The sequence below is a fragment of the Pleurodeles waltl genome, chromosome 8, assembly GCF_031143425.1.
Source record: "Pleurodeles waltl isolate 20211129_DDA chromosome 8, aPleWal1.hap1.20221129, whole genome shotgun sequence".
Classification (NCBI taxonomy): Eukaryota; Metazoa; Chordata; class Amphibia; order Caudata; family Salamandridae; genus Pleurodeles; species Pleurodeles waltl.
The window spans coordinates 471,338,255-472,491,687 of NC_090447.1; the positions used below are offsets into that span (position 1 = coordinate 471,338,255).

At 45.6% G+C, this 1,153,433-nt stretch overlaps 1 protein-coding gene across 1 annotated transcript; it reads left to right on the forward strand.

The window, feature by feature from the left end:
• Positions 1-48,110: 48,110 nt before the first annotated feature.
• Positions 48,111-768,749, forward strand: LOC138250056 (sodium/hydrogen exchanger 2-like). The gene is made up of 12 exons (XM_069204438.1): positions 48,111-49,140; positions 83,612-84,075; positions 196,800-197,050; positions 428,140-428,357; positions 514,519-514,721; positions 560,168-560,257; positions 566,416-566,486; positions 636,672-636,830; positions 649,382-649,481; positions 681,947-682,078; positions 687,242-687,326; positions 768,174-768,749. The coding sequence occupies exons 1-12, from the start codon at positions 48,864-48,866 to the stop codon at positions 768,554-768,556; spliced, it is 2,433 nt and encodes an 810-aa protein (XP_069060539.1). The 5' UTR covers positions 48,111-48,863; the 3' UTR covers positions 768,557-768,749.
• The last annotated feature ends 384,684 nt before the right edge of the window (positions 768,750-1,153,433 follow it).

The window sequence follows — 1,153,433 nt, forward strand, 5'->3', positions numbered from 1 at the left end:
TGGTCATCCAAGAGGATGGTGGCCAGCCTGCCATTTGACAGTTGCCCCACCCCCTGCTTTCCACCTCAGGAGCAAGGATAAATATGGCAGAGGTGCACCCACACCTCAGATCCCTACAAGGAACTAGACAAAGAAGAAGAAGGATATCCTTGCTGGACCCCTGACTTGCTCTCTGAAGGACTGCACCAGCTGCACACTTGGGCTTCACCACTAAAATGACTTTGCCTGTCTTCAACTGCTTCAAAAAAGGACTTCCTGTTTGCTACATGTAGAGCACAGCTGACCAGATTCCCCTCTGTCAAGCCCTGAAGAATCTGACCGGTTGACCAGTTACCAATGGTCATTTTTGGAGTTCTGAAAGTTGTAGTCCTAACCCTCAAGGAGCAACTCAGAGCATCTGGGACCATGGGGTGAGTTGTGGACTCCTAGAGGACATTCAAAGACTTTCTGGAAGAAGATTCAGAAGTTTGGAGAATATTGGAGAACTTTTGTAATAAAGCTCCATAAGTCAATCAATCAATCAATCAGTAAATTTCTAAAGCGCTCTACGTACCCTTTAGGGTTTCAAGGCGCTGAGGGGAGGGGGGGGTAGCTGCTATTGGTCGAAGAGCCAGGTCTTGAGGAGTCTCCTGAAGGTGAGGAGGTCCTGGGTCTGGCGCAGGGGGGTCGGGAGGGAGTTCCAGGTCTTGGCGGCGAGGTGGGAGAAGGATCTGCCGCCGGAGGTCTTGCATTGGAATCGGGGAACGATGGCGAGGGAGAGGTTGGCAGAGGGGAGTTGGCGGGAGGGGATGTAGAAGTTGAGTCTGTAGTTCAGGTAGGCGGGTCCGGCGTTGTGGAGTGCTTTGTGCGCGTGGGTGAGGAGTTTAAAGGTGATCCTCTTGTCCACGGGGAGCCAGTGGAGGTCCTTCAGGTGGTGGGAGATGTGGCATCGGCGGGGTACGTCGAGGATCAAGCGGGCGGAGGCGTTCTGGATGTGTTGGAGTCGTTGGATGTCTTTTGCTGGGATGCCTGTGTAGAGTGCGTTGCCGTAGTCAAGTCTGCTACTGACGAGGGCCTGGGTCACCGTTTTTCTGGTTTCATCGGGATCCACTTGCAGATTCTAAGTGGACCGAGTCAACGTCGTGAGTCAAGCTGGCTTAAGTAGACTGCGACCCGGCCTGACTTGCAGGTTCGTCCTGCTGAAAACCTCCAGAGCCCCAGACTTCTAGGATTTCACCAGGGGCTCCTGGAAAGGTAATCCGTTGATTCACAATTGGCTTGCTGTGGAGGGTCATCCGAAGTCAGAGAGAAAAAGCTCCAAAAAAGTGACAAAGTCTGAACGCAAAAAGTTGACAGAGGTTTCCCTTGCAGCGTATCCAAGGAGGGCTCCAGGGAGGTCAAATCCAATTTCAAGTTCAGCCCAGATGAAGATTTCTGTCCTGAAAAATCAACTAAGTCAGAATGTAGAATTCTTCACCAAGGTCTCCTGCAACGTGTGTCAAAAGAGGGCTCCCGGGAGATCAGATCCAATCTGCGGCTTCTTACCGGTGAGAAACTCGTCCTGATGAAAAGTCTAAGGGCCATATTTATACTTTTTGACGCAAAGCTGCGCCGCCGCAGTTTTGCGTCAAAATTTTTACCACCGGCTAACGCCATTTCGATGCGCCGTGGGGGAGTCAAATTTATACTTTGACGCACGGCGGCACAATCAACAGGAGGGAGTCATTTTTTTTACGCACATCGCGGCGTCAAGTCGTAAAGGAAAACAACGTTAACGCGACGTAAATGACTGTGGGTCGATTTACGACAGCGCAACCCGGAAAGCGCCGTTTTTTTTGATGCAATAGCGTCAAAAATACCCGCAAACACTGCCCTTTCATCAGAGGAGAGCCAAAATGGATCCCAGATGCCACTACAGACCCCAGGAAGATGACAGCAGACCAGGAACCAGCCAGGATGATCCATAAAAGAACCAGGACATATATAGAAAAAAAAGAAAGTGTTGCTTCAGTGCAGAGGAGCAGGAAATCCTGGTTAAAGAGGTGACGGAACACCAGCACCAACTGTTCATCACCTCTAAGTTGCCAATCAGTAGGAGAGAGGCCATATGGCAACAAATTGTTGACAAGATCAACAGTGTGGCTGAAATACGCAGGACAGTCACCGAGTGTAAGAAACGCTGGCATGACTGCAAACGTAGGACAAAGGAAAAAATGGCCAGGAACAGGAAGGCAGCACTGCAGACTGGAGGGGGGAGTCCAGCACACCAGGAGGCCCTGGACCACATGGTGGAGATGGTCGCAGCCGTCATCCCTGAGGAGATCATCACAGGGATTTAGGACAGGACAGTGCAGACTACCACGAGACAACGCACATGCAGGCTAAGTCGCATGGGGAATTATAATGCAATAATGTTGACTGTAAGCAGGGGGGAAAATACCTACTACACATTGCATGTAAGTCAGCATATACATGGAGTGGCATGGGTAAAGGGGCATGGCAGGGGGGCATGCCCTGCACATACAGAAGCTGGGGCACAACATAACACAACACCAACAACAGTCCCATGGGGGCATCCTGTCATGACAACAATGGAGCTAAGGGAAAGCCTTGACAGGAGGGAAGGCCACTACGTCAAACTTACATCCTGGCACTCGTCAGACAAAATATCTCCTACATTAACTAGGGCCCTATCAGCAATCCACTAACCAAAACAACAACTGCAATGTAACTGCAACAACAGTTGACACTAACACCTCTGATCTCTGTGCCGCTATAGTAGCCAATGGCAGTAACCTCCCCATGGAACATACATACCTAAATTAGGGGGTGAGGATGACATCTGCAACAATCTCCTGAAACAAGACAAAGGCCCCAGTACACTCATATGTCAATGCCCATAGTTGTCACATACATCAGCCAAAGTAAACAGCAATAGGAGTGACAAAGCACTAAGGACACACACATGCTGCATATGTCAGGGTCCTTCACGTGCCTGGCTAACAAGGCAACATCACAAATGTCATACTGCTCAGATAACAGCATTGAGGAGGGGACACATGCAACTGGTCACTGAAATACACCTGCACAGTCAGAGGACCAAATAGGACATTGATACGATAAACAGGGCAATCCAATTAAACACACATTACCTAACATCAGCAGGACACATTAACAATGTCTACATCCATATCACATCATAACATTGCCATGCATAGGATATGCCACATGTCAATTACAATTAAGTCAATGTGAACAATCAGGGATTGGGGCAGGTCCTGAGAGGCAAGTGTGCTGCCAGGGCAATCAGAACACCCACAGCCAGTGAAAGGACTCACCATAAGAATAGATATACATGGAGGGTCGAGTAGCACAAAAAGATGGCTATTCCCTATTTGGTACAAAGCAACACCTAGAGGTGATTAGGCAGACAAGTCTGATAACTCTATATCATACATGTGACACACAGGTGGGCCATAGGCCTATAACAATGCCCATATGAAGGAGAGCAGATACCAATACCAAACAAGATTACAAAGTAAATTAATCAAAAGGCAGGCATGTTACGTCAAAATTGTCACAACACAGACACACTAATTGTACCCTGTTTCTATGCTGAGGAACGTGGATCTCCTGCCGATATGCCTGTCCCAGATTTCCCTGATGACATGGATGACGAGCCCATAAACATTCCCCAGGAGACCATCCAAAAGGTCCTTGAAACCCTCCAGACCCCACCTTCAGTCACAAGGAGGAGCACAGAACAAGCAGCCATCACAGAAGAACCACCCACCACCCCAAATGCAAGACCTGCCAGCTCCTACACAGCTGAGGACTCTGACGACACTGGCACCAGCTTTGAAAGAACTGTAGTTGGAGTACAGCGGGAGCTGGCCAAGGAGGTGCAGGTGGGGATGCAAAATATGGCAGCCAGCCTTGAGGGGGTGCGCTCGTGCATGATGTCATCTGCAGATCAGGCAGCAGCTATGCAAGCCCTAACATCCATACTGCAAGGACTACAAGAAACTATAAAGGAATACACCACTGCAGTAAGGGAGTTGCCACAACACGTCGCACCCCAAAATTTCCACTGCATGCACGAATGCAATCATGACTCCCTCAGGGCCGACCTGGCTGCCTACCATCGTGATGTAGCTGCTATTCTCAAAAACCAGCAGGCCCTCCTTGCTGCAGTACTGCCCTTAAGACCTTCACAGGGAGCAGCCACCGGGATGTCTGACTCCACGTCTTCTAACACTGAGGTGTGTGTTGCCCCTTCACAACCAACAACAAGGACAAAGCAGGCAACACACACATCAGAAGAAGAAGACATGGAACAGATCACATTCACACGGAAGAGTACCTGGAAGCACTAGTCCCTGCACCATGGCCTACTTTGACCAAGGTCCTACGTTTTGTCAAATGCCAGTCTCACTACAACTATACTCAATGACTGTTCTGCTAACCACTGTATGACTTGTCAGCATTGCCAGTGAATGTCTCTCTCCTACTAATCGGCAAATCCTGTCCCTCTGCACTGTCTGTAACATCACCCCAGCATGTCAGGAGCATCATCCACACCCCTTCTGTAGGATCACCATGTAAGAATGCACAAGAACTGACTCAGCAAACATGGACAATGTACATTTTGCACTACAGCACCTATCAATAAATAGCACTTGCACACCTAATATGTCTCTGTGTAATTTGACACATCAACTGTGCAGAAGATAACTCAAAAGTGCCTGTGTGACAACCATGTAGCTTGTCAATACAACTGTCCTGACATCATGTAGTCTGATACATCTGTGCAGTGGCCAGGATTGCATCATAGCCTGACCATCCTGAGGAGAATAACTGATGAAAGGACAAACCACACACAATCATGCTGTGTTGGACAGAATAATGCTCCATCAATAGCAACCAAAGTCAACTAATGGTGGCTGATAAATGTGGGCACCATGCAATACTAAAACATTAAATTATGCAGTCTAATCTAAGCAAACACAACTAAACACAGCATCAATCACCCTTTCTGAGTATACTTCCAAGAAGGGAAGTCATGCTGAATTTTTGCACACATGATCTATGTCAGTAATGAAGACAAGAAGACAAGAGTGTTAACAACACCTCATCAACAAAGATGTCCCTAACCATCACACTGCAGTCCGACCTAATAACTTACCCACAATACCAAGTCTGGAAGCACACTTTGTGATGTAGAAAACATACCCATCAACACAAATCCTTTGTGATCCATGTAAACTCCAAATGGTGGTTCTATCAAATGGTGGATACTTACCAAGTTAGCACAGGGGTAGCTGCCATTTTAAACCTCTTTTTTCTTCGGTGTGTAGCATAGGACACAAATGTCATAGAACAACAATCACCTACACTGATGGCAAGGCCATGATCAAGTAGCAGTTAACACATATTGCAAAGGGTTAACTATATATTTATTCATAAGTATTCACACCAGAGGCAACTAAGGGAAAAGTCATACCTACACTAATCTAATCTGACTACTCCTAACTCACAACTGTCCCTAACTAACCTAAGCTAAACTTACTCTACACATATAACGAATCGATCTAAACATCAACCCCCCACCCACCATTATGAGACAGGACACATGCAGGACAACACATACTAACCTACACACATACTATACTATCCTAAACAATCATATGTTTTTGTGTATTTTTGTTATCATTTTTTTTTCTTTTTCTAAACAGACAGGAATCCCAACATTGACCCCCCACCCACCTACCCACACACTCAAAAATGAAAAATAGAAAGAATAAGGAACCCCCACCCTCCTCCTTAACACTAACTAAGCTAACAACCTATACTAACCTAACACTAATCCCCAAAACCCACCTATCATGATAAAAAGGAAAGAGGAGAGAGGGGAGGGATAAATTAAAATAGACCATATAAGTCCTAGAGGTTGGCCCTCCGTAGGGTCCGCCTGATGGACCTGACCCGCTTCTTTATGTACGCCAAATCCTGGCTCAGCTTGTCCACCTTCCAAATGAACTTGTCCATTTTGCGGTCAAAAGCCTGGAATGCCGCAGGGTAAATTGGAGGTGCTGCTGCTGTCTGTGTGCTGGCAGAGGTGCTCTGTGTGGGAGTTGTTTGTAGCCCACTGGACTGTCCTGCAGCTCTTATATTGCTGGGTCCAGGTCGTGCTGCAGAGGCAGGGACAACTGTCCCCGCCGTTGCTGGGGCCACTTGGGGAGAACTGGTGGTTGTGGTGGTGGTGGCTGTAGTGGGCAACGATGGGCCACCCTGTGGTGAGGCCCACCATGCTCCGGAGGCCCGATCCGCCTGGTATTTTCGGGCCATCCGTCAGAACCCCGACTGCACCTGCAGGATGTGCCGGTATCTCATGGCCCGCCTTTCAAAATCATGCCTCTGTGCGGCACTCATGTTTGCAGCTGTGAAGAGAAAGGGCAACTATTTACCATAGGAAATGCATTGGGTGGAATAGCACAATGGGTCAATTGGAAATTACTTTTACTGTAGTTGTAACAGCTCATATCACCACATAGATCATTGAAAGTCTCAGAGGAAGTACATGGGAAGCCTGCATACAAAGGGCATCTGACACATAGCATATACATGTCTATACATGATGGGTGGCATCAGCCTAAACTTCTCATCAAAATAATTAGTAATGCAGCTGACATTATGGCTGCACCTCCTCCGCCTATTGCCTTAACTACATATGTCAGTGTATGTGATAACAATCACAACCCTAAATATCTGCGATTTGTAATTGGATTTGCTAGTATAGAACTCATGTGCCATAACCAAGTGTGTACACTAGGTTCACAACAAAGTTTCAAATGGTCACAAGTATGTGTAACATACTGGTTGCTTCAGTCCTAGGTACCCTATTCCCAAACACATGGCAGTCTTTGAGGGGGGGTGGGAAGAACATCCAACAATCCCATAATCAATGCACACCCAGGAGGGTATAGAAAGCTCAACAAGTTTTTGCCTCCACACACACAACACCAGTGAAGGGCTAGCAACAAATCGGAGTCAGCTAAACCTTGTCCTATCCAAGGTCCACACATGTCAAAATGTACTGACTTAGGCCAACATCACATACTACCCGTGAGGCATATTTTTCTACAGACACAGAGGAGCAAGAACACCCATGATCATGAGTAGAATGTACACCTAGGCCATTGCACTCTAGTCCCACACACTTCTAGTACACCTTGTGGAAGTACATGCCCCTGGAAGATCCAACCTACAGTGTACTCAGTCCATCGTTAACTAGGGAAGCAGCAGATTTCAGACAAGCCATTTGCAGAAGCTATCTGGGAGAATGTCAGTCTGAAATGCAGACTCAGTCCGAGACAAGTCCCAGAGCAACTCTTACATTAATAGCGGGCCCTACTGGAATGGCCTACAGACCCAAAATCTGAGAAATGGATAAGCATAGGTCAACTCAAAATGAAGTGATAACTGAAATCCCACTAATGGAACAATACTAATGAATGGGCAGCGGATCAAACCTTGAATTCTGTTGAACACACAGTAGTCCATCATGCATCACCAGCAAACATTAAAAATAGCACACATGCAACACTCACTGTAGGTGTCGGGGTCCTCAAAATGAGCCACCTCTCCCACTGTGTACGGTGCAGGTCCACCTGTAAAGCATGGAAGGAAGAATATACTCAGAATCCGTGCACTGACAAACAATTGCAATTACAAAGACAATGTGAGAATATGACATGAGTAATGAAACCCTTTCACACATGCTCATACTGCATGGAATTATTCATGAGCAACATTTACATTGGATGAGTCTCCTGCTACAGTTACACACCCTACTACACACATGCAGTGGCCTGGACAGTCATGTGGTGGCAAAGATGCACCTCCATTAGTATGCACCAAAAATATGTGGGTGCATTCATCTCATCATGTGCATCCAAGAGAGACATCCAAAAGCTGGTTACTTGAGGACTGCATGACCTCTCAAACTCAAACAGCCTATGTGGTCATTTTCCATACACACCAACCAGACACACATGTGACATATGTGTGGACAACATTGCTAACTTCAATTGACGTGAAGGCAGCACTCATTTATAGCATCATGTAGGGTTTACAAATGTCAGTCTAGCTATGGCGTCTACATATGTAGGTATGATGTTTCAACATCCATTTTTCACTGGCTATTGTGACCTGTAGAGTCCTAATTGCGTCATGAATGTGTCGCTTGTCTGACACAAAGGCAGCACTACATTACATTCTGCTACAGGCAACCGGTATGTGTAGAAAACATGAGCTACCTGACTGCTAGCATTTGTCTTCCTTCACATTGTGCATCAATTACCCAGTAGGTTTCCCTAGCATTACACACAGTCAGCTACTTATCTGGCAGATTGGGTAACAATCATCACATGTCACCACACAGCTTTAAATTGTGCACATGTAATTGATCTGTACTCACCAACATGGCCACCAATCCTGATTCCCAGGTGGTCCAGCAGATCTTGCTCCCTGGATATCAGATCAGCCCAGCGGTGCTTCAGTTGATGGTCATTCCTTAGGCTACCATATACACGGACCAAGTGATGGCGCACCTTCCCCCACCGGACTTTACGGGCCTCCGTGTGATACCCCTGTATCACCCAACCCCCAGCCTCCAGCATGAGTGGGAGGAAATGGCAAACAAGCCATATAAATCCCCCCAATTCCTCCTCACCCATCCTGGAAAGCTGTGGTCTACCAGACATGTCAGCACTGACAAAGGGGAAAAAGTTGTAGAAAAAGGAAAAGGGGGAAATGGGGAAAGGTAGAGTGGTGAAATACAAAGAAAACTTAAGAAGAAGAGCCCAACTAACCCCTATATTACAGTACCCACAACAGACTCCCACAGACAATAAATAAAACACTGGACTTGACAACATAATACAACACAGACTCAGACAGTATTCAACAACAAGACAATGATGACAAAAGCACAATTGAGATGGCACACTGGACACAAAAGCACTAATACAAAGGACAACACTTTCCACACAGCCACACAGTCTAGAATAATCTGAGACTGCAAAGTGAAAGTGAGAGTACACCCACTGTACGGATTCTGTAAACAGGATATCCTATTACATCACATCCTGCATAAAATGGCCGCCTTTTTTTTCCGCTATGCGTCATTTTTTGACGCATACAGCTTGTGCGTCATATTTTTTGATGCATAGGAGTGCACATAATGCAGAGTCAAAAAAAAATTCTTCATTGGTTTATTATATTTGTTTGAGGCTTATTTTACAGTTCTAGAGTCGTAAATTAAGCCGCTGGAAAATATGATATCTAAATATGAAAAATATTTTTGACTCTGCATTATCTGCACTCCTGTGCGTCAAAAATTATGACGCACAAGCTGTATGCGTGGAAATATGCTGCATTATGGAAAAAAATGGAGGACATGTTATGCAGGATATTATGATATCTATTTTTGAAATCATTTTTTGACTGCATTATCTGCACTCCTGTGCGTCAAAAATTATGACGCACAAGCTGTATGCGTGGAAATATGACGCATTATGACAAATATGTCTTTCATTTGTCAAATTGAGAAATGAATTTTGTCATGACCAAACGGTGCTAAGTGATACACATTTGGGGTTAGCTATGGCAAATGTCCCTTATAGGATGTATAGAAGGTATTCACAGTGCAATAGTAATGATTGGTCAGAATGGATATTACTCATAATTGTACACATATGTGGGTAATTGCTGATGGCTATTATCAAAATATGAATGGGATACCAGGATGTATTCCTTAGCAAAAATGTGTCCACATTTATCACGGTAATCAAAATTATATAAAGGCCAAATAGGTAGTGCAATTGTCACCTACACTTTTTAAGGGGGTAACCATGTCCTAATTACGAGTTAATGTATCTTAAATGTGTTTTACTTTTGACATGTAGGGCACACATGCGCCTTATGCATGTGTGTGCTTCACATGTGCATAAATAATGTATATTTGGGGGGCAGTAGAGGTGGACTTAGGCCCCCAGCACCCTAGGGTTTGCTCTTCCAGACTTGCAAATTTATCCAAGGGTTTCCCAAATTCAGTAACGCTAAACCTTCAGCAGCAGGCTCATGGAAGCAAGTAGGGTATGATTCACTGTTTGCCATTCTGTAATCCCATTTGCCCATTTTACGTTTGCCCTATTGATTCTGTGGAGAAATCTGACATACCATTTTGCATTGATATTTTTTGCAAAATCTCAACGTTCCTCATGTCATGATAGCAAATAGGTTGTTGATGTATGTGGCCCTTTATGCATTACCTGGTTTAGTGGGATGTTTCATTCTTCCTACTAGGTTACAACTGGGACACTACTGTGATCGGCTGCTTGCAAATATTTTGTTGATTGGATGGTACATGTACATGTATGTGGTCCAATATTGATCCAGTATCAACTGTCAGGGTGGATGTTGTCACTGTAACTTCCAGGTCTCCTCATGAGTTAGTGGCAGCTAATCTTGTTTCTATTGGGTATTGTTTGTAGCAGAATTTGAGAGAATCCATTGAGGACATGGTCATGGTCAACTCAAAGCCAGTGTATTATATGAGCTGAGTTCCATGCAGTGAGATGGTACTATGACAATGGTAGGCATAGGAAAGGGTGTGGCACACTGGATGACTCTTGTGAGTGTGTGTGTGTAGATGAGGGAATCTCAGTGTACACAAATTGGCATTCCAGGGACCTCTTCAGACAGGTGGGGTGTGAGCAGCTGCAAGTGTGTGTAATGTTTTTAGAAAAGGGCTGACATGTAGATGGGATGTGATGTGCTGGATGCTTGTCATAGGTGTAGCACTTGTGCTGTGTATGTTCTGCTTATGTGTAACTCTAGTGATAGATAGTCATTGCAATGATAGTAAGTAGTTGGAATTACTGTTGGCAAGAGTCTAATACTACATTCCTGTTCCTGAAGCATTAGCATGTGAACTGCCTGATGTATGAGGCCTGTTTTCCCCTAGTTGAGTGATGGTGCTTTAGTTGTGTGCCATCTGCTGCGATGATCCATGTTTACTACATGTCTGTGAGTCATATGTGTGGTCCTCAGCTATTGCCCTTCAAAGGTGAACTGTACAGGATGTCTGTCATTTACATTGTGTGAGCATTTGACCATTGTATGGTGGCCATTACATTTGTGGTGTATTTTTTGTGTCCTGATTGTTATATCATTATTGCTCAATGAGACGACATTCTTCTTCAGATATTTCAAGATAAAGGTGGGCAGAAATTAATAGGCCAAACCATGATGTGGTGTTTGTTATCAGTGTTTATTTACAATAGTGCATTAAGTGGTGATGGTGATAATTATGAAAAAAATATTTTTTACAATGTGTTGGCATCTACGCACTCCAGCAGCTGTGTTTGGTTGTTCCCCCTCCTGTTGCAGGCCAGCATCCTCCTCTTCTTCGTCCTCAGGCATGTATGGGTCTGGTTCGAGGAGGGGAATGTTCCTTTTTACACAAATGTTGTGCAATATTGCACATGTGAGTATGATCCTACATACCATCTCGGGGGAATATAGTAGGCTACCGCCAGTGATGTCAAGGCAGCGGAACCTTGACTTGAGGATCCCAAAGGTCCGCTCGACAATGCTGCGTGTCCTCTTATGGGCGTCGTTGTATGCCCGCTCTGCAGCAGTACTCGGGTTCCCAAATGGTGTCATTAGCCATGGCTGGATGCCATACCCCTGATCAGCTGAAAGAAAAACACAGAATGGGATCATGTAGATGTAGCTGGCACTATTGAAAAGACCTTTAATGGCAGTAGTTGTCTTGTGTTGTCTGTGACTCTTTTGTGTACTAATGTGACATCCTATTCTTGTAGGCTATACCATCTGCATTGTGTTGTTTCCTTGGCTGAGCAAGTGTTTGTCTGCTAACCGTGTGTCAGCAGTATGTTTTTAGATTTTCAGTACAGTGTGCCCTCCCGAGCATTGTGACTTGTGATACAGGTGTCCGTGTGTCTTCACTGAGGGTGAGATGATAGTTCCATGCACATTTAAATTTGGAAGTGTTGTTAACAAGTTCATATTAAAGTACCCTGTACATCTCATACCTTGAAACTTATGCAATGTATTAATGTAAAGGTCATTGTGACACTTACAATTTGCAAGGTGACATTTAGGCAACCACACTCATTAATGTCTTCACATTAGGCTGTACAGTAAATTCCAATGTGTGACAGGTTCAATGGTGAGTTAAGAAACATGGCTAGTGATGTCAGGACCTCAGTGTGTTCCTGTCTAGATGTTGCTGTTGTGGTGTATGTGTTGTGTGTCCTAGTGGGTTGCTGTGCAGTGTGTATATAAGTAGGTTTCTGTTCTTACCAACAAGTAGTCCATTGCCATACCGTCCATCCTGGAAGTGTTGGTTGATGGTGCTGTGACGGAAGATAAATGAGTCATGTACACTCCCAGGATATTTAGCCACGATATTGGTGATCAATCCCTGGTGATCAACTATGGCCTGCACTTTGATTGAATGTGTGTGCTTCCTGTTGGGATAGAGGTGTTCTGTTGCAGCAGGTGGCACAAGGCCTACGTGTGTGCAGTCGATTGCACCAAGGACGTGTGGGAAGCCACTGATGAGGTAGAACCGCTGTTTTGTTTCCTGCTGCTTCTGCAGTGTGTTGGGGAAACAGATGTGGAGGGGTGTCAGGTGAATGATTGTGATATTCCGCCAACCAGGGCACCAGTTGTTTGAAATGAGCCACTTGCCAGCAGGTAAAGTACGGCAAGCAGCTTTGTTTCTGTTGGGATGGTGCAGGGTGTCACTAAAGTGGGGGCCAACTGCGGTTCAATGTTGCGCAGCAGTTGCTGAATGGCCTGCCAGTTCAACCGGTACCTCTGGATGATGTCGTGTTCCCTGAGGCCATGCAGGGTTGTTCTTGGGCGGAATATCCTCTCCTGCCTTCTGCGCTGCCTTTGGGGTCCCTGCTGGTGTTGTTGTAGCTGCTGTTGTTGCTGCTGGGCTCTGCGTCTACGTGCACGCTGGATAACAATCACCTCCATGTCACCCTGTTGCTACTCTGCTGCTCTGCTGTTTGTTCTGTGTGTTCTGATTAAATACAAGTGTGTTTGCCCCATTTTAACGCCTGCCCTGACCCAGGCGTTAAATTTTGACGCACATCGGGCTGTGCGTCATTTTTTTGCTCCGCCTCCGGGCCGCCAGTCATTTTTGCCCGGAAGCATAAATACGACGCACAGCCGTTTGCGTCGTTTTTTGGATGGGAACGCCTACCCTGCATATCATTAACACAGGGCGGGTTGCCGCATCCAAGAAATGACGCACACGGCGCAATTTTGACGTCCGCGGGCTCAGGCGTCAGAGTTTAAATATGGGGCAACGTTTGCGCTGATTGTGCGTCAAATTTTTTGACGCACAATCGGCGCAAACGGAGTATAAATATGCCCCTCAGTCAGACGTTAGAACTTTGACCAAAGCCACCCGCTCACTGAAGCCGAGCAGGGCTCCATCACGGTCAGCCTCAAAGTTTGACTTTGCTCTGGTCGTGTGCGACCGGATGTCCAGATTGCCGCTTTCAGTTTCTGTCTGCTAAAAATCAGTTATCTTTAAAAATTCTTGCCTCAAATTCTCCTCACCCGAATTTAATCATTTTGGTGTCAAATTAAAGATAAAAATATTTTCTATTTTCATAAATTGATTTTGGATTTTTAAACTGTTTCCTGTGTTTTATTTAATTATTGCTTTGTGTTATTTGAGTGCTTACTCACTTTGGCCCTCATTATGATATCGGCCAAGGGTGCCAGAAGACCGCCATAAAATGGCTACTCATAATAAGGGGGTGCACCACTCAATCCATCAAGTGAAATACAATAAATATATACAAAGTCCAATACAGTCGAAAAAGTGATAATGCGAGATATCTGTTGATTTCTTCCAAAAGACTTTAATTAGCACCGGTTCATAAGAGAAAGCAGCCAACGCGTTTCGCCCTATACATGGGCTTCTTCAAGGCTGTAAAGTAACATATGGCCATACAAAAAATATAAGATGACATAATTGTAATGCATAGAAAGACAAGAAAAAACATATTGAAGTACAAAACATTGTTAAAAGAAACCAAATTACAAAAACACAACACATTTTGTGACTGTAATAAAGTTACAAAAGAAAAAAGAGAAAAATAAATCTAAGAGCGATTAAGGTCAATATCAGATCATATTTAGTACAAGGAACCAGCAAGAAAGAGGGTGAGAGAGCATCCCAATAAAATATATATATATCTTGTGGGAAAGATGTGCACTGGAATAGAAAAGTGAATAAAGTAAGCTGCAAAACCCATGCAGTTGTAATATACATATTGGGAGCAAAGTATTAAATATTAATATAGTTCCTTCCCTTGAGGTGACGAGGTGACACAAGTTAGTTCAAGTCATGAAGTGAAGCAATACGTTTTTGAAAGAAGAGTCAAAGAGAGCACATACCAATATTCTGATTCAAATGTAAGTCGAGCTCGCAACGGGCATGTAAACGCAAATGTCGAAAGGTTCTGAAGAACCGAAAAAACTGAAAAAAGGGGGAATTCTTAGTAATATGTATAGCGGGTACAGTAGATATAAAAAATCAAATATTCTATGCTGTAAATGAAATATGCAGTATGAACGCGACAGTCCCAGAGAAAAGTGGAAATAGCGGTACTGCAAAGACCGCGATGGTCAGTTAATCGGCTGTTCCAGCCTTACCTGAAATATCAGGATCTGCGGCTTGAAGAAATCGCTATGGCCGTAAAAATCCGTGGCTGGAGAAAATGTACATCCAAACAAGGTGGACGGGTCCAATAATATATGGCCTGTCAGCAACGGTATACGGGAGTATAGAAGTTGTTTGGCGAAGAGTGTCAGATATTTGTAATCCCGCCGTCGGCTCAAAATAGCGTCAACACAGAAAACGGACTATACAGAAAAAACACGTCAGTGTTGCAAACGGTCGTTCATGGCAGCCATATTAGAATCATAGAGCAATAAATAAAAAGGGACTATGCACGCCCAATATAACGCAAAGTTATAATTAATAAAGGTGAAAAGGTGTTAAAAGATAACTTGTGAATATCACAAACATTATGTTGAAAAGTAATAATATATATAATAAGGTAATCCAGAAAAAAGATAAAGATAAAAGTGCATGAGGAGAGGGGAGACAATCAGTGTGAATCGTTAGTGAGCCCAGGTGAAGGAAATATGCCTAATCATATTAAGCATAAGCAAAATTAATCATTGAATTGACATTGAAATAATCTATTTACATTAGTAGCGCGAATAAATATGAGACAATAACCACAATATATATAGTATTTTGAATTTGGGTTGAATTAACAGGCCTGAAAAAAGTGCAAAGCAAGAAATGTATATATTTTCATCATGTTGGACCTATCGGAATCCCCTTGGCTAGCGATACATTAAGTCAATATAAAAAGTCAGTATATTGGCAAATGAGTTAATGTGAACAAATTCAACAAATTCAACAAAATATGTCCATAATAAGAAAATAGCTAGAAAATAGGAAACTAGTATCAGGGAATTGATATATAAACAGTGTTACAATAACATCATAAATAGTAATGAAATTCATGATCAGTGTTATGTCCCATCTCAACTGCTCGTAGGCGACAAATCCAAGCTGCCTCCCTTTTGCGTAATTGTAGTTCCCTATTACCCCCTCTGGGGTGTGGGGGAATATAGCCAATCCCATGAAACAAAATGGATGCATCGTGTGCATGAGCCAATGTCATATGTGATGTCAGCGGGTACCTAATGTCATTGTTCTTAATAGCACGTATGTGTTCTTGTACTCGATGTTTAAGAGGTCTGATAGTACTATCCACATATATTTTGTTGCATGTACATTTTAAGATATAAATCACAAATTTGGAGTTGCAATTGATAAAACTCTTAATAGTAAATGTCCCAGTGTTGTTATAACAGAAAGTACTGGTTTTGTCCAGACCAAAAGTACAAACATTACATTGGCGACAGGTGTAAAATCCCAGAGGTTGTGTAGGAAGCCAGGTAGATATGTTAGGTGTGGAGACATAACTAGGACAAAGATGATCTCGAAGTGTTCTGCCTCTACGGTACGTAATCCAGGGTGACCTGGAGAGGAGGCCTTTGAGTCCCTGTAAATCAGTAATTAGATGCCAATGGCGTTTAAATATTTTATAAATGCCTTGGCAGTGGGCCGTATATCTGGTCACGAAGGACAAACGTTCAGTGTGTTTGTTGCTATTAGCCATGGTTTTTTGGGACAAAGTCTCCTTTCTTGGTGTGCTCATAATACGTTGCTCTGCTTTGCGAAGGATCTTATGATTGTAGCCTCTATTAATAAATCTTTGTTTGACAAATCCAATTTGTTCGCAAAATAGATCATTAGTGCTACAATTCCTACGTACACGTGTCATCTCACCAAATGGAATATTGTTAATTACAGAAGGCGGATGTGCACTTGTTGCATGCAAAAGGCTGTTACATGATGTTGATTTCCTATAGAGTACACTTTGTACAGTATCGTTTAGTATAAACAATGTAATGTCCAAAAATTCAATGCTGTCCCTGCTGTAGTGAAGACTAAGTTTTACATTGTAGGGATTGTCATTGAGGAAGGCATGGTAAAGAATAAGTTGTTCAACAGATCCATTCCAAATCAAGATGATATCGTCAATATTCCTCCCCCAAAATACAATAAATTCAGTCCTATTCAATAATGTTTGCGATATTCACAAGTTATCTTTTAACACCTTTTCACCTTTATTAATTATAACTTTGCGTTATATTGGGCGTGCATAGTCCCTTTATATTTATTGCTCTATTTTTCTAATATTGCTGCCATGAACGACCGTTTGGAACACTGACATGTTTTTTCTGTATAGTCCGTTTTCTGTGTTGACGCTATTTTGAGCCGACGGCGGGATTACAAATATCTGACACTCTTCGCCGCACAACTTCTATACTCCCGTATACCGTTGGTGACAGGCAATATATTATTGGACCCGTCCACCTTGTTTTGGATATACATTTTCTCCAGCCATGGATTTTTACGGCCATTGCGATTTCTTCAAGCCGCAGATCCTGATATTTCAGGTAAGGCTGGAACAGCCAATTAACTGACCATCGCGGTCTTTGCAGTACCGATATTTCCACTTTTCTCTGGGACTGTCGCGTTCATACTGCATATTTCATTTACAGCATAGAATATTAGATTTTTTTATATCTACTGTACCCGCTATACATATTACTAAGAATTCCCCCTTTTTTCAGTTTTTTCGGTTCTTCAGAACATTTCGACATTTGCGTTTACATGCCCGTTGCGAGCTCGACTTACATTTAAATCGGAATATTGGTATGTGCTCTCTTTGACTCTTCTTTCAGAAACTTATTGCTTCACTTCATGACTTGAACTAACTTGTGTCACCTCGTCACCTCAAGTGAAGGAACTATATTAATATTTAATACTTTGCTCCCAATATGTATATTACAACTGCATGGGTTTTGCAGCTTACTTTATTCACTTCTCTATTCCAGTGCACATATTTCCCACAAGATATATATATATATTTTTGGGATGCTCTCTCACCCTCTTTCTTGCTGGTTCCTTGTACTAAATATGATCTGATATTGACCTTAATCGTTCTTAGATTTATTATTTCTCTTTTTTCTTTTGTAACTTTATTACAGTCACAAAATGTGATGTGTTTTTGTAATTTGGTTTCTTTTAACAATGTTTTGTACTTCAATATGTTTTTTCTTGTCTTTCTATGCATTACAATTATGTCATCTTATATTTTTTGTATGGCCATATGTTACTTTACAGCCCTGAAGAATCCGATGTATAGGGCGAAACGCGTTGGCTGCTTTCTCTTATGAACCAGTGCTAATTAAAGTCTTTTGGAAGCAATCAACGCATTATCACTTTTTCGACTGTATTGGACTTTGTATATATTTATTGCATTTCACTTGATGGATTGAGTGGTACACCCCCTTATTATGTTTAACCATATGGGGTTCTCTGTTACCTCTTAGGCTCTTTTGTGCAGCAGGAGCTTTGGTGGAGTTGCACACTATAGTACCTGGAATAAGTTCGTATTATTATACATATCGTGATTTACTGGATACTAATAGGGCTTGGTGCGTCTCCCCCTTTTTTGGGTTTGCTGCATTTCTTCTTGTGCTATAATATGGCTACTGCAGGATTTCCACCAAAGTAAGAGTGGAAATCCGGCAGTAGCCATGCTGGCAGTCGCGGCCTCTGGGCGGTGCTACCACCTGCACTACCCTGCCAGTAGGACGCCGTCAGCTGTATTTTGACCAAAAATTTGGCCTGGTGGTGTCCTGCTGGTGAGGCGCTGCTGGCGGTAGCAGCGCCCCTTCCTGTTCCCTGCTGGATGACCACCTCACCAGACAATGTAAGTCGGGTGTCCATCGGAAGGGCGGTGGAGGGTATGGGGTGTTGTGTGTGAGTGTGTGGTGTCTGCGTGTGTGTATGCCTGTGAGTGAATGCAAGTATGAATGTTACAGTGAGTATGTGTCTGCATGTCAGTGTGAATGCGTATGACCATGTGTGAGTAAATTTGTGTATGGATGAGTGTGAGTGAATGCGTGTATGAATGTGGTGGTGCAGGGGTGCATGCGTTGTGCGTGTGGGTGTGTGTGTGCATGATTGCGGGGAAGGGGCTTGAGGAGTGCTGTGCTTCTATCAGGGTGGGGGTTGGGGGGCTGTGTGATTCTAGTGGGGTTGGGGTGGTTAAATTATTGCTCGTGGTGGGGGAGCCTTCTACTGGTGACAGGGAAGGAATTCCCTGCCACCAGTAGCCCTACTGCCATGGTTTGTGTGGCGGTGGTACCCCTGCAAAAACCATGGCGGTAGGCCAGCTCATTATACCACTGGCAGTCATGTGTGGACCGCCAGGTTGGAGATGCACATCTCCGGCTTTGCAGTTCATACCACCATGACGGTATGAGTGTTGAAGTGGCGGGTTGGCTGTGGCCAACCCACCACACTCATGTTGTGGTGGTATACACAGCCTGCCTGTTGGAAGTGATCCTGCGACATTAACCCTGGCGGTCAAAAGACCGCCAGAGTTAAAATCGGTCTGGAATCCCCAAGGTGCCTCCTGCATTATCTGTCAGCATCCCTAGGGATTAGGGTTAAATCATTTCTCTGTTCTTGGTTGAACCTTCATGTTTCTAAGTAAACATAATGTGCTGTGTTACACAATTGGTTTTATCAATGCTTGTTTTACCATTGCTTGTTTGCTAATGTGAGCAGGTGTAGGCAAGTGTAGACATGTGCTTCTTATTGGGTGTGGTGTAGACATGTGCTTTTAATTGGGTGTGGTAACTCATCCACATGTGAAAACTCAACTGCTTTTCTGATTGGCTATCTATAGCAGATTGAAGCACGATTCCCCGCTTTGCTTTGTTTTGCTTCCTGATCTCAGCACCTGATTTGGCAGTCCAGCCCCTGCTGTCATCCTCGTATTCAGGACTTTTGAGGTAATTATTGTCTTTGTTCCTGTACCAGCTGACACCAGGCATTCCTCCAGCACACCAGAAAAGACTGCAGCTAAGTGACTAATATTGTTCTTTGAGCGCCGCGCTTTCCTAGAACAGCTGGTGTATTTCAGACCTCGTATTTTGGCAGAGTTCTTATCTTATTCTACATTATTATTGTAGTTAATTGCCTAAATGTGCTTCAGGAAATCTGCTTGAGCTCAATTACTACAAAAAGTGACATATATTCTTTCTCTAATAGCATAACTCTTGGATTTAAGTTGTGTCATTCATGCCTGTGTTTCAGGTTTGAGGAATTTGCTTTTTAAAGGGTGTTACGCATAGAGTGAAACCAAACCAAACTGTGCCACCCTAACTGTTTGAACCCAGAGTGGCCATTTGCATTTCTTGGATTGTTTTTGTTCCTTTTAGTTCAACCCTAGGCATGCTGGAAAGTTATATGTGATATAATGAATGCCCTTGTTTGTCTTGTTGTGCATGATAAGTGCAACCACAGTTCTAATTGTAGTGTGAAACATTGAATCTCTGTGAAGCCAGCCCTAGTGTCGCAGTACTTATTGTTATGGTACTCAGTTTGGGTTTTTGGTAATGCAGCGTTAGTAATTGTGGCAACAGTTACTATTATCCAAACAAAATGCTGGAGCATCCCGGTGTTCTTCTACCACTCCTGTGTCCATATCAGAAAGAGAGATTCAGTTTCAAGGAAGTTGAGTGCACTAACTCTACTATCACTCTGTCAACAACGACCTGCCCACCGAAGATACAGGGTGTCTTACTGGACTGGCAAGACGTGGCAGTGTTTTGTCTCTTTCTCTTCCACTCCCCATTTCCTTTTAGAACACCTGCCGGGAATTCTGTGTCCACCAGGAAGTGCCGGGGGTACACCATCGCCCATGCAGACATCCTGCTTTTCAGGTGAGTGGCCCCGTCTCAGCATAAAGCCAAGCCACAGCATACAGGGCTAACTGGGCGATGGGCTCTTCAATGGGTATTTTCAAAGGTTTAGCACAGGCTTCACCAGCTGCTCAGGATGCTCCATCTTTATTAGACTTAACTAGGGTCCTAGTGGGATTACAGAAGGAAGTCCTTCCCTTAAAGAAAGAGAACCTGGAGTTGCACAATGAACTACAGCAGTATAAACCACAAGACGCCCCCTGGTGGAGGAGTTAAACTAAAACAAAGGTCTCCAGTACTACAGGCTGCTCAGTTTAAACTGTCTAATCATGTTCCTAGACCCGATTCAGGCCCACGACTTCCACCACACAACCCATGCAAGTAATGGTCACTACACCAACCCCTGTGCCCTTAGCTCCTTCAGAAAGGTTTTTCAGAGATAGTGCCAAGTTCAACATTTTTCTTAACCAGTGCCAGCTACAGTTTTTGTGTCGGGCAGCTGCATTCCCCAACAATGCTGCAAAGGTACCTTTTATTATCTCTCATTTGGGGGTCAATGCAGCTAAATGGTCTATTCCGCTGGTGGAGTGCAATTACCCTATTCTGTATGATTTCAACCGGTTCAAGGAAGCCTTGCGGAAACTGTTTGCCAAACACCTCTTCGTGCAAGCCAGTGACAAAAGTTGCTGAATTTGCACCAGGGAAGCAAGGATCTACTGTCCTATATCACGTCTTTCAATCGGTTGGTGGCAGAGACTGAGTGGCTCAAGGAGAGGAGGACCTCCCTCTTCTATTGTGGCCTTCGGGACAATCTCAAGGATATTCTAGCACAAATTGTGGAGCAACCTACGGAGTATTCCGAGTTCATTGACCTCGTGGTACTATTGGATCACCGATTGAGTGAACGTAAGGGAGAAAAATTCCGGGGTGACACACGCTTAGTGGTGCTCAAAACTGGGAAAAAGGAGTCCACCATTCCCACTCATGATACATCTGACCCCAGGCAAATAGGCAGTGTGCGGGGCCCAATATCTAACGAAGAGAAAGAACGTAGGAAACAAGTGAAACTGTGTTTATACTGTGGTAAGGCAGGGCATTTTGCTCGGGAATGTCCTAACAAGTCTACTGCTCCAAAGAAAGCCATCAGAGCTGTAACAGGGCCTGAATTCTCTCTTCCTGACCAGACGGCAAACTAACTGGCTCGATAACTTCTGAAACCATTTTATTGAGAGCTTCTTTCAATACGGTCTCACATCTTCTGGCTAATACCACCAGTCCAGTACCTCGACATCTAAGTCTTATTGTGACGTTAGTGTTGTCCCCTCAGGTTCGTAAGGTCATTCCCGTATTGTTTGACCCTGGGGCTACCGGACTTTTTAGACTTGGGTTTGGCTAAAACCCTAAATATTACGACTGTCAGAAAAGACGTCCCTGAACCAGTCAGAGCCGTGGATGGCTCAGAATTGTCCTCCGGGCTTATCGTTTATCAAACAACACCCTTGTCCATGCTTTGTGCAAACAGCCATACAAAACAAATTCAGTTTGACCTCATAAATACCCCAGTATTTGGAGCCATTTTGGGGATACACTGGCTACAGTTACATAATCCCAAAATTGACTGGGCAGCAAGGACAGTGACATTAGACTCTAAACATTGCTGGCACTCCTGTTACCAAGACAAACCATTACTAATGACACCCTTGCATTGTGGGTCCACACATAGTAAGGCTATCATGCCAGATGACACACTGGCCATTCCTGCACCGTATAAAGACTTCCATGATGTCTTTAGTGAACAGAAGGCCAACCAGCTGCTATCAGACAGGTCATATGATTATCGTATAGACTTGATTCCAGGGGCAACGCTACCATGTAGTAGGGTGTATTCTCTTTCTGAGCCTGAGAATGGATACCTGCAAGACTACCTGGATGATCTATTGGCTAAGAGTTTCATTTATCATTCAACGTCACCAGTATCGGTGTCTTTGTTCTTCATGCCCAAGAAAAATTGTGAGCTGGTCGCCTGTATAAATTATTGCGCAGTTAACAAAGTGACCATAAAAAATCGGTATTCACTTCCGTTGATTCCGGTACTTTTACATCAGGTACGTCAGTCGACCATTTATACCAAACTCGACCTCCGGGGCGCCTACCACAGGATCCCAATAATGAAAGGGTTGAGTGGAAGACGGCGTTCCGAACTAAATTTGGACCCTTCGAGTACACAGTGATGCCCTTCAGGTTGTGTAATGCTCCTGCAGCGTTTCAATTTTTCATCATTGAAGTGCTGCAGGAGTTTCTGGATATCTGTGTAGTGGTATACATAGACAACATTTAGATCTATTTGTCTTCCACTTAGGAACATATAGGGCATGTAAGAGCGGTTTTACAACAGCTTTGTGAGCATCATCTTTTCGCCAAGGTGGAAAAGAATTTTTGCCCAAAACAACTGTAGAATTCCTGAGATATGTGATCACTCCCGGTGTAATTGCCATGGAAAGGTCCAAGGTACAGACCATCCTGGATTGGGTAGCCCCAAGATCCATCAAGGAAGTGCAACAGTTTTTGGGCTTCACAAATTTTTATCGGAGATCTATACCTCACTTTTCTACCGTGGTATCTCCCATAACTCATCTCCTACGAAAGGGGGTTAAGTTCCTCTGGGATGCAGAAGCTGAGAAAGCCTTCCAACATCTTAAAAACACATTCACTGAAGTACCCATTCTCCATCATCCCGGCCCAGCTCAGTCATTTTTCGTGGAAGCAGATGCTTCCCAAATGGCAGTGGATGGTGTCTTGTTTCAACGAGATCCTGAGTCTGGGCATTTCCATCCAGTAGCTTACTTCTCAAAGAAATTGCTACTCACAGAGCAAAATTACATGGTGGCAGAGCGGGAACTTCTGGCCATTAACTTTGCCTTCCAGGAATGGTGTCACCACCTACTAGGAGCTAGACACACCATAACTATTTACACAGATCACCGTGGTTGAGAGTTTTTTCAACCGACCAAGGCCCTGACACCTCGTCAATTATGCTGGCTTCTATTCTTTAATGAGTTTGACTTTGTAATCACCTCTAGGCCCGGTGCTACACAACAAAAGGCAGACACATTGTCTAGGATGGGTTTCTCCTCTGATGTTGCGCTAGAACAGGTCAGAAGCATTATACCCCCAGAAAAAAATGTGGCTGTGTGCACTTCCCAAGAGGTCCTTATGAAAATATGGGTAGCCCAACAGAGGGTTCCCTGTTCAACTGATGTGTATGAAAAAGAGGGTTTACTATACCATGCTGATCAGTTGTACGTCCCTACCAAAGAATTACGGGATACAGTGTTACATTGGGGACAAGATTCTGTCCTCGCCGGTCACCCGGGTGAGAAAAAGATGTTTGATCTCTGTCAAAGATGGTTTTGGTGGCCCACACTTGTGCAGGATGTCAGAAGCTACGTCCAGACTTGTTCCACCTGTGTTCGGGCTAAAACTCCACATACGCCAGCCACAGGATTGCTACTTTCCATGCCAATTCCGGTGGCCCCATGGCATACCATAAGTATGGATTTTATTTCTAATCTCCCAGTTTCCAATGGGCGCACTGTCATACGGGTGGTTGTAGATTACCTAACTAAAATGGCTCATTTTGTTCCATTAAAATGCCTCTATACGGCTTCCAAGTTCTCTGATTTGTTTGTCCAACACACTGTACGGCTTCATGGGTTGCCCGCCACAATTGTTTTGGAACGTAGCTTCTGTTCCTCTGTCAGTAAGGATGTCTGCTTGTCCTCTGCACATCATCCACAAATGGATGGGCAGACGGAACGTGCCAACCAATCGCTGGAGCAAATCCTGTGATGTTACATTGACACATGGTCTACTGAGTGGGATAAGGCTTTACCTCTTGTTGAATTTGTATATAACAACAGTGTCCACATGGCTACAGGAGTATCCCCAATTTACTGTTTGCTTGGTCTGCACCCAAGAATGCTACCTATAACTGGGTCCCAAACATCCATAAGAGTCCCATCAGTGCAGAAACACCATAAAGAGTTACAGGAGATTAAAAAACAAGTACAACACCATTTAAAACTCTACCAAGCTCAAGTAAAAAAATAAGCAGACAAAAGAAGGAGACCTGCTCCCTCTTATCATATAGGAGATCAGGTGTGGCTCTCATCACAAAATCTCCATCTTGCAGGTTCCAGAATATTAACCCCCCGATTTTTAGGCCCCTTTCCTATTGCCAAAATCATCAATCCTGTGCTAGTAGAACTGACATTGCCAGATGATGTCAAGGTACACCCCGTGTTTCATGTGTCGTTACTTCATCTATTTTGCCCTGATACCAGCAATGCCCCACCACCTCCCCTGGCAAACATACATGGGCAATGGGAATTTGAAGTGGCCAAAATTCTTGACTCCAGGTGCGTCTGTGGTGTCCTACACTATTTATTGGCCTGGAAAGGCTATGGGCCTGAGGACAATTCCCGGGAACCCGCATCCACAGTACATGCTCCACGTCTTACTGAAAAATTATATCTCCTGCACCCTTCCAAGCCCGCCCTTTGAGAGGGTCCTTGGTGGGGAGGACTGTCAGGAATCCCCAAGGTGCCTCCTGCGTTATCTGTCAGCATCCCCAGAGATTAGGTTTAAATCATATCTCTGTTCTTGGTTAAACCTTCATGTTTCTAAGTAAACATAATGTGCTGTGTTACACAATTGGTTTTATCAATACTTGTTTTACCAATGCTTGTTTGCTAATGTGAGCAGCTGTAGACATGGGCTTCTAATTGGGTGTGGTAACTCATCCACATGTGAAAACTCAACTGCTTTTCTGATTGGCTATAAATAGCAGAGTGAAGCATGCCTCCCTGCTTGGCTTTGTTTTGCTTCCTGATCTCAGCACCTGATTTGGCAGTCCAGCCCCTGCTGTCATCCTCGTATTCAGGACTTTTGAGGTAATTATTTTCTTTGTTCCTGTACCAGCTGACACCAGGCATTCCTCCAGCACACCAGAAAAGACTGCAGCTAAGTGACTAATATTGTTCTTTGAGCGCCGCGCTTTCCTAGAACAGCTGGTGTATTTCAGACCTCGTATTTTGGCAGAGTTCTTATCTTATTCTACATTATTATTGTAGTTATTGCCTAAATGTGCTTCAGGAAATCTGCTTGAGCTCAATTACTACAAAAAGTGACATATATTCTTTCTCTAATAGCATAACTCTTGGATTTAAGTTGTGTCATTCATGCCTGTGTTTCAGGTTTCAGGAATTTGCTTTTTGAAGGGTGTTTCGCATAGAGTGAAACCAAACCAAACTGTGCCACCCTAACTGTTTGAACCCAGAGTGGCCATTTGCATTTCTTGGATTGTTTTTGTTCCTTTTAGTTCAACCCTATGCATGCTGGAAAGTTATATGTGATATAATGAATGCCCTTGTTTGTCTTGTTGTGCATGATAAGTGCAACCACAGTTCTAATTGTAGTGTGAAACATTGAATCTCTGTGAAGCCAGCCCTAGTGTCGCAGTACTTATTGTTATGGTACTCAGTTTGGGTTTTTGGTAATGCAGCGTTAGTAATTGTGGCAACAGTTACTATTATCCAAACAAAATGCTGGAGCATCCCGGTGTTCTTCTACCACTCCTGTGTCCATATCAGAAAGAGAGATTCAGTTTCAAGGAAGTTGAGTGCACTAACTCTACTATCACTCTGTCAACAACGACCTGCCCACCGAAGATACAGGGTGTCTGGCTGGACTGGCAAGACGTGGCAGTGTTTTGTCTCTTTCTCTTCCACTCCCCATTTCCTTTTAGAACACCTGCCGGGAATTCTGTGTCCACCAGGAAGTGCCGGGGGTACACCATCGCCCATGCAGACATCCTGCTTTTCAGGTGAGTGGCCCCGTCTCAGCATAAAGCCAAGCCACAGCATACAGGGCTAACTGGGCGATGGGCTCTTCAATGGGTATTTTCAAAGGTTTAGCACAGGCTTCACCATCTGCTCAGGATGCTCCATCTTTATTAGACTTAACTAGGGTCCTAGTGGGATTACAGAAGGAAGTCCTTCCCTTAAAGAAAGAGAACCTGGAGTTGCACAATGAACTACAGCAGTATAAACCACAAGACGCCCCCTGGTGGAGGAGTTAAACTAAAACAAAGGTCTCCAGCACTACAGGCTGCTCAGTTTAAACTGTCTAATCATGTTCCTAGACCCGATTCAGGCCCACGACTTCCACCACACAACCCATGCAAGTAATGGTCACTACACCAACCCCTGTGCCCTTAGCTCCTTCAGAAAGGTTTTTCAGAGATAGTGCCAAGTTCAACATTTTTCTTAACCAGTGCCAGCTACAGTTTTTGTGTCGGGCAGCTGCATTCCCCAACAATGCTGCAAAGGTACCTTTTATTATCTCTCATTTGGGGGGCAATGCAGCTAAATGGTCTATTCCGCTGGTGGAGTGCAATTACCCTATTCTGTATGATTTCAACCGGTTCAAGGAAGCCTTGCGGAAACTGTTTGCCAAACACCTCTTCGTGCAAGCCAGTGACAAAAGTTGCTGAATTTGCACCAGGGAAGCAAGGATCTACTGTCCTATATCACGTCTTTCAATCGGTTGGTGGCAGAGACTGAGTGGCTCAAGGAGAGGAGGACCTCCCTCTTCTATTGTGGCCTTCGGGACAATCTCAAGGATATTCTAGCCCAAATTGTGGAGCAACCTACTGTAGGAGGCTGGACTGGCTTGTAGTGAGTACCAAGGGGTACTTGCACCTTGCACCAGGCCCAGTTATCCCTTATTAGTGTATAGGGTGTCTAGCAGCTTAGGCTGATAGATAATGGTAGCTTAGCAAAGCAGCTCAGGCTGAACTAGGAGACGTGTGAAGCTACTACAGTACCACTTAGTGTCATATGCACAATATCATAAGAAAACACAATACACAGTTATACTAAAAATAAAGGTACTTTATTTTTATGACAATATGCCAAAGTATCTTAGAGTGTACCCTCAGTGAGAGGATAGGAAATATACACAAGATATATATACACAATAGCAAAAATATGCAGTATAGTCTTAGAAAACAGTGCAAACAATGTATAGTTACAATAGGATGCAATGGGGAAACATAGGGATAGGGGCAACACAAACCATATACTCCAGAAGTGGAATGCGAACCACGAATGGACCCCAAACCTATGTGACCTTGTAGAGGGTCGCTGGGACTATTAGAAAATAGTGAGAGTTAGCAAGATAACCCACCCCAAGACCCTGAAAAGTGAGTGCAAAGTGCACCAAAGTTCCCCTAAGGACAAAAATAGTCGTGTTAGAGGGAGAATGCAAGGAAAACACAAATCAGCAATGCAACAACGATGGATTCCTGTCTGAAGGTACCTGTGGAACAAGGGGACCAAGTCCAAAAGTCACAAGCAGCTCGGAGATGGGCAGATGCCCAAGAAATGCCAGCGGTTGGTGCAACGAAGCTCTTACTAGGCTGAAGAACTGTGAATACTGCAGGAACGACAAGGGCTAGAGACTTCCCCTTTGGAGGATGGATCCCTCACGCCTTGGAGAGTCGTGCAGAAGTGTTTTCCCGCCGGATGGACGCCAACAAGCCTTGCTACACGCAAATCGTGCGTTTGGCGTTTTTGGACGCTGCTGGGGCCCAGGAGGGACCAGGAGGTCGCAAATTGGACCTGCAGAGAGAGGGGACGTCGAGCAAGACAAAGAGCCCTCACTGAAGCAGGTAGCACCCGGAGAAGTGCCAGAAACAGGCACTACGAGGATGCGTGAAACGGTGCTCGCCGAAGTTGCACAAAGGAGTCCCACGTCGCCGGAGACCAACTTAGAAAGTCGTGCAATGCAGGTTAGAGTGCCGTGGACCCAGGCTTGGCTGTGCACACAGGATTTCCGCCGGAAGTGCACAGGGGCCGGAGAAGCTTGCAAAGTCGCGGTTCCCAGCAATGCAGCCCAGCGAGGTGAGGCAAGGACTTACCTCCACCAAACTTGGGCTGAAGAGTCACTGGACTGTGGGGGTCACTTGGACGGTGTCGCTGGATTCGAGGGACCTCGCTCGTCGTGCTGAGAGGAGACCCAAGGGACCGGAGATGCAGCTTTTTGGTGCCTGCGGTTGCAGGGGGAAGATTCCGTCGACCCACGGGAGATTTCTTCGGAGCTTCTGGTGCAGAGAGGAGGCAGACTACCCCCACAGCATGCACAAGCAGGAAAACAGTCGAGAAGGCGGCAGGATCAGCGTTACAGAGTTGCAGTAGTCGTCTTTGCTACTATGTTGCAGGTTTGCAGGCTTCCAGCGCGGTCAGCGGTCGATTCCTTATCAGAAGGTGAAGAGGGAGATGCAGAGGAACTCGGCTGAGCTCATGCATTCGTTATCTAAAGTTTCCCCAGAGACAGAGACCCTAAATAGCCAGAAAAGAGGGTTTGGCTACCTAGGAGAGAGGAAAGGCTACTAACACCTGAAGGAGCCTATCACAAGGAGTCTCTGACGTCACCTGGTGGCACTGGCCACTCAGAGCAGTCCAGTGTGCCAGCAGCACCTCTGTTTCCAAGATGGCAGAGGTCTGGAGCACACTGGAGGAGCTCTGGACACCTCCCAGGGGAGGTGCAGGTCAGGGGAGTGGTCACTCCCCTTTCCTTTGTCCAGTTTCGCGCCAGAGCAGGGGCTAAGGGGTCCCTGAACCGGTGTAGACTGGCTTATGCAGAATTGGGCACCTCTGTGCCCAACAAAGCATTTCCAGAGGCTGGGGGAGGCTACTCCTCCCCTGCCTTCACACCATTTTCCAAAGGGAGAGGGTGTCACACCCTCTCTCAGAGGAAGTTCTTTGTTCTGCCATCCTGGGCCAGGCCTGGCTGGACCCCAGGAGGGCAGCTGCCTGTCTGAGGGGTTGGCAGCAGCAGCAGCTGCAGTGAAACCCCAGGAAGGGCAGTCTGGCAGTACCAGGGTCTGTGCTACAGACCACTGGGATCATGGAATTGTACCAAAAATGCCAGGATGGCATAGAGGGGGCAATTCCATGATCATAGACATGTTACATGGCCATATTCGGAGTTACCATGGTGAAGCTACATATAGGTAGTGACCTATATGTAGTGCACGCGTGTAATGGTGTCCCCGCACTCACAAAGTTCAGTGAATTGGCTCTGAACAATGTGGGGGCACCTTGGCTAGTGCCAGGGTGCCCTCACACTAAGTAACTTTGCACCTAACCTTTACCAGGTAAAGGTTAGACATATAGGTGACTTATAAGTTACTTAAGTGCAGTGTAAAATGGCTGTGAAATAACGTGGACGTTATTTCACTCAGGCTGCAGTGGCAGGCCTGTGTAAGAATTGTCAGAGCTCCCTATGGGTGGCAAAAGAAATGCTGCAGCCCATAGGGATCTCCTGGAACCCCAATACCCTGGGTACCTCAGTACCATATACTAGGGAATTATAAGGGTGTTCCAGTAAGCCAATGTAAATTGGTAAAAATGGTCACTAGCCTGTCAGTGACAATTTGAAAGTAATGAGAGAGCATAACCACTGAGGTTCTGGTTAGCAGAGCCTCAGTGAGACAGTTAGGCACCACACAGGGAACATATACATGCACACCTATGAGCACTGGGGCCCTGTGTGACAGGGTCCCAGTGACACATACATATAGGCCACAAACCTATGAGCACTGGGGTCCTGACCAGCAGGATCCCAGTGACACATAACAAACATACTGAAAACATAGTGTTTTCACTATGAGCACTGAGGCCTGGCTATCAGGATCCCAGTGAGACAGTGAAAACAGTGACAAACACCCTGACATACACTCACAAACAGGCCAAAAGTGGGGGTAACAAGGCTAGAAAGAGGCTACCTTCTCACACAACCCCCCCCCAAACGAAGGACAATAAGGCTAACCTTGGCCAGTTGAGACTTTATTGTCTAAGTGGTGATAAGTAGAGAGTAGCTCTGCAATAGACTGGTTGCTCCCTTTATCATCCACTATATGGTTACTTCCCTGTGGGGATGTAAACCACCCTGTTTGAAGTTTTTTAGCTAACCAACAATGTGAAGATGTATTTTCAGAGTTTCTATCAGTAAGTTTTAGTTTAGAGCAGTGGGAATTATCCACTGAACCTATTTGTAATGATGGAAATGCCAGACAGGGATGCTGTCTCAGTAAAGCCATAGCTGGGCAAAAACTTTGTCCATTTGGCTGGAAGAGAGAACAGGGATGCTGTTTCTCTTGAGTTGGAGCAGGGCAGGGATGCTGTCCTATGAGCTCCACACTAGGGCAGGGATGCTGTCCTAAGTGTTGTGAGGTAGTGCAGGGTTTCTGCACTAAAGTTTCTCTGGAAGGGTTGGAGGGATGCTCCATGTTAACTAAAATGGTGCTGTTTTTCTCACCAATGTTAGTTATCCCACAGAGAGGTACTTCCACCTCAGGGAGTCCAGCTTTGCCAGCTGATGATTCCCTTAGAACAGGTGCCACCCCAGGAGAGGTTTCTCCCACCACAGGAATAGTATCCTGAATGGTAGGGTGGTTAGGGGATACTGTGATACCCTTTTTACCTGTTGATGGAGAGGGATCCTGAGTTTTCAGGCCTTCTCTCCTTTGCTTTTTCATTTCACTTGAAATGAGAGGGAACAATTCCTCAGGGATGCCCAGCATGGCTGCATGGGCATAAAACTCTACATCAGCCCAACCTGAGGCCTCTAGGTCATTACCTAAGAGACAGTCTACAGGTAAGCTAGGTGATACCACCACCTGCTTAGGGCCAGTAACTCCACCCCAACTAAACTGAATTATAGCTAAGGGAAGAAACTTAGTGGAGTTATGGACATCAATAATCTTATACTGTTGTCCAATGATGTGTTGTTCAGGAGGCACTAGGTTTTCAGTCACCAAAGTGAAACTGGCACCTGTGTCCCTGTAGGCCAAGGCCTCAACACCATTTATTGAAACTGTCTGCCTGTACTTATCCATTGTAAGGGGACAAGCAGCCAGTGTGGCAAGGCCAATGCCACTAGGTGTGACAGAAACTGTCTTGGGACTGATTACATCAGTTTCCACTATGGACCCATAAGTGAACCCAACTACACCCTTTGCTTGACTGTTGCCAGCAGTCCCACCACTAGTACCACTACTGCTAGGGGCACTAGAGCTTGATGTATTAGTGGTGGTAGGCTCAGGGGGTTTACCTGGACAGGACTTATCCCCTGGCCTATGGCCTCTGTTTTTACACACAAAGCACCAAGGCTTTTTAATGTGTGCAGGTTGGGAAGAAGAGGAAGAATTTGTTTTATCCCCACCCTCTGAAGAGTGTTTAAGATTTGAAGTGGGATCTTTGGTTTTACCCTTATCCCCATGCTTATCTTGAGATTTTTCACCATCTTTCTTCTTATTGCCATCTTTGTCACCCCCTGTATGAACTTTTCTGTTCACCCTTGTTCTGACCCATTTGTCTGCCTTCTTTCCCAATTCTTGGGGAGAGGTCAGATCAGAGTCTACCAGGTACTGGTGCAACAAATCAGACACACAATTATTAAGTATATGCTCTCTCAGGATTGTGTTATACAGGCTTTCATAATCAGTAACTTTACTGCCATGTAACCACCCCTCCAAGGCCTTCACTGAATGGTCAATGAAATCAACCCAGTCTTGTGAAGACTCCTTTTTGGTCTCTCTGAACTTTATCCTGTACTGTTCAGTGGTTAAGCCATAACCATCCAGGAGTGCATTCTTAAGAACTGTAAAATTATTGGCATCATTTTCTTTCACAGTAAGGAGCCTATCCCTACCTTTTCCACTAAATGATAGCCATAGGATAGCAGCCCACTGCCTTTGAGGGACATCCTGTACAGCACAGGCCCTCTCAAGTGCAGCAAACCACTTGTTAATGTCATCCCCCTCCTTATAAGGGGGAACTATCTTGTGCAGATTCCTGGAATCATGCTCTTTTGCAGGATGACTATGGGGAATACTGCTGCTGCCACCATGGGTATCTAAACCCAACTTCTGTCTTTCCCTCTCTATTTCTAAAGACTGTCTATCCAAATCCAGCTGTTGCTTCTTGAGCTTCAGTCTGGTTTGTTCCACTCTCAATCTATTGAGCTCCCTTTCTAACAATCTGTCATCAGGGTGGGTGGGAGGGACATTTCTAGATACAGAGGTATGATGGGAATGAACAGAAGGAGACCTGTCCCTTACAGAGGGCACCCTAACAGCTTGGCTACCAGTATAATGTGAGAGCACATCATCAGTATGATGTGATTCAACCTCTGTACCAACTATGCTAGACTGTCTAGTAATGGGCAGGCTGAGAAGTTTCTTTCCTGAACCTTTTCCTGGGGGAGTCCCTGGATCAGATTGAGAACCATTAGCTACTTTTTCTACAGATTGGGCACTTATGGCCTTATCCTGTACTCTAAGCATATTAATTAACAGTTCTAAAGAAGGATTCTTCCCTACACTCAAACCTCTCTCTATGCAGAGACTCCTTGCTCCTTTCCAGCTAAGGTGATCATATGCAAGTTTGGACAGATCAACATTTTGGCCTGTGCCAGACATTTTTAGAGAGAGTTAAAGTGATAGTAAAAGATAAAAAGTTTGTCAGAGCTTTTAGAAAGACAGAGAAAAAAAACTTTTTAAACTTTTTAGAACTTTTTAGAAAGTTAGAAGTGCTTTTCAGCACTTAGAAAAGAGTGAAAAGAGGAAATGCAAAACTTTTTGGCTATGTGTATATACACTGACCTTGTTTTGTATATTTTTCTCTCATGAAAAGTACAATGACAAGAGTGGTAAGTAGTCTCAAGCACTTATCCCACCACTGCACAACCAATGTAGGAGGCTGGACTGGCTTGTAGTGAGTACCAAGGGGTACTTGCACCTTGCACCAGGCCCAGTTATCCCTTATTAGTGTATAGGGTGTCTAGCAGCTTAGGCTGATAGATAATGGTAGCTTAGCAAAGCAGCTCAGGCTGAACTAGGAGACGTGTGAAGCTACTACAGTACCACTTAGTGTCATATGCACAATATCATAAGAAAACACAATACACAGTTATACTAAAAATAAAGGTACTTTATTTTTATGACAATATGCCAAAGTATCTTAGAGTGTACCCTCAGTGAGAGGATAGGAAATATACACAAGATATATATACACAATAGCAAAAATATGCAGTATAGTCTTAGAAAACAGTGCAAACAATGTATAGTTACAATAGGATGCAATGGGGAAACATAGGGATAGGGGCAACACAAACCATATACTCCAGAAGTGGAATGCGAACCACGAATGGACCCCAAACCTATGTGACCTTGTAGAGGGTCGCTGGGACTATTAGAAAATAGTGAGAGTTAGCAAGATAACCCACCCCAAGACCCTGAAAAGTGAGTGCAAAGTGCACCAAAGTTCCCCTAAGGACAAAAATAGTCGTGTTAGAGGGAGAATGCAAGGAAAACACAAATCAGCAATGCAACAACGATGGATTCCTGTCTGAAGGTACCTGTGGAACAAGGGGACCAAGTCCAAAAGTCACAAGCAGCTCGGAGATGGGCAGATGCCCAAGAAATGCCAGCGGTTGGTGCAACGAAGCTCTTACTAGGCTGAAGAACTGTGAATACTGCAGGAACGACAAGGGCTAGAGACTTCCCCTTTGGAGGATGGATCCCTCACGCCTTGGAGAGTCGTGCAGAAGTGTTTTCCCGCCGGATGGACGCCAACAAGCCTTGCTACACGCAAATCGTGCGTTTGGCGTTTTTGGACGCTGCTGGGGCCCAGGAGGGACCAGGAGGTCGCAAATTGGACCTGCAGAGAGAGGGGACGTCGAGCAAGACAAAGAGCCCTCACTGAAGCAGGTAGCACCCGGAGAAGTGCCAGAAACAGGCACTACGAGGATGCGTGAAACGGTGCTCGCCGAAGTTGCACAAAGGAGTCCCACGTCGCCGGAGACCAACTTAGAAAGTCGTGCAATGCAGGTTAGAGTGCCGTGGACCCAGGCTTGGCTGTGCACACAGGATTTCCGCCGGAAGTGCACAGGGGCCGGAGAAGCTTGCAAAGTCGCGGTTCCCAGCAATGCAGCCCAGCGAGGTGAGGCAAGGACTTACCTCCACCAAACTTGGGCTGAAGAGTCACTGGACTGTGGGGGTCACTTGGACGGTGTCGCTGGATTCGAGGGACCTCGCTCGTCGTGCTGAGAGGAGACCCAAGGGACCGGAGATGCAGCTTTTTGGTGCCTGCGGTTGCAGGGGGAAGATTCCGTCGACCCACGGGAGATTTCTTCGGAGCTTCTGGTGCAGAGAGGAGGCAGACTACCCCCACAGCATGCACAAGCAGGAAAACAGTCGAGAAGGCGGCAGGATCAGCGTTACAGAGTTGCAGTAGTCGTCTTTGCTACTATGTTGCAGGTTTGCAGGCTTCCAGCGCGGTCAGCGGTCGATTCCTTATCAGAAGGTGAAGAGGGAGATGCAGAGGAACTCGGCTGAGCTCATGCATTCGTTATCTAAAGTTTCCCCAGAGACAGAGACCCTAAATAGCCAGAAAAGAGGGTTTGGCTACCTAGGAGAGAGGAAAGGCTACTAACACCTGAAGGAGCCTATCACAAGGAGTCTCTGACGTCACCTGGTGGCACTGGCCACTCAGAGCAGTCCAGTGTGCCAGCAGCACCTCTGTTTCCAAGATGGCAGAGGTCTGGAGCACACTGGAGGAGCTCTGGACACCTCCCAGGGGAGGTGCAGGTCAGGGGAGTGGTCACTCCCCTTTCCTTTGTCCAGTTTCGCGCCAGAGCAGGGGCTAAGGGGTCCCTGAACCGGTGTAGACTGGCTTATGCAGAATTGGGCACCTCTGTGCCCAACAAAGCATTTCCAGAGGCTGGGGGAGGCTACTCCTCCCCTGCCTTCACACCATTTTCCAAAGGGAGAGGGTGTCACACCCTCTCTCAGAGGAAGTTCTTTGTTCTGCCATCCTGGGCCAGGCCTGGCTGGACCCCAGGAGGGCAGCTGCCTGTCTGAGGGGTTGGCAGCAGCAGCAGCTGCAGTGAAACCCCAGGAAGGGCAGTCTGGCAGTACCAGGGTCTGTGCTACAGACCACTGGGATCATGGAATTGTACCAAAAATGCCAGGATGGCATAGAGGGGGCAATTCCATGATCATAGACATGTTACATGGCCATATTCGGAGTTACCATGGTGAAGCTACATATAGGTAGTGACCTATATGTAGTGCACGCGTGTAATGGTGTCCCCGCACTCACAAAGTTCAGTGAATTGGCTCTGAACAATGTGGGGGCACCTTGGCTAGTGCCAGGGTGCCCTCACACTAAGTAACTTTGCACCTAACCTTTACCAGGTAAAGGTTAGACATATAGGTGACTTATAAGTTACTTAAGTGCAGTGTAAAATGGCTGTGAAATAACGTGGACGTTATTTCACTCAGGCTGCAGTGGCAGGCCTGTGTAAGAATTGTCAGAGCTCCCTATGGGTGGCAAAAGAAATGCTGCAGCCCATAGGGATCTCCTGGAACCCCAATACCCTGGGTACCTCAGTACCATATACTAGGGAATTATAAGGGTGTTCCAGTAAGCCAATGTAAATTGGTAAAAATGGTCACTAGCCTGTCAGTGACAATTTGAAAGTAATGAGAGAGCATAACCACTGAGGTTCTGGTTAGCAGAGCCTCAGTGAGACAGTTAGGCACCACACAGGGAACATATACATGCACACCTATGAGCACTGGGGCCCTGTGTGACAGGGTCCCAGTGACACATACATATAGGCCACAAACCTATGAGCACTGGGGTCCTGACCAGCAGGATCCCAGTGACACATAACAAACATACTGAAAACATAGTGTTTTCACTATGAGCACTGAGGCCTGGCTATCAGGATCCCAGTGAGACAGTGAAAACAGTGACAAACACCCTGACATACACTCACAAACAGGCCAAAAGTGGGGGTAACAAGGCTAGAAAGAGGCTACCTTCTCACACCTACGGAGTATTCCGAGTTCATTGACCTCGTGGTACTATTGGATCACCGATTGAGTGAACGTAAGGGAGAAAAATTCCGGGGTGACACACGCTTAGTGGTGCTCAAAACTGGGAAAAAGGAGTCCACCATTCCCACTCATGATACATCTGACCCCAGGCAAATAGGCAGTGTGCGGGGCCCAATATCTAAGGAAGAGAAAGAACGTAGGAAACAAGTGAAACAGGGCCTGATTACAACTTTGGAGGACGGTGTTAAACCGACCCAAAAGTGACGGATATACCACCTACCGTATTACGAGTTCCATAGGATATAATGGACTCGTGATACGGTAGGTGGTATATCCGCCACTTTTGGGACGGTTTAACACCGTCCTCCAAAGTTGTAATCAGGCCCACTGTGTTTATACTGTGGTAAGGCAGGGCATTTTGCTCGGGAATGTCCTAACAAGTCTACTGCTCCAAAGAAAGCCATCAGAGCTGTAAGAGGGCCTGAATTCTCTCTTCCTGACCAGGCGGCAAACTAACTGGCTCGATAACTTCTGAAACCATTTTATTGAGAGCTTCTTTCAATACGGTCTCACATCTTCTGGCTAATACCACCAGTCCAGTACCTCGACATCTAAGTCTTATTGTGACGTTAGTGTTGTCCCCTCAGGTTCGTAAGGTCATTCCCGTATTGTTTGACCCTGGGGCTACCGGACTTTTTAGACTTGGGTTTGGCTAAAACCCTAAATATTACGACTGTCAGAAAAGACGTCCCTGAACCAGTCAGAGCCGTGGATGGCTCAGAATTGTCCTCCGGGCTTATCGTTTATCAAACAACACCCTTGTCCATGCTTTGTGCAAACAGCCATTCAAAACAAATTCAGTTTGACCTCATAAATACCCCAGTATTTGGAGCCATTTTGGGGATACACTGGCTACAGTTACATAATCCCAAAATTGACTGGGCAGCAAGGACAGTGACATTAGACTCTAAACATTGCTGGCACTCCTGTTACCAAGACAAACCATTACTAATGACACCCTTGCATTGTGGGTCCACACATAGTAAGGCTATCATGCCAGATGACACACTGGCCATTCCTGCACCGTATAAAGACTTCCATGATGTCTTTAGTGAACAGAAGGCCAACCAGCTGCTATCAGACAGGTCATATGATTATCGTATAGACTTGATTCAAGGGGCAACGCTACCATGTAGTAGGGTGTATTCTCTTTCTGAGCCTGAGAATGGATACCTGCAAGACTACCTGGATGATCTATTGGCTAAGAGTTTCATTTATCATTCAACGTCACCAGTATCGGTGTCTTTGTTCTTCATGCCCAAGAAAAATTGTGAGCTGGTCGCCTGTATAAATTATCGCGCAGTTAACAAAGTGACCATAAAAAATCGGTATTCACTTCCGTTGATTCCGGTACTTTTACATCAGGTACGTCAGTCGACCATTTATACCAAACTCGACCTCCGGGGCGCCTACCACAGGATCCCAATAATGAAAGGGTTGAGTGGAAGACGGCGTTCCGAACTAAATTTGGACCCTTCGAGTACACAGTGATGCCCTTCAGGTTGTGTAATGCTCCTGCAGCGTTTCAATTTTTCATCATTGAAGTGCTGCAGGAGTTTCTGGATATCTGTGTAGTGGTATACATAGACAACATTTAGATCTATTTGTCTTCCACTTAGGAACATATAGGGCATGTAAGAGCGGTTTTACAACAGCTTTGTGAGCATCATCTTTTCGCCAAGGTGGAAAAGAATTTTTGCCTACTACAACTGTAGAATTCCTGAGATATGTGATCACTCCCGGTGTAATTGCCATGGAAAGGTCCAAGGTACAGACCATCCTGGATTGGGTAGCCCCAAGATCCATCAAGGAAGTGCAACAGTTTTTGGGCTTCACAAATTTTTATCGGAGATCTATACCTCACTTTTCTACTGTGGTATCTCCCATAACTCATCTCCTACGAAAGGGGGTTAAGTTCCTCTGGGATGCAGAAGCTGAGAAAGCCTTCCAACATCTTAAAAACACATTCACTGAAGTACCCATTCTCCATCATCCCGGCCCAGCTCAGTCATTTTTCGTGGAAGCAGATGCTTCCCAAATGGCAGTGGATGGTGTCTTGTTTCAACGAGATCCTGAGTCTGGGCATTTCCATCCAGTAGCTTACTTCTCAAAGAAATTGCTACTCACAGAGCACAATTACATGGTGGCAGAGCGGGAACTTCTGGCCATTAACTTTGCCTTCCAGGAATGGTGTCACCACCTACTAGGAGCTAGACACACCATAACTATTTACACAGATCACCGTGGTTGAGAGTTTTTTCAACCGACCAAGGCCCTGACACCTCGTCAATTATGCTGGCTTCTATTCTTTAATGAGTTTGACTTTGTAATCACCTCTAGGCCCGGTGCTACACAACAAAAGGCAGACACATTGTCTAGGATGGGTTTCTCCTCTGATGTTGCGCTAGAACAGGTCAGAAGCATTATACCCCCAGAAAAAATTGTGGCTGTGTGCACTTCCCAAGAGGTCCTTATGAAAATATGGGTAGCCCAACAGAGGGTTCCCTGTTCAACTGATGTGTATGAAAAAGAGGGTTTACTATACCATGCTGATCAGTTGTACGTCCCTACCAAAGAATTACGGGATACAGTGTTACATTGGGGACAAGATTCTGTCCTCGCAGGTCACCCGGGTGAGAAAAAGATGTTTGATCTCTGTCAAAGATGGTTTTGGTGGCCCACACTTGTGCAGGATGTCAGAAGCTACGTCCAGACTTGTTCCACCTGTGTTCGGGCTAAAACTCCACATACGCCAGCCACAGGATTGCTACTTTCCATGCCAATTCCGGTGGCCCCATGGCATACCATAAGTATGGATTTTATTTCTAATCTCCCAGTTTCCAATGGGCGCACTGTCATACGGGTGGTTGTAGATTACCTAACTAAAATGGCTCATTTTGTTCCATTAAAATGCCTCTATACGGCTTCCAAGTTCTCTGATTTGTTTGTCCAACACACTGTACGGCTTCATGGGTTGCCCGCCACAATTGTTTTGGAACGTAGCTTCTGTTCCTCTGTCAGTAAGGATGTCCGCTTGTCCTCTGCACATCATCCACAAATGGATGGGCAGACGGAACGTGCCAACCAATCGCTGGAGCAAATCCTGTGATGTTACATTGACACATGGTCTACTGAGTGGGATAAGGCTTTACCTCTTGTTGAATTTGTATATAACAACAGTGTCCACATGGCTACAGGAGTATCCCCAATTTACTGTTTGCTTGGTCTGCACCCAAGAATGCTACCTATAACTGGGTCCCAAACATCCATAAGAGTCCCATCAGTGCAGAAACACCATAAAGAGTTACAGGAGATTAAAAAACAAGTACAACACCATTTAAAACTCTACCAAGCTCAAGTAAAAAAATAAGCAGACAAAAGAAGGAGACCTGCTCCCTTTTATCATATAGGAGATCAGGTGTGGCTCTCATCACAAAATCTCCATCTTGCAGGTTCCAGAATATTAACCCCCCGATTTTTAGGCCCCTTTCCTATTGCCAAAATCATCAATCCTGTGCTAGTAGAACTGACATTGCCAGATGATGTCAAGGTACACCCCGTGTTTCATGTGTCGTTACTTCATCTATATTGCCCTGATACCAGCAATGCCCCACCACCTCCCCTGGCAAACATACATGGGCAATGGGAATTTGAAGTGGCCAAAATTCTTGACTCCAGGTGCGTCTGTGGTGTCCTACACTATTTATTGGCTTGGAAAGGCTATGGGCCTGAGGACAATTCCCGGGAACCCGCATCCACAGTACATGCTCCACGTCTTACTGAAAAATTATATCTCCTGCACCCTTCCAAGCCCGCCCTTTGAGAGGGTCCTTGGTGGGGAGGACTGTCAGGAATCCCCAAGGTGCCTCCTGCGTTATCTGTCAGCATCCCCAGAGATTAGGTTTAAATCATATCTCTGTTCTTGGTTAAACCTTCATGTTTCTAAGTAAACATAATGTGCTGTGTTACACAATTGGTTTTATCAATACTTGTTTTACCAATGCTTGTTTGCTAATGTGAGCAGCTGTAGACATAGGCTTCTAATTGGGTGTGGTGACTCATCCATATGTGGAAACTCAACTGCTTTTCTGATTGGCTATAAATAGCAGAGTGAAGCATGCCTCCCTGCTTGGCTTTGTTTTGCTTCCTGATCTCAGCATCTGATTTGGCAGTCCAGCCCCTGATGTCATCCTCGTATTCAGGACTTTTGAGGCAATTATTTTCTTTATTCCTGTACCAGCTGACACCAGGCATTCCTCCAGCACACCGGAAAAGACTGCAGCTAAGTGACTAGTATTGTTCTTTGAGCGCTGCACTTTCCTAGAAGAGCTGGTATATTTCAGACCTCATATTTTGGTAGAGTGCTTATCTTGAAGAGACACATGCATTTCTGAACATTCCTACAAAAAGTGACAGTGCAATTTTAAAAGAGCATTTACGTCACTTGTCTTTCTCTAATAGCATAACTCTTGGATTTAAATTGTGTCATTCATGTCTGTGTTTCAGGTTTGAGGAATTTGCTTTTTGAAGGGTTTTTCACACACAGAGTGAAACCAAACCAATCTGTGCCACCCTAACTGTTTGAACCCAGAGTGGAAATTTGTATTTCTTGGATTGTTTTTCTTCCTTTTAGTTTAACCCTATGCATGCAGGAACGTTATATGTGATATAATTAATGCCCTTGTTTGTCTTTCTTGTGCATGATAAGTGCAACCACAGTTCTAATTGTAGTGTGCAACAGTGAATCTCTGTGAAGTCAGCCCCAGTGTCACAGTACTTATTGTATGGTACTCAGTTTGAGTTTTTGGTAATGCAGTGTTAGTAATTGTGCCAACAGTTATTATTATCCAAGAAAAGTGCTGGAGCATCCCGGTGTTCTTCTACCACTCCCATGCCCATATCTGAAAGAGAGATTCACTTAAAAGGAAGTTGAGTGCACTAACTCTACTATCACTCTGTCAACAACGACCTGCCCCCGCCTGAAGATACAGGGTGCCTGTCTGAACCAGCAAGACATGGCAGTGTTTTGTCTCTTTCTCTTCCACTCCCCCTTTCCTTTTGGAACACCTGCCGGGGTTTCTGTGTCCACCAGGAAGTGCCGAGAGGTGTTCCAGGAGGTCGGGGGCATATCATCGCCCCTGCAGACATCCTGCTTTTTAGGTGAGTGGCCCGTCTCGACAAAATGAGGGCCTTTGTCACCTAAGTTAAGCCTTGTCGCTCATTGCCAAACTACGAAAGGCTGAGCTGGGGTTAATTTATTGAGACCTGACTGGGCCTAGTGGGGGTTAGTGGCATATTACTAAGTGTGGGTACTTACCTACCCTTACCAATAATCCACTTTCCAACAAATAGCACAGAGTGAAATTGCGTAGCATTATGTGGAGTAGAGTGGAGTGGTGTACAGTGGAGTGGTGTACTATTGTATGTCATAGAGTGGAGTAGCATACAGTAGACTGACTTACAGTTGAGTGGCGTACAGTGGAATGGCATTGAGTGGCATAGAGAGAGGTGGTAGAGTGGAATACCACAGAGTGGACTAGAGTGCAGTGGCATACAATGGGTGGCATATAGTAGAGTATGTTGTGTGGTGTGAAATAGCATAGATTGGAGTGGCGTACAGTATAATATCATAAAGTGGAGTGGTGTAGAGTGTAGTAGCATACATTGTAGTGTTACAGAGTGGAATGGCATTTAGTGGAATGGTGTGGAGTGGAATAAAGGGGAGTGACATAGAGTGGAGCAGCATAGGGAGGAACTGCTCAGAGTGTGCTGGAGTGGAGTGGTCTATAGTGGCAGAGATTTGCGTTTTGTAAAGTGGAGTACCATTGTGGGTGTGGTATAGAGTGCAAATGTGTACATTTGAGTACCATACAACAGAGCTGGGTAGAGTGGAGTGGCATGCTATGAAATAGCATAGAGTGAGGTGGTGAAGGGAGGAATAGAGTGGAATAGAGTAGGCAGAGTGGAGTATAGAGGAGTGGTTTAGATTGGAATAAAGTACAGTATCCTGGAGTATAATGAAGTGGCGTAGAGTGGAGAGGCATACAGTGGAGTGGAGTGATGTAGAGTTGAATGGCAAACAGTGGAGTGGTGTGGAGTAGTGTAGAGAGAAATAGCTTAGAATGTACTGGTGTAGAGTGGAGTGGCATATAGTGACAGAGATTTGAGTAGCATAGTGGGTGTGGCATAGAGTGCAGATGTGTACAGTGGAGTGGCATACAGTAGCATGGTGTGAAGTGGCATGCAGTGAAATAGCATAGAGTGAGGTGGTGTAGGGAGGGGTGGTGAAGAGTGGAGTGGCGTAGAGTGGAATAGAGTATAGTGGAGTGGCATAGAGTGGAATAGAGTATAGTGGAGTAGAGTATAGTGGACTGCCTTGGAGTGGAGTGGTGCACAGTGGAATAGCATGGCATGAAGTGGTGTGAAGTGGAGTGGCACACTGTGGGTTTGCATACAGTCCAGTGTCTGTACAGTGGAGTGGTGTTGAGTGGAGTGGCATAGAGTGGAATAGTGTAGGGTAGAGTGGCATACAGTAAATTGCCACAGAAAAGAGTGTCTTAGAGTGAGGTGGGTGGTATACAGTGGAGTGGCGTAGAGTATATAGTGATGGAGAGTTGAGTGTTCTACAGTGGTAGAGTGAGGTGCTTGGAGTGCAGTGGAAGTCAGTAAAGTGGCACACAGTAGAATTTCATAAACTGTAGTGGCATATGTTGGAACAGCCTAGAGTGAAGTAGAGAGGAGTGGCATAGGGTGGAACAGCATAAAGTGGGGTGGTGTACAGTTGATTGGCGTAGAGTGGAGTAGTGTAGAGTTGAGTGTGGTAGAATGGGGTAGAGAGGAGTGTTGTAGAGTGGAGTGGCATTGAGTAGTGTGGCATGGAGTGGAATGACATTCAGTGGAGTGGCCTAGGGTGGAATAGTGTACAGTGTTGTGTCATACAGTCGAGTGATGGAGAGTGGTGTGGCATAGAGTAGAAGAGAATAGCATGGAGTGGCATGCTGTGGAGGGGCACATTTAAGGTTTATTTTTTAGTACTGTTTTTTATAGTGCAGAAAATTTTATTTTTCATTTTTTAACCAATGTATATATATATATATATATATATATATATATATATATATATATATATATATATATATATTTTTTTTTTTCAAATAGCATGGTAATTTGTAGGTATTACTGTACTCCAAAGACCTTTGGGTAAAGAAGTAAAGAATTTAAAAAATGATAAGATATTGTAATATAGTATATTTGTGAAATATAGTGTAGTACAATGATTTTTTATTTTTTGTACACATTTTTTTTTTTTTTTTAAGTACTGCGCTACTTCCTAAGCCACACTGTGGTACTCCATATTTTTTTCAATATTTAAAAAAATGTAATTAATTGTCCCTACCCATTACCACTTTGATACTAGGTAGGAAATAAATATTAAACCTACTATTCTGCCATAGCTAAGGTCCTAACCCGGAACAAAGCCAAAGTGTGGGTAAAATAACATGGCTGCCTTTTACTCTTGTTCAGGCAGCCATTACCCAAACGTATACTGCCTTGGCATCCACAATATTATGGGGTATTTCATGAAATTTCACAATAGTTTGTGGCCTCAGATATCACTTAGTTTTAATGCCTATCAATATCAATTTCAAATTGTAATTCCGATATGGAAGTTTGCTCTCTAATATAGAAAATCAGCAGAAGAGAATTACACCAGATTTGACACAAAGTTAGAACTTTACTCAAAAAGAGTGCTTTTCATTATTTGGTGTTAATCCGTTTAGTAGTTTTCAAGAAATTTGTGTTTAAAGATGGCTTGGGTTGGCATGAAGGGTTAACCTCCATAAAAAGTTACATGATACCTGGCCCGTTGGTGTCCAGCTAGGCTTTGACTGGTCAATTTGAAGGGGATTGGTCCATCCTGATTGACTGATCAAACTATGAACTTTGTATTGTGTCAGCCATTACAGAACTAATTGACCTTTACACTGCATCCTGAATACATCAGCAAGGGAAAATGTCACAACATTTGGGGGAGGGAGAGTGATACAAAGTGTCTCTTTCTGCTGCATGAAGCTAGAAGGTGAAGAGCAAGCGACTGTTGGAAGAGGAAGTATTCCGCTCTGTGACCACTCTGTAGGCATGTGTCTTACAAAGTAATGCTTTGCACCCCAACAGAAGTTCAGCGAAGGGGCACCTGCTGCAGCCAAACAAGTGCAGGTCCCACACACTCTAAAGCAGCATTTCACAGTACCTTAACAAAGCTGTTCAATATTAAAGGAAGTAATGTATTACATATAAATATTACAAATAATAATAAACAAAGGCATTCACAATAAAGAAAGAAAGATATTACTTATCTCTGACAGAGCAGCAAAGAAGAGGAGTATTTCCTGCTCTGCACAGGCTATTATATAGTGAATTAGCTGCTCATTGGTGGCTCTATTGTGAGGCCATAGGTGCACTGGATATCGGACCTGAGACTCCATATCCTATGTTATTTTTTTTTTCATCCATGCTGTGTATCTTTTGATACTTCTTGTTGCTAGAGTGTATCAGTAAAGAAGACATCCCACAGTCGAGCCTCGGGTCATGTAATGGTAGAAGACTAAGGTTTAATGTCTTGAATCGTGCACTTGTCTTGTCCCACTGGTGCAAATCTATTTCTTTGGACCGGAATGCTGACACGTTTCTCATAGAGAAATAGAAAGCTCTTGCTCGTGGATACATTTTAGGGATTTCTCCCTTCTCTGGTCACATTTTGCCTTTTTAAAGTGATAGAAAGTGGGTGTGATTTTGCAAGGACCACTGTTGCCTGTTTTGTATTATGTGCTTTACAAACAGTGGCTCGTGTCCATTCCAAAGTCGCGTGGAAAGGTTCATTTTTTTTTTAGCAATTTTCCTGTAAAAATCATGTATACGCTGCATTCCTACACACTCACTACGCAGTGTGCGTGATCCGTTTTCTTTTCAACGTACTCTGGTGAACTTTATTTCATGCACCTATTTTTCACTAATCTGTGGTAGTACACAATAACAGACTTTTGTCGAATCACTAATTTAGCACTGGCCGGCATTTCTGTAGTTTAAATCCTTAAATTATATCACTATAATCTACTCTGCACCTCTGCACTCTATGCCACAGCACTCTACATTACTTTACTCTATGCCATCACACTCTATGCCACTTTATGCAACTCCACTCTACCCTGCACCTCTCCACTCTAAGCCACCTCACTCTACTGTGAAATAATCTACGTTATGCCATTGCACTCTGTGCCACTGCACTTTACCCTGCACCTCTCTACTCTATGCCACTGCACTCTACTCTGAAACGATCTATTCTACACCACTGTACTCTATACCACTCTGATCACTGCACTCTAGTTCAATGCACTCTACACCACTGCAAGCTGACACTCTGCAACACTGCACTGGCCGCCACTATACTCTACACCACTCTGCTCTGTAGTACTGCACTCTGCACCAATATACTCTATTCCACTGCATTCTATGCCACTCTACTCTGCCCAATGCCACTTTATGCAACTGCACTTTACACCAGTGCACTCTAAACATCTGCACTGTATGCCACTGCCCTTTACTCTGCACCACTGTACTCTATGCCACTGTTCTCTGTACCACTCTACACCACTGCACTGACACTCTACTCTGCAACTCTGCACTCTACACCACTCTACTCTATGCCATTGCACTCGAGGCACTGTACTCTACTCTACACCACTCTACAATACCCACTCTGCACCACTCTACACCACTGCATTCTATGCCAGGAGTCTACTCTACACTCTGACACTGCACCACTCTGAATTTCTGCACTCTCTGCTACTCTATTGTATGGCACACTACTCCACTGCACTCTATGTAACTCTACCACATGCCACTCTATTCCACTGCACTCTGCGCCAATGCACTCTAAACAACTGCACTGTACGCCACTGCCCTCTACTCTGTACCACTGTACTCTACGCCGCTGCTCTCTGTGCCACTCTACTTCACTCTACATCACTGCACTGACACTCTACTCTGCAGTGTTGCACTATCCACCACTGTACTATCCACCACTGTACTGTACACCAATGTACTATGTACTACTGCATTCTATGCCACTGCACTCTATGCCACTCTACTCTGCATCACTCCACTCTACAGCACTTTGCTCCACTCTGCACCACTCTGCACTACGCCAGTGCACACCCTGCAACGTGAGTCTACTCTGCAATCTATGCCACTGCACCACTCTACACTACTGCTCTCCCTGCTACTCCATTGTATGGCACTCTACTCCACTGCACTCTATGCCACTCTACTGTCCCATGCCACTCGATGGCACTGCACTCTATACCACTGCACTCTATGCTAACGCACTCTAAACAACTGCACTGTACCCCACTGCACTGTACTTTGCACCACTTGGCTCTACGCCACTGCTCCTATGCCACTCTAATCCACTCCACATAACTATGCCACTAACTTTAATCCATGCTGAACAGCAGCTACTCTGGTGTATAACATGGCTAATGGCTAAAACACATTAGCAAAGCCAATAACTCTTTCGTAGATGAGACCTATTGGCTTTGCCAATGTTTGTTAGTACTATGAGGTACCGAGGTACCTGAAAGAACTGTGAAAAATACAATTACATCATAATAAAGGCTGCTACAAACTGCGCAAATACATTTCGGTTAAATAAATAAAAAGTGCTTCTCAAATACAGATTTGAATAATATACAGTTTATACCTAGTACTAAAAAATTGTATAACACTTCATTAAAACCACACACTCCACAGCTCACCTTGGAACACCATTACAATACCTCTCTAAAAGAAATATCTTTGCCACCAGAAACTTCAAGTGACTCCTTTTAGTAAAGTCAATGCAGGTTTTCAAGCCCCTTTATATTTATACAGTTGGGCACATTTGCATGTCTTTAGGGAAGGAGACCCCCTGGCAAGAGGGTCTGATTCTTATCTGTCTGTCCCTCCCTCCCAGCACAGGAGACTCCCTGCCTTCCAGCCCAGCTGTGGAAACTGATCTGCCCATAATTTCGCCCTGCCTCCCTTGCCCTTTAGGTGAAAGGCTAAAATTATGGACAAATGCAGTCCGTTAAGGCTTTCATCACGGACAACGGACGGCCAGGGCGAAATTACGGACAGTCCGTGAAATTTACGGACGGGTGGTCACCCTAGGGAATGAGAGCACTTTAATAGTTTTTAGTGCTCGGAAAAATGTACCCATTGTGCATGTTATGCAAGACGTGGGGCAATTTTCTTCTAAGCAATATGTTCACTTTAAACGTAGTTATTAGCCACCAGCCTTTGAAATTTCGCAGACCGTTTGAGATTGAAACGCTCCATGGCAAGAGTTTTCGAATCCCCCTCTTCGTCGATTCTGGATTCAAGAGTTTTCTTGCTGCCTGTGCCAACCTTTGTAAATGGTACTAGAAGTCCCCGCGGTGGGCATGGCATGCTACAGCGAACACATTGTGGATTTGTTTAAAGCTCCTTCAGCAGTGGCAGTGCAGCGCTCCTCCCACTGTGATTCATTATACATGAGGTACGTCACCGTGCCACCACACCTGAAATAGCCCTCAATGACAGAGTCTCGGGTTTCCAAAACGCACGACCAAACCAAGGAGGGCAAACAAGCGCAACGCAGAGCGACCTCGGAAATAAAGGGATAGGTCGGACCATTCACTCTCTGGGCAAGAACAACAGTGCCCACCATTAGGAAAACATGTTGTCGGACAACGCACACTACCCAAGCCAACCTCTCTCTTCGTGACATGGCAAATGAACAGCTCTCACCTTTTATGTGTAGAAATCACGGTGCGTAATGCAGCCTACGCCTGCTCGCTATTCCTGGGTAAACGCGCCTTCCCTGCCTCATGATTCAGACTTCTGGGTCACTGAAGGTCTCTGAAGTAGCGCGCCACAGGGCTCGCTGGAATTTTTCGGCAGCTTTGTGTGCTTCGGCTATTCACGCTTACTTTATGTAGCCTGTTGCTGCTGCTTATTTTCTCCTGACTCTTACCGATCACCCCAGTACTCTGGAGAGGGGTATATCTGAACTAGTTCCTGTGTTGGTGTATTTTGTGTCTGAGGAGCTGTTCTCGCTGCACCTGTTCCAGTGAAAACGCTAAGCCGATTCAACACAACAAGCAGGAAGCAAGACTGATGGTAGATGCACCTCTCGTGTTACATTCCGTTGTGAGCCATTCACGTGGTCACCTCATGTTCACCTGATTGCGGGACACCATGAATTCGAGGGAGACGTCACTACAGCACCTCCTGTAACAGCAGACCTTGGAGCTGTCAGATCGGTCTCAAGGTGTGGAGGTCAGACATGGGGTCGCCTGCCTTTTCCAAGCTCAGCCTATTCCTTGCTGCCTGGATTGGATGGGGTGCGCTCCAGGGTCGCACCACAACCGCCTCCGATGCTGCACTCGGTGCTGTGGGCCTGGGGGCCAGCACAGTCCCTGGAAGTGTTAGCCAAAGCATGGTGACCACCATGTCTCAAGGGGACGAGATAAGGCTGCCGGTCTTCACACTAGATTATCCTCACGTGCAGATTCCCTTTGAGATCACCCTGTGGATACTGCTGGCATCTCTTGCTAAAATAGGTGAGTGACGCAACCAACTGCACCTTTTTATTCTAATGGGTTATTAAGACAAACACCACACGAAGAACAGGAAAGATTACAGATAGGAATACTCTTGACACAAAATATCCCTCACCCCTTCCATTTGTGTAGATTTTGTCTCCTATAGAACAAAGAAGGGGTTTTGTTATGCACTATAATGGAATTGCAAGTTTTGTCTTAAGTGATCTATGCCTAATACATGACGAATGAAAGGATACCGGAACGTTCCACATTTATAGAAATTTTACGTGTACATTTTCCAGCATTTATCAAAGACTGCAAAAATATAGCAAATTTTAACAGCAACATGAAATCTACCAACGCAATCTCTGCTTGTTGTTTGGCAGAACAAAATGGGTAGACACATTCCAAAACGTTTTCCACACATGATTCAACTTTACATGTCAGAATTCCCGTTTTTCCCTTGAATGAGGTCTTTAATGGGTTGACGTGCAGTTCAGGCACAATGGATTTCAGGATAACTATCAAGGAAGATTATAAACTCAAGTTTATTGGAGACGGAAGAGCTGTAATCCAGTGTTCACTGGTAGTTCCACACAGAGGAAGTATTTGCCTAACAACGAACATTTATTCTGCAGGAAAGAAAATCTAAACACATGCACGCAAAATAAAAGGAGAAAAAGTCTTTATTCAACAGAAACTGTCGTTCTACTACTGAGCAATGGAAACTAGAAGGCTGACACACAGGGAGTGTTTTTAAAAAGTCTAGGGGTGACTGTACAAAAACTGCATGAAAAACATGCATCTTTGTAAAGCGTGAGATCTGTTGGGCGGAGCGTTCCTATCTTGTGTGGCACATTATATACACCCGGTGACACTGATATTAGAAAGGTACATCTATATTTGAATGCTTGTTCTTCGGTCATTCACGACTTAAGAGATTCCTGGTCCCTTTTCACTTGGATCATAGCATGTGTGCTTTTCTCCAAATAAAGTATTTTGTATTTTATGTTTATCTATTTAGGGGGATGTACTCATTTCTGAATAGCCCGGTAAACACACAAGTATACCCTTGAGCATAGCACACAAGGTGATCCAATCGACTATTCAGTGAAACCAGAGGCAGAGTAAACCTAGCTGTGGTTAACTTCAGTTATATCCCAGCAACAGTTAAGAGCTGCCTCTTAATGTTCACTTCCATTGCTCGAAATTCAAAAGTTATTAGGTGTCAAAAGCAAGCAGGGCCCACCTTTGACAGTGCCACTTTGAATGTAAAAATAAATGCAGAATATAATTAGGCTATATATGTATTTTGTGATGTGAAACAAAATGGTACACATCTTGTAGCACCTGCGCTATGAACACAGGTGGGGGACCTACTAAGACCGCCACCCAAAAAGTCAACTAATTCACACTGATCCCCAATCTGTCATCCCTTCTCCTGAAGGATTGTACTTATTTTCTGCCCTCCCCCCGCCCTTCCAGGAGGCAAAGCAGATTGGAAACCTTCCTGCGATAGAGACTATAACAATTCTCAGAACTTATTTATTTACAACCACTTAAACATGACATAAAAGAACATTTTCACATTGTTCAGTATTTTTCTTTTTGCATCCTTTATTACAAAACGTATTTACTATATGCTCCTAAAGTCATTTAATGGGGCAAATCTCGTACACAATTTAAATTCTTAAAAGGACTCATGGTTGACCACTCCCCAGGGACCTGTGGCATCGACTGTAGACTGGGGGCAGTGTTCCCCCCAAACAAGTTACACTTCACAAGGTGAAACTCACCTGCCCCCTCAAGATAGTGGGGCGTGGGCCATCATGAAACTGTCCCTCAAAACAAACCATGCCCGAGCCAACCCTAAGAAGGGATCTCCCCTGGCACCTGATGGGGATGGTGCTGGGCAACTGGGCCATACCTTGGTCCCCTGACCCAGTCTCCATCCTCCCAAATCCCGAGGCCATGTAATGGAGTACTGTGGTGGGGAGCTATGGACATTCGCAGAAGCGGTCTTCCTGAGCCCCTTTTCTACAGCCCACAGCACCGCCACCCTGGTTTGAGCCAAAAAGCTTCTGATTCCGTCTTGAATTCTCCTGCACTAGTATTCCTGATGCCAAGGTTGTCCACCTGCTTTGTGCCCAAACATGACTCCATCCCTTCCAAGGTCCTCAGGCTGTGCTTTCCACTATGGATGGGGAAAAAATCCTCGGAGTCCTCTGGATGTGGGCATGTAGACGGTCGTCAGGGGCAGCCAGGTCAAAAAACAAGGTGACTATGTTTGGGACTTGCAGTCCCTTTCAACCCTGCCTGCCTGCCCCTGCTGACTGCCCCAGAACCTCCCACATGCCCCCACCTGCCAATAGGCTCCCCCGTGGGGTAAGCGCAAACTAAAAAAATTCCACATCGCCCACTGTTGAGCCGCTGCCCGGGACCGGTCCGATCCGGCCCGCACTTGTCCTGGGGGCACGCTATGCATTGGCGCGCCCCCACCCAGATCAATCTCTAGGGAAAGGTGGACATGTAGGGCTAAGGGAAGATCTTTAGAACTGTTCTGAAGGAGAGGAAAAAGGGACATACTCTGACATGCAAAATTAAGGGAAACCAGGCTGAAGAAAAGTGAGCAATTGTTGGTTGGTTGATCTTTTGCCTGGAACACATAGGGCCACTCACTGTTACTGAGGTGCAATGACAGCATACATAGAGATTGAAATTATTGACTGACTCACAGGGAATCCAGGAGAAACATCAGCTGATGTCATTTTTGTATGCTTTGAGGACTTTTTCAAGGGGTACAAGGGTGTCTAGGAGTTATTGGGCCTCAATTGTGTCCACTGTGGTCATTCACCATTGCTGTCATGGGGTCCATATTGCTCCAAATTGTAAAGTAAGCACATCCTTTCAGCACTTGATTCTCAAGGAAGTTAAGGCAGAGTAGTCTAAGGTACCCTATGGAAGGTGAGATGTGTTGGAAATTCATGTCTCAGTATCACACATAACAACAAAAAAACTCACTGTCCAGACAATGGTTTTACTTTTAAAAAGAAAAATACTTTAATGTACACAAAGCTAAATACTATGTTTGACTCACAATTACATATATACTAAATTCACTGGGCGAAACAATATACCAAATGACCTGGGGAAGCACAATTTAAAACTATTCCTAAAGAAGGGCCACACAGAAAAGCAGCACAGAAATCCTGTATCTAAATTTGTATCAGAGAGTCAAACTAACTTGTTAAGCCTAACCTACTGACATTATCTGGAAGACATCTAGTGACAAACTGCATGGCTGCAGGTCATACTATGGTAAACTATAATATTTCGAAATAAGTCCGTTGCATTACCATAAACTCTTCAAAGCATAGACACACAGACTTTGTCAACATAATCACAATTATTAAACCAGGCTTATTGCATTTGAAAGTGTATTAATATTTGCTTATCCAAATTTACAGACTGTAACAGCACTGAACCACTATCCTTAATCCTCTGCATACAGAGACCCAAAGCAGTCTTAAGGTAGACTTGATGTTTTGAAACCTTAATGAGTACTTCACCTGAGAGACACACAATATATTCTGCCAGACCTGAGAAGATGCATCTTACTGTTAATCATGGGCTTCCACAAGACAAAGTAGTGAAATATGTGGCAGACTCAGTTTTTCACTGCAGTAGCCACGGGTACTTTTCGACTCATGCCTTGAATATCTCAACTGCCTAGCAACCCTTAGGGCCTTGCAACTTCTGCCAGGGTCACAGGGTCACTAAGAGGTATCACAGTTAGACAACTCTGAAATTACGTCCTTCTGGTTCTTAGCCTTTGTGTTCTCTACCAGTGGTGGTCTTTAGACACCAACCTAACTTCCCAAGAACCTTCTGACCACGGACCTGGGTCATCTCAGTTCTTTGTTCTTCCTGTACAGGTGAGGTTTGATTTTTTAGATGGTGGGCTCCTGCAAGGCACATTTCCAGAACCTTCCTCCAAAGCAAGTTTAGTGCCTTCCTTCTAGGAAGATGCAGCTTCTTCAGAAGGGTTAGGCTCCAAGTCCCTCTCACATCACAGCCACGAAGAGGACACTATCACAAATGATGTCTCTGACATCACTGGTGATATTACATCTACTTTACTATTGACATTATTCATGACATGTTATGGGTACTGCTCCATTTTTGTACAGTATTCCACCACAATATTATGTTTTTTAAATATCATGAATATCATGACCAAAATATCTACTACAATAACATGGTGAAAGTATGTCTAAATAGGCAGGCATATATTTTCTATACTTAACCCCACTCATATGCATCTTGAGGATATATCTTGTCAAGGTATATGAATGTGGAGTTTGGATGTGCACAGTGGGGGTAGGCTGCACGCTTAGCCTTTGGCCAGGCACTCCACCCCAACTCCTATGTAATTATCTGACCTGTGCATTCACTCCAGCTTTGCAAGATGCTATATGAATGAGATCATTGACTAAACAGCAAGGGCAGAGCAAGCTCTCCCATCTTCTTCCTGGCCCTTCATGTGTCTGAAGAGAAAAGGGATAAAGTAGAAATTGAGACAATGACAACCATTAATCAGAGGAGGCAATGGTGAGCAATACATAAGATAAAATTATAGATGGTGCAGTTGCCATTAATGGGGAGGTTCAACTTAGGGGTCCACATGACACTACAGACCAGTCAAGAATTACTCTTGTTTTCTTGATGTCATTTGGACCCTTTTAGTGGTGTATAACTGTTAATGCTCATTGTCAATCTGTAATTGCACATGTTGTGGTGGCTTTCCTGTGAAGCCTTTTAAAACCAACAAGAGATTCTACTCCATGTGTCCACTGCTGTGACATTGCAAACGTATAAAAAGGTAACCACCACCTGTACAGCACTAAGCAAGGATGCAGCCAGTCCCCAAGCTTTACACAACCTCACATGAGCCTCTAGATATCTGAAAAAAGAAGAAGAAATACAGGTGGTGATCTACACGGCCCCTAGTCTGTAGAGCCTCAGAGATGTAAAGGCTCATAAGGATCACTTACCTCACAAGATTCCCCTTTCCTCTCAAATCTACAAAAAGCTGATGGAGACCTAGGAGTACCAAGCGATGCTGTGGTGCCATCAACACCCTTCTCTCATATTTCCCTGAGGGCAGTGTAGAGTGAAAGGAAATGGGATCTCCATCTCGGCATTTTAGCAACAACCTTTTTAATATAGTATCAATTGTGATCTCAATCACCATGAGAGTGCAAAAACAGCATCCCCAGGGAGCTTTCTCTAAAAGTGCAGTGGAAGGTTAGAAAAGGGCATAATGATCTATTGGCAGGGTATAGCAAATATGAAAGAGAAGGCAAAGGGAATGTGAAGGAGAAGGAATATGGAAAGAGTTGGGAGGGGGATGAACAAAGGGAATGGCAAGTGGTAGTGATTGTGGAAGAGGAGTGGGAAGGGAGATAGAGAGGAGGAGGATAATAAAACAGACATCTAGAGGGATAGGAAAGGGAAAGTATAATGGAACAGACTTTGGTCAGTCAGAAAATGTTTTGGTCCTCAGCTAGATGATGCCACCAGTGATGTGGTGACCGGGAGAAGAGTTGTGGACTCCAAAATGGTTGCAGCAGTAAACCTACTGCCTCTCTTGAGAGACAGCAGGAGTAGCATTCCACTACCACAAAGAATAGCTTTTTTTTACTTCATGTTAGAAATCGGGTCCTTGGTTGGCAGTCAGGTTGGCCTCTGTTCAAGCAAGGACCCTCATTCTAGTCAGGGCAAAGGAAAAAAACACACCTGGTTCACCCCCACTCACCCTCTTGGCAGCTTGGCACAAACAGAAAGGCTTAACCCAGAAGCAATGTGTATAGTATTTGTACCAACACACAAAATATAACAGTGCAACACTACAAGATGGACTCCACTCAGGTTTAGAAAAATAATAAATGTTTATCTAAGTAAACAAGACCAAATATGATAAAAATCCACAATACAGAATTAAAAATATGATTTTAGCAATTGAAAACACAAAAACAGTGACTAGAAGCACCAATGTTGCAATTTAATGTTAGCGTCATCATGATGAAGTCGTTTCCCACAATGCAACACCACTGGTGCCATTTATGGGGGCACACGGACCCCCAGGTACAGTACCTTAGAAAAAGTGTGAAAAACAGGCCGGTGCCTGGAGTCGCGGAACGAGGTGCCATTGGATCTGAGCCGGCATTGGTTCCAATGCTGCGAGACAAAGGAGCGGAGGCATCACAAAGAGGTGCTGGGTCCTTTTCTGCACAGCGGTGGAGGTGAGGCAGCGTCGGTTGTGAGGACTCAGTCCCTGGCCACCTGCGGCAAAGTCGAGGTCTGGCGAAGTCACAATGCTGTGGGACGACCTCACAGGGTCGCGGTCATGTCACAGTGTCACAGGTGCTGCAGCGGAGTCGGTGTCATGAACGTTGGTGCTACGACACTCTGATCTAGCAAGTTCTTGGGATGTCAGCGGCATCAGTGACATGTTGGTGGGGTCGCTGCGCTTCTGCGAGTTCCACAGCTTCAGGTGCAGGTGGCGTCACAGGCTTGGTGCAGCAGTGTCCTTATGAAGTCGCACAGCTTTGTCCGGCGTTGTTTCACATGGATTTTTCCAAATATTCACTCTCAGGGGCCCAGGAAATGGAATGGTACCCTTTGACAAGCTGAAGTCCACAGCATGCAGACTCGGAGACTGATTGGTGAAGACTTTGCTGTCCCTGAAGCTTCAAAAACTCAGTCCAAGCCCTTGGTAATACCTCTCAAGCAGGAATGCACAACAAAGTCCAGTCTTTGTCCCCTTTCACAGGCAGAGGCAGCAACCGCAGGATAGCCCAACAGAGCACAGTCACAGGCAGGGGCAGCACTTATCCTCAGCTCTTCTCCTGGCAGAGGTTCCTCTTGAATCCTTGAAGTAACCTTGAGTTGATCTAAAATCTGGGGTTTTGGGTCCAATACTTATAACCCTTTTTGTCTTTGAAGTTGCCCAAAGTCTCTGTTGTTTACAGGATCCTGCTTTGTCCAGGCCCCAGACACACACTAGAGGGTTGGAGACCACATTGTGTGAGGGCAGGCACAGCCCATTTAGGTGTAAGTGATCACTCCACCCTCCACTCCAGCCCAGATGGCTCATCAGGATTTGCAGGCTACACCCCTGCTACCTTTGTGTCACTGTCTAGAGGTGATTCACAAACAGCCCAACTGTCAGCCTGACCCAGACAGGAAATCCATAAACAGCCAGAGTCACAGAGTGGTTTAAGCAAGAAAATGCCTACTTTCTAAAAGTAACACACCCGGGTCCTAGGGTTACTGGGTTTGCCTAATTTATTAAATAATTTCTAAAAGTAGCATTTTCTAACTAACAGTTTAAAAACCAACTTCACTAAAAGTTGCATTTTTGAATTGTGAGTTCAAAGGCCACAAACTCCGTATTTCTATCTGCTCACAAAGAGAAACTGCACTTTAAGGATAAATAAAGGCAGCCCTTATGTTAACCTCTCTTAGGGATAGGACTTGCAACAGTGAAAACCGAATTTGGCAGTATTTCACTGTTAGGACACATAAAACAAATCAGTACATGCCCCACCTTTAACATACACTGCACCCTGTCCATGGAGTACTTAGGGCCTAACTTAGGGGTGCCTTACATGTATAAAAAAGGAAGGTTTATGCCTGGCAAGTGGGTACACTTGCCAACGCGAATTGGCAGTTTAAAACTGCACACAGAGACACTGCAGTGGCATGTCTGAGCCATGTTTACAGGGCTACTCATGTGGGTGGCACAATTAGTACTGCATGCCCACTAGTAGCATTTGATTTGCAGGCTCTGGGCACCTATAGTGCACTTTACTATATGCCACTCATGGAAAAGCCAATTATGCCTATGATTTCACATAGGGAGCACTTGCACTTTAGCATTGGTCAGCAGTGATAAAGTGCCCAGAATAACAAAAACAGGATACAGCACACAGCAACAACCTGGGAAGTAGAGGCAAAAAGTTAGGGGAGACCACACCAAGGATGCCAGGTCTAACACCCCAGAAACCTTTCTCTATTTAAAAATTGGAATGTCGCTACTCAGTCAATTTGCCAACTGTGCATTTTCTTTAGAATTAAGAAATTGCTGGTATTGAGAGACAGGGTTTGTGTGAAAAATATGGATGAATTAGTGTCTGCAGATGTTCTCAATACATTTACAAGGTTTGATCACAGTTTTCTAAAGTCTTGTGGCAAGACTTGAATGTATATGTGTGGATTTTAGGGGAATTGGTAGGAAGATATCCTCAAATGTTAAACCAAATTGAAGTCTGGACTATCTTGTTAGATGATTAACATCACCAAGGAGAGGAGATAACTTTGTTCAGAGCACAATACTTATAAAAGGAAGTAAATGAAGATACAGAAGGTTCAGAGTGGAAGGGGTAAGGGACAGGTAGTGGTAGAAGATGATTCATCCCACAAAAGGATATCCTACAACCTGTAAGTATCAATTCTGATTAACCCAAAGACACCTCTCCTAGTTATTTTGATAGAGCCTCACCCACACTAGCAGTGGCACACTTCATCATCAAGTCTCATCCTGGCTCCTAAAGACCATGATGGTCTCAAACATATTTCAGGGAGCCCTGTGATATTTTGTCTGCTGGGGGCTTTTTCTAAGTTAAAAATATCTAGGTGACACCCAGATTTAGATAACACAGTGTGTTTGTAGGGTATAATGTTCTAAACCCTCATTTGTGTTGACATGTTTCAGCCTTTATTTGTGCGGCCTCTTGGGTCCTAGGTTTTTGTAAGGACAAAAAGGAATGCCCTTTAATATGTGTCTATTTGACCTGTACTGATTAGTATCTAATTTATAGGTCCTTTCCCTATTCAGTTTTGACAAGTCATATAACACATAACATGTACACAAGGACCACTAGCCCAGTTGCTTGAGTTATAGTTCTCTATTGTGGCAATTATTCTTGTGACAGATCAAGAAAAGCTTGAGGCAGATCTATATGTGAGAGGTGACCTTGCAGCTTTGACGACTGTGGACAAAGTTCGCAGTTATAAATTGTGTGATAGTTTTTAAACCTTTGAAGGTTTCTCATATTAGAATCCGTAACTTAAACCTACTAAATTTACCATGGGAATAGGCCTAGGTAAAAGCAAAACATTCAGAAATTAGCATGTTAAAAATGATTTCAGATGATATACCTAATTTTAAAGTTGCTCACCTCAATTATGTGTTTACCTAGCAGGGACCTTACCAATCTAAAACAGTAATACTGTGCCTGGAGTGGTAAAAGGCGTTTGCATTTTTCATATCAACATGGAAGGCACTAGCTAATTCAATGCTTAAATTCTTTGCTGTAAAAATGGTAAAAGGATTTATCACATTCTAGTCTGGTGTGGATGGCATTGTGCTAATCCCATGCTTCAGAACTCTGCTAGAAAACTTGTAAGGTGAGCAGATTCAGAGTGTCAGTGGTGCTGAAGGATGCTACATAAAAAAGAGCTGCCCTCCACCTAAACGTGGGAAATACACAAGGTTCTCTGCATACTTTTTTCATAATTTATGCAACACTTTAAGCCTGAAAGGATATTTTTCTTTGACATAAATTTAGTATTTTCTAGTGTCTGGACAAATCAATACCTCTCTGAAGAGCTCTAATCAGAGCGAAACACATGTCAGGGGTTGCTTTTATTAATTCCAGATTGCCTTGGATGGTATTTTACCAACCCAAAGTTGTAATACTGTTCCTGCAGTGGTAAAAGTTTTTTGTCATTTTTCAAGTTGACATGGATGGCACTAGCTAATCCTATGCCTAAAGACTTTGCTGTAAGAATGGCAAAATGCTTTGCCCCCTTTTAGCTCTGCATGGATGACATTGGGCTTATCCTTTGCTTAAAAAACACATATTTTTGAGGGGAGCAGATTCAGAGTGTTGGTGGTGCTTAATGGTTCTGCCCTCCGCCTAAACTTAGAAACTACTCAGAGTTCTCTGCTTCCATTTTTGCATGATTTATGCAGCACTCTAAGTCCTAAAGGGAGGGGCTAAGGATTTTTGTAAACCATGAGGCCAAAGGCCAATTGGTTTATGAATGCCACTTCAACCCTGAGATGGCACTATAGGCCCATATTTCACCTCACTAGTTATGTATTTTTTTATATGACATGATTCATAAATTTATTTTCATGTGTTTTAGAAATATTTGAGCATTAGGCATTGCAAAGAGATGAAGAGTTTGCATTAAAAATGTGCTTTTCTTTTCACATACATTAACACTATAGAGTAGGGTTAATTAGACATAAGTAAAAAATAATTTCAATTCGTTTCATTGTGGCTTAATAAAAATCATACAATATTAGAACAAAGCCACACATGCAAAACACAGGAAAAGGATATGGCACGATATAAATGAAAGGTCAGTTCAGTTACTAAAATAAAACAGAAATTTAAAATCTAGTTTAAAACTCTGTTTTTTATAAAATGCTTCTTAAGGGAACTCTCTATGTACAATGCCAGAGAGTTAGGTTTTATTGTCCATTATTGTTCTCAAATGGCACAGGAGGACCTCCATATATTTCACTAACCTTCCTGTCATTTGGAAGCCCTGCCGCCCATTGCATATCTCACAGCATCTGCCACTTTGCAGCCTCCCTTTTTAAGAAAAAGTGGCCTGACTCATTCCTGCCGTTCCACTAATAACGACGGACACGTAGAATGTGTGGTAATTATTCAAACTTATAGCCGCTCAGGCGCAGCATGTGGAATAGCATTTGTATGTTGGCCAAGCATATCGAGCTTCCAGTCAAGGGGTGCATAATAACCGAACACGCACAAACGGTGCCATTTCGATGTAGCCAGAGGACATTGTAAATAGTTAGCTCCATTTCAGAGAAACTGCCCACTATATAACCTGTATATATTTTCTGTTCACTGACTCAATGTCCCTTAAAAATGACACAGCTTTAACCTGTTTTTGTTAACTGTTTTAAAAAGTCCTGGATATCGATCAATTCCAAAGGGCGCGCATCTGTAAAGTGCCCATTGCCTCATTTAAATGTACCGTCAATGCGCTATATTTGGGGTGGCTGCTTGAAAGTGCGTGCCAGGCAAAAGCTCGAGGACAGCTTTCCCTGGCATGTTGCATTGCGAAACAGATGATAGGTAAAGATGCATTAATTATACCGATGGTTGCTGCAGGTTAAATCCCACCCTAATTTGAGATTGACTTGTTCAGTGGGATAAGTGAAAAATTCGATCCACCCTAATGGACCAACCAATGGAACTTCAGGATTATTGTAGAAGCAGCATACATCATACGTCTAAGAGGTGGATTTGCTTTTTTTGGATGGGACCAGTGTTAACTCAAAGATCCCCGATCATTAATCCATTCTCCTAAGTAATGTATTTCCATTGTTTTTCATCTGGGTTCCACACAAATACCATTGCCTCTCATGACACGGATTGCTGCTAAAGACCAAAACTGCCGATTTGTTTTTATTAATTGTAAGTTTGATTGCGTTGTTATAGTTGTTCAGGCCAGTTCTGCAGGCCTGATGCAGTATGATGTAAAATAATTGAGTAATATACATACTGCAGGGCCCTAAAGCTAAGCAAACTCAATCGTGATGGATGCCATCGTTGCACGTGGATGGCACCTGATAAATCAGCAGTATATAAGTTGAAGGGTAATAGATCCAACACACGGCCCTGTTTTAGTCCTTTATTTGTGGTGATCTTTCCAGAAATATGATAGTTGTTGGTCAGTGTAACTGGACCAACATGTTCCAATACAAGGGCTGTACAGCCCTTAGTAACGGAGGAGGAATTACGCATTTAGCTAATGTAGACAATAATAAAGTGCTGGTTACTGCGTCAAAGGTCATACAATAATGGGTAAAACACAGAGACTGCACTTTTGACCTTCAGTTGTTAGTCGATAGAACGAGAATGTTTTCAGTTGCATTACTATTGCCTCTGAAGCCAGTTTGCCTCGGTGCAATTAGATTTTTTGATGCAGCCCTGGTCTCTGACTTGGCCAGCGCCCTTCATTGTGAAGAGTGACTGATGTAATTTCTTACACTAATTCATACTGCTCCATGTATGTGATACCACAGGGGCTAACGACACTCTAATAGCACTGCTGAAATATGTTAAGAATGGACTACAACAATCATAATACATCGTTATCTTGACGAAGAAGGGTTGATTTATCTTCCCATGTACCTTAAGGGTGATGTCTTACCGCAGTACGACTAATTTTGTTTCTCGTCAGGGTATTTACATTATGGTTATGTCCAGAGCACCTAACACAGCAGTTCAGTACACACAGCATTTGCACCTAAATAGCGAGCTCCGTTTTACAGATTCAACACTCTTATTCCTGTCTACATGAGGCCACTAGGTGTGTTGGAACCTATTATATTGACTCTAGGATGTCAGAAAATCTTGCTATAACGTATTACGTAGATGTTTGCTTTGCTGACAGCTGTGTGAGTGTCCAAGGGGAACTGTATATTCGACTCACTTGCTCTCTAGAAATCACCCATCACTTAGCAGAGTATTCTGCGGAAGGTTGGCTGAGAAATAGGTATGTACCAATCCCAATATCTGCTGTATGCTGCATATTGCAAATAATTCTAACACTGCTAACATATTCAGGAAAGCGGGATGGCAGAGGATCCCTGGTGGGCTCCAATTTATCTATAATGATGACCATATATTTTTGTTTGGTGTCCATATTAAGCCTGTGTTTCCTTTGGATCTCAGGGTGATTAGTGTTTATGGAGACAGCCTAAGTTTGTCAATCCTGGCTCTCATCCTGCATTGCTGTGTCACTAGAGGTCAATAATTGAATGCCTGGTTTTCATCCTCATGCTGACGGTTTGCCGCCGCAGAACATGAGTTTTGCATAGGATGATAAAGCGGCCTAACAGTGCTGTATCCATGGTGGTGTACCACAAAGTGGAAGTGTGAGGTGCTGCATTCAACTTGTGAGAGCTTCACTTGTCCATTCCTGTTTATGTAAATTTGTCACTATCACCAGGCGTGTGTAACATTTCAGTGTTTTCAGTTCAGATAGTGCATGCACTGTGTTTTTTGCATTATTGTGTTGGTCTAAGATTGTGAAGGAAAGTTACACATTTTTGAAACATCCAAAAATATGAGTATTGAAACTTTTCTGAAAAATTTGAAAATTCTAGGTGGTGAGGCTTACATAGACCTCATTACTTACACAAAATCCCCTACCATGTCAAACTTTGGGTGAATCCACTGAATGTAGTCACATTTTCAGAATCTTAAAGGAATGGTAAAAGTCCTGTTACCTAGCACCCCTACACATCCTAAAAGAAAAACATTACCTCACTTTAGTGGATAGGCTTATCACCCAGTGCAGAAAGTCAGGAAATGCCCAGAAATGCACCATAGAAATGTTAGGAATTTTACTTTGAACTTACATTGAGTCCAAAAACATTACCATCCTTTAAGGAAACTGGGATACAATTTTGATTTCTTTAGACATACTTTTGACATATCAGCTGTCAGGGATGGGTAACCCTGACCATGCAGTGGGGTGGAATGATTGTCTGTTATTAGAGTGTGGGGGTGCAGGCCAGTCCCAAGCCCTATTCCTTTTTTAACAGCGGTCACTGGTGCCAAATAGTCTTTCTGTCACCGGGGGTAGGGTGCAGAAAAACGTTCTTGTGCCTGCAGTTGAAGATTGCAGCCCAGTGACAAGTCGAGCTGGCTCCCCACCTCATTGACACAGGAACTGAATATTCAGTCAGCTTTCTGCCCCTCTGGGGTTGCCAATTTGGATATGGTTACTTGAGATAACTATGACTAGTGAATTCCAGTGGCTTTGTTAATTTTAACTGGTATGTTTCAAATGACTTGTTCACCTAACTATAATGCCCCTTTAATCTTTCTTCTTTCAGTGAAATTCTAAGGTTTTTCTATGTAGAGCAATATTTTATTGCCATATGTAAGGTCAACCCAATGTCACACACAGCCTTCAGTCCCTGCTGCTCCTCTATTACTTCTTTTTAAATTTATTGATGTATTTATTGATGTTTTTTAATTTGAACCTTTTTTGTGTGCCCTGGTGCCGACCTAGAGCACCCACACCTTTTTTTTAAAACTTGTGGTCCTCAAGGGGAGCCCCAAGGCCGCTGCTGCCCCTAGCAGCTCCCACCTGCAGGTAGGAGATGGCAATTTCTTTTGTAAATTGGTGCCCGGGTACCCTTCCTGGGCCACCCACAATGCATCCATGGTTGAGGACACGAGGGAAGCCCCAAGACCCGCAGCCCTAGCCGGCTCCCCATCCAGCACCTATTGTGGTGCTGGAGGGAGCCAGCACCTTCCTCCTTTGCTCCCACATAGACAGGAGCAGCAGCTGTTCTATTTTCCTAAAAATAATAGAGAAACTACATTTTGGGACCTCACATTTTTCTTGTCCCTCCCCGCTTGAATGATCCCCCCGAAACATTCTAGGAAAGCACTTAGGTGGATGACATTTTCTTGAAGATTCATTAAACAGTGAACCAAAACACGCATTTGCAATGCAATAGGTCTCGCATTTGCTTGAGTTAGAGCTATTAGCATTGTACATGCAAAACTGGACTTTTCTTGCCACAGAAATCTTTCAACCCTGCTGCATATTTTGGTTCTCTCTGCCGTATAATTTTAGTAGCTCGGCATTATACCTAGCAATAGGGTGAATAACAGTGAAGCCTCTTGCTACAGCACTTTGAAACTGGTATGAAACACTACATGAAAATATAATAATATTATTAATAATTATAATAATAATTGTTCCTTTTTTTAGTAGTAGTATAAGTGTTCGTATTATGCACTTTTTTTTCATTGATATTGGCTCTGTTGTCCACATTGCATTTGAGAAATTAAACGGGTCTAATGTTATAAGATTGCTTTCAATTGTAGACTAATTCAAGATTGCCTGACCTAACATGACAGTCGCTTTTGTTTATAGTTTTGGTGTTGGCGATGGCAGCACTAACAGATGATATTTACATCCTGTAGAAGTGTGAAGACCTCAATGTTAATTTCTTTCCCTAGGTAATGCTTTTAAATTAACACACCTCTCCAAAGCCTATTGATGTTCTTTGGAGCCTGCATCCTTCCTGCAGAGCCTGGAATGACCCTAATGTCTGAAGAGCACACCAATGCCTACCCACACTCGGGCTACAATTAAGTCGTCCACATATAGAATTACTTCATGATTGTTTATTTTGTCTCAGGCAGCAGACGTTGGCCTATTGAAAGTGTTTCTTTTTTAAATTACACGCACAATGAGATATGCTTTCTCATTGATTCCTTGAAACAGGACGACATAAGAGAAGGCGGAGCACGTGTCATGCCAAGCAGTTTTGCACCAACTGTGATAGCTTCAACGTAGGGTTTCCCCCGGGTCTCTTAACTGCCCCTAATATCATTAGATGTGTCAAGGTACTACATTGTTTTAGGTCTCTCTTGCAATTTTATCCGCATTAATGAAACACATGCCTGTTTACGTAACTCAATTCAAAGTACCATTTAAAAGGTGTAGAACAGAACTTTCATTAGCGTCTCCACAGCATTAAGAATGTCTGCATCAATATGCAACGAAAAAATAGCATGAGTGTGTGCTGCATGTAATGTAACACCTGAATAATTATAGAAACAGATACTAAACACAGTTTATGCTGCTCACCGTCCAACATTCTTCTTGATATGCTAATATGTATGGGGTAAAATAGCCCCTGCTGTACCTTAAAAGAAATTTCTTTGACCATTTAGAAGAATGAGACCAAGGTGACTTGCAAATAGCCTTATACTGTATGGCAGTGAGCAGTTTTAAATGGTGCTCATGCAAAGTGTACCAATGCTGCCTATCCAGTTTGCGCTGTTTGCAACTTCAAAGCACCATGGCAACTGGGAAGCACCAAGGGGAGAAACCAAAAAAAAGGTAGTTCGCCTACACTGAAGTATATCGACAATCATGCAATTATCCATGTAACAGGGTCAGTCTGCAAAGTGTGACAAAACAGCCTCAAGGCAGGACAAATGTAAAGCATTCACCAATGACATCAAGAGTTTTTTGCAAGGCAAGCCCAAGAACAAATGAAAGTGATGGGTGTGGTTAAGGCCCCCAGATAGGAACCAACATGGCCAAAAGCAGCACGTGCACGCTGCTACACTTGACCTAAAAAGGGTCCTGCTATGGTAAATAGGTTGGTAAGTAGGTTCTAATTGTAACTAAAGAGTGCCTACCACCACTCTTTGATATATATGTATTGAGACTTTGAAAAAACAACATCTTTAATATTCAACCTATGTAAGATTGGATGTCCATGAGGATACTATCCACACCAGGGTATATTGTAAAGAAACAGCATGTAATCCCATATTGCATGGTACCAGTGGTCATTCCAAGACACTCATTGAGAATTCCATATAGCCAGTTACTAAGAGCTCAAAGAATTTGCTCCACTGATATCCTATACCAAACAGAAGTGAAAGCAATGATAAAACGATTTCTGGAAAGTGGATATCCTTAGAAATTTTTGAACAATGCACATCTATGATTGAAGGTGAAAATAGAGATGAATTACTGGTTGGTGATAGATGGAGCTAAAGCACTGTCCAGGCTGTTGCAACACAAGATGATGTAACTGAAAACACTGCAATTCGATTCTTTTTACAGTACAACAATGAACATCAACAAATTAGATCCATATTGGCACACAATTGGCATTTTACAACATGTTTTCCCGATACAATCTGAGGTCTGGAAATGGCTGACCCCTTGGGGTGACAGATGAAATATCTGTTTAAGCGGTCTAGCTCTCGAATAAGAGGGCAGTGCAATGAACACAAAACTAAAGGTTACAGGGACATTATAGTCAGGTTCAGAGTTTACTCATACAAAACCACAGAAATACAGCAATTAGAGTTCTTTCAAGTAACTATAACTTGCACCCTAAGGTAACTATAACTCACGCCTTTGTCTTGTCCAGCTAATTAGTCACATATTATATTATTGATGAGATTCTGTATGGCATCTTTGATATTATCACTACAACCCCTGCAATAAAATTATTGATAAGAAAACTGTGCATGGCAAGGGTGCAAGTTATACAGTAATTACCTTAGGGCGCGAGTTATAATTACTTGATAGAACTATAACAGCTGATTTTCTATGGTGCTGTGCAAGTAAATTCTGAACCTAATATAACATCCCTCTAGCCTTTGTGGTTTTCATTGAAAAGATATATATATATATATATATATATATATATATAAGTATATATATATATATATTTATCAAAATATAATTCCTTCATGTTTAACTCCAGAAAACACCCGCACTCCGAGATGTTGCAGTAATAATATCAATGATGCTATAGAAGTTATTATTGATGTTATAATATGTGGAGTCTCTAGCGGTACAAGGCGAGGGCGCAAATTATAGTTACCTTAGGGCGCGAGTTATAGTTACATGAGTAAACCATAACTATAACTGCTCAATTTCTCTGTTTTTGTATGAGTAAATTCTGAACCTAAAAATAACGTCCTTGTAACCTTTGTTTTTTTCAGTGAATTTCTTGTTTTTTTTTAGCACGCACAGAAGTAAATATAACAAGCACAGTGCACAACCTTCAGCCGTGTACGGCGGGGGTGGGCCACAGGCCGGAGGCCAACCCTCCTGCATTCACCCAAATCCAAGCTGTGCAGCGTGAGGTTGGATGTAGTAGTTGGGCTTTTTTTTTTAATTTCTCTGGATCCGCGGATCCACCAGCGGGTCCATGGATCAGATGAAAAAAAAAAATAGTTGGACCATTTGTTGCCCATAAGAACCTCCTTATGTGTCCTATGGGGTCAGAATACCTGCACCCTGACCCCTTATGTGTTTTTGCACTTTTCTTTTCTCACCCCAAGCCGATGCGACAAACAGAATGTCAGCCACAACCTTTTTATCAGGTTACGGCCAGCCAGTCAGGGCCTAATATGCCAATTTCGATGTAGAATTGCATGCATTTGTGAGAGGAAGAAAGTGAGGAAGGAATCTGCAGAGGCTAATTAACTTCCACTTACTTACAGGCCTGGACATGCCCTTTCTTACAGAAACAACAAGAGGCAACCAGACCCATCACAATACTCAAAAGAGGGGCTCCAATTTGAAGTTTTGGGGCATAGTTCAGATCAGGTGTAGATGTGGCATCTTTTGGATTGAGCATATAGGCCCTCCTTCTAGAACCCTCCACCTCCACTTTTAACCTCTGTACAAAGAAGAGAATCTGAGAAACACAGAGAACTGTAGAAGAAAAGTAGAATGAATCCCTGTCTTTAGTGGTGGAACACTCTGGACTTGTACCTTTATGACGTCTGTTGGACCTTTATCTCTAAGTCCAGGGACACTGGCTTCACTGCTCTCACTGGAGAGTAAAGGGTAGACAGCTGGTGATGACCCTGATTCCTCCCCTGAAGACAATCAACAGTGCACAATTTAAGAGGCAATCAAAACACATTTAATTGGAATTCCTCTAGTACCATTCTGCCTTCATAAGAATGTCCTATGTATTATTGTAAGGAGAACATAGCAGACAGTCCTAAACCGCATCAATTAACCTAAGGGTGTATTTATAGAAACAAAAAGCAAACATCTCATGGCCAGGAGCATTCTTCTGGAATGTTTATGGATTGCTCATGTGGAGTGAATACATGGAGTAGGTGGCCCGGCTCCAGCTGGACATAGATTCTCTGCCAAAGACCAAGAGCCTGTGGGGCTGGGAGAGAGCAGACACTGAGTGTGACCTGCCTTAAACGCATTGGGGTGCTGATAAAGGAAGACTCTTGACTAAGGAGATTAACAAGATCCCTCACAGAGGAGCATGGCCTCAGTTATGCACAACTCCCTGTTGCTTTAAGGAAGGAACTTTGTGATGTAGCTGCAAAGGAGCCAAATAAATATCAGTCTATTAACTAAAAAGCCGAAAAGTAGGCCCTGAGCAATTCCTCATTGGTGGGAGAACATCAAAAAACAGCTCCAAAAACTTCCAAAACTTTGAAGATCTGTGAGCTTAACATCAACATTCCTGTTGGCTGGAGCATGCCACCAGGAGCAAGGCGCAGTACACTTCATGAAAAATAGCATACCCAGGCAGTAAATATTTGCATTTCCTCTAGCTCTTCATGGACAGAATTGTATCTCCCTGTGCAGTGTGCCTTGAGGTTCAAGGATATTTTAGTGTGTTGATGGTCCCAGGTAGGACTGAGAAATCAACCCAGGGAGGGCAAGTGCCTTAGGGGATTATGATCAAAGACAGCACATATGGAGCTTCTCACTTTTGAAGTCTTCTCTTACTGGCACTTCAGGCTGTTGTCACTGCAGTGTAAGGAGATGACTGGTTGCCGTAGATGGTCATTGTTGGAGCTTTGCATTCGCGGTCATGGCAGGCTGTTGTTGCTGTAGCACGAAGTGCAGATCTTATGTTGTTGCACACACTGTAGCATGAAGAGTCATGTTCATAAGAGATTTTAATTGGCAGTTGTCATGGGTGACAGAGTCTAGGCGCATGTAGGACAGTTTACTAAGAGCCCAAAACCTCTGTGGTTCTCCTTGTCTTCGAAAGGGGTACATGAAAATTCCAGCCAAGGGTCCAGGACCTCGAAAGGCACCTCTTGGGGGTCGGGGTCTCACTTTAGCTGAGGCCAACAGGGTTCAGGCAGGATCAGTTGTGGGTCCAGACTGGTTCAGTAGCAGCAGGCAAGCTGTCAGTCTGCAGGGAGGCCCTTTGAGCTTCTTGTATCTCTGCAGCTTAGAATGGGAGGCTAGCCAACTGACCCTTAGAGCCACTCAAGGTAGCCTGGGATGAAGGGAGCAGGTCCAATCATCCTTCTCCGATAGCAGGGCAGGCTTCAAGCAGCATGCCAGTCCTCTGGGAAACAATGCATTCCTTCTTCTTTAGTCCACAAATCTAGGAGCATACTGAAGAGATGGTTCAGGAGGTCCAATATTTATACATGGTGCCAACCTTTGAAGTGGAGGTGACATCCTGGCTACCTCCATATCTGGTTCTGGAATGTTCTTCCCTTCCCCGACCAAGGCTCTCTGTTATTTTGGGTGACAGTAGTCTGTTGTTAAATTCCTATGTGAGTATGCTGAAAGTAGCCCTTTGAGCTATAAGTGGGGCAGAGAGCAGCTCCACCCCACCCATCCAAGCTGAATGGTCCATCCTGCCAACAGCAGTCCCCCTTTGTTTCACTGTCTGGGAGGAAACACAAAGGCCGACTGCCAAGCTATTCACAGTCATGTGACCCAGGACACAGACTGCTGGCATCAAATCAGTGGTACGAGAAAATTACAACTTTCTAAAAGTGGTTTTGTCTGAATTGTGACTTAAAAGTTGACTTTTTACCATTAAAGAGGGTTTTACATTACAATTCATTTGAGTTAAAGCTGATATTCCTATCTGTTACTAATCAAAGTTTAGTGCTAATGACATGCAGTAAGGTAACACAATGGTGTCCAATGGGAGAGATAGGCCTTAAAGAAGTGAGAAAACAAACTTAGGGGTTTTTCACTACCAGACATGTAAAACATAAAAATACATGTCCTACTTTTTCAAACACTGCATCCTGCCTTAGGGGCTGTTTACAGCCTAACTTAGAAGTGAATTATATGTGTTAAATAGAAAGCTTGACATCTGACAAAAGGTTTATCCTGTTAGTTTGGACTCGTAACTTAAAACCGGACTACAGGCTGCAATACAAGGCATGAGATGTTTTGAAAGTGGTACTTAAATGGGTGGCACAATGAGTGCTGTAAGCCCACTAGTAGCATTTAATTTATAGGCTCTGGGTACGTGTACTATCCCTTAACTTTGTACTTACAAGTAAATAAATGTGCCAATTGGGTGTAGGCCAATGGGACCATGTTTTAAGGAGAGAACACAAGTACTTTAGCACTGGTTAGCAGTGGTAAAGTCACAGAACGCTAATGCCAACATAAACAATTTCAGAAAACAGGAGGGGTGAAGGCAAAATGTTTGGTAGAAGACCACACCAAGGATGTCACACCTAATAGTAGAGTATTGTGTTTTAGCGCTCAGGATTTGCAAATATGCTTCCAACACATGATAACCAGGGTATGTATGACTAGTGTGACCTTCCATTATTGTGCTCCCCGTAGGGCGTTGTTCTGTTTAGACAGGGTCTCTACAGGCATTTTCACCTGTCAGTCTGTATATATTTGTCAATTTGTTAGTAGTATTTAGCAATGTTTGTAATAAAGTACTTTTACTTTCTATAGGAAAAACACTGGGGAGTGAAATATTAAATGGTGCTTGATGCAGTACTGAGCTCTGAGTCTCTAGCTGACAGTATCTATACTAAGTTAGCTTTAGACTCCTCTGCCTCACTACCTAAGAGTCATTTATTACAATTGATTGGGGTCCAGTACTCCTATATATCATTGGAATCTTCAACCTTATATCCTCACAGGTAGTAAGTGGCTATAATAGTCACATGAATATTTGGCTTTGTGTGGAATAGAATATTGTGGTTTGCACAAATGTTTCTTGAGTCTTCTGATGACTCATGCTTTCGTTCAGTCCTTTGGTATGTGTTAGAAATTAGGTGTCTAGTTGGCACCCTGTTCAAGTAGGGACCACAATCATATTTAGGGCAAGTCAGCTACACACCATAAAGTAACTTGTCTTTACCCTCTGGTAGCATCGCACAAAGCAGGCAGGCTTAACTTAGGAGGAAATGTGTAAAGGATTTGTGCAGCATTTAAAAAAGTAAAACAGTAAAAACACCACACAAAAATAGTCCACACAAGGTTAGAAAAATAGAGCTTAATTTAATTTAAAAAAAACAAGACCAAGACAACAAAAATCCAATCATTAGAAGTCAAATATGAATTTTGAAAAATATCTGCAAATATAGTGCTTAGAAACTGTAGCTCCAACCGGGGCTATATGGTCACACTAGACCAGGATAAATCCAAAGATTCATGCTGACTGCAATGGAGCACGGGCAAGCCACACACGTTGTCCTGCTGAACAGTACCCTGGGAGAATGGTTGCTTCGACATTGTAACTCTGATGGGAGGAGCAGTGAAGCTGATGCAAAGGCAATGCATCAGTTAAGATCCGTGCAGTACAGGATGTGTCATAGTTGAGCTGTGCAGTCATCAATGCAATATCCTAGAGTAGCATTGTGGTGTTCAACTTTTTGCAATGAAGGCGATATGTCATCATTGAGCCAAGTAGCCGGTGACGTGGATGTGATGGGCAGAGACTGAGTGTGATGAGCTGGTTCTGAGCCATGCAGTTGGTGCTGCAATGTCTTTGCCCTCAGCAGCAGCAGAAGTGTGTCGGCGTCGAGTAGAGATGCAGTGGTTCTGATTAGTGCAGTGACAGCATTGCTTGGGTTACTGTAGAGACAGCTGCAAGACCCACTTCCAAGGGGCCAAGACTGGATTGGCACCATTTGGCAGGGCAGGACTCACAGTTGGCAGAGTCCAAAAGCTGTAGCTGACTTGAGTGAAGTCTTCAATGTCCCTGAGACTTCAGAACAGGAGGAAAGCCAGCAAGTCCTTGGAGTCACTTTGGTTCTGGGTATGTAAAGATGCAAGTCCAGTCCTTCTCACTCCCAGGGAAGGAGGCAGTAGGCAACAAGGCAGGTACAACAAAGCAGGAGTCCAGCAAAGTCAAGCAGAATTCCAGCAGAATGACAGTCTCTTCAGAAGCACAGCAGTCCTTCTTCCTGTCAGAAGTGTACTGATTTGGTAGAGTCAGAAGTCCAGTTCTTTTTACCCAGTGTCACCTTTGAAGTGAGAGAGACTTACAACAGAGGCCTTTGAAATGTTTTAAACTGCTCTTTCTGCACCGGCTCCAGACACACTACAGGGGATTATACAGCTCTATGTGAGAGTTTAGGATCCAGCCCTTTAAGGTGTGTCAGCCCCTCCCTCCCATCCTACCCAAGGCGGGTCATCAACATGCAGATGGCCACTCCCTCACACCTAAGCTCCCTCTGTGTGTGGCTGCTTGGAGGGTATGCACAAGACCCCCAGCTGCCCCCTACCCTGAAGTGTATTCAAAGACAGGCAGAAGGCACTAGATGATTTAAAGTACAAAAATGTGAAGCTAAAAAAAAAGCCCATGGATTGCTTGAAGTACTCAATGCTATACTTGGACATAACATTCTTTTAAAAAGGAAAAAAGGAGAGGTGCATGTCCAAAATTAAATGGCAAAGATAACAAATAGCCCCTTTCTTTGAAATTACATAGTTTACAAAAGTGTTTTTACTTATTTTTTTGTAGTTCAACACCATCATCGGTTTAGAAACCAGTCTTGGTCCTGACAATAACCCATAATAAGGGGAATTTGAAACTCATTGACCGTGTAGCAAAAGGGAGTTGGCGACAACTAATAACCACACAAATGCAATCCAAAAAGGAACATTGGATATCCTGCTCTAGCCAAACAAAATGGTGGCATAACCCCTCTAAATGTGTTTAAATAAGAAGTGTGCTTAAAAATAGAGCAAAATAGCACTGTTCTATTCACTTCTTGAATTAGTAACTGGTATAATATGATTATACTGTGTTTTGGTATTGGTTTGAGATATGACATAAGATTTATATTGTGTGCTTAAAATATTGTCAAAAGTGCGGTGTTTGTCTTAAGAATATGGAAAGTGTATAAATGTGTTGTTTAAAATAACTAAAGGTTTAAGTAAATAACTATAAGATCAAGAAAACTAAAAACATGATGACTCAAAAACTCTGTGGACAAAGTAATTAACAGCATAGGTATCTATTGTTGTTTAACTTTCTAAAAGTGGCATTTTCAGAATTATAATTTCAAATCTGACTTTACCATAAATTGTGGGTTTAAATTGTGATTCCAGGGACACCAAACTTGGGGGTCCTGTCTCTTCCCAATTAGAAATTACACTTTTGAAATATAATAAGGCAATCCCAATGTTAATCTAAGGGAGAGATAGATCTTGCATTAGTGAAAAACAAATTTAAGAGTGTTTTATTACCTGGACATGTAAAACTTACAAGTACGTATCCAACATTTTAAATGTACTGCGCCCTGGCTTTGGGGCCTTCCTGGGCTTATTTTAGGGGTGACTTATATGTATTAAAATGGAAGGTTTGGGTCTGACAAGAGGTTAGATTGCCAGGTTGACATGGTAGTTTAAAATTGCACACAAAGGCACTGCAGTGGTAGGCCTGGGCCATACTTGAATTGGTACTGCAGTGGGTGGCACAATCAGTGCTGCAAGCCAACTAGTATCATTTATTTTACAGGCCCTGGGCACAGGTGGTGCACTTCACTAGGGACTTACCAATGTTATCATGTTGTAGGAAAAACGTGCATGCCCTTTAGCACTTACAGCAGTGGTAAAATGCTCAGAGTTTTAAAGCCAGGAAAAACAAGATCAGCAGAACAGGAGGTTAGAAGGCAAAACAATTGAGGAAACCACACCAAGGATGTTAGGGCTAAGAGTATGCCAATATGTTAATGGTGTGGACTTAACTATTGGGGTGTGTATTTGTGTTTTTGTTTTGAGGCCTGAGATGTTCTAAAAGTGTTCAATGAAAAATATATCATATGCTGAGTGACTACATTTGAGTTTGAAAGTTAGTGTCTTTGTGAGGCATTGTGATAGGTGGCATTCATGCACTTTGAATATTCTGATCGCTATTGCTGGTCTAGAAGAAATCTACTGTTGAATCATAAATATATCCAGCAATGGATTTGTGTGTGCATTTACACATTTAAGTTGTTACCTGCTGTTTTCATCAAGAATTTCACAAATAGAAGGTGCTGTCTTAAAAAATATCCTTCCGAAGAGAAGAAAAATGCATACTTATCTCTCGGTAGGTTGCCATCATGTCAGACTGGGTGTATAAGAATTGGAGGCTATTCATAAGCATAAGACAAAATAGAGAATCTCCTTATATGATCACAAATATCTAGTGAAAAGTGCACATTTTGGCAATGGATGGGCTGTATGGGATGGATAGAGTACCCACGCAACATTCAGGCAAGCAACCTTCAGATGTTGGTTGTGGTATCAGTTTGATCTGAAATATAGATTTTCGCAAACAGCCTATCACTTTACTTAATCCTGCTCTTGTTGTTGAGCTATAGGTTGCTATATTCACTTCTACTCCTTGACTTACATCTTGACCAGAGCATTCAAGGAGGTGTTTTCCATACCACACTTCTGTCATCACTTGTCTGATTGTGTAATACATGCCCAGCCAGCCCATTAAACATTTAAGTAAACACAAACTCCAGGACAAGAAATGGAGGACACACACATAAGTGTTACGGTCTAGATTAGGTTTGTTTTAGAGATAGTCTTAACTCTCATCAATGACATTCTATATGGTATGGTATTATCTAGGGAATCTTTTGATTTTTACTTATTGGATCATACTATTATGGGGAAGTCTAGAAAAGAGTTTCAAATTCTTCAAACAACGGCTTTATTAGAAGAACATGTGTTGAATAAAGTATGTCACTTGTGACATTTCTCTGAATTGATAGAAACATATTTTTTGACCTTTCAAGGTGCATTACTTTGCTGTATGTTTTATTTCTACGCAAGTCATGTACTGATTTCTTGTTTCTTTGTTCAAAAAGTTTAATAAATATGTGATGAAATCAAAAAGAAGATAATGTGTTCTTTGGTCTAACACATTTTCTACCTAAAGGCAAAGTTTTAGTTGTACAATTGCCTATAGAATATGAAGAATCAAAGTGGAAAATTTGGTTCTGCTTTCTTTATCACTGCCCTGGGCCTGTATTGCACATAGTCTCCGGTTGCACAACAGGTATTTGAGTCCACTTTCTGTGACCCCGGTACACTGCAGTAATACAGAAGTGGCCTCAGATGCTTGTTGCTTCCCTACTGTGAAACTGATAACACTGGTGCAGATGTAGTACCAGCACTATCATTAGAGGACATTCCCTTATGTGCATGGCTGCATGAGGAAATCCTTTTGCCTTAGACCGATGCCCTATTATGAATGCAGTCAGAGAGGCAAACAAGCCAACAGGAAACACACTGAAATTGTGTCATAAAAAGGTGGCGCACTGATAGTGCGCCCCCTGGGGGTAGCCACCTAGACAGTATAAAAGGGGTCCCAAGGACCCAACAGATATCCCCATGCTGGAGGATGCAGTCACACACTTCACTGACTTGCGTGTGGATCTCTGTCCCCTTTTTAAAGTGCAGGTGGATTGCCAACTGCAGTGTGAACCATGAAGCAGCTTGGAAGCATTCACTCTATATTTCATTGAATGTGCTTCTACAAGGGCAGGTGTGAGTCTGTAGCTGCTCTGGGGCAGTGTGTTCTTCATATAGGGCACACTATCCCAGTTCAACCTAGGTGCGCTTTTTGAAAGGTGCCCTGTACTACAAACATGGGCAGTGTGGCCGATTTATACTAGTGCTTAACACTCCCACCATCCCCAATAATATTTACTATTTTTAAATCATCTTAAACAGACTCTTTTCCATCTACTTTTAGTCCCTAAATGAATTATCTTTCTAATATAATATGAACTGTTTTGGTATTGCATGTCTAGTTATCCCTGACATTTAGCTTTTGGGATAAGGGTATGAATGCATCTTTAAAGTTAGTTAGAATGGTACTTTCTCTCCATTTTAATTGGCACTGTCTTTTCTACATCACGACAATTTAAACAAAGACTGCTAGTCCTCATCATGTCTTCTTAGGATATGAGGTGAACACAGTAATCCTCAAAATCTAGTTCAGCACTAGCAATATATGAAACAAAGATTCTATCGGAGATTTCTCATGGAAACAATTTAGAAACCTATGAGAGGTCTTCCGTGATTATGCTCATATACATTTATATGTACACACATAAACTAAAATTGTTAACAAAGTTGTTTATTTCTTCAAAAAGAGAAATATAACATATATCTATTAAATGTTTGCACAGAAATGTGTTCTAATGTGTGAGAGAAGATGGGAAAGTGGCACAGTGTGCATGGAGTTGAAAGAACATCCAGAGTACAAAAAAGTTACACACTCTGAAAAGCAAATAAACAAATCATACCTTTGCCTAAACAGCACACAAAGAACAAGCATCAAATCATATTCCATTAAAATTTTGACATATTTGCTTTAATTTCAGTAGTTAGGTCTTCACCAGGACTAGGGAAATAAGATACACCCTGATTGTGAGAAAATATGACATACTGTCAGGAGTGCGTAGATAAAATGTAATTTAGAGACAATCTACAGGTCTGCAGGAAAAAACATGCAGGCTTCCCTCCTGGAGCTTTTAGGATGTGACCAAGGCATGAAAATACTGGCAATCATATTTTTTTTTGTCTAGGGCTCAGTCTGTACCCTTTAATTCAAAATGGCAATTATAGTGCCCTGTTGAAATTGGAATAATCATAAGCGACCACTAATGGTGCGCCTGGTGTTCCACACCAGACTTTGCTACAATATTGTAGAATACAGAGTTTGTCCTTCTGTTTTGTTGGTCCTACATATGCCATTGTGAATAAATGAGTGAAAGAATGAATAATGGGTTGTTCCCTATTTGGTAACGAAAACATTGACAACATGATTGTGGACATTAGACTCACATGTAAAAGAGTTAATAATGGTTGGTTATGCGTGCCCAGCTCATCACTGTTTGTTTAACATTTTCTTAACTCCTTCTCTGTAAAGCCTTTTCACCCTCCTGTGCTAAGCCTTTTTTGGCTATTTGGGGTTGTTTGTGCATAGGCCCCATAACGTTTTGTACACCTAAGCTATCCACGCCAAATTTGTGTCCTTCTTTTCCAACTTCTTGGGCATTCTAAAGGTAGCCAGGATTTGTGGATTTCCTTGATGGTTTACCCAAAATACAGCTAAAATGTGGGTTTTTTTGGAAAAATTGGAAAAAAGTGCTGCAGAACAAACTATTTGTTTTTTCCCCTGCAAATGGCATCATCAAAGGGTTTGCAGAGCTAAAATCACAATGTTCCGAACTTTCAGGAACAGGCAGACTAGAATCAGAAAATCACATTTTTCAACACAGTTTTAGCAATTCACTTAGACATATGCCATTTTTCCTATTTCTTGTGCTTATATCCTCCTTCCAGTTAGTGACAGAAATGGGTGTGAAACCAATGGCGGGTCACGGAAAACTATACATTTCTGGAAAGGAGACAACATCCTAAATTCAGCAAGGGGTAATTTGGAAAGATCCTTTAAGGTTTTCTTTTAGAGAGTAAAAGTTGAAATCAAAAAAATATTGAAATTGAGTTGAAAAAACAGCCAGTCCTGTCTACATTTTCATGTGTAACTTTTTCCAGCCATGGCAGATTTCCAAAAGAAATATACTGTTACATCTGCTGGACCCTTCTGGTTGGGGAGTTATATATTGCTTGTATGTTGACCAAGAACCCAAGGCACCCAGAGCCAATAATTTAGCTTCTACTTGTAATGGGTTTTCATTGTGTACCAGGCATACAGAAATTCATTTGGTAAAATATAAAGAATGAAAAAATAGGTATCAAGGAAACCTATGTTTTTCTGAAATGGGCACGAGGTTTGACGTTCAGAAGGAGTGGTTATTTGTACATCTATGAATTTCGGGGTAGCCATTCTTGCATGTGAATTTACAGAGCATTTCTCAAAATTACTTCTTTCTTACACACTGTGTTACTTTTGGAAGGTGTAAGTGCAGAAGACAATTGTTAATAGCACTTGTTCTTCTATTCTTGTGCCGCTAAGTCCCCTGATAAAAATGGTGCCCACAACAGGAAATCCCCTAAAAAGCAAAGTGGACACATCACATTTTTCCACTGAAAACAGATGCTTTCTTTGCGAAGTACCTAGCTGGGGATTTTGGGCTCTAGCACAGCCAGAGCTTAAGGAAAACTAGTAAACCTGTACATTTTTGACAAGTACACACCTAGTAGAACCCAAGATGGGGTGACCTATGGGGCTATCGCCAGATTCTGTCACCCAGACCCCTTTGCAAACCTCACATTTTGGTGATGTAAAGTCCTGGAATCTGAGGGTTGCCACAAACCTTCTTCCACCCAGCATTCCCACAAGTTTCCCAATAACAATGGTACCTCACTTGTGTGGGTAGGCCTAGTGCCTGTAACAGGAAATGCAGCAAAATGCAATGTGGCCACATCACATTTTTCTATTGAAAACTAATGTGTTTTTTGCAAAGTGCCTAAGTGTGGATTGTGGCATTAGCTCAGCCAGTACCTCAGGAAACCGAGGAAACCTGTACATTTTTTAAAAAGAGATACCAGGGGGAGCCCAGGATGAGGTGACTTGTGGGGCTCTTGCCAGGTTCTCTCATCCAGAATCCTTTGCAAACCTCATAATTTGTCTAAAAATACATTTTCCTCACATTTCAGTGATGCAAACTTTTGGAATCTGAAGTGAGTGACAAACTACCTTTGACCCAGCATTCCCCCAAGACTCCCAATACAAATGGTACCTTGTTTGTGTGGGTAGGCCTAGTGCCCGTGATATGAAAGGCCCCAAAATGCAACGTGGACACATCGCATATTTTCAGTGAAGACTGACACATTTTTTGCAAAGTGCATAACTGTGGATTTTGGGCTCTAGCTCATCCGGAACCTAGGGAAACCTAGAAAACCTGTACATGTTTGAAAACTAGACACCAAGGGGAATTAAGCCATACTAGCAAAAATTTCCTACTACTCAGTGTCCCGTCGGTCTCTCAATAAAAATTAGACCTCACTTGTGTAGGTATGCCAAGTGCCTGTGACAGGGTAGGGCCAAGAACCTGTAGAAGAGAGGTGGGGGCAAAAGCAGGTCCAAAAGGGCATTTTTTTCCAAATGTTTATAGGCTGACTCTGCTATGGGCACCCACAAAACTGGGGCAGATTTCTTATGGGTACAGATGGGGCAATGCTGAGTGGTAAGAATGTATTGGATTCCTGCAGATTCCAGAAGTTTCCATCACAGAACTGTGGGCAAAATGTGTGATTTCAGGCAAAGTTGGAGGTTTGCAGGGCATTGTGGGTACGGAAATAGTGTGGGATGCATGTGAAGCACATCACCCTGGACTCCCCCAGATGTTTAGTTTTCAGATGTGTCTGGGTCTGGTAGGTTTTTTCAGGTTGTAGCGTAGCCAAGTCCAAAAAGTGTAGACGCTCACCATTGCAAGTGAGACAATATTAGGAGTTAGCCAAGTTCTCCTGACCCATATGTAAAAGCAAAACCCAAATCAGTCAAATGTCCTCTAGCTTGCCATTGTGATGAGATGCTTTATTCTGCAGGGGGGCCGAAAAACTGTTACCCACTTAAGTTTGGGTGGGAAGGCAGCCCCCACCCCTCTTTTTTTTTTAAATTCCCTTGGGTCCAGCGGGCTTTCTGCCCCCCGGGGGCGGATCGGGGGAATTACCCCAAATGACCCCCGGGGGGGCAGAAATACTTTGTTCCCATTTATTTGGGGTGGGGACATGGCCATACCCCCACCCCTCGTTTAAAAAAAATAAATCTTCCCTGGTGTTTAGTAGGCTTTCTGCTCCCCTGGGGCTATATCAAGGACAATAATTCCCATCTGCTTCTCTTGTGGGTGTGGCAGAAAGACTATTTATGTGTTTGGGGTTGGTGGGGACACTGGTTACCCCATTTTGAGCAGCCCTCCATCCAAACGTTTGAAAAAGAAAATAATAATAATTAAAAATAATAGTTGGCTTTCTGGCCCCCTGGGGGCCAGATCAAGGGCTATTTTCCCATCTTCCTCCCAGGGAGGGCATAAGGACTGTTTACATATTTGGGATGGTTGTAGGCATTGTGGACAGCCCTTACCCCAAAGTTTGAAAAAAAAGTAATTCCTGGTGCCTAATGGGCTTTCTGCACCCCTGGGGGGCAGAGAGACTGTTTACATATTTAGGAATGGGTAGGGGTCATTGGTATGCCCATTTTGAGCAGCCCCACACCTCTATACACCCAGTCCCTGGCACCTAGTGCACTTTCTGCCCTTCGGGTGGGGCCAGATCAGTGGTTAATCCCCCTATCTGCCTCACGGGGCAGAAAGACTGACTTGTCCCAAAAAACTAATAGGGGAGCAAAAGCCTCTGCCAAAGGGGCCGCTCACACTCCCTGGTGTCTAGTGGGTGGATCCCTGCTTAGAGACCACCCTCCTGTGTGTGATCCCTAAGCAGCGATCCATTAAGGAGGGGTGCCATTAGAAAGTGAATATTCTCCCCTGTCCAACTATACTTCTCCTGCCTGCCTAGGTCCATGGGTGGTTGAGATTGCCCCCTGAGCACCAAGGCAGTAAAAGTGAAATGGGGTGATCACTCATTTCACTTTCCTTTTCATTGAAATGATGTCAGCACGACGTCTGAGATGACTGTCATTTCAATGAAAACAAAGAAACAGCTTTGGGAGATGGGCAACATTTTCCCCACCTCCAGAGGGTGTTTCTTTGAGAAGTGAATTCCTCTGGTACCCACACCAGATGGATTTCCTGCTTGTGTGCAGTGGACACACATGAGCACCACGGCAGAGGATGGCTCTCAGCCGTCCCCTTCCTGGACGGGTTTAATGGCTCTGCTAGCAGTGCAAACTAGACGTCTTTTTGAGTGTTTTTTGGGGTGTAAATATTGAGTGACTAGGGCAAAAACAGGCTTTGTCTGAACATTTTAGCAATTCCTTAGTGTACCCACTTTCCATATATGTTTCAATAAGGATATCTAATTCAGAGAAATAATTCTCTTTTTTAGCACAGTTCTGTTGAATCCTTAAAAATTGTCAGAGGGGAGGTTCTCCCTTGGGCTCATAACTAGGGTACCTCTGTAATGTGCTTAGTTCAATGGGGTTTCTGGAAACAGTTGTGTCTGGTGGGGTGAACAGAACTCATGGAGTTTCAAGCCCTGGAATTATGTGAAGTTACATAAAAACTCTACAAGATTCTGTGTAGTAGTTCCACCATCTGGTGGAAAATATGCAGCTTGTGTTGCATTTTAGTGCCAGTTGCACAGGCCACAATGAAATTCAGCGTAAACTGCACCATGTGTTGCACAATAGCATGCAGCCATTTGATTTGATATTGCTGCCACTCAAGTAGAAACTTTACTTTAGTGACAGAAAATCTACTCGAACTGCAGCCCTCAAACTGCAACCGCCCACATTAGAAAATCCATCTTGGGGACACCAAATCTCACTTGAGCTAAACAGGTTGCATTTTCTGAATGCTCACGGGAGAAACTTTCTAACACAGGATGATTGGCTGAATTTAGACCTCTGCATTAAGGCGTAATGCAGAGTGACCAAAAATCCACCAATTCTACTGGTGGAATGATTCTTTATAGTAATGTCCAGAATTTTTTTTTCCTCTTTATTCTGTATCATTTTAAACTGAATATCTGGTGATCTTTCATTAGCAAGGTTTATGTTACCTAGGAAAGGATTGGTAGCATAGAAAATATGCTAATGCTCATAAAAGTACATGAAGAGATTAACCGTATTTGGGGCGAATGCAACCCCCATCGCCACACCCTTAGTTTGATAATAATGGGTGTTTTGAAAGACACAGGCGTTTTTTGTTACCTCCAGTAATGACAATATGAAATCAGGTGGGACAAGCACTGGATTTTCTCTTTGTGAAAAATTGGGCGATCCTCAATCATTCTGATTATGTCTACTGTGTCTCTGATATATGCATGAGTTTTGAAAGCAAACAATTTGAAGAAATGGTCTACATATTTGCAGAATGGTTCTAAAATTTAACCACAGCCTGAAACTATAGGCCTGACTGGTGGATTTGACTGGTGCTTGTGTACCTAAGGCAATGTGGACATGGTAGACATCTGAGGATATTTGTTATTTAGGTACTCATATTCTTTGTCACTAAAAAACAAATCCTATATGCCCTGCCCCTCAAATGCAATGTTGTGCTATTTCATTAATGGGATCTTGGGTTGTGTTTATAATACTCTGCTGCAACCAATTGTTTCAGAATCTCAACTGCATAATCATAGTTCCTTGTACCGCAGGTACAACAACTGTAGGTTGTCTCCAAATTACATTATATGTACACAAGCCTGACAATATGTCATATTCTGTCTCCTTCATATGCAGGGTGTATCTTGTTCCCCCTATCCTGATCAGGCCAGTGAAAGTATTGCAAACGATTCGAAACATAGACCCAAACATGATTTGTTGCCTATTCTGTGTCCCACTGTTTAGAAAAAAATTGATTTGCCTGACAACATTCTGATTTGTTTGTGTGCTTTTCAGACTATAATACTGTCCAAAAAGACCAATTTTTAATGTGTTTTTTTATACTCTAGATCGTCTTTCACCTCCACGAGCACTGCCCTGCATCACCATTCTTTCTCACAGCTTGCAACACCTTTTGTGCAAAAAAATGTAATTGTCATGTGTTATATTTTTATTTTCAAGAAATAGATACAATTTCTTAAACAATTTTGGTTAGGATGTATGTACATATGTTTAATTGAATGTATATGAGGAGAATCACTGCAAAACTCAATTAGAAATCTCCAACAGAATACTTGTTTTATATAAATACTACCCCTCATAATGTGTCACTGATGTTCTTCTACTGGCCACATTCAGTCGTCTCACAACACTGAACTGCCAAGAAAATGCCAATGATGTTGCCTTGTATAAACATTTAGCATTGTAGCTGCATGAAGGGTTTTATTAGTTATTGCTTAATTGTAACATGCTCCTACCATTATATTGGAAACTAGTGGTTAATCACAAGTTCCACAATGATAGATTTGAACTGAAAGTGAGGACACATAATATATGCACTGGTATATATAGTGCAAACCTAGCTGAGTAGCAACAGAACTCTGTACTTTAACTGGGGGGCTAAAATGACAATACTATATTGTGTACTTCAATTATGTATTTTTAACTTAAAATTGGCTATTAACACCACCTTTCATACATATTTATAATTTCTGACACAGAGAAATAATGTGATTTCCCCAGAATCAGATGATTTTTAAGACAAGTGTCTGAGCCGCTAAAACAACCAAGGTTTGACATTGTAGACATTAGGCCACAGCGTTAGAGAGGCAACACCTAATTAACTGTTGTTAAAGCCCAATAGCTTGTGGAGTTATTCTCATACAACACAGGCAAAGTGGCCAACTTGCTTGCATCTTCTCCATGTCCCAGGTTCTCACTCGCCCTAAACTTACAATGCAGGCAATCAACTGTGTGCACTACCACAATTCGATACATTCTGCTTGACATTGCCAATGAAGGATGCTATTGTCAAGAGGTGAAGAATATGTCATGTTTGGGTTGTTTTTTTAAAGCATATCTTGAATGATGCCTCAAATGTTTTTGTCTGCTTCCTTAAAGAGTATGCTAAACACAACATGCAGTCATAGTCATCTAACCTGCCCCATGTTTCCTCTCCAGGTTTTCATCTCTATCACAAGTTGCCGCACATAGTCCCAGAAAGTTGTCTTTTAATTCTGGTTGGGCTGCTGCTTGGAGGAATTATGTTTGGAGTTAATGAAAAGTCACCACCTGCCATGAAGACAGATGTTTTCTTCTTGTACCTTCTACCGCCCATAGTACTCGATGCAGGATACTTTATGCCCACCCGTCCGTTCTTCGATAACATTGGCACCATATTCTGGTATGCTGTTGTGGGGACTCTCTTTAACTCCATTGGCATTGGGATTTCACTCTTTGCAATTTGCCAAGTTGAGGCATTTGGTTTAACTGACATCACACTTCTGCAGAGTCTCCTCTTTGGAAGTTTGATATCTGCAGTGGATCCTGTGGCGGTCCTCGCGGTCTTTGAAAATATCCACGTGAACGAACAACTCTACATCCTGGTATTTGGGGAATCATTGCTAAATGATGCTGTAACTGTGGTAAGTAGCCTCTAAGTTTTTTTAGTTAACTTAATAATGTAATAAGTAAAATCCGTTATGATGATGAAATGATGATGAAATTTGTACATTCTTAAATCTTTTCCCCTTTGTTGTTTCCAATTGAATGTTAGCATTTTGCGACAATCATTTAAAATGTAGACAATCAGAACATTTATTTGTTCAGATTAATGAAGGGAGCTCTTTTGAACAAAGCATAATTTGCTTTATTCTTAGATTTGTATCAATTGATTGTTGCTAACACATTTTATTGTGAATCTGTCTCTCTGGTCCTGCACTTGAGCATCTGCCTTTTTCCCTTTCTTTTTCATATCTTTTAAGTAATGACAGTGAAGATATGTCCAGTGAGTCACAACTTTCCTGCGATTTTCAGGTACTTTTTAACACAGTGCAGTGCTTGGGTGGCTGCACTAGAATACACTCTCTTAACTCTCTCATTACTTTAACATTTTCCCCTTTCACAGGCAGGTTGTTTGTGTCAGAGGTTTTTTTTCATTGAAACTGGTGTTAGGTTATTTAAACACATGTACCCCTCTGGAATGTTTGTGTGCCCACAGAAACTATATCTTTTTTGGCACATTCAGGGACATGTATTGGTGCATATATATATATATATATATATATATATATATATATATACAGGGAGTGCAGAATTATTAGGCAAGTTGTATTTTTGAGGATTAATTTTATTATTGAACAACAACCATGTTCTCAATGAACCCAAAAAACTCATTAATATCAAAGCTGAATATTTTTGGAAGTAGTTTTTAGTTTGTTTTTAGTTTTAGCTATGTTAGGGGGATATCTGTGTGTGCAGGTGACTATTACTGTGCATAATTATTAGGCAACTTAACAAAAAAAAAAATATATACCCATTTCAATTATTTATTATTACCAGTGAAACCAATATAACATCTCAACATTCACAAATATACATTTCCGACATTCAAAAACAAAACAAAAAGAAATCAGTGACCAATATAGCCACCTTTCTTTGCAAGGACACTCAAAAGCCTGCCATCCATGGATTCTGTCAGTGTTTTGATCTGTTCACCATCAACATTGCGTGCAGCAGCAACCACAGCCTCCCAGACACTGTTCAGAGAGGTGTACTGTTTTCCCTCCTTGTAAATCTCACATTTGATGATGGACCACAGGTTCTCAATGGGGTTCAGATCAGGTGAACAAGGAGGCCATGTCATTCGATTTCCTTCTTTTATACCCTTTCTTGCCAGCCACGCTGTGGAGTACTTGGACGCGTGTGATGGAGCATTGTCCTGCATGAAAATCATGTTTTTCTTGAAGGATGCAGACTTCTTCCTGTACCACTGCTTGAAGAAGGTGTCTTCCAGGAACTGGCAGTAGGACTGGGAGTTGAGCTTGACTCCATCCTCAACCCGAAAAGGCCCCACAAGCTCATCTTTGATGATACCAGCCCAAACCAGTACTCCACCTCCACCTTGCTGGCGTCTGAGTCGGACTGGAGCTCTCTGCCCTTTACCAATCCAGCCACGGGCCCATCCATCTGGCCCATCAAGACTCACTCTCATTTCATCAGTCCATAAAACCTTTGAAAAATCAGTCTTGAGATATTTATTGGCCCAGTCTTGACGTTTCAGCTTGTGTGTCTTGTTCAGTGGTGGTCGACTTTCAGCCTTTCTTACCTTGGCCATGTCTCTGAGTATTGCACACCTTGTGCTTTTGGGCACTCCAGTGATGTTGCAGCTCTGAAATATGGCCAAACTGGTGGCAAGTGGCATCGTGGCAGCTGCACGCTTGACTTTTCTCAGTTCATGGGCAGTTATTTTGCACCTTGGTTTTTCCACACGCTTCTTGCGACCCTGTTGACTATTTTGAATGAAACGCTTGATTGTTCGATGATCACGCTTCAGAAGCTTTGCAATTTTAAGAGTGCTGCATCCCTCTGCAAGATATCTCACTATTTTTGACTTTTCTGAGCCTGTCAAGTCCTTCTTTTGACCCATTTTGCCAAAGGAAAGGAAGTTGCCTAATAATTATGCACACCTGATATAGGGTGTTGATGTCATTAGACCACACCCCTTCTCATTACAGAGATGCACATCACCTAATATGCTTAATTGGTAGTAGGCTTTCAAGCCTATACAGCTTGGAGTAAGACAACATGCATAAAGAGGATGATGTGGTCAAAATACTAATTTGCCTAATAATTCTGCACTCCCTGTATAGATATATATATAGATATATATATAGATATAGATATATAGGTAGATATATAGATATAGAAAAAAACCAAAGGTCAAAATCCCTTTATAGTTAGGTGAATTTGTCAGTAACAACATTAACGTTTTGAACTAAAAAAACATTGAAATTCCCCAGTTATTGTTAGCACAGCTAAATATGATTTGCACCCCGCCACGTTATGATCTCACATACTGTATCACTCATGGCATAGTCTATGCCATCATTTATGACTTCACTGATGACATCTCAAATGACATAATTAATTACTCAAATCATCATATGATATGTCGTTCTCTTCATTCTAATTTGATTATATATTTCTTAGACACTATCCATATCTTTGAATTACACTATTGCTTAAAACTTGTGTAATTTCTACTACCACCTAAATTGTGTTTTCTAAGCATGCTTCTATTTCTACCCAAATTGACATATCACTACTTGGTTTGCAGTGGAGATTGGTCTTTACCATCATTCTTTTTTACTTTTCTTGTTTACAACCCATCTTTTCTTTTTAATTTGGAGCTTTCATTTAACCTAGACGGATTTGGGACTTTCAATTTAACAATCTTGGCTCAATGTGGATACTATGCATCTTTTGTCTGTACAAATCCAACACAACCATTTTTTTTAAGCATGGCATCATGAATTTAAATATAGTAATACATCCCTGTTATTGTAAATAAATGTCACCTTTGTTTTATATACATATTGTTCTTTGCAGCCTTGAGAAAGAATAGAAGACGAAACACGTGTTGGCTGCTTGCTTGGATGTAACATACGCTGCTTTCTTGGATGTAACATGCTTTGGAAGGAATACATCCTAAAATCACAGGATGTGTCTAAGAGTGTAATTGAGCTACCTGATTTCATACATGAACATTCTTTAATCTCTTTGGTGTGCACTGGTGACCTTATGAAATGACTTCACTTAATACTGGCAATAAAGCATGCAAACTTTGATCACTAGTGGCTGTCAACATCACTTGTTCAACAAAACATCAACAAGGAATCTGTATATGAATGTTTGAATGATTTTTGCATTCATAATAACTTTTGACATGAAAACCACAATTAAAACATAGCCCCTAGAGGGCATCACATTTCTGAACACACCACAAGTAAATATGGACTTCTGGACCTAGAGGGCATTGCACAGCATGAAAACTCATGGTGAACACACTCAGGCCACAGAGACTGCAGCCATACACCTTGCCCATAGGGGGCTCTGCACTCCTAGCTGAAGAGCACATGCTCCTGCCTAGAGTTCTTGAAAATGCTTGGTATAACCTGGGAGGTTATCCTTTTGGAGTCCCACTTAACTTAGGGTGGGGACATCTGAAATCATTTTGGGGGGAGGCTACACTGCTCCTGTTGCTCCCCCACACTTCTGAAGATTATTGGTAGTATGCCTTTTCTTCTGGGGCCACCACAGGCCAAAAATGGTACATAAAGAAAAGCCTCACAGGGCATTATGAGGCTCTCCTCGGTGAGTATGTTCATTTTTTATGAACGTCTCCCCTCCTGCTTCAGGGAGAGCTGCTGCAGTTGATCTTTGTGTTCGGTTGGGTGGCCTTGTGCTGCATTTTTTGCTTTGGGGAGCCAAGTCCCACTCCGCAACCTGCATGGTCCAATGTTGGGGACAGTCGAGGAATCCCAACCCAGTTTGTCCCTGCCGGCTCCCAGAGCGGGCAGCACTTAAGCCTGCTGCCGCCGGAACCAACATTCCTCTTCTGCCCTACCCACTCCTACAGGCAGAGCCACACAATTCATGGCTGGTCTCCCACTACACCTGTCACAGACATGGGGAGCAAGGTGGGCTTGGCCAAAGGTGGGAATGTGGTGCCACTCCACCTCTCTCTTCTCCTCAATGGGGCCATGGGATGGTGTTCTAGGCCCCTTTCTGATTTGACAGGGAAGCACAACGGCACACCCCTTGCAGTATCTTCCTCTTCGGGGCCCAGGGATGGGGTCTTGGGCCCCTCACAACTTTGGTGGGGCAAAATCATCCCCTTGTCTTGCTCTTCACTATAGGGCCCAGGAATGGGGTCCTGGGCCCCTTCCTTCATTCATGCGGGCAAAGTTTGATGCCAATTTCTTCATCGCAGGTATTGCAGGCCCAGGGATGGAGTCCCAGGTCCCACAAAGATGAAACTGGCCTGGTGATTAGGGTCCCCAAGCCCTTGGGAGCATTGGGAAGTGGAGCCCAAATGTACCCTCTCCCGGCATGCCTTTTCTTTTTGTGAAACTTGACACAGGATCTTTTCCAGTCTTTCTAAATGTGTAATGGGGGGGGTCAAAGGCCAAAATCCTTCTTGTGCCAATATCACGAGGACAGTTGGACTGTTTTACTGGCTTTTGGTCTTGATTTACACCTGGTGGTCAGCCTTAGCCAGCTGGAGCACGTTGTTTATGCCTGCTGACCTCAAAGGTGATAAACGTTGCAAAGAGCTGGTTTCATTTGCTCCCTTCACCAGCATTCCTCTTTGCTTTCCTCTGGACCTCTCTACTCTTTGGTGAAGAAGCCCAGTTTCTCCTCCAAATTGTCCTCTAAGGTTATAAGGGGACTAGCTTTCCTGGTCCTGGGGAATGCCCCACCTTTCAGTGATTGGCTTAGGTAGGCCCACTTCCTGGCAGTGTGACAGCTGGCTGATTGATGCAGAACATTCCTCTCCATCCCTTTCCTCCTCAGGAGCTGAGTTAATCACTGTGAATTGCTCCCTTTGTTTGGGAGGCCTTTGTTCTTGCCCCTGGAAAGAAAGGTCATTAACCTAGCCCAGCATGGTAACAGAATGCCTAGGTGCTGATCCTGAGCTGAGCCAGAGAAGTATAACATTCCTGGATGACTCATAAGCTGTACAGATATGTCTTTGCACTTTGCAGAATTGATCTTTTGACACAGATTACACTGAAAATCAGTATAACTCTGGTGTCTGTAGATCAAGGGGAAGTGGAGCTGCAATCTAAGGCAGCCTTCCCATTAAGTGTGTAATGGAGTGCAGACAAAAGAGTAACCCACACTGACTTTTCCTAAATATACACACCCACATTATAAGGCCTACCCCAGGTCAATACCCAATCCTGTAGAGCTCCCTATGTGCCAGGCTACCTGTACACAGTTGCTAGGCTGCACATTACAGAAGTCTCCCAGGCACAGCCCTCACACGTGTTTGCGCGCGTGTGCCCACGTTTACGTGTAACCAGTCAAGTGTCGCTTACTTTTGCTGCGCCCCAGTGGCCTTATGAGAAAAGGAAGACACTGCCGATAAAACATGCGAAGTCAATTTTTCATAAGTTTATTGTGGGTGAGTCACGGGAAATACCCGGAACAACGACTCGTAAACCACAAAGTTGTGGAAAACAAAAGCAAAACAATGGTTTCATTTTCCACGACTTCCTGCTTGTCGTGCCTTAACAACGCATGGGTGAACTTCGTACGTGCGTGGTTAAGGCACAGAAGAAGGGAGTCGATACGGTGAAGGAGGAGGTAAGTTGGGGTGGGACTGGGGCTGTTTTTTTTCGGGGTGGGGTGCTCAGGGTTCAGGTTTTGGGGGGGTTGTTGTGCTTTAGGTTTTAGGGGCTGGGTGGGGACTGGGGGTATTTTTAGTTTTTAGGGGTGGGGTGGAGGGCTTGGGGTGATTAGGGTTTAGGGGGTGATGGGGTAAGGGTTTAGGTTTAAGGGGTGGGTTGGGGTGCTTTAGGTTTGATGATGTCAACAATGATGTAATCCGTGATGTCATCAATTATGTCATTTGAGACGCCATCACTAATGACATAAATGATGTCATAGAACATGTCATGAGTGATGTCATAAGCAAAAGTAAAATTATGCAAAAATACCCACACATTTATATTAGGTTATGTAAGCGTAGATTGCGAATATGTTGTATATATATATATATATATATGTATATATATATATATATATATATATATATATATATATGTATATATACATATATGACTGTTAGAAATTGGGTCTTTGGTTGACAGTCAGGTTACCTCCTGTTCAAGCAAGGACCCTCACTCTAGTCAGGGTAAAAGAGAATCACCCTCAGCTAACTCCTGCTTACCCCCTTGGTAGCTTCGGAGAGCAGCAGGCTTAACTTCAGAGTGCTAGGTGTAAAGTATTTGAACCAACACACACAGTAACTTAATGAAAACACTACAAAATGACACAACACAGGTTTAGAAAAATAGGAAATATTTATCTAAACAAAACAAGACCAAAATCCACAATACACAAGTCAAGTTATCAATACAAAATGCAAAAAGAGTCTTTAAGTAGGTTTAAACACACACTAACATTGTTAGCATGAAAAAATACCTTGGGTGAGTCAAAAATAACCCTGCACGAGAGAGTGTGCGTCAAAAAGGGTTTGCGATGCATCGATTCCACTCACGAGTGGGACCTTGCTTCGGTTCTCCTTTGGTTGGGTCAGGGTGCGTCGTTTCTTCTCTCCGCAGGAGAGCAATGCGTTGATCCGGTCCCGGCAGACTTTGTGTTGTTTTTACTTGCCCACTGGTACTTGCATCGGAAATCCAGCTGCACGATCATCTGAAAACCACGCAGGGTGGGTTACAATCTCCCAGCCTCCGTCAGCGATGCTGTGCGTCGTTTCTTCTGCTCCGTGCGTCAATTCTTCGGTTGCATTTCTGGTGAACGTCAATTTTCAGCCACAGATCGGAGTTGCATCGATCTTTTCTCCATACGGCGCTCTGTGCGTGGATTTCCTTTTCTTTAGGCTGCCAGCTTCTCCATTCAGGGCCCCTGGAACTGGATGGGCACCACAGGGCAGAGTAGGAGTCTTTCTAGAGACTCCAGGTGCTAGAATAGAGAAGTCTTTGCTGTCTCTGAGACTTCAAACAACAGGAGGCAAGCTCTACATCAAGCCCTTTGAGAGTTCTTCTCAAGATGAAAGACACACAAATTCCAGTCTTTGCCCTCTTACTCTGGCAGAAGCAGCAACTGCAGGATAGCTCCACAGAGCACAGTCACAGACAGGGCAGCTCTTCTTCCTCAGCTCTTCTCCAGGCAGAGGTTACTCTTGTTTCCAGAAGTGCTTTTAAAGTCTGTGGTTTTGGGTGCCCTTCTTGTACCCAATTTCTCCTTTGAAGTAGGCCTACTTCAAAGTAAAGTCTCTTTTGAATGTGAAATCCTGCCTTGCCCAGGCCAGGCCCCAGACACTCACCAGGGGTTTGGAGACTGCATTGTGTGAGGGCAGGCACAGCCCTTTCAGGTGTGAGTGATCACTCCTCCCCTCCCTCCTAGCACAGATGGCTCATCAGGATATGCAGGATACACCCCAGCTCCCTTTGTGTCACTGTCTAGTGTGAGGTGCAACCAGCCCAACTGTCAAACTGACCCAGAGAGGGAATCCACAAACAGACAGAGTAACAGAAATGGTATAAGCAAGAAAATGCCAACTTTCTAAAAGTGGCATTTTCAAACACACAATCTTAAAATCAACTTTACTAAAAGATGTATTTTTAAATTGTGAGCTCAGAGAACCCAAACTCCACATGTCCATCCGCTCCCAAAGGGAATTTACACTTTAATCAGATTTAAAGGTAGCCCCCATGTTAACCTATGAGAGGTACAGGCCTTGCAACAGTGAAAAACGAATTTAGCAATATTTCACTGTCAGGACATATACACCACATTACTACATGTCCTACCTTAACCATACACGGCACCCTGCCCTTGGGGCTACCTAGGGCCTACCTTAGGGGTGTCTGACATGTAAGAAAGGGGAAGGTTTAGGCCTGGCAAGTGGGTACACTTGCAAAGGCGAATTTACAGTTAAAACTGCACACAAAGACACTGCAGTGGCAGGTCTGAGACATGATTACATGATTATGTGGGTGGCATAACCAGTGCTGCAGGCCCACTGGTAGCATTTGATTTACAGAGTCCAGCACACATCAACAACCTGGGGAACAGAGGCAAAAAGTTAAGGGAGACCACGCCAAGGATGAAAAGTCTAACTATATACACACACACACACACACTCACACATATATATATATATATACTACCTAGTGGTGGTCGCCGCTAGGTATTTATAGGTAGTTTCTATAAAAAAAGCATTTTTTGTTTTGCTATTTTGCTATTAACTTTGGCGCCGTTTGATGAATCTTAACTACATTTTCCCATATATTATTGTGGTCCCTTCAGCTGCTATCTGGATAAATTTGGGGGTGATCCATCAAGCGGGGACTAAGAAAAAGGGGGCTCCAAAAACACATTTACCCCATTCATTTTTTCCATAGGGATTTTGAACAGTGCTAGCCCACAAACCACAGGGCGGAATTACACCAAATTTGGCAGAAAGGTAGATCTTGGTCCAGAAAGAGGCCTTTTTGTTATTTGGTGTAAATCCATTCAGTAGTTTTAGAGAAATTAAAGAAAATCCAATTTGTGTATATAGGGATGCAAAGGCTCTCACAAACCTTCCCGATCTTGTGCTGAGATCTGATTGGCTGTCAACACTTCAACAACGAAGTGTTGACAGCCATGCTGGGACTTTGTTTCAGCTGAGTCCCAGGAAAAAGTGTAAAAAAAATAAAAGGGGCTAGGGTAGAGTCACCCTGACCCCTTGCCTCTGGTACTGGGGACTACCTCAGAGCTAAGAAGCATTTTTTAAACATTTTTGCTGCAATTTCTGTCGGATCCAGATATCCGGTGAAAATAAAAAAAAAACAAGCTTGCTAATTCTGAAGCCCCCGGATGGGCCAAAGCCTGGGGACATTTTCACTTTAATGCGGGGTGGGGGCCAGCTGCCCCCCGCTTCACCAGGGACTGCCACTTCCCCGGGCAACCTGGCCCCTCGCTGCCCTGGAGACCTCTACCTCTCCAGGGCCTAAATCAAATTTCATGCAGGTCTGAGCAGCCTTCCCACAGCCCATTTCCTCAGGGCTTTAAAGTAATATGTGGGGGGTCACTGACCCCCGCAGCCCCAGGACTGCCATCTCCCCTGGTCTGTTATCCAATTGAATGCAAGGGGTGCATGCCCCCCGCAGCCCCAGGGACCATGACCTTCTTTGGGCTATGATCCATTTCAGTTTGGGCGAGCCGGGCAGCCTCCCCACAGCCCAGGGGACTGCCATTTTCTCAGGGCTTTAAAGTAATATGTGGGGGATCACTGCCCCCCGCAGCCTCAGGACTGTCACCTCCCCTGGGCTGTTATCCTATTGAATGCAAGGGGTGCATGCACCCCGCAGCCCCAGGGACCATCAACTTCTTGGGGTTTTCAATTTGTACAGTCCTGGGGGGCACATGACCCCCCCCCCAGCAGCCCCAGGGACCACCACTGACCTGCACAGGCCCCCTCAAGCAGCCACAGATGGCCCTCGGCATCCCCCCCAGGGTCGGCTCGAGCTATGTCCTAGGGTGCCCACCCCCGGGACATAGCTGTTTGCTTATGCTTGGCGGGACAAAGTCTGCTTTCTGCAAGCGAGAGCTGTCAAACAGCTCTCCCTTGCAGAAAGCAGAGTTTTCATCTGTCTTCACTGCACGCAAATATGTGTGCGGGGAAGGCAAATGAAAACATTGCTCCTGCAAGCAGGTTGCTGCTATTAAAAGCAGACCCCTGCTTGGGGAAGTAATGCCTTCTCCCACAGGACGTGGAGAGCCGGCTAGGACTGCAGGGGCTTTAGGCTACCCCACATTCTATTACTCTGTCTTCCATTCCATAATTGGATGGAAGAGAGAGAGAAATGATCATTGCAATTGTCTTTCCATGTAATTACTTCAAATAGTGAAAGCATACTAAGTAGTCTCCTGTGGCATAATGGTTACGGGCTCAGACCCTCACACTGAAAGTTGAGGGTTCTACTGTAGGTCATGTGTGTTTGTGGTCATTTCTTTAAAAGTTTAAGGTTCATACTAAAAGGTGATCTCACTCTTTTTAATAGACAAATACATTTTTATTTTCAACTTGTCCAGAAATATCTCATTCAAAGTATATCATTCATCAAAGTCTAAAAAAATCTCTATCTTTCTCCTTTTCAGTTTCACCCGCTATCTCTCGATTTCTCTTTTAGAATTTCTTTCTTCCACTCACACACCCACTCGGACCCTTATGCAGCCACTCATAGACCCACTCAGAACCTTGTGCCCGCACTCACAGTCCCACTCACAACCTCTGGCACCCACTCACACTCTTACAAACCTACTCACAGACCCCTGGAAACCCTCACGTACCCACTCAAAGACCCATACAGACACTGACACACCCATTAAGACACTGATGTACCCACTCTCTCACCTAGATGGACACTTATGCACCTACTCACAGACCCACTCAGACACCTACTCACAGACCCACTGAAACCCTCACACACCCACTCACAGACCCACACAGACACTGGCGTACTCACTAAGACAGTGATGCACCCACTCTCACACACACACTCTGACAGCCACTCTTAGCCCCAGATATACACTCTCACTCCCATTCTCACCCCCAGAGAGACAGGCTGTGTCCAACACCTGCTACGCATAGCCAAAGGGACATGTGTAGCATGGGGTTGGGTTGTGAGGGTAGTTGGCTGCAGGGTCTGGTTGCAGACTAGGCCCTGTGGCCAAACGCTGCAGTGCACTGCTGAAGGCCGTGCGCTGCGTTGGAAGGATTAGCATATAGTAATGAAAATTACTTTACATTAGAAAAACCATAGACATTCACTGAAAATACCAAATGGTATAGAGATGTTATAGTTAGGAAAGGTAACTATAACTTGTGCCCTTGCCATGCATGGCTAGTTACCCCACAAATTACGGCACTCATGTCATCTTTGATAACATCACTACTAATATCAATGTAATTGTAGTAAGTTAGGAGCGTTCCTAATAACCTGAGGCAGTACATTCCAAGCTTTTGTTGCACCTACTGTGAAGCTTCTGCCACCCCAGGAGGTCCGCTTAAACCTGGGGACAGGGATCAGTTTGGAATTCATAGACCTAAGCGTTCTCCTTGGAGAATTCCAGGTGAGTTTGTCATGCAGGAATTCTGGTGCCTGGCTGTGTAAGGCCTTGTAGATGATACAGAGTGTTTTAAAGGTCATTCTCTGTTGGATAGTTAACCAGTGAAGGTCTTTCATTGCCCTGGTCACCAAGATGTATCTGGGGAGCTTTGAAGAAGCCTAACTGCGGCATTTTGAAGTATATGGAGTTTATTCCAAGTGTATTGGTGGGCAGTAAGATAAAGTCTCTTACAGTAGTCCAATTTAGCTAACACCAAAGCAGTGACAACAGTCTTCTGCAGGTGGCTGGTGATGTAGGAAAGTATCTTTTTCATTGATTTGAGCATGAAAAACACAGAGGATGTGGTGGCATTGGCTTGATCCAGGTAGCATAACTTGTAATCTATACGAAAACGAAGGTTCCCGTCTGCCTAACCAGGTAGGAAGAGGGCCTAAATCTTGAGGCCAGCAGGATGAGAACCAAATAGGTTACTGAGGACCAAACAAGATGACTTCCGTCTTGTCAGAATTTACTTTTAAACAGCTCTCCCTCATCAAGTTATTCACACCTACCATGCCGTTGCAGAGCCTGGGGCCAAGGGTAGTATTATCCTTGGCTAAGGAGACCAAAAGGTGGGTGTCATCCTCATAGGAGGGTAACGATTAATGAGAAACCAAATGATTGAACAAATTTGGCTAGTGGAGTGATATTCACATTAAAAAGGATAGGACTGAGAGATAACCCCTGTAGAGCCCCGCAAGGAGAGGAAAAGGAGTAAAATGTCAATTCTCCCATTCGTACAAGTTATTCCCACCCCTCAAGAAAAGATTTGAGCTGGCTCATAGATGAACTTCCCACCCCGATTGGCCAATCGGTTGAGCAGCTTGCGAAGGCTGCAGATACATCGAAAAAAAAAAGTACCACATTTTCCCTTGATCTAGTATCATTCACAGCTCCTCAGTGGCCTTGAGTAGAGCTGTTTCAGTACTGTGCCCCTGCTGAAGCTGAATTGGGTGAAATCAAAAAAGTTATTTTCCTGTATATCATTTATAAGCTGTTTATTAATGATCTTTTCCACTAATTGGGAAATGGGGAGCAGGAGATGGGAGAATAATGTTTTTGAATCTCTGAATCATGAGAGCTCTTATTTGACAAGGGGAGTACCAAAGTTTTCTTCCAGATGGATGGAAAGCAGCCCAGCTGGAACATCTGTTCAAAGATAATGGTTAGCGGATCCGCTATTATGTCAGAGACCAATTTTACTATTTTTGGTGGACATGTGTCAAAAGAGGAGCCCGAGGAGGCAGAGCCTATGAGCTTAGTGACCTCATTGACAGTAAGGGCATGAAATGCAGGAAACCGTTTGAAAGTGGGATCTCACTCAGAGCTGCCTGTGACGCTAATGGTGTTCTGGAAATAAAAAATTTGTAAATATACTCAACCTTACTTCTGAAAAAGGAGACTAAGGTATCACAGAAGGATTGGGACATGGGGCTACTCGTGGAGGATAAGCACTTAGATAACCTTGAGACAGTCTGAAAAAGGTCTCTAGTAGAATTTTTGACCTCTAAATTTCTTTTGGTAAAATATGAGGCCTTTTTGAGACAGTAAGAGTCTTATACTTAGCAAGGCATTGTTTATATTTGTTTTTTTCGACAGGCTCATATTCCAGCCTCCAATGCCTCTGCAGTCTGCAACAGCTTTGCTTCAGTGCTTTGAGCTTTGGGGAAAACCAGGGTGCTTACCTACGGATCCAAGTCCATGAAGACTATGCCGCTGGGACAGCTTGGTCAACAGTATCCAAGAGCCACGATGTGTATGGCATGTCTGCAAACTCCGGGTTAGCGTCAGGACTAGGCAAAGAGTTATTCAGGACTGTGGTGAAAGGAGAGGTCTCAATCTTATGCCAAGGCAAGAGGCAGAGGAATGCGGAGCTTCCCTATTAGTAGAGCCACAGCATTTCATGGTGACATTAAAAAGAACAGCACTTTGAACCAACCAGGCTATAGGAATAACTTACACTATCTACAAGAGGGGTGCTAGTAAAAATGCCACCAGGCATATGGCTGGCCCTGTGGGTGGCTGAGGTGACCTTTTGAGTGAGATGAAACCCCTCAAGAGTTTGCAGTGTCTGAATCCTGGGGATCTTCTAGGTGGAAATTAAAATCCCCCTTTATGGTAAAGTTAGAAGCTGGAAGATGAGATGCCAGGAGATCACCGATTTCCTGAATAAAGGGTTGTCTTGGGCCTTGATGGTGGTAGACAAGTAGGCCATTAAAGGATTGAGTACTGGACAACTGTAGTGAAAATGAGATAACTTCACTGTGTTGGGTCAACACTGGGAGGAAATTAGCTTTCAAACTGGATCAATAAATTATCATTATTGCTACGGCGCTTACCCACTCTGTCATATCTCCTGACTGAGAAAGCCCCAGGTACTGCAAAAGACAGGTCAGGATAGCAAGTCACGTCCACCCAGGTCTCCACAATAAAGGCTAGATCAAATTTATAAGAGTCCATAAGAAGAAATAAATCTGTGTTGTGTTAAACTAGGGACCTGGCGTTGATAAGAACGCCCAATGTCTGGGGGTTAGGGGCGCTGCTTAGCACATGATTATTGCATGAGAGGGCTAGGGTAAAGGGACAGTTATTATTTGGCACATGTGACGGTCTCAAGTCTAGAGCAATACAGCAGCCACTAATGGAACAATTAAACCTTGTGTCGGAGAGCACCAGACCGTGGTCTGACAGGGAGCACAAGGTGGACTTACCCTTGTGAAGGTGAAGAAGTTGACTGCAAGTGTGTTGTTGTCGCAAGTTTGACTTGGGCCGGCCAGGGGGGACAGGTATAGTTAGAGTTCTTTAAAGTAATTATAACTCGCGCCCTAAGGTAAGTAACCCCCTCTGCACAATTTTCTTAGCAACAATTTAATTGAAAATGTTTCAGTGATAATATCAAAGGTGCCATGCAAGATCTCATCAATTATATAATATGTGGAGTAAATAGCTGTGCAAGGTGAAGGTGAAGGTTATAGTCACCTTAGGGCATGAGTTATAGTTACTTGAAAGAACTTTAACTATAACTGCTGAATTTCTGTGGTTTCGTACGAGTAAATTCAGAACCTAACTATAACGTCCCTGTAACCTTTGATTTTTTCAATGAATTTCCATGGTTTTTAACTTAAAGTATTTTTAATTACTATACATTTTTCTACCCCCGCCATGCATGGCCTTAGGCCGTGACCGACAGGGGTTGGTCACAAGGTCAGGACTGCAACCAAGCATTGGAACTAAGCACTTAAAACCATCCAACCATGCGCCACGCATGGCCTTTGATGCATATTGACCACAGGGCCTCTCTCTGTCAGTGGATTTGTGAGTTGGTGTGTGAGTGTCTGAGTGCGTCTGAAAGTGAGTGTGTGAGCCTATGAGTGGGTCTGAGTAGGTACATGAATGTTTGAGCCGGCATGCAAGTGGGCACCTGAGTCTCTGCATGTATGAGTGAATGAATTAATATATGAATATATGAATGAGTCTGTGTTTTTTCTTCCAAATTAGTTCATATTTGTGAATATTTTGTGAATAATTCACACAAGGTGATGAAAAATTATTTTAAACCTATAATGTGCCCCTAAAACACACTGCTGGGGTCAGGGTACCTTCACCCTGACCCCTTATGCCACTCTCAAATGTGTCCTGTGAAATAAAATGGCTGCCGGAACTTTCTACTCAGGTTGCGGTCAGCCAATTGCAATACTTCTTTTCACATGCATATTTGCAAAGTCATTGCGGACAAAGATATGCAAATGTATTTTCCCTTTAATATCTCAAAAACTACTTAACAGATTTCCACCAAGTAAGGGTAAGCATGATCTGCATACCGAAAGCTATCTTTCTGCCAAATTTGTTGTAATTCTGTCCAGCTGTTCGGGCTGTAGACGTGTCTAAAGGTCCTATCGGAATTAACATAGGAAACACAACATTTTTCACCCCAACCCTTTTTTCTCGCCCCCCACTTGACAGATTAACCTAAAACATTCCATATATATATATATATATATATATATATATATATATATATATATATATATGTCTATATATGTATATGTGTACATACACACATATATATATGTAGATGTGTATATATATATATATATATATATATATATACTTATATGTATACATATACGTATATATATGTATGTTTGTATATATAGTATATATATGTGTATATATATATATATATATGTGTGTATATATGTACATATATGTGTATATATATGTATATATTGAAAAAATAAAGGTTAAATTATTAATGTTATAGTTAGGTAAATATATCAGTGACAACATTAATGTTTTGGACAACAGAACACGGAAATTAACCAGTTATATTTAGAAGAGCGGAATATAACTTGTGCCCCCACTATGCACAGCTTATGACCTCACACATTTTATCACTCATGACATGTTCTATGACAGTGGTTCCCAACCTTTTGACTTCTGTGGCCCCCATTTTATCAATACTGGAGCCCGGTGACCCCCACTGAATCATTATTGAAACACAGGGACCCCCCAGGAGTCATTACTGATAGCTGGGACCGAATATTATTAAATTTTTTAAGCAGCCGCGGACCCCCTGAGGAGGCTTCGCGGACCCCCAGGTGTCCCCGGCCCACAGGTTGGGAACCACTGTTCTATGACATTACTGATGACATCTTACATTACATCAATGATGACATCACTGATGATATTATCCAGTGAGTTTATGTTTTAGTTTACATAGTGGCAGGTAACTACCATATTACTTTTCTACCTTTCTGGTGTCAGGGCTCCAAGTCACTTGGCAGTGGTCCGAGCAGGGCTCCGGCAGCCGGTAAATGAAAAGACTAGGTACCTTTAGAAGCCAGACGTCAATAAACAGTTCCTTGCTACATTGTGCAGGAGCATATTCTTTTGTTCCTGAAGGTACTATGTGTAAATATCAAAGTTTGTAGAGACGTTATAGTTAGGTTCTGAATTTACTCACACAAAACCATACAAATTAGGCAGTTACAGTTAGAGTTATTTCAAGTACTATAACTCACACCCTAATGTAACTATAACTCACACCCCCGCCATACATTGGATGTGTTGCTGTACCTCCCTAAAGCTGTGTGCAAGATTATAGTAGCCTGTTGTGTTTTATACAACATTGCAGTATATCAAGGCCTGCATGTACCTCTGAACCCTTCACCTAGGTCTGAATCCAGGGAACAGGGCCATAGTACCTAACCGAGGGCAGAGAATGTAGATACATAACCAACTGGTTGGCAATATTTTCTCTTGAGCCACAAGTTGTGCTACGGACCTTATGTGGTTGCACAGTCTGTTCTCAATGATGGTTGGTAGACATTTAACACTCTGTCCATAAGTTCCATCCTGAGACTTCTCTGTGAACCACAGACATAGGTTGGCAACAACAGATGTTTTCAAGAGTCAAAAGTCCCTGCTACAGATTTTGGGGGTGATTCTAACCCTGGCGGTCGGTGTTAAAGCGGCGGCCAACCCGCCAACAGGCTGGCGGTCCAAAAAATGGAATTCTGACCCTGGCGGGAACCGCCAACACAGCCCGCCAACTTAACACTCCGACCGCCGCGGCGGTACAGACAAACAGCGCAGCGGTCACCGCCAACAGGCAGGCGGCAGACAATGTACCGCCCACACTATCATAACTCACCAATCCGCCACCTTTTCCGGGGCGGGAGCACCGCCGATAAAAACACGGCGGAAACAGACTACGAACGGGAAAACGCTCACCTCTACGCACTCCACGAGGACGGAGGACAGCATGGAACCCGAACTGAACATCATACCTGCTCTCGTCTACCTTCTCATCTACCACGAGTACGAAGTCCGGCGCAGACGACAACGGTGAGTACTGCACCTACGACACACGGGAGGGGGAGGACGAAAGGTTACGGGCACACACATATGCGACCCCCCCCCAATCATGTACTCACCAATGCAGAGCACCAAGTCACAGTGACACCACCCAAACACCCCTGAAAAATGCTAGGACATAATCATATTTGGAATAAATATTTATGTACCAAAAAGCTCCAGAAAATTAGCGTACAACCATGAAAGATATCCACAACAAAACTAATGACATACACATCAGTGTATGACTGAAGTACCAAGTCCTGCACATCCTACCAATTCAGCATGTCCGTGGGCCAAAGTCTTGAGAAACAAGGGCAAAGCCCACACAGGAGACCTGAGTCCTTTGGAGAGAACACTGCAGGGGCATCAGATGTAAAAACTACAGGCACCTCAGGGGGAATGGAAGGGGGGGGCACCACAGCCACATGAGTCCACGACGCCAGATCCACGAGGAGCCACCATGCCCACCTTTCAATCCTGGGGAGTGCAAAGCCACAGTCTCTCAATGTCTCTACAGTGGGTGGGCTGCCCACTGTTCAATCCTGGGGTGTGCAAAGCCACAGTCTCTCAATGTCTCTACAGTGGGTGGCCTGCCCACTGTTCAATCCTGGGGAGTGCAAAGCCACAGTCTCTCAATGTCTCTACAGTTGGTGGGCTGCCCACTGTGCCATCCTGGGGAGTGCAAAGCCACAGTCTCTCAAGTCTCTGCAGTGGGTGGATTGCCCACTGGACCATCCTGGGGAGTGCAAAGCCACAGTCTCTCAATGTCTCTACAGTGTGTGGCCTGCCCACTGGACCAACCTGGGGAGTGCAAAGCCACAGTCTCTCAAGTCTCTGCAGTGGGTGGATTGCCCACTGGACCATCCTGGGGAGTGCAAAGCCACAGTCTCTCAATGTCTCTACAGTGTGTGGCCTGCCCACTGGACCATCCTGGGGGGTGCAAAGCCACAGTCCATCATGTGGATGACAGTCTCCACTGGTCAAGGAGGAGGCATGGTGGGCACAATGAACCATCAACGGTGCTTGAGACGGCGGGGCCCAGCGGAGCGGTGCTTGAGACGGCGGGGCCCAGCGGAGCGGTGCTTGAGAGGAAGGGCCCAGCGGAGCGGTGCTTGAGAGGAAGGGCCCAGCGGAGCGGTGCTTGAGACGGCGGGGCCCAGCGGAGCGGTGCTTGAGACGGCGGGGCCCAGCGGAGCGGTGCTTGAGACGGCAGGGCCCAGCGGAGCGGTGCTTGAGACGGCGGGGCCCAGCGGAGCGGTGCTTGAGAGGAAGGGCCCAGCGGAGCGGTGCTTGAGATGGCGGGGCCCAGCGGAGCGGTGCTTGAGACGGCGGGGCCCAGCGGAGCGGTGCTTGAGAGGAAGGGCCCAGCGGAGCGGTGCTTGAGAGGAAGGGCCCAGCGGAGCGGTGCTTGAGACGGCGGGGCCCAGCGGAGCGGTGCTTGAGACGGCGGGGCCCAGCGGAGCGGTGCTTGAGAGGAAGGGCCCAGCGGAGCGGTGCTTGAGAGGAAGGGCCCAGCGGAGCGGTGCTTGAGACGGCAGGGCCCAGCGGAGCGGTGCTTGAGACGGCGGGGCCCAGGGGAGCGGTGCTTGAGACGGCGGGGCCCAGCGGAGCGGTGCTTGAGAGGAAGGGCCCAGCGGAGCAGTGCTTGAGAGGAAGGGCCCAGCGGAGCGGTGCTTGAGACGGCGGGGCCCAGCGGAGCGGTGCTTGAGACGGCGGGGCCCAGCGGCGCGGTGCTTGAGAGGAAGGGCCCAGCGGAGCGGTGCTTGAGAGGAAGGGCCCAGCGGAGCGGTGCTTGAGACGGCGGGGCCCAGCGGAGCGGTGCTTGAGACGGCGGGGCCCAGCGGAGCGGTGCTTGAGAGGAAGGGCCCAGCGGAGCGGTGCTTGAGAGGAAGGGCCCAGCGGAGCGGTGCTTGAGACGGCGGGGCCCAGCGGAGCGGTGCTTGAGACGGCGGGGCCCAGCGGAGCGGTGCTTGAGAGGAAGGGCCCAGCGGAGCGGTGCTTGAGAGGAAGGGCCCAGCGGAGCGGTGCTTGAGACGGCGGGGCCCAGCGGAGCGGTGCTTGAGAGGAAGGGCCCAGCGGAGCGGTGCTTGAGACGGCGGGGCCCAGCGGAGCGGTGCTTGAGACGGCGGGGCCCAGCGGAGCGGTGCTTGAGAGGAAGGGCCCAGCGGAGCGGTGCTTGAGACGGCGGGGCCCAGCGGAGCGGTGCTTGAGACGGCGGGGCCCAGCGGAGCGGTGCTTGAGAGGAAGGGCCCAGCGGAGCAGTGCTTGAGACGGCGGGGCCCTGTTCAGCGGTGCTCTTCTGCACCGCGGGCCCTGTTCAGCGGTGCTCTTCTGCACCGCGGGCCCTGTTCAGCGGTGCCTATCTCCACGGCGGGGCCCTGTTCAGCGGTGCCTATCTCCACGGCGGGGCCCTGTTCAGCGGTGCTCTTCTGCACCGCGGGCCCTGTTCAGCGGTGCCTATCTCCACGGCGGGGCCCTGTTCAGCGGTGCTCTTCTGCACCGCGGGCCCTGTTCAGCGGTGCCTATCTCCACGGCGGGGCCCTGTTCAGCGGTGCTCTTCTGCACCGCGGGCCCAGTTCAGCGGTGCCTATCTCCACGGCGGGGCCCTGTTCAGCGGTGCTCGTCTGCACCGCGGGCCCTGTTCAGCGGTGCCCATCCAGCAGGTCAAGGGAGCCAGACCTGGCCTGGACTCCCTGTTCAGTCGCCCTCGGACCGTGACGTATCTGGACCCTTCGGGGACGGACTCCTGGCCTCCTTAGTGTCCTCCTTCCCAGCTGGGATGTGGCACGTGGGGTCCACCTTCTCCGCGCTCCTGCTGCCCTTCCGCTCCTTTGATCGGGCTCTCGGGCCCTTGCCTCCCCCAGATGGTGTGGGTGGTGAAGTGGCCGCACATTGCTCCTTGGGGGCAGCCCTGTCAGTCCTCGCACGGCGGTCCTTGGTTTTGCGGGTCCTCTTGCCGGGGGGGGGGCTGGACGTGTCCTTGCTGCAGCTCGATGTGGCACTGCTGGCAAAGGGTGGGCTCCAGAACCCAGGCACAACAGTGACACCCGAAGCTGGGCTGGTGGTGGCTGCGGTGCTCTTCGGACTCTTTGAAGATGGATGGGGGGGGTCATCGGGGGGAAAGAGGTTAAGGTTAGCCAGGAAAAGTTTTTTAGGGCCAAGGTAAAGGGTAGGAGTAGTGGAGATGGAAGTGGAGGTAGAGGAGGTGGTTGTAGGAGAGTCAGGTGTGCTGTCATTGGGTGAAGGTGCTGGTGCTGTAGGCTGTCGTGAGGTGGATGGCTGTTGGGTGGGTGGCTGCCTGCGTTTGTGTGTCTTGGAAGAGGGGGTGACAGACACAGTGGGAGAGGACACAGGGGACGTGTACATGGCAGTGGGGGTGGTGACTGCACGAGTGTGGACTGTACTGGAGGGTGAGGTGGTGATGGAAGCACTGGCTGATGTTGGGGTGCATGCAGGTGTGAGTGTAGACGTCACAGGGAGGGAGGAGGGAGACGAGGAGGAGGGGGACACAGGGGTGGCAGTGGCTGTTGGCATGTCTGCATCTGGGTGTTGCTCGGGTGAGTGTTTGCGGGATCTGTGGTGCTTGTGTTTGGATGAGCTGCTCTTGGGTGTTGAGGTGTGTGCAGGCTGGTCTGATGGTGTGGATGGGATAGGCTGAGGAACAGGAGACAGAGACAGGCTGGAGGCAGTCAGAAGAGGGAGGCTGGAAACAGGGACAATGGCTGCCGTCAGTGCTGAGGCCAGAGCAGTGAACGCTCGTTGATGGGCAGCCTGACTCGAATGAATGCCCTCCAGGTACGCATTGCTCTGTTGCACCTCCCTTTGCACACCCTGGGTGGCATTCAGAAGGGTCGTCTGCCCAACAATGAGCGTCCTTACCAGGTCAATGAGCTCCGCACTGAGGGCAGCAGGGGCAACAGGGGCAGGGGCTGAGGTGCCTGGGGCGAAGGAGACGCGCGCCTTCCTGGGCGAAGCGGCACGGAGCGAAGACTGAGGGGCTGCTGGGAGGGCGGGGCTGGTGCGCTGGGTGGCGGCTGTACCTGTAGAGGCGGGGGGCACGGATGTTGCCGCCACCCCTAGGGAGCTCCCATCCGAGGACGTGTCGCTTTCGCTGCTCTCACCAGCGGTCCCCGTCGTGGTGCTCCCCTCGCCCTCCGGATCACTGGTGCCCTCGGTGTCTGTTCCTGGGCCCACCGGGGCCTTGTGTCCTGCAGCTCCCTCGTGCTCCGATGCCATATCTCCTCCGCCTGATGATGCTAATGCACACATGCACAAGAAGATGAAGAGAAAGGGTGGGGGGAGAACAAAGAAGACCAGGTTGAGTGCATGCAATGTCAACACCGTTGGCGGAGAGGACAGACACAGGTGCCTAATGCACTAAGCCGTGCATTCGGGGTACACTACTCAGTACTACTGACTAAGACAACAGGCCAAGAGACGTCAAACGCGCACATGGGAGATGCTGGACCTTCAATGGCTGTACTTGTCACCCTACAGAGGTGGGGGCCGGGGGCACAGGGCCATGCCTAAGGGAGAGGACTACACTACAGAAAGCGCCCTGGCCTAATGTCACCCACAACCCTCCTCCCCCACCCAGACGCCTCCACTGCGCAGAAAGATAGGAGAATGTGCTGATACTCACCCCCTTGTGTCTGCTGTGATGTCTTAAAGCGCCCATCCAATTCAGTGTAGGCCACCGCCAGGATCCGGGACATCAGGGGGGTCATGGTGCGACTGGCACCCCTCCTAGGTTGGGACCCCATCCCCAGCAGTGTTTCTGCGGTCTTCCTTGTTCCGCGGCGGATGTCCTCCCACCTCTTGCGGCAGTGGGTGCCCCGTCTGTTGTGGACCCCCAAGGTCCAGACTTCCTTGGCGATGGCACGCCAAATATCGATCTTCTGATGGGCGCTGACCTATTAGACATGTACAGGGTGGAAAGGAGGAAATCATCAATGGCCTGCATGTTAGATGTAATTGGCCCCCCCCCACCCACTTTGCCATATGGCACATGCTCTCATCTGTCGGGCGTTGCACTCCTCATTCGCCCCCCACCCCACCCCACCAACTTACATCCACCCCAATCCACACAGGCATAGCCCATTCCATTAGCACCCGGGGTACTCACTTGTTGGTCTGGAGGACCGTAGAGTAGCGCATACTGGGGGAGGACCCCATCCACGAGCTTGTCCAATTCTTCAGACGTGAAGGCAGGGGCCCTTTCCCCATTCACAGCAGCCATTGTATCTTCCAGACCGAGGTCACAGCAGCACTTGCAGTATAGGTCCTCTCCTGTGGATGATCAGGTCTCGAGTGATTAAGCAGATAGAAAATGGCGGTCACGTCCGCGGCGGTGCGTACCGCGGCGGTGCGTACCGCGACCGCCGGCGCACTTCGTTATTGGCTCCTGAAACCCATAGGCTTCAATGTTAACCAATGCGGCTTTGCGCCGCGGTCTTCGACCGCCTACCGCCACGGTGTGCCCCGCCAGCGCAGTGACCTCACATCCCATTGTCCCACTTCACAGGTCAGGCAGCCGCCATTTCAAGGGCCCACATGGCTTAATTTTGACTGCGACACACAGGCCTAGGCCTTGCATTGCCACACATACACGCCTTTCAACCCATTGCCATTCTTTAACTGTGCAAGCTGTCTGTACGTACCTGTGGTTTGGCTGACTCTGTGCTCCATGTTGTCCTTCCTAGGCACCGTCCGCTGGGACTTGGGATGAGAAGGAGGAATCCTCGCGTGTACCGACCGCTGGTGGACCTGTCGACAATGGAAGAACGCCATATAATCCTTCGATACCGACTTGACCGTGCCACTATCCATGAACTGTGTGCCCAGCTGGAGCCAGCCCTGATGTCCCCCATCCGCCAACCCACAGGGATTCCCCCTCTGGTGCAGGTTTTGTCAGTCCTCCATTTTTTGGCCAGTGGGTCATTCCAGACCACAGTGGCCATGTCATCTGGAATGTCTCAGCCTATGTTTTCAAAGATTTTGAGCAGAGTGTTGTCTGCCCTGATGAAACTCATGCGGAGCTACATCATTTTCCCCGAGGAGGGTGACTTGCCCACAGTGAAGGGTGATTTCTATGCCCTTGGACATATCCCCAACATCATTGGTGCCATTGATGGGACCCATGTGGCTTTGGTACCCCCAAAAGACGATGAGCAGGTGTACCGAAACAGAAAGAATTATCATTCGATGAATGTCCAGGTGGTCTGTTTGGCTGACCAGTACATCTCCCATGTAAATGCCAAGTTCCCAGGGTCAGTGCATGACGCGTATGTGATGCGAAATAGCAGCATCCCCTATGTGATGGAGTAGCTACAGAGACAACGTGTGTGGCTAATAGGTGACTCTGGTTACCCCAACCTGCCGTGGCTACTGACCCCAGTAAGGAATCCCCGGACAAGGGCAGAGGAACGCTACAATGAGGCCCATGGGCGTACAAGGAGGGTGATTGAGCGAACCTTTGGCCTCCTGAAGGCCAGGTTTAGGTGCCTGCATATGACTGGTGAATCCCTAATGTACTCACCAAAGAAGGTGTGCCATATCATCGTGGCGTGCTGTATGCTTCACAACCTGGCTTTGCGACGCCAGGTGCCTTTCCTGCAGGAGGATGGTCCAGATGGTGGTGTTGTAGAAGCCGTGGAGCCTGTGGAGAGTGAAGAGGAGGAAGACTCTGAGGACGACACAGACAATAGGGACAGAGTGATACAACAGTATTTCCAGTAACACCCAGGTAAGAATCACCCACGCCATTTCACAATTGCTTCTAGCCTCCTGCATCTATACTTTCTGTAGTTCCCCACAGATGTTTTTTATTAATTTATGCCTTTCCCTTCCCTTCTCAGTGCTGTCTGACTCAGTACCTGACTTCTGCTTGGTTCGCCCATGAAATACAGCATATTGACATTGGTATGTTGTCATGACTAATTGACAGGACAGAAATTGAACAGTAATATGTTATCCCTTTGTTAATAATACAGCATGACTCAAAACAGGTTTGTGTGCAAAAAGTGATTTATTTACAGTGCTAGATACCGGTACATGTGATTCTAAGGGTGATGGGTGGGGGTGGAGGAATATCCATGGCAGAGTCCAGTTCTCAGTCTCACAGGTGCATTGTTCTTTTGCCTGTGGAAGGATGGAGCATAGGCAGTTCATGGTTGGACAGGGTGGCAATGTGGGACAGTGGGAAGACTTGAGGGGGTATGTCCTGCTGGCGGGGGTCTTGACATCCTACTCTGTCTTTTTCTTTGGTCTCAGGCTCCTCTTACGGGGTGGTTGTTCTTCAGCAGGAGGTGGGGTTCTGGGGGGCTGTCGAGGTGTTGGGACCTCCTGTCCACTAGCGCCGGCGGAGGTGGTAGGCTGTTCCTGGTCCGGCCTAGTGACAGGGGCCCTGTGTGGTGCACCATGGTCCCGCAACGCGTCCTCTATCCTGTGGAGGGCCAGGACGATGGTCCCCATTGCGGTCCCGATGATTCTCAGCTCCTCCCTGAAGCCCATGTAGCGTTCCTCCTGCTGTGCCTGGATCTCAGTGAACCTGGCCAGTACCGTTGCCATCGTTTCTTGGGAGTGGTGGTAGGCCCCCATGAGGGTGGTGAGGGCCTCTTGGAGAGTGGGTTCCCTGGGCCTCTCCTCCCCCTCCTGTCGCACAGCAGCCCTCCGAGCTGCCCGGTTTCCCCCGGCCTCTGTCCCCTGGCCGGTGTGCCCGCTCCCACTGCCCCCAGGTCCCTGTTGTTGTTGGGGTGTTGGGTTAGCCTGGGTGCCCTGTAGTGGCGGACACACCGCTGATTGAGCTGTCCTAGAGACAGAGGCATGGGCCCGCTGGGTGGGAGCTGTGCTGGTGTCGGCAGAGGGGGTCGGGTCTGGTGTGGCCTGTGTCTGGGTGAGGGGAACCGACTGCCCAGAGGTCCCCGATGGTCCGGGCTGGTCATCAGGTTCACTGTCGACAGAGCTGCTATCCTCAGTGTGGGCCTGTTCCGGTGGTGGGATGGACACTTCTGGACCCTCCTGGCTGGTGTGTTGTCGTTCGGGTCCTGCATGGGGTAAGAGAGTTTGGTTATTGTTTCTGTGTGTGCAATAGCATGCGTGTTGTGGGTGCCCTGGTCCCCCAGTGCAGGCATTCCCTGGAGGGAGGTGTTGTGAGGGTATTTAGTGGGGGGGAGGGGTTAGTGCAGTGGTCATGCTTAGGTGATGGGTGCCCATGGTTTGTGTTGGCATGCAGGAGTTGGTGTTGGGATGGGTGGGTTGTGCTGGTGAGACATTGTCAGGAAGGATGTGTGCTGGGGGGTTGGGGGTGAGGGTGGGGGTGTGGGTTGGCATGCTGGTGGGGTGTGGGGGATATAGTAGTTGAGATGGGACTTACCAGAGTCCATTCCTCCGGCTACTCCTGCGAGGCCCTGACGATGCAGGATGGTCAAGACGTCTTGTTCCCACGATGTAAATTCGGGAGGGGTGGGTGGGGGTCCGCCGCCAGTCTTCTGGACCGCGATGTTGTGCCTCGAGACCATCGACCGGACCTTCCCCCGTAGGTCGTTCCATCTTTTGCGGATGTCCTCCCTATTCCTGGGATGCTGTCCCACCGCGTTGACCCTGTCCACGATCCGCTGCCATAGCTCCGCCTTCCTGGCTATACTGGTGTGCTGCACCTGCGAGCCGAAGAGCTGGGGTTCCACTCTTAGGATTTCCTCCACCATGACCCGGAGTTCTTGGTCCGAAAATCGTGGATGCCTTTGGGGTGCCATGGGGTGGTGTGGGTGAGGTGTGGGGTGGTGTATGTGATGAGGAGTGTGTTGGTGAGTGGTGCTTTGTGCTACTATGTGGTGTGTGTGATGGTGTAGTGTGCCTCAGTGTGTCTTCCTTTGGATTGTCTGCTGTGTCTCTCTCTCCTTCTCTCAGTATTTGGGGTCGCAGGGGTTTGTGGGTGATGTGGGTGTGTGTTTTATAGTTGGTTGATTGTGTGGGAGTGGTGTGTGTATGTGTATCAGGTGTGTGTTTTTCAAATTGTCCAATGTGGCTGTGTTTTGGTGATGTGTGTGTATTCTGACCGCGGCGGTGTGTAGCGCCAATGGAATACCGCGTTTGAATGACCGCCGTGTGGATTCGTGGGTCGTAATGGCATGGGCGTATTTCTGTTGGCGTGACGGTGGAGGTTTGGTCATCTCCAGTTTATCGCTGCCCGCCGATGTGGCGGGCTGCAGTGGAGGACGGATTTTTGGAGGTTTGGCCGTTATGTGTCAGAATGACCGTGGCGGTTGACCGCGGCCGTGGCGGTTTTATGGCGGTCTTCTGACCGGCGGTAAGGGCATTTTACCGCCGAGGTCAGAATCACCCCCTTTGTGTCCATGTCATTTTATAGTGTTGTCAAAGTTGCAAATGACCCCATTGCCTAAGGGGAGTACATGCCAATATATTTGTGTGATCTTCCTGTATAATGGACATCTTAAATTCTTTCCATGTCAGGTACCATATTTATGAGGGGAGGAGCAAAAAGGAGAAATATCTCTTTTTCTCCTCCTTTTTTCATCATTCTATGTTGGCTGTATTGTACACAAAACAATCTTGCATGCAACGCAGACACCCTTGCCCTGTAGTGCACGGGTTCCTATGTTGGTGCTCAGCAGTCCATTGTCCACCAGTGCTGGTGAAAAAGGGCAGAAATGTCCTTTATGCTATAGATATGGTACATTCCTGCCATGTCACCATAATGCAGACCAGTGCTGCAAGGTGACTAGCTGCTCAGACCTGTGCCAAATGCCAAACAATATGCCTCCAAGTGTACAATGAACGACAATGCTTATGCATGGAGTCATTTACATTTGGCACTGTGCACAACAAGGACAAATTACAGTAAGAATTGAAACCGAAAACTGTATAAGTAAATGTCATTTTTAGATTTTTGAAAAACCCATACTCCAAACAAGCACACCTTCCTCATTGTTTAGAGGAGGTTTTCTGTGTTGCAGACTGAGCAGTGGAGAATGGCCCTATTACAAATGTGACATAAGTGTGGTATGCAGTGTTATGAGCTGGTGGCACATTTGCAAAAAAGTGGTGCAGTGCTGCACAGGAAGTCACCTCAATGTGCTTCACTGCATCATTGGAAAACATCAGGAAAGCACCATATCTGAGACATATGGCGATTTCCTGTCTTCTACTCCTGCGCTGGTGCAAAATGGACTGCCCAGTGCCAATGCAGGTACCCCTGCACCATGGTGCAAGGATGCCTGTGTTGCATAAACAATTGTATTTGTGCCGGTAGAAGCACCTTCCTGCACATAACCAAACCTGGGTGGCTTTTCCCTCTTTCTATGTGAACTATAGGGACAAAATAGTGAATTGACTTCTCCCTTTGCCTCATCTGGGGAGGCTTTTGGTTTTTAAGCTTTTTCAAGGTTATATAGCCTTAGAAACCTGAGGATGTATCAGAATCTATGGATGTTGTGTGGGAATAACAACCGCAGGCCAGGACACAGTAGTGTAACAACAACATTCACAGAGTACCACTACGTCTGATTTATGAGGCCACTCAAAGCCACCTAAATTGGCTTTCTGCGGCTTCATATATCTGACATTGATCCTTGCGTCATGCATGTACCACTTTGAGTGGTGCTAATGTGATGGTGATGCAATGCTCTCATACATATGTTCCTTATACTTTGCCCTGCCTAATTCAGCTGCAGTAGTGTTGGGCTGTGTTGCCCGTGGTGAGAATGGCTCATAAAAACCTTAACATGGCTGTGCGTAATGTTGGGTGCTGTATTTCTTGCTTTTTGTTGCCTGTGTACCATTGTTTCCAGTAAATCATTATTTTGCAGCTCGCGCATGGAGTTTCTGTCCCAAGTGTGGAGTCTCCACCCCGAGTTGCACACAAAGCAAAGACTCCGAAGTCTGGCTGGTACCCAACAATATCATTCAGCATGTGACAAGCAGGAAATAAACAGCAGGAAGTTCATAACAGGAAGCTGCTGTCAGTAATTTTACAGTAATTCTGACCTATTCTCACCTGCAAACAAGATCCTCTGCCATCCTGCTGCTCTGTGTTCCAAATCTGTCCCGAACATGGCTGAGGGACTTGATGACAAATCATCCCCTTTCAGCTGGACTGAATTTACCATATTAGGAGAGGGATGGGGGTGCTTGATACGTACCCTCAGCATTATGGGGACCGCAAACAAAAGCTGGGCTCAGGTTAAGGTCCAGGAACTATTGGGCCTGTCCTTCCAGCCACACATACATAGGCCCTGCCTCAGTCCACCTTACCGGAGGATCCTGAAAACAGCCTGCCCGACCCTCCATGCTCAGGTGGAGGAGTATGAGCAGAGATACCTGATAAGCACCTGAACTGCTTTATGTGTCTGGTAGTATGGTGTGAGTAGTGAAAGAGATGTTACTTCAAGTTTATTTGTCAGCTTTTACCATTTGTGTGTAATGTGTACAGTACTTATGAGGTCTATGTCTCCTTAGAGCAATTGTAATGCTGCTTTATCAGGGCATTCTGGGGTTTGTAGTGTAGTAAACACAACTGAGGAAAACGTCACTTATAGTTGCATCTTAATGAATAAATGCACTTACAAAATCATGACTAGTCTACAAAGGACCCCATAACTGTTGTTTCCAATGTGGAAGGAAGGACTTGCACAATGTCTAGTCTTTGTATGTGAGGGGTGTGGGTGTTGGATACTGTCACATGCATGCCTTTTGTGTGCATTTGTTTATATGTATAATATATTTTAGCATAATGAAGTAAAAGTTGACTTTGTGATACTTGCCTTACTCAAAATGATGCAAGCAAATCAAGAGGACATACACACATCTTCAATGCAGTGGCACATGTGTGATTTAGAAGTGCTAGGTCCAAGTCTTAACAATGACATGTGGTTACAAGTATACTGCATAGACAAAGCTATCTTGACATGCTAAGTGAGGCACTTACCATTTAACCCAGATCTTCTCTAGGGATATTCCAATATTTAGACCTTTGATAAGGACGTATCCATGGTCTTGTTTGTATCTGTACACCCTATTTTGCAGGTATGCAGTGCTTCCATATGCTACACAACAGATTGCCTTTGATAGTAAGTGTATGACTGTTGAGAGTGAACACTAAAGGATAATCATACGTCCACTTTTAGGTATGGATATATCCATCCTGACCGTGTCCTATCCTCACTTGTAAAATTTTACTTTGGACGATAACTACAGTTCAGTGTCCAAAAATCACACCACACCAAAGCTAAAGGTGAGGGTTAGTAAATATTGAAGAGGATACAGAGCAGACTTGAGACAGATGTCATTGTTGTGTAGTATCAGAACACTACAGTGCAAATAAACATACTGTTGGGTTCCAAAATCATTACTTTGCCTTGTGAGATCAAAGTATTACCAAGTGAGCATTGCTTAATGTTGTGAGCATATTTATGACATGTATACCAACTTCATAATTGTTTGCCTTCTATTTTAGTGCACCCGGTTCTAGGGTGACCAGGCATCCTGGTTTTGCCTGGACTGTCCTGATTTTTCACTAGTTGTCCTGGCAGATTTCTAGAAATTTAGCTCATGTTCTGGTTTTTAGAGGGGGGTCAGCTAAAAACAGTGGGAATTGCATTTTTATGTTTTTTTAAAGCAGGGATAGCTAGCAGCTTTTATCAGAAAGCAATATAACTAACAGTCATGATACAGGCTTTAAATAATTCACTTTATTTATGTTCTTAGTGCCTCTTCTGTAAGTATATGCTGATGAGCGCTGTCATTCTGTGCGCTTGGTTGAAGTAAAATTGCAGTCCTTTTTGTGAAGTATCCTACTTTTTTTACTTAAAAAATCTGGTCAACCTACCTGGCTGGCCAAGGGGTATCCACCTAGGACCAGGGGCAGGAGAGTGGAACCTCAGCTAGTAGGCAGGTATGACCTCCAGATACCACTAGCAAAGAGAAGGAGGGGGATGAACATCAAGGCAGGGGAAGTGCACCCACCCAATCAAAGCTACAGCAACAACATCATCAGTCCTGGAGGAGGCTGCTGACGTTGAAGTGAGAGGGACACACTGAGAGGGACACTACCAGATGGGGGAAGGATGTGGGTCTCTCCCTGGCCCTAAAGAACAGGATTTTGATGTGGTGCCCCCTCCATTTGCTGTGATACCTCGGGCTGTATCTGAGGAGCTGGTGCAGGAATCTGAGGTTGAGTGGAATGTGTCCTCTCAGATCGTACAGGAGATCAGAGATGAACGGTATCTTTCCGAGAGGCACAATCACAAAATATGTCTCACCTCAGTGACCCCATCACTTCCTTGGGGGCAGCCTACAGTCTGTGCTGGCCCAGTGCCCCCTCCACCATTGTAGTCATGTCTCCCAGTGCGTCTGCCCATTCTGTCTCCCTCTTATCCCTAATCCTGTGGGGTGTCTGGTCCTGCAACAGCCAGCCAAGCCAAGAGGAGTCCTCAGGTGCAGAGGTCTTGCACATTGTCATCAAGGACAATTAGGATGGCCAGTGACTAAACATTGTATGGATCACAGAGTTTTTTTTCTCAACCCCTTGTTCATAGACTGGTTTCCCTGATGTTTCCTGGCATATTATATTTTGCCCACGCTCCTCCAAGTCCCCTTGCCCTATCTGACTTAAGAGTCTATTTGATTTCCTTTCTCCCTTCCCTATGGACAGCTTTTGTTTAATAATATCTCTGATACATTTTAAAAAGTATACATCTCTGTGGTGTGTGTTTCATTAAATTTGCTCTATTCCAACTATTGAAGTTACTGGCATGTGTTCAGCTATGCTTTCAACATAATACCTTCGTACATAAATCGTTCTACTAATATACTGCCTTACACACATTTATGAACACATATATGGCCTACAAGCAGATTAACCAAATGGCCATCATCAACTATTACTCCACTCAATTGAAATGCGGAAGATATCTTTCATCTATAAAGTGTAGTGAAAACATATATTACAGCCATCATAGGGACCTCTCTTGCGACTTTGCAGTTGTGGTGGTAAGGATCCCTGTGAGTAAGTGTGTTTAACATGTTGGTGCTGATAGGTGGGTGGATGTAGTACCACTGCTTTTACAGGTGGTGGAGATGCGTGTACAGGGGTTGATGGTAGCTGCACAGGTGATGAAGGTGCCTGTACAGTGGTTGAGGGTGGCTGTACAGGTGGTTAGGTGCATGGACAGTGGTTGAGGGTGGCTGTACAGGTGGTGCATGTGCCTGTGAAGATTCGGGTGGGTACCTGTGTAAGTTGTGGTACCAGTGGTTCAGTGTTATGTGGTGCAGGTAGATGTGTTGGGTCCCCTCCATGTGCTGATCATGAAGGGAGGCTTTGGATCATTTTCAGCATGCCCTCCATCATCTTCATAACAAAGGCATGGTATATTGCACTCTCTTTCCTATGGATGACTTTGATATCATTTATTGTCTTTGACATGTCATGCCAAGAGTTATCCATCCTGTCCAATACCTGTGTCAGTTTGTCAACCATCTGAGGGAAATGGCACATGTCCTGTAGTGAGTCTGAAATATCAGATGTAAAATGTAGCCCCTATGGCTTAGATATCCTGCCTCACATCAGCCGGCTGTTGGAAAACATTCTCCTCCCACTGGCAACCATGAACATCTGCCAGCCCCCTCCACATGACAGAGCCCTGGATACAACAGTCAGGTCCACCAGCGGGTGGGTGACAGGTGGGAGGCTGTGGGCCGGAGATTGCTTCCTAGGGGTTATCTGCTCCTAACCAGAGGTGGTAGGTCCCTCAGATGGTAACAAGAAGGACTGGGAAGCACTGTCATGGAGGAGTGTGTAGAGGAACCAACACTTCTGACCTGGACGTGAGGGCTGTGAGGGGTTGATGGTTTTGTTGGGGCATGTGTATGTTGTGGCTCGTTGGCTGACTTCTGGGAATTGACAATCCTCAGGGTGGAGTGGGAAGCACTATGCTGGCTGGTGTGGGCTTAGATCTTTTGCCCAGTGGACCAACAATAGTGTGCAGTGGAGCATCCTCATAATCCTCTGCAGACAGCACCACATCTTCTTTGACCTCTTTTATTTCCTCCTCCTCCTCCTCTACTTCCTTCTCCTCACCCTGTGCATTACTGGCAGCTGACAAGGCTACTTGAAAGAAGAGTTGGTTCTTCTCTTGTATTGGCCATGGCTTGCCACGGGCGGATAGTCCTTCTTCCAGAAGTGACTAATCATCCTCTGCACCTGAACGATAGAGGTTTCAACAGGATAATTACTTACCTTAGATTATCATGTGGTGCAACACAAAGGTTTAGTAAAATGGTCTACACATGAGATCACATGAAATCTGGTTTGGGTACACCTACACATGGCAGCTCACACAGTAGCACTGAGGTGTTCAGTGCAGGTGTGCAATGCAAAAGCAAACTCCCCAGCTCTGTGTGCTATTGAGATCCCCCTTCATGTTAGCTGCTTAACCTGGCTGCTTGAGTGTGTAGCAGAAGATGTGGTCCTCAATCCAGCAGCTTGAAAAGAAAGTGACACCATACTTAATGTTCTGCATGAATTACATGTGGACAGGCACACTTGACACACAAATCACTGATTACGTTGGAAACATTTTACACACCAACTTCAGATACAATGCAAAAGTGGTTATATCTAATGTCCCTCCACAAGGATTTGGTTATTGTGAATGATTTGGGATTCAACACTATATGGCACGCTTACCTGATGAACAGATGTTAGTGGGTTTGCCTGCTGCAGCCAGGATGTCTCCCAAACCCCTGGAGGGTGTCTTCGGGATCATTGAGGAGGTCTTGACAGCAGCTGTAATGTGACATACATGTCCATATTTAAGTGCAAGGTAATATAGCAATTATTTTATATGTATATGTCATAGGTATGATCTGCAATTTGCAGGCAGGGTGCCGCTTGTGGCCCTCCTGACCTTTACATGCGACATCCTGGTCAAAAGCAGCACTGGGCAGCTGTTGAATCAACACAGCCCTGACATCAACAAGATATCACATTAACAGGCAACGTGTATTTGAAGGTTACTGATAGTTAAAGGAAGGAAGTGACTGTGGTGTCCTCCACCTCCTACCTTTGGATGCACATTCATTTTTATTATGTTTAGGTCTGCACTCAAGTAGGAGACCTTGTCATGGGTGCGGACCTAAAGATACTACTCATAAATGTCCTTTGTGAATTCCCAAACTCATAAACTTAGTTGTTTGGTCTAAATCTAGATCAAACGTCAAAGTTTACCTTTGTTAATCAGGTCCCTAGACTTTTGTGCAAAAATGTTGACCAAAATCTTAGTTTACTAATCTAAGTGGGCCATCAGTTTGCCCAAATGAATTATTGTAAATGCAGTACAGATTACTTCATAAATAACTGTAGTTTTTCACCAATGTTGGTGCAGATAGTGCTGTATATCTCTAGACACATTCATATGTTTCTGGATTGTGTCCATCACAGCAGAGAGCAGCAAACGTTCATCTGGGGTTGCTGGAAATGCTGCCAAAGTCTTCACAGGTCACAGGACCACTCACTGGCACACAGGTGCATCTCCGAAGCTAGTCAGCTTGTTAGCTCAAGAGAGCCTTTTAAATAGAGGAGGGGTTGGGAGCACACTGCCTCACATCCCAGCATAGTTCACCCAATGAGCTGATGAGCTCACCTGGTATGTACCTGTGTGCCTGTGGTGTGAGACTATGACCTGTGAAGACTTGGGCAGCATTTCAGCAACCTCAGATGACTTTTTCTGCTCTCTCCTACTTCTACTCTCTAGTAATGAAAGGCTAAACCCAGAAACACATGCCTAGAGATAACAGCACTATTTGTTCCAACTTTGGTGAAAACCTACAGCAACTTTGAAGTAAGCATACTGCATTCACCAGAATGCAATGGGGTAAAGTGTGCTGGGATGAGAGGCAGTGTACTCCCTCCACCCCTGTGCTTATACACAATATACACAATATATTTCCCCTGTTATGTATAGGCAGAATATGTAATGGAAACCCATAATATGGGGATAGTAGCAAATATACAGCAAGTTTTAAAATACGTTTAAAACTTGAGTATGTGTCGCTTTCCAGGCTGCAAACCCCACCCATTAATAATTTTGTCTCTACTTAAAAATTAGCATGGGTTTGCTGGACTTCTCCCAGCACCCATTCAGCCCTAGCAACAATGTATGGCAGTGCTGAGTCCCGCTGATAAAGTCAGGTCAGTGACTGACTTAGCAATCTCTTCCCTTAAGCTTAAGGAGAAGGGGTGTTGTAGCACCTAGGAAGACAATACATGCTGCCGTCTAGTCTGCAGTGCCCTGCCTCCCGTTCAGTGAGGATCCAGGCCAGTATTACATTTTGGCTGCTCATGCTTCTTCCTGGTGATACAGGAATACATGAGGCAAAGCAGCACCCTCACCCTGCCATCGATGTACCGGTCTGCTTTTCAGCGGCTCTGACTCCCATTGTCTGCTCCGATTTGGTGCCTCGCTGTACTGATGCCCACCTCCGTCCTAGCCCTTTTTTTGTTCTGTAAAGCCATCAGAAAGGACTGTACATGTGAAATCCATGCTTCACCTATGCATCTCATAATAGCAAAACACTCACATCCCTCATTATTACATATACAAACATGACTAAAAGTACAATCTCATAATATTTTAAGTACAGATGATCTGTTCATTCAATGTTTCCCAGTATTCATAGCTCACACATTACAGTGTTGTTAAACATGTTACGTGTACAATTGTTTTCTTTCATATTCAGAGTGATGTTTGTGCACTTCTGTCTCATACTTTACTTAAATGTGTGTGTGCCTGGATCCCTTTCCGATAATGTGCTACTTGTAATATACGTGTTTGCTTGTGCACATTTTGCTTTCTTTTTGTATGTTCATTGTTACTATGAGTACGCATTTGCAGGTACTCTTTTCTTTTCCATGCACATGTGGCTGACCATGCCTTCATGTTTTTCCTATGCAAGTTGATGCTGTGTGTAAATTCCTTTCCAGCCTATGTGAGTTGATGTGTGTGAGTTTGCATTCCTTATTCTCCCATGTAGGTTGTTGCTTTGCGTGCTTGTATGCTCTTTTCTCTTCAATGTGGGTTGGTACTGTGCCTGCTCACACATACTTTTCTCTACCAAGTCCAGGGGTGTGGTTTTTATTGGTGCTGCAGATGCTGCGGAAAGTACACGTTTTTCATACCCCCTGCAGCCTCAAAAGTGTGTACAAAAACATAATAGCACTTTTCTTGTTCAATGGCAAGGTACTTCTCGGGAACAGTTGCAGGTGGCAGCCAAGAGGGGTGTTATAGATGTAGGAAAGTGTCTCTTTTTGCCATTGTCGCCCCCACTTTTTTGCCACTGGTACTGATGTTTTTCGACTAATGTACACTGGGTCCCAGTGCCAGGGATCTTTCCTTACAAACAAGGCAAAATGGGCCACGTGTTACTATTAGCACATACTTTAGTACCCATATAAGTCCATAGTAAATGGTGCCCCTGGTACCTAGGGCATGGGTACTAAAGAGGGTCCCTAAGGACTGCAACAGGTTTTAAGCCACCTTAAGGGACCCCCATACAAATTGCATGTAGACTGCAATTGCAGGCTGTGTGACATGATGCAAACCATCAGTGAAAACATGACACAGCACACTCAAATTGTGCCATACCCAAGACACTGCATTCCTAATATTGAAGTCACCCTTACAGCAGGCCTTAAGAGCACTAAGGCAAGGTGCATTATAATAAATGTGAGGGCATATCTGCAAAAACCATTGGGCCCTATGCTCGATATTGCAAGTGAACACGGAAGCCATCTTAAGGTATGTACTGGCCACTGGTGATTACAAGTTACCCAGCTACATTGTAGCCTCACTAAAACCTATGGTGTTTGGTATCACACACCTCATCTTAATAAATCTATACTGATGCCAGTAGTGGATTTATGATGTTGTGCACCCAGAAGGTTAGAGGTGTCCCCTGAAATGCTCACTTTCTAGAAGCGGCATTTCTATAATGGCAATAAAAAATCCACCTACACCAGTAAGCAGCATTTCTCACTACCATAACAACTATACCAAACGTTACTCCTCATAAAGCAGACACTACCCCTAGACATAAGGTAGGACATTTCCAATGCAAGCTTACGAGAAAGCAGCACTGACAGCAGTCAGAACCCAAATAGGTTGTTTGTCAATACCAGGATAGGCCACACAACTAGGCACATGTCCTGCCTTATACATACATAGCACTCTCCCCATAGGTCTGGCTAGGGCCTACCTTAGTGGTGACTTACATGTAGTAAAAGGGTGTTCTGGGCCTGGCAAGTTACTTTAGATGCCAGGTCCTTGTGGTAGTGAACAGCGCATGCAGGCCCTGTGCTAGCAGGCCTGAGACAGGTTTGAAAGGCTACTTCTGTGGGTGGCGCAAGCAGTGTTGCAGGCCCTCTGGTAGCATTTAATTTACAGGCCCAGGGTGTAGGTATACCACTGTACAAGGGACTTACAGGTAAGGTGGGCTGGCTGATGTGCTCCACTCCTTACAGGAAGTGGTCACATAGGACTTGTAGTCAACCTAGGGGTATATTGTCCATTGGCTACACCCTGAACTCCACTGAGTGCCTAAAAATTCAGTATTTAGGGGTCCCCCTGACACCAGGAACTCAAATTTTCCTGACTACAAAGAAAAGAAGGACAAAGTTGAGCTGACCAACGTGAACACAGTTGACTAGCTGTGGACCTTGGCGCCAAACCCTCCTGTCGGGACAATTGCAGAGAACCAACTTATTCTGTAACTGTGTACCATCCCAGAGCCTTGGAGGGCTGCCAGAAATTCACCAATGAGCCAGCATATCCCTTGGAGTGGACAAACCTCTTCCATGTACCCTGCAGGCACCAACCCCACAGCCTGGTTCACTGATTTGCGGACCACCTGGTCCAGCAATGTAGCAGAAACCCAGGAGGAGTCTGGGTGTCTAAGTGTCCAGGAGGTCAGCCACACCGATCCATCTGGTCTTCAAGATGCTGGTCCACCCTGGAGGCTCTCTGCACCAATAACTGGGATACCATAGCCATTTGCAAGCATCAAGGCTTGTTTGTGGTCAGTCTGACCACCACCACCACCTCAAAGACTTACCTGCATGTCGAGGGACTTTGAGAGAGGCCTGCCTCACACCCAGAGTCACCTTTCTATTTCTTTTTCCCCTCTTCTGCCGGCACTGCCAAAACTGTGGGAGTCTCCAGTGCTAAAAGACCAACCATCCCTTCTACATTTGAGCTCTACAGCTGGGGTACAAGACTTCTGCCTGTGTCCCCTTGACCTAGGTGTCCCCACAAGCCATGCCACACATTGGGTTCTGCTGGACTGGTCCCCAAGGCCCAATTTGCAGAATCTATTGTTTGACAGGTCCCTTTAAACTTTTATTGCATACCGCTCGAGGCTACCAATGTGACCAGCACCTCTGCACCTGACTCCCCAGGGCATTGCAACCCAAACTGATGGTGGGTTCTTGGAACTTTGGTCCTACTGACCTTAATCCCTAAAGGATACCTTCTCCAAACACTCACAGATATACCTATGCAGTACATGTCTTTTCCTTCCATAGGATGTTATTATCCTATTCGAGGCTCATGCCTCAAATCTGACAGCTGTGTTTTCTAAGTTTCTTAAAATCGCTAACTAAAAAAGCACTTACCTAATCCTGAAGATCTTGGTGTCTAAATTAGTAGAAGAATCTATGTAATTTTTCTAAATACGTCTTGAGTTTCTTCTCTGTTGTGTGTCTCATTTTATGACTCAACAACAAATGCTTAACACTATCCGCTGATAAGCCTAAACTGCTCACCCACACTACCACAAAGAGAGCATTTGGGATTATTAATGTAAGTCCTGGATGCCAATAAGGGTTGTTTGGACTTTCAACATAGCATACCTCATTATGGTACACTACATAAAAAGCCAGCTTCCTACAATAGGGGGCGTGTTTTCTCTGATAATCGGGGAAAGGGGTAATGAGGTTGCTGGCTGGGGTGACTTGTGCTTAGAGGGAGTGTGGATCCCTGGTGTCCTGGGGACATAGGTACTCAATCCCTGCTCAAGTGGAAGTAAACGGGGTGAGTGGCTCAGCCATGGCCCATATTTGTGTCCGAGCAGGGGTGGCCCTTCGGCCTCACTGTTCTGCGTCCCCGTATGTGCTTAGAGCTGAGGCTGGCATACCTGTCTGTGTGGATAGCATTGAAGCTTGCAAAAATAGTACAATTAACAAAATGACGTGTTAAAGCCAGGTAGCAGCTACAACTCTCAGGAAGGATTTGCATGGCACTGGGGGTTGTTGTTAGCAGGCTGTAGTGTATCTTCAGCAACCCTGGGGCTTTTCTGCAATTCACTGGAGCTCTCTTTAGTGCTTTGTGTGTTCAGTATGCCACTGTTTCACAAGAAAATAAAAACATAGCCATGTGGTTCATAATTCCCAATACAGTATCATTTTCATGGGTCATTTTTATATATTTTTATTCAATCCTGTTAGAGTCTTGTGGGATTGCAGCATTTCTTGCTATTTTTTTCTTTTTTGGTCCCAAAGGGGCTCCCTCTGGGTCCACTACATGGGGCCTAGCAAGTCAGGGTATCCCTACCCTGCCATCATTTATCTTTTTTTCACAACTTCAGGGCAGGGGGGCCAAGTCCCCAAGTCCTTTAATGGCTGCCAGCAACATTTTGCTCATGTTGTTGGCAGCCAGTCAGACTGCTCGCTTTTGTGCGATGGCGTAAGTGAAATAAAACTGCGTGGGCCAATCAGGATGCTCTATTTTTAAATTGGCGCTCTTGCAAGAGTCTTGGAGCCTCTTGCGAGCCCAACTGCCAAAATCAACAATGATTTTTGGCCATTTATTTCACAAAAACTACTGAACAGATTTACACTAAGTCACAAAACGAACAATCTGCAGACCAAGATCTAGCTTCCTGACAAATTTGGTGTAATTCTGTTTAGTAGTTTTTGCTGTAGCCCCGCCTAAAAAAGTCTATGTAAAATGCATAGGGATTTTACGTTGTGAGACCCCCTTTTTCTCGGCCCCCTCTAAACAGATCACCCCAAAACTCTCCAGGAAGGAGCTGAGTTGGATGAACCTTCTTTCTATTGAAAAGCCGGTCTAACTATTCCTACCTCGTGGCTATTGTCACTAGGTAATACATGCATATTCCTATATGTAGTAAATATATATTTACATATATACAATTACCTTCTCAATATTTTGGACCTCAATATTTTTGCCATGATATTTTGGTCACACAATGTTTCTGTAGTTGATAATTCTGCATAGGGGCTTAGTGCATTTCTTGAAATTGTGTTAGAATCTTTGTAGGACACGGTTCATTTGATTACGGATGTAAACTCAGGACTATAAGGAAAGTATAAAAAAATACATGCTTTCTATTTGTGCATGATCTAATGAATCTATTAGAGTAAGCCAGCCTGGCTGACTGGCTGGTAGAATACTCAGAGAATGTTTGTCTGATTTTTTAGCAAGTTTATTTCCAAATATGGTAATTCCCTCCTGTCTTCATCACACAGAACCATAACCCTGCAAAGGCTTGACCCCCAACTTTGTTCTTCTGGGTCTGAGTGTGGGTCTGTATGTGTTTTCCATGAGTTTCGAGTTCGCGTAGATGATCAATAGGGTGTAGTTCAATTAAGACATTTTGAAAGCAAGTGAAAGTGAAAAAACTGGTTTAGACTTCCTGCTTTTGTTTGCAGGTATTACATCTGGGCTGTATGGAAGACTACCATATCCAGATATCATCAATATCTATAAATCATAAAGTTGCTATGGTGGGTGCCAGACCAGTCACTCTGATTGGATGGTGGTAACTATGCGCTGAACAGGGTGTATGTCAGATTTCCAGTATGTTTTTACCAAAAACATAGTAGTTTCCTTCAGTCGCCCTCACACAGAAACATGTTCCTGCTAAGTCTCAATCTAAATCTGCAGTACCTTTGGTCTTCTGAGTGCAGGGTTATCAAACATGTCTTTTTTCCATGGCATTGAGCAGGGATGCACACACTAGGAACCAAGGAATGTTTTTGATGAGGAAAGTCCATGGTAAATGCTTTCAAAATTTGAATCAGTGGCCCGCTGGCACCCAGAGTAACCTACGAACACCTGACATTTCTTAAACGTAGAGACAAAGGGGAATCCATGGTGATGTAAATTGTATGGATCCTAAAAGGTTTATAATCCAGAAAATACAGAAAATGACAAAGTATGGGTAAAAATATGTTTTATACCTTTTTCTGGTGTCAGAAAATTGCAGAACTTCACACAAATGACACAAGTAACATCAGTCTAATGTTCTTACACTTCTCTCAGTAAAGATAGTACCCATCATGTGTGGTTGTTCTATTGCACAGAAAAGGAATAGCTCAAAACTGTGGCCATGTGAAGACCACATTGACAAAATACTGACTTCACCCAGTCACACATGTGGCTCCTTTATATTAGTTATGAAAGGCTGATCCACACATGTGATATGCTGTTTTGATTGGTAGGACTGTGCGGGCACTCTATGAGGGGAACTTTGTTGTTTACCACAATGACATAATGTTGCTTTCATACAGCAAACTATCTTTGAGTGCACTTTGTTAACCGGGTTGTATCTGCCTTCTGCGAACATGGGTGCCTGAAGTGCCTAATACAAATCATTCATAAGTGTGAAAAGTAAGCTGAAACAAAAGACTGGAGGACATAAAGTGATGTCTACATGTAAAAAGAGGTTATGTTTTAGATGTGGGGTTTCCTTTCCACTCAAAGGAAGATGTTCTGCCATTGGACAGATATATAATGGCTGTGGGAAAAAGATCCATTTTGTGATGTGCAAAGTGAAGGAAAAAATAAGTGTTTCATGGCATGAAGACAAAATGGCTGCCACAACATTCCAGAAGCAATGTTCGACGCACACCCACAAGGCCCAACGGTGACATCAGTTGAGGCACAGTAATAATGAACGAAGACGATCATAATCTAAATCATCTTCAAACAGCTCTTCAGTTTCAATATCAAGTAAAAATGAAGGGCAAATGTGCACATGTTGGACTAGTCACATGTGAAGAAAAATGTCAGTCAAAGAAAAGCTGACATGCTAAAGTAGTAAAGTCATAGAGACACTGTCTAAATATCACACTGAAAATAAATGGTTGTTTTATGCCTCTTATTATTTACAATGGAGCATCAATAAACATAAGTCCTGAAAAAAAGTACAGTGAACAGTCTCCATTACAGTGGCTTACTCCACCATGTATACCTGGGATACACTGATGCCCAGAAAAAGTCAAGGTTCATTTGTGGTGAGAGTGAAACATAGGAAAACAAAGGTACAGGTCCAGGTCCTGATGTGTTTCAAGTGCCTGTTTTCTCAGCTTCTACACAGCTGCTGATATGGGACTGATCTGTGTGAATTACAACACAAATGCTCATCATGAAAAAGTAAGTCAATTCTGTTCATTGTTTTATGGTTTAGGAAAGCTTAAGACTAGGAAAGTAAAGCTGCATATTGATTAGGATGTCTGACCTGTTGCTCAGAGACATGGACAAGTTCCTTTTCATTTATAAGAAGCTGTTGAAAAAGAAATTGAATCGCTACTTAAGTATGACATTATTCAGTGTCCCACTGGTCCAACACCATTGGTTTCCTCTCTAGTAATAGTTCCCAAAACGGACAGTGTAAGAGCTGTACACATCTGCATTGACATGAGTTAGACAAATAAGGCAGTTGAAAGAGAACTACATCCAGGTCCACATATTGCTGACATGATAATGCAATTGAATGGTGCAAAGGTCGGTTCCTCGCCTTGATTTAAATAAAGGTTATCATCAGTTGGAACTCAAAGAAAGTTGCCGGAACACCACAACCTTTTCTACACGCTGGTTTTCTTCAATACAAAAGGCTTAATTTTGGTGCGTCATCACCTGCAGAACTTTTCCAAGACGTCATTTGACATATCATACAGCCTGTTGTGAATGTGATCGATTATAATGATAATGTATTTGTTTTTGGGGCCGCTCAGAAGGAGCACAATAGAGCTTTCACACAAGTATGTCATTTACTCAGTGATGCAGGTTTGACTTTGAATACAGATAAGGCTCAGTTCAACAAGACAAAACTTAAATTCTTTGGGCATAGCTTTTCTGATGGGGTATGACACCTGATCCTGCAAAATTACAAGCTCTCACAAATACTGAGCCCCCACAAGATGTTTCAAAGGCATGTTCCTTTCCTGGCATGACGTTACTGTTCAAGATACATGCAAGACTTTGCCACTGTTAGTGCTCCATTACGACACTTAACAAATAAAGTCTTTCCTTTCAATGGTCACAATAATGTGAGAGAAGTTCCAAAAGAATCAAACATGCCATTGAAAAGGCAACAGAAATGGTATACCTAAATCCAAAGCTTCATACAACGGTTGTAGTTGATGTCACCCCGGTCAGGGTAGGTGCTATCCTTGCACAGCACAGTGGACGCCTGAATGCTCGGAGGCATATTTTGGCCAATGCTAGTAGAAGTTTGTCCCAAACAGAACATGCTTACTCACAACCTGAGAAAGAGTGTTATGCCGTGGTATGGGCTTGTAAACTCTTCCATCAAGTCCTATATGGAAAGCCTTTAACTTTAATACTGGTAACTGATCATTATGCTCTACTGACTATCTTTGGGAATCCAAAAGCAAAGATGCCTCCTCTCATTGAACGGTGGGGACTCAAATTTCAAGAATTAAATTATGCCTATGTTAATCATCCAGGAAAGAATCAGAATCCTGCTGACTACTGCTCAAGAGTGCATGTACAAGTTCATGGTACTCCATCTAAGACAGCTAAAGCCTACATTAATTTAATCGTCAAGTCAAATACACCACCTGCTATTTCATTAGCCCAGATTCTATAACTGCCACAAGCCATGATGATGACATGCTTAAGTTAAAAGACATAATAAAACATCAGCTGTGGAACCAGCACACTCGAACTCTCGCCAATGATGGTGAACTTCAAAAATGCAAAAATGTCAAGGGTGAATTGTCCGTAGCTCAGGAAGGAGTTATACTACAAGGATCAAGAATCCTGATCCCATGGAGTCTGCGAAAGAAAGTAACTGAAGTGGCTCACTAAGGACATCATGGTATCGTTGCCACAAAAAGAGCTCTCTGAGTCTGAGTATGGTTTCCGTACTTAGATAAGAGAGTTGAAAAGGAACTCTAGGCCTATCATATATGCAACTGCCATTCTACCAATGTTAATAATCATACTCTGAAAATTTCAGAAGTCCCTAACCATGCATGGCAGAGAATAGCCATTGACTTTTTCAGTTTACTCAACAATGGACTTCATCTGCTGGTAATTATGGATGGATATTCACGGTTCCCTTTAGTTCAAGATCTCTCATCGAGTCATTGAAAAGCTTGATGACATCTTTGCAACTTGGGGAATTCCAGCCATTGTTAAATCTGTTAATGGCCCACCCTTTAAAGGTAAAGAATTCAAAGAGAATTCCTGAAGCATCTGATCATGAAGCATAAAAAGAGTACACCTTTGTGGACCCAGACCAATGGACTTGTGGAGCATTTTATGAGTATGCTAAAGAAAACAGTACAGTATACATTTCTTGAGAAGCTCAGTTTGAAAACAATAGTCGATTCCACTTTACAAGCTTACCATTCAACACTCACTCAGCCACAGGCGAAAGTCCTCTGACTTTGATATTTGAGACCTATTGAAGGTGTTTTCCCTGCCAGCTTTTAGCCCGTGCAGACTTGTGCATCCCTCACTAGGGTGGTACTTCGTACCCCTATGTATCCTGTGTGCAGGATGGGCCAGGATTTAGAAATGTGCTTTAAAAGTGCCAGCAGTCCTGCAGCCTTGAATGCATGCAGGTTGCACCCAGAAGTGGTCTGGGCCAAGACGGAGCCTATCTGTGCCTGTCATTGCCTAAAGGAGGCTGGGCTGGACTGGGCTGGGCCACTCCCTGAAATCTAATACAAAAATCTCCAGCCCTGGGCCATGGGCCACCTACCAGAAGCTAGGAGCTGATGACATTTAGCAAGATATTACCAATATCATTAGTTTCTTGCGTCGTCTTGGCTTGTCTTGTCGTGCTCTCTTTTTTGGAGTGCTTGATATAATGACCCCATATTTCCTGGGGCCCCTGCTTTTGGTTACCAATTGTCATGGGCTCCCTTGATGTGTTTCCTAGGCATCATCATCCCCACTGGAAGTGTCATTCCTGTAAACCTGGTGGAAGAGGATGCTCTTGTAGGGCCTATTTGTAATTTGAACTAGTAGGATCATGGGTAAAGGTAAGGTGCCCACTTTTAAGCTAATGTCACCACAAGTGACCTACCACACTTCTACTATTGATGGCGTTCTGGTCTGTGCTATGGGGTAAATAACAAAGGAAACTGAACTCAGAGAAAGGCACTGCACATAATGTAGTAGCAGAAAGCCCAACAGAGGGTTCTTTCCTCATGGCTGCAGCAGTATCCAGTCTCCCCAGAAGGGTGGGCTCCACACCAGATGTGATGGTTGAATCTGCACATCATGACCACAGTCTGGCCAGGAAACTGACAAAAAGCGTACCCGCTTCTAAGAGTGGGTTGTATTGCGCAAACATGGGCACACAAATGAACGACTCAGAGTCTCCTTTTTCCACAGAGCATACCATGTTGGTTGGCTCACAGAATAAGCTTAATGAATCCTTTAATGACACCATGGCACTAACTCTTGAAAGGCTTTCACTTATTGAAGAGAAACAAGTGTGGCTGATGGATAAAAATAACAGAGTTGGGGTTCTGCCTGCTGCACCGAGTGTACCTACTCTTGGCGCACTGAACAAGTGCACCATTGCTCCTCTTTGACTTAGCGAGACGTGCAGCACCAGACGGGCTTCTCCCTTCAATGTGCCCTGCGCTATTAATCCTGATCCCTGTGTCTTGGTTCATGCGCTAGGTCCCCGGTCAGATCCGCATCTTTATACAACGGCCCTCCCTCAATACTGCATTATGGGCAATTTAATAAACCTGCCAGCAGAAGCAACCCATTTTGTAGTGATTCCGGGGAATGTGCCACCCCTGTCGAATCCTGCCTTGGAGTCCTTTGAAGAGCTTAAAACCAAGGTGGTGAACTGGTAACCAATCAGTGAATCTTGCAATACAGGTTTTTGCTTCCATCAATATGATAAGAAGAGTCAGCTGAATATGGCAGGAACTGAAGTGATGGGCCAGAGACTGTGTGTTAATCAGTTTTAATAACCCCTCCAGTGCCGCCCGTGTTTTGATCGCCGAAGACTTGGGTAGTCCATCCCATCCAACTAATACCTTGGCTCTTCCTCTTGACTTCTTTTATAAGCCAGAACTGATTCTAACAGTCACCCAGAAGTTGAGCTGTCAGGGGCACCTTCATAGGATAGACGCTTACCCGTCCTGCCTGAAGCTCTGATTGCAAGGATTGCAAATAGATTTACTTCATAAAGCAACCTGGAATGTTGTGACTGACTTTCCAATCCCCTACCAGATCAAATAGATGTTGCCCCTCAAAGTGCTACACTTTCTTTTGTGGTCTCTCCTGACATCTTATTCGACAAACTCAATCAGTTAAGCCTGTTATCCTGGAACATTGCAGGGTTGTCAGCTAATTTGATGATCCCAACTGGGTTGTGCTTGTAAATCATTACCAGATGATTTGTCTCCAGGAAATGTGAGAAGTATTTAATCATTTCTTCCTATAAGCCTATAAACCTTTTTTGTGGAAGCTGTGGCCTCTGAGGCGTGGCATGCCAAAGGTAGACAAATCATCTTTGTTTTCCTGGACCTGTGTGGGAGCATGAAGGACCTTGGCTGGGGGTCACTGCTGCTACCAGGGCTGAAAGTTACTATACGTGGTGTTGTGTCATTTGTGCTACTCAATTTTTGTAATGCTAAAGCTTGGGTGGTGAACTTACCAATTTCTGTACATTGAGTACTGCTGTCAGTGCTCAATTTGTAAATAAAGATGTGCCGGTGCCCAAAGCCCTCCTCTTAAACACACGGCTGCTGCAATTAAATGTGGGAACACGTAATACTGAGACAGCATCATCCTGAAGCCATCTCGGGCCTCTTCAATCCATAAAAAACACCCCCTGCCCTTCAACTCACTCTAGCAGCTTTTTACTTTCTCCTTATGTAGCATTTTCTTTGTTTTTCCTTTCCTCTGCCTTTCCTATATGTGTCTTTTGCTCCCAGCAAATGCTTGAGGCAGAAGAATAAGTCCCGGCCCTCAAAAATAAGTGCCGGTTCTCAGCACCGGAAACAACAAGCACAAATTAAGCACTGACTGCTGTTCGTGTTTTGTCATCTAGGAGGGTGGAACGCCTTGGACTCTGCTGGTAGTAGGGGCTGAACTAAATTCCATCTTAACTCTAACTTGTTTTTAATTTAGATGAACTGCTTAGTGCGACTAACCCTAGTTCCATGCCCATCTTTCAGGGCAGAGGTTGTGCCTCCATCATTGATTTGATCTTTGTCATAGCCCCCAATTTACCCTCATTGATGATTTTAAAACTGTGCACAACCCCACAACCCCCTTTCTCTGGCCTTGAGTGGGACATGGAGTAGCACCAGAAGTACACATGAAATAGTGAATGTGCTATCCCACCAAGCTCAAGGGAAGCACATCAGATGGTGCAAAGTTGAGCTTAAAAAATCTCTCTTCTCAAAGTGTACAGGTAACTGCCTTACTTTCTTGGACCTTGATGCCCCCAGTAAATCAATCCTAAATGCCTTCAAGGGCATCTCCCACAAAATGTCTGCATTACTAAGCATCCTCCTTAGACGGGAAAGGTCAATGGAGAAAAATGGCTAGATAGGAGCTAAACTAAAGCTTTCTTGAACCTAAAGGTGGCTCTGAGATTGGTCCTCAGAGATAAGGACACAATCAGTGCCTGTCGCAGGACCCATAAAAGGGAACTTGCTACTTGCAAAGTCAGGTTGAGAAAGAGAGCGTGGGATCTAGTGCAAGCCATTGAAGTGAGGGATAGCGCCCTGTTTGGCAAGAAATAAATCGTCCTGGTCTCGCTAGTGATAACAACGCTCTACAATCTGATACTTTGTCACAATTTTTCCCTGCCTCAATTGAGCCAGATTAGGGCGTCGTGGCAGACACTCACAAAGGTGGAGTAAGATAAGGAGGACTGGGCTGAGATCCTGGAGGGTCTCGACGGCGGTGCATGGGAGGCCAGCATGAAGTACTGTCTCTTTAAATCGAAGCCCAATAGGTACTGGATACCTGCCAAGCTGGAACTCGTTGGCCTTCTCCACCACATGCACTGCTGGCACAGTCCCCTCCCCAGATACAAAAGTCTACATAATCTGTTAGATGGTTCTAGCCTATGGTAACTCTTGGCGGAGGTCTAGGCCATGTTGTGCCATATTCTATCTCTTTCCTTCCTACTCTCCTGCCCCACTGTCTTTTGTCTGATCCTGCTGATGTACCCAGGCTGTCTCATTATGAGCGCCAATTTCTGGTCACGGCATTGACATCGGTAAGGCTGTGCATCCTCCGGCACTGATGCTCCCCACATGTACATAAGCATGTGGAATTGCTGATGGAAATGTGTAAAGTTCCGTCCTATGAGCAGCACATGTATTCGCTCAACGATAAACTGGACATCTACCTGTGCCATGGTTGGGTGGGGGATGGTCCACTGATAGGACCTTATGCTTGAGCAAGGTATCTGGGGTGGGTGCCACCATCGCCGTTCCTGATGTTTCCTCTGTCTCCGCTGTTATGGTCATATGAAGGGGCACTAGAGGTTCTTGGTCGTCCCCGTACCCCTCCACATTCCGTGCCTCCACTTTCCCTACTCCTCCTCCAGCTACAATGGCCATTCACATCCCTCTCTTGTTCCGCTTTCTGTTTTGCTCCCTGGCTTGAAAGTGCTGGGATCTGGGCCACCAGGTGTTCCCATTGTGGGTTCTACTATTGTTGCCACGTTCCCAGCATACAATACTGTATTGTGTTGCTCAGATGAGCCTCTGTTCTGTATTGTTTATGTTGAAAGTCTAAAATGAAGACTACATATACAGTAAATGTTTTTAACAGTTATGTTGAATTAAAATATTATAATTTTCATTTTTTTTTTTAAAGTTAAAACGTTTCCTTTCATGTATTTTATAAAAATTAAGCTCATTATTCATCTTTAAAGTAAATAATTGTTTTAGAACATTTTTATTTTTTTAAACATTAAGCAAAATATATATACACATATTTTAAAAGCCAAAATAATGCAGTTTATTTAACATTAATTCCTATGGGCATTTTTTCTAGTTGAGTGTGTTGCAGTATCTATGAGTGGTATTGTGTTATGATTGACTTTCTCCATGGCTGAACTGTTTTGGTACCTTTTAGAATGTAGCAACATTAGAAGTATAGTTTGTGAATATCAATGGGCTTACACTTTTGTGTGTGTGTGTACTTGTATTTGCATGCCCCCAAAACTTCCTCTTACCCCTTGCTAAAACCCTTCCATTGACAAAAAAATATTCCCCATTTTCCACCCACTTCCCCTGTGTCCTCACACATTTACTACTAAAAGATAGGCTTACATGTCTAGACATTCCACACTTGTGGTGGAGATCTCCCTATAGAAAACACAGGAGTGACAGAGAATCAGGTCTCCTCTCATAAGATTGTGAATTGCATTTTGTTGTATCTGAGTAGTACTAACGCAATAATATCAAACATACTACAAATTGCAATCTAAAGCAGTACTTGTGCAATACTCTTTTACATGCATTTACATGGTTTACTTCGCCAATTTGATGTTTTGGAAGTGATTCACAAAGGCATGTAAGAGTACTTTAAAGAGTACTTCTATAGTACTAATTTCCATAGTTATAAACGCTTTTGACAATCTGAGCTATACGTGTTGGCACTGGCACTAAGGGCCAGATGTATGAAAATATTTTGCACTCGCAAACGGTAAAGTCGGCCGTTTTCGAGTGCAAAACCGTGGTCTGCGATGCATGAAATGCATTCGCAGACCACAACTAAGAAATCGCTAAAATAGCGATTTCTTGCGTTGCGACCTGGAAATTGTGAGTCACAATTTCCAGGTCGCAAGGCTATTCTGGAAAAAATCGCAAATTGCAATTTTTCCTAAAATGGCATTTTGCACTTGCAAGATACCATGCTTTGCAACCAGGTGGTAACCTGGTGCAAAATTTAAAAATGCAGTTAAACTGCTTTTTTAACTTCAACATGTAAAGCACACATGCCCTTTTGGCATGTGTGTACCTTACATATTGAAAAAACAGTTTTTGGGGTGCAGGAGAGGGGGCCTTAGGCCCCCAGCACCCTGGCGTTTTGCATTTCCAAAATTGCGATTTCTGGTTCAGAAATCACAATTTTGGAAATGCAAATTATTCGCAGCTATGGGCCAACAGGCCCATAGCTGCGAATGGGGCGGTATCGCAATTTGCGATTCGGTAATAGCATTTGCGATTTTTAAGAAATCGCTATTACTGATTCGCAAATGTGATACATGGCCCTTTGCGAGTCGGTAATAGCGATTTCTTAAAAATCGCTATTACCGAATCGCAATGGGCCGTGATGGTACACTATCCATACAAATACAATTACACAAGTAAAGTACTTGTGGTACTTTACAAAATAACAGATTCATCAAAAGTGATGGAATTTTTTTTTTTTCCTTTTTGCACAAACACTAATGTTTTTAATTGGAACCAAACTGTATTGTCTGCTATTTTAGGTCTAGATTGACAGAGAAGATGTCACCTAGGCTTATGCAATCATTCTAAAAAAGAGCTCTCATGAATGTTACTGAGAGGAGCTGTGGCTCACATGTCGGTGGATGGCAGTAAATATTTTGATTGAAACAGAGCTTCCCCTCCAGCAGCTGTAATTATTTTGTTTATTTATTGAACTGCCTGATCCAGAAGCATTAGAGCTGCTCAAAGAAGGCTCGCTAGCATGGATAATGTATAAAGCTTAAATCTGATGGGCTTGACCTCCTACCATAGTCACACACATGGCACTATAATGCTGTTAAAGTGGTGTAGGAGAGTGGATAATTTTCAGTGTTTTTCTGTAGCAGCAGCACAGATGAGAGTAGGGCAGGCATGAGTATTGTATTGGTGTTTTCAATTCCAGTACATGAAAGTTGCATGTTTATGGAAATTCAAACTTGCCAGTGGTAGTTATAGTCAAGTCAATGCCTCATTGAGAAAAGTTATGCAAATGTATATAGGTTTAATCTTATGAAATCTTATGAAACCTTATGGTATACCCAGTAGGCCTGACTTATGTATTATAAAAAGCATGAGTTAAAGGCAATCAGCTTTCAAGGATGGATTGTTATTACCCTTGCTAAAGCCTGCATTTATGCAGACATTTTGTTACATGGTATCCCATAATTTACTGTAGTAGACAAGTGTTTTGGTGTCAGTGATGATAGAAGATGTGCACTTCGATAACCCTTTTTAGGCTCTCTTGGGAGGGATTTTGTATTGTTTTGATCTGTAATTTTGTTCATAGTTGTAATTTTTAATGTTGTACATGATGGTTGCTTTGTGGGAAAGCTCAACAGAATAGGTTTGAGTTGTACTGTTTCAATTTATGTTGCAAAAATTGTTGAATTTGTGTGTGTTTTATTGTTGTTATATCTAAGGGAAAATGCACGATCAATATAAGCATGCCTGTTTGTCCATGAATGACATTTTCATTCATACTCTGGACCCATTGCCAATGCTTGTTTCCTCGTTAGGGCAAGCAGGAGGACTAATGAGCATGTGAATTAAGTTGCTTTTCTAATCAGAAATATATTCACCTACTTAATAAAAGCTCATGCCAAAAAACAACAATGTGTCAAATGTGAGACACTACTTGTTTTTTTCTCTTTATTGTTATAAATGAAAGCATTTCTCTTTTGATTGGGAGGTGGGGCAGGCAGAGCAGAATCAAAGGAAAGGAAAGGCCTTTCCTTTCCTTTGATGCCTTTCTGAGCATTTCTGCAGCCCAATCGTAAAGCGATCAGGCTGCAGAAATACATACTAGACACTAGTGATTTTGGTTGGTGACATATAAACAATAAAAGGGAGCGACCCCTTAGGCAAAGGTCGCTCCCCTATGGGGCATTTTTGAATTAGGTCAAGGGGAGGCAGAAACCACTAGGCACCAGGGATTCTTTATTTTTTTATTTTTTACAGATGGGGGTGCACCCCTTAGGCAAGGGTCGCTCCCCTGGGGGGAAAATGTATTTTAGGCCATATGTTTCTATTAGGCTGATCTGCCCCCAGGTGGCAGTAACCCCTTAGGTACCAGGGATTAGTGTGTGTGTTTTGTTTGGGGGGGTCATCCCCTTGTTGGCCATTTCTGCCCTCCTTGAGGGCAGATTGGCCTATTTTTGTAAGGCCCATCTACCCCCAAGGGGGACAGAAAGCACAGGAGACACCAGGAAATATACATATATATTTTTTTTAAAGGGTGGGGGTATGGCCATGACCCCATCCCAAATAAATAGGGACAAAGTTGTTCTGTCCACCGGTGGGCATATGGGGCAATTACCCCCGATCCACTGCCGGGGGGGGGGGGCAGAAAGCCTACTAGATGCCAGGGAATTCAAAAAAATAAAAAATAGTGGGATGGTGGCTTCTAACCAGTGTGGGCATGGTTATGCTTTTTGGACTTTGGGACACAGCCATGTAGAAAAATCTACGAGACCTAGACACATGTGAAACTAAACATCTGGGTAAGTCCAGGGTGGTGTGCTTCACATGCACTCCGCACTATTTTCTTACCCACAATGCCCTGCAAACCTCCAACTTTGCTTGAAATCACACATTGTTCCCACAATTTTGTGATGGAACCTTCTGGAATCTGCAGGAATCCACAAAATTCATACCACCCAGCATTGTTGCATCTATACCAATAAAATTTCCGCCCCACTTGTCAGCCTAAAAACTTTTTTTCCAGACTGCTGTTTTGGACCCGCTTTGGTTCACCTTCAATTTCAACATGTTTTTAGCTGATCCCTGTCACATGCACTTGGCCCACCTACACAAGTGAGGTATCATTTTTATCGAAAGACTGAGGGGATTATTGGGTGGTAGGAAATTTGTTCAGGTGCGATTTTTTAGCTAAATGTCAGGTTTGCTGAGGATTCTAGGTAAGAAAACACTGGGGGATCCACTTAAGTCAGACCTCCCTGGACTCCCTTGAGTGTCTAGTTTTCAGAAACATCTGGGTTTGGTAGGTTTCCCTAGATAGCTGCTGAGCCCAGGACCAAAAATGCAGGTGGCCCCTGTAGGAAGGTAGCTTTCTTCTAGCATGGTTACCCTAATTTCTGGCCTGTTTGTCAGTGTGTTTTACTGTCTCACTGGGATCCTGCTAGTCAGGACCCCAGTGCTCATAGTTTGTGGCCTATATGTCAGTATGTTTTACTGTGTTGTCAGTATGCTTGACTGTGTCACTGGAGTTAACCAGAACTCCAGTGCTTATGCTCTCTCTGATTCCAAATTTGTAATTATATACTGGTAACCCAGTATTCTACTCCAGATTAGCATACTGGACCCCTCTTATAAGTGCCTAGTATATGATACCTAGGTACCCAGGGCATTGGGGTTCCAGGAGATGCTTATGGGCTGCAGCATTTCTTTTGCCACCGATAAGGAGCTCATACCAACACTCCTTCAGGACTGCAGCTGCAGCTTAAGTGAAATAGTGCACACATTATTTCACAGCCATTTTCACTGCACCAGGTAACTTATAATTCACCTATATGTCTAACCTTCAGTTGCTGAAGGCTAGGGGCAAAGTTATTGTGTGTGAGGGCACCCTTGCACTAGCAATTGTGCCGCCACGTTGTTCAGGACCAATTTCCAACACTTCGTGAGTGCGGGGACACCATTATAAGCGTGTACTACATATATGTCAGTACATATATGTAGATTCATAATGGTAAGTGAGAATATGGCCACGTGAGGTGTCTAAGATTGTGAAATTGAACCCCCAATCTAAATCTGGTATTGGGGGTGTAGGAAGTTGGCTCTGTATATAGTATTTCAAAGTAAGAAATAGTGTGCACAGAGTCCAAGGGTTCCCCTTAGAGGTAAGATAGTGGCAAAAGTAGATAATTCTAATGCTCTATTGTGTGGTAGTATGGTCGAGTAGTAGGCTTATCAGAGGGTAGTGTTAAGCATTTGTTGTACATACACAGGCAATAAATGAGGAACACACACTCAAAGACTTACTCCAGGCCAATAGATTTTTATATTGAAAAATATATTTTCTTAGTTTATTTTAAGAACCACAGGTTCAAGATTTACAGTTAATACTTTAAATGTAAGGTACTTCACTTAGATACTTTAGGAACTTTGAATGAAAGCAATATTACATGCAGTCTTTGTAAAAATGGCAATAAGCTATTTTCAAAGTAGACAGTGCAAAAATCATCAGTTCCTGGGGGAGGTAAGTAAAGGATAGTTTTGGAGGTAAGTAAAACACTTACAAGTCTCAGGTTTGGGGGATAGGCAGCCCACTGTTGGGGGTTCAAAGCAACCCCAAAGTTATCACACCTGCAGCTCAGGGCCGGACAGGTGCAGAGGTCAAAGACGTGCCCAAAACACATAAGCGCCTATGGGAAACAGGGGTGCTCCAGTTCCAGTCGGCCAGCAGGTAAGTACATGCGTCCTCGGGGGCAGACCAGGGAGGTTTTGTAGAGCACCGGGGGGGACACGAGAAGGCACAGAAAGTACACCCTCAGTGGCACAGGGGCGGCCGGATGCAGTGAGCAAAGCAGGCATCGGGTTTCAGGTAGGAAACAATGGAGGGACCCAGGGGTCACTTTAGCTGTGCAGGCAGGCACAGGGGGGCTCCTTAGGGCAGCTACCACCTGGGCTAGGCAGAGAGTCGCCTGAGGGTCACTCTTGCCCCGAAGTTCGGTTCCTTCAGGTCCTGGGGGCTGCAGGTGCAGTGTTGGTTCCAGGCGTCGGGTCCCTTGTTACAAGCAGTCGTGGTCAGGGGGAGCCTCTGGATTCTCTCTGCAGGCCTCCCTGAGGTGTTGGTTTTCTGCAGGTCGAGCCTGGGGCGTCGGGTGCAGAGTGTAGAGTCTCACGCTTCCGGCGGGAAATGTGAAGTCTTTGAAAGTTGCTTCTTTGTTGCAAAGAAGTAGCTGGTTTTGAACAGGGCTGCTGTTCACTGGAGCTTCTTGGTCCTGTAATCTAGGGCAGTCCTCTGAGGCTTCAGAGGTCACTGGTCCCTGTCGGATGCGTCGCTAGAGCAGGTTTTCAAAGTTAGAGACAGGCCGGTAGGGCTGGGGCCAATTCAGTTGTCGTCTTCCTCCTTCTCTGCAGGCTTGTAGGTCAGCAGTCCTTCTTCTTTCTTCAGGTTGCAGGAATCTGATTTCCTGGCAACTGGGGAGCCCCTAAATACTGAATTTAGGGGGGTGTTTAGGTCTGGGAGGGCAGTAGCCAATGGCTACTGTCCTTGAGGGTGGCTACACCCTCTTTGTGCCTCCTCCCTGTGGGGAGGGGGGCACATCCCTAATCCTATTGGGGGAAAACTCCAAACTCAAGATGGAGGATTTCTCAAGGCAGGGGTCACCTCACCTCAGGACACCTTAGGGGCTGTCCTGACTGGTGGGTGACTCCTCCTTGTTTTTCTCATTATCTCCTCTAGCCTTGCCGCCAAAAGTGGGGGCAGTGGCCGGAGGGGCGGGCATCTCCACTAGCTGGGATGCCCTGGGGCGCTGTAATGAAAGGGGTGAGCCTTTGAGGCTCACCGCCAGGTGCTGCAGTTCCTGCAGGGGGAGGTGAGAAGCACCTCAAGCCAGTACAGGCTTTGTTCCTGGCCACAGAGTGACAAAGGCACTCTCCCCATGTGGCCAGCAACATGTCTGGTGTGTGGCAGGCTGGCAGGAACTGGTCAGCCTACTCTAGAAGTCGGGTATGTATTCAGGGGGCATCTCTAAGATGCCCTCTGGGTGTATTTTACAATAAATTGCACACTGGCATCAGTGTGCATTTATTGTGCTGAGAAGTTTGATACCAAACTTCCCAGTTTTCAGTGTAGCCATTATGGAACCGTGCAGTTTGTGTATGACAAACTCCCAGACCATATACTCTTATGGCTAGCCTGCACTTACAATGTCTAAGATTTTGCTTAGACACTGTAGGGGCATAGTGCTCATGCACATATGCCCTCACCTGTGGTATAGTGCACCCTGCCTTAGGGCTGTAAGGCCTGCTAGAGGGGTGACCTACCTATGCCACACGCAGTGTGAGGTTGGCATGGCACTCTGAGGGGAGTGCCATGTCGACTTAGTCATTTTCTCCCCACCAGCACACACAAGCTGTGAAGCAGTGTGCATGTGCTGAGTGAGGGGCCCCTAGGGTGGCATAAGACATGCTGCAGCTCTTAGAGACCTTCCCTGGCATCAGGGCCCTTGGTACCAGGGGTACCAGTTACAAGGGACTTATCTGAGTGCCAGGGTTGTGCCAGTTGTGGAGACAAAGGTACAGTTTAGGGAAAGAACACTGGTGCTGGGGCCTGGTTAGCAGGATCCCAGCACACTTTCAAATCATAACTTAGCATCAGCAAAGGCAAAAAGTTAGGGGGTAACCATGCCAAGGAGGCATTTCCTTACAGGGGGGCACTTCCATGCATCCGGGGGGCTCCACCATAGGCCCCCAGTACTGCCAAACCAGCTCTCTGAGGTATCCACTGCAGTCCCAGCTGCTGCTACCTCACAGACAGGATTCTGCCCAACTGTGAACTGAGCAGCTAAATCTCAGAACAATGCATTTCCTTTGGGAGAGGGGTGTTACACCTTCTTCCATTGGAAACAGGGTTAAAGGCATGGGAGGGGTATCCTTCCAGAGCCTCTGGAAATGCTTTGAAGGGCACAAATGGTGCCCTCCTTGCATAATCCAGTATACACCGGTTCAGGGACCCCCAGTCCCTGCTCTGGCACGAAACTGGACAAAGGAAAGTGTAGTGACCACTCTCCTGTCCATCACCACCCAAGGGGTGGTGCCCAGAGCTCCTCCAGAGTGTCCCTGGCATTAGCCATCTTGGATTCCAAGGTGTGGGGACCCTCCGGGAGCAGCTGAGTGGCCATTGCCAGCAGGTGACATCAGAGACCCCTCCTGATAGGTGCATACCTGGTTAGGTAGCCAATCCCACTCTCAGGGCTATTTAGGGTCTCTGTTGTGGGTGTTTCCTCAGTTTTGGTTTGCAAGACTCCACCAGGTCTCCTCTGCATCCTCTGCTTCAGCTTCTGACGTCGTATCAACCGCAGACTACTCCAGGAACCGCAGTATTTGCAACAAAGTATCCAGGAAGGCTACTGTGACCTGCAACTTCAGCTTCAGCCAGCAACTGCAGCAGTTTCCAGGTTGTATACGCTCTGGCCTGTCTTCATTCTGCACCAGAAGAACTGAAGAAATCTCCTCTGGAGTGACGGAGTCACTTCCCTGCTTCAGGAGGCACCTCTCTGCCACGACAACTGGTACTCTGGGATTCCTCTCCTGTCGATGAGCGTGATCCCTGGAACAAAGGTGGTGGACTGAAGTGATCCTGACTGTCCAAAGGTCCAGCTGTTTAAATTTTGTGGTGGTAAGAGCTTGCTTTCCCGTATCAGTCAGTACCCCTGTGCACCGCATCTTCTGCAGCTCCTTGGGCTTCTGTGCACTACTTCTAAAACTTCTTCATGCACTGCGTAGCTCAGGTTCCCAGCACTCTATCCTGCGATGCACAGCTCCCTGAGTTGTTCTCCGGCGGCATGGGATCCCTTTGTGTAGTGCTGCGACAACCACACTTTGCAACTTCTTTGACCCCATGTCCTGGGACTCCTGTGGGTGCTGCCTGGTCTTCTGAGGGGTCTCTGAGGTGCTGATAGCACCCTCTGTCTCCTCTGTCTGAGTTGAGGCCCCCAGGTCCCTCCTGGGGCCGGGCACCGCCTCTTTGACGCAAAACCCGTTCTTGCATGAACCAAGGCTTGTTAGCCGAATCCAGTGATGCAAACAGCCTGCATCCAACGACTCAACTTGGGACCTCTCTTGCACCAAGCAGGAATCTGCAGCTGTCTTGTTTGATGCATTTCTGTACTTTTCTTCTAACTGGAGAATCCACTTTTGCACCTTCATCCAAGTTGGCAGGGGCTCCTGTTCTTCCTGGACTCTTACTTGACTTCTGGACTTGGTCTCCTCTCTCCACAGGTCTTCAGGTCCAGGAATACATTGTTGGTTTCTTGCAGTCTTGCATGGTTCTTGCACATTCCTTTACCACAACTTCTGGTGTGTTCTGAGGAAACTTGCTGTACTTTACTCCTGCTTTCCTATGCTCTGGGGTGGGGTAATTTACTTACCTGTGGTGAGCGAATCCGACAGTCACATTCCACTATTTTAGTATATGGTTTGTGTTGCCCCTAGGCCCATTGCAATCCATTGTGTGTTTCACTGTTTGCACTATTCTATGACTGTTTACTTACCCGATTTTGGTTACTAGTGTATATATTGTGTATAATACTTACCTCCAGAAAGAGTATTGCCTCTAAGATATTTTTGGCCTTGTGTCACTAAAATAAAGTACCTTTATTTTTGGTAACACTGAGTATTGTCTTTTATTTTGTATAAGTACTGTGTGACTATAGTGGTATTGCAAGAGCTTTGCATGTCGCCTAGTTCAGCCTTGGCTGCTCTGCTACAGCTACCCCTAGACAGCCTAAGCTGCTAGACACTGCCTATATTTCACTAAGGTGGATCACTGTACCTGGTATAAAGTGTAAGTACCTCTGTTACTCACTACAAACCAGGCCAGCTTCTCCCCCCCACACACAAAAACAGGTAGTTTTGTATTTGATAATTTTGATGTGTCCACGTAGTGTTTCGGAGCATTCCCTGTCATGGGCACTAGGCCTACCCACACAAGTGAGGTACCATTTTTATCGAAGACATGGGGGAACACAAAATAGCAAAACAAGTGTTATTGCCCCTTGTCTTTTCTGTAAGACAGTGTGTAAAAAAGACATCTATTTGAGCAATGCCCTGTAATTCACATGCTAGTATGGGGACCCCGGAACTTAGAGATGTGCAAATAACTACTGCTTCTCAACACCTTATCTTGTTCCCATTTTGAAAATACAAAGGTTTCCTTGATACCTATTTTTCACTTCTTTATATTTCACCAAATGAATTGCTGTATACCTGGTCTACAATGAATACCCATTGTAGGGCGCAGCTTCTTTATTGACTCTGGGTACCTATGGTTCTAGATGAACCTACAAGCCTTATATATGCCGCACCCAGAAGAGTCCAGCAGACTTAATGGTATATTGCTTTAAAAAATCTGCCATAGCTGGAAAGGTTATAGAAGAAAACTTAGGCAGAAATTGCTGTTTTGTTTACCTGTTACATTCTGTAGGAAAACCTTGAAAGAATCTACACAAATGGCACCTTTCTGAATTCAGAATTTTCATTGGTTCCATACCCATTTCTATCACTAACTGGAAGGAGGCTGAAAAAAATAGTAAAAATGGGGTATTGTCCCAGTTAAATGCCAAAATTGTGTTGAAAAATGTGGTTTTCTAATTCAAGTCTGCCTGTTCCTGAAAGCTGGGAAGATAGTAGTTTTAGCACCACAAACCCTTTGTTGATGCCATTTTCAGGGAAAAAACATAAGCTTTCTTCTGCAGCCCTTCTTCCCATTTTTTTTTTTTTAACAAAATTGTATCTGTATTTTGCCTAATTTCTTGGTCTCCTCCAGGGGAACCCACAAACTCTGGGTACCTCTAGAATCCCTAGGATGTTGGAAATAAAGGACGCAAATTTGGCGTAGGTAGCTTATGTGGACAAAATGTTATGGGGCACCAAATGCCCAAAATAGTCAAAAACAGGCTTGGCACCAGAGGGGGAAAAGGCCTGGCAACGAAGGGGTTTAGACTGTAGAAATAATTTGGAAGAAATGCTACAATCAATGTATGAAAATCTCATGTGAAAAACATGAAGCGGCTGGGGAAAGATATGTATATCCTGTAGGATAAAGCTGATAAGCCTTTTCCCATTTTAAATTACAACTCTAGCTTTTCACTCCTATTATTTTGCAGAGTTTGACTTTCAGTTGCACTTGATGTCTAAAGTGTGAAATTCTATTAGAAACAACACTTTTAGAAATGTTATTTGGCAGATGAAAAGCATGTGGCAAATGGCTATTTAAACTACGGAGAACCAAAAAGTTTGCCCCTTTAAAACAAAAAAATCGGCACTTTTGTTTTTTTTTCATGATACCTGCAGAGCAGTGGCCTATGCAATTTTATTAGTAAATCATCATTGTGAAGTGTATGAGTACGCCTCAAAGAACTTCTCATTTCACGGAGAAAGGCAGTTGAATATACCTTATATATACATCACTAGAACCTCGCAAGCTTACTTAGATTGTGGAGTCTGATTTTACGGCATTTAGGATGAGGGAGGGCGAGCTGCACTGATCCTATAAAGCTGTGTTGTTAGCCAGAGGACCCTCAACAAGCTGTACTGCCTCCAGCTGCTAATGACAAGTGTTACTGTAGCCCAATCCAATAGTATTCATTTTTAATACTTTGTAAGTGCGGTCAATTGAAGCCAGATATCTTTTAGTGACAAGGGAACCTGTGCGGTAGACATATCAATCTTCTGATCTCTTTGCCATTATTGGCATCATGTCTAACGACACTGTTGATTCTCCAGAATGGATTCAGTGGGATGAAAATCCAGACAATCTAATAATAAAACGGAATGAATAAGACTGAACTAGTGAGCAGTTCTTTCAATTCCAGTGCCTAATTCTCCCTCATCATTTATTAATGTTATCAACTGGACGTGTAAACCGTTCTAAGATCCCTCCTGCAAAAAAGTGTGATATGTGACATCAGTTTTCTGCTAGAAGAACTAGTCCTTAAGAAGATTAAAACATACTAATCACAATTTTGGCAGATTTTCCATTCCGGCATTTACCTAACTCCGGTTATTTCATAATTAGTAGATAAATAAATGCAAAACGTAATGTGGCAGCAAAACAAACAAACAATGCCTTTCCTGCTTCGAAGAGAGAACACCCAGTGTGTCGAGGCAGTAGGGGCCTTTCTTCATATCATTTATTTTCTTTGCATTCTGGTAGATGTGGCTTATTGGTTTTCATCTTTAATTACATTTCCTGACACGTTTTACTAACAGGAAATAAACAATTGCAGTCATTTTAGTTTTTTAAAGAGCAATATTGGCCATTTTCTACGCCAGTTAGAAAATGTGCAGAGGAAAGTGATAGCATACCTCTGCGCGAGAGAAACTCTTTCTTGGGGCCTGGCAGCATGCAGCAGTGAAGTTTTTACCTTGTAAAACCAGAAAATGTTTCAGAGAAAGGCGCCTTAAATAGGTAGGAGCTGGGCTGTTCAAGTTACCTCACACCACCTTTCTACTATGAAGTTTCACTACCTCCAGAGTTGGACTGGCCTATCGTGCAATCAGGCAATGCAAGATGGGCTGGTCTGACTTGACAGTGTGTGGACCAACTTTGGCTATTTCCGGGCCTGTTTTGTCGTTTGCCGAGCTGGGTTTTACCCTTTGGTTCCCTGCAGGAAGCTCAACTCCATAGTCTTCCATACCTTGTATCTTTACAAGTTGAAAACAGCTCAAATGTGCAAGCATGGGACACATTTAGGCTATCTAATTCACTGAAGCTTCTTTTATTTTGGTGTCTGGGCATTGTTCTGTTTTAGTCCGATCCTAGGTGCCTCCACATGCATTTGGGTGTGCAGGACCTGGTAAAGTGCACAGAGGGGACTCCTTCCTGTGAAGGTATGCTGAAACGTGTGTTGAATGTGGTTGCCAAGTTGCTATCACGAGCTTTAGCGGAAACAAACATGATCAGTTGTTTACATTCAAAGAGTCAAACAAAGCGTTAACCAACGCGTACCGTAGTGCCTATGTAGATAAATATTAGTTGCATCCTAACTCGAGGGGCGTAATTTAAAAACAGCTAGAATTGTTTGCGTGCAGATGACTAGGTTTTTCAGCCATGTGGCTACCTCCTGGCTTATTCAATCTTGAAATGTCCCTCTCCTTGCTACGCCAAAGGTTTGCTGCAATCTTTGGACCTGGCTGTGATATCACACACTATTTACAGTGGCATAACGAAACTTCAGAGGAGCTCTCTGCAAAGTACTGGGGGGGGTCTCCCTCCCCTGAACCCAGTCAGGGGTCTGTTGCAGGTGCAGTGTACCATGCTGAGGGGGACCCCTGGAGCTCAGGGACCCCCACAGGGCCTTTGTTACACCACTGACTATTTAGTGTGTATATTAATTTGTGTATAGGTATGCCTTTGCTCTAGCATTATGTACCTAGAAGTAGAGTGACACAGAAAAATAGGATAACAACCTAATATCATACTCAGAACATGTACTGGGGTGGCTCATTCGCAATGGCTAAGGAGCGTCACCCCCCTGCCTAAACAAGGAGCTGAAAGATTAAATAATATTTAATTATCGTTTTATCTTTCAGCTGCTGGCTCAGCCAGCACTATGTTCAGGGAGGAATGGGCTGGGCCATTGGAGGTGGGAGCAAGAGAGATTGCACCTAAGTGCACATGTGTATTTGGTTGGCCGTCTCAGATGGGCCAAACACACAAACACACTTAGATTTCTCCAGCCTGGCATTGTTTAACAGCTGGGCTGGAGAAACTGCACAGACCCCAGGGTTGTGTCTGAGCGTCAGACCAATCCTGATGTTGCTTTCATGCTAGGTTTAGCATGGAAGTAGCACCAGGATTCCTGGGGAGCCTGTGCTGGTGCCACAGTGAATGTTGGGACACCACATTGAGGAAAGGAAGAAGAGCAATGTGGCAGGAGACGAAGGCAAAAGGTGTGTTTTATTTTTTATTTATGTTTTTCAGTCCCTTGCATCCCTGTGCCTCCTTCCACCCACCCCTCCCTTTTGCAGCAGCCACCACTGACATGTACTGTGTCTATCTTATCACACACAATGTAAGAGTAAACATCATGCCTCCTTATTCTGAATTGTTTTGAATTATAGAAAGCCAACATATTGTTTTTTTCAGTGTTTGTTTGATCTATCGGCCAATTTTGCATGGTTTGATATTAATACATATACAAAATGTATACACCCCTTCACCCTTTTAAAAGTAACCTGACAATATCTTTGACCATAGGAATATGCTTGCATCAATGAGTTGTGAAACATTGTTGCATATTTATTATTATACCAGTTTAATAATGTGTTCTCAATTAAAGGTATTCTTAATTCCATTTATTCCATAAGTGGCTCCAAGTGGCCTTGCCTCCTAACTGTACATTTCACGGCAGTCTGGTCCCTTTATTATGTCATTCCAATTTTACCTTTGCCTTCATTTATGAGTGGTCTGATAGAAAAATACATCTACTTTTTTCAAGTTCACCCCATTATTTTGGTATCTGTTCATTTGAATAGTCTAAGTAGGACATAGGGCCTGATTTAGATCTCAGTGGATGGAATATTCCATCACAAATGTAACAGATATCCTATCCGTCGTATTCCAAATCCCCATAGGATATAATGGGATTGTAATATGGCAGACAGGACATCTGTCACGTTGATGGCAGAGTATTCCCCTGCACCAGGATGTAAATCAGGCCCATAGTCTCTTGCGCTCTATAATATTTTGTGTCATTTGTCTCACTTGTGCATTCAGTATTACTACATGAATGCACTGAATGTATATTAGGAAACTTAGAGGTCACTTGCATCAATACAGATATTAGTTAGTTAATTAATACTCACTTGTAAAACAACGATGTAGTACTACAGGGCAGGCTGTCTTGTTGCCTAAGAGTCTAATATCCAAATTGTGGAGCAGAATACTCCCTCCCCACATTTTAAAAACATGTCAGTCATCTTAGCGGCTGCACTGAACTTTAGAAGTAGTGCTGCAAAACTAGTATCACAATGTATTTATTAGAATCTTGAGTTTCGTAAATGTGATCAACACCAAAACTACCGTGTATTTTAAAAGGGGTCTTAAAAGATAAATCACAATCAGATTTGAATTGACTTTTTATTTGATACTTTTGACAATTTAATTGCTATATAATTGAGCCAGATTCAGAGGATTAATGAGACAATCTTAAGACCAAAAGACCTGACACTATTAATGGGCATACTTTAAGTGATCTGATGGGACAAGATCCGAGGAGTAGAGACAGTACTTTGAACTGGATTCATTTCTGGAACATTTTCTAATGAATGGGGCTGCTGTCACTGAGCTAATCGAAGGAGATGGTCTGAGTCAGAATTTAGAAATGGGGGTAGAGCTCCATTATCTAAGTCCAGAATTGTATGGACACTGGGCTTCGTGTAGATCCCATCATTTGTCAATGGGATGCCTTTGAGGTCAGAGAAGGGTGGCAGACAGAATAACACCTGAGGATTGTCTGTAAGTTTGGATTAGTCAACGTTTTCCTAAAATGTAAATAACCCACAAGGTTCTCAAATGAATTTGACTAGCTGTTAGCCATAATTTAAATTTAATGTAATTAGCCTACGATTGCAACAAGGAACAGACTGAAAGACTCAATATGTTACAATTTCATAATTACATATGTAACAGTAAAGACCATGGTAAAACACTGGGAAAGCTCATTTTTTGGTCAACTTACCCCATAAAAACTGAGAAGGGAAACAAGTGAATAGCCAGTTCCTGAATATTTAGGAAAATCTGAACAAGATCAGGCACTTAGCAGCTGCTATTGTTATCTTTGTCAAGTGCTGAGTACAAGAAAGGCTTTGGTGTCAAACATGACATAGTGCTGGTGTAAAATGCCCTCGCTTATCAACTCCACCAGATCATATCAGCCACCTTCATGTGTAGCCTGTGTGCTATAAGATGTTAAATAACCAATTTGGTCTTGTAGATTATCTGATATCAATTATTGTAATTTTTGTTTTAGTATAACATTTTCTGACAGATTAAAGAACGTAGATACAATGGCAATTAAACTATAAGTGGCACAAAGCAATATTTTCCAATATTGGGCTGGCCACTGCCATCTTTCGGGCATAACGTTTTGTTCCTAGTTTGAGAATTAATGAAAACTCCTACTTATCATGATAAAGATAGTTCAAATGTGGTTTTGCACAGTCACATTTCATCAGAACATTGTTCGGATACTGAGCCATTAATTACAGAAGATATCCTATAATCTGAAATGAATGGGGGGAATGTGCTTCACTTTTGATGAAAAAAAAATTAGGATTGCTATATCAGCCTTAATTGTTAGGGAATGGTCAGTGAGTGAGCTAGAGCTAAGTTAGGAACCTAAAGTAAAATGAAGGAAATCAGGCTACCTTGAGGAATCCAGGGATGTCCACTGACAGCTGTGGCAGCTATGGCTGAAAGAGCCAGGCTACCCTCAGAGAAAATGTGCATAGCAATATTAAATTGATTAAATTGAAAATTACATTTCAAAAGCAACTTAGAATGAAACATACAAAATGAATGATTGAAATTATATCAAAACACCAAAAGTCAGCAAAGAGGACCAAAAGTTATTATTTTTTAAAGAAAAGTCCTTCATAAAAAACAATGGGGATTGCAAAAGACTGTGTTAGTGCATGCTTGAGTGAACAGGTCCTTGGTGCGTTTTCAGGCTTACTGTGATTGTGCAGTTTACCCTGGTCAACAGATAGACAGGGAAGGCCCCCGGCAGATACTTGCTTTTATCTGCTTTACATCTGTCAAATTCAGTGTCATCTTACGGATTTTGGGAGCACAGGGTAAAACATATTTTGTGTCTCCTGATCAGAACAAATTAGAATTGTATTACCCACTTTTCTGCTAATATATGGGCCATTATACCAAACAGTTAAATTATGTGATAAAGTCTGAGATAGAGAAATAGACAGAAGTAAGATAAAGAGCAAGTTTGCTTTCCGAGGGGCCCGTTGGAAGATGGGGGCCTGGGCAAGTGCCAAATTTGACAATGCTTTAAAACATCTTTGAAAAGTGTCAAGGTTAAGGGGCACACCCTGTAACCATTGGACCTGGGTGAGACAAATAAATAACACAAAAGAATGGTCCTGCAGGAGGAGTGTCGTCCTAGACTTCCACTGCAATTTTAACAATCAATTTACAATTGATAAACTATAAAATACATTTTTAACAACAAAAAGAATCATTTTCATTTTAAAAAACAACTGGCTTTCCCTCAGACTGTATGAGCAAGTGATTACTGCACAGTTGCTGTTGTTCCATGTTATGGCCAAATGGTCAAGCACACTTCTGCTAAGATTTATCCACAGGTGCGGTCACTTACAATTGTAGGTGTCTCCTACTAATTACTTTGTCCTTATTTGGTCCCTCTCTTAAATCATTATATGGGTTGAAACATCGACAAACTGATAATTTGGACTAGTTCCATAAGAATTGAATCAAAGGATAGCAACACTCTCATGCAGGGCTGTGATCCTTTTTATTTCTATATGCATACCTGTCATTTGTATGTACCTGCACTTTACAAATAATTTGCACACTATTACTTCATCTTATCTGTTTCACTGCACCAAATCACATTTTATAGCACCTGTATTTATATACCAGTTGAATTTAAACTGGATGGATTATTTTTGTTGTTAATAATGTATTTACAATTTATCATTTGTAAATTGATTGTTAAAATTGCAGCAGAAGTCTAGGCTCACTGTAGCACCATCCTTTTGTGTTACCTTTAAAATGTCTCTGGTCAAGTTATTGTTGGAGAACAGACATAGCGCAGGGTAGACCCTGGTTGTGGAGGAACTGGTTTAAACCCTCCTCCACTGCAGCCCACATGACGAAGAGTGGCCCCACCACCTCATATTGCCCAACTCTGTAGTCCCTCCCCTGGTCTCTGATCACTTGTAGCAGGTCAGAAGCCCACTGTACTTAAGAGTGAGGAAACAGGCATTGGCAGCTAGCCATGGACAAACTGTCATTATAAAGTTCAGAGTTGTTGAGGGCGGCAGGTGTATAATCAAGGAGTTATGATTTGTAGACTTTAATTTCTGCCACTATCTCGATTTTAGATTATAGCCTATAAGTTTGCTTTCCAGCACTGAGAGAAGGGGAAAGTAGGCAAGTTTTATAGTCAGGCCAACATCTAAATCAGTGCCAGGCTTTAGTAATCTAGATGCAGCTAGGATGACTCTTTGTTGGAATCTATGAAGTACTGATCTGTTAAATTGCAATAAAATAAGCAGGATATTCATGCTTCTGAGAAGGAAAGGGGCTTAAACGGATAAGATAAACCTCGCGTGAGGACATACTCCTTCTCTCACTTCTTTCTCGGTGCCTGATTTCATGTCAGGATTAGACCTCACCACCCAGAGGAACATCCCCAACTAATATAACCCACAACTAATAACACAACTCCCTAAAACACATATGAAAGCTGTTTGTTCGTGCTCCAAATTGCCCAAGCTGTAATAGCTGCTGCCATTTTAACTTTTTGAAAAAAAAATCCTGTATATGGCATATGTTTGACCAGGCCCTTATTGCAGGGTTGTCTCCAAAAATGTTGCCTTCTTCCTCCTATTTCCTTCAGATATGTTTTCTTAGCTTTAGGACTCTGGCTGTATTACCACTGCTAACCAGTGCTAAAGTGCATATGCTCTTTGTTTAAATTGTATTGGCCACTGGTTTATCCATGATTGGCATACTTGATTAACTAATAAATCCCTAGTAAAGTGCATTATGCTCGCCCAGGGCCTGTAAATCAAATCATACTAGTGGGACTGCAGGAATGATTATGAGACACCACCATGAGTAGTCATATAAACATGTCTCAAACCTGCCACTGCAGTGCCAGTGTGCACAGTTTTAAACTGCCATTTCGACCAGGCAAGTTCACCCAATTGACAGGACCAACCCTTCCGTTTTACTACATGCAAGTCACCCCTTAAAATAGGCCCAAGGCAGCCCCATGAGCAGCGTGCATTGTATTTAAAAGGTAGGATTTGTACTGGTGTGTTGTACATCTCGATAGTGAAATACTGCTAAATTTGTTTTTCACTATTGCAAGGACTATCTTTCCCATAGGGTGACATGGGAATTACATTGAAATACATTTTATGTGTAGTTTCCCATTGGGAGCAGATAGAGATGTGGAGTTTGGGGTCTCTGAACTCACAATTTAAAAATACAACTTTTGGTGAAGTTTTTAACCTGGCAATTTGAAAATGCCACTTTAGGAAAGTGGCCATTTTCTTGCTTAACCACTCTGTGCCTCTGCCCCTCTGCAGAATACATGTCTGGGTCAGGGTGACCGTTGGGCTGTTTGTGTATTTACTCTAGACAATCACACAAAAGGGAGCTGAGGTGTGCCTTGCGTATCCTGATGGCCCATTACAGGCTGATAGATCTTCCTGAGTTACAGTGGTAGGATTAGCTGACACTTGCACCTGAATACGGCTGTGTCTCTCCTCACACAAAGTAGTCTCTAACTCCTTGGAGTGTTTCTGGGGCAAAGGCAGTTAAAGGCAGGGTCTTGAGCACTATAAAAGGCTTCTCTTTGAAGCTTTCCTACTTCAAAGAGAAATGTGTATAAGTACTGGATCTCTGACAGCACGAAGTTAGAGCACTTCTGGACTGAGGACATTCTGCCATGAAGAAGAATTGGCTTCTCTAGCAGGGACTGACACCCACCCAGTTGCTTTGTTGTGCTGGGCGGCTGCTTCTGTCCTGGGAGTGAAAGGACTGGACTGGTTTTCTACATCCTGCTTTCCAAGGTGCTCCAAGGGCTTGAACTGAGCTTGTCTCCTGTTAAGAAGTCTCAGAGTCATCAATGACTTCATCTGCCAATGCTTGGGCTCTCTTGCTGAGATTCATGACTTGCAAAGTGGTCCCAAATCCAGTTCCTGGGCCCTTGGAAGTGAGCTCAGGTGCAACCAAGAAGAAACTAAGCATATCAACCCCAGAGTGACTTTGAACCAGCACCACACTCCAACTCTGTGCCGCCTTGAATGGAGCTATAGTTCCCGCTGAGTGCAACAACTGTGACCTGCAACACAGGCCCGATGCCACCGCAGCACCTCTGAATTCCCGCCATTGTATGAGCCCGAGTGCCGTGTCACCAACGTCCATGACAACCAACACTGACTCTGCCACAGCATCTGTGGCCCCATAGAGTGATCGCAACCTCACAAAAGTCAATGCCTGGCATCTTGACCTGCTGGATTCATTGACCCATCTTGTGGTATGGAACCAACGCCTCACAAGCAACACCTGATCACCTTCCCTGCAACTGATGCCTTACTTCCCCTGCTTAGCAGTAAGGAACCAACGCCTCCCAGACTCCTTGCAACGTCTTCATTTCCTCATCGGTTCCAACTTACTATACCTAGGGTCCGTGAGACTCAGTGACTAGCCCGCAGTCCCTCAAGAGTGACGTTGGACTGTTGGAAGTGACTCGTCAAAATGTTGTGTTAGTCTTAGTTGGAACTATTGTGTTCCTAAGTGCTATACTACATTTAATCTTTGAAAATACATATTTTTACTTATGTATGTTGGCTTTTTGTTGTTATGGACTTCTTTTACTCAGATGAATGTTGCCTATTTTTCTAAACTGGTGTGGAGTACGTTTGTAGTGTTTTCACTGTGTTACTGTGTGTGTGTGTGTGTGTGTGTACACATGCTTTACACATTGCCTGTGATATAAGTCTGAGTGCTTGAGCCAAGCTACCCAGGGGATGAGCAGGAGTTATCTTAGATGTGTGGCTCCCTTATCCTGACTAGAGTGAGGGTCTCTACTTAGACTAGGTGAAAACCACTGCTGACTAGAGACCCCATTTCTCTCTTTGGTCTCACCTGTGGGACAGAACTTATAGTTGTACTTTAGGTACAGTGATTGGTGTACACTACTTCCATTTTGCAGACCGTTACACCCGAACATACTGATTTAATTTTTTTCTCTGTTTGCAACTCTTGAGTTTTGGCCACAATCATGTCTCAATCTGGTGAGACATCAGCGGTAGCTGCAGATTTGGAATTTGAGCAGTAGAAGTTGGAATCCTATAGGGTGCTTCAGCTTCAAAAGCAAAACGTTCTGCAGGACATTCAAATGTCCTTTTAAAGGCTTCAAAAGGAAGGAGGAGCTGCAAGAGGTGCTATTGCCCTGTTTGACAGCCAGGAAGACTGATGAGGGCACAACGGACGGGTTTGATCTTGTGGAGGTGGAAGAAGAACAAGGTCTTCACCTGGAGTGGCTGGAGGAACCAGCATCACCTCTGAGGCAGGGGGGCAGCCTGCATGGTGATGGTGGAAGAGAAACTTAGGGGCTTATTTATACTTGTTTTGCGCTGGATTTGCATCATTTTGTTATGCATATTCAGTGCAAAACTAACATCATATTTATACTTTGGCGCTAGACCCGTCTAGTGCCAAAATTATGGAGTTAAAGTCATTTTTTGGATGTAGAAACCTACTTTGCGTCAATGAGATGCAAAGTAGGCGTTCCCGTGCAAAAAAATGACTCTAAGGCCTTAGCGCCATATTTATCCCCGTGCCAAAATCACGCAGGGGGGTAGGAAGGGCCAAATAATGGTGCAAAGTTTGCAGGCTTTAGGGGACCTGTGGGCCTATTTAAATCGTGGAACACCATGGAATAAGCCCACAGGTGCCCTCCCCAGGCCCCAGGGACACCCCCACCCACACCAGAGGGAAGCAGAGGATGGGGGACGCTATCCCAGGTAAGTGTAGGTAAGTACAGGTAAGTAGTTAATTTTATTTTTAAGTGCCATTGGGGGCCCTGAAATAGGCCCCTGTACATGGCACTGGGTGCAGTGGCCATGCCTATGGGACCCTGGTCCCCTGTGCGTGCCATTGTGGTGGTGGGCATGACTCCTGTCTTTTCTGAGACTGGAGTCATGTGGTATGGATGGTTTTGCGTCAGAAAATGATGGTAGGCTGGTTAGAGTCATTTTTTGTACTCTAACCTGCCTAACGTCATTGTTTGGTGCAAAACCCCCTTCTTCCATACCGCCTGCCCTACTCGGTAAATGTCATTTTTTTACGCTAGCCTACCCTTTGCACCTACTTGCACCATTCCATAAATATGGTGCCCGGCTGGTGCTCAGAAATGGTGCAAGAAGGTGCCACACCTTTTGGTGCAAAACTACATTGGTGCAGTTTTGCACCAAAAAGTAGAAATCAGGGCCTTGGTTTCTAAGGAGGGTGTGACATACACCAGTGGGCTTGTGCATATGAGGTAGCTCCAGAGGTTCACAGGATCCCTGAAGAGGATTGGGGAACTGGCACGGAAAGACATATTCCTTGTGATGGAAGGGACACTCTACTGGCTTCAGAAGGGAGTGACAAGGTGAGGTGTACCTCCACGGAGGAAGCCCTGGTTAGGGAGTATGTAGTCACCTCAAAGGAGGGTAGGTTGCATTTGAATGGCCGTCAGATACTTTCTGACCAGATGGGGGGTGATGTGGGGTACTTTTTCAAGGCGCTGGATGGTTGGGTGAAGAGTAGTGCAGTTAACACATGTGAGGTGCTGTACAGTTTGATTGCTGGACAGTATGTGTTCAGTCACAATTCCCCATAGCTACTCCAGCACATGGAGGCTTGTGAGTTTTCTGACCCCAGGGAGCTTGTACTGGAGGCAGGCCTCTGGGTGAGTGACAGAGTGTCTGGGATGACACTGGGGAGTGATCACGAGGAGGATGGCTCAGGTTTTACCCATCCGAGTGAAGGGGAGAGTTGCAGTGACCCAGACAGGTCCCACTGTAGTAGGCCAGAGAAGGATTCCACATTGTTTCCAGGGGTGGGATACAGGGTGGGAGTGGGCAGAGGCCCAGGGTGCCCTATCTTCAGCCCCAGTGCTAGGATTGCTCTCAGAGGGGTACAGGCCTGGTTTGTATCAGGAGACAATCCACTGATGGGAGTCCCATAGTGTCAAGAAAGCTTGGTGGGGGCTGTCACAACCATCCCACCCGTTTTGATGTCTTGTGGCACCACTCCAGAGAGCCCATTTCTAACAGCATAAAAGAGATTGTGAGGAAGTTAAAGTCTGTCTTTTAGCATTAAAACATTTATGAGAGTTTTCTTAGTACTTGGATTTTGATGAGGCCCTCCAACTGTGGTTAATAGGACACCAAACGCTTCAAGAGCACATGGAAAAAGTCTGAGGCAATTGCTTCTCACTCAGAGAAATCCATATGGAAGAGTTCTGTCAGACTCTCAGTGACTGCTAAATTACCCTACCTACTACCATTTAGACTTAACAGTTGGGCACATATTGCAGCACTTTACCTCTGTCATATTATGATATTTGGAAAATCTATTTAAAGTTATCCTTGACCTTAAAGAAGGTTTCCTATTTACTGATCTGCCTGTGCCATTGCATGCCTAGATTTCACGATTCTCTTTCTTCTCCCATTTCTGCCTTTTTTTCTGTCTTGTCCTTAGACAAAGTGTGATGATGAGAAATAAGATCCATGCCCCAAAAATGAGAACTGGCACCCACCACTTGTAACTTATTTCACAAATAAAGAACTGCCTCTGTTGTTGATAAGCGCCACAGACTATGACTGGCTGAGGGCATTATGGATTGCCCGCTAAGACCATGAAGTCAGGTACACTGTGAGCATTACTGAATTTTCATCACCATTGAACTGAACTATGCATGGTAAAAAATTCCTTAGGATTTTGTTAATTGTGCCCAGAGTTAACACTGCTGACCCACATCAGATTGGATGTTTGGCCTGGCACCAACATCCTCTGTTTCTAAAAAGAAGATGATGAGGGAGCAGGGGTTTCTATATCTCAGTCTTCAGGTGTACTCATTAAATAACCCCCAACAATGGCCGTATGGATCTTTTCACATCTATAAGGAGAAGTAAGGAACAATCATAGCAATCAATAAATCATTAAAGACTTTCAGGTCAATCAATAAAGAGAATTAGTGTTAGTTAAAAGGTTTTATTTTCAAATCTTTTAGTCTTTCATCTGTTTTTTTCATTAGGTATTAATTTTTAGATTATCGCATTAAAAGTTATTATAATCGATCAATCAATATTTGATTACAAAATATTACTTAAAACTACAGTTACTATAGTAATAATATAGCAAATGTATTTCATAAAGCAATCTGTCGATTCTAAATAAGCTGGAAAAATGAGAGAAAAAGGGTATCAGTTAATATACCCAGAAAAATTAGTGATGAGAACATCAGTGTGCAAGCATAAAGCTTTTGTAAACTAACCTGGAAAGTTTTTTCAGCTCAAGTTATCAACAGACAACTCAGTAAAATCCAAGTAAGGCATCCTCTCATGAAGCAAGGCATTGGGAACTCAAATGAAAGTCTCTAGTCAGTCAGGGAAGGAATCATAGAATCTAGGAATCTAGCTGCTACACTAGGAACACATCCTACTATAAACATACAATTTCATGTTGCAATATTATTTTTTCTGTCTTCTTCATCCTCCAATAGAATTTCAGCAAATTTCTGGGAATAAGCAAACTCCTAATTTTCTCTGAAAGGCACTATAGTATTTTATAAATGTAATCTTCAAATGTTCCATTGTGGATGTTTTGTAGTCCAGGCAGTTAGTTCTGCCCAGGAATAATTCTTTACGTCTTCTCCTCTTCTCTCAGAGAAAACTCACTTTCAGTTGTCTAATACATAACAAATACATATTCACTAGCTAGCCAAAGGATTCTGGAGATGTACAGCACTGGGAAAAAAGACAAAAACAACTATTCAATATGAAGAACAGGCCTTTCAGTGTTAGTGCATTGTTTTTCAGTTAACATGGCATCAACAGTTAAGCTAACTCAAATCAGTCCTTTATTTATTTGCAGACGTATAACATTTAAGTGTGATAGCCTGCTACAAAATTTGCATTTACCATATATAGATTACTTAAACATAATCTTTGCACATTTTAATGTAACCATTTTGGTAGGGAACACAATTTGTTTTATCTTCATCTAAGCACTATGAACTATGAGAGTATCCTTTGTTGTGCTTCATTAGGAGTGAGGACTAAGTGCCAGACTAAGGTTAAAAAGCAAGTGTTGTTGCTTTCAGTTGTGGATAAGGAAGCCTAATGCCTTCTGAACTTAAAACTTTCCTCACACCAGCTTATGAGCTGCTAAGTACCAGCTTGTGAGTGTTGTCACAAGCAACAGCCTTGATGCATGTGTCAGCCTCATCACAAAGTTCGCATAAGACCAACTGTGGAGACTGCACCTAACTCTTTGTTGTTCCATTTTAATAGGCCAGTCCTTGACTCCTGACTATGGTCTTATGTTGCCTGACATTGGTAGTGCCTTCTAATCCAGACACCAATGTGTAAATGCATTACTTGCCTCAAACAGCACCAAAATGCTCATGCAAATGACTGATGTATTTTGGAGCTCAGCTCCACACCGTTGGAGCTCATCACAGACAATGACACTGCTGTGGTCCTCCAAGGAATACAGAAATAGAGGCTACAAATGGTAGCTTCCTACACAGACCAGGGACAAAGTATTGAGGCAGTAATACATCAAAATGGGTACTCAGAATTCTTATGCTAACCTGCCAGGAAGTTAAATGATCCAGAGTTTTATAAAAAATAGTTTTGCCCACCCTATCACATTTTTACTCTGCTATCAAAGTTATTGTGAGTACAACCCTTATAATTTTGAAAGTTTATTGCAGGGACTGCACAATCTATTTATTGTGTTCTATTTATGCATTACTTGTATCTGGAACGCCAAGACTGCATCAGAGTAAGGTTTGACTGTTTGACCTTGCTACTGCCTGAAAGCCAAATCTGAAGAGAGGTGCTTAGAAATTTGGATACTACGCACCTACCTGGTTCTTGAATATCTAGGGGCAACAGTCAATAGTTGTTACAAATATTACCTAGTTGAATCTGGGTTCCCTGGGACCCAGAAAATTACTTGACAGGCCAAAAATCTGGTGGGAAGGAGCGGTTCTGCTAACGCTCGCGTGAGCACTCGTGGATTTCACCTGTTCCTTGACTCTTTTCTTTCCAATAGGACAATCTCATGTCATCTCATCCCCTTCCTTTTCTGAGGATCTTTCTAACTAGGAAAAATCCACCGGCTGTGCCCCAGTTTATTAAATTATACTGGAAGTGTTTGCCTGTCACAATACCTGGATGACAGGAAATACAACCTCTGGAAATTAGAAAAAACATACATTGTTCAAATTTTTCTGGATAGAATGGAACGTACTGCCAACTACGCTCCAGTGGCACTGCCAGCTTACATTACAGCAGCTTGGATTTACAGTTCGCTCATTTTATGAAAGCTCATTCTTTGCATACTTCTGCTTAAATGTGTTTTCAGCAGTTTCCCACAGACTGCCTCACTCCTTTCGTATGCCAATTTGTTTATTTTGCCACATTTCATGCATTCTTCTATTCATGTGGCTGTGCTAATCTGCTGGCTGAATTCGATGCTGGTGTTTCATTGTCTTTTCAATGGGGCCATGAGACTTCATCAGGCAGCACTTGCCTCAGAGTGGACATTACTTCAGTTTTGAAGCATCATGTAGTGTTGCGAGACTGTTTTCCCACAGCACAGATAATTATTACTCAATATTTTACACTAATGTTTCATAAAGACAAATATTAGTAAAAAATGAGGATTCTCCAGAAATTTCAACTTCAATTTAGTGTTTGCTTCTTCAAATTAAAGCCTTGATTTAGTAACATTTTGCAAACGCGATTGCTCATTACAGAACTGTGCAAACAATAGCATAACTCAACTTTTTCAGTGCTTTGATTCTGCTTTTAACTCATAAAATAAATGTTAATACACAAAACAAGGTCCCACAATGCAACATACTTTTGGCTGAAAAGTGAGGTATAGCTTATGTGTTTTAGTCGGGGCCACTGGAATTACGTGGAAAGTAAGAGACAAATTATGCAGCAGAGCTGATTAAATTATCTGGCAAGAAAATGCAAATAATGTGGCACAAGGCACCATATTTTTTATAGTATTTTAGCATTTTTATACATGGCTATAGTGTCTGGGCAAAGATTTCAACTAATTAGTGGCAGTTTAAGAACAAAATACCTAAAAGATGACCAGAAAACCTTTGCTATTGGCCTTGGGAAAAAGAGCATGCTAAAACGTCCTTGTTTCCCAGGCCAATATGAGCAGCAGAGACACCATGAAAGATGAGTTAAAGCTATTAGCATTTTAAACTCCTTACCGGACTTTTCTTGCCACATAAACTGAAAATGAAAAGTAAAACAGTTTCACATAAGTGAGTCGACGGCCGCCATGAGCGTGAAGGAGACCCACAAAAGGAAACAGACATTCGCTTGCAGTCAAACGTATCGTCAAAAGTGCAGTCATTCATGTAACAGGGTCAATGTCATGCAAAGCACTTGACTACTGCCCAGCGAGATCACGCTTCCTAGGAAATAAAAAGAAAACGTAGTCCTGAAGCCGGCAGCAAACACAGAGCCACATATGTTTTCAGTAGTTTATCTGTGCTCTCGAGGAGGGCTAAACACTGGAAAAGGCATAACGTGTGCATGCCTTTCACTAATGATATCAAGCAAATTTTAAAAGGCAAGCCCTAGAACCAACCAAACTTATGGGCATGACATGGGTATAGTGAAACTCTGCGAAGAGTGGCAAGTGGCCATCAAGCGTGGCGGGTCTTTGGGGCTTTTCTGCGATAGCGTGTGGCTCATGCCTTCCGCGAGGGTGAGAATACTCAGTTTATGCAGCTGGAAGAGACACGACAATGCGAGTACGCGAGGAGGTGGAGCTTTCGCCCAAGCAGGCAGGCTCCAGGAAGAGCATAGCGGCAGCAGCGGTAGCAGCAGCGCAGAGACATGAAAAGACGGCACTAGACGCCACTAGACGCTGCAAGACACTGCAAGAAGGGCACTTGCCTCTTTCTCCTTTCTCCTACTCCTACTTTTGGCCCGGGGAGAACCTGGGAGCTTGGGCGGCGTGAAGAGACGCTGCAAAAAAAAAACTACAAGAGAGGCAGAACTACCGTGGCCTCTTCCCTCCACGGCCGCCCAGGCAAAAGACAGCAAAGACAGTGCCCAGGGAGAGGCTCCTCTTGGGTCCCATATCCTGTGGAGCCAGTGAGATGGAGACAGAACGAGGTAGCGTACTACTCCCCTGAGGCTGTGCAGCCCAGTGCCAGAATTAGGCTGATTTGGGTAGTTTTGCCCAAGGAAGTCTCTGCCTTCAGAGGAAAAGGTCGGGCGGGCAGACAACCTGCTGTATTCCCCTGGAGATACATTCTGGCGTTGCCCAAAAGACAACAACAGGCAGAGGGGGAAAGAAGATGAAAGACCCACTCTGAACACACAAGGGAAAGCACCTGAACAGCACTGAGGAAGCATTAAGGAGCATCAATTAGCCAGCCGCGCAGCACCGCAGACGATACTGGTTACCAGGTCATGGAGAACAGTGGGCAGAAAAGAGCTGGGTGAGCTGGGAATTGAGGGGAGCTTGTATTCTGACATTAAGGTACTGTGGTTTGTCGCTGGTCCCTGGCTTTCCACTTTCTTCCTTTACTTCTTTCCTCCTGGCCCGATTCGCTCTGCTTCGCCCTGCTTTGTTGACCCTCAGCCTGTTTGCACTGCTATAGAACGGGTGCCCTGAGGTCTATAGACTGTCTGGGGATTGAGACACTTAGAGATCCAGAGGGCGTCCTTAATTTAGAGTGCAACAGAAGTGTGCAGCAGGAAAAATTGTACTCAGTATCATACTAGGTCCTGGTGGATCACTAAACACATTTTCTGATAGTAAAATTGGTTTGCTTGGAGAGTGGACTCAGGAACAAAGTAGAAAAAAAGGAGTAAAAGAATCAGGATTAATAAAAATGTCTTCTAAACGCATGAGAAGGAGCAGGTCATTTCTCAGCCAGGCCTGTAAAAAAATGAAATCGAACCCCATAAGAAATAAAGGTGTCCAACATCTGAAATCATCTTGGTACCAACAATAATATCTCCCAAGGTTCTGAACAGGGTAATGACTTAAATTACATGATGGATGAGGGCACTACTGACAAGGGGGGTTTAGTTGTCTCTGCCTACCCTCTTTTGAGTAGGGCCAATCAACCATGAAATGTTGGAATTTACCCTTCCCTACATCGACCCAGATGAGGTGCCCATCCCCAGAATTGTTTCTCTATCCATCCCAATAATGCCCGTAGCAGCACCATCTAACCCTAGTTCCCCTATGCTAAAACCTTTTTAGTAGTACTCCCTCGGACCACTTCCTTTAGAATATAATATCTTCAGAAACCCCGGATTTGGTCTGTGCAGGGAACTTCTCCAATTGCCCACCAGATCAGCACATAGTCCTTTCTAAATCCTTTTAGTGCCTCAAAAGAATCATTCATCTATTCTGGAACGGAACTCTTTGCAAAATCCATAAAAAATTCTGATCACACTCAAGATATTCTTGTTTCCATACTGAAGGTTCTATTAATAAAACAAAATGCGAGCCACCCTTCCGATGAGTCGGCTAAGACAACCATAAAGGTTGTATGTGAAGGATTGGGACTAAACATAAATGGTTCCTATTTGCAGTCCTCAACTGCTGGAAATTTGACGAACATAGGTGATATGTCCACCCACTTCAATAAAGGAACCCAAGCGGGAAAACCACAACTGGATAAAGCAGTTCCAATGCTAGTGAATGCGGTTTCCCAAGAGAGTGTGGTATATTCGCTGGACAACCTCTTCCCCAGCATGAGCCCAGCATGTAATACTCCACCATTGGACCAAGATGTTCAGGAAAAGGAACCCGGTCTAAACCCCTGAGCGGCTCCATTCCCAATCTTTCTTCCTAAAGATCACTTCTCCTTAAAGTCAATGGAATGGAATGAAATCGAGATGGAAAAGGCCAGTAATCCAACTAAAATAAGAGGGAAAAAGGCGGGGTAAAAAAGGAAACGGCGAATCTCTAAAAAAAGGCAAGGAAGGTTAAGTTTGAGGAAAGGGAGCACTTGGAATTTTCGCATGCGCAGGAACATGTCCCCTTAACGGAGAACTCCCAGACCGGGACTGAGGAGGCATTTCCTGTTTTACAGCAAATGCCAGATATGGGTTCATCGTGAGATCACCAACAGATAGACTGATTATTGTAAGTGCATATATCCCCCCTGAAAAGGAATTCAACACTATTCTTCAACAGATGTTTAACCAAGTCTTTGCCTTAGGAAGTTTTGGTGATTAAATCATAATGGGGGATTTAAATTGCAAAGTTTCAAATTCTACGCTCCACATATATTGTGACCCAGGGAGGAACAAAGCACTGAGGGCCATATTTATACTCCGTTTGCGCCGAAATTGCGTCGTTTTTTTTGACGCAATTTCGACGCAAAACTAACGCCAACTAACGCCATATTTATACTATGGCGTTAGAGGCGAATAGCGCCAAAGTTCCTGGAATGTGCGTCATTTTTTAGCGTGAACCCCTTCCTTGCGTTAATGATATGCAAGGGAGGCGTTCCCGTCTAAAAAATGACTCCCAGGCCTTTACGTGGTATTTATACTCCCGGGCAAAAGAGACGCCCGGGAGTTGGCGTGGCAAAAAACGGCGCATTTGCGCCACTTTTTAACGCCTGCTCAGGGCAGGCGTTAAGGGGCCTGTGGGCTCAAAATGAGCCCACAGGTGCCCTCCCATGCCCCCAGGGACCCCCCCTGCCACCCTTGCCCACCCCAGGAGGACACCCAAGGCTGGAGGGACCCACCCCAGGGACATTCAGGTAAGTTCAGGTAAGTATAATTTTTTATTTTTTATATTTTTTTTTGGTGGCATAGGGGGGCCTTATTTGTGCCCCCCTACATGCCACTATGCCCAATGACCATGCCCAGGGGACAGAAGTCCCCTGGGCATGGCCATTGGGCAAGGGGGCATGACTCCTATCTTTACAATGATAGGAGTCATGTTGATGGGGGGTGGGCGTCGTTAAAAAATGGCGCAAGTCGGGTTAAGACGATTTTTTCGACGTAACCTGACTTGCCCCATTTTAAGACGCCCATGCGCCATTTTCCCCCTACGCCGGCGCTGTCTGGTCTACGTGGTTTTTTCCCACGCAAACCAGGCAGCGCCGGTCTGATTGCGCCGTCTAACGCCATTCCATAAATACGGCGCCCGCATGGCGCTTCAGAATGGCGTTAGACGGCGCAAAACTTTTTGACGCTAAACTGCGTTAGCGCAGTTTAGCGTCAAAAAGTATAAATATGGGCCTGAATATCCCACCTATCTTATTTCCTCCCAGAATCAGGACAGACGAAAGAAGACTAATCTTATTGAAAGGTCTGAGGTCCTGTAGTGGTATTATACTGAATGGGCGTTTCTGTTCGGACTCGCCTGCAGCCTACACTCATAAGTCTCTTATGAGTAGTTCCATTATTGACTGTATTTGCACATGGTACAATATTGCTCACAGAGTTGAGGATATAGAAATAATAGATACCTCGTATAGTGACCATATGATTCTAAAACTTACCTTAAAAATCTAGCTGTAGATCCTCGGTCTATAAAAGGTGTAAACCTTAGAATTTATGGGAAAAATAGGAGAATGTTTTGGTCGACAGCTAAAATAACATTGATGAAGCCATTGTTGGAAAATATTGTGGGAAACATGGAGGTTTGGGGGAAGGATGCCTTAATATATTTTCCCAATTTGATGAGACACATTTTTACGTGTAATCAGCCTGAGCATAGTATAGCTGGAATTTAAAAAGCTCAGCTGCCAATTGTGAATCTGAATAGAGAAATTAACAAGCTAGTAAGAAAAGAAGATTGCGGGTGAAAATGGCCATCCAAAGGAAAGAAGTGGATCACAGGTGGATCGCACTGAGGGAAGCAGCTGCAAAGAGAAACCCTAGTAAATCTTGGGCTATTATCTCTGAGGGGTGCGGAAACCATAAAACCCTTTTTGCCCCCCCCTGATAGCAGAGTAAGACTGGAGGCTGTATATCTGGGTCCTTTATGCTGAAAACTGGGTTGTGGACCCTGGGGGAGAGGTGACAGTATTAAATGGAGGGGGGGAATCAATAATACAGGTGCACCCACCATGGCTTAATTAGAGGGGATTATAAATTCAATGCACTCATCGGGTGCCATGGGCCCCGATGAGATTCCGATGACTCTAATTAAAAGGGAGCCTTCGCTTTGGGCACGACTTCTTCATCAAGTATTTTGCACCTGCTATTCTCAAGGCATTATACCGGAATCTTGGACGGGCAGTGTGTTACTTCCCTTATATAAAAAGGGAGATAGAACAGCACTGTTAAATTATTGACAAATTGCCTTATTACATGCAACGGGATTTATTTTTGCAAAAAGCATCTTAACGCAATTAAGTGAATGGGTGGAGGAAAATTGTATTCTCCTGGTGGAACAGGCAGGCTTTAGAAAGGCCCACAATACCTTAGATAATATTCTAATAATGCAAACAATAATTGACAACTATGTCCAGACTAGGGGGGGGGGATATTGTATGCTGCATTTATTGATTACTCCACAGCATTTGATAGGGTGAACAGGAAAATCCTGTGAAGGAAACTTCAGGAAATAAGGGTTCTGTCTTGCCTGCTGTGATTGGTGATTGCCCTGCACTCATCGACTGTAAAATCCTCATGGGTGGAGAGCAGGGATTGGCCTCAACATTTTTAACCAAAAATGGCCTGTAACAGGGCTGTTTATTGGCCCCACTGCTATTTTTCCTATACATCTATGACCTCCCCAAAATCCTTAAGAGTACAAATGGCTATGCCCCCTCGGTGGGTGGCCAACCAATTGCCTGCCCACTATATGCGGATGATATAGTTGTGTTTGATCTCACCCCAAAGGGCCTAAATCAATGTCTGGCCGCTCTAAACCTTTACTCGGTGAAGCACTACTTGAGAATTAATACATCCAAGTCTCAGGTTGAATGCTTCGTGGGGGAAAAAAAACAGAAGGAAACTCTGTTCCTCCTGGGTTTTGGGTCAACATAAGTTGGAGCGGATAGATACATATCGGTTTCTGGGTAAAATCTTTTCCGCCACAATATATGATCAAGATCATATTCGTAATAACGTTAGTAAGGCTATCTCACATGCTCAAGGTTTGGCGGCTTTCTTCAATGCAAATGGTGAATGACATTTTTTGCATCTATTGTCTGCCTATCAGGTTAAGATTCCAGCTACTCCTCTATATGCAATAAAATGTATAGACATAGACAAATGGGACTTTCTTGACAAGACAGAAGGCTGGATCCGAAGACGCCTGGCTTCCTGCAATAATTCAGCTTCAGAGGCAGCTCTAAGGCTTGAATTTGGCATCAAGAATATCTTTGTGCAGGGCCTCGTGGCCGTGATTAGAAGGGCACATTGCCTTAACCACAGTGAGGAATTTACACTGAGAAACGTGGCTTTTAATGAAAGTTTTAATAATTTGAGAGAAAAATCCAGGTTTTTTAGAAACTACATCTATGCTACTCAGCTCTTAGAGCTAGACTCAGACCTCACTCCTTTAATGCCCTTTATAATCCTAGAAAGAATCTTGAAGGAAGTGACATGGTCCAAAGGCTTTTCAATGGATCTTGATTTGTGCCGCCCTAAAAGAAGTCTTGAGAAGCTAATCAAGTCTGTGTCTATGAAAGTGGTGCAACCTTACCTGACATGGAATCTTCCACACGGTGTGAGGCAATTTTTTTATACTGATTAGACTTGATAGAATACCTCTCAAGGATTTCATTTTTCAATGGGATGGCGCTACCAATTCTTGTGACTTGTGTCAAGGTGGGGTACAGAATATCAAACCCATTTTATTTGTCTGTCCAGCTTTAGCCACTCAGAAAAATGATGGTTGAAACCTCTCTACTTGTGGTTAACTATTAGATCTTATAGAGAGGACCTAGATTTATAACCCTCCTAATGAAAGATTTTGTTATAGGATTTTTCAATTTTTTCAAACCTTCTTTCAGTTATATTGATCTTCTGTGATTAGATTGCCTCTCGGCCCCTGGTGTGGAAATTAAATTAAATATCACAGGGACTGTAGGGGTCTTCCTACAGTTTTTTTATGGGTTCTGAGGTGAGTGGGACCTCTCGATTCCCCATGAAATTTCATGTTGTCATGTTTTAAAGAGAAATTCTACGGATGAAGGAAGGGAGGGGTATGTCCCTCAATTTCATTGAGCGAAGACTCTTCGAATTTAAGAATTGGTGTCTGTAGTAGGAGGTCATATTTACGTTATTTTTAGACTAAATATTGCCATTTATTGGTAGTTCTTGTAATGTGTGAAGCATGTAGGAATTAAATGATGATTTGGAGTTTTATTTATTTTTAGAAAGTGTATTAATTTATTATGTGTTTGTATGGTTTTGTATCATTATACATGTGGATCTCTTTTGAGTTCCAAATCATGATAATAAAAATGTAATTGATATGGGCCTAGATAAAAGCCCACAGAGAGATTATAACAGGGGCCAGAGCGCTTGTGTGCGCGACTCTAAAAAACACAATGTTCAGGTATCCCTCTTCCCATGCACCTGTGTGTGACCCTGCCTTGAAATGGTGCAGCGCATTCAGGAAATGCTGCTCCGCGATGGCTGCCAGTGTTCAACACATAAAACAGTGGCATAACATCGGCCCCCCCAACCCCTGCAGAGCGGGGGGAGGAAGTCCAAGTGCCAGAACCCCATCCCCCCCCCCAAGCACAGTACACTGGCTTGGGACTTTCCGAGTGAGTTCACAGAGGGGGGGCCTCCATGTACTGTGCACACGGGCCCCTTCAAGTTTCATTACACCACTGACACAAAAGGCTTTCTCAAAATGTATGCAAGCGCAGCACTAAATGGCATTGCATTGCAGTGCGCAGAACCCCTATTAATGTTAGCTTTACATGATGGTCCTGCACCGACCACCATAAAATTCAACAAAAAAACCATATCAAATAAATTGATGCAAAGTAAAACGCCTGAGCATTGTGTGCATTACAAAAATCAAATGAAACCACCTAGGCACAGAGAATGGGCAATAGCTTCTGTGGGTGACATCCGTTGTTTTTTATGTGCTATTCATGTAAAAGTCATACAAAGTATGCTTATTACCCAATTTCGTCTTGGGCGGTCATCTGTGTGACAATAAGTTTTGATCAACAGATATATCCATTACCAAAGTCCTGCAAGATGTAGAGTCCAGCTGGACTCATTCTAGTCTTTCTGCCAGCCACTCTGCTGAGGGCTGGTCTTACATATGTAACACACACCCACCCAACACAGGCGTCACCAGTCAGGTGACCCTGCCAATAAAAGGGGCCAGGCGCACGTGCCTGGGGCCAGTTCAGTACTACCCTACCACTGTGTCTGCGTCCCGTTACTTACCAGCATGAGGGCCTAGGGCCCCACATTACAATGGCGACGAGTGGGATCTGCAACCCCACGTGGTTGCAGACATGAACCTACGACGGAGCAATGGGTGGAGGAAAGAGGAAAAGTGAAGCTGACGCAGCCCCAGTCACACTGGTGTAAAGAAGGGGGTGAGTGCTGTCGATGATAGCGTCCGCAGCGCTGCCAAAACGGCTGCGGTGCTGAAAATAAATAAAGCGCTGTGAGGCTCGTGTTCCCGGTGCCCCCCAGAAGGAATTGCCCTGAGCGCGCCCCCCCAGAGTCAGCACATGGAGAGAAGGCGCTGTTGTGCGCCGTTAAGAAAATAAAGAGAATGCCCAGGGCCGCCCCCCTGCACAAGCGCTCGGTGCTGCACCCGGAATGGAGAAATGCCTAGGGCCGCACCCCCCCCATCGAAGAATGTGCGAAAATGGGGCCGGTCAGCCCAGGAAAAGAACGCGGTCTGCAGCGTGTCCCGTGCTGCTGCGGTCGCGTGTGGAGAACATGGTGCGATCGGCACCAAGGAAAAAAGAAAATTACCGGGGCCGTTTTCCCCCCTTGGTCCTTCTAAATTGGCGCTGTCGCGCGCCGTGCGCAGTGAGGGGAAGAAGTATTGTGGCCGGGCCGGTCGCCCCGTTTTCATTTTAAATAATGGTGCACACGCGCACCGAAGAAAATGCCTAGGGCCGCCCCACCCCAAAAATGCCGGAAAACGGCCGCAGCACGGAGGACTGCTGCGGCCGCAACTGGAGATCACCGATGGTGCTGGCATGCACCAAAGAAGAATGGAAAATGCCCAGGGGCTGCCCCCCTCCTTGTCCCGGCAGGAATTAAAGCATGAGGTGCAGACACGCACCGAAACGAACTTGAAATAAAATGGTGCATCCACGCACCAAAGCCCCAGGTGCCCAGGGCTGCGCCCCCACCTCCAACCAATGAATAAAAGTGCTCACAGGCACCTAGAGAAAGAGAGAGCGAAAAAAAAACGGTGCCCGGAGCCCACACTCTTCAAACGAGGCTGTTCAGTTGTAAAAAAAAAAAAAAAAAAAAAATTGACAGAAAGGAAAAAAATAAAGAGAGAAGAGATCAGAAAAGGGTGAGAAGATAAAAGACAAATAAAATTGCACTTACCTGTAGCCCCCACCAGCATGACGAGGTCCTCTCAGCAGCACGCCCTCCTCACCGGCATCTGTTGAAACAAACGAGGCCGGTAACCGGAAAGACTGTCTTCAAGCTAGAAAAAAAAAAGTGCACTACTGGCATCCAGTGGCCAGAATCGGTACTGCACCCTATTTCTGTTTTAAAGGGAAGAGAAGCTTGGATGAAGGAAAGTTTACAGCAGCACCTTCAGAAAGTGACTGCCCCAAACCAAGAGTGCGCCCGTAGACAGAAACGGCGCAGAAGACGGAAACGGCGAGGAAGAAGGAAGCGACACGAGCGACGCTGCAAAAGGGTAGGAGAAGATTGCAGCTGTCCCAGCCAAGCTGCAACGGTGAGAAATGGATGCAAGTGCCACGTGAGGTACGAAGAGAGCGCGCATGGTCTGCGCAGCCCCTGGCAGGTGTCCGCCGCCACCGCCGAAAGAACGCCACATGCCCCGGCAGTGATGGACATCACCGCAGGACAAGAAAGGGACATGCCAGGCGTTGCCACAGGACGCCCAGAAAAAAAAAAGAGACTGACACGTGCGCAGCGTGCACAGAGAGCTGCGCCAGAGAATGTGACGACATGGGTAAAGTCCGTGAAGATGGAGAGAGTACCCGAGAGCGTGACGTAACGCACGGAAAAAGAGGCCATGTCAGCTGGCCACACAACGACAGAAGATGGCCACTGTTGGCCCATCAGTGAGCAGGTCATCTGAACTGACCGACCCTGCCAGAGCAGATGGCAGGAGTGAGCGCCGTAACAGCGCAGCCTCGAGGCGCAAGAGCGGCGCCCTCGAGTGAAGAGAAGGAGGAAGAGAGTGGGGACCCTCCTGCCAGAGAGAGGTCCACCAAGAGGATCCGGGAACGGACCAGACCGGGAGAGGTCTGCCTGAAGAGCAGATCATGTGCTACCCTCAGGACTCAGCCCGTGAGAGGCTGCGATCGAGCAAGATGCACCAGAGGAGGTGCAGTGATAGGTCCATGTAACGCAGCATGCGACCTGTGGCACAACGCCACATCGAGGACGAAGAGGAAGATGCACCAGCGAAGGTGCAGTGATAGGTCCGTGTGAAGCAGCATGTGACCCGTGGCACAACGCCACATCGAGGACGAAGAGGAAGATGCACCAGCGAGGTGCAGTGCAAGGTCCATGTGCCGCAACATGTGACCTGTGGCACGATGCCACAGCAAGGAGAAGAGAGAGTGGCACGATGCCAACAAGAAATGAGGAGAGGAGTGTGACAGACCGGTCACACCACAGATCAACTCCATCGCAGGTGTGAAAGTGAAAGGAAGTAGAGTGACACAACTGAGGACTCGTGCGAGCAGATGAGGAGGTACCCATCAGTACAAGACAGTCACCGGGGTGAGCAGAAGTCACTGAAGACAGCGATGTGGGTGGTCCCCCACGCTTCCCAGTACGGCCGACCTGTCACCTGTCACCGGCTGCTTGGCTGTGATGGCATCCCTGACGCCGACTGCACAGGCCACACAAGACCCGCCGTGGCCCCTATGTCCATCAAGTGGTCCTTCCGCTGAAGAAGCCGCCGCCACCTGTTTGATCTGCAACAGGATGAAAAAAAACATCATCATCATGATGTGGTGCATCGCCCAATCATCGAAGGAGGAGCACAGCACCACCTGAGTGGAGACAGTCAGCAACAAGAACCGATGCTGACAAGGCATGTCTGGCAACGTAGAAACTTATCATCTGAACACTTGCCATGAGCACTGTGAACCAGACGCCTGCCGGTGAGAGCAGACCAGATCATTTGGACCATCCACCCTTGGGGTTGCACAAGACTAGGACGTGGCCCTGTTGGGAGTTCAGAGAGACTCCTTTGGCGTGGCCGATGTTGGCCCACACAGCCCACGCAGTCCCGTCGCAATCCAGGGACAAGGGCCTCCAACAAATTCCTGTGAGAGCGGAATATCGCTGAGAGAGAATGCATCTGAGACAGCTCCACGTCAGGCATCCGGCAGCACGGAGGTCTCATATCGAGAGACTGGTCACCTGAAGACTTTGCACTATGGCCAGAGCACCTGAATCCGGATGGCTCGAGCAAGCGGACCCTGCATCAACAACCCTTGTGGCTCCATGCGAGACTAGGATGTGGTCCTGTAGGCTGTTCCTCTGAGACGTCTTTGCTGGGCCTGAGATAGGCAAGCACAGTCCACACAGTCCTGTGGAAGCCCGCGAAAGGGCCTCGAGGAGACTCCTGCTTGATGGAGATCTGGCACGAGAGGGAAGACTGCCGCTTCTCTGCCGCTGGACTCCCAGGCGCCCCAGGCCATCACGTCATCTGCAGTCTGAGGAGGTAGACAATCTCCAGAGTCAGAATGCCGTCCAGAACTGTGTACAGAGGACTCCCCACTGCTCCAGATGCACCTGCATCAGAAACTGTAAATAGACTTTGACCACATGAGCCCAGGCAGGACCCGATCAACAATATCCAGCGAACTGTGAGGTCGTGGACAAGCAACTGAAGTATCTGGACTTCGTCCACGCAGTGTTCGTGCCCAGCTGTACCTGGTTAAATTATGGACTCGTGCGGAGGTGTCCGGGTGCTCCCAGCTGCACCATGTCCACTGCAATTCTGCAGTCTGCCTGTTCGAGGCCGAGAGACTGATTGTGGTGCTTTGTTGTTGTTTCTTTTACAGGTTGGACTTTTGTTTGGTTCCTCAATAAAGTTTGGGAGGGATGTAGAGTCCAGCTGGACTCATTCTATTCTTTCTGCCAGCCACTCTGCTGAGGGCTGGTCTTACATATGTAACACACACCCACCCAACACAGGCGTCACCAGTCAGGTGACCCTGCCAATAAAAGGGGCCAGGCGCACGTGCCTGGGGCCAGTTCAGTACTACCCTACCACTGTGTCTGCGTCCCGTTACTTACCAGCATGAGGGCCTAGGGCCCCACATTACACAAGATACACAATCTTCATAAGTGATTTTCTTGTCTTTGTGTCATTGTTCATGGTTAATTTTATTTAGCATCACACAAGCACATCATTGGCATGAATCGAGATGCAAATAAATTGTTGTCAGATTTTAGTCTGTTTACGTAAATTCATTGCTTTTCCCACACTGTCCCTTTGAGCGACTGAAACTACTAACAGTAAATCTGTCCCTTTTTGCAAAAAGAAACCAGCATAAATGTGTGATTATCATGGGTTTCATATGTAGCGAAATACCAACTGGAAAAAGTAATACGAAAGTTAATCATTATTAGAAATGTTTGAACGTGCAGACGCATAGTGTACGATTAATTTAAAAGTCAGTTCAATCAATCAATCAATCATTCGCATTTATAAAGCGCGCTACTCACCCATAAAGGGTCTCAAGGCGCTGGGGGGGGGGGGTCAGTGCTCGAAGAGCCAGGTCTTGAGCTGCCTTCTGAAGGTGAGGTGATCAGGTATGGCGCGAAGGTGGCTGGGCAGAGAGTTCCAGGTCTTCGCTGCCAGGAAAGAGAAGGATCTTCCTCCGGCGGTGGCAACAGTTAGGCAGGATCCCGTTTTTTTCATAACTATCTTAAAAATGCCACAGGTTTCTTGTTCAAAGGTGAAACTAGCGAATGGAAACATCACCAGCACATGAGACAGTTTCAAGTAGACCGGAAGACCCACGCGCCTGACATTTTTCCAAAGCAACCTCAGATCATGTTACTGTCGTCGTGTAAATAGGAATGTTACCATAGCCGCAGTCACGGTGCTTTCTGCCGCAGGTCGTCTTTGCTTTCCCATGGAACTCTTAACAGGCGGGTTAATCAAGTTTTGCTCGGCCTTAGCACCAGTTCAGCTTTCCTGTGCCAAACCCAGTCAGGCAGGCATTTTCATACACCTGTTTTAGCTTCATCCTTTGAAACTGTACAAAACTCACGTCGTGGAAATCACAAAGGTCACCTTTACAGTTTAGAATCAATTTGATAGTTTAATGAGCTGCTCTTTGCTTCTCTTAAACAAAACTGTAGTTTTATCACCTAGAAACAGATTTATGCACACAAAGTGTACTTTCACCAAATCTGACTTGATTGCGGTAATGAGGCTTTAAAATATATTGTTTTGTCAAGCATACACGCCTAATTCATTCCACTGGAAACACCTGAAAATAGCAGAATAAAATAAAGTTATGAATGCATGCAGGTAAGCTCGCTCGTTAGACTAGTGCGTTCACTGTAGAAATAGGTGTGTGTGTGATGGGGGGGGGGGGGATCCTGAAGGATCCATCCACTCCCCTTTCATCCTTTTGAAGTCAATAAAATGAAAACAATCGAGTTCGGTAATAAATGTCGCCTGTTATTAGCGCATATAGACGAGACAATGGTAGAATGCATTGCATAGGTGCAGTTATGTGTTAAACGTGTTAGTAAAAATTGAAATGGAACTTCTTTGTTGCCCACTATATTTACCCACCTCGATAGATGTATGTGAACTGGATTCTTCCCCTGTATGTCTAGACAACTGAAATTGTGAAAAAAATTATAAACTATTATAATTAATTAATACTCCTGGGTGCTCAGGAGTGAAAATACCTATGATCCAATAAAGTAGAGTGCGTCCTTTTCCTTTATTTGTCCACATATGCACAAAACAGTGTCTCAGAGACGTTATCCAGTGGACGATGGGTATACTCAAGTGTTATTCTTGCAACTTAATCACACAACTCCACAAAAATGCTACTTAATTAAAGCTCTTTTCAAAGGGAGAACATTTCAAGCAGCCATTCTGCTACAAAAGACAGAAGAAAATCAGTACAGGATAAAAAATTAAAAAAATAAACATGTGAGAAAGAAAATAAAGAAATGTGTTTTGGGCTGAGAAAGAAAATAAAGAAATGTGTTTTGGGCTGGAACTATCCCTGCCTGCTGTGCAGACATGTTCCCCTGCCAAGAGTGGCCCACTGCGTAGATATCTGGTATGCTGATCATTACATTAGCCATGGGGTTACTCTTGCTTGGTCAGGCTGTCTGGTGTTACTATTATCTAAGTGTGTGCACAGATGCCTATGCCTGTCCCTAAGTTTGTGAACTCCTGTACTTCACATGTGGCCTGTAGGGAGGCACCAAGCATGATCTCATTGTGGGATGTGGACTACTGTCACTGTCCTTGGTAGAGAACATAAAGCAGTGTTGGCAACATTATGGCCCTCAATTTGTCATTGGCGGTAAAAACCGCCTACCGCCGCGGTGACGGCTGCCAAAATACCATCACCGCGGCTACCATCTGTCCGCCATATTATGATCACTGCCAGACTTCCGCCACAAGAAGGACGGAAATCCAGCAGTGATCATACTGGCGGACGATGGTAAGCTGGCGCTGCTACCACCAGCACCGCCACGGCAGTTGAACGCTGCCAGCCATATCATGACCTGTGATACGGCCTGGCAGTGTTCTGCTGGCGGGCGCTGCCGGCGGTGGCAGCGCCCCTTCCCGTTCCCTGATGAAAGACCTCCTAGAACAAGATAAGTCGGGATTCCGACATGGGAGGGGAGTGGGAGGTGTTGTGTGCGTGTCTGGTTGTGTGGATGAATGTGTGAGTGTGTGTGTGTGAATGCGTTTGTGTGTGTTTTGTTGTTTGCGTGGGTGTATGCGTGTGAGTGCATGTGTGTAAGAATGGTGAAGTGAGTGCCTGTCTGCATGCCAGTGTGATTGTATGTAAGAATGTGTGCGAGCATGTCTGGAAGTATGCGTGTATGAATGTGTGTATGCCAGTGTGAGTGATTGGCTGTATGCCTGGTGCATGTCTGCGGGTGTGTGCGTGTATGAGGGGGTGGGGGGAGTGAGAGGATCGGAGGGGGTGGGGGGAGTTTGGATGGAGGGGGTGGAGGGTGTCAGGTGTGTGTTGGGGGTGGGGGAGCTGCCTACCGGTGACAGGTAAGCAATCTCCTGTCACCTGTAGGGCCTACCGCCATGGTTTTCGTGGCGTTGTTAATGCCATGAAAACCATAGTGGTAGGCAGGCTTAAAATGCCACCGGTGATACTATGCCGGTTGCCGGGCTGGGGATTGACATCTCCGGCCCGGCAGCTGTTACCGCCACTCTCATAATGTGGCCGTATGTACCGCCAGCCTGTTGGCGGTACTACAGCCACATTAACACTTACCGCCAGGGTCATAATTACCCCCTAAGTGTCTTAGAGAAAATTGATGCTGTGACTATATTTATTTTACTTGTGTCACAGGCGTAGAGGCCTACTGGCCCACCAGTGCAAAGTATCACTATTAAGTGTATGCCCTAAACCTTGGGCAGAAATCCTGTGTATAACAGGTGCATGTACATGTGTAGTGTGTTTGACACAGGTGTGGTAAAAAGTTAATTGAGCCTGAGTAATGGAAGCCATTGGGTCCAATTTTAGATGCTCCAGACAGTAGAAATGCACTGCCTCCATTCCTGTAGCTGGAGGAAGTAGACTCATACACTGAAGTGAGGAGGACAGAGACAAGGCTACCTTTAAAAATGTCATTAGACCTCTTGTAAGCAAGGAGCTGCTGGCTGTCTTACTGAGCACTGTCATTTTGAGGACAATGGGGCTGAGGGTGGAACTGCAGACTCTGCTGCAATAGGTGTGAAAGTTTCTAGGTCAGGCTTTTTCCTTTTATTGTCCCTGACTAGTCATTGAGTTGTGCTGATTACAGTCGGGTGCAGAAACCTCATACCTCTTTGTGCCCCTGTTATGGGTGCTCCAGGTTGAAGAGATCCACAGTGATACTTGCTGTAAGGTATCACTCAAAACAAAGGCTGTGTCTGTAAAGCAACCTGAGGAAAGCATTTGAAATCCAGTATTACAGTTTGAGACAGTGGATCTGCACTCCTTGTCTAGAGGTTGTGTATAACAGTGTGACCCAAACCACATCACTTTCTTCCAGTTCGAAGGTCATTATGGCCAAAGAAGGGAGTGCCCCACAGAGTACATCTCCAAGAGGTAAGTGGACAACACCTAAAGACTGCACTTTTTATTTGTGGGTCTGCCCTAAAGCACCAAGAAACCTCCTTGCATGCTGAGAAAAGGGAAGAAGTCTGCCTGGCCCTATAGGCGGAGAGAGGCCCAGCCTGCCCCCAGTGGCTTTGGAATGTCCATTGAGAGCTGACTGCACAAAAGAGAACTAGGTAAGTCCTGTGTGTTCTCTAGCCCCCCTTAAGGACCTCTGGTCTCATATCCTGGTTCCTGGTGGAAACCACAATCCTGTGCTCATTTTTGTCCCAGTTGGGCCAGCAAATGTGTGACTGCTGTAAGCCCAGTCAGGGCTTCAAGTGTGTCATTATTGTAGACCTAGATGAGGGCTGCAGTCATGTGATTGCCATTGAATTGGAAGAGGGCTACAATAGCATGATTGCCATAGGCCCAGGCAAGGGCTGCTACTACATGTTGGCCATGATCCCAGAAGAGGGCTGCAACTGCCTGATTGCAATAGGCCTGAATGAGGGCTACAACTGCCTGAGTGCCATGGGACCAGCTGGAGCTATACCTAACTCCAGTCTGATCAGGACCCCTACTTCTTTGACCACCCCCATCCAGCATGTGTCTTCAGTCCAGGCAGGGCCGCATCACTATAATGTCTGTAGATTTCAACTGAAGGGCTTAGGCTTTTACTGGCCTTGGTGCTGAGTTGCACAGGCTGGGGCTGGGTGGGTACGTTGATAAACATGGAACGCACCAGGCCTCCAATGCACTTGAGCAGACTTTTTGGCTTGCTGAGCTGAAGAAATGTCTTGGGTGTAGAGTCTAGAGAAAATATCACCCAAATACACTTGTTCACATGATCATTTGATTTGCATAGCGATTATAGTACTGTCTTTCTTGAAAAGACAACCACAGGGATGGACACTAAGGTCATTGTCTTTTGGTGGTTGATTGTTGAGTGCTTTGCTTGATCACCCTCAGTCTACTTACCTGATAATCCTGTGACTGCTCACCCTTGCTACCCAGAGAAGGAAGTGCAGAAGGAATTGTACGGGACCTAGTTTGCACGGCCATTGTACGAGGGGCCAAGGGACATCAGTGGCAAACTTTTTCAACCCCAGAAGTGAGGTCTGATAGCCTCTTTCGGCCCTGTGACCCATCCCTCCCAAGCAGGATCTGATACTGTGTGTAGGAGAGGGGGTCTGAAATGGAGAAAAAAAGGAAATGAAAGAAAAGGAAAAGGAAAAGCTTAGAATAGGCAAGCTAAGTAATTAATGTCACTCCTAACAAAAAGTCAAATCAGTAAAGGTATGAGATTATTTGATCACTAGTTCAATTGGAGAACAGTTTTTAATTATGAGTGACATTGTAAAACATTAGGAACTGTTAAACCAATTTAGGAATATTAACAAGCAATCTATAGATAGATAGCTAAAGAAACAGCATTGATTGAATTTGCTTAGACAGTTAATTGACATATTTCATGCTAAAGTTATTAAGAAAAATACATTAAGAGATATGGCACAATCTACATATGATAAAATGAATAACAAATGTTAACTAATTTAGGGAAGCTCGCAGAAATATGACTACGATCAATGTTTTGCCTGTTGCAATGGAAAACATGCCTAACATATTGAGAAATAAAAAAGACAAATGTAAGTGCCAAATAATTTTAAAAAGATGATTTTTCTGTTTTGTGACATGAAGAGATCTTACATTAAAGAAAGTTACCATGTTCAGAGATCTGGATTCAGAAAGTCAATGAAGACTTTACATAAATATAGGCTTAAAATGAACAGGTTCTTGCATCTATCTGGCTTAATCAATGAAAACATTTTGGCCCAGATTTAAGAGGGCCTAGCACCTCCTTGCGCCACATTAATGTAATTTTTTATGACGCTAATGTGGCCCAACTAGGCCAAATTAGCTGCATCATATTTACAAAGTGGCGCAATGCATGCATTGAGTCAATTTGTAATCCTTTGCATCACAGTATGATTGCACCAGGCATAATGTATGCAAGGGGGCTGTTCTCCCGTTAGGGGGAACGTAAAAATTGCACTAAGAGATTCCACTGCGCTATTTCTAGCAGCTATTTTAACCCCTGCACAGAGCAGGCATCAAAAGGGGGCATACCATTGTTTTCAATGGGCCCCTTTTTACTGCGGGATTAGCGCCAACATTTTGGTGCTAATCCTGCACAATACATCAATAGCGTAAAAAAATATGATGCTATTGCCCCTACCCTGCACCATGGTGCGCCATATATTAAATACGGCGCACACATGGTGGAGGTGGGGGGAGCGCTAAGGGATGCAAGAAAAGTGGCGCTGTATTGGTTGCAGCACCACTTTTCTTAACTTCAGGCCTTTGTTTTTGGAAAGGTTTTAGACAAAACCCACATCTTCGGATATATGACAAGAGACATAAGGTTTTTATATATACAGTATCTTTTGTTATCCAAACATAGTCATTTTTCTGTGAAATAATATGAATAATTTGAGAATCATGAGCTTAAAAAAAATAATTATGTCAACATGTCGATTTCACCTATTATATCTTTTTTGCAAACATTTGATTTTATGTTTGTAATGGCTCTAGTAGAAAGGTCTTTTAGTGGGGCACTTTAACCTTTATTTAGACACAAGCATAAAAAAGTCCAAGGCCCTTCAACCAGTAAAGTGTAATTCCCTATTAGGCCAGTAAAGGGGGAGTTCAGTTGAATCAAGTCTATGAATACAAATAAAAACTCCACTTCTTGCTTTTCCCCTGCAGCTTTCACCAAGAAAGACTTGGGGCCTCTTTATGAGGGCAACGTTCTTCAGACTGCCAGCCTTGCGGTGGTGGTCGGACCGCTGCACTCTAGGCGGTCTGACCGCCACATCACAACCCTGGTGGTCAGACCACCTCAAGACCGCCATCCCCACCAGCAACATTATTCCCGATGGGCTGAAGGTGATGGGATTCAGCTGCGGTGGTGTGGAACTCAGCACGGCCATGCTGATCATGAATCCACTTTCGGCCAGCCTTTCCATGGTAGTGTCACCAACTTGGAAAGGCTATATTAGGGGCAGTACAGCCCCCCCACCCAGCACCATTGGAATGCACACTGTCTGCTTTGCTTTGCAGACAGTGCGCATTCTGAAGGTGCTCTTGTGCTACGGTATTAGCCTTGGCTCCCCTTTAGGGAGCCAAGACCAAAACCATAACATTGTTCCCACCGGTCAGCCCGGCAGGAATGTTGTAATGCATTGTTCCCGCTTGTCAGCACAGCGGGACATTGAAATATGACGGGGGACGACACTGACATGACAGGGGCTATCTCCCCGCAGCATTGGCGGTCTCACCAATGTCCTAAAGAGGCCCTTAGTGAAATGTGTGCTAAGGAAAAGCAGCGCAACAAGGGATGATTTTGTGGAAATTGGTGCTCAGATACTAATCCTTGTAGTTATTACCCAATTCCGGAGTATAAAAAAAAAAAAACGTTTAGTGGGTTGGGAATACTGTGACCTCTCATTACTTATTAACCCATTCTTTTTAATTTTTGGTGCGTAATTACCAGTATATTATCCTCACTTCACTTGTTACAAGCTGATTTGTGAAGTTCAGAGTAATATATGGTGAAGGTTGACTAATACTTACACATTTTTCTGGCACTTAGGTAACTCAAACTGTAACTAGTTGCTAGTGAAAGAAATTGCTCTGGCAGTCCGAAGTGGGTGAAAGGTGACAACAGTTTTTATCGTGGGGGAATGGATAAATACCATCAACAGTCCAATCATAAATACCTTCAAATGAAAACCAAAGATTCCTTGTGTAAGCCTTTGCCAGCCACTGGTAGTTTGGACCAAGCACATTATATACCAGCTACAAGTGATGGGTGCACAAGGATGTAAATGTGCAAATAGCAATATATATTATATTAGTGAAGTAAAGTCAAAATGTAAAGCTCTATTTAGAGTTTGACAGATGAGCGACACCCACCAAAAAGCAATGGCTATTCCATCCACCATACAAGAAGTGCACTGAGGTCAAAGGAATGCTAAATATGGCAGAAAGGACATCGGCCAGTGGCTCTCTTACTCTGGAAAACTATAAATGAAGTTGTTAGTTTTTAAAAGGTAAGACATATTGCACTAAGCACAAAAATATTAGAAAAACATATATAAGGAGATATGAAAAAATAATCTTGTGGAATGATAATCCCTTAAATTATTTGTGTTAAATACAACCAATTGGGCTGCACAAAAATATCATAAATCTGATATAAAAGAAGTTTTTTCAGGTAAAAGACCATTAATAAATTACTAAGTGGTTGAAATAGGAAGTATAGTGCAATCTATCCAAAGAAAACAATTTCAACATGCTTTCTTAACGAGGATCATGAATGCTGCAGCCATTATTGTATATTGATAGAGGCCTAATTGTATGTTAAGTACCATTTCATAACCACAATTAAGATATAATTCAGATACATTATTTTGCAAAAAAGTTAGTTTTACCACAATATTGTTTTCATTTTTATAAAAGTATCTGTGACAAGAAGAAACACATTTTCTATAATAAAGATAATAGTTTGTCTGATACACTAGTATATAGGCATCATGTGCTTCTTAGTGGCAACTAACCACAGTACAAAGGTCATAAACATAGCAGCTGTTTAAATATTAACATTTTTCTCCATTGCATCGTAAATATTCAATTCTTCTGTGATTGATCTTTCAGTTCATATGCACCAGATAAGTTATCTGGGTAGAGTTTCTTCAAAACAAACTTGTCCGGTATATACCAGTAAACATAGCTTGTATGAAATGGAGGGAAAGGTTAGCTGGGTTGACAGAATCACACTAGGACTGAGGCCCAAGTTCAAAACTCACTGGATGTCAAAATAATGGACTAGAGAAAACAACATGCTTAGGGGTGTATTGTGGGAAGACGAAACTTCCTACTATCACAAATAACCAAAGTCAAATTCATGACCTTGAATTAACTCAATAGATGGTCACCATGAAGAACGCTTTAAGTAATGAATTTGATCTGGCTAGCAGTAGAAGCAAACATTTTGAGGTGCTTGTGATCAAGGGATTTTGAGGACAAGTTCTCTCAAAAACCTTTTAATGTGAAAAGTCAAAAATACTCAATCCTGTTAAATCTGCTAGACTGGAATCCTTATTAACAAGGCTCCTATAATTATGTGCACTGCTCTTTGGAGACGTGACTGTCTTTTAAATATTTTTTAAAGCAATGGAAACATTTGGGGCCTGATTACGAGTTGCTTGTTAAATTCTGAGCCATGAGTAAACCCCTGTTTACCCAGGTTTTTGATTTTGATATTTTTAACGCTTATAAAGTGGAAGACCAGGACTGGGCATGTACAGTGCTCAAACCCTGATTACAAGTTGTGCTGACAACACCAGGTAAATATCTGGGTTGAAGTATTTACCAGGTTAGGTGAATGCCTCTTATTTTGTGTTTTCAATTTGGAAATGAGGCATTATGTCCAGAATCGTTATTTATCACCCAAAGTATGTGTGTTTTGTTGTTATTCTGTGCATCATCTCTCTGATACATTTTCTCAGGTTTGACCTGCTGAAATGTGTCAGGTGGATGGGTGGAAAAGGGTATGAAAATTATCACAACTCAGGATTCTGATCCCTTTGCAGGCTTTTTTCACACTGCTCAGAAGTTAGCCCTGGGCCTGTCATCAGGGTCACTGATCTGAAATATATACACACACCTGAGTAAACCTATATTCTCTAAAACAGCTTCCACAAGATGGTACAGATGTGTTTCTACTACTAAGTTGTAAGAACAACACAGTTATGGTTGGCAGAGGCTTTTTAAGCAAACACACATCTAATCAATTTTCTCTTGTGGTGAAAAAAAAGATTTCAAAAAAATAAAATAAATGATACCTCGCATCCTTTTACAGGGAGTTTCTTTCTTAGCCTGAATCTTTTGTAATGCCAACATTGAGTCAAAGGAACTGCATAAGACCTTGGAGTACTGCATATCACAGTGAAATATCCTGCTGCACAGGTATTGACTAGAGAGAACTATTAGCAATGAAGCATGCTAGGCTTGTGAAAGGACAATGAAAGGTACATTTGGAGCATCAATTGAGAAATATGTTGATTTATTTATTGAAAGGGACATCTATTTGAAAAAAATCTTTGCATACCAATTTCATTTAATTGAAAAAAATGAAAATCCATTTTCAGTGGAGGCAGGCCAAAAAAAGGATATTTATTTCCATCAAAATTATGTTTTATTTAAAAAGTATAAAGACAGCCATTCGCCATAGACAGCAACCAGACATGTATGAGGGAACACAACACGAAAGATCCATGTGTAGAACTACTTTGTTTAATGAAAAAAGTATCTTAGTGGCATATTATAAGCCTGTTAAGGAGTATATCTTGTGAATTGTATTGTATTTGATACACCACGTTAACTGATTTTTATGAATAGAAATAAACACAACTTAACACAATTTAAGAAGGCTTGTATTAAGAAATCAGACTTTATAACAGAGTTGCCTATAGTAGGTAAAGATTGTCTAGATCCATGCCATATTTTCAGACTAACTACTTTAAATAAATTTAATTTAGAATGATTGCACCTTCATTTATGGATACATGTGGGCATACCCAAAACCAAGCAGGGTTCTGCTTTTCTAAAACCTACATTAGCAACATTGCTTTAGAGAAACTTTTTTACAACACTAATTGTAATGAAATTTGAAAACAGAAAGGGGTTCTTGATGAGATGCGGCCCGAGCATGCACATTCTTGTTGGACTCTCTCCTACATCTCTGGCATTGCGTGGCTTCTGCCCCTCTGCCCTTCCACCCATGAAATGACAAACCAGCTGCTCTTCAGCCCGTACTCAAGTGGTAAGAGCCCACCCTGAGGTCAGCAGTGTTGTTCTGAGCTACTGCTGATGCAGAGTTGAAGAGTGTTAACCTCCTAGTGTTGACCTCTGCCACCCTCCTAATGTTGAGCCCTGTTACAACGTCAAAGAAGATGATGCAGTGGACTGAGGCTAAAAAGTGAAGAAGCAGAGTCTGGAGCTAGAGCTGAACATCTGGAATGGTGATTCGGAGGACAATGTGGTAGGGCAGTGAGTGTGGGGGCGGGGTCAAAGATATGACCAAAAAAACAAAAAACTCTGTCATTAATTTGTTGGTATTTCATCTTCAGGTAACTACACAAAACACAATGTTTACACCCTTAAAGACAACTATATGGAAGTTGAACTAATCAGTGGGAAAACACTCTTTTATGTTAAATCCTCTATTGGTTAATGAGGTCACTGCAAACATCAGTGTGTGTAACCATAGAGGCACAGAGTTGAATCCTGATTGGCACAGTGGAGAATTGTGACTTGTGTGTTTTAGTGCTGTGAGATCCCAGCCTGTGACAGAAAGCACTCTGAATAAGTGTTTATTTTAGAATGTGACTAAACATGATATAAGATAGGCTGCCATAAAATAGGCAAAAATATCTAGCTTTAAGATGAAATGAGTGCTTTCAAAATAATGATTTTAGTATTGTGCCATCATATTTTGCCAAGTGCTAATATGTTTTATAATTGTCCATTAAAAGCAGGCATTTTAGATTGCAGCTGTTAACAACCTTACATTATTTCTCAAAAAGAATAAATCTTTTTCATCATGAAAATGTATGTGATTTTATAAATGAAAGCAAACAATGACTGCCTAGCAGCCTTTACATTTGTGGATTAATCAATTGCACACATATACATTTCTTTCAGGTAGCAGGGTCCTGGGTGAGAAAGATTGTTTCTTCTTAGCTCTGTGTCTCTCCCTCAGCCTCACAGCACAGGAGACACAACCCCTCCCCCTTGTTTTAGTCCAATCATCGCAACTGTTGGCATGACCCTCTAAAGGATGGTTCATTTTCAATAAAGTATCATTTTTTTAATAAAAAAATCCTGGGCATGTCATACACCACAGGTGCTAACGACTTCCCCCCTTGGGTATTTACAGAGCAAAGACAGCTGAAGACACAGCAACATTGCAGAAACAATGCTGTAAGAACACAGCTGTAGTTTACAGAGGAAATGATAGAAGAGGCTGTTGTTCAAGCACCAGCGAAATGTGTTATTTTCTTATTAGTATTTGAAAAGTGCACTCTCTCCTGCAAAGGCATTGTGGTGCTGAGGAGGTGTGTGTGTGTCTGATCCTACCTATGGTAAGTTAGTTAATAGAAAAGACAGGAGAAGGCTCTGATGTGGAGAAGAAGGTTGTTCCACGCTTTAATAGTGATGTAGAAGAATGCTCATCCTCTTGATCTGGTTATGTGTATGTGTGGGATGTTGGTGAGCAGGAGTCTAACAGAGCAGAAGCATCTGGATAGTTGATGAAAATAGATGCAACTGTTCAGGAAGGTGGGGCTTGAGTTGTGGACTTCCTTGAATGTGTGTGTGAGGAGTTTGAATTGAGCCCATTAGTTTATTCGAAACCAGTTTAGTTCCATGAGGTGTGGTGTTAATGTGAGTTCTGTGGGGGAGGTTGAGGATGAGTCTGACCACTGAGTTCTGGATGGTCTTTAATATTTGACTGAGTTGCTTGGTGATCCCGGCGTAGAGGGTGTTCCCATATTCCAGCTTGCTGTTGTTACTTGGGAACCATTTGAAGATATTCCATAGCATCTTCAGGGTGTGGAATCAAGATGCAGTGACAGGGTTAACTTGTGCAGTCATGTCCAGTTTGCTGTTCAAGATTGTTCCAAGGTTCCTGGCATGGGTTCTAGGTTTGGTTATGGGTCTGAGCTCAGCCAGGCACCCGTTGGAAATCCCATAGTGAGGTGTTCTTGCCGACGATCACTACTTCTGTTGTGGCCGTGTTGAGTTTCAAACTGTTGGCTTTCATCCAGTTAATGACTTTGGTCATGCAGGCATTAAACTTGTTTCTTGTGTTGGTGGCTTTTGTCCTGGAGGGAGGGTATGAGTGTCATCAGCATAGCAGGAGATGATGATGTGTGCACGGATGTCATTGGCCAGAGGGAACATGTCTGCCTTGAAGAGGGTGGGACTGAGTGATGAACCTTGAGTGTGTCCACAGATGATTTTGTAGGCTTCTGAGGAGTAAGGTGCCATGCTGACAACCTGTGTTCTATCCGTTAAGAAGGGGCGGATTCAGTGGCGAGTGGTTCCGTTGATGCCAATCTCATATAGGCACCTGATGATGATGGGATGTGATACTGTGTCAAGTGCTGCACTGTCTCCTTTGTCAAGGATCATGACTACTGTTTCTGTACTGTGGTTGGGCCTGAATCCAGACTACTTGGCATCAAGAAGCTGGTGGTTGCTGAGGTGGTCGGTGAGACATTGGTTTATTCATTTCTCTAAGAGCTTTGCCCCGTATGGTAGGAGAGAGATGAGTCTGTAGTTGGAAAGCATGGCTGGGTCAGTGGATGGCTTCTTGAGCATGGGCATGATGGCATGTTTCCAGGTGTCCATGAAAGTGGCTGAGTTGATGGAGGCATTGAGGATGGATGTTAGTGCTTCATTGATTGATAGGAATCCTTTGTTAAAGGAGTGGTGAGGTCAAGGCTCAGATGTAGCCCCCAAGTGGATGGTCTTCATGGTAGCAGCAAATTCAACATTGGTGACACCAGGCTATAAGATCGGAGTTTGCTTATCAGCCTTTATGGGAAGTTGAGTTGCAATGGTAATGGTGTGAGAGAATGGTGTCCTGTAGACAGTCTCTAGAATCTAGGCCTGGGAGAAAGACTGAAGTCATGTAACACGGAGTGGCAGAGAATTAATAATGAGTAGTTTGGAGACCACTTTTCAATTTGATGTGTAGGCAGTACTTGGTTTCTCAGCTAGAGGTGAGTGAGGCACTGATGGCTTGAGCCAGGTTTGTACCACATACCAGTCTCTGGCTTAGATCAAGATCCTCTTGGGTCTGACCATTCATTCTGTCTCTCTCTTTTTTACCTCTCTCTCTTTCTTTCCTCTCTAATCACTTTCTCTCTACCTTCTTCCTCCCTTTCTCTTGCATTTGAAGCTTCCATGTGCCTGTTGCTTTTAACCTCAGGGACCTTGAGTAAAGTGACAGATGCTTCAGGAGTGGCCATTTGCTTTCAAAAATGTCCTCCAAGGGTCCTAGCCCACATGGGAATTGACTGCTGGATTAAACAGCCTGTCTGGCCCAGGCAATTATATCAATTTATATTTTAATGTACCATGGTGAACCGCTTCAGAATGCTAGAAACACCTTTTTTAATGTAGAAGTGGCTTTATCATATATTTTCCTAATGTTTATTTCACAAGTTGCATTCAAAGAGTTTTCATGGCTCAGCTTTTAGAGTCAAGCCCGATCCTTGGCCCGTCTCTGGATTGGCTCTCCCTATTAAATTGTTGGCTCACTTATCTCTAGTATTATCCTCATTTTGAACTACAGTGTAGGATGGCGCTCTAAACTGAAGAACTGATCTGTACAGTCACCACAAAATTAAAATAAAATGCTTTAAAATGTTCTCCTGATCTTCTCATACAGGGCATGCAAATTTAAGCAAGACCTCTTACAGCTCAAACATCAACATATTCTGAGGCTGCATTATAGGCCTGCATTGCCCTAATTTCAGAAACCATAATGAACAACAGCAAACACTGAGATATATACTACTGAGCAGATCTTGCTGGCACATGGCTGGTGTGTGAACTTTGTGTCAATTATGGTAAACTTGCATGAAATTACATGTAACTGTATGAAATACAAACTGTATTTTAGCACAAAATACATCCTTGCGTCAATTTTTGGTGCAAGGTTTAAGTTCAACAAAACCACTGAAGACAGCAACCACTCTCATTCTGCTGTTCCTGTGCATGCACAGTTAATTGTTACCAAGAATTATTACAACTTGCGGAATTTGCAATAAACGTTTACAGTGAATAGTACATACATATTCATTATAAATATACAAAATGGCACAATGGCATAATTTTGGGTATTTCACAAAACAACATACCGAAGTTACATGAATAACTCTCCTGTGATCTCAATTTCACCCAGGCCCAGCTGTAACACCTGGATAGCAAGAAACACTTTGCAGTCATCGCAGAGTGCAGTCTTTCCTGGGAAGGTATAATAAAACTATGCTCTGAAGCTATCTGCTTAACTTCACAGTCTTTAAAGTTCATTTACATAGTAGTATAGCAATATTGATTTGTGTTAATGCATTTACCTAAGTAGAAAAGCTGAATCCTCACAAAAATGTTCTTACATTGTAGGCAGAAGCCTAAGCATTGTCAAGGTATACACCCTAACCTGAATTAATGTTATAGCCGAAATATTGAGGACTGAAATATTGACAGGCAAGTGTAAATTGCCAAGATACATAGATGTGGTGTTAAGAATAGTAAATCTATACTTATCTCTATGGACTTAGCGCCTTGATATTTTGCCCATTGATTTTTTGGCACAAAAATTCAGATATCTCAATACTGCCTACCCAATACTCCAGACCATAACCATGGCAGAGGATCCCTAGAACGAAAAGCATTTGGGCTCCCACCAAAGGATTGCCTATACATAACTTTCCTGAATGAAAAGCCATCTACACTGATTACAACTTTGTTGGGCTCAGAATTTAGAGTTCTGCAGTAAACAGTGGACCTCTGCAAACGTTCTATGACCATTTTGTGTAAGTACAACTGTTAAAATTTATGAGGGGAAAATGTGTGAGAAAAATCCAGAACATTAAAAAATCCATGAAGTAGGCACAGGTTCCTTGTGCAATTCCCCATATTCCCATCCAAACATGTAGTAGGAAGAATTGGTCACACCCATTAGATATGTCACCTCAGAGTATCAATATTCAAGGTCACCTATCACATAATTTGGATCATTAATAACAACCTTAAACTATATCACCTCTATTTTGAGTAAAATATTATATGCACCATCTGGTCTACCTCAGTTTTGAGTTATGTACTTTGAGAAAGTCATCCTTTTTGCCCTGATCACCCCCAAACTTCTTGACTCATACTGGTGGTTACTGACTTTGACTGTGCCCTGGGCACTGCTAACCTGTCCCAGGGCCAGTGATCTGTGTAAAATGGTATATGTAAAGTAGACTGAAATAATAATTGGCTTTGACAACCTACCTACATGTCCCTAGTATATGGTAGGGAATGTGGGTTTGAGGACACCATGATAGATAGGGCACCCCTGTGTACACTGTGATGGTCACTGGTGTCATTGTAAAAGCAGGCCTTCCTTGCTGGCTGCTTTTAAGTTAAAATTAATCCCAAATTTGACTTTGGAATTAAAAGTACGTCCAAAGACTTAAACTACCTCATAACTACCTAAGGTCTGCCGTAGGTGCCCCCAGGCTTGGGTGCAGTGTAAATAAAAGCAAGACCTTGTAAAATATGTTTTCTAAGCACTGCTGAGGGAAAAACAGCCAAATTCATTTTTCCCCGTTGTAGTCAATGGGCTCCATAGGCTAACACTGGGAGACTTTATTTTAAATTAATTAAGTCTTATTTCCAATAAGGATGAGTGAAATATAGCAAGTTTGGTACCAAATTAAATGTAATAAAAAATCAAACAACTTGCCAATGTTGAATTTAATATAATTAGCACAGGAAAAAAGTGTTAAAACTCTTTCTGAAAGTTACCAAATTCAGCCCTGTAGTGCCCTTTTCTGATTGGTCAGCTTCTGGCAGCCTGAGCCATGCTACTTTAATAAGGTGTGTAGTGGCCTGGGCTAAGACAAAGGTAGCATCTGGTGGGCGGAGAACTGCTGCAGCAGATGGCAGAGCAGGATGGGGAAAGAATAGCCAAAATGGTCTTCAAAGGAGGGAAAGCCACTTGGGACAGAAACTGGTCACCATGTAGGTGACCTTACCCTTTTTCTTTAGAAAGCAGGATGGGAGAGAGTAGCCCAACTGATCATCAAGGGAGGACAAGCCAACTGGGTCAGAAACTGGACTACCCCCATCCCCTGCTCCCCCAGATATCTAGGAGCCCCACTGATTAGATTAGGAGTGACTGAAAGGGGTGTGTTAATGGAGACTTAGCCACACCAGTGGGTCGACTTGGTTAGAACTAACCTCCTAGGATGATTTTTTACTATTTTGGATTTTTAGAGAATGTTGCTTTCTGGGATTGCTGTTTGCCACACTTCACAGGAAGTGGTCACCCCAGAAAGTGGTGGCCTGCACCCCATTGGACAGAAGCATTCCCCTGCTCCCACCCCAGGAGCAAGTATAAGTATGGCAGAGTTGCCCCACAACTCAGATCCCTGCTAGAAGAAGTTATGGAGATGAAGCCTGCCCTGCTGGACCCCTGGTCTATCCCTGTAAACGTCACTCACAAGGACTGCACCAGCTGCATACTTTGGGCTTCACCAATAAAAGGACTTTGCCTTGCTTCTGCATCTCCAGGAGTGGACTTCCTGTAAGCTAAAGGTACAAAGGAGCTGACCAGAGTCCCCTCCATCAAGTCCTGCAAGAAGAGTCCAGCTGACCTGCATCCAGTGGCTATTTGTGGATTCTGACCTGGTGCATTCTGGGAACTGTAGCCCAAACTTCCAAGGAGCAACTCATAGCTTCTGGAACATTGGATCAAGTTTGTGGACACTTCAAGGACCCAAAAAGGACTTCTGGAAGAAGATCCAGACATTTGAAGCAACTTTGAAAACATTTTGAACTTTGAAAAAAAGCACCATAAGTGGACCAACCTGACGTCGAGAGTCAAGACAGCTACCTTCAGCCACGACCTGGCCTGAATTTCAGGTTCATTCGGCTGAAAGCTCCAGACTTCCATGATTTGACCTGGGATCTCAGAAAGGCAATCCGATGACGCTGCATTGAAATCAGCATGCTGAGGAGGACCGCATGACATTGAGGAAGAAAAGCTCCAGAAAAGTTGTGAAGGTAAGTGAGGGTAAGTATGAAGGTAAATCTTTGACCAAGGCATCCCGCTCAGTGTATCTGAGCAGGGTTCCATCGCCGTCAGCCTCAGATTTTGACTTTGTCCCGGTCGGGTGCAACCAGATGTCCGTGGTTGGCGCTTTTGGTTTTTAGGCACTGGAAGGCATTTTTTTTGTTTAATTTTTAAAAATTCAAAACTCTGGTTCCCTACATTGGATTTATGTCATTTTGCTGTCATTTTAAAGATAAGAATATTTCCTGGTTTTATAATTTAGTGTTGGATTTTCATTGTGTGTTGTGTTTTACTTATTCACTGTTTTGTTGATATTAAATGCTTTACACACCTGTCTCCCAAGTTAAGGCTAACTGCTTGTGGGCCAAGCTAACAAGGGTTGAGCAAGATTCAATTTACTGACTCCTTGACTGCACCTAGTGGGGAGTTGTGGCCTATTGCTAAGTGTAGGTACTTACCTGCTCTTTCCAATAATCCACTTTTCCAACATTTACTATTTATGACTTTATCTAGAAAAGTATCATTACATGATGATAAGAAAAGATTAGAGAATAGAGAATCACATATTACATTAAAACATGTGGATTTAATCTTCTTATGTACTCAACATATTAGAGGAATAACATGTATTTCAGTTCAATTGATAATGTCGTCAATGTTTGGAATAATGCTATATGTGCCATTATGCTCTGTGTTATTACGGGTTTTTGCGCATCGTGTTCGTTTTCTTATTACATATAATTTATTGGCTGTCTTAAGTAAATTCTGTTTTATGCTATTTGACTAGGCTTCTTTTTGAGCTATCATTTTATGTGAACATTTGTTGTATGTAACTTCAGCATATAGACACCCAACTGGGGCATTATTGATACTTATGAGAATCTCTGCAGGGTTTTTATGCAGCCCTAATATCATATTCTGAGGCTTCATCATATATAGTGAGGACTTAACTGATCATTGGTATATTAGATACAGATACTGTTTTGTCACACATCTATACTATTTTTGAACAGTATGGTTTGTTCTTGGAACATAAACGAAATCATTTCTATATTGGATTAAGTTCCTGTAAAGATGTAGATACATTTTCAGTATATAAACCTCTAGCTTTGATTTGTGTTTTTTTTATCATCTTTCAGAAAGGCAGGGGGCATCCGAAAGACATCAGGTCTCTCTTCTTTGCACCGTTTTTCAGCACTCATAACTAGCAACATACACTTTGTGCATTAATCAATGGTCCAGGCCACTTTTTTGATTGTTTCTACTGTTTTGCCTGCCATGATGAGTTTATCTGAAGATTGCTTTTGATGTTTTAAAGAGTTTCACCATGTTTGTGCTGTTTATACAATGGCTACCACAATATTATAAGGGTAAGTAGGAACAGGGAAGTAAAGATTTTCTATTTCTAACTCCACATCTACTTACCTTGACAAAATATTGGGAGTTGATATTGTGGATACAATATTTTTTAAAGTTAAGTATTTTGAATAGACTATACTTCATGCTAAATATCCGCTTCTTTACCAGCCATCTTGTAATTGAGACTGAGAAGCCATATGAATGGCTTAGGATACATTGTATATATATTATGTAGTATATAGTTATAGTTATGTCACTGTGTGGGGCAGGATATCCTTCTTGTTCTTACTCCACCTCAAAGTAAGTGTTTTTTTAATAATAGTCTTCTATAAAAGTGTAAATGTAAAATTGTCCTGCATGAGTGCAAAACTGTCCAGCACCCGCAAAAAACTGACTGGCAACTGCACAGTTGATAGAATCTGACCTAAGATATTTGCCTCCCATCTTAAAGTGCATAAAGTCAAAATAGTGAGATAATATGAAAGGAAACAAAATGAACACAGTTATGTACTCTTTGTTATTTATAGGAAGCACCAATTGTTTGTACCACATGACATTAATAGAAAGGTATGAGAAAAAAAAGAAAAGAAAAAAGTTGGAGTTTATCATAAATAAGTGAAATGTGCTGATTTGAATCAGTCTCCAAAAAAAGAAAGGTTTGAGTAGAACTTTTAGAAATTGGGTTTCTGGTTGCAGAGGTGTGCGCTCTGTCCCCGCAGGAACCACAATCCAAGTCAGGGTAAGTCAAATACACACTAAAGTTAGCCTGTGCTCACCCTCTGGTAGGTTGACACAGAGCAGTCAGGCTTAACATAGGAGACAATGTGTACAGTACAACATTGACAACACTACACAAAAAGATATCACACCTAGTTAGAAAGATAGATCGTATTTTAATGAACAAACCTAGAACAAAATGACAAAAATCCAATAAATAGAAGTTGAGATGTGAATTTTTAAAGAATAAATATGCGAGCAGTGGTTAGAAGCAATAGGTGCCTCTTGGGACATCTGGTCGCACTGGACTGGGACAAAGTTAACAGTTCAGACCACCCATGATGGAATGCAGGCCGACTACAGGACCCACGTAGGGCCGGCTGAGCAACAGTGCCTCAATCCTTAAAACAGCATGAGATGCGTTGATAGTCTCCACACAGTTATAGTGCTCCGGTAGATTTTTTCACCCAACTGCGGCATTGTGTCGGGCTCAAGTGCGATGTGCTGGTTCTGAGTGTGGCAGTTACAAATGTGATGCCCATGGTCAGCCACGCTAGAGGGGTGATGCTTCGATTTTCTCCACGCAGTGGCAGCAATGCATTAGTTCTGAAGTGGTATTCTAGAGGCGAAGGGATGGTTCCATGTGCGATGCACTGGTCCAGTCCCTGCAGCAGCGTTGATGCGTCAAACCCAATCTCGCAGTAGGTGATGCGTTGTTTTCAATCAGTGCAAATGTGTTGATGCACAGGTTCTGGCAGTTGCAGCACTTTGTACTCACTTCTAAGGGCCCTGGTCTTAGATGGTACCACTTGGTAGTGCACGACTTGCAGCAAGCAAAGTCCTGGTGCTGGTTGTAGACAGAAGGGAAGCCTTTGATGTCCCTGAGACTTCAGAACAGGAGGCAAACCAGCAAGCCCTTGGAGTCACTTGAGTTCTAGGGATGTTGAAAAGCAGGATCCACTACTTCTCACTCCCAGGCAAGGAGAGCAGCAGGGCAGGCACAACAGAGCAGGAGTCCAGCATAGTCCAGCAGAGTCCAGCAGAGTTACAGTCCCTTCAGCAGCACTGCAGTCCTTCTTCCTGGCAGAATGCCCTAAGGTCCAGAGGTGTACTGATTTGCTGGGGTCAGAAGTCCAGTTCTTATACCCAGTGGTGCCTTTGAAGTTGAAGCAACTTTCTGTCCTGCTTCAGACACACTAAAGGGGGCTGTGTAGTTCTTTATAAGGGCTCAGGTCCCAGCCCATTCAGGTGTAAGTGTGAGGCGGTACCCACCTCCTACCTCCCATCCTGCCCAGGATGCCATGCACTATTTATTTTTTTGTCAAGCTATCACTTGGAAATATGTATATTAATTCCTTGTTGACATGGCCATTGACAGAGGCATGCGCAACATGTGCTGACAACAATCTGATTTTTTGAAATATGTGAGCCCTTAAGATTGGCTCTGGTTTAACAGTGATTGATATATATATATACACACACACACACACACATATACATATATATGTATATACACACATATATATATATATATATATATATATATATATATATATATATGAATCTTTCTTTTGGATTTTTTATTATCTGTTGGTGGGTGTTATATATTTTTAGTGATGGTGCGATAGCATGTATGCAATGACGGCATGGTAGTTTTTCCTCCTTCCAAAATAGCTGCAACATGAGTTGTGAAGTTTGAGCTGTATGCTAGTACATTTTTTAATGCACAGGTCTTTTAATCTGGTCGGTAATAGCACCCGGCATACTTGCCTTTCCTACACGTTTCACTGACCGGCAAGTGAACCACTGGTCTAGTCCCAGGTATGAATGAGTGCACTGGATCTACCCACACTGTAGAAAGCCTCTACATTTTATTGTGAAAGATGGTTTTGATAATGCTGAGCTATGGGAGGTATAAGCCTTGCAGTACCTTGCAGTAATAAAAAACGAATTTAGGAGTTTGTCACTACCTGGACATGTAAAACTAAAAAGTACATATCTGACGTTTTAAATACACTGCACCCTCTTCTTGGGGCTGTCTAGGGTCTACCTTAGGAGTGACATACATATATTAGAAGGAAGGTTTGGGCCTGGCAAGAGGATTAACTTGCCAGGTCGATGACAGTTTAAAGCTGCACACAGGCTTTGCAGTGGCAGACCTGGGCCATGTTTGAAGGGCTACAGCAGTGGGTGGCAAATTAGTGATGTAAGCTCAGTAGTAGTTTTTGATTTACAGGCCCTGAGCACAGTTAGTGCACTTTACTACGGACTTGTGAGTAAATTAAATATGCCAGTTGTGGCTAGGCCAATGTTTTCATGTTTTAGGGAAATAGTGCATGCCCTTTAGCACTGGACAGCAGTGATAAAGTGCCCTGAGTCCTAAAGTGAGCAAATATGAAGCCAGAAAAAATGAAGTCAGCAAAACAGGAGGTCAGATGCAGAAGGCAAAAATTCAGGATGAAACCACACCAAGGATGCCAGGTCAAATAATAACGAAAGGGATTTAATGAATACAAGGCACAGGCAGATTTGGGAAGGATCACTGTGACGCCAATGTGGTTGCGGGAGTCTTTATTTTGCCTGTATGATACTGTTGCATTGATATACCACTTTTCTATCCTTAAAAAAGACACACACACCTCTTTCTCAGTGTTTGAGTAAGCAGCAATCACAATGCAATATGTTGTGGATTTTGTTGTGGGTAGTGTGTGTTTCATAGTGTGGTCATTGTGTGTTTATTGAGGTTGAATTTAAGGCTCAAATAATCACTTTGTATATGTCTAGGTCAGGGGTCTTCAAACTGGGGGGTAGGATCCCAGGGGGGGCACCGGGCTCTTGACAAAAGAACCATTATGCTGCTAACATGGCTTTGTTTTCAGCTGAAAACAACGAGCAGCAGTAAACTGCTCTCTCATGGGCCATCAATAAAAATTTGTCCGCCACCCCCCTACCAGCATCACCCTCCCAGTAGCTCCCTACCGAGTTGCCTGTGCACACTCACCCAGAAGGGTGGGCGTCTCCTTCTCCGCAAGCACCTCAGACCCTGCTCCAGTCAGCCCTGCTGCCCTCAATGAGGAGGCTATTGACCTTCTGAGAAACATCTCTGTGGGACAGACAACCATTGTGAATGCCATCCAGGAGCTGGCATCCCAGATGCAGCAAACCAATGCCTACCTGGAAGGTGTTCATGGTGCCTTGTCTGGCCTCCACAGATCATTTCAGGCTCTGGCCTCCTCTTTGATGGCAGCCAGTGTCCCTAGTACCTCCGTCCCCCCTCCAACCCTTGGAGGGGTTTTGATTGGAATCGTCCTGGGATTCGTGGCTGCTTTCACGTCACGCTTCACCCGCAACATCCGCGTGATTGAGCCGCCCTTTGTATTTTTGTACAGTTACCTGTCATACCTGACAGTAGAAATGTTCCATCTCTTGGGCATCATGGCGTAAGTACAATGGCCTTTAATTTAAAGCCTGCAGAGTGTTTTGCTTGAATTTATTATTGTTATGTGAATGTTGTCAACAGTATACACCTAAAAAAATATAGGCAACAAAGGCAATGTACTAACAGATCATTAGACAGTACGTCTTTGAGAGACTTTGATTAACTATACAGATTATCAGGTTTCCGTAAATGTTTGAAAAATACATGTTCTCAGTGGAGACATATTCCGTAGTTTTTATATCATTTTACAATGGCTATACGGGAGGCAGTGGGCGCCACGTCGCCGGACTTTGGTCCTGATTATGAGTCATAGAGTAGGCAGACCTGCTGCCAGCTCCAGCAATGACAGAGCTACAAACCTGCAAATGAATGTTGGTGACGAAGATAGTTAGCATTTATGCTGGAGGGATTTAAACGTTTCAATATTGTTCTATATGCTTTATATACGTTTGGGTCAAACATCTGACTTTTTTATGAATTCACAAACAATTCCATTAATACTACCAGAGGTGCTCAGATGCGTAGGAGTTTCTACATCCGGAAATGAAACAGGTGTACTGTGTACACCGACCCATGTAGAACTTTGGCTCAAAAGTGTTTTTGCAATTGAATACTTGTTTCATCCACAATCAAACCCGAAAAGTCATTCCTTCCTCACGAAGTACATGTAATAGTATCATTAGACGTACATTTATGAGCATCTTCAGGGTGGGAAATTGACTGCAAATTATTGGTGAATATCAACAGAGGGTATTTATGAATTTTCACGAATCTAATGAATCCACCTAGGAACACCAACAAGCTCACTCCTACCACTAGATGTGCTGCAATGGAAATTCCACACAGGGGTGAAATTCCGCGTAAGGAAATTTCATTTGCAAAGTTAAAATCTCAACATTCCTCTTCTTATCTTTTTTGCCCTCCTAGATTATATTTTATACACATTCATGATCCATTTCGACCCCCAGCCTGGCAAGGGCCCTCCAAATTAACAATGATGGTGGGGATTCAGCCCAAGGCCAGTGAATATCTGTGCTATATGGGAGACTAGGGTTCACCTCATGTCATTCTGCCCCATAATTTTGCGTTACGCCCCAGTCACCTGGTGAAAGTGCTGCAGGTACAGGGGAAGGAGCTGTGGGCAGGGGTGTAGCCCGGCCCCACCTACCCCTGCTGTACAGCAGAGAGATAGAAAAGTCTGCATATTTGTTTTTGGGACCTGGGAAAAATCAGAGGAAAAGGACGTGGTATCCAATGATCCAACTAGGTTTTCCCCCTCCCTCCCCCCATTCCAGTGACAAAACTCGTCATTGAGGAATATGAGCTGAAATCGGAGATTCCCTCTCCCCTAATTGGCATCCGTCAAACTGTTAATAAGGGCATTAGATGCTCAAACATTTTCCTCGCAGAGAAAACTCCTTGCAACAGTATTGCTTCCCTTACTGTGGAAGAATCAACTTCTAAGAATGTTCTTTCCTACGTCTCTGGTGGCAGTTATCCACCTGCAAAGGATGCTGGGAAGTGCACGGAATAGACTCTAGTGGTTTTCATTAAGTAGGCTCTTGGAAGCCAGCCAGCTGCTTCAGAGAGGCATTTGTAACACAAAACAGTCTGTAGAATCTATTAACTCTCCACTCTTTCTTTCCTAGTCGGGCATAACATAATTCTATTTGTTTTCTGTTTTCTTTCCATAGGTGCTGTACAATTTATTCAAGTCATTTTGCCAGATGAGCACTATTGAAAACATTGATATTGTTTCTGGAGTTTTTAACTTTTTCCTGGTGGGAGTTGGAGGGGTTTTGATTGGAATCGTCCTGGGATTCGTGGCTGCTTTCACGACTCGCTTCACCCGCAACATCCGCGTGATTGAGCCGCTCTTTGTATTTTTGTACAGTTACCTGTCCTACCTGACAGCAGAAATGTTCCATCTCTCGGGCATCATGGCGTAAGTACACTGGCCTTTAATGTAAAGCCTGCAGAGTCTTTTGCTTGAATGTATTATTGTTATGTGAATGTTGTCAACAGTATACACCTAAATAAATGTAGGCAACAAAGGCAATGTTAAACGGTAGAGGAAAAGGGAGAATACACCGTAGAAGAAATGGACAATTCCCATATAAGCGCATAGCTTTATTTATATGTAGAATGCAAATAGTTGTTATATTTAAGTATGCGCGTTAAAAGTCTTCCCTTTAGATTGGGCTGTCGAGTACTTTAAGAATTTGAAGATGCGCACGCACGCAGGCACACAAACACACACACACAGACACACACACACACACACACACACACATTAATTTATTTATTTGGTACATACGAGTAAACTTTCATTTAATTTGTGGTTCTGTGGCCAAGAACAGACTGGCCATACCAGGCACTGGGCATTTCCCCATGAGGCTGGAAGGGTGAGGGCCGCTTTTGTTACTGGGGGGCTGGTTTTGTGGCAGTGCAGCAGTTTTAAAAGCACAGCAGAGTTCCTTGTGTATCCAACAGTTTTCAGGTAACAACGAAAGTGCCAAGATAACCCTGGTGATTAAAGTACCTGCTAGAGAGCAATGGAGTTTTGTCTAGTGGCAGCTTTGACTAATCTAAGGTAGCGCAGAGCGTTAATATGCCTGCTGCAAATAATGTTTACTATGCAGATCACAGAACAATATTTTATGTACATAGCTCAATGAGATGTTGCTTTTGTCAGAGATATCCTTTTGTTACTGTGCAGTGCATAAGTTACAATCATAATTTAGTACAGTGAGCTATGAACTGCCACCGAAGAGCTGCATGTAAACTGCATATTACAAGTTAGAAAGTTATGTTTTTTCCCAGTGTTTGATTATACCAATTTTGCTAAAAAGGATTGTTTGGATAGAAATAAATTGTTATTAGTAAAGTCAACCCAAGCCATTGTTTTATGCTCTGAATCCTGAGTTTATGCTTCCCAAGACCAAGCACTCTTAAAAAATACCTACCTGTATGGATGACGTGTTAATCTGACATCTTGTAGTCCCCTTTGTTTTATGTAACAGTTTCTGTACACTGATTTACACACGTATGATTCATTGTATCTATGTGTGTGTGATGTAAAGTGCTCCAAAATCCTACACTAGTAAGACAGGTGCTACAAAACAACTGAAATTCATGTGAGAGAGGGACTATAGACAGATGAGATGCATTGTTAGAGGCTGTTGATGAAGTAATCATTGAAGAGCCCCAATAAATAAATTGCCATATCCTGGTGCACTGTAAGTTGACCATTTACTTTGCTTTAAAAACAAATGCCATTGAATACATAATGAAAAATGTGTTGTAGAATGCACATTTTTTGCCATTTTTTCCAAAATGTTCTTGTGGAAGGAAACCCCCCCACTCCCAAAGCCACAGTGTAGTGGTCAGATCCCCTCACTATGCACCCTGTGGGGACTGGATTGAAAAGGTTTGCCAGGGTTGCTTTGTTTTCCAAGTACAGGCCTGCCTGTGACAAGGCATAAAGCAACATTCTTTAACATACATTTTGTTTTTCTCTGAGAATAGTGTGCACATTGTGCAATTGCACACCTGAAAATAAAAAGTGTGGACAAGATATACGACTGGGAGTGGCAGTATGAAATTAGGACACAGACACTGCCCCCCGGATATGTTGTGAGATAACAGGAAATTGAGGCATTTACACATGTTAAGATTTTTTTTATATAGTCATGAACCAAATGCATAGTGTGATTAAAGGGACTAAATATTTACTATGCTGAGTAGCATTGGATTTAGAAATCAAGTTTATTCTTGACGAGAGTGCCTGTGGTGGCTGCTTCCTCACACTTGTACAGCTGTTCAAATTTCAATTTTTGTGTATAAATATAATAAGAGACAGTGGTAAGTGTGGTTCCTTTTTGTTTTGCCTCAGCCATCTATTGTTATAAAATTGCACAGTTTTTGATTCCCAAAATGAAGAATTATTGTTAACTTATCAAAATTCCTATGCAAATTTATGTCTATGTAACATATTGCAATAGTCTAATTTTTTGTTGATTCCTTTTTCATATTCTGCATAAATAGCAGATTATAGGCACATTCCCATGCTGCTACACCATTCTTCTTTGGCCAGCATCCAAGCCCATTGACTTCGTTTTCACCATTGTTTGAAACTTCCCTGCCTTCTGTGAATTTAGAGTACTGAAACAAAAATGGAGCAACACTGGCCTCTAACTGTGGGGTTCTCCACAACCAACGACATCCCCCTGATAACCGTCCCTTTGATATTTTAATTTCCACTATGTTCCAACCCGAGAAAGAAGAGGACAAAATTAGAGCAGTTCCACCTATTTAATATTCATTTCTCGTCCATGTCTTTTATGTCTATGAATGGAGACACAATTTCACATTATAACTGATGTGCAAATATTTTTAAGAACTTTACCTATATACTAAAAGGTTGTTTCTAAGAAATTCAAATTATAGTGTACAATAATGAGGTAGGTTGAAAATTGCAACATACTAAGACTGGAGGCCATCACAGACATGGGTCTAGCAGACCACCTGAATGCCTTTCAATTAGACCACTTCCTACTCTTCAACAAACTTTTTTTTACATTCACAAAGGCGAAGAGGTCCCAAGGCAACCCTTTCACTTTTGCAAACGCATTATCACCCCCATTGAGGTGTCAGTGAATTATGAATATTCTGCAAACAGTTTTCAGTTTCAAAACATTGATACAGTAGATACTTATTGGTATTTGGAAGGGGCACCCACAGCACACACCTTCTAGATACCAAATTGGTATTGATACCATTAATTTGGTGTGTTGTAAGAAATTGGGTTTCTGGTTGACTGGAGTCCTGATCAAGCAGCAACCACAATCCTTTTCAGGGTGAGGCACAAGCCATCCCTAAATTAACCTGTCCTCAACCCTGTGGTAGCTTGGCACAGGGCAGAGAAGCTTACCTTAGAGACAATGTGTAAAGAATTTGTGCAACACTTCAAAAAGTAGTAAAGTGAAAAACATCACACAAAAAAGTATGAGGGATGCGATGGCCTGCATCGAGGATACGTCACGCAGAAGCTGTTCTAAAGAGGCTGTGGTGCCGATCTGGGTCTTGTGATGGGTTCGATCTACACAGCAGCAGCAATGCATTGGTTCTGCTCAACACAAAAGAGAAGCATCAGTTCTGCTGGGTCCACAGTGGCTGGCAGAGCACCTTATGCTCACTTCCAAGGGTCCAGGCTTTGGGTGGCACCACTTGGCAGGTTAGACTCACAGATGGCTGTATCCAAGTGCTGGGGTTGATGTTGCCAGAGATTCTGTCTGTGAGGCTCAAGTCAGGAGGTCAGTCAACTAGCCCCTGGAGTCACCCTGGAATCCTGGGTTCAACAAATGATGGTCTAGTCCTTCTCACCCAGGCAAGAGGACAGCAGGCAGCAAGTCACAGCAGGGCAGCAGTCCTTCAGAGTAGCAGTTCAGCAGAGTGATAGTCATTTCAGCAACACAGCAGACCTTCTTCCTGGCAGAGTATCCACAGGTCCAGAAGTGTACTAAAATGTTGGGGTCTGGGGTACAATATTTATACTGACTGCCAACTTTGAAGTTGGATAAGCCTAGAGGTTTCCAGCCCTCTGAGGTGTCTGGCATTCCCTTCCCCCTATCCTGACTCCAACTTGTCTAGGGTCACAATAGCCTAATGACAAGCCCTTTGTTAGAGTGCTCAGCAGAGCCTTTATGATGTGGAAGTGTGGTAAGGGGCAGCTTCTCCACCTTATCAACTCAGAGTAGCCCATCCTGCCAACACCTTTCTTGCCTTTGTCTCACAGTCTATGAGCAATACAGAAACACCACCTGCCAGTTATGTGCCCTGGATCAGGCTGAAGGGACCATATGGTTAGGACAAGACAATGCCAGCTTGCTAACAGTAGTAATTTCAGAATTATGTTTAAAATTCCAGCTTTACCATTGAAGAGGACTTTTCCTTACAATCCTTTGGTACAAAGGTAACCTGCCTATCTTGTCTCAATTGGATATTACAGCTTATTAAATGTAATAATTTAACTTGAATGTTATCCTATGGGGGTGGTAGGCCTTCCTGTAATGAAAAACGAATTTAAGAGTAAATAAATATGCCAATTGGGTGTAAGCCTATTTTACCAGGTTTAGAGGAGAAAGCACAAGCACTTAAGCAATGGTTAGCAGTGTTAAAGTGTGTAGACTCCTCAGGCCTTCTAAAATGAATTCAGCAAAAATAGGAGGAGTGAAAGGAAAAGGTTTGCAGATGATGCTACAGAAGGCCAATTCCAACAGTTGTTTACTGATTATGGTGGTCATTCTGACCCTGGCGGTCTTTGACCGCCAGGGCGGAGGACCGCGGGAGCACCGCCGACAGGCCGGCGGTGCTCCAATGGGGATTCCGACCGCGGCGGTAAAGCCGCGGTCGGACCGGCACCACTGGCGGGGTCCCGCCAGTGTACCGCGGCCCCATTGAATCCTCCGCGGCGGCGCAGCTTGCTGCACCGCCGCGGGGATTCCGACCCCCCCCTACCGCCATCCAGATCCCGGCGGTCGGACCGCCGAGATCCGGATGGCGGTAGGGGGGGGTCGCGGGGCCCCTGGGGGCCCCTGCAGTGCCCATGCCACTGGCATGGGCATTGCAGGGGCCCCCGTAAGAGGGCCCCTACATGTATTTCACTGTCTGCTGCGCAGACAGTGAAATACGCGACGGGTGCAACTGCACCCGTCGCACAGCTTCCACTCCGCCGGCTCGATTCCGAGCCGGCTTCATCGTGGAAGCCTCTTTCCCGCTGGGCTGGCTGGCGGTCTGAAGGCGACCGCCCGCCAGCCCAGCGGGAAAGTCAGAATTACCGCCGCGGTCTTTCGACCGCGGAACGGTAACCTGACGGCGGGACTTTGGCGGGCGGCCTCCGCCGCCCGCCAAGGTCAGAATGAGGGCCTATGTGTCCTTGCAAGGGGCTCCCAAATTGCATGAAGCACATTCTTTCAAACCCACTTCCTCAAGCAAAACACTTGCCAATTAGAAAAATGTACACTTAGGAAAAGACCTATCAATTCAGAAATTAGGAGGTGAAATAATGGCAATGCACAGAGATATTTCCCTCAGCAATATTTGCTATATACTATACTAAATATTTTTCTTAACCACAAATGTGTCCTTATTATAATAAATGTTGAAATCAAAATGCTGATGCAATTTTCTTGCAGGATCCCAAAAAACTCTGATGAGGCAATGTTCTTCCAGTATCAAACCCTATTTATAAAATGTAATCTCAGAAGAGACTTGGGTATATTTAAGGAAGATGGAATATATTGACACATAGGTATCCAACCCTCACATCATACTAATGTGCCTGATTAATCTGTTTTCATTGAATACAATAAAATTTACTGTTGAATAAGTTTAACAAGGGCTATGGGCCTGACAATCTTTCTACTGTGACCGTACAATTTAATCTAGATTAGAGGATTTCTCCCCCACCATATCTTTCTTTCTCATAGGATTAGAAGATCAAAAATCTAACTAGAATCATGGAAGAAGTCAGTGATTAACACTTGATTCCTTTTGAGAGAAGGCCACTTAACAATTGACCACTGTATAGCCTTATGAGTGCTCGCCTGCACTTTAATAGAACAAATTAGTAATCTTTATTGTTTCATTGATCTATGGTCTACGTTTGATTTGGTGGCAGGGAAACTTTATGGCTAAATATGGAAGGTATTAATATCTCTCTAGCTCTTTTATCAATTCATAATCCAGAGATTCCTGAAATGAGGCACAGTGTAAAGTTGATTCAAATGGCTCCCCAACTCAAAGAATCCCAGTGAAAAGCAGTCTCAGACAGGGTTGTGTCTGGGCTTCAACCATATTTGCTCTTACTGAACTGATCTTCCACCGACTTTAGGAGGTACATCAATTTTCTCTGAAGATTGTTGGGGCACTTGTCTTCTTCCTTTTATACACAATGATCTAGTAGTTTTGGGCACAACCCTAATAGGCCAGCAGAGAAAACACGTGTCTCTTTATTATTACTGCACCAAAAACATCTCTATAATAAATATCAGAAAAACAAGATTTATATTCTTTGGTTAAAATGTAGGCCATTTTAGTGGTATGTTGGTTCATCAAGTGTGCTTGAGTTGGACCTGACATTCTACTCTAGTTCGTGGTGGTCTTTTTTTATCAAGACCAATCTGCTATGCTAGTTAAAATATCCTTAGATGGCCTCATAATATAAATTCAACAGTGATAATGGAATTCCCTTGGGGTCTTCTAAAACTGTAATATTTCAGATTGCACTAGACAGCTGATATAAAAAGGATAAAACCTACTTTAAACTGAAGTAATCTATACCCTCACTTTGTGCACCTCAGACTCAGATTCCCTATTTCAGTATTTCTAAAGTTGGATTAATATGAGTAAGCCTCAAGACATTTTTAAATTCAGAATAGATATATAATCCCCTGTACTAGATCCCTTCAACTGCAGCTAAACTATATGGTGGAATATGCTGGTGTCTCCTTAACTTAATATGTACCTATGCCCACATTTTACATGTCTGTTTTTTATTCTCTGTATGTATTGTCATCATTATTTTTATAAACCCTTTTTCATCAAATATGGTAAATTGTCTTGCCATCATGACAAAACATTAATAGCGGAAATGAGATTAATGTGTGTAGCAATAGTTCTTTGGTGTTTTTAATAACACTAAAGACGAGTATGCAACATTTTTCTGAAATTTAGTTCTACTGTTTTATTGTTGGTTTTAATAATTTCTTGCAATTTATCTTATGCGTTGGATATTTTTTATTATATTTGGCAGGCATATGCCTAAATAAATGATATAGTAATACAACTATTTAAATAACATAGCTCCCAGTGTGCGCTGGCCTACAATCACAATTGTTGAGTTGTATATAAAGTTTTTGGAGAGGAAGGAACATACTATATGTTTTATTTAAAGGACATGGCATTCTATTCTTAATATTAGACGAGGATAAGTTACAGTTGCTATTATTGAATTCTTGATTGTGCTTAAATTTGAGTATTGCTCATACGTTTAAACATTGTGCTGGCATGGGGCTGTGTTGGTCTTCCAAAATTACACTATTCTTTATATGAGTGGCAGCCTGCATGTTTTTTTTTCTTTCAAGTTTTAGACTAAAATGCATTCTGTATTGGGGTGAGAATAGGGTCCTGATTCACAAACACTTGGGCCTATTTTTAAGAACAAGTGGAGCATTAGCTATGATGAACCACTCTTCTGGCACCTCCCCACCAACACCGAACAACACCATGATTGTGCTGTATTTATAATATGGTGCACCATTGCTGTTATTAGCACAATTACATCAACATTTTTGATGCTATTGTGACGCTTTGCTACACTAACATCAAAAATGTTGACGTTAATGCAGCAAAGTGCAAGGAGGCCCCTTAGGTTACTATGGAAGCGTTATTTTAACTCCTACTCTGAGCAGCCGTTACAAATGACACCAAAAGTGGTGCAGTGAAATCTTTTAAATTTCACTGCACCATTTTTTAAGGCCTCGTAGTGCCAGAATGGCCCCCCTTGCATACATAATGCCTGGCGCAGGCATAATGTGGAGCAAGGGGTTACAAAGTGGCGCAATGCATGCATTGCATCACTGTAAATATGGCACTGCAGAAAAGCCACTTTAGCGCCACCTTAGCATCCAAAAAATGATGCTATGGCAGCGCTAAGGTGGCACTAGGGGCTCTTAAATATGCCCCTGGGTTTGATGTGGGCGTGCCTGGTCCATGCACAACTCAAAACAGAAATTAAAGTTGCAGAATCCGTATTTACAAAGGTAGTAATAGAAGGTGCACAAATTATTCCGAACATGTACAAACGTGTTTTGAGAAGTGGGTGGAAAGTGCTTGAGCAAGTCAAGTAGAAGTGACAGTTGCACAAGCCCTATTCACAAAAGGTGAAATTAAAATTGTGTGTGGACGTGCATGTGCTGCAAGTGCAAATTGTGCTCAGTTTGGGGATGCTCAGTTTGTGTGTAAAAGACATTTGTTTATGCATGCATAATTAGGAAAGGGATTTCCAGCTATCGAGCGTTCATTCTTCTTTGCATGTTCTGACTCAATATTTTCTAACAAAATAGCCAGTATTTTTATATAGACCTGCTTTTATACTGGTTACAAATATACCAGTAAGGTAAATCAATGTGGAGTTATGAATAGAAATTTTGGAATTCACTTTGCATGCTTACCTTGATCATACATGGGTAATCAATATTTCAGAGTCAATAAAAGTGTAGGTTGCCATATTTCCCTCAATGCTTTGATATACAACTGTCAGCATAGACCATGTGCCTGGTAACGTGCTCTGCTAATTCATCAGTTTAGCTATACGTTGACTACTGTCAACTTTTTAACTATGAATAAAAATGGAAAAAAATCCTTTGAATAACATGGGCCTTAATTAAAGAAGGGCCCCTCTGTTGCACTGCCTTCACGTCATGCTGAAGGGAGAGAGAGGCTGTAAAATAAGCAGGCCCGCCCTACAACACACTTCAGTTTTGAGACCCAATAATTTCTCCAGCGATCCGGATCTGGTTGCCCAGAAGTTTAATGCAAGCACTACAGACATCTGTTTGAACTTGTGCTTACAGGTTCAAATCCCAGCAGGTTTAATCAGCTGTTCATTCTTCTGAGGTTCGTAACATTTCTGTTATTTAGCACAAAACTACCTTTTTGGCTGAACATGCGCTTTATAAATACACATATTAAGTGTTGGGTGCACATATAACAACCAGTTACTCCTGAAGGGAGGGTGAGAAGATTTTCACCTAGAGGCCTGTCCTCCCACAGTGAACATGCAATATTTAATTACCTATGGACCAAGGACAAACAGCGCACTTTCTTTCTGATATTAGTCCTCCCCCATCAACTAGATAGCCACTATGAGCCAAGGGATCCGTGACCTATACAGCCATATCACAAGCTTAGAATGAGCACCCTGCACATCTCAAGCGTATGACAGGTTCTTTTGTGAACCATGTAGAGCCTCTATGTTGGTCACTTACGGCGGGGGAAGTGCTTGTGCAAGTACATTTTATTTTGTGCTGTAGGTTGAGGGTCGGTTCTCTTTAGCTAGGAATATCAAACCTATGTCTATGGTCAAGTAATGCTCTAATCACAGCTCTAATTACCATTATTTCTCACAAACAAGTTAAAATAATAATAATTGGCAGTGACTGGCTCTAGTTTAATGATTGGGCATTTTTATATTTATAAGAAAGGATCACAGAAATCAAGCAAAAAATCAAGTAGCCTCAAGCCAATCTATCTAGGACCCAGAATTTGATCTGTCATTACAATTTGTTGTTGTAATACTTAGGGTAGCCAAGTCACTTATATTTCACCAGTCAAATATTCCGGGACAGATTGCAATCTTCTCCCACCCACTTGTCTGCCTCTCCCCACCTTTATTTTTAAGTCAGTGGCCTTTGCCTTACAACCATTAAATGCAGTGTGCATCCATTTGGCTCATTTATAGACCTCCTTTCCTAAAGAGATATGCTTGCCTCGTTCAAGCCTTTTCAATACATTTCATGCTGTTCTTGGCCAGAAACCGACAAAAAGTAAGGCTCCTAACTCTCTCTGATGTTTGATTTCAATCTTCAAATTGCGAAAACTGAAGCTTGAAGACTAGTGCACAAGATCTCTTCCATATCAGGAAATCTCCAATGTCTCTTCCATGAAGAAACTTCCAAAAACTAACACCTACCGATAGTTTCTGTTCTAACCCATCTCTCAAATCTCAAGTAGCTTGGCTTAGGTTTTCCAAATTCTGAAATAACATGCATCTGATCACATAGATAATCCTAAAAGAGACAATCATGAGCAACTTTTGAGTCCCAGAACAAAGTCTTAATTTATGAAATCAGTAAAAGTTGTGAGATTTGCACAGCAGCTCACCACCTCCATTCAAATATTTCTTTCACTAACACCTCATGAAATCCACTTCTGTGTCAAGTTCAGTAGTAAGTCATTAGAACTCCTAAAAACTAGAAAAACCATAACCAGGATGAAACAATGCTACTAGTAATTCAGTGACTGCCTATCTCACACATATATAGATTCTCAGCTCAAATATTGTCAAATACTCCATTCAACAGGAGAAACCCCCTCCAAAAGCTCTGACTTTAATACCTCGAACATTTCAACTACATGCTCATTGTTAGACCTGACAGCCTTAGGGTGGTCACCCCTAACTTTTTGCCTGCCTCCCTCCACTTTTTGGACACTGTTTTTGCTGGCTTTTAGACTCTGCGCCCTTTACCCCTGCTAACTAGTGCTAAAATGCATATGGTCTCTCCCTTAAAACATGGTAACCTTGAATCATACCTGATTGGACTATTTAATTTACTTATAAGTCCCTAGTAATGTGCACTCTATGTGCCTAGGGCCTGTAGATTAAAGGCTACTAGTGGGCCTGCAGCACTGGTTGTGCCAACCATTAAGTAGCCCCTTTTCCTTGTCTCAGGCCTGCCACTGCAAGGCCTGTGTGTGCAGTTTCACTGTCACCTCGACTTGGCATTTAAAAGTACTTGCCAAGCCTAAACCTCCCCTTTCTCCACATATAAGTCACCTCTAATGTGTGTCCTAGGTAACCCCTAGAGCAGGGTGCTGTGTGGGTGAAAGGCAGGACATGTACCTGTGTAGTTTACATGTCCTGGTAGTGTAAAACTCCTAAATTCGTTTTTGCACTACTGAGAGGCCTGCTCCATTCATAGGCTAACATTGGGGCTGCCCTCATACAGTATTGAAGTGGTAGCTGCTGATCTGAAAGGAGTAGGAAGGTCATATTTAGTATGGCCATAATGGTAATATAAAATCCTGCTGACTGGTGAAGTTGGATTTAATATTACTATTCTAGAAATGCCACTTTTAGAAAGTGAGCATTTCTTTGCACTTAAATCTTTCTGTGCCTTGCAATCCACGTCTGTCTGGGCTTAGTTGACAGCTCCTTGTGCATTCACTCAGACACACCCCAAACACAGGGTACTCAGCCTCACCTGCATACATCTGCATTTTGAATGGGTCTTCCTGGGCTGGGAGGGTGGAGGGCCTGCTTTCACACAAAGGACTGTCACACCCCCTACTCGGACCCTGGGAGAGAGGATTGAACTGAAAGGGGACCTGGTGCACTTCTTAGCCACTCTTTGAAGTCTCCCCCACTTCAAAGGCACATTTGGGTATAAAACAGGGCCTCTGCCCTACCTCAAGAGACACTTGCTGGAGAATAAACCTGAACCAGAACCTGCATCCTGCCAAGAAGAACTGCCTGGCTGCCTAAAGGACTCACCTGACTGCTTTCTACAAAGGACTACTGACTTTCTGTTGCCCTGCTGCCTTGCTGAACTCTTTTCTGGCTGTAAAAGTGCTCTCCAAGGGCTTGGATAGAGCTTGCCTCCTGTTCCTAGAAGTCTCAGGACCAAAAAGACTTCTCTTTTTCACTTGGACGCTTCGTGCGCCGAACTTTTCGACGCACAGCTTGTTCCGCGGTGAGAAAAACGCCGCACACCAACTCTGATCGACGCCTCCGGGATGACCGGAACTTCGACGCACGGCCTCGCAAGGACAACGCTGCCCGACCTCCAGAGGAGAAATCGACGCAACGCCTGCCGTGAGAGCGAAACTTCGATACACAGCCCCGCAGAATGACGCGCAGCCGGTAAACAAGCAGGAGAATCCACGCACAGACCCGGGACATCTGGTAATCCCCGCGATCCATAGAAAGAGACTGTCTGCGCGCCGGAAAACGACACACGACTTCCCCGCGTGAAAAATAACGACACAAGTCCGTGTGTGCTGGGGAGAAATCGACGCACCCACCCCTTTTTCCACGTATCTCTTCTTCTGTGGCCCTCTGAGGAGATTTTCCACTCCAAACCAGGTACTTTGTGCTTGAAAGAGACTTTGGCGGTCATTCTGACCCTGGCGGTCAAAGACCGCCAGGGCGGAGGACCGCGGGAGCACCGCCGACAGGCCGGCGGTGCTCCAATGGGGATTCCGACCGCGGCGGTAAAGCCGCGGTCGGACCGGCACCACTGGCGGGCTCCCGCCAGTGTACCGCCGCCCCATTGAATCCTCCACGGCGGCGCAGCTTGCTGCACCGCCGCGGGGATTCCGACCCCCCCTACCGCCATCCAGATCCCGGCGGTCCGACCGCCGGGATCCGGATGGCGGTAGGGGGGGTCGCGGGGCCCCTGGGGGCCCCTGCAGTGCCCATGCCACTGGCATGGGCATTGCAGGGGCCCCCGTAAGAGGGCCCCTACATGTATTTCACTGTCTGCTGCGCAGACAGTGAAATACGCGACGGGTGCAACTGCACCCGTCACACAGCTTCCACTCCGCCGGCTCGATTCCGAGCCGGCTTCATCGTGGAAGCCTCTTTCCCGCTGGGCTGGCGGGCGGTCTGAAGGCGACCGCCCGCCAGCCCAGCGGGAAAGTCAGAATTACCGCCGCGGTCTTTCGACCGCGGAACGGTAACCTGACGGCGGGACTTTGGCGGGCGGCCTCCGCCGCCCGCCAAGGTCAGAATGACCGCCTTTGTTTGCTTTTTAAAGACTTAAGACACTTTATATCACTTTTCAGTGATATCTTTACAAATTCACATTGCAACTTTATTCGTTTTGACCTACAATTATCCTGATAAATATTATATATTTTTCTAAACACTGTGTGGTGTATTTTTGTTGTGCTATATGGTGGTATTGTATGATTTATTGCACAAATACTTTACACATTGCCTTCTAAGTTAAGCCTGACTGCTCCTGCCAAGCTACCAGAGGGTGGGCACAGGATAATCTTGGATTGTGTGTGACTTACCCTGACCTGAGTGAGGGCTTTTGCTTGGACAGGGGGTAACCTGACCGCCAACCAAAAACCCCATTTCTAACTTTGGTGATCAGCAGTGAGGATAGGACTTGTATTTGTGCAGTGACATACAGTAGCTAAGTATTTCACTACCCACCCACAGTTGAAGATCAACTTGATTTTTATCTCTTTTTGCAAATTTGTTTTTTCCTGACAATTTTCAAAAATTAAATCCTCACTCAACATGTCTCTGACTGGGTCTCAGATAGGAGACTTTGACTTAGTCCTGTTAGATACATATACGGTCAAACAACTAAAAGGATTCTGCAGGGCAATGAGGGTACCCACCCAAGGGGCCTCCAAAAAGGAGGACTTTCAAGTGGCACTGAGGGCCTGGGCAGAAGCCCATTTAGAAGAGGATGATGAGGAAGAGGAGCCAGAAAATGGCCCCTCAGAGGATTTGTTGCTATCTGTGGATGGTGTTACCACTGCAATTGTGCCCCCTTCCAGACCAGGAAGCAGTGTCTCTGTGCAAAGCCTGACCGCAGAGGAAAGGAGAGAGGAAAGGGAGTTCCAATTGCAAAACTGTAAATTGAGGCTCAACAGGAGGAAAGAAGGGCAGAGAGAGAAGCCAAGCAAGCTGAGGCTGAAAGAGCAGCCAAACAGATTGAAGCTGGAAGAGCTGAAGCTGCAGCTGAGAGAGCCTTGGCTGAAAAGAAACTGTTATTGGCTCATGAACTGAGTCTCAAGGAGCTGGATCTCAAGTAGAAGCCAAGCAAGCTGAGGCTGAAAGAGCAGCCAAACAGATTGAAGCTGAAAGAGCCGAAGCTGCAGCTGACAGAGCATTTGCTGAAAAGAAATTGTTATGGGCCCATGAACTGAGTCTCAAGGAGCTGGATCTCAAGGCAAAGCAGTCTGAATCCAGCAATAATGGTGGCAGCATACTGACAGGACCTTCTGGAGAAAAGAAGGTTTGTATACCCAAAAATGTGGTGCCCAGTTTTGTGGTGGGAGATGACATAGATAAATGGTTAGCTGCTTATGAAGTTGCACTAAGGGCTCATGAGGTTCCTGAAGGGCAATGGGGGGTAGCTATGTGGGGTTATGTGCCGCCATTTGGGAGGGACACACTTCTCACATTGGATCAACCTGATCAAAACACATACCCACTTCAGAAAGCCACTTTACTTGCCAAGTTTGGGCTGACCCCTGAGGGATATCGTCAGTTGTTCAGGGACAGCACCAAACAAACCACACAAACATGGGTAGATTTCTTTAACTTTTCCAGGAAGGCACTGAATGGATGGGTGCGGGGCAACAAAGTAGATGATTATAAAGGGTTATATGACTTGATTCTGAGAGAGCATATGCTTAATACTACTTTTACAGAGTTGCGCCAGCACTTAGTGGATAGTAAGCTGACTGATCCCAGGAAGCTTGCTGAGGAGGCGGACCTTTGGGTTAGCACCAGAGTGTCCAAGAAGGTACCTGGGGGGGACACCCACAAAGGTGGTCAGGGTTCCCAACAGAAGAAAGAGGGGGGAGATAAACTTACAGATAAGGAACTCTCCAAAGGCCCCCAAAAGAATTCCCAGGGAGGGGGTGGCAACCATTCCTTTTCCAGATTTGGGAAAAAGCTAGGGACATATGATAGGTCAGGGAAATCCAACCCCAAAAGCATGGAGTGTTACCAGTATGGTCACTATAAAGGCGACCTCCAGTGCTCCAAGAGAGCACCGTCCACTACCGGACAGACACCTGGGTTGACTAGTGTAGAGCTCGGGGGGAGATGGACCCAGATAGCTTTGGGGAACAGGTAGAGATTTCCCTAGTGTCCCTGGGAGAAGGAGAATGGTGCCCAAAGCCCACATGCCCCAAAATACTTCCAAGTACAGGCAGTGGGTCACCATTGATGGGCAGAAGGTGGAGGCTCTGCGTGACACAGGAGACAGTATGACTACTATCAAGAGTCAGCTGGTGTCAACAGAGCAGATAGTCCCTAATACATTCCACCAGGTCATAGTCGCTGACAATCGTGAGAGTCACCTACTGGTGGCTCTGGTTCCCTTTGAGTGGGGGGGTCTCTGGTACTCTGAAAGTAGCTGTGAGTCCTGCCATGCCTGTAGATTGTCTGTTAGGCAATGATCTTGACCATATGGCTTGAAAAGAAGTGGAGCTCAGATCTCACCTGGAGATGTTAGGGTTACCTGAGTGGGTCTGCATGACCACACGGTCCATGGCTGACCAAGAGGGAAGCCAAGGGCGTCTGGAGCCTGGAACAATGGCCCAGAGAGCTGCCAAGAGGAGGGGCAAGGGGCGCGGGAAACCGGTCCCAAAAGTTCCCGCAGTGGTTGACGGGGCTCCTGAGGAGGAGGCTCCTGAGCCAACTGGGGAAGACATTGCCACCCTAGGTGACCTACCTGAGCTTGCTGGCTGGCAAGTTGAGGGCGGACCCACCAGGGAGGAATTCTGCAAGGCGCAGAAAGAATGTCCCACTCTAGAGGGTCTGAGGACGCAAGCCTCAGACCAGGCGGCAGGTGAAGCCTCTGGCGATCACCACATATATTGGGACAATGATCTCCTCTACAGTGAGCCTAAGGTTCCGGCCTTTGGGGCAGCGCGTGCGCTGGTGGTCCCCCAGTGTTACCGAACCTTCCTACTGGGTCTGGCTCACGACATTCCCCTGGCAGGACATTTGGGGCAAGGCAAGACCTTTGACAGGCTTGTCACCCACTTTTATTGGCGCAGAATGAGGACAAACTCAGATCAGTTCTGTAGATCTTGTCCTACCTGCCAGGCCAGTGGTAAAGCAGGGAAAAGGGTTAAAACCCCCCTGATTCCACTTCCTGTCCTTGGCACCCCCTTTGAAAGGGTGCGCATCGACATTGTTGGTCCATTGGACCCCAAAACTGCCTTAGGCAACAGGTTCATCCTGGTTTTGGTGGACCATGCCACCCGTTACCCAGAGGCAATCCCTCTGAGGACCGTAACTGCACCGGTGGTGACCAGAACTCTGATGGGGATATTTACCCGTGTGGGATTCCCAAAGGAGATAGTGTCTGACAGAGGCACTAACTTCATGTCTGCATACATGAAGTCTCTGTGGGATGCATGTGGTGTAACCTACAAGTTCACCACACCCTATCACCCCCAATCTAATGGTCTTGTGGAGAGATTCAACAAGACCTTGAAAGGCATGATTGGTGGCATCCCTGAGGCCATGAGGCATAAGTGGGATGTCCTCTTACCATGCCTTCTCTTTGCTTACCTAGAGGTCCCCCAGAGGGGGGTGGGGTTCAGTCCCTTTGAGCTTCTCTATGGGTACCCTGTCAGGGGACCCTTAAGCATTGTCAAGGAGGGGTTGGAGAAAGCTCCAAAGGCACCCCCTCAGGATCTGGTCTGCTACATGTTGGCCCTCCGCAACCAGATGACCCGCTTCTGGAAAGAGGCCCAAAGTAACCTTGAGGCCAGTCAAGAGGTAATGAAACAATGGTATGCCCAGAAGGCAACCTTGGTAGAGTTTCAACCTGGAGACAAAGTGTGGGTAATGGAGCCAGTAGAGCCTAGAGCTCTCCAGGACCGCTGGTCTGGCCCATTTGAAGTAAAGGAGCTTAAAGTGGAGGCCACTTACCTAGTGGACCTCCAAACCCCTAGGAACCCCCTAAGGGTGCTCCATGTCAACCGACTAAAGGCTCATTTTGAGAGGTCTGAGGTCAACATGCTTCTGGTCACAGATGAAGGAATGGAAGAGGAGAGTGAACCTCTCCCCGACCTCCTCTCTGCCCAAGAAGGTGATGGGTCAGTGAAAGGGGTCATCCTCTCTGACTCCCTGACTCTAAACCAGAAAGGAGACTGCAATGAGCTGTTGGAGCAGATCTCCCCCCTGTTCTCCCTTCCTCCTGGACTGACTCACCTCTGTGTTCATGAAATTGACACCGGTGATAGTCTCCCTGTGAAGAACAAAATTTACAGGTTATCGGATAAGGTGAAAGCCAGCATCAAGGAGGAGGTCTCCAAGATGTTAGCTTTAAAGGTTATCGAGAAATCCAGTAGTCCCTGGGCCAGCCCAGTGGTGTTGGTCCCTAAGGCTACTCTCCCAGGTGCGAAGCCAGAACTCCGGTTCTGTGTGGACTACCGGGGTCTCAACTCAGTCACCCGGACTGATGCTCACCCCATCCCCCGAGCTGATGAGCTCGTTGACAGGCTGGGCGCTGCCAAGTTCCTGAGTACATTTGATCTTACTTCAGGGTACTGGCAGATCGCCCTGACTGAGGGGGCTAAAGAGAGATCCGCATTTTCAACCCCTGATGGCCATTACCAGTTCAGAGTGATGCCATTTGGATTGAAAAATGCCCCGCTACCTTCCAACGGTTGGTTAACGGGGTCCTAGCTGGCAAGGATGCCTTCTGTGCAGCCTACCTGGATGACATAGTTGTCTACAGTTCCACCTGGGAGGAACACCTGCTCCACCTCAAGGAGGTGCTTCAGGCCATGCAACAGGCAGGCCTGACCATCAAGGCTAGTAATTGCCAGATTGGGCAGGGTTCCGTAGTGTACTTGGGACACCTAGTGGGTGGTGGCAATGTGCAGCCACTCCAGGCCAAGATTGAAACTATCAAGGCCTGGCAACCACCTACAACTCAGACTGAGATGAGAGCCTTTTTAGGCCTCATAGGATACTACCGCAGATTTGTCAAGGGCTATGGTACCATTGTGTCACCCTTGACAGAACTCACTTCCAAGAAACAGCCTAGGTTGGTGAATTGGACAGAGGCTTGTCAGAAAGCCTTTGACTCCCTGAAGGAAGCCATGTGCACGGCCCCCGTGCTCAAGGCCCCTGACTACTCCCAGGAATTTATCGTGCAGACAGACGCTTCAGAGCATGGTATAGGGGCGGTCCTAGCACAGCTAAATGAGGAGGGCCTCAACCAACCAGTAGTCTTTATTAGGAGAAGGCTATTAACACAGGAACAGAGGAGGAGTACTATTGAAAGAGAAGGTTTTGCTGTGGTCTGGGCACTGAAGAAGCTAAGAACCTACCTGTTTGGGACTCACTTCCGGGTTCAGACAGACCACAGGCCCCTCAGATGGCTCATGCAGATGAAGGGTGAGAATCCAAAACTCTTGATATGGTCCATTTCCCTACAGGGGATGGACTTCACGATGGAACATCGCCCTGGGGATGGCCACGCCAATGCTGATGGTCTCTCCAGATACTTCCGCCTTAGCGATGAGAGCTCCCAGGAGGTCGGGTAGCTCTCCCCACTTTCAGCTGGGGGGGACACATGTTAGACCTGACAACCGTAGGGTGGTCACCCCTAATGTTTTGCCTGCCTCCCTCCACTTTTTGGACACTGTTTTTGCTGGCTTTTAGACTCTGCGCACTTTACCCCTGCTAACCAGTGCTGAAAGTGCATATGTTCTCTCCCTTAAAACATGGTAACCTTGAATCATTCTTGATTGGACTATTTAATTTACTTATAAGTCCCTAGTAATGTGCACTCTATATGCCTAGGGCCTGTAGATTAAATGCTACTAGTGGGCCTGCAGCAATGGTTGTGCCAACCACTTAAGTAGCCCCTTTTCCTTGTCTTAGGCCTGCCACTGCAAGGCCTGTGTGTGCAGTTTCACTGTCACCTCGACTTGGCATTTAAAAGTACTTGCCAAGCCTAAACCTCCCCTTTCTCCACATATAAGTCACCTCTAATGTGTGCCCTAGGTAACCCCTAGAGAAGGGTGCTGTGGGGGTGAAAGGCAGGACATGTACCTGTGTAGTTTACATGTTCTGGTAGTGTAAAACTCCTAAATTCGTTTTTGCACTACTGTGAGGCCTGCTCCCTTCATAGGCTAACATTGGGGCTGCCCTCATACAGTATTGACGTGGTAGCTGCTGATCTGAAAGGAGTAGGAAGGTCATATTTAGTATGGCCAGAATGGTAATATAAAATCCTGCTGACTGGTGAAGTTGGATTTAATATTACTATTCTAGAAATGCCACTTTTAGAAAGTGAGCATTTCTTTGCTCTTAAATCTTTCTGTGCCTTACAATCCACGTCTGGCTGGGCTTATTTGACAGCTCCTTGTGCATTCACTCAGACACACCCCAAACACAGGGTACTCAGCCTCACTTGCATACATCTGCTTTTTGAATGGGTCTTCCTGGGCTGGGAGGGTGGAGGGCCTGCTCTCACACAAAGGACTGCCACACCCCCTACTGGGACCCTGGCAGAGAGGATTGAACTGAAAGGGGACCTGATGCACTTCTTAGCCACTCTTTGAAGTCTCCCCCACTTCAAAGGCACATTTGGGTATAAAACAGGGCCTCTGCCCTACCTCAAGAGACACTTGCTGGAGAAGAAACCTGAACCAGAACCTGCATCCTGCCACGAAGAACTGCCTGGCTGCCTAAAGGACTCACCTGACTGCTTTCTACAAAGGACTGCTGCCTTGCTGTTGCCCTGCTGCCTTGCTGAACTCTTGTCTGGCTGTAAAAGTGCTCTCCAAGGGCTTGGATAGAGCTTGCCTCCTGTTCCCTGAAGTCTCAGGACCAAAAAGACTTCTCTTTTTCACTTGGACGCTTCGTGCGCCGAAATTTTCAACGCACAGCTTCTTCCGCAGCGAGAAAAATGCCGCACACCGACGCTGATTGACACGACGCCTCCGGGACGACCGGAACTTCGACGCACGGCCTCGCAAGGACAACGCCGCCCGACCGCCAGAGGAGAAATCGACGCAACGCCTGCCGTGAGAGCGAAACTTTGACGCACAGCCCCGCAGAACGACGTGCAGCCGGTAAACAAGCAGGAGAATCCACGCACAGACCAGGGACATCTGGTAATCCCTGCCATCCATAGAAAGAGACTGTCCGCGCACCGGAAAAACGACGCACGACTTCCCCGCATGAAAAATAACGACGCAGGTCCGTGTGTGCTGGGGAGAAATCGACGCACACACCCCTTTTTCCACGTATCTCTTCTTCTGTTGCCCTCTGAGGAGATTTTCCACTCCAAACCAGGTACTTTGTGCTTGAAAGAGACTTTGTTTGCTTTTTAAAGACTTAAGACACTTTGGGCCTGATTCCAACTTTGGAGGAGGTGTTAATCCATCCCAAAAGTGACGGTAAAGTGACGGATATACCACCAGCCGTATTACGAGTTCCATAGGATATAATGGACTTGTAATACGGCTGGTGGTATATCTGTCACTTTACCGTCACTTTTGGGACGGATTAACACCTCCTCCAAAGTTGGAATCAGGCCCTTTATATCACTTTTCAGTGATATCTCTACAAATTCACATTGCAACTTTATTCGTTTTGACCTACAATTATCCTGATAAATATTATATATTTTTCTAAACACTGTGTGGTGTATTTTTGTGGTGCTATATGGTGGTATTGTATGATTTATTGCACAAATACTTTACACATTGCCTTCTAAGTTAAGCCTGACTGCTCGTGCCAAGCTACTAGAGGGTGGGCATAGGATAATCTTGGATTGTGTGTGACTTACCCTGACTAGAGTGAGGGATTTTGCTTGGACAGGGGGTAACCTGACTGCCAACCAAAAACCCCATTTCTAACACTCATCTTTATCATTTTGACCCTGGACTAGTGTCAGGAAAAAAATGCCACGATTTAATTGCAAACTTATCTTGAAGTCAACAATATTCTTCTCACAATCTGATCTATTGTCAATCAGAAACCATGTGTTTCTTCATGTATAGTGATCTTCCGGGAACCAGGCACTGGAACAATGCAGCAGATGAGTTTGACATCGTGAACAATCACTTCCTTCTGGAAAGCTTTTTCTCAGCCACAGAAGTTAGGAATCAAGCCCCCCATGATTATAAGGTTTCTTTCTGAACTGCCATATACCACCATACTACAATAGACATCTTATAGCTCATCTCCTCTCCAACACGCTACCAGAATTTCACCTTCATTCACAATCTACTGAAAACAATAATCAAAGCTTTAACCCCTTGCATGCACAGGAAGATTTGAAGCTGTCCTCGGCACACAAGCAGGAAATCCCTCTGAGGGACTTCCACTTAATATTTGCAGCCTTGGTTGCCGGGGAAGATCTTCCCCAGCAACTAAGGTTGCTTGTTTGCCTTTCTTGTAATGGTGATTGGTATGCTGTGCGTGCCGATGTCATACCAGGGAAAGTGAAAGTAAAATGAGCCATCAGCTGATTTACTTTAACTTCCATTGGTGCTCGGGGCATACTTCAGCCCCCCCCATCACTGATTTGAACAGGAGAGTTACTGTTGGAAAGAGGCAAATCTTCCCTTTCTGGTGGTAGCTTTCCCTAGTAGATCCCTGCTTGGGGATCACTGCAGGAGGGTAATCCTCAAGCAGGAATCCATCACTAGACACCAGGGAGGGGAGTGTGATCCCTTGGACAAGAGCTTTTGGTATTTTTTTTAATTCAGTCTTTCTGCCCACCTGGAGGGCAGATGGGGTAATAACCTCTGATGTACCCCCGGGGGGCAGAAAGCCCACTAACCACCAGGGGATTATTATTATTTTTTTTAAAAAAAGGGGTGGGAGCTACTTACAATGGGCATGGCCGTCCCCCCCACCCCAAGTAAATGGGGACACAGTTGTTCTGCCGCCCCCCAGGGAGGTAGATGAGTGTAATTACCCCTGATCTGCCCCCGAGGGGGCCAGACAGCCCACTAGACACCAGGGAATAAAAAAATAGAGGGGTAGGGGCTACTCACCACCATTGCCAAAGATCTACACCCACCCCAGCTGTAGGAGGCTACATTCCTTCTGCTTCCCCTGTGGACTGAAGCATCTCTTCCCAATAGCAAGCAAGACCACATTTGACTGGGTGTTGATTTTACATATGGGCCAGGAGAGCTTGGCTAATTCCCAATATCGTCCCACTTGCAATAATGAAAGGCTGCACGTTTTGGGCTTGTGTAGGCTGCCACCTGCAGAAACCTACAAGACCCAGACAGTTCTGAAAACTAGATGCTGCAAAGTGGATTATTGGTAATGGCAGGTACGTACCTACACTTCTCAATAGGCCACTTACCCTCACTAGATCCAGTTAGGGCTCAATAAATTAACCCCTTCGCTGCCAGGCCTTTTCCCCCTCCTGTGCCAGGCCTTTTTTTGCCTATTTGGGGCAGTTCGCGCTTAGGCCCTCATAACTCTTTGTCCACATAAGCTAACCAAGCCAAATTTGCGTCCTTTTTTTCCAACATCCTAGGGATTCTAGAGGTACCCAGACTTTGTGGGTTCCCCTGAAGGAGGCCAAGAAATTAGCCAAAATACAGTGAAAATGTCATTTTTTTAAAAAAAATGAGAAAAAGTGGCTGCAGAAGTAGGCTTGTGGTTTTCCCCCTGAAAATGGCATCAACAAAGGGTTTGTGGTGCTAAAATCAGCAGCTTGCCAGCTTTCAGGAACAGGCAGACTTCAATCAGAAAACCCAATTTTTCAACACAATTTTGGCATTTTACTGGGACATACCCCATTTTTGCAATGTTTTGTGCTTTCAGCCTCCTTCCAGTCAGTGACAGAAATGGGCATGAAACCAATGCTGGATCCCAGAAACCTAAACATTTCTGAAAAGTAGACCAAATTTTCAATTCAGCAAGGAGTCATTTGTGTAGATCCTACAAGGGTTTCCTACAGAAAATAACAACTGAAAAAGAAAAATATTGAAATTGAGGTGAAAAAAACATCAATTTTTCTCTACGTTTTACTCTGTAACTTTTCCCTGCAATGTCAGATTATCGAAAGCAATATACCGTTACGTCTGCTGGACTCCTCTGGTTGCGGAGATATATAGGGCCTGTAGGTTCATCAAGAACCCTAGGTACCCAGAGCCAATAAATGAGCTGCACCCTGCAGTGCGTTTTCATTCTATAACGGGTATACAGCAATTCATTTGCTGAAATATAAAGAGTAAAAAATAGCTATCAAGAAAACCTTTGTATTTCCAAAAAGGGCACAAGATAAGGTGTTGAGGAGCAGTGGTTATTTGCACATCTCTGAATTCCGGGGTGACCATACTAGCATGTGAATTACAGGGCATTTCTCAAATAGATGTCTTTTTTACACACTCTCCTATATTTGGAAGGAAAAAATGTAGAGAAAGACAAGGGGCATTAACACTTGTTTTGCTAATCTATGTTCCCCCAAGTTTCCCGATAAAAATGATACCTCACTCGTGTGGGTGCCCCAAAACGCAACGTGGACACATCCCATTTTTTTGAAAGAAAACAGAGGGGTTTTTTGCGAAGTGCCTACCTGTAGATTTTGGCCTCTAGCTCAGCTGGCACCTAGGGAAACCTACCAAACCTGTGCATTTTTCAAAACTAGAGACCTAGGGGAATCCAAGATGGGGTGACTTGTGGGGCTCTGACCAGGTTCTGTTACCCAGAATCCTTTGCAAACCTCAAAATTTGGCTAAAAAAACACATGTTCCTCACATTTCTGTGGCAGAAAGTTCTGGAATCTGAGAGGAGCCACAAATTTCTTTCCACCCAGCGTTCCCCCAAGTCTGCCGATAAAAATGATACCTCACTTGTGTGGGTAGGCCTAGCGCCCGCGACAGGAAATGCCCCAAAGCACAACGTGGACACATCCCATTTTTTTACTGCAAAAAACAGCTCTGTTTTCTAAGTGCCTACCTGTAGATTTTGGCCTCTAGCTCAGCCGGCACCTAGGGAAACCTACCAAACATGTGCATTTCTGAAAACTAGAGACCTAGGGGAATCCAAGATGGGGTGACTTGTGGGGCTCTGACCATGTTCTGTTACCCAGAATCCTTCGCAAACCTCAAAATTTGGCTAAAAAAACACATGTTCCTCACATTTCTGTGGCAGAAAGTTCTGGAATCTGAGGGGAGGCACAAATTTCCTTCCACCCAGCGTTTCCCCAAGTCTCCCGATAAAAATGATACCTCACTTGTGTGGGTAGGCCTAGCGCCCACGAAAGGAAATGGCCCAAAACTCAACGTGGACACATCACATTTTTTCATAGAAAACAGTGCCTACCTGTGGATTTTGGCCTGTAGGTCAGCCGGCACCTGGGGAAACCTAGCAAACCAGCACATTTTTGAAAACTAGAAACCCAGGGGAATCCAAGATGGGGTGACTTGTGGGGCTCTGAACAGGTTTTGTTACCCAGAATCCTTTGCAAACCTCAAAATCTGGCTAAAAAAACACATTTCCTTACATTTTGGTGACAGAAAGTTCTGGAATCTGAGAGGAGCCACAAATTTCCTTCCACCCAGCGTTCCCCTAAGTCTCTCGATAAAAATGGTACCTCACTTCTGTGGGTAGGCCTAGCGCCCACGAAAGGAAATGGCCCAAAACACGACGTGGACACAACATATTTTTTCACAGAAAACAGAGGTGTTTTTTGCAAAGTGCCTACTTGTGGATTTTGGCCTCTAGCTCAGCCGGCCCTGGGGGGGGGGGGCAGAAATGCCCTAAAATAAATTTGACCCCCCACCCCCTCCAAACCCCCCCTGCCCGGGAGCGACCCTTGCCTATTGGGTCTATCCCCCTGCGTGACATTGGCGCCAAAAAACAAATCCCCGGTGCCTAGTGGTTTCTGCCCCCTTGGGGGCAGATTGACCTAAAATCGGCCAATCTGCCCCCAAGGGTGGCAGAAATGGTCTAAATACAATTTGCCCCCCAGGACAGCGACCCTTGCCTTATGGGTTGCTCCCCATCTCTAAAAAAAAAAAAAAAAAAAAAAAAAAACACACAAAAAAATTTGCCGTGGCGCCTAGAGGTTTCTGCCCCCCCGGGGGCAGATCGGCCTGCCCCCGGGGTGGGGCAGAAATCGCCTAAAATAAATTTGCCCCCTCAACCCCCACCCCTTCCGGGGAGCGACCCTTGCCTACGGGGTCGCTCCCCCTGCGTGACATTGGCACCAAAAAACAAATCCCCGGTGCCTAGTGGTTTCTGCCCCCTGGGGGGCAGATTGACCTAAAGCGGCCAATCTGCCCCCAAGGGGGGAAGAAATGGTCTAAATACAATTTGCCCCCAGGGCAGCGACCCTTGCCTGATGGATCGCTCCCCATCTCTAAAAAAAAAAAAAAAAAAAAAAAACCACAAAAAAAAAAAATTGCCCTGGCGCCTAGAGGTTTCTGCCCCCCCCCGGTTTCCCCACCATGAAAAGGCTGGCAGAGAATAGGTACAGGTTGGCACAGGGGTGCCCATGCACTTGGCATAGGCAGTGCAGGGGTCTCCCTGCTCAGCACTGTCACAATGTTCACTGTCTGCCTTGCAGACAGTGAATATTGCAAGGGGTCTGGTGCACCCTGCAGGCTAGAGCATTGCCGCTTGCTCAATTACGAGCCAGAGACAATGCTGTAGCCTGTTTCCCGCTAGGCTGGTGGGCAGAAACCTCATTTTCTTCCTGCCGGCCTAGCAGGAAACTCCTAATCGGTCAGGCTATGAAGGCTGTGGCCAACCTGTCTGAAGTTTGACGGACAGGCTTTCCCGTCCACCAAACTCATAATGAGACCCAAAGTATGTAAAGCATTCAAATATCACAAAATAGTAATTCAATAAAAAAATAGGAAACAGTTTAAAAATCCAAAACCAAATTTAAAAAATAGCAAATATTTGTATCTTTAATTTAACACCAAAACAATTAAAATCATATAAGGGGAACCGGAGATATGAATTGCTAAAGAAAAATGTTTTTTAACACATAGAAACTGAAAGTGCCAATCTGGACATCTGGTCGCACTCGACCAGGGCAAAGTAAAAATTTGAAGGCCGACCGTAATGGAGCCCTGCTTGGCTAGAGCAAGCGGGAGGCCTTGGTCAAAAGTTTACCTCCGGACTTAGGCCCTCATTATCACATTGGCGGTAAAAACCTCCAAGCCTCCAAAAGACCGTCGCCGCCGCTACCAGCCGTTTGCCATAATATGACCACATCTGGATTTCTGCGAAAAGAATGGCAGAAATGCAGCTGAGGCCATACTGGCAGATGGCGGTAAGGTGGCTCTGCTACCACCAGCAGTGCCACATCAGTAGACCGCCGTCAGCCATATTATGACAAATAATATGGCCTGGTAGTGTTCTGCTGGTGGGCGCTGCTGCCGGTAGCAGTGCCTCGTCCTGTCTCCTGCCGGAGGACCTCCTGGATCCAGGTAAGTCGGGTGTCCGACAGAGGAGTGGGGTGTTGTGTTTGTGTGTGAATGTATGTGTGTGCATGAATGTGGGTGTGTGTTGAGTGTTGAATTTGAGTGTGCATGTATGGACGTGTGAGTGCATGTATGTTGTGAAATGTGAATGCATGTCTGTGTGTATGTTTAGAAGTGCATGCGGATGTGTCTGTGATTGGATGTATGCATGCGTATACGTGTATGTATGTGTGAATGAGTGTGTTTATGCGTCTGTGTGTGTGTGGGGGGGCGTGGATGTAGGGGGACGGGGGGTCAGAGGGATAGGGGGTGGAGAGGCCCTTATCAGTAACAGGGAAGGCATTGAAGCCCATCTGTACAGCTGGTGCAGTCCTTACGAGTGTAGTGTCCAGGTGCAGGCCAGGGGTCCATCAGGGCAGTCCTTCTTCTTCTTGTCTTGTTCCTGGTAGGCATCTGATGTGTGGGTGCAGTTCTGCATATTCATCTTTGCTTCTGGGGTGGAAAGTGGGGGGGGCAGGTGTCAAATCACAGGCAGGCCACCACCCTCTTGGCTGACTACTTCCTGGGAAGTGTGCAAAAATCAATCTCAAGGAGCAACATTCCTCAAAAATCCAACATGGCAGAAATTCAGTCTTTGAGGTTAGGTCTGGCTGAGCCCACTGTTGTGGCTAAAATCCCTTAGCACATCAGTTTCCTGCCCTCTCTTAATCTAATCAGAGGGGCACCTGGTTGTCTGGGCTTGCAGGCAATACAGGAGGCCCTCAGCTGCTCCAAAAGTCTTTCCCTCCTTTGAAGTCCAGTCTGGCTGCTCTCCCCCATCCTGTTTAACCATCTGCTGAGCACATCTCTTCCCCCTGGCACTTCCTTTCTACTCAGTCAAGGCAACTTCACACCTCTACAAGGCAGCCTGGCCAGGCTGCCAGAGGCTGGCCAATCAGATAAGGGCACTACAGAGCTGATGTTGTCAACTTTCAGGTAGAGTTCTAAAACTCTTTCCCAGAACTAGTTATATTAAATGCAACAATGGCAAGTTGTTGGATTTATTATAAGAATACATTTGATACCAAACTTAAAATAATTAGATCCTTTTGAGACTTTATTAATTAAAAATAAAGGGCCTGATTACAACTTTGGAGGAGGTGTTAATCCATCCCAAAAGTGACGGTAAAGTGACAGATATACAACCAGCCGTATTACGAGTCCATTATATCCTATGGAACTCGTAATACGGCTGGTGGTATATCCGTCACATTTGGGACGGATTAACACCTCCTCCAAAGTTGTAATCAGGCCCAAAGTCTCCGATGTTAGCCAATGGAGCCCATTCACTACAGTGAGGGAAAAATAAATGTGGTTATTTTTCCTTCACCAGGGTTTATAAAACATCTTTTATAACTTCTTTGCTTATAGATACCTAGCACCCAGTCCTAGGGGCACTTAGGGCACACCTTAGGGAAAATATGTAAAAATAAGGTTGTTTAAGACTTTGGAAGTACTTTTAATTCCAAAGTCGAATTTGAAGGTAACTTCAATTTAAAAGCAGTCAGCAAGGCAACCCTGCCTTTAAAATGACAAAGGGCACCTCAGCAGTGCACCTATGGGTGTACGACATATGCTGGGGTCCCTAAACCTACATGCCCTACCATATACAAGGGACCTATAGGTAGGTTGACATGGCCAATTATATTTAGCCTAATTTTATATCCATGTAACACAGGGCGCTGGCCATGGGACCGGTTAGCAGTATTCAGGGAACAGCCAAGAGTCAGTAACCACCAGTATCTGTCCAAAATGTTTAGGGGTGACCAAGCAAAAAGGAGGACTTTCCTACACTAGACATCTGCAGGAGTCCATGGAGGTGTGGTTCACTTGCACCCCACACCATTTTCCTACCCACAATGCCATGCAAATCTCAAACAGTGACAGTCCTATTTTTATTGGGAGACTTGGGGGAATGGTGGGTGGAAGGAAGTTTGTGGCTTCCCACAGATTCCAGAACTTTCCATCACAGAAATGTGAGGAAAATATGTTTTTTTAAAGGATTGTAAGAGGTTCCGGGTAACAAAACATGGTGAGAGCCGTGCAAATGAGCCCACCCTGAATACCCATAGGTGTCTGGTTTTAAAAAATGTACAGGTTTGGCTGGGTTTCCCTAGCGATCGTCTGAGCTAAGGTCCAAAATCAAGAGCTACGCACATTGGTAAAAAAAATTGAGTCAGATTTCGGGAGTAAAAAACAATGCAGCCATGTTGATTTTTGGGCCGATTGCTGTCGCAGGCACTAGACCTACCCACATGAGTGAGGTATCATTTTTTTGGGAGACTTCAAACAATGCTGGATAGAAGAACGTTTGTGACTGCTAAAAGATTCCAGGACTTTCCATCATAGAAATGTAAGGAAAATGTGTTTTTTATTCAAAGTTTGAAATTTGGGAGGGATGCTGTGTGGTGAAAAACATGGTTGAAGCCACACAAGTCACCCCAACCTGGATACACCTAGGTGTCTAGTTTAAAAAACATTTACAGGTTGTCTAGGTTTCCCCAGATGCCGGCTTAGCTAGGGTCCAAAATCTAGAGCTAGCCACATTAGAAAAAGTTTGAAATTTGAAAGGGATTCTGTGTGGTGAAAAACATGGTTGAAGCCACACAAGTCACCCTGCCCTGGATACACCTAGGTGTCTAGTTTAAAAAAAATATACAGGTTGTCTAGGTTTCCCCAGATGCCGGTTTAGCTAGGGTCCAAAATCTAGAGCTAGCCACATTAGAAAAAGTGGGTCAGTTTTAGGTTGAAAAATTCTATGTATCCATGTTGCATTTTGGGCCCTTTCCTGTCGTGATCACTTTGCCTACCCACACACGTGAAATACTATTTTTATCAGAAGTCTTGTGGAAGCATACGATAGTATAACATTTGCTATTACCAATTGGATTTTGCTGCATTTGTGCCTTTCAAATGTCAGCAAGTGCATAAGAAAGATGATATTTTGATAAATATCCTCATGGGTACACACAAATTCAGAAATGTAAAAATAACCACTGCCCCTAAACTTCATATCTTGTGCCCATTCCAGAAATACATAAGTTTCCATGATACCCATTTTTCACTCTGCCTATTTTGCTATAAGAATCTACCTATAGGTGGTACTCAATGAAAAACCATTGTATGGTGGTGCCCAGTTGTTGGTTCTGGGTACCTTGAGTTCTTGGAGGACTTGCAAACTCTATACACCCCACAACCAATGGTTTAACAGACATAATTGTTTATGCTTTTATAAATTAGCCATCATGACAAAACTTTACAGATGAAAATGTTGTCACGAATGCCCTTTTTCCCCTACTCGTTTTCAATATTTCTTTATTTCAACAAGCTCTTTTCCTTGGGAAAACCTTGAGGGATCTACACATATGACCCCTTGCTGAATTTGGGATTCTGTCTACCTTTCAGAAATCAGCTTTTCTGGATTTCACACTGGTTTCTACTACAAGTTTGGGACTAGTTTGAGAGCACAAAAAATAGGGAAAATAGGCTACCTCTTAGAAAAATGCCAACATGCAAAATGCATGTTCCTGAAAGCTGGGAAGATGGTGACCTTAGTACAGTAAACAATTTCTAGATACCGTTTTTAGAACAAACTGGAACACTTTATCCTTATTTTTCTAAAAACAACTCAGAGTTGTGCAGTATTTTTCTTTTCTTTTTTAGTCCCCTTCAGGGGAATCCACAAACCCTATGCATCTTTGGATTCCCCAGGATGTTGAAAAAACAATTACACAAATTGGGCGTGGATAGCTTATGTTGACAAAAAGCTATAGAGGGCTATGCATGACCTTCCACAAATAGGAAGAAACAGGCTTAAGGTGGGGGTGAGGTTCAGGGTGATGGAGGTAGAGGCCAGCGGAAGGGTTAAACCAAAGCACCCTGGAGTGTTTTATACTTGAGCCTAAATTAAATTATACAAAACAAACATTGTGGCTTCCGTTTCAAGTAGTGAGCAATAAAAATGAAATAGAAAAATCCACTCTTATAACTATAGTTTTCTCACTCGATCCAAGACTTCGATTTCAGGCAAAGGCTTTAAGTAGTGGAGTAGTGGACAATACCAAACCTTTAAACTGCAAGCATACCATTCCAGGCAACCTATCACAGATTTAAGGTTAGCAACATCGGAACCAATATGAATCCAATCCTGCAGTTGAAAGCCTAAGGAAAAAAATACCCTTTTGTTATGCTGTTCTCATCTATAACTTATGCAAGGTATCCACTCAGTGTGTGTATTTTATGGTCGTTGTTGTAAATACATTAATTTGAAAAGAATTTGTGAAGAAAAATGTAGTGTGTTTTTAAATTTCTTAGTTCAGTCTGATTTTAAAGTGGCCTATGCATTCCTTGCAGAGAACACTCTTCTGAGGGAAACTGATATCTGATACCAAGCCCACTAATATGGATGTCTTATCTAGGGCAAATTTCATATAGATCCACATTACCACAATGTGGTTGCTCATGAGAGGAGCAGTCTGTTGAGAATGGCCACACAGAGGGATCAAGGGCACAGGGAGTGAGGGACAGGCTGTGAGAGATAGACAGAAGACTGATGGGCATGCCTTCTGTGGCATTCAGGGGCACATTAAGTAGCTGGAATTCGGGCTGTGTCATAGTAACTAGTGGCCCGCCTTTCAGTGGCACACTAACTGGTTGATATGCATTTTTTGGCAAAACCTCTAGGCAATTTTGATGCTGTATAAATATGTGACTTAAACTAGCTCATTTTAGTATGCACTGTATTTTAATGATTATGCAGCTATACACCAGGTGTTTAAATGAGAAAGTGTTTAATGATAACGCCATCGAAAATGTTTCTAAACCTATGCTCTTTTTGCAGACATAGTTGTAAAATCTTTACTTTGAAATGCAACACTTGGTTCATTTGACTGAAAACATTACTACGCACACGGTTGATATGTCTGTCTTTACCACTCACTAGTAAACAAAGCCAAGAAATAAATGTATATAATATGCCCATGCTAGACAATCACAAATGTGGCATTCACAGGAGCACTGATATTTCTTCCGTAATGTCAATAATCTGACTTTCAAAATAATTGTAAATCTAATGCAGAGCCTTATGGGGTAATTACAAGTTTGGCGGATAGAAAACGCCGTCCGCCAAACTCAGTGGTCCGTTTGCCACCAGTGCGGCCGCCTTCCCACGGGCCCCATTAGGAGTTCCCCACTGGGTCAGTTGGCGTAAACGGTGTTTCTGCCCACTGGCCCCGCGGGGAACAGCCCACAACATTGACACTGGCTCATAATTGAGCCGGCGACAATGTTGCAGTGCGTAGGGTGCACCAGCACCCGTCACACAGTTTTGCGCAATGGGGCTGGCCCTGGGGGCCCCTGCACTGCCCATGCCGAGTGCATGGCCAGTGCAGGGGCAGCCCTGGGGCCCCCTGCACCCCATCTCTGCCAGACTTTACATGGCAGTGCTACCGCCATGAAAAAGCTGGTGGAGGGGAGGGTCGTAATCCCCAGGGCGGCGCTGCGTGCAGTGCTGTCCTGGTGGATTAGGACCACCAGCGCCAGAAATTGGCAGTGCTGCTGGTCTAATCGTGGCGGAACCACCATGATCGTAATGTGGCGGTCAGACCACCGCCAAAGCGGCCGGACCACCGCTTTGGTGGCAGTCAGACCACCACCGTGACCCTGTCGGTCTAAAGAACACCAGGGTCGTAATTAGATCTTTAATATCTAAAATATGCTTCAAATGTATTGTTCGTTTTATATTTTGTCACTTCGGACATAGCTACAGAATAATCCTGTGTCATTGAAAAACACCTGCAGCAAGCCCTGTCATTTAAGCCATTGGCGCTTTGCTTTCTGGGTCTTGTAGTTTTGCTGTTATTTTTTTTTTACTAAGGAGCTCTGAAATCTAGACATTCAAAGAGGTGCTAGACTTAGGGTCGGGCTGGATAAGGGTGCAACAAATGAAGTTTGACATTACACTGTGCTGAAACATCACAATTATTGGTTTCACATCTTTTGAATTATCCACAAAATTCACTTCGCATACATGAACTCTGACCATTGTTTAGTACCTGCAGCTGAAACCTTTTGGGGAAAGGGTGGGCCTTGCGCCTATCTATATATATTGATACCGATTAAACACTGCCAATAATGCATAGGCTGAATAAATAATGCAAGTGTTACAACACAATAGAGAAGCTGATTTCAGTAGAATCGATTTGAATGTAGTCAACTAGAGTTTCCACCATGGCACCCAGCTGCAGCCAAACATATTCAAGATTATTACTCAGAAAGTTTATTTCCTTTTGTTAATGCAATATCACATATTTTGTGCTTGTGCACATAATCATTTTGTGTGTGTTTAACATTTTTTTTATGTCTGGCCTAGTGGTTTACAAATCTATATTTTCATTTGGTTCATTGGGCCCATTATGTGACGTAGCCTTCTCACATTCCATTGTGAATTGTAGAAAACATATTTATCAACTTAGTAAACACACTGTGGTTAGTTGTCACCCTATGTCTCAGTGAAACACTGTTCAGCCCTTGGTAGATATGGAACACGCAACAGATTAGTCCCCTGAGAGAGGCATCTTAAGTTAAAAAACTGTCAACACTTTTACAGAAAAAAACAACACAATAAAATTTCCAAAACAATGTAAAGATAAACATATAATAAGTGGAACACCAAAACAAATACAAATGTATAAGGGAAACCACTGTTATCATATTTTAAAGTTTTAGAGCAAAAAGCACATAGAAAAAGTAAAGCAACAGGCCTTGAGTCACAAAGATAAACATACACTTTTGTGTAGGTTTATGGTTTTTTGTTATTCGTAAACTTTTAATTTACAACTGCGGAGACCTGCAGTCATGGAGAAGACTTCGCACATTAAAAGATAGGCCTGTTTTATGTGTGAAGTCTCCGCCGCAAGTGTGGAGACTCCACAGTCATAAAGATAATAGTATTAACATGTGTTAGTGAATAACAACAAATTGTAAAACTACAGTGAAGTGTATGTTTACTGTTAGACCTGGCATCCTTGACGTGGTTTCCCTCTGTCTTTTTGCCTCTGCCTCCTGTATTTTAGAATGTGTGTTGGATTTTGTTTTTGCTGGCTTAGTGCTCTGGGCACTTTACCTCTGCTGATCGGTGCTAAAGTGCAAGTGCTCCCTGTGCAAATTGTAATTATGATGGATTACCATGATTGGCATATTTGATTTACTATCAAGTCCCTAGTATAGAGCACCATGTGTGCCCAGTGCCTGTAAATCAAAAGCTACTAGTGGACCTGCATTACTGATTGTGCCACCCACATGAGTAGCCCTGTGAACATGTCTCAGACCTGGCATTGCAGTGTCTGTGTGTGTGCAGTTTTAAACTGCCATGTTGACCTGGCAAGCGCACTCACTTTCCAGGCCCAAACCTTCCCTTTTAGTACACGTAAGGCACCCCTAAGGTAGGCCCAAGATAGCCCCATGGGCGTGGTGCAGTGTATTTAAAAGGTAGGGTATGTACTAGTGTATTTTACATGTCCTGATAGTGAAATACTGTCAGATTCAGTTTTAACTATTATCAGGCCTATCTCTCCCATAGTATAACATGGGGATTCGCTTGAAATATATCTTAAGTGTAATTTCCCATTGAGAGCAGATAGAGATCTGGAGATTGGGGCCTCTGAACTCACAATCTAAAACTAAATATTTTGGTGAAGGTGTTTTTTAAATTGCATGTTTGAATATGCCACTTTTAGAAAGTGGGTATTTTCTTGCTTAACCATTCTGTGCCTCTGCCTGACTGTAGAATGCACATCTGGGTCAGGATGACAGTGGGCTGGTTGTGAAGTCACTCTAGACATTCACACACAGGGAGCTAAGGTGTGTCCTGCATATCATGATGAGTCTTCTTGGGCTAGAGTGGTGGGAGTAGCTGACACTTGCACCTGAAAAGGGATATTCCTATCCTTACACAATACAGTCTTCAACCCCCTAAGAGTGTGTCTGGGATCAAGGCAGGAAAGGCAGGGTCTTGTGCACTTTAAAGACTTTCCTTTGATTATTTGCCTACTTCAAATGCACAAATGAGTATAAGTATTGGACCCAAAACCTCAGACTTTTAGAACACTTCTGGATCAAGAGGAAAATCTGTCAAGGAGAAGAGCTGTGAGGTGGAATACTGCCCCTTTACTGTGTGTGCTTTGCTGGGTTGGCGAGCAGTTGCTGCTTCTGCTTTGTAGAGGACAAAGACTGGACTTTGCTGTGTATCCTGCTTGTGAAGTTTCTCCAAGTGCTTGAACTGAGCTTGCCACCTGTTAAGAAGTGTCATGGGCATCAAAGATTTTGCCTGCTAGCCCCTGGGTTCTTTTGCTGAGGACACTGACTTGCCAAGAGGTGCCCACTCCAGTTTCTGGGCCCTCAGGAGTGAAATCTGGCATCAAACAAGAAGAACTAGGCATACCGACTCTGGACGACTTCAGAACCGGTACCGTTGCCCAACTCTGCCCCACTACTTGCACCTGATGCTGTGGTCCCCTTTGAAGTACGCTGACCTTGATTGACACTGCAGGCCTGACACCGCTGCAGCACCTCTGAAGTCCTGCAACAGTGTGAGTCCCGAGTGCCATGTTACTGATGTCCATGACGCCAGACCTCACTGCAGCACCTCTGGTCCCATGACTTGACCGCAACACTGAGAAGTTGCCCCATCGTGTCCTGACCTGCTGGACTCATCGACCCTGCTGGATCATAAGGAACCGACGCCTTGCCCCCTGTGCTGCCTCACCTCTGCTGCTAAATGGTTAAATCCACTTAAGTAACCCCTCTGCCTTCCTGAGCCCAGAGGCCATGCTACTCATGCTCTTAGCAGCCAGCAATGTTTGCCATGAGTACAGGTAGTGTAAGTGCACATGGCAGCCCACATGACAACATTCATTCCATTGGTGTATTTTCTGCATCCATCTACTATTTAGGATGGGCATCCAGGAACACTGAACTACATGGCATTTTTTAGGGGAATCACAAGCACTATAGAACTGCACAAAGTCCTAAAAGTAGGAAAATCAGACAGGAGAAATTGAGGGGACCATGACAAATAAGGTGCCCTTAATGCCCTTTCTTAACACCAAGTGATGCCTTTCTGAAAGAGCTGCAGCTTTGCACAGATGGTTCTGCATTGACCAGAATTCCTAAGGCGGGCAAATTAGCTGTGCTCACATGGGATAAAAACCTCGAGCTGGTGGCTGTTGGTGGGTGGCACTTTTGAGATAATTTTATATGTGAATATAACTGCATTGTTGGAAATATTGTCAAATAATACCAGGGCACACCAGTACAGTCCACAATGTTTTTATGAGTGATGAAGTATACATCAAAGTCCAATGCGCGTTTTTGTGGTAAGTTGAGGTTTATTTTTCTCAAGATAACAGTACATTCCAAAATGGCTTAAATGGCTATACAATTGAGTGAATGAGTGTTTCCAGCACATGGTGTGTAGCTGCATCTAATACTTGCAAGGCAAGTGCTACATAATTTTCATAATGTCATGAAAATAATATTGTCAATTTCTCTATGAACAACGCTTATTAGTAAGTGATTACTTCCTGTGCTTCTCCTACTATGCCCCTTAGATGTAATCACCAGTTGACAATCCTTTGTAGAATAATTCACACTCTATTTTGACATCAGTGTCATTTACAGTATATACATAACTGCAAAATCGACTTATTTTTGGTTAATTTGTGTCCTGGAAGAGGATAGCTGTGTCATCATTGATATGAATCAAACTTACTACTTTGACAATGACTCTGGTTGGTTATCTGAGTCACTCCTCCAAAAGTAGCATGGACATCTAAAAGGAACGTGTCACCCTACCAAGAAGAGCAATATGCTAAAGATCTAAATGGTTCATGTGTCAGGGCTGATCTTAAATAAAGCAACCTCCTAATTTGTTTCAGCAAGCTCTTGGAATGTTTTCACTGCCCTACAACTGTTTCCATTATGCTCACACGTACACAACATTACCACATGACTACATGATACACCTCTATTTTGATATAAAGCTAGAAACTTTCCAAAATGTCAATTACAAAGCAATGTATGAAAATGTTATGTCAAGGGCTGGATTCACAAATCATTTTTAATTAGCAAGTCAGACCTCCTGGCCTTTTCTAAGCTGCACCTTGCCACCAGTGAGGAAAGTATTCCCATTTGATGTGTGATCTGCACTCCATGCATTCATTTTGCCTGTTCAATTTTTGATTATTCACCACATGAGTGAATTGGAGTTGCGTGCTTATTCCCTCAACCCTAAAAATTGGTAGCATACTAAAGATGTTTAAATTCAATACCTTGTTCTGAGTTGGCTCGTGCCTTAGGCTCAGAATTAGAATTTGGTGTATGCAATACTCACTCACAAACGTGCCTAGTATTCTATCCGCTGTATTACAAGTTCAACATATTCTATGTAACTTTTAATATACAGATGGGGTGACCATCACACTGTAACAAACTGTAAATCAGACCCTTAGTCATGAATCAGCACTGAATACTACAGCCACTTCTTCGACACTTACTCTAACTCGCAGAGTTTTCCTGCCATGATCAGTAGCATTATTCTAGTTCATACCTTTTGATATCATACATATGTTTTGTTCGAAATGGGGTCTCAAGTTAGCAGTCAGTTTATACCCTGTCAAAGAAGGGGCTCTCACTCTAATCAGGGTAAGGGAGAGACACAACTCAGATAACCCCTGCTCACCCCCCTAGCAGCTTGACACAACCAGTCAGGCTTATCTCAGAGGCAATGTGTAAAGTATTTGTACAAACACATAGTGTAACACAGTGAAAACACCACAAAAGGACCCCACGCCAGTTTAGAATAGTAGCTAATATTTATCTAAATTAGACAAGACAAAACAACAAACATCCAACATACATAAGTACAGATATCAAATTTGAAAGTAAAAAGAGTCTTAATCCATAAGAATCAATGGAAGTATTGTTTTAGCACAAAGTACCTGGTATGCGTCAAAAATAAAGGTGCAGGGGCGGGTGTGCTTCAGAAAAGCAAGTGATGCATCGATTCTTTACTTGCAAGTGAGGCTGTGTGTTGATTCTTTCTCCACCGGTTAAGCGATGCATTGATTCTTTCCTCACAGGGAAGGGATGCGTAGATTTCCAGACAAGAAGCCTCTGGTCAGTGTGGTGAAGCACAGGGACAATGCATGGAAAATTTGAATGTACATCAACGATAAATCTGCACTGAGCTGGTGATGTGTCTATTTCACCGATGCTGTATTGATTTTTCAGCTGCGGTGCAGGCGATGAGTTGATTTTTCTGCTGGTGCCTGGATTTTCACCTTAGGTGCACCAGCTTCTCTTTCAAGTGCCCAGGGACTTGATGTGGCAACACTTGGTAGGTTTGGAAACTCAGCAAGAGAGCCCAGGTGCTGGCAGATGAAGTCTTTGATGGCCCTGAGACTTCAGAACAGGGGGCAAGCTCAGTCCAAGCCTTGAGGAATCTTCACAAGCTGGATTTCAGACAGCAAAGTCCAGTGCTTTCCCTCCTAAGGCAGAAGCAGCAGTGCAGGCCAGCACACCAAAGCAACAAGCAGAGTGGCAAGTCCTCCTCAAGCATCTCCTTGGCAGAGGTTTCTCCTGATCCAGAAGTAATCCAAAGTTGTGGGGTCAGTAGTTCAAATACTTATACTAATTTCTGCCTTTGAAGTGCACAAACTTCAAAGGAAAGTATTTGTAGTGCACAAGACCCTTCCTCTTCCTTGCCCTACCCCAGCCACACTCTTGGAGGTTGGAGACTGTATTGTGAGGGGATAGACACAGCCCTTTCAGGTGCATGTGACAGCTCCTCCCTCCCACTCTAGCCCAGAAAGACTAATCAGGATGTGCAGGACATACCTCTGCTCCCTTTGTGATACTATCTAGAGTAAATTCACAAACAGTCCAACCATCGGTCTGACCCAGATGTGGAATTAGCAAACAAACGGAGGCACAGAATGGTTAAGCAAGAAAATGCCCACTTTCCCAAAGTGGCATTTTCAAACAGCCAATCTAAAAACCAACTTTACAGAAAGATGTATTTTTAAATTGTGAGTTCAGAGACCCCAAACTCCATATCTCTATCTGCTTCCAATGGGAAACTACACTTCAAAGGTGTTTAAAGGAAATCCCCATGTTACGCCATAGGGCAGATAGGCCTTGCAATAGTGAAAACTAAATTTGGCAGTATTTACTATCAGGACATGTAAAATACACCAGTACACATCCTACCTTTTAAATACACTGCACCCTTCCCATGGGGCTACCTTAGGCCTACCTTAGGGGTGACTTAAATGTACTAAAACGGAAGGTTTGTGCCTGGCAAGTGGGTGAACAGGCCAGGTTGACAAGGCAGCTTAAAACTGCACACAGACACTGCAACAGCAGGTCTGAAACATGGAAGCTTATGTGGGTTGCACAATTAGTGCTGCAGGCCCACTAGTAGCATTTGATTTACAGGCCTTGGGCACACATTGTGCACTATACTAGGGACTGACCAGAAAATCAAATGTGTCAATCATGGAAAACCTATTTAAAACACAATTTACACATAGAGCATATGCACTTTAGCGCTGGTTAGCAGTGGTAAAGTGCCCAGAGTCCTGAAGCCAACAAAAACAAGTCAGAAAAAGTTGGAGAAAGGAGGCAAAAGTTTGGGGGTGAACCGGCAAAAAGGGCCTGGTCCAACATGCCTGAAACATGTCCTCTCATCTTGGCCAGTCTGCCACCATTGACTCCCCAATAAACTAATGTTGTGGTTTACTAATAAGCCAATGTTGTGGTCAACCAGATGAATCTTTTCCCCAACAGTAACCAACCTGTTTTTGTTCTCATGGAAATGTTTCTATGTAATGGACCACCACCTGTAAAAATGCTACATTTATCGTCAACAAGATGGACTTTCACACCTCTTCCCTTCTGTTTCACAATTCACAGAAATCAAATAGACATTCATAAATGATAAATAAAGCACTATACTGACAGCCTTTCATGCTTCCCAGGCCACAATAATCCATACAACACACCTCTCGCGTTAAGAAATTGGGCTTGGCCTCCTCCTCACCAAATCACTTAAATCACTCCATCCTGTGCCTTTTGCTTTCAAAAATGTCTCCCTCCCTTTCCATTGTGTTTGGATATACAATAAGACATTTAAGACATGAAAATAAATAAACCAATACCAAAATGACAAAATTCCAACCAGCAGATCCAAAGATATGCAATTTTAAATATTGCCCTGAAAATACTGCCAAAAACTCCAAAGCGCAACTCAGGGGTATATGGTCATGTAAGAGCCGAAGAAAGTAACAAATTCACACTGAACATGTTGGAGCGTGGGTCAGATACAAGGACCAGGTTAGTCCAGCTGAAAAATGACAATCTCAATCCAGGGTAAATAGCCCCGTTTGCGGTGGAGTGTGCAGCGAGGAGCAGGGAAGCATCACAGTCATTTATGTAGTGCGAAGAGCAGGCTTGGTGTTGCAGATGAGTGTCACTGTATCACAAAGATCCTGTTCTCATTGTGAACAGTCAGGCTGGTACTTTGCGATGGTTCTCTCTGCAAGCAGGTCATGCTGTAGTGTGAAGGGAAGGACTGAAGAGACTTTGTGTTGACAAGTGACAATGTTTCTGCACCAATGGGTTTCTGCACAGTTGCAAAGAGCCCAAAAATGGAAATTCATGCTCTCTAGAGCCACACCAGGACCTGAGGGACATCACCAGGGGATCAGGGGCTCTCTCCAACTGGATCTTGTTGTGCTTTCAGGTGGTTGTGAGCCTGTTATGTCCTTGTGACTCTGAACAATAGGCCAGTAGACTAGCCTTTAGAGTCACTCTCTGAGTCCTCAGTTCAGGTGCAGCTCCAACTCCTCTGACACAGGCAGGAGAGCAGAAGGAAAGCAGGGCAGCAATCTAGCAAGACAGCAGCACAGCTAGACAATAGTCCGGCAAGGAATCAACCCAGCAGAGTGGCAATCCTTTCAGCAGCACAGCAGCATTTCTTCCTGGCAGAGTCACCACAGGTCCAGAAGTGCACTGAAGAGGTGATATTTGAGTGCCAATATTTATACCCGGTCTCCATCCTCTGAAAGGTGAGAAAAGCTTTTAGAGGTTTCTCTTTGAAGTCCCCAGGCATCCTGCCTTCCCTGTCCTGGCTCCATGCAACCCTTTGTGCGGAGGCAGGATATAGCCTATTTAAGTGTAGCTAGGGCTGTGCCCAGCTACATCCTTCAATCCTGCCAGGGATGGCCCATCCAAGCTCTCCATTCTGTGTGTCTATCTAGGAAGAATACATAAAGGTCAACGGTCAACTACACACAGTTATGTGACCCGGGGACAGGCTACATGCACAAAATGGCTAAGGCAGGAAAATGCCAACTTTCTAAAGGAGGCATTTTCAAAATTTATTTAAAATCCGACTTTACCATGAAAGAGGATTTTTCATTGCAATTCCAAAGACACTAAACATGAACTGGTTACCCCGCCCCATTTAGAATTCATAGCTTCTTAAATGTAATAAGGTAATTCCAGTGTTATCCTATGGGAGAAGTGACCTTGCAGTAGTGAAAAATGATTTAAGAGTTTTTCACTACAAGGACACAAAAAACTTAAAATTACATGTCCTACTTTTTAAATACATTACACAATGCCCTTTGGGTTGTTTAGGGCCAAACCTAGGCGTGACTCATTTGTATTTAAAAACGAAGGCTTGGGTCTGGCAAAAGGTTTTCTTTACCAGGTCGAATTGCAGTTTAAAAACTGCACACAGGCTCCAATGGAGGGCCTGAGACATGTTTGAAAGGGCTTCTTCAGTGTGCGGCACAACTAGTGCTGCAGGCCCACTAGTAGCACTTAATTTACAGACCCTGAGAACACGTAGTTCCCCTTTACTGGGTATTATAAGAAAATAAAATATGCCAATTGGGTATGAACCAATGTTACCATGTTTTTAAAAAGTGAGCACATACTTTGTATATTAAGCCAGTTTCAAGCAGGCTTTTCATCTAAAACAAACACAATAGATCAGGCCTTCCTGTTCCAGTTGATTAGCTAGAAGACTGTGAATATGGGAAAGGGCAGCTTGTCTGTTGCCTTCGTAGACCTGTGGGCAGCGTTTGACATGGTCCCAAGTGCCAAGCTCTGGCAAGTCCTGTCAGGTCTGGGTATCCCAATCAATATGTTAGCTATCAATGAACGTTTACATTAAGATAATTATGTTCTGGTTTGCAGTGGCCCAAATGAAGAACTTACAGAGAAAATAGAGAGTGTAAGAGGAGTCTGTCACAGTTAGGTGCTGGCACCAACTTTATTTTTTATTTTCATAAACAGCTGTATAGAATTTTTGTCTAACTCTGAGAATGATTCACCCATAATGGCAGGTCGGAAAATTCCAGAGTTAATTTGCTGATGGCAGCCTCCCAAATGCAGAAAGGTCATCAGACCTTGATTGAGAAATTTGGCCAGTTCCGTTGAAATAATGGTCTAGAAATAAGTGCCTTGAAAACAGAATGAATGACATTTAATGCTGAGGAGGTATAGGTGTACAATAATGCTGGAAAGAGTAAAAGATTTTGATTATTTATACATTAGCTTGCCTGATTCTTAGAGATGGGGTGAACAAATTGCAAAGAGTAAACTTTGTTAAAACACAGGGCCTTCAGTATTGCTAAAAATTTTTAGGGGTTTCAAGATTCAGCTATTTCACCTGCACTAGAGGTCTATAGAGCACAGGCTATCAGTGCAGCAATTTTTGGAGCAGAATTGTGGGATCAGTGTGAAGCTGAAGATTGTATATCGCAAGAGAATTCTTTCATAAGGCCATTTCTGAGGTTGCCACAGAGTACCCCTCATTTATCCTTGTGCTTAGACCTTGGTTTGCAACAGATAAGTGAGTATGCTAGACTGAATCCAGTATTATATGGAGTCCTTATATGGTCTACTGAAGAATTAGCCAATACAAGGCAGGGCTATGCATTCAAATTAGTAGACCACAAGCATTAAAGATTCAATGGATGAAGTATAACAAAGAGTCACTAATGAATTTGAGATTGAGAGAATTTTGGTTTGATCCTGATTCTGTTGCCCCTCATGTGTCTCTCATAGTGAAAAAGAGCTTATGGCATACCGTCTAAGAAAAAAGAAAGAGTACATCTCCTATGGAGAGCTTAACTGATTCTTTTTTAAATATAAAGACTGATTATGTTCAAACTCCAGTTTCCAGGAAACTGTATATTCAGCTAAGGCTTGGTGCTCTCCCGCTGGCATCCTTTATGAGCTGCTGGCTAGACTCAAATACAGGCTATGGGACATGCTCAGTATGCAATACTGACTATGAAAATATTGAGCATGTACTTTTTTTCTGTCTGCTGTAGAAGCGTCTTTGATTAAAGTGTATTAAAGCACTTTGTTTAACGTTGGGGATTTAGGAATTAAGCATTACTGTGAGGCTCTATGGGTCTGTAAATCAGATACATGTATGATTGTATTCCCTGTTTCCAGATTTCATCAAGCAGCCTGGTTCATAAGGTTAAAACAGCTTGGTATCAAACATTGAGATATACTTTAGCACTGCCACCTGAACACCTATAGAGCAACCTTATCTGGCTAGCTTATCTAAAGTTTAATTTGATAATTTACATGTAAAACTAGTCAGGAATTATTGCTGAGAAATCAAACGTGAATGATTTTATGTCTAGTTTTTACTTTCTTTTTATGCTATTTATACGGTTTTTAACTTTACAAATATATTGTATGAATTGTTGATGAATTAATGAAAGTTAAACTCACAAATAAATAAGAAATAAAGAGTGACCACATACACTTTAGCACTGGTTAGTACTGAGTCTTCAGGCCTGTAAAAAACAAGTACAACTAGATTGAAGGAGGATGGCAAACCGTTTGGTTGAAGACCACAAAAAGGCTGACAGATCTAACAAAGAGCCTTTAGTTTTGCAGTTCCATATGGTGGAAAGACTTTCAAAGTTTTAGGCGATAGAAGAAACATGATTTTTGGTTAATTTATCTTGGGCTACACTTGGAATTTCCATGAACTGATATAGTAGAGGCATTGAGCAAGTATAGCAATATAGTAGAGGCATTGAGCAAGTATAGCTAAATTCTTAACGTAGAGCTGCATATCCACATATTGGTTGATGCCCACTTTAGTTAAAATATCTGTTGTTGGTTTTAGTAGTAAGAAAGCAAGGCTGGACCTTTGTGGTACAACAAATGGGATGGTTGTAGATGCCAATAATGAGTTGCATCTTTCAATTCCTTTTTTCTCTGTGGAAGTTTGGCTAAAACCACTTCCCAGGATGCCATCAATGTTCATTCCACAGTACTGTGTAGTGAAAGATGATAAGGTGAATATTACTGAAGGAAGCTGAGATCCCAAGAAGTATCAAAATGCTATGCATCCATTTATTGAAGACACAAAGGGAGTAACAATGATTTTTAGCATAGAAGTTTCAGAACTGTGTCCAGACCCAAAAAATCTTAATGTTGTGTACCCAGTAGCTGATTTCCAGAATTTAATTTTTCCAGTTTAGTCACAAAGCATGTTATCATGATGTTTGCAAGGAAATGTTACCATGTAATAGATTCATAGTTTCCTAGGCTGCTGAAGGGGTATCAGTGAAAGATACCACAACATATCTCAAAACCTAATCAAACATCCTCAAAGGGTCATTACAGAATGCCTATTGCTGATGATTGTTAATGAAGAAGGTCTTGTTAAACCCAAATGTTTTTTTCGCTGTCATGAAAGCCTCCTCTAGAGTATCCTTTGTCTTTTTTCAGGAAAGGACTTAATGATTTCCAACCATTTTTGAAAGAGGGCACCTGTTTGTCCCTTTGCAGGAGGTAGTGGAATAGAGTCAGAGATGCAGGGAAGGGCTTGCAATTAGAAATGTCTGCCTTTATGTAACTTTTGGTAACTGGACTAAAACAGGATAGATAAATGTCAGGGGAGCTTTTCCTGAAAAGAGTATTATTATTAGGATTAGATTATAGGATTATGTTGCTGGGCAATCAGTGCCACCAGATCTTCTGTTTTGTGAGAAATGATTGTCTAAGTCATCTCATTTAGGCCTGCAGAAGAGGGCATTTGTCTTTATTGTTAATGAGCCTTTAAAAAAAAAAACATGCTGGTCTATCATTATTGGATTCCACATTCAGCCAATGTTCAGTTTTTTTTAACTTGTTTTGTTTTTGCAGAAGTAATATTGTAAATTGTATTGAACATCTTTCCTATTTTGTCATTGGAACAATTCACTATGTAGATGGCTGAGCAGAGAAGTTTAAAAAATATAAAGAAAAATGAAAGTATGGGCTTACTATTCAGCAGTGATTGAAGTGTGCATAAAAATGTACCTCACTATGTGGAAATCATCAAACCAAGGATTGAAAACTATGTGTGGTAGGGAAAATTTAAATGATGGATATGGTCATTGTCATGGAGAACAAATATGATTTTGGAGGAATATGACTTGGTTGATATTTTCCAGCAGAGGTTAAAGTGTCCATTTAAATAGTGTTTGTGTTAAGAAAGTATTGCGGCTGTATGAGAAATAGGTTGCTGGTTGACTGGGGTGTGAGCCCCAGTCAAGCAACAGCCACATTTCCTTGCAGGGTGAACCACAAAAAGCCACCTAATTAACCTGAGTATAACCCTGGGTAGTTTGACACCAAGAGCAGTCAGGCTTAATATAGAGGCAATGTGCAGGGTATTTACGCAGCAACAGTAACAAAGTGAAAACACAAAAAAATAAAAATCCCAAACCAATTTAGAAAAATAAAGTAAATATTAATACATTATTTAACACCAAGATGGCAAAAAATCCAATCTTTAGATCCGAAGTTGTGAGTTTTTTTACAGTTTTAGGTTCAAAATAGTGCTTATAAGTGAAAAGAGACAGCCGCGTCGTGGGTAAAGTCGAAAGTGAAGCCCGACCACAGCGGAGTGTATTTCGGATTTTCAAACGGGTTTGGGCCAGTCAGCACTTAGGAGAGGATGGAGCTCTCTTGGGGGTTCAGTATTGGTCCAAGTACAGGTTTAAGATGGTGGGAGCTTGTTATGTCCCTGTGACTCTGAACAGAAGGACAGCAAACTAACCATTGGAGTCACTTCTGGAAGTCCTGCATTTAGGTGAAGATACAGGGCTCAACAGCAGGGCTGGCACCTGAGGGTTCAAGGCAGACTCCAGGCAGCAGTCCTTCCAGGTACAGTTGCATTCTGGCACAGAGCATAGCAGGTCACAGCAGCAGACAGACTTCTGAGAGTCCTCCCATAAGTCCAGTAGCAACCTGAGGAGTGGGTCTAAGGCCCACATTATGACATTGGTGGCAAATCCCAATTACTGCCACGCTGACAGCCAACAACTTACCACTGCGGCGGAGGATATCCGTTCACCATATTATGACACACACACACACCAATCTGACAGAATGCAGCCACAGACACAAAACCGCTAGCCCAGAGGTCAGTGATAAAGTGGCAGTCCCAACACCCACACCGTAACGCCAACAAAACAACACCCATCACATTATGACCCTCAAATCACCACGACGTACCTTCAATGGCAGTACATACCGCTGCGTTTACAATGGACACCCACATACAAAACAACACCACATTGGACAATTTAAACAACACACATCTGACACCCATACACACACCACACCCACACCACCATAAAACACACACACATTACCCACAACACTCTACCACTACAAAGCATTGCCACCAGACAGACACCAATACCACTGACACAACTAGGGCCATAGACTACTCACACCTATACTCCACTCACGTACTCCACATCACACACCTCAACACATTACCCAATATACCCTCACCAACACACACCACATAAAACCCATGGCACCACAAAGACAACCCTGTTTCACAGAGGAGGAGCTAAGAGTCATGGTGGAGGAAATTGTCAGGGTAGAGCCACAGCTATATGGAGCATAGGTGCAGCAGATATAAATAGCCAGAAAGATGGAGCTATGGCGGAGAATTGTGGACAGGGTCAATGCCGTGGGACAGCACCCCAGAACTAGGGATGGCATCAGGAAGAGGTGGAACAACTTACGTGGGAAGGTACATTCCATAGCAGCAAGACACCAGCATGCTATACAGAGGACTGGCAGTGGACCTCCACCTCCTCCCCCACAACTCACAGCATGGGAGGAGCAAGTCTTGGCAATACTTCATCCTGAGGGCCTGACCAGAGTCGGAGGAGAGCTGGACTCTGGTAAGTCAACTCTCTACTGTTATCAACCCCCTAACTGCATGCCATCACAGACCCTCACCCTCACTCCCATCTCTCCACTACATCCCGCAAACTCCACCATCACATCTCACTCATCCCAATGCCAAGCTCTGCATGCTGGACCAATTTATGGACACCCCTCACAGCCCTTCATGGACACTCATTACTAAAGCATGCACACCATAGAGAACTAACAATCCTACCATACACAAACATACACAAGTGAAAGCTGGCAGGGCAAATCCAACCATAGAGGGGAAGCGACAGATGTACAATATGTCAGACACATAAACCATAACACATCACTTACATCCCCACAGGTACCCCAGCCAATGTCAGGGGAGAGGAGGTGCCAGCAATATCCAGTCCCCTAATAGAAGAGGCCCACAGTGATGACAGTAAGTCTTCTCTTCAGGATCTGGACGACCTACCTGGCCCATCAGGACCCACTGGACAGCCGGTTACCCAAGCCCTGTCACACAACACCACAGAGCCTACACCATCAGGATCCAACACCACAGCACCCACCCACCATACCCACACCTCTGTCCCCAGGACACATCAATCAGCAGTGTGTCCACCGCTACAGGAACCCGAGGACACACCTCGCCTCCAAGACAATCAGGGACCTGGGGTCAGTGGCAGCGGGCACATGGTTCAGGGGACAGAGGCACAGGCCAACAGGGAAACTGGGAGGAGTGCTGTGTGCCAGAGGGAGGACAGGCCCAGGGAACCGACTCTCCAGGAGACACTCTCCGAGATCCTGAGAGCCTACCAACATTCCCAGGACACGATGGGCCAGATCCAGTACAATGTGCAGGAGAACAGGCAGCTGCAGGAGGGACAGTACCAGGAGATCAGAGAGGACTTGCAGGCCATTAACAACACCCTGATCTCCATAGCAGAGGTGCTGGCAGACATGGCCAACATTATGAGGGAGGCAGTCTCATACCAGCGGGACCCTGCCACCAGCCAGACATCTGAACAGCCTTCCACTTCCGCTGCTGCAAGTGGCCAGGAGGCCCCACCACAAGACTCACAGGCCACCAGCACCCCTCCCCTTGCAGAAGGTGAACCACCCTGCAAATGTTCCCTGCGAACCAGAGGGAAGCCAGAGACACTTGCCAAGACTCCTGCCAGAAAATAAGACTCTCCTGATTGTCCCCCTTGTGTCCCACTCAGTCACACTGTCCACCTTGAACTGCGATTGCTCCCCTTCCTATGTCCCCTTGGACAATGCACCTGTGATACAAACAGAAAGGAACAATACCCTGTACTTTCCTCCATCATCACCCCATTCCATTGCACTTTCCCCCTATATGTTAGCACTTCAATAAACACCCTTTAGATTAATGACCTGTAGCTGGCTATAATGATCACACCAGGAGTATACGTCAAGTCAACAACGTCTGCAAAATGAATTGCCAGAAGGAACAGTAAGTGGGGATAGAAGTGGGAAATATCAGCATGCCATTGCCACACAGAATACAACCAAAGCCATTGAAATGTAAAGTTACACTCTCCTACCTGTGTGTCATTGGAAGTATTGTCGTACAACTGATGTTCTGTTGTCCTCATCCTCATCCTCTGCCTCCTCATCCTCTCTGTCCACAGGGTCTACTGCAGTCACACGGGCATCTCCAATCCCCTCCTCCTGCAGAAAAGGGACTTGGCGTCTGAGGGCCAGGTAGTGCAACATGCAGCATGCCACTACTGTCTGGCAGACCTTCTTGAATGAGTAGCACAGGGATCCACCAGTTAGATGGAGGCATCGGAATGTGGCCTTCAAGAGGTCAAAGGTCCTTTCAATTATCCTTCTGGTTCACCCGTGTGCCTCATTATAACGTCCTTCTGTCCTTGTCCTGGCATTCCTCACAGAGGTCAGCAGCCATGATAGGTTTCGGTAACCAGAGTCACCTGCAAATATTGAGGGACAACATTTAGCCACACACTATCCTATATGGCCCACACCATACCCAGACACTAACATCTACTGGGTGGGAACCAGGGCTCACCTATTAGCCACACCCTGTGCCTCTGTAGTTGGGACAACACATTTGGGTTGCTGCTATTTCTCAGGACAAAGGTATCATGCACCGACTCAGGATACTTAGCATTGACGTGGGAGATGTACTGGTCCGCCAAGGACACATCTGAACATTTATGGAGTGGAAACTCTCACGATTCCCAAAAACCTGTTCATTCTTCCAGGGGGTGGGGGGACAAATTAAATATGTGTACCATCAATCGCCCCAATAATGCTGGGGGTATGTCCCATTGCATAAACTTGGCCTTCACAGTGGCCAAATCCTCAACCTGATGGAAAACAATGTAGCTGCACATATGTTTTATCAGGGCAGACAACACTCTTGTCAGCATTATTTTGAACATTGCCTGTGACATTCCTGCTGCCAAGCCCACTGTCACTTGGAAGGAACCAGCTGCCAGGAAATGGAGTAAAGATAGCACTTGCACAAGAGGGGGGATCCCAGTGGGGTGACGGATAGCAGACATCAGGTCAGGCTCCAGTTGGGCACACAGCTCTGTGATTGTGGCCCTGTCAAGTCTATAGGTGAGGATAATGTGCCTGCCCTCAAGTGTTGCCAAGACCACCAGGGGTCTGTACCACGGGGTATGTCTCCATCTCATATTCATCCACAGTGGTAGGTATCTAAGGGACACAAGAGTGAGGAGGCTGTCACAAACTGAACATTGGAGCCACAACAGGAGTTTGCAATCTGTAAACTTGTAATGGGTCAGTGTGATTTGGCTAGTATATGCCTATTTCTCCTGTGACGCAGCATGAATTTATAGGGCTGACCCCCCTGAAATGGCATCCACCTGTCCTGTGTGGAGGGACAGGTGGAAGTGAGGTAATTCCGCTGACATTATGCGCTGTGGCGGGAGACGGTCGGGAACTGCCGTGCAACTCCTCATTGGTTAATATTGGGACCTATGGGTTGCAGTGGCCAATGGTGATCTACGCTGTCACCGCCATGGACTTGACTGCCATTTTCTATTATATTCCTCACTTGTTACCTGACCTTCCATAGGAGAGGACCTACACTTCATGTACTTCATTGGAGCGAACTCTGACCTGTTTCAGGTCCTGAGCTGGCCCCCCACGACCGCAGCACCAACCTGCTGCCTTCTGCCTCTGTCCCACGAGCACGCTGCCGTTTGCGTGTTCGAGGCCCTCCTCCACCCGCAGGCATCCTCCTGCGCCTCATCCCTGGTGGCTAGTGGGCTCACTTGACCCGTGTGCCGCTTCCGCCGTCCTGTAAGTGTTTTTTTGCTTTTTCGTTTTTTCAGCACCTCGCCGCCAGCGCTTCTGCCCCCTTTGTGCCCCCCTGATTGCTGTCTCCCCGATCGTGTATTGTGCCATTATTGTATTTCTGATTGTATTTTCTCATTGTAACTGCTTGTAGTTTTGCTAGTTTTCAGTGTTTTTTGCCCCTTGTGCGCTCCCCGTTCCCTGCCGCTGCCTCCCTGCGGCCCCGCCCCCCTCGCGCCCCCATTTGCCGCTCCCTCCCGCCTCCTGCCTCCCAGCTGCTCCTCCCTCCCCCCTCCCTTCTTAATGGCTGGCGCTGCGCGTCGCGAATGAGCGAACTCTAACCTGTTTCAGGTCCTGAGCTCGCCCCCCACGACCGCAGCACCAACCTGCTGCCTTCTGCCTCTGTCCCACGAGCACGCTGCCGTTTGCGTGTTCGAGGCCCTCCTCCACCCGCAGGCATCCTCCTGCGCCTCATCCCTGGTGGCTAGTGGGCTCACTTGACCCGTGTGCCGCTTCCGCCGTCCTGTAAGTGTTTTTTGGCTTTTTCGTTTTTTCAGCGTCTCGCCGCCGGCGCTTCTGCCCCCTTTGTGCCCCCCTGATTGCTGTCTCCCCGATCGTGTATTGTGCCATTATTGTATTTCTGATTGTATTTTCTCATTGTAACTGCTTGTAGTTTTGCTCGTTTTCAGTGTTTTTTGCCCCTTGTGCGCTCCCCGTTCCCTGCCGCTGCCTCCCTGCGGCCCCGCCCCCCTCGCGCCCCCATTTGCCGCTCCCTCCCGCCTCCCGCCTCCCAGCTGCTCCTCCCTCCCCCCTCCCTTCTTAATGGCTGGCGCTGCGCGTCGCGAATGAGCGAACTCTGACCTGTTTCAGGTCCTGAGCTCGCCCCCCACGACCGCAGCACCAACCTGCTGCCTTCTGCCTCTGTCCCACGAGCACGCTGCCGTTTGCGTGTTCGAGGCCCTCCTCCACCCGCAGGCATCCTCCTGCGCCTCATCCCTGGTGGCTAGTGGGCTCACTTGACCCGTGTGCCGCTTCCGCCGTCCTGTAAGTGTTTTTTGGCTTTTTCGTTTTTTCAGCGCCTCGCCGCCGGCGCTTCTGCCCCCTTTGTGCCCCCCTGATTGCTGTCTCCCCGATCGTGTATTGTGCCATTATTGTATTTCTGATTGTATTTTCTCATTGTAACTGCTTGTAGTTTTGCTCGTTTTCAGTGTTTTTTGCCCCTTGTGCGCTCCCCGTTCCCTGCCGCTGCCTCCCTGCAGCCCGCCCCCCTCGCGCCCCCATTTGCCGCTCCCTCCCACCTCCCGCCTCCCAGCTGCTCCTCCCTCCCCCCTCCCTTCTTAATGGCTGGCGCTGCGCGTCGCGAATGAGCGAACTCTGACCTGTTTCAGGTCCTGAGCTCGCCCCCCACGACCGCAGCACCAACCTGCTGCCTTCTGCCTCTGTCCCACGAGCACGCTGCCGTTTGCGTGTTCGAGGCCCTCATCCACCCGCAGGCATCCTCCTGCGCCTCATCACTGGTGGCTAGTGGGCTCACTTGACCCGTGTGCCGCTTCCGCCGTCCTGTAAGTGTTTTTTGGCTTTTTAGTTTTTTCAGCGCCTCGCCGCCGGTGCTTCTGCCCCCTTTGTGCCCCCCTGATTGCTGTCTCCCCGATCGTGTATTGTGCCATTATTGTATTTCTGATTGTATTTTCTCATTGTAACTGCTTGTAGTTTTGCTCGTTTTCAGTGTTTTTTGCCCCTTGTGCGCTCCCCGTTCCCTGCCGCTGCCTCCCTGCGGCCCCGCCCCCCTCGCGCCCCCATTTGCCGCTCCCTCCCGCCTCCCGCCTCCCAGCTGCTCCTCCCTCCCCCCTCCCTTCTTAATGGCTGGCGCTGCGCGTCGCGAATGAGCGAACTCTGACCTGTTTCAGGTCCTGAGCTCGCCCCCCACGACCGCAGCACCAACCTGCTGCCTTCTGCCTCTGTCCCACGAGCACGCTGCCGTTTGCGTGTTCGAGGCCCTCCTCCACCCGCAGGCATCCTCCTGCGCCTCATCCCTGGTGGCTAGTGGGCTCACTTGACCCGTGTGCCGCTTCCGCCGTCCTGTAAGTGTTTTTTGGCTTTTTCGTTTTTTCAGCGCCTCGCCGCCGGCGCTTCTGCCCCCTTTGTGCCCCCCTGATTGCTGTCTCCCCGATCGTGTATTGTGCCATTATTGTATTTCTGATTGTATTTTCTCATTGTAACTGCTTGTAGTTTTGCTCGTTTTCAGTGTTTTTTGCCCCTTGTGCTCTCCCCGTTCCCTGCCGCTGCCTCCCTGCGGCCCCGCCCCCCTCACGCCCCCATTTGCCGCTCCCTCCCGCCTCCCGCCTCCCAGCTGCTCCTCCCTCCCCCCTCCCTTCTTAATGGCTGGCGCTGCGCGTCGCGAATGAGCGAACTCTGACCTGTTTCAGGTCCTGAGCTCGCCCCCCACGACCGCAGCACCAACCTGCTGCCTTCTGCCTCTGTCCCACGAGCACGCTGCCGTTTGCGTGTTCGAGGCCCTCCTCCACCCGCAGGCATCCTCCTGCGCCTCATCCCTGGTGGCTAGTGGGCTCACTTGACCCGTGTGCCGCTTCCGCCGTCCTGTAAGTATTTTTTGGCTTTTTCGTTTTTTCAGCGCCTCGCCGCCGGCGCTTCTGCCCCCTTTGTGCCCCCCTGATTGCTGTCTCCCCGATCGTGTATTGTGCCATTATTGTATTTCTGATTGTATTTTCTCATTGTAACTGCTTGTAGTTTTGCTTGTTTTCAGTGTTTTTTGCCCCTTGTGCGCTCCCCGTTCCCTGCCGCTGCCTCCCTGCGGCCCCGCCCCCCTTGCGCCCCCATTTGCCGCTCCCTCCCGCCTCCCGCTTCCCAGCTGCTCCTCCCTCCCCCCTCCCTTCTTAATGGCTGGCGCTGCGCGTCGCGAATGAGTGAACTCTGACCTGTTTCAGGTCCTGAGCTCGCCCCCCACGACCGCAGCACCAACCTGCTGCCTTCTGCCTCTGTCCCACGAGCACGCTGCCGTTTGCGTGTTCGAGGCCCTCCTCCACCCGCAGGCATCCTCCTGCGCCTCATCCCTGGTGGCTAGTGGGCTCACTTGACCCGTGTGCCGCTTCCGTCGTCCTGTAAGTGTTTTTTGGCTTTTTCGTTTTTTCATCGCCTCGCCGCCGGCGCTTCTGCCCCCTTTGTGCCCCCCTGATTGCTGTCTCCCCGATCGTGTATTGTGCCATTATTGTATTTCTGATTGTATTTTCTCATTGTAACTGCTTGTAGTTTTGCTTGTTTTCAGTGTTTTTTGCCCCTTGTGCGCTCCCCGTTCCCTGCCGCTGCCTCCCTGCGGCCCCGCCCCCCTCGCGCCCCCATTTGCCGCTCCCTCCCGCCTCCCGCCTCCCGCCTCCCTGCTGCTCCTCCCTCCCCCCTCCCTTCTTAATGGCTGGCGCTGCGCGTCGCGAATGAGCGAACTCTGACCTGTTTCAGGTCCTGAGCTCGCCCCCCACGACCGCAGCACCAACCTGCTGCCTTCTGCCTCTGTCCCACGAGCACGCTGCCGTTTGCGTGTTCGAGGCCCTCCTCCACCCGCAGGCATCCTCCTGCGCCTCATCCCTGGTGGCTAGTGGGCTCACTTGACCCGTGTGCCGCTTCCGCCGTCCTGTAAGTGTTTTTTGGCTTTTTCGTTTTTTCAGCGCCTCGCCGCCGGCGCTTCTGCCCCCTTTGTGCCCCCCTGATTGCTGTCTCCCCGATCGTGTATTGTGCCATTATTGTATTTCTGATTGTATTTTCTCATTGTAACTGCTTGTAGTTTTGCTCGTTTTCAGTGTTTTTTGCCCCTTGTGCGCTCCCCGTTCCCTGCCGCTGCCTCCCTGCGGCCCCGCCCCCCTCGCGCCCCCATTTGCCGCTCCCTCCCACCTCCCGCCTCCCAGCTGCTCCTCCCTCCCCCCTCCCTTCTTAATGGCTGGCGCTGCGCGTCGCGAATGAGCGAACTCTGACCTGTTTCAGGTCCTGAGCTCGCCCCCCACGACCGCAGCACCAACCTGCTGCCTTCTGCCTCTGTCCCACGAGCACGCTGCCGTTTGCGTGTTCGAAGCCCTCCTCCACCCGAAGGCATCCTCCTGCGCCTCATCCCTGGTGGCTAGTGGGCTCACTTGACCCGTGTGCCGCTTCCGCCGTCCTGTAAGTGTTTTTTGGCTTTTTCGTTTTTTTAGCGCCTCGCCGCCGGCGCTTCTGCCCCCTTTGTGCCCCCCTGATTGCTGTCTCCCCGATCGTGTATTGTGCCATTATTGTATTTCTGATTGTATTTTCTCATTGTAACTGCTTGTAGTTTTGCTAGTTTTCAGTGTTTTTTGCCCCTTGTGCGCTCCCCGTTCCCTGCCGCTGCCTCCCTGCGGCCCGCCCCCCTCGCGCCCCCATTTGCCGCTCCCTCCCGCCTCCCGCCTCCCAGCTGCTCCTCCCTCCCCCCTCCCTTCTTAATGGCTGGCGCTGCGCGTCGCGAATGAGCGAACTCTGACCTGTTTCAGGTCCTGAGCTCGCCCCCCACGACCGCAGCACCAACCTGCTGCCTTCTGCCTCTGTCCCACGAGCACGCTGCCGTTTGCGTGTTCGAGGCCCTCCTCCACCCGCAGGCATCCTCCTGCGCCTCATCCCTGGTGGCTAGTGGGCTCACTTGACCCGTGTGCCGTTTCCGCCGTCCTGTAAGTGTTTTTTGGCTTTTTCGTTTTTTCAGCGCCTCGCCGCCGGCGCTTCTGCCCCCTTTGTGCCCCCCTGATTGCTGTCTCCCCGATCGTGTATTGTGCCATTATTGTATTTCTGATTGTATTTTCTCATTGTAACTGCTTGTAGTTTTGCTCGTTTTCAGTGTTTTTTGCCCCTTGTGCGCTCCCCGTTCCCTGCCGCTGCCTCCCTGCGGCCCCGCCCCCCTCGCGCCCCCATTTGCCGCTCCCTCCCGCCTCCCGCCTCCCAGCTGCTCCTCCCTCCCCCCTCCCTTCTTAATGGCTGGCGATGCGCGTCGCGAATGAGCGAACTCTGACCTGTTTCAGGTCCTGAGCTCGCCCCCCACGACCGCAGCACCAACCTGCTGCCTTCTGCCTCTGTCCCATGAGCACGCTGCCGTTTGCGTGTTCGAGGCCCTCCTCCACCCGAAGGCATCCTCCTGCGCCTCATCCCTGGTGGCTAGTGGGCTCACTTGACCCGTGTGCCGCTTCCGCCGTCCTGTAAGTGTTTTTTGGCTTTTTCGTTTTTTCAGCGCCTCGCCGCCGGTGCTTCTGCCCCCTTTGTGCCCCCCTGATTGCTGTCTCCCCGATCGTGTATTGTACCATTATTGTATTTCTGATTGTATTTTCTCATTGTAACTGCTTGTAGTTTTGCTTGTTTTCAGTGTTTTTTGCCCCTTGTGCGCTCCCCGTTCCCTGCCGCTGCCTCCCTGCGGCCCCGCCCCCCTCGCGCCCCCATTTGCCGCTCCCTCCTGCCTCCCAGCTGCTCCTCCCTCCCCCCTCCCTTCTTAATGGCTGGCGCTGCGCGCCGCGAATGAGCGAACTCTGACCTGTTTCAGGTCCTGAGCTCGCCCCCCACGACCGCAGCACCAACCTGCTGCCTTCTGCCTCTGTCCCACGAGCACGCTGCCGTTTGCGTGTTCGAGGCCCTCCTCCACCCGCAGGCATCCTCCTGCGCCTCATCCCTGGTGGCTAGTGGGCTCACTTGACCCGTGTGCCGCTTCCGCCGTCCTGTAAGTGTTTTTTGGCTTTTTCGTTTTTTCAGCGCCTCGCCGCCGGCGCTTCTGCCCCCTTTGTGCCCCCCTGATTGCTGTCTCCCCGATCGTGTATTGTGCCATTATTGTATTTCTGATTGTATTTTCTCATTGTAACTGCTTGTAGTTTTGCTCGTTTTCAGTGTTTTTTGCCCCTTGTGCGCTCCCCGTTCCCTGCCGCTGCCTCCCTGCGGCCCCGCCCCCTTCGCGCCCCCATTTGCCGCTCCCTCCCGCCTCCCGCCTCCCAGCTGCTCCTCCCTCCCCCCTCCCTTCTTAATGGCTGGCGCTGCGCGTCCGCGCCTGGACCGCGCCCAGCGCCACACCCCCTGGCCCTCGCGCCCCCCGCATCCGCTACTCGATCAACGAACTCCGCGCCTTCAACCCCGGCCCCTCCGCTGAATGCTGCCGGGCATCCCCGAAGCACACTAAAGGACCTTTTTCCTGCCGTACCTGCAACTTCTCCTGCATCAGAACGACCAATCCAACTACTGAAACATTCAACCCCAACCACCTGAACTGCATCCTCATCAACACCCGCTCCGCACGAAAACACGCCATCGAGCTCTGGGATTTGCTCGACACCACTGCTCCTGACGTGGCTTTCCTGACCGAAACCTGGTGGAACGACTCCTCGGCTCCGGACATCGCCATCGCCATACCGGACGGCTACAAAATCACCAGAAGAGATCGAACCAACGGAATCGGCGGCGGAATAGCCATCGCTCACAAAGCTACCCTCAAAATCCACACCCACTCGGACGACACCCTCAGGACAGCCGAACACCTCCACTTCCAGATCCACACGGACCCCAACACGACCCTCAGAGGAACCCTCATATACCGCCCTCCAGGACCAAGAGCCCCCTTCAGCGACACCATCGCCGACCTTGCAAGCACCCACGCCCTCGCTTCCCCGGATTACATCCTCCTGGGAGATCTGAACTACCATCTGCAAAATGCCAACGACGTCAACACCGCAGCACTGACCTCCAACCTCCTCAACCTCGGACTCCGCCAGCTAGTCAACACGCCCACCCACATCGCCGGACACACCCTTGACCCCCTCTTCACCTCAAGCAACCACATTTCCTTCAGCCACACCTCCGAACTCCATTGGACCGACCATCACTGCGTCCATTTCACCTATAAGAAAACCACAGAGCAACAGCGCATCCAGCTACCTCCCCACCGCCGCTGGGGCAAAGTCAACCAAGACCAACTGACCAGCACCCTCATCAACAACCTTCCACCCGACGCAACCGACCCGAGCACAGCCGCCATCAACCTCCATCAATGGATCCTCGACTGCGCCAACACCCTTGCCCCTCTCAAGAAACCCACCGCCATCCAAGGAAAGAAAAAACCAGCCTGGTTCACAGACGATCTAACCACCTCCAAAAGCATCTGCCAGAAGCTCAAAAAGAAATGGATCCAAGAACGCACACCCGACAACCTCGCCGCCCTCAAAAACGCCAACCGCGAACACCACCAACGGATCCGCATCGCCAAGCGCGCCCACTTCACCGAACGCATCAACAACAACGCCCACGACTGCAAAGAACTCTTCGGCATCGTGAAGGAACTCTCCAATCCAAAAGCCAACTCCAACGACATCCCGCCCTCCCAGAAACTCTGCGACGACCTCTCCACCTTCTTCCACCAGAAAATCGCTACCATCCACGACAGCTTCAACACCGGTCCACCGCCAGACCCCACCCCCGACGTCTCCTCCCGCGACTGCCGCCTCACCGCCTGGACCCACGTGGACGAGGCAGAAACCATAACAACCATGAACACCATCCACTCAGGCTCCCCCACGGACCCCTGCCCCCATCATATTTTCAACTCAGCCAACGCCACCATCGCCCCCGAACTCCGCAAAATCATCAACCTCTCCTTCACTTCTGCCACCTTCCCGGACAGCTGGAAACACGCAGAAATCCAACCCCTCCTCAAAAAACCCAAGGCCGACCCCAACGATCTCAAAAACTTCCGTCCGATCTCTCTCCTCCCTTTTCCAGCGAAAGTCATCGAGAAGATCGTCAACACTCAGCTCACCCACTTCCTCGAAGACAATTCCATCCTGGACCCCTCACAATCCGGATTCAGACGAAACCACAGCACTGAGACTGCTCTCCTCGCCGCCACAGATGACATCAGACATCAAATGGACAACGGCGAAACCTCAGCCCTCATCCTCCTCGACCTATCAGCCGCCTTTGACACCGTCTGCCACCGCACCCTACTGACCCGCCTCCAGGAAGCCGGCATCCAAGATAAAGCCCTCCACTGGATCTCATCCTTCCTCTCTGACAGAACGCAGAGAGTCCGTCTCTCCCCTTTCCGCTCCAAAGCCACCAACCTCATCTGCGGCGTCCCCCAAGGATCCTCCCTCAGCCCTACGTTGTTCAACGTCTACATGGCCCCCCTCGCTCAACTGGCCCGCCAACATCATCTCAGCATCATCTCCTACGCCGACGACACCCAGCTTGTCCTCTCCCTGACCAAAGACCCGCTCACCGCCAAAACAAACCTCCACGAGGGACTAAAATCTATCGCCGATTGGATGAACAACAGTCGCCTGAAACTCAACTCCGACAAGACGGAAGTCCTCATCCTCGGGCGCACTCCCTCGGCCTGGAACGACTCATGGTGGCCCTCCGTCCTCGGACCCCCGCCCACCCCTGCCAGCCACGCAAGAAACCTCGGCTTCATCCTGGTCTCCGCCCTCACCATTTCCAAACAGGTCAGCGCCGTCTCCTCCTCCTGTTTCAACACCCTTCGAATGCTCCGCACAATCTTCAAGTGGATTCCAACAGAAACCAGAAAGATGGTGACCCAGGCCCTCGTCAGCAGCAGACTTGACTACGGCAACGCACTGTACACAGGCATCCCAACCAAAGACATCAAACGACTCCAACGTATCCAAAATGCCTCCGCCCGACTGATCCTCGACATACCCCGCCGAAGTCACATCTCCCCTCACCTAAAGGAACTCCACTGGCTCCCGGTAGACAAGAGGATCACCTTTAAACTCCTGACCCACGCTCACAAGGCACTTCACAACACCGGACCCTCCTACCTCAACACCAGACTTAACTTCTACACTCCAACACGTCAACTCCGATCCGCCAACCTCGCCCTCGCCATCGTACCCCGAATCCAGCGCAAGACAGGTTCTCAGTGGGAGGACCTGAGAGACTGGGCACAGAAGATGGTGGAGGCCCAGCTGGAGATGGCCTACTAACATGGAAGGGGTGCCCATCGAACCCTGACCCCACCTCATGGCCTGCATACTGTCGGTGGCCTATACAGAGCTGGATGGGCGCTTGAGGGCATCACTGCAGCCACAAGGGGGTGAGTATAGTGGCTATCATTACAACTTACGGCTGGTAGGATGGTATCCGGGTGGTGGATGTGTGTCAGTGGGTGCCCCTAGGCCAGGCCTGACATAGCAGCGTAGGTCCTCTGGTGACTAGGGTTCTGAAGGGATTAACCTGCCTAACTAGCATGTAAGCATCCACTACTGGTCAGGGCTGCATATGTCCCAGGTGTGCTGCAGTTAGTGGTGTGTGCCCCTCCACATGCCTTGGTGGCTTGCGCTATCAATGGTGGTGGAATGCATAGTGCGTAGGCCTGTTCCCTGTGTGTAAGGGTGCTGAGTAAGCCAACAGTGGTATTGGTGCCGCCATTGACCCAGTGTATCATGTGTCTCTCTCCCCCCTTGTTTTATCATCCTGTCCTTATGTGCATTAGCATCATCTGGCGGAGAAGCAGACGGAGGGAGCTGCATCCCACGGGACCCAGGAGGCAGAGTCCACTGATGCTGAGGGCACCAGTGAGACTGAGGGCGAGGGGAGCACCATGTCGGAGACTGGAGGGGTCAATTCAGACAGAGATACCTCCTCTGATGGAAGCTCCCTGGTGGTGGCAAACACTTCTGTGACCACCCCAGCTACAGGTACAGCCACCAGCCCCGTACCAGCAACGCCCTCCCAGCAGTCCCTCATGGAGTTGCCCGTGCCCGCTCACCCAGGATGGTGGGCATCACCTTCGCCCCAGGCACCTCAGGCCCTGCCCCAGTTAGCCCTGCTGACCTGAGTGAGGAGGCTATTGACCTCCTGAGATCCAACTCTGTAGGGCAGTCAACCATTCTGAATGCCATTCAGGGGCTGGCAGCCCAGATGCAACAATCTAATGCATTCCTGGAGGGCATTCACACTGGATTGGTGGCCCAACAGAGATCTATCCAGGCTCTGGCCTCCTCTCTGATGGCAGCCATTGTTCCTGTTTCTACCGTCCCCCCTCCAACTACCAATTCCCAGTCCCATTCTCCTCTACCCCAACCCATCCCAAGCACACAGCCAGATGAGCATGCACACAGAACAACACCCAATAGTGTCACAGGCAAACGCAAGCACCTCACTTCATCCCACAAGCACTCATGGAAACATCATACAGTTGCAGACACTACAACATCCACTGCCTCCACTGTTTCCCCCTCCTCCGCCTCCACCACCTTCCTCCCAGTCACGTCCATGCTCACACCTGCATGCACTACATCAGCATCAACTACCAGCATCATCACCACACCAAGCAGAACACACACCTCACTGGCAGACATCTCCACAACATCCATGCATACATCCCCTGTGTCCTCTACCACTTTGTCTGTCCACCCTCCAAAATTACACAAACGCAAGCACTCAGACACCCAACAGCCATCCACCTCACAACAGCATAGAGCTCATGTACCTGCACCCAAATCTAGCAGACAGACAAATCCAACAACCAGTCCCTCATCCTCCATTACCATTCCTTCTCCCTCTTCCCCCCAATGTCCCTAAAAAACTTTTCCTATCCACAATTGACCTCTTCCCTACCCCTTCCCCCATCCTGCATGTACGACCAGGCTATCATGAACCCAGCCAAGCACCTCAGCCACACAGTCCACAGGCCCAGTTCCGTCCGCACCTACTCGTGGTGGAAAGGATTCCAGGCCACATATACTGAAGGGGAAGGAGCCTGCACGAGCCAGCTGTCTGGTGAAGGAGCCTGCACCAGCAGGCAAGAAGGGCAAGGAGCCTGCACCAACATGCAAGAAGGGCAAGGAGCCTGCCCCAGCAGGCAAGAAGGGGAAGGAGCCTGCACCTGCCACTCGAAAGGGCAAGGAGCCTGCACCAGCAGGCAAGAAGGACTAGGAGCCTGCACCAGCAGCTGTCACAGTGCCCCACCACCAACCATGGTTGTGCATCCATCCAAGGGTGCAGGGGATGTGCAGGAGCCTCCCACCACCACCAGCACCACCACAGTGCATCCATCCAAGGTTGTGATCCTGTCTCCATGGGCTGCTGTGAGGCCAGTCCACTCCCGAACCAGTGCGGAAGACACCCACTTGAGAGACTGTGACCTTGTACTCCCCAGGACCAAGCACAGGGCATGTTGCCCCCTCCAGAACCAGTGGGCAAGACACCCACTTGAGAGACTGTGGCCCATCACTCCCCAGGACAAAGCACAGGGCATGTTGGCCCCTCCAGAACCAGTGGGCAAGACACCCACTCGAGAGATTGTGGCCCATCGCTCCCCAGGACAAAGCACAGGGCATGTTCCAGAACCAGTGGTCTTGTTTCCACTCCCAGCTGAGGTGCCCCCACGGGGTGCCTGCCTGTTTGCCAACTGATGCCCCTGCAGTGTTCTCTCCGTATTGATCAGGTGACAAGTGGGGCCTTGGACATTGCCCTGTGGCCATGTGGCCCACGTGAACTAAGGACTGGCCAGTGTCCCTTTTTCTGTACATTTTTAGATATCTGTAACATTGGCTAAGTTATTTTTATACTGTGTTGATATTATTACACTCACGTTAGTAAATTTGTTTTGTCCTTGCATTATTCAGACAATTTAGAGGGATTGACTTGTTTTCTTGTGTATCTGGTTGTGTGTATGGGGTGTGTGTATGGTATGTGTGTGGTGCATGTATGTGTGTCACTTTCATTTTCCTCCCTCCCTCCCTTGTGTGCTATGAGCCTGTACTCATCGTCGTCATCTTCACCGGCGTTGGTGTTCGTGGTGGAGCAAAACGTAGAATATCATCAGAAATACATGATGTTCAGGTTCCACGGTGGCATGATTCTTCCCTGTGTCTCCAATAGTGAGTCATTTCACTTCTGAGCTCTGTTTCCACCAGGCTTTTGATGTTGTTGGTTCCGCCCCGGAAAAGGTGGCGTTTTGCAGGGTCTTAATAAGGTGGGTGGAACTTTGACTTCCTTCTGCCTGTAGGCGGCTACCGCCGTGGTGGCTGTTGTTTTCACCCTGGCGGTCGGTGTGGTACATTGGCTGTCTTTCGGAGATCTTTACGCCATGGTCATAATTTGGCGGTAATTACCGCCGGCCTGTTGGCAGTATAACTGCCACTTTATCACTGACTGCCAGGGTCGTAATGAGGGCCTAAGTGCCCTTTTTGTACATCCTGATGCCCTCCTTTCAGAAGGTGTGAGATGTTTCCAGAAAAAGTTCCTTAAAGTTCTGGGAGTTTCCTGTCTCCCATGCCCTGGCTCCTAGCTGGCTGCACTGACAATACAGGGTTGTTAGGCCTATTGTGAGGAGACATGTGGCAGCCTGTTCAGGTGCAAGTGGGGCTGTGCTCAGCTCCAACCCCAATCCTGCAGTAGAAGGGTCATTCAGGATCTAGTAATCCCACTATTGTATAACTGTCTGGAGAGAATTTGCAAGGTCCTAACTGTCAGTTACACCCAGTCATGTGGCCTAAGGCAGGCTGAAGGGGCACAGAGGGCTAAGGGCAGGAAAATGCCAACTTTCTAAAAGTGCCATTTTCAAACTTGTAATGATAATTCAACTGTACCATTAAAGAGGGTTTATCATTACAAGTCCATAGTTACTAACATGACATACCCACCTCATCTTATTTAAGAATTACAGCTTTTTAAATGTAATAAGGAATCCCCAATGTTATCCTAGGGGAATCTTAGGGGTGACATATGTGATAAAAGGGGAGGTTAAGGATTGGTAAGGGGTTTTAACTGTCAAGTTGACATGGCAGTAGGACACTGCCTTCAGGTTGCAATGACAGACCTGGGACATTATTTCAGGTGATACTTATGTGGGTGGCACAATTAGTGCTGCCGTCCCACTAGTTTCATTTAATTTGCAGGCCCTGCGTATGAGGGATACCAGTCTACAAGAGACTTAGAAGTACATTAAATATGCCAATCAAACTATGTTTATGGAGTGAGCACAAACACTTAAGCACTAGTTAGCAGTGGTAAAGTGCACAGAGTCCTAAGGCCATCAGAAGCAAAAATCCAGCAAACAGGAATTGGAAGGCAAAAGGTTTTGGGTAATCTTGAAGAGAGGGCCATTTCCAACAGGCTGTTATGAGGATCATGACTTCCTCTACAAACAAGACATTTTTAATTTGTGGAGTGTTATTCAAAATGCAGGTGGTTTTAGGGTATGTTTAGATGCCAATATCCATAGTAAGAACTTGGAGGGCATTGTCAGAGATAATGTTGAACATAAAGCAAGAAAGTCATTTTTTGCTGATACTTGCTAGATCTCCTACTTCAGTTGTTCTGTCAAGTTCTGCAACTATATCTTTTAGATGTATGAGAAAAACATAGAATGAAAGTGCATGAGAGAGCCTGTTTCAGTGGGCCCGGGCATGTAATGAATACTCTCCGCCATCAATGCTGAGATGGCTGTAAAGTTTGACACTACTTTAGGTATAAACATCAGGATACAATACAAGAATATTACTTTGTTTTATTCTTCAGTGCAGCTAAGCCTCAGCAGATAATTTTAATAGTTCCCAAATGATTAAAATATTGTAGATAACACAAATGTGGCCAGTACATTAGCCTTTTTCTACAGGATTACCTAAACATTGTGAACTTCGTTATGGCAGAACTTGTCTGTAATCCTGTAGAAAGTTTTGCATTTAAAATAAACCCTTGCTGCAGACATCATGTGCTTCAAACATGTTAGTGTCTAGTGACAAAAATTGTTTTTGTCACTCTAACAGACCACCTCTACACCTTTGACAACTGCACCTAAACTTTGCACACCTTTCTCGTCGTAGGTTGGTAACTAGACTGATTCACATGTTTTGTTCTTGAAATCTGAGAAACCTAGAATTAGAGTTATAAAATTAAATTGCATTGCAAAAAAGATAGGTACAGTTTGAGCATTCTCGTGAGAAAAATAAAGCTTGCAATGAGGCAGAGGTAACAATTGAGCTTTCTGTAGAGTTTTAAAGAAGAAATGCTGTAAAACAGGAGAAAAGGGCAGCTTATAGTACTTGCAATAAACCGGAAGCAGAGTGCTTTGGCTCAGTGAGCAATATTGGTACCAAGCCTAATTAGGGAAACTCAGAAACTTTGTCATAGTACTATCTAGTAATTGCCTGTTTCACTCTGATACTTGTTACAGTTTTATCCTACCTGTTGACTAGTAAAACGACTAGTACAATGGATGATCAGCAGAAAAGAGTTGGCTAGTCATTAAGACTCAGTAGAGAAAACTGCATGCTATTGGTATTTTTCAGCAGAAAATTCAGGAAATTTGTAACTCAGTCAGACGTCACAGCAGAACTCATTAAAGATCTAATGAAAAGTAATATCCAACAGAGCAAAGGATAGTCTCATAATATTATGAGATCAATGGCAATAGCGGTAACACCTTACCTTCACAATCCCTACTCTATTGGGAGTAGCAATTAAGAGTCATCGATGCACAAGTGCAACCCCCAACAAATATTGAAATGAAAAATTGCATTCTTGGTACATTTATGTTTTCTCATTTCGTTTAATGTGCCAATGATTCACCAAGTCTTACATCTGGCCCCTAGTGCCCTTTTAACACTTAACTCTAAGGGTGATGAGGCAGAACAGTTCAAGGCTTACCTAGGCTGTGGACTAGAGACTCATAACTCAGTAACAACAAAAAAGACAGTTACTATTTCAAGGCAAAGCCAATGCTTTTTCTTCTATAAAAGAAAGCGTCAGTCACTGCTTTTTCTTTATTACACATTAAATGAAATAGTACAAGTCAATAATAAATATGTAGAAACGGCAGGTGGAATTGCCAACGAGAAACACCCTTTATAGAAGTCTGGCAATTACACAATTACACCTCTAGGAAAGTTCACAGTCACCTACTACCTGTGTCAGCGCTAACTAAGCCCTGTATACCAGGGATACCTTCAAAATTTGTCACACTGAACATTCCTAGCTCTTAAAAACATAATACTTCCCTGTGTAACTAAAACATGTGGTATGCATTAATAAAATGTCAGGCCTACTATCCTTGTCAATATTGCCACCAAACAATCATTAGTAGAACATAAGTCCTCCAGCAATATGAACCTCAGAATCATCAATCTGAAGATGATACCAGCAATAAGCACTTCCTTTAAATTGGTACTTTATCAGCAGGATATGGGTGGGCCATAGGGGCAGTCAGCAAAGACCCACTGCCAGGGGGTATATTAAGCATGCTGCTGGTTGTAATAAAGACCTGACAAGAGCAATGACTTATGTATATGCATGGGACCTGACCAGTTATCAAACAATGTTGCACTGAAACAGCTAAAATGAACTTCAATATCTCTTGCTCCATCAGGGCAATTTGTACTTGGCTTGTTTCTTAGGAGTCCTAGTGGTGTATTTGTGCCATCAGGTGTAGATACACAGGATCTGCAAACGTTTTTGGAAGTTTTCCTGGGTGGTTTCCAATTGCTTTCAGAGCCTTATGCCACTGCTTCTTCAATTTTTTCCAGCAGCAGTGAAGTTAGCATTCTGGACATTCCTCCAGACCAGCCATACCATACGGATTTCCTGTAGCAGCACCCCATGGTCCTCAAGTTAGACCATTCACCCTGCCCTTCTGCTCAAGAATCTAAGGCTTACAATCACTTGCAGGGTACTTGTATGTTGAGCAGGCACCTGGGGTATACATACAAAGTCACCCTAAGGCAGGACCAGTCCATAGGTATTCAAGGAGATCTTCTTTCAGGGTCCCCCGCAAGTCCACTGTGAGAAACCAGGACTTTTTGCAGTCGCCCAACTTTTTAACCCAATTTAAGACTACTAGATGCTGGTTTTCTGACTCTGAGGGTGCCCTGTGCTCTGGTAACCAGACCCAGGGCCTGTGCACTGATTCAAAGGTATATGCAAATTAGCCATGATTATAATTGGCATGACAACCTTCCCGTAAGTCCCTAATATTTGGTAGAGCATGTACGTTTAGAGGCCTATCAAACTTAATGCACTTAAATATGCACTGTTGTGCTGCCTGCTGCAAATTTAAAAATCCAGGCTTGCCTTGCAGGCTGCTTTTAAATTAACTTTATATGCAACTTCGACTTTGGAATTTAAGGTACCTCCAAAGTCTTAAACTACCTTATTTTTACATATGTCACCCCTATGGTCACACCTTGGTGTTCCAGGGGTAGGGTGCCTTGTAGCTATAAGGAGAGACATTATAAAACATGTTTTATATGCCCTGATGAGGGAGAATGGCCTGGCTTCAAGAAGTGAAGGAGTGAACTCCCTGACAGCAGCAGGTCAACTGAGCTTTGACTGCGCCATCTCCATCAAGAAGACCCCAGCTAGACAGCCTCTGGTGGCCTTTGAAGGAATTTGGTCAGGTGCATTCTGGGAAATGTAGTCCCAACATCCCAAGGACCATCTCAGAGCTTCTAGACTCTTGGATTGGTGTTGTGGACCCCCAAAGATCCTTCCCTGGAAAGAAAAAGAAGAAAGACTCCCCTGCTGAACCCCTGGCCTGCACCTGGATGGATTGTACTCACAGGGACTGCACCTGCTGTACACTCTGGGCATAACAAAAGAGGGCTTTGCTTGGCTTCTAAAGGATTCAGGAGTGGACTCCCTGTAAATGACAGGTATAAATGAGCTACCAAGAATCACATGCAACAACGCCTGCCAGAAGAGGCCAGTTGGACAGTGTTCAATGGACTTTTAAGGATTTGGCCAGATGAATTGTGGGAACTGTAGTCTCACAGTCCCGAAGAACAACTCAGAGATTTTGGAACCTTGGATTGGTGTTATGGACCACTTTCCTGCATCAAGAAACATTACTGGAAGTAAGTGTAAAAGTATTACATCATGGTGGGCGAAACTCTTGTTTTTGTCCCAGTCCAGCGCAATCTTTTTTAACTCTTTAAGTGCTATTTGCTTTTAAGTGCTAGTTTTTCTTTTAATCTTTAAAAAATCATATCTCTGTCTTACTAAATTGGATTGTTGTCATTTTTGTTTCATTTTAATCATACAAATATTTCATATTTTTATTAAGTGGTGTTCGATTTTTATTGTGTGTTGTGCCTTACTTATTCAGTGTATTGGTGGTTTTAAATGCTTTACACACCTGTCTCCTATGTCAAGCCGGTCTGCTCATTGCCAGCTATCAAGGGTTGAGCAAAGTATTCATTTATTGAGACCTTGACAGGACCTTATATTGTAATTGTGGCCTTAATAATATTGATGGGTATCTACCATACTGTACTAATAAACCTCCTTCCAACATCCACCCTTTATTGTCCCTAGAGAGAATGGGAAAGCCATCACCACTATCTCTGGAGACAGGGTCTAAGTGAAGTCCAGGAAGTATACGTCCAAAGTGTCCCTCCACATTCAACAGGGCTTGGCCAGCAGGCTGGTGCATCTTTCTTCTATTTCCCTGCCTTTCTTGATGGCTGTGCAGTTCTGTTCTGCAAGGGTTTAGAAGGGTAGGTAAGAGTCCTCCTACATGGGAATCACTACCTAATTCAAGAGTGCCTCACCCACCAGCATTTCTGATTTACACTTCTTGGAACATGCCCCAAGCTGACTCACCATCTCTATGTACAATTTGGGAACATTCTAAATGACAGAATAAACCACATAACTTCTTGTAGACTAGTTCCACACAGCCAAAACTGGCCTTTTCCATGTAAGACTAAAAATGGAACCTCTGGTGTAACTGGTGCCCGTGAGAACAACATCCCAGTTTTGTCAGAGAAAGGGTGCTCATTATCTTATGCATATTTCCTCCTTATTCCATTCCTTTTCCAGAAGAAGGCTAATTCTTCAAAACTAATCAATTGTTAAGGGAAAGGCTTAAACAATGCCAGCAGGGTATTTAACATGGGGCAGCGGGTAGTTCATATCCTGAATCTCATTAATGGTGCCTATGGAAAATATTTCAAAATCAAAATGTATAAAGCGAAGGGTATAGTACTGATCTGTTATTGTAAATGAGTTTGGGGCCCAGGACAACACATGTAGAAATTTGTGGTCTGTGGCTTTTCTGAATTGAGCCATTCCATTCGTACATTTAAAGCATTTCTCACCCAATGTGTACAGTTAATGTCTATAGACTTAAACTTCAGTCAAGAAGAAAGAGAACAATTTTGGGGGTATTTCCAATGAAATTATAAGGTGGCCTCAGATTTAAACATTTTAATCAGGATCCCACCTGCAACAGTGCTACCCTTGTGATGATAGCAGATTGTGCGGGCAGTGGTCTTTCTCACTCAGCCTGCACATATTCACATGTTTGTGCCCAGGTTTACTAGCATAACTAGCAAAGAGCAGCCTAACTCAGCTGCACAGCAAAAAGGGAGGGTTCTGGAGGTTTAACTCAAACCTTTTAACAGAAGTTTAAGGGTAGTAGGACCTCATTGGGGAGGCTTGCTCACAGCAGAGATCCAAAAACCAGGATCCCCAAAAATGAAAATAAATATTGAGGGTGGGGGTTAATAGTTCAGACCCTTCTTTCTTACAGTAAACATACAGTAATGCACTTTAGGGAATTCACAAAGCTCCGATTAAGTGCATGAGTTTAAGAACATATGCATACAAATGTATAGTTTGTGTTTGCATTCCTAATGTTTAAGGTAGTTTGTTCATGTGTGTTGTGCATTTCATTGACCTACTGAATCTCAAGTGGCATGTCCTGACTAATTCTTTATTAGTACTCCTTATTCCAGTCCTTACACAATGTGGTTTACCATCCTCAACAAACATGATATACCTATTCTAATAGTAACTAAAGAATTTAAAAACACATCTCCTGGTCTATAGATATGGTTGATTGTTGATTGATGTGTTTAATTTGTAGAAGGCACTAACTGCAAACGGCCTCTTAGTGCTGAAACAAAGAGGGACGTAATACACAAATAGAATGGTCATGCCCCCTCTTCTTCCTGGTTGCCATAGAAAGGGACGGGCGGCACTACACGTCATGAACCACTAAGTAAACTCTTTTTTCCTTCCAATGGGTGGGGGTCCAAAAGGAAAGAAAAGTGAGAAGAGTATTTATGGGAGTTGTGAAGATTACTGGTAAGAAATTGGACATCTTCCAATGTAGTTCAAAATTGCAAGTGTGCATTTTACATACAATGTGTCCTGCAGTTGCGGATGACAATTTGGAAAGTGCGAAGGTAACTAGTTCCCCTTTCGGGTCTCCCTAAAAAGTTACTCGTCCAAGAATAAACTTTTTCCAGAAAGGGATTTAGGCATGTAAAACGTTTTGTAAATAAGGTCCCAATTTAGCAAACAGTTCAATTCTCACATGTGAAAATAACTTCCACAAGTTCCCTTTACTTGTGTCACAACAAGATTACTAAATGTTGGTGGTCATCTACAGATGATATAACTTGACAATACGATGTGATTCTGTTTATGATTCTGTTGTTTTTATTTCATCTTTCTTGTATTGCTGTTCCCTCTTCTCTCTTTTTCAGCCAGTACAATGTATTTTTTTATGTAATATTTAATGCATAAGTAGTTTCATGCAATGATCGCCGTGCTGTTTTATTATGAAATGTGTATAAAATATTTTGAACTTAAAAAGAACTAGTTGCTCAAAGTTTTTAATCATCATTACAGAGATTCTTCTGCTCCGGAAGTGAATACATATAAATCACGAACAATTATTCTTTCAGAGTAGGAAGACCATTCTACTGTCACGTGCTCCTCCCTGCTAAAAGCATAAACGCATGATACGAACATGCGTATTTACTTCAAGATGCATGACGCACTGTAGCTTGGCAATTAAGAAAGGTTTTGCTACTGCACATGTTGACGGAGTTTGTCTTTCTGCCAAGCCAACAGCGTTTTCCTTTTTGTCTAGGAATGATGCCTACCTGCATGACGTGCTTCATGTTATTCAGGTGTTTCCCTGGCAACCACTTCACATTCAATAATCTGTGAAGACTAAAAGATGTTTGATGCAAACACAGATGTTAGGACAAATAAAAGGAAAAAACGATTTTTTATTTTAAACGGTGATTATTTTTGCCCTATCCACTTACAAACTAATTTGTCATGCCTATAACAAAGATTGTAATACTTCCTGTGTCAGCACAATTGCAAGACATCGCCTTTTAACTTCAAAATATGTTTGCACAATTACAGAATTTTCCAGGGCCCCGCACAAACAATGCTCTTCAATGTATATAGCAAGACGCTTGTGGTATGTGATGTCAGGATCAATGGTAGTTGCTCAATGCTCAACATTAATTTACTTTTATATAATGTTGTGTTAACCCCTTAGCTGCTGGGCCTTTTCCCCCCCAGTGCTGAGCCCTTTTTTGGCTATTTGGGGTAGTTCGCGCTTAGGGCTTCATAACTTTTTGTCCACATAAGCTAACCACGCCAAATTTGCGTCCTTTTTTTCCAACATCCTAGGGATTCTAATGGTACCCAGAGTTGGTGGTTTCCCCTGGAGGAGACCAAGAAAATAGCCAAAATACAGTCAAAATTTTGTTTTTTCCAAAAAAATGGGAAAAAAGGGCTGCCAAAGAAGGCTTGTGGTTTTTTCCCTGAAAATGCCATCAACAAAGGGTTTCTGGTGCTGAAATCACTATCTTCCCACCTTTCAGGAACGGGCAGACTTGAATCAGAAAACCAAATTTTTCAACACAAATTTGGCATTTTACTGGGACATACCCCATTTCTACTATATTTGGTGCTTTCAGCCTCCTTCCAGTTAGTGACAGGAATGGGTGTGAAACCAATGCTGGATCCTGGAATGCTAAACATTTCTGAAAACTAGACAAAATTCTGAATTCAGCAAGGGGTCATTTGTGTAGATCCTACAAGGTTTTCCTACAGAAAATAACAGCTGAAATAAAGAAATATTGAAATTGAGCTGAAAACAACAGCCATTTTTCTTTATGTTTTACTCTGTAACTTTTTCCTGCGATGTCAGATTTCTGAAAGCAATATACCGTTTTGTCTGCTGGACTCTTCTGGTTGCGGGGATATAAAGGGCTTGTAGGTTCATCAAGAACCCTAGGTACCCAGAGCCAATAAATGAGCTGCACCCTGCAGTTGGTTTTCATTCTATACTGGGTATACAGCAATTCATTTGCTGAAATATGAAGAGTGAAAAAGAGGTATCAAGAAAACCTTTGCATTTCCAAAATGGGATCAAGATAAGGTTTTGAGGAGCAGTGGTTATTTGCACATCGCTGAATTCCGAGGTGCCCATACTAGCAAGTGAATTGCAGGGCATTTCTCAAATAGACGTCTTTTTTACACACTCTCTTATATTTGGAAGGAAAAAATGTAGAGAAAGATAAGGGGCAATAACACTTGTTTTGCTATTCTATGTTCCCCCAAGTCTCCCGATAAAAATGATACCTCACTTGTGTGGGTAGGCCTAGTGCCCGCGACAGGAAATGCCCCAAAACACAACATGGACACCTCCTATTTTTTTTATAGAAAACACAGCTGTTTTTTCCAAAGTGCCTACCTGTAGATTTTGGCCTCTAGCTCAGCCGGCACATAGGGAAACCTACCAAACCTGTGCATTTCTGAAAACTAGAGACCTGGGGGAATACAAGGAGGGGTGACTTGCGGGGCTCGGACCAGGTTCTGTTACCCAGAATCCTTTGCAAACCTCAAAAAGTGGCTAAAAAAACAAGTTTTCCTCACATTTCGGTGACAGAAAGTTCTGGAATCTGAGAGGATCCTCAAATTTCCTTCCACCCAGCGTTCCCCCAAGTCTCCCGATAAAAATGATACCTCACTTGTGTGGGTAGGCCTAGCGCCCGCGACAGGAAACGCCCCAAAGCGCAACGTTGACACATCCAAATTTTTTGAAGAAAACAGAGGTGTTTTTTGCGAAGTGCCTACCTGTAGATTTTGGCCTCTAGCTCAGCCGGCACCTAGGGAAACCTACCAAACCTGTGCATTTCTGAAAACTAGAGACCTAGGGGAATCCAAGGAGGGGTGACTTGCGGGGCTCGGACCAGGTTCTGTTACCCAGAATCCTTTGCAAACCTCAAAAAGTGGCTAAAAAAACAAGTTTTCCTCACATTTCGGTGACAGAAAGTTCTGGAATCTGAGAGGAGCCACAAATTTCCTTCCACCCAGCGTTCCCCCAAGTCTCCCGATAAAAATTATACCTCACTTGTGTGGGTAGGCCTAGCGCCCGCGACAGGAAATGCCCCAAAACAGAACGTGGACACATCACATTTTTTCAAAGAAAACAGTGCCTACCTGTGGATTTTGGCCTCTAGCTCAGCCGGCACCTGGGGAAACCTAGCAAACCAGCACATTTTTGAAAACTAAAAACCCAGGGGAATCCAAGATGAGGTGACTTGTGGGGCTCGGACCAGGTTCTGTTACCCAGAATCCTTTGCAAACCTCAAAATGTGGCTAAAATAACACGTTTTCCTCACATTTCGGTGACAGAAAGTTCTGGAATCTGAGAGGAGCCACAAATTTCCTTCCACCCAGCGTTCCCCCAAGTCTCCCGATAAATATGATACCTCACTTTTGTGGTTAAGCCTGGTGCCTGCGACAGGAATAGATCACACAACGGTCAATGTTGGTCCTTACGTGAGGCAGCTGTTGACCCTGGGGTGATCCATTCCTGACACAGGCACTAGATGTAGGCACTCAAGTGGGGTAGTGTTTTTATCAGGACAGGTGAGGAGTCACTGGGTGGTAGGAATGTTGTGGATCCCAGCATATTCCTGTAGTTTGTGTGACAGAAATGCGAGAAAAATAGAGTTTTTTTTCAACATTTCAGCTTTACAGGGTATTCTGGGTAAGAAAACTTTGGGGAATCCACACAAGTCACACCTCTGTGGACTCCCCCAAATGTCTAGTTTCCAGAAATGTTTGGGTTTAGTGTGTTTCTCTATTTGGCCGCCGAATCCAGGACCAAAAACACAGGTGCCTGCCTTACAAAACCAGTTTGTTTTGCCATAGACAATTTTGATGTCTCCACAATATGATTTGGGTGGTGGAATTTGGGGCTGAACTAAATTGGTGAGCTCCCAAGAGAGCACTCTCTCTCTGCTTGCCGCCGCATTCACCTGCTCTCTGGGTTGGCCTAACCCACTATTACCCAGTTGCACGAACAGCTTGCAAAGGGACAGCAGGACTGTCCTCATCACCTTCCTCATAATGTACTGGAAGAGGAGTTTTCGAATGGGACTCCTCTGACTGAAAAATCACTCCCAGAGTCTGCGCCATTATCCTATCCCTCAGATGCTGTCTCAGTATCTGATGTCTCAGTCTCTGATCCTATGTCAGAGCGGTCCTCTATAACCCGAGTGCAGGCAGCAGTCATCCATCAAGATGCCATCTCTGCTATTGGCTAAACTGTTGCTCTAAAACACTAGCCTACGTAGACAGTCACAAAATCGATGGTGTGTGTGAGATACGTGCAACAGTAGAGGCCACCTTACCTGCGCTTCTTCCCTCAATCAGCACGTACTTTCAAGACACTCAAAAAACACCTTGTCACATACCATTCGTCACAGTCTTTAGCACCTCCTGCGCCCAGTCCAACAATCATTATTGGTGCTCCCACTCCCTCCTCCTCGGATTCCCTCATTACCACCCAGCAAAAGTGCCCTTCATCTCTCCATAGACTTTACTAATGTACTCAGCTATTTACATAAAATACAGATGTGCTCTTTGCAGTAGGCATATAAACCTTCTGCGCTTCTTTATGGCACTAAAACTGCCACTAGACAAGTCGGACCCTTTTCCACCCAGGGAAACCACACACATATTGACAAAAGTGATATATATATGACAGCCAACCACCTGAAACTCAACTCAAGCAAAACCGAAATAATCCTCTTTGGCCCACACAAAAACACCTGGGACCCCCCATGGTGTCCCACCACGCTAGGCCCTGCACCCACCCCCGCCAACCACGCACGCAACCTCAGCATCATCCTAGACTCCTCCCTCTCGATGACCCAACAAATCAACGCTCTTACCTCCTCATGCTTCAACAAACTCCGTATACTGAAAAACATTCAAATGGATCCCCACAGAGACCAGAAAAACTGTCACTCACGCACTCATCAGCAGCAGGCTTGATTACGGAAACGCCCTCTACGCCGGCACCACTCTAAAACTCAAGCGCAAACTACACGCATCCAGAACTCAGCAGCACGACTCATCCTCGACCTCCGCCGACACAAACACATCTCTCCACACCTCAAATCCCTCCACTGGCTCCCCATTGACAAAAGGATCACCTTCAAGATCCTCATCCTCGCACACAAATCACTCCACAACACAGGCCCTGCCTACCTCAACGAGAGTCAACTTCCACACCCCCACACGAAACGTCCGCTCAGCTGACCTCTCTCCCGCCTCTGTCCCCCCCATAAAACACACCACCACCGGGGGCAGATCCTTCTCCTACCTTGCACCCAAAACCTGGAACGCACTCACAAGCCACCTTCACAAGACCCAAAACCTACTTCTTTTCAGGAAGGGCCTCAAAACCTGGCTTTTTGAACAGTGAACCTCCCAGCCCCTTTCCCTCCCCCCGCCCCCCACCCCCCCCAGCGCCTTGAGACCCTCACAGGTGAGTAGCGCGCTTTATAAATCTCTTTGATACAGATCTACCTCTATATATATATATATATATATATATATATATATATATATATATATATATATATATATATATATATATATATATATATATATATATCTACATAGATATATCTATAAATATATCCATGTACCAAGATATATCTATCTACATAGATATATATAGATATATACATATATTTTTTTTTAGTTGTTGTATGGTTTCCTTGGGGGCCAAAATGGCCCCCAGGGAAACCCTACAACATCTAAAAAAAAAAAAATGCCCCCACAGGGGGTCACCCTGCCCACGGGCGACCCCCTGTCATTTCATTTTTTTTTTTGGGAGAAAAAAAAAATCCCCTGGGGGGGGCGCGATCGCGCCCCCCCCCCCCCCAGGGGGCCCCTACCTTTTTTCCCCCAAAAAATTATGCCGGGGGGGCGGCCCGTTTTCCGGGGGGCCGCCCCCCAAAAGTGAAATCCCTGGTGTCTAGTGGGGTTTCCTGGCCCCCGATCGCAGCTGTGCTGCGATCGGGGGCCAGAAACAGTTTCAGAAGGCCTCGTAAGAAAGGGGAGAGTCTCCCCTTTCTTACGAGGCCTTTTCAAAGTGTTTCCTGGCCCCCCCGATCGCAGCACAGCTGTGATCGGGGGGGCCAGGAAACCTGAAAGTGTTTTCTGGCCCCCGATCGCAGCACAGCTGCGACCGGGGGCCAGGAAACACTTTCAGGAAGGCCTCGTAAGAAAGGGGAGACTCTCCCCTTTCTTACGAGGCCTTCCCGAACGTGTAAAAGGCCGTTTTCCCCATCAAAGCAGGAAGCGGCCGCAAGGCTGCTTCCTGCTTTGATGGGGAAAACACCTTTGCAACGTCAGCGCGCCTCGCGGCGCTCTGACGTCACAAAGGGGCGGGTGGGGGGCGGGGGGAGACACAGTAGCTTCCGTGTCTCCCCAGGGAAGTAAAAAAAATAAAAAAAAATCCTCGGGTGCAACGCACCCGAGGATTTATTAATGCCCTTCCTGGTGTCGGCCACTGGTCGTGACCCGCACCAGGGAGGGTGTGTGGGCGTCGGCCAGTGGCCGACGCCCGCACCAAAGCGGTTAAGTCATATGAATGTGAACAGTGCCTTACTACACTTACAACTATTGTTTACTCTCGCAGCCTATGAGGTTTTATACCACTCGTTGCCAAGAGTCACAGTGGTCGGCTGACTAGGTTTTGGGTCTGTTTTATTTTGTTTTGGGTTGCGCGAAATTGGAGAGAGCTCTGCATGGTTAGTTTAGTCTATTTCATTGTTTAGAAGTTTACATTAACCCCTTTCCTGCCAGGCCTTTTTCCCCTCAGGTGCCAAGCCTTTTTTTGGCTATTTGGGGCAGTTTGCGCTTAGGACCTCATTATTTTTTGTCCACATAACCTACCCACACCAAATTTGCGTCCTTTATTTCCAACATCCTAGGGATTCTAGAAGTACGCAGACTTTGTGGGATCCCCTGAAGGAGACCAAGAAATTAGCCAAAATACAGCGAAAATTTAGTTTTTTTCAAACAAATTGGAAAAAAGGGCTGCAGAAGAAGGCGTATTTTTTTTCCCCTGAAAATGGCATCAACAAAGGGTTTGTGGTGCTAAAATCATCATCTTCCCAGCTTTCAGGAACAGGCAGACTTGAATTAGAAAACCCCCTTTTTCAACACAATTTTGGCATTTTACTGGGACATACCCCATTTTTACAATTTTTTGTGCTTTCAGCCCCTTCCAGTTACTGACAGAAATGGGTGTGAAACCAATGCTGGATCCGAGAAAGCTAAACCTTTCTTAAAAGTAGACAAAACTATAAATTCAGCAAGGGGTAATTTGTGTAGATCCAACAAGGGTTTCCTACAGAAATTAACAGCTGAAATAAACAAATATTGAAATTGTGGTGAACAACCAGCCATTTTTCTCTGTTTGCAGGGATATATAGGGCTTGTAGGTTGATCGAAAACCCTGGCCAATAAATGAGCTGCACCTTGGAATGGGTTTTCATTCTATACCGGGTATACAGCAATTCAATTGCTGAAATATAAAGATTGAAAAATAGGTATCAAGAAAACCATTGTATTTCCAAAACGGGTACAAGATAAGGTGTTGAGAAGCAGTGGTTATTTGCACATCTCTGAATTCCGGGGTGCCCATACTAGCTTGTGAATTACAGGGCATTTCTCAAATAGACTTCTTTTTTACACACTGTCATACATTTGGAAGGAAAAAATTTAGAGAAAGACAATGGGCAATAACACTTGTTTTGCTATCCTGTGTTCCCCCAAGTCTCCCGATCAGAATGGAACCTCACTTGCGTGGGTAGGCCTAACGCGACAGGAAATGCAACATGGACACAACACATTTTTACATTGAAATTTGACGTGTTTTTTGCAAAGTGCCTAGCTGTAGATTTTGGCCTCCAGCTCAGCCGGCACCTAGGGAAACCTGCACATTTTTTAAAACTAGACACCTAGGGGAATCCAAGATGGGGTGACTTGTTGGGCTCTCGCCAAGTTCTGTTGCCCAGAATCCTTTGCAAACCTCAAAATTTGGCAAAAAAAACACTTTTTCCTCACATTTCGTGACAGAAACTTCTGGAATCTGAGAGGGGCCACACATTTTCCCCAAGTCTACCAATAAAAATGGTACCTCACTTGTGTGGGTAGGCCTAGCGTCCGCGACAGGAAATGACCCAAAACACAACGTGGACACATCATATTTTCCCAAAGACAACAGAGCTGTTTTTTGCTACGTGCCTAGCTGTGGATTTTGGCCTCTAGCTCAGCCGACACCTATGGAAACCTAGCAAACCTGTGCATTTTTTTATACTAGACACCTAGGGGAATCCAAGATGGGGTGACTTGTGGGGCTCTCACCAGGTTCTGTTACCCAGAATCCTTTGCAAACCTCAAAATGTGGCCAAAAAAACACTTTTAACTCACATTTCGGTGACAGAAAGTTCTGGAATCTGAGAGGAGCCACAAATTTCCTTCCACGCAGCATTCCCCAAAGTCTCCTGATACAAATGGTACCTCACTTGTGGGGGTAGGCCTAGCACCCACGACAGGAAATGCCCCAAAACACAATGTGGACACATTACATTTTCCCAAAGAAAACAGAGCTGTGTTTTTTGCAAAGTGTCTAGCTGTGGATTTTGTACTCTAGCTCAGCCGGCACCTATGGAAACCTAGCAAACCTGTCCTTTTTTAAAACTAGACACCTAGGGGAATCCAAGATGGGGTGACTTGTGGGGCTATCACCAGGTTCTGTTACCCAGAATCCTTTGCAAGCTTCAAAATCTGGCCAAAAAAACACCTTTTCCTCAGATTTCGGTGACAGAAAGTTCTGGAATCTGAGAGGAGCTACGAATTTCCTTCCACCCAGCGTTCCCCCAAGTCTTCCATTAAAATGGTACCTCACTTGTGGGGGTAGGCCTAGCACCCGCGACAGGAAATGTCCCAAAACACAACGTGGACACATTACATTTTCCGAAAGAAAAAAGAGCTGTGTTTTTTGCAAAGTGTCTAGCTGTGGATTTTGGCCTCTAGATCAGTAGGAACCTAGGGAAAGCTAGCAATCCTGTGCATTTTTGAAAACTAGCCGCCTAGGGGAATCCAAGATGGGGTGACTTGTGGGGCTCTCACCAGGTTCTGTTACCCAGAATCCTTTGCAAACCTCAAAATGTGGCAAAAAAATCACTTTTCCCTCTCATTTCGGTGACAGAAAGTTCTGGAATCTGAGAGGAGCCACAAATGTCCTTCCACTCAGCATTCCCTCAAGTCTCCCGATAGAAATGGTACCTCACTTGCATGGGTAGGTCTAGCACCCGCAACAGGAAGTTCCCCAAAACACAATGTGGACACGTCACATTTTCCCAAAGAAAACAGAGCTGTTCTTTGCAATGTGTCTAGGTCTGGATTTTGGCCCCTAGTTCAGCTGCAACCTAGGGAAACCTAGCAAACCTAGCCAACCTGCACATTTTTTAAAACTAGCCGCCTAGGGAAATCCAATATGGGGTGACTTGTGGGGCTCTCACCAGGTTCTGTTACCCAGAATCCTCTGCAAACCTTAAAATGTGGCCCAAAAAACACTTTTCCCTCTTATTTCGGTGACAGAAAGTTCTGGAATCTGAGAGGAGCCACAAATTTCCTTCCACCCAGCGTTCCCCCAAGTCTCCCGATAAAAATGGTACCTCACTTTTGGAGGTAGGTCAAGCGCCCGCAACAGGAAGTTCCCCAAAACACAACGTGGACACATCACATTTTCCCAAAGAAAACAGAGCTGTGTTTTTTGCAGTGTCTAGCTGTGGATTTTGTACTCTAGCTCAGCCGGCACCTAGGGAAACCTAGCAAACCTGTGCATTTTGTAAAACTAGACTTCTAGGGGAATCCAAGATGGAGTGATTTGTGGGGCTCTCAGCAGGTTCTGTTACCCAGAATCCTTTGCAAGCCTCAAAATTTGGCCAAAAAAACACCTTTTCCTCAGATTTCGGTGACAGAAAGTTCTGGAATCTGAGAGGAGCTACGAATTTCCTTCCACCCAGCGTTCCCCCAAGTCTCCCAATAAAAATGGTACCTCACTTGTGGGGGTAGGCCTAGCACCCACGACAGGAAATGTCCCAAAACACAACATGGACATATTACATTTTCCCAAAGAAAACAGAGCTGTGTTTTTTGCAAAGTATCTAGCTGTGGATTTTGTACTCTAGCTCAGCCGGCACCTATGGAAAACTAGCAAACCTGTGCATTTTTTAAAACTAGACACCTAGGGGAATCCAAGATGGGGTGACTTGTGGGGGCTCTCACCAGGTTCTGTTACCCAGAATCCTTTGCAAGCCTCAATATTTGGCCAAAAAAACACCTTTTCCTCAGATTTCGGTGACAAAAAGTTCTGGAATCTGAGAGGAGCTACAAATTTCCTCACACCCAGCGTTCCCCAAAGTCTCCCGATAAAAATGGCATCTCACTTGTGGGGGTAGGCCTAGCACCCGCGACTGGAAATGTCCCAAAACACAACGTGGACACATTACATTTTCCCAAAGAAAACAGAGCTGTGTTTTTTGCAAAGTGTCTAGCTGTGGATTTTGTACTCTAGCTCAGCCGGCACCTATGGAAACCTAGCAAACCTGTGCATTTTTTAAAACTAGACACCTAGGGAAACCAAGATGGTGTGACTTGTGGGGCTCTCACCAGGTTCTGTTACCCAGAATCCTTTGTAAGCCTCAAAATTCGGCCAAAAAAACACCTTTTCCTCAGATTTTGGTGACAGAAAGTTCTGGAATCCGAGAGGAGCTACAAATTTCCTTCCACCCAGCGTTCCCCCAAGTCTCCCATTAAAATGGTACCTCACTTGTGGAGGTAGGCCTAGCACCCGCGACAGGAAATGTCCCAAAACACAACGTGGACACATTACATTTTCCCAAAGAAAAAAGAGCTATGTTTTTTGCAAAGTGTCTAGCTGTGGATTTTGGCCTCTAGCTCAGCAGAAACCTAGGGAAACCTAGCAAACCTGTGCATTTTTGAAAACTAGCCGCCTAGGGGAATCCAAGATGGGGTGACTTGTGGGGCTCTCACCAGGTTCTGTTACCCAGAATCCTTTGCAAACCTCAAAATGTGGCTAAAAAATCACTTTTCCCTCTCATTTCGGTGACAGAAAGTTCTGGAATCTGAGAGTAGCCACAAATTTCCTTCCACTCAGCATTCCCTCAAGTCTCCCGATAAAAATGGTACCTCACTTGTGGGGGTAGGTCAAGCGCCCGCAACAGGAAGTTCCCCAAAACACAACGTGGACACATCACATTTTTCCAAAGAAAACAGAGCTGTGTTTTTTGCAAAGTGTCTTGCTGTGGATTTTGTACTCTAGCTCAGCCGGCACCTAGGGAAACCTAGCAAACCTGTGCATTTTTAAAAGCTAGACTTCTAGGGGAATCCAAGATGGAGTGATTTGTGGGGCTCTCAGCAGGTTCTGTTACCCAGAATCCTTTGCAAGCCTCAAAATTTGGCCAAAAAAACACCTATTCCTCAGATTTCGGTGACAGAAAGTTCTGGAATCTGAGAGGAGCTACGAATTTCCTTCCACCCAACGTTCCCCCAAGTCTCCCATTAAAATAGTACCTCACTTGGGGTAGGCCTAGCACCCACGACAGGAAATGTCCCAAAACACAACGTGGACACAATACATTTTCCCAAAGAAAAAAGAGGTGTGTTTTTTGCAAAGTGTCTAGCTGTGGATTTTGTACTCTAGCTCAGCCGGCACCTATGGAAACCTAGCAAACCTGTGCATTTTTTAAAACTAGACTTCTAGGGGAATCCAAGATGGAGTGATTTGTGGGGCTCTCAGCAGGTTCTGTTACCCAGAATCCTTTGCAAGCCTCAAAATTTGGCCAAAAAAACACCTATTCCTCAGATTTCGGTGACAGAAAGTTCTGGAATCTGAGAGGAGCTACGAATTTCCTTCCACCCAACGTTCCCCCAAGTCTCCCATTAAAATAGTACCTCACTTGGGGTAGGCCTAGCACCCACGACAGGAAATGTCCCAAAACACAACGTGGACACATTACATTTTCCCAAAGAAAAAAGAGGTGTGTTTTTTGCAAAGTGTCTAGCTGTGGATTTTGTACTCCAGCTCAGCCGGCACCTATGGAAACCTAGCAAACCTGTGCATTTTTTTAAACTAGACACCTAGGGGAATCCAAGATTGGGTGACTTGTGGGGGCTCTCACCAGGTTCTGTTACCCAGAATCCTTTGCAAGCCTCAATATTTGGCCAAAAAAACACCTTTTCCTCAGATTTCGGTGACAGAAAGTTCTGGAATCTGAGAGGAGTCACAAATTTCCTCACACCCAGCGTTCCCCAAAGTCTCCCGATGAAAATGCCATCTCACTTGTGGGGGTAGGCCTAGCACCCGTGACTGGAAATGTCCCAAAACACAACGTGGACACATTACATTTTCCCAAAGAAAACAGAGATGTGTTTTTTGCAAAGTGTCTAGCTGTGGATTTGGCCTCTAGCTCAGCAGAAACCTAGGGAAACCTAGCAAACCTGTGCATTTTTTAAAACTAGCCGCCTAGGGGAATCCAAGATGGGGTGACTTGTGGGGCTCTCACCAGGTTCTGTTACCCAGAATCCTTTGCAAACCTCAAAATGTGGCTAAAAAATCACTTTTCCCTCTCATTTCGGTGACAGAAAGTACTGGAATCTGAGAGGAGCCACAAATTTCCTTCCACTCAGCATTCCCTCAAGTCTCCCGATAAAAATGGTACCTCACTTGTGGGGGTAGGTCAAGCGCCCGCAACAGGAAGTTCCCCAAAACACAACGTGGACACATCACATTTTTCCAAAGAAAACAGAGCTGTGTTTTTTGCAAAGTGTCTAGCTGTGGATTTTGTACTCTAGCTCAGCCGGCACCTAGGGAAACCTAGCAAACCTGTGCATTTTTAAAAACTAGACTTCTAGGGGAATCCAAGATGGAGTGATTTGTGGGGCTCTCAGCAGGTTCTGTTACCCAGAATCCTTTGCAAGCCTCAAAATTTGGCCAAAAAAACACCTTTTCCTCAGATTTCGGTGACAGAAAATTCTGGAATCTGAGAGGAGCTACGAATTTCCTTCCACCCAGCGTTCCCCCAAGTCTCCCATTAAAATAGTACCTCACTTGGGGTAGGCCTAGCACCCACGACAGGAAATGTCCCAAAACACAACGTGGACACATTACATTTTCCCAAAGAAAAAAGAGGTGTGTTTTTGTCAAAGTGTCTAGCTGTGGATTTTGGCCTCTAGCTCAATAGGAACCTAGGGAAACCTAGCAAACCTGTGCATTTTTTAAAACTAGCCGCCTAGGGGAATCCAAGATGGGGTGACTTGTGGGGCTCTCACCAGGTTCTGTTACCCAGAATCCTTTGCAAACCTCAAAATGTGGCTAAAAAATCACTTTTCCCTCTTTTTCGGTGACAGAAAGTTCTGGAATCTGAGAGGAGCCACAAATTTCCTTCCACTCAGCATTCCCTCAAGTCTCCCGATAGAAATGGTACCTCACTTGCATGGGTAGGCCTAGCGCCCGCGACAGGAAGTTCCCCACAACACAACGTGGACGCATCACATTTTCCCAAAGAAAACAGAGCTGTTTTTTTGCAATGTGTCTAGGTCTGGATTTTGGGCTCTAGTTCAGCCGCAACCTAGGGAAACCTAGCAAACCTGCACATTTTTTAAAACTAGCCGCCTAGGGAAGTCCAATATGGGGTGACTTGTGGGGCTCTCACCAGGTTCTGTTACCCAGAATCCTTTGCAAACCTCAAAATGTGGCCAAAAAAAAACACTTTTCCCTTTTATTTTGGTAACAGAAAGTTCTGGAATCTGAGAGGGGCCACAAATTTCCTTCCACCCAGCGTTACCCCAAGTCTCCCGATAAAAATGGTACCTCACTTGTGGGGGTAGGTCAAGCGCCCGCAACAGGAAGTTCCCCAAAACACAACGTGGACACATCACATTTTCCCAAAGAAAACAGAGCTGTGTTTTTCGCAAAGTGTCTAGCTGTGGATTTTGTACTCTAGCTCAGCTGGCACCTATGGAAACCTAGCAAACCTGTGCATTTTTTTAAAACTAGACACCTAGGAGAATCCAAGATGGGGTGACTTGTGGGGGCTCTCACCAGGTTCTGTTACCCAGAATCCTTTGCAAGCCTCAAAATTTGGCCAAAAAAACACCTTTTCCTCAGATTTCGGTGACAGAAAGTTCTGGAATCTGAGAGGAGCCACAAATTTCCTCCCACCCAGCGTTCCCCAAAGTCTCCCGATAAAAATGGCATCTCACTTGTGGGGGTAGGCCTAGCACCCGCGACTGGAAATGTCCCAAAACACAACGTAGACACATTACATTTTCCCAAAGAAAACAGAGCTGTGTTATTTGCAAAGTGTCTAGCTGTGGATTTTGTACTCTAGCTCAGCCGGCACCTATGGAAGCCTAGCAAACCTGTGCATTTTTTAAAACTAGACACCTAGTGGAATCCAAGATGGGGTGACTTTTGGGGCTCTCACCAGGTTCTGTTACCCAGAATCCTTTGCAAGCCTCAAAATTTGGCCCAAAAAAACCTTTTCCTCAGATTTCGGTGACAGAAAGTTCTGGAATCTGAGAGGAGCCACAAATTTCCTCCCACCCAGCGTTCCCCCAAGTCTCCCGATAAAAATGGTATCTCACTTGTGGGGGTAGGCCTAGCACCGCGACTGGAAATGTCCCAAAACACAACGTGGACACATTACTTTTTCCCAAAGAAAACAGAGCTGTGTTTTTTGCAAAGTGTCTAGCTGTGGATTTTGTACTCTAGCTCAGCCGGCACTTAGGGAAACCTAGCAAACCTGTGCATTTTTGAAAACTAGACACCTAGGGGAATCCAAGATGGTGTGAGTTGTGGGGCTCTCACCAGGTTCTGTTACCCAGAATCCTTTGCAAGCCTCAAAATTTGGCCAACAAAATACCTTTTCCTTACAATTCGGTGACAGAAAGTTCTGTAATCTGAGAGGAGCCACAAATTTACTTCCACCCAGCATTCCCCCAAGTCTCCCAATAAAAATGGTATCTCACTTGTGTGGGGAGGCCTAGTGCTTGCGACAGGAAATGCCCCAAAACATTAACTAGACAAATCAAAATTATCAAATACAAAACTGCCTGTTTTTGTGGGTGGTGGGGGGGCACCTGTGTTTTTGGTCCTGGACTCAGCAGCCATCTAGGGAAACCTAACAAACACAGACATTTCTGAAAACTAGACAGCCGAGGGAGTCCAAGGAAGTGTGACTTGCGTGGCTCCCCTGAAGTTTTCTCACCCAGAATCCCCAGCAAACCCCAAATTTACCTAAAAAGTCAAATTATTCCCACATTTCTGTGTGGGATCACCACACCGGGACAAATTTCCACCCACCCAATGTTCCCTTCAGTCTCCTGGTAAAAATGATACCTCACTTGTGTAGCTGGGCCAAGTGCATGTGACAGGGAAGACCCAAAAACATGTTGAAATTGAGCGGGAACCAAAGCGGGTCCAAAAGGACAGTTTGAAAAAAAACATTTTTAGGCTGACAAGTGCAGCAGAATGTTTATCGGTATAGATGAAACAATGTTGAGTGGTAGGAATTTTGTGGATTCCTGCAGATTCCGGAAGGTTCCATCACAAAAATGTGGGAAAAATATATGATTTCCAGCAAAGTTTGAGGTTTGCAGGTCATTGTGGGTAAGAGAATGTTGTGGGGTGCATGTGAAGAACCTCCCTGGAATCAACCAGATGTTTAGGTTTCAGATGTGTCTAGATCTTGTGGATTTTTCTACATGGCAGCGTCCCAAAGTCAAAAAAGTGCAGCCCTCACCATTCCAAGTAGGACGATTTTGAGAGTAACCAAGCTCTCATGGCCCGAATGTAAAACCAAAACCCAAAATAATCAAATGTCCTCTTTCTTGCGTGGGATAAGATGTTTTAATGTGCGGGGAAGAGCTTAAAGACTGTTACCCCCATCAGTTGGGGTGGGGACTTAACCAGGCCCATATGGTTGGTAGCCACCACCCCACAATGTTTTTTTTTTTTTTTATTCCCTGGCATCTAGTAGACTTTCTGCCCCCTAGGGCTGTGGAACGGGGGTAATTGCCCAATCTTCCCACCGGTGGGCAGAACAACTTTGGCCCTATTTATTTGGGGTGGGTGTATGGCCATGCCCCCACCATCTTATTTTGGAAAAAAAATCTTCCCTAGTTTCTGGTGGGCTTTCTACCCCCCTTTGAGGCAGATGGGCCTTCCAAAAATAGGCTGATCTGTCCCTAAGGGGGACAGATATGGCCAACGGTAATGTGCCCCCATGGGAAGTGACCCTTGCCCATGGGGCTGCCCCCCGAACTAAACACACACATACACACACACCAATCCCTGGTGTCTAGTGGTTTCCGCCTCCCTTAGTGGCAGATCGGCCTAAAAAAAATAGGCCGATCTGCCCCCAAAGGGGGAAGAAATGGCCTAAATATAATTTGCCCCCCAGAGGAGCGACCCTTGCCTAAGGGGTCGCTCCCCATACATAAAAACATAAAGTAAAGAAAAAAATATATATATCCCTGGTGTCTAGAGGTGTCTGCCCCCCAGGGGCAGATCGGCCTAATTATATTGGGCCAATCTGCCTCCAGGGGGGGCAGAAAAGGCCTAAAAATATTTCCCCCCCTGGGCAGTGGCCTTTGCCCAAGGAGCCGCTCTCCTTATTCATAAGCATAAAAAAAAAATCCCTGGTGTCTACTGGTTTCTGCCCCCCGGCGGCAGATCGGCCTAGTTATATTCGGCTGATCTTCCACGGGGAGGGCAGAAATGGCCTGAAAATAATTTGGCCCCCGGGGAGCGACCCTTGCCTAGTGGGTCGCTGCCCACTTATAAAAAAATAAAAAATAAAGCAAAACATTTTTTAGCCCTGGTGTCTAGGGTTTGATCGGCCTAATTTTATTAGGCCGATCTGCCCCCAGGGGGGCAGAAATGACCTAAAAATATTTTGCCCCCCCCTGCGGAGCGGCCCTTGCCCAAGGGGCCGTTCCCCTTATGTGTAAGTATGATTAAAAAAAAATCCCTGGTGTCTAGTGGTTTCTGCTTCCCCCCTCCCCCCGGGGGCAGATTGGCCTAATTATATTAGGCTGATCCTGAGACTTCAACAACAGGAGGCAATCTCAGTACAAGATTCTTCACAAGCAGGAATGCACAACAAATGTCCAGTCTTTGTTCCCTTTCACAGGCAGAAGCAGCAGCTGCAGGATAGCCCAACAAAGCACAGTCACAGGCCGGGACAGCACTTCTTCTCAGCTCTTCTCCTTGGCAGAGGTTCCTCTTGGTTCCAGAAGTGATCTGATTTTCAGGGGTTTTGGGGGCTCTTCTTATACCCCTTTCTGCCTTTGAAATAGGCCTACTTCAAAGAGAATCTCTGTTGTTTTCCAGATCCTGCCTTACCAGGCCAGTCCCCAGACAGACACCAGGGGGTTGGAGACTGCATTGTGTGAGGGCAGGCACAGCCCTTTCAGGTGTAAGTAACCACTCCCCCCTCCCTATTAGCACAGGTGGCTTACCAGGATATGCAGGCTACTTCCCAGCTCTCTTTCTGTCACTGTGGAGAGAGAGGTACAAACAGCCCAACAAACAGCCCAACTGTCAAACTGACCCAGACAGGGAATCCACAAACAAGCAGTCACAGAATAGTTTAACCAAGAAAATGCCTACTTTCTAAAAGTGGCATTTTCAAACACACAATCTAAAAACCAACTTCACTAAAAGATGTATTTTTGAATTGCTAGTTCAGAGACCCCAAACTCCACATGTCTATCTGCTACCAAAAGGAATCAAGTAGATACTTTATTAGAAAAGATTAAAAAAGACACTGAGACAGCAAAAGCCATAGGAGCGCTGCAAGCACCTTCCCATTGTGGCACCCTTCACCGCTCATTTTTCTGTGAAGGGCCAAAATCACTTTTCCTGGGACCTCCACTTAAAGTTTGAAATTTGATGGCTAGTATTACCAGTTCAAAGTGCGCCCCTTTGGGGTCATTATCGCACCCAGGGTGTTTACTAAATGTATCACAGTAGTAGCTGCTCACCTGCACAGACAGAGCATACATGTCTTTCGATACCTAGACGATTGGCTCATCAAAAATGTAACTTGTCAAAAACATTACCAACACACTCTGGTCAGCACAAACCTACTGCAGAACTAGGCTTCACAATCAGCGCCTTAAAATCCCACCTCCAACCTCTGCAGATCCAAACTTATATGGAGCTATTCTCAACTTTGAACTAGCAATAGCTTACCCAAATACTGCCAGGATACAATCATTCCAGACACTCATTCCCTAATTTCAACTAGGTCAACATATGATGTCAGGACAGTCATACATCCCATTGGTATGATGGCTTCATGTATCGTAATAGCACCTTATGCAAGACTAAACATGTGTCCATTGCGGGAGTGCTTAGTGCACCAATGGATTCAAGCAGAGGTTCAATGAAAAGATCTAGGGCCAGATGTATCATAAAAGCCTTTTGCGATTCCGAAATATCGATTTTTAAGAAATCGCTATTTCTGAGTCACAAAATGCTATGTATCATATTTGCGATTCGGTAATAGCGATTTCTTAAAAATCGCAAATGCTACTGCCAAATCGCAAATTGCAATACAGCCTTCATTCGCACCTAAGGGCCTGTCGGCCGATATTTGCAAATTTTTTGCATTTCCCAAATTGAGAATTCCTAACTAGAATTTGCAAATTGGGAAATGCAAACTCCAGGGTGCTGGGGGCCTAGGGCCCCCCCGCTGCACCCCAAAACAATTTTGGAAGTCATGTAAGGTGCACACATGCCAAAAGGGCATGTGTGTTACATGTCAATTTTTAAAGTTGGTGGTAATAGCGATTCATTAATGCCCAATTCGCATTATGGAATTGCTTCATACATGTGCTTAAGAAATCGCAAATAAGTATTCCTTATTCACAATTTTTTATTTAGAGAATCGCAATTTGCGATTCTCTAAATGAGGTCGCAAATAAGGATTCCCTTTTGCAAAGCCGCATTTAGAGAATCGCAAGTTGCGATTCTCTAAATGGGGTTGCAATTTGAAGGAATCGCTATTTTAGCGATTCCTTAAAATTGCACTGCGATTGCCTTTCTTACATTCAGAAAGGTGATTTTGCATTCGCAAACGGCCGAATTTTTCAATTCGCACCGTTTGCGAATGCAAAATTCCTTGATACATCTGGCCCGTAATGTTTGTCGACTGTCAAGGTTGCCACTCTCTGCAATGGTGGAATACCAATAGCCTGTTATAAGAGCAACCTTTCCTAGATTCAGTTCCACAGAGGACTATAACAACAGACTCCTCAATTATGGGATGGAGAGTACATTCACAAGATTTAACTGTCCAGGGCCACTGGACACCAGATCAGCAACTTCTCTGCATAGGTCACCTAGGGATACTATCTGTGCACCTAGCAATGAAAGTCTTCCTTCCTCACCTAATTGGCAAGGTAGTCCTCATCAAGATGACAAAATAACAGCCATATATTATCTTCAAAAGCACCAGATGACCTCAACTTTCTCCCTTAGCCCTGACCATTTGGATGTGGGCTCTCTGGCACTACCTTCACCTGTTAGCGGAGTACCTACTGGGAGTGGACAATTACTTTGTAGATCTCCCCAGCAGGAGGCGCCAACAAGTCCACGAGTGGGATCTCCACCCGCAAGTCTTCTTACAATTGTTTCTACCGCCGGGGCCAGGGTCGGCGGGAGCACCGCCGACAGGCCGGCGGTGCCCCGCAGGGCATTCTGACCGCGGCGGTTCGGCCGCGGTCAGATGCGGAAAACCGGCGGTCTCCCGCCGGTTTTCCGCTGCCCTTGTGAATCCCCCATGGCGGCGGAGCGCGCTCCACCGCCATGGGGATTCTGACACCTCCTACCGCCATCCTGTTCCTGGCGGGTCTCCCGCCAGGAACAGGATGGCGGTAGGGGGTGCCGCGGGGCCCCTGGGGGCCCCTGCAGTGCAATGGCATGGGCACTGCAGGGGCCCCCGTAAGAGGGCCCCACTTTGTATTTCAGTGTCTGCTTTGCAGACACTGAAATACGCGACGGGTGCCACTGCACCCGTCGCACCTTCCCACTCCGCCGGCTCAATTCTGAGCCGGCGTCCTCGTGGGAAGGTTGATTTGCCCTGGGCTGGCGGGCGGCCTTTTGGCGGTCGCCCGCCAGCCCAGGGCAAATCCCAAAATACCCTCAGCGGTCTTTCGACCGCGGAGCAGTATTTTGGTGGGGGAAGTCTGGCGGGCGGCCTCCGCCGCCCGCCAGACTCAGAATCACCCCCATAGACCTCTCCACCACAGCAGAAAATGCCAAATGCCCAAACGTTGCCTCCAGGTTTCCACACCCGCAGTCAGAGGGCAACACACTATGGGTAAGTTGGTCAGGTATATTTGCTTATGCTTTCCCACCTCTCCTACTGCTTCCGTTTGTAGTTCACAAACATTGGCAGACGTATCTCACCCTCATCTTGGTGGTTCTCTTACGGGCATGACAACTATGGTTCACCACAGTTCTTGAACTCTCAGTAGTTCCCCACAAAACCCTCCCCAACAGGCAGGACATTCTCATGCAGAACCATGGAGAAATCAGACACTAGGAGCCCAGGTCTCTTAACCTTGTGATCTGGCTCCTAAAGTCCTAAAATGTAGTTACCTCGGTCTCCCACAACAATGTATGGACATTTTCAAAAGGAATGCAGACCTACTCTCTCAGCCAGTTATGCTGCTAATGTAAAATATATGTTCACTATTGTCATTTCAAAAACATTGACCCCTTAGCAGCCAAGGTCCAAGACATTTAATTCATTTAAATACCTCTGGTTTGGGCTTTACATCCATAAGGCAGGATAGGCAACACACTTCCCTTTTCAGAATTCCAGTCATCAAAGCCCTCTTTGAAGGACTTAAAAGAGTCATTACTCCTCAGGTTCCATCTGCTCCCATATGAAACTCAATATTGTATTAACATGACTAATTGGCCCTCCATTTGAGCCTCTCCACTCCTGCCGCCTCCAATTTGCCACCTTCCGTTTCTGGAAGGTAAAATTCCTGGTCACAATATCTTTTCTTATACATGTCACTGATCCTCAGATACTAACTTTGGAAGAACCCTTCTTCCAAATACATATGTAGAGGGCTGTTCTTTGCACCAACCCCAAATTTCTTCCAAAGGTGGTCTCATAGATTCACCTCAGTCAATCCATTGAACTTCATGTCTTTTTTTCCTCAACCGACTCAGTTACAGAAAGGGCTCAACATACATTAGATGTGAAACGAGCTGTCATATATTACATTGACAGGACTAAATCATTTAGGAAGGCAAAACAACTTTTTGTTGCTTTTTCCTCAAACCTCACAAGGGAAGGATCATTTCTAAATCAAGCATTGCACATTGGATAGTTTAATGCATTCAATCATGCTATGCTAAAGCTAAAATAACTTTACCCATTGCTCTTAGAGCCTACTCCACTTGTAAAAAAAGGAGCTTCAGTGGCTTTTCTAGGGAATATCCCAATAGTTGGCATAAGTAAGGCAGCTACATGGTCTACACCACATATATTTACAAGACATTACTCTGTAGATGTATCGGCCCTTCAACAAACCAGTGTGTGCCAAGCAGTTCTACATACTCTATGTCAGACAGCTGTAACTCACACAGGCTAGTAACCACTTATGAAGGAGTACTGCTTTGCACAATGTGTATCTACAGCTACACATTCCTCAAACAGAAAGTGTTGCTTACCCAGTAAGCATCAGTTTGTGGCATGTAGTGCTGTAGATTCACATGCACTCACCCTCCTCCACAGAAGCCTGTGCTTGTTACAGTTACTTTCACTATTCTTTCATAAACCCCTTTGGCAGGGGCATCTCTCTATACTACACCTTGTTTCACATTTTCATTCTCACCCCCCATTGTGGGAAAATAATCTAACAATAGAGTCTTAGGACCATGCACACTACCAGTGAAAGGAGTCACAGTATCTTGTGACTTGAAAGACTTTTTTCGAAGAAGAACACCTTGCACATCTAAGCCCAACACTAGATGGCAGGAGTATGCACAGCATTTGAATCTATAGCACTACATGCCACAAACAGATGCTTACTGGGTAAGTGACGTTTTCCTTATCTACCAAAAGGAACCAGAAGGATTCAGAATATATTTTACATCCTAGCACATGCTTCCATTTTTACATATTTGTATTTATTCATTTCTTGTTATTTCTGTTTATTTCAACCACATTGGTGTTACAGGACAAAGACTCTGAATATTTCTCTTCAAAGATATAAACAATCCATCCTTTTTCGTTGATTTTATTTTTTCTATTAATTACGTTTTTAGCACAGTCTCTGCCCTTCCTTTGATGCTCCTATGTATTCTGATGGGAGAAATTCTGACTTGTTGTTCAGCACTTTCTCAAGATAAATACATTGGCTGACAAATACTGCACAATGTTACTTCTATAAAGTGTTTTCTGTCACTGCATTTGTACCTTGATACCTAAGGAATACCACATTACTCACATAATAACAAAAAGATGTCCATTAATCCAACTCAAATAGCTTGCATTGGAGAGGCTTATGATCAGCATGTATGAAGGAGCATATGCTTTCTGCAGCAGATGACATGTTGCAGTGTATAGCAAAGTAGTTTGTGACTTATGAAGCAGATCATGCAGGCGATCACATATGAAGTGGCACTTGTTGATCCTATCTCTTCGTCTAGGACAGCTTTCTTGTTCAGTTGAGTGGAAGGGTAAAGTTGGCTGTTCTATCAGGATATAGATACCCTTTTCCAGTGATTTGGACAACAATTCAGTAAGATCTCTATCTACAGAAAGGGTATATAACTCTTCCATACCAAGGCCCTTTTTAATTCAGTTATATGGAGACATTTTGTGGGGTGGCTTGTTTGAAGTAGTACTGAAAATATGAAAACTTCATCCATCCATGTCTGTAATGTGTTATATGATTTTGGAAACGATAATGCTGAATTTCCATGTTCATTTGAGGTTTTGGCATATATAGCTCCATGCAGTCATTTATGGTCCTTGCCATGATTTAGTCTTGTCCAGTAGGACATGGAAAGGCTTTCTGCTCCATGGCCCTTAGTCCCAGATGTGAAGTGATTAGAATGTATTGCTTAAAAGAACTAAAAGGTGTCTCTTTTGTACAACACGACAGGGCCAATGATACAATTTTGCAGTAAATAACAGGTTTCACTGTCTGACCAGACTGAGAACTTGCTTAAAATTGGGAACTCAACAACATCCTGCTCCTAATCTAATTTAACTTAATGTTGATTTTACTGTTCAGCATGACTCGCCAATCTTCAGAAACGCGATACAAATCCTACTTAGCAGAAAACAAGATTAAACATATTTCCTGCTAAGAAATCAAGATATGATCAGCTCATCATTTTACAGTGCAGATAGTCTCTCCCTTAAAAGATGTTAGAAAAGTGACTAAAATCCGGCATATAGATGTGAGGTGCTTGGACGCAGAGCCAAGGCAGTACTCCAATCTGAACTCTAACACCACAAAGGTGCCCTCCTTGTGCTAGTCTTTCTAGAGAACAGCACACAGCAATTCAGGCCTAATGTCAGGCAAATCAACTAAAAATAGTATGTAATTTAGTCAGTGTGCTATAAGAAACTAACAGGCTGGCTTGCAAGATGAATATTATGAAACACATATTAGCATAAGAAGCAAAGAAATATTAGGACAGGCTAGCTAAAGACACTGCTACTATTGAATTTTGAAAAGTGAGATTTTTCATATGGCAACACCTTAGAAAATGTCCTTATATTTTGTAGGCTAAAGGAATAGCGAGGCAGCATTCAGCAGAGGATTATAGGTGCTTAGATACATCTTAGAGTCTGATATAAGCATGCATTATAACCATAAATAATGTGCATAGATATGGAGCAGAAGTAATGAGTGAATTTCATGAGTACACTCTCTAACTCATAACACCCTGAAGACATACCCACACAGTGTGAATTACATTGTCCCCCAGCATCAAAGAAGAGGGTTCAGTGAGCAACATGGCCTTGGTAATAATGACATTCCATGTTGCCAGAAGTAGATCGGAGAGTAGCATGTAAAAGGCCAGACCACATTCAGAGACGTGTTAAGGACACAAGTTTTTAAGAATTATAAAGTGTAAGTGATTGCATTGACTCTAGTACACTTATAACAACAAACCATTATGCTAGCCTCAGTTTCTGCTGCAGACTCCATACCTTTCTTACCTTTTTTCTACTATGCTTGGCATCTCATACTTGTTCTTTTTCAGCTTTCTATCTTACGTTCTCATCTTTTCTAAGATAATACGTTTGGCTGTTCCTTACATCTTTTCCTGAGTGTCTACTGTTCCCAGAGTTCAGTGAAGAATGACAGTAACTACAGTGGTACTAATCAAGATTTTTTACTTTTTTACAGTCTCTCAAATTACAACCCTCAAACCAGGACTCCTACAAAATCCAGACCTACTTTTCTGTTTAGCCTTCTGCTTTTTTGTCTTGTGTCTTTACAGAATTAGCACATAAGGTATCCTGATGTATGGATGTATATGTTTCCAAAATAATTTTGGGTATTTCCCATCTAGTTTAATCCTCTACAGACGATACCATTGTGAGTGGAAGATGCATAGGCAAAATTCTGTTCTTATCCTGGGCTGTTGTATGAGGAACACAGCTTCTGAGTGAATCGTTTTATGAGCAATCCAAAAGGGAATTTCATCTTTCTTAGTGGGCACTTTCCCCATAACTACATCTATAATCTTTGGACTCATTGTTTACTTGAGAGGTCCCTGTGTGACTACTGAAGTCCTAACATTAGTTTCTACTATATGTAATGCATACCAACTAAACGGTCTATATACAGTCACTAACTCTAATAGTAGTGTGTTAGATGTGACCTCCTTGGCGTGGTCTCCCCTGTCTTGTTTGCCTCTGCTTCCTATGACTTGACTGTGTGCTGGACTTTGTTTTGGCTGTTTTTGGTACTCTGGGCACTTTACCACTGCGGACCAGTGCTAAAGTGTGAATGCTCCCTGTGTCAATTGTATGTGTAGATGGCTTTTCCATGATTGGCTTATTTGATTTACTAGTAAATTCCTAGTAAAGTGCACCAGAGGTGTCCAGTGCCTATAAATCAAATGCTACTAGTGGGCCTGTGTTGGAAATGGCCTCACTGCAGGGTCACCCCCAAACTTTTTGCCTCCCTCCATCTCTTTTTCTGACCTGGCTCATACCCAATTGGCAAATGTAAGTTATTTGCAAGTCCCTAGTAAAATGCACTACCTGTGCCCAGGGCCTATAAATTAAATGCTACTGTGGACCTGCAGCACTGATTGTGCCACCCACATAAGTAGTCCCTTAACCATGCCTCAGGCCTGCCATTGCAAGGATTGTGTGTGCAGTTTCCCTGCCACTACGACTTGGCCTTTTAAAGTAATTGCCAAGCCTTAAACTCAATTTTTTCTACATGTATGTCGCCCCTAAGGTAGATCCTAGATAACCAATAGAGCAGGGTTCTGTGTAGGTAAAAAGCAGGAAATGTGCATGAGTTTTGTGTATGTTCTGGCAGTGGAAAGCTCTTAAATTCGTTTTCCCCTACTGTGAGGCCTGCTCCTTTCATATGATAACATTAGGGCTACCCTCAAATACTGTTTGAGTGGTAGATTCTGATCAGAAAGGGATAAGCCGGTCATGTTTAGTATGACCAGAATGGTAATAGAAAATCCTGCTTATTGGTAAGGTTGGATTTTATATTACTATTTTAGGAAGTGAGCATTTCTCTGCACTTAAAATACTTCTGTGCCTTACAGCCTGTCTCCAATCCACATCTGGGATAGTTGACAGCTCCCTTGTGTATTTCACCCAGACAACCACAAACACAGGATACTCAGTCACACCTGCACTCATCTGCATACTGAATGGGTCTTCCTGGGCTGGAAGGGTGGAGAAGCCTGACACTTACATTTCAACACTAGTGGCCTGCCCTCATTCTATGGACTGTCAATCTCCCTACTGGCACCCTGGCAGAGAGACCTGTACTGAAAGGGGACCTTGTGCACTTCAAAACAACTCTTTGAAGTCTTTCCCACTTCAAAGGCATTTTTGGGTATATAAATTGGGTCTCTGCCCCCACCAAATCAGACAGTTCCTGGGACAGACACTCTGAACCAGATCCTGCAACCTGTCAAGAGGAGCTGCCTGGCTGCCCAAAGGACTCACCTAGACTGCTTTCCTGTAAAGAACTGCTGCCTTGCTGTTGCCCTGCTGCCTTTCTGGCCTCTGACTCTGCTAAGAAATGCTCTCCAAGGGCTTGGATTGAGCTTGCCTCCTGTTCCTGAAGTCTCAGGGCCAAAAAGACATCTTCTCTTCTAGGAAACTCCTTCTGCGGCAAAGCAAAAATAGACGCACAGCCTGCCAGAAGTGATGCACAGCCTGCCCAGCAGTGAGAAAATTGCCACATCGCTGAAACGGAACAACACAGTCTGGCTCATTGAGTGGAGATCCATGCAGTACCTGTGTTGCCTCCGGAACACAGCCATACTGGATCGACACCCGGAACGACGCAGCCTGACTTCCTGAGTGAAGAACCAACGCAGCTCCTTCCGTGCAACAGAAACTCTGATGCATCGCCTTACCAGATCAACGCAGCACCCGTGACTTCATCCTGCATGCCCAGGATTTCCACGCATCGTCCTTGGGCATCAAAAGACACTGCATCGCAGTGAGGATCCAATACTGTGCGCCGGAAATCAACGCAAAGCCCTTGCAGTGTGGGAAAAAACAATGCATTGTCTGTGCCGCGTCCAGAAATCTGACACACACCTTCCTCTTTCCACATATCTCCTCCTCTGTGGTCTTCCTGGGTGTAATTGTGATGGAAACCAACTACTTTGTGCACACAAGAGACAATTGTTGATTTTTAAAGACTTAAGACTCTTCTTGACATTGCAAAAGTGATATTTCAACTTGTGCTTATCAATTCTTGATCATTTTGACCTTAATTTAATCAGATAAATATCTTATATTTTTCTAACCTGTGTGGTGTATCTTTGTGGTGGTTTCACTGTGTTATTGCATGATTTATTGCACAAATACTTTACACATTGCCTTTTAAGTTAAGCCTGACTGCTCAGTGCCAAGTTACAAGAGGGTGGGCACAGGGTAATTTGGATTGTGTTTGACTTACCCTGATTAGGATTGTGGTCCCTACTTGGACAAAGGTGTGTACCTCTGCCAACTAGAGACCCCATTTCTAATAGCCTGCATCACTGATTGTGCCACCCACATGAGTAGCCCTGTAAACATGGCTCAGACCTGCCACTGCAGTGTCTGTGTGTGCAGGTTTAAACTGCCAATTTGACCTTGCAAGTGCCAGACTCAAACCTTCCCTTTTTATACATGTAAGGCACCCCTAAGGTAGGTCCTAGGTAGCCCCATGGGCAGGGTACAGTCTATGTTAAAGGTGGGACATGTACTGATGTGTTTTACATGTCCTAACAGTGAAATACTGGTAATTCAGTTTTCACTATTGCAAGGCCTATCACTCCCATAGGTGAACATGGGGGCAGCCTTTAAATAACTTTTAAGTGCAGTTTCCCTTTAGGAGCAGATAGAGACATGGAGTCTGGGGTCTCTGAACACACCATTTAAAAATACATCTTTTGGTAAACTTGTTTTTCATAGTATCAGTTTGAAAATGCCACTTTGCTTAAACCATTCTGCGACTCCGCCTGCTTGTGTATTCCCTGTCTGGGTCAGACTGACAGTTGGGCTGTTTGTGAAACCCTTCTAGACAGTGACACAAAGGAAGTGGAGTTTAGCCTGCATTTCCTGATGGGCTGCCTGGGCTAGAGCAGAAGAATGAGTGGTCACTTACATCTGAATGGGCTGTGCCTGCCCTCACACAATGCAGTCTCCAACCCCTTGGTGTGAGTCTGGAGCCAGGCATGGGCAAGACAGGATCTTGTGAACAACAGAGACTTTCCTTTGAAGTTTGCCTACTTCAAAGGCAGAAAGAGGTATAAGTAGTGGACCCAAAACCACAGAATTTCAGATTACTTCTGTAACCAAGAGGAACATCTGCCAAGGAGAAGAGCTGAAGAGCTGGAGGAGGAGTACTGCCCCTTTGACTGTGACTGTGCTTTGCAGGATTGGCCTGCAGTTGCTGCTTCTGACTGAAAAAGGACAAAGACTGGACTTTGTGGTATATTCCTGCGTGTGAAGAATTTCCTAGGGCTTGGATTGAGCTTGCTTCTGTTTTGAAGTCTCAGGGCCATCAAAGACTTCCTATGCCAGTATCTGGACTCTCTGCTGAGACTCCTGCCTTGCCAAGTGGTGCCCTATCCAGTCTCTGGGCCCTTGAAAGGTCATGCTGGTAGAACAACGGCTAAAATGCATGCACAGGAAGCTGTGTGAGGAAAATTCTGACGCAACACCTGCTTGCGGCTGTTAAAATCAATGTGAACCCCACGCAGCATAGTTTCCATCTCTGTGCGGCCACATTCCCCATGCATCATTGCTGTTTGTCAAAATTACCATGAATCTGCATGAATCTGTTTTGTCCTGTCTGGAAATCCATGCATCTCTCTCTTTTGTGGAAGAGGAAAACAACGCATCGTCTACCGGACCTGAGAAGGCGGCCTCACTTGCGAATAAGGAAGCAACATATTGCTGGCGTTTCCAAAGCACGCTCACCCATGCACCTTTATTTTTTATGCAAACCAAGTACTTCGTGTAACAACAATGCTTCTATTGTTTTCTATGGAGTTAGACTCTTTTTACTTTAAAAATTCACAACTTGACTTGTGTAAGTTGTTTTTTTGTCATTTTGGTCTTGTTTGATAAAGATAAATATTTCCTATGTTTCTAAACTGGTGTCCATTTTGTAGTTTTTTCACTGTATTACTGTGTATGTCTTGGTGCAAATACTTTACACATTGACTTTGAGATTAGCCTGACTGCTTGTGCCAAGCTACCAAGGGGGTTAGCAGGGGTTATCTTAAGTGGGGGCTAGCAGGGGTTATCTTAAGTGTGTATCTCCACTGCCCTGACTAGAGTGAGGGCCCCTGCTTGGACAGAGTGCAAACTGACTGCCAACCAGAGACCCCATATCTAACATAGTGTGACAGTGGAGATGAGGGAAAGGAATTAATAAACATCTCGATCGACCTGTTCCCCTCGTTCCTTGCAAAAGAACCTGAAACAGAAAAGAGGTTAAAATAGAAAAAGAACACATTGAAAGCACAGAAAAAAGAAAGAAGGGCAGAAAAGGATGAGTTCCATTTTTCCCCAAGCTTTTTCTTCAGGGAACGAAGAGGAAATGGGAAGAATTGAGGCTAGTAACAAGGAGGAAGCACTGATGACTAGAGGATGCAGAGATGCCGGAGTGCAGGAACTCCTAATGACCACACTCAGGGTGATACTTACTAATTTTTCATGCAACGCAAGGCAGTAAGCTAAGTTTCATGGGTCAATGCACAGAACTCCCATGCTGTAACAGCTGATCGTGTAGCATGCTTGAGCTACATAGACACGACAAGCTTGAAAGGGTCTTTTTTCTGCATTCCCAGCTGACCAGTTCCAACTTGAGCCCTAAGTGATGTCCCCTAGGTCCTGGAACCTTGGATAGTGTCACAACGCACTCCTATTAACAAATCCTGAAAACTGGGACTTAGCAACTTCTTGCAGCTGTTCTGCTCTTAGTATTGGCGGGGGACCATGACACACCTGAAAAGCTGATCCGATGAAGGTGCATTGCCATTGGGTCAAAGATCCCTGTATCTCTTCTATGTTTTTCTCTGCAGCAGCAAATCCAACACAGGAAGGTCTTGAGGAGAAGGTATCTGGCCTTATGGGACCCTCTTTGGCAACAGCCTGCAGCCTTGCCTAGCATTTCCCTGTTGGAAGAATCTGAGATCCCGAAAAATTAGTAATTATGAAGTTAGAAATCTTCAATGGACAAGGGTGCAAAAAAAGTCCAGCTGTAGAGGAGTTCTTCCGTGGGCGTGAAATTCAAATTTCTCCCACTCTTAGGTTTGCTGCCAAAGGTCACTGGCTCAACTGAGACCTTGGCATGGAGCCGTATCAGCCACAATCTGCAGCCTTGCCCTGCTGAGGATTTTTGCCTTCCATCCCAGAGACTAATGGCCCGCTTATGAATTTGGCACCTGGAATCCAGTACGGCGGTCGGGAGGTGGCCGTCAAGCCAGTGGCCTCACCACCATCATATTATGATGTTTCCACCGGCCTGACCAGTGGAAATGTCATATTATGACTTTCCTGCCAGGCTGACCGGTGGAAACAGTATGGTGGCATTGGCCTTGGCTCCCTCAAGGAGCTGAGGCCAATGCCATTGCACGCAGCACTCTTGGAAAGCGCACTGTCTACCATAGCAGACAGTGTGCATTCCAAGGGTGCTGACAGGGGGCCCTGTACTGCCCACAACATGTTTGTGGGCAGTGCAGAGGCACCCCTGTAGTCCCCAACTCTGAGTTTCCACCTGCCTTTTCAAGGTGGGCAGCCCGGCAATGAAAAGGCTGACAGAGAGGAAAGTTGTGATCAAGATGGCGGTGCAGAACTCGTCACCACCGTGGTTGACTACGACTTTCATCCTTGCCAACCCATCGGGATCCCTGATCCCGGTTGAGGCGGAGGTCTCCTGCTGGTCCAACCCCCAGAGCGTAATCTTGCAGTCCAGTCTTCGCGGTCCCAGGACTGACAAACTTGTAATGAGGCCCTAAGTCTGAAGGTAAAACTTCCAACTGGGTCGAACCTGGTTTCTGTATCAAACCTGCATTCCACTGCAGTTGGGGTTAAGCTTACCTTTGTCCTGGTCTCTTACAACCAGAAGGCCATGGTTGATAGTTAATGCCTTTTGGCACAATTTAACAAAATCCTAACTCCAGTTTCCCTTATCGAATTTTGTTGTTTTTTGTTTAATAAAATGTATCCTATTTTTCTAAATTGAGTTAGGAATTTTCTTGTGTTAACCCTCAGTGCCATATCTACTAGGGTGTTGAGCTCAAGTTAATTTGGTGACTTTAGTGGTCCACCCTGGTAATGACTGTAATTATTATTTGGGTTCTTGCTCTTTTCAACTAATAATCCAGTTTCTTACAGTTGCATCTGTATTTCGCGAATAGGATTAGAATGTGTAATTTTCAGGTTACTCGCTGGTCGAGAGGTCTGGAGCAGACCAGGAGCTCCATCAGAGACCTTTCGACCAGAGATGTCAAATGACAAAAGGAAGAGAATGATGCCTATAGGCATGCGGTGAAGCAAGAAAGGAACTGCAAGCAGGAGTGGTGAGGGTTGATCAAGGTAAAGTTGCTGGAAAGGACAACATATTTAAGGAGACATGTTTCTTGATCAACATGATAATGAAGCTTTATAAGAACTTACCTCAAGAATATTCAAATAGCCTTGGGAAAGCCCCAGGTTTATGAAACACTAGGGAGCGAAACACATGTTGGCGTTTCTCTGTCATCTATGTACGTCATAGTAATGCTTTGTTTTTCATCTATGCACCTCAAAATACATCTTCTCTGGATCTGTTGACCTGGCTGGATATGCTAATTTCCAACTACAAGAATTTTGATGTGAAGACATGGACTAATTAGTTGAAATATGGGTTTACCAATACCTTGTTGCTGAACTATATCCATTGAGGCTAATATAAGGGGTCCACACCTCCTTGGTAACCCTATACGCCTTCCAAAAATACAGGGCATTTAGTAAGAGAGTGTTGGACCCCCTTGGAGTGTATATGTTTACAACAGAAGTACAACAGGATAATTTTTGGAAATAATTAGTGAACAACTCCACCACATCCCCTAAGTAGTGGAGCCTAGACTGCTGTCATAAAAACACAACCATTATAAGACATATTCATCAAAAACTGACAGATCATCTGAATTGTGTGACCCATCAATTACGGCACATGAGTAAAGAAATGCCCATATCACAATGTAGAATTTGTGTAAAAATATCTTAGTTTAGCAGCACAATACAAGTACATTGTGTTAGACTTGACAGCCTTAGGGCAGTCTTCCCCTCAACTTTTGCCTGCCTCCCTACATTTTCTAACCTTGTTATTGCTGGTTTCAGGACTATGTGTACTTTACCACTGCTAATCAGTGATAAAGTACTTGTGCTCCCTCCCCTAAATCGTTGTTACATTGGCTTAACCCCAAATTGCATATTTAATTTACTTCTGAGTCCCTAGTAAAGTGCACTACCTGTGCTCAGGGTCTTAAATTAAATTATACTTGTGGGCCTGCAGCACTAATTGTGCCGCCCATTTAAGTAGTCCCCTAACCACGGCTCAGGCCTGCCATTGCAGAACCTGTGTGTGCAGTTTTCCTGCCACTTCAATTTGGCATTTAAAGCCCTTGCCAAGCCTTAAACTGCCCTTTTATTACACATACGTCACCCCTAAGGTGGGCCCTACTTAGCCAATAGGACAGGGTGCTGTGTAAGAAAACCGCAGAACATGTATTTATAGGCTTTGCATGCCCTGGTAGTGAAAATCTCCCAAATTAATTTTTCACTACTGTGAGACCTACCTAAGTTTCCCTGCTGCCTGCTATTCTCCTGCAGTGGGTGACAAGGGCTTGAACCTGCACCACTTGAACCTAGAGTGACTCCAAGGGCTTGCTGGCTGTTCTCCTGTTTTCTCAAGCCTCAGGGGTCACAAAATACTTCCAACAATCCTGCTACAGCCTGTAGACTCTGCCAACTATGAGCCCTGCCCTGCCAAGTGGTGCTAACTCAGTCCTGGGCCCTTGGAAGTGGGTTTTTCTGTCTGCTCCTGCAAAGAACTGCTTATGAACCTCGTTATGCTGATCAGGACCAGCACATCACCTTCACCGTTTACGCTTCACTGCTGCATCGCTGCAAGGATAGTAGACACCACATCACTGTTGATGAGTGTACCACTGCTGCAAGAATAAGAGCAATCCATTGCTGAACGTACGACATATCGTCCCCTCTTCATGTCCTGGAATTGATGCATTGTCTTATTCCTCTGAGTTAATGCCAGCGCATCGCTTCACTGCTTTCTTTAGCGTAGACCCAGAACTGATGCATCAACATTGTTGCACCTATCAGAAATGACACATTTCAAGGACCAAGTTGCTATTGCTCAGAGGGCCGTGCGTGGGTCTTGTAGCTGGCCTATGCTCCATCACGGTCATCCTGAACTTATTATAGGATCAGAAAAAGGGTTACTTGAAAACGAGAAATACAGGTTCCATACTAAGAAGAATGTCTAACCATTAAAGGAGCTTCTTGTAAAACAGTCTGTTTTCGAGCTATAATGAGGCAGATTCACAAAAAAGTCATTACTTCAATAGTTTTTGGTGTATACCTATGAAATACTTCCAGTTCACCTTATCTCTCCAAACACCCAGGGGTACTCAATGGAAAATGACAAGTTTTTTTGCCTGTCTAACCTAAACCTATGTGTACGACTTTTTTGCAGTGTAAATAATCTATGCGTTAGGACTGAGAGAATGTCTACCTTTCCACATACCTCCTTTTTTCCCTTCAAATTGAAATTATTTTTGCAAGTGCAGAAATCCATTTTCCTACACTCTGCTCTATCTGGTGCCTTCATCAGCACAAATTATGTCCAACTTTGTTAGTGAAAGTTTATTACAAGAGAAGATATGATGGAAATTCATTGCAAATTTTGTGCAAAATTATGACAATCCTGGTGGGTCCGTAACAAGTCCTACTGGGCTCATGGGGATTACATGATCCTGGTAATACCATGGATCTGGCCTGGGAATTACTGATGGCAAACGTTGTGGTATTTCCAATTACCCTTGTGATTTAAGATGTTTAAGGGTCCCTGGGGGTTAAACTTGAAATATCGTGTAATTCCCGATATCCATGCTATCCTGGACTCTAAGAGGTGAGCGTGTGGAGGATTACCAAGCCTTTTTCTAACCCAACTGTAATGGGGCCCCAGATGGGTTACATATCACAACAGTTAAACAGTATGTACTATGGGAACTCTCATAGCACTACTATGGGAACAGTCCTCTTCTGACGCTAAAGCAACAAGACCAACACTTTGCCCACCAAGAGCATTTTTCACAGTAATTAGTACCATGTGCACTTGTATGTAGCCACAGATCTGAAGACTGCAGATCAGTGTCTCTTATATGCGGGCAGTGGTGCCATTTTCCGCTCATGCATGCAACGTAGGTGTGCATAACGGTGTATGAATCAGCCCTCTTAACTCAGGACTGCAATCGTTTGGAAAAACGTTGATGAAGCACAGAGTATGGTAACTGCAGTACATCGGCAAAGGTCTAAAAAAAGGGTCATGTGGGCTGTACAGCTTGATGATTTTACAATAAGCGGCATGATGTACAAAGATGTTGCAAAAACACAGGGTATTTATGAAACTTTTATGACCCTTTCAGTATCACAAATAGAACTGCGAATAATAAAGGCATCCTCTCTTTATGTATAAGTCACAGTGTGATTCCTGACTTTTGACCTTCAGGGGACTAGGCAGTGATCCACGGAACCACTGTCTGCTCTTCTTAATGTCACTGTGGGCCGGATAACACTATTTTTGTAAAACAATGCTGTTCTGCTTTCCTACTTATCTCATAATCAGAGCTTACAGAACATATCAAGAATGCACTTCTGAGTTCAAAGAAGACTTTTATTGTTGTTAATTCTTCCCCACCCACAAGTTCGTGAGAGACGAATTATTAGATTTCAAGCACATGTTCAATGAAAACAAAATATATTTCAATTGCAATGTACACAGCAGGTTATATTTATAAGATATTGAATGCAAAGCAAAACAAATACTTCACCGTGTGAGAAACTATTTACAGCTTCATCTTTCTGGGGTCTGCAAGTTGATGACTCCGGTCAACTGCGAGAAAGAGATTTTCTACCCACACGGGAGACTGGCAACTGGCACCAAGTTCCAGTCTGAAGTCAGGCAGATTCGAATCTAATTCTCTGAAGCCCGTGTCATCCGTTACAAAAGCGTGCCCCCTCCTCTCAGACTCGGGAAAACTACGCAAGCCTTTGGAGACTGGTCAGATCTCCTAGACTCCTCCTCTTCCCAAGCCTGAGCAGAAAGGAACAACACCAAATGTACCCTCTCTTATCAGGTCTAGTCTGGTGTGAGAAAAACAGTTTGGTTCATCTTGTGGAAAAACACAGCTTGGAAAAATACAGCTTGGATTCTCAACTGCAATGTCTAACTCCACGTTAAAGGCAATAGGCAGCTAACCTAAATATCAAATGTAATGTCTAATGTCATGTCAAAGCTAATAGGCAGCTGAGCTGAACACAAAATGCAATGTTTAATATCATGTCAAAGCCAATAGGCAGCTGAGCTGAATACAAAATGTAATGTCTAATATTATGTCAAAGCCAATAGGCAGCTAAACTGAATACAGCATGTCAAAGCCAATAGGCAGAATACAGAATGTAATGGCTAATGCAATGTCAAAGCCAATAGGTGGCTAAACTAAATACAGAAAGTAATGGCTAATGCCATGTCAAAGCCAATAGGCGGCTAAACTGAACAAAACATATAGGCCCTCATTCTGACCCTGGCGGTCGGTGATAAAGCGGCGGCCAACCCGCCAACAGGCCGGCGGTCCTAAATATGCAATTCTGACCCTGGCGGGAACCGCCAACACAGCCCGCCGCATTAACACTCCGCCCGCCACGGCGGAACAAACAAACAGCGCGGCGGTCCCCGCCAACAGCCAGGCGGCAGACAATGTACCGCCCACCCTATCACGACCCACCAATCCGCCACCTTTTCCGGGGCGGGAGCACCGCCGACAAAAACACGGCGGAAACAGACTACGAACGGGAAAACGCTCACCTCCACATACTCCACGCGAGATTCCGGCAGTATGGAACCCGAGTTGCAGGTCATCCCCGCACTCCTATACCTGCTCCTGTACCAGGAGCACGCCCGGCGGCGCGGAAGACATCGGTGAGTACTGCACCTACGACACAGGGGAGGGAAAAGATTACCGGCACACACCCACCCACCCACACCCACTACAACACACACATCAATGCATTCCCACAGATCACTGTCACAACCCACAAACCCCCCCTTCCGAAATAATGCAAAGACCAAAAGAAGAGATCTCAAACGGGCAGATATATTGAAAAATGGACAGCAGTAATCCAAATAAATACAAAATATATACAGCTACTAAATGTAGTCCAACCACTGTCCGTGGACCACAGGGGTCCTGAGCAAAGGGGCAAGGCCCAGTCCCACGACAAGAACTCCACGGAGAGAACACTGCAGGGGCATCAGAAAGAAAAAAGGACAGGCACCTCAGGGGGAAGGGAAGGGGGGGCACCTCAGCCACTTGAGTACACGACGCCAGATCCACGAGGGGACTCCATGACCATTGGCCATCCTGGGGAGAGCAAAGCCACAGTCCAAACAGTCCATACAGTGGGTGGCCTGCCCACTGGGCCATCCTGGGGAGAGCAAAGCCACAGTCCAAACAGTCCATACAGTGGGTGGCCTGCCCACTGGGCCATCCTGGGGAGAGCAAAGCCACAGTCCAAACAGTCCATACAGTGGGTGGCCTGCCCACTGGGCCATCCTGGGGAGAGCAAAGCCACAGTCCAAACAGTCCATAACAGACTCCACTGCCACTGGAGGAGGCATGTTGGCCAGAGGACATCCTGCAGCCCTGCCCGAGACAGATCCTGCCCTGCCACGTCTGCCAAAGGGCCAGCGGTTCCTGCCTGGAAGGGCCCAGTTCAGCGGTTCTTGCCTTGAAGGGCCCAGTTCAGCGGTTCTTAAGACGGCGGTCCCCAGCGGAGCGGTGCTGGAGACGGCGGGGCCCAGTTCAGCGGTTCTTGCCTTGAAGGGCCCAGTTCAGCGGTTCTTGAGACGGCGGTCCCCAGCGGAGCGGTGCTGGAGACGGCGGGGCCCAGTTCAGCGGTTCTTGCCTTGAAGGGCCCAGTTCAGCGGTTCTTGAGACGGCGGTCCCCAGCGGAGCGGTGCTGGAGACGGCGGCCATTCTATGGCCAACTGCTCATTGCCTGGTGGTGCCCTCCTGGGCAGCGGGGATGGTGCTCCTTCAATGCCCACCTGGGCTGTGGGTAGTGGGGCCCTCCTGGCCAGCTGGGCTGGGTCCTCCCTGGGCAGCGGCTATGGGGGTGGTGGGCTCTCCCGGGGCAGCTGTGCCGGTTCCTCCAGGGGCAGCGGCTATGGGGGTTGCGGGCTCCTCCTGGGCAGCTGTGACGGGTCCTCCATGGGCAGCAGGCCTGCTGCCTGACTTCTCCGCCTTGCTGCCCTTGCCCTCCTTAGTCGGGAGTCTGTGGCCCTTTCCTCCCTTTGGAGCTGTGGCTGTTGACGGTGGCTGGCTAGTGTCCTGGGGGGATATCGATTCCGGACTCCGGCGGCGGCCCTTCCGCCTTCTGCTCCTCTTCCCAGGGGGTGGGCTAGCTGTCCCCTTGCTGCTGGGCGAAGATCCAGACCTGCGGGCTGGTGGGCTCCAATACCCCTGCACCCTTGTCAAGGGGGCTGCAGGGCTGGTGGTGGCTGAGGTGCTCTTTTTACCCCGACGAGAAGGAGGGGGGGCTCAGGGTCAGGAAAGAAGGTAGCAGTAGAGAGATAGATTTTCTTGGGACAATGGAGAGTGGTAGGTACAGTGGGTATGGGAATGGAGGGAGAGGATGTGGTTGTAGGCGAGACAAGTTTGCTGTCTTTGGGTGCAGGTGCAGGAGCGGGAGGCTGTCGTGAGGTGGATGGCTGTTGGGTGGGTGGGTGGCTGCGTTTGTGTGGTGTGGAAGAGGGGGTGACAGACACAGTGGGAGAGGACACAGGGGACGTGTAAATGGCAGTGGGGGTGGTGACTGCACGTGTGCGGACTGGAGTGGAGGGTATGCTGGTGATGGAAACACTGGCTGATGGTGAGGTAAATGAAGGTGTGAGTGTAGACGTCACAGGGAGGGAGGAGGGAGACGAGGAGGTGGGGGTCACAGAGGTGGTAGTGACTGTTGGCATGTCTGCATCGGAATGTTGCTTGTGTGAATGTCTGCGTGATCTGTGGTGCTTGTGTTTGGATGAGCTGCTCTTGGGTGTTGAGGTGTGTGCAGGCTGGTCTGATGGTGTGGGTGGGACAGGCAGAGGAACAGGAGACTGGGAGGAGGGAGTTAGTAGAGGGAGGCAGGAGACAGGGACAATGGCTGCCGTCAGTGCTGAGGCCAGAGCCTGGAACGATCGCTGATGGGCAGCCTGACCCGAATGAATGCCCTCCAGGTACGCATTGCTGCGATGAACCTCCCTCTCCACCCCCTGGATGGCATTCAAAAGGGTAGTCTGCCCAACAATGAGCGTTCGGAGGAGGTCAATGACCTCCTCACTGAGGGCAGCGGGGGTAACAGGGGCAGGGCCTGAGGTGCCTGGGGCGAAGGAGATGCCCGGCTTCCTGGCAGAGCGGGCACGGGGCAAACGCTGAGGGGCTGCTGGGAGGGCGGAGATGGTGCGCTGGGTGGCGGCTGTACCTGTAATGGCGGGGGGCACGGATGGTGCCACCCCCGCAAGGGAGCTCCCTTCCGAGGACGTGTCCGTGTCGCTGCAGGGTCCAGTCGTCCCCGTTGTGGAGCTCCCCTCGCCCTCCTTCTCACTGGTCCAGTCAGACTCTGTGGCATGGCCCTCCTGGGCCATGTGAGATGCAGCTCCCTCCTGCCCCAATGCCACTTCTCCTCCGCCTGATGATGCTGATGCACACAAGCACAGAAAGACAAACAAGAAGGGGGGGGAGAGAGAAATAAAGAGATTTTGAGTACATGGATCACCGGTACAGTTAGCGGACATGACAGACACAGATGCCCCCTGCACTAAGTTGCGCACTTGGGGTCCGCTACGCATTCCGTGGAACATGCCCTACACGCCTAGAGTTGACAACTGCACCCATGGATGACACGGCCCAGGGATGGCTGTACTGACACACTACTGAGGGTGGTGGCTGGGGACACAGGGGCTTACGGGGGTGCCTAGCCTACAGATATCGCCCTGGCCTAGGGGGACCCACAGCCCTCCTCCCCCACCCAGACACCTCCACTGCGCGACAACAGAGTAGATAATGCTTGTACTCACCCCCTTGTGTCTGCTGTGCTGCCCTCACGCGCCCATCCAAATCAGGGTAGGCCACCGCCAGGATCCGAAACATCAGGGGGGTCAGTTGACGGCAGGCACCCCGCCTACGTTGGGAGGCCATCCCCAGCAGAGACTCGGCGGTCTTCTTGTTCCCGCGGCGGATGTCCTCCCACCTCTTGCGGCAGTGGGTGCCCCGTCGATGGTGGACCCCCAGGGTCCGGACTTCCTTGGCGATGGCACGCCAAATCCCGATCTTCTCATGGGCGCGGACCTATGTGACACATACAGGGAGGGAGAAATACCACGTTCAAGTTTGTCTGCATTTTCGTTGCCCGTGGCCCAACGCCCCCCATCCCCGCCAGGCCCCCCGCCAGGCCCCCCGCCAGGCCCAACATGCCCCCCATCCCCGCCAGGCCCCCCGCCAGGCCCAACATGCCCCCCATCCCCGCCAGGCCCCCCGCCAGCCCCAACATGCCCCCCATCCCCGCAAGGCCCCCCGCCAGGCCCCCCGCCAGGCCCAACATGCCCCCCATCCCCGCCAGGCCCCCCGCCAGGCCCAACATGCCCCCCATCCCCGCCAGGCCCAACATGCCCCCCATCCCCGCCAGGCCCCCCGCCAGGCCCCCCGCCAGGCCCAACATGCCCCCCATCCCCGCCAGGCCCCCCGCCAGGCCCCCAAGCCAGCCAGTGGCCCCAAATCCATATAGAATTAAACTCACTTGTTGGTCTGGAGGACCGTAGAGTAGCGCATACTGGGGGAGGACCCCATCCACAAGTTTCTCCAACTCCTCTCCAGTGAAGGCAGGGGCCCTTTCCCCAGTCGCAGCAGCCATTGTCCCTTCCAGACCGAGGTCACAGCAACACTTGCAGTATAGGTCCTCTCCTGTGAAAGTTCAAGTCGCAAGTGGATAAGTAGATAGGAAATGGCGGTCACGTCCGCAGCGGTGCGTACCGCGGCGGTGCGTACCGCCACCGCCGGCGCCCTTCGCCATTGGCTCCTGAAACCCATAGGCTTCAATGTTAACCAATGCGGCTTCGCGCCGCGGTCTTCGACCGCCGACCGCCGCGGTGTGCCACGCCAGCGCATTGACCTCACATCCCATTGTCACACTTCACAGGTCAGGCAGCCGCCATTTCGAGGGTCCACATGGCTCAATTTCAACTGCGTCACACAGGCCTAGGCCTTGCATAGCCACTCAGACACGCCATTCACTGCATAGAGAATTGTTTACTGTGCAAGCTGTGAGTACGTACCTGTGGGTTGCTTGACTCTGTGCTCCATGTTGTCCTTCCTAGGCACCGTCCGCTGGGTTTGGCGAGGAGACGGATGAATCCTCGCGTGTACCGACCGCTGGTGGACCTGTCGACAATGGAGGAACGCCACATTATCCTGACCTACCGGCTTGACCGTGCCACTATACATGAACTGTGTGCCCAGCTGGAGCCCGACCTGATGTCCCCCATCCGCCAACCCACAGGGATTCCCCCTCTGGTGCAGGTCCTGTCAGTACTCCATTTCTTGGCAAGTGGGTCATTTCAGACAACAGTGGGAATTGCTTCTGGGATGTCTCAGCCCATGTTTTCGAAGGTGTTATCCAGAGTGTTGTCTGCCCTGATGAAATACATGAGGAGCTACATCATTTTCCCTGAGGTGGGCGAATTGGCTACAGTGAAGGGTGATTTCTACGCCCTTGGACATATTCCCAACGTCATTGGTGCCATTGATGGGACCCATGTGGCTTTGGTTCCCCCAAGAGACAGGGAGCAGGTGTACAGGAACAGAAAAAGTTACCATTCCATGAACATCCAGGTGGTGTGTTTGGCTGACCAGTAAATCTCGCATGTAAATGCCAAATTCCCAGGGTCAGTGCATGACGCCAACATCCTGAGGAATAGCAGCATCCCTTACGTGATGGAACAGCTAGAGAGACACCGTGTATGGCTATTGGGGGACTCTGGGTACCCCAACCTGTCGTGGCTACTGACCCCAGTAAGGAATCCCCGGACCAGGGCAGAGGAACGGTACAATGAGGCCCATGGGCGTACTAGGAGGGTGATCGAACGCACCTTTGGCCTCCTAAAGGCCAGGTTTCGGTGCCTGCATATGACAGGGGGATCCCTAATGTACTCACCTAAGAAGGTGTGTCACATCATCATGGCCTGCTGCATGCTTCACAACCTGGCTTTGCGCCGCCAGGTGCCTTTCCTGCAGGAGGATGGTCGAGACGGTGGTGTTGTGGCAGCTGTGGAACCTGTGGAGAGTGACGAGGAGGAAGACGACGGGGCTGAAACAGACAACAGGGACAGAATCATTGAACAGTACTTCCAATAGGACACATGTAACAATTCAAACATAATTTAGTAAATGTGAACTACTCTCCTGCATCTCTGCTGCCTGTCTATTTGCCCTAGTGTATGATGACTGAGTTGTGGCTTTTCCCTCCCTATTTCAGATCTGGGGTCCCCACTACGAGTCCTGTGCTTCGTTTCCCCATGGACTACAGCTTTGTGGCAGCTGTTTGTTGACTTCACTATGTACAAGGACATATTTGCAATGTCATGTCAATTACAATATTTTGAAATCACAGCCAGACTCCAGATAGTTTTGTGCAAAATAGGTGTTTATTTCAGTGCTCAAAATGGGATGGGTGGTTTCAAGTGGGTGGGGGCTATGGTGAAGGAATGTCCATGGCAGAGTCCAGAGTAACAGTCACACAGGTGCATTGTCCAGAGGCCTGTGGAGAGATGGAGCATGGGCAGTTCAAGGATGGACAGGGTGACAATGTGGGACAGTGGGCTGACATCAGGTGGTATCCTTTGCTGGCGGGGGTCTTGACATCCTACTCTGTCTTCTTGCGAGATCTCAGGGCCCTCTTGCGGGGTGGTTCTTCTACTGCAGGAGGTGGGGGTCTGGTGGGCTGCTGTTGTGCGGGGGCCTCCTGTCCACTAGCGCCGGCGGAGGTGGTTGGCTGTTCTTGGTCCAGGCTAGTGGCAGGGGCCCTTTGTTGTTGTTGAGTGTCCGTCCTGGTGTTGATGAGGTCCTGCAGCAGCCCTACCATGGTAACCAGGGTGGAGGTGAGGGCTCTGATGTCCTCCCTGTACCCCCGATAGTGTTCCTCCTGCAGTACCTGGATCTCCTGGAACCGGGCCAGTACCGTCGCCATCGTCTCCTGGGAGCGGTTGTATGCTCCCATGATGGTGGTGAGGGCCTCGTGGAGAGTGGGTTCCCTTGGCCCGTCCCCCCCCCTGTCGCACAGCTGCCCTCCGAGTTGCCCTGTTTCCCTGGGCCTCTGCCCCCTGGCCGGTGTGCCCACTACCACTGCCCCCAGGTCCCTGTTGTTGTTGGGGTGGTGGGTTATCCTGGGTGCCCTGTAGTGGTAGACACACCGCAGATTGACGCGCCCTGGAGACAGAGGCATGGGCCCGCTGGGTGGGAGCTGTGCTGGTGTTCCCAGAGGGGTTTGGGTCTGTAGTGGCCTGTGCCTGTGTGAGGGGAACCGACTGTCCAGAGGTCCCCGATGGTCCGGGCTGGTCATCAGTGTCCAGGTCGACAGAGCTGCTGTCATCGCTGACGGCCTCTTGGGTGGGGGTGTGGAGAATTCTGGGCCCTCCGTGGCGGTGTGTTGACGGTCGGGTCCTGCAGGGGTATAGAGGTATGGTTATAGTTTCAATGTGTGGCTTATGGGTGTATCTGTGGGTTCCTGTGTCCCAAGTGCTGGCATTCGTGTGTGGGGGCTTTGGTGAGGGTGGCTTGTGGGGGGGATGTGTATATGCATTGGGCATGCTTTGGTGATGGGTGTCCATGCTTAGTGGACGCATGCAGGCCTAGGTTTTGGGATGTGTGGGTTGTGATGGTGAGACATTGGCAGGGAATAGGTGTGCTGGGGGTGGGGGTGAGGATGGTGGTGGGGGTGAGGATGGTGGTGGGGGTGAGGGTGGGGGTGAGGATGGGGGTGGGGGTGAGGGTGGGGTTCGAGGATGGGGGTGAGGGTTGGGGTATGATTTGGCATGCAGGTGGGGGGGAAGCAGTAGTGAAGCTTCAACTTACCAGTATCCATTCCTCCGCCGACTCCTGCGAGGCCGTCAGGATGCAGGATGTTCAAGACTTCCTCCTCCCATGTTGTAAATTGTGGGGGTTGAGGTGGGGGTCCTCCGCCAGTCTTCTGCACGGCGATGTTGTGCCTGGATACCATGGAACGCACCTTCCCCCGTAGGTCGTTCCATCGCTTCCTGATGTCTTCCCGATTTCTGGGGTGCTGTCCCACAGCGTTGACCCTGTCGACAATCCTCTGCCATAGCTCCGTCCTCCGGGCAATGCTGGTGTATTGGACCTGTGTGCCGAAGAGCTGGGGCTCTACCCGAACGATTTCCTCCACCATGACCCTGAGTTCTTCGTCTGAGAAGCGGGGGTGTCTTTGGGGTGCCATGGAGTGGTGTGTATGATGTGTGGGGTGGAGTATGTGTAGTTAAGTGTGTTGAGTGTGGTGGTGTGTGTTGTTTTGTGTGTGGATATTGTGTGGGTGATGGTGTAGTGTGCCTCTGTGTGATGGTATTCTGTGATCGCTGATGTGTCTCTCAGTGCTTCTTTCTGAATTTTTGGTCGTAGGGGTTTGTGGGTGATGTGGGTGTGTGTTTTATATTGTATTGTGTGTGTGGGAGTGGTGTGTGTATGTGTATCAGGTGTGTGGAATTCAAATCGGCCAATGTGGCTGAGTTTTGTTCGTTTGTGTGTATTCTGACCGCGGCGGTGTGTACCGCCAATGGAAAACCGCGTTTGAAAGACCGCCGCGTGTATTCGTGGGTCGTAATGGCATGGGCGTATTTCTGTTGGCGTGACGGTGGAGGTTTGGTCACCTCCACTTTTCCGCCGACCGCTGGTCTGGCGGTCTGTTGTGGCTGTCGGATTTTCGGAGGTTTGGCTGCTGCGGGTCAGAATGACTGTGGCGGGTTACCGCGACGGAATTATGGAGGATTTCTGACCGGCGGTAGGCGCCTTTTACCGCCGAGGTCAGAATGACCACCATAATGTGCTACTGGTGAACATTGAGCAACTAATATGCGCAGTGGTGAAACACAAAGTCATTGGTCAAACCTAATTATTAGCATCACATTCCACCCTATGACCAATTAATTATTTTTCACATATCTCTTGTTTCAAAAAAAAAAAAAAAAAACATCAGCACAAAAAAAAAAACATTATCAGCAAATCACATTTGAATGATCAAAGCAATCCCTGTAAAGCAATGGAAGTGAATTAACATATAGATCTCATAACCTTTCACATCAGATACATCTACACAGAAAAGACTGAAACTTTTATACGCTGAATGAGATTATAGTGTCTCTAAAATAGCAATTTGATGTAGCATGAGTACTACTCATGTAAAGGTGCACGATCCACCTGAAAGGTTTGCTGGAATGTAAGCGAAAGTCAGAGTTCCACAAAAAAAAAAAACACAGCTTAGTTCCAGTGGAAGAATGCAATCAAACAAGTTGAACTTGAACTGAAGGCGCCATCTGCGCAAAATGGATCCATGGTGCTCGCACTTTACTCAGCCAGGTTCAGGTTGGGGGTTCGGTCCCTTCCCCGACCCCACACGCACACACCCGAAGGGGGACCACGCAGCACACTCAGGGACAGTGGCGAAACGTGGTAGGATCTGCAAAAGAAAAAAGTATGACTTTTCTTGCAAATAACATTTGTCATTTAAAATGTACCCTTCCTCTTTTCCCTGTTTTATAATCAGCAGGACGTTTTTGGGGCCCTTTGGTATAATTTCTGCAGATTCTGGAGGGTCACTTGGGGCTTCAACCCACACCTCAGCACTGAGGTTTTTATCTGCCTCACCACAGCTTCCCTTTTCTTGCACTGTCAGAAGGGCTGGGGCAGACTCCTTCTTTACCAAACCTCCATTCACTGCACTTTTGACAATTTGGGTTATTTTGTCTCCAATTTGTATGAATGAATCAGATTATTTTCTAGTTATCAGCATAATTTCAATTTCTCCTTGGTAATTTGCAGCAATCACTCCCCCTAAAACCTGATCAATTTGCCATTTCTGTCCTGGTAACTTTCCTCTCCCCAACTGCTCTGTGACTGCTTGCATGACAGATTGCTTTTGTGCGTGCTGCACAGTTTTTATCAAATCTAGGGGAATGTGCATCCCTCTCATCTCTGCCCACCTGTAAGTGGCTTTTTCTCCCAGCTGTTCACATTTCTGGCGCACCCACTTAGCCATCCCCACTAAGTCAGAATTTTGGGTGTACACTTCTCTCTCTGAATGATTCTCTTTAACATCTGAAAGGGAATTGAACCAGTTAGGTGCAAGCCATGTGGAAAACCAAACTGCTAAACCATTGGCAATGAACCAAGAATCAGCGTAAAAATGACACATCTCAAGCAGCTCTTGCTTTAAAATCTGACACACATTGTACAACGCTGTTCCTTCTCCTGTGCCAGAAAATAACATTTCAGTTAATAAATCATTAGTAAAACAAACATGCTTTTTATCTTCAGTGGACACGAAATAAAATGGTGCACTCAATTTCACTGGTGACTCTTTTACCTGTGGTACTCTAGCCCTGTCTTGCAAGTACCAGATCCAGTGTATGATCCTAGCTAGGGGCACTATTTTCTTTCCCTGTTCCTGAATTACATGTAAATCAGTGTGTACCTCTTGCACTGCGCAGAAACCTAAAGTCTGCATTATTTCATTTGCCAAATCACAAGCGCGCAACTGCATATAATTTTTCCCAGTGCCCATATACCAAAGTGTTAGGATTTCACTCAAATGAGGGCTATTCTGTTTCCAAAAATCAAACAAGCTAATGAAACTCGGTGTCTCTTGCTTAGTGCAAACAGTAAGAAACTTTAAAATCTTTTGTTTTACTTCATTTTGCAACGGTAACTTGTAAATCACATTCTGAGCTCTAGCGTTCTCGTCCGTGTTATCAGGTAAGGAATGCACTTTGACTGCCAAAAAACCTGGCTCACACGGAGGCTCAGAGCAGCTCAAAGCTGTCTTAACCCCCTCATTACTGGAATGGGAAAAGAAAGATTCTTCTAAAACAGCATTTTTATAACTTTCAGCATTATCTTGAATTAATGTATTCTGGCTAATTTGCTCACATAAATTCTCATTTTCATGTTCCAACTGCCTACATTTCTCCTGCATTTCTCTGTAAGCAGATAAAAGTATCCAAACCCTTCTGTCAAAAACAAAAGGAACATCACTTCCAAAAGTCACATTTTCTAAATATGCTTTATCACAACAAGAAAACCTATTTCTCATAGCACCATCTGGCAGTTTAACTACACATGCATTTTCAAACATGGTCTGCCGTGCTTCTGTAATTCTCCAAACAACAAAAAACAATTACACTTTTAAAGTGTGCACGTAGAAATCTATAATTCGCCTCGAACCCCACTTCTGGTACCAAAATGTTCTGCTTTCCTACTTATCTTGTAATCAGAGCTTACAGAACATATCAAGAAGGCACTTCTGAGTTCAAAGAAGACTTTTATTGTTGTTAATTCTTCCCCACCCACAAGTTCGTGAGAGACGAATTATTAGATTTCAAGCACACTTTCAATTAAAACAAAATATATTTCAATTGCAATGTACACAGCAGGTTATATTTATAAGATATTGAATGCAAAGCAAAACAAATACTTCACCGTGTGAGAAACTATTTACAGCTTCATCTTTCTGGGGTCTGCAAGTTGATGACTCCGGTCAACTGTGAGAAAGAGATTATCTACCCACACGGGAGACTGGCAACTGGCACCAAGTTCCAGTCTGAAGTCATGCAGATTCGAATCTAATTCTCTGAAGCCCGTGTCATCCATTACAAAAGCGTGCCCCCTCCTCTCAGACTCGGGAAAACTACGCAAGCCTTTGGAGACTGGCCAGATCTCCTAGACTCCTCCTCTTCCCAAGCCTGAGCAGAAAGGAACAACACCAAATGTACCCTCTCTTATCAGGTCTAGTCTGGTGTGAGAAAAACAGTTTGGTTCATCTTGTGGAAAAACACAGCTTGGAAAAATACAGCTTGGATTCTCAACTGCAATGTCTAACTCCACGTTAAAGGCAATAGGCAGCTAACCTAAATATCAAATGTAATGTCTAATGTCATGTCAAAGCTAATAGGCAGCTGAGCTGAACACAAAATGCAATGTTTAATATCATGTCAAAGCCAATAGGCAGCTGAGCTGAATACAAAATGCAATGTCTAATATCATGTCAAAGCCAATAGGCAGCTGAGCTGAATACAAAATGTAATGTCTAATATTATGTCAAAGCCAATAGGCAGCTAAACTGAATAGAGCATGTCAAAGCCAATAGGCAGAATACAGAATGTAATGGCTAATGCAATGTCAAAGCCAATAGGTGGCTAAACTAAATACAGAAAGTAATGGCTAATGCCATGTCAAAGCCAATAGGCGGCTAAACTGAACAAAACATATAATGTGCTACTGGTAAACATTGAGCAACTAATATGCGCAGCGGTGAAACACAAAGTCAGTGGTCAAACGTAATTATTAGCATCACAAATCCCTGTGCCTTTAAGATACATGTGGTGCTTATTAAAATGTTCTCCTGCTAGACGTTCTAAGGCAGAAACTTAGGAGTGCTGTCTCTTCATCTCATTAGTCACGACCAACACATTGCAGTGTATGACGCAGTACTTTGGCCCGCATTTATGCTCAGTTTGCGCTGAATTAGAGTCATTTTTTTACGGCAATTCAGCGCAAACCTAACTCCACATTTATACTTTGGTGCTAGACACCTCTAGCGCCAAAGTTCTGGAGTTAACGTTGTTTTCTGGAGGGGAAAACCTACCTTGCGTCAATGAGATGCAAGGTAGGCATTCCCGTTCAAAAAAGGCCTTTGCGCCATATTTATCCCCCCTTGCTAAAATCCAGCACGGGGAGATGGGTGCCTTAAATAATGGCGCTAAGCTTGCTTAGTGCCGTTATTTAACACCTGGGTATGGGCAGGCGTAAGGGGACCTGTAGACATATTTCCATGGTCGGAGACCATGGAAATTTCCCACAGGTGCCCTTTCCTGGCCCCAGGGACACCCCAACCCACACCAGGAGGACACCTAAGGATGGGGGACCCATCCCGGTTGGGGGTCCTGACTTGGGGACTCCTGCATGGCCCTGGCCCCAATGGCCATGCCCAGGGGACATTTGTCCCCTGGGCATGGCCATTGGGGTGGTGAGCATGGCTCCTGTCTTTAGTAAGACAGGAGCCATGTCCATGGGGGTTGGGTACCAGAAAATGGTGCTACATAGCTTAGAGGCAATTTTTTGCCTTTAAATAGTGTAGGGCCAAAATTCGGCGCACAAGCCCCGGATCCCCCTACGCCTCCCCAGCCCTGTTAGCGTACTTTCCAAGGAAGCTAACAGGGCATTAGCTCCAGCTAGCGCCATTTCATAAATATGGTGCCCGGCTGGCGTCTTGGAATGGCGCTAGCCAGCGCTATACTTTTTCTCGCAAAACCGCGCTAACACAGTTTGGTATTGCTACTCGAGCGCTACTACTTCGACTCTAGATGCCCACAGCATAGATTAGTATGAAAGCAATGGCTGAGCAACTGATAACTGCCTGCTATGCCCTTTGCGCTCAACCATGCACTTAAAGCTGTATTATTTTAAAGATTTATACATTTTTTTATGCCCCTCAAATGTTTTTCTAAAAGTTAGCAAATAAATTCCCCAACTCTATCCTTTCCGAATAATATGTACAATTGGTTGACTCTCTATAGGATGTTATGGCTTCTTTTCCGGATAAGCACTTGTTGTATTTTGAAAACTGGTAGGAAAAAACAGATCAATAGAAAGGTCTACAGTGAAACTAATCCTCACTCCTGCATTGTAAAATACTAGCTGAGTCCAAACAGCCAGATGAATCCAGTCTCAACAGAAACTGTTGTCTTGTGTAACAAACTTTTTTGAACTTGGCATGGTGAACTAGAATTTAAACGATCACCTTGACTTTACCTTCCTGTTGTAATGTAGTAATGTCAACAAAAATTTCAAACTACCCTGTGAATAGCTCCAAGAGAAAACGAGAGCAATAAACACATAATCTTATCTGCATCTTCAAATATAGCAAACGTTTGAGAATGCAATTCAGTAGCTCATTCGCTTCTTTGTTTCTGTATTCCAAAACTGTCGTAGCCTGATTTCACGCATTCATTTTGTTGCTTTCCATTTGTTTCTGTGAGGCAACAATCTTGACACGATGCTCTGTTCCATTATAGCAGGCAACCTTGGAGTGCTGCATAAAGGGAGACAATTTTTAATGAGGGGGTCTCGTGGAACGTCATCACGCACAGAAAAGGTACATAAAAAGACTGCACTAAAGAAGATGTTCCGTTAGCTCTCCAGTTGACACTGATTTTTTGAGAGGAAACAGATGAATTTACTGGGCACAGCCATTAAAATCTTTTTGGCTTTTGTATGCCGAGATTTTAGCAATCTTTGACAACATGTAAAGCGAAGGTACAGTGTGGCCTTCAGCAATGCATAATTGTCTAAAACTCAAAAAATATGCATCACAGACAGCACCAACTGCGCAGCAGCATTTCATCGATTTCTCAATGTCTCGCTCTCTCCCTCTCAGGCTTCTTTGAGATCCCTATACCCTATAGAATTAATACAAAAGTGGAGAACACTATGACAAGATCACAGGGGGAGATATAAGAATGTTGGCGCAGAGCCAAGGTTATGCGACCATAAGAAAGCAAAATATATATATTACAAAAGTGCTAAGTAAACTCTCACTTTATCACTGTGCCAAAGTTACTTTGACTGTGGCACTGTAATTTCATTCATGAATCATTGGGTCTACCTAGTCTGCCAGATACACACATCATACTATCTTTTCCCCTCCACCAGTACGACACATCACAACTCTCTTCATGCAACTAAATCTCTATTTCAGGTATGCACCCGACGAAGAGAAGAACCAATCAATGTCAACCTTGAAATAGTAGTTTGTAACTCCATCCCAGGGGAGACACTTACTTCTTAAATTTAGCTTGTATCAACTCATGTTCCTGATATTGTTTTTTTAAATGCCAACCACATGAGAACAATCTGAAGATCACAGCTACTTTCCCAGCCATTGCCATAAAAACAACCTCCTTCATGGCACCTTGACATGTTGTACGAATGGCCAGTGACACTTTGGGTTCAATCAATCAAGGATTTATAAGGCACAACAAATCACCTGTGCAGGTCTCAAGGAACTGGAGCTGCTAGCTGTTTTGTGGTGATCTGTTTATTTGAACAGCCAGGTTTTGAGTCTTTTCCTGAATTCCGAGAGTAATAAGCAGTCCTGAGGTGCAGTGGAAGGTTGTTCCAACCTTTGGTCGTCAGGAGTGAGAAGGAGCATTCTCTGCTGTTTCTTCAGTGGTTTTGGGTGGGTGTCTGCATGGAAGAGGGAGGATGATTGCAGGTGTTTGGTCAGTTAGTGGAAGGTTATGCGTTTGTTGATGTATGGTGGTCCTTCGTCGTGCAGGGCTTTGTATGAGTGAGGCAACGTCTTGATCTGGCATGTCTTCAGGATCAGGAGCCAGTGTAGCTTCTTGAGGCATGGTGTGATGTGGGTCTGTCTGGGGAGGTTGAGGATGAGTCTTGCCGCTGAGTTTTGTATGGTCTGTAGTCTGCAATGATTCCTACATAGAGTGTGTTCCCATATTCCAGCCTTTTGGTGACGATGGCCTGCATGAAGGCCCTTCTGGTGTTGACTGGGAGTCTCCTGAGGATCTTGTGGAACATGCATAGGGTGTGGAAGCAGGCAGATGAGACTGTATTTACCTGTTTCTGTGTAGATAGCTTGCTGTCCAAGATGATGCCGAAGTTGTGGGTGTAGTCTGTCGGTGTGGGAGATGGGCCGAGTTCAGCAGGCCTCCATGCATCGTTCCATGTTGAGGTGTTGTTCCCAAAGATGAGGACCTCTGTGTTGTCTATGTTACGCTTGAGACAGCTGTCCTTCCTCCAGTTGGCGATGTTCATCAGACATCTGTGAAAACAGGCTGTGGTGGTGGAGGGGTCTTCTGACAGCAAGAGGATAAACTGGGTGTCATTGGTGTAGGAGATGATGTTGAGTCCATGCAATCTGACGGTGTTCACCAGGGGAGTGATGTACGTGGTGAAGAGGGTGGGGTTGAGGTATGATCCATGGGGAATGCTGCAGATGATCTTCTTGGTTTCCGAGGAGAATGGTGGGAGACAGATTCTCTGGGTTCTTCCAGTGAGGTATGAGGCAGTCCATTTGATGGCATCTCCCTTCATTCCCATGTGGTGGAGTCTGTTGACAGAGATGTGGTGGGAGATGTTGTTAACGGTGGCTGACAGGTCCAGGAGGATGAGGGCTACCATTTTGCAATGGTCTACCACGCTTGCTTTTAATATTGCTGCCATTTGGGGCAGGTCCAGGGAAATGTATTTTAATAGAAGAGGGGGTTATGAAACCCCCACACAGGCCTGGGAACAGCTACCTCCCTGGGGCTGCAGTACCTTAATGTCCATTGTGGAACCCCAGCCTTGGTGACCTCCAACTCCCTGGAGCAATCCTTACAATGTATGGGGGACCATGCAACCCCCCCCACAGTCCCAGGGACGCCACCTACCCAGGGCTGAAAAATATTAATGTAGCAAATCCTACATGGACCTCTGATCCTGGGTACCACCACCTCCCTCAGGCCAAATTAAACAATGGAGGGGGCTGCACGGCCCCCTAATGGAGCAATAGATGTCCCTGGGGACTGCCACCCACAGGGCTGGCTCCTGCTGCCTGCCAAGGTGCCCACTCTCGGGAGGTAACTGTTTGCTTTTGATGACAGCTCCCACCAAGCAAAAGCAAACATAACTCAGCTTTTTACAAGCAGAAGCTGGAGCAGGCTGGAACTGTCAAACACCTTGCAGAAAGCGGAGTTTTCATCTGTTTCTCTGTTTGCTAATATTTTTTAGTTTCAGCTAACCTTCGGTCTGCAAGTGATATCCCCAAACTTCCAATGCTTTTTTCTGACCTTGCTAGCGCACCACGGAATCCTAGCTATTGCTCACGCAAATAGTGGATTCTGGGCTGGAGGACGATGGATCGAAGCGACATAGGTTTGATGGGATGTCATCAATGAGGAATCTGAAAACCAACAATAATCATACATTTAATAAAATTAAATCTTAGTCAATAACCACACCAGTTATTAAGAAAAAGTATAAAATTTATTTCCCTATATTAACAATGCTAACGTCATGAAAATAACTCTCAAACACAAATGATAAGAATAAGGGATCAATAACGGTTGATTAAAGCGTCTAATGTATCTCACTTTGATTAGTACAGCCAAACAAATTATCTCTAATAGAATCACACTCATTAATAATACCAGAACAGGTCATAATGGTAATGTATACATTAGTACAACACTCAAATGGTGTCAATAAAAATCATATCCATTCTAAGTTAGACCCTTACCAACCACAAATTAGCATTAACATATTAGCCTTCATGTGAAAAGAATTTAGTAACACAAATTTAGAAAAACTCTTAACTTGGATAAATAAAGACAAAATATTATTATTATTATTATGCAGCATTCATATCACATGTTGCTGCTGGTACCTGAAAAACAAATAGAAACACATAACATCTCAATAACATACCTTACCCAAATAATAGTAACATCAACAAGCAGTCTACTTCAGCCAAAGGACACCATCAGTTATGTCTTCGGAAATTCGGGCCTAACGATAGGTAAACCCTTTACACTTGTTAGCCTCTTGCTTCATCTGACTCTCATCATCAATCGTACTAGCACCTCCAACTCTCTCTATTTTGTTATACTAAACTCTAAAAAGCTTATGATTGGTCAGTTTATGGGGTGGTTATACTTTAGCCAATCAACAACTAAACTGATAACCTAAAATTCGCCAATTCTACATTAACTAAAACATTTTCTTCAAAATAATCTTTTTCCTCTTCAATCTAGTCTGTAGCCCTATTGTTCCATCTCCGTTCGAACACCACATCTCAGGAAGAAACTTTTACAGTTGCTACTCTGTTTCCATCCTCAAGGAAAAATCACGTATTAGTAACATTCTCAATCAATAGGACATTCAACTTATGCAATGCTCGGTTGAAACATGACCTTGTAAGACATATAGGGGTATCTGTGTACACATCTATTCAGACTACAAATGCATTTTATGTAAGCATTGAATCATGGAAAATAACACATCATTTAATTAGAGTTTTACTCAGTTACAGACAGAAAATGAATTATGGTGGACTTTTCAAAAGTCTCTAGTTTTACACGTTAATGCATCATACATTTAGTTCATAAAAATCATTAATAATCATGTTAGAAAATTCATACTCTCACAACCTCAATCCTCTAATTTAAGAGATATCAGGATTAAGTAGCTTTAAACCTCAGGTGAAATGGACATTTGATTAAAAGGTACTGGTCAATCATCAATATATTGAATTCGGGAGGAAATGGGTAAAGGAATCTTTTGATTTAAAAATATATACAGTTCCTCACATGAGATGGTGTGGGGCACATTTAAAGCTGGAATAAGGGGTGAAATTATCAGTTTTTGGCACAGGCGGCGAAGCACCAGGAGGTAAGAACAAGTGCACTCTATGAACAGCTTGTGGTATTGGAAAACAGACATGCTGGGGGATAAATGCGGGGTCTAGATACTGCACAAATTCAACAGGAAGTTGCAGTAGTTAAATCCCAGATCGACACCCACTATACTAAGGTTATCACTGAAAGATATCAGGCATATAAAAGAGATGGCCATGAGTATGGCAAAACAGCAGCCAGGCTATTAGCTCTGTGTACTAAGCAGAAACAGGCTCAGGGAAAAAACATTGAAGATATAAAAAGTGATGATGGAACAGCTGCCACAGAACCGATGCATCTCATAAACACATATGAGGAATATTACCAGAAATTATATTATGAAGACTTACAATACCACTTAGGTGAAACTCAATTACAAGAGAAGGAACACTTTCGCAATGCTGAGACTTCTGGAGTGTTAGACTTGCCATCCTTGGCGTGGTCTCCCCTCACTTTTTGCCTCTGTTTCCCAGGTTGTTGATGTTTTTGCTGTTTTTGTTACTCAGCGCCCTTTACCACTGCTATCCAGTGCTAAAGTGCAAGCGCTCCTACATAAAATATATGTGTAATTGACTTTCCACGATTGGCATATTTGATTTACTAGTAAGTCCCTAGTGCAGTGCACTAGAGGTGCTCAGGGCCTATAAAATCAAATGCTACTAGTGGGCCTGCCCACATAAGTAGCTTTGTAAACATGGCTCAGGCCTGCCACTGCAGTGTTAGTGTGTGCAGTTTTAAACTGCCAATTCGACGTGGCAAGTGTACACACTTGCCAGGCCTAAATCTTCCCTTTTCATACATGTAAAGCACCCCAAAGGTAGGCCCTAGGTAGCAGCCCCATGAGCAGGGTGCAGTGTATGTTAAAGGTGGGACATGTACTTATGTGTTTTACATGTCATAACAGTGAAATACTGCCAAATTCGTTTTTCACTGTTGCAAGACCTCTCTCTCTCATAGGTTAACAAGGGTGCTGCCTTTAAATATTATTGAAGTGCAGATTCTCTCAGGTAGCAGATATAAATGTGGAGTTTAGGGTCTCTGAGCTCACAATTTAAAAATACATCTTTTAGTGAAGTTGGTTTTTGGATTGTGTGTTTGAAAATGCCACCTTTAGAAAGTAGGCATTTTCTTGCTTAAACCATTCAGTGACATTTCCTGTTTGTGGATTTCCTGTCTGGGTTAGTTTGACAGTTGGGCTGTTTGCACCTTACTCTAGACAGTGACACAAAGGGAGCTGGGGTGTAGCCTACGTATCCTGATGAGCCATCTGTGCTGGGAGGGAGGGTAGGAGTGGTCACTCACACCTGAAAGGGCTGTGCCTTCTCTCACACAATGCAGACTCCAACCCCCTGGTGTGTGTCTGGTGCCTGGCATGGGCAAGGCAGAATCTCACAAACAAGAGAGACTTTCCTTTGAAGTAGGCCTACTTCAAAGGCAGAAAGGGGTATAAGAAGAACACCCAAAACCCCTGAAAATTAGATCACTTCTGGAATCAAGAGGAACCTCGGCCAAGGAGAAGAGCTGAAGAGCTGAAGAGCTGAGGAGAAGTGCTGCCCTGCCTGTGACTGTGATTTGTGGAGCTATCCTGCAGTTACTGCTTCTGCCTGTGAAAGGGGATAAAGACTGGACTTTGTGGTATATTCCTGCTTCAGAAGAATCTCCACGGGCTTAGACTGAGCTTGCCCACTCTTCTGAAGTCTCAGGGCCATCAAAGAATATCCCCACCAGCACCTGGACTCTCTGCTGAGACTCCTACCCTGACAAGTGGTGCTCTATTCGGTCCCTGGGCCCTTGAAAGGAGAAGCACCGGAACCAACGCCGCCTCGGATCCAGCGACGCTGCGATCCCCGACTTCACACACCGACTTGTTCTCACAGTTTACTAACGTACTGTACCTGGGGATCTGCATGACTCCGTACCCGGCACCATTGGCAATGGATTGTTGGGAACGACTCTGCCACAATGCCGTTTTATCACCTCATCAAAGCATTTTGTGTTTCTAAGTGCTATTTTTGAGATTAATCTTTAGAAATTCATAACTTCACGTGTGTATGTCGGATTTTTGTCGTTTTGGTCTTGTTTTGTTTAGATGACTATTTGCTATTTTTCTAAACCTGTGTTGAGTCATTTTGTGGTGTTTTTACTATATTACTGTGTCGCGTGGGCTCTCATTATCCTAAATGAGACTACTGGATTTCTAGGTCGCAGGGTCGTTCCCGGTGTGGGGGACTGAGTCTTACCTACTGAGAAGGACCTCTGTCACCTTCAATCCGGTTTTGCTCTGGCTAACTAGCAGTGCCTCATCTCTCCCAAGGGGGAGGGATGATTGGGCAGCCGAGCGCATGACATCTTTAGAACTTCTCAGGGAAGTCGTGGTCACTCAGGTCCCAACCAGCTCTCTCATTTACAATATGATCTCATATACAAATGACAAAGGCAGTTTAAGTTTTATAGATCCTTTTAATAAAACAACTGCATTTTAGATATTAAGGCGTGAGCCACAATAACCAGAACCATGCAACACAGTAGGATTGAAATAGTCACGAGGAGAGTGAAACACAAGAATAACGCTATCATAATGTTAATAGGTTACTTTCTCTCTGAGTCAGTTCTATTTTGAGCACAGCATGTTAAACTCTAAGCTTGCCTTTCAGATTCCCTGGGAAGACATCAACCCTCATACCTGAGCAAAGGCCTGTGATCTGGTTCAGAATCTGCAACAGGGCAGTCAGCGTCTAGTTGTGGTTCCCTGGTCGGAATCTCCCTCTCCCTGTATTAGGACAAGGAAGTGTTTTTATAACTAACATGTCAGTGTGATCACAAAATGTCCCTACGCAAGAATGTATATCTGTAATCCAAAGTCTAAACTCCTACCACGTCTATCGGCAATGTACCAGACTGTATCCTTGACTGAAGCGCAGAGTGAGCAAGAATGTATTATTGATAACTCCAGTGCTGAAGTAGGCTAAACAGTGTGATATAAAAAATAAAACAAGACTGTAAAACTGTCTATATGAAAAATAACAGTACGAAGCTGAATAAAATGCATTTAGAGCAAAGTGCACAGAGGCTCTATGCTGCGAGCAAAGGAATAAAATACATCCAGGGCAAAGTGCACAAAGGCCTAGCGCCTGAAGCTAACACGCAAAAGATACATAAAAATTACGACACTACACCCTCCCCTTGTCGGTAGTCAGTGGTTCTAATCAAAACGAAAAATTAAAATATGGCCCAGACAAAAAATATTCAAATCACATTTTGACAAGTCCAGAGGACACCAAAGCACAAAACTAAATTTAAATTTGCAAGCATGTGACGGAAAAACCAAATCGTTACAATGTCAATTTAGAAGAAATCCAATTTCAAATGGAAGCCACGGAAAGCAGGATATCCTCCACTTCGGCAGATGTCAACACCGGAAAGTCCACGCCAAATACTATCATGGAGCAGGTGTGTTCCAAAGCCCCAGAACCATCCAAGGCGGCAAACCTGTGTAGGGCCGATGAACGAGACAACACCATCTTCCTCCAGAAAGGGAATCTCGTAAACCGCCTCATGAAGCACACACAACTGCAGTGCACATGTCTGGGAATAAGCCCTAATCAGGAACATCAACAGATTAGCATCAACCACTGGAGGGCGCTGCAGTGAGAGACAGAGAGCCATTGCATGTTCAAACGAGCACGAAAGGCACCGAAACACGGGTTGCACACAATCCAAAACTGGTTGGAATGACAAAGACCAGCCACACTCCAAATGTCCCAGGAGTGTTGCTCCAAAATGCTGCATCATGCTCTCACGACACAGCTGTGCTGATGGTAGCGCCCACATTGGATCTTGTTGCGGAGGAACAGCCATTGCGAAAGAACTACAGCAAAACACCAGCCAATAAAGCCAAAGTTATCGGAAATCCTCCAAAAATGCTTCCAAAAAAAGAATGAATAGCCGAAGGTATCAAACTGAAAATGGAAGAGAAGGAATGAGCAAAACCAACACCAACGGCTTTGAAAAAATGTGCAATTCCAGCAGTGCTGAACGCATTAAATATACGTCCCACGAGTTCACCAAAGTGGCTCGGAAAGTTAGTATTTGACAGGGACTGTATTTCCGCAGATGACCTCGCCACCTGAAGTGCGTAGGTCTCGCGCGCAGATGTAAGGGCCACATGCTTTTGAAACAATAGAGCCTTTAGTCGACTCAACTTGTCGAAATTCACCTTGGAAGTAGCAATGTGAGGCCAGATGTCTGCTACCTCCCTTAATTTAGTGGGGGGAAACAACACATTCCCGCAGCACGTAACGGCCTTGGTGACCACGACCACGTAAACTATTCCGGCCCACATCCCACAACAGGCTTCACTGTTAAGAAGAACGTAGCTGCCGTTTGAAAGCACCTGGTATGTGTTCTTAATCACGGGGACTGGAACTCCCTTCAGATAGCAAGCCAAATTCGCAACCGAAGCATTACACGCCCCATGCAAGGACAGCTGCTTACAAACCATTGAATGGCTGACAGAAGTTTCGCATTCGCTGTCGCTAAGAAAAACCTCCCTCATACCATTAAGACATCTGTATAGAAAGGGAAGCTCCCATACCTCATGTATGTAACTGTCACCCAATTTCTCATATCTGCATGCCCACCGGAATATGCTTCAAACAAGAAGTAAATTGCAGAGTGGAAATAGGAAAATTGATAACCCCGTGTATCAACCATTCAGCTGACGGAATCTCAGCCACAGTAAAAGGCAACTTCTCCAACTTTTCAATATTCAACATAACATATGTCGCCTCCTTTTTTGCCATCAGCTGTTGTTGACGTGTCAAATTAAAGGATGGCTCTGATGTGCCACGGAACGCGACCCGCCTTCAATCTCTGTATCGTCCAACCCAACTGCATAATGGACCGCGTTTGACTCTGTCCATGATATAAAGAAGACATATCTGATCTAATAATGTCTATAGCAGGGGAAACAATACTGTCAATCGTATATACACAGTCAGACAGGGTATGCATTCCATTATCCACAACAGACAATGCTTGTTTCAAATTTTCCTGATCTATCTGCCTCAACCGGGCCACTGCCTCCTGTTGTGAAAGTTTCCATATCTCATTATACACTTCATACAAAAAACGTTTCCTCCGGGGCACTCTTGGACCTGACAAAAAATCTTGCAAGTCAGTATATTTAGACAGCAATGTGAGATGTGTCTTAACCGCTTCCAGAGTGGAGGACTTTAACCATTGTTGACAAAGTTTCCCCACGCTATACAGTATGTAGTAATGATATCAGCATGTTGTGGTGACATGTTACGAGGGTCTGCCCTACTGGTCCTGAAACCCCCCGAGGAGGTGACAAAACGTTCATGACACCCATTAGTGTCTATGGGCCACAATAACCACCTGCCTGGACGTGTCAATGAAGTGTTAAGCGTACCATTCTGGACCCAGTCTGTAATATCACTAAATGTGGCATTAATATATTGCTGCCAATCTTTCATTTTGGAAGGGACAGGTATGCCAGGCATAATTCAAATCTCTAATCGTTGCTAACCCCAAACAACTAGTGTCATTTTAGAAAATCATTTGGACAGGAATGATACACGCCCTAAACAATGTTTCCCTACCCCATATTTGCCAATGTTTTGTTCCCCAGATACTTTTCAAATCAACATTTTTGGACCAGTATTCATACCCTTCAATAGATAGTTGGGAAACAAACGAATTTGAAAAGAGAAATTTTGTATCAGTCAATAACATTTGCTTATTAGCATGCGGAGAAACTTTAAAATAATATGACTTAGCACTTTGTTGAAGATGCCCAGAAAAATATGCAAATTTATCAGAATAAGTTTTAGAACTCCCCTTCGGAGGAGTCGGGCAATGTTCCTATTGCATATACTCAAATATCGATTTAGGGCTACTGGCTTTATGGTGTCCATAATAATTATAACAAAACATGTCACCATAATTATCTCTGAACTGGTAAGCATCTTCATTTTCATAGACAGTATAATACTGCAATTCTATCAACATAGAATCAACTGTCTTCACATCCCAAACATCAGATACAATGCCTGGTATAACTATATAATTCATTGATAACTTTATAACATATAGTAATTGAATTATTTTAGTGGGACCATATATATCAAACATTACTTTATCCCACACAATCCCATCCGGAATAGGTACAGCAGAAATGTTCACAAAGGACAAGTCTCTTCGAACCATATGAGATGAAAAATGTGGTTTCAACACCTTCTCCACCTGCTCAATCTCTGATCATTCAGGAAGAAAATGACCATGTATCACCAGAAAAAAGGTAACAACAAACCCTAGCCACAGGAAAAAAGCCATCACAGTCATGAAAAGCCACAGATAGTTCCAAGGAAAAAGAAAAACGTATGTGTAAGCCAACATATCAGTATACGTGGACCCCGGTCCGGTGTGGAAGAGGACGAAGAATCCGACACATCATCATCATTGTTATTAAAGCACCGGAGGCAGTTCTCGCAAAAGGTGCCACCGTAAACAAAGGAGCAGGTTGTGTCTCTCGCCGTGGCATGCTGTAGATAACACCGTCAGCAACATCAGTAGTCACAGCAACTTGATCAAAAGTTTCCAAATTATTCGCCGTTAGTGGAACAATCGAAAGATCAGCTTCCACCCTCCCCAAGCTCGGAGAAGAAACAGCATTGGTGCAAATCACCTGCAGCGGAACATCTTCCCCAGTAGTGAGAGGGATTCAGGAACTACTGGGCGTTCCTCTTGGTCTGTTGTGCAGAATCGGCCACATGTTGTAACTTGACATTGTCGATGGATACAAAGCGATTACCTTTGGCCCCTTGCAATGGCGGCAAAATCACAGTTCTTGTGCTGTGGATCCCCAATACGGATCAGCGGACCACAATGATCCAAGTACACACACTGTAATGGTTTATTTGATATTAGAAGGGGCGTCTGCTGCGGGCGTCTAGCCGTGGAAACTTTAATTTGTTGACAGATGTCACAACAAAGGACATACTGCTTCGTCTCTTTATAGAGACCAGGCCACCAGTAACGGGCCTGTAAGAGTGAAATTGTGGCAGCCACACCAGCATGTGCAGATGCCGCCCCCTCATGAGCTGCAGATATTAATTGAGGTCGCACAATTTTATTGGTCATTTTTCGCGTACACCAACGCCTGGGATTTTAACTTCAGCATTCAGCATACTACCCATGGAGAAATGATATTTAGACGGAAATCCTTTAGGATATGGCATGCCATCAGCCGTAGCTTTTATGGCTGCCAAAATCTCTGTGTCTGGTTTGGAACTAGAACGAGTTACTGCGGCCACAGTGGCGACTGCCACTGCCGACTTTGCGGCTTCATCAGTCAAAGTATTTCCAGCAACGTGTAGTCCAACGCGCTGGTGTCTAAGTGTATGTACAACATGGACTTTAGGAAGCGTCTCCTTCAGATCCGCAACCTTCCCCCACAGTAACCTGTGTTTTATGGTGTTACCCTTGAAGTTTGAACCCATTCAACCTCCAGTAATGCAAATATTCATTGAAAGACTGAACACAGCAATAGTAATCACAAACAAGCAGTGTAAACTGTGCCGGATCCGAAAGTTCCAAGGCTAACAACAGAGCTTTCAGCTCAGCCAACTGTGCCGTACAGTGTCCCAAGGTCTGTGTATAAGTATGTTGGGGCAGAACTTCTCCCCCTCCATATATCCGCTCACCACCGCACATGCAGCAGAATACTGTTATTTAGTTCCCACCGCAGGTTGCGCAGAGCCATTTGTGTACATGACTACTTGATATTGATCAATAGGCAACGTCCCAGCAGGAACCGGGTATTCCATTTCATATTGGAGAAATTCCTGTGTCTGCAGTTTTGGGTCAAATATGTAATCTACATCAGTGGCTGTCAAAGACGTAGCCCATTGTATCCATCGCGGGTGTAAAGCTTTCGCATTAGGAACACTCGCTTTTGTAACAGCCTCTAAGGCTGGAATTGGGGAAACGACAATGATGCGTTGGCCCTGGGCAAGTGGGCGTTCTTTAATCATAGCCATCTGTACAGCAGTGAGAATTTTTTCAGTTTGTGCAAAACGTTGTTCTGCAGTAGAATACAAGTGAGACTTGTATCCTATCTGGACTTTCTCACCCTCATTAAAGGTGACATACGTAAACCCAACGGCCCCGGCTATAACCCTGATGACCAGATGTGTCTTATTGTCCCGTGTGTGTAAATGCTTTGCAGCTAGGAGATCAGTCTGCAAGTCTTGAAGAGTATGTGTATGCTCAATCGTCCAAAATCTACTCGAAAAATCTTGGCAAATCAACTCGTATAATGGTTTTATACGTGTAGCATAATCAGGAATGTAAGTTCTGCCAAAATTTAGAAATCCCAACAATGACTGGAGTTTCTTAATCGTATTAGGAGGCTGCAACTGTGCACATTTTTCTAAAAAGTGTGGCGCTAAGCTCTTACCCTCGTTCGACAGCTCATATCCCAGGAAAATGTCGCTGAGGAAGGCAATTTTCGACTTTTTGAAGTTAAATTTGTAGCCAATTTCGGCAAATCCCACAACAATGCGGGCTACCCACCTTAAATGTTGCTGTAACTCGTCATCTGTGAGATATATATCATCAACATATGACAAAGCTTCAGGGTCCAACTCGTGCAAAATTTCAGTCACACAAGCCGAAAACAGTCCCGGGCTATTCTTATACTCCTGAGGCAAACAACAATTATTTTTTTTCTGAGAGCCAAACGCACTAAAGCTTGTAAAATCCCTACTTTCGGGCACTATATTCTGGCAGAAGAAACCATTCGAGATATCTAAAGTGGTTTTGTATTTTTTACGCACAATATTATTCTTGAGTGCTGCGCTATGTGAATTTTGAATAGCATATGTGCGTGTATGTCCGTTTAAATGTTTGTAGTCCATCACTATCCTATAAGAATGGTCCGGTTTAGCTACAGGGAATAAGGGATTATTTATCGGTGAGACACAGGGTTTAATTACTCCCTGGTACTCCAATTGTGTAAGTATTTTCCTTTCCGATGCCCTTGTTTCAAATTTTATAGGATATTGCAGTTGTGGCTGAGGTTCGCCCTTAACCGGAATTACATGATAAGGTGAATCCCTATCCCACCCCACATGACTTCTATATAAGGCGGGTGCTTGTGCCAGAGCCCAATTAATGCTAAAGGACTCTGCGAGCTCACCCGGAACAAGTGGTGATAACGAAGGTGTAATAACCTCCTCCCCAACTGGACAATCGTGAACAAAGTCAGGGGGCCACTCCTGTTCGGCCAGCAGAATGTCATATATCTTGACAACACAATCCCAAAAGATGGCGTTTATAGTGCGCTCAATGTCCCCTTCTAATTGTAAAGTTACTGTATAAACTCTATCTGGATCAGAGATACGCATATCTGCTGTTTCGACTTGTATGAAGTCATCAGTTGCTTTCACCTCCAGATGCTCTAGAAGATTCCGGTGAACTATTGTGACATCTGCCGCGCTGTCTCGAGTGCTAGTGCCCATGTCTTGTTCTTCAAGAGAACTCTCTTCCTGTGTGGCATGTCTTACAGAGACTGTCGCCACCTTTTTCTTTTTAAACTGCTGTTTTGGTTGGATTGGTTTCTCCTCTTTCTTGACAGAAACCTCAGAGGAGCATTGTGATTCCTGTCTCGGTTTCACGTACTCTGTTCTCCGCTCTGAACGCCCACCTCTCTCATTTCTTTTTTCAGATGAGTCCTGAAAGGAACGAGATTGGGGTGTATCAGTATATTGATATCTATCAGGCGTCTTCAAATTACCCCTATTTCTGAGATTATACTTTGTCTGCTGGGTCTCCGGTCTCGGAGATTCTCCCCTTTCATTCTTAGGTGTTTGCTGTTTTTTCTCCCAGCGCTTTTTCGTACCCTCAGGTTTCTGTTGTTTAGTAGCATCTTTACTACCCTTACCCTGAAACTGTGGTTTCTGTGGTCTAGCCCCTAGGCTGTCACAACCAATACTGGAATATGTTTCCGCTATAATTCTCGGCAGCTCCCGCTCCTGATCGAGTTGCGGGACGTCACAAAGACGCATACGCACCGCCAGTGCCACTGCCTCCCCTTTTAGATTACTCAATATTATGGAAGAAACCGTGGCAAAATTGCCTATCAGCTGCATCGCTAAATCTAAGGCCGGGGCAGCCCCATATTCATCTTGAATTTGTTTGAGCACTTCCGGTAAATTAGCTAATGTCGGTGTACCGTGTGCTGTAGTGTAGAGCGCTGCAAACACCGTGCCCCATGAATTACAATGGTCCACTGTAGGAACCATCCTAAAACGGTAAACACATTGTCAATATTCTATGTTTATCCTGAGGTCCTGAGGTCCCGTATGGGTCCTGTATGGGGAAATACTGCTTCCAGCGTATTAATTTTTTGCGCCAGCCAAAATGGAGTCTTCTCTCGTTTAGCCGGTACCTTGCCGATAACAGAGTGCACAGTGGCCGGATTAATACCCAGAACTACTGCATGTGGTTGTGCCGGAGCAGCACGCGTTGGGTTTGTGTTTAGTGTCTGCATCACAAATTGAATTAAACGTCTATATGTAGCCGTTAATTCTGTATATAAACGATGAACTTCAGCCACCGCCAACTGAGCAACCACTGGATGTGGTGTATATGTAGCCAATAAAGGCCAGGTAGGACCATCATTACTTAGTGGACCTAACCTAACTGATGCTATGGTGTGGGGTAGGGCGCCATCAAGCCAATTATTATGTTCTTGATAAGATAGAGGTATTTCTAAATATGCATATGCCCTGTATTGTCCAGGGACATTTGCAAGAGTGTAATCGTGAAATGTGTGTGAATTCCCATCAACTGCCGGAAATACAACCCAAGAATAAAAAAGTTCTGTTCTATAGGCTGCTTGGGCGTCCACCACAAATGTGACTGGACCCCCCTGGTTCGTTAGACCATGTACTAGCAGATGTACCGTGAGCGGGTGTCGCATATTAACTGCTATGTTCATTACTTGGGGATTCACCATTATAACAACAGCACTAGTTCAGAGAAGGCACACCAATATAGGGGTTTTCCTTTCAGAGTTCAAGCTTGAACAACCAACCGCTATATTTAGGATCAACCTATATCGCGGTGGCGGAAGTCCTCAGTGCCACGGACGTCTCCGTTAATGGAACCGAGGAGTCAATATATATATGAGACCGAGAGAGTCAGCCGGACCCGTAAATTAGAGCCAGACCAAACGTTGGCGGCGCCATGTCACGTGGGCTCTCATTATCCTAAATGAGACTACTGGATTTCGAGGTCGCAGGGTCATTCCCGGTGTGGGGGACTGAGTCTTACCCACTGAGAAGGACCTCTGTCACCTTCAATCCGGTTTTGCTCCGGCTAACTAGCAGTGCCTCATCTCTCCCAAGGGGGAGGAATAATTGGGCAGCCGAGCGCATGACATCTTTAGAACTTCTCACTCGTGGTCACTCAGGTCCCAACCAGCTCTCTCATTTACAATATGATCTCATATACAAATGACAAAGACAGTTTAAGTTTTATAGATTGTTTTAATAAAACGACTGCATTTTAGATATTAAGGCGTGAGCCGCAATAACCAGAACCATACAACACAGTAGGATTGAAATAGTCACGAGGAGAGTGAAACATAAGAATAATGCTATCATAGTGTTAATGGGTTACTTTCTCTCTGAGTCAGTTCTATTTTGAGCACAGCATGTTAAACTCTAAGCTTGCCTTTGAGATTCCCTGGGAAGACATCAACCCTCATACCTGAGCAAAGGCCTGGTTCAGCATCTGCAACAGGGCAGTCAGCGTCTAGTTGTGGTTCCCTGGTCGGAATCTCCCTCTCCCTGTATTAGGACAAGGAAGTGTTTTTATAACTAACATGTCAGTGTGATCACAAAATGTCCCTACGCAAGAATGTATATCTGTAATCCAAAGACTAAACTCCTACCACGTCTATCGGCAATGTACCAGACTGTATCCTTGACTGAAGCACAGAGTGAGCAAGAATGTATTATTGAGAACTCCAGTGCTGAAGTAGGCTAAACAGTGTGATATAAAAGATAAAACAAGACCGTAGAACTGGCTATTTGAAAAATAACAGTACAAAGCTGAATAAAATGCATTTAGAGCAAAGTGCACAGAGGCTCTATGCTGCGAGCAAAGGTATAAAATACATCCAGGGCAAAGTGCACAAAGGCCTAGCGCCTGAAGCTAACGCGCAAAAGATACATAAAAATGACCACACTACAACTGTGTGTGTTGGTACAAATACTTTACACCTGGTCTCTGAAGTTAAGCCTGCCTGTTCGTGTCAAGATACCAAGGGGTAAGCGGGGGTTAACTTAGGGTGATTCTCCTTTACCCTGACTAGAGGGAGGATCTTTGCTTGGACAGTGGGTAACCTGACTGACAACCATAGACCCCATTTCGAACATGGAGGCTGATATCACTTCTGATAAAATTGCTAATGCATAATAATCCCTTGCCTCAGGGAAAACAGCAGGGCCTCATAGAATTCCTTTAGAATTTTACGAGGTATTTTATGAGGAGTGAGGCCCGCTTGTTCTGGATTTGTTCTTGTGTGTCCAAAGAACTGAGATTCCTCCCTCCTCCTGGCAGAGTACAGACTTTGGTGGTCATTATGACCCTGGCGGTATTACAACCTCGGGGCCAAAACGACGGTAGCACCGCCAACAGGCTGGCGGTGCCTCCCGGCGTATTATGACCGCAGCGGCAGGCAGAAGGGCCTCATTACAACATTGGCGGGCGGCGGTAACCGCCGTGCAGCCGCCAATGCGGCCGCACTCCCGCGGTGCCCATTTAGACATCCCCGCTGGGCCGGCGGGCAGAAACCAAGTTTCCGCCCGCCGGCCCAGCGGGGATGTGGGCCGCAACATGGGAGCCGGCTCCTAATGGAGCCGGTGGTGTTGCGGCCGTGCGACGGGTGCAGTTGCATCCGTCGCGCTTTTCACTGTCTGCACAGCAGACAGTGAAAAGCAGCATGGGGCCTGTCAGGGGGCCCCTGCACTGACCATGCCAGTGGCATGGGCAGTGCAGGGGCCCCCAGGGGCCCCACGACTCCCCGTACCGCCAGCCTTTTCCTGGCGGTTCACCCCACCAGAAAAAAGCTGGCAGTCGAGGAGTCGGAATCCCCTGGGCAGCGCTGCAAGCAGCGCTGCCCTGGCGGATTACATCCGCCGGGGCCATTGTGGCGGTAAACCGCCGGCCCCGGCGGTGTGACCGCGGCACTTCCTCCGCGGTCATAATATGCCGGGAGGCACCGCCAGCCTGTTGGCGGTGCTCCCGTCGTTTTGGCCCTGCGGTTGTGATACCGCCAGGGTCATAATGACCACCTAAATCTCCAGATAACTCCAGTTCTTATCGCCCAGTCTCTTTGATAATACTGGGAACCTGATAGCGTGTGTTTTGATCAATTGGTTTTCCTGTAAATCAGGGCGGAGGGCGTGATCGTAGAGTAATGCAGATTAGTATTAAACCATGCTGATTTGGTATTTATGAAATAATGTATTTTTTATGTATTGTATTGGTATGATTTTGTTTTCTTTTTGTTATTGGATCTCGCTTACTTCTGTATCATGATTGTAGGATATTTTAATAAAAATAAAAAAAGAATAAATAAGTGTGTCAGCCGGTGGCAGGAGTGATGCTTGCCTAAAATGATAATGTCTGAAGCCCTCTTCTGGAGCACAGTCATTCCTCCCTAATTTTCTGTTTTGCACATTTTGGGCCTGACTCACAAAGGGAAACTTAAGTTTTGTGTAAGTTTAGACTTGCTATAGTAACTTTACTACTTTTTGGTATTTACAAACTATGTGTGTAATTTTACTGCTAGTAATTTTACTAGTAGTAAGGTTATGCTCGTAAAATTACAAATAGTAATATTGCCCCCATAGTCTGTGATTACCAAAACAGCAATAAAGTTAGGTAAACGTATACTATTGTGTAAGTTTACACTTGCTGGGTCTTATTCACAAGGGTAAAATCACACTTTTGGTGTAAGTTTGCAAATTTTTTACTATTCACAAACTACAAGTGTTGTTTATTGTGTCTTTTTTTATGACTGTAGAGATTGTCCTGTCTTTTAATGTGCTGAGTTCTCCGAAGTTGTAAAATACTACACAACTACACATAAAAATATCCCACACCAATTTAGAAAAATAAAGAACATTTAAAAAAATATTTAACATCAAAGAGACAAAAATCCAATCAGTAGAACTGGCTACATGCAGTTTTAAAGGCTTAAGTGAAAACAGTGCCACTAAGCACCAACGGATCAGTCACGCTGAACCAGGACAAAGTCACAAGTTCAGGCGGACTACAATGGAGCACAGTCCGATACTGGGACCAAGTTAGGGCAGCTGAGCAAAAGAACCCTAAATCCTTGTTGTGGAGCAATATTAGATCCTGTGTCCCGACAATGCATTGCACAGCTGAGGTGGTGTGAGGTCCTGGTGTAGAGATGCGTCATGCAGTGGCGGTCCTGGGAAGCTGCAAGGCTGTGATGTGAAGTCCTGCGTCATCTTAGAGGATTTTGTTGAAGAGGGCCTTGTGATGCAAAGGCCTGAGTTGATGATGTGTTGTGCACTGTCTGGTTCTGAAGAAGTTGCAGGGCTTGTGATTTGAAACCCTGCATCGTTGTCGAGGATGCCGTTGATGAGGGGCTTGTGAGGCAAAGTCTGTGTCAAGGATGTGTGATGCAACATCTGTTTCAATGAGGCTGTGGGCTATGATGTGAAGTCCTGTGTCAAAAATGCTTCACGCAGCTCTTCCAATGTGGAGGTTTGTGAGGTGATACATTGTGTCAATTCTGCAGGGACCACACCTGGACTGCCAAAGCACCCCCAAGCTCATTTCCAAAGCTCCAGAACTGGGGTAATGCCACCTGGGAGGGTACCCACAGCAGACAGAGTCCAGGTGTTGGGTTCAAGGTGGTTGGAGCCTTCTGTCCCTGAGGCTGTGGTCAGCAGGTCAGGCAACTAGCCCTTGGAGTCACTTTGGTGGCCCTGGATTCAAGATGCAGGCCAAGTCCTTCACTCTGGCAGTAGGGCAGCAGGGCAAAAGAGGAGCAGTCCTTTGGTCTGAGTAACACATCAGTCCTTCTGAGTCTTCTACAGGTCCAGAGGTGTACTGAAGAGTTGAGTCTGATGGTCCAGCATTTATACCTAGTACCTATTTTGAAGTAGAGGAAGGTTCTGGAGGTTTCCACCCTCACAGGTGTTTGGAATTTCCTGCATCCACGCCCTGGCCCCAGATTGTCTGCGTTCACAACATACTAGTATCACACTCTTAGTGAGTGTGCTCCGGCAGAGCCTTTTTTATGTGGAAGTGTGGTAGGTGACAGCCCCTCCCCCTCGTGAAGTCAGAGGTGGCCCATCCTGCCAACACCTATGGCCCCTTTTGTGTGGGAACAATACACAAAGACCAGCTGCCAGCTGCAGCTAGTCATGTGTCCCAGAATAGAGGTTGTAGACACCAAAAGGTTGTGACAAGAAAATGCCTCCTTTCTACAAGTAACAATGGATTGGGTTGCGGCCCAAGTGCCTGGGAATAATTGAAGCATTTCATTTATAACTTTTTTGTATACTTTGGTATGTTATCCTAAGTGAGACGGGTATGCAAACATGTGGATCCCGTGAACACTGTGTTACTGGAACCAAACTGTGCCCAGCCAATGAGCCCATAACAAGAGTGAAACTAGTTCTGGGTTGCTTGTGTTCAGTTCAGAGAGCCACCTGGCTTGGCAGTTTGTGCTAGACTGTTTCAACTGGAGCAGGGTCGAGACTGATTTGCATATAGCTGGATCCAAATTGGGGTGACATGGTGTGCAAAATAAGATGGATTGGGTTGCGGCTCCCAGTTTTACTCATGGCAGAGATTAATTCAGCATTCCACACGTTACTTTTTTGTATACTTTTTACGTGTGGCATTTTAAGAAATTGTGACTTAAAATCTGACTTTGCCAGTAAAGATAGCTCTATATTACAATTCTTTAGAAACAAGCTCGACATTCCTACCTGCTCCCAATTGAAAGTTATCCATCTTTATTGGAATAAGTTAACCCAGTGACATCTTAGAGGGGATGTTGACCTTGCAGTTGTAAAAACTAATTTAAGAATTTTTCATTACCAGGACATGTAAAAGTTATAAGTGGATGTCCAACTTTTTAAGTACAGTGCACCATGCTCTCTGGGCTGATTAGGGCTTGCACTGAAGGTGACATATTATTAAAAAAGAGTTTGAGGGCGTGGAAAAGGTTTAACCCCATATTTATACTTTTTTAGCGCCGCATTTGCGCTGCTTTTTGACGCAAAAGAGGCGCAAACTTACAAAATACAGTTGTATTTTGGAAGTTTGCGCCGCCTTTGCGTCAAAAAGCGGCGCAAATGCGGCGCTAAAAAAGTATAAATATAGGCCTTAGTTTGCTAGCTCGAAATGGCAGTTTAAAAAGCACCCACAGGCTGCAACTGCAGGAATGAGATGTGTTTAAGAGGCTGTTTAAGTGGGTGCACAATCAGTGCTCCAGGCTCACTAGCAGCATTTAATTTACAAACCCACTGTACATTTAGTAGCACTTTATCAGGGTCTTATAAGTAAATTAAATGTAAGCCAATTTGACCGTGTTTTGAAGAGAGGGGGCACAAGCACTTTTGCACTAGTCAGGAGTGCTAAGTGTGCAGCGTCCTAAGACCATCAAAAGTGAAATCAGCAAAAATGAGGAGGAGGGCAAAAGTCTGGAGAAAGATCGCCCTACGTTTGTCAGGTCTAACATTACTTTTGTGATCAGGCCTGTTCTCTACACCGTGAAATGTAAGTAGAAACTGTCTAGAAAATTTGGGACATTTGCAAAACATAAAAAGTAATCTGCACTTTCTATAGGATAATCTGTGCCACAGATTTAGACATTGGGCTTTATTTAGAGTTTGGCGGAGGGGGTTATTCTGCCACAAACGTGATGGATGTCCTGCCTGCCATATTAAGATCTCATTATGGCCTATGGAGATCATAAATTGGCAGACTGGATATTTGTCATGTTTGTGACGGAGTAATCTTTCCATGGATGTCATTTAGATGACGTTGCATCCCCTTCACTGAAAAGTTGCCAAAGAATGGTCACCTGCAGATTTACGAAATGTACCCTGAAGAGCACGTCATCCAATGGTGTTTAGGTGTCATAGGTAAGGCGTATATTTTGCACCTCACTCCAAAACCTTTGTTTTCATGCCCTCAAACAAAAATATGCCGTTCCTGTGGAAACATCATAGGTAGCTGGCTCTGCACGCTATGCACAGAAAAGGACCTGTCCTGCACGGTATGATGTAAGCAGATGTGGAGGCCTACCTGTACCAAACCTGTCATTTTTTAAGACAAATATTAATTAAGGTAAGCCCCCAATAGCGATGCACCATTTCTGACTGGTACTTGAGGTGACGGAAAGCGAGATCTCATCCTGTGGGAATTACTCAACAAAATGCCATACTGCTTTCAGTACCAATTAAACTTTGCCTGTAACGTTATTAATGTAACGTAAAATGCTAAATAGAAAGGCTTAAAAACAAGAGAAGGATTAACTAAAACACAACTCATTCCATAAGTCGTGATTTGGTTGCAGGAGTTTAAGTGAAGGGGTCAACCTTGTGCAAGCATCCCATACCCTGGGATCAGTTGAAAGCAGAGAGGCAAGCGACAGCACTGCACAGAAACCAAACAATCCCTGATTTACCATCTGACCATTCTGGCTTGTTCTGGAAGGTTAGTACATTATTTGACGGTTACAGGTAACCCCGCTTGAATTTTTGTGGTAAAAGCACATACGTGTTTATGGTAACACTACAACCACCAATATAATTAACACTTTTGATTAATCATAATGCATGATTTTTTCCTAAAATAATACTACTTTAGCTGAAAACATGGAAAACAGTGAGGGGCACAGTGCGAGGCTGTAGAGGAAGAGAGTTCTCTCTGATATTTTCCTCAAAATAAGATGAGGAGAAAGTCATTTGGGTTTCTAATTTCTGACCCAAAAAACTCAGCACTACAGCTAACAGTTGTAATACACCCAGTGACCATTGCCACCCTGTTTTCCGAACTGTGAAGCTCAGGTTGAAATAAGTAGAGCTTGGGCGAAGTTGGGTCAGAGTGTAATGCCTCTCCTATTGTAGCAGCTCATTCCTACACCATTCCCTTTGTGTAACTCTAACATTAGTTCTCAGGTCCTGTATCACTCCTGCGTTTGATGATGACAATCCAGCGTACAGCAATGTATATTGGGCCAGACTTAAGAAAAGTGGTGCTACATTACATGTAGCGCCACGTTCCTTGCGCCCCTCAGGGCCTCTCTACCGCCATCATGTGTGGCGCCTTATTTAAAATACGGTGCACCATGGCGCAGGGTAGGGGGCAATAGTGTTAGAATTTCTGACGCTATTGATGTACTATTCAGAGGTAGTGCCAACATTTTGGCACTAACCCTGAACAGTACATAGGGTCCCATTGAAAACAATGGCATGCCCCCTTTTAATGCTTGCCCTGAGCAGGTGTTAAAAATATCGAAAAAAATGACACAGAGAAATCTTTTAGATTTCTTTGCACCATTTTTGCAGCCCCCCCTAATGGGGGAACCCCCCCCTTGCATACATTATGCCTGGCACAGTCGTAATGTGGCGCATGGAGTTACAAAGTGACACAATGCATGCATTGTGCCACTTTGTAAATATGGCGCAGCGGTTTTGGCCTCATTAGGCCACATTAGCGTAAAAATAAATTACACTAATGTGCCGCAAGGAGGCACTAGGGGCTCCTAAATATGCCCCATTGTTTCCAAAGACATCCCAGTTCCGCTGTGTCTGAGATTTGTACAGCCTCAAATCTCCCTCCCCCACCTGATGAACAGTCAACACAGAGGCAAGCCCCAGGCAAGTCTGAACAAGGATCCTTACCTAAAGATCTGAAGACGCTGCAGGGCTAGATGGGCGCCCTCCCTTCTCCCAACTGCACAGGCTGCACATCTGATGGCTACACCCCCCCCCTCCCCCCCCGGCCATTTCAAATCAAATCGATAGACACTTCAAATGTTTCGAACTAAACTAATTCAATAGTAGCGTGAAAGACTCCTATCATATATATTTAACAAGTAATCAAAAGAGTGATAAACCAATTGTAAAGGGAGAAGGTCATAGAGCTAGCTGGCTAGTTAGCGGTCTTTAAAGGTATAGTAAGAGTGCTTTTCAGCATTTAGAGCTGTTTTCAGCATTTAGCAAAAGCCTCATTCATAAAGCTCTTTCAGTGAGCATATTTTATTTCTCGTGGTTCCTGAGTAGGCCTAAATTAATACACAAATGTTCCATTAAACCCTCCTTCCTACTCCATTGTAAACCCCCAACTACTCAGGCGTAAAGCCTAATGTGCAGTGTTTTGTGTGGAAATACCCCTCCCAGTCAAGAAATGCAAATACAAATACATAATGAATTCCTACAAAGGTAATTACGTTTGCATAATTTAAAAGTGACGTTTCACAACTGCTCAGTGTTCTTAGTTTAGATATGGTTTTATGTCATCTCCATCAATGCAGATTATTAATTAATCGTGCCCTAAATTGTAAAGCAGAACAACTCAAATTTGTTTGCAGAAGTCTTTCTTGGTCTATTCATACATTTACAATGTTTATATATTGTTTATCTAACAGTTTCGTTCAGCACGGGAGCATCTAAGAAACGCTTTTCACGTAGGAGAGCGGTTGATGTGGTCTCCCCTTTCAAGTCCCCCTCCTGCTTTTGCTTACATAAATTGTTCCTAAAATAAAAAATGTTTTGTTGCCTATAATTCAATGTGCAGTGTAGTTGCTATAGAAACGTACTAATTGGAATGCAGATGTAATGCCCTTAGATTATATCCGTATGTGTTTGATGTGTATTGCTGTGGGTTATTTTTATACTATGGGGCAGAATTACCAAAATGTCCCGCAATGTAGGGCAGCAACCAAACTGATTCTGCTAGGTTGCGTGAAAGGAAGAGAGCAAGAAAGTACCATATCTACTAAGATATTGTGGCACTGCCCTGCTCTCTTTCTAGTGCTGGAGCACAATTAGCCTGCCAAGCATCTCATACACACATTTGAACCATAGTTCAAGGGTGTGTGTGCGATTTCTATCATTGGTTTAGTAATGTAAAAAAAAAACTTCCAGTAGAAAAGAGTGTGCCTTGACAAACTTTAAAATGTTTCCCACTTTGGATGTTGCAGTGCAGTGCATCACACATGGAAAGTCCGAAACATTGGAGAAACAAATGCATTTTTCCATATTAATTCCACTCTCAAAAAGGGACTATTTTTTGACACACATTTTCTAATACTGTTAGGTATATTTGGGTCGGCGTCAATACCCGTGGATGGTTGCATTGGAATGCCCATGTGGCACCCATGGAGTACCCCCAATGTAGAGTATTACACGTGAGTTCAAAGCATTGGAAAGTAAATTAAAAATCAATATTTTGCATTGCTTTGTGTCAATTTTGTGACACAAACCCAGCACAAAATGTTTGTAAATCTGTCTTCGTGCCTTTAACAATTCCTATGATGAGGAAATCAATCCATGCATGTGTGCTAAAATTACAAGTAAGAGTTGGTTAGCACAGTTCTCCTGATAATGATAATTCTGAACACAAAAGTGTGTTTCTTCATTGCACTTCTGAAATATGAGAAATTGGATTGGCTACGGGAAACGGGGTGCAGGCCTCCATTATCTCTGGAAAGTAGCCTAGAAGAACATTAAATAAAATTGACCTTTTGACATCCTTCAAATCGATGTAAAATGTAACTTAGATTGGATTACATCACTTTGCATTAAAGGTGAGAGGTACCAGTACACCATAAAGGATCAATAAAAACTAGAAATATCAGAATAAATGATCCTGATCTCATAGACATGGTAATTCCATACAAAACAAGCCTTCTCTTGGGTCCTTACTTCTTATCCAAATACTTTTTAGCCACCACTTCATACTAAGTCAAGCCAAATTCATATTGGACCCACCCACTGCCTGTAGTTCATACTCACTGGGCACCATGCCTACACGAGCTATGTATTTCAGTGCCCTAGTCATGTGCAAATACAGAATTTCTGATTATGTCCCAGATTTAACTGTCTAGCTTAGGAAGAGAGATTTATTTGGTGACTGAGTGCTCCTGGAGTCTCTATAGTGCCCTTAAGAAAAATGTGCGAAGAAAATAAAATAAAGACCAGTAAGCACATGGATTACTGGCTGAAACGTCAATCACAGAAAGACGTCCATGGAAGAAGACGGAACCCCAGGTGCAGGTCCGGCTTTGGCGCTTGTGATGACCGCCAATGACCTTCCTCTCCACAGATTCCGTCACTACTACCATCCAACAAAGCCCCTCATTTCTCCATAGCCCCTCTCTCGCATCCATTTCATTTGTTTTATGGTGCAACTTATACCAGTGTTGGGTATCAGAGCTTTTTACATCACACACACATTACACGGAGACAATGAACCATACATGTATAAATCAGTATATAGGAAATGTTGTGGAACACAAAGAGGATTACTACATGCAGGAATCACGTCATCCATACTATTAGGCAGCATACTTCAAGTGTTTGGTCTGGAGAAGCACAAACTCAGGATTAAAAAAAAAGTGGTTGAGCTTTGGCTTTACTAATAACCATGTACTATTACCCTATCAAACTATTTTAGCCACTTTGTGATCATGCGAGATTGGGGAAAAATAAAACGTTCTAACCTATACCATACAGTTGGCAATTAGCATGCAGCTCGAGGATGAGTGTTCATAGGCTACTGTTCTATATTAGGATTGTAATTTCTGAACTACAAGAAACGAACGATTCCCTGTGACAAATGCAATAACCCGCTGAACTGTCCTCATATATTCTGTGATTTGCATATTACAGGTCCTTTGCAGCAGGCATATTAACCCTGTACGCTACTTTAAGATGAGTTCAAACTGCACTAGAGAAAACTTCACTCTACTGTATCTAGCAGAAACATTAATCACCAGAGCTATCTCGACATTTTTACTGTTGCACGAAAATGTCTTAGATACATTAGTAACTCTGCAGCAGGTGCTTGCAAACATATAGGTTATTTCTAAATGCAGCGACCCTCCCACCCCCAAAGTCAGCACCAGGAGTGGCTGTAATGATCCCACTACCCTAAACGCGGCCCTAAGTGCAGAAGTGGAACTGCAGGGGAGAAAATGGATAGAGACGGGAGGCAGAGAGAAAACGTTTGCTGAATGTTGATAGTCTTACACATGATACTGTAAGGGTCTATTGCATTATTTGTGGTAGTACCTGCAAGTGCTGCCACACAATTTACTTCTCAGCCCTGAGATCTATTTCTGCCCAGAGAGCACTGTCCGGGTGCTCTCACTTTTTGCTACTGTGCTCTCTGCATAGTTTGGCCAAAGACAAGGGACCTGATTCACAAAGGTGAACATCCACTTTTTTGTGAGTTTGCGATTTTTTGCAATTCACAGAGCAATTTTATGAGTAGTATCTTAAGGACTGCCTCTCTTTCTATGTGCTGAGTCTCCCCTTGAGTGTAGAGACCTTGTAGTCATTAAGATACTACTCCCTTTGGGAATTGCAAAAAATAATAAACGTACACAAAAGTGTAAGTTTAGTTTGTGAATCAGGCCCAATGTGTCTTTTGAGACATTTTCAAACATTTGTTTTTCTCTACTGTGATCTTTCTTTCCTTCTTTTCTAAAGTTTTATGAGCACTTTACAGAAGATTCCATTTTGATTTGACTCTTCAATGTATTTTTTTATAAAAATCTACTTTTTGCACATTATAACATTGACATAATCCAAATTAACACTTATCATGCACTAATTTTTCCCCATATTCCAGTCCAGTGCTGTCAACACACTAAAACCTTTTCACTTTATCCAAATCTCCTAAAAGCAGCTTATTGTTCTTCATAATACAGAGTATATAATTAACGACAGCAACATTGATCTACTTCTAGCACATTGAGTATCTGGATGATGTAACCTGGAAAGTCCTAACAGTGGTGAATTGGCAGAGCAGTGTAAGCCTCAGGACTGGAATATCTTGGGCCTCACAATACAAGATTCTGTCACATTGGCAATTGTAGTGTCCTCCCCAGTCTGGGTACCTGGCAATTAATATTTCACACACAGAGCTATACATTCAATGTCTTTATTCTTCTGCGTGTAAACGCTAACTCAACATTCTAAACCTGGTTCTAACACAGCATCACTCGAGGAGTCTCTCACGCCAAGAGGGTTCAATCATGCATACTCACCTTACACTACATCTTCCTCTCTGTTAACCAAAAAATTTAATTTTTTAAAGAAAATTTACACATTTGGGGGCATATTTATACTCCGTTTGCGCCGAATTAGCGTCGTTTTTTTCGACGCAAATTTGGCGCAAAACTAACGCCATATTTATACTTTGGCGCTAGACGCGTCTAGCGCCAAAGTATGAGTAAAGAGCGTCATTTTTTTGCGTGAACGCCTTCCTTGCGTTAATGAGATGCAAGGTAGGCGTTCCCGTCCAAAAAAATGACTGCGCCGCAAATGCGTCGTATTTATACTCCCGGGCAAAAATCACGCCCGGGAGTTGGCGGGGCAGAAAACCCCGCATTTGCGCCACTTTTTAACGCCTGGGTCAGGGCAGGCGTTAAGGGACCTGTGGGCTCAAAATGAGCCCACAGCTGCCCTCCCATGCCCCCAGGGACCCCCCCTGCCACCTTTGCCCACCCCAGGAGGACACCCAAGGATGGAGGGACCCACCCCAGGGACATTCAGGTAAGTTCAGGTAAGTATAATTTTTTATTTTTGTATTATTTTTTTGGGCATAGGGGGGCCTGATTTGTGCCCCCCTACATGCCACAATGCCCAATGACCATGCCCAGGGGACAGAAGTCCCCTGGGCATGGCCAATGGGCAAGGGGGCATAACTCCTGTCTTTACTAAGACAGGAGTCATGTAAATGGCGTCTGGGCGTCGTTTAAAATGGCGCAAATCGGGTTAAGACGATTTTTTAGCGTCAACCTGACTTGCGCCATTTTTAAGACACCCTAACGCCATTTTTCCCTACGCCGGCGCTGCCTGGTGTACGTGTTTTTTTTCCACGCACACCAGGCAGCGCCGGTCTGCTTGCACCGGCTAACGCCATTCAATAAATACGGCGCCCGCATGGCGCTTCAGAATGGCGTTAGACGGTGCAAAAATGTTTTACGCTAAACTGCGTTAGCGCAGTTTAGCGTCAAAAAGTATAAATACGGGCCTTGATTCTTCAGTGAGCCTTCTTGGCACTTTGAAAGATTGTCCCGATCTTGTCTTTGGAAACTGGGAATCAATAATCAGAGAGTCCATGATCTACTTTGGTGATGTAAGAACGATAGCAGTCTGGAATTCTCCAATTGTCGTCTGAGCCTGTCTCTATGTTGACATCAGTTTCCAATGAGTGTTGAGCCACATGTTTAAAGTGCGAGGAATCTCGAGTGACGGATTTCCCTGGACGTTGGGCATTCAACATTTGCCCTTTGTTGGTTACAACATGAAATGCCTCAGAATCAAAAGGAGCATCAGATTTATGTTTTTGTGGCTGATGGCTTCTCGTGCGAAGGCCAGTTCTTTGCATGCCGCCTTTGTTCGGGATAGGCCTTCATTATCTGTTTTTGACAAGTCTGTTTCCTGTGTCTCTTTATCAGTTCTGGATCTGGTGTGGGTCCTCTGAGGTAACCTGGTCATCATGGCTCTTCTGAACATTGATGTTGCAGGGCTTTCACCTGTGGTCAAGTAAGGAGTTGAATGATAAACTCTTAGGGTAGAATTCAACATCGTTTGAGGCTGAGCTTCTCTAATGTAGTAAGCTGAACAGCTTTCTTTAAAGTACTTATGAAAAATGTAATGAGACCATTAGTCTGCAGTCAAAGAGGTGTGCTCTTCTGATGCTTAATATATAAAGTAGATTGAGAAAGTCAATTAATTCTCTACTATCAAAAGGTGTGCCATTGTCAGATTTCAAAATCAAAGAAATGCCCAAAGTGGCAAATATGCCATATAATCTCTCAATGACTCTGTCCTGAGTGATAGATGAGAGATCTTCAATTAATGGTAAGCAAGACACTATAGCAATGAGCTGTGCAGGCGGTGACAGTGAGAGACAAGAGTCAGGACCTGGACCTGCAACTTATTCTTTAATGAATAAGACACAGATGATAATAGGCAGGTTGATGTACGGATATTGTGTATATTCTGAATGGTGGTTATTTGATTACTGGCAATGATTGTTTCTGACAAGAATTCCAATGAAAACTTCAGTTACAGAAAAAAAACATAGCTTAGGCTGAAAAGTCTTTGATCCAATTTTTAACTTATGATTACACATAAAAGCACAGGCTACACATTCACACTTAAAGAGGAATATAACTATCTGGGGTAACATGAATATCCGTGCTCTTCCGATTGAAAAGGTTGTGGCAGTTATAAAATAAAGATCACTGAGGACTTTAATAACCACCATGGCATTTTCAATAGCTTTATAGATATTTGTACTTACAAACATTACCTTTCCAATGTTCCCATATTATCAAATGAGATCATTTTTTGTGAAAATAACAGAAAACTACATGAGCGGTCTGCAGCATAGCTTGGAGGTAGCAATTTAGTTTCTAACAGGCTAGACAATAAATCTCAAACTAATATTGTAACCTTAGTCATGAGTCAAATGAATGGTAGGGCAACGGGATGGCCAAGCAGCCCACAGAAGTCTTATACAGAGGCATATCTGTGATCGTCACTTGCAATCGATGGCACCATGGTGTACAGCAGTCATACAAAGTCGCCACCATGTTTTACTATCAACCTTATCAGCAGGTTTCGTAGAAGTTAGGTAAAATATACCTGACATAAATCTTTAAATGTTTACTGTTCTCATACTCTGATGGTGGCTTAATAAAGGTGTACTCCATATGCACAAGTCAGTTGTTTTAATGAAACTCATTAGTAGATTACTTTTGGGCCACAAAGAGTGTAGAATAGGACACAATATATTTCTTGGAACAAAGGCCCAGGAGAGAAGCTACTTTTATTTGCAGCAGCAACTGATCATGTTGTAATTGCTACAGCACAATTGTTATGAGAAAACCGGACTTTTTCAGCTATAGAGGATGCAGTAGTGCAGTGCCTGTTATGCCCTGGATGCCCCAGCCACTGGAAATGGATATACAAGTAACTTCAGTTCAAGCCTTGATCTTTTTCTTCACTATAGGGATTTGACTATGTAACAGGTGCACTCTTATTTCGTAGTATATAACTTGCACTTGGGTAGCCTATACATTCAGTGTTTGTGTTGATCAGTGTGTTGTGTTTGGGATCATTGGCCCACGAAGTAGTGAAATCCAGTAATGACTAAATATTTATACTGAGTAACCATTGCAGATAGTCTGGAATTTTTATTATATTTTACTATTCATGGTGTTGAAAGCTTAGCCTTGAATTTCACCAGTTTCATGAAACTACGCATGTGCAACTACGTATTGCTTTCATTCTGCACAAGTCAGTTTGATAAAACAGCTGTATGGTGTTGATGCATGCCAATGTACTTTCAGAGATTATGACATTCGTAAACTAAGCATGTGAAGTCTTAATTTACAAATATGCATAGCTATACACCACATGCAGCAAAAGTACAACTTTCTTGGTGAATTTCACAGTAGAAGAGTGCAAGTCTCATGCTATAAGCACATTTCCATTCTTGCATCTGCATAATTGGCCCAATTCACAAAGGATACATTTGGGTGTGTTAGACCCAGAATCCTTGGTGTGGTGTCCAATAAATGTTTTGCCACCTGACCTCCTGTTTTCTGATTTCATTTTTGCTGGCTTTTAGGATTCTGGGCACTTTACCACTGCTGATCAGTGGTGAAGTGGAGGTGGTCTTTTCTCATCATAGCATCTTTAGTTTGGTTCAAAGCACCATAACAGCACAATAAAACAAATATACATTATATAAAACAGTAAATACAGTACTTAGTCTAGTGCAATACAATCAATTAGTCTAATAATAATAATAAGTACAAGAATACAAATAAAAGCAAAGACGCCTAAAGAGAAGCCTAAATCTGATTCCAAATGTGTGCAACATGCCAACCAGTATGAAGAATGACATAGGAGATACTTCTGGTGCACTATCGCTCCCTAAATGATAAAGTGCATTGTGCCTTAACTGTAAGACTTTAGAATAAAAGCAACATTTGAGAAATATGATATGATGAGCAAACTATGTGTAAAAACCCTTACAAATCAACTATTAAAACATCAGGTAAGTGAGTTAAAAATGATAAAAACCAGGTGTTGAGGCATTCCTTCCAGAGGAGGAATATAGAATACTCTAGGGTCAATAGCACAAATGCACTTAGATCGCTAGATCCAGGCTGTCTGGAAGTATCTAGCAACCGCAAACACCACCAATCTGGAGGTGTCAGTTCTTAGAATAATTGCGGCAGCCAGATAACTCCTAACATCCAGTGATCTACCTAAAGGTAGTACCCAATCTCTCCTCTGTACATCGTACGCTGGACTAAAAAACAGACAGTGAGGTAGAGCTTCTCTAGGTCCCGTACAACTTGGACTCTCGGAACACTGTTGATACATATTTTCCCACTTGTCACAGAAAGACCTAATTTGTAAGGTCTGATAAATAAAATTTTAAAACAGCTTTCTAGCCAAAGTGGGAGTAATCTCATCAATCGTAGCCTCGTAGCTGGGGAGTCGACTTAAACTCCATAAAATCTAGGGTCAAAGAGCCTCTGCTATTTCCTATGATCTCCTTATGTTCCATCTGCCAATAGGATGATTTAATCATAAGCAGGAGCTAGCTGCACAAGCCTCAGGTGTTACCCACAGGTCTTCTAAGCAAGGACCTTATGTGCAAGGGCCAAGGTATCGGTTGACTTCCAGAAAGAGCTAGCACATCTCTAAGAGATGTTCTATAGGCATTTAGAGCACCAGATCCTGTGCCAATACAATAGAAGATCAACCTCATCCTTCAATGAAATTGTCTTAAATGCCCAGTCTAAATAAAGTGGGACTAGAGGAGTTCAAGTAACTGTTTCAGAAACCTATTCTCTGAGAGAGATAGAGTATTGCATTTGGCATAGCCCCATATCTCTATATAGGACTGCACCCAGAACCTTTGTGTTGTAAATTTCTATCACAGGAGCAATTTTCTAATAAAACGTTTTATTAAATAGGGTTAGCAGTCTGGAATAATAGTGCAAAAGTGAGCAATCGGCCTTTGTGACCTGCATTGTCAAGTCTAGATTAGGTGTTAACCTCAGCCTAGGTAGTCAAAGTTGGGTACTTGTTTAATCGGGGCCGAGTCAACAACAAGTTTATATTTATAAGCTTTACACCTAGCTGGATGGAATTGAGTTTCACGCTATAGGGTTCCAGATCCTGCTCCTGGCAAAAAGAATTAAATTATCTAACAGCTGCTTCAATCTGCGTAGTGATTTTGAGCTCAAGAGAGTGTCATCTGTGAAAAGCAGAGATGGCGCTCTCTTGGTCCCCACCCTAGGAGCGTCGCAGCAATCACTATACAACCTTCTCACAACATCATTTATGTAGAGGGAGAACAGAGTAGGGGCTAGGACGCAATCCTGCCTGTCTCCATTACGAATACTTATGGGTGGGGTCAACTGCCCCTTGAATCCCCATCTTACATATGTGTAATTCTCCTCATGTAGTCTTACCAGTATTGCCATTAAATTGGGCAATATGCCCATATTATCCAGAGTTGCTCAGAGCTTGGCATGGGGTACTAAATGAAATACGGTACATAGATCAACAAAGGCAAGAAAAAGCCGTCCCCCATTTACTGCCACTGTCTTCCAGAAGACACAATTGAAGCAAAAAATCTGATCTACTATACTAATACCACTTCTAAACCCTGCTTAGAACTTAGATAAAATATAATTATCCTCTATCTACTCTAGTATATGTTTCAGAATTTGTACACAAAAAATCTTCTGGGAGGCATCTATGAGGCTAATCGGCCTATAGTTGCAAGGGGCACTTTAGTGGCCCATTTTATGAATGGGGATGATTTCTGATGAATGCCAAGTAGCAGGGAACAGCATACCCTTCAAAATAGCATTGAAAAGATTGCTCAAGTATGGACCCCATACACCCACATTACATTTGTAAAGCTTGCTCAGGATCTGGTCAGGACCGGGTGCCTTCCTTTGCAACATGGAACTAATAGCCTTCTCAGTCTCTCTAAGGATTACCTCTAGGATCACTTGATCCTTTAATATTTTTACCAGCAGGTGGTCCACAGTGCCCCGCCCTTAGATGTTCAAAGAAGAATATAGGTTTCTAAAGTGGGGGACCCATTCCTGGGGTTGCACGAAATATTCCATGGGTGTTTTACTACCATTTCTCACAAAGCCAGATTTGCCCAAAATGTTCATTATCTTTGGAGGTCAGGGTTTAGGACTACTCAACCTACAGAGAATCTTTCCAGTCCCTCTTGTCCCTTTCCAATACTTTCTTATAGTTTGACCTACACACCACAATTTGCAACCTGACCTTACTGATAAATGCTTGCAATAGTTGTATTTTGGCCACCCTACAGGGCTTGGTCTACCAGGTACTTTCTTTCTGTCCCTTACATGGGCCCTTAGTATCCTGGGCCAGCAATTTTTTTATATTTTTGAATAAAGGCTCAGGGGCTTTTGCTAAAACCAGCCCTCTGTCCTCATGGGCAAAGTAATTCAATAGATCTACTTGCTCCTTGACCATGGAGTTTACTGCCTCCACAATCTTGAGTTTCCTTTCAACCCATCCCCATTTAATGGCCTTGCCATTGGATGAAAATTCAATATTCCCTGTTAGCAAAGGAGGCTGACGGGGTCAGACTAAGAGCAGTGTGATCGCTGTCCACCTTGTCAAGGACCACCATGTTGTGACCATATGGCCAGCACTTTAAACTGATAAAAAAACAGCGAATATGACTTGTATTGCCTGGCCTGCAGGGCAGAGAGCATTTGGGTTTCATCCTTCTTCTATATAACTTGATCATAAACATTTATCAGCAACATAGTGTTGCCCACTACAAAAAACAATTCTTAAAACCAGCACGTCCGAGGAACTAGTAGATACAATTATAGCTTAGCATTGTAAGCCTGTGCGAATCCATTTTGCCAAACCCTCTGAGGGTCTACCTCTATGTGAACAAACTATATAGGAATATATAGAGGTATATCGATTCCTAGTGACTGGCCCCAAACTCCAGGTCTCCTGAAATAGGCAAGTATCATAGTTGTCTATAAATTTACCTCAATCAGCATCCACAAGCTTAGTGCCAATCCCAGTGGGATTCCATGAGAAACATTTTATTCCAATAGCTTGATCAACTATTGGACGAATCATGGTAGACCCCCTGTCTCCCACAATTACACTCCTGACTACAAGAAGGCATGCTGAACCGGCCTACCCCAAAACTAGTTCCTTCTGTAGGTGCCTTGTAGTTAACAGATAGATCACTTACTCGCATTGTCTCAAGTTTCTTACAATATAGGGGTTCCTCACCGATAGCTTTGTGCCAATTCAAAGGGATGCCCACAAAGATATCCACTAGTAAAGAGTTACACAGTCAGTCAATGTCCCCCAGACCACAATGCCTAGCATGATTGCCCTGTGCACCACAGCTAGGGACATTCTGCAAATTATAGTCGTCCCTATACCTAATCTGAATTCGAATAGAGGCATAGCATTATCTATATGCATCCATGGACAGTAGACCATTTACCAGCCCACAATCCCTCAAAGACACTCTCACTACATCCACAGACTTATCTGGCGTTTCAATGTGCTCTACTCTTGTGATGTCACTCCTGATGATTGAGTAGCCTCCCTTGACAAGCTTTAGCTAGTGAATGACTTTATTTGCCACAAGGTGACACTTTTGGGACGTCTACCAGAAACAAACTGTGCCTGCTTGGAATTTTGCTGTTGGGGTCTCATACTCACCGGGTTCCCTTTATCATAGTGGACAGATTGTCCAGATCTGTATGGGCAATGGACTCGCTGAGTGAAGGAGGTGGGCCCCCTGTTATTATGCTAGTATGAGACCTCCCCCTGGCCCCCCCCGGCAGCCCCAGGTTTTGTAGATTGGCCCGTTCCCTGCCTGTTTCTTCATTTCTCCTATAATCCCCACCTACATCTCTAGGGCATTCAGATTTCGAGGGACCACTACCAAGCGTGTGGCAGACTGATTGCAACAGGAAAGCTTGTGGGGATGATGGAATAGCCTCTTCCTGGGGCAAGGGAATGCCCCGGGAGGGTGTCGGGGCAAACTTGCCCTACGCAGGCTTACTCATACAATGGAGTCACAGAGCCCCCCCAGACGAGGTAATCGTAGCAGAGTTTAAATACATCCTTATTCGTTTACCCTCATTGATTTTAACTCATAGAGCTTTTAGTAATTTTTTCAAGACCAAAGCCTCGTCCTTAAACACCCCCCCAATTACCTCTAGTAATTGTTTTTTCAAATCTGCAGATGCCCCAGAATGATCAATGTCAAAAGCCCCTTTCTCATTGGAGTTTGAGTTAGTGTCCTGAGGGCTTAGAACTGCAAAGCTATTTTCACAGATAATGTCCGGATGTGCTGTAGGAAGTACAATAGCCCCTACTGAAAGAGCTGCTTGATTAGATGGCCGGAGGGAGTACGTGATGAGATTACTTTCCTAGTAAACATATCTGGGACTCTTTTCTTCGCCCTTCTTTTCTTCACATGGTGGGCTTTGGATTTAGGTGGACGTCATTAGTGGGATAGACTGGTGTATTTAGCATCCCCTTCACTTCCTCCAAAACATCATCAATCCTGTCAATAACACAGTTTGCACTGGTTGAGCTCAGACTTTTTTGTGTGAAATGGTGACCTTTAACAGCCTCCATTGCCTTCTGTTTCCACATGACCTGGCTGGAGAAAGGACAGTGGAATAACAACCTCAATGGCACCAAGCTGCAACTCACCTGCAGTGTGGAGATCCAGGGGTTTAGGGTGAAAAAGTCTGACAAGTGTAAATCAGTGGTAGCAAAAACATACAGTACCTTATGCTCGTTGTTAGAGAAGTGGCCCAGCCCAGCCTCCTCTGGGCTCTGATCGGTGTGGATGGGCCTACCTTTGGCCCAGGCTTTGACCGGCACAGCCCACATGCGTCCCACATTGTGGGAGTGCAGGGTGTGCATTTCGACCGACCTGGCAAGTGCCCCTACTTGCCAGGCCCACAGCTTTCTGTTTATTACATATAAGTAACCCCTAATGTGAAACGACGGTTTTGACTACCTGGTCCACCCTGATTTTTTGCTTTTGGATCACCTGATGTTTGACCTTTTACTGTGAAGGAGCCTCATGGTTTGGAACTTACCCACAGTAAACACATAGAAAAATGGACTGCACATGTTTACCACCAGTGCTGCATTCTTAAGCAAAGGCTTCTGTGATGTAGCAAGTGTAGGAGGTCCCTGGCTGGTTACTTGTGATCACATGTGCACATGCGGGTGCACCCGTTTGAAGGCTGTGTGGGGAGGATTCCTGTCCAGCGCAGCCCAAGAACTGCGGCTTGGCAGCCTGGCACAGGAGGGACCATGCAGAGTGGGTGGTGACATGGAGAAGTCCTTTTGAGATGGGTGTACACATGTGAGGAATAGTCAGTATGCTTACTGTCTTCATTGTGGTGACATTCCATTATATGTCAGTGGAAAGGCTGGCCTAGGGTGCAAAGCTAGTTCTCGAGGGTCCACAGACTCCAGAGTCCCCCCCCATGTACACTGTAACCTGTATGAAAAGAATAATTCAGTAGGTTACAAAAGCCTATCCGTGCAGCTTATGAGTCATCCAGGAATATCATATTTCTCTGACTCAGGTCAGGATTAGGGCCAATTACTGCTCTATCAGGCTGCAGGAGCAGGGCCTTGCATCAGTCAGCCAGGATCAGGGCCTGTCCCAGGCTCCTCAACGAGGAGGGGATTCTTGGAGGAATTGCTGGGAGAGGCCCTGGCAGGAATGTCAGGGAGGAGGGAGTGAGTCTCTCAGAGCACATGTGACAAATAATTCCTGGACAGCGCCATTTTGAGCTATCCCAAAGACATTACAGGAAGGTTGGGATTGGCTCGAGAAGTGTTGTGGCACATCAGGTTAGGCTAGAGGTGCAGCCCTGCTGGACTCTTCTGCCCTTACATGAAGATCGTTGGAAATGGCCTCCAGGGCCTGAGATATGCCCTGGAGAAGGTGGGTGACCTTCGACCTAATTCAGGTGTTGAAGCGTGTTTGGCTTCAATGCTGTGCTGGATTCCTGCCCCCAGGGTGGGCCAGGGTCTAGCGGCTGTCCCTAAAGAAGAGTAGAGCCAGGGAGCACTGTTGCACTTCCTCAGTCAAAATATCAGTGTAGGGGAGTGCTGTTGTACACTCTTGAAGGTGAGGGGGCCCAGACCCCATCCTTGGGTCCCACAAAGAACCAAAGCTGGTGAGTGCCATTGCACCCCATTGATGATCGAGAGAGGGGCCCCGGTTCCCATTCCGGGCCAGCAGCAAAGCAAAGTCAAGGGATTCCATCATGCACTCCACAAAGATGAAGAACGGGGCCTAGGATCCGATCCCAGGACTCTGCAGGGAAGCACAGTTGGGGGACATCATCGCATCCCCTTGAATGTGAAAAGGGGGGCCCATGACCCCTTCCCTGGGCCCTGATGGCCACAGAAGGAGGGAGGAGTGCCGCCGCACTCCCCCATGTGGCCAACCCAGCCGCAGCCCACACTCATTTGCTTGCAGGAGTGGGCAGACCACAAGTTAAGACCTGGCTCTCACTGCAACACGCAATGGTGATGGCCGCGTAGGGAACTGGTGAGAGCAGCCGGGGGTGGGCTTCCTTGGCTACTCTCCAATGTGGGAGAAGAGCCAAGATGTCAGTATGGCTCTTCCCGAGGCAGTAGGAGAGCTCCTAATTACAGATGCATGATCTGCAAGGAGCGCCCCATAATTTCCTGTGAGGCCTGACCCAATTATTTGGCAACAACCACTTGATTGGCATTGTGGTGACCCCCCAGGAGAGTGGGGTCACCACCACAATCATTACCAAGAGTGGAGGGAGCTGCAGGAGGAGCACAGCCTCCCTTCAGGAAGTTATCAAACTACCTCAACCTCAGTTTCAGGTGAATGGGAAGGGATAACCCCGCAAGGGTTCCAACTTGTTTTCAAGTTCTGTCTCAGCTGGAACTTTGTTTCAGGGTGGTAGAACTTCACCCTGTAGCTGCAGTTTTTGTGTCCTTGATGGTGATAACAACAGAGTTTTACAATGGTGAAGTCCCTTGAGGGATGAAAGGCTGTAATTACTGGTGTTTTTACATAAATAAATTCCTTTGGACACTATGGTTAAAGTGGAGCATGTTGTGCTTAATGTTCTTAAAAATGTATGGCTGCAGCGTTGTGGCCAATTATATGACTTGTGTAGGGTCATATGAAAAGGTACTCTCTAGGTGTGAAAGATGGTACAACCAAGGGATGTCCTTTAGGGCCTGTGACAACTGTGCATCACTTTTATGTTGACTGCTTCAATGTGCAATATGATGAACCTTTGCCCACACCATTTAGGGGTGTGGTTAGACTGAGAAGATCATGCTGAGAATAATTGGAACAGCACACCTCAATCCAATTTGCATATACCTGTTTCTTGCTGATGTTTAATTTTTATTTGAGTAATGAGACTAAAAGCCTCTAGTGATGAAGTAGATGCATTTTATCACCAGTATTAGGTCCTCTTACTCCAAGTTACAGTCAAATATTGCATTGGAATACAAGTGAATGTTTTGCCATATGGGTTGTTGGTTTATATCTCACTTTGGGGAGAGCTAAGAATGATTACACAATGTCATCCAAATGTAATTCCATCAGCAGCTTGTGTATATTTGTACATTGTTGCATAATATTGAGTATTGTTTGTGTAATAATTGTACTTCTACTTTATCAAAAGGAAAGCACAGACTGGACAAACATTTATTGAGCGAATGGTGATTACTAGCCCACATCACTTCCCTTGAGAAAGCCTTGGACTGCTATGCCACGCTACCCTAAGAGAGTCAATCGCTACAATGGGGTGTTTGGGTGCCAGTGGTAGTTGAGTGCAGACCCATTACTAGTGCGGGCCACACAACTAATGACCCACCCTCCAACACCTAATATAGTCCCTAGCCAGACCCAAGAGCATGGTGCAGTGTATTTAGAAAGCTGGACATGTACTTTTAAGTTTAACATGTCCAGGTAGTGAAAACTATTACATTTGGTTGTCATTACTACAAAGACTATTTCTCCCATAGGTTAACATTAGGGTTACTTTAAAGCCTCCTTTAAGTGTAAATCTCAATTGAGAGAAGATATAAATATGGAGTTGGTATCTCTGGACTCACAATTTAAAATCACAACTTAGTGTGAAGCTGGATTTTAAAGTCTGGAAATGCCACTTTAAGAAAGTTGGCATCTTCTTTCTTTAACCATTTTGTGCCTCTGCCTGTCTCTGCATACAGGTCTGGGGTAAATGATATTTAGGCTTTGTGCATTCCTTCTAGACAATCACACACAAAGGGAACTGGGGTGTGACGTGCGCTCTGATGGTCCATCACCTAGCTGATGGGTCTTCCTGGGCTAGATGGGAGGGAGGAGCTGACACCTACACCCAAATTTAGGCTATTCCTCTACTCAAACCAATGACTGCATACCACCTGTAGAGTATCCAGAGCCAAGGAAGGAAGGGAAGGGGCCTTGTAATCTTCCACGACCTCTTTCGAAATCTCCCCCACATTAAAGAGACATTTTGGTATAAGCACTGGACCACGAACCCCACTAAATCAGTTTACTTTGAGATCCTGGGGAGACTCTATAAAGTCCTGCCAGGAGGGACTGCCACTATGCTATTTGCCTTGCTATGTGGGCCTCCTGCCTGCTGATTGCTGTGCTGCCAGGAGGGGCTGCCACTTTGCAATTTGTTTGCTGTGTTGGCCTGTTGCCTGTTGATTGCTCTGCTGCCAGGAAGGACTGCTACTTTGCATCTTGCTCTGCTGCATTGGCCTGCTGCCTCTGGTAGTGAGAAGGACTGAAATGTACTCTACAACCTTTAGACCCCCAACAACTCCAAGGGCTTGGTGGCGATGCGCCCTGTTTTTGAAGTCTCAGGGCATTCAAAGACTTTAGCCCTCATTACGATGGGCCGGCGATGAAGACCGCCACATTATGAGTGCAGTGGTTTGGCCTCTGCCGAACCGCCACATCCCCGCTGGTACCGCCAGGGTGGTAGGACAGCTGGGCCAGAGGACAGCACCTCTGGGCAGGCTGTATACTGAAGACCGCTGGGGGTATAATGAGTCGGCTTTCTGCCCAGGTTTCCATGGCGGTAGCACTCCACAAAAGCCTGGTGGAAAGACTGCAAGCTACATGAAATTCCTTTTCTGTCGCCGGCAGACGACTCCCCTACCAGCACCACCTCCATCTGCTACCACAGTGCATCAATCACCACCAGCAGAGGCTGTCCAGGAGGCACTTCCATCTGCCACCACAGTGCATCCATCACCACCAGCAGAGGCTTCCCAGGAGGCACCTCCATCTGCCACCACAGTTCATCCATCACCACCAGCAGAGGCTGCCCAGGAGCGGAAGCCATGTAGGCCACCCTCCAGGGGCTGCTGTACGAGAGGCCCCCTCCAGAACCAGTGGGAAAGTCACCTACTCGAGAGACTTGGCCTTGCACTCCCCAGCACTGACAAATGGGCATGGTGCCCCCTCTAGAACCAGTGGGAAAGTCACCCACTCCAGAGGCTGGGGCCTTGCACTCCCCAGCACAGAGAAATGGGCATCGAGCCCCCTCCAGAACCAGTGGGAAAGACACCCACCTGAGAGACTGTTGCCTTGCACTCCCCAGCACAGAGTAATGGGCATGGAGCCCCCTCCAGAACCGATGGGCTTGTTCCCGACTTTGGCTGCGGTGGCCCCACCCCCCATCCCACTGAGATGCCTTCCGACTTGCAAACTGATGCCCCTGCAGAGTTCTATCCAGATGAAGTCAGAATTTGAGTTGGGCCTTGGACTGTGCCCTGTGGCCATGTGGACCCTTAGTACATTGGACTGGGCAGTGACCCTTTGCGTACATTTGTACCTATCCATGTGGACCTTCACGTACAATTGGATTATTTATTAGCAGTTGAAATGAATACATTCTCCTTAGTGCATTCTTGTTGTCCTTCTGCCATTTATTGAGTGCCATTGTTTTTCGTATGCAGCTGGACGTGTGTATGGTGTGTGTGTGTGTGTCGGGTGTGTATCGTGCGTGTGTGTCACTCTCGTTTTCCTCACTCCCTCCCTTGTGTGCTAGGTGCCTGTACTCACCGTCGTCATCTTCATTGGCATTGGTGTTCCAGGTGGAACATGACGTAGAAGAGTTTCGGAAAGACTTGCAGTTCGGGTTCCATGGCGGCATTGTTCTTCCCTGTGTCTCCAATGGTGAGTCCTTTCTCTTCTGTGATGCGTCTCTGCCAGGCTTTTGATGGTGTTGGTACAGCCCCGGAAAACGTGGCGGATTGATGTGTCAAAATATGGTGGGCGGTACTTTGCCTTCCGCCTGGCTGTTGTTGGCTATCACTGTGGTGAGTGTTGTTTCCTACCACTGTGGTGAGTGTTGTTTCCACCCTGGCGGTTGATGTGCTACATTGGCTGTCTACGGGAGTTATCACCGCCATGGTCATAATTTGGCAGTAATTACCACCACCCTGTTGGCGGTATTACCACCACTTTATTACTCACTGCCAGGGTCATAATGAGGGCCTGAATGTTATAATAAATCCAACAACTTACCAATGTTGAACTTAATATAACTGGCACAGGAAAGGAACTTTAAAACTCTTTGTGAATGTTACCAAATTTAGCCCCATAGTGCTTTTTCCTGATTGGTCAGCCTCTGGCAGTCTGAGCCATGTTGACTTAATGAGGTGTGAAGTGGCCTGGGGTGACACAAAGGAAGCATCTGGGGGAAGGAGAACTGCTACACAGATAGCAGAGCAGGATAGGGGAAGAGTAGCCAAACTGATCTTAAAATAGGGGAAAGCCAATTAGGACAGAAACTCGACCTCCCCCATTTCTTGTACCCCCAAACAACTATGAGCCCCACTTATTAGATTAGGAGACGGGGTGGAGGAGGTGTGGTAAGGAAATTCGACCATACCAGTGGGAGGGCTCAGCCAGATGTAACCTAGGAGAGATTTCCTTCATTTTGAGGTTTTTAAAAAGTCGCTTTATGGGATTGATTTTTGCCACACTTCACAGGAAGTGGTCACCCTTGAGGGTGGTGGCCTGCACCTCTTGGGCAGGTGGACCCTCTGCTTTCAACCCCCAGGAGCTTTGGAGAATAAGGACTGCCTTGCTGGACCCCTGGCCTGCATCTGGACACTACACTCAGAAGGGCTGCACCAGCCTCACACTTTGGGCATCAGCAAGAAAATATCTTTGCCTTGCTACTGCAACTCGGGGAGTGGACTCCCTGTAAGCTACAGGTAAAAAGGAGCTAACCAGAGTCCTGTGCATGAAGTCCACAAGAACAGACCACTGACCAGGGTCCAGTGGCCATTTGTGGATTCTGACCATGTGCATTCTGGGAACTGTAGTCCCAACTTCCATAGAGTAACTCAGAGCTGCTGGAACCTTGAAGCAAGTTTGTGGACACTTTGAGGTCCCAAAAGGTACTTCTGGGAAAAAAGGTTTGGAGAAGTTTGGAGCAACTTTGGAAAAAAGCTTCATAAAGTGATCGACGAGAGTCAAGCCAGCGACATCAAGCTGGAGCTTCCCCCCATCAACGAGACTTCTAGGAGTTGATCTGGACCCCACACTGAAGCAAGCCACTATCATTGCATCGCAGTCAGGCCTTAAGAGGAGCCTCACCCAATGACGAGAGAAAAAAATCCAAAAATGTGAGTCTGAAGGTAGATTTTGACTGAGACCTCCCGCTCAGTGTAGCTGAACAGGACTACATTGCGGTCAGCCTCAAACTTTGACTTTGCACCGGTTGAGTGCGACCAGATGTCACCGGTTGGCGCTTTTATTTTTTTAGGCGCTAGAAAGCATTTTTTACATTTAAGTTCATATCTCCGGTTCCCTACATTGGATATTTGTTGTTTTTATGTCATTTCAAAGATACAAATATTTCCTTTTTTTAAATTGGTGTCAGATTTTTATTGTGCGTTGTGCTACTTATTTATTGTTTTGTTGATATAAAGGGCCACATGTAGGTAAGTAAAAATTTGAGACTTGCAATTTGCGAGTCATACCGACTCGCAAATTGCAACTCGCAAAAGTGCATGCAGAAAGGTGTCTCAGACACCTTCTGTGACTCGCTATGGGTTCGCAAAGACCCACCTCATGAATATTAATGAGGTGGATCGCAATTTGCAACCCCATAGCGAGTCCATGCACTCACAGGGATGGTGGCCTGCTGGAGACAGCAGACCTCCATGTCTGTGACTGCTTTTTTTATAAAGCAGTTTTTTTCTTTCTTTTTGCAGCCCATTTTCTTTAAAGGAAAACGAGCTGTAAAAAGAAAAACTTCCGAAACAGTTTGGTTTCGTTGTTTTCAGAGCAGGCAGTGGTCCATAGGACCACTGCCTGCTCTGAAAAAAAAAAATTCTCGACATTCACAAAGGGAAAGGGGTCCCATGGAGACCCCTTCCCTTTTGCGAATGAGTTGCCACCCACTTCAAGTGGGTGGTAACTGCGAGTTGGTTTGCGACCGCATTCGCAGTCACAAAGCAACTCAGCATGGCGATGCGGTCGCAAATAGGAAGGGAACACCCCTTCCTATTTGCGAGTCGCAGCCTCAAATCAGGTGTTGAAGCGTGTTTGGCTTCAATGTTGTGCTGGGTTACTGCCCCCAGGGTGGGCCAGGGTCTGGCGGCTGTCCCTAAAGAAGAGTAGAGCCAGGGAGCACTGTTGCACTTCCTCAGTCAAAATATCAGTGTAGGGGAGTGCTGTTGTACACTCTTGAAGGTGAGGGGGCCTAGACCCCATCCTTGGGTCCCTCAAAGAACCAAAGCTGGTGAGTGCCATTGCACCCCCTTGATGATCGAGAGAGGGGCCGCGGTTCCCATTCCGGGCCAGCAGCAAAGCAAAGTCAAGGGATTCCATCATGCACTCCACAAAGATGAAGAACGGGACCTAGGATCCGATCCCGGGACCCTGCAGGGAAGCAAAGTTGGGGACATCATTGCATCCCCTTGAATGTGAAAAGGGGGGCCCATGACCCCTTCCCTGGGCCCTGATGGCCACAGAAGGAGGGAGGAGTGCCGCCGCACTCCCCCATGTGGCCAGCCCAGCCACAGCCCACACTCATTTGCTTGCAGGAGTGGGCAGACCACAAGTTAAGACCTGGCTCCCACTGCAACACGCAATGGTGATGGCCGCATGGGGAATTGGTGAGAGCAGCCGGGGGTGGGCTTCCTTGGCTACTCTCCAATGTGAGAGTAGAGCCAAGATGTCAGTATGGCTCTTCCCAGGCAGTAGGAGAGCTCCTAATTACAGATGCATGATCTGCAAGGAGCGCCCCATAATTTCCTGTGAGGCCTGACCCAATTATTTGGCATCAATCACCTGATTGGCATCATGGTGACCCCCCAGGAGAGTGGGGTCACCACCACAATCATTACCAAGAGTGGAGGGAGCTGCAGGAGGAGCACAGCCTCCCTCAAGGAAGTTATCAAACTACCTCAACCTCAGTTTCAGGTGAAAAGGAAGGGATAACCTAGCAAGGGTTCCAACTTGTTTTCAAGTTCGGTCACAGCTGGAACTTTGTTTCAGGGTGGTAGAACTGCACCCTGTAGCTGCAGTTTTTGTGTCCTTGATGGTGATAACAACAGAGTTTTACAATGGTGAAGTCCCTTGAGGGGTGAAAGGCTGTAATTACTGGTGTTTTTACATAAATAAATTCCTTTGGGCACTATGGTTAAAGTGGAGCATGTTGTGCTTAATGTTCTTAAAAATGTATGGTTGCAGCGTTGTGGCCAATTATCTGACTTGTGTAGGGTCATATGAAAAGGTACTCTCTAAGTGTGAAAGATGGTACAACCAAGGGATGTCCTTTAGGGCCTGTGACAACTGTGCATCACTTTTATGTTGACTGCTTCAATGTGCAATATGATGAACCTTTGCCCACACCATTTAGGGGTGTGGTTAGACTGAGAAGATCATGCTGAGAATAATTGGAACAGCACAACTCAATCCAATTTGCATATACCTGTTTCTTGTTGATGTTTAATTTTTATTTGAGTAATGAGACTAAAAGCCTCTAGTGATGAAGTAGATGCACTTTATCACCAGTATTAGGTGCTCTTACTCCAAGTTACAGTCCAATATTGCAATGGAATACAATTGAATGTTTTGCCATATGGGTTGTTGGTTTATATCTCACTTTGGTGAGAGCTAAGAATGATTACACAATGTCATCCAAATGTAATTCCATCAGCTTGTGTATATTTGTACATTGTTGCATAATATTGAGTATTGTTTGCGTAATAATTGTACTTCTACTTTATCAAAAGGAAAGCACAGACTGGACAAACATTTATTGAGCGAATGGTGATTACTAGCCCACACCACTTCCCTTGAGAAAGCCTTGGATTGCTCTGCCACGCTACCCTATGAGAGTCAATCGCTACAATGGGGTGTTTGGGTGCCAGTGGTAGTTGAGTGCAGACCCATTACTAGTGCAGGCCGCACAACTAATGACCCACCCTCCAACACCTTATATAGTCCTTAGCCAGACCCAAGAGCATGGTGCAGTGTATTTAGAAAGCTGGACATGTACTTTTAAGTTTAACATGTCCAGGTAGTGAAAACTATTACATTTGGTTGTCATTACTACAAAGACTATTTCTCCCATAGGTTAACATTGGGGTTACTTTGAAGCCTCCTTTAAGTGTAAATCTCAATTGAGAGAAGATATAAATATGGAGTTGGTATCTCTGGACTCACAATTTAAAATCACAACTTAGTGTGAAGCTGGATTTTAAAGTCTGGAAATGCCACTTTAAGAAAGTTGGCATCTTCTTTCTTTAACCATTTTGTGCCTCTGCCTGTCTCTGCATACAGGTCTGGGGTAGATGATATTTAGGCTTTGTGCATTCCTTCTACACAATCACACACAAAGGGAACTGGGGTGTGACGTGCGCTCTGATGGTCCATCACCTAGCTGATGGGTCTTCCTGGGCTAGATGGGAGGGAGGAGCTGACACCTACACCCAAATTTAGGCTGTTCCTCTCCTCAAACCAATGACTTCATACCACCTGTAGAGTATCCAGAGCCAAGGAAGGAAGGGAAAGGGCCTTGTAATCTTCCACGACCTCTTTCGAAGTCTCCCCCACATTAAAGACACATTTTGGTATAAGCACTGGACCACAAACCCCACTAAATCAGTTTACTTTGAGATCCTGGGGAGACTCTATAGTCCTGCCAGGAGGGACTGCCACTATGCTATTTGCCTTGCTATGTGGGCCTCCTGCCTGCTGATTGCTGTGCTGCCAGGAGGGGCTGCCACTTTGCAATTTGTTTGCTGTGTTGGCCTGTTGCCTGTTGATTGCTCTGCTGCCAGGAAGGACTGCTACTTTGCATCTTGCTTTGCTGCGTTGGCCTGCTGCCTCTGGTAGTGAGAAGGACTGAAATGTACTCTACAACCTTTAGACCCCCAGCAACTCCATGGGCTTGGTGGCGATGCGCCCTGTTTTTGAAGTCTCAGGGCATTCAAAGACTTTAGCCCTCATTACGATGGGCCGGCGATGAAGACCGCCACATTATGAGTGCGGTGGTTTGGCCTCAGCCGAACTGCCACATCCCCGCTGGTACCGCCAGGGTGGTAGGACAGCTGGGCCAGAGGACAGCACCTCTGGGCAGGCTGTCTACTGAAGACCGCTGGGGGTATAATGAGTCGGCTTTCTGCCCAGGTTTCCATGGCGGTAGCATTCCACAAAAGCCTGGTGGAAAGACTGCAAGCTACATGAAATTCCTTTTCTGTCTCCGGCAGACGACTCCCCTACCCCCTGCAACTATAATACCCCCCTTCCATGTCAGCACAACCCTCCCTGCAACCATGCACACACACACACCCACATGCACCTCGCATACACTCATTCACCAACATTTACGTATACGCGTTCACCAACACGCATACATTCACTCATTCACTCACACTCATACATACACTCATTCACTCACACGTATACATACACTCATTCACTCGCACCAACAGACATGCATTCACGCAAACATTCCAACACGCATTCACCTCAACAATCATATATTCATTCAAACATGCTTTCAAACACCCATACACACATGCATTTAAACAACCATGCACACTGGCATTCATACACGCATTCACATACTCGGACAACACCCACTCACACACGCACACACAACACCCCCCACCTTTCCACCCCCTTCCCTATCGGATGACTGAGTTACCTTTTCCGACGAGGATGTTGTCCGCCAGAGAACGGGAACAGGCGCTTCCACCATAAGGACACCGCCATGCTGTATTACTGCTTGTAATTCGGCCGGCGGAGTCATTTTGGTGTGGCAGTGACAGCGGAGGAAGCGTCTCTGCACCACCGACCGCCAGCATGACTGAAGGTAACCTAGCTTGTTAGCGTTCTAGTTCGGTCAGGGCTTTATGGACACCAGGGGGATGCAGTTGGCAGTGTGTGGCGCTTATCTTGCCGTGGCATCTAGCCAAATCACTGGCAGTGCAATGCATATTGCTCAATCCTGATTCCTGTATCTGACCGTGCTGTGTATGCCAGCTGTGGTGTTGGTGCAGTAACTGACCCAGTGCTTCCTTTTTCTCTCTCCCCCCCTTTTTCTTCTGTCATCCTGTCTATGTGTGCATTAGCATAATCAGGTGGAGGAGCAGGGGCACCGGTGACAGAGGGAGCTGCATCCCACAGGACCCAGGAGGCAGAGTCCACCGACGACGAGGGAACCAGTGAGACGAGGGTGAGGGGAACACCACAGCGGAGACAGGCAGTGACAACACAGACTCAGATATCTCCTCTGATGGAAGCTCCCTGGTGGTGGCGGACACCTCTGTGACCACCCCAGCTGCAGATACAGCAGCCACCCCCATACCAGCACCACCCTCCCATTAGCCCCTCAGTGAGTTGCCCTAGCCTGCTCACCCAGGAGGGTGGGCATCTCCTTTGCCCCTGGCACCTCAGGCCCTTCCCTAGTGAGCCCTACTGCCCTGAGTGAGGAGGCTATTGGCCTCCTGTGATCAATCTCTGTAGGGCAGTCAACCATTGTGAATGCCATCCAGGGGTTGACATCCCAGATGCAGTAATGTAATACATTCCTGCAGGGCATTCACATTGGATTGGCGGCCCAACAGAGATCAAAAAAGGCTCTGGTCTCCTCTCTAATGGCAGCCATTGTCCCTGTTCCTACCGTCCCGCCTCCAACTACCACTTCCCAGTCCCAGTCTCCTCAACCCCAACCCACCCCATGCACACATACAGATGAGCATGCACACAAGACAGCACCCAAGATTGGCACAGGCAAACACAGGCACAACACTTCATCCCACAAGCACTCACGCAAACACCACTGCCTCCACTGTCTCCCCCTCCTCCTCTTCCTCCACCTTCGTCACAGTCACATCCACTCTCACACCTGCATGCACTGCATCAACATCCACCACCAGCATCACCACACCAAGCAGCACACACACCTCACTAGCAGACACCTCCACAACATCCATACATGCTTCCCATGTTTCCTTTCCCACCCTGTCTGTCCCCCCTTCCTAAAGGACACAAACACAAGAACTCACACACCAAACAGCCATCCACCTGCCCAACTTGACTTCTTCCCTCCCCTCCTGTCCTGCCCGTAAAAGCAGGGTCTCAACAACCCAGCCCAGCACCTCAGCCAAACAGTCCACACAAAGGGCCACTGCCCAGTCTAATGTACTAAAGGCCCACATTGTCAAAGGGCACAGTCCAAGGCCCAACTTGAATCCTGACTTCATTCAGTGAAGGATCCCACTCCACCAGCCAAGAAGGAGAAGGATCCCATACCTCCCGCCATGAAGGGTAAGGAGCCTGCACCTCCTGCTTTGAAGGGGAAGAAGCCCTTGACTCCTGCCCCGAAGGCTAAGGAACACGTACAACCTGCCAAAGGGGAAGAAGCCTTCAACACCTGCCAGGAAGAGTAAGGATTCCATGCCTCATGCCATGAAGGGGAAGAAGCCCTCAACTCCAGCGGAGGCTGTCATGGTGACACCTCCACCATCACCAGTGGTCACGGGCCCCCACCACCAGCTGAGGAAGTACATCCCTTACCACCAGCAAAGGCTGCCCGGGAGGCACCTCCATCTGCTACCACTGTGCATCCATCACCACCAGCAGAGGCTGTCCAGGAGGCACTTCCATCTGCCACCACAGTGCATCCATCACCACCAGCAGAGGCTTCCCAGGCGGCACCTCCATCTGCCACCACAGTTCATCCATCACCACCAGCAGAGGCTGCCCAGGAGCGGAAGCCATGCAGGCCACCCTCCAGGGGCTGCTGTACGAGAGGCCCCCTCCAGAACCAGTGGGAAAGTCACCTACTCGAGGAACTTGGCCTTGCACTCCCCAGCACTGACAAATGGGCATGGTGCCCCCTCTAGAACCAGTGGGAAAGTCACCCACTCCAGAGGCTGGGGCCTTGCACTCCCCAGCACAGAGAAATGGGCATGGAGCCCCCTCCAGAACCAGTGGGAAAGACACCCACCTGAGAGACTGTTGCCTTGCACTCCCAAGCACAGAGTAATGGGCTTGGAGCCCCCTCCAGAACCGATGGGCTTGTTCCCGACTTTGGCTGCGGAGGCCCCCACCCCCATCCCACTGAGGTGCCTTCCGACTTGCAAACTGATGCCCCTGCAGAGTTCTATCCAGATGAAGTCAGAATTTGAGTTGGGCCATGGACTGTGCCCTGTGGCCATGTGGACCCTTAGTCCATTGGACTGGGCAATGACCCTTTGCGTACATTTGTACCTATCCATGTGGACCTTCACGTACAATTGGATTATTTATTAGCAGTTGAAATGAATACATTCTCCTTAGTGCATTCTTGTTGTCCTTCTGCCATTTATTGTGTGCCATTGTTTTTCGTATGCAGCTGGACGTGTGTATGGTGTGTGTGTGTCGGGTGTGTATCGTGCGTGTGTGTCACTCTCGTTTTCCTCACTCCCTCCCTTGTGTGCTAGGTGCCTGTACTCACCGTCATCATCTTCATTGGCATTGGTGTTCCAGGTGGAACATGACGTAGAAGAGTTTCGGAAAGACTTGCAGTTCGGGTTCCATGGCGGCATTGTTCTTCCCTGTGTCTCCAATGGTGAGTCCTTTCTCTTCTGTGATGCGTCTCTGCAAGGCTATTGATGGTATTGGTACAGCCCCGGAAAACGTGGTGGATTGATGTGTCAAAATATGGTGGGCGGTACTTTGCCTTCCGCCTGGCTGTTGATGGCTATCACTGTGGTGAGTGTTTTTTCCTACCACTGTGGTGAGTGTTGTTTCCACCCTAGCGGTTGATGTGCTACATTGGCTGTCTATGGGAGTTATCACCGCCATGGTCATAATTTGGCAGTAATTACCACCAGCCTGTTGGCGGTATTACCACCACTTTATCACTCACTGCCAGGGTCATAATGAGGGCCTGAATGTTATAATAAATCCAACAACTTACCAATGTTGAACTTAATATAACTGGCACAGGAAAGGAACTTTAGAACTCTTTGTGAATGTTACCAAATTTAGCCCCATAGTGCTCTTTCCTGATTGGTCAGCCTCTGGCAGTCTGAGCCATGTTGACTTAATGAGGTGTGAAGTGGCCTGGGGTGACACAAAGGAAGCATCTGGGGGAAGGAGAACTGCTACACAGATAGCAGAGCAGGATAGGGGAAGAGTAGCCAAACTGGTCTTAAAATAGGGGAAAGCCAATTAGGACAGAAACTCGACCTCCCCCATTTCTTGTACCCCCAAACAGCTATGAGCCCCACTTATTAGATTAGGAGACGGGGTGGAGGAGGTGTGGTAGGGAAATTCGACCATACCAGTGGGAGGGCTCAGCCAGATGTAACCTAGGAGAGATTTCCTTCATTTTGAGGTTTTTAAAAAGTCGCTTTATGGGATTGATTTTTGCCACACTTCACAGGAAGTGGTCACACTTGAGGGTGGTGGCCTGCACCCATTGGGCAGGTGGACCCTCTGCTTTCAACCCCCAGGAGCTTTGGAGAAGAAGGACTGCCTTGCTGGACCCCTGGCCTGCATCTGGACACTACACTCAGAAGGGCTGCACCAGCCTCACACTTTGGGCATCAGCAAGAAAATATCTTTGCCTTGCTACTGCAACTCGGGGAGTGGACTCCCTGTAAGCTACAGGTAAAAAGGAGCTAACCAGAGTCCTGTGCTTGAAGTCCACAAGAACAGACCACTGACCAGGGTCCAGTGGCCATTTGTGGATTCTGACCATGTGCATTCTGGGAACTGTAGTCCCAACTTCCATAGAGTAACTCAGAGCTGCTGGAACCTTGAAGCAAGTTTGTGGACACTTTGAGGTCCCAAAAGGTACTTCTGGGAAAAAAGGTTTGGAGAAGTTTGGAGCAACTTTGGAAAAAAGCTTCATAAGGTGATCGACGAGAGTCAAGCCTGCGACATCAAGCTGGAGCTTCCCCCATCAACGAGACTTCCAGGAGTTGATCTGGACCCCACACTGAAGCAAGCCACTATCATTGCATCGCAGTCAGGCCTTAAGAGGAGCCTCACCCAATGACGAGAGAAAAAAATCCAAAAATGTGAGTCTGAAGGTAGAATTTTGACTGAGACCTCCCGTTCAGTGTAGCTGAACAGGACTCCATTGCGGTCAGCCTCAAACTTTGACTTTGCACCGGTTGAGTGCGACCAGATGTCACTGGTTGGCGCTTTTGTTTTTTTAGGTGCTAGAAAGCATTTTTTACATTTAAATTCATATCTCCGGTTCCCTACATTGGATGTTTGTTGTTTTTATGTCATTTCAAAGATACAAATATTTCCTTTTTTTAAATTGGTGTCAGATTTTTATTGTGTGTTGTGCTACTTATTTATTGTTTTGTTGATATAAAGGGCCAGATGTAGGTAAGTAAAAATTTGCGACTTGCAATTTGCAAGTCATACCGACTCGCAAATTGCAACTCGCAAAAGTGCATGCAGAAAGGTGTCTCAGACACCTTCTGTGACTCGCTATGGGGTCGCAAAGACCCACCTCATGAATATTAATGAGGTGGCTCGCAATTTGCGACCCCATAGCGAGTCCATGCACTCACAGGGATGGTGCCCTGCTGGAGACAGCAGACCTCCATGTCCGTGACTGCTTTTTTAATAAAGCAGTTTTTTTCTTTCTTTTTGCAGCCCGTTTTCTTTAAAGGAAAACGAGCTGTAAAAAGAAAAACTTCCGAAACCGTTTGGTTTCGTTGTTTTCAGAGCAGGCAGTGGTCCATAGGACCACTGCCTGCTCTGAAAAAACATTTTTCTCGACATTCACAAAGGGGAAGGGGTCCCATGGATACCCCTTCCCTTTTGCGAATGAGTTGCCACCCACTTCAAGTGGGTGGTAACTGCGAGTTGGTTTGCGACCGCATTCGCTGTCACAAAGCAACTCAGCATGGTGATGCGGTCGCAAATAGGAAGGGAACACTCCTTCCTATTTGCGATTCGCAGCCTCAAATTGCGAGTCGGTACCCACTCGCAATTTGAGGTTGTGCATCGCGTTAGGCCTTTTGCATGTCGCAAACTGCGTTGAGGAGGGTGGCCAGTCAAAGGAGACTTTCGCTATTTAGGTGAAGGAATGAGCAAGCAGCAGTATGGTGAGTCAATCAAAGGCCATGTATTGGCAACACCCGTAGGTCTGTCTTGCATTAGAAGTCAGGTCTAAAGATTTTTAAAACCTGCCGCGGTGAAAAACCAAAAACAAATTGCTTTCTGTATTAAATGTGCCTATGAGGCAAAATGTGATGATAATTATTCAAAGTACTTTTAGATGTAAAATAACGCTCTATTCAACTTGTAGCGAGGAGCAATTGGCTCGGCAGTTCCGCTTGCCCTTCCGTGCTTCTTAAAATGTAATTAAAAGGGTAAATTACACTAAGTTTTAGGTTGCACATTTCTTGATTGTGGAAATAATCCATGTAGACACAGCGCTGGGTATTTCAGTAAGACTGTTGACTTTTTTCAGTTTTACCTACGATTCAGTTACTGCTCCTTTCACTTTTTCCAACTAGAATACTGTTGAACTTTGACTCGGACACGTACTTAAGCCAACAACGTAGAGTAGTGCCTTTCCGGGAGGCAAACAATCATCTCGTAGAAATGTTTCTCCTAATTAAAATCCGGTTGAACCAGATTCCTTCTTTCATTCGAAACTGCACAGCAGTTCATGTGTTCCTAATCAGATCATTCTGCAATCCTTACCCGTACTGCCCCAGCAAGCCCTGAGACAGTGCAGGTTGTATTTAAAAACCAAGAGCCGGTTTCCTTTAATGATTCTTTTATTGAGTGTCGAACTTTCTTTCCTCTGTCAACAGGCCTCATAGCAGTGCATCAGAATTAGTTTTTCAGGCTCACAGCTTGGTCAATAAGATTGTGGTGGGGGAGCTTCATTTTTCCCAACAATCACGCTGGTTAAAATACATCATGTGAGAAGCAGGGCATGGGCTTAAGGAACAGGAGGAAGGGAGGTGAGCGGGGGTTGTGAGGGGTACTTAAACTCAATATTTTGTAAAATAAGATAGGTAACTAGAGATTTACATGTTGATTGGTCTTTGGCTCCCCGCCTAATGCTGTCAACCAATGCTTAATTTGTAAAGAAATTCGCATCAGGAGGCCACTTCCCACTATTATCACTAGCGTCACCCAGATAGTGCCCCTTTCTGTCACCGACACCTACCACTGCCTGGACAGACACTACCCAAGGCCTTTGATGCTTTCAGTATCACTCAAGCGAGTTGTTTGGTCGGGCATGAGGATCCCATGCCCAACTTTTTTTTGATCTTTGAAAATGATTCAGTGTACAATTTGACCTGAATTGATGCAAGCAAGCAAAGTCAAAGTGAACAAGGCCACCTTTCTTAAGAAGGGTTTCAGGGTTTCTTTAGGCAGAAAGTTTTGAGAAAACAAATTGTTGAAATAGTGTATTTTTTGGCACAGTTTTCACTTAAATGTAGTAAAAACCTCAGTTTCAGGTGAAAAGGAAGGGATAACCTAGCAAGGGTTCCAACTTGTTTTCAAGTTCGGTCACAGCTGGAAACTTTGTTTCAGGGTGGTAGAACTGCACCCTGTAGCTGCAGTTTTTGTGTCCTTGATGGTGATAACAACAGAGTTTTACAATGGTGAAGTCCCTTGAGGGGTGAAAGGCTGTAATTACTGGTGTTTTTACATAAATAAATTCCTTTGGGCACTATGGTTAAAGTGGAGCATGTTGTGCTTAATGTTCTTAAAAATGTATGGTTGCAGCGTTGTGGCCAATTATCTGACTTGTGTAGGGTCATATGAAAAGGTACTCTCTAAGTGTGAAAGATGGTACAACCAAGGGATGTCCTTTAGGGCCTGTGACAACTGTGCATCACTTTTATGTTGACTGCTTCAATGTGCAATATGATGAACCTTTGCCCACACCATTTAGGGGTGTGGTTAGACTGAGAAGATCATGCTGAGAATAATTGGAACAGCACAACTCAATCCAATTTGCATATACCTGTTTCTTGTTGATGTTTAATTTTTATTTGAGTAATGAGACTAAAAGCCTCTAGTGATGAAGTAGATGCACTTTATCACCAGTATTAGGTGCTCTTACTCCAAGTTACAGTCCAATATTGCAATGGAATACAATTGAATGTTTTGCCATATGGGTTGTTGGTTTATATCTCACTTTGGGGAGAGCTAAGAATGATTACACAATGTCATCCAAATGTAATTCCATCAGCTTGTGTATATTTGTACATTGTTGCATAATATTGAGTATTGTTTGCGTAATAATTGTACTTCTACTTTATCAAAAGGAAAGCACAGACTGGACAAACATTTATTGAGCGAATGGTGATTACTAGCCCACACCACTTCCCTTGAGAAAGCCTTGGATTGCTCTGCCACGCTACCCTATGAGAGTCAATCGCTACAATGGGGTGTTTGGGTGCCAGTGGTAGTTGAGTGCAGACCCATTACTAGTGCAGGCCGCACAACTAATGACCCACCCTCCAACACCTTATATAGTCCTTAGCCAGACCCAAGAGCATGGTGCAGTGTATTTAGAAAGCTGGACATGTACTTTTAAGTTTAACATGTCCAGGTAGTGAAAACTATTACATTTGGTTGTCATTACTACAAAGACTATTTCTCCCATAGGTTAACATTGGGGTTACTTTGAAGCCTCCTTTAAGTGTAAATCTCAATTGAGAGAAGATATAAATATGGAGTTGGTATCTCTGGACTCACAATTTAAAATCACAACTTAGTGTGAAGCTGGATTTTAAAGTCTGGAAATGCCACTTTAAGAAAGTTGGCATCTTCTTTCTTTAACCATTTTGTGCCTCTGCCTGTCTCTGCATACAGGTCTGGGGTAGATGATATTTAGGCTTTGTGCATTCCTTCTACACAATCACACACAAAGGGAACTGGGGTGTGACGTGCGCTCTGATGGTCCATCACCTAGCTGATGGGTCTTCCTGGGCTAGATGGGAGGGAGGAGCTGACACCTACACCCAAATTTAGGCTGTTCCTCTCCTCAAACCAATGACTTCATACCACCTGTAGAGTATCCAGAGCCAAGGAAGGAAGGGAAAGGGCCTTGTAATCTTCCACGACCTCTTTCGAAGTCTCCCCCACATTAAAGACACATTTTGGTATAAGCACTGGACCACAAACCCCACTAAATCAGTTTACTTTGAGATCCTGGGGAGACTCTATAGTCCTGCCAGGAGGGACTGCCACTATGCTATTTGCCTTGCTATGTGGGCCTCCTGCCTGCTGATTGCTGTGCTGCCAGGAGGGGCTGCCACTTTGCAATTTGTTTGCTGTGTTGGCCTGTTGCCTGTTGATTGCTCTGCTGCCAGGAAGGACTGCTACTTTGCATCTTGCTTTGCTGCGTTGGCCTGCTGCCTCTGGTAGTGAGAAGGACTGAAATGTACTCTACAACCTTTAGACCCCCAGCAACTCCATGGGCTTGGTGGCGATGCGCCCTGTTTTTGAAGTCTCAGGGCATTCAAAGACTTTAGCCCTCATTACGATGGGCCGGCGATGAAGACCGCCACATTATGAGTGCGGTGGTTTGGCCTCAGCCGAACTGCCACATCCCCGCTGGTACCGCCAGGGTGGTAGGACAGCTGGGCCAGAGGACAGCACCTCTGGGCAGGCTGTCTACTGAAGACCGCTGGGGGTATAATGAGTCGGCTTTCTGCCCAGGTTTCCATGGCGGTAGCATTCCACAAAAGCCTGGTGGAAAGACTGCAAGCTACATGAAATTCCTTTTCTGTCTCCGGCAGACGACTCCCCTACCCCCTGCAACTATAATACCCCCCTTCCATGTCAGCACAACCCTCCCTGCAACCATGCACACACACACACCCACATGCACCTCGCATACACTCATTCACCAACATTTACGTATACGCGTTCACCAACACGCATACATTCACTCATTCACTCACACTCATACATACACTCATTCACTCACACGTATACATACACTCATTCACTCGCACCAACAGACATGCATTCACGCAAACATTCCAACACGCATTCACCTCAACAATCATATATTCATTCAAACATGCTTTCAAACACCCATACACACATGCATTTAAACAACCATGCACACTGGCATTCATACACGCATTCACATACTCGGACAACACCCACTCACACACGCACACACAACACCCCCCACCTTTCCACCCCCTTCCCTATCGGATGACTGAGTTACCTTTTCCGACGAGGATGTTGTCCGCCAGAGAACGGGAACAGGCGCTTCCACCATAAGGACACCGCCATGCTGTATTACTGCTTGTAATTCGGCCGGCGGAGTCATTTTGGTGTGGCAGTGACAGCGGAGGAAGCGTCTCTGCACCACCGACCGCCAGCATGACTGAAGGTAACCTAGCTTGTTAGCGTTCTAGTTCGGTCAGGGCTTTATGGACACCAGGGGGATGCAGTTGGCAGTGTGTGGCGCTTATCTTGCCGTGGCATCTAGCCAAATCACTGGCAGTGCAATGCATATTGCTCAATCCTGATTCCTGTATCTGACCGTGCTGTGTATGCCAGCTGTGGTGTTGGTGCAGTAACTGACCCAGTGCTTCCTTTTTCTCTCTCCCCCCCTTTTTCTTCTGTCATCCTGTCTATGTGTGCATTAGCATAATCAGGTGGAGGAGCAGGGGCACCGGTGACAGAGGGAGCTGCATCCCACAGGACCCAGGAGGCAGAGTCCACCGACGACGAGGGAACCAGTGAGACGAGGGTGAGGGGAACACCACAGCGGAGACAGGCAGTGACAACACAGACTCAGATATCTCCTCTGATGGAAGCTCCCTGGTGGTGGCGGACACCTCTGTGACCACCCCAGCTGCAGATACAGCAGCCACCCCCATACCAGCACCACCCTCCCATTAGCCCCTCAGTGAGTTGCCCTAGCCTGCTCACCCAGGAGGGTGGGCATCTCCTTTGCCCCTGGCACCTCAGGCCCTTCCCTAGTGAGCCCTACTGCCCTGAGTGAGGAGGCTATTGGCCTCCTGTGATCAATCTCTGTAGGGCAGTCAACCATTGTGAATGCCATCCAGGGGTTGACATCCCAGATGCAGTAATGTAATACATTCCTGCAGGGCATTCACATTGGATTGGCGGCCCAACAGAGATCAAAAAAGGCTCTGGTCTCCTCTCTAATGGCAGCCATTGTCCCTGTTCCTACCGTCCCGCCTCCAACTACCACTTCCCAGTCCCAGTCTCCTCAACCCCAACCCACCCCATGCACACATACAGATGAGCATGCACACAAGACAGCACCCAAGATTGGCACAGGCAAACACAGGCACAACACTTCATCCCACAAGCACTCACGCAAACACCACTGCCTCCACTGTCTCCCCCTCCTCCTCTTCCTCCACCTTCGTCACAGTCACATCCACTCTCACACCTGCATGCACTGCATCAACATCCACCACCAGCATCACCACACCAAGCAGCACACACACCTCACTAGCAGACACCTCCACAACATCCATACATGCTTCCCATGTTTCCTTTCCCACCCTGTCTGTCCCCCCTTCCTAAAGGACACAAACACAAGAACTCACACACCAAACAGCCATCCACCTGCCCAACTTGACTTCTTCCCTCCCCTCCTGTCCTGCCCGTAAAAGCAGGGTCTCAACAACCCAGCCCAGCACCTCAGCCAAACAGTCCACACAAAGGGCCACTGCCCAGTCTAATGTACTAAAGGCCCACATTGTCAAAGGGCACAGTCCAAGGCCCAACTTGAATCCTGACTTCATTCAGTGAAGGATCCCACTCCACCAGCCAAGAAGGAGAAGGATCCCATACCTCCCGCCATGAAGGGTAAGGAGCCTGCACCTCCTGCTTTGAAGGGGAAGAAGCCCTTGACTCCTGCCCCGAAGGCTAAGGAACACGTACAACCTGCCAAAGGGGAAGAAGCCTTCAACACCTGCCAGGAAGAGTAAGGATTCCATGCCTCATGCCATGAAGGGGAAGAAGCCCTCAACTCCAGCGGAGGCTGTCATGGTGACACCTCCACCATCACCAGTGGTCACGGGCCCCCACCACCAGCTGAGGAAGTACATCCCTTACCACCAGCAAAGGCTGCCCGGGAGGCACCTCCATCTGCTACCACTGTGCATCCATCACCACCAGCAGAGGCTGTCCAGGAGGCACTTCCATCTGCCACCACAGTGCATCCATCACCACCAGCAGAGGCTTCCCAGGCGGCACCTCCATCTGCCACCACAGTTCATCCATCACCACCAGCAGAGGCTGCCCAGGAGCGGAAGCCATGCAGGCCACCCTCCAGGGGCTGCTGTACGAGAGGCCCCCTCCAGAACCAGTGGGAAAGTCACCTACTCGAGGAACTTGGCCTTGCACTCCCCAGCACTGACAAATGGGCATGGTGCCCCCTCTAGAACCAGTGGGAAAGTCACCCACTCCAGAGGCTGGGGCCTTGCACTCCCCAGCACAGAGAAATGGGCATGGAGCCCCCTCCAGAACCAGTGGGAAAGACACCCACCTGAGAGACTGTTGCCTTGCACTCCCAAGCACAGAGTAATGGGCTTGGAGCCCCCTCCAGAACCGATGGGCTTGTTCCCGACTTTGGCTGCGGAGGCCCCCACCCCCATCCCACTGAGGTGCCTTCCGACTTGCAAACTGATGCCCCTGCAGAGTTCTATCCAGATGAAGTCAGAATTTGAGTTGGGCCATGGACTGTGCCCTGTGGCCATGTGGACCCTTAGTCCATTGGACTGGGCAATGACCCTTTGCGTACATTTGTACCTATCCATGTGGACCTTCACGTACAATTGGATTATTTATTAGCAGTTGAAATGAATACATTCTCCTTAGTGCATTCTTGTTGTCCTTCTGCCATTTATTGTGTGCCATTGTTTTTCGTATGCAGCTGGACGTGTGTATGGTGTGTGTGTGTCGGGTGTGTATCGTGCGTGTGTGTCACTCTCGTTTTCCTCACTCCCTCCCTTGTGTGCTAGGTGCCTGTACTCACCGTCATCATCTTCATTGGCATTGGTGTTCCAGGTGGAACATGACGTAGAAGAGTTTCGGAAAGACTTGCAGTTCGGGTTCCATGGCGGCATTGTTCTTCCCTGTGTCTCCAATGGTGAGTCCTTTCTCTTCTGTGATGCGTCTCTGCAAGGCTATTGATGGTATTGGTACAGCCCCGGAAAACGTGGTGGATTGATGTGTCAAAATATGGTGGGCGGTACTTTGCCTTCCGCCTGGCTGTTGATGGCTATCACTGTGGTGAGTGTTTTTTCCTACCACTGTGGTGAGTGTTGTTTCCACCCTAGCGGTTGATGTGCTACATTGGCTGTCTATGGGAGTTATCACCGCCATGGTCATAATTTGGCAGTAATTACCACCAGCCTGTTGGCGGTATTACCACCACTTTATCACTCACTGCCAGGGTCATAATGAGGGCCTGAATGTTATAATAAATCCAACAACTTACCAATGTTGAACTTAATATAACTGGCACAGGAAAGGAACTTTAGAACTCTTTGTGAATGTTACCAAATTTAGCCCCATAGTGCTCTTTCCTGATTGGTCAGCCTCTGGCAGTCTGAGCCATGTTGACTTAATGAGGTGTGAAGTGGCCTGGGGTGACACAAAGGAAGCATCTGGGGGAAGGAGAACTGCTACACAGATAGCAGAGCAGGATAGGGGAAGAGTAGCCAAACTGGTCTTAAAATAGGGGAAAGCCAATTAGGACAGAAACTCGACCTCCCCCATTTCTTGTACCCCCAAACAGCTATGAGCCCCACTTATTAGATTAGGAGACGGGGTGGAGGAGGTGTGGTAGGGAAATTCGACCATACCAGTGGGAGGGCTCAGCCAGATGTAACCTAGGAGAGATTTCCTTCATTTTGAGGTTTTTAAAAAGTCGCTTTATGGGATTGATTTTTGCCACACTTCACAGGAAGTGGTCACACTTGAGGGTGGTGGCCTGCACCCATTGGGCAGGTGGACCCTCTGCTTTCAACCCCCAGGAGCTTTGGAGAAGAAGGACTGCCTTGCTGGACCCCTGGCCTGCATCTGGACACTACACTCAGAAGGGCTGCACCAGCCTCACACTTTGGGCATCAGCAAGAAAATATCTTTGCCTTGCTACTGCAACTCGGGGAGTGGACTCCCTGTAAGCTACAGGTAAAAAGGAGCTAACCAGAGTCCTGTGCTTGAAGTCCACAAGAACAGACCACTGACCAGGGTCCAGTGGCCATTTGTGGATTCTGACCATGTGCATTCTGGGAACTGTAGTCCCAACTTCCATAGAGTAACTCAGAGCTGCTGGAACCTTGAAGCAAGTTTGTGGACACTTTGAGGTCCCAAAAGGTACTTCTGGGAAAAAAGGTTTGGAGAAGTTTGGAGCAACTTTGGAAAAAAGCTTCATAAGGTGATCGACGAGAGTCAAGCCTGCGACATCAAGCTGGAGCTTCCCCCATCAACGAGACTTCCAGGAGTTGATCTGGACCCCACACTGAAGCAAGCCACTATCATTGCATCGCAGTCAGGCCTTAAGAGGAGCCTCACCCAATGACGAGAGAAAAAAATCCAAAAATGTGAGTCTGAAGGTAGAATTTTGACTGAGACCTCCCGTTCAGTGTAGCTGAACAGGACTCCATTGCGGTCAGCCTCAAACTTTGACTTTGCACCGGTTGAGTGCGACCAGATGTCACTGGTTGGCGCTTTTGTTTTTTTAGGTGCTAGAAAGCATTTTTTACATTTAAATTCATATCTCCGGTTCCCTACATTGGATGTTTGTTGTTTTTATGTCATTTCAAAGATACAAATATTTCCTTTTTTTAAATTGGTGTCAGATTTTTATTGTGTGTTGTGCTACTTATTTATTGTTTTGTTGATATAAAGGGCCAGATGTAGGTAAGTAAAAATTTGCGACTTGCAATTTGCAAGTCATACCGACTCGCAAATTGCAACTCGCAAAAGTGCATGCAGAAAGGTGTCTCAGACACCTTCTGTGACTCGCTATGGGGTCGCAAAGACCCACCTCATGAATATTAATGAGGTGGCTCGCAATTTGCGACCCCATAGCGAGTCCATGCACTCACAGGGATGGTGCCCTGCTGGAGACAGCAGACCTCCATGTCCGTGACTGCTTTTTTAATAAAGCAGTTTTTTTCTTTCTTTTTGCAGCCCGTTTTCTTTAAAGGAAAACGAGCTGTAAAAAGAAAAACTTCCGAAACCGTTTGGTTTCGTTGTTTTCAGAGCAGGCAGTGGTCCATAGGACCACTGCCTGCTCTGAAAAAACATTTTTCTCGACATTCACAAAGGGGAAGGGGTCCCATGGATACCCCTTCCCTTTTGCGAATGAGTTGCCACCCACTTCAAGTGGGTGGTAACTGCGAGTTGGTTTGCGACCGCATTCGCTGTCACAAAGCAACTCAGCATGGTGATGCGGTCGCAAATAGGAAGGGAACACTCCTTCCTATTTGCGATTCGCAGCCTCAAATTGCGAGTCGGTACCCACTCGCAATTTGAGGTTGTGCATCGCGTTAGGCCTTTTGCATGTCGCAAACTGCGTTGAGGAGGGTGGCCAGTCAAAGGAGACTTTCGCTATTTAGGTGAAGGAATGAGCAAGCAGCAGTATGGTGAGTCAATCAAAGGCCATGTATTGGCAACACCCGTAGGTCTGTCTTGCATTAGAAGTCAGGTCTAAAGATTTTTAAAACCTGCCGCGGTGAAAAACCAAAAACAAATTGCTTTCTGTATTAAATGTGCCTATGAGGCAAAATGTGATGATAATTATTCAAAGTACTTTTAGATGTAAAATAACGCTCTATTCAACTTGTAGCGAGGAGCAATTGGCTCGGCAGTTCCGCTTGCCCTTCCGTGCTTCTTAAAATGTAATTAAAAGGGTAAATTACACTAAGTTTTAGGTTGCACATTTCTTGATTGTGGAAATAATCCATGTAGACACAGCGCTGGGTATTTCAGTAAGACTGTTGACTTTTTTCAGTTTTACCTACGATTCAGTTACTGCTCCTTTCACTTTTTCCAACTAGAATACTGTTGAACTTTGACTCGGACACGTACTTAAGCCAACAACGTAGAGTAGTGCCTTTCCGGGAGGCAAACAATCATCTCGTAGAAATGTTTCTCCTAATTAAAATCCGGTTGAACCAGATTCCTTCTTTCATTCGAAACTGCACAGCAGTTCATGTGTTCCTAATCAGATCATTCTGCAATCCTTACCCGTACTGCCCCAGCAAGCCCTGAGACAGTGCAGGTTGTATTTAAAAACCAAGAGCCGGTTTCCTTTAATGATTCTTTTATTGAGTGTCGAACTTTCTTTCCTCTGTCAACAGGCCTCATAGCAGTGCATCAGAATTAGTTTTTCAGGCTCACAGCTTGGTCAATAAGATTGTGGTGGGGGAGCTTCATTTTTCCCAACAATCACGCTGGTTAAAATACATCATGTGAGAAGCAGGGCAGGGGCTTAAGGAACAGGAGGAAGGGAGGTGAGCGGGGGTTGTGAGGGGTACTTAAACTCAATATTTTGTAAAATAAGATAGGTAACTAGAGATTTACATGTTGATTGGTCTTTGGCTCCCCGCCTAATGCTGTCAACCAATGCTTAATTTGTAAAGAAATTCGCATCAGGAGGCCACTTCCCACTATTATCACTAGCGTCACCCAGATAGTGCCCCTTTCTGTCACCGACACCTACCACTGCCTGGACAGACACTACCCAAGGCCTTTGATGCTTTCAGTATCACTCAAGCGAGTTGTTTGGTCGGGCATGAGGATCCCATGCCCAACTTTTTTTTGATCTTTGAAAATGATTCAGTGTACAATTTGACCTGAATTGATGCAAGCAAGCAAAGTCAAAGTGAACAAGGCCACCTTTCTTAAGAAGGGTTTCAGGGTTTCTTTAGGCAGAAAGTTTTGAGAAAACAAATTGTTGAAATAGTGTATTTTTTGGCACAGTTTTCACTTAAATGTAGTAAAAACCATAGGCTTTGAAAATACACTCATAAAATATTCCAGTGGTTTCATGATCTGGTATGAGTACAGACTTTGTCATTCAAACGAACCACAGAAACTTATCTTCTTTCCTTCTGTTATCCTGCCTTTATTACTTCTGTCTCTTTCCACTTTGAACCCTTCCGTGGACTGTAGCGGAACCTCTGGATCAATACTTTTGAAAGCATGGGCTTCCATCAAAAAATCCCTGTGCCAAACTCCCTTCTAGCCATTTATGACTTGATACTGAAGACACTTCCTTCATTTTGGAGTTGGCCTAGGTGCACAGGAATGGGCCGTGGATTCGTGGGTGCAAGATGGCGTTTTCCGTATGGCCAAGGCATCCTTCAGTTTGGTGCATATGTCTAGACTTTTGTCTGCATGTTTGTTGTGTGTTTAAAGAAACTTGGTGAGATCATGCTTCCCCATCAAATGACAAACCACAGCAGGATGTTCTCTCCTTATTGAGTCTTGACACAGAACCTTTATTACCTTTGCGTGCTCCCAGTGTGAGCTTCTGTTGCTTGGCTTCAGGCTCCAGTTTTTCAAGTCCCACGAGTTTTCTTCCGTTCTTACTGATCACAGGTAGAGGAGAATGGAAACCGAGTTTGGCATCAAAACAGTGCATCTGTGTTTCTCAGGGTTGTTGTGAGGGAGTGAAATGCAGAGGCAGAGCAAGAGGCCGCTCCCGGCATTGTAGCACACCTGACATCCTGCCCAGGGGATGCCCCACTCTGGTATCAGAGAAAATAATTTGAGTTTAATTTACGGATCTGTCGTACCCCACCTCAGTGAGATAATTATGCGGCGAACATAAATATGTTTTTGTTGTCCTACTTAATGACTCCCCGCTGTACCTGATCAGGCACACAGTCAAATGCTTGTGTTTTCTGCTATCATTTTTATTTTTTATATGCACTACGTGACATCAAATGCTGTCCCGTAAAACACATTTTATTAATCGATGTGATGTCGAGGGGAACCTATCTAATACAAATCACGCATTTCACCTTGATTAGAATAGATTCATTTAGCACTTGACACTTAATGATAGCGTGCAAACAAATTAGTACAACATTAAGTTTGGGGAAATTAGTATTCAAATAGATTTTAAGTACTTTCCAGCCCAAAAAAACACTAGGGGAGTTGTGACACTGCTTGTTAATAATAGATAAATGTGCCAATGGGGAAGCTGTTTAGAGAAAAAAAGGAGATAGGGTCTAGAGCCTAAGTTGCCACCTGTGGAACTTGGGAAACCAGGTTTTCATCCCAGAAATGGCATTAAAATTGTGTCATTGTAAGCAACGCAACTTGTGCATAAAAGTGTTAATGTGGTCACGTACTTAATTGTATTGTTGAACTCCGCTGCTTAAGTGCACTACCTGTGTCGTCCAATACCTGGCCAAGCACATTTATGTGCAGTGCACTGTTGCTAGATAAATGTCAACACTTTAAGTGGTGTGAGGTGAGGGGATGGAAGCCACAGAGTGGCCTACCCTACCTGAGAACGTCCATAGGGATGAATTCCAAAGGGATGTGTTATTCAGCCGGAAGCTGAGGCAATGCAACAGATTTAGAGAGGCCTTGAGTAGCACAGGGCAGTCAGATATCCAAAAAGGTTTTCAGCAGGATTGTTTTCCACTGGAAGGAAAACAAGCATTGGCAAAAACAGTTGTTCTCTCCTTTTAGCTTTGCCAATGCAGACCTATTCCTAATGGCTTGCCAAAAAAAGAGAAAAAAATGGTTGTTGACCATGCAAAAAAATTGCAATGGTGTATACACGTGCATGCATGGTAACCCATGAAGGTATGCTTCATGACACCGCAGGCAGCAGCATGATGGTATATACATGCACGTGCATCATCACGCATGCACATGTCATGGTTCAGCAGCCATTTTGTATTTTATAAATGCACCACTCAATATAGCACATGTCACATGAGAAAGAAAGGAGCAGCCTGGTGTCAAATAGTCGTGGCAGGAGCTGTTCTGGGCTGTCGATTAAAAACGGAAAATAAAAGAAGAGAGGCAATGAAAAACAGGAATAGCTTTGGGGAGGCAGGGAAAATAGCTCAGAAAGTGAGGCTATGAGAGGAGAAAGCAGCAAGCAAGAGATATTTCAAGAAATCACATGATCTCCCTTGAAGTACAAAAATAAAATAAAAAATGGTCTATGAATGCAAGCAAGGGAAGCTAACAAGCAATTCAATTAGAAATTAGTAAAGAAGAAAAGCTCCAGAAGCAGGACGAAAAAAGGATTTGTAGGAAAATCATCACATTAAAAAGTAGGGAAGTGTGATAGACAAAACATCCATCATATTAAGAACATGGGGTTGACTGAAAGCCCACTCCAAGTATACATTTTAATGTATTAGAGATAATAGGTGTTCAGCAACAGACAGCTCAAGATGTCTGTTGGAGAAACCTAAAAAGAGTCCTGGTCCCCAGAAATAAGAGCTGTTGGTTCCCACTGCAAACAACTGGCACAAAATTGACAACTGGTGTCCACTCAATCATAGCTCAAAAATGTCATCAAGACAAATGGGTTTCAGAAGAGTACAAATGAGGAGCTTATAAGAATTTGTGTTATGGGTTGAAAGGGGTAAAAGCCCCACTAAGGCACAGTCCCAATCCTTGTCAGGGTGTAATACAAAAGTCACTAAATTAACTTGTGCCTAGCCCTCTGGCAGTCTGGCACAAACCAGTCAGGCTTAACTTAGAGGCAATGTGTATAGTATTTATGCAGCACACCAATAGTAATTAAACGGAAAAAACAACACAACAGAAATCCCAAAGCAATTTAGAAAAATAGAGTAATTGTTTATAAATAAAATGATGCCAAGTTGACATAAATCAAATCAGTTCAACCAAAGAGATTGAATTTTAATGTTTTAGTGAAAATAGTGCCTAAAAGCATAGAGTGCCTTTCAAAGCTATCTGGGCGTGCTATACCGGGGGAAAGTCACAAGTCAGTCTAACCATGATAGTCAGGTACCAGGATCAGGTTAGTTCAGCTGAAAAATTACCTTCTCAAGTCCAGTGCAAAGAGTTCACATTCGATTTGGAGAAGACAGTGAAGAGGAAGCTTCTTATGCAAAGATCAGGTTGAGCATGATGACCATTGATGCTCTAGCATGAACATCCGCTTGTTGTTGGAGCTTCATGGCTGTGATCATGGACTATTGTTGCTGTAAAAGCTGAGGTAATAAGACATGTTGCTGGTTATCACGGATGGTTCCTGTTGAAGTGAAGAGCAGGTCTCAATAGAGATTCATGTTATCGGTCATCGTGGGCTGCAGAGTTTTGACATGAATGGGTCCGTCCATTCACAGTGCCTAGTAGCCTAAACTTCAGGATTTTCACTTTAACTTTTTGGAGGAACCGAGAGTCCAGGCCCTAGGGGACACCTCTTGGGGATCAGGACTCTCTCCAGCAGAGGCCAGTAATTAGGGCTCAGGAAAGTCCAGGCAGTTCCAAGAATGTCCAGTTGAAGCTGGTCAGCTGGTCAGTTGCAAGAAGGGCTCTAAAGTTTGTTGGATCCCTTTGGCTTGTGCAGGAGGACAGAAAACTGACTCTTGAAGTCACTCTAGATAGCCTGGGATCCTGGCAAGCAGGCCAAATTATCCTTCTTTTGACAGCTTGGCAGTCCTTTGAGCAGCAGGGCAATCCTCTGGCAGTAGGGCAGTGATTCTGAATCTTCCAGTAGTGGTCCATGTTTGTTCTGATGAGTGGCTCTGGAGGTCCATTATTTATACTTGGTGCCAGCTTTGGTGCGGTAGGACTCCTTATTCTACCCCCGCACTTGGCTCTAAAATGTTCTTCCCCCTTCCCTGCCTAGGGCCCAAACTCTCTGGAGTGACAAAGGGCAGGGTAGGCCTGGTGCCACATTCCTTTGTGTTTGAAGGAAGCAAAGGGCTATAAAGTGTAAATGGGGCAGGGTACAGGCCCACCCCATTCAACCTGCCGGGTTGGTCCATCCTGTTCACACCTAATCCTGCTTTGTGTGCAATACACAAATCCCAATAGCAGAGCCATTCACAGTCATGTGTCTCAGGACACTGACAGAAGACATATATGGTGGGGACAAGAGGATGCCAACTTTCTAAAAGCGGAATTTGTAGAATTGTAACTTAAAATCTCACTTCACATTAAGAGGATTTTAAATTACAATTCATTTGAGTGCAAACAGCACATCTCCAGACACAATCTAATGTCAGCCCTTATTAAAAGTAATAAGATAATCCAGTGTTAAAGGGTAAGATAGGCCTTTCCACAGTGAAAAATGACTTTAGGAGTTTTTCACTGTCAGGACATGTAACACAAAAGTGCACATACCGTGCTTTTTAAATACAGTGCAATCTGCCCTATGAGAGGTTAGGGTCTAACTTTGGGGTGACATCTAAGTATTAAAAAAGAAGGATTAGACCTGGAAAAAGGTTTATTTTGCCAGATCCAATGGCAGGTTGCAGTGCCAGCCCTGAGACATGCTTCAAAAGGCTATTTTAGTTGGTGGCATAATGAGTTCTGCTGCCCACTGGTAGCATTTAAGTTACAAGCCATACTCCCTGGGTACATATAGTACCATATACTAAGGACTTATACACACAGTACGTGTAACAATCAGGTGTAGACCATTTGTACCATGTTTTAGGGAAAGAGCACAAGCACTTGACCAGTGGGTAGCAGAGAAATGGTGAACAGAGTTGTAATGCCAACAAAAATGGGTTCAACAAAAGGAAGCAAAAAGCTGTGGGTGACCCTGCAAAAAGGGCCAGGTCTTCTCAGGGGAAAGTATGCAATCTGTGCTTTGGTGGGCCATAGATAGCCCTATGTTGCTTGTATATTGTAGTCTTAATTTCAGAAAATGACCTGTAATGCAGTACATTGGGTTTCAGTAAATCAACATGATATCATTCATCAATTGGGTACTTATAGACCACAATAGAAATCAAGGCTGGGCATTCGAGTATCAAAGAAAGTCAAAGATGAAATGAACTAAGCTTTACAGTTTATTCCTTTTTTATGAACTATGCATCACATCTAGTTTCAGAAAGGTGGAGACAAAGTGAATTCTACAAGGCCCGAACATCAGCCACAAAAGAGTGGCCTCTTGCTCATGTGAGCGCATCTGTCCTTATTTGGCCTTTTATTATTTTATTTATAAGGGGACACGTTAGAGGTTCAATGGACCTTTTGACTACTCTTAGAGTGGTTCAATCATAAATCTCAAATTCAATGCAAATACATCATCACACTAAATAAACAACATCAAACACCTTTGGAGCCAAAATTCTTCACACACTGTGACCCATTTGGCCACTAATAACCACACCTTTATGTAAACGTTAGAAAGTATATTAACAATGCTAATATCACATAAATTAATCTCAAAACCAACTGATAAACACTTAAGAATAACACCGGTTGACCAAATCTTCTAAAGAATCTCAATTTAGCTAACGCATTGACAAATAAACATTCGAGAGTCACAAAGTAAAATCACTAGCAAGAACAATTACAATAGAAATAACATACATCCAGGTTCACCAATTGAGCAACATCAACTTTATTAATAGTTTGTTAGTGTTCTCTGGGTCTCCCTAACTAACCGTCTGATTAGAAATGCATGTTTGGACTTTATGCAAAACAATTTAGTCAAAGTTAATTTGGAAAACATCTAACTATGGCTCTATCAAATTAGCGGTTGGACCCTAGAAACAAGGAACAAACTTACAAGAACAATAGCATTTTGTTATACCTCTCCTCATATGGATCAGCAAGCTGCAGTTATCTTCATTAATTGGACATCAGTTCAGTAAGCCACAGCATTAGAAAACATAAGCAATAAAGTTAAAGATAGAAATACATCATCACGAACTGTTCCGCTCCTCAGACAGAATAGAATAAGAACAACCTCTCCTTTGTACAGTCGGGCTAAGCTAAAATCGCCTAAAGACCTTCCCACCCTGTCATTGGTCAAAGAATTGTATGTTTACAATTTGTCCAATAAGAATAAAACCCCAAATCTAAGATATAACTAAACTGTTTTTCACATGTCGATGATTGGCTCCTCTTCTCCTGTTCCGATAGTCCGGCTCATTAAGTAACATTTTTGTATCCATCCGTACTCCAGTCACTGCATCCATTGTTAGCTCCTGAGAACATCACTGTCTCATGCATCAAACCATACAGTGTAACAACTACTAATATGAGATAGTCTTGCAAGCAGTTCTCATGAGAAAGTTAAAGACGTCTGCTAACGTTTGGTCAACACGGTGCGAACAATACATGTATTAATCTTTCTGGACATACATTCCTATGATTTTATTAAACAATACAGCTTAAAATGAAGCTGTGCAACTAGGCCCCTACCTCGCTAACATAAGGCCTACAATTAGTAAGAAAATACATAATGTAAATTCATTAATATACACTACTACCATAGTCTAAGTGCAGACACTTTAATTAATATTAATAAGCATTTAATAAAGACACGTTGTACTTTAATGTCGGCCACTCAAGGGGGCACATTTTCCAAATCACACATTATTCTCTATATTAGTCAAATTCTATGCAAATTCATAACTCATAATATATCAAATTCATTAGTATTAAATCCAGCGTTCACACTCAAGACCGTGTAATTCTCAGTATGTCGAGAAATAGCTCACCATATCATCACATTGTGCATGTTGGAGTGTAAAGTTTGTATATTCTTTATGTTTGGGATGTTTATCATAAGTAACTTTGTACCAAAGTGACATAGCCTTAAATGTGCTTCCAGCTTGTACAGGCATCCCATGTAATTTACGGAGCATGGGGAGGTACTCTTCCTCTGCGATAAATTGATCACATACTTGACTGCTCTGTTTTAAATAGCTTGCAGTTTATTTTATTTTTTTCTTGAAAGTGCCACTCAAAATAGCATTACCAAAATCATTGTTGATGCTTATAATTGTTGTAGTAAAGCTCTTTGAGGTTTAGAGAGAAATGGACATTTAATTTTTAGAAATTGTGGATGCTAATGAGAAGAATGTACCAGGATCAAAAGGCACTCCAAAGCATTAATTGTGTGTGCCCTGGTAAATTTCAGTAGGTGCAGCAGCTACTGTCATCACACCTATTGGAAATATTGGTTGTGCGGTAGTTACGAGATGCCATGAAATCTACCTACACTAAATCATTGTTGGCAGGACACACCTGCCAATGTTTATCATGTATGTAATAGATGTTAAATATCTCAGAAGGAGGGGAAATTCATGTTATACTCCATTATTTAGGGCACGATTCAGAATAGATGGCGATTATCACACCTTACATATTCTGAACACAGCGGTGCCAGATTATATTTAGTACAAAGAAAATTGCACCTGACACCATGGCCCTTGTAATACAGGCCCAAGCGTTTAGACTATACCAGCTGCAGAAACAGTGGTTTTAGTAATGTGGGTCTAGTAGGATTTTATTTTCTGTTACGTTTTTTTTTTTAGTTTGGGTGCTCTTAACAAAAGGTTCAGTGTGACCTCGTGTAGGAAAGTACCATCTTGCCTGGCATGTTACCCCCATATTTCACTGTATATATGTTGTTTTAGTTGTATGTGTCACTGGGACCCTGCCAGCCAGGGCCCCAGTGCTCATAAGTGTGCCCTGTATGTGTTACCTGTGTTATGACTAACTGTCTCACTGAGGCTCTGCTAATCAGAACCTCAGTGGTTATGCTCTCTCACTTCTTTACAAATTGTCACTAACAGGCTAGTGACCAATTTTACCAATTTACATTGGCATACTGGAACACCCTTATAATTCCCTAGTATATGGTACTGAGGTACCCAGGGTATTGGGGTTCCAGGATATCCCTATGGGCTGCAGCATTTCTTTTGCCACCCATAGGGAGCTCTGACAATTCTTACACAGGCCTGCCACTGCAGCCTGAGTGAAATAACGTCCACGTTATTTCACAGCCATTTTACACTGCACTTAAGTAACTTATAAGTCACCTATATGTCTAACCTTTACCTGGTAAAGGTTGGGTGCTAAGTTACTTAGTGTGTGGGCACCCTGGCACTAGCCAAGGTGCCCTCACATTGTTCAGGGCCAATTCCCCGGACTTTGTGAGTGCGGGGACACCATTACACGCGTGCACTACATATAGGTCACTACCTATGTGTAGCTTCACAATGGTAACTCCGAATATGGCCATGTAACATGTCTATGATCATGGAATTGCCCCACCAATGCCATCCTGGTATTGGGGAGACAATCCCATGATTCCCCGGGTCTCTAGCACAGACCCGGGTACTGCCAAACTGCCTTTCCCGGGGTTTCACTGCAGCTGCTGCTGCTGCCAACCCCTCCGACAGGTTTCTGCCCTCCTGGGGTCCAGCCAGGCTTGGCCCAGGAAGGCAGAACAAAGGACTTCCTCAGAGAGAGGGTGTTACACCCTCTCCCTTTAGAATAAGGTGTCAGGGCTAGGGAGGAGTAGCCTCCTTCAGCCTCTGGAAATGCTTTGATGGGCACAGATGGTGCCCATCTCTGCATAAGCCAGTCTACACCAGTTCAGGGATCCCCCAGCTCTGCTCTGGCGCGAAACTGGACAAAGGAAAGGGGAGTGACCACTCCTCTGACCTGCACCTCCCCTGGGAGGTGCCCAGAGCTCCTCCAGTGTGCTCCAGACCTCTGCCATCTTGGAAACAGAGGTGCTGCTGGCACACTGGACTTCTCTGAGTGGCCAGGGCCAGCAGGTGACGTCAGAGACTCCTTCTGATAGGCTCCTTCAGGTGTTGCTAGCCTATCCTCTCTCCTAAGTAGCCAAACCCTCTTTTCTGGCTATTTAGGGTCTCTGCTTTGGGGAATTCTTCAGATAATGAATGCAAGAGCTCATCAGAGTTCCTCTGCATCTCTCTCTTCACCTTCTGCCAAGGAATCGACTGCTGACCGTGCTGGAAGCCTGCAAAACTGCAACAAAGTAGCAAAGACGACTACTGCGACATTGTAACGCTGATCCTGCTGCCTTCTCGACTGTTTTCCTGGTGGTGCATGCAGTGGGGCTAGTCTGCCTCCTCTCTGCACTAGAAGCTCCAAAGAAATCTCCCGTGGGTCGACGGAATCTTCCCCCTGCAACCGCAGGCACCAAAGAACTGCATCACCGGTCCTTTGGGTCTCCTCTCAGCATGACGAGCGAGGTCCCTTGAACTCAGCAACTCTGTCCAAGTGACTCCCACAGTCCAGTGACTCTTCAGTCCAAGTTTGGTGGAGGTAAGTCCTTGCCTCCCCACGCCAGACTGCATTGCTGGGAACCGTGTGTTTTGCAGCTACTCCGGCTCCTGTGCACTCACCGAGGATTTCCTTCATACACAGCCAAGCCTGGGTCCACGGCACTCGAACCTGCATTGCACGACCTCCTGAGTTGTCCTCCGGCGGCGTGGGACTCTCTTGTGCAACTTTGGGTGAGCACCATTTCACTCCACTTCGTAGTGCCTTTTCTGGCACTTCTGCGGGTGCTGCGTGCTTCTGAGAGGGCTCCTTGTCTTGCTGGGCGCCCCCTCTGTCCCCTGACGCAATTGGTGACATCCTGGTCCCTCCCGGGCCACAGCAGCATCCAAAAACCCTAACCGCGACCCTTGCACCTAGCAAGGCTTGTTTGCAGTCTTTCTGCGAGAAAATACTTCTGGACAACTCTTCACGACGTGGGACAGCCATCCTCCAAAGGGGAAGTTTCTAGCCCTTGTCGTTCGTGCAGAATCCTCAGCTTCTACCATCCGGTGGCAGCTTCTTTGCACCCACAGCTGGCATTTCCTGGGCATCTGCCCACTCCCGACTTGATCGTGACTTTTGGACTTGGTCCCCTTGTTCCACAGGTACTCTCGTCTGGAAATGCATTGTTGTTGCATTGCTGGTGTTGGTCTTTCCTGTAGAATTCCCCTATCACGACTTCTGTGCTTTTTGGGGAACTTAGGTGCACTTTGCACCCACTTTTCAGGGTCTTGGGGTGGGCTATTTTTCTAACCCTCACTGTTTTCTTACAGTCCCAGCGACCCTCTACAAGGTCACATAGGTTTGGGGTCCGTTCGTGGTTCGCATTCCACTTCTAGAGTATATGGTTTGTGTTGCCCTATCCCTATGTGCCCCCATTGCATTCTATTGTGACTATACATTGTTTGCACTGTTTTCTATTGCTATTACTGCATATTTTGGTATTGTGTACATATATCTTGTGTATATTTGCTATCCTCATACTGAGGGTACTCACTGAGATGCTTTGGCATATTGTCATAAAAATAAAGTACCTTTATTTTTAGTATATCTGTGTATTGTGTTTTCTTATGATATTGTGCATATGACACTAGTGGTACTGTAGGAGCTTCACTAGTCTCCTAGTTCAACCTAAGCTGCTCTGCTAAGCTACCTTTTCTATCAGCCTAAGCTGCTAGACACCCCTCTACACTAATAAGGGATACCTGGGCCTGGTGCAAGGTGTAAGTACCCCTTGGTACTCACTACAAGCCAGTCCAGCCTCCTACATTGGTTGTGCAGCGGTGGGATAAGTACTTTGCAACTACTTACCACTTTTGTCATTGTACTTTTCATAAGAGAAAAATATACAAAACAAGTTCAGTGTATGTACACCTAATCAAAAAGTTTTGCTTTTCTTCTCTCACTTCTTTTCTAAGTGCTGAAAAGTACCTCTAAACTTTCTAAAAAGTTCTTAAAAAGTTTTAAAAGTTTTTTTTCTGTCTTTCAAAAAGTTCTGAAAAACTTTTTTCTCACTTTTTCTATCCCTTAAACACTGTCTAAAATGTCTGGTACAGGCAAAACTCTTGATCTGTCCAACATAGCTTATGACAACCTTAGCTGGAAGGAAGCAAGGAGTCTCTGTGTAGATAGAGGTTTAGGGGTAGGGAAGAATCCCTCAAGACAACTGTTGGTTAATATGCTCATTGAACAAGATAAGACCTTACGTGGCACTTCTGGTGAGAAATTAGCTGATGGTTCCCACTCTGATTCTGGGGCACCCCTAGCAAAAGATGTGGGAGGGAAGCTTTCCAACCTGCCCCCTAGCAAGCCACCTAGCATAGCTGGTACTGATGTGAATTCACATCACAGTAATAGTGTTGTTTCTCATCACAGTAGAAGTATCACTTCTGTAGGTCAGAATGTTAGTGTGACATCAGTTAGGGCCAGGTCTCCTTCTGTTCATTCTCACCATTCTTCTGTTTCAAGACATGCCCTACCCACCCCCCCTGATGACAGAGTGTTAGAAAGGGAGCTCAATAGATTGAGAGTGGAACAATCCAGGCTGAAGCTCAAGAAGCAACAGCTGGATTAAGATAGGCAGTCTTTAGAAATAGAAAGAGAAAGACAGAAATTGGGTTTAGAAGCCCATGGTGGCAGCAGCAGTATTCCAAATAGTCATCCCGCAAAAGAGCATGATTCTAGGAATCTGCATAAGATAGTTCCCCCTTACAAGGAGGGGGGTGACATTAACAAGTGGTTTGCTGCACTTGAGAGGGCCTCTGTTGTACAGGATGTCCCTCAAAGGCAGTGGGCTGCTATCCTATGGCTATCTTTCAGTGGAAAGGGTAGGGATAGGCTCCTTACTGTAAAAGAAAGTGAGGCCAATGATTTCAAAGTTCTTAAGAATGCACTCCTAGATGGTTATGGCTTAACCACTGAACAGTACAGGATGAAGTTCAGAGAAACCAAAAAGGAGTCTTCACAAGACTGGGTAGACTTTGTTGACCATTCAGTGAAGGCCTTGGAGGGGTGGTTACATGGCAGTAAAGTTGCTGACTATGAAAGCCTGTATAACTTAATCCTGAGAGAGCATATTCTTAATAATTGTGTGTCTGATTTGTTACACCAGTACCTGGTGGACTCTGATCTGACCTCTCCCCAAGAATTGGGAAAGAAAGTAGACAAATGGGTCAGAACAAGGGTGAACAGAAAAGTTCATACAGGGGGTGACAAAGATGGCGAGAAGAAGGATGGTAAGTCTTCTGAGAAGGGTGGGGACAAATCTAAAAATGAGACTTCATCAGGCCCACAAAAACACTCTGGTGGGGGTGGTGGGCCCAAATCCTCTTCAAATCAAAACAAAGAAAAGAAACCATGGTGCTATTTATGTAAAATAAAAGGCCATTGGACAACAGATCCCAGTTGTCCAAAGAAAAGCACCAAGCCTCCTACCACTACAACCCCTGCTGCTACACCTAGTTCCCCTAGTAATAGCAGTGGTGGTGGGAGCAAACCTACTAATAGCCAATCCAAGGGAGTAGCTGGGCTCACTTGTGGTAACTTAGTTGGGGTTGGTCTTGTTAGGGAGACCACAGAGGCTGTGTTAGTCTCTGAGGGGGCTATTGATTTAGCCACCTTGGTTGATTGTCCCCTTAATATGGATAAGTACAAGCAACTACCCCTAATAAATGGTGTTGAGGTTCAGGCCTACAGGGACACAGGTGCCAGTGTTACCATGGTAATAGAGAAACTGGTCCACCCTGAACAACACCTACTTGGTCACCAGTACCAAGTAACCGATGCTCATAACAACACACTTAGCCACCCCATGGCTGTTGTAAATCTCAACTGTGGGGGGGTTACTGGTCCAAAGAAAGTTGTGGTTGCCTCAGATTTACCTGTAGACTGTCTATTAGGGAATGATTTAGAGACATCAGCTTGGTCAGATGTGGAGTTGGAGGCTCATGCAGCAATGCTGGGCATTCCAGGGCATATTTTTGCTTTAACCAGGGCTCAGGCCAAAAAGCAAAAAGGACAGGGTAACTTGGATCCTGGAAGAATGGACCAAGTGCTCCCTAAAGCTAGGGTTAGTAGAAGTAAATCACTACCTACTATCCCTCCCTCTACAGTGGATTCTACTTCTGAGGAAGAAGAATTTCCACCCTGTGCAGAACCTACACCAGAGGAGCTGGAAGCAGACACTGCTGAGCTTTTGGGTGAAGGGGGGCCTGCCAGGGAGGAGCTGAGTGTGGCACAGCATACCTGTCCCACACTAGAGGGTCTAAGGCAGCAAGCTGTCAAACAAGCAAATGGGGATGTCAGTGACTCTCACAGAGTTTACTGGGAGGACAACCTCTTGTACACTGAAGCAAGGGATCCAAAACCTGGAGCTGCCAGGAGATTGGTGATTCCTCAGGAGTGCAGAAAGTTCCTCCTAACTCTAGCCCACGACATTCCCTTAGCTGGACATTTGGGGCAAATGAAAACTTGGGACAGGCTTGTTCCCTTGTTTCATTGGCCTAGAATGTCAGAGGACACAAAGGAATTTTGTAAGTCCTGTGAAACCTGTCAAGCCAGTGGCAAAACAGGTGGCACTCCAAAGGCACCCCTTATCCCACTGCCTGTGGTTGGGGTTCCATTTGAAAGGGTAGGGGTTGACATAGTTGGCCCCCTTGACCCTCCTACTGCTTCAGGCAATAGGTTTATCTTGGTGGTAGTGGACCATGCCACCAGATATCCTGAAGCAATTCCTCTAAGGACCACTACAGCTCCTGCAGTGGCAAAGGCCCTCCTGGGAATCTTTTCCAGGGTGGGCTTCCCAAAAGAGGTGGTATCAGACAGGGGAAGCAATTTCATGTCTGCTTACCTAAAGGCCATGTGGAAGGAGTGTGGTGTTACATACAAGTTCACCACACCCTATCATCCACAAACAAATGGACTTGTGGAGAGATTTAACAAAACTCTCAAAGGCATGATTATGGGACTCCCTGAAAAACCCCGCAGGAGATGGGATATCCTGTTACCTCGCCTCCTTTTTGCTTACAGGGAGGTACCCCAAAAAGGAGTGGGCTTCAGCCCCTTTGAACTCCTATTTGGACACCCTGTGAGAGGGTCTCTAACACTTGTTAAGGAGGGTTGGGAACAACCTTTAAAAGCTCCAAAGCAAGACATAGTGGACTATGTACTTGGCCTCAGATCTAGGATGGCTGAGTACATGAAAAAGGACAGTAAAAACCTTCAGGCCAGCCAAGAGCTCCAAAAGCAATAGCATGACCAGAAGGCTGTTTTGGTTCAGTACCAACCAGGGCAGAAAGTGTGGATCTTGGAGCCTGTGGCACCAAGAGCACTCCAAGACAAATGGAGTGGACCCCACATAATTGTTGAAAAGAAGGGTGAAGTCACCTACTTAGTTGACTTAGGCACTGCCAGGAGTCCCCTTAGGGTGCTCCATGTCAATCACCTGAAACCCTACTATGACAGGGCTGATCTCACCCTGCTCATGGCAACAGATGAGGGACAGGAAGAAGAGAGTGACCCTCTCCCTGATCTCTTCTCTTCCACAGAACAAGATGCTCTAGTGGAAGGTGTAGTTTTGGCAGATTGTCTTACTGCTGAGCAGAAAGACCACTGCATAAATCTCCTGGGTCAGTTTTCTGAACTCTTCTCTACTGTGCCAGGCACCACTTCTTGGTGTGAGCACACTATAGATACTGGAGACAGCTTGCCTGTCAAAAGTAAGATCTATAGGCAGCCTGACCATGTCAGAGACTGCATAAAGCAAGAAGTGCAGAAAATGCTTGAACTGGGAGTGGTTGAGCACTCTGAAAGTCCATGGGCCTCTCCTGTGGTACTTGTACCAAAACCTCATTCCAAGGATGGAAAGAAGGAAATGCGGTTTTGTGTAGACTATAGAGGTCTCAACCAGGTAACCAAAACTGATGCTCACCCTATACCCAGGGCAGATGAGCTAATAGATACACTGGCATCTGCCAAGTATCTAAGCACTTTTGATTTGACTGCAGGGTATTGGCAGATCAAGTTATCAGAAGATGCAAAAGCAAAAACAGCATTTTCAACCATTGGAGGCCATTACCAATTCACAGTAATGCCTTTTGGATTGAAAAATGCACCTGCCACTTTTCAAAGGTTGGTGAATACAGTCCTGCAAGGGCTGGAAGCTTTTAGTGCAGCATATCTAGATGATATAGCTGTCTTTAGCTCCAGCTGGGATGATCACCTGGTCCACCTATGGAAAGTTTTAGAGGCCCTGCAAAAGGCAGGCCTCACTATCAAGGCTTCAAAGTGCCAGATAGGGCAAGGAAAAGTGGTTTATCTGGGACACCTGTTAGGTGGAGAACAGATTGCACCACTTCAGGGGAAAATCCAAACTATTATAGATTGGGTTCCCCCTACAACTCAGACCCAAGTGAGAGCCTTCTTAGGCCTCACTGGGTATTACAGGAGGTTCATAAAGAACTATGGCTCCATTGCAGCCCCTCTTAATGACCTCACATCTAAGAAAATGCCTAAAAAGGTATTGTGGACAGCTAGCTGTCAGAAAGCTTTTGAGGAGCTGAAGCAGGCCATGTGCTCTGCAACTGTCCTAAAAAGCCCCTATTACTCCAAAAAATTCATTGTCCAAACTGATGCATCTGAATTAGGGGTAGGGGCAGTCTTATCACAACTTAATTCTGAGGGCCAAGATCAACCTGTTGCTTTTATCAGCAGGAGGTTGACCCCTAGAGAAAAGCGTTGGTCTGCCATAGAGAGGGAGGCCTTTGCTGTGGTCTGGGCACTGAAGAAGTTGAGGCCATACCTGTTTGGCACTCACTTCATTGTTCAGACAGACCACAAACCTCTACTTTGGCTAAAACAAATGAAAGGTGAAAACCCTAAATTATTGAGGTGGTCCATATCCCTACAGGGAATGGATTATACAGTGGAACATAGACCTGGGAGTACCCACTCCAATGCAGATGGACTCTCCAGATATTTCCACTTAGACAATGAAGACTCATCAGGTCATGGCTAGTCTTATTGTCCTTCATTTGGGGGGGGGTTGTGTAGGAAAGTACCATCTTGCCTGGCATGTTACCCCCATATTTCACTGTATATATGTTGTTTTAGTTGTATGTGTCACTGGGACCCTACCAGCCAGGGCCCCAGTGCTCATAAGTGTGCCCTGTATGTGTTACCTGTGTTATGACTAACTGTCTCACTGAGGCTCTGCTAATCAGAACCTCAGTGGTTATGCTCTCTCACTTCTTTCCAAATTGTCACTAACAGGCTAGTGACCAATTTTACCAATTTACATTGGCATACTGGAACACCCTTATAATTCCCTAGTATATGGTACTGAGGTACCCAGGGTATTGGGGTTCCAGGAGATCCCTATGGGCTGCAGCATTTCTTTTGCCACCCACAGGGAGCTCTGACAATTCTTACACAGGCCTGCCACTGCAGCCTGAGTGAAATAACGTCCACGTTATTTCACAGCCATTTTACACTGTACTTAAGTAACTTATAAGTCACCTATATGTCTAACCTTTACCTGGTAAAGGTTGGGTGCTAAGTTACTTAGTGTGTGGGCACCCTGGCACTAGCCAAGGTGCCCCCACATTGTTCAGGGCCAATTCCCCGGACTTTGTGAGTGCGGGGACACCATTACACGCATGCACTACATATAGGTCACTACCTATGTGTAGCTTCACAATGGTAACTCCGAATATGGCCATGCAACATGTCTAAGATCATGGAATTGCCCCACCAATGCCATCCTGGTATTGGGGGAGACAATCCCACGATTCCCCGGGTCTCTAGCACAGACCCGGGTACTGCCAAACTGCCTTTCCCGGGGTTTCACTGCAGCTGCTGCTGCTGCCAACCCCTCAGACAGGTTTCTGCCCTCCTGGGGTCCAGCCAGGCTTGGCCCAGGAAGGCAGAACAAAGGACTTCCTCAGAGAGAGGGTGTTACACCCTCTCCCTTTAGAATAAGGTGTCAGGGCTGGGGAGGAGTAGCCTCCCCCAGCCTCTGGAAATGCTTTGATGGGCACAGATGGTGCCCATCTCTGCATAAGCCAGTCTACACCGGTTCAGGGATCCCCCAGCCCTGCTCTGGCGCGAAACTGGACAAAGGAAAGGGGAGTGACCACTCCCCTGACCTGCACCTCCCCTGGGAGGTGCCCAGAGCTCCTCCAGTGTGCTCCAGACCTCTGCCATCTTGGAAACAGAGGTACTGCTGGCACACTGGACTGCTCTGAGTGGCCAGGGCCAGCAGGTGACGTCAGAGACTCCTTCTGATAGGCTCCTTCAGGTGTTGCTAGCCTATCCTCTCTCCTAAGTAGCCAAACCCTCTTTTCTGGCTATTTAGGGTCTCTGCTTTGGGGAATTCTTCAGATAATGAATGCAAGAGCTCATCAGAGTTCCTCTGCATCTCTCTCTTCACCTTCTGCCAAGGAATCGACTGCTGACCGCGCTGGAAGCTTGCAAAACTGCAACAAAGTAGCAAAGACGACTACTGCGACATTGTAACGCTGATCCTGCCGCCTTCTCGACTGTTTTCCTGGTGGTGCATGCTGTGGGGGTAGTCTGCCTCCTCTCTGCACTAGAAGCTCCGAAGAAATCTCCCGTGGGTCGACGGAATCTTCCCCCTGCAACCGCAGGCACCAAAGAACTGCATCACCGGTCCTTTGGGTCTCCTCTCAGCACGACGAGCGAGGTCCCTTGAACTCAGCAACTCTGTCCAAGTGACTCCCACAGTCCAGTGACTATTCAGTCCAAGTTTGGTGGAGGTAAGTCCTTGCCTCCCCACGCCAGACTGCATTGCTGGGAACCGCGTGTTTTGCAGCTATTCTGGCTCCTGTGCACTCACTGAGGATTTCCTTCATACACAGCCAAGCCTGGGTCCACGGCACTCTAACCTGAATTGCACGACCTCCTGAGTTGTCCTCCGGCGGCGTGGGACTCTCTTGTGCAACTTCGGGTGAGCACTGTTTCACTCCACTTTGTAGTGCCTGTTCTGGCACTTCTGTGGGTGCTGCCTGCCTCTGAGAGGGCTCTTTGTCTTGCTGGGCGCCCCCTCTGTCCCCTGACGCAATTGGTGACATTCTGGTCCCTCCTGGGCCACAGCAGCATCCAAAAACCCTAACCGCGACCCTTGCAGCTAGCAAGGCTTGTTTGCGGTCTTTCTGCAGGAAAACACTTCTGAACGACTCTTCACAACGTCCGACATCCATCCTCCAAAGGGGAAGTTTCTAGCCCTTGTCGTTCATGCAGAATCCTCAGCTTCTACCATCCAGTGGCAGCTTCTTTGCACCCACAGCTGGCATTTCCTGGACATCTGCCCACTCCCGACTTGATCGTGACTTTTGGACTTGGTCCCCTTGTTCCACAGGTACTCTCGTCTGGAAATCCATTGTTGTTGCATTGCTGGTGTTGGTCTTTCCTGCAGAATTCCCCTATCACGACTTCTGTGCTCTTTGGGGAACTTAGGTGCACTTTGCACCCACTTTTCAGGGTCTTGGGGTGGGCTATTTTTCTAACCCTCACTGTTTTCTTACAGTCCCAGCGACCCTCTACAAGGTCACATAGGTTTGGGGTCCATTCGTGGTTCGCATTCCACTTCTAGAGTATATGGTTTGTGTTGCCCCTTTCCCTATGTGCCCCCATTGCATTCTATTGTGACTATACATTGTTTGCACTGTTTTCTATTGCTATTACTGCATATTTTGGTATTGTGTACATATATCTTGTGTATATTTGCTATCCTCATACTGAGGGTACTTTTACTGAGATGCTTTGGCATATTGTCATAAAAATAAAGTACCTTTATTTTTAGTATATCTGTGTATTGTGTTTTCTTATGATATTGTGCATATGACACTAGTGGTACTGTAGGAGCTTCACTCGTCTCCTAGTTCAGCCTAAGCTGCTCTGCTAAGCTACCTTTTCTATCAGCCTAAGCTGCTAGACACCCCTCTACACTAATAAGGGATACCTGGGCCTGGTGCAAGGTGTAAGTACCCCTTGGTACTCACTACAAGCCAGTCCAGCCTCCTACACCTCGATAAGACTCAGTCACCTTTCCTTCATCCATAATTTTACCTTCTGAAATATCTCGTTAACATGCAAGTGGGTTCGATTTGGACAAATGGAGAGTATGAATACTACATGATCTAACTGACCTCTAGGTGGAGCAATTGATGGTATGTTAGCACATAAATAATAAAGCTGAGGATCATCACGATTCTTGCAGAACTGCTTAGTATCTCCCTTTCCACCTTTGACTCAGGAAACAACTGAACCAGTCAGCTTTTCCACCCTACGCCCCACTGAAATTGCTGATTCTCGACAATCAGAAATATTGGTCAAGTGACCAGCAACTGTTTGAAAGATCAGGCAGCATCATCATTCCATTTTCACATCTGTCCAAAATATATATAGAATAGAAAATTGGATTTCAGAAATTCTATCTCTTTCCCCCAGTTGGTTTAAGACCAGATGGCAAAATAGCCAGTGTATAAGCCTCAAGAAAGTTATAGTTGCACTGAGATTGTTTTTTTCCAAAATATTCAATGAACATCCTAGGAGCAGGATGCCACTCTCCATCATTGACAACCCCTAATCCTTAGATTTTACTTTGACAGAAAGCCTAATTTCCACAATCATGTTAACTTCACAGCAGGAAACCCTAATATACAATGGAAACTTATTTGTGGGAAAAAGCTTCCTCCTTGAGCATGACTTGAAATATGTCATTAAAGCTATGGTCCTCTCTGAGCTTGACTGCAGGAATGGCATACTTGCTGGTATTCCCAAAACACATTTAGCCCTGGTTAAAGACTCCGTGCATGCTACAGCTTGCTTGGTCACAGGGGGCAACCGCACTGACCGTATCACTCCTGTTTTGTCTTCTTTAAGTTAGCTACTTATTGATGGAATATGCCTGTTCATAGTTGCTTGCCTAGTTTACAGTCTTATTTACGTTGATCAGTCGCACTACTTGGCAAAGAAAGCAAAACCCTATGGAGGTATCTCATCAACTCAGTACAGAGACCTCACTTCCTGCAGCCACTGATGACATCTGCACCCTCCTCGACTGTGGCAAAACAGCAGCCCTCATCCTCCAGGACCTCTCTGCCACCTTCAACACTGTCTCCCTCACCCCCTCTGCACCAGACTACATGATGCCGGCATCTGCAACAAAACCCTTGGGTGGATCCGCTCCTTCCTCACTGGCCAAACCCAAAGAGTCAGTCTCCCACCATTCACATTGAAATTGATGGAGACCAGCTGTGGCGTCTCCCCGGACTCCTCCCTGAGCTCCACCCTCTTTAATATCTACATGACCCCACTCACTAACATCATCAGACACCATGGTCTCAACATGGTTTCCTATGCCGATGACACCCAACTGATTCTCTCCTTCACCGACGAACCATCAACAGCCAAGAACAACTTCCACAACAGAATGAAGGCAGTCACCGCATGGACGAAAGACAACTGTCTCAAGCTCAACTCCCACAAGACTGAGGTTCTCATCCTGGGCTCCACCCCCTCTTCTTGGGATGACTCCTAGAGGCCTGCAGCTCTTGGGCCCCCTTCACCCTGCCACCACGCATGCAACCTCGGCATCATCCTCGACTCCTCGTTCTCAATGGCCCGACAAGTCAACGCTGTCTCATCATTGTGCGTCCACACGCTTCACCTGCTCCAAAAGATCTTCAAATGGATCCCCTTCAAGGCACGAAGAACAGTCACCCAGGCACTCATCAGCAGCAAGCTCGACTATGGCAATACACTGTATGCTGACATCACCAAGAAACAACAAACAAGAATCCAGAAAATCCAGAATGCCGTAGCTATACTCATCCTTGACATCCCCTGCCACAACCACATCACCGCACACCTGAGAGACCTCCACTGGCTTCTGGTCAACAAAAGAATCACCTTCAAGCTCCTCACACATGCAAACGCTATATTACATATTTAAGGATCTCTAACAATTCTTTCATTGAATTTCGTCATCAAATATCTCATTGAAATTTAAGACCCTATAATGTCTTTAATGTGCTGCTTTGAGATCCTTCTTGTCCCAAAACTATACCCAAGTACAACATTTTACCCACCTTTGGCAAACAAAGTTCCAAGAAATCTATTTCCATGGTAACTATTAGGCCTTGAGTATATCACTCCCAATCTATAAGACACAGTGTGGAGTAATTGGAGTTTAAAAGGCAACTGCTGAAAAATGTATGAGGTGAGCAATGGCAATGATTGTCTGTAATTGCGTAGTTATATACAAAGGGTTTCACAAAGGCATGTAAAAGTAGGTAAAATAACTTATGTGGTGCATTTTCTGTACTCCTACATGCCATTGTGATTTGGGGCAAAAGATCAAAGATGGGACTAAATTTGGAATATTCATATACAGTTAGCACAAATACGAATGTGGGTGCTTTGCACTACTAACACGAAATTAAAGTTTCAGGTCCGATTTACAAAGACATGTAGGAATACATAAAAGTATACTTACAAAATTCTACTTCCTGAACACATAGATCCTTTGTGACTCTACCACCAACTTTACCCCATCACTAGTGCTGCCTTGTCTATTAGCTCTGTTGATTGTGTTATCTTAATGAATTGATGTTGCAGTAGCAGGCTTGAGGCCTGATTTAGTAATGGCTACAATGTCCATTACGGTATCTGAGGCCACATAATGTATATTTGACATATCTGTGTGACTAATTCTGACGGCCACTTACAGTACCACCCAACACACCTACATGCATATTTAATTTTCACCTCTAAAGTATTTGCTAGTGGTCCAGTTCCAACTTCCATCCGATCCATTCTTACAGTGCACTCCTTTTGGGCCAGGCAGTCACACATATTACAAGTGTTTCGTGCCTAGCCTGCTTAAGTGTTCCCACACCACCTTGACGTTTCTTAATATTCGTTAAATTAATAAAGTGACTACGGCATCTTTCCTCATTAAACTGCTGGGAGCTTCAGAAGTCGGCCTTGTGGCAGTGCTTGCTGTGGTGGTTCAAACTAATAATAAGGATAATCCACTTGACAAAGTTCCAAATATGTAGTCAAATTTGATGACGGGAGGATATATAAGCAGTTTGAACACCAGCAGAAAGCAATGATGGAAACCTGCAAATTCACAGAAGAGTGAGCAGACAGGGCATCACCAGAAGGCAGGTCTAGTGCACAAGTAAATGCTAGAGAAACCAGGCATGTGGCTAGAGTAGAGAGGAAATTATATCTTAGAAATCAGGAGCAATACAAAGACCTAATACATTTGTTTAAAAAAAAGGGACCTGAAAAAGCTTAATAAGGTACAAATTCGGCTAACACAGAAGTAAAACCTTCAAAAACATCATACAGGATGTGTGCCATGGCCCAAACACTTCAAATTGCCCTAAATAAAGCTTCACGAAGGCCCTGAGCACCTCCAGTAGTTGTTACAGGCCTTGGTTGGTGGCCACTCTAAGAGCCCTGTGGCAAGTTCTAATGTAGTTGCTCCCTCATGGCAATACAAAGTACGAACACAACAGTGGGTGCAAGACCTGAACCACCAGGAGCCTGGGGGAGAGCAATATGAAAATAGATTACAAAACAGAAAACAAATTCTAAATCCAAATAAAAATGAATTCACAACATTTTAAAAAGCCAAAATCAAATGCCAGTTAAACTAGACTAATTCTGTCTCCGGGGACCTGAGCCAGAAAGTGGAATTATTCTTCTGTGGCCATCATAGATTGACGGCCCACAGGATTATGCCACTGATTAACCCGAAAGAAACTGAAGCCAAGTGAAACACAACACCTATCCTCGATCACTCTCTTACTATTTGTGTGGCCGTAAGGGCTGAAACAAACTTAGGAAATGCATATTCTTCAACATATTAAATTAAATTGGAATTCTTGCATCTGTAGGCTATGACTAATGTGTCTGATCATAGGCTAGGGATAAACATACTCATTGTCAAGACAGCCGAAGGAGATGACAATGATTCATGCTATTGGGGTGGGGGTAGTTTTACAATGGTCAGAGTTTTATGTTATGTTTTTTATATTTGTAAAGCGCACTATCACCCGCGAGTTTCTGGAAATTCAAAGCTGTGAGGTGGTAGCCACTGTGTCAGCGTCATAAGCTTGCATCTTGTCTATGCTACTGTAGGAGGATTACACCTTTTATAATCCAATGCAGTGTTTAACATTATTCAAAATCTTTTCGGGCTAAATAGAAAAATTAGTTTTCACTCTAAAAGGACAGTTATCTCACCCTAACGAGAGCCAGAACAGTTGTCCCTAGCTGTCTGGAGTACACAGCCGTAGCATAACATTTAGTTTACGCTCCACTATGCACTACACTTCCAATTCTCCGAAGGCCATAAGGATATGATGGTAGATGGCACAAGGGTTATTTATACATCTGATAGGCACAAAAGTAGTGGTTAATTTAAAAAAAAAGTATATTTGCAGGGGTTCTACCTTTTTTAGGGTCTGCTTTTGGCACTGCTAAAGCTAGGTTTGCCGATTACGAAGGCAGCCTAGAATAGATTCCACTTCATGCCTCGTTTTTCCACCACCATACATTTCCTGGCCATTTACATCACACCAGCTTGCCCCCTTTGTTACAATTTGTTTGTCTTTCTCTTCCTCCTTCCTTGTTCCTTTCTTTCTCTTGCTCTGGGTAATTGGTCAATGAGAAAAAAATCCTAGCTCCCAACAGTGAGAGTCCACCACTGGCAACTACCAGCTCCATTTAAACACAACGGATGAGCTCTGAAAGTGGATTGTGAGCAAGTAACAAGTGGCGTTGTGTAATCTTGGTTTAAGGGGCCCTGAACCGAGACAACCCCCCTCCCTCATCCACTATCAAGAAAGATTTTGAATTTGAATGTTTTTATCAATTTTAATCTTACTCAATATCTTGTAATGCTAAACAATAATTAATTATACATAAGAATTTCAGAAACAAGGCACGCAAAACAGGTGCGTTTCAAACTATTTGTTGTCTGTTAACCATATAGTACCAACAAGTACCTCTGAATAAGCACTGTTTAAGTAATTTCGTTTTGCACTTGATCTATTTTCTTTTGTCTTGCAATGTTTTACATAGAATTTGGTGTGTAACTGGCTTGTTCCTCCACTTGGAGGAAATGCATGGTAAGGTTGACTTGGTGGATGTTTAGTGACCTAGTGCATATTATTAAAATAAGATATATGCACACAAAGTGTGAAATTGTACCTCTAATTACTGGATATAAAATCACAAATAACACCCCCTTCACAAATGGCACACTTAATCCAACAGTGAAAATCAAACCACTGCTCTGAGGATTTTCACTAACCTATTACAGGAATTCTAATATGACAATTTTCTCCTAGGATCTCTTCCCTGGCTTGCTGTTCCTTTCTTCTCTTCTTTCTATTTGCACAATTCTCTAGTTAAACTGTGACCCCTGACTCTACAGGGTAAGAAAATGAGAAGGAGTAGGGAGACAAAAGAAGGACAGAGGGGTAAAGAGAATGGGATGTTGAGAAAGGTAAGGTAAAGTCAGAGGTCAGAGACGGGGTAGAGAGATAGGTGAAATAGGGAGGACTCAGGGGACACAGACAAAGGTGACATAGCCGGAAAGATACAGAATTGTAGAAAGCGGTAAAGGTAGACAAATAGGTATGGCTTTGGACTGAGGTAGCGAGAACTAGAGTAAAAACACAAGTTAAGGAGAAGGGAATGTAAAGTAATGCAGAGTGTTGGAGTATGCTGAGTATTAAGCTGGAAAGAGGTGGTAAGTTACAAAGGTAGACAGAGAGGTGGCATAGTGAGATGCAAGGTACAGAATGTGGTGCAATTTAGAGAGTGACAAACTTAGAAGAGGTATAGCAATACAGTCCAGGTAAACAGAATAATGTGGCACAGGGAAAGGTCGAGAAAGAGAAAGGGGTGAAAGGCAGAGAGATGAGGCATGGAGCGACAATAGGTGAAGGAGAGACATATAAGGTAGGGAAAAAGGGTTGAGGTGGTACAGAGACAGAAGGTAAGGTAGAAAGAGCTATGAGCTAGAAGCAGAGGTGGAGGCTAGAAAGCTAGGTGGCTAGGTTGAGAAATTTACAAAGAAAGGGCAGTAGAGACTGAGAGAAGGTAAGAAGGATTAGTTGAAGTAGAGAATGGTGTATAGAGAGAATTGACAGACCAAAAGAGAAGGTATTCATAGATAAAAAAGAAGCAAAGATAGAGAAAGAGTGAGAGAAGGTGGTAAGGTGTGGTAGCGTATTTTTGGTGAGATAGGTAGAGAGACTGGTAGAGAGAGAGGTGTGGTCCGAGAGGGATAGATGAAGCAGGGAGAGAGATGTGGGGAAAAGATCGGCGAGTCACACAATGCTGAGGTACAGAGAGGGTAAGAGAGTCAGGGAGAAGTGACAAAAAGAAGGAAGTTTGCGTGAGGTAAAGTTGATGGAGGGGAAACGGAGAGGTAAGCTGGAAAAAGATCATTGAGGTGCAATGCAAACGTTGATGCCGAGAGAGCAAGAAGAGGGGTAGAGATAGGCAGAGAGACAGTGAGAGAGGAAGAAAGTTGCAGAATTGGAGTGCATTGATAATTGCTAATATAGGTAACGTAGAGAGAGTTGATAAAGACAGAGGTGATAATTAAATAGAGATGTGGAGACAGAGAGAAAAGTAAAGAGGATGCCAGGTCGAAGGTCTGGAGAGAAGAGAGGAGAAAAAATAATAATTTTTAATTTCATTGCCACTAAATGCCTATAATCACGAGAATTAAACCTGGACAGTCTAAGCATGCCCAGCTGTCAATTAAAAAAATAAACTGTTTTAATGCACACATTTATCACTGTACCACGGGGCCCACTGTAAGGTTGGAGCCTTGGGCTATTGCTCATGTTGTCCATGTCTTAAAACAATTCTGCAAGTAATCATGGAAGCTTCTGTTCAATAGGAACTGCATTGTCCTTCACGTCCTTTGAGAGACTATGCTTTGTTCGGTCTCCTGAATGGTCCTTGCTGCACATGACTTGACAAAGAAATTAATTGTTCCCTGGTGCAACTGATCCACTCTGTGATCCCCTGAACGTCATTCACTGACCATCAATACCCTTTGGCAAACCTGAGGCAAGCACTTCTTGTACATGTGTACATTTCATGTAGAAGTAAATAATCATGTTATCATATGCATGAGACAATTTCTTGGTTAACTCTATTGCATGTTTAATATGGGGCTCTTTCCGGTGTTAGATGTTGCGTGTGCTAATTTCCCAATGAAGCCCACGCACATGACCGTATGATGCTACACCACACACACCTTTACAGAAAACCTTTGACTTAAAATAGCACTGCATAGCATTTCATGGGTAAACATTTTTATGGTTAATATAGATATAATTAGACCATACATAGTGTACAGAGGCTGGTACACACAACATTGTGTCACATGCATCAGTCTTGTGGGAATGGGGTCGGAATGTAAGGCTGTGCATGGCAGGAGGCCAAGCACAGAGAATAACTGGAACATGGGTTGTGAGCGCAGGGTCTGGCTTCACTTTGTGCTCAGGGTCCATATCACAGGGCCAAAGGCCATGTACATTGGATTTTGCACATTGGGTTTTGGGGGTGCAAAGCATGGGGAATGTGCTTAGCCCACTGATCATGGTTGGGCTCCTGAGGTTGATGGCTGGATGCAGGTTGTTGCCAGAAGTCACACGCTTTGTGCAGAGTCATCCGCGCACTTCACAATCCCATGCACAGTCGTTGTGAGGGCTCAAAGTGTGGTTGCAGGGCGGGTTATGATGGGTTACGTAAAAATGGGAAATATTTAAAAGTAAGAATATGTAGAATTAGTTTTGTTTGTAACCAATTTTGTCAAATCTTTTCTCTTGTAGCAAATATGTGATGCTATGGTTGTATGATTGTTTGCAACTTGGCTCATGTGAAAAATGCCGATCAAAACAAACAGAAGCTGGAGGGGAAAAAAGAAATCTACATTGTGCGTAAATAATCAGTGTTATCAGTAGTGGCATGTTTATTGGCGTTCATCCAGTTGTTTCCAACAAATACTAGGGCTTATTTACAAGCCCTGTATGCCGATGGTGCATCACTTTTTGTGCTGCACCAGTGGAGCATTGTGTAGGCCTACATCTACAAGGCCACAAAAAACCATTTTGCATGGCTTTTCATGGCCTTGTAGATATGGTGTAAGGCAACGCAGTGCAAGTTGCTGCGTCGCTTTAAACTGTATCAGGAAGGCATTCCATGGGCGTTGCAGTGGGATTTCCCATGCAACACCCATAGGTATTGGTGCGTTCCCAGATTTACAAGGCATTGTAAACCTAGGAATGCGTCAAAATCTGAGGCTTCCCCAGGAGAGGCACAATGAGGAGAAATTTCTTTATTTCTCCTCTTTTTTTCCTCTTTCTAGGTGTGCTGCAGCAACACACATAGAAAGAGGCAAAAGCATCCATGGATGCTATTTGTGCAGGAAGGTGTCCTTTCTTGCACACAAACAATCTTGTCTGCAACGCAAACATCCTTGCACCATGCTGCAAGGGCACCTTAGTCAGCTCTAGGCAGCCCATTGTGCGCCAGCGCAGGGTGAGAGGACAGGAATGCACCATATCTTGCAGATACAGTGCATTTCTGTCCTTTCCCTGTGGCACAGTGTAGTGCAGTAAGGTCACTTTCCTCGCTGCCCTGCGCCATTGGGCTTGTAAATAAACCCCTCTGTTTTTTGTTCACTGTTTACTCTGTTTCACATCAATCACTACAAGGCCATGTGTTAAAATACTGTGTGCTTAACACACCTGAAGATGTTAATTTTGTTGCACACCCTTACCTGTTTCTAAATCTGTCCTGTTGGCGTAAAGGCTGTTTCTATGGTTGGTCAAATCAAATCAAATTTTATTGTGCAATTAATTAAAATCATTGTAAATTTTCATCATTTTTTGCATTCCTATAATTTAACAAAAGAGTGGCTAAAGCTTGGTACATAATTCATCCTTTCAGTAGTGCTAATACTTATATGAGCTAAATCAAAGATAAAAATAGATATTCATCACAGGGTCCTACACCTACATCTATTTGCAATTAGCCCATTATAGCCAGCTTGGCTGATGGTAAGCCCATACATTTTACAAATCAACACTGTAAATAAGTGTTTCACTGTTCAGGCACTAGACTCATGCTTGTGCACACGTGCACACCTTCAAAGCTAAAAAGAATGGCTATTGCAGTGATTTCAGAGCATTCAATATGTTCGGACAGGTGCATAGATGATGCAAAATGAATTTATTTTTGTACCCACAAAGTCTACAGGTTTTATTTGGCCATGTGTGTTCTTATTTTGGAGTAAAATCTTTAGTCCAGAGGGCACCCATTCTGTAATTTAGACATTTCAGTTTGAGATATTTATAAAAATGGGCTCCAAATTATCCTTGTTGCATATTTTGATTATATGTATTTACCACCATCTGTGTTTGCAATTTTTTCACATAATTGTTTAGGTGAGATAAGTGTAACCCAGGGCCGGCTTTTGGGTGGTGCAACCGGTGCGACCGCACCGGGCGCTGACCTCAGGAGGGGCGCTGTGTTTAGCAATAACTTCCAAAACTTGCGATTTAAAAGCACCTGCTAAAACTTCTTTGTGCGTTTATCCTTCAAGAAATAATTAAAATGTCATGATACCTCTTGTGATTAATGTTCCTGCTAGAGAGAGAGATGGGAGTTTTGCCTAGTGGCATCTTTGATTCAACATCAACATCAAGTATCAAGAGGATTAATATACGTGCTGCAAAATACTGAACTATTGGGCATATTTAAGAAAAGTGGCACTGCACACAGTGCAGCGCCACTTTTCTTGCACTCCTTAGTGCCCGCCTAACGCCACCATGTGTGCGTCATATTTAAAATACGGTGCACCATGGCGGTAGTTAGGGGACTAGCGTCAGAATTATTTATGCTAGTCTGGCGCTTTGCAGGATTAGCGTCAAAATGTTTGACTGTAATCTTGCAAAACACCCAGAGGCCTATTGTTATCAATGGAAGCCTCCTTTTAATGCCTGCTCTGAGCAGGCGTTAAAAGTACCGGAAAAAAATGCTCCCCTTTACATATATTATGCCTGGTGCATGCATAATGTAGCACAAAACGTTACAAAATGGCGTGATGCATGCATTGTGCCACTTTATAAATATGGCGCAGTGTTTTTTGGCCTTCTAACGCCACATTAGCCTAACAAAATTACACTAATGTGGCATTAGAATGGCACTAGGGGCTCCTAAATATGCCCCAATGGGGCATCTTTCAAAACAGTGGCGCTGCACACAGTGCTGCACCACTTTTCTTGCTCTCCTAAGGGCTCCCCTAATGCCATCATGTGTGTGCTCTATTTAAAGTACAGCGCAACATAGCGGTAGTTAGGGGACTAGTGTCAGAATTTTGTACGCTAGTCCATCGCTTTGCAGGATTTGCGTAAACATTTTTCATGCTTATCCTGCAAATCACCCAGAGGCCCAATGTAACCAACAGATGCCTCCTTTTAACGTCTGCTCTGAGCAGGCGTTAAAAGTGCCGGGAAAAAATGATGCAAAGAAATCTGTGAGATTTCTTTGCGACAAGTTTTTGGGCCCTCCCTAACGAGGGTATGCCACCTTTGCATACATTATGCCTGGCGCATGCATAATGTAGCGCAAAGAGATACAAAGAGGCGTAATGCATGCATTGCGCCACTTTGCAAATATGGCACAGGCTTTTTGGCCTTCTAACACCACATTAGTGTAAAAAAAATGACGCTAATGTGGCATTAGAATGGTGCTAGGGGCTTTTAAATATGCCCGTATATTTTATGTGGCTAGCTGAGTGGATTAGTAAAGCCAGCCTTTACAAGTGCTTTAAAACACATGAATGTAAGTGAAAAGGGAGCGATGGAGAAATGAGGGGCACATTTGCCAGGTGGTAGTGAGTGAAACCGAGGAGGAGGTCATGGGGTGGGAGCCACCACAATAAACTGTTGCACAGGCCGCCACCAGTCTCAAAGCTGGCCCTGGTGTAACTGATTTATCCACTTCTCACTTGAGTTACGGGGATGTTGCTGCAGAAACCCATAACTTATGTAATTGCAGACTTTCCAAGGCTATCTTTAAACGGTTATGTATTGTTTGATTTAGCTCTGGTGATTGCTTGCCAGACCACATTACATATTGAGTTCATTGATGGTTCCGACTGATGTATGTATCTAATACAGAAATTGACCTTTGTAGGCCTATCTGAGTTTGAGTCAGCAGGTTGATATCAGCATATTGCAAGCTTTGCAATGGTAGGTGCGCTAGTCTTGGGGCCTGCCTGTTCACTTTATGAGTGTGTAATTCACGTCTGAAATGTGTAGATTAAAAAGAAAGGGGCCAAAAGACATTCTTGCTTTATTCTGACACCTGTAAGTATCTCCTGAGAAAGTATGTTTCCATCCCCAGCTTTATTTGAACCCATGTCCCTGATTAGAAGTTGTATTGCTTGCAATAAATTAAAGGGTACTCCCCATTGGCTCACTTTAAGACATAACATATTTCTAGATACTTTTATTGAGGGCTGTCTTTAACTCAACAAAACTAGCATATTACAATATTTTCTGTTTGAAAAGTCCTCTATTAATATAGATAAGGCCATGATGTTGGTAATGGTTCAAACTTTGGACCAGAAGGCTGTTAGATATAATGGTATGATGTTTTATTTTTGAGCCCATGCTTTCAAAGTCTGTTAAAAAAGACTTGTGAAGTTTTAAGCCTCTACATCCATTAATTCAATTAATCTATAATTTTTTGGATCATTGGAAGGAGCATTCTTATATTACAGGAAGCATGGACACTCTCCATGAGCCTGGGATCTGGCTTCTAGATGGGCAGTAAATGTGTAGAAATTATAAGATTTTGGACCAATATTCCTGGTCTGATTTAAATAGTCTAGTTGACTTGGGTAATCAGCGGAGTTACATTTTTTTAATAATCAGCTTCATTCTTTTCATAGTAATTGTTAAACATTCATGAATGTACCAAGAAGTGCAATACATTTTGAGGGTCTGATTTAATGCCATACTGAATTTCAATATGTGATTTCCAAATTTGCTTTCTAATATTTGCATTGTTACTTCTTCTATCCTTGTAGAAAATGTTGTTGACAAAATTCTAAAATATTTTTCATTCTTAGATTTGCAGGTAATGAAAAAGTTGTTCTACATTGCACTTTTTTTCAGATTTTGCCTTGCAAGCTGCCTTATTTGAATTTTGCCTCTCAAATCTGTTGGAGGCTGGTTATTAGTTGAGGTAACTATGCACCTACCACTAGCAGTAATGTCCCCAAGACAATGTTAGGTCCAGTCAAGATCTCAAAAACATTAGCCCCTGGCTCAAACTCTGGTAGCATGGCAACGAGCAGGCAGGCTTAACTTAGGAGGCAGGTATGTAAAGCACTTAAATATACCAATAGAGTAAATAAAAATTCCACACCAATTTATAAAAATAGTAAATATTTTTATCTTTAAAATGACACAAAAACAACAAAAATCCAATATGGAGAACCTGAGTCATTTTTGAAGATTAAATAAAATGTGCCTTCTCTTGCTTAGAAATCAATAGCGCCAACCGGAAACATCTGGTCGCACTTGACCGGGTCAAAGTCGAAGTCTGAGGCTGACTGCAATGGAGCCCTGCTTGGATACACTCAGCGGAAGGCCTCAGTCAAAATTTTACCTTTGCACCTAGAAACGTTTCTGGAGCTTTTCTCTCTCAACTTTGTGCGATCCTTCTCAGCAAGCTGATTTCAATGCAACATCGTTTGACTGCTTTGCTGTGAGGCCCTGGTCACATCCTAGATGTCTGGAGCTCTGGAGCTTTCAGCATAATAAACCTGAAAGCAAGGGCATGAGCTATAGTTACCTTAGGACGCAAGGTATGGTTACTTGAAATAACATGAATTTCTATGGTTTTGTGCTTGTAACATCTGAACCTACTATAACATCCCTGTAACCTCTGTTTTTTTAGTGAATTTCAAAGGTTTTGTTTTTATTCTATTCCCTAACTATAAAGTCCCTTTAACCTTTAGTTTTTCCAGAGAATTTCTAGTTTTTTAAAAAATGTTAAGTAAGATGCCCAAAGCAATGCACAATGGGGGACAGGGGTGGAAGCGGGGCCTGGCCAGCCACTGTGCTGCCCCCACCCAAGCTTCTTGCTCCAGCCCCACTCCTCCATGCCATCCATTGTCCAAGTCCAGGCCCCTGCTCCCTCGTTAAAGCTCTGTGTGCCATTGTTCAGCCACTACCCTTTCCAACTGTCTTGAGCATCTAGTTTGCTGCCACATCCACCTCCTTCCCAACCTTTATAGTCTGAGTTCATGCACCAGCCCACTCCTTCCTGCCCTGCATGGTCCGATATGCTGCCACTGCCCCCTCCCTTCTCTCCTTCATGGATTGTTATGCTGCAACTTTCCCTCCTGTCTGTCTAGTATGGTCAGCTTGTTGCCCTTACTTCTTTCACCTCTGCTCTCTGTTGTCCATGTGCATGACCCTGGCCCATTCCTGCTGCTTTCCATGGTCCTTGTGCTTCACTGCCATCCCGCTTGTCCTGTGTGGTGTATTGTGCTGCTGAAACCCCTCATGCTTGCCCTGTAAGGTTAGTTTGGTGTCCATGCCAATCTCCCTCCTACCCTCTCTTATCTGACTCCGTCTGACTCCGTGTCCATACCCCATTCCTGCTGCCCTCTGTGATCCAATGTACCATATTTCCACCACTTTGAGCTTGGTAAGACCTGGGAAATTGATTTTCTCCATTGACGTACATTGAAAACGAGGATATTTGAGGCAGGAGGCAGATAAAATAAAACCCTTTTGGGCATAAAAACATCGGGAGTCTCCTACCTGAATTGGGTCTGTTGGCATGTATGGTTGTACTGCCACTGCCTCTTCCTTCTGCCCTAAATGGTCTGTTGTATTGCCACAACCTCTCTTGCCTGTCCTGCATTGTAAGTTTGTTGTTCCTGCCCGCTTTTCCCTTGCCCTCCAGGGTCCATGGTGCTGTCACTGCCCCTACTGCTTTCCTAATGTGGTCAACTTGTTGCCTCTGTACCCTCCTCCCTGCCCTCAATTAGCTCAGTTTGTGCCCCTGACCTCTGCCACCCCAGAGTATTCTAAGGAACAACTAGGTTGCTGACATTCTGTATTCATTACAAAAAGGTGGCACACCTGAGTCATATTGATGTAACCAAAACTGCAACACGTAAAGCATTTCCTTTAGAAATGATACAAATTAGAGGGTCTTATTCCCATAGAAATTATGGATAGTGCTGTGAAAAGTGAGGACATATTTTCTGAGTTCTCAAATAGTGACAATGCACTTCAAAATGATTTGCTATCTTGATGTTTTTTTTTTTTAATCCAGTTGATCACTCGATTATTTGTTACACTTAGGGGAGAGGATGTGGCATTATTGCCAGAGCTGTAGACTTTACAACTGGGCAACCAGGATCGAGTTCCAGCGTCAATACGACATCGTGTGACATCGTGTGATTGTGGGCAAATCACTTAATCTCTCCTTGCCTTAAATTAAAATAAATATGTCCTTGGATAATGTAACTGATGCTCACGTAAAGCACTCCAATACCTTTGGGTCAAATCTGCGGTATATAAAACGGCAAGAAATCAAACTAATGGAGGGCCTCATTATGACTTTAGTGGTCTGATGGCAAGACCACCGTGGTGGCGGCTGCCAAAAGACCGCAATGTTGGCAGTCATCCAACCACCATGTTAACAGCTCAGACCATCAAAAAACAGCCAAATTCCCGAAAGCGTCAGGAGCCAGAGCGGTTCTTCCATTGCAGAAAAAGATTAACAATGTGAACCGCAACGATCTGAACTCACATCAGTCAGAACAGCATACCCCATTGGATAGGTCGAATATGCCACACCTGAAATGCATTCACACACCCCACACACCTACAGATGTACTATAAAACACACCCCTACACAACCCACAATCCTTTGCAACCAGAATGTCACTCACAGCCAGAGAGTAGCCAAAAAAAATAGAACTTGCTAACTAAGCAATATGCCCCTACACATTACACATAGTACACATCCCACATTTGCACAACATACACAACACACCATTTACAAAACCACACAATACACAACAATCATCACCCACTCAAATCACAGTACCCACACCTCATCACAAACATTTTTTGTCCTTTTATTCACTACCTCACTGTTCTTACCACCACTACCATGTCCCCACAAAAACATCCACGTTTCACTGATGATGAGTTGAGGGTCATGGTGGAGCAATTTGTTATGGTAGGGCCATATCTATTCAGAGCACAGGTCCAGCAAACATCAATAGCCAGGAAAATGGAGTTCTGGCAAAGGACAGTTGACAGGGTGAATGCAGGTGGCAGATACCCATGCATAACGGAGGACCTCAGAAAGAGATTGAACGACCTCAGGGGGAAGGTTCTTTCCATGGCATCTAGGCACCAGCTGGCGGTTGTCAAGATTGGTGGTGAGCCCCCACCTCGTCCCACACAGTTCACATCATGGGAGGAGAAGGTCTTGGACAGCCTGCATCCTGAGGGCCTGACAGGAATACCTGGGGGAGTGCAGTCAGGTAAGTCACAACAACATTCATGTCACCCTACAGTTTTGTCTTGCATGCTCACTCATCTCCTTTCCCCACCGCAATGATCAAACCACCCACCACCCCCTGCCAAAATCTCCAAATACCCTTCACTGCTATGCCACATGTCAGAGAAACTCACCTTGAGCCATAGTGTTTGGGAAGGACATGTAAAGTCCTGGGAACGGACAGCTCTACAACTCCCAGAAGGCACTGTTCCTATTAACAAAATCAGAACCATGCACTAATTTCCAAATGTCTTGCATGTGAAAGTAACAATCAAAGTTAACCAACCCGAGTGGTCCACCATTCAATAGTTCATGGCAGTGACAGCTATGCAATGGCCCACTACCAGTATGATTACAAGCATATCGCAGCTACAGCTGTGTCCCATACCAATGTGGACACATAGAACACATCCCTAATAATTGAACATACTCACATGGGGGGACACCTAAATGGCAAAATGGACGCACTTGCAATACATCCAGACTGAGGCCCAGGGCCAAATGTAACACCAATTTTGTGTGCAAGCTCTGACACCATTGTGCATTGTTCAGTCTGTAGTTGGCTCAATGATGCAATACACTTTACTGCAAGAGAAATGTACATAATTTGTACACTCAGACAAGACATGAGGGTATTTGCTGCCATTTAATCACCATTTAAACACCAACATACTCCTGCTGTATGCAATTTGGTCCTACATTGCACTAACCCAGATTAAGTAGCAGCTGTCTTTGTCATGTCAGGGGGTCATGTAAAGGCAGTGTGTGGATCTCCCATACCTTGTTTAGTTGTCTAATTTATAAATCACTTATTGACTCACTTACAACAACTGTGTGTACCACTTCTACAAGTAACCTTGTCATCCCCAACATGGAGAGGATACCAGAGACAGACCCTACCCCTCTGGATGAAGACAATAATGAGGAAAACACCCCGGGATGTCTAGATACTGAGGGCAAGGCTGGCCCATCAGGAACACCTGGTCAGTCAACAACTCTCAGCCTCACCCTGCCCACAACGACTCCTCCCTGCCCTGTTGCAACTACATCACTGGCAACCATTCACCTCCAAACCTGTCTTCCAAGGACAGTCTCATTCATTGTGTGCCCCTCGGTACAGGTACCTGAATCTCCGAATGTCACCCCTGACAATGATGGTCCTGCCACCAGTGGGAGTGGGCACACTGTGCGAGGGTGCAGGTATGTGGGAGTAGGGTGAGTGGGAGGGATGGGGTGGGCCAGAGGATAGGGGCTCCAAGGGACACAACTGACCAGGAGACCATCTCCCAAGGCTTGGGAGCCAACCAAATTCCCAAGGCATGGTGGGCCAGGTACTGACCATGATGGCTTATCATGCACATCATGCCTTTTCCACTAGCCATGAGACCTCAAGCCCCTCAACATCTGTGGCTGCTAATGAAATTGAGGTCCTGCCAGGGAAAGGGAATGCCTCAGATACCCCACCGTCTGTAGCAGAAGAACTCCCCGCAAAAGTGGACTTCCACCAAGATAACCAGGAGGAGCAGATGCCAAGACTAAACCCACTGCCAAGAAGTGAACCTCTCCTGATTGGTCCCCCTAGTCTGTGATTGATTTACCATGTTGACTGTTCTGACACCTAACTCCATTCTCCTATGATGCAAGGACACTGGACTTATGTTTCCAAATGGTGTAGCAGCTACCCTGATAATTTCATCCACCAGGTCTGAACTCTTCCCTGTTAACTTTATTTCATTTCAGTTTCAATACACAATTTTTTTTTTCACTCCTCAATAAATACCACTTAATCACAGATGATGCGTAAGTGTGATGTATCAGCCATATAGAACTGTCATGTATGTCAACTATTGTACCAAAATGTACCTCTCCAATGTTATACCTCTGTCATGGTCATCCCACATGTATTGGACAACCAGGATACATATTGCATTGGGATTGTAATATACACATGACACAAGTCACCTGTATTGTACAGCTCCACATATTTAATAGGAGAATGGCAATCAGCACATTGTGACGTCGTGCTGTGGACTTCAGTGTTTCAGCTTAGGTGTCATGCACTACCAACCCACAGAATACAGAAGTAAGGGACATGTCAGTTTATCACCATCCCAGGAGGCAGAAAGTTTAGTTCAATGTATCAGAGCTAAAGCCTTATCACATACCCATACCGTAACCTCCAAAATGACCATACCCCATGAAACAGACAAAGGTCATTACTAATCTCAAAAGTCATGGAACCTTCCACTTACCATGGTCAGGTATCTGTAGGCTTGCCACTCACCTATGTCAGTCTTCAGACACAATGAGAAGAAAACACACTTACAGCTATGCACAAGTCAGGTCACATATAACACAAACCATAATTATGGTAGAGTGTCTGGATATCACATTATGACATGTGTTAGACACAAATGGACACACACATGCCAACATTTGAGCCACCTCCAATACAAAACAGGTCTAGTTGGTTGAAAAGGACACTTCCAAACCATTGTCCTGACAGTCTGGGCATGGAATTCACACACCACAATTCTTACGCAAAATAGTACCTGGTCTAATCCTTGTCCACTGCTCATGTCAGTCTGCGAATCCCATCTGCTCGTGACACGGTCTAACAATGCCAATTGAGGAGGAGTCAAACAGCCAGTCTGAAAATCTGTGATTGACAAAGATAGGGTATAGACCAGAGTGGAACACAAACATCACATTGTCTATTCATAACTACAAATGTTACTTTATGCATTATCTTAATAATAGACTATGTACATAACAGTACTGTACTCAACTCGAATGAACATTCAGCATGCATATCTTAGTCATGGGCATGGAGCCACTTAAGACCACACTGATGGTGGTAACAAGCACATTACATGGAATGCATAACCTCAACAACACCCCATGGAGTCTCAATTGTTACATCACATCACATACCTTGAGTCAATTAAAGTATTGATTGATAACATTTTCCCTGATGTCTCCAGCTTCACCCTCATCATGCTCATCCTCACTTGGCATATCAGCATTTCCACCCACATGAGATGCTGGCTCCTCCTAATCTACTATGAATGATATCTGACACGTCAGGGCAAGGTGTGTAGCATGCAGCAGGCAACAATTAATTGACATACCTTGTAGGTGAATAGAGGAGAGTTCCTCCAGTTTTGTCTATAATGCAAAGTCTTGCCTTCAGGAGCCTTAAAGTCTGCTCCACTACACGCCTTGTGCTTCCGTGGGCCTCAGTGAAATAGACTTCCCCTGCCATGGTTAGGTACCTTACTGGTATCAATACCCAAGGCCGGTTTGGGTAGCCAGAGTCCCCTGTAAGGTATAGTGACACAATACAAACTTTAATCTTGGAAATCAATATCCATACTAGCCGGAAATAAGGTACAGACACACTTGACATACATATGAGGTTTCAGTAAATGATGCAATTTTCTTTACTACATTATACATATATGAGCCTTAAAATGGTAGCTTCCTGACCTCCTATACTGGAAATCAGGAAATGACCTGACTCCAGCAGCGGATGTCGTCATGGCGTTAGGCGGTGCCCACCACGGTGGACACTGTCATTAGAACACATTGCTGCCATTGGTGGACTTGGGCCAATGGCGAAGTCCGCCGGTGGTGACGGTCTTGTACGTGGTGTACTTGACCGCCATATTCTGCACAATTCCTCACTTGAGTCCTGACACTGCTACCTGCAAGACCTCCATGACCTCAGCTGCTGTGTACTGCCCCTGGCAGCAATCATTCCACATCCTGCAGGTGATAGGGCCCCTGCCTTTTCTCGGAAAGAGCTCGAGAAGCTTCAGGAGACGGTCCTACCCCTGTACAGACAGCTATATGGTGCACCAGAGAAGAAGGTGAGCCCAATGCAATACCAATGGGTGAAAGGTAGAGTGTGGTGTGGTAGATGAAATGTCCAGGAATGTAGGAGTGTGCTATCCTCTGTGGGTGGATGGCTATGCGGACATGTGCATAGAATGACTGGTATCCCTGATACATAGTAGGGAGTGGGTGATGTATGTAACTTGATCCACATATGTACATTACAGCATTTACATCAAAGTTGGTGTGACAAATAGTTATGGTCATGTGTCATTTTAAGGACATACTTGTAGTCTGGTCCTATGTTTGTAGTCAAAACCTGGTACAGGGTATGCATGTTGTATGCCTGACTCCACTTCACACATGGCCTGACTGCAGAGGGTGACTTGCAAAAGAGTATAAAAGAGTATCAGGTGTGAGGAAGGGTATGTTTGGCTACTTGTACTAACTTGATTGTTCACTATACTTGCTTTGGGATGGTGCATGTGTACATGACTTTCTCCTCTTTTGTATGTCATCCATACAGGCCAATGCCCATCAGAAAAGGGGATCTGGTATACCATAATCAAGAAAATGCGGACCCTGGGGGTCCACAGTCGGTGGAGCACCCACTGTCAAAAGCGGTGGAAGGACCTGAGACGCTGGGCCCGTAAGACTGCTGAGGCCCAGCTGGGGATGTTCTCCCACGTGTGAAGGGGTGCCCATCTGACCTTTATCCCCCTAATGGCCCGCATTTTGTTGATGGCCTACCCTGAGTTGGATGGGCATTTGAGAGCAGCACAGCAGCCACAAGGGGATGAGTACTGACTAAACTCATTTGCATTCCCCTGTAAGGGCAGTGTATAATGTGAAAGACTCTAAGCTTTGGCAATGCATAAAGTGCTAAAGGTAAACTAACTTATAGGAAAACCTAGACATAGTATCCTCAACATTGGTACATAGGCCTGCACATTGTATTGTGTATAGGTACATATTTTTCACCTATATCATCCCTTCTGTACAGTAGCAAATGATGATGCACATGTGACTGTGTCATATGTGTGTCTCTGTATTGCTCTTAGTACCCTTCTGGTTGTTTCTTGCCACCTACAGGTCCATACTTCCAATATCCTGATGGTAAGTTGTCCTGGTCTTTGCCCTCTGTTCATTCAAATACCACTTGATCCATCTCTATGTGCAATATTGAGTCTGACATTCTGAGTACATGCCTACTGTTCCTGAGGTTTCCAATGAGTGTCAACTTATTGTGAGGCTGTGATCTCAATCTGACATTTCACTTGACATTGGTACGTGTAGACAGAACATTGGCACGTGTGATGTGTCCTCTGAATGGACATCCTGCATGTACTGAACCATGGTGATATAACTAGACTCCTAGTGCAACCCATATCATTGAAATGAGAGCTCGGATTATTAGTACTGTGTACATGTTCTTTGGATGGTAAGTGGCTAGACAGCAATTTCCTATCCCAATGTGTTGTGGGCATGCTAAATAGGCCACAACATCTTGGTAAATGGTACAACCTAAGCTGGTTTTTGCCAACATAATTTGTACATTGTTAGGTTCATCCATATCTCAACATTGTGATTCTACTTCAACATACTTAATTTTTATATTGTGGGCTTTTGGTATAGAATCCTATAGTTCGTACTGACTGAATTGTGTTGCAGGTGTGGTATTTCACCTTCACATGTTGTTTGAATGGTATGTGTAGTCAGTCATTTGGCATGCCTCAAGGTGCATGCCTCTATCATGTTAAGCTCAGAAGTGGGTTGTGGCATTGTAATGTTTATTTACAGATGTAAGATTGCTCATGTCTGAAGTGTGGATAGTGATGTTGCCACTTGAATAATTGACTATTGATATAGCCACTCATCATGATTAGTTGTACTGGATGTGGCCTTCATGCACATGACAGGTGTACATTGTATTATGTTGTTGGTATGGTACATGGGCTTGTTTTTGGGTAAATCCTGTGGGCTAAGTTCGCCACTGCAAGTGTACATGCCTTTGTTTATATGTGGAGAATGACTTTGCTGATTAGATACACAGAGGATGCATCATCCTTTCCTACATGACTATTGGGTCATGTGTTGCTGACATGTGTTTAGACGCTATCATACTCCAATTGTTGAAAAGGCAGGTATAGTTGTTGCATGTCTGCAAATGTCAGTTGTAAAGGTTGTGTACTCTTTGACATTAACTGGTTTTGGCTTGTATGCAACATGCTGTCTTGTGTTTGGCACATGATGTGGTTCCTTACCTGGTACATGACATCAGCTAATGAAGTAGGTATGTGTGGATTGTGTGTATGTGATATGTTAAAATGAATGTTATCACTACTTTCCATTGCTTGGTTCTTGGTTGACTATGTTGCTGTGGATAGGGACTCACATTCATGTTGGCAAGCAAGGTTGTCATGGAATGGTTATTGTGATTGCTCTACGGATATGATGGTAGGTTAGGTGTGCAATAGGTGGCTTAGCTGGTGTATGACATTGTTGTAATGTAAGGGTTTAGGTGGTATCTAGTTGTGACATGTTGCCACTAACCTGGTTCTACCTGTGGGTGTAGTATAAGTGGTTGTAATGTGATTGCTTTGTCCAGTGTGATGTTAGTGTTTGAAAAGAATATGATGACCCTACCTATCTGTCCATTTTTCAGCATCTGCGTTGGCAGGAGAAGGACACAGGGCACAACCGAGTGGGGCAGCTGCTGGCCACGGGACCTCAATTCTTGATACCATCGACACCGAGGAGCCCAGTGGAGTGGAGGGCAAGGGGAGTGCCATGGGGGAGACAGGATCCAGTTCATCATCATCGGAATCCTCCTCCAGTGGACACTCCCTGGCAGACCCATCTGAGACCACCCAAGCACCATCTCTGTCCGCCCCCCCTTTCTACCACCACCTTTCCTGCAGCTCCTCACCCAGTTGGCCATGCCCACTCACCCAAGAGGGTGGGAGTATTCTTTGCTACAAGTGCCTCTGTCCTAGTCCTTGTGAGCCCTGCTGCCCTCATTGAGGAGGCTATTTACCTCCTGAGTTCAATCTCTGTGGGTCAGTCGACCATCGTGAATGCCATCCAGGGACGGGCAACGCAAATCCAACAGAGTAATGCCTTCCTGGAGGGATTTCACGGTGCACTGGATAGCCTACAGAGATCCTTTCAGGGTCTGGCCTCCATTTTGACAGCAGCCAGTTACCCTTTGTCTACCGTTCCCCCTCCACCTTCCTCTTCCCAATCCCAAACCCCTCTTCCCAGTCCCAGTCAAAGCACACAAACAGACAAGCATGCATTCACCTCAACATCCAAGGGTAGCTCGGACAGACATAAGCACCACAAGACACACCACCAGCATGCACACAAGATGCACACACAGCAACAGTCACAACCTGCCCTGGTACCCCCACCACCTCCAGCATCACACACAGCACACCTGCAGACTCCACAACTCCATTCACAGATCCAGCCACCACACCCCTCCTATATAAAGACACCACCACAGCAGACCCTCAGACATCTACCCCATTCACCCCCCACAGACATCACAACCACTAACACTCCTACTTGCAGCACAACCACCACACCTGCAGTCACCACCCCAACAGACAGCCACACACTCACCACAGCATCCCCCAGCAACTCCACCCCATCCGAAGACACATAAACGCCCTCACTCACCCACCCAACAGACACCCAGCACACACAAGCATACCTCCCATAAACATGCACCCAAGACATCCAAACCAACACCTCAGACAACCATTCCCTCTCCCTCCACACTCAAACCCTTTTGCTATGACTGTCCCCAGGTGTCTTAGAGGTATTTACTTGCTGAGTTTGCCCTTTTCCCTACTCCGCTCCCCCATGAGACCCCTAAACGTTCTGTTACCCTCCCCAAGTCCGTCCCTTCACCTCTAAGGCCTCCCCTACTCCGCCAGCAAGTTCCTATCCCCCTCCCCTGCCAAGAAGTCCACCCAGCCCCCAAAAACCAAAGCCTCCCCTAAGCCTAAAACTAAACCTCCCCCTCCGAAGCCAAATCGCAAAGGCCCTTCTCCCAAGCTGAAGCCCAAACACCCCACTTACCCCCATCAGATAATCCTGAGGTGCCTGCCTGCCCCTTTGATGCCCCTACCTGTGGATGTTACATGGCAGTAAGGAGTCAAGTTCGGGACACCCATATGTGCATTGTTAGAAATGGGGTATATGGTTGGCAGTCAGGTTACCCCCTGTTCAAGAAGCGACCCTCACTCTAGTCAGGGTAAGTCGCACACAATCCAAATTATCCTGTGCCCACCCTCTGGTAGCTTAGCACTGAGTAGTCAGGCTTAACTGAGAAGGCAATGTGTAAAGTATTTGTGCAATAAATCATACAATAACACCATATAGCACCACAAAATTACACCACACAGTGTTTAGAAAAATATATAATATTTATCTGGATGATTGCAGGTCAAAACAATCAAAGATGCAATAAGTAAATGTAGAGATATCACTAAAAAGTGATATCAAGTGTCTTAAATCTTTTAAAAGCAAACAAAGTCTCTTTCAAGCACAAAGTACCTGGTTCGCGTGAAAAATCTCTGCAAAGGGCTACAGAGAAGGAGAAGCATGGAAACAAAGGGGTATGCGTCGATTTCTCGGGCCACACGCGGTCGATGTGCCATTTAGTTTCCACGCAGGGATGGCTGTGCGTCAATTTCCGTCACTCGGTCGTGGATCCTCTTCGGGTTGCGGGGTTTTCAGCGCCCCAGAGTCTGTGCATGGAATCCTGGGCTTGTGACAAGCTCTGCATCATTCCGGTGGGCGTTGCAGGGAAATTTCTCCAGCACGGCAGGCGCTGCGTCGATTTCCCCTCTGGAAGTCAGGCTGCGTCATCAAAGGTCCGCTGTGCGTCGATCTGGTGGGCCGTGCGTCGAAGTTCCGCTCACACCGCATGCACCACGTCGATCTTTTCCTGGTGAGGTCGAGCTGCGTCATTCCGGTTTGGCGTGCGGTGAATTTCTCACCGTGGGACAGGCTGTGTGTCATTTTTAGCAAGCTGTGCATCGAATGTTCACCGCACAAGGAGTCCAGTTGCAAGAGAGAATTCTTTTTGGTCCTGAGACTTCAGGGAACAGGAGGCAAGCTCTATCCAAGCCCTTAGAGAGCACTTCTTCACTACAGCCAGGGAGAGGCAAGGCAGCAGGGCAACAGCAAGGCAGCAGTCCTTCACAGAAAGCAGTCAGGTGAGTCCTTTGGGCAGCCAGGCAGTTCTTCTTGGCAGGATGCAGGTTCTGGTTACAAGTTTCTTTCCAGGAAGTGTCTGAGGTGGTAGGGCAGAGGCCCTGTTTTTATACCCAAATGTGCCTTTGAAGTGGGGGAGGCTTCAAAGAGTGGTTTAGAAGTGCACCAGGTCCCCTTTCAGTTCAATCCTGTCTGCCAGGGTCCCAGTAGGGTGTGTGGCAGTCATTTGTGTGAGAGCAGGCCCTCCACCCTCCCAGCCCAGGAAGACCCATTCAAAATGCAGATGTATGCAAGTGAGGCTGAGTATCCTGTGTTTGAGCTGTCAACTAAACACAGCAAGACGTGGATTGTAAGGCACAGAAAGATTTAAGTGCAGAGAAATGCTCACTTTCTAAAAGTGGCATTTATAAAATAGTAATATTAAATCCAACTTCACCAGTCAGCAGGATTTTGTATTACCATTCTGGCCATACTAAATATGACCTTCCTACTCCTTTCAGATCAGCAGCTACCACTCCAACAATGTATGAGGGCAGCCCTAATGTTAGCCTATGAAGGGAGCAGGCCTCACAGTAGTGTAAAAACAAATTTAGGAGTTTTACACTACCAGGACATGTAGACTACACAGGTACATGTCCTGCCTTTTACCCACACAGCGCCCTGCCCTAGGGGTTACCTAGGGCACACCTTAGGGGTGACTTATATGTAGAAAAAGGGGAGTTTTAGGCTTGGCAAGCAGTTTTAAATGCCAAGTCGAATTGGCAGTGAAACTGCACACACAGGCCTTACAATGGCAGGCCTGAGACTGAGCCTGAGGGGCTACTTAAGTGGGTGGCACAATCAGTGCTGCAGGCCCACTAGTAGCATTTAATCTACAAGCCCTGAGCACTTATAGTGCCTTTTACTAGGGACTTATAAGTAAATTAAATAGTCCAATTGGGTATGATCCAATGTTACCATGTTTAAAGGGAGAGAGCATATGCACTTTAGCACTGGTTAGCAGTGGTAAAGTGCGCAGAGTCTAAAAACCAGCAAAAACAGTGTCCAAAAAGTGGAGGGAGGCAGGCAAAAAGTTAGGGGTGTCAGGTCTAACATGCATTGTGTGCACAGGAACTGTGTGCAATGGACTGGCCTATGGCCTTTCACTATCAAAATATATTTATATATTAATAATATATATAAATCCACCAGTTGTTGATTTTGAAGTTAAATCTTTGTCATGCATTTCCTTCCTAGGATTGAGTTGTTGAGGCTGACATTGATTGTGTGTTAGTTTTTGTGTGTGTGGTGCTTGTGCTACCTGTGATGTTTGGGCAGTAGGCAAGGTTGTGTGCAGTATTTTGTCCCACAGTGATTGGGTGTGGGTTGTGTGATGGGCATGTGTATGTTTGCAACATGTTGTTCTGATGGTATTGAGTGTTGTTTGTGTTGACATGTGTTTGTTGCTGTGTTGTGTGGCTTTGTGTGCTTTGACTGTGTGCCTGTTTAGTGCATGCTATGATATGTGATGTGTATGTCTATTGGTAAGTTGTATGGTTTAGTGATTGTGTGTGTTTGTTCCCTGTTGGTTGTAGGTTGTGTTGTATGTGTGATGTGTCCCTGGGTAGTTTGTATTGTGAGTGCTTGCCAATGTATTGACGATGGTGAGGGTGTGGTACTGTTGTGGCATGTTGTGGTGTTGTGTGGTATTGTGTGTGACTGGGCCTGTGCTATGTTTCTATGCATAAATTTGTGTATTTGATGTGTGTGTGTGTTGGCCGTAGTGTGTGCACTGTGTATGTGCGGTTGTATGTGTGGCTGTATGTGAGTGTGCGTGTCAGTGTGAAGTTGTGTGTGAGTATCGCCCTTGCACCCCCGTCCCGATGGTATGTTGTGTGAGCCTCCAGACATTGCTAATATGCTGTAGTCATCGTCCGCAAAGATGCTGAAGTCTTTGTATGAGCAGGAGCAGCTGGATGATGTGTAGTGCTGGTTCCATGGCAGCTCCAGATGGGTATGGCTTCGTGAAGATGAATTTCACTTTTTATGCAGTTCGTTTCCACCTGGGTTTTTGTGGTGGTGCGACTGCAGCGGAAACCTTGGTATTGTGCTGCCTTGTTCATCTGTCCAGCAGAAATATGGTCTCTGCCGGCCTGCAGTTGCCTTCAGTCGTCCGTTGCGGTCTGACTGCAGTGGTGGTGCCAACTGTGCTTTGGCTGTATTCTGTTGGGAATACTGCCATGGTCATAATTTGGCGGTCTTCTCTGCCAGCCTGGTGGTTCTGAAGCTGCCAAACTCGTAATGAGGACCTACGTGTTTTGCACACTTATGTCACTGGGCTATTCTTGGGGTACATTTAGGTGATATTTGTGCTACATTTGGGCTCTCTTTTCTCTGGTGGCCATCTTAGGGCACATTTGTGTTTAAGCTCCCAAAGAAAATGTTTTGTTTTCCACTTTGATTCCACCAAGTTTATGTTCGGACGTGACACACTTTTGGCATAAATTCACAATGTTACCACTATAGTTGCACATTACAACTCTGTAGAGAAGCTGCTGATCACTAGACAATTACCTGGAAGTCTGCTGCTGGTGTTGAAAGTGCATTTTTCAGTCTGCAAGTCTGGATATTTTAATGAAATAGAAGAGGGAGATATTTGAGAACTCACTTAAAACATATTCCAATTTTTCTTTCTACAGCACTAACCATAATTTTTATGACAAAATGAACCCCTTTTTTTTCTTACTTTCTAAATTAAATGTTTTAAGATTTACCAGTTTGGTTCATTCTAGATGGCTTCATATGTGCCACACTTTTGTCATACGTAGGGCTGTTAGTGCTCTAATTGTCCTGTAGAACACTCTGGGAGGCTGCAGTAGAACTCAAGGGAATAAACTGACAGGCTGCTCCTGTTGGAAGTACATGAGGGTCAGTCTTCATTCACATATGGCTGAGAAAGATAGTGATAATTTACAGAAAATATGCCCTCATTTTAGCTTCTAGAGCACCTCCATAAGCTCTATGGGAAAATCATGAGAAAACAGTGTTCTGTCAAACATGATTCATGAAATCCCAGCAGAATACTTTTTCACAGAGAAAGTCACCTTAGAACACACAATTCCTACAATTAGTATGGTACCATCAACAAATGAATTATACTGTAACTAAAATCAGTTATCACCATTTATACGTTTTCCTTTTTGTGACCCTCAAAACCTGCCATTCACTGCAATGCATTTTATTGGGGTGCTATCATGTATGTTGGTCGCAAGATGGCTGACAGCTTTCCTGGTTGAATTGCTGACAGTCAATCAGATCTCACCATGAGATCATTGCTTAAGCTCTGCCCAGATACCTGGATGTCATTTTCCTTTAATAACTCCTAAACAACAGAATGGATTTACATCAAATAACAAAATGTGCACCATGATCTAGCTACCTGCCCAATTTCGGTGTAATTCCATTCAGTGTTTTGGGCTGTAGTTGTGTCTAAAGATCCTATGTGAAAATGCACAGGGAAAATGTGTGTTCAACCCCCCCCTTCTCTGAGCCCCTGCTAGATGGATCACCCCAAAACTTTCAACACAGCAGCTGAACAGACTGTCATACTAGTTTGGAAAATTTCATGACAATTCGTCAAACAGCATCAAAGATATTGGCAACAAAAAAAAATGCTTTTCGTTTGGAGACTAGGTCATAACTATAACTGCATACTGTCAGTAAGTGATATATATACATATATGTACCTGTGTGGTAAAGGCACAGGTTGTAAAGAATCTGTGGTAAAGGCATGCGTGATATTTGCATGTGTTGTACAACCGTCTTCACTTACATTCTAAAATTATATAATTTATGACATAGTCTCATATGTGAAGATGAACAGTGTACTGGCCAGCGCAATTCATCACGCTCAACAAATTTCCTTTTTTTTCTATTTCTGGATTGTAACCATAAGGTGCATTACAATTAACTTTTTATGAGATCATTTAAATATCTTTTATAGCACATCACATTATCTTCTGAGAAGCTAAACAAAACTTTCCTGTAACAAAGTTTTTTCAGTAAATAAACTTTACATGGCTTATTTAGCAGCGGATACTTTGTGGATCATAAATAAATCGATATTTATCTGCGCAATAAATTAATTAGGAAGCGACGTTTATTGTGAACAGAAATCCCACCCACACGTAATTTGCTCGCTGCAATTACTGAATTTAGGAATACATTAATTCCTACTTTCTTTCCTTATTTCATTACAACTGTTTTAATGTGCACTTTCTAGCCACACGCGAATGCCTTACTTGGCTATTTCTGCAGCTAAATGGTGATTTCAATGTGATTGTGTTTATCGAAAGAACTTGATTTTTTTTTTAAAAGCCAAGAAAGCCTGAAGCTTTAGAAAATGTTTTACGCACCGATAGTGAATCATAATATAGTCCGTAGCCATAACAGCCTTGAGAAATAATACAATTGTCATAAATGGGGGTTTCAAAATGACTGTACTAATCGAATGAACTTGATTTAAAAAAGAAAAAGAAAGACGTCTGAAATCGTGGGAAATGTTATACGCCACAATAGTGAATCACACAGAGTACACACGCACTGTAGCCTTGAGAAATAAGAGAATCGTCAGAAACGTCAACCTTTTTACTGTGCTGAAAATGCCATTTTTATCAAATGACAAAAGACCGTCACAGAAGAATCATTCGTTTTCATTATTTGCAGAGAATTTAGGTGCTTATTTGTTCGGTGAAGTAAATTTCTGAGAGCTTTTTTCACGTGCAAATTGAGACGAACGCCTGGCATAATTCTTCCCTCAGATGCAACGCCCCCACCAGAGATGTTTTAAAATATTCTTATTAAAAAATTGCTGCGGTGCAAATATCTTCATACTCCTGTGTAGTCTAGCCAGCAAATAGATGAGAAAATTACCCCTCAACAACTCATTACATTTCATGCATATAGTCAAATTTGTGTACATAAACGGTATTTAATTAGGATAATATGTGAAATGATAAACCTAAGGACTTTGTTTTTCTCTACTAGGATAACAACTTGTGCCATGACTATGAACAAATATGTTGAAGAGAATGTTTCTCAGAAATCATACACAACAATAAAATATTTCATGAAGATGCTGAGCAGTGTCAGTGAGACCCTAATATTCATTTTCATGGGAGTATCCACTGTTGGGAAAAATCATGAGTGGAACTGGGCCTTTGTCTGCTTCACGCTGATCTTCTGCTTGATTTGGCGCTCACTGGGTAAGAACTGTAGCTCTTAAATACAGTTGTACATCTTTTATATGTGATTTGTGCTGTGTTATGGTGGCTCAAAGCCTGACTGCTCACTGGCCTAAGTTTTTTTCCAGTGCTTAATGAAGAAACGCTGTTGCCCAAAGTTTTTCTCAGTAGCCTTCAGTTGGTGCTGTTCAAAGGAAGGGTTGCTGTATACAAAGTGTTTAGTCTTCCAACCATCTCATGCCTCTTTCATTCACGGCCCTACACTTCATGTCCATTTATCTCACTCCTGCAAGTTTTGTTTCATCCCTGCATCTCCCTTTCATACTGTTTTTTCATCATGTTCCTCCCCTTTCTTCCCCTTTTCTGCCCTTTTCTCTTTTGATCTGGGTCACAATCTCGTAATGAAAAATAAGTCCAATTCACCAAACATCAGTGCAGATGTGCCCAATTGCAACACCAGCTCAAATTAAGCACTGGCTTCATTTTCCTGTATCCTCCACCTAGCCCTATTGTGTACCACTCTGAGTCATGTGACAGATAGATCTCTGTCTCTCTAAACTTGCCCATGCTGCCACCCAGACGTTAAAATGTGGGAATATGCTCCATTTATTTTCTCTATGTGTTGCAACAAAGTGTGCCTTTTCTCTGCCACCATGCCACAAATTGGTGAGACATTTGATTATGTGAAATCCCAAAGGAAGCAATTTACTGTTTCTTAAATGGGCTTCCGCTATACTAATATTTTGAGAAAAACTAGCTAAATCATGTCTATTTAAATTATATTTTCAAATTCTTCACCTATTTTTTAATTGGTAATGAGTTTTGAAACCAACTAACTAATTGCGAATTGCCTACACTCCTTTAGAGTTATCACAATTAAACAATTGAGATCGCCATTCCTTAAACTCTGTGTGGCTGGAGTGGCCTTTCCAGTCACTACTTACATGACTGAGATCCCTCTTCCTGTCACCATTACAAGACTGGGATATTCTTTCCGGTCACCACTTGCATGGCTGAGATCTCCATTCTAGTGATCACAGTATGGCTTTTCATTCTTTACATGTGCGATCACTCGTATTCATCCAACATTAATTTTATCCTTGTAAGAGGGCTCAATAAACATCTGCTTGAATGAATGATTAAGTTTTTGTTTTATGGTGACTTATGTCCAAAATAGTTTCCCCAGAACACCAGTTTGGATTATGGAACTGATAACGCGTCCCTTTATGATATTTTATTACACGTCAGGACTCGTTTTAGGCCAATTAATCTTTTGACCCAGTTGAGAGACACCTTAGGACGAGATAGTTAATCAATATATCAATCAATACATCAATAATGTCCTCAATATTTATTACGACAATGCATTTCACTTTAGTCAAAGTCATTAATCACTTCAAAGACTCTACCATGACATTTCAGCCATGAATAACCACACCTTGATTAGTAGAATTTTATGAGTTTTATTCCCTATTAATTACAATCTATAAGCAGATACGTTAATCTCAACACCAAGAAACATAATAGCATAGTCATGATATGGCAACTTTGATAAGATTTCATTAAAGCGACAATCATAAACATCAGAACATAACACGGTGTGAACATAGATCAAGTTTAGCAGAGTGTCAATAACGCGTCAGTTCAACAAAGCATAGTCTCAGTCGTTTGTCTATTTGCGTTAGTTTTAGTGAACACCTGTCCTAACCTCTGATTAGCATTCGCATGTTGGCTTCATGCAAAACAATTTAGAACACGAATTTGGAAAACATCTATCTAAGGTCTCTGTCAAAAGTAAGCAGTTGGTAACCTAGAAAGGAAAAGCAAACAGACAAATCACAATTGCAATTGCATAATTACCCTCCAAAGTTTAGGTCAGCGCACAGGCTCAGTCTTCGTCTTCAGGACATCAGTCAATTTGCCATCAGCCAAAACTCAGCTCCGGGGCAAAAGGGCACTTCCCTCATAAGGAGGTAAAGTGTAAAATGGACAATTCTAAGGGCGAGGATAGTTTTAAGTAAACCAACAAGTCACCAAACAGAGTGACAGAGTTTCTGGATAAAATCAGTAGCATTCCCTATCCCACCTAAATGACTCCCTGTGACATGGGTTTTTATCCCCTTTCCATTGTACATTCCCCCAAAATTCTATTGGTCATCTGTTATACCCCACTATCTTTAACCTATCAGAAAATACATTAGGTAACCCACCTCTTCACCCCATATTATTTTACAAGTCTTTGATTGGTCTTCATAATTGACGTCTTCCGAGGTGGCACTTTGAATAACCTTGTACATTACATTAATCTACACTGTTTCTATTTGCGTTTTAACATTTACTCTGCACACAGTGAAGAATGCTTGAGAACGGATCTAGTATGGTTACATTTGTCTTCTAATTTGAAGAAAAAAAGAACACGCAGGGTCGTGCCCCTTTGTGAGTCAGCACACTGCAAAATAGAAAAATGCATTTAATATGAGAGCCAAGCAGCTAAGCTTCAGCTCATGCTAACTTAAGGCCTATGAGGATTCCAGCACAGATTCAATAATGCAATCATTAGTATAAACTTATTTAAACGTAATATAAATATTTTGGTCATTATTATTAGTCTACGTATACATTGGTGGCCACTCCCCGTATTCACAATTCAAGTGCACGTCTCAGCAAAATTACTATCATTATAGTTTCTATACAGCATTATCACACATTGATTCAGAAACATTTCATGTTAATATAGATTATATAAGCTACACTCTCTCAAAGCTAATTTATTGAGTGCAACACAAAAATCCACTATTACTTATTAGAACTATCCAGTTAGCCCTTAATTATCATGGTAGAATTCTAATCTACTCTGTAATATTTAAGAGGAGTAGATTTATCAAGACTTTGTGTGCCACAAAGTCATGCAACGTAACGCAAAGCAACACAAAGTATTGATGTGGTGTTTATGTTCCAGCGTTTTTGTTGAAAAGTTGCCCTTTTTGTCACATGATCAAACATCCTAAACCCCATCATCAGTCTCATAGCCATATTCTGAAGTCGGTGCAGTCTAGATATTGAGCGAGCATTCTTTCTACAAATGAGAAAATGTGCAGTAAACGGTAATGGTACTGGAGGACATAGACTTCCAATACATATTAGTGGCACATTCTTCTAGATGCTATTTTGATCTGAAGAATAAAGATGTTTTTTATCTATATAATATCACAGACATTACATTAGAAGGTTGTATGTAGTCATTAATGTATGTGTTATTGACATTCCTTCTTGTACAGTAAACTGATCACGCCGATTACACGAGCAAAAACTGTGTAAACTATCTCTTTATGAGTGGACCTGCTCTTTCAACAACGTTAAGACTGGTGTCCTAGATAAAATATACATTCAATTATCAAGAAAATGTCTCGATGTAGTGGTGCAATCAGATGTAGAATTTATCTTAACTGTAGTGTCTCCGAGGTACTTTAAGAAAAGTAAGGAAAATTAAATTCATTAACTTGCAAAAAGCAGGAATCAGCCATCTAATTTGCATACATGCTCACAGATGTTTTCCAGCCTATCTGCTGACCTGCTGATAAAGGTGGTGTTTGGGCATCAGAGCTAGTGATTTAGTAACATTGTGGATACAGAGGCTGTGTTTTCATTAATTTTAACCTGGCATGGGTTGGAAAAGAATTCACGGTCAACAACAGCTCCAACCGTGAAAAATCTGTCGAGTCAATGACAGCAGCACTGTTTCATGTTTCTGCTTTAAACAGCCAGCAATATTGCATTTAGCAGATGTTCCCTTTCGTCATGCCCACAGCACGTTGTGAGAGAGTTTGTGTGGGCAGGTGATATCCTTCTTTGAGATGGGGCAAGGGGCCACACCAGTAACTCTATACATTCAGCTGCATGTTGAATGACACTTTGTCATCAGCTTTTAAATAGATTTACTTCCACTGTTAAGCAAATCAGGATACACATGCTGGCAGTAGTGATAATTTAGGTTCAAAATGCATACTGGGATTAAAATCTCACTTGGTGAGGGCCTGAAATTATTAAAGGTTTTGTAGAGGCTTGTGCTTATTTTGTTCAATCCCAACTGCCAATTTTTTGAAAAAATATACATTTTTCATTAATCTTTCTTATAAATTGGCTGATAGAGGATCTGCTGTGAGGATATTATTTTGCATCATCATAGTCACCCTCATGGGATAGCATACACTATCCTATCAGGTGAGGAACAAAAACGGGATACAAGGAATAAGTCAGTGCAACTCCAATAACCACCTTGCCTTTAAAATAATACTGAAGAACATGTATTCTAATTCTGAAGGGAACTCACTTTTTCCCCAAATCGCTTAATTTTACACACCTAGGTGCAATACAGTTATGCAAAACTAATTATAAAAATTGTTTGAAATGAAGTTTTCAACATTGATAATCTTTTCAATATTTGTCCCATAAAATTCACCAAGTGCGAACAAGTGAAGTCTTGCATTTTTCCTTTTCACTTAAAATGAAGGTGCATTTTCATGCATTAACTCACTACTTTTCTTTTTAATTATTAAGAAATGGTGCATTCGCATGCATTAACACACCTCAAACTCATAATTTGGGAGTCCCAAACACAGCATGCTTTCTCTGTTTAAGCAACTGGCATGTGCACATATAAATGTGCATGGCATGTATAAATGTGGAAATATGTAATTCATTTTTTACATGTGTTTGCCTCTCGTGCATCCTTCTGGACGCCTTCATTCACAACCTCAAAATCTTCTAAACACATGTCTAGGATGTAAGAGTGAGTATTATGTAATTAAGATGAAACCCCAAACTGAAGAGTGCCAGCCTGCTAAAAATGGATTGATTTTCTTGAAAAAGATTCAATTGGGCCAGGGTGTGAAACCAAGATCTGACAAAACCAAACGAAAAAAGGATGAAAACTTTCTACAATTCCCAGTACATCTGAAGTCGTAAGAATAAATGTTGAAAAAAAATCGAAATGAAAAAAAAATCGAAAAACAAATCTAAAAAGGTGGTCACCGTTTTTATTTATTTCTAACGCAACCCAGGACAGGAGCAAGGGATCACACCACAGGGAACAAGAAGAGGGGAACAGAAAAGTGTAAAATAGAGTGCATGAATTAACGGAAAAAAAAACATCACAGTATTCTCAGGCGGAGGACTAGGGAGAGTGAGGAGAGGTTCAGACAAAGGAAGAGGATTTAAAAGGAGGGTTAGAAAACGTCCTCCCCATAGAAAAAAGAGGATTACATGGTGGGAGGCTTAAGGTGATGCCCCAGCCCTCTTCTAAAAGAGTAGGAGAAGACACAAAAGGGTGGGAGAAAATTAAAGAAAAAAAGGAATACCAATGTTATAGAAAATGTTTCCATCAAGAAGGGTATTCATCAGGTTAGTTTGTAGACCAGGTGAGAGCCATTCGTGGTTTATTACTCTTCAAAACAGGTTCAATGAAAAAGATTCGTGAGGCAATTTTCTTCAGGTTGTTTTTCGTGATATAGACAGGGAGCTCTAAGAAGTGTCCATGTAGAGCAAGAGCATGGCACACAAACACAATTCATCTTGACCTACATGCTGCACCTTGTCCCATACTAAATATGAAAATGTAGATTTTCCTAGTAATTTATGAAGGAAACACTTAATTTTATTAAAGACACAGAGGCGAGTATTATGCATTCTTATCTTGCTTTAATTAATACAGTAGCAGTCAAGAACTACAAATCCTAATGGACTTAGCGACAAGCTAGCCAATGGGAAGAAAGAACGTGAGAACGATAAGCACCAGTAGGGTAACAGTTGACACTATAGAGTACACACTTGACTGCAAGCAGCCCTCTTTTCTTGTGTGAGAAAGTCAACTACTATCATAGAATAAAGGTAACAAAGAACCAATAATAGCGATTGCCAGTACAGATGACAAAAGTTCTTGGCAACAGGAGATAAACCATTGAAGTCGTGGAGAAACTTGGAAGTCTTGAAGGTAAGAAAGCCTGGAGTTCCGAGGGTGGAAGGTGGAAAACAGTCCGTAGTCATCATGATGTGGGAGGCGGTAACGCTGGATTCACTAATAGGGAAAAAAAAACATGTTAATTGTAAATAGGGTGGGATAGTACTCACCTCCATGTCTTTAATAAAATTAAGACTTTCCTTCATAAATTACTAGGAAAATCTACATTTTATGTCAAGACGGGAGGTTCCTATTATGCTAGTTTAAAGCATACCAACTACCAATTAAGCTGCAGTTTGAATACGTTTACAATAAAAAGTTCTGAAAACATTGTCATTAGACCAGTCAGCCGACCTCAGAATGTCCTCAAGGGAGGAGCCTACTGAAAAGGCTTTAGATGCCATGGCACCCCTAGAAGAATGGGCTCCAACGGTGAAAGTGTCAATCCCTGCTAGGGACATTACCCATTTAACCAAACGAGCAAGCGTAGCTGGGGACACTGGTTTATGGGGTTTACGGAAAGAAATGAGTAGCTGATGATTAGAGGACATTCTGAGGTTGAGCGTACGATTCTCATATTCCTTTAAACACAGACCTACACAAAGTTTGGGTTGAGTAGGAAGGAAAGGATAAAAAACTGCATGCAGATTAGTTTTTGTACGTTTGTGAATATGAAATAACACTCCTGTAGCAGTAAACTGGCCGGAATAAACCTCAAGATATTTGACATCAGACACAAGTTTAATAGAAATAAGACATAATAGCATGGTGAACTTTGCTGAAAGCATTTTTAAAGAAAGGTCTACATTATCAGGCCATGAAATAAAGAAGTTCAACACTATAGATACATCCCACAAGTGTGTGTATTTGGAGGCAGGAGGTTTGGAAAGTTTCACTCCCCTTAAAAGACAGCAGACTAATGGATGTTCACCGAAGGGTTGCCATTGATATATTGGTGGTGCATGGAAATGGCTGATCTATAGAGATTTACCGTCCTATATGACTTACTTGAACTGGCTTCTGCGGCCAAGAAGTTAATGAGTTAATGATTAGATTTATATTTGTTGAAAAGGGATTGCTACATTTTCCCACACACCAGCTTGTCCATAGAAACCAAGCTGATTTATAGGCTTTTCTTGTTCCAAGAGCCTAGGCGTTAGTAGTGAATTCTGAAGCTTCAGTCGAAATAAGAGAGGCTTGTTGGGAAGGCCCGAGACCTTCCAAGCCGAGAACGTTAGAAAATTGGATAGAATGAGATTGTGTGGGGAACCTGCTGGATTCAGGAGGAGAGATGGGAAAGAAGGAAGAAGAACTGGAAAGTCTGTTGAGAGCTCGAGGAGAGGGGGAAACTAAACCTGAGACTGTCAAAAAGGGGTCACTAGGATCAAGGATGCCTTCTGGCACATGACTTGGGCTAACACTCTGTTGATTAGGATGAATGGAGGAAAGGCATAGTTGGTTGTCAGAGCCCGCTCTTGTTCGAAAGCATCTGTTGCCACGGCCAAAGGCTCTGGACGCCAGCTGAAGAAACATGGCAATTGCCAGTTGAGGTGGGATGCAAAGAGGTCTGTGTGGAACGGACCCCATTTGTTCGAGAAGAGATGGAAAATGGAGGTATGGAGTTTCCAATCACTGGAATCTTTGAGGTGACGGGAGTGCCAGTCTGCTATAGAATTCTGGGAACCTGGGAGGTACTCCGCTTGAAGAGAAAAGTTGTGAAATAGACAAAATTCCCAAAGGCTTTTTGCTAGTTGGGCTAAAGGTTTTGATTTGGTTCCTCCGAGATGATTTATGTACCGAACTGCGGATACATTGTCCATACGAAGAAGAATGGAACATTGCACTTTGTGTTTTGCAAAACCTTTGATCGCAAAGGAGCCTGCAAGCATCTCTAAACAGTTTATGTGCAATTTGGACTCCTCTGGAGACCATGTACCTCCAGTTGATATTGGACTACAACGGGGACCCCAACCTGTTGGACTTGCATCTGATTCTAATACAAGATTGGGCGCTGAGGGGAAGATGGTTCTGCCGTTCCAGGCGTCTAAATAGTGGATCCACCATTGGATTTCTAGACAAGAGTCTGTGTCTAATTTTATCAGATCGGAGAAGGCAAAGCCTTTGCAGAGATGAAGGATTTTCAAACGTTGGAGTGCTTGATAGTGAAGAGGACAAGGAAAAATTGTTTGGATAGAAGAAGAAAGGAGTCCTACTATCCTTGTTAATGATCTGAGGGAGATCTGGTCTTTGAGGAGAGTGTGAATAAGTTCTTTTTTGATGGAGGTTACCTTTGATGGAGAAAGATGAAGGGTAGCCAAAGAGGAATCTATTAGGAAGCCTAAAAACTCTATTCATTGTTAAAGAATCATTAGAGACTTTTCTGAGTTTATTAGAAAACCTAGCTCCAAAAGAAGAGAGCAGGTGAGTTGGAGATGAGAGTAAGGAGTTTGGACATTTTGGTTCATAAGAAGGATATCGTCCAGATAGATTATCAGTCTGATACCCAGAGATCTGAGATAAGCGACAATTGGTTTCATTATTTTTGTAAAACACCAAGGGGCTGAGGAAAGACCGAAAGGAAGGGAAGAAAACTGATAAGTTTTGGATTGCCACTGGAATTGAAGAAATTTTCTGTGTGAAGGATGAATAGGAATCGCAAGATAGGCATCTTGTAAATCTAGTCTTACTAGCCAGTCGTACTGAAGTAAAATATCCCTGAGATGGATAATAGTCTCCATTTTGAAATGGCGATACACTACAAATTGGTTGAATGATTTGAGGTTGACTACGGCTCTTAACTTCCTGTTTTTCTTTTGATCAAGGAACAGAGAGCTCATAAACCCCGTGGGATCTGGAAGAGAAAGTTGAATAGCCTTTTTGTGTAAAGAACTTGAATTTCTGTGGAAATGAGATTGGTCATTTCCATGGAGAATCTTGGAGGAGGAGGAAAAACATTTTGGGACGGTGGAGAGTAGAATTCTGTGGGATAACCCTGAACTGTATTCAGCACCCAAGGTGCCCTCCTACGGGAAGGCCAAAATACTGGCTTACCTTGGGAATTATTTGTCCTGGTGTATCGCTGTCTGCGGCCACGGAAACCTCTGGACCTCTGTTGGTAGAACGGGGGCTTGTAATCTTGGATGTTGTAGGAAGAGTTGAAGGAGCCTCTTGAGCCTTGGTTACGGTAGGAACGGCTGGTAAAGCGGCTCCTGCCTATACCGGCCCGTGAAAAAACACGTTGGTTAAACACTTTTCAGAGACTGTTGAGCCTTGTCAATCGACGAGAAAGTGGAAACGTAACGACTAAGATCCTTAATAAAAGAATCACCGAAAAGTTGGCCTTCTGCTGGTATTCCAGGATCAAAGGTAGCAAGATTTGCGAGCTTGGGGTCTAGTTTTATGAGTAAGCCTTTCTTTCTTTCGTGAATGATGGACGAATTTGCATTGCCCAGAAGGCAAAAAGCCCTTTGAACCCAAAGGGAAAGGTCTGTAGGGTTAATATCAGAATTGTCTAGTCTGGCTGTTTCAGCAAGGTCGAATATATACGAGCGAGAGGCCCAACAACATCCAGTAAATTGTCCTGGCAAGTTGTCCAAGCTTTATCTACCCCTTTGCGAGGGTCTTTTCCAAATTTTGTGAAAAAAGGTAATCAAAGGTTGATCAATGGAAGGTGTTGAAGTGATGTTAGATGGTATGGAAGGTCTGGGACATTCAGATTTTAACTTTGCTCGAGTTTGTTTGTCCAGGGGAAGACAATGACGTGAAGAGATGTAATCGCCAATGTGGGAAGCAGGAAGCCATTCGGTTGAATTGAGGTGATGTATGAGAGTAGGATCAAACATAGGGATTCCCTCGGTATCCAAAATAGAGTGGGATTTAGAACTGGATAATTTTATTTTCTTGGGAGGAGGGGGAGAGGAAGTGTTGCCAGAGGCATCAGATTGGACCAAATCATCCAAATAATTGTCAGTGTCCAATATCTTTGATAATATGATCTTTTTGGGCGCTTTATCAATGTTTTTCATTTTAAATTTGCATTTAGAATGCAAACTCGAACTATTTACGTTAGTGGAGATATTCCCCTTTTTTCAAGGAGGCCTTGGAGGAATTAAATCCTCAATCTGTGGTGAGGGAAACTCACCCATCAGTTGTGCACCACTAGAAGACTTCTTTTCTATAATAGAAGACAATTTATGTTTTCTGCTTTCCCCAGCAGAATGGGCCATTAAAGTATTGGACATCATATTTCTGACAGAATTTTCAATATTCTTTGACATTTTTTTCATAGAAGCTTGTAAAGCTTTTTGTATAGAGGACTGAATAAATTCAGTCAAATCCTGATTAAAAACGTCCCTATCGTCATTGTTATCAGGGGTTAAAGGAGAACTGTCTATCTTCATTATGAAAGTCAGAGAGAAAAAAACAGGAGAAAAAGGGTCAAGCAGAATGTGAGTGAAAATGGACGGGAATAAATAAATAGACACTCCCCTGAGGCGTGTACACTGGAAAACTGCTGTCCGGTCGGAGCAGAAAGGGAAATTGGACCTGCGCCCCTTTGGTAAAAGAATGGGCGTCTTTGGGGCGGTCCCATGCAGATAGAGTTTTGTCTGTGAAGAAACGAGGAAGCCGGCAGGGAGCGGCGAGTCTGGCGTGCTGGACCACGACGAAAGGCATGCAGGGAAGAAGGGGCCTCAAGCAGTAAAGAAGCGCAACGGTTGCAACCGTTAACGTGCATGAACAGCAGATGCTTGAATGAAAGAAGGGGGAAAGGGGAGCGGGAAGGTCGAGAAGGTATAGTGCACGTTGCACAAAGTAAGAGAAAATGGAACGTTCCGCAATAAAATTAACACAAGTCACATATGCACACATAAACTATACTGTAAAGAAAGTTGTGAAATACCAGTAAAAGAGTACTTATCTTGACTGCGAGCAGCAAGAAAAGAGGGCTGCATGCAGTCAAGTGTGTACTCTATAGTGTCAGCTGTTACCCTATTGGTGCTTATTGTTCCTAAATTATTTCTTCCCATTGGCTAGCTTGTCTCTAAGTCCTTTGGGATTTGTAGATCTTGACTGCTGCTGTATTAATTTAAGCAATATAATAATCCATATTAGAACATTAGAATGCTGGTAGCTCCATTGAAAACAATGGAGTGCTCCAGGCTTTTGCTGGCCGGTAAAAGCCCGAAGCGCCAACATTCCAATCTTCTTTGTTCACAGCAACAGCTATGAACAAAGCCTCATGGAGCCTGAGGGGATTTTAATCCCCTCCGGTTCCGTGAAGTCTTTGTTTTATTTATTAGAACATTCTGCCCTTTAATGGCAGAATGTTCTAATAGCCTTATAACCCGCCGTAGTGGGCTCTACTGGCTATTAAAGGCTTTCTCTCTTGTTAAAAGCCCACAAACGTGGGAGCGGGCCCTTAATAGCCGGTAGAGCCTGCAACGGCGGGTTCTAAGGGTTTAATTGGAGCCTCCGGTCTTGACATAAAATCAATATTATTATGCCCAAACCAGAAGTGAGACTAATATAGATCTTTTGGACGTATTCAAGTAAAAATAGACATAGGGTCATAAGAAAGAATGTTGTTGATAAGTCACTGTTGATTGAATTTCTGAGTGAGAAATGCCACTTTACACATAAAAAACCTCCTTACACGTCCGAAGTGCATAGTGATCCAAGTTTGCCATAACTAAAGTGCTTACACCGCTTACTGTCACACACAAGATGGCTTCAACAACAAAATAATGTACTATTAAAAAGAATCCAGAGCTGTGTTCCCCGTATGCTACTCCAATTATTTCTATAAAAAAGTGCTAGCCACGTAGTCACCTTTTTTGTCTCAAGGAGCTAAGTTAGACTAATTCTGTCAAAAAAGTCATTATTTAATTATGTTTATGATCAATCACATAGCATGCTATCTCATGGGAGCCATTCAGCTTACACATTCAGAGTGCGACATGAAGCATGATGTTAAGAGCTTTACTTCCAGTGGCTAGCCAGATCAGGATCCACATGCTTGTAGTGGTGCTAACTGAGGTCAAGTGTATACTTCTTTGTGCCAACAAATGTGCTAGTCTTAGTATATTCACAATACTTAGCTGGTACAGTATATTCTTCAACATTTACAGCCCACCTCAAATCGAGAACCAGGAAGAAAGTGCTGCTACTAAATTGAGTTATTATGGTGCCCAAACAGCTTTGGATTTTACAAGAATTAATTTAAATCATTGAAATCTTTACATTGGGTTGCAATTATTGCTTTGAATCACCACTCCCAACTTTTAGCAAGCATAGTTCTTCTTATGAATGCTCTTTAAACATTGGCAGTTGTGAATCCACTGATGTGTAGAAAGTCACACTGACTCTCATGTGAATAGCATATACTGCCCTGTGAGGCGAAAAAACAGCAAGGTGTCATCAAATGAGTTTTTTTGCCAAATTGCCGGTGTGTCTGTATGACGGCAGAGTTTCTATTCACTGGAGCCCATAATACCTGATGAGTCTGATAAATCTATTACAGCGACTGAAGGGTCCAAAAATGACTTTGTTTGAAATTATATATTACATTTGTCTATGTGATGCGATCAAATACTTTTATTTTTCAGCATCAGGTGTTTGTGTGCTTCCCAGTGACAAGGGTTCAACTTAAATTTATGGTTTTTAACATAAAGGTTTCAGGCCCAAAAACATTTTCTAGGGAACATCCTGTATCAATCACCTAGTGGCGATCGCTACTAGATAGTTATAGTTAGGACTTTTTTTCCATAGACGGAGGATTTTTGTTTTGCCAATAACTTTGCAAGTGATGAATTTTCACTAAATTTTCAAAACGTATACTTTGGTTGGGTCAGTTCAGCTGCTGTCTTGAAAGTTTCAGGGTGGTCCCTCATGCTGGGTTTAAGAAAAAGGAGGTTCCCAGAACACTTTTTCCCATTCTCCATCAATAGGATTTTTTAAATTTTTGAACACAACTACAGCCCGAACCACTGAACAGAATTACACCAAATTTAGCATAAAGGTAGGTCTTGGTACAGAAAATGTGCTTTTTGCGATTTGGTGTGAATCTGTTCAGTAGTTTATAAAATATTAGAGTTTTAGAAATCTACATATATAGGGACGCGGATCCTCTGCTGATCTGGGCCCACGGATCCGGGTTGGATCCAGGGGGAAACATGGCCCTGATTCGCTGGCTGCAACTTAACAAAAAAGGTGCGGCTGACATTTTTTTGTCGCATCGGCTTGGGGGTGGGAATAGAAGAATGTAAAATCACATAAGGGGTCAGGATACAGGTACCCAGAACCATAGGACACATACCTTGTGGGCCAAAAAATCCCCATTTCTTTTTTTGTCTGATCTGTGGATCCGCAGATCTACGGGTGGACCCGCAAATCCAGAGAAAAACAGAAAAAAAACAACCACTGCTTCCAACCTCATGTTGTGCACGGGCAAAGGCCATTCGTGGCTTGGGTTTGGGTGCATGCAGGAGGGTTGGCCGCTGAGCCTGACCATAGCCAGTCCCTGCCGCCAACCCTTGCAGCACACAGCCAAAGGCCCTGCATGGCACTGGTTATATTTATGTCTGTGCGTGCTAAAAAACATAGAAGTTCACTGAAAAAAACAAAGGTTACAGGGACGTTATAGCTAGGTTCTGAATTTACTCACGCAAAACCAGAGAAATTCAACAGAGCAGTTAGAGTTATGGTTAACTCAGGTAACTAACTTGCATCCTAAGGTAACTTTAACTTGCGCCTCCTCCATGAACAGCAAGTTACTCCACATATTACATCATTGATGACACCTTCTATAGCATCATTGATATTATTACTGCAACATTTGCAATAATATTATTGAGGAGAAAACAGTGCATGGCGGGGGTGCAAGTTATACTTACCTTAGGGTGCGAGGTATAGTTACTTGAGTTAACCATAACTGCTGAATTTTTCTGGGTTTGTGCAAGTAAATTCAGAGCCTAGCTATAACGTCCCTGGTAACCTTTGTTTTTTTCAGTGTATGTGTGTGTATATATATATATATATATATATATATATATATCTATATATATATATATATATATATATATAGATATTCACTGAAAAAAAGGTCACAGGAACATTATAGTTAGGCTCACGTTTCAAATGTTCAAAACCGTAGAAATTGAGTTATAGTTAGAGTTATTTCAAGTAACTTTAACTTGTGCCTTAAGCTAACTATAACTCGCGCCCCTCTATGTTTTTTCAAAATTATTTTTCCTAACTATAACGTCCCTGTAACCTTTGTTTTTTTCAGTGAATTTCTATGTTTTTTTAGTGTTAAGTAAAATGCCCATTACAGTGCACAAGGAGTAGGAGTTGGACACAGGGCCTGGCCTGGAATTTTGCTTCCCCCACAACCTTGCTGCCCCTGACCCCCGCCTCCCTGTCATCCATTGTCCATGTCCATGCCCCCACATTACAGCCATGTGTAGCCGTTGTTCTGCCACTGCCCTTCCCATCTGCCCTGAACAGTTAGTTTGCTTCCCAACCCACCTCCGCCCCCTCCGAGTCCATGCACCAGCCCCCTCCCTACTGCCCTGCATGGTGCAGTGTGTTGCCCTCCATTTAGCTTGATGTCCCTGCCCACTCCTCCTGTCCTCTGTGGCCCAGTTCTATGCCCTATCATTGCCCTCATGCTTAGCCTCTGTGCTTAACTTGCTGCCCTTCCCCTCCTTCCCCCTGCCCTCTGATGTCTGTGTGCTTGCCCCTGCTTCCGCCTTTTTGCTCACCATGTTCCATGGACCTGCCACTGCCCCTCCTATCTACTCTGAGTGTTCTGTTGAACTGTCACTGCCCCTCCCACTTGCCTGTCATGGTCAGAAGACTGCTGCGTGTCCCTGCAAACTCCCCCCTGTCTGTCTGCGTTCCATGCCCTTATCCCCTCCCTCCTGTCCTACATAGTCCATTTTGCAGCCACTTTCTTCTGCCCTCTATGCTCTGTTGTGCTGCAACTGCTCCTCCTGCCTACCCTGTGTAGTCCTTTGTGAAGCTCCTTCCCTGTCATTTCTTGCCTGTTTCCAGCTCCTACTCATTCCCTCTGTCCTCCATGGTCATTTGTGCTTGCCACTGCCCCCTGCCTCTTGCCCACCATGGCTGTTGTGCTGCCTCTAACGCTCCCGCTTGCTACGCATGGCTTTCTGTGCTGCCACAGCCCCTTCCACCTCCCCTCTTTTGTCTGTGTGTATGCCATTATAGTATTACTGTTGCCCTATATGGTGTGTAGTGCTTCCAGTGCCCATCTCTTCTGCCCTCCATGGTCATCCTGCTGTTCCAGCCCTGCCCCTTGCATCCTGCCCTCCTTTTTTCATGTGTAGTCCCCTATCCCCTCCCTCTGGCCTTGTCTAGTCAGTGGTCAAGACCCTGCCCCTTCCCTCCTGCCCTTCATGGTCTATTATGATGCAACTGTCCATCCCGTCTGTCTGGCATTGCCAACTTGCTGCCCTTGCCACAGGTGCTGGCACAGAGTCGCACAGACACCCAGGCACAGTACCTTTGAAAACAAAGTAACAAAGACTTCTCACAGAGTCCTGGATGTGATGCGTTGCTGGAGTCGGTGCGGCCTCAGTCCGGGGTGGTGAGGCATGGGTTCTGCACTGCGAGGAAGGGGAGGCGAGGCATGGGTTCCATCCGGTTACAGTGGGAGCTTGTGCAGCATTGGTGGCAAAGTGCTGGTTCCTTGTGACCTGGCAGGGTCAATGGATCCAGTCAGTCAAGACATGATGTGTTGACTTCAAAGTGTCATGATCACACTGCTGGACATCAGCGGCGTCACTGCAGTGTCAGACTTGCGATGCAAGCCGTGGTCATTGTCTTGCGCTAGGACCACGCAGCTGGAGCAGGCAGCGGTGTGCCATTGGGCTGTGGCAGTGGTGCTGGAATCACTGAAGTCGGTACTGGAGTCGCTGAAGTTGGTGAACTAGCCAGAAGCGAGTAGGTGAAGTCTTTGCTGGCCCTGAGACTCCAGAACAGGAGGCAAGCTCAATCCAAGCCTTTCGAGAGCACTTGTGGGGGAAGGCAGAGTCCTTCCAGCAAAGTCAGAGGCCAGCAGGCAGCGGTGCAACGAGCAGTGCAGAAGTCCTTCTCAGTAAAGCAGTCCAGATGAGTCCTTTCGGCAGCCAGGCAGTTCCACTGACAGAGTTCAGGTGTAGATCCAGAAGTGTCTGATTTGGGGGGGTCAGAGACCCAGTTTATAAACCCAAAAATGCCTTTGAAGTGGGGGAAATTTCAAAGAGTGATTTTGAAGTGCACAAGTTCCCCTTTCAGCCTAGTTTGCCAGGATCCCTGGGGGGTTATCAGCCCTTTGTGTAAGGGCAGCCCGCTGGCCTTTAAAGTGTAAGAGAGAGCTTTCCTGCCAAGGGAGACTCATTCAGTATGCAGATAAATACAGATGTGACTGAGTGACCTCTGACCTGATCTAAGGCCAGGAACCACTCTGCGCGACAAGCAGCTCCACTGGACTGCCCTTGTGCTGATGACCCTGCCCTCGCTGCTGCCGCGAGTTTGAGGCCCTCCAACACCCGCAGACACCTGCCTGCACCTCATCCCTGGTGTCTAGTGGTAGGCATAGTATCTTTAATCTTGTTTTCCTGTGTTTTTGTGTTCTGTTTTATTGTGCCCATTTGCTGTTTTTGCTCCATTTTGTTCCGCTATGCTCCGTTTTGCCCGTTTTGCCTTTTTTGCTTTGCCACTTGTCTTTGCCTTTTTTCTGGCTCTTGCTGGTTTCCCCTTCCCCGCTGTTGCGTCCCCTGCTGCCCCACCCCCCTCACGCCCACATTCGCACACCCTCCGCCTCCCAGCTGCTCCTCCCTCCCAGCTCCCCTTCTTAATGGCAGCCGCTGTGCGCTACCCAGAATGACCCCTGACATGATCTAAGGCCAGTAACCACTCTGCGCGATGAGCAGCTCCACCAGATGGCCCTCGTGCTGCTGACCCCACCCTCGCTGCTGCCACGAGTTCGAGGCCCTTCACCACCCGCAGGCACCCGCCTGCGCCTTATCCCTGGTGTCTAGTGGTAAGCGGAGTATCTTTAATCTTGTTTTCTTGTGTTTTTGTGTTCTGTTTTATTGTGCCCCCTTGCTGTTTTAGCTCTGTTTTAGCTCTGTTTTGCTCCCCTTTACCCCGTTTTGCCCGTTTTGCCTTTCTTTGCTTTGCCACTTGTCTTTGCCTTTTTTCCGGCGCTTGCCGGTTTCCCCGTCCCCGCTGCTGCGTCCCCTGCGTCCCCACCCCTTTCACGCCCCCATTTGCCACACCCTCCCTCCTCTCAGCTGTTCCTCCCTCCCACCTCCCCTTCTTAATGGCACCCGCTGCGCACTGCCTAGAGTGACCCCTGACCTGATCTAAGGCCAGAAACCACTCTGCGCAACGAGCAGCTCCACCGGACTGCCCTTGTGCTGCTGACCCCACCCTTGCTGCTGCCGCGAGTTTGAGGCCCTCCACCACCCGCCTGCGTCTCATCCCTGGTGTCTAGTGGTAGGCGTAGTATCTTTGATCTTGTTTTCCTGTGTTTTTGTGTTCTGCTTTATTGTGCCCCTTTGCTGTTTTTGCTCCGTTTTGCTCTGCTTTGCTCTGTTTTGCCCGTTTTGCCCTTTTTTGCTTTGCCATGTGTCTTTGACTTTTTTCTGGCTCTTGCCGGTTTCCCCGTCCCCGCCGCTGCGTCCCCTGCGGCCCAGCCCCCCTCGTGCCCCCATTCGCCACACCCTCCCGCCACCCAGCCGCTCCTCCCTCCCACCTCCCCCTCTTAATGGCGGCTGCTGCACGTTCATGTGCAGCAGGTGCACCAGAGGCAAGCCCGCCTGCGCCCAGGCTGATCCCAGACACACCCACGAACCTTTCACCTGTCACTCATGCCGCTTCTCCTGCAATCAAGCCAACAAGCATCACAAAAACACCAGACACCCCAACCATCTCAGCTGCATCCTCCTCAACACCCCTCTGTCCACAAGCACACCTTCAAGCTCTGGGACCTACTCACGACAACCTCACCCGACATCGCCTTCCTCACTGAAATATGGATGAACCCCTCATCTGAACCCAGCATCGCCATAGCCATCCCAGAGGGATTCAAAATCACCCAAAGAGACCGTATCAACAAACCAGGAGGAGGAATCGCCATAGTACACAGAAGATCCATCAGGATTTCCACGAACACCAACGACACCCTGGATGCCGCACAGCAGGTACACATCAACGCCAACACCACATTGAGAGGAACCCTCGTCTACAGACCACCAGGCCCCACCCCCAATTCTGTGATGCCATCGCCGGCGCTATCAGCTCCCACTCCCTCGCCTCTCCTGACTACCTGCTCCTCAGCGACCTTAATTTCCACTTGGAGAGCGCCAACGACTGCAACTCCACTGCCCTGCTGGACAACCTCGCAAACCTCGGCCTCAAGCAACTGGTCACCTCGCCCACCCACTCAGCCGGTCAAAAGCTTGACACCATATTCTCCTCTGGCAGCCACATCACCTTCACTCACACCACCGAACTCCATTGGACTGACCACCACTGCGTTCACTTCCCCTAGCTGAAGCCCATCACCCACCACCAACAACATCTGATCCCTCACAGAAAGTGGAACAAGATCTCCAAGGAACAGCTGATCTCCAACCTCGCCCAACATACACCACTCAAAACCAACGACCCCAACACCGCCGCCCTCAACCTCAAACGATGGCTCGACGACTGCACAAACACCCTTGCTCCAGTCAAAAAAACCAACAACACCTTCATCAACATGTAAGCTCCCTGGTTCGCCGCATAACTCCAGGCTTCCAAAAGAGAATGCCGGAAAACTGAGAAAGCCTGGCGCCAACAACATTCAGTGAGCAACTTCACCACCCTCAAAACAGCCATGCGCAAACACCACTAGCTCATCTGGACCACCAAAGGATCCTCCTACAAAGAGCGGATAGACAACAATGCACACAGCGGCAAGGAACTATTCAACATCATCAAGGAATTCACCAAACCCAAATCCTGCGCCATCGACCCTCCCCATTTGCCAGACCTCTGCGACTCCCTCTCCAGCTACTTTCACCACAAGATTGCAGACATACATGAAAGCTTCGCAACGCTGTCCCCCACCACCACCACCACTGACTCGGTCAACACCACCGCACCCTGCCGCACCAATGTACTGAGCACCTGGACCCCCACCAACGATGAAGAAACCACCCAAAACCATGAGCACCATCCACTCAGGCTCTCCAACAGACCCCTGCCCCCACCATGTCTTCAACAAGGCCAGCCAAATCATCGCTCCCAGCTCCGGTCCGTCATCAACAGCTCCTTCAAAACCGCCACTTTTCCGGATATTTGGAAACACGCCAAAGTCAACGCCTTGCTCAAGAAACCCAAAGCCGACCCGGAAGACCTCGCAAACTACCGACCTATCTCTCTACTCCCCTTCCCCGTGAAAGTCATGGAGAAGATAGTCAACAATCAACTTTCCCACTTCCTGGAGGACAACAACATACTCAACGTCTCCCAGCCTGGATTCCGCAAAAACCACAGCACCAAGACCGCCCTCATCGCCTTCATCGATGACATCAGGACTAGACAAGACAAGGGTGAAACCGCTGTCCTCATCCTTCTCAACCTTTCCGCAGCCTTCAACACTGTATGCCACCAAACCCTTCGCCTACGCGTCTTCGACGTCGGAATTCCCCACAAAGCCCTGGTCTGGCTCACCTCCTTCTTCTCCGAAAAAAACCAAAGAGTTTGCCTCCCCCATTCTGGTCAAAAGCCACCAAGACCATTTGCGGAGTCCCCAAGGATCCTCACTGAGTCCCACCCTCTTCAATATCTACATGGCCCCGCTCGCCAGCATCGTCCGACCCCACGACAACCAGCTCATCCTCTCCCTCACGAGGAACCCCTCAACCGCCAAGAACAACCTCCACACCGGACTTCTCGCCATGCCTAATTGGATGACAGAAAGCCACCTCAAGCTGAACTCAGGAAAAACTGAGATCATCATCTTTGGACCCAACCAGTCAGCATGGAACGACTCATGGTGGCTGGCAACCCTGGGATCACCCCCGACACGCACCACCCACGCACAGAGTCTCGACTTCATACTAGACTCTTCTCTCTCCATGACCCAGCAAGTCCACGCCATATCGTCCTCCTGCTTCAACACCCTCTGTATGCTCTGCAAGACCGTCAGGTGGATTCCCTTAGAAACCAGAAGAACGGTCACCCACACCCTAGTCAGCAGCAGACTGGACTACGGCAACGCCCTCTACGCGGGGACTACAGCCAAGCTCCAGAGAAAAATTCCAGCGCATCCAGAACGCCTCAGCACGCCTCATCTTCAACTTCCCTCGCCACAAGCACATCTCCGCCCACCTCAGAACCCTACACTGGCTACCCTTCAACAAAAGGATCACCTTCAAAATCCTAATCCATGCTCACAAAGCCCTCCACGACACCAGACCACCCTACCTCAATGATCGACTTAACTTCCACATCCCGACACGCCAGCTCTGCTCCGCCGACCTCGCAACAGTCCCTCGCATTCAACTCACCACATCCGGCAGCAAATCCTTCTCCCACCTTGCTGCCAAAACCTGGAACTCCCTCCCTACCAACCTATGCAAGACCCAGGACCTCCTGTCCTTCAGGAAGCGCCTCAAGACATGGCTCTTCGAGCAGTAGCACCTCCCCTACCCCAGCACCTTGAGACACTACCGGGTGAGTAGTGCACTCAACACATTTATTTATTGATTGATTGATTGATTTATGGCTATCTGGGGGTAATGCACAAGGGGTGATGTCACCAGCATAGACCAGACGTGGATTGGAGACAGGCTGTAAGGCACAGATGGCAGAACGTGCAGAGAAATGCCCACTTTCTAAAAGTGGCATTTCTAAAATAGTAATATTAACTCCAGTTTAACCAGTTAGCAGGATTTTCTATTACCATTCCAGCCATGCTAAACATAACGGGGCTACTCCTCCCAGATCAGAATCTACCCCTTAAAAGTATATAAGGGCAGCTGTAATGCTAGCCTATCAGAGGAGCAGGCCTCACAGTAGTGGGAAATTAATTTGTGAATTTTTCACTACTAGGATATGTAAAACACATAGGTCTGTTAGACTTGTCATCCTTGGCGTTGTCTCCTCTAACATTATGCCTCTGATTCCCAGGTTGTTGATGTGTGCTGGACTCTGTTTTTGCTGTTTTTGATACTGTGGGTACTTTACCACTGCTAACCAGTGCTAAAGTGCAAGTGCTCCTATGTAAATGCTTTTCATGATTGGTATATTTGATTTACTTATACATTCACAGTGCATTGCACTAGAGGTATCCAGGGCCTGCAAAACAAATACTACTAGTGGGCCTGCAGCACTGGTTGTGCCACCCACCTAATTAGCCCTGTAAACATGGCCCAAACCTGCCACTGCAGTGTCTGTGTGTACAGTTTTAACCTGCCAATTCGACTTGGCAAGTGTACCTATTTGCCATGCCTAAACCTTCCCTTTTTATACATGTAAAGCAACCCTAAGGTAGGCTCTAGGTAGCCCATGGGCAGGGTGCAGTGTATGTTAAAGGTGGGACATGTACTGATGTACTTTACATGTTCTAACAGTGAAATACTGCTGAATTCAGTTTTCAATTTAAAAATACATATTTTAGTGAAGTTGTTTTTTAGATTGTTAGTTTGAAAAGGGCACTTATAGAAAGTAGGCATTTTCTTGCTTAAACGATTATGTGACTCTGCGGGTCATTCCGACCCTGGCGGTCGGTGGCCGCCAGGGCCACCGACCACGGGAGCACCGCCAACAGGCTGGCGGTGCTCCTACGAGCATTCTGACCGCGGCGGTTTAGCCGCGGTCAGACGCGGAAAGCCAGCGGTCTCCCGCTGACTTTCCGCCGCTCGTAGGAATCCTCCATGGCTGCGGAGCGCGCTCCGCAGCCATGGAGGATTCCGACTCCCCCTCCCGCCATCCAGTTCCTGGCGGTTCTCCCGCCGGGAACCGGATGGCGGGAGGGGGAGTCGCGGGGCCCCTGGGGGCCCCTGCCGTGCCCATGCCTATGGCATGGGCACGGCAGGGGCCCCCGTAAGAGGGCCCCTAAAAGTATTTCAGTGTCTGCAAAGCAGACACTGAAATACGCGACGGGTGCAACTGCACCCGTCGCACCTTCCCACTCCGCCGGCTCTATTACGAGCCGGCGTCATCGTGGGAAGGGAGTTTTCCCCTGGGCTGGCGGGCGGTCTTGCGAAGACCGCCCGCCAGCCCAGGGGAAAACTCGGAATACCCTCTGCGGTCTTTCGACCGCGGAGCGGTATTTCGGAGGGGGGAAGTCTGGCGGGCGGCCTCCGCCGCCCGTCAGACTCAGAATTAGGGCCTCTGTCTGTTTGTTGATTCCCTGTCTGGGTCAGTTTGATAGTTGGGTTGTTTGTAAATCCCCTCTAGGCAGTGAGCCAAAGGGAGCTGAGGTGTACCCTGCATATCCCGATGGGCCATCTGTGCGAGAGGGGAGGGAGTAGTGGTAACTTACACCTGAACAGGCTGTGCCTGCCCGCTCACAATGCAGTCTCCAACCCCCTGGTGTGTGTCTGGGGCCTGGTCTGGGCAAGGCAGGATCTTGCAAACAAGAGAGGCTCCCCTTTGAAGTTTGCCTACTTCAAAGGCAGAAAGGGGTATAAGTATTGGACCCCAAACCCCTGAAATTTAGATCACTTCTGGAATCAAAAGAAACCTCTGCCAAGGAGAAGCGATGAAGAACTGAGAAGTGCTGCCCCTTCCTATGACTATGCTTTGTTGGGCTATCCTGCAGTTGGTGCTTCTGCCTGTGAAAGGGGACAAAGACTGGACTTTGTGGTATATTCCTGTTTGAGAAGACTCTCTAAGGGCTCTGGGTAGAGCTTGCCTCCTGTTTTGAAGCCTCAGGGACAGCAAAGGCTTCACCATCCAGTTTTTGAGTCTGCATGCTGCAGAATCTAGCTTGCCAAAGGGTGCGATTCTAGTTCTTGGGCCCCTGAAAGTGAATTTCTGAAGAAAATCTATCTAATGATGCCAGACGATGCCATGCGACTTCGCTAAGGACACTGCTGCACAGAAACTGCAACGCCCTCTACCCCGCAGCCATGGACCTCGCAGAAGCGGGGCAACCCCAATGACTAATCAGGCTTTGTGACGCCCTAGCCACTGACCCCTCACGACTTTGCAGAGATCGGAGTGTCGTAAGTCTGATGTCCCTGACACCCAAAGACATTGCAGCGCCTGCAGCCCTGTGACTTCATCGCGACCCCGTGAGGTTGCCCTGTATCATCGTAACTTCTCCGGACTTTGAATCTGCCGGAAGCAAGGGACCGACACCTCGCAACCGACGCTGCCTCACCTCCATCTCTCTGCAGTAAGGACCCAACACCGCTGCGCGATGCCTCTGCCTCGTAGCACCGTAACCGACGCTGCATCGGATCCACCGATGCCTCAGTCCCCGACACCGTGAACGGGCCTGTTTTCTACTTATTTTACTAAGGTACTGTACCTGGGGGTCCGTACGACTCCGTAAACGGCACCATTGGCGTCGCATTGTAGGAAACGACTCCGTCACAAGACCCCTTAACATCAAGTTGCAGTGTTTGTGCCTCTGGGCACTATTTTTGTGTTTTTAAGTAGTAAAATCATATTTTAATGGTGTATTGTGGATTTTTATCGTATTTGGTCTTGTTTATTTAGATAAAATATTTACTATTTTTCTAAATCTGTTGTGTCATTTTGTAGTGGTTCATTGTAATACTGTGTGTGTTGTTACAAATACTTTACACATTGCTTCTGACGTAAGCCTGCCTGCTCTTGCCAAGCTACCAAGGGGGTGAGTGGGAGTTAAGCAGGTGTGTTTCTCCTTTGCTCTGACTAGAGTGTGGGTCCTTGCTTGGACAGGGAGTAACCTGACTGCCAACCAAGGACCCCATTTCTAACAAGGTCCATGTCCTGTCTTTTACCTATTTAGCACCCTGCCCTATGGGTTACCTAGGGCCTACCTTAGGGGTGACTTATATGTAGAAAAAGGTGAGTTTACATTTTGGCAAGTGAATCTGCACATACAGCTATTGCAACGGCAGGCCTCAGACATGGTTAAGGGGCTATTTGTGTGGTTGGCACAACCAGGGCTGCAGGCCCACTAGTAGCATTTAATTTATAGACCCTGGGCAGATGTTGTGCACTTCACTAAGGACTTACAGGTAAATTAAATATGGCAATTGGGTAGGAACAAATGTTACCATGTTTAGTGGAGAAAGCATATGCACTTTAGCACTGGTCAGCAGTGGTAAAGTGAGCAGAGTCCTAAAACCAGCAAGAACAGGGTCAGAAAAAAGGAGGGAGGCAGGCAAAAAGTTGGAGGATGATCACCCTAAGGCTGTCAGGTCTAACATTGATGCTTTATGTTATTTGTAGTTGTAATGGCAAAACGTAGAAAGCTGCACTGACGTATTTTAAATTTGCACTTGCTTGTACTTCAGAGTTCGACTGAGGTGGCAATGGAATTTAATCATGTCAGAGGGATAAAATTGATGTTATAATGTACTTTAGACTCTAGACTAAGGGGGTCATTCCGACCCTGGCGGTCCATGACCGCCAGGGCCGGGGACCGCGGAAGCACCGCCAACAGGCTGGCGGTGCTTCCAGGGCTATTCTGACCGCGGCGGTAAAGCCGCGGTCAGAAAAGGGGAACCGGCGGTTTTCCGCTGGTTTTCCCCTGCCCCAGGGAATCCTCCATGGCGGCGCTGCCTGCAGCGCCGCCATGGGGTTTCCGACCCCCTTCCCGCCACCCTGTTTATGGCGGTTCTTACCGCCAGGAACAGGATGGCGGGAACGGGTGTCGTGGGGCCCCTGGGGGCCCCTGCACTGCCCATGCCACTGCAGTGCAGGGGCCCCCTAACAGGGCCCCACAAAGATTTTCACTGTTTGCTTAGCAGACAGTGAAAATCGCGACGGGTGCCACTGCACCCGTCGCACCCCTGCAACTCCGCCGGCTCCATCCGGAGCCGGCTTCCTCGTTGCAGGGGCTTTCCCGCTTAGCCGGCGGGCGGCCTTTTGGCGGTTGCCCGCCGGCCCAGCGGGAAAGTTGGAATGGCCGCCGCGGTCTTTTGACCGCGGGGCAGTCATTAGGCGGGGACCGCATGGCGGGAGGCGACCGCCGCCCGCCGCGGTCAGAATGACCGCCTAAGAGTCATATTGAAATGATATTGAATTTCTAATGATTAGTGAATGATTAATGAGTTAAAAAATATGCGCAAAAGTAGGAGAAACTCAATTTTCTGTTGTACATAATGAAAAGCAGTAGCAAAGTTTTACACTTTAACACTCCGACCGCCACGGCGGAACAAACAAACAGCGCAGCGGTCACCGCCAACAGACAGACGGGAGACAATGTACCGCCCACACTATTATGACAGGCCAATCAGCCACCTTTTCCGGGGCGGATTCACCGCAGATAAAAACTCTGCAGAAACAGGAATTCCAAAGGGAAAACGCTCACCTCTACACACCCCACGAGGAACGAGGACACCATGGACCCAGAACTCCAAATTCTACCCGCAATAGTCTTCCTGCTCCTCTACCAGGAGCACGAACGCCAGCGGGCGAAGACCACGGTGAGTACTGCACCTACGACATAGGGGAGGGGGGAGGCAAAAAACAGGGACACACACACGCAACACCCCCACCCTCACCCACTACAAAACACACACTAATACAGCATGATCCATTACAGTTACACCCCCCAAGCCCCCGGAAGAATGCAAAGACACAAGGAAATTAGTGCAACCATAATAATATATTAAAATCTAGTACTCAAATATATATATACACTATAAACAAATATATACACCAATAATAGAAGTCCAGGTATTGCACCATTTATAGTCTGTGGACCACTGGGCCCAAAATGCATGGGCGAGGCCCACACTCAATACCCGATCAAAACAGAGAGAACACTGCAGGGGCATCAGATAGAAATACAACAGGCACCTCAGGGGGAAGGGAAGGGGGGAGCACCTCAGCCAGATGAGTGCACAATGCCAGATCCATGAGGGGGCTCAATGCCCACTATTCAATCCTGGGGAGTGCAAAGCCACAGTCTCTCAAGTCTCTACAGTGGGTGGCTTGCCCACTGCCATATCCTGGGGAGTGCAAAGCCACAGTCTCTCAAGTCTCTACAGTGGGTGGCTTGCCCACTGCCATATCCTGGGGAGTGCAAAGCCACAGTCTCTCAAGTCTCTACAGTGGGTGGCTTGCCCACTGTTCCATCCTGGAGAGTGCAAAGCCACAGTCTCTCAAGTGGATAACAGTCTCCACTGGTTCTGGAGGGGGACTGGTGCCCAGAGTGCTTCATCCTGTGAAGGACAGAGGTAGTGGATGACAGTCTCCACTGGTTCTGGAGGGGGACTGGTGCCCAGAGTGCTTCATCCTGTGAAGGACAGAGTTAGTGGATGACAGTTTCCACTGGTTCTGGAGTGCATCACTCACCCCGTGACGGACCCAGTTGCATCCGTGCCCCTGCCACTCACGGGCTAGCGGTGCTTGAGTTTGCGGTGCCCTGTTTAGCAATGCTTGATTTGGCGGTGCCCTGTTCAGCGGTCCTCGATTTGGTGGTGCCCGGCCCAGCGGTGCTTGATTTGGAAGGTGCCATGTTTAGCGGTGCTTGAATTGGCGGTGCCCGGCCCAGCGGTGCTTGATTTGGGGGTGCCCTGTTCAGCGGTGCTTGATTTGGCGGTGCCCGGCCCAGCGGTGCTTGATTTGGCAGTGCCCTGTTTAGCGGTGCTTGAGTTGGCGGTGCCCGGCTTAGCGGTGCTTGAGTTGGCGGTGCCCGGCCCAGTGGTGCTTGATTTGGCGGTGCCCTGTTCAGCGGTGCTTGAGTTGGCGGTGCCCGGCCCAGCGGTGCTTGATTTGGTGGTGCCCTGTTCAGCGGTGCTTGATTTGGCAGTGCCCGGCCCAGCGGTGCTTGATTTGGCGGTGCCCTGTTCAGCGGTGCTTGAGTTGGCGGTGCCTGGGCCAGCGGTGCTTGATTTGGCGGTGCCCTGTTCAGCGGTGCTTGAGTTGGCGGTGCCCTCCCGGGCAGTTGGGCTTGTGCTGGCAGTGGCCTCCTGGGCAGCTGGGCTGGGGCTGGCGGGGCCCTCCTGGGCAGCTGGGCTGGGATGGCGGGGCCCTCCTGGGCAGCTGGGCTTGTGCTGGCGGTGGCTTCCTGGGCAGCTGGGCTGGGGCTGGCGGGGCCCTCCTGGGCAGCTGGGCTGGGGCTGGCGGGGCCCTCCTGGGCAGCTGGGATGGGGCTGGCGGGGCCCTCCTGGGCAGCTGGGATGGGGCTGGCGGTGGCCTCCTGGGCAGTGGGGATGGTGGCGGTCTTCCCCGCCGTGCAGCTCTTCCCATACTTGCCGAGTTTCTTGTGGCCCTTCCCCACCTTGGGAGGTGTAACACTCCCACCGGGATCCCTGGGAGCGGCTTTGGTGGCTGGAGTCTTCCCCCTCTCCCGCTGGGCACTGGCCAACTTCTGATGCTTCACAGGGGGGGGGACTGGCAGTGTTGTGGCTCTGTGCCACACTGGCTGTCCTGGTGGCCGGTGCACTCCACATACCTGTGACAACAGGCACTACTGGTCCCGCAGATGTTGTGGCTGAGGTGCTACTTCGGGGCCTATGAGATGGACGGGGTGGGGGAGGTGTGGGAAAAAGGTCAAGGCTGGACAGGAAAATTCTTTTGGACACACTGGGACGGGTAGCTGGAGGGGGTTTGGGAGTGGAGGAAGAGGTGGTGGTTTTAGGAAGTGTACGTTTGGTGACTTTGGGTGTAGGTGCATGCTCTGGAAGCTGTCGTGAGGTGGATGGCTGTTGGGTGGGTGTGTGCCTGCATTTGTGTATCTTGGGAGGGGGCGTCACAGACACACTGGGAGAGGACACAGGGGAAGTGTGAATGGTAGTGGGGGTGGTGACTGCCCCTGAGCGGGGTGTGCTGGTGGGTGTGCTGGTGAGGGATGTAGTGGCTGGAGAGGTAGTGCATGCAGGTGTGAGTGTAGACGAGACTGGGAGGGAGGAGGGAGACGATGAGGGGGACACAGTGGAGGCAGTGGATGTTGGTGTGTCTGCATGTGTGTGTTGCTTGAGTGAGTGCCTGTGGTATGTGTGGGGCTTATGTTTGCCTGAGCTTCCCTTGTGTGTTGAGGTGTGTGCAGGCTGGTCTGATGGTGTGCTTGGGATAGGTACAGGTACAGGGGATTGGGTCTGGGCGGAGGAAGTTGGAGGGGGGAGGCTAGAGACGGGGACAATGGCTGCCATCAGTGCTGAGGCCAGAGTTTGAAAAGCTCTGTGAAGGGCCGCCTGACCAGAATGAATGCCCTCCAGGAATGCATTAGTTTGTTGCAACTGCCTTTCTACACCCTGGATGGCATTCAAAATGGTAGACTGCCCAACAGTGAGGGACCTGAGGAGGTCAATGGCCTCCTCACTGAGGGCAGCAGGGGTGACTTTGGCAGGGCCTGAGGTGCCTAGGGCGAAGGTGATGCCCACCCTCCTGGGTGAGCAGGCACGGGGCGAAGGCTGAGGGGCTGCTGGGAGGGCGGTGCTGGTAGGGGGGGTGGCGGCTGTACCTGTAGATGCGGGGGGACAGATGTTGCAGCCATGTGTGCAATGGGTGGGTGACCGTGTACCCCAGTGCTGGCATTCCTGTGTGGGAGCTTGTGTGATGATGGTTTAGGGGGGTGTATGGCTATGTGCAGTGTGCATGCTTTAGGGATGGATGTCCATGCTTTGTTGTTGCATGCAGGGCTTGGTGTTGGGATGGGTGGTTTGTGATATTGGGACATTTGTGAGGAGTTGGTGTGATGGGGGTGAGGGTTAGGGTGGGGGTATGTGATAGCATGCAGGTATGGTGGGGGATGTAATACATAAGATTTGTCTTACCAGAGTCCATTCCTCCAGCTACTCTTGCGAGGCCCTCAGGATGCAGAATCACCAAGACCTGCTCCTCCCATGTTGTTAGTTGTGGGGGAGGAGGTGGGGGTCCACCGCCAGTCCGCTGAACCGCCTGGTGGTGTCTTGAGACCACGGAACGCACCTTCCCCCGTAGGTCGTTCCACCTTTTCCTGATGTCCTTCCGATTTCTTGGGTGTTGTCCCACTGCGTTGACCCTGTCCACTATTCTTCGTCATAGCTCCTTCTTCCTTGCAATTGAGGTGTGCTGCACCTGTGATCCGAATAGCTGTGGCTCTACCCGGATGATTTCCTCCACCATGACCCTGAGCTCCTCCTCCTGGGGTGTCTTTGCCGTGCCATGGGGTGGTGTAGGTGATGTGTAGGGTGGAGTGTGTGGTGATAAGTGTGGTGATATGTAGTGGTGTGTTGTGTGAGGTGCGTGGAAGTTGTGTGGGTGATGGTGTTATGTGCCTGTGGATGCTGTTGTACTTGCTGGTGGTGTCTCTCTCTGGCCTTCTTTCTGTATTTTTTGTTGTGGGGGTTTGTGGGTGATGTGGGTGTGTGTTTTATATTGTATTGGGTGTGTGGGAGTGGTGTGTGTATGTGTCTCAGGTGTGTGTATTTTGAATCGCCCAATGTGGCTGTGTTTGGTAAATGTGTGTGTATCTTGAGCGCGGCGGTGTGTACCGCCAATGGAATACCACGGTTGAAGGACCGCCGCGTGGATTCGTGTGTCGTTATAGTGTGGGCGTATTTCTGTTGGCATGACGGTGGAGGTTTGTTTTTGCCAATTTATCACTGACCTTTGGTGTGGCGGACTTGTGTGGGTGTCTGAATTTTGGTGGATTCTGAGCTGTGGGTCATAATAGCTGTGGCGGAATTCCGCGGCGGTGTGTTGGCGGTCTTCTGCATGTTGGTAAGCGACTTTTACCGCCAATGTTGTAATGAGGGCCATAGTGTAGTCTCCTTGGCGGAAGAACATCGTGAAAATGGATTGGTATTGTATACAATTGTTTCAAACATGCGTGGAGTCACACAGATGGAAGATGTTCCCATAACAGACCTGGGAAAGAATTGGGCTGTTTCAACTTGAAGTATGGTGATTGATTTCTATTGGATGATGACCCGTCAGCATGACATGAACTGATATCTTCGATGAATCAGAATGCTTTGGGAATTTGAAAATGCTGACGGATATTTGAACTTTGAGCAGTCGCCCGATTCCTAGCAGCTTGCAGAGAGCTCCTGGTACTTGCAGACATCTTGCTGATCCTGATGATTTGCTGATGAATATTCCCTGAATGCTGTACCCTTGGAGGAGTATCTTCCTCCCTGCCATTGCATGTGAAATGTCAATTTTAGACTTAGAAATCCTTTTCTTTCCCCTTCAGAAGACTTTCGACGAGCTCCTGATATGCTGATGCTTTCAGTTTTTTCTTACTTTTTTGCCTAACTTAGTTATTGATTGCAGTATTTTTTTTTTTTCAAATTATTTTTAACCTTTTCATGGTTTTTGTATTTCAACCACATGTTTCTCCCCACACATGTAATTCTCTGATGTGGTGAGTTGTAAAGTTGATCCATGCCTAGTTTGAGATTATTGGCTCTGCTAATTTGAATTGCCTGATGATTGTTCTGAGCAATATATCATCTCAGTAACGTAGATATTTTTGTTGGTGATGTGCATTATTCTTCTTGAATGAATATTTTTCTTAGAATTTGTTCAGCTGAATGTATTTTGATGCCTTGGGTAACCCTTGGTGATTATGTATCTTTATAACTTGGTTTTGTGCATTGTCTACATGACTTTCAGCTTGTGTTTGTAATACATTTTTTGAACTTTATTCCTGATTAGAGTTTTCCTTCCATGCCACATTGGTCATGGTGTTTACATTTTTTGGGGTTGTATTGAAATTCTGTTGTTGGTTCCACCACACCACTCACTGGGTCCAGAGTTTCATCCACCTCAAAGAGCATTGATTCCTGCGAAAGACCAAAATGCAGTTCTTGTAGAAGAGTTATGGTTTTGTCCCATAAAAGAGGAGAACCATTTTTGTCTGGTGTTAAGGAGATAGGAATCACCCTGTGCAAGTGCCCAGTCTAAAGATTTCACACCCCAAATCGTGTCCCATGGTTTGTTCTGAGGATTGATTAAAGTTCCAGCATTGTGCCTACAAGTGACAGGACCATGAGTATAAATAGGGTTTTGCGCTTACGATGCTTTGGCTTGAAGATTTTGGTGAAGCGTGATGTTGTGAAGTGTTTTGCACAGTCTTCGTACTCGAAGTGATTATGGTGCTTTTTGCCCAAAAATGTCCCCGGTTGTTGTTTACTGGTGTGCTGCTGCCTAAGATCCCAGAATAACGCACAAGTGTAGAATAACACTTGATTAATTTATTATCTGCAGTGAGTTACTTGTCATGAGAAGTCATTGACATTGCCAATAGTTTTCTTTGAATGACTGTGAGTTGGTGGTTGGTATTTAGTGAATCCTTACGGCCTATGAAGGATCTTTATCAACTGGAGTCAGAATTGCTGGTCAAGTTTCACTTGTTGTGTAGTGGTGAAGGCTACAGTCTGAAAAATGTAAGCCCGTACGGCTTTTAAGTGTTTGAATTCCTACCCATCGTGTTCAGAGAAGTTGTTGGTTTTTGCTGGCAATATTTTGCTCTAGGTGTGAGTGAGAGATTGTGTGAGAGACAATTGAGAAGCAATTGCAGCTGTTGAATGAAGTTAGTGTGACATCATATTGTGCCACTCTGGTATAGGTTGGTTAATGAGAAGCTGCACTGATATTGGTGGACAGTGCCATGTTGCTATTGGTTGAGAACCGTGTGGCAAAAGATCGTGGGATTAAAATTACTTCCCAATTTGGTCACAAGTTGTGGAATTAATTGAGTTTGACGGAAAACGAAATTTTACAAAGCATTAAAGAGTGTGTCAAGGGAAGATGTATTTGTTCCGGTTAGATAAGGTATGGAAACACCACCAAAAGGAACTCCAGGTTATATTGTGTTGTCTGCTACGGGTTCTCATGCATGTCTTTGACTTGATCAACAGTGCAAAATTTCTAAGAAAAAAGGTGCTTTTGATTTTCCCTAATAGGGAACATTTAATTTGACAATTTTAGACAATTTGAGGTGAATAATGTATGGAAGGAAAATGCTTCCAAGACCTGCACAATTTGAAGCCCTTGGTATTTGGGAACTTGTTGCCTGTGAAAGAATATCAGCTAAATATGAGAATAGAATGCAGAAAGCAATTAAGACACTTTCAGAAACTAGATGGGATGTAGAACTGAAGATATGGAGAGCAGATCTATTAGATGGAGTTAGAATGTTTCCTGCTTTTTCAGAGGAAGGTGATGGAAGTACAAACCGAAGACTCGAAAGAAACAGTCAGAGAAAGCAGGACAGACAGCAGAAGCTAGAGTAAGAGGACAGTAACATATGACACTGATTCAGATGATGGGTTTATAACCCTGTTAATCAATAAATCGTCCACCACCGTATCGTTCAGTTCAGACAGGAATGAGAGTGAAGCAGTACAGAATGTAGTCCTGAATGTGCCCAACGCTCCAGCTGTACAGATTCGAAATCAGATAGTTTCAGTTACCCCAGTAAATTCAGAGACATAGGTGTCTGTGTCCTCTCCACCAGATATGACTTTTAACACAGTTCAGCCCATTTCAAGGCCAGTCGTAAATCAAATTGTCACAGATCCTGATTTGAGTCAAATGGTGTAGACACGTTATGTGAAACAGCCTGTTCAAAATTGTATCCCTTATCAATCAGTAGAACTGTTTAGTCCAGTTCAGTCAATGCCAAATGTTACTCCAAGTCAAATAGGACAATGTGTCTGCACTGTCTGAACAGGACAGAATGCAGGAATGCAAATTCCTATGAATCAGACAAATCGTATGGGTCCGGATGCACTAACAGTTCCTGTTACTGTAGGTCCAGTTGTTCCCTTGTATCCTTTTGCTAGTACTCGAAGTAATGCTCATTCCATAAATGTTCCAACTGTTTCTGAAACACCAGTTACATCTGTTGGGATATCACCACTTGGAATGCAGAGATCTGTATACTCAAACAATTTAGAAACGGAGAGAACAGCTTCTCTTGTTCAACCTTTTACCACTACCCAAATTGCAGAACTTAACCAGATGTTAAATCAGCCAGGGCCAGATCTTGAAGTGAGTTTTCCCCAGGGAACCCCACTGTATTCCATGCTCACACCAGACCAGATTCCAAATGTACATTGCAGTACCCCACAAGATGTACCCCAGAGAAATAATATTAGTTTACATGGTTTCACAGCCCACAATGGACAGATTGATTAAATAGTTTGAGTCCACGAAGTGTAACAGGATTGACAAATGCTATACTAGAACAGAAGAGACATCAGAAAGATACAAATCAGTGAATGTGCCCAGATTGAAATTAGAATTGAATAAATTGATTCTGGGAACGTTGGAAATAGGTTCATGTGCAAGAATGTTACTCAACGTGCAGGACAGGTTTATGAGAGATTATCTGAATCAGATGAGAAATATGACATGGATTTAGAAAAATCAAAACCCTTGAAGAGAAGTTACAGATTAGAGTTCAATTCAAAAGACATAGCTAACATGAGATCACCTGGAATGAAATTACACATTAAGAAATTGGTTACATATTACCGACATGGGGAGCATTATATAAGTGGGAAGGCAGATGGGCTAGGAAAATAGATCAGAAGAAAGCAAAGACAAATGTGCCATTGGCAGGAGCACATCCAGCTGAGGACAATGTGAAGAGGATGACCCTGAAAGAAATATCAGGTGGCGGTTATGTTCACGTACCTTAGAATAGGAGTGACATGATATCATTCACTAATGATTTCCTGAAATTCAGACAAATGCCTGTCAAGTGGCACAAACATACAGAGAGATTTGTGAACCTTTTAAAATGCTTGTGGGAAGATTTGAATGCATTGTTTGATATTATGGTCCAAATTATCAGTTGACTACGTGTAAAGTGCATGTTGATTGGCCCAAATGTGAACCTCTGAGAGAGCCAGTAACGGGTGCACCATCTGAAGAGGTAATGAAAAAATATTACAAGGTGATTGAGTTTCTAAAAAATAAAGTGTCTTTCAAAGCTAATGATTGGTAGAAAATTTACAGAACAGCCCACATGACAAAAGAATCAATTCATGCTTATTATGAGAGTTTATTGCAAGCTTTTAAGCACAGTAGTGGTACTGAGACTATAAAAGCTAAGGATAGGGGCCATTTTGTGTTCAAATGTGTACAGGGATTAAGGCCACACATAAGTCAGCACTGATTTAGCAGCACCTGATTTGTTGCCAGAATAAACTGGTTTATGAGATTCTGCTTTATGCAAAGTACTGTAGTGATGAGATACAGATGAAACAGAAAAAGCGGAAAGAAAAAGTAATGGTTTTGTAATTGAAAGCTGCACAGAAAGCAAATCAGAATCTGCATATGATGGTGAACAATAGTGTGATGCAAGGAGTTCTGCAGCAGGTGACAAATGGAGTTCAGCATAGAGGAAGAGGATGTTAGTTTTCAAATAGATCAGAGTGGAAGTGTTCTTGATGTCCAGTCTTTGAAGAAGAGTAATCTATGTCATGCGTGCAGAAATTTGGGTCATTGGTGATGGGATCTCCTTATAATAATGTGAATGTTCAAGTGCAGAATGCTGGAGTTGCTCAGACTCAAGGTAATAATCTGGTTCAAATTCAAAGAGTTCAAAGACCCTTAATTCAGAATGTACCTGTGTCCCAAGGACAACAGATGCAGATACCACAATCCCAAATGACACAGCAGCAGGTGATTGTTCCTCAGCAAAACATGAATCAAATGGTGAAATCAAATGTGAATCAGATAGCCTCACAATTTCCCTTAACTGTTTTGAGTGATGAAGAATTCATAGAAACGTTTCACAGTGATAGTTCTGATGATGGGGATTGTATGCTAGATGCATCCTTAGAGGTAGATCAACGTGGTCCATATATAAATGCAAATGTTATGGTTCATGATGTGTCATTCTTGTTTGACACTGCAGCTACACTTTCCACTGTCAGAACAGCTGAAATACCAACTTTCCCCCTTTCAGGTAGGAGAATCCAGGTTGTAAGAGTTGCCAATGAGCAACTAACAAATCCTGTAACAGAGTATGTCCCTGTTGAAATAGTTTCATTTGTAGATGAGCACCAATTTGTGGTCTGTGCTTCAAGTCCTGTAAGTTTGCTGGGATATGATCTGTTGTGTAAGCTGAATTGTTCCATCAGCTGCCCACCAAAAGTAATAGCGATTCAGACAAATGAGGAAGATATGCCCTGTAAAATTATAGAGCAGTATCCGAGTGTCACATTGTCCCAGATGATGACATATTATGATTTGCCCGAAGATTTGAAAGTCACTGTGGCACCAGAAGTTTGGGATTTATTTTTTAGGGAACGAAATAGGACTCATAAAAGGAGTTGAGCCCATTAAAATAACAGTAAACCCAAATGCAGTGTATCTAAAATCACCCCTGTATAATATGTCAGCAGAGATAATTGCTGGAATTACCCCTTTGATTAATTGTTAAATTGACATGGGTCTTTTAAAAGAAATCATGGGAAGTCCCTGTAACTCTCCTATTTTAGTATTGCGGGAGGCCAATGGAAAATACCGCCTTGTTCAGGATTTGAGAAAGGTGAACAAGATTGTTGTTCCATGTTGTCCTCTGATACCGAATCCTGCAGTGATTTTATTCTAAATTTCTTGTGAAGCTGAGTGGTTTGCAGTCATTGACCTTTGCTAAGCATTATTTTCTGTACAATTGCTTGAAGACAGCCAGTATTTATTTGCATTCAAATTCGGCAGTGGTGTTTTGGGGCAGTACTGAATTCATCAGGGGTATACAGAGTCACCATCCATTTTCAATCAGATCCTGAAAAATAATTTAGAGTCCCTTAAAATGCTCTAACATTCAGTCTTAGTGCAGTACATTGACGACCTATTGGTTGCATCAAACACCAAAGAAGCATGCAGAAGAGATACCACTGCCCTTTTGAGTTATTTAGGATAGAATGGCCATAAAGGTCCCTCTGCTAAATTACAGTATTGCAAGAAAGAAGTCTTATATTTAGGTCTCCACATGGGGAATGGTGGGAGGAAAGTGTCACAAGAAAGAATCTTAGCAATCATGAAAATAAATCCTCCAGTAACACAGAAAGATGTCCAAATGTATTTAAGAATAGTTGGCTACTGTCAGTGGATTCCAAACTTTTCCTTTCTGACCAAGTCTTTACAGAGGCTAACACACCAGGATGTAACTGATTTGGTACCATTGGATGAAAATTGCATACGTGCTGTTAGCGTGTCTGATCTTAATAAGTAAACTTACAAGGGGACCAGAATAGGTTGATGAACCTTTTGACTGACAATTAAGGTGATCCCACAATAATTTGAATACATGCAGCTCAATAATCAATAACCAATACACAATATCAATAATCAACAATAATCAATAACATTAATAATCAATAGAGTCAGTAATTGTCATGCACTAGGACATTTCAGTCATGAATAACCACACATTTTAGTAAAAGTTAGAATATTTATTTCCCTATATTAACAACACTAACGTTATGTAAATTAACCTCAAAATCAAATGATACACATACTGAAACAACACTGGCTGTCCAAAGCGACAGAGAAATGTAATCTAATCAAAGCTTGAACTATTACACATTCTGAGGTTACAGTGCAAATTAATAACAAGAACAATTTCACTACAAGATCACATGTAAGTAGATTCAGCAGAGAAACTTATCAAACATCACTCCTTATTAGCAGAGTTTCTTTAGTGAGGATTCCTAACTAACACCAGCATCAACAAAATAATTTAGTAACACAAATTTGGAAAAACATCTAACTATGGCTCTCTCAAAACAGTGCGGTTGGTACCTAGAAAGAAAAAGCAAATATGCATAACAGACACATAGGTACAATTATTACCTCTCCTCAGTTAGATCAGCAAGACAAGATAGTCTTCGTCATCAGGACATCAGTCGATCAGCAAGGCATCAGGATTCAGCATCATAGTTCAGAAAACATAAAGGGGGTCATTACAAAATTGGTGGTAAAAGCCTCTTACTGCCGTGCAGAAGACTGGCAACACACCGCTGCGGCAGCGGAATTCCGCCATGGTCATTATGACCCACAGCTCGGAATCCGCCAAAATCCAGACACCCACACAAGTCCGCCACACCAAAGGTCAGTGATAAACTGGTGATAACAAAACCTCCACCGTCACGCCAACAGGAATCCGCCCACACTATCAAGACCCACGAATCCATGCGGCAGTCTTTCAACCACAGTATTCCATTGGCGGTACATACAGCCGTGCTCAAAATACACACACATTTAAAAAACACAACCACATTGGACAATTCCAAATACACACACCTGAAACATATACACACACCACTCCCACACACCCAATACAATATAAAACACACACCCACATCACCCACAAACCCTTATGACAACAATTGCGACAGAAGGCCAGAGAGAGACACCACCTGAAAGAACGGGTGTGGCGGACTTGTGTGGGTGTCTAGATTTTGCTGGATTACGAGCTTGGGTCATAATGGCAGCGGTATTCTGCGGCCGCGGCGGTGTGTTGGCAGTCTTCTGCACGGCGGTAAGTGGCTTTTACCGCCAATGTTGTAATGGTCCCCATAATCACCAAGGGTTGCCCAAGGCGTCAAAATAGATTCAGGCAAACTAACATTAATAAAGTGAAGCATTCAAGAAGAAGAATGCATATCATCAACACAAATATCTGAGTTACAGAGATGATACGTTGCTCAGAATAAACAATCCTCAGTCAATTCAAATAAGCAGAGTGAATAATTTTTAGCTGGGCACAGGTCAACCTTACAATTAAAACAATCAGAGATATACATGTGTGGGGAGAAACAGAGTAGGGCAAAATACAAAAACTATAAAAAGGTCAAAAATAATTTTGAAACAAATAATCTCGGACTGCAGGTCACTAACTAAGTTAAGCAAAAAATAAGAAAGAGGGAAAGCATCAGCATATCAGAAGCTTGGTCAAGAGTCTTCTGAAGGGGAAAATAAAAGGATTTATCAGTCTAAAAAGGCATTTCAAAGTCAATGGCAGAGAGGAAGCTACCTCTCCTAGGGTACAGCATTCAGGGCAAATTCTTCAGAAAAGCATCAGGATCAACAAGATGGCCGCAAGTATCAGGAGCTCTCTGCAAGCTGCTAGGATCTGCGTGGATTGCTCAAAGTTCAAATGTCCATCAGTATTTTAGAATTCCCAAAGCATTCTGATTCATCAAAGATATCAGTTTATGACACTCTGAAGGGGCATCATCCAATAGTAATCAATCATGGGACTCCAAATTGAAACAGTTCAGTTCTTTCCCAGGTATGTCATGGGAAGATCTTTGTGACTCCAACATGTTTGAAACAATTACATACAATACCAATCACTGTTCACAATGTTCTTCCATTAATGCCTCTTCACTACATTCTCTCTATACCTAAACAATAGAGCCTATTACCAACTAGCTAAGCTTCTCATGAGAACATAACCTAAAAGAAAGCTCATGTTAAAAAATCAATCAGCATTTCTAGCACAACCACAAATTACAAGCTTCAACAAGCCTCATCCATGCTAACACAAGGAAATTAAATCAATGCATGTAATTAATACATTGTAGTAGAACATAAATAATACACAAACCTACAAATTAATCTTTAATAATGATTCATTATTATGAATAATGCAAATCATTTCAAGCAAAAAACGTTGCTACTGCATTTCATTACGTACACCAGAGAACTACATTTCTCTCACTTCTGCACATATTTTTTATTCATTAATCATATACCTTCACTAGGAGTTCACTATTGTTTTTATATGTACTGTTAGTCTAGAGCCTAAATTACGTTGTAACATCAATTTTATTTCTCTGAGTGATTACATTCAAATGCCAACTAAGTTTAACTCTGAAATACATGCAAGTGCACATTAAAAATATATCAGTGCTGCTTTCTACGTTTAACCATTAAAACTACAATTAACATAAAACATAAACTGTCACATTCTGATGACCTTTTGTGATACGAGGGGCTCTACTAAATGTTAGACTACATCAGTCTCCCCTTTGATGGCAACTATGCCATCATAAATTACCCCCACTCTTATTTTCAATGAGACTCAGTTTCCAAAGACTCTTGAAACAACCTCAGACTCTTTTTAGTAGGAATTTTGGACTTCAATTGAATTTGAGAGTCATTAGGCATAAGGATGCATTTGGGCACATAGGCATATGGGCTTATGCTTTGATGGCAACTATGCCATCATAAAATACCCCCACTATCATTTTGAATGGGACAGCCCAAAACTTCAGAGGTTCATTTCAGGTAGGATCTTCTGAAATCCTCTAACAGCTTGGCATTTATGTAATACAGGCTTCTCCTAGTTTCCATTTCTATATCTACAAAATCCCACTACAACTAGGGCTGATAAGATTAACAATATGGCACCTGTGGCTTCTGCAGATAACTTGTCTACTATTATTGGCAACTTTCTTATCTAGATGTAATTCAAGAACACACCTATCACTGGATTTCTCACTCTAAACTGGATCATTAATATGTTCCACATGATAAATATTTGGAAAAAATACTTCCAAGTAACAAGTACCATACCAGCCATTCAGCAGCTTGTTATAGGCATTTCTTTCACACATGAAGTAAATACATGGTATGGCTGGGCCTTGATCATTCAGCATAAGGGTCTAAACACTTTTATACAAAAATACATGTCTACACTCAATAGCACCTACAAAATGCTAATCAGTCTTCGATTTCAGCCTATATATACATAGCTTCCCTACATTTTGCTAATAGTGAGGAATCCTTGATTTCCAACCAATAAATGTGTTGCATCTGTCTCCCAGTTCTACAAAACTACTCCTTTTTCTATTTTGGCTTTCATTGCTCTCCTTCCTCCCTCAACTTTCCCAATGAATTCCTTTTCTACAGGACTAATAAAGCAAGTTAAATTATTCTTGTGTTCATATACTGTGCCAAATGTCAATATAGATTCAAAGAAACCTCGCACAATGTTCTTCGCCTTTGCAATACTACTTAAATGTTTCATGACAGGAATAACTGAAAACCTAAATCATAATTTGAATAGAGATATTGGTAATACTCCTGCAGATAAAATAGTGTTACTACCAGACTACAGGATATTCCATAGGTTAGGAGTAAAGTGTGATATGTAATTCCTTCACTAACTGTTGAAGGCAGCTGTGTACATATTTAACAGTCTCTAACTTCCATTGTCTCAACATATTCATTCAACATCTCATAATACATGCTTGCTGATAAATCACCTTTAGAACTATCAATGTGTAAATAATTCTCAACTGTGTGAAATTAATTTTGATCTGCCAGGGGATTTACTAAATTTCAAACAAGTGTGGGTGCAAGCTGACATGGATCATCTGCTATGGGCAACATCAAACCTATAAACAATTATATAATGATGATAACTCTCACTGCTGCTAGACATATGCATATGTATTTACACTTACTACTTCTATTGTGATTTGACTCCAGGAGTTCTTTAATTCCAGACCAAAAATCAATTTTCAAAATCAAAAATCTCTTTTCAGTCCCATTTATTTGTGAGCAAAGCAATTAATAAATAGTCTCCTTCAACAACACAATTATTCAAAAAGTCCCTTGATCTTCTAGAAAGTTTGTCAAGAATTTTTCTATTTGCAAATGTTTCAAAACTTCTACTAAATGTTCAAATGTCTCAATATTAAAGGAACAGTTTGCAATCTCTGATAATCACTTCCAAAATGGAATGCCTCTCTTCATAGACTGGCAATGAGATTTTAAAGTTCAGTTCTGAAGCAATTTCAATCTCAAGAACATTGAGCTAGATTTGAATTTTTAGCACAAAAGGTAACAAACTCCTGTTCCCAGTTATCAGTAGAATAATATGTCCATTCAGGTACTGGGACCCGTATTTATACTCCGTTTGCGCCGAATTAGCGTAGTTTTTTTCGACGCAAATTCGGCGCAAAACTAACGCCATATTTATACTTTGGCGTTAGACGCGTCTAGCGCCAAAGTATGAAGAAAGAGCGTCATTTTTTAGCGTGAACGCCTTCCTTGCGTTAATGAGATGCAAGGAAGGCGTTCCCGTCTAAAAAAATGACGGCGACGCAAATGCGTCGTATTTATACTCCCGGGCAAAAATCACGCCCGGGAGGTGGCGGGTCAAAAAAAACCGCATTTGCGCCTGAATTTAACGCCTGGGTCAGGGTAGGCGTTAAGGGACCTGTGGGCTCAGAATGAGCCCACAGGGGCCCTCCCCTGCCCCCAGGGACCCCCCCTGCCACCCCTGCCCACCCCAGGAGGACACCCAAGGATGGAGGGACCCATCCCAGTGAAGTACAGGTAAGTTCAGGTAAGTATAATTTTTTTTATATTTTTATTTTTTTGGTGGCATAGGGGGGCCTTATTTGTGCCCCCCTACATGCCACTATGCCCAATGACCATGCCCAGGGGACACAAGTCCCCTGGGCATGGCCATTGGGCAAGGGGGCATGACTCCTGTCTTTACTAAGACAGGAGTCATGAAATGGCGTCTGGGCGTCGAAAAAATGGCGCAAATCGGGTTAAGACGATTTTTTAGCGTCAACCTGACTTGCGCCATTTTAAGACGCCCTAACGTCATTTTTTCCCAACGCCGGAGCTGCCTGGTCTACGTGGTTTTTTTCCACGCACACCAGGCAGCGCCGGTCTGATTGCGCCGTCTAACGCCATTCCATAAATACGGCGCCCGCATGGCGCTTCAGAATGGCGTTAGACGGCGCAAATTTTTTTTACGCTAAACTGCGTTAGCGCAGTTTAGCGTCAAATAGTATAAATATGGGCCTGAGTATTTTCTGCTTGCACTCCTTTTCTTTTTGACCTTTTGTTTACTTGACTGTCAGCAACACTTTCACTTTAACTCAACTCTTTAGTTTCTTTAGCAGTAGTTGATGGCACTTGTACAGCAGGCACAGTTTTCTCTTTAGGCCAATTGTCTCAGGGTACAACTCTTTTATCTAGCACTACTCAGCATCCGAGCTTGGATGAACCAACTGATTCTGCCTTGACACTTCTGTACCATCTAGTGGTGTCACAGTTGTTGACTTGTTCAGAACCCCATCAGACTGAGTCTGTGCTACAGCCACTTGTCCAGCCCCAACAGCTTGGCTAACCTGATTCCTCACACTCACTGTAACCAACCATTCTGAAGCATGCGCTAATTCATCAAGGGGGCCTGGAACTTTGAGAGTGTGGCTAGCATGTACCCAATTCAGGAGTTCAGCACACTTCACAGCAATTGACGTCAGGAGGACCACTTGTTAAAGGTATTTCTAATGCAGCTCCAAGCATGTCTTCCTTACATGTTTCTTACACATAACCCAGGCATCAGGACATAGGTCATACTCAGTTCCTGCTGCGGCTGTTCAGTAGCCGCTCCATCCTGATGAGACAAAGAATGCACTACATCAGCTAATCCTTTCCAGTAATCCAGCACTAAGGGGGTTATTCCAACTTTGGAGGAAGTGGTAATCCGTCCCAAAAGTGACTGTAAAGTGACGGATATACCACCAGCCGTATTACGAGTCCATTATATCCTATGGAACTCGTAATACGGCTGGTGGTAAATCCGTCACATTTGGGACGGATTACCACCTCCTCCAAAGTTGGAATAACCCCCTATGTCATCTGTAATGTTCACAAGCACATTTTCAGGCACTGCTGTCAATCTCATAGCGCCCATGATAATTTTATGTGGTGACAACCCTGTTTCCCTGTAAGGTGTGCTGCGCATAATCATCAAAACAAGAGGCAATGCAATGGGCCATTCCAGTGTTGTGTATGTACATTTCGCTAGTCAGGACTTCAGTGTTCAATTTATCTGTTCAACCATACCTAAATCTTCTGACCAATAACTGCAAAGCAATCTTTGCTCAACTTGCAATGCTGCACACAGCATTTTAAGGTCCTCACTGTTGAAATGATTTCCTCTGTCTGATTATAGAGAAGTTGGGAATCCAAACCTAGGTATCAACTCTCTTAGTAACAGTTTTGCTACTGTGAGACTATAATTTCTCCTAGTGGAATAAGCCTCAACCTAGTGTGAGAAAACACAGACAACTAAAATATATCTCAGTCCATTGCACACTGGCATCTCAATAAAATCCAGCTGCATTCTGTTAATGGTCCTCCTGACCTACCTATGTGTCTCAGGGTCACATCTGTATGTTTCCCTACATTGACAGGTCGGTGACATGTGGCTTCAGCAATCAGCCTAAATCTAGGATTAAACCATGTTTGTCTGAATGTTCTGACCATTGCGTCACTACCTATGTGTGTCTTTCCATGGCAATGTCTTGCCATCAGGGACAGTAACCTATTTGGCAACCCTAATGTTCCATCACTTGAAACCCAAATGTCATCTTCATTCCTTTTGACACATCCTGCCGTAATTCAAATGTGCTGTTCTTCCTCTGTGTTGGAAAGTGGAAAGGGTAGCAAACCCTCACTAGGTCCAGTCAAGGCCTCAATAAATTAATCCTGGCTTAACCCTTGGTAGCTTGGCACCGAGAAGTTAGGCTTAATTTAGGAGACAGTAAACCATTTAATATCAACCAAACAGTAAATAAGTAAAACTTAAAAATTCCACACCAATTTATAAAAAATAGATGAAAATTCTATCTTTAAAATGATACCAAAACAACAAAAATCTGATAAATAGAACAGGAGATGCGATTTTTAAAACAGTATATGTTTTCTAGTGCTTAGAAATCAAAAGTACCAATCTGTACATCTGGTCACACTCGACTGGGGCAAAGTCAAAAGTTGAGGCTGACCGGGATGGAGCCCTGCTTGGCTACACTAAGCCGGAGGCCTCAATTAAAGTTTTGCCTTCACAGTTAGTAATTTTCTTGAAGAATTTTCCTCGACCGGGTCGAAGTCACAAGTTGAGGCCGACTTCACTGGGGCCCTCTTCGGATCCACATTGCTGGAGGCCTCGCTCCAAATTCCTACATTCGGACTTAAAAAACATTTTCAAGATGGAACTCTTCATCCGGGAACAAGTTGAAAGTTGAACCCGACCTTGATGGAGCTATGCTATCCTCAGATACACTGTGTGGGAAGCCTCGGTCAAACTTTTACCTTTTGGACTTTTTTAGAGCTTTTCTTCCCCGACATCAGAAGACCCTCCTCAGCAAGCTTATTTTGAGTCGAGGTTGTTAGATTGCCTTTCCACAAGCCCCCGGTGAAAGTCTGGGGATCCGGAGCTTTTCAGTGGGATGAACCTGCAAGTCAGACTGGGTCGGGTTTAACATTGGCTGGCTTTACTCACTAAGTTGGGTTGGTCCACTTATGGAGCTTTCTTTCCAAAGTTACTCCAAACGTCTCCAAACTTCAGGATCTTCTTCCAGGAGTACTTTTAAGGTTCTTTAGGTGTCCACAACTCACCCCAAGGTTCCAGAAGCCCTGAGTTGCTCCTTGAGGGTTAGGACTCCACCTGGTTCAAATCCTTAAATGACCACTGGTCACTGGTCAGCTGGTTAATTTCTGCAGGGATTGATGTAGGGGACTTTGGTCAGCTCTTTTCTACCTGTAGCTTACAGGGAGCCCCTTCTTGGAGCAGTAGAAGCCAGTCAGAGTCCTTTTCTTGGTGAAGCCCAAGTGTGCAGCTGGTGCAGTCCTTCTGAGTGCTGTGTCTAGGTGCAGGCCAGAGGACCAGCAAGGCAGTCCTTTTTCTCCTTGTTTTAGTCCAGTGGGGATCTGAAGTGTGGTGCAGCTCTGCCATTTTTATCCTTGCGAATGGGTGGAAAGCAGGGGGGTGCTCCTGTACAATCACATGTAGGCCACCACCCTCTTGAGTGACCACTTCCTGGGAAGTGTGGCAAAAATCAATTCCAGGGAGCAACGTTCCTCCAAAATCAAAGATGGGCAAAATTCAATCTTTGAGTTTAGATCTGGCTAAGTCCACCCACTGGTTTGGCCACGTTTCTCTTAACACACCCCTTTCTCGCCCCCTCCTAATCTTATCCGGGGGCACTTGGTTGTCTGGGGATACAGGAAATGGGGGAGGTCCAGTTGCTGTCCCAAATGCCCTTCCCTCCTTTGAAGTCCTGTTTGGCTGCTCTCTCCCCATCCTATTCTACCATTTGCTGTGGCAGATCTCCTCCCACTAGATGCTTCCTTAGTTTCAGCCCAGGCTACTTCACACCTCATCAAGGCAGCTTGGCTCAGGCTATCTCAGGCTGACCAATCAGAGAAGAGCACTAAAGGACTGAAGTTGGTAACCTTTAGCAAGAGTTCTAAAACTCTTTCCCTGTTCACATTTTATTAGATTCAACAGTGGAAAATAGTTGGATTTATAAATACTGCACTAAAGCAGTTTTGCACCAGAGTTTAGCACCGGGTTGCACCATTTTTGTGCACCAGCCAGGCATCATATTTATGGAATGGTGAAAGCCGGTGGAAAGGGTAGGCAAGTGTAAAAAAAAACAAATGACGTTAGTGGGGTGGGGCTGGCGGTATGGAAGAAGGGGGTTTTGCACCAAAAATTACGTTAGGCAGGTTAGAGTAAAAAAAATGACTCTAACCTGCCTGGAGTCATTTTCTGATGCAAAACCCTCCATACCACATGACTTTTTCTTAGAAAAGACAGAACTAATTGCCTACCACCCCAGTGGCCAGCACAGGGGACCAAGGTCCCCTGGGCATGACCATTGCACTCAGTGCCATGTAGTGCCATGTAGGGGGGCCCATTTCAGGGCCCCCAATAGCACTTTAAAAAAAATAATTAAATACTTACCTTTACTTACCTATACTTACCTGGGATGGGGTCCCCCATCCTTCGCTGTCCCTCTGGTGTGGGTGGGGGTGTCCCTGGGGCCTGTGAAGGGCATCTGTGTGCTTATTCCATGGTCTTCCACCATGGAAATAGGCCCACAGGTCCCCTAACGCCTGCCCTGACCCAGGCGTTAAAAAATTGTGCAAATCAAGCTTTGCACCATTTTTTGACCCCTCCTTCCCCGGTGCATGATTTTTGCAGGGAGGATAAAGAAGGCGCTAGGGCCTTAGAGTAATTTTTTTTCCCTGGATCACCTACCTTCACCAAAATAGAAATTTTGAGTTAAGTTTGTGACAGATTTGCATTAAAAAAAATTAAGCAAATCCGGCGCTAACAGAGTATAAAATGCCCCATATTTTATAAAGTCCCTGCTTATATTTACACTGCACCGAACTCTAGGGACACTTAGGGCATTATTTAGGGTTGACTTATAAGTAAAAATAAGGTAGATTAGGACTTTGAAAGTACTTTTAATTCTAAAGTTGAATTTGGGGTTAACTTTTACCTCTAAAGCAGTCAGCAAGCAAGTCCTGCTTTTAAAATGACACTGGGCACCACAGCAGTGTACCTATGGTGTCCTGGGGTCCCTAAACCTTCGTGCCCTACCATATACCAGCGACTTATAGGTAGGTTGGTACAGCCAATTAAAATTAGCTGAATTTTCATATGCCACTTTAATCAGAGCACAGGGCCGGAGACTGTTTATCAGTGCCCAGGGCACCATCAGAGCCAGAAAAACACCAGTATGAGTGAAAAATGGGGGCAAAATGTTAGGGGGTTTCTGCAATCAGTCCAGTTTTCCCACACTTTGTCACTGTTTCCTGCAATCTTTTCACTTCCTCCCATGTGTATACAGCAGTCATCAAGAAATGTCCACTGAAGGAGGTACAATGGCAACTTTTGCTGGTAACTGTTATGAATTAAACAAGTGGTACATTTTGTCACCGTTTCAGACTGGGAAACTAGAAGAGATCATAAAACCTTTCTGGGACCATAATTGTCTGAAATCATGAACAACACCAAACCCATATTGGGTATCAGCGGAAATTGTCACTTTAAGCTGTTCAGAAACACAGCATGCTCTGGTAAGAGCAACCAATTCAGCTTCTTGGCTAAAAAGATTCCTCGAAGCAAGGAGGCTTCTATCAAACCTGCTCTGCGGATACCATCTTTATCTCTCAAACAGGGGCCATGAACGAACATGACATAGTCATTTTTGTCTAAAGGAACATCTTGAATATCAGGTCTTGGTTTGGTGCACAATTCAGTCACATCGAGACAGTGATGCTCAACCGCATCTTCACAGTCACTTGTATTTTCAACAGGAATGGGCATTGCTGTACACCTCTTGATATTCACATTCGAGGAGGCAATAATAACTTGCTTAAAATGGGCTAAATGGACACTTGTCAGTTATTGGGGTTTTGTTGGGTTATCAAAATCTCAACTGAGTGGGGGTTAAAAACATTCAGTAGATGTGCCATTGCAAGGTTTTTGAACTGCTCTATGCTGATACTGAGGGCAGTGACTGCTTTTAAACAACCAGACGGTGCTGCTGCTACAGGATCAAGCATGGCAGAAAAATAAGCCACAGGCTTATTTGCATTTCCATGCAACTGTGTCAAAATTGAAAGTGCATATCCATCTCTCTTACAAAAGAACAAAGAAAACCATTTGGTATACTGAGGCATTCCCAGAGCTGGGGCTCGGCATAGGCTTTCTATCAGCTCTGTGAAGGCACTGCTAGCGCATGTGCTCTAATAAAAATTATTAATGAGAATTTAATGTATTCTGAGTAATGGATTTGTGTAGAAAATATAATCACATAGAAAAATAATGCACGTGGCCGCCAATGTTCACAAAGTGTACTTATTAATAGTCTAATGATAGGAAATATTGAGCATATGTTTGACTAATATAGTAATATGTCATATTAAAAGTTATGCATTATGTATTAGCTTTAGTAGTTGTATGCTTTAACTTAGCAAAGGTCTTGGCCTAGTTGCCAGGCCTCATGTCAAGCTGTATTTCTTAACGTTTAATAAATGGCTGTCCTAGAGAGTCAAACTGTGATTTTCCATTGTATTGTGTAAATGTGCTTGTAGCTGAGAAAGGTTTCACATGAGAACCGACTGCTAGAAGATGCTGTTCTTGCTAAATGTAACAATATGTATGCAATGCAGGTAAGACCGGCTTTCTCAGGAGGAGAACAATGGAGAAACTGACTGGAGTAGAAGCTGCAACAATATTGTTTCCTGACGAGCTGGATGATGAGAACATTGCAGGGAAAACCAATCAGCAGCATGCGAACAGAGTAATGGTAGAAATCATTGATTTGGAGTTTTAGTTTTATTGGACAAAAGGTGAACATGTGATCCCTTGACCAATAGGGATTTGGGAAGTAGTTTTAGTGAATTTAATTTAATGGGACTGCACTGAGAGGAGACTAGCATTTAGCAATTTGCCATTAGTCCATTGCCCATTTTCTTGCTAGCTGAAAGGTCAATGTTTTCTTGTGCATCTCAACAAGACACATGCTTAACTTTATTGCTTAAAGACTTTGGTGGTTATTACAACCCTGGCGGTCAGTGTTAAAGCGGTGGTAAAACTACCAACAGGCCGGCAAAATATTTTTTTGAATGACGACCGTGGCGGAAACCGCCAACATAGACAGCCACTTTAACAATCCGACCGACAAGGCGGTACAAACAAACACCGTGGTGGTAACCGCCAACAGACAGGCGGAGGACAATGTACCGCCCACAGAATTACAACAGTCCAATCCGCCACCTTTTCCGGGGTGGATTCACTGCAAACAAAAACACGGTGGAAACAGGACTTGGAAGGGAAAACGCTCACCTCTACACACCCCACGAGGAACCAGGACGCAATGGAACCGGAACTTCAGATTCTACCTGCCTTTGTCTTCCTGCTCCTCTACCAGGAGCAGGAATGCCGGTGGCGAAGACCACGGTGAGTACTGCACCTACGACACAGGGGAGGGGGGAGGGAAAAGAGAGTGACATTCACACGCAATACGCAACACCCCCAGGCCCACCCTCACCCACTACAACACACACACTAATACATCATGATACATTACAGTTACACCCCCCAAACCCCCTGGAAGAATGCAAGGACAAAAGGAAGTCGAATTATTGTAATATATTCAAAGACATGAATCAAAAATATATACATATATAAAGATATTCACACTATAAACAAATATATACACCAGGCATACAAGTCCAAGGGATTCCACCATCATAGTCCGTGGACCACTGGGCCTAAAATGCATGGGCGAGGCCCACACAAGATACCCAAACAAGACGGAGAGAACACTGCTGGGGCATCAGATAGAAATAAAACAGGCACCTCAGGGGGAAGGGAAGGGGGGCACCTCAGCCGGATGAGTGCACAACGGCAGATCCACGAGGGGGCTCCATGCCCATTGATGTATCATGGGGAATGCAAAGCCACAGTCTCTCAAGTCTTTACAGTGGGTGGTTTGCCCACTGCTTTATCCTGGGGAGTGCAAGGCCACAGTCTCTCAAGTCTCTACAGTGGGTGGTTTGCCCACTGCTGCATCCTGGGGAGTGCAAAGCCACAGTCTCTCAGGTCTCTGCAGTGGGTGGTTTGCCTACTGCTGCATCCTGGGGAGTGCAAAGCTACAGTTTCTCAAGTCTCTACAGTGGGTGGTTTGCCCACTGCTGCATCCTGGGGAGTGCAAAGCCACAGTCTATCAAGTCTCTACAGTGGGTGGGTTGCCCACTGCTTTATCCTGGGGAGTGCAAAGCCACAATCTCTCAAGTGGATAACAGTCTCCACTGGTTCTGGAGGGGGCTTTGTGCCCAGAGTGCTTCATCCTGCCAAGGACAGAGGTAGTGGATGTCATTCTCCACTGGTTCTGGAGGGGGCTTTGTGCCCAGAGTGCTTCATCCTGCCAAGGACTGAGGTAGTGGATGTCATTCTCCACTGGTTCAGGAAGGGGCTTTGTGCCCAGAGTGCTTCATCCTGCCAAGGGCAGAAGTAGTGGATGTCATTCTCCACTGGTTCTGGAGGGGGCTTTGTGGCCAGAGTGCTTTATCCTGCTCGTGGCGGCCTCAGTAACGTCGGAATCTTTGGCGCTCAGTGGCCTGCGGTGCTGGTGGCGGCGGTGTCCTTGGCAGCGGTGCTGGTGGCGGCGTTGTCCTTGGCAGTGGTGCTGGTGGCGACGGTGTCCTTGGCAGCGGTGCTGGTGGTGCCGGTGTCCTGTTCAGCGGTGCTGGTGGCGGCGATGTCCTTGGCAGTGGTGCTTGTGGCGGCGGTGTCATTGGCAGCGGTGCTGGTGGCGGCGGTGTCCTTGGCAGCGGTGCTTGTGGTGGTCTTGTCCGCTGTGAAGGTTTTCCCAGACTTGGCAGTTTTAGTGTGCCCCTTCCCCACCTTTGATGGTTGTGCAGCTCGATCCACACTCCCACCTGTACCCCTGGGAGCGGCTTTGTTTGAAGATTTTTCTACTCTCTCCCGCTGGGCACTGGCCAACTTTTGGTGTTTTTGAGGTGGGGGACTGTCCGTGCTCTGGCTCCTTGGCACACTGGCTGCCCTGCTGCCTCGCGCACTCCAGAAGCCAGTCACTACGGGCACCACTGCTCCAGCTGATGTTGTGGCTGAGGCGCTGGGTTGGGACCTGAAGAGGTGGGCCCTAAGAGACTGAAGGGGTGGGGGAGGTGAGGGGAAGAGGTCAAGGTTGGACAGGTAAAGTTTTTTGGACACACTGGGACGGGTAGATGGAGGGGGTTTGGGAATTGAGGAAGAGGTAGTGGTTGTAGGAGGTGTACGTTTGGTGACTTTGGGTGAAGGTGCATGGGCTGGAGGCTGTCGTGAGGCGGATGGCTGTTGGGTGGGTGTGTGGCTGCGTTTGTGTACCTTGGGAGGGGGGCTTACAGACACACTGGGAGAGGACACAGGGGATGTGTGAATGGTAGTGGGGGGTGGTGACTGCACGTGAGCGGGGTGTGGTGGTGGGTGTGCTGGTGATGGAGGTAGTGGTTGACGATGTAGTGCATGAAGGTGTGAGTGGAGACAAGACTGGGAGGGAGGAGGGAGATGAGGAGGAGGGGGACACAGTGGAGACAGTGGCTGTTGGTATGTCTGCATGTGTATGATGCTTGCGTGAGTGCCTGTGGGATGTGTGGTGCTTATGTTTGCCTGAGCTTCCCTTGTGTGTTGAGGTGTGTGCATGCTGGTCTGAGGGTGTGCTTGGAATAGGCTGAGGTACAGGGGTTTGGGTCTGGGTGGAGGAAGTTGGAGGGGGGAGGCTAGAGACCTGCCATCAGTACAGAGGCCAGAGTCTGAAAAGGTCGCTGATGGGCTGCCTGACCAGAATGAATGCCCTCCAGGTATGCATTGGTTTGTTGCAACTGCCTCTCTACACCCTGGATGGCATTCAAAATGGTAGACTGCCCGACAGTGAGGGACCTGAGGAGGTCAATGGCCTCCTCACTGAGGGCAGCAGGGGATGACAGGGGCAGGGGCTGAGGTGCCTGGGGCGAAGGAGATGCCCACCCTCCTGGGTGAGCGGCCATGGGGCAAACGCTGAGGGGCTGCTGGGAGGGCGATGCTGGTAGGGGGGCAAGGGAGCTCCCATCAGAGGAGGAGTCCGTGTCGCTGGTCTCAGCTCCTGTCCCCGCCGTGGAGCTCCCCTCACCCTGCGTCCCACTGGGACTCCGTTGTCTCGCCCTCCAGGGCCATGTGGGATGCAGCTTCCTCCTGCTCCGGTGCCACTGCTCCTCCGCCTGATGATGCTAATGCACACAAGCACAGGGAGACCACATAAAGGGGGGGAAACAGAAGAAAGACATGTTGAGTGCATGCAATACCGCTACCGTTGGCGGACACTACAGACACAGAAGCCCCCTGCACTGCGCCGTGCACTTGGAGTTCCCTAATCAATCCCAGGGACATGGTTTACAAGGCTACGCCAATTGCTGCACACATGGATGTCACAGGAGCCTTACTAGGTGTAGTTGGCTCTGTACACAGGTGGGGTGGGGTGCCACAGGACCTGCCTTAAGAAAGGACCCTGCTTACTAAACTCGCCCTGGCCTAGGGGAACCAACAGCCCACCTCCTCCACCCAGACACCTCAACTGCGCACCGAATCAGCTGAATGAGAGTGTACTCACCCTCTTGTGGCTGCTGTGATGCCCTCAATCGCCCATCCAACTCCAGGTATGCCACCGCCAGGATCCGGAACATCAGGGGGGTCATGGTGCGACGGGCACCCCTCCCACATTGGGAGGCCACCCCCAGCTGAGCCTCCGCCATCTTCTTGCTCCAGCGGTGAATGTCCTCCCATCTTTTCCGGCAGTGGGTGCTCCGTCTGTGGTAGACCCCCAGGGTCCGGACTTCCCCTTGGCTATACTGCATCCTGAGGGCCTCGCAGGAGTAGATGGAGGAATAGACTCTGGTAAGTCAAATCTTTCACTACTTCATACCCCACCCACCTGCATGCTATCACATATCCCCACCCCGCCCTCACCCCCATCACTCCAACTCCTCACATATGTCCCAATATCACAAACCACACATCCCAAACCCAAGCCCTGCATGTAACACCAAAGCATGGACACCCATCACCAAAGCATGTCCACTGCACATACCCATACACCCCCCTAAACCATTATCACACAAGGTCCCACTCAAAAATGCAAGCACTTGGGCACAGGGTCACCCACCCATTGCACACCATGGCACACACAGATGCAATAATCATGCTTTTACACCCCTGCAGGACCCCTACCCAACGTCACTTGACAGGAGGGTCCAGACATGTCCACTCCACCCACAGAAGAGGCCCACAGTGTTGACAGCAGCTCTGTCCAACTGGATCTAGATGACCAGCCCGGCTTATCTGGGACCTCTGGACAGTCGGTTCCCCTCACACTGGCACAGGCCACTACAGAGCTTCCCCCTCTGGAAACACCAGCACAGCACCCACCCAGCGGGCCCATACCTCTGTCCCCAGGACACGTCAAGCAGCAGTGTGTCCACCACTACAGGGAACCCAGGCTAACCCACCAACCCAACAACACCAGGGACCTGGGGGCAGTGGTAGTGGGCACACTGTTCAGGGGAAAGAGGCCCAGGGAAAAGGGGAACTGGGAGGGCTGCTGTGCAACAGGGGGAGGACATGCCCAAGGAACCCACTCTCCACGAGGCCCTCTCCAACATCATGGGAGCATACCACCATTCCCAGGAGACGATGGCAATGGTACTGGACAAGTTTCAGGAGACCCAGCGGCTGCAGGAGGAACAGTATTTGGGGTTCAGGGAGGAACTCAAATCCATCAGTTCCACCCTGGGCACCATTATAGGGGTGCTGAAGGAACTTGCCAACACCAGGAGGGACACTGTGGCCCCTGACACCAGCCTGGACAATGAACTGCCCACCACCTCTGTCGGCGTTAGTGGACATGAGGCACCGCCACAGGACCACAACACCAGCACCCCACCACCTGCAGGTGGAGAACCACCCCGCAAACAGTCCCTGAGATCCAGGACAAAGACAGAGAACAATGAAAAGACCCCCGCCAAGAAATGAGACCACCCTGATTGTCATCCCTCTGCCCCACTTTGTCACCCTGTCCATACTTAAACTGCCCCAGCTCCACTTCCTATGCCCCTTTGGACAATGTACCTGTGAGACTAATAGACTGGACTCTGCCATGGACATTCCTCCACTATCACCCCTGACCATTTTACAACCCCCTCCACTATTTAGCACTTAAATATACACCCTTGAATCACAAAACAATCTGGAGTCAGTCTGTGCTTTCACAAATGTGTATTTGTCACACAGCTCTAGTCAATGAGGTAACATAGCAGAGGTCACACCGTGGGACCCACATCTGTGAAATGGAAAGGCAAAGTGACAATTCAGGGTCCATACACTTGGTGAAAGTGACAGACAGATGATAGGTAGAAGAATTAAATCAGATGTAGCAGGCAGTGTTGTCTTCTTACCTGTGTCTCACTGGAAGTATTGCTGGATCACCGTGCTCCTGTTGTCTATGTCCTCTTCTTCTGCTTCCTCGTCTTCACTGTCCACAGGCTCCACAGCTGCCACAACACCTCCATCTGGACTATCCTCCTGCAGAAAAGGCACCTGTCGTCGCAAAGCCAAGTTGTGAAGCATACAGCAGGCCACGATGATCTGGCACACCTTCTTTGGTGAGTAGAATAGGGAACCACCTGTCATATGGAGGCACCGGAACCTGGCCTTCAGGAGGCTGAAAGTCCTCTCTGTAATCCTCCTAGTTCGCCCATGTGCCTCATTGTAGCATTCCTCTGCCCTTTTCCTGGGATTCCTCACTGGGGTCAGTAGCCATGACAGGTTCGGGTAACCAGAGTCACCTGCAAATGGCGAGGGACAACTGTTAGACACACACTAACTCTTAGGGACATCCCCAGACCCAGACACCTAGTCACACTGTATAGGGTCCATGTCCTCACCTAATAGCCACACACAGTGCCTCTGGAGTTGCCCCATCACATAAGGGATGCTGCTATTCCTCAGAATGTAAGCGTCATGTACTGACCCAGGAAATTTGGCATTCACATGGGAGATGTACTGGTCTGCCAAACACACCATCTGCACATTCATTGAATGGTAACTCTTCTGGGTCTGTACACCTGTTCACTCCTGCGTGGGGGGACCAAGGCCACATGTGTCCCATCAATGGCACATATGATGTTGGGGATATGTCCCAGGGCATAGAAGTCACCTTTCACTGTTGGCAAATCCTCCACCTGAGGGAAAACGATGTAGCTCCGCATGTGTTTCAGCAGGGCAGACAACACTCTGGACAACACGTTGGAAAACATAGGCTGGGACATCCCTGATGCTATGGCCACTGTTGTTTGAAAAGACCCACTTGCTAGGAAATGGAGTACTGACAGCATCTGCACTTGAGGGGGGATTCCTGTGGGATGGCGGATAGGTGACATCAGGTCTGGCTCCTGCTAGGCACACAGTTCCAGGATTGTGGTACGATCAACTCTGTAGGTTATGATTACATGTCTTTCCTCCATTGTCGACAGGTCCACCAGCAGTCTGTACACCAGAGGATGCTGCCATCTCCTCACCTGCCCCAGCGGACATGCTCTATGGAGGAGAACAGCGATCAGAGAGTCAACCAACTCTGAGGTACGTAAACACAACTTAATCGTAAAACGTTTTCAAATCGACATATGACTGTATTAGTGTTTAAGCAAGGCCTAGATATGTGTGACGCAGTCAAAATTAATGCCATGTGGCCCCCTGAAATGGCGTCTGTCTGACCTGTAATGTGGGACAAGGAGATATGAGGTAACTTCGCTGGCGTTGTACACCGTTGCGGTAGGCGGTCGAAGACCGCGGCGCAATCCTGCATTGGTTAACATTGGACCCTATGGGTCCGAGGAGCCAATGACGATCTACGCCGGCGGTGACGGTACGCACCGCTGTGGATGTGACCACCATTTTCTCTCTGTTCACTCACTTGATACCTGATCTTCGACAGGAGAGGACCTACACTGCAAGTGCTGCTGTGACCTCAGTCTGGAAGAGACAATGGCTCGTGTGTCTGGGGAAAGGGCCCCTGCCTTCAGCATGGAGGAGTTGGAGAAACTAGTGGATGGGGTCCTCTCCCAGTACACGCTACTCTACGGTCCTCCAGACAAACAGGTGAGTACACTGTGAGCATGCTGTATGAGCAATGGCTGCTTGGAGTGGTGTGGATGACAGATGGGGGGAATGAGGCATGCATGAAACGACGGTGAGTGCATGTGCGTCACGGCAAGGGTAGGGGACTGTGACGGTGCGGACGGTCATATCTTCTCCTTTTCCCCTGTACTATTCCAGTAGGTCAGCACCCACCAGAGGAAGGATATTTGGCGTGCCATCGCCAAGGAAGTCTGGACCCTGCGGGTCTACCACAGATGGAGCACCCACTGCCGGAAAAGATGGGAGGACATTTGCCGCTGGAGCAAGAAGATGGTGGAGGCCCAGCTGGGGATGGCCTCCCAACGTGGGAGGGGTTCCCATTGCACCATGACCCCCCTGATGTTCCAGATCCTGGTGGTGGCGTACCCGGAGTTGGATGGGCGCTTGAGGGCATCACAGCAGCCACAACAGGGTGAGTACACTCTAATTCAGCTGATTCAGCGCGCATTGTAGGTGTCTGGGTGGGGGAGGTGGGCTGTGGGTTCCCCTAAGCCAGGGCGAGTTTAGTAGGCAAGGTCCCTTCTTAAGGCAGGCCCTGTGGCACCCCACCCCACCTGTGTACAGAGGCAACTGCACCTAGTCAGGCTCCTGTGACATCCATGTGTGCAGCAATCGGGCATAGCCTTGTAACCCATGTCCCTGTGATTGATTAGGGAACTCCAAGTGCACGGCGTAGTGCAGGGGGCTTCTGTGTCTGTAGTGTCCACCAGCGGTAGCGGTATTGCATGCACTCAACATGTCTTTCTTCTGTCTCCCCCCTTTTTGTGGTCTCCCTGTGCTTGTGTGCATTAGCATCATAAGGCGGAGGAGCAGTGGCACCGGAGCAGGAGGGAGCTGCATCCCACATGGCCCTGGAGGGTGACACAACGGAGTCAGAAGCCACCAGTGGGACGGAGGGCGAGGGGAGCTCCACGGCGGGGACAGGAGCAGACACCAGTGACACAGACTCCTCCTCTGATGGGAGCTCCCTTGCAGTGGCGGGCCCCTCTGTGCCCCCTGCATCAAAAGGTACAGCCGCCACCCCCCTACCAGCACTGTCCTCCCAGCAGCCCCTCAGCGTTTGCCCCGTGGCAGCTCACCCTGGAGGGTGGGCATCTCCTTCGCCCCAGGCACCTCAGCCCCTGCCCCTGTCACCCCTGCTGCCATCAATGAGGAGGCCATTGACCTCCTCAGGTCCCTCACTGTTGGGCAGTCTACCATTTTGAATGCCATCCAGGGTGTAGAGAAGCAGTTGCAACAGACCAATGCATACCTGGAGGGCATTCATTCTGGTCAGGCAGCCCATCAGCGAGCTTTTCAGACTCTGGCCTCACCACAGATGGCAGCCATTGTCCCTGTCTCTAGCCTCCCCCTCCAACTTCCTCCACCCAGACCCAAACCCCTGTACCTCAGCCTATCCCAAGCACACCATCAGACCAGCATGCACACATATCACCACACAAGGGAAGCTCAGGCAAACATAAGCACCACTCATCCCACAGGTACTCACGCAAGCATCATACACATGCAGACATACCAACAGCCACTGCCCCCACTGTGTCCCCCTCCTCCTCATCTCCCTCCCAGTCTCGTCTCCACTCACACCTGCATGCACTATATCGTCAGCCACTACCTCCATTGCCAGCACACCCACCACCACAACCCGCTCAAGTGCAGTCACCCCCCCACTACCATTCACACATCCCCTGTGTCCTCTCCCAGTGTGTCTGTGAGCCCACCTCCCAAGGTACACAAACGCAGCCACACACCCACCCAACAGCCATCCACCTCACAACAGCCTCCAGTCCATGCACCTTCACATCAAGTCACCAAGCGTACCCCTCCTACAACCACTACCTCTTCCTCCATTCCCAAACCCCCTCCATCTACCCGTCCCAGTGTGTCCAAAAAACTTTTCCTGTCCAACCTTGACCTCTTCCCCTCACCTCCCCCACCCCTTCAGTCTCCTAGGGCCCGCCTCTCCAGGTCCCAACCCAGCGCCTCAGCCACAACATCAGCGGGATCAGTGGTGCCAGTAGTAATCGGCTTCTGGAGTGCGCGAGGCAGCAGGGCAGCCAGTGTGCCAAGGAGCCAGAGCACGGACAGTCCCCCACCTCAAAAGCACAAAAAGTTGGCCAGTGCCCGGTGGGAGAGAGGAAAAAAATCTTCCACCAAAGCCGCTCCCAGGGGTAGAGTTGGGAGTGTGAAGCCAGCTTCCCCACCATGCAAGGTGGGGAAGGGGCACAGTAAAACAGTCAAATCTGGGAAAACCTGCACAGCGGACAAGACCGCAACAAGCACCGCTGCCAAGGACACCGCCGCCATCAGCACCGCTGCCAAGGACACCACCAGCACCGCTGCCAAGGACACCGCCGCCACAAGCACCGCTGCCAAGGACACCGCCGCCACAAGCATCGCTGAACAGGACACCGCCGCCACCAGCACCGCTGCCAAGGACACCGCCGCCACCAGCACCGCTGCCAAGGACACCGCCGCCACAAGCACCGCTGCCAAGGATACCGCCGCCATAACACACTGCTGCCAAGGACACCACCGCCACCAGCACCGCTGAACAGGACACCGCCGCAACAAGCACCGCAGGCCAGTGAGCGCCAAAGATTCTGTCGCTACTGAAGCCGCCACGAGCAGGATGAAGCACTCTGGGCACCAAGCCCCCTCCAGAACCAGTGGAGAGATACATCCACTACCTCTGTCCTTGGCAGGATGAAGCACTCTGGGCACCAAGCCCCCTCCAGAACCAGTGGAGAAAGGCATCCACTACCTCTGTCCTTGGCAGGATGAAGCACTCTGGGCACAAAGCCCTCTCCAGAACCAGTGGAGTATCACATCCACTACCTCAGTCCTTGGCAGGATGAAGCACTGTGGGCACCAAGCCCCCTCCAGAACCAGTGGAGAAAGGCATCCACAACCTCAGTCCTTGGCAGGATGAAGCACTCTGGGCACAAAGCCCCTCCAGAACCAGTGGAGACTGTTATCTACTTGAGAGACTGTGGCTTTGCACTCCCCAGGATAAAGCAGTGGGTAAACCACCCACTGGAGAGACTTGAGAGACTGTGGTTTTGCACTCCGCAGGATAAAGCAGCGGGCAAACCACCCACTGGAGAGACTTGAGAGACTGTGGCTTTGCACTCCCCAGGATAAAGCAGTGGGCAAACCACCCACTGGAGAGACTTGAGAGACTGTGGCTTTGCTCTCCCCAGGATACATCATTGGGCATGGAGCCCCTTCGTGGATCTGGTGTCGTGCACTCATCCGGCTGAGGTGCCCCCCCCCCTTCCCCCTGAGGTGCCTGTTTTATTTCTATCTGATGTCCCAGCAGTGTTCTCCCCGTCTTGTTCGGGTATTGAGTGTGGGCCTCGCCCATGCATTCTGGGCCCAGTGGTCCACGGACTATGATGGTGGAATACCTTGGGCTTGTATTCTTGGTGTATATATTTGTTTAGAGTGTGAATATCTTTATATATGTATATATTTTTGATTAATGTATTTGAATATATTACAATCGTTCGATTTATTTCCTTTTGTCCTTGCATTCTTCCAGGGGGGGTTGGGGGTTGTTAATGTAATGTATCAACATGTAATTGTATGTGTGTTGTAGTGGGTGAGGGTGGGGGTGGGAGTGTTGCGTGTTGCGTGTGTGTGTCACTTTTTTTTCCCTCTCCCCTCCCCTGTGTTGTAGGTGCAGTACTCACCGTGGTCTTCGCCGCCATCTTTGTTGTTCCTGGTAGAGGAGCAGGAAGATAAAGGCTGGAAGAATCTGGAGCTTGAGTTCCATGGCATCCTGATTCCTCGTGGGGTGTGCATATGTGAGCGTTTTCCCTTCTAAGTCCTGTTTCCGCCGTTTTTTTGTTCGCAGTGAATCCGTCACGGAAAAGGAGGCGGATTGGTGCGTTGTAATTATGTGGGCGGTACATTGTCTTCCGCCTGTCTGTTGGCGGTTACCGCCGCGGTGTTTGTTTCTACTGCCTTGGCGGTCGGAGTGTTAAAGTGGCTGTCTATGTTGGCGGTTTCCGCCACGGTCGTGATTCCATTTTTTTGACTACTGGCCTGTTGGCGTTTTTACCACCGCTTTAACACCGACTGCCAGGGTTGTGACGACCACCTATATATCTTTATAACTTGGTTTTATGCATTGTCTACATGACTTTCAGCTTGTGTTTGTAATAAATGTTTTAAGTTTATTTCCTGATTAGAGTTTTCCTTCAGTGGCCACATTGGTCATGGTGTTTAATTTGTTTAGGTTTGTAATGACATTCTGTTGATTGTTCTACCACACCACTTACTGGGTGCAAAGATTCATCCACCTCAAAGAGCATTGATTCCTGCAAAGGATAAAAATGCTACAATACTGTGCTATGCAACACCGCAAAAAAACAAAACAAATAAGTGTTTAGCACACTTCTGTCATTGGGCTATACTTGGGCTACATTTGAGTGATGTTTGTGCTACATTTGGGCTCTTCTTTATCTGGTGGCCATCTTGGAAGACTCCTTAATTATCACTCTCCCTAATCTCATTTACTACAGTGTCCTCAGTCGAAAATGCTTTCAGTTTTCAACTTTGGTTCCTTCAAGATGGCAGTCAGATGTGACACACTTTTGGTATAAATTCAGAATGTGCATTTTTCAGTCTACGTGTTAAAATGATTTAATGCAATAGAAGAGGAAGATATTTGACCAGTCACTTAAAACATGTCCACATTTTTCTTTCTACAGCTCTAACTATGATTTCTATGACAAAACGAATCCCCTCATTTTGATCCTTTCTAATTTAAACGTTTTAAGTTTTACCATTTTGATTCAATCAAGATGGCTTCAGGATCACCACAATTTTATCATAAGTAAGACTGAAAGCACAGGGTAACATCACCTTAGCAACAAATGAGTTATATTGTAAATAAAATAAGTTATCACCCTTTACAGTTTCTCCTTTTTGTAACCCTTAAAACCTGCCATTCACAACAATGCATTTCAAAGGGGTGCTATCATGTATATTAGACCCAAGATGGTTGCCATTACTTTCTGCTTGAAATGCTGACAGCCAATCAGATCTCACCATGAGAGCTGTGCTTATACTTTGCCCAGAGATACAAATTTGGATTTGCTTTAATATCTTGAAAACTACAGAATGGATTTACAGCAAATTACAAAAAACTTAATGGCCAACCCCCCTAACCACTCAGCCCTATGCTGTGCAAGGTCTAGGGCCATGCGCAGCTGGAGTTGGCTGCAGGTCCACGTGGACCCCATCCCCCAGCTAATTTTGTCCACAGGGATCCCATTCCCTGGCTTCTAAAATGTGCTTTTTATAGGGGGGAGAGGAGGGCCATGTGGCCCCCAATCCTGGCTGATATTGGCCCCAGGGTCCCCGTCCTCGGGCCCCAGCATGATTATATACATTTATCTGGAGGGAGGACAGCCATGCGGCTCCTCTCCCCAAGCTGATTTTGGCCCCTGAGGCCCCACCCCCTGGGGCCCTACCTTCTAAATTATTTTTGGGAGGAGTGGACCTTATAGCCCCCCTGCCCTGACCGATTATGGCCCAGGGACCTGATCCCCCTGGGACCAGCGTTAATATTTTTTTTGTATAAGGGCCTGTGTGACTCCCCTTCCTTGGCCCATCTTGGCCCAGGGGACCCCATCCCCAAGGCTCAGACTAAGGCCACATTTATACTTTTTAAGCGATGCATTTGCGTCATATTGTGACGCAGAAGCAGCGCAAACTTATACAATTATATTTTGTAAGTTTGCACCGCTTTTCTATAAAAAAATGACACAAATGTGGCGCTAAAAAAGTATAAATATGTGCCTAATTATTTTATTTTTTTGGGAGTGGGGCTGATCTTATCCCCAGGGACCCCATCCCCGAGGCCTGGCCTAAACATTTTATATTTTAGGGTAGGGGGCCACACAGCTTGAAGCAGATCCCCTATTTTATTTAAATTTAGCCCCAGGGAGGTGATGTCCCTTGGGCTGCAGGTGGGACGAGCAGTCATCCCACATTTAGATGAAAGCCCTGGGGAAGTGGCAGTACCCAGGGCTGCAGGGGGGACCCCTCATTTCATCACAGATTGTGCCCCAGGAGGTGGCCATTCCCAGGGTTGTGGGGGAGCCAGGAGGAAACCCTGCATTTCATTACAGATTGTGCCCTGGGGATGTGGCAATCCTCGGGGTTGTCAGGAGGATGGGCATTCCCCCAACATTTCATCACAGATTGTGCCCTTGGGAGAAGGCAGTCCCTGGAGCTCCGGAGCTGCGGGGAGAACGGGTGGTCCCCCACACTTATTTAGAAATGAGCCCTGGGGAGGTGTTGGTCCCTGGGGCTGCGGGAGGACCAGGCGACCTTCCTGCACTTAATTAGACATGAGCACCAGGAAGGTGGCGGTCCCTGGGGCTGCGGGGCGCTGGCAGTCCCCACATTCAATTAGACGTGAGCCCTGGGAGGTTGCATTCTCTGGGGGTATAGTAGGGCCAGGCACCCCCCTGAACTCAAAATTTGACATGTCCCCAGGACCTGGCCTACCCGGGGGATTCATTTAAACAAGCACCTGAGCCAGCACTTTTTTTTTTTGTTTTGTTTGTTTTTTGGCAGATCTGTCACATCTCCTGCAGACAATAAAAAAATGCTTCGTTGCTTTGGGGAGGGTCCCTCTGGAACCCCAGCACCAGAGCTAAGGGGTCAGGATGTATCTACCCTGGTCCCTTTTAGTTTTTTTAATCTGTTTTTCTGGAACTCAGTTCTGTTATACTTGTGCAATACTCGAATGATGGTCCCTTGAATTTACAATAATAATTCCATTGCTCAGTCTTAGTAGAGTGGCAAAGAGCAGTCAGGCTTTACTAGAAAAACATATGTTAAGCATTCTAGAGTACCAACATGGACAACAAGTAACTGTCACAACTCAAAAGAAATGCAACACCAATTTATAAAAATAGAGCACAATTTTATAAAGTTTTAAACGCCCAAATTAGGCAGATCAGTTACATGTAATCAGGAGTTATGGATTTTCAAGCAGAAATAAAATCAGTGTATTTACAAGTTGTCAAATGTCACCATTGCGGTTAATGGGAAAAGTCAGTAGTGGCACTTGGTCCCTTGCAGGGAGGGCTCAGAGGATCCCACTGGTAGTTAATATTATGCGGGTCCCAGGACCAAGCTGCAACATTCAGAACAATTTCACCTGGTTCGTAGGGCCTGGGGGCAGAGATGTCCTGATTGACCTTGATGCTGAATGCAGGAGCTCTCTGTGCTGAAAAATGGCACTTCTGACACTCATTCACTTGCAGGTCAAGTTGGTAGGAGCCCAAAGGGGGAAAAGCTGGTGTGGTCCCCTGGACCATGATTCACCCGGCAGGTCCACTCCACCTAGTTTTGGCGTCTCCAGTGCAGAGGTGTGCTTGGCTATTCTTGGTGCTGAATGGAAGCTGCGGTTGCTGGTTTTACCACTGAGATGGTGCAGTTGAAGAACAGATCAAAATACTTGACAACAGAGCCATAGATGACATTGGAAGAAGATGTTGCAGTGTGCCCTCGAGTTGCAGTATCAAGTAAAGGTCGTGATGACCAAGCTAGCCACCTACAATCCTTTGCAGTGGTAAGGTATTTTCTTTTCTTTAGATCCAGTGGAAAATGGTAGCCAGCTGTAACTTGGCATGGAGCTAGACTACACTTTCCACAATTCACTGGACCACCAATCTTTGGGCCATTCCTAGGAGGGCTCGATGGCTAGCGCTTCTGCAGATCCGATAAGTACTTTTTACCTGCAGTGGGCAGGGGACTAGTGCCACTAGTCCAAGGGAGTCTGTCCTTGCCTTTTGCTCACAAAGAGATAGTCTTGCTGAGAGAAACAGTCTTTGGTACAGGACAAGCTGCATTTCAACATTTCTAGTGGTTTGCCATAAATTCAAGGTATCACACACTTTTTTAGTGCAGGTCCTTGTTGCCGTCAATGCTGGTCTTCTCTTGTCCTCTTGTCACAAGCTGTTGCAGATCTAAGGTACTGGTGCCAGGGGAGCGCCTTAAATCCTAGATTTAGTGGCATTCGGGTGTGGGTGCTCAAGTACCCAATGGGAAACTAGCCCCAGTGGCTAATCCACCCCTGAGGTGACCAAATGTGATGGGTTGTGGCACCCTTTCTACCCTGAACCGTCCATTCTGCTTCTTTTAAAGATGGCACGGTTGTCCTTGTCTGTACAGACCCAGCTGCCCACCCTAGAGATGTGGCTAGCCTTCTGGTGGTGTATGCCTCCTGACTAATTTTCCTGCCTTTCGGTTGCAAATGTGCCTGGGGTAAGAGGGACAGCTTTGTCCTCCACTGGAAGACAGCCTGCTAGCATATCATAGGCAGTGTACCCTTTGAAGCTCAGAGCCTTGATGTGCTACTTCACTAGCCTTCCTAGGAAGGAGGGAGGGATGTGTGACCTCCTTCCTGTCCAGGCCGTTGTCCTGACTCCTAGGAGTGTTCACCCTTCTAGCAAGGGGAGTCACAATCCTGTTTTTGAGACAACAGCTGCATGCTGGCAGCCAGAGCACATGAAAGCAGGTGTAACTCAGTGGGTAACCTCTAAGGTTGTTTTCTGGGCCCATGCCACATGGCCCTCAAAACGAGATTCATGTCTGGGGTGAGAAGGCATATTGTGTTAAACCAAACATGACCCACTTCGGCAGTACCATAATGGAGCTGGCGACTTCTGGATGGACCCGGGTGCCAGCCCATGTTATCTTATGGTCTGTTGTTCACTTATAATAGACTTAAAAGGAAAAAGACCAATGTAGCTTGCACTTATATGTCCACACCTTTCATATAATGCACCCAGTCTCCTGGGCCTACCTTAGGGGTGACTGTCATATATTAATGGCAGTGCTGGGGCTGTGCCACATATGGTGTGGGCAGAGTCGAGTTTGAGAAGCTTGCACTTCTCCTGCAATTGCAGACCTGCAGTCAGTATCTTGCTTGGGTCATGCAGGGTGGCACAAAGAGTGCTTCAGGCCCTGGTGACCCATCTAACACTCATGCCCTAGATACCATGGTACCATATGCAAGGGACTTTTAAAGGTATTAAAGTACTTGCCAATTGAGGATAGAAATTCACAGTTACTGATTCAGGGAGGAAGCACTGGCACTAGGGCCTGATTAGCATGCTCCAGGGCACTTTCATAGTCATAAACAACATCTAGAGCAAAAATTGAGGGGTGACCATCCAAAAGGGCATTTTCCAGCACAGGTAAATTACATTCGTTTTCATCTAGTTAAAACACTTTTGCTGTATCAACAGTGGTGTTAAGAACATAGAAAAAGATTGGATTTGGCAAAGCTATAGACCATCACAGAAAAAGCTTGGATTTGGCAAAGCTATAGATCACATGTAAATTATGTGAGTTTTTATTTAGTTAAAACACTCCCACATCATCAACAGTGGTGTTAAGTATATAGAAAAGTCTTGGGTTTGGCAAAGCTATAAACCATTGGTTTCTACTTCTGTATAGGTAGGTAAAATATCAGGACCTGAATCATAAAGATTTTTATGAACCTACGTGTACCGTATTTGTGGCAATATCTGAATTTACGAGTGTAAAATCAAATTTTAAGGTTAAACTTCTAAATGTATTTAATTACAAAGAAAGGGAGCACACTGCCTACACTCCAGCAACAAAGTCCAACCCCAATGCATCATGGTAAATGTCGAATTCGTAGTCCGTTCAGAAAGTAATAGTCTTTCACCTCCGTAGGCGCAGCAAGTGCTATAAATCTCATCATCAGCAGGAGAGCAGCATGGAATAGGAGCTTGCTTGAAATGCCGCCAAATGACTTCTTGGGATTATGTACCACTTATGGCACACTTGCACCTGCAGAGGTGACAGGCTTCATTACAGTGTGCTCCCTTTCTTTGCCATTTTGTCTTTAAGACGGCTCCCTTGAGCCATGGCTGACGAGCCTTGGGAGGCACCTATGCGCCATGAGTGGTACTTAAACCTGAGAAGACATTTGGCAGCATTTCAAGCAAGCCCCTATACACTGCTGCTCACTGCTGATGATGGGCTAACCCCAGAAACACGTGTACAGGGATATACAGCACTTGCTGCACTTACAGAGGTGAAAGACTTTATTACTTTTTGAATGCACTACGAATTTGAGTGTGAAGAATATAAAGGTCAAAAGAGAACAGTGCAGGAACAGATGTCTATGAATCATGTATGACCAAACTTGAATGACACATGCAGCACTCCAGGAAGGATGGATCGTGTAGCCCAAGGGCAGCAAAAGCTGTGGACCTTGGTAAACAAAAACAATGCCACTACTCCATCCAAGGTCAGTCAGGCTACGGAAGGACCCCTTAGCATTAGCAGGGAGAAGCATGACATCACGGAGACTAAGCAAAACTTAACCAAAATGGATTCGCTAAACAACAGATACCACTTGTTAAGCCAAAGACAGTCATCTGCATTGGAGAGCAAGCCAACACCAATGCAATGCAGGCATGGGTCTTTTGATTGGAAACATAATGTCCAACTCCTTATCCTTAATAAAATGTAGATTTTTTTTCTATGCAGGCTAGGAAAAACTCCACTGTATAGCAATGCAAAGATGTGCAAATTACAGGGCATTTTAAAAGCCTGTCCAGAACCAAGGGGGTAACATGCCTAATATGTTTGAAATAAAAGGCTCTAAAGTCAGATTCATTGAACCAGAAGGCGATTTTCACACCAGAGACTTTGGAGATCATAGAGCATGAGCCAAATGTTTGCATTATTAGTATATGTTAATCTCAGTGTCTGCCTTCAACCAGCAGGGCAAACAAGCAAAGGTAGGGTGAAAGACAATTTATTGAGATGTTCTGAAATAAATAAGGATTTGGAAGATGAGGAATGATGGTAAGCTGCTTGTCTAGTATACCTCTTGAGGTAACCAGCCACACGTAACGTCGGCAATTTGGGAAATAGGGGTACAAGAAGGAATAACTCGAAGAAGAACCAATCTTTATTCCCTTACAGTTGTAGAAGATGACACTCCCAGGTAGAAGAAGACTCACATCTGCGAAAGAGAGCCTAGACATAAAACTCTTTAAATAGAAACAAGGCTTAACACAGTTATCAGCTTGTCAGAGAGTACTGAATCAAGAGTTTGGAGTCTGTAGGCAGGTGGCACAAAAAAACATAGGCCCATACGGATGTTGTACATTGAAGAGTATCTTTGTTGAGGAAGTTGTGCATTGGAATCTAGCAATTCTTGGCCAGACCTGCTAGACTTTTCATTCTGGTCCACCCAGTTATTTTATGTTTTCTGTCCAAAAAAAGGGTGGGGCAGATGCAGCATTTAGAAATACATTTGAGAAATCAGAACTACTTTTTATGTATTTTTGATTTGAAGATTGGAATCTCAGGCTAGCCTACTTGTGTCTGACTCAAGGACCACACCTGGATACGAACCATCAATTGCTTTGGCCTTCCTTGCTTATACATTGTTCAACTATGAGTTTACATCATTAGGTCATGCTGTAAAGAGACTGAATTTAAATTGCTTAAGCCCATCCTCAAGTGAAACATCTGTAGGGGCTGGTAGTGGAGAGGCATTGAATAAAATTGCTTGGATGGATGACAAGAAGAGACTTATCACTCATGCATAATCCTTCATTCATAATAGTTGCCAGTCTAATGTCAGATGAAGTTCTTTATTCAGGAGGCAAACTTTATCCCTGGAACGTTTGAGCAAAGGAAGTTCACTGTCCACAACAAAGCTTAGGAACCTATATGGGAGCAAATGCTGATTCTCAATAGCCATCAGAAAGTTTATAAGGAAATGTGCCATGCAGACCTTCTGAGTATTTAAGCTGTTATTGAAGCATGAGAAGGCAATAAACCCCACAAGAAACCTGTCAAGCTAGATCAAAAGACATTAAGGGGCATATTTATACTCTGTTTGCGCCGAATTAGCGTCGTTTTTTTCGACGCAAATTCGGCGCAAAACTAACGCCATATTTATACTTTGGCGTTAGACGCGTCTAGCGCCAAAGTATGGGCAAATAGCGTCATTTTTTTCCGTGAACGCCTTCCTTGCGTTAATGAGATGCAAGGAAGGCGTTCCCGTCCAAAAACAGACGCACATAGCGGTGCGTGGTATTTATGCTCCAGGGCAAAAATCACTCCCGTGCGGCAGGCCGCGCAAAAAAATGGCGCAAAGCACGAATAGCGTGAAATTTTAACGCCTGGGTCAGGGCAGGCGTTAAAATGGGGCAAACACACCTGTACTTAATCAGAACACACAGAACAAACAACAGAGCAGCAGAGCAGCAGAGCAGCAACAGGGAGACATGGAGGTGCTTTTTCTTCAACGTGCACGTAGACGCAGAGCCCTGCAGCAAAAACAGCAGCCACAACAACAACAGCAGGGACCCCAAAGACAGCGCAGAAGGCAGGAGAGGATATTCCGCCCACGAACAACCCTGCATGGCCTCAGGGAACGAGACATCATCCAGAGGTACCGGTTGAACTGGCAGGCCATTCAGCAGCTGCTGACAAATATTGAACAGCAATTGGCCCCCACTTTAGTGACTCCACGCACTATCCCAACCGAAACAAAGCTGCTTGCCGTACTTCACCTGCTGGCAAGTGGCTCGTTTCAGACAACTGGTGCCCTGGTTGGTGGAATCTCACAACCATCTTTCTCCGCATTCCTGCCTAAAGTACTGGATGCCATCATTGGACTGACACCCCGCCACATCTGCTTCCCTAACACAGTGCAGAAGCAGCAGGAAACAAAACAGGGGTTCTACGCCATCAGTGGCTTTCCGCACGTCCTTGGTGCAATCGACTGCACACACGTACGCCTTGTGCCACCTACTGCGAGTGAACACCTCTACCGCAACAGGAAGCACACACATTCCATCAACGTGCAGGCCATAGTCGATCACCAAGGACTGATCAGCAACATTGTGGCTAAATATCCTGGGAGTGTACATGACGCATTCATCTTCCGTCACTCCACCATCAACCAACACTTCCAGGATGGACGGTATGGCAATGGACTACTTGTTGGTAAGGACAAAAATCTACTTATATACTCACTGCACAGAAACCCTCTAGGATAAACAACCCATACACCACAATAGCAACACCTAGACAGGAAAACACTGAGGTACTCAAATCACTAGCCATGTGTCACAAGTCACCATTGAACCTCTCACACATTTGAATTTACTCCACAGCTTAGTGTGAAGACATTCATGACTGTGGTTGCCTAAATGTCACCTTGCAAATTGGAAGTCTCACAATAACCTGTACACTAATACAATGCATAACTTTTAAGGGATGGGATGGCCTGGCTATGTTCATATGAACGTTTCTAATACCCTTTCATGTTTCAACTCTGCATGGAACTATCATCACACCCCCAGTGAGGACACACGGACACCTGTGTCACAAGTCACAATGCAAGGGAGGGCACACTGTACTTGAGAAACCAATACATCCTGCTGACAAACAGTTAGACAACAAACACTTGCTCAGCCAAGGAAAAAAAACAATGCCAAAGTTTCCACCAACAACCATAGGTTGTCACATTAGTACACAAAATAGTCACAGACAACACAACACAACTACTGCCATCAAAGATACGTACAACAGTGCCTCCTACATCTAATTGATACCATTCTGTGTTTCTCTTTCAGCTGATCAGGGGTATGGCATCCAGCCTTGGCTAATGACACCATATGGGAACCCAAATACTGCTGCTGAGCGGGCATACAATGACGCCCACAAGAGGACCCGCAGCATTGTGGAGAGGACCTTTGGGATCCTAAAGTCAAGGTTCCGCTGCCTTGACATCACTGGCGGAAGCCTACTATACTCCCCAGAGATGGTCTGCAAAATCATACTCACTTGTGCCATATTACACAATATTTGTGTACAAAGGAACATTCCCCTCCTTGAACCGGACCCAGACATGCCTGAGGATGATGATGAGGAGGATGCTGGCCTGCAACAGGAGGGGGAACAACCTAACACCGCAGCAGGAGTGCGTAGGCGCCAACAGCTTGTGAACAATTTTTTTACTTAAGTTATTATAATCACTTGTATTCCACACTTGTAAATAAACACAGATAACAAACACCACATCATGCTTTGGCCTATTCATTTCTGACCACCTTTAGTTTGAAATAGCTGAAGATGAATGTCGTCTCATTGATCAAGAATGCCATTAAAATTCATCACACCAAAAATAAACATCACAACTGTATGCACAGAGGGTAGGATGTGACATGTTACATTACCATACACAGAGCCCAACAAGAGTACAAATGTGACAATTACACATGCCGGATCCAAACAACTGAAACAGTCTCTCATCCAGCCCAAAATTGGAGATCATTTGAAAGTCACATCACACGTGTTCAGAGACAGGGTGGGATCATCCATGTGTACGTGAACATGTCATCAATGGCTTCTCTCAAGTGTATGATGTGAGCAATACACAATTGCAACAACATCAGCTGCCACTAACTCAGGAGGAGACCTTGAAGTTACAGTGACAACATACACACAGACAGGTCATACTGGATCCACATTCCCACACACATGTACACATATGTCATACAACCAACCTAATATTTGAAAGTAGACCATCACAGTTGTGTCCCAGTTTGAACCTAGCAGGAAGATTGTAACATGACACTAAACCAGTTTATGCAGAAAGGGACACAGACAAGCAAAACAATCTTCGCATTATCACATCGTGAACGCTGAGAGTCTTGCAAACTTAGGGGGTCATTCTGACCCTGGCGGTAATTACCGCCATGGCGGAGGTCTGCGGTAGCACCGCCAACAGGCTGGCGGTGCACCGATGGGCATTCTGACCGCGGCGGTTCAGCCGCGGCCAGAAACGGGAAGTCGGCGGTGTACCGCCGACTTCCCGCTGCCCTTGAGAATCCGCCATGGCTGCGGAGCGCGCTCCGCCGCCATGGGGATTCTGACACCCCCTACCGCCATCCTGTTCATGATGGCGGTAGGGGTTGCCGCGGGGCCCTGAAATTCACGACGGGTGCAACTGCACCCGTCGCACCTTCCCACTCCGCCGGCTCCATTCTGAGCCGGCGTCCTCGTGGGAAGGGTGTTTCCCGCTGGGCTGGCGGGCGGACTTTTGGCGGTCGCCCGCCAGCCCAGTGGGAAAGCCAGAATGACCGCCGCGGTCTTTCGGCGGGAACCGTTTGGCGGGCGGCGACCGCCGACCGCCGCGGTCAGAATGACCCCCTTAGTCATATGAAAATGGTATGCAACTTAGCTCCAAATCATCATTACTGCAAACGTCAAATGGGCTAATGAGATGAATGAATGGTCAACAGTCATTCATACCATATGGCCTTACATTCGCCCGCTGCTGCAGGTTTGCCAGGATATGATAAAAATACTCCATGGATACAGTAGCTATTCTGGATGGTCAAATCCTAGGGTGCTGGGGGCCTAACTCCACCTCTACCACCCCCAAAACATACAAGAATCATGTACTTGTGAACTAAACACATGCATAAGGCACATGTGTGGCCTCCATGTCACAAGTCCTACACAAATATGAAACACAAAATCATAATGGGACATGGTCAGCCCCATAAAAACTGAAAGTGACTCTCCCACTCCCTGTTAGGACTACAGATAAAAGCATCCCCATCATAAAGGTGGGGACATTTTGGAGACGGAATACATAATGGTATCAAAAACATCATTTCAAAATAGCCATCAGCAATTACACCAAATATGTTGTCAAATATGGTCAATACATTAGTTAACGTATCCCAAACATCACAGTGTGAAGGCCGTCTATGCATAAAAGTACGGACATTTGTCATATACAAACACAAATGTGTCTCACATCGCACCGTTTTACCATGACAAATCACCTTTCCAAAGCTAAACACATGAAGACATTTGGATAAATTTGCTCCATATTCTACGCATACAGCATGGCCGTCATAATTTGTTCACGTACATGAGTGCACACAATGCAGAGTCAGATACAAATGTATCCAAAAGTGTCTTGATATTTACCTTCAAATTATTATTTACATCCACAATATTTTTGACTCTGCATCATGTGCACTACTGTACGTATAAAAAAAAACCCGCCCATGATGTATGCGTCGTGAAATTGACGCTACATGCACAATATGTTGGTCATTTCATGTACAGTATTAATTATTAATATTCATATCATATTTTTTCACTCCGCATCATGTGCACCACTGTACGTGTAAAAAAAACGACGCCCATGATGTATGCGTGGTGAAATTGACGCTACATGCACAATATGTTGGTCATTTCATGTACAGTATTAATTATTAATATTCATATCTTATTTTTTCACTCCGCATCATGTGCACCACTGTACGTGTAAAAAAAACGACGCCCATGATGTATGCGTGGTGAAATTGACGCTACATGCACAATATATTGGTCATTTCATGTACAGTATTAATTATTAATATTCATATCATATTTTTTCACTCCGCATCATGTGCACCACTGTACGTGTAAAAAAAACGACGCCCATGATGTATGCGTGGTGAAATTGACGCTACATGCACAATATATTGGTCATTTCATGTACAGTATTAATTATTAATATTCATATCATATTTTTTCACTCCGCATCATGTGCACCACTGTACGTGTAAAAAAAATGACGCCCATGATGTATGCGTGGTAAAAATGACGCTACATGGACAATATGTTGGTCATCTCATGTACAATTAGAAATATTAATATTCATATCATTTTTTTTCACTCCGCATCATGTGCACTACTGTACGTGTAAAAAAAATGACGCCCATGATGTATGCGTGGTAAAAATGACGCTACATGGACAATATGTTGGTCATCTCATGTACAAATTGAAATATTAATATTCATATCATATTTTTACACTCCGCATCATGTGCACTGTAATGCGTCAAAAAAATATGACGCACATCTGTGTATGCGTGAAAATATGACGCATTACGCGAAAATAAAAACGGCGGCCATTTTATGCAGGAAGTGATGTAATAGGATATCCTGTTTACCAAATCTGTACTGGGAGTTGACTTTCACTTTCACTTTGCAGTCTCAGAGTTATCTAGACTGTGTGGTTGTGTGAAAGGTGTTGTCCTGTGTTTTACTGCTTTAGTGTCCTGTGTGCCTTGTATTTTGTCTTTGTGTCAATCTTTTATTGTTGTCTAACATTGTCTCAGTCTGTTTAGTGTTATTTTGTCTATACCTGTGATAGTTTGTATTGTCTGTGGGAGTCTGTTGTGGGTAGCATAGTTTGGGGGGTTAGTTGGGCTATTTTTCTCCTTCTTCTTTTTCTTTCACACCTCTACCTTTCCCCACTTCCCACTTTTTCTTTCCTTTTTCTTTTGTACTTTTTTACACCTTTCATCATGTCAGGTAGGCCTCGCCTGTCCAGGATGGGTGAGGACGAATTGGGGGGCTTCATATGGCTCGTAAGCCATTTCCTCCCACTGATGCTGGAGGCTGGGGGCCGTGTGATACAGGGGTATCACACGGAGGCGAGGAAAATCCGTTGGGAGAAGGTGCGCCATCACCTGGTCCGGGTCTACGGGAGTCTGAGGAATATACATCAACTCAAGCACCGCTGGGCAGATCTGATCAGCAGGGAACAGGACCTGCTGGACCACCTGGGACTCCGGATTGGTGGCTATGTTGGTGAGTACTAATCAATTACATGGGAATAATAGGAATGTGTGCGTGAACATGTGATGATTGGTAGCCAATCTGCAAAATAAGTAGCTGACTGCGTGTTATGCTAGGGAAACCTAGGCCCATGGGTATACACATAAATCCCCATTTTTGCTACACATGTACACCCAATAACAGCAGTAAAATGCAACATCTATTTGTATTTTGCTAAGTAGCCCCCTCTCTGCGTCACAAAATGATGCAAATGCTGCGCTACAAAGGTATACATATGTGTCCAAATGTGTATTTGTTGCAGGATGTGTATGAAGACCTATGCTACCAGGCCGATGCCTCATTTTTGCAACACATACCAGATGGCTGTAGCTGCATGGAATGTACTGTTGCATTTGTGTCTGAAAAGCAACACGTGAACTGCTCTATTTGTACTCTACTGGTCATAATGGCCAGTGAGTACGTCATGTAGAAACAACATACCTACATATGTAGACGCCATAGCTAGACCGAAAATTGCAAACACATGATGATGCTACACATGTGTGTTGCCTTCACGTCACATGAAGTTAGTCATGTTGTCCACACATATGTCACATGTGTGTCTGGTTGCTGTGTGTTGAACCTGTCCACATAGCCTGTTTGATTGTGAGTGGTCATGCAGTCCTCATGGAACCAGTTGTGGAATGTTTCTCTCTGGGATGCACATGCTGAGATGTATGGATCACATGATTGTTGGGGCCTACTAATGGAGGATTAACTTGGACGACACATGACTGTCCTGGCCACTGCATGAGTGTAGTAGGGTGTGTCACTGGAGCAGGAGACTCATCCAATGATAATCTAGAGTACAAAGTCAGCCAAGCAGGATGAGCATGTGTGAAAGTGCATCATTACCATGTAATATTCACACACTGTCATTGTAACAGAAATTATTTGTCTGTTCACCCAGTCTGAGTATAATCTTCATTTCATGCTTTACAGGTGGACCAGCCCCGTACACCGTTGGTGAGGTGGCCCATTTTGACGACCCCGATACCTACAGTGAGTGTTGCCTAAGTGCTATTTACATTGTTTGGAAATGAAGCATGATGGATTACTGTGTGTTCAGGATAATTCATGATTTGATGTGCTGGCCGTTCATTGGCTTTGTTGTTTTGGTGTGATATCAAATTGGAATAATGTTTCTGTAAAGCAATACCTAGTCATCTCTCAGATTGAGGGGCAGTAGGTCATTCAATTAGTGCGACAATTGGGAATGGCATGACTCATTTTGAATACACTGGTCAATGTTAGACTTGGTCAGGAACTTGCCATTAACTGAGTCAGCATATCAGACTGACAGTCTCCCAGATAGCTTAGGCACATGGCTTCGATGACAAGTGCTTCTTCCTAGTTGAGGATGGACTGTGTACACTGTAGGTCGGATCTTCCGGGGGCATGTACTTCCACAAGGTGACCTCGAACTGTGTGTGACTTGAGTGCAATGGCTTAGGTGTTCTGTTGAATCATGTGAATGGGTGTTCTACCTCCTCTGTGTGTGTTGTAAAACATGCCTCACTAATAGTATGTTATGTTGGGCTAAGTCATATCATTTTGACATGTGTGGACCTGGGATGTGACAAGGTTGGGCTGACTCCAACGTGTTGCTAGCCCTTCATAGGTGTTGTGTGTGAAGGCACATGCTTGTTGAACTTTCTGTACACTCCTGGTTGTGCATTGATCATGGGATTGTTGTTTGTTCTTCCCACACCACCCACAAAGACTGGGATGTTACTGTGAAACAGGGTACCTAGGACTGTAGCAACCAGTATGTTACACGTACTTAACACCTTTTGTGACTTGAGTTTGTACCTAGGTCCAGATGTAGCAAAATGTCTACACATTGCAAATAGCATAATTTGATGTTAGTGAGTTGCAAACGTCTGTTTCCTAATCCGAAATGTTTTTGGTGGTCATGTACATATTAGCAAAATGCTTTTCTAAATGAAAAAAATAAAGGAGTTTACCAGCCCTACTTGCAAATCACAGTGGTAGGCAATCCCATTTGCTAACGAGTACGTGGTTGCAAAGTGAGTAGCTGTTATCATCCACTTGAAGTGGATGCTAACCAACTTGCTGACTGGAAGGGGTCCTCATTGTGAACCTTCACCTTTGTGAGTGGACCAAAATACTCCTGCACAAAACAGCCAGTGGTCTAGGGGAGCAATAATTATTGTGTAAATTACGAAAAATCAATTGTTGTGAATTTAAACAAAACGCAGCTCATTTTCCTTTCAGATAAAGGGCCTACACTTGGTGAAAAATAACTTGCTTCATTTAAAAGCAGTCACGTCTATGGAGTTCTGCTGTTCCCAGCAGGCCTCCATCCCCGTGAGTGCCCATAGTTGCTAAGGTGGTGCAAGTTGGAACCCACATCATTGATGTTCATGAGGTGGGATTTAGGGACCCCATATTGACTCGCAGACGGTGTCAGAGACACCGTTCAGCTTTGCAATTTGCTAGTTGATTTCCCATCAATTCCTACATCTGGCCCATAGTGTCGACATATGATTCATGGCCAGGGGTTCAATCTTAGCACACAACTATTTCGAAATGCCATTGAGTGAGGAGTGTGATTCTTATCACATAGAATGACATATGTAGTGAAGTCAGTATGCGGACGAGCTGGTGCCATAATGTATAATGCCTTAGGTATGAATTGTATGAGTAGTTTAGGGTGATGTCATCCATCATGTAGAGACATGGATATGCTATATGTGATATGCCCTTCAGTATGCATGATTCACATGTACTTCCTCTGAGCCTTCCCGTGAACTATGTTGTAACAATTGCTGCAACCAATACATTGCTAGTAATGGACAAATTACCCATTGTGGTATTCAACCCACTGTAAATTCTATGCTCAATATTTGCCTTTTCTCTTCACAGCTGCAAACCTGAGTGCCGCAGCTCGCAACCAGTTTGAGCGCCGGGCAATGAGGTACAGCCACATCCTGCAGGTGCAGTGTGGTTATCGGAGGATGGCCCGCAGATACAATTCGGAACGGGCCTCCGGGGTGTGGTATGCCACACCACAGGCTCCCCCAACGGTGGCCCCAACAACCCCCGCCACTACATCCACCAGGTCTGGCCAAGTGGACCCAGCAACGGACCAGGCATCCTCATCCAGACCTGGACCCAGCCGTGTGGTGGGAGCAGGGCAGTCCCGTGCCCACACCACTCCACCAACACAATCCACCTCCACCGGCACCCAGACCTGCACTGACCCTCCGATCAACCCAGCGGACTTCCACGCATTGTCAAGGAAATTGGACAGGTTGATTGGAAAAGTTGACACCCTGACGGAGGACATGGCTGAGGTGAAGAAGAAGGTGCGCTCCATCCGGCGAACACTACGGAGGCCAAATCAGTAGACATTTTGCCCTCCAGAACTTTTACCCCTCCCCTCTCACCTCTTTCCTATTTCATACTGTTAGTTGGGTTTGGGGGGTTAGTTATAGGATAAGTGTAGGAAATTAGCTTAGTTAGTGTTAGGTAAGAGGGTGGGGGGTCCTTCTTCTTTATATCTTATCTTTTTGTGTGGGTGGGTGGGTGGGTGGGGGGCAATGTTGGGATTCCTGTTTAAAAACAATAAAAAATAAAAAAAATAAAAAAATCTATAAAAAAAATAAAAAAATATATATGTTTGTTTAGGATAGTGTAGTATGTGTGTAGGTTAGTAAGTGTTGTCCTGCATGTGTCTTGTCTCATAATGGTGGGTGGGGGGTTGATGTTTAGATCGTTTCGTTACATGTGTAGAGTAAGTTTAGCTTAGGTTAGTTAGGGACAGTTGTTGGTTAGTAGTAGTCAGGTTAGATTAGTGTAGGTTTATCTTTCCCTTAGTTGCCTCTTTTATTACTTATTGGAAATAAAAAATTTGTTAACCCTTTACCTGATGCGTTAGGTGCTACCTTTTCATGGCCTTGACATCAGTGTAGCAGAAAGTTTTAGTATGACATTTGTGTCCTATGCTCGCTATCCCCAGGCTATTGAGGTTTAACATGCCAGCTACCCGTGTGCTAACTTGGTAAGTATCCACCATGTGGGAGAGCCACCATTGGTAGTGTGCATAGATCATCAAGATTTGGGGTTGGTATGTATCCTACTTCACAAAGAGTGCTTCCAGAGTTGATTTTGTAGGTAAATAGATAGGTCGGACAGCATTGTGAAGTTCAGGGAGAGCTTTGTAGATGAGTATTTGTTCACACTCTTGTCTTGTTGCTGTCATTGCTGACCTACATCATGTGTGTACTGCATGAGCATGACTTTCCTTCATGGTACTATACGCTGTAAGGGTGATTGATGCAGTGTAATTTGGTTATCATTCCTTTCATTTTACAGCATAATTTATTGTTTTAGTATTGCAAGGTGCCTACATTTCTCAGCCACCATTAGTTGTCTAGAATAGCTATGGATGGGGCCTCATTCTGTCCAACACAGCATGATTGTGTGTGCTTAGTCCCTACATCAGTTATTTTCCTCAGTCTAGTAAAGCTATGATGCAATCCTGGCCACTGCACAGATGTTTCAGTATACATGAAATCAGGACAGTAGTATAGAGAATCGACATGGTTGCCACACAGCCACTTTGGAGTTATGTACTGCACAGTTGAAGTGTGAAATGACACAGAGACACAATAGGTGTGCAAGTGATATTTATTTTTAGGTGGAGTAGTGCAAAAAGTCCATTAACAATGTTAGGTGAGTCCGTTCTGGTGCATTCTTAAATGGTGATCCTATTTACAGGGTGTGGATGATGCTCCTGACATGCTGGGGTGATGTCACAGACGGTGCAGAGGAACAGGAATAGCCAAATGGTAGGAGAGAAACATTTACAGCCAATGTGGACAAGTTAAACAGTGGATTGCCGAACAGTCATTGAGGGTAGTTGGAGTGAGGCTGGCATGTGTCAAAACTTAGGACCTTGGTCAGAGTAGGGCATGGTGCAGGGACTAGGGCTTCCGGGTACTCTTGCAAATGAATGTTATCTGTTCCATGTCTTCTTCTTCTGATGTGTGTGTTGCCTGGTGTGTCCTTGTTGTTGTTGGTTGTGAAGGGGCAACACACACCTCAGTGTCAGAAGACATGGAGGCAGACATCCCGGGGGCTGATCCCTGTCCAGTTATGAAGGGCAGTACTGCAGCAAGGAGGGCGTGCTGGTTTTTCAGAATGGCAGCCACATCCCGATGGTAGGCAGCCAGGTCGGCCCTGAGGGGTTCGATGTTGCATTCGTGCACACGCTGACTGGCTTGCTGTTGGAGTTGTTTGGTCAACTGGATGACAGCTGTGCAGATTGCCTTCTGTGTTACTAAAAGTTCCTCCAACAGCGATGTTCTGGCTTGCATTGCAGCTGCCTGATCAGCAGTTGACAGCATGCACGAACGCACCCCCTCAAGGCTGGCTGCCATAGTTTGCATCCCCACCCGCACGTCCTTGGCCAGCTCCCGCTGGACCCCAACGACTGTTCTTTCGAAGCTGGTGCCAGTGTCGTCAGAGTCCTCAGCTGTGTTGGAGCTGGCAGGTCTTACAATTGGGGTGGCGGGTGGTTCTACTGTGGTGGCTGCTTCTTCTTGGCTCCTCCTTTTTACTGAAGGGGGGGTTTGGAGGCTTTCGAGGACCATGTCAATGGTCTCTTGTGTGAGGTTGATGGTCTCGTCATCCATGTCATCAGGGAACTCATGGACAGGCATATCGTCAGGAGATCCGTGTTCCTCTGCAAAGAAACAGGGTACAATTAGTGTGTCTGTGTTGAGATCATTTTGCACTAAGATACAAGCCTTTGGATGCCTTAACTTTGTACTCTGATTTTGTCTTGGTATCTGCTGTCCGTCATAGGGCATTGTTGTAGGCCTATGGCCCACCTCTGTGTCACATGTATGATATGGAGCTATCAGACATGCCTGCCAGGTCATCTCTAGGTGTTGATTTGTAATTATTTCGGAATATGCATTTTTTTGTCCTACTCCTCCCTCGGTGTTTCACTATTGTTATGGAGGGACATTTGTTTGGGTGGGCTCTCATTATCCTACATGTGATTCTTGGCTTTCTAGGCAGCAGGATAGCTAATGGTGTGGGGGACTAAGTTTGACCCACTTGTAAATAACTCTGTCACCCAGATATTCTATTTAGCTCAGACAGACTAGCAGTGCCTCTGGTCTCCCACAACAGAGGAATGTTTAGAAGTCCAAGCCCATGACATCTTTGGGACTTCTCAGGGAAGTGGTGGTCACTCAGGTCCTACACATTTCTATCTTTTCCGGTATGTTCCCATACACAAATGACACCGACAGTATTTGTTTGATATGAAGTTTCATTGTACAACTGACTTGTAGGAATTTAGGTGTGAGCCCCAATAACCAAAACAATACACACAGTTAGAACTGAAATAGTCCGCAGGAGAGTAATACATTGGTACACAGCTATCATGGTGCCTAACAGTTTCTACTCTCCCTCTGCTTGTTCTATATATAGCACAGCATGTTAAGTTTGGAGCTTGGCTGTCTGAATCACAGGGGAGACATCATCCCTCATATCAGAGGAATGGGCTGGGATCTGGTTGTGCATCAGCAGCAAGGCAGGCAGCATCTAGATGTGATTTTCTGTTTGTAAACTCCCCCATGCGTGTCTTGGGACGAGGAAGTGAATTTAAAAGACATATGTCATTGTGATGACAAAGTTTCCCTACGCAGGAATGGCAAACCTTAACCCCTACCACATCTATCATCAACGAACCAGACGGTATCCTTGACTGGGGCACAGAGTGAATATGTTCTGGCAAACTCCAGTGCAGAAGTAGGCAAAACAGGGTGATTTGACTAATTGCCAACACCTTAGGACTGACTATTTGCTACATTAACTGATAGGAAGGGCAATGAGATTCATTTAGTGCAAAGTGCTCTGAGGCACTTAGATGTGAGCAAATGAGTATAAGTACATTCAGGGTAAGATGCACAAAGGCCTCCAGCCTGAGGCTATTGCGCAAAGTATACGTTTCACTTGCCACGCTACACTTTGACTGACTGTGGGTGTTGTGACTGCCCTGCCAGCACACTTGCCTCACAGGCCCTGCACCATACACTTTTTATTCACATTGCATGATCTGTACATGTTAGGTGGCATGACCTATGTATGTCAATGTTAGGATGTGGTATGGATGTAAACATTGTTGATGTTTGTATCTGATGGGGTCTCATGTGTGTCTTACTGGATTGGCCTGTTTATCGTATGAATGTCCTATTTTTTGGTTAGACTGTGCAGATGTGTTTCATTGACCAGTTGCCTGTGTCCCCTCGTCAATGTTGTTGTCTGAGCAGTATGACATTTGTGATGTAGCATTGTTAGGCAGGCACGTGAGGGACCCTGACGTATGCAGCATGTGTGTGTCGTTAGTGCTGTGTGGCTCCTATTGCTGTTTACTTAGGCTTATGTATGTGTCAGTTATGGACATTCGGCATTTAAGTGTACTGGTACCTTTGTCTTATTTCTAGGAGTAGTTGCAGATGTCATCCTCACCCCCTAATTTAGGAATGTATGTTCCAGGGTGGGGTTCCTGCCATTTGGTACTATAGCTGCCCAGAGATGAGAGGTGTTATTGTCAACTGTGGTGGCAGTTAAGTTGCAGTTGTTGTATTTGCTACTGCATTACAGGTAGGGACCTAGTTGATGGGGAATAGTTTGTGCAAAACAAGTGCCTGGATGTGGATTCAGGGTAGTGTCCTTCCCACCTGTCACTGGTTTCCCTTGGCTCTCTTGTTGTAATTACAGGATGTCCCCGTGGGACTGTAGTGGTGGCAGTATTTTGTCGTGCCCCGGCTATGGTCAGTACTGGGCATTCCCCCCTGCCGTGCCCCTTTCCCCATGCCACTTCATATATGTGCTAAGTTACATGCATTGTGTAGTAGGTATCCCCCCCCTGCTTACAGTCCCCATTATTGCATTGTAATTCCCCATGCGACTTACCCTGCATGTGCGTAGTGTCGTGGTAGTCTGCGCTGTCCAGTCCTTGTATCCCTGTGACGATCTCCTCCGGGATGACGGCTGCGACCATCTCCTCCATGTGGTCCAGGGCCTCCTGTTGTGCTGGACTCCCCCCTCCAGTCTGCATTGCTGCCTTCCTGTTCCTGGCCATTTTCTCTTTGGTCCTATGTTTACAGTCATGCCAGCGTTTCTTACACTCGGTGACTGTCCGGCATTCTTCAGCCACACTGTTTATCTTGTCCACAATTTCTTTCCAGATGGCCTCTCTCCTACTGAGTGGCAATTTTGAGGATATGAAAAGTTGGTGCTGGTGTTCCGTCACCTCTTTCACCAGGATTTCCTGCTCCTCTGCACTGAAGCAACACTTTCTTTTTTTCTTTAACATGTCCTGGTTCCTGTATGCTTCCTCCTGGCTGGTTCCTGGTCTGCTCTCATCCTCCTGGGGTCTGTTGGGGCATCTAGGATCCATTTTGGGTCTCCTCTCCTGTAAGTGCAGTTTTCGCGCAAAAATGTCACGCAATAGCGCGAAAAAAACGGCGTTTTCACGATTGCGCTGTCGTAAATCGACCCACAGTGATTTGCGTCACTTTTACGTGGGTTTCCCTTACGACAGACCGACGCTGTGTGCGTCACGAAATAATGACTCCCACCTGTTGGTTGCGCCGCCGTACGTCAAAGTATAAATTTGATGCCCGAATGGCGCATCCAAATGGCGTCAGACGGTGCAAATTTTTTTGACGCAAAACTGCGATAGCGCAGTTTTGCGTCAAAAAGTATAAATATGGCCCTAAGCCAATAAAAAATATTAAGGGAAGTGAAGGTTGACTTTTGGAACCCTCTTGAGTAACTAGTAGCCAAATAAGAGGTCTCCAGGCAAGTCATGTTGAGTTGATTGGGGTCATATCAGAGGTTCTGCTTCACAAAAGGATGGTTTAATTGCATTTGGCATTACTGATGGCAAGAGCATAATTCAACAAACACATGGCTTTTTGTGCCCAGTCTTTTAGTGTAAAGGCAAGAGATTGCTCCAATATATCCACTCAGAAGCCTTACCATGGAGTGTGGGAGATCTAGTGGGTGACCTATACAGATCTTTAGTTGTAACAAATGTCCTTGCTCAGGCCTCCACAAGGGCTCAAGAGGAGGAAGACCAGATTAGGGTCAACCTATGGCATAAGGTAAATTTCACCCTCAGTCATGGGTCTCAGTCATCTAATCCTTAAATATGATTGAGGGCTCTTTTCTAAAGGGCAAGTCAGTCACTAGTTATTAACTTGTTCCACAAGTTGAAAAGGGAAACACTTCCTAGATTTAGGGAGATGTAGTTTGGCTGGATCAAAAAGAATGCAAGCTTGAAGTCCAGAAGGATGAGTGATGAAAGAACCAGAAGAGCTCCATCAGAGCAGGAGCCAGGTACATCAGACAGTGAGTCATCATGAGAGAAATACATATTTTCAACTTCATTGCTAGTAGCGTCAGAAAAAGAGGTTAAGTTTGCAGATGTATTGTTTAAGGACGTGAAAGAGGAGGTGACAGTAGGTTTCTGCCTATCTTCAAAAATCACTTTAGCACTAAGTGAAAGCTTGCCCTTCAGTATTTGGGGGATAGCTTGTAGTTTGGCAGAAGGATCTGAGTGCTTGTGATTACTGACCACTTTATCAGAAGTAACGGTCTGGTGGTCATCTCAGAATTCTTCCACAACAGGCATTTTAAGGTTCTAGCTTCTTGAGGGGGTTTAAGAATTGGCTTTAACAGAGATGCTGGTAGCTGTCCACACTTTTTTAATGGATAGGATCTTTCAAAAGGATTTCAACTATGAAGAGGCTAAGCACTCCAGACCAACCTCAAAAGAACGTTCTAGAGTTTGCAACAATATCTATAATTTGGTCTGTAGACAGTGTAGCATCCTCCCCAGCCTGGGAATCCACCAAAGACTATGCACATGAGAACCATCAGTTTATGATAATTTATTTCACATCAGGACTCGTTTTAGGCCAATGAATCTTTTGATCCAGTTGAGAGACACAGTAGGACGAGATAGCTAATCAATATATCAATCAATACATCAATAATGTCATCAATATTTATCACGACAATGCATTTCACTTTAGTCAAAGTCATTAATCAATTCAATGACGCTACCATGACCTTTCAGCCATGAATAACCACACCTTGTTTAGTAGAATTTTATGAGTTTTATTCCCTATTAATTATAATCTAATAGCAACTGCGTTAACCTCAACACCGAGAAACATAATAGCATAGTAACGATATGGCAACTTTGGTAAGCTTTCATTAAAGCGAGAATCACAAACATCAAAACATAACACGGCGTGAACATAGATCAAATTTAGCAGAGTGTCGATATTGCGTCAGTTTCAACAAAGCATAGTCTCGGTTGTTTGTCTATTGCGTCAGTTTGATGAACACCTGTCCTAACCACTGATTAGCATTCGCATGTTGGGCTTCATGCAAAACAATTTAGAACACCAATCTGGAAAACATCTAGCTAAGGTCTCTATCAAAAGCAAGCAGTTGGTACCTAGAAAGGAAAAGCAAACAGGCAAATTACAAATGCATTGTCATAATTACTCTCCAAGATTAGGTCAGCGCACAGGTTCAGTCTTCGTCTTCAGGGCATCAATCAAATCGTCATCAGTCAAAACTCAGCTGTGGGATAAAAGGGCACTTCCCTCATAAGGAGGTAAAGTGTAAATGGCCAGTCTAAGGGCGAGGATGGTTTTAACAAAATCTCAAGTCACCAAACAGAGTGACAAAGTTTCTGGATAAAATCAATAGCATTCCCTACCTAATTCTCTGTGACTCCCCGTGACATGAGTTTTTATCCCTTTTTCGTAGTACATTCCCCCAAAATTCTATTGGACATTTGCTATACCCCACTATCTTTAACCTGTCGTATGACACATTAGTTAATCCTAATCTTCACCCCATATTGTTTTACAAGTTTTTAATTGGTCTTCGTAATTGAAGTCTTCAGAGGTGGCATGTCCGGTGTGACTTCATCTTTTTGTAATTCTTTTGCACATCTTTTGGTCAGCAGTTCCATTGTCTTCACCGGTTTGAATGACCTTATACATTACATGAATCTTCACTGTTTCAATTTATTTTAACATTTATTCCATGGGCATAGAAAATATGCTTGACAAAGGATATAACATGGTTACATTCATCTTCCAAGTCGAAGAAAAGAATAAACAGGGTCATGGCCCTTTGTGAGTCAGCACACTGGAAAATAGAAAAATGCATTTAATATGAGAGCCAAGCAGCTAAGCTTCAGCTCATGCTAACTTAAGGCCTATGAGGTTTTCAATACAGATTTAATAACGGAAATGTTAGTATAAGCTTATTTGAACGTAACATAAACATTTTGGTCATCATTATTAGCTCGCGTATACATTGGTGGCCACTCTTAGTGGTCACAATTCAAGTGCAACTCTAAGCAAAATTGCTATTACTATAGTTTAAATGCGGCATCATCACATCTTAAGTCATAAACATTTAATGTTAATATAGATTATGTAAGCTACGCTCTCTCACACTCTTAGGAGCTTAGGAATACACATCTTTATTTATCTGTGTATAACTTTGAACTCAATATTCTAAACGTGCCTTCACTGCATTCTTCTCTAACACTTACATCACAGCTCTACGGACTCTATCAGGAGCCAAAAGGGTTCCGTCATTTCTAACCCGTAAAATACTCAATCTTCTACTTCCTCCAATGGCCTCGGAGTTTGATCTGGGAGCACTATCTGCAGAGGAATGGGCTGATGCAAGATGGCCCACAGAACTGCAACTATTGCCACTCAGTTAGAGCTAAGACAATTATTTACCTCCATAGGGTATACTCGTCCTAGAGTCTGGAGGTTTTGGTAGATACTCTCTCCCTACTGCCTTTGGTGTGGTGGGAGTGATGAAGGTACTTCCTCAAGGTCTGGTCTTGCCCAGTGATTTATCTCTTTTGGAGCTAGGTGTTGACTGGTATGGGTGAGGTACTGGGTTGGCCCTTGGACGCCGACCCCAGGCATGCCCTTCTTCACATCACAGTATTACTGGACTCCATTACTTACAAATTGGCCTTTTTGCACATGGCCTTATTGAGGGTCCAGAGGGCCATAGCAATGGAATGGAAGAGACTTCTCTCTTTTTTAGAGATGGTCCAAGGGGAAGGACACCTGTTTGGTGGTTTAGAACTACCGCTATACAGATATGGGTTGTCCAAATAAACATACTAAACTATGGGACGATCAGCAGGCCCACAGAGGTATAGATCAAACATCCACGCAAAGACAGATCTCTCATTAATGTGCTGTCGTACATGACTAAATGGTATGAAATTATAGTTATAATAATGTTAGTTTTGTATCTAATAACTGGTTTCAATTATAATAACTGGTTTCAATTATTGTCGTAATTACCAGAGCCATATGTGTAACTCATTATTTTTATTGGGGAACTTAGCCCTCGTAGACACTGCCTTGTTTGTTCTTGAGTTGAGAAACATAACAAAATTGGTTCTAAAAACACATTGAATTGGTAGTATTTACATGTTCTGCAGTTAAAAAATGTAAGTGATGTTTTAATTGTTAGCAGTAAATCAAACAATGCGTAATGTTAGGACCTTAATATACCAAATATCGTACTTTCAATCACTCCCAGTCTTTTGTACAACAAATTAGCAATAGCAAGAGTTTTTACTATCTACAACTTCAGGTACTGTTAGTATACATAATACCACAAAGAAAATTAATTGTTGGTATAAAATACCTGCTTAGAGATTGCGATCTGCCTCCTGATCTTTTGTAGTGGTTTTTGTCTCATAGGTGTGTTTGTCCTGACTCAGATCATCAACCACTTCCGGACCATACCTCTCACCTTTAAGGATCAGTTCATAATTGCCTATGGAGGACTGAGAGGGGCCATCTGTTTCTCACTTGTTTTCCTCCTTCCCTCGTCGTCGTTTCCTAGAAAGAAGCTTTTCATTACAGCTGCTATCGTGGTAATCTTTTTCACTGTCTTTATCCAGGTAAGAAGAACCTTTTTAGACTTCTTTCTAAGATTTATGTTCATATATTAGATCAAATGTCATGGCGTTGGCACCATTAAACCCATTAACCTATGATGCCAGGGGCTCGGTTGGCACAGCAAGATTGCAGTGAATCAGAAACTAAGCAAGTGAAGGGACTAACCAGGGATGTGCGAAATTCACCTATTTATACGAAATTTCGTGACGAATATGCTAAATTAGTCTTAATTATCCAAACTGCAAATCTATCATTGAGTGTTGAATTTTAACTCAAGATGCACTCTTACATCAAACTTTGTTGCGTGGACGCATTTCACACAAAAAATGTGAAAACACACAATTGCTGCAAATGACGGCTATTGACGTCCGGGCTGTTCATATTGTTTCCACTCTATAATTTTGCCGCAAATTGCAGTATTATTCCGCAATGTGCCATAATAGTGCAATTTCATGAATTTTGGGTAACAGGTCCCAAAGTTCCTAAAATTGCGTGAATTATGCCACGTAATTTACATTTTACCTGGACTGTTGTGTTACAGCAAGTAATACATTCATTAATGAACGTAGTTTTTTGGCGATGTGATGATTTTAACCTCTAGCAAGAGAAGCAGTGCCTGGGTTAGATTATTTATAGAATGCATCGTCAGCAACAAAATCATGCATCTAATCCAGATACCGAACCGTGTAGTATTTGTGAGTTTTTACGTATTTTGTTAGTTTTAATGAGCACCAGGTATGCTAGTCGGTGTGAACATAACTGCATTCCATTATGCATGGGTTCACACAGGGCCGGCTTTGGCGCTGGTGGCGCCTGGTGCAGTACTCTTTTTTGCACCCCCACCCCCCACCCATTTCCACCCCTCCCCCACCCCGAACAACCTACTCGGATTCCCTCACTACCACCCGCTGCAAAAGTGCCCCCTCATCTCTCCATAGCCCCTCTCACTTACATTTCATTTGCTTTAAGGAGCTTGTAAAGGCTGGCTTAACTAATCCACTCAGCTAGCCACATAAAGCATAGTTATGTTCTTCACAGTAGGCGCATTAACCCTCTGTGCTACTTTATACGAGTCAAAGCTGTCACTGAAGAAAACATCGTTTCCTCTTTCTCTAGCAAGAGCATTAATCAGATTATTTTGTAATTTTAAGTGCTTCCTGAAGGCTGGACATCCAACGAATTTTTCATCAGGTGCTTTTAAATCGCAAGTTTCCTAAGTTATTGCTAAACACAGCGCACCACTTAGGTCAATGTCCCCCCCCCCCCCCCACCCCCCCCACGCTCCTCAATCCAGGTCAGCACCCGATTTGGCCGCACTGGTCGCACCGCCGTAAAGCCGGCCCTGGGTTCACATCCACATATAAGTAATCATGTCAGATTTATAAAGACGTGGTTACGACATAAATAAATTCGGAAATTTTCAACATTGTCTTGCGGAAATGTCAAACAATAACACAACAACCCATATATGCTGTGCACCACGTCAATGATATTAATCATGTTTAGACTGAAAATGGTTTGCAGGAAACCAATCATAATTTAGTAGTGTGCTACGGGGCAAAGGGCCCAATTTATATGTTGTAGGAAATGGTACACTGACGCAACGCCAAAGGAGTACCCTTTCTGCCAAAATCATGGTCCTCCTGCCCGATTTAAATGCAGATGGACAATTGGTGTAACGATGACAGAGATTACCCCGTCTCCACCGTGGGTAAACTCCACTGACGTCCCTACAGAGTAAGATTCCGGGGCTGGCCTCTATGTCACTCACCTAACTTAGATGGGCGAGCATAGAGGTCAGTTTTAACTGATGTCACCACCAGTAAAAACTGGTGGTAGGGGACAGTGAAAACTGCAACAAAAACTGCAAAATGCCTCCTTCGTCGTAGGGCATATATATATTTTTTTTTTTCAAACGCAAAATCCTGGTTTAGGATTTTGTTTTTAAAGAAAAAAAAAATTGAAAGTTTGAAGTAGGACTCCATCATGTTGGTAAAACTTTCAATGTACTTCCTGGATCTGCCATGACTGCGGTTCCTGGAAATGCTAGATATGTCCAAAGGACTTACCCAAATATGACAGGCAGAGTAACCTCAACATTTACGGTCATAAAAAAAACTCTGCTATGCAGAAGAATAATACTCCATCTGCCAAAGTATAAATCAGGCCCAAAGGCGAGCAAGTGAAGAAATATATCAATTTACTGTGCAAATGCACAGCCAGTCGCCCGGGTGAATAGATGCAATATATTTTATCTTGCAGATATTATATGTATTGGAGATAGTAAAATTGTGTTAAATTCTCACAATTCTTTGTGACAGTTTTCATTTGGTGGCATTATTTCATGCAAAGCTGTCATGCAATTTAGTGTGACTTCAGTTGATGTCTTCTTGTAGAATCCTGTTTTTTTTGCATAGTTCTTCCCCATTTGCTAGCACCGCTCTCATGTTAACTTTTTCAGCTTTTTGTTACATTGCACAACTTAGTGTTGCAGAAGTGCTAATGCTAATTCATAGAAAATCTTAGCCTCAATGAAGACAAGCAGGGATGTGAGATTGGCCTATTGTATAGCTTTAATGGTGTATATTTGTTCTCACCAGCTACCTCTTGAATCAGTGACCAGAAGCTGCTTGAAGGCCAGGTGTCTGGGTTAAGCTCTCTCATAATGGCCAAATATTTCAGAGATGTGGTTGCTGCACTACTAGGGATCTGCTTCCCTGTGTATTTGGCTTAAACTCCAGATAGTTTGGTGCTATGTGATTGTTATATCTGAAGCACCTGTAAGGGTTAGACTAAGGTTATTATAAAGGGACAAGTCAATAGCTGCCCTTTGCCCAGACAACCCAATATATGGCCCTGATAATGCAAATGAATAGGACATTATTAAACGGATCGGCTTCTTTGATAAAAAGTTGGTAGACTATTATAGCTGTTAACCTCTCTTTCAGTTACAAGTTGTTAGAAAGTGGATTATTAGCAGTGATAAGTAGGGACCTACCACTAGTAACAAGGCCACAATCACAATGTAAGGTTCAGTTAAGGTCTCAGTAAATTAATCCATTACTCAAAGCCTGGTAGCTGGCAACGAGCAGGCAAGCTTAACTCAGGAGACAGGTGTGTAAAGCATTTAATAATACCTATACATTAAATAAGTAAAGACACAATACACAATCAAATCCAACACCAACTTATAACAATAGGAAATATTTGCATCTTTAGAATAACAGCAAAACTAATAAACTCCGATGTAGTGACAAGAGATATGAATTTTTAAAGAATAAAACAAAATGTGTGCTTTCCAGTGCTTAAAAACCAATAGCACCAACCGATAATATTTGGTCATGCCTGACCCAGACCGAGTCACAAATTGAGGCTGATCACGAAGGTGCCCTGCTTGGATACACTGAGCAGGAAGCCTCAGTCAAAGTTTTACCTTCAAACTTAGTTATTTTTTTCGAGGTTTTTCTCTTGTCATCAGGCTAGGCTCCTCGTCAGGCCGGGCTTCGAAGTGATGTCATCGGGTTGGCTCATCGCGAGTGCTCGGTCAACTCCTGGAAGCCTCACAGACAGGGAGAAGCTCCAGAGCTTCAACAGGGCGAACCTGAAATTCAGGCTGGGTCACGGTGTGATGTCAGAGGCTTGACTTATCAATGGTTCCTCATTGAGCTTTTTTCTAAAAGTTCTCCAATCTCCTCCAAACTTCTGGATCTCCTTCCAGGAGTCTTCCTTTGGGTCTCCAGTGGTCCACAACACTAATCCGAGGGTCTAGAAGCTCTGAGATAGTCTCGAGATTTCTGAACTACATTTCCCAAAATACACCTAGCAAATCCTCAACAGTCCAACTGAAGGTGCTTAGCTGGGACCTCCTTGTTGGGGATGTTGCAGGTGAAGCTCTTCTAACCTGTTGATGTCAGGGAGTCCACTCCTTTCCTCTCTTGAAGTCAGGCAAAGTCCTTAGAGCTGTAGCTCCTCAGTGTGCAGCAGGTGCAGTCCTTTAGGGTGCGGACGAGGGTTCCAGCAGGGCAGTGCTTCTCCGTGTAGTTCAGGCAGTGTTCTGAGTTGCTGTGCAACTCTCCCATATTTATCTAGTGTTCCTGGGCTGACAAGCAGCGGGCACCCCTGACCAATGGGATGCAGGGTCTTACCCTCTAGGGTGACCACTTACTATGACGTGTGGAAAAAATCATTCCCATGAAGCACTATTCTTTCAAAATCTAAGATGGAGGAAATCCCTCCTTGGAGTGAAGATCAGGCTAAGCAGTCCCACTGGGATGGCTTATTTCCCTGAACACTCCCACTCTAGTCCTTTTGCTAATCTCGATACTGGGGCTCCAATCTGGCTGGGGTGTCACGAAAAGGGGTTGAGCATATGCCCTGTCCTAAGTATTATGTTCCCTTTGAAGACCAGTTTGGCTACCCAGCCCCCTTTCTGCCTTTTGCTCTGCAGCTTGCAGATCTTCCCTTACCAGATGTTCCATTGTCTCAATGCAGGCCCCTTCACATCTCATTAAGACAGCTTGGCTCAGCCTGGCAGAGGCTGGACAATGAGAGAAGAGCAGCTGGAGAGCTGGATTTTGGTTAACAAAAATGCAAGTTCTATAACTTCTTTTTTTGTGATAGTTATAATCGTTTTAACAATGGCATTTTTAGTCCAAGAATGGAAATTGTAGTCCATTTCTGGCAAAAGTTATACTTTAATGAAGTTTCCCAGTGTTAGCCTATGGAGCTACTGTACTAGAATAGGGAGAAACAAAATTGGAAGTTTTTCCTTCCCCAGGGCATATAAAACATCTTTCTATCATGTCCCGGCTTATAGTTATAGGGTACACTGCCCCTGGGGCACTTAGGGGAGACTGTAAGGGTGACTTATGTGTGAACATAAAGTAGTTTGACACTTTGAAAGTACCTTTAATTCCAAAGTCGAATTTGCATATAATTTACATTTGAAAGCAGCCAGCAAAGCTGCTCTGCCTTTAAAATGACAACAGGGACCACAGCAATGTACATCTAAGGGTAAATCCATAGGGCCTATAACACACTATGTCCTAATATATACTTGGGACTTACAGGTAGGTTGTCATGCTAATTGCAGTTGTGCCTTATTTGCATACACTTTCAATTAGAGCACAGGCCCTGGGTCTGGTTAGTAGACCCAAGGGCACTCTCAGAGTCAGAAAACGATCATCTAGGGGTCAAAAATAGGAGCCAATCATGTGGGGACAATGCAAAAAGACCTGGGGCCCGATGTATGAAGGTTTGCGTTTGCGAATACCAAATAGCGATTTTTACCAAATCGCTAACTGGGATTCACAAAATGCGATGTAACAACACCATCACAGAATTTTTTGAGATTTCTTAAAATTCGCAATCGCAAATAGCGAGAACCATTTAGCGATTCGGTAAAATAGTGAATCGGTATTTTGAAATCGCAAATTGTGAGTTTAGAATTCTGGACCAGCTTGATGGCATCACAAACATGAAGTGTGTCAGTGCATGCTGTTACCAGAAGCCTGAGCCACAGGACAGGGCAGAGAGACCCAGAACAGCACCAGGGAGGCATCAGGAGAGTTAGCCAGGACCAGGAGAGCACAATGGCCACTGATGGAAATGGCAAGGACAAAGGAGGGAGAAAAAGAAAACTGAAATTCAGTGAGCAGGAATTGGAGGTACTCACAGAAGAGGTGGTCAAGAACCATGACCAGTTGTTTGGCAAACACTCACTACAGGCCCCAGAAAGTGAGAAGAGGAAAATGTGGACTGACATCCAGACCAAAATTTGCACAGTGGGTGTTGAGCAGCGTTTAATTGAGGAGATACGCAAGCGCTGGTACAACTTGCGATCACGTGCCAAAGTGAGGGTAGCAAGCAGGCTGAAGGAATCAAGGAGCGCTGGTGGTGGACCACCCATCCAGACACCATCCACCCCCTTGTTAGACAAGGGGGTGGATGGTGGGGTCAACACTGCTGCCTGAAGTAGTAGGTGGTGTCACTGACATAGATACCTCAGGCACACCTGGCACCAAGAAAGGTAGGGGCAGCAATGATTTGAATCACCATATGTGCATGTACAAATGTCCCTTTGAAAACTGCAAGCCTTTTATTAGACTCACAGATAAATGACAATGTACCAGAGGTAGCAAGTAGTAGTAAGATTACCTATGTGATGACAAATGTTTCTAACATCCTCCCTATTTACTTGGAGGGATCTCTGGTGGCCATTAAAAGCCTCAAATCAGAGTCTCCATCTGACCTAGATTACTTGCCTCTATTGCAATAGAGGCAACAACCATTAACCCATACCAAAAAAATGCTTAATGCTTCGCAGTGAGCAGGAATTGTCCCTGTGCAATAGAATCAAGCCACAATGTTACCCTGGCTCAAGAAAGCATTGGCTGACCCAAATGCTTGATCAAACTATAGACCAATATTCCTACTCCCTGCTTTTTCTAAAGTATTGGAGAAATTTGTAAACCAGCAACATTCACAGTATCTTGAAACTCATCACCTACTGCACCCGAGCCAGTCTGGGTTCAGACCCAATTTCAGTACTGAGGCTGCATTGATGGAAGTTGTTGAGCACATCAAAGGCACTTGAGATAATAGGGCGAAGGCTGTCCTGGTTATGTTAGATCTATCGGTGGCCTTTGATACAGTCCCCCACTCAAGGTTGCTTACTCGACTTCAATCGATTGGGATTGGTGGAACAACCTTGAAGTGGCTTATCTCCTTTATGAAAGAGAGAAGTCAGGAAGCTTGGATGCCCCCCTTGTACATGAACTGTCAGTGGGTGCCCTGTGCGGTAAGACCTTCAGATATGTTTATGATTTTGCGTATACACATAAGAGCGGTGCCATCCACTCTCTGCACCCATTCTTGTTATCCTCCAACCACCCATACCTCCACGTTCTACATTCTCTCCCTACCAAGCCTTCACATTCTACATTCTACTATCTGACATAACAATACCACACATCTTTCCCCACCAATTTTAATACAAATGTTCAGTGTAAAATGAACAACAACAAAAACATGGAAATCATTACATTAGTTTGTTACATAGGCCCTCATTTTGATAATGGCGGTAAAAACCTCCTACCGCCGCGGCGACGGCCGTCAAAAGACTGTCGCAGCGGCTACCAGCCTTCCACCGTATTATGACCACAGATGGATTTCCGCCACAAGAATGGCGGAAATCCGGCTGTGGCCATGCTGGCGGATGGCGGTAAGGTGGCTCTGCTGCCAGCAGCAGTGCCACGTCAGGAGACTGGCACCAGCCGTATTATGAGAAATAATATGACCTGGCGGTGTTCTGTTGGCGGGCACTACTGGTGGCAGCAGTGTCCAGTCCCACCTCCTGCTGGAGGACCCCTTGAACACAGGTAAGTTGGGTCTCCGAAAGGGGAGGGGGGTGTTGTGTGTGTGTGTGTGAATGTTCGTGTGTATGTGGATGCGGGAGTATGTTGCTTGTTGAATGCATGTGTGCATGTATGGAGGTGTGAGTGCGTGTATGTTGTATTCTGTGAATGCGTGTCTGCGTGTATGTATGAAAGAGTGTGCGGATGTGTGTGTGAATGGATGTATGCATGCGTGGATGCATGTGGGAATGGGTGTGTGTATGCATGTGTGTGTGAAGGGAGCATGAATGTAGGGGGGATGGGGGCTTTGGAGAGGTGGGGGGCAGGGGGTCTAGCTGGAGGGGGAGACCCCTATCAGTGACAGGGAAGGAATTCCCTGTCACTGATAGTGCCTACCATCATGGTTTCCGTGGCATTAAGAAAGCCACAAAAACCATGGCGTAGGTGGGGTCATAATCCCGCAGGCGGAACAGTGACGGCTGCCAGGCTGGAGATAGATATCTCCAGCCCGGCGGCTGTTACTGCCATGGCGGTCGCAAGCCAAACCACCAATGTCATAATATAGCGGTAAGTACCGCCAGCCTGTTGGCAGTACTTACAGCCATATTATTGTCGACCGCCGGGGTCGTAATGTCCCCCATAGTCTTCTAAATACAATTTGAATACAAATGTCCAGTGTAAATTAACAACATAAACAACATAGAAATCATTCCATTAGTTTGTTACATAGGTGGTCATTATGAACATGGGGGAAACACCGCCGACTGGCGTGGCGACTGTGAACAGAAGGCCACCAGTGGCGGTGAACAGCACACCGCCATATAATGATGCCAAAATCAGAAACCTCAGAAAATTCTGCAACCTCCAGCCACCAAGAGGGCTCATGATGGCAGAAAGGCTGTACACCCCACCCCGCCACCACCAAGCAGACAAATCCTCCGCCCACCAAATAATGATGCACAAATCACCATGGCGGATAGTGGAGGTCGAATGACCATTGGCGCTACAGACCGCCACAGTCTGCAATGGGACCCAACAGCAAGAAATTAACACATTGGCAAGTTTGAAACCCACACACCTATAACACACACCATGGCACCCCCTACGCACCCAGGCTTCACAGATAGGGAGCTAAGGACCATGGTGGACTAAATACTGAAGGTCGAGCACAAATCTTTGGGGCACAGGTCCAGCACACACCCATCACCAGGAAAATGGAGTTATGGCAGATGATTGTAAACAAGGTCAATGCAGTGGGAAACAATTCATGCACAAGGGACGACATCCACAAGAGATGGAACAACTTGCGCGGGAAGGTGAGGTCTATGGCATGCGGGCACAACATTGTGGTACAGAAGACTGGGGGAGGCCTCCCACCTACATCCCCCAACTACACCTATCCTGCATCCGGAGGGCCTCACTAAACTCACTGGATGACTGGACTCGGATAAGTCATCTACAATTACTTCATATCCACCACACCTGTAATGCATGTACCACCCCACCCCTCCAACTATCATCAGGACCACTACCCCACCCAGGCCACAATAATTACACCCAGTCACCCGGCATGCTCCTAAACCCACTAACAGGCCCACATCCCTCCCCCAGTGCACAGTCACCTACCCCTTCAAGGAATCACAATGGCACTACTGCACCCACAATGCACCTCCACATCCCATGCACAATTAAAGGATAGTCCCACAAAAGGTCCCTTTTGGCCCGAGAGGGGAATAAACAGGACTAGTAGGTGCATTGGCTGGCCATGGTCTCCCACGTGTGTAGTCCATGTTTCATGTGGGAAATTAGTTATAATCTGGGGTAGTGGCACTGGTAACGGGCATAGTCAAGACTATTGTTGTAGGTGCTGGGTGTAGGAGTGTAAGCTGGATGGGAGTGTGTGTGCACCAAGTATGTACATCCAATCAGATATATACAGATTTCTCTCATGTTTTGTCTCCCCACCCCTGTGCTCTTTTGTTCTTTGTGTACATCAGCATCATCTGGTGAGGGAGCAGTGGCACAGGCAAGTGGGGATGCAGCACCCCGACTGTTCCAAGGTGCCAGAGTCGGCGGAGCCCAAGGGGACCAGTGGGTTGGAGGGCGAGGGGAGTACCACGGGGGAGGCAACTACCACTGGTGGTAGTGACTCTGATACCTCCTCCGATGGCAGCTCCCTGGTGGTGACGGACCCTAGTGGGCCCACCCACTCTTTGTCATCTTCTGCCACCCCCATGCCTTCTCCGCCCTCCCAGTTGCTCCCCACCCAGTTGCCCATGCCTGCTCACCCAGGAGGGTGGGCATCTAATTCGCCCCAGGCACCTCATCCCTTGCCCTCACGGAGGAGGCTATTGACCTCCTGAGGACCATCTCTGTAGGGCAGACAACCATTGTGAATACCATCCAGGGGCTAGCATCCCAGATACAGCAATGCAATGCATACCTGGAAGGAGTTCATGGTGCCATGTCTGGCCTACAGAGATCTTTTCAGGCTCTGGTCTCCTCTTTGATGGCAGCCAGTGTCCCTGGTCTTTCCGCCCCCCTCCAACCACCTCTACCCCTTTCAGAACCCGCTCCCTTCACCCATCCCAAGCACACGTTCAGACAGTCATGCACACACCTCAACACACAAGAAGCACACAGAGAAACACAAGCACCACACTTCCCACCACAGGCATACACACAGCCAACATACAAAGGCACCCGCAACAACATCTACTTCCCCCAGTGTGTCCACCTCTCCCGCCTCCCTGTCTGTCACCTCAAAATGCACACCCACAAGCACTGCACCCTCACTCACTGCTGCTGGCCCCATTCTTGCAGTCACCACAACATCTGATATCCAGTCATCCACCCCAGACACCACACCTGCACTCACCACAACTACATTGACTGACACATGCAGCACACTCACCAGACCTGCAGACACCCAGACAACATCCATTTACGCTGGCAGCCTGTCTTGTCCCACTGTGTCCATCCCACCTCCTCGTAAGACACTCAAACGTTCCCAAGCACCCACTCAACACACATCCACCACATATCAGCATTCTGTACAGGCACCTGCATCCACGTCCAGCACACCTACACCTGGTACAACCACTCCCTCTACCTACACTCCCACACCTTCCTCGATATCCACCCCAACTGCTCCTAAGAAACTTATCCTCTCCTGTGTTGACCTGTTTGAACCCACTGGCCCACGCCGTCTCGTCCCTAAATGTGCTCATCTCCTTGCCCTGTACACTCCTTCCTCGTCCAAGTCTGCCCCAGTCCGCCCTTCTCATTCCTGTGCCCCTTCCCCAGAGAGGAAGATGCCCTGTGTTGCCCTAGATCCCTCTGCCACCCCCGGGCCACACCCACTCCCCCACCTTCCAAGGGCAAGCCTAAACCCCCTCTACCTCCCAAATGTAAACCCAAGCCCCTCCCCTTCCAGGCGTAAGTCCCCACCCTGCCACCACTTGCCCCTGTTCCCTGAGGTGCCTGGCTGCCCCATTGATGTCCCTTTAAGGTGGAGTACCCTGTGCACATGTGGGAGTCAAGTCTGGCCCATTTGGGCCCTTCAGTGTATTTTCCATGGACTGCCCAATGGCCTTATTTGTACATTACTATTTTACTTTTGTATTAAAGTTTGTGTGCCCCGTGGTGCTGTTGGCACAATATGGAGACGTGGTTCATCGTTTTATTGTGGGGGTTTGGGGTGCACATGTATGTACTTTGGGCTGTGCTTTGTTGCCATGTGTTGTGTAAGTAATTCTTATTCTGGTGTGTATGGCTTGTGATGGTGGGAGGGGTTGGAAGTGCGTTGTGGGTGTGTAACTGTGCCCTTTCTTCCCATGTTTACTATATTGCGGTACTTACCGTTGTCGTCCTCGTCGGCGGTCATGGTTGTGGAGGTATAATGCAAGGAGCAGGACTGGCATTATTTCCGACTCTCTCTCCATGTCTGCTTCAGCTTGTTGTGTGTGCCTACGGTGAGTGTTTCCTTTTATTTGGTTCATTTCCGCCACTCTTTGCGTTGCGGTGGTTCACACCCCGGAACTGATGACGGTCTTGTGCTTCATTATTTGTTGGGTGGGTGGGGGCCTTTCTGTCAGTCTGTGGGTGGCCTCTTCCGTCGGTGTCGGCACTCAAATGATGGCGGTGTGTGGACGGACCGCTACTTGTTTCTCATGTGCTTCATTATTTGGCGGTCCAGACCGCCAGCCTGTTGGCCGTAGTTACCGCCATCACCGGCAGGGCGGTGATTGCTGCCATGATCATAATGAGGGCCAAGTCTTATAAATAAGTAGGAGTCTTCCTCTCTCTCACACTTTGTCATAACGCTCTATACACGCTTACACAACTCTCATCATGAATTACCTCATCTACTGCATCAAGGGCACTCTCCAATAAGTACCCATTATACCCTTCCGAACACTCTTTATCTTCCTTACCCTCCACCCCAGAATCCTCCATCCTATATATTGACAAACACCTTACATTCCAAACTGTACCATTATCCAATTGCACTGCATATCTCTGAATTTTACAACTTTCCTTGGTTCAGACCATCGTAGTTTCCCCTTATCAACAACTCCAGGTATTTTAACACGGACACTTTGCTCCACCTTCAATCCACACATACTAGATTTAACATTGTGATACAAATTAGTGAGCAATTGATAATCCTGTACCTTATTCCCCATTTCCTTATTACATTCAACCCCAAATGTCACTTGATTTCTCTCTATCAACCACAGGGGAACCAAGCTAGTAAACAGTTTCCTTCCTCTTAACAATTCAAAAGGCATCTTCCCCATCACAGAATGAGGAATCACTCTGTATGATGAAAGCATATTCTTTAAGGGCTGTTTCCATGGAATACCAGATTTAAGAGCTAATTGTGTTGTCTCTTTAACAGCTCTTTCAACTTGACCATTTGAAGAAGGATTATATAAAGCGACCTTTGCATGTCTGATACCATTCTTTTTGAAGAATTCTGACATTTTCGTAGAAGTGAATTGTACACCATTGTCCGATACAAGAATTTCTGGTACCTCCTCCCTGGAAAATATATTTTCCCAAAAATTCCATTGATGTCTCCGTGGAGATTTTGCTCACAAATTCCACTTCAGGCCATTTAGAAAAAAATCAATCAATGCTATGGCATATGCTTCCTTCGCTGGCAAAGTAGAAAATGCAGCCATAAATTCAATTGCCAGCTTTCTCCAAGGCCTATCATGTAACTCAACCGGTATCAATGGCACCGTTCAAGTTTTCGCACTCTTATCAATCTGGGCACAAGTAGCACAATTCCTTACAAAGCTGTCAATCATCACATCCACACCAGGCCACCAGAAAAAATCCTTCACTTGCCTCTTATTCCTAGACATGCCACTATGACCAATATGACTCTTCCATATAATGATATCACACATCCCCTTCGGGGGAATCATTCTGTCACCCCTTAGAATTACATCACCACATAAACTAAGTTCATCCTTTAATTTCCATAAAACAGCACTTTCACCTCTCAACACACATTCTCTAGGCCAGCTGTTAAGTATGTACCCCTTCACCATTTGCATATCATTATCTTTCATCACCTCTTGATCCCATTCTTGTTCAGTTAAAATTTCTTGTTCTGATTTCTCATGCAATTTCCGTCCCGACAATACATCCTCATACGTAAACACCACATTACACTCTATATCAACACTCCCATCTTCAATAGGTAATCGGTAGAGACCATCTGCAATAAAATTGCTCCTCCCAGGTATATATTCCACTTTGAAGAAATACATTTGCAACTTAGATGCGTGTCTTGCAAGTCTTGGTGATAAATTCTTCCCACCACCAGGATTCAAAATATTAACCGAGGGATTGTGGTCTGTATATAACTTGAACTTCCTTCCCCATACATACATTCAAAGCCTTTGCACAGCCCATGAGGCTGCTAACAATTCCTTCTCAATCACAGAATAATTTCTTTCGGATTGCGATAGAGTCCACAAAGCACATGCTACAATCCATTTTTCACAACACTTTCCCTTTGTGATAAGACAGCCCAAATTCCATAGTTGCTTGCATCCACTGCAATTATACAGTTCTTATTAGTTTCAAACGGTTTTAGAGATGGAGCTTGTACTATTTCAAGTTTGATACATTCAAAACATTCAGACTGTTCCTTTCCCTATATAAACAAGCATTGTTTTTAGAGTTTTCTCAAATTCTCCACTTTGGTTGCATAGTTCTCTATGAGATGTGAAGAAAATTCAGTAAGACATAAGAATGACATCAATTGCTTCTTATAACTTGGCCCAGGAGCATCAACAATAGCCTTTACATGGCTTACCTTAGGACTAATTCCTTCAAAAGAAATGATATGACCCAAATGTTCAACTTGAGTCTGGCCAAACCTACATTTCTCCTTTTTTACTGTCAACCCATTTTCACAGAGTATGACTAGTATGTCCTTTAAAACTTTGTCATGATCTGATCTGTCCTTACCATATATTAAGATATCATCCTGAAACACCTTAGCCTTCTTCACACCATTGAAAATTCTATTCATTTCTCTTCGGAAAACAGCAGAGGCACAAGAAAGGTCAGAGGACATTCTTCTGTATTGAAATGCACCTTCTGTTGTTATGAATGCAGTATAATGTTTGGAGCTATCATCCAACTCAATCTGATGGTAAGCACTAGATAAATCTATGGTGGAAAAAATTGAGGCTTGGCACACAGATGACACTAATTCTTGTAAATTCGGTAACGGAAATGTATCAGTCCAAATCACTTCATTCAAGGACCTCAAATCAACACACAATCAGAGATCCCCATTCCCTTTTAGAGGTATCACCACTGGGGAAATCCAATGCGAAGTCTCGATTGGTTCAATGATATTTTTTTCACAAAAATCATTTAACATTTTCTTAAGTTTAGGTCTATAATTTACAGGTACATTCCGCATTTTATGTCTTACAGAAGTTACATTTTCTTGTAAAATGATTTTGTGTTTGAATTCTTTAAGTTTACCTAATGACTGAAAAAACACAGTAGGACATTTTTTGTCCAACTCATCATAATTCAATTAATCGAGAAAATCACTCTCAAACACCACATACACTGAAGACATTTTCATAGAGTCAATCTTAATGCCCAATTCCTTAATATGCGGCCATCCTAAAATTAACTGACCCTTCTTAACTACGAACAAATTGCCCTTGCACTGCCTACTTCCAAACTCAAGGGGTTAATTACAGCACCAACACCTCATTTGGCATACACAGCACCATGACACACAGGGATCAGGATTGAGCACTATGCATTGCACTGCCATTGATTTGGCTAGATGCCAAAGCAAGATGAGGGCCAAACACCACCAACTGCACCCCTCTTGGGATCCACTAAGCCCTGACTGACATGGAATACAAACAAGCTAGGTTACCTGCATTTACCATACACCCATTACCCTTGAGCTGGATCACGCTGCAATGTCTGGCCTGCAATTAGGGGGCACCCACTAACTCACACGTATCACTCGGATCCCATGCCACCTACCAATTATTGTAGTAATGCCCACTGTAATCACCCCCTTGTGACTGTTGTGATACCCTCAAGCACCCATCCAGCTCTGGGTAGGCCAGTGCCAGTCTGCAGGCCATCAGAGGGGTCAGGTTCCGATGGGCACCCATTCTTCGTTGGGAGGCCATCCTCAGCTGGGCCTCTGCGGTCTTCTGTGCTCAGCATCTCAGGTCCTCCCACTGTTTCCTGCAGTTGGTGCTCTGCCTGCTGTAGACCCCCAGGGTCTGCACGTCCTTGCCGATGGCACGCCACAATCCCTTCTTCTGATGGGCACTGACCTGCAGAGGAAACATAGACAGGAGGGCACCATTAACCATACATTCCAGCCTGTCACACATATGGCCCACGAATCCCGTTTCTATCACCATCGGCACACATCATACGGTGCCCACCATGTACACTACCACCAGACATCTCCCCAATTACACAATTCTTGCACACACATCCTCATGCATCCTTCCCATATGCATTGTGCCCATGGTGTACTCACCTGTTAGTCTGGAGGCCCATGCAGCTGTCTATACTGGGGAAGGACCCCATCCACCAGTCCCTCCAACCTCTAAAAAGTAAAGGCAGGACCCGTTTCCCTGGTCACACAGGCCATGGTAGGTTCCAGACACAGGTCACATCAGCACACGCAGTGTAGGTGTCGTCCTGAGGAAAGTCAGGAAACAAGTGAGGAATTGGATATAAAATGGCGGTCACGTCTGTGGCGGTGTATACCGTCACCGCCGGCGCAGATCCCCATTGGCCACAGTACTCCATAGAGTCCCATAGTATCCAATGAGGAATTGCACGAAGGTGCAAGTCCGCATTCTGCCATGACGCCTAACGTCGGCGGAGTTACCTCACTTCTGCCTGTCCCAAGATACAGGACAGGTGGTCGCCATTTCATAGTGGTGGACTATGATGAGATAAACCATAACTGCATCATTGCCTAAAATAGCACAAACATTTCCATTCCCACTGTCCCATCACATTGATGCTGTATGTACACTGAGGTGGTGGTTCTATTGTTCAAATTATATCTTGTGTCCCTTAGATACCTACTGCTGCAGATGAATAAGAGGAGGAGACAAACCCCCGTGTATGGACCCCTTGTGGACTTGGCTACCCTGGAGGACAGGCACATTATACTCACCTATAGACTGGACAGGGGCACAATCACATAGCTGTGTGCCCAATTGGAACCTGACCTGATATCAGCTATCCATCATCCCACAGGGATCCCCCCTCTTGTGAAAGTGCTATCAGTGCTCCATTTCCTGGCAACTGGTTCTTTCCAAGTGACAGTGGACTTGGCAGCAGGAATGTCACAACCAATGATCTCAATCGTGCTAGCAAGTGTTCTGTCTGCCTTGGTGGAACACGTGTTCAGCTACATTGTTTTCCCCCACATAGAAGATTTGGCCACTGTTAAGGCAGTGTTCTATGCAATGGGACATATCCCCAATATTATTGGGCGATTGACTGTACACATATTGCATTAGTCCCCCCCCCCGCCAGAATGAACAGGTGTTCAGGAATCAGAAGAGTTTACACTCACTGAATGTGCAAATAGTGTGCCTGGCTGACCAGTACATATCCCATTTCACTGCCAAGTATCCTGGGTAGGTGCATGAGGCCTTTGTCCTGAGGAATAGCAGCATCCCAAATTTGATGGGCCAACTACAGAGGCACAAGGTGTGGCTAATAGGTGAGCCAGAGTCCCCACCCACTGTATGTCAGTGTATGCCTTGAGCTGGTATCCCCATAGGATTGTGTAAGGCTAAAGTTTGTCCCTCACTATTTGCAGGTGACTCTTGCTACCTTTCGTGGCTCCAGACTCCTGTGAGGAATGCCAAGACAGGGGCTGAGAACCGTTATAATGAGGCACATGGGCAAACCAGAAGAATAATTGTAAGGTACTTCGGCCTCCTGAAGGCCAGGTTCAGGTGCCTCCGTCTGACAAGTGGATGTATTGTGGGATTGTTAGTTCCCTTATGCAGTGCCTGCTTTTGTGATGGATGTCCATGCAGGGCTGGGAGGGCTGTCCATGCATTGGTATAGCATGCAGGGCTGGACATCGTGGTTAGTCATATGTGTAGGTGCAGTGTGTGGTACGTAGTGGAGTGATGGGAGTGAGGGTGAGGGTGTGTGATGGCATGCAGGTATGGGGGGTGATAAGTAGTAAATGTTGACTGACCGGTGCCCAGTCCTCAGGCAACTCCAGTGAGTCCTTCAGGATGCAGGATTGCCAAGACATGCTCCTCCCATGCTGTGAGCTGTGGGGGAGGAGTTGGGGGTTCACCGCCAGTCCTCTGTATGGCGAGCTGGTGCCTTGCTGCAATGGAACGTACCTTCCCCCGTCGGTCCTTCCACCTCTTCCTGATGTTGTCCCTTGTTCTTGGATGCTGTCCCATGGCGTTCACCCTCTCCATGATTCTCTTCCATAGCTCCATCTTCCTGGCAATGGATATCTGCTGTACCTGTGCTCCAAACAGCTGTGGCTCTACTCTGACTATTTCCTCCACCATGACCCTCAAATCTGTGAAACGGGGGTGCCTTTGTGGGGAGATGGGTGTTGTTTGGTGTGTATGAGTGTCTGGGTGTTGTGTAGTGTGGTTGGGTGTGCGTAGTGGTGTGCATGAGGGCTCTATGGTGTATGTGGTGTGTGTCTAGTTGTTGCAGTGGGCTTGGTGTCAGTCTGGTGGCAATATTTTGTATTCGCAAAGGGTTGTGGGTAATGTGGGTATGTGTTTTATAGTGCTGAAGGTGGGTGTGTGTGGTGTGTGTATCATCAGTGCCAGGTGTGGCTATTTGGTATTGGCGAATGTTGTGCAGTTTAGTATTTGGGTGTCCATTCTAAGCGCCCCGGTATGTACTGCCAATAGTTTACCGCAGTTGAATATCTGCTGTGGTGATTCGTGGGTCATGATGTAGTGGGTATTGTTTTGTTGGAGTAACGGTAGGGGTGTTGGTACCGACACTTTAGCACTAACCTTTGGACTGGTGGATTTGTGTATGTGGCAGTATTCTGTTGAATTGGTGTATGTGTGTCATAATATGGAGAACAGACAGTCGCCACCGCGGCAGTATGTTGGCAGCCATCACCATGGCAGTAAGCAGGATTTACTGCCAATGTCATAATGAGGGCCTAAATGTTTTATCACACTGAGGCACTGCATACAGAAAGCAACTGTGCTTTGCTTTTGTTTCCACAGGGCAGGCTTTTTATTATTTTAGTCAGAACTCAAAGTGCAAGCCACGTCTATGGCTTTGTAATTGCTTGTTTACAGCTGTAGTTTTTACCAATCCAGCTCCTAAAGGAGGAAGGAGGTCTGCACCACACATTCATGGTGTCCAACCTGAGTTTCCAGATTTAAATATTGTGCTACCTAAATATTCTAAGCAGAATATTGACTACCAAGATATTTTACCAGCAAGTTTATATATACTCCAGTGGAAGTCATCACTGGGTACCAATAGCTAGAACCACTAATCCATAAGAAAAGCATGTTTTGGTTTCCTTATATCTTTGGTGCCATTTGATAAATCTTCACAAAACTTTTTTTTAAAAGGCCCTCTACATCCTCTCCTTCCAGGGAAGATTTTGGGTGATTTGTCAAGTGGGGGCCAGAAAATAGATGGGGGTTGTAAAACCTATTTCCCCATTCATTTTCTTATATTCCATAGGAAAATTAGAAACAGGTACAGCCAAAAAGACTGAATGAAATTACATCAAATTTAGTAGAAAGCAAGATCATGTTTCTGAAAATGTGCTTGTTATATTTGGTGTAAATCTGTTCAGTAGTTTTGGAGAAATTAAAGCTCAAAAACATTGTATATTTCACTTAATGGAGGATCAGCAGAGTGAATAGATCTCAAGATGAGATCTGATTGATTGCCACCACATCAACAAGGATGTGGTGGCAGCCAAACTTATGACTTGGGAATTCAGAGTCAGATGTGCAAAGATTTTCTGAGGTCGTAAACGGTCTGATTTGCAGAACGCTTTTTTGATGTACCAAGCCCTATTTGAGAATTCAGTAATCTATTACCGAATCACAAAATAGGTTTGCCATTCGGTATTAGGAAGGGGCGTGTTTAGGGAATGGCTTCCGAATACCGAATTGCACTCATATATGTGAATGTTTTACAACAGAAATGCAGTCACAAAACATTTGCATTTTACTGTGTGCTTCAAGTAGGTGGTAACCCATTCACAAATGGGTAGGGGACCGACCCCTTCCCTTTTGAGAATGTTTGTATGGACCACTGCATACTCTTAAAAAATTAAAAGCAAACTTTTCATTTTTCATTTTGAAACACATCCTGTTTTCCCTTAAGAAAAAAGAGTTGCATAAAAAAAATAAAAGATTGCTTTATTTAAAAGCAATCACAGACATGGTGGTCTTCTGACCCCAGCATGCCACCATCCTTGTGGTTTAAGTGTTTTCCAATGGGTCACAAATTGAGACCTACCTCATGAATACTGATGAGGTAGATCTATTTGTGACCCACTAGGACTCACACAATGTGTGAAGCACACACTATTACATGGGTGTTTGTGACTACCAGACAGTAAATTAAAAACATTCATTATTTGGTAATGCCCTAGCCCTGTGGCCAACCCTATCCTGAGTAATTCAGAAGGCCTTACATGGCTTAGGATTGGTTACCCTTGTGAGGTTGGACACAGGGCTTGACCTCATGTGCGATTATAAAATATTACTTTACCTTAAAAAAAAGCCTAGAAAATCCTGACAAAAACAAAGGTGAACGTGATGTGTTAATTAGGTATGGTATTAATACCAGGCTTTGAATTCACAAATGCCAAAAATGCACTGAAAAAACAAATGTTAAAGATACATTATAGCTAGGTCGAAATGTCAGTTACAACATTGGTTCTGATTTAGATCTTGGTGATCTTACCACCAACTCACATTGGCGGTGGGCCTGAAAATACCGTCACGTTGGCGGTCTCTCAACCGTCATATTTAGAAGAATTGCGGCTAAGCCAAAGACCACCACAACGCAGTGTACTTCGTCATGCCAGCTGCATTCCGCAGCTGATGCAGCGGACTCCAATGCTGACGATTAGCACTCCATTGCCGTACTGATGGCAGCATCCCACCAAGCCTACAGTATTTAGGTCACACAGTTCTGCTCCTGGTGTGTCAGTGGCAGGCCCATGATGGCAAGAGTCCGTCACAGGACCCGTTCAGTATAGTACCATGGCTGTGCCCATTGGTTGGATGCTAATAAACCTTTTGCAAATTGGATCATTCTGAACACCTTCAAAACACACTATAAAACACACTCCATTTCATACCATGATCCTTTACATTCCAGTGCAGAAGACCTGACAGCCAGCCAAATAAACAATATAAGAGACAGTTTTTTTTATTCTGTTTACCTCTCCCTCTGTGTCTTTTTTGGTAAATCTAATTTTCTTACAGTACCCTTTGTTTTTCTGAGTACTAGTTTTGTTTAGATATATTTCACAATGGCAGGGAGAATCATCTGTCCTTGTGAATGGAATCATTAGAGTAGAGCCACAATTGTTTGGAGCACAACTTTAAAATACTACAATTTCCCTGAAAAGGTAAATGTGGACCAGAATAGTTCACATGATCAATGCAGTAGCCCAGTGGTTCCCAACCTTTTGACTTCTGTGGACCCCCATTTTATCATTACTGAAACCCAGGGACCTCCATTGAATCATTATTGGAATCCGGGGACCCCCACTGAGTCATTAATGGAGGCCGGGGTCCCTGGCCAAAATGCTATTGATGATTTGAAACGCAAAACAATTCACAGAAATACAGAAGCAAGGATTCATCAAACACATACACAAATAATAACAATTTATTTTATTGGCAAACAAATATAAATAAAAAAATACATAATTTTAATAGGGAGGCTGAAGTTTTTCTAAATTAAATTGAAGCCACACATCAACTATAATATATTCTGTTTGATGTACCTGCACTGCTGCCACACATCCATCTGAGACTAATTTCACTTTTAGCCTCAAAATTTCACATTCCTTGACATTTAGGGTACGTGTTAAAATTTTCATTTAGCCACTTTATTTACATACACCTTAATAATCTGTAAATATTATTACATTTTCTAAGCATCGCGTACCCCCTGAGGAGGCTTCACAGACCTCCAGGGGGTTCACGGACCACAGGTTGGGAACCACTGCAGTAGCCAATAACCTGTGCACACAGGAGGAGATTAGGAAGCGGTGGAAGGACTTGTGTGTGAAGGTTCATTCACTGGCCTCCAAGCATCACCAGGAGGCTCAGTGGACTGGGGGTGGCCCTCCTCTCCCTCAATTACAACTGTTTCCCTAGGAGGCTAAGGTCTTGCAAATCCTCCATCCTGAAGGCTTGACTGGAATCCCTGGTGGAATGCTCACTGGTACGTCAGACCTATGTATGTCTCCCTAATCACCAATGCCCTTAAGGTAGACTTTTAGAATGTTGCAACACAGATATAGCTAATTTTGACTAAACAAAATCTGTTGTGTCATACAAATTACTAGCAACATGGGTGTAGCTCTCCTTCTATCATAATGCAATTTAGATAGTCAGATTGTGTGTAGTTCCCCATGGATCATCCCTTGCATGGACTCTCTCCATTACTGTCTATCAATGTTTTTTGTTGTGCTTTCAAAAACAGGTCCAAAACTACATTCATTTTTGCAGATGGGAATTGTGTTCCTAAGTTGTATTGTCTCCTATTCACATTACATTCACATGTGGGTACCAGTTACAAATTTGTTTTCATCTCTAGGATAGTCCTTGAAAGAGAGATGTGTAACTTATTTCTCAAACAAGTATTGTCCATGGTGTCAACAGATGTTATGCAATGTTATAGGAATTTCTAAAGTGCTACAAATAGCCTGGGGGGTCTTGGCACTGGTAAGTGACATTGAAGAGAAGCAAGAAGGACAGTAATCTAGGGAGAGTTAAAAAGCCAAGACTAGTCATTTCCAAAAAGATAGTAATTTAGGGGTGTTCTTGCTGTCCCGGGGAAGTGCATTCCAGGCTTTAGAGGCACCTACTATGAAGCTTCTTCCAACTCAAGCTGATCACTTGAACCTTGGACCTATAACCCATCTGGCATTTGTTGAGCATAAGGTTCTGCATGGGGAGCACCAAGTGAATTTTTGCTGAAGAAATTCTGGTCCAAGGCCATGAAGAGATTCATAAACAATACAGAGAGATTTGAAAGAGATCCCGTGTCTAATAGGCAGTCAATGAAGTTTTCACTCATACACTGAGTGGTATTTTAGAATCTTTATAAGGAGTCAAGATGCTGCTTTCTGTAGTGTTTGTAGTTTATTTAAAATATGTTGTGAGCATTGTGATAAAGTCTGTTGCAGTAATATAATTTGGCCAACACAAGTGACGTAACCAAGGTCATGTGCAAGTGAATAGGAATATATGGGAATATCTTTATTAATATTCTAAGCATGAGAAAGGCAGAGGACGTCAGTACATTGGCTTGATCGTGATAGCTTAGTCAATCATCAATGAGAATGCATAAATTGCGTGCCTTCCTTGTGGGTATGGGTAAAGAATCCATGTCTTGTGGCCAGAAAATTGGGAATCAGAGGGAGGGACGGGCACTAAAAAAATCACTTTTGTCTTATTGGTGTTTAATTTCAGGCAGTCCTTACCCATCCATTACCTGCCTGCATATCTTCACATAGCCTGGGGACTGTGCCTAGCTCTTGGTTGGCTAAAGAGACAACAATTTTCATGTCGTTTGCATATGAATTTGAAGTAAAGCCAAAAGGATGAACTAGCTTGGCGAAAGGTAATACTTAAACATTAAAAAGAGTCAGGCTAAGCAACGATCCTTGGGGGACTCCACAAGGGAAAGAGAAAGGGTGCAAAACTAACTCGCCAACTCTTACTGATGGCTCTTGACTGGGAAGAGGGGCGTTCAGCAGGTCCCAAGCAAAGCCACTGATTCCAATTTTAACCAGTCGATTTACAACAGCTGGTGGCTGACTGTGTCAAAGGCCACAAGAGATCTAGGAGCAAGAGAGCTGCGTTCCTTTACTGATCAAGCAACAGCCTTATTTCCTTGGTATCCTTAAGCAAGGCTATTTCCATGCTATGGTGGATACAGAAACCAAATTTGGTCGCATCCAAGAGATTGATATGTTGGATGTACTTAGTGAGTTGTATGTTCATGATTTTCTCAACAATTTTAACAGGCAGTGGAAGGCGTAAGATTGGGCGGTAGTTGTTTGGGTCTGTATGGTCCAAATAAGTCTTTTTTTTAGCAAGGGAAGCACCAAGGCTTTTTTCCAGACTCTAGAGAAAATCCCAGACAGAAACATATGACCAAAAATGGTAATGAGTAGAGAGGCAACACTATCTGCCACATGCTTAGCCATTTTAGAGGGGCACGTGTCGAGACGGGGGCAGAAAATGTTGAACAAACTAGTCTAGAGACCTCCTCAATAGATGGTTGAGTAAATTTATTGAAACTCTTTGGTTTCAAGGGAGATGAGGCATGACTGTCATTGCCTTTGGAGGATGTAGTAGATGAGAAATTATTAAATATGGCCTCCACCTTATTCCTAAAAAAGGTGTCCAACGAGTTGCAGAAGGATTGGGTCATAGGACATGATATAGAAGGGGCGTTCTTAGACAGCGTCAAGACTATAACTACCTTGATACTCTGTTATTAGATCTGAAAAACAATAGTGGAATGCAATGTTGTTACACTGTTCTTTATTTCCATATGCACACACATTAAAAAAACGAATGCATTTGTCAGTCAACATGTCATGTTATGAATTAAAATATCACTTCTTGTGTATCTCAACCACCTCGACACCTGCTCATAGCTACTTGAATTGTTAAAAATGCTTACATTATTCATCGTCTCTTGAATCTAAGATATCCAAAATTGTGTTGTGGCATGCTGAACAGAATCAGTAGCCACACATGTGAAATTTCACTTTCTATTTGATGACCAATTACTGTATCATGTTCATTATGAACCACTTTGTATCTAATGTTTTGCAGCCTGCTAGGCCTTGGAATAGTCCAGTACTCCAATCTACTCACCTCTGTGTTGGGTTCAATGTCTGTCACATGTAACCTACAAGTCTGAACTAACACATTGGCATTTCAGGACATCTCTACAAGGTCAGTACTGGAGTTGTCATCTGTGTAAATCAGTCTACATGGGTAAAACATTGAAAATAACACAAAGGCCCAATCAGTCAATCTCACTCTTTCTGGGTTTTAGGTTGGCCCTTTTGTAGAGAAGGATACATGAAATGCACAAACTATATTTTAAACACATATGCTCTGTATCCTTCCCAGTTCCAATCACCCAGCCCGGTGCACCATTGTCTGCCAGTCAAGACACCTCCACTTCAGCCCAGGAGCAACTCCCGTGCTGCAAGTTGAAATGATGAGGAGCAAGTTGGTCCATCTACTCTGTTTGGCCACAGAACTCCAGTGAGTCAAACCCAGTCCACAACTACACCTCACACAACAGCTGCAACAAGACCTCAGCGTGAGGACCTCTCCTCTTCAAGTGCACTGAGAGCCAGCACACTGATCCTGTGCCCTCCAGTACTGGCTACTATTGAGTCACCAACTCAGCTTTCAGTTCCACCAGGACGTAGTGGTTTGGGGCATACTTCAAGGACACAGGCTAGTGGGGGTAAGGGCCAAGGGAGGGAATCTGTGGGCCACCCAAGAGAGCCCACTGGGGTTTCACCTAGCCAGACCACCATTGACCAAGTCTTAGGATCAGTCCAACAGTTCCAAGACGTGATCAGCCAGGTCCTAAATGAGCTCTGGCACATTAAGCAGGAACAAAGGGACAACAATGCGGAGTTGCAGAACATCAATTCCAATTTGTGTTACTTGACTGGGGTGATGTATGTCATTTATCACATTATGAGCAGGGATTTTCCCAGAGCATCTGCCCCTATCTGTGGTCCTTCAAAATTTGGCCAAAGTACATAACTGCCAGCCACAGACAAGAAGGCCCTGCCACAGGATATGCCTGCTCCTACCACCCAAGTCCCAGTCCCTATGCCTGTGCCCCTCCCATTCTGACCAGAGGGGACGGTCATCTGACCCGCAGCAGAGCATGGGAAGACTGATGCCACCACCTCCAAGAGGCACCAAATCTAATGTCTTCCTTGTGTGCTTACTATTCACTCTGTGGGCTGTTTCATCAACACATTAACCTTTTTCAGAGGACAGTAGCATTTTGAACATTGGGTTTCAAACTGTATTTGGCTCTACTACCATGTTTCCATCCACCATGATAGCCTTAGTTTATTTCATCTTATTTTATTTCACCTCACACTTGTTTTTTTCAACAGAATAAATGTAATGTACATAGAGGAAAATACTCTTGTTTGATTATTTATGGCATTTCCTTTGTCGTGTCCATCTTTCACCACCATGATGGGAAAACTATACAAACTCCATTCAGGAAAAAAATGTTGCAGTTACAAACAGGACCAGTGTCAGCAAATTTATTGACAGTAAACAATCTGTATTGAGAATGTATGTGGAACATACAAGTTTTACAAACAGGTCCTTGTAGAAATGGAGTCAGGGTTACAGAAAACTGTCCTAACGCCAATATCAGTGACATTCAGGGTTATTTCCTCTACTACCTTGCTGCCATAGAGGAAAGGGAACATGCAATGGGAACAAATCAAATAAACAAACTGTCATTGATTCAAGAACTCCATTGGGGCCATACATCCTGCCCTCGCAACAGGAATCCTAGATCAATAACACCAATAGTCTACATCATGGCAGTGGCAACATTCAGGGCCACTTGGCCAGTATAGGACACTGTGGCATTACCTGGCGCAATGACACATTCACCATTCAGTGGTGTGCTAACAAAAAGTTCTATCACCTAGGATGAAACACATCAACAGCTACCTCCACAGTCCACAAATTCAAGATTTAGCCAATTTGAAGGGAGAACAATATGCTAGGGCTTGACATACTACTGTGGTTTGAGCAACTTAAGTGGCACATATTACCTTGATGGCAGTAGCACACAGAAAACAGGTCAGGTACAATCTTCAGAACTTCTGTGCTATCAAAGTGCAAGTTGTCTTTGTAAAAGATTTGTCTGTCCCTAGAGCAACACATGTACACTTTGTACTTCAAAATAGCAACATATTACAGCAAATATCACAAGGTTTTAATGTCCAAGGGAAAATGAATTTTACCACATATTAAATTGAACTCAATTGTCAAGTTGTGAGGAAACACATACTTACCACATGCGCAGTTCATCTATGTCAATGACCACAGAACCCAATTTAGGGAAACCTTTATACTCTAACATCTTTTCCTTGAACTTTCCTGCACTGACCATTTTCAACAAATTAACATAGCAGACAGATATGTACCATAGGGCACAAGTTGTACTGACATTGGAGCTTAAATTGGTAAAGGTAAACTTACACTCAGGTGAAGAAGTGGGAAATCACATCTTGACGGAAGTAAGGGGCTAGTCATGGTCTTCCTCCTCTGCAAGTATAGGGATGTCTCTCCTCAGGGTGATGTTATGGAGAATACAGCTTGAACCGTGATTTGGCGCACCTTATCGGGTGAGTAGAGGAAGCCTCCATCGATCTTGTCTTGGCACCTAAATCTAGCCTTGAGAAGCCTGAAAGCCAGCTCCACTGGCCTCTGTGTTGGTCCATGGGCATCATTGAAGTGGCCTTTGCCTGGCATTCTTGGATTCCTCAGTGGTGCCAATACCCACAGACCGTTAGGATACGCTGATTATCCTACACAGAAGCAACACATCAACAGATTAATCACATATCAAACCATTGTCCCTTCCTAAACTAGGATTCTGGCAAAAGATCAACAAGTCATGTTGTACTTGCCAACAAGCCAGGCCCTCTCTGATCCAAGTTGTGACATCTGCATGGGTATATTGCTGTTCCCTAGTATGAATGAATTATGTGTTGACCCGGGGAAGAGTGCACACACACTTGAGATGTCTAAGACAACTTGCACATTGAGGGAATGGAATTTCTTCTGATTGTGGTAGACTTGTTCTCTGTTGTGTGCTGGCACCAAGGTAATATGCGTGTGCCCTATAGGTTCAACCACATGTGGTATTCCACCCAAAGCATAAAATTAGACCTTCAATGTGGCCAAATCCTGTGGATATGGAAACTAGGTTTAGCTGTTGATATTTTTCCTCCGGGAAGCGAGGACATCTTTTAGCACACCACTGAATGTTGGCTGGGACATGCTCCCAGATACTGCCACTCTGTATTGAAAGGTGCCAGTGGCTACAAAATGCAATACTGCCATGTGTTGTACTATTGGTGTTTTGGCTTTTGGATTCCTATTGTGGGGCAGGAGACACAAATACAGGATAGTGTGCCAATTTAGATGATATTGATTGATGACGTCCCTTTTCTCCATAGTGGCAAGGTCTGGAAAGGGCTAGAACACCTAGAGCTGTCACCTCCTACACATGCCTGGGTCCAGATGTCTGTATGTATGGAATAAGAAAGATCAGGTGAAATGGTCATGCCATACTTTTAATGTCAACACACATTTGACTTCTGGGTAACAGTAGAAATGTAATTGTGTAATACATGTGCAGACATTGACATCATATACTTTGTCCACTAAGATGTTACAAAAAACATATTTAGGATTTTGTAGTCATCATGTGCAAATAATACATTTGAACTGCATTATTTGCACCTATTTTTTTAAAAAAAAAAATCTTCAAGAAACCATCAACTGAGGTAATACTTCCCCTGCAGCACTATCGTTGTCAAACACAGTCATGATTCACTGTTTATTGTGTCATAACTCGGCAACAAAAGTGCCCTTCATATCTGACATTTAGAAATGCACTAGCCTCCATTTGAGTGCTGGTGACGCAAAAAAACATTCTAAAATGGCAGTTGTCTAATCTTGCCATCAGGACACTGGCTACCCGACTGCCGTCAGCATAAGTTCACCACATCGTAGGTGGTAACCTCCACGACGAGCCCTGCAATAGGCTTACATGTTTGACGGCTATGCTCAAAAGTCAAATTGCTGTGTCCATATCTGTCACAGATCACGTCTACTGTGTACTTGTACACTGCATTGTGAAAAAACACTCACTTGCCTCCTAATACTGTAGCCATCAAGACCTCGTTGTTTTTCGCTGGGTTCATATCCGTAATGGATGGCGTCCACTGTGTACTTGTACGCCACATTGTGAAAAACCACTCAGTTGTCTCCTACCACTGCAGCTATCAAGACCTCCTCGTTGTTTGCTGCAGACAAAGCAGGTGACATGTCTTCTGCCTTCTTCCCTGACAAGTTGGAGCTCTATGCCAGGGAGGTTCTGTCCCTGTACAGCCAACTCAATGGGACCACAGAGGAACAGGTACATGTCTGATGGGGAATGTCTAACTGAGTAACCTCTTACTTTATGTTTCACAGGGTATTTGGTTCCTTTTTTACTAAAGTGGGCAGTGTTGTGCTTGGAGTTGACAAAATGATGTAACTGGGACATGGACCAATGACAGACATGGCTTTGCATGGCAATGTTAAGTCACCCGAGAGTAAAATATGTAATGTGTGTCCATGTAACACACAAATCCTATTTCATCACACAAACTGCAGGCTATTGACTACCAGTGGCCAGTAGACAGTGTACCAGTAGTATGACTGCCAATATGCAGCCAATGTTGAAATTACAGTGATGTTGTGTGAAAAATGTGGAGGGCCTGGGGTTGTCTGATAATGTACTGTAATGTGCGGTTCCAGCACATATTGTGTATCAGTTTGCTCTGTATGGTTTAAACCTGTCATCGAGCCACATGTGGATAGACCTATTTTAGGTATATAAGTATCATCATCCATCAGAATCTGTTCCTTTAGAAATCACACTTGTTGAAACAACCCACAACTCCCTGCTCTCGTTGACATAATGCAGCCCGCATATCTTGTCCTCAGTCACTGTATGTGATGGAGACCATGGGTTCTGACTTTGGGAGTTTTGGCAGGAAGCCAATGTAGCTGTGAGTCTGATTATGTACAAGGACTGTACAGGGATTTGGCTTTAGTAGCTCACAATGATTCAGAGAGACAAGTCTGGCAGTCCTCCCAGCAATACAGGTGCTTTGCCACACCCTGATCCTCCAATGGCCAGCATTCTTTTGGTGGCTTAAACGTACCTTGATGGGCAGTTTAGGGTCCAACAGCGGCAACAAGGGGGTAAGTCATGGTCTGTAGCTATTGTTGTGGTTTGACCTCTTTACCTTCCTGCTATTCTGTATGCCATCAACTTTGAGGAAAACACACATCCTTAGCCCAGGAAGATTTCTGGAGATGTAAGTTGATCGGACTGTGTCTGATGCTGTGTGTGGTGTATTTCTTTGTGCTGTTCATGACACTAGAGCCCTCCTCACAAGCTAAGTACTGTTGTAGGCAGACACGTCTGAATCAAAAAAAGGATTGCCAGCAATTTCACAATGACATGATGGACAGTTTCACAAAACATGCCCTGGGTCATGATTAGGTTAGATGTGATTGTACATCGCAAATGTGTGTAGTGAATGTAGACTTAAGTTCTGGTGACTGTGGCAAACTGCACAAGTATTAAGCAGCTGATATATCAGACTTTTTTAAATATATCTCTTTATTAGTTTGCAAATTAGATAACAGTTTCAGGGTGCATATCTTTGCAATACAACGTTCAAGCATAATTTTCGTAGAAATGTACAATACAATCATTATCTCATAGCATAATGTGACCGGCAATTATAGTATTAGGACCGTACATACAATTTGGTTATGTGTACTAGTACTTAGTGCACTCATCATTGCAACTTGTTGTGTTTAGGATTATCCTATGTAATGTATGTTTGTTCTACCCATGTGTGGCTTATGTACCTGATAAAACGTGAAGAGAACAAGGGAACAGTGTAACTGATAACAGCAAAAGGTGCACTCAGGGCTTGCATGTGCGAGGGGGTGCATGTATTCTAGCCTACGGATAGAGCAGTGCTCTGCCTGTTTTTGGCTCTTGTTGTGTGAGGGCTACTGTGTCCTATGTCTATCTAGGCACTCTACTTGTTTAGAATTCGCTCAACTACTTCTAGGACTGTTGCACAGTTGGGGGGGTCTGGATGCGCGGGCACTATGTGCATGTGCCGCTTTCATTAGTTGTTGCTCCGCGAGTATTCCTGCACGTAGGTCGGTTAGCCAACCCGTAACTGGCGGTGTTGTCGTGGATTTCCAGCATATTGCTAAAAGGCATTTTGCAAGGATCAGTGCTAGGTCTAAAAACTTGTTAGTGGCCCTGCACTGTGAGGATCGCTGTGTTACCCTCAGTATGAAGTGTGAACTGTCCAGGCATATTTCCCATCCCGTAATGTTATTCAGTATCTCGGCTATAGATTCCCAGAACTTGGTCAAGTGTGTGCATGTCCACACCATGTGTAGAAAGTCGGTGTCCCGGGCTTGGCATCTCGGGCATATGTCCTCCACTCCCAGGTACATTTTTGCCAGCCTTGGAGGGATAAGGTAAGTGTGGTGAAGGTAATTAAATTGTGTATATTTGTAGTGAGCGTTCGTGGAGATAATTTTCGGTACTAGGAGGGCCTGCTACCATTGTTTATCTGTGAGTGATTGATATTTGAAGTGCTGTTTCCCAGTGTGCCTGGAGCGCCCTGAGAGGCTGTTTGCTGTCTATGTTTAAAACATTGTATATATTTGTGACCACTTTTTTCTCTCCCCCCTCGGAAAATAGTATCTGCAGCAGTGCTGATGTTTGTGGTTCCTCATGTATGGTGTCCCCGTATTGTGAGATGTAGCAAGTTAGTGAAGCATAATTGAGGAAAGTGTCTGGTGATATGCCATAATTAGTGACCAGGCTGTCGAATGGATCTAACATGGAGTCTTCAAATATGTCTCTCATTCCGTTATGCCTGCACTTTCCCATGCAGATGCCGTCAGCTCATAACGTTTATCTGTGCATCGCGGTAGGACCCAGAGTGGTAAGTGGGGGTCATATGGATATTTGTGATGTGTAATGTGTGTGTATTTGGTGCAGCATTTCTTGGCAGTTTTCATTAATATATTGCTATCATCTTCTGGGGTATCTGGGACAGATTTCATGATCCAGCTCAGTAAGTTGGTCGATGTACCGTGCCTATAGGTGTTGCTCAGATTGCGTAAGTTGTGCGCTGCCAGCCAGTGCATAGACCATTGGAGCTGGGCGGCTGAGTAATAATGTTCGTAATTTGGCACACCTAGGCCACCACTTGATATGGATGCGTATAATTTATCCATAAACACCCGAAGTCTTCGTTGCCCCATATCAGTGCTACAAGAAAGGACTGCATTTCAGTAAACCATTTATGCCGGAGGGATACCGGGATGGCTGAAAAGTAATATAATAGTCTAGGAAGCACCAACATCTTAAATATGGCCAGTCCACCCATTGGGAAAAGGGGAAGGGACATCCAGAACTGTAGGGAGGACCTCGCATCCGTCAACACCCTTCCAATATTTGCATATATAAGTTCCTTTTTCTCGTGATACATTCTCACCCCCAGGTACTTGATAGTGTCGCAGGACCATGTCAGTGGCATGGAGGGCAGCTGCTCTCACTGAGCTGTGGTCAAGGATGTAAGGGGAAACAAAGAGGATTCCTCCTAGTTCACTCTGAGGCCTGATGCCCTACCAAATTGTTGCCATCTGTTGGGCTAGCACCCCAGCGTCGTTGCGTCGGTTATACTAAGGCATTGTTCGCATACAGTGATGTAATGTGCCAAGTACCACCCATACACAATCCCCACTCAGGTGCACACACCTGGAGGGTGTGCGCCAAGGGTTCCATCACCAATGCGAAGAGCAATGGTGACAGAGGACATCCCTGTCAAGTCCCAAGCTCAATAACAAAAGGTTCAAGGATCAGGGTGCCTGTCTTCACCCGCGCTAATGGTGCATGATGGAGAAGGGCGATCCGACTATGGAAACTAGAGCCAATGCCCATTTTTTTCAACACCCTCATCAAATAGTCCCTCCCCAGTGTGTTGAATGCTTTTTCTATGTCAAGTGATGCCACTCATGCTCCTACCCGCCCAGTGCGCACCCAGCACATTATTCTGGTCAGAATGTATCAGCCCTGTAATTATGGGTGAGAGCTTGTTTGCCAGTATACAACCAAGTATTTTGTAGTCCTAGTTAAGTAGTGACAGTGGTCTGTATGACCCCATCATTATTGGGTCTCTGCCCGGTTTGGGAAAGACCACCAATGTTGCTTCCCGCATAGAGGTGGGTAGGATCCCCTTAGCATATGCAGGGTTATAAGTTGTTACCAGTTTAGGGGCTAATACTGTCTGGTATGTGGCATAGAATTCGATCATCCACCCGTTGGTGCCCAGAGTTTTATCCCGCGCAGTGTGTTTGATTGTCTCTTCTATTTCTGGTATTTTTAGTGGGGTCTCTAACACATTGCTATCCTTCGGAGTAACACGATGCATGCACAGGGCACCCAGGAACGTTTCTAGCATGTTACTCTCCATGCCGTCTCCGGAGCAGTGTATAATGTGGGGTCATATGTGCGGAATGCTGCTTTAATATTCTCCTGCATGTTCAGCAACTGCCCGTCCCTATCCTTTATAGCAGTAATTGGGTTTGGACAGTCTCCGACCTCAAAAACCAGCCCAGGAGCTTGCCCACTTTGTTCCCCTCAAGATGCTTTGGTGCTTGGTATTCCTTAAAATTCAGTTGGGCAAGTCTATCCTTGAGATTTTTTGTGAGTAATGCATATGTTCGCCAGCGGCATAGCCGCAGTATTATCTGTGGGTAGGAGTTGCTCATAATATCTTATTATGGATTCAGGCTCCTGGAGCTCCCTGCACAGATCAAGCCCGGCACCGAAATTCATTTTTTTCACATGCCTCCTGAGTACCAACTTAAAGGCATCCCATTCAATCCCCGCATCTAATGCCATTCCCTCATTCATCTCAAAATAGGTGTTAATAAGCCCTCTGAGGGAATCCCTATATGTTCAATTCTGTACGGCTAATATAGGCATCCTCCATGTGGGTATGCTTGGGGAGGGCATATCCACCGTAGCCAGATCTTTAGGGGTGAATGGTCCACTAGTGTGCGACCAAGATACTCAGTGTTAGTTATTTTTAATAGGGCCTCCAAATTAAAATAAATAAGGTCGATCCTAGTGTGCAGATGATGCAACCCTGAACAATACAAGTATCCGCGCTCTTTGGGGTAAAGAGCCCGCCATGCATTGTGTAATTGGTTGTGTGTTGCCCATTGGTGTAAATGTTGTGCGGACGATACAGAATGAGCGCCTAGCACCAGCGGACGGGAATGGTCCAGCTCTACGTCCGGGATGCTATTGTAGTCTCCACCCCAGTAGCCTGGCGCTTCCCAGTTATGAAGTAGAGTTGTAATAAGTGATTGCATGATTGTGATTTGGTTAGTGTTAGGGATAAGAAGTGAGATTATAGATATCGGTGCTTCATCTAGGTTCCCTTCTAGTATTACATACCATCCCTCTTGGTCTGTTCTGGTGTGTAGCACCTCCAAAAGGCACCCCTGGTGCCACCGAGATAAGTGTCCCCCTGGCATACCTAGAGTATGTGGTCCCCACTAATGTGCCCCACCAGCTTTTGCGTACCCTTTTCAGGTCTAGAGCAGTAAGATGCATTTCCTACTGCAATGCCTCTTGTATTTTGCACTGTCGTAGAAACTTGCATACCTCTTACCTTTTAACAAAGCACGCCAACCCTCTATCATTCCATGTCATAAAAGAGTATTGTGCCATTTGCCTAGTGAGATGTTAAGTCATCTAAGACCAGTGTGCCGTGAGGCAGACAGACTGGAAGTTCCAATCTCAATTTGTCTGCCCCCCCACCATCTACTGTGCCACCCCTCTCCCATCACACACCTCGATATGCACAACCATTTAAAACTGTTAGAAGCCAATAAAACAAACCCGCTGACATAACACAGGTACAACAGTAAACTCCTCAACCCATGCTGTGGCGCCAACTGGTGATCAGCCAATAGCACTGTAATGCTTATACCTAACAACCTAACTACTGTTCAGCTTTGAATACAACGTGGTGTATGTGGGAGGTTGCGTGGTTGGCCAAACAGAGATGAGTTCCGTAATATCGTAAAAAGTTAATATTGCTCAGTCCCTAGGATAGAGATAACAACCCTGCCTCTCAAAATGTACAGGAGACCACATGTGTGTTGGGCTCACATTGGTTCCCAGGATATGACCATGATAGTAATGTATCTTATAGCAAGTCTTCAGCAGTTTGTGGTGTCATAGGTGGGCTGCTGCCCAATAGTGCGTGTATCTGTGTACCATCCAGCTCCGGGATATCCGCGTCCAGCTGTTCTCTGCTCGCTGAGGGTGGGTACTGGGCCCCAGCCTGATGTTCCACCTTGGCAACCGCCTGTGCTCTCTCCTTGGCCGCTTGCTCTTTCGATGGGCCAGTCCTTTATTGACCTTTAGTTGCGCCCTTGTTTCCCTTCTCGTGTGGTGGTTGTGCAGGTGGCTTTGGCAGTGCATAGGTTATGCCTATTCCTTCCAACCATGCCCAGGCTTTGTCCGGTGTGGCACAAAAGGTGGTGACGTCATCCAGGGTGATCCGGAGAGTTGCTGGGAATTGCAGTGCATATTTAATTTTGTACTCTGTGTGTGTGCACTTGAAGAGGAGAAAAGATGTTTGCTTACGGTGCACTTCCAGGGGGAAGTCAGGATAAGTGTGTACCAGTGCATCTGAAATTCACCATGGGCCACGTGCATGGGCCACCTGTAGTATGTGGTCTCTGTCTCAGTAATTAAAGAGGTGAACCACCACTGGGCATGGAGGGTCCCCTGGGCGGGGAGGTCTACCCAGTGGCTTGTGGGCTCTTTCAACTGAGAAGAAAGTCAAATGTCTGCCTTGCAGGACTGTTTCAGATCTTCCATGTGGAGATACATGCTGGGGCCCTCCTCACGCTGCGGAAGTCCCACCACATGTATGTTATTACGGGACACGCTTCCTGGTCCTCTATACACTTACTAGTTGTAACACCTCCTTTTGTAAAGCCCTAATATGTGAGGTAGAATCTGTCACTGATGATCGCATGTCAGATACCATGTTTTCTGTGGCTTCCACACGTTCCTTCAACTTCTTATGATCGTGGTGCACGATTATTTGGCAGGGTTGGAGCATTTAGTGCAGGATCTCCAAAGGGCCTGGAGTGGAGCCGGTTACATGAGACTTGAAATTGCTCGGTTGATGCAATGACAATGTTATCTTGTAATTCTGCACTGTAAGTTTTGATAAACTTTGTACAGTGGCATCATTCCTTATCTGACACATTTGAAAGCAGTTTCTCCAGAAAACATATGATACTTTACGTGGACAGCTGGTGGACCTGAGTCCTTAGTACTTCACACATGTGCATGTGAACCATTATGTGATTGTCAATGTGATTTTCTATGCCAAACTGTATTGTAAGCACCAGACAGGACTGTGTCCAGATTGGTGAGAGAGTTGTGTGTTCCACAGATGATATTTTGGTGTCCTTAGTCCTGCACAGTTGACAAAATGAGGATGGAGAGCAATATGATACTGAAAGGGACATTTGCATGTGAAAGGTAACATCACATAGATGTTGTGTTGTCCCATTTTGGACAGACAATTCTCATCCAAAAACCTATCCATTGGGAGAAAGAAACCAATTATAGCCCTGTACTGCAGTTGTTCAGAGATGTAGCCAGGTCTACGTGTTTATTCATCCTGTTGGAACTCTTTGTTATGTAGTGAACTACAAGTGTATAAGTGACAAAGGCATACATGATATGGGAGCAGAGATACCTGAACTTGTTGCAAATGTTGTGTGCTGCACATTGATGTCCAATTCTATTCCCACAGGTGTGCTATAACTGTTGTATCTTTTGCGTCAGCATTTACTGGGCAAGGCAAAGGTGCCAGCGGGCAACATTGGCGGAGATTAAGCTGGCCACTGGTTATTGTATGTGGATACCACAGACACTGAGGGACCCAGTGGCACGGAGGGTGTGGGGGGATTCAAGATCTTCCTCAGAAGCCTCCAAAAAGACCAGTCCCTAGTGGGGGCTGATGCTAGAGAGACTGGAACACCTGCATCTTCTTCTGCTCCCCAAATTCCAATCTCCACCCTCCCTCTTGCTCCCCTCCCCAGTTGGCCGTAGTCTCCCCCCTAAAAGGGGTGGCATCACCTTTGCTGCAAGCACCTCTGCTCCTGCCCTGATGTCCCAGGCTGTGCTCACTGAGGAGGCTGTTGATCTTTTAAGAACTTGTCACTGTAGGAGAGACCACACTATTGAACGCCGTCCAGGGGCTGGCAGGCCAGAACACCAAGATGCTGTCTTACATTACAGCGGTCATTCCAGAGTCTGGAGTGGCTGCAGCCTCCCACCCACCCCAATCTCATGCCCAGAACTCCACCCCTTCCCAAACCCACATACCTCAAACTAGCCCTGTCCAAAGCACACACAACATATACATATACTGCAACACCAACAAGCAGCACATCCCAACACAAAACCATCAAAAAACATAAGCACAGGCACACATATGCAGGCACCACACACACCACCACAGTCACACCTTAAGTAAGTACACCCACCACTACACAAGCACCCCCACCACTACACCCACAGACACAAAACCCACCACTACAGCAACACCCACACACACACCACAAGCACACCATCAGTCATTACACTTACCACCACACATGCATGCACCAGCACACCCACAGACAAAACACCCACCACTACAGCAACACCCACACACGCCACATGCACACCCCCACTCACCACACCCAGCACAACACATGCATGCACCAGCACACTCACAGACACAACACCCACCACTACAGCAACACCCATACACACCACATGCACACCCTAGTAATCACATCCACCACCACACATGCATGCACCAGCATACCCACAGACATCACAGCAACAAACACCACAACCACAACAGACATATCTACACACACACATACTTGACACAAACTCCCACACTCACCCACCCAACAGGCAATCAGTAAAAGACACAAAAATAAAGATAAAGACAGCACATACACCAGACACACAAACACCCACAACTTTAACAGATACATGCATCACAGATGCAGCCACTCCCTCTACCTCCCAACCCAGACTACTTCTCAACCACCTTATCCAGTTTCCTAAAGAAGACCTTCTTTTTGCCCTGGCCCTGACCCCTTTTATATCCCAGTCTACCCCTATTAACCCACCCCTCCCAAGCCCACCCCTCGTAAACCCAAGGACCCCCCACTAAGATCATTGAGGTGCCTGATCTTTGCCCCATAGGTGCCCCTTTCAGAGGAGGTTTATTCTGGTAGTGAATTTTGGAGGCAAGTAATGGGCCTGAAAGCCATTGTGGCCAACATGGACTGGGACATTAATTTTCCACATATAATGAACTTATGACATATCATTGAGGGACTAAATTCACCATTGAGTAAAGTATTTTACTTTGAGAATACCTTTGTCCTGGCCTTATTATTCAATTGTTCCTAATTGTTTGCTGATTAGGTTGTTTCTTCGTATGTGTGAGCCATGCACTCACTCTCATTTGTGACACTGACAAATACAGGTTGTAGGTTTTAGTTGATTTTTTTGATGCATACATTAGTGTTGTACATTATTGATGCACATATTAATTTTGGTGCAGGCATTCATGTTGTTACGGGACACTTAAACCAAAATGACATGTATTTCAGGTTTTGTGAGTGGAAAATGAATGTGTGTTTATTTTGACATGGTGTGTCAATAATATACACATATGCAGTACACAAATGACCTGACACTTTACAGTTGAATGTGATTGTATGTGTGTGATACATTGCACACACCAAGGGGACATGAGACCTTCATACATCTCTGACATGTTTTCAGGACAATAGTGAATATTGTGTTACATTCTGTTTACACCCCTCTTTAGCATATTGTAGTGTAATTGCTGCATTATCATGGAGTTGTTTGGTTCAAATTGGAGATACTGTTACAGTCGATACGTAAGATATTTTGGGTACATTTTTGCACATACCTTTATGGCCACATTTCTATTTGTGATTGTTGAGACTTTTGTGTTGGTATCCATTGCCATGTAGGCAGTGCTACTTATATCTCGAGGTCTGTTTTGATACATTTTTTAGGCTTCAACATTAAACACTTCAGCATTACACAACAGTATGGTGGTGTTTACACACATTATTGAGCCATGCACAGGTCAAGTGTTACTATGTAGCTACAACACCGAGGGTAACAGGAATGCCTACAACTTAACTTGTGTTCCAGCAACGGCGGGGTTTATTTCCATCTTGGACCTGGCCCAGGAGCAATAGGAGAACTTGTAGCAGCAGGCAGTGGTGACAGGATACTTGGAAAGCATTAAAACAGTGAGTTTTGTGTTTATATAGCTACCACTCCGCCAGCTCAGGTGTGGCGGTTTAGCTGCCACAGTTGCGTTGCAGCACTGCACTTCATGATTGGCTCAGCGGTACAAGGGGCCATAAGCCGCTTTTGCCTTTGGCGCCATCCACGCAGGAGAAGATTCTTGGAGGTGATTGCGGACTGCGAGAGTTCTTTCGCCTATGCTCCCGCTGACATCTGAATAGGGTGGGTGGACCATCATGGCGATAGGTGGGTTGTGTGTTGAAAAGTCGACGGCAGGCCCACTAGTGCCAAAATCTAAATCAGGCCCACTGAAATTCACCAGTTATAGTTATCACAAGTAAATATAACTCATGACCTAATATAACTATTACTCATGCCCTCCCCTTGCACTGCTTATGACCTCATCACGCATGACATGTTCCATGTCATCATTGATTAGATCACTGCAATTTTTTAAATGGCATCATTGATGACAAAACTGCATTGCGGGGGAGCGAGATATAGTTACTCTAGGTCAAGAGTTACAGTTACTTGTGGTAACTCTAACTGTGGATTTCAGTGTTTTTTTTGTTTAAAACAGAATATTTTAACTGACATGTTCACCTAACTATGAAGTAACTGAATTTAATGCTAAGGCTGTTTAAAAATTGTGAATTGCTCATCCCTCCCATTTCCATGCCACTTCTTCCACTAGTGTAAGTAAATCCATATGACAGGGTTTGAGAGGGGAAACGCAGTGAATATCATTTGTAAACAAATAAAAACCAGTGTCCAAAGCTGTGTTCAGAAGTGCGTGGCCAGCACTAGTTAATGTTGGTGCGCCAAATACCAAAGATATGTAATCTTCAATCCACTTCAGTTCTCTTTAATCCACTAGCTAATACCATTTTCCCCTTCAGCCCACTTGTGCAGGTTCCTCCTTTCTCCCTTAGTGAGTTTTTCCAATCTTCCTTTTTCTCATTCTTTTGCCTTCGATTTTCCCTCACTTTCTCTCAGATAATGCCTGAGAAGGAGAAATAAGTGCCTGTCTCCGAAGGTGAGTGCTGGTGGGCAACCTTGGCAATCACCTGCTCTAATTAAGCACATGACCACATACCTCTATTGAAAAACATGTATTCTTCATAATAAAATGATCCTATTGGCCAACAGAAGACCCTGTCACCTTGACCATGTGGCTTATGGGAACCAATGCACAACAGAGCCACTGGCATGCATCCCTTGGTTTCTTATACAAGGATGGCCAGACCAAAACTGCGAGTGCAGCAGCATCTATCCTTTCTGCCTTATCGTCCTCCAGCAGATCTCCCTTATAAATAGGGACCTGCGGCTTTAGAAACTGCTCTTATAGTGATGCAAAGAGGGAGGGAAAAGCCCACTGGAATGTCCACAATTTCTTAAATTTGGCCCAGGTTCCTTGAATTTACAGTAATCAAGAACAACTGACAAATCCAACATATGAAAAACCTACAATCTTAGTGCTACATAATCAAAGGATTTTATTATCATATCCTTAGAGCCCGCCCTATCTGGCTCTACCGGCCATTAAAAGCCCGCTCACACTTTAACAAGGGAGCAGGCTTTTAATTGCCGGGCTCCAAGGCCATTACAACATTCTGCCACTAGAGGGAAGAATGTTCTAATATAGCCTTAGAACCCGCCGTAGCGGGCTCTACCGGCTATTAAAGGCCCGCTCCCCACGTAAAATGCTCGAGCCGAAGACGAGGGCATTTAACAAGGGAGAGGGACTTTAATAGCCTGTAGAGCCCGCTACGGTGGGTTCTAAGGCTATTAGAACATTCTGCCACACAGGGCAGAATGTTCTATTAAAAAAAAGAAATGTTCACGGAGCCTGAGGGGATTTAAATCCCCTCGGACTCCGTGAGGCTTTGTTCACAGCTGTTGCTGTGAACAAAGCGAACATTGGAATGTTGGCGCTGCGGGCTTTTACCGGCCAGTAAAAGCCGCAGCACTCCATTGTTTTCAATGGAGCCTCCAGCATTCCAATGTTCTAATAAATTAAACAAAGTTCTCATGGAGCCCGAGGGGATTAAAATCCCCTGGGCTTCCTGAGGCCTTTGTTCACAGCTGTTGTTGTGAACAAAGAGAATATTGGAATGTTGACACTTGGGCTTTTACCAAAAGCTGGAACACTCCATTGTCTGCAATGGAGCTCCCAACATTCCAATGTTCTAATAATTAATACTATCTGGTATGTGTGAGGAATGAACATCGACCGTATTTGAAATACTGAACATGATATAGCAATACAATGTGCCTGTCTAGTGGTCAATTGTAGCTGCTTCAAAAACTAATTGAGGTAAACTCCAAGCCACTAAAAACATCAAGTGAAAAGGCCATTGTAGTCCTTGAGTCTTTATTTATTTTTCTTGCGTGCTAAATGTGAAGGTTGTGGCAAGTCACATTATAAGCTTTTAAGACATGGATACATTTTTTGGATACGGTTTGCAGAATCCGGGTCCTCTAGCTCAATTTTCCTGATACACAACATAAGTAGAGTCCTCATAATGTGCTTCAGACAGAACATTAGAGAGAGTAAACATTTAGACATTGATTTTCTGACTGATAAGCAGTACTCAAAATTCCTGTGGGTTTTTTAAAACTCTTTAGTGCAAAAGTGGTTTGATAAACACAGTTCTCTAGGGTGCATGATTCCTCTTTAATTGAGGCTCTTTTTCATGGGGAATCACTAAAGTGGGAATCGTGACATTATTTCAGTGTCGTGGTAATATTCAAGACAAACAATCTATGTGATTTTATTCAAATGGAATTTGGACTTGCTAATATTCGAAGTAAGGGGAAAGTGAAACACACAGAGCAATAAAATGGCAGGCCTGAAATGGTTCTCTCACGAAGAGATGGATAAATGTTTAAATTAATATTAGATTTTCTCATCGAGAGGTAGTCATTCATTTGAGTACTGGTGTAAAGTAAGTGACGTCACATATTTCATATTCGTTCAGATTGTTTAAAGCCTACCACTACCCTCCACCTGCACAGATATATACCGGTTTATCTCTCCCCGTTTTCACTGTGGTGCACTTTTACCACATAATGGGATTCAATTGCTCTACATCTGTAGTTATTTACTGCATTAATTACGTCTTCAATATACATTTACTGTGGAGAACGCATTGACGTTAAAGCACGTAACCCCTATTGGACAGAAAATTTAAATATCAGCAAAAGATAAAAGATAAGGATCAGAGTACCAATAAAATGTAGCCAGTCTCGGCAAGTGATTTTGTGGCCAGGCAGGTTTTGACGCTGCAGCGAAAAATGGTCTACTCACAATGTTAAATAAGCATCGGCTTAGCCAAGAAATATGGCATTTGCAAGCTGGTGCAATATTTGTTATATTTTCTTTTTTATTCAGTGTAAAGAAATGCCACACAATAAATAAAAAAACAAAAAGCATGCTGCCGCCGAAAGGTAGCAGCTGTATGAGTGCAAAGAAATAATTACTTTTAAAAATGAATAAATCATTGCTCATAATTTTGGTAGAAAAGTGCAGGCGATTCCTAAAAGGTAGGCGTACAAACGCTTTTGAGCTTTAATTCCAAGCACGGGAATCTATGATTCGTTAGCACAAAGTATGGACACAATTTGTTTCAAACGAAGTGCTACAGTAGAAGACTGTTTCTCTACACGTGGATGTCTAAATAAATAATCATAAAAAATGATATAGCTGATTAAAAACATTGGTTTATATTTGAGGACCACCATGCCGGTCACTGAACTACACTTCTGTTTAGTCAGATGTGCACTTGTGATCAGGCACTATGCCATCAGTGTGAGAAAGTCATTGGCTGAATTGGCATGAGCGGCTTCACCATGGTGTGTGCTGTGGTGGATGTGATGTGGTGGATAAAAGCAAAGTGTGAATGACATTTCAACTGATGAATGAATGAATAGAACTGAACCAAAGCACTCCCATGTATATGTATGATTTTTTTATTTATGCATTTTTTGGTTATACAAGACTGGTGAAACAGCTAAAGTAGCATTTGGGCTAGATCAAAAAGTGCCCAGAAAAAAACAATAATAACTGAAACTAGGCAGTAGTGGGGCCCTAAATCTATGATTAAGCAGTGTGTACCTTTAGCTGAGCATAATTTGATTTGTGTGATCACTAGTGCTTTCATCGTAAGAGATCACACACCTCCTATTGCCTCATTCAAACTGCGTTCATTGTTCTGGTAATAATATTACATTTTTACATGCAGATTAAACCAGGTGTCATCAAGGTGCCTGGATACTAATCTGGCCTTCCTAGCTTGAGCAAGTAACATTCTATTGTAAAAATCACTCTTCTTGTACCTCACTCCCACATGTTCCAAAAATAAGAGTGTAAGAAAGGAGGGCATTTTCTTCATAGTCTCTACTTTTTTCCTGTCAGGTTTTCCTGGGCAGAGGACTCTGTGCACTATGTCACTGTCAATCAGTGGATAAGAAATTTGGGTTGTTGATTTAGGGGGGTAAACGTTTCTCAAGCAACAACCACAATCCTTATCAGGGGGAACCACAACAGTTACTATATTAACCTGTGCTTATCTCTCTGGTACAGAAGACAAATCTCACACCAATTTAGTAAAAAGTAGATTTAAAAAAAATTAAAGAACACCTAATGTCAATTAAGCGTCCAGGACCTGGGGGCACCACTTGGAGATCAGGACTTACTCCAGCAGAGGCCAACAGTAGGGCTTAGGTAGGTCTAGCCAGGTCCAGCAGTTGCTGGTCAGCTGGGCAGTTGCAAGGAGGCCGCTAGATGCATATTGTGTCCCTGCAGCACAAACATAACTTCAGCCAACCAAGAAGGTCTTCAGCAACCAGCTGAGACACATGCCACTGGAGACCCCAATGGGTCCCACAAGATTTACTGGTAGGATTCTTGTATACAGTAGTGAGCTAGGGACATTAAACATACAGGAGGCTGATAGTGCCCAAATGCTACGGCCTTCCGACTGGGCTTGCCTCATGACATGCCCTTGGTTGGACATTCAATGCAGACCCAAACCTTTGCGAGGTTCATCACACACTTGTACTGGCCGCAGATGGAGATAAAAGTGAAGGAGTGTCATCCCTTCTGCATGACCTTGTAGACCAGCAGTAACTAAGGAGTACAGAGCAAGGCTCCCATCCTCCTACTCCCAGTGATGGGGATGCCTGCAGCTTCAGGGAAGAGGTTCACCCAGTTGTGGTGCACCATGTCACAAGGTACAATGAGGCCATACCTCTAAGAAGGTTACTTTACCCATGATGGTTGTGGACCTACTGAGTATCTTTAAACAAGTAGGATTACCTACAGTGATTGTATCTGACGGGGGACAAACTTCATGTTAGCACACATGATGCAAATGTGGGATGAGTGTGGGGTTACTTATAAGATTCCCTCTCAATACATCCCCCAGACTAAAGGGCTTGTTGAAAAATTCAGTAAGACTCTAATGGCATTATCATGGGCCAAGAGAGCCCTGTGGCATAAATGGGACCTCTCGGTATCATGCGTGCTGTTTGGCTACGTAGAGGTACTACAGAACAAAAAATGTTTTTGAATGGGTGTACTGTAAAATATCCTTTATGTTTTGTGATATATGGGTGAGAGAAACTTCTCAGGAATCCAACACTGGAAGTTATGGACCAAGTACGTGGGCTAAGAATCAAGTCGGCCCATTACATAAAGAAGGCCAACAAGAATCTGAAGCTAAGTCAAGAGTTCTTCAAACAGTGGTATGACCAGAACACACTTTCTGTCAGGGAGCACCTTCAATTGGTTCTTAACAATAGACCTCATTTGCACACCAATGTGAGATCTCCCAGTGGGAAAGTACATGGGAAAACAGTAAAGTTTATAATCCTTTAAATAAATATTACAAATATTGTAATGCAACATATAGTTGGAAATTAATTTAAAAGGTGTATTTCTAAATACTTACTATAATTTAGAACTAATAAGATACGTTACTGTGCGATAACTCTTTGAATGAAATATGCATTAAATTATTAATGAATTAAAATATACTTATTCTAAAGAAATTCCCACACAAATGTATGTATGTGGTGCTATTGTGTTATTTCAGGTCCCAGTTTCCATTATTTTCTGTGGGAGTTTGTTTCTGTACCTGTGCAAGGCCATGAGCAATGCTTGTCTTACTCCAAGGCTGGGCTGGTGTGCATTTGCCACATTCAGGTTTAGAAATGTAGCTTGTCAGTAGCAATGAGCTTACTCTTTTTTCCCCCTCCCTAAACTCCTTCTTACTTTTACAAAAACCCTTCCCATTAAGTAAGTATTCCCCATTTTCCGTCCACTCCCCCTTGTCCCTCCCACATTTACACCTAAATCGAAGGCTCATGAGAGTAAAGATTTCCACCATGTTGCTAGCGTTCTTTTTCTACAAAAGATAGCAGAGGTAAAGGTCACTGCTTGCAGGTTTGTGAATACCTTTTTGCAGTACCTTAGTTTTACTCCTGCATAGGCATCGATTTCAGAGCTTCACCATTTCTCTTTGTGTCTTTTGGAATGTACTTGTTTAAAACACACCTGCCTCCCTATTTTTACCAAGGAAGCACAACACTACTGTATCAGCTCCTCACCCAGCTCCAAATGAAAAAGAAACATGCAGCTAATGCGGAGAATGGACAGTGATGAAACATATAGTACATCTATGTACAAACAGCGCTTGGGCTAGGCTTCATACATCCCAGGGGTACAGGTGCAGCTTCTGAACTCTTAAAATGTTTTTTAATTGTTCGGTCATGTACTTATTTTGCAAATACTGGCAAGTAAATTGTCCCACTATTTGTGCAGTTGAATATAATACGGAAATTACGTCACCGCTCCCTTTACCCATCCTCTGTTTTCATTTTTTAATGACAACTTGGAAATACTTAGAAATGGGAATCTGAGGAACTGAACCCATCTGCACGAGCTAGAAAGTGAGCAAAAATGTGAGCCCGGATTGATGTTGAAACCGAGCTACAATATATTAAGTTATACTTTTTTTCAACAGGGTATAACAATTCGCCCACTAGTGGATTTTCTTGACGTGAAAAGGTCAAACCAGAAGCAGGCCGCTGTCAGTGACGAAATTCACAACCGGGTAGGTTTTGTTTCCATATCTGCTGTCATTTCAGTTCTATTTTTCAGTGTTTTAGTTTTTGCTCTCAGATGAACAATGGAGCACACTCATAAACCCATGCAATCAATAAAAGTGAAAACATATAAACAGAGTTATACGGGCATTTTTTTCAATATATCTGTACATATAATCATCATCATCAAACAAAACATTTTTTTCAGTCACTAAAACCACCAAAGCAAATTTAAAAGGAACAATAATCCATATATATATATAAAAAAATGTACAACTGTCATATAAATACAAACAGCAATAAAAAACAATCACCGTAGGCATGTAGCACAAGTTGTGCATATTTGCTCAAATAACTGTTAACCATAAATATAATAAAAAATACAGCCATCTCTACAAAATCGAGATTAACATTCTTTTAAAAAACGGGTATGTATGTGCCATGCAGCAACTAGAAACTTACTAACTGCCTGCACCATTACAGTAGAAGTGTCACTTTTTAAAATCCTAAAAGCTGTAGCATACTGTCTGAGGCCGAGACTCCGGCAAATAGGGCGAATCCACTTACTTCAGGAGTTCGCGTAAGCTGTCCAAAAAAACAGAATACGTTCAGCCGACTCTGGGGCTACAGCTCAGGGCAGGCATAAATTTGATGCAGATGTTTTCCTCCAACTACTAATGAAAGACGTTAAAAGCAAACACCCATAATGAAAGCAGATATATGAACTCTTACCAAGGGGTTCAGGGATAATGTCTAAGAAAGACTTTAAACAGGGATTCCACTTTAATTAAAACAATTGATTGGTCAACTGCCCAAGAGTTGAATCAAGAAGATAGTTCTCCCTAATATATGCCCAGTATTCTGACTTCAGAGATTTAATCTGGGCTTTCCTTAGGTCATGGGTGTTCTCCCAGTGGGTCCAGACATCCAACTTACGAAACCAGTTGGACCCATACTTGAGCCATGTGATGGAGGCTGTATTAGGCTTTTTCACAAGATCAGAGAGTGAATCTCTGTAAATGCTGAGTTACGGAGTAGTCCAGATCCTTACCCAATATAACAAAGGTTTTAATGCTAGTATATATAAAATTCTATTAAGATCTAGGTGAAAATAAATAGGAACCAGAGGGGTATTGACTAGACAAGCTAATAATGCTCTAGCAAAACATTTTCTCTCACAGACAATTTTTGAGCTTTCCAGTAGCTCCACACCTCTGCACCATAAGTAGCAGCGTTTTGCGCTTTTTCCTGATAGATCTTGCGGGCCGGAGATACAGTTTTCACACTAGTACTTTTGTACAAGCGCAAGATGGCACCCGACCTATAGTGTAAGAGAAGGGTGCTTTTGCTAATCTGGTCTTCCCTATTAAAATTATTTGAGATCTGAATGCCAAAATAATCTATGGAGCCTACCCTGTCCAAGAGCACTCCATTGACTAAGATTAATGCATCTTTTGCCTGGCCAAGGACTGAATACCATCAATTTGTACATATGTGTACATATTTCATTTCAAATACACTACATTTGTTAATGTTCACTCAAGTTGACCTAATTGATCATGGGAATTATTGCATACCTGTGTAAGAGAAAATGTTCCTTGGGTGCAACATTGGGTCCCAAAATTAGTAAAGAGTTAAGTGTATACTAAAGAGACCAGGAGCATCCAACAGTGGCCCAGGAAGGGCAAATGCATGTGAAATGTTCCAAATAAAATAAGACTTACACTTGCTATGTAAATTATTCCCTTTTGCATACATTTTATCACACATGGGTCTCCTGAAAACCTGGCTTAGATCCAACCCTTATGTACCGAGGATGGGCAATCCTAGAGCTACACATATGAATATTTATGAACTGTATCATGTGTTTATTGCTTTTCTTCTTCCCTTGTGACAGAGCACATGCTGGTCTATTCACAAAGTTAACTTTTACTTGTAATTTACACATGTAATTTACTCATACATTTTTTTAACTTTACTACTTTTGGCCTTTCCCAAAATCCAAGTGTCAAGTCACTCAAAAGTGTAAATGTACATGTTTCCACCTACTTAAAAAAGGGAAGGAGCTAAATTTATCCATGCAAGTTACTATTGCGAAAAAGAAACAGTAGTACGTCCAGCACCACACATGGTCAACAACTGATACAATACACCATTTCATAGGAACTAATAGAGACAAGGACTAGAAATAAACAGAAAACCCATAAGAAATGTTATAATAAAATACAATATTTAAAATGCTTTAGATATAAATTATTATAATTTAGTGTTAAAAATGTAAATAAAACCTTTATTATTTAAATATAAAATATTCTGACATTTTTTCAATTTCTAATGAATGTAACGTTGACATGTATTAGAATATAATTAACCTACTTTTAATCGATTCTGCGCATCACTTTTAGTAATTGTCAGTGCATAATAATTTTTTATTTCACATGAGAATTTATTTTTCAATTTAAACATCACAACGTTATTTTAAGTTAATTAAACATACTTAATTTCATTAAATATTTAATTTAAATATGTTAATAGTATGATAGACTTTTTCTATTTGTTCTACAATTAAGAGAAACATATAAAATTAATTTACATAGAATCAACCATAAAAATATTTTTACTAGTTCATCATAATGTTTTTTTTTTTTTTTTTCAATTGGCCTAGACTTCACTGTAGGTATATATCCACCTGACTCTGGAGTCTCCCAATGGAAAAGTATAGGGAAAAGAAAAAAAGTTTATTTAGCAAAAATAAAATAGTAAAAATATTTCACTCATAAAGGTCACAGCAGTGGTTCTTGTGGGTCTGAACCTCTTCAAAAGCAATCATAATATGGCGCAGGATCAAGTGTGACTTGCATATGGCAGGACTATGTCTAGACTGGCCTATTTTACATAAACACAATGGCCTGGAATGCTACCCAGAAAAATTACTAGTGATAGACACTAGTTGAAGCATTTCTCCCATCTCTTTTTGGCTTTATGAAGCTTGGCTCGTGCCCATTTTAAGCAGCCCCATGAAAATTAATCTCAGGTGCAGGACTTGTCTAACAGCAAAGTTGAAGAAGAGTTTTAAAAGAGATAGCATGCTCTAAAACGTTGCTGCTCTCGACCACCAACTGAGCCTCCACCACCCCCCACCCGAGTGGATCTGCTTCAAACCAGACACACTGGAACTTAGTTTAAAGCACTGTGCTTCAAATTTCATTTTTGTGGAGAGCTGATTGTAGTGCCCATAAAGCAATAGTTTCAAAACTAATATTTCAAAGGAATTAAAGACTTTGGCAGATATGACATAGTTCATATGGCAAATAGATTTCGTTCAATAGAAGGTCTATTCTCAATCTAATTTACTTTCTTTCACCTAATTAGTGGATATGCACATTCACGCATGTAGTTGATAAGAGTCCTCTGCTAAACGTTACCATTGCCTTTTATTAGTCAAAATTCTCAATGCAATTTCAACAAAACCATAATATCTTTATTGCAATCAGGCCCTATTCTTACATGAACCTTGCATGCAGTAGGACACAACTAAGTCTGTCCTTTGGCCATGCACAATAGCTGTTGCTGCCACAGTGAGGTTGTGGGCTCTGGGAAAAACAATACAATGGATACAGTTGCTAGCTGCTCTTGGCCCAAACCCCATAAGCACTGGACCCTAGTTAGGTTGCTATGCATGGACGAAGGCCATGTGCTTGAGGTTTTGTAGGTAAGGTGCTAGCCAAGCCTAGGCCATGGCAAAAAGTCATTATCTGCACCAAGTATCAGGCAGGGGCATCACATTTTGGAATAATGGTGGCCACGTAGAGGGCATCTTCAGGGTCCATGCCCTGGGGCCAGAGCCCACTGTGCATGACCGATCAGTGCTGCGGCTATTGGCAATACACTCAAGCCCTGTGCTTCACAACTCTTCCCCACAGCTTACTGTACTTACTGTGGCTATTTATGTCTATTCTTGGTGCACCACCAGGCTTTCAGCATGACCACATGCTGGGTTCACCATTGCCACAGCAGCTTCACTGATTTTATCACTGATGCCATTTTTGATGTCATCTGTGAAATCATGTAAGAAGAGATGAACGTTACACAAGGGGAGTTAATGTAGTATTGCCCAAGATAACTGGTAAACAGGTTTTTATGTTTTGAACAGTAGCCATAACGTCCCTTGAACTGAACATTCTTTGGTGGAATGTCTCTTTTCTATAATTACAAACATTATTTAGTCATCTGAGAAGGAACTGCAACTTCTATTTAACAAAATATTTCCAAGTGATATGTAGATTTTTTTATAATGTACTTTTGCCCACCCTTGTGTCCTGATTCCAAAACCAACATTAGATGATCCAGCAATTGTTTTACATTGAAAAGCAACGCCATAGTACCCATGTTGGTTACTAAATGTTCCATGACTGTTTTCTGGGGATGAACAAAAGAAAGTACACTTACCTTATTAAGTCGACCCTGATTAAGTTAAAACCTGAAAAGAAACAGTTAGATGACTATTACACAAACATCAGGACAAGTAAGTGGCATACTTAACTGTGTAGGTGCAGTGTATAAAAGAGGAAAATGCTTAGAGACATGGAGTTATTTGGTGTTAAATATTCTACACAGAAATGTTTTCTTAATGATATATTTACCCTGGGTCTAATTACATCTGGGTAGTCCGAGTCCCTGACCTATGCCAAAATGGGACAGACAGAGGGTGCGCACAAAGGGTAAAGTGACCAGGTTATTTTGCATTGCTATTTCCAAACAGTGCTGGGGGCATTTTAATGCAACAAAGGGGTATTTTTTTCATTAGATAAACTAAAACGTTAACTTCATCTAATGTGTGGCATCAATAAAAGGTTTATTGTATAATAGTAGTCTCCGGTCCTGTAATGAAATCAAGGCTGCAGTAACAGCTGTTTGTGACAGACAAGCGACCTGTGGAGCTACTGACTGGTGACTAGTGCTAGATTACCTCGCAGATGTTTATTAACGGTGAAAGGCCATCTTTCGAGCTAGCTTTAGGTGAATGTAATGGTTACACATTTACTTATTACAGGGTAAAGAACGTGTTTTGTAGGTTTGAGTTTTAACCATAATGTTCGTTCAAAAGAAGTGTTTTCAGTGACTAATTACGTTTTTTCACTAGCTGAAAAGAAATAAATATCCATAGACTACCATAACACCCCTTCACAAATTAGATTAACGTTTTAGTTTATCTAATTAAAAAAACAATCCCTATGTTGCCTTAAAATGCCCCGAGCACCAGTGCTTAATTTGTGCTTGTTGTTTCCGGTGCTGAGCACCGGCACCTATTTTTGAGGGTTGGCGCTTAGTCTTCTGCCTTAAGCATCTGCTGCGAGCAAAAGAGACATATGAGAAAGACGGAGGAAGAGAAAAACAAAAAAGCGTGACAATGGGAGAAAGTAGAAAGCTGCAAGAGTGACCTGAAGGGGCACGGAGTGGTTTTAAATGAGATGGCTTCAGGATTACGCTGCCTCAGTATTCCGTGTTACCACATTCAATTGCAGCAGCTGCATGTTAAAGAGGAGGGCTTTGAGCACCAGCACGTTTCTATGTACAAATTAAGTTGTCTAGAAATAGCAATGCAAAATAACCTGGTCACTTTACCCCTTGTGCGCACCCTCTGTCTGTCTCATTTCGGCATAGGTCAGGGACCCGGACTGCCCACATGTAATTAGACCCAGGGTAAATTGCCAAATAGTTTGACCAATTCACTGCAAGACTTAGGAACCGAAGGGTATGCCTTTAGCATGACATTTGAGCACATGACTGGGTAATGGAATGAGCAGGTATCTCATGTGACGTTTGTATATAAGGGCAGAAATCAGGTACAACTTTCAAGCAGAAAACCCAATCGTAATATGTGCATTACTAGTAAAGATATATACAACTTCACCCACCCCAACTTGCCATTAACTCATTTCCTCCAAACCCAGGGCCAATCAGGCATGACTTTCTGCAATGCTCCCTGGACCGTAAGTGGAGATTGTGGTCATAGTCCCACAGGTCCTCCCTTCAGAACCGGCTGGACATAATATTTGGACATGACCCATTGGTTCAAGGCAATGGATTTAGAATTGGTCTGTAGTGTAATGTGGCGGCTAATCATCTAGATGACCTATTAATTGACTTACATATTTCTTCACAGTTTTTAGATCATCTGAAGGCTGGGATTGAAGATGTTTGTGGGCACTGGGGTCACAACTACTGGAGAGATAAGTAAGAAAGTTACATTTCCATCACTCATTAATGTTGCCCCTAACATATAATTGATTATTATTGTATTTGTCACAGTCCTCACCTCAGAAGAGACTATTTTTCATTGAAGAGATACTCTTGGTTATTATCTAGTCTGAGGTGTCGAATAGAGTTAACATATTTACATCTGAAGGCGAGAAAAAAATGTTTGAGGTAGTCATTTTGGCTTTAACTTGAAGATCTCCTCATAGTTCTGCACCCTTTCATGGCCAACAAATTAGTAGGTAGTCTCATTTAAAAAATGGATCCATTCGGTTGGTTCATCTGTGCTGCCAGATGATGCACTAGTATTTGTGCTTTAGTAACTCTTAGATCCTTCTGCCACCCACCTGAGTGATAGGCCCAAAGCGATTTGCAGACATTAATTTGAAGTTGGGATGGATTACAGCAGTGGGGCTCCTGGAGTTACCAGTTCTGCAGTGGCAGGGGACAAATTTGGTTTATGACTAGCCTTCTGCCACCTCCACTCACCTCTGGCAGGCTCCATCAGAGGTGGTAGGGGGAGTCAGCATAATTGCAGCTCAATGACAAAGCTATCATCAGCATGGGTGATATTGTCTCTTTTCCCATTCTACCATTTAGTTTCACAGCAGAAGCGGATGTTGCAGGACAAGACAAATGCCAACATAAACAAATATATTTCTACTGTAGATTTATTAGATCATGTAACATAATGTGACATCTACTGCATGATGTACACAGTCAATATATAACAATCGCCTATATAATAAGAATTAACACTGGAAACCATATGTGCCAAACACTGAAGTCACCACTGGTTATGGACTATTTCTCAGGCACATCTCAGCCAATATTTTGGGTCCATTGCTATATTACATGTAAGCCACCAGTTAAAACCTTAGCACAGGGGTGATTTTCCTGGGTTTAATTTGGTGCCTTATGTAGAGTTCATGAAGCTTACCCTCACTTAAAATGTATTTTCATATTACAGTAATTTTGCAGGCCCAGTAGTAGCCACTGAGTTACGATTTTAAAGTTTTTCATAATTGAACTCAAAGTTACTAAATCCATTGAAGAGTTGTGATGAATTGGCTGATTATAGTTTATTGAGAAAATGTTTATTTAAGAGTTAATTACACATCTAAACTGTGGAGATAACCTAATTGAACTATACATATTGGCTTGCATAGCCAGCAGAGTTGCTGTCCTTGCCAGGAAATTTCAAGTAAAGGTTTCAGTACTTAGCTATGCGTAGAATGTGCCACGGGATGTAACTTGTAATTGCATAGTTATAACTTTTTTTATGCAAGGGATTTGGAGCATGAAGTACAAAATGTTTTTTTTTCAATTCTGTGTCTATGAGAAAATGTGTTAGTACATATGGGCCTTGGTTTAGTAACCAATGAGTTAGGTTTCGGGCAAACCAGTGGTCTTAGCAAACAAACGACACAATTCCCATATAGAATTTCATAGGATATACTATGTGAGATCATAATGCAAACCTACAGAGGTGAAATAACATTGCACTAGGCTAGAAAATAACTACCAACCACATTCTACCATGCCTACTTTAGGAATACTTGTTAATAGAATTTCTGTTTAAAAACGTAAGCCCATATTTATACTCTGTTTGTGCCGGATTTGGGTCTTTTTATTTTTACGCAAATCCAACGCAAATTTAACTCCATATTTATATTTTGCAGCTGGACATGCTAGCGGCAAAATATTGGAGTTAACAACATGTTTTGCCTGTGGAAAACTACCTTGCGTCAATGAGATGCAAGATAGGTGTTCACCTATCAAAGGCCCTAGTGCCTTATTTATCCTCCTGTGCAAATATCACGCACAGGAGGAAGAGGGCCTTAAATAATGACGCTAAGCCTGTTTAGCACCATTATTTAATGATAGGGTATGGGCAGGCGTAAGGGGACCTTGAGGCAGATTTCCATGGTCATAGACCATGGAAATTGCCCACAGGTGCCCTTTCCTGTCCCCAGGGACAGCCCCACCCACCCCTACCCACATCAGGAGGTCATCCACGGATGGGGGATACATTCGAAGGTAAGTCCAGGTAGGTATTTTTTTTTTCTATCCAATGCCGCTCGGTGGCTCTGACTTGGGGGTCCCCTGTACGGCGCTGGCCCCAATGGCCATGCCCAGGGGACATCAGTCCCCTGGGCATGATCATTGAGGTGGTGGGCATGGCTTCTGTCTTTACTAAGACAGGGGCCATGTCCATGGGGCTTGTGTGCCAGAAAATGGTGCTACACTGCTTAGAGGCAATTTATTTGCCTCGAAACAGTGTAGCACCATAATTTGGTGCACAAGCCCCGGTTCCCCCTACGCCTCCAAGGCCCAGTTTGCATCCTTTCGAAGGACGCGAACAGGGCCTTAGTGCCGGCTAGCGCCATTCCTTAAATATGGCACCCGAACGGCATCTAGGAATGTTGCTAGCCAGCGCTATACTTTTTGCTGCAAAATCTGCGCTAATACAGGTTTGCAGCAAAAAGTATAAATCTGCCCCCAAGTGCTTTCTCAGAATTGTAATCTTTGACTAGTTAATGCATTTGTTAAGCATTTTGTAAGGGGAAAATGTGTGACTGGAAATATGCTGCTTGAGTAAATGGAGTGATCGACAAACCTAAGCGTGTCCTATGTTAGTATTAAATGTAGGAAGGTACTGAATTGCCCCATCCCACCTTGGCCCAAGGACATATGGTAACTTCAAGCCAATCCTTTTATTTTGTGATGTTGCTTTGTGCACCCTAAGTGGCTAGGGTATGCCCATATGTGGGTTCCGTGCTTGCTGCACCACTGGAATCAAGCAAGCCTGGCTAATGGAGGGTGATACCCTGAAACCTGTTCCAGGATGCTTGAATCCTGTACAGGGAGGACCTGGCTTGCATTTCAGGCAGGCCTGCTCACACAGGGAGTAGGGTCAGGACTGACTTGCATATGGCTGGGTACAAACTGGGGTGATGTGGCAAGCAAAATAACGATGGATTAAACCCAGATCTGTGACTGGGGTTGAGTGTTTGAAAAGTTTCAACACTGTCCATCATTTTATTTTGTGATGTTGCTTTGTGTGCCCCAATTGGATAGGGTTTGCCCAGACGTGGTTCCTTTGCTTGCTGCGCCACTGGATTCAAGCTAGCCTGGCTGATGAAGGGTGATACCCTGAAAACGGTCACAGGATGGTTGAATCCTGTCCAGGGAGAAACTGGCTTGGTACTTCAGGCTGGACTGCTCCCTTAGGGAGCAGGGCCAAGACTGATTTGCATATGGCTCGGTCCATACTGGGGTGACGTGACAAGCAAAATAATGATGGATTAAAAACAGATCTGTGACTGGGGGTGAGTGTTTGAAAAGTTTAAGCACTCCGTCCATCATTTTATTTTATTATGTAACTTCAAGCCCCATGTGAAAGCAAGAAAAAACAGTTATCCCACTCCCACCTTGATCAAAGGCTAGGGTTGGTTGCCATAAGTCCTCCACCATGCCCAAATAAAGGACATATATTTTCCACCTCTTTTTTTCTGAAAGGTGGGTGGTGTTGTTAGTCTGTGGCCTCCCTGCTGCACGCCCCCTCACATTTAGGGATGGTTGGTGTGGTGACAGGAGAGACTTTGGCTGCCCAAGGCTTCTCTAAGGATTTTTGGGCATGGTAAGGTGGGTAGTCGGCTAAGAACACCCAAGCTTCCTTTGAGGTATAAATACTCCCCGACTTGAGCAACATGGGTGGCTAGGAGAGGCTAAGACACACCCTTTTAGGCAAGGGAGGTTGTACAAAATAACCCCCACATGTTAGCAAAGAAGATGCTTGTCAGTCCTCCTCCTTCCAGCACTTAAGCAAGGCAATGAGTTCCAGATTTCTCAGGAGCAGCTAATATATGCCTTAATATGAAATTATGATTTACTTCCCTTCCTTTGAGCAATGCAGGGGACATGTGTAGCATCTCTTGTCCCTTAGGCAAGGTGAAAGATGTTTTAAAAATAAACCCTGTGCCTTTTGCCAAGGTGGATGGAAGATTTACAGGTTGGGCTTGAGAGCATAGCTGTCGCCAGACTTTATGTGATCATCATAAGAAAGAGATTTAAGAAGCACTGCTGGAGGGAGGTTTTGGCTACTCCTATAACTTGATTCTCTTTACTATAGCTTTTGAGTGGGCAGAGATTGTGCCTATGCTGAAAAAAGAGTGCGTGTTGCCCTTTATGCCTTCTTGGAAAGCTTATGCTCAAAACAGTAAGCCTGACTTGGTTTGGTGACAGCTCATTGATGCAATTGGTCAGATGTCATAATTCTTATCTGTTAAAATGAAATGTTTCGACAAAGGCAGCAGGCCAGATTCACTTATTATGAAAAGTATTTCTTAAAGGCTTATACGGGTATTCTGTTATTATTCAGTAGTAAAGCCTGCAAGGAATTATTTTGTTCCATGGAATTTCACACTTTACTATAGCAGGCACAAATTTTGCTTTTAGTTACCCTCTCTGATAAATGCTGGGAGTAGAAGAGATGACCCGTAATATACCTTAATGGGCCCTCTTAGGAGGACCTATATATATTTTTTGCATTATGAATTTTTTAAATATATTTTATGACTGTATGGTTGCGTTGTGGGAAGGTTTATGTTCAATACAGTAGGCTTCTGTTGGTTAAGGTGCAAAGGCAAAGATAAAGTAAGTAGACATGATTGGTTCACTGAGAACATTTTGTCAGTTGCCATTGGTCTGATCTGTTTATTTTGAAGAGTTACAACAAAGATCTGACCTGACATATTTACTGTGAAAAACAAATGTAAAAGCCAATAGAACTTTTAGGATGGATATATTGTGGGAAAACCAGTTCATGTGGATTTTTGGACATGTAAGGTCTCTGATTACCATTGGAAGAAAGGGTTGTGGTGTTTATTACCCTTTTGTGCATCATGTACGCATGATGGTTGTCTTGTGGCAAAGTCTATGCCAAATACTGTAGTCAAGCGTTGGTTATGATGGTAAGTCTATGCTAAAAGCCACAGACCTGAATAATGAGTTGAAAAACGTCAAGTCAGATGTCCTATGTCTTTTCTGCTTGTTTAACATTAAACACATAGGGCCAGATTTAAGAAAAGTGGGTGCAGCGCCACTTTTTTTGCACTGCTTAGCACCCCCTAATACCACCATGTGTGCGCCATATCAAAGCTACGGCTCAGCATGGGGGTAGTTAGGAAACTAGCGTCAAACTTTTCATCCTGCAAAGCCCATTGAGGCACATTGTAAACAATGGTGTGCTTCTCTTAGATTTCTTTGAGCCATATTTTTGGCCCCCCTAACGGGCAAATGCCCCCATTGCATGTATTGTGTCTGGGACAGGCATAATGTAGCCCAAAGGGTTACAAAGTGGCACAGTGCATGCATTGCCCCACTTTGTAAATTTGGCACACCGACTTTGGCCTTGTTTGGCCACATTAGCGTAAAACAATTATGCTAATGTGGCCCAAGGAGGAACTAGGGGCTTTTAAATCTGCCCCTTATTACCCAGCACCAGCAATGATTTTTACAGCGATCCCTGGAGCATTTGAATATTGGTTTGTTTGACTTTTGACTTCTGGACCCAAAGGCGCTTTTGTGCTCTAAATGAGATTAGTTACACAATACAGATGATATTTAGTCACAAGGCACTGTTATTCTGTAGGCTTTATTATAATGTTAAAAATGCGCTAGGGCAGTGAAAAGCTTTGAGCCACTTTGGGGCTTTGTGATTGTCTTTAGATCTTGGGGTGTCGGCGAACTTATGAGCTTTGAGGCTTTTTGGTGAACTGTAGCGTAGCTTGCTTGCACACCTCTTTAGATAATCTATTCTTAGGGGCCTGACCTTGGAACCACTGTCTTGTGGTGGGTGAGATAAAGTAATGTGTGGTTAAATTTAGTTGTGGTTTCTATTAACTTGGCTGGTCACTTTTTATTTTTGTGACAAAAGTTTACTCTCAGCTTCAGTGCATCGGAGCAGGTTTGCTCTTCCAGTGGGGAACAATTCCACTAGTTTTAACATGAGCCACACGGGGACCGCTCCTCTGTTAGGGGGAAAGAGCGCCATTCCGCCGCCAGCAGCAGGAGCTGCAAACCTTTAAAAATAAAATGATAAAAAACTACATTTATTATCGTTTTATTTTTAACGGGGGCGGGCCGTGGGGGTGATGAGCATGCACAGAGCATTCCCCTCAGTGCGCATGTATGTTTGGCCGGCGCTGCGTTGGAGCGCCCAGCCAGGGCACTCCAGCCAATCATAATGCTGCTTTGAGCAGCATCATGATTGGCTGCAGGGCAGGCTGGGAGCCTGAGGTGCAGTGGACAGCGGCAAAGAGCAGCGGCAACATTCAGGTAAGTTTGACTTTTATTTACATTGTATTTTTGTTTTATCGCCCCATCCCCTGCCCCGCCACTTTTCTAAGTCGCCAGTCGCTACTGGTCGCTACTGGAGCCACAGTCAGGAAGTTACCAAACGCTGCACGTAACCCTGCTACGACACTGAATGCGTTCCTTGGTTTGCTCATCGGTGTTAGCAAGGTGTATTATATTTAGTTCAGGAAATAGATGTGTTTTCACTTTGCAACAGGAGATACTTGTTCCAAGAGAGTAGAGCGAAGCAGGGTTGAAGCAGTTTTCCCATTTAGTCCTTCTTCTATGTGATGAACTTTCACTGGGTTGCCAATCAGTAATAGTACATCATGCACTCGCTTCTTCACATTGTCTCATGGAAGCACATGCCCAGAGAGGCCAGAACATCTTGGGGTGTATTATACATAGGTCACACCGTCCTTGTTTACACCAGGGTTCTCCTTTAACAAGGAGCTCCAGGCTCAAACAGGAACAGTGTGCCCTACACAAATAAAATATGGTTCCTCGGTTATCTGCTAAGTTGTGCAGCGCATTAGTGAAAGGTGGACCAACTGTTTGAAGCAACTGTCTTTTGAAGTGTGAATGGCAACCAGGCCTATTTTACAAAGGGTGGAATATCACCCCTGCAGGCATGGAATGAGTCACCACATCCTCCTGCAGGAGGATGTCTGGGGTTTTCATGGGACCATCTTTCCATTCTTTGGGTGGTTGTCTTTGGGGCTAGGGGATTGTCACACTGACTGTGCACCACTAAATGAGCCACCTGAGGACCTTTGTGCCTCTGTTTCCAAGTCCATATTAAAGCACAATCACAGAAGCAAAGTGTTTACCTCACTTGCATAAAGCCATGACGCCATGCAGATGATGAAATACCCCATCAGCCTGGCATCTCTACTATATGTGTGAGTTGATACGTCTGTATTACAGAACAGACATTGTAAGCATCAATGGTCCCTTCTGTATTATAAAAGTGCCCCAGTGGTATAGAAAACAGCTGCACATGCCCATTGTGTCTGCAGAGCACTTTATGTATTACAGCCTCTGGATCTCTGTGTAGGCCATGTTACAGTAGCAGCAAAGAGCCAATATGCTGGAAAGAGGGCTCACTGCAGTCAGCACTTATTGCTTACCTCTGTGGTCATCTGGTGGTCATGGGCCCAAATCCTGTAACGCTCAACTTAACATACCATCCTTCCTTGGTTATCAAACAGAATGTGGTAACAGTGATTGGTAGTGAAACATTATTTAAGTGCAGTGAAGGGTACTGTATGAAAAACAAGTTATTAACAGGAAGGCCATAAAAATGTTCGACTCCAGGTGGGCATTCAGTGGCTTTGGAACCACTACCCCAGTCACAGAGACCACAGCAAGAAGCCATAGGAGACCTCACCTAGCATTCATCCCTGCATGGGCCTCAGAGCTGAGCAGTAGTACAGTATTTTACAGGTGAGGACTCTCTTTGTGATAGGATTTAAAGTCTCACATACCTCCTAGAAACCTGTTTTCTAATGTTTTTACCTCTTCTGATGAAGAAGTAAATTGAGTAGTGTTCCGATCAGAAGCACTTTGGTGTTTTGTGCAATATGTACCTCTTGACTTCTGGATATATCATGAACTATACTTGCCAGTGCTGCATGTGTTTGTGAGGAAACTTTGGACTGCTACTGATTGAGCATGTGCACTGTGTGTGAGAGAAGCATGCCCTCTTACATTCAGCACTGTACCTGCACTGTGTGAGGGAAGCACTTGTACTGTTTTACACGTGCTTGTGTACTTTGTGAGAGAAGCATACACTTTTGTGATCTGTTTTACAGGCACTTTGTGAGGGAAGCTTGCATTACTGGTGAATGTTATCTATTTTGTGTTTACATGAACAACTTTACACTGCTGTCTGTGCTGATGGCAGTAATCGTGACTGAAACTTGAACTGCGCCTTCCTGTGAGAGGTCCTCTGGGCTGTTACTACCAGGGTTTGAGATGGTGGACCCAATTTTCTTTGCATGCATGCATGCCCAGCACATGGAAACCTTGCTCCGTCACCACTGCTGCATTGCCTCACCCTCCTTTATGAAGAGCCCCAGGTTTTCAGGAAGAGCCAATTTGTTGGTCAGCCACCTATATTCATAAACACCTTATTGTAGAGATAAAGACATATGTTCAAATGTACAGTGGTCTAAAATCTCTCAATTTCTGTAGGGTGCATTGTCATACATTTCATAACACAGGTTCACACCATCATCTCGGCTATCTTGAGTTAGCATAGGGCCTGTGACTGTTTTCCATTTTTGTTAGAGATGCTGGAATGGGGATTGTTTCACTTAAGGTTTCAGTTTTCATCACTGCTACTCCCCGCTTGCTTACGTCAATTTATTTTTCACGTTTGCAGAGATTAATCAGGCACTGTACCTCACAATATATCATCATCAGAATCTCTAGTCTATTTCAGTCAATAATGAGAGTTTGGTAAGTGTTAAAGGGTTTTATTAATTAACTCTTTTAGTAATTCATCTTTATTAGAATCATCATATAAAGTCATCAATTTAAGTAAATAGTTTTGTCAATAACCAACACAAGTAATTAATAAATTCTAATAATTGCAGTATGCGTGTTCCAAAAAGGAAAGAATCCCTATTCTAGGAATGAAAGGAAAATATAGGTGTTAGCTTCAGAAATCCATAAAGAGTCCTGAATCTGAGAGAAATAATAAGGCATTAGCCTTCAGCATAAAAATCAGCTCAATAATTCAATAATCAATCAGTGCAGAATTTCTTATAAAGAGAGGTTCAAGAAACTCAGTAGAGTCTCCAATCAATGTATGGCATAGGCAAAGAAAGGTGGTAAGTAAATTAGCCAACCTACTCTAGGAACACACAATATTATAGACAGGCAAAATCAATGTTGCAAATTCAAGTGGCTTTTTTTTTCTTTCTTCAGTAGACCAATCACCTTTCGATGCACCCCTGGGAATGTGTCCACTCCCCGTCTTCTTACAGGAACAGAATAATCTTCAGACAGTAACATCTAAGACTGTAACTATGTCATATTGTGTAACTGCCTCACTGGAGTTCTCATGATTCATCCTCTCATACAAGGTTAAATTCCCATGTGTGAACTTCATGTCTAACCTTCTAAATAACAATTCTATTTATTAGCTAACAGTGGCATTTCTAGGAGTCGCAACATCTGTATAAACAAAAAGAAAACATTATTTACACAACAACTATTCATTATGAAAAAACAGTTATTTAAAGGTCAAGATCAGGTCTTCTGCCTTTTCCACAATGGCCTTAGTTTAACCCCTTTGCTGCCATGCCTATTCCCCCTCAGGTGCCAGGCCTTTTAGTGGCTATTTGGGGCAGTTAGCGCTTACGCCCTCATAACATTTTGTCCACATAAGCTACCCATGCAAAATTTGCGTCCTTTTTGTCCAACATCCTAGGGATTCTAGAGGTACCCAGAGTTTGTGGGTTACCCTGAAGGAGACCAAGATATTAGCCAAAATACAGCAAAAATGTAGGATTTTTAAAACAAAATGGTGGAAAAGGGCTGCAGAAGAACGCTGATGGTTTTTTACCTGAAAATGGCATCAACAAAGGGTTTGCGGTGCTAAAATCAACAGCTTCCCAGCTTTCAGGAACAGGCCGACTTGAATCAGAAAACCACATTTTCAACACAATTTTGGCATTTTACTGAGACATCCTCCATTTTTACTATTTTTTTTCAGCCTCCTTCCAATTAGTGACAGAAATAGGTGTGAAACCAATGCTGGATCCTGAAAAGCTAAAAATTTCTGAAAAGTAGACAAAATCCTGAATTCAGCAAGGGGTCATTTGTGTAGATCCTACACGGTTTTCCTACCGAAAATAACAGCTGAAATAAAACAATATTGAAATTGAGGTGAAAAAAACAGCCATTTTTCTCAATGTTTTACTCTGTAACTTTTTCCTGCCATGTCAGATTTTTTAAAACAATATACAGTTATGTCTGCTGGACTCTTCTGGTGCGGGGATATATAGGTCTTGTAGGTTCATCAAGAACCCTAGGTACGCAGAGCCAACAAATGAGCTGCACCTTGCAATGGGTTTTCATTCTATACCGGGTATACAGCAATTCATTTGGTGAAATATAAAGACTAAAATATAGGTATCAAGGAAATCTTTGTATTTCCAAAATAGGCACAAGATAAGGTGTTGAGAAGCAGTGGTTATTTGCACATCTCTGAATTCCGGGGTGCCCATACTAGCATGTGAATTACAGGACATTTCTCAAATAGATGTCTTGTTTGCACGCTGTATTACATTTGGAAAGAAAAAATGTAGAGCAAGACAACGGGCATTAACACTTGTTTTGCTATTCTGCGTTCCCCCGAAGTGTCCTGATAAAAATGGTACCTCACTTGCGTGGGTAGGCCTAATGAACGAGACAGGAAACGCAACATGGACACATCACATTTTTACATTGAAATAGGACATGTTTTTTGCAAAGTGCCTAGCTGTGGATTTTGGCCTCTAGCTCAGCCGGCACCTAGGGAAACCTACCAAACCTGTGCATTTTTTAAAACTAGACACCTAGGGGAATGCAAGGTGGGTGACTTGTGGGTCTCTCACCAGGTTCTGTTACCCAGAATCCTTTGCAAACCTCAACATTTGGCCAGAAAAACACTTTTTCCTCAAATATTGGTGACAGAAAGTTCTGGAATCTGAGAGGAGCCGCAAATGTCTTTCCACCCTGCGTTCTCCCAAGTCTCCTGATAAAAATGGTACCTCACTTGTGTGGGTAGGCCTAGCGCCAGCAACAGGAAAAAAAACAAAACAAAATGTGGGCACATCACATTTTCCCAAAGAAAACAAAGCTGTTTTTTTGCAAAGTGCCTAGCTGTGGATATTGGCCTCTAGCTCAGCAGGAACCTTGGGAAACCTAGCAAACCTGTGCATTGTTAAAAACTAGACAACTAGGGTAATCCAAGATGGGGTGACTTGTGGGGCTATCACCGGGTACTGTTACCCAGAATCCCTTGCAAACCTCAAAATTTAGCCAAAACAAACCTTTTTCCTCTCATTTCGGTGACAGAAAGTTCTGGAATCTGAGAGGAGCCGCAAATGTCTTTCCAACCAGTATTCCCCCAAGTCTCCCTATAAAAATGGTACCTCACTTGTGTGGGCAGGCCTAGCGCCCGCGACAGGAAATGCCCCAAAACACAACGTGGACACATCACATCTTCCCAAAGAAAACAGAGATGTTTTTTGCAAAGTGCCTAGTTGTGGATTTTGGCCTGTAGGTCAGCTGGCATCTAGGGAAACCTACCAAACCTGTGCATTTTTTAAAACTAGACAACTAGGGGAATCCAAGATGGGGTGACTTGTGGGGCTATCACCAGGTTCTGTTACCCAGAATCCTTTGCAAACCTCAGCATTTAGCCAAAGAAAAACTTTTTCCTCTCATTTCAGTGACAGAAAGTTCTGGAATCTGATAGGAGCCACAAATTTCCTTCCACCCAGTGTTCCCCCAAGTCTTCCGATAAAAATGGTACCTCACTTGTGTGGGTAGGCCTAGCGCCCGTAACAGGAAATACCCCAAAACACAACCTGGACACATCACATTTTCCAAAAGATGTGGATTTTGGCCTCTAGCTCACCTGGCACCCAGAGAAACCTACCAAACTTGCATATTTTTTAAAACTAGACACATAAGGGAATCCAAGATGGGGTGACTTGTGGGGCTCTCACCAGGTTCAGTTACCCAGAATCCTTTGGAAACCTCAAAATTTAGCCCAAACATTTTTTTCCTCTCATTTCGGTGACAGAAAGTTCTGGAATCTGAGAGGAACCACAAATTTGTTGGTAAGCCTAGTGCCCGCGACAGGAAATTCCCCAAAACACTATCTGGACACATCAAAATTATCAAATACAAAACCACCTGTTTTTGCAGGGGGGGGCATCTGCGTTTTTGGTCCTGGGCTCAGCAGCCATCTAGGGAAACCTACCAAACCCAGACACTTCTGAAAACTAGACACCCGATGGAGTACAGGAAGGTGTGACTTGTGTGGATCCCCCAATGTTTTCTTAACCAGAATCCTGAGAAAACCTCAAATTTAGTTTAAAAATCTACTTTTCCCCACATTTCTGTGTGGGATCACTGCACCGGGACAAGGTTCCTACCACCCAATGTTCCCCTCAGTTTCCCGGTAAAAATGATACCTCACTTGTGTAGGTGGGCCAAGTGCCTGTGACAAGGAAGAGCCAAAACATGTCAAAATTGAGGGGGAACCAAAGTGGGGCAAAAAAGGGCAGTTTGAAAAAAAACATTTTTAGACTGACAAGTATAGCAGAATTTTTATCGGTATAGATGAGACAATGCTGGGTGGTAGTAATTTTGTGGATTCCTGCAGATTCCTGAAGGTTCCATCACACAATTGTGGGAAAAATGTGTGATTTCCAGCTAGGTTGGAGGTTTGCAGGGCATTGTAGGTAAGACAATGGTGCAGGGTGCATGTGAAGCACACCACCCTGGAATCACCCAGAAGTTTAGTTTTCAGATGTGTCTAGGTCTTGTGGATTTTTCTACGTGGCAGCGTCCCAAAGTCCAAAAAGTGAAGCCCTCACCATTCCAAGTGGGATGATTTTGAGAGTTAGCCAAGCTCCCATGGCCCAAATGTAAAACCAAAGCCCAAAATAATCAAATGTCCTCTTGCTTGCTGTGGGGTAAGATGTTTTAGTGTGCGGGTTGAGAGCTGAAAGGCTGGTACCCCCTTCAGTTGGGGTGCAGGCATAACCAGGCCCATACTGGTTGGTAGCCACCACCCACAATTTTTTTTCTTATTCCCTGGCATCTAGTAGACTTTCTGCCCCCCCCCGGGGTGTGGATCGGAGGTAATTGCCCCAACTTTGGCTGCATTTATACGGGGTGGGGATATAGCTGTTCCCCACCCTCATATTTTGAAAAAGAAAATCTTCCCTGGTTCCTGGTGGGCTTTCTGCCCCCCCTTAGGGGCAGATGGGCCTTCTAAAAATAGGCCGATCTGCCCCCAAGTGGGGCAGATATGGGCAACTGTAATATGCCCCCATGGGGAGTGATTTTCCTTCCATCCCTGCCCTGGAGGGGTACGTGGGAGGCCCTTGGGGGGAAGCGCTCCCCACGTGGGCCAGGTCTAGGACGAGCTGGTCTCATCCCCAGCACACGGGACCAGCTCGCCCCAGGCACCCTGGGGATTAATTAACCATAATATGTCAGTGTCAATATATTTCAAGCCTAGCATGTTTAAGTATGATTGCTTACTATAATTGTTGCATTTATTCACATGTTAAGCATTATTAACTTTGCACATTATTTCAGCATTATATTTCTTTGTCTTTTATTCCACAATTTTAAAATGCTCTCCCAAATACCCACTCTGGTGGTTATCAAGCCATTACGTTTTCTTCACCAATTAATCTTTAGACCTCACTCTCATTTTCTATTGAGTCTTTTCTCTTTCTTTTCAAAGTTCCAGATCCTTTCAATCTTTTGTATTCTCTATTCTTAGTTTCTTCTAATTCTATTGTTTGATAATCTGTTTGTGTCTTTCTCTGTTCTTTTTCTTATCAAAATAGCATCTACAGCGCTTGTTAAAAAAAACAAGCAAGGATAACAAGCAATACCCAAATATTAGTACTGGCTACAATATAGCTCTTAAATGTCCTCCCCATGTTGTAGCAAACCAGTTGCTAACTACAGAAAAACCTTTGCCTAAAATCTCAAAAACACTAGTGTTTTCTAAAGATTACAACCCAGGTTTAAAGTCAGAAATGTTCTTTGTGGATTCTAAAATGTTCTTACTCTTGTCAGGTATGTAAGAACAGCAATGTTGATCATTCAGCATCTTGCAGACTTTGCCATTCTCTGTGAATAAAATGTATAAAGCTAAGCAATTTTGTAAAACCATTGACATAATAGCCAATAATTCTGTGTTGCCAACTTGCCCGCTACTGCTACAAGTTTTCAAATTTTCTTGTCATTTTGCACAACTACCACTTACGAATTCTTTTTCAGTAGCTTTGTCTTAATACTGTGTTCAGTAAGACATCATAGAGGCCCAAATACATCTGATCTCATGTCACTCAATTTCCCCACTGATGTATTTAGCACTTGATTTGTGTAGTATCTCCATTTAGATGTAGAATACCTTCGGTAAGGCACTCTTGCTCTTTTTTACCTTCTTGGTGTCTGTGGTCCTCTTCTTCTGTGTCACCTATACCTCTTGACTCTGTCTCCTCGGTAATTGTTGACAGTATGTGTTCAACTGACACACTTGATCTAAATTTCTATTGACCATAGTTTAGAGGCCATTCAGCTTCATGTGTGTGTCTCCTTGTTCCATTACTTGTCCCTTCTCCTGGATCATCTACTTGTTCTGGTGATGCCTCAACTGGTGTCTCACATTGAACTCTTTTTTTTCTTCCAGATTTTTCACTCCACTTTGTGATATTACAGGAAGTTGGAATGATGTAATACTCTGAGGTACTTCACCTCCTTCTGCTATTTGGGATGATGCAGCTGGGGGTGCCATTGGTTCTGGGTCATAGAATAATATATCTTTACAGGAACTCAGCTTGTGAGTATTTGACACATGCACCCGGGTTGGATTCACAGACCATTTAACCGTAGTGTTCATGATCAAGATTACTTGGAAAAGCCCTTTCCATCTTGGCTACAAGCAAGATTTTCCCACATGTTTCTTGATCAGCACCCAGTAACCGGAACTTAGGTCATGACATTGTTCCTGATGCGGATTTGAGGTAGTAGCTTCAACTTGGTGAGTGACATAATGTACCACATCGGCTAATACTTTGCAGTAATCGAGTATCATGTCATCTGTGATGTTCACAAGTGTATTCACAGGTAGAGCAGGCAGTCTCATTGCACGCCCCATCAGGATTTCATTTAGCGATAATCTGGTCCTCCTTTCAGGAGTACTTTGGAGGCTCATCAACACCAAAGGCATAGCATCTGGCCATTTCAGGCAAATGGAGGCACAGACTTTCATCAATCAAGACTTTATAGTTCCATTGAGTTGTTCAACAGTTCCAGAGGCTTTTGGTTGATAGCTACAATATAATCTCTGTTTCACCTGTAAAGCTGCACATAACATTCTATTATTGAAATGAGTTCCACGACCTGACTCCAGAGAAACTGGTAATGTGAATCTGGGTATTAATTCTTGCAACAGCAGATTGGCTACAGCAAGATTGTTAGTTCTCTGTGTTGGACAGGCTTCCATCCATCGAGAGAAAATGCACACTATAATCAGGATGTATCTCAGCCGTTACAAACAGTCATTTAGATAAAGTCCATTTACATTCTGTTGGAAGGATCAAATAAACTTCCTATGTGACTTAATGTAACTGGTGTTCTTTTCCCTACACTTATCTGCTGGCAAGTCACAATGATGGTGCAATTCTTCTACAAGCATCCTAAATCTGAGGTGAAACCAATTTTATCTGAACAACCTCACCATTGCACCTCTCCCAAGGTGTGTAGGACTATCCAGGTGACGTGTTATTTGCATTTTCGCCACAGCATGCTCCAATACAACCTTGTTACTCTGCTTCTGAAACCTCTTGATCAGTTACTGACAACATCAAAAAAGCTCTAGCCCCTTTAGATTAATTTGTATATGCCCCATAAGTGCACAATATCTAGTGACTTCATCAGCAAATCTGTGTTCACCTGTAACATAATCATAGCTACTTTGGTGAGCAGCATATTTCACTATCACAACTTCTATAGACATTTTGCAGGGCATTAAGCAGCCTTGTTATATATTCTCCATTTCTAATAGGTGAGCCAGATGAGGTCTTGAAGCCTTTTTGTGACTATAACTGTCTAAAGTCATGAACTACACCAAAGCAAAACTAACTATCTGTAAACATAGTTACTCTCAATTGTGCTGACAGGCTACAATCCTCTTGCAAGTGCTATCAATTCTGCTGCTTGTGCTGGGGTAACCCCTCAAACCCATGAAGGTTCCACAACTTCCTGAATTGTATAAACAGCGTAAGGTGCTCTCAGGGTACCCTCATTGTTACTCAGACACGAACCGTCTACAAATATTACTTTCTCTCAGTTCCAGGAAAGAATTCAAGCAATGGTTGTCCCATGGAAGAAAATCAGACACATCCTTGTGTGTCAGCCTCAGTAAAGACTTGGCCATTAGGGAAAAGTTTCATATTGATTGTCTATAGTACCCAACAATTAGAGGGACAACCTAACTTCAACCTGTTTTCCTGGTAGATTCATCTTAAGGATGGTTTCCAATTTTCTTGTGACACCTTCCTTGTTCCCTTCTCAATATGTCCCAAGTAGCTTACTTCTTTTGGATAGTATTGTTGAGAGACACCTTATGTTCATTCACAGCTAGATGATTCAACAAAGCAGTTGTATTCTGTCTGCAAGCTTCTCATGTATCTGATACCACAAGAAGGTCTTTGATATATTGCATAAGAACTGATCTGCAAGGCATCTGCAGAGACTCAAGATTCTTTTTGAAGAGCTGAATGAAAATTGATGTACTCTCTGTATGCCCTTGTAGAACTTGGCACCATGCCAATACTCTGTCTCAGAACACAAATGAGGAAAGAACTGGCTGTCCTCGTGCAATGGGATAGAATAGAAGCGCTGGCGGAGATCAACAATGATAAACTATTCTGCAGTGCAAGGGATTTGAAAAGGTATTGTAGTTGGATCTGGTACCATGGGACAATATGGAACAACAATGTTGTTAATCTTTCGAAGATCTTGCACAATTCAAATTATGCTTCTGTAAGCCCATGATTGAAGAATTGCAAGGACTTCCAACAATTTCTTTTAAAATCCCTTTCCTCAGCATGTCTTTAATTACTGATGTTAATCCTGCCACTATCTCTGGATTCAAATTATATGACGATATCCTCAGATACACTGCATTGGGCTTCACTGTGTTCAGACAGGTTCTATACCTTTGATTAGTCTGATAGCCTTTCCTGTAAATCCCACAATTCAGGGTTCACAGACTCTTTTAAATTAGGAGGTCAAACCTTTACTAGATGCAGCTTTCCACATAGGGCCTTTTCGACTTCAACATCTTCATCATGCATTTATAATTCAGCACCATCCGGTTTACAACACATTTTGCAATTCAACTTCCATAACAAATCTCTCCTTAAAAGATAAGTAGGACTCGAATCGCAAAAAAACAAATTGATAATTTTCCTCAAATGAGCCTATTTTTACAGGGACTTTCTCTGAAAACTGTGGCCCATATTTATACTTTTTTAGAGCCGCATTTGCATCATTGTTTGATGCAAAAGCAGCACAAACTTACAAAATACAATTTTGTGACTTTGCACCGCTTTTGTGTCAAAAAAAGTATAAATATGGGCCAGTGTTTGTACTCAATCTGTTTATTTGTAACTTTTATAACTTGGATCTTCTTTCTTGGGAGGGGTAGGTCTGGGACATCCGGTGTTCTAACAATGGAACGGGTAGCTCCAGTGAAGTGACTTGGTGGCCATTAACAACATCTTCTACAAATGGTCCACTTTTGTCTATCTTTAAAAATGCGCCAAGTCAGGCACCATCATTGGGATTTGTCAGAGCTGAAACTTTCACTGTCTAACATGGGGTACTGTGGAAACGGGTTCATGATCCGATTTTGAAATGTAGTTGCATTTGCTCTGGTCATCTGATTCACAAATTGTTTGACTGCAGTATTTCAGATTCCTCAGGATCTCATCTAACGGTTTCTTCTGTCAACAAATAAAATGTTGTTGTATATGCAAACTAATCTCTGGTCTCAAACCAAGAACAAACAGTGACACAAAGAACCCCATATCACCCTCTTGGGATTTTCTTGACTACTGTGCTGTTTAAACACATGCAGCAATCGCTCATAATAAACATGCACTGACTCTTTTGGTTCTTGTAAAGTTCAATCAATCTTTAACCAAACAATATTTTGGTTGGAAACTTGCCCTTCAGGAAAGTTATCACCTCATCATACATCGTCATTACTATATGAGATGGTGCACAGGTATGCCCATCTCTCAGAGGCTTTGAACATGGGCATTGTACAGCAATTCTACATTCAGCTCAAAAATCACTTGGTACCACAATTTCAAAGAATGTATTCAAATTAGTCCGCATCACTTTTGACATTTTTACAAATCTGTTGCCATTCACATATCACTGTGTAGAATTCTCCGTCAATTTTGGAGAGTTGTTTGTACATTTTGCAAGATCTCCACCACTACATGGTTTACATAACCTCCACTTGGCACATCTCTCATCAGGAATTAAAAAACCTCTTTTTTATCAGGGGGCCTTGCAGTGGCTTATTATTTGCCTTAGCTGTATTTGATTTGCCTCTTTTTCTTCTCCTGCTCCTTTGCCCATTTGCTCTCTAATTTTTCAAATTCACTCCATTTCTGGATGTATTTTAACAACTCAGGACCCGATTATGAGTTTGGCAATCTTCAGTCTACCATGGCGGCAGCGACGGTCAGCCTGCCGTAGTATTGGCAGTCTGACCGCTGTATTACAATGCATGCGGTTGCATAGACAAAAGACAGCCATTGTCCCACCAGCAAATCTAGAGAGTGGCATTGGGGAAATAGGCCAATGCTTCTGTCAGAGGCCAGACCGCCAGTGTAACTGCCAGACCAATTACGAGGTGGCTTTCCACTGATGTGAATGTGGTGGTCCAACCACCACATCTGAGCTGTCAGAAACGGAGGGATATAAAGCTGAAACTCACCTGTAATCAGCTTCACACATCATGTGCCACAATGGAGAGGATTGTACACACACTTCTGCTGCTTGTGCTGCTAAATGATGTTCAAAACCGACACCATATGGATGCAATTGACGTTAAGCTAAACACTCATTTCCATCAACTGCACAGCAAATCGATGACCAGCCAAGGACGTTGCCTGGGGTCCTTGGCCCATGGGTCAAAGTTATTTTGTGTGGTCCTGTTTGGAGTTGTACTTAATGTATGAACCAATCATAGCCCTCCTATGGCCTCTTTGGCTAGGTCACTGACACTGCACAGCCCACCTGGCCAAAAGTTGATATGTGTGCCCAATCCATAATCAGGGATAGTGATGGCTCTATAACATTGTGTCTCACAACAGCTTCTCCTTATCAGTATCACATCTACGAATCTAAGTGACACCCTCACATTGCTCACATGCCATTCCTGTTGTGATATCAAAGATACATCTGTATGGATGCATCATTGAACTGAAACACACCTTCTCTGCTAAATCTCTGTAATGGACTTCCACATATCACGCAGATTTCATGATAATGTAAGGTAAATGGGATGGAAATTAATTAGTGCGAGAAACATTCAAAGGTTGCAATGGAAAGAATCCCTGTAGAATAGGTATGCCTCTACCAGGGGGACCCCTGGAAGGCTGGTGCCATGGCCCACATTCCACTTTGCACATGCCTCAATACCCCTATTTTCACAGGAACCATGTGTTGATGTATATCAGGGACAACCAATAGTACAACCAAGTGTCATGCATATGTGGGAATTGTGTAAGTGTAAGCATGAAAGCAAATTGAGCAGTAACAGCATGGGGCACACAATTAGATAAATTGGGTGTAAGGTACACTCATGAAAATGGACACATGTCCACTAAAATGTATACAAAGGTATGACAATTTGACACCCTCCAGGTGTGGAGAAACAAATCTCTAGCTTGCACACAGTAAACAAATGTCCAACCTACATCATAGGGAGGTAGGTAATCCAATAGATGTTGACATTGGCCAAGCCAATATGAAATACCTACCATATGAAACACCACCCAATGCAATCTGAGCCCTAATTGAATTACATCACACATATCCATCCATTGAACATTTCCCCTCAACTTGGTGACTCCAGCACTGGTTCCAAGGTCAGATCATACCAACCACATCAAATTGCTCATCAATTAGGGTGAAACAAACACAACTGTAATTATACATCCCAAAGTATCCAGGACGATTAAAATGGTAGAAAAGTAACGGCAGGACCAATGTGTATAAAAACTACCAACTTATGTTTATGAGGAAAAAAATGAAGACATATAGTCAAGGCCAGTGGCCAGTCCAATTGTCCAAATGTGGTTCATCACACTGCTCTGCCACTAAACATGCCTCACAGAATGCTGCCATTGGTCCCTCCCCAGGAAGGGGCATCTAGTGAATAGTCCAGGCACCTCAATGATGTGATTTGGGAGGGGTGGAGCGGTTTTGGGAAGGGTGGGTTTGGTTTTGGGATGGGTGGGCCTGACTTTAGGAGGGTGTCCTTTTTTTGTTTTTCTTTGGAGTACGGCTGGGGTCAGTGGGGGTCAGGTGTCACAGGAGAGGAAGTGGATGTGGAAGGGATGGATTGGGGTGTAGTTGAGGTCCCTTTGGCTTTGGGAGGGGGTGAGTTTTACAGGGGTAAGGGCAAGGACAAACATCAAACTTTCTTTTGGGAAATGGGTAGAGTGTCCTGGAAGGATTAAGGGCTGGGAGGTTGAGGAAGTGGAAGTGTCATATGTGTGTGTCTGTATGATGTTTGTGCTTTTGTAGGTATCTGGAGTGTGGGTGAGTGGGGGTGTTTGTGTTTCTTTGTGGTGTCTGATGTGGATGTGCTGGGTATCCTGGGAGTGGTGGATGTGCCTGTTGGTGTGGGAGTGGTGCCTACGTCTGTGGGTGTGGTATCTCGGGGTATGGTGGTGGGTAGGGGTGTAGATGTGGATTCTGGGGGTATGGATGGGGTGGTAGGTGGGTCTATGGGTGTGATGTGTTGTCTCGGGGTATGGTAGGGTGGTAGATGTATCTGTGGGTGTGGTGTCTGGGGTATGGTGGGAGTAGTATGGGTTGTGAGTGGAGTGAGTGTCTTGTGAGTCATTGCATGCCTCTGTGTTTTGTGGTGTTTCTGTTTACGTGTGGTGCTTGGGGCTGTTGGGGTGTGTGCGTGCTTATGTGTGAGTGTGCCTGGGACAGGTATGTGAATAGGGAATTTGGATAGGAAAGAGGCAGGTGATGTTGTGGAAGTGAGTGAAAGGGTGCCATGAGGGAGGAGGCCAGAGCCTGAAAAGATCTTTGTAGGGCAGACATAGAACTGTGGATGTCTCCCTGGTTGGCCACCATCTGTTGCAGATAGCTGCCCTGCACCTGGATGGCATTCAGTAGTGCCATCTGACCCACAGAGAGGTTTCTTAGGAGGTCAATAGCCTCATTCAGGGCAGTGAGAGGACAAGGGGTGAGGTGCCTGGAGTGAAGGACAAAGCTCCCCTCTTGGGTGAGCAGGCCTGGCCAACTGGATGGGAAGCAACAGGGAGAGTTGAGATGGTATTGTCTGTGGCAGACAAAGATGGTGTATGAATTGGTCCTGTATGTTATCCCAGCACTAGGGAGTGTCCACTGGAGCTGGACTCGGATCGTTGTGATGTTGAGTCTGTGTCCTCTGTGGCACTCCCCTCACCCTATGGGCCACTGAGTACCCCCGTGTCTATAGTGTCACAACAGGAGGTATTGTGGCCAGCTGCTTGCCCACAGATGTTAGCCCTGTCTCCTCCACTTGCCTGGGATGATACTGAAATGCCAAGTACAAATAGGGTTATTGCATGTGCCAGAACACACTTGACCAGCAGCTTGGATCACAGAACATTACTCTATTGTACAGTAGCCCCCCAGCTACAAGGACCAGCAAGGTGTCTCCAACATTTGCAAGGCCACATGCAAGCATGCTACCTGAACTGTAAACAGTTGTCCACAGTAAAGCCATAATCACATACAACTCCAATTGCATTAGTGAAGTTGTGCAAACACAATACCCATGTATCAATCCCTTGTCAGCTTGAATGATTTGGCTCTTGTAGCATACCTCAGTAACCTGTTGTCATCAAATAGGAGGCCAATGCCAAATATATTCATACAGGTTCCACACAAGGCCCTGCAATCAGCAAATGTTCATATACCTAATACCACATCATGATGAAATGATGGTCAACTAATCCAGCTATGTAACAGCAACATGTCGAGTAGCCGGAAGAAGGTGACATAGAAAAACTCATGTCACAGTGTAGAAACTTCCCAATGCTAACTTCCTAATGTGTCCATTGTCAAAATAGTCTCATAAAAGTTGTACTAATGTAACTTCACTAGATAACATGTAGCATAGGAGAGTACACTGGAGACAATCTGGTCAAAGTATCTGGAAATTTGTCTGCAAATATCCACAGCACAATGAATCAGCTAGGCCTAGGGAAATCACCAGTCTCGAATGGTATTGGTGAGAACACCATTTTAACACTGCATAACTAAAAGCCAATAGTCCATTAAATGTTGTTGAGGCTCAGGGAATCTCCATAACTTGAAGAGGTGGTTTAATCTGTTTCTCAATGGGAAGGTACATCACTCTATCTTTTTTCATGCAAACACAAATTCCATTGTATTCCTGTGTGTACACACTCACATATGACTCCTGCATTTCTGCATATCACTCCCTGATGTATTTTAACAGTCAGTTAATGATCCTTCACCACTAAACATCTACAAATACCTTAACTTAATAATTCCACATCAGTGTCATGGAAATACACATTGCGCGTAATTACTGTATGTCTAACTGTCATGCACTTCATTGCTTCAGCAATTGGGCACGACAAATGGCAATGAGTAAAGGATTAGGGAATATATGACCCATCAACCAATGTTTACACTGTGGTAACACAAGAACTGTATACCTATCACATTTAACTATTTTCTAATATATTTTTGCATGCACACATATGTGATGAAATCAGACATCATCCTAAGAAGACAAGTTGATCCTGTGTGAAACAGTTGAGTAAATGATACCACAAAAGGAAAATGTACACATGCTAACGTGTAGGCACAAATACTGATATCAACAGTAATGTTAGCCAACTCATGGAACTGTACAGTCCCCACTTACCAAGGGAAAGTATTGCTCAGTAACTGTACCCAAAGTGCACTACATGCTATGTCACATGTTTGAGGGCTGCCATCACATGAGACACAGCAGTGAGGTACCAGTACTCTTTACATACTGAAGACATTTGGCCTATTGGGTACACATGTCAATATACTCTCTTAAGCAGACACATGGAAGAGTGTAGTAATCAACCAGCTCATGTTGTTTGATGTTGTGGGTGACACACTGAAGACAAGTGGCATTTGGGTACAAATGTCACCCACAATGTCAAACAACTTTAGCTGATTGGTCATTGTACTCAGCCATGTGTCTACTCAAGAAAGTATATTGGTAGTGGGCTGTACTCTGTTGTGTTCCTGGTCATTAGGACAATATGCATGGCACATCAGCGTGCACCTACTACCAGACCTACACAAACAATAACTCTTCTTGTGCATCGCACATGGCCACCTCCAGTATTCATGGGGAGATTGCCGCCTGTAACAAATAAATTTGGCAATGCAACATGTATGAATCTGGCAGGAGTCACCCCCTTGTAGCTGCTGTGATTATTTCAACTACTCATCAAGCTATGGGTAGGCCACTGCCAGAATGCAGGCCTCTAGTGGGGTCAAGGTCCGATGCACACCCCGTCCACATTGGGAGGACAGCCCCAGCTGGATCTCTGTGATTTTCTGGGACTAGCATCTCAGGTCTTCACAACTTTTCTGACAATGGTTGCTGCACCGCCGATAGATCCCCCAGGGTCCACACCTTCCAGATGATAACTTTCAAAATGGCTTGCTTCTGATGGTCGTTCACCTGTATGGATGCAATAGACAAAGAAAAAATCATAATTGCATAATTTAGGATATCTGTTTGGGTAACACTCATTTTGTAGACACCTAGCACAAGCTTTTCTGAACTGTTATCACACTACATGTGTAAATCTCACATGCTGATAAGTACAGACACATACATACACACTTTTATAGTCATCTGCTGAATATCCAAAACCCTGGCTGACACTGACTAAGCCAGCCCACTAACATCATGTAGCCCAGGGCCAACTGACATGTTCTATGATGTGAGCCACTATGAAACACAACACACCATTATTACCTTCTGAAGGGTAAACTATTTGTGCATGACTGTACAGACACTTTTACATCAGGCATATGGTCCATACATGCTACTACCATAGTATAGACTACAGTATACCCTAAGACTTAGGTGACAAGGAAAGTGCTGCCATGGAGGTCAAAGAGAGCTTCCTCTCTGTGGATGTGTGGACAAGTGGATTACTGAAAGGAATCTCATGCTACATCTGATTGAGTTTGTGTGGTATGTACTGGTATCATAGGACATACCATTCACCATATGTGGCACTGTAACAGAGATGACATTCAACATACCAAAGTATGTTTTGTATGATTGCTTGACTGTAACAAAAGTAGTGATTCACATGTAATGATCTCTCCAGAATCACCCCGTTATCTGCATAGTATATTTGTCACCTGTGCAATAAGCCAGGCCAGTGCAAACATGACCTATGGAAAAGTGACAAAAGACCAGTGGGAGCAAGGGGCCTGTTAGCAGTAAGTGTCACATATTTGACAATATGGGTCAATGGAAAGATGTAGCAAGTCAGGGGGTTACCTCAGTTCCCATTACAAATGTAGTCAATGATAAAAGCATTCAGGCCTACTATTGGTTCAGAAGACTCATTTGTTTACAATCCCAGGATCTGCAGGTTTACAGGGAGTTTACCCTGTGCATTAGTTGCATTGCCACAGTAAGTCTTCCCAAGCCTGAGCTGTGGCCCATAATGGGAAAAACCTTTGACAGGCCTTGCTCTCTGCAGGCTGAGCATACTGAACCAATATGAATCTCACATTCCCATCACTTCAATGCAGAACAGTACATCTTGTTTCTAGCCTATATGTGATTTCATTTTTGTGTGGCACTCTGAAGGTGCCAGTGAGGTTTAGCTAGCTCTCAGACAGTTTGCCAAGGCCTTTTAGAAAGTGGGTATTTTCTTGCATAACCATTCTGTGCCACACGTCCAGGTCAGGATGACAGTTCGTCTGTTGTGAATTTACTCTTGACAGTCACACAAAGGGAGGTGTGTCCTGCATAGCCTGATGGGTCTTCTTGAGCTAGAGTGGTGGGAGGAGCTGACACTTGCACCTAAATAGGGCTGTGCCTGTCCTACCACAAAGCAGTCTCCAACCCCCTGGAGTGTGTCGGGCCAGGTCAGGAGAGGCAGGGAGGGTCTTGTGCGCTATAAAGACTTTCCTTTGAAGTTAAGTTTGTGTACTTCAAAGGCAGAAATGCGTATAAGTACTGGGCCTCTGCCCCACAAAGTTAGAATCCTGGAGTGAGGACATTCTGCCAGGAAGAAGAGCTGGATGCTGTAGGAGGGACTGCACTCTGCCTGTTGCTTGGTTGTTCTGGCCTGCTGCTTGTTCCTTCTGTCCTGGGAGTGAAAGGACTGGACTTTGTTTTCCACATCCTCGTTCCAAAGATTCTCCAAGAGCTTTGACAGAGCTTTCTTCCTGTTAAGAAGTCTCAGGGACATCAAAGACTTCATCTGCCAGAACCATGGCCCTCTTGCTGAGAGTCCTTGCTTGCCTATTGGTGCCAAATCCAGTTCCTGGGCCCTTTTGTAGGAAGGTGGCTTTCTTCTAGCACGGTTACCCCCATTTTTGACCTGTTTGTCAGTGTTTTGCAATGTATTTTTACTGTCTCACTGGGATCCTGCTAGTCAGGACCCCAGTGCTCATAGTTTGTGGCCTCTATGTCAGTATGTTTTACTGATTTGTCTGTATGCTTGACTGTGTCACTGGAGTCCTGCTAACCAGAACTACAGTGCCTAAGCTCTCTCTGTTTCCAATTGTGTACTTACATATTGGTAACTCAGTATTCCACTCCAAATTGGCATACTGGACCCCCATTATAAGTCCCTATTATATGGTACCTAGGTACCCAGGGCATTGGGGTTCCAGGACATCCTTAAGGATCTCAGCATTTTTTGCCATCCATAAGGAGCTAATACAAACACTTCTTCAGGACTGCCATTACAGCCTGAGTGAAATAGTTTAAGCACTATTTAACAGCCTTTTTCACTGCACCAGGTCACTCTTAAGTCATCTATATATCTAACCTTCAGACCCTGAAGGCTAGGTGCATAGTACCTGTGTGTGAGGGCACCCCTGCACTAGCAGAGGTGCCCTCACGTCATCCAGGCACATTTTCCCAGACTTCGTGAGTGCGGGGACGCCATTATAAGTGTGCACGACATAAAGGTCAATACACATATGTAGCTTCACAGAGGTTACTCCGAATATAGCCATGTGAGGTGTCTAGGAACTGGAATTGTACCCCCAATCTGATTCTGGTATTGAGGGGCCAATTCCATGCACCCCGGGGGCTCCACCATGGACCCCCAGTACTGCCATACCAGCCTTCTGACGTTTTCACTGCAGCCTCAGCAGCTGCCACCTAAAGGTCAGGCTTCTGCCCTCCTGGGGCGTGGGCAGCCCAATCCCAGGAAGGCAGAACAATGTTCCCCCCTTTGGGACAGGGGTGTTACACCCTCTCCCTTTGGAAATAGGTGTTACAGGCTTGGGAGGAGTTTCCTCCCAGAGCCTCTGGAAGTGCTATGAGGGCAGGGGTGGTGCCCAGAGCTCCTCCAGAGTGTCCCTAGGTTTTGCCATCTTGGATTCCAAGGTGCTGGGATACTCTGGGAGCATCTGGTTGGCCAGTGCCAGCAGGTGACGTTAGAGACACCTCCTGATAGGTCCATGCCTAGTTCGGTGACCAATCCCACTCTAAGGGCTATTTAGGGTCTCTCCTGTGGGTGTTTCCTCAGATTTGGCTTGCAAGACTCCAACAGGACTCCTCTACATCCTTTGCTTCACCTTCTGCCGTTGGATCAACAGCAGAACTGCTCCAGGAACTCTACAAGTGCAACAACGTATCCAAGAAGGCTACTGCAACTCTGTAACTTCAGCTCCTGCCAGCAACTGCAAAATTTTCCAGGTTGTGCATGCTCTGAGGACTGCCTGTCTTCATCCTGCATCAGAAGAATTGAAGGAATCTCCCGTGGAGTGACGGAGTCACTTTCCTGCTTCAGCAGGCACCTCTCTGCAGCGACGACTGGTACTCTGCGTCCCCTTTCCCAATGATGAGCGTGGATCCTGGAAAACAAGTGGTGGACTAAAGTGACCCTGACTGTTCAAAGGTCCAGCTGTCTGAATTTGGTGGAGGTAAGAGCTTGCCTCCCCGTACCAGACAGTAGCCCAGTGCACCAAGTTTTTTGTAGCTCCTAGGGCTTCTGTGTGCTTCTCCAAGAAATCTTTCATGCACAGCATTCCCCAGGTCCCCAGCACTTTATCCTGCAATGATCAGCTCCGTGAGTTGTTCCCCAGTAGCCTGGGATCACTTTGTGTAGTGCTGTGATGACCACCATTTGCAACTCCTTTGTCCCCGTGCTGTGGGACTCCTGTGCCTGTGCATGCTGCCTGGTCTTCTGAGGGCTCTCTAAGTTGCAGAGAGTCCCCTCTGTCTCCTTTTTCTGGGTAGAGTGAATCTGGTCCTTCCTGGGCCCCGGCAGCGCCTTTTTTTGCAAAATGAGAGTTTTGAATTTAAGAAGGCTTGTTGGCAGAATCCTGTGGCACAAACCAGACTGCATTCATCCATCTGGCATGGGACATCTTCTGCACCAACCAGGAACCCACATCTATCTTCCCTGGTGCAATACTGACAGTGTCTTCTCACTGGTGGTTCCCCTTTTGCAGCTTCATCCAGGTTAGCAGGGGCTCCTGTTCTCCCTGGACTCTTCAGTGCTTCTTAGACATGGTCCCCTTCTTCCACAGGTCTTCAGATCCAGGAATCCATCATTGGTGTCTTGCAGTCTATTCTGGTTCTTGCACTGTCTTCTACCACGACTTCTAGTGTATTTTAGGAAACTTGCTGTACTTTACTCCTGCTTTCCTGGGCTCTGTGGTGGGGTATTTTGCTTACTTTTGGTGTTTTCTTACACTCTCAGCACCCCTCTACACACTACACGTGCCTAGAAACCGACATCCACATTCCACTTCTTTTGCATATGGTCTGCGTTCCCCCTAGGCCCATGGCAACCTATTGTGATTTATACTGTTTGCACTATTTTATGACTGTTTACTCAACTGATTTTGGTTACTAGTGTATATTTTGTGTATAATACTTACCTCTAAGATTTTTTTGGCCTAGTGTCACTAAAATAAAGTACCTTTATTTTTGGTAACACTAAGTATTTTCTTCCTTGTGTGTAAGTACTTTGTGACTACAGTGGTATTGCAAGAGCTTTGCAAGTCTCCTAATTCAGCCTTGGCTGCTCTGCCTACAGCTACCTCTAGACAGCCTGGCTTCTAGACACTGCCTACATTTCACTAATAAGGGATAACTGGACCTGGTATAAGGGGTAACTATCTTAGGTACCCACTACAAACCAGGCCAGCCTCCTACACCTTGGGAGTGTGTTCTGGTACAACCGAGAAGAAAACAAGTACATCGGCTCCACAGCGACTTCGGAACCGGCGCTGTTGCCTGACTACATGCCGCCTCCTGCATTGGAGTCATGGTCCCTACTGAGTGCAATGACCGTGACTGATGCCGCAGGCCAGGTGCTCAAGCAGTGCCTCTGAAGTCCCACCACAGCGTGAGTCCGGAGTGCTATGTCACCGTTGTCCGTGACACCCAACACCGACTCCTCTTCAGCATTTGTGGCCCTGGGGTGTGACTGCGACACTGCAAAGTCGATGCTTCACATCTTGGCCTACTGGATTCATCAACCCAGCCTTGTCATGAGGAACTGACACCACGCCACTGAAGCCACAGCAGTAAGGAACCAATGCCTCACCTCCCAGATAGCAGTAAGGAATCAACGCCACACAGGCTCCAGCGAACCCTCACCTCCCTGATTCTTTGCAGCATCTTTGTTTCATCCTTTTCCTAGGTCCTGTACCCGGGGTCCGTGCAACTCTGTGACTGGCCCTAACTTCCTTGCGAGTGGCGTAGGACTGTTGGAAATGACTCCGTTAAGATGCTGTGATATCCACAGTTGGAGCTATTGTATTCCAAGCGCTATACTAAGATGTAATATATGAAAATTTGTATCTTTACTTGTATATGTTGGATTTTTGTCAGATTGGTCCTGCTTTACTCAGATAAATAATGACTGTTTTTCTAAGCTGGCGAGGAGTGCTTTTTGTGGTGTTTCCGCTGTGTTACTCTGTGTGTGTATAAAACACATTGCATCTGAGATACGCCTGCCTACTTGTGCCAAACTTCCAAGGGAGTGATCAGGGGTTATCGTAGCTGTGGAGCTCCCTTAACCTGACTAGAATGAGGGTCCCTACTTGGACAGGGTGCAAATCACTCCCAAATAGAGACCCCATTTTTAACAGTTGCCCTAAAAAGTTTCCTTGCATAAATATGTGAATGCAACAGATGGAGCATCTAGGGCTTGTCACACATCACACAACACAATGCTCATTTGAAATACACAAAATGCAAGGCTCCACAATCCATAACATGTACATCCTATGTATGGACCACAAAATGACGGTACAGTCATCCAAAAAAACTCCGGGGCTCAGAAACACAATGTAGCCTGTGAGAAAGGAAGGGATTGTGTTGAACAGGGTCAAATATGTTCATGAGGTAGTTACCTGTTCCTCTGGTGAGCCATAGAGCTGACCACACAGGGGAAAGACCTCTTCAACATGTTTTTCCAACTCTTCTTGAGAGAAGGCAGAGGCCCTTTCACATTCTTGGTGTGGCATGATTGCTCCCAGAGGCGGCAGACAGCAGCTAAAGTGGCGGAGGTGTGATGGCAGCTGTGTCAGGAGGCAAGTGAGTTATTTTTCAAACCAGGGCATACATTTTCGCCACATACACATTCATCAATGTAGACGGGAACAGCCATTAGCCCGTGACCCTCACAGTCAACAACTTTAGGCTATTGCTGTGTCTGCCATGGGTGAAACCGCCCACTGTGAGGCCGACATCCACCGGCAGCTTTCAAAAGTACAATATACAAGGTCAGGCATCCACCATTTTAGCAGTTGAAACTACAATATTGGTGACTGGTAAATGCATCACCAGCACTACAAATGTGTTGTAACATGTAAACATATGTAATACTCCATTGAGCGGTAATTTCTTCTACACATTCATCAGTGTAGTGCATTACTGGTAACAAGTGCCATATAACTGCTGTGCATTGTACAACACCTGTGAGGGTATTTTAGGAGGACAAAACATACTTTTCAATATCAAAGTGCACATGAGGACCATATAGGTATATAATGTGCACATATATGTTGTAGACACATGTGTAGACAACAATGGGGATTATAGCTGGATCTTGTGTAGTAGACAATTGTAATGTAAAATGTGTGTAATGGTTTTTCAGCCAGTAATGTTTTCTCACATTACTTTTGTCTTACTCATCATATACGTTGCTCTGGACACTGTGGCTAATGCTTCTATTTATTTGATTCCACACCTAGGTATCCTAGGAGAGGGAGGAGACAACAACTTCCAATGGACTGTTCATTTCCAGACCTTCAGAGTAGGAGTAGGTGAAGAATTCTGCTCCGCCGGCAGAGTTTGTGAAGTTTTTCACATTCTGCATTCTGCTCGGAGTTCCGAAAAACTCCACAAAGAGATGCAGAGTGGAGTTTTTCCTCTCACTTGCACTCCACAATGTTAAGTTGGTGAGTGTGAGTGAGAGAAATCACTAAGTTGGCAAGCGTGAGCGAGATTTCTGAACGCAAGTGAGATTTCTGAATGCGAGCGGTAGGCCACGACTGCCCCTGATGGCAAAACTGCCGCTTGTGTTGAAAATGCGGCCGTTCAAGTAGAAAATCTACTGAAGTGGCAAAAAGAAGTCAGCACCCTCTAGCGCTCCTCATGATGCCGTTCGCAGTGTTTTTCCAGAACGGGAGACACTACTGTGCTGAAAATCAACGCGAACAGCGCGCCTTACCCAAACTCCCATGCTCAGGGAACTCCGCGTAGCTCTGCAGAGTATTTTTATGTACTTCGTAGAGTTACGAGTAGCAGAGCTCTGCGAACTCTGCCCAGGCCTAATTCTAAACATGGAAGAAAGGAATGTAATTAAGAAGTTTCGTCTGAATAGGCAAACTATGCAATATTTATATTGTCAGTTGGAGCCAGATCTTGTGCCTCAAAACACTAATCCAACATGTATACCACCCATTCTGAGACTCCTGGCAGTATTACACTTTGTGGCCCCAGGGTCTGTTCAATATTCAGTGGCTACATCTGGTGATATGTCACAGCCTTTGTTCAGTGGTGTTTTTTTAAAGACTGCTATCAGCAATGATGAAACACACTGACAGCTAAATAAGGTTCCCCAGACCTGAGGATTTAGCCAATGTAAAGGTTGCCTTCTATGGATTTGGTCATCTCTCACATGTGGTGGGAGCCATTGATGGCACCCATACTACATTAATGCATTGCATGCCAGTGAACAAGCCTATCGAAACAGGACGCACTTCCATTCTCTCAACATGCAAGTTGTCTGCTTGCCAGATTTGTACATTTCAAATGTCTGTGCCCAGTGCCCAGGTTCAGCCCATGATTCCTTTGTAATACAGAACAGAACCATACCCAGCTGATGTCACAACGCAACCAGAGAGGGCATGGCTTGTTGGTAAGTAACATCTATTGAGATCTTGTCTGTGCAATGTCAGGTGCTAGAATTAGAAAGTGTGTGACCCATTGTAGCACTTATATCTCAAAACAGGAGGCCAGATTTCACTGTCTAGATAAGACTGGGGGAGCCTTCCTCCTCCACTCACCTGGGAAGGTGTGTCTAATCACTGTGGCCTGCTTCATGCTCTATAACATCACCTTGCAAAGGAACATCCCTTACATCACAGAGGAGGGGGAGCCTGAGGTGCCATTGGGTCAGAATCCTGAAATGCCAAATGATGATGATAGCAGTGAAGAGGAAGGAGCTGACTTGCAACAAGATCTCATCAACAGCTTGTTCTAATGAGTGCAAGCATGTCATGAAATGTAATGACTTTGACTGTACAATGAACTCTTGTTCTGATGATAAGACGGTTATATTTGTTGAAAATGCTAGGAAGCTGATGCTCTGGCAAAATCTGGCAAAGGGTGTTTGGTGAGGTAGGTTTTGACACATTCACATTTTTTATTAATATTGCTTTGTTTATGTCAGATTTGTGTCACGGACTGTGTTCTACAATAATTTGTTATGTGAATTGTGTCCTGTGTATGGTTTCATAACAATACTCTTTGTTTTTGTGTTTGTTTTGGTACCTTCACCATGGCATCTTTATTTGGACATTTCAGAGTTAAGACATTGGCAAGTATATGATGCTTTTGGGACACACAAAGTGGACATGGATTGTTCCTGGGAATGTATGTAACAGACTTTGGGTGTACAAGTCCTGCACCAAGACAGCTTGCACAGTGATAGGATGGATGTTAAGGAGACTCAATTGGACTTGTTCCTTGTCATGTGGTGGCCATGATGCATTACGTGTCATCATGTGGTTAGAAAATATGTAGGTATAGGCTAAATTCATTTTAGTTTACCTTAACCATGGCTAAATACTCTTTTTGTATGAACTGTATGCAGCTTTTCATGTGTTTCATAATTGTAGGCTAAAGTGCCTGTGGCACATTACTGACATTTGTTTGTGTCATACCACCAGATGCAGACGCACTGGATTGTTATGACCCTGTGATCAGGAACTGTTGTTCTGCCATCTGTCTGAAACTTGCATTATATTATGTTGGATTCCTTTTTTAGATAGGCGATATGGCTTCAGCTGATGACATCAGCCAAATTAATTTTGCCGATTCTACAGCACAATGTCTGATATATCCATTCCTTCCATGTTCTAAAGGTTTGTACCTGTAAATTTGATCACTTACTCAGAATAATTCAATCATTTATGATTTTCTATGTTTCTGACATCTTGCCAGCCTATGATATGAACAATGTAATAAAGATCTTCTTAGACAAGACACTTGTATATATGTGTTAGTGTGGCATGGTTGTAATCCTGAGCTAAATATTGTGTACATGCAAAAACAAATATAAATGAAAAATGAAGTAGTCATTCATGGCGCATAAAATAATACATGTACATGCCAAATCATCTGAATTCAAAGTCCAGATTATACCTCCCATCAGAAATGGAATAGTGTCCAGAATTAGTCCACAGAGTGAATGTGTGACACACAAAGGAAGACATTAAGGTTGAGGTTTCTTGCTGGCAGTGGTGGGTGTCTTGCCATCTGCACCTCCTGGATATTTTCATGGACGTCCCCATATGCAAGGGTGGTAGGGCATTCAGCTGCTGCAGAGGCAGGGGTGTCTGATGGTGTTTCTTTCTGTGGCAGGGCCTCTCTTTCTGTGGGTGCCACAGATGTAGATAGGCTTGATGTAGTTGCACCACAGGAAGGGGTAGATGTGGTGGAAAAGCCCTGCTCAGGGTTATATGGATGTCCATCAGCAACCCTGTCAGAGTGTCCATGTTGGAGTTATGGGCCTCCATCTGTTGGTACATGTCCCTCTGCAGCTACCTAATTTCCCAGGGTTTGGTAACTGCCTGACGCATCATGCATTGGGACTCCTGATAGACCACCTAAGACTTGGCTGATGATGTTCTGGTTGTGAGTGGCCCCAGTGGCCTCACTCTGCTGGCCCACAGTATCTCTCTCATGGACCCTACCCCTACTAGTCTGTGCCCTTGGCCCAGGGTGCCCTCTCCAACTGGATCCTGGTCCCTCTGTGTCAGGGCTGGTGATTTGCACTCCAGGATCCAGGTCTGGAGGCACAAGATTGTACTAACTCTCCTAGGTAAGTAGGTTCTGGGGTATGTTGTTGGCTGAGATGCTATAGCAGCTGTGGTGGGAGGTGTTGGTGTGGGCACAGTGAGACTCACTGTTGCAGTTTGACCAGGCTAACCAGATGTGCTAGGTCCATCCACCATATGATGAGGAATGTTGTCATCCCTGAGGGATTCATCCGGTGGGGGGGTTAGGAGTTTTTGGTGGACAATGTCTGCGCAGGTGCTGTGCCATTTTGACCTCTTGAGAAATGGAGTACATTGTTATTGTGGAATCTACATCCAAATGTTTTGTGTCACAGTAATTAGAGACCTAGTAAAATGTTATTAGGTAGGGTTTCCTATTGTGATGTATTACCATGGTATTGAAGTTTTTGACAAGACATTTGTGGAGGTTGCAAAAACTACTAGAATTGAGCAGCTCATTATATGTGCTGATAACATGCATTTTTAGAAGAAAGAATGGACATGACGTTTAACAAACAGTAAAGCCAATACAGTGGGGAAGTAACATGTGTATCTGACCATTCCAAGGCCTAGCTGTGTAAGATACTGACAAAAACAAGGGCCTCTTGTTTTAAGCTACAGAAACAAGGCCTCATGGTAGATGTATTCATGTCACTTTCTAACTCCCAACAATAGATAAATGGTAAACTTCATGATGAGTCATCATCCGTTGTGACATGGCAAGCAAGTGTATTTAGACAACAGCACTACGGCCTCTTGTTTTGAGTCACAGAAACAGGACCTAATGTAGTTGTAGTCATATCACTCTCTCTACTTTCCAACACTTGACAAATATTTAGTCTTACATACCTGTTGGTACATTGGACCATACATTTACATGTTGACACATATCATGGGTCTTTTTCGGATCCTGGGGTGACAGCTTGTCATTCTGTAGTCTCTATCTTTTCATTATCTGTAATTTCCTCAAACCATGGTGGAAAAATTCCATCTTCAAATAATTTTGTCTTTACCTGTGCTATTGGTGTCATGGAAACAATTAATCTCCGTTCTCTCAATGATTGAATTGTTTGTGGTGGTGTCCAGGCAACAATTTGCGAATTCTGTGATGTAGGGGTGTAACCTGTTGCAGGTGCTCCCCTAATGGCTCACTGAACTACATTATTTGGGACAGTGTTTATAGGAGCAATCGCTCTTTAGATCTCTAAAGGGTGAGCAGGTATTACTCTAGTAGGTGGTGCTGGTATAGTCACAATAGAAGCAGTAACTCCTGGAAGTATCAATGTATGAACAGTCCCAACTTGTTCAGGTACAATATTTGTCAAACAGGTTGTAAAACCTACTGTGTCCTGTGTAATGGCATCTATATATATATATATATATATATATATATATATATATATATATATATATATATATATCATATTTGGCTCAAAAGGGGCAGTATACACTGCAGTACAAGAAGTCGGCACCCTTATTAATTGTAACAGGGGTCGAATATGGTGGTGGACATGCAGCCAATAATGCATTCCAAATATCATCCCCTGAATCACTATCAGTATTGGATTTCTTCTCAGCTTCCTCATCATCATTTCCCTTTGTCTTGTTCTTTTTTAGTTATCTGTAGTTAGGGCTTGGTACATTACAGCTTCCTCAACTATACATTTTCTCCATCTTTGCTGTCCTTTGGCCCATTGAGCATCTGCATAATTCCACACAGATCTTTTAGTCGTGTTCTGGTACTCTTCTTTCTCTTTAGTATGTACTGTTTACTCCCAAACATTTAGGGCCTCACTACAACCCTGGCAGTCAAAGACCGCCAGGGCTGTTTTGGCGATTTCACCACCAACAGGCTGGCGGTGCAATCATGCCTATAACGACGCCGCGGTCGCACCGCCCGGTACCGGCGGTTTCCCGCCATGGTTGTCCCGGCAGTTTTAATCCACCAGGGCGGCCGCCAAGGTTGTAATGAGGCCCTTAATGCTTCATACTTTGTAGGGCTAGGTGGTGGCTTCATCTTTTTCATTCAATTTTTCTCTCAATCTTTCAATAGTTCTTGAAAAAAGGTACCATATTGTGGAATTCTTAATAAATCCTTATTCACAGTGATCTTGCACGATTGACAAAGCCATAAACATGTGTTTAACCCCACATACGTCGCCATATATTGTGCTAGTGTACCCTCGAGGTGTGCCTCGTCACCTTACCATACTAAAATTCTCACATCCCTTTTCATAAAACGCCTAAAGGCCTTAAACCATTTCAAGTTGTCAAACAAACTTGCAATAAACAAGTATAACAATTCAAAACTTCAATGCTTTGATTCATTTTATAATTCCGTACATGGCAATTCCAGTCTGTCACTCAATCACAGCTCTGCGTTTAGCACCAACCATCCAATGTCAGTGCTGCTCTTGCAGATGTAATTCTTTACTCCTTGCAGCAGATCACCCTCATTTACATTTCCTCATATACACAATCTCACAACTCAAACCAAGCACAAAATAACAAATACTTTGGGCCTCATTACGAGTTTGGCAGTCGGAATACTCCAACTGCCAAAGCTACCAGGAGGAGGCAGCCATCATATCAGCTGCCTCCCCCTTGTCATATTACAATGTTCCCACTGGGCTGACCAGCAGGAACCTTCTATTATGGTATTGGCCTCGGCTCCCCTGAGCCGAGGCCAATACCGTAGCACACCAGCACCCTGTGAATGGGCACTGTCCGCAGTGTGGCCCCCTGCACTGTGTTTCCACCAGCCTTTCCAGGGTGGGGTCCCCAGCATGGAAAAGCTGTCTGCAACAGGAGTTGTAATCAGCATACAGAACCGCAGTAGCTGATCACAAGTCCTCCCGCTGTCAGCGCTTTGTGAACCTTGTTCTTGGTGGTGATGGCGGTCCCCTAGCGTCTGACCGCCAGTGTCATAATGTGGTGGTCAGACTTCCTGGAGGGCGGAGGTACAACCGTCACTGTGGGGCTGGTGGTCTCAAGACCGCCAGCTTCATAAAGGAGGGCCTTTGTCTGCACCTCTAAAGAAAACCACAGTAGCTCAACTTTCGGAATGTTGAGGTTTTGACAAGTCCAACTTTTCTCACAAAAAGATCTTCACACACTCAAATGAAATCTCAGCCAGCATGAAATCACCTTATTAGATGCAGCTTTTCCTTTGTGCAATAGGTTTCGCTAACATCAATCAATATTAGTACAAACACAACAGCTTACTAGAGTCCCTATCTCAATTGTGGAGTCTAGGGTACCTCATGATCTGCACCACAAGCCTTTAGCAAACAAGAAACTGTTATATAGCCATTTTAGTGATGTCTCTGAGCATGTTATTTTAGCAACTAGGCCTGCTGCTTATGCCCTTTAGCCTAGTAACATTTTATTCTGCTTGAATTTATTATTTCAGAATCTGCCACATTCGTGGTGGTGTTTTATTTTCTTTATCTAGTTGTTCTTTCCCCTAGGAAAGCATTATACTTCTTAGCACAATATTTATTTTACTCTATGCTTTTCTAAAGGCTGCACCAATTTAGGTTTGTTAGCACAAGTGGTACACTGTGTCTCTAACATTCACAGAAACACACGTATCCTTAAGTAGGGACATTTCTCAGAACATCAACTGTTTTATTATAAAAAAAAATCCATGTCCCATACATGTTAGAGGGAGGTTCCAGCCAGATGACCAAAACTGCATGCTGATTGACTTCATTACAGCTGCTTGCTGAGACCATTGATTCCTTGACCTACCCGGGGATGGTATCTCTATAGACAACAAGCCTCCTTGCTACTGTCATATTCAGGGTTGCAGGATGATTTCTTCCCGGGGTTCTGAATTTTGAGAGAAATCATAAAGCTTCAACATCAAAATCAGCTCAATAATTTAATAGTCAATCAGAGCAGAATTTCTCCTAAAGGGCGGTTGCAGATACTCAGTAGAGATTCCAAGCAAATTATGGCATAGGGAAAGAAAGGTAGTAGGTAAATGAGGTAACCTACTCTAGAAACATGCACTAATATAGATTAATCAGCCTTCCATGCGCTCTTGGAAACGTGTTCACTCCCCGTCTTCTCAGAAGAACACAATAATCTTTATACAGCAACTTCTAGGAGCGCATTATGTGTTATCGTATAACTACCTCACTCAGGTTCATGCTGCCATGCACAACTACATTCCAATGTGCAAACTTCATATATAACATTTTAAAATAACAAATCTATTCATTAGCTAACAGTGGTCTTTTTAGAAGTCGAAACATCTGTACAAACATCTGTATACATGTTTTTTCACAACAACTATTCATTATGAAAATCAAGTCTTTCAAAAGTTCAAGATCAGGCCTTGTGTCTTTTACTCAATTTCCTTAGTTTAGTTAACTGTAACATGTCAATATCAAAATCGTTCAGGCCTAGCACATTTAAGTATGATTACCTACTACAATGTTTGCATTTTTTCACGTTTTATGCATTGTTAATTTTGCACATTATTTCAGCATTATATTTCTTTGTCATTTTCTCATCTACTTTAATATGCTCTCCCAGAGATTACAAAAAATATGCATTACAAACTAAAATATGCATTCCTATCATCTCCATTGCTCCTCGAAAACACATATATTGATCTGTTTTTCACCACATTGTTAAAACAATCTTTTGCCTCCTCTAAATTAGGACACCTCTGTATGGTACCTAGATTGCCATTTTGACACTCATTAAAAGCCACATATGTTTAAAGTAACCAAAATCACTAAGGAAGCCAAGTGAAATTCAAATTGGTGTCAAAGCTTCAGAAGTGTGACATTCGCCATTGTTGTGTCAGTCTGTCACATAATTAAGACAGCTTGGGGTTTACCTTGTTCATTTTCAGTCATAATCAAAATGTGTCTGGTTTAATTCTTTATATGCTAGTACTTGTAGTATAGCTTGTTCCACAATAAATTCTTTATTATAAGTTTTAGAATGTATAAGTAAAAAGTTAAATCTGTCATTTTGTTCCAGGCTTGAAATGACGGTTTATCTTTATGTCCTGTACGTGTAGTTCACAGAGACAGCAATGTCAACTTGCACCATATTGGACGACACAAGAAATCTGAATCTTGCTGAAATGGGGAATAATAGTCCCCTGTGAAACACCAACCATTTTTGTCTTTCAAATAGCTTGTTTGACCTCAAGGTCTGTAGGTTATAGTATTTTTGTACCTCTATGTTAGTAGGTGACGTCACTGCATTCCTTTTTACTTATCCACAGTCAGTATGTATAATTCTAATCATAAATCTCTTGCCTCTCCTGATTTTGATTTTGAAAATCTGATCATCCTTGTAAGCTGTGTGAGGTCAGTGTTATTTGATGGGATTACTCTGGGAGAGGCTGTCTCACTTAGGCCCACAAAGGCAATGTTTTCTTTGCAACAGGGCTTAACCATGGCCTATCTGGCCTATCTGGCCCAACAGTCTCAAACACCTACCAAGCAATATTCAGCAGCAGGTACCATGGTAGCTAAGGGTGAATGATACAAACGTTGAATTAAGAATATAGTGTAATGTATATATCATGTCGAAAATACTAAGCAACATAATATTAGAGGCAAGAATATCACTTTTTTAGTAATATTTGTAATAAATATAGGCCCTCATTACAACCCTGGCGGTAAATGCCACCTACTGTCAGGCTGATGGCCACCAACATGCTGCGGCTGTAATCCGCCACAGGTATTATGACCCACACAGAGAATACCGCCACTATACAGACATCCACACAAGTCCTCCACACCAAAGGTCAGTGATAAACTGGCGATGGCAAAACCCACACCGTCACGCCAACAGGAATAGGCCCACAGTATCACGACCCACGAATCAACGCAGCGCTCTTTCATTCACGGTAAACCATTGGCGGTACACACCGCGTGCTCAAAATACACACACACTTACAAAACACCACCACATTGGACAATTCAAAATACACATACCTGAGATGCATACGCACACCACATCCACACACTCACAACACTATAAAACACACACCCACATTACCCACAACCCCTTACAACCAAAAAAAAGAGACCAAGCACAGAGAGACAAGCAAAGAGCACACAATCACTCAGAGGCACAGAACACCATCACTCATATACCATCCACGTACATCACATTATATATCCCAACACATCACCCCACACATTACCTCACACATACCACTCACACCACATCATATCACCTCAAAGACACCCCAGGTTCTTTGAGGAGGAGCTAAGGGTAATGGTGGAGGAAATCATCCGGGTAGAGCCACAGCTATTCGGATCACAGGTGCACAGACGTCCATTGCAAGAAGGATGGATCTATGGCGGAGAGTCGTGGACAGGGACAACGACGTGGGACAGCATCCAAGAACCAGGGATGACATCAGGAAGAGGTGGAACGACCTATGGTGGAAGGTGCGTTCAGTAGTATCAAGACACCAGATAACAGTACAGAGGACTGGTGGTGGACCCCCACAACTAACAACATGGGAGGAGCAAGTCTTGGCAATCATGCATCCTGAGGGCCTCGCAGGAGTAGCAGGAGGACTGGACTCTGGTAAGGCAAATCTTTACTACTTTATCCCCCCCCACCCTACCTGCATGCTATCACATACCCCCACCCGTACCCTCACTCCCATCACTCTTTCACCTCACATCCACCCTACCATCACAACCCACACATCCCAATACCAAGCCCTGCGTGCAACAACAATGCATGGAAACCCATCATAGCCCTGCATGGACACCCATCACCACAGCATGCTCAGTAGAGAGACTCACCTAGCCCCCACAATCAGCAATCACACAAGGCCAAGGCAACAGGGAAAGCACAATTCTATAAGGGAAACACACCCATTGCACAAGATGGCACACACAGATACAATAACAATGCATTTGCATCCCAACAGGACCCCTACCCAATTTCACCGGACAGGAGGTGCCAGCTACATCCATTCCCCCCCCAGAAGAGGCCCACAGTGATGACTGCAGCCCTGCACGCCTGGATCACGATGACCAACCTGGCCCATTTGGGACCTCTGGACAGTCGGTTACTCTGCCACAGTCCCAAACCACCACAGAGCCTCCCCCTCAGGAAACACCACCACAGCACCCACCCAGCGGACCCATGCCACTGTCCCCAAGACACGTCAATCAGCAGTGTGTCCACCACTAGAGGGACCACAGGCAACCCCACTAACCCAGGAGGTTCAGGGACCTGGGGTCAGTGGCAGTGGGCACACGTTTCAGAGGACAGAGGCACAGGACAACAGGGAAGCTGGGAGGACTGCTGTGCGACAGGGGGAGGACAGGCCCAGGGAACTGACCCTCCACAAGGCACTCTCAAACATCATGGGAGCATACCACCATTCCCAGGAGACAATGGGCACAGTACTGGCCAAGTTTCAGGAGACCCAGCGGCTGCAGGAGGGACAGTACATGGGGATCAGGGATGACCTCACAAAAATCTTCACCATCCAGGTCACCATAGCAGGGGTGCTAGCTGATATGGGCAAGACAATGAGGGAGGCAGTGGCACAACAAAGGGCCCCTGACACTAGCCAAACTGATGAACAGCCTTCCACCTCTGCCAGTGTTAGTGGACAGGAGGCCCCGCCACAGGAACAACAAGCCACCAGCACCCCACCCCCTACAGAAGGAGAACCACCCCGCAAACTGTCCCCGCGATAAAGGCAGAAGACAGAGTACATTGCCAAGACCCCCACCAGGAAATAGGACCCTCCTAATTGTCACTCTTCTGTCCCACTCTCTTACCCTGTCCACCTTGAACTGCCATTGCTCCCCTTCCTGTGCCCCCTTGGACAATGCACCTGTGATGCCATGAGACTGGACTCTACCATGGACCTTCCTCCACCAACACCCAAGCCCCTTGCACGTACCCCTATACTTATTAGCACCTAAATAAACACCCTTGAAACAAATACCAATCTGGAGTCAGTCTGATGATTCACAAATGTATTACTACAACATTAGCAAAGCAATGCAAGATATATGTTCATTTACTCATACCAATGTATGACAGTTGTTGGGCAGCAGTACACATAGCAGAAGCCGGAATGGGGTGCACAGATCTGAAAAAAGGAAACCCAAAGGGAACAGTCAGTGTCCATAGACAGAGGGTAAGAGGGGGTGCTAAGGCGTCCTGGCCTAACTGCTGCATGAGAGGTGGTCACTGTATGTGTGTCAGGGCATGGGTGGGAACTGGTGGGCAATGAGTATGATGGTCCGGACAGGTGAGTAATGACATTTTCTTTACCCTCTAGGTCAGCGCCCACCAGAAGAAGGGTATTTGGCATGCCATCACCAAGGAGGTGCGGACCCTGGGGGTCTATCACAGGCAGAGCACCCACTGCCACAAGAGATGGGAGGACCTGTGCCGCTGGACCAAGAAGACGGCAGTGGCCCAGCTGGGGCTGGCCTCCCAATGTGGAAGGGGTGCCTGTCGCACCATGACCCCCCTGATGTTCCGCATCCTGGCGGTGGCCTATCCGGAGTTAGATGGGCGCTTGAGGGCATCACAGCAGCCACAAGGGGGTGAGTAAAGTTTCAGAAAGCTGACTGCGCGCTTTAGGAACTAGATGGCTGGGGGATGTGGGCTGTGGGTGCCCCTAGGCCAGGGCGATCATGCCAGGGTAGGTCCCTTTGTTTGCAGGCTCTGAAGCACCCCTACCCCAATGGTACAAGTGGCCAACTACTAGTGTGCAGGCTCCTGTGGGTGTCATGTGTGCAGTTGCTGGCATTAGGCATTGTACCCCATGGGCTGGTGACTACCCTAGTGAGTGGTTGGGCATGGCCTTGTGCATAGGGCAGCTCAGGGTGTGTTGTGTACGCCAACTGTAGTGGTGTTGCTGGCATTGACCATGTGTGTCCTCTGTCTATCCCCACCTTCTTGTTTTGTCACCCTGTCCTTGTGTGCATTAGCATCATCTGGCAGAGGAGCAGAGGCACCGGCGACGGAGGGAGCTGCATCCCACATGGCCCATGAGGGTAAATCCATGGAGGGTGAAGCCACCAGTGGGATGCAGGGCGAGGGGAGCTCCATGACGGGGACAGGACGGGAGACCAGTGACAGCGACTCCTCCTCTGATGGAAGCTCCCTGGCAGTGGCAGACACCTCTGTGCCCACCCCAACAACAGGTACAGCCGCCACCCTCCTGCCAGCACCACCCTCCTAGCAGCCCCTCAGCCTGTTTCCCGTGCCCGCTCACCCAGGAGGGTGGGCATCTCCTTCGCCCCAGGCACCTCAGGCCCTGCCCCAGTCAGCCCTGCTGCCCCTAATGTGAGGAGGCTGTTGACCTCCTGAGATCTCACACTGTTGGGCAGTCAACCATTCTGAATGCCATCCAGGGTGTCGAGAGGCGTTTGCAAAAAACAAATGCATACCTGGAAGGCATTCATTCTGGCGTGGCAGCCCAACAGAGAGCATTTCAGGCTATGGCCTCAGCACTGATGGCAGCTATTGTGCCTATGTCCAGCTTCCCCCCTCCAACTCTCACTACACCGACCAATTCCCCTCTACCTCAGCCTATCCCAAGCACACCTTCAGACCAGATGCACCCACATCCCCATGCACACATACCAACATCCATTGCCTCCTCTGTGTCCCCCTCCTCCTCTTCCTCCACCTCCCTCTCAGTATCGTCTCTACTCACACCTGCATGCACTACATCATCAGCCACTGCCTCCATCACCAGCATGCCCATCACAACACACCCCTCACGATCAATCACCACCCCCACAACCATTCACACGTCCCCTGTGTCCTCTCCGAGTGTGTCTGTGAGCCCTCCTCCCAAAGTACACAAACGCAGGCACACACCCACTCAACAGCCATCCACCTCACAATAGCCTCCAGCCCATGCACCTTCACCCAAACTCAGTAGACGTACACCTCCTAGAACCACTACCTTTTCCTCCACTCCCACACCCCCTCCATCTTCCCATCCCAGTGTGTCAAAAAAACTTTTCCTAGCTGACGTTGACCTCTTCCCTACACCTCCCACCCGTCCTTCCCCTAGGGCCAGGATGTTTAGATCCCAGGCCAGCACCTCAGCCACCAAATCGGCATCCGCTGTGGTCCCTGCAAGTCTGGGAGGATCAAAGGGGGCACACGTCAGGGCTGTCAGTGTGCCACCTACAGATGGTAAGGACCACCCAATTCCACCACCTGCCAAGGTAAAGAAGGGGCCGGCATGCAGCAGGGAATAGTCACACCACCCACCCAGCAAGGCCTCATCCCAACACAAAGAGGACAGTGCCAAGGTCCCAGCAGCTACTACCAAGGAAAGGAAGGGACACAAAAGCAAAGGCAAGTCACCTCAGGGCACGAAGCCTCCTGGTGATGGGCTGGCAACCACCATTTCCCCAGACAGGCCAGCAACATGTACCACGGTCATCAACGCCGCACCAACCGCAACCTCCACCGCCACCTGCACCGCCACCTGCCCCGCCATCTGCACCACCCCCTGGCTGCCGCTGCCACAATGTCAGTCACCATCATCCTCCATCCGAGGCTGCCGGAGTCGGTCCGGTGTCTCCCTCCACTACTACACACACACCTGCACCACTGGCAGCGCCGGCAGCATCTCCGCTGCAAACACTGTCGCAGCCACCGCCACGTGCCCAGCCGGTGCCACTACATCGGACATCAGGAGCATCCCCAGTGGGCAGCCATCCGAGGATGCAGGTGACGTCCTGGACCCTGCACACACCACATGAGGCACCATCACCAGCACTGACCCTACCAGCCGTTTGCAGCCTAAGTCGCCGCAGGATGGAATGTGTCTCTGCCTCCATGGAGTATCATGCTACCTGTTCCCTGCACATCTCGTAGCTCAGACAACCAGGTGGGGGAATGGGAACTGCCACACTCCAGGTGCAGCATCACTGGGCAGAATGCCCCCTCCAGAACCAGTGGAGAGATGCATCCACTCCCCCACTCTTTGGCAGGATGAAGCACACTGGGCACAAAGCCCCCACCAGAACCAGTGGAGAGATGCATCCACTCCCCCAATCCTTGGCAGGATGGAGCACACTGGGCACAAAGCCCCTTCCAGAACCAGTGGAGAGATGCATCCATTGCCCCAATCCTTGGCAGGATAAAGTACAATGGGCCCCCTCCAGAACCAGTGGAAGAAAACATCCACTCGAGAGACTGTGGCTTTGCATTCCCCAGGACCAAGCAGTGGGCAAACCACCCACTAGTGAGACTGTGGCTTTGCATTCCCAAGGACCAAGCAGTGGGCAAACCACCCACTAGAGAAACTGTGGCTTTGCAATCCCCAGGACCAAGCAGGGGGCAAACCACCCACTAGAGAGACTGTGGCTTTGCACTCCCCAGGACCAAGCAGTGGACATGGAGCCCTCTCGAGGAGAAGTGGCGTAGTACCATCTTCTGGCTGAGGTGCCCCCCTCCCCTTCTCCCTGAGGTGCCTGTGTTTTTTCGACCTGATGCCCCTGCAGTGTTCTCTCCATTTTGAGGCAGGTGTCATGTGCGGGCTTCGCCCATGATTTTTGTGACCACTGGTCCACAGACATTTACAAGGGACGGTGTACGGTCTTCTGTACATAATGTAAATATTTGTATATACTGATTTATTTTTATTTGATTGCTATATCTGAATGTTCTAAAATATCACTGGTCAAACTAATTTCCTTTTGTCCTTGCGTTCTTCCAGGGGGTGACGGGGTGTATCTGGCCTGTTACTGGATGTGTTAGTGTGTATGGTGTTGTGGGTGAGAGTGGGGGGTGGGGGTGTTGCGTGCCGTGTATGTGTGTAACTCTCTTTTACCTCCCCCCTCCCCTGTGTGCTAGGTGCAGTACTCACTGTTGTCATCGTCGCTGCCTTCTATCTATTTCCTGGTGTATTAGTAGATACACCAACATGGGGAGGACCTGCAGTTTGGGCTCCATGGCATCCTGGTTCTTCGTGGACTGTTGGAAGGTGAGTGATTCCCCTTCAGTGTACTGTTTCCGCCATGCTTTTGATGTCATTGGTGCCACCCCGGAAAAGCTGGCGTATTGGCCTCTTATAATAGGGTGGGCGGTATATTGTCGACCACCTGTCTGTTGGCGGTGACCGCCATGGTGTTTGTTGCTACCGCCCTGGCGGTCAGAGTGTTAAAGTGGCTGTTTATCATGGCGGTTTCCGCCGTGGTCATAATCCCATTTTTTTTTACCGCCGGCCTGTTGGCGGTGTTCCCGCCGCTTTTACACTGAGCGCCAGGGTTGTAATGAGGGCCATACTTTTGTAATTAATTTAATGTGTTTCAATTATTATATTCATTTTAGGATTTTTTTAAATTATTGTTAGTATAATTGTTAGTCATTTTTTAAAGTATGAAATGGAAATTTTGGTGTTTCATTCTTTTTTAACGTAATTAGTAATTTAAAATGTAGTAGAGGGTTGGAATAGGCTGAAATGTTAATTCAATTAATTTAATTTAAAAATTTTAATGTTGGAAATTGCAGGCCTGATTATGATCTTGACGGATGGGATACTCCATCCCAAACGTGATGAATATCCCGTCCACTACAATACAAGTTCCATTATATCCTATTAAACTTGTAATACGGTGGACAGGATGTCCGTCACATTTATGACGGAGTTTCCGATCCGTCAAGAGCAAACTCAAATGTTTAAGTGAATAAAAATTATGTACATAGCTTTTGTTTGATTGTGTAATTAAGCATAATTTGATAATTTTAATGTGCATTTAAATGTTTATATTTTTATTAAAATATATATTTTAGTAGCAGGCTGTCAGATATGCAGGGAAATAGTATAATATTATAATATATTTAAATTTCATGTTAATGAAATTGGTATTGTAAATTAAACATTTAATAAATTACTAAATAGGTATTTTATTTGTATTTTATGTTGTTAACTTTAATACATATTTTTATGCATATTTTAATTTTTACATATTTTTAAATTATTTATATTTTAGTAGCAGTTTGTAGGGTTTGTGGGGTAATAAGGTGAGAAATTATTCATTTTTTTTAAATGAATTATCCATGAAATTTAATTGAGTTATATATAATGAATTATATATTTTCTTAATGGTTCACCTATTGTGTTAATGTTTTGTTTTCTTTTAATTATTTAATAATGTATTGTTGTGTGGTTAATTTTAACATTTGAAAATAGTTTTTAATTGTATTTGTTTCCTGTAACTAATATTGTACATGAAATATTGTCATATTTATTTTGTGTGTGTTTGTAGGCAGGGAAGTGAAATTTATTTTTATTAGTGTAAAGTTGCCTTTCTTTTTTTCTACAGTAATATGGTATTTTATGTATGAAAATTAATAATTGTATGTTATTATTTATTTGCATGTTATTATAAGAAATAATTAGGCTGTTGGGTTTGTAATGGAATAAGGTGGGAACCCTATTATTATTTTAGACTTTATTTTAATGCTAAAAGTGGATATTATTAATTGTATATGTATTTATTTTAATAATTATGTATTTTTAATTCTTTATTGTTATTTATTTATTTTAAATTTCATTTGTAAACTTTAGTTTATATTTTAATTGTTTTATTTATGTCAGAAACTTATAATTTAGTACCTTTTTGTTGGTTTTGTAGGGCTCCCTCCAAAGTCCAACACTCCCTCCTGTTGCTTGGACTGGAGTGGGAATAGTAAATCTAACCTCTTCATAGTAAAGCACTTTCCCATCTGTTGCATATATGGGAGTGGGAAAAGTAAATCTAACTTTTTTAAAGTCCAACACTTTCCCTATTGTTGCTGAGATCGGAGTGGAACTAGCAAATCTAACCCTTTCTGAAGTCTAACGCCTTCACCACTGGTAGATATATTGTCTAACCTTTCCCATGCTCAACAGCTTCCCTAATGTTGGTCAGAGTATCTTCACATTATTTTTTATTTTGTATTTTATTATTTTATTATTTTTAATCATTAGTTTTGAAATGTTTATAAACTATCTTCAGATAAAACTGTTCTTATTAATTCTTATTTGTTTTGTTTTATATTACTTTATTAATTTATTTAATAGTTCTACATTTCTTTAATTGTTAAAATATTATTTTAATGTTTTTGTATATTTAGGGCCTCATTACGAGTTTGGCGGTCAGACCGTCAGACAGCCGGATTACGAGCTTTACAGTCAGGAGCATTGACCACCAAGCAAAAATGGCAGACTGCCAGTGGCACAGCAGCCTAGAAATAAGGGGACGACCACACCCAATAGCACTGTGACCAACCACCAAGCATATTACAAGCACACAGTCACTGTGTCAGTCAGCCAATGGCAGTCCGAACCTTGGCGGTTCATGGTAAGCAAAGCAATAGACAACTACACATTGGATGAATTTGAAACCAACACAGCTGACACACATTGCCATAGTGGACACACCTGCAGAGGACACTATAAAACACACTCCTTCAGAGACCACAATCCTTTGCATTCCTAACAAACACTTCATAGATTAGGCACACCTTTTTTTTCACCATCCCTTTGCACACCCTGCACACACTTTTATCCATTCACACCGTTTTACACTTCCCCTGTTTAGAGAGTCACTGCCACTCATAGTTATTTTTCCACTGTGCCACATTCTAAAAATCCCTGTTTTTCACAAGATGTATTAAGGGTCAAGGTGGATGAAATCATAAGAATAGAGCTACAATTGTTTGGCGCACAAGTCCAGCATACTCCTCTCAGTAGGAAAATGGAAATCATGGACAGGAATGTTGACAGAGTGAATGCTATAGGCACCACCCTACACACATCAGGAAAAGGTTGAACGATCTCAGGGGCAAGGTCTGTTCCCTGGTCCCCAGGAACCAGCTGCAGGCCAATAAGTATTGTGGTGGCCTTCCCAGCGCCCCATTACATCTCTTTCCCTGGGCAGAGAAGGTCTTGGCCATCCTGCATCCTGAGGGCTTGACAGGAATACCTGGGGGGGTGGAGTCTGTTAAGTCACAACACCCAAAATAAAATCATGCATGCTCACAGCTCACCTTTTGCCACTTTTACTGTTACTCCACTCATCAGCCCAGTGTTCACTTTTCCAACGACCTGCATTTGGCAACTCCCAATTGAAGTGTACTCACCTGGAGAAATAACATTTGTATAACATGTGTAGTACATGGACTGCCATGACTACAACTCCCAGGAGGCACTGTTTCGGTAACTCAAAACAACAGACCAGGTGTTTTCTTTTCCAAATACTCCTGTTTGTTATCTCTCAATTGGAGTGTACACACCTGGGGAGATAACATTTGTATAGTGTGTGTAGTACAGGGACTGACCTGACTACAACTCCCAGGAGGCCCTGTTCCTGTAGCTCCAAACACCAGCAGGTTGTCACTTGTTCAAATACATCTGTTTGTTAACTCTCAAATGAATGTAGACTCACCTGGGGAGATAACATTTGTATAGTGTGTATAGTACAGGGAGTGACATGACTGCTTAGACCAGGAAGCTCTGTTACTGTTACTTCACTCACCAGCCCTGTGTTCTCTTCTCCAAACACCATTGTCTGGCAACCCACAAATGAAGTGTACTCATCTTGTGGGGGATAACATTTGTATAGTGCATGTAGTAGAGGGACTGACATGACTGTTAAGGGCAGGAGGCCGTGTGTCTGTAACTCCAAATACCAGACCAGGGTTTACTTGTCCAAATCTATCTGTTAGTGAAATCTCCAATGAAGTTTACTCGCCTGGGAGGATACCATTTGTATAGTGGTGGGAAGTAGAGGGACCTGAATGCAAAGTCCAGATGGTCCTGTTCACCAACTCCAACCAGCAGCCCAGTGCTCACTTACCTAAATACACCTGTTTGTTAACTCTCAAATGAAGCTTACTCACCTTGAAGGATGCCATTTGTCAAGTGTGTGTAGTATAGAGAGTGACATGACTGCAACTCTCAGGAGGCACTGTTTCTCCCACTCCAACCACCAGCCCTGACATCACTTGCCTAAATGCACCTGTTTGTTAACTCTCAAATGGAGTTTACTCACCTGGGTGGATAACATTTGTCAAGTGTGTGTAGTATAGAGAGTGACATGACTGTAACTCCCAGGAGGCACTATTTTTCTATCTCCAACCACCAGAACAGTGGTCACTTGCCTAAATACACTTGTTTGCTAAGTCTCAAATGAAGTGTTCTTACCTGTGAGAATAACATTTGTCAAGTATGTGTAGTATAGAGAGTGGCATAACTGCAACTTCCAGGAGGCACTGTTTCTCTAACTCTAACCTCCAACACAGTGGTCACATGCTACAATACATCTATTTGTAAACTCTCAAATGAAGTATACGTGCCTGTGAGTGATTAAGCATAGATCATGGCCAAATCACCGACGTATTTGTCAACATAGATCCATCTTGACTTGCTAACTGAAATATTTGAGGACAGATATGACCCCTTACCCAGTGTGCAGAACAATAATTCCTAAGGCCCCATGATGCGTTACCAGAAAGGTATTCACAGCAGACACGTTCACACTGACCACATGATGACTCTAGTCACATATACAACAAAGTCAAGGGTCTGCCTGCATCACAATCAACTGGGCCTCAAAATGTACTATACCATATCTTGCCAAGCCACAGTTTTGCCTGCACTGGTGGCAAGATGACATTTTCAGGCCATCCTCCCACGTGCTAATAATCTGCACACGTAAGCAGCTGCTTGACTTAAATGGAACTGGCATGCTTCACAAATGTCATATCAATGCAACCAATGCAATGGGTTCTTCCCACAATAGGTTTAGCTGCAACTTAACTTTGTACTAGGTCTCTGCTTATTGTAACACTGAATGGTTGGAAGTAGATATTACAGTACAACCAGTAACATTGTACGTTTCACATCAACAGATCAAGCTGCCACTGGGCAAACAGAGGCCACAGAAGAGACTGCCAGTATCCCCCTGGATGAAGCCCTCAGTGAAGAAGGCACTGCTGGACGTCTGGACGTGGAGGACAGTTCTGGTCCATCTGGGCTACCTAGTCAGACACCAGAATTGAGCCTCACTGTAGCCACATCAAGACCTCTCAAGCCTGGTTGCCTTAACATCACAGGCAATAATTTGCTCCCCCAACCTATGTACCTAGCACAGTGTCTATCATCCTGTGTCCCCAGTCCTGGATCCTGAGGTTCCAGGACCAAGTTGGAAAAGGTACTCTGTGGCAAGGGCACAGGCCGGTGGGGGTAAGGTGCGTGGGAGGGGATACTGTGAGCTAGCAGAGTGAGTCCACTGGGGCTGCTCCCAGACAGGACACCATTAGCCATGTCATAGGGGTCTATCAGGAATCCCAAGGGGTGATGGGTCAAGTCCTGACCCAACTCCGGGAAATCAAGCAGCTGCAGAAGAACATGCACAGATATATGCGAGAACAGATGGAGGCTCAGAATACCAAAATGGCCTCCCTAGCAGGGGTGCTGAGGGACACACACTCCTGAGAAGGGCTTTTCAACAACAGTCTACCCCTTCCTTTGGCTCATCAACACCAGACATGTCTACATGGGTACCAGCCACTAGAAGGTATGCCCTGCCAATGGAAGAACCAGCCCACACACCCCTGTCTCTGTAGAATCTGATCCCCCCAACCACACAAGTGGGGACTTCCAGCAAAGAATCCAGGAGGTGCAGATGGCAAGACACCCACCACTGCCAGCAAGTGACCTCTTCCTAAAGGACCTCCTTGGTGTGCCACACATTCATTCTGTTGACTGATCCTGAACCACCTAACATTTCTAATGGGAGGAATATTCTGGACTTTGGACTCCCAATGGTGTGGCATCTACTCCAGTGATTTAATTCACCATGACTGACCCTTTCACTTTACTTTTTTGTTTCTTCATGTCATAAATGTATTTTCTGCATTCATATTGTAATAAATTCACCCTTTGCAACTCATTGGCTGCTTGCTTAATTTTCCACTTTCTGATATGGTGAGATGTGAGACCATGTGAACCATATGATGAAGACACCAGCTACTTGTACAAGGAGAGATATTTTACAAGTACAGTGTCCAGCTCAGGAGGACAACCATTACACACAAACACATTAGTAAAAGTGTCTGGTCAAACCACAAATTTAATTCAAGTGTACAGCACATAAGCTGTCAATATGTTGGGACTTTTAAAAACAAGAATGCGTGTTGGGGCACAGGCACTGTGGCCTGCAATGATGTCACACATCTACAGCTACAGCAGGTCAGTGAAAAAAGAGTGTTTAGCCAATGTGAAGGTAAAATGACTTAGTCAAAATCTAGGACTACATATCTTATGACCACATGATGACACAAATGATGAATCAGGCCCACCACAAGACACAAAACAAGCCCACTATGCACTTCTGTGCCTCCACCCAAACACTGTGCAAACTCTCTTGGTACAGGTCTCATACATCCAAACTCTGCTACATATATTACCTGGAACAATGCATCCCCACTTTCTATGTAAGATCAGCATCAGACACATCCCAATGTCACAACTCTGAAATGCCCACATGAAGATCACATGAAGGTACCTGTACAAAGAACAAAACAAGGAGCATAGGCTTGAAACCATACCTATGGCACAAGTCACATAGCATGCAACTGGAAAACAAAGTACATTGCTTGGTAACTGACACAAAAAAAGCAACATCATCAAGATGGGGACATGTCAAAAGCTATCTTATCAAGCAGCCTTTGGCTGAATATTGCAGAGTATCCGGTCCCTAACTTCTTCCAAAACACTCAACTCCACACATTCTCTTAACTACAGTTCATTATTTAGTCACAGTCATTACATCACATGACATACTTATACTCATGAAAAGTAGCTGTTGAGATCTCCCTGCAAATCAGCTCCTTCTGCTTCACTGTTGTCATCCTCACTTGGCATTTCAGGAGCCTCACCCGGTGGCACTACAGGCTCCCCTGCTCTGAGATGTACAGGATATTCCTCTGCAGGGCAATGTTGTGGAGCATGTAGCATGCCGCAGTGATCTGACACATTTTCCCAGGTGAGTAGAGGAGGGCTCCACCAGTCCGTTCAAGACAGCAAAATCTGGCCTTCAGGAGACCAAAAGCCCACTCCACAAGCCTCAATGTTTTTCGATGGGCCTCATTGAAGTAGTCTTCGCCTGGGGAAGTAGGATTACTCATTGGTGTCAACAACCAAGGGCTGTTTGGATATGCTGAGTCTTCTGTCAAGGAATGGGACAGAAGTGTAACAATGAGTCATTCCCCTCATGATTGTAGCACCTGACATTGCTCACACACAATCAGGACAGGCATGACTTACTGACCAGCCGGGCCCTCTCTGGGTACAGTTGTGATATCAGCTGGGGTATGGTTCTATTCCATATAATGAAGGAATCATGGACTGAACCCGAATAAACAGCACAGACGATTGAACTGTAGAGATCTGCCAAACAGAAAACTTGCATGTTGATGGAATGGAAGTTCTTTCTTTTGTGATAGACTTCTACAGTGGCCTGCAGTGGCACCAATCCAACATGTGAGCCATCAATGGCTGCCACCACATGTGGGAGGTGGACAAAATCATCAAAGTAATCCTTCTCATTGGCTAAATCCTCACGTGGGGGGGTACCTGAGATGGCTGTCAATGTGTTTCAACATTGCTGAGAGGAAATTCTTCAACAACAGACTGAACATAGGTTGGGACATACCAGCAGATAGGGCCACTCTATGTTGGAAGTACCCTGTGACTAGGAAGTGCAATACTGACATGACTGGTACAACAGGTATTAAGCAGTTTGGATAACTAATAGATGCCATCAGATTTGGTTCCAACTGACGGAATAAGTCCACTATTGTTTGCCTATCCAGGCATCAGTTCATGATGATATAGCGTTCTTCTATGGTCTGAAGGTCTGGCAGTGAGGGGTAGACAGGAGGGTGTCACACCCTCCCTCTCCCAGGATACCTATGTGTGACAAGACATGAGTTGTGACATTAGTCATTGTGTCCACAGCAACATACATGATGATGCCAATGATATCAGGTAACAAAGTATTTCTGACTGGATAGACATGAAACCCAGTGTAAATCACAGCTGCCAACTACACAATGGTCAGATGTGACCTCCATGGTTTCCAACACGTGTCCAAATCATGAATTTGGACCAAACTCATAGATGTGCAACACAATTGCCCCTCAAAATGTGACAGTATATTCCGACTGCAAAAATGACCATCAGTGCTGGCAGACCGTGCACCTCTGTAAAATGCCATCTGTGCACTGCAACATACTACAATGGTGGTTGACTAGAAGGACATACATGACAATACATGATGAGGATGTTTGTGATGCAACAAAACATGTATTGTTAGTGTGACGCAGTTTAGAAAGCTCAATACAGCATTTCAGGCCCCCAAAATGGCAGATGCCTGACCTACTCCACTGGGCATTAGGAACCCTCTCTACGACCATCAGCGAAAGTAGTCATGGCGGTAGGTGGTTGCAACCATGCCGAACACAGCCATAGGCTAACGTTGTTGCCAATGATTGTTGCAACCCAATGGTTGTGTCAGCCTGCGGTGACGACTGCGTACATGGAGGACGTGATTGCCAAGTTGTGCACATTCACTCACTTGACTCTTTACACCGCTGCCAGCAACACCTCCATGACCTGAGCTGCTGTGTGCCGCCTCTGGGAGCAAACATCTCATGTACAGCAGATGATAGAGGCCTTGCCTTCTCTCCAGAGGAGCTGGAGAGGCTTGCCAATGAGGTCTTTCCCCTGTATGGACAACGTTATGGTTCACAAGAGGAACAGGTAAGTACCACATGAGTACAATTTTCTCTGTACTTCACCATCTTTTGCCTCCTCACAGGCTACAGTGTGCCCTTGTGCGCCAGTTAGACTTCCTGTGTGCCTATTGCAACAGTCTGTGTGGCCTCAGTGGGATGTTCAAAATGCAGGTTTTGATGGCCAGAATAATGTGTTAAGTTCTGTCACATTGTGTTGTGTGAGGTTTATGGGGTCCTAGATCCTCCTTGTGTTGGACTTGACTGCCATCATTTCTTCAAGATTGTTGTAACTGTTGGACAACATGTATGTGCACAACAGTATGAGCTGTGTATGAATCTTGCATGAGTCATTTGTGGCTCTTATAAGCAAAGTGTATAGTACCACAGGTCTTTCAATCCACATCAGGCCTTGCCCAAACTGTAGTCCGGAAGGCATATCATGACTCACTCTGCCCTTCAGGTTGCCACACACACCACATGCCAGATTGTGGATGGCCACATGTTGTACTGTCATGCATGGAAGTGATGGAAATGGAGTGTCATGTAGGTTCTGTGTGCTCAGCCTGTAGAGGCCAGGGCCTGTCAAATGTATCTCCCAGTATGGGATCTAGTCTAGGCTGTGAGAGCATCACTGTGGCTATGCAACTGTGGCACTTTGCCCATTTCATGTACACCAGCAGATCCAGCCATGTGGACAATATAAAGCTGTAGTGGCAAAACGTGTCCTGAGTGCCTCAGTCCATTGACTAAATTAAGAATGTGTACTGAGGTAAATCATTAAACTAGTCCATATGTGCATTTTGCATCATTGTCAATGTGTGTCTTTGACTCTTGACATGTTTCTTACCCTCACAGCTCTGTTCTCACCTTTAGCAAAAAAGTCATATTTGCCCTGTATTGGCTATTGCACAAACAACGGCCCCACAATGCAGACAGTGTGTTGATTCCTGGAAGGCCATGATATATGAGTTAGTAGCTTGGTAACATAGTAGAAATTTTACAATACATGTCTTTATATGTTGGATGCCATCTCTGTAGGATGGACACATATGTCCAAAGGAGTGTTCTGTGGTACAGGTACATACCACAGACCCTGCCCCCTGAAGTGGGACGAGTCTGCATTTGTTAGGCCACGTGTCCATGCATGGGCAAGGAAGACACTTTCTCTACCCAGCATGCCAGCACCTTGATTGTCACTCAAGTGTAATGGTGAAGTTTGTACTATGTTAGTTGCCTGTGGTACTGTATTCAGTGAGTCAATCTCACAGAGTATGAATGTCTTGGTCCATTTGGGCCAAAGGAGTTTATCCTTCAGAAGCCACATAGGTGTGTAGTGTTTCATTGTGGCTTATATCACAGTACATGTTGCTGGAGCATGGGCTATAAGATGTCAGTAAGCTTGCTTCGTCATTGTAGGCCCTCAGCAGTGTAGTAGGTTAGTCTGCAGATGGAAATGCATATGTCCGTAGTCATGTCCCTGTACTTTTCGGCTTGAGTGTTAACAAACTGAAAAGTTCTAGCTTGGTGTTTCTGACATGTATGTGACTCAACCATGTGGGTAAAAACTTGTGATTGTAACCTCTTGTTTTGTCTTTTGCATCAATGCAGGTTAATTCCCATCAGAATAAGGAGTTATGGAAAGCCATCGCCTGGAAGGTGTGGACCATGGGGGTCCACAGCTGGTGGATTGCCCACTGTGAAAACAGTTTTGAGGACCTGAGACGCTGGGCCCAGAAGATCATAGAGGTCCACTTGGGGCTGTCTTCCCAATGTTGACAGGGCACATGTCGGACCATGACCCCCCTAATGGCTCACATTCTGGCGATGGCCTACCAGACCTTGATGGGTGTTTGAGGACAGCACAGCAGCCACAAGATGGTGAATACAGGCGATATTCCTGCCTGTCACATTGTAAAGTGAATGTGTTAGGTTCTGACAGCTTTCCCTGATGATTATGGATGAGCCATGTATAACACAGTAGATGAGTGATTTTTTTGTGTAGACATGTAGGCCCATATTTATACTTTTTGACGCAAACCTGCGCTAACGCAGTTTTGCGTCAAAAAAATTAGCACCGGCTAACGCCATTCTGAAGCGCCATGCGGGCGCCGAATTTATTGAATGATGTTAGCCGGCGTTAGCCGCCGGCGCCGTCTGGTGTGCGTTAAAAAAAACGACGTACACCAGGCAGCGCCGGCGTAGGGGGATATGGGGCTTGGGCGTCAAGAAATGGGGCAAGTCAGGTCGAGGCAATTTTTTCGCCTCAACCCGATTTGCGCCATTTTTTTCTCACTCCCAACCCCCATAGAAATGACTCCTGTCTTAGCAAAGACAGGAGTCATGCCCCCTGGCCCAATGGCCATGCCCAGGGGACTTCTGTCCCCTGGGCATGGTCATTGGGCATAGTGGCATGTAGGGGGGCACAAATCAGGCCCCCCATGCCACACAAAAAAAAAAAAAAAAACTTACCTGAACTTACCTTAATGTCCCTGGGATGGGTCCCTCCAGCCTTGGGTGTCCTCCTGGGGTGGGCAAGGGTGACAGGGGGGGTCCCTGGGGGCATGGGAGGGCACCTCTGGGCTCCTTCAGAGCCCACAGGTCCCTTAACGCCTGCCTTTTGCAGGCGCTAAAAAACGGCGCAAAAGCGGCCGTACGTCATTTTTTTTGCCCCGCCCACTCCCGGGCGTGAATTTTGCCCGGGAGTATAAATCCGACGCACATGCCTCGGAGTCGATTTTTTAGACGGGATCGCCTACCTTGCATATAATTAACGCAAAGTAGGTGTCCACGCTAAAAAATGACGCTAACTCCATGGACTTTGGCGCTAGACGCGTCTAACACCAAAGTATAAATATGGAGTTAGTTTTGCGTCGAAATTGCGTTAAAAAAAACGACGCTATTCCGGCGCAAACGGAGTATAAATATGCCCCGTAATGTGTTGCACACTGATGTGCTTTGCCTATTGGCCCAGGGACCTAGGACACAACTGGGTAGAATCCACAAACATGTTGCTCTCCAGGGACAATATATGACTGTGTCTATTGATCAATAAAGTACTTGTTGTTGTAGTGTGTGTAAATTCTATACAACAGATTACTACTCCTCAGTGTTACAGTCCAAAATAAAAGTAGAACTACACTGTTGTCTTCAGCCATGTGTCTGGTGAAATGAGTATATTGCCATTTGCCACCCGGGGCTACTTGTCTTCTGCGAGTGACATGTGTTGGTATCTCACCTCTGTCTATAATGTGAAGATGGCCGTCGTACATGTGACAGAGCATACATTTTTTCGGGGTGCAGCTGCAGATCAATACATTACATTGGTAAGTGGGAATTGACATTATTTATGTGCCATCACTATTGCCAACATTCATTGTGCCTACATGTCAGCTTGTTTCGCTTTCCCTTTGGAAAACATCTGTAAGCTGCTGTTTCATGCATGGTCTACCTGTGTTGATGAGACAATTTCTGTATTCCCTCACATATATGTGCATGCTAACCTGTGTGTGGAACACAACATTTACAATGGGGCTCTATTTCATTTGGTGGCACATACAGGAGTGCATCACCATTGATTATTGGCTGGCACATACCCTAACCCATCATAGCATGTCATTTGGTATGTACAACTGAGGTAGCAATGAGGGACAAGATGTGTATGACTAGATATTGTAGACACAAAGAGCATTTCCATGTTGAAAAGTGCACTACAATGTGTAATGGAGAAGGCGTGTAACCTGATTGTTGGCATGCATCATGGAGTGACTATCAGTTATGTTGGAATCACGTGTTTGGGTACAAACATTCTTCCACAGACATCTGAGTTTGCATAACCAAAATGGAGACAGTGATGTAGCTTCCCATTGGGCAACATGTTGAGGGCCTTCCACAAGTACTTGAAAATCTCTGGGCCTCTCCAACATCAATGGAGTAATGGTGTCTACTGATGCAATCAGGGTATGTCATTGTAAGAGGTGAAGGCCATTAGTGGTGCTTTTCCTGGGACTTGCTGATTCATTGTATTGTGGATTTTAGGGACATATCTCCTTGACATTTTGCACATTATGTCTACAGTGCGCATTTCTATGCCAAATGTTTGGCATACGTAAACAACATTAGGACTACCTGCATGACTCCACTGGGACAAATTTCACTTGGTGAAGTGTGCATTGTGGATATGTTTCTGGTGTGACATTAGTAGTTCCATATCACCTTCTCCAGGTTACTGTACTGTTGTCAGCAACATAGCATGTTCTGGGAGCATCATGTCTTATTATTGTGTTATTGTGTATGGGACAAATGTAGGTCTGCATGACCTTCTGTGGGAATGCAACTGCCATTGGCCTACTATTGCATGATAACAGGTAAGTGATGTATGCTCCATTAGGCAAAGCATTGAATGTGATGTGGTCTCCCACTTGTTCAATGGTTACTCTGATTGCACAACTACAGCCATGCAATTGTAGTTGTATGAGATCCTGATTTTCCTTTGGGTAACTGTTGACAGTTCAGATGGCATGAATGCATATGGTATGGTGCATGTATGGGCCACTTTGGTGGTGTTTGTTGCTGGGCCCACCTGACGTCATGGTAATGTTAGCTAATCACAGCCGTTGTTCAAGTGCGATCATGGACATGTGATGCCCTTATTTCCCTTTGTGTTTGCAGCATCAGCCCAGGAAAGCAAAAGAGACAGGGCACTGCTGAGTGTGGAAGCATCTGGTCATGGGACCTCGGCACAAGGCTCCACCAACACAGAGGGACCCAGTGGCCTGGAGGGTGAGGGGAATGCCACAGAGGAGACAGGATCTGCATCCTCATCATCAGATTGTTCCTCTAGTGGCCACTTCCTAGAGGTGGCAGACCTATCAGGACATACTCCAGTACCATCTTTGTCTGCCACCCCCAGTTCTATTGCCAACCTCCCTGTTACTCCCCACCCATTTGGCCAGGCCTGCTCACCCAAAAGGGTGGGCATCTCCTTTGCCACAGGCACCTTTGCCCCAGCCCAACCCCTGCTGCCCTGACTAAGGAGGCTATTGACCTTCTGAGGAGTATCTCCCGGGTCAGACTGCCATTGTGAGGGCCATATTTATACTCCGTTTGCGCCAAAATTGCGTCTTTTTTTTTTACGCAATTTCGATGCAAAACTAACGCCAACTAACGCCATATTTATACTATGGCGTTAGAGGCGAATAGCGCCAAAGTTCCCGGAATGTGCGTCATTTTTTAGCGTGAACCCCTTCCTTGCGTTAATGATATGCAAGGGAGGCGTTCCCGTCTAAAAAATGACTCCCAGGCCTTTACGTGGTATTTATACTCCCGGGCAAAAGAGACGCCCGGGAGTTGGCGTGGCTAAAAACGGCGCATTTGCGCCACTTTTTAACGCCTGCTCAGGGCAGGCGTTAAGGGGCCTGTGGGCTCAAAATGAGCCCACAGGTGCCCTCCCATGCCCCCAGGGACCACCCCTGCCACCCTTGCCCACCCCAGGAGGACCCCCAAGGATGGAGGGACCCACCCCAGGGACATTCAGGTAAGTTCAGGTAAGTATAATTTTTTATTTTTTATATTTTATTTTGGTGGCATAGGGGGGCCTTATTTGTGCCCCCCTACATGCCACTATGCCCAATGACCATGCCCAGGGGACAGAAGTCCCCTGGGCATGGCCATTGGGCAAGGGGGCATGACTCCTATCTTTACAATGATAGGAGTCATGTTGATGGGGGATGGGCGTCGTTAAAAAATGGCGCAAGTCGGGTTAAGACGATTTTTTCGACGTAACCTGACTTGCCCCATTTTAAGACGCCCATGCGCCATTTTCCCCCTACGCCGGCGCTGTCTGGTCTACGTGGTTTTTTCCCACGCAAACCAGGCAGCGCCGGTCTGATTGCGCCGTCTAACGCCATTCCATAAATCCGGCGCCCGCTTGGCGCTTCAGAATGGCGTTAGACGGCGCAAAACTTTTTGACGCTAAACTGCGTTAGCGCAGTTTAGCGTCAAAAAGTATAAATATGGGCCTGAATGTCATCCAGGGGTTAGCCCGCCAACTACAGCATACTAATGCTTTCCTGGAATGCATTCATAAAGCCATGCCTGGCCTACAGAGATCTTCACCCCCCACCTTCTATCCCTCTTACACCTCCCTCTTCCCAATCCAAATCTCCCATTCCCCTACAGATATGCATGCACTCATCTCAATACACAAAAGCTGCACCATAAACACAAACAGCACAAAAACACCAGCATGCAAGCACTCAAAAGACACCCACACACACATCAGCCACCACTTCCCCAGACACCCCCACCACCCCCACTGGCACACACATCACATCAAGCATACCAACAGGCACCAACGCAACAGGCAGTGACACACCCACCATACCAGCAGACACCACTGAAACAGACACTCACACACCCACCACATCCACCATACCCATATACACCACCCCAACAGACACACACACACACATCCACCTCTCCCACATCTCCCAGTGTCTCCACCTCCCAGCCCCCAAGACACACAAACGCCAACACTTACACATGCAACAGAGACCAGAAGCATACCTCACACATGCACACAACCAAGACATCCACACCGACACACCAGACAACCTCTCCTTCTTCCTCCAAACCTCCATCTCCTTCTGCTGGCCGTCCCCACAATCCTAAGGCAGATTTTTTTGTTTGAGCTTGCCCTTTCCCCTGTTCCCACCACCCCTGTCCCAAAACCAAAAGACCATTACTTTTGGCTAAGCCCAAACAGTTGTTAAGTTGGATACACATTTGTCCTGCCATTACTTTTCTACGTTGATGTTGTTGCTGGGTAACTTGTTTTGTCTGCCTACAGTTGTGTGTGTTTCAGCCTGCTTGCTGATCTATTTGCTGTTGTTTGCAAAATCTGACATTGAGAGCAGTGCTGGGGTCACCAAAGACAAGGGTAGATGTTGACTGTATGAATATGTGTTTGTTAATGCAATTGTGGTGTCATTGCATTGTGGTCTGTTTGGTATGGTAAGTATTTCATCTTGTGTTGTCCAATGTGAGCATGTATGGTGTAAGACTTGCCCTCCCTAATATGGATTGTACCTTTGTCTCATGTGTGGGAGTTCGAACTTTTTTGTACAGCCATAGAGGGTGTTCAGTTGTGCTAGCTTCCTTAGCATTTGACTGCATTTTGTTGTGTGTACCTTACAGCTACTTCATCTAGGTGTCTGACCGATTTAGTTGCAGTTGAATGTGCATTCTTGACTTGCACTTTCACATTGTGCAGATAGGCATGTCACTTGGCTCTAATATTGTTCGTCCCCGAGATACCTGAATGGCCACTTCCTGTGCAAATGTTGTTTTAGGGGCATGTGCAAAGCGTAATGTGTCCCAGTGCAGCATCCTTCCCTGAGTGCTCCTGATGCCCCCCATCCCTATTGTACAGGTTTTGTTAGCATAATGATCTTTGCATATTTATCTCTGTGTCTATTGTGAATCCCATTGTCCTTAAATTGTGTTGCAATGTGGGTGGTGTTTGTCTTCATTGCAGGGTTCCTTAATGGGAATGGTGTTTGTGTTCCATGACACATCCATACATATGTGTGTTGAATGTGACAGCAGTACATGGCATGTGAGGAATGTGAGGGTGTCAGTATTTGTAGATGTGATGGTCTTGTGTGACACAATGTTGTGTACACTTCACTGTCCCTGTGCCTGAGATGATCAGATGTGTGTTTTTGTGCAGTGTTGCAGTGCAGTGTGAGTGACCTGCCCAAGAAGGGGCATTCTGTGGCTGTGAATGTGTCCTTCTTTGTGGATGACTTGGGCTGTGTACACAATGACACGTGTACTTAGTGCACGTAGCGTGACCCCATATCATGTGGATGATGGTGCAACGATCTGCTGTTGAGTGTAATGACACAGGCAGGTATGTGTACTTATGGTTGGTTACATCCACAACGGTGTGGATTTTGCGCTCCTTCGATGATCAGCAGAAGCGGCAGGACAGGTGTGATGGGCTCCATGGCAGCACTGGAGGTGTTAGACTGCCTGCAGGTGAGTTGCTCCCTTTAAACTCTCTGTTTCTGCCTGCTGAGATGTGGGGGTTGGAGCACCATGGTCACATTGGTGGTGTGCAACTTCATGGAAACACAGTCTCCACCGGACTCTTTGTGCTGCCTCGTGACTGTGGCGGGCTGTACTGCCTGGCGGTGCCAGCAGGAGCGCGGCGGTCTTTGATCCATACGCCCGCATGACTCGTAATACAGTGCTCCGACCGCCAAGCCGATGGCAGTCGGACCACCGCCAGGGCAGTTCACGGACTGCCAAACTTGTAAAGAGGCCCTTAGTGCAAAGTATTACCAAAAATTATTTTACATGTCCATTTTCAGATATATTTTAGGTAGCTTTATTTGGTTGTATAGATGTTTGCTAATTTCCACTTGATTGGTGAAGTTATTATTGTTATAGTTTGAAAGCGTGTATATAAAATTGTATGCATGTATGTGTGCATATAATTATATATATACATGTATAAATATATACATATATATATATACATGTATATATATATATATATATATATATATATATATATATATATATATATGAATATATATATACATATATACTGCATATATAAATACATTAATTATTGACACTATTTAAATTCAAATTATTTTAACTACTTATATTAAATATAATACTTTAAATCAATATTTATTCAAACAAATAACATTCTTACCTTTTTGGGCGACATTCTCTTCCTCAATATTTTTTAGAGATTTTTATCATTTCTTTTATATGTATAGAAACATAATGTTTTGGTAAACAATATTTTTGTCAAAAGATATTTGTGTTCACAATATTTTGTCATACAGCAGCTAACTTTTTGCCCTGGTTAACCTTAGCTCCTAAAAATTGCAGTAATATTCTTCTCCACTTCTAACAAGAGTGGTCTTCTAATGATTTAACTAGTGCACAAGTTCCATATTCCTTTTCCCATATGAATATCTCCTTTCTTGTTTTGTCTACATGGTTTCCCTATAATAGTATACTGTATCTACCTGTACGTATGCTGTTTACATACTCAGCTGTAAACTGTGTGGCTAGTTGTTGCAAAATTGAAACTGTGTAATTGTTTTCCTGAATATGTGAAACCTCCTGAACATTTTATCATAGCTCAGAGGCACCACAGAAAAAACAAATAATTATGCAATAATAAATGTTTTCCCTTCACTTAGTCCATTCATTGAGGCTTACTCAAAGTCATAAAAGAAAGGACCTAGGCACACTATAACAATACACTAACCATTACATTTTTAGAAATACCCAATCCAACAATACATAATAAATAAAAAGACAATATAGAAAAAAGAACAACAAAGATTCCATAAGCACAATCAATCCGTCTTTAATATGGCGAAAGGCAGCGAAGAACAGCCAACACGTGTTTCGTCGAGGGGAGTGTACTCCCTTTGACTTTTTCAAGGCTATAAAACATAACAAAAAGCAACATTTACCATTGAAAACAAAATAATTACAAGAAAGAACATCCATATATATGGTACAGACAACTGAAAATAGGTATCTCCCAAAACTCAATGGTATCCAAAATTTATATCAATAGCAGTTATATATACACCACTTTGTAATTAGTTATATCTTATATGTACAAATTGATAATTAAACCTCACATCCGAAAAGTGAAAGTGATCAACCACAACACAAAAGTGCGAATGACTACAAAATGGTGAATATCAATGAGTAGTTGTCAATATTAACAAATGACTATCACCAGCAACCAAATAATGTGTGTATCCCCATATCATCACCTAAAATCAAACAATTCAAGAAAACATACCTCGCTGACATACTCAAAATTGATTCAAATACACCAACCAATAAGCGTTTAGAAGAACACTGTTGTGCAAAAAAGATGTAATTAGTACCAAACTTACCATATAAAAAGTTAATCGAAATAGAAAACAAAATAGGATTATATGTGCACCACCAAAAACCCAAAGTGCAATATATTCAAATCACCTACCCGTACGTCGCAAACTACTGTAATCAAAACATATGGCCAGCAAATCTATTCAAAACCTGAAATAAACCTGAAATAATCAAATATAGCACTCAAATCACCACCACTACAGACAAAACGGGGTTTAATTGCAATAATAATGCCCCTCTCAAACTCACCCACATAAGTTTTTCAAAGACCAGGAGTCCGAATATTCGGTTCCGCGTTTGCCCGATAAGCGTTTACCGCTGCCGCCATTGGTAAACGCTATTAAAACAAGCTGGTACGCGCATGTGAATCACAGCGCGACCACAGATCAGCACTACTGCTGACCTACGGCAGTGCATGGGCGCAAAGTCAGCTTGTGCACTTTCAAAGCCACCTCTCAGTAATTTCCACACAACCAGCCCTGTCTGGTACCTCCAAGAGATAGAGCTACCCACAGCCGTTACATGATCACACTCTAACACAGTTCAGGACTTGCAGTTACTACGCCTGCATAGCCGGAGGACCATAGAAGGCTGCTTCTTTATAAACCCTTGGAGAGACTTGTACCAGCTGCTCCAGTGCCACTCTTGATAAATGTATACAGTAGGGGCTGATAGAATACAACTCAGGAACAAGTCTCCTCCCAGTTATGTAATTATCCTTGCTCCAGGTGCCAGCTATGTGATACTGAGCTACCCATTACCGTTACAGAACTATACCCTTAATAAAGATAAACATACTTCTCAGCCAGATGTGCTTTTCACCAAAAGTTGTAGTCCTGATCATGCATTTTAATAACAGCTTTGTGGGTTATTGTTTGAGGGGGTGGAAGCCCCACTTTCAGCAACTGCAATCCTTGTCATGGTGAACCATAAGGCCACTATATTTACCTGTGCTTAACCTTTTGGTAGCTGGGCACAAATCAGTCAGGCTTCACCTAAAGGTAATACTCAGGGTATTCATGCAGCACACAAACATTAAAAAGTGAAGACACAACACAAGAAAAATCCCAAACCAATTTAGGAAAGGAATGTAGGCCTATTGGTGGTTGCAAAGAGCTCAAAATGTCAGGATTTCTTATTTTCTTATAGAGGAGAGCACTCTGATGCTATCCAAGAGTCAAAGACCTGGGGCGACACCCTTTGGGGATACGAAACACATTATAGAAGAGGCTAGCAGGGCTTAGGCAGGTCTGTTGCAGCAGGTTAGCTGAGCAGTTTTCAGGAAGTCCTGTGGAGCTTGTTGTGTTCCTGTAGCTCAGAACAGGAGGTCATCCAATTCACTCTTAGAGTCACTTAGGTTGGCCTGTGATGAGGGAGCAGGTCCAAACTTCCTTCTTTGAGAGCAGGCTAGGCCTCATGCAGTAGGGCAGTCCCCTGAGGAATAAGGCAGGCCTCAAGCAGCAGGGCAGTCCTCTGGTAGCAGAAGGGCATTAGGAGCTATTTTGGAAGAACAATCCCTCACCCAACAAAGGGGGCATGGTTCATCATCGGGTTGTGGTCATTGTTGGACTGGCATTGCAATGCCCAACAGGACCCTAATGAGTACACCCATTACTTTGGCAGTTTACTCAGAGGGTTGGAACTCAGGGCCAGGTGCACTAAGCATTGTTTATGGTTGCAAACACTCCAATATGGCATTTACGATATATAAAAAAAATTCTAAAGTCTACTAATCCCATTTTAGGTGTCAGAACAGCTTTCCAAACTCCTAAAATATGATTGGAAATGGATTCTAATTTGGTATCTGGAAGTAGCTAGTGTAGGCATCCCTTAAAAATATGAATTGGTATACTGCGTACACTTCAAAGAAGGTGGTAAACAATTTGGAAAAGGAAAAGAACCCCTTTTCTGTTGTGAATTAAAAATAAACAGGTTGTCAGGGAATTGGAGGTGGGCCAAAGGTTTACTGCCAACTCTGAAACAAAATTTAAAAAAATATATATATTTTTTACACAGTGCCATTACATTTAGGGGAAACTGGCTGGATTAAAAACATGTTTTATTTAAAAGTGATCACAGACATGGTCTGCTGGCCCTCGAAGGCCACCATCCCTGTAATGACCCCCATTCAAAGTGAGTCATAATTTGCAACCTGTGTGTTGGACCTGGCAAGCTTGGTGTGGTTCCCCTGACATTTTTGCCATCTAAACTCCTGTTTGCTTATTTTCTTCTGGCTGGCTTTAGGACTCTAGGCACTTTACTACTGCTGACCAGTTCTAAAGTGCAGGTGCTCTTTCCATAAAACATCTTCCATTGGCTAATCCACAATTGGCATATTCAATATACTTATAAGGTCCTATTAAAGTTCACCACATGTGCTAAGGGCTGGTAAAATTAAATTCTACTCGTCGGCCGCAGCACTAATTGTGCCACCTAATTAAGACCTTTCAACATGACTCAGGCCTCCCATGGCGGGTCCTGTGTGAGCAGTTTTAAACAGCCCTTCCAACCTAGCAAGTTAACCCTTTTGCCAGGCCCAAACCTTCTGTTTTAACACATGTAAGTCACCCCTGAGGTAGGCCCTGGACAGCCTTAAGGACAGGGTGCAGTGTATTTAAAAAGTTGGACATGTACTTTTAGGTTTTACATACCCAGGAAGCCAAAAACTCATACATTTATTTTTCTCTGCTGCAAGGCCTATTTCTCCCATAGGTTAACATTGGAATTGCCTTATTACATCTTTCAAGTGTAAATTCAAATAGGAAGAGTTCGGGCCCCCAGGTTTGGTGTCTGGGCAACACAATTTAAAATCACAACTTATGGTGAAGTTGGATTTTAAATTGTATTTCTGAAATTGCTACTTTTAGAAAGTTGGCCTTTTCTTACTTTAAATCATCTAATGCCTTCTGCCTGGTTCTGAATACTAGTCTGGGTGGGTGACAGCTGGGCACTTCTTCATTCCCACCAGACAACCACACACAAAGGAAGCGTAGGTGTGACTGAGTGGTCATTTGCAGGTTGATGGCCCATCCTGGGCAGGATGGGAGGGAGGAGCTGACACATCTGAATGGGCTGGGTCTTGAGCCCTCACAAAGGGCTGCATTGCCGCCTGTAGTGTGTCTGGAGCCAAGGCATGAAGTGCAGGGACTCTATGCCTTTCAAAGGACTCTCTTTGAAGTCTCCCCCACTTCATAGGCACCACTAGGTATAAAAACTGAACTTCTAACCCTACCAAATCAGTACACTTCTGGACCTGATGACATTCTGCCGGGAAGAAGTACTGCTATGCTGCTAAATGGACTGTCACTCTGCTGGAAGTCTGCTGGACTTTGCTGGACTCTTGCTTTGCTGTGCCTGCCCTGCCACCTGCTGTCTTCCTTGCCTGAGAGTGAGAAGGACTGGACCTGCATCTCTGCATTTCCAGAATCAAAATGACTTCAAGGGCTTGCTGGCTTGCCTCCTGCTCTGAAGTCTTAGGGACATCAAATACTTCATTCACCTCTACAACAGCTGCTGGACTCTGCCAACTATGAGTCCTGTCCTGCAAAGTGGCGCCAATCCAGTCCTGGGCCACTGGAAGTGGGATTTCCAGTGCTACTCCTGTGGAATCCACACATTGCTGTCACTGCGGTGATTCCAACTGCCACACCTGACTCGACATCAACACATTGCCGCTGCTGCTGAGGATGAGGACATCTCATCATTGATTGCTCTGTTCCAGATCAACGCTTGGCAGCCAGCCCTAATACATCACCTTCGCATCACAGGTTGGGTGGCTCGCCTTTGATGCATCACCTTCATCCCAAAGGATTTGATGCCACATCAGTGCTCAAGGATCAACAACTGCACGGCTCGACAATGCCACATCTCTGACTGTGTAGACTGGAACAGACACACCACCTTTGATTTGCCTCCCCTGCTCCCAGCATTGGATCTTCAATGCTACCCCCATACAAGGTACTCTTTCGACGGGTCAAGGTTGGTCCCTGTAGTGCTCAGTGCCAAGCTACCAAAGGGCACAGGTTAACATTTAATGCATATCTGACTTACTCTGACTAGGATTGCGGTTCCTGCTTAGACAGGGTGCACACATCTGTCAACCAGAAACCCAATTTGTAACACTATTATTATTCATGAGGTGGGTCATATTGCGACCCACTATGAGTTGGAATTTTAAGAAACAACCTATTAGTGCATAGGTTGTTTTGTAAAATTCTTAACTGGTTCCGAAGAAAAACTAAGGTCAGTATTTTGTGAGCGTTATTCATACATCCAACCCGTTATTTCTTCAGGAGCTAATTTCAAAACAGAGTCTCCCACTGTTTGTTCTGAGCCCGCTGTGAGACCTATTAGATCATTCTGGCTTTTCCCCACTTGATGATTTAGGGCCTCATTACGAGATTGACGGTCCATGGACCACCAAACTTGTGGTGGCGCTCGGAACACGTACTCCTGGTGGTCCCACCGCCAGATTAAGACCCAGGTGGCCAGACCATTAGGGGATCGCTGCCACCACCAGGATCATGGATCCTGGGTTGCCGGCGGTCAAAGTCGTAGTCAGCCACTGCGGCGCTAAGTTCAGCATCACTGTGTTGATCACAACTTCCCTTTCTGGGGTCCGCACCATAAAAAGGCTGGTGGAAAAGCAGTGCTGGGGGTCACGGGGGCCCTGCACTGCCCACAATCATGTCATGAGCAGTGCAGGACCTCCCCTGCCCAGCACCCTCGGTGCAATGGCATTGGCCTCGGCTCCTCAAAGAGCCAAGGCCAATGCCGACACACTGTTTCCACTAGGCTGACTGGCAGAAAACTCCTAATAAAGAGGTTTCCGCTGGTCAGCCCAGCGGAAACATCGTAATTAGGCCAGGGGAGACCGCCAGCTCTGTGGCACTCTCTTCCCAACGGGTCTGGCGGAGCGATGATCGGCCCGCCAAACTCGTGATGAGGTCCTTAGTGTGATTATATTTTATTGTTACATGTGTAATCCATTGAAGTTCCTTTAGTTGTGTTTTTGCATGAGTTGTACTGAGAAATTTAGTATCTTAGTGCTTGGATGTGTGACTGTAGCAGGCAGATTTCCACACAAGCACAACTCTCCTCCTGAAACTACATTTTATGAAGCAATCCTCATTCATCTACGTGTTTCATATTTTATACTTTTTGTTTTTTTCAACCAGTTATCACAAACAGTCTTGAAACTAATTTTTCATCTGAACTATCATGTAATAATTCACATCCAGCTTAATGATTTTCTTTTCTCATCCACCACAGGTTCAAAAAGTTTGATAACAAGTACATTCGAAAACTTCTTATCCGGGAGAATCAGCCCAAATCAAGCATTGTTTCACTGTATAAGAAGCTAGAAATAAAACAGGCTATTGAGATGGCAGAAACCGGAATCAGCAGGGACCCATCTTTGTCATCCCTTCAGTAAGTTCACTTTTACAGTATACGATGTGTCTGCCCGTGGGTTTGTTATAACTTTGACTTTGTCACTGCCACTATCACTTGTGCAGCACAAAATGGCGACTAGTGTGGCCACATAGTACAGGCTAGGTTGTAGGGCAATGGTGGGAGTTTGTCTCATGAGGTAAGAGGTGGATGTTGTGGGTTAGGACCAGAAATGTTTTTCACTCATGCCATGGTGAACATGATGCGTACTTCTGCATTACAGTGAACAGAAAGGTATTGTAGGAGAGAATGTTGTTGTGCACGTATATATACAAACCTTAATGGATCACTGCAGCAGCTACATGATGTAACCTATGAAATATAAAGTGCATGTAACTAGTTAATTTTAGCAGGAACTGAAGGTATGGGGAGACGCAAGAGGTTAGAAGTTCAAGAGATGGTTGCATCCAGTGGTGGTAAAGTTCTAAGTGAAACAGACATGTTTTAGTAGCTTTTTGAACAGAGACGAGGTATTACATTTATCAGATGCAGACCAGTGAGGAATTCCGTATTTGAACTCGGTGAACAGGTTACGCCGTCACAACGGTGACAGATATCCTGTCCACCAAAATCTAAATCCCATTATGTTCAATAGGATTTCAGATTTAGGCGGAGGGGCTATCCGTCACTGTTGTGACAGAGTAACCCATCTGCTGAGATTTAAATCAGGCCCTCAGTCTGAGGCTGGTTCCCAGAGAAAAATATATTGTTAGGATGGTTGTTTTTTAGGCATTCTTTTGAGCTCCAAAGTGTTGAGTAGTGGTAGGTAGAATTTTATCCCTTTTTCACTATGATTGCTCTGTGTGTACACCTTTTGGTATTAACACTAGTTTAATTAATCTATTAGTTGTTTTTTTTGTCCCTTCTTTATGCTCTTGTTATCCATTTGTGGATTAGAATATAGAAATTGCTTTGGAGGCTTTATAGTCTCGGGTATTCAAAGTTGTGGAAAACTCATTCAGCAGGGCCTGTGTGTTCATAGGTTTGATCAAAGGTGGAAATGGCTACCAAGCACAAATCATCTTTTCAGCAGGTAGAAGGAATGACCGATCCTAGGGTCTTCAGGTCAGCAGTCTAAGGTTTAGTATTTTCCTACATTGACAAAGACAATGTGATATTAGCTGGATTGCTTAAAAAACGTGATTTCGTATTTGTGACCCATACTTCTCTGCTTGCCCTCCAAAGCAAAGAAAGCAGTTTCCATCATCCCGATTCTTAAATAGCTATACTAGTTAAATTTAAAAGCACACATCGATTTTAATTTAGCCTGTATCATTCACAAGGTTCTGCACTCTGGTCTTCCACCTTAGCCCAAAGTAACCCATAAGCCAACACAAAAGAAAAACTTTCAAGGGAAACCCATGCCCTAATTTTGAGTTCCCAAAACACAAAGGAGCAATGCCACAGAAACTAGGCATCTTCTCCACAGCTCCAGAGTTAGGAACTAAATTTCTAGAGAAATCAGCTTGATTTAAAACCTACTTCTTTCAGAAAAAACTTCAAATATCATATGGTCAAACTACATCTACAGAATTAACTAAGCTCACCCTCCTCCAGTCTCTCTGTTCTCTGTTATATGGTAACTATCACCTTGTATCTGTGTTAAGTTCCAAACAAAGCATTCTTCTTCCACTGTGTTTAGGACTGCTCTATATAAATATCAGGACTAAATACAAATCCAAAGCAGCATTCAATTTGTTCCTCTGGTATGAAAGCCTGAGGGGGCCATTCATAGTAGGACTACTTAGTGCCAGTGTGTGGGTACTGAACCTACTAGACTGATGGTCACTCCATTGTACAGGGAGTGCAGAATTATTAGGCAAGTTGTATTTTTGAGGATTAATTTTATTATTGAACAACAACCATGTTCTCAATGAACCCAAAAAACTCATTAATATCAAAGCTGAATATTTTTGGAAGTAGTTTTTAGTTTGTTTTTAGTTTTAGCTATGTTAGGGGGATATCTGTGTGTGCAGGTGACTATTACTGTGCATAATTATTAGGCAACTTAACAAAAAACAAATATATACCCATTTCAATTATTTATTATTACCAGTGAAACCAATATAACATCTCAACATTCACAAATATACATTTCTGACATTCAAAAACAAAACAAAAACAAATCAGTGACTGATATAGCCACCTTTCTTTGCAAGGACACTCAAAAGCCTGCCATCCATGGATTCTGTCAGTGTTTTGATCTGTTCACCATCAACATTGCGTGCAGCAGCAACCACAGCCTCCCAGACACTGTTCAGAGAGGTGTACTGTTTTCCCTCCTTGTAAATCTCACATTTGATGATGGACCACAGGTTCTCAATGGGGTTCAGATCAGGTGAACAAGGAGGCCATGTCATTTGATTTCCTTCTTTTATACCCTTTCTTGCCAGCCACGCTGTGGAGTACTTGGACGCGTGTGATGGAGCATTGTCCTGCATGAAAATCATGTTTTTCTTGAGGGATGCAGACTTCTTCCTGTACCACTGCTTGAAGAAGGTGTCTTCCAGGAACTGGCAGTAGGACTGGGAGTTGAGCTTGACTCCATCCTCAACCCGAAAAGGCCCCACAAGCTCATCTTTGATGATACCAGCCCAAACCAGTACTCCACCTCCACCTTGCTGGCGTCTGAGTCGGACTGGAGCTCTCTGCCCTTTACCAATCCAGCCACGGGCCCATCCATCTGGCCCATCAAGACTCACTCTCATTTCATCAGTCCATAAAACCTTAGAAAAATCAGTCTTGAGATATTTCTTGGCCCAGTCTTGACGTTTCAGCTTGTGTGTCTTGTTCAGTGGTGGTCGTCTTTCAGCCTTTCTTACCTTGGCCATGTCTCTGAGTATTGCACACCTTGTGCTTTTGGGCACTCCAGTGATGTTGCAGCTCTGAAATATGGCCAAACTGGTGGCAAGTGGCATCGTGGCAGCTGCACGCTTGACTTTTCTCAGTTCATGGGCAGTTATTTTGCGCCTTGGTTTTTCCACACGCTTCTTGCGACCCTGTTGACTATTTTGAATGAAACGCTTGATTGTTCGATGATCACGCTTCAGAAGCTTTGCAATTTTAAGAGTGCTGCATCCCTCTGCAAGATATCTCACTATTTTTGACTTTTCTGAGCCTGTCAAGTCCTTCTTTTGACCCATTTTGCCAAAGGAAAGGAAGTTGCCTAATAATTATGCACACCTGATATAGGGTGTTGATGTCATTAGACCACACCCCTTCTCATTACAGAGATGCACATCACCTAATATGCTTAATTGGTAGTAGGCTTTCGAGCCTATACAGCTTGGAGTAAGACAACATGCATAAAGAGGATGATGTGGTCAAAATACTCATTTGCCTAATAATTCTGCACTCCCTGTAGTGTGTTAGGTTCTATGAGATCATGAGTCCCCTGTTCTGAAAAGACAGCGCCAAGGCTGCATCTAGCAGAGTGGACAATTATAACTCTGTGATAGTAAAGAGACAAGCTTTTGAGGATAGAAAGATGGCTTTGATTTGCAAAGACAAGGTTAGTCTTCAGAAAATTAAACATATTAAAGAAAATTGTTTCTTCATCTGGAATGAGGGGGGAGGATGCTCAGGTGCAGTACATTCATGAATCCAAAGCTGTTCCTATTTGTTTATGTTGGATGGCCTGGTAATTCTCTCACTCCTCTGGCCCCTAGGCACACCTGCTTAATGACTATTTAGGGGCAGATTTATAGTTTTTGCTGCAAACCTGCGTTAGCGCAGGTTTGCGGCAAAAACTATAGCACTGAGTAGTGCAATTCCTAGACACCAGCTGTGCGCTATATTTAAGGAATGGCGCTAGCAGGCACTAAGGCCCTTTTAGCGTTCTTTGAAAGGACACAAACAGGGCCTGGGAGGCACAGGGAGAACCGGGGCCTGTGCACCAAATTTTGGCGATACACTGTTTAAAGTAAAAATGCCTCTAAGCAGTGTAGCACCATTTTCTGGCGCACAAGCCATATGTACATGGCTCCTGTCTCAGTAAAGACAGGAGCCATGCCCATCACCCCAATGGCCTTGCCCAGGGGAAAAATGTCCCCTGTGCATGGCCACTGGGGCCAGCGGTGTGCAGAGGGCCCCAAGTCAGGGCCCTCAAGCGGTGTTGGATAGAGAAAAAAAAAATACCTACCTGGACTTACCTTCGGATGTGTTCCCCATCTGTGGGTGACCTCCTGGTGCGGGGGGGGTGGGTGGGGTTGTCCCTGGGGACACGGAAGGGCACCTGTGGGCAATTTCCATGGTCTCTGACCATGGAAATCTGCCTCTAGGTCCCCTTACGCCTGCCCATACCCAGGTGTTAAATAATGATGCTAAGCAGGCTTAGTGACATTATTTTAGGCCCTCCTCCTCCCATGCGTGATTTTTGCACGGGAGGATAAATAAGGTGCTAGGGCCTTTGAGGCTTTTTTTGCCCGGGAACACCTACCTTGCATCTCATTGACGCAAGGTAGTTTTCCACAGGCAAAATATTTTGTTAACTGCAATATTTTGGTGCTAGACATGTCTAGTGCCAAAATATAAATATTGAGTTAAGTTTGCTGGGGATTTACGTAAAAAGAAATGATGCAAATCCGGCACAAACATAGTATAAATATGGGCCTTAGAATTTTAGTGGTACACAATGTTGCTGGGACTGTTGCAGCAGGCTGGTCAGTCTGTCTTTAACCTCAGCATTAACTATGGGCTGATTTCAACATTATGCATTTCTCAAAAAGTATTCAATCACTTTGTTCTTACAGCTTGTTCACAACAAAAACATTATTGATCATTAAAAACAACAAAATATAAACCTGTTGCAAACATGTGGACAGCCTTACGTGTTTTTTGTGAGCTTGCTGGACTTTTCAGAAGGATTGCAAGGGCCTGCTTTTTGTGTATGTCAGAATGTCAAGGTCAAAAATTCGACCTATAAAAATATAAACTACAGAATATCCTACAGAATATTGACTACTACTGCATTGTCAAGGTAAGGGTGCATAAGTACATATAGATTTACTATTCTTAACAGACATCTGCATACCCTGACAATATATATAGTGTCAGATGTACGTAGATGTGAAGTTAAGTACAGTAAACTTATACTTACCTATATATACTTATTTGGTGATACAGGGCTGTCGAAATTATAGAGTTAGTATTTTTGTAGATCGATATTAAATACTCAGGGCCTCATTTATGAGGCCCTAGCGGCAAACTGCTCCACCAGAGCATTTACGCTCCGGTGACGCAGTGTGCCAGTCCATATTTACAAGGCTAGCAAAGCCACCTTGCATGGCTTTTCATGGCCTTGTAAATATGGGCCCTATTCATAACATAACACTGCTTGAAAGGGGCGTTCCATGGATATTGCTTGGGGTGTTCCCATGCAACACCCATGGAACTCAAGGGAATCTGATGCATTCCTAGATTTACAAGTCTGGGAATGTGTCAGATTCCTACACAACCTCAGGGGTGGCGTAACAGTGATGCAACGAGAAATATCTTTATTTCTCCCTGTCTGTTCCTCTTTCTATGTGTGCTTCATTTTTGCAGCACACATAGGAAGAGGAATACACCTCTTGTGATTGATTTGTGCAGGAAGCTGTCCCTTCCTGCACAAAAACAATCATCCGCACAATGCAGGATCTCTTGCACCCTGGTACAAGGGTGCCTATGTTGATGCATGGCAACAATTTATGGGCCAGCACAGGAAGAGAGGACAGAACTGTGCCGTGCCTTGTAGATACAGTGCATTTCTGCCCTTTCCCGGTGGCGCACCAAGACACTTGTGGTATCACCCTGCACCACGGACCTTGTAAATGAGGCCACCAGTGTTCCACTGTTTTGTGGATTTGAGATGATTTAAATTGATAAAGAGGAATTGAATAAGTTACGTGGAAGGAGAAACACATACTATGGAGAACAGGTGGATCATCAGATTTTTTTGTCTCTTTTTGCAGATTATTTTCTTGTTTAAAAATTGGGAACCCCATCTCCCTTGTCCTCTTCTATACCTCCCAAACCCTGTAGATCACCAATAACCTAGATTGTACCTCATCTTAATTCTCCTTCCTTTCCTTAGGCAGCATCCTAACCCTTATCCTGAGTTTACAGCAACTTCTACTTTATTACTTAGCTGAAATCTACCAGTACTCTTACATCCATTTTTTTCAGACCATTGTTAGAGGAGTTTAAATGTTTTGTTCCGAAGATTTTTGACTGCGGGTTCACCTGTGAGAATATAGCATACCAGTGTTAGATTAACAGTTAACCCCAAATAAACAAAATCCTAAATTCGTGATTGGTGCTGTTTAATCCCCACGAATAAAACTGTTTCTCAATTGCCGCAAAATAGTCCAATACACAAATATATACAATACATGTTGCCAGTGACTCACATATAAGGGTTTTCTTCAGAATGTTCAGTCTGCCGAATTTCGCTGGGTTCAGGGAACGTTACATATACACCCAGAAAAATATGTGTGTTAATCATAGAAAAGATGTAATAGGATCATGCACCCACAACAGCTGATAAGCCAAGATGTGCTATACACATTTAAAACAAAGACATATTTCACATATTAAAATATTGCCTCCAACTGTCCTTGCAGTTTCCTTATACAATGATTACACATTACACATCTCTAACATAACTGACAGTGTAACCGAAAATAACACTATGGTTATTTATAATATGTTAATCTATCAGCAGCAAGCTTATGTAAGTTAAGAGAGGACTGTGCCAACAGCCTTAACTTGTATGTTCTCAATAGATAATGCAATAGAAGGGGCTTCTTCGGATAATGAACACTGCAGGATTCCTCAGCTTGCCTCTCTAATTCAAAGATTTGAGGGCTAAAATTAATGCTCTCTCTCATGTACTGGGCCTGTAAATCCTAAATGGTGGTTTTGTGGGTGATAATCCACCTTCTTGCACACATTTGTCAGCAAATAGAATTGCTGCACAGGACTACATTGGTCCCAGTCAAAAATTCAACACAATAGAAGAATTCAAAGCTCTCCCGGTTCAAGATCAAGCAAACAATCATCAGAAATATTGGACATATGTAAACAGCATAATTTCAGGAATTAAAACAATTGATATGACCACTGTACCACCACAGGAATAGATACCTTATATACCAAAAACTATACAGAACAAATAATTCCCCTACCTTTACAACTCAGATTTCTGATCAGCAGAATGGAGAAACCACTAAAACTGAAATACAATCCAGCTTTTTTATATAAATCTGTTTCATTGCATTTTAATTAAAGAATACACATGTAGAACAACATAAAAAATTAGAAATATTGCAGCTCTCACCCTGACCCAGTGTGTCTTTGCACCAAAATATCATATGGTAATAACAGGTGATAAAGAGTACTTTCAAATAACTACTAACGTGTAACCCCCAATGAGCGACACTTTCAATATTAGACTCCCCAATGGGTTCCATGTCTTTTTGTATTTTTGTGGGCAACCACATCTCAAGTACACCCTGTCCTCTTCAGCTGCACAGTAGTCCATTGGTCTTGTCCAATCCTCAATGGTTGTGGCCATTGCTGCCCTCCTAGGGCTGGAAACCTCTCCCTTAAATCCATCCTAAAGAACATTCCCAAAGATTAGGCTCCAGGCCCTAATGGGTTACGTGCAGTGCTCTACAAGGGCAACATGGATTTATAGGCAGAGGTATTAACTCCACTCCATATCCGCTGTTTAAAACAAATGCAGTCCCAGATAGTTGTTTTTCCCGGTGGCCATTCCCAAAAAGAGCCAGCATACCTCCCCAAGCGATTATCTGCTAATAGCCTTACTGGACATAGATGGTGTTTTGCCAAACCCATTCTAAAGGATCTAGAGAAATGTGCGGAGGACAAAAGATTAATACCCTGCTATCAAAAGTGCTTCAAAAGGGGCAGCAGCATTAATGGTATTATGACTATATATGTACCAAATCATCAATGAATCGGGCAATCAATACACAGCTTTTATCGATTTCAAAACAGCATTTGATTCACTCAGCAGTAGATGGCAAACTACTGGACAAGTTATTGGCTTGGGGTATCCTCACAAGTCTTGTGAAAGCTATCATCAACTTGTATTCGTGAACTTGCTTGAAAATCAGACTGGACCCAGAAATTATTGTAATTGTAATAGTAATTGTATTTACATAGCACTTACTGCCCCTGATGAGGCGTTGAAGCGCTTTTCGGTGAGTAGCATGCTACTCTGAATAGGAAAATATGAGTACAGTATTAGTATAAGTATAGGGAGGTATGATTTCATTTGAGTGGAGGACATGATTCTTTTAGTTGGATTGAATTGAATAATGGAGGTATGGAAGAGGGAAGAATCAATATGTGTTAATTGGGAGATCATAGTTGCAAGATGAGGTTTGGGATAAGTAAAGGAGAGATGGAGGAGGGAAGGGTCTGTAGAAAGGGATTGGGGAAATGATAGTAGTAAGATGATGTGTGGGATGCATAAAGGAGAGATAAATGAGGGAGAATTTAGTAGGGTTGTTTGGGAGATCATAGTAGTAAATTGAGGTTTGGGGTGAGCCTGGAAGGGTGGAGAAGGGAAGATTCTAGGAAGGGTTATTTTGGAGATCATAGTAGTAGAATGGTTTGGGGATGAGTCAAAGAGTGGAGGCAGAGGATAGATTGATAGAGGTAAAGGGAAATGGTGAGACAGAGTAAAGCTTTCAAGAGAGTAGTTTTTCCCTCTTGTACAGTAAGACTTAAGTTATAAATATATAGACACATGATCACATACTAAGGCAATATATGTGTCAGAAGTATAATATGTTGAGATTTAAGTTGTATCGTATAAACATTGACTTTACATAGTTGCAGTGTTTGAAGTTAATTTGTTGCGGTCATGTGGTCCAGCTTTTTATTCTTTAATAATGGACACATGTATGCCTTTTTAAGGTCTTCAGGAAAGATTCCTGTAGTTAATTATTGATGATTCTTCTTACTGATGTGACAGCAGAGGTAGATAAAAAAATATTCTTCAAGATGTGTGGTGAACAATGGTCAGAAGGGCAGCTGGAAAACCTGCTTGATTTGACCAGATCCATAAATTCACTTTGTCATATTTGTTTGAAGGGGTGCAGAGGCTGGGTTTGCTTACTTTTGGAGAGCATTCTTGGAAATAGGGTGGTGCTGGTGGTTTTCCTTAGTTTCAAACAGGAGTCCAATGTGTCTGCCTTGGTCTGTAATGATTGCCAGTTTGTCTTTGAATTCTTGAGTGATGGGATGAGTTCCTTCCATGCATTTAAATTTTTAAAATTTGTTGAGAATTTTATAAAATTCTTTATTTGCAGATAGAGCATTATAAATTATGTCTGAGTAGTACCTGTTTTAGCTTTTCTAATTAAAGATTTGTATATTTTGTTAAGTTTGTATAGGTGAAGTTTGTCTTCAGTGTTGGTTGTTTTGAGCCAGGTTTGTTGCAGTCTTCTGATTTGTTGTTTTATCTTTTTTAGTTCTGTGTTTCTCCAAGGTGCTTGTTTACTTTTGTCCTGCTTTGTTTTTCTGAGTGGCATTACGATATCGAAAGCTACCACTAGCCACTCATAATGTTTTTGAACAGAATTTATTGTATCTAGATCTCTGTTGGCTGTTAGTTGTGCTTCTATGTATTCAAAACTGAGCTTATTCCATAGACAATAGGTGTATGCATGTAAGGTGGTTTTGGTTGTATTGATTAGTTGTTGTTCACTATGGAGAAGATCAGTAAGTACAAATGTTTAAAGCAAGGCTGTGTGATTGCTCCAATATCTTTAATGTATACATAGCTGACTTAAAAGGAGCCCTCAATGATGCAGCCATGTTCCCTCTAAAAATATTGGAACAACCATTTAACGTATTACGATATGCAGATAACACCATGATGCCATATAAAACACCAATTAGCCTGCAAAGGAAACTAGGGGCATATTTATACTCCGTTTGCGCCGGAATTGCGTCATTTTTTTGACGCAATCCTGACGCAAAACGAACTCCATATTTATACTTTGGCGTTAGACGCGTCTAGCGCCAAAGTCCATGGAGTTTGCATCATTTTTTAGCGTGGACACCTACTTTGCGTTAATGATATGCAAGGTAGGCGTTCACATCTAAAAAATTGACTCTGAGGCATGTGCGCCGTATTTACATTCCCGGGCAAAATTCACGCCCAGGAGTGGGCGGGTCAAAAAAAATGACATACGCCCGCTTTTGCGCCGTTTTTTAGCGCCTGGAAAAGGCAGGCGCTAAGGGACCTGTGGGCTCTGAAGGAGCCCAGAGGTGCCCTCCCATGCCCCCAGGGACACCCCCTGTCACCCTTGCCCACCCCAGGAGGACACCCAAGGCTGGAGGGACCCATCCCAGGGACATTACGGTAAGTTCAGGTAAGTCATTTTTTTTTTTTTTGTGGCATAGGGGGGCCTGATTTGTGCCCCCCTACATGCCACTATGCCCAATGACCATGCCCAGGGGACAGAAGTCCCCTGGGCATGGCCATTGGGCAAGGGGGCATGACTCCTGTCTTTGCTAAGACAGGAGTCATTTCTATGGGGGTTGGGAGTCGAAAAAAATGGCGCAAATCGGGTTGAGGCGAAAAATTCGCCTCAACTTGACTTGCCCCATTTTTTTACGCCCAAGCCCCATATCCCCCTACGCCGGCGCTGCCTGGTGTACGTCGTTTTTTTCCACGCACACCAGGCAGCGCTGGCAGCTAACGTCATTGATTAAATACGGCGCCCGCATGGCGCTTCAGAATGGCGTTAGCCGGCGCTAATTTTTTTGACGCAAAACTGCGTTAGCGCAGTTTTGCGTCAAAAAGTATAAATATGGCCCCTAATACGTTGAGCGATTTCTGCTCAAAGCACCACTTGAGGATCAACAATGATAAAGAAAAAAGTGGTAATATTTGGTCAAAAGATTGTCAAGAAAGGAAATTTAAACAGTAATAAGCTGGAGTCCAATGGCAGATATATGTCAATCAGGGAGGCCTTTAGAGGCAATTAACAACTATTAAAACCACAGCCATGCCTTTAAGTTCATGTTTCCTAAGGTTGAATTGTGAACTATTGGGCCGTCGCTTAATCCATTAATGCAAGTGGTCAAGTGCAATGTGTAGCCTACACTAACATTTGGCTAGATAATCTTCTATGAGAAATGCACTAACTAGCCAGACATTGCGCCATGTCGGACATGTATTCAGTGTTTTAGACTACCAGAGAGCCCATCTGAACCACAAGTGGACCTGTGAAATCAGTCTTTTCAAGCAAGCAAATATCCTGGTGCCCTTTTGTATTGCCTCCTATTGAAAATTTAGAACGGCCTCATAAGGATGTTTAAAACAACTAATGTGGCAAACAGTTAAGGTCTTTGAGAACAAGAACCCACAAAACATATATCTGGAAGACTCTTTAGTATTACTGCACTTTAAGAACGTCTGAAACGTTGGTCTTACCAAAGCAACAAACAAACAAAACTAGCTTTAAAACAGGTAAACTAAGGGCCTGATTTAGAACTTGGCAGAGGGGAATACACCATCACAAACGTGAAGGATATCCTGTCTACCATATTACAATCCCATTTTCTAAATCAGGCCCTTAATCTCTTTAACTGATGACTGCTTAACATACCAAAAACAGAAACCCAGTAGGACGGTGCTAAGTAGTTATAATAACAACACAAGGCAAAATTATTGGTATCCACAGATCAGTCTTGAGAGGATAATAAGGCTAATCACAGCAAGATTGTATTTGCTTTCACTAAGGGACTTTCATTATGACCACCTGGTAGGTGAAAAGGACAGTACATGCTGCCTCTGTAAAGCTGATCAGAAACCATTGCTCAACATCAAGCAATGGGCAGTGCTCCACATCATGCCATGGGCATGGGCAATGCAGCCCCCCCCTTGGTCCCCGGCACTGGCTTTCTGCCTGGTGGAAGGTGGGATTGTAAGCAGCTAGGTTGCACTGAGTTCAGCGCCGTCATGGCTGGTTACAAGCCCGCCTGCTGTCACCCTGTCAGGATCTGTGATCCTGGTGGGGATGGCGGTCTTAAGGTGGGTCCGCCCGCCTAAGTCGCAATTGGGCAATTAGACTGCCAAGAGTGTGGTGGTCCAACCGTCAACATGTGTGTGGCGGACCTTGGACTACCACACTCGTAATGAGGCACATAGTTTTATACATGATCATTTATAAGGATGAGGAATTTTGCTTTCTAGCTGGTATGTAGTGATATTATTGATATCCTTTTGCAATGATTTTAGATTATGATGTAATAAATATTTAAATTCAGTAAACAAATATTTGTTTTGGTACCAAACCTATCAAAGAGCCTAGCTCATCCAGCCTTGCAAGCTACTTGCTTCAAGCAAAGCACACTCTCAAAGTTAAAAAACTTTGCAGAAACCAAACTTACTCAGCATTCAAAACAAAGGTTGTAAGAATTGAAATGTGTCGCTTCTAAAATCAAATGTAAATGGTACTTTTTACATTTGTGTTAATGGTGTGAATTGCTTTAATCCTCAACAGGCATTTCCAGGATGAAAATAAAGTGAAACCAGTCTCCCCACATGAGGTGGACGAAATGCGGGATTTACTAACAAGAAATCTTTATCAGATACGACAGCGAGTAAGAATCAAAACATTTTATCCACCAGTTGATATATGTCCTTGAAAACATTTACTTTGTTTATGGTTGAGATTGCAGTAGGGATAGTAATAGGAGACATAAGCATTGTACTAGGTGCACTACAAAGTTAATGCTGAGTTTAACACAAATGTGCTCTGTTTGGTTAATCAATAATACACAACTTGAAGACATCTACACTAGGCCTCTGTGGAGTAAGTACATTGGCTACCACCGCAGAATTTCTGCTCCTATTTTTGGATACACTATGGGCCTGATTACAACTTTGGAGGAAGTGTTAATCCGTCCCAAATGTGACGGATATACCACCAGCCGTATTACGAGTTCCATAGGATATAATGGACTCGTAATACGGCTGGTGGTATATCCGTCACTTTTGGGACGGATTAACACCTTCCTCCAAAGTTGTAATCAGGCCCTATGTTTTTAAAGGACAGTACATTGCTATATCCATGTAAAACATAAATGATCACCTCTATACAGGTATAGCCTCTAAACTGCATCTTTAGTATTAAATCCTCTCTGTTACATTTGGCCATTTGATTTTTGTGGAGCTTCTCTGCATATTTTGAGGTAGGTAGGATTTCCACCCATTTACGGGTGGGAAATCAGACCCTGTCGGCCTGGCCGACGGAGGAAGAGAGACAGTTCCACCACCAGCACCACCACACCAACAAGACTCTGTCTGCCGTATTACGATACTTAATACGGCGTGACAGAGTCCTGTCAGCATTGCTGTGCTGGTGGTGGAAAACGGCAGGACCCATCCCCTCTCGGACGACCACCTCACCAGAAAAGGTAAGTTGATCGTCCGAAAAGGGGGGAGGTGGGGGTGTTGGGTGCATGTGTGTGGAGTGTGCGTGTATGTGTGTGAATGGGGGTGTCTGGGTGCGTGTATGTATGCGTATGGGGGTATCTGGGTGCGTATATATGTGCAAATGGGGGTGTCTGGGTGCATGAAGGAATGTGGTGTCTGGGTGTGTGCATGAATGTGGAGGTGGGAGTGCATGTGCATGAATGCGGAGAGGGGAGTGTGTTTGCATGAAAGCGGAGAGGGGGAGTGAGTGAATGGATGCGGTGGGGAAGTATGTGAATGGATGCAGTGGGGGAGTGCGCCAATGGATGTGGGGGATGGGGTATGCATGATTGCGGAGGGGTGTGCATATGTGTGAGTGCGAGTGGGGGTTTGTGTATGGTTGTGTGCGGTGGCGAGAGTGAGTGCATGTGCGTGGATGTGGGGGGGAGGGTGCTCCCACAATATGGCTGTCTTTACCACCGTCCATGTGGCGGTTTAATCTCCACTGTGAGTGTGGCGGTTTTAAGACTGCCACACTTTTAATGAGGGCCTCAGTCCCTCTTTGCCCTTCTTGTTACCACTAGCTTGGGAAATTGTTCTTGTGCTATATCCAAGGCTTCCTGCTGTAGCTTTCTGGGGATGACAATATGTTGGTTCTCACAAGAAGCCATTCAAAATTCTTTCTAAATATGTCTGAAGGTTATCAGCTACTTGACATCTGGAGAGAGCAAGTCACTGTCAAGTATTTCCATTCCCATCTGTCAATTCAAGTGACATTTTGCTTTATGGTTCACAAATATCATCAGAAGACCTGGATGAGCCATCACAGGTATTTGCCATATGAGTGTATGTGATATGCCTACTGTCAAGCTCTTCTTCTCCAGTCATGAATATATTAACCTGTGTCATGGCAGTCAACCTCTCCTGAAATATGCAGCTACTTGGTGCACATCATCTCCCATTTTGCCTTGACCCCTATAGCTACCTGACCTGGAGGACTGGCATATACACACAAGTGAAGAACATATTAGACCATGTTTCTGGCACTGATGGCTTTCTTCTTTATTTCTTGTAATATTTGTATACATTCCTTTTTTATTATCCACTTGAACACTCATGCTATATTTCTTTTGTGGCCTAGTCCTTTATGTGCAGTGAACAGCAATTGGTAATTACTAAGAATAACCTTACATCATTCACTTTTATGGGGCCTGCCGAGACCACACCAAAACACAACCCATCCTTGAACCATTACAACTCCTAAATACTCCAAAACACCACACATTCATATTGCAGTGATTCCTAAAGATATGCATATCCTGTGGTGAATCCTAAAGGAAGAACTCAGTTTCCTTACTCCTGATACTGTTTAGCAATAAAGATTACTCTTGAAACACATATTGTTATTTGGTGGGAGTGATTGTTTCTTATTGCAAGCATGTTTAAGAACTTGCTTAGGATATTGATTTCTTCATTTTCTGCCTCAATACTTGTGCACCCACAGTCTACATGCAATTAGGGTTGAAAAGGAAGTCAATCTTTTGTTGTCTCTCTCTTGCTACAGTGACCAGAGAACACTTTGCTGGGGGCTCACTTATAGAGTTGTTCCTTGCTTGCTGCCTCTTCATGTTGGTCCCACAAAGGGCATTTCACAAGTGCACTCTTTCTGTCCTGTGCCCCTTCTAAAGCTCCCTGGCTCCCTAGTGCTCATTCTGCCTCCTTACTTTGCCCTTGAACTGCTGTGTCATGGTGCCATGTATTGTGCTTTGGCTCCTCTGCAGCCTTTCTATTTCATAAAGACAAGTGATAATATTCCTTAATTAGTATTTAAACATCTTTATTTGAGATAAAACACATCTGAAGATACGTAAAACTTTCCCATACTATATCACACATTTTAATTCATGTTCATCTTATATCAAAAACAAATATTTTAACATTTATACTTTCAAAATCTCAATGCCATTCTGTCTTTCTTCACAGCAATAAATTCCACACTATAAAAAAGAATATTCCTATATTATTATATTATTTTGTACAATGCAGAATAATAATCTTCATAGGTTGACCATCAGTGCTAGTTTCAAATTTACATTACAGCCACTATAGCCAACACATTTCGCAGTGATGGACCACTTCTTCAGGGCTGTAATAAAAGCATACACTTAAAACACATAGATGTACTATTGAACTGCATAACTAATTTAACATTGGTTTTAATGCAGAGCGGTCCTTCACATTGAAAGTTCTTAAAGACATACACACAAGTCCACCCTGAAGAGGTACACATTGCATATCAAATAATATAACCTATAATCTACATTACATTTAAAAAAAATATAGACCATAGATTTGCACAACAAATTATAGATTTTTTTTATAGGGAGGAGAAAATTAATTGACCTTCTCTTTTGAGGGAACCTATCTCTACCCTTGTGATCCTAGCTCTATTCAACCCGGTGATGACCTTTGCCCCATTACTTCCTGTTCTTCCCAAACCATCAAGTGGAAGAGGTGTCCAGTGCCCACCTGGCCACTGAGTAGTTCCTCATGGTCCTAGAATTCCTTTGCTTTTCACTGCTGACCTTTGACATGACACACCTCTCCTGTGTTTTTGCAGACAGATACCAATTGACTCTTGATATATGAGTTCGAAAGGAGTAAAGGAATATTCTGCATGTTGAAGCACTTTATTTCCTTAATGACAAATTTTTCAAGACAGGATTCCATGTATGAGTAAATGTGAGTGCCTAGCTTAAAATAAAAAATAAAAACATTTCAAGATGGCCACTTATGCAGGTGCATACATACTGCCAAACAAACAGCCATCTTGGAATTTTCTTGTTACATTTTTATTATTTACCATTCCAAGATTTCTGACAGTCATTTTGAATGGTAAATTAAGAAGTAGATGGAGAATTTGTACAGTTGTCAGGTCTTTCAAAAGCAATATTTCTTTTTTTAAGTGGGGTGCAAGAAGTGGTTTCATGAGCAGAGGTGCTGTGGGCAGAGTGGCAGAGACAGGCAGTGTGACAGAAACATGATGCACCCTCCCACATCCCCTGCTAAAAGTGAAATCAAATGGGACCTTAATTAAAATAAAAAATATATTGCCATATTTAAGAGCTCCTAGCGTGTCATTTTCTTTATGCTAAGATGGTGCTAAGTGGCATTTTCCCTTTTGACATATTTACAAAGTGGCACAATGCATGCATTGCGCCACTTTGTAAACCCTTGCGCCACGTTATGCCTGCTCCAGGCATAATGTATGCAAGGGGGCTGTTCCCCTGTTTCAGTACTTTTAACGCCTACTCAGAGGAGGCGTTAAACGGTGGCATACAATTATCTATAATGGGCCCCTATGTACTCTGCAGGTGTAGCCCCAAAATGTTTACACTACTCCTGCAAAAATCATCAATAGAGTAAAAAAAATTATGCTATCGCCCCCTACCCTGCTCAACGGTGCGCCGTATTTTAAATACGGCGCACACATGGTGGTGGTAGGGGGGCACTAAGGTGCGCAAGAAAAGTGGCGCTGCACTAGGTACAGCACCACTTTTCTTAAATCTGCCCCATAGTTTCCTTACATCAGTAGTGGAAGGATACAATTCATCTGATTAGAAAAAAACAGTAAAGCTACATGCTTCAATTTTTATACATGTAAAAATAGTAGTTTTACAATTTTCCTAACAAGAGAAAATGCTTACATAATTGTGAGGTCCATGAAAAATCTGACTGCAGTACAAGGTCAGCCTTTTTCATTTTTTTTCTGTTGTTTTTTTATGACATTCCATGGGCTTACAGTGGATTTCCTGTCTGTGCTTCATTGTGCTTTAAAATGTAAGGAATGTAAATATAGAAGAACTGGGCAAACAAAGACAAATCTGGTGCAGATGGGGTATGTGGCCTTCCTTTTCAGATTAGATCATTGTGACTTTCATACATTCACAAAACACATGGCATACACCAAGTGTGTGATGTATAGTTCAATGATGGAATTGTGCAAAAAAAGAACCCTCTATTCCAGTATTTACCAAACTGTGGGTTGACACCTAGATCCAGTTGCTGGTGAGTAGGAAAAGTCTGAGCACTCTAAATGCTGTGTCTTGCCTGGAATTTACATTTTGTGTTTAGCTTGTCACATTTGCCAGTTCTTCGGACACAGGTCAAATTTCAGGCTATGGCCCTCATTGTGAACACTGCGGTAAACACCGCACTGCCAGCAGTGGTAAAAACGGCCAACAGAGGTGCGGTCCAGACCGCCAAATAATGAACCAACTGAAACACAGGCATCCTGAAAACCACCCACCGCCAGCAGAGGAGTGCTGGCAATGACAGCAGAGCCCACCCACAGGCCGACGGAAAGGCCCAACCAACCCATCAAATAATGAACCACTTGACCGCCGTCAGTTCCGGGGCGGGAAACACCGCCACGGAAAGCCAGGTGGAAACGAACCAAGTATAAGGAAACACTCACCGGAGGCTAACACAACACGCCAAAGCAGACATGGATAGAGAGCTGTAGATCATGCCAGCCCTTCTCCTTGCCATATACCTCCATGACCGAGACCGCCAACGAAGACGACGACGGTAAGTACCGCAACCTATGAAACAAGGGAAGAAAGGGCACAGTTACATACCCACCCACTCCACCCACCCCGCAACGCACCCACAACCCTTCACAGCAGCACAAATCCATGCACCCCACAGCAAGAGGGACTTACCCGACGCAAGGCAAATCCAACCTGTCCAAAGTACATACATGTGCCCCACACCCACAAACAATGAAATGAGAGCTCAGGGATCCAGAGTGTGCCGCCAAAAACACAGGCCACACATTAACTTTTAATTTAGCTCGCTGAACAAATGATTTGTATATAAGGCCAACGGCCAGTCCATAGTGCTAACAGTCCCATGGGCCACAATGGCCCCAACCTGACTCCCACAAGTGCTACGGTACTCCACCTCATAGGGGCAACAATGGGGCATCCAGGCACCTCAGGGAACAGGAGAAGGTTGGGGGTGGGGATTTACGACAGGGGTGGGGCTTAGATTTTCGTTCGGAAGGTGGAGGGGGTTTGGGTTTGGCTTTGGAAGGTGGGGGAGTGTGCTTGGACAGGGTGGAGCCAGATGGAATAGGCTCAGCATGGGGCTTATTCCTCTCTGGGGAAGGGGCACAGGAATGTGAAGGGTGGACAGGGGCGGGCTGTGACATGGAAGGAGTGGATAGGGCAAGGAGGTGTGCACGTTTAGGGACAAGATGGGTGGGCCAGTGGTTTGGAATAGGTCAGCACGGGAGAGGAAAAGTTTCTTTGGTGCAATTGAGTTGGGCCTGGAGGAAGGCATGGGAGTGGAGGTAGAGGGTGTGGTAGTAAGTGGTGTAGGTGTGCGCGTTGTGGGTGCAGGTGACTGACAGTATGCTGAGGTGTGGTAGATGTGTGATGGGTGGTTGTTTTGGTGCATTTTTGTGTTTTGGGAGGAGGGGGGAGGAGACAGTGGGACAAGACAGGCTGCCAGTGTGAATGTATTTTGTCTGGGTGTCTGTAAGTCTGGTGAGTGAGCTGCATGTGTCAACTAAAGTAGTTGTGGTGAGTGCAGGTGTGGTGTCTGGGGTGCATCTATGGATGTGTGCTATTGTATTGACTGCAGGAATAGGATAAGCAACAGTGAATGAAGGTGCAGTGCCTGGGGGCGTGTATGTGGAGGGGACAGACAGGGAGGCGGAAGAGGTGGGCACAGGGGGGGAATTGGATGTTGCTGTGTGTGCATGTGTATGTTGGCTGTGTGAATGCTTGTGGTGGGAGGTGTGGTGCTTGTGTTTTGAAGTGTGCTTCCTGTGTGTTGAGGTGTGTGTCTGCTTGTCAGAATGTGTGCTTTGGATGGGTGAAGGGAGTGGGGTGCTGGAAGGGGTAGAGGAGGTTGGAGGGGGGACAGAATGACCAGCGACACTGGCTGCCGTCAAAGAGGAGGCCAGAGCCTGAAAAGATCTCTGTAGGTCAGACACAGCACCATGAATGCCATCCAGATAGGCATTGGTCTGCTGCATCTCTGATGCTAGCCCCTGGATGGCATTAACGATGGTTGTCTGCCCTACAGATAGGTTCTCATGAGGTCAATAGCCTCCTCCGTGAGGGCAGCAGAGCTGACTGGGGAAGGGGAAGAGGTGCCTTGGGCGAAGGAGACGCCCACCCTTCTGGGTGAGTGGGCACGGGCAACTCGATGTGGCCCCACTAGGGTCCGCCACCTCCAGGGAGCCTCCATTGGAGGAGGTATCAGAGTCACTACCTCCAGTAGTAGTTGCCTCCCCAGTGGTACTCCCCTCGCCCTCCAACACACTGGTCCCCTTGGTGTCAGACACCTCTGCCTCCGAGGATGCCTGGGCCGCTGCATCCCCACTTGCCGGTGCCTCAGCTCCCTTACCAGATGATGTTGATGTACACAGACAACACAAGAGAACAGGGATGGGGAGACAAAAAAGCAGAGACATTTGAAAATAGCTGAATGGAGTGAACATAGTGGTTCATACATACACCCACCCAGAAGACCCTCCAACAGGCAGCACCTACCGCTATACCCATGGCTATGCCCAGAACCCTGCTCTACAGCTATTTCCCAAATAACTTAAGGACCCAACGTGTAGGAGACCTGAACAAAACACCCCTACTCCCCATGGAGGCCATAATGTAGATGGACATCAGTCAGAGTCCCTGCAACTAAGCAGCATAAACCCAAATGCACACACACATCCATCAAGGGTCAAAAATATGGTATGCGTACTCACCCCCTTGTGACTGTTGTGCAGCCTTCAAGCGCCCATCCAGGTCTTTGAACGCAACCGCCAAGATGCGCAGCATAAGGGAGGGTCATTGCCCGACGGGCACCCCTTCCCCATTGGGAGGACTTCCCCAACTGGGCCTCGCAGATTTTTCGCACCCAGCGCGGCAGGACCTCCCACCTCTTCCTGCAGAGGGCGCTCCGCCAGTTGTAGACCCCCAGAGTCCACACCCATGGCAAAGTGCCCTCTTCTGGGCAAATGTAACACAGAGGTCAGGCACTGGCCAAACATATAGAGCTGGCTATACGCCCACTATGGATAGTACAAACAGACTAACAGCACATACCCACTCAGCATGTCAGGAACCCTGGCCCATCCAGTGTCAGAGGTGCACACACGTATGCTGCCAACACCAACCATTACACACATCCCTGGCCCCCAATTCTCCTACTCACCTGTACCTCTGGCCGTCCGTAGAGCTTGGGGTACAGGGGCAGGACCCCGTCCACGAGCCTCTCCAATTCCTCTTGGGTGAAGGCCGGGGCCCTTTCCCCTGCAGCACGTGCCACTTCCATGGCCAGAGGCAGGACACAGCAGTACACTCAGTGGAGTACTTGCTTGCACGAGATCAGGGAGTCAAGTGAAGTTGGGGTGACGAGTTTGCGTACGCACCGCGGCGGTGTGCACCATCACCGCCGGCGGTGATCATGATACGCTAGGATTCCCCATTGACATCCATGTTAACCAATGAATTTGCGCACGCCGGTAAACACCGCCTTCATCTGTTACGTCAACTGCTAGCGGTATGAGGTGACTTCCACAATGACAGTTCAGGATTACATGGGGCAGACATTTTGGCAAAAACTACGCATTTATAAAACTCCCATCTGCACAATGCAGGCCCTACTGTTCCTCAAACACCCATAGGCATGTGACAATTAACATTACCTCACCTGACAAGCCCTGATCTATCATTGTGGTAAAATTTATGTTATGCCATACACACTATGCATTTGTGTCATGACAATCAAGCCAGCAGTGCTCAATGACTGACAATATTTGCCGATGTATGTGTGTTCCTCACACATGTTTCCAGCTCCTCCTAGGTACAGACCCTTGTGGCGAGGAAGGGCCCCATCGGTGTGCAGATCAATTGTGGATTTGCGGGCCATGGTGGAGCATAACATCATTATCAATTATAGACTCACCCGTGCAACTATTCTTGAACTTTGTGCATTACTGGATCCTGCACTGACTCCGGCAAATCGTAATTAGCATGCCACCCCTACTGAAGTGCAGGTGCTTTCTGCACTCCATTTCCTGGCCACGGGCTCATTTCAAGTGACAGTGGGCATGGGTGCTGGTTTTTCACAGCCAATGTTTAGCATTATACTGACAAGATTCCTGAATGTATTTGTACGACACCTGCAGTCGAATGTGAGGTTTCCCCAAAGTACTGCCCTCCCTGCCATCAAGTCGGACTTCTATGCCTTTGCCAACATACCCCATGTGATAGGTGCCATCAATGGCACCCACATAACTATCATCCCCCCAAGAGTCAGTGAACAGGTGTACAAAAACCGGAAGAACTTTCACTCCATGAACATTCAATTGGTGTGTACTGCAGACCAGTACATCACACATGTGAATGCCATGTTCCCTGGTTCAGTCCATGATTCATTTGTGCTGAGGACCAGTAGTGTGCCACAGAAGATGGAACAACTACAAGAGGACAGAGGGTGGATCATAGGTAGGTGTTTCTGTCACTTATTTCCACCTTGCAGACAGCCAGGCTGTCTGCCTCTGAGGCTTGTCATTTAAAGTTGTGTTAACCTTTTTCTAGGTGACTCTGGCTATCCCAACTTGCGTTGGCTCCTGACACCAGTGAGGAATCCTGGAACAGAGGCAGATACAAATTACAATGAGGCCCATGGACGTACTAGGAGAGTGATAGAGCGCACAATAGGTCTCCTGAAAGCTAGATTTCGTTGTCTACATAGCTCTGGCGGTTCCATGGCCTATGGGCCTGAAAAGGTGTGTAGAATAGTGGTGGCCTGCTGCATGCTGCACAACGTGGCTGTGAGAAATTCTATCCCCCTCTTGGAGGAGGAGGGTGCTGTATATCCAGACCAGCTTCCTCAGAGAGGGGACGAGAGTGATGGTGATGATGAGGAAGGGGAAGATGTAAATTCCAGAACCCAACTGATACAACTCTACTTCCAGTAACTATGTGGGACAATTGGATGAGATTGGTGTCTGTGCATCATACTGTCAGTGTGCCTTGTCATCTGGGGGGGTTGGATTGTACAAATTGCCACTGTGTCCAGGTCTGCATAGGACAGATTACAATGTAGTGTATTTTTTCTAAACATATTTAGCCACAACAACATGTAAGGCGAATGGAGCATTTCATGCTACGCAGGTAAAAATAAAGGAGTAATCAACCAGTTGCATCCATACTTCACTTTGTTCACATATAATGACAGGGGACCTTGTAACTGGTGTGATATGTGTTTTATTTGGTGCAGGGACAAAATCGTGCAAATTACAGTGATGGGGGTGGGTCAATGTTGGTTATCCAAAATGGCAACATGGTGGCAGCATTGTTGTCAGTATTGGTAGGTCCATCAATGCTTACATGAGTTTTGAATTATTGGTAGCACTGTTTGGTGGTTGATTGAGTGGGATAGTTGGTGGTCAGTTTTTTGCAGAGTCACTTCTTAGAGGGGAGGGGGCCTTTTTCTTGGCAGGTGTTCCTGTCCCATATCTTGGCCTGAGGGTGCATTTGGCACCTGCTGGTGGCCTGTAGGGGATGAGATGGATGTCCCCTGTATTTCCTCAGAGTATATTACATGTGAAGTTGCTGCTGATGCTCTTGTTGTCCGGTCTGTCTCCTGTGCTGTAGTGGGGGCTTCGTGTTCAGTGTGGGCCTCAGGCTGTGTTTGGACAAGCTGCAGCAGCGCACCTGCTATGCTGGCCATTGTGGCATTGTGCAGTTTCCACTGCTCCATGGCATCTTGGTGGTGTGCTTGCTGCATCCTCTGACTCTGCTCCAGGGTGGATACTATCTGGGCCAATCTGTCATGGGTATGGTGGTAGGCTTCCAGGACTTCAGAGATCACGTCCTGGGCTGCAGCATCCATCCTGTGGCCTCCCCCCTGCGCCACTGATGCCCTCCCACTGGGCCTAGCCCCCTGTCCTTGTGTCCCCTATACAGGTCTGGTGGTACCACTTGTACTGGGGCCATCGTCTTCCTGCCTGTTGGTAGGGGGTGACTGTGGCCTCTGTACCTGTGTTCCACCAGTCTGTGGCCTGGATACACAGGTGTGGGGACGGTTGCCCTGGCCTGATGTTATTGGCTGGGTGGTAGGGATGTCAGTGGTGTCCTGGGTGGGGCTGTTGGATGGTGACAGTCCAGAAATGTGTGAGGGGCCAGCCTGATCATCAGTGTCCAGGGTTCCATCCCCAGTGTCCTGTGAGGTGGCTCTGTCTCCCTGGGGGGCACTGCCACTGCTTGTCCTGTCCATCAGGGTGGCATGGTTGGTGGTGCCTGTTGGGGGAAATGGACATGTCTGTTACATTATCATGGTCGGATGGGGGGCAGGGGTCTGGGTGGGTTTGTGCAGCTTACACACTTTGGGGCCATGCAGGATGCTTTAGTGGGGTTAGCATTGCTTTTAGCTTAGGATGTGGAGGTGCATTGTGATTGTTATAGGCCATTGTGTTTCCTTACAGGGGTGGGTGGCTGTGCACAGGGGGAGGGATGTGTGCCTGTTTGTGGGTTTGTGGGCATGCATGGGGAGTGGATTCAGTGCCTGTGGGCTGGATGGGGTAGTGGTCCTGGTGGGTGTTGGAGGTGTGGGGTGGTGCATGCATTACAGGTGTGATGGATATGGGGTAAATGTAGACGACTTACCCGAGTCCATTCCTCCAGTGAGTCCAGTGAGGCCCTCAGGGTGCAGGATGGCCAGTACCTTTTCCTCCCAATCAGTGTAGTTGGGTGGTGTAGGTGGAGTTCCTCCCCCAGTCTTCTGGATTGCAATATGGTGACTAGATGCCATGGCCCTGACCTTCCCCTGCAGGTTGTTCCATCTCTTGCGGATGTCGTCCCTGGTGCGTGGATGTTGTCCCACTGCATTGACTCTGTTGACTACTGTCTGCCATAGCTCTATCTTACTGGTGATGGGTGTGTGCTGCACCTGAGCCCCGGATAGTTGTGGCTCAACCTTCTGGATCTCCTCCACCATGGTCCTTAGCTCCCTTTCTGTGAAGAGTGGGTGTTTGGGGGGTGCCATGGTGAGTGTCGTGGATGGTGCTCGGTGTGGATCCCGGTTAGGGTGCTCTTCTGTGGTTGGGTGTAAGTATCGTGGATTGTGGTGTTCGGTGTCTGCTTCTGGTGATCTCTGTCTTCGTTGGCCTACTTTCGTTGCAAAGGATTGTGTGGTGTGTCTGTAAGTGTTTTATGGTGTTGTGGATGTGTTTCAGGTGTGTGGGTTTCTAACTTATCCAATGTGTGCACTTCTTACTGTTGGGTCCACTTGCCACCTGTTGCGGTCTGCACCGCCAATGGTCGTTCGGCTTCCACTGACCGCCAAGGTGATTTGTGCATCATTATTTCAAGGGCAGGGTGTGGGTGTGGTCGGCAGTGGCATGGTGGGACGTCCAGCATTTCCGCTGACAAGGTCTTGGCGGAGACTGGTGGCCTGTTGATTTTTGTCAGAATCAGATTTTTGATTCTTTATATGGCGGGTTTCTGTCCACCGCAAATGGCGGCCTTCTGTTCACCGTCGCCACAGTGGTCGGCGGTGTTTACTGCCGTGTTCATAATGACCGCCTATATCTTCAGACAAATTGCTCCTTATTCTCTTAGCATGGGGATTGGTGTTAACTTTTATTTCTCTGATTGACAGAAGTTTTTTAAATTAATGTATGTGACAATCTTGCTGGAGTACAGGGTATAGGAAAGTACCATCTTGCCTGGCATGTTACCCCCATATTTCACTGTATATATGTTGTTTTAGTCTATGTGTCACTGGGACCCTGCCAGGCAGGGCCCCAGTGCTCATAAGTATGTGCCCTGTATGTGTTCCCTGTGTGATGCCTAACTGTCTCACTGAGGCTCTGCTAACCAGAACCTCAGTGGTTATGCTCTCTCTGCTTTCCAAATTTGTCACTAACAGGCTAGTGACTAAATTTACCAATTCACATTGGCATACTGGTACACCCATATAATTCCCTAGTATATGGTACTGAGGTACCCAGGGTATTGGGGTTCCAGGAGATCCCTATGGGCTGCAGCATTTCTTTTGCCACCCATAGGGAGCTCTGACAAATCTTGCACAGGCCTGCCAGTGCAGCCTGAGTGAAATAACGTCCACGTTATTTCACAGCCATTTACCACTGCACTTAAGTAACTTATAAGTCACCTATATGTCTAACCTTCACCTGGTGAAGGTTGGGTGCAAAGTTACTTAGTGTGTGGGCACCCTGACACTAGCCAAGGTGCCCCCACATCATTCAGGGCAAATTCCCCGGACTTTGTGAGTGCTGGGACACCATTACACGTGTGCACTGTACATAGGTCACTACCTATGTACAGCGTCTCAATGGTAACTCCGAACATGGCCATGTAACATGTCTAAGATCATGGAATTGTCCCCCCAATGCCATTCTGGCATTGGGGGGACAATTCCATGTTCCCCCGGGTCTCTAGCACAGAACCCGGGTACTGTCAAACTGCCTTGACAGGGTCTCCACTGCAGCTGCTGCTGCTGCCAACCCCTCAGACAGGTTTCTGCCCTCCTGGGGTCCAGGCAGCCCTGACCCAGGAAGGCAGAACAAAGGACTTCCTCTGAGAGAGGGTGTAACACCCTCTCCCTTCGGAAATAGGTTTGAAGGCTGGGGAGGAGTAGCCTTCCCCAGCCTCTGGAAATGCTTTGATGGGCACAGATGGTGCCCATCCCTGCATAAGCCAGTCTACACTGGTTCAGGGATCCCCCAGCCCTGCTCTGGCACGAAACTGGACAAAGGAAAGGGGAGTGACCACTCCCCTGACCTGCACCTCCCAGGGGAGGTGCCCAAATCTCCTCCAGTGTGTCCCAGACCTCTGCCATCTTGGAAACAGAGGTGTCTGTGACACACTGGACTGCTCTGAGTGGCCAGTGCCAGCAGGTGACGTCAGAGGCTCCTTCTGATAGGCTCTTACCTCTCTTGGTAGCCAATCCTCCTTCCTAGGCAGCCAAACCTCCTTTTCTGGCTATTTAGGGTCTCTGCTTTGGGGATCTCACCAGATAACGAATGCAAGAGCTCATCAGAGTTCCTCTGCATCTCCCTCTTCACCTTCTACCAAAGGATCGACTGCTGACTGTTCAGGACGCCTGCAAAACTGCAATAAAGTAGCAAGACGACTAATAGCAACCTTGTATCGCTTCATCCTGACGGCTTTCTCAACTGTTTCCAGGTGGTGCATGCTCTGGGGGTAGACTGCCTCCTTTCTGCACCAGGAGCTCTGAAGAAATCTCCCGTGGGTCGACGGAATCTTCCCCCTGCAACCGCAGGCAACAAAAGACTGCATCACCAGTCCTCTGGGTCCCCTCTCAGCACGACCAGCGTGGTCCCTGAAACTCAGCAACTCTGTCCAAGTACTCCCACAGTCCAAGCCTGGGTCCCCGGCACTCTAACCTGCAGTGCACAACCTTCTGAGTTGTCCTCTGGCGTCATGGGACTCCCTTTTGTGACTTTGCGTGGACTCCGGTTCACTCTTCTTCCAAGTGCCTGTTCAGGTACTTCTGTGGGTGCTGCCTGCTTCTGTGAGGGATCCCTCACTTGATGGGCGCCCCCTCTGTCTCCTCATTCAAGTGGCGACATCCTGGTCCCTCCTGGGCCACAGCAGCATCCAAAAACCCTAACCGTGACCCCTGCAGCTAGCAAGGCTTGTTTGCAGGCTTTCTGCGTGGGAACACCTCTGCAAGCGTCTTCACGACGGGGGACATCCATCCTCCAAAGGGGAAGTTCCTAGTCCTCTTCGTTCTTGCAGAACACCAAGCTTCTTCCAACAGGTGGCAGCTTCCTGGCACCCTCGGCTGGCATTTCTTGGGCTCCTGCCCACTCTCGATACTGTCGCGACTCTTGGACTTGGTCCCCTTGTCTTACAGGTACTCAGGTCCGGAAATCCACTGTTGTGGCATTGCTGGTGTTTCTTCTTCCTGCAGAATCCCCCTATCACGACTTCTGTGCTCTCTGGGGGTAGTAGGTGCACTTTACACCTACCTTTCAGGGTCTTGGGGTGGGCTATTTTTCTAACCCTCACTGTTTTCTTACAGTCCCAGCGACCCTCTACAAGCTCACATAGGTTTGGGGTCCATTCATGGTTCGCATTCCCCTTTTGGAGTATATGGTTTGTGTTGCCCCTATACCTATGTGCTCCTATTGCAATCTATTGTAACTTTACACTGCTTTCATTACTTTTCTTGCTATAGCCTGCATAATTTTGGTTTGTGCACATATATCTTGTGTATATAACTTATCCTCATACTGAGAGTACTCACTGAGATACTTTTGGCATATTGTCATAAAAATAAAGTACCTTTATTTTTAGTACTTCTGTGTATTGTGTTTTCTTATGATATTGTGTATATGACACCAGTGGTATAGTAGGAGCTTTACATGTCTCCTAGTTCAGCCTAAGCTGCTTTGCCATAGCTACCTTCTATCAGCATAAGCTGCTAGAAACACCTCTTCTATAGTAATAAGGGATAACTGGACCTGGCACAAGGTGTAAGTACCTCTGGTACCCACTACAAGCCAGGCCAGCCTCCTACACAGGGAGTCTGAAAGGAGAGGCCATAGGATGTCATTGTTCTGCAACACACAACAAAATGTAAATGCCTGTAAATGGACAGTATGGATTCAGCAGTTAGGGAAGCAAAAATGAAGTACTTTTTTTGGTAATTCTGAAGTGTGATAGAAACAGAGGTTTTAATAGAATGAGACCAAATCAAGACACTTCACTTGATGCACAGAGAAATGCATTGAACACCCATTATATATACAACAATTCTGGTAATCAGACCAACTTTTATGTGGAAAGTGCAGCAATAAGCAGCGAGCTCTTAAGTTTTATTTAAGAGAATTGTTTGAAAATGTGTTAATATTAGGAATGTGAAGTAAAATTCATAAAACAATTAAGGTTGACCTTTGTTAGGGTTATAAACTTATAACTAACCACTACAACTCAGAGATCTAGTAAAATCAATTCAAAGGCTTTTGTACAGGTTGAGATAATAACGAGAAAAATTCATATTCTTCCAGAATCAGTGTGAAATCAATAAATGAAGTTCGTACCCTGTTTAATATAGTCATGTTGTAACGTGCAAATTATCAAGCTTTATTAACTTCTGAAACAAAATCTTAGTCAATCGTACCTCTCCTGTTCCATCATCCGCAGCCTAATGCTAGTATTAATATTAAAAATGTGCTGCGTAACAAATTTAACTACAGGGTAGCCAGAGGTAAAATGGGCCATCTTCAGAGCCAATTTTTTTATCTTTTCTCTCAATGTGCGCATCTCATTTGAAAGCCAGAGAGTCCTTCACTCTAGACTTTTTACACAATTGTGTAGGTTGAAGAACTTTGGGGGTCATTCTGACCCCGGCGGTCATGGACCGCCGGGGCCAGGGTTGGCGGGAGCACCGCCAACAAGCTGGCGGTGCCCCGCAGGGCATTCTGACCGCGGCGGTTTGGCCGCGGTCAGATGCGGAAAACCGGCGGTCTCCCGCCGGTTTTCCGCTGCCCATTAGAATCCGCCATGGGGATTCTGACAGCCCATACCGCCATCCTGTTCCTGGCGGTTCTCCCGCCAGGAACAGGATGGCGGTATGGGTTGTCGTGGGGCCCCTGGGGGCCCCTGCAGTGCCCATGCCAATGGCATGGGCACTGCAGGGGCCCCTGTAAGAGGGCCCCACTTTGTATTTCAGTGTCTGCTTTGCAGACACTGAAATACGCGACGGGTGCCACTGCACCCGTCGCACCTTCCCACTCCGCCGGCTCAATTCTGAGCCGGCGTCCTCGTGGGAAGGGTCTTTTGCACTGGGCTGGCGGGCGGCCTTTTGGCGGTCGCCCGCCAGCCCAGTGCAAAAGCCAAAATACCCTCAGCGGTCTTTCGACCGCGGAGTGGTATTTTGGAGGGGGGAACTCTCCGCCCGCCAGGGTGAGAATCACCCCCTTTATATATATATATATATATTGCACACATTTATATTACAAGTCATGATATAGCTGTTTTGTGGGGCACACACATGACAATAAAAAATTGACCATATTCTACTCCAGATGAACGAAGCTGGAAAGGTTCTTTTATGGAAGTAGTTCTATCATGTCCGACATTGCCGCGAAATTGTAACTTTTTCTTGTAACGTTTGCTTACAAAGATCGATATCCCGTATTGGCTTTTGTAGAGAGCCATCCCGGCTCTCCTATACTTTGTAGAGACAATGGGTCGAAGGGGGGGGGTTGGGCAACTGGGGAAATCAATAAAAGGTAGAGCCGTTGACCCCGGCGGCAGTTCTCCACAGAAACATATACTGGTGTTGTGTTGTCCTTTTTGGCGTTACCTGGCGGCACCCTCGTCACCCTCTACATTGACGATGAGAGGGAAACCACCTACTTTAGTGCTGTGCCCCATAGCCGAGGGGCCTCGGCGCACCACTCACCTCGGCTCTCCGCTCCCCAGGTGGAGTGTGCTCGTGTCTGCTGTGGTGCGGGGGTATGCGCACCCGGCACTTTCGTTGCCCCTCTCTGGCCGGTGAGCTGCTGTTAGGGGGCGCCTCTAGCGGATTGCCAGAAGGAGGCGACGCTCTGTGTTTGGGCTCACCCAAAGACACGGTGTCTCCGAGGCAAGCTGGCACGCTGCCAGCTGGTGAACGGCCTTGCCCCGCTGCTGCCCCGTAGTGAAGATGCAGCATCTTCATTTGCCAATCTCCTTCAAGCGCTGGAGACCCGAGCGTGGCCACGCGCAGTGGCATGATACAGGTGAAAAAAAAAAAAGACAACCAAAAGAAGAACTGCATCCAACAAGACACGAATGACCTGTGGCACACCTAATCTAGGGATCCAGGGTGTCCAGTGGACTAGTGCAATACAGAAAAAAAATACAAGGGAAAAAGAGAAAGATAAACTGGGAGCAAGAAAGAAGACAAGCCACAGGGGAGATCTAACGTTTCTCACCTCTAGGATAAGGGACTCCTGCAGCACAGACACTGGCTGGCAGGGCCACGAAAGGAGTGTGTTCATGGTGCCAGCGGTGACAGGAAATCACGATGAACGCGTCGCAGCAGAATGGGACCAGCTGCCTCCACCACCCCCCATGGGAGTCCACTCATCGGTGGCAGCGTTGCCCCCCTTCAGCCAGCTGGCGGATCCTACCACGGAGCCGCCCTTATGGCGCATTGGCTAGGCCGGCTGGACAATTACTTCTGTGCCACAAGGGAGACGGATGGTGCGGTGCTTAGATCCCTGATGTTAAGCATGGGTGCAGATGAACTGTATGAGCTCTTCAGCACCCTCCCAAACACGGGTGAGGCAAATTACTTTGATTCGGCAGTCACTGCACTGAACCTGTACTGAACCCAATTGAATCCAGACTATTAAAGGTTCAAGGAACGCCAAGCGCAGCAAACTGAAAACTGAGTCAGTGGATATGTTCTATGCCAGAATGAGGAAATTAGCAAGTACCTGCGTAGGCCTGAACCAGCACAAAGAGATCTGTGCGTAGATTGTCCAGGGATGCTGTTCCAATATGCTATGGAAACTAATATTGCGACAGCCGGGTATCACGTTGGATGAGATACTGATCCCGGCCCGCTTGCATGAGCTCTCAGCCACACAGGCAGATGCTATGGCTGCCGTGAGAGGGCAGGAATTGGTCTAGCACTGCCAAACACCCCATGGTGAAGGAGGAGCATGTTGCACTGCGGCACGCGGTGCGAGCCGAACATTCGGCTCGGGCTGCGGCGCGTGGCACACAGACGCGACGCACCCCCAGCCTCTTGTGCTGCTTACGAGGCCCAAAATTGGGCATGGGGCCTCGTTTCTCTACCGCGCGGCACACATTCGGGCATGTTTAACTCTTCCCCCACTCACCTGCTATTATGTCCTTTTCTTTCTGTTGCTCTTACTGTGCCTCCATTTATGTTTTTTCTTCTGTCCCATTACTCCCTTCTCTTCCCAGCAGGCTTTGGTCCCTACTTTCTATGGCTACTTGTCCATTACTTTCTATGTGGTTTTTCCCTATCTAATATGGTGTCCTTGCACTTCCTGTTGGTCGCTTCCTGGTTTTGGGTATTTAAGGGCTGTGATTCTGTCTCTCCTTGCGCTGCAACACTTTCTGTTTGGATGGTGCCTTCCCTCCTTCTTCCTTTTGTCTGCCATTGGTTTACGTCAGTTCCAGTCCTTTTTTCCTGTTCTTTTTGGAGCTTGTATTTACTTTTTACTTTTGCTCCTGTTCCAGGAAATTTTCCTTTTTGGGGGTTTTCCACTTTTTAGGGTTTTTTCCCTCTGGCACTAATTCTGTAGGACACGGCCTGTCCTTGGCATTCCTATTGCCTGCAGAGCCGTGGCTATCAGAAGGAGTCGCCCCTACCTGGGCCAAGGCCGAACATTCAGGAACAAGAACCTCGCCATTCGTTCAGCGGATTCCAGGTTAAAGCAGTGTGTAAGTCGTGACAGAGCAAGTTGAAGCTCTGCAAACGCATCCAGTCAGACCAAAATCGCCACGTGCCCAAAAAACAGAGCGAAAGAGAGTGCGGCTACAGCTATGAACACAAAATGCCCGCCATGTGCCCCGCAAGGAGAAAGACCTGCAACAAGTGTGGGAAGGTGCATCACTTTGCTAGAGTGTGTCGAGCCAGCCGGTTCAGACAAAAGACCACACCAGAAAAGACTGCTACGGTGAGGCAACTGACACCTGTGGACAGCACAGATGGTGGCGCAGGAAGGTCAGGAAGTGGAAGATATGAAGATGAAGAAGAGGAAGACATTTTTGCCATTTCATTCACGGGAGGGAGGCAACAAAAGTGACGGCCGACCACATGTACAACGTGGACATACATGGAGTTAGGGCGACTGTGTTGATTGACAGTGGGGAGTCAGTCAATGTGATGGACAGTATGCTGTATGACCAGCTCTCCCCGAATACACTGCAACACAAAGATCTACACCAATGGGGGCGGGAGCCGCTCCGCTGTGGGGTGACATTGATGTGGGGGTAGTTAACCTTGGTAGTTTGACAACAGCCAAGTTTTACATGGCAAAAGAGCACAGGGGTACCCTCCTCAGATGCCACACAGCCGAGGACCTGGAGCTTGTCTTTTTTGCACGTCAGGTTCACGACACGCATGCAGAGGCCATACTTGATGACTTCCCACAACTATTTGTGGGTCTAGGAAAGCTCAAGGGAAGCAATTGGAGCTGCACATTGACCCTGCAGTGGCCCCCACTGCGCTGCGGCATCGCCGTGTTCCTTTTCATCTCAGACTGGCAGTAGGGAGAGAGAGCTGCAAGCTCTGGAGACCAGGGGGCGATCAAGAAGGTTATGGGGCCTACTATGTGTCGATATGCGGCTGCCGAATCATGCCATCAAGAGGGAATGGCACATTACACCTACAATGGACAAAATTGTCACAGACTTGAACGGTGCCCAATTGTTATCTAAACTTGACCGAAATTCTGGCTATCTCCAGCTGGAGTTAACCCCGGACAGCAGGAACATCCCAACTTTCTCCATGCACATGAGGCTACGGCGTTTTAAAAGACTCAGTTTTGGAGGGTCGTCTGCCGCTGAAGTTTTTTAGAATGCCATTAGAGAGACACTGGCTGGTCTGGAGGGAGTGCTGAACTTAAGTGATGACATTCTGATCTTCTCGGAGATGCTGGAAGATCATCACCGCCGATTTAGGGCCACGCTGCAGCGTTTGTATGAAGCAGGTCTTACAATTCAAAGAAAGAAATGCACATTTTACCAGAACTCTGTTGAGTTTTTTGGTTACATTTTCTCCAGTGAGGGGCTTAGAGTGGACTCCAAGAAGGTGGAGGCCTTTTGCAGTGCACCAGTTCCACGAAACACCATCGAAGATAGGAGCTTCCTGGGTGTGAGAAAACAGGGCTGATTGCAGAGGCCCCATAACTTTTTGCCCCCATTTTCATCTTTTTGCTGGTGTTTTCCTGACTTTGATAGTGCCCTGGGTACTGCTAACCAGTCCCAGGGCCTGTGCTCTGTGTAAAATGGATATGCAAATTAGGCTAATTATAATTGGCTAAGTTAACCTACCTATAAGTCCCTAGTATATGGTAGGGCATGTAGGTTTAGGGACACAGCATAGGTGGTGCACACCTAGGTGCACTGCTGAGGTGCCCAGTGTCATTTTAAAAGCAAGCCTGCCTTGCTGGCTGCTTTTAAATTAAAGTTATATGCAAATTCGACTTTGGAATTAAAGGTACTTCCAAAGTCTTAAACTACCTTATTTTTACATATAAGTCACCCCTAAGGTGTGCCCTATGTGCCCCTAGGGCTGGGTGCCATGTAACTATAAGCAGGGACTTTATAAAAATAGATTTATAAGCCCTGATGAGGTAAAAACAGCCAAATTCGTTTTTCCCTCATTGAAGTAAATGGCCTTCATAGGCTAGAATGGGCAGACTTTATTTTAAATTTTAAAGTCTCCTTAAATGTTACCTACCAAGAATTTGGTGTCAAATTAATTGTTGTAATAAATCCCACAACTTCCAGTTGTTGGATTTAATATAACTTGTTCAGGTAAAAAGTTTAGACTTTACCTAAAAAGTTGCCAATTTCAGCTCTGCATTGTTTTTGCTGCTGTGCTCTGATTGGCCAGCCTGCAGCAGCTTCTGCCAGGCTGCCTTGATGAGGTGCGAAGTGGCCTGGCTTCACACAAAGGAATGTGCTTGGGGGAGAGAATCTCCCCTCAGCAGATGGTGAGGCAGGAAGGGGGAGGGCTGCCAAACTGGTCTTCAAAGGCAGAGAAGGACATTTGCAGCACCCAGCAACACCCCCACATCCTGCAACCCCAGACAATTAGGTGCCCCCTTGATTAGATTAGGAGAGGGCAGGAGAGGGGTGTGTTTATGATTTTTAGCCACACCAGTGGGTGGGCTCAGCCAGATGTAACCTCCAAAAATCAGATTCATCCATGTTGGATTTTTAGAGACTGTTGCCTTCTGGGATGGATTTTTGCCACACTTCCCAGGAAGTGGTCATCACAGGGGGACGACCCTGTCCCTGATTGGAGAACCAGGGCCCCCCTGCTTTTCACCCAGGAGCAAGGATAAAACTGGCAGACCTGCACCCACACCTCAGATCCCCTCCAGAAATCAACAAGAAAGGAACTAAAGAAGAAGAAGGACTGCCCTGCTGGACCCCTGGCCTGCACCTGGACCCTGCACTCAGAAGGACTGCACCAGCTGCACACTTGGGCTTCACCACAAGAAGGACTTTGCCTGGCTTCAACTGGTTCAAGGAGGGACTCCCTGTTTGCTACAGGTGAAAAATTGCTAAACCAGAGTCCCCTGCACCAACTCCTGAAGAAAGCGACCAGCTGACCACTGTCCAGGGCCAAAAAGGAGTTTGCGCCAGGTGCATTCTGGGAGTTGAAGTCCGCACCCCCCAAGGACCATCACAGAACTTCTGGACCCTTGGGGTGAGCTGTGGACCCCAAAAGAACCTTAAAAGAACATCTGGGTGAAGCCCCAGAAGTTTGGAAAAGATTTGAGAATTTTTGGAAAAAAGCTCCAGAGAGGGACCGACCCGCCGCGGAAATTCTAGCCGGCTTGCCTCAACCGCGACCCGGCCTGACTTCGTGGTTCGTCCCGGTAAAGAAAAACATCCAAAAAAGAGACTAAGTCCGAAGGTAAAAAGTTGTCCGGGACCTCCCAGCCATCGTATCCGAGAAGGGCTCCATGGACGTCAGATCAAGATCCAGTTTTACCCCGGTCGAAGGATTTTCATCTCGAAAAAACGACTAAGTCCGAAGGTAAAAGTCTCCACCGAGGAAACCCACATCGCGTATCCGGACAAGGGCTCCAGGAGGTCGGATTCAACTGGCAGGTTCGTCCCGGTGAAGAAAAACTTCAAAATAAAGACTAAGTCAGAAGGTAACTTTTTAACCGAGGCCTCCCGCGACCTGTAGCCGAGCAGGGCTCCATCACGGTCGGCCTGAAAGTTTGACTTTGCCCCGGTCGAGGTGCAAACAGATGACCCGATTGGCGCTTTTTGTTTCTAAGCGCTAGAAAAGTAATAATTCTTTAAAAATTCATATCTCCGGTTCCCCTGAACCGATTTTAATCGTTTTTGTGTCATTTTAAAGATAAAAATATAAACTATTGTTATAAATTGGTTTTGGATTTTTATACTGTTTCCTGTGTTTTATTTAATTACTGTTTTGTGATATTTGAATGCTTGAATGCTTTGTCTCCTAAGTTAAGCCTTGACGCTCGTTGCCAAGCTACCAAGGGTTGAGCTGGGATTAATTTACTGAGACCTAACTGTACCTAGGTGGAGGTTAGTGGCTTGTTGCTAGGTGTAGGTACCTACCTGCCCTACCAATAACCCATTTTCCAACATAATTGGTGGCAGCGGTGGGATCCTGTACTTGTGTTCAATATCATGTTACAGTTTTAGATAAAACAAATTAAAAATCCTTTAAATTGTCCTAGCGCAAAAATTGTTTTTAATTTTTAATTTGGATTAATTTCAATTATTGAATTTTTTTAATTTTTCTAAATTCTTGTTTCCAATTTTTGCAAAAAGTTTTTGTTGACACAAAACTAGGGAACCATGGAGCTTGATCTGGCTAGCCTACCCACACTGACAGTAGTCCAGCTTAGGGGGTTGTGTATTGAAAGAGGATTGCCTGCAACCACTGATCTCAGGAAGCAAATCCTGATCACATCCCTGACAGCATGGGCTGAGGCCCAAGAGGTAGAGTCAGAAGAAGCTCCAGAGGAGGGAGAAAGAAGGGAGGATGCAAGCTCTAACCACTCAGGGGAGGGAAGGCATCTGAGCCCAAGTGAGGATGAGGAAGAACGGTCCTCAGTAAATACAGTCACTAGGGGCAGATCCAAAGCTAGTGGTAGGAAGGGGGTCCCTTCAGGAGGAGAGAACCCATCCATCAGAGAAAGAGAGCTGGAGGCCCAGCTAGCATACATAGCTTTGGAAGCAGAGAACCTGGCCCTAGAAAAGAAAAAGTGGGCATACAAAGAGAAAAGAGATGGAAGCAGCGATAAAGAAGCTGAGGTGTCCATGGGTGGGGGAGTTTGCCCCAGATTACCCAAGGGGGTGGTTCCTGCTTATGTAGAGGGGGATGACATAGATAAGTGGCTGGGGGCCTTTGAGAGGGCACTCCAAATGAGAAGGGTTAGGCCTCAATACTGGGGTTCCCTTTTGTGGGAGTTGGTCCCCAACTCAGGGAGGGATAGGCTTCTGACCTTAAGGGGGGAGGAGGCAGATTTATACCCTAGTATGAAGAGGTGCTTAGCCAAGAAGTTTGGTCTGACCCCAGAGCAATATAGAATGAAGTTCAGGGACACCCAGAAGGTCAGTACCCAGTCTTGGGTTGACTTTGTGGACATTTCACTAAAGGCACTAGAGGGCTGGATTATTGGTAACAAAGTAGATACTTATGAGGGGTTATACAATCTGATCATGAGAGAGCACATCTTGACCAATTGTACCCAAGAAAGGTTACGCCAGCATCTAGTGGACTCTAAGCAGACCAACCCTAGAGAGCTAGGGGAGGCAGCTGATGAGTGGTTGAGAACCAGGGTGGTGGTCAAATCCCAGGGGGGAGACTCCAAGAAGGGGGGGTCAGGTCCCCAAAAACCTAAGGAGGGAGGTGGTAAGGCCACCACAGAGACTCCCTCTGTACCCCAGAACCCTAAGAAGGAGGAGAGTAAATCCCACTCCCACTCTGACAAGCAGAGACAGGGAGACCCAGGGTTAAAAAAGCTCTTGGACAGTAGGGCTTGCTTTGACTGTCAGCAGACAGGTCACTTCAGAGGAGATGCAGCCTGTCCAAAGAAGGTGGTTAGCACTGGGCTGTCCAGTGTAGCCATAGAGGAGGATTCCTCAGATGATGAAGTCCTCCTAGCATTGAGCTGGGAGACAGGACCAGATGGTAAGCTGGTGATCCCTGAGGGTGGGAGTAGGCACTTCCACCACATTCAAGTGAATGGGATCCCTACCACTGGCCTGAGAGACACCTGTGCCAGTCACACTATAGTGATTGACCGGTTAGTGACCCCAGACATGTATGTCCCAGGAAAGACAAAGAAAGTCAGGATAGCCACAGGGGAGGTCACCTCTAAACCTGTAGCCATAGTGCCCCTAGAGAGGGAGGGTATCCTTGACTGGATTAGGGTGGTAGTCAGTGCTGACCTTCCCCTAGATTGTATCCTGGGCAATGACCTCCCAGAGGTGAGTCTGGTCACAGATGGGGTGGTCGCCCAGGGCGCCCCCCCAACCCAAAGTCCTGGGGAGTCAGTCCCTACAGTTAGGAGACAGGGGTCCCCAAGAAAAGGAAAGAAGAAAAGGAAGGGTAGGCCACTCTTAAAGAGAGTTCCAGGGAACCAAAGGCCTTCTGCCCCAGTAGGGGGGAAGCCCAGAGTTGGCACTGGTGAGGCCTCCCCTGACCCTAAGGAAGTCCTGAGTAGTCAGGCAGCTGTCCAGATGCAAGGTGTTGCCCCTGCACTGACAGAAGGGAGAGTGGAAGGAGGGTGTCTGCCACAGGAGGTGGTAGCCCCCCACTCTAGACAGCAAGAGGGGTGCCAGGACCCCAAAGTTGCCCCTAAAGCAGCTCAGCCACCTGTCAGTAGAGAGCTTAGGGTGTGGTTCTGGGTACTGACAGCTGTCAGTAGCCTCTGCTGGGTGCTAGCCTTCCTGGCAGCAATGTACTTGGCCTGGGAGGCAGACCCCAGGGCCAATAGCAAAGTAGGCCCCCTGACCCTATTGGTCATGGTGGGGTTGCTCAAATGTTGGGTGACCTCTTTGGGTAAGCTAGGTGTTGCCCTAGCAAAGTTTGGAGTAGGGGAGGTGGGCACCTCACTACCCAAGTTGGCAGAGAGAGAGGAGGAAGGGCCCCCTAGAGGAAAGTTTCAGTTTGAGTTGGGTCCTTTTACTGTTGGGATGGCTTCACTACCCATAGGGAGTGACCCTGACAGGAGGATATAAGGCAGAGTAGGCCCTGCAAAGGGACAGCCAGTTTTCTTCACTGTCTTCCTCGCCTAACAAGCCAGGAAGACTCTCCCAGGGTTGGGCTGAGTCTCCTGGGCGTGTGGGCTGGGGGGGGGGGTTGTGTGAGAAAACAGGGCTGATTGCAGAGGCCCCATAACTTTTTACCCCCATTTTCCTCTTTTTGCTGGTGTTTTCCTGACTTTGATGGTGCCCTGGGTACTGCTAACCAGTCCCCGGGCCTGTGCTCTGTGTAAAATGGATATGCAAATTAGGCTAATTATAATTGGCTAAGTTAACCTACCTATAAGTCCCTAGTATATGGTAGGGCATGTAGGTTTAGGGACCACAGCATAGGTGGTGCACACCTAGGTGCACTGCTGAGGTGCCCAGTGTCATTTTAAAAGCAAGCCTGCCTTGCTGGCTGCTTTTAAATTAAAGTTATATGCAAATTCGACTTTGGAATTAAAGGTACTTCCAAAGTCTTAAACTACCTTATTTTTAGATATAAGTCACCCCTAAGGTGTGCCCTATGTGCCCCTAGTGCTGGGTGCCATGTAACTATAAGCAGGGACTTTATAAAAATAGATTTATAAGCCCTGGTGAGGTAAAAACAGCCAAATTCGTTTTTCCCTCATTGAAGTAAATGGCCTTCATAGGCTAGAATGGGCAGACTTTATTTAAAATTTTAAAGTCTCCTTAAATGTTACATACCAAGAATTTGGTATCAAATTAATTGTTGTAATAAATCCCACAACTTCCAGTTGTTGGATTTAATATAACTTGTTCAGGTAAAAAGTTTAGACTTTACCTAAAAAGTTGCCAATTTCAGCTCTGCATTGTTTTTGCTGCTGTGCTCTGATTGGCCAGCCTGCAGCAGCTTCTGCCAGGCTGCCTTGATGAGGTGTGAAGTGGCCTGGCTTCACACAAAGGAATGTGCTTGGGGGAGAGAATCTCCCCTCAGCAGATGGTGAGGCAGGAAGGGGGAGGGCTGCCAAACTGGTCTTCAAAGGCAGAGAAGGACATTTGCAGCACCCAGCAACACCCCCACATCCTGCAACCCCAGACAATTAGGTGCCCCCTTGATTAGATTAGGAGAGGGCAGGAGAGGGGTGTGTTTATGATTTTTAGCCACACCAGTGGGTGGGCTCAGCCAGATGTAACCTCCAAAAATCAGATTCATCCATGTTGGATTTTTAGAGACTGTTGCCTTCTGGGATGGATTTTTGCCACACTTCCCAGGAAGTGGTCATCACAGGGGGACGACCCTGTCCCTGATTGGAGAACCAGGGCCCCCCTGCTTTTCACCCAGGAGCAAGGATAAAACTGGCAGACCTGCACCCACACCTCAGATCCCCTCCAGAAATCAACAAGAAAGGAACTAAAGAAGAAGAAGGACTGCCCTGCTGGACCCCTGGCCTGCACCTGGACCCTGCACTCAGAATGACTGCACAAGCTGCACACTTGGGCTTCACCACAAGAAGGACTTTGCCTGGCTTCAACTGGTTCAAGGAGGGACTCCCTGTTTGCTACAGGTGAAAAATTGCTAAACCAGAGTCCCCTGCACCAACTCCTGAAGAAAGCGACCAGCTGACCACTGTCCAGTGGCCAAAAAGGAGTTTGCGCCAGGTGCATTCTGGGAGTTGAAGTCCGCACCCCCCAAGGACCATCACAGAACTTCTGGACCCTTGGGGTGAGCTGTGGACCCCAAAAGAACCTTAAAAGAACATCTGGGTGAAGCCCCAGAAGTTTGGAAAAGATTTGAGAATTTTTGGAAAAAAGCTCCAGAGAGGGACCGACCCGCCGCGGAAATTCTAGCCGGCTTGCCTCAACCGCGACCCGGCCTGACTTCGTGGTTCGTCCCGGTAAAGGAAAAACATCCAAAAAAGAGACTAAGTCCGAAGGTAAAAAGTTGACCGGGACCTCCCAGCCATCGTATCCGAGAAGGGCTCCATGGACGTCGGATCAAGATCCAGGTTTACCCCGGTCGAAGGATTTTCATCTCGAAAAAACGACTAAGTCCGAAGGTAAAAGTCTCCACCGAGGAAACCCACATCGCGTATCCGGACAAGGGCTCCAGGAGGTCGGATTCAACTGGCAGGTTCGTCCCGGTGAAGAAAAACTTCAAAATAAAGACTAAGTCAGAAGGTAACTTTTTAACTGAGGCCTCCCGCGACCTGTAGCCGAGCAGGGCTCCATCGCGGTCGGCCTGAAAGTTTGACTTTGCCCCGGTCGAGGTGCAACCAGATGACCCGATTGGCGCTTTTTGTTTCTAAGCGCTAGAAAGGTAATAATTCTTTAAAAATTCATATCTCCGGTTCCCCTGAACCGATTTTAATCGTTTTTGTGTCATTTTAAAGATAAACATATAAACTATGTTTATAAATTGGTTTTGGATTTTTAAACTGTTTCCTGTGTTTTATTTAATTACTGTTTTGTGATATTTTAATGCTTTACACTTTGTCTCCTAAGTTAAGCCATGACGCTCGTTGCCAAGCAAGGGTTGAGCTGGGATTAATTTACTGAGACCTAACTGTACCTAGGTGGAGGTTAGTGGCTTGTTGCTAGGTGTAGGTACCTACCTGCCCTACCAATAACCCATTTTCCAACACTGGGTATGGCAACATACTGTGGCTGTTTCATACCTCATTTGGCTACGAAGGGCGAACCCCTGGACAGCTAACAAAAGCGGATTCCAAGTGGGACAGGAGTCTAGACGAGAGCAAGGCATTTCAGGATGTGAAGGAGGTGTTGCTAGAAAAGGTGACAATGGCCTATTTCCACCCCAGGAAAAGGACTGAGCTGGTTGTGGATGCTAGCCCGATTAGGCTAGGGGCAGTGCTACTGCAGGAGCAGCGTGACCTGGAGTGGGAGCCTCTGGCATATGCAAGCTGAGAGCTGTCAGCGGTGGAGGTTCGTTATGCACAAATTGAAAGAGAGGCACTGGCAATCCGTTGGGCCTGTCAGCATTTTCACCTATACCTGTACGGCCAGGAATTCCAGGTGATAACGGACCACAAACCCCTTGTGTCGCTGTTTGCGGGATCCACGCGGTTGGCTCCCCGAGAATTGAACATTGGGCTGGTTCACTTCAATCGTATAGGTTCAAGGTTGCCTACAGGTCGGGAGTAAACAACCCAGCTCATTACTTGTCGCGGCATCCCCCGTGTATCAACCTGATGAGGGATCTGAAGATGAAGGAGAAGGAATGGAAAGCTTTGTTAAGATGGTGGTTCAGACGGCCTGTCCCGTGGCCCTCACACTAGAAGAGATAGTCGAAGCATCTGTGAAAGACCCGCCAATTGCCGAGCCAAGGATGCTTTGAAGCAGCAAGGGTGGAAGCATTTTTTAGAAGACAGAAGGTCACTTGACCAAGAGGAACATGTGGCCATGCAAGGACTCTGTAGAGTAAGAGATGAACTGTCAGTGGGGAGTGACGGGTTTTTGTTGCTGGCCTGAAAATAGTGTTTCCACAGCGCCTGTGGGACCGTGTGGTTGACCTGACTCACCAAGGACTTCAAGGAGCTCCTAAGACTAAAGCTTGCGTAAGGACCAGAGTATGGTTCCCAGGCATGGATGTCATGGAAGATACTCTTGTTGCAAGGTAGCACTCCTGTGGCATCACTGCTATTGATCAACCCACCGCTCCTGTGATTACGGAGCCACCGAGCTCCAAACCATGGTCGAAGGTCAGTATGGATTTTGGAAGTTTTCCCAATGGGTGGCTGATGGTGGTTATGATAGACTTGTGTACTCGATTCCCTGTGGTGGAGTTAGTTGCATCAACTGCTTTTGAAAATGTCAAACCCATCCTGGAGAAAGTGTTTGCATTGTTTGGCCTGCCGGATGAGATTCATACAGATAACGGTCCGCCATTCAGGGCCAAGAGTTTCAAGATTACTTGGGCCTCCTGGCAATTCAGCACCGAAAGATCACGCATTATTGGCCACAAGCCAATGGCGATGTAGAACGATTCATGCGGACTTTTAATAGAGCACTTCAGATCGGGGTGGAACAAGGGGAGGATGTTGAGTGGTGTATGCACAAGTTTCTGCGGGCATATACGCAGACGCCTCACAGCACCATTGGCTGTTCCCCAGCAGTTTTGATGTTCAGACAGCCCCAGAGGGACTGTGTTCCAGCAAGGCTACACTGGGAACCAACAGAATTGAATATGAAAGCAGCCCAGCAGAGACTGAGATTGACCAATCAAAGTGCCAGTAGCCAGCGAAGAACCCGATGTTTGTATCTTCAGGTGGATGATTTTGTGGTAGTAAGAAACCGACGTCTGAGTCGAAAGTTTCAGACTCCCTATAAGTCAGAATGGTGGAAGATGCTCCGAATAAAGGGGATCATGGTGACTGCAAGAAGAGTTGGACGGCAAGTAACCCGGAAGATATCATGATTTAAGAGGGTTGAAGTTTCCTGTGAGAATGGCGGAGGCGATGCCCATGATGATAATGATGATGGAAGTGAGGAAGTTCCCGCGCCAGACCAGATGGGTGATCCGCCGGCTCAGGGGCCCGACCGTGGGTCGACAGGTAATGTGTGTTGTAAGGAGACCACCGGTCGGCGTAAGAGGTATCATTTGTGACCTAATCCTGCACCCAGCCAGAGACTGAGGGACTTTGCATGTTGATGTAGTGACTGTGTTTTTTTTTTAATAGATAATAATGTAGCAGGAGATCACGTTTCGATTATTTTCACTGATCTACGTCTTCCTTTTTTTTTTTTTTCCATTTCTGCTTTGGGTTTTGGTATTTTGTTTCATTTGATAACTAAAACTTGGGAGGTATGTAGAGAGCCATCGGGCTCTCCTATACTTTGTAGCAACAATGGGTAAAAGGGGGTTGGGCAACTGGGGAAATCAATAAAAGGGAGAGCCGTTGACCTCGGCGGCAGTTCACCAGAGAAACATGTACTGGTGTTGTGTCTCCTTTTCGGCGTTACCTGGCGGCACACCCGCCACCCTCTACAGCTTTATTATTACGTTTTCCAACTTGTAAACAATATAGTTTTGGTTAGTGTCATAAATTGAACCAGGCTTTTTGGTGTCCGATTAGTTGCAAAGTTTATAACCTAAGCTGTTTTAAGCACTCCGTGATTCAGTAGGTTAATATTAGGCCTAGGGAAAAATTTATTTATGCAGCGAAATCTCGAAAAAAACAGGAATTATATGTTATTAGTAAGTTCGCAAAGTTTTGTAAAATTTTACATCACACCATTTAGTGTCATTTTTGCCTGTGGGATACGGGTTTGAGTGCAAAATTTCTCAAGGGAAAAGTAAATGACAAAAGACGTTTATTTTCCCACCAGCCGGTCAAGTTTTTTGCATGATTTTTGCCCACAAAATATTCCTCTCACCCATTGCGAAGTCAGATAACATATCAACCCATAGTTCACACGAGTTACTTCATATTGCATACTTTTGCATAATATTCATGAAATTGCACAAAAAATGTAAGCAAATTCATCCTCTCTTACTTAATATGGATGGAAAACAATTATGTAATTCAGGGAAAACCTTTCAATGAATTACAGTAAATTTGAAGAAGCACAGTTATAAATAAGTAAAACGATACTTTCAAAATCCTGAAAGTGGCGACTGTAGATTTTTATAAACCTTCTCCCCATACAATGGCAGAATATATATTCCTCTACCAGTCTTTATTATGGGTAGCACGGAGCAGTGTCACGGGTAGCGAGGGGGAATACTGCTTTGCCTTATTCATAGTGGCATGGTGATTTAGAACTAGTCATTCCAGGATCCGGCCACCAGGCAACTCTTAATTGACCCCAAAATCACTGAACACTGATTACACATTTATTATTACTCCTTTGCACGATTTGGTGTTAGAGAAATAAAGGGCCTGCAGATTTTGTTGTTCATTTAAAGTAAAAAAAAATATAGAAACTCGCTAACTCTTGCAGGTTCCAGCTAAAGAAAATATTAAACTTGAATGATGTCATTTAGAATGCAATCAGTTGAGTTCAGAATCGTTGGCCATTTAACCTAATCTTAAATTTTCAGGGGCATATTTATACTCTGTTTGCGCCGAATGTGCATGCACAATCGGCGCAAACCCTGCCCCATATTTATACTTTGACGTCCGACCCCGCGGGCGTCAAAGTTCCACCATGTGCGTCATTTTTTGGAAGGGGGAACCAGCCTTGCATTAATTATATGCAAGGTAGGCGTTCCCTTCCAAAAAATGACTTTAAGGCCTGTGCCCCATATTTATACTGTGACGTCATTTTGACGCACAGGAGGGGGCAGGCCTTAAAAAACGGCGCCCAGCCTGCCTGGTGTGAGTCATTTTTTTTGACGCACACCAGTCCTCTGCGCCGGCTAACGTCATTCAATAAATAAGGCGCCCTTGTGCGTTGGCGCAGTTGTTCGTCAAAAAGTATAAATATGGGCCTCAATTTCATATTTTACTTTTCTTGGCTTTGTTCAAATGTCTAACTGGTGACAGAAAATGTGTAAAGAACCAAGGCCCATATTGATACTTTTTTAGTGCCGCATTTGCGCCGCTTTTTGATGCAAAAACAGCGCAAACTTACAAAATACAATTGTATAAATAAGGGCCCAAATGTTTTAGTTTTTCTAAAGTTTTCCAATGCCGTTTGTGTTCCAGACGCTGTCGTACAACAGGCATAACTTGACCACAGGAACAAACGAGAAGCAGGCTAAAGAAATCCTCATCCGTCGTCGGCACAGCATGCGGGAGAGTTTGAGAAAAGACCGAAGCTTATCCCGGGCCAGAGCGGTACTCTTCATTTCAAATGCCTGAACAGTGTTCACAGTTTATTCTCTTTGATCGTTTTGGCTCTGTTCTTGCACACCTTGGGCATATAAATGTCGAAAAGAATGAAGCACTAGAAATAATGTGTTAGTAACAGATGTTAGCCTTCACTGAAACCCCTCTTCCAAAATAATTTCTCTACTAAGGGCTAATTAAGGGTGCCTTTCACTAACCGACTCCAATTGCCTCAGGTGTGTAGCGCTGAGCATGATAAAGGATACACTGTAACAATTGTATCCCTAAAGTATTCACCTTTGATATTTTGTAAACTAACTTCAAAGAAGCGTTAGTATTTCGATGAACCTAAACTTTCTTTCTGAACCTAGCAAAGTTGACTTATGTTTTATGCTAGGTGCAGGGCTTTATAATACATGAAAGCATGTAATTCCTTTATTGAAACCTATTTCAAGTGTTCCTTTTTACAGGTGACTTTTAACACCTCTAGTTGCCTGTAATAAATACATGTTCTGGCCGTTCAACTGTAATGATGTCACCAAGCCTGCTGTCTGATCCAGTAGGTAGGGTGAAAGGAAGGCCATGTAATTTAATTAGCTGCAGTTTAAACAAAGTACATGTAAACTGCCCTTTCCTTCTTCTGATATGTTTTAAAAAAATGAAAAAGTTCAACAAAAAGGAGATATTAATGGCAACATCTATATTATAGGTCATTACAGGAAAGATATAATTTTTGTATATTTCAACACAACATTTTTTCCTTCTGACATACATGTATCCAAATACAGTGCTCCTCCTGCCTGCCCTGCATGGTCTGTTCTGAAGCCCCTTGCCCTGCACATGTCTATCCTGGGCTACATTTGGGCTACGTTTGGGTGATATTCGAGCTCTCTTATTTCTTCATTTACTGCAGTATCGTCAGCAGAAAATGCTTTCAGTTTTCCACTTCGATTCTGTCAAGGTGGTGTTCAGATGTGCCACACTTTAGCATAAATTCAGAATATTAGCATTCTAGTTGCTCATTCGAACACTGTAGTAAGGCAACTTACTACCAGGAAGCTATCTGGCAGTCTGCTGCTGGTGTTGAAGTGCATCTTTCAGTCAGCATCTCAGAATGTTTTAATGAACTAGAAGAGAAAGATATTTGAGAACTCACATAAATCATGTCTTAATTTTCCTTTCTACAGCACAAATCATAATTTCTATGACAAAATTACTAAATGTTTTAAGTTTTACCAGTTTGATCCAGTCAAGATGGCTTCAGGTGTGCCCAACTTGTGTCATAAGAAAGATTGTTAGAGGCATATTTATACTTTTGATGCAAAACTACACTAACGCAGTTTTGCATCAAAAGGTTTAGCACCAGCTTGCACCATTCCTGAGCGCCAGCCAGGCGCAATATTTATGGAATGGCACAAGCCTGCGCAAAGGGTGGGCTAGTGTGAAAAAAATTACATAGGCCGGGTGGGGGTGGCGGTATGGGAGAAAGGGGTTTTGCACCAAAAAAGGACTTTAGGCTGCTTAGAGGTAAAAAAAGGCCTCAAACCAGCCTAGTGTCATTTTATGATGCAAAACCATCCATACCACATGACTCCTGTCTTAGGAAAGACAGAAGTCATGCCCACCACCCCAATGGCCAGCTCAGGGGACCAGTGTCCCCTAAGCATGGCCATTGCACCCTGTGCCAAGAAAGCGACTCGAAATTGGGCCCCTGATGGCACTTTAATTTAAAAGAAAATAATACTTAACTATACTTACCCTACTTACCTGGAATGAGGTCCCCCATCCTCTGGTGTCCCTCTGGTGTGGGTGAGGGTGTTCCTGGGGCTTGAGTAGGGCACCTGTGGACCCATTCCATGGTGTTTAACCATGAAAATGGGTCCACAGGACCCCCAATGCCTCGTCTGGCCCAGGTGTTAACTTATGGTGCAAAGCAAGCTTTGCACCCTTATTTAGCCCCTCCTCCCACACGTGTGTCATTTTAGCATGGGAGGATAAATATAGGGCTATGGAGTTAGCATCATTTTTTAAATTTTAAATGGGAACGCCTACCTTGCATCTCATTGATGCAAGGTAGGTTCACACATCTAGAAAATGGTGCTAACTCCAATATTTTGACATTAGACATGTCTAACGTCAAAATATAAATATGGAGTTAGTTTTGTGCCAAATTTACGTAAAAAAAAGATGCAACTTCTGCACAAATGGATTATAAATATGTCCCCTAGTGCTCTAGTTCTTCTTTAGAACACTCTGGGATGCTGCTGTAGAACACAAGGGAATCAACTGACATGCAGCTCCTGTTGGAAGTACATGTTTTACTAAGAATGTCAGACTTCATTCTCATATGGCTATAAAATCTGCTCTCATTTTAGCTTCTGGAACACCTTCCATGACTTTTAATGGGAAAGGCATGAGAAAACACCTTTCTCACAAATATGATTAATTAAATCCCAGCAGAAGGCTTTTCACAGGGTAAAATCACCATAGAACATTCTACAATTCCTAACATTAGTATGATACCATCAACAAATTTGTTATATTGAACCTAAAATTGATTATCACCATTTATACGTTCTTTTTGTGACCTTCAAAACCTGCCATTCAATACAAGGCATTTCAAAGGCGAGCATGCCTCCGAGACCGGAAAGTGCTGCCATAGCATGTTGTCCATGTTGTGGCCAGACAATAAATGGGGTTCCATTTGGGATCCCCATATATGCTCCTTGGGGACTGCATATGCTCACCCTGCCCTCTCACATAGTCCCTGAGTCTTGTAATTGCTACCAAAACATATTATTCACACTGTCACCAACCTATCAGGATTGACTAGTGTCCTTTAAATTGGCAAATCAGACCATATCTGAACACCATCTGTCCATATATCTATATTACTTTTTCCTTTTCAAAAACTGTTATACACCAAATAACAAAAAGTACCCCAAGATCTAGCTTCCTGCCAAATTTGGTGTAATTCAGTTCACAGGTTTGGGGTGTAGTCTGTAAAGGCCCTATGAGAAAATACATTGGGAAAATGTGTTTTGGGACCCCCCCTTTTCCTCAGCCCCTACTTTATGAATCACCCAGAAAAATTCAAGACAGCAGCTAAAGTGAGTGGCATACTAAGCTTGAAAATTTTGTGAAGATTCATCAAACAGTTATTTACAAAACAAAAAACGCTTTTCCTATGGAAACTAGGTCCTAACTATAAGTAATATCTATATCTATATATATCTATATCTATGTGGATTGACTGAAAAAAACAAAAGTTACAGGGGCGTTATAGTTAGCCTCACATTTCAAACATACAATATCATAGAAATTCACCTGTTATAGTTAGAATGATCTAAAGTAACTATAACTCATTCCGTAAGGTAATTATACCTTGCGCCCCTGCCATGCAAGGTTTTTTCCTCCCAAATTTTACTGCAAATATTACAATGATAATATTAATGAAGTATCAAAGATGTCATGAGTGCCGTAATTTGTGGGTTAATTAGCAGTGCATTACAAGGGCGAGAGATATAGTTACGTTAGGGCACAAGTTTTTCAGTGAATTTCCATGGTTTTTAAAATTCTATTTCCTAACTATAACGTCCCTGTAAACTTTGTTTTTTTTCACTGAATTTCTATGTTATTTATGGATCTGTCAGTGAGTGCATCTGTATGAATGTGTATTTTGTATTTTCACCAGGGGTAGCAAAACAAAAAACACTTTTTCTGTAGAAACTAGCTCCTAACTATAACTTCCTAGTGGCAACCACCACTAGATAATATAGATGTAGATATGGATATACATATTGAAAGAGATAGATATATAGATATCCAGACCAATTCTCAGCACGCCACGGTTGAGAAACTCGCACTCTGGTGCCAGAATAATTTCTCAGAAATCCATTTATTTATGTGATAACAATTTTATTTTATGTTAGGCGCACATGTGGAGTAAACACCCAACTCATTTCATCATCAACATGCCTTGCTCATGTGGACCATTATGTGCTTATCTCCAGACAGTGGCTGCCCTGGCTTTTTCTTTTGGGAGGAAACATCTCAGTATTGTTATCCTTTTGCAGATGTCACTGTCTAACATTGAGCAATGGAAGTATAAGAATAACATCCTGAAAATGTTCTGGTACCTCATGCCCTCACAGAGCAGAAGAATAGATATTATGCCTAGCTCTAATCTTCAACCATTTTTAGGGTTGGTTTCTTTGAAGTGTCACATTGAACACATCAAAATTGTTTGGAGCCCTTCCTATGCTATAGTGCACACCAGTATCCATTATTTTATTCTTGCTATCACCGTATGTGTGATGATCTGATTAAAATTCAACAGTCAGTTTATTAACTTTACACAATAATATTTGAGTATTTTGCATGCTGGGCCCAAAAATTCTCTGAAAGTTCTCTTCCTCCCAGACCCTGATTACAGGATGTTCTAGGCAAGCTCACCACTCAGGATAGCCAAACCCCTAAGGCCGTATCATTCTGATTTCAGTGACTATCCAAAGCTTCAGCAGGGGAGCTGTATTACAAGGAATGTGGGTTTCTGCTCCAATCAATTAAATTTAATTACTTCCATCCAAAGGCATTTCCCCAGCTTACAGGGACCCAGTTTACTGGATCACTTATAGTGCCATGACTGCAAATAATCGGTCACAAGAGCACAATGCTTGACACTGATAATACTCAATAGAAGAGTAGGTGTCACCTGCTTCTAAAAGAAAATAATATCACTATACTGGTGTACGTCTGTGTTATATACATCCCATTCTAACATGATCCTACTGACTTTTGTTGCATTGCTACATTTACCTAGTGTGAAAACATCTGCAGTCAGCACCTGCCTTGCAAGTTCTATTGTCACTCATTCTCTAACAGGATTGAACTCACCTAGTCAGTCAGCCGACAATCATTTTCACAAATCATTTTCACAATCATGTCCCCTGGACCAATGCCTTTAGCATTTTGGCTCTGATTACACTACAGCTTCAATGTTGCTAATATTATGTACATAGCTACTCCATATTCTGCATTGTAAGCCGTCATCACACAATGTCTTTATTTTACATAACTGACCTAATTTAGTAGCACGTTGCAGAGCGTGTCATGAAATGTAAGAGTAATCCAGATAACTCATCCATTGCAATCATGTCTGTTTTAACTTAGGCAACTACACACCACGCAAGATATCTGTCACTACCAGGGCACGCCAAGCTCTCAGAAGGACATGGAGGAGGAAATACTTTCACAGGTAACAAGAACATCACCTACCCTATGAGTTTATGTTCTTTGTAATACAAGAGCAGCATACTATGCATGTATAATTCAACGTATTGGTTGCATGTCACAATATCAATTTTTTAAAATCGATCAGCAAAAATACTGACTTGAGAATATCGACTACCACTCTATTATCAAGGTACTGCTATCTGTCCAAATATATACCACAAAAACATATTGATGCAAAAACAAAATATTAAAAAGATCACTAACTAAATATAGCTATTTAATACATACAAATTATTTGAGAAAATGATTAACAATCAAAATATCATTATTAAAATTATATTAAGTACAGAAATAGCTTCAAGAACTAATATAGTATTTTAAAAAAATAAACAGGCTTTATGATAATATTGTTTTCAAAACATATTTTGAAAGATTTTTTTTAAAAACGTTATAAATGTAGTTTCATGTACTATAAATATTTTAGCTACATAACTTAATTTTAAATAAACTCTTTAAACATGTCTTTAACCGATTGTGCATGCAAAAACATTTTGAAATTGAAGAAATAAATTGTATATAATAAAATGTATATATTATATTTATATTTCATTTTTTTTTATGAAAACTATTGAAATGATATTTACATGGTTAAACCATTCTTTACTTTTAAATACAATACATCTTCTGTTTAATGTTTCATAAAAAAACAAATCTACTAAAATAAAATTCCAAAGAAATATTGTTATGCACATTTTTGTTTTATTTAAATTAATGTACTAATCACGTATAAATGTATTATTTTATAATAAAATAATTCAACTTAAATATAAACATTTTAAAAATATTAAAGAAGCATTGCACACATTTATAAAATAATTAAAAAAATGTATTTTTAAAAAATGATGAAGAAAGTTTGTTAAAAGAAAGTTGTAATTTCAATTCTACAAATAATTTAAAACTTTAATGCTCAATGGAAAATGTATATTTACTAACTTAAATGAAATAAGAGTTACATAAGGAAACTATTTTTAAAATCATATTTATACCAAATTATACTAAATGTACTCCCATAACCATTAATTAAAATCCATAAATGAAAGAGGTCAGTTTACTATTTCAACAATAATCCAAAAATACTGAGAAAGTTTGTACATTGGAATGGGTCTAATTGACTATTCTAACTCCAGTCCGAAATGTAATGGGAAATGTGCATATATTGGACAATTTGTTAAGTTTCTAACTGTTATCTTCCTTACACTGCGGAAAGTACACATGTTGAAGGTGGCAGATTCTAACTCCAAACCCAAATACATAGGAGAAAGAGGAATATTGGAGGGTGTTGGATTTTTCTATTCTAAATCCCAAATCACATACATTGGGGAAAGTGCATTTATTGGAATGGGTCGTATTTATGAATCCAACTCCAGTCCCCTCAAGTGCTGGGTAGCCTCTGTGGGCAAGCTAGGTGTTGCCATAGCAAAATTAGGGATAAAGGAGGTGGGCACCTTACTACCCAAACTAGCAGAGGGGGACAAGGAAGACACCCTTAGAGTGAGATTTCAAGTTAAAATTGGTCAAGTTACTGTTGGGATTGGTCAGCTGCCCACAGGGAGTGGCCCTAACAGGAGAACGTGAGGCAGAGTAGGCCCTGCAATAGTATAGCCAGTTGTTCTCACTGTTTTCCTCACCTGACAAGCCAGGGAGTCTCTCCCAGAGTTGGACTGGGTCTCCTGGATGTGTTGGCTGGGGGCAGGGGGCGATGTGTGGGAAAGCTGAGCTGATTGCAGAAGTCTCCTCACTTTCTTGCCCCCATTTTTAGCTGATACTGGTGTTTTCTGACTCTGACTGTGCCCTGAGCACTGCTAACCAGTTCCCGGGCCATTGCTCGGTGTAAAGTGGTAAATGTAAATTAGGCATAGTTATAATTAGCTCTGACAACCCACCTATATGTTCATAGTATGTGGTAGTGCATGTAGGTTTAGGGACCCCAGTATAGATAGTGAACCCATAGGTGCACTGGTGTGGTGTCCAATGTCATTGTAAAGGCAGGCCTGCCTTGCTGGCTGCTTTTAAGTTAAAATGAACCCCAGATTCAACTTTGGAATTAGAAATACTTCCAAAGTCTGAAACTACCTTAGTTTTCCATATAAGTCACCATTAAGGTCTACCCTAGGTGCCACCAGGGTTGGGTGCAGTGTAAATATAACCAGGGTCTTCATAAAATATGTTTTATACACACTAGTGAGGGAAAAACAGACAAATTCAGTTTTTTTGATTGTAGTCAATGGTCATGGAGCAACTTTATTTTAAAATAATAAAGTCTTATTTTCCATTGGGATTGAGCTACATATAGCAGGTTTGGTACCAAATTAAATGCTATAATAACTCCAACAACTTGCCCATGTTGAATTTATTATAACTAGCACAGGGAAAGAGTCTTAGAACTCTTTCTGAAAGTTACCAAGTTCAGCCCTGTAGTGCCCTTTCCTTATTGGTCAGACTCTGGCCTGAGCCAGGCTGCCTTGTTGAGGTGTGAAGTGACCTAGGTTGAAACAAAGGAAGCATCTGGTGGGCAGAGAACTGCTACTGTAGATGTCAGAACAGGATTGGGGAATAGTGGCCAAACTGGCCTTCAAAGGAGGGAAAGCCACTTGGGAGAGAAACTGTACCTCCTCCATTTCCTGCAGCCCCAGATAGCTAGGAGCCCATGACGAGATTATGAGAGGGACTTAAATGGGTTGTGTTAAGTGAAACTTAACCACACCAGTGGGTGGACCCAGTCAGATCTAAACCTTTGCCATCTTGGATTTTTAGAAGAATGTTGCTCCCTGGGATTCATTTTTGCCACACTTCCCAGTAAGTGGTCACTCAAGAGGGTGGCGGCCTCCACTCTATTGGACAGGAGCGCACCCTACTTCCCAACCCCAGGAGCAAGGATAAATATGGCACAGCTGCCCCACAATTCAGATGCCCTGCTGGACACCTGGACCCTGCACTCGTAAGAACTGTACCAGCTGCACACTTTGGGGTTCATCAATAAAATAACTTTGCCTTGCTTCTGCAACTCCAGGGGTAGACTCCCTGTAAGCTACAGGTACAAAGGAGCTAATCAGAGTCCCCTGCATCAAGTCCTGCAAGAATAGCCCAGCTGACCAGTATCCTGTGGCCATTTAAGGATTCTGACCAGGTGCATCCGGGGAACTGAAGTCCCAGCTTCCAAGGAGCAAGTCAGAGCTTCTGGAACCTTGGAGCTAGTTTGTGGACACTTTGAGGACCCAAGAAGTACTCCTGGAAGAAGATCCATATGTTTGGAGCACCTTTCGAAAAAAGCTCCATAAATAGACAGAAGCGACGTCAAGAGTCAAGCCTGCCACCATTCACAGCGACCCAGCCTGAATTTCAGGTTTGCCCCGCTGAAAAGCTCCAGAGCCCCAGACTTCAAGGATTTCAATAGGGGCTTGTGGAAAGGCAATCCACCAATGTGTCATCGAAATCAGCTTGCTGAGGAGGACTGTACAACATTGAGGGAGAAAAGCTCCAGAAATGTTTCTAACTGCAAGGTAAAAGTTTGACCGAGGCCTCCCTCACAGTGCAACCGAGATGGGCTTCATCGCAGTCGGCCCCAAATTTTGACTTTGCGTTGTCGAAGAACATCTCCAAGAAATTTTGTGTGAAGGTAAAACTTTTACTGAGGCCTCCCGCTCACTGTATCTGAGCAGGGCTCAATAGCGGTCAGCCTCACATTTTGGCTTTGCACTGGTCAAGTGCGACCAGGTGTCCCCTGTTGGCGCTTTTGTTTTTTAGGTGCTAGAAAGCAATTTTTTAAATTTATTCTTTAGAAGTTCATATCTCTGGTTCCCTACATTGGATTTTTGTTGGTTTGGTGTCAATTTAAAGATAAAAATATGTTCTATTGTTATAAATTGGTGTTGGATTTTTAGTGTGTGTTGTACTTATTTACTGTTTTGTTGATATTAAATGCTTTACACACCTGTCTCCTAAGTTAAGCTTAAGTTAACTGCTCATGGGCCAAGCAAGGATTAATATACTGAGACCTTGACAGGACCTAGAGGTGGTTTGCGGCCTATTGCTAAGTGCAGGTACCTACCTGCCCTTACCAATAATCCACTTTCCAACAATATGCTAAAGGGAGTCAGGTCACTGAGTAATCAAATCACACATAAATTGTGGAAAGTGTGTATACTATGGATCATATTTACTTTTCTAAGTGTAAATATGGCCAAACATTATTTATTCCAAAAAGTAATATTTATTACATTTTAATATCAACAAGTACTTAAAATATTGCAATTTTAATTTATGGTTCATAAATAATTTGAAATCAAGCAAAAATTAAATAGCTTAGCAGAAATAGTACAAGATTCCTGAACTACAATAACTGATTTGAAAATACACCTTTCTACTTATTATAAATGTAATTTCATACTGAACCACAATTTTATTTTCCAATATGAATTTTAAAAATATCTGCAAACGATCTGTTATAAATGCATCAATATTACTTTAAACCACTAACATAAATGGAAATTAATCATTCTAAGCATAACACACTACTCACCAGTAAACCAAAAAGAATCCAAAAAACACTGAATAAACATATATATTTTTAAGAAATACTATGCACCCAATGCCTCCAAAATACTCAACAACACAAAAAGAACAGTTTAAAATAAATGAAATAAACAATATAACTTCAAATATGCAGCAACTTCAGATTATGGTGGTCATCACGACTTTGGCAGTCTTTTCGTATGACTGTCAAAGCCGCGGGTGCCAAAAGATTGCCAGTGCTAGCGTTTTGAAGACCGCCATATTATGACATCATGCCAATTTTAGCACAATTACAGGCGGAAATTTGACACCGTCAGCCTGGCCGACGTCGTAATAGAGGCGGTTTCCACCGCTGGTACCACCAGACTAACAGGATTACGCCCTCATTATTACAATCTGTAATATGGCACAGCACTTTCCTGCATGGCAGTGCAGTGCTGGCAATAGAAAGTGCAGGGACCCATCCCCTCTCGGATGGCAACCTCGGCGAAGCAGGTAAGTTGATCATCTGAAAGGGAGGGTGTTATGTTATGTTATGTTATGTAAAAATTGCATATATAGCACCTAAACTGCCCAGGGGCCTCGTAGCGCTTATACTGCAACGCAGAATCGTCATTGTTCATAACCGCATAGGAAATCATGCTCTAAATAACCAGGTTTTTAGGGCCTTCCTAAAGGGGATCTCTTGAGAACTTAATCTAATATTAAGAGGAAGACTATTCCAAAGTATAGCACCTTGATATGACAATGACCTTCCTCCCCATCTTGCTTTCTTCACTGTTGGAACTGTGACTAACATAGCTGAGTAGGATCTAAGAGGTCTGCCTGGTGTGTAGAAAGAGGCCAGTGTTTTGAGCATTTCAGGGCCTTGATTGTATAAAGCTCTATGAATATGGCATAATGCCTTGAATTGAATCCTTTTGGCTACTGGGAGCCAATGTAAGGAGGAGATTCCGGTCCGTATGGATTGTTGCTTGAATGTATTTAAAAGCAGTCGTGCAGGTGCATTTTGCACCCTCCTTAGTCTTTGTATTACGTATCTTGGTGATCCTACAAACAGAGCATTGCAATTATCAAGGCGCGATCCTATTAATGCCTGAATAAACAATCTTCTGGCTAGAAAAGGCAGGATTGCTAAAACCTTCCTCAAAGTCCTAATCAGGTCAAAGGAAGTTCCAGCTACTCTGTTGGCGTGTTGCAACATTGAGAGTTGGGGGTCCAACCATACCCCAAGACTTTTTATTAGGTGTTTAGGGGGCGGGAGAGTGGCCACTTCTGTTGTTATAATAGGATTAGCTAATTAATTTTTTGTTTTCCCAAAGAACATAACCTCAGTTTTTCCATCATTGAACTTCAATTTACTTGCCGACATCCATACAGCAACTGCTTTTAGGCAGGGACCTAATGCTGTCCCCAAATCTGGTTGTGTGTTGGAAAGGGAGACAATAAGTTGAGTATCATCTGCATATGATATTAAGGGGCATATTTATACTCCGTTTGCGACGAATTTGCGTCGTTTTTTTCGACGCAAATTTGACGCAAAACTAACTCCATATTTATACTTTGGCGTTAGACGCGTCTAGCGCCAAAGTTCATGGAGTTAGCGTCATTTTTTGGCGAGAACACCTTCCTTGCGTTAATGATATGCAAGGTAGGCGTTCCCGTATTAAAAAATGACTCCGATGCATATGCGTCATATTTATACTCCCGGGCAAAAATGACGCCCGGGAGCGGGCGGGTCTAAAAAACCTGCATTAGCGCCGGATTTTAACGCCTGGGTCAGGGCAGGCGTTAAGGGACCTGTGGGCTCAGAATGAGCCCAGAGGTGCCCTCCCCTGCCCCCAGGGACACCCCCTGCCACCATTGACCACCCCAGGAGGACACCCAAGGATGGAGGGACCCACCCCAGGGACATTAAGGTAAGTTCAGGTAAGTATTTTTTTTAAAAAAAAATTGTGGCATAGGGGGGCCTGATTTGTGCCCCCCTACATGCCACTATGCCCAATGACCATGCCCAGGGGACAGAAGTCCCCTGGGCATGGCCATTGGGCAAGGGGGCATGACTCCTGTCTTTGCTAAGACAGGAGTCATTTCAATGGGGGTTGGGAGTGAAAAAAAAATTGCGCAAATCGGGTTGAGGCGATTTTTTTGCCTCAGCCTGACTTGCACCATTTGTGGACGCCCATACGCCATTTTCCCCCTACGCCGGCGCTGCCTGGTGTACGTCGTTTTTTTTTACGCACACCAGACAGCGCCGGCGGCTAACGCCGGCTAACGTCATTCAATAAATACGGCGCCCGCATGGCGCTTCAGAATGGCGTTAGCCGGCGCTAATTTTTTTTACGCAAAACTGCGTTGGCGCAGTTTTGCATCAAAAAGTATAAATATGGCCCTAAGTTCAGACCAAATGACTGAACAATCTCCGCTAATGGCAGCATATAGATATTAAAAAGCAGAGGGCTCAGGGCAGAACCCTGTGGGACGCCACAGCTGCTTATGATATGCTTGGATGTGCAAGATCTGTCCAACACCTGGAAGGATCTTCCATGAGTAAATGACAGGATCCAATCCAAGGCTACTCCAGAGATTCCAATCCCCCGCATTCTATCTTTAAGAATGTTAAGGTCAACCGTATCGAATGCTGCACTCAGATCTAGGAGGATGATGGCTGTTTCAATTCCTTTATCCATCCTCTTTTTTGCTTCCTCTGTAATAGCGATCAGTGCGGTCTCTATCCCATGCAATGGCCTAAAACCCATCTGTGTGGGATGTAAGATCTTTCTCTCTTCCAGAAGAGCAGAGAACTGAGTATGTACATGCTTCTCTGCTAGTCTAGCTATTATAGGTAGCAGTGAAATCGGTCAGTAGTTATTCAATAGCTTTGAATCCAGATTAGTTTTTTTTTAAGAGAGGCTTAACAATGGCCTGTTTCCATAGGTCTGGCACTACTCCAGAAGATAGTGAAACATTAATAAGACTTGTAATTACCAGACCTGACACTGGTACTCCCATGAAGAGAATCTGAGGAGGAGCAGGGTCCAAAGGAGAGCCTGATTTGATGGATCCCAGTAATTTTGTTACTCTATCTATACTAATAGGAGTAAAGTTTGTTAGATAATCTCTTCCCTACCCTCCTGATCCCTATCAGAGTAGTCTCCTTTTGGAGTATTAGAAAAGGATACATAAATATCCTGAATCTTTTCATGAAAAAAAAATTGCAAGATCATCAACATGTTGCTGCGGGGAGTCCATAATTTCTGACTCCTCATTGGGGTGGGTAAGGTCTTTTAAAGCCTTTAAGATCTCCTTTGGAGAGTTGGCTGCTTCTTCAATTCTTGAAGAGTAATATTTAGCCTGTCCATTTTTGATTTCAGTTTGATAGACTCAAATCAAATTCTTATATTCCTCTTTCATGGAGTCATCTTGCGTTTGCCTCCATTTCCTCTCTTGCTTCCTACATTCTCTTTTCTTCTCAATTAAGCTTGAGGTGAACCACGGGGAAGACTTCTTCCGTGGCTGCTTTCTAGAGTCAGAGAAAGGTATGAGTTCATCCAGGCTATTACTGATCCATTTATTAAAAGAATGTGTCAAGTCTGTTATATTATTTATATTTATATTTTCTGATCTATTTTTTTGCAGTGAGTCAATAAACTCAGGGGCATTTAGTTTGTGCCATTTCCTTTTGCGTGGAGGGGTCTTGGCACTTATGATCTTATGCTGAAGAATGGTTAATTCTTGTTCTAGCAAGTAGTGATCAGACCATGCTAGCGGACGGGATGATAGAAAGTCTAATCCTGAAACGTTAGAGAATACAAGATCAAGAGTGTGACCTTTGTTATGAGTGCGACCTTGAATTAACTGTATTAGTTCACATGCCTTCATGTCTGCTATTAGCATCTTTGCAGAGACATTATCAGCATTTTCTGCATGTAAGTTAAAATCCCCAAGCAGTATAAAATTTGATTTAGTACATGCTAGTTGCAAAATATTCTCTGCCAGTGAGGCCATAAATTCTTCCATAGGGCCCGGTCAACGATAGACCAAAACACCAGACAGGGTATGATGAGGGTTTGCACTAATAGAGAAAAACATACTCTCACAACCTTTAATCAGTGTAGGAGTTGTTGTGACCATGCATGTATCTCTATAAACAGCTGCAATACTGCCCCCTCTATTAGGCCTGTCAATTCTGCTAAGTTTATAGCCAGTAGGTAGTGCCATCACAATGTCTGGAGCAGAACTTTCATCCAACCATGTTTCCGTTAAAAATAGAGCCATTGGTTTTATTTGTTCCAAAAGAAGGCGGATGTCCGTTACATGAGCCCCTAAAGAGCGACAATTGACTAAAAAAATAGGAAGCTTGTAGCACTCCTCAGTCTTTTGTAGATCAGCACAGAGTTGGAGGGACCAATCACATGCAGGGAACCTATATGCCCTACAACTAAGATCTATAATCTGAGCACACATACTTTGAGACTTATTGTTCAGAGAAAGCAATGCCTCTTTGGTGTATTGAATAATTACCTTCTCAGCAATGTTTAATTCAGAGTTTCTTGGCTCTTGGCACGGTCTGGCGCGGACGGGCGCAGATGGGCTTGCCTTAGGCGCGCCCGCTGTGCGTGTCCGCTGCGCGTCGCGGTCATTACGGCTTAAAATAGCCCAGCAGCAAAAAAGGCTTGGAGCGCTAACCCCAAAGATGGCACTCACAAGGAGAACTCAGTCCCAAAATAGCGGCGATTTCCGACCCGTCCCCTCCGCCAATAACTAGCTTTTAACACAGGCTAGAGTGCCGGAGGGGGAATGGAATGAGCAGGTAAGAAGATTCTAAAATGAATTGTTATTAATTATAAAAGCAGTAGTCTCGCAATCTAAAAAATAGGGTGGAAGGGTGGGAGGGTGTTGTGTGAATGTGAGTGGTGTCTGCGTGTATGTATGAATGTTGGAAAGGGGAAGGGGGTGTCTGTGTGTGTGTGAGTGCGTGTATGTTTGTTTGAATGTGGGGGCAGGGGATATCTGTCTGAGTGCGTGCATGCGAGTGAATGTATATGTATGAGTGCGTGCATGCGAGTGAATGGGTATGTCTGAGTGCATGCATGCGAGTGAATGTGTATGTCTGGAGTGCATGTGTGTGAGTGGATGACTGTATCTGAGTGCGTATTTGGGTGCAAATGTGTGGGGGTGTATGTTAGCGAATGCATGGGTGAGTGGGAGTGCGTGCATGTAGGTGTCATGTGTCTGCCGGCAACAGGAATGGAGATTCCTGTCACTGGGTGCATGACCACCAGCATTTTTGTGGCGGTGCAACCGCAAGAAAAATGCTGGCAGTCCACAGAGTCATAATACCAATGGTGGTATTGAGGCTACCGCCTGGCTGGTGGTGCTCACCTCTGGCCCAGAGGTCCAACCGCCCTTGCGGTATGGGTGACATTTCAGCGGTTTGACTTCGGCCAAACCGCCAAAGTCATAATATGGACCAACCGCCACTGCCGCCATGGCGGTCAGGTGACTGCCAAAAGCACAATGACCACCTATGTGACTAACACTGCAAACCCATAATTATAGAGTAACACAGTGAGTCAGAATTGCATAATTTCAATGGCCCTCTCTATAATATATATCAAAATAATTTTGTACACTACATTGCTTACTTCAATATTATTGTCAACAATTAAAAATAATAAACTTACCTTTGATAGCATGTACCACAATAATTTTTTAATAACACTATTTGGAACAGAATAGTATGTTAAAGCAGTATTTTAGACTAAATATTCAGATGCAATATCAAAGTTAGTTAGATAAGGGTAAGCATGGACTTCCTATTCTTAACTCACATTGATGTACCTTAATGGCTTATAGTGGAGGTTGAAAGAAAAAACTTTAGTTTGGTAGAACAACTATGATATCAAGCTTCTCACAAGAACATACTTCAAAACATGCATGCATACCATTTAACATCTAAGGTTCTTGCTATTATTGTGAAATAGAGTTCTTAGACTCTGTGCCTGCGTCTTTCTATGTCATAGTATTTTACCTAGTGAGTGTGTCCCTCTTGTCAATGCCTCCTTGTTCCTATTTGTCGCTATCCTGGCATCTGTGTCTCCTTATCCTACTGTTCTAAGTTATGGAGGGTATTCAGACTCAAGGGGCAGGGGGCACCTCACCACTAAGACAGTGGAGGCTTTAGCCTCTGCTCTACTTGCAGAGTTCCAACTGCCATATTTAAAGATCTTCACCTACCTGGTGTGCAAGGCTATGTCTCTATAGCAAAGTCTGGTGTTAAAGATCCTCAGAAGGCCAAGAACATTGTGTAGGGGTGGGGATGTTTGTTGTGCCTGCTCAACATTTTTTGTTTTTCTGTGAGAAAAAGAGACATTTTTCTATGACCCTGATGTGCATGGAGTTTTCTGCCTGCGCCTCTGGACAAAACATTGATTTTCCTGCTCATTACCCATGTGCCTCTCTTGGCGGTCCCAGGAGGGGAAGTACTGTGATGTTTACCTCACATTAGCACATTAAATAGGGTGAGATGACTGTCACTGTGATCGGGTGGCCCCAGTGGAGATGGGGACCCAGACCAATGGTTTCAGCCTTCATAACTAGCTGAGACTCTGCAGGTTGAAACCTGCATATTTCCCACCTCTAAATGAGGTGAAGGACACACATGTTTGGTGGTGAGGGTGAACTGACATAAAATTCTAAGAGCCAGTGGCTTCAAATAGCAAAATTGGCCATTTGCGACTGCTAAGTGACCTTGTACCATGTACCAACCCCATTTTGCAAGTCGTAACCTGTTACTGACTCGCAAAATAGGGTTTGCGACTCGCTATTTGGAAGGGGGATGCCAAAAGTATCCCTTCCTATTAGCGAGTTGTAGAGGGAAATATGATTGTTTTGCGACCGTAAATGTGGTCCAAACCGAGTGCAGCGCCGCTTTCCCTGCACCCTTTAGTAACCCGCCTACCACCACCATGTGTGCGCCGTATTTGAAATACACCACACCATGGCACAGGGTAGGGGGCAATAGCGTAATTTCTCATGACGCTATTGATGTACTCTGCAGAAGTAGTGCCAAAATATTGGCGCTACTCCTGCAGAGTACATAGGGCTTCATTTTAAAGAATGGAAGCCCCCTTTTAATGTCTTCTCTTGAGCAGGCGTTAAAAGTGCAGTAAAAAATGGTGTAAGGAAATCTCATAGATTTCCTTATGCCAATTTTCCGACTCCCTTAACGTGGAACTGCATAATGTAGCACAAAGGGTTACAGAGTGGCACAATGCATGCATTGCGCCACCCTGTAAATACAGCATGGGGAGTTTGGCCTCGTTAGACCACATTAACGTAAAAAATAATGACGTTAATGTGATGCAATGTGGTGCTACGGCATTATAAATATGGCCCTAAAAGTGCAGTTATATTTGCCTCAGTCTGCTTTATAACCTTCCCTACTATCAAAGCACGGGTGGAGTTAGAATAGTAAGTAACACACTTCATTATGGTCAATGGCCGGTCCTCATATTTAGAGGTATGTCATGTTATGTGTGTGTGTGTGTATGTGTGTGTGTGTTAGTGAAAAGGGGTATAAGGACTGTGTTGTGGGCAAATCCTGCAATAGGTCTACTGGGTATAGGATTGCTAACATGCTGACGGGAATACAATATTTGATGCATGTAGGATACAAGGGAAGGAAGGTGTAGGTTGTTCTTTTCAGATTTGGAATGGGTTCTTGTGGATTATATATGTTTTCTGAGTTGGTGTTCACTAAGCTGCTGTGTAATTTATGTGACAAGTTATGGCAATATGTTCTCATTTGTGTAGTGCATGTTGTGAGTTTTGTTTGTGTGTGAGTGTGTGTTTGTGCTGGGGTAAACATAAGTATTAACTGAGTTTGGGCACAGCATTGTATATTGGTGCATGGCATTGAATGATGAGACATTTGGCAAAGAGAAATGTCTTCTTGAATCTTCAGTATGTGCAAAGTGTGCCCATCAGCTATTATAATTAAAAGGCACATTGGCTTCTGGTTATTAGTGGGGAGGTTATAAGTGCCATAACACCAAAGCCTGGCCTATAGGTGGTGGATATTGCTCATTGATTGGTGGAAAGAACAGTCAGTATTCTGGCCCCACCATGAAATACAGTCTTAGTAAAAGAGGCAGGTTTAGTTAAAACGTAGACTGTGCTGAAGTGTGGCTGACAATTTAGAAGTTAGCTTGGGTATGTTATTTCATATCTTTGAAGGGTTAGTCTGAAGGACAACACATCATTATATCTTATATTTGTTCCTACAATTACAAGCAGTGCAGGAATTGCACTACAGACCTTATTATGAGTGGCCTAGAGAGATATCCACTGCAGGACATAGCTAAAGGTTATTCTGTATGGTGTGGTGTTTTTGGACCCAGGATTACAAGCCATGAAAATCCCAAACCCGGTAATCCTTGGCCTGGAATCAAGTCCACCTTGTACAGATTTGCACATGGTGAAATTGCAGGCAGATGCTATAGGCAAACACACAGTCTGGTGCCTGCAACTCCATAGGAGGAGGAAGAGAAGAAGGCAATCGCCCGCCCCCAGCACAAACTTGCACTCCCAGGCCCCCAACCACCAATACTCCATCCCAGCCATTTTAGAAGCAGGAAAGGCCCTATTATTAGGCCCTGGGGATTTCACAATGAAATACACATGGATTTCCTGGGCCCACATAAATGGAATAACCTCTAAAGCCAACATTAGGTGAAGGGATACTGGCCTGTATCCAAAAACCTGCCCTCTGTTATTCCAGTCCAAATAAGAGCCAAATTACAACAAGGTCCCACGGGCATGGGTACACCCAACTACTAACTCCAAAATGTTATTCAAGATAGTACTTCTTGTGAATCCTGTGAGATGGCAATCTAATTAAAGTCATTAGAAGAACTCCAAACATCAACTCTCAGAATGCCTTATCGCAGTTTTATACTACTGTCTTTATTCTAAGTCTCTGAGGGTCATTACGAACTCGGTGGGAAATCTCACCAAGTTTGGTGCTGGCGGTCGAAACAACGACCACCAGCACATTGAAGACGCCGCTGGTCCAATAAACAACATTCCGCTGGGCCAGTGGGCAGAAACAGTGTTTCCGTAGACCAGCCCAGCAGAATGCTGAGCCTGTACATTGCCGACAGCTTCACATGGAGCCGTCGTCAATGCAGCAGTGTGGTGGGTGCAATGAACATGCGTGATGGAGCTGTGCATGGGGGTCCTTGCACTGCCCATGCCAGGTGCATGGGCAGTGCAGGGGCCCCCAAGGGCGCCCCGGGGCACCAATTCTGCCAGCCTCTCCCTGGCGGCCTAAACTGCCAGGGAAAGGCTGGGGGAACACAGGTGCATTATCTGGTGGGCAGCGCTGCTTGCAGCGCTGCCCTGTCAGATAGGGAACTCTGCCATCGTCAGTCTGCCAGGCAGCAGAAAGCTGGCTGTGGCGGAGTTCAGCCTGTGGCAGTTTCCCTGTGTTTATTATATGGTGGTCTGGACCGCCATGCCAGTGGCGGTGGCCGCCATGTTCATAATGATGGCCTAAGTCTCAGGAAAATATCTAAGGGGGTCATTATGATGTTGGTGGTTCCATGACCGCCATGTTGGCGGTGGAGGTCGTGCTGCCAACAGGCTGGTGGAGAAGAACGCCAAATTATGACCATGGCAGTATTCCCAGTAGAATACAGCCAAACCATCGCCAGCACGGCCAGTGCAGTCAGACCGCCACAGACAGCGGGAGGTACCTTCAGGCTGGCAGAGACCATGTTTCCGCCAGACAGATCACGAAGTTGCACACCGCCAAGGTTTTCTCCATGGTCGCACCACCACAGAAACCCTGGCTGAAACCAACAGTATAAATGGAGACACCCACCTTCAGGAAGCCACACCCATCTGGAGCAGCCATGGAACCTGAACTACATGTCTTCCCGCTGCTCCTGCTCACCCAACAACTCCAGAACCAGTGACGACATCGGCAGCAACTGTGAGTACCCACACTTACCTTTCACTGTTGCATAATGGCAAGGTCACGATGCACCCACAACATACACATCTGGAAAAGGTGGCGAGGGCAACACATACACCAACTCCTATACTGACACACACATTCACACACAGCCATATACACACATGCACAGACCAAGGACGCACACCACGGCCAACACACACTACCAAAACACATACAGATCCGTAGGCACAGAGCACAGGCACTGTCAAACATAACAACACACAACACCACCAAACTACACAACTACACAACAGCCACAACACCTCAAACGCACTGTCAAAATGCCACAACTCACACCCCATCTGACAAAACATATATACATCACAAGGTAACAACACCATTTTACCAAGACAGACAATCACAGAGCCACACAAAGAATTATGACACACAAACACACCACACAGCGGTTCAGACATAAAAACCACCACACTCACGCACACACACAGTACAACCACACAAGGGCACACCACACTCCAAATCACAACTGCCAACACAATCAATCCACACAAAGCAACCTAATTGCATATCCCACACACAAACATGCCCAATACACCATACCCAGCCCTCACTGCGGGAGAAATGCAAAGCACAAGCAGGTCAGACACAACAGGTAGCACAACAACCACACACACTTGACGCACACACACACACACAAAATGAAGCAGGCAAGACCATAACAGCCATGAGGAATGAAAGGCAGGACAAAGATGATAACATTAGAACCAACAACTGGCTGGACTAGATGTATGTATAAATAAAGTTAAAGTTATTCTAGATTGCATTATTTACAAATATAAAAGGCCATAGGCCAGTCCCAAATTCAAAAGTGCAACATGCACAGCTGGCATGTCAGACTGCCCCAACTTGACTCCTGGCTGCTGAATTACCTCCACGAGTAAAGGCATGAAGGGGGAAGGCAGGCACCTCAGGGATTGGGGGGATGGTGGTGGGAGTTTGGACCTAGGTTTGGGAGGGGTGTCTTTGGGCTTGGGAGGTGGGGGCTTTGGACATGGCTTAGGGGAGGGCTGGGAACACTTAGGGCCATATTTATACTTTTTGCTGCAAAACTGCGCCGATGCAGTTTTGCGTCAAAAAGTCTACCCCCGGCTAACGCCATTTCTTTGCGCAGTGCGGGCTTCAAATTTATACTTTGACGCATGGTGGCGCAAACCAAAGGTGTGAGTCATTTTTTTTTAATCAAATCAATACGTCACATCGTAAAGAAAATTTACGTTAACGCAGTGAAAATGACTGTGAGACGGTTTACGATGTCGCAAACCGGAAACGCACCGGTGTCAAAAAGCGGCACAAACACAGCAAAATGTGCTAAGGAGAGCCAAAATGGATCTCAGATGCTTGCAAAGACCCCAGGAAGATGACAACAGACCAGGAACCAGCCAGGAGGGCTGCACAAGACCCAGGAAGGGAGAAAAAGAAAAGAACGTGTTGCTTCAGTGCAGAGGAGCAGGACATTCTGGTGAAAGAGGTGACGGAACACCAGCACCAGCTGTTTGTCACCTCAAAGTTGGAGAGAAGTAATATGGCAACAAATTGTTGACAAGATACACAGTGTGGCAGAAGTACGGAGAACAGTGCAAGAAATGCTGGCATGACTGCAAGTGCAGGACCAAGGAAAAAATGGCCAGGAACAGGAAGGCAACACTGCAGACTGGAGGTGAGAGTCCAGCACCGCAGGAGGCCCTGGACCACATGGAGGAGATGGTGGCAGCCATCATCCCTGATTAGATCGTCACAGGGATTCAAGGACAGGGCAGCGCAGACTACCAGGAGACAACACAGATGCAGGGTAAATCGCATGGGGAACTAAAATGCCTAATTGTAAACTGCAACGGGGGGGACATACCCACTACACAATGCATGGAAGTCATGATATTCAGGGAGTGGCATAGTTAAAGGAGCACAGTACAGGGGCATAGCCCGTTCAGAGGAAACCCGGGGCACAGTACTACCCTACACCCACAAACTTTGCATGGGGGTATGATGCCATGCCAAGGATGTTGGAAAGGTGAAGCCAGGCCAGGAGGGTAGGGTACAATGCAAAACTGGCATGCTGTCACACGTCAGACAGTATTCTCCCTACATGAACTAGGACCCAATTAACAACCTCTGTCCATATCTGCAAGTGGAATTTAACATTGACAACAGTTGCCATTACCACCTCTGCTGTGTGTGCAGGGCAAGTAGTTAATGGCAGTAACGTCCCCATGGATCAAACACACCCAAATTAGAGAGTTCAGGATGACAACATTATCAATCTCCTGAAATCAATACAATTGTTCCAATCCTGTCAAATGTTAATGTCCATAGTTACTACAAACATCAGCCATTGTCATAAACATTATGAGGTACACAGCACTAATGTCATACTCATGCTGCATATGTCAGGGTCCATCCTGTGCCTGGGTCACAATGCAACATCCCAAATGTCATACTGCTCAGACAACAGCATTGAGGGGGAGGACATATGTAACTGGTTACAGAAATACACCTGCACAGTCAGAGGAGGAAATGGAACACTGCTAGGACCATCAGTGCAATCCAATGTAGCACACATTTCCCAACGTCAGTAGTACACACTACCAGTGCTGACATCTGTATCGTGCCATACCAATGCAACACATAGTATATGCTAGATCTCAGCAACATATAGGTGGATGCGAAATATCAGAGACTGGGGCAGTTCCAGAATGTTAAGTGTGGTGCTAGTGCCATCAGAACACCCACAGCCAGTGAAAGGCCTCAACGTGAGAATGGAAGTAGACAGAGGGTTGAGTAGGACAAGAAGTTGGAACTTCACAATTTGTCCAGAACCAACACCTAAAGGATGTGATTCTGACAAGTCAACAAACTGACCACAATACATGTGACATGCAGGTGGGGCATAGGCCTGGGAGAATGCTAATATGAAAGACAGGAACAATGAACAGGAACCAAGATCACAATGTGAAAATAATAGGAGAGCAAGCACGTCACATTACAAATCCCACAACACAGACACACTAATTGTACCATTTCGCATTGCAGAGGACAATGGCTCTCCTGCGGATATGCCTGTCCAGGACTACCTTGATGACATGGATGATGAGCTGACAAACATCAGCCAGCAGACCCTCCAAGATGTCCTTGGAACCCTCCAGACCCCACCTTCAGTCACAAGCAGGAGCACAGAACTAGCAGCCATCACAGAAGACCCACCCACCACCCCAATTGTACGACCTGCCAGCTCCAACCCAGCTGAGGACTCAGGCGACACTGGCTCCAGCTTTGAGAGAACTGTAGTTGGAGTACAGCGGGAGCTGGCCAAGAAGGTGCGGGTGGGGATGGAAAATATGGCAACCAGCCTAGAGGGGTTGCGTTTGTGCATGATGTCAACTGCAGAACAGGCAGCAGCCATGCAAGGGCGAACAACAATCTTGCAGGAACTTGAAAAAAGTTTGAAGGAAATCAGCACAAGTGTAAGAGAGTTGACCCAACACCTACAACAACAATCCTGTCAACGCGTGCACAAATGCAATATTGAACCCCTCAGGGCCGACCTGGCTGCCTACCACAGTGATGTGGCTGCTATTCTTAAGAACCAGCAGCTCCTCCTTGCTGCTGTGTTGCCCTTAATAGCCCCACAGTTGGCAGCTACTGGGATGTCTGACTCCACGTCTTCAAACACTGAGGTGTGTGTTGCCCCTTCACAACCACCACCAAGGGCAGAGGAGACAACACACACATCAGAAGATGAAGACGTGAACAGATCACCTTCACCTGTAAGAGTACCCGGTAGCACTAGTCCCTGCCACATGGCCACCTATTGCCAAGGTCTTGTGCTTTGTAACATGCCAGTCTTGCAACAACTGTACTCATGCACTGTTCTTCAGCCCACTGTTTATCTTGTCACCCTGCCCTGTGATTGTCGCTCACTAACTCATTGGCAAATCCTGTCCCTCTGCACTGTCTGACACTTCACCACCAGCATGTCCAATGACATGTCCTTTTGCACTTGTATAGGATCACAATGGAAGGTGTCACATTAATGGTCTCACAGTCATGGACAATGTACATATAGCACTACAGCACGTTAAAATAAATAGCACTTACACAACAACTTTGTCTCTGTGTAATGTGACACATCAACCACGAGGTAGATCAGTGATGTTTACCTCTGGTCAATGATTACAGATTGTCAATACACCTGACCTGAAAGAATGTTGGCTGATAACTATGCACAATGGTCTGGATTGTACCGTCATCTGCCCTTCCTGAGGGTTATTTCTGAGGAAAATAGAAATTATGCACCATAATTCTGTGTTGGACAGAATAACATTTGCTCAAGGGAGATCTAAGCCAAAGATTATTGCCTTCAACTTTTTCTTCAAGCCAAAACTTACGTATGTGACATTTGACCCAAATTTTACCTAACACACACCATACTGCATGAATGGATGTGTATGAGTTTACATACAAATATGTCACTGGGCTGAACATTGTGACAAATGATAGGTGTGAGTTATGTTCACCATACTACATGAGAGTATACTACCACTCACCTTATAAGGGTTTGCTTGGATATCAGGCTTCAGGCAGACTTAACACAGTGTCCTCAATACCAAATCTGTTAGCAAAGTATGTGACATTGAAAACATACATCAAAAATTAACCACACTTTGGGATCCATAGTAACTGTGAGTGGTGGGTGCAACGGATGGCAGAATCTTAGCAAAGTAGCTTTGGTGTAGCTGCCAATGTAACAGCTCAGTTGAGATTTGGTTGCAGCATGGGACACAAAAGCTAATACAAAAGAGACACTGTTCACTCATGCCAAGGCCCTGATCTCCCAGCATGTGACACATACTGTAAAGGGTTACTTAAATATTTATTAAACAGTAAAAACAGAAGCTAAAAGCAGGGAAAACACCTTACCTAACCTAACCTATCCTAACTACACATTACCCACAACTGGCCCTAACTAACCTAAGCTAAACTTACTTATCACATTTAATGAAATGATCTAAGCATCAACCCCCCAGCCACCTTATAAGACGGGACACATGGAGGACAACATATACTATCCTAAACACATACTATCTTATACTAAGCAAATTTATATATTTTTTTTCTTTTTTTTTTTTAAAAACCCAAAACCCCAACATCATTCCCCACCGACCCACACACATAATAATAAACAGATATTAAAAGTATCATACCCCCACAACCCCACCCACTACTACTATCTAAACTAACAGCCTACACTAACCTAACACTAAGCCCCCTAAACCCACTAATTGAAAGAACCAGGAAAGGGGAGGGAGGGGAGGGAATCATGGCTGAGGGTATATTGTCTACAAGTTTGCCCTCCGCAGGGTCTTTTTTATGGCATGCACCCTCTGATTTACTTGTGCCACCTCTTGCTGCAGCCTGGTATTTTTCCGCAACATACGGTCCAAGTTCTGTTGCATCTGTTGAAAAGCTGCTGGTTCTATGACTGCAGCAGGGGTGGTCTGGGTGGCAGTTGAGGAAGTATGTGCCCTTGTCGGTGCCATGCCTGTAGGAGGAGGTGCAGGTGGTGCTGTGACAGGTCCTGTAGCAGTAGAGGTTGACGGTCCAGCAAAAGGTGCCTGCTAAGGTTGGTGCCACCTGGGTGGTAGTGGTGGTGCTGGTGGTGGTAGCTGTGGGGGACACCGAAGGGCCCCCTTGGGCAAATGCCCTCCACACTCCGGAGGCTCTTTCATGGGAATAATGCCCTGCCATGTTGTGGAACCCCGACTCCACATCCAGAATGTGGCGGTAACGCATCACCCTGCGCTGAAACTCCCGAATCTGGACGGAATTCATATTGGCAGGTGTTAAAACAAATAGAAAACCAAACATTAGGTGCTTCATTGTGTGACAATGCTCCAGAAGTAAATCAGACAATACATCTAATGTACCAGAAACAGGCCATATCATCATACAGATCACTGATTGTCCCTGAGGAAGTACATGCCAATGCAGCCTACACATGTCATATCAAACAGCACAGCAATACTCTAAAAGATGGGTAACAATTTGAATGACTTATGCATTATTGTTCAGCCATTTGTCAGGTAAAAAAAATTCTGCAAGTCCTCCACCACTGACAGGCCAAGTAATGACTATCTTCTTGATGACAATCAAGGGCCACAAGATCTGCGAGTTGTAAATGGAATTGCCAGTATAAAATGCAGTTGCTAATCAAGGGTGGGTATCCTAGGTTTGGACAAGTCACTTACAGATTTACATGTCTGTGTACTAAACTTGGATCATCAGTCCTAGGTACACTTTTCGTAACCCTACGCCTGTGCCTGGGGGGTGGGGGTGGCAGGAAACAAATACTTTCAAACAACAAGGACACCCAGGAAGCTTTGGACAGCTGTACATGGGTTTGGGCAGCCCACCACAGGTAAGGCAGAAGTCCAGCTAGGATACAGCCAAACCTTGGACAATCCCATCCACACTTATGTTTGGAAATGCAGACAATTGTCAACATCATTTCCTACCAGTAACACATGATTTACAACAAGCAGATATATGCAAGCACATATCTGGCCATGAGCTGCATGCACACTTAGGCCATTGTACTCAAGAGCCTCATACTCGTAGCACAACATGTGGAGCTACATGCTGCTAGGAAGTCAAACATACAGTCAAACATGTTCATTAGTGAATAGGGAAGCTGAAGTCTGTGGGTAAGACTTTGGCATCCCTGTTCTGTGAGAATCAGGGTCTGACTTGCTGACTTAATCACAAATATGGTCCTCTGCTAAATTTTCTGATTTTAAGTTTTACCCACAAAACTCATCCCTATTCACATGGCCGTGCCTACAGGACTGACCTAAAATCCCAAATTATGACAATACACTAATGATTGGCCAACTCAAAGATGGGGAAAAAATGATACTCCACTCAAGGAACATATCCGATCATTGACCCGTGCATCACACCTTGCTATGTGTCCAAGACACAGGAGTCAATCACACAACAGCAGCAAACACAATACAGAACATAAATATCAACACTTACTAGAGATGTCTGGGTCCGCAAATCGAGCCACCTCTCCAATAGTGTAAGGGGCAGGTCCAACTGTAAGGCATGGGAGGGAGAAATGTGCTCAATGTCTGTGCACTGTACAACACTTCCAAATACAAATACTATGTGTAATATTAAATCAGAAAGTCAAGCCTCTCAGACATGATGATACTGCATCCGACATACCACTGCAAACATGTACAGACCCAGGGACTCCATTGAGTGATACACACATATCTGCACACATGCAGTGGCCCTAACGGTCATGTGGTGGCAAACATGCTCCATCATTATTTAGCAGACTAATTCATGGAGTGTATTCCTCTCATCATGTGTATCCATGAGAGACATGCAAAGCCACTTTCCTGGAGAACTGCATTACCAGTCACCCGCTGTTGTGACTAAGACCAATTTAAAACACACAGGTACAATGTACAGAGGGCCAGGGACAGTTTTTAGTCCTCAATTTGTATCATTTTCTTCATTTTATGTGCCACAGCTATGGTAAGTTGCACCAACCATAGCGATATGAACCCGTGTGCATAACTTTTGGCATCCATCCCTAATTTAATTGTGGCACTACAAAGTCCAAATATCAGTCTCAGATGTTACCTGAGGTCAGCTATAACTTGTTACGTATGTGTCAGAATCCAGTTCAGACATGTATCCAAAACAATTGAGGGACACAATATTTCTTGAAAAAATCTGGATTTAAAACATCTGTTTCCTGGTACACTCACAGACCATGCATGAAACATATGTTAGAGCCACATTTGCATCAGCTATTGACATAAAGGCAGCACTAATTTACAGGCTCCTGTTGTGTCTCCTGTTAGTCTAGCTGTTGCATCAACAAATGACGATAATGTGTAGTAATTATTGTATAGCTCACAGGCAACTATGGTGGTCATTCTGACCTCGGCGGTAAAAGGCGCCTACCGCCGGTCAGAAATCCTCCATAATCCCGCCGCGGTCGCGGAAACCCGCCACGGTCATTCTGACCCGCAGAAGGCAAACCTCCGAAAATCCGACCGCCACAACAGACCGCCAGACCAGCGGTCGGCGGAAAGGTGGAGGTGACAAAACCTCCACCGCCACGCCAACAGAAATACGCCCATGCCATTACGACCCACGAATCCACGCGGCGGTCATTCAAACGCGGTATTCCATTGGCGGGACACACCGCCGCGGTCAGAATACACACAAACGAACAAAACTCAGCCACATTGGACGATTTGAATCCCACACACCTGATACACATACACACACCACTCCCACACACACAATACAATATAAAACACCCACCCACATCACCCACAAACCCCTACGCTAAAAAATTCGTAAAGAAGGCAGGAGCGAGACACCAGCATCCAAAAAATAACAGCCACAGCCACTCAACACCATCACCCACACACTATCCACACACAAAACAACACACACCACCACACTCACCTCACTTAAATACACATACTCCACCCCACACATCATACACACCACCCCATGGCACCCCAAAGACAACCCCGCTTCACAGACGAAGAACTCAGGGTCATGGTGGAGGAAATCGTTCGGGTAGAGCCCCAGCTGTTCGGCACACAGATACAATACACCAGCATTGCCCGGAGGACGGAGCTATGGCAGAGGATTGTCGACAGGGTGAACGCAGTGGGACAGCACCCCAGAAATCGGGAAGACATCAGGAAGCGATGGAACGACCTACGGGGGAAGGTGCGTTCCATGGTATCCAGGCACAACATCGCCGTGCAGAAGACTGGCGGAGGACCCCCACCTCAACCCCCACAATTCACATCATGGGAGGAGGAAGTCTTGAACATCCTGCATCCTGACGGCCTCGCAGGAGTCGGCGGAGGAATGGATACTGGTAAGTTGAAGCTTCAATACTGCTTCCCCCCCACCTGCATGCCAAATCAGACCCCAACCCTCACCCCCATCCTCGAACCCCACCCTCACCCCCACCCCCATCCTCACCCCCACCCTCACCCCCACCACCATCCTCACCCCCACCACCATCCTCACCCCCACCACCATCCTCACCCCCACCCCCAGCACACCTATTCCCCGCCAATGTCTCACCATCACAACCCACACATCCCAAAACCTAGGCCTGCATGCGTCCACTAAGCATGGACACCCATCACCAAAGCATGCCCAATGCATATACACATCCCCCCCACAAGCCACCCTCACCAAAGCCCCCACACACGAATGCCAGCACTTGGGGACACGAGAACCCACAGATACACCCATATGCCACTCATTGAAACTATAACCATACCTCTATACCCCTGCAGGACCCGACCGTCAACACACCGCGGCGGAGGGGCCAGAATTCTCCACACCCCCCACCCAAGAGGCCGTCAGCGATGACAGCAGCTCTGTCGACCTGGACACCGATGACCAGCCCGGACCATCGGGGACCTCTGGACAGTCGGTTCCCCTCACACAGGCCCAGGCCACTACAGACCCTAACCCCTCTGGGAACACCAGCACAGCTCCCACCCAGCGGGCCCATGCCTCTGTCTCCAGGGCGCGTCAATCTGCGGTGTGTCTACCACTACAGGGAAACCAGGATAACCCACCACCCCAACAACAACAGGGACCTGGGGGCAGTGGTAGTGGGCACACCGGCCAGGGGGCAGAGGCCCAGGGAAACAGGGGAACTCGGAGGGCAGCTGTGCGACAGGGGGGGGAGGAGAGGCCCAGGGAACCCACTCTCCACGAGGTCCTCACCACCATCATGGGAGCATACAACCGCTCCCAGGAGACGATGGCGACGGTACTGGCCCGGTTCCAGGAGATCCAGGCACTGCAGGAGGAACACTATCGGGGGTACAGGGAGGACATCAGAGCCATCAACACCACCCTGGTTACCATGGTAGGGCTGCTGCAGGACCTCGTAAACACCAGGGCGGACACTGAACAACACCCAAGGGCCCCTGCCACTAGCCTGGACCAAGAACAGCCAACCACCTCCGCCGGCGCTAGTGGACAGGAGGCCCCCGCACAGCAGCAGCCCACCAGACCCCCACCTCCTGCAGGAGAAGAACCACCCCGCAAGAGGGCCCTGAGATCTCGCAAGAAGACAGAGTAGGATGTCAAGACCCCCGCCAGCAATGGATACCACCTGATGTCATCCCACTGTCCCACATTGTCACCCTGTCCATCCTTGAACTGCCCATGCTCCATCTCTCCACAGGCCTCTGGACAATGCACCTGTGTGTCTGTTACTCTGGACTCTGCCATGGACATTCCTTCACCATAGCCCCCACCCACTTGAAACCACCCATCCCATTTTGAGCACTTAAATAAACACCTATTTTGCACCAAAATATCTGGAGTCTGGCTGTGATTTCAATAGATTGTAATTGACATGACAGTGCAAATATGTCCTTGTACATGGTGAAGTCAACAAACAGCTGCCACAAAGCTGTAGTCCATGGGGAAACGAAGCACAGGACTCGTAGTGGGGACCCCAGATCTGAAATAGGGAGGGAAAAGCCACAACTCAGTCATCATACACTGGGGCAAATAGACAGGCAGCAGAGATGCTGGAGAGTAGTTAACATTTACTAAATTATCTTTGAAATGTTACCTGTGTCCTATTGGAAGTACTGTTCAATGATTCTGTCCCTGTTGTCTGTTTCAGCCCCGTCGTCTTCCTCCTCGTCACTCTCCTCAGGTTCCACCGCTGCCACAACACCACCGTCTCGACCATCCTCCTGCAGGAAAGGCACCTGGCGGCGCAAAGCCAGGTTGTGAAGCATGCAGCAGGCCACGATGATGTGACACACCTTCTTAGGTGAGTACATTAGGGATCCACCTGTCATATGCAGGCACCTAAACCTGGCCTTTAGGAGGCCAAAGGTGCGTTCGATCACCCTCCTAGTACGCCCATGGGCCTCATTGTACCGTTCCTCTGCCCTGGTCCGGGGATTCCTTACTGGGGTCAGTAGCCACGACAGGTTGGGGTACCCAGAGTCCCCCACTAGCCATACACGGTGTCTCTGTAGCTGTTCCATCACGTAAGGGATGCTGCTATTCCTTAGGATGTAGGCGTCATGCACTGACCCTGGGAATTTGGCATTTACATGCGAGATGTACTGGTCAGCCAAACACACCACCTGGATGTTCATTGAATGGTAATTTTTTCTGTTCCTGTAGACCTGCTCCCTGTCTCTTGGGGGAACCAAAGCCACATGGGTCCCATCAATGGCACCAATTACGTTGGGAATATGTCCAAGGGCGTAGAAATCACCCTTCACTGTAGCCAATTCGCCCACCTCAGGGAAAATGATGTAGCTCCTCACGGATTTCATCAGGGCAGACAACACTCTGGATAACACCTTCGAAAACATGGGCTGAGACATCCCAGAAGCAATTCCCACGGTTGTCTGAAATGACCCACTTGCCAAGAAATGGAGTACTGACATGACCTGCACCAGAGGGGGAATCCCTGTGGGTTGGCGGATGGGGGACATCAGGTCGGGCTCCAGCTGGGCACACAGTTCATGGATAGTGGCACGGTTAAGACGGTAGGTCAGGATAATGTGGCGTTCTTCCATTGTCGACAGGTCCACCAGCGGTCGGTACACGGGAGGATTCATCCGTCTCCTCGCCCAACCCAGCGGACGGTGCCTAGGAAGGACAACATGGAGCACACAGTCAAGCAACCCACAGGTACGTACTCACAGCTAGCACAGTATACGATTCTCTATGCAGTGAATGGCGTGTCTGAGTGGCTATGCAAGGCCTAGGCCTGTGTGACGCAGTTGAAATTGAGCCATGTGGCCCTGGAAATGGCGGCTGCCTGACCTGTGAAGTGTGACAATGGGATGTGAGGTCAATGCGCTGGCGTGGCACACCGCGGCGGGCGGCGGGCGAAGACCGCGGCGCAAAGCCGCATTGGTTAACATTGAAGCCTATGGGTTTCAGGAGCCAATGGCGAAGGGCGCCGGCGGTGGCGGGACGCACCGCCGCGGTACGCACCGCCGCGGACGTGACCGCCATTTTCTATCTACTTATCCACTTGCGACTTGAACTTTCACAGGAGAGGACCTATACTGCAAGTGTTGCTGTGACCTCGGTCTGGAAGGGACAATGGCTGCTGCACCTGGGGAAAGGGCCCCTGCCTTCACTGGAGAGGAGTTGGAGAAACTCGTGGATGGGGTCCTCCCCCAGTATGCGCTACTCTACGGTCCTCCAGACCAACAAGTGAGTTTAATTAAATCTGGATTTGGGGCCACTGGCTGTCTTGGGGGCCTGGCGGGGATGGGGGGCATGTTGGGCCTGGCGGGGGGCATGGCGGGGGGCCTGGCGGGGATGGGGGGCATGTTGGGCCTGGCGGGGGGCATGGCGGGGGGCCTGGCGGGGATGGGGGGCATGTTGGGCCTGGTGGGGGGCATGGCGGGGTGCCTGGCGGGGATGGGGGGCATGTTGGGCCTGGCGGGGGGCATGGCGGGGGGCCTGGCGGGGATGGGGGGCATGTTGGGCCTGGCGGGGGGCATGGCGGGGGGCCTGGCGGGGATGGGGGGCATGTTGGGCCTGGCGGGGGGCATGACGGGGGGCCTGGCGGGGATGGGGGGCGTTGGGCCACTGGAAAGGAAAATGCTGACAAACTTGAACGTGGTATTTCTCCCTCCCTGTACGTGTCACATAGGTCCGCGCCCATGAGAAGATCGGGATTTGGCGTGCCATCGCCAAGGAAGTCCGGACCCTGGGGGTCCACCATCGACGGGGCACCCACTGCCGCAAGAGGTGGGAGGACATCCGCCGCGGGACCAAGAAGACCGCCGAGTCTCTGCTGGGGATGGCCTCCCAACGTAGGCGGGGTGCCTGCCGTCAACTGAGCCCCCTGATGTTCCGGATCCTGGCGGTGGCCTACCCTGATTTGGATGGGCGCGTGAGGGCAGCACAGCAGACACAAGGGGGTGAGTACAAGCATTATCTACTCTGTTGTCGCGCAGTGGAGGTGTCTGGGTGGGGGAGGAGGGCTGGGGGTCCCCCTAGGCCAGGGCGATATCTGTAGGCTGGGCACCCCCGTAAGCCCCTGTGTCCCCAGCCACCACCCTCAGTAGTTTGTCAGTACAGCCATCCCTGGGCCGTGTCATCCATGGGTGCAGTTGTCAACTCTAGGCGTGTAGGGCATGTTCCACGGAATGCGTAGCGGACCCCAAGTGCGCAACTTAGTGCAGGGGGCATCTGTGTCTGTCATGTCCGCTAACTGTACCGGAGATCCATGTAATCAATATCCCTTTATTTCTCTCTCCCCCCCCCTTTTTGTTTGTCTTTCTGTGCTTGTGTGCATCAGCATCATCAGGCGGAGGAGAAGTGGCATCGGGGCAGGAGGGAGCTGCATCTCACATGGCCCAGGAGGGCCATGCCACAGAGTCAGACTGGACCAGTGAGACGGAGGGCGAGGGGAGCTCCACGACGGGGACGACTGGACCCTGCAGCGACACGGACACGTCCTCGGAAGGGGGCTCCCTTGCGGGGGTGGCACCATCCGTGCCCCCCGCCATTACAGGTACAGCCGCCACCCAGCGCACCATCACCGCCCTCCCAGCAGCCCCTCAGCGTTCGCCCCGTGCCCGCTCTGCCAGGAAGCCGGGCATCTCCTTCGCCCCAGGCACCTCAGGCCCTGCCCCTGTTACCCCCGCTGCCCTCAGTGAGGAGGTCATTGACCTCCTCCGAACGCTCATTGTTGGGCAGACTACCCTTTTGAATGCCATCCAGGGGGTGGAGAGGGAGGTTCATCGCAGCAATGCGTACCTGGAGGGCATTCATTCGGGTCAGGCTGCCCATCAGCGATCGTTCCAGGCTCTGGCCTCAGCACTGACGGCAGCCATTGTCCCTGTCTCCTGCCTGCCTCTACTAACTCCCTCCTCCCAGTCTCCTGTTCCTCTGCCTGTCCCACCCACACCATCAGACCAGCCTGCACACACCTCAACACCCAAGAGAAGCTCATCCAAACATAAGCACCACAGATCACGCAGACATTCACACTCGCAACATTCCGATGCAGACATGCCAACAGTCACTACCACCTCTGTGACCCCCACCTCCTCGTCTCCCTCCTCCCTCCCTGTGACGTCTACACTCACACCTCCATTCACCTCACCATCAGCCAGTGTTTCCATCACCAGCACACCCTCCACTCCAGTCCGCACACGTGCAGTCACCACCCCCACTGCCATTTACACATCCCCTGTGTCCTCTCCCACTGTGTCTGTCACCCCCTCTTCCACACCACACAAACGCAGCCACCCACCCACCCAACAGCCATCCACCTCACGACAGCCTATCCCTCCTGCACCTGCACCCAAAGACAGCAAACGTGACTCACCTACAACCACATCCTCTACCTCCACTCCCATTCCCACTGTACCTACCACTCTCCATTGTCCCAAGAAGCTCTTCCTCGCCACTACTAACTTCTTTCCTGACCCTGAGCCCCCCCCTCCTTCTCGTCGGGGTAAGAAGAGCACCTCAGCCACCACCAGCCCTGCAGCCCCCTTGACAAGGGTGCAGGGGTATTGGAGCCCGCCAGCCCGCATGTCTGGATCTTCGCCCAGCAGCAAGGGGACAGCCAGCCCACCCCCTGGGAAGAGGAGCAGAAGGCGGAAGGGGCGCCGCAGGAGCCCGCCTTCTACATCCCCCCCGGACACCACCCAGAAACAGTCACCAGCCACAGCTCCAAAGGGAGGGAAGGGCCACAGGCCCACGACTAAGGAGGGCAAGGGCAGCAAGTCGGAGAGGTCAGGCAGCAGGCCTGCTGCCCAGGAGGAGCCCACAACCCCCATAGCCGCTGCCCCGGGAGGAACCGGCACAGCTGCCCCGGGAGAGCCCACCACCCCCATAGCCGCTGCCCAGGGAGGACCCAGCCCAGCTGGCCAGGAGGGCCCCACCACCCACAGCCCAGGTGGGCAGTGAAGGAGCACCATCCCCGCTGCCCAGGAGGGCACCACCAGGCAATTAGCAGTTGGCCATAGACCGTCCGCCGTCTCAAGAACCGCTGAACTGGGCCCTTCAAGGCAAGGAGCGCTGAACTGGGCCCCGCCGTCTCAAGAACCACTGAACTGGGCCCCGCCATCTCAAGCACCGCTCCGCTGGGCCCCGCCGTCTCAAGAACTGCTGAACTGGGCCCCGCCGTCTCAAGAACCGCTGAACTGGGCCCCACCGTCTCAAGCACCGCTCCGCTGGGCCCCGCCGTCTCAAGAACCGCTGAACTGGGCCCTTCAGGGCAAGGACCGCTGAACTGGGCCCCGCCGTCTCAAGCACCGCTCCGCTGGGACCCGCCGTCTCAAGAACCGCTGAACTGGGCCCCGCCGTCTCAAGAACCGCTGAACTGGGCCCCGCCGTCTCAAGCACCGCTCCGCTGGGCCCCGCCGTCTCAAGAACCGCTTAACTGGGCCCCGCCGTCTCAAGATCCGCTGAACTGGGCCCCGCCGTCTCAAGCACCGCTCCGCTGGGCCCCGCCGTCTCAAGAACCGCTGAACTGGGCCCTTCAAGGCAAGGAGCGCTGAACTGGGCCCCGCCGTCTCAAGAACCGCTGAACTGGGCCCTTCAGGGCAAGGACCGCTGAACTGGGCCCCGCCGTCTCAAGCACCGCTCCGCTGGGCCCCGCCGTCTCAAGAACCGCTGAACTGGGCCCCGCCGTCTCAAGAACCGCTGAACTGGGCCCTTCAAGGCAAGAACCGCTGAACTGGGCCCTTCCAGGCAAGAACCGCTGGCCCTTTGGCAGACGTGGAAGGGCAGGATCTATCTCGGGCAGGGCTGCAGGATGTCCTCTGGCCAACTTGCCTCCTCCAGTGGCAGTGGGGTCTGTTATGGACTGTATGGACTGTGGCTTTGCTCTCCCCAGGATGGCCCAGTGGGCAGGCCACCCACTGTATGGACTGTATGGACTGTGGCTTTGCTCTCCCCAGGATGGCCCAGTGGGCAGGCCACCCACTGTATGGACTGTATGGACTGTGGCTTTGCTCTCCCCAGGATGGCCCAGTGGGCAGGCCACCCACTGTATGGACTGTATGGACTGTGGCTTTGCTCTCCCCAGGATGGCCCAGTGGTCATGGAGTTCCCTCGTGGATCTGGCGTTGTGTACTCAAGTGGCTGAGGTGCCCCCCCTTCCCTTCCCCCTGAGGTGCCTGTCTTATTTTCTTTCTGATGCCCCTGCAGTGTTCTCTCCGCGGAGTTCTTGTCGTGGGACTGGGCCTTGCCCCTATGCACCGGACCCCTGTGATCCACGGACAGTGGTTGGACTACATTTAGTAGCTGTATATATTTTGTACATAGTTTATTTATTTATTGGGATTACTGGTGTACATATTTCAATATATCTGCCCGTTTATGATCTCTTCTTTTGGTCTTTGCATTATTTCGGAGGGGGGTGGTTTGTGGGTTGTGACAGTGATCTGTGGGAATGCATTGATGTGTGTGTTGTAGTGGGTGTGGGTGGGTGGGTGTGTGCCGGTAATCTTTTCCCTCCCCTGTGTCGTAGGTGCAGTACTCACCGATGTCTTCCGCGCCGCCGGGCGTGCTCCTGGTATATGAGCAGGAATAGGAGTGCGGGGATGACCTGCAACTCTGGTTCCATACTGCCGGAATCTCGCGTGGAGTGCGTAGAGGTGAGCGTTTTCCCGTTCGTAGTCTGTTTCCGCCGTGTTCTTATCGGCGGTGCTCCCGCCCCGGAAAAGGTGGCAGATTGGTGGGTCGTAATAGGGTGGGCGGTACATTGTCTGCCGCCTGGCTGTTGGCGGGAACCGCCGCGCTGTTTGTTTGTACCGCTGTGGCGGGCGGAGTGTTAAGTTGGCGGGCTGTGTTGGCGGTTCCCGCCAGGGTCAGAATTGCATATTTTAGACCGCCGGCCTGTTGGCGGCTTGGCCGCAGCTTTATCACCGACCGCCAGGGTCAGAATGAGGGCCTATATGTTTAACTTGCATTCCACATGTTCAAAAACATTGCCTGCAGTATATGAACAAATCTGCTACTGTCACTACAGAGCATTTAAATATGCACATTATTATGATTTGTACTCACCAACAGGGCCACCAATCACAGTCCCCTGGTGGTCCAGCAGGTCTTGCTCCCAGGCAACCAGGTCAGCCCAACAGTGTTTCAGCTGGTGGTCGTTGTGCGGTGTGTTGTAGATTCACTGTAGATAGTACAGGACCTTTGCCCACCGGAGCCTCCTTGCCTCTGTGAGATACCCCTGTATCACACGGCCACCTGCTTCGATCATTAAGGGTAGGAAGTGGTACACATGCCAAATAAAGCCACCCAGCTCCTCCACTCCCATCCTACCAAGACGAGGCCTACCCAACATGCTTGCACCAAAAAAGGGACTAAAAGGGTACAAAGGAGAATGGAGGGAAAGTAGGAGAGGGAAATGCAAAAAAAAAACAGAACTCAGCCCAACTATCCCCAAACTAACACTACCCACAACAGACTCCCAACAGTACAAAGACAAATTTAGACACCAGAAATGACCAAAAAAACACTAACACAGGATACCACAGACACTTAGGAAACCCTAAAAGAGCACACAGGGGACAAATTCACAAAATGTACAGAGCGAGAAGTCACAGCACAGCCACACAGTCAGGAAATATCACAGACTGCAAAGTGAAGGTGAAAGTACACACACTGTACCAATTCTGTAAACAGGATATCCTGTTACATCACTTCCCGCCTCAAATGCGGTGCATTTTGAATCTTATGCATCAAAATATTGACGCTGACAGTCTGTGCGTCATTTTTTTTTTATGCACATGCTTATAAATAACCCTGCATCTTTATTTTGAAATATGTTTCATAGTTAACCAATTTAAGGTACAGTGTGGGAATTACCGCTCAGGGCCAATGGATGTTTCATGGCATAATCCAAAAAGGGAGCACCCTGTCTTACATCATGATACACCCATTTATGGTGAAATACTTTTTGAAATATTATTCAAATTCATTCTAATGACTGCATTTATCATGATGCTTTGGGGCTATTCGAGCTGAAATGTAAGACAGGGTGCTCCCTTTTTGGATGATGCTTCATGGCAATGAGGATAATTTTTCGATGCATATGCGTCATTTTTTGACGCATGTGCATCGTTTTTTACGTGTTTTCGTCAAAATTTCTGCCTTTGACTGGGTTTGGGTCATTTCTCATTTGTAATAGTACATGACAGGTGTGACAATACAGAGATAGGCTGATTGCACCAACATTGTGCATTCAGGTGTATAGGCACATGTGACAGATCATACTACTGCGGACCATGATCCTCTACTTGTTGTCCCGGATTTGCACTCTTCACTGACGCAATAAATGGCCAAACGTGTAAAAAACAATTAGGTATTACCCAGTTTGGGCATGTTTTGCGTCAAGAGAGGATAGCAAGGCTGCGAAACTCAAAACAGTAACTCAATGCCTATGTGTCAATGTGTGTGATTTGGCCCTTACTATTGTAGTTGTCCCACTATGTGAACATCACAAGATGCATTTTTGCAAATCTGCTTGTATGCATGTGGCGTCAATGTGTCCAACCATCAGATGCTATTCAGTGTTGAAATGAAAGAGGAAATGTATTTGTCATACACATAGCAACAAATGCAGTGTGCACTTCCTAGGTTTTTTGGAACATAAGCACCACGAATGACAAAGAATGCACAGGATAGATAGCAGAAGGTTGATCATGGCAATGTTCCAAAACTAAGCCATCACATGTCCTGGAATGTTCGATACTACTTCCTGGGCATTGTTTGTTTACTACTCATGAGTCAGGCATGCGATAATGCTATGTGGGTACGGTGTTTGTGACACCGAGTCCCAAATACAATCCACAAATGTCATGTCACACCACAGTTGGAGTCATATAAATGAGCCATGTCTCTCCTGTGGCAGTGGAGGACCAGCAGACCAAGCAGAACGTGTTCACCTATTTACAGTGGTAAAATGCATAAAGGTGTCCGGTTCAAGTGTGTGGGACAATGTTTAGCCTGTATCATTATTGGGGTCCATGTTGTCACACTTACGTTCATGTCTAGTCATGAGTCTGTGGAGCCATTTCCTGCATCTACAAAGTATCCTTCACAGTTGAATTGAAGGAAAGCCAATGAGGAATTGAGAACACACATGGGGATAGTCCAGCTATGGCACTGCAGAAGTGTTATGAGACGGACAACAGGGCAACCTTGGTGTGCTGACAAAGTTAATGGATCAGGAATTTTAGACCAGCAGGTTTCCTCACAACATTTGGACACAGGTTGGCCTCTAAAATTCCCTCTGCATCCGGGAACATCAGTGCCTCTGTGCCTATTAATCTCACCGCTATCCACCACGCAAGCCCCATCAATAGGTTGGGGGCAATGTGAATCAGCGTGTGGAGTGTCAGGGTCCTAACATGTGTTGACATTTCATGCACATTATCTGACGTTGTTTTTTGTGCTGGAGGCACCATACCCAATCCATGCATACAGCCATGGTACACTGTCACTATTTGTCAGTCATGCATAAATGAAACCCAGAAAAGGGCTTGGCCATGATTAGGCTATTTGGAGACAAGTTCCACCCCATGGTACGATAAGTAAACTGATTATGCTATACAATGTATTTGAGTATTCATTGTACACCCACCTGACACAATACCCCAGGAGGAAAGTGAGGGCTTGGAAAGCAGCTATGATACAAATGTAGCCACAGGGAACCTTTATGGTAATGCAAAGGCAGGAACCAGTCAGGCTAACCGGATGCAGGGTCAATCAGGATCAAAAAATTTAACAAGTCAAATATACAGTGAGCAGACTGAGACTGGTCAAAGGTGGAAAAACACTGTGGAAAATGAAAACTGTTTGTCCTGTGTGTTGGAATGTAACACAATAACCCAAGGTCTGTGTAACACAAGTGATTTATACGGCAATGTATAACAGTGTTATACATAAAATGGCTGCTTCTATGCTGTTCCAGGCAGCTGCAAGGGCAGTGCATGTTCAAATGGCTGGTCTGCATGGAGGTGTCCTGTCACAGTGCCCTTTCCTCTGGATCTGCATGCTGCTGAACAAAAGGCCCACCTCCTGGCGTCACTAACTCAGAAAGCTATTATAGCACAGAGTTATGATGAAGCCAGGTGGGGGGAAGGAAATTAGAGTAGGGAACTGCAGGGAGAGAGATCTGAAAAGAAAAGGTTAGAACAAATATGCATATACTCATTCATAACAGTATAACTCACCAATAGACTCTTGAATAAAGGCGTCTCCGTGATATCAGACTGAGACCCTTTGTGAATTGGGCGTAGCCCCTACTTTGAATCATGGAACAAGAACAAACAGCAACCTCTGAACCTGGAGATGGCAAGAGCCTTGGACTATGTACATACTCTGAATATCAATCATGTAACAAATATACATTCATAAACATAAACGTTTGATCTCAGCCTAGAAATTCTCAAAGACTTAAATATGTATCTCACATATTATGCTTCCCAAAAAACAATGAAACTATAATTTGCTTATCTCTGAAACCTTTTCACATTTACTACCTAGGCCTAAGAGTTTTATTCATTGAACTTGAAGCGCTTTGTTAGTTGGGCAGAAGTGTCTTGCTTGTTGTTAATGAAGCGCTTTTATTCATCATACATGAAGCGCTTTGTTCAATATGCCAGAGAGCGCTTTTACTTGCTTTGTCTAAAGCGCTACGCTCGTTACGCTAAGGGGCGCTTTACTCATGTGGCCTGAAGCTTTTCGATCCTCGTGTCAAGACCGCTTTACTCATGTGACCTGAAACACTTTGATTGTTGTGCCAAGGACGTTTTACTCATGTGGCATGAAGAGCTTTGATTGCCATGCCAAGGGTGCTTTACTTATGTAGACTGAAGCGCTTTGATTGACGTGCGAAGGGCGCTTTATTCATGTGGACTGAAGCGCTTTGATTGCTGTGTAAAGGGCGCTTTACTCATGTGGACTGAAGCCCTTTGATTGCCGTGCCAAGGGTGCTTTACTCATGTGGACTGAAGTGCTTTGATTGCCGTACCAAGGGCACTTTACTCATGTGGACTGAAGCGCTTTGATTGCCTTGCCAAGGGCGCTTTACTCATGTGGACTGAAGAGCTTTGACTGCCGTGCCAAGGGCAATTTACAAGTGTGGCCTGAAGCGCTTTGGTCGTTGTGCTAAGGGGCGCTTTACTCATGTGATCCGAAGCGCTTTGATCGTCGTGCCAAGGCCGCTTTACTCTTTGAACTGAAAACGCTTTGCTCATTGTGCTAAGGGGCGCTTTACTTCCCTTCCCTTCCCTTCATGATTGGGCACCTCAAGACCTTGCGGCTACGAGTACGACCTACTCATATCTGAATTCACAATGAAAACAAGGATACTCCGATTTACCGTCAATCTGCCATGCAGGAAATCTGCTCTTCTTCAGAGGAACCCCCACGAGGTCTGACAGCATCGAAGTCTTCAGAATAGTGAGCAATGTGCTTGGGTGTGGCTGGGCTTTATTGGCCTGCCGCACCCCAATATGGCCGCTGCCTCTAGAAACCTGGGAATTGTAGTCCATTCCTAAAATAGAACTGATAAGTGCATCTTGTCCACCAATGTCCTGACCCTGCAGCTACATGAGCTTTACCACAGGGCAGGCGATGCTGATGACCACTTTTGGAACAAAAGGGGATGACAAGTGGTGTGCATGAAGCGCCGCAAATACGCGGGACCTGGACCGCGCACAGCTTTATTCCTGACATGCTCACAGGTGTGTGCAGCTTCAGTCTCTCACAAGTGCTGTAGGTAAGAATCAAGTTCAAAGGGCCAACAGTACCTTTCACCTGGGAAGCAATGTACAGGTGATTACAGGTCCTACAGACTACAAGGCAGCGCATTATTTAACCAGAAGTCCATGCAGACAGAAGTACAGTGACTATGGCATATCATACTAAAGAGGGAAGCACACTGGATTCACAATGTGAGTCTGGGTGTGTGTAGAGGAGGGATTATCTGGGTGCACATATTCCCTTTCCTGGTACCTCTGAAGAAGGGTGGGGTGAAACAGGGAACATAGGTGTGGCAGGACTTAAGACCTGGGCTGGCATGTGCAGGGGATGTCTTGAGAGCAATGCTCTGGTCATACCTTCTTGTCACCAATGCAATAGCACATCCACTGCCTCATGTATGAGGCATTTTTTTCCCTTATTGACTGATGGTGTCCTATTTGTGTGCCATATGCTGTGATGAACCATGTTGCCAACATGTATGTGTGAAATAGCTGTGCTCCTCTGATATTGCCCTTCAAATGTGAAATGTACAGGATACATGTCATTTAGAGTGTGTGTGAATTTGGCAGTACATTCATACGCATACAATTTGATGTGGATTTTTCTGTATCCTAATCTGTATTTCTGCAATGCTCCATGAGGCTACACTGATAGTTAGGGATAATGTTATTCAAAATGATTATCCAGACCATGATATAGTGATTAGAATAGGTGTTTATTGACATATGGAAAGACAGTGGTGATGGATGAGTAGAGTTAAAAGAAATTTTGGACAATATGTTGTCTCTGACGCAATCCTGCAGCTGTGTTTGGATGGTCACCCTCATGTTGATGGACAGCATCCTCCTCTTCCTCCTCTTCAGGCATATGTGGGTCGGGTTCCTATACGGGAATGTTCCTTCTCACGCATATGTTGTGCAGCACGGCACAGGTCAAAATTATTTTGCACACCATTTCAGGTGAGTATAGGAGGCTGCCTTCGGTGATGTTGAAGCACCTGAATCTTGACTTCAGGATGCCAAAGGTCCTCTCACTATGGTGCATTTCCTCCGATGTGCCTCATTATAGGCACGGACTGCTGCAGTGCTTGGGTTTGCTAATGGGGTCATGATTCATGGCTGGATCCCATACCCCAGATCAGCTGAAAGAGAAAATGAGTGAGAACATGATGTAGCTTGCACCATGATTATCACTTAGCATGGCAGGTGTTCTCTTGTGTTGTCTGTGACTCATCTGTGTTTGTGTTATTGTGTGGAATCCTAGGCTTCTAGGATGTACCATCAGCATTGGGTTGTTTCCTTATCTGAACGGGTGTTTGGCTGATTGACCGGATGTCAGCAGTTTTTTTGTACAGCACTGAAACCGCCCTCATCTCAGTCACAGACGACATCAGAACCCTGATGGACAACGGTGAAACAGTCGCCCTCATTCTTCTCGACCTCTCGGCTGCCTTTGACACCGTCTGTCACCGTACCCTAATCACCCGCCTCCGCTCCACCGGGATCCAAGACCAGGCCCTGGACTGGATCGCCTCCTTCCTCGTAAACCGCTCCCAAAGAGTCTACCTCCCTCCGTTTCGCTCAGAACCCACTGAGATCATCTGCGGCGTACCTCAAGGCTCATCACTCAGCCCGACACTCTTCAATGTCTACATGAGCCCCCTCGCTAACATCGTACGCAAGCACGACATCATCATCACCTCCTACGCCGACGACACCCAACTTATACTCTCCCTCACCAAGGACCCCGCCAGCGCCAAGACCAACCTACAAGAGGGTATGAAGGACGTCGCAGATTGGATGAGGCTCAGCCGCCTAAAGCTGAACTCTGAAAAAACTGAAGTCCTCATCCTCGGCAACACCCCGTCCGCCTGGGACGACTCCTGGTGGCCCACGGCCCTCGGCACCGCACCGACCCCCGCAGACCACGCCCGCAACCTCGGCTTCATCTTGGACCCCCTTCTCACCATGACCAAGCAAGTCAACGCCGTGTCCTCTGCCTGCTTCCTCACCCTCCGCATGCTCCGCAAGATCTTCCGCTGGATCCCCGCCGACACCAGAAAAACCGTGACCCACGCCCTCGTCACGAGCCGCCTGGACTACGGCAACACCCTCTACGCTGGGACCACCGCCAAACTCCAAAATCGCCTGCAACGCATTCAAAACGCCTCAGCCCGCCTCATCCTCGACGTACCCCGCAACAGCCACATCTCCGCACACCTGAGACACCTGCATTGGCTCCCAGTCAGCAAAAGGATCACCTTCCAACTTCTCACCCACGCACACAAAGCCCTCCACGACAAGGGACCGGAATACCTCAACAGACGGCTCAACTTCTACGTCCCCACCTGCCCCCGCCGCTCCTCTGGCCTCGCACTCGCCGCCGTCCCTCGCATCTGACGCTCCACGGCGGGTGGGAGATCTTTCTCCTTCCTGGCGGCCAAGACCTGGAACTCCCTCCCCACCAGCCTCAGGACCACCCAGGACCACTCCGCTTTCCGGAGACTCCTAAAGACCTGGCTGTTCGAGCAGCGATAACCACCCCCTTTGTCCCTAGCGCCTTGAGACCCGCACGGGTGAGTAGCGCGCTTTATAAATGCTAATGATTTGATTTGATTTGTAGAGTTGCAGTACAATGTGTACTCCCTTGCAATATGTACTGTGAAAGAGGTGTCCATGTGTCTTAACTGGGGTGACATGATACTTCCATACACAGAATCTATTCCACAGTGGTGATAACACGGTTACATCTATATACCCTGGACATCCCATCCGATTTCACATATTCAATAGAATTATTTAAACATCAGTGAGACCCTTAGATTTGGGAAGGTGACAATGTACAAAACATCTCCGTACGTTGTCAGCACTGATGTGTTGACATTTGACTAGGCACAAATTTCACATGTGTGACAAAATCTCTGCAGACCTATTTCTTTGCCCTTGCCAAGTCGACTCAGGTTGTAACGTGTACCTATACTACTGAAAATATTCTAGTTCAGCTGGCTAATTTGGTTGTGAGGTTGTCATTTTGAGTGTCAGAAGGTCCGTATGCCTGTACATCTGTTGTGTGTGTGTGAAATTGTCTCAATCCGTATGTGTAGGAATGTTCACTTTCAATATTGTCACATCAATATGTGTTCTTCGCACAGTCCATTTGCTTATTGGTAGTGGGCAATGTGAGGGTAGAAGTGATGTGAGATATTGGTACAGCCTCAATGTTTCCATGTCACCTTCATTGCAGCCATCATCATGCTATGTGTGTCATGGTGTTTGACCTGCAGCATAACACATGTAACACATTACACACCCCTTACACAGTACGTATTGGTTGGAAGGGTGTTTGATTGAGTGTTATTGATGTGATATTGAAAGATTAATCTTCCAAGTTGTACTGCCAGTTGAGGCTATGTCATTGTCATTGTGTTGTTCTAAATTGTTCCCTTGTGTCTGTGGAGTGGCATCTGTTGTTATTTTGTTGTGTCATTTGTCCATAGGTGTATATCCAAATGGGTCAGGATATCAAACATGCCTAGCAGTGTCACAACCTCATTCTCTTCCTGGCCATGTGTCGATGTCATGGTGTATGTGTTGTGTGTCCTAGAGGGTTGCTGTGCTGTGTGTATATAAGTTGGTTTCTGTACTTACCAACAAGTAGACTATTTCCATATCGTCCATCCTGGAAGTATTGATTGATGGTGCAGTAAAGGAAGATGAATGAATCATGTACACTCCCAGGATACTTTGCCACGATGTTGGTGATCAAACCCCGGTGATCGACAATGGCCGGCACATTGATGAAGTGTGTGTGCTTCCTGTTGCGGTATAGATGTTCGGTTGCAGCAGGTAGCACAATGCGTACATGTGTGCAGTCAATGGCACCAAGGATGTGTGGGAAGCCGTTGATTTGGTAGAAGCCCTGTTTTGTCTCCTGCTGCTTCTCCTGTGTGTTGGGTGAAGCTGATGTGGCAGGGTGTGAGGGAGATGATGGCATCCAATACCTTGGGTAGGAAGGTGGAGAATGAGGGCTGTGAGATCCCGGCAACCAGGGCACCAGTGGTTTGAAAGGAGCCCTTGCCAACATGTGGATTACAGCTAGCAGCTTGGTTTCTGGTGGAATGGTGCAGGGTGCCTGCAAGCTGGGTGCCAACTGTGGCTCAATGTTGCGCAGCAGCTGCTGAATGGCTTGCCAGTTGAGCCTGTACCTCTGGATGATGTCTTGTTGGCAGAGTCCCAGAAGGGTTGTCCTGGTGCCGAATATCCTCTCCTGCCTTCGGCGTTGCCTTTGGGGTCCCTGCTGGTGTGGTGGAAGCTGCTGTTGTTGGTCCTATGCTCTGCATCTGCGTGCATGCTGGATGAAAAGCACCTCCATGTCTTCCTTTTGGAGCTCTGCTGTTGCTTCTGTGTGTTTTCCTTAAGTACTGGTGTGTTTGCCCCAGTTTAATGCCTGCCCTGACCCAGGCATTATTTTTTGACGCAAATCGGGCTGTGCGTCATTTTCCGCCTCTGCCTCTCGGCCGTACGGGATTTTTGCGCGATTGGATAAATAAGGCGCACAGGTGTTTAAGTCATTTTTTGGATGGTAACGCCTACCTTGCAAGTCATTAACCCAAGGCGGTTTACCGCATCCAGAAAATGACGCACACAGCGGAATTTTGGCGTTCGTGGACTCGGGCGTCAAAGTTTAAATATGGTGCACGGTTTGCGCTGAATGTGCGTCAAAATATGTGACGCACATTCGGCGCAAACAGAGTATAAATATGCCCCTTAGGAGGGGTCAGCTTCTTGGCAGGGGAGAGGCATGGGTATTTGCAGGGGCCCAGGGGAGGACTTGGAGGTGGCAGGCCTGGACTTGGAGATGGAAACGGATCTTTAGGGGCTTACAAGGCGTGGGAGAGGAGTAAGGAAAAGGTTCATCTCCGAGCTGAAAAACGTCTTGAAAGTGTAGACTACCCAGATCAAATCCCACACACCACATGCCATACATATTAAATTGCTGGCTGACCCCAATACATATATGCCAACAGGGGTACCTGAAATTATCAAGCCACAACGAGTGGCACTCCCATACAGGTAACAACTGATGTGTAGTAAACATGTCTGGATAACAGCCATGGCATGACACTCATAAAATCACAGAGGAATATTAGCGCACACCAAACACAGGTACACCACATCACTTCATTATTGCATGTGTGTAGGAAAGTACCATCTTGCCTGGTATGTTACCACATTTGTCACTGTATGTATGTTGTTTTAGTTGTATGTGTCACTGGGACCCTGCCAGCCAGGGCCCCAGTGCTCATAAGTGTGCCCTGTATGTGTTACCTGTGTTATGACTAACTGTCTCACTGAGGCTCTGCTAATCAGAACCTCAGTGGTTATGCTCTCTCATTTCTTTCAAATTGTCACTAACAGGCTAGTGACCAATTTTACCAATTTACATTGGCATACTGGAACACCCTTATAATTCCCTAGTATATGGTACTGAGGTACCCAGGGTATTGGGGTTCCAGGAGATCCCTATGGGTTGCAGCATTTCTTTTGCCACCCATAGGGAGCTCTGACAATTCTTACACAGGCCTGCCACTGCAGCCTGAGTGAAATAACGTCCACGTTATTTCACAGCCAATTTACACTGCACTTAAGTAACTTATAAGTCACCTATATGTCTAACCTTTACCTGGTAAAGGTTGGGTGCTAAGTTACTTAGTGTGTGGGCACCCTGGCACTAGCCAAGGTGCCCCCACATTGTTCAGGGCCAATTTCCCGGACTTTGTGAGTGCGGGGACACCATTACACGCGTGCACTACATATAAGTCACTACCTATATGTAGCTTCACAATGGTAACTCCGAATATGGCCATGTAACATGTCTATGATCATGGAATTGCCCCCTCTATGCCATCCTGGCATAGTTGGCACAATCCCATGATCCCACGGGTCTCTAGCACAGACCCTGGTACTGCCAAACTGCCTTTCCCGGGGTTTCACTGCAGCTGCTTCTGCTGGCAACCCCTCAGACAGGTTTCTGCCCTCCTGGGGTCCAGCCAGGCTTGGCCCAGGAAGGCAGAACAAAGGACTTCCTCAGAGAGAAAATCTGGAAAATGGTGTGAAGGCAGGGGAGTAGCCTCCCTCAGCCTCTGGAAATGCTTTCATGGGCACACATGGTGCCCATTTCTGCATAAGCCAGTCTACACCGGTTCAGGGACCCCTCAGCCCTGCTCTGGCGCGAAACTGGACAAAGGAAAGGGGAGTGACCACTCCCCTGACCTGCACCTCCCCTGGGAGGTGCCCAGAGCTCCTCCAGTGTGCTCCAGACCTCTGCCATCTTGGAAACAGAGGTGCTGCTGGCACACTAGATTGCTCTGAGTAGCCAGTGCCAGCAGGTGACGTCAGAGACTCCTTCTGATAGGCTCCTTCAGGTGTTGCTAGCCTATCCTCTCTCCTAAGTAGCCAAACCCTCTTTTCTGGCTATTTAGGGTCTCAGTCTTTGGGAATTCCTTAGATAACGAATGCAAGAGCTCATCAGAGTTCCTCTGCATCTCTTCACCTTCTGCCAAGGAATCGACTGCTGACCGCGCTGGAAGCCTGCAAAACTGCAACAAAGTAGCGAAGACGACTACTGCAACTCTGTAACGCTGATCCTGCCGCCTTCTCGACTGCTTTCCTGGTGGTTCATGCTGTGGGGGTAGTCTGCCTCCTCTCTGCACTAGAAGCTCCGAAGAAATCTCCCGTGGGCCGACGGAATCGTCCCCCTGCAACCGCAGGTACCAAAGAACTGCATCACTGGTCCCCTGGGTCTCCTCTCAGCACGACGAGCGAGGTCCCTTGAATCCAGCAACTCTGTCCAAGTGACTCCCACAGTCCAGTGACTCTTCAGTCCAAGTTAGGTGGAGGTAAGTCCTTGCCTCCCCTCACCAGACTGCACTGCAGGGAACTGCGTCTTTTGCAGCTACTCCGGCCTCTGTGCACTTTCAGCAGAAATCCTTTGTGCACAGCCAAGCCTGGGTCCACAACACTCTAACCTGCATTGCACGACCTTCTAAGTTGTCCTACGGCGACGTGGGACTCCTTTGTGCGACTTCAGGTGAGCACCATTTCACTCCACTTCGTAGTGCCTGTTCCGGCACTTCTGCGGGTGCTACCTGATTCTGAGAGGGCTCCTTGTCTTGCTCGATGCCCCTTCTGTCCCCAGACGCAATTGGCGACATCCTGGTCCCTCCTGGGCCACAGCAGCATCCAAAAACCCTAACCGCACAACTTGCAGCTAGCAAGGCTTGTTTGCGGTCTTTCTTCAGGAAAACACTTCTGCACGACTCTCCACGGCGTGAGAGATCCGTCCTCTAAAGGGAAAGTCTTTAGCCCTTGTCGTTCCTGCAGAATCCTCAGCTTCTACATCCCAGTAGCAGCTTCTTTGCATCCACAGCTGGCATTTCCTGGGCATCTGCCCATCTCCGACTTGCTTGTGACTTTTGGACTTGGTCCCCTTGTTCCACAGGTACCCTCGACTGGAAATCCATTGTTGTTGCATTGCTGGTTTGTGTCTTTCCTGCAGAATTCCCCTATCACGACTTCTATGTCCTTTGGGGAACTTTAGTGCACTTTGCACTCACTTTTCAGGGTCTTGGGGTGGGCTATTTTTCTAACCCTCACTGTTTTCTTACAGTCCCAGCGACCCTCTACAAGGTCACATAGGTTTGGGGTCCATTCGTGGATCGCATTCCACTTTTGAAGTATATGGTTTGTGTTGCCCCTATCCCTATGTGTCCCCATTGCATCCTATTGTAACTATACATTGTTTGCACTGTTTTCTAATACTATACTGCATATTTTTGGTATTGTGTACATATATCTTGTGTATATTTGCTATCCTCATACTGAGGGTACTCACTGAGATACTTTGGCATATTGTCATAAAATTAAAGTACCTTTATTTTTAGTATATCTGGGTATTGTGTTTTCTTATGATATTGTGCATATGACACTAGTGGTACTGTAGGAGCTTCACTCGTCTCCTAGTTCAGCCTAAGCTGCTCTGCTAAGCTACCATTATCTATCAGCCTAAGCTGCTAGACACCCTATACACTAATAAGGGATACCTGGGCCTGGTGCAAGGTGTAAGTACCCCTTGGTACTCACTACAAGCCAGTCCAGCCTCCTACAATGTCCAGCTACAGTGGCCTACAAATCACCCATTACACATTCATAGCCAATCACAGAGTGTAATGTCACAACAACTACACAACAGGCAGCTACTGTAAACATCATAGGCCACCTACCATTCCATCTGACATGCAGTCAAAGTCCCAGGACTTGGCAACATGAGTACACCTATTATGTACCTAATTCCAGATTATACAAATGTCACACAGAAATGACATGTACACATGATTTACACATGGCCCAACACAACTGTCAGTCCATTAAATTTATCTTCAATTCCCACACATACCTGTTTTCTACATAGTGGTACAATCAGACCATCACTGCATGATCGCATAAGTGATGCAATACATATTCCTCACTTGACACGTCAGCTAGGCCAAGGGTAACATAGATTGTCCTACTCCACATGGTGTGCCCCCAATTAAACACTGAGACATGATGTAGGCAGTATTCAGGATAATACCAAGAGTGCAAATAAATTGGTAGGCCATTTCCACAAATACCATTGAAGTCACATATTGTATAAAGCTGGCTCTGACAAACCACTAACATTCTCTGTTACCCACCCATTGGGACTGAGATGAAATGCCCTCATGTCAATCACATGGAAAAGCAATTGTATTACGAATACCCAAAGCATACCCCAAAAGTAGAATGTCCCTTCATTGCTAAATTCATTAAATGGAGATAAACGGACAATGGAGTTACAGTGACAAACACAGATATGTACTGCCCTAGACAGTCCATATATGTGTTGTACATGAGATGGCAGCCTCAGATGGAGTCCAGACTTTTAGCAGTAAAAAGGTAATGTTCGGAGCCTGTACCAAATAAGTGACTCAACCTGTTACTACAACAGATGATCAGCACAGATGGTAGTGGTCAGACCCTAGTTCCACTGTTGAACTTATGCAGAGGGATGGCCCGCGATAGGCTAGAAGGGTATGGTGAAACACCAGCTCACAGGCATAGGAAAGGCAGGATGTGCAACACATATGCCATTGACATTGGGCATTTCCACATGCAGTCAGAATGATGTCATGATACATGATTCCAAAACTCACATATAGCAAACTATGATGGCTGCTCCACATCTCATACACTGGCAATGTGGTACCAACTGATTACCACTAGTCTATGTCAGCTTCTACATCGTCACTGAAGGTACAGTGAGACAGCAAACAGCATTTAACCAGAGCCAAGGACTAGGTAACAGTCAGTACTTACCCCTTGTGGCTGCTTTGCTGCCTCCAAACGCCCATTAACCTCAGGGTATGCCATCACCACAATGCGAGCCATTAGAGGGATCGGGGTCCGACGGGCATCCATCCTTCATTGGGAAGACATCCCAGTTGGGCCTCCGGGGTCTTCTGGGCCCAGCATCTCAGGCCCTCCCAGCACTTGCGACAATGGGTGCTCCACCTGCTTGGTGATGGCACACCAGATCACTTTCTTCTGATGGACGTTCACCTGCATGGATGACACAGATAAAAGGAGAAAGTCATGTACACATGCACCATACCAACAGTAGTTGACAATACACAACTGTAACAGCAAGTGGGCACACATGCACATCCTCCCTGCCCACATGCCTGTACACTATGCCACATACATGCTTCTACACCACCAACAGTTCACATGGCTAACTCACTGTCACACCCAACACCAGTCACACGTTGCTGGTGCATTTGACCTATTCCTCTGGTGATCCATGTAGCTGTTCTTACAGGGTTAGGACCTCCTCCACCAGTTTTTCCAGCTCTTCCTGTGTGAAGGCAGGGGCCCTATCACCTGCAGGACATGGCATGATTTCTCCCAGAGGCATTACACAGCAGCTCACAGGGTGGAGGTCCTGCTAGCAATAGTGCCAGGAGTCCAGTGAACAAGACTTCAGAAAATCGTGGTCATGGCCACCATGTAAAGGACCGTCACTGCCGGCAGTCATCACCATTGGCTCAACTCCGCCATAGGCAGCAATGTTAACCTATGACAAGTTACACAGCGGTTGAAACTGCCTACCACCATGACGACTTCTGCTGGTGGACTGATGTCACTTTTAACTGTCCAGAACAGTAGGTCAGGCACCTGCCATTTTGGGCACATGTACTTGATGCATGTTCTTAAATAAGTGTGTCACACACCTGATCGACCTTAAATCTATGTTACCCAATGTAGTGAGTTCATGATAGTGCTATATAATGGGACAAACATAAAAAACATGACGTGTTGAGCCTGTATATAGGTGGATAGGTCAGTATAGCTACTCTGAGTTGTATAGGAATCTGATAGAAATAGGTTAACGTAGTAGCATGTGTCATCAGTGCAGGACTGCATATTTACCCACACATGTACATATACATATGTGTCACATCTCCTATCCGACTGACATTCCAGCCAATGTGCTGCAACAACAGTATCTGATGTGCATTTTTTATGGTCTGTGATGTTTATCAGCACTGCTCTGCATCCCCTACACATGTGTAGGTGTCTCAAAGGATACAATGTGCTGCTGTTGTGTGCCAACTGCATGACTTATTGTGCATTCCTCCTCTCATTGAGATATCCTGCTGTTGTGTAGCTATTTTAGTTATAGCTACAAGCACATTATTTTAGCTAACTAAGCCTGCCGCTGTGCACTTTAACCTAGATATATTTTATTTAGCTTTGTTTTTATTATTTTAACAATAGCCAAATTTGTGGTCTTGTTTTATTTTCTCCATCTAGCTGTTCTTTGCCTAGGCCAGCACTGCGTTCTTAAACAAGACATTTTTTCACTCTGTGCTTTTCTCAAGGTTGCAGTGAAATAGGTTGCTGGCAAAAGTGGTACGCTTTGTCTCTAATGTTCACAGAAACATATATACTCTTACGTGGGGATCCTTTCTTGGAACATCAGCTGTTTTATCATTAAAACACTTCTTTGACCCATGTACATTAGAAGGAGATTCCAGCCAGATGACCACAACTGTATGCTCATTGCTGAGTGCTCCGCTGCAGCTGCTTAAGTAGACTACAGGCCTGTTCTCAGGTATGAGGGATGATGTTTTTCCAGGGGAACGTGAAGGAGAGATTTAGAGCTTAACATGCTGTGCTCTAGCATAGCCTAGGTAGGAGCTATTCTTAGCGATCTCTGTGGCAATATGGTAGCGTTATTTTTATGTTTCACTCTCTTTTGTCAAAATTTTAATCTTGTCATCCTTCATCGTCCTAGTTATTGCAATACATGCTTTAATATCTAAGATGCAGTTACCTCAATAAAACCTTATTGAACTATATTCTACCCCTGAATGTCCTTGTATATGTGAGACTAATGTAACTGAGAGAAACGATGAGATCTGAGTGACCACGATTTCCATGAGGAGTCAAGTGTGTCATGCGCTCGGTTGCCTAATCATCCCTGCTCTAGGGTGGAGATGAGGCACTGCTAGTTAGCCGTAACAAAACTCGGATTATGCCGACAGGTGTCACCTGTAGTGGGTTCAGACTCAGTCCCCCACAGTACAAACGATTCTGCCTCCCTAATCAAGTAGTCTCATTAGAATAATGAGAATCTATGCGACATGGCAATGCCAACGTTTGGTCAGGCACACATTTTTGGGTCCTCCTGAGTAACCCTGTCTCACTACATGTAAAGGCACCTCAGTACGATTTGCGGAGACGTCCGTGGTATTGAGGATTTTCCTCCTCAGCTAAGTAGGGAGTACCTAGCTAAAGCTGTAGGTTGTTCAAGCTTGAACTTCAAAAGATAATCCCTATTTGGTGTGCTTATCTCTGAACAAAAATGTACCATTCATCATCAAAAACCCGCAACAGGTAGCAATTGCAGTCAATATGCAACCACCCCTTACTGTACATTTATTGACACATGGCTTAACGGCCCAGGGGGATCCAGTTACATTTGTTGTTGAGGCTCATTCAGCCTATAGAACAGTAATGTTCTATTCTTGTTTCACATTTCCAGCAGCTGATGGGAACACAAATATATTTCATCACTATACACCAAGGAACATACCTGCACAATATAGAGCATATGCATATCTAGAAATACCTCTATCTTATCAAGAACATAATAATTGGCTTGATGGCGCCCTACCCCATACAATTCTACACGTTAGATTAGGTCCTCTAAGTAATGAAGGTCGTACCTGGCCTTTATTGGCCACATATACACCACACCCTGCTGCAGCAACCTTGACGGTAGCTGAAGTCTGTCATTTATATACTGAGCTTATGGCAATATACAGACGATTAGCACAGTTTGTAATGCAAACATTAAATACAAACTCTGCACGTGCTGCCCAGGTGCAACCACATGCAGTAACGCTAGGTATTAATCCTGCGGCTGTACATTCGATCATGAGTAAAGTACCCGCCAAACGAGAAGAGATTCCACTTTGGTTAGCTCAAAAAATAAATGCACTAGAAGCAGTATTTCCCCATACGGGACCTCAGGATAAGCATAGAATATTAACTATGTGCTTGCTATTTGGGATGGTTCCCACAGTACATAACTGCAATACCTGGGGCACGGTATTTGACATGCTCTATAATACTGCACACGGTACACCGACACTTGCCAATTTACTGGAATTGTTGAAACAAATTCAAGATGAATACGGGGCTGCCCCGGCCCCGGACTTAGGGATGCAACTTATGGGCAATTTTGCCATTGTACCTTCCATTATTACTGAGTAATCTTAAAAGGGAAGCAGTTGCAACAGCAGAGCGCACGCGGCTCCGGGACGTTCCTCCACAGGATCAAGAACGTGAGCTGCCAAAGATTATCGCGGAGACCTACTCTAGTATTGGTTGAGATAGTATGGGGGCCAGACCCACAAAACCACAGTTTCACAGTAAATCTAATAAAGATTCTACCAAGCAAGCTCCTGAGGGTTCTGAGAAACGCGGGGACAAAAAACAACAAAGACCTAAAAAAGAAAGGGGAGAATCTCTGCATACGGAGACCCCACATAATAGATATAACCTCAGAAATAGAGATAAAATTAAGATGCCAGAGAGATATCAATATACTGATACACGCCAATCTCGTTCCTTTCAGGACTCACTGGAAATCCACAGTGAGAGAGGAGGGTGGTCAGAGCGAAGAACTGAGTATGTGAAACCCAGACAGGAATCACAACGCTCTACAGAAGTTTCTGTTAAAAAAGAAGAGAAACTTCTCCAACAAAAACCCCAATTTAAAAAAAAGGAAAGTGCCAGCAGTTGCGATTCATCATGCCACTCAAGAAGAGGGCCCTATTGAAGAACAAGAAGTGGGCATAAGCTGTGGTAGACGGCGTTGCAGAGGTCTCATTAGTTCACCAGAATCTTCAAGAGTATCTGGAGATGAAAGCAACTGATGACTTCTTACAAGTTGGAACTGCAGGCATGGGTGTCTCCACACCTGATAGGGTGTACAAAGTATTGTTATAATTAGAAGGAGACATTGAACGCAAAATCAACACAATCTTCTGGGACCATTTCGTAAATATATATGATAATCTACTGGCCAAAAGGGATTACCCACCAGAATTTGTCTGTACTTGCCCATATGAAGAAGATGTTATCAAACCTTCTTTCTCGCCCCGTGTTCCTGATGAGCTCGCAAAATCCTACACCATCGATTGGGCATTGGCGCAGGCACCCGATTTATATCGCAACCACGTAGGGTGGGATAAAGATTCGTCCTATCATGTAATACCAATAAAGAAATCAACCCCATCCTCAACCCCAGTATCCAGTAAAACACAATGCTAAAGCACACGTGAGGGAAATCCTCACACAACTGAAGAACCAGGGTGTAATTTAACCCTGTGTCTCACCAATTAATAATCCTTTATTCCCTGTAGCTAAACCGGACCATTCATACAGAATAGTCTTAGACTACAGACACTTAAACAGTCATACACGCACATAAGCTATACAAAACTCTCACAGTACAGCACTCATGAACAACATAGTGCACAAAATCAAAAAAACAGCACTGGACATTTCCAATGTTTTTTTCTGCAAAAACATAGCGCCTGAGAGTAGAGGCCTAACAAGTTTCAGCGCACTAGGCTCTCAGAAAAAAGTCTGTTGTTTACCAAAGGGGTATAAGGAGAGTCCAGGACTGTTTGCGGCTTGTGTAACTTCAATATTGCATAACATTGACCCTGAGGCATTGTCCTATATAGATGATATCTATCTCACGGATGATGAATTACTGCAACATCTAAAATGGGTAGCCTGCATTGTTGTATGATTTGCCGAATTCGGCTATAAATTAAACTTAAAAAAAACAAAAATAGCCTTCCTTAGTGTCCTGTTTCTGGGATACGAAGTATCAAGTAAAGGAAAGAGCCTAGTGCCACAATTCTTAAAAAAAGGCATGCAGTTACAAACTCCAAATACCATTACAAAATTCCAATCACTATTGGGTTTCCTAAATTTTGGCAGAATTTACATTCCAGATTACACATCATGCATAAAACCCTTATATGATTTAATACGTCCTGACTTTTCCAGTAGATTTTGGACAGTCGAATACGCACACATTCTCAAGGCTTTGCAAACAGATATGCTTGCAGCACAACACCTACACATAAGGGACGATAAAAAAACATGGTGTAAGGAAATGCCTCCTTGGCATGGTTACCCCCTGACTTTTTACCTTTGCTGATGCTAAGTTTTGATTTGAAAGTGTGCTGAGGCCTGCTAACCAGGCCCCAGCACCAGTGTTCTTTCCCTAACCTGTACTTTTGTTTTCACAATTGGCACACCCTGGCATCCAGGTAAGTCCCTTGTAACTGGTACCCCTGGTACCAAGGGCCCTGATGCCAGGGAAGGTCTCTAAGTGCTACAGCATATCTTATGCCACCCTGGGGACCCCTCACTCAGCACAGACACACTGCTTGCCAGCTTGTGTGTGCTGGTGAGGACAAAACGAGTAAGTCGACATGGCGCTCCCCTCAGGGTGCCATGCCAACCTCACACTGCCTATGCAGTATAGATAAGTCACCCCTCTAGCAGGCCTTACAGCCCTAAGGCAGGGTGCACTATACCATAGGTGAGGGCACCAGTGCATGAGCACTGTGCCCCTACAGTGTCTAAGCAAAACCTTAGACATTGTAAGTGCAGGATAGCCATAAGAGTATATGGTCTGGGAGTCTGTCAAACACGAACTCCACAGCACCATAATGGCTACACTGAAAACTGGGAAGTCTGGTATCAAACTTCACAGCACAATAAATGCACACTGATGCCAGTGTACATTTTATTGTAACATACACCCCAGAGGGCACCTTAGAGGTGCCCCCTGAAACCTTAACCAACTACCCGTGTAGGCTGACTGGTTTTAGCAGCCTGCCACACTCGAGACATGTTGCTGGCCACATGGGGAGAGTGCCTTTGTCACTCTGTGGCTAGTAACAAAACCTGTACTGGGTGGAGATGCTTATCACCTCCCCCTTGCAGGACTATAACACCTGGCGTTGAGCCTCAAAGGCTCATCCCCTTTGTGACAGCGCCCCAGGGCATTCCAGCTAGTGGAGTTGCCCGCCCCCTCCGGCCACGGCCCCACTTTCGGCGGCAAGGCCGGAGGAGATAATGAGAAAAACAAGAAGGAGTCACTGGCCAGTCAGGACAGCCCCTAAGGCAACCTGAGCTGAGGTGACTCTGACTTTTAGAAATCCTCCATCTTGCAGATGGAGGATTCCCCCAATAGGGATAGGAATGTGACCCCCTCCCCTTGGGAGGAGACACAAAGAGGGTATAGCCACCCTCAGGGCTAGTAGCCATTGGCTACTGCCCTCCCAGACCTAAACACACCCCTAAATTCTGTATTTAGGGGCTCCCCTGAACCTAGGAACTCAGATTCCTGCAACCTAAGAAGAAGAGGACTGCTAAGCTGAAAAACCCTGCAGAGAAGACGGAGACACCAACTGCTTTGGCCCCAGCTCTACCGGCCTGTCTACCCACTTCTAAAGACACTGCTCCAGCGACGCACTCCCCAGGGACCAGCGACCTCTAAATCCTCAGAGTACTGCCCTGCTCTAGAAGGACCAAGAAATTCCCGAGGACAGCGGCCCTGTTCACCCAAGACTGCAACTTTGTTTCAAAGGAGCAACTTTAAAACAACTGTGTTTCCCGCCAGAAGCGTGAGACTTGCTACTCTGCACCCGACGCCCCCAGCTCGACTTGTGGAGAAACAACACTTCAGGGAGGACTCCCCGGCGACTGCAATACCGTGAGTAGCCAGAGTTGCCCCCCCTAAACCCCAACAGTGACTGCCTGCTTCCCAGATCCCGACGCCTGGTAAAGACTCTGCACCCGCAGCCCCCAGGACCTCAAAGATCGGAACTCCAGTGCAGGAGTGACCCCCAGGAGGCCCTCTTCCTTGCCCAGGTGGTGGCTACCCAGAGGAGCCCCCCCTTTGCCTGCCTGCATCACTGAAGAGACCCCTTGGTCTCCCATTGATTTTTATTGGAAACCCGACGTGTGTTTGCACACTGCACCCGGCCGCCCCCGTGCTGCTGAGGGTGTACTTTCTGTGATAACTTGTGTCCCCCCCGGTGCCCTACAAAACCCCCCTGGTCTGCCCTCCGAAGACGCGGGTACTTACATGCTGGCAGACTGGAACCGGGACACCCCCTTCTCCATTGAAGCCTATGCGTTTTGGGCACCACTTTGACCTCTGCTTCTGACCGGCCCTGAGCTGCTGGTGTGGTAACTTTGGGGTTGCTCTGAACCCCCAACGGTGGGCTACTTTGGACCCAAACTTGAACCCCGTAGGTGGTTTACTTACCTGCAAGAACTAACAAACTCTTACTCCCCCTAGGAACTGTGAAAATCAAATCAAATCAAATCATTAACATTTATAAGGCGCTAGGGGAAAAAGGGGGGGTTATCGCTGCTCGAACAGCCAGGTCTTTAGGAGTCTCCGGAAAGCGGAGTGGTCCTGGGTGGTCCTGAGGCTGGTGGGGAGGGAGTTCCAGGTCTTGGCCGCCAGGAAGGAGAAAGATCTCCCACCCGCCGTGGAGCGGCGGATGCGAGGGACAGCAGCGAGTGCGAGGCCAGATGAGCGGAGGAGGCGGCTGGGGACGTAGAAGCTGAGGCGTCTGTTGAGGTATTCCGGTGCCTTGTCGTGGAGGGCTTTGTGTGCGTGGGTGAGAAGTCGGAAGGTGATCCTTTTGCTGACTGGGAGCCAGTGCAGGTGTCTCAGGTGTGTGGAGATGTGGCTGCTGCGGGGTATGTCGAGGATGAGGCGGGCCGAGGCGTTTTGAATGCGTTGCAGGCGATTTTGGAGTTTGGCTGTGGTCCCGGCGTAGAGGGTGTTGCCGTAGTCTAGGCGGCTCGTGACGAGGGCGTGGGTCACGGTTTTTCTGGTGTCGGTGGGGATCCAGCGGAAGATCTTGCGTAGCATGCGCAAAATTGCACTGTGTCTAGTTTTAAAATAGCTATATGTGATTTATGTGAAAAGTATATATGCTCTTTTGATTATTCAAAGTTCCTAAAGTACCTACCTGCAATACCTTTCATTTGAAGTATTACATGTAAAATTTGAACCTGTGGTTCTTAAAGTAAACTAAGAAAATATATTTTTCTATACAAAAACGTATTGGCCTGGAATTGTCTTTGAGTGTGTGTTCCTCATTTATTGCCTGTGTGTGTACAACAAATGCTTAACACTACTCCTTTGATAAGCCTACTGCTCGACCACACTACCACAAACTAGAGCATTAGTATTTTCTCTTTTTGCCACTATCTTACCTCTAAGGGGAACCCTTGGACTCTGTGCATACTATTCCTTACTTTGAAATAGTGCATACAGAGCCAACTTCCTACACATGGTCATCAGAGTAATTGCTAGTGCCATTGGTTTCACCTATGTAACTTTCAATGAGGGTGAGACGGTCCCGATTGCATACAAATCACATTTGTACTCAGCAGCAGAACAGCGTTTTGCTCCCACTGAGAAAATTCTCACTGCTGTACAGATGGCTGTCATCAAAGAAAGCCCACTGGCCTAGGGGAAACACATTATTGTTGTGTCTCCAATTCCAGCCCTTGAGGCTTTTACCAAAGTCAGCATTCCAAACGCTAAAGCATTACATCCACATTGGATCAAATGTGCAATGTCTCTGACAGCCACTGATGTTGACTATATTTTTTACCCAAAGTTACAAACTCAAGAATTTTTTCAATATGAACCTGAATACCAAGTTCCGGCAAATACATTGCCTATTAATCAATATCTAAGAGCCTTGTACACCAATGGCTCAGCGCAACCAGCAATAGGCACAAAGCACCAATACTAAGCTGAGTGCGCAGTGGTAAGTAACTACATGGAGGGTAATACGTTTTATCCACAACACACCTTCATGCAAATCCTAGGTGATTGCACTGCACAATTAGCAGAGCTAAAGTCTCTGGTGATGGCACTGGAACATACGGATCCCGCACAGCTAATGCTGATTGTCTGTGATTCATGCTATTGTGTCCATTCCTTCAATGAACATCTGCATTACTGGCGCCAGAATGGGTTCAGAGATTCCAAAGGTAACACCATCAAACACAGACTTCTGTAGGGGAAAGTAGTGGATCTGAAGAAAATGCTACCAAATGTCCATGATGTACATACACCTGGACACTAGCATGTTGGAATACACATTGCTGGAAATACACCCACTGATGAAGCAGCCAAATCAGCAGTAGCTACGGTTTCTGTTGCTGCAGTAACTCATTCTAGAACGAAACCGGACAATGACATATGTGCTGCCATGAAAGCCACGGCTGAAGGCACGCCCTTCCAAATGCACTTCCTGCTAAATATTACTACCACATGGGAGGCTTTCTTGATACAGGAGTAAAAATACCGGGCATGGGAGTTCGAGTAATTCCCAATAACGACCAGACTTTCTTAAAGCAGTGCATGGCGGAGTTGCCTCTGCCCATGCTGGTGTGGCGACTACAATATCATTATTGCAAGCTTGTTATTGGAGGCCAGGTCTACACAAACAGACCAAGCAGTATGTCCTTTGTTGCAATATCTGCCAACAAATAATGGGGTCTACCGTCAAATGCCCTCCTAATTTCCAACAAACCATTACAACGTGTGTACTTGGACCATTGTGGTCCCCTAATACCGGAGAGTGCATACAAATACATCTTAGTCGCTGTTGACTCCTGCTCCAGGTTTCTATGGGTGTGGCCACAATACTCGGCTGACGCTCGGACTGTTATAAAAGATTTGCAAGATCTTTATCGGCACATATGCAGTTGCGGCTTTCTACTCGGACCAGGGCTTTGCTTTCGCCTCAAGGGCATTCAAGGACACCATGGCTTCATTAGGGGTCCAACTCCAGTACTCGTCTCCATTTCATCCTGAGGAAAAATAGTGTTGTGCAGAGACGAAACCGAGATTTAAAGCAATCCTTAACAGCCAGAGTATTAGGTACGGGTCATAGTTGGCTCAATCACCTGTATGGAGGCCAGAGAGCACATAATAGTCTGCCTAGAAGGTCCCTGGGGAGTCATACTTCATTCAAGTTTCTGTTTGGAACTCAAATGTGTGTTCCAGATCTTGATGGTCCTGGCGTGGAGGCAACAGAAACACCTTTTGACATAAATTAATGTGTCACTGTGATGACAACACTTCTGCCAGTGCTGCCTCCGTAGGAATTAAGGATGTACCAATAACATCTACTTCATAGATTCCAAAGGTTGGGGATCTAGTACGTGAAAAAGTTGCTGTGAAAAAGGAGTTTGGTCTTTCCTATTGTGCACCAGTCCCAGTCCTGGGAATACACAGTACCAGAACTGTCATTCTACCACCGTTGCCTGGTGCTAAAGAAAACCGCTTTGTCTCAATCGACAATGTCAAGTTACACCATGTGGCCGATCCTGCACAGCAGACCAAGAGGAGCAACTAGTAGTTCCTGAATCCCTCTAACTACTGGTCAAGATGCCCCTCTACACGTTTTTAGCAGCAACACTGACACTTCTCCGAGCTTGGAGATGTTGGAAAATGATCTTGCATTAGTTGTACTAACATCTATTAAAAAAACAACACAGAAATTGCTGATCGATTTGATTCAACTTCTACAAAGACGGATGGCATCATTTACAGTGAACCACTGCGGAGGACCCCTACCATTTCTCCTCCTTCAAATACGGATCCAGTTTTTGCACGAACTGCTTCTGGGTACTTTGCCTACATCAATGACACCTTTTCGGACTCATTTGTCTCTTCTACACCTGAACTGCCAAAAACACATAAGCTGATAAACTGTCTTAAAACAAATTACTTTATTTTCCCATGGAAACTATCTGTGGCTTTCCTTGACTATATTAGCTTTCCTCCTTTGGATTGGCTTTGTGATTACTTTCTTTCTATTAATACACGGTCATTACCTTCCTGAAAGATCAATAGTTGAACTGGTGGATGAGGTCCTAAAACCCAATTTTTCCTCTCACAAGGTCCGAAGAGACTTGTCTTTCGTGAACATTTCCGCTATACCAATTGCTGATGGGATTGTTTGGGATAAAGTCACTTTTGATATATAAGGCCCCACGAAGGTCATTCAAATACCATATGTGTTTAAACTTTCCATGAACGATGTAATAATACCCGGAGTTGATTCTGATGACTGGGATGTGAAAACAGTTGATTCTATGATGAATGAATTACAGTATTTTACTGTATTAGAAAGTGAGGATGTTTATCAATCCAAAGAGAATTATGGTGACATGTTTTGCTATAATTATTATGGACACCATTTCCTTCACAGAGCAAGTACCCCCAAAAATATTTTTAATTACACACAATGGGAACATTGTGCAGCTCCACCACAAGGGAGCTCTAAAACATATTCTGAAATATGTGCATATTTTTCTGGGCACGTTAAAAATGCTGAGTCATATTATTTCAAATTGCCCTTGATGGAATATGTACATATATTATTAACAGAAACAAACTTCATTTATTCGGATTCCTTTGTTTCCCGGTTGGCTATAGAGGGCTATGAATATTGGTTCAAGTTGATTGACATAAAAAGTGTGTGGGGAACAAAAAAATTGGCAAATAAGGGGAAAGGAAGCTTTATTCAGAGCATAACTGATACCTATTCAAATGATATTTTTAAATGAAACTGTACAACAGGCAAGCTGTTTAGGCTTAGCAAAGATTAAGGAATTGAATGCGCCCAGTATTCCTGCAAAATTTTACAAGTGGCAAAAATATATAAATGCAACGGAAGATCACCTCGATGAATGGGTCTGGAAAGCACATTTAATGCTCCACTTTCACATCCTGGTGGGCGTTTATTGTGGCCAATAGATACCAACGGGTGTCATAAACATTTCATAAACTCCACGGGGGGTTTTAGAGCAAGCAGGCCAGACCCTCACTGTGTGTCATCTGAACATGCAGGTATAGTAACAACATACAGTGTAGGGAAACTATGCTAGCAATGGTTCAAGAGTTCCTCGCTAGATGCTGATAGAGAACACCTCTGTCTCCTGTCTAATAACACAGACTTACAGAATTTCCTGTTAGGCCCTGTTAGAAATGGGGTCTTTGGTGAGCAGTCAGGTTACCCCGGTCCAAACAAGGACCATCACTCTAGCCACACACAATCCAAATTATCCTGTGCCCACCCTCTGGTAGCTTGGCACTGAGCAGTCAGACTTAACTTTGAAAGCAATGTGTAAGGTACTTGTGCAATAAATCATGCAATAACACAGTAGAACACCACAAAAATACACCACACAGTGTTTAGAAAAATATACAATGTTTATCTGAAAAGATGCAGGTCAAAACGATTAAAATGCAATAAGTATATTTTGACATATCACTGTAAAAATGATATAAAGGGTCTTTAGTCTTTTAAAAGCAATAAATGTCTCTTTCAAGCACAAAGTACCCGGTTTGCGTTCAAAATCTCCACAACGAACCGCTGAGGAGGAGATGCATGGAAAACAGGGAGGTGTGTGTCGGTTTCTCGGGCCGCACACGGCGATGCGTCGGTTTTTTTTCCACGCAGGGACGGCTGTGCGTTGATTTCGGGCACTCAGTTATGGTTCCTCTTCGAGTTGCAGTGTTTTCGGATGCCCCAGGGATGATGCTTTGTGATCCGGAGCAGACAGGACGAAGTCACAGGGGCTGCGTATATCCAGTGGGCGTTGCATGGAAATTTCTACCGCACGGCAGGCGCTGCGTCAATTCCTCTCTGGAAGTCTGGCTGCGCTGTTCTGGCTCAGCTGTGCATCGATCCAGTGGGCCATGTGTCGAATTTCTGGTAGTCACGATGGCGCTGCATCGATCTTCTCGTTGCAAAGTCGGGCTGCGTCATTCCAGTTCGTTGTGCAGTGAATTTTTCACCGCAATGCAGGCTGTGCGTCATTTCGGGCAGGCTGTGCATCGCTTTTTGCTGTACAAGGAGTTCTTCTTGCAGGAATGATGTCTTTTTGGTACTGAGACTTCAGGGAACAGGAGGCAAACATCATCCAAGCCCTTGGAGAGCACTTCTCACCTCAGCTAGAGAGCAGCAAGGCAGCAAGGCAGCAAGGCAACAGCAAGGCAGCAGTCCTTCACAGAAAGCAGTCAGGTGAGTCCTTTGGGCAGCCAAGCAGTTATTCTTGGCAGGATTCAGGTTCTGGTTCAGGTTCTCTTCTTAAGTGCAGAGAAATGCTCACTTTCTAAATGTGGCATTTCTAAAATAATAATATTAAATCCAACTTCACCAGTCAGCAGGATTTTGTGTTACCATTCTGGCCATACTAAATATGACCTACCTACTCCTTCCAAATCAGCAGCTACCACTCAAACAGTGTATGAGGGTAGCCCTAATGTTAGCCTATTAAAGGAGCAGGCCTCACAGCAGTGTAAAAATTAATTTAGGAGTTTTATACTACCAGGACATGTAAACTACACAGGTACATGCCCTGCCTTTTGCCTACACGGCACCCTGCCCTATGGGTTACCTAGGGCCTACTTTAGGGGTGACTTATATGTAGAAAAAGGGGAGGTTTAAGCTTGGCAAGTACTTTTAAATGCCAAGTCGAATTGGCAGTAAAACTGCACACACAGGCCTTGCAATGGCAGGCCTGAGACATGGTTAAGGTGCTACTTAAGTGGGTGGCACAATCAGTGCTGCAGGCCCACTAGTAGCATTCAATCTACAGGCCCTGGGCACATAAAGTGCACCTTACTAGGGACTTATAAGTAAATTAGATAATCCAATTGGGTATGATCTAATGTCATCATGTTTAAAGGGAGAGAGCATATGCACTTTAGTACTGGTTAGCAGTGGTAAAGTGTGCAGAGTCTAAAAACCAGCAAAAACAGTATCCAAAAAGTGAAGGGAGGCAGGCAAAAAGTTAGGGGTAACCACCCTAAGGCTGTCAGGTCTAACAGCCCCAGAAAACAACGCAGAAAGCGCTTCTTATATGCAGTCTATAATGAAATTTGGATACCATCTTAAACAACATTGTTTCTTCTGCAATAGACATAATAGAAAGTGACAAGTCTTCTTTACACCATGGACAGAGTCAACTAAGATCAATTATGCAATTAGGATGGACAGTACAAACAGTGAAGGCAGGTTGCGTACTCTGGCAACAAGTCAGCGCAAGGGATATATTTTCCACCTTTAATTTAACGTGACAAAAACAACTAACAGCAAAAAAGAAGCAACTTATTTAATGTTAAATTAGAAAAGTTGCCTTTTACTGTGGCTGAAATGCCATCTGCTGAGTGGGTAATACACGGGGTCATTAATCTGCCTAGTCCAACACTTCAATTTACATCCTGCTTAAAAAAAAACACATTCCAGTGGGCAGCTATGAAAGGCTAGCAGATAGTTACGTCCATAAGCTATGGGAGCTACCCTTCTCGTACAAATGTCTCAGTCGCATGAAAGAGGTCTTTCTTAGCAGTAGTGAACGCAAGACTTCTGTCAGGCATTCAATGGTTGTAAACAGTTGCCCATGCACGGGGTGTGTATCGCTTCGGCAGCGAACTTGGCTTGTTATCTGAAGGGAGTCCCAGTCCCTTTGATTAGACCTGCATTTCAGGTACTCTCGAATGGCAGCTATATCCTCCACAACAGTGAAAACTGTTGTGGGATGTGAGCCGGAATAGTTTTTGTCGTTTTGGTCTCTAAGATTGCTCAATGCTGCGGGAACATACGTTTTCCTCCTACACAACAGAGGGAAGTAGCTGAGATTTGGCCCCATATCGCTACTTCAAATGTGAATTTTGACAAGTTGAACAGACTCAAGGCTTTATTGTTTCAAAACCATGTGGCGCTTACATCTGCAGGCGAGACCTATGCGCTACAGGTTGCAAGGTCATCAGCAGAGATACAGTCCCTTTTAAGTACTAACTTTCCGAGACACTTTGGTGAGCTCGTAGGATGAATATTTAATGCAACCAGTAATACTGGAATCGCAAATTTCTTTATGGCTGTTGGTTCTGGTTCTGTTCATACCTTCTCCTCTATATTCGGCTTTATACCTTCAGCCATCCATTCAATATTCTCCAGTATTTCAGGGGGATTTCCGATAACTTTGGCTGTAATAGGTACATTTTGCTATTGCTACTTTTTCTGAGCACTGGCTTTCCCGTCATAAGAAGGAGGACTGAAAGCGCTTCCACCAGCGCAGCTGTGTCATGAACGCATGATGCAGTACTTTGGAGCATCACTCCTGGAGCAATTGGAGTGTGACTGGTCTCTGTCATTCAGACCGGTTTTGCATTGTGTGCAGCCTGTGTTTTGGTGCCTCTGGTGCTCGTTCGAACATGCACTGTAAGTGTGTCTTTCTACGCAGTGCTTGCTTTCATTGGACACTAATCTGTTGATGTTCTCGCTGAGGGCTCATTACTAGACATGCGTATTGAGGGTGGGTTGTCTACGGGAAGCAGCTTATGAGTTGCCCTTTGTGGATGATGTAGCTCTAAACTCATTGTTGGGCACACCACGGAATGCTGCTGCCTTGGCTGGAGCTCAGGCTTTGGAACACGAATGCTCCTTGGTTTTCTTTGGCGATGAACTTCCTACTTTACCACCTGCTGAAGTGTAAGATTTCCTGTCTTCAATTATCCCGAATTCAAGTGGCAACTTCAAAAATGACTCTGACTTTTGAAATTCGACTTTTTGGCACCACACTTAACATTTTAACTTGTCCTTTAATACATGCTCAAGTGTCTTTTAACTTGTCATTATTGACATTCCCATATATATATGCCTTAGGTTGAATTTTAGTAGCTTTTATACATAATAATTAGGCTTGAACCACTTTTGAACCAGCAAGGGGAGGGTGTTGTGTAGCCATTTTAGTTAGAGTTTCATACACGTTATTTTAGCAAACTAGGCTTGCCACTGTGCAGTTTAACCTAGATATATTTTATTCAGCTTCGTTTTTATTATTTTAACAATAGCCAAATTTGCGGTCTTGTTTTATTTTCTCTATCTAGCTGTTCTTTGCCTAGGTCAGCACTTCGTTCTTAAACAAGACATTTCTTTCACTTTGTGGTTTTCTCAAGGCTGCAGTGAGATAGGTTGCTGGTGAAAGTGGTACGCTTTGTCTCTTATGTTCACAGAAACATACGCATTTCTATATGGGGATTCTTTCTTGGAACATCAGCTGTTTTATTATAAAAGCACTTCTTTGACCCATGTACATTAGAGGAAGATTCCAGCCAGATGACCACGACTGTATGCTGAGTGCTCCACTGCAGCTGCTTATGTAGATTACCAGCCTCTTGCTCAGGTATGAGGATCATGTCTTCCCAGGGGAACCTGAAGGGCAGAACTAGAGCTTAACATGCTGTGCTCTAACATAGCCTAGGTAGGAGCTATTCTTAATGATCTTAGTGACAATATGGTAGCGTTATTTTTATGTTTCACTCTCCTTGTCACAATTTTAATCCTGTCATGCTTCATCGTCCTAGTTATTGCAATACATGCTTTATTATCTAAGATGCAGTTACTTCAATAAAACCTTATTGAACTCTATTCTGCCGCTGATTGTCCTTGTATATGTGAGACTAATGTATCTGAGAGAAACGGATGAGATCTGAGTGACCACAATTTCCCTGAGGAGTCAAGTGTGTCAAGCGCTTGGTTGCCCAATCATCTCTGTTCTAGGGTGGAGATGAGGCAGTGCTAGTTAGCCGGAACAAAACCCGGATTATGCCGACAGGCGTCATCTGTAGTGGGTTCAGACTCAGTCCCCCACACTGCAAGCGATTCTGCCGCCTGAATCCAGTAGCCTCATTAGGATAATGAGAACCTATGCGAAACTGCCATGAGGGAAATGAGGCAACCACCAGTGTACAGTCCACTGGTAGAGCTGTGTTGGAAAATGGGTTATTGGTAGGGCAGGTAGGTACCTACACCTAGCAACAAGCCACTAACCTCCACATAGGTACAGTTAGGTCTCAGTAAATTAATCCCAGCTCAACCCTTGGTAGCTTGGCAACGAGCGTCAAGGCTTAACTTAGGAGACAAAGTGTAAAGCATTCAAACATCACAAAACAGTAATTAAATAAAACACAGGAAACAGTTTAAAAATCCAAAACCAATTTATAAAAATAGTTTATATTTTTATCTTTAAAATGACACAAAAACGATTAAAATCGGTTCAGGGGAACCGGAGATATGAATTTTTAAAGAATGATTACTTTTCTAGCGCTTAGAAACAAAAAGCGCCAATTGGGTCATCTGGTTGCACCTCGACCGGGGCAAAGTCAAACTTTCAGGCCGACCGCGATGGAGCCCTGCTCGGCTACAGGTCGCGGGAGGCCTCGGTTAAAAAGTTACCTTCTGACTTAGTCTTTATTTTGAAGTTTTTCTTCACCGGGACGAACCTGCCAGTTGAATCCGACCTCCTGGAGCCCTTGTCCGGATACGCGATGTGGGTTTCCTCGGTGGAGACTTTTACCTTCGGACTTAGTCGTTTTTTCGAGATGAAAATCCTTCGACCGGGGTAAACCTGGATCTTGATCCGACGTCCATGGAGCCCTTCTCGGATACGATGGCTGGGAGGTCCCGGTCAACTTTTTACGTTCAGACTTAGTCTCTTTTTTGGATGTTTTTCTTTACCGGGACGAACCACGAAGTCAGGCCGGGTCGCGGTTGAGGCAAGCCGGCTAGAATTTCCGCGGCGGGTCGGTCCCTCTCTGGAGCTTTTTTCCAAAAATTCTCAAATCTTTTCCAAACTTCTGGGGCTTCACCCAGATGTTCTTTTAAGGATCTTTTGGGGTCCACAGCTCACCCCAAGGGTCCAGAAGTTCTGTGATGGTCCTTGGGGGGTGCGGACTTCAACTCCCAGAATGCACCTGGCGCAAACTCCTTTTTGGCCACTGGACAGTGGTCAGCTGGTCGCTTTCTTCAGGAGTTGGTGCAGGGGACTCTGGTTTAGCAATTTTTCACCTGTAGCAAACAGGGAGTCCCTCCTTGAACCAGTTGAAGCCAGGCAAAGTCCTTCTTGTGGTGAAGCCCAAGTGTGCAGCTGGTGCAGTCCTTCTGAGTGCAGGTTCCAGGTGCAGGCCAGGGGTCCAGCAGGGCAGTCCTTCTTCTTCTTAAGTTCCTTTCTTGTTGAATTCTGGAGGGGATCTGAGGCGTGGGTGCAGGTCTGCCAGTTTTATCCTTGCTCCTGGGTGAAAAGCAGGGGGGCCCTGGTTCTCCAATCAGGGACAGGGTCGTCCCCCTGTGATGACCACTTCCTGGGAAGTGTGGCAAAAATCCATCCCAGAAGGCAACAGTCTCTAAAAATCCAACATGGATGAATCTGATTTTTGGAGGTTACATCTGGCTGAGCCCACCCACTGGTGTGGCTAAAAATCATAAACACACCCCTCTCCTGCCCTCTCCTAATCTAATCAAGGGGGCACCTAATTGTCTGGGGTTGCAGGATGTGGGGGTGTTGCTGGGTGCTGCAAATGTCCTTCTCTGCCTTTGAAGACCAGTTTGGCAGCCCTCCCCCTTCCTGCCTCACCATCTGCTGAGGGGAGATTCTCTCCCCCAAGCACATTCCTTTGTGTGAAGTCAGGCCACTTCACACCTAATCAAGGCAGCCTGGCAGAAGCTGCTGCAGGCTGGCCAATCAGAGCACAGCAGCAAAAACAATGCAGAGCTGTAATTGGCAACTTTTTAGGTAAAGTCTAAACTTTTTACCTGAACTAGTTATATTAAATCCGACAACTGGAAGTTGTAGGATTTATTACAACAATTAATTTGATACCAAATTCTTGGTATGCAACATTTAAGGAGACTTTAAAATTTAAAATAAAGTCTGCCCATTCTAGCCTATGAAGGCCATTTACTTCAATGAGGGAAAAACGAATTTGGCTGTTTTTACCTCACCAGGGCTTATAAATCTATTTTTATAAAGTCCCTGCTTATAGTTACATGGCACCCAGCCCTAGGGGCACATAGGGCACACCTTAGGGGTGACTTATATGTAAAAATAAGGTAGTTTAAGACTTTGGAAGTACCTTTAATTCCAAAGTCGAATTTGCATATAACTTTAATTTAAAAGCAGCCAGCAAGGCAGGCTTGCTTTTAAAATGACACTGGGCACCTCAGCAATGCACCTAGGTGTGCACCACCTATGCTGTGGTCCCTAAACCTACATGCCCTACCATATACTAGGGACTTATAGGTAGGTTAACTTAGCCAATTATAATTAGCCTAATTTGCATATCCATTTTACACAGAGCACAGGCCCTGGGACTGGTTAGCAGTACCCAGGGCACCATCAGAGTCAGGAAAACACCAGCATAAAGTGGAAAATGGGGGCAAAAAGTTAGGGGGCCTCTGCAATCAGCCCTGTTTTCCCACAAGCTGCAACCATGCATGACAGGCATATCATCCACACCTACCGTCTGAATCGCCAGACTATCATGGATCTATGTGGACAGTTGTAAGCAGGATCTGATGCCAGGCAATCGCAATCCCTATTTCATACCACCCATCGTTCAAGCATTGTCAGTGCTACACTTCCTGGCCACTGGCTCATTTCAGCATACTGTCGCCTTAACAGTAGAGATGTCTCAGCCCATGTTCAGTCAAGTTTTGAGGGATTGACAGCTACTTCATATTTCCCCAAAGAGCGGATACGGCCTGTGTGAAGGGTGACTTTGATCAGATGGGACTTATTTCTCATGTGGTAGGGGCCATTAATTGCACCAGTGTGTCCATGGTTCCTCCCACTGTCAACAGGCATATAGGAACAGGAAGAACTACCACTCAATCCACATGCAGGCAGTGTGTCTGGCAGACTAATATATCTCCCAAATGCCTGCCAAGTTTTCTAGATCAGTGCATGACTCCTACATTATGCGGAACAGCAATGTTCTAACCATCATGGCAGGACTACACACCATGAGAGGCTGGCTGGTTAGTGAGTATACAATGTTATGTTTCTAAATGTTATGTGACCTGTCATCACAATCTGCAAAATTGCAGTACCACAGTTGGTGTTGTTCTAGCATTCTGTTCACTGTGACTCTGGCTCTCCGAACCTTCCTTGGCTGTTGACACCTGTGAGGTACCCAGCCAGGGGAACGCCGTTTCAGTGAGGCCCACGGGAGGACAAGGCATATAAAAGACTGTACTTTCAGCCTCCTGCAGGCAAGATTCAGGTGCCTGGACCTATCTGGAGGTGGCCTCCTCTACTCGCCCCACAAGGTTTGCCAAATCATTGTTCCCTCTTGCATGCTTCACAATCTAGCCCTGAGGTGTCGGATACCATTGCCAGGTGTTGTGCGTAATGAAGAAGTACCTTAGTCTGCAAATGGTGATATGGAAAGTGATGAAGAACCAGAGGATGAAGGAGCTGCTGACTGTAGGACTAAGTTCATCAATCAGTCCTTCCAGTGACAGACAGGTATGTGAGGTGGACCCTTTTGTGTCTTGTCAGTGCACAATCAGAAGTGGACAGCTGACATTACACCCCCTGACCTTTGGCAAATGTGATGGTGTTATGGTGTTCAATGCCTGTGCATGAGTTGTTATAGCAGACAGAAGGAATGTTGGTGAAACAGTATTAGTGGGTCTGCCCTAATGTGTTGTAGCAACTGATTCAAACATTCACTTCTCTCATGGATTGACAAGTTTTGAGCTGAATATCATGTATTCTCCTGTTGCCAGCTCCTCCCACCCAGAGGAAGTGGTTATCATCTGTGGGTCTTCTACCTAGGGCTTGCAGTTTACATAGTCAGTAGTCAATGGCTAAAGAGTACAGTTCTGAGAGGTGTTCAAGACAGATAGCTTGTTAACATGATATTAGGAAGGCCTTAATCTTTGTGCTGTATAGGTCCAATCTAGATGCCCATGATTTGGAGTCATACTAAAATAGGCACACAGTCGAGTACCTGTACATGTGCCTACTGTGTACTCATGCCTATCATCCTGATGGTTCTCTCGGTCTTGCTCTAATTGCAGATGCCTCAATTGTCTCTACCCTGGTATTGCTGTTGATTTCATAATCATACTGTGACATCTGTCCAGTGACATTACTGTTGTCACATGTGTCCTGCTGAGGGCCCCCTCTTGTCTGATGGCTTATTACATTGCCATTTGGAATCTGGGGGCCATTACCAGACCACATTTGTGTTGAAGGACATATGCTGTTGTACTTTTAAACACACATGTACAGTAGCTGTGTCCATAAGTGACTTATTTTGCATATCAGTATTGCGAGTAATCAAATCAAAGTATACAACACAATAAACAGGTGATGAGTTGAGTCACAGGAGATGGATTGATCAGAGTAGCTGCTAAAACATTTGGTCACACAAGTCCTGTGTCCTTGTCCCATGGGAAAATGGAGTTAGGATTCAGAACAGTCAGCAGGGTGTCTCAGAGTCACACAAGGGTGACACATCAGGAGAGTTTCACTTCCTGGTAGTGGGTTTTGTCTTGGCATCTGGTGCAGCCGGATGTCTGAATGGACATCAACGTTTGTGGGGGGGGTTCTTCTGCTACAGCGGGAGGGGTGTTGGAGGCTTGGGGCTCCTCTAGCAGGGCCTCCGTTTGACTAGCTGGCGCTGATGTAGAGGGGGCAGATGTAATGCTGCTAGTAGAAGGGGCCTGATGGTGGGGAGCTATGTCACTCAGGGTTGTGCTGATGTTCCTCAGCACCCCTGCTATGAAGGCCGTGGTCGCATTGTGTGCCTGCCGTTGCTGCATGGCCTCCTGGTGGTATTCCATCTGTAGCCTTTGATTTTCCCTAAACATGGTGATGATCTGGCCCATCATATCCTGGGAAGAGTGGTATGCTCCCAGGACTTGGGAGATGGCATCCTGATCAGTGGAGCGCCTTGGCGGCCCATCCTCTGTCCCACAGCATCACTCCTATGCCCCCTGGCCCCAGGTACCTATGTTCCTGGCATGGTGTGCCCACTCTCAGTGTTAGCAGGCCCATCATTGTCTGGGGTGTCAAGGTCAGACTCAGGACCCCATACTGTGGGGCACACAATAGATTGAACAGTCCTTGGGACACAGGTTTGAGGGTGCTTGCTTGGCTGTGAAGTCTGAGCAACAGGGGTGGGGGGAATGATGTGGGCAGGGTGAGGCTAGGAGTCATCAACTGACCAGATGTCCCGGATGGGCCAGGTAGGTCATCACTGTCCAGACATCCAGGTGTATTGTCCTAACTGGGGCTTTCATTCTGAAGAGGGCTGACAGTGTCTGGTATGCTCTTTATGGTGGCAATGGCAGGGTTCCCCGTGGATGGAGTGAGACAGAGAGTACAGTTGGAAAGTATGTTTGGTACCCTTTTTGTGTGATACAGACAATGGCTTAGCATGAGTTCCAGTAATGACAGTTGCTGCACAGCATAGCTTGGTGGTACATGGGAGTATGTGACAGGAGTGCCGTACTCCATGCTGTATGCTGTCACCAATGTTTGGTATATATGATACTTGACCTGACAAAAAGACTCTGGTACCTGGGGTGTAGTCAGGCTTGGTAGTAGTGTCACATAATGGCTGATCATTGCCACATGATGTTCCATAGGAAACTGAGTATGTGGGTATGCAAGACTCATACTTCTGTCTCTGGATCTTTTTTTGTATTCATGGCATCTTACTTCCCAACTCATGGTCAGTCCGTTACAGGCGTGGAGACATGGGCCAGTGTCTATTTTTAATAGTTACAGGGCTGTTGCTGTTTTGCCTTACTTGCAATTGTCATGTTCCAGTGCATTTCTGTCCTTGCCATGTACATTTCCTCAGTCGTACATTCTAGATGGTGTAGGTTGTACAATAGTCATACATGCATGAAATGTGACCTGATGTGCACATTGTAGATTTTAGCATTAATGGTTTGGTGCATTGTCGGAGTTGTAGTGGTAGGATTAGGCTCTGGCATCCCTGCCCTTGCCAAGGCCAGTGTGGGCAGTACAGCTGTGTGGGGTGGTGGCATGCAGGAGAGGGGCATTGAGTGATTGGCAGGTAGGTACAGTCGGTAGATCAGTGAATTTGTGTGGTGAGGAAGCATGCAGGACATGACATGTTACATTGATGTTGTGGGTACTTACCAGGCTCCAGTCCCCCAGGTATTCCAGTTAGCCCCTCAAGATACAGTTTCTCCAAAACCTTCTCCTCCCAAGATGTGAACTGTGGGGGAGGAGGTGGTATCTCAATGCCCTGGAATGCACCTTCCCCGTAGGTCATTTCACCTCTTCCTGATGTCCTCCCTTGTGCGTGGATGGCTGCCCACTGAGTTGACCCTGTTGACTATGCTTTGCTATAATTCCATTTTCCTGGCAATTGATGTTAGCTGGACCTGTGCTCCGAACAGTTGTGGCTCTGCCCTGAAAATTTCATCCATCATGACCACCAACTCATCATTGGTGAATCTTCGGTGCTTTTGGGGGGACATGTTTGAGACTGTGTTTATGGTGTGGGGGGGTTGTGTATGAAAGGTTGCAGTGTTGGGTGAATGATGTAGTGTGGGTGCTGCGTTGTGAGGGATGGACGTTGTAATGGAATTGTATGGTGGTAAAGTGTGTGTTGTGTTTGTTTATTAGATGTGTGAAGTGTGTGTACCTATAATGTTAGGGTGTTCTCTCTATGTATGTGCAGGCTCGCAGTGTCTCTGTATGGCAGTTTGTTTGCAAAGGATTGTGGGTTCTGTGGGTGTGTGTTATAATGTGCAGTGTGCAGGTGTGTGGATGTGTGTTAGATGTGTTGATTCAAACTGTCCAATGTGCAGTTTTGCTCTGTCAGTGGTGGTTTCTGACCGTGGCAGCTCGCATTATCAAAGTTTTTCCACAATGGAAATACTGCTGGGCTGATTTGTGGATCCTAATCTGGTCGGTGGATATGTGTTGGGCTGGCAGTGCTGGTGGTGGGACCTGGCGGTTTCGGAAATTTGGCTGGTTTTTGGTGGCCTTCACAGTGTGGATCGTAATACGGTGGTTGGATGACCACCAACATGGCGGTCTTTTGGCAGAGACGGTCTTGCCTAAAGACCACCAATATCGTAATGAGACCCTAAGTGCCTGATTTAGGTTTGATGGAGGGGAATACTCCGTCACAAACTTGATGGATATCCTGTCCACCTTATTCAGATTTCATGACATTCTGTGCAGATCATAATAAGGGGAATGGGATATTCACCTTGTACATGATGGAGTATTCCCTCAGCCAAGACCTAAATCAGGCCCTAAGTGATTCCAAATGTGTAAAAACCCTAAGCATCATAAATGTGCTGACTCCACACTTAAATACATCCATCAAGTTAAAAAGCTAAAACATATACTACACAGAATAATCAAATGAAAGATACGGTTTTATTAGGAAACTAGGGGAACACTGTGGAGTTTAGGAAGATAAAGGGACAAAAGAGCTGCAAAATGACTGCTAGAAATTTAGAGCCTTCTTGCTCTATTCCCTGATCCTTGCTCTGTACAGAAGAAGTGAAAAAGTTAGTAACCCATCCTTGTGCTAGAATTGGCCATTGGATGGCAAGCCTGGACTCAGGCCGTATGTAAGGATCTCATGACCACAAACCAAAAGCTGTGGGAGCTTTATGAGCATTGTAGAGCATTGAGAGTTGTAACATTTTATCATTGTGGAACTTTGAAATTGTCAGTATGCTTACCCAAAGATGAGGATTGAGTTCCAATTCTGTTTCAGAAAAGATTCAACCTCCCTATATTTTACAGATGATTTTTCCTCCCCTAAGGTGTCACACACCCATCCTCTATTGTTTCTCTTTGAAGACGCCACAGTAGTTAATAATGGTTAATTTTATAAACTTGGTTTAAACCTTAGATTCTAGTTTTGATGGCCTGTGAAGCCTAAAGGTTAATAAAGGACAAGTTGAGCTCTTTAATTTGTCTTATGGAACAATCTCATCTAGGTGTTGAAGAGGTTCAATCAGGGAATAGCTTTAGTTACCTCCTCATCTACGTTGTGTGTCACACTGCTGTTCCTAAGAAAGGTAATTGTCAGATCAGCTCTTTATCAAATAGAGGCATAGCCTATTCTATGATTAATTTCATTTTAAACAATATGTGAATCAACAGAACACATATCAATGATCTAATGAATTGTTGATTTACTGTACAAAACACTTCCAAGGCTCATCCACAGAATACTTGGTCTTGACACTGCATACTTTTCATCCTTACATATTTTTAAGGCTTACAAAATATCATAAAATAGGACAAACAGAGAGGGAACAGTTATCCATTGTTAACTATAAAGCTGACTTTCTATATTTCAGCAGGGGGGTTCCCTTTCTGTACAAGCAGGCTATGTCTTCGTGCTGGTAGTGTCACTAGATTACATAGACTGAAAGAATTTCTTGATCATTGTACAAATGGACAAGTCTTTAGGTGAATTATTCCAAATGGTGTGTGATGCAATGCATGTATCTTTACTAATGATGCTGATCAACAGAATGATGCAAACACCCACCAAGAGCTTAGAGTTTCTGATTCTGAAAGTGCGAACAATCCATCCATGTGCAGAAGACACCAAGATATACCTAAGTGTCTCAGAAGACACGTTTGTTATCAATATTATTAAGCATTAAATGAAAAGCAGCAAATTAGGTCCGACCAAACAGCAAACAGAATCCCTAATATTGACTATGGCCACATTTCTCAGTCATAGGTCTAAACTACCTTAAGAAACTGATTGTATGCTATGCCCAGGTTGAATGGCAGATCCTCTGTAATCATGCTCTTTTATTAAGGCACACTCTGTAAAACAAACAAAAACAGGAAACCAGAAGGAATATGGGTCTCTCCCTTTGTGGTTATGACCGAGCGGGGATCTAAAAATGTGTCTCTTCAAGAGAGCATCATTTTTCAATCTAAGCCAACCACAGTGGAACATTGGATAGAAAGGTTCCTTGGGACTACTTCTGATTTGGCTGTTGATGGAGTGCTCTTGCTGCATACTTGATTATCTCAGGTTTAAAGGTTAATTTTGAAAGTGTCTGCTGGTTGCATCTCACTATATCAAGGTTGGTAATATTGACCTACAAAAATATTCCATCCACCACATCTCCTAACACAACATCTTCAAGGTAATTATATTGGTACTATTCTTAACTCCACATCTACTTACTTTGACAACGTAGTGGTAGTCAATGCATTGGATGCAATATATTTGTAATGCAATTTAGTAATGCTCCTGCTGTCCTTAATATGTACTAAAGTAATTAGTTTGGTTGAATTGTTCTGTCAGGCTGGCAATGTGAATGATAGCCACTTTCACATTTACTGCGCTGATTTCCTACTTTGAAAAATCAATGTCCAAAATAGGATCCCCTCTTTTATCAAAAACTATTCTGGCTTACACTTTGTTTATTTGGAGAATGACCTCTTTAAATATATGTTTATTAAAGAAATAATTAAAGGCCTCATTATGAGTATGACGCTCTTGAGGCTGCCAAACTCGTGGTGGTAGTCGGACCACTGCACTCCTGATGGCCCAACCACCAGATCGAACTGCCAGGTGACCACCGCCTCTGCTGGGATCAGGAAACCCCCAACAGGTTGGCGACGGTCGAAGTCGAGGTCAGCCATGGGGGTGCTGAGTTCGCACAGCCGTGCTGATCACAACTTCCCTTTCTGCAAGCCTTTTCATGGCAGGGTCCACACCATGAAAAGGCTGGCAGAAAGGCAGAGCTGGGGGCAAGAGGGAGGCCCATGCACTACCTACGACCATGTCGTGGGCAGTGCAGGGGCTCCCCTGTCAGCACCCTCAGAATGTGCACTGTCAGCTATGCAGACAGTGGGTATTCCGGGGGTGCTGAATGCAATGGTATTGGCCTCGGCTCCCTAGGGGAGCCAAGGCCAATGCCGCTGCATTGTTTACACCAGGCTGACCGGCAGAAAAGTTGTAATATGACGGTTTCCACCCTTCAGCCCGGAGGAAACATCGTAATCCAGCGATGGTGAGGCCGTCGGCTTGACGGCAGCCTCACCATCACTGAATTGGAGTTGTGGAAGTTCAACCGCCCAACACCTAATCAGGACCTTTGTCTTCAAGACTCTGCCAAGGTTTCAGTGCATATTGATCTAACTCTGAGCATTTACATTCTTGTGCAAGTTTCGCTGTAGGGAAGCTTTAATAAAGATCATTCTTTGGTTCTGCAATGATCATGTAAGTCATTCAGATCTACAACCTCTTCCGTAGAAAAGATCAGTAAAGCACTAGTCAATAATCTTAAAGGCACATGTATAAAAGTGGTTTGTATTCTATTACAACCATCCAAACCTTATAAGAAATTGAAAGAAACTGTTTTTTAGGTCTTGTCTCGCACCACCACATATTTCAAATAACACTTGATAGTTCTGCTCTGTTGCTGATGCTCATTGTAGTCAGACCATTTTTAAAAACATTTTTGTCTGTAGCCTGTTTTGGTGCTAAGGCACATTCTAGAGGTGGGCAAAGTTGTAAAGTTTTCCATCGAATTTGGTTGCAGTTGGCAAACTTAAGTCATTAGTAGCTTGCATAATTTTCAAATTTTACCGGCTGTGCTCACCTTTGCTTGCATAGGGAGCTTAGCACCCAAACGTGTTTGGTAGAGAATGCTACAAGAAACTAAAGATAGGAACACATAATATGAGAGGCCTGCTGACGAATGTGAACAAAGCAAGGTTCCAATGGAGACCATGGTCGAATGGCAAGTAGGCTAGAAAGTGTTGTCAGTGAAAATAAAAGTGGAGTTAGTAAGAAGGTTTTGAGGCGATAATAGAATGAGCTGAGAAAGAAGATTCTGAAGTATGAGCTAGTAGGTTGTCTGTAAATGGAAGCAATTTGCGTTCTATGGAAAAATAGAAACAATTGAGACCATGATTCACAGGGAGCTATTGTCGTGGTAAAGCAATCTGAAAAGAGGGGAGCAGTAATCATTTTTAAATATACTAAAAAAATATTCTTAGAGGAGTTACTGGCCAGACTGACCCGGATCAAATAGTAAGATGAATATCATGTCTCAGATTTACTATTAAAAACAGTTTCTTACGATATCATTCGGAATGCATGGGCTAAATAGTACAGTTGTGTCTCTGGGTGAACTCATCCAAACGTGTACTTTTATGCCTTTTACATGATTTTTAACTGGTCTTTTTAACTGGGCCTGCATGATATCTATGATTTTTGTGTGACACGAATGCATTTTTCCAACTCTTTCATTTTGTGACTTTTGCCAGAAATTGCTGAGTCTTGTACGACTCTGTGGTCATTTACTTAAAATACCCTAGCTAATTAAAGATATGTAACAGAAATGCATTTAAATCTACCATTTGATGAAAGGTGAAATAAAAGAGGTTAGGCAACGTAAATCACCATTGCACCGGAATCATAGAATTAATTTTCTTTTCTTCATGTTAGTTCATAGGTGTGAACAAATACCGTGTGGAACCATTTCACTATATGCACATGCTTCTCTAGTAACCATGGGAGTAAGCTTGAGAAAAAGATTTGCTGAGGTGTTTTTTCAGATGGCGAATGCATAACAATCAGCACAAAGGGGAAAGAGTAGTGTTGGGGTGAGAAGGTCCCCTCCTTGGCTACAGGCATGTTCCCATGCTATGTATGTCTAACTGCATGCATATCTGATATCGTGACTTTTTGTTATAGTCATTGTGTCATGCTAATCTAAGCTTGTGGGAGGAAGCCTGGGCTCGTTTCTGACTATGAGGGGTCCCTGTGACATGGAGGGGTGCAGCAAGCCAGTCCTAAAAAATTACAGTGGGTTCCTGTCCCTGTCTTGGGTATAGCATAGTGGTGTAACAATAGCCCCTGCAGCCCCCTGGTTCGGGGCGCCCGAGCTCCAGGGGGTCCCCCAGGCACTGTGCAAGGCCCCCCTGGCCTGAGAGCTCTGGACTGGGTCTGAGTGTGGGGGCAGGGCGGGCTTTAGGACTGTGCAACTGGTGCACTGACTTTGGTGTGGGCACTGTAAGTAAAAATAACTCATGGGTTTAGGAACTCTGAACTTGCTTGTGCATCTAGCAGTTTTCAGGCATCAATAGAAATGTCAAGCTAACTGTTGGCTCACTGTACTGCTGGTGAGAGAGGCAAATTTTGTTTAGTGATGGTTTTTACTGATAACGTAGCGCAGAGGGATAATGTGCCTGCTGCAAAGAACGTGTACCGTGCAGATCACAAAACTGTGAGTAAACTATGAGTAGCGCTACAAAAAAATAAAAATAAATGTATGTCAGAGAGGAGCTTTGGAGAGATGAGGGGTACTGTTGGAGAGTGGTAGCGAGGGAATTAGTGAAGGGAGAGCTTAAGGGGGGGCAAAAAAACAGTCTAACCAGGCACCACCAGCGCCTTTTGGTGGGAGGGCCCTCAGGAATTTTTATGTAACTGGTATAGCACATAGAATGATGACATAAGCATATAGTGGTTGCAAAAAATGCTTCTCTGTACTTTCTCGTATCTGCCATCAGAATAGTACAAACAGGTGCCTATAATACATTCCCAAAATGGATTACATTTTAGCAGCCAGTCATTTCTAAGTTTGTTCTATACAGAGCTGCATCTCAGGTGGGGGTTCTCTCTACTTCTCCAACTAACTAGATAAAGCAGAATAGGCACTAACGGTCCTCTGCTCCAGATCATACATTCCACATACTCAATGGGGACACCTCCAGCCCTCCCAACCCTTTTAAACACGTATGGTAGTTTCTATTTAGAATTTAGACTTCCATAAGTTGCATTTAATTACATTAGATATGAGATGAATGCAGGACGCAGGATCTTAATGAACTCATCGGTAGAAAAGTCGTAGTTTGATTAATTCACTCATATAGGACAGGCATTTAATTGGCCAAGGAATACATTTTCTGTCCTCACAATGACACTGATGGATTTCAAGTATAAATGATAATTTGCAGTGTATCTTCAAGGTTGTCAATTCAGAGTCAGATATTCAATAATACATAACTTTAATCCATTCGCAGCTAGGCCTTTTCTCCCTCAGGGTCCAGGCCTTTTTTTGGCTATTTGGGGCAGTTCACGTTTAGGCTCTCATAACCTTTTGTCCACATAAGCTACCCAAGCCAAATTTGCACCCTGTTTTAACAACATCCTAGGGATTTTAGAGGTACCCAGAGTTTGTGGGTTCCTCTGGAGGAGACCAAGAAATTAGCCAAAACACAGCAAACATTTCAGACCTGTTTTTGCAAAGTGCCTAACTGTGGATTTTGACCTCTAGCTCAGCCCCAGCTCCTAGGGAAACTTACCAAACCTGTGTATTTTTGAGAATTAGACACCTAGGGGAATCCATGATGGCGTGACTTGTGGGGCTCTCAACAGGTTCTGTTACCCAGAATTCTTTGCAAACCTCAAAATTTGGCAAAAAAAACTTTTTCCTCACATTTTGGTGATAGAAAGTTCTGGAATCTAAGTTCGGAGCCACACATTTCCTTCCACCCAACATTCCCCCAAGTCTCCAGATAAAAATGGTACCTCACTTGTGTGGGTAGGCCTAGTGCCCGCGAAAGGAAATGCCCCAAAACACTATGTGCACACATCAACATGATTAAATACAAAACTACCTGTTTTTGCGGGGGCACCTGTGTTTTTGGTCCCGGGCACCGCAGCCATATAGGGAACCCTACCAAACCCAAACATTTCTGAAAACTAGACACCCGAGGGAGTCCAGGGAGATGTGACTTGCGTGGCTCCCCCAGTGTTTTTTTACCCAGAACATCAGCAAACCTCTAATTTAGCTAAAAAATCTCATTTTTCGCACATTTCTGTGTGGAATCACCACACCAGGACAAATATCTTACCAACCAACGTTTCCCTCAGTATCCCAGTAAAAATGATACCTCACTTGTGTAGGTGGCCAAGTGCCTGTGGCAGGGAAAGTGCCAAAAACATGTTGAAATTAAGGGGGAACCAAAGCGGTCCAAAAGGGCAGTTTGGAAAAAGAAAAAAAATTTAAGCTGACAAATGGGGCAGATTTTTTCTCGGTATAGATAAATGCTGGGTGGTAGGAATTTTGTGGATTCCTGCAGATTCTGGAAGGTTCCATCACAAAAATGTCGGAAAAATGTGTGATTTCCAGCAAAGTTGGAGGTTTGCAGAGCAATTTGCGTAAGAAAATGGTGCGGGGTGCATGTGAAGCACACCAGCCTGTACTCGCCCAGATGTTTAGTTTTCAGATATGTCTAGGTCTTGTGGATTTTACTACATTGCAGCATCCCAAAGTCCAAAAAGCGCAGCCCTCACCATTCCAAGTGGGACGATTTTGAGAGTTAGACAAGCTCTCATGGCCCAAATGTAAACCCAAAACCCAAAATAATCAAATGTTCTCTTGCTTGCCGTGGATAACATGTTTTAGTGTGCAGGGAAGAGCTGAAAAACTGTTACCCCCTTCAGTTGGGGTGGGGGCATAGCCATGCCCATACTGGTCGGTAGCCACCACCCCACTATTTTTTTTTTTATTCCCTGGCATCTAGTAGGCTTTCTGCCCCCTCGGGGAGTGGATCAGGGTAATTGTCCCATCTGCCCACCGGTGGGTAGAACAACTGTGGCACCATTCATTTGGGGTGGGGGTATGGCCATACCCCCAACCTCTTTTTTTGTTGGGGACAGATGGGCCTTCCAAAAATAGGCCGACCTGTCCCCAAGGGGGGCAGATATGGCGAACAGTAATGTGCCTCCATGGGGACCGACCCTTGCCCAAGGGGTTGCTCCCCAAACAAAACACGCACACACCAATCCCTGGTGCGTAAGTGGTTTCTGCCACCCCAGGGGCATATCGGCCTAATAGAAATAGGCCGATCTGCCCCCAAGGGGGGCATAAACAGCCTAATATAAATTTGCCCCCCCCCCCAGGGGAGCAACCCTTGCCTAAGGGGTCACTCTCCTTGCATGAAATTGGTGCAAAAAAAAATCCCTGGTGCCTAGTGGTTTCTGACCCCTTGGGGGCAGATCGGCCTAATAAAACTAGGTTAATCTGCCCCCAAGGGGGCAGAAATGGCCTAAAATAAATTTGCCCCCCATGGTCGCTCCCCTTGCCAAAATGGGAAAACAATGGCATACACAATAGACAGAGAGACAAATAGTCAAGGTATGCAAAGTGCACCAAACCAACAATATCTGTACAGTTGGGATGGATCAGGAGCATACATGGAAGGAGGCTGCACTGGGGCATATGTCAAATGGAACAGGCCCCTCTAACAACATGCACACTGAAAGTGGTCCTACATCGATCTGAGGGACAGACAATACCAAAAAAAAAAAAATTCCTGGTGCCTAGTGGTTTCTAACCCCTTGGGAGCAGATTGGCTTAATAAAAATAGGCTGATCTGCCCCCAAGGGGGGTAGAAATAGCCTAAAAGAAAATTGTCCACCAGGGGAGCGACCCTTCCCTAAGGGGTCGCTCCCCACATCTAAAAAAATAAAACAAAAAAAATATGATCTCGGGTACCTAGAGGTTTCTGCCCCCCTGGGGGCAGATCGTCCTAATTACAATAGGCCAATCTGCCCCCAAGGGGGGCAGAAATGGCCTAAAACTAATTTGCCCCCCAGGGGAGCGACCCTTGCTTAAGGGGTCACTCCCCTTTTGTGAAATTGACCAAAAAAAATCCCTGGTGTCTAGTAGTTTCTGCCCCCTTTGGGGGCAGATTGGCCTAATAAAAATAGGCCGATCTGTCCTCAAGGGGGGCAGAAATGGCCTAAGAAGATTTCCCCCCCCAGGGGAGTAACCCTTGCCTAAGGGGTCGATCCCCACGTCTAAAAAAATAAAACAAACACACAAAAAATGATCCCTGGTGCCTAGAAGTTTCTACCCCGTGGGGGAAGATCTACCTAATTACAATAGGCCGATCTGCCCCCAAGGGGGGCAGAAATGGCCAAAAACAAATTTGACCCCGAAGGGGGAGTGACCCTTGCCTAAGAGGTCGCTTCCCTCACGTGAAACCTACCTAAAAGAAATTTAAAAAGCCCTGGTGTCGAGTGGTTTCTGCTAAAGCATTTCTCCTCTGATATGGGCTGGAAGCTGAACTTCCAGCTGGTAGGGGCAAACTCTGATGAGGTCAGGTCAGTGCGCGATTGCGTGCTGACATCGTCAGATGCCACGACGGGGGGGTTCGGGTAGCGGGTGGAAGGGGAAGCGATTTCCCGTCCATCACTGCCCAGGGGATGGGGGTGCCAGGTCCTCGGGGGAGCACTGAGGGCCCATAGCAGGACAAGCTGGTCTCGTCCTCAGCACATGGCGACTGTGGCCGAGGGCAAGATCAACTCGTCCAGGGCACCGAGGGGTTAAATAACATAGGGGCTCATTATGACATTGGTGTTAAATACTGCCTACTGCTGCGGTGATGGCTGCCAACATACCACCACGGCGGCTCCCATCTGTCCACAATATTATGAGCACTGCCTGACTTCCACCACAATAAGGGCGGAAATCCAGCAGTGCTCATGGTGGTGGACGATGGTGACCTGGCGATGCTAACACCAGCACTGCCCCGCCAGAAGGACTCCGCCAGATGCATTTTGACCTGAAATACGGCCTGGCGGTGTTCTGCTGGGGGGCACAGCTGACGGTAGCGGCGCCCCTTCCTGTTCCCTACCAGACGACCACCTTGTCAGACAAGGTAAGTCGGGCGTCCGGCAGGGGATGGGGAGGAGGTGGTGAGGGGTGTTGTGTGTATGTGTCTGAGTGTGTGCATGAATGTGTGAGTGTTTGTGTGAATGCGTCTGTGAGTGTTGTGGTGTATGCATGTGAGTGAATGTGTGTAAGAATGGAGATGTGAGTGCGTGTCTGCATGTCAGTGTGATTGTGTGTAAGAATGTGTGTGAGTATGTCTGGAAGTATGCATGTATGAATACGTGTATGCCAGTGTGTGTATGAATGCGTGTATGCCAATGTAAGTGAATGGGTGTGTGCGTAGTGCATGTGGGTCTCTCTGTGCGTGTATGCGGGGAAGGGGGTGTGGGGGAAGGGTGCTGTGACTGTAGTGGGGTCAGGGTGAGGGGGTGATGTGTGCCTGTGTGGCTATGGTGGGGTCAGTTGTGTGGTGTTTGCGTATCTGCGGGTGTGTGTGTGTGTGTATGGGGGTGGGTGTGTGTGTGAATGTATTGGAGGGGGTGGGATGTCTGAGTGAATGTATCGGAGTGGGTGGGGGGTTGGTTTGTGTATTTCGGGTTGGTGGGAGGGTGAGTTTGGATGGAGGGGGTGGGAGGCATCAGATGAGTGTTGAGGGGGTGGGGGAGCCGCCTACCGGTGACAGGGAAGGAATTACCTGTCACCAGTAGGGTCTACCACCATGGTTTTCGTTGTGTTGCTAACACCATGAAAACCATGGTGGTAGGTCGGCTGATAATGCCATGGGCAGTACTATGTCGGCAGCCGGGCTGGAGATTGACATCTCCGGCCCGGTGGCTCATGCCGCCATGGCGGTATGAGTGGAGAGGTGGCAGGTTGGCTGCAGCCAACCCGCCAATCTCATAATGTGGCAGTGTGTACCGCCAGCCTGTTGGCGGTAATACCGCCACATAAGCCCTGGCGGTCAGAAGACCGCCAGGGTCATAATGAGGCCCATAGTGTGGGCTAGGTGTAAAAGTTGACTTGGGTGTAAAAACAGGACTTTTTTTATTAAACTACTGTAGTGTAATATATAGGAGCACAATGTTCTATTGTCTGTTGTTTCAATTGCATTGTTACTTCCTCTGTTAGGGCAGTGCAACCATTTCTGATCGATTAAAGTGGAGATCCATCGTAAGTTCAGTGAAAACTAAGGTATTGGATGGTGGTTATATAAATGTTTCTCAGTCATCCAGATCCATTTGTTTGCTTTTTTTCAGTTGGCGATAGCGACTCTGAAATAGAATTCCAATCAGCAACTCTCAGTTTACAACCACGAGCTGGGGCGATCTTGAGGGAACAGAGAATGAAGCGGCAGCCATATAACAGTAACCTGAAGTGGAAAAATGAACTTGATGAAGACTGCGGCGACAGGGCATTTTCAAATCCCAGAATGGAGATAAACGCAAAGGTGGTAGACACTGCCTCCAGACAGCCGCTGTTCCCAAAGCCAAGGTTCGGAACACTACGAGAGGAACACTTGCCTGAAAGCAGCAGAGGCCAAAGGCCATTGCCACCCCCAAGAACTAGACACACATCCGATTTCGAGAATCAGAGAGGCAAGAATGGGGCTGATAAGCCATTTTCAAGGTTGCCAAAGTAGAGCTTTATGTTGTACTCACACAGTATTGACAACGACAGTTGCAAGAACCATGGATTTCACTTTAACATCTCAATAATTTCGACTATTTTTAATTTAGAATGAACAAAAATGTACTGGATGTAAAATAGGGAAAAGGAAAACCAACTAAAATCCATCTGTGTGTCTACATATATGTTTGTGTTTATACTCTGAACGCTTGTGATTCGATTATTACTATTTTGAAAAATGCACTTTCAGTTTCAAATCTATTTTTGATGGAGGTAACGACATAGGTATGTTGCAGTAGTGGATCAAAAAATGTTCACACACACAAATTACAGGAGTCAAGGCTAGGATTTCGAATTCAGCACTAGATTACTCACCCATTCAAATATAAAAAGCAGTTCTCCAAAGTTCACAAAGAATGGGAAGGTTGAAGCTGTCTCACGAGAACTCCTGAAAGAAAGGACGACTGGAAGTTTTAAAATCAACGAATTTCAGCACAAAGGGCGAGGAGGGCTAGTCACATTCTAAGGCCATTGTATATATAAAGGGAGAAAGACGAAGAACACCAGTAACCCAGTATGTGTGAGTAAAATCAGAACACCCTCAGTGAAAATGCACAAATAAGTGCTATCAAAATACGTTATACCAGTATACAAATGTTGAGTGAAACTACAAACCCATTGTATTGTAGAAATGAATGCACTTTTTAGGTATTAAAAGGGCTGAGTATGTTAGGGTAAATAAAATATGTCCTACTTAGTTCAAATTACGTAGCCTATTGGTCGTATCTCTGACCTCCGCGTTATGCCCTTGTAACAACATATAATAGTTTGCATCAATCCACAGAGGATACAGGAAACTATGCATTATGGTTCTATATTGCCATCAGGGTGTTCGGGTGATAGAATAATAAACTAAGGGGCATATTTAAGAAAAGTGGCGCTGACTGTGTGCAGCGCTTCTTTTCATGTGCCCTTTACCACCCCCCCACCGCCATCATGTGTGTGCCATATTTAAAATACGACGCACCACAGCGCAGGGTAGGGGGCAATAGCATCATTTTTCATGATGCTATTGATGTACTCTGCAGGAGTAGCAGTAGCGCCAAAATATTGGCGCTACTCCTGCAAGTACATAGGGGCACATTCTAAATAATGGAGGCCCCCGTTTAATGCCCGCTCTTATTAAAAGTGCCAAACAAAATGACACAAGGAAATCTGTTAGATTTTCTTGCGCCATTTTTTCGGCCCCCCCTAACGGGGAAATGCCCCCTTTGCATACATTTTGCCTGGTGCAGGCATAATGTAGCACAAAAGCTTACAAAGTGGCTCAATGCATGCATTGGCCCACTTTGTAAATGTGGCTTGTAGATTTTGGCCTCATTGGGCCACATTAGCTCAAAACAAATGACGCTAATGTGGCACAAGGTGGCGCTAGGGGATTGGAAATATGCCCCTAAGGATCAAAGACCAAGGCCCACATTTAAGAAGCACTAGCCCCTCATTAGCATCATTTTTCATGATGCTATTGATGTACTCTGCAGGAGTAGCAGTAGCGCCAAAATATTGGCGCTACTCCAGCAAGTACATAGGGGCACATTCTAAATAATGGAGGCCCCCCTTTAATGCCAGCTCTTATTAAAAGTGCCAAACAAAATGACACAAGGAAATCTGTTAGATTTTCTTGCGCCATTTTTTCGCCCCCCCCCCCTAACGGGGGAATGCCCCCTTTGCATACATTTTGCCTAGTGCAGGCACAATGTAGCACAAAAGCTTACAAAGTGGCACAATGCATGCATTGGGCCACTTTGTAAATGTGGCGTGTAGATTTTGGCCTCATTGGGCCACATTAGCGTCAAAACAAATGACACTAATGTGGCACAAGGTGGCGCTAGGGGATTATAAATATGCCCCTAAGGATCAAAGACCAAGGCCCACATTTAAGAAGCACTAGCCCCTCATTAGCATCATTTTTCTTACGCCAGTGTGGCATTAGGCTTTAAAAACTACTGCTCCGTATTTACAAAGTGGGGCAATGTATGCATTGCACCACTTTGTGACCCTTTGCGCCACATTATGCATGCACCATGCATATTGTTTGCAAAGGGGGCATTTCCCCATTAGGGGGACCGCAAAAATGGCACAGTGGAATCTAAGAGATTCCAATGCATCATTTTTTGTGGTTAATCTTAACGCCTGCTCAGAGCAGGTGTTTAAAGGGGGCACACCACATGTTACAATGGGCTCATATGTACCGTTCAGGGTTAGCACCAATATTTTGTCCCTAACTCTGAACAGTACATCAATGGCGTCAAAAATGTTGACGCTATTGCACCCTAACCTGTGCCATGGTATGCTGTATTTTAAATACGGCGCACACATGGTGGTGGTAGGGGGCGCTAAGGAGGGCAAGAAAAGTGGCGCTGCATTGGGTGCAGCAGCACTTTTCTTAAATCTACCTCCAAGTGTTTTTCAAATGGCACCAGATTCAAAGATTGCATCCTTGAACTTTAAATCACATACTACCTGTTATTTATGTTTATATTACATGCAAAATAATTTGGGATAGATTCACAGGAGTCTATTTCCCAATCTGCATTAGCACAAATTGCAGAAAAGGCATATATGCACAAAACGAAATGATGCCTGTGCAAAATGTGCTGTGTAAATACAACTAGCACTTTTCGCAGACATCTGTGTCCACTGCAAAGTATGTACCCAAAGCTGTCTAGCCACTTAACAAGCACAGATGAAACCGCATCCTTCATTCATTGAGAGATGCATTGGTATTTGCACTTGGTACACCTCTTGTTACTTAACAGCAATCTTTACTTAGCACAAAGTTGCTGCAGGGGAGGTGCAATGAAGGCAGGAGACAGGTATGTCCCCAGTCTATGTTGCAGACTTGATACTCTACTGCTCACGAGTGGTAGATCTAATATGGTTGAAGATAAAGGTCATGAGGCAACAGAAAACTGACCAAGAAAATCAAAATGTAGAAATACACAATGCTGACATATAAAGATTAAAAATGAAGGGATATGGAGGACTACAGGACATATTTTACACAGTAGGTAACTCACTGGACTTCACTTTCAGAGTAGACTCGACGCAGAACTACATCCAGGAGGAAAAGAAATGCTTTCCCTGTGGATAAACTCACAGGATTGTACTTCATGAGGACAAGGAGATAGGTATGTGTAAACCGAGAGCTGTTGGTGAACTGGTGCACAAAACGCACACATTCAAGCTATTGGTTACCCATCAGAAACTGAGGTATATGAAGAGAATTCAGACCAGCTGCAGAGTACATCCGGAAAGAAAAAACACTTCAATTCATGTTTATGTGGGAGGATTTAAGAGTAATGTCAAGGCCGGTTGTGTAAGTGAGAGAACTTCTCAGCCTGGTGGCCAAATGCAGAATGATGATGCAGTAGAGGGGAGACATGAAGGATGACATTTATTGGAGGAGAGGTTCCCAGGACACAGTGGAAGAAGTCCTTCTGAAAGTGACCTGGTTAGTGCTAAAAGATAAGTCATTCAAAACTTGAAGAGTGCCAGCATGAATGGTCAGAAATGGCAGTGAGAACCCAGATAAGGAGAAAATGTTGAGTCTATGATTTCATGTATGTTTGTGGTATTTCTATGTCCCAAACCTCGCCAAAAGAGAGCAAAGCACAGCACAAGGTCAAACAAAAGTATAACGTCAGTGAGTGATAGGAGAGGTATGCATGTTAATGCATTGTGATGTTCTTTTCAGTGGTGCATCTCCAACTCCTTTGTAAATCATAGCAGTTTTAGGTTGGTCCTGATGGATGTGTGGATATTGCTTCAGATCCCTGATACATAACTGGAGAACAGTCTGATGGTGTCCTAGCTGCAAGTGTGCCGAGAACCAGCAGATAGCATTATTTTCTACACAATAAGCAATGGGGCCAATCATGTTGGCTTTGTAAATGATTCAGCTGGTTTTGAAAATGGTGCAAGTTGTCAATGGAAGCCAATTCATTTCCTGCAGAATGTGGAGAACGTGACCATATTTCTCCAGGCCCTGGCGAGATGACATGCAGCATGTAGGATGCCCTCAGGAAGTGAACCCTTCAGTGCAGGAAGTGATGTCACAAACACAAGAAGTAGTGGAGAGTGATAGGGCCAGACATGGTGAAAAGGGGATATGGTGGACTGGCTGGTCCAGGAAAGAGGGTTGAATTGAGTATTCAGTAAAAGCATTCTGTTTATAAATTGCAAACAGGTATGAGGATGGGGTGATATTTTTGGAAGGGATGAGAGATGTAAAAGTAAAGAGGTGCGAGATAGAAGGTGGAAGAAAGAGGATTTTTCAGGGACATGAGGTGAGGTGGATGTTAGGGAAGGAGAGCATAAGTCACCAAATGACTACATACAATGTGTAGTCTTACACTTAATCTTGGTTAAAGTGCAGTGGTTGTACAGATGAACCTATTGCTCCAAAGCAATTTCAAACTAGCTAAAGTGAGGAAGCGAACTTACAAAAGTTAAATTGTATGCTCCCAATGCTGTGTTCAAAACAGGCATCTAGAAACTTGCAGAAGGACATTGAACGATGGTGTGAACCTATCATAATGGATTGCATGTAGGACAAGACCAAGTTTGAGTCAGAGTAAGTGGGAACTTAGGCCCAGACTTATGAAAAGTGGAGGCGCACCTAATGGAGCGCCACTTTTCTTGTGCCCCGTATTGCCCCCCTAACGCCACCATGTGTGCACCGTATTTAAAATACGGAGCACAATGGCGGTAGTCAGGGGGACTAGTGTCATCAATTTTTACGCAAGTCAGGTGCTTTGCAGGACTAGCATCAAAATTGTTGATGCTAATCCTGCAAAGCACCAAGAGGCCCACTGAACACAATGAGAGCCTCTTTTTAACTCCTGCACTTAGCACACGTTAAAAAATGCCAATAAGAATGGCGCAAAGGAGTCTCTTTGATTCCTTTGCACCTTTTTTACAGCCCCCCTAGAGCCAGAACTCCCCCTTGCGTATATTATGCCTGACGCAAGCATAATGTGTTGCAAGGGGTTACAAAATGACCCAGTGCAAGCATTGCACCACTTTATAAATATGGCACAGCGTTTTTGCCTTCCAACGCCACATTAGCATAAAAAAATATGATGTTAATGTGGCGTTAGAATGATGCTAAGCCACCATAAATCTGGGCCTTAGTCTCAACCAAGAAAAGAATGCTTGACCTCACTGGGGTATGTGGATAAATGGAAGGTCGTACCTGCCAACAAGTGCATTTTAGTTTCTGTTATGTATCCCACATTTATTACAGTAGACTAGATCATTTCCCGGTTGGGAAATCACTAAGTGGTAGGATTACACAGAAGCAGGCAGAGGGAATGTTGTCCTGTCAGGCAGCATTCCAGTCCATCTCAAGTTACCTCTAAGCATGCCAGCTCCTAGGCAGCAGAAATGGACGTTGAAGAATTATCTTAAAAGGGACAGCGTAGTTAATGAAAATGAAAAGGATATAGGCAACTGGTACAAAGGAAACATTGACAACGGCATTGATTTTAACAAGTAAAAATCGGCTCTATTGAGGTTTAAACAGAAATGTTATTAAAACATAAAAAAGCAGGCAGATGTTTGCTAACAAAGTGTGGCCCATATTTATACTTTTTTAGCGCCGCATTTGCGTAATTTCTTTATGCAAAAGCGACGAAAACTTACAAAATATCGTTGTATTTTGTAAGTTTGCGCCACTTTTGCGTTAACAAAGGACACAAATGCGACACTAAAAAACTATAAGTATGGGCCTGTGAGTGTGACAGGGTGGATCAAGATGGTGGGTAGCATGGCTGGGTCCTTTGCAGTGCATAATGAGTTGTATAGCTCACTTTATTTAGGGAACGGGGGAACGGAGCAGCAAGCTGGACCGAGTAGGTGAGCTGAAAGCTTCCATCAAAAGTGAATAGATAAATAGCACATAATGAAACCAAAGATAGCAAGATCACAAAGTCCAGATCTTTTCTTCACAGATTTTTTTATTACAGGTTAAGACCTTTATTGGTGGCCCCTCTGATACCTCCATTTTAACTTATTTTTGAAGCTCACCTGCTCCATCTGTGATGCTTTAATTCAAATCTCGTCAAAACCAAGAGAACCCCCACTATATGCAGCTCAAATGAAACAGTATCACTTCTTAACGTAGATGTATAACTGTGTACCATAGCTCCTTGCTCAGACTCTCTCATGCTACATTTAATTAATCCTCAAAAATCATGCTTCATCCAATTTAATCTCTTGAATGAATTCTGCACGTGAGTGGATTCACTTTGTTGAGTGGATAACAACAAGCTATCAGGCACCAATAACAATGGGCAAAGTGAATTGGCAAGTGCTCAGTGCCCTGTTAATAGGCATGGGAATGAAACAAACTGCTCTTTGTAAACTTTGCTCTTTGCTCTGAAAAAATTGGAAAACCAAACTAGGTAAAATGAATTGGTAAATTTTGCAAAGAACTATGAAGATGAATGTAAGCTTGCAATGTAAGCTGATGGTTCTTTTTCTTGACCAATATTCAGTCCATGCTTCCTGTCTATATGCATATGGCAGATTCCAAACTGGAATTGCATGGCATGGCAAGGAAAAAAAAAACTGATGGATTAATCCCAGATCTGTGACTGGGGGTGAATGTTTGATTTGTTTTACATTCCGTCCATCATCCGTTATTTTTGCATTTGTCTCTCCGAGTGGGAAGGGTATGCCCAGACATGGGTCCCGTTCTTGCTATGCCACCAGATTCAAGGTAGCCTGGCTGATGAAAGACGATACCCTGAAACCGGTCCGAGGATGCTTGTTTCCAGTCCAGGGGGAACCTGGTCTGCAGTTTGGGTTGGACTGTTCCAATGGGCAACAGGATCAAGACTGATTTGTATATGGCTAGGTCCAAACTGGGGTGGCATGGTGAGCGAAAGAACAACGGATTAGGCCCAGATTTGTGAGTGGGGGTGAGTGTTTGAAAAGTTTCAACACTCTGTCCATCATCCTTTTGTGTTGCTAAAGTTGCCCTAAGTAGGAAGAGCCTGCCCAGACTTGGGTCCCTTGCTCACTGTGTCACTGAATTCAAGCAAGCCTGGCTGATGAAGGGTGATACCCTGAAACCAGTCCCAGGATGCTTATTTTTGGTCCAAAGAGGACCTAGCCTGGCACTTCGGGCTGGACTGTTCCAATGGAGAACAGGGTCAAGACTGATTTGCATATGGCTCAGTCTAATCTCGCATGGCATGGTGAGCAAAAAAAAAAAATGATGGATTAAACCCAGATGGGTGACTGGGGGTGAATGTTTGATCTGTTCTGCATTCTGTCCATCTTCTGTTGTTTTTGCATTTGTTGCCCTAAGTGGGAAGGGTATGATATGGGATCTATGCTTGCTATGTCACCAAATTCAAGTTTGCTCAGCTAATTAAGGGAGACACCTAGAAACTGGTCACTGGATGCTTGTTTCTTATTCAGGGGGGACCTTGTCTGGCAGTTCGGGCTGGACTGATTCCATTGGGACCAGGGTCAAGACTGATTTGCATATGGCTGAGTCCAAACTAGAATGGCATGGTGTGGTAAGCAAAAAAATCATGGCTTAAACTCATATCTGTGACTGGGGGTGAATGTTAGATTTGTTCTGAATTCCGTCCATCCTCTGCTGTTTTTGCTGCTGTCTACAAAGAATCACTGGAATAGCTTTGCAAAGCAGGCTATCCAATTCAAGACGCTGTCTCAATTACATTGTAAGGCATCCAACACTCCACTACTGCAGTCTCCACTACTCACCACTATTTCAGTCATATCAACATATTAAAACATTTGTAGCACGGTAACTTGTCCCATAATGCTGTGCATAGTATTGCTTTTACAAAACTTTGTTTTGCTCATAATTCAGCATGTATTGGTCCTAGGACAATGGGACCACTTCATAACATTGACCAAAATGTGCTTTTCCTGTCTACGTTATCTCTGGGTCCCCACACTATGTTAGTGGGGACCCCAAAATAATAACCCATCCCACCACTCAGTGCTTTTAAAGGTTTCTCATGGCTACAACTTTTGTTTTAGAGTTAGGTGAAGTTGTGTTTAAAAAGACTTGTTTATTATATTGTTGCAGTAAGCCTTCTAGTTCTAAAATGCCAAATAGGTGATTAGAATATGGTTACCCTGGATTACTTTCTTCTGCTATTTTCATAGGATACTTATTTCTAGGGGCTAAGAATAAAAGCTGTTTTGAGCAATACAGTCTAATGCCAAAAATTCTGATAAAGGTTTATATGATAATTGTATATGTTTGAATAGTCTGTCCTTATTACAATTATGACCATAATTTAGGCCAATTTACATCCTTATTACACTATGACTGTTTGAAAACTCTTGATATGTTTGGGTGACCCTTCTAGTTTATTTCTCCTCTGTGGCTGTCGTGTCTTTTTTTGGGAGAATTCTATTAGCCAGCCAGCAACTCTGATGGTGTGGTGGTGAAAGTACTATTCTATTGAAAATAGCATGGTAGATTTAAATTAGGATGCTAAATGGCAATATTTTCATGGTTTTCTGCAGATAGAGGAAGAAGGTAAATGGAAGTGCTCTTGTTGTTTAGGGCCACTGTAATTATATGGCAGGAAATGATAAAATTATGATACAGGGTGGACCAATTTATGTGGCAAGAAAAGTCCCGTTATGAATTTACAATGCCGTTAGCTCCAACGCAAGCAAATGGAAAACCTATTGCATTGCAATGCTTGTTTTACTTTTCATTGGTCATGGGCATTTGTGAATTGTGACCAGAGGCTAAAATAAATATGGCTACACATTTGCAACAGACTCTAGTCCCATTGGAAATCTGAGCCTGAATTTTGATGTTTCTGAGCCTTTATCATTGGTTTGGCTGTAGTCCCTTATTTACAGGATCAACACAATTCCAATAGATAAGACAAACTAAGGGGCAGATTTAAGAGGTTCTAGTGCCGCCATAGCATAATTTTTTTGACACCAAGGTGGTGCTAAAGTGACATTTTCCCCACACCATATTTACAAGGTGGAGCAATGCATGCATTGCGCTGCTTTGTAACCCCTTGTGCCACATTATGCGGCTTTTTTCGGCACTTTTAATGCCTACTCAGAGCTGGCTTTAAAAGTGGGCTTCCATTGTTTATAACGAGCCCCTTTGTACTCTGCAGGAGTAAGGCCAACATTTTGCTGCTACTCCTGCAGAGTACATCAATAGTGTAAAAATAATTATGCTATTGCCCTCTACTCTGCGCCGTGGCGTGCTGTATTTTAAATACAGTGTCCACATGGTGGGGGTAGGGGACGCTAAGGGGAGCAAGGAAAGTGGCCACTTTTATTAAATCTGCCCCTAAATTTGTCAAATAGAACAAGAATTTACATGCTATTTTTTAAATGACTTCGAAACTTTATGGAATCATTGTATGTAAGGTACAACACTGTAATCCACCTTTTATTTATTAAAGATCTTTGTGTGTGCAGCGCCCAGTGTTTTCATCTGTAGTGATAACATTGTAAACCTTGAATAATGGACCTCACAATAAGTTATTATGAGCAGGCATATGTGTTCCTTGTGTCATTTATGAAGAAGCAACCAAAATATTCACCTAACAGCTTTAGCTGTAGGTTAGATAGTTCAGTTATTACATGTAATTTGACACTGAGAGAGATGAAAGGAATGTTTCAAGCGCAATATTTAATTTTTACTAAGAGAACTCAAATTGTCACGCTGTACCCAAATTAGAGTGTTGTTACTACAATTACTGCCTACTATTTGGTAAATATTTTCTCCTCTTTAGCACTGCTGGTGGAAATTCTGCCACATGTACAAGTCTTCACTTAGACCATGGGATGTAAACAGCACCAAAAAAAAACCCTCAAAGAGGACTTCTTTTGTCAGATGAAAGGTACTTATTTCTCATTGGAGGAGTCTGTCATCAATATAGCATAAAAGGTTAAACGTGTTCCATGCAGAGACAACATATCAGATAGCCTACAGGGAATGTTTTGCCCTGCACACATCTAAGAGGCCCATATCTGAGGTAAAGTGTGAAAGGGTGAGGGGTTACCACCTCGAGATCTCCCCAAAACAGATCTATCAACAGAAGTGTCCATGACCATGTTAAAGACCCACCCACTACATGCAAATCTGCGGGTACCTCTAGTAAAATCCTAACCAGTTCTTCCAGCACGGCTGGTGAAGGGGACAGTGGCATAGATACTAGGGCCCATATTTATACTTTTTGACGCAAACCTGCGCTAACGGACCGGTTAGTGTCATAATAAATGATGCTAACTAGGCAGGGGAGGCGTAGGAAAGACTGGAGGTTGTGCATGAAAGAATGGCGCTAGTCAGGTTACCGTAAAAAAAATTATGCTGGGGGCGTGGCTTCGGGCGTCAAGATGGCGGTCGCACTCTGAGAGTGCTCTGGACCCCTCCGTAGTTAATGCCGTCTAACTGAATGGAGGACGCCGTGCCAAACATCCTCGTGGCCCTCGGATCCCTGGGGGACCTGTCGCGGTGAGCAATTAAAGAATTCATAGCCCGTGCCCACGCTGCGGCCCAACCGGCCCGAACGATAAAATGACGGCCGGGCTGACTCGGCCGGGCTGAGACCGGACAGGCGACTCCTCCTGGCACGACCGCTCCGAGCCAGAGACGCAGCAAGGGTCCCGGAGGAAACTGGTACAGCGCTCTGGGCGCGGGCCCCCACAGACTAAGGAAGCGACGCAGCCCCTACCCAAGAAGAAAGCTCCGGGTGAGCGGAGCTGCCTCTGCGCGCCTGTCCGGGGGCGCCGGCCGGGAGGGGCCGCGACGCCCGCCTGCCTTGAGACGCGAGCCTGCTGGACTGAACCGGAGCGACCGGACGGCAGTGAGAAGGGTGCCCGCCCGCGGCTTTCCCCCCCGGTGCCCCGTTCGGCGCGAGGAGCGTGCTGGGGACGCGCGGTGAGCCTGGGCTGAGCCGGGGATCGGACGCAGCCCTGTTGGAGGTGCGGACGCAACCTGAGGAAAGGGGGGGAGAGGAGGGGAAGGAGAAGAGCCAAAAGAAGAGAGGGACCCCCTTTCCCCCCCTAAACAACGGAAAAGAGAGCGGGTGGCTCGACTCCGCCCCCTTCGGGCCCCTGACTTGATGAGACTCACCATAGCCCATAACAGCGGCTAGGAACGGGCCGTGAACTAGACTGGCAGAGGGTGGCTTCCCTGAACCGCCTTGCAACCATGACTCCGCAGTGCAGATAATCCGCGCCTGCCGAACTTGACAGTGGAAGTCAGCGACCTACCCGAGGTGAGACTGGACCTGTCACGGAATTGCTGGGCCCTCGGGGTAAGGGGGGCTGGACCCTAAACTGGAAAGCCTTCCTCCTTCTCTCCCCCCTCCCCCTGCGCAGAGAACGTGACAAGGGGACTGTCGGGGGAGGACCAGCGAGTTAGGCCCCCCATGGAGCCGGTGGAGGGGGTGTCCTCGTGAAGCCCGGGGGAACATGGATGGAACTGGAGGGAGCCCCTGAGTTTGTGACCTCCCGGCTTTCTTACACAAAGCACCAAGACCACTTGGCTCTGCCTACCGCGGCGGGTCCCCACCTGTGTGTGCCCTCATTAGATCCATGGTAACCGAAAGTACACTGGGGACCTAGATTTGAACTGAAGCACGGTGGGAAGCAGCTTATCCGATCCCCATCCCCTGTGCCACGATGGGGATGGACAAGGTGAACAAACAACCCCTGCCCTCTCAGCAAAAGATCGACCAGTTCATGATGCCGACGGGCCAGCGAGGAGGGGGAGACGCGGCTAGTGGAGGCCCGGCACCGGACGGAGTGAGTGCCATCCTTCAAGCTATTCAATCATCGCAGTCGGCCGTAGAGACTAAAATCGGAGAAGTACGAGAGGACGTGGGCCTTATTAGGCAAGACCTCAGAAACGCAGTGAACCAAATCACCGAGGTTGAAACCCGAGTCTCCCAGAATGAAAACGATCTAGCCGACCTTAGAACCAAAGTGGCCCAGCTGCAGACTCGAACCAGCGAGCTTCACCGCCGCACGGAGGACGCTGAAAACCGGTCAAGACGCAACAACCTATGCTTCATCGGATTCCCGCAGGGCATAGAGGACGACAGGGCCTCCGAGTTTCTGGAGAGATGGATCAAAACCTGAATGCCGGATCAGTCCCTTTCGCCCTGGTTTGCGGTTGAACGGGCCCACAGGGCACTTTCTCCGTGCCCTCCTCCGGGCGGCCCAAAACACCCGATGATTGCACGCTTCCTTAACTGCAAAGACAGAGACAATATCCTTAAGGAAGCTAGGCGGTCGGAAGATCTTCAATGGGAGAACCATAAAATCCTAATTTTTCGGGACTTCACCCGTGAGGTCCAAACCCGCCGCCGGTCGTATGAACACGTTAAACAAAAACTTAGAGCAATGCAACTTTCATACATGCTCCTCTTCCCCGCGCGGCTCAAAGTCCTTATGGCGGGGAAAGCGTATTTTTTTGAAACACCGGAGGAGGCATGGGACTGGCTAACAGAGGAGGGCGTCGGAGCCCAGAGGGGTCCCCTGGGACCTGCAGGGAAGACCCCCTGTGTCAGACGCCCCCCTCGGGAGGACCCCGGAGGAGCCGGAGGCGTACCAGATCCCAGAGGGGTAGGCAAAAAGACCCGGACACTCCTGCGGACAGTGAGGCGGCCCAAGACTCTGGTTCACAGACAGAGAAAATCCCCACTGATCCTTTTGGGCCTCAGACCTCAGCCCAAACGACAGAAGACAATCGCCTGAGCCAGTCCCCGGTGCTCGGCTGACATGAAGCGCATGGCCCCGTCGATGGATGCGGAGGGGACCCAAACTGTCCGACTTGCACGCGCGGGCCCCGAAGGGGTCACCGCTGGTGGCATCGAGCCTCTCTACTACATGGCGCCTAGAGCTCGACTTGTGACCGTTAATTGCAATTGATCCGATTGAAAGGAGGGGTCCACTACTCCACCCCAAAGACAGTCCTATTGGCTGTCTGGTTCTGGTTGGGTACTTGGGCGACAGATGCTTCCGGAGTGGGAGTATGGAGAGGGGGGTGTTTGGAGGGGGGAGTTTGTAACAGGTTTAAATGGTAACGAGTTAGTTAGCCTCGTTTGTTGTTTTAATATTTCACTGTTATGTTTGAAATGGTCGTCCCTAGGTCCGCAGCCAGACACTCAGCGTTGTATAACACCTACACAACCCACGCCTGGCCCTCACTGACTCAGGTCCTCTCTTGGAATGTAAACGGCCTGTTAGATAAGATCAAGAGATCAGCAGTATTTAGCACTCTCCGTAGATATTCCCCCTCAGTGGTCCTCCTACAAGAAACCCACCTCCTTGGGTCTAGGTGCCCCATGCTTGCGCGAGGAGGATACGACAGAGTATACCACGCGGGCTTTTCCAGAGGCTCTAGAGGAGTGGCCATCCTATTCCATCGGTCTCTACCAATTGTGATCACAACCACGCAGTCCGACCCACAGGGCAGATTTGTAGTAGTCACGGGGATTCTCCATGAGTCACCGATAAACCTTATATGTGCCTACGCCCCTCTGTCAGGACTTGATGCCTTCTTACTCTCGCTCCACCGGGTGGCAACGGGACTTCCCCAGGTGGCCACCCTGCTGGTAGGAGACTTTAATGCTGTTCTCAACCCCAGCCTGGACGTGTCTGGCGGGGTTACCGCAGGTAGATCCAACCGGGCTTCGGCCCTCAGCAACTGGGCGGAGAGCCTCGGCCTATGTGAGGTGTGGCGTACCTGGCACCCCAGGTAACGCCAATACACACACACATCGGCTGCCCACCAGACGCAATCCAGAATAGATCTTGTGTTCATGCCCGCCTTGGACTTCTCGAGCGTCACGGGGGCGGAGATACTCCCTCAGGGAGTCTCGGACCACGCACCAATACGTTTCTGATTGGGCGGAACAGATCCCACCAGGCGCCCAGTATGGCGCCTGAATGCATGGCATTTACAAGACAAAGACTACACCCACGAAGTCAGGAATCATCTCACTCAATATTTTGAACTGAACCTGGGATTGGTCTGATCCCCAGGAACAATATGGGCCGCCTGTAAGGCTACCTTCAGAGGGCATACCAAGCACCTTCTCCGTTCCCGCGAGCGAGACCGGAACTTTCAGGTCTCCGAGTTGGAGACCAAGGCCTTAACACTGGAACGCCAACAAGTGAACTCAACGTCGGCCTCTACCATGAGGCAGCTGACTAGGGTTAGAGATTAAATTAAGCACATAATGCTAGACTCTGCAAAACACATTTGGAGAGCCTCAGCAGCCCGAATATATGGCTGGGGGGACAAAAATGGGAAGCTTCTGCATTGGTTAGCCACCCGCCCTCTAGCCAATTGGATTATACCTGAGATTTTAGAGGACTCCCTCGCCAAAACACCTGTTGAAATCGCACAAAGTTTCGCCTCCTACTACACCTGTCTATATGCAATGCATCCCCGCCCCGCTATTGAGAGAGAGACTCCCCTCTTAAACGATATTACTCTCCCCAAGGTCTCCCTGGAGACAAGGGACAGGTTGGAGGAAGCCATTAGCCTCGCAGAAATCACCAATGCGATATCCAGCCTGGCATCGGGCAAGACCCCAGGCCCTGATGGATTCCCGGCAGAGTTATATAGCAAATACAGTGATATTCTGGGTCCCCACCTGCTTAACATGTATGAGGAAGCTGAAAGACTGGGCCGCTTCCCCACTGAGATCGATCAAGCGACAATTGTAGTGATCCCCAAAACCCAACCCCCATCGCGACATTGCTCGGCGTACCTGCCCATCTCACTTCTAAATATTGAGATCAAAGTGCTCTCTTCGATCCTTGCCTCCAGAATGAAGGAGGTAATGCCCACGCTGGTACACCCTGACCAATGTGGCTTTATGCCCACTCGTAGTACTAGGCACTGCATCAGGCGATTACATCTGGCCCTGGCACACCACCAAACTCTGTTGCATACACCTTTGGCGTTACTCCTACTTGACTTTGAAAAAGCCTTTGACACGGTGGATTGGTACTATCTCGAACAGGTTCTGCAAAAAAACAGACTCGGGCCCAAAGTTCGAGGCCTGGTGAGACTCCTATATTCCAATCCGACTGCCCGAGTCCAGGTGAATGGAGTGGTCTCCGACCCGTTCCCCATTGGCCGTGGAACTCGACAGGGATGCCCACTATCTCCCCTGCTCTTTGCGCTAATAATAGAGCCCTTGGCGATACTGCTGTGAGGGGACCCACTGATCGAGGGTTGGTTCTGGCCCTCCGGCTCAGAGGACCGTGTGACCTTATACGCGGATGATGTCCTCTTGTATATTTCCAACCCGACCAAAAGCGACCCCGAGTTTTAGAAATCCTGGGCCTCTTCGCGGAAGCCTCAGGACTGACTCTAGATCCCACCAAGTCCCTGTTGGTCCCCCTACATCGCTCCCGAGCCTGTGTGGACTGGCAACGAAACATCCCAGTGCGAAGAAACAGTTTTAAATACCTAGGAATACATATCTCACTTCTCCCTGAGTTGGCATGGGAACTTAACATTACACCGCTAACTAGAAGAATCAGGATTGATCTCCTGCACTGGAGGACCCTCCCTCTTAACTTGCTTGGCAGAATAGCGCTTTATAAGATGATGATCCTCCCCAGGCTCCTCTATCTCTTGCAAAACTTTCCACTTCCCATCCCCAAGAAATGGTTCAGGGAGATGGATTCTTTAGCACACCAATTTATATGGGGCGGCACCTGTCCGCGACTGGCGCTCAAAACTTGCCAGAGAGATATATACGACGGTGGCTTGGGCATGTCCAATATCCAATACTACCACCTTGCGATGCACTTGCTTGTGATTAATGACTGGGTGGGGGGTGGGTGGACAGACCCGGCATATCGATTGGAACTACAGACAATGGGCTACCCACGGATCTTCGGCGCCCTTTACGGGAGCCCGATCTCCCAAGATGTCCCAGACGTGACCAAAGTGGTTTTGCAAGGATGGCGGACGGCTCAGAGGTCAACGGGGTGGTGGGGGCGTCTTACCCAGCAGACCCCGCTATGGCACGGGAGACATTTGGTGGAAGTGGCAGGCCTGGAAGGTTTTCAGAATTGGGATAACATAGGCATTTCCACACTGGGCGACGGCTGGGAAGGGTCACATATGCGGTCCTTTGAAGACCTTCAGAAACACTTTTCATTAAACAGGACACAGTCCCACCGGTATCTTCAGCTCCGCCACGCCCTGATAGTGCATGTCCAAGCAGGAGATATCATACCCGGGTGTAGCCCCATGGAGGCAAAGGCATTGATGGGAGGCCTGGGCAGGGGAGGTGTTTCCCAGATATACCGCATCCTAATAACCAACACTGCTGGTTCCCTGGGGGGGCTTCGCTAAAGATTGGAGGGATGGGTGGGCCCCATGGAAGAGATGGACTGGGCAGAAGCACTGATGGCCCCACGTGCCCTCACGATGGCTACTCGCTTCCGATTAATACAAACCTACTATCTTCATACAGCCTACCTCACACCCACCAAACTACACAGAGTGGGCCTCCGCCCCACAGCAGAGTGCCCCCGTTGTAGGAACCCCCGTAGCTGACTTCTTCCACATGGTATGGGCCTGCCCAGCCATGGTGACTTACTGGGAAGCTGTCTTGCAGGAAGTCTCTGGGGTCTTACAGGAAGACATAGAGAGGGTGCCTTTGCCCCTCCTTCTGGGGATCATGGGTGACACTGGGTTGCGGAGATCAGGTCGAATTTTCCATGGGGTGGCATGCCTGGTGGCCAAGAGGGATATAATGGCGGACTGGAAGGCCAGGGATGCCCCAACACTGACTAAATGGAGACAAGGGGTTGACTGGTGCGCGCAGCATGAAAAACTTGTATATGAGGCTAGAGGATGCCTAATAAATATAATAAGATATGGGGGAAGTGGGAGGCCGCAGCAGGCTTCTAGACTGCGTATAACCTTTATTTATAATGTGTTGCTGGGGACAATGGGTTCGATCATTGTTCGATGCCCGTTGGCATCGTGTTAAATGTATGTATCACTGTTTTTATTTCCTTGCAAAATCAATAAAAAAGTCTTTATAATTTTTTTTTTTTTAAATGATGCTAACTGGGCAGTGGATGCGTAGGGAAAAATGGGGGTTGTGCCCTTCCATGTACCCAGGGACCCCCCCTGCCATCCTCACCCACCCCTGGAGGACACCCATGGATGGGGGGACCCATCCCAGGGAAGGAGAGGTAAGTATTTTGTTTTCTTTTTTAAAGTGCCATAGGGGAGCCTAACTTGGCCCCCCCTACATGGCACTGTGCCCACTGACCATGCCCAGGGGACATAAGTCCCCTGGGCATGGCCATTGGGCAGGGGGGAATGACTCCTGTCTTTACTAAGACAGGAGTCATTTCCATGGGGGTTGTGCGTCGAAAAATGACACTAGTCATTTTAGAGTCAGCATTTGTGATGCTAACCTGACTTGCACCACTCTGTAACGCACAACCCCCATTCTTCCCTACGCCTCCACTGCCGGATAGCATAATTCCTTAAATATGATGACTGACTGGGGCATAGGAATGGCAGTAGCCAGCGTTAAACCTTTTGACGCAAACCTGCGCTAGTGCAGGTTTGCTTAAAAAAGTATAAATATGGGCCAAAGAGTGAGAAAGAACTTTCTACAGAAACAGTCTTGGACATAATTTTTGAAACACAAGTTTGAGTTCATATGGTTTGCAAGAAGGCACATCTCTTAAGAGTTGCTCTGTCTGTTGCAAAAGTTGATCAATAGCTATAAGAAGTGAAACACTTTACAGCTGAAGAAACCTAAGAGGCTTCAAACCTCCACTTACTAAAATTTAGGACGTCCTATAAAATGCAATGCTGCAATGCTGCAAATCCCCCACTTATATCTTCTTGATAGGAATCCAAGCCCCTTCATTTCAACCCTTTAATAAATTAGTCCATCTGCTCATTTTTCTAGCAATAGGAATGGTTTGGTCTTGTTCACAAGTGCCTGAAACACATTTTAGTGGAGGCTGGTAACCATGGTGCCAAACCTCATTAGTCATTAGGGGGCAGAACAATGGTGCTTTCAAGCAAGACTCATCTAATGTATATTGACCACATATTACAATATGTGTTCATGGATTAGCTAGAAAACATATAAGGGGGCAAACTTAAGAAAAGTGGTGCTGCACCTAGTGCAGCGCCATTTTCCTTGCACCCCCTAGCGCCCTCCTACCGCCAACATGTGTGAGCTGTATTTAAAATATGGTGCACCATGGTGCAGGGTAGAGGGCAATACTGTAATTTTTTATGCTATTGATGTTCTCTGCAGGAGCAGCTCCAAAATGTTGGCACTACCCCTGCAGAGTGCATAGGGGCCCATTATAGATAATGGTATGCCTCTTTTAATGCCTGCTCTGACCAGCATTAAAGGTGCTGAAAAAATAGCACTAGGAAATCTGTTGGATTTCCTTGCGCCATTTTTTTGACCCCCCATTGCATTCATTATGCCTGGCGCAGGCATAATGTGGCGCAAGGGTTTACAAAGTGTAAATATAGCGCAGGGAACATCCCACTTAAGCGGCACTTTCGTGTAAAAAAATGATGCCATGTCTGCGCTAAGGTGGCACTAGGGGCTCTTAAATATGCCCCAAGGTGTCTTAAGAAGACCAGCAGAATAACTCGTAGCAATACCTACAGCTGAGCAATCCTATAGATAAGAAGAATAAGGTTGAGAATTGTGGGTCCAGCTAATCTTCAAGAGGAGCCTACAGCAATGGTATCCATATAGAATTAGAAATCTACTTTATAAAGCCATACCTGTTAAACAAATAATGCTCGATTACTCTCGAAGTACAATGATTTTAAAATGCAAGGAAGCTTTGTTGACCTCATTACACATTGACGCAGGACCTGCTTAACCATCAGTTAAATTCGTTCTGAAATTAACTCAGTTATAAAACGTATCTTTACTTTCTCAGAACAACTGAAGTCCTTGATCCTTTCATGCTAATTGAACTGCAACAAATATGAGACAGACATTCTCTCTTTCCATATCTCACGAGAGCATACGAAGTCGTGGACATCAGGGTTTGAGTATTGAAGGTTACATACGTTTTCTGTGACAAATCCATACAAAATACGTAGCTCATGTGCTATAACACGGTCCATACAACATGTGATGCTGTAGGAAGTCATCTTGCACCCTCTTGTAGTGGAATAGAATGAGAATAACCAGCAGCTGCTCTACTCCAATTTATTTTTGAATTTCTGGCTTTAAATCCTGATTTATAATGGGATAAACAATACTACAGCCCCCGAGAATGTAATGAAAAAAACTGCTGTGGAGCAGATAGTCAGGTGGACCTGGAAAGATTAGCAAGCATGGTAAACTTCATTATTTCAATCTTTCATCCTTCTGCATGAAGTGGACAGATTTTTTTCATCTGGTCAAGGACATGGATTCTACTCTTTGGACATGCTGTATAGGAGGACTATTCTACCCACTCAGATGAGGTAGGGCTAAGCGTAAAACAAATCAACATACAGCACTTTGATAACCTATTTTTATTAGCTTTCAATGCAATTCAAATGGTCAAATTAAAACATGGACATGACCTCCAAACTAAAAAGTCTGCCAGCTTCACCCATCCCATCACTGTACTCACAGCTCCACCCATCCCATAACTGTCAAATCTTTGCTGTGATATCAGTGAGATCCTTGCAATCGTATGTCCTCCTAGAATACCATTGATGATGAATTTCCTATGTGATTTATACCTTGCTCTTTTAGACCTGGCATCCATTGCATAGTTTCCCCTAACTTTTTGCCTTCAGACCTCCTGTTTTTGCTGACTTCGACACAGATTCTGTAAGTTGTCACGCAGTGCAGCAGCCAAAATGCTGCGCTGAGCTGCGTGACAAGGAGAAAGCAAGAGAGCGCCATATTCATATTGAAAAGGCACTCTCCTAACCTCTCCCTAGAGCCAGCACTGATTTCTGCTGCCATGCGCCAATCACACATCTTAGCGCCATAGTGCTAGGGTGTGTGTGTGTATGTCTAACATAGTTTTGCATAGGCTCTCATTACTTTAATGAGACTACTGGATTTTGAGTGGCAGAATCACCAGCGGTGTGGGAGACTAAGGCCCTCATTACAAGTCTGGCGGTCGCATGACCGCCAAACTTGCACTGGCGGTCGCACCGCCAACAGGCTGGTGGTGCGACTGCCATATTATGACCGTGGCAGAGCTGCCACGGTCATACCGCCGACACCGCCAGGCTGCCACCAGCCTGCAGCCCAGCGGTCCCGGTGGTCCCGTCAGTTGTAATCCGCCAGGGCAGCGCTGCAGCCAGCGCTGCCCTGAGGATTGCGAGTCCCCACCCGCCAGCTGTTCCATGGCCATGGAACAGCTGGCAAAATGGGTGACTCGGGGGGCCCCTGCACTGCCCATGCACTTGGCATGGGCAGAGCAGGAGCCCCCATGCCCAGCCCCATCGCGCAATCCACTGCCCGAATTACGGGCAGTGGATTGCGCAACGGGTGCTGCTGCACCCGCCGCACCGCCACATTGCCGCCAGCTCCATTAGGAGCCGGCTGCAATGTTATGGCCGTACTCCCCGCTGGGCCCGCCGGCCCGGGGGGATGTCAAATTACGGCCGGCGGATTTCAGGCTGCATTGGCGGCCTGCTGGCGAGAAAATATTGGCGGGCGGCGGTTGTAATGAGGGCCTAAGTCTGACCCACTGCAGATGACACCTGTCGCTCTAATCCGGGTTCTGCTCCGGCTAACTAGCAGTGCCTCATCTCTACCCAAGGGCAGCGATGAATGGGCAGCCGAGAGCATGACATAATTGGTTTCTCAGGGAAGCCGTGGTCACTCAGCTCTCATCCGTTTCTCTCAATTACATAAGTCTCATATATACAATGACAAACAGAGGCAGTATATCTTTCAGTAATGATTTTAATAAAATGACTGCATCTTAGATAGCAAAGCGTGAGCTGCAATAATCAGAATGACCCAGCATGAAAGTATTAAAATGGTGACAAGGAGAGTGAAGCATAAGAATAATGCTACCATATTGTCACTACAATCAGTGGACTAATTCCTATTTAGATCGTAATAGAGCACAGTGTATTAAGCTCTAATTCTGCCCTTCAGGTTCCCCTGGGAAGACATAATCCCCCATCCTTGAGCAAAGGCCTGAAGTCTGCATTAGCATCTGTAGGGAAGCAATCAGCATACAGCTGTAGTTCTCTGGCTGGAATCTCTCTCTAACGTGTAAGGGGCAGGGAAGTGTTTTTATAATGAAACAGCTGATGTTCTGAGAAAATGTCCCTATGTAAGGATGTGTGTTTTCTACAAATGTCAGAGACTAAACTTATACCACGTTCACCATCAACGTATCTTGCTGCAGCCTTGGAAGAAGCACAGAGTGAGCAAGAATGTGAGAAAGTGAGAAAGAAATATGTAAACTTTTCAGAATACGTTTTGGAACTTCCTTGTCAGACAATGTTCACATTGTGTATAATTAAAAACATTTTTTGGATTTGAACATCTTTATTTTCAAATACAGTATAATACTTCAAATCAGTTATCATAGAATCAACTGTTTTCACATCCCAATCATCAGAAGCAATGCCTGGTATTATTATATCATTAGTTGAAAGTTTGACCACATATGGTATTTGAATGACCTTCATAGGGCTGTATATATCAAATGTTACTTTATCCCAAACAATCCCATCAGGAATTGGTATAGCGGAAATGTTCACAAAAGACAAGTCTCTGCGGACTTTGTGAGATGAAAAATGCGGTTTTAGGACCTCATCCACCAGTTCAACTGTTGATTTTACTGGAAGAAAATGACTATGTATTAATAAAAAGAAAGTGATGACAAACAGGAATGCTAGTACAGTCAAAGAAACCCATAGATAGTTCCATGGAAGAATGAAGTAAATTACTTTAAGGCAGTTTATCAGCTTACGTGTTTTTGACAGTTCAGGTGTTGAAGAGGCGAATGAGTCTAAGACGTCATCGTTGATGTCTGCAAAATATCCAGAAGCAGTTTGTGCAAAGACTGGAGCTGTGTTAGTTGGTGGAGTTGGTGTTTCCCGCGGTGGCACAGAATAAATAGCACCATCCGTCTGCGTTGAAGCTGTATCAAATCAATCAACTATTTCTGTATTATGTGTTGTTAGTGGAACCAATGCAAGATAATTTTCCACCCTCCCCAAGCTCGGAGAGGTGTCAGCGTTGCTGCCTACAACTTGTAGAGGAACGTCTTGACCAGTAGTGAGAGGGTTTCGGGAACTACTGGTTGTTCCTCTGGGTCTGCTGTGCAGGATCAGCCACACAGTGTAGTTTGACATTGTCGATGGAGACAAAAGGATTTTCTTTGGCACCTGCCAACGGTGGTAGAATGACAGTTCTGGTACCATGTATTCCCAAGACTGGGACTGGTGCACAATAAGAAGAACGAAATTCCTTTTTCACAGCAAACTTTTCATGTACTAGGTCATCCACTCTGTGAATCCAGCCGGTAGGCGTTACAGGTACATCCTCGATTCCTGTGGAGGCAGCACTAATAGAAGAGTTGTTGTCATGGAAGTGTTGTAATTCCTGTAAGACAGTGACATTTATGTCAAAGGGTGTTTCTGCCGCCTCTTAGCCAGGACCATCAAGATCTAGGACATACTGTACATTCGAGTTCCGAACAGGCACTCATATGAATTACAACCCCCCTAGGGACCTTCTAGGCAGATTGTTAAGTGCTCTCTGAACTCCATACAGGTGATTAAGCCAACTACGACCTGTACCTAAGACTCTGGCATGAGCAGATGCTACCCCTTCATGTGCTACTTTAATCAATTCTGGTCTTATATCTTTGTTGGGAATATCTTGTCCCCCTACCCCTGGTATCTTAACTTCAACGTTCAGGCAGCCTCCCATTCGGTAGGAATAATTGTCAGGAAATGCTTTTGGATAGGGCATACCATCAGCCGTAGTTTTTATGGCAGGCCATATGTCTGCGGCTGGTTTCATACTTAAACGAGTTACTGCAGCGACAGCAGGCGTAGCTACTGCTGACTTTGCGGCTTCATCAGCCAGTGTATTCCCAGCAACGTGTATTCCAACGCTCTGTGTCAAGTGTGTGTCCAACATGGACATTTGGTAGCGTTTCCTTCAGATCCGCTACTTTCCCCCACAGAAGTCTGTGTTTAATGGTGTTGCCTTTAGAATCTCTGAACCCATTCTGGCGCCAGTAATGCAGGTATTCATTGAAGGACTGCACACAATAATACGAATCACAAACAATCAGTGTGTACTGTGCAGGATCCATATGTTCCAGTGCATCACCAGAGCTTTCAGCTCTGCTAGTTGTGCTGTGCAATTCCCTAGGGTTTGCGTAAATGTATGGAGACGACAGAATTTATTGTCCTCCATCTAGCCGCTTACGACTGCACAATCAGCCGAGTATTGATGTTTTGTGCCAATTGCAGGCTGTGCGGAGACAATGGTATACATGACTATGATATTGTTCAATAGGCAGTGTGTTTGCTGGAACTGGGTATTCTAATTCGTATTGCAAAAATTCTTTCGCTTGTAATTTTGGGTCAAAAATGTAGTCTACATCAGTGGTTGTCAGAGACGTGGCCGATTGTATCCGGCGTGGATGTAATGCTTTAGCATTAGGAACTCTTGCTTTTGTAACAGCCTCTAGGGCTGGGATTGGAGAAACGACAATTATGCATTTGCCCTGGGCTAGAGGTCTTTTTTTGATGACAGCTATCTGAACAGCAGTGAGACGTTTCTCAGTGGGAGAAAAGCGTTGTTCTGCTACTGAGTACAAATGGGACTTGTAAGCAATCAGGACGGTCTCACCCTCATTAAATGTTACATAAGTGAAACCAATGGCCCCAGCAATTACTCTGATGACCAAATGTGTTATGTTGTACCACGTATGTAGATGTTGTGCTGCAAGCATGTCTGTCTGCAGTTCTCTAAGTATGCATATGTGTTCGACTGTCCAAAATGTACTGTAAAAGTCCGGACGTATTAAGTCTTATATAGATTTTATGCGTGATGCATAATCAGGAAAGTAAGTTCTGCCAACATTTTGAAAACCCAATAGAGATTTACGTTTTTTTATCGTATTTGGAGGTTGTAGTTGTGCGCATTTTTCTAAGCATTGTGGCACTCGGCTCTATCCTTCACTTGATAGCTCATATCCCAAAAAGTGGCCGCTGAGGAAGGCTATTTTTGTTTTTTTAAGTTGAATTTGTAGCCAAATTCGGCAAATCCCACAACAACGCGGGCTACCCATCTTAAATGTTGTAGCAATTCATCATCTGTAAGATAGATATCATCTACATAGGACAATGCTTCAGGGTCAATGTTGTGCAAAATTGCAGTCATACGAGCTGAGAACAGTCCTGGGCTGTTCTTGTACCCCTGATGTAAACAACATAATTTTTTCTGAGAGCCTAGTACGCTGAAACTTGTTAAGTCTCTACTCTCAGGCACTAAATTCTAGCAGAAAAAAACATTGGAAATGTCCAGTGTTGTTTTGTATTTTTTAAGCACTATCTTGTTCATGAGTGCTGTGCTATGTGAGTTTTGTACAGCATATGTCATTGTATGACTGTTTAAGTGTCTGTAGTCTAAGACTATTCTGTATGAATGGTCCTGTTTAGCTACTGGGAATAAAGGATTATTCATTGGCGAGACACAGGGTTCAATTACGCCCTGGTACTCCAGTTGTGTGAGGATTTACCTCACGGGTGCTTTAGCATTGTGTTTTATTGGATACTGGGGTTGAGGTTGGGGTTGATTTTTTTATTGTTATTACGTGGTAGGGGGAATCTTTATCCCACCCTACGTGGGTGCAATATAAAGCGGGTGCCTGCACCAATGCCCAATTGATGGCGTAGGATTCTGCGAGCTCATCAGGAACAAGGGGCGAGCAAGAAGGTTTGATAACATCTTCCTCTTATGGGCAAGTACGGACAAATTCTGGTGGGCAATCCCTTTCGGTCAGTAGAATATCATATATATTTACGAAACGGTCCCAGAACATTGCTTTGATTGTGCGTTCAATGTCTCCTTCTAACTGTAACGTTACTTTGTACACCCTATCACGCATGGAGACACCCATGTCCACAGTTTCAACTCGTAAGAAGTCATCAGTTGCTTTCACCTCCAGATATTCTTGAAGATTCTGGTGAACTATTGTGACCTGTGCCAAGCTATCTAGCAGAGCTTATGCCCACTTCTTGTTCTTCAATAGAGCCCTCTTCTTGAGTGGCATGACGAATCGCAACTGCTGCCACTTTCCTTTTTTTAAATTGGGGTTCTTGTTGGGGAAGTTTCTCTTCTTTTTTAACAGAAACTTCTGTAGAGCGTTGTGATTCCTGTCTGCGTTTTACATACTCAGTTCTTCACTCTGATCGCCCGCCTCTCTCACTGCGTTTTTCCGGTGAGTCCTGAAAGGAACGAGATTGGCATGCATCAGTATATTGATATCTATCTGGCGTTTTTATATTATCTCTATTCCTGAGATTATATCTATTCTGTGGGGTCTCCGTACGCGGAGATTCTCCCCTTTCTTTTTTCGGAGTTTGTTGTTTTTCATCCCAGTGTTTCTTGTTACCTTCAGGAGCTTGCTTTAAAATATCTCTATTAGTTTTTCCCTGAAATGGTGGTTTAGTGGGTCTGGCCCCTAGACTATCTCGACCAATACTGGAATAGGTCTCTACGATAATCTTTGACAACTCATGTTCTTGATCCTGTTGAGGAACATCCCAGAGCTGCATGCGTACCGCAAGTGCGACCGCTTCCCCTTTGAGATTACTTAATATAATTGAGGATACCGTGGCAAAATTGCCCATTAGCTGCATCCCCAAAACTGGGGCCGGGGCTGCCCCACATTCATCTTGAATTTGTTTTAACACTTCCAGAAAATTGGCAAGTGTCAGGGTACCGTGTGCGGTAGTATAGAGCACAGCAAATACCATGCCCCATGTATTACAGTTATCAACTGTAGGGACCATCCCAAATGGCCAGGACATCGTTAGGAATCTATGTTTGTCAAGAGGTCCCGTATGGGGAAATACTGCTTCCAGTGCATTTGTCTTTTGAGCTAGCCATAACGGAATTTCTTCTCGTTTGGGCGGGTACTTTACCCATGATCGAATGTACAGTTGCAGGATTAATTCCTGGTGTCACTGAATGTGGTTGCGCTGGAGCAGCACGTGCTGGGTTTGTATTCAATGTTTGCATTACAAACTGTAGTAATCGTCTGCATGTCACTGTCAGTTCCGTATATAGGCGACGAACCTCAGCTACTGCTAAAGTTGCTACTGCAGGGTGAGGTGTATAGGTGGCCAATAAAGGCCAGCTAGGACCGTCATTACTTAGAGGACCTAACCTAACCTAACTGGTAATATTGTGTGGGGTAAGCAGCCATCAAGCCAATTATTATGTTCTTGTTAAGATAAAGGTATTTCTAGATATGCAGATGCCGTGTATTGTCCAGGGACGTTCGCAAGTGTATAGTGATGAAATGTGTTTGTGTTCCCATCCACTGCTGGAAATGTGACCCAAGAATAGAAAAGTTCTGTTCTATAAGCTGCATGGGCGTCTACCACAATTGTGATGGGACCGCACCTGGACCATTAGGCCATTTGCTAGTAAATGCGCAGTCAGAGGTTGTCTCATATTGACTGCTATTGCTACCTGTTGCGGAATCACCATAATAGATAGTAAATTTGTTCAGAGAAGGCACACAAAATAGGGAATCCCCTTTTAAAGTTCAAGCTTGAACAACCTCCAGCATCAGATAGGACTCCCCACGTAGCTGAGGAGGAAATCCTCAATACCACAGACACCTCCGTATATAAGGTACTGAGGTGTCTTTGTATACAATGAGATGGAGATACTCAGGAGGACCTGAAAATTAGAGCCTGACCAAACATTGGCAGCGCTATATCGCGTTGGCTCTCATTATTATAATGAGTCTACTGGATTTTGAGCGGCAGAATCACCAGCGGTGTGGGAGACTACGTCTGACCCACTGCAGGTGACACATGTCGCTCCAGTACGTGTTCTGCTTTGCCTAACTAGGAGTGCCTCATCTCTACCCAAGGGCAGGGATGACTGGGCAGCCGAGTGCATGACATAATTGGTTTCTCAGGGAAGCTGTGGTCACTCAGTCTCATCTGTTTCTCTCAGTTACATTAGTCTCATATATACAATGACAAACAGAGGCAGTATATGTTTCAATAATTATTTTAATAAAACTGCATCTTAGATAGCAAAGTGTGAGCTGCAATACCCAGAATGACACAGCATGACCGTATTAAAATGGTGACAAGGAGAATGAAGCATAAGAATAACGCTACCATATTGTCACTAAAATCAGTAGACTAATTCCTACCTAGATCGTAATAGAGCACAGCGTGTTAAGCTCTAATTCTGCCCTTCAAGTTCCCCTGGGAAGACATCATCACCCCCCATACCTGAGCAAAGGCCTGAAGTCTGCATTGGCATCAATAGCGAAGCACGCAGTAATCAGCATACAGTCATGGTTCTCTGGCTGGAATCTCCCTCTAACGTGTAAGGGGCAGGGAAGTGTTTTTATAATAAAACAGCTGATGTTCTGAGAAAATGTCCCTACGTAAGGATGAGTGTTTTCTACAAATGTTGGAGACTAAACTTATACCACGTTCATTGGCAACTTATCTTGCTGCAGCCTTGGAAGAAGTACAGAGTGAGCAAGAATGTCTTGTTTGAGAACAGAGTACTTGCCTAGGCAAAACAGTTAGATAGAAAACAAAACAAGACTGTAAAAGTGGCTATTGTAACAATAATAAAATGAAGCCGAATAAAAAATATCTAGGTTAAAGTGCACAGAGGCAGGCCTAGTATGCTAAAATAACGTGCATGGAGCTATAGCCAAAATGGCTACACAACAATAGGTTTTGTAAAGGAAGGTTACCCTTCCTGTACAAAATACTGTGCCTAGGCAAGTGGAAATGCTCTTTCCTATTTTGTAAGTGTGCTGTACAGTGCAGCACACATGCAAAGTCAGAAAAGCAGAGAGAAATAAAAACATTTCTACGTTTAGCACCTGCTTTTCAAAGGCATTAATTTTTGGTGTTTCAGAATAGGGTTTAGCATCAAAAAGCATGGGTGGCAGCAGGGGTACCACCTATCTAATGCCCCCTTGACGCAAAGTAACTCACACTGCTTTGATCTAGCATTACAAAAACAACGCTAAACCAATGCTAAACCTTTGAGATACTGGGCCCTCGTGTTTGCTATCCTGAGAATTCTGTGCACTTTATCACGGCTAAACGCTGCTGAAGTGCTTGTACTCTTTCTTAAAATCTGGTAACACTGGCAGTTCAAGCTGGACTGTTCCCATAAGGAACAGGATAGAGAATGATTTGTATATGGCTGAGTCCAAATTGCGGTGGCATGGTGAGCAAAAGAACGATTTATTTATCCCAGCTCTGTGTCTGGGGGTGAGTGTTTGAAAAGTTTCAGCGCTCCATCCATCATCCTTTTGTGTTGCTAAAATCACCCTAAGTTGCTAGGGTATGCCCAGATGTGGGTCCCTTGCTCACTGTGCCACTGAATTCAAGCTAGTCTGACTGATAGGAGGTGCTACACTAAAACTGGTCCAATGATGATTGTTTCAGGTTTAGGGAGGATCTGACCTGGCAGTTTGGACTGGATTGTTCCCGTGTAGAACAGGTTCAAGACTTATTTACATATGGGTGCATTCAAACTGAGAGGGCATTGGTGAGCAAAAGAACAATGGATTTATCCCAGATCTGTAACTGGGGGTGAGTGTTTGAAAAGTTCCAGCACTTTGTTCATCATCTGTTTGTGTTGCCAACATTGGCTTAACCCGAGTTGCCATATTTAATTTACTCATAATCCCACTTGGAGTGCACTACATGTGCCCAGGGCCTGTAAATTAAATGCTTGCCTCTAGTGGGCCTGCAGCACTGATTGTGCTCCCCATTTAAGTAGCCCTTTAAGCATGTCGCAGGCCTGCCACCGCAGATCCTGTATGTGCAATTTTAAACTGCCATGTTGACCTGGCAAAGCCAATCTTTTGCCAGGCCCAAACTTCCTTTTTACTGCACATATGTCACCCATAAGGAAGGCCCTAGAGAGCCCCAAGGGCAGGGTGCAGTGTTTCAAAAACCCTGGACATGTACTTCTAAGTTTCACATGTCCTAGTAGTGAAAAACGATTAAATTAGTCTTTCACTACTACACGACCTATCTCTCAGATAGGATAACATTGGAGTTACCTTTTTACACCTTATAAGCGTAATTTCCAAATGGGAAGAGATGACCCCCAAAGATTAGAATCGCTGGAATCACAATTTTGAATCCTAGCTCATGGTGAATTCAGATTTTAAATTGCAGTTCTGAAAATGACACTATCAGAAAGTTGACACTGTCTTAATTTAGCCATTTGGTGCCTACTGCATGTCTCTGATCACAGGTCTGGGGTTTGGTGACAGCTGGGCTTTGTGTATTCCTCCTAGACAGCCACACACAATGGGAGCTTAGGTGTCACCTAATAGGCCTTGATGGGCCATCCTGAGTAGGATGGGAGGGAGGAGCTGGACACATCCTCACTTACATCTGAATAGGTTGTGTCCTGTCAATGTAAAAAGGACTGCTCAGCACCCTGTAGTGAGTCTGGAGGCAGGGCAGAAAGGGCAGGGACTCTGTGTACTTCAAAGGCAAGTCTTTGAAGTCTTCTCCACTTCAAAGGCTCAACGTGGTATAAGTAATGGACCTATGACACCCCACCTCAGTACACTTCTGGATCTGTGGATGCTCTGCTAGGAAAAGGGACTGCTATGCTGCTGAATGACTGCTACTCTGCTGGATTGCTGTTGAATGGACTCCAGGTTTGCTGTGCTAACCTGTGCCTGCTGCCCTTTTGCCTGGGAGTGAGGAGGACTGGGCCTGAGTCTCACCAACCCAAAACCCAGAGTGGCTCCATGGGCTAGTGGGGGCGGCCTCCTGATCTGAAGTCTCAGAGACATGAAAGACTTCCAACCACCCTGCACCTGGACTCTCCCAACTGCGAATATGCCCTGCCAAGTGGTGCCATGCCAGTTCTGGACCCTTGAAAGTTTTCCCAAGGTGCTGGCTTCACAGAACTGATGCATTCTCAGTTGTGAGGGCAGAATTGATGCATTGCTACTGTTGCGATGACAGAACTGACACATCACCTCTACTGCATAAGTCGGAACCAACAAAACTAGACTTGCATCGCCACTGCACCTTGCATCTTAGAACCTGTGCATCTCCTTCGGAACCCTGTAGCGCTTTCCTTGGCACAAGGTCCTTGTATCCCCATCGATAGTCGCCTTAATGACGCCGCCGAAACTCCGAATCGCAGCATTTGTCATTGGAACAGATGCATTGTCTCAACTGCACAGCTCATCTTCATCACTGGTCTTCGCATTACAAGCCCAGGCTCTTGAATCCTTGACGTCAACGCATCGGGAACTAGCACTGCTACCTCCCTGCATCTCAGAACCGACACATTGCTGCTGTTGAATGGAACAGAAATGACGCATTTCCTCCACTGCATGCTTCAGAACTGACACAAAGTTGCACAGTCAGGATTTGGTTCAGTAGGCCAAACTGAGACTCTGTAGCAGGCCCACGCTCGATTGCGGTCAGCCTGAACATTAAACTTTGTACCGGTCCGGCATTACCAGATGTCCCCAGTTGCACTTCTCGCTACTAAACACTGTTTTATAGTTTATTCTTTAAAAATTCATAACTCAAGGTATTTTTGGATTTTTGTAATTTTGTTCTTGTTTTGTTTATTCATTTGAGTTGAAGTTAAACACTGTTTTATAGTTTATTCTTTAAAAATTCATAAATCAAGTTCTTTTTGGATTTTTGTCATTTTGTTCTTGTTTTGTTTATTCATTTAAGTTATTTTTTCTAGCCTGGTGTGGAAACATTTTGTGTCATATTTTCACTATATTACTTTTGGAAGTGTTGCACAAATACTTTACACATTGCCCTCAAGTTAAGCCTGGCTGCTCTGTGCCAAGCTTCCAGAGGGAGAGCACAAGTCAATTTGGGGTTTGCTTGTGCTTTACCCTGACAAGAAATTTGCTTGCTGCTTGACCAAGTCTCATACCTTAGTCAACTAACAATCCAATTTCTCACATGCTTCTTTAAAGATTATGGGCCTGATTTTGACCTTGGTGGATGGGATACTCCGTCACAAACGTGACTGATATCCAGCCCACTGTATTGCAAGTTCCATTATATCCTATGGAACTTGTAAAACGACGGGTGGGATATGCATCATGTTTGTGACAGAGTAGCCCATCCACCAAGGTCACAATCAGGCCCTATGTCACGTATTCATCGCTTTTCACCTTCATGGTCCATAATGGAATCTGGTGTGCAATTACAACAAGCCCAATTTCACGTAGTCACTTGCTGGTTGCTAGATAGCCACCATTTTGGTCAGTTAGTTGGGTAGTGTGTGTGGTGTGACTAGCTCAATGGCTGAAATATCCTACAATTTCTAAGGCCACCTCTACAAATTTGGTGGTTTGCATTTTTCTGCTTTCCACTTACAAACTTTCACAGATCCTTCCTGTTTGACTTTTCATCCTTGGCGTGGTCTTCCTTAACTTTTTGCCTCTGTTTCCCAGGTTGTTGATGTGTACTGGACTCTGTTTTTGCTGTTTGTGTTACTCTGGGCACTTTGCCACTGCTAACCAGTGCTAGTGCTCCTATACGAAATGTGTATGTAATTGGTTTATCCATGATTGGCATATTTGATTTACTAGTAAGTCCCTAGTAAACTGCACTATTGTGTGCCCTGGGCCTATAAATCAAATGCTACCAGTGGGCCTGCAGCACTGGTCGTGCCACCCACATTAGTAGCTCTGTAATTATGTCTCAGACCTGCCACTGCAGTGTCTGTGTGTGCAGTTTAACTTTACATTCGACTTGGCAAGTGGGTACACTTGCCAGGCCTAAACCTTCCCTTTTCTCGCATGTAAGACACCCCCAGGGTAGGCCCTTGGTAGCCCCAAGGGCAGGGTGCAGTGTATGCTTAAGGTAGGACATACAGTAATGTGTTTTATATGTCCTGACAGTGAAATATTGCTAAATTCGTTTTTCACTGTTGTAAGGCCTGTCCCCCTAATAGGTTAACATGGGGGCTACCTTTAAATCTGATTAAAGTGTAGATTCCCTTTGGGAGCGGATGGACATGTGGAGTTTGGGGTCTCTGAGCTCACAATTTAACAATACATCTTTTAGTAAAGTTTTTTTAATATTGTGTGTTTGAAAATGCCACTTTTAGAAAGTGAGCATTTTCTTGCTTAAACCATTTCTGTGACTCTGCCAGTTTGTGGATTTCCTGTCTGGATCAGTTTGACAGTTGGGCTGGTTGCACCTCTCACTGGACAGTGACACAAAGGGAGGTGGGATATAGCCTGCATTTCCTGATGAGCCATCCATGCTAGGAGGGAGGGAAGGAGTGGTCTCACACAATGCAGACTCCAACCCCGTGGGGCGTGTCTGGGGCCTGGCCTGGGCAAGGCAGGATTTCACAAGCAAGAGAGACTTTGCTTTGAAGTTGGCCTACTTCAAAGGGAAAAATGGGTATAAGAAGGGCACCCAAAACCACAGACTTTAGAACACTTCTGGAAACCAAGAGGAACCTCTGCCTGGAGAAGAGCTGAAGAGCTGCCCTGCCTGTGCTCTGTGGAGCCCTCCTGGAGTTGCTACTTCTACCTGTGCTAAGGACAAAGACTGGACTTTGTGTTGCCTTCCTTCTTGTGAAGAACTCTCCAAGGGCTTAATTTAGAGCTTGCCTCCTGTTGTTTGAAGTCTCAGGGACAGCAAAGACTTCACTCTGCCAGCACCTGGAGTCTCTGGAGGGACTCCTACTCTGCCAAGTGGTGCCCAACCAGTTCCTGGGACCCTGAAAGGAGCAGCTGTCAGCCCAAGAGTGATAAATCCACGCACCAACTGCCGTGGGGGGAAAAGGTAGACGCAACTCCGATCTGCGGCTGCAAAACATATGCGTCGCCGGCTTTGTAGCAGAAAATCGACACTCGCCCGCAACGCGACCAGAAGATCATCACCCGGGGCTGGAGAAACGACGCACGGCATCGCAGACGGAGGCTGGTGAGATCACAATCCGTGCTGCTTGGTTTTCGGATCATCGTGCGGCTGGATTTCCGACGCAAACACCGCTGGGTGTGTAAAAACAATGCAAGGCCTGCTCGGACCCGGGAGTGCTGACCGGACCGACACATCGGTCTCCTGCGGAGAGAAGTAATGGCACACACGGGCCCGACACATGCCAAACCGACTAAAGGAGAAACTATGCAAGGTCTCGCTCGTGAGTAATATCGACGCATCGCAAGCCCTTTTTGATGCACACTCGCCCATGCTGGGTTATTTTTGACCCACCAAAGGTACATTTTCACAGTGTTTAAAATTACGTGAAGACTCTTTGCATTTTTAGTGATAACTTGACTTGTGTATTGTGGATTTCTGTTGTTTTGGTCTCGTTTTGTTTAGATAAATATTTTCTAAACCTGTGTTGTGTCATTTTGTAGTGTTTTCATTAAGTTACTGTGTGTGTTGGTACAAATACTTTACACCTAGAACTCTGAAGTTAAGCCTTCCTGCTTGTGCCATGCTACCAAGGGGGTAAGCAGGGGTTAGCTGCGGGTGATTCTCTTTTACCCTGACTAGAGTGATGGTCCTTGCTTGGACAGGGGGCAACCTGACTGCCAACCAAAGACCCAATTTCTAACACTTTCATTCACCTGTTTACAAGTCCTGAAGAGATGACATAACAATGCCCTGGCATAACGAGGCATGTTTTTATCTTGGTTTTGAAAGAGCGTAGTTTGGCTGTGCCACTGTTTCTCTTAAACTTGAATGTGAAAGGGTTGTTATTTTTCTACATAACATGAAGAGACATTTTCATTTAAATGGTGCACCACAAAACATACAAATAAAGTGCATAGTGGATATAACGTTTTAAGTAAGCTACATTTAATCATCATTTTGAAGCATGTTATAATGTTTTAGAAGTATTATTCTATATAATCATTTTGCATTTCATCATCAACAATAGAATTATTTACACTGAAAGTATATTCGTGTTTCATTAGCTTGGAGTGAAAACCACTATTATTTTTCTGTGCCTAACCTTGAATGTGAAGTTTGCTTTTGCATGTTTTTCTATGAGATGAAGGTATCAGGATCGAAGACTGAATAAATGAGGAGCCCACAGCGGTCGAGAGACAGGAAGATTTGCTTGAGGCACTAAGAGGACAAAAGGAGTAACCTGGAGTGATGGTCATAACTTTTCTGAAATTCCTGAGAGTTCGAGGGTGTACAAGGTAAATGTGTAGTGGAAGAGCCAGACTCCCCTTGTCCTTTACTGAGAGCAGACCTTGCTGAGATATATCCCTTAGACTTAGGGGCATATTTATATTCTGTTTGCGTCGGATTTGTGTCATTTTTTTAACGCAAATTTGGCACAAACTTAACTCCATAAACCCGTCTAGCATCAAAATATAGGAGTTAACATCATTTTTTTACTGTGGAAACCTGCGTCAATGACATGCAAGGTAGGCGTTCCCAGGCAAAAAATGACTCTAAGGCATTTGCGCCTCATCTAGCAACAATGACGCATGGAAGAGAAGGGCCTTAAATTATGGCGCTAAGCCTGTTTAGCGCCATTATTTATGCCTGGGTCAGTGCAGGCATTGGGGGACCTGTGGGCTCATTTCCATGGTCAGAGACCATGGAAGCAGTCCACAGGTGCCCTTCCCTGCAACCAGGGACACCTCCTGCTACCCCCACCCACCCCTGGAGGACACCCAAGGATGGGGGACCTATCCAAGGTAAGTCCAGGTAAGTTTTTTAATTTTTTTCTTATTGCCATAGGGGGACCTATATTGGGCCCCTCTACATGGAATTGTGCCCAATGGCCATGCCCAGGGGACATAAGTCCCCTGGGCATGGCCATTGGGCGGGGAGTTCATAACTCCTGTCTTTGCTAAGACAGGAGTCATGTACATTGGGGTTATGCATCAGAAAATGACGTTAGTCAGGTTAGAGTCAATATTTTTTACGCTAGCCTGACTAGCACCATTCTTTCATGCCCAACCCCTAGTCTTCCCTACGCCTCCCCCGCCCGGTTAGCAGCATTTACTTTGACACTGACCGGGTCTTGGTGCTCGCTTGCGTCATTCCTTAAATATGATGCCCGGCTGGCGTCAAGGAATGGTGGTAGCCTGAGGTAAACTTTTTGACGCTTACCTGCGCTAGCGCAGGTGTGCGTCAAAAAGTATAAATCTGGGCATTAGATTCTCATGCAGCTTCATGCCGCCGCACCTTTCTTAATAGAAACTTCTACAGAAGTTCTGTTTGCTGACCCTTTCCTTTAAACCTCTAGTATTAGTATAATAAGGAGAATTGGAATTAAGAATTTAAACATCAGTCTTTGTTTCTGATTTTCTGCATTATTGCTAATGAGATACTTGCTTTTCATATGCTTGTGAAAATCAATATTGTGTTTTAACTCACCTTTGGTGATTTTGTACATCTATACTATGGTTTTGAGACTCCTTTATGTAGTTTGACTTTGAGTCTGTAATAAAGCCCTTCGAACCTTTAAGTTAGTCTCTGAGACTTAGGCCCATGTTTATGAAAAATGGTGCACAACTGAGCTAACGCAGTTGTGCGTAATTTTTGTCAACACTGGCTAGCACTATTCCTTAAAGCCATCTGTGCGCCATATTTATGAAATGACGCATGATGGTGCTAAGGAATGGCTAGCGTAAAAAAAAGGACACTAGCCAGTGGGGAATGGCTTTAGGGGAAATGGCGCTAGTGGGTCAGAAATTATGTTAGGCTGGTTAGCAGCAAAAGTTCTGCCGCCAATCATCCTAGCTTCATTTTTTGACGCACAAGCATCAAAAAATAGCTACAGTCTAAGTGTAAACATGCGTCATTACCACCACCTGAACGCCCACCACAGAGGACCAGTGTTTCCTGGGCAAGCCCTCCATACCCAATGCCAGGCATGGGGCCCCATGTAAGGGGCCAGCAATGGCATACCACACACATACACAACCTCTTACCTGCTACTTAGCTGGGATGGGCTCCTTCCTCCTGTAGTGTCCCTGTGGTGTGGGTGGTGGTGTTGCTGGGGCATAGAAGGGCATCTTTGTGCCCATTCTATGGCGTTTCCCTGTGGAAATGGGCCTACCTGCACTTTAACGCCTGATCTGACCAGGCATTAAATAATGGCACTAAGCGGGCTTATTGCCATCATTTAGGCCCACCCCCAACCCGTACGTTGTTTCTGTGCTGGGAGTGAAATATGGCGCTGGGGGGCTAGCGGCATTTTTAGGACAGGAACGCCTACCTTGCATCTCATTGACGCAAGGTGGGTTCGTGCATCCTAAAAATGGCACTAACTCCAATATTTTAATGCTGGATGGGTCTAGCATCACAATATATGGAGTAATGCTGGCGCTGATTTGGTGCCAAAATAAATGTCGCTAAGGCAACGCTAAGCTTCCATAAATATGGGCCTAGTGTGGCTCACTGAGTTACACTGTAATTGCTCTGATGCATGTTCCTCTCATTCCTCTGAACTGAGAACAAAAGATTCATCGGACCCCAGATTTAGACATAGGGCCCAGTGCTGGCTCAGATGGTATCTGTTGGACCTGGCCCTTTTTGTAGGGTCATCCCCAATCTTTTTGCCTCCTTCCTCCTATTTTTTCTGACCAGTTTTTGTTGGCTTTGGGACTCTGGGCACTTTACCACTGCTAACCAGTGCTAAAGTGCATATGTTCTTTGTGTAAATTGTATTGGTGATTGGGTTTTTCATGATTGCATATCTAATTTACTAGTAAGCCCCTAGTAAAGTGCACTAGAGATGCCCAAGGCCTGTAAATCAAATGCTAGTAGTGGACCTGCAGCACTGTTTGTGCCACCCACATGAATAGCCCTGTAACCATGTCTCAGACCTGCCACTGCAGTGTCTGTGTGTGCAGTCTTGAACTGCCAAATCGATTTGGCAAGTGTACCCACTTACCAGTCCTAAACCTTCCCTTTTCATACATGTAAGGCACCCCTAAGGTAGGCCCTCGGTAGCCCCAAGTGCATATCTTTAAAGTTCAGATTTTCTTTGAGGGCAGATAGACATTTGGAGTTTGGAGTCCCTTAACTCACAATTTAAAAATACATATTTTAGTGAAGTTGGTTTTTAGATTGCTAGGTTGAAAATGCCATTTTTAGAAAGTAGGCATTTTCTTGCTTAATCCATTCTGTGACTCTGCCTGTTTGTGGAGTCCCTGTCTGGGTCAGTTTGACAGTTGGGCTGTTTGTGAATCCCCTCTAGTCTGTGCGACAAATAGAGCTGGGGTGTAGGCTGCATATCCTGATGAGCCATCTGTGCTAGATTGGAGGGAGGAGTGGTCACCTACACCTGAATGGGCTGTGCCTGCCCTCACACAATGCAGTCTCCAACCTCCTGGTGTGAGTCTGGAGCCTGGCCTGGCTGAGGCAGGATCTTACAAACAAGAGAAACTCCCCTTTGAAGTTTGCCAACTTCAAAGGTAGAAAGGGGTAAAAGTATTGTAGTGAATCCTAGTATGTTTTAACGGGATAACAGGAGTTAGCTTAGCCGTAGGCTTGTAAACTCGTCCCCCGTCACCCAGTGACTTTTAACCTACTTAGCTTGCTCTGTCTTAGTTCATTTAATTATTTATTTCCTTTAAGATGGCGGCCTTGTTTATAGTTAGGCCACTTGTTATGAGTTCTTTTATCAGTGTCACTGCGCCAAGGCGTCAAGATCAAGCACCAAAGACACACATACAGTAGGTATTCACACTTAGGGATTTTCCCTCTCTATACTTTCGAGGGATTGTTGAAATGAATTGCCGTCCCAAGCATGCCTGTTATCTATTGTTCTGAATAACACTTATGTCAGGGGACCTTGTAGATCTGTATAAATACATCACACTTTAGACAGATAATCAGAGGGATTCCGACCAGAGGGCATCGCCACCATCGCTGATACCGATGCTGCAGTCATCTTGATGCTGACCCAGTCTTCGTGTCCCTGCGGACTCTGAGATAGAGACCTCATTCCAAGGTAACGAGGGTTGGGGGCCCCTCTCATGGACACGGCTTTGGCAGATTAGGTTTAACGAACCCAGCTCTCCTTTTAGGTAGGAGGTTAGACCTATTCTCCCTAGGGTATTAGGGCTTATTCCATCTTATACATATACAAATATTTCTTTCATATATTGCACAATGGTTGGAGTCTTTATAACAATGACTCTCTTCTTCACAATACTGTTGCTTGGTATATTCATTTTCCTAATCATTTCAGTTCATGCAACTTATCACAAATTGCAGTTATGTTGAATAAAAACTATTATAACTTCACTGCATCTGTGTTATTGCCTTTGTTTGAATGAGACATAATAAATCTGTGAGAAAAGGGTAATTTCCGTTTAACCACGACAACCCTGAGATATTGTACTTTGAGTTCATGCGTAAGCGACTGCTACAAATCACCTTTTACTATTGTGTTTCTGGTGAGGTACTGCTAGTAAGCAGGTAAGGTTTGGACAACAGTTACAACTAGTTGTAGGAAGAGACTTAGGCCCTCATTCCGACTTAGGCGGGCGGCGGGCGGCGCCCGCCAAGCAGAAACCGCCATTTGGCCGCTCCACGGTCAAAAGACCACGGAGGCCATTCTGGCTTTCCCGCTGGGCCGGCGGGTGCCCGCCAAAGGGGCGCCCGCCGGCCCAGAGGGAAAGGCCCTGCAACAATGAAGCCAGCTCCGAATGGAGCCGGCGGAGTTGCACCCGTCGCGATTTTCACTGTCTGCAATGCAGACAGTGAAAATCTTTATGGGGCCCTGTTAGGGGGCCCCTGCACTGCCCATGCCAGTGGCATTGGCAGTGCAGGGGCCCCACGACACCCGTTCCCGCCATCCTGTCGCCAGGAACAGGATGGCGGGAAGGGGGTCGGAATCTCCATGGCGGCGCTGCTTGCAGCGTCGCCATGGAGATTCAGCCCATGCAGGGGAAATCCGGCGGGAAACCGCCGGATTCCCTTTTCTGACCGCAGCTTTAACGCCACGGTCAGAATGGGCTGGGAAGCACCGCCAGCCTGTTGGCGGTGCTTCCGTGGATCCCGGCCCTGGCGGTCTTGGACCGCCAGGGTCGGAATGACCCCCTTAGTCACCTACAAACGAAAGTACTGTCATCCTGAGACCAGCAGTCTTGCTCAGAGCAAGAGTCCAAACTACGACAGTATTGAACCCAAAACCCCTGAAAATTAGATCACTTCTGGAATCAAGAGGAACCTCTGCCAAGTAGAAGAGCTGAAGAGCTGAGAAGTGTTGCCCCTGCCTGTGACTGTGCCTGTTGGGCTATCCCGCAGTTGCTGCTTCTGCCTGTGAAAGGGGACAATTACTGGACTTTGTTGTGCATTCCTGCTTGAAAGGTATCTCCAAGGGCTTGGAGTAAGAGCTTGCCTCCTGTTTTGAATCCTCAGGGACAGCAATAGCTTCACCATCCAGTTCTGAGTCTGCATGATGTGGACTCTAGCTTGCCAGAGGATGCCATTCCAGTTCCTGAGCCTCTGGAAGTTAATTTCTGGAAAAAATCTATCCAACTATGCTGTACGATGCTGTATGGCTTCGCTAAGAATGCCACTACACAGACACCACGGCGTCACCTGCCCCGAAGCCGTGGACCTCGCAAAACCACAATGAACCCAACGACTCTGCAGACTTCGCGTCACTGTAGTCACTGACCCCGCACGAGATCGGAGTGTCGTAAGTTTGACATCTGTGTCAACGGATGCCATAGCAGCGCCTGCGGCCCTGTGACGTCATTGCAACCCTGTGAGGTCGCCCCGCAGCATCGTGACTTCGCCGGACTTAGTATCTGCCAAAACCAAGGGACTGACACCTCGCAACCAACACCACCTCAACTCCATCGCTCTGCAGTAAGGACCCGACACCGCTGCGCAATTGCCTCTGCTCCTCTGCCCCATAGAACTGGAACCGACGCTGCATCGGATCCAGCAAAGTCTCGCTCCCCAACTCTGTGCACCAGCCTCTTTTCTAATTGTTTACAAAGGTACTGTACCTGGGGGTTGTACGACTCTGTGGTTTTCCCACTGCTTGGTCCTGGGGAGTGCAAGGCCACAGTCTCTCAAGTGGGTGCACTGCTCACTGCATGGTCCTGGGAAGTGCAAGTCCACAGTCTCTCAAGTGGGTGGTTTTCCCACTGCTTGGTCCTCGGAGTGTAAGGCCACAGTCTCTCAAGTGGGTGGTTTGCCCACTGCTTGGTCCTGGAGAGTGCAAGGCCACAGTCTCTCTAGTGGGTGGTTTGCCCCCTGCTTGGTCTTGGGAAGGGCAAGGCCACAGTCTCTCAAGTGGGTGGATTGGTGACTGCTTGGTCCTGGGGAGTGCAAGGCCACAGTCTCTCAAGTGGGTGCGCTGCCCACTGATTGGTTTTGGGAAGTGCAAGGCCACAGTCTCTCAAGTGGGTGGTTTGCCCACTGCTTGGTCCTGGGAAGTACAAGGCCACAGTCTCTCAAGTGGGTGGTTTGCCCACTGCTTGGTCCTGGGGAATGCAAGGCCACACTCTCTCAAGTGGGTGCACTACCCACTGCTTGGTCCTGGGAAGTTCAAGGCCACAGTCGCTCAAGTGTGTGGTTTGCCCACTGCTTGGTCCTGGGGAGTGCAAGGCCACAGTCTCTCAAGTGGGTGGCTTCTCCACTGGTTCTGGAGGGGGCTTGGTGCCCAGAGTGCTTCATCCTGCCAAGGACTGGGCTAGTGGATGCTGTTCTCCACTGGTTCTGGAGGGGGCTTTGTGCCCAGAGTGCTTCATCCTGCCAAGGACTGGGGTAGTGGATGCTGTTCTCCGCTGGTTCTGAGGGGGGCTTGGTGCCCAGAGTGCTTCATCCTGCCAAGGACTGGGGTAGTGGATGATGTTCTCCGCTGGTTCTGGAGGGGGCTTGGTGCCCAGAGTGCTTTATCCTGCCAAGGACTGGGGTAGTGGATGCATCTCTCCGCTGGTTCTGGAGGGGGATTTGTGCCCAGAGTGCTTCATCCTGCCAAGGACTGGGGTAGTGGATGTTGTTCTCCATTGGTTCTGGAGGGGGCCTGGTGCCCAGAGTGCTTCATCCTGCCAAGGATTGGGGTCGTGGATGCTGTTGGTTCTGGAGGGGGCTTGGTGCCCAAAGTGCTTCATCCTGCCAAGGACTGGGGTAGTGGATGCATCTCTCCACTGGATCTGGAGGGGGATTTGTGCCCAGAGTGCTTCATCCTGCCAATGACTGGGGTAGTGGATGCTGTTCTCCACTGGTTCTGGAGGGGGCTTGGTGCCCAGAGTGCTTCATCCTGCCAAGTACTGGCGTAGTGGATGCTGTTCTCCACTGGTTCTGGTGGGGGCTTGGTGCCCAGAGTGCTTCATCCTGCCAAGGACTGGGGTAGTGGATGCTGTTCTCCACTGGTTTTGGAGGGGGCTTGGTGCCCAGAGTGCTTCATCCTGCCAAGGACTGGGGTAGTGGATGCTGTGCTCCACTGGTTCTGGAGGGGGCTTTGTGCCCAGAGTGCATCCTGCCAAGGACTGGGTAGTGGATGCTGTTCCCCACTGGTTCTGGAGGGGGCTTGGTGCCCAAAGTGCTTCATCCTGCCAAGGACTGGGGTAGTGGATGCTGTTCTCCACTGGTTCTGGAGGGGGCTTGGTGCCCAGTGATGCTGCACCTGGGGTGTGGCAGTTCCCATTCCCTCACCTGGGTGTCTGAGCCACGAGATTTTCAGGGAACAGGTAGCATGATACTCCATGGAGGCAGAGACACACTCCACCCTGTGGTGATTTAGCCTGCCAACTGCTGGTAGTGCCAGTGTTGGCTGTGGTGCCTCATGTAGTGTGTGCAGGGTCCATTACGTCTCCTGCAGCCTTGGACGGCTGCCCACTGGGGATGCTGCTGATGTCCGTTGTAGTGCCGCTGGCTGGGCACGTTGCGGGCAGGTGGCGGTGCAGGTGGCGGTGCAGGTGGCGGTCGTTGCGGCGGTGGCCACTGCCATACAGGTTGCTGGTCTGTCTTGCAGAAGGGGTAACACCAGTCCCTCACCTGGAGGTTCCGTGCCCTGAGCTGACTTCCCTTTGCCCTTGTGTCCCTTCCCCACCTTGGAAGTCGCTGCTGGGACCTTGGCACTGTCCTCTTTGGTCCTGGAAGAGGCCTTGCTGGGTGGTTGGTGTGTCATTTCTCTTCGGCATGCGGGCCCCTTCTTTACCTTGGCAGGTGGCGGAATAGGGTGGTCCTTGGCCGCACTAGGTGGCACACTGGCAGCCCTCATGGGTGCTGCCTTCGATCTTCCCAGACTTGCAGGGACCAACACTGGACGAGGATTTTGTGGCAGAGATGCTGAGCTGGGATCTGGACATTCTGGCCCTAGGGGAAGGACGGGGTGGGGAGGTATAGGGAAGAGGTCAATGGAAGCTAGGAAAAGTTTTTTAGACACACTGGGACGGAAAGATGGAGGGGGTTTGGGAGTGGAGGGTGGAGGAAGAGGTAGTGGTTGTAGGAGGTGTACATCTGCTGAGTTTGGGTGAAGGTGCATGGACTGGTGGCTGTTGTGAGGTGGATGGCTGTTGAGTGGGTGTGTGACTGCATTTGTGTACTTTGGGAGGAGGGCTCACAGACACACTGGGAGAGGAAACAGGGGACATGTGCATGGTAGTGGGGGTGGTGATTGCACGTGGGCGGTGTGTGGTGATGGGCGTGCTGGTAATGGAGGTAGTGGCTGAGGATGTAGTGCATGCAGGTGTGAGTGGAGACTGGGAGGGAGGTGGACGACGTGGACACAGTGGAGGCAGTGGATGTTGGTGTGTCTGCATGGGTATGGTGCTTTTGTGAGTGCCTGTGGGATGCGTGGTGCTTATGTTTGCCTGAACCACTTTTGTGTGTTGATGTGTGTGCACGCTGGTCTGATGGTGTGCTTGGGATAGGCTGAGGTAGAGGGGATTGGGTCGGGGTAGTGGAGGTTGGAGGGGGGAGGCTGGACACAGGGACAATGGCTGCATCAGTGCTGAGGCCACAGCCTGAAATGCTCTCTGTTGGACCGCCACGCCAGAAATAATGCCCTCCAGGTATGCATTTGTTTGTTGCAAATGCCTCTCGACACCATGGATGGCATTCAAAATGGTTGACTGCCCAACAGTGAGGGATCTCAGGAGGTCAATAGCCTCCTCACTGAGGGCAGCAGGGCTGACTGGGGCAGGGCCTGAGGTGCCTGGGGCAAAGGAGATGCCCACCCTCCTGGGTGAGCGGGAACGGGAAACACGCTGAGGGGCTGCTGGGAGGGCGGTGCTGGTGGGGGGGGGTGGCAGCTGTACCTCTTGTTGCGGTGGGCACACAGGTGCCCGCCACCGCGAGGGAGCTTCCATCAGAGGAGGAGTCGCTGTCGCTGGTGTCCCCTCCTGTCCCCGTGGTGGAGCTCCCCTCGCCCTCCGTCCCACTGGTGCCTTCAGACTCCGTACATTCACCCTTCTGGGCCATGTGGGTTGCAGCTCCCTCCTGCTCCGGTGCCACTGCTCCTCTGCCAGATGATGCTAATGCACACAAGGACAGGGTGACAAAACAAAAAGGGGGGGAAAGACAGAGGAGACACATGGTCAATGCCAGCAACAACACCACCATTGGCAGACAAAACACAAAGGGAGCATCCCTATGTACTAGGCTATGTACTAACAGTTCTTAAGAAAATCACCTGCCCATGGGGGACTATGCCTAAGCCCATTTGCTGCACACCTGGAACCCACGGGAGCCACTACCACTATTGGGGTTGGAGTGCCACAGAGCCTACCTAACAAGGGACCTACCCTATCAAGTTTGCCCTGGCCTAGGGGAACCCACAGCCCACTTCCCCCAACCAGACACCTCGTAAAGCACGCAGAGTCAGCTGAATGAGACTGTACTCACCCCCTTGTGGCTGCTGTGATGCCCTCAAGCGCCCAACCAACTCCGAATATGTCACTGCCAGGATCTGGTACATCAGGGGGGGGTCATGGTGCAACGGGCACCCCTTCCACGTTGGGAGGCCATCCCCAGCTGGGCATCCGCCGTCTTCTTGCTCCAGCTGCATAGGTCCTCCCATCTCTTGCGGCAGTGGGTGCTCCATTTATAAAAGACCACCAGGGTCCGCACTTCCTTAGCGATGGCACGCCAAATACCCTTCTTCTGGTGGGTGCTGACCTACAGGAAAGTTAAAGTAAGAATGGATTTTACTCCCCCGTCCAGTTATTCTTACTCATTGGCCACAACTTCCCAACCATGCCCTGAAACACATACACTGACCATCCTCACATGCAGGCCACAGCCCTCCCCACAACATGTATCTTCCATCCAGAACACTCCATACATTCATGTCCCATCCATCATACTCACAGTGTACTCACCTGTTTGTCTGGAGGACCGTAGAATAGCTTGTACTGGGGGAGGACCCCATCCACCAGTTTGACCAACTCCTCCGCGGTGAAGGCAGGGGCCCTTTCCCCAGACACTGTATCCATTGTTGCTTCCAGACTCAGGTCACAGCAGCACTTGCAGTGTAGATCCTCTCCTGTTGAAGGTCAGGTATCAAGTGAGTAAACAGATAGAAAATGGTGTTCACGTCCGCAGCGGTACGTACTGTCACCACCGGCGTATATATAGTCATTTGCTCCTGGAACCCATAGGGCCAAATGACAACCAATGCTGAATTGCACAGCGGTCTTCGTCTGCCTACTGCGATGCTGCATAACGCCAGCACAGTTACCTCATTTCCCCTTGTCCCTCCTTACATGTCAGGAATCTGCCATTTCAGGGGGGCACATGGCAGGGCACCTAACTGCGTCACTTTTGGGCAGAAATACGGACAGACAGCGCCACACGCCCGATTAAATCACAATAGTGCAAAACACCCTTGTACAACCTATGTGATATATGACCCTCTGCTCACCCTTCTCCTCCATAGGGCACATCCGCTGGGGCAGATGATAAGATGGCGTCATCCTCCGGTGTACAGACCGCTGGTGGACCTGTCGACAATGGAAGACAGACACATCATTATCACCTACAGACTTGATTGTGCCACAATCCATGAACTGTGTGCCCAGTTGGAGCCAAACCTGATATCAGCTAACCGCCGTCCAACAGGAATCCCCCCACTAGTGCAGGTCCTGTCAGTGCTCCATGTCCTGGCCAGTGGTTCCTTTCAAAGAACAGTGGCCATGGCATCAGGGATGTCTCAGCCAATGTTCTCTAATGTGTTGTTGAGAGTGTTGGCTGCCCTGCTGAAACACATGTGCAGCTACATTGTTTTCCCCCAGGTGGAGGATTTGCCCACAGCGAAAGGTGACTTCTATGCCCTAGGACATATCCCCAACAAAATTGGTGCCATTGATAGTACACATGTGGCATTTGTCCCACCCCGCAGGGATGAACAGGTGTACAGAAACCCCAAAAGCTACCATTCCATGAATGTGCAGATGGTGTGTTTGGCAGACCAGTACATCTCCCATGTGAATGCCAAGTATCCTGGCTCAGTGCATGATGCTTACATTTTGAGGAATAGCAGCATCCCTTATGTGATGGGGCAACCCCAGAGGCACTGTGTGTGGCTAATAGGTGAGCCCAAGGTCCCCACACAGTTTTAATAGGTGTCTTGGTATGGTTTAGTCCCTAAAGGTTTGTGTATGTCTAACAGATACCCCTCGATATTTGCAGGTGACTCTGGTTACCCCAACCTGTCATGGCTACTGACCTCAGTGACGAATCCCAGGACAAGGGCAGAGGAACGCTACAATGAGGCGCATGGGTGAACTAGGAGGATTATAGAGCGGACTGTTCCGGTGCCTCCTTCTGACAGGTGGCTCCCTATACTGCTCACCGAAGAAGGTGTGCCAGATCATCGTGGCATGCTGTATGTTGCACAACCTGGCTTTGTGACGCCAGGTGCCTTTCTGCAGGAGGATGGGCCTGATGTTGGTCTTGTGCCAGCTGTGGAGCCTGTGGCAGTGAAGAAGAGGAGGCAGAAGAAGAAGATGTAGACAACCGAAACAACATCATCATGCAATACTTCCAGTGAGACACAGGTAAGAGACTGGCACTGCTCCTCTCATATCAGACTAGTATGGACATTGCATAATTCTGCCGTTTTACCTCTGTGTATGGACCCTGACAGTTCACTTTGCCTTTCCTTTTCACAGACCTGGGTACCACATTCTGCCTTCTTCTATATGTACTGGTGCCCAACAACTGTCATACTTCGGTATATGCAAATGTACATTGCCATTGATATTTGTCAGAGAGGTTGTGATAACACATTTGTGAAAGTCCAGACTGACTCTAGATTGTTTTGTGATTCAAGGGTGTTTATTTAAGTGCTAATCAGTGGAGGGGTATCTGCAATGGGCTGGGGTGATGGTGGAGGAATGTCCATGGTAGAGTCCTGTCTCTTTGTATAACAGGTGCATTGTCTAAGGGGGCATCAGAAGTGGAGTAATGGCAGTTCAATTAGGACAGGATGACATAGTGGGACAGAAGGGTGATAATCAGGAGAATCTTATTTCCTTGCGGGGGTCTTGGCAATGTTCTCTGTCTTGTGCCTGGATAGCAGGGACTGTTGCGGGGTGGTTCTCCTTCTGCGGGGGTGGGGTGCTGTTGGCCTTTTGGTCCTGCGGCGGGACTTCCTGTCCACTAGCGCTAGCGGACGTGGAGGGCTGTTCATTGTTCGGGCTGGTGTAAGGGGCCAGTTGGTGTGCCATTGTCTCCCTCATGGTGTTGGCCATGTCTGCCAGCACCCCTGAAATGGTGATCAGGGTGGTGTAAATGGACTTCAAGTCCTCCTTGATCCTCAGGTACTGTTCCTCCTGTAGCCGCTGGGTCTCCTGAAACTTGGCCGGTACCGTGCCCATGGTCTCCTGGGAATGGTGGTATGCTCCCATGATGTTTGAGTGCCTCATGGAGAGTGGGTTCCCCGGGCCTGTCCTTCCCCTGTTGCACAGCAGTCCTCCCAGTTTCCCTGTTGTCCTGTGCCTCTGCCCCCTGAACTGTGTGCCCACTGCCAGTGACCCCAGGTCCCTGATTGTCTTGGGTTAGTGGGTTTGCCTGGGGTCCCTGTAGTGGTGGACACACTGCTGATTGACGTGTCCTGGGGACAGTGGCATGGGCCCGCTAGGTGGGTGCTGTGGTGGTGTTTCCTGAGGGGGGAGGTTCAGTGGTGGTTTGGGACTGTGGCAGGTGAACCAACTGTCCAGAGGTCCCTGATGGGCTGGGCTGGTCATCTTGATCCAGGCGTGCAGAGCTGCTGTTGTCACTGTGGGCCTCTTCTGTGGGGGTACTTGATATGGCTGGCACCTCCTGTCCGGTGACGTTGGGTAGAGGTCCTGTTGGGGTGTAAATGCATAGTTATTGTATCTGTGTGTTGCATCTTGTGCAATGTGTGAGTTTCCCTCTACTCCTGTGCTAGCATTATTGCCTGGGTCCTTGTGTGAGTGGTGATTTTGTGGCCTGGGTGAGTCTCTACTGGACATGCTTTGGTGACGGGTGTCCATGCAGGTCTGTAATGGGTGTCCATGCATTGGCGTTACATGCAGGGCTTGGTATTGGGATTGGTGGGTTGTGATATTGGGGTATCTGTGAGGTGTTGGGGTGATGGGTGTGAGGGTAGGGGTAGGAGTTTGTGATGTCATGCAGGTAGGGTGGGGGGATATAGTAGTAAAGGTTCACCTTACCAGAGTCCAGTCCTCCTGCTACTCCTGTGAGGCCGTCAGGATGCATGATCGCCAAGACTTGCTCCTCCCATGTTGTTAGTTGTAGGGGAGGAGGTCGTGGTCCACCACGAGTCCTCTGTACGGCTACCTGGTGTTTGGATACCACGGAACGCACCTTCCCCCGTGGGTCGTTCCACCTCTTCCTGATGTCATTCCGTGTTCTTGGATGCTGTCCCACTGCGTTGACCCTATTGACAATTCTCCGCCATAGCTCCATCTTCCTTGCAACGGATGTCTGCTGAACCTGTGATCCGAATAGCTGTGGCTCTACCCAGATGATTTCCTCCACCATGACCCTGAGCTCCTCCTCAGAAAACCTGGGGTGTCTTTGAGGTGCCATAATGTGGTGTGGGTGGTGTGTGAGGTGATGTTTGTTGTGCTGTGTGATGTGTTGTGTTGGGGTGTGCTCTTTGAGGTGCGTGGATGTTGTATAAGTGATGGTGTTGTGTGCTTGTGGATGCTGGTGTTGTGGTTGCTATTCTCTCTCTCCCTGCTTCCTTCAAATATGTCATTGTAAGGGGTTGTGGGTAATGTGGGTGTGTGTTTTATATTGGATTGGGTGTGTGAGTGTGGTGTGTGTATGTGTGTCAGGTGTGTGTATTTTGAATTGTCCAATGTGGTGCAGTTTTGTACATGTGTGTATTTTGAGTGCAGCGGTGTGTACCGCCTATGGATTACCGCAGTTGAATTACCACCACGTTGATTCGGGGGTTGTGTTCTGTTGCCGTGACAGTGTGGGTTTTGCTATCGCCAGTTTATCACTGACCTTTGGTGTGGCGGACTTGTGTGGGTTTCTGTATTGTGGTGGATTACGAGATGTGGGTCGTAATACCTGTAGCGGATTTCCGCCGCAGCCACTGTATGTTGGCGCCCGTCAGCACGACGGTAAGCGGGATTTACCGCCAGGGCTGTAATGAGGGCCTTAATGCTTAGGAGCGAGCTGCCCATGCAAGGCTTAAAGAAATAATATCAGGGCAAATCGAAGGAAGCTGTATGTAACTATGCAGATGCTAGGTGAGATGCTGGGCAGAGGAGGTGAAGAATGGACATGACAGAAGGGGTTATGATGTATCCAGTTTTAACCACAGACAGGACAAAGAAAGAGGGGGAATGGAAAACAATTTTAAAACAGAAAGAGAGGAAACAGAAAGAACCTGGTGACATGAGTATGGACATTGAAGATTCCGGAGAAAGTCTTCTAGATGTGTTACTATCTGAAAGTTCACACCCGTACAATGAAGCTAGAATTGACGGTGGGGATGATGGTACTAGAAGCAGTGTCATAATTTTCTTTCCTACTGCACCGGCAAGAACAGCTTTCAGTCCTGTGGGACCAATTCTCGGTAGTGTGCCTTGTGAACTAAGGTGTGAGGGTTTTAGAGGATGTGCCCCAGCAGATCTCACTGTGAGCATTGTTGATGCCGTACTGTTCCAGTAGCTATTGGCCTAGTAGTCCCTGTGTATAAATCAGAAGGTTCTGGGAGAAATGCATACAATTTGACTGTACCCAACTATTTTGGAGGACCTACTAGAGTCCTGAACAGTCCAGATGTTTAGGAGTTTGATTCTTTAATTCCAATGAATACAAGTACTCCATGCTGAGCAAGTGCAAATACAACACTGAATTTGTTGTGATGCACTATAGGTACTTATCGGACGATGCCACACATAGGCCCTGATCGATACTTTTTTTGTGCTGCATTAGCATCATTTTTTTACTCAAAAGTGGCGCAAACATACAAAATACAATTGTATTCTGTAAGTTTGTGCCACTTTTGTGTCAAAAAATGATGTTAATGCTGCGCAAAAAAAGTATATATCTGGGCCATAGTCTATGGGAACCACTTCTATGTTTGGGGAATGGTGCTCAAGGAATCGATCTCACACCTAAGATTTCTGCAGTAACGAGAACCATTAGTGTAACGGAAATAGATGAATGGGTGCCATTTTGTAATGGGAGCACCTCATCTAAAGTGTATACAAGTGCAGAAGTGAGTCAGAGAACAATTCTATCAACACCAAGAGAAAAGACTCCAGATACAGCCAAGCTGACAGTAGACTTAGATGCAATGATTGTTGAAAACCTTGGTCTAGAACAGATAGAGACTTACCAAGAAGATGAGCCTGCATTAATGTGCAGGGACATCACTAAGCGAGTGGGCCAAGTTCATGATAGGTTGACTGAATTGGCTCAGAAATATGAGGTTGATTTAAGTAAGACTAAGGTTCTGCAGAGAAACTATTTTGTGTGCTTTAGTGAGGAAGACATTGCTGAAATGTGGACTCCAGGATTAAAAACTCATATGAAAGATCCGATTTCCGAATATTAGAAAATTGAATTAGGTGGATAAGTGGGAGGTTAAATGGGTAATGAAAGAAGTAAAAAAAAAACTTCAGAGAAACTGCCTACATGTGCAGCAGAGGGAGGTGTTACAAACTTTCCCCTGAGAGAAGTGCCTAGTGGAGGCTAGGTACATGTGCTGTGGAGTAGAAGTGACCTTGCATCATTTACCAATGATTTCCCAAAATTACAAGAAAAGCCAATGGAATGGTATAAACAGGTTGAACAGGTTTTGAAATTTTTGCAGGTGTTAAGGGTTGATTTGAACACGTTGTTTGACATTGTTGTTCCGAGTGACTTGTGGATGTAACGTAAGACAGCTGTTCAGTGGCCCAAAATGGAAACAAACTAGAACTTTGACAACTAAAGGGCATATTTATACTCGGTTTGCGCTGAATTAGCATCAGTTTTTTTACGCTAATTCAGCGCAAACCTAATTCCATATTAATACTTTGGCCCTAGACACGTCTAGGGCCAAAGTTAGTGAGTTAACGTCATTTTCTGGACGTGGAAACCTACCTTGCGTCAATGAGATGCAAGGTAGGCATTCCTGTGCAGAAAACAACGTTATGGCCCTTGCGCCATATTTATCCCTCGTGGTAAAATCATGCACAGGGAATGGGGGCCTTAAGTAATGGTGCTACACCTGGCTATGGGCAGGCATTAGGGGACCTGTGGGCCTATATTCATGGTCAGACACCATGGAAAGAGCCCACAAGTGCCCTTCCCTGGCCCCATGGACACCCCCACCCACACAGGAAGACACCTAAGGATGGGGGGCCCCATCCCAGGTAATTAGAGGTAAGTAGATGTGATTATTTTCTTTATTTTTTGTAGTGCTATAGGGGGGCCTAAGTTGGGCCCCCATACATGTCTCTGAGCCCAATGGTCAAGCCCAGGAAACATAAGTCCCCTGGTCATGGCCATCAGCCTGGGGGGGCATGACTCCTGTCTTTACTTAGACAGGCGTCAAGTCCATGGGGGTTGTGGGCCAAAATATGACGCTAATCAGGTTAGAGTCATTTTCTTGACTCTAGCCTGACTAGCGCCATTGTTTGATGCACAACCTCCAGTTTTCCCCACGCATTCCCCATCGGTTAGCGTCAAATATTCTGACGCTAACCGGGCCTTACCGCTGGCTAACGTCATCCCACAAATATGACTCCTCGCCGGCGTCTTGGGATGCCGTTAGCCTGCTGTATACATTTTAAGGCTAACCTGCATTACCGCAGTTTAGTGTCAAAAAGTATAAATCATGGCCAGAGTGTCCTTCACCGCTGGTTATGAAGAAATATCAGGAAGTTATAACACTCTGGAAAGGGAAAGTGCCTCCTCAGGATGTTGTTTGCATTCATGTTTACTATGAGAGATTGTTGCAGGCTTTCAAACAATGCAGTGGTATGGAGACCTCAGAAACAAAGGATATGGGACATTTTGTGTCAAGGTTTGTGACCGAATTTAGGTCAGCAATTAGCTTTATGATTCAACAACATTTGATTTGTTGGCAGAACAAGTCAATTGTTGAGATTTTGCGGTATGCTGAGTATTGTCATGACAAAAAAGAGATGAAGCAGAAAAGGCTAAAGGAAAAGCTGGTGCTTGACTACATAAAAACAGCCCAAAGAACTAGCCAGATACCCAAAGCTGTAAATAATGTAGGTACAATGCAGGGTGTGTATCAGCAGCCACAGAATACAATGCAAGGCCGAGATAGAGTAGTCCAATAGATCCTGGTACAGGAATGGATGTACAAATCCTAAAAAGATTAACTCTTTGCTACCTGTGCAATAAGATGGACATTGGAAGCGGGAATGTCCTTTAAATCCAGCTAATCAGGTCCAAAACGCAGGACTTATACCTTCTCAGAATTATAATTCTAGCCAGATACAAGGTAATGGTAATGTGCCTCAAGCACCAGTAATCCAAGTTCTTCATCCTCAGATGCCACTGCAAAATTCAGTTGAACTTCAACAAAATATGAATCAGGGTTTAAGAATGAATATGAATCAGGTACAAGATAGTAGTATATTTCAACAGTTTCCCTTGTTTGATTCATGTGAGAGAAATGGCTCCGGTCACTCAGCCTGGGTGTCTGAGAGGGGAGGAAGACTGCATACTTGGCACAGCCTTAGAGGTAGGCCAGAGCAGACCATTCATAGATAGTGAAGTGGATGGCAATCCTGTGTAATTTTTGGTTGATGCTGGTGCTACTTGTTCTACTCTAAGAACAGTAGAAGGCCTAAACCTACTCCTCTTGGGAAAAATGATCCAAGTTGTTGGTGTAGAGAATAAACAGGTGTCAGCCCAAGAAACCTCCCCAGTGTCAGTGAAAATAGGATCTTTTGATGACAAATACAAGTTCATAGTATGTCATTGCAGTCCAGTGAATCTATTGCTCTCCAAGATGAACTGTGTAATCTTCTGTACTTCAGATGGATTAGAAGTGCAAATCCAAGATGATGATGCAGCCTTTAAATTAATGAAACATGAGTCACATTGCATGTTACTGGTATTGCTTACAGTGGAATATTTGCCCCCAGACTTGAGAGAGACAGTCAAACATGAAGTGTGGGATTTTTCGGGACAAGACATTGGACTGACAAAGGTCTAGAACCTGTCTGAATCAATGTTAAAGCTAATGTTGAATTCCTGGGAATGCCACACTATTACTTGACATCAGAAACAATTGTTGGAATAACTCTTGTAATGGAGTCCATGATAAACCAAGGAATTCTGAAAGAGAAGTCCTTGCAACTCTCCTATTACGGGTCTTCAGAAACCAAGTGGGAAAATAGGAATTGTACAAGATCTTAGAAAAATAAATAACCTTGTTCTTCCTTGTTGCCCTGTAGTACCGAATCCAGCTGTAATATTGTTTCAAATTCCATGTGAGGCTGAGTGGTTCACTTTCATTGACTTGTGTCAGGCCTTCTTTTTGATCCTGTTGCATGAGGACAGTCAGTTCCTTTTTGCATTCTGGCTCACAAATAGGGTCTTAACATGGTGTCATAGTGTATAGTGACTATTCATTGATCATAATCAGATTCTAAAGAAAAATCGAGAATCTTTGGTCATGCCTAATCCAGTAAATCGACGACCTGATAGTAGCGCTGAATACTCAAGACGCTTGCAAACAGGAAACCATTGCATTACTGAACCACCTTGTTGAGAATGGACATAAAGTGTCCCCATGAAAGGGCGTGGCCAAGATGGAGGCCGCGACAGGTGCCTGAAACGTAGGCTCCATCCCGAGCCCACTGATAAATCCTGCTCCGCACTCCCGGAGGACTAGCAAAGCCCCTTGGGAACCAATAAAGGAGCGGTGAGGGGTCGTGAGGAGACGAGCGTGTGCCAGTGGTACTATGGGCCGGGAGAGGCCTTGTTGACTGCCAAAGCCGGGGTCTCACGCTGCGGAAGACACCGAGGGGCGGAACTAGACGACTCGTGGTGCCCAGAGCAATCGACGCTGGCGGACTTCGGTGGGGTGTGGTGAGTGGATGGAGGGGGTCGCTGGTGGGGTGCCGAAACAAACCTACCAACCAAGTGGCCCTACTTCTCCCCTCTCCCCCCTCACCCCTGGCAAAACCTGCTCGACACTCCCGGAGGAGTTAGACCCACAGACGTGGCCCAGCAGTACCCCCCCGAGAACCGTGTGAGGGTCGGAGAGCTGCCGCAGTGTGGCGAACGTGTCCCTGCGGATTTCCGGATCGAGGAAGGCCTTGCCGACTGCCGGAGTCGGAGAGTCACGCCTGCTGAAGACGCCGGGGGGCAGAATCCGGCGACTCATCGTGTCTATAGGAGCAGACATGTGTGGACTTTGACGAGGTGCGGTGAGTGGTGAGGGGGTCGCTGGTGGGGAGGCCGACACAACCGAGTGGGCCTCCCTCCCCCCCAGACCCCCTATGGTAGCCCCTAGCAGTAAAATACTGTGGAGCAGGGGGAACTCTCTCCCACACTCCTCATCCCTCGCTGGGAGTGAGGAGACTGCGGGGACGACATGGACTAACTCAGGAACCCGGAGTGGAGACGTTGGGCAGCTGGGACCGGACGGAGGGGGCCCAAGCACCGGCCCACACAGAAGCTGAAGAGGGAGATTTGTCCTCCGAACTGAGACACTGGGTTGCTCCCCCCAATGCCACAAATTAATCAAAACAAGTGGGCAGTTTAATAGGGACAAAGGCTTTCACACTGACTGCTGCTGTCGCCAAACAAAAAAGGGAAGAGGTGAAAAGACCAAAAAGGAAGCTTGTCGATCTATGAGCCACTTCTATCCGCAGGGAACCTGTAGATGCAAAGCAGGGGGGCCCGCACGGAGTGATTCTACGCTGGATCGTGGGAGCAAGTCTCTCAGGGAAAATTAAAGAACAAAATACACATTGGAACATTCACCCAAATCACAGCGGAGTGACACTGAACGGAGGGCATGGTGGGGAAATCCAAGACAGCCAAAGCCCAGGAACGGCCTGTATCCGCAGTAACACCAGGTGAGCAGCAAATAATGCCTAGCTTACAATCCCTAGAAAACATGCTGCAAGCCAACTCGACTCAATTCGAGAAAATTCTGCAGGCGATTATGGACACCAAATCCTCGCTAGAAAATAGAATTGACACAGTATCTCAGGACCTCAATCTATTAAGGGTGGACCACTGCAATCTGACGGAATAGTAGAGGACACGTTGAGCGGGCTAGACCCACTGGTCGAAGAGAACCAGAAACAAATCCAACACTTGGACTCCGAGGTGAAGGTACTATGGTGACGCGCTGAGGAAGCTCGTAACAACGTCCACTTCTTGGGGTTTCCCGAAAGATCGGAGGGGCAAAACTCTGAATTATTCTTGGAGCAATGGCTGATCAAAGAAGTACTGCACAGTACCCCATCAAAGTTTTTCTCTGTAGAAAGAGCACACAGAGTCCCAGGGAGACAACAAGCTCCAGGGCTACAGCCTAGACCATTGATAGCAAGATTTCTAAACTATAGGGACCGGGACGCAATACTGCAACACTTTTGCAGCAAAGGCCCTATTCAACATGAGGGCTCTTCTATCACTGCCTACCTGGATTTCACCCAAGAAGTACTGAGACAGCGCAATTCCTATATGAAAATCAAACAACGCCTCCGTGAGCACAATATTAAATATGCCCTGATGTTCCCTGCTAAACTGAGAGTAATCTTGGATGATCAAACACACGTTTTCACCACCCCTGAAGATGCGTGGACATGGATGCACGCCAAAGGTTTGGCACAGCCCCAGGAAGGAACAGGGGATTGCGATGCATGGATCACTTCACCGGCACAGAGGAGACCCAGGAAGCACTCAAAGGCCCAACCTTCTGAAAGACAAGCAGCGACTGAGAGAGCAAAGCTGCTGAAGGAAGCGACTTTGCACACACAGAACTCTTTCGGTGCGCTACAGACTAATCTAAATGATCATACAGACTCGGACTCAGCTAGTTCCGATTCGACGATACTGGAGGCGCTAAGGGGCCCGAAGTTCACACCCAGATCCGCGGATGCATTGTGACTGTCAGAGGAGAGAATGGTGGAACTGTCTCATTCCTCCACGAGCTCTGTGGCAGTATAGTGGAGCTCTGGAACCGAGGGGCTGAGCAGAACAAGAAGGACACTGCCTCTACACATAAGTATTAGCTGGACAGCTGTCTCTTTCTATATACTAGTAATTTACAATATTGAGCTCACAGTGATAGAGAGGCCAGCACTCCGGGAGCGCCAACATGGGCAATCTTTTTTGTTTCAAGGGTCAAGGTCCTTATAAGGGCCACCTCCAAATGTCAATATGACTCCCCAAAAGGTATCCATATGGATACAGTTTTTCACTGTTAGAAGTGTGTTGAGTATTTTGCTATTATAGACGGTGGTTAGTACAATGCAAGTTCAGTATAGTTGTTGGGGATTAGTTGGGGTGGTTAGTGGGAAGGAATGTATTCACCCATGTTCATTAGGTCTCTCTAAATTGCAAGATATTTTGTTACAGCTGTTAGTCTATATTGAATATTAGAAACGGACGGAATAACCTGGGGTGGAATTGAAATCCAGATCAAGACACATAGACAAATACCCTACAACAATACCTGGCTCAGATTGCAATCCACGCTATGCATGAATACAACATAATCAGTGGAACATGCAGGGAATGGCGGCACAGGGCAAGAGACACCGAATTCATGCCCGCCTCAAGCACCAGGGGATACATATTGCCATCCTACAAGAGACACACCTTTTGGAGGCCGATTTGAAGGCATTAAGGGGGCGTTGGGGAGGACAGATTAGGGGCACATCATACTCGGCCTATGCTAGGGGGGTATTGGTGTGGATAGCATAAGGGGTACCATATGTCCAACACACACATAGGATAGATCAAGGGGGCAGATATGTGGTAAAAGAGGGGCAACTAGATGGTAGACAACTCACGATAATAGGGATTTACGTCCCTAACAGCGCACTGTCTGAATTTTTGCGCACACTGACACCAGCATTGCTAGTGAATCCTGAAGCGCCGACCGTGTGGGGGGGAGACTCTAATAGCACACCGGATATCATACTCGATTGATCAATTCCATCCCGAGAGGGCTGACACATGGGAGCGGTGTCACTGGTCCACTGTTGACATGGGCAAGAGACATGAGACTATACGATAGCTGGGCATAGGACAACCATCGCAAAAGGAATACTCATTCTACTCAGCACCCCACAAGGTATACACCAGGATAGACATTATATGGGGGACCCCTGTTATATGCATCCTAGTTGAGGACACTGGATACCTGGCCAAAACGTTATCAGATCACTCTCCGCTAATGTTGACACTACGGTGGGGTAGGAGACGCTCCGGGATCCCCACTTGACGCTTACAGGTGGAGGCCCTCCAGGACCAGGCTTTTAGAGAAGAATTGAACACAACAATAAGGCAGTACTGGGAAATAAATAGAGATTCTACAGACACAATAGCGATGGAGTGGGATGCTCATAAAGTTATTGTCCGGGGTCATTGCCTATCAGCCAATTGGGAGGTGCGGCGCTCCCTTCATGCTGAGGTAGCCAAACTGGAGAAAGAGATGAGAGATCTGGAAGTCGCAGTCGCACAAAACGGGGCACCAGACACAGACCTAAGAGACATGTGCACAAAATGTGACGAGGCGGATTTAAGGCTCCGCAGTCATGATTACAACAAATACTTGATGCGTTTACAAACAGAAGGAGATAGATCGGGGAGACTGTTGGCATGGCTCCTTCGAGGGGACCGCCAGCAAGCTACTCTAGGGACTATACGCCTTGCTGATGGAACTATGGCCACCAGTCAGAAAGCAATCAACAAAGCGTTTAAGGACTATTATACAGGCTTATACAGGGGACAGACAGTATGCACTACCCAACAATTGGGGTCTCTTCTCGGAGGGGTGCCCTTAGCACAGTTGTCACAATCAGATAAAGAGATATTGGAGGCTCCTATAAAAATGGAAGAGCTCGAGGCGGCCATAGCACAGATGTCCAGAAACAAAGCACCAGGAATAGATGGCTTGCCAATGGAGTATTACACCACTTACTCAAAACACTTGAACCCACAGTTACTAGCGTTGTTTGAGGAGGCGTGGTCCAGCAGGCTACTCCCGCCTACACAAAGAGAAGTACTGATAGTGGTCCTTCCTAAGCAGGGCTGTGACCCTACAGACGTTAAGTCCTATAGACCGCTCTCACTCCTAAACCTAGATTGCAAAATTCTGGGTAAAATTCTGGCAAACAGGCTGGCTCCCATAATACATACCTTAATACACGAAGACCAGAATGGCTTCATCCCAAAACGCATTACATTTCTGAATATCCTCAGGCTGCTGAGCATAATGGGGGACACTCCGTCGGGGGCATATGATAATGTGGCGATGTCCTTAGACATCGAGAAGGCATTTGACACACTTGGGTGGGACTTTCTGTTTGCAACTATGCAGGATACGGGTTTTGGTCCCAGCTACATACGCTGGGTGCAGACATTGTATACTGAACCCAGGGGCAGAGTGAAAACAGGAGGCATTGTGTCTGACAGCTTCCCCATTAGCAGGGGTACCAGGCAGGGGTGTCCCCTATCTCCCTTATTGTTCGCCCTTGCGATGGAACCATTGGCGTCTAGGCTGCGAGCGGTGGGGGAGGAATGGGGAGTGCTCAGAACTGGAATCCGCCATATTGTCTCGCTATATGCGGACGATGCATTGATATACGTGAGAAGGGGATGTGAAACAATGCCTTTGGTGATCTCCCTGCTGGAGGAGTATGGGAGAATATCGGGATTGGTGGTGAACTGGGATAAGTCCTGTGTGTTCCCACTGACTGATTGGCCTACGGAAAAGAGGGAGACTGCTCCAACGGGACACCTGAGGTGGTGTTTTGATAAATTAAACTACCTAGGAGTTCACATTTACCATAAGCCTGGAGACTTGAGGGACGGCAATCTGGGGCACGCGCTGAACTCCATGAAGGGGCCCCTGCGCTTCTGGTGCTCACTGCCACTATCGCCGCTAGGCAGAGTGGCGGTGGCGAATATGTTATTACTCCCCGACTTCTCTACTTTTTTGCGGCATTGCCAGTCGCAGTGGCAAAAAGCTTTTTCCACAAATTAAACACAGTACTACTGGGACTTATATGGGGAGGGGACAGGTCCCTAATGGCACTTACCATCCTGCACCATCCATTAAGTGAGGGTGGACTGGGCGCCCCCAACTTTGAACTTTAATTTGCTTCTGCGCAATTGCAATGGATACTAAATTGGATACACAGACCTGAATCAGCAGAATCTACATGGATCAAGACACAGCTGCACGGCGTGCCGCTGATTACATGGCTGTCGAAAAACTTAGCGAAAGGGGCCTCCGACAATCCATTAATGTTAGGTGCACACGAATGTTGGACACGGTATATACAAAAGGGCCGCATGGGGGTCCCATACTCCCGCCTTATCCCCTAGGACAAATCCCCGGAAAGGGTAATATATCTGGAATGTACTTTACTACTGTTTGGGCAGAGGCGGGGATATTAACGGTAGGAGACTGCTTTGAGGAAGGTGTACTAATGTCATTTGAATCCATAAAAGATCTTACCACAGTGGGACCAGGGCAATTTATAGCATATTATTCTATATGCCACTTAAGTAAGAGGGCTTGGTCGTCAGGCGACCGGGCACCAACTATCTCCCCCACATTACACCATATGTTGCTATATGACAATCAAACTAAAGTCATAACAAATCTGTATAAAGTTTTAAACAGATTCCCCGAAACTGGATTAGAGAATATAAGGAGTCGATGGAACGCTGTTCTACCGGACCAGTTCTCAACTGAGGACTGGTCGCAGGCCCTGTACCACACCCAAAGGGTGTCAAGAAACCCCAGGTTCCGGTACACCCAATTCAATTATACACACCAGACGTACCTCTCACCTACTCGGCTGAGGCGCATGTTCCCTATGTCTGACCCTCGCTGCAGCTCACACAGAAAACAGCCAATGTGAATGCACAAACAGACTGATACTAACCCAGAACATAGCAAGGGTTAAAATGTCAGGGTAATGGAGGGAATGTCGGCGGGCCCTAAATACAACGCAGGATCACACACTCCCACAACCTTTCTCAATGGGAAACAGAAGCTTTATCTATAATTCATGACTCAGCTGTGCACTAAAGGAGATGAATCCTGTGAGATGTAATTAGACCTAAGTTGTTGTTAATGTAACATGTTATCACGGATCGCCTAAATCCTGTCACTGCAATAGTAGAATTTATTGTCAGTATCTGTGCAGAAAATAATTAAAAGATGTTTAAAAAAAAAGTGTCCCCATGAAAATTGCAATACTGTCAAAAAGACATCCAATACCTTGATCATTACATTGAAACAAAAGCAAGAAAGATGTCACAAGAGAGAATCTCAACCATACTGAAAATAAGTGTGCCAACTACACAGAGAGAAGTCAGGATGTTTTTGGGAATGGTGGGCTACTGTAGATAGTGGATACCCAACTTTTCCCTGGTGGCTAAGCCTTTACAGAGGCTGACTTACAAGGATGTGTCTGATCTGCTATCATGGGATAAAGACTGCCTTGTCGCTTTTCTAAATGTCAGAGAATGTCTCTCTCATGCCCCGGCTCTAGGGATGCCCAATTATAATACATCTTTTGCACTTTTCTGCAAAGAGAGAGAGGATTGTGCTCTGTGAGCTCTGACTCAAATGCATGGAAGTGCCAAGAAACCAGTGGCATATTTTTCAGCCACATTAGATCCTGTTGCTTCTTCTTTACCTGTCACCCTAGAATCTGTAGCTCCAGTTAGTACAAGCATTGAGAGGTATGAGAATATTGTTAAGGGTCACCCACTAAGTGTATATGAGCCCCATTCAGTTTAACTTTTACTAACCAGAACCAGGATGCAATACCTAACTAGCAGCTGACTTACTAAGTATGAAGAGGTAGCGTTAGCTGCAGAGAATGTGACTATTAAACACTGTGGAATTCTGAATCCTGCTACTCTGCTGCCAATACTGAATCAGGAAATTTTTGAAGATTGTGAATGGAACAAGATTGTCTAGATGTTACTGAAATATGCACCAAGCCGAGACCAGATGAACCATTGCCTGAATCTGGTTATGTTCTTTATGTTGATGGTTCATGTTTGAGAGATGATGGAGAAAGTCTGAGAGAATCATGTGCTGAATGTTCTCTCTCTAGAGTGGTAGAAGCTTCCGGGCTTCAAGGAATATTCGCAGCTCAAGTTACTGAACTGATTGCTCTTACATGGCATGTTGTGTCTCTAATCAATCGAAAGTGACAATCTTTATTGATAGTCTGTACTGCTTTAGTGTTGTCCATGACTTTGGACAACTGTGGTCTCAGAGGGTTTATGATGTCCTGTGGACATCTGATCTGGAATGGCGAACAAGTAAGAAACCTCCTTGACGCATTAAAATTTCCTGAACAAGTTGCAGAGGTTAACTACCCTGAAAATAGTTCTCAAGATGATCATGTGTCTTTGGGCAACAGATATGCACACGAATTTGCCAAATATTGTGGTTATAAGGTTTGTACATTTAATGGTGAATTCACAAATGAGAGAAATGGATGAGACTAACTTTAACTTCTTGTTGACAACAGTTGACACTTGGGATGAAGTGAAAAGACTTCAAGAGGACTTGTCTGAGGAACAACAGCAGAGATGGGTCAGAGCAGGTTGTGTTAAAAGAGATTAAGTAATTTGGGTTTCAATGGACGGACAACCAATGTTGCAAAATACTCCTATGGCTAGGTATTTCCTTGGTCCAGCCATGTTGGTAGGGATTTGATGGTGAGACTGTTAGGCAGACTTGGTTCAATACGAGATTTAGGTTGATGACTGAAGCGTTGTGTCAACAAAACAATGTTGGAATGAGAACTGCAGTCACCATAATTCACATAGGAAGGTCAGGAGGGCAGTTTAACAGAATTCAGATGGATTGCATTGAAATGCCTGTGTGCTATAGATGGAGGTATGTTTTGGTCATTGTATGCATCTTTTCCCGATGGATGGAAGCATACCCAACTAAGCAAAATGATAGCATTGCTGTTGTTGTGGGAACTCATCCCCTGATTTGGTAAAGCAACCTCTTTGGAAGCAGATCGAGGAACGTATTTCAATAATGAGGATCTAAAATGATTGTGCATTGCACCTGTAGACCGGAGGCTTCTGGTCTTGTGGAGTAGGTGAATGGTTTGCTTAAATTCAGATTGACAAAAGTGTGCGCTTTGACATCGTTGAAATGGCCTAATGCTTTACCTCCTGTGTTGATGAGTTTTCAGAGTGTACCTGATGAAAAGACTGGTCCATACCCCAGTGAGATCATAACAGGGAGGGCATTGTGCGAATGCACTTGTGAACATTACTGATGACATGGTTTGAGACTATTGCAAAGGACTAGCTGATGTGGTGCATTCTGTGACCCATCACATTGGAGCAGCCACAACTCCTCTAAATCAAAAGCAGTGCCATGACCTAAATCCCGGAGACTGGGCCTTGGCATGGATCATACCAGGTGATCCTGGTTACCATAACAGCTGTGAAGTGTGGAGGTCTTCCTCACTGGATCTACACTTCCTATAGTTGCAGAGTTGAGTGTCCCCTCTATACGACAGTGCTAGTTCTAGAGGAGCCAATGGTTCAAGAAAGACAACAGGGGCAAGTCAGCCAAGCTGTTGAGGACCATACTGAGCCTGAAACAGCACTTGGTTATTGTTAGATTTTTCATCCTTGGCCATGAACTTTTTGCCTCTGTTCCCCAGGTTGTTGATGTGTGGTGGACTCTGATTTTACTGTTTTTGTTACTCTGGGCACTTTACCACTGCTAACCAGTTCTAAAGTGCAAGTGCTCCTTTACAAAATGTGAATCTAATTGGCTTATCCATGATTGGCAAATTTGATTCACTAGTAAGTCCCTAGTAAAATGCACTAGAGGTGCCTGCAAATCAAATGTTTCTAGTCGGCCTGCATCACTGGTTGTGCCACCCACTTAAGTAGCTCTGTAATCATGTCTCAGACCTGCCATTGCAGTGTCTGTGTGTGCAGTTTTAACTGTAAATTCGACTTGGCAAGTGTACCCACTTGCCAGTCTGAAACCTTCCCTTTTCTTACATGTCAGACACCCCTAAGGTAGGCCCTAGGTAGCAGGGTGCAGTGTATGGTTAAGGTAGGACATATAGTACTGTGTTTTACATGTCTTGACAGTGAAATATTGCTAAATTTGTTTTTCACTGTTGCATGGCCTGTCCCTCTCATAGGTTAACATGGGGGCTACCGTTAAATCTGATTAAAGTGGATACTCCCTTTGGGAGTGGATGGACATGAGGAGTTTGGGTCTCTGAGCTCACAATTTTAAAATTCATCTTTTAGTAAAGTTGATTTTAAGATTGTGGGGGTCATTCTGACCTCGGCGGTAAAAGCCGCTTACCGCCGGTCAGAAGGCCGCCACAATACTGCCGCGGCCGCACCCACAAACCCCTACCAACAAAAACCAGAGACGAAGGAGAGAGAGAGACACATCAGAGAATAGATAGCCAGACACACAGAGGCACACCGCAACATCACACACACCACATAGAAGCACAAAGCACCACACACCAACACACACATCATCACATACACCACCCCACACCTCATACACACCACCCCATGGCACCACAAAGGCACCCACGCTTTTCGGACCAAGAACTCCGGGTCATGGTGGAGGAGATCATAAGAGTGGAACCCCAGCTCTTCGGCTCACAGGTCCAGCACACCACCATAGCAAGGAAGGCGGAGCTCTGGCAGCGGATCGTGGACAGGGTCAACGCGGTGGGACAGCATCCCAGAAATAGAGAGGACATCCGCAAACGATGGAACGACCTAGGGGGGAAGGTGCGCTCGATGGTCTCGCGACACAACATCGCAGTGCAGAAGACTGGCGGGGGACCCCCACCCACTCCACCCGAATTCACAACATGGGAGCAAGAGGTACTCAACATCCTGCATCCTGATGGCCTCGCTGGAGTACACGGAGGGATGGACTCTGGTAAGTACAAGGCCAACCACTTCACCCCCCCCCCCCAGCATGCTAACCCCCACCCTCAACCCCAACCCCTCAGCACACATCCTCCCTGAGAATGTCTCCCCAGCACAACCCACCCAAACCAACCCCTGCATGCCACCCCCAAACTATGGACACCCATCACCTAAGCATGACCACTGCACATACCCATCACCCCCCCCCCACAAAACACCCTCACAACACCTCCCCCAAGTGAATGCCAGCACTGGGGGACAAGGGCACCCATAAAACGCAAGCTAATGCACACACAGAAACAATAACCATACCCTCTTACCCCATGCAGGACCCGAACGACAACACACCGGTCAGGAGGGACCAGAAATGTCCATCCCACCCCCGGAACAGGCCACCAGTGATGACAGCAGCTCTGTCGACCTAGAACCTGACGACCAGCCCGGACCATCGGGGACCTCTGGGCAGTCGGTTCCCCTCACCCAGACACAGGCCACTGCAGACCCAACCCCCTCTGGGAACAACCGCACAGCTCCCACCCAGCTGGCCCATGCCTCTGTCTCTAGGACAGGTCAAGCAGCAGTGTGTCTACCACTACAGGGCCCCCAGGGTAACCCACCAACCCAACAACAACAGGGACCTGGGGGCAGTGGGAGTGGGCACACCGTCCAGGGGACAGAGGCCCAGGGAAACAGGGCAACTCAGAGGGCTGCTGTGCGACAGGGGGGGGAGGAGAGGCCCAGGGAACCCACTCTCCAAGAGGCCCTCACCACCATCATGGCTGCCTACCACCACTCACAAGAGACGATGGCGACGGTACTGGCCAGGTTCCAGGAGATCCAGGCACAGCAGGAGCAACGCTACATGGGGTTCAGCGACCAACTCAGCAACATCTCAACCGCTATGGGGAGCATAGTCCAGGCCCTGAACCGCATAGAGGACACGTTTCGGGACCATGTGGCATCACACAGGGCCCCTGTCACTAGCCAGGAACAGGAACATCCTACCACCTCCGCCGGCGCTAGTGGACAGGAGGCCCCACCACAACGACAGCCCACCAGAACCCCACCTCCTGCTGAAGAACAACCGCCCCGCAAAAGGAGCCTGAGATCCAAAAAACCGACAGAGTAGGATGTCAAGTCCCCCGCCAGCATCACATACCCCCTGAAGTCCTCCCACTGTCCCACATTGCCACCCTGTCAAACCTTGAACTTCCCCTGCTCCATCCTGCCACAGGCATATGGACAATGCACCTGTGAGACTGAGAACTGGACTCCGCCATGGACATTACTCCACCCCCACCCATCACTGTTTCACTATCATGTACCAATATCTATGCACTAATAATAAATCACACATTGCACTGAAATCAATCAGGACTCAGCCTGTCTTATTTACAAATGTATGACACATTACATATCAATTACGTATTGTGAACATTGTGAATTACACATACCGAGGTAACTTAGCATTAGTAAATGGGCCAACCAAGCCGCAGTGGCTCATACAGCACAGAAAAGGGAAGGGAAAATCAAACATCATGTTCATAGGTCTGGGGGGAAACCGACAAAGTTGAGATGCAGGAGGCTTTCAGGAAATGTAAAATGGCATGGGTGATCATTACCTGTGTGCTACTGGAAATACTGTGCTATTACTCTGTCCCTGTTGTCTGTGTCGTCCTCTGAGTCTTCCTCCTCTTCACTCTCCGCAGGCTCCACAGCTACTTCAACACCACCATCTGCACCATCCTCCTGCAGGAAAGGAACCTGCCGTCGTAATGCCAGATTGTGAAGCATACAGCAGGCCACGATGATGTGGCACACCTTCTTTGGTGAGTACATCAGGGATCCCCCAGTCATATGCAGGCACCTAAACCTGGCCTTCAGGAGGCCAAAGGTCCTTTCGATGATCCTCCTAGTTCGCCCATGGGCCTCATTGTACCGTTCCTCTGCCCTGGTCCGGGGATTCCTTACTGGGGTCAGTAGCCAAGGCAGGTTGGGGTAACCAGAGTCACCTATTAGCCACACACGTTGTCTCTGTAGCTGCTCCATCACATAGGGGATGCTGCTATTTCGCATCACATACGCGTCATGCACTGACCCTGGGAACTTGGCATTTACATGGGAGATGTACTGGTCAGCCAAACAGACAACCTGGACATTCATCGAATGATAACTTTTTCTGTTTCGGTACACCTGCTCATCGTCTTTTGGGGGTACCAAAGCCACATGGGTCCCATCAATGGCACCAATGATGTTGGGGATATGTCCAAGGGCATAGAAATCACCCTTCACTGTAGGCAAGTCACCCTCCTCTGGGAAAATGATGTAGCTCCGCATGAGTTTCATCAGGGCAGACAACACTCTACTCAAAATCTTTGAAAACATAGGCTGAGACATTCCAGATGACATGGCCACTGTGGTCTGGAATGACCCACTTGCCAAAAAATGGAGGACTGACAAAACCTGCACCAGAGGGGGAATCCCTGTGGGTTGGCGGATGGGGGACATCAGGGCTGGCTCCAGCTGGGCACACAGTTCATGGATAGTGGCACGGTCAAGTCTGTATCGAAGTATTATATGCCGTTCTTCCATTGTCGACAGGTCCACCAGCGGTCGGTACACGCGAGGATTCCTCCTTCTCATCCCAAGTCCCAGCGGACGGTGCCTAGGAAGGACAACATGGAGCACAGAGTCAGCCAAACCACAGGTACGTACAGACAGCTTGCACAGTTAAAGAATGGCAATGGGTTGAAAGGCGTGTATGTGTGGCAATGCAAGGCCTAGGCCTGTGTGTCGCAGTCAAAATTAAGCCATGTAGGCCCTTGAAATGGCGGCTGCCTGACCTGTGAAGTGGGACAATGGGATGTGAGGTCAATGCGCTGGCGGGGCACACCGTGGCGGTAGGCGGTCGAAGACCGCGGCGCAAAGCCGCATTGGTTAACATTGAAGCCTATGGGTTTCAGGAGCCAATGACGAAGTGCGCCGGCGGTCGCGGTACGCACCGCCGCGGTACGCACCGCCGCGGGCGTGACCGCCATTTTCTATCTGCTTAATCACTCAAGACCTGATCATCCACAGGAGAGGACCTATACTGCAAGTGCTGCTGTGACCTCGGTCTGGAAGATACAATGGCTGCTGCGACTGGGGAAAGGGCCCCTGCCTTCACGTCTGAAGAGTTGGAGAAGCTCGTGGATGGGGTCCTCCCCCAGTATGCGCTACTCTACGGTCCTCCAGACCAACAAGTGAGTACACCGGGTGCACATGGAATGGGCTATGCCTGTGTGGATTGGGGTGGATGTAAGTTGGTGGGGTGGGGGCGAATGAGGAGTGCAACGCCCGACAGATGAGAGCATGTGCCATATGGCAAAGTTGGTGGGGGGGGCCAATCACATCTAACATGCAGGTCATTGATGATTTCCTCCTTTCCACCCTGTACATGTCAAATAGGTCAGCGCCCATCAGAAGATCGAGATTTGGCGTGCCATCGCCAAGGAAGTCCGGAACTTGGGGGTCCACAACAGACGGGGCACCCACTGCCGCAAGAGGTGGGAGGACATCCGCCGCGGAACAAGGAAGACCGCAGAAACACTGCTGGGGATGGCCTCCCAACCTAGGAGGGGTGCCAGTCGCACCATGACCCCCCTGATGTCCCGGATCCTGGCGGTGGCCTACCCAGAATTGGATGGGCGCTTTAAGACATCACAGCAGACACAAGGGGGTGAGTATCAGCACATTCTCCTATCTTTCTGCGCAGTGGAGGCGTCTGGGTGGGGGAGGAGGGCTGTGGGTGACATTAGGCCAGGGTGCTTTCTGTAGTGTAGTCCTCTCCCTTAGGCATGGCCCTGTGCCCCCGGCCCCCACCTCGGTAGGGTGACAAGTACAGCCATTGAAGGTCCAGCATCTCCCATGTGCGCGTTTGACGTCTCTTGGCCTGTTGTCCTAGTCAGTAGTACTGAGTAGTGTACCCCGAATGCGCGGCTTAGTGCATTAGGCTCCTGTGTCTGTCCTCTCCGCCAACGGTGTTGACATTGCATGCACTCAACCTGGTCTTCTTTTTTCTCCCCCCACCCTTTCTCTTCATCTTCTTGTGCATGTGTGCATTAGCATCATCAGGCGGAGGAGATTTGGCATCGGAGCACGAGGGAGCTGCAGGACACAAGGCCCCGGTGGGCCCAGGAACAGACACCGAGGGCACCAGTGATCCGGAGGGCGAGGGGAGCACCACGACGGGGACCGCTGGTGAGAGCAGCGAAAGCGACACGTCCTCGGATGGGAGCTCCCTAGCGGTGGCGGCAACATCCGTGCCCCCCGCCTCTACAGGTACAGCCGCCACCCAGCGCACCAGCCCCGCCCTCCCAGCAGCCCCTCAGTCTTCGCTCCGTGCCGGTTTGCCCAGGAAGGGGCGCGTCTCCTTCGCCCCAGGCACCTCAGCCCCTGCCCCTGTTGCCCCTGCTGCCCACAGTGCGGAGCTCATTGACCTGGTAAGGACGCTCATTGTTGGGCAGACGACCCTTTTGAATGCCATCCAGGGTGTGCAAAGGGAGGTGCAACAGAGCAATGCGTACCTGGAGGGCATTCATTCGGGTCAGGCTGCCCATCAACGAGCGTTCACTGCTCTGGCCTCAGCACTGACGGCAGCCATTGTCCCTGTTTCCAGCCTCCCTCTTCTTACTGCCTCCAGCCTTTCTCTGTCTCCTGTTCCTCAGCCTATCCCATCCACACCATCAGACCAGCCTTCACACACCTCAACACCCAAGAGCAGCTCATCCAAACACAAGCACCACAGATCCCACAAACACTCACCCAAGCAACACCCAGATGCAGACATGCCAACAGCCACTGCCACCCCTGTGTCCCCCTCCTCCTCGTCTCCCTCCTCCCTCCCTGTGACGTCTACACTCACAACTGCATGCACCCCAACATCAGCCAGTGCTTCCATCACCACCTCACCCTCCAGTACAGTCCACACTCGTGCAGTCACCACCCCCACTGCCATTTACACGTCCCCTGTGTCCTCTCCCACTGTGTCTGTCACCCCCTCTTCCAAGACACACAAACGCAGGCAGCCACCCACCCAACAGACAGCCACCTCACGACAGCCTACAGCACCAGCACCTTCACCCAATGACAGCACACCTGACTCTCCTACAACCACCTCCTCTACCTCCACTTCCATCTCCACTTCTCCTACCCTTTACCTTGGCCCTAAAAAACTTTTCATGGCTAACCTTGACCTCTTTCCCCCCGATGAGCTCCCCCATCCATCTTCAAAGAGTCCCAAGAGCACCGCAGCCACCACCAGCCCAGCTTCGGGTGTCACTGTTGTGCATGGGTTCTGGAGCCCACCCTTTGCCAGCAGTGACACATCGATCAGCAGCAAGGACACGTCCAGCCCCCCCCCCGGCAAGAGGACCCGCAAAAACAAGGGCCGCCGTGCGAGGACCGACAGGGCTGCCCCTAAGGAGCAATGTGCGGCCACTTCACCACCCACACCATCTAGGGGAGGCAAGGGCCCGAGAGCCCCATCAAAGGAGCGGAAGGGCAGCAGGAGCGCGGAGAAGGTGGACCCCACATGCCACATCCCAGCTGGGAAGGAGGACACTAAGGAGGCCAGGAGTCCGTCCCCGAAGGGTCCAGAAACGTCACGGTCCGAGGGCGACTGAGCCGGGAGTCCAGGCCAGGTCTGGCTCCCTTGACCTGCTGGATGAGCACCGCTGAACAGGGCCCGCGGGGCAGAAGAGCACCGCTGAACAGGGCCCGCCGTGGAGAAGAGCACCGCTGAACAGGGCCCCGCCGTGGAGATAGGCACCGCTGAACAGGGCCCGCGGGGCAGAAGAGCACCGCTGAACAGGGCCCGCGGTGCAGAAGAGCACCGCTGAACAGGGCCCGCCGTGGAGAAGAGCACCGCTGAACAGGGCCCCGCCGTGGAGATAGGCACCGCTGAACAGGGCCCGCGGTGCAGAAGAGCACCGCTGAACAGGGCCCGCGGGGCAGAAGAGCACCGCTGAACAGGGCCCGCTGTGGAGAAGAGCACCGCTGAACAGGGCCCCGCCGTGTAGATAGGCACCGCTGAACAGGGCCCGCGGTGCAGAAGAGCACCGCTGAACAGGGCCCGCGGGGCAGAAGAGCACCGCTGAACAGGGCCCGCGGTGCAGAAGAACACCGCTGAACAGGGCCCCGCCGTGGAGATAGGCACCGCTGAACAGGGCCCGCGGTGCAGAAGAACACCGCTGAACAGTGCCCCGCCGTGGAGATAGGCACCGCTGAACAGGGCCCGCGGTGCAGAAGAACACCGCTGAACAGGGCCCCGCCGTGGAGATAGGCACCGCTGAACAGGGCCCACGGTGCAGAAGAGCACCGCTGAACAGGGCCCCGCCGTGGAGATAGGCACCGCTGAACAGGGCCCGCGGTGCAGAAGAGCACCGCTGAACAGGGCCAGCGGTGCAGAAGAACACCGCTGAACAGGGCCCCGCCGTGGAGATAGGCACCGCTGAACAGGGCCCGCGGTGCAGAAGAGCACCGCTGAACAGGGCCCCGCCGTCTCAAGCACCGCTCCGCTGGGCACCGCTGTCTCGCCACCTCTCCGCTGGGCCCTTCCTGTCAAGCACCGCTCCGCTGGGCCCTTCATCTCAAGCACCGCTCCGCTGGGCACCGCTGTCTCTCCACCTCTCCGCTGGGCCCTTCTTCTCAAGCACCGCTCCGCTGGGCCCTTCCTGTCAAGCACCGCTCTGCTTGGCCCTTCATCTCAAGCACCGCTCCGCTGGGCACCGCTGTCTCTCCACCTCTCCGCTGGGCCCTTCTTCTCAAGCACCGCTCCGCTGGGCCCTTCATCTCGAGCACCGCTCCGCTGGGCACCGCTGTCTCTCCACCTCTCCGCTGGGCCCTTCATCTCAAGCACCGCTCCGCTGGGCCCTTCATCTCGAGCACCGCTCCGCTGGGCACCGCTGTCTCTCCACCTCTCCGCTGGGCCCTTCTTCTCAAGCACCGCTCCGCTGGGCCCTTCATCTCGAGCACCGCTCCGCTGGGCACCGCTGTCTCGCCACCTCTCCGCTGGGCCCTTCTTCTCAAGCACCGCTCCGCTGGGCCCTTCATCTCAAGCACCGCTCCGCTGGGCCCTTCATCTCAAGCACCGCTCCGCTGGGCCCTTCATCTCAAGCACCGCTCCGCTGGGCACCGCTGTCTCTCCACCTCTCCGCTGGGCCCTTCTTCTCAAGCACCGCTCCGCTGGGCCCTTCATCTCGAGCACCGCTCCGCTGGGCACCGCTGTCTCTCCACCTCTCAGCTGGGCCCTTCTTCTCAAGCACCGCTCCGCTGGGCCCTTCATCTCGAGCACCGCTCCGCTGGGCACCGCTGTCTCTCCACCTCTCCGCTGGGCCCTTCTTCTCAAGCACCGCTCCGCTGGGCCCTTCATCTCAAGCACCGCTCCGCTGGGCCCTTCATCTCAAGCACCGCTCCGCTGGGCACCGCTGTCTCAATCACTGTTTATGGTTCACTGTGCCCACCATGCCTCCTCCTTGACCAGTGGAGACTGTCATCCACCTGATGGACTGTGGCTTTGCACTCCCCAGGATGGTCCAGTGGGCAGCCCACCCACTGTAGAGACATTGAAAGACTGTGGCTTTGCACTCCCCAGGATGGTCCAGTGGGCAGCCCACCCACTGTAGAGACATTGAGAGACTGTGGCTTTGCACTCCCCAGGATGGTCCAGTGGGCAGCCCACCCACTGTAGAGACATTGAGAGACTGTGGCTTTGCACTCCCCAGGATGGTACAGTGGGCATGGTGGCTCCTCGTGGATCTGGCGTCGTGGACTCATGTGGCTGTGGTGCCCCCCCCTTCCCTTCCCCCTGAGGTGCCTGTAGTTTTTACATCTGATGCCCCTGCAGTGTTCTCTCCAAAGGACTCAGGTCTCCTGTGTGGGCTTTGCCCTTGTTTCTCAAAACTTTGGCCCACGGACATGATGAATTCGTAGGATGTGCAGGACTTGTTACTTCAGTTATACACTGATGTGTATGTCATTAGTTTTGTTGTGAATATCTTTCATGGTTGTACGATAATTTTCAGGAGCTTTTTGGTACATAAATATTTATTCCAAATTTGATTATGTCCTAGCATTTTTCAGGGGTGTTTGGGTGGTGTCACTGTGACTTGTTGCTCTGCATTGGTGTGTACATAGTTGGGGGGGGTGGGGGTCGCATATGTGTGTGCCCGTAACCTTTCGTCCTCACCCCTCCCGTGTGTCGTAGGTGCAGTACTCACCGTTGTCGTCTGCGCCGGACTTCGTACTCGTGGTAGATGAGAAGGTAGACGAGAGCAGGTAGGATGTTTAATTCGGGTTCCATGCTGTCCTCCTTCCTCCTGGAGTGCGTAGTGGTGAGTGTTTTCCCGTCCGTAGTCTGTTTCCGCCGTGTTTTTATCGGCGGTGCTCCCGCCCCGGAAAAGGTGGCGGATTGGTGAGTTGTGATAGTGTGGGCGGTACATTGGCTGCCGCCTGGCTGTTGGCGGTGACCGCTGCGCTGTTTGTTTGTACCGCCGTGCCGGTCGGAGTGTTAAAGTGGCTGTCTGTGTTGGCGGTTCCCGCCAGGGTCAGAATCCCATATTTTTTACCGCCAGCCTGTTGGCGGGTTGGCCGCCGCTTTAACACCGACCGCCAGGGTTAGAATCACCCCCTGTGTGTTTGAAAAGGCCACTTTTAGAAAGCAAGCATTTTCTTGCTTATACTGTTTCTGTGACTCTGCATGTCTGGATCAGTTTGACAGTTGGGCTGGGGGGGAGGAGTGGTCACTGACACCTGAAAGGGCTGTGCCTGCCCTCACACAATGCAGTCTCCGACCCCCTGGTGAGTGTCTGGGGCCTGGCCTGGGCAAGGCAGGATTTCACATTCACAAGAAACTTTACTTTGAAGTAGGCGTACTTCAAAGGAGAAATTGGGTATAAGAAGGGCACCCAAAACCACAGACTTTAGAAACCCTTCTGGAAACAAGAGGAACCTCTGCCTGGAGAAGAGCTGAAGAGCTGCCCTGCCTGTGACTGGGCTTTGTGGAACTATCCTGCAGTTGCTGCTTCTGCCAGAGTAAAAGGGCAAAGACTGGACTTTGTGTGCCTTCCATCTTGAGAAGATCTCTCCAAGGGGTTCATTTAGAGCTTCCTTCCTATTGTTTGAAGTCTCAGGGACAGCAAAGACTCTGGAGAAACTCCTACTCTGCCCTGTGGTGCACATCCAGTTCCTGGGACCCAGAAAGAAGAAGCTGGCAGCCTAAGAGGAGGAAATCCATGCACAGAGCGCCATGTGGGGAAAAAATCGACACAACTCCGATCTGCGGCTTTGGAAACGACACGCCACCCGCTCTATGGCTGAAAATCGATACTCGCCAGAAACGCGACTGAAGAATCGACGCACGGAGCAGGAGAAACGACACGCAGCATCGCCGTCGGAGGCTGGGCGATCACAGCCCGCTCTGCGTGGTTTTCGGATCATCGTGCGGCTGGATTTCCAACGCAAGTACTGCTTGGCATGTAAAAACAACGCTAGGCCTGCCCAGACCCGAGAGTGCTAACCTGATTGACGCATTGCTCTCCTGCGGAGAGAAGAAACAACACGCCCGACCCGACGAAAGGAGAAATGATGCAAGGTCCAGCTTGTGAATGGAATCGACGCATTGCAAGATCTTTTTGACGCACACTCGCCTGTGCGTTTTTTTTTTTTACGCACCCAAGTTACTTTTTCCACACTAACAGTGTTAATGTGTTTTTAAAACTACTTAAAGACTCTTTTTGCAATTTAAATTGATAACTTGACTTGTGTATTGTGGATTTTTGTCATTTTGGTCTTGTTTTATTTATATAAATATTTCTTATTTTTCTAAACTGGTGTTGTGTCATTTTGTAGTGTTTCATTAAGTTACTGTGTGTGTTGGTACAAATACTTTACACCTAGCACTCTGAAGTTAAGCCTACTGCTCTGCCAAGCTACCAAGGGGGTAAGCAGGGGTTCGCTGAGGGTGGTTCTCTTTTACCCTGACTAGGGTGAGGGTTCTTGCTTGAACAGGGGATAACCTGACTGTCAACCAAAGACCCCTTTTCTAACAATCATGCAGAAGGGGGTAGTGCACAACTCACAACTGAGACCAAAACAGAGAAAAATTAACTTTGTCCTGTGGTGAACGAGTCGGACCCAGAAAAAGACCCTGAAGAAGAGACTGATTCTGGGAAAGTGAGTTCAAGCTGGAGACCTTTGGCCCAGAAAACAAGAGCGGGGAAAAGTGAGTGTGTCTAAAGAACAAGTGGTATCAACTATTGTTGAAGAAGAAGAAAGTTGACACCCGAGTAGAAGGTGAAGACGAAGGTTTGGCACTGAGAAGATGAAAGAGAACAAGAGTGCCTAATTGCAAGTATTCGTCTCCTTAGTGGACCTACATTGCAAATGACACAGTCACAGATAAAGGGTTCTGGGTATCTTGAGATCACAATGTTGGGGTAGAAGAAGAACAAGGGTTGTCAATTAAAATAACAGAGTAGGGCTAGGGAAGTCTCACAAAGATTTATACATTGCTGCTAAACAAACTTTGAACATTTGAACTCTGTTTGCTGTTCACAGTGGTGAAATCAATGAAGTAATAGTTGCTGTTGCTGTTGCTGCTGTACATATTCGAAGAAATAGATCTGATTCAAAAGATTTAATGGAGCCAAATAAGAAAAATAGATGTAGATACAAGGTAGTGCCTTATCACTTATTTCATGTAGTCGTGTTAGTAGTGTTGCTGTGTTTTCCCATAATAGTGCTAAAGAGAAGGTATCCCCTGTTGTTGCCCCACAAGCTATTAGCCCTGAAGACAATAATAGCTATATGTTAGATTAGAAAGCATTACACTTAGATTAGTCTAGAGGAGATTATTCAGAAAATGTATATTTTAAATTGTTATATGAGTAGGTTGACATGATGAACACAAGTGACTTATACGTTTGTACACGGTTGCCTGCTTCTGTGTCAGAAGATATCACATTTCATCATAGCCCATTAATCTATGGTATTTCTTGTGGTCTGTTGTTTAGCATATTTTACAATGAGGGACGTTTTCAATACTAATTCTCAAATTATGACATTGTCTTGCCAGAAGTTCCTTTGTTTAAGCATCTGTATAAGAATCCTTATTTTAAAGGAGAAGAACTTGCAGGGAAATATTTCTTTCCAGTGAAAACGTTAGACACTGCATACTCACACAGAAACAAATAGACCTCTTCAATTACTGAGATTGAGAAGAAGTTCTTGAATTTAGTTGAGGATCGAAGGAGGGATTTAGAAACCATATCCAAAACAGTTGAAGATCTTAAGTCACATCAATGGACGAAGGAGGAAAAAGAACATCAAGTGCAAGAGAATATGGATGCTAAGGTTAGCCAATGTCTCCAATTTGTAGATGGCTGCCTCTGACAGTGCACACTAACGGAACATAGAAGCATTTATTTTATTCCAATGTTCAGCCATGCCAAGAACATGTTGCAGCACTGACTTCCTTTGTCCCTCTATGACAGCATGGCTTTAAATCAACTGTTTGGGAAGGTAGCAGTACCAGCAAAATCTTCTCAATATCTTTTCAGGTGATCCACAGATCTTCTCCTCCCTTCTTATGCCGATAATTAGATCAGCGGGTCATCGGAGACCTCCAGTTCGGGCCATCTGCATTCAAGAAAAGATCCTGTCAGAGCTACCACCAGTAATCTGAGGCTTCTCTAGTGGTTAACAAACTGAATTGTGATTCTGCTGAGCCCTGACCTTTCCTGTCCTCTCTGTGTAGCTGCCATTACACAGGGTAAGTGGGGATAGGAGGGGAGAGCTCTGTAAGAGGATAATGTAATCATACTAGCTACTTCACCAGGGCATGAATACACCCTGGTTTGTCAGGAATTGAAAGCATTCTGTCGCATCAGAGTTAGTTGAACGGAGCGAGCATTATAGATGATATCAAGAACTAGGGAACTATGACGATTCCAAACTCTCCCTCCCTGCCAGGGTGATGCCCTCCAGAACAAGGGTCAACATTAGTGTCGATAATTTAAATTCTGAGTACTGAAAACATTGACATTTAATAGTCCTCTATAACCACTTGACCTGATGAAGACTCTGCAAAAGAACTAGTATATGTTAAAAAGGTTTTGAACTGTACAGTTCACTAAAGTTCTGTATAAACTATGTACAAATGTATAAATGATTCTGTTCGTACTGCAAACTGGAATTGGTTAACTAGTTTATGTGCTTTGCATAACAAATCCTCCTCTAAAAGCCTGATTAGAAGATTAGATTAGAAGTGGCCCATTAAAGTGCGACCCCTATGCAAACATCTGTTTGCATAGGGAGCACAATAACCAATGGCTCGATGTTTATTGCACCAGGTAAAATTTGATGAATTTCTGCAGCTTGTATCTGCTGGAATTTGAAATGGGGTAAATGCCTGGTATCTACCGGGACATGAAGAATTTGATAAAGTAAGCAACAAAACACATGCTTTTTTCCTAAAACTCTGAATATGTGGTATGTTTCTCAGCTGATAAATTTTAAACACCACGGTGTCTGATTTTTATTAGCAGGGCCTACTCATATTCAAATCCAAAGCAGACATTACTTTCCCTTTTTTCAACACTGGGGTCTGATTAGAGTTCCCGTTATATTGCGATAAGTGGGGTAGTTCGCTTTACCACGTATCTCAATTAGGGGTTGACTACACCACCGCAATTGCCCCTTAAGGAAATGCCGGGGAGCCAAACCTGCCATAATTACTGGGGGGAAAGGCCCAGAAAATACAATACAGATCATGCGGATTTCAATGTAGTTATATTTTCCGCACTTGAAGGGGCATATTTATACTCAGTTTGTGCCTGGATTTGCGTCATTTTATTTGATGCAAATTCGGTGCAAACTTAACTCCATATTTATACTTTGGCGCTAGACCCGTCTAGCGCCAAATTAATGGAGTGAGAGTCTTTTTTTTCCGTGGAAGCCTACCTTGAGTTAATGCCATGCAAGGCAGGCGTTCCCTGGCTAAAAAAGACTCAAAGGCATTTGCGCCTTATTTGTACTCCCATGCAAAAGTGACGCACGGGAGTGGGAGGGCCTTAAAAAATTACTCTAAACCGGTTTAGAGTCATTTTTTAACGCCTGGGTCAGGGCAGGCGTTAAGGGACCAGTGGGGTCATTTCCATGGTCTGCGACCATGGAAGCAGTCCACAAGTGCCCTTCCCTGCCCTCAGGGACACCCCCTGCCACCCTCGCCCACCCCTGGAGGACACCTATGGATGGGGGGACCTATCTAAGATAAGTAGAGGTAAGTATTTTTTTTTTTATGTAGAAGTGGCATAGGGGGGCCTAACTTGGGCCACCCTACATGCCACTGTGCCCAATGTCCAGGCTCAGGGGACAGAAGTTCCCTGGGCATAGCCATTGGGCAGGGGGGCATGAATCCTGTCTTTCCTAAGACAGGAGTCATTTCCATGGGGGTTGTGCTTCACAAAATGACACTAGTCAGGTTAGAGTCAATATTTTGGACTCTAACCTGACTTGCACCATTCTTTGACGCACAACCCCCAGTCTTCCCTACGCCTCCCCTGCCCGTTAGAGTCATTTATTTTGACGCTAACCAGGCCTCAGTGGCAGCTACTGTCATTCCATAAATATGAAGCCCGGCTGATGCGTTGGAATGACGGTAGCCAGCGTTATACTTTTTGACGCAAATCTACACTAGCGCAGATTTGCGTCAAAAAGTATAAATATGGGCCGAAGTATCTTCCTTGCTTCTCATCACATAGTACAAATGTTGTTTTCATGTAAATGCCATAAGCTATTTATATACCTACTAGGTTCAACTTGATAATAAAATTACCTTCCTAATGGTCTCAGTTATCCCTTGTAAATAAGTAATCAATCAAATGTTTATCATTAGCTTGGGTGCTTGTTTATACACTAGCTTGTAATCTCTGATACCGAATAAATAATTCATACATTGAAACGTAATTTCTGGAAACATTGTACAATCATCGCACCTAGGGAACCATGTATGCCCTACATCTGAGAGGAACCGAATTGTCGTAACATGGGATCCTTACCTACATCGTGGAGGTAAATGCACAGTGAGAGAATAATTTGTAGCGTGGCCACGCCAGGCTTCCCTTACAATTTTGCTTCAGTGGAGTCTGTCATTAAGGGATGGGAGTGCTGCAAGTGTACAGATTGCCTTTTTGTGTCGCTTAGAGACGATTCAGTGAGTCAGCGCTATTTTCAAAGTGGGAGTGATTTTAGCTCACACGACTCATATTAAACTTGAACTTTGAGTAAAATACACTTTAAGGACATTTCACAGCATGCTTGTTTCGTCCTACATTGCGCATCCACCGGACGCACGTAATGTTCTCTGTCGGTTAAAATAAAAAAAAGTAATCAGATAATAATAGAACCAGAGAACTATGTAGTTTGGTCTATTCTTTAGAGCGAGACTAAATTTAAAATTGCAAATGAAGCAGGCAAAAATAACCAGGGCAGAGCAGTTCAGGAGAGAGGAAAATTCAGCTGAGAAGCAACATAATTTCTCATGCTGGTGGTGTGGCACATATCAACTTGGTTTGCATAAGCACGCTTATGGATTTCTCTAAGAAGGGTGTTGAAGAATGTCTCAAGTTAGTTTCGAAAACAATTATTAGCAGGGTTTTGTTTGCTTGAAAGGTAATGCCTTTCCCAGCATCACTAACATAAACCCAATAATTACCATCAGCTCGCCCAGCAAAGTTCAAAGCTCCATCACTTCCATCCTTGTAGGAGGCCATTGAGGCAGGAGCCTGGTGGGTAGCTGACTATCCACAATTCCCATGTGGTTCTGGTTAGACGATCTATGTAGCTGGCGGAGCGAGGTGAGTGACTTCATGTCAGCACACAGGCCCAGAGGCATGACTGACCCTCTGCCTATCTCATTTCAGACGCTGCGCCTCGTGGCTTCCAGGTACCTGTAGTGTGTTGCACGTGTGGGGAATGTTGACCCAGTGGTTTGAGTGTATCTTGGTTTAATCCAGGGTTATGTGGAAACGTTAATAACAGTAATTGGAGCGAAGGGTACGGGGTCAGTCAAGAGAAGTCAGTCACCATGCATATCTGACTGTGTGGTTTCTTTCTTCATGCAGCTGCTACATGCGAGGCTGTCTTTGCTTTCACACCCATCGGCTGCTCTTTGGACATAAAGGACATTACAGGGGTGTGTACACATTAGCCTCCCAGAAGGATTAGAAGGATTAGATGGTGTCATCGCACAAGTTTAGCACGTTTTGGGCATGAGGGCGCAAAAGCACCTTGAGCCGAGCCACAGTAAGGCATTTGGCTCAAGCTTCGATCAGGCCGTCAGTGGCTCACTCACGATGACCAAATGCATTTATTTATTCACATAAAACAGTTCAAAAACTATGATAAGAGACACTTTTATCGAACAAAGATTATCTTCCAAAATGAGACTCTTAATAATTCGTAAAAATAAAAAGCAGATGTACCTTTTTCATGGTGTTTTTTAGGTCGCGTATGCAAGCACTCTGACCTGTTGCAATCTATCTGTGGGCTTTTAACCACTCCCACCGCACGCCCATCACTATCACCCACTCGTTGATGGGCTTGCCTTTCAAAAATCCTTTGTTATCATTGGTAAATGCTTTAAGTTTGTCCCTTCTTGGGGCGGTTTTGTTACCGCCTTGGACACGGACCCTGTTACATGGAATATTGCACTTTTACCAATACGTTTGACTGGAAGCAAACTTCTTTTACCTTTTGTGTCTCTGCATCTCCTCATGGTAATGGTGGCCGTAGAGCTTTAAATAGGTTCGCTCATGTCAACTGTTATACTTTTCCTTTTCAATTTATGTGGCAAGAAAAGTCCAGTTAGGAATTTACAATGCTAATAACTCTAACTCGAGCAAACGCGGGACCCAATGCATTACAAATGCTTGTTATTTAACTGTTCTCTGGCTCCAATATTCTCCACATCTACACAGTACAATATTACATTCAATCTTCACATTTTGGTTTAACTTTCTTTGTCGAGTGACTAACCTATCGGAAACTCCATGCAAGCAATAGCAGCATTTTGTGTATTTGTACACAAGGGGCAACTAGTGAACTTTAATAACAATGAAAAGCAAACAGAAATTCCGATATAGTACCAGCAAGTGAGCAAAGCAAGGGAGCCCAGGGGTTGCCCTGCACCCCAAGAACATTGGATGGTAACGTCAGATGGTGCAATTCTGTAGCATATTTGTTTCTTAAATTGACTGAATATCCGCAGGTTCTGCTAAGGCATTAATGAAATATTCCAATACGGCCATGGTGTGCTACCCAAGCCATAATCTCCACACAGAGACCGCTATCCTAAAGGAACATTTGAAATAAAGGTTTGAAGAGGAGTGTATTGTTCAGAACAATGTCCCCAAAATGTGGCTTTAAAACTGCTCTTGTATGCAGCTGATTTCATCACTGAATTCTTGATTTCTTTCCCCTGTTTGCAAAGAGACACAAAACAGAAGAAAAGACTAGAATATAATATGACAGAAAGAGACTTTTAATGCAGGAACAATAAACATCACAAGAACAAGTGGGGATTGCCAGTGAAATAAGAAAACTACAATCAATAGACCTAGTTGGTATAGGACCAGACAGTTTATGGGTAGAATCTGTTAGCGCGTCGGTCCTTAAAAAAGTAAACTTACAAGGGGACGCGTATAGGTCGATGAACCTTTTGACACGCTTAGGATGTTCTCACCATAGTTTCCGAACAGAAGCAATAATCAATACACAATAAGCATTAGTCAAATCAATAATCAATGGAGTCAGTAATTATCACACACCATGACATTTCAGCCATGAATAACCACACCTTTTTAGTAAGGTTTAGTAAGTTTATTTCCCTTATATTAACAATGCTAAAGTAATGTTGATTAATCTCAAAATCATATGAAACACATATAAGAACAATACTGGATGTCCAAAATTACAGAAGAAATGCAATCTAATCAAGGCTTGAATCACAACACATTCTAAGGCAATGGCACAGATCAATAGCAAAGTAAGCTGCAATAAAGATATATGATATATAGAATTCAGCAAGATAGTTCATTATACTTTTGTCCCTGCAATTTGTCAGTCCTCATGTGAATAACCTCAACTAACCCAGATTAGCATAAACATGTTGGGCTTCATGCAAAACAATTTAGAACACAAATTTAGGAAAACATCTAGCTAAGGAACTATCAAGACAATGCAGATGGTATCTAGAAGGAAAAGGCATACAAAATCAATTCTGTCACATTGTCATATCTACCTATCCACATTATGGGTCAGCAAAGAGAATCAGTCTTCGTCCTCAAGTCATCAATCGATCAGCAAAGCATCAGGCTTTCAGTCAGAGAGTATGAGCCCAATGACAGAATCTCAAATCTCTTCTTCTCCCAAAGTCACTCTAGACCTCTGGTCTCATCGTCTGCCTATTGTTATATCAAAGTCACCTAAACTATCCACTCATTTCCTATTGGTCAATTAATCGTACGTTTATACACTACCCAATAATATTTCTACACTAAATCTCTGAATTCTAATATTTCGCTCTTCACATGAAGTTGATTGGTCCGCATTACGATGTTCTCATCATCCGGCTCCTCAGGTAACAAACTGATTGCATCTTCATCTCCAGTCAGTATCTTCATTGTTCGCGTCCTGGAAAGAACATCTCACACACATTACACATTGCTTGTTACAATTTTAAGGGCATCGTCTCCTGTTAGTTGGTTCTCATGGAAAGCTTCTCCTAAGCACTTTTAACAAGACAATGAACATTTCACAGTTTAATTCACTCCATCAGCAATTTATTATTAACCGCTAAGAAATACAGCTTCTGCAACTGGCTGGCAACTAGGCCAAGAGACTCGCTAAGTTAAGCCATATAATTTATAAGATAGAACATACTTCATAACCTTTAATATGACATATTACTACATTAATCTAATACATTTTCAATATTTTATTAGTATTAATCATCAATTAGTATATTTCGTGAACACTGGTGGCCATTCTCCGAGATCACATTTTCAAACGTGTGCATTATTTTTCTCTACGTTATTCATTTTCTACATAATTCATTATTCAAAACACATAAACACTCATTAATAATTTCTAATTAAGACACCTGCTTCAGCAGAGCTAGAAAGCAAAACTAAGTCTCAGGGTCTGAAGAAATGTAGTAAAGGTGTGCACTGTGGCAGGAAACTTAAATCCAGACTGTCTCTGCTCCTCCTCAGCTGCAGTGATCTCTTCCATTCCCCGACCCTCCCTACCGCCTTCGTCTGCTTTCAGGCCATGATAGCTTCAGCTTTGTGCTCTGCCACCTCCTGGCAACACTAGCTGGGAGGCCCTGTTCCACCAGCTGATGTTCTCTTTCTTGGAACGCAGTTGGTCTGGAGAGTGGAACAAATGGTGGAGAGGAGACAGACAGAACAAGAAACAGTGAGCACCAAGAACACACCTTTGCTAGATGCATAGGAGGGACTTTTTTTTACCCTGGTAACAATCCAATATATAATGGAAACAAATCTACAAAATGCTCTGGGGTTAAAGCATATGTGTCAGACAATCCATTGAGCCATTTCTTGAATGGGGCTCACTCAAACATGCAAATGACTGAGACTACTTAACCCCTACTCCTTTCTCTATGGTGTATGCTGTGTGTTGTGTTGACAAGAGCTCTGGAAGACTTCTAGAGCCAGACCTCATAATGAAAGGCATTTTTCAAACCACTGGTTCCGTTCTAGTCTTCTTCACAATAAGTTAGGTTTTTTGCAGCTGCATAAAAGAAAAGCTCTTTAGCCAGGTATTAGGAGAATTGTGCTGAAAATGCAATGTACTTCCACCATTTTAAAATGTTTTGACAGGAAAAACAGCTTCTTAGAAGACAAAAACTCACTATATGAAACACAAATCAGAGTCATTCTCTGTTCACTCTTGGGAATATGGCCCAGGAAATTTTAGGTATGTCCTAGTTGAAAATAGTTGTTTTTATATCACAGCAGGATACGGAATAAAAGTTGAATCCTTGACCAATAACTATAACTTGCGCACTAAGGTAACTTTTGTAATGCATGGAGAGGGCATAAGATATAGTTACTTGAAAGAACTCTAACTATAACTGCTGAAATTCTATGGTTTTGTATGTGTAAATTCGGAACCTCACTATAACGTCCCTGTAACCTTTGTTTTTTTTTTCTTAACTATAAAGCCCCTGTAACCTTTGTTTTATTTCAGAGAATTTTTACATTTTTTAATACAAAATAACTGCTCCCTCTGTGGGAGAGCAATAATTTCCTTTGTCTCCCTTCCTGGATCTTTGCAGGTTGGGCGACAGAGGAAAAGCTCCACTCGGAGCGAGGGAGAGCTCTACCGTGCTGCAAGCAGAGTGTTTGTTGTGTCTTTACAGCAGCTATATAACTGCAGCCAAGCCACAGCAAACAGCTATGTCACAGGTTGGGCACCCATGGGACATAGCAGGACCCAATCCTGGGGACTGTCAGTCCCAAGGCCATCATTGGCACCCAGAGGGGCACCGTGCAGCCCCCCTCCAATGAAAAGCCAGGTAGGTGGTGGTTACCAGGGCTCGGGGGGGCGCAGCCCCCTTTCACTCTATCACAAACCTGCCCCAGGAAGGTGGAAGTCCCCGGCGTTGCACGTGGGGCCTGTGCAGCCTCCCTGCATCTATTTTAACAAGTGGCCCGATGAGGAGGTGGTCCCCAGGGCCACAGGGGGCCTGGCCAGCTTCCTTGCTTCCAGGTCTTCTAAAACAACATTTGTGTGAGTCCGTGCTTGTTTTTTTAACAAACATTTTCCACTAATTCACCCCAAAACTTTCTGTGCACAACAAGTTTCACCGGGGCATTTTTTGGAGAAAAACTTCTTGAAGATTTGTCAAACAGTGTCAAAGATATAGGCAAGTAAAAAAAAAAAAGAATTCTATTGATATATGGTCCTAACTATAACTACCTATTGGCCAATGCCGCTAGGTTTTTTATATATATATATATATATATATGTATATATATATATATATATATATTTTGGGCAAAAGACATCTCCATCGTCGATGGGACCCCAACCCTGCAGTGCGGCTCCATGTAGCGGGGACTGAGTATCCCGCCATTCAAATCCATACAGAAATCCTGATGCGTTTCGGCAAAAAACATGCCTTGATCATAAGAAAAGTTTGAAAGTACTCAAACAGAGGTGCTATTTATCTTGAAAGTCACATGTCTCAGTAGTGCAAAAATACATCCCCCATGATGCACCAGCATTATTATTAAAGTACTCTTTTTTACTGCAGTGTAATTCCAAGTCAGCTCAGATAGCGTTAAACCACCACAGTCACATTTCCAGTATAGTTCCAGTGCATTTATTTCAGACATAAAGTGACTTCATCCTTTTCATAATATTTGTGTGTGCTTCAGTCCTTCAAACCTTGCAATTACTGCTGGCTTTGTAGTCATGTTACTACAGAGGAAACTGGAAATGCTGAGAGATAAATATCTCCTAAGTCCCTTTCTCACCATATAACAAAATATATCTGGTTTCAATACTGTGTGAAACTGCCAAGCGGGTCATGCCCCCCCAATGAAAAAAAGACACCTCCATCGTCAGGAGCCCCAACCCTGCAGTGAGGCTTCGGTGTAGCAGGGAAGGAGCATCCCGCCATTAAAATCCAAACAGCAAAAGAATTTTGAAGCCCAAATCCAGTGCGTTTCGAGGCGTTTATTCATATTGAAAAGAAATGGCCTGCACATTTGAAATCCTGATACTTTTCGGCAAAAAACATGCCTTGATCACAGGAAAAGTTTGAAAGTACTCAAACACAGGTTCTATTTATCTCAAAAGTCACATGACTCATTAGTGCAAAAATACATCTCCCATTTTGCACCAGCATTATTATTAAAGTACTAAGGCCCTGATTTATATATTTTTTTGCACCTCATTAGCGTCATATTTTGATGCGAAAGCGGCACAAACTTACAAAATACAATTGTATTTTGTACGTTTGCACCACTTTTGCATCAAAAATTATGCTAATGAAGCGCAAAAAAAAGTATAAATCAGGGCCTAGTTTTTACTGCATTGTAATTCCAATTCAGCTCAAATAGCGTTAAACTACCAAAGTCACATTTTTAGTATAGTTCCAGTGCATTTATTTCACACATAAAGTGAGTTTGTGCTTTTCATATTGTTATGTGTTCTTCAGTCCTTCAAACCTTGCAAATACTGCTGCCTTTGTAGTCATGTTACTGCAGAGAAAACTGAAAATGTGCATAGATAAATATCTCCCAAGTCCCTTTCTCAGCATATAACAAAATATATCCAGTTTCAATACCGTGTCAAACTGGCAAGCGTGTCCTGCCCCCCAATTAAATTTCTGGTAGAAGGCACCTCTATCGTTGGGGGGCCAAATCTGTTTCACAAGTATCAATTGCAGTGTATTCGCCTGATGGACTAACATTTGTATAGTGTGTGTAGTAGAGAGAATGACAGGACTGCAACTCCCAGGAGCACTATTCATATAACCCCAAACACAAGCCCAGTGTTCCCTTGTCCAGAGACCCATGTGTGTCAATTCCCAAATGAAGTTTACTCATCTGGGGGGATAACATTGGTCAAGTGTGCAAAGTCGATGGAATAACCTGACTGCAACTAATAGGAGCCACTGTTTCTCTGACTCCAAACACCAGAACAGCGTTCATTCATCGAAAGACTCCTGTTTGGCAACTCTTAATGTAGGTTTACTCATTTGGGAGGATACTATTTGTAGAGTATGTGTAGTAGAGGGAGTGACATGATTGCTAAGGCCTGGGGGCTCAGTCTCTGCTACTTCACTTACCAACCCAGTGTCCTCTTCTCCAAAGACTCCTGTTTGGTAACTCACACATGAAGTGAACTCACCGAAGGGGATAATATTTGTATGGTGTGTGTAGTACAGGGACTGACATGACTGCAAATCCCAGGCTTTGTTAATGTCACTCCAACCACCAGTACAATGTTCTCTTCTCCAAATATCCTTCTTTGGTAACTCACAAATCAGGTGTATTCACCTGAAGGAATGACATTTATCAAGTGTCTATGCAGAGGGAGTGACCTAACTACTAAGGCCAGGAGGCTTTGTTTCTCTAACTCCAAACACAAGCCCAGTGTTCACATGCCCAAATACCCATGCCTGGGAACTCTCAATTGAAGTGTACTCACCTGGAGGGGATAATATTTGTTTAGAGTATGAAGTACAGGAATGGACATGACTGCAACTCCCAGGAGGTTCTGTTACTATCATTCCATCCACCAGTTCAGTTTTCCCTTTTCCATATACCCTTGTTTGGTAACTCACAAATGAAGTGTACTCACCTGGGGAATGACATTTAGCAAGTGTATGATATAGAGGGAGTGACATGACTGCTAAGGCCAAGAGGCTCTGTTTCTCTAACTCCAAACAAGACCAAGGTTCACATGCCCAAATACCCATGTCTATTAACTCTCAATTGAAATGTACTCCTCACCTGGGAGGGTAACATTTGCAAGTGTGCGTAGTATGTAGAGAGAGATGACTGCAACTCTTGGGAGGCACTGTTTCTGTACTTCCAAACACCAGACCAGTGGTCACTTGTCCAAGTACCCTTGCTTGCTCACTCTCAATTGAATTTTTCTCACCTGGGAGTAACCAAGATACAGATCATGCTCAATTCAAAGGTGTGCCTGGCTACCCAGCTCCATCATGACCTTCTAACCGAAGTTGAAACTAATGAAGACAGGAAGGACAGCTTACCCAGTGTGCAAAACAATGATCACAAAGGCCTCAAGATGTATAACCAGAATAGTATTGGCAGCAGACACATTCACACTGCATTGACCACATGATGACTCCAGTCACATATACAACAAATCCCTTGGGTCTGCTTGCATCACAATTAAGTAGGTGTTAGAAATGGGGGCTTTGGTTGGCAGTCAGGTTACCCCCTGTCCAAGCAAGGACCCTCACTCTAGTCAGGGTAAATGAGAATCACCCTCAGTTAACCCCCACTCACCCTCTTGGTAGCTTGGCACAAGCAGGCAGACTTAACTTCAGAGTCTAGGTGTAAAGTATTTGTAACAACACACACAGTAACTCAGTGAAAACACTACAAAATGACACAACGCATGTTAAGAAAAATCAGAAATATTTATCTAAACAAAACAAGACCAAAACGACAAAAAGCCACCATACACAAGACAATTTAGGCATTATAAAGCAAAAAAGAGTCTCAAATCCCTGAGAAAACAGTGAAAAACTGTTAGAATTGAAAAGTACCTGGGTAGCAGCAAAATAACACGCACAGACGAGTGTGCGTCAGAAAAGGCTAGCGATGCGTTGATTTCTCATCCACAAGCGAGACTGTGCGTCATTTCTCTTCCTCCGGTCGCGTCAGCGTGCGTTGTTTCTTCTCTCCACAGGAAAGCAATACGTTGTTTTTCCACGCCCAGCAATGTTGCATCGAAAATCCGGCCACACGGTATCAGGAAAACTGCACTGTGTGGGTTGCAATGCGGGGCAATGCAGGTGGAGCATCGATTTCAGCCATGCAGCCGTCGGCGCGGCGTTTCTCAGCCGCGTCTCGGAAGGTGCGTCAAAATTTTCCCATCACGTCGGTCTGTGAATGGATTTTCAGTCTTGGTCTGCCAGCTTCACCTTCTAAGGCCCCAGGAACTGGATAGGGCACCACTTCGCAGGGCAGGAGTTTCAGCAGAGAGTCCAGGTGATGGCAGGAGAAGTCTGTGATGGCCCTGAGACTTCAACAACAGCAGGCAAGCTCAGGACAAGGCCTTGGAGATTTCTTCACAAGCAAGAGTGCACAACAAAGTCTAGTCTTCGTCCCCTTCCACAGGCAGAAGCAGCAACTGCAAGATAGCTCCACAAAGCATAGTCACAGGCAGGGCAGCACTTCTCCTTAGCTATTCAGCTCTTCTCCAGGCAGAGGTTCCTCTTGATTTCCAGAAGTTATCTTGGGTACCTTTCTTATATCCAGTTCTGCCTTTGAAGTAGGCCTACTTCAAAAGAAAGTCTCTCTTGTTTCTGAAATCCTGCCTTGCCCAGGGTAGGCCCCAGACACCCACCAGGGGACTGGAGACTGCATTGTGTGAGGGCAGGCATAGCCCTTTCAGGTGGAAGTGATCACTCCCCCCCCCCCCCCTCCTAGGACAGAAGGCTCATCAGGATATGCAGGCTACACCCCAGCTCTCTTTGTGTCACTGTCTAGAGAGAGGTGCAAACAGCCCAACTGTCAAACTAGCCCAGACAGGGAATCCACAAACAGGCAGAGTCACAAAATGGTTTAAGCAAGAAAATGCTCACTTTCTAAAAGTGCAATTTTCAAACACACAGTCTCAAAACCAACTATACTAAAAGATGTAAAAAATAAATTGTGAGCTCAGAGATCCCAAATCCACATGTCTATCTGCTCCCAAAAGGAATCTATGCTTTAATCATTTTTAAGGCATCCCCCATGTTAACCTATGAGAGGGATAGGCCTTGCAACAGTGAAAAACAAATTTGGCAGTATTTCACTGCCAAGACATATACAACACATTAGTATTTGTCCTACCTTAAACATACACTGCACCCTGCCCAAGGGGCTACCTACGGCCTACCTTAGGGGTATCTTACATGTAAGAAAAAGGAAGGTTTAGGCCTGGCAAGTGGGAACACTTGCCAAGTCAAATTGGCAGGTTAAAACTGCAAACACAGACACTGCAGTGGCAGGTCCGAGCCATGTTTACAGTGCTACTAATGTGGGTGGCAAACCAGTGCTTCAGGCTCACTAGTAGCATTTGATTCACAGGCCCTTGGCACCTCCAGTGCACTGTACTAGGGACTTACCAGTTAATCAAATATGCCAATCATGGAAATCCAATTACACATACATTTTACACAGGAGCACTTGCACTTTAGCACTGGATAGCAGTGGTAAAGTGCCCAGAGTAACAAAAACAGCAAAAACAGAGTCCAGCACACATCAACAATATGGGAAACAGAGGCAAAATGTCAGGGGAGACCACGCCAAGGATGCCAAGTCTAACACTAGGCGTCAAAGTTGCCAAATCATATCATGCCTAGCCACTGTTTTGCCTACACTGGTGGCAAGACGGCATTCTCAGGCCATCCTCCAAGGGCAATTGATCTGCACATTTCAGCATCTGCTTCAGTCAAAAAGATCTGCCATGCTCCACAAATGTTATGTCAATACAACCAATACCCTGGGTACGTACCACTATATGATTAATTGCAACTTAACTTTGTATAAGGTTTCTGCTTAATGTTACATTAAACTGTTGGGGGTAGATATCATAATAAAACCAGCAACATTGAATTTTCACATCAAAAGGTCGAGCTGCCACTGGGCCCACAGCGGTCACAGAAGAGACTGCCACTACCACCCTTGAATGAAGCACTAAGTGAAGAAGACACTCCTGGACGTTTGGACGTGGAGGTCAGTTCTGGCACATCTAGGCAACATGGCCAGACACCAACAGTGAGTCTCACTGTGGCCCCATCAAGACCTCCCAGCCTGGTTGCCTCAACATCACAGGCAGCCATTTGCCCCCGAACCTGTGTACCAAACACAGTGTTTACCATCTTGTAACCCAGTCCTGGATCCTTAGTTGCAGCCCAACACTTTGAACAATGAGGTTACAGGACCCAGTGGGACAGGGAACAGACCCGTAGGGGTAGGGTGTGTTGGAGTGATGCTGTGGGCCATTGGGGTGAGGTCACTGGGGCTGCTCCTGCCCAGGACACCATCAGCCATGCCTTGGGGGTCTAACAGGAGTCCCAAGGCATGATGGGCCAGGTCTTGGCCGAACTCTGGGAAATCTAACAGCTATGGAGGGACATGGATAGGGACATACGAGAACAGATGGATGCCCACAATACCAACATGACCTCCCAAACAGGGGTGATGAAGGACATACACATAGGCCTGAGCAGAGCTTTTCAAAATCAATCTTCCCCTTCTTTTGGCTCATCAACACTCGGCACATAGACATTGGTGCCAGGCACTGGAAGGGAGGCTCTGGCTGAGGAAGAACCCAAGCCAGACACCCCTGCCTCTATAGCAGCAGATCCCCTCCCACACACAAGCTGGAATGTCCATCAAAGAATCCAGGAGGTGCTGATGTTAAAACGCCCACTGCTGCCAGCAAGGGACCTCTTCCTAATGGAGCTCCTTGGTGTGCCACATATTCACTCTGTTGACTGATCTCAACCACCTGCATGTTCCAATACTCCAGTGATTTCATTCACCATGACTGACACCTTCTCCTTACTTTTTTTATCCTTTCTGTCCAAATTGTATTTTCTGCATCAGCATTTTAATAAATTCACCCACACAAACACATTGTCAGCTTGCTTAATTACCACATTTGCTATGTAGAGATGTAAGACCATGAGAACCATATGATAAAGACACAAACTGGTTGTGCAAGGAGGGATATGTTTCAGGTGCACATTTTCCTGCTCAGGATTACAACCATTACACACAAACACATTAGTACAAGTGTCTGGTTACACCAAACATTTTATTCCAGTGAACCGCACATAGGCTGTCTATATGTCTGGACTTTTAGAAACAAGAATGTGTGACTCATTCTGAGTCAAAGTACATATTCCAAGGTACAGCTCCCAGACCACAGATGGAAGGGATTTATCAGACATTTTCCTTTAGAAAAGGAAAACATTAAAGTGGATAATGTCACTAGCTTGAGCCTTTACACATGCCACACCAAAGTAATTCAACATCACATAATCCAAGATACAGACAGATGACAGTACAACAGTCCCTGAACACATGCCCATCATAATCCAATGACCATTCATCTGGTGGTGTGAAACAAACATATGTCAGTGTTGTAGCACAGGCACTGTGGCCTGCAATAATTAAACACATCTACAGATACGTATAGGTCATGCAAGAATAGTGTTTGATCAATGTGAAGGGAAAATGTCTTGGTCAAAATCTATGACTCCATATTGCATGCCCACATAATGACACACATGATGCAATTGGACCACCAATTGACACAAAACAAGTCCAATGTGCACTTCTGATCTTCCATCCAAACACTGTGCAAGCTGTCTTGGCACAGGTCTCATTCACCCCAAATCTGTGACCTGAATTATCTGGAACAATCCATATCCACTTTGTATGTAAAAACAGCATCAGATACCTGCCAGTGTCAAAACTCTGAAATGCCTACATGAGGATGTGATGGTGAAGATACCTGTACAAAGATAAAACAAGTAGTATAGGCTTAAGAACATACCTATTACACAAATCACATAGCAAGCATCTGGAAATGAAATTACATTGCAAGGAAACTGACACAAACAAAGTAACATCCTCAAGGTGAGGATATGTCAAAAGCTATCTCACCAAGAAGCCTTTGGCTGAATATTACAGAGTATCAATTCCTTAGTGGTTCCTAAAACACTGAACTCCACACATTTCTCAGAACTTCAGTTCATTGAACAGTCACAGTCATTACAACACATAGCATACTTACACTCATGAAAAGGAGCTGTTGATGAGATCGTCCCGCAAGTCAGTTTCTTCCTCCTCACCACTGTCATCCTCACTTGGCATTTCAGGTGTCTCACCCCGTAGCTCCTCAGGCTTCCCCTCCTCTGGGATATACTGGATATTCCTCCGCAGAGCGATGTTGTGGAGCATGCAGCATGCCACAGTAATATGACACACTTTTATGGATGAGTAGAAGAGGGCTCCACCAGTTCTGTCCAGACACCTAAATGTGACTTGCAGGAGCCCAAAACCCACTCCACTACCCGCTGTGTTCTCCCATGGACCTCATTGAAGCAGACTTCCTCTGGTGTAGTTGGATTCCTTAGTGGCGTCAACAACCAAAGACAGAGTCTCCTGTTCAGGAATGGGACATATGTGCAATGAGTCTCTCAGTTGATGATTGTAGTACCTGACATTGCACACACACAATCAGGACAGATGTGACTTACCAACCTGCCAGGCCCTCTCTGGGTACAGTTGTGACATCAGCTGGGGTATGGTGCTGTTCTGCACTATGAAGGAATTATGGGCTGAACCAGAATAATGGGCACAGACATGTCAAATGTAGAGATCCGCCAAACAGACAACTTACATGTTGATGGAATGGAAGTTTTTTCTGTTACAATAAACTTGTTCATTGGCCTACGGTGGCAACAAGGCAACACGTGTGCCATCAATGGCCCCCACCAGCTGTGGGAGGCATGCAAAACCATAAAAGTCAGCCTTCACATGGGCCAAATTCTCATTCGGTGAAACCAGATATAGCTGTTAAAGTGTTTCAACATTGCTGAGAAGACATTGTTCAACACCAGACTAAACATTGTTTGGGACTTACCAGCAGATAGGGCCACTGTCTGTTGCAACAAACCTGTGGCTAGGAAATGCAATACTGACATGACTTGTATTATTGGTTGATAACTAAGAGTTGGCATATTAGGTGGCTCCAACTTACAGCATAAATCCACTACTGCTTGCCTATCCCAGTGGCAGTACATGATATTGTGCCTTTGCTCCTTGGTCTGAAGGTCTGGCTGTGGACGGTAGACAGGAGGTTGTCACATCCTCACTCTCCCATGGTTCCTAATTATAGACATGTCACACAGTACACATCACATCTGTCAACTACACAAGGGTCACATGTGCCCCCCCCCTTGGTTTTCAACACGTGTCCACAACATGGATTTAGACAAAACTCAAAGATGTGCCACACAATTGCTCCTTGAAATGTGACTGTATATCCTGACTGCCAAAATGACCATTAGTGGTGGTGGACCGTGCCCCACTGTTAAATTCCATATGTGCCTTGCAACATATTACAAATATGGTTGAGTAGTAGGACCTATATGACAAGACAGACTAAGGATGTTTATGAGATAAAAAACATGTTTTGTAGGTGTGACACACTTTGTAAAGCCCAAAACATCATTTCAGGCAGCCAAAGTGGCGGGTTCCTGACCTACTCCACTGGACATTAGGAACCACCCACAAACGCTGGCAGAAGTCATCATGGCGGCCGGCAGTTGCAACCTCCACGGACACAACCATAGGCTAACATCGTTGCCAGTAGCAGTCATAGCCTAATGGCTGTGTCTGCCGGCGGTGACCACCGCATACATGGTGGATGTGACCGCCATGGTCTGCAGATTCACTCACTTGACTCCTGACACGGCTGCCAGCAACACCTCTACGACCTGAGCTTCTGTGAAACAATAATGCCACTTCCAGCAGGTGATGGGGCCCCTGCCTTCTCTCAAGAGTAACTGGAGAGGTGTGTGACTGAGGTCTTACCCCTGTATGAACAGCTCTATTGCTCACTAGAGGAGCAGGTAAATACCAAGGGCCAGAATTATGGAAAAGTGGTGCAGCGTGGTGCTGCTACAAAATTGGCAGCACCGCGCTGCGTCACTTTAGAAACGCAGGGAATGTGCCATATTTAAGTGAATGCGGTGCACCCCTGTGTTGTCCCCTGTGCTGGTGCTAAATTTAGGTGCCAACGCAGGCATGCTTGTACCATCGTGCAAGGATGTCTACGTTGAGGGGTGTGATTCTTTCTGTGCAGGAAGGTGTCACTTCCCACACATAAACAATCACTAATGGCACTTTGGCACTTCTGTGTGTGCTGCACAATGCAGCACGCACAGAAGTGCCCAAGCGTAATTTTCTAATAATTGTTTATTTGCAGGAAAGGACACCTTTCCGCACATAAATAATAATTTCTGGCATTTTGCTCTTTCTATGTGTGCTGCAGAATGCAGGACACATAAAAAAAGCAAAAAACGAGGAGGAATAAAAGTATTCTTCCTCGTTGCGCCCTACTAACGCCACTCCTGGGGGTGGCGTTCGATTTTGGCACTGCCTCAGGTTCATGAAATTTCATAAATCTGAGGCAGCATCAAAATGCAATGGGTGTTGGTTTGGTACGCCCACAGCAACACCCATTGCATACCCCTTCCAGGCACAGTGCTGAGTGGGGAGGGGCCGTATTTACAAGGTGATGTGAAGCTGCAAAAAGTGTCTTAACACCACCTTGAAAATATGGTGCAGTGCTTAGCGCCACAGGAGCATCATGAAAAGTGATGCTCCTGTGGCGCTAGTGGCCTATAAATATATCCCCAAATTGCCACAATTGTCTCTGTACTTCACAATCCTTTCCCTCTTCACAGGCTACAATTTGCCACTGTCTGCCAGTTGGACTTCTTGTGTGCCTCTTGTTGCAGTCTGTGTAGCATCAATGGGATGTAGAATGTGTAGGTATTGGTGGGCAGTACAATATGTTAAGTTCACTCACATTGCGTTTTATGAGGTTTTTGGGGCACTAAATTATCCTCGTATTGTATGCACATAACTAGGTAAGGAGACATTACTGCCACCCAATGACATCTCTTTCCTCATGATAGTTGTAAATGTTGGACAACATGCATGTGCATGACACCATGACCTGTGTATGCATGTTGTATGAGTCATTTGAGAATCATGTGAGCAATGTGTATAGTGCCACAGATCTTTCAAACCAAGTCTGGCCTTCCTAAACTCTTTTTTGAAAGGAACATCATTACTCACTCTGCCCCCTAGGTTGCCACACACACCACATGCCAAATTGCTGATGGCCACATGATGTACTGTCATGCATGGAAGTGATGAGAATGGAATATCATGTAGATTCTGTATGCTCAGCTTGCAGAGACCAGGGGCTCTCAAATGTATCTCCCAGTATGGGACCTAGTCCAGGCTGTAGGAGTGTCACTATGGCTATGCAACTGTGGCACTCTGCCCCCTACCTGTTCAACAGCAGATCCTGGCATTTGGCCAATATAATGCTCTAGTGGCAAAACCTGCCCTGAATGCCTCATTCCTTTGGCTAAGTACTTTTACAGTTACCTGAAGTGACAATATGCAGTAAGCTAATCTCACAAAGTGTGAATGCATTGGTCCATGCAGGAATGAGGAGTTTACCCTTTGGAAGTCACATAGGTGTGTGGTGTTTCATTGTGGCTCACATCACAGTACAGGTTGCTTGAGAAGGGGCTACCTGATGTCAGTAAGCTTGCGTGGTCATTGTAGGCTATGATCAGGTTAGTGGATTAGTCTGAAGATGATAACACATATGTCTGTAGTTATGTCCCTGTACTTATGGGCTTGTGTGTTCTACACTTGTGGAGTGTTAATTAATTGAAAAGCTCTAGAGTGGTGTTTCTGACATGTATGTGACAACCAATTGTGACAAAACTTGTGATTGTAATCTCTTGATTTGTCTTTTATATCCATGCAGGTCAACACACATCAGAAAATGTAGCTATGAAGAGCCATCACCAGGAAGGTGCGGACGTTGGGGGTCCACAGACGGCAGAGCACCCACTGTCGAAAGTGGTGGGAGCATCTGAGATGCTTGGCCCGGAAGATCATTGAGGTCCAGCTGGGGATGTCCTCCCAACGTGGGCGGGGTGCCACTTGGACTATGACCCTCCCAAATGCCTGCATTCTGGTGATGGCCTACTGAGTCCTTAATGGGCGTTTGAGGGTAACACAGCAGCCACAAGGTGGCGAGTACAGGGCATATTCCTGCCTGTCATATTGCCAAGTGAATGCGTTAGGTTCTGACAGCTCCCCCTGATGATTAGGGATGAATCATGTATAACACAGCAGAAGAGTGATTGTTTGTGTAGACATGTCATGTGTTGCATACTGATATGCCTTGCCTATTGGCCCGGGGACCTAGTACACAACTGTGTACAATCCACAAACAAGTTGCTCTCCAGGCACAACATATGGCTGTGTGCAGTGATCAATCAAGTACTGCTTATTGTTGTAGTGGGTGTAATTTCTATGCAACAGACCACCACTCCTCATTTCTACAGGTGAAAAGAAAGGTAGTGAAACCATGTGTCTGGTGAAATTAGTATTTTGGCATGTGCTACCCAGAGGCTACTTGTTGTTAGGGTATGATGGGTGCTAGTGCCTCACTACTGTCTGTACTTTGAAGATGGCCATCATCTTGTTTTAAATGTACAGCTATAGGTCAATACTTTCCCCTTGTGAGTAGGGAGTGTCCATTGACATGATTTATGTGCCATTACTGTTTTGCCATGCACCAGTGATACATGGTATACTAGACGAAACATGGTTCTCTACCTGCAAGATCCATGTGAATATTAGGAAATGTCTTTTTTGTATATTATATTGTTGTGGCATTTAACAGTTAGCAGTTTTCTTTTACATACTTAGTTTCAGTTGAATTTAAATTTCTACATAATTTGTCTTGCTACACTACTACACTGATATCAGATTTTCTGTCAATAGCTCTCTTTTTGGAAACTGTATTCTTTATATCCTCTCTGCTTACTATACTTTTCACTTCATCACCAGCTGCCTGGCAGCAGTTTAATTATTATATGCTTGGGACTTCTTATCTTTAGACCCTCTTCTATTTCAATTCCCTATTACTTGCATGCCTTCTTCACATCAGTTTGATTGCCTGTTTGATGGGGTCCCGCATGGTGCACCACGGCAGGCTCTTCCGCCGATTATTGCATGATTGGCATTTTGGCTTCCATTTCATACGCCAGTCTATGTCCTTCATATTGGGAAGCCTTCTGGTATGTTTATTCACAGGAAAGCCCTCTTTTTGCTGCCCGCAATGCTCCCGACATGGCACTAGCTCCTGGCATGACCTGCCATGATTTCCAGCGTGTTTGACACTCAGGTTCTTCTTTATTAGGTATGTGCAACACTGACGTGGTGTTTATATTTCTTTCCCAGAGAGCACTGTGATTACCCTGTTTAATAATTCTTCCCCCCTGTTGTTGGCTACACGTTCCCCGCAATAATTATTATCCAGGTTATATAATAATCAACTGTTGAGCTACAGTACTAGGTATTAATGATTTTAGCTTCCCTCCATTGATTGGGTAGGTGGAACAGTCCAAAACTTTTTTTATTATTTTTCATTTTACTATTATCTAGAGTGCACCGGTCCTGCCCCAATTATTTTACGCTCTCTTGATTGGCTTCCTTTTGGTCCCTTAGACATAGTTTCATGGCTGTTAACTTCCGTATACGGGTCCCTTTACCTTATGGACCTTTAGAAATTTTCATTATGGCTGACATTTTACTTTTAGGAATTTGACCTTTGAGCCCCTCTACTTTTCTGGCTTATTATATATAACTCATTTTCAGAATTCTGACTCTGAAGCCCTTCTACCGAGAAGGTCTAATTCTGGGGAACTGTGGGCCCTTCTGAATGGCTCCGTATTTGAATAGCTTCCCTCTGGTGTGAACGTGGCTGCAATTCACCTTTTATTAGATATTCTCCAACCCCACTTTTAGTGGACCGCATAATTCAATGCACAGTATGATAACTTTGCTAGCACGTAGCGCTGCGTGATATGTTTTGAAACATCTGTGGGCATTTCCAATCGTTCATGTTTATGTTGGAAATGTGTCATTTACCTCTCTGCATTGCACTCACTTGTTGGGGACCACTCCACTTCTTGGATGGTCCACGTAGATTACCTATTCAGTACACTACACAGAACTTTCAACATCTCCTGTGAATCACAGTTGTTCATTGGATTAAGAGCCTCAAATGCATATTCTGAAATAATTTCTTCTTCTTTTTCTCATTCCTCTCTTGCCTTTTCTTCGCTTAATTTTGCAGGTTGTAACCTGTATTCATTAATTTATTATATATGAATTATGCAGCCAGGCAAATATTGTATTGTCCTGATGAAGATCCCATATTCTTTGGGGGTCGAAACATCATAAACCAAATCACTCCGCCAGCATGAATTTATAAAATTGCTCTTGTGGGTGCAGCAGTGTTTTCTTTTAATAAGAAATGTGACATTTTGATTCTCTGTAATTCTTGAAGTGACAACCTTGTTCTTCTGCCTGTTTGATTGTGTAATACCTGCTTTGGTGCAATTTGGGGTAAATACCCCTAAAATAACTGATTTTACCTCTTTCACACAACTATATTACAAATTGTTTTGAATTTTCCCTGTGCATTGTCATTGTTCACTTAGGGCATTACTCAATGAGGTTTACACTTAGGGACCTGTGTTCCTTATAGCTTTATCACTATTGCCAACATTCCGTCTGCCTACATGTCAGCATGTGTCTCTTTCTATTTAGAAAAACATTTGTAAGCTGCTATTTCATAAATGGTCTACCTATGTTGAGGGGATATATTGTATTCTCTCACAAATGTGTGCATGCCAACCTGTGTGTGGAATAGGGCATTTACAATGGGGGTACATTTCATGTTGTGCCAAAGTCAGCAGTATGTCACTATTGATTATTGGCTGACACATACCTTTACCCATCATAGCATGTCACTTGGCATGCACAACTGCAATAGAAATGAGGGACAAGACGGGTAGGCCTAGCGTTTTCACCCACAATGTGCATTTCCATGCCTTTGATGTAGAATCATGTATCAAAGTGCGTTGCACACGACAAATGGGGAAGATTTGTAACCTGACTGTTGGAATGCATCATGGAGTGACTAGCAGTTATGTTGGAAATACATATGTTTGGGTACAAGCATTCATCCACAGACATCTGGGTTTGTATGACTAAAATGGAGACGATGATGTAGCTTTCAATGGGGCAACATGTTGAGGACCTTCTACACGTACTTTTAAATATCTGAGCCTCTCCAACATCCAAGGGACTAATGGCATCAACTGTTGCACTCAGAGTATGTCATTGTAAGGGGTGCCAGACATTATTGGTGATTTCCCTGGGACTTTCTGATTCATAGTATTGTGGAGTTTAGAGACATGTCTCCCTAACATTTTGCACATTTTGTCTACAGTTTATATTTCCATGCCAAATGTATGGCCTACCTGAGCAACATTAGTAGTACCTCCATGACTCCACTGGGACAAATATCACTTGGTGAAGTGTGCATTGTGGAACTGGTTCCAGTGTGACATTAGTACTTCCATGTCACCTTCTCCAGGCTATTGTACTGTTGTCAGAGACATGGCATGTTCTGGGAGCATCATGTATTATTGTTGTGTCATTTTGTATGTGACAAATAGATATGTGCGTGACCTTGTGCGGTATCTGTGGGAATTAAGTGGTATTGACCTACTATAGTATGACAACAGGTAAGTGATGTGTGTTCCATGAGGCAAAGCATTAAAGGTGACAAGGTCTCCTACTTGTTTAATGGTTACTGTAATTGCACAACTTCAGCCATGTAATTGTAGTTGTGTGAGATTCTGATTTCCTGTGGGCAACTGTTGACAGTTCAGATGGCAGGCATGCATATAGTATGGTACATGTATGGGCCACTTAGTTGGAGTTTGTTGCTGGGGCCTACTTGGCATTATGGTAATGTTTGCTAATCGCTAATCACAACTACTGTTCAAATATGATCATGGACATGTGATGACCCTATTTCTCTTTGTATTTGCAGCATCAGCACAGGGAAGTGAATGAGACAGGTCACAGTGAGTGGGGGGAGCATCTGGCCACGGGACCTCATGTTAAGACACCACTGACAAAGAGAGACCCAGCGGCCCGAAGGGTGAGGAGAGTGCCACAGGGGCTACAGGGATAGACATCATCATCAGATTCCTCCTCCAGTGGCCACTCCCTAATGGTGGCAGACCCATCAGGATTTGCTCCTGTACTATCTTTTTCTGCCTCCCCCGTTCTATCACCTTCCTCCCTGTTGCTTCCCACCTAGTTGGCTTTGCCCGCTCACCCAAAAAAGTGGGCATCCTGTTTGCCGCAGGCACCTCAGCCCCACCCCTCATACCCTTGCTGCCCTCAGTGAGGAGGCCATTGTCCTCCCGAGGAATATCTCTGTGGGTTAGACTGCCATTGGGAATGCCATACAGGGGTTACCCACCCAAATGTAGCAGATAAATACATTCCTGAAAGGCATTCATAGTGCAATGTCCGAACTACAGAGATCATTTCAGGCTCAGGCCTCCACTCTGATGGCAGTCAGTCACCCCCATCTTCCGTCCCTCTTCCACCTCCCACTTCCCACTCCAAATCCCCCATTCCCCTACCTATCCTAAGCACACAGACCAATCTGCACGCACCCACTTCAACACACAAGAGCAGCACACATTAAACACAAAAGCCACAAAACAAACCGGCATGCAAGCACTCAACAGACACCCACACACACAAAATCAGCCACCACTTCTCCAGGTACAACCATCACCCCCACCGGCACACACACCACATCAAGCATACCCACAAGCAGCACGACAAAAGTCAGTGACACACCCATCATACCCAGCATGCTCGCAGAAACCACCCCAACAAACACACAGACATCAACCACATCCACCAAACCTGCTGACACCACCCCAAGGGACACACACACATCCACCACATCCACCATACCTGCAGGCACCACCCCAACAGACACACACACACACATCCACCACTCCCAATCACCCATCACCTCCACCTCCCAGCAACCCAAGAAATGCAAATACCCACACTCACACATGCAACCGACACCACCCAAACATAAGCATACCTCACACACTCACACACCCATGATATCCACACTGACACAGCAGACAACCACTCCCTTGACCTTGATTCCTACCCACTTCTGCTGGCCATCCCCTTGTTCCTAAGACAGATTTTTTTGTTTGAGCTTGCCCTTTGCTCTGTTCCCTCCACCCCGTTCCAAACCCAAGAGGCAAAAAACCCATCCATTCCACCTCCAAGTCTTTTCCTGTCACACCTGCCCCTCCTTCAAGCACCCATACCTCTCCTCCCAAGAAGAAGCCCAGCCCTCCTAAAAAGCAGTCCACCCTCCCAAACCCAAGACCACCCATCCCAAATCCATCCACCCCTCCAAGATGATCCCTGAGGTGCATGTCTGCCCACTTCATGCCCCTTTCTGTGGATGCTCCCTGGCAGTAAAGGAGCACAGTGAACAATTCCATATGGACTAGCCAATGGCCTTAGACTTTTCCAATTTGGTTAAAAATAAACCCAAACCTCCAAGCAAGCCAAACCAGGAAATCTTCCCTGTAGAGGTTACACTTTTCTCATGGAGCTTTTGTGACATTCCGCAGCCCTGAGAAGGTCAAAGTGTCTTATACATCAGAACATTGAAGGATAGATTCCTCATGATCACTCTTAAACCTCTAAGGCTGCTAGAACAATTCACAGGATACTAGGTCACAGAATTTTGCAACCATTCTCTCCAGTAAGGGTCTGGCCAAAGTTTAGCCCTTACAAGTTTTATGGCTCTTCTGCCAAGACATCATTCATTGTCTTCTATTTCCATTGTCTTTCTGTTTTGTTTACATGAACACTTTCAAAATGGGGTTTCAAAAAATAAAAAATTGCAACAGCGCACATCTTTTTACATCATTATTCAAAATTTCCTATTCAAAACCTGTTTGCAGACTAAACCAAATAAACACATACTCGAATAATGTGTTAGTTTGATCATGTTGTCATATGATCTAGCACTCCTTGTATGTAACATATTTGCATTGCCACAATATTCCTGCCACAAGCACAACAGAATTGTCTAGCAGTCTCAGCAACCAAGTGTTACTAGAAATTCATGAACCACAGAAATTCATGAACCATGGGTTATTTTGAAATTCTATTTGAAACCATTTGTTCATTACAGTCTGAAGGCTTGCAGTTGTATCTTAAATGATCCTAACTACAAAATGCCATTGTAATTACATGCCGCCTGATGAATAATGTCATATCAAGGAGCCAGCTTCCATTCTATCTGGGGGAACCAAATTTGAACACCTAATGAAATAGACAATGACGCCCCTAATGTTGCTGCTACTGGGTGTTGCCTCGCCAGGAGGTAGTTATGACTAGGACCCAATTCCCATAGACAAATATTATTTTTTTGACAATAACTTTGGCACCATTTGACAAATCTTCACAAAATTTCAAAACAGGTACAAAAGTTAGTTCATCACCTGTCTTAAAAGTTTAGGGGTGATTTGTCAAGCGGAGGCCGAAAAAAAATGTGGGCCCCAAAATGTGTTTTCTCAATGCAGTTTACCAAATAGACTACAGCCTGAACTGCTTGAAAGAAAGCTAGATCTTGGCCAGAAATATGTATTTTTGTGATTTGGTGTAAATCTGTTCAGTAGTCTTCAGGTCATTAAAGAAAAAAGAAATGTGTATATCTAAGGATGTGGATCCTCCATGGATCGAACATGTCTCATTTTCAAATCTGATTGGCTGCCAAAACTTCAAACAGGAAGTGTTGGGAACCATTTTGGGATTCAGACTTAGCTGAGTCACATAAAAAAGTTGAAAAAATAGAGAAAATGCTGGGTAGTAACCATCATAATCAACACAAGCGTTATTCGGTCAATTAACCACCAAAGCATCACAATACATTCTAAAACAACATTTAAAACCTATACAATCCTTAGTTAAGTCAGGTAAATAATAAATACTTTAAAAAATCCCAAACTACTCATTTGAAATCCCACCCAATCAATCATCATGAGACCTTGTTTACAAAACAATTGCGTATATGCCATGCTGCCACTAAAAACTTACTAATGGCAAGAATTAACACATTCGAACTATGGCTTTTTAAAACCCTTAATGCTGTGCTACATTTACTAAGCCTCATTTCACGACAAATTTTACAAATCCATTTTGACCGGGGAGAAGAATAAGCAGAGCAGAAAAACATAAAATGGTCAACTGTTTCTGGGCCACCACCACATCCTGGGCATATGTCGGGAGTAACAATTGATCCCCAACTACTTGTCAAAGACATTAAAGGCAAGGTCCCGAAACAAAATATAACTTATAAACCTTTGCCCAGTAAATCAGGTATCATGTCTAAATAAGGTTCGTACTGCGGATACCACTTAAAATCAATAAAAATGTTAGTTAATCAACCATGAGATTTGCGACAAATATAATCATTCCTTACATAAGACCAGTATACAGATTTCAAAACAGTTTTATGGGATTTCTCTAATTTATGGGGATTCTCCCAGTAATCTCCCAGGCCCAAGGTACGGAACCAATTGTACACATGTCTGACCCAAGGAATAATAGTAACATTTGGTCTCTTTAATAAATTGAGAAGTGAGATCTTATATACATCCAATTCAGGGACAGTCCAAATCCTTACCCAATATAATAAAGGTCTTAGAGCAATTAGATCAGCTACTCGATTTAACCCTAAGTCAAGAAACATTGTGATCAGTGGTGTACTGCAAGGGCACGCAATCAAGGCCCTTGCAAAGTTGTTTTCACCCACAGCTAATCTATTGCTATTGGAGGATCCCCATCCCTCAGCACAATAGACAGAAGCTCCCTGCGTCTTGGCCACATAGATCTTAATAGCTGGAGATACATTTGTAGTTGTACTCTTATAAAAGCGCAGGATGGAAGCTGCTCTATGCTGTAAAAGCCCCACACTTTTGCTAATCTGGTCCTCCCAATGTAATTTACTTGTTAACCTCACTCCTAGATTGTCTATTGAACTAACCTTACTCAAAGGGACACCATCCAAGTTGATGGTGCATTTCTTGCAAGGTCCAGAATTGAACACCATCAATTTTGTTTTGCTGAAATTCAAGTCCAGACCATAATCACTACAAAATGAATTAAATCTGTCGACAAGAATTTGTAGACCCATTGGTGTCTTTGAGATAAGAAGTGAGTCATCAGCAAAAAGAAGAATGGCAATTTTCTGAGCATTCAGGGAAGGGGCATCATTCTGACAAGAAGTCAGGGCCTTCACCACCTCATTAATAAGTAAAGTGAACAATAACAGAGCCATCACACTGCCCTGGCGAAGTCCCCTATGAATAGGGATTTTTTCGGTCAGCTCACTTTGATTACCCCATCTCACTTGCGCATATGTGTTTTCATGCAACCGCTTAAGTATTTGAATTATATTAACTGGGGTCCCTAATCTGTGCAACACTTCCTGCAGTTTTTCTCTTGGGACCAAATCAAAAGCGGATCGCAAGTCTACGAAAACAACATACAAATGTTGCTTGGCAAGAACCACATATTTCCAACATAGAACAGCCAACCTAAAAACCTGATCTACCATGCTAGTTTTTGGGCGGAATCCTGCCTGGAGAGGAGAGAGGATCTGATGATCTAGGACCCAACTAGGTAGCCTCCCTAGAAGTTGTTTAGCAAAGATTTTTTGTAAGTTATCAATGAGGCTAATTGGTCTATAATTAGTTGGGAGATTTGCAATGCCCTTTTTATAAATAGGGATGATTCGACCCCTTTCCATGTACTCGGATTTTGCCCCCCTGCAGCGATTTTATTCGAGATTAGATTTATGTACCAGGACCATATGACTGGTTCTGATCTATAAGGGTCTCCCAGTAGCTTGTCAGGCTCAGGAGCTTTGCCTGGTTTAAGAGAATTGATTGCATCAAGGGTTTCTTCCATGGACAAAAAGATGTGATCCTCGAGGGCATTAACACCCTCCCCTAATGAGTCAATACCAGGATTCACATCCAACAAGGATGAGAGGAACTGATTTCCATTATGGGAGTCAAATACCAAGGCATTCCCAGGTATAGCATAAAGACAGGAAAAATGATCCACCCAGCTTTCTGGTTGTATGTGGTTCCTAATACTGCTCCTGCCCCCTCTTTGTTGTTTAGACAGCAGTTCCCAAAACAGCATATTATTATTTGATTTTGATGCGTCCAATAGTTCCTGCCAGATGGAATCTTCCCATGATCTTTTTGCTCATGATATGACCTCCTTGTATACACGCCTGGCTTGTTGTATCTCCCCCAGGAAACCAGTCATAATTGCTGTTTTTAACACAGACTTTGCCCTAGAACAGGCTTCATCAAACCATCCATTACTAACCGAATTCCCACCCGGGGTCTGGGCCCAACCTTCTTGTAAAAAGAACTGTGCATTTTTAAAAACATACTGTCATGTATACTGAGTATAGGGATGTCGTTACCATTCTGTTCTTCATAAGCTGCCAAGCTGCCTGTAAACAGTTGGTAAATCCCACGTATGAAATAGGGGTTAGACATCACCTTTGGCCACCCAATCCTTGTGGAGTTGTTGTTCAAACATGGGGATGGAACCACTGTGTGATGGTTATTAGATGTCCTCCTAAATACATCCCCAAAGAGAGTGAGAAGTAGGGGATAATGATCACTTTCACATCGTGGGTCCACCCTCATATCCCTTAGCAGAAGCCATAGCCTAACATCCACCGAAAAATAGTCAATAAACATAAAGAAGCCAACTGAAAAGCCACACAAGAATGGGTACAGTACCGATAATTAATTAACTGTGGGATTCCCCAAAGTTCATCCTCGTCAACCGTTAATCCACTGAGCAGAACAGAGGGTTCAAAGGTACAGTTCAAATCCCCTGCTATAATTAAAAGAGACGAAGGTTGTAAAGTATCTAAAAATTCAGATAATAATACTAAAGTCTGGGACTCAGAGCCTCGTGAGACAGATCGGGTGTAGACATTAATAAAAATAATGTTAAAATTCTGTTGAAACGAAATTTGCATGCCCTATTAAATCAACAGAGTCAATGTCTAAAATCTTATAATCAATTTGCAATTTCTTATTTAAAAGGATTAAAAACCCTCCTTTAGCACGGGCTATCCCCTTCTCCGATGATTGGGCAGAAATTCTAAATGAAAGAAACCCATCTATATTAGTTTAACTCTCGGCCCATGTTTCCTGGAGCAAACAGATGTCCTGGTTATTAATGAATGCAATCCAATCTGGGTCGGCCAATTTCCTATCAAGTCCAGCTAAATTCCAAGTCATTATTGATAGTCCATGGGTGTCTAACTCTGTTCCATGTGTCGAGCAGCCGGCCCCCTCCGAGTCCACCTCCTCTTTGCAAGCCCCAGATGACACTATCCTAATAGTTCCATTCATGTGCAAATCCTCAGAATTAATCCCAGTAGGTACTTCCTGAGCAATAGTTAGTCATACAGGTTTTAACTGCAAACAAGGGTTTTTAACTGTCACAGAGGAATCCCTCTCCTGGAGGTAACTTGGGCATCCATGAGTAGCAATCAGACAGGCACTATAAGGCTTCAATGCAAGGCTAATCTCCCTCCCCCTTCTCAACTCCCTGTACTGGCGAGTACGTAAGTCAAAGGCCATAAGTTGTTCCACCAATACCTTGTCAGGAAGATGAATAGAAATTAGATCAAACTTTGAACTCGGGGGACTGCATCTTTCCGCTGCAAGAATATCTGAATGGATAACTGAAAGACAGTTCAGTCGGTGCGTAACCAATGTATTACCTTCTTAATCTGAGATTCATTGTCCTCAACAAAGCCCGGTGGCAACTTTGGGGACCTCAACCATATAGATGATATCATCTCCACGTTTTGTGCCTAAATCTTGGGCCACAGTTGCTAATTCACTAGGATTGTTGCAGAAGGGAGAATCAATGATATTGGGGGGTTCCAATAATTTATCCATGGGGGAGGCGGGTCAACCTCCTTACCCACTGTTTTAAGAGTATCATACCCCCTTGGTCTTCGCCTGTGTTTAGAAACATCAGGGTGGGCAATGTTACGTATCAGATTCTCCGTGGGATCCCCACATTTAGATTTTCTATTGGGTCCCCGTCTATTACTTGTGGAGTTACTTACATGATCTAGTTGGTGCCCTTCTGCACCAGGTATAGACAATTTTTTGCAAGGAGGGACATTTACTGCCCCTCCTAGAGGGGTATTGTTGGATGAGGTTATTTTAGCCATAACAGGTTTATCATCCCCCCCTTTCCTCCACATCACCCTGCTGGCTTTTACACCCACATTGATGAGACATTTTGTCCTTCATTAGTTTTGTTAATAATATGAGCCACCTCCTAACTTTGTCTACCCTCTGTAAAATAAGGGCCATGTTAATTCTGCTATCTGATGGTTCCAATCCATTGGAGACAGAGGGGGGGTTGGTCAAGGTATTGTCATCAGTAACTACTCCAGACAGGGGTTGTAGAGTGCCCATAAGTAAATCCCCTTCCTCTGCCAATGGATCAAACCGATTGGTGCATAGTATATTTGGAAACACCCTGACCACAAGAATTAACAGAAGGGGAATGGACATTGCTCCCTCAGGAAGAATAACCTCCCGACAGGATGGAAAATTAGGAACACTACAAGATGTTACCTGTGATGGGGATAAAGCAGTGTTCCTTGAAATGGACAATTCCTCCCTTCCAACAACCTCTGTGGGAGAGTCCAATATTTGCCTCCTCTTCTTCCTAATAAAAATCTCTGGAATTTCCTCATTTTGGGTCAAAACCTTCTTAGTGGGCAAGCCAAAGGCTGAATGGATGTCACATTTCAAAATAGCCTCTATTTCCTCAAACAGTAGATCGACCAATGGCCGAGCTTGCTTGTTTCCTATAGCGTTTTTTTCAGTTTTTTTGCATCATTTAAAGGCACAGGTAAGTCAGCAGCCTTCCTTTTCCCCATAAATACTAATGGTGAATTTACCAGCCCAGATGAAAGAAAATAACCACTAGCTCTTACTTGATGCTTACTTCTCCAGCCAGGTAGGTAGGCCCTGCCCGGCCTCTATCGGGTGATGACGGGCGAAGACAGGCCTGTCTTGGCCTGGTCTTCTCCTGGGCGCGTCCTGCGAGTGTCCCACGTGCGTCACTCATCTGGCGCAAGGACGCATCAATTTCAACAGCAACAGCCAGGAGCATGGATGCCTGGGGGATGTAGTCCCACCCCGTGCTGATAAAAGAAACAAATGCATGTCCTGTGTGAGGAAGCGTCAATTTCAACAGCAGCAGCTGGGAGCCTGGATGCCTGGGGGGTGTAGTCCCACCCTTAGCCGATGAAAGAAGCAAATGTGCGTCCCGCGCGAGGACACGTCAATTTCAACAGCAGCAGCCGGGAGCCTGGATGCCTGGGGGATGTAGTCCCACCCCAGGCCAATGAAAGAAGCAAATGCGCGTCCTGCGCGAGGACGCATCAATTTCAACAGCAGCAGCCGGGAGCCTGGATGCCTGGGGGTGTAGTCCCACCACGGGCCGATGAAAGAAGCAAATGGGTAGTAATACTCTAACCCACTAGACCTGGTGGTTCGGTCTCACAGGGCCCACTTCAGGACCAAAAAGTAATTTTTAAACATTTTTCTTAAAAAAATAAAGGAGGATATGTGAATATCATCAAACTTGTTATTTTTAAAGTGCAGTCTCCCATGCTTGTTTTTACTTCAGCCTCAGGGGTGGGCCAGGTCCCAGGGGTACATTTTAATTAGTATATTGGGAAGGGGGCACACCCATCCCCTTCCCTATGCCAACTATGACCCCAGAGACTACAATCTCCCCAGGGCAATGCCTATGGGCCAGATGTAGGAACCGGTTTGCATGTCGCAAACTGCGAAAAACGCAGTTTGCGCCATACAAAATGGCCATTGTGATGCTGATTCACATTTTGCGAGTCGGTACCGACTCGCAAAATGTGAATCCGACTCGCAAATAGGAAGGGGTGTTCCCTTCCTATTTCCGACTCGCACCCAATGCAGAATTGCTTTGTGACCACTGCCTACTCTGAAAAAATGAAATCAAATGGTTTCATTATTTTTTTGTATTGCAACTCATTTTCCTTTAAGGAAAACTGGCTGCAATTTAAAAAAAAAAAACGGCTTTATTAAAAAAGCAGTCACAGACATGGAGGTCTGCTGTCTTCAGCAGGCCACCATCCCTGTGAATGCATGGACTCGCTATGGGGTCGCAAAATGCGACCCACCTCATTAATATTCATGAGGTGGATCTTTGCGACACCATAGCGAGTCGCAGAAGGTGTCTGAGACACCTTTCTGCATACAATGTTGCGAGTTGCAAATTGAAAGTCGGTCTGACTCGCAATTTGCAACTCGCAAAATTTTCTGTTGCTACATCTGGCCCTATGTTCCTAATGGAAGGAGGGCCGGGTCAGGCCAATTTTACTAGGGAGAGGAGGGGCCACACGGCCCCCACCCGGGCCATTTTCAGTCATCACCACCTCCCTGGGGCAGGCCAACTTTAACAAGTAGAGGGGGGCCTCCTACTTCCCTCCTGGACCTTTTTCTGCTTCTCGGACCACCACCTCCCTGGGGCAGTCCATGAAGTTTGAATGGACTGTGGCTGCACAGCTCTGCTCTTGAAGCTATTAATGGTCCTGGGGACAGTCAACCCCCCATGAATGCTCCCTATGTCCCGAGATACCCACCTTTAGGACATAGATGTTTGACAGCCCTGCCAAGTGAGAGGAAACAGAAAGTCCACTCCCAGTGGCCGTAAGCAGGAAAATTGTTCCTGTCTATTGATAGGAGACTTTTCATATGGTTCCCTGCCCACTGTCAAGCGGGCAGGAAAACAGAAGAAAAAATTGCCCCTGCTTGCAGAGAGCAGCATGTTTTTGCTGCTCCTTCCATGCTGGAGCAATGTCAGCTCCCACTGGAGGATGGGAGCAAGCAGAGACCACAGGAGTATTCAGGCTCCCCCTGTGATCTCAAATAATGCAGACTGGATGCCCTGGGGTGAGACCATGGCACCTACCATGAAGTGACTAGGCCCTGGGGGATGTAGACGTCATGGCCAAAATCAGCCCAGGCAGGTGGGGCACTCAGCCCCCTCTTCTTTTACTAATTCGCTAGGGCATAGGGTCCCCGGGGCCGAAATGAGCCAAGGGAGGGGAGGACGCATTGGCCCCTCCCCTTGCAGTGATTGGCTGTGCCCTGGGAGATGGAGTACCCAGGGCCAAAATCAGGCCAGGTACTCATAACAAGAAAGTATAACTCATGCACTGAGGTAACTATAGCTCATGCCCTCGTCATGCACGTCTATTTACCCCACATATTACATCAGTAATGTCATCGTCTATGATATGATTTATAATACAACAGCCACATTTGCAATAAAATTATTGATGAAAAACTGTGCCTGGAGGGGGCACAAGTTATAGTTACCTTAGGGCACGAGATGAGTATAACCATAACTGTTCAATTTTTATGGTTTAGTGCATGTAAAATCTAAAAAAACAGACATTCACATCCCTCTAACCTTTGTTTTTTTAGTGAATTTCTAAGTTTTTAAAATTCTATTTCCTAACTATAATGTCCCTGTAACCTTTTGTTTTTTCAGTGAATATATATACATATATATATATAATGCAGAAAACAAAGGAGAACTCTGAGAAGTTCCCAAATGTAGGTGGAGAGCAGCTCTAGTAAGCTCTAACCCTGAAAGGGCCTTGTTCTGACTTATACTGGTGCTCCCTTGTGTCTGGACAAAGCTAAACCCCTCTGAAGAGCTCTAATGAGAGCGAAACACGTGTCAGGGGTTGCTTTACTCATTCCAGGTTGGCTTGGATGGTATTTGACCAGTCCAAAGCTGTGGTAATGGCTTTTGTCATTTTACAGCTCGGCGAGGATGACACAGTGTCAATCCTATGCTTAAAGATTTTGCTGTACAAATGGCAAAAGCCTTTGTCATTATCTAGCTCGGCGTGGATAGCACTGTGCTGATCCTATGCTTAAAAACTTTGTTAGATAAGCAGACATATGAGGTGAGCAAATCTAGAGTGTCGCTGATGTTGCAGGGTGCTCCTTACTAGAGCTGCTCTCCACCTAAATTTGGGAACTTCCCAGAGTTCTCCTTTGTTTTTTGCATAATTTATGCATCACTCTAACCCTGAAAGGGCCTTGTTTTGACTTATACTGGGTGATCCCTTGTGTCTGGACAAAGCTAAACCCCTCTGAAGAGCTCTAATGAGAGCGAAACACGTGTCAGGGGTTGCTTTAGTCATTCCAGGTTGGCTTGGACGGTTTTTGACCAGTCCAAAGCTGTAAGACTGTGCCTGGAGTGGTAAATGGCTTTTGTCATTTTACAGCTCGGCGAGGATGACACTCTGTCAATCCTATGCTTTAAGATTTTGCTGTACAAATGGCAAAAGACTTTGTCATTATCTAGCTCGGCGTGGATAGCACTGTGCTGATCCTATGCTTAAAAACTTTGCTAGATAAGTAGATATTTGAGGTGAACAAATCTAGAGTGTCACTGGTGTTGCAGGGTGCTCCTAGCTAGAGCTGCTCTCCACCTAAATTTGGGAACTTCCCAGAGTTCGCCTTTGTTTTTTGCATAATTTATGTGTCAATCTAACCCTGAAAGGGCCTTGTTTTGATATATATATAGATATATAAATAAATATATATATATATATATATATATATATATATATATATATATATATATATGTATGTATATATCAATATGAATCAAAAACAGTCATGACTCTTATGGTAAAATATGTCATCTCTAGTCATAGCACTTGAGCTCCTGCTCTAAGAAACACTACTGGCCCAAGAGATCTCCTTTGAAAGGTGTACCAATTTCATCATTCACTTGGGACCAGTGTTGAGGAAGACAATGAAAGTAAAAAAGGACTGAACTGACCTTCTATTATAAAGACCATGCCTGAGCTGCTTCAGCCAGGCTCTTAAAAAATAATATTAAATAATTGTTTGTGTTACTAGGCTGACTCACACACATACAGCTCAGCAACCAAACCTCTTATATGTACTGGACTGTAAGGTGGCCTGGCAAGGATTCTATATGAGGTAAGTAATTTGTTGAAACCACATTACCACATTCTTTTACGAAGATCTTGGACTTCAAGTTTATAACAGAAAGTTTATTGGAAAAACTTTTGATAAATGTAAATTCAATAAATATAGTATGATAAGAAAACAATAACTGTACAATAATCATTTAGAGAAAGAAAAGAAAAGGAAAAGGGTAAAAATATGCCATAAGAAAATGGCCTATATACAATATCACTGCTAGATTACAAGTAATGATTACTTACGCCTATTGAAATAGTACGATTGAAACAAATAACAGTAAGAACTATTTCATGGAGGTTTGGGTACTCCTTCAATTCGAGGATTGTGTGCATGTAAAGATTGAGCTGAAACTCCAGAAAAAATTTACCAGATAACCAAAGGGCCTCTCTCAAATAGCAAGAGACAATGGTGCAACATAAGCTCTCTCCAACCTATGATTTTAGCAAACACCATACCACCAAGGCTGAAATTATATATTTTAAACCTTCTTCCATGACTTAGGGCCTGATTGTGAACTTGGCAGATGGGATACTCCGTCACAAACATGACGGATATCACACCTGCTGTTTTACAAGTTCCATAGCATATGATGGAACTTGTAATGCAGGAGACGGGATATCAGTCACATTTGTGAAGGAGTATCTCATCCGCTAATGTCATAATCAAGCCCTGAGTGATTTGTTGAAACGCAACAGCAAGAAGTAAATTTAAACTACTAATCTTATCTTGATGAGGTGACCAATCTTCTGCTAGACTAACTAAAAATATATTTGTGTAACTAAAAGTGATATGTATATTAAAAATATTATTTATTTGTTGCCAGACTCTTAACCAAAACTGATGTGTGGAGGAACATTCAAAGAGCATCTGTTTAAAGCCAGAGGGTGAAACATTGCAAGACCAACAGGAGGGTGAATATGTGGAAGTTATTTTATGTAGAGTGTTTGGAGTGATCAGTAGCCTACTGTATGCATAAAAATACAGTTTGAATCATAATAGCCACTCTAGATGATTTCCTAATCTTGATCCAAGCTCTTTTCCATAAGGGTATAGAGAACGTCATGCTACAATTGTAACTCTACCACAGTTTTATCCCAATCTACCAGAGGAGCTGTGAGAATTTGATGAATATATGATGCTGAAGGAAAGGACAGCAATGACGTTGTCAACTGAGAGGTGTGAGAAATTAAAACTAGATCTAGTGTAAATTTATCATAGGCCTTTTGAATGATATTAAAAAGTGTGAGGTATTTGATTGAATAGGAAGTTGGAAGAGAGAAATGATGTTAAGCTTGTGTAAAGGAAAGAAACATATTTACCTATCTTAGACCTTTTGTATGCCATAGTTTGCATGATTTATTAATCTTAGTATATCTATTGTGTCAAATGGAGGAGTGTAAAAATGAATCCTTTTAATGGAGAACAAAAGTGGGGCATTGAATTTTACACATATTTTTCAAAATGGGAAGAGAGAGTGAAAGAGGTCATTGTGTGAAGGTTAAAAATTCTTGAAGAGTGAAAGGTGAAGAAAAACATTTTCCGTATCCATCCAGAGAGTCGATATAATAGATGCATCCTCATTTAATGGGAAAACGTTTGAGGAAGAATGCAGTGTGATAGGAACGAAAATCAAGGAAGTTTACACCTCCTAAATGTTTGTATCTTTACGTATTTGAAGGTGCATTCGAGGTTTTTTATTGTTGCATAGAGATTTAGATAGAATTGTGTTGATTTAAAAAAAATAATGACTGGGGAAATTTATAGGTATATTTGATAAATAAAAAGTCTAATTGGGACCATCATCATCTTAAGTGTGTCTAGCCTACCCCACCAAGACAAAATGAGGATTCCATTTGGAGGTGAGAGCCATAATAGTGAAAAGAACATGTATCATATTGGAGGAAACTGTTTCTTTAATGGAAACATTGAACCAAAGACCACGTTATTTAATTTTGTCTTCATTTCAATGAAAACTAGAAGAAATAAAATCACCATAAAAACATTATGTATTTAAAGGAAGTATTTCACATTTTTCTTTGTTTAATTTAAATCCTGAAACCAAGGCAAAATTGGAGAATTCCCTAAGGAAGGCTGGTAACAAAGGTCCATATTAAAAGTAGGAAAATGTTAAGTGATTCTTTCCATTTTGAAAACCATAAATAAATTGATTCTTACAGAGTTTGATTAACAACAGCTTTAGATGAAGAATAAAATAAGCAGGGATGGAGGGCAGCCTTTTCCGAAGTCCACGATGAATTGCAAAAGGGGGAGAATATAAGACCATTAAAAAATATGGATGCTTTGGGTGAAGAGTACAATAAAGAGAAACGGTTTATAGATTTTGAACCAAAACCAAACAAGGAGAGGGTGGAGAAGATAAAATACAAATCAACTTAATCAAATGCCTTTTCTGCATCTAACACAATTTCTGCCAAGAAATGTTGATACGCTTTTGATTTACTCAAGATATAAAAGATAAAAAAATAGCCTAGGGTTATCCAAGAGACATCGTCCTTTGAACAAAACAGGTTGTTCTCTGCCTTTTAACTTACAAAGCAAAGGATCAAGATGAATAACTATAATTTTGGCAACAAATGTATCATTTAAATTAACAAGAAAAATAGGCCTGTAATTTTTACAAAGTGTTAGAAATGGGGTCTTTGGATGGTAGTCAGGTTACTCCCTGTCCAACCAAGGACCCTCACTCTAATCAGGGCAAAGGAGAAACAGACCTGGGTAACCCCCACTCACTTCCTTGGTAACTTGGCCCGAGGAGGCAGGCTTGACGCAGAAGCAATGTGTAAAGTATTTGTACCAACACCCACAGTAATAGAGTGAAAACACTTCAAAATGGACACCACGATAGTTACCAAAAATAGGCAACATTTATCTCAATCAAACAAGACCAAATGACAAAAATCCAACATACACAAGTCAAGATATGAATTTTCAGAATAATCAGAGTCTTACTCCGTAGAAAACAATGGAAATGTTGATTTTACACAAAGTACCTGGTCAAAAATAAAGCAGCACAGGCAAGCGTGCGTCAGAAAAGTCAGTGATGTGTCGATTCCTTACTCGCAATTGAGGACGTGCGTAGTTTCTTCTCTGGTCGGGTCGGCGAGGAGTCATTTTTCTCCCTTGCAACAGAGCTTTGCGTCGATTTCCGGATGGGGGAACTTGGATCCACGCAGGGTCGAAATGACCTTGACGTCCAGGGATGATGCGTGAGAAATCCGGTCATACAGTGTTAGAAAACCGTGTTGTTTGGGGTTTGCCTCGTTATCAGCAGCTGCAAGCGGGTGTTGTGCATCGTTTCTCCACTCACAATGAATGGATCTCCTAGTTGCGATGCAGGTGGCGGGGCGATTTCAGCTGTTTCACGAAGTCGGTGGTGCCCCGATCATCAGCCGCATTGCAGATCATGTGTCGAAAATGTTCCCGCACAGCATTCTGTGTGTAGATTTCAGCTCTTTTTCTGCCATCTTCACCTTTCAGGGGCCCAGGGAGTGGAGAGGACACCACTTGGCAGGGCAGGTATCTCAGCAAGAGTCCAGGTGCTGGCAGAGGAAGTCTTTGATTAGCCTGATACTACAAAGCAGGAGGCAAGCTCAGTTCAAGCCCTTGGAGATTCTTCTCAAGTAGGAAAGCAGAGCAAAGTCCAGTCTTTGTCCCCTTTCACAGGCAGAAGCAGCATCTGCAGGATAGCCTAACAAATCACAGTCACAGACAGGGGCAGCACTTCTCCTCAGCTCTTCAGCTCTTCTCCTTGGCAAAGGTTCATCTTGATCCCAGAAGTAATCTAAAAATCTGGGGTTTTGGGTCCACTACTTCTACCCTTTTCTGCCTTTGAAGTGGGCAAACCTCAAAGGAAAGTCTCTGTTGTTCACAAGATCCTGCCGTGCCCAGACCAGGCCCCAGACACACTCCAGGGGGTTTGAGACTGCATTGTGTGAGGGCAGGCATTGCCCATTCAGGTGTAAGTGACCACACCTCCCTCCACTCTAGCTCAGATGGCCCATCAGGATATGCAGGCTACTCCCCATCTCCCTTTGACTTACTGTGTAGAAAAGATTCACAAACAGCTGAACTGTCAGTTTGACCCAGACAGTGAATCCACGAACATGCAGAGTCACAGAATGGTTTAAGCAGGAAAATGCCCATTTTCTAAAAGTGGCATTTTCAGACTGACAATTCAAAAACGAACCTTACCAAAAGATATATTTTTGAAAGCGTGAGTTCAGAGACACCAAACTCATTATTTCTATCTCCTCCCAAGGGGAATCTGAACTTAAAAGTTATTTAAAGGCAGCCCCCCATTAACTGATGCGAGAGATCGGCCTTTCAACAGTGAAAAACGAATTTGGTAGTGTTTCACTGTTAGCACATGTAAAACACATCAGTAAATGTCCCACCTTTAACATACACTGCACCCTGCTCATCGGACTACCTGGGGCCTACCTTAGGGGTGCCTTACATGTATAAAAAGGGAAGGTTTGGGCCTAGCAAGTGAGTACGCTTGTCAGGTCGAATTAGCAGTTTAAAACTGCACACACAGACACTGCAGTGGCAGGTCTGAGCCTTGTTTACAGGTCTACTGAGGTGGGTGGCACAACAAGTGCTGCAGGTCCACTAGTAGCATTTGATTTACAGGCCCAGGGCACCTCTAGTGCACTTTACTAGGGACTTACTAGTAAATAAAATATGCCAATCATGGATAAACCAATCAAACACACATACATACATTTTACACAGGGATCACTTGCACTTTAGCACTAGTCAGAGGTGGTAAAGTGCCCAGAGTACCAAAAACAGCAAAAACAGAGTCTAGCACAAGGTCAACACATGGGAAGTTGATGGAAGAAAAGACAGGGGAGACCACGCCAATAACACATAGCTTTGGATCTTTAACTTCTATGGAAATAAGACAAATCAAAGCATCTTGGAATGAGCTTCCGGCAGCATTGGATGTGATAAAATATGTAAAGATTTGATTTAATTTGGGAATTAACATTTTGGAGAATTGCAAATAAAATTCTATAGTGAATCCATCTGGTCCTTGGGCGGTACCTTTTTTGATTAGACGTACAGCGTCAAGAATATTGTTAATACAAATGCCTTAATCCGGAAGGGGAAACTCAATACTTGGATGCTGGGGAGACTTGATAGAAGCTAAGTATTGAAGAATATGATCCTAAGGAGCTTCAGATTTGGGGAACAGAGATTTCGAATGTCTTCATTTTTGTGAAGAGGATAATTAGTAGAAGACAAAATAGATTCTATTTTAAAACAATCTTTATCAATCTTAAAATAATTCACAAGAAGTTTCGCAGACTTCTTGTCTTCCCATATTATTTAGCACTGGAATTAAGGAGGTATGTGATAGCAATTTCTATTGAGTTACTTTTGAAGGTAAATTTGGCTTGAACTTGTTTATTGAGGCATGTTTTAGATTTGGAGGTATAGAATAAATGCTCTAGTTGTTCAATGCAATTCATGATTTGAAGTAAATATTTAGTAGTAGAATTTTTGGCCACACATGAGATGATAAATTCTCTAAAAGTTGCTTTGAATGCTTCTCAAATAGTCTGAATAGTCACCTCATATGTATAATTATTAATAGGGATTGGGTTGCAACTTTTTTGAAGAGTTAAGTGAAAATAACATCAAGAAGTAAGGAATTATTGTATCTCCATCTTCTGTTTTCAAGCGTATTTGGTAAAAGATCTAACTTTACAACAAATGGAGTGTGACGCAAAATCAATATGGAGCCAAATTCCAAGCTTAAAATATGTTGTACGAGATGTTGTGATACAAATATATAGCTGATTTGTGATTGAGTGAGGTGGGCAGGAGAGATAAAGGTGTATTCCTGTAATGTAGGTCTGCACAGTCTCCAAGCATCAGTTACTGCTCTTTGTTTGATAGTTGAAGTAAATTGTAAGTATATAGCTGATGGGACAAATTTAGGCCCTCATTATGAACATGGCGGCGGGCCACCATGCCGGCGGTGGTGGGAAATCCTGCCAGCCGGCATGGTGGCCCACACCGCCACATAATGAAGCCTGAGGCGGCCCTCACTCGCCACCAGGCTGCCTCTGTCACGCAGCCTGGCGGTGGACGGCATCCTTGTCCGACAGGGCAGCGGTGCTGCATCTCGGATAATGATCCCTTATCCTCCAGCCTTTCACTGGTGGGTTTCCCTGCCAGGGAAAGGCTGGCGGTAGGGGTGTGCCAGGGCTCCCCTCTGGGCCCCTGCACTGCCCATTCACTTGGCCTGGGGACGAGAAGATATACCCAACCCCTTGTTTTTTCGGCTTAGCTTTTTCATTGTTTATCACACAAGTTTTTTGCAACAAAACAACATCACCTTTTCATTTACGTATATGTGTTAGTACTCTTTGTCGTTTTATATGAGATCCCAAACCTCTGATATTCCAGCGACTTATTCTTAACGCCATGTAATATGCAATAATAGATTTATAACATATTGTAGATAACCATGAAATTAAAAAAACAGTAATGTATACGTCATAAAAATGTTAACATAGGAAGCAATGATAGGATATGATGTAAGGAGAATAGAACAAGAATTAATAAATGTATCAAGAAGAAAAAGGAAACAAGTAAATAAAGAAGGAAATATTGGGAAAGAAACAGAAAACTGAAAGACAGGGAAAGAGATAAACAAAGAAATAAAACAAATGCAAGAAACATACCTACAAAACAAACACAAAGTTGAGGGTGGTGGAGCCACATGAGGGAGATGACACGACCAAACACCAAAGCAGCCGACACAAGTATATTATATTGAGTTGTATAAAAATGTGGGTGGTACCTAAGAAAGAGGAAAATCGTAATTAACACACAGTTGGTAGACAGACCAAATAAATTATTATATATTTTTAAAAAGGACAGAAACGTATAAATACAGTTTTGCGTCAAAAAGTTTAATGTCGGCTAACGCCATTTCTTAGCGCCACCCGGGCATCAAATTTATACTTTGAACGTCAGCGGCGCAAACCACGGGTTAGAGTTATTTTTTTTTACTCAAACCATTGCGCCACGTCGTAAAGAAAAACAGCGTTAACACTGAGAAAATGACTTTTATCCGGTTTACGACATCACAAACCGGATACACGCCTTTATTTGACATGCAGGTGGGGCGTAAGCCTGGAGAATGCTAATCTTAATGACAGGAACAATGAACAGGAACCAAGATCACAATGTTCAACTAATAGGAAGTCAGGAACGTCACATTAAAAATGCCACAACACAGACATACTAATTGTACAAAATCTCATTGCAGAGGACGATGGCTCTCCTGGGGATATGCCTGTCCTGGACTTCCCTGATGACATTGATGACAAGTTGTAAAACATTAGCCAGCAGTCCCTCCGAGATGTCCTTGGAACCCTCCGGACCCCACCTTCAGTCACAACGAGGAACACAGAAGTAGCAGCCATCACAGAGGAACCACCCACCACCCCAATTGTACGACCTGCCAGCTCCAACCCAGCTGAGGACTCTGAGGACACTGGCACCACAATTGAAAGGACTGTAGTTGGAGTACAGCGGGAGCTGGCTAAGGAGGTGCGGGTGGGGATGCAAAATATGGCAGCCAGCCTTGAGGGGATGCGTTTGTAAATAATTTCACCCGCAGAACAGGCAGCAGCCATGCATGTGCTAACATCCATCCTGCAAGGACTACAGCAAAGTGTAAAGGAATTCACCACTGCAGTAAGGGAGTTGCCACAACACCTCGCACAATGCACAAATGTAATCATGACCCCCTCAGGGCCGAGCTGGCTGCCTACCACAGTGATGTAGCTGCTATCCTTAAGAACCAGCAGCTCCTCCTTGCTGCAGTACTGCCCTTAATAGCCCCACAGTTGGCAGCTACCAGGATTTCAGACTCCATGTCTTCAAACACTGAAATGTGTGTTGCCCCTTCAAACCCACCACCACCAAGGGCAGAGGAGACGACACAGACATCAGAAGATGAAGACGTGGAACAGATCACCTTCACCCGTAACAGTACCCGGTAGCACAAGTCCATGCCACATGGTCACTTATATCCTAGGTCCTGTGCTTGTTAACATGCCAGTCTTGCAACAGCTGCTCACATGCACTGTTCTCCAGCCCACTGTTTACCTTGACACTATGCTCTGTGATTGTCTCTCACTACCTCATTGGCAATTCATGTTCCTCTGCACTGTATGACACTTCACCCCAGCATGTCCAATGACATGTCCCATTGCACTTGTGTAGTATCACAATAGAAGGCGTCACACTAATGGACTCACAATCCTGGACTATGTAAATATTTCACTACAGCACTTTAAAATAAATAGCACTTACACAACCACTTTTTCTCTGTGTAATGTGACACATCAACTGTGTAGGAGATTAGTGATGTATGTTACATATCAATGGCCATAGAATGTCAATACAACTGCGTTGAAAGATTGTGGGCTGATAACTATGCACTGGGGTCTGGATTGTATCATCATCTGCCCTTCCTGAGGGTTATTTCTGAAGTGGATAGAAAACTAACAGTATAATGCTGTGTTAGACTGAAAAAGTCAGCTTCAAGGTATGTTTAAGCTGAAAATCAATGTGTTAAAAATTCCCTTCAAGACAATCTTTATGTATGTGACATCTGACTATAAACGTTCATCACACACACACACCATACAGCAGGAATGGATGCGTACGAGTGTATGGACAAATATGTAACCTGGGAGTACAATGTAAGAAATGATAGGTGTGAGTTATGTATACAATACTACATGAGATTATACCATCACTCACCTTATCAGGGTTCACATGAACATCAGGCTGCAGGCAGACGTACCTCAGTGGCCAAGATTCCAAATCAGGTCTCAAACAATGACAGATTTAAAACACACATTCAATCTTAACAACACACTGGGAACCATAGTCACCTTGAGTGGTGGGTCCAATTGATGGCAGATGCATTGAGAAGTAGCTTTGATGTAGCTGCCAATGTGACTGTACATTAGGAATTGTGAATAACCATGTCAATAATGGGATTTGGATGCAGGATGGAATATAAATGCTAATACTAAATTGACACTGTTCACCCATGCCAAGGCCCTGATCCCCAAGCATATGACACATACTGTAAAGGAGTACCTAAATATTTATTTAATAGTAAAAAAAAGGATACTAAAACTAGGGGAAACACCTTAACTAACCTAACCTATCCTAACAACACATTACCAACAACTGGCTCTAACTACCCTAATCTAAACGTACGTATCACATTTAACTAAACACTCTAAACATCAACCTCCCACCCCCCTTATATGACGGGACACATGTAGGACAACATATACTAAGCTAAACACATACTAACTTATCCTAAACAAATATATATTATTTTGTATTTTTTTCAATATTTTTTCAATATTTTTTTATTTTTTATTCTGTTATACACATAAACCCCAACATGATCCCCCACCCACCCACCCACAAAAAAAACAAATGTAATACTATAACCCCCCCCACCCCAAACCACTTATACTAACTAAACTAACAGCCTATTCTAACCTAACACTAAGCCCCCTAAACCCACTAAATATAGGAACCAGAAAAGAAGAGGGAGGGGAGGGAATCATGGCTGAGGGTCACAAAGTCACAAATTTGCACTCCGTAGGATCTTCTTTATTCCACACAGTCTCCTGCTATTGCGGGACACCTCCTGTTGCAGCCTGTCCATCCTGCGCAACATCCATTGCATGTCACATCTCATTTGTTGGAATTCTGCATTGTCTGTCACTGCAGCTGGGTTTGTCTGTGTACCACTAATGGATGGTAGTGCTGGTGCAGGTGTCTTGCTTGGAGGGGGAGGTGCAGGAGCTGCTGTCTATGGGCCTGGAGCTGCTGAGGTAGAGGGACTTGCAACAGTGGCTGGCATCCTTTGTGAGACTGTGGTCGGAGTGGTTGTGCTGGTGGTGGTGGCTGTTGTGGGCAAGGATGGCCCACTCTTGGACAAATGCCCTCCAGACCCCTGTGGCTCTCTCATGGCGATAACACCGTGCCATGTTGCGGAACCCAGACTCCACATCTAGTATGTGGCAGTAATGCATTGGCCGCCTCTGGAATTCCCTGATCTGATGGGCATGCATGTTGGCAGCTGTAAAAATAGAGAAAGCCAAACATTAGTGCCATTATTGTGGGATACATCTACATATGATATTCTAGCACTTCCTCAAAATTAGCTTAAACAGTCCAAATCACAGTACAGATCATAGAATGTCCCTGAGAGATGACATGCCAACGCAGCCTACACATTTCCTATCTAACAGCACAGCAATGCTCAAAAAGGTGTGTACCAACTTCAATGATCTGTGCATCATTGTTCTGCCATTAGTCACATAACAAATGCTGCAAGTACCCCACATGTGACAGGCCAACTAATGAATATTTTCTGGATGACAATCAAGTGCCACAAGATCTGTGATTTGTAAATGGAATTCCCTGGATGGTATGCAGTTGCTAATCATGACGGGGTATCCTAGGTTTGAACATCTGAATGTTGGAATTACATATCTGTCTTCTACACTGGGATCCTCACACCTAGCTACACATATTTTAATAACCCTAACCCTGTGCCTCAGGGGGTGATGGACACGCAACTCATACTTTCAAACATCTAGGACAGTCAGGAAGCTTTGGACAGCTGTCCATGGGTTTAGTCAGTCCACCACAGGTAAGGAGGGCTGCCAACTAGGATTGACTCAAACTTTGGACAATCACATCCACATTTATGTTCCTAACTGAGGACAATTGTCAAGATCATTTGATCCCACTAATTCCACTAAACCTTTCCCAAAACAAGCACATAGATGCAAGCAGCCATCTGGGCTTGAGCTGCATGCCCACCTATGACATTCTACTCAGGTGTCACATAAACGTAGCACAACATGTGGAGCCAGATGCTGCTAGGAAGTCAAACATACAGTCCTACACGTTCACTAGTTATCAGGGAGACTCAAGTCTGTGGGTAATACTGCGGCATCACTGGTCTGTGTGAATCTGGGTTTGACTTGCTGACTAAATCATGAACATGGCCACCTCCAAATTTAACATTGGCATAAATGTAGCAAGAGATATCACCCTGTTCACCTGCCCATACCTATAGCGCAGCATTAGAATCCCAAAATATGACTCTCCGCCACTGATTGTCCAATTCAAACATGGAACAAAATGTCAAACTCCAGGCAAGTCACATATCAGATCATGTGCCAGCACATCATACCTTGCAATGTGTCCAACACACAGGAGTCAATCACACAACAGCTGCAAATACAACACAGAACTAACATATCAACACTTACTGGATATGTCTGGGTCCGCAAATCGAGCCACTTCTCCAATTGTGTAGGGGGCTGGTCCACCTGTAACACATGGAAGGGTGAAATGTGCTCAATGTCTGCTCACTGTACAAAACTTGGAACAAAAAATCACTGTGTGTGACATTTTAGATGATAGAGTAGCGCCTCAGGCGTGTAGACACCCCAACAGACATACCACTGCAAACATGTATTGACCATGTCACTCCATTGTGGACAGAGACACATATGTACCCATGCACTGGCCCTAACAATCATGTGGTGACAAACATGATTACTCAATTTTGTGCAGAATTCTTTCTAGAGAATACTCTATTTCTTCATTTGTTATTATGAGAGACATGCGAAGCCACATTCCTGATGCACTGCAATACCAGTCACTCAGGTATTGTGGCTTGTGCATCAAGGGGCAATCAGTTACTGTGTGATGCTCATGTGGGTTGAGTTTAGTTCAGGGTTTATTGTGCTTTCGATGGTCCATTATAATTGGGCCTGTGTTGTCTGTAGGGTCCATATGACACATTGCCAGTGTACCCAGAGCTGTATATGCCCCCTATGACACCATAATGGCATGGATCCTGTGTGTTACTTGATGACAATGTTACTCTAAGCATGGATTGGCCATTTATCTAAATCAAAACAACAAAGAAATATATGCTGACAGTGTCTAATTTGACCATTCGTGACAGAATGCATGGGCACAGGTGTAGTCATTGCACCTGAAATGTGTTACTCATGGCCCTGTGGAGATATATCAGATATTGTGGATCACAGTTAGCCACCTTCATCATCTTACATTTGCCAAGTAGGGTGATCTGTGGTTATACAATGAACTGACACTGTCCCCTAATTGCAACATGGTTTAGCAAATGTCCTACTGTGGCAATCTTGATGAGGTAGGTCTCAAATTGTATGCACCATGGGAATGGCAGCACTCACAGGAATGCTTGTCTGCTGATCTTAGCATACACCCATGTCTGTGATAGCCTTCATACTGAGAAGTTACCAATTGTACATATGCTACACTAGATCAGCAGGTGTGTACCAAACTTAAACTACCAAACAATTTTAGCACTTTAAATGTATGATGGAAGCAGTCAGGGGTCCCTTGCACAACATCATGCAAATAAATAATTTGTGACCATGCATTCACAACGTTCAGGGATCCCATGATGACCCATTAACTTATGAAAATTGCTTGGCTATAAAGTCACACAGATGGCAAATGCATCAGCTCTGTACCAGAAATTCTGCCCAAGGCAAATTATAACACACAGGAACAATGAACATAGGGCCAGATTTTTTAATTTTTAAAATGTGAAGCATTTGCTTCCTGTTTTTACGCTACAGCTATGGAAAGCAGGACATGACATATAGGTATTATCCAGTGTGCATTACTTTGGCATCCATTTTTTATTTAAATGCTGCACAAACCAATTCAAAATATCAGCCTAAGATATTACCAGAGGTTAGGAAGATCTTACGTAGGCCATGAATACAGGTCAGACATGTATTCCAAATAATTGGGGACTACATTCATTCCTTGCTTTAGCATGTGAAATACATCTCATCCCCAGTACACTCATAGAACATGAATAAAACATTTGTTTGTGCTGCATTACCATCCTCAATTGACGTCAAAGCGGCACTAATTTACAAGATCAAGTTGTGTTTTGTAAGTTTGTGCAGCTTTTGCATCAACAAATGACAGTAATGCGTAGCAAATATTGTATAACTCAGGGCCACTGTATGTTCAACTTGCATTCCACATGTCCATAAACATTGCATGCAGCATGTCACCAAATCTGCTACTGTTACAACAGAGCATTTTACTGTACACATTAGTCTGATTTGTACTCACGAAACAGGGCCACCAATCACCACACCCAGGTGGTCAAGCAGGTCTTGCTCTCTGGCCACAAGGTCAGCCCAGTGATGTTTGAGTTTGTGGTCACTGCGCTGGCTGTTGAATACTCTCTTTAGGTGGAACAGCACCTTGGACCACCTGAGCCTCCTCGCCTCGGTGTGATACCCATGTATCACCCTGCCACCAGCCTCTAACATCAGGGGGAGGAAGTGGCACACCAGCCAAATGAAAGCCCCCAACTCCTCCTCACCCATTCTCCCCAGACGCGGCCTGCCCAAAATCACAACAAATAATAGGGATAGGAAAGGGAAAAGAAGGAAAAACAGGGAAAGGAGGTAGGAAATTGAAACTTAAAGAACCCACAAACAGCCCAACAATACCCCAACTAACAATACCCACTGCACACTCCCAACAGTACAAAGACAAAATTTGACACAATAAATGACCAAAGCACACTTACACTGAATTACAAAAACAACAGATGACAATTGGAATGGCACACAGGAGACAAAAACACAATTTGGATAGACACAACTCTCAACACAGCCACACAGTCTAGAAGAATCACAGACTGCAAAGTCAAAGTGAAAGTACACTCACTGTACCATTTCTGTAAACAGGATATCCTATTACATCACTTCCTGTCTCAAATGCAGTGCGTTTTTATCATGATTCATGAAATTTTATAACGCTTACGGGCTTTGCGTCAATATTTATTGACGCATATGCTTAAAAATTACCCCGCACTCATAGATCAATATATTTTTAATGGATACCCAATTTCATGGGGTTCAGCACTGGAATTAATGCTAGGGACCAATTGATGTTTAATGGCTGTGAGCATTATTTTTTAACGCCTATGCGGCATATTTTGACCCATATGCATCTTTTTTGACGCATTTGCATCACAATATCTGTCTTTAACTATGTTTGTGTCATTTTGCTCCTTTTTAATGTACATGAAGGCTATAACTATACAAAGATACGCTGTTAGGGCCTACTGTGTGTTTTCCAGTGTTTGGGCACATGTGGCAGACCACACTACTGCGGACCATAATACTCATCTTGTTGTGCCAGATTAGCACTCTTAACTGACGCAGCAGCAACCCAAACATTTGGAATTAAAATTGGTATTCCCTAGTTTGAGCAGGGGGTGCATCAATAGAGGATAGCAAGGCTAAGCAACTTTTTAAAAATCACTCTTGGCATGTGTGTTTATGTATGTAAATTGGCTATTTCAATTGTTGGTGTGCCTTTGTGTGAACGTCACAAGACATATTTTGCATAATGTGCTTGTATGTATGTGTTGTAATAGTGGATAACCATCAGATGCCATTCATTGAGGTACATCAGTCAGGATATGTGTTTGTCATACCCGTAGCGTCTTATGCTGTGTGAACTTCCCTGACTTTGGGGACAAAACATCTCCTGTGACAAACTATACACAGGATAGATGGAGGACGGTTGATAATGGCAATGTTACAAAGGTAAGTCATCACATGTACTGGAATGTTGGCTACAACTTCATGATCACTTGTGTGTATACTACCCATGTGTCAGGCATTTGAACATGCTAGGTAGACACAGAGTCCCAAATCAAATCCAAAAAAGTAATGGTACACCACAGTTTGAGTCATGTAAATGACCTATGTTTCTCCTGTGGCTGTGGAGGACCAGCAGACCATGCTGCATGTGTTCACATATTTCCAGTGGTTCAGTGCACTAAGGTGTCCCCAGTTCAAGTGTGAGGCCATGTGTACCCTGTGTCAGTATTGGCCTCCATGTTGTCACAGTGACGTGCAGGTCTAGTCATGAGTCTGTGGATCTATTCCCTGCATCAACTGAGTATCCTTCAAAGCAGATTTGACATAAAGCCAAAGAACAACTAACTAAACACATGGGAATAGTCCAGCTATGGCACTGCAGACCTTTAATAAAGCAGATGACAGGGCAACCTTGGTGTCCTTACAAACTTTTTGGAACAGTAATAGAAAACAGGCAGGTTTCAACACAACATTTGTACACAGGATGGTCTCTAAAATTCCCACTGCAACAGGGAACATCAGTGCCTCTGTGCTGATTATTGTCACAGCTAGTCATCACGCAAGCCCCATCAAAAGGTGGCGGCAGAAGTGAATCTGTGTGTGGACCGTCAAGGCACAAACATGTCTTGTTCTTATATACACATTGGCAACCCTTGTTTGTTGTGCTGGAGGCACCGTACCAAATCCATGCATACAGCCATGGCACACTGTCACTGTTTGGCACTAATGAATACATGCACAACCAGACAAGGGGTGGGGTCTAGATTAGGCTACATGACTACATGTCCCAGAACAGAATACTATAAGAAAACTGAGTAAACTATACTATATATTTGAGAATTCATTGTAGACCTACCAGACACAATACCCCATGAGGAAAGAGAGGGCATGGAAAGCATCTATGAGGCAGATGTAGCCACAGGGAACCTCTATGGTTCACGCAAGGACAGGAACCAGTCAGGCTAACAGGATGCAGGCTCTGTCAGGAACAAACATGAACAAGGCAAATACACAGTGAACAGACTCTGGATGGGAAAAAGCTGGAACACTATGGGAACTAAAAACTGTATTTGTGCTGTGACCTGCAACATTACACAATCCCCCAAGGGCTCTGTTACACAAGTGATTTGTACACCAATGCACAACAAGGAGATTCAGAAAATGGCAGCTTCTAAGCAGGTCCAGGCAGCAGCAAGGGCAGGGCAGGTTCAAATGGCTGGTCTGCATGGAGGTGCTCACAGGTGTGTGCAGCTTCAGTCTCTCACAAGTTCTGGAGTTGAGAATCAAGTTCAAAGAGCCAAGTGGATCTTTCACATGGGAAGCAATGGACAGCTGATTACAGGTCCTACCGACTTCCAGGCAGTGCATTATCGGACCTGAAGTCCATGCAGACTGATGAATCTGACTATGGCATGCCATACTGAAGAGGGAAGCACACAGGAGTCAGAATGGGAGTCTGGGTGTGTGTAGATGAAGGTTATCTGGGTACAGATAGTCCATTTATAGGGCCCCCTAAAGAAGGGTGGGCAGCGACTGAAAACATGGCAGTGACAGGACTTATTACCTGGGATGGACTGCACAGGGCATGTCTTGTGAGCAATGCTTGTCATACCTGGGGCACTCGTGCTATACATTTTCAGCTTAGATGGAGTCCTTGTCACATAAGGTCCTTGCAAAAATAGCTGATGTCACACTTACTGCTGTCAAGGGTCTGGTCATAAATTCCTTTTACCAATGCAATAGCACATCCAATGACAGGCCATATGTCATTTACACTGTGTGTGATGTTGGCTGTACATTCATAACCATCAAATGTGATGTGGCTTTTTCAGTATCCTAATCTATATTTCTGCAATGCTCCATGAGGCTAAACTCTGATTATGATTCCTAGGGATCATGTGATGCATAAATAATTACCAAGAGCATGATTGAGTGAAGAAGGTAGGTTTTTAATGACATATGCTAACGAAGTGGTGATGGTGAATATACTTAGAAGAAGTTTTGTACAATGTGTTGCCTCTGACGCAATCCTGCTGCAGTGTTTGGATGGTCCCCCACATGTTCACGAACTGCATCCTCCTCTTCCTCCTCTTCAGGCATTTGTGGGTCTGGTTCATAGAGGGGAATGTTCCTCCTTACACAAATGTTGTGCAGGATGGCACAGGTTAAAATGATCTTGCAGACCATTTCACATGAATATAGGAGGCTGCCTCGGGTGATGTCGAGACACCTGAATCTGGACTTCAGGATGCCAAAAGTCCTCTCTACTATGATGCGTATCCTCTGATGTGCCTCATTATAGGCACGCTCTGATGCTGTGCTTGGGTTGGCAAATGGGTTTATGATCCATGGCTGGATCTCATAACCCTGATCAGCTGAAAGAGAAAATGAGTGTAAATATCTGAATGTTGGTTGCACCTTGATTATCATTTTGCATGGCAGTTGTTATCTTGTGTCGTCTGTGACTCATCAGTGTTTGTGTTATTGTGTTGGATCCTAGGCTTCTAGGATGTTCTTTCAGCATTGGGTTGTTTATTTATCAAAACTGGTGTTTGGCTGATTGACCGGATATCAGCGGTATATTTGTAAACTTGCAGTTCATTGTGTATCTCGCATGCATTATGTCATGTGAAAGAAGTGTCCATGTGTCTTCACTGGAAGTGGCATGATACTTCCACACACAGAGTTGATTCCACTGTGGTGGTAACACGGTTGCACTGTATGGGCTGAACATCCCATCCAATTCAACATATGTAATTGCATGTGAAAAACAACAGTGAAGCCCTTTGTTTTGGCAAGGTGACAATGTACAACACATCTCCATAAGTTGGTAGCAGTGAAGTGTTCACAAATGACAATGCACAAATTTCCCATGTGTGACAAGTTCTATGCAGACCTATTTTTGTGCCCTCACTGAGTTGGCTCATGTGTAAACGTGTACCTACACTACTGAACCTCCTCCACGTAAGCTGGCTAACTTGGTTGTGGGGGTGAAGGTTGAAGTGTCAGAAGGTCCATGTGCCTGTACATCTGTTGTGTATATGTGTAATTGTGTCAATCCGTATGTGTAGCAGTGTGCACTTTGCAATATTGTCACATCAATATGTGTTCTTAGTACAGTCCACTTCCTTAATGGTAGCGGGCAATGTCACCCCAGGAGTGATGTGAGATGTTGGTACTGGCTCAATGACTCCATGTCACCTTCATTAGAGTCAGCATCATCCTGCTATGTGTGTCATGGTGTTTGACCTGCAGTGAAACACATTACACACCCCTTACACAGTACGTATTGCTTTGAAGGGTGTGTAATTGAGTGTTATTGATGTGAGATTGGAAGATTCATCTTCCAAGTTGTACTGCCAGTTAAGGCCATGTCATTGTCACTGTGTGGTTTTAAATTAGTACCTTGTGGCTCTGGAGTGGCATCTGTTGTTAGTTGCATCTGTCATTTGTCCATAGGTGTGTATCCCATTGGGTCAGGATATCAAACATGACTGGGAGTGTCACAACCTCAGTGTCTTCCTGGCCACATGTCTATGTAGTGGTGTATGTGTTGTGTATCCTACAGGGTTGCTGTGCAGTGTGTACATAACTAGGTTTCTGTACTTACCAACAAGTAGGCCATTGCCATATCATCCATCCCGGAAGTGTGGATTGATGGTGCTGTGGCAGAAGATGAATGAATCATGTACACTCCCAGAATACTTTGCCACGATGTTGGTGATCAATCCCCAGTGATCCACAATGGCCTGCACATTGATGGAGTGTGTGTGCTTCCTGTTGCGGTATAGATGCTCGGTTGCAGCAGGTGGAACAACCCGTACATATGTGCAGTCAATGGCACCAAGCACCTGTGGGAAGCCATTGATTTGATAGAAGCCCTGTTTGGTCTCCTGCTGCTTCTGCTGTGTGTTGGGAAAGCTGATGTGGCGGGTGTGAGGGAGATGAGGGCATCCAGTACCTTGGGTGGGAAGGCATAGAATGAAGGCTGTGAGATCACGGCAGCCAGGGCACCAGTGGTTTGAAAAGAGCCACTTGCCAACATGTGGAGGACAGCTAGCAGCTTGCTCTCTGGTGCAATGATGTCGGGTGTCTGCAAGCTGGGTGCCAACTGTAGCTCAATGTGGTGCAGCAGCTGCTGTATGGCTTGCCAGTTTAGTCTGTACCTCTGGATGATGTCATGTTCCCTGAGGCCCTGAAGGGTTGTCTTGGTCCGGAATATCTTGTCCTGCCTTCGGCGTTGCCTTTGGGGTCCCTGTTGGTGTGGTGGAAGCTGCTGCTGTTGCCCCTGTGCTATGCATCTTCGTGCATGCTGGATGAATAGCACCGCCATGTCTTCCTTTTGAAGCTCTGATGTTGCTTCTGTGGATTTTCCTCACGTACTGGTGTGTTTGCCCCATTTTAACGCCTGCCCTGACCCAGGCGTTCATTTTTTACGCAAATCGGGATGTGTGACATTTTCTGGCTCCGCCGCCCAGTCGCGCCGCATTTTTGCGCAGTTGGGTAAATATGGCACACGGGTGTTTAAGTCATTTTTTGGATGGGAACGCCTACCTTGCATGTCATTAATGCAAGTCAGTTTCACGCATCCAGAAAATGACGCACACTGAGATAGTTTGATGTTAGCGGGGTCTAGCGTCAAAGTATAGATATGGTGTTAGTTTTGCGCCGAATTTGCGTAAAAAAAAATGATGTAAATCCGGCGCAAGCCGAGTATAAATATGGGCCCAAATTCTTTTCAAAATGCTATTGAGGGAACTTGAGGATTCGGTCATCCACTTGCACATTTATGCTATTTAATCAGACTGGCTTCCATTCAACTTATGCTTCATTATCCAATAACGTCTTGGCTCGTTCAATTGCACAATCACTTATATACACTTTCTTTGTTGATTTCAAATCTGCAATTATCTGTGTTAATAGAAACCACTTGTGGAAAAAAATATATATATATAAACTAATACGATATGCCAACATCTCAACTCTGTGAGGCTCAAATGTTGCACTCCAATCCTGAGTCAAGGTTAAATTGGGCTCAAATAACAATGCCTCAAAAATCTACATGAGCAACTGCATTAAGCATGGGTACACACTGGCCACCTACTTTATAGATGGCATTAAGTACTCCCTGTCGTACATTATAAAGAAATTACACATTGAACTGTGTTCCATGACCATATAGTCAAATGAGGATGAAGGCACAGTTCCTTGATAAAGTAATGGAACTCCAAGGTGACTTGCAATAGCCTTATAATCTACGGCAGGGGTACTTTATTCCTTATAATACATGGTCACACTATAAACATTCCCACAAACCACTTAAATCCTTAGTGTGATATACTTTAATAGGAAAGAGATAGCATATTTGTAAACATGAAGAATTAAATTAGAATCTCTACTGCAAAATTAAAAACACCATAAAGATGTTAGATATTTGTTGCAAAAGTATATTAGAATTAATTTACTACAAGTCAGATCAACAACAAAATAATTGTAGCTCATAATCTTTCCCACAATTATTTAATGTGTGGAAAAAATAATCATTTAAAAAATTAATCATTTCACTCTAGATATCTGCTTTCTGCTTATCACTGTTCTAGAAAAACAAAATAATATAAGGAAAAGTCATACTTTGTTTTTGTGCCTTACCGTTTGGCTGCTGGTTCTGGCAGAAGGCAATGTGAAGTCAGAACTCAACTGTAATAGGTTATTTAACCTAATGGGCTATGTCGTTTCCAGTTGCGGCTGCTGCCAGGAAAGGGTAGGGGGTGGAGGTTCAGCAAGCTGATTGAGTGGCACGGGGGCAGGCGCAAAAAAATAACAATAAACATACCTGCCCCTCTGTGATCAGCTGCTAACACACCAGCCACCCCTCGCCTTCTTCCCTCTCCAACCAATCCTGAAGCTTCTCTCATGCTGTTACACAGCATGAAAGAATTTACGTGATTGGCCTGTGCAGGCAGAAATGCCACTCAGGGAGGAAGTAAGGCACTGTGCTTGGTTTCATACAGCTGGGTGGAGAGTTTCTGAGTGCGCATGTCAGTTTGGCCGGCCTCAGATGGCCGACCAAACTGACATGCACAATTGGAAGCGCACCACTACTCCTCCTCTACTTGTTGACATGGAGGAGGCTGGCCCCACCGCACCCTACGAAGGCAGAAACATAAAGGGATAGTAAAATACTTTTCCTATCCCTTTATTTTTCTGCTTTCAGCAGAGGGGTGACGCTCCTCTGCCATAGCGAAGGCGGTGCACCTGGTAATTTCTTTATTATAGGTGACTAGGTGTGCAACAAATCACCTGTAACAAGGAAATTAGAAACAGGGTTTTACAGAGGGAGTGCAGGATTCTATGATTTATAATTTATATACAGTATAGCTCTAAGTTCCATTATATCATTTGTGGCAGAGTATCCCATCTGCCAAGGTCGTAATCACACCCTTAGTGACTCATTTCCGGTGCTCAAAGGTTATTGCGCTTAAGGTTTGGGTTTCTTCTAACTCGAGATATTTTATCAAGTTAAGTCTATTTTACAGTTTCGAGAAAGTGCAACCTTTGTGGAAATGTTTGCGCATGTTTTAAACACCTGCCCAGCTCCCAGGATCAAATGCGGGAGGTGTCTATGTGAGTCTTTAAATTATTTTGATATACGGAGTAACTGTCAAGCCTTCCAGTTCTGTTTAAAGGGTGTCTAATGAAACAAGAAGAAGATAGAATGCTTGAATTAATCCCAGCCACTGACAATCTCTCAGGCTGCATTTAACTCCATCATTTTTCTCCCAACATTCTACAATAGACAAACTGCCCATCTTATGCAAATCAGTACCAACCCCACTCCTCATGGGCGCAGTCCATCCCAAACTGTCAGGCAAGGTCACTCCAGAAAGCACCATAAGCAATCCTTGACTATTTTCAACCTAGTCTCATCAATGAGGCATAGCTTGAGTCCTGAGGCACAGTGAGAAAAGGACCCACATCTGGGCATACTTCTCACACTTAGGGAGTCAACTATAACAACAAGGTGATGGATAGAATGCTTGCATTAATCTCAGCCACTGCCAGTCACCTGGGGCTGCACTACAGTCCACCGTTTGTCACCCACCATTCCACTTTAGGCAAAGCCCAACATTTGCCAATGAGTATCCACTTGTGGTCCCTTCTGAGGGGGTTCTTGTCTGGCAGGTCAGGAGGACTGCTCCCATGAGAAGCAGAGTCGGTACTGATTTGCAAAAGGTAGGACGTTGTATAGAGGTTCACGGTAGGCAAAAAATGATGAATGGAATGCGAACCGTGTGATTATCAATTGCTGAGAATAATCCAAGCATTCCATCAATAACCTTGTTGTTGTTGCTGTTAACGGGCTAAGCACCTGCAAGTTGTAACCAGTTTTGTCAAGTTCATGGAGATAGCCACTGCAGGACTAAAACAACATTACATTAGGAGGTTTTTTTTCTATGGCAAGCATGCATTGGACCCTGTGACTTGCGGCATTTTATTTTCTGTAAAGGCATATACAGTATCTCCTTTCCTTTCTCTTTTGATATTAATCGACCCGGTATGCTGTTTATGATCTACTATAAACAGCTTTTATTGCTAGCACATAATCACTTTCAAAGAACCCTCTGTGGCGCTGCAGCGGTCAATTACTTTATGTAATATAGAAGCAGTTCACATTGCTTTCATGCTGACTGCCATGAATTCTCTATTTTAATATTTGCTCTTATTTTTTTCATTATATTGTAATTGTTTTAATTAACTGTACAAATAAAAAAAATTGAAATCGATTACTATAGGCCTCGCAATTTACGATGGAAACAAGACGGTGCACACACAATTCCAGAGTGAGAAACAAATAAATGCCTTTTTTTATTTTCATATAACTTGTTGACTTGTTTTACTGTCACTTGGTGGCAAAGCTATACAACTGTTCTATTAAACTAGAAATGGAAGCTAGCGTGAAGCTAAAGGGAAGTAGTAACATTTGTTACAGATGTTTTATAAAACAAGTCAAGAGTATCAAAGTAGGTAGATTGTGACACGAGCCAAGATGATTTTGAGGCAAGATTAGAACAGTCTGGAAGGTTTTCATTGATGTGAAGGAAAAAAACATTCAATATTGAAATTTAGGCCCTCATTTATACTTTTTGACGCAAACTGGTGTTAGCACAGGTTTGCGTCAAAAAGTATAGCGCCGCCTAGCGCCATTTCAGAGCACCAGCTGGGTGCCATATTTAAGGAATGGCGCAAGCCGGCGCTAAGGCCCGGTTAGCATCAAAATACATGACGGTAACAGGGTGGGGGAGGTGTAGGGAGAACTGGAAGGTGTGCGTGAAAGGATTGCGCTGGTCAGGTTAGAGTCAAAATAATGATTCTAACTTGACTAGCGCCATTGTTAGACGCACAACCCTCATGGACATGACTCCTAAGTAGAGACAGGAGTCATGCCCCCACCCCAATGGCCATACCCAGGGGACTTAAGTCCCCTAGGAATGGGCCATTGGGCACAGTGCCATGTAGGGGGGCCCAAGTTAGGCCCCCCTATGGAACTTTAAAAAAGAAAAGGTAAATACTTACCTCTACTTACCTGGGATGGGGTCCCCCATTCTCTGCTGTCCCTTTGGTGTTGGTGGGGGTGTCCCTGAGGCATGGGGAGGGCACCTGTAAGCTTATTCCATGGTGTTCCACGATGGAAATGGGCGCACAGGTCCCCTCACGCCTGCCCTGAACCAGGCTTTAAATAATGGCGGTAAGCAAGCTCAGCGCCATTATTCAGGCCTGCCTCCCACCTGTGCACAATTTTTGCACAGGAGGATAAATAAGGCACCTGCGCCTTAGAGACATTTTTTGCCCAGGAATGCCTACCTTGCATCTCATTGACGCAAGGTAGTTTTCCGCAGGCAAAAAATGACTTTAACGCCAGTACTTTGGCACTAGACGCGTCTAGCGCCAAAGTACAAATATAGAGTCAGGTTAGCGCTGGATTCGTGTAAAAACAAAATGACAATAATCCAGCGCAAAGGTAGTATAAATATGCCCCTTAGTTAATTCCTGATTTTTTTTCCGTATTTAATGAAATAATCTCTTCTAGTGGTTAATAAACAAGATGTAGATTTCTCTCCCTCACAGTGTCCCAATCAGGTAATTATTAATATAGGTGCGTGTAAGGGACGTATACGAGTGCCCACGGTCATCAATAACATCAATGAGCCAATGTGGCGCCGGAAACGTTTATGGATTACAGCGGTTGATGTAAAATGTAAGGATCGCTTTCCGCACACAAATGGGCAACCTTCTATAAAACGAGAACTTATCGTCTAGAAGTTTGCAGAAGTAATAAACTAACGCTGCATGGAAACTGTGCTATAAAGATAGGCACACCTTGTGTGCAAGATCAAATCTGACCCATTGCTAACGAAAACAGTGACGTGAAACTGGCAATCTCATTTTGGACTAATCTATAAACCATTTGCAAGGGTTTAGCTTTCAGATAAGAACATTTCTGTGAACAAAATGCCATTAGCAAATCTGTACTTTAAAAGTTAAACAAAAATAGCAGTTGAATGTGATTACAAACGTCTAACATCTTTCATGCTAAAATAAAGAAGAGGGGATGCCGGGCGGTGATTTAATACATTTGGTGAGTCCATTAACCAAACCAGACCTGAAATATGTCTCCAGTTACAGAAATCAGTACCATGAAGAAAAAGAGACATCGTTATTTTGGTAAACAACAACATCTGCGCCCATACTTACTACAGTTATGCACCAGGGCACAAGTCCTAAACAAGCATTGGCAAAACCAATAGGTCTTGCCTTTGAGACCTAATTGGTTTTGCAAACAGTTCAAGCCATGATGAACAGCATAACCGATGCAATATTAAATAATGCATCTGTAAGTAACAGACTCATGAGCATGAACTGAAGGAAGGGGGTTAATCGGATGTCATGCAAGTATAAGTAGGGAATGTTTCGCTCACTTCTATAGTGATTGTTTATACCGCGCACATCACAAAATGATTTGTACATTTGTGTTTCGAGTTTACATAATCGATGATGACTTGTTGGTGTGATAGTATTTAATCCTACTTAAGTGAGGAATGTTGATCTCCACTTCAGTAAAGCAACTTATTCATATATCCATGGTGGGGGAGAATCCATGATCTTTCTACTGTGGAGAGGGGACACCTAAATATTTTAGAAAGTTTAATTATACTCATAGGCATTATAATGACATTTTGTTTAGCAGAGAGCAACTCTTATGCCGTTGTAGAACAACCATGACTTTCAAATTCTGGGAGAGGGGTAGTACGCCCTTCCACGTCACTTTCTTCAAAGAGCAGACTCAGAGCACCACAGCCATACATTTCTGTGAGAGGAGATAGTCCAACATTATTCCTAGGCAAGAGGGTGCTCCAGCACCTTCTACTAACGTTTGGAGAAATCTCACACCAAAGACCTCTTTGTGGTCTGCACCCCAGGGATGCCTTGTCTACTGAAGGGTGATATCCCAGTGTTTTCAGCGGAGGGGAGATTATTCAGTGCATCATTTATGAGCAAGAGGCTCTGACTTGGGTGGTCAAAGGGCAGAGGGTAACACCTCAATCTATCTCCCTGTATGACAAGAAAGATAGTGCACTTCATAGGGGAGAACGTATTCACAATGTATATTTAATATACCACACCCTACTTCACCACCCAGGGCAGATGTTGGCAGCGCTCGGCACATTCTCTCAGAGGAGGCCAGGAGCTCATGACTGTGCTCCACATGCGCCCTCCTCTGCCAGTCCCTGTTGCTTCTTCCCCCCATGCCTGCACTCACCATGGTACACAGGGAGGCCAGCTTATGGACTGTCATCAGTGTTTCCATCGCTCCCACACTGTTGCCATCTTGGAAGGAGAAGCCCAAAGCCAATGAGCGAGCACAGACACTGGCCAGTCCCATAGCTGGAGCGGCGCAGAAAAGGGTCTGGCTGCGCAACAATATTTTCCAGTGTGTCCATCGGCTAAAGGAGTCCTGCGCAAAGTCCTGAACAAAAGCAGAACAGGAATTGAGAGTATCTGTGGTTTTAAGATCCTATATTCAGTGTTTCTACCTGCAGCAGAGTACGAATATGTACAAGGAAAACTGATATATTTCTAAACTAGAGGTGGGAGAGCCAATTAATACATATGTAGAGCTGAGTCAATGGTTAGCTGAGGCTTGAAAATAAAGTTGGCATGTATACCGTACAACAAAGGTCATGGTAGAATTTGACATGGTGTCTTCACAATTCAACAAGATGGCCTCATCATGACGAGTGATGTTAATGATGTCATCGTGCATGAAATGCGCCTGCCATCTTAAATTGAGGCAATATTCATAAAAAATTGTAACAATAGCGATTTTCTCCGCACAATGGAAGCACATAACTGGAGCTCTGTTAGAAATGGGGTCTTTGGTTGGCAGTCAGGTTACCCCCTGTCTAAGCAAGGACCCTCACACTAGTCAGGGTAAGTCACACACAATCCAAATTATCCTGTGCCAACCCTCTGGTAGCTTGGCACTGAGCAGTCAGGCTTAACTTAGAATGCAATGTGTAAAGTATTTGTGCAATAAATCATACAATAACACAATATAGCACTACAAAAATGCACCACACAGTGTTTAGAAAAATATATAATATTTATCTGGATATTTGCAGGTCAAAACGATAAAAGATGCAATAAGAAATTGTAAAGATATCACTGGGAAGTGATATAAAGTGTCTTAAGTCTTTAAAAAGCAAACAAAGGGGGTGATTCTAACTCTGGCGGGCGGCGGAGGCCGCCCGCCAGAGTTCCCCCCTCCAGAATACCGCACCGCGGTCAGAAGACCGCTGCGGTTATTCTGGGTTTCCCACTGGGCTGGCGGGCGACGGCCAAAAGGCCACCCGCCAGCCCAGTGGGAAACACCCTTCCCACGAGGAAGCCGGCTCCGAATGGAGCCGGCGGAGTGGGAAGGTGCGACGGGTGCAGTTGCACCCATCGCGAATTTCAGTGTCTGCAAAGCAGACACTGAAATTCTTTGTGGGGCCCTCTTACGGGGGCCCCTGCAGTGCCCATGCCATTGGCATGGGCACTGCAGAGGCCCACAGGGGCCCCACGACACCCCATACCGCCATCCTGTTCCTGGCGGGCGAACCGCCAGGAACAGGATGGCGGTATGGGGTGTCAGAATCCCCATGGAGGATTCAATAGGGCAGCGGAAAACCGGCGGGAGACCGCCGGTTTTCCTCTTCTGACCGCGGCCAAACCGCCGCGGTCAGAATGCCCTGTGGGGCACCGCCAGCCTGTTGGCGGTGCTCCCGACCGGCGGGGTCAGAATGACCCCCAAAGTCTCTTTCAAGCACCAAGTACCTGGTTGGAGTGAAAAATCTCCGCAAAGGCCGCAGAGGAGGATCTGCGTGGAAAAATGGTGTGTGCATCGATTTCGCCCCTTCACACACAGACTTGCGTAGTTATTTTCCACGCGGGGAAGACGTTGCGTCAATTTCCAGCACGTGGACAGTTCTCCTCTTCGCGTTGCGGAGTTTTCAGACGCCCTGGGGTCTGTGCGTGGAATCCTGGGCTTGTTGACCGGCTGCGCGTCGTTCCGGTGGGCGATGCGTGGAATTTTCTCCCTCACGGCAGGCGCTGCGTCGATTTCCTCTCTGGAAGTCGGCCGGCGTTGTCCAGGCGGGCCGTGCGTCGAAGTTCCGGTCATACTGCAGGCGTCGCTTCGATCTTTCTTCGCGAAGTCGAGCAGCGTCTTTCCGGTTCGACGTGCAGTGAATTTTTCACCACGGAAGAAGCTGTGCGTCGCATTTTTCGCCACACAAGGAGTCCAGTTGCAAGAGAGAAGTCTTTTTGGTCCTGAGACTTCAGGGAACAGGAGGCAAGCTCTATCCAAGCCCTTTGAGAGCACTTCTGCAGCAAAGCAAGAGAGCAGCAAGACAGCAGGGCAACATCAAGGCAGCAGTCCTCTGTAGAACGCATTCAGGTGAGTCCTTTAGGCAGCCAGGCAGTTCTTCTTGTCAGGGTGCAGGTTCTGGTTCAGGTTTCTTCTCCAGGAAGTGTCTGAGGTGGGAGCGCACAGGCCCTCTTTTATACCCAAATGTGCCTTTGAAGTGGGGGAGACTTCAAAGAGTGGTTTAGAAGTGCACCAGGTCCCCTTTCAGTTCAATCCTGTCTGCCAGGATCCCAGTAGGGTGTGTGGCAGTCCTTTGTGTGAAAGCAGGTCCTCCACCCTTGACCGGCTGCGCGTCGTTCCGGTGGGCGATGCGTGGAATTTTCTCCCTCACGGCAAGCGCTGCGTCGATTTCACTTGCAGATGTATGCAAGTGAGGCTGAGTACCCTGTGTTTGGGGTGGGTCTGAGTGAATGCACAAGGAGCTGTCAACGAAACCCAGCCAGACGTGGATTGTAAGGCACAGAAAGATTTAAGTGCAGAGAAATGCTCACTTTCTAAAAGTGCCATTTCTAAAATAGTAATATTAAATCCAACTTCACCAGTCAGCAGGATTTTGTATTACCATTCTGGCCGTACTAAATATGACCTTCCTACTCCTTTCAGATCAGCAGCTACTACTTCAATAATGTATAAGGGCAGCCCCAATGTTAACCTATGAAGGGAGCAGGCCTCACAGTAGTGTAAAAACGAATTTAGGAGTTTTACACTACCAGGACATTTAAACTACACAGGTACATGTCCTGCCTTTTACCCACACAGCACCCTGCCCTAGGGGCTACCTAGGGCACACCTTAGGGGTGACATATGTAAAAAAAGGGGAGTTTTAGGCTTGGCAAGTTCTTTTCAAATGCCAAGTCGAAGTGGCAGTGAAAACTGCACACACAGGCCTTGCAATGGCAGGCCTGAGACAAGGTTAAGGGGCTACTTAAGTGGGTGCCACAACCAGTGCTGCAGGCCCACAAGTAGCATTTAATCTACAGGCCCTGGGCACATACAGTGCACATTACTAGGGACTTATAAGTAAATTATATAGTCAAATTGGGTATGATCCAATGTTACCCCACCTTCAACAAACACAACACCCCCAACACAAGACTCACCCACCCTGCCCCCACCAACCAACCCCGCAGCACACCAGCCCACAACCAGAACACACCCCGCAACAACATCCTCACGCACCACACCAACGCCACCCACCACAACAACCTCAACTGCCTGCTCCTCAGCATCTGCTCCCTTCACAAACATGCCAAAGAACTTTGGGACCTCATCACACTCTCCTGACATCGCCTTCCTCACGGAAACCTGGACCAACCCCTCCTCAGAACCCTACATAGCCATAGCCACCCCTAAGGGATACAAACTCCAACACAAAGACCACCTAAACAGGCCAGGCGGTGGCATCGCCATCCTACACAGAGACACCATCAAAGTCACCACCAGCTCCCAAGACACTACCGACAACACTGAACACATGCACTTCCTCAGCCACATTAACAACAACTCCACCCTCAGAGGTACACTAATCAACAGACCACCCGGACCACGCCCCGCCTTCTGCGACACCATTGCCGACAGCATCAGCTCGCACGCCCTCACCTCCACAGACTACATCATCCTCTGTGATTTCAACTTTCACCTAGAAAACCAACAAGACCACAACACTACCTCCCTCATAGACAACCTCACCAACCTCAGACTCAAACAACTGGTCACCATACCCGCCCACTCAGCAGGACACACACTCAACGCAATTTTCACCGCAAGCCAACACATAGCCTACACCCACAACACCGAACTCCTCTGGACTGACCACCACTGCGTCCACTTCTCCTTCACCAAACCTCCCACACACTACCATCAACACACCCTACCGCATGTGGGACAAGATCCCCACAGAACGACTAAACTCCCAACTGGCCCACAACCCCCCCCCCATGCCAACGACCCTAACACAGGAGCACACAACCTCTCCAAATGGATCACTACCTGCGCAGACACACTAGCACCCCTCAGAAAACACATCGCCACCTGCAACATCAAGAACACCCCATGGTTCACCCATGAACTCCAAGACTTCAAGCGCAAATGCCGCCTAGCGGAGAAAATATGGCGACTAGAACCTTCCACAGCCAACTTCTCCACCCTCAAAACCACCATACGCACCCATCACCAACTCATACGCACCGCCAAAAAAGATCACTACAAGACACGCCTTGACATCAACTCTCAAAACAGCAAAGAACTCTTCACCATCATCAATGAACTTGCAAAACCCAAAGCCAGCAACATAGACCCCACACACACACAGCCCCTATGTGATGCCCTTTCCAACCACTTCCTCCACAAAATCCTGGACATCCACAACAGCTTCATACCACACACACCCACCACACACACCCCTCACTCATCCAACCCAACCCCCACTCATGACCCCCCACCACACTCTCCACTTGGACCCCCACCACACACGAAGAAACCGAAAAAACCATGAACTCCATCCACTCCGGTTCCCCCTCCGACCCCTGCCCACACCGCATCTACAACAAAGCTAGCCCTACCATCGCCCCCACACCCTGCAACACAATCAACCCCTCTTTCGACTCCACCACCTACACAGACCCCTGGAAGCACGCGGAAATCACCGCTCTCCTAAAAAAAAAACAAGCCGACCCGGAGGTCCTCTCCAACTACCGCCCCATCTCCCTCCTCCCTTTCCCCGCCAAGGTTGCAGAGAAATTAGTCAACGCCCGCCTATCCCACTTCCTCAAAGCAAACAACACTCTTGACCCCTCACAATCCGGGATCCGCAAAAACCACAGAAAGGAAACCGCCCTCATCGCATGCACTGATGACATCAGGACCAAAGTCAACAAAGGCGAAACCGTCGCACTCATCCTCCTAGACCTCTCCGCAGCCTTTGACACCGTCTGCCACCACACACTCCGCACACGCCTCCACAACATAGGAATTCGCCACAAAGCCTTAGACTGGCTCACCTCCTTCCTCACCGACCAGACACAGAGAGTCCGCCTTCCACCCTTACACTCCAACACTACCAAGATCACCTGCGGAGTCCCCCAAAGGTCCTCCCTCAGCCCCACACTCTTCAACATCTACATGATCCTCCTGGCCAACATCCTCCGAGCACACGGAATCACTACCCTCTCCTATGCAGATGACACCCAACTCATCCTCTCCCTCACCCGCAACCCCACCACCGCCAAAACCAACCTACACGCCACTCTCCTCGACACCGCCAACTGGATGACCACTAACCACCTCAAGCTCAACTCAAACAAAACCGAGATCATCATCTTCGGTCCCAACAAAACCACATGGGACGACTCCTGGTGGCCCACGGCCCTAGGCCCCGCACCCACCCCGGCAAACCACGCACGCAACCTCAGCATCATCCTTGACACCTCCCTCTCCATAACACAGCAAATCAATGCTCTAACCTCCTCCTGCTTCCACACACTATGCACTCTAAAACAATCCTTCAAACGGATTCCCCCAGAAACCAGAAAAACAGTCACCCACACACTCATCAGCAGCAGACTGGACTACAGTAACGCCCTCTACGCCGGCACCACACTCAAACTCAAAAGCAAACTCCAGAGAATCCAGAACACAGCCGCACGCCTCGTCCTGGGCCTCCCCCGCCACGAACTAATCTCACCACACCTCAAATCCCTTCACTGACTCCCCATAGACAAGAGAATCACATTCAAGATCCTCATCCACGCACACAAATCCCTCCACAACACTGGCCCAACCTACCTCAACGAAAGAGTTAACTTTGCCAGCTAGGACCCCGTTAACCAACTGTTGGAAGGTAGTGGGAGAATTTTTCAACCCAAATGGCATCACCCGGAACTGGTAATGGCCATCAGGTGTGGAAATGCTGATCTCTCTTTAGCCCCCTCAGTCAGGGCGATCTCATCAGCTCGGGGATGGGGTGAGCATCAGTCTGTGTGACTGAGTTGAGACCCCGGTAGTCCACACAGAACCTGAGTTCTGGCTTTGCCCCTGGGGCAGTAGCCTTAGAAACCAACACCACAGGGCTGGCCCAGGGACTACTGGATTTCTCAATAACGCCTAAAGTCAACATCTTGGAGACCTCCTCCTTAATGCTGGCCTTCACCTTATCCGATAACCTGTAAATTTTGTTCTTAACAGGGGGACTGTCACCTGTGTCAATGTCATGAACACAGAGGTGGGTCAGTCCAGGAGTAAGGGAGAACAGGGAGGAGAACTGTTCCAACAGCTCATAGTAGTCTCCTCTCTGGGTTAGAGTCAGGGAGACAGAGAGAATGACACCCTCAACTGACCCATCACCTTCTTTGGCAGAGAGGAGGTCGGGGAGAGGTTCACTCTCCTCTTCCATGCCCTTATCTGTGACCAGGAGCATACTGACCTCAGACCTCTCAAAGTGAGGTTTGAGCCGGTTGTGATGGAGGACCCTTAGGGGGTGCCTAGGGGTCTTGAGGTCCACTAGGTAAGTGGCCTCCCCTTTACGCTCCTTGATCTCAAAGGGGCCAGTCCAGCGATACTGGAGAGCCCTGGGCTCTACTGGCTCCATTACCCAAACTTTGTCTCCAGGTGAGAACTCAACCAGAGTGGACTTCCGGTCATACCACTCCTTCATCACCTCTTGACTGGCCTCGAGGTTACTCTTGGCCTGCTTCCAGATGCGTTGGGTTTAGTTGCGGAGGGCCAGCATGTAGCTGACCACATCCTGGGGAGGTGTCTTGGGAGCTTTCTCCCAGCCCTCTTTAACAATGCTCAGGGGTCCCCTGACAGGGTGACTATAGAGAAGCTCAAAGGGGCTGAACCCCACCCCTTTCTGGGGCACCTCTCTGTAAACAAACAACAGGCACGGTAAGAGGACGTCCCACTTACGCCTCATGGCTTCAGTCAGGCCACTAATCATGCCCTTCAGGGTCTTGCTGAATCTCTCAACAAGCCCATTGGATTGAGGATGATAAGGGGTGGTAAACCAGTAGGTCATCCCACACTCATGCCACATAGACTTCATGTACACAGACATGAAGTTTGTGCCCCTGTCAGACACAACCTCCTTAGGGAATCCCACACGGGTAAATATTCCCAACAGGGCTCTGGTCACCACCGGTGCAGTAACGGTTCTCAGAGGGATTGCCTCTCGATAGCGGGTGGCATGGTCCACCAAAACCAGGATAAACCTGTTGCCTAAGGCAGTTTTGGGATCCAAGGGACCAACAATGTCGATGCCCACCCTTTCAAAGGGGGTGCCAATGACGGGGAGTGGGAGCAGGGGAGCCTTGAGCTGTTTCCCTGTCTTCCCACTAGCCTGGCAGGTGGGGCAAGCTCTGCATAAATTATCTGAGGCTATCCTCATGCTGGGCCAATGGAAGTGGGTGACAAGCCTGTCAAAGGTCTTGTCTTGGCCCAGGTGTCCTGCCAGGGGGATGTTGTGAGCCAGACCCAGTAGGAATGCCCGGTAACACTGGGGGACCACCAGCACACAGGCTTCCCCAGGACCTGGAACCTTAGGCTCACTGTAAAGGAGATCATTCTCCCGGTAAATATGGTGAGTGCCAGAGGCGTCACCTGCTGCTTGAGCTGTGGCCTGTCGCCTCAGACCCTCAAGGGTTGGGCATTCCTTCTGCGCTTTGCAGAATTCGGCTCTGGTTGGCCCACCCTCTACTTACCAGTCAGCAAGTTCAGGTAGGTTACCCAGGTCAGCTATGTCCTCCCCAATTGGCTCAGGGGCTTCCTCCTCCTCAGGGGCCCGTCCACCACCGTGGGAACATTTGAAGCAGGTTTCCCGCGCCTCCTGCCCTTCCTTTTTGCAGCTGTATGTGCCATTGTTCCAGGCTCCAGGCGTGCTTGACTCCCTTCCCGGGCAGCCATGGACTGTGTGGTCATGCAGACCCACTCAGGCAAACCTACCATCTCCAGGTGGGATCTGAGCTCTACCTCTTTCCAGGCAGTATGCTCAAGATCATTGCCTAACAGACAATCTACAGGCATGGCAGGACTCACAGCTACTTTCAGAGTACCAGAGACCCCCCCCCCCACTCAAAGGGAACAAGAGCCACCGCTAGGTGACTCTCACGATTGTCAGCGACTATGACCTGGTGGAATGTATTTGGGACTATCTGCTCTGATGACACCAGCTGACTCTTGACAGTAGTCATACTGGCTCCTATGTCATGCAGAGCCTCCACCCTTTGCCCATCAATGGTGACCCACTGCCTATACTTTGAAGTATTTTGGGGCATGTGGGCTTTGGCCAAGATTTCTCTCTCTCCCAGGGATACTAGGGAAACCTCTGCCTGATCCCCAAAGCAATCTGGGTCTGTCTCCTCCTCGAGCGCTACACTAGTCAATCCAGGTGTCTGTCCGGTAGTGGACAGTGCTCTCCTGGAACACTGGGAGTCGCCCTTAGAGTGACCGTGCTGGTAGCACTCTAAGAATTTGGGGATGAATTTCCATGATGATTTATCAACATACCCTGGCTTTTTCCCAAATCTGGAAGAGGAATAGGTGCCACCCCCTCCCTGGGAACTCTTTTGGGGGCCTTTTGAGAGTTCTTTATCTGTAAGTTTATCTCCCCCCTCTTTCTTCTGTTGGGCACCCTGACCACCTTTGTGGGTGTCCCCCCCAGATACCTTTCGGGACACTCTAGTGCTAACCCAGGGTCCGCCTCCTCAGCAAGCTTCCTGGGATCAGTCAGCTTACTATCTACCAAGTGCAGGCGCAACTCTGTAAAAGAAATACTGAGCATATGCTCTCTCAGAATCAAATCATATAACCCTTTGTAATCATCTACTTTGCTGCCCCGCACCCAACCATTCAGTGCCTTATTGGAGAAATCAAAACAGTCAACCCAGGTTTGTGTGGAAAGTTTGGTACTGTCCCTAAACCTCTGACGGTATCTCTCTGCGGTCAGTCCAAACTTGGCCAGTAAAGCACTCTTCATGACAGGATAGTTATTGTGATTACGGGGGTCTAGTGTAAGGAGTGTGTCCCTTCTCTCTGGGGGTACATAAAACCACAAGGCCTCCCCCCATTGCCCTTCAGGAACCCCATGAGCCCTTAGTGCAACTTCATAGGCACCCAGTCACTTGTCAATATCATCTCCCACCACAAAACTGGGCACCACACTCTTGGGTATACAAACCTTTTTCCCTCCAACAGGTCCTGTATGTATGCTGCCACCATCACTGCTGGACTCAGACTGTCTTGCCTTGATTTCCAGCTCCTTGAGACTAAGTTCATGAGCTAACAGAGGTTTTTTTTTAGCCAGAGCTCTCTCAGCTTCAATCTGCTTGGCTGCTCTTTCAGCCTCAGCTTGTTTGGCTTCTCTTTCTGCCCTCCTTTCCTCCTGTTGAGCCTCAATTTTTAATTTTGCCATTTGCAATTGAAACTCTCTCTCCTCTCGCCTTTCCTCTGCGGTCAGGCCTTGATCAGAGACACTGCTCCCTGGTCTGGAAGGGGGCACAATTGCAGTGGTAACATCACCCACTGATGGCAAAAAATCCTCTGGGGGGCCATCTTCTGGCTCCTCCTCCTCAGCATCCTCTTCTAAATGGGCTTCTGCCCAGGCCCTCAGCACCACTTGAAAGTCCTCCTTTCTGGAGGCCCCTTGGGAGGGTACACTGATCTCCCTGCAGAACCCTTTTAGCTGTTTGACAGTATATGTCTCTAACAAGGCTAGGTCAAAATCTCCTGCTTGAGACCCAGCCAGAGACATGTTGAGTGAGGATTTAGGTTTAGAAAATTGTCAGGAAAAACGATTTTGCAAAAAGAGATAAAAATCAAGTTGGCCTTCAACTGTGGGTAGGTAGTGGAATACTTAGCTACTGTATGTCACTGCACAAATACAAGTCCTATCCTCACTGCTGATCACCAATGTTAGAAATGGGGTCTTTGGTTGGCAGTCAGGTTACCCTCTGTCCAAGCAAGGACCCTCACACTAGTCAGGGTAAGTCACACAATCCAAATTATCCTGTGCCCACCCTCTGGTAGCTTGGCACTGAGCAGTCAGGCTTAAATTAGAAGGCAATGTGTAAAGTATTTGTGCAATAAATCATACAATAACACAATTTAGCACCACAAAAATACACCACACAGTGTTTAGAAATATATATAATATTTATCTGGATATTTGCAGGTCAAGTTTTAAGTCTTTAAAAAGCAAACAAAGGTGGTCATTACAACCATGGTGGTCGGTGTTAAAGCAGCGGTAAGACCGCCAACAGGCCGGCGGATTTTTTTTTGCAATTCCGACTGTGGCGGAAACCGCCAACAACGACAGCTACTTTAACAGTCCGACCGCCACAGCGGTACAAACAAACAGCGCGGCGGTCACTGCCAACAAACAGGCGGAGGACAAAGTAACGGCCACAGTATCGCAACCTACCAATCCGCCACCTTTTCCGGGGCGGATTCACCGCGGATAAAAACACGGCGGAAACGGGATTTAGACGGGAAAACACTCACCTCTGCACACCCCACGAGGAACGAGGACACCATGGACCCGGAACTCCAAATTCTCCCTGCGATTGTCTTCCTGCTCCTCTACCAGGAGCACGAACGCCAGCGGCGAGGACCAGGGTGAGTACTGCACCTACGACACAGGGAAGGGGGGAGGGAAAAAACAGAGACACACACACACAACACCCCCACCCCCACCCACTACAACACACACACTAATACAGCATGATACATCACAGTTACAGCCCCCAACCCCCCCGGAAGAATGCAAAGACAATAGAAAATGAGTGTAACCATTGTAATATATTAAAATCAAGTAGGAAAAAATATATATATATATACACCATGTACAAAATATATACCAAGCATAGAAGTCCAGGTAGTGCTCCAATTAAGTCCGTGGAACACTGGGCCCACACGGTATGGGCGAGGCCCACAAAGGATCCCTGACCATGACGGAGAGAACACTGCAGAGGCATCAGAGAGCAAGAAAACAGGCACCTCAGGGGGAGGGAAAGGGGGGGCACCTCAGCCGGTTCAGTGCATGACGCCAAATCCACGAGAGGGCCACAATCCTGGGGAGTGCAAAGCCACAGTCTATCAAGTCTCTACAATGGGTGGTTTGCCCACTGTTCCATCCTGGGGAGTGCAAAGCCACAGTCTCTCAAGTCTCTACAGTGGGTGGTTTGCCCACTGTTCAATCCTGGGGAGTGCAAAGCCACAGTCTCTCAAGTCTCTACAGTGGGTGGTTTGCCCACTGTTCAATCCTGGGGAGTGCAAAGCCACAGTCCCTCAAGTGGATAACAGTCTCCACTGGTTCTGGAGGGGGCTTTGTGCCCAGAGTGCTTCATCCTGCCAAGGACAGAGGTAGTGGATGCCTTTCTCCACTGGTTCTGGAGGGGGCATGGTGCCCAGAGTGCTTCATCCTGCTAAGGACAGAGGTAGTGGATGGCTCTCTCCACTGGTTCTGGAGGGGGCATGGTGCCCAGAGTGCTTTATCCTGCCAAGGACAGAGGTAGTGGATGGATCTCTCCACTGGTTCTGGAGGGGGCATTGTGCCCAGAGTGCTTCATCCTGCCAAGGACAGAGGTAGTGGATGGATCTCTCCACTGGTTTTGGAGGGGGCATGGTGCCCAGAGTGCTTCATCCTGTTAAGGACAGATGTAGTGGATGGATCTCTCCACTGGTTCTGGAGGGGCATGTGCCCAGAGTGCTTAATTCTGCCCGTGACAGACTCAGTAGCGTCAGTGTCCTTGGGGCTCATGGGGCAGCGGTGCTCGAGACGGCGGTGCCCTGTTCAGCGGTGCTTGAGGCGGCGATGCCCTGTTCAGCGGTGCTTGGGACGGCAGTGCCCTGTTCAGCGGTGCTTGAGGCGGCGGTGCCCTGTTCAGCGGTGCTTGAGACAACAGTGCTCTGTTCAGCGGTGCTAGAGACGGCGGTGCCCTGTTCAGCGGTGCTTGAGGTGGTGGTGCCCTGTTCAGCGGTGTTTGAGGCAGTGGTCTCCTTTGCAGTGACTCAGCTGCTGGCGGTCCTCAATGCCCCAGCGGGGCTTATGCTGGCGATCCTTCATGGCCCAGCGGGGCTTGTGCTGGCGGTCCTCTCGGTCCCAGTGGGGCTTTTGCTGGCAGTCCTTCATGGCCCAGCGGGGCTTTTGCTGGCGGTCCTTCATGGCCCAGCGGGGCTTGTTCTTGTGGTCCTCTCTGTCCCAGCGGGGCTTGTGCTGGAGGTCCTCTCTGTCCCAGCTGGGCTGGTGCTGGCCTCCTGGGCAACTAGGCTTGTGCTGGCGGTCCTCTCTGTCCCAGCGGGGCTTGTGCTGGCGGTCCTCTCTGTCCCAGCTGGGCTGGTGCTGGTGGTGGCCTCCTGGGCAGCTGGGCTTGTGCTGACAGTCCTCCCTGTCCCAGCTGGGCTGGTGCTGGCGGTGGCCTCCTGGGCTGCTGGGCTGGTGCTGGCGTTGGCCTCCTGGGCAGCGGGGATGATGGTGGTGGCATCTTGGGCAGCAGAGATGATGGCGGTCTTCTCCGCCGTGCTGCTCTTCCCAGACTTGCTGACTTTCTTGTACCCCTTCCCCACCTTGGAAGGTGTCGCAGCTGACTCCACACTCCCACCTGTACCGGGAGCAGCTTTGGTGGCTGGAGTGTTCCCCCTCTCCCGCCGGGCACTGGCCAACTTCCGATGCTTCACAGGTGGGGGACTGTCTGTGCTGTGGCTCTGTGCCACACTGGCTGCCCTGGTGGCTGGTGCACTCCAGATTCCGGTGACTACAGGCACCACTGGTCCCGGAGATGTTGTGGCTGAGGTGCTAGTTCTGGACCTAGGAGAAGGACGGGGTGGGGGAGGTGTGGGAAAGAGGTCAAGGTCAGACAGGAAAAGATTTTGGGAGACACTGGGACGGGAAGCTGGAGGGGGTTTTGGAGTGGAGGAAGAGGTTGTGGTTGTAGGAGGTGTCCGTTTGCTGACTTTGGGTGAAGGTGCATGCGCTGGAGGTTGTCATGAGGTGGATGGCTGTGTGTGTGCCTGCGTTTGTGTATCTCAGGAGGGGGCGTCACAGACACACTGGGAGAGGACACAGGGGACGTGTGAAAGGTGGTGGGGGTGGTGACTGCACGTGAGCGGGGTGTGGTGGTGGGTGTGCTGGTGATGGTAGTAGTGGCTGTAGAGGTAGTGTGGATGAGACTGGGAGGGAGGAGGGAGACTAGGAGGAGGGGGACACAGTGGAGGCAGTGGATATTGGTGTGTCTGCATGTGTTTGATGCTTGCGTGAGTGCCTGTGGGATGTGTGGTGCTTATGTTTGCCTGAGCTTCCCTTTTGTGTTGACGTGTGTGCATGCTGGTCTGTAGGTGTGCTTGGGATAGGCTGGGGTACAGAGGATTGGGTCTGGGTGGAGGAAGGTGGAGGGGGGAGGCTAGACACAGGGACAATGGTTGCCATCAGTGCTGAGGCCATAGTCTGAAAAGCTCGCTGAAGGGCCGCCTGACCAGAATGAATGCCCTCCAGGAATGCATTTTTTTGTTGCAACTGCCTTTCTACACCCTGGATGGCATTCAAAATGGTAGACTGCCCAACAGTAAGGGACCTGAGGAGGTCAATGGCCTCCTCACTGAGGGCAGCAGGGGTGACTGGGGCAGGGCCTGAGGTGCCTGGGGCGAAGGTGATGCCCACCCTCCCGGGTGAGCGGGCACGGGGCGAAGGCTGAGGGGCTGCTGGGAGGGCGGTGCTGGAAGGGGGGGTGGCGGCTGTTCCTGTAGATGGGGGGGCACAGACGTTGCCGCCACCACAAGGGAGCTCCCATCAGAGGACGAGTCCTTGTCACTGGTCTCAGCTCCTGTCCCCGCCGTGGAGCTCCCCTCGCCCTCTGTCCCACTGGTGAAGTCCGATGTGGACGTTGTGGGATGCAGCCCCCTCGGGCTCCGGTGCCACTGCTCCTCCGCCTGATGATGCTAATGCACACAAGAACAGGTAGACCACAAAAAGTGGGGGGATGACAGAGGAAAGACATGTTGAGTGCATGCATTACCGCTACCACAACAGACAGAAAAGCCCCCTGCACTATGCCGCGCTCTTGGGCTCCACTGTTCAATTACTGGGAAATGGCCTACTAGGCTATGGATGACATCTGCACACATGGATGACACAGGGGCATGACTAGGTGTACTTGGCACTCTACAGGGGTTCAGTGGGGTGCCACATGGCCTGCTTTACGGAGGGACCTTGCCTACGGAACTTGACCTGGCCTAGGGAAACCCACAGCCCACAGCCCACCTCCCCAACCCAGACACCTCCACTGCGCGCAAAATCAGCAGAATGCGAGTGTACTCGCCCCCTTGTGGCTGCTGTGATGCGCTCAAGCACCCATCCAACTCCAGGTACGCCACCACCAGGATCCTGAACATCAGGGGGGTCATGGTGCGACAGGCACCCCTCCCACGTTGGAAGGCCATCCCCAGCTAAGCCTCCGCCGTCTTCTTGCTCCAGCGGCGAATGTCCTCCCATCTTTTCCGGCAGTGGGTGCTCCGTCTTTGGTAGACCCCCAGGGTCCGGACATCCTTGGCGATGGCACACCAAATATATTTTTTCTGGTGGGCGCTGACCTACATGATTTGTATAGGGGGGAGAGAAAGTTATTACCAACTGCACTGTCACAGTCATTGGCCCCCATCCCTACCCTTGCCATGTGGCACATGCACTCACTGTTGTTTCATGCATGCCGCACTCTACCCCCTTCCTTCTTACATCCACCCCTCTCCACACAGGCATAGCCCATACATCATGCTCCCAGTGTACTTACCTGTTTGTCTTGGGTACCGTAGAGTAGCATGTACTGGGGGAGGACCCCATTCACGAGTTTCTCCAACTCCTCCGATGTGAAGGCAGGGGCCCTTTCCCCAGACACTCGAGCCAATGTCTCTTCCAGACCGAGGTCACAGCAGCACTTGCAGTGTAGGTCCTCTCCTTTCCAAGATTAGGTATCGAGTGATTGAACAGATAGAAAATGGTGGTCACGTCCATAGGGGTGCGTACCGTCACCGCCGAGGTACATCCTCATTGGCTCCTGGGACCCATAGGGTCCAATGTTAACCAATGCAGCATTGCGCCGCGGTCTTCGACCGCCTACCGCGACGGTGTACAACGCCAGCGCAGTTACCTCACATCCCATTGTCCCACTTTACAGATCAGGCAGCCACCATTTCAGGGGCCCACATGGCTACATTTTCAACTGCGTCACACATACCTAGGCCTAGACTCAACACACATACAGGCCACTTTTTAGATTATGAATGGTGTTCTGTGTACGCTGTGGGTACGTACCTCTGAGTTGTTTGACTCTGTGCTCGCTGTTGTCCTTCATAGGCACCGTCCGCTGGGACATGTGAGGAAATGGCGGCATCCTCCGGTGTACCGACCGTGGGTGGACCTGTCGACAACAGAGGAAAGACATGTGATAATCACATACAGGCTTGACCGTGCCACAATCCAGGAACTGTGTACCCAGTTGGAGCCAGACCTGATGTCAGCTATCCGCCATCCCACAGGAATCCCCCCTCAAGTGCAGGTGCTGTCAGTGCTCCATTTCCTTGCAAGTGGGTAATTTCAAACAACAGTGGCCATAGCATCAGGGATGTCCCAGCCTATGTTTTCCAACGTGTTGTCCAGAGTGTTGTCTGCCCTGCTGAAACACATGCAGAGCTACATCGTTTTCCCTCAGGTGGAGGATTTGCTTACAGTGAAAGGTGACTTCTATGCCCTGGGACATATCCCCAACATTACAGGTGCCATTGATGGGACACAAGTGGCTTAGGTACCCCCCCCCACAGCAGTGAACAGGTGTACAGAAACCGGAAGAGTTATAATTCGGTGAATGTACAGATGGTATGTTTGGCAGACCAGTACATCTCCCATGTGAATGCCATGTTCCCTGGCTCAGTGCATGACGCTTCCATCCAGCGGAATAGCAGCATCCCTTATGTGATGGGTCAACTCCAGAGGCACCGTGTGTGGCTATTAGGTGAGCACCTGGAAGCTAGTCAGTGGGAATGGTTGTCTGGGTCTGGGGATATCCCTACAGGTTAGTGTGTGTCTAACAGTTGTCCCTCGCCATTTGCAGGTGACTCTGGTTACCCCAACCTGTCATGGCTACTGACCCCAGTGAGGAATCCCAGGACAGGGCAGAGGAACGCTACAATGAGGCCCATGGGCGAACTCAGAGGGTGATCGAGCGGACCTTTGGCCTCCTGAAGGCCAGGTTCAGGTGCCTCCATATGACAGGTGGATCCCTATTCTACTCACCAAAGAAGGTGTGCCAGATCATTGTGGCCTGCTGTATGCTTCACAACTTGGCTTTGCGACGATAGGTGCCTTTTCTGCAGGAGGATGGTCCAGATGGCGGTGTTGTTGCAACTGTGGAGCCTGTGGACAGTGAAGACGAGAAAGCAGAGGAAGAAGACATGGACAACAGGGACTCAGTGATCCAGCAATATTTCCAGTGAAACACAAGTAAGAATACAGAGCTGCCTACTACATGTACTTAAACACTACTGCCTCTCTACTGTCTGTCGTTTTCACCCAGTGTATGGTCACTGAGTTGTCACTTTCCCTTACGATTTCACAGATCTGGGTCCCACAGTGTGTCATCTGCTTTGATTCCTCATTGACTATAGCTGTGTGACATAGGTATTTTGACATTACAAATGAAAGAGCTTTTTGGAACAGTTATTGCTAATACAGTATTCAGAAATCACAGACTGACTCCAGATTGTTTTGTGCTTTAAGGGTGTTTATTTAAGTGCTCAATATTGGAGGGGGTTGTAAAATGGTGAGGGGTGATGGCGGAGGAATGTCCATGGCAGAGTCCAGTCTATTTGTCTCACAGGTGCATTGCCCAAATGGGCATAGGAAGTGGAACTGGGGCAGTTTAAGTATGGACAGGGTGACAAAGTGGGACAGTAGGATGACAATCAGGGTGGTCTCATTTCTTGGCGGGGGTCTTGGCATCGTTCCCTGTCTTGTTCCTGGATCTCAGGGACTGTCTGAGAGGTGGTTCTCCCTCTGCAGGGGGTGGGGTGCTGGTGTGGTGGTCCTGCGGCGGTGCCTCCTGTCCACTAGTGCCGGCGGAGGTGGTGGGCAGTTCGTCGTCCATGCTAGTGTCAGGGGCCCCTTTGTTGTGCCACAGTGTCCCTCCTGGTGTTGAGTACTTCCTTCAGCACCCCTACGATGGTGCTCAGGGTGGAATTGATGGTTCTGAGTTCCTCCCTGAAGCCCATTTACTGTTCCTCCTGCAGGCGCTTGGTCTCCTGAAACTTGGCCAGTACCGTTGCCATCGTCTCCTGGGAGTGGTGGTATGCTCCCATGATGGAGGACAGGGCCTTGTGGAGAGTGGGTTCCCTGGGCCTTTCCGCCCCCTGTCACACAGCAGCCCTCCCAGTTCCCCTGTGTTCCTGGGCCTCCGTCCCCTGGACCGTGTTCCCGCTACCACTGCCCCCAGGTCCCTGTTGTTGTTGGGGTGGTGGGTTAGCCTGGGTTCCCTGTTGTGGTGGACACACTGCTGATTGACGTGTCCTGGGGACGGAGGTATGGGCCCGCTGGGTGGGTGTTGTGTTGGTGTTTCCAGAGGGGGGTAGCTCTGTGGTGGCCTGTGACTGGGTGTGGGGAACCGACTGTCCAGAGGTCCCCGATGGGCCGGGCTGGTCATCTAGATCCAGTTGGACAGAGTGCTGTCATCACTGTGGGCCTCTTCTGTTGGTGGTGCGGACATGTGTGGGCCCTCCTGTCCGGTGACGTTGGGTAGGGGTCCTGCAGGGGTATAAAAGGATGTTTATTACATCTGTGTGTGCCATGGTGTGCAATGGGTGGGTGACCGTGTACCCCAGTGCTTGCATTCCTGTGTGGGACCTTGTGTGATGATGGTTTAGGGGGGTGTATGGGTATGTGCAGTGGGCATGCTTTAGTGATGGGTGTCCATGTTTTTTTGGTGCATGCAGGGCTTGGTGTTGGGATGGGTGGTTTGTGATATTGGGACACTTTTGAGGAGTTAGAGTGATGGGGGTGAGGGTGGGGGTATGTGCTGGCATGCAGGCAGGGTGGGGGATGTAATAGTTAAGATTTGACTTACCAGAGTCCATTCCTCCACCTACTCCTGCGAGGCCCTCAGGATGCAGAATCGCCAAGACCTGCTCCTCCTATGTTGTTAGTTGTGGGGGAGGAGGTGGGGGTCCGCCGCCAGTCCGCTGAACCGCAAGGTGGTGTCTTGAGACCACGGAATGCACCTTCCCCCGTAGGTCGTTCCACCTCTTCCTGATGTCCTCCCGATTTCTTGGGTGCTGTCCCAAGGCGTTGACCCTGTCCACTATTCTTCGCCATAGCTCCATCTTCCTTGCAATTGAGGTGTGCTGCACCTGTGATCCGAATAGCTGTGGTTCTACCTGACGATTTCCTCCACCATGACCCTGAGCTCCTCCTCTGAGAACCTGGGGTTTCTTTGCCATGCCATGGGGAGGTGTAGGTGATGTGTGGGGTGGTGTGTGGGGTGATAAGTGTGCTGATATGTAGTGGTGTGTAGTGTGGGGTGCGTGGAAGTTCTGTGGGTGATGGTGTTGGGTGCCTGTGGATGCTAGTATTGTTGATGGTGGTGTCTCTCTCTGGCCTTCGTTTGTGAAATTTGGTCGTAGGGGTTTGTGGGTGATGTGGGTGTGTGTGTTATATTGGATGTGTGGGAGTGGTGTGTGCATGTGTATCAGGTGTGTGTATTTGGAATTGTCCAATGTGGCTGTGTTTTGTAGATGTGTGTGTATTTTGAGCGCAGCGGTGTGTCCCGCCAATGGAATATCGCTGTTGAAAGACCGCTGTGTGGATTCGTGTGTCCTGATAGTGTGAGTGTATTTCTGTTGGCGTGACAGTGGAGGTTTTGTTTTTGCCATTTTATCATTGACCTTTGGTGTGGCGGACTTGTGTGGGTGTCTGAATCTTGGCGGATTCCGTGCTGTGGGTCATAATAGCTGTGGCGGTTTTCCGCGGCGGTGTGTTGCTGGTCTTCTGCACGGCGGTAAGCGGCTTTTACCGCCAATTTTGTAATGACCGCCAAAGTCTCTTTCAAGAACAAAGTACCTGGATGGAGTGAAAAATCTCCGCAAAGGGCCGCAGAGGAGGAGATGCATGAAAAAATGGTTTGTGCGTTGGTTTCGCCCCTTCACACACGGACTTGCGTCGTTATTTTCCACGCGGGGAAGACGTTGTGTCGATTTCCGGCACGTGGACAGTTCTTCTCTTCGCATTGCGGGGTTTTCAGACGCCCTGGGGTCTGTGCGTGGAATCCTGGGCTTGTTGACCGGCTGCGCGTCATTCCGGTGGGCGATGTGTGGAATTTTCTCCCTCACGGCAGGCGCTGCGTCGATTTCCCCTCTGGAAGTCGGGCAGCGTTGTCCAGGCGGGCCGTGCGTAGTAGTTCTGGTTGCACCACAGGCGCCGCGTCGATCTTTTCTTCGTGAAGTTGAGCGGCGTCTTTCCGGTTCGGCGTGCAGTGAATTTTTCACCATGGAAGAAGCTGTGCGTCGATTTTTCGCCGCACAAGGAGTCCAGTTGCAAGAGAGAAGTCTTTTCGGTCCTGAGACTTCAGGGAACAGGAGGCAAGCTCTATCCAAGCCCTTGGAGAGCACTTCTGCAGCAAAGCAAGAGAGCAGCAAGACAGCAGGGCAACAGCAAGGCAGCAGTCGTCTGTAGAAAGCAGTCAGGTGAGTCCTTTAGGCAATCAGGCAGTTCTTCTTGTCAGGGTGCAGGTTCTGGTGCAGGTTTCTTCTCCAGGAAGTGTCTGAGGTGGTAGGGCAGAGGCCCTGTTTTATACCCAAATGCGCCTTTGAAGTGGGGGAGACTTCAAAGAGTGGCTTAGAAGTGCACCAGGTCCCCTTTCAGTTCAATCCTGTCTGCCAGGGTCCCAGTAGGGGGTGTGGCAGTCCTTTGTGTGAGAGCAGGCCCTCCACCCTCCCAGCCCAGGAAGACCCATTCAAAATGCAGATGTATGCAAGTGAGGCTGAGTACCCTGTGTTTGGGGTGGGTCTGAGTGAATGCACAAGGAGCTGTCAACTAAACCCAGCCAGACATGGATTGTAAGGCACAGAAAGATTTAAGTGCAGAGAAATGCTCACTTTCTAAAAGTGCCATTTCTAAAATAGTAATATTAAATCCAACTTCACCAGTCAGCAGGATTTTGTATTACCATTCTGGCCAAACTAAATATGACCTTCCTACTCCTTTCAGATCAGCAGCTACCACTTCAATCATGTATGAGGGCAGCCCCAATGTTAACCTATGAAGGGAGCAGGCTTCACAGTAGTGTAAAAACGAATTTAGGAGTTTTACACTACCAGGACATGTAAACTACACAGGTACATGTCTTGCCTTTTAGCCACACAGCACCCTGTCCTAGGGGTTACCTAGGGCACATCTTAGGGGTGATTTATTGTATAAAAAGTAGAAAAAGGGGAGTTTTAGGCTTGGCAAGTACTTTTAAATGCCAAGTCGAAGTGGCAGCGAAAACTGCACACACAGGCCTTGCAATGGCAGGCCTGAGACAAGGTTAAGGGGCTACTTAAGTGGGTGGCACAACCAGTGCTGCAGGCCCACTAGTAGCATTCAATTTAAAGGCCCAGGGCACACGTAGTGCACTGCACTAGGGACTTACAAGTAAATCAAATATGCCAATTGGGGATGAACTGATGTTACCACGTTTAAAGGAGAGAGCATATGCACCTCAGCACTGGTTAGCAGTGGTAAAGTGAGCAGAGTCCTAAAACCAGCAAAAACAGTGTCCAAAAAGTGGAGGGAGGCAGGCAAAAAGTTAGGGGTGACCACCCTGAGGCTGTCAGGTCTAACAAGCTCCATATAAATAGTTGTGTTCATGATTATCTTTATGCGGTGGGGTACAGGAGGGAAACAGGAGTACTTGAAAAACAGCCTCTAACATTCAACCACACTCTTTGAATGCACAGCATTTGACCAGATAACAAGATTTACAGCCCTGTTTACAGCAGAGCTCGAAACAATGAGCAGTTCACTTCAGTGCTCCAGATGAAAGATAAATGTAGTCCCTGAACAAATCTTAAAATGGTGAGCAGTGAATTTACATAGTACTTTGTCAGATCTCCGTGGGAGGACATAAAAAATAAAGAGGAGGGACAAAGAGGAAGGATTGCCCATTAGCAAGCAAAGAGTTTTGAAGGACACTGACTTAGAAAAATGAAAATCACTGGTTGCTAGGTGACAGTGAAAGCGCTGTCTAGGGTTGACCTAAAAAAAGAAGTAGGGGGATTAAGCAAGTTAGGCAGCATGCAAGTGAGGTCATGGTGTGTGACATCACAGTATGTGACATCACAACACATGACATTGAACATGGCTTCACACAATGTGATATCACAGGAAGTTGCATCACAACCCATGGCCTCACAGAAAGTGACATCACAGGAAGTGACATCAGCTCTTAAGCCCTCACTCATATGTTTAGCAGGTCTATCATGAGTACATTTGAGAGCATTACGAGATTTAACAAATTAGATTTTGTGTTGGGGTTGTGCCAAAAAGTAATTCAACCCAACGCAAAACCTCTACCTCAGTTTATATACATTGATTTTTTTTTAAACTCTGCCACAAAAAAATGGCCACATGGAGAAATGTGTCATTAAATCTATTATACTTGATTGTTTACAAAGTCTGAATTTTAAAATATCTCATGGAGTTGAGGCTTCTGATGTAGAGATTGTTGTGTGCTCAGAAAATCTCAGGGGATAATATTAATAGAAAGATAACTCTGGAGAATAACACATTTGCTAGTGAGATCTGTTTGATCTAGTCCCATTTTTTAATCAAAGTAGTGTAGGGAGTTGATACATCTCCTGCGCAGTACATCATGTAATATGTAGACAACAGATTTTTATGTTTTGTAGCTAAATAAGTGAATTACTGCTTTAAATACTGGGATCTTTTTGTTTCTTGCAATTGCTTGCTTGCAATTTATAAATTCTAATAATAATAATAATAATATTCTAATATAACACAGTGAGCTATGAAGGACATGTGACTCCCACACACTGTATTCAACGTTCGGAATACATACAGTAGCCTTGCAGTGTTGTAAGATTGATGGTCACAATGCTTTACATTCGCCTAGCTACTCATACTTCTCAAGAGAAGTCTATGGAGAACATTGCTAGCAATGCAATTATGAAGAACAGAACAACATTAGTGCAATAGCATCTGAGCACCTCATAGTATTCATTACAGCTACATAATCAGCTTAATTTAAAAGTAGAACTGTAACGTTAACCTGCAGTACACATTTCTTTGCCTGTGTGGAAGGAGTATGAATGTGGGGGGAGGCGGGTAGCAGGGCAGGTATCAAGAGGGGGTAGATGGCACTGCTGTGGGGTAGAAATGTCTGGCTCCTGTGCCATTGTTGTTCTTGTGAGCAGGGCCGGTGACTAGGGTTGTCCAGCGGTAGTTTTAATGTCAGTGTGGGGTGGTGTACACAATAGTGTAGAACCAGGGTATCAAAGGCATGTGGGGAATGAGAAGTACGCACGTCTAATATGACGGGGAATTTCATAGCCAGCTGCGACAACCTAGTGTCAGATTTAGCTTCGATCTTTTCTAAATACATCTGCCAATCTGTGGGTGTGGCCAATTTACTATCCCCAGTCTCACGTCACCCAGTATTTGTTGTTCCGCCAATATGCTTGATTAGAAGTCTGAGAGTCACAGTTGAATGGGGGAGGAGTGGTTAATTTCCAACACAAGGCTATTCTGCTGTTCACCAATGTCAAGGCGAGGTCTATACATTTATTAGCAGGTTTACATGCAGCTGTGCGGGTAGTTACTCATAATTAGCAGTGGACCTCCTCCCTCCTGAAGGTGCCGCCCCTGGCTTCTGATATTAATCCTGTGATTGCTTCCCAATAGGTGACCAATTGTGGGCAATCCCAGACCATGCGCCCAAAGTCAGCTGTGGTGTTGCGGCAGCAGGGACAGGTGTCGGGTGTTCCTGGATACATGAATGCTAGTCAGTGTGGGATAAAGTACATGTGATGAAGGTAATTGAATTGGGTGTACTTGAGCCTTACATTGGTTTCGTCATTTCCATTCACTGTAGTCATTGTTTGTCTGTCTTTGTCATCGTGAGGGTTGTGTCACAGAAGACCCAGAGTTGGTGTAAAGGGGGATTCCTGTCAAACGCAAAGAGGAATATAGGTGTGTTACGGCCTTGCAGCCATCCACGTACGTCAATAGGACCTTTAATAATGTAGCAGTCTGTGGCTCGTCAAGTGCTCAGGCCAGGGCCACAAGCAGCAAAAGCTGGCATTTTAGGCCCTTTGTGCACTGGCCTGCGCCACAGTTTGCACACAGAAGAGAAAGGGAAATGAGGGTCCTACCTGGGTCCCAGTTGCCACTTGCCAGCGGCCTGGTTCTCTGCTTCCCTCAGCCCCCTGCTCCTGGGCCCAGCCCGGGCTGGTGGTGGAGGGAGGCCTTGATCTGGAGATGGCCCCGACAACAGAACCATGCCACCGGCACAGACTGCACTTGCTCTGTGTGACCATTAACTGGGCTACAGTGCACACGCGGTGAGCTCTGCCCCGTCAGCTGGGCTAGTGGGGTTTTTGGTTGAAAACTCTGTTAGCTCCACCAGCAGAGAGGAGCTCACGCCCACCTCTAGTAGCAACCCCGATAGAGCAGACAAGAGGTATAACAAGCAGACCCGATAAGCATCAAAGAGATAGCTACTCTACCTGCTGGTGAGAGTGGCAGGGATATCCAGAGCGGGAGGTATGTCTTTGCTCTTTTAATGGCCTTGGCTACATTGCCATTGATGAGGACTTTACTAGTGTGACTTGCCCTGACCCCCAGGTACTTAAATGTGTCATAGGCCCATGGAAGAAGGGAGTGTGAGAGGTCCCTCCACTGAGGGTCTGACACAGCTGTCAGAGGGAACAGTTGTGATTCAGCTTTAGCCCAGACACCAGTCTGAATTGCTGTAAGAGCCCCATAAGTTTGGGTAGCACCAAAACTTTGTTCCTTAGATACACTAGTGCATCATCTGTGTAGAGTGAGACGATGTGCCATCTTCCACCTGGCCCAGATATCCCACTCCAAGGCATGCGCATAGAGCGCACAAGTGAGAGTCTCCATCGCAAGAGCGGAGATGACCGGAAATAAGGGTCAACCCTGGCGAGGGCCACATTCAATGCAAAATGGGTCTGATATGACTCTGCTGGTTTTCACATGTGCCAACAGAGAATTATATAGTGAGGCAATCCATTTAAGGAATCTTGGTCCTATTCCAATCTTTTCGAGGACTGTCATCAAATAGTTCCACCCAACGAAGCAACCCATGAGTTGGCACCTAAGGATTGTGCCCAGTCCATCAGCATGAATAGATGTTGTAAATTCAAGAAGTTGTTTCTTCCAGGTATAAATCCCTTCTGGTCTGGGTGCACTATGCATTGGGCAATGGGGATCAATTTATTAGCCAATACTGACACCATATTAAGTAGACTAAGGGGGTAATATGATTCCATCAAGAGTGCATCCTTGTCCAGGTTGGGGAGAACAAACAGTGTGGCATCTTGTAATGAGGTCAGTAGTATACCCATGGAGAAAGTGGAGTTAAACGCTTTTGGAGCTGGCTCTCTTAGCAGGGTCATCTGCACAGTTTTTACCTTCTTCCTCCTATTTTTTCTGACCAGTTTTTGTTGGCTTTATGACTCTGTGCAGTTTACCACTGCTAACCAGTGCTAAAGTGCAAGTGCTCCCTGTGTAAAATGTATGTGTGACTGGTTTATCAATGATTGGCATATCTGATTTACTAGTAAGTCCCTAGTAATGTGTACTAGCGGTGCCCAGGGCCTGTAAATCAAATGCTACTAGTGGGCCTGCAGCATTGATTGTGCCACCCACGAATAGACCTGTAAACATGGCTTAGACCTGCCACTGCAGTGTCTGTGTGTGCAGTTTTAAACTGCCAATTCGACCTGGCAAGTGTACCCACTTGCCAGGCCCAAACCTTCCCTTTTTGTATATATAAGGCACCCCCTAAGTTAGGCCCTAGGTAGTCCCATGGGCAGAGTGCAGTTTATGTTAAAGGCAGGACATGTACTGATGTGTTTTACATATCCTGACAGTAAAATACTGCCAAATTTGTCTTTCACTGTTGCAAGGCCTATCTCTCTCATAGGTTAACATGGGTACTGCCTTTAAATATATTTTAAGTGCAGTTTGCCTTTGGGAGCAGATGGAGATAATGAGTTTGGGCTCTCTGAACTCACAATTTAAAAATACATCTTTTCGTGAAGTTTTCAGAATATAAGTTTGAAAATGCCACTTTTAATAAGTGGGTATTTTCTTACTTAAACTATTCTGTGACTCTGCCTTCTTGTGTATTCCCTGTCTGGGTCAGACTGACAGTTGGGCTGTTTGTGAATCTTGACTAGACAGTGACCCAAAGGGAGCTGGGGTCTAGCCTCCATATCCTGATGGGCTATCTGGGCTAGAGTGGGGGGAGGAGTGGTCACTTACACCTGAATGGGAGGTGCCTGCCCTCACACAATGGAGTTTCCGACCCCCTGGTATGTGTCTGGGGCCAGGCCTGGGCAATGCAGGATCTTGTAAACAACAGAGACTTTCCTTTTAAGTTTGCCGACTTCAAAGGCAGATAGGGATATAAGTAGTGGTCCCAAAATCCCAGATTTTCAGATTACTTCTGGAGGAACCTCTGCAAAGGAGAAGAGCCAGAGGAGGAGTACTGCCCCTTTGCCTGTGACTGTGCTTTGCTGGGTTGGCCTGCAGTTGCTGCTTCTGCCTGAAAGAGGACAAAGACTGGACTTTGTGGTATATTCCTGCTTGTGAAGTGTCTCTAAGGGATTGGGTTGAGCTTTCCCCCTGTTCTGAATCCTCAGAACCATCAAAGTCTTCCTCTACCGGCACCTGGGCTTTCTGCTGAGACTCCTTCCCTGCCAAGTGATGCCTAATCCAGTATCTGGGCCCTTGAAAGGAGAAGCTGGTGCACTGACTTCAGAAGACCCCAGACTGACACGGTCGCCGCATCCCGTGACACCACCTGCATCTGAAGCAGTGGTGCTCCCTGGAGTGTGACGACCCAGCAGGTCCAACGCTGTTGCAGCCTCGCTGAAGTCCATGACTCCTTGAGTACCGAAGTGCTGTGTCACCAACATTCATGACACCAGACTTCACCACACCACGCCATGACCGCTGATTTCAACCCCACAGGAGTGCACGGATCCAACACTTTGCACCGACGATGCCTCAACTCCACAGCTGTGCAGCAAAGAACCGATGCTTCGCACTGATGCCTCTGCTCCTTCGCTCTGCAGCACCTGAACCGTCAACGCACCAGATCCAGTGATCCCTCGATCTCCGACTCCGTGCCCCTCTTGTTTCCTTATTTTCACAAGGTACTGTATTTGGGGTCTATGTGACAGGTGCCATTAGCATCGGATTGTTGTAAACAAATCCATCACAATGCTGTGATTTCACCAATTCAAAGCATTTGGGTTTCTAAGCACTATATTGAAGTTTAATCCTTAAAAATTCAGAATTTTGCCTTTGTTGTTTTGGTCTTCTTTGACTAAGAAAAATATTGGCTATTCTTCTTACCTGGTGTAGTGTCTATTTGGTAGTGTTTTCACTGTATTACTGTGTGTTTTGGTACAAATACTTTACACATTGCCTTTGAGATAAGCCTGACTGCTTGTGCCAAGCTACCAGGGAGTGAGTAGGGGTTACATAAAGTGAGTATCTCCATTGCCCTGACTAGCGTGAGGGTCCCTGTTTTGACAGAGTTCAAATTGACTGCCAACCAAAGATCCCATTTCTAACAAATGCCATCAACAAGCATGGAGTTAGTGCAGGCTGGAAAGCAGCACAGAATTCTACTCTCCAGCCACCTGTTCCTGACATCTTACCCTGTGCAATCTGTTTGATTGCTTCTGCAATCTCTGTTATTGATAGAGGGGCTTTGAGGTCTGCCCAATGTGCCTCCTGAAGGTGGGGCAATTGGAGGGTGTCTAGGAACATTTAGATCAGGACATCTTATGTTGGGTGTGGGAGTCGAATAGAGCGCAGCATAGTAGGCTTTAAAGGCTGCATTAATGGCCTTCTGGGTGTTCAATATGATGCCTGTCATGTCACAAATGGCAGTAATAGGGACCCTGGGTATGTGGGAGAGAAGATGCCAGGCCAACAGCTTGCCCGCCTTATCGCCCTCAGTGTGTTTTCTTGTCAAGTATTCTTTATAATCTTTTCTACGCAGTTTCTCTGATAGCTCCTTGTAGGCCAGATGCGCTCATGTCAGTTATGCAACTGCCTTCTGGTCACCTGGGAGTCATTATTCATAGGTGTGGATGTCTGTTTCTAGGGTGTGTAATTCCTGGCGCAAAACTATTTTAGAGCTGTATGTCATTTTGATTGCGTGTACCCGCAAGACTACCTTGAAGGCATCCCATTCTATACCTGGCTGTGATGCTGTGCCCTCATTGTCAGTGAAGTAGGTGGTGACCCGCACTGATATGGTGTCCTGAAAGGGTTTGACACGTAAGGCATCTGCTGGGAGGCGTCAAGTGGGTATGCAAGGGCACCTGTTCTCCCAAACCAATTGCAGTAGGAGTGAGCAATGGTCTGATGTGGTACACCCCATTTATTTAACATGAATGACCATTGCAAGTGCCTCAGGGCTGCCTTTGATAAGGACTATCCTTGTGTGTAAGACATGCAGCCCTGAGAAATTAGAATATTCCCTGAAACATGGGTGTAGACTGTGCCATGCATCTGTAACCTGTGCATATGTAGCCCACTGCGCAAGGTGATGGGAGAAGGTGGTTAACTGTGCTCCCAGTCCCGGTGGGCGGGAGCAGTTGCATGTTGAGTTGGGTATGCAGTTGCAGTTCCCTCCCCCCAGAAATAAGGTGCCACAGCGTTGTTAAATAGGGCCAGGGTGAGGGAATGTAGGAAGTTTGCTTCATTAGCATTCGGAGCATACAGGGAAATAAAAGTGACAGGAAGACCATCTAAGATTCCCTCCAGTATTGCACACCTCCCCTTAGGGTCTAGTTTGGTAGGTAGCACCTGTAACAGAGTCCCCAGAGCAAACCAAATAAGCACCCCATGCGTATCTAGAATAAGTGGTACCCACCAATGTGCCTCTCTATCTATTGCACATCATATCTATATCCGGTATGGTACTTGTATGTGTCTTGTATTGAATTGTAGTGTATTTTATTTGGACACGTGTTCAGTCAGTAAAAACCATTACATGAAGAAAAGAGAGAAAAAGAAAAGAGAAGAAAAGAAGCAAAAAAGAGGGGAAGACTAAAAAAAACAGGGAGTAATAAATACAGTAATAAAATGGATTTGGGTTAAAATGTTTCAACTAAGTTACGGATTGCTATGATGTTGCTTGCAGACTGATTGTGCGCATTTGCCTTGCTTGTACAGTCTCTTGAAGAAGGAGCGCTAATTTATCCAAGAATTCAGCCAGTCTGCAGCTGTGCTGTACGCCGTCCCATTTAAAGCCTGCGAATATTGCTGGTCTGCATCTGCGCAGTCCCCTTTGTAAGCCAAACTGGTCATAAGAGCCTGTTACGATCTTTGATGATGCTTTTGCATGAGCATATCTGATGGATTAGCGTTTCAGGAGCCAGCTCGCATAATCAACAGGTGTCAGTCATGTTGACTCTAGTCCACCTTGGAAGGTGGGCATATGTTGGAAGGCAGCCCATTCGATATTTCATAAAGGATGATTTAGTCCGTGGATTAATTGCTGCTCCCAGATATATTTGTGGGATTAGAGAGCCATACAATGGTAGCACCAATCAGGCATGGGTTCGTTTCGATAAAGCCTCTTTGTCCTGGAGATGTGAGAGAGACTTAACGCTTACTTTTGTTGCACGTTTGACAAGCTGATGTGAGCTGAGTTGGAGTAGTTGATCTTCCAGGCCCAATATTGTCAAGGAGGACTCAAGGTAGAGGCAGAAGGTTGAAGTTGGATCCAAAGTCAATTCCATCCAAATAGGATAGCTTAGTGAGCCTTCTTTAGCTACCTTGAGCTTATGGCTTAGGTTGATTAAAGCCCCTTTCCTTGTTAGAGACTGCCTCACCAAGCCAAGTTCTAGGCAAACTTGGGCCGGTGAAACATAATTTGGTAAGCTGAACAACCTCTTGAAGAGCTTAGTGATCATTTTGTCAAAGTGGTCATCGCCGAGGCCTCTTAGAATTTCGCTGCCATATGTGATTGTTGGTATTAATTAGGCTGAATCACCTTTGATATATAACTTGCATATGCCACCTACACAGGTATTGGTACACTCGATAACACTTCACATAGCTGGCTAGAGCCCTCACATTCCATGTCAGCAGTGTATATTGTGCCCCCAATCCAGTACCTAGTAGCCATACAATTGGGAAGTATATGGTTTTGCACTCCCAGTGTCCCACCTTCCCTGCCCCAAACACTCCCATCGATTCAATCAGCAGATCACATGCCATAACATAAATACTTAACAAAGAACATTATCAAATAACAGGGTCAAGTGAATATCAGTCTTCGAACGTCCCATTCCAGGTCAGCATGTTAAAGGGCGTCTAGCCAACTGCACTAAATTGCTACAACAGAAACCAAAGTTTGAGTCATCAATGGTGGTGACACCACTGGTGTGTGCGGGTGGTGGGTACAAGTATTTCCAGGTTCTTTGTTTTGGGGCTGCATGGCCCCAGCCTAGAGTATTGTCTGCATTCTCTGCCCTTTGTTTGCTGTGTGTTCTGTCTGGTACTTTGGTGCAGCAAAGGAGGTGACCCACAGTTGCATCACTTCTCCTGCCATTTGGGGGGATGACTTCTGGGCCTTAATGTCTCTACCAGTGTGTGTGAAATGTTTAACAGTTCATCCTCAGATCTGCTGGCCACTGATCCCATAGGGGAGGGGGACGATTTTCTAATTTCCAGTTCTGCAACCCCTTGTGCACTCTTAGCAGCAGCCTGTTCCTTTGTGGGGCCCAGTTGAGGTGATGCCATGCGAAGCTTGAGGTGTTTCTGCACCTTCCACCTGCCAGGGGTGACTATGCCCTTCTGTTCTATCCAGTGCCAGGCCTCCTACAGCATGGTGAAGAAGGTAACGTTGTCACCCTGTATGATTCTGAGTGTGGTCAGGAACTGTAGGCCGTATTTCATATTGTGGTTGTGTAAACACCTCTTCACTGGGAGGAAGGAGGACTGATGGGATTGCACCTCCATGGTGTAGTCAGGGATGATGTTGACCTGCGCATGGTCCACCATCCAAGGGCCCCTTGTTTGTGTTACCTGCAGAGTTACCTGCAGGATATGGTTTCTACCTCTGTAGTTGAACAGGTGAGTGACCATTGGATGCAGTGGGGCTCCATGGGAAAGTGGGCTTCCGGGTCCCCGTGGGCATGTTCCAGGGAGAAAAATAGACTGTTTGCGTTGTAGGATCGTCATCGAGAACCAGTCCTCAAGGTACAGTTCCATGCTGGGGCTTTCAACCTTTTTTGGCATGCCCACTATCCATACATTTTTGCACCAGGACTGTCCTTCTTCATCATCGGCGTGTGTTCTAAGGTAGACCACTTCACTCTGTAGGGCCTTGGTGTGGGCTGTGACACCTGTGACCATCTATTCAAGAATCAACAGTGTTGATTCCGTGTTGGTGACCCTATCTTTCAGCTTCTTGTGATCCTCACGTAGGATGCTCATGTCAATTTGCAAGGTGTCCACCATCGGTCTCAGTGTAGTCTTGATGTCCATCACCTCTGTCAGGATTTCACACAGTCTCCGAGACTGTGAGGCTATAGTGTCCAGAGTGGCCTCTTGTGATCCTCCTGTAGAGCAATGTGCGTCACCCTCCTTCCCTTCTAGCAGTGGCCCAAGTGCCACTGATGTGTTTCCATCTTGTTTCTTACGAGCCATTGTCGGTGGTCTCTGTCCTCATCCTCTGTCCTCGTGGGGGCACTACTTGGATGGGTCTGGCAGTGTCTCTTGGTGTCACCCAGATACGGTCAGGGTCAGCCTGTCTAGTCCAGTGTGTATGTGTGGCGTGCCTCTGCAGGGGATATAATGGGGCAATATACAGTTTCCTTGTTGCCCCTCTGAGTTTCAGTCATGGTCTGCGCAGTTGCCCCTTCCTCATGCCTGAGGTTCCCAGGATTTCATCCTTCTCTATCCTGCAGTCAAAAGCAGCCTGCTGATGTTGTGGGGAGTGACAGCCAGACTTTTTGTGTACTCCCCCCAGTGCAGTGTTCTGAGCAGTATGCAGGAAGAAGCTGGTACACCTGGCCCAAGTCACTGATCCCTATTGGTTGCCAATTGTTCTCCCCCGAGCCCAGGAAGTCAAGTCATGTCTGTATGCAGTAGATGTCCCCTTACACAGACAAGGCAAGAGGGGGGAGAGAGGGACTCCACGCAGCACGGGTGTGCAGTCCGGTCCATGCTGAAAGGGAGAGCCAGCCTCCACATGTTCTGCCGTGTTAGAAATGGGGTCTCTACTTGGCAGAGGTATACACCTTTGTCAAAATAGGGACCATAATCCTAGTCAAGGTAAGTCACACACAATCCAAATTATCCTGTGCCCACCATTTGGTAGCTTGGCACTGAGCAGTTGAGCAGGCAGACTTAACTTAGAAGGCAATGTGTAAAATATTTGTGCACTAAACCATACAGAAACACAGTGAAAACACCACACAGCTTTGAAAAATATAAGATATTTATCTTATTAAATTAAGGTCAAAACAATAAAGATTCAATAAGCACAAGCTGAGATATCATTTTTGCAAGATTAAAAAGAGTCTTAAATCTTAGAATCAACAGTTGTCTCTTGGTTTCACAAAGTACCTGGTTTGCGCAAAAAATATCAGGCATGGAGACCGCAGAGGAGGAGATGCGTGGAAAAATAGGGTGTGCATCGGAATTTCTGGCGTGGCACAGACAATGTGTTGTTTCTTTCCAACCTGCAATGGGCTATGTGTCGATTTCCAGCACGCAGTCTTGGTTCCTCACCAATGCTGCGGGGGTCTTTTTGATGTTCAGGGACGATGTGTGAAAATCCTGGGCATGTGGGATGATGCCACAGGCGTTGTGTCGATCCGGTGTGGCGATGAATCGAATTTTCTGTCGCACGGCAGGCGCTGCATTGATTATTCACTCAAGAAGTCAGACTGCATTGTTCCAGTTCAGCTGTGGGTCGATCTGGTAGAGCTGTGCATTAAATTTCTGGCTGCAAGGCAGGCGCTGCGCCAATTCTTCACTCAGAAGTTGGGCTGCATCATTTCGGTTCGGCTGTGCAGCGATTTTCTCATCGCAAGGCAGTCTGTGCATCGTTTCCGGCAAGCTGTGCTTCTATTTTCAGCACACAAGGAGTTCCTTAAAGAGATGAAGTCTTTTTGTCCCTGAGATTTCAGAAACCAGGACGCAAGCTCTATCCTAGCCCTTGGAGAGCCCTTCTCAGCAAAGTCAGAGGGCAGCAAGGCAACAGCAGGGCAGCCGTCCTTTACATCAAAGCAGTCCAGATCAGTCCTTTATACATCAGCAAAAGTGGTCATCAGGTAGGGAAAAATTCACACACTACTTTAAGAGACCAGTGCTAAATACTGCCCTCATGGGTTAATGACTTTCCCTTATTTATTTAAATCATTTAAATACGAGGTCAGCAGTGGCTTGTCGGTGGAAACTATACAACATAGATATATACATAACATCACAGTTACCTACTTACACGTACACAAACATTTATAACAAAAACAAATCTCAATGTTGGCAATATGCCGGAGGAGGGTTATGCCCAGCAACATTTCTTTTCATTCTGGTCACTGTTACAAGTTTGTCATTGTAATCCACTAGAATGCGATGATTAAAGGTTTAGATGCAACCAACTGACAAATACCTTTTTATTTTTTTAAATGTATTATGTAGTGCTTATTACATTTCTTGTATGAGTCAATTAACTTAAAGACCTCAATCTCGCAAAAAATGTGCCAACGCGTTTGGGCCTCTTCAGTCAGGGCCTCATCAGGACTATCAGGGGGCAATGACGCCTCTACAAAAGTTTACAGAAAGAAAAAAATCACTAAATTAACTATACAAATTCTTACGGCATCAAAGCAACAAAAAAGCAACCGCTCTGTGCGTCAGTGTCACCCGAAACCATCTCTGTCCCAGCAATGTCACTTCCTGTGAGTCATTTAAAAATGTTACACAAGTGTACCACCGTGTGAGAAGGTTGATAGCAGAAAAACAAGTTAAAAAAGATAATTAGCGTGCTCTATGTTGTTAATGAGCATGCATTTTCATAGTGCAGCAAATAAAAACAGGGAATTATAGGTCATACCGTTTTCTGTTGGAGTTAGTAATGCTTGAAAGTCATCGCTTGTATTACCATGTTGAAACCTAGCCAATCCAAAAGAGTCCAGCTCACTCGTATATTTAAGCAGAGAGCATTCAAGAAACAATGGGGCTGATTCCTAGATTGGCGGGCGGCGGTCGCCGCCCGCAAGGCGGGAACCGCCAGAAGACCGTAACGCGGTCAAAAGACCGCGGCGGTCATTCTGACTTTCTCGCTGGGCTGGCGGGCGACCGCCAATAGGCCGCCCGCCCGCCCAGCAGGAAAGCACCAGCAACGAGGAAGCCGGCTCCGAATGGAGCCGGCGGAGTTGCTGGTGTGCGACGGGTGCAGTTGCACCCGTCGCGATTTTCAGTGTCTGCTGGGCAGACACTGAAAATCAATGTGGGGCCCCCAGGGGCCCCACGACACCCGTTCCCGCCAGCCTGGTTCTGGCGGTGAAAACCGCCAGAACCAGGCTGGCGGGAAGGGGGTCGGAATCCCCATGGCGGCGCTGCTTGCTTGCAGCGCCGCCGTGGAGGATTCACAGGGGCAGCGGGAAACCGGCGGGAAACCGGCGGGAAACCGCCAGCTTCCCTTTTCTGACTGCGGCTTTACCGCCGTGGTCATAATTGCCCTTGATACACTGCCAGCCTGTTGGCGGTGCATCCTCCGTCCCCTACCCTGGTGGTCTCGGACCGCCAGGGTAGGAATCACCCCCAATATCTTTAACATCTATTTACACCATAAAATTTGAGCTAAAGCCTTACTGGGTTATTTCAAGAATGCAAACACACTCGTTACCGGAGCCTCGGTAAGGTGCATCTTGTTGCTGTGCCGCGGCAGCTGTCAAAGTAAAATACAAAGGATCTACAGTTACTCTCTACCGCAGAGCTTAAAAAGCCAATTGTCAGCCTATAACACAAGCATGCCACTTACTCGTAGCGGTATGCAGCGTGCGGTCAATTCGGGAACATGAATTCTGTTTTTAGCAAAAGCAGCTGACTCTCTCAAGTGGAGGAAGACAGGCAAAAAATTGGAGTATCTAATATGTGGCATACCCGGGGATCTGTGGATGGACCGTTACAGCCTCGGGAAGTCAATGGCCTGCAAGGGCCACCGTTGAATTGCTGTGTTATGTAGGGGAAGGGCACCGGCAGCAGGGCTGCTCCTTACCGCTTTTCCAATGGCAATGTGTGGCTGCAGCCGACAGCTGCAGCCTGGGAGGCCGGAGCGATCATGCGGTGTCAGGGCTGCTTGTCAGGGTTGCCATTAATATTATGTTGGCCGCCCTCTCTTTGAACCCATCTGTGTGGGTGGGTGAGCTGTCAATGCATCCAGCGATTGTGCCCAGGCTGTTTTCAGCAGTTGATGTGGTCAGGCCTCATCCACTCCCAATGGGCACTTCCGCTGGCCGGCTCTGCCTTAGGCGACATCCTGGGCTTCTGGGTGGAGGGAAGCCGACCGCAGCTATGTGTCCCCAGTAGGCAGGGGTGTCTGAGCTCTCATTTCAGGTGGCAAAGGGTTGTCTATTTCGGGTCAGGATAGTTTATTTAGGGCTAAGGGACGCGGAGTACCAAACAGCATGACTGACTTGGTCACCATCTTGCCCACGCCCGAACCCTCACTGTCTTATGTAACACATCCTGTACATTGATTTAAATACACATGAATTATTGCCAACGTATAATGTCTACATGTGATGTAAACCACTCTGAAACCCTACATTCAGTTGAGTAGCACTATAGAGGAAATAAACAAAAATAGTGGTATTTAAATTATTTGTGTAAATACTATGACACACCAGCACTTCTGATATTCTTAAAATGCATGCATATCCCTTAAATACAGGGACTGAACAAAGTCAAAATCATGCCTCTTTTAAGTACTTTTTGAAGTATTAACAAGCTTTGTGCCTTTGCTTCCCCTCCATTGTGTTTGTATTTAGGTGTGTGGCTTCAGAAAGTTCCCAGCCAGGATACTGGAACAAAAGGAGGCCTGATGGCTCCTTAACTTTGCCCTTTTTTGGGGCCCAGTTGAAATCTGATAAGCTTGCTCCCTGCCTTCATGTTGCTGCTTGGAATGAAAGCAGACAACATGCAGGTGCTGCTGAATGTGTCCTGGTGTCCTAAAATGACTCCAGAATGTGTTCAGTATATTTCTGTGGGGTTAACTTCTTGGCAGGGCAGACAGCATTCAACCTGTGAAAATAGTGGGTACACACCATCTACACGAGTGTATCCTTGACTCATGCTGTGTATGCATTAGAGCAACGCAAAGCCACACTTGCTATTTTCTATGAAGCACAAAACGTGCTTTGTGCTTGAAAGCAGGGACTTAGCTTGGTCAGTAAGACTGGGGTGGTGGTGTGAGCTTCAGATTTCCCAACAAAAACACTGGCATACAATGCTAAAATATATTATACAGCACACAAGGCACATGAGAGGGGCTTAAGGGCACAGGAAAGGCAGAGGAATGCAGATTGGTAGGAGCACTAAGTGAGAGAAACGCAATACTTGTAAAGTAGTCAGCATTTTTGAGGACTTTCAAAACAGATTATGAGAGAGTCTGTTTGGTTTTGTCAGTAAGTGCGTGCAAAAATCCTAGGTGCAATCCTGCGGACATCTCACCATACCTGACTGAAAGCACCTGTATCCAACTATTTATCAGAGAAAACATTTGTTGGGGTGTGTAACTACACTCCTGCTTGAAAGGTGTAATTTTCACAGCACACTGTGTAATAAATGCTTTTTGTTAGGAGAAAGCTAATGGGGACGATCACATAACAGCCATGTTTTGACACAAAGGCCCTCATTCTGACCTTGGCGGGCGGCGGAGGCCGCCCGCCAAAGTCCCGCCGTCAGGTTACCGTTCCGCGGTCGAAAGACCGCGGCGGTAATTCTGACTTTCCCGCTGGGCTGGCGGGCGGTCTCCTTCAGACCGCCAGCCAGCCCAGCGGGAAAGAGGCTTCCACGATGAAGCCGGCTCGGAATCGAGCCGGCGGAGTGGAAGTTGTGCGACGGGTGCAGTTGCACCCGTCGCGTATTTCACTGTCTGCGCAGCAGACAGTGAAATACATTTAGGGGCCCTCTTACGGGGGCCCCTGCAATGCCCATGCCAGTGGCATGGGCACTGCAGGGGCCCCCAGGGGCCCCGCGACCCCCCCTACCGCCATCCGGATCTCGGCGGTCCGACCGCCGGGATCTGGATGGCGGTAGGGGGGGTCAGAATCCCCGCGGCGGTGCAGCAAGCTGCGCCGCCGCGGAGGATTCAATGGGGCCGCGGTACACTGGCGGGACCCCGCCAGTGGTGCCGGTCCGACCGCGGCTTTACCGCCGCGGTCGGAATCCCCATTGGAGCACCGCCGGCTTGTCGGCGGTGCTCCCGCGGTCCTCCGCCCTGGCGGTCAAAGACCGCCAGGGTCAGAATGAGGGCCAAAATCTGATCTACTTAGATAGACCAGACTTTGCTACTCGAAGCAGGAGTAAACAAGGGGGACTGGGTTCATTTCTAAAAAAAAAATCAAATAAAAGACACACTGCTTGTGTGCTGCAGTGCACAAAACATATTTAGTATGTGGGACTACTCTGAATTTGTCTACGTATAGGATTTTCAACTAGAAGGGTATGCCTCCAGTGTTCTGGTGGTGGTGTAAAGATTCACAAAACCATCAGTCTTTAACTAACCTTTTTCCTTTTGAGGAACTTCACTTTGGACCAAACGCCTAGGTTACCACCAAAGTATCATCTGAAGACTTCTTTCTTAAGACCTTCATATTGATTAAAGCAATACCCTTACAGGCTTAAAGTGTTGCAAAAATTATGCAAAAAAAAAAGCAGGTACCTCCAAGTAGTTCCCAAGTTTTCGGTGGAAAGCATCCCCCTTATGTAGAACACTCTACAACACCACCGACACTCTAAAACTCCTCACCTCAAATGTCTTTTTATTCTAGCATAATTTTTAAGCATAAGGCGAGCACAGTGCCATTCACACAATATTTGATGTTTGCAGTGGCTAACTATCTATGAACCCCAGAAAAATTATGAAAATACTAAACATAAATGGTCCAAGGATTAAGGAAAGAAAAAAGCTGTAAAAAAATAGAATCATTTTTCACAGTTGGGGGTCATAGCAGCAGGACATCTTTTTATCTCCCAGTTAAGTGTTAGGGTGGATATTTCATGATCACTATGTATAAGGCTCTCTGATTTAACATCTCCACTTTCAGGAGAGAAAGACATTTAGGCAGTGGAGTTGGAAACAGTGGACTGACCCTGAGGGGTAATCACTGTCTGAGCCCTCACCCCATGGCCCATTGGAAAAAGGGTACACACTAGTACCAATAAGTGGACCTGGCTAGCCCACAGATCCCCTAGATAAAGGTGGGTTAGGGGACTCAAAGCATGGCACATGGACATTTCTTTCAGCACCAAGGATGCTTAGGCGCTCAATCTTAAATTGCCAATATGTATGAAAGGATATGACAGAGGGAATATGTTCTCCATATTGCCTGTGTCTTCGCAAAAGTTACTGTCTATCTCTGCTGCGTTTCCATCCCTGCCATTTTTCGTCTGTCCTGGACTTTCCTGTGTTTTTATCATTTTTGGCTAGTATATCTCCTTAATCCTAAGAGTACAATCAACAGTAGATCTAGAGGTCATTATGGATGCTCTGTGACAAGAGAAATCCTAAATAGATTTCCCCACTAGGTAGCTTCGGGTAATCACTGTCTGAGCCCTCATCCCATGGCCCATTGGAAAAAGGGTACACACTAGTACCAATAAGTGGACCTGGCTAGCCCACAGATCCCCTAGATAAAGGTGGGTTAGGGGACTCAAAGCATGGCACATGGACATTTCTTTCAGCACCAAGGATGCTTAGGCGCGAGATGAGCAGGTGCTAATACCGTGTGAGGTGGAGGTTAGTGGGTACTGGTAGAGAATGAAATTATAAAGGGCCTGACAAAGGTGAACATAAGCACAGAAGACACAGGGCGACAGTGTGCTTGCAGGCAGATTCACCACTGTTCTCATTTAAACATGTAGTTGGTTGATCCGCAATCAGCTTTCATCTGTTATCAATTGAGAGGGCTTCTTGGAGCTCTGTCTGCATCTCTACACTTCTTTGCTGTCTGGGGTTCTTCTATGCAGGCAAGGTCAGTAGAAGCAAGATGGGAGGCCTTCAGAGCTTCTACAGGCTTTTGGTCTCATTATGAACGTAGCGGTCCAAGGACCACCTCACTCCCACTGATGGTCAGGCCGCCGCACTCCGGGCGGTCTGACCGACCAATTATGACCCTGGTGGGTGGACCTGCCAGGGGACCGCCGTCTCCACCTGGATCATTGTTCCTGACAGGCTGACTGCGTTCTTTGTTGTAGTCCGCAGGGGTGCACTGAATTTAGGGCTCCCTGGCTGATTACAACCTTTTTCTCTCTGCCAGCATTTTCATGGTGGTTTCCCCACCATGAAAAGGCTGGAAAAGAACAAGTGCGGGGGGCACAGGGAGGCCCTTGCCCAGCACCATTTGAATGTGCACTGTCTGCTTTGCAGACAGTGCGCATTCCGAGGGTGCTGGATGGCCCCCTCTGTGCTACAATATAGCACTTGGCTCCCTTAGGGGAGCTGAGTGCTATATCGTAGCATTATTCCCACCAAACTGACCGCTGGGAACGCGTATTGCAATGTTCCTGCCGGTCAGCCTGGCGAGAACATTGTAATACACTTGGAGGACACCATTGTCATGGTGGTGGTGTCATCACCCAGTGAGTTTGTCGGTCCCATGGTGGGATCACCAAACTCGTAATGAGGTGCTTAGTCTTAGCACAGAGGAAATGAGAGCATGAAGAACCAAATTCAGGAAACACCACACTAAGATATCACTTCATTTAGTAATGGTTTTTATTAACTGTACAGGTAAACAAATATTATGAAACATTACTATTAAACTCACATACAAGGTGCACATGCATAATTCCAATTGGCAAAATGAAATAAATGCATTTTTTTATGCAATTAAATTGTTGCCAAGTGTTTTGCTACTACTTAGTGGCAAAGCTTCTCAACTGCTCCCCTAAAGTAAAACGTGACTCTTCTAGAAGCTGGAATGGCGTACAATCAATATTCACATTTTCTTGCATTTGGGAAGTGTCCATTTCAAATTAGTGACAGTGCTCCCAAAAAGATTATAATCCCAACCAACCAGATTAGGGATAGGGGGATTTCAACCTTCTGGAGAGTGTTTAACAGGTAAAGCAAAGTTTGCCCTGCTCCCTGAATGTATTTGGCGCTACAACCTGCGTGACACCAAGCATTCAAATGTCGATGCTTGCTTTGGTAGGAAATGTGCTCATTGCCATCAGACAGGAACTGGAGACAAAGGAAGCTGAGAGACGAAAATGTCAGGGAAGACGATGATCTTGAGGTTTCTCTATGGACAGCAGCCATCCTCTATCTTATACTTGCTTTTTTATGTTAAAAATACACTTGGGATCATCTAAGGGTAACCCTAATGGTAGGTAGACCAGAGATGAATGGAATTAGTCTTTCATCCACAATCATTGAAATGTCTATTATCACTTTTTGGGAAAAAGTCTCATATTGTTTGCAAACGTTATAGTTCATTAAAAAGAAACAATCTCAAAGGAGACGTTCATCAGATGCCACTGGTTTTGATTCACATGTGCAGACCAGAAGGTATTTTTCCTATATGCAACAACTATACCTTCAAAGCCAATAAAAGCTGCCATCAAAAAAGAGCTGGGCAAAGGACCATGGAATTTGTTCCCCGAAGCTACATAGTGGGGAAATCTATTTAGGATTTCTCTTGTCACAGAGCATCCATAATGACCTCTAGATCTACTGTTGATTGTACTCTTAGGATTAAGGAGATATACTAGCCAAAAATGATAAAAACACAGGAAAGTCCAGGACAGACGAAAAATGGCAGGGATGGAAACGCAGCAGAGATAGACAGTAACTTTTGCGAAGACACAGGCAATATGGAGAACATATTCCCTCTGTCATATCCTTTCATACATATTGGCAATTTAAGATTGAGCGGATTCAAGCACTTGTCTCTGAACAAGCCATTATATAAAAATCATGACAGATTCATGTATTCTGTTATTACATGTACAACGAATCAACATTACCAGATAGAAAACAATTGTCAACAATCAGACAAAAGAACACATTTAATGTACTCCAGAAAAACGAAAAAAATAAACAAATGGATTTCACAGTCTTCATTTTGCCACTGTTTCAGGTTTATATTAACAGCTTTCAATTTTACGTTTTTACTGATTTTAACTGACAAATACAGTTAGAAAAGTGGGAGTTTCCTGTGTGTATTTAACATTAAAAGTGAAAAAATCAAGAAAATTAAATTGCATGTCAATAGCTGTGCAGTTTGATTGCATGACTACATATCGCAACATTTGTACCTGCTATAATGTTAATATTTTCATGTGGGTGTAATGCTTTATTATTGTTGGCTGCATAGTATACTAAATTAAACAAACACAAATGATTAAACCCAAATTTATGACTGTGGGTGAATGCTTGATTTGTTCTACATTCCATCCATCATCTGTAGTTTTTGCACAGTATACTAAAACAGGTAGCAAACCATGAGTTCATATTTATCAAATCAATAAATTTTAAAATATTGCTAGTGATTTTAATAAAATCTAATGCATTAAAATACTAATCCTTATGAGTGGATTGTAGGCCTCACTAAACGCTGCATTTTAAATATATATTTTCCTTTTTAAACTCAGCATGGTCTGCATTTCCTTGATTTGGTAGCATTAACAAATACCAAACTGGCAGAGCTCAGTTGAAATGTTTCTTTCATGATGTTTTGATTGACTTTTCATGACACAAACTTCCTATGCTAACAAAGAAAAGTTATATTTTATATTCTTTTTAACGGCTTAACCTGCATTGGAATCTCCACATGCTTAAATTATCTTAAATATTGTTTCTTTATGAATAGGTTACTAGTGTAAGGAAATGTGAGCATGAAGAGGACATAGGCCCTCATTACAACATTGGCGGTAAAAGCCGCTTACCGCCGTGCAGAAGACCGCCAACACACCGCCGCGGCCGCGGAATACCGCCACAGCTATTATGACCCACAGTTCGGAATCTGCCAAAATCTAGACACCCACACAAGTCTGCCACACCAAAGGTCAGTGATAAACTGGCGAAAACAACACCTCCACCGTCACGCCAACAGAAATACACCCATACTATCACGACACACGAATCCACGCAGCGGTCTTTTAACCGCGGTATTTCATTGGCGGTACACACCGCTGCGCTCAAAATACACACACTTTTACAAAACACAGCCACATTGGACAATTCAAAATACACACACCTGATGCACATACACATGCCACTCCCACACACCCATTACAATATAAAACACACACCCACATCACCAACAATCCCCTGCTACCAAAAATTCCGAAAGAAGGCCAGAGAGAGACAGCACCAGCAAGAACAACAGCATCCACAGGCACACAACACCATCACCCACAGAACATCCACGCACCTCACATAACACCACACTACATATCAGCACACTTATCACCATACACTCTACCCCACACATTACCTACACCACCCCATGGCACGGCAAACACACCCCAGGTTCTCGGAGGAGGAGCTTAGGGTCATGGTGGAGGAAATCGTCCGGGTAGAGCCACAGCTATTCGGATCACAGGTGCAGCACACCTCCATTGCAAGGAAGATGGAGCAATGGCGAAGAATAGTGGACAGGGTCAACGCAGAGGGACAGCACCCAAGAAATCGGAAGGACATCAGGAAGAGGTGGAACGACCTACTGGGGAAGGTGCGTTCCATGGTCTCAAGACACCACCTGGCGGTTCAGCGGACTGACGGCGGACCCCCACCTCCATACCCACAACTAACAACATGGGAGGAGCAGGTCTTGGTGATTCTGCATCCTGAGGGCCTCGCAGGAGTAGGTGGAGGAATGGACTCTGGTAAGTCAAATCTTAACTATTACATCCCCCACCCTACCTGCATGCCAGCATATACCCCCACCCTCACCCTCACCTCCAGCACTCCAACTCCTCACATATGTCCCAACATCACAAACCACCCATCCCAACACCAAGCCCTGCATGCAACAAAAAAACATGGACACCCATCACTAAAGCATGCCCACTGCACATACCCATACAACCCCCTAAACCATCATCACACAAGGTCCCACACAGGAATGCAAGCACTGGGGCACACGGTTACCCACCTATTGCACACCATGCCACACACAGATGTAATAACCATCCTTTTATACCCCTGCAGGACCCCTATCCAACGTCACCGGACAGGAGGGTCCACACATGTCCACACCACCAACAGAAGAGGCCAACAGTGATGACAGCAGCTCTGTCCAACTGGATCTAGATGACCAGCCCGGCCCATCGGGGACCTCTGGACAGACGGTTCCCCTCACCCAGTCACAGGCCACCACAGACCTTCCCCCCTCTGGAAACACCAGCACAGCACCCACCCAGTGGGCCCATACCTCCGTCCCCAGGACACGCAAATCAGCTGTGTGTCCACCACTACAGGGAACCCAGGCTAACCCACCACCCCAACAACAACAGGGACCTGGGGGCTGTGGCAGTGGGCACACAGTCCAGGGGACGGAGGCCCAGGAACACAGGGGAACTGGGAGGGCTGCTGTGCGACACGGGGCGGACAGGCCAAGGGAACCCACTCTCCACGAGGCCCTCTCCTCCATCATGGGAGCCTACCACCACTCCCAGGAGACAATGACAACAGTACTGGCCAAGTTTCAGGAGACCCAGCGCCTGCAGGAGGAACAGTATATGGGCTTCAGGGAGGAACTCAGAACCATCAGCTTCATCCTGGGCACCATCGTAGGGGTGATGAAGGAACTCGTCAACACCAGGAGGGACACTGTGGCACTACAAGGGGCCCCTGACACTAGCATCGACGATGAACTGCCCACCACCTCCGCCGCCGCTAGTGGACAGGACACCCCACCACAGGACCACCACACCAGCACCCCACCCCCTGCAGAGGGAGAACCACCCCACAAACGGTCCCTGAGATCCAGGAACCAGACAGAGCACGATGCCAAGACCCCCGCCAAGAAATGAGACCACCCTGATTGTCATCCTACTGTCCCACTTTGTCACCCTGTCCATACTTAAACTGCCCCAGCTCAACTTCCTATGCCCATATGGGCAATGCACCTGTGACACTAATAGACTGGACTCTGCCATGGACATTCCTCCGCCATCACCCCTCACCATTTCACTACCCCCTCCAATATTGAGCACTTAAATAAACACACTTAAAGCACAAAACAATCTGGAGTCTGTCTGTGATTTTGAAATAGTGTATTAGCAATTACAGTGACAAAATGCTCTTTCAATTGTAATGTCAACAAAACTATGTCACACAGCTCTAGTCCATGAGGAATCTAAGCAGATGTCACACAGTGGGACCCACATCTGTGAAATTGTAAGGGAAAGTGACCACTCAGTGCCCATACACTGGGTGAAAACGACAGACAGTAGAGAGGTAGTAGTGTTAAAGTACATGTAGTAGGCAGGTCTGTACTCTTACCTGTGTCTCACTGAAAATACTGCTGGATCACTGAGTCCCTGTTGTTCATGTCTTCTTCCTCTGCTTCCTCGTCTTCACTGTCCACAGGCTCCACAGCTGCCACAATACCGCCATCTGGACCATCCTCCTGCAGAAAAGGCACCTGTTGTCGCAAAGCCAAGTTGTGAAGCATACAGCAGGCCACGATGATCTGGCACACCTTCTTTGGTGAGTAGAATAGGGATCCACCTGTCATATGGAGGCACCGGAACCTGGCCTTCAGGAGGCCGAAGGTCCGCTCGATCATCCTCCTAGTTCACCCATGGGCCTCATTGTAGCGTTCCTCTGCCCTTGTCCTGGGATTCCTCACTGGGGTTAGTAGCCATGACAGGTTGGGGTAACCAGAGTCACCTGCAAATGGCGAGGAACAACTGTTAGACATGCACTAACCTGGAGGGATATCACCAGTCCCAGACAACCATTCCCACTGTCTTGCTTCCAGGTGCTCACCTAATAGCCACACACGGTGCCTCTGGAGTTGACCCATCACATAAGGGATGCTGCTATTCAGCAGGATGTAGGCGTCATGCACTGAGCCAGGGAACATGGCATTCACATGGGAGATGTACTGGTCTGCCAAACATACCATCTGTACATTCATTGAATGATAACTCTTCCGGTTTCTGTACACCTGTTCACTGCTGTGGGGGGGTGGGGGCAAAGCCACATGGGTCCCATCAATGGCACCTATGATGTTGGGGATGTGTCCCAGGGCATATAAATCACCTTTCACTGTAGGCAAATCCTCAACCTGAGGAAAAACGATGTAGCTCTGCATGTGTTTCAGAAGGGCAGACAGCACTCTGGACAATACGTTGGAAAACATAGGCTGGGACATCCCTGATGCTATGGCCACTGTTTGAAAAGACCCACTTGCAAGGAAATGGAGCACTGACAGCACCTGCACTTGAGGGGGGGTTCCTGTGGGATGGTGAATTGCTATCATCAGGTCTGGCTCCAACTGGGTACACAGTTCTTGGATTGTGGCACGGTCAAGCCTGTATGTGATAATCACATGTTGCTCCTCCATTGCCGACAGGTCCACCAACGGTCGGTACACCGGAGGATGCTGCCATCTCCTCACATGTCCCAGCGGACGGTGCCTATGAAGGACAACAGCGAGCACAGAGTCAAACAACTCAGAGGTACGTACCCACAATTTACCCAGAACACCATTCATACAGAAAAGGTGGCCTGTATGTGTGTTGAGTCTAGGCCTAGGTATGTGTGAGGCAGTTGAAAATGGGTCCCTGAAATGGCAGCTGCCTGACCTCTAAAGTGGGACAATGGAATGTGAGGTAACTGCACTGGCGTTGTACACCGTCGCGGTAGGCGGTCGAAGACCACGGTGCAATGCTGCATTGGTTAACATTGTACCTTATGGGTCCCAGGAGCCAATGACGATGTACGCCGCCGGTGACGGTACGCACCGCAGCGGACGTGACCGCCATTTTCTATCTGTTCAATCACTCGATACCTGATCTTCGACAGGAGAGGACCTTCACTGCAAGTGCTGCTGTGACCTCGGTCTAGAAGAGACAATGGCTCGAGTGTCTGGGGAAAGGGCCCCTGCCTTCACATCAGAGGAGTTGGAGAAACTCGTGCATGGGGTCCTCCCCCAGTACACGCTACTCTACGGTCCTCCAGACAAACAGGTAAGTACACAGGGAGCATGTTGTATGGGGTATGCCTGTGTGGAGAGGGCTGGATGTAAGAAGGAAGGGGGGAGAGTGCTGCGTGCATGAAAGACGGTGAATGCATGTGCCACATGGTAAGGGTAGGGATGGGGGTCAATCAGTTTGACGGTGCAGTTGATAATTACTTACTCTTACTCACAGCAGCCACAAGGGGGTGAGTACACTCTCATTCTGCTGACTTTGCACGCAGTGGAGGTGTCTGGGTGGGGGAGGTGGGCTGTGGGTTTCCCTAGGCCAGGGCGAGATCCGTAGGCAAGGCCCCTTTGTAAGGCAGGCCATGAGGCACCCCAACCCACCTCTGTAGTGTGCCAAGTACACCTAGTCATGCCCCTGTGTCATCTATGTGTGCAGATGTCGTCCATAGCCTTGTAGGCCATTTCCCAGGAATTGAACAGTGGAGTCCTCAATGTCTGTGGGCCACAGGACCACATCACAAAGTCCAAGGCCCAACCTCACTCCAGCAACAACACGGAGAGAACACTGCAGGGTCATCAGATCGAAAATAGACAGGCACCTCAGGGGGAAGATGGTACAAGGCCACTGGTCCTGGAGGGGGCAACATGCCATGTGCTTGGTCCTGGGGAGTGCAAGGCCACAGTCTCTCAAGTGGGTGACTTGCCCACTGACTTGTCCTGGGGAGTGCAAGGCCACAGTCTCTCTGATGGGTGACTACTTCCACTGGTCCCGGAGGGGGCACTGTGCCCAATCTGCTTCTTCCTGGGAAGGATGGGGTGAGTGGATGGCTTCTCCACTGGTTCTGGAGGGGGCAATGTGCCCAGTGTGCTTCTTCCTGTGAAGGAGGTGGTGAGTGGATGAATTCTCCACTGGTTCTGGCGGGGGCATTGTGCCCAGCATGCTTCTTCCTGGGAAGGATTTGGTGAGTGGATGGCTTCTCCACTGGTTCTGGAGGTGGCATTGTGCCCATTGATGTAGGTCCTGGGTAGTGCAAGGTCACAGTCTCTCAACTGGGTGTCAGGCCCACGGGATTTGCAGGGGCCAGGCCGCACAACAGCCCATGGACGCAGGACTACACACTGTCTCCGGCGGTGATGGCTGCTCAGTGGTGGCAGTGGTGGTTCAGGTGTCGGTGCTGGCAGTGGTGGGAGGAGACTCCAGCCCATCCCCCGCAGCATCGAATGGATGCCCACTGGGGCTGCTGCTGCTGGCAGTGGTGCTGGTGGTGGTGCTGGCAGTGGTGGGGGGAGGCTCCAGCCCTTCCCCTGCAGCCTCAGACAGCTGCCCACTGGGGCTGCTGCTTCTGGCACTGGTGGTGGTGGCGGTGCTGGTGGTGGTACTGGCAGTGGTGGGGGTAGGCTACAGCCCTTCCCCTCCAGCCTCGGACGGCTGCCCACTGGGGCTGCTGCTGCTGGCAGTGGTGCTGGTGGCGGTGCTAGTGGCGGTGCTGGCAGAGGTAGGGAGAGGCTCCAGCCATTCTCCTGCAGCCTCAGATGCTGAAGCACCATGGTTGGTGGTGGGGGCTCTGACTCAGTCCCAGCACCAGGCCTCTTGTCCTTTTTGTCTTTTGGTGCAGGCCCCTTGCCCCTCCTGCCAGCAGCTGGGGATGGCTCCTTGCTCCTTTTGGCAGCAGCTGGGGAACTGCTGCTTGCCCTTCCTCTCAGCAGCCGGGGATTGCTCCTTGCCCTTCCTTTTACCAGCTGGGATGCCTCATTGCCCTTCCTTGCAGCACTTGGTGAAGGCACCCTATTAGTGTGGCTGCCTGGTGCCAGGGATCCTCTCCCACCTGGTGTAGCTGTGGACACTACTGTGCCCCTGGACTGTGTGGCTGAGGTGCTGGGCTGGGTTCTGACCACCCTGGCCCGACACGAGGGATGGGGGGAGGGCTAGGGAAGAGGTCAAAGGTGGAGAGGAAAAGCTTCTTAGGGACATTGGGGCAGGAAGAGGGAGATGGTTTGGGGGTGGAAGTAGAGGGACTGGTTGTAGGAGGTGTTTGTCTTCTGTGTTTGGGTGAAGGTGCATGGGCTGGATACTGTTGTGAGGTGTATAGCTTTTGGGTGTCTGAGTGCTTGCGTTTCTCTACTTTGGGAGGAGGGGGCACAGACACAGTGGGAGAGGACACTGGGGACGTGTGCGTGGAAGTGGGGGTGGTGACTGCCAGTGAGGAGGGTGTGTGCTGATATGGGTGTAGTGGATGAGGATGTAGTGCATGCAGGTATGAGTGTAGACGCAACTGGAAGGGAGGTGGACGACGAGGTGGAAGGGGCCACAGTGAAGGCAGTGGATGTTGGTATGTCTGTATCTGTACCTGGAGACGCGGCTGACCTTAGTATTATAGGTATCTAAACAACGGATGGATTGGGTTGCCCATTGAAGTATTATTTCGGTTGTGAAGCACACTTGGATTTGAAGAATTCGGATTATCGATTTTTGTTTTTGAATTGGGATCAGCAATTAAGTTGATTGGTTTTCTTATTGAATCATTGTTGGATATGTGAAGAACATTTGTGAGGAACCTGGATTATCGATTTGTGTTTTGGAATAGTAATGTACAATTAAGCCCTGAAGAAGTCGTAAGGGATATAATTATTCCCCAAGACAAAACACGTGTTGGCTGGAAGCATAAGGCTGGAAGCATAAATTCTGGTGGATTTCCGACAACTGAATGTTAATCAGATTTGGAATAAACTTTGGACTCATCCTTTGATTCTATTGATTCTATTGATTTTCTACAGTATCAGTTTGATGCTATATGGACTGATATTTCAAATGAATTTTTCATGTGAATTGTTCTTTGAAATTTCTTTTTACAAGAGGGGACCCTCTTTGTGCAATTTGTCTTGGTTGTTTTACCTCGGAGGGTTGGGTGTTTCCCTTGTGAGGTTCCCCATTGTTGACATAGGGTAGATTGATACCTTGAGCGCCATATTTCCTCAATTTACACCCTCTCATATTAGTTCTGTATCTGGATGGTGTTTGTGTGAGTGCCTTTGGGATGAAGTGTGGTGCTTGTGTTTGCCATGTCCACTCTTGTGTTTTGTCCTGGGTGCATGCTCATCTGACTGTGTGCTTGGGATAGGTAGGGGTTGGGTTTGAGGGGAATGGGATTGGGTAGAGGAAGTTGGAGGAGGAGGCTAGAAACAGGGACAATGGCTGCCATCAGAGAGGAGGCCAGAGCCTGGATTGATCCATGTTGGGCCGCCATGCCAGTATGAATGCCCTCCAGGAATGAATATGTCCGTTGCATTTGGGCCGCCAGCCCCTGTATTGTAATTTAGTAGTGATTAGATTAAGCATTAGCAGAAGACATCTTGTATTTAGCAACTATTGTGAACATTTTGCGGATTCCATTTGTATTCATGGCAGCCATCTTCTCTGCCACATGCTGCCATGTGCTCTGTCCTACCTTCCTGTTAGCTACTCTTGAAAATCTGTCTAGTGACAAGTTAAATTTAGCATCTCCCACTTTCGCACATGCCCAGTAAGGTCTGCAGCTGTTAGTCCTTAAAAACTGTTAGCCCCTCCTACCTGTCAACTGTGCATTTCCATATGACCTTATAAGTATATAAGTCTTGCTTCTATAATTATACCACCTTCTTTTAGCCCCTGCGTGGGTATAAAAGGACCATGCGCTCTTAGTTCAGTGTGCTACTTCAAACATTACTGAAGGTTGCTGTTTGAACTGTAGTACCACCTCTTGAGGTTTAATAAACTTTGGGGGTCATTACAACCATGGCGGTACAAGACTGCCAGGGATGAAATGACGGAAGCACAGCCAACAGGCTGGCGGTGCTTCCCTGGTCATTACGACCGCAGCGGAAGTGCAGCGGGCGCACCACCGGGGCCGGCGGCTTCCTGCCACAATGGCCCCGGCAGTAGTAATCCGCCAGGGCAGCGCTGCTAGCAGTGCTACCCAGGGGATTATGAGTCCCCCTACCGCCAGCCTCTTCCTGGCGGTTTGAACCACCAGGAAAAGGCTGGCGGCACGAGGAGTCGCGGGCCCCTGGGGGCCCCAGCACTGCCCATGCCACAGGCATGGGCAGTGCAGGGGCCACCTGAAAGGGCCCTGTGCTGCTTTTCACTGTCTGCATAGCAGACAGTGAAAAGCGCGACGGGTGCAACTGCACCCGTCGCACAGCTCCTGTGTTGCGGCCGAGATCCCTGCTTGGCCGGCGGGCGGAAACTAGGTTTCCGCCCGCTGGCCTAGCGGGGATCTCCAAATGGCTGCGGCGGGGGTGCGGCCGCATTGGCGGCCGCCCGGCGGTCCGATCTTGGCGGGCGGTAAGGTCGTAATGAGGGCCTTTGTCTTTTATTTCAGTTTCTGTGCCAACTTCTTCCCATATGGTCTGAGGACTTTGTGCAGAGAAGGGTGAACCCCTTGCACTAGTAGGCCTTGCTGAGGCTTACTTTGACAAATTGGCGCCCGAATAGGAACTCATCGGCGACTCGGATGCCCGACGGATTGGTCGCGATGAAGGATTAGGATCTCACTGCGGACGATCGATGCCTGAGGAGACCTACGTCTTGGCAAGCATGGTGTTTTTCCCTTCTTTCTGATTTGACCATCCAAGTGGCGCCGGTCCTCGAATGAGATCCTTTTTGTTCATTCTTCGTGCAGTGACCATTTGGTTGATTTTAGAACTTGGCAGTTGGAACCTGGACACCCTGTGATTGGTAAGAGCCGTTTTACGGCACTTGCTGTGGGTTTTGATGCCTTTGTTTGATAATGTAGTCTAGCACCACTTACTGTGGCTCTCGTGTTTTGGGTGTCTAGTCAATTTGTGTTCTTTGAATTGATATATAAATTGCAATTTATATAGGCAAGTAATGAGGAGAATTTTCTCCAATTTAATTTTTATTTGAGCGGCACATCGTACTAGAGGTACCTTAAGTGCTACTTTGATTATAATACTGCATACTCTGCACTATTTTTGGCATGCCTGTTTTTAGCGCACTTCGTAGGATGTGTTGCTTTTGTAATGGTACCAATTTGAGATTGGAAGAATCGCAACCGGCACCGCCAGAGGGGACGCCCAATGGAGATATGTATGTTAAACATGGTCTTTCTTCTATAATGTACAGCACATTATGGAATAAATACACTTGTGCGGATCCTGAGTTACGTTGGCCTATGCATGGGTCATTTGATTTGCGATAGATTGAGTATGTGGAACAATGTATGTGTAAGCGAAGGTCTAGGCAAGATATGTTTGACTGTGTACAAATGTTTGAGAAAGAAGTGCGTGGAAGAGTGAAGCGTGAACAAGCCTTGCTTGAGAAAGAGCAGGGGAAGAATGTATATGTGAAAGCAGTGGAAATGAGAAAGAAAGAAATAAACAATTTAAAGGTGATAGAAGAGAAAGAACGGAAATTGCAGGTAACTGGCCAATATACTGTTCGGCAACCTCTCTATCCTATCCTTAATAAACCGCACAATGATTTTTTGTTACTAGATCGCCCTCCACCTCCGTATGTCGTTCTTCTGCCCCTCATGAGTTAGCTGAGGTCTCCGGTTCAGAGCAACAGAAGATATGAGACAGTCGCTCTATGTTGCCTGCTGACCGTGCGTCTGAGCTTAGATCTATTGCTCGTAAAACAATTCGTAGCGATGTCTCTGCTTCTGAACTTTTAGACAACATGAAAGGGTGGACGGAAAAAGAGCAGCTATATTTTACTGAGGCATTTGGCACAGAAGTCATTGAACTATTTTTTAAATATTCTGATAAGTTAGAGCCCGATGATGTTGCAGCTGATCGTTAGCAAATGCGTGATGGTCTTTTCGTTTTCTCACAGGTGGCTGATGCAATCAGGCGTTTGATGAAATTATGTGTTGCGGCAGTCCGTTTGTGAGAGGAGAGAAAGGCCGTGGACGTAGTTGCACGGACATCTCAGACGGGCGGGGTGCAAGCTTCCATCTTTGGAACAGGGAAGACTATGATAGTTCATGCGAAACCAATGCAGGACGCCACGCCTTTGTATGTTCCTCCTAAAGGATCGGGTACAAGTGATGATAAAACTTCTGTTGATGCTAAGGATTATTTTATTTATAATTGGGTGTATACTCCTTGGAATAGGGCAGATGTAATGGCACTTAAAACAGCATTACCTGACCCGCTGAAAAATCCAGGCGCCTTTTATGAGGAAGTTGAGGGAGCAATTAGTTCTTGTACTATGACTTCGCCTGTCATCGACAGGAAGAGGCTGGGCTGGACCCCCCCTCTTCAAATACCTGTTTCTTCGTCCCCCCAGCGCCCACTGCCTCCTTATCTAGCAAACCAAGCCGATAGGGAAAGACCCAGAAAGAAGTCTAGTCTGATCGAGCAGATCAGATACGTTCCCACCCTACAAGTGGACCTACCAAAGGAGGGCTAAGCCACCCCTATTCTCCCCCCTCTTATTTTATTAGGAAGGGTCTCTTGCAACCATAAAACATGGGTAAAAGGAAGCACTCCAAAACACATAACACAACAAATTTAAAAGACAGCACATCTATATTAAAATATATCTCAGGGGCGATGGGCATGATAGACAAGCAAATCGCCACTGTGGAAGAGAAAATGATGGGGCCTAAAGACCACTCCCTTGAATCATTAGTTTCCGTGGAACTAACTAACAACCCCCCGCAGAGTAAACAAGGCGACGAGCATATAGAACCAAGATATATTAACGGATGTATTAAAGACACCTCTAATCTAATCTCCTCCTTGGATGATACTTCTCCCGTGGCCAAACGACCAAGGAAACCAGAGGTGGGCTTGGAGGATAAGAACCCTATGAAGCCCCCAGCGACAGGCACAATAATCACCCCAGCCACAAAACTACCTAAGAATTCAGTCAGAAACCTATAAACAATGTAGGAGATACGACTAGATCACTTCTTATAAACCTTAATAAGCTAGTAAACACGTTGAAATCATCCATAGAACTTACCCTTGACTCCATGCTGGAGCGATTAAAGGGAATGGAGAATAAACTCGAGGCAGGACTAGGACTAATAGAGGCCATACAACAAACAGATACACATTACGTACTAAAGGATCCAAATACTCCATTTCCGATCCCAGCTCAGGGAATCAATACCCAATCTCTCCCGCAAAACAGGGCAAAAGATACACACCCGAACGCAGACCCCCTGAGAAAGACATCAACGCAGGCACAAGCATCCAATTCGCACCCAACTCTTAGGCCTGTATTCCTTACTGCCGCAGCTCAACTTCCCTTGCCTGATCAAGTAGTTCCAAAACCAAGACTAACTAAGAGAACAGACAATAGCACATTGAGGACAATGAACTCCTACCCTCATGTAAACCCTGGGGGGAGGAATATACAAAGTAGATTTGAATCCCCAAATACACGTTATCGCCCAAGTGATCTATTACACCTCCCTCCGGAGGCTACTCCATACGTAGTAATTCTGGCCAATGTTCCATCTCTAAATGACCAACAGACAGAATCATGGATAGCTCTGAGAAATAAGGCCCTCAATTGGATAGGTGTCCGTTTGGGCTTAGGGATGGAGGGGCCCCTCTTTGAAAACATAAAAATGGTCAGGAGAATCAAGTGGATAGGTAGCAGCAGGAAAGTGCTGGAAGGCGATTGTGTGGTACTTTCATTCAGGTCACCAAATTTAGTGGACGAAATCATCCACAACCTAGCAGCCAAACAGATTACTTCACAAGGTATCTCACTACTACCCTTAGGTTTCTTTTACCAAAGCCCAGAGGGACATAACCCCATAGGCCCACAACCAGCAAGGGTACTCTCTAATACACCAGATTTTCCAACAGGGCGCAACAGATTTCATACCCTCTCGGCCCTAGAAGATACTGATTGACTTAATAAGAATCAGACAGCTCCAGAAGAACAATCCCAGATAGAACACAAATCAGGGCGGGCCTCAAACGAAGGACAAACATCACATATAACAGATTCCATAGTAAACAGCCCCCATATTTACCCAACCCAAAACAGTGCCCACAGAATTTCACCCCAGTCATTAGATGACATCACATCTGTCGGTACACCAGCGGACCAGCTAGGTATCTCTAAACAGAAAGCAGAGATTGCTATACTATTCTGGAACATTGCAGGTCTAAATAATAAATTAGCCAATGAGGCTTGGGTGAACTTTATAGAAAAATATTCATGCATATGTCTCCAAGAGACGTGGACGACGAGCCCCCTTCACATTAACGGTTATAAAACATTTCACTCACCAGCTGCCCCGTCTAGTCACGGAAGATCAAAAGGGGGTCTATGCACATACATCTCTAACAAGCTACGACTACAAAACTTAGAGATGAAATTCACGAGTCTATACTATCAAATGATAGAGGGCAACTTGGATCATAAGACTCACCTAGTCCTCATTAACTTTTATAATAATGCAATCCCAGGAGAGCTTGGCAACATTCTAACGGAGATGGGTAATGACCTTAAAAAAATAACAAGCACCAATAACAGCCGGGAGATCTTCATGATCTGGGGAGGTGACTTCAACGTCCACCCCTGTAAAGAAACTTCTGACAAGGTTTGTGGTTGGGATTCTGAGGGCGTTGGCTTAAGTCTCCATTTTGCACATAACACCCAAGGAGACGCATTAAACTTACTCGCACAAACCCATAATTTATCCTTTGCAAATGAATTACACACTGCTGAATCAAAGTTTAATCCAACATACAATGGAAGGGGTGCAAATACTGTGATTGATTATGTCTTAATGTCAACCCATTTCTCACACTACCTCAAGAAATATACCCTGCATGACATCGCAATTAGCAATCACTACCCCCAGAGCCTCAACCTCCTAGTAACCCCCATAACACCTGATAGAGATGACAGGCCCACCCCGTTAGATGATACTGAGTCAACGCCACATAACAAATACATCCTGAAATGGTCACAGATCGACCCCGACTTCCTCCTCAAACAGCTACTAATTAACTGCAAGTACGCTTTCGCAGACTGTTTAAGTGAGAACATAGACCCAGGGCGACGTTTGAACGCCTTTATATTGATCATGCAATCTATAAAGAAAGCCCTAACCACCAGAAGGGGTAACCAGGGAAAAAAAAGGGCCACCGGTTGGTTTGATTATAATTGCTCACAAGCACATAAGAAACTGAAAAAAGCTCTAAAAGCCCCAAAAAGATCTTCATCCGAGATACGTAAGTGTAGACAAGAATACAAAGCAGCAATGAAGGGAAGGAAAATGTCCCTAAAAAGAACCTTGTGGGAAACTCTTCATACAGCTAGCCGCACAAAAGATAATATTCTTTTTTGGAAAACCATTAATACACCTATGCTTGGGGATAGAGACCCCCCCAGAATGGAAATAGCGATATCCGAAGAAGATTGGATAGCACACTTCTCCAAAATATATGCGTGAGTCAGCGTAGAGAACCCTACACTGTCCGCACATGATCAAGCCCTACAGGAAGGCACACGCCCGTTAATAACCCCACAATTTAGCCTTGAGGAGGTAGAGGAAGCCATATCTCTAAGCAAATCAGGAAAAGCTCCGGGCCCCGATGGCGTCCCGATAGATATATACAAGGCCAACATCCACCTATGGGGCCCTGTACTAACGCAGTCACTAAGGGACATTTGCACCCAAGGTCCCCTACCATCTTGGCGAGATTCTAATATAATTCCTATATATAAAAAAGGTGACCGTCTCAACCCAGCCTGTTATAGACCCATCTCGCTGCTGGATTCAACAGCTAAACTAGCAGGGAGAATTATCTTGAATAGATTGCAAACATGGGCAGAAGAAAAAAGAGTCTTATCCCCTGTCCAATATGGATTTCGGAAAGGCATTGGGACAGTGGAACAAAGCCTGAATCTAAGCATCATTATAGGAAAATATACAAGGATCAAAGAAGGTAATCTGTACCTGGCTTTTATTGACCTATCATCAGCATTTGACTGTGTACTACACGACAAGTTATGGACATTTTAACCAGCTTGGGGGTAGAACCAGCTATAATCCAGTTTATACGAGACATGTATTCAGGGTGCAGTGCAAGAGTGAGGTATGGCCTAAAGGGGGAGAGTACTCGCCCTTTTGGCATATTTAGAGGTGTGCGCCAGGGCTGTGTTCTCGCCCCATTCCTATTCTCGATGTATATAAACAACCTAGAAAACGTATTGGCTACTAACTGCAACGATCTACCCCAAATAGGCAATCGCGCTGTCCCGGTTCTACTCTATGCAGACGATGCAGTTCTAATGGCCAGGACCCCGCTAGCCCTACAAAAATTATTAACTACTTGTATCACATTCATGTCACAACTGGGTCTCACTGTCAATCACTCAAAAACATTCATTATGAATTGTGGTGGGAAACGCGGAAAATCCTACAACATTACAACTGTGGAGGGGAGAATAGAAACTGCGCGTTCCTTTTCCTATCTGGGCATAATGTTTGACAATCAGGGCTCTTGGGCCAATTGTAGGAAGTCAAAAAAAGCCCAGCTTATAAAAACAACGATGGCCATAAGGTTTTTTTCTAAAAGAATAGGGGGGATTACTCCGCCAAACATGATAAAAATTTACAAAGCAAAGTGCATCCCAGCAGTCACGTACGGGTCCGGCATCTGGGGACATACTGATTGTAACCTAGTACAGACGGTTGAAAACGACTTTTTAAGATATTTACTGATGGTCCCAAAAGGTACATCATCTTACATAATTCATTCAGAACTGGGATCCCCTTTTATTACCAATTTGATAAAGATTCAACCCTTACTGTTATGGCACAAAATCTGGACCTCGGAACATACTGAACTAAATAAGGCCATCTTGACCGACTGTATGGAATCTACATACGCAACAAGGGTGCCTTGGCTAAAATACATTATGACTTTTTTTTTAAACATGGGCAATAAAGCTTTTTACACAAATCCAGCTCTTCTGGAAACAATCTCTAGGAAGGACCTGAGCGCTTTGGCATTAAAATATTTAGAAGACTTACGATGGGAGGTTGAATCAAAAAAGCCCACTGTCATTCATAATCAAATAATCCTGTCAACGGAGGCTATCCAGCCTTACCTGATGACCGTGATAAACCCCCGCCATCGTTTTGTGCTCACCAGACTGAGGCTGGATACATTCCATCGACTAGTAACCTTCCCAACCATGAATGATTGGAGCACCACCTTGAAGGCCTGCCCCTGTGACGCAAAGTCACTACAAACCACAATCCATGTGGTTTTATTTTGCAAACTGTATGCCAAGCAAAGAAAGCGCCTAGTAGCCCCTCTCTTAAGGATAATCAACCTCCCTCAGTGTCGTACTGCGTACGCAAGCCTCCAGGTTCTATCATCCATAGAGATGTGTGGAACCTTGGCCAATTTTTTATGCTCCGTACTAAGCACAAGAAAGCACATGGGGGTAGCAATATAACCTGAACTATTTTAGACCTTTTATTATTGTAAACCATTAAGATTTTAGCCTATTTATTGTATTTATTTATTGTATATTGTATATTAAAATGTAAATTATTGTTACTTTTATGACTTGTTGAAAGTCGAATAAAGTCTTTGTACTACTACTACTATGACTCTGGCTGACATTGATTTATTTTTCAGATTGATATCACCGCCAGATATGTGGAGAACTGTTCATAAACTTGATGATCGTGTAGCTTTTGGGGCAAGATTTAGAACAGATGGACAGGGATAGGGAACCTGCAAAAAGGCCGTATCAGTTGATTCTAGATCTTCCAGCAGCCATATTAGTTAAGTTAAAAACGATTATTCACCCTAAAAAGATAGATTGGACTGTTTTAGCGTCTTGTAAGCAAAAGGCAGATGAATCAGTCTCTGATTTCTTTACACGCTTTGAAGAAGCATTTCATGATTTTAGCGGCCAGTTATTGTCAGATGATACGGACAGACATTTGTTCGTCGATAAATATGTTGTAAATCTGTTACCAGGAATAGCTAGTCGTCTAAAAGCTAGTGAAAGTTCATGGACTACCTCTGCACCGGTTTCTCTTTTGACTGACCGGTTTCTCTTTTGACTATGGCTCAGTATTATGAACGTCAGGAATTAGAAGCAAATGGTAGTGAGGATAAAAAGATTAAAGAATTAAAGACGAAGGTTATGTTGGCTCAAGCTTATGGTCTGCCTTTTAGAGGTAGTGATAGAGGTGGACGTGGATCTTATGGTTCTTCTTACACTCGTTCAAATTTGTCTGTTGATCAGTGTGCGTATTGTAATCTGGGCATTGCTCTGCTGATTGTCCGGCACTACGTGTTCAGCAGTGTTCACGTGGTCGGGGACAAATGAGAAATCGCTCAGGATATTCAGGGCCTAGAAGAAGCATGACTGATAATGCTAGGTTTGATGCTAATGTACGAAGGCAGGATGGGTTTAACACTTTTGATAAACGGAACCAATACCAGATGTCTATGTGCAGCCTGATCTCCAAGATTCTGTTTATGCATAGGATTGCCAGTAGATCAGAGGGGTCCCTATGTTACAGCACATGTTTTGGGTTCTACTGATTAGTTTCTGGTTGATACAGGAGCTACTTGTAGCGCCTTGTTTAAACAATTGGTTCCAAGGGCTCCCCTGTCTGGCTTAACCGTCAATAGGTTTCGATAGAACACCTTCCCCTAGTCCATTGTCACAACTACTTGCATTCCATGTTGATAAATTTACTGCTTCATGTCTGTTTTTGCTTTCTCCAAATACACCAGACAATATTGTGGGGCTTGATATGCTCAAGTATTTCAGGGCTACAATACAATGCTCTCCTGAAGGGGTGCGTGTTATTTTGAATGATAACCATCCTGTGATGGAAAGTGTTTGTCTTGTTAAAGAGGATGTTTCATTGGCTTCACTCCCTAGTACTTTTTTAGCTACGTCAGATACTGATGTGGGACAAATGATTATTCCACTGATATATATTAGTGTCAAGGAGGGAGCTGTATTGCCACGTTTGCCTCAATACACAATTTCACAGGAGGGCGAAGAAGCACTCACACGAATTGTGCATGATCTTATTGCAGTTGGAGTTGTTGAGGAAGTTCCGTGTAATGTTTGTAACAGACCGATTCTTCATATTCTGAAAAAGGATACTGATACTAGGATTTACCGATTCATTATTGATTTACGAGAAGTGAGTAAGATCGTGGTACCACAATATCCTGTGGTATCTGACATCACGACACAGTTTACTTTGGTTCCCCCGACAGCAACTACGTTCTCTGTGATAGACTTGAAGAATGCTTTCTTTTCTATCCCTATTCATCCTGACAGCCGATATTTGTTTGGTTTTACTTTGAATAAACGATCTTATAGATTTTGCAGAGTTCCTCAAGGCTATACTGAGAGTCCTAGTATTTATAGTCAAGCGTTAAAATGACAACTTGATTCTTTTGTTTTGCTTGAAGGTGTGGCTCTCATACAGAATGTTGATGATATTTTGTTGGCAGCTGATACCCCTGAGCAATGTGAAAAGTGCACTTTGTCCTTACTTTATTTTCTTGCTTCACACCATCATAAAGTGTCACGAAAGAAATTGCAATATTGTAGACCAAAGGTAACCTATTTAGGTCACCTTTTGTCTAAGGAGGGCCGTGCACTTACATCAGATCGTATTCAAGCAATTTTAGACACACCAGTACCCTCTACTCAGAAAGATGTTCATGCATTCCTTGGTCTTACTTCTTCTTGTAGGCAATGGATATTAGAGTTTTCACATATTGTCAAACCTTTGCCAGTACTTTTGACTAAAGATACTCCAATGCCCTCCCATGGACAGATGAATGTGAGACTGCTTTCCGGCAGCTACGACAAGCCCTTTGTTCAGCACCAGTGTTAGGTACTCCAGATTACACAAAGCCTTTTGCACTTTACGAACATGAGAAAGATGGATGTGCATTGTCAGTTTTAGTACAGACACATGGCGATAAGCAGCGTCCCTGTGCATATTTTTCAGCAGTACTTGATCTTGTCGCTCGAGCGTTGCCTGGGTGTTTTCATTCAGTTGCGGCAACAGCTGTGTCAATACGTCAGAGTGAATGGATAGTTGTGTCACATAAGTTGTTGGTGTTAGTACCCCATGCAGTTGATGCTCTTTTAAATCAAACAAAGACGCAACATTTAACCAGCGCTCGCCTGACAGGATATGAGTTGACATTGCTGGCTCCTCACATTACACTGAAGAGATCTGCAACACTAAATCCAGCCACTTTGTTGCCATATCCGGTAACTCAGCCTCAGTCACAAGAAACACATGATTGTATATTCCTTAGAAGAACAGACAAAGGGTCGTATTGATTTGCAAGATACGCCCCTTCCAGATGTAGATGGGGAATTGTGGGTTGATTGGTCTTGTTTGAAGTTGCCAGACGGTACGACCTCAGCTGCATATGCAATCACCACAATACACACGGTAGTGGAGACAGCTCGTATACCACAGAAGTCAGCTCAAGCAGCTGAACTAATAGCTTTGACACGAGCATGTGAGCTTTGTACTGACTTATGTGTGAACATTTATACAGACAGCCGCTATGCTTTTGGAGTGGCTCATGATTTTGGTTTGCTTTGGAAGGAGAGAGGCTTTCTCACATCCCACGGGATGCAGATAATGCCCAGAGAATTAGTGCATAACCTCTTGACTGCATTGACATATCCAAAGAAAATAGCTATTGTGAAATTTAGTGCACACAAGAAAGTGACTGATAAGATAGGGCAAGGTAATGCCCTTCCGGACCGCGTAGCACGTGGGGCTGCGATGCAGCGAAGTACTACTTCTATGTATGTAGTGAAGTCACAATCTGAACGTTGGCATAATGCTAGACAAGACGTATTAGATATACAGAAATCTGCTTCTGTGAAATAACGTGAGAAATGGTCTGGAGAAGGAGAATTGGATGATGAGGGCTGTTGGCAGAATAAGCAGATGGATAAATGGAAATTGCCTATAGCTTTTGTACAACTTATGGTTCAGATGGTACATGGGCTGGCACATGTTGGAGCTTCAACAATAATGAATCTGCTTACGCACGTTTGTGATCATCCAGAAATTTCCTGTACAGCCAAGAGAATAGTACAGTCTTGTTTGATCTGTTTACAATACAATCCTAGAAAAGGGACACGAACTCCTGCGGGAGGGTTTGCTACACCAACTGCACCTTTTGAAGTTCTACAAATGGATTATATTCAGCTTGAACGCTGCAACAATTTAAAGTATGTCTTGGTGGTGGTATGTGCCTTCAGTAAATGGATAGAGGCGTACCCCACAAAGGATAATACTGCCATTACCACAGCAAAGGTGCTTTTGAAATAATTTTTCCCTAGGTTTGGTGTTTGCAGACTTTTATGGAATGATAACAGACCTCATTTTGTTGGGGAAGTTATTAAGTATGTCCTGAAAGGATTAGGGATCAAATAGAAGTTCCATGCGGTTTTCCACCCACAATCAGCAGGGTTGGTGGAAAGGTATAATGCTACTTTGAAGCTGAAGTTAGTGAAGATACAGGCTTCCACATCTTTAACTTGGCCGGATGCATTACCGTGGGCATTATTGTCTATTAGGTCAGTGCCACACTCCAGAACAGGCCTTACCCCCTATGAAATAGTATTTGGAAGGCCAATTAACATTTGGGGAGTTCCTAAGCCAAATTCTGTATATGATGTACCTTGTGTCCTGATGAATGATTATTTGGCACAGTTAACTGACAGTTTGGTTTCTATTCATCAACAGGTTCGAGAAGCACTTCCTGACAGATCTACAGGTGAAGGCCATGATGATTAAGTCCTTTGAAAGATCAAGCAGCTTGGAACCAAGGTGGCGAGGCCCAGAGCAGGTGCTCCTTGCGACAAGGACAGCAGTTCAAGTGACGAACAGAAAGAATTGGGTCCATAGTACTCACTGCAAGAGAGTGCTACCTACCTTGGTGGAACCTGCTGTGCTGACCGATCATCGAGAGATCTTGACTACGGAGAAAGGCCGTGCTATATCACCTGAGGAATCTCCGGAGTTCTTCCTGGACCATACGATTTCTGGAGTGTTGCGATATAATTTGAGACTGAAAGGGTTGTCTTTTGTAATATAGTAGCGATTAGATTAAGCATTTAGCAGAAGACATCTTGTATTTAGCAACTATTGTGAACCTTTTGCGTAATCCATTTGTATTCATGGCAGTTATTTTCTCTGCCACATGCTGCCATGTGCTCTGTCCTACCTTCCTGTTAACTACTCTTGACAAGTTATATTTAGCATCTCCCACTTTCGCACATGCCCAGTAAGGTCTGCAGATGTTAGTCCTTGAAAACTGTTAGCCCTTCCTACCTGTCGACTGTGCATTTCCATATGATCTTATATGTATATAAGTCTTGCTTCTATAATCGTACCAGCTTCTTTTAGCCCCTGAGTGGGTATAAAAGAACCATGCTCTCTTAGTTCAGTGTGCTACTTCAAACATTACCGAAGGGTTCTGTTTGAGCTGTAGTACCACCTCTTGAGGTTTAATAAACTTTGTCTTTTATTTCAGTTTCTGTGGCAACTTCTTCCTATATGGTCTGAGGACTTTGTCCAGAGAAGGGTGAACCATTTGCACTAGTAGGCCTTGCTGAGGCTTACTTTGACACCTGGATGGCATTCACAATGGGTGACTGCCCAACAGAAATTGATCGCAGAATGTCAATAGCCTACTCACTCAGGGCAGCAGGGCTCCCAGGGGCAGGGCCTGAGGTGCCTGGGGCAAAGGAGATGCCCACCCTCCTGGGTGAGCGGGCACAGGAAACACACTGAGAGGCTGATGGGACGGCGGTGCTGGTACGGGGTGACGGATGTACCTGTAGCTGGGGTGGGCACAGAGGTGTCCGCAACCACTAGGGAGCTTCCATCGGAGGAGGAATCTGTGCCCAAACTGTCCCCTCCTATCTCTGCCGTGGTGCTCCCCTCGCCCTCCATCCCACTGGCGACCTCACCTGTGGTGGATTCAGCCTCCCGGGCCTTGTGGGATGCAGCTCCCTCCGTCGCCGCTGCCTCAGCTCCTCTGCCAGATGATGCTAATGAACATACGAAGAGGGTGACAAAACAGAAAGGAGGGGGAAGAGACAAAGGATACACTTGTCAATGGTGGCAACAACACCATCTTTGGAGTACACCACACACACACACACACACTAAAGGAACAGCCCGAAACTAGGCAATGTACTACCGGTCACAATGCTATTCACCAGCCCATGGATAGGGACACCTAACTCCAATTGCAGCATACCTGAGACCCACGGACCCCTGCCCAGTAGTGGATGCCTACTAGTTTGGTTGGAGCTATTTTACATCAGAACCCTGCCCAACATGGGACCTACTCTGAAATGTCAGGTCTGGCTTAGGGACACCCATAGGCCCACATCCCCCACCCGGATACCACCCCACCAGACGCAAGTTGTATATTGGGGCACTGTACTCACCCCCTTGTGGCTGCTGCGATGCCCCCAAGCGCCCATCCAGCTCTGAATAGGCCACCGCCAGTATGCGGGCCATCAGGGGGTCAGGGTTCGACGGACACCCCTTCCTCGTTGGGAGGCCTCCACATCTTTTGTGCCCAGTGTCTCAGGTCCTCCCACCGTTTGCGACAGTGGGTGCTCCGCCTGCCGTAGTCCCCCAGGGTCCGCACGTCCTTGACGATAACACACCATATACCCTTTTTCCGATGGGTGCAGACCTGCAGGGAAATGGACACAGGTAAAGATATTAGTCTGACCGCCCTGCCTGTTACACTCATGGCCCACCATGCCCCTTCCCATCCCCATTAGCACAGACATGGCCCACTATACATGCAGCACGCTGCCCAGGGCCCATCCACCAACCCCCCCACATGAGGCTTTCACACACAGCACTCCATGCATTCACGACCCATGCATCGTACTCACGGTGTACTCACCTGTTGGTCTGGAGGCCCATGCAGCATTCGGTACTGGGGTAGGAACCCCATCCAACAGTCGCTCCAAGGCAGGGGCCCTTTCCCCAGTGACATGAGCCATCGTCAGTTCCAGACACATGTCACAGCAGCACTTGCAGTGTATGTCCTCTCCTATTGAAGGTCAGGTAGCAAGTGAGTGAACAGATAGAAAATGGTGGTGGAGTCCACGGTGGTGCATACCGTCACTGCAGGCGTACATCACCATTGGCCACTGAACCCCATAGGGCCCAATGTTAACCAATGAGCAGTTGCACAGCGGGTTTCGACCACCTATCGCAATGGCGCACAACGTCAGTGGAATTACCTCATTTCCACCTGTCCCTCCAAACAGGACAGGCAGACAACATCTCTGGGGGGGGTGCAGGCCATGGCTCCTAATTGCATCACAGTACACATATGCACCATTTGGACCTCTCCAACAAAATACTGTTACAATCACAACATGTATTTAAGTGTTATGTTTGGAAATAAGAGATACTGACCAGCTGCAACCTAATCATAGATTGCAACCACTGCAGATGAAAAGGATGAGGACAACAGAAGTGCAATAATTAATCAATACTTCCAATGACACACAGGTAAGACAGTGTAACTTCATATTTAATTTACAGTTTTGAGTTCGACATTGTCACTGGCAGGCTGATTTTCCCACTTTTATGGCCACTCACTGTAGCCTTTGGCATCTATATTTGCAGATATGTGTGCCCCACTATCACTCCTGGTGTGTTGGCTGCAGCCAACTGCCGGTCATTCCTATGTATACATTTCTGTACAGTTGATTTTCAATGTTTAAACCATGTTTAACGAATACATGCTTGTTAGAAATGAGGTCTTTGGTTGGCAGTCAGGTTACCCCCTGTCCAATCAAGGACCCTCACTCTAGTCAGGGTAGGTCACACACAATCCAAACTATCCTGTGCCCACCCTCTGTTAGCTTGGCAGTGAGCAGTCAGGCTTAACTTAGAAGGCAATGTGTAAAGTATTTGTGCAATAAATCATACAATAACACAATATAGCACCACACAAAATACACCACACAGTGTTTAGAAAAATATATAATATTTATCTGGATATTTGCTGGTCAAAACGATCAAAGATGCAATAAGTAAATGTAGAGATATCACTGAAAAGTGATATAAAGTGTCTTAATTCTTTTTAAAGTAAACAAAGTCTCTTTCAAGTACAAAGTACCTGGTTTGCATGAAAAATCTCCACAAAGAGCCGCAGAGGAGGAGAAGCGTGGAAACACAGGGGTGTGCGTCCATTTCTCAGGCCGCACACGGTGATGAGTCGTTTAGTTTCCATGCAGGGACAGCTGTGCATCAATTTCCGGCGCTCGGTCGTGGATCCTCTTCAGGTTGCGGGGTTTTCAGACGGGGTCTGTGGGTGGAATCCTGGGCTTGTGGAGCGAAGTCACAAGCGCTGCGTCATTCTGGTGGGCGTTCCATGGAAGTTTCTTCTGCATGGCAGGTGCTGAATCGATTTCCCCTCTGGAAGTCAGGCTGCATCGTCCCAGGTTGGCTGTGCGTCGATCTGGTGGGCCGTGTGTTGAAATTCCGGTCGCAACGCAGGGGCAGCGTTGATCTTCTCCTTGCAAAGTCGCACGGCGTCGTTCAGGTTCAGCGTGCAGTGAGATTCTTACAGCGGGACAGGCTGTGCGTCAGTTTTATTAAACTGTGTGTAGAATTTTCAATGCACAAGGAGTCCAGTTGCAAGAGAGAAGTCGTTTTGGTCCTGAGACTTCAGGGAACAGGAGGCAAGCTCTATCCAAGCCCTTGGAGAGCACTTCTTCACCACATTCAGAGAGCAGCAAGCAGCAGGCCAACAACAAGGCAGCAGTCCTTCACAGATTACAGTCAGGTGAGTCCTTTGGACAACCAGGCAATTCTTCTTGGCAGGATGCAGGTTCTGGTTCCAGTTATCTTCTCCAGGAAGTGTCTGAGTTGGTAGGGGCAGAGGCCCTGTTTATATACCCAAATGTGTCTTTGAAGAGTGTCTTAGAAGTGCACCAGGTCCCTTTTCAGTTCAATCCTGTCTGCCAGGGTCCCAGAAGGGGGTGTGGCAGTCCTTGTGTGAGAGGAGGCCCTCCACCCTCCCAGCCCAGGAAGACCCATTAAAAATGCAGATGTATGCAAGTGAGGCTGAGTATCTTGTGTTTGGGGTGTGTCTGAGTGAATGCACAAGGAGCTTTCAACTAAACCCAGCCAGACGTGGATTGTAAGGCACAGAAAGATTTAAGTGTAGAGAAATGCTCACTTTCTAAAAGTGGCATTTCTAAAATAGTAATATTAAATCCAACTTCACCAGTCAGCAGGATTTTATATCACCATTCTGGCCATACTAAATATGACCTTCCTACTCCTTTCAGATCAGCAGCTACCACTCAAACAGTGTATGAGGGCAGCCCCAACGTTAGCCTATGAAGGGAGCAAACCTCATAGCAGTGTAAAAACGAATTTGGGAGTTTAACACTACCATGACATGTAAACTACATAGGTACATGTCCTGCCTTTTGCCTACCCAGCACCTTGCCCTATGGGTTAACTAGGGCATACCTTAGGGGTGTCTTATATGTAGAAAAAGGGGAGTTTTAGGCTTAGCAAGTACTTTTAATTGCCAAGTCCGATTGGCAGTGAAACTGCACACACAGGCCTTGCAATGGCAGGCCTGAGACAAGGTTAAGGGGCTACTTAAGTGGGTGGCACAATCAGTGCTGCAGCCCACAAGTAGCATTTAACCTACAGTCCCTGGGCACAGATAGTGGACTCTACTAGGGACTTATAAGTAAATTAAACAGTCCAATTGGGTATGATCCAATGTTAACATGTTTAAAGGGAGAGCGCATATGCACTTTAGCACTGGTTAGCAGTGGTAAACTGCACAGAGTCTAAAAACCAGCAAAAACAGTGTCCAAAAAGTGGAGGGAGGTAGGCATAAAGTTAGGGGTGACCACCCTAAGGCGGTCTAACAGTACTTAAATCATTTGACATACTTGTATTTTTTCAAAGGGTGTTTATTTAAGTGCTAGGAAGTAGAGGGGATGTGTAATGGACTGGGGTGATGATGGAGGAAAGTCCAGGTTGGATTCCAGTCTATTTGCATCACAGGTGCATTGTCCAAGGGGGCATAGGAAGGGGAGCAATGGCAGTTCAAGGTGGACAGGGTGACAGTGTGGGACACAAGGGTGACAATCAGGAGAGTCTTATTTCCAGGCAGGGGTCTTGGCAATAGTCACTGGCTTCTGCCTGGACCGCAGGGCCCATTTGGGGGCGGTTCACCTTCTGCAGGGGGAGGGGTGCTGGTGGCCTGCTGTTCCTGTGGGGGGGCCTCCTGTCCACTAGCGGCAGCGGAGGTGGAGGGCTGTACATCGGTTTGGCTAGAGGTAGAGGCCCGCTGGTGTGCCACTGCCTCCCTCATAGTGTTGTCCATGTCTGCCAGCATCCCTGCAATGGAGACCAGAGTGGTGTTGATGTCCTTCAAGTCCTCCCTGATCCCCAGGTACTGTCCCTCCTGCAGCCACATGTTCTCCTGCAACTTGTCCAGTATCTGGCCCATCATCTCCTGCGAATGTTGATATGCTCCCAGGATCGCAGTGAGTGCCTCCTGGAGAGTCGGTTCCCTGGGCCTGTCCTCCTCCTCCTGTTGCACAGCAGTCCTCCCAGCTTCCCTGTTGTCCTGTGCCTTTGTCCCCTGAAACATGTGCCCACTGCCACTGACCTCAGGTCCCTGACGTCCTGTGTTTGTGGGGTGGCCTGGGGGTCCCTGTAGTGGTGGACACACTACTGATTGACGTGTCCTGGGGGCAGAGGTATGGCCCCATGGGTGGGTGCTGTGGTGTTGTTTCCTGAGGGGGAGGCACTGTGGTGGTGTGAGAGTGTGCCTGGGTAACCGACAGTCCAGAGGTCCCTGATGGGCCAGGTTGGTCATCCAGATCCAGGCGAGCAGAGCTGCTGTCATCACTGTGGGCCTCTTCTGTGGGGAGACTGGATGTTGCTGGCACCTCTTCTCCAGTGATATTGGCTGGGGTGACCTGTGGGGATGTAAATGCAGTGTTATTGTTTCTCTGTGTGATATATTGTGCATGGGTGTGTTGCCCTCTATGTTTGTTGTTGCCCTGGCAGATTTGCCTTTTTGCAAGTTACTATTTAGTGGGCTAGGCAATTCTCTCCAGTGTGCATGCAGTGGTGGTAGGTGTTCATGCAGGTTTGTGAGGGGTGTCCATGTATTGAGGTTACATGCAGAGCTTGGTATTGGGATGAGTGGGTTGTAATGGTGGGGTATGTGGGAGGTGGTGAATTGATGGGAGTGAGGGTAAGGGTGGGGGTTTGTGATGGCATGCAGGTAAGTGATAGTAGTATAGAGTTGACTTACCTGAGTCCAGTCCTCTTCCTACTCCTGCCAGGCTCTCAGGATGCATGATAATCAAGACTTGCTCCTCCCATGTTGTTAGTTGTGGGGGAGGAGGTGGGGGTCCACCACTAGTCCTCTGTACAGCTAGTTGGTGTCTTGCTGCTGTGGAACGCACCTTCCCCCGTAGGTCGTTCTACCTCTTCCTTATGTCGTCTCTTGTTCTTGGGTGCTGTCCCAATGCGTTGACCCTGTCCACGATTCTCCGCCATAGCTCCATCCTCCGATGGATGTCTGCTGCACCTGTGATCCAAATAGCTATGGCTCTACCAAGATGACTTCCTCCACCATGACCTTTAGCTCCTTCTCAGAGAATCTGGGGTGTTGTTGTGGTGCCATGGGTGTAGTGTGAGTGGTGTGGGTGAGGGTGTGTGGGGTGATGTGTTGGGGTGTGTAATATAAGGTGTGTGGATGGTGTATAGGTGTTGATGTTAAGTGGCTCTGGTTGTGTGTGTGCTCTAGCTGTCTCTCTCTGGTGGCAATTCTTTGTAGTCGTAAAGGGTTGTGGGTAGTGTGGGTGTGTGTTTTATAGTGGTGTTGGTGTGTGGGTGTAGTATGTACATGAGTGTCAGGTGTGTGTAGTTTGAATTGTCCAATGTGGTGTAGTTTTGTTTGAGTGTGTATTTTGAGCAAAGCGGTATATACCGGCAATGGTTTACCGCCAGTGAATGTCCTCCACAGTGATTCGTGGGTCATAATGCTGTGGGCGTAGTTCTGTTGGCGTAGTAGTGTGGGTTTTGCTACCGCCAGTTTATCACTGAACTTTGGGCTTGCGGACTTGTGTGTGTGGCTGTATAGTAATGGATTGTTATGTTTGTGTCCTAATTTGCTTGGCGGTTATCTGCCACGGTAGCGTTATATTGGCGGCAGTCGGCATGGCAGTAAGCGGGATTTACCGCCAATGTCATAATGAGGGCCTATTTGTAAGTCTCCCCTAAGGAAGGCCTATAGAGTCCAATGGCAGGAAGCTTTATTTTAGTAAGCAAAACATACAGTGTACCCTATGTCTTAGAAGCAACACTTCCAAATTGTAGGTTTTCTCTGGGTAAAGGTGGTAGCCCTGTTGGCTAATAAAGAATTACAGAACTATCTGGTGGCATCCCAACCCAGCTAACTTTTGAATGGGAGTACCAAACTGGGTCATGTGAGGTATCAAATTAATCGTGACATTAAATGTGACCTATTGCCCAGGTTGAAATTAATGTCACTAATAAAGTTAGGCAACTTTAAGAAAGTTGCCACTTTGTGCTCTGCTCATCCAGTAGCCTCACAACCGGATACACACACAGACAGCTTGGGGGAGACAAGTGAGCCTTTTCCAGGCTAAGGAACAAAGGCAGTGCTGCAGCAGCGAAGTGTCACCTACTCTGCCAAGGTGTCAACTTGGGGGTTAGCCCAGAGGGGGGCTTCAAAGGGGAATCCGCCTTTGATGAGCTGCCTGGCCCAACAACCCTGAGCATGATGCCTTTTGTTCTAGTAGACAGTTTGAAAACAGGGCCAAAGAGGGGAACGTCCCCTCAAAGAGGTTTTACCATTGACTTGTTGCCCTCAGATAGCCACACATCTAGGGTGGGCTTCCTTGCTCCTGACAACCGAGGAAGGGTTGTGCCATCTTGAAGTGGGCAAGGATGTGGCATTCTGGGATAGCCAAATGCCACACATTACAAGAACTTTGCACTTAGGTAGGAGGGGACCCAGCACCCCATCGGCTAGTAACTGTGTTGCCTCCTCAGGGCACTTTCCTGGAATAAATATGTTACTCATGGCACGTTGACCGTCAGTACTCACTGGACTTGGAAGGAGGAAGAGAAGAAGTCCACTTTGTACCTATTGGAAGCACAGAGAGGCTGAGATGCTGGAGCGACTGCACATTCTTTACTTTGGGCTAGTGGAGTTTAGAAACCTGTTCTGTGTGCCTGGCTTGTAGAAAAGCGGATTCCTGGACTCAGTCTGAAGCAGAGACTCCAGGGCTTCATTGACCTCTCAGAACGGCACTGGGGACATTAAAGCTGAAAGAGCCTTAGTCACATCTCTGGTAGCCACCACAGATGTTTTGCCACTACCAGAAAAGAGTAATCCCACATGACAATTCAGAGATAGCCAAAATGTGCATGTGTTTGCTGGTCCCATGGTTGTGACTGGATTTGCTGCCAAAGAGGCACAGCAGTTGCCACCAAAGATTTGCCCCATGACTGCTGTGTTACAAAAGCACAAGGTCTGCATCTGCAGTCCTTGGATCACTGCAAAGAGGACTTTGTGGGACTCCGAGATCCATGGACAGAGTCACCCCCACTGACCTGTGGACTTGACCGGATTTTACCCCTTGACCCCCATTGACCGCATAACATTAGGAGCATCCTTGAGCGTCCTTTAGCCTACATCCCTCATCATCAGGACCACTCCATTGTCATTTATGTGGGTCATACTGTAAATTTTGGATTTTGCTCTGGTGGCCATGTAACCATCCAAAGTATCCTTTCTGGGTCACCCAGACCTCTGTGATGTTAGAAGTGGTTTCCCAACCTGGGCCAGAAGAGTCAACTAAGCTTTACAAACTTTTCAAAAGTTTCCAAACTTTTTTTGGCCAATGCTTGCTGGTGGTTAATATAAATGTTACTTATTAATTCTAAAATCTAAATCTTCGGAACGCTCCTATGGGTTTTGATGACTGAGGTCTGATCTATTTTTTTACAATAGTGTTGTATGACTTTCTTATTCTGATGTTTGGTGCAGTGAAATGCTTTACACATTGGGCCCATTTCACAAAGGTAAACTTCTACCAAAAGTCTAAGTTTAGACCAAAAGACAAAATTTACTATGAGTAAAGTTAGACTTTTGGTGCAAGTTTACCTTTGTGAATTGGGCTCATTGTTCCTTTGCTAAGCCTTACTGCTTGAAGTCATAGTACCCAGGGTTGAACTAAGGTTAAGTAAATGTACCATACTGGATCCAAGACGGTATTTGTGAGAGTACTGAACAGCAGAACTTCCCAGCCATCCCATGTAGTACTCCTAAATCATCACACACTTAATTTATCTAGCAGAAAAAACCATATTGCAGCAACTGTGACAAACAACAAAGCCTTTCCCTGAGTGACTGGCAGCAATTACCAGGCCTAGGGCATGTACCAAAGAGAAGTAATAATAGAATGAAGAAGCCTAGGATGCTTTCTTTTCTGTCCTTGTTGAAGAGGAAGATCTGTGTCGCCCAGGACTGTAGTCATCTAAGAGACTCACTTGAGAGCTTTTGCATTCACATAGGTCAGAAGGAACCATTCTTTGCTCAGCACTGGTCTGATTACACATCTCACTCTCGGTGCACAGTTTTGTTGCAGTGCATGGTTATAAGCTAAATGTTGGTTTACAAAGTGAGATTTGCCAACTCATCAGAGCAGTAAAACGCACCAGTAGGTTGACAGAACTGTGACACAGATGAGATTAACCAGGAGCTGTAAATCAATCAATTATTCATCTCAACTTCAGTTATCCTTTTCAGTTAATGACAATAGTTTGGTGTGGACTCAAAAGATTTATTTAGAAATCTTTTAGTAGTTTAAACCTTTATTGACTGGGCCTAAATGATCATAAATCAATTAATAAATCAATAAATTTAAATAACAAGCAGACAAATGCAAAAAAAGTGCATTCAATAAAGGAAAGTCCCTAGTCTAACTCTCAGACTGGGATGGGATGGGTGAGAAAAGGTGTCAGTAAGAACCCATAAAAAGCTTCAAATAGAGAGAGCAAAGCACAAAAACTCAGTGGAGTCTCAGAGCGTCAAAGATTAAGGCAGAAAGGGAAATATGTAAGGAAGCACATGGGGGTAATTACAACACTGGCGGTATAAGGTGCTTACCGCCGTGCAGAAGACTGCCAATACACCGCCGCGGCAGACCGCCACAGCTATTATGACACACATCACGGAATCCGCCGCAATTCAGACACCCACACAATACCGCCACACCAAAGGTCAGCGATAAACATGCGGAAACAAATCCTCCGCCTCCACGCCAACAGAAACATGGCCATGCCATTACGACCCACGAATCCACACGGCGGTCTTTCAACCGCGGTATTCCATTGGCGGTACACACCGCCGCGCTCAAAATACACACACATCTCCAAAACACCGCCACATTGGACAATTACATATACACACACCTGATACACATACACACACCACTCCCACACACCCAACACAATATAAAACACACACCCACATCACCCACAAACCCCTACGACCACAATTCACGAACGAAGGCCAGAGAGATAGCACAGAACAGACAACCCCATCACACAGAGGCACACAACACCATCACCCACGCAACATCCAAGCACAAAACACCACATACCACTACACTCACCACACTTATCAACACACACACCACCCCATACATCACACACACCACCCCATGTCACGCCAAACACACCCCCGCTTCTCCGAAGAGGAGCTCAGGGTCATGGTGGAGGAAATCATCCGGGAAGAGCCACAACTATTTGGCTCACAGGTACAGCACACATCAATAGCCAGGAAGATGGAGCTATGGCAAAGAATAGTGGACAGGGTCAACGCTGTGGGACAGCACCCAAGAAATAGGGAGGACATCAGGAAGAGGTGGAACGACCTACAGGGGAAGTTGCGTTCAACAGTATCCAAGCACCACATCGCGGTACAGCGGACTGGCGGCGGACCCCTACCTCCTCCCCCTCAACTAACAACATGAGAGGAGCAAGTCTTGTCCATCTTGCATCCTGAGGGCCTCGGAGGAGTCGTTGGAGGAACGGACACTGGTAAGTCAAATCTTAACTATCATAACCCCCACCCTACCTGCATGATATCACACACCCCCACCATCACACCCTCCCCTATCACCCCAAATCCTCACCTATCTACCCATGACACCAACCACCCATCCCAACCCCAAGACCTGCATGACATAACTAAGCATGGACACCCATCACCAAAGCATGCCCACTGCACAGACCCAGAACACCCCCCAACCATCAGCACACAAGCCCCCCCACAGGAATGCCTGCATTGGGGTTCACGCACACCCAACCATTGCACACCATGAAACACACACATGCAATAATCATGTACTTATACCCCCGCAGGAACCCGAAGGAACGTCACCACACCAGAGGGTCCAGACAACACCACTCCACCCCCAGAAGAGGTCCACAGTGACGACAGCAGCTCTGCCCCACTGGATCTTGATGACCAGCCCGGACCATCGGGGGCCTCAGGACAGTCGGCTCCCCTTGCCCAGCCACAGCCCAACACCGAGCTTACACCCTCTGGTAACACCAGCACAGCACCCACCCAGCGGACCCAAACCTCCCTACCCAGGACAGGTCAATCAGCAGTGTGTCCACCACTACAGGGCACCCAGGGTAACCCAACACCCCAACAACAACAGGGACCTGGGGGCAGTGGTAGTGGGCACACGGTCCAGGGGACGGAGGCACAGGAACATAGGGGAACTGGGAGGGCTGCTGTGCGAAAGAGGGAGGACAGGCCAAGGGAACCCACTCTCAACGAGGCCCTCTCCTCCAACATGGGAGCATACCACCACTCCCAGGAGACGATGGCCACGGTCCTGGACAAGTTGCAGGAGACCCTGCGTCTGCAGGAGGAACAATATTTTGGGTTCAGGACCATCGGCTCCGCCCTGGGCACCATTGTAGGGGTGCTGACGGACATTCAAAAGACCTTGAGGGACACCGTGGCACTCCAAGGGGCCCCTGACACTAGCCATGACGACGAACTGCCCACCACCTCCGCCGGCGCTAGTGGACAGGACGCCCCGCCACAGGACCACCACACCAGCACCCCACCCCCTGCAGATGGACAACCACCACGCAAGCGGGCCCTGAGATCCAGGAACAGGACAGAGCAAGATGGAAAGACCCCCGCCAGGAAATAAGACCACCCTGATTGTCCTCCCACTGTCCCACTTTGTTACCCTGCCCAAATCGGAACTGACCCAGCTCCACTTCCAATGCCCAGATGTGCAATGTACCTGTGAGACTAATAGACTGGACTCTGCCATGGACATTCCTCCACCATCACCCATCACCATTTTACAACCCCCCTTCATTTTTTTGCACTTAAATAAACACCCTTGAAACACAAAAAAAAATGGAGTCAGTCTATGATTTGTAAATCTGTATTATCAATTACAGTTTCATAATGGGTTACCCATTGGAAGGCTAACATACCTATGTCACACATCACAAGCCCTTCAAGGATGCAAACAGTTGACAAGTAGGTTACCACATTTGTGAAAATGAAATGGAAGGGGACAACTCAGTTAACAAATAGTGAGTGAAATGGCGGTACAGGATAGAGGTAGATGTGTGAAAGTAAATGTAATGGTAAAAAAGAAAATGTTCTCACCTGTGTCTCACTGGAAATATTGCTGTATGACTGACTCCCTGTTGTCGTTTTCCTCTTCCTCAGCTTCATCCTCATCACTGTCCACAGGCTCCACAGCTGCTACAACACCGTCATCTGGATCATCCTCCTGCAGAAAAGGCACCTGGCATCGCAATACCAAGTTATGGCGCATGGAGCAGGCGATGATGATGCCGCACACCTTCTTCGGTGAGTAGAATAGGGATCCACCTGTCATATGGAGGCACCTGAACCTGGCCTTAAGAAGGCCGAAGGTGCGCTCGATAACCCTCCTAGTCTGCCCATGGGCCTCATTGTACCGTTCCTCTGCCCTGGTCCTGGGATTCCAACTGGGTACACAGTTCCTGGATTGTGGCACGGTCAAACCTGTAGCTCACGATTAAATGTCACTCCTCCATTGTCAACAGGTCCACCAGCGGTCGGTACACCGGCGGATTCCGCCATCTTCCCATATGTCCCAGCTGACGGTGCCTACGAAGGACAACAGCGAAGAAACAGTCACTATTCCTCCAGGTATGTACCCACAGTCACACACAAGAGTACACCAGACAATAAACCCTTCCTGTATGTGTGTTGAGTGTAGGCCTCAGTATGTGTGACGCAGTTGAAAATGAATCCATGTGGGCACCTGAAATGGCGGCTGCCTGACCTCTAAAGTGGGACAATGTGATTGTGGGGTAACTGTGCTGGCGTTGCACACCGTCGCGGTAGGCGGTCGTAGAGCGCGGCGCAATGCTGCATTGGTTAACAATGGACCATATGGGTCCCAGGAGCCCATGAACAGGTGCGCCGGCGGTGATGATGCGCCCGCCGCGGACATCACCGCCACGGATATCACCGCCATTTTCTATCTGTTCAATCACTAGATACCTGTCCTTTGACAGGAGAGGACCTACACTGCTAGTGCTGCTGTGACCTCGGTCTGGAAGCGACGATGGCTGCTGCATCTGGGGAAAGGGCCCCTGCCTTTACTGCACAGGAGTTGGAGAAACTTGTGGATGGGGTCCTCCCCCAGTACACGCTACTCTACGGTCTTCCAGACCAACAGGTTAGTACACAGGGAGCACGTTGTAGGAGCTAGGCCTGGGTGGACAGGGCTGGGTGGAAGAGGGAAGGGGGCAGAAGTCATACTACAGTAAAGCATGGGAATAAATGGGCCACATGGTCAGAGTATGGAGGGGGCCACTCACATTGACGGTGCAGTTGGTAATGACTGTTCCTCTTTCCTTGTGCATGTCAATTAGGTCAGCACCCACCAGAAGAGGGACATTTGGCGTGCCATCGCCAAGGAGGTCCGGACCCTGGGGGCCCACCAGAGACGGGGCACCCACTGCCGGAAGAGATGGGAGGACATTCGCCACTGCAGCAAGAAGACGGCGGAGGCTCAGCTGGGGATGGCCTCCCAACGTGGGAGGGGTGCCTGTCGTACCATGACCCCCCTGATGTTCCGGATACTGGCGGTGGCCTACCCGGAGTTGGATGGGCGCTTAAGGACATCACAGCAGACACAAGGGGGTGAGTACAACCTCATTCTGTGGACTTTGCGTGCAGTGGAGGTGTCTGGGTGGGGGAGGTGGGCTATGGGTGTCCGTAGGCCAGGGCGAGTTAGTTAGGCAAGGCCCCTCCGTAATGTAGGCCATGTGGCACTCTACCCCACCTCAGAAAATTAGCAAGTTGAGGTATAGTTGCCCCTGTGGGATCCATGTGCGCAGATTTCCACCATTGCCATGTAGGCCATATCCATGAAATTGCATGTGCAGAGGGCAGGAGCGCGGCGTTGTGCATGGGGCTGCTGCGTCCGTCTTGTCCGCCAACGGTAGCGGTATGCCATGCACTAAAACTCTCTTTGTTCTGTCTCCCCCCCTTTTCCTGCTCTCCCTGTCCTTTTGTACATCAGCATCAACAGGCGGAGGTACAGTGGCACCGGAGCACGAGGGAGCTGCATCCCACATGGCCATGGAGGGCCACACCACAGACTCTGAATACACCAGTGGGACGGAGGGCGAGGGGAGCTTCACGACGGCCACTGGATCACCAACCAGCGACACAGACTCGTCCGCCGATGTGAGCTCCCCTGTGGTGGCGGCACCATCTGTGCTCCCCACTTCTACAGGTACAGCCACCACCCCCCCTACCAGCACCGCCCTCCCAGCAGCCCCTCAGTGTTCGCCCCATGCCCGCTCACCCAGGAGGGTGGGCATCACCTTCGCCCCAGGCACCTCAGGCCCTGCCCCAGTCACCCCTGCTGCCCTCAGTGAGGAGGCCATTGACCTCCTCAGGTCACTCACTGTTAGGCAGTCTACCATTGTGAATGCCATCCAGGGTGCAGAAAGGGCGTTGCAACACGGTAATGCATTCCTGGAGGGCATTCATTCTGGTCAGGCTGCCATTCAGCGAACCCTGCAATCTCTGGCCTCAGCACTGATGGCAGCAATTGTCCCTGTGTCCAGCCTCCCCCCTCCAACTTCCTCCACCCAGACCCAATCCCCTGTATCCCAGCCCATCCCAAGCACACCTACAGACCAGCATGCACACAAGTCAACACACACAAGTAGCTCAAGCAAACATAGGCACCACACACACCACAGGCACTCACACAAGCATCACACCCATACAGACACAGCAACATCCACTGTCTCCACTGTGTCCCCCTCCTCCTCTTCTCCCTCCTCCCTCCCAGTCTCGTCTACACACACACCTGCATGCACCACATCTACAGGCACTAGGACTCGCACCAGGACACCCAGCACCACACGCCACTCACCTGCACTCACCACCTCCACTGCCATTTACACGTCCCCTCTCCCAGTGTGTCTGTGACGCCCCCTCTCAAAGTACCCAAACCCCGGCAATCACTCACCCAACATCCATCCACTTCACGACAGCCTCCAGTACCTGCACCTGCACCCAAAACAGCTAAAGTGACACCTCCTACAACCACCTCCTCTTCCTCCACTCCCAGACCCCCTCCAGCTACCCATCCCAGTGTTCGTCAGAAACTGTCCCTCGGTCAAATTGACCTTTTTGCCCCCACCCCCCCCTCCAATTCATCAGTCCCGTCGTAGCGCCTCAGCCAAAAAGCCTCCAGTACCAGTGGTGCGTGTTCTGGGTTTTTGGAGTGCACCGGCCACCAGGGCAGGCAGTAGGACCCGGAGCCAAGGCACTGGCAGCCCACCCCCTGTAAAGGCTCTGAAATTGGAGAGTGGACGACGGGACCGTGTCAAGACTCCTGGTGGGACAACAAGTGAAATGGGATCGAAGGCGATTGGTAAGTCAGCTGTAACTCCAAAAAAGGTGGGGAAGGTCCAGAGGAAGTCTGCCCAGCCTGTTGTGAGTGTCACGGCGGAGAAGTGCGCCATCATTTCCGGCGGTCCAGACACAACCGCCAGCACCGTCGTCACTGGTCCAGAGACCACCGCCAGAGTCACAGCCCAGGAGGGCTCAAGTATCGTCACTGGTCCAGAGACCACCGCCAGAGTCACAGCCCAGGAGGGCTCAAGTATCGTCACTGGTCCAGAGACCACCGCCAGTCACAGCCCAGGAGGGCCCAAGTATCGTCACTGGTCGAGAGAGCACCGCCAGAGTCACAGCCCAGGAGGGCTCAAGTATCGTCACTGGTCCAGAGACCACCGCCAGAGTCACAGCCCAGGAGGGCTCAAGTATCGTCACTGGTCCAGAGACCACCGCCAGTCACAGCCCAGGAGGGCCCAAGTATTGTCACTGGTCCAGAGACCACCGCCAGAGTCACAGCCCAGGAGGGCTCAAGTATCGTCACTGGTCCAGAGACCACCGCCAGAGTCACAGCCCAGGAGGGCCCAAGTATCGTCACTGGTCCAGAGACCACCGCCAGAGTCACAGCCCAGGAGGGCCCAAGTATCGTCACTGGTCCAGAGACCACCGCCAGAGTCACAGCCCAGGAGGGCCCAAGTATCGTCACTGGTCCAGAGACCACCGCCAGAGTCACAGCCCAGGAGGGCCCAAGTATCGTCACTGGTCCAGAGACCACTGCCGGAGTCACAGCCCAGGCGGAGCCAGGATGCCACAGCCCCGCTGGGCAATGATGGAACGTCATGCCACACACCAATGTCCAGTGTGGAAATCGTCATGCCACACACCAATGTCCAGTGTGGAAATCGTCATGCCACACACCAATGTCCAGTATGGAGATCGTCATGCCACACACCAATGTCCAGTGTGGAATCCGTCATGCCACACACCAATGTCCAGTATGGAGATCGTCATGCCACACACCAATGTCCGTATCAGAACCGCCATGGCAAAGCACTGCTGAACAGTCCCGAACCGCTATGTCAAAGCACCGCTGAACAGGGCAAAGACCACCATGGCAAAGCACTGCTGAACAGTCCTGAACCACCATGCAAAGCACCGCTGAACAGTCCTGAAACGCCATATCAAAGCACCGCTGAACAGGGCAAAGACCGCCATGTCATAGCACCGCTGAACAGGGCAAAGACCGCCATGGCAAAGCACCGCTGAACAGGGCAAAGACCGCCATGTCATAGCACCGCTGAACAGGGCAAAGACCGCCATGGCAAAGCACAGCTGAACAGTCCTGAACCGCCATGTCAAAGCACCGCTGAACAGGGCAAAGACCGCCATGTCATAGCACCGCTGAAGAGGGCAAAGACCGCCATGGCAAAGCACCGCTGAAAAGGGCAAAGACCGCCATGGCAAAGCACCACTGAACAGTCCTGAACCGCCATGTCAAAGCACCGCTGAACAGGGCAAAGACCGCCATGTCATAGCACCCCTGAAGAGGGCAAAGACCGCCATGGCAAAGCACCGCTGAACAGTCCTGAGCCGCCATGTCAAAGCACCGCTGAACAGGGCAAAGACCGCCATGTCATAGCACCGCTGAAGAGGGCAAAGACCGCCATGGCAAAGCACCGCTGAACAGGGCAAAGACCGCCATGGCAAAGCACCGCTGAACAGTCCTGAACCGCCATGTCAAAGCACCGCTGAACAGGGCAAAGACCGCCATGGCAAAGCACCGCTGAACAGGGCACAGACCGCCATTTCATAGCACCGCTGAACAGGGCAAAGACCGCCATTGCAAAGCACCGCTGAACAGGGCAATGCACCGGGTAGGAATGAATGGCCTACCACATAAGGCATCCTTATCCCATGTGCAGCTGGGACAGTGACAGGACACTACCTTTCACGGGGAGACTCATCCAGTCTGGGCACCAGTCACCCCCCAGTACCAGTACGGACCTGCATCAACTTGTGAGACTGTGGCTTTGCACTCCCCAGGATTGAACAGTGGGCAAACCACCCACTGTAGAGACTTGTGAGACTGTGGCTTTGCACTCTCCAGGATTGAACAGTGGGCAAACCACCCACTGTAGGGACTTGAGAGACTGTGGCTTTGCACTCCCCAGGATTGAACCGTGGGCAAACCACCCACTTGTGAGACTGTGGCTTTGCACTCCCCAGGATGTAACAGTGGGAAACCCACCCACTTGTGAGACTTGTGAGACTGTGGCTTTGCACTCTCCAGGATTGAACAGTGGGAAACCCACCCACTTGTGAGACTTGAGAGACTGTGGCTTTGCACTCCCCAGGATACATCAATGGGCATGGAGCCCCGTTGTGGATCTGGCTTCGCATTCATGTGGCTGAGGTGCCCCCCCTTCCCTTCCCCCTGAGGTGCCTGTAGTGTTTGTATCTGATGCCCCGGCAGTGTTCTCTCCGATTTTGGTCAGGTATCTATTGTGGGCCTCGCCCATGCATTTTTGGACTGTTTGTGCACAGACATTGTTGTGTACATATCTGCACTACTTCTCGGATGGTATATGTAAATAAGAGTGATTTTAGAATACATATATTTGTATATTTTTGTATGGCATGTATAGTGGCACATTACAAAGTTTGACCGAAATTCGCATTGTCTTTGCATTCTTCCAGGGGGATTGTGGGTTGTTACTGTTCTTTTTGTGACTGCATTGGTGTGTATGTTGTAATGTGCGATGGTGGGGGTGGGGGTGTTTGGTGGGTGTCCCCCTAACTTTTGCCTCCCCCCTCCCCCGTGTCGCAGGTGCTGTACTCACCGGTATCTTCTGCACCTACGTCGCTGTTGGTCGTGAAGGAGCAGAAAGACAAGGGCAGGTAGTATTTGGAGTTCCGGGTCCATGGAGTCGTCGTTCCTTGTGGGATGTGTAGAAGGTGAGCGTTTTCCCATAGCAAAAGCTGTTTCCGCCGTGTTTTTATCCACGGTGAATCCGCCCCGGAAAAGGTGGCGGATTGGCCTGTTGCGATACTGTGGGCGGTACATTGTCTGCCGCCTGTCTGGTGGCGGTGACCGCCGCGCTGCTTGTCTGTACCGCCGTTGCGGGCGAAGTGTTAAAGTGGCTGTCTTTGCTGGCGGTTTCCGCCAGGGTCATGATTCCCTTTTTTTGTCCGTCTGACTGTTTGCGGTATTACCGCATCTTTAACACCGTCCGCCAGGATTGTAATGACCACCATAGTGTCTCTGGGCAAAAGGTATGGGAAAAGAGTGAATGTGTCTATACTAGGAACATGCACTATTATACCATATCATATCTAGATTTTTGCAACAACTTTCAGCTTCCATCTCATTTTAGCCAATCAGCAAACTATGGGGGTCATTCTGACCCCGGCGGTCTCAGACCGCCGGGGCCAGGGTCGGCGGGAGCACCGCCGACAGACCGCCGGGGCCCCGCAGGGCATTCTGACCGCGGCGGTTCGGCCGCGGTCAGACTAGGAAAACCGGCGGTCTCCCGCCGGTTTTCCGCTGCCCTACAGAATCCTCCATGGCGGCGGAGCGTGCTCCGCCGCCATGGGGATTCTGACACCCCCTACCGCCATCCTGTTCCTGGCGGGTCTCCCGCCAGGAACAGGATGGCGGTAGGGGGTGCCGCGGGGCCCCTGGGGGCCCCTGCAGTGCCCATGCCAATGGCATGGGCACTGCAGGGGCCCCCGTAAGAGGGCCCCAAAAAGAATTTCAGTGTCTGCCTAGCAGACACTGAAATTCGCGACGGGTGCTACTGCACCCGTCGCACTCCAGCAACTCCGCCGGCTCCATTCGGAGCCGGCTTCATCGTTGCTGGGTCTTTCCCGCTGTGCTGGCGGGCGGCCTTTTGGCGGTCGCCCGCCAGCACAGCGGGAAAGCCAGAATGGCCGCCGCGGTCTTGTGACCGCGGTGCGGTCATTTGGCGGTAACTGCATGGCGGGCGGCGACCGCCGCCCGCCGCGGTTAGAATCACCGCCTATGTCTTTATGGGAACAAGAGCATGTTGCAGTCATCTCATGGTACAAACAATAGTCCACAGACATAATTTGTATTTCTTACATGTTTAGCAAATATCATATACTTCAGAGTAATTTCCCATCATCTTCTTCTGCTTAAAGAAACTTCAGTCCACCGTTAGGGTTTGACATCATTCAACTAAATCATAAGCCACCTATTGATTCACAGAGTAAGCCATTGTGCATTTTGAAACATTCAGGGAAATTAAGCTAATACATTTTACTACATGATAATAATTTTTACAAAATATTCCTATTGGAAAGTTAAAACTAACTTTTCTTACATTAAGTCATCATATTCTTAGCAAGTTAACTTCACTGAAAGTTTAACATTTCACATTCCTAACCTAGGTCAAGTCTGCAGACTGCATAATCAGCTTCTCAAACCTAATATGGGCAAACATCTCTACCTAGTGCATTTTCATTTCTTAAAAAGCAATATTTTTCTTCTGAGGCCTACATGTTAATATTACACACTCTTGCATCAATTTTTGTTATTTAAAAAAACGCTCTCCCAACTCCCCCCTCCTGATGGTTTCTAACCATCAGAAATGATTCATAAACAAGGTCATCAAAGGTCTTTCACATCTCCAGGTGATTCTTTTCTCTTTCTTTTTAAACTTTCAGTTTCTTTCAACCTATTATACACTTTATAATGTAGTCATTTAATTTGTATTCTCTCCTTATTTCCCTGTTTCTCTGTCCTTTTTTTCTCCAAAATAATTTAAATTGCTTTATAAATGCCTTATTAGGTCAGGAAACAAACTCCTGTAGTTAATATGGGCACTAATGTTGCTTTAAGGATTCCTCCTCCTGCTGTTGTAAACCAGTTTCCAATAGCAGAAGCTCCTTTATCAAAACTTTGCAATATGCTAGTCCTTTCCCATGATTCTAATTCAGGTTTCAGATCAGTAATGTTTTTCATGTATTCTAGAATGTTTTTAGTCTCATGAACAATGTATGTGCAGTAATGCTGAGCTTTCAGCATTGTCCAGATTCTGCCTTTCACTGTGAGTAAAATGTCTAAAGCTAATTGATTTTTCAAACCTATTGATCTACTTGCCACTAATTCTATATTAACCACTAATAAAGCTTCAGAAGTACTGGTTGCCAGTTTGTCCACTACTGTTGAAAGCTTTCCAAACTTTTCATCATTAAGTATCACTCCCACAGAATGGAACGATTGCTCCAAACAAGGCTCCTACCAATTGTGTTTCATCACTAGTACTATGTGTTTATCTGTGTGCTGGTGTCATTGTTAAAGCATCTATACGATTTACATGATACAGAAAAATCAAAGTTAGGTAACAAATACCTTCCCAGGAAGCAGGTAAATTAAAATAGCCTCTTGCCCATAAATGGAAAAACCCTAGAATAACTGGTTCACCTGTCTGTAAAATTTGCCATGTTGGTCCTGATAATTCAAATGTGTGTTCACAATTGCTATTACCAATATGTCTCTTTCTAACTTGGTTCCTTCTCCTGAAAACACAAAGTTTCCCTTTTTGTCTCTTGTCTAATTTTAGTTTGGGTATATCATTTTCCTTCTGTATTCATCTTCATAATTTTCCAAACTGTTTTCATAACATCTCCATCTCTGTTCTTACTGTGCGAAATGTGTCATCTTCTGTCTTCTAACATCATAATAAATGCCTCTTCCAACGTCCTCATTAAGCATGCTACATCATTTTTCCCAAGCCATACCAGTGTCTATAGGAATTAAAGGTCTAAAATAATGCTAAGCTGTCTCCATTTCTTTTGGTTGTGGATGTAAATTCATGCTCTTCTGCAAAGGTACTTTTGAAAGAATCATGTCAAAATTAGAGTAGTAGTATTCACATTGTTGCTGCCTACAAACTAATCTAAGCAAAATACTGGATGTAATAACATACAACTAAGGTATGTGATGGTATGTCACTTCCTACATAGTAGATGAAGGTAAGTGAGCTCACATATAACAGTCCTTTACGTCTCGAGCTTGTGTTTATTCATGAACTAATCTAAAATAAATATTAGTTGAATAGTCTGCTTTTATGTAATCTACAAATGAGGATTTCAAGTCATCCTTATCCATAATCTTTGGCAGAAGTCATGTTAGTAAAGGAAAATACAGATTTCTCCTTCTCTGGTGTAAAATGTACCACTAATAATACTGTTATAGCTACTAACACTATTACTAAAATGTAGCTATCATAATAATCTTGCACCTAGCTCTGGTAAAGGATCAGTTTTTTATGTAAAGTCAGATCTTTTCAAAAGTGGAAAGTGTGACAGCAAAAATGTTTGTAAATTTGTTTTCAAAGTATTTCAAACAGCCCCAAAAGTTCTTCTTTTCTTTTTAAATCAATTAGTTCTTTCAGCTTTTATTGATAGCAATCTTTGTATAGTCATCCTTAACCATACTTCCTCTTCTTCCAAAATATTTTCCCTATGCTTCTACTGCAGCCTCGGGCCTAGGGAATTCTTTTGTTTGATAGCTTATCAGTTATTATTTTGTTCTCTACATTTCATTGAATTGAATTTTCAAAATGTTTTGTTTCTTTCACAATCTTTTTCAGCAGGTTTTTCAATTATGAATTCATTATGATATATTTAATACATGGTTCACATAGTAAATCCATTCAGGTGCAGAATTTCTCGGACACGGCACTATTGCTCTTTTTGATCTCCTGAGCGATTCTTCATCTTCTCCTTCTGGGTCACTTATACCGCTTGACTGTGTTTCCTCAACAATTGTCGGTGGTATGCCTTCAACTGAGGCACTTGATCTTAATTTCTTTTGACCATGGGCTGTTGGCCATGCAGCACTGTGAGTAACTCTTCTTGAGCCAGTATTTGTCCCTTTCACCTGGATCCTGTTGTTGCTCTGGTACTGTTTCAACTGTCGCTGCAATCTCCATGTTAACCTATGGGAGAGATAGGCTTTGCAATAGTGAAAAACGAATTTGAGGGTATTTCACTACCAGGACATGTAAAACACACAGGTACATTTCCAGCCTTGTAAATACAATGCACCCTGCCCTTGGGGCTACTTACCTTAGGGGGTGACCTACATGTAGGAAAAGGGAAGGTTAGGACCTGGCAAGTGTGTACACTGGCCAGGTCGAACTGGCAGTACAAAGCTCCTGGCAAGTCTGAGATGTTTACATGGATACTTAAGTGGGTGGCACAATCAGTGCTGCAAGCCCACTAGTAGCATTTGATTTACAGGCCGTGGACACCTCTAGTGCACTTTACTAGGATCTTACAAGTAAATCAAATATGCCAATCAGAGATAACCAATCATAATCACAAGTTAGATGGAGAGAACTTGCAATTTAGCCCTGGTCAGCAGAGGTCAAGTGCTCAGAGTCCTAAAACCAGCAAAATCAGATCAGAAAAAATAGGAGGTGAAGGCAAAAGTTTGGGGATGACCCTACAAAAAGGGCTAGGTCCAACAGCCACTCTGAGATATCAGGAAATTGGATTGTTTCACCTGTCTCAGCTCTTCACCCCTTGGAGAGGTACATTCACCAGTGCTCTTGGTTCTGTATCAAAGAACACTATTTCTTCATACATATATCTGGTTCTCTGGGTATGTGATTCATGCACCCAGTTCGGCACTCCATCACATTTAACAGCAGTATTGGTGATTAGGATCACCTGGCAGGGGTCTTTCCACAGCACCACCAGACAGGATTTTCCTACATGTTTCTTTATCAGCACCCAATCACTAGGGCTGAGATCATGACACTGATCGGGATTCGGATTTGCAGATAGCTTCAACCTACTGAGAAACAGAATGCACCACATCAGCCAATCCTTGCAGTATTTGAGTATCATGCGATCTGTAATATTCACAAGTGCATTCACAGTTACAGTGTCATAGTTGAAATCTTTGGCAAGACTGCTGGTTTAGGGATGACAGCACATTTGTTTGTAGGCAACTAGGTCAATCGTACAAGTCACAACTGCAGGTCCAACCATCCCTGCTCACAAGTAGTGCCTCACCAAAAACCCAAATAGTAAAAGGTGATTTGTGGCAGCCTTTACGCATGGACTCAAGAGTGCAACATCTCAGGGGAGTCGTGGTTAAACGGGGATTACCGTTTTCTCACATGAGCAACAAGTCTCAGTCACATACAGGCAATGAAGGAAATGCAGTAAAATGTTCAATAGGTTTTATTAACAAGACTGCAGTCTACTATAAATTGCATGGGCTGCAATGATTAGGATAATGAACAATGCAAGAAACAGAATAGTAAAAACGAGAGTCATGAATACAAAGACCCCCACCATCTTGCAGCAACATGAGATGTAAAATAGATGTGAAATAGGCCCTAATAGCCACTCATGATCACCTAATCTCCAACCTAAAGAGAGCTAGGTGTGTTAAACCTAATCTGCCAGTATCATGTCCATGAGAAAAGCCCCCCCAACCCTCATTTACCTTGGAATAAGGTCTCCAGATCAGACTCCATTGTGACATGAAGGCTGGGTCTGCATCAAGGTGACGTGTAGCATAGACAGCGTTGATGGCATCTGTAGGAATCCCTATGATAATCTTGTCTGTGTGAGATGTATTTATACAGGTCTTGTAAGACCCCTGATGCAGGTATGTTCCCAAACAATAGATAAGAAGGCATGCTTGGGGACGCAATGATATAAACAATTTCCTGAAAAGGTACATTATGTTACCGTCACACAAAAGTGGGAAAGTACATAATGTGAATACTTACATATCTCATTTATCTTTGACGCTGATAGTGACGCCTTTACAGAGTGACACCGATAACGTGAAACTAAAACATCTACCTAACTATAAACATAGCAGTCATCTTGGACGAAATAAATAAATGTGCTAAACCAGAGCAAGCTAAGTAGGTTAAAAGTCACTAGGTGACCGGGGCACAGGCCTGCATGCCAGAAGGCCATGCTAAACTCCTGATTCCCATTAAAACTAAATAGGATCCACTACACCAGTAGGTAATCTTGTTGCACATTCCATCAAGATTTCATGAGGGAATAATCCTGTGTTCCAGTCAGGTGTACTTCGAGGGCTCATCAACACCAAGGGCAAAGCATCAGGCCATTTCAGTGAAGTGGTAGCACAGACTTTTCCCAACCTTGAATTTAGTGTTCCATTAAGCTGCTCGACAATTCCACAAGCTTCTGGTCAATAGCTACAATGTAACTTCTGCTTCACCTTAATTGTTGCACACACCATCCTGAGGATCTTATTAATAAAATGAGTTTCACAATCTGATTCCAGAGAGACTGGCATTCCCTACCTTGGTACTAACTCCATCAACAGAAGCTTTGCTACAGTGAGATTGTCATTTATCCATTTTGGATAGCTGCCCATCCATCAGGAGAAAACACACTCTATAATCAGGACATATCTCAATTCTTTACAGAAAGATATTTCAATAAAGTCCATCTGCATCCTGTTGAAGGGGCTACCCAACTTCCCTAAATGACTCAGTGCAACTGGTGTTCTCTTCTCTATATTCATCTGTTGGCATGTTGCACAACAGTGACAGAAATCTTCTACAAGCATACTGAATCTAGGGTTGAAACAATACTGTCTAAACAACCTTACTATTAAATGTCTCCATAGATGTGAGGGCCATGGAAATGTAATGACATGGGAGATAATAGGCTGTCTGGCAATACAGGTCTTGCATCTGCTAAAATCCAAATGTCATTTGCAACTTTTCTACATCCTGCTCTGATCCAACTCTGCTGTTCCACTTCTGAGACATTTTCCTGAAATCTCTTGAGCTCTTCCCATGCATCAGTTATAGTCATTAGCATTGAAAAGACAGTGTCCTCTTCAGACTCATCTGTGAATGCTCCATTAAATGTGCAGGCCACTAGGGCAACAATAAAGTGCAATTTACTCAGCATATCATTTTCCAACTGTGACCTATTCAGGCCAGAGCCGTAGATAGTGAAAGCTGCCGTTTCAGGCCCATTGTGCACCGGCCTGCTCCATAGGCACTGCATACAGGGCAGGCCATTGCACAATAAGCCTGGCAGCTTTCACTGCCTATGGCTCTAGCCTAAATTCAGGCCACAGTCATAGGCAGCGAAAGAAAGTTCTGGTTTCAGGCCTCGTGTACACCAGCCTGTCCACACAGGATAGGCTGGTGCACAGGAAGCCTGAAATGACAGTTTTTACTGCCCAGGCCCTCTCCTGAATGTACCCGATCTCAGAAGCACAAAGCAAGGTCGGGCATGGCTGACCAGGCCCAACCCTGCTTAGCGCTTCTGAGATCGGGCGCATCCAGGACTCTGCGGGTCACAGAACTCCGCCTCCACAGAATTCCACTGAGTTTTTTTTTTTTTTTTCTTAACTCAGGGGAATTCCATGGAGTTGGACTCCGTGAACTCCACCCATGCCTGGTTAAAACTAGCATTTCTTACATTTTCATTATAGAAAGCATGTTAGCTTCATTAAAAGTTTAACATTTGAAATTCTTAAACTAGGTCAAGTCTGCAGACTGCAAAATCAGCTTTTCAAAGCTAATATGGGTAAATGTCACAATCAAGGCAGTAGTGGGTGGTGCAGGCCTGGAGGAAATTCATGCACTCCACTCTCCTTTTGCTTTCTTGCTCTTTTGGCTGGGCTTTGTGAAGGGATGAAGAGGAGTCTATCAAGGAAATTCACTCATCCACTCCTCTCCAGCCTTTCCTAACATCCAATCAGCAGTAAATGGATGCTCACCAGAAGCAAAAAGTAGCAGTACTCCCTGATTTGGGGGTGCCTTGCACCTGAAGTGTACTCAGTGAGTGCTCCCATCCTGGTTGAAAGGCCTTCTACTGTATGCTAGCTCTTCCCGGAAAGCTGGTAACACCACTAGCATGCAGGGTGAACAAGAGTCAAGTTAAGCTTGAACAAGTCTCTGACTTGCTTTTTGACAAAGGATTCAGCTGAAAACAGAAAGCAATACCAGCAGGCACTGCAGGCTGTCTCGCAACAGTGCTTGTGCAAATCCACTGTAAACCTTCCAGGCTCGCATGAGCACAGCACTGAAGCCTCTTCACTCTCCTTCATTCAAGTTACTGTTTAGAGACGGGAGCTCTTGTTTATTTTTGTTTATGTGGTGGCAACTGTCCCTATCCCCTAAAAGCAGGTTGAGAATGTTAACTGCACACATGCAAAATTGATGAAGGTAATTAAGCCCTACTACTTTATAAGTTAACCAGCCACCACTGGTTGGATGGTAGCCATCAAAAAGGGGTACACCTCAATGAACATTTGGAGGTGGGTTTAGTAATTGCTATTACCTCAAATTTTGTTCACTTTATTTGATAGTTACCACAAGAAAGTATGGGGTTCACCAATGATGTAGAGCTCAGTACACCGGAGACTGTCTGTGGGCTCTTGGACCTCGTTGGGTTCAGAGAATGTGTGGTGTGGGTTCAGTGACAAGTGGGTGAGGGGGATGGAATTCCTTTTACGGACTAGTTGGTCTCACACACTATAGAGTTTCATGCTTCATCATTGGACCACCTAGCCCCACCCAGGTAGGATAATACCACCTGGGCGGACTCAACCTCGCCGTTAAAAGAACTGGAGGGAGTGCGTAAATATATTTTATCTGGAGATAATGGGATCCAGCTAAACTACGGGGATATAAAAGCACCTAGACAGTCATCTGTGTGTAGTCTACACTTTAATAGTGGTAACTGCTGGTGTGACTAAACATGGGGCGGGACACCACGGTGAGAATAAGGACTCACTGGGTCACCTCACTAAAAGTTGGCCGACATGTTTCTGCCCTCTGCTAGGAGCCGTGGAAGGTCTCGGGCATTCTTCAGGGCCTAGGATCCCTAACCATCATGCAAAGTACAGATAGAGCTACCCCTTCTCTTGGGACGACTCCTGGTGGCTCTCCATGCTTGAACAACCTCCGACCGACCATGCCTGCAAACTCAGCATCATTATCAACAGCACACTCACCTTCAAACAGAAAATAGGCGCAGTGGCCTCCTCCAGCTTCCACAACCTCCACATGCCATGGAAGGTCTTCAAATGGATCCTCATCGAAACCAGAAAGACAGTCATCCAAGTCATCATCACCAGAAGACTGGACTACACAAATGCCCTCTATGTCAAACTCCCCACCTAGCTCCTCCACAGCCTCCAGACCATCCAGAATGCAGCAGCAAGACTCATCCTAGACCTCCACAGAAGGACCCACATCACCCCCAGCTCTGAGGTCTATACTGGCTGCCTGTGCACAAGAGGTGCAAATTCAATCCTCTCCTCATTGCATACAAAGCCCTCTACAACATCAGAACTAAGCTAATCAACTGCAGATTCTCCTTCCATCAGCCAACCAGGCAGCTCCGTTCAACAACTCTCGCGCATGTACTGAGAGTCTGATGCAGCCGCAGAGGAGGCACTCCTTCTCCTACCTCACTGCCAATACCTGGAGTGACCTCCCTACCCAAACCTTCCCACCTCACACACCCTCCTCGACTTCAGGAAAAAGCTCAAGACATGGCTCTTTAAGGAGTAGTGCTCACACACAGCAACAACCCTGAGCACCTGGATACCCCCCAAGGTGACAAGCTGCGCTTTACAAAACCCATGATTGAACCAACATTTCCAACCTATTTGACAGTACATTAACAAGAATTTTCATATCAGTGATATTGGCCAGTAGCGGAACATTGTAGTCTATCTTTATCAGGTTTTGGGCACCAAGGATATTTTGGCTCTATTGAAACTGGGATTTAAACCACCATTTTTATCTGCATTTCTGTACACCTTACACAGCAGAAGTATCAATGTAGGTTTGTTGATTTTAGAAAATTTATTTTGAAACCCATCCTCCCAAGTCGCCTTGCCTGTGGCAATATTATCAAGGGCTTTGCCAAACTCATCTTCACTTAGTTACATGACTCTCCTCACTGTCAAGGCATTCTCTCAATCACAAATAAGTGAATTTTGAAACTGTATTAATAGAGTGAGATAGAAGATTCTCATGTTTCTTTTAAATCTTGGAAATATTATGTTGTTAGTCCTTCTAGTAAAGATGTGTTGGGGGTAAACTGACAGCTTTCTCTCCAGGTTTAAAGTATTTTTGTTTTTGGTGAATAAGTGTGTACTCTGCTTGAGACGTTGGCAACGCATGCCATCTGTATGATGCCTTTATGATCGTAGTGTGTCGGGGTAGGCCATTGCGCTGTAATCGCCCATGAGATTTAAGATATCTCTCTCCAGCACTAAGTATTGATACCTTGCTTTTCTTTTAGCCAGGGTTGTGTACCTCATCATCACCCTTAATGTAACTGTTCCATGATACTGATAAAACTTGTGCAGAACACACAGAGCCTTCAGTCACCTCTAGGCAGCTTGTCAGAAATTAGCATAGTCTGTCCTTGTTTGCAGGTAGCTCTTAGTGAGCTAGTTGTGTGCCAGGACCCTTTAGAGGGAATCAGAAAGGCTCGGTCTAACCAAATTTCATGACAGTGCCAGGCAGGGACAGTTCTGAGTAAGACAGAGGCAGACATAATAAAAAACACCTTAATGTGGGAACAGATCATATAGACACATGAGGTGAACTTGTAGTCTCGTTTTCTTTGATGGATCAATTGTCATGGTTCGACGAATGCATTATCACTTAGCACATACTCTCCAAGTCGGGTCTACCTGACTTGCCCAGGATTGAAGGATTGATGGCCAAGTTCTGGACTCTCCCCCAACACCACTTTTGTGTCACCCAAGACCTGCAATATTAATGAAAGACACATAAAAAGGATCTGTTCTATTCCACCAGTGCATAGACAGAAAATATGACCAGCATTTGGCCTTTCCTAACCGTCTGACAAAAATATAGTGCCCCATTGGCTCTTGCCATGTTTTCAAGCCTCTAACTGATAAGGAATTTCTCATAGGTAACGCCACTCCTCCCTTCCGAAAAGCAGTAGATGCAGTCAATCAATTATGGGTATTTTGAGATTTGTATTCAAAGTATACTTTTCACATGTAATCTTTCTTCCACTTATTTCTGTTTTTCAGGGATAAATGTGCCTCCTCTAATAAGATTACATATGGGTGTTTACTGCAGGCAAATGATAGAACCTTCTTCCTTTGCAGTAATGGGTAAGCACTCATTGATGAGGCCTGGAGACAGGAGAAGGCCCCTGTATTGTTGAATAGTATGACAAAAGAAGCAGTGCCCTAACCCCTATAAGTTGTGATGAAGCATTTTCCTACTCAGGATTGGCCTTTAAAACAAGTTCAATAAATCTTTTCACCCAGCATAAGGGTGTGGAGACATAACGCATAAAAATTTCAAAATACGCCAAATTAGAATGACAGAATTAACCATTTGGCCATACACGGAAAACTCCAGTCTGAAATAAGGTAAAGGGGTTTTATTACAAATTCAGACTTAAAGTCATGTAGACAATTCTCAAAACAAAGTTATAAAGGTATAGAATCACCAATGTTTAACCAAGGTGACGGAAAAGATTTAAATGTAAATGAACTAACATCAAAAGGACTAAATGCTGGACAAAAGCAATACAAACTATAAGAATGATAATCTGATGTACAGAAAACAAGCACTGTTCAGTTCTTTTAAGCATTAAGGCAATTTAAAAGTCAACTAACCTTCGCTAGCTAGGGCAAAGGAAAACCCTACAGATTAACAATTTAAAAGTAAACATGTGCAGGGCAGAGACATTTTAAGGCATGGGCAAAATGGGCTCGGGCCCAGGGCCCAATCCTTTCAGGGGGCCCCTGATAGAGTCAGCTTTGTTCTGCGGATTGGCTTGCCCTCATCAACTTGAATAATCCTTAAATAGCTCTGCTACAAATACAGTTTTTACTGAATTTATTTTTTTATGTGGGTGACGTGTGAGAGTCTATAACAGACATTTTGCAGAAAATGTGTTTATGTTTCATGCAAAATCCATTAAAAACTTTTTTTTCATTCAAAACAGGAACCTTACATATCAGAAATGGGAAGGTGTCACAGAGATTATTTGCAGTAATATTAGTTAGCTGCTGCTATGTTACAATATTAAAAGAACATGTTACTATTACAGAATATTAAATGTAAAAATATTTAGGGCCTGTGTGCCTGTGCGCTGTAAGTGATCTGGCCAAAGAGGGCATGAAAAAGCTAAAATTTGATCATAAATTAAAAGTTGTGCTGAATAAAGACCACCAAAATATGTTGCCCAGGTCTCCCAAAATCGTTAAGATGTCCCTGGTGCTGGGCTGAACACATGAAGACAAAAGGGTAAAAAAAAAAGGACAAAAAGAATTTAGAAAAATGACATCTGGGGCAAAAGATGATTAACCAAAATTGGCAAAAAATAAGTAAAGAGGGAAAGCATCAGCATGTCAGAAGCTCGGTCAAGAATCTTTTTCTTGGGGTTAGGGAAAAATCCTAAGTCTCAGCTAAGCTTTTCAATAAAGGGATAAGTGTAGAGAGGACTGGTACCTTTCAGAGGCCAAGGGGTCCAGCCAGAAGAGAAAAAGTGGGGAAGACTGACTAAAGTCCAACTGAGGAACAACATATTAAAGTTCATTGTGCAGGATGATTTGCTCATCCATCACTCAACGTGACGCAGAAGGTGAAATTGTCCAAAGGAAATCTGTCATCTGAAATGGAACTGCAACATCAGTGAAGATTCATATTACCAACATGTAAAAAGCATCCATCTTAACTCATCCGTGCGGGTTGAAACAAATGTACACATAGTCTGGTTCCACAGTTCCTGAATGAACTGTGCTCAAGGTTAGTTTCGAAGGCTCACTATAATTTAAACAATTGAGCATCTACTACCAATCTAGAATTTCATGGGAACGAAATCTGAAAGGAATGTTCATGTTAGCAAGAAGGACCAACCATTTTCTGTCAGGAAACAGGGCCTTGCACGCCTCACGTACCTTAAGCAAAATTAATCAAAACAGCACAATCAATTATACAAAAAAAATGCACATGTAAAACTCAAAATTATGAATTCTACATTAATAAGCTTTGGCAGTGTTCATGTTACAGTAGATTTAAAACGAAATCAATGTCAATATATTACTTTAAGTATGGTGCAGAACTGAAATCCTCTCAACAAAAAAGAGAGTGAGAAGAAAAGCTTGTTCACCTTTCTGAGCTGCAAATATCATCACACACATAACAAGCCTATTACCATGTCTGTCTTGAGTCATCCATGCCAATTACCTGTCATTCATGAAAAAGAAACAGATAGGTTTTAAGAAGAACACTCACCAAATAAACCTAGTTGGTGGCATGCTTCATCGTGGATGTCCGAAATAACCAGAGGAGGAGATAAAGTTACTAAAGGCAACTATAAACAGGCAGTGAAAAAAGTGAGCTTAATCACAGCTATAACTGATATAGGCTAAACTTCAACAGACGATCATAGTCCGGTCACCCTTTCAGCATTACCCATCAAGGTATTGGTACAAGAAGCTATCAACACTACAACTGTAACCAGGGATAAGGATGACCTACAAAGATATGTAATATATATTTCAATGGGGAAGAGGGAAAAGGAGGATTGATGAGACAACCAGCCACCAGTACAGCAATCCTTCCACAACAGTACATAGTAACCACTCACAACAATAAACAGCACCAGCATATTTGACCAGTCACCAATATTGCACCACGTGCAGCCTGATTATCTTACAACCTCAACATCAAATCTGTGTAAAAACAGAATTTGTCAGAAGAACTGCCAACCCAGTCCTGAACTATCCCATATATACACATCCAGAAAATGGAAACTCCCCTGTGAACAGGAAGTACACCAACAAAGCCCCTACAGCAATCACCAGGGGTCACATTACCCAGCCCCCATGGCACAACATTCTGAAGAGCAGATTTGTTACTCCATGATGACAGTCAGAAAGCAATAACAAGTTGAGGCCTCACTTCTTTTTGAGTGGCGGTCTGGGCTTGTATTATCCATCAGGGGTTTGCCCTTATTCCTTTTGTTACTCAGTCAGTAACATTTAAATATTTCCCATCTTTCACTTTCATCTTATGTGCACATATCTGGAGAAGAAACTTGGTGTCAGGTTTGCTGTGGTTTGAAAGGTGAATATAATCATGGAGTGTGATCCCATATTACCAATGAATGATTAGAAGGTGGCAGGGCCAACAGACCCAGTGGAGAAATGGCTATTGCAACAAACCCAGTGGATTGATGACTATCAAGAGCGAGCAGCATGATGAATGCTTCCAACAATCCAAAACGATGTCACTTTCCTTAGATGGGGACACATTGCCAAGAATCTCATCCTCTTAGAACTGATGTCAAAGGAAACGTTTGACAATATAAAGATCTTATGTGTTCCATGAAGATACAGGCCATGCGTCTTTGCTATATGATAACCTGTCTCACTGGCTGATGTTGCAAGAAACAGGCCATATTTAATAATTTATCTTGGGCCATGTCTCCTGTATAGACCTTGTGGGCCCTCTGAAATTCCGGGGTTGGTTCAAAGGATAAATACATAAGCTCAGACATAAACGTCTCCGAAATGTGAGAATTCCTGAAAAGCGATCATTACTCGAGTCCACCGAGCTTATAGACAGCTTGAGCTAAATGTTTTCCCACATGAGAATTGGAGGGCGACTTCTGCTATCTTGGAAGTGCCTCGTCATGAGGTAGTTTGGGGAGTTTGAAACAGCTTTAAAGAACATTGATTGCCAGGCTGACTTCTTTTTAGACACCGGAGGATGTGTTAACCAAATGAAAGCATACTGAAAAGTATCAGAATTTTGCATCTGTCTTTATGCCGGTACACAGTCACAGCGAGGCCAGCAGAACTAGGCACTAAAGGGAGTAACCACGGGTGGCTCCTTTGCTATGGTGAGGAAGAGTCGCCCCGCTGGCTTGTGCCAGAAGCAGAAAAATAAAAACAATGGTTTACTATTGTTTTATTTTTCTGCTTCTGGCACAGCTAGCAGTGCAGGAAGGGGTGGGGTTGGGCAACAGAATGTAGGAGGGGGGAGCATGGAAGCGTGCACCTAAATGCGCATGTGCATGCACATTTAGGTTTCTCCAGCCTGGCTGTGTTTAACAGCTGGGCTGGAGAAACTGCACAGACCCCAGGGCTGTGTCTGAGCGGCAGTCACTGCCAGCCAGACCAATCCTGGTGCTGCTTTCATGCAAGATTTTGCATGAAAGCAGCACCAGGATTGCTGGGGATCCTGTGCTGATGTTCCAGCAGTGAATGTTGGGACACCAGAAGAAGAGGAGCGCGAGGCGATAGGAGGCGGCAGGGAAAGAGGCAAGGTAAGTGCTTTTTTATTTTTATTTTTACCTTGTCTCAGTTGCCCCTCTGCTTCCGTTGTGCAGCAGCCGCCACTGGTAGCAAAAGAAGATGCTGGGCAAACTGGCCTTCAGTAGGTTTATGTCAGTAATGCTGTCATTGTTTATGCATCAGAGCACAAGAGAGGGTAGAATAAAAACTCTGTATTTTCAAACAAAGGAATCTACAACCTGTAAGATACACGAAATGTTAAACACCCAGCAGGCATATTGTGGGTTAATCAAGCAAATACACTCCATCTTCTTAAGGGTCCACCAGTCAGTTAAATTTGCATCTACCTCCGTCCTCACATTATAGCAGTTGAATTCAGAAATAAGTGCAGTAGTAGAGGTTTCCAGGAACATGAATGACACTCCGCTTTCTAGTTCTGTTGATTCACAGCACCTGCAACAGCATCAAAATCAGTTCCCCGACTTAGTCTCACTTTTGTTGATTAACAGTTTTCGGCATACTGGCACCTCACATAGTCCCAGTCCACTCTTGGTGGGTCAGTTGGTCTCCATAATTCAGCAGGAGGGTTGGCAGTGTTGGGACAAAAGGGCAAGACTTGGACTGCCCATTTTCCACTACTCTCCATGACGTCACACAGGCATATCACCACGGGCCTTCAGAGCATCACTGTACCACCAGAATTAGAGGTTAAGTGCCATGCAGTGTAGCCTGCAGCATGGGAAGGGGCTCTTCAGTGGAAAAGACCAAAAGGCTGCTGCCCAGGATCGACCCCAATCCTAAAAACAGGCAGAGGGTAGCTGTGCAATGTGGGCACTTGCCCTGTCTGTAAGGCATCCATGGGATCCAAGCAGAATCTCTTCATACTCCATTAACTCAGAGATATGTTACATTGTTACCTCAGTGTAGTGCAGTGAAATGAGCAGGCTGCAGCAGAGCTCCAAAGGTAACACCACAATGATCCTGGGCTTCAGACCCACCACCCAATTCTCTACTTGTGCCACAACTGGTGTTGATCTGAACAGCTTGAGGGATCATATCTTTTGTTATTTTCTAAGTGGTCTGTGTACAGGGCTCTGGTGTGTAGGGCTCTGGCCTGTCCCACATGTCTAGTAACTCCCGTACATGATGCCTAACACAAGAATGTGTGCATCCCAAACTTTTCACAGGGTAGCATTTGATCTACAAAGAGCAAGGGATCATAAATGGTGCTGTCTGTGAGTGCACGGGTCTCTTGTATGTAGTCCACAGCAACTGCAGAGGCAAGCATGTGTTATCAGTTTGTGGACTCTAAACTGATGCAAAACACCCTTTAATCCCAGCTGCTGTGTAAACAAAGCATGCATAAGACACATACATGAATTGTATTATGGTGTGCAGACCAGGGGGATGCTGTTCAGTATCTAGTCTTTTTATTAGTGCTTTTTAAGTCACACCTAGAGACAGCTTTAGCTGTCACTTAAAAAGAATCATAAAATAGAATACATAATGGACACATACAGGTCCTTTTACCCAATCAATCAAAACGTGTTTATTTAGACCATAACTTTTAAACAATTCCAGTATTCATGCACAAATCAATATGCACCATTAAAACCAACCAATATCAATCATTTTAAAAAGGACAAAAAGCTAAAATGTCATAAATAATTATTATCATGCTATGGCACAATTCCCAGCAATACATGATTGTTAAAATCCAAATAATTAAACCTCTTTTAAAATTCCTTCACATCTAATAAATATCTCCCTAGTGCACAGGTCTCATCTAGATACCTCATGTGTGCAGAAAAAAATGAAAAAAACGGACTCACCTCAACTTTTAGTTTTAAAAATGCAAATCTTTAAGATGGATTTTGTAGGGTTTTAATATATGGAAACGTCTTGCTACTTTACCAGGACTGCCTCTCTTAGAGGGGCTTTTAGTCAACCCTATTCATCCATTGGACTGTTCACATGTCATTCACATTTTATTTCTGCCCACCATAGCATATTGTCTGAAGCAACGGGTCTGTCTACTTCAGCGATTGGCTCTCTAGAGTGATGCCTTTTGTCCTATCACATATGAACAACTGCCTAAAAAGTAGAGCGCTTCAGTGCAGAGGATGGTTCATTTATTTCTACTTTTGAACCTCTGTTTTCCTTTTATTTTACAGCTCCCGGTCGACCTATTACTTTTCACAGTCGAAGGCAAATTCAATTTCTGCCAAAACACATTTTCCCGTGCGTTTGTGGTGGGAGACAATGGTGAGATAGATGCATGAGGCATAAAAAGGCAAATGACAAGGTCTTTAAGAGATGGCAGGGTATGTTGTGGGATACTGTGAATATCTGGAAGGAGGAAACATAGTGGGGCTGAGGGTCCAAGATGGGGGCAGAAAGGAACGATGTATGTGCTTTAAATAATTCTTGCCCCATCTCTTGCTCTCAGTAAATGTCTTTTGCAGAAAATAAGTGCTGGTTCCTCAAAACAAGTGTTGGTGCCCCCCACAATGTATGTCACCATTTGCAAGCTTAGTTTTGTTTCATTGTTCATAAACTGAAAGGTTGAGGTGAGCCACGGTTGAGAACATGAGACGATTTGGTGAATGCATCATGTGTATGCTGTTAGAGAAGCGACATCTATGGATTGTTCTACAAAGGAAAAAAAAATATCAGGTTGAAGTTGTGAGGTTATAAAGAAGGTATTTAATGACAATTTTCATTTCAAGATGGAAGGCACAGGGACGACTGTGATTGTGTGACCAAGGTATCAGTCAATGTGGAGTTTGGTGTTTTAAAGTATGATAAAGGCAATGGCATTTTTTTGCAAGCGCAAGGGATAGGAGTGATTGATTGCAAAACTATGGGTAGAGAGTAAGCCAACAAAATTAAGTGATTATGACACCCTCACTAATCCTGCCAGCTCCTTCCTCAACCCACTACTTTACCTCACAGAGTGAACTCACTCCAACTTCCCAGCTGGCAAACCCTAATGTGCATTGTACACACAGCACTGTTCTTAAAATTATTTACACTCAAACATATTTAGGACTTACTTAAACTCTGGAATTATTCGGGACAGTTAACTTGAATGCCTACAGTTAACTGTTTCGCTTTACAAATACTGTTTATGTCATTTTATATCACATCATATCAAATATTCAACTGTCCTACTGACTGACTTACATATTCAACTTATCACTCGCCTGTGATTTTTCCTAATACTTCAAAACTGTCATTATCATCCCAGCACTAACAATGCATCTTTCCGAAAGATATAAAAAAATCCTGATTTCAATTGATTCATCCAGTAACTGAGCACCAAGAACATTTAAGATCCTCTGCAAGATGTTGTCAACTATAAGTACTCCACTGAGACAGTGTTAACTCTTACTACATGACAAATGTCCTAACCTTTTTCCATGAGCTACCATTTGTCCTCCATCCTTTTTCGTTCATTCTGTATTCTGCTGTTTACTCTGCATCAGCATGACATATTCTTGATGATTTTCTTAAACAGAGTATAGCACACCCAGCTTTCATGTGCCTCCCCACCTGTCTTGGTGAATGATGCTAAGTTGTGCCATGGTGATAAACCAGCTGCATACCCTGCTCACCCCAAGTTGGTGCCTGCCCTCTTCTCCTCTTTAACAGCTTCTAAACATTCTTCTATTCATTTATTTTCAGTCACAATCAAATCTTTTCCTTCCACCATTCCACCACAGAATTATTATAAATTAGCTTGACTGACTGACATGCTGTCATTTGATACTGCACGAGTTCATGCTCGGTGACTCTCTATGGCATTGTAGCTGATATGCATTGCTTTCAAAACCACTCTAACTCACCTAAACTCAACTTGGCGGTTTATTTCCGTCATTACATCTTCAAGCTACTGTCTCTACACATCTAAAAGGTTCTCACAACCTCATCTTACAGAGCTTAGATCAGTATTGCATCTTAAATTCCAGTCTCCTCCTGTCTCCAGTACTCATCCTTACAGCACCTTGCTAATTACTGACATTCATCAAATTCATCATTTACACACTGTTGAGCATCCAAAGTCTCACCTCACAGGAGAGCTCTCATTCATTAGGCCTATCTCATTAATTTAAATACATCTAACCACCAAGAGGCTGAAAAAGTTTAATTCTGGAAATGCTTCTCCCATTGAAAATGTTAAGCACACAGCGGTAAAACGGGCTTCGAAAAGGGAAGACTAGAAGATGTGGATACAGATGCGGATGCATAGACGTCGATTTTAGAAGAAACTTCAGAGAAGGTAGCATAGCTTTTAAAGCTTTAAGGAGGAAACAATAAAGACACCAGGCCCCAAGCATACACTGTCCAAAAACTGAAGAGCAGCCAATCCAAGAGGTAGACTAAGAAGAACCTTAGGGAAGGAGAAGCTTAGGCCAGAAGTGGGAAGACTAAAGGCTATAATCCTCAGAGGGAAACACTCTAATCGCCCATTGCTTCCTCACCACAAGTAATTGAAATTAATTTAAAAAGTGTGATGAATAGAGCTGCAGAATGTTTTCAGATCAAGCAGGAAGAGGGGAAATAAGGTTTTCTTCTTCTCAATCTTAAAACATTAGTTTTTTCCTGTGCAACAGTTTTAAAGTTGCAAATAAGTCCAAAACCTACCATGTTTAAATCTATCAATCAGTCAAGCTGCTTTGTATCACCCACAAAGCTGTACATGGAACAGGACCGCTTTTTATCAGAAACAAAATAACCAAATACATCCAACAAAGAAACCGGCGCTCACGATTGGCACCCCGCCTTAGAACACCACCATACAAGAAAAAGACTATAGGTGGTACATCCTTCTCCGTTCAAGCAGCCAAACTATGGAATTCATTACCCCCAACTATAAGAGCCACAGATAACTTTATTGTCTTCAGAAAACTACTTAGGAGTTGGCTCTTTCCTTCATAACTACCATATTCAAACAACTATGGACTGCATATGCCTATGTTGATAAATATTTTTTCTGATTATATGTCTATTTCTAGTTATGTATAGTTCTTTAGAAAATATGTATCGCTACTATGTCATAACAATAAAATACACACACACTCTTTAAACCTGTTTGACTAAGTATATTTACCCATTTACCCATGGTTTTAATTATGTATTGTATGTGCATATATGTGTGTATTTATGTGTGTGTGTGTGTGTGTGTGTGTATATATATATATATATGTATGTATGTGTGTATGTTGTTCTGTGCTTGGCATGTTCGTGGGTCATTGCATGGCTCCTGGGTGGGTTGTTATACTAGATATCTATGAATCCCTGCTCTCATCTTATCACATGTATCTACCCATCATCATATGTCATGTCTCTATCAATCTATCCTCCATTCCCACCCTGACTCATCCCAAATCAATTCTACTACTTTCATCTCCTAAATAACTCTGCCTAAACTCTTCCCTCTGCTTCCACATCTAACTAACGAAACCTCACTCTACTACCATGACCTCTCAAACAACCCTACTAAATTTGCCCTAATTTATCTCACCCTGCTACTATGATCTCCCTAACCCTTCCACAGACTCTTCCCTCCTCCATACCCCTTTACTCATCCCAAACCTTTGGGATGAGTAAATGAGGGATATACTCCCAATTAACACTTCTGGATTTCTTTCCTCCTCCACCCCTCCATTACTCCAGTGAATCTAACTAACAAACTCTCATATCCGCTGCTCAAATTAACTCATAATAATACTAAAACTGTACTCATATTTCCCAATACTAATCCATCACTAATTCTTGTTGGGTTCCAGATTAGCGTGCTACTCGCCAAAAAGCGTTTCAACGCCTCATAAGTGCTATATAAATACTATTACAATACAATACAATATTGTTGTGGGCAATTCCAAAATGGCTTCACTGAAATTCTATTGTGCCTACTATCTTTCAAAATAAACAGGCCCACCATTTTGCCCCAGATTTCCACAGTACCTCATAATATGTAAATCTTCTCCACCTCCAGATTCAGGACATTTTCCAACAGACACTCTTCACTGGAATATTTTACCCAGGACTAAAGAACAGCCACCTTTTAATAAGACCTTGATCATCAACTTCACTTAAGTGTTCCTATATTTCCACTACATCCCAAAGTTGACATAAGAGTATACAGAATACACCATGAATGCTCCCTGGACTTTACATTAAAAGTAAATGCTTTCTAATTTTTCAATATTTCACTCACCACATTTTCTATGAGACAATGTTTCTTTTTGTGCAATTTACCCTCAGTTCTTGTGTACTGCATGATGTACCTGGAAAGAGAATTTTGGTTTGAGATGTCTATCAAATATGTGTTATAACAGTCTAGGAACCATTGGTGCCAAGGACCAAGGAAGCCAAAAATAAGATTGTTCATAATTCTTGAGTTCTTAATTTCTCTCAAGTATTGCCAGGCTTGATCTTCTTGTATGAGAAAATCTCCAATGAGAACTGCTAAATCTCCTAAAGTTTCATAGTGGCATGTGAGATTCCGTTTACTCATGCATCTGTGTTTTATGTGTAGAACACCATGAGGTACAAAAGCCTAACTGCAGCATTGTGACCAAAATAAGATCTAATGAATCCTACAAGAAAAACTCAAATACGGCTTACATTGTTCCACTGTTTTGCCCAACTATAATTATATCATATTACTTATAAAAAAATCACTAACTCCTTTTTAATTTGGAGTCTGTCTGAACACAATAGTGTGGTTGGTTCAAAAACATTATGAGAACAGCTGTCAAAGCTACTAATGCCCCGAGGACTGGAGGTCCACAGGGGCTGAATTCTTGAGCAATTCCAGAAAGAAGAGGTGCAAATATTCGTGCCATTGAAGTCACAGACTGATCAATGCCTATAAGGGTGCCAACGACCTGATTTCCACTTAAAGTCATCTCAAGGTCAGTGATGCAGGTTCTTCCAATAGTGGTTGAAAAATCCAAAAAAGAACAACTTATAACAACCAGCCAGAAGGTAGAGGCAGTTGAATAGAGCAAAAGTAGGAAAAAAATTAAAATGCTTGAATGGAGCAACATTTGGTATGTGTTGTACATGTAAAGTCTTGTTATCGGTCCAATAATGAAACCGGACAGTGCACCAAGTAAGCTGCTGTAGCTAAGGAGGTAGCCACTGACCTTCGGTTTTATTCCAAATCTTTCTTCAATTCCTAGTACAAAATTGCTATAATATAGCATTAGTGCAACAGCCATTAGCAAACGTACTAAAAATATGTCCCACAACTCAGAGCATGCTAACTTCATTATCTTCTTCAAAACAGAAGTTACTTCAGTCCAGAGGGACTGGCGTATTTTATAATGTTCCGATCCATTAGCTACTGGCTTAGACTCTAGGTTCCACTGCATATTTTCTGGAATTATCTCCACAAATGTGTTGGCGCTGACAACAGTTGCTCTGCTACTCAGACTGCCTTCATTGTTTATATGAGAATTATCCTTCCATGGCAGTATCCAAACAAGACCTGAAACAGAAAAGGTAGAAGTTACACTCCATATTGACACTCCTCCTAGTTCTGTAGACCTATCCTCTCGATTCAAGTACAAGCTCACCAACAGTTAGAAAAATCCTGAACATTTTGAACAGTAATAAGAACTACTTTGGATAGCATAATCCATCGCCTGTGAACTGACCGGTAAATATGTGACTGGATTTACCTCAAGTTGGCTTCTCTTCTCTTTGTCTATATAACAGTATTTACAGATAAAACCCCAGTCAAGGGTGAATTAAGGTTACACTGGAAGCAGATTTGCTCTTATTTCTCAGTTTAAAACCTGAAAAAAAACGGAAAGAAATTATGTTGAGATTAAACCAGGGTTATTGCTCAGTGTTAGTGGCGTAGTTGAATTTCTATTTTAAATAGACCAAGAAAAGTCCGCCTTTTCGTTCCACAAGACTCCTGCCATCAGTAATTGATTCTCTCATTCTATTTGGAATCTATATCGACCTAGACTTGCCATCATCTTAGCTGAATAAGCTTCAACGTTTCCAAGATGCGGCAGTAAAATAAATCTTTGGTCTTTTCAAATTGGGCCTGCAATTAACTGGGTTATTAGTTGTGAAGGATGTGAGATGTGCACTAGTAATAAGTCCACAATTGCCTTTTTACTGAGAACCAAGTACCCTATTGGAGCACCTGATAGGGTAGTGAGGCAGAGTAGCCCATGGCATACTCAGGGGAGATGGTGTCGGCTAATAAACTCTGTCTGCTGGTACGAAATCATCAATGCTCAGTAAATGATTGTCCAGTCAGTGATTTTTCTTTTAAAAAGGCAAATCACTTATATTACACACACACTACTAAATACTAAGTATTAAATTACAAATATGTCCATCCAGTAGATAGAAATACAGTTGGTGTCACCCTATATCACATTATAGCCCTAGTTTGTCCTGGACCTCCTTAGTTACAACAATCCCTACCCACACCAGATACAACACCTCAAAATAAGGAATTGACATTATGAATAAGGCAGGTAGAATGCCTCTTTCAGGGTGTCTTCATAACAATGTAAGCAACCAAATGTCATAAATCAATTTTGCAACACCATTAACATTTGTGGAAACAGTGTCATTAGTTAGAACCATACTGTGTAAAGAGAAATACTGCAGTGTTGATATTGTCATCATCAAAGCATTAAAAATCAAAAACATGTCTGTCTGAGTCTTTCCTTTACTACAATAGGACTGCTACTGCAGTAAGGGGATAAACCACAAGGAGTTTGCACACTCCACAGCTCAAGAGCAAAAGCTCCACCTCTGGGAGGGCTTAGAAACAATTATAACCTCTATGTAATTTTAAAGCTAAGGAAACTTACGATGACTTTAAAAAAAAAAACGAAAAAAAAACAATCTGTTGCACCTCCTGCAGCCCCAAAGCACTCTCTATTGGCACCACAGAAGTCAACAGGTAAATTGTGGGACTCCTTGCCTTTAATGCTTAATGAGCAGCTTTGCACCCCATTTCTTTTTTTTACATTTGTGGTGCCCCCGTACACTCAGGGCATTCACTGACTTGGAGATTGTTGGAGGATGCAGAGATTGGCTTGTGGCCCTGGCTGGCTCCGCAGCACCTTCTTTATTCTGCTCCCTCCTGGCAAGCACAGTTCTGTTTCTGCTGCTGCCTGTGGGCGAGAGCCATGCAACGTTCCCATCCTACAGTGAGCGCAGACATGGAGTTGTAACCCTGGGGTGACCCACCAACCCATACATGGGGGCAGGGGTCCAGCAATGCACCTGGCCTGATGTTCCTCTCCTTGTTGCCATCCTGCGGTTCGAGGGAACAGCTTCTGTTTTGCCAGCCCCCGGGAACGGGGGGATGCAAAAGTAACTAGGGGAGGGATCCCAATGCATGCCTTCTCTCCCAGAGAGGGAGAAATTAAATTTAGAGGGTGGCTGTATCGAGCCTTAGACCCTGGCCCACCTCATGGGTATTATTTCAAGTTTTGATTTCTTTTTCCCTAGGTGCAAACTTTCCTAGGCTTGTCTCTCATTCCACACTATGCTGATTTCAACAAATTTGGGCTGAATTTGCTCCTGGTGACTATTCCTGAGCACCAGGGGCAGTTCCTTCAGGTCTCTTGGACTCTAAAGGCACTTTTTGGCTGGGAGCTGAGATTTTAAGTACTTCCCTAGCCAGGCCTATTCCCCACTTAGTTCCTTATAATTGTGGGAGTATCTTGTGAATCCTTTGCTACCAGCCAGAAGAATGCCCTCCCTACTGCACTCCACAGATTCTACAGCCTCCTTGCTTCCTGAAAGGCACCTGTGGGTCAGTGTAGTCCAGGAGCAGTCCACAGATGTTTCACAGCATTCTGGGACAAACTAATAGAGTGACCTCAAGTGCGCAACAGAAAAACCTCTCCTGGTAACCTCAGCTTTGCCCCTAGATTCCTTTCTGTGTTGGCTCCAGAAGTCTGGCCCTCCTCCTTTGTTCCAGTGGGCTTGGGCTGTCCAAGCCCAGGTGCCGTCTGAAAAGAGATTTCTTCCCCACTCCTTTATTTCTCCAGAAATGGGTCAAACTCTGTTGATTGCTCTTTTGTGGGAGGATGCCTTTGATCTCTCTACTGGGGAGCGGAGTAATTAACTTGGCCCAGTAGTGGGGACAAAGGCCTGGAAACTGAGTCTAAGCCAAGCCAGGGAAATATGACAAATCCTAAAGTGAAACAGGGTGTGTATGTAGTGTGTATGGAACAGTGAATGCACATTCTGGGTCCATGTGTATCCCCCGATTAGTACCTAGCAAACTATACTTTAAGGAACGTTTCACTTATAATATGTACACAGTGTAAGTATCAAAGATCTTCAGTAAGCCAGTAAGCACTAAAGACCTACTCTGTGAATGCCCACACACCTTATAAGGCCCAACCCAGGTCAGCTTTAAATATTTTAGGTTCACAGTAGTTATGCACCCTGTTTGGATAGGGAGGCTGATGGCGCTTAACATTCCTAATGTTCTATTTTATTGGGCATGACAACTACTTTGCAGGTTAAGCTCCTTTTTGATGTGTTACGAAAGCACAAGTACATATCCACATCTTCAAACAATGAGATACAATGTAAAGCTGGTCTATACAATACTGACCAAAATATATGCACTACTTTGCTGCAAAACACCTCAATATTATGACAGTAATCAAAAGCTGTTCCTCTATGAAATGCAACACTTGCTGTTTAGCGTTGGTTTTGGGAAGTCTAAAAGTGCTTAATCCCATTGCTATTGTGAGTTAGCAAACAAATCTGTTTTCCATCATATACAACAGACAAATTGTATTCATGTAGGCAAACAAAAAAACATTCACCTATCAACATGAGTTTTACAGTATATTCATATGACAGAAAATGTAACCAGCAAAATGGTAGCTGTTCAAAAACAAGACAACAAAAACTAACTGAATAAATGGCTACACAATGTGTTCACGAGGATGATGCAGAGCGTACCTGCATTCAAAACGAATATGGAAGCGCAGAGAAAGGATGCAAGGTGAAAACCACCGTCTAGTTCTGTAAGGTAGCCACCAACCACTGGTCCAAGTATGAAGCCCATACCGGAGGTTGAATTAAATTTTCCCATCACAAGTGGGCGATCCCTCTCAGACACAAGATCAGAGAGAAGTGCTTTAGAGATGGAGAGTGAGTGTTTGAAGATACCTGCAAACGAATAAAACCGACAGAGAGTCATATTAGAATTTTTCAAATAGGAAAAGAAAAAGAAAAAACAGTGCCACAGTGTGTCTGTTATGCTGTGCACGTTTCTAAATACATCGAGGCCTACTCACAAAAGCATTCTGGAGTACAGAAAGCTTTTACTCCTGTACTACTCTTTTACATCCACTTACATGACTTTGTGAATTGGGTTTAAAACATATAAAATGGAAATGTTCAGCAACTATTCACAGATAATTAGTACAAAATAGAATGGACTTTGTCATCATTGTACTTCAACTGATCGTAAGTTGGGTACTGTGGAGTAGATTCACAGAGGTGTGTAAGAATAAATCAAAAGTACGCTTAGAGTACTATTTCCATAATTAAAAATGCATTTGTGAATCAGCCCCACAATCTACCCAAAGAATATGTATAGATTTCTAAGTACAGGTGCATGCCAACCCAACCCCTCAGACCCATGGCAAACGGGTGGAAGGGTATACATATATCTAAAGTTATACTACTCATAACATTACAATTATAGTTTGTGTGTGCCTTCACATACTTCATACAGATAGAATGAAGTACAGTGCATACCTAATGTACATGTATGAAAAGTGAGTGTGATATTATTTACATCCAAAGAAGAAAAGAGGGTTATTACACACACTTATAACTGGTTTTCCACAATGCATGCAAACCAGGTAGTGAGCATTACTATAAAGATATTTTTATAAGGGCTTCACAAGGCTGTGGCAGAAAATGCATCATGATGAAACAGACAATTCTCAGGATGTTAGGAGAGGATAGAGTTACGTTCTACATTTTAGTATTGACTCAAGATGGTCATTAGACTGTGATGCAACAACCAGGTATACCATTCAATTGAAAGGTGAATCCATAGGTCAGTGGCGGACGTACATACAGACCTTGGCCACTGGGCAGTAGCTCGACCTGAGGACCTGGATTGTAAATCCTGGGGGTTGGCCTGTGTGACATTGTGTAACTTTCAGCAGTCAATGCTCATCTTGAACATTACTTTTTTGGGGAAGGGGAGGAAATAGTACAGTATATCCCTCCCCCACCTGCAGGGATCTAGAGCTCTAAAGCTGAAGATGCCACATGTATGATATACGATTGTTCAGGGCAGCACTGTGCTTTGTCTTATCTCTGTTAAGGTACAGTAGTTGGGTGTCTGAAAGCGGGTGAGGAGATGGGGGAAGACCATATGCAGCATCATGTGAAAAGACAAATCCATAATTTGGTTACAGTTTCTCTTCGGTCACATTTCCTAATATTTCTACAACATATATATTCAATTGTTACATCAAGGGCTGTGTAGGGAAGAGTGTTGTGACAAGTTCCAGTCACTGTAATGTCATCCGCCAAGTGAACTTGCAAGTGCTGTGTGTGTTTGCTCTATTCAGAAAGCAGCCATGTCTCCTCAATCTCCAGGAATCAATTGATGTGCAACTGAAGCAAATGGAAGATGCAGCATTCAAGTGCCTCCCCAGGAAAAGTGGCATAAACATGGCTACAGCGATCCTAACATCAGACTACTTGCATTCTGATGGACGGCCAGTGGTGTCAACTGGAATAATGGTGTGATATCTTTTGTGGTTAATGAAGCATGTCAGTAGCCCTGGATCTTTCAACTGCCACACCCATTTTGAGGAGCCATCTTTCATTTCCCCTTCACTCCTCCTTCCACCTTGGCAGTACCTTGCAGAATATTATCATGACTATTACACAAAAGGAAATAAGGCTGTACATATGTTTTCTAAATATGGCTTTGTGGATAGCCATTTGATATACACCACAAATGTACACTTTGAATCCTTTAACACATGATTGCAAATAATTTTTAGAACTGTGCCGGCGGGTGTTTTAATTGTACCAATGCTTCCTCTCTTGATCAGAACCCAGCAAAGACAATTTAGAGAAATTTGACATTACATAAGACATATAATTCAACCTTATGGCTATGTTTCTGATTACCAACTTTTGTTCCTAACTTCATCATCTCCAAATGCCATATACCATATATTAAAATTCATAAAAATACTAAATGGATGAGTGGCATGAGCCATGTGATACTACACCTCTATTAAGTCACAGCTGCTCCAAAGACTCAGCAATGGAAATAAAGAGCATATTAAACTCAACAAATCTACACATATACAAATCTGCAAGGCAGTATCTCCATGTCTTATCTCCTAAGAGGAATTTAAATATAATTATCTCCCACATTTCTATTAAAACACTCATTCTTCTTGGTGATCAATATTCCTTAAGTTTACAACAAAAAGTTGACTCTTCTGAATTGTATAGGAGCTCCTGACCATGCCTTTCTCTCCAACAGAGATCTGCATTGGAGATTTCGGCAATCTGATTGATTTATGTTTTCCAACTATGTGCAAATAATTAAGGAAGAATAAGTAACTCCTAATAATTCACAGATCCCAAGGAATATCAACAAACAACTCACAGAGTGATTCATAGAGAGATTCACAAAACAAAAGGACAGCCAATTTCTTCAGCTGTAATAGCCAAATACTAGTTTAGTTGTTGGGATCAGGACGATAAAGTCTCCAAAGCAAATATTTAGAAAAGAGTTACAAGGCAGTTAACAATATTCTTCCCCTGCAGGACTAGCCCAGTCTGATGCCAAACTAAAATGTTTAGATTTATGCAGAAACAAAACAACTATATGGCCCCTAGGGAAGAAAATAGGTTTCTTTCTGTCAGAATGACATTCGTAATATAATCAGCCTTTGCATAAGCTGTTGCTTTTGAAAACAATCTTGAGGTAAAGGAAATTGTAGTAACAGAGACGTTTCAAGGCATGGGTTCAGTGGGCAACTGCCCATGGCTGCCACCTTCTAAAGGCAACCATGTGAAAGTCAACTTTCTCTCTAGATCACTTCTGTGCTCTTCAGTATCTGAAAACTGAACAAACAAGGCACTTACCTTCGGTAACACTTTATAAGGTAGAAACTATGTCTAGCTGCCGATGCCTTACCTTTGAATTATCTGCAGGCATCAGACTGGATCCTGAATATTTTTCATGAGCAATACTCCGGAGCATCAGTTGGTGGCGTTGATCGGCTCTGTGTCCGTCATTGGCTTCGACTGCACAATAAGTGACATTGCATTACCTATATACGCACCACCCAAGTGTGCAAACATCAGTTTATTTTCATGACTTTACACACCATATGTGCGGAGCCATGAAGAACACTGACTACTGGTGTGTCAAAAGTAGTGCTCTGAATGGGGCCATCCCTGTCTTTAGAAATCTGTTCGCAGAGCAGGGAGTATTGGTGGGTCGGTAAGGAATCTGCAGCCAAATATAGGCCCCCATTATGACATTGGCAGTAAATACCGAATACCGCTGCGCTGACTGCCGCCGACACACCGCCGCGGAGGCGGACATCCGTCTGCCAGATTATGACAGTAACACACAAAACCGACAGAAAACAGTCACAACCACAAATTAGCCAGACCAACTGAATGTGATAAACTGTCGGTACTACCACCCATACCGTTACGCCACCAAAACAATGCCCTCCAAATAATTACACACGAATAACCACGGTGGACATTCAACAGCGGTAAATCATTGTAGGTGCACACCACCGCCGTGGAAATGGCCACCCAAATACAAAACCAGACAACATTGGCCAGAACCAAAAGCCCACTCCTGACACAACTACACACATCCCACACACCTACCAACAGCAATATAAAACACCTCCACATTACCCACAATCCTTTGCAAACATGAGACCGCTACACTTTGCCATGCCAATACTAGAGCAAACTGCACACACATATCACAACTACCCATTCATCCATCACGCACCACACACCACACACCCCACTTCACACATCACCCTCTGCACAACATAAACACCTCACAACACCCATGTCCCCACAAAGGCACCCCTGTTTCACTGATGAGGAGTTGCAGGTCATGGTTGAGGAAATAGTCAGGGTAGAGCCACAGGTGTTTGGAGCACAGGTCCAGCAGATTTACACTGCCAGCAAAATGGAGCTATGGCGGAGGATCCTGGACAGGGTGAATGCCGTGGGACTACATCCACGCACAAGGTAAGACATAAGGACGAGGTGGAATGACCTACGGAGGAAGGTGTGTTCAATTGCAGAGAAGTATCAGCTCACCATCAGGAGGACTTGCAGTGGACCCCCACCTCCTCCCCACAGCTGACAGCATGGGAAGAGCAAGTCCTGGCAATACTGCATCCTGAGGGACTCACTGGAGAACCCAGAGGACTGGACACTGGTGAGTCAACATCTACTACCTATCCCTCCCATACCTGCATGCCATCACAAGCCCTCACGCTGACCCCCATCACCCCACTCCATCCCACACAGTGCACCACTCCAACCACCACACTTGAATGGCAACACCTGCATGCCGTACACGCTGCATGCACATCCCTTCCAGCCCTACACGAACACCAACCACCCTGCCCCAGTCAGCCCTGCTGCCCTCAGTGAGGTGGCTATTGACCTCCTGACTTCCATCTCTGTAGGGAAGTCAACCATAGTGAATGCCATCCAGGGGCTGGCATCCCAGATACAGCAATGCAATACCTTCCTAAAGGGCATTCACGGTGGCTTGGCGGCCCTACAGAGATCGCTTCAGGCTCTGGTTTCCTCTCTGACGGCAGCCAGTGTCCCTGTTTCTTCCATCCCCCCACCAACTACCAATTCCCAGTCCCAGTCTCCTCTCCCCAAGCCCTTCCCACTCACACATTCTGACAAACATGCACCCAAAAAATACTCACAGACAAACACAGGCAGCACACTTCAGTCCACAAGCACTCACACAGCCAGCACACAGATGCACACACACCATCATCCACTGACTCCACTGTCTCCCCATCCTCCTCCTCCTTCACAGTCACATCAGCACTCACACCTTCATGCACTGCATCAACAGTCTCAGAACCTACCACCTGCATATCCTTGCCCACTGTCACCACAACAGAAGGCCTGCAGACATGCACCCGACACACCATATGTGCAGTCACCACAACCATCAACACCTCATGCAGCACACCCACCTCACTTGCAGACACCACTACAACATCCATCTACATGTCCTGTTTGACCTCCCCCACCCTGTCTGCTCCCTCCAAAGACACACAAACGCGCGCACTCAGACCACCAGCAGCCCTCCACCTCACACATGCACACTGTCCATGCACATGCACCCAAGTCCTGCACACCTCCTGCTCCTACAACCACTCCCTCTACCTCCACTACCTTACCTCCTCCCACAATGTGCCCCACTGGTCCTAAGAAGCTTTTCCTTTCCTGCCTTGACCTCTTCCCTCCTCCAACCCTTGTCCTGCCGTAAGAGGAAGGTCCCACACCCCAGCCCAGTACCTCCAGCACCAAGTCCAGCCCTGTTTTACCCCCAAAGACCTCAGCTGCCACTGAGGGGCACATGAGTGGAACTCCGGCCCCCCACCCCAAGCCCACTCCTCCACCCCAAAACAGAAGAGTAAAGTGCCGCCGCTCCCAAAACCAGGCCCAAGGACCCCCCTCCCAAGAAGCCCCACCCATCCCTGCCCCCAGAGGTGACTGCCTATTCAAACATGGTGCCCCTGCACAGTGGAGTCCTAATGTTGTCAGGAGTCAAGTTGGGGCTTGGACTTTGCCCTGTGGGCATATTCAGACTTTGAACTGGCCACTGGCCCTGCATGATTATGTGCAATTCTTTTTTTTTTGCATTTGGGCTCTTCATCCTACTGGGTTACAGTGGTTGGAACAGAGGTATGTGTCCTGGCTTTCTTTGCTCCTTGGTTTTGTTACTGTCGATTAACTCTGCAGATGGTTCTGGGTGGGTGGTGTGTGTGTATGGTATGTGTTGTGCGTGTGTGTCACTCTACCCTCCTTCCGTCTCTTGTGTGCTAGGCAGCTGTACTCAGCGCTGTCGTAGGTGCTCCAGGATGGCCATGCCATGGTACAGTATCGGGAAGTCTTGCAGTTCTGGTTCCATGGCGGCTGGGGACTCCTCTGTGTCCTTGGAGGTGAGTGTCTCCTTTTATATGATGTGTTTCCGCCAACGCCCCGGAAATCCTGGTGGTGTGCTATGTCATAAAATGGTGGGCAGATCCTTGTCTTCCACCTGCTGGGAGATTGCTACCGCCGTGTTCAGTGGTCATACCGCCCTAATGTCTACGGGAGGGATCACCGCCATGGTCATAATTTGGCAGTCATTACCTCCGGCCTGGCGATGGTACTACCGCCATCGCCGGCGGGGCGGTCACCTGACCGCCAAGGTCATAATGACCACCATAGTCTCTATCACATAAGGCGCAGGTAACTAACTTGTTCATTTGATAGAGGCTTCTAGCAGCACCCCAGAGGTGTGTCTGCAAACCTATTTTAAACAAGAACGTCCTGCAGGGCCAAAAGGGCAAAGTGCCCATCCCGTCGGACCCAACTGTCCAGGCAGTAATATTTGGTATATATATGCCGAGATGCCCATGCTGCTACCTGGCAGATGGCCATGACCGAAACTCCCTGTGCTAATGCATTGGTTGCAGCTTTAGCTTTGGTGGCATGAACCTACAAACTTCAAGAAGTTGCTTCTTGGCCAGTGCGTAAGAGATTTTGATGCAGAGTATGACCCAACGAGAGATGATTCACTTCTGTATGAATGACCTTTCTTCGCACCAACATACCCCATGAAGAGTTGGTCCACCCGTAACTCACAGGTAAGGTCTAGCTAGAAAAATCAATGCTCTTTTTGGGTCCAGACAGTGGAGTCTTTCCTTTTCCTTAGAAGGATGTGAGAGTGTGTAAAAAATAGGCTAGGTGATTGATTGGCCTACATGAAAAGGTGTGACCACTTATGCCAAAAAAGATGTCCTTGTGCAAAGCACCAATCTGTCAGGGTACACATACAGGTAAGGTGGCTTAGACTAAAAGGTCTGCAGCTCAATGACTCAGCGGGCAGATGCAATTACCACAAGGAAGTCTGTTTTCAGTGTGAGAAGCCTCAGAGGACAATTGTGGAGAGGCTCGAAAGGAGCACATATATAAAAAAAATGTTACAACCAAATTAAGAACCCAGTGAGGCATAATGAAGAGAGAAGGAGAAAACAGATAGGTAAGACCTTTGAGGAACCTATGTACAATTCGGGACATGAACATAGAAGGCATGGGCTGGACTGGCCAGCTGGGCAATCCCCCAAGAGGCTGGAGCCACAGGAGGCCAGTTTTGACACTTAACGGTTAGTTTCGGCCTTCAGGTGTTGTGGTGCACGTTAAGCGTTCCCAGCTGCAACTTCAAAGAGTTGCTCTGGTTCAAACGCGCATTAGCACCTTCACATCATTTTTGCTAGGGCTGCTTTAAACTCACAGTCATGTCCTGAAACAAGGTTGATCAGCCAACTGCAAGAAGGCAGACATGGCATATAAACAGCCCTTAAGATTGCCCAAATAATGAAAAGTACAACCTCAGAAAGAGGGGCATAAAGGGGTTCACCAGATTTTTCTCCACACCATACCAAAAATTTCTTCCACTGGCAGGCGTATATAGTCTTGTTAGAAGGATGCCCGGCTGCCAAGATGACATTCCAGACTTTGGGAGGAAGGACAAAAGCTGTCAACTGCCACCCATCAATCTCCAAACAAGGAGGAGAGTGGACCGGTTTGGGTGACGACCATTCCCCTACTGCTGCGACAGAAGATCTTTCTGAAGGTGCAGCCTGATCGGAGGTACGATGGCTAAGCTCAGAAGCTCGGGATACCAGACTCTCCATTGCCAGTCTGAAATGATAAGGATGACTTGGGCCCAGTTGTTCTTGATCTTCTTGAAAACTTGGGGCAGGAGTGATATGGGCAACAAAACGTACAGGAGGCCTAAGTTCCACTCAAGATGAAAAGCATCTGTGAGTGAGAGCTGTCTTGGAAGCCCCAGCATGCAAAACTGCTGACACTATGCGTTCTCAGCAGAGGCAAACAAATCTAACCAAGGCTCTCCCCATTCTTGAAATAGACCTTGGACAACCTCTGGGTGGAGATTCCATTCTTGATCCACTAGGCATCTTTGGGTGAGTTTGTCTGCTCTGGTGTTCAGGGAGCCTGCCAGATGTTGAACCACCAGGGATATGCCCTGCAGCTCTAGCCATGCCTAAAGGCACAGATTCTCTTGACAAAGGGTCCCTGATCCCACTCTGCCCTGTTTGTTGCAGTATGACATAGGTCCCTGAACACCTACACTAGGCCTTTCTTGATGGTGGGTAGAAAAGCTTTCGAAGCCAGTTGGATAGCTCAGAGCACCAATAGGTTGATGTGGAGTCCAGATTCCACCGGAGACCGGAGACCGGAGACCTCTGATTACCTCCTCTCCCAGATGGTCACCCCACCCCATGGGTGACGTATCTGTCACTACTGTCATATCTGGTTGGAGAAGGGAGAGCGGTATGCCTCTGACCCAACTGCAGTTTGTTAGCCACCAATGCAGATATTTTGTAGTTCCCTCTGAGATCCAGACCATGTGAGAGAGATTCCCCTGATGCTGCGCTTTGAAACTTCAAGTTCTACTTGCAGAGGCCACATATGCCACCTGGCATGTGTCACCAACAGGATGTAGGAGGCCATGAGTCCCAACAGCCTCAGAGTCAGTCTCACCGAAATCCAGGATAGAGGCTGAAACATCAGTGTTATTGCCTGAATATCCTGGATTCGCCCTCTGGAGGATAGGCCCGAAACTGCACCATGTCCAGAACAGCGCCAATGAAAAGGAGCATCTGAGAAGGAGTCAGGTGTGACTTTGAAACATTTATAATGAAACCAAGTGAATGCAGGATGTTCGCTGCAGCCTGGAGGTGGGAGATGACAGCCTGTGGCAAACCCACCTTCAACAGCTAATCATTGAGGTAGGGGAAGACTGGAACACCTGATCTCCGCAGAGGAGTTGCAACCATTGTCATTACCTTGGCGAACACCAGAGAAGCGCTGGTAAGCCCAAAGGGGAGCATTGCAAATTGAAAATGCTCATGGCCTTCCGTAAACCGCAGATAGTGATGATGTGGAGGCAGGACGGGGATTTGAAAATAGGCGTCCTGCAAGTCCTATGCTGCCTTGCAGTCTCTTGGGTCCAGTGCAAACAAGACCTGAGCCAACGTGAGCATTTTGAATTTCTCCTTCTTGAGCAAGAGATTGAAGGATAGTAGATGTTCTTTTTGGGAACCGGAAAGTAGTGGGAATAGCAACCAGAGACCACTTCTGGCACCAGAGCTCTCTCTAGGACTCCCTTGGTCAAGAGAGCTGTGACTTCCTCGTGGAGAAGGGACCAATGATTCACCGTCAGCCAGTTGTACGATGATGTCATGGGTGGAGGAGGGGAAGTAGTAGCCCCTTTGGACAATATGCAAAACCCACCTGTTCAATGTTATACACTGCCTGTGGGGCAGGTGATGGCAAATCCTGCTGCCAACTGGGTGCCCATGGTGGCAAAGAGGCAGACTAGGAGGGTTTGGAGGCTGCTGCGAAGGGGGGCAGGGCAGCAGACTGACCAGAACACCAGCTACCTGACCTACAAGGTTTGTGGGTACAACATACATGCAGAGGCTGGGATGCATGTGTGGCGGGCTGACTGGCCAGGAATTGGTGCGACTGGAAACCCCTTCCATAGCCACAAAAGGAGTGAAAGGCAGATTGTTGGGGATGGGGGTGCACCACATAGCTCAAGGACCTGGCCGTAGCCCAAGAGGCCTTGAAGCACTCGAGCGTCGAATCTGCCTTGTCTCTGAAGAGAGGGGTGCCATCGAAGGGCATGTCCATAAGGGAAGTCTGGACATTCCTCAAAAGCCAGACGTCCTCATCCAGGTGTGGTGCCTCAGGGCCACTGCCTTGGGAGTCAGTTGTGTCAAGTCGCAATGAATTGTGAACTTTGCTGTATCTCTCCCATCGGCAACAGTCAGAGAGTATGGTCTGGGCCTCCTCCGGAACCTGTGGCAGCACTTGCGCAACCTGTCACACAGAGTGTGAGGATAACGGCCAATGGACATCCAGGTCCATGTCGGGGATGAAAATTGAAATGGTGTTGTGGGTTGTGGGTGTGCGGCGGTGCCGCCGGGAGTGTCAGCATAGGGACCAGTGAGGCGAATGTCGAGATGGTACAATGGACACTGGTCTGGATCCAGGACTGGAGCCTTGGTAGCCCCACTGGTGCCGAGGCCAAAGCAGCTGTTGAGGAATATGATGGGACCCTCTTTAACTCTGTGGGACCCGAAGGCACACCAATGTGGTTGGTCTGCCCACATATGAGGTGCATAGCCTCATACAATTCTTTGAGTTGGGCAGGGGTCACTCCCAGAAAGCTGGGGAGGTGCGGAGCTGGCACAGGCTCTGAGGAACAAGGCTTAGAATCCCGATGCTCCCTTGTCGGCAGATGGATGAGGAGACGTTGAAGACCGCTTCGATTTCTTGCTCTTCTTCTTGCTCCTCAACTCACCCGATCGTCCCAAGGACTTGGAATGGGACAAAGAAGACTTCAGACTTTGTGACTGGTCCAGGGCACTTCCTCTCGACCAGGACATCGAAGAGGAGATTCATGTGTCAGGCCATCATCACCTTGAGGTACCGCTCCCTCAAACTCTTCAGATGCATGCCCGGCAATTGGAGCAAAACTTCGGGTTGTGGTCTGTTGAGAGAACAGGGCTAATTGCAGAGGACCCCTAACTTTTTGCCCCCGTTTTCCACTTTTTGCAGGTGTTTTCCTGACTCTGATAGTGCACTGGGTACTGCTAACCAGTCCCAGGGCCTGTGCTCTGTGTAAAATCAGTATTCAAATTAGGCTAATTATAACTGGCTAAGCAAACCTACCTATAAGTCCCTGGTATATGGTAGGGAATGTAGATTTAGGGACCCCAGCATAGGTAGTGCACCCATAGGTGCACTGCTGAGGTGCTCAGTGTCATTTCAAAGGCAGGCCTGCCTTGCTGGCTGCTTTTAAATTAAAGTTATATGCAAATTTGACTTTGGAATTAAAAGTAGTTCCAAAGTCTTAAACTACCTTTTTTTTAACATATAAGTCACCCCTAAAGTGTGCCCTATATCCCCCTAGGGCTGGGTGCCATGTAACTATAAGCAGGGACCTTATCAAAATAGTTTTATAAGCACAGGTGAGGTAAAACAGACAAATTCATTTTTCCCTCATTGTGGTGAATGGCCTCCATAGGCTAGAATGGGGAGACTTTATTTTAATTTTAAAAGTCCCCTTAAGTAACAGATACCAGACGTTTGGTATCAAATTACTTGTTATAATAAATCCCACAACTTCCAGTTGTGGGATTTAATATAACTTGTTCAGGTAAAGAGTAGAACAGCAACACCCTCACATCCTGCAAACCCAGACAATTAGGTGACCCCCTTGATTAGATTAGGAGAGGGCAGGAGAGGCATGTGTTTAGGATTTTTAGCCACACAAGTGGGTGGGCTCAGCCAGATGTATCCTCCAAAAATCACTTTCAGCCATGATGGATTTTTGAGTAATGTTGCTCCATGGGATTGGTTTTTGCCACACTTCCCAGGATGTGGTCATCATAGGGGGAAGGACCCTGCCCCTGATTGGAGAACCAGGACCCCCCTGTTTTTCACCCTGGAGCAAGGATAAAACTGGCAGACCTGCACCCACACCGCAGATCCCTATCAGAGTCCAACAAGGAAGAACTACAGGAGAAGAAGGACTGCCCTGCTGAACCACTGACCTGCACCTGGACACTGCACTCTGGAGGACTGCACCTGCTGCACACTTGAGCTTCACCACTAAAATGACTTTACCTGTCTTCTACTGCTTCAAGAAGGGACTCCCTGGTTGCTACAGGTACAAAGGAGCTGCCCAGAGTCCCCTGCATCAAGTCCTGCAAGCAAAGCCCAGCTGACCAGTGTCCTGTGGCCGTATGAGGATTCTGACCAGGTGCATTCTGGGAATTGTAGTCCCAACTCCCAAGGAGCAACTGAGAGCTTCTGGAACCTTGGATCAAGTTGTGGACACTTCAAGGACACAAACAAGGACCTCTGGAAGAAGATCCAGAAGTTTGGAGACGTTTGGAGCAACTCCATGAGTTGAAGAGATGAATTGTGAGAGTTGTAGTCCCAGACCCCAAGAGGCACACCAGAGCCTCTGAACCCTTGGCTGGTGCTGTGGACCACTTTCCTGAATCAATCACTTCTGAAAGTAAGTGTGACGGTGTTACCTCGTGGGTGGCCTGAACTCTGGACTTTGTTCCTTTTCAGTGGGACCTTTTTTTTATTAACCCTTTGAGCGCTAGTTGCTACAATGCGCTAGAAAGCATTAATTCTTTAAAAATTCATATCTCCGTTTCCCTTATCCGAATTTTGTTTTGGTGTCATTTTAAAGCTAAATATATTTCCTACTTTTATAAATTGATTTTGGATTTTTAAACTGTTTGCTGTGTTTTATTTAATTACTGTTTTGTGATATTTGAATGCTTTACGCTTTGTCTCCTAAGTTAAGCCTTGTCGCTTGTTGCCAAGCAACCAAGGGTTGAGCTGGGTTTAATTTACTGAGACCTAACTGGACCTAAGTGGAGGTTAGTGGCCTATTGCTAAGTGTAGGTACTTACCTGCCCTTACTAATAACCTATTTTCCAACATGGTCGCACTCTAAATACCACACACAGATAAGGTGCACACCTGTTACTGACATGGGCCAGTGACAGGCTCCACAGGGCTTAAAACCAGTCTTCAGCGATGACATCCTCAACACACCAGTATGGAATTTGCAGCTAGATATCTCTAACATATATACAATTTAGCAGTGTTAAGGGTTTGAGTTAGCAGAAACTGTGTAATAACATTCCAAGTTGTTCCATACTGAGCCCCCCAATATATTTCTTGCCCAGAAGCCCTAAAATCCTTATGAAGATAATTGTGGTAAATATCATGCTTAACGTGATTCACCGAAATACACCAAAGAATTAACTATGTCAGTTCCTTTTTCACTCAAGGCATTGCCATGAATGGTACATTGAGCTGAGAAGGGCTTCACATATTGCATTATTCTCAGTAGAATGTTAAAGATAATAAAAGACAGAGACTGTCCTACCCTTTATATCAAGCACTGAATAAAAGTCAATGGTTATGTGCACAGAAAAGAAATACTCACCTGTTTTTTGGTCTATGTGCCATGTTATGTCCATACATATCAACCGCGCTCAAAAGACCTAATTTTTGGCAACTTATACCACCTTCTATAGCCAGGAAGTTATTCATCAGTTCCAAAATTGCAGAATTTGTGAGAATAGTTGCTCGCTTGTAATCTTATGTAGCCTTTTCAGTATATTATCTTACCCATGGCCCTTGACCTCAATTCTGCACACAAAGCAGGATGTGAAACTCAGTGTTTGTCTGTTGCCCAGTCAAGTCCAGCTTATATTTTTCAAAATTCAGAGTAACTGGATACTTTAAGATCTGCTTTCTCTACACATTTTTATTTTGTAAACCGTTCACTGAAACCAAGCCTGGCATAAGTCCCTTTTACATGAAATTGTCTGGGAAGCTCAAGGTGCAAACTCCTGAAGACCACAAAGCTCAAAGTAAGACCTGGAATTTTGACAGCCAGTGGCCATTGGATGATGAAGAAGGCATGGTTCAAAGCCTCATAGGAAATGTGGTTTATTAATGTATGTTTACTGCCTTTTGATTGGCTGCTGTTTTGGAGTAGTAAAGATAGAGAAAGCTTAATCAGAGCCTCCGGTCCAGTCATAAAATACAAGATTTCTGGTGAGAATATTTACATTTGCTTTATGTTCTAGTTGGTACCATACCATGCTGCTATGATCTTTCATATTTCTCATATGTTGCTTTTAGCGTTCAGGCTTACCATGTACCTGACATAGGTTCATTCACACTGACCATCTTCGACGTGATGGAGTCCCATTTACCAACCAATTACAAACCGATATAGGGCATTTGGGGCTGGTGTTACAAAGTCACATTTCCTCATTTTGGCCCTCATTACAACCCTGGCGGTCGGTGTTAAAGCAGCGGTAATACCGCCAACAGGCTGTCAGAAAAAAAAATGGAATCACGACCACGGCGGAAACCACCAACATAGACAGCCACTTTAACATTCCAACCGCCACAGCGGTACAAATAAACAGCGCAGCGGTAACCGCCAACAGACATGCGGAGGACAAAGTACCGCCCACCCTATCACAACCCAGCAATCCGCCACCTTTTCTGGGGTGGAACCATGTGAATAAAAACATGGAGGAAACAGTACACAGAAGGGAAAATCACTCACCTCTCCACACCCCACGAGGAACCAGGACGCCATGGAGTCAGAACTGCAGATACTGCCGGCGATGGTCTTCCTGCTCCTCTATCAGGAGCTCCAACGACGGCGGCGACGACCACAGTGAGTACTGCACCTACAACACACGGTAGGGGGGAGGGAAAAGAGAGTGACACACACACGCAACACCCCACCTCCACCCTCACCCACAACACCAAACACACAAATACATGCTGCAACATTACATTTACACCCCCATTGCCCCCTTGAATAACGCAAGGACAAAAGGAAATGATTTGAACGACTGTAATCAATAAAAATCCAGTAGTCAAAACTCCAAATCCAGTATATACAATTATGTACACCAACTACACAAGTCCGGATAGTGCACCAATCATTGTCTGTGGACCACTGGGCCCAAAATGCATGGGCGAGGCCCACACTAGACACCTGACTCCAAATGGAGAGAACACTGCTGGGGCATCAGATCGAAAATATACAGGCACCTCAGGGTGAGTGGGGGGCACCTCAGCCTGATGAACGCACAACGCCACTGCTCCACGAGGGGGCTCCATGCCCATTGATGTATTCTGGGGTGTGCAAAGCCACAGTCTCCCAAGTCTCTCAAGTGGGTGGGTTGCCCACTGCTTTATCCTGGGGAGTGCAAAGCCACAGTCTCTCAAGTCTTTTCAGTGGGTGGAATGTCTACTGCTTTATCCTGGGGACTGCAAAGCTACAGTCTCTCTAGTCTTTTCAGTGGGTGGGTTGCCCACTGCTTCATCCTGGGGAGTGTAAAGCCACAGTCTCTCAAGTGGATAACAGTCTCCACTGGTTCTGGAGGGGGCTTTGTGCCCAGAGTGCTTCATCCTGCCAAGGACAGAGGTAGTGGATGTATCTCTCCACTGGTTCTGGAGGGGGCTTTGTGCCCAGAGTGCTTCATCCTGCCATGGACTGAGGTAGTGGATATGATACTCCACTGGTTCTGGAGGGGGCTTTGTGCCCAGAATGCTTCATCCTGCCAAGGACTGAGGTGGTGGATGCCTTTCTCCACTGAAAGTGATGCTTCATGGAAGCTGTCCAGGCTCCTGGAGCTCACCACCAGCCTCGGACGACTGACCACTGGGGATGGCAGCCATATCTACGGTTGTGCCACTGGCTCAGGATGTTGCAGGTGTCAGTCGCGGCAGTGCTTGAGGCGGGCTCTGTGGCAGCGGTGCTGGTGGCGGGCTCTGTGGCAGTGGTGCTGGCAGTGGGCTCTGTGGCAGCAGTGCTGGCGGCAGGCTCTGTGGCGGCGGTGATGGCGGCGGGCTCTGTGGCGGCGGTACTGGCGACGGGCTCTGTGGCAGCGGTGCTTGCGGCGGGGTCTGTGGCTGTGGTGCTGGTGGCGGGCTCTGTGGCAGCGGGGCTGGCGGCGGGCTCTGTTGCAGCGGTGCTGGCTGCGAGCTCTGTGGCAGCGGTGCTGGTTGTGGGCTCTGTGGTGGCGGTGCTGGTTGCGGGCTCTTTCGCAGCAGTGCTGGTTGTGGGCTCTGTGACAGCAAGGCTGGTTGTGGGCTCTGTGGCGGCGGTGGTATTTGCGGGCTCTGTGGTGGCGGTGCTGGTTGCGGGCTCTGTGGCGGCGGTGCTGGTTGCGGGCTCTGTGGTGGCGATGCTGGTTGCGGGCTCTGTGGCGCGGTGCTGGTTGCGGGCTCTGTGGCGGTGGTGCTGGTGGCGGTGCAAGTTGCAGTGCAGGTGGCTGTCTTCTCCGCCATACAGGTTGGCGTCGACGTGGAAAGAAGGTGTGACACTGGTCCCTCAGTCAGTGCTACCATGAACTTTCCTGACCTGCCCTTCAGTTTCTGTCCCTTCCCCACTTTTGATGATGGCGCAGCTGTCATCCTACTATCACCTTTCGTTTTCCCTGACCCCTTGGTGGCAGGTGTTTTCTGCTTCTACCTCCGGGATGTAGGCAGCTTTTTTAGCTTGGCAGGTGGTGGAATGTCCTTGCCCTCGCTCCGTGGAACACTGGCAGCCCTGATGGTTGATGCACTCCAACAGCCCGCAGTTGCTGGCACCACTGTGCCTGGGGATGTGGTGGCTGAGGTGCTGGGTTGGGACCTGGAAAGCCTGGCCCTAGGGGACGGACGGGGGGAGGTGTACGGAAGAGGTCAATATTAGCCAGGAAAAGTTTTTTAGACACACTGGGACGGGTAGTTGGAGGGCGTTTGGGAGTGGTGGAAGAGGTAGTGGTTGTAGGAGGTGTACGTCTGCTGAATTTGGGTGAAGGTGCCTGGGCTGGAGGCTGTTGTGAGGTGGATGGCTGTTGGGTAGGTGTGTGCCTGCGTTTGTGTACTTTGGGAGGAGGGCTCACTGACACACTGGGAGAGGACACAGGGGATGTGTGAATGGTAGTGGGGGTGGTGAGTGCACGTGAGCAGTGTGTGGTGATGGGCGTGCTGGTGATGGAGGTAGCGGCTGAAGATGTAGTGCATGCAGGTGTGAGTGGAGACAAGACTGGAAGGGAGAAGGGAGACGTGGAGGAGGGGGGCACAGTGGAGGCAGTGGATGTTGGTATGTCTACATGGGTATGATGCTTGTGTGAGTGCATGTGGGATGTGTGGTGCATATGTTGGCCTGAGCCACTTTTGTGTGCTGAGGTGTGTGCATGCTGGTCTGATGGTGTGCTTGGGATAGGCTGAGGTACAGGGGATTGGGTCTGGGTGGAGGAAGTTGGAGGAGGGAGGCTGGGCACAGAGATAATGGCTGCCATCACTGCTGAGGCCAGAGCCTGAAATGCTCTCTGTTGGGCTGCCTGTCCAGAATTAATACCCTCCAGGTATGCATTTGTTTGTTGCAAATGCCTCTCAACACCCTGGATGGCATTCAGAATGGGAGACTGCCCAGCAGTGAGGGATCTCAGGAGGTCAATAGCCTCCTCACTGAGGGCAGCAGGGCGGACTGGGGCAGGGCCTGAGGTGCCTGGGGCGAAAGAGATGCCCACCCTCCTGGGTGAGCGGGCACGGGACACATGCTGAGGGGCTGCTGGGAGGGCAGTGCTGGTAGGAGGGGTGGTGGCTGTACCTGTTGATGCAGGGGGCACAGAGGGGCCCACCACTGCAAGGGAGCTCCCATCAGAGGAGGAGTCGCTGTCACTGCTGTCACCTCGTGTCCCCGCCAAAGAGCTCCCCTCGCCCTCCGTCCCACTGGTGGCTTCTGACTCTAGGGCCAAGTGGGATGCAGCTCCCTCCTGCTCCGGTGCTACTGCTCCTCCACCTGATGATGCTATTGCACACAAGAACAGGGAGACCACAAAAAGGGTGGGGGAAAGACAGAAGAAAGACATATTCAGTGTATGCAACACCACTACCGTTTGCAGACACTACAGACACAGCAGCCCTCTTCACTATGCCATGCACACATGGAAGTCACAGGAGCCTGACTAGTTATAGATGGCACTAACCACTAGTGGGGTTGGGGTTCCACTGAACCTGCCTCTCAAGGGACCTTGCCTACCAAGCTCGCCCTGGCCTAGGGGAACCCACTGCCCACCTCCCCCACACAGACACCTCGTAATGCGCGCAGAGTCAGATGAATGTGACTGTACTCACCCCTTGTGGCTGCTGTGATGCCCTGAAGCGCCCATCAAACTCCGAATACGCCACCCCAGGATCCGGAACATCAGGGGGGTCATGGTGTGACAGGCACCTCTCCCACGTTGGGAGGCCATCGCCAGTTGGGCCTCGGCCGTCTTCTTGCTCCAGCAGCGAATGTCTTACCATCTTTTATGGCAGTTGGTGCTCCGTCTGTGGTGGACCCCCAGGGTCCGGACATCCTTGGCGATCGCATGCCAAATATCCTTCTTCTGGTGGGCACTGACCTAGAGGAATAGTACAGGGGAAAAGGAAGATCTTTACCCATTCGGACCGTCAAACTCATTGGCCCACATTCCCACCCTTGCCCTGACGAACATACACTCACCGTCCGCTCATGCAGGCCTCAGTCCCCCCACCCCCCATTTATCTTCCATCCACACCACTCCAAACAGGCATTGCCCATGCAGCATGCTCACAGTGTTCTCACCTGTGTGTCTGGAGGACCGTACAGTTGTGTGTACTGGGGGAGGACCCCATCCACTAATTTCTCGAACTCCTCTGAAGTGAAGGCAGGGGCCCTTTCCCCAGACACATGAGCCACAGTCGCTTCCAGACTGAGGTCACAGCAGCACTTGCAGTGTAGGTCCTCTCCTGTTGAAGGGCAGGTATCAAGTGAGTGAGCAGACAGAAAATGGCGGTCACGTCCGCAGCGGTGCGTACCGTCAACGCCGGCGTACATCGTCATTGGCTCTTCGGAACCATAGGGTCAATGTTAACCAATGCAGGATTGCGCCGCGGTCTTCGACCGCCTACCGCAACGGTGTAGAACACCAGCGCAGTTACCTCAGATCCCCTTGTCCCACCTTACAGGTCAGACAGCTGCCATTTCAGGGGGCCACATGGCATTAATAATAACTGCGTCACACCAATCTAGGCCTTGCATACACACAATAACAGGCACATTGCGGATTAATAAATGTGTGCAAATGACATTTTGTGATACCTCAATGTAGGCTGACTCTCTGCTCGCTGTTCTCCTCCATAGGGCACGTCCGATGGGGCAGGTGATGAGATGGCGGCATCCTCCGGTGTACAGACTGCTGGTGGACCTGTCGACAATGGAAGAGAGACACGTAATAGTCACCTACAGACTTGATCATGCAACAATCCATGAACTGTGTACCCAGTTGGAGCCAGACCTGATGTCAGCTATCCGCCATCCCACAGGGTTACCCCCTCTAGTGCAGGTCCTGTCAGTACTCCATTTCCTGGCAAGTGGCCATTGCATCAGGGATGTCCCAGCCAATGTTGTCTAACTTGCTGTCCAGAGAGTTGTCTGCCCTGCTGAAACAGAAGCGTAGCTACATCGTTTTCCCTCAGGTGGAGGATTTGCCTACAGTGAAAGGTGACTTCTATGACCTGGGACATATCCCCAACATCATAGGTGCCATTGATGGGACACATGTGGCCTTGGTACCCCCACGCAGGAGTGAACAGGTGTACAGAAAAAGGAAAAGCTATCATTCGATGAATGTGCAGATGGCGTGTTTGGCCGACCAGTACATCTCCCATGTGAATGCCAAATTTTCTGTCTCAGTGCATGACGCTTACATTCTGAGGAATAGCAGCATCCCTTATGTGATGGGCCAACTCCAGAGGCACTGTGTGTGGCTAATAGGTGAGGACAAGGACGCTATACAGTGTGAATAGGTTTCTGGGTATGGGGTTGTCCCTACGGGTTAGTGTGTGTCTAACAGTTGTCCCTCGAAATTTGCAGGTGACTCTGAGTACTCCAACCTGTCATGGCTACTGACCCCAGTGAGAAATCCCAGGACAAGGGCAAAGGAAGGCTACAATGAGGCACGTGGGTGAACTAGGAGGGTGATCGAACGGACCTTCGGCCGCCTGAAGGCCAGGTTCCAGTACCTCCATATGACAGGTGGTTCTCTCTACTACTCACCAAAGAAGATGTGCCAGATCATCGAGGCCTGCTGTATGCTGCACAACCTGGCTTTGCGATGACAGGTGCCTTTTCTGCAGGAGGATGGTCCAGCTGGAAGTCTTGTGGCAGCTGTGGAGCCTGTGGACAGTGAAGAAGAGGAAGCAGAAGAAGAGGATATCGACAACAGAAACAACGTTATCCAGCAATACTTCCAGTGAGACACAGGTAAGAAGATGCCACTGCCTCACACATCTCATACTATTGTTTGAGCTATCAGAAGTCTGTCATTTTCACCCAGTGTATGGACCCTGACTTGTCACTTTGACTTTCCATTTAACAGATGTAGGTCCCACTTTGTGCCCTCTGCTATATTTCCTCCAGCCCTACAGCTGTGTTTCATCAGTATGTGGACAATTAAATTGACATTGCTATATTCCATAATTATTGCAATTACACATTAGTGAAAGCACAGACTGACTCCAGATTGTTTTGTGACTGATGTGTGTTTATTTCTGTGCAAATAAGTGGAGGGGGTTGTAAAATGGGCAGGGGTGATGGTGGAGGAATGTCCACGGCAGAGTCCAGTCTATTTGTTTCACAGGTGCATTGTCCAAAGGGCATAGGAAGTGGAGCAAGGGCAGCTGAAGGATGGACAAGGTGACAATGTAGGACAGAAGGGTGACATTCAGGGGGGTCTCATTTCCTGGCGGGGGTCTTGACAATGTTCTCTGTCTTGTTCCTGGATCTCAGGGACCGTTTGCGGGGTGGCTCTCCATCTGCAGGGGTAGGGTGCTGGTGTCGTGGTCCTGTGGCGGTGCCTCCTGTCCACTAGCACCGGCGGAGGTGGTAGGCTGTTCATCATCCAGGCTAGTGTCAGGGGCCCCTTGTTGTGCCACAGTGTCCCTTCTGGTGTTGACAAGGTCCTTCAGCACCCCTACAATGGTGACCAGGGTGGTGTTAATGGACTTCAGTTCCTCCCTGATCCCCAGATAGTGTTCCTCCTGCAGCCGCTGGGTCTCCTGAAAGTTGTCCAGTACCGTTGCCATCGTCTCCTGGGAATGATGGTACGCTCCCATGATGTTGGAGAGGGCCTCGTGGAGAGTGGGCTCCCGGGGCCTGTCCTCCTGCTGTTGCACAGCTGTCCTCCTAGTTCCCATGTTTTCCTGTTCCTCTGTCCCCTGAACCATCTGCCCACTGCCACTGCCCCCAGGTTCCTGATTTTCTTGGGGTGGTGGGTTTGCCTGGGTTCCCTGTAGTGGTGGACACACTGCTGCTTGACGTGTCCTGGGGACAGAGGGATGGACCTGCTGGGTGGGTGTTGTGCTGGTGTTTCCTGAGGGGGGAGGCTCTGTGGTGGCTTGTGCCAGTGTCAGAGGAACCGACTGTCCCGAGGTCCCAGATGGGCCGGGCTGGTCATCTTGATCCAGTTGTGCAGAGATGCTGTCATCACTGTGGGCCTCTTCTGTGGAGGGACTGGATATGTCTGGAACCTCCTGTCCGGTGACATTGGGTAGGGGTCCTGCAGCGGTGTAAAGGCATGATTATTACATCTGTGGGTGCCATTGTGTGCAATGGGTGAGTGACCCTGTACTCCAGTGCTTGCATTCTTGAGTAGGTCCTTGTGTGATATTTGGTTTGGGGTCTGTGTGGGTATCTGTAGAGGACATGCTTTGGTGATGGGTGTCCCTGCTTTGGTGTTGCATGCAGGGCTTTGTGTTGGGATGGGTGGGTTGTGATAGTGGGACATATGTGAGGTATTGGAGTGATGGGGGTGAATGTGAGGGTGGGGGTATGGTTTGGCATGCAGGTAGGGTGGGTAATAGTTAAGAGTTGACTTACCAGAGTCCATTCCTCCTGCTACTCCTGCGAAGCCCTCAGGATGCATTATTGCCAAGACTTGCTCCTCCCATGTTGTTAGTTGTGGGGAAGGAGGTGGGGGTCCACCGCCAGTCCTCTGTACTGCAATCTGGTGTCCTGAGACCACGGAACGCACCTTCCCCCGTAGGTCGTTACACCTCTTCCTGATGTCATCCTGTGTTAATGGATGCTGTCCCACTGTGTTGACCCTGTCGACGATTCTGTGCCATAGCTCCATCTTCCTAGCAATGAATGTGTGCTGCATTTGTGATCCGAATAGCTGTGGCTCTACCCAGACGATTTCCTCCACCATGACCCTGAGCTCCTCCTCAGGGAACCTGGGGTGTCGTTGTGGTGCCATGATGTGTGAGGTGGGTGGATGTGTGAGGTGGTGTGTGTTGTGATGTGTGAGGGGATGTGTTGTTGTGTGTTGTTTGAGGTGCGTGGATGTTGTGTGAGTGATGACGTTGTGTTTCTGTGGATGCTAGTGTTGTCTCTGGTGGTGTCTCTCTCTGGCCTTCTTTCAGAATTTTTGGTAGTAAGGGTTTGTGGGTGATGTGGGTGTGTGTTTTATATTGGGGTGGGTGTGTGGGAGTGGTGTGTGTATGTGTATCAGGTGTGTTTATTTCGAATTGTCCAATGTGGTTGTGTTTTGTAAATGTGTGTATTTTGAGCGCGGCGGTGTGTACCGTCAATGGAATACCATGGTTGAAAGACCGCCGCATGGATTCGTGGGTCGTGATAGTGTGGGCGTATTCCTGTTGGGGTGACGGTGGAGGTTTTGTTTTCGCCAGTTTATCACTGACCTTTGGTGTGGCAGACTTGTGTGGGTGTCTGTATTATGGCAGATTCCGAGCTGTGGGTGGTAATAGCTGTAGCGGAATCCCGCCGTCGCAGCGGTGTGTTGGCGGTCTTCTGCACGGCGGTAAGCGCATTTACCGCCAATGTTGTAATGAGGGCCTTTGTATCAAAGGTCTTACATGCAGAGAGGAATATTTTCTTCATTGTACAACGTTTTTTTTACTATACAGGACAGCCTTTACTCGCATTATTTACATTTTGATTCAAAATCATATTTTCTAGATTTCGTTATGTACATTCACCTTTCATTACATCTACATAAAAGAAAATACATGGGTACTGCGCTCCTACAGATATTCAGGTGCAACGTTCTGTTAAGAGGGTTTCTGTGGCACGCCTGGTATCATTTAGGGAAGCTACCTTTTGCAGTTATCATTTCTCTTTTTTCACTGTTTGAGTAGTTTAATATACAAGGACGTTCTTCCTCGATTTCATTAATTTCCTTTTGGACTAACTTACAGTGCACTGTTTCATGCACACGTTGGGTGCAAAGATCTCTTCTCATCTCGGGCTCATACACATCTTTGATCGTTTCTAACACTTGGGTGCCCTATCTTATAGACATTTGTTTACTGAAGGCTAACCTTAGAGGATTTTTCTCTCTTTCTTCTGTCATAAAAAAGGTTGAAATTTTATTTTATGTATCTGTATATAATGTTTGGAGCCTTGAAAAAGTCTCCAAGATGCAACACGTGTTGGCTGCCTTTGTATCTGGAATACATCTATCCATATGTGCTGTAAGGAATTTACGAACAACAGAGCAAATTGAGAAATAAAACGATTTGCAATCACTTGAACATCAATGCCTGCTTCGGAGTATCTATTTGTTTGGACTACAATTATTGGGATGCTTTGGTAATTATTTAGACCGTCTTACGTAGGTTATTCAGGGTATACAGTCCTTATTATCTAGGCCCAAGCAATCAGTCAGGACCAGGTGAACCAATTCGGCTCTGGTTTGCCCCTTATTTTAATACATAACAGCAAGAGAGCCAGTGCCACATTGTCTCCAATGACTTTAAAGCCTAACACTACAAGACCAATATGGGCAGCAGAACTTTATGTTACTGAAAGGAGTCTACAGATAAAGCCATTCTCTATCCTTTGCAGTGACACAGAGTAAAGTATCCCCTGTTGCCTGCACCAGGAACCCACACCGATAAATATTTACTTTTGTAAATCAGTTCCAGCTCACACACTCGTTGATCCCACAGCCTAAAGCAGAACTGAGATTGAGGGGGTCATTCTGACCCTGGCGGCCGGTGACCGCCAGGGTCACCGACCACGGGAGCACCGCCAACAGGCTGGCGGTGCTCCCTCGAGCATTCTGACCGCGGCGGTTCAGCCGCGGTCAGAAACGGAAAGTCGGCGGTCTCCCGCCAACTTTCCGCTGCTCGGGGGAATCCTCCATGGCGGCGGAGCGCGCTCCGCCGCCATGGGGATTCTGACACCCCCTACCGCCATCCTGTTCTTGGCGGGTCTCCCGCCAGGAACAGGATGGCGGTAGGGGGTGCCGCGGGGCCCCTGGGGGCCCCTGCAGTGCCCATGCCAATGGCATGGGCACTGCAGGGGCCCCCGTAAGAGGGCCCCACTTAGTATTTCAGTGTCTGCTTTGCAGACACTGAAATACGCGACGGGTGCAACTGCACCCGTCGCACCTTCCCACTCCGCCGGCTCTATTCTGAGCCGGCGTCCTAGTGGGAAGGTTGATTTGCCCTGGGCTGGCGGGCGGCCTTTTGGCGGCCGCCCGCCAGCCCAGGGCAAATCCCAAAATACCCTCAGCGGTCTTGCGACCGCGGAGCGGTATTTTGGAGGGGGAACATTGGCGGGCGGCCTCCGCCGCCCGCCAATGTTAGAATGACCCCCTGAGTCTCCCTGGCTCTCTCGAATTTTAGAGATCTTAACTTTAAAAGTGGTCCCCGTTTTAACTCTGAATTAAATAGGCTGCCCAGATAATTAACATATGTTATCTTATCAATTGCAATTTTGCTTATTAGTTTTAGGTTTTGTGTTCTTGGGCCACATCATAATGAAAGATTTTACAAATGTAACTTTAAAATCCAGGTCTTCCATAAATGCTAAAAGTAAATCTAAAAGCAATTTAAGACCGTTAGCATCCTTGCAACGAGGGGAGCATCACCTGCATATAATATCGGCATATGATGGTTCCCCACGTTTGGTAAATCCTTTCCTTTGGAAAATAAATACACTCCACCCTTTAATATATAACAGAAATAAAAAAGGGGATAGTATGCAACTCCATCTCTTGCCCTGTTGTATGGCAATGGGCGGGGTGCACTCCCTTCCTGGACCAAAACACACTCTTAGGCCCATATTTATACTTTTTGACGCAAATCTGCGCTAGTGCAGATCTGCGTCAAAAAGTATAACGCCGGCTACCGCCATCCCAACGCGCCAGCCAGGAGTCTTATTTATGGAATGACGGTAGCCGGCGCTGTGGCCTGGTTAGCGTAAAAATAAATGACTAACCGGGCAGCAGAGGCGTAGGGAAGACTGGGGGTTGTGCGTCAAAGAATGGTGCAAGTCAGGTTAGAGTCTAAAAAAGTGACTCTAACCTGACTAGCGTCATTTTTGGGTGCACAACCCCCATGGAAATTACTCCTGTCTTAGGAAAGACAGGAGTCATGCCCCCCCGCCCAATGGCCATGCCCAGGGGACTTGTGTCCCATGGACATGGCCATTGGGCAGAGTGGCATGTAGGGGGGCCCAAGTTAGGCCCACCATGCCACTTCTACATAAATAAAAAAATACTTACCTCTATTTACCGTAGATGGGTCCCCCCATCCATGGGTGTCCTCCAGGGGTATTTTGTAATTAGTTCAATTAAAAACTCTCAAGGTCAGCTTTGTCCTACTTTATTCTTACTCCCTGGTTGAGAGAAAAACTGATTGGTTTGAGCTTTTTTATGTTATACCTGAAGGTGATTCTATAGCTGGCTAACCTTTCAAATACAGGTTATCTAACATCCATGTTTCCTGTAAAAGAGCAATGTCATAATTGTTTACAAATCACAGCTAGTCTGCATTAGACTGCTTAGGACAGGCAGCTGTGATATTCCATGAAAGTAACTTCAAATGTCCTGCCTGTAGGAGGGCCCTATGATTTGGTAACGAAAGCTGAGGGTCCAATATTGGACTCATAGTATAAGATGCAAGTGTGAGAAAGTTATGAGAGCCAGGGGAGGAGTTGAGTAGGGTAGCACCTTATCATAGTTTGATGGACCTTCTCCATCATTTGGCGGTGCCAAGGACTCGAAGCGATTGTGGGTTATCAGATTGAAAGTAACCTCCTGTCTATTCTGATGCTGCTGCATTGGAGGATAGCTAATTCAATTCATGTGAGGTTTATAAAAATACCCCAGTGGTTGAGTATGAATAGCATTTTTTCATCTAACAAATACTATAATGAAGATAACAAGTAGCCAACCATATGGGGATTTTTCAAGTTAACCACAATGCAATCTACCACAGTAGTTTTGGCATGTAAGCCTACCCACCCTACCCTGTGAGCAGATAGAACTTTATTTCACAAGTCAGCCCATCAACCCAAGGATTTCTTTAATCAAAATGTGATTTTACGCTTTAGTGACATGCCATCATGATTCAAACTTGAATTTACAGGTGGAATATTTTCTAAAACAATTAAATATGTTGTGCATTCAGGAGGTAACTGCAGGATATCTTTTAAAGAAGCTAAATTATAGAAAGTTTCAAGGTTTACATGATGGTCTAGATGGTCTTTCTCACTAGGGGTCCTTTGTGAAGGCACAGCTAATGTAGCTGCACCATGTACATTGCTTCCAGAATCATTAGTGATACTCTGATGGTGAATTAGGGTCGTTGTGACCTGTGATGGATGAGCACAGGTCATTGAGGTAAAAATAGTAGAAGATATGGCCACTGAGGTGCCCAACTGGTGATGCATGGTCAATCTTTTTGCCAACATGGACAGTTTCAACTCTAGACTTCTAAATTGAGACTGTAAAAATGTTTCCAGTTTCAAGAAAAAGGGACTGCAATGTTCTATCAATTTCCTGTTTAGAGCTCTAATCTCATTTCAACCCTGCAGTTGAGTTATTATATGTTCTCTGGGCATCAACATTGTGTCCCCTATTTAAAATATCATTATTGATACAGTTTTTTGGTGGTAACCTCTCTCTCTCTCCTTCAGAGCGTGCAATTCATTTGCTACTGTAACTATGGGAGTTTGGTAGGATGTGCATTGGACAGCATCAATCCTCTCAACATTTTCAATTTCAGAACTAATGACCCCCATCACAGAGCACAAATAATTAGTAATAGATGATGTGGCCTTTAAAATAGCCTTCTTAATCCCTCTAGAGTGAGTTGCCTTTCCCTTTCCAATATTTTAGCTTGAAGGGCCTACTTTTGTGCAGGGGAGGAGAGTATTTGATGATAAAGGTGCCAAGAAAGAGAACCCAGCCTAACCTCATCTGGGTGCCCACTCGTGGCCAAGTCTTTGCCCTGGAACATGCCCGGGCGCTTCCCGCGCTACAGGATTAATGTGGCATTTAAATGCACCCTGCCTGTCTCCTATCTGGACTTTGTGGGCCTTGCAGTCCTACCTCTGTCTCCCGGTGTGTCTTTTGCTTTGGGATTGATGCAGCCTTTAAATATGCCCTGCCCCACCTTTGCCTCATCTCTGGGCTTTGTAGTCCTTGCCATGTCTCCTGGTGCACCTGTGGCATGTGATTGATAGAGCATTTAAATGCGCCCTGCCCCTCTTCCTCGCTCAGCTTTGTAGCCTTGGCCCTGTCTCCTCGTGCGGCTGCAGTGTGGCACTAATGTGGTGTTTAACTACCCCCAAGCAGCACTTTGTTATCCTGACACATTTCTACCTCCTCTCTGGGATTTTTGGACCTTTCAGTCCTGGTCCTACCTCCTGGTCCATGCCCTTTGCGGAATTCTTAACAGATAGGTGTTCTAGATTATATTTCCCCATTACTTAGGGCAATTCATTCTTCTTCCACTGCATCAATGAAAGGATGACAGCTTCTGAAAATGTCCTGAAAATCACTGCCTTTTTTAAAAGAAATTAAATACAGTTATATGTTGTCTAGGCAAAATATTTAGTTACTCACCAATACAAATAAATTCTTGCAAGAGCATACAAATATAGGTTAGTGGACAGACCAAGAAGACCATAACCAAGTGAGCTCAGAAGAATGCAGAAAAGAAGGGAGAATCTTCTTCCAACTACATCGCTCCAACTGCCCTACAGTGGAGTAAAATACAGATTTATTTAAAAAACACAAACCTATGTTGCCAATGCATGATAGAGTGTAACTCAATGAAAATGCTTGGTACAGTACCTATGCTGTCTGACATCTCTTTAACAACATCAACAAAAACATTATTGTGAAAAGCAATACCAAATCTGTAGTTTTTGCATAACAAACCCATAAACATTATTGCAATACTACTTTAACCCCTTCGCTGCCAGGCCTTTTCCCCCTCCTGTGCCAGGCCTTTTTTTGCCTATTTGGGGCAGTTCGCGCTTAGGCCCTCATAACTTTTTGTCCACATAAGCTAACCAAGCCAAATTTGCGTCCTTTTTTTCCAACATCCTAGGGATTCTAAAGGTACCCAGACTTTGTGGGTTCCCCTGAAGGAGGTCAAGAAATTGGCCAAAATACAGTGAAAATTTCGTTTTTTTCAAAAAAATTGGAAAAAGGGGCTGCAGAAGAAGGCTTGTGGTTTTTCCCCTGAAAATGGCATCAACAAAGGGTCTACGGTGCTAAACTCAGCAGCTTCCCAGCTTTCAGGAACAGGCAGACTTGAATCCGAAAACCCAATTTTTCAACACAATTTTGGCATTTTACTGGAGCATACCCCATTTGTGCAATTTTTTGTGCTTTCAGCCTCCTTCCAGTCAGTGACAGGAATGGTCATGAAACCAATGCTGGATCCCAGAAACCTAAACATTTCTGAAAAGTAGACAAAATTCTGAATTCAGCAAGGGGTCATTTGTGTAGATCCTACAAGGGTTTCCTACAGAAAATAACAGCTGAAAAAGAAAAATATTGAAATTGAGGTGAAAAAAACATCAATTTTTCTCTACTTTTTACTCTGTAACTTTTCCCTGCAATGTCAGATTATCGAAAGCAATATAGCGTTACGTCTGCTGGACTCCTCTGGTTGCGGGGATATATAGGGTTTGTAGGTTCATCAAGAACCCGAGGAACCCAGAGCCAATAAATGAGCTGCACCCTGCAGTGCGTTTTCATTCTATACCGGGTATACAGTAATTCATTTGCTGAAATATAAGGAGTAAAAAATAGCTATCAAGAAAACCTTTGCATTTCCAAAAAGGGCACAAGATAAGGTGTTGAGGAGCAGTGGTTATTTGCACATCTCTGAATTCCGGGGTGACCATAGTAGCACATGAATTACATGGAATTTCTCAAATAGATGTCTTTTTTACACACACCCCTATATTTGGAAGGAATAAATGTAGAGAAAGACAAGGGGCAATAACACTTGTTTTGCTATTCTATGTTCCCCCAAGTCTCCCGATAAAAATGATACCTCACTTGTGTGGCTAGGCCTAGCGCCCGCGACAGGATATGCCCCAAAACACAACGTGGACACATCACAGAAAACAGAGCTGTTTTTAGCAAAGTGACTACCTGTAGATTTTGGCCTCTAGCTCAGCCGCCACCTAGGGAAACCTACCAAACCTGTGCATTTCTGAAAACTAGAGACCTAGGGGAATCCAAGGAGGGGTGACTTGTGTGGCTCGGACCAGGTTCTGTTACCCAGAATCCTTTGCAAACCTCAAAATTTGGCTAAAAAAACACATGTTCCTCACATTTCTGTGGCAGAAAGTTCTGGAATCTGAGAGGAGCGACAAATTTCCTTCCACCCAGCATTCCCCCACGTCTCCCGATAAAAATGATACCTCACTTGTGTGGGTAGGCCTAGCGCCCGCGACAGGATATGCCCCAAAACACAACCTGGACACATCACAGAAAACAGAGCTGTTTTTAGCAAAGTGACTACCTGTAGATTTTGGCCTGTAGCTCAGCCGCCACCTAGGGAAACCTACCAAACCTGTGCATTTCTGAAAACTAGAGACCTAGGGGAATCCAAGGAGGGGTAACTTGTGTGGCTCGGACCAGGTTTCGTTACCCAGAATCCTTTGCAAACCTCAAAATTTGGCTAAAAAAACACATGTTCCTCACATTTCTGTGGCAGAAAGTTCTGGAATCTGAGAGGAGCCACAAATTTCCTTCCACCTAGTGTTCCCCCACGTCTCCCGATAAAAATGATACCTCACTTGTGTGGGTAGGCCTAGCGCCCGCGACAGGATATGCCCCAAAACACAACGTGGACATATCACAGAAAACAGAGCTGTTTTTAGCAAAGTGACTACCTGTAGATTTTGGCCTCTAGCTCAGCCGCCACCTAGGGAAACCTACCAAACCTGTGCATTTCTGAAAACTAGAGACCTAGGGGGATCCAAGGAGGGGTGACTTGCGGGGCTCGGACCAGGTTCTGTTACCCAGAATCCTTTGCAAACCTCAAAATTTGGCTAAAAAAACACATGTTCCCCACATTTCTGTGGCAGAAAGTTCTGGAATCTGAGAGGAGCCACAAATTTCCTTCCACCCAGCGTTCCCCCACGTCTCCCGATAAAAATGATACCTCACTTGTGTGGGTAGGCCTAGCGCCCGCGACAGGATATGCCCCAAAACACAACGTGGACATATCACAGAAAACAGAGCTGTTTTTAGCAAAGTGACTACCTGTAGATTTTGGCCTCTAGCTCAGCCGCCACCTAGGGAAACCTACCAAACCTATGCATTTCTGAAAACTAGAGACCTAGGGGAATCCAAGGAGGGGTGACTTGTGTGGCTCGGACCAGGTTCTGTTACCCAGAATCCTTTGCAAACCTCAAAATTTGGCTAAAAAAACACATGTTCCTCACATTTCTGTGGCAGAAAGTTCTGGAATCTGAGAGGAGCCACAAATTTCCTTCCACCCAGCGTTCCCCCATGTCTCCCGATAAAAATGATACCTCACTTGTGTGGGTAGGCCTAGCGCCCGCGACAGGATATGCCCCAAAACACAACGTGGACATATCACAGAAAACAGAGCTGTTTTTAGCAAAGTGACTACCTGTAGATTTTGGCCTCTAGCTCAGCCGCCACCTAGGGAAACCTACCAAACCTGTGCATTTCTGAAAACTAGAGACCTAGGGGAATCCAAGGAGGGGTGACTTGTGTGGCTCGGACCAGGTTCTGTTACCCAGAATCCTTTGCAAACCTCAAAATTTGGCTAAAAAAACACATGTTCCTCACATTTCTGTGGCAGAAAGTTCTGGAATCTGAGAGGAGCCACAAATTTCCTTCCACCCAGCGTTCCCCCACGTCTCCCGATAAAAATGATACCTCACTTGTGTGGGTAGGCCTAGCGCCCGCGACAGGATATGCCCCAAAACACAACGTGGACATATCACAGAAAACAGAGCTGTTTTTAGCAAAGTGACTACCTGTAGATTTTGGCCTCTAGCTCAGCCGCCACCTAGGGAAACCTACCAAACCTATGCATTTCTGAAAACTAGAGACCTAGGGGAATCCAAGGAGGGGTGACTTGTGTGGCTCGGACCAGGTTCTGTTACCCAGAATCCTTTGCAAACCTCAAAATTTGGCTAAAAAAACACATGTTCCTCACATTTCTGTGGCAGAAAGTTCTGGAATCTGAGAGGAGCCACAAATTTCCTTCCACCCAGCGTTCCCCCATGTCTCCCGATAAAAATGATACCTCACTTGTGTGGGTAGGCCTAGCGCCCGCGACAGGATATGCCCCAAAACACAACGTGGACATATCACAGAAAACAGAGCTGTTTTTAGCAAAGTGACTACCTGTAGATTTTGGCCTCTAGCTCAGCCGCCACCTAGGGAAACCTACCAAACCTGTGCATTTCTGAAAACTAGAGACCTAGGGGAATCCAAGGAGGGGTGACTTGTGTGGCTCGGACCAGGTTCTGTTACCCAGAATCCTTTGCAAACCTCAAAATTTGGCTAAAAAAACACATGTTCCTCACATTTCTGTGGCAGAAAGTTCTGGAATCTGAGAGGAGCCACAAATTTCCTTCCACCCAGCGTTCCCCCACGTCTCTCGATAAAAATGATACCTCACTTGTGTGGGTAGGCCTAGCGCCCGCGACAGGATATGCCCCAAAACACAACGTGGACATATCACAGAAAACAGAGCTGTTTTTAGCAAAGTGACTACCTGTAGATTTTGGCCTCTAGCTCAGCCGCCACCTAGGGAAACCTACCAAACCTATGCATTTCTGAAAACTAGAGACCTAGGGGAATCCAAGGAGGGGTGACTTGTGTGGCTCGGACCAGGTTCTGTTACCCAGAATCCTTTCCAAACCTCAAAATGTGGCTAAAAAAACACATGTTCCTCACATTTCTGTGGCAGAAAGTTCTGGAATCTGAGAGGAGCCACAAATTTCCTTCCACCCAGCGTTCCCCCACGTCTCCCGATAAAAATGATACCTCACTTGTGTGGGTAGGCCTAGCGCCGCGACAGGATATGCCCCAAAACACAACGTGGACATATCACAGAAAACAGAGCTGTTTTTAGCAAAGTGACTACCTGTAGATTTTGGCCTCTAGCTCAGCCGCCACCTAGGGAAACCTACCAAACCTGTGCATTTCTGAAAACTAGAGACCTAGGGGAATCCAAGGAGGGGTGACTTGTGTGGCTCGGACCAGGTTCTGTTACCCAGAATCCTTTGCAAACCTCAAAATTTGGCTAAAAAAACACATGTTCCTCACATTTCTGTGGCAGAAAGTTCTGGAATCTGAGAGGAGCCACAAATTTCCTTCCACCCAACGTTCCCCCACGTCTCCCGATAAAAATGATACCTCACTTGTGTGGGTAGGCCTAGCGCCCGCGACAGGATATGCCCCAAAACACAACGTGGACATATCACAGAAAACAGAGCTGTTTTTAGCAAAGTGACTACCTGTAGATTTTGGCCTCTAGCTCAGCCGCCACCTAGGGAAACCTACCAAACCTATGCATTTCTGAAAACTAGAGACCTAGGGGAATCCAAGGAGGGGTGACTTGTGTGGCTCGGACCAGGTTCTGTTACCCAGAATCCTTTGCAAACCTCAAAATTTGGCTAAAAAAACACATGTTCCTCACATTTCTGTGGCAGAAAGTTCTGGAATCTGAGAGGAGCCACAAATTTCCTTCCACCCAGCGTTCCCCCCACGTCTCCCGATAAAAATGATACCTCACTTGTGTGGGTAGGCCTAGCGCCCGCGACAGGATATGCCCCAAAACACAACGTGGACATATCACAGAAAACAGAGCTGTTTTTAGCAAAGTGACTACCTGTAGATTTTGGCCTCTAGCTCAGCCGCCACCTAGGGAAACCTACCAAACCTGTGCATTTCTGAAAACTAGAGACCTAGGGGAATCCAAGGAGGGGTGACTTGTGTGGCTCGGACCAGGTTCTGTTACCCAGAATCCTTTGCAAACCTCAAAATTTGGCTAGAAAAACACATGTTCCTCACATTTCTGTGGCAGAAAGTTCTGGAATCTGAGAGGAGCCACAAATTTCCTTCCACCCAGCGTTCCCCCACGTCTCCCGATAAAAATGATACCTCACTTGTGTGGGTAGGCCTAGCGCCCGCGACAGGATATGCCCCAAAACACAACGTGGACATATCACAGAAAACAGAGCTGTTTTTAGCAAAGTGACTACCTGTAGATTTTGGCCTCTAGCTCAGCCGCCACCTAGGGAAACCTACCAAACCTGTGCATTTCTGAAAACTAGAGACCTAGGGGAATCCAAGGAGGGGTGACTTGTGTGGCTCGGACCAGGTTCTGTTACCCAGAATCCTTTGCAAACCTCAAAATTTGGCTAAAAAAACACATGTTCCTCACATTTCTGTGGCAGAAAGTTCTGGAATCTGAGAGGAGCCACAAATTTCCTTCCACCCAGCGTTCCCCCATGTCTCCCGATAAAAATGATACCTCACTTGTGTGGGTAGGCCTAGCGCCCGCGACAGGATATGCCCCAAAACACAACGTGGACATATCACAGAAAACAGAGCTGTTTTTAGCAAAGTGACTACCTGTAGATTTTGGCCTCTAGCTCAGCCGCCACCTAGGGAAACCTACCAAACCTGTGCATTTCTGAAAACTAGAGACCTAGGGGAATCCAAGGAGGGGTGACTTGCGGGGCTCGGACCAGGTTCTGTTACCCAGAATCCTTTGCAAACCTCAAAATTTGGCTAAAAAAACACATGTTCCTCACATTTCTGTGGCAGAAAGTTCTGGAATCTGAGAGGAGCCACAAATTTCCTTCCACCCAGCGTTCCCCCATGTCTCCCGATAAAAATGATACCTCACTTGCGTGGGTAGGCCTAGCGGCCGCGACAGGAAACGCCCCAAAGCGCAACGTGGACACAACCAAAATTTTGGAAGAAAACAGTGCCTACCTGTGAATTTTGGCCTGTAGCTCAGCGGGCACCTAGGGAACCTACCAAACCTGTGCATTTCTGAAAACTAGAGACCTAGGGGAATCCAAGGAGGGGTGACTTGCGGGGCTCGGACCAGGTTCTGTTACCCAGAATCCTTTGCAAACCTCAAAATTTGGCCAAAAAAACACTTTTTCCTCTCATTTCTGTGGCAGAAAGTTCTGGAATCTGAGAGGAGCCACAAATTTCCTTCCACCCAGCATTCCCCCAAGTCTCCCGATAAAAATGATACCTCACTTGTGTGGGTGGGCCAGGTGCCTGCAACAGAATAAGGCCCAAAACCTGAAGAGATAGAAGGGATAGGTATTTTTGCAATATATCATTTTGATGTGTGCACATACGTCCGTGATGTGCCAAACACTAAAATAGTGAAAAGAAACACTTAGGTTATGTGAAGAAGACCCCTCACCCACCAACCAAGTTGGTGGCATGCTTCATCATCGGGGTCCCACCCGAGGCACCTAGCGTGTCACAGGTGTGCTGCGACGCCTGATTAAAGCGGAGCAGGTTTTGTCATTTTTTACAACACATACTGGTTGGATTTGGCACGAGGGTGAGTGATGGTTCAGTGGATCAAATTTTATTAACAAGAGATTTCACAAAAATGAAATGCACTGCTAATAACTGAAAGGCAAAAAAGTGAACCAATGACTCACAGCTCGTGAGCTGTAAAGCCGCGACAAGGCACCAACCGCTTTACAGTCCATTCACACACCTTTCATACATGACACGCACAAGACCATTCACACCGCCAGCCACGGGCCCAGCACATTACAACACTCACATCGACAGACCGCGCCACTCAAGGGCCCATCACTTACATACGCCACATGCCTGATACAAGAATCACACCAGCTGATGGGAGTGTGGACTGCCGTTTGGCTGGCACCGCCAGCCAAGCGCCACCCCACGCACACCGCCAGCCAAGCGCCACCCCACGCACACCGCAATCACTTTTTTTTATTTATAAACAACAAATAAACTACTAATTATAAAATAGGCACAAAACTACAAACACAAAACCTCAAACTAAATACACGACAGATGCCAACCGTGGAAAATATAAAACAGACAGCTTACGCTCACGGTATTTCCCAAAAGTTTTTCCTTGTGTGGTAACTTCTAAAACAGCTAGGCACACACAGCCCAGGCTTTGAAGGGCATTCGGGGCAGTACATCCGGCTCTCCCTCCGGATTGATCTCCGGGCACATACTCTACATTTCTTTGTGGGCATGTCTTTTTTGGGAGTGGGAGGAATGTGATCTGGAAAGTGCCGATCTTTCAATCTAGCCACATCCTCCACCACTTCTACTCTAGGAACTCTTGCCGGTTCCACCACAATAAGGCTTTCTATCACCGACTCCTGAAATTTAACAAAAGTCATCCTTGACTCAGGTGAACAATCCTTGTATACAATAAAGGCATTAAAAGTTGCCAAATGAAATAAATGTAGGGCCAACTTTTTATACCACACATAGGACTTACGAAGAGCAGTGTAAGGTTCCAACCTCTGATCTACTCTATCAACACCACCCATGTGCCTATTGTAGTCCAAAATGCACGCAGGTTTGCGCACTTCCGCAACCTGACCCCAAACAGCCACAGGGGAAGTACTCTCATCATGGATGGTCGATAGCATGTACACATCCCTCCTGTCTGAAAATTTCATAGCTAACAGCTCATTATTCCGCAAGGCACTGCACTGTCCCCTCTCAAGTTTTTTACAGACAAGCTCCCTTGGATAGCCTTTGCGGTTAGAACGGATTGTGCCACAAGCAACAGTGTCCACCCTAAACAACTCCTTGAACAACTGCACTCCAGTGTAGAAATTATCTACGTACAAATGGTGACCTTTGTTAAACAGCCGTCTAGCAAGTTCCCACACAATTTTTTCGCTAACTCCAAAAGTGGCCGGACAACCAGGAGGGTCAATACTGGAATCCCTACCAGTGTAGACCCGGAAATTATGAACATATCCTGTACTGCTTTCTGACAGCAGATACAATTTAATCCCATACCGTGCCCTCTTACTAGGGATGTACTGCTTAAAAACTAAACGCCCCTTGAAAAGGACCAAAGACTCGTCCACACTTATCTCTTTGCCTGGAACATAGACCTCTGAAAACCGATCCACAAAATGATCAAGGACAGGCCTAATCTTAAAAAGGCGGTCACAATCAGGGTGATCTCTTGGCAAGGCTAAAGCATTGTCTACAAAATGCAGCATACGAAGAAGAAGCAAATACCGATTACGTGTCATAGTTGCAGGAAATATAGCAGTTGCCATCAAGGGACTAGTAGACCAATAAGAAGCCAGTGACGGCTTCCTGATCAACCCCATCAAAAAAGACAAACCTAAAAACCTTTTCATCTCTTCCAGATATGTGGGAACCCAATGAGTAGCTCTAGACTGAGGCTTAAGTCTGGCAGCGTTGTCCCGCAAATATTGCTCTGCATACACATTTGTCTGCTCCACAATCTCTTCCAAAAATACATCGTCCATAAACAAGTGAAAGAAATGGACAGGCAGAAAGTTTTCCGTATTAACTCTACACCCTGGGAGACTAGTAAATGCAGGTAACTGTGGCTGCTCCATGTTTGGGGCAATCCAGGTGTCAGGTCTTCTAATGGGAAACCCTTCAGCCCCAGGCTGCTGCACTCTTGGCACATCAATGTCCTCCTCTAACTCAGGCCCTTCATCTGCACTGAGAGTAGCTTCCTCATCAGAAGAATACTCTTGGACAGAAAACTCACTTCCAGAATCTCCTGCTTCCTCCTCTGCCTCAGATGCAGAGTCAGTGTCGTAATCATGGTCTGAAGACGACTCAAAGAGCATGCGAACAACCTGCTGAGCGGTCACTTTGCGGCTAGCCATGATCCTAACAACAAATGGATTGCCAACAACAACTAGCACTAAAATAAGTAATAAACAAAGTGTAGCTTTATCACAAAGAGTTATGTACTACAAAAAACTATACCACTCAGTTGCCTGAAATAGCTACTCACCAAGCAACTACTCTGCACAGACACAGCAATCACCAATGATATCCCACTAAAAAGAAAAAAGAAAAAAGCAAATTAGACATATGACAACACAAACATCACTGTGCTCAAATCTAAGGACAATGTCAAACACACAATACTGCATTTAGTACACCACCTACAAACATGTCATTCATGCATGTCAACAATACTCCTTTGGAGTAAATTGCTTTCACTTACCTAAAACATGCAGCTATGCAAACCACTGGACAACTACTGCCAAAACCGCTAAGATCCACAGCAAAGGAAGCAAAAGCGTTGAACTAGAAGAAAAAGAAGAAATAAATTGTTATAATCACAAATACAAATACTTTGCCTGTTGACAAACACCCCACCACCAAGAACTTAGAAGTTGTCCCTGGTACCTAAGTGGATCCTGCCCCCCCTCGGGGGTAGATGGGCGTAAAAAAATTAGCCGAAATGGGCAACACCTCTGTGCCCCCTTTTAGGGGGCAACCCTTCCCAAAGGGGGCACCCCCAGCACAAAACAAAAAAATCCCTGCCGTATTGGTGGTTTCTGCCCTCCTTGGGGGCAGATGGGCCTACAAAATTACACACACACCACACAATCCCTGGCGCCTAGTGTGCTTCCACCCCCCCGGGGCCAGATCGTCCAAAAAATGAATGGTCTGCCATCGGGGGGCCGAAACAGAAAAAAAAAACTCCCCAGGGGAGAGACCCTTGCCCAAGGGGTTGCCCTCAAAATAAACAACAAAAACAAAATCCCTGGTGTCTAGTGGATTTTGCCCCCCCGCCCCCCCCCCCGGCGGCACATCAGCCCAAAAATTGGCAATCTGCCCCCGTGGGGGGAGGGGGGGGGGCAAATACTAAAAAATGTGTCCCCCAGTGGGACGCCCCTTGCCCAAAGGGTCGCCCCCCCCAAAAAAAACTTTACAATAAAAATAAATCCCTGATGTCTAGTGGTTTTCAACCCCCCTCGGGGGCAGATCTGCCAAAAAATCAGCGGATCTGCCCCCCGGGGGGGGGGGCTAAATACAAATAAAAATTCCCCGGGGGGCCACCCTGGCCCAAGGGGTCGCCCCCAAAACATACACAAAATATAAAATCCCTGGTGTCTAGTGGTTTTCGCCCCCCCCCCCCGGGGGCAGATCCGCCGAAAATTCGGCGGATCTGCCCCAGGGGGGGGGGCGAAATACAAAAAAAAATTGCCCCCGGGGTGGGGCGACCCTTGCCCAAGGGGGTCGTCCCCAAAATAAACATAAAATACTATATCCCTGGTGTCTAGTGGTTTTCGCCCCCCCCGGGGGCAGATCCGCCGAAAAATCGGCAGATCTGCCCCCAGGGGGGGCGAAATACAATAAAAAAATGCCCCCGGGGGAGGGCGACCCTTGCCCAAGGGGTCGCCCCCAAAATAATAAATATAATACATTTTCCCTGGTGTCTAGTGGTTTTCGCCCCCCCCTGGGGGCAGATCCGCCGAAAAATCGGCAGATCTGCCCCCAGGGGGGGGCGAAATACAAAAAAAAATTGCCCCCGGGGGGGGCGACCCTTGCCCAAGGGGTCGCCCCCAAAATTATGGCAAAATAACACTATCCCTGGTGTCTAGTGGTTTTCGCCCCCCCCTGGGGGCAGATCCGCCGAAAAAACGGCGGATCTGCCCCCAGGGGGGGGCGAAATACTAAAAATAATTGCCCCGGGGGGGGGGCGACCCTTGCCCAAGGGGTCGCCCCCAAAATATTGAAAAAAATAAATCCCTGGTGGCTAGTGGAGATTCCTGCTCCACGATCGCGGGCTCTGCCCGCGATCGTGGAGCAGGAATCTAATGAAAACAGGCACCGGGGGAAAGGAAAAACCCTTTCCTTTCCCCCCCGTGTCTGTTTCCCACCACCCCGACCCCCAAAAACGAAGAGGACTCACCTTTCGTGTCCTCCTCGGTAGACGCGCTGGAAGCAAATGGCTTCCAGCGCGCCCGGCAACACTAGATGACGTCAGCGCGCTGTGCGCGCGCTGACGTCATCGGATTGCCGTGGGGGGGGCGGGGGTGGAAGGGGAAGGTCTTCCCCTTCTATCCCCGCCTGGGGGGGGAAGGGGGGTGCACGGGGGGGCGCGCTAGCGCGCCCCCAAGTTCCCCTGTGCCTAGGACGAGATGATCTCGTCCAAGGCACAGGGGAACTGTAGCCTTGGACGAGATCATCTCGTCCAAGGCACAGAAGAGGTTAAGAAAGGTCATATTTTGAGATTCATTTTATCTTATTGTGACACACATTTAGAGACCATATTGCTGCACATACTCACTTTGATGTAAGCTCTATCTGGAATATTCATCAGACACCTTTTAACGCAACGAGTCTTGGCTCTGTGACACTCTCAGACAGTTTCTGCAGAGCTAACTGACAGCAGCACTGGTCAAGTAACAGTGACCATCCAGAATGGAGCTACCTATCAGATTTCCATGGTAAGAAGACATCTAACCATCAACGGATTCCTTTTTGTGGAGAAACTGTAAATGTTTACAGATTTCCAGGCCATCAAGATCAAAAGATTAACACTAAGGGCCTGTTTTAGATATTGGTGGATGAGTTACTGGACCATAATGGTGACGGATAGTTTGTCCCCCGAAATCTAAATCCCATTATATTCTATGGGATTTAGATTACGGTGGATGAGATAACCATTATAGTTGTGATGGTGTAACCCGTCCACCAATATCTAACTCATGCCTCAAGTGTGGGCAACAGTAAAGTGATGAGCTTGTCAGCAAAATGTTGACCACTCTCTTAAAGTTTCTGAACAACAGGAAGGACAATGAGTAAATAAACATGTTGAATATATGCACAGCCAGTCCAAATTCACATTACAGATACCTTACCCCTCAAAAGAGTATTTGGTGTTAGATATTGTAGGAAAAATGCTCTCTGGTACAGTTACCCCCTCACTTTTCGCCTGATATTGATGCTGACTTGACTGAGAAGTGTGCTGGTATCCTGCTAATTAGACCCCAGCACCAGTGTTCTTTCACAAAAAATGTACCATTGTTTCCACAATTGGCACACCCCTGGCCCACAGATACGACCCTTGTAAAAGGTACCAGTGGTCCCAAGGGTCCTCTGACCAGGGAAGGTCCCTACGGGCAGCAGCTTGTGTTGTGCCACCCTAAGGGACCCCTCACCTAACACATGCATACTGCCATTGCAGATTGTGTGTGTTGGTGGGGAGAAAAGGGCAAAGTCGACAAGGCATCCCCCTCAGGATGCCATGCACACAAAATACTGCCTGTGGCATAGGTAAGTCACCCCTCTAGAAGGCCTTAAGGCCCTAAGGCAGTGTGCACTGTATCACAGTTGAGGGCATAGCTGCATGAGCAATATGCCCCTACAGTGTCTAAGACTATTCTTAGACATTGTAAGTATAATGTGGCCATATTAAGTACATGGTCTGGGAGGTTGTCAAAAGGAATTTCACAGTTCCATAATGGCTACACTGAACATGGGAAGTTTGGTATCAAACTTCTCAGAATAATAAACCCACACTGATGCCGCTGCTGGATTCATTAAAAAATGCACACAGAGGGCATCTCCCCTTTATTTTTACCCAATCCTTCAGTGCAAGACTGAATGGTCTGTGCCAGCCTGCCACTGAGACGAGTTTATGACCCCATGGGGTGAGAGCCTTTGTGCTCTGAGGCCAGATACTAAGCCTGCACTTGGTGGAGGTGCTACACACCTCCCCTCTGCAGGAACTGTAACACCTGGCAGTGAGCCTCAAAGGCTCAGGCTTCGTGTTACAATGCCCCAGGGCACTCCAGCTAGTGGAGATTCCCACCCCCTGGACACAGCCCCCACTTTTGCAAGTCCAGAGGAGATAATGATAAAAACAAGGAGGAGTCACCCTCCAGCCAGGACAGCCCCTAAGGTGTCCTAAGCTGAGGTGACCCCTGCCTTAGGAAATCTTCCACATTGTTTTGGAGGATTCCCCCAATAGGATTAGGGATGTGCCCCCTCCCCACAGGGAGGAGGCACAAGGAGGGTGTAGCCGCCCTCAAGGACAGTTTCCATTGGCTACTGCCACCCAGACCTAAACACACCCCTAAATTGAGTATTTAGGGGCGACCCTAAACCCGGGAAAACAGATTCCTGCAACCTGATGAAAGAAGAAGGACTGCTGACCTGAAAGCCCCACAGAGACGACGGAGATGACAACTGACTTGGCCCAGCCCTACCGGCCTGTCTGCAGACTCTGAGAACCTGCACAGCGACACATCCAGTTGGACCAGCGACCCCTGAGGACTCAGAGGACTGACCTGTACCTAAAGGACCAAGAACCTCCCTAGGACAGCAGCTCTGTCCAAAATCTGCAACAAAGAAACCAACTTTAAAGAGACTCCAGCCTCACTCCGGAAGCGTGAGCCTTCACACTCTGCACCTGACGCCCCCGGCTCATGGTCAGAGGAACCAACACCGCAGAGAGGACCCCGAGGCGACAACGACGATGTGGACACCCTGAGTCAACCTCCCTGCACCCCCACACCGATGCTTGCAGAGAGGATTCAGAGTCTCCCCGTGTTCCCCACTGCCCGGAAACAAAGGAACCCGACGCCTGGAAGAAGCACTGCACCCACAGGCCCCAGGACCAAGAGGAACCAACCACCGGTGCAGGAGTGACCAGCAGGCGGCCTTCATCCTAGCCCAGTTGGTGGCTGGTCCGAGAAGCCCCCTGTGCCCTGTCTGCATCGCCAGAGTGACCCCTGAATCCCTCCACAGCTTTCAACGGAAAACCCAACACCTACTTCGTACACTGCACCCAGCCGCCCCTGTGCCGCTCAGGGTGTATTTTGTGTGCCTGTTTGTGACCTCCCCCCCCCCCCAGTGTTCTACAAAACCTTCCTGGTCTGCTCCTCGAGGAGACAGGTACTTGCCTGCTAGCAGACTGGAACCGGAGCACCCCTGTTCTCCATAGGCCCCTATGCTATTTGGGCCCTACTTTGACCTCTGAATCTGACCGGCCCTGTTTTGCTGGTGCAGTGTGCTTGGGATTGACTTGAACCCCCAACCGTAGGCTGCCTATGCCCAGGAGACTGAACTTGTAAGTGATTTACTTACCTGAGAAACTAACCAATACCTACCTTCCCCAGGAACTATTGATTTTTGCAGTGTCCACTTTGAAAATAGCTTATTGCAATTTTTGTCAAAACTGTGCACATTACTGTTTTAATTCAAAGTTCCATATTTACCTGTGTGAAGTACCTAACAATTTATGTACTTACCTAAATTCTGAATCTTGTGGTTCTAGAAATAAATTAAGAAAATAATATTTTTCTAAATAAAACCTATTGGCCTGGAGTTAAGTCTTTGTGTGCGTGTGTCCTCATTTATTGCCTGTGTGTGCACAACAAATGCTTAATACTACCCTCTGATAAGCCTACTGCTCGACCAGACTACCACAAAATAGAGCATTAGTATTATCTCATTTTGCTACTATCAACCTCTAAGGGCAACCCATGGACTCTGTGCACACTATCTCTCACTTTGAGATAGTATATACAGAGCCAACTTCCTACAGATATGATTCAATGTTATAAGAAAAAAAGGACAAATACTGCAAATGTCTTTTAAGGTGGGGAGCATCTGAGTTAAGAGATGCTGGCACTGACAGCTTTGTAGAATTTGTGTGGGGTACATTGCCACAGGTGAGGTACATGTCCACTAGATTCTTGGATGGACATACAGACAGGATGTTCTTGATGTTCAAGATGTATGGATATCTACGGAGTGAGAAATATAAGGATGTATTTTCAGTAACACCAGTAACAAACACAAACGTATAATTGGGAGGCTGAGATGTTGCTATTATTAGCTCAAAGTACACTATTAAGTGATATAGAAAAATATAATCCATCTCGAAATGTGCAGATTGTTTGCGTTATGTGAAACATAGGTCTTGATAGGCTTTCCATATATATATGTGCTTGTTTTCTAGTAGTATAGGATATCCTTGGTCCTCCTGAAGTGGCAAAAGAGAAGTACCATTGAGTAGTAGGCACTTTAAACTGCGGCATCGGCTTGGCTCCCTTCAACATCTTCTTGGTCCGCCTTTCAACTTAAGAGGGTGTTTATCACATTGCACCTGAAAAAATAGCATTTTCATTTCCTGTTAGAAAGTTAGCTCAAAGGGCCTCTGACTGACCTGCCTATCTGTGCAACTGCAATACCTCAACCAAACTATTCATATAGTTCTTTCCTATCTCTAACGACCTATGGATCATTCCTGTTGTTCAGTATTCACCCATATTGGCCCTGTATAGTGCCACATTTATTTACTTACCTATAATCGTATTCCAGTTATATCAACACCCGTAGAAACATAAATCATATGTGTTCGCCCCATATAAAAAACCATGATCATCAATGTTTTTTATGTGCATAATGTGGTATCCCATTTTGCAATCCAATATGCTTCAATAGGAAAATGCCCATCGAAAAATGATTAGAGACTCCATAAAAATGCACCAAGTTCTGTTTTGAAATGGTGTCTTATGATAACCTATGATGCAGGGACAGAAACCCTCCCATATGGGAAAAAAAAGGTTCTGAACTTAACTTTGAACCATCACTGGATGATAAGACAGGCATGCGCATTTCCCCACAATTGAGTGCTGATTCACATAGAGCATATGGCTCTAATGTCCCATTTTTAGCACCCCTGCATCAACATGCATATAGACCTGCTGCCTCAGTTTGATGCAGACAGGGAACAAATATATTCTGCTTATGGTGCCATCACAGTACTGGGCACTGGTTATCCGGCCCATAGCTACTCGTAATTTGTTGACGTCAAGTAGAATGGGTCAGGAGAATGAGGAGAATCCCTTGATGATGACTCATGCAACAACCAAGCAGGTGAATCCCTTCCTCCATAAACATTGGGGTGTCTGCTATTATTTTTCTGGTTCTTTTGTTCATGAGTAGGAGGAGACCCAATGTAATGAAGGTGAGCTGCTTCATACTGCTGTGCCTTTTGTGAGTTTAAGATTCAAGTTAACCAATCCTAAGTGGTGGCCCTTACTTAAAAATTTCCAAAACGTCCAGTATACTATACTGGTATCTTGTCTCAATAGCCTTAGCCTCTATGTCCACATCCTCCTAGGGCTTCAAGAATGCTTTAGCATCATTAGGATACCACCAGAAAACAGCGCTTCAGACCCCTGTTGGTTGAAGACCAAAGACAGGAAAATATAGTACAGATAAAAAAGCAATGGACCCCTCACCCTGATAATCTACTCCCTTTTATCAGCATCTCGCAGGCATATAATCACCATGGGCCCATTCAGCCACCCTCTGAAAAATACTAGCAAGGTATTGCCATCTATGTCTGAAGAGAAACAACAGCCTTTTACACATATTCCCTTGCAATTTTTCAGGCTAGATAATTCCCTTGCACCAGGGTTTGGTAAAGCATGCCTAGCCTTTAATTTCTTTCCAAGTATTCCACAGACTGAATCTGTGGTTGTCAAACCTCCTCTTCGCCCTGCTTCATTGTGGAATCAAGCTTGTGTAATGCTTTCTGGATCTTGTCCACCCTATACTCATTTTTTTGTATTTCTTTTGATACTCTCAAGCACGGCTATAATTATGTTTTTGATGGGGAGGCAGCTTTAGTACGGCCACCCTGATAGGGATCATTGATTGCACTTTGGTTTTGCCTATTTTGCAGTCTATTGTATTACGTAGTTAACTTATTTATGGCTTTGTCCAATGCTGGTTCTGGAGGTGCTGGATCCCTAATCTTTATTAAAGCACAAGCGAAAAAATTAAATATGAAAGATAAATCCTTCAGAAATGAGCACAAGGTCTGTCACATCAGCTGTATGGAGTCTACTGAAAGAGAGTTGGAAGGTGGGTTTCAGACCTGAACTTTGCCTTCAATTTTTTAAAAGTGACTATGTAAAAGGAGGAATGCTATTGAGAAAATAAGAGGTGTTAATTGCCTTCCTTAATTCCTATCCAATTACAGGATTATACACAATGTACACTAGGTGACCTCCAGAACTGAAGAAAATAGGATGTGGCATTTGTAACTGATCGTTGAATACAGATGCGAGCATAATATTTACCATCTTATAACAGAGGCAGTAGTGGGATTCTAAATGCGTCATCTCAGAAGTGCCAAGGTCTCCGCTCCTGGAGTAATGCTAAAGCATCAGGAAAGTACAGTATGGATCATTTGTTGAAATTCTGCACACTACTAAAGTTACATACATTGTTCAGTAGGCAGTGTACTGGTTCAAGGCTTGTTGTTAACAGAAAGTTCTTTCAAAAAAGTCTACTGTACACTTTCAGATAAATCCTCATTTTGTCTGCGAAGATGCATATCAGGTGTTGGAGGAAGCACGTTCTGGTAGGCTGAAGATAGGGCCTAGCCAGACAGAACCTACCTCTATCATTAGGGGTGGGCGATTACACTTACTGTATCATCTGTGCTTACCCCTGGGTAGCTTGGCACAGAGCAGTCAGGCTTATCACAGAGGCAATGTATAAAGCATTGGCACAGTGCGTCCACATAAGTAGACTGAGCGTCACAAACCATGCATCACACGAGGTGTATGTAAATAAAGTTTGTGTTCAACACACAGATGAATAAACATCACATGAACATTGTGTAAATCTCGGCATAAATCACATCCAGAAAGATAACTACTAGTACGAGGTCCAACAGTGTTAATACAATATCAGCAGTGTGTAGATGTGAGAAAAACAATACTTTCCCTCCCTGCACCCTTATACATTACTACCGCATTTGCAGCTCAAAACCCACCCAAACGACCACTCCAATTTAATACAAAATAGTTGTAGGATGCATCCCGGTTCCCAAAGATAGTAGCAATGTATAGATACAGAGAATTCTAGCACTTTTGAAATAGCTCTGCGGCCTAAGCCACACCAGTAAGTATCAATGCCAACCACTATTGTGAACAACATGCACGGCAGCGCTACCGCGCTGTGAATTCAAGCCCAGACGCTCGCTCCCACATTCTCACTCCGCACCGCTACACAATTCCACTGATATAGGTCTTGCTAGTATACACGCACACACTCGCTTCCAGCACCCTAATGCATTGCTCTGATGGGCGGTAGGTGCGGTGTAAGTGAGTTTGCAGACCCTTCTTGGACTCAAACCTTCCTCCACCCTCCAACTAATTCCTGTCCCCTTAGAGTTAGAAATGAAGCAACCTTTCACCGGATACTGGGCTGCTCACGGGCAGTAGTTACACTTATTCAGGACCCCAGGGAATAAAGGGACAGGAGAAGTAAGAGAGAATGGCTGATCAGGCAACAGTCGGCAAATGGAGCCGAGGTCCCCACTTGGGAAGTTCACTAAGGGGTCTTCACACAAGCCTTCTGGTACGGGTCCTGGTCTGCAAAGCCAAGAGGAGAGTCGCCATGGGACACGCTGTTCACAGTGGTGCCTAGTCAAGTTAGACACTCCAACTCAAAGAGTTACCAATCCAGCACCTCCCAGGACTGGAGTCATCACCTCTGGGGCGTGATGACTTGGACCACCTCACTCGTCCTGGTTGCACGCAAAGAGTTTACCAAATTCTGTGCCCTCCTGGTATGGGCACAAGGTCAATTGAACGATGACCTAAGTCAGTCCAGGCACTTCGAATGCACATGCAAAAGTGCTCAATGCAGGGCCTCCCTGGGATGAGGCCCAATGTTTGGGCACAATGAACTGAGTCACACCAAACGATTCCACTCGTACCCGAAAGGTCATCAATGCTGCGCCTCCCTGGAATGAGGCACAAGGTTTGGTGCACGATGACGTGAGCTGTACCAGAGAATCCTTCTTCCACGTAAAAAGTTCCAGTGCAGTGCCTTCCTGGATTGTTGACAACGTCTGGTGCACGATGACGTGAGTCACACCAGACACTCCCGCTTGCACATGAAAGGTTACCACTGCAGTGTCTCCCAGGAATGAGACGCCAAGGCTAGTGCGCGATGACTTGAGTCGCATCAGGCACTTCTGAACACACCGTCAGTTCCTGCTCTGTGCCTTCTTGGAATGAGGCACAACGTCTGGTGCACAATGCCTTGAGCTGCACCAGACCAATCCGGTCACACATACAGAGATGCCAGTTCAGCGGTACTCCACAAGGTAGAATGGGGGTATAACCCCACTTCCAAAGGTCTCAACCACTGACACAGACACCCCATGCAATGAGCATGCAGTCGGGTGTTGCATGAGAGAAATGCAGCACACTCAACAACCGGTGGCCACGAGGGGTCCCGCAACTAGTAATCTGTTCACTACCAACCAAACGCTTATGTGTGACATGGCCGTACAATGAATCCAGTCTCCAGGCACAATTATTAATTCTACGGTGGCACCCAGTGGAATGCAGCAGATGATGTACCTGAGTAGGAGGGCACCGCTCTCCAAGTGACACAATAATGTGTAAGTCCCTCGAAGGAGGTCTTTGATGTCCCTGAGACCTCCACACAGAGCAGAGGGCAAACCAACCAGCCCTTTGTGAACACATTTCAGAGTGTTACACTACAGCAAGCAGTGTGCCCAGGCCAGCCACTATGCAGGAAGGGTGCACAGTCTCTTCCTAGGGCAGTAAATACTCCTGTGCACAACAGATTCTTCTGGAAGTGTGCACCACGCAGTTGGGGGACTCTGTCTTGCGTTCCTGCAAGTGTGTCTCTAAATTGTTAAAGTGTGGTATCCCTAGTTATATTCATGTGTGCCTTTGAAGCTGAAGATGGTTCAAAGGGCTCCCCTTTGAACCACAGATGTCTTCCATAAATGTCAGTCCTGTCTATCATGGGGTCGTGGAATGTAGATATTAATCCTTAGTGGAGTGATCTGATTCCGAGAGGCCAAGTGTCAAAACCTCTCCCTCCAATTTATCTAGCCAGACCCTCAATTGACAGAGATCTGTTGTTCCAGTTGCCCAGGCTTTATAGCTGTTGATGGGGAATACACATATGTAGTTTCCCCAGCCCCCAGAGGAATGAAGCCTTGATTAAAAAGGCACACAAAAAGGATTTTAGAACATGGAAATGCCCACTTCCTATAAGTGGCATTTCTAAGGTATTACTGACAAAACCACCCTTATCATTAAAAAGGGTTTATCTTTAGGAATCTAATGATAGTAAACATTATGAAGCTGCTCCCCTACAATCCACGTTTGCAGTTACAGTTAGGATTAATTATAAATGCCTCCCCATATTAACCTATGAGCAGAGCAGCTCTCAATGGTAATGGAAACACACATGGGCATTTTACATTCTGTGGGCACATGTGCCTTGACACACGCCTGCAGAAGAAGGTTGGGTACAAGCTCTTAGAACACCACAAGGGTTCAAGTGTGCACATACAGACCTTTTGGGTCAGGCTGAGTATATGTATCTAAAAACACCAAAGAGCAAGTGTGCACATACTGGCAAGCCATGCTAGGCCCAGTATATACCTGCAAACACCAATGTGCAAAGGTGCACATTTGGGCAAGCCATGCCAGGCTTAGTCCATACAAGAAAACACCAATGTGGAAGTGTGCACCTTTGGGCAAGCCATGCCAAGTTCAGTATGTATTTGAAAACACCAATGTGAAAGAGTGAACATATCGGTAAGCCACACTAGGCTCAGTATATACATAGAAAATACAAATGTGCAAGTGTGCAGATATAGGTAAGCCATGCCAGGCTCAGTGTGTACATGAAAACACCAATGTGCAAGTCTGCACATATAGACAAGTCATGCCAGGCTCAGTATATGCATGATGTCACCAATGTGTAAGTGTGCACATACTGTAGGGGCCACTTCCTAACTTATGTAGGTAGGCGCGCATGGACTTTTACATGGTACTTACAGTGGTAAAGTGCCCAGGACACTAAGGCCACTCAGAGAGGATCAGCAAAACCTTGAGGAAGAATCACCCACATGGGGGCTCTCCCCTACCAGGGCATGGGACACCCTTGTGTACCTGCCCAGCCTTTTGACTACCACCTGCTCCGTCCCCCAGGGGGTGTTCTAGGGGTATAGGAAGGCCTACTCAGTGCTGGACCCAGTGGAGAAGATATCAGCTTGAGCATACCTGCACCTGCACCTCCACAGGCGTGTTACATACTGGTCAGGCTACTCTTGTGGGTGGCATACTCAGTGCAATGTCCCACTAGTGGCCAAGGTCATACCCCCACCAGGTGTGTGGAGTCCTTTTTATAAGACCCGAGTCAGTGTGGCACATCAACCAATCAAGTCAGAGCCTCTTTCTGGCATGAGTAGGAAGGGTGCGCGCACTTCACCACTGTAGTACAGTTGAAAGTGCCCAGAGTCCTAATGCCACGCACAGAGTCAGCAAAAACTGGGAGAAAAATAAGCAAAAACTTTCAGGGAAATCACCTAAGAAGGGCCATGTCCAACATCAGGAAAGGGCAAATTTACTTAAAGTAGTTTACCTAGATATTGAGTTTTATTAATGTGAAGCATGCATTTTCGCATTTTCAAGACTGCAATATCTGAAGTGTAAAAGCATGCGTGCGTGTGCCGCTTTCCAACTTCCTACTGGTTGATACGTCTTAATTCACTGTAAGACTTTAAAGGGAGCTCATAGTAGAGGCCCAAATTTTGTGTACAAGGTATCCATTTTTTCCTTAATATCTTCTCACATTAGTAAAAGGTACATTTATGTATTATGAACTGGACATGTTCACCATTACTTTCAAGATTAGTGTCTGCTTTACAACCATATTGGACAAGTATGCTTACTCACCCAAACTATAAAAGATGACAATTTCTGTCGGCCCCATATCTGTGTGCGAGGTGGTACATGGATGCTGTTCCTTTAGATGCGGTTCCCTTAGGTGTGCTACCGAGAAGTTATTCTTTGGCAGCATTTTTAAAATACTCAGGATTAATTTACCGTTAGACTTTAATTATAATGAGCTACATTTTTATATTTTATTCTGAACATTATTTTGGTTACATTAAGCTTGATATTTGCAGGAAAATGCTACATCACGTTTCACACAAAGGCTTGGAGGTATGATGACTTTGGTACAAACTCATAAATAGCTTTCTATTAATTATGGCAACATAATTTTAGTTTACATTCATTTATTAGCTTGTTAGATTTAGGAATAATAACTGACAATACGGCACAGGTTAGGCTATTTACAAGGTTATCTATTAACTTGCATATGCATTGAAAGTGTAGGAGACAGTTCACTCAATTGGTTTTCACCTTCCCAGTATGGAGGTTGCAAGTTATAAGTGTCTTTACAGAATGCAACATGTGTTTGCATGATCCAATGATGGGAAATACCACTGATTGTGTTCTACGTGGATTTTAATAGTTTGATGTAATGTTTGTGGTTGGTTTACTAAACCATTTGGTGTTTTTCATTAGATACCGAAGCATTTATTGATACTTGTAGCAGCACAATATGTAATGGCAGGCCTCGAAAAATCATTAAAATGTTACTAGACCTGCAGGTCGAGTAACTCGAATAATGTACTTGACCTAACTGTAATTTACTTGACCCGTAAATGGGTCTCATTGTGTGATCCTAGGCAAATAGTTTACAGTCGCCTTTTTCTTAATTCTCACATGATTGCACCTTCAAATATGCAAGCTCAGCATTTTTGCAGTACAAAAAAACCTCTTTTGTTTGATTAAATAGAATAAAGTTTGCTGCATGTATCACAAGAGTCTAGCCAACATATGTGGGACACATGACTTCCTTTTAGTTTACTAATAGCATTGCCATCAGGGCAGGAGTGTTATTCAGTTTGTTCAAACACTCACTCTTAAAAAATATACTACTAAACCATGGTGTGGTAGCATACTGTCATCTACACACAGTACATTTACAAGAAATGCCCAAAAACCTTATCACAAACTTGCAGCTTTACTGATAAAACTATATAGTGTATTAGCAATCTTGAAAATTGGGTTTTGGAAAACATCCTTTGCACATCAACATCTAAAGTATTCTGATTTGTTTTCATCCTATTCAAATATTTTTTCGTCACACAGAAATACCAAAAAGGGCCTTTCACAACTACTGACATATATATTTTGTAATATTTTTACAGTTGACTTAGTCGCTTACATGTTGTGTGTTAGGAACAACCTGACATTCTGTAGCCTTTTATTTCACATTCTCTACAGCAGGTCAGACAGTTCACCTTACAAAACCCTGAAACTCTGCAGTAAGAAGGAAAATTAATTGTAAAACAAACTGACTTTTGACCTCTGTCTATGAACACAGAGCAAATATGACATACAAGAAAAAGATTTAAAGGCATCTTTTATTGCCCCTCCACTTTCTGAGTGAACGGAACACCTGTTCTTTGTCAACTCGCCAGAAGGGGCGAGTAAGTCCTAAAAATAGCTTGACATGATCAAACATGATTCGCCATAATGAGTGGTCGGGTAGATTTTTCGAGCCCCAAGCCTCAAAAAATCATAAAAATGTTACTAGACCTGCAGGTCGAATAACTTGAATAATCTACTCGACCATAACTGTAATCTACTTGACCCGTAAATTGGTCTTAATTGCGTAACCCCTGGCAAATATTTTACTTTACAGAGTCATCTTTTTATTCATTCTCACATATGAGTGTACCTTCAAATAAGTGAGCTTAGCATTTCTGCTGTACAATAACGTTTTTGTTTGATTAAATGGACTAAATGTTTGCTCCATGTATAAAAAGAATCTAGCCCACATATAGGGGACACATGATCCATTACTTGTCTCTTAGTTTACTAATAGCATTGCTACCAGGGCAGGAGTGTTTCTAGGCTTATGTTTAAACACTCATGTTTAATAAATATATTACTAAAGCATGATGTGGTTGCACACCGTCATTAACAAAGAGAAAATGTTCATCAAATGTTCAAAAACCTTCCAACTAACTTGCAGCTTTACTGATAAAACTATATAATGTATTAACAAATCTGTGAAAATCGGGTTTCAGAAAACATTTATTCTATTCACGTCACCAAGTCAAGTGTTCCGATTTGTTTTCATCCTATTAAAATATGTTTTATATCATAGAGAAGTACAAACAATGGGCTTTCACAACTACTGCAATATAGTTTGAAATGATTGTACAGATGACGTAGCTATTTAAATGGTGTGCGTTAGGAAAAAACTGACAAAATCCTGGAACTCTACAATCAGATGGAAAATTAAATGTAAGACAAACTGACTTGTGACCTCTGTCTCTGAGCACAGAGCAAATGTGACAAGAATAAGATTTAAAAGCCTACTTCACTTTCTAACTGAACAGAGCACCTGTTCTTTGTCAGCTCGCCAGAAGGGTGGTGTAGGTCCTAAAAATAGCTCGATCTGATAAAATATGACTCACCATAGCGAGTGGGTGAGCAGAATTTTCAATGCCTGCTTCCACTTCCCGTTTTTGTTTACAGGATGGTGATGAACTGGCCCCTGCTGATCTCTGCTTCAGCCGCTCCATGTGGGACCATCCGCGTGTAGCAGGGCCCCATCAGACAGTAGATCAGACCTGTCTACCTACTTCAGTGTCCTCAAGGCCTGTCGATGGTCTTACTTAATAACATTTTCTTCTTGCCTCACGACCTCAATAACAATGCAAAACTAGCAACTGGGCAAGCAAAAAATGCACTTTATCCCTGCCAACCAGCGTGTACCCAAAAGATAAAATGGCACCTGCACCTAACTGGCATAGCCCTAAGAATCCTTCTGACTCCGCCCCTGCCCCCAGAGCAATCAGGCCTCCCCTCACCTCTGGACCCTATTGCCCACCCAAAGATTCCGGGATGGTAGGGCATTCTGTCCACCCCATACCCAAAAGCCCCATTACATGCCAGGGAGCCACTCAAGAATCCCCTGAGAGGGGTGCAATCACACAACGAACCCACTTGTGAGGATTCTATTATTCCATTTACTCTGTTTGAAGTCAAGTTGGAGTCTTGCAACGTAACACAGAGAGGTGATATAAAATGTGCTGGTAAATACCACTTAAAAAAAAGTCCAAAATATAAAAAATCTGCAAAAACATGACATGTATATTAAATTAGGAAATGTGTATTTTCCTAAAAACATTTTGCATGCAGACTTATGATAGCCACAGCGCTTGAAGTTAGAGGGCATTTTGTACACCCTTGCTTCGCCTCTGCTTGCTTTCATAGCTGTGACTGCACATGATTCCGCTCCTCTGCCATTCTACTTAGAACCTTAGTAAAGGGAGTTGTTTATGTTGCATAAGTTTCTTATACCTTACATATTAACTGATCAGCATGAGCCTAGTTCTGCAGCTAGTAACACCACGTAACGTGCGTTATTTGTAAAGTGCGCATTCATCCAGAAACATGTCTTGGTGATGAAGTAACTGATGTTTATTATTACCCAGCTCAATGGTACTCAGTTTATCAACCTCAGAAGGAATAAAGGCTGAGTGAACTTATCAGGAGTAGACTCTATGAACATGAGGTCAAAAGCAGATCCCTGCAGTGGATGCATTAGTCCAGTACAGCACCAAAGTGCATACAGCTAGTTTACTGCTCAGCAATGGAAGCTCCAATAAACACTTTCTTCTGGGGAGTGGCCAAAGAGACAAAATCATTGTCTAGTCATTTTTACCATTTAACTTCTGTTCTGAGGTGAAATTTTTTTATGGGAACTGCCATCTTTCTCATTCAGTGATGTTCTCTGACATGGTAATCCATTTGAGGTGTTTTATTCAGATTCAAAAGTTAAAACATAGGGTGCTACAAGATTGTTGTCCATCTAGCTAATGCCACGTATATGCAGTATTGGTAATGTCTCTTGACTACATTTAGCTTTTACACAGAACTGCTCCTTTTCTGAATGAGAAGCATAAAGCCAGAACAGCTATGTTGATTATTCATGATCAGTTAGACTTTTGTCTGGCTGATCTCTGCAGAAAGCACTGGTACCCATGTTGTTTAGAAAGCAAGTGTTCCTGTCTACTTGAAGTGTGATCAGTGAAGGAAATGAGGTGAATCCCACCAGATCTTTGTTCTGTCAGTTATTTCTCTGCTGTATTTAGAAAAGTGCCAACCAAGTGAAATATGGTGAATGTGACCTAGTGTTATTTCCCAGCTCAGGGGGCACATTTCAGCATAGCATACACGTCTGCTTTCTGTGTGGAGCAGCAACTTGCAAGCAGTGAGAGAGGGTTTACTATTTTCTCCTCTAGCTGCTTCCAAAACAAAGGTCTGATTTAAAGGGTCATCAGACTTGTTTTTGTTCGAGTATCAACAAGGCTGGAAGTCTTCTGGAGCCTAACACCTATAAGCCAACAGGGCCGGACTGGGAACCCAAAGTAGTGCTGGCTAATTTTGCACAACCAGCCTCCATAGGGTGCATAGCAAGCCAGTCTGATGACTACAATGATCCTTAGGGGGTTCTCCCCGCAAGACAATTCAGAAGAGAAAACTGCCGAAAACTGCATTCTACAACACATTTTTCATTATATAGTCAATTGTATTCGTTTTTAAAGCATTGGAAATGATGACCTTGCAGTGCACCTGGATACAGAAATCTTTTTTGGGGCTCTTCAATGATTCATTCACCATCATTCTCCAGTGCCTCTCATCTCTCCACAGACCCTCTTTCACATGTATTTCATTTGTTTTATAGCGCCTCCCTTACCAGCATAAGGTGTTGGAGCACTTTGCATCAAACACACACATACAAAGACAACAAATCATATTTGTGTAAATCAGTGCACAGAAAATGTTCCATAAGACATAGGAGACTGCAAGGTATAAGAGCCACATGTCATCCATACTGGTAGGCATTTATTAAGAGTACCTGGTTTGGGGAAGCATACGCTCAGGATTCAGAACGTAACACAGTGGTTAGGGTTGAAATTATTAATAACAATTGATTTCTACCCAAACAAACACTTTTTAACTAAATTAGGATATTCAAAGACTGGGAAAAAACATAACATTTTAACCTGTACCATGCAGTTTGCATGCAGCTCTTTGATGGCAGTTCATAGCTCACTGTGCTAGATTATGATTGTAACTGATGAATTGCACAGTAACAAAAGGATCTCTGTGACAAAAGCAGCATCCCACTGAGCACTGCAGATAAAATACTGTTATGTGATTTGCAGAGTAAATGTTCTTTCTAGCAGGCATATGAATCCTCTGTGCTACCTTAGATGAGTCAAAACTGCCACTAGACAAAATTCTAATCTCTGTCTAGCAGGTACATTAGTCACCAGAATTATCTTGGCTCCTTTTGTTGCATGAAAACTATTGGATGTACAAGGAACTCTGCTGTGAGTTTAAAACTGAAGCACTGCTACAAAACTGGCTCCTCAGTAACAAATGTACCCACCATTCCAGGCTCCCGGGGAAACGCCTGATGCCCAGTATCTCCAGACCGGCCTTGAATGCCAAAGCAAAGGAAGGAAATGAAGACACAACTTGTTATCGCTTCACAAGTACTGATGAGAAACTATGATTTGGAGGCAGGTTTTAAACTTTGTTCAATCCCCCCTTTGTAAGAGATGTGCTTGCACTGTACAAATGCCAGATGTATCTGTGTGAATGAATACACAAATAATTTAAATGCCACTTAATATTTTTTAATTTTTTTATAGCACTACTCATCTCAGTGAAGGTGGTCACAGTGCTTTACACCTCAAACACAGAGACAATAAATCATACAAGTGTGTAAATCAATGTACAGGAAATGTTACATAATACAATGAAAGTTATAAGGTGTAGCAGTCACACATCGTTCGTACTTGTTGACATTGAACATTGACTGCAGGGTAGGGAGAAACACAAAGTCAGAATTTAAAACATATTGCACTGGCTAGGGTTGTCTGTATTAACACGATTTCACTACTACCGAAAGGAACTCTTCTTTGAAAACTTAGAATAATAACAGATAGAGAAAAAAACACAATAAGAATCAAAACCCATGCCTTGCAGTTTGCATGCAGCTCCTCGATACCGGTTAATACACTGTGTGATGCAAGAAGGATTGCAACTTCATAGCTGCCAGTTTTCCCAGGTCCATGCGTGATGTGCAGCCCAAGTTCCGGTTTTCCCATTTGAATTCTGAGACCGGTAGTCCTTCTTTCATAATAGCATAAACAAGAGTACAAGACTCAGGATTAAAAAAAAAGTTCAACAGAGCAGCACATCATGCATGGACTTGGTGAACAGGAAAGGCTGCAACTTATGAACTGGGGGGTGGTAAAATGATCCCTGTCTTAAAAGCTGTAACACACTTACCTATCTAAATACAATACAAATCTGTGGCCTGCATGTTACAAGATGTACTTTGATGCATGCAAGTTAACCCTACATGCTACTTTGTGTCAAAACTGTGACTAGACAAGGAACAGATTTCTCCAGCTAGTGCACTGACCACCAGAGTTATCTTACTAGTTTTTTTACCCCCAGAACTTTGTTAGGCACACAAAGAATTGTGCAGCAGATGCCTTCCAATAAGATGTTTTAGAATGCACCCTCTTTGTGACTGGTTAAAACAGATTTACTGTCACTTGTGTACTTGTTGCCACTGACTTTGCAGCATATTTAAAAACAAACAAAAGCTGACTGTCAGACTCCACTTTTCATGACTCGGATACTCATGACCCTTACTCCCTTACTTCTGCCACACCTTGACCCCAAATTTATTGTTTTCCAGAGTCCATATTTTTCCAATTCAAGCACCGAGTGAGCTCTAGAGAAAGAGGAGCAATTTGTTTGTCTTTTGCAAGCATTTTGTTGCCAAAGAGTATTCTTCCCTTTACTGAGAACTTCCCTCCTTGTGCGTTTTCTTGATGAAGCAAATAGTTCTTTGAGAACACTGAACTGCGGGGGTGAGGTTACGCTCTCAAGCAAGAGTGGCGGACAAATCTCGGAAGTTGTATCACCTCTCAGTAACTGAAAATCCGCAATATTTTTCACAGTGAGTGAAGATCTCTTTGTGTTGATTTTGCTTTGCTATTGAACTGAACTATTCTCTCTTTGCACAGGCGTGCATGGGTACAGAGTTGAAGTCACAGGCATGGGGACTCTATGGTTCTCCCATGCCTCACTGAAGCAGTGTTTTCAGTATATGTTATATGGAAACAGAAAGCTTCATAGAGAGATTCTACATCAATCCAGTAACACGCTTTACCTGTTCGGCTGTAAAAAGTAGGTGTATTTTTTATCATTGTTGTGAAGCTCATACAATGATGTAAGCAAAATTCCATAGTGAAGGCATTTTCTATACAGAAACAATAAACCATGTCTGTATTATAGTGCATGGGTGCAGCTAATGTATCGAGGAAACAGTGCTTAAGATCTGTGTCACCAGAGTGCTTTACCATTTATTTTCCCACAACAAATGGTGCTGGGCCCGAGGTTACAATCCAGAGAGCTCAAATTTGAATGTTTGGTTCCAGATAACATATGGAGCGCACACGCTGCAGTGGGTCTGTTTCACCGCAGATTTGTGGTGCTGCTGTCATGCAGGGTACAAAAGGAGAGAGTTTGCACAGATTCTATGCATAAATAGTCTGTGTGGGTTTGTACATATCTGTGTCCAGCTGCATTTGCACAGGCTAGATCTATTGGCTTTGCCAAGGCTTGTTTTTCATTCTTCCAAATGTATTAATTTAGAAACTGGCAAAGTATTACAAAGAATTACAGCTAGTGATAAACTATTGTGCAGGCTGCCACACGTAAGCCACTCAAACGTTACGTGTACTACCACTTGAAAACCTTAAAATGTCTCATAAGCACTTGACAGCTAGGATGTAAGCATGCATTCAGCTGTCAGTGAGAGTTGAATCTGTCTTCAGCCAACAGTAAGTAACTGAGGTAGCGGTCAACTCATGCAATGGTCTCCTAAATTAAACATTTAAGACATAACTGTCTACTTGTAGATGTCTCTAGATGTCCTCATCAGTATAAGTTCATTTAGTATCCATACCTTTAAAGACAAAACATTCCTTAAATCACAGATAAATGTACAATAACTTACCAACAAGGTACTGAAGAAAAGCTGCAAAATTCCATAAAGAGCATCTGAAGGCAAAATGGGAAAAGGGTGCATCAAAAGGAATTAAAATACATGCGAGCAGACGTTTATTTAAATTATACATGATGTTCCTCAGGTTTTTAGCTGTATTAACGTCTGACCAAATTAACAGAGGAATCTTAAAGTGTGACCAATTCAACATAATTTTAAAAACATCACAAGGTTAGACCGCAGCAGTGAAGGCAAATCAAACACTGATTTCTCCCTAACTTTTCAAAACGTAGCCTAGTTGCACAAACGTGGAAAACATAACACACGTTAAACTATTATACAACATGCCATTGTTTCATAAAAGCCAACTGGTGAACAGCAATGCTGGTCACAGCCAGCCTTGGCTTTTAGGTCAACAGCACAATGGATTATAAAACTAGTGATATTATACTCAGTGGACTAAAAGTCCCAGTGTGCAGAGCACTGATAGATTTAAACGAGCATTGGCAAAGACAATAGGTCTCGACTGCGCAAGAGCTATTGGCTTTACTAATATAGTTTAGCCACGTTGTAGAGCAGCGTGGCTGCTGTGCAGATTGTTTACAATTTACTTTAAAAAGTGTTATGATGCGGCTAGCGCTGTCTGCGTCACTGTACTCTTTAGGTTTTGCTACTCTGCAAGATATTTGGTTTACATACAATAGGCCTCCCATAGCTTACCATTTGTTAGCTTCAGTGTTGCTCTGATTTCCCTCATTCCCATTTGTCTTGGCATGTCTGCCTCATGTATTCTTCTTGTGTTTGCCCTCTCTTGGAGCATGGACCAAGAATTTGTGTCCTTTTTTTTGGTTCAAGCACTCCACATGAGTGCTTGTCCTTTCAGTCCGTCCCCCATATCCACATCCATGTAGCTTCTATTCCCTCCTGACCGCTTCCCTTCCATGTTGCTTCTTTCCCCATCCAGCCCCCTGCTCAACAATGTAAGCAAAACAGCTCATATATGACCACAAATAGGTCCATCACTGTGGCACAGAATAGGCCTACCTTTGTACAGTAAAGTGTGACTGTGATTCTGTGTGCCTTCCAAATAAACAACGCTGCAACATAATTTCTTGTCCCGCCCCACAATATCACTTATTGTTTTTCTGCTACATTCTACTTTGTCCAAAATACATTGCAGTGCCTCTGTGAAACATTTACAAAACCCATGAGAGTGGCTTCTCTTCAGAGATTAAGGACTCCATAGAACTTGAACTGATGCTCTGAGTTTGGCCTTTGACTGCATTTCTCTAGGGCATTGGACTCTAAACCACTGCATTCAACGTCATTGTGTTCTACACCACTCTACTCTTCTCTGCAAAACTGCACTTTACGCCATTTCACTCTACTCTGCACCACTGCGCTCTGCACCGCTCCACTCTACTGTGATATATTCTATGCCACTGCATTCCACTCTGCACAACTCCACTCTACGCTACTACAATGCACTATTCACCACTCCCCTTCACTCTGCACCACTCCACTTTTCGCCACTCCACTCTACACCTCTCTACTCTGCACCACTACAATTGTAATCTGAGCCCCTGCCCTCTACACCACTCTATTCTACTCTGAACCACTGCACTCTATGCCACTCTATTCTACTCTGCACAGCTCGAATCAGGGCCACTCTACTGTACTCTGCACCAGTCCACTGTATGCCACTGCTCTCTATTCTACTCTGTGCTACACCTCTCCACACTACTCTGCACCACTTTACTCTAGGCCACTAAACACTACGTCACTGAACTCTACTCTACTCCACACTTCTGTATTCCACTGCACTATACACCACTGCACTCCACTGTATGCCATCAAACTCTATGCCACTGAACTGTACTCTACACTACTCTACTCTATGCCACTGCAGTGTACACCACTCTACTCTCTGCAAAGGCACCCTACCTTCCCTTACTGCACTCTATGCCACTGTACTCTGCACCATTCCATGGCACTACACTCTACACCATTCCACTATACCTCACTCCACTCGATGCCACTGCATTATACACCACTGCACTATACACAACTCCACTCTTTTCTGCATCACTTTACTCTATGCCACTGCACTCTATGCTAATCTATTCTACACCACTCTACCCCATGCCACTGCACTCTACACCACTACCCTCTATGCCACTCTCTACTTTGTACCATTGCACTCTATGCCACCGCACTCCACACCACTTTATTCTATGTCAATGCATTATACTCTACACCGCTCTCTGCCATTGCACTCTAGTCAACTGTGCACTACTCTACACAACTGCACTATGCCATTGCACTTTATTCCACTCTACTTTCCTCTGCACCACTTTACTCTACGTCACTGCACTCTACGCCACTCTACAACTCTACTCCATGCCAATGCACTCTATGCCACTCTGCTGTATGCCACTCCACGTAATGCCACTCCACTTCACACAGTGCCACCCTACACCACTCCACACAATGCCACTCTACTCTATGCCACTTCAAGCAAATTTACTAAACTCTATGCCACTCTACCCTATGACACTCTTCCCCACAACACTCAATGCAATGCCCTCCACTCTGCTCTATGCCACTGTCCTCCACACCACTCCAGTCTACGCCACTCCTGTCTACTCTATCTCAGCCCACTCTACTGTACTTCACTCCACTTTATGCCACTCTACTCTACTGTACTTCACTCCATGCCACTCCACTCTACGCCACTACACTCTACACCAATGTTCCCTCTCATTATTCTTCCTCCTGTGCAGCAAAAAAATGTTTGCATGCACACTTTGTTTATCTTGTGTGCGCAAGCAAGTGATATGAAACTAGACAAATCAACAAGCGACCACTTAAAGGTAGAAGTTACTGAATAATTCATCATGTTATGCTTCAATACCTCATTTGCTTACATACTCGCTTGTAAACTCACACCCACCAATCCACTATCACATACCCAGTCTCTTACTGATGTGCTCATATTTTCACTCCTCTCACTCACTTGCATAATCATTCAGACACTTACTAACATCCACGCTCTTTCATTTGCTTTTCCATTTAGTTACTTGCTGCTCAACTTTTTACTGATTTTTTTACTTGCTTGTTCACTCACTAATTTGCACATTTGTCATCCAATCACTAGTTGCTTTATAAACATACTCACTCGTTCCCACATTCAACTGCTCATCCACTCACTCAATAACGTGGGCACAGAGCAGTGGAATTAATCTCCACATTTCACCTTGTTGTACTTGGAGAACGAGCTGGGGGATGTGGCAGACTGGACTCAGGCCACAGAAAACTTTTAGGGATTCTCTCATGCTGCTTCATCACTGCCCTGCAGGTGTTTACACGCCCTCTATTAGCATTTCTAAAGACAAAGACACATCCTTAAAAGGTATTCATCAGTGCCCCTAATGCATGCCAGGCAACAATTGTGCACTCTACTGTGCTAATCTCTGTGTGAGGCGCGCCTCTACATGTTCGTGGCAGTACATGTCGCAATAGCATAGGGTGTTATTCTTCTGCCTCTACAGCCAGGTGTGGTATATATTCAGGCGGGCCGTACCAGCAGTGTACATGTTGTGTTTGCGCAAATAAGTAATATAATTGTAGGTCTGGTACTGTGAAGCCACCTTTTTCGTGCAACAGTGTCAGGGTTTGCCATCTCAGTTTCGGCTGCTTCCCTACCTATATTAGCTTGATCAATTGCGCAGTAAGGAGCCTGAAGAACCCGCCGGTTATTGTGATAGGGATGTTGTTGAATAGATATAAAAAGTGGGGTAGCACCACAATCTTTATGAAGGCCACTCTATTTGCAAAGGGCAATGGCATTTTTGTCCAGTGCTCCACCATGTCCCCTAGTTTTGACAGCGCAGCGCCTTAGTTGGTCTGCCACACCACTTTAGGGTCTTTATGTATCCATATTCCTAAATATTTCACAGCATCTGTGCACCATTTAAGCGGGTATTTAGGGGTATTGGCGTTGTCTGGGTCGTCAGTTGCAAGATCAATGATTTCCCTCAATTGATACAGAGCCCACAGTATCGTTCAAATCTTATATATTCACTGAGTATCCAATATCTCGAACATGTAAGGCCATTCTATAGAGTCGAAGGCCTTGGTGGAATCCAATAGTACTGCCGCAGCCTTCAATTGAGTATTCAAGCGATGTTGCAGTGCAAACAACGTACGCAGATTGTGGGTGGTGGAGGGATTTTGGAGGACCAGATTTAGCATGAGGGGCTGCAGGTGATTTGCTGTTATCTTTGCTAATATTTTTGCATCTTTTATTAAGGACAGAGGGTGATATGACCTGCACTGATCTGGTTTCTTGTCTTTTTTGAGTAGCACTACATTACGGGCCTCCCTCAGTGTTGCAGGGAGTTCCCCCCCATGTAGGCTTCATCATACACATTATAAAAGTGGGGGATCACTTGCGCAGCATATGCCTTGTAGAATTCCCCATTCAGCCCGTAAGTCCATCCATTTGGTAGGGTCTGTATCGCATCGCGTACCTCGTCCAAGTCTATGGATCTCGAGAGATACCCCCGCTGGGCACCCAATAGACACAGCAGGGCTAGATCTTTCAGGTACCCCACAATATATGGCTTATTTGCACTGTCAGGAGAGGTTTATAGTGCCCCATTATAGGCTGCAAAGACTTTCAAGATCCCTTCTGCATCCCAGTGCTCCCGGCCCATCCCAAATTTTTATTTTGGTTACCTGCTGAGCACTCCTGACTGGTCATAGTGGTTGAGTGCAATGAGCACCCTGGGTGTCCCCCTTCGCTATATGCCCTAGCCACATACCGATGAGACATATAGCGTATTTCCCGATCAGCAGTGTCCTGGTAGTTGCTAATATGATCCCGGGATAACTTTGTGAGATCCCTGTGTGTTCGTATTCCTGTACCAGTTGCTGGATGGTACTCTCTGTCCTACCCAGCTGGGTACGTATATCCCTGAGTATCCCCGATTTAATTCCAATACAGACCCCACGTATTGTAGCCTTAAAGGCCTCCCAGAGGGTGCCTGCACTTGTCAATGAATCTTTGTTAGCATCAAAGTACTCTCATACGGCATGTCCTATTGTGTCTCTGTATACTTGGTCTAGCAGCGTTGTATGTTGAAAATGCCATGTGAATGGTCTGAATGTCAGTGTGGAAACTGTGATATCCAGCCTCACTGGTTTGTGATCGGACAGCGTTCGTGCCAGGTGCTGGACCTCTGTTACCCACAGGCTTTCCTCTTCAGACACTAGCTAGTAGTCAAAGCCGGCCCAGGCAGCATGCATGTGGACATATATGTGCCCTCCCGCACCTCGTTGTTACGCAACCTCCAGATGTCTACCATACTGAAATCTGCCATTGCTTCCTTTAGTATTTTTGCAGAGTGACAGTCATGACTCGCTACCTACTGAGGATGGAATGACCACCACACATTTTCCTTACCCATGTCTGCCATGTGTAGTAAATCGCAACGGCTGAGAGCCAAACCCCTTCTCACTGCACGCCGTGCAGTCACCTGGCACCAGTAACCAGTGGCCGGGTCTGCCCAATCAAGATGCTCGTCCTATGTCTGTTCTGCAGATGGGTATAGGTCCGCTGCCAGGCGAAGTTCCTCCGTCAGCGCTCAGGTGTTGTGGTGCCATTTTGAGGCCCGCATGCGGGCCTGTCAAAAGGTCTTTTTTGGGGTGTACCGACAGTCACCCACCTGCAATTTCCTGTAGCAGTGACCTAGCGCCCCATCTGTATCACCGGCTCCGACGAGGCTCGTATAGTATGTGCCTGGGCGAGGATTATGTTGAATAATTTGCTCATGGCCGGCGGACCTGCACTATAGTGCGGCCATCTTGCCGTGGGCTCTCTAGCGCCCCCAATCTATGGAATTCTTTGAATCCAATTTCTTTACTACGGCAGCATGTCCTAATAACTGAAATGATCAGACTCAAAGTTAAAAATGTGTGATGTATGTTAAGGCTATGAATGCCCTTCGATCTCATTTCCGATCATCCCTGGGTGCAAAAGAGAGTAGGGGGGTTATTCTAACTTTGGAGGAGGTGTTAATCCGTCCCAAAAGTGACGGAAAAGTGACGGATTTACCACCAGCCGTATTACGAGTCCATTATATCCTATGGAACTCGTAATACGGCTGGTGGTATATCCGTCACTTTACCGTCACTTTTGGGACGGATTAACACTCCTCCAAAGTTAGAATAACCCCCCTAGGTCTTTTGGTTTCACATCAATGCAAGCATTTGTGATTCTTTAGAAACTCAAAACTAACCATCGAAAGTGAACTGTGATATAAATCCTAATTCACAAAAAGGGAAATTTCTGGACGTCATAATTTACTGGCCCCAAGCTAAAGGGGGGAAGATTTACACAAAGAGCTCACCAAGTCAGTCCTCCAGGAGTACCCAAATGTATGAATCATGTAAACAGATGATCATGACTGGATTTGGGCAGTGATGGGGGCATGCTTGGAACCTGGAATGGTCTGTACCCAATGACTCCACCCAGCAAATGAGAAAATTAGACTTCTGATTAGATTCCTTCCATACCTCCAAACCATCGTATCTACAAAACAGTGAGTGTTTGAGATCTTACAAGGCATTTGGAACACACCATAGTAAATTCAGTACAAGACACTTTGTAGGCAAAAGGACAGAGCCATATTTAGGGATTGGAGGAACGCCTTCACCACCATAAATCAGTAGTGCTCCCACCCCACCAATGACAGATTTTTCCCCCTCTATTTAGTTGATAGAAGTGCCAGGCTTGCCCCAGCACAATCTCTGCTGACTCTCCCAGTGTGAACGTATAGTACAGTAGCCCATTAGCCAAGGGGCCCACAGGTCACAATGACTGTAATCCTTACAGAGGATGGAATGACCACCACACATTTTCCTTACCCATGTCTGCCATGTGTAGTGGATCACCACGGCTGCAGCTAAACCCCTTCTCACCGCACACCGTGCAGTCCCTGGCACCAGTAACCAGTGGCACGGTACGCCCGATCACGGCGCTCGTCCTATGTGTGTTCTGCAGCTTGGTGTTGGGCCGCTGCCAGGCGGGTTCCTCCGTCAGCGCACAGGTGTTGTGGGTGCCATTTTTAGGCCTGCACACAGGCCCGTCAAAAGGTCTTTTTTGGGGTGCACGACAGTCACCTGCCTGCAATTTCCTTATGCAGTGACCTGTATCTGTATCTCCAGCTCTGACGAGGCTCATATAGTATGTGCCTGGGCCAGGATTGTGGTGGATAATTTGCTCACGGCCGGCGCACCTGCACTATAGTGCGGCCATCTTGCCGTGGGCTCTCTAGCGCCCCCAATCTATGGAATTCTTTGAATCCACCCTGGGTGCAAAAGAGGGTAGGTCTTTTGGTTTCATATCAATGCAAGCATTTGTGAATCTTTAGAAACTCAAAACTAACCATTTAAAGTGAACTGTGATATAAATCCTAATTCACAAAAAGGGAAATTTCTGGACGTCAAAATCTACTAGCCCCAAGCTAATGGGAGGAAGATTTACACAGAGCTCATCAAGTCAGGCCTCTAGCAGTACCCAAATGTATGAGTCATGTAAACAGATGATCATGACTGGATTTGGGCCGTCATGGGGGCATGCTTGGAACCTGGAGTGGACTGTACCCAATGACTCCCACCAGCAAATGGGAATATTAGACTTATGATTAGATTCCTTCCATACCTCCAAACCATCATATCTACAAAACAGTGAGTATTTGAGGTCTTACAAGGCATTTGAAACACACCATAGTAAATTCAGTACAAGACACTTTGTAGGCAAAAGGACAGAGCCATATTTAGGGTTTGGAGGAACGCCTTCACCACCATAAATCAGTGGTGCTCCCACCCCACCAATGAGAGATTTTTCCCCCTCTATTTAGTTGATAGAATTGCCAGGCTTGCCCCAGCACAGTCTCTGCTGACTCTCCCAGTGTGAACGTATAGTACAGTAGCCCATTAGCCAAGGGGCCCACAGGTCACAATGACTGTAAGCCTTGCAGAGGATGGAATGACCACCACACATTTTCCTTACCCATGTCTGCCATGTGTAGTGGATCACCACGGCTGCAGCTAAACCCCTTCTCACCGCATGCCGTGCAGTCACCTGGCACCAGTAACCAGTGGCAGGGTACGCCCAATCAAGGCGCTCGTACTATGTGTGTGCTGCAGCTTGGTATTGGTCTGCTGCCTGGTGGGTTCCTCTGTCAGCGCGCAGGTGTTGCGGTGCCATTTTTAGGCCTGGAAGCGGGCCCATCAAAAGGTCTTTTTTTAGGTGCACCTACAGTCCCCCGCCTGCAATGTCCTTTCGCAGTGACCTAGCGCCCCATCTCTATCTCCGGGTCTGACGAGACTCGTATAGCATGTGCCTGGGCCAGGATTATGTTGGATAAGTTGCTCACGGCCGGCAGACCTGCATTATACCACGCCCATCTTGCCGTGGGCTCTCTAGCACCCCCAATCTATGAAATTCTTTGAATCCAATTTTTTTACTACGGCAACGTGTCCTAATAACTGAAATGATCAGACTCAAAGTTAAAAATGTGTGATGTATGTTAAGGCTATGACTGCCCTTCGATCTTGTTTCTCATCATCCCTGGGTGCAAAAGAGAGTAGGTCTTTTGGTTTCACATCAATGCAAGCATTTGTGAATCTTTAGAAACTCACAATTAACCATTGAAAGTGAACTGTGATATAAATCCTATTTCACAAAAAGGGAACTTTCTGGACGTCAAAATCTACTGGCCCCAAGCTAATGGGAGGAAGATTTACACAAAGAGCTCATCAAGTCAGGCCTCCAGCAATACCCAAATGTATGAGTCATGTAAACAGATGATCACAACAGGATTTGGTCAGTGATGGGGGCATGCTTGGATCCTGGAATGGACTGTACCCAATGACTCCCACCAGCAAATGGGAAAATTAGACTTATGATTAGATTCCTTCCATACCTCCAAACCTTCGTATCTACAAAACAGTGAGTGTTTGAGGTCTTACAAGGCATTTGGAACACACCATAGTATAATCAGTACAAGACACTTTGTAGGCAAAAGGACAGAGCCATATTTAGGGTTTGGAGGAACGCCTTCACCACCATAAATCAGTGGTGCTCCCACCCCACCAATGAGAGATTTTCCCACTCTATTTAGTTGATAGAAGTGCCAGACTTGCCCCAGCACAGTCTCTGATGACTCTCCCAGTGTGAACGTATACTACAGTAGCCCATTAGCCAAGAGGCCCACAGGTCACAATGACTGTAAGCCTTACAGAGGACGGAATGACCACCACACATTTTCCTTACCCATGTCTGCCATGTGTAGTGGACATGGTAGGGGGGAATTATGGTGTCCTCAGAGGGAAAAGAATATAGCTCTGCATTAGGCCACCTGCATTAGAAATTGGTTTTCTATGAACAAAAAAAGTTGCTGAGTGTGCATCTTTATCATAGCGCCCACTTAGGAGATTTTCAATGCTTAGAATGGAGTGTCAATGGGGGTTCCAGTTTCAGCACAGAGATTCCTGTCAGGCATGTGGGGGTCTTTCAAATAGGTCCAACGTCCTCTTCCAGATGCTGAAGCATATTGTTTCATGAGCATATCTATCTGTCAGGGAATAGATGGTACACCATGTTTTCCGACATCTTGGGCTGCTGGGGTTTCATAAAGAAGCAGAATGATGTCCAGGTGGTTTAAGGTAAAGAACTCAAAGTTCAAAACAATCACTCCAGTAGGCTTGGTGTAAGATGCAATCATTCGTTGAATCCAATACCATCCCTTTCAAACTGGTAGTGGCAATTGGAGCTACAGGTCAACTGAATGGCAGAACACGTTTCAAACATTTAAACTAAAGGCATATGAGAAGCCGCTGGCTTACTATATGTAATGAAAGTGAAGCATTGCAAATTGTACTAAATGCTGGTACTTGTACCGTTGCAATACTAAGGATAAACAGTTCCATTCCCAATCTAGGACAATCATTCTAGATTACCAGTCAGAAGTCACAATCAATTTTGAAATATCTTAATACAGAAATCTAGTGGCAAGTTATGTGGCGACAAAAATAACTAAATGCATAAACAAATAAATACATAGATAAAATGAAGACATACTTCCACAAATGGACTTTGTAATCTGTGGAAAACATTATTTTAGAGAGTTCTGCAAAAGAGGCTCAAGAGAATGCCTCTGATTCACTGGTGAGGGCCAACATCATGGGACTTTCCCCAAATCCATTTACAGAAGAAATAAAATTAGCTGAAGTGCAGGAATTAATTATCCCATTATATTTATGGAAAAATACCTATAAAGTTCAGACCTAAGACCAGCGGGAGCCTACGCGTTGTAATATCATTAAAACAATGCAGGAGCAGTAAATATATAAAAAAAAAACATTCCACAGACTCATTACAGAAAGTAATTAAAAAATGAACTGAACAAACAGACTGCAAGATAAGAAGTAAGGCTGCAGGCAGAGGAGTAAATGAAATCCTAAAATGAGCAGACCTCATTTAGCTCATGTAGAGCAGCAGAACAAGTTAGAGGACATACGCAGGCGAACATTATTGAATGTGCAATCATCTCCATAAAGTCATAACGGTTTGGGACAAGACAGATCTCAAGGTAAAGTAGATATGTTGAAATTTGCAATCAGCTACTACTGAGGGAGCTACAAAATGGACAACTGCCACAGCCGAAGTGGCAAACTCAAAAGAATTGCGCCTTGTCTGTATACAAGTCCAGAACGGATATCAAAATGTAAACTATCAGGAAAAGAAAAAAACATACATTTTTATGCACAGCTAGTTGAAAGCAGCAAGTATGAACCAACTTGTTCATGTGTGCATAGGAAAGTTGCAGGATAGTCCATAATTTAATCTAATATGTGGAGGAAGTGAATGTGCCCAAAATCAGGCTAGTAAGCGAGCCAAAAGAACTCCCTAAATAGCATTATGCTTAAAGGAGCTCCATGCCATCCAGTTCCTCTGGTTGTGCATACTGTGTACGGTTGTTTGTTCCAGAAACTATTGCCTATCATCCATTTAATTGTACCAGGAGATAATATAGCCAACTAACATATGGCCTTAAGTAAATGTTGATCAGAAGCAGTGCAAACGCAAACCAAAAGAACATTGATCATGTTTTGGGACGAGAACCTGACCCATAGGATTCCACCACTATCAAATCAGGATGCATAGATAAGAATGATGAATCCATATGAGGACCCAATTTGGATGGAGTGATCCTGCAAAACCGCACCAGGATATTTCCCTCAACTTCCATGCAAACTGACAAAAAAGTCAGCCATTAATTGTCTGAATCAAAGGTTCAAAAAGTGTCCAGGAGCTCAAGAAGATATCTTCATCAACCAGGCAAGCACATCAGATCATACACTAGCTGAAAGGTGTCTGTCTCTTGACTAGATCCGGAAGAAAATGGAGGATTCCCAAGGTTCAGTGAAGGAATGTCCAGATTTTAATAAACACAAAGATGAGTATCATGCATTTTTTTCTTGCTTTCTTTAAATAGCAACAAAGATAGACAAACTACTTTTGCCGTGCAACATTGGGAAGAACAAACTACAAGATAATGTCATAAAGACAACAGTCAATGAGATGTCATATGTTGTAATAATAGTGTTGACTGGGAGCAACAAACCCTGTTTTATTGCTTTTCGCAGGCAAGATGAGTAGCTTTTCAAATTTTCATCACTTTGGTTATAGTCTTTTATGTAAAGCTGATTTACTTGTATCTTAAGTGCATTTAAACCCCCTTGAGTCACCTTTACTGTTTTGTGTGCTCTGTAATGCCAAGGTTCTCAATCGAGCATTTTCTCTCTCAATGTGTGTGTTCGACAATAGCTTCCAAAGGGAAGACTTGGCCTGGGTATCCACTCCTGGTAAAGCTAACCGATGTCCTCCTTCCTTCACGCTCTTCAGTAATTAAAGGCGGTTCTGTTTTTCTCCACCTTTTCCCAGGTGGGGCTTACAATTACTCGCCCTCTGTCTCATTTATAAATGAGATAAGCAAGTTTGCAGTTGCTTTCAAACCCGTGCACAAAGCTCAATTCTCTATGAAACAAATCTTAGAATTTGAAGTCTTAAGCAGGTCTGGAAAAGAAAGGACTGAAAAACAATAAGCACACATGATTAAAGAACTTTAAGGAACATTTTTCACTTGAAAACATACTTAAATGACTTGAAGGAAACATTTTCACTTGGCTGCCACTATGGTTTGTTTTTCATTGCTTTGATGTTCATGGAGGTTTTTTTCTGTGCAAGGGTAGATGGAGCAAGTTAAAGTCAGTGGGCACTCCCATTAAGAGCTTCACATTTTATTCAGGGATAGAGAATTTAAGGTCATGAAGGTATGTTGCATATGTACAGGGTGCTGAGTTCTTAGGCTACTTGCTTTTTGTAGTCTTTTCTCGTGTCTTATATAGATGATGACTAAGTAAATTTAATTTTATGTTATCTTACTTAGCATTTATGCGGCTTTACAGAGATCAAACTCTCCGGAGGACCTATTGGTGGACATGTATGTTTGGTTAAGCAAGCTCTCGGTTAACGGTTATAATATTTCCTTTGCCGGAAGAGCTGGGTATGATGTGTGTGCCCACACACATGGTCTGGGCATGTCTGATGTGATAGAGCATACTGATAGCAGCATTTGTTTAGCCTACCCAATCCATTAATTATACCATGGTACTAATTCTAATTATCTGTTTAGAAGTCCTAGAGGCAATAAACTAGGAGTCCCTGTTTGTATTAAGCTGTGGATAGTTTTGTATTACTTATTGTGAAGGAAGTTGTTTTGTGTTTTCGATCAGTTTTGTCTTGTTCAGAGTTAAGGACTATGTAGGTATTAACAATTTTGTAATGTTTTTTTCCAGACCTCACTGCATTGTTTAATTTTCCTCAAAAGGTGACGAAGTATATATTGCGATATGAGCTGAACATGGACGACCTCCCAGGTGTAGTGTTGAAATGTGGTGCTTAAATATGTTGTGGTGATTGAGTCGAAGTCGGTAAGTGCACCATTTTTGATACAAGAAACTTTGTAAGGTATGTTTAAGACATTATTGTAAGACAGGTATTATTTGGTATAAGGAGTACACAACAATTTAACAAGAAGATATCTTACTAGGCTATAACACATTTTAGTGAGAAGGCTATGTATAGCCCATATTAGCTATAGCACAAGCAGCAGGAGTTTCTCCAAAGAAATGTGTCTTAGGTTTAAGTAGTACCAAATAACATTAATGTTATGAAAAGATCATAATTAAATTTTCAACAAATTAAGGCGAACCAAGAAAAATAGGTGTAAGAGAACACAAGATATGATTTTTTTGAAGTGTCAAAAATTCTGTGTGCCTTCCAAATAAACAAAGCTGCAACATTATTTCTTTCCCCACCCCGCAATATCACTTATTGTGTTTCTGCTGCGTTCTACTTTGTCCAAAATACAGTGCAGTGCTTCTGTGAAACAATGACAAAACCCATGAGAGTGGCTTCTCTTCAGAGATTAAGGTCCCCATGGAACTTGAACTGATGCTCTGACGTAGGCCTTTTACTGCATTCCTCTAGGGCATTGCACTCTGCTCTAAACCACTGCACTCTACGTCACTGTGTTCTACACCACTCTACTCTTCGCTGCACAACTGCACTTTATTCCACTGCACTCTACTCTGCACCACTGCACTCTGTACCGCTCCACTCTACTCTGCCCTGATACATTCTGTGCCACTACATTCTACTCTGCACCACTCCACTCTAGGCTACTGCAATGTACTATTCACCACTCCCCTTTACTCTGCACCACTCCATTTTTCGCAACTCCACTCTACACCTCTCTACTCTGCATCACTGCAATTGTAATCTGTACCCCTGCACTCTATGCCACTCTATTCTACTCTACACCACTGCACTCTATGCCAGTCCATTCTACTCTGCATAACTCAACTCATGGTCACTCCACTCTACTGCACTCTGCACCACTTCACTCGATGCCACTGCACCCTATGCCACTCTGCGCTACACCTCTCCACTCTACTCTGTACCACCTTACTCTAGGTCACTAACCTCTACTCTACAATACTGTATGCCACTGCATTATACACAGCTACACTGTACTGTATGCCACTGAACTCTACTCTACACCACTCTACTCTATGCCACTGCAGTGTACACACTCTACTCTCTGCCACTACACTCTACTTCACTCTACTATGCAGGACTCTATGCCACTGTACTCTGCACCATTCGATGGTACTACACTCTACACCACTCCACTCTACCCTACTCCACTCTATGCCACTGCATTATACATCACTGCACCATACACCACTCTGCTCTTTTCTGCATCACATTACTGTATGCCACTGCACTGTATGCCACTGCACTCTGCACCACTCTCCACCACCTTATCCTATGCCAATGCATTCTACTCTACACCAATCTATACCACTGCACTCTCAACAACTGTGCACTATTCTGCACAACTGCACTCTATGCCATTCACTCTACTCTCCTCTGCCCCACTTACGTCACTGCACTCTATGCCACTCCACAACTCTACTCCATGCCACTGCACTCTATGCCACTCTACCTATTGCCATTCCACACCACTCCACACAATGCCACTCTATTCTATGCCACTCCAAGCCAAACTACTAAAGTCTATGCCACTCTCCTCCGTGCCACTCCAGTCTACTCTATCCCAGCCCATTCTACTCTACATCACTCCACTCAATGCCACTCCACTCTATGCTACTCCATTCTACACAATGTTCCCTTTAATAATTCTTCCCCCTGTGCTGCAATAAAATGTTTGCGTGCACACTTTGTTTTTCTTGTGTGCGCAACCAAGTGATGTGAAACTAGACAAATCAACAAGCTATCACTTAAAGGTAGAAGTTACTGATTAAGTCATCACGTTATGCTTCACTGACTCACTTGCTCACATACTCGCTTGTAAATTCACACTCACCAAGCCACTATCATCTGTCCAGTCTCATACTGATGTGCTCACATCTTCACTCCTCTCAATCACTTGCATGATGATTTAGTCACTTACTAACATCCACACTCTTTCATTTGCTTTCCCATTGTTACTTGCTGCTCAACTTTTCACTGATATTTCACTTGCTTATTCACCCACTAATTTGCACACTTGCCATCCAATCACTTGGTGCTTTATTCACACATTTAACTGCTTATCCACTCACTCAATAACTTGGGCACTGAGCAGTGGAAGAAATCTCAACATTTTGTGTTGTTGTTCGCGGAGACTGAGCTGAGGCATGTGGCAGACTGGACTCAGGCTGCAGAAAAATCTTTAGGGATTCTCTCTTGTTGTTTCATCACTGCCCTACAGGTGTTTATAAGTCCTTTATTAGCATTTCTAAAGACAAAGAAACAACTTTAAAAGGCATTCAGCAGAGCAGCTTCATTACCACTTCAAATGCTCCAATTAAGAATTTAATGAATGCAGTGGAATCCTTTGTAGTGAGTGCTGAATGTACATCTCTGCGTGGAAAGAAACCTAGGTGTGTGTTGCCTGCTGGATCACCCAGCTTAGAGGGAACTGTGCTAAAATACGCCACTCCACTCTAATCCACTGCATTCTATGCTACTCTACTCCACTTAACTCTATGATAAGCTACACCACTCCACCCCACTTGACTGTACAACATGGCTAAAAGACATTGGCAAAGCCATTAGCTCTTGAACAGGAGAAACTCCTTGGCTTTGACAATGCTTGTTCTTCTTATTGTGGGTGGGGATAAGCAATATAAATAAAAAGTGGGAGGGTCAGAGGGAAAGGCCAATTGGACAACACAAGTCACTATGACACACAGTGGCCACGCCATAGCCATTTTTTTCTCTTGGTGGGTGTCAGGTAGGTAACAAGATCAAAAGGATTAGGAGAAGATGTAACACGGACAAGAAGGGTGGTAGGTGGAAGATGCAACACAGACAAGGGGGCTGGGAGGAGGAGGCAGCAGCACAGAGAAGAGGGGGTGGGATTGGGAAGAAGCAACACAGACAAGACAAAGGGGGAAGAAGCATTTCTGAGAAAAGGGTGGGGGAGAGGCAACAGGTACAATGGGATGCGAAAGAAGCAGCACAGACCTGGAGAAGCAATATGGGCAAGGGAGGTAGAAGAAGGAACATGGACAAGGGTGGTGAGAGGGGGAAGAACCAAGACACTCAATGGCGGTGGTAGTGAAAGAAGCGACATGGACAAGAGGGTGGGAAGGGGAGGAAGTAACACAGACAAGGGAATAGTGAGATGGGAAGACGTAACATGGATAAGGGTAGTGGTGAGATGGGAAAAAGTAACATTGACAAGGATGACAGGGGAAACAAAAATGAAAATAGTACCTCAGCCAGAGCGTGATCAGGGGAAGGACAGCAATCAAGATGAAGCAATCAGTACTTGGTCCATGCTCCAGCGGAAAGAAGAGGATATGAAGCCAGCACACCTTGGTCAATTAGAAGGCAGTAAATAAAAGTGAAAATGAAGCCAACACATGGTAAGGCATGTGCTGGCTGCAAGCTTATTGTTGTATACAATATCTCTTGCAAGCCAGAGTGCATGCACTGAAAAGGGCAAGACATAAAAATGAGGACTAGAAGTTTCATACAAGACAATGGATAGATAGGCAGCTATGATACTGGTGAACAATGTTACAGAGGTCAAAAGGCAATGTGAGAAGTAATCCAAGCATTTTTGTAATTATTAGAATATTCCTCGAATACAGCCTAACCAAAAGAGGGATTCAGAAGAAAGGAAATAAGCGATACTGTATCAACAGAGATAGAAGGGCCAAGGTTCTGTAAGTGTTCTTTGATCACAAATACCAGTCACGCGGAGGTAATTTTGCATGGATTCAAATTCCACCATTGGTTTGGAGAAATGATTGCACGTCCAAAGAGGGATGTATTTCCCTTACACAAGTACATGTAGGTCTGATTTGATGTTTCTTTTGTTCCTTTACAACACACAAGGGTATGTTAATACACCTTTAGGCACAGATCTGTTTGAATATGGGCCATCCCTGCAATTCATTTTTTTACCATTTAAATTCACTGAACAAATACATTATCATATCAAATGAAGCAATAACACAGCATGTGAATTGGAACAAAAAGATGTAAAACTGGAATAAAATGGGAATATTCAGAGCATATATATTTACAATTATCGCAAATAGAAATAACTATGCTCTCTTTACGCTTTGATTAATAAGGAGTTGGATATTTCAGGGCCGATTCACAAGGGCTTGTGAGATTTCAGATGTAGCACAATGCCCCAAACTCATTAATGATTCTGTTAACCAGCCTGTTTGATTTTAGCAAATATATTCTATCACAGACTAAATAAGTGGAAGGTTTGTAAAACTCCAGATTAAGATGCAGCTACAACAGAAATATATAGAGTAGCTAGTAATAAAAGTGCTTCGCAGTTTAAAAATAAAATCCACAATTTGAGCCATCATCACTTATGGGGCAGTTGCATACTGCTGATCAGTCTTCTTACCTGAGCCCATCAGATAACACAGGTGGAAACCAGTGAGTGAGGCTGATTGAGTGAAATTGGCCTTGGTACCAGCTAATACACAGAAGTAGAAAAAGACCAATACTCATAAGTAATAGTACCCATTTTAGGGGCAAATACGGATGTTGAGCCTATGGTGTAAAGCAGCTTTGTTAGATCAAAGTATATGAACGGACAGTAATCAGCTTTGGTAGATTTTGGGGCATTTATGGGTTTGTCTCTAAGTTCAGGTGGCCCTTATGAGGCCTTTTCTTTGAGGTCTGATGCAGCCACTAACTACAGGGCCATATCTTTGGTGGGTGTGGTTAATTATCCTCAGCCTACCTGGCCCTCAGGTGCTACTGGATTGCAAATGGAAGCCAAGATGCTTACTCTTTACTCATGAATCTCCTAGGACTATTAGGTTGAACACGGCTTATTTCAGGACGTGGTAGTTGGTCTGGAACTCTGATACAATTTGGCACACCAAACACACTTGCACACACAACACCTAGACAGATGTAAATTGTTTAAATAGAATTGGTCTTCATTTACAAATGGGTAAAGTAAGATAGTTTAAATGATAAAATAACACCAAAACCCAAAGAGGTCCTAGCACTGGCCGATATGCAACTACAGTTTTCTAGTGTTTATGTGGAAATGAACTACATGAGAATTAGGTGATCTGGAGATCCTTAGCAACCTATGGAATCCTTTGAATACAATTTCTTTACTATGGCCGTGTGTCCTAATAACTGAAATAATCAGACTCAAAGTTAAAAATGTATGATGTATGTTCCATCTCGGTTATGCTGGTACAGACCTAATCGGCAACTCAGTTCCACTGGAGCATTCCGGATTCAGGTCCCCTGCACTTATAAAGCTAAATAGGGGGACAAGGCATTTACGGTAGCTGCGGCCAAATGCTGTCATTCACTCCCTCTGTTCATCAGGGAGGAACAACATTTTTGGGCCTTTAGGAGGTTGGTTAAAACTTGGCTCTTACCGCGTTAATTTGGTATTAAAATTTTCCCATTGCCTTTGGCACTTACCTCTCCCTTCTGAGCGCTTCGATGCCTCAGCCGGAATGCGCTTTATAAATACAAAATTCATACATACATATGTTATGACTATGACTGCCCTTCGTCCTTGTTTCCGATCATCCCTGGGTGCAGAAGAGAGTAAGGGCTACATGCATCAAAGTTTGCTTTGGCAAAACCGTATGTTGCATAGTGTCAAAGACACTATTTGCGACTCGCAAGGGGGTCGCAAATGCCCACCTCATGACTATTCATGAGGTAGGTCGCAATTTGCGACCCGTTGGGAATGGCGGCCCTCACAGGGATGGTGGCCTGCTGGAGACAGCAGACGACCATGTCTCTGACTGCTTTTAAATAAAGCAGTTTTTTTTTAAATACAGCCTGTTTTCCTTAAAGGAAACTGAGATGCATTTCAAAAACCAAAAATGAAACGTTTTCGTTTCATTTTTTCAGAGCAGGCAGTGGTCCTTAGGACCACTGCCTGCTCTGAAAAAATATTTTTACTGACATTCACAAAGGGGAAGGGGTCCCATGGGGACACCTTCTCATTTGCGAATGGGCCAGTGTGACACTGGTGATAACTGTGATTGTTTTGTGACAGAATTTGCGGTCACAAAACAATCATACATGGGACTGCGATTCACAATTGGGAAGGGAACACCCCTTCCTAACTGTGACTTGCAATCCCTTTTTGTGATTCGGTAAATAGTTTACCGAATCTCAAAAATGGTTTGGTACACGTCAAGGTGCATTTTGCACCTGGCAAACGGCCCAATTTGCCGTTTGCAACGTGCAAAAGGCTACATGCATGTGGCCTTAGGTCTGTTGGTTTCACATCAATGCAAGCATTTGTGAGTCAGAAAACATCTTTAGAAACTCAAAACAAATCATCGAAAGTGAACTCTGATGTAAACCCTAATTCACAAAAAGGGAAATTTCTGGATGTCAAAAGCTACTGGCCCCAAGCTAATGGGAGGAAGATTTACTCAAAGAGCTCACCAAGTCAGTCCTCCAGCAGTACCCAAATGTATGAGTCATGCAAACAGATGAACACAACTGAATTTTGTCAGTGGTGGGGGCATGCTTGGAACCTGGAACGACTGTACTAAATGGCTCCCACCAGCAACTGGGAAAATTAGATTCATGATTAGATTCCTTCCATACCTCCAAACCATTATATCTACAACACGGTGAGTGTTTGAGGTATTACAAGGCATTTGGAACACACCATAGTAATTTAGGTACAAGACAATGTGTAGGCGAAAGGACAGAGCCATATTTAGGGTTTGGAGGAACACCTTCACCACCATAAATCAGTCGTGCTCCCACCACACCAAAGAGAGATTTTATCAATCTATTTAGTTGATAAAGGTGCCAGGCTTGCCCCAGCACAGACTCTGCTGACTCTTCTAGTGTGAATGTATAGTACAGTAGCCTATTAGCCAAGGGGCCCACAGGTCACAATGACTATAAGCCTTACAGAGGATGAAATGACCACCACACATTTTCCTTACTCATGTCCGCCATGAGTAGGGGATATGGTAGGGGGACATTATGGTGTCCTCAGAGCGCAAAGAAAATAGCTCTGCATAAAGCCACCTGCATTAGGAATTGGTTTTCTATGAACAAAAAAAAAGTTACTGAGTGTGCATTTTTATCATAGCGCACACTTTGCAGATTTTCAGTGCTTGGAAGGGCGCTTCCATGGGTGTTCAAGCCTCAGCACAGAGGTTTCTGACAGGCAAGTGGGGGTCTTTCAAATAGGTTTAACGGTCCTCTTCCAGATGCTGAAGCATATTGTTTCAAGAGCACATTTACCTGTTGGGGAATAGGTGGGACACCAACCTTCAGACATCCTGGGCTGTCTGAGTTTCATAAAGAAGCAGAAAGATGTCCAGGTGGTTTCAGGTAAAGAACTGAAAGTTCATAACAATCACTCCAGTAGGTTTGGAGTAGGATGGCATCATTCTTTGAATCAAATACCATTCCTTTCAAACTGGTAGTGGCAATGGGAGCTACAGGTCAATTGAATGGCAGAACACGTTTCAAACATTTAAACTAAAGGCATCTGAGAAGCAGCTGGCTTACTATATGTAACGAAAATGAAGCATTGCAAATTGTGCTAAATGCTGGTACTTTTACTGTTACAATACTAAGGATAAAGAGTTCAATTCCCAATCTAAGACAATCTTTCTAGATCACCAGTCAAAAGTTACAATCAATTTTGAGATACCTTAATACAGAAATCTAGTGCCAAGTTATGTGGTGACAAAAATAACGAAATGCATAAACAAATAAATACACAGATAAAAATGAAGAGACACTTCCGTAAATGGAATTTTCTGAAATTCAGACCTAAGCCAGAAGGGATCCTATATGCTGTAATATCATTAAAACAATGCAGAAGCAGTAAATATTAATAAAAATCATTGCACAGACTCATTACAGAAAGTAATTAAGAAATGAACTGAACACACAGACTGCAAGATAAGAAGTAAGGCCGCAGGCTGAGGAGTAACTGAAATCCAAGAAAAGAGCAGACCTCACGTAGCTCATGTAGAGCAGCAGAAAAAGTTAGAGGAAATAGGCAGGAGAAAGGTAATGTGCGTGCAATCTTCTCCATAAAGTGATAAGGGTTTGGGGCAAGACAGATGTCAAGTTTAGGTGGATATGTTGAAATCTGCAATCAGCTACCACAGAGGGAGCTGCAAAATGGACAATTGCCACAGGCGAAGTGGGAAACCCAAAAGAATTGTGCCTTGTCTGTATACAAGTCCAGAATGATGTCAAAATGTAAACTATCAGAAAAAGAAAAAAAACATACATTTTTATGCACAGCTAGCTGAAAGCAGCAAGAATGAACCAACTTGTTCATATGCGCTTATAAAATTTGCGGAATAGTCAATAATTTGATCTAACGTGGAGGAAGTGAATGTGTCCAAAATCAGATTAGCAAACATGCCCAAAAAACAGCCTAAATTGCACTATGCTTAAAGGAGTTCCAAGCCATTCAATTCCTCTGGTTGTGCATACTGTGCATGGTTATCGGTTTACAGAAACTATTAGCTATCATCCATCTAATTGTACCTGGAGATAATATAGCCAACTAACACGTGGCCTCGAGTAAATGTTTATCAGTAGAAGTGCAATAGTGACCAAAAAACAATGATCATGTTTTGGGAAAAGAACCTGACTCATAGGGTTCCACCACTATCAAATCAGTATGCATAGATAAGAAGGATGAACCCATATGAGGACCCAGTCTGGATGAAGTTATCCTGCAAAACCACACCAGGATATTGCCCTCAACTTCCATGCAAATTGACAAAAAAGAGGACTAGCCATTAATTAACTGACTCAGCGGTTCAAGAAGTGTCCAGGAGCTCAAGCAAAGATCTTTATCAACCAGGCAAGCACATCGGATCATACACTAGCTGTAAGCTGTCTGGCTCTTGACTAGAACAGAAGAAAATGGAGGATTCCCAAGGTTCAGTTAAGGAATGTCCAGATATTATTAAAGACAAAAATTAGTATTATGCGTTTTTTTGCTTGCTTTCTTTCAATATTAACTGAGATAGACAGACTACTTTTGCCATGCAACATTGGGAAGAACAAACTACAAGATAATGCCATAAAGAGCACAACCAATGAGATGTCATATGTTGTAATAATAATGTTGGCTGGGAGCAACAAGCCCTCTTTTATTGCTTTTCGCAGGCAAGATCAGTAGCTTTTCAAATTTTCATCATATAGTTCCATTTACTAATAATTTGATTGTTTGCTTGTTTTAAGGTCTTTCACTTTGGTTATAGTCTGTTAAAGACGTTATTACTTGTATCTTAAGTGCATTTATACCCCCTTGAGTCACCCTTTCTGTTTCGTGTGCTCTGTAATGGCCAGGCTCTCAGTAGAGAATTGTCTCTCTCAGTGTGTGTGTTCGACATTAGCTTCCAGAGGGAAGACGTGGCCTGGTGTATCCACTCCTGGAAAAGCTAATCAAAGTCTTCCTTCTTTCATGCACTTCAGTAAGGACGGGTTTGTTTTTCTCCACCTTTTTCCAAGTGGGGCTTGCAATTATCAAAGCATAACTTTTCTGTCGGCTCTCAGTGTCTCGCTTCCAGCGCTGGGAGGCCTTCGGGTAGCCATGCGCTTTACAAATTGGCATAACATAACATACCATAACATTACTCACCCTCTGACTCATTTGTAAATGAGATGAGCAAGTTTGCGGCTGCTTTCACACATTTTCAGACAAAGCTCAATTCTCTGTGAAAAAATCTTAGAATTTGAAGTCTTTGGCAGGGCTGGAAAAGAAAGGACTAAAAACAATACGCAAACATGCTTAAAGAACTTTATGGAACATTTTTTTGTACTTGAATGTCCCCTTGGCTGCCAATATGGTTTGTCTTCCATTGCTTTGATGTTCATAGAGGTTTTTTTCTGTGCAAGGGTAGATCTGCTTTTTCCTGTATGGAGCAAGTTAAAGTCAGTGGGCACTCCCATTAACAGCTTCACATTTTCTTTAAGGTTAGAGAATTTAAGGTTATAGAGATATGTCACATTTGTACAGGTTTCTGAGTTCTTGGGCTACTTGTTTTTTTGTAGTCTTTTCACATGCCTTAGAGAGATGAGAACCAAGTAAATTTAATTTTATGTTATCTTACTTAGCATTTATGGGGATTCACAGAGATCAAACTGTCCAGAGGAATTATTGGTGGACATGTACTTTTGGTTAAGCGAATTCTCGGCTACCAGCTGTAGTATTTCCTTTGGCGGAATGCTTGGGTATGATGTGTGTTTCCACACACATGGTCCGGGCATTGTGAGGGTATTGCTTTCGCTCTGAATGCCAAGGTTACTGAGGTATGTGCGATGGGATAGAGCATACTGATAGCAGCATGTGTTCAGCCTACCCAATCCGTTAATTATAGCATGGTACTTATTCTATTTATCTTTTTAGAAGTACTAGAGGCAATAACCGAGGAGTCCTTGTTTGTATTAAGCTGTGGATAGTTTTGCATTGCTTTTTGTGAAGGAAGTTGTTTTGTGTTTTCGATCAGTGTTGTCTTGTTCAGAGTTAAGGACTATGTAGGTATTAAAAACGTTGTAATGTTTTTTTCCAGACCTCACTGCATTTTTAATTTTCCTCAAAAGGTGAAGAAGGATATATTGCGATATGAGATGAACATGAATGACCTCCCAGGTGTAGTTGTTGAAATGTGGTGCTTAAATATGTTGTGGTGATTGAGTCGAAGTCGGCAAGTGCACCATTTTTGATACAAGAAACTTTTTAAGGTATGTTTAGGACATTATTGTAAGACAGGTATTATTTCGTATAAGGAGTACACAACAATTTAACAAGAAGATATCTTACTAGGCTATAACATTTCAGTGAGAAGGCTATGTATAACCCATGTTAGCTATAGCAGAAGCAGCAGGAGTTTCTCCAAAGAAATGTGCAGTAGGTTTAAGCAGTACCAAATAACATTAACGTTATGAAAATATCATGATTCAATTTTCAACAAATTAAGGAGAACCAAGAAAAATGTAATCAGCAAAATAAAAATGCTCACAATAGGAGTAACAATACACAAGCTACGATTTTTTTGAAGTAAGTGTCAAAATATTCTCGATGCTTGGCAATTGGCTAAAATATATGCCCAAAAAGGCTGCTTTTGCACCAAAAACAAAAACCAGAAAAAGTTATCAGCAAACTGTTCTGCCTTACAGATGTTGGGAGGTCAGAAGAAGGGACAGTTAAATTTGAAGCAGGAACACTCTTAACACTTTCAATCTTCTAGACACTCTTATAGGGGACTGTGGTCACAGCTTCAATGGCGAGGCCGACTAAAATTCTCTCACTTCCTACTACAAGTCCATATTTCTTGAAAATGCTTGAAAAGTCACAGCTCCAAATCTTCCAGTGAAGACTATTTGTGTCCAGGTTTCTCTACACCTAGGACTTCCATAAGGTCCAGTGCAGGCTACTTCCAACTGCGCTAATCACTCTCCAACACATATCTGCATTATATTTTAGCCTTTTGTGTCCCCCAAGCCAGCACAGAGGGTTTGCCAGCTGATCCATGGGGATAACACTTCCAGTCCTTCGGTCTAAAGGAAGATAACAAGCAGACATCATCTTCTTTCCTTCCATCTCCCAAGGTCTTTAAATATTCTGAAGAGCTGGTAATGGGGTGTAACTACTCTTTTCTGCACTAGTCTGGGAGTGCGTGACTTTCTAGACTCTATCACTTTAGATTTCTCACTGAACCCCCATTTTTATAGCTTTCTGACTTGACTCACAAGCTTTCCAGAGGCCTCTATTTAACAGGGCAGGAGCCAGGCTCACCTTTCAGGAGCTCCATTTCCTTTCCCACATGGAACCACCCCCTTTCTTAACTGGGAACAGGTTTCCTACTCCTCGGAGGAGAGACACATGTCTGTGAGGGCTGTCTCGATACAAGGCTTCTGTGATTAATGTCTCCTTAGGACATTGTCATTCCAAAGTCCAGGCACTGGTACTTTGTGATCCCACCAACTGCTGTCCACTTTGAAATGGCACAGCCTGGCTGTATGTTCGGTGACTGCGATACTTCCTGCCTTTAGAACTTGGTCTATTGTTTCTGGGCAAGGCACCTTTCCATATCTCATCATGACACTAATATCTACCAACAGTGGATATGTAAAGCCCATAGGACTGGTTCATTACTTCTGCTTTAAGTTCAAACTAGGAATGATTTTTATGTCAAGCGCGCAAGCCCTCTGACCTGTTCTAAGTATTGTGCGCTTTTAACCACGCCCATCACTTTCACTCATTCATGGGCTTGCCTTTCAAAAATCCCTGGTTGTCACTGGTAATTGCTTTACCTTCATCCCGCCTTGGGGCGGTTTTGTTACCACCTTGCAGACTGACTCTGTTACATGGATAATTGCACGACTGCAATGTTCTTCAGCCTGAGAAAACTATTTTTTCTTTTGTCTCTCCCCTTCGTGCTCCATGGCAGCTATGGTCCTCACAGTGCTCAAAGCGCCAACAGTGAAACTCTAACAGAGGTATTGGAGCGTTGGTCTCATTGTTCACACTGTTACCTAATCAGAGTAATTTCTTTTGGCCCTCCCCTTCACGCTCTATAGCTTTCCCAAAACACTTGTAATTGATAAATGCTTTATTAAAAAAAAAACAAGAAAATCCACAATGCAGCTCTCCCAGCACAGCAGGAGAGCTGATACTAAAATATTCGCTGCACTCAGCAAAAGTTGCCCCATAATGCTTTGCAAGCATTCTTTTTTAAAAACAGTGTCACCTGTAACTTAGCCTGTGGTGGTCCTAGGACAATGGGACCACCACTAAAACATTCAGAATAACACATTCTTTATGTTTGGGCCATCTCTGGGTCCCCACACCAGGTTAGTGGGGACCCCAAAATAATAACCCCTACCACCATTCAGTCCCTTTTCAAGTTATGCCTGGCTTTGAGTAGTTTGTGTTCTAAGGGCCTTAGTATTGCAGAAGGCCTGCTAGGCCTGAAATTGTATAAGGCATTATGCTCTTTGAGGGCTAAATATACAGCTGCACTACAATATTTTGTGACATTCTATTTTCATGTGGTTATGCTTTCTATGAGCTAATTATGTGAACATGCTTCTTACAAATGATATTTTTATATGGTGTCCTCTAGGGGCTGCTCTGAGAATTACAGCCAACATATTACAATATGTGTTGGACTCAATCATCTCATAATGCTTTGCAGGGCATTCTTTTACAAAACATTGTTACCTGTAACTTAGCCTGTGGTGGCCCTAGGACAATGGGACCACCATAAAAACATTCGCCATAGCCTACTCTTTCTGTCTAGATCATCAGTTAGTGGGGACACCAAAATAATACATTATCCCTCCAGTCAGTGTTTTCTTTAATCTCTCATGGCTGGAACTTTTGTTTTACAGCTGAGTAGTTTGTGTTTTAAGGGTATTGTTTGTAATGTTGTTGCAGTAGGCTTGCTAGCCCTGAAAATGTGTAATGTGTGACGCCCTCTAGAGGCTAAATATATGGTTACACTACAATAATTTCAGTATTTTGTTTCATATGGATATGCACTCTAGGGGCTAACTATATGGCAGCATGACTATGTTTCTTAGAAATGCTATTTTCATTATGGTGCCCTCTAGGGCCTGTTCTGGGCATTACAGTCTAATGCCAAATGTTTATTTCTGATAAAGGTTTTTGTTGGGTGTATATGATAATTGTATATGTTTTATTAATCTCTCCTTATTGCAATTATGGCCATGATTCAGGCCCACTTAAAATTCGTATTACGCTATGACCATTTGAACACTCTTGATAAGTTTGGGTGACTATTATAGTTTATTTCTCTCATTACTCCTCAGTGGCTGTCTTGATTTGGGAGTTGTGTTAGCCAGCCAGCAACTCTGATGGTGGGATGGTGAAAGTGATTTTCTTTTGGAATTAGCATGGCAGATTTAAATTAGGGTGCTAAATGGCAACATTTTAATTTTTGGCTGCAGATAGAGGAAGAAGGTAAATGGAAGTGATTTAGTTATATGCAGGGCCACTGGAATTATGTGGCAGGAAAAGACCAAATTATGAGGCAGGGTTGACCAATCTATGTGGCAAGAAAAGTCCAGTTATAAATTTACAACACCAATAGCTCTAACTCAAGCCAATGCAAGACCCATTGCATTGCAAATGATTGTTAAAGACAGCCTTCCTACTAAACAGTTTTCTATCTTCACTGCCTTCTTTGACTTCGTATTAATGATAGACAGTAACTTTTTTCATGTCTGTAATATTTTTTCTGGTTGACGCAGGAAAAAAGACTTTTATTCCTAACTATGCTTTTCCATAGAAAACTGCGTGTTGCAGCGTTTCCCTGTAGGAACATATTTATTTTAATTTCTAGTCTATTCCACATTTGGGCCACATGCTACATCAAGGCATGGCGTATCTAATAAATACAATTACTCTTTTCTACATGGCAGAGAAATATTTTCTGACATGTTGCTGCAGGGTTGAAAGTTTCAATCATTCAGGCCACAATTATGCACCTGACTCTTAGTTACACATTCATACAGAGGAGTGCTGTAAATATATTATACAGCCCACATCTGACACATTTTTGTTCTATGCGAATGGTGCATTTCAAGTACCAAATTACCATGGACTTACTGGAAAAGTAAATAAACTAACTGAATCAAATAAATATTACCTCACATTATAGATGAAGAGCACATGCCCTTGAAGAATGAATGGCAGTTGCATAGTGCCCAGTGTCCTCAGACCAGCAGAAAAACATAGTCCATTAAAGGAAAGACATCTAGGGTGATCACAGAAATTAGGAAACCGAGCTAAAGTTATGGGCACTGCCTTAAAAGCAATCCAGTCTGAACTGAAAGGATACCACTGAAGTGTCAAGAGAGCCTCAGTAATGATATCACAAGATTTAAGATTCAGCAGAATTCAGGCCATTGAGTTTTTCTGCATTTTGTTTAGGAAGTATTTGTATTTTCTAGGAAAAGCCTATTCACATAGTCCAGGCAAAAATAGTACAAGGGCAACTGTGGTTTGCACTCTGTGTGGAAAGTATAGTAAGCGGAAAATCCATACAATTCTGAGTATGTTAGTTGAAGATTTTACTAAGGTCTGCATTTGGGATTCCTAAATTAGAGCAGAATTCAACAGGTGTCTAAGGCTCTTTATTGTGTACTTTAAGAGGATGGTGGCTGTAAGGAAATGGGTTTACTATATCATATAGTTACTGCCCTATTGTGCAGTACACTTGCATTTGTTTCCTTTGGTCCAGTCAGAGTCATTCACTTAACATTCAGCTCAACCCTTTAGTATCTATGGTGCAGAGCAGCAAGGCTTAGCAAAGGAACAATGTGTAAGACATTTATTAGCACCAAACAATGGAATAAGAAAATAAACCATACAAGCACATGAATTTTTAAACCATTTAAAAACTTTTACATCAAGCGCAAACAAGCACTGGCAAATCAAACCTTTGCAAACTTTTGCAAACTTTGTAAAATGTTCAGATACTGAGTTTGGCAACTCAGATCGGATTGTGAGACCAAATCAGACAGGATAAAGGTCTAGGAGTCTCAAAAGTTATTCACCAGAGCATTCCAAACTTCACAGGACAACTGCCTTTGACCTCAATGGAGTGGTCCTGATGCTGAGGGATGCAGGTTAAGAATGCTCAATGGATTCTCCAGATGCTGTGTGGTACACGGGGTGAACTCCAGTTGCGTCCTTGGTCCACAAGTCAGTGGGGGCGTCTCTGGGCACAGATCTTGGGGTCCCACAAAGTCCTCTATGCAGGGTTCAAAGGGCTGCTAATGCAGTCATTTCATTCTTGCAACACAGTTGTCAAGGTGTAAACCTTATGTTGGGGCTAGTGTCCCTTAGGGTGGACGAATCCAGTAACAACCAACACCTACAGGTCCAGCAAAATAGGGTGCAACATTTGGCTATTCTCAAATTGTCCACTGAAGTGCTGGTGTCTAGTGGCAGCAAAACAGCTGCAATTGATACCAGAAATGCAGTTTGGGCTCTTCCAGGGTTAATGTCCCCAGTGCCGTTCTGTGGGGACAGCCAACTGACCCTTGGAGTCTCTGCTTCGGTTTGGGACTGGGAATCAACTTTTCCCTAAGCCAGGCACGCGGAACAGGTCCAAACTCTGCTATCCCACAGTACAGCAGGTGCAGTCGCTCAGACATTGCAGCCTCCCATTGTGTGCTTCTAACAGATGCAAAGTGGTGAACTTCTCATCTTTGGTCCAAATCCAGTGAGTGCTGAAGTCTCGGGTGCTGGGGTGCCCATTATACCTCACTTAAGTGCCCTCAAGGGACAATGCGGTTACTAGCCGATGAACTAGTAGATCCCCTTCTATCTGGTGACACAGTTCCGGTGATGTGGGGCATCTGGCTATCCCAGAGTGCATTTTGCATCCCACAACCAACATGGCTGAAGTCTTCCTCAAGTGTGAGGAGCTTGGTAGCTCACTCCTGGTGATGTGGCTACCATGGGCTGCATGCCCATAGAAATCTGGTTCTGAAACTGGGTTTCCCTTCCTTGGCCCTGGCTCTCCTATGTCTAGGGAAAACAAAAGGCTTTCTGTGCTGGAGTGTTGTCATAGAAGCCCTTCAAAGGGGTTATCATCCTTTGATGCCTGCCTTTTAGGCTAACACTCTTTGCTGCCCATCCTGTGGGGTGGGGGGTCACACCAACAGTGCACATCTGCCTTTGATCCCAGCCTGGGAATCATTCACACATCTATCCCAGCGGGCAGAAACCGGTCTCAGTCCCAGTGCCTCTGTAAAGTCACTGGACTAGGTGGGACAAACTGTGGCAACTTCCACAAAAGTGGCCGGCATCAAATTGGACATAAATATTGACTGCACTATTGAGTCGCATTTGATGTCCCCTTTAATTTCATACCTTACTTGGCATAGTTGTGTAGCCTCTGTCAGGAGTTAGACCCAATGGAGTGCCAACTGTTAACTCTACATTTACCTTATAGGGCTGCTTAACTGTCTGCAGCAAACATCAACACTTTAGGGCTTTGCTATATAGACATATCAAATATACATGTCTATCTTAACAATATACAGCTGCTTACCATAATGCTTCATAGGCCTGTTTTAGAGAAGACTTACATATAAAGTTAAGGGACTAGTGGTCTTTGACATTAGTGGTAATCACAAAGTCGAGTGCGGAATGCATGGACAACCTCTTCAATCTGCAATGGCAGCTGAAAGTCGTGTGTTCACTTTGTCATACACAGAGTGGCACAAACCGTGCTGCAGCTCATGTGTGGATGGCTAGTCTTATCTGCCCTTGGTACCTGGGTACCAAATACTAGGTGTTTATACGTAAGTCAGCAGATGCCAATTAGGGGAACCCAATTAAACATATCATTCTGAAAAGGAACAAACAGTGTCACTGAGGTCTGGACAGCAGGACTCAGTATACTCTCAAAGTCCAAAACCAGCAGCGAATAGTCCAAAATAGAACAAAAAGTTGGGGGAAATCTGCAACAGGCCTGTTTTCCTACAGCGCTCCTATATGTGAGGGTCTAGAGGAGATATCCTGCTCACACAGATTTCAACATGGAGTTTAAAGTGGTTTTTGGTCATCCAGTTTTGGGCAGTGATTAAGCAGAATGCAAGTGTTGATGTATGGGGGATATAGAAGGATGCAACTTACAAATGATCTACCTATCAGTATGCAATTGCTAAAAAGGTATTCTACCAAACTTTGCAGAGGGCTAAAGTAGATATAAAATAAGCACTGGCATAGTCAATAGGTCTCGCCTTTGGGACCTTGTAAGTATTTAGCCATGCAGCACATTAAACCTTTACTAGAAATTAACTGTGTTTGTGCATTCCTTCATACACTTGGCATTAGACTTTAAATTAGACTGTAATGGTCAGAACATCCTCTAGAGGGCACCACAATAAAAATAACATTTGGATGAAACATGGTCACCATGGTAACCATATAGTCAGCCCCTAGAGGACATAACCACATGAAAAGAGAAGAGCAGAGAGCATTGCAGTGTAACCATATATTCAGTCCCAATAGGACATACTGCACTACGCATTTTCAGACCTAACAGGCCTGCAAGAATATTATTACAAACAAGGCACTTAGAGCACAAACTGCTCCCAGCCATAAAGCAAAAGCTCTAGCAATGAGAGAGCATAAAAAGATATTGCATGGTGAGAGAGGTTATGATTTCGCCCCATCCACCAACCTAGTGTGGGGACCCATGAGATGAGCTGGACAGAAAGAGCATGTCATGCTGAATGTTTTGGTAGTGTTCAACTTGTCCTAGGACCACCCCAGGCTGAGTTATGGGCAAAAATGTGTTGTAAAAGGAATGCCCCACAAAGCATTATGGAATTTCCCAAGTGCAGTGTATATTGTATTATTGGCTGTTCCGCTGTGCAGGAAGAGCTGCGATAAGGCTTTCCTTTCTGTTTTTTCTATTTAAAAGGCACCAGTTTGTATATTTTTCAACAGCTAAACTTGGGAAGTATTTAGAAATGGGGCTACAAATTTAACCAGTGCTCATGTAAAGTGTTCCAATTTTTTCGGTTAAGTTTGCGCTATATACATAAATACAAAAGAATCCCGTCCTGCTTGCAGCATTTGTCAGGCACCGACGTGCAAAGAAACAGTGATATGCTAAAGGAGGGAACAAAATACCGCCAAGAGCGCGAAGCGGAAAGGCAAAAGTAAAATGTAGTGCACCGACACTAAGGTATATGGCCGATCATGCAATAATCCATGTAACAGGGTCAGTCTCCCAGCCGGTAACAAAACAGCTTCAAGGCGGGACAAACTTAAAGCATTTACCTAACAAACCAAAGTAATTTTGAAAGGCAGACCAAGGAATGAAGGAAAGTGATGGGTGTGTGATGGGCATGGTGAAAGCCATTGAATAGATTACAGCATGTCAAGAGACCGCGCATGCGCTCTGCCTTCCGCTCGACCTAAAAAGGAGGTGGAAATAGATGAGCCCTGAGGGAAACCCAGCATTAAGGTGGTACAGGAAAGAGGAGTATTGATATAAGATTGATATAAGATTTGAAGACAGGTCATACAATCAAATTGTTTACAGTGAATGGCCACATTCAAGACTGTGAGGTAAAGTGATTGGTGATAGACGCACAGAAGCACAGAGGTTAGCAAAATAAAATAAAACTCCCCCACAATAGTCAGCTGAGTATAGATTCTGGCCTCTGCTGATGTGGGAAATCAGCCTGTGCACCAAAAACTTCCTGTGTGGGGTGTAGGCCACTTATCGTAAGAGTTTAAAGGAAACAACAATTTGATATTGATAAGACTTCTAAAAATGTCTGGCAAATGCATAATTCTACTACCTATGAAGAGGTCAAGCAGTCTTCGATTATAAACCTAATAAACCAATTTACATTTGGTTTCACATCAACCCTTACCCTTAATAATTACTAAAAATGGAATTACATTTAAGGTGGTATGAAATTTGTAGTTGCTTTTGATTCTATTTGACTAGTGTGACTGCATACCTCCTTTCTTTACTCAAAATAATCTAAACTATCCCTCTGCTATATCACATTATGAAAATTAAGTCCAGTCCATTGCCCCTGGCTCTCTAATTGCATACAAAACCCTTAGTTCTGTGGAGTTGCCCTCTGTTTGTTTGTTCTTAATAACTTAGGAGGTGGAGGCTATTTCCTCTCATTGGGTAGTTTATCAGGTGATATGATGGCCAATGTTACATCTGACAGAGTGATGTCTGAATCATTTCCTCCCTACAGGTGAACTAGAGAGGGATTCACTCCACCACTTCTATTACTGCCTCCTGTGACAAGGCCTATGACTTAACATCCAAAAAAACAATCACCTTGGAATGCAGCTAGATTGTTATAAGTCAATAATACCTCTAGATATGCTACTATACATTAACAACCCTGACTACAACATACATCAAGTTACTGGTGAAGATAACCTTGCTGCATGAAGTAAATACCTTCCATATCGACTTCTCCATCCAAAATTGAAGCATAACACATAAATTAGGTATTTACCACATTTACATGTTTTGCTTTTTTATTCGCCTTTCTCCCCAGTATATTCCCCCAGATTTTACCTGGCAAAATCTGTTAATAAAAAGCTATGCCAGTCTGGACACTTCTGCTAAATTTGGAATTACAAGTGAACTCAGAATTAGGCATTTGCGCCATGTTTGAATTATCACACTTCAAACTGACAATATTTTCAAATAAATCAATCACCAACGTGTTATATTATACTATAATGATCCAAGCATAATGCCCTTGTATTAACTTCACGCACAAATACAAAACACTGTGCTCAGCTTTGAACATTGCTGCAAACATTAAAATGTAGCAAGAGGTGCCATTTTTAAACAGTTTGTGTCCACCTCTACCTGCTGGTCTACTAAGTTATCACACCCTATTGAGAAACTCTCTCATATTTCATCTGCAGAGATCCTTTCTACTCTCCCTCAACTCGAAACAGACTCACCGGGTGATCCATGTCCCTCAATGATTCTCAAGTCTCCGGCCCCTACACTCTTTAAGGCTATTAATGCCTCTTTTGACCAAGTTAAAAGGTAAGGGATCAGCAAGGAAATCTATTGTAAAGAAGAAATGTCTTTAAGTGATTTACTTAAATTCTCCATCCCAGTAGTGACAGAAGAGAGCAATTCAGAATGGAGCCTTGTGTGTGATTCAGAAAACCGCAAATCTTAAGAACAAGGCGCACACTGATTTTAAATTTAGAAGATACCCACTGCATACCCACTGTATTCAATATGCATAACTAAGGGGTACAATACAAGGAATTCCACATCCACATTAATCTTGCAAAACAAATCAAACAAAAGAGGTCAATGATTAATGTATGTAACGTCCACAAAGATTGATATCAATATAGCAAAAAAGGTAAATCAATTAAATTTTGAAAGTCCAATAATTGCATGTTGAAGGATTATTACTTGACATTGATGTTTCAGTCTCAATTGTTCACAGTCCGTCAGAAACCAGCCGCAAGACAACCAAAATACATTTGAAATGCAACAATGACCCCCATTAGAACTGAAAGGTTTTAGAGAATACAAACAAAAATGTAATTCATGTATGCGTCTAGATATTAATAACGCCTGTGATCTTAAAGTGCAATTCATACACAAGACCAAAAAAAAAAAATCTGTTCATGTTCACTCTAAAAATACATAGGGGGTTATTACAACTTTGGAGGAGGTGTTAATCCGTCCCAAAAGTGACGGTAAAGTGACGGATATACCACCAGCCGTATTACGAGTCCATTATATCCTATGGAACTCGTAATACGGCTGGTGGTATATCCGTCACATTTGGGACGGATTAACACCTCCTCCAAAGTTGTAATAACCCCCATAGTGTATACACAAGCTTGCAAGGGATTAGTGGGTTGCCCTTTTCTTTTGACATCTTTTGACTAGGGGCACGTTTCTGATTTCTGTAAAAAAGGGTATTACTAATTCAGTTCTTAAAAAGCCTGGACTTGAGTCCAAAGATCTTAAAATCTTTAGGTCGATCACTGTAATTCCAGCTTTTTTAAAAGTCTTGGACCACTTCCAAACCATCCTGAATCTCATAATCTCCTTGACTACACTCAAGTATGTTTCCGAACAGGGCATGGCAAGGAGGCTTCACAAATCTTGGCTACTGACTTTACATATGATACAAAGGAACTTGGCACCTCTGATTGCCTTTTGCTGTCGGACCTGTCTACTTTTTATATATCACACCATTCCATCTTAATAACCTCAAGAGAATCAGATTTGCAGAATCAGCCTTAAACAGATTCACTTCCTTGTTATAAGGGTGTATTCACACAGTTTCACTGCCCCTTTCACCTATAAGGAATGCTATGTCTTATCAAAGTCCTAAGGGGCTCCTCGCACTGTATACAATCATTGATGGCAACCAACTTTTTGTAGCTGAATGGTGCTGAAACTAAAATTGTATTCCTCTGTGACAGAAAATTAGCCTGCTCAGAGGATATTTGGTCTTCATCTCTGAGAGTTTTTTCGCTGCCAAAGCCAAATGCAAAAAACAAACATCTAGGGGTCTGGCTTGACCAGGACCTCTATTGCAACACTCTTTCTGTGACAGCTAAAGACCTCAGAGAAATCCTTTCCATCTTCAAAAGGTCATGTCTCATCTGAACTACAACAATGCACTGTATATGTACCTCATATGCTTTCTAACTAAGAAGCTGCAGAGGATATATGGCGATATGACCAGTAACTGGTATTCACATATTCAATCACACATGTGAAGCACACCAGTTGCTGCACTGGATGTCAGTCAAACAGCTCATCCAGTTCAAGGTCCTCCGCCCGGTTCATCAAGCCTATTATCTCAAGATGAGGTACTGGGTTTTTCAGAACCGGTACTGATCCGGTAACCCAGCGGTGCCAGGGTACACCCAAAGACCTCGGGTACTTTCCTGATTCAGACTACAGAAACTCAGAGTCTTCTAGGTGAAGTCAAAGATCGAATTTATTGGCTGCAACCAATTGACAAGTGTCCTAGAAGTACAACAGCACGATTTGTATGTTCTCAGGAGACTGTGTTTCAATGCAAAGTCAGGTTTCCTTATATACAGTTTTTTAAGCTTCAGGCAAACATTCTTGACATTTTGGTTGGTCATTCACATGTTTTCACTACAAAGGAAAAAACAGTGTCATGATGAAACCTTATATTTCATGTCATCCAACCCATAATAAATTACCCGGCAAGGCCTAGTATTTTACATCAGATAAGTGTGGACCCCTAATAAAAACGGGCACCTCCCCCTCGTAAAGTAAGAAGAAGAAAAGAGCAGGTGCAGGTGTGAGCAAGTTAGGCAGGGTGTGTGAGCGATAATAAGGGTTTTATGGCCTGGTGTGCCTTGATGCTATCTGATTCGGCCACTGGGAGAGGGACTGACCAAACAGGTTTGGCCTGAGGCAATGGTTCCAGCTTGCCCAGGTCAGAGAAAAGTCAATCAAGGTGTACGTGTCCTTGGAATCAAATCTGACTGTATTATAAGCCTATGTGAGGGCAACTTTTAAAAATGGCTGCCGTGTATAAAATGGGAGCCACGAGTGCAGGACGAAAATGGCGATTTCGAGGTGAAAACGCTGCTGGAATTGAGCGAAAATGCTCATGCTTAGTGTACTAGTCATTATCGGTCTTTTGATACTAAAATCGTACTGCTGTGGCAAAGTAAATTACATGGGTCCAGAATTTTTAGAACCACAAACCCTCCTTTTGCCCTTACATAGGTAATAAACCTATTCTCATGCTAATCTGAGTCCAGGTCTATGTTTATAAGGCCATGGAGATGTTGCTGGAGCAAAATTCTAGTACTTGGTAACTCTCTCTGGACAGGTCTCCTCGAACATGAAGTAGCACAAAAGGCCACATATGGCAGGACAAAATAAGGAATACCTCTATCTGCAGTAGGTGGCATAAGATCACACACCCAACAATTAGTGATGTTCACTACTAACTAGTGTTGATGCAGAAGCTGTACAAAAGAATTGCTTACAAATTCTGATCTTCTGACCTGCTCATGTTCAGGAAAAGGGTGAAAAGAGTGCAAAGAAACAATAGTAGGAAAAGACATAGGTTGGGAAGTGGGTGCAGAAGTCAATTGAGTAGAGAAAAACAATCCCACCCATAAATGACAACGTCATGTTTAAAAGACACTAGAAAACACGTTATTAAGAACATATAGACAACGGGAGAAAGTAGTGACCACTATTTACAAATGAAATAATAATTTTTCACAACCCTAACCAAAAAGCAAATCCTAAAATTATCTAGTAACATTTTTAGGGCTCCTCTGCATTTCAGTAATTTTTGTATTTTCAGGTGGAACAGTGGTGACTCTCATCAATGCTCTAAGGTGAAAAGGGGGTACTCTTTCCACAGAAAATGGACTTTATTCTGCTTTTACTAAACAGAATAGTACTTTAAAACAATGCCAGCAAAACAATCAGTCTCCTAACACCTAGTCTATACAATCACACGGAAACCTCTTGTGAAACCAACTATGCCCAGAGTCCGTTCAAAAAGCCTCTCTGGCAGGCTTCTATTGTCCATCAAATTTTCTTTTGTTGTTTTCTTTCGCATGGGCCTCTCAATTCAGGCCTCTTCGTGAGAAAAGTACTGCTTAGTTGGAGTGCCCTCCTGGCAAACACCCACAGCTCACTCGAAAGTCTCAATGTCTTAAAGCAATGCACCAGTGTCTCTCCTCTGTGGCAGACACTACAAACAATGTGCTCTTCATTGATCAAGGGCACAAATCATCTCGTGCAGACGCAAGCACCATTAATTGGGAAATAGCTCAAGCTCAGCAGCACTTTCAGACTCCAACACTCATTATTTAGTGTCAGAGGACGCTCAAGCTGCTCTTTCATGGGCACCACAATATAGTGCCTTTTTCCAAACTTGAAATCTCCGGTGCACTGCCCTTCTTCCGTTGGAGCAAAGAAAAGGGGGGGTGTGGCCAAAACTCAGGCCAAGGGGCTCAAGGGATTGCACACTGTCAGAGGTTACCAGCACATGACAGGTAGAGAAATGAAACCTCAAAACAGCTCTGCCATCAACAACAGGAATCATTCTCTTTAGTTCTTTTACACTGAAACTTTGGTTTTGTGATGTCCAACGCCGTCTGATGGAGCAAGTACGATATCATGCGCTGGCGATCGCTGTCCAGCTTTGCTACTTCCTGGGTGCTGAGACTGTAGGGCCAAGACGTCCGTCTTTCATCTGTAGCTGTCACTGATGGGAATTAGGCTTAAATCAATGTCCTGCAGGTTATTATGACTTGATACCCGCAGAATCTAGTGACGTAGGAAGTGTGCCACAGCTGTTAGTTTCCTTCAATTTAGTACAAAAACAGTTCATGGTTTTTAACAAGGGGACTGCAAGCAGGTGGTCTGCAATCTTCAAAGGAGTAGCCATACACCATGGGCATAAAATACAAAGACAAAGGCAGAAGGGCAAAACAGGGTCTGTAGCATCTTTAATTCAGTTCTCTCCATTATTCTCTGCCATCTATAGCTACATGAGAATTCTATCTGAATGGATTTCCTCACACAGTGGCATTGTCTAATGGGGTAAACACATATTTGCCTCAATGATTAAGTCTAGGTGTTCCTCCTTACCTTAGAACATCTCAATAGAGAAATCACATGATACCGATTATCAGGGACATGTAGAAACCTTCCTTTAAAAACTGTGCATCAGGTGCACTATGCAATACACAGGCTAATAGTCAAATGTGCAAACAAAAAGACAAGAACTAGAGGGTCCTGATATTTGCATGATTAGGACACATCTGATCCCACAAAAAATTAAAGTAGCAGGAACAGAAGGGAACCGAAAACCAAATTAAAATAGACATTGAAAATTCGTCATGTTCAAAAAGGTAAACATAAGATATCTCCTATTGAGATGGAAAACTTGTCTTACTATAATATTGAGTCACTTAACCAGTCTATCGCTACCCTGACAGTCAGGCTGGAAAACATTGAAGCAGGCAAATTCTTGAAAACCAGTCTGGTCATACCAAAGGGAATTATACATAACATGGGGGTCCCTGGTACATCACTGCAGTCTGGAAATGTGAACCTGAACAATACATCAATAATAATAAAAGGGCTGACTGGTGAAAGGAATTCGAAAAAGAGAAATGGGACTAGGACATAGCTAAAATCTCAATAACTAAGCATGGTGCGACATTGGTCAGGGGAAGTAACCAAAGAAAAAATCTATAGAAAGAACAAAAAAAATTGTTTGGGTGATAGTCAGGCATGTGACACAACACCAAGAGTACGGGTGATACACAAAGGCCAAAGTTACACAAATTTTAACTCTACCGTTGGCGACTACACCATATACGGTACTCCTAGCTAATGTTTCAGTTCCTTCTTCAGGAAAAAATGAAAACCTGGTTTTCTTTTAAGGAACGAAAGCCATATGCTACTTAGGAAACAGAACATCATTAACTAATGTAATATAGAAATTAGGCCACCTTGAGTCACAGATCTATAATTTCATCCTTAGGTCCAATCAAGGATACATAAATGTAGGGCTGCCTGTTCCTTTAAGGGAAGGGGCAGTAACGTGACTAACTGCAGGTGACACACTTTGATCCTGTATATCTCTTTTTATTTTCCTTCAATACCATTATAGCCAAATAGACATTCACTGGTGAAGTGTTGTCTTTTATGTTCACAGCATGAAATATCATTATCTGTGGAATTTAGTAACCAGAACAAGTTCAACCAACTGTTGCGTAGCGATGGGCATCGTCATGACCATCCCCTCACAACACAGGGGAGCTTGTAATAGTATCAAAAGCAGCAACAAACATGCAAAAAACAAATAAAAAATAATAAAAACGCACAAAATGTCAAGCCATCAGATATACTTGCTGTGGATCAAGCACAAAAAGCATAGACAAAACAATAGCATGTGTAAATAAGCGGTGACACACAACACCATGTCATGTACTTTATGCACTGTAAACCTGCAGCCCAAAACCCAATATTTGGGCCTGTTTAATTTGTCAGGTTTAAAATCCTTACCCTCCTTTTGACAGTAGATCACCAGGCAATGGAAATCTGCTGTCAAATATAACTTTACTGTTTCTCTTCTAACATACAGGACCAGCAAGAACAATTCATGATAGGACCAAATACATGAAAATAAATTTCCATTACTTAACTGTTACCCTCTTGTCAGTTACTTCGCAACATCAAGCCACCTTAGTTTTACCTTTCTAAAAGTAAAAATTGTTACACTGACACTCCATATTAATTTGGCACCTACAATTTCCACTGTGAAAAATAAGTCTTAATTGGCAAATCGTTCTCATTAAGGCATGTAGCCTTCAAAATTAAAAAAAAAGGGCTGCATCTTATTTTCTGTCTAAGACTTAATGCAACACTTCGTTTTCTGTCAAATAAAAGCAACTAGCAGGCATCATTTTATTTTTTTAGAGCGGAGACACAAATGTATCAGTTCTGCAGAGCATTTAACATGATGTTGGGACATTCGAAGAAACCCCTTTTTTTTATATTTTCCCTTTGGAATTAAGTTCTTTAATTGTATTGATGTTCTTCTGGAGAAACCAGAAATCCCACTTTTAGAGGCCCGTAGGGTCATTCTGCATTTCACAGAGACAAGGCCCTAAGTTAAAAGGTCACAGGTGTCAACATGACAGCCTCCTCCATTGTTTATGGGAAAACTAAAGATAGCATCTCAGCAGCGTGACTTGAGCCAGCCTCTGTAGCTCTCCTAGCTTCTGCCACTCTGAATCTGTCAAAGACAGTAGGCCTTCCTATTTTCCTTCTAACCTGCAATAATTCACTCTATTAAAAAAAAAAAAAAAAAAATCCTTTTTAGGCGCTAAAAAAATTATCTCTATTTCCAGATTATTAAACTACATTTACTGTGAATAATTCACAAACCTTAATAACACACATACCAGTTGTTAGAATAAATGCTTGTTGCAATCCCATGCAATGGTGCATATTTCATCAACCTCGAATGAATGAACGTCTCAGTAGGCCCAGCTGAAGTCAGAACCTTCAACCTTGATATTAAAACAAGCCTTTGTACTGGCACATTGACTCATTGAATCATAAGAAGGCACAACCTGCAAATATATATCAAACCTAAATGTATGCATTTACTGAAGCCTGAGACACTTTAAAAAGTACTCTGAATGAAAGAAAATGCAGTTTAAACAGTGCTTTTGCCCAAAATCGACTTTGATATTTTAGGCATTAAAAAATCAATATCCTACAATTTTCTTGCATAATATGCATTACCAGAATGTCTATTACACAATCCATGAGTCAGCCATTGAAAATATTAACTTATACTTTATAGAAATGAGCTTGTTTGCTCCTGGGCCACGGGAAAATTGCACATACAAATGTCATTTTAGCGGTGCAACATAACTTAAATTAAATTTTAATGTTAGGAGGTCATAGTATAGGTATTAAGCTTTATAAATATTAAAAAACGATTTTGAAAGGAACTTATTTTTTAAATAATTTTTCCATAATTAATAATTTTCTTTTAAAAAAAAAATAAGAACCCAATTATTCTTTTTTTTTTTGTTGATAATTCCACATATAAAAGCAAGCTGCATCCCTTGCCTATTATTTGGGATACATTAACTCACAAGCCTAAGCGCATAAGCCTAACTTGAAATGCGTCACATTTTTGCGCCACTTTCATTTAAAAGGAAGGTTATGCAAAATTCCACCCATGTTTAACTGGGAAAGTGCTGGCTGAATTGAAAATAGATAATTTCGTTTTTTTTTGGGGGGGCCCTATTTATATCTATTGAATGTGCTTTCTAATTTATTAAGCATTTAACGGCAGTTTTGTATATGTGCACAATTGCTCATTCTATAAATTAAAGAGCAACATATAGCTATGTTAGCACATCACATGGTTCATTTCTGGATTTTTTCTAAGTTTCTACTTAATATTAATTAACCAACATTTTACTTAACAAACTGAAAACATCAAGAAGACCCACAAACACACATTGAGCTCATTTCAGATATAAACAGAAAACACTCAGGACACACAATACAGCGCGCTTTAGCCATTTTTCATAAATAGCGCCGTCGCAATTTACTTACAGAACCGTTTGCAGATCCTAGTTGTGAGTCATATTTACAAGAAAAAAAAAAAAACTTTTCTCAATTATTTCCGAGAATAGCGGACCCATACTTTATTAAACGTGATGGGGCCCACTCCGTGCTTCACATATAGTTCAAAGGTTGGAGTTCCAATCGGAGGAACCGGACATGAGTCCTCCAACCGGGAGTCCCTTTTACAACCAAGACAAAACAAATTTCCAAGTCTGCTAAGACCAGGCATCTTCGCTCACTAGTCTAGCTTCAAACTTCAAAGGATTATCGTTTACGATAGTCTCGTGAATACACGAGTCCTTCGGCTTTGGTACTTGCAAGTTCCAAATCAAAGTGATCCCAAAGGGATACCAAACCAAATGTCCAACTAAGGACCAAACCAAGTGTCCAACTAAGGACTGGGAGACGCTCCACTTATACTTAACTGAAAATATCAATGACGTCACCAGAAGACTCGTCTTATCGTTTCGCTCTACCAAAAATCAAGGGTCCAAATCAGGGCGATAGCCAGGGCAGCAGTCCTTCATAGCCGTCGGGAAGCGGGGAACCTCGCAACAAAGACTTTCGGACCACGTCGACATGCAGGGGTCGATGAAGTGGCGCCCTTCCTCCAGAATTTTCACACGAAGCTCCCCACGGACCTCAGGCTTGGACCGGTACCGCTGGTATCGCCCCACGTTTGGGCGCCAACTGAGGTACTGGGTTTTTCAGAACCGGTACTGATCCGGTAACCCAGCGGTGCCAGGGTACACCCAAAGACCTCGGGTACTTTCCTGATTCAGACTACAGAAACTCAGAGTCTTCTAGGTGAAGTCAAAGATCGAATTTATTGGCTGCAACCAATTGACAAGTGTCCTAGAAGTACAACAGCACGATTTGTATGTTCTCAGGAGACTGTGTTTCAATGCAAAGTCAGGTTTCCTTATATACAGTTTTTTAAGCTTCAGGCAAACATTCTTGACATTTTGGTTGGTCATTCACATGTTTTCACTACAAAGGAAAAAACAGTGTCATGATGAAACCTTATATTTCATGTCATCCAACCCATAATAAATTACCCGGCAAGGCCTAGTATTTTACATCAGATAAGTGTGGACCCCTAATAAAAACGGGCACCTCCCCCTCGTAAAGTAAGAAGAAGAAAAGAGCAGGTGCAGGTGTGAGCAAGTTAGGCAGGGTGTGTGAGCGATAATAAGGGTTTTATGGCCTGGTGTGCCTTGATGCTATCTGATTCGGCCACTGGGAGAGGGACTGACCAAACAGGTTTGGCCTGAGGCAATGGTTCCAGCTTGCCCAGGTCAGAGAAAAGTCAATCAAGGTGTACGTGTCCTTGGAATCAAATCTGACTGTATTATAAGCCTATGTGAGGGCAACTTTTAAAAATGGCTGCCGTGTATAAAATGGGAGCCACGAGTGCAGGACGAAAATGGCGATTTCGAGGTGAAAACGCTGATGGAATTGAGCGAAAATGCTCATGCTTAGTGTACTAGTCATTATCGGTCTTTTGATACTAAAATCGTACTGCTGTGGCAAAGTAAATTACATGGGTCCAGAATTTTTAGAACCACAAAGAGTCACAAAATACTACCTTCTTTGGTTTCCCCCTGTCATCCAGGGAGACTTCTCATATCAGAATTCGTTTCACAATTTTTTTTACGTCACTTCCATAATGCCTGATCCAGCAGACGGTTCTTCAGAATCCTTGAGCATAAACATTGAAATGAGTCCGAAAAGTCTTTGCCTCACCCCCCCCCCCTTATGTTTTGTAGAAAGCTAAAAGAAAATCCTATTTTGGTGAGGCCCCCAATGCTTTTCTCCCCTCACCTGTTCCAGTCAAGTTCGTGTGTTTGTATGTCTGCCTTAATCTTACTGCTTCAGAGTTTTCAGTTCACCCCTCCCTTTGTGTTTCTATGCAATTCTATCTCCATGATGTCTGATGGCAAAAGTTTGCACCCTACAAATAAATTATTAAACATAAAGAAATTAAATGGGTAGAGTTACATGTAACATGTTTACGTGATATCTTCTAGAATACGATACATAACAGAGCACTTCAATACTGAACACGGAATAAACCACATGTAAGTGGCTCGCTTAGAAGCCCCTCTGGTTATCTGTTGCTTTTGAATGATCTGAATGGACAACATTTTAAAAAGTGGGCTTCCTGAAATTTACTTTCCTCAGCAAGCTTTGAAATCATTAAGCTCTGATAATAAAATCAAGCCAAACAATTATGTCTCAGTAGAAATAATTTTTCCTTTGTTCTCCGAGTTACAATTCCTTAGTGGCGTCAGAAGCAGAAAAATTAGAGCACACGGCCATGAGGTCATGGTGGGTTTAATGGGCCTGAACAATGTATACATCTATAAAATTATTACTTTAAAATAAACCCTTGGAGATAAGTTGAATTTCTGTAGATAGCTTGACAACCAAAATCGCCTATGTTATGTCGAAAGTTTTGTGTAAGTGAACAGCAGGATGAACAGCGCCATGTGTTAACTGAGTTCGAAACTAAAGATCATACTCCATATTATTTTATGCAAATAAAGTTGCATGATGCTCTGGAAATGAAAGATGGGTGTAAAGCAATCCGACAGAAGGAGGTTATTCCAAATGGAGGAGTTATGAGCGAAAAGACCAGAGCATTACTGGACTTTCGATTGGGGGAAGACTGTTTCCCTCCAAAATTCAGCTTTGCTCACTAGTTGTGGTAATTTGTTGGAACGTTGTCAATCCAAAAACCAAGCGAAACTATTCAGAATTACACAATTGACTCATGACAAAATTGCGACACCTATGCGTTTAATCTTTCAGGCCTTTAAAACTTATTTTTACTAAAAGCTTATCGAATGTAGTCAATTGATTCTGAAAGTTTTACCCATGTTGTTCTGGCACGTCAATAAACAAGTACATTAAAATATTTTTGTCCAACATGCAAAGCAACATTTCCAGCATTGGACTCATTTTCGCAAAGAAATTAATTACATAAACCCATTCCGAGAGGATGGTGATCTTAAGTGGTTGAGTCATTATAATATCACACCATCAAAACAGGAACTGAGAATACCAACAGGTTTGCTTTTGATATGGCAGTACATGTAAAAATCGACATGAAGAAATGCACTTCAATACCATACCACATTTAAATATAGACCTACTGGGTTTGTCTTTGATGGAAGTGATGTGGCGTCGCTTTTTTGTTGGTCCTACCCGTGACACTGGAGGCAGTGCTAATGGTAGTGGTATTGCCCAAATGAGATAAATAATTTAGGGCCAGATGTATCAAATAATTTTGTATTCGCAAACGGTGCGAATTGCAAAATTCGGCCATTTGCGACTGCAAAATCACCTTTCTCAATGTAAGAAAGGCATGCGCAGTGCAATTTTAAGGAATCGCTACAATACCGATTCCTTAAAATTGCGACCTCATTTAGAGAAATCGCAAATAAGGAATCATTTTTTGCAATTTCTAAACCACATGTAACAAGCAATTCCTTAATGCGAATTGGGCATTAAGGAATCGCTATTACCACCAAGTTGAACTTGGTGGTAACCATGTGCAAATTAAAAAAATGCATAAAAAATGCATTTTTAAAATTGACATGTAACGCACACATGCCCCTTTGGCATGTGTGCGCCTTCCATGTCCTTAAAAAACTTTTTGGGGTGCAGCAGAGGGGGCCTTAGGCCCCCAGCACCCTGGGGTTTGCGTCTCCCAAATTTGCGAATTCCAGTTAGAAATTCGCAATTTGGGAAATGCAAAGTATTCGCAAATATGGGCCTACAGGCCCATAGGTGCGAATGGTGCCGGTATCGCAATTTCCGATTCGGTAATAGCATTTGCGATTTTTAAGAAATTGCTATTACCGAATTGCAAATATGATACATTGCATTTTGCGAATCAGAAATAGCGATTTCATAAAAATCGCTATTTCCAAATCGCAAATGCCTTTTTTGATACATCTGGCCCTTATTGTCGAAAAGTCTGACCGTTGAAGGTACTTTTTACCATTATGAGATGAGCCAGAGCCCACATTAATTATATTTTAAGAAATTGGTTTTAAAAAAAGGTTGCGTTCACTGCAAACTGTCATTTGCAGGACCTAAAAAGTAATTACATGTCTACGGCTAGTGATTTTAATTTGCTATCAGAAAAATGAAAATCCTGCAGACGTTTCAACAAAATTGTAATGTGGCAATCATGAAACTGCTGGCCGAGCTGGCTATTTTTGTGATAGCAAACTAGAGTTGGCTATTTTTGGGGGAAATAAGTATCTGTAAAGTAGCTGTGCTGAAGTGTTTGGTTAGAAGCACCCATGCGAGAACAGAGTATTTCCGCACATTGCGTGCAGATTTAAGCCCTCATTTCGAGTATGGCAGTCAGTGGACCACTGCGGTGAAGGTGGCGGTAGGAACGTCGTGGGCCCGGTGGTGAAGACCACCATATTACGAGTCGGGGGAAGGCAACTGTAGAAAACAGCCAGGTTTCCGTCTGAACAGGCAGTGTGGACGGACCGGTGCAGCAGGCAGCAGTCATCTCCAGGCCAGCAGTCAGGCACTTTACCACGTCCGTATTACGAGGCTGCACACCTCCAGGATTTCTGAGGCGGTCTCACCGGCACAAAAAGCATGGTGGAAACGAACAACATAAAAGGGAACACTCACTTTCAGGAATACAGGCACGTCTGTAGGTACCATGGCACACGAATTCCAAGTCTTCCCAATGCTCCTGCTCGCCATTAAATTCCAAGACAGTGACGCCGACCTACACACCAACCGTAAGTACACCAGCCTAGCACACACTGGAGGGAAGGACATTAGTATACACACACGCAACACACACACAGCAAGCCACGCCCACACACAAACACACAAACACCCATACCAATACACACACACACATGCCAAATCACATAACTACAACACATACATGTGAAAGGAATGCCAGGACAAGGTTGTCTCCATCAACACCAACGAGCAGTGGTGCAGATATAATAAATAACTTAAAACCAATAAAACTATGTGCACTGCGGCCCAACGGCCAGTACAAAATTGTCCATTGTGCCCCAACAACACAGGGCACAGAATGAGGCCCCAACTTGACTCCTGACTGCAAAGGGCAGAGGCATAAATGGGGCAAGCGGGCACCTCAGGGGTGGGAGGGGGGTTGGGCTTGGAGGGGGGTCCTTTATGTCGGCCTTTAAGGGGGGTCCTTTAGGCTGGGTTTTGGGGGGCCCTTAGGCTTGCCCCTGGACGGTGGTGGTTTAGCCAGGAAGGGGGGGGAGTTTGGGCCTGGCCCTGGAAGTGGAGGGAGTAGGCCTGGCCTTGGCTGTGGGAGGGGTAACTGTGGATTTGCTGGGGGTGGATGTCTTAGGCGGGGGAGGGGAATGTGACGACCAATGGAGGCCTGGTAGGTGGAAGGCAGGGGCCTGGGAAGGGTAGCAGGGCACATGGGGGGAACAGCGACTGTGCCAGTGGTGGGGAACAGGGAAAACTCTGTCAGGAAACATTTCTTTGGGGCACAAGGTAGGTCGTGGGAAGGACGTTTGGAAGTGGAGGGATCGGGTATGGTTGAGAGGTGTGTACGTGGATGTCCCTTTGGTGCAGGTGCGTGGGTGTGTGCCATGTGTGTGCTGGGTGAGTGTTGGGTGGGTGAGTGTGGGCGTTTAGGTGTAATGGAAGGAGGGGTGGAGGAGATGCAGGGAGATGACAGAGGGGATGTGTGAGTGAAGACTGGGGTGGTGTCCACAGGTAGGGGGGATGTGCTGCATGTGGGGGTGTTGATTGTCATGGTGTGTGTGGATGTGGTGTATGGGGTGCATGTATGGGGGCCTGTTATTGTGATGATGGTGCAAGTCAGGGCTCATGTGGCAGGATCTGTGACTGATGAGGCGCTGACTGCAGGTGTGAGTAGTGTTGTCACTGTGATGAGGAGGAGGTGGAGGAGTCAATGAAAGGAGTGGCTGTTGGCATGGCTGTTGGCATGTCTGCATCTGCATGTTGTGTGTGTGCACATGGATGTGGTGGTGCTTGTGGTGAATGTGTCTGTCCTCGCGTACCGTGTCTGTTGATGTGGATGCATGTGGGCCAGTAAGTGTGCCTTGGATGGGTGAAGGAGAGGGATATGAGTTGGGCATAGGTACCTGGAAGGGGGATGGAAGAAGAAGGACACTGGCTGCCGTCAAGGAGGCGGCCAGAGCCTGAAACGATCTCTGAAGGCCAGACAGGGCACGGTGAATGCCTTCCAGGAACGCATTGGTCTGCTGCATGTGGGATGACAGTCCCTGGATGGAATTCACAATGGTTGTTTGCCCCACAGCGATGGACCTCAAGAGGTCAATAGCCTCCTCATTGAGGGCAACAGGGCTGAGTGGGGGAGTGGCAGAGGTGCCTGCCCCGAAGGAGATGTCCATCCTGGGTGAGCGCGCACGGGCAACTGGGTGGGGAGCTGAAGGGAGGGCAGTGCTGGCAAGGGGGGTCGAAGACAAGGACGGTGCTGGGATGGTCCCAGATGGGTCCGCCACCGCCGGGGAACGTCCATTGGAGGAGGAATCTGAAGATGGTGTTGTTGATCCTGTCTCCCCCAGGGCACTCCCCTCGCCCTCTGTCCCACTGGTCCCTCGGCTCCACTTGTATCAGCATTCTGGGTCCCGTGGGCTGCAGCATCCCCACTCGCCAGTGCCCCTTCTCCTTCGCCAGATGATGCTGATGTACACAAAGACAGAGGAGAACAGGGAGGTGGGTGGGAGAGAGAGAGACAGGGTGCAATCAGTCAATGCCAGCACAACAGTCACACAGAGTAACAACAACATCTACTGATGCCATGCCATGACAAACCATGCCCTCAACCACACATGCTACAACAATGGATCACCATGGGGTAAACCCCAGCAATGCACACATATACCACTGACGCTGATACAGATGCAATCGTGTACATGATGAGAGGCATCCCCACCACAACTGCCCAGGACCTGCCCTCTTCACATGCCCATAGAGACACACTATTTCTGGACTACAGACCCAACAGAATCCTGCATGGCTAGTTGGCATGCCAATTAGCTTATTGTCAAATTGCACAGTGACATCTTGGCCCACCCTATCTCACTACACATACAGTACCTGGCAGCAGATTGAGGACTCAACAGTCATCCCTGGCACAGTGGTTGGCATCAACTGATTACAATGGCCTGAATCCACAGATGCTACGATCTTGTTGGCATGTGCTGCCTAGCACATTTTTTGGTAGTAGGTGACAACACATATACCACATTGGAGCTAACTGCACTTCCATTCACAGACTGCACGGCCACACATCCATGATGCGAATCCTGCCAGGCTGACTAATACCCATAGTGGACATAAATCCACCTAGTACCCACGCTGCAGCTTCCCAATAGCGCACACCTAGAGCCACAATGGCATCAGACATCATAAGTGAGAGTGTGTACTCACCCCATCGTGGCTGCTGTGCTGCCTTCAAGCGCCCATCCACCTCAGGGTAGGCCACCAGCAGAATGTGGGCCATGGGGGGGGTCAGAGTCCAACAGGCACCCCACCCACATTGGGAGGACATCCCCAGCTGGGCCTCAGCGGTCTTCTGGGCTCAGCGTCTCAGGTCCTCCCACCTATTTCTGCAGTGGGTGCTCCACCGGGCATGGACCCCCAGGGTCCGCATTTGTTTGGCGATGGCACGCCATATCCCCTTCTTCTGAGGGGTGCTGATGTGCTTGGGTAACACAGACAGAAGGACAAATTCATGTAGAGTGGCATCACAGGGACAGCAGTGGACAGCACACATGTCACGACCACACTCACGTCATCAATCCACGTAGGCTCAGACTCCTCACCCATGTCCATTCTCCAGTCACACTGACTTGTCCCACGGCCCCTATCCCCATTCGCACCACCCAAAGACAGGACAGTCACACTGGCCTCACCTACTGCTCTGGTGTCCCATGTAATTGTCCATGCAGGGGTAGGACCCTCTCCACAAGCTTCTCCAATTCCTCCTGGGTGAAGGCTGGGGCCCTATGTCCTGCAGGACGTGGCATATTGGCTACCAGAGTCAGAACACAGCAGCACACGCAGTGGAGGTCTTCTGTGCATGACTCTCAGGAGTCAAGTGAGCATGAGCACATGAAATGGCGGTCAGGGCCGCCGCGGACATCACTGTCAATGCCGGCGGCGATCACCATTCGCTCCTGTCTCCCATAGGCAACCATGTTAACCAATGAGGAGTTTCACAGTGATTTAGACCGCCATGATGTGTTACACCAGTGGGATTAGCACACTTCCATCTGTCCAGTGCATGCTGGACAGGTGGCAGCCATTTTACATGTGCAATGTGTATTAAGGGTGCATTTAAGGTGCGGCATGGGTGACATTTATTGACCTGTGCACAGCTGAAAAGCGTCCACACAGTAAATGCTGCACATCATGATTTGTACTCCCTCCCATTTGCAGGTATGGTGAAAGGTTGAGGATGCGGAATGCTCTGGTGTACAGGCCCCTAGTCGACCTTGCCACCCTGGAAGAGGGACACATCATACAGGCCAATCGTCTGAACCGTCAGACCATCATTGAGCTGGTGAACCAGTTGGAGCCGGAACTATTGCCTGCCATTCGTCATCCCAATGCTATCTCTCCCACAGAGCAGGTGTTGTCACTCCTCTACTTCCTTGCCTCAGGGTCCTTCCAGATGACAGTTGGTTTGGCAGCATGGATGTCATAGCCCATGCTCAGCAACGTCCTGAAGGACGTCCTATGTGCCCTTCTACAACATATGGCTAGCTACATCAGGTTCCCACATCGTGCTGATTTGCCCATTGTGAAAGCTGCCTTCTACGATCTGGCACATGCCCCTCATTAGGATAGGGGCCAGAGATGGCACCCATATTGCCCTGGTGCCACCCAGGAGGAGTGAACAAGCGTATAAGAACCGTAAAAACGTGTATTCCACCAATGTGCAAGTGGTGTGTCTGGCTGACCAATATATCACACAAGTGAAGGCCAGGTTCCCTGGGTCTGTGCATGACTCCTACATTCTGCAGAAGAGCACCACCCCTCACATGATGGCACCCCTACAGAGGGACCGGGTCTGCCTCCTCGGTATGTATCCTCACATATGTGTGCCCCTCTGCTCTCAACACTCTTCACAACCTACACTACACCCTCCTGGTCCTGACATGGCTCTCACCTCTGTGCACACAGGTGACTCTGGCTAACTCAACCTTCCCTGGCTACTGACACCCGTGAGACATCCGACTACAGCTGCTGAAAACAGGTACAATGAGGCCCACAATAGTACAAGACGGGTGATTCAGTGGACCATTGGCCTGCTGAAGGCCAGATTCCAGTGTTTGCACATCTCCAGAGGTACCCTACTCTGCACACCACAGGAAGCGTGCCAGATCATTGTTGCTTGCTTCATGCTACGCAATCTGGCCCTGAGACATCACATCCCATTGCTGGCTGCAGAGGAGGTAGCAGCTGTACCAGTGGCTGATGAAGGGGACATGGAGAGTGATGATGAGGAAGATGGTAAGGATGCAGCTGACACCAGAGCAGATATGACAATACTTCCACTGAGATACAGGTATGTGTCATATGTATGGTATATGTCCATTTCCACTGTTTGCCTTTGGTCATGCTACCATCTGCTGTCTGTAATAACTGGAAAGATTGGACCTCTGAGTCTGGGTGGTTTGGGGGGGAGGGTTACATGTGGCCATGAGTTGTGTTGTTAATGTACACAGGTCAGTGCTATACTCATCTGCTGTTTTGTTGCTGTACTTGTGTCATCTATGTGCAGGACCATTGTTCCTTGAACTGCCAGATCCAGTGCAATATCTGTATGAACTGCCTAACATGTGGCTCTGTTTGCTGTGAGGGAGGGACCATTTGGGAGGGTAGGTCTTGTGAATGTGGGTGTGTTACCGTCATATGATTTTGGACTTTACTTGCCATTGTAACCTTGGTTTCCTGTACTTACAGGGCATGTGTGTTGATTTGGCACATGTGACGCCTATAGTGATGGATGTCCCTGTCTTGTCCTACATTCAGAACATTGTTGTGGTGCACTCTGGTCCCTGCCTCACCTGTTGCCTCCCTTGACCCATCTCTCCAGCCACTGCCTGCTCCACTGTAATCCTTGCTACATATTGTTCCCCCTCTGCCACTCACACATACACTAGCAGGACTTAAATTAACTGTTGCACACGTATTGGCAGTATCTTTCGTACTCATGACAAAGACATAGGCAGTAATTTTGGTCAATGGTGTTTATTTGGGATGTCCCAGAGCAAGGGGTGCTGAGTGGGGTCATGACGGGTGGGCTCATCAGAGTACTTGGGCCAGCTGTGGGTAGTCGAGGTCCAGTATGGTGGACATCGTAGTACGGAGACATAACAGTAGACAGTCAACAGGGTGCCTCAGTGACACCAGTGACACACATGTGAGAATATTCAGGAGAGAGTCATTTCCTGGTGGTGGTCTTGGCCTTGGCATCAGTTCTGGCAGGATGTTTGGTTGGACGTCGTCGCTTGCGTGCGGGCTCGTCAGCTACAGGGGTAGGGTGCCTGCCGGTATCCTAGGGTCCTATGGGCAGAGCCTCTGTTCCACTAGTTGCCATTGACGTGGAGGGCTCAGAAGTGATGTGGCTAATGGAAGGGGCCTGCTGGCAGGAGGGCTCATCAGAGTACTTGGGCCAGCTGTGGGTAGTCGAGGTCCAGTATGGTGTCCCTGGGAGTATGGAGACATGACGGTAGACAGTCAATAGGGTGCCTGAGTGACACACAAGTGAGAATGTTCAGGAGAGGGTCACTTCCTGGCGGTGTTCTTGGTCTTGGCATCAGTTCCGGCAGGATGTCTGGCTGGACCTCCTTGCTTGCGTGCAAGCTCATCGGCAACAGGGGTAGGGGTGCTGGTGTCCTATGGGTCCTATGGCAGGGCCTCCATTCCACTAGCTGATGTGGAGGGCTCAGAAGTGATGTGGCTAATGGAAGGGGGATGCTGGTGGGAGATAAACTCACACAGGATGGTGGAGGCCATGGTGGTATTGTGGGTCTTCCACTGCTGCATACCCTCCTGATAGTATTCACTCCGCAGCCTCTGGGTCTCCTTCACAGTGGTGAGCTTCTGGGCCATGGTGTCCTGGGTTTAGTGGTATACACCCAGGATTTGAGTAAGGGCCTCCTAGGCAGCCAGTTGTTGTGTCTGCTTCATCCGTTGGGCCACTGATCCCCTCCCACTGCCACTAGCTCTATGTGCCTGTGCCCTTCGCACAGTGTGCCCACTCCCAGTGACCCTGGTATTCTGTGCTGAGTAGCAGTGGCAGGGTTACCTGTGGATGGAAAGAGGGAGAGTTTGTGTGTGGATGTGTAGTTGTCATTTTCATGGTGTGGTGCATGAAATGGCTTAATTTGCTTCCCAGTGATGGCAATGACAGCTGCATCACTGCAGACATTGATTTCATTATGGGGACTGTGCCATGGTTTCTATGTGCCATGGTGGGTTGTGGATGGTGGTTGGTATTATTGTCATTGCCATGTGTTGGGAGACAGTCGTAGCAAACAGTAGATGTGGCTGTGATATGGTTGTCCATGCAGGTGTCCCACTGTGAAGTGGTACAGTGAATTTTAACTGTGTGGGGTGTGATCCATTGTGGGAGTTGTGGTTCGTCACTATCTGATCATTATCTCAGTGCATTGGGGGATAATATGGGTATGGTGGGAGAGGGGTGGTATGGCATGCAGGGGAGAGATGTAGGGTGATTTGGAGGGGTTGCAGTAGTGTTGGATGGGATGGATAGGCGATTGTTGGGTAGGTATGCTGGTTAGAAGTGGTTGTTGCCTGTGGGGGTATTGTTGCCTTACCAGTGTTGAGCCCTCTGTCAATTCCAGTGAGTCCCTCCGGATGCATGAGGTCCAAGACCTTATCCCAGGATGTTAAGTCAAGGGGTGGAGGTGGGGGCCCACCGCCATTCTTGTTCGGGGCAATCCTGTGCCTGGACATCATGGAACAGACTTTCCCACTGAGATCGTTCCACATCTTCCTGATATCCTCCCTTGTGTGTGGATAGGTGCAGACTGAAATTACCCTGTCAATGATCCTCTGCCATAACTCAGTTTTCTGGGACAATTATGTTTGCTGGACCTGGACTCCCATCAGTTGTGGCTCAACTATGACGATCTCATCCACCATGACCCCCAACTCATTGTTTGTGAACTGTAGGTGCTTCTGGTGTGACATGTTGTGGAAGGGAGTGCTGTGCGAATAGGGTGAAGTGCTGGGTGATTGGTGGTGTGGGGGTGTTTGGATGTGGGTGCTGGTGGGTTGTGGTGGTGTGTGCAATTTGCAAGTGTTTGTTGTGTATGGGGTGTGCTTTGTGGCTCGTGTCACTCTGGCTGGTTGTGATAATCACACGGGATTGCTGGTGTGTGGGGGGTGTTATATGATGCTGTGAGCAGATGTGTGTATGTGTTTCAGATGTGAGGTATTTGAACTGTCCAATGGCGTGTTGGCTACTATTGGCGGTGCATTTCTATACCGCGGCGGTGCGGACCGGCATTGGTTTACCACAATGCATATGCTGCTGTGCTGAAAAATGACTCATAATAGGGCAGTTGGAATGGGGGCGGCGTGGCGGGGCCGGCAGTAGGTCAGTCAGCATTTCACCATCGGACGGCCTGGCGATGTTGGTTTTGTGGCTGTATTTAGGCAGCTTGATCTTTGTGACTCGTAATTTGGCAGTCAGTGTACCACCACCACTAGCAGTATGGTAGCAGCATTTCGCATGGTGGTCTTGCCTGAAAACCATCAAAGTTGTAATGAGGGCCTTAGTAACCAAAACCAGGTGTTTTTCAGAACTGGTGCTTTATATGTACGAGTCAACGCCCGCATGGTACCTGTAGTAACCAGATCATTAAAGTACAGAACATTTACATGTTATTCTATGAATTATCCAAACTCTCTACTCACCTATCACTCCAGCAGCTGCTGGGCACACTCCAAGGGAATTTATGTGATGACCCAGTAAAGGGACCACCATGCTCACACCAAACAAGTCCTGCAAGTGAAATGATGGTACTATTTAAAATTATATATTCTTAACTGTATATATTTCATAGTTGCCAAGTTAGTTTTCCACACTTCTGATCTAAATACAGATTCATACTAATTTTCAATGGGTATTATGTCACAATATCACGCTAACAATATTGACCTACCATATTATGGATTCCAAAATGTCAACTGCAAATATATCAGCAACAAATGGATCTTTATTATAGCCTTAATTCCACACTTAAGTACCTTGAAGATATGCATACCTTTATGGTGCATACATGTGTGTTAAGGATAATACATTTAGGGGGTTATTCTAACTTTGGAGGAGGTGTTAATCCGTCCCAAAAGTGACGGAAAAGTGACGGATTTACCACCAGCCGTATTACGAGTCCATTATATCCTATGGAACTCGTAATACGGCTGGTGGTATATCCGTCACTTTACCGTCACTTTTGGGACGGATTAACACTCCTCCAAAGTTAGAATAACCCCCTTAGTCTATGGGCTGGCAAATGTTTCTGTAAGTCACTATTAAAACTCAGTATTCTGGTAGTAGATCAACTTACTTTCCCAAATAATTAGGAATCTAAGAGACACTCATTTTGCGTTGCTTTCCCCCATGCACTAGCTAATGGTGGAAGAGTCACAAAGCTTGGTAATTTTTGCAATTGTTCAACTAAAGAAGTGCTGACTGTACTATTTTCATGAAATTAGTGCAGAAGTGCCTGGATGTAGCTACCATTTAAAATTACAAGCTCTTTGTTACCAAGGAGAAATTGTCCTAAAAGCTTTTAAAGGTTAGGCTCGTAGAGTTAAGTAGATGCCTAGGGAATCAAAGACCACCCTTAACTACAGAAACGGAGCATCTGAAGTCCTAGATCAGACAGGCTTCAAATATATGTTCTCAAATTCCACAACGGTCTTTCCGTTACAACTCCCCTTGCTGACGCAGACAAAAATGCATACTTATTGAATGTCTAAGAATAATTATGAATTTTGGGCAAAAATAGAAGCAGCAACAAGTTTCTGTTGCAAACTAGTGTGGAAATTAAACTGTGTTAAATATTCTGGGGAACCCAAAATGTGTGAACTGTCTCAAAATGTAACTCCAACGGCTCCCCCTAACTGACTGATCTTGCTTATAAAGGCATCCTTCCTTACATCAATTTAGCAGTGTAGCAAACGCAACCTAACTGGGCAACTCAATAACGGAGTTCTAGATAAGGACAGAGTTAAAGGATTTTATTTCAGAGTCTCAAAATTAGGCAAGCCAGACAAAATGTCATGAAGGGCTCAATGCAGCAAGTGAATACAGAGTAGTCAACATCAGAAATTAGTCTGAGTCCTAATTGAGCAGCAAAGTCATGAAGAATTCGGACAGCATCTCTGACATAAAGAGTAAATAATCTGAATCACCTCCAGAATTAAGGGGCTCTTATACACAATCCTTGCATAACAAATTTGAAAAAATACTGTCTCATCATGTTCTGATTGCAAGTAACAACTTACTTGGCAACACAGAAGTTGACATGTCACAGTAAAGTACATAAGAACAAACCCATTTTAACAAAATATCGAGCATCTTCTGTGACTCCACCATCCAGACATATTCTAACTAAAATGAGACATTACAATAGTAACAATGCACCAATGAATAGAAACAAGCCCTGCAACAGGACCATAACAGAAGGGCCTTGAGAAACTTGCAAGTCAGAAGACTAGAAAGTTCATTCAGAACTTTACATTCGTACAGTAGGAGTCCTCACTTTGGCTAATGCAAATGTATTAAAACAATGCATTTAAATTATATGTTCTAATAAACACATTTTAATATGCAAACATAAATTCAACATTAATAATTCTTAGTTCATTTTCATGTTACAGCCACTTTAAACGAAGTTACTCTGTCCACATTGTTCAGTCAGTATAACATAGAACTGCATTTCTCAATTTTTACAGACATATTTAAGTCATTAATCATTAGAAATTCAATATCGCTTCAATACATACTATTAGTATAAGATCTAAATTACAACATAATATCAATTAAATCTTTTGAACATTTAGTTTGCCCATAATACCATCAGGGTTTCTAACATGAATCTTAAATGAATGCACACTTAAAATACCTTCTCAGAGCATCTTTCTACAGTGAACTATTAGTAATTTCAACAACATCACCACTGTGGTCAAATCAATCTCTAAACCATGAGCAGGAGCAGCTGATAAAATTACTTGAGCCCTTATTGTATGTTCAGTTAGGACAGGAAGGGCTGGAACAGCAGACAAGGGCAGCTGGCACTAATACATGACCAGCCGGTGCCAGCTCTGAATTAACCAGTCTTTTTCGTGACTCAAAGAACACTTATGTATCAGTAATTTCTGTAGGATTACTGTATTTTGAGACAGCTGCAACGTAAAATTGTTAATGCCTTGCACGAACATGTACACTCTTCTGCTGAAATTTAGTAGACCTGGAGATCATTAACATTTGTGCTGTATGCTTTAGTGATCATAACGTGACTATGATGTAGCAGTTATAGCTTGATCACAGCCATGCAATTCCATAACATAATAAAAAAGTGTAAAGATTCTCCTTGTTGGCACATTCAGATTTGAATGCAGCCTGGTGGTTATCATTTATAGTTGAAGTAGAAGTGACTGATATACAACATTTTACTACTTAGACAATACTGCTTTTATGTGGACTTCTGGTTTGAGCCGATTAAGGGGCTGATGGACGGGTAATAAGGTACAGTAATACCGCACATGGATTACTCAATGCTGTAAGTGGGCAATGGCCAGTGTCTAGTCAAATAAAAACAAGTACTGGGAAACTCAATGCAAGAAGTATTGGCGGTGTCAATGTCTTTCAACCATGTTGAATAACAGCACAGCCACATGGCTGAAAGTCATGTAAAAAAGCGTTATAAACCAGTATGTGCTGTATTGTGAAGTCATATTTGAAAGCACTTTCATGCACGATAATAGAGTATAATGTTTTGGTGAATGTTATTTATGGGGTCTCTAGTTGGCAGTCAGTGTACACCCTTTCTAAATAGGGGTCTTCACTCGAGTCAAGGTAAGGGAGATACACAGCTTAGATAACCCCCGATCACACTCTTGGTAGCTTGGCTCGAGCAGTCAGGCTTTTATCAGAGGCAATGTGTAAAGTACTTTTGGACACACACACACACACAAAGTAGCACAGTGAAAACACCACAAAACTACTCAACACCAATTAAGACAAAATAGCCAATATTTATCTGAGTCAAACAAGACGAAGGCGGTCATTATGAACATGGCAGTCATTACGGCCAACGGCATGGAGGGCCAGACCGCCATATTCTGAACACAGTAGTGAACTGGCTGCAAAGCCGCCTGTGGGCACATTCGACCCAGCACTGGAGGCTGGACTAGCGGTGGGATTATGATCCCATTTCCACCAAGGATTTCCTGGCGAGTTATCCCGCCAGGTAATCCCTGGCAGAAAGCATCCAGGTGACAGGAATAATCATTCCTGTCACCTGTATGTGACACGCCAGGCCCCCTCCCCCTTCTCACAACACCTACCCACCCCCCTAAGCCGCAAGCACAGCCTCCACCCCCGAACCGTGAAAACCGACCCCTGAACCCTCCACCCCCAAAACACCATGTAGGTGCCCCCTACCCGACCCTCACCATCCCCCATCCCTACTTACAGGTCCCGCAAACCCCCATATCCACATGCACCCATTCACTTACATGCACACACGCATACATGCACTCAGACACACATCCCCCCACACCTACCCCCATGCACTCACACTCACAAACACACACACCTCTCCCCCTTCCCTCTCAGACAGCATTTACCTTTTCCGTCACACTGCTCTGGGAGGGAACGGGCTCCCTGGATGCTGCTCCGCCGTCATCGCCGCCTCTCCATACACCACCATGCCTATAACTGCTTCATTATAGGCGTGGCGGTGTATGGACTGACGTGGCGGTGAGGGTGGAGCAGCATCCACCCCACCACAGACCGCCAGCATGGCGGCTTGGATCGCCATCAATGGTGATGAGGTTCCATGCGTCATTATGTGGCGGGATGCCGGCCGCCAACACTGGTGGTCTTTCATTGACCGCTGGTACGGTTGGCAGTGGGGCATCCCGCCATTTCCGTAATGACCACCCAAAACAAAAAAAAATCAACATACACAAGTAGAGACATCACTTTTTTAAGGTTTAAAAGAGTCTCAATCTTGAATATTTAAAGGTTATTTCCTTATAACACCTAGTACCTAGGATGCGTCACGAAATAAAGACAATGCGAACCGCAAAGGAGGTGACACATCAGAAAAAACAGTGATGTGTCAATTCAGACGGGTGATGCATCAATCCTTTTCCTGTCGGGTCAGTGATGCTTTGATACTTTTCCTGACGAACGGGTGATGCATGGATTCTTTTACAGTCCAATACTTATACACATTTCTGCCTTCTAGAGAGCAAGACCCTGACTCTCCCTCTCCTGGTCCCAGGCAGTCTCTAGGGGGTGGGAGACTGCTTTGTGTAAGGACAGGCACAGCCCTTTTCAGGTGCAGGTGTCAGCTCCTCCCACCACTCTAGCCCAGGAAGACCCATCGGGTTATGCTAGAGAAACCTCAGCTCCATTGTGTGACTGTTTAGAGTGAATTCACAAACAGCCCAACTGTCACTCTGACCTAGACGTTGATTCAGCAATCAGGCATTGGCACAGAATGGTTAAACAAGAAAATGCCCACTTTCTAAAAGTGGCATTTTCGAACTTACAATCTAAAAACTAACTTCACCAAAAGATGCAGTTTTAAATTGTGAGTTCAGAAACCCCAAACTGCAGATCCCTATCTGCTCCCAATAGGAAACAGCTTTTAAAAGATATTTCAAAGCAGCCCACATGTTAACCTATGGGAGAGATAGCCCTTGCAATAGTGAAAAACAAATTTAGCAGTATTTCACTATCAGGACACATCAGTACATGTTCTACCTTTGAATACACCGTACTTTGCCCATGGGACTGCCTTGGGCCTACCTTAGGGGTGTCTTACATTTGGTAAAAGGGAAGGTTTGGACTTGCCAGGTCGAACAGGCAGTTCAAAACTGCACAGACAGACACTGCAGTGGCAGGTCTGAGGCTTGTTTGCAGGGCTACTTATGTGGATGGCACAATCAATGCTGCAGGTCCACTAGTACCATTTGATTTACAGACCCTGGGATCAACTGCTGCATTACACTATGGACTTACTAGTAAATCAAATATGTCAATCATGGAGAAACCAATTACCTTTACCATTTTAGACAGAGAGCACTTGCAATTTAGCACTGGTCAGCAAAGGGCTCAGAGTTCTAAAGCCATCAAAAGAAGAAACTCAGCACAGGATCAAAAAAGGAGGTCAGAAGCCAAAAAGACAGGGGAAACCAGGCAAAAGCTGACAGGTCTTACAGTGAGGAAAAAAAGTACACTTTTTAATAAGGAAAGCCATGATTTATCAAGGTTTTCTAGTTTCACTTTGTACAACTTAGCTAGGAAATACGTATTTATTTCAAACAGGAGGCCAGCCCCCATTGTTTTTTTGTCTGCTTGAGCTGTAGTGTGCTCTGTTTTGACTTATTTGACAGAAGCAGGCAGTGTATGTGTGCATAAGGGAAATACAAATAAAAATGCCTTGGGGATGTTTTCTTGAGTAGTGCGAGAAGTGGCTTATTTTTAGAAAATGCACAGAGCACATAGTCGGTTGTGGAACACAAAGAATGGCACCACCTTTTCCTGCACCACATATCTGTGAAAGCTGCTTGATTAAATGTGCGGCAGTGTGTGTACTTGTGGCTGATTGTATTTTGTCTTTGAGCTGTACGTCCATGTGTGTATTTTATGATGAAATTGTGTTTCAAGGCGTTGTGAATATCTATGTGTATTGAGTGTTTATGGTATGGTGCTATTAGCTGTATAACAATGTGGTGCACATGTATATATGTATGATTGTATGTTTGGTATTGTGCGGGTTTGGATTCTAGGCAACATGTAGATAGATATAAATACGTTATACAAATACAGCGTCAGGTCAGTTACTAGGCTCTGAAATAGGGGAGACTGAGACCCGTATTTATACTTTTTTTAGCGCCGCATTTGCGCCGCTTTCTGACGCAAAACGGCGCAAACCTACAAAATACCATGGTATTTTGCAAGTTTGCGCCGTTTGTGCGTCAAAAAACGACGCAAATGCGGCGCTAAAAAAGTATAAATACGGGCCTGAGAGTCATGAGACGGTGTGTCTGTTTTCGTAAACAGTACTCGAGGCTGGAAAAACTGAATTCCTCCAAAGCAAATCATGTAGATTTTGGCAACAAAGTTCGATGTGTAGCGATTGGCGAGTCACTTCGTCACCATCTCACCAGGAAATGGTCATGACTTGTCAATTTGTTTCTTAAACAAACTGATTTGTGGAAAAAAAACAATATAGAAAAGATTCATTGTGCTTGCTTTTTTGATGATTAAAGATAGTTTTTTACTTTTATCATGATAAACATGTTTGTCTTTGCCTTGTTCTGTTCTCAAAGCAACAGGGCCGGTGGATACAAAATGGTAGCTGGTCCTGTTAAAAAAAGCAACAGGGTTGGGGGCAGGTGGAAGGAGACAGAGGGGCATATTTATACTCCGTTTGCGCCGGATTTGTGTCGTTTTTTTTTACGCAAATTAGACGCAAAACTGACTCCATATTTATACTCTGGCGTTAGACGTGTCTAGCGCCAAAGTCCATGGAGTTTGCGTCACTTTTTAGCGTGGACACCTACTTTGCGTTAATGATATGCAAGGTAGGCGTTCCCGTCTAAAAAATTAACTCCGAGGCATGTGCGCCGTATTTACACTCCCGGGCAAAAATCACGCCTGGAAGTGGGCGGGTCAAAAAAAATGACGTCCAGCCGCTTTTGTGTCGTTTTTTAGCGCCTGGTCAGGACAGGCATTAAGGGACCTGTGGGCTCGGAAGGAGCCCAGAGGTGCCCTCCCATGCCCCCAGGGACCCCCCTGTCACCCTTGCCCACCCCAGGAGGACGCCTAAGGATGGAGGGACCCATCCCAGGGAACATAAGGTAAGTTCAGGTAAGTAATTATTTATTTATTTTTTTGTGGCATAGGGGGGCCTGATTTGTGCCCCCCTACATGCCACTATGCCCAATGACCATGCCCAGGGGACAGAAGTCCTCTGGGCATGGCCATTGGGCAAGGGGGCATGACTCCTGTCTTTGCTAAGACAGGAGTCATTTCAATGGGGGTTGGGAGTTAAAAAAAATGGCGCAAATCGGGTTGAGGCGAAAATTTTGCCTCAGCCTGACTTGCCCCATTTTTTGGCGCCCAAGCTCCATATTCCCCTACGCCGGCGCTGCCTGGTGTACGTCATTTTTTTTCACGTCATTGAATAAATACGGCGCCCGCATGGCGCTTCAGAATGGCGTTAGCCGGCGTTAGATTTTTTGACGCACAACTGCGTTGGCGCAGTTGTGCGTCGAATAGTATAAATATGGCCCAGAGTGCCTGAAAACACTAGCAGTCCTGTGGAGTGCTCAAACACAAAGAAAAAGTAGCTTCTAAATCGGGAGCAGTGGATGGACACGTGCTTCGTCCATTATCTGGGTGAGGGCTAAACACAAGAAGCGACAGCGCAAATGGGGGCAAGGAATACAAGAGCAATGACGGAGCGAGCAAATGGTAAGCCCAAAGATTGAAAACAACATGTCTCTTCGAGACCTAAAAATGGACACTTTATCAGGGCCTCATGAGCCCCGTAATTCTGTCATTCACTGGATAAGGAAAAAAAAACTTCTGTCCTGTCGCACGGTAGTGCTGCAACACCGTGTCACTGGAGCCCCTTGAGTGAAACAGGAAAATAATTGTCAGGTGGTCATTGGTGTTACAAGGTCTAAAACATTCTTTTAATTCAACTAAATAACTATGGGATTGCTACTTACTTTTAAACATTCATTATCCAGTTGTTTATTGCTTTTGGCTCTGGGAAAAGGTGTTCTATAAACTGTTAAATAAAATGGCCTGTTGATATGATTTATTTTTTGGCTAGTGCAATCCCATTTAAGAATTTTATTTCACGTGTATGAGTATGTAGGCAATGCCTCGTGTAAAGGATTTTCAAATCACCATCTGTGTTGTGCCCCACCACCTTTTTCATCCCGTTTAAATTATGGGGATTACCAATACCTGGGTTTCTGGGGTTATTCCCATGCCTTTACGGGGAGATTAAGAGGTCCAACATCTGAAAAAGGGAATCGTATACAAAAACCTGAGCTACCACACTGTTTTCCACAGGTTTTCCTAAATGTTGGCACTTTCTACTAGGCATAATTCCACCTGAAGTTTGCAGGTGGATATGAGCTCGGAATTACACACCTAGCTTTAATACTATTTTCTCCAGAAACCTAACTTTCATCTGTGAACTTTACATTAGCATTTAGTAGTAAACGAGATACGTAGTTCGAAAATGTTCTAGTTCCCACACGTAAGCACAACAGACTCAAAAGATGACAGTTCACTGTTGATTGAAGGCCCGTATCTTGAAGGAGAAGCAGAAAAATGCCTTGAAAGTTAGTTAGCACTAGGTTTCTTTTGGAGTGGAAGAGCAGTAGCTCTAAAAGGCACACAGGCATGAAAGAACATTAAAATTATTGTAAATAATATTTTAAAAAACAATAATGGCTCTAAATGGAAATTGTTAGAAATGGGGTTTTTGGTTGGCAGTCAGGTTACCCTCTGTCCAAGCAAGAACCCTCACTCTAGTCAGGGTAAATCACACACAATCCAAAATTATCCTGTGCCCACCCTCTGGTAGCTTGGCACGAGCAGTCAGGGTTAACTTAGAAGGCAATGTGTAAAGCATTTGTGCAATAAATCATACAATAACATAATATAGCACCACCAAACTACACCACATAGTGTTTAGAAAAATATATAACATTTATCTGGGTATTTGCAGGTCAAAACGATCAAAGATGCAATATGAATTTGTAAAGATATCACTAAAAAGTGATATGAAGTGTCTTAAGTCTTTAAAAAGCAAACAAAGTCTCTTTCATGGACAAAGTACCTGGTTTGGAGTGGAAAGTCTCTGCAGAGGGCCGCAGAAGAAGAGATACTTGGAAAAATGGTGTGTGCGTCGATTTCTCCCCTGCACACACGGACTTGCGTCATTATTTTTCATGCGGGGAAGTCGTGCGTTGTTTTCCGGCACGCGGACAGTCTCTTTCTGTGGTTTGCGGGATTACCAGATGTCCCAGGGTCTGTGCGTGGATTCTTCGGCTTGTTTTCCGGCTGCGCATCATTTCGCGAGGCGGTGCGTGGAATTTTCTTTCTCACACCAGGCGTCGCGTCGATTTCCCCTCTGGAAGTCGGGCGGCGTTGTCCCTGCGAGGCCGTGCGTCAAAGTTCCGGCCGCCCCCTAGGCGTCGCATAGAGCAGCATCGGCGTGCAGTGATTTTCTTGCCGCGGAGCAAGCTATGCGTCGAAATTTTCGGCACACGAAGAGTCCAAATGAAAAAGATAAGTCTTTTTGGTCCTGAGACTTCAGGGAACAGGAGGCAAGCTCTATCCAAGCCCTTGGAGAGCACTTTTACAGCCAGACAAGAGTTCAGCAAGGCAGCAGGGCAACAGCAAGGCAGCAGTCCTTTGTAGAAAGCAGTCAGGTGAGTCCTTTAGGCAGCCAGGCAGTTCTTCTTGGCAGGATGCAGGTTCTGGTTCAGGTTTCTTCTCCAGCAAGTGTCTGAGGTGGTAGGGCAGAGGCCCTGTTTTATACTAAATTGTGCCTTTGAAGTGGGGGTGACTTCAAAGAGTGGCTAAGAAATGCACCAGTCCCCTTTCAGTTCAATCCTGTCTGCCAGGGTCCCGGTAGGGGGTGTGGCAGTCCTTTGTGTGAGGGCAGGCCCTCCACCCGCCCAGCCCAGGAAGACCCATTCAAAATGCAGATGCATGCAAGTGAGGCTGAGTACCCTGTGCTTGGGGTGTGTCTGAGTGAATGCACAAGGAGCTGTCAACTAAACCTAGCCAGACCTGGATTGAAAGGCACAGAAAGATGTAAGTGCAAAGAAATGCTCACTTGCTAAAAGTGGCATTTCTAGAATAATAATATTAAATCCGACTACACCAGTCAGCAGGATTTTGTATTACCATTCTGGCCATACTAAATATGACCTTCCTGCTCCTTTCAGATCAGCAGCTGCCACTTCAACAATGTATGAGGGCAGCCCCAATGTTAGCCTATGAAGGGAGCAGGCCTCACAGTAGTGTAAAAACAAATGTAGGAGTTTTACACTCCCAGGACATATAAACTACACAGGTACATGTCCTGCCTTTTACCCACACAGCACCCTGCTCTAGGGGTTACCTAGGGCACACATTAGGGGTGACTTATATGGAGAAAAAAGGGGAGTTTTAGGCTTGGCAAGTACTTTTAAATGCCAAGTCGAAGTGGCAGTGAAACTGCACACACAGGCCTTGCAATGGCAGGCCTGAGACAAGGTTAAGGGGCTACTGGAGTAAGTGGCACAACCAGTGCTGCAGGCCCACTAGTAGTATTTAATCTACAGGCCCTAGGCACATATAGTGCACTCTACTAGGGACTTACAAGTAAATTAAATAGCCAATTATGGATAAACCAATCAATAGTACAATTTACAGAGAGCATATGCACTTTAGCACTGGTTAGCAGTGGTAAAGTGCCCAGAGTTCAAAAGCCAACAACAACAGGTCAGAAAAAATAGGAGGAAGGAGGCAAAAAGTTTGGGGATGACCCTGTCAAAAAAGCCAGGTCCAACAGAAATGCAATTGGAAAAAGATAGAGATTTCATTGCAAAGTGATAAATTAGTTTCTTCGTGATGACAAATATTACCTGTAGGAAACTAGATTAAATATTAGGTAATAAAGAAGCTTCAGTCCGGAATCAAGCAGTTGCTAAACTACCATACTGTTAAATAACCCAATGCCTTAAAACTAAAAGCAGGATTCTGTCAGCAAACCTAGAATCATCCCTGGTAGCTTGGCACAAGTGGAGAGACTTTCATCAGAGAAAACACATGTGTTTTCTAACAACATCCAATATATAACCCATTCCGTGTGGTTGGGCGTCCTCTGAACATGCCCAGGATATCTGAGTGATTTCCTTTTGCCAAAAACAGGCTCAGGAGCTGGGGATTAGCTTCCCCAGCTCTAATGTTCAGCCTGCATGGTGCGCTGACGTCCATTTACTGAAAACAAAAGTGAAATGAGCTGATTGGCTCATTTCACTTTCACTGCCTTGGTGCTTGCGGGGCTATCTCACCTCCTGACCACTGAGGTAGACGGGAGGGATAGCACTGCAAAGGAGAGGTCTCCCCTTTCCAATGTTACAATTTCCTAGTGGATCACTGCTTGAGGATCGCCACAGGAGGGCAATCCCCAAGCAGGGATCCACTCCATAAGACATCAGAGAGGGGGGAACGGCCCATTGGGCAAGGGCTTTTGTCCCCCCCCCAATTGTTTGGCAAATGTAGTCTTTCTGCCTGGGGGGGGGAAGGGGAGAAGTTTTTTTGGAGGGGGGGTAGAAAGCCCACTAGGCACCAGGTTTTTTTTTTTTGTAATTTTGCAAAAGATGGTGGGGGCTGCCCACAATATGCAAGGCTATACCCCGCCCAAAATAAATTAGACAAAAGTCTTTCTCTCCCCTTGGGGGGGCAGAAAGCCCACTAGACACCAGGGATTTTTTAATATGTGAGGGGCTGCCCAAAATGGGCATGCCAATGCCCCCCACCAAAATAATTGGTATAGTCTTTCTGCCCTCCCAAGGAGGCAGGTGGGGATTATTACCCCTGATCGGCCCTCTGGGAGAGGGGGTCTAAAGCCCACTAGACTCTCGGGAAGAATTTTAAAAAAGAAATTGGAGTGGAGGCATAACCATGCCCACACCCCAAATACATAAAGACAAATCTTTATGTGGATGGAGTAATTAACCCTATCCTTCCCTTGGGTGCAGACAGCCCACTAGAGGCCAGAATCAAAAAGAAAAATAGAGGGGTTGGGGGCTGCCAACTACATGGACATGGTTATGCCCCCACCTCAACTGAAGAGAGCAACAGTCTTTCTGCTCCCCATGTGGACTAAAGCATATCATCCCAATTGCAAGCAAGAGGAAATTTGACTCATGGGGTGTGGATTTCATATAGGGGCCAGGAGAGCTAGGCTAACTCCCAGAAGCGTTCCACTTACAGTGGTCAACGGGTGCACTTTTTGGGCTTGGGTAGGCTACCACCTGGAAAAGCATCTGGGGAGTACGGTGTGGTGTGCTTCACATGCACCCTAGCACCATTTTCTGACCCACAATGCCCTGTAAACATCCAACTTTGCCTGAAGTCACACTTTTTCCTTACATTTCTGGATTGCACACTAAGAGAATCTACAGAAATCCACAAAATTCCTGCCACCTAGCATTGCCCCACCTGTGCCAATAAAAACTCTACCCCACTTGCCGGAAACTAGGGGAAGTGCTGGGTGGAAGAAATGTTGTGTTTCCCCGCAAATTCCATAACTTTCTATCACAGAAATGTGAGGAAAAAGTGTTTTATTTTAGTCATTGTTTGAAGTTTGCAGGGGATTCTGGGTAAAAAAGAACCTGTTGAGAATGCAAGTCAGCCCACCCTGGATACTGCTAGGCATCTAGTTTTAAAGAATGTACAGGTTCGTAAGGTTTCTTTGGATGCCGGCTGAGCTAGGGTCCAAAATCTAGAGCTACTCACAACTGAAAAAGAGGGTCAGTTTTCGGTGGAAAAATATGCTGTGTCCATGTTGTGTTTTGGCCCATTTTTAGTCACGGGCACTAGACCTACCCACTCAAATGAGGTACCGTTTTTAATGGGAGACTTAGGAGAATGTTGGGTGGAAGGAAGTGTGTGGCTGTGTGCAGATTCCAGAATTTTCCATAACAGAAATGTGAGGAAATTGCATTTTTTAGTCAAAGTTTTAGGTTTGCAAGGGATTCTAGCGAAAAAAATGTGGTGAGAACCATGCAAGTGTGACTATACGGGATACCCCTAGATGCCTAGTTTTAAAAAATGTACAGGTTGGCTAGGTTTCCCTAGGTGCCAGCTGAGCTATGGTCCAAAATCGAGAGCTACCTAAATTGGAAAAAGGGGAGCAGTTTTCGGTGGAAAAAATGAGGTGTCTATGTTGTGTTTTGGGGCTTTTTTGCTGCAATTACTATGCCTACCCACATAAGTGAGATACCATTTTTATCTGGAGACTTGTAGGAGCGTAGAATAGTAGAATATTTGTGATTCGATTTTGCTGCATTTGTGCCTTATAAATGGAAGCCACTGTATAAGAAAGATGACATTTTGAAAAATACCCTGCGAATCATTCAATATACGGGTACCCACAATTTCAGAGATGTAGAAATAACTACTGCTCCTAAACTCTATATCTTGTGACCATTTCAGAAATATATACGTTTTCTTGATACTAATTTTTCACTCTGCCTATTTCGATATATAACAATTTGTCTATGCCTAGTGTTTTATGAAAACCCGTTGATGGGTGCAACTCAGTTGTTTGCTCTGAGTACCTTGAGTTTTTGGAGAACCTACAAACCCTATATATACCCACCACCAGAAGGGCCCAGGGGGCGTAATGGTATATAGCTTTTATCAATCTGCCATTGTGACAAAAAGTTGCAGATGAAAATCTTGCCACAAATGCCAGTTTTTTTCTAATTATTTTCAACATAAATTTCTTTCAACAGTTATTTTTCTTGGGAAAACCTTGAGATAGCTGCACACATGACCCCTTGCTCAATTCAAAATTGTGTCTACTTTCAAAAAGCTATAGCTTTTCTGTATCACCCATGGGTTTTACACGGGGTCCGACCACAAACCACAAACTGGAAGTAGGCTGGTTTCAACCACAAAATGGAAGTAGGTTGAGAGCACAAAAAACTGTGAAAATAGACTACCTCTTAGAACCATGCTAAAACTGTAGTACAGTTTTTTGGATTCAGATCTGCATGTTCCTAAAAGCTGGGAACGTAGTGACTTTAGTAAAGCAGATCATTCAGAGATGCCAATTTTAGGGGAAAAAACAGACACTTATTTGGACCACTTTTTCCATATTTTGCACAAAAAAAAACTCCAACTGTTGCTATATTTTGCTATTTTGCCTATTTTCTCAGTCCCCTCGAGTGGGAATCCTCAAACCCTGGACATCTTCAGAATCTCCGGGATGTTGAGAGAAATTGCACACATTTGGCAAGAATAGATTATGGGCACAATTTTTTTTTATGGAAACATAAGCACAAACTACCCCAAATAGCCAAAAAATGGCTACGAACTGGGGGGGGGGGAGGCGGGTTAAGAGAGCAAAGGGCTTAAAATGAGGAACTAAATCAATCAGAAATCAACTTACAAAAAATAAACCAAAAGTAATGATTTAAATGATACCACAATGACAAATGTGTTAGTGCATTAGGATTTATGATTGGTTTTAAGAAATGGTAACAACATAAACAAAAAAAACGAAGGGACACCTAGGAGTCAGGGCTAAGGGACCAAGGTTCATATCCTGACAGAGTGCCTTGTAGCAAGGATTAGATATGGCCTAGAAATGCATTCAGAGCTAAAAATAATTTGGTGTGGAATGGCTAGTTTCTGGTTCCAAAAAACATTCAGCAAGATTGGAATTCTTCTTTTCTTGGTACTGTTGTAGCATCATCCTTCACTCTCAAAAGCTGCATGCGGGACAATCTGGAAAAAGATTGCACAGAGATTACATTTTTCCCCAAGTAGGTTTAGAACCTTGCCCTTGTACTTCAGAGTCTGTAAAATTTGGAAGTACCAGCTTTATCAGTAATGTTGATGTTCCAACTGTTTTCAAATTTCCATGATCAGTTCTTAGTATACCAGCCAGTATATTTGAATGGCAGAAATGCTTCTTAATCACTCTCCAGAACTATAGGCAAAAATCCTGTTCATTCTGGTCTTGCTGGTGTTAACGCGTCCCAGTATGACTAATTTATTCACTTTGGGACTCGTTTTAGGCCAGTGAATCTTTTGACCCTGATTGAAGACACTTTAGGACGAGATAGCTAATCAGCATGTCAATCAATAAGTCAATAATGTCATCAAAGTTCACAGTGATGCAACAATTCAAATTAATCAAAGACATTTAATAAACTTGAAAACCACCATGACCTTTCAGTCATGAATAACCACACCAGCTTAATTTGATTTTGTGAAGTTTATTCCCTATTGATTACAATTCTACTAATAAGTTTATTAGTCTCAAAACCAAGAAACACATTGGCACAGTCACAATATGGCAACTCTGATAAGATTTCATCAAAGCAAGAATCACAAATATTAGAATATAACACGGCGTCAGCATAGGTTATTTTTAGCAGAGTATCATCATCACGTTATTCAACAAAGCATAGATTTGGTCATTTGTCTATTTGCATCAGTTTAGTGAACCCCTTAACTAACCATGAATTAGAATTGGCATGTTGGGCTTCATGCAAAACAATTTAGTAACACCAATTTAGAAAACATCTAGCTATTGTCTCTGTCAAAGAAGCAGTTGGTACCTAGAAAGGAAAAGCAAACAGACAATTACAATTTCATTGTCATATAGTTACCCTCCATATTGGGTCAGCACTCAGGTTCGGTCTTCGTCCTCAGGACATCAGTTGATTCGCCATGAGGAATTCAGCAATTGGGTAAAAGGGGGGCACTTCCCTCATAAGGAGGTAAAGTGGAAACGGGCAATATAAGGCAAGAATGGTTTTAAGAACCAAACAGCAAAGTCTCTATGCAAAGTGACAAAGGGGGTTATTCCAACTTAGGAGAAGGTGTTAATCCGTCCCAAAAGTGACAGAAAAGTGACGGATTTACCACCAGCCGTATTACGAGTCCATTATATCCTATGGAACTTGTAATATGGCTGGTGGTAAATCCGTCACTTTTCCGTCACTTTTGGGACGGATTAACACCTCCTCCAAAGTTGGAATAACCCCCAAAGTGTCTGGGTCATAGCAAATCGCATCAGCATCTCCCTAAATCTCTCCTAGTCTCCTATTCTCTCCTGTTCTGATTTACTTCCTGGTGTCAAGGGTTTTTATCCCATTTTTGTTGTACATTCCCCTAAAATTTGGTTGGATAAGGGGTTGCACCCCAGAATCTCCCTCCAATAGAATTTCAATTATGTCATCAAATTTGTCACCCCATAACAGTTCTCACGTAGTTTATTGGTCCTTATGATTGACGTCTTTAGTGGGTGGAATGTCCGGTATGATTTCATACTCTTGTGGTCCTTTGCGCATCTTCAGTCAGTGGCTCCATTGTCTGTACCGGTTCAGGCAACCTTGTACCTGCCAGTGGTCTACACTGTTGCATTCAGCTAAAATGTTTCTACAAGCAAGTCAAATTTCATGAGAACGGATCTACTACAGTTACATTCATCTTCTGGTTGGAAAAAAGCAAGAGTTCATGTCCTTCAGCAAGTCAGCACACTGCACGTTACAAAAACACATTTAATATGAAACCGGGCAGCTAGGCCTCGACTAATGTTTTATTAGCAAAAGCTTAACGTATAACCTTTTAATATTAGTACAAAATCATATCTTAATATAAAATTTCCACATTATTAGTCAGTTCCATTAGTCATTGTATATGGGGGCGGCCACTGCCCGTGGGCACATTTCAAACGCACGTTTTAGCAAAATACATTAATACATTTTCTATGCGGCATTATTACACATTAGTTCATAAACATTTCATGTTAATATTGATTATATAAGCTACGCTCTCTCACTGGTGTTCCACAGATCAGTGTAGAATTCTGGTCTTTGGAACTTTCCGTTCTTCACATCCCTGAAATAAGCAGTTTACATAAGTGAGTACTCTTGCTTAAGTAACACATTTCTCCTTGTGGGGTACACTCGCCCTCAGAGTAGTTCTTGGAAAGTGATTCAGGAGAACGCTTAAGTCAGTCACTTGACAGTCCTCTTCCAGGGATTAAGAATTCATCCATGAAGCCTTCTACTATCTGTTTCTGTTTGAGCAGCATTCTGGAAGTCTTATTTTTCAGTTGTCACTGATAAGTAATTGCTACCTTTCTCCAAGTCTATCAAAGTAGAATTTCCACACAGTTGCCACTAAGCTTTGCAGTGCTTCCTTATGCAACAAAGCACTATAGGAATAGTCAGGCTCCTCTCCTACAGCTCTCAAAGCCCACCTCTAAATTCGCCCAAACTAATCAAGGACAGGCCTCTCATGATCAAAGCCAAACAAGTCACTCTAGTGTCACTTTTGGGCAATCCCCTCCCTGGAGTGAGGTACCAGCATAACTCTGGAGAGGTCTTCTCAAAAGTGATTCCCAGTATGGGACGGGAGAAAAACATGCAATATTAAACGTATATGTTGCATCTGTCATCCTTGGTATGGTTTTCTACCTTCTTTTTGCTTTCATTCCTCCTGTTTTTGCTGACTTCATCTTTGCTGGCCTTTTAACTCTACACACTTCACCACTGCTAAACAGTGCTAAAGTGCCTGTGCCCTCTCCTTAAAATAAGGTAACATTGGCTTATACCCAACTGGCACATTTAATTTACCTGTAAGTCCCAAGTAAAGTGGTACTACATATGTCTAGAGCCTGTAAATTAAATGCTACTACTGAAGCACTGATTGTGACACTCAGCTAAGTATCCTCCTAAACATGCCTCTGGCCTGCCATTGAAGCCTGTATTCACTGTTTTAAACTACCAGTTCGACCTGTCTAAATAAACTTTTTGTCAGGCCTAAACCTTCCTGTTGGAAATGGCCTCTCTGCAGGTCACCCCAAACTTTTTTGCCTTCTTCCTCTTTCCTCTTCTTTTTTTACTTCATTTATGCAGGCTTTAGGACTCTGGACACTTTACCACTGCTAACCAGTGCTAAAGTGCATGTGCTTTCTCCCTGAAAACATGGTAACATTGGTTCATACCCAATTGGCATATTTAATTTACTTGTAAGTCCCCAGTAAAGTACACTACATGTGCCCAGGAACTGTAAATTGAATGCACCTAGACTGCAGCACTGGTTGTGCCATTCACATAAGCAGCCCCTTAATCATGTCTCAGGCCTGCCACTGCAAGGCCTGTGTGCAGTGTCACTGCCACTTCGACTTGGCATTTAAAAGTACTTGCCAAGCCTTAAACTCCCCTTTTTCTACACACAAGTCACCACTAAGGCAGGACCTAGTAACCCATAGGGCAGGGTGCTATGTAGGTAAAAGGCAGGACATGTACCTGTGTGTTTTATATGTCTGGAAGTGGAAAATTCCTAAATTAAGTTTCCACTACTGTGAGTCCTGCTCCTTTCATGGGATAGCATTATGGCTACCCACATATACTGTTTGAGTGGTAGATTCTGATCAGAAAGGGGTAGCTAGGGCATATTTAGTATGGCCAGAATGGTAATAGAAAATCCTGCTTATTGGTGAGACTGGATTTTATATTACTACTTTAGCACTTCTCTACACTTAAATCCATCTGTGCCTTACAGCCTGTCTCCAATCAATGTCTGGCTAGGCTGGTTGATAGCTCCCTTGTGCATTTCACCCAGACAACTACAAACACAGGACACTCAGTCACACCTGCACTCATCTGCATACTGAATGGGTATTCCTGGGCTGTAAGGGTGGAGGGCCTAACACTTACAGTTCGAAGGCTAGTGGCCTGCCCTCATGCAATGGACTGTCAACCCCCCCTAAAGCGACCCCGGCAGACAGGCCTGCACTAAAAGGGGACCTTGTGCACTTCAAAACCATTCTTTGAAGCCTACCCCACTTCAAAGGCATTTTGGGGTATATAAACTGGGTCCCTGGCCCCACCAAATCAGACACTTCTGGACCTGAACTTCCAAGCTGTCAAGGGGAACTGCCTGGCTGCCCGAAGGACTCATCTGGACTGCTTTGCTGAGAATGATTACTGCCCTGCTGTTACCCTGCTACCCTGTTGCCCTCTGACTTTGTTGTGAAGTGTTCTCCAAGGGCATGGATTGAGCTTGCCTCCTGTTTTTTGAAGTCTCGGGCCAAAAAGACTTCACCTCTTCAGGAAACTCCTTGTGTGCCAAAAATCAAAGCACAGCCTGCTACAAACGACATACAGCTGTTTTGCAACCAAAAAATCACTGAACAGCTGAGCCTGAATGACACAGTCTGACTTTCCGAGTGAAGAATCGATGCAGCACCTGCCTTGCGGCTTGAGACTCGATGCACAGCCTATTGGATCGACGCATAGCTGAACCAAAACAATGCAGCCTGACTTCCTGAGTGAAGAATCGATGCAGCGCCTGTCGTACAACAGAAAATTAGATGCATCGCCTACTGGATCGACACAACGCTTGTGACTTCTTCCCGCACTGGCAGGATTTCACTGCATCGTCCCCGGGGAGTCAGAAAGATCCCGCATCGCAGTGAGGAACCAAACCTGTGCGCCAGAAATCGACGCAAAGCCCCTTGCAGCGTGGAAAATCCCATGCACACCCTATTTTTCCATGCATCTCCTCCTTTGTGGTCTCCATGCGTGTTATTTTTTATGCAAATCAGGTACTTTGTGTAAACACAAGACAACTGTTGATCTTTAAGATTTAAGACTCTTTTTAATCTTGCAAAAGTGATATCTCAACTTGTGCTTATTTAATTTTTATCGTTTTGACCTTAATTTAACCAGATAAATATCATATAGTTTTCTAAAACCTGTGTGGTGTATTTTTGTGGTGCTTTCACTGTGTTACTGTTGGAAAATGGGTTATTGGTAAGGGCAGGTAGGTACCTACACTTAGCAATAGGCCACTAACCTCCACTAAGGTCCAGTTAGGTCTCAGTAAATTAACCCCAGCTCAACCCTTGGTAGCTTGGCAACGAGCGTCAAGGCTTAACTTAGGAGACAGAGGGGGTCATTCCGACTCCCGCCGGCGGCGGTAACCGCACGCCCGGCGGGAGCCGCCAGAAGACCGTACCGCAGTCAAAAGACCGCGGCGGTCATTCTGAGTTTCCCACTGGGCTGGCGGGCGACCGCCAGAAGGCCGCCCGCCAGCCCAGCGGGAAACCCCCTTCCATGAGGATGCCGGCTCCGAATGGAGCCGGCGGAGTGGAAGGGGTGCGACGGGTGCAGTTGCACCCATCGCGATTTTCAGTGTCTACTTGGCAGACACTGAAAATCATAGTGGGGCCCTGTTAGGGGGCCCCTGCAGTGCCCATGCCATTGGCATGGGCACTGCAGGGGACCCCAGGGGCCCCATGACACCCGTTACCGCCATCCTGTTCCTGGCGGTGAGTTCCCCCCCTGCAGAATACCGCACCGCGGTCGTAAGACCGCTGCGGTGATTCTGGGTTTTCCACTGGGCTGGCGGGCGACCGCCAAAAGGCCGCCCGCCAGCCCAGTGGAAAACAACCTTCCCACGAGGACGCCGGCTCCGAATGGAGCCGGCGGAGTGGGAAGGTGCGACGGGTGCAGTTGCACCCATCGCGAATTTCAGTGTCTGCTGAGCAGACACTGAAATTCTTTGTGGGGCCCTCTAACAGGGGCCCCTGCAGTGCCCATGCCATTGGCATGGGCACTGCAGGGGCCCCCAGGGGCCCCACGACACCCCATACGGCCATCCTGTTCAAACAGGATGGCGGTATGGGGTGTCAGAATCCCCATGGCGGCGCAGCGAGCTGCGCCACCATGGAGGATTCTTTTGGGCAGCGGAAAACCGGCGGGAGACCGCCGGTTTTCCACTTCTGACCGCGGCCAAACCGCCGCAGTCAGAATGCCCTGCGGGGCATCGCCAGCCTGTTGGCGGTGCTCCCGCCAACCCTGGCGCTGGGGTCAGAATGACCCCCTATATTTTTATCTTTAAAATGACACCGAAACGAATAAAATCAGATAAGGGGAACCGGAGATATGAATTTTTAAAGAATTAATATTTTTTTTGCGCCTAGAAACAAAAAGCGCCAATCGGGTCATCTCGTTGCACCTCGACCGGGGCAAAGTCAAAGTTTCAGGCCGACCGCGATGGAGCCCTGCTCGGCTACAGGCCGCGGCAGGCCGCGGTTAAAAGTTTACCTTCACACTTAATCTTCGAAAAAAAGACTAAGGGGGTTATTACAACTTTGGAGGAGGTGTTAATTCGTCCCAAAAGTGACGGTAAAGTGACGGATATACCACCAGCCTTATTACGAGTTCCATAGGATATAATGGACTCGTAATACGGCTGGTGGTATATCCGTCACTTTACCGTCACTTTTGGGATGGATTAACACCTCCTCCAAAGTTGTAAAAACCCCCTTAGTCTTTTTTTCGAAGATTTTCTTCAGCGGGACGAACCTGCCAGTCCAATCCGACCTCCTGAAGCCCTTCTCCGGATACGCGATGCTGGAATCCTCGGTGGAGATTTTTACCTTCGGACTTAGTCGTTTTTTCGAGGTGAAAATCCTTCGACCGGGGTAAACCTGGATCTTGATCCGACGTCCATGGAGCCCTCCCCGGATACGCTGGCTGGGAGGTCCCGGTCAACTTTTTACCTTCAGACTTAGGCCCTCATTCTGACCCTGGCGGTTGGTGATAAAGCGGCGGCCAAGCCGCCAACAGGCCGGCGGTCTAAAATATGCAATTCTGACCCTGGCGGGAACCGCCAACACAGCCCGCCGTATTAACACTCCGCCCGCCACGGCGGTACAAACAAACAGCGCGGCGGTCCCCGCCAACAGCCAGGCGGCAGACAATGTACCGCCCACCCTATCACGACCCACCAATCCGCCACCTTTTCCGGGGCGGGAGCACCGCCGATAAGAACACGGCGGAAACAGACTACGAACGGGAAAACGCTCACCTCTACGCACTCCACGCGAGATTCCGGCAGTATGGAACCAGAGTTGCAGGTCATCCCCGCACTCCTATACCTGCTCATATACCAGGAGCACGCCCGGCGGCGCGGAAGACATCGGTGAGTACTGCACCTACGACACAGGGGAGGGAAAAGATTACCGGCACACACCCACCCACCCACACCCACTACAACACACACATCAATGCATTCCCACAGATCACTGTCACAACCCACAAACCACCCCCCTCCGAAATAATGCAAAGACCAAAATAAGAGATCATAAACGGGCAGATATATTGAAATATGTACACCAGTAATCCCAATAAATAAATAAACTATGTACAAAATATACACAGCTACTAAATGTAGTCCAACCACTGTCCGTGGATCACAGGGGTCCTGTGCAAAGGGGCAAGGCCCAGTCTCACGACAAGAACTCCACGGAGAGAACACTGCAGGGGCATCAGAAAGAAAATAGGACAGGCACCTCAGGGGGAAGGGAAGGGGGGGCACCTCAGCCACTTGAGTACACGACGCCAGATCCACGAGGGGACTCCATGACCACTGGGCCATCCTGGGGAGTGCTAAGCCACAGTCCAAACAGTCCATACAGTGGGTGGCCTGCCCACTGGGCCATCCTGGGGAGTGCAAAGCCACAGTCCATACAGTCCATACAGTGGGTGGCCTGCCCACTGGGCCATCCTGGGGAGAGCAAAGCCACAGTCCAAACAGTCCATACAGTGGGTGGCCTGCCCACTGGGCCATTCTGGGGAGTGCAAAGCCACAGTCCATACAGTCCATACAGTGGGTGGCCTGCCCACTGGGCCATCCTGGGGAGTGCAAAGCCACTGTCCATACAGTCCATACAGTGGGTGGCCTGCCCACTGGGCCATCCTGGGGAGAGCAAAGCCACAGTCCAAACAGTCCATACAGTGGGTGGCCTGCCCACTGGGCCATCCTGGGGAGAGCAAAGCCACAGTCCATACAGTCCATACAGTGGGTGGCCTGCCCACTGGGCCATCCTGGGGAGTGCAAAGCCACGGTCCATACAGTCCATAACAGACCCCACTGCCACTGGAGGAGGCAAGTTGGCCAGAGGACATCCTGCAGCCCTGCCCGAGATAGATCCTGCCCTGCCACGTCTGCCAAAGGGCCAGCGGTTCTTGCCTTGAAGGGCCCAGTTCAGCGGTTCTTGAGACGGCGGGGCCCAGCGGAGCGGTGCTTGAGACGGCGGGGCCCAGTTCAGCGCTCCTTGCCTTGAAGGGCCCAGTTCAGCGGTTCTTGAGACGGCGGGGCCCAGCGGAGCGGTGCTTGAGACGGCGGGGCCCAGTTCAGCGGTTCTTGAGACGGCGGGGCCCACCGGAGCGGTGCTTGAGACGGCGGGGCCCAGTTCAGCGGTTCTTGAGATGGCGGGGCCCAGTTCAGCGGTTCTTGAGACGGCGGGGCCCAGTTCAGCGCTCCTTGCCTAGAAGGGCCCAGTTCAGCGGTTCTTGAGACGGCGGGGCCCAGCGGAGCGGTGCTTGAGACGGCGTGGCCCAGTTCAGCGGTTCTTGAGACGGCGGGGCCCAGTTCAGCGGTTCTTGAGACGGCGGGGCCCAGTTCAGCGCTCCTTGCCTTGAAGGGCCCAGTTCAGCGGTTCTTGAGACGGCGGGGCCCAGCGGAGCGGTGCTTGAGACGGCGGGGCCCAGTTCAGCGGTTCTGGAGACGGCGGGGCCCAGTTCAGCGCTCCTTGCCTTGAAGGGCCCAGTTCAGCGGTGCTTGAGACGGCGGGTCCCAGTTCAGCGGTTCTTGAGACGGCGTGGCCCAGCGGAGCGGTGCTTGAGACGGCGGGGCCCAGTTCAGCGGTTCTTGAGACGGCGGGGCCCAGTTCAGCGCTCCTTGCCTTGAAGGGCCCAGTTCAGCGGTTCTTGAGACGGCGGGGCCCAGCGGAGCGGTGCTTGAGACGGCGGGGCCCAGTTCAGCGGTTCTTGAGACGGCGGGGCCCAGCGGAGCGGTGCTTGAGACGGCGGGGCCCAGTTCAGCGGTTCTTGAGACGGCGGGGCCCAGTTCAGCGGTTCTTGAGACGGCGGGGCCCAGTTCAGCGCTCCTTGCCTTGAAGGGCCCAGTTCAGCGGTTCTGGAGACGGCGGGGCCCAGTTCAGCGCTCCTTGCCTTGAAGGGCCCAGTTCATCGGTTCTTGAGACGGCGGGGCCCAGCGGAGCGGTGCTTGAGACGGAGGGCCCAGTTCAGCGGTTCTGGAGACGGCGGCCGGTCTATGGCCAACTGCTCATTGCCTGGTGGTGCCCTCCTGGGCAGCGGGGATGGTGCTCCTTCAATGCCCACCTGGGCTGTGGGTGGTGGGGCCCTCCTGGCCAGCTGGGCTGGGTCCTCCCTGGGCAGCGGCTATGGGGGTGGTGGGCTCTCCCGGGGCAGCTGTGCCGGTTCCTCCCGGGGCAGCGGCTATGGGGGTTGTGGGCTCCTCCTGGGCAGCAGGCCTGCTGCCTGACCTCTCCGACTTGCTGCCCTTGCCCTCCTTAGTCGTGGGCCTGTGGCCCTTTCATCCCTTTGGAGCTGTGGCTGGTGACTGTCTCTGGGTGGTGTCCGGGGGGGATGTAGAAGGCGGGCTCCTGCGGCGCCCCTTCCGCCTTCTGCTCCTCTTCCCAGGGGGTGGGCTGGCTGTCCCCTTGCTGCTGGGCGAAGATCCAGACATGCGGGCTGGCGGGCTCCAATACCCCTGCACCCTTGTCAAGGGGGCTGCAGGGCTGGTGGTGGCTGAGGTGCTCTTCTTACCCCGACGAGAAGGAGGGGGGGGCTCAGGGTCAGGAAAGAAGTTAGTAGTGGCGAGGAAGAGTTTCTTGGGACAATGGAGAGTGGTAGGTACAGTGGGAATGGGAGTGGAGGGAGAGGATGTGGTTGTAGGTGAGTCACGTGTGCTGTCTTTGGGTGCAGGTGCAGGAGGGATAGGCTGTCGTGAGGTGGATGGCTGTTGGGTGGGTGGGTGGCTGCGTTTGTGTGGTGTGGAAGAGGGGCTGACAGACACAGTGGGAGAGGACACAGGGGACGTGTAAATGGCAGTGGGGGTGGTGACTGCACGTGTGCGGACTGGAGTGGAGGGTGTGCTGGTGATGGAAACACTGGCTGATGGTGAGGTGAATGGAGGTGTGAGTGTAGACGTCACAGGGAGGGAGGAGGGAGACGAGGAGGTGGGGGTCACAGAGGTGGTAGTGACTGTTGGCATGTCTGCATCGGAATGTTGCGTGTGTGAATGTCTGCGTGATCTGTGGTGCTTATGTTTGGATGAGCTTCTCTTGGGTGTTGAGGTGTGTGCAGGCTGGTCTGATGGTGTGGGTGGGACAGGCAGAGGAACAGGAGACTGGGAGGAGGGAGTTAGTAGAGGGAGGCAGGAGACAGGGACAATGGCTGCCGTCAGTGCTGAGGCCAGAGCCTGGAACGATCGATGATGGGCAGCCTGACCCGAATGAATGCCCTCCAGGTACGCATTGCTGCGATGAACCTCCCTCTCCACCCCCTGGATGGCATTCAAAAGGGTAGTCTGCCCAACAATGAGCGTTCGGAGGAGGTCAATGACCTCCTCACTGAGGGCAGCGGGGGTAACAGGGGCAGGGCCTGAGGTGCCTGGGGCGAAGGAGATGCCCGGCTTCCTGGCAGAGCGGGCACGGGGCGAACGCTGAGGGGCTGCTGGGAGGGCGGAGATGGTGCGCTGGGTGGCGGCTGTACCTGTAATGGCGGGGGGCACGGATGGTGCCACCCCCGCAAGGGAGCCCCCTTCCGAGGACGTGTCCGTGTCGCTGCAGGGTCCAGTCGTCCCCGTCGTGGAGCTCCCCTCGCCCTCCGTCTCACTGGTCCAGTCTGACTCTGTGGCATGGCCCTCCTGGGCCATGTGAGATGCAGCTCCCTCCTGCCCCGATGCCACTTCTCCTCCGCCTGATGATGCTGATGCACACAAGCACAGAAAGACAAACAAAAAGGGGGGGGGAGAGAGAAATAAAGGGATATTGAGTACATGGATGTCCGGTACAGTTAGCGGACATGACAGACACAGATGCCCCCTGCACTAAGTTGCGCACTTGGGGTCCGCTACGCATTCCGTGGAACATGCCCTACACGCCTAGAGTTGACAACTGCACCCATGGATGACACGGCCCAGGGATGGCTGTACTGACAAACTACTGAGGGTGGTGGCTGGGGACACAGGGGCTTACGGGGGTGCCCAGCCTACAGATATCGCCCTGGCCTAGGGGGACCCCCAGCCCTCCTCCCCCACCCAGACACCTCCACTGCGCGACAACAGAGTAGATAATGCTTGTACTCACCCCCTTGTGTCTGCTGTGCTCCCCTCACGCGCCCATCCAAATCAGGGTAGGCCACCGCCAGGATCCGGAACATCAGGGGGCTCAGTTGACGGCAGGCACCCCGCCTACGTTGGGAGGCCATCCCCAGCAGAGACTCGGCGGTCTTCTTGGTCCCGCGGCGGATGTCCTCCCACCTCTTGCGGCAGTGGGTGCCCCGTCGATGGTGGACCCCCAGGGTCCGGACTTCCTTGGCGATGGCACGCCAAATCCCGATCTTCTCATGGGCGCGGACCTATGTGACACGTACAGGGAGGGAGAAATTCCACGTTCAAGTTTGTCAGCATTTTCCTTGCCAGTGGCCCAACGCCCCCCATCCCCGCCAGGCCCCCCGCCATGCCCCCCGCCAGGCCCAACATGCCCCCCATCCCAGCCAGGCCCCCCGCCATGCCCCCCGCCAGGCCCAACATGCCCCCCATCCCCACCATGCACCCCGCCATGCCCCCCGCCAGGCCCAACATGCCCCCCATCCCCGCCAGGCCCCCCGCCAGGCCCCCGCCAGGCCCAACATGCCCCCCATCCCCGCCATGCACCCCGCCATGCCCCCCGCCAGGCCCAACATGCCCCCCATCCCCGCCATGCCCCCCGCCATGCCCCCACCAGGCCCAACATGCCCCCCATCCCCGCCAGACCCCCCTCCAGGCCCAACATGCCCCCCCATCCCCGCCAGGCCCCCCGCCATGCCCCCCGCCAGGCCCAACATGCCCCCCATCCCCGCCATGCCCCCCGCCATGCCCCCCGCCAGGCCCAACATGCCCCCCATCCCCGCCATGCCCCCCGCCATGCCCCCCGCCAGGCCCAACATGCCCCCCATCCCCGCCAGGCCCCCCGCCATGCCCCCCGCCAGGCCCAACATGCCCCCCATCCCCGCCAGGCCCCCCGCCAGGCCCAACATGCCCCCCATCCCCGCCAGGCCCCCAAGCCAGCCAGTGGCCCCAAATCCAGATTGAATTAAACTCACTTGTTGGTCTGGAGGACCGTAGAGTAGCGCATACTGGGGGAGGACCCCATCCACAAGTTTCTCCAACTCCTCTCCAGTGAAGGCAGGGGCCCTTTCCCCAGGCGCAGCAGCCATTGTCCCTTGCAGACCGAGGTCACAGCA

Excerpts from the sequence above, each read along its gene's own strand:
- LOC138250056 (XM_069204438.1), top strand. The coding sequence starts at position 48,864 with ATGGGGTCGCCTGCCTTTTCCAAGCTCAGCCTATTCCTTGCTGCCTGG. Across the intron at positions 197,051-428,139 it reads CATCTCTCGGGCATCATGGC|GATAACAACTTGTGCCATGA; the intron begins GTAAGTACACTG and ends TTTCTCTACTAG. Across the intron at positions 682,079-687,241 it reads GCTTATCCCGGGCCAGAGCG|GCAACTACACACCACGCAAG; the intron begins GTACTCTTCATT and ends GTTTTAACTTAG.